Raw genomic sequence first — 1,153,433 nt, 5'->3', positions numbered from 1 at the left:
GAAGGCAGATTCTTAACCACTGGCAACCAGGGAAGTCCCCCCAAAAAGCATTTTTTTAAGACTTTTTAAACACTCCCTTTTCACTTTTTCTACACTTTCCTAGGAAAGAGAAGAAAGAGTAGAAAGTGAACTGAAGAGAAAATTGTGGAAAGCTGTGTATGCTGACCATTAAGACACACCAAAATAAACATTGCTTTGAACAAAGAGATTATTTACAGTCTGCAAAGTAGAATTAGCAACCTGGCCCAAGCTCCAATGTATTAGAAAGAAGCCAGCCAACTGTTTCCTCCTTTGGAAGCACCATGACAATTAAACTGTCAGCTGATATGGCTGGTATTCATCTGAAGGTTGCAATAACAAAATCTTGTCCAATTCACTACAGCCTTCTTTAACCTGCTCTGGGTGCCTCCACTGTCCTAGATCCAGGTAGGTGGGGCAGGTGGATAACTGCAAATCACTAACATCTTTATGATTTGGGATCAGAGCCAGGAGATCAAGGGCAGTGGTTAGATCTAAGAACAAATGTGAAGTTATGCTCAGGAGACAAAGCTGGATGTTAAGAGACCAGGTCAGAAAATAGAATCACAAATTGTGGATGGATCCACCATGGGCTGAATAAATGGAACAGTCAGCATCAGTTGACCCAAAAGTGCCAGGCACACAGCAGGAGCCAAATGCCAAACCTGGAGAATGAAAGGAGTAGACAGAAGAGAGCAGAGACCAGGAAATAGCCAAAGGTGCAAACAAGTAGGAGAACAGGTTAAGATCAGAACTCTGTGATCCCACTGCTAAATCCAAGAGTGAGTGACAGCAAGAACAGAGGCTAAGACCCAGGCTGAGGGCTGGTGCATTTCCACCAGAGCAGGACTGGAACACTCTGAGGGGAGGGACCCTCCCCTGCCTTGGACACTGCCCTTTGCTCAGAGCCTGGAGCAGAGTTCAGCAAACCCACAATAAGAACTACATAAATCCTGGCCATTGACCAAATCAGCAGAAGCCAATGAGTGAGCAAGATGAGAAAGACTGGGAGGTCGACCAGATGGAAGGCACAGCACCTGAAATGGGCCTTTCTCTACCTGCCTTAGAGCACTGATAGACATCTTCGTCTATGGGGTCGCACAGAGTCGGACACGACTGAAGTGACTTAGCAGCAGCAGCAGCAGCCGGGAGTAATGAATACATGAGCAGCTGTTAATACCATTCAGGTTTCTGATCCAATCTCTAAGTTCAAGGGTACTGATGATATTATGAGTGAACATATAAGTCCATTTATCTTTCAACCAATTATTTTGAAGAAGGTAAAGTGGGATTTCTCAGCCTCGCATTATTGACATGTTAGGGTGGATGGTTCATTGATGTGGGAGGTTATCTTGTACACTGTAGAGTATTTGGTAACTCCACTGACTTCTACTAACTAGATGTCACTAGATGGACCCCCCTCTCCCAGTGTGACAACCAAAAATATTTCAACATTGGCCAGTGTTCTCTGGGGACAGTATGGCCCTTGTTGAGGACCAGTAAGGTAAAACAGGGGCCACTGAGGAAGGTGTGTTAAAAAGCCTTGTGGCTCACTTGTCCTCTTGTTCCTTATTGATATTTGAAGAAAAAAAGTAACTAGGCTCTTCCCACTATATCTCCGATTCATGTGTACAGTTGCATCTAATTGTATTACAATTTGAGCTGTTCATGGATAGATCATACTGTGTTTTCTCTGGAAAAATAAATTGAAGTTTAAATTATTCATGAATACAAGAGTAAATGAATAAGTAAACAATGACTGGATAAAGAAATATATAATAGAGGGTCTAGCATATACTATTGGTAAAAATGTGCCATGTAAGAAGTGTTTAAATGAATCCCATCCTGCACAAGTGGCATCTACTATTAGGAAAAATGCTCTAGATTCTTTTTTAAAAAACATTTTGTTAAGGTATAGGTGATTTACAATATTGTGTTAATTTCTGCTGTACATCACAGTGATTCAGTTACATATCTATCTATCTATATACATATATACACATATATATTCTTTTCCATATTCTTTTCCATTATAGTTTATACATTGATAGATTCTTACCATGTTGGGAGAGACTGAACTGTGGGATTCTTTTAATCGCCATTTCATATTGTTGTGTTGAGTTCTAGATAAGTCAATAAATAATATGCTAGCCATTCTGGGTCCTTTGATTAAAATGTGTCATGAATCAAAGTTTATGATTGATCGAGTATAGGCTTTCATGCATTGGAGAAGGAAATGGCAACCCACTCCAGTGTTCTTGCCTGGAGAATCCCAGGGACAAGGGAGCCTGGGGGCTGCCGTCTATGGGGTCACACAGAGTTGGACACAACTGAAGTGACTTAGCAGCAGCATCTTCAGTGGGACACACCTCAGACCTTCCACTTCTGCTTCCTTAGTTCCCTGTGATTACCATAAAGAATTCTGACCAAGTTGGTGGCTTAAAACAACAGAAAGTTATTATCACATGGTTCTGGAGGCCAAAAGTCCAAAACTGGTATCAATTGGCCAAAATCAAAGAGTCAGCAGGACCACACTCCTTCCAGAACTCTAGGGAAAAATCTGTTCCTGGCTCTTCCAGCGTCTGGGGGCTGTCGACATTACTTGTTTTATGGCTGCATTACTCTAAGCTTTGCCTTTGGTTTTACATGACTTTCTGTGTCTGTATGTCTGTGTCTGTGTGTGTCTGTGTGTGTATAAAATTTCTCTCTGCTTCTCTCTTATAGGGGCACTTACAATACCATTAGGTTCCACTTGGATAATCCAGGATAATCTTGCCAACTCAAGATCCTTCATTAAATCACATCTGCCAAGACCACCCCCACCCTTTGTCTCTTACAAGGTAACACTTGCAGGTTCTAGGGATTAGGATCCAAAGTCTTTGAGGGGCTTCTATTTTGCCCACACAGGGCCTAGGGCATCAGTGATTTGGACAAGATTCCAGGTTGCCCCTCCCTGGAGTGACTTCCCTGGGTGGCTCAGATGGTTAAGAATCTGCCTGCAATGCAGGAGACCTGGGTTTGATCCCTGGGTTGGGAAGATCCCCTACAGAAGGGAATAGCAACCTACTCCAGTATTCTCGCCTGGAGAATCCCATGGATGGAGGAACCTGGCAGACTACAGGCCATCCCTGGAGTAGGTGGCAGGGCCAGCAGCAGAGCTGACACCAGGGCAGAGACAAGACAAAGCAGGGCAGAGCAGGGACGTGGGGGAGGCTGGTGCAGACCACATGGCAACAGGCAGGGTGACCTCAGTGAGGCCGTGGGCCAGAGTGGAGCTCAGCACCAGCGTCTGGGCAGGGGTGTGTTAATGGAAAACGTATTGAACACCTGGCCTGGGGAAGGAAGAGACCAAGGCCTAGCTGATTGCACTGCTTAGGTTCAGAGTCTTGGTGGATGGTACTGGGAGCCTCAGGCCTGAGAGCCTGTGTCCAACCTCCCTAAACTGGGCCCAGCTGGTGAGTTCAATAAACAAGACCCAGTCCCTGGTGAGTTCACATCCTACTGGTGGAGGCAGGGACAGCTCCATCTTCACAGGGTTGTCTTCCTCTGTGCCTCTTATAGGGATGCTCGGCCTTGAATTGAGGCCCACCAAGATAATCCTGATGATCTCATCTCTAAATCCTTAACTTGATTACATTTGCAGGGATGCTTTTTCCAAATAAAGTCACACTCACAGTTTCCAGGATGTGGACATGTCTTTTAAGAGCTTCCCTGGTGGCTCAGACAGTAAAGAATCCGCCTGCAATGCAGGAGACCTGGGTTCGATCGCTGGGTCAGGGAGATCCTTTGGAGAAGGGAATGGCTAACCACTCCAGTATTCTTGCCTGGGAAATTCCACGGACAGAGGAGCCTGGTGGGGTACAGTCCATGGAGTCACAAAGAGTTGGACACAACTGAGCGACTAAGCACATAACTACATTCAACTCCACTTTCCCTGTCAAAATTTACCTGTCCTGTGGTTCATTCCTTAAGTGCCAATGGGATGTTAAATATTTTGAGCAAAAATTGTTAATAATTGAACGCATTACCTCTCTATTTTATCAGAGAAATCCTAGAAACTTGATGTCTGTCAAGAGACAAAGGCTCTCTAGGAATTTCAAGCTCTCTGACAAAGACAGGTCTGGGGAGTGGCTCTTGTATCAGCAGTCCTCTTATCAAATCACTGTTTACTGTGGATTTGCCCCAGTATCCCAATCACTGAAAATCTTGGGAAAGTTTGGAAATGCTGATTTCACCATTTCCTCTACTAGCTTGCTAAATAATGTTTGCTTCTTTTTATTCCTAACCCTTCCCTTTCAAACCAGTAAATAGTAATTCTGCATGGTGCTAAGTAATTTACAAGTATCTTCTTTCCTGCTCAGAACATCTCTATGAGATCGGAACTATCGGTATTGCACATGTAGAAGAAGACTCTGCAACTTCGAGGATAAAAGGCAGAGCTGGGACCTGAACCTAGGCTCTCTCTTGCCCCAAACCCATGATGTTAACAATTCTCAACAGGAAGTTCCTACAGACCTTAGAATGGTGTTGCTCTGGAAAATGGACTGTCAGAAGCCTGATGGGAGTGGTCACGGGAGCCATGGTGGAGGGTGCTGGCTCTGTTTCCAGGAAGTCAGGATGAAAGAGAGTGATGGTAGACCCTTGGGGTCTGGAATGTGCATTTATTAGGACCACCATGACTGAGAGACCCCTTATTTTTAGTGGTATGGAACCTCAAATGGGCCAAGTTGAGAGGCACAAATGTGTGTGTGAAAGGATCAAACTGAATCCTTCTGCATGTTTACTTGTGAGTATAGGGGGAGGGAAGAATGAGGAAGAAAATAGATTTGAGAAAACAAACAAGTCTAATTTCTAGTAAGATGGGATGCCTTTAATACCTGTAAAGGTAATAGGTAACGTTGTTGTGCCACCCAGAGCAGGAAGAGACTTTGCCCCAGTGATGGTCTATCAGACTAAGCTGCCTTACCTCTCAGGAAGGAGGAAAATAGCATTTATTTGAGCATGTAGATTTTTAGACCATTTTCCCAACATTATTTTACTTAATCCTAAAAAGCATCCTCTGAGGAAGATGTTAACACCCTCAAGTTACAGATAGGGCCCTCAGGCTCAGAGGGCCTTCATGGTTTGCCTAAGGTCACAGAGGACAAGGTCACTTGTGGACAAGGCAAAGTGAAATGTGGGCAAACAGCTGGGCAAGGCAAAGCCATGACTTGTGCTCCCATGTTCTAACTCCAGATTCAGAGTTCAGTCTTGCATTGTCACTCTAAGATAAACCCTGGCGATGCTCAGCTGCTTGTTCAGATGTGAAGAAGAAGCCGCATGCCTCACAGGAAGGTGTGCGGGGAGCGAGCTCCGCCCGTGGCAAAGGTCATGAGGAAGGAGGCTTGGCATATGCAAAGGCGGAATCGAGCCTCAGGAGTCCCCCTGGAAATTCTCGAGCATCTACCCCCCAAACCAGAGTCTGCCTACTTTCTGCTTTGTGCTTTCACCTACACCTCTGACTTTATGGGGGGCTGTCCCCCACTACCTCTCTCTGAAAAAAGAGTTAGCTTACAGCTCCAGTTAATAATTCCTGGGTGTGACCGTGTTTCAACCTACAAACTCCTTTGGAAAGCCTCTAGCCTGCCTGAATAGGTTTTTCCGGCCACATGTGATTGCTCAGAGCCTCCTAACTGTGAGAGGCACAAGATGTTCTAAACTGTCTAAATACAGATTCCTTTGAGCAGTTAAAAGATTGATTAGAAATTGTATTGGTTTTTCACTTGTTGGGCCAATGTTTGCTGCTAAGTCTCCATATCCCTTACCTGCTGTGTCCCTGGCAGTGTATTGATTAATATAATTGGTGTAAGTAGTAGCTTTAATGTTTGTAACCTTGGACCCTTGAGTTAATTCTTTTCTTGATTGAGCCCATCTCACCTTTGCCCTATAGGAATGCAACTCTATCCAATGCTTTTTGAAGGCTGGCGCCTGACTTTAGAATAATCACCTTTAGAGAAAAATAAGTTTTCTGAAGAAAGGGTCTTAAAATGTTAACAGGCCTCCGGGCCAGAAGATGATGCAAATCACCTAAACTTTTGCATATGATAAGTTTGCAGGAAGAAAGCCTAGCTTACTGCATGACTCTACCCCTTCCCCCATTATCCTCTATGCATAACTTAAGGTATAAAAACTACTTTGAAAAATAAAGTGCGGGCCTTGTTCACCGAAACTTGGTCTCCCCATGTCTTTCTTTCTCTCACCTTCTGGCTGAATTATTCAGCCTCTTTTCTCCACTGAATTTTCTCACTGAGCTATCCTTATTTCAGCCTCTTTTCTCCACTGAATTTCCTCACTGAGCTATCCTTATTTAACCACTCTTTATATCCTTAATTAACGTTTAATTAAGCAGTTGTTTCCTGATCCTCGCCGACGCCGTCCCCGCTTTGAATTCCCTGGATCCACCGGGGCTGGACCCCGGCAAAGGTGGAATTAGGAAACCTGCAAAGACAGAGCTAGTGTCCCTAACCTCACATGTCTCCTTATCGCTCACCCAGACTTTGCCCACCTTTGCCTAGAAAACTCCTTGAACTTGAAGACTCACTTCAAATTGTCCCTTGGAAAGTTTCTAGATCCACTACCCTCTGGCTCCAGGTAGAACAACTATTCTTAGACCCATATAGATATGAGCTGTATGAATAGAGCACTTTGAATATGTCTGCCTCTGCCAGTAAGATGTAAACTCGCCAGGGACTGGGTCCTATTCATTGTGGCCCAGCTGGGCCCAGTTTAGGGAGATGGGGCGCAGGCTCTCAGGTCTGAGGCTCCCAGAAGTTGTTGTTGTGGTTAAGATTCCGTATTACCAATGCAGGGGGCTGAGGTTCCATCCCTGGTCAGGGAACTAGATCCCTCATGCTGCAACTAAGCCTATATGTGGCAACTAAGATCCAGCCCAGACGAATAAACAAATAAACAGAAATTTTAAAAAATAACAAGAGCTTATTATGGGCCAGGCATTGTGTTCAGCACTTTCCATACATCAATTTATTTTTGTCATCAAAGCAACTCCAGGAGGTAAGAGCCACTAGTAACCCCTTCCACAGACAAGAAAGCTACCACCAGTGGTAGAGGCAACCCCAAGCCCTGGGTTTTTGGGGGGTCCTGGACCAGTGTTACTTCCTCTGATCCATTTTGCCTCCTGCTCACACTAGCACACAGGCTATAATTTGACTTGGATGCAGTTCAGACTTCTGAAAGGTTTCTCTGTTGTCCCAAGTCTGGAGGACTTCCATCAAGTGTATGTGTGGAGCTTGCTTATTAGTTTCCAGAGACTTCAAAACACCCACCGTGCTGAGAAGTATTCCACTGCCCAGACATTCACAAACACCCTGCCCACATTTTCAAAAGTCTCTCTACCTAGTCCAATCCACCCTCCTCTCCTTTCTCATTAGAAAAATTGAGAAAATTATAGGGTGTAATTAATATATCCCAAAACCTGCAAAATATAAATTGTTGCAGCATTGATTATTACAACAATGATCATACAAAAAATAGGAAAGAAAATGTTAAAGATTTCAGCAGATTTTTTATCCCAAGTCATTAAAAAAAAAAAAAATCTTAATGGAGGCAGGTAGAGGGAAGAAAGCCAGGGAAGAGATACAATGAGACAGAAAGCAAGATTCTTCATATTCATAAATCCTGAATATCTGAATTGATTTATTTAGAATCAGTGGTAATTTGCATGCCCTCCTATGAAATGCTGAACAACTTAATTGAACCAGCAAGCCACACAAGATGGCCAACAGACAACAAACTGCTTTTGGAAGTGAATAGGACTTCCTGCATCATTTTGGTTCTTTATGGGATTTGGGTAAAGAGAAGAGATGATTGGAAGTGTGAAAAAACTTGCCCATTGTTGTCCACAGAAATAGGATAATGAAAAGAGAACAGGACCAAAGCAGAAAACCTAGTTTCAGTCTTAGCTTTGACACTCATTTTCTATGTGAGCTTAGACAAAGCACTTGCCTTCTCTGGGCTTCAGTTTTTCACGTCTGCAGTTGATTTCTATGGTGCTTTCAAATTCCATAATGATATTTTTAAGTTATATAGAATCACAACCATGTTTTTTTGTTTTGCTCTGCTTTTGCTTTTCTTCTCACAGTTGCATAATCAAGTCAAAGACTGAGATGTGCTTGCTGCTGAACACACACATTTATCCAGAGGGCAAAGCCACACAGACATTTGATTAAAAATTTTCTGACAAAAGCTGCGTCTCGCATCCAAATCCCAAGTTCAATAAAACTGCCTTGAGATGCCGGCCGGGGCAGCCTCTGCTAGGAGGAAGTCCGTGGAGGCCTCTGAATTTCTTTCATTGCAACACTCCCAGAAAGTCAGCCCTGTCATTAGCCTGCAAAGTAAACACCATCCTTTGCAAAAGCCCGGTCAGAGTCACCTAGAGTCAACCTCGCTCTTTTAAAAAGAGAGCTTTCACCATTCATCACTCCACCAGGCCCTGCTTTAAAACATGAAAACAAGCATGGGGCTCCCCTAGGAAATCACCCTGGCCTTTCCTCCAAAATCACGGAGGCTGTGGGTAGAACTCAGAATTACGTTTCACTGGCTGGTCTAGATCACAGTTTGTCTGAGAAGAAAAATCAACAGCGGGGAGAGAGAGGCAGGGTCCTGAGGCTGGGGGTAAGAAAAGAGCCTCTCTGCTGTGATGCCATAGAGCTGTGCGTGGTATTAACACAGTCAGAACATTTTACCCAGAATCTAGAATTTAGACTTATTAATAAGCATTTCTTTGAGGAATTTTTACCATATCATTTTGTTCTTGTTAATTCAGATTCTGCTTCATTACATTAAAGCTGCATCTTGTGTTATGTCTTGAATCCCCACTGAGCTAGAAAATTCTTCAAAGGCAAAGGAAGTTCCAATTCTTTGGTTTCCAAGCCCAGCAAAGAGCCCAGTGGTGAACTGAGCCGAGATAGGCAGACTGCCTGGGCCAGGACGCCAACTGAAGCTCTTCAATCTGCCCCCCAAGCTCTTCTCCCACCAGTTTATCCCCATCCATTTCCATGACTCACAACGCACTACTTCCTCCTCCAGGTCTGAGAAGACTAAGGAGGGCATTGAGGAAAGCGCTATGAGGTTCCTACACAGCCCAGACTAGCCTATACTCCATCTTGGACTTTCTGAATAACGATTAATAATAATGATAGCTAACATTTATTGAGTACTTAATATGTGCAGGCATTGTCAGGTGATTTCTTTTTGCCACACAACTCATGACAACCATATGAAATAGCTACTTTTATCATCATCATTTTACAAATGAAAAAACTGAGGCCCAGGATACACACCTAAGAAACGGTAGACCTGGGATGCAGATCAGGCCTGTCTGACTTGAATCCTGTGTTTTATCATCTCAGATAGATTGCTTCCGAAACTGGTTTGTATATGACTTAAGAGAAGATATTCTGTCTTTTTTTTCCCCTGAACCATCACAGAACCTAGAGGAATTCTGAGCAGTATATAGTAGACTCATGGTACATTCCTGGTAGCTGACGGATGGGAGACCCTTGCCCAGGGTAGTCAAATGCCAGAGACAAGAGTGACAGAAGGATAGACAGGGATCCTGCAGAGAGTCTGGAGAACTGCTTAAAGCCAGGCCAATTTAGGGTATGGTAATGTAGGCACAGAGACCCCTTGTAGGCAGTACTCGGAAATTTCCAGAAAGCTCTGAGAAGGACAATGGCTTTCTCTCCTCTGAGGAAGACTCTCCAAGGATTAATGAGGCATCCAGATCTACAGCTAGGGCATGGGGTGGCTACCGAATCAAACCTAATTCACAGTCCCCATCCATTGGTGGTCAGTAAGGAGCCAGTGTTGATCTTTGCAAGCAACTGCTGATTGGCTATCCCAGCTGATATCCAGTTTAGAAAAAGTTAAGCACTCAACAGTTCCTATGCTTTGGGTGGTGTGCATATTTTTTTTTTTTTTTCCTTTCCCTACACTAAAAATATAAACTTTAGTAGGAGACTTCCCTGGCAGTTCACAGGTTAGGACTCTGCACTTCCATGGCAAGGGGGCCAGGTTCAGACTCTGTTTAGGGAACTAAGATACCACAAGATGTATGTAGTAAAAAAAAAAAAAATATATATATATATATATATATATGTCAAGGAAACATATCATTTAAAGAGGTTAGGATCTCAGATAGGTTCTAAAGGCCTTATTTCACCCATCGTTAATAGTACTGAGTTCAATGGTACATATCGGTTACAAAGAATCATGTTTGTATAAGAAAATACAGTCTCAGTTCTTTATCAGCATTTCAGGATCCCCAGCCCTTGGAGTAAGGATTCAGGACAGGAGCCCGTCATTGCTTATGACTCATTTCCAGTCGAGAGAGGCCAAAGATGATTATGACACACTGAGTGAATGACGGTGTCACAGCTGATTGAACAGACAGATCATAGGAGGCTCGCCTCCGTATGTGGTCACACAGCACATGGTAATATAGGGAAGCCAGATTCACAAGGACTTGCCCCTTAGGTACCATCCTCAGATTGGAAGCATTTACCCTACACAGATTCCACCTTTCTCTAGTCAGCATTGCACACTATGTTGACTCATCATTTTGAAAACTAGCTAATTGGCTGCTAAACTGCTTTAGTACCAGTGCGAATTTTTAAGAAACAAAGTTCTTTACCATATCTCCTCTTAGCTATTTTTCTTTTCTGATGAGTAATTACCAATATCCTCTAGAATCTTCTCATTTGCCTACCTAGAAGAAACTCAAAGTAACAAGACAGAAACCTGCTGGTTCAATCATATATAAGTAGCCCAGGAAACATGTTTATGAAAAAGGAAGAATCACAAAGTTTAACATTAGAAAAGGTGGGAGAGAAAAAGCATTACACATAGGAAGCACAGAATGAGATGATAGAAATAAATCCAAATATGTCAGTAACCACTAAATGTGAATGGACTAAACTGACCTATTAAAACTAGAGAAAGTATTAGATTGAAAAGTATTATAAATCCAAATATATTTTAGAAGAGACTTATTAAACTGTAAGGATCCAAAAGGACAGAAAAAAGCATGAAAGAATATAGAGCTGTCAAATACTCACCAAAAAAAAAAAAAAAAAAAAAGGTAATGTGGTTATTGTATCAGACAAATGAGTTTAAAACAAAAAAGTATTATTAGGGATAAAGTGAGCCACTACATTGTGATAAAAGTGTTAATTCATCAGGTAGGTGTAACAACTCTAAATGCATATGTACTTAAAGTTGACCTAGGAGGAATCATTGGAAATGTTTTTAAAGGATAAGTAGGAGTTCACCAGAAAGACAAGGGGAGAGGGCAGGGAGAAGAACATGCCAGAGAGAGGAAAGGTAAGGCACCAAAATCCAGAGAGGTAAGAAAATGTAGCATTGTATGGAAGTCTAACACACTGGATAATTACACTGATGATATCTTTGTTTCTTTTACACTTTCATGTACCAGGAAGAATTAGACCAAGTTCCTCTTCAGCATAAAACCAAAGCCACTAGAAAAAGAATATTTACTTACACAGGGGTGAGAGGACTGAAAGAGTTATGGTTTCATTTTCTCTGGCAAGTCCTGCACTGCAGATTTGCAAAATCCCAGAGTACTTCTCTCTGGTGATGTCATTTTCACCCTGGACGATGACACACCTTAAACAATCATGTGGCTGATACCCTCTGGCTGTCATGGAAAGGTCCAAACAAAACCAGCAGCATTGCTCAGCCTCAGAGTGCCAGCAGGCCTCCTTGGTTCCTCACTTCCAAAATTACAATCTGACTTGCTACATGTAATAAAAAGAGGGTAAGAAAGGAAAAACAAAAACAAGTGTGGAAGCAATTTCATATTAATGTCATGACCTAATGCATCCATCTGATCTCAGTTGCCAAAGGAAGCAGAAGATCCAGTCTGATCCAGGATAGTTGCACAACGGGGTTCTGAGCTACGATCGTCTTTTATTTATTGTCAGTTTCTTTATATATTGTCAGTCAATCGCGAGGAAAACACCTCAAAGAGCAGCCCAAAAGTTTCACTAAGTAAGGCACACTTGACAAGGAATTGCTTTTTAAAATTTCAGATGATTTAGATAATTTGTGGCCTTTGAATTCAGACCCCATTTTTTGCTGATACTTTAAAGGAAGAAATTATCTAATATGTGGTAGGAATTGGTGCTTATCTGGCTCAGACAGTAAAGAATCTGACTGTAATGCGGGAGACATGGGCTAAGTCCCTGGGTCGGGAAGATCCCCTTGAGAAGAGAATGCCTACGCATTCCAGTATCAGTTCAGTTCTGTCTCTCAGTCGTGTCCAACTCTTTGCGACCCCATGAACCGCAGCACGCCAGGCCTCCCTGTCCATCACCAACTCCCGAAGTTCACTCAAACTCATGTCCATCGAGTTGGTGATGCCACCCAGCCATCTCATCCTCATCCCCTTCTCCTCCTGCCCTCAATCCCTCCCAGCATCAGAGTCTTTTCCAATGAGTCATTTCTTCACATGAGGTGGCCAAAGTACTGGAGTTTCAGCTTTAGCATCAGTCCTTCCAATGAACACCCAGGACTGATCTTTAGAATGGACTGGTTGGATCTCCTTGCAGTCCAAGGGACTCTCAAGATTTTCTCCAACATCACAGTTCAAAAGCATCAATTCTTCAGCGTTCAGCTTTCTTCACAGTCCAACTCTCACATCCATACATGACCACTGGAAAAACCATAGCTTTGACTAGATGGACCTTTGTTGGCAAAGTAATGTCTCTGCTTTTTAATATGTTATCTGCTGCTGCTAAGTCACTTCAGTCATGTCCGACTCTGTGTGACCCCATAGATGGCAGCCCACCAGGCTCCCCCATCCCTGGGATCCTCCAGGCAAGAACACTGGAGTGGGTTGCCATTTCCTTTTCCAGTGCATGAAAGTGAAAAGCGAAAGTGAAGTTGCTCAGTCATGTTCGACTCCTAGCAACCCCATGAACTGCAGCCTTCCAGGCTCCTCCGTCCATGGGATTTTTTTTTTTTTTTAAGGACAAAGAAAACAATTTTAATAAACAGAAATACATACATGCGTAAGATTTTTAAGGAAAACATTTAAAACAAAAATATTGTCAAAGGATTTTCAAAATAAGAATTTGGTATTACAGAAAGAGATAGTTAAATGAAGTTAGCCATTTCTTAAAATGGCATCTATCTATCATCACTGTTCATTTTTCTTAAGCTCTATTTATTCCTTGTACATAGGTTTTTTTTAATATAAATATATTTATTTCAATTGGAGGTTAATTACTCTACAATATTGTATTGGTTTTGCCATACATGAGTGAACTCCGGGAGTTGGTGATGGACAGGGAGGCCTGGCGTGCTGCGATTCATGGGGTGGCAAAGAGTCGGATACGACTGAGAGACTGAACTGAACTGAACATGAATCCGCCACAGGTATACACGTGTTCCCCATCCCGAACCCCCCTCCCTTCTCCCTCCCTGTACCATCCCTCTGGGTCGTCCCAGTGCACCAGCCCCAAGCATACACACCGAGGAAACCAGAATTGAAAGAGACACGTGTACCCCAATGTTCATCACAGCACTGTTTATAATAGCCAGGACATGGAAGCAACCTAGATGTCCATCAGCAGATGAATGGATAAGAAAGCTGTGGTACATAAACACAATGGAGTATTACTCAGCCATTAAAAAGAATACATTTGAATCAGTTCTAATGAGGTGGATGAAACTGGAGCCTATTATACAGAGTGAAGTAAGCCAGAAAGAAAAGCACCAACACAGTATACTAACGCACATATATGGAATTTAGAAAGATGGTAACGACAACCCTGTATGTGAGACAGCAAAAGAGACACAGATGTATAGAACAGTCTTTTGGACATCCATGGGATTTTCCAGGCAGGAGTACTAGAGTGGGATGCCATTGCCTTCTCCGAAGATGCTATCTAGTTGGTCATAACTTTCCTTCCAAGGAGTAAGTGTCTTTTAATTTCATGGCTGCAATCACCATCTGCAGTGATTTTGGAGCCCCAAAAAATGAAGTCTGACACTGTTTCCACTGTTTCCCCATCTGTTTCCCACGAAGTGATGGGACCAGATACCATGATCTTTGTTTTCTGAACGTTGAGCTTTAAGCCAACTTTTTCACTCTCCACTTTCACTTTCATCAAGAGGCTTTTTAGTTCCTCTTCACTTTCTGCCATAAGGGTGGTGTCATCTGCATATCTGAGGTTATTGATATTTCTCCTGGAAATCTTGATTCCAGCTTGTACTTCTACCAGCCCAGCATTTCTCATGATGTACTCTGCATATAAGTTAAATAAGAAGGGTGACAATAACAGCCTTGATGTACTTCTTTTCCTATTTGGAACCAGTCTGTTGTTCCATGTCCAGTTCTAACTATTGCTTCCTGACCTGCATATAGGTTTCTCAAGAGGCAGGTCAGGTGGTCTGGTATTCCCATCTCTTTCAGAATTTTCCACAGTTTATTGTGATCCACACAGTCAAAGGCTTTGGCATAGTCAATAAAGCAGAAATAGATGCTTTTCTGGAACTCTCTTCCTTTTTCCAGGATCCAGTGGATGTTGGCAATTTGATCTCTGGTTCCTCTGCCTTTTCTAAAACCAGCTTGAACATCTGGAAGTTCATGGTTCATGTATTGCTGAAGCCTGGCTTGGAGAATTATGAGCATTACTTTACTAGCATGAGAAGCAAAAAGCAAAGGAGAAAAGATATAAGCATCTGAATGCAGAGTTCCAAAGAATAGCAAGAAAACATAAGAAAGCCTTCTTCAGCGATCAATGCAAAGAAATAGAGGAAAACAACAGAATGGGAAAGACTAGAGATCTCTTCAAGAAAATTAGAGATACCAAGGGGACATTTCATGCATAGATGGGCTCGATAAAGGACAGAAATTGTATGGACCTAAGAGAAGCAGAAGATATTAAGAAGAGGTGACAAGAATACACAGAAGAACTGTACAAAAAAGATCTTCACAACCAAGATAATCACGATGGTGTGATCACTCACCTAGAGCCAGACATCCTGGAATGTGAAGTCAAGTGGGCCTTAGAAAACATCACTATGAACAAAGCTAGTGGAGGTGATGGAATTCCAGCGGAGCTAATTCAAATCCTGAAAGATGATGCTGTGAAAGTCCTGCACTCAATATGCCAGCAAATTTGGAAAACTCAGCAGTGGCCACAGGACTGGAAAAGGTCAGTTTTCATTCCAATCCCAAAGAAAGGCAATGCCAAAGAATGCTCAAACGACCGCACAATTGCACTCATCTCACACGCTAGTAAAGTAATACTCATAATTCTCCAAGCCAGGCTTCAGCAATACGTGAACCGTGAACTTCCTGATGTTCAAGCTGGTTTTAGAAAAGGCAGAGGAACCAGAGATCAAATTGCCAACATCCACTGGATCCTGGAAAAAGGAAGAGAGTTCCAGAAAAGCATCTATTTCTGCTTTATTGACTATGCCAAAGCCTTTGACTGTGTGGATCACAATAAACTGTGGAAAATTCTGAAAGAGATGGGAATACCAGACAACCTCATCTGCCTCTTGAGAAATTTGTATACAGATCAGGAAGCAACAGTTAGAACTGGACATGGAACAACAGACTGGTTCCAAATAGGAAAAGAAGTACGTCAAGGCTGTATATTGTCACCCTGCTTATTTAACTTATACGTAGAGTACATCATGAGAAACGGTGGGCTGAAAGAAGCACAAGCTGGAATCAAGATTGCCGGGAGATATATCAATAACCTCAGATATGCAGATGACACCACCCTTATGGCAGAAAGTGAAGAGGAACTCAAAAGCCTCTTGATGAAAGTGAAAGTGGAGAGTGAAAAAGTTAGCTTAAAGCTCAACATTCAGAAAACAAAGATCATGGCATCCGGTCCTATCACTTCATGGGAAACAGATGGGGAAACAGTGGAAACAGTGGCAGACTTTATTTTTCTGGGCTCCAAAATCACTGCAGATGGTGACTGCAGCCATGAAATTAAAAGACACTTAATCCTTGGAAGGAAAGTTATGACCAACCTAGATAGCATATTCAAAAGCAGAGACATTACTTTGCCAACAAAGGTTCATCTAGTCAGGGCTATGGTTTTTCCTGTGGTCATGTATGGATGTGAGAGTTGGACTGTGAAGAAGGCTGAGCACTGAAGAACTGATGCTTTTGAACTGTGGTGTTGGAGAAGACTCTTGAGAGTCCCTTTGGACTGCAAGGAGATCCAACCAGTCCATTCTGAAGGAGATCAGCCCTGGGATTTCTTTGGAAGGAATGATGCTAAAGCTGAAACTCCAGTACTTTGGCCACCTCATGCGAAGAGTTGACTCATTGGAAAAGACTCTGATGCTGGGAGGGATTGGGAGCAGGAGGAGAAGGGGATGACAGAGGATGGGATGGCTGGATGGTATCACTGACTCGATGGACGTGGGTCTGGGTGAACTCTGGGAGTTGGTGATGGACAGGGAGGCCTGGCGTGCTGCGATTCATGGGGTCGCAAAGAGTCAGACACGAATGAGCGACTGAACTGAACTGAACTGAGATGAGTGCAATTGTGCGGTCGTTTGAGCATTCTTTGGCATTGCCTTTCTTTGGGATTGGAATGAAAACTGACCTTTTCCAGTCCTGTGGCCACTGCTGAGTTTTCCAAATTTGCTGGCATATTGCGTGCAGCATTTCACAGCATCATCTTCCAGGATTTGAAATAGCTCCTCTGGAATTCCATCACCTCCACTAGCTTTGCTCATAGTGATGCTTTCTAAGGCCCACTTGACTTCACATTCCAGGATGTCTGGCTCTAGGTGAGTGATCGCACCACTGTGATTATCTTGGTTGTGAAGATCTTTTTTGTACAGTTCTTCTATGTATTCTTGCCACCTCTTCTTAATATCTTCTGCTTCTCTTAGGTCCATACAATTTCTGTCCTTTATCGAGCCCATCTTTGCATGAAATGTGACAGAATGTGTCGCATCTGACAGAATGTGGTCCACTGGAGAAGAGAATGGCAAACCACTTCAGTATTGTTGCCTTGAGAACCCCATGAACAGTATGAAAAGCAAAATGATAGGATACTGAAAGAGGGACTCCCCAGGTCGGTAGGTGCCCAATATGCTACTGGAGATCAGTGGAGAAATAACTCCAGAAAGAATGAAGGGATGGAGCCAAAGCAAAAACAATACCTAGTTGTGGATGTGACTGGTGATAGGAGCAAGGTCCGATGCTGTAAAGAGCAATATTGCATAGGAACCTGGAATGTTAGGTCAAGGCAAATCGGAAGTGGTCAAACAGGAGTTGGCAAGAGTGAATGTCAACATTCTAGGAATCAGAGAACTAAAATGGACTGGAATGGGTGAATTTAACTCAAATGACCATTATATCTACTACTGTGGGCAGGAATCTCTTAGGAGAAATGGAGTAGCCATCATGGTCAACAAAAGAGTCTGAAATGCAGTACTTGGATGCAATCTCAAAAACGACAGAATGATCTCTGTTCGTTTCCAAGGCAAACCATTCAGTATCACAGTAATCCAAGCCTATGCCCCAACCAGTAATGCTGAAGAAGCTGAAGTTGAACGGTTCTATGAAGATCTACAAGACCTTTTAGAACTAACACCCAAAATAGATGTCCTTTTCATTATAGGGGACTGGAATGCAAAAGTAGGAAGTCAAGAAACACCTGGGGTAACAGGCAAATTTGGCCTTGGAATATGGAATGAAGCAGGGCAAAGACTAATAGAGTTTTGCCAAGAGAACGCACTGGTCATAGCAAACACCCTCTTCCAACAGCACAAGAGAAGACTCTACACATGGACAAAACCAGATGGTCAACACCGAAATCAGATTGATTATATTCTTTGCAGCCAAAGATGGGAGAAGCTCTATACAGTCAGCAAAAACAAGACTGGGAGTTGACTGTGGCTCAGATCATAAACTCCTTATTGCCAAATTCGACTTAAATTGAAGAAAGTAGGGAAAACCACTAGATCATTCAGGTATGACCTAGATCAAATTCCTTATGATTATACAGTAGAGGTGAGAAATAGATTTAAGGGACTAGATCTGATAAACAGAGTACCTGATTAACTATGGATGGAGGTTCGTGACATTGTACAGGAGACAGGGATCAAAACCATCCCCATGGAAAAGAAATGCAAAAAAGCAAAATGGCTATCTGAGGAGGCCTTACAAATAGCTGTGAAAAGAAGAGAAGCGAAAAGCAAAGGAGAAAAGGAAAGATACAAGCATCTGAATGCAGAGTTCCAAAGAATAGCAAGGAGAGATAAGAAAGCCTTCCTCAGATCAATGCAAAGAAATGGAGGAAAACAATAGAATGGGAAAGACTAGAGATCTCTTCAAGAAAATTAGAGATACGAAGGGAACATTTCATGCAAAGATGGGCTCGATAAAGGACAGAAATGGTACCCATTCCAGTTTGGCTACCCGTTAATGGCTACCCATTGATTGGAGAATTCCATGGACAGAGAAGCCAGGCGGGCCACAGTCCATGGTTTCACGAAAGAATCAGACATGACTGAGTGATTAACACTCCCAAATATACATATATACCCATTTTTAACTTTGGTGATGAAAACTGGAAAATCAGAGGAGGAGGCAAGAGGGATGTGAGAAAGGATTATTTCTTTTCCTGGTTTCTTCTAAAATGTCCTTTTCTGCAAGGTAAATCTTGTTTTTCCTTTAATCATAGCAGAAAGCATTCTCCATATCAGAGAAAGTGAAGGGCAGGCCTTGAACTCTGTGCTCTATTTTCTCTCCAGCTATCCAGGTTTGTCCTCTGCTGTTCAAGGAGCTCTGTCCCTCTCTTCTCTTATTGATTCCTCCTTTCTTTGTTCATTCCTCAGTTTCTTTCTTGCCCAACACAGAATGGGAGAACTTTTGCAACCTAGTGCTTTATGTAGAGGCTGCTTTATTTCATTAATTTAGCAAGTGTTTATCAAACACCTGCTATCTGCCAGCACTGTTCTGGGTGCTGGAAATACCGCAATGAACAAAGCAGAAAAAATCCTTTCTGTTACCAAGTTCCCTTAGGGGGCCGCCAGGAAAGGTAGCGCAGAGGAAGTGCTCTCTGAGCTGACATCTGAATCATGAAAAGGAGTGAACTCAGGGGAGCACACTTGGAAGAGGTTTCCAGCTAGAGAGACCAGACCCAGAAAAAACCGTTTTGAGAGGAGCATCAGTTCCATGCATTCCAGGAAAATGAAGGAATTCCATGAGCTATTCCTGGGATTCAGTCACCCACCCATGAAGGGCACTTGTAGCTGCTAGGTCACTGGATTAGAGCCATGTCAAGAGAGAAAGACACACCCCCCGCTCAAAGTGAGAAGTTCAGATTCTAAAGGGTGGCTTCTAATTTCATTGCGAGCTATGGAGTTGGAGGTCGGGGTAGGGGATCCAGTGCTTCCAGAAAAGCAGTGTGATAGCTGTTGGCGATGGCAGAGTAGAAAGACTAGAGCCTGAGGAGCAGAGAGGGGAGACCAGTGCAACAGTCTGGTCTCCCAAGGTGGTGGCAAAGAACAAGAGAAAGATGAGGACTCTCTAAGAAAGGGAGAAGGGGGGCACGGTGTCTTCCAGAGAAAATGTATCAGTTTGGATGAGGAAGAATGGGGGTTAGAAATATGAAACAAGGGAAATTAGCTTAGGACATTCTGCTCACAGAGTTCCAGAGTCAGATTAAAAGCAGTCTCAAGAGAGAGACCTAAACACCTGGGGGACCAACTGCCTGGAGCCAACACACAGATAGGTATACTTACCTGTATACTTATCTGAGTCACACATATAGTCACACGCTTGTGCAGCCATCATAGGTGCCTTTTCATCGTGTGCCAGGTTGAGGGAAAGGAGCACAAATATTGGATTGGCCAAAAATTTTGTTCAGGTTTTTGTATAACTTCTTATGGAAAAACTCAAATGAGCTTTTTAGCCATCTCAATACCTTTTTTTATACAGAAGGCAGGAGGACCAGTTCATTCTTTCAGACTGCATCCTCAGTGCCTTTTAACCTTTGTTCCCCTTCAGTAAAACATGGAAGTTACAAGTGTGGGTGTGTGCTCAGTCGGTAAGTCATGTCCGATTCTTGGGGAACCCATGAACCGTAGCCACCAGACTTCTCTGTCCGTGGGATTTTCCAGGGAAGAACACAGTAGTCGGTTGCCATGTACCTCCCCCAGGGGATCTTCCAGACCCCAGGATGGAATGTATGTGTCTTACATCTCCTGCATTGGCAGGAGTGTTCTTTATCTGCTGAGACACAATGGAAGCCCAAATGTCACACATTACCTCTAAAAGCTATTTGAAACTTCAAAGGAGAAATAGTAACTAAAAACAAACCAAGGTGATTTCAGAATGTTTCTTCAAGCTACATATGTCCCCTCTGCCCAGATTTTGGTCTGCACCTTTCTGATTTAGAGGCTTTCCATCAGGATCTCTGCTGAGTTGTTGAGACTGAAAGAGTGGCCACATCTGCACACCAGCCTCGGGCTGTGTTCATTAACACAAAAGAGAAAAGGAAAAGGCAACAGCTTAGTGGACTGCCAAAGCTCGTCTTTAAAAATACGTAGATGGGTTGAGTCAGGGAAGGAGAAGGACCCTGGGGTAAACAGAGAGCTTACCTGGCTTCAGAGAGCAAAGCTAGGACCAGGAACTAAAATTTTCAGGAAAAAAGTTTCCTGGAAAAAAAAAAAAAGATCTCACTAAAGATGCTAAAGATCAGAACTTTCTGACAGTAGATGAACTGCAGGTGGGCTGGGTTGCAAGCAGGAGCCTGCCCTGGGTCAAGGTCCCTTCCAACACTTTTGTTCTATTATTTGGTTTCTATCTTCACACTATGAGTGCAGCACTGAGTGAAGGTGTTCACAAAGATTTTTGTTTTCTTTCTCTTCAGGAAGTCGATTAAAAAGAAATATCAGCTTCATTAGCCATTAGGGAAATACAAAGCAAAATCCCCATGAGACACCACTTACCACTCACTAGGATGGTTATAATAAAAAAGATAGACCCTAATGAATGTTGATGAGGATTGTGTAGAAACCAGAACCTTCATGTATTACTGGTGGTGATCTGAGAAATAGCAGTGGGCGGTCCTGAACAGAGATCTTGGTTCCCTGCCCAGGACTTGAACCTGCGTAGCCTGTATGGAAAACCAAGAATCCTAGTCGCTAGACTACCAGGGGCTAGAAGCTAGAAGCAAAGTGGCCCTGGTCCTTGCCCCTGTTTGAAAGCAAGAATGTTTCAAGGAGGGAAAAACTGTTAAAACAGGTGTTGTTGTTCAGTTGCTAAGTCGTGTCCGACTCTCTGCAACCCCTTCGACTGCATCTCACCAGGCCTTCCTGTTCCTCACTATCTCCAGGAGTTTGCCCCAAGTTCATGTCCACTGAATCAGTGATGCCATCCAACGATCTCATCCTCTGTTGCTCTATTCTCCTTCTGTCCTCAATCTTTCCCAGCATCAGGGTCTTTTCCAATGAGTAAAAGCAGGTACAAAGTTTCTTATTAGCGATAGAGCACAAGAAATGGGAGCGTATACAGAGAAAACAGTTTATTTAAGACAGAAGCAAGGTAGAAAAACACATCCCGAGAGAAAGGGCATGGGCGTCCTCTCTAATGAGGAGGAACACAGTAAAGAGGCAGTTAAATTATTTATATAGGACAGTTCTTCTGGGTATTTGTTTATCTTTCGCCAATTATCTCACTTCTCTTTTCACACCTGAGTGGTCCTGGAATCCTTCCCAACATGCATGTGCTACTTTTTGCTAAGATGGCTCCCACTGCAGAGGCCTGTGGCAGTATGTCCACACTTACTGTGGGGTGGCACTCCCTACCTTTTTGACTCCCAAGGAGCCTTCCTGCACATGTACAGACTGGGAAGTGTTCTTTGACCTCGGGTGTGGTCATCTCATCTCTTTACTTCAGCTGAGCTCAGCTCCTGCCATTAACTTTGTCCTTGGAGTGTCTGGGGAAAACGGAAGCTTCAGTTTTACTCCACTTGACAAGTATCAGCTGTCCGGCCGAGAGGCCCATCTGTCTCCTACCTCAGTGGGAATGTAAGATGGTATAGCCTCTTTGGAAAACAGTCTGGCAATTCCTCAAAATGTTGAACATAGAGTTGTCATATGACTTAGCAATTTCATTCCTATGTATATACTTAAGAGAAACGAAAACATAAGTCCACACAAAAACTTGTACATGAGTGTTCATAGCAGTATTATTCACAATAACTGAAAACAACTCAAATATACATTGGAAACAATTGAAATGCCCATCAACTGATGAATGGCTAAATAAAGTGTGGTTTATACATATAATGGGATGTTATCCAGCAGCAAAAGGGAATGAAGTCTTGATACATGTTACAATGTCGGTGAACCTTGAAAACACTGTAAGTGAAAGAAGCCAGTCATGAAAGACCACATATTATAGGATGCCAGCTATGTGAAATGTCCAGAATAGGCTCATCTATAGAGACAGAAGACATAAGTAGATTAGTGGTTGTCTAGGTCTGGGAATGAGAAGGAAGGGTGAAGAATAGAGAGAGAGGAGTTGGGTAGGAAACAGGAAGTGACTGCTGATGGCTACACAGTTTCCTTTCGGAATAATGAAAATACTCGAAAGTTGATTGTGATGATGGTTGAGCAACTATGCAAATAAACACACACAAAAACCCTCACAGCTAACACAACATTGTAAATTAACTATTGTTGTTGTTGTTGTTTAGTCACTAAGTCATAACTAACTCTTTGTGACCACACGGACTGCAGCTCACCAGGCTTCCCTGTCCTTCACCATCTCCCAGAATTTGCTCAAACTCATGTCCATTGAGTCAGCTTTGCCATCCAACCATCTCTTCCTCTGTCATCCTTGAACTGCCTTCAATCTTTCCCAGCATCAGGGTCTTTTCCAGTGAATTGGCTATTTGCATCAGGTCCCAAAGTATAGGAGCTTCAGCGTCAGTCCTTCCAATGAATATTCAGGGTTGACTTCCTTTAGGATTGACTGGTATGATCTCTTTGCTGTCCAAGGGACTCTCAAGAGTCTTCTCCAGTGCCACAGTTCGAAAGCATCAGTTCTTCGTGCTCAGCCTTCTTTATGGTCCAACTCTTACATCCGTACATGACTATTGGAAAAACCATAGCTTTGACTATACAGATCTTTGTCAGCAAAGTAATGTCTCTGCATTTTAATACTCTGTCCAGGTTGATCATAGCTTTTCTTCCAAGGAGCAAGCTTTATACTTTAATTTTAAAAATCACATGACATTAAAGAAAGAAATTGATAAATTTTTAAACATTGACAAGTACACAATGATAAAAATGTATAGTATGTGGATTATATTAATATTTCAATAAGACTGCTAAAAAAAAAAAAACCAGAATGCTGTCACCAAGTTCAAAATGCAAATTGATTGATGTATCCCAGACCAGTTTAGATTTCACTGTCAATATATAGGGGGCAGTGGGAGAGATAGAAAGAGAGGATCGAGAGAGAAGGAAAGAAAGAAGGGGAAGAGGGTATAAAAGAAAAAGAAAAAAGAACTGTTCTCACAGCACAATGGGAAGTAGATTTTTAGCATAAATATTATTTGTAATTTGCTAATTAAAGCAGGATCTTTATCATGTAAATATGTACTTCTGAATTCTGACACCAGAGGTGTTTTTAAGATGACTCATTCTGAGTTTTCCCGAGACCCAAACGACAGAGCACTCTGAGCTGCACCTAGTGTTAAGCACGTGCACACACGCACACACACACACACACACACACGTGCGCGTGCACACACACACACACACAAACTTGATGAAAGACCATCCCCAAGAAAAAGAAATCCAAAAAAGCAAAATGGCTGTCTGAGGAGGTCTTACAAATAGCTGTGAAAAGAAGGGAAGCGAAAAGGAAAGGAGAAAAGGAAAGATACACCCATTTGAATGCAGAGTTACAAAGAATAGCAAGGAGAGATAAGAAAGCCTTCCTCAGATCAGTGCAAAGAAATAGAGGAAAACAGCAGAATGGGAAAGACTAGAGATCTCTTCAAGAAAATTAGAGATACCAAGGGAACATTTCATGCAAAGATGGGCTCAGTAAAGAACAAAAATGATAGGGACCTAACAGAAGCAGAAGATATTAAGAGGAGGTGGCAAGAATACACAGAAAAACTGTACAAAATAGATCTTCACCAGATAATCACAATGGTGTGATCACTCACCTAGAGCCAGACATCCTGGAATGTGAAGTCAAGTGGGCCCTAGGAAGCATCACTACGAGCAAAGCTAGTGGAGGTGATGGAATTCCAGTTGAGCTATTTCAAATCCTGAAAGATGATGCTGTGAAAGTCCTGCACTCAATATGCCAGCAAATTTGGAAAACTCAGCAGTGGCCACAGGACTGGAAAAGGTCAGTTTTCATTCCAATCCCAAAGAAAGGCAATGCCAAAGAATGCTCAAATCATCGCACAATTGCACTCATTTCACAGCTAGTAAAATAATGCTCATAATTCTCCAAGCCAGGCTTCAGCAATACGTGAACTGTGAACTTCCTGATGTTCAAGCTGGTTTTAGAAAAGGCAGAGGAACCAGAGATCAAATTGCCAACATCTGCTGGATCATCAAAAAAGCAAGACAGTTCCAGAAAAAAAATCTATTTCTACTTTATTGATTATGCCAAAGCCTTTGACTGTGTGGATCATAATACACTGTAGAAAATTCTGAAATAGATGGAAATACCAGACCACCTGACCTGCCTCTTGAGAAACCTGTATGCAGGTCAGGAAGCAACAGTTAGAACTGGACATGGAACAACAGACTGGTTCTAAATAGGAAAAGAAGTACATCAAGGCTGTATATCGTCACCCTGCTTATTTAACTTATACGTAGAGTACATCATGAGAAACACTGGGCTGGAAGAAGCCCAAGCTGGAATCAAGATTGCCGGGAGAAATATCAATAACCTCAGATATGCAGGTGACACCACCCTTATGGCAGAAAGTGAAGAAGAAATAAAGAGCCTCTTGATGAAAGTGAAAGAGAAGAGTGAAAAAGTTGGCTTAAAGCTCAACATTCAGAAAACAAAGATCATGGCATCCGGTCCCATCACTTCATGGCAAATAGATGGGGAAACAGTGGAAACAGTGGCTGACTTTATATTTTGGGGCTCCAAAATCACTACAGATGGTGATTGCAGCCATGAAATTAAAAGACGCTTACTCCTTGGAAGGAAAGTTATGACCAACCTAGACAGCATATTAAAATGCAGAGACATTACTTTGACAATAAAGGTCCGTCTAGTCAAGGCTATGGTTTTCGCTGTGGTCGTGTATGGATGTGAGAGTTGGACTATAAAGAAAGCTGAGCGCTGAAGAATTGATGCTTTTGAACTGTGGTGTTGGAGAAGACTCGTGAGAGTCCCTTGGACTGCAAGGAGATCCAACCAGTCCATCCTAAAGGAGATCAGTCCTGGGTGTTCACTGGAAGGATTGATGTTGAAGCTGAAACTCCAATACTTTGGCCACCTCATTTGAAAAGCTGACTCATTTGAAAAGAACCTGATGCTGGGAAAGATTGACGGAAGGAGGATAAGGGGACGGCAGAGGATGAGATGGTTGGATGGCATCACCAACTCGATGGACATGGGTTTGGGTGGACTCCGGGAGTTGGTGATGGACAGGGAGGCCTGGCGTGCTGCGGTTCATGGGGTCGTAAAGAGTCGGACACGATTGAGTGACTGAACTGAACTGAATTAAAGCAGGATCTCTATCATGTAAATATATACTTCTGAATTCTGACACCAGAGGTGTTTTTAAGACGATTTATTCTGAGTTTTCCCCTGAGACCCAAACAACAGAGCACTCTGAGCTGCACCCAGTGTTTAGCACATGCGCATGTGCACACACACACACACACACACTAACGAAGAAAGGCCTCTGCCCCCGATTCCCCAAGATCCATCACTTCATGCTGGCTCAGTGCAACCCATGATGCTAAACATTTCTCCTTGAGATAACACCATCCTGAACTCACAGGACCGGTTCTGTACCTCTTTTCCTCTCTGTCTTCTAAATAAAAGGTTTGTGGGTTGTTGCGCTGCCCATATTAGAAATAAAAACTACTTTGGGAAGATTTGAGTGTCAGAAGCTCTTAGATAAGAAAAGACGAATTAAGTTGTCAAACCCTTCTTTTCAGAATATGAATGCAATAGATTCTTGGATAATGAAGTATCATTATCCAGGGGTGCCGAGAATCCCTTTTCTTTCTCCTCTTTGTGTTCTGTCTCATAGTCCTGGAGGTACTTGAGAATTATATGACACTTGTAACAATTGTACAGGTGACTGAAAATATTTCACAGAAGCAAACCATTCATATTACTTTTAAATTGTAAATATGTAGACGTAGCTGCGTGAAACATAACACTGATTCTTTATATTGATAACTAGATAGGTATGGATGGAGGAGCCTGGAAGGCTGCAGTCCATGGGGTCGCTGAGGGTCAGACACGACTGAGCGACTTCACTTTCATACATTGGAGAAGGAAATGGCAACCCACTCCAGTGTTCTTGCCTGGAGAATCCCAGGGACGGGGGAGCCTGGTGGGCTGCCATCTCTGGGGTCGCACAGAGTCAGACATGACTGAAGCGACTTAGCAGCAGCAGCAGCAGATGGATATTAAACACAAAGATTGCAAGCATTTAAATTTATAAATATATTTATTAAGATTTAATAAAATATTCAGTTAAATTTAAAAGTTCAACTATATTTAAATAATTTTATTTAAAATGGTGTATTCATGTATTATTTTCACATTTTGACTTTAATTTTAACAGATAATACAAATAGTTTAAAACAGTCACTTTTTGAAAATATTCTAAGTAATTATAATTTAAAATGTACATTCATTTTAACTTACATTTTGATAACATGTACTCAAATTTTAAACATTTTGAATGAGATTGCACTTTATTTTTAATTTGTTATTACTGTCAGTTGAACACAAATTACATGAAAATCTTTAAGAACATAATAGGGAATTCCCTGGAGGTCTAATGGTTAGGATTCTGAGTTTTCACTGCCTTAGGCCTGGGTTTAATCCCTGGTAAGGGAACTAAGATCTCGCAAGCCATGCAACATGGCCTAAATAAATAAATAAACAAACAAATAAAATATGGCTCTATTTTCTTATTTTTAAAACAAGAACATAGTAATTTTACTGAAATCAAGAAAATGTTGCAAAATAAATGAATGATTTATGGATTACTTATGTCTTTTGTCACTCTTACAAAATGTCACTAGCTCATCCAAACTCCTTTATTAAACTGTTCCATCATAGCTCAGTTGGTAAAGAATCTGCCTGCAATGCAGAAGACCACGGTTCGATTCCTGGGTCCAAAAGATCCCCTGGAGGAGGGATAGGCTACCCAGTCCAGTATTCTTGGGTTCCCCTTGTGGCTCATCTGGTAAAGAATCTGCCTGCAATGTGGGAGACCTGGGTTTGATCCCTGGGTTGGGAAGATCCCCTAGAGAAGGGAAAGGCTACCCACTCCAGTATTCTGGCCGGGAGAATTCCATGGACTGCGTAGAGTCAGACACGACTGAGCAACTTTCACTTTCACTTTACGTGCCAAAGCAGACAAACAACATACATTTTTTAAACACCCACATTTGAAAATTCTTCTAGGTACAATCCCCTGTAATGTACAGCCAGCAAAGCAACCATGACATCCCCTCATTTTCTTGGCTAACTTTAGAAGCATATATTTTCAGAACATGAAATTAAATTACAAAGGTCATAGGACAAATGAATAGTATGCCATGTGTGGTTAATTACACTTAGTTCTAAAGAACAAAGTCATCCTAGCCTCTATATAAATTTGTGTATATAGTTATTTCATTTTGAAATGTCAAAGGGTTACTTGGTTTCAAGAGGAAAATGGATAAGCACAAAGATATTTATGTAATACTGGAAAAAAATATTCCTTAAGAGAATGTAATGTTTAATTCTTTATTGCTTTCTTTTGTCCTGTGGCTGGCTTATAAATATGCAATGCACAATTCTTTGTGCCACTGAAATTAAGAGTTCACAGTATTTTTAGTCTTTTCAGAGAAAAGAACCAAATAATTAAGATACAGAAAAGATGTGATTGTTTCCCAACAGTTACTAAATCTGATGAACCATTATAGTCATAAGATACACAGAATTACATTTAATCTTTTTCCATGAGATAACCTGTACTTTTAACTTCAAACCAGATGCTGTTTTCATCTACCCTTAATACTTCAGACTTCAAAAGGAAAACATTTCTGAAATACTTGAATCAAAGCCACTTGTCTGCCTAGTTTTTATTTCTAGTGTAATTAAAGCAAGGAACTTAATTGTGAGTGAACTCATTCTAATACTCCAATAAGACAAAAATAAGCAAGCCATATTGTTAATAGCAATGATCGAAGTGATACCTCTGGGCGGTCTAGCAAATGCTTACCTGTGACTTAGGGTGTTCACCTAAAAAAAGACACACTGAGGTCAGCTCATTTTTTGGTTTTGAGGGTAATTTTGCTCTGCCATGTTCTGGGAGATCAGAGAGAGTTTTCCTCTCAATATTTTTTTTCCTCTGTTGCCCTAGGACTTATGTTCTAGCTTATTCCGGTTGGTTTAACAAGCATCACTGGACCCTTATTGTCAGACACTGTGCTGAATGTTAGGAATTCAAAGATAAAGACTACAGTCTTTGGGGTCAAAAAGCCCAATCTAGAGGATTCAGATAATGGGAATACTGTGTGATATGTATTCTCTGCTAGAGGCATAAGTATGGTCTAGCCCAACCTACAGATTTTGAGTCCAGAGGAGGGAATCATTTACTTCATCTGGATAACTCCTCTAGGGTCCATTCAAACTATAAAATGTATATGATTCTAGTTGATTTATATGTATATGATTCTAGGTTTCTTATTATTTCAACTGAGGCATTTAACAGACCTTCTCCAATGCTGACATCAAAATTGGTCTTACAGCCTCTTCCAGGCTTCTCTTAATGTTTTCCTTATGTTATTAACCTGCCTAAAACCCCACAGTTACTTTTTATCCAAAGAGGGCTGTTTTGAGAGTGCAGTACCCCTTCAGCCTGATTTGGTGGAGTAAATCTTTGTCATCTTACTCAAGTTACTTTCCACAGACTCAAATTTTAAAGACTTTACTTGTCTTTGATCCTTTTTAAATGAATACAAGTCTGAGACTTAACTCCTGTCTTCTATTTTGGAAAAGAGAGGCCTTAAATTGGTTCTGTCCTGTGATTTGCTGGGCAGCTTCTTGCCAGTGTCTGAGGCTGGTCACAGTCTCAGTTTCTTGGTTTGCATCATGCAAGTGCATAGTGTTTGCTGATTCAGGAATCATTCTGTTCTTTGTAGCCCTTCTGCTGGCCACTTCTAAACAAGTACAACCATCTTCCAGCTTGAGTTGTAAAACTCACGTTTTGTTTTGCTTTCTTGAGGAGGTTTCAAGAAGACCCAAGGTAAAATGAGATGAATTGTAAATCAGTGAATTTCAAATGGGAGTAAGGAGGGATAAGAGCTTTTTCAAACCACACAGCACCCCTTTGCCCATCCCTGTCCACTGCTGCATCTGAGAAGAATGACTGCTGGAGAAAGTGATAATAGCAGATTAGAACCTAGAGGCCAAGTTTCCTTTACATTTCTGTCACCAGCTCCCCAGATGTTCTGTGATCCTGGTTTGCCTTCTGGTCAATAGACTAATCTGTTCATCTCTATATTTTGAATTTAAATAAATAAAAATTTTAAGTGAAATCTCAAAGAATGAAATATATATTGAAAAAGCTATCATAGAAAAAAATATATGTATTTCGACTGTCTACTGTACTTAATCCCCAAAACAAATGGCAGAGTTGGTTGAATTGGGTTCATTCAGTAAGCCTCATTTCCCCCTCAAAGAAGCAGACATTCAGTTGTAGCTGGAGGATGCAGTTTCAAAATGATGCCATTCATTTCCTGGGATGCATTTTGAGGTGTGTTATCCAAACTCCAAGGGCATATATCCCTTTACCCAAGGGATAGTAGAATGCTGACAGGGCCCAGCAGAGCCATGCAGTTACAGACCCACAGGGGGTGAGGGTGTAGCTTGGAGACCCTCATGAGAAGTCTCAGAGAGCCTTTGAATTTGGTACTCTCTACCAGTTACCTGAGTTCATCTCATTCCTGGCCAAAGGCATTTTTCTCCTTAGCTTTCTCTAAAAGTCTCACCTTGCCCTGCCTCCCCCTCCACTTTAGTTCTAAAAATCCTTGTTCTCCCTAGTGTTCTAAGAGGCAATAGCTCTTGTCTGGCCCCTCAAATCCTTGTTCCTCTCTCGGACCTGCCTATCTTTATGGCTTTGTTGCTGTTCAGTCACTAAATCATGTCCAACTCTTTGAGACCCCATGTACTGCAGCACACCAGGCTTCCCTATCCTTCACTATCTCCTGGAGTTGTTCAAACTCTGTCTATTGAGTTTGTGATGCTACCCAAGCATTTTATCCTCTGACACCCTCTTCTCCTGTCCTCAATCTTTCCCAGCATCAGGATCCAATGAGTCGGCGCTTCACATCAAGTGGCTGACTATCTTTATGGCTAGCAAAATTTAATTTATTATCAGGCCATTCACAGAAAAAAAATGTGTCAACCCATGGTCTAAAGCAGCCATGGCTCCTCTGCAGGGATCCAGCAGCACCATCACTCCTGGCCTCTCATCTTTCCCTTGTTCAACATCCCCTCAGGAAGTCATATGAGCTGTATTACTGTTGAACTTGGGAGAAGGAACAGAGCTTAGGTCAGCCCTTATTTCCATAGAGCCAGGCTGTCACAGCAGGATAAATTCTGGTCTATTCTCTGCTATGTAGTACAGGGCCAACAATCACTCTGCTCTAGAACTTTGTCTCAGGATAGACTCCAACTAACCCAAGCTCATAGAGACTGCTATATAGCCAGTATTCAAGCTTATTCCATTTTAGTGATAAATGGAATCAGCTAGCCAATGGTCCCTCACATCAGCAGATTGGGGCATTTGCTCCCTGTAGTCAGGGAGCAAAGTGATTTAAATTCTGTATTTACAGCATCACAACTGAACAGGGAGAAGTAGGGCAATGATCTATCAAAGGATACATTTGCCACAGAGACAAAAGAGCTCATATTCTTGGGCCAAGGCCCATTCTCTCCCAAAGAGTATTTGGGAAGCTGCTACCAACTTTGGTTTCCTAGGCTTTGGTTTTCTATGCTATAGGCTGACCGCACCTCTGCCCACCACCTCTGTTCATCCAGGTTTTCTCCAAACCATCAATTAACTTTACACTTGTTAAATTAACAGTTACTTTCTGGTGCTTGCTAACCTGAGATTACCCCCTAGGTCTCCTTGGCTGAATTTATAGGTGTTTCCAAAGTTTTCAGTTACATACTGATTATCTATCATCTTACTTCAATTGACTTACCACGATCTGTGTGTGTGTGTGTGTGTGTGTGTCTTACTCATTTAACTCCCAGAGGCAACCTCATTTCCTACTTCCACGTTTCCTTGGAAGCCATTACTCCATTTACTGCCAACAAAGGCATTTTTGAGCTCTCTGCAAAGAAAGCTTTCAGTGTAATTGTTTTATTATACTTTAAAACTTAACTACCTGAATTCAAGCACTTAAGCAGTTTTTGCTGATTTCATATTGTAATAACTTATTATAATATGAGCTAATGATGACAAATACCTTGTAAAGCCTCTCAGTATAACTCATCTGGTTTTTAACCACTGTTTGTCTTATGCCATAAACTCAGCACATCTCTAAGATCTCTGATTTGTTTCCAAAGAAGATGGATAAAAATATTTGACTCTTGAGCAAAGAAAAGCTAGCTGGATGCCTTCTACAATCAGAATCAGTCTCAGATCAGAAGCATCTACCCCCACTGTCTCCCTTTTTTTCCTCACCAAACATCTCTCCTGTGTGAGGCATGGTTAGGGACACTGTAGCTATAACAGTGAAAACATGATAGATTATTCTTGACCTAACGGGTCTTGCATTCTAGTTGAGGGAGACAGACTATAAAAAAGAAAAAATAATAAATATGAAAAATAGCAGCACCTGGTAATTGCTACAGAAAACAAAACTGAATAATGTAATAGATGGAGGTCATCACTTTAAGCTGAAACCTCAACAAAAAGTAGGAGCCAATTATAGGAAAATAAGGGTAAAGAACATTGCCAGAGAGGAGACCTGAGACAGGCCTGAAAGGAGAAACAGACTTGGTGAGTGAGGGAAGAGAAAGAAGGCTGGAGGGTGGCTGGTGAGGAGGAGAGTGGGAATCAGAATAAGACTTCCATCTAGAGCACAGAATGGGGAATGTGTCAGGGGCAAATACCATGATAATTTCCTCAGTTAGAGGGACTGTGGAAACTGTAACTGCCTTACCCTGCCTTATGTTTTCACTCTATCTTAAAAATATGTAATAAGCAAAATGTGGGTGTATAACATGGGTTTGTTCAGTCTCCATAGCATTATCTCTGGCCAAATTCATCTGTAAGTCTTTGTAAGATTTATCAGGTGATACCCATGTTCTAAACAAATGAAATGATGTTTGAGAAGAGCAAAAGGGCAAGGATGTTAAAAATTCATCACCATAGCCCTCAAGATCTCAGCAGTCACAGGTGGTTAAAAACCAAGTGCAGAAAAGTAAGGCCCAAGTGAATGACTTGTTATGAATTGTTTCACTAAATTTGATGAAATTATTCCTTTGTTGAGGGATGGAGGTATCAGGATTCTGGGTCCCAGAATGTGTCTTCCAGCTCAGTGGGACCAAGAAAAGGATAAGTCAGGCCTCAAAATGTATGTTGGCCCTGAAGTTTGCAGGTTTGTAAACTCATTGTTCTCAGTTCATTTGTGAGAGAGCTGGCTCTGGGGAACTGATTCACATTAATCAGAGTTATAATAGACTAATTAATAAAGTACAATGCCATTTATTCATTACCTATGAGAGTTATAACTACCAACTGAAATTCATATATTTGGTCAGCACACACTCTTCCTGGTAGAAAAATCTATTTAAGAAATCAAATTAAAATCAGATGGCTAAAAGTTAAATATGGAAACTGAACAAATCGAGTTGGATATTTAGAAAGGCAATATTCATTAAGGAGTGTTTTTTCTTTACAAGGACATACAGTCCTAGCTGGGCAAATGATCTACTGTTCAGCTGGACAGGGAAGGCCAGTGTTGGAGAAACACTGGCAAATTTCTACTCCCAGTCTCTCCTTTTTTCTAGAACTGGGCCACTGATTCCCAGAGGGTGGTCTGAAGGCCACCTACAGAAAGTACTCCTTGGGTAGTTATTAAAAATGCACATTTCAGGTCCTGTCCCACACTTCTGAATCAGAATCTATAGTCTTGGGCTGGGAATACTGATTTCAATTATTTTTCTGTGGAACTGTAAGCACACCAAAGTTTTGAAAACCACTGCTAGCTGCTAGGCTATACAGCCTTAGGTAAGTTAGTTACTTAACTTCTCCAAGACTTAGTTTATTTGTCTGTAAAACAGGGATAATAATAGGTCCTATCTTCCAGAGCTATTGCAAGGATCAAATGAGTCAAGACATGTAAAGCCCTTAGAACAGTGTCTGGCACCTAGTAAGCCCTTGGTACCCACTTCCTGTCATCATTATTACCACGATTATTGTCATCACCTTCATTGTCATTATTTGGCTTGCCACATTCTTGTTTGCTTACCAGATTTTACTTTTTTTTAATTAAGCAAAGCCAAGTTTATTGGTTATTATAGGAAGGGAGACCATACCCTTGACAGAGTCTTAGAAACATCTCCCAGATTGTTTTTCAGTGATGACATTTCAGGATTTCTGCTTCTTAAATGATGGAAAAGATGGTATCTTAAGCCACTTCTAAATCACGCATCAGTTCAGTTCAGTTCAGTTCAGTCGCTCAGTTGTGTCCAGCTCTTTGCGACCCCATGAATTGCAGCACGCTAGGTCTCCCTGTCCATCACCAACTCCTGGAGTTCACTCAGACTCACGTCCATCGACTCAGTGATGCCATCCAGCCATCTCATCCTCTGTCGTCCCCTTCTCCTCCTGCCCCTAATCCCTCCCAGCATCAGAGTCTTTTCCAATGAGTCAACTCTTCGCATGAGGTGGCCACAGTATTGGAGTTTCAGCTTTAGCATCAGTCCTTCCAAAGAACACCCAGGACTGATCTCCTTTAGAATGGACTGGTTGGATCTCCTTGCAGTCCAAGGGACTCTCAAGAGTCTTCTCCAACACCACAGTGCAAAAGCATCAATTCTTCAGCGCTCAGCTTTTTTCACAGTCCAACTCTCACATCCATATATGACTACTGGAAAAACCATAGCCTTGACTAGACGGACCTTTGTTGGCAAAGTAATGTCTCTGCTTTTGAATATGCTATCTAGATTGGTCATAACCCTCCTTCCAAGGAGTAAGTGTCTTTTAATTTCATGGCTACAGTCACCATCTGCAGTGATTTTGGAGCCCCCCAAAATAAAGTCTGACACTGTTTCCACTGTTTCCCTATCTATTTCCCATGAAGTGATGGGACCAGATGCATCAGGGTGGATTTATTTTCCAGAAAGTTTCTAATGGCATCCACAGTATTTGAATTCAAGTTTATTTTGATCTCAGAATTTGGTACATCCTTGCCCCTGCTTTGAAAGTTAGGTTGCATCTTACTTGGGGCTAAAAGTTATCTGTCCACTTGCAACAGCAACATATCAAGTTATATAAAGTCATTTCTTTAAATGTTGTCACTTACCATGAATTACCCTCATCTTTACACCTTCCTTTACAAAATGAACACAATGTAGAAATAAAGTTCTCTCATCTAGAAATTGTTGAGTGAAATCTCTTACAGTATGGAGGTCTTAAAAATCTAAAAACAGAATCTAAGAATAGAACTATCATATGACTGAGAAATTCTACTCCTGGGCATATATCTGGAAAGATGAAAACTCTAATCTAAAAGGATACATGTACCTTAATGTTCATAGCAACATTATTTACAATAGCCCAAACAAAGAAACAACCCAAATGCCCATCAACAGATGATTGATTTAAGAAGATGCAGTATGTGTATGTGTGTACAGACACACACACACACACACACGCACACGCACAAAATGGAATATTACTCAGCCATAAAAAATAATGAACTATTGCCATTTGCAGCAACATGGTTGGACCTAGAGAATATCATTTTAATTGAAGTAAGACAGAGAAAGACAAATATTTATATGATATCACTTTTATGTGGAATCTAAAAAATAATACAAATAAATCTATACAAAATAGACTCACAGACATAGAAGTCTGTTTACCTTTTGGTTACCAAAGGGGAAGGAGTGGGGGAAATAAACTCAGAGTATGGAATTAAGAAGACTGCTATACATAAAATAGGTAAGCAACAAGGGTTTACTGTGTAACACAGGGAACAATATTCAATTTCTTGTAATAACCTATTATGGTTATTACAAGTGGCTTCTCTGGTGGCTCAGTGGTAAAGAACCTGCATGCCAATTCAGGTAGACACAGGAGACAGGTTCAATCCCTGGGTCAGGAAGATATTCTGGAGGAAGAAATAGCAACCCACTCCAGTATTCTTGCCTGGGAAATCCCATGGACAGGGGAGCCTGGTAGGCTACAGTCTATGGGGTCACAAAAGAGTTGGACTTGACTCAGTGACTAGATAACAACAACAGCAAAACTATAATGGAAAAATAATTTGAAAGAAAAAACAATGTACATATACAAAACTGACTCACTTTTCTGTACATGTGAAACCAGCACAATACTGTAAATCAACTATACTTCACTTTAAAAAATTAAAATAGAGTTGTTGAAAAATGAATACATTTTTGCTAAAATGAAAGCTGAGTCTAACCTGGTAAAGAAAAAGGGAAGGTATACCCTGGGTTTAGCCAGGGCTTAATGCCTCTGACTTCCTTTATGTCCAATCTGCTTCCCAGGGCTGGGTCTCTGCCATTCTAATCAGTAAGGATTCGTGTCCTTCCCTCTCACTTTTACTAACCAGTAAACTGTGAGCCTACACTACCCATTGATCTGCAGTGGAGGGAACAGCCTGAGTTACTGATGACAAGCATGGCTCAAACAGCTTGCTGAGAGCCAGCCATGCCTACCAGACTCACAGTGCTCCACTTGGCTCTCCCCCATGTCACTCACGTGCTGGTTTCTGCTAAACATAGCCCAGTTCCCAGGTCACCAGCTGGCAAGGCTCTGAACTATTTTTAGCTGGGTCCAGGGCTCAGGGCACTAAATTGGGATAGGTAGCTGAGATACCGCTCTAGCTTTTAAAAATAATAACTTCTATTTTTCTCTTGTTACAATTTATCATGACTTCATTTTAGACTTTTTGGAAAATATTGCTGAGGAAAAGGTGAGAACATTGAAAACACATAGCAAAAAGAAGAAAATTAAAATTTCCCTGATTTTAGGGCAATACTCTTCATTGAGGTGCTATATCTATACATAGTAAAGCATACTAATCTTAAATGTACATTTTGATTCATTATGTAAGTGTGTACTTCTTTAACCCAAACCCAGATCAACATTACAGATATTCCAGCATCCCAAAAAGTTCTCGCTTGTTCCTCTGCAGTCAATATCCCTATGCCTCACACACCTATAATTCCTATCCTGACTTTTATTACTTTTGATTTATCTATTTTTGATTTTTATATAAACGGAATCATATAGTATACACTTTTTTTTTTGGCCACACAGCACAGCTTATGCAGTCTTAGTTCCCTGACCGGGGATCGAACCTGCACCCTCTGCATTGGAAGCACAGAGTCTTAACTACTGGACCACCAGGGAAGTCCCCATCATCATGATTTTCTTTTATATCTCTCTCTATATAGGAGAAGGGAATGGCAACCCACTCCAGAATTCTTGCCTGGAGAATTCCATGGACAGAGGAGCCTGGCAGGTCCATGGGTTGCAAAGAGTTGGACACAACTGAACGACTAACACACACATACACACACACACACACATAATTTTTACTTATTTATTTATTTTTGGCTGTATTAAGTCTTTGTTGCCGCATGGACTTTTCTCTAGTTGCAGTGAGCAGGGGTCGGGGGGGCGGCAATCGCAGCCTACTCTAGTTGCAATGCGTGGGCTTCTCATTGCGGTGGCTTCTCTTGTTATGGAGCATGGGCTCTAAGGTGCACAGTCTTCAGCAACTTCGGCATGTGGGCTCAGCAGTTGTGGCTACCTGGCTCTAGAGCCCAAGCTCAATAGTTGTGGCACAGGGGCTTAGTTGCTTTGCAGCATGTGATGTCTTCCCAGACCAAGGATCAAACCCGTGTCTCCTGCATTGGCTGGCAGATTCTTTGCCGCTGAGCCACCAGGGAAGCTCTCATCATGGTTTTCATTTGCATTTCCCTAGTGATTAATGACGCTGAGTACTTTTTCAGACACTTATTGGACATTTGAACAATCTCATCTGAAAAATGCTTGTTCAAATCTTTGGCCCATTTTAAAAATTGAGTTGTTTGCCTTTTTTCTTATTGGTTTATAGAATTCAAGCTATTTGTTGGATATCTATCTATCTGTGTCTCTATTGATCTATCTCCTCTTGGTCTGTGACTTGCCCTTTCACAAAACTTATTAATTTTAAGGAAGTCAAATTGATCAGTCTTTTCTTTTATGATTGCTGCTGCTGTTGCTGCTAAGTCACTTCAGTCATATCCGACTCTTAGCGACCCCATGGACTGCAGCCTACCAGGCTCCTCCGTCCATGGGATTTTCCAGGCAAGAGTACTGGAGTGGGTTGCCATTGCCTTCTCCACCTTTTATGATTACCTTTTCTATATCCTGTTTAAGAAATATTTGGGGAGGGGGGTTCAGGATGGGGAACATGTGTATACCCGTGGCAGATTCATGTTGATGTATGGCAAAACCAATACAATATTGTAAAGTAATTAACCTCCAATTAAAATAAATACATTTATATTAAAAAAAATAAAAATAAGAAAAAGCAGAGGAAGGAAATGTAATCAGATAATCTTCTAGACTCAGCAATGAACAATATTTAAAAAGTTATGATGGAAAACCTAAATGTTTTTAAATAAAAATTGAGGCATAATTATATTGATAGGAAAATAGAGAGTTGAATTAAGTCAAAATGATAAAACTTTACAAAAGAAGCTGACAATTAAGGTTTAATCTGATACAACAGTATATTCATATTCTTTTGACCTATGGAGATAATTACCAAATAAAATAGCTAAATATTAAATGTGTTTGCTCTTGAGGTGTAGGACAAGTCTTAAATTGTCAAGAAATAATTTTTTAAAAAATAGTCATTTCAGGGATAGGTCTTTTAACCAGTTTTATCTAATAACACATTTATTTCAAATAAATACTAATTTTAAAAGCAAAAAAAGAGAGAAATATTTGACTGCCCTGCAGCCATGAAAATTTTCTCCCATGTTTTCTTCAGAAGCTTTATTGTTTTACCATTTAAATCTATGGTTCAGCTGAAGTTAATTTTTTGTGTATTGTATGAAGTAGAGGTCAAAGCTCTTTTTTTTTTTTTTATAAGACTATCCAATTCCTACAGAATTGTTTACTGAAAAAACCATTTCCCCCCTGCATATGTGTAAGTCTTTTTCCAGACTCTACTCTCTTTGTCTATTTTTGCACCAATGCCATGTTATGGTAATTCCTGTAATTTTATATCAAATATTTTAATTTGGTAGTGTGTGTGTGTTTTATTTGCTCAGCTGCGTCTGACTATTTGTGAGCCCCCTCTCTAGACTGTAACCCACCAGGCTCCTCTGTCCATGGGATTCTCCAGGCAAGAATACTCAAGAGGTGTGCCATTCCCTTCTCCAGGGCATCTTCTCAACCCAGGTCTCATGCATTGCAGGCAGATTCTTTACCATCTGAGCCACCAGGGAAGCTCTTGGTAGTATAATCCCCAGCTTTGTTCTTTCTCTTCAAGGTTGTCTTATCTGTTTTAGATTCTTTGCATTTCTATATACATTTTAGAGACAGCTTGTCAATTTTAACCACCTCCTCCCACTCCAAAAAAAAAAAAAAAAGTAATTGAGGTTCTGATTGAGTGCCTTGAATCTATAGATTAATTTGGAGAAGACTGATATCTTATTCTCATTTTCCCAATTCATGAACATAATACAAAAAAAAACCCCATAATACATAGATCCATTTATTTAGGTCTTCTTTAATTCTGTCCTACTTTTATTTTAACTTAGAAAAAGATTATGCATAAGGTTTTCCCTCTCTCTCTGTGTGTGTCTGTTTTGTTCTTTTTTGCTTTTCTTCTTACAGCTCTCAGACACCCATCAAAACGTATACACACACAAAGTATAATACATGGTCACTGGAAGGTGACTTCCATGTTTCTTCTCATGCTCTGAGTAGTTTAAACATTATATTTGAGTATCTCATGGCTCAAGCAAAACCCATTCCACACAGGAATAGCTGGAATATTTTTTTAAACTAAAAAACTTTTTATTCATTCAAGCTACAGGAGAAAATTTGGTCTTCAGTTCAGTTCAGTTGCTCAGTCGTGTCCGATTCTTTGCGACCCCATGAATCACGCCAGGCCTCCCTGTCCATCACCAACTCCCAGAGTTCACTCAGACTCACGCCCATCGAGTCAGTGATGCCATCCAGCCATCTCATCCTCTGTCGTCCCCTTCTCCTGTCCCCAATCCCTCCCAGCATCAGAGTCTTTTCCAATGAGTCAACTCTTCGCATGAGGTGGCCAAAGTACTGGAGTTTCAGCTTTAGCATCATTCCTTCCAAAGAAATCCCAGGGCTGATCTCCTTCAGAATGGACTGGTTGGATCTCCTTGCAGTCCAAGGGACGCTCAAGAGTCTTCTCCAATACCACAGTTCAAAAACATCAATTCTTCGGCACTCAGCTTTCTTCACAGTCCAACTCTCACATCCATATATGACCACTGAAAAAACCATAGCCTTGACTAGACGGACCTTTGTTGGCAAAGTAATGTCTCTGCTTTTGAATATGCTATCTAGGTTGGTCATAACCCTCCTTCCAAGGAATAAGCGTCTTTTAATTTCATGGCTGCAGTCACCATCTGCAGTGATTTTGGAGCCCAGAAAAATAAAGTCTGACACTGTTTCCACTGTTTCCCCATCTATTTCCCATGAAGTGATGGGACCGAATGCCATGATCTTTGTTTTCTGAATGTTGAGCTTTAAGCCAACTTTTTCACTCTCCTCTTTCACTTTCATCAAGAGGCTTTTTAGTTCCTCTTCACTTTCTGCCATAAGGGTGGTGTCATCTGCATATCTGAGATTATTGATATTTCTCCCGGCAATCTTGATTCCAGCTTGTGCTTCTTCCAGCCCAGCGTTTCTCATGATGTACTCTGCGTATAAGTTAAATAAGCAGGGTGACAGTATACAGCCTTGATGTACTCCTTTTCCTATTTGTAACCAGTCTGTTGTTCCAAATAGGAAATGTTGTTCCAAATAGAAAATAGTACTGTTTATAAGTATATTTAGTGACTTATAAATGTAGTAAGTCACTATATGGAAAAATGAAGAGGCTTGTTAAAAATGCAAATTAAAATGGCATTAGTGTATCACTATCTACCTATTATACTAGCAAAAATATGTTATAAAAGCCCAGTAACAACTATACTATGGAAAAGTAAGGTATTTATTGGGTACATAATATTTTGCTACTCAAAAATATCATTGTTTAATGAGTTTCCTAGAGTTGGGCATTTACATTGTCACAGGACAAAATTTAATGAAAAGCAACCTGTGAATATGTATAAAAGAGCTGTAAAATTGTTTATCATTTTTACTGATAATGGAAATTAAAAGTTAAAATTTTAAAAAATATTAATAATAGTATTTTATTAATAAAAGCTTGGGCACAGTCCAAATCTTTCAATGAAGAAAAAATTAAATAAAAGAGGAAACAAAGTCTTAAAAAAAAATGATTAACTTATATCGCTGTTCAACAAATGTTTAAGTAACTATTTGGAGGAGATAGAAGATTTAAGAAAATCTTTAAGACTAAATCCCTAGTCTCATCCTTTAAGGAGCTCAAACTCAGAGAGACAGATGTAATAATTTTTAGATATATTAACTCTCAATATTCACGACAACCCTGTGAAGTGGATATTATTATTGTCCTGAAGCACAATGATGAAGTAACTTGTTCAAGGTCATGGCATTCTAGTTTAGGGAAGTATCATCCTTTGTTTAATTAATCTCTAATCATTAGGTCCAGTTGTTAAGTAACAGGGCTGGGATGAGGATGGAGGTTGGGTGGCTCCAGAAACTGAGCTCTGAACTCCTGCATCAAATACCTTGGTATTTTTATACAGAAATAATGGGAGGTAAGTATCAGTAGATACGAAGTGCCATGGAAGCTCGAGGAATAAAACTGTGGACTCGGCAAGGGTGGAGGATGGAGAGTGCGGCCAAAGATGGGGGCAGGAAAATCTATGGAGAGGTCAGCAGAGGCAACACAGACAGTGCAAGACCAGCTCAGGTGTTTAGATTTTTATCCTGGAGATGTTGTGGCCTGAAGGATGTGAGAGCGTAGGTTGGAGGATGGGGAGACCGGCTGGGAAGTTTCTGTAACTATCCCAGTGAAAGGAAAGGCACATCTGAACAGAGGCAAAGGAGGGAAAAGAACCAACTGTTCAGAGTTGTGGACTCCACCAAAACACAGAAGTGTGTTAATGGAATATATAGGCTGGTGGGTAGGGAAAGGGGCCAAAGAGCACAAAATGACATATGTGGTACTGATCCCTTCTGAAAATGTGTAGGGACATGGCCTGAACTCCAAGGGTGCAAACAGAGGGAGAGAATGAGCCCAGACTGAGGGCTCAGCATTGTTCTGAACTAGGTTCTCTCTAAGTGTATACCTCAGTCAGTGCTCCCAGCTCTGCCAGGAAGGTGTCAGCATTACTATTTCACCGTCAAGGGGACTGAGAGCCCCAGGGTTTAGGTGGGCTGCCTGAGTGGTATGGCTTGTCCACGGTGGAGACTGTAAAACCCCCAAATGCCTGCTCTTGCTACCATGGAACCCTCCTCATTCCAGGAGAAAACTTCATGATCCCTGAAGTTTGGATCAGGACAATTGAGGGAGAAATTCAAACTAGGAAAACAAGTGTGTGAAAGACTAGCTTGGAATCATCTTTGATTCATCCCTCTCCTTCATCCCCCTGTACTATCCTGCACCACCAACTTCTGTTAATCTCATCACCAAGGCAACTCTAGATGTTTCCTCCTCTCCACTCCCAGTCCCTGTTCAGCCCAATCCTGCCCAGGCCCATCTATTTGAAAGGCATTGTATACTACTCTCTCTCTGATCAAACATTTGGAGAAGGAACTCTTCAAGACTTTCAAATGACACTGCTTCCTAAATGGTCTTCCTGGTTCCACTCTTATTTTCCCCACATTCTGAGCGATTAGGTTGTGTCTCTGTTCTCAGCCCTCCAGGACCTCCCATCACACTCAATATAATCCAGGGTCCCTGACAAGGCTCACTTGCTTGGGACCCTCTCTGCTTCTGACTCCTCCTCTCAACCTGCCAAGGCTGTTCTTGCTTCATCTGTGCCACGCACGTTGCCACCTCAGGGCCTTTACATGGTACTTCGCTTTGTTAGAAATAATCGACTCTCACCAACCCACCCTGAGATATTTACATGGACCTGCTCTCATTTTATTCAGATTGCTGCTCATTTATCACATTCTCAGAGATCCTCCCTGACCACCATCTCTAAAAAACCATTTTTCTTTATCCCCAGGCTCTTACCCTGCTTTATGTTTCTTTATGGCCCCTGAAAACTGAGAGTGAAGTTGCTCAGTCGTGTCTGACTCTTTTTGACTCCATGGACTGTAGCCTGCCAAACTCCTCCATCCATGGGATTTTCCAGGCAAGAATACTGGAGTGGGTTGCCATTTCCTTCTCCAGGGGATCTTCTTGACCCAGGGATTGAACCCCAGTCTCCCACACTGCAGGCCGACTCTTTACTGTCTGAGCCACCAGGGAATCCTTTTATAGCCCCTAGTCCTACACATGTGTGTGCATGTGTACTCCACATCCCAGGAAACCAACCGCTGTGCTTTGCCCAGGGGGTTCCTGGGCCAAGGCACCTTCAGTGTTAAACCCAGACAGTCCCAGGCAAATCAGGATGGATTGATCACCCTACACTTGCCCTACCAGAATATAAGCTTGACGAGGAAAAACTTTATCTTGTTCTCTGCTGGATTCCCAGCAGGTAACATCATGCCTGGCACTGAGCAGGTTCTCGATGGTCATTGAAGGAGAATATATGAACAGTTTCCTGTTTCAAATAGCTCTAGGTTTAAATTTTCCTGCCCAGCATTCTGATTCCTCCTAGACTGCTCACCTTAATCACTCTACCCTATTTCCTATCACTCCCTGGGGACACTCTCTGCCCCAGGCACTCCAGTCTCTTTATACTTCTGCAAACTCCACCAGAAATGATCCCTTCCCCTGAAGAACCCTCCCTTGGCTCTCCTATCTGAGCCAGCCTCTTTGATATGCTTTGTTTTATTTTTTGCAATCTTTGCCAGTGAAAAATGGAGGATGGATGCCTGGGCCCTTATCAGAACTTCCTAGGGAATTGTTCCAAAATCTACTCCTCTCCTCCCAGTGCCGAGAATTATTAACAGATAGGACTTCCTAAGAGGAGGAATTTGAATTTGAAGTTTATTAGAATTTTAGTCTGTCCCTATGGTCGCAAAGAGTTGGATATGACTGAGCGACTGAACTGAACTGAACTGAATAAGGATATTGAATACTCTGGGAAGTCTTTGTTTTGTTGTACTCTTTTTCATCAATAAGAAATCATTGGTTTGCTGTTGTGTGGTGGTATTTCCAAGTGTTATGAATTACCCTAAGGCATTTGACTTTGGTCTTTTGCTTTTGGTTTGAGTATGGGAGTAAATGGGCTTCCCTGGTGACTCAGGTGGTAAAGAATCTGCCTACAAGGCAGGAGACCCAGGTTTGATCCCTGAGTTGGGAAGATCCCTGGAGGAGGGAATGGCTACCCACTCCAGTATTCTTGCCTGAGAATCTCCATGGACAGAGGAATCTGGAGGGCTACAGCCCATTAGGCAGCAAAGAGTTAGACATGACTGAGTGACTAACACTTTCACTTTCAAGAGGAAGAGGGGAAATCAAACACTGGTATTTTCAAAAAGCTCCTGATATGATTGACAACAAACCTACAGCACCTTGTGTGAAAGGCACTGTTGTAAACCCCACAGCACTTCACAACCCAGCTCCAGCCCCTCGGCTGCACTTGTGTTATGGTCTTACCTGCCCTCTCCCATTCTAAAAGGCTCAGAATCTGAACCACATTCCCAAGACTGATCCTGGGGGCCTGGCGTAACATGTGGACAAATCAGGGTTGCATATGTGGGACTGTTGGTCTCGCTTGGGAGCCCTCTCAAGAGGATGAGTCGGTCATTTCCTACCCTTCTCCAGCCACTGATGTGAATGGACCTCTCTTCCCTCTCTGGAATTCTCTGCACTACTGAAAAACCACTCACCTTCTGCCCACCCGCATCCTGCTGTGAGTGAACTATCCCTGCCATCAAAGCAGATTACAGCCATTGCCAGGGCCCACCCCCTCCTCACCTTCTCTTCTCACAACCCTGTCCCAGAACCCCTCTACCGAACCAGCCCTGACCTCTAAGTTCTTCTGCATGGTTGTTCCAGCCAGGTCTTAGACATCAGACTGAGATGGTGACTGAAGGTAAGCCAAAGTCTTTGAGCTTTCATTCCCATGTCTATATGGGGAAACATACTGACCTCACAGGATTTTTAGGGGGATTAAGTGTGATAATGTCAGTGAAAATTCCTAGCACAGGGTAGGAACCCACCTCCACCCCCCCTCCCCGGAAACGTTTTTTCTGACAAAGGAACAATGCCTGTCACCTGGACATGGGGACAGTGGTTCTCCTAGCCAGTCTGGGTTCTGTCCTAACAGAAACATCACTGCTAGAAGTACCCCAATGTCACTAGAGTTTGGGATTACTCCAGTTTGCTCTCTGGATGGCTTGTTCAAACCTGCACTGGAGTGTGAGAGGCTTCTTTTGAGCAACTAGAGAGTCGTTCTTTGAGCTGGTGGCACTGTTACACCACACATGGGCAAAACAGAAAAGTGCTTGCTGATGGTTGAGCAGGCTGTCCTGGAAGACCAGGGGATGAAAATGAGGATGAGGATGGGGGTGGGGTGCAGGCTTCTAGGGATTCCTGTGCAGGAAAGAGGGAGGTGAAAAGAGCCTGTTCTTGCACAGCATGGTAGCTTTCAAGTAAAAATCAGGGGGAAGGGGAGGGAGTGGGGAGGGAGGCTGGGGCTGAAAGGAGTGTAGATGAAGAATTCTAAGTCTCCATTCAAGTCCTAGTTTTGCTAAATGCAGTGCAGCCTTTTTAGATCTCAACTTCCTCAACCACAAAGTGAGTGAGATTGAAACAATTGTATCTTTTTAAAAAAGTTCCCAGCACATACATGTTCATGCCCTTATTTTTTATCTCCTACCCTTACATTCTCTATCCTTTGGTTTGGAACCAACTTCTCCCTAGTAACAAATCTCCAGAAGCCATGAACTATCTTCAGCATCCCCCCACCGCTTTATGAGATCAGAGGTACCAGAGCCTCCCTCACTCTCCATCTGCCACTCCAGCCTTTGTTTCACATTTGGGGCTCAGGTCTGCTTGTAAATTAGAACTAGAATTGCTTCATGCCTATTGCTTCGGATAGTGGAAAACACTGATAGATGTTTTCTGCCATGCCAAGTTAGAATACTCAATGGCTTTCCCCATAAACTTTGTTATACGTAATTGGTGGTTGGAGTCCATATTACCATGGATACTCTTCTACAGTTACATGAAGGATTAAATTGATTTTGCAGATGGATCTGGGATTTAACCATCACTTGTATCACAGTCTCTGTGGGAAAATATATTCTGTGTTCCAAACAATTGACCTTTTGGAGTTGATCCAGTTCCTAAGTTGGGGACAGCCTGTACCATATTATGTTACATTTTGGATTTCAGTCTTGTGTCCTAGAATCAAAGATTTGTTAGAGCTGGAAGAAGCTTTGGATATCTAATGGAACTAATTTTGTAGGTACTGAAGCCAAGATTCAGAAAGATGGAGAGCTTTGTTTAAGGTTATTCAGCTACTTTGGTCTCCCACCTTCAAGCCAATGCCTTTCCCAGTAGCCAAATCATTTTGTGGTCAGTTTCCCAAACAGCCATTAAACCACTTGAAAGTTGAGAAGATCATGCCTTCTTCAGTGCAGTATCAAACATACCAAATATTTCATAAATACTGAATGAATTCATTATTCACTTTGTTTTGGACGTCTATTTGCTGTAAGATGTCCTCAAATAACAACATGAGGGCATTTGAATTAAGACTGTATTAATAGTAGACTAGATTTGGTTTAAATAAAAATAACTCAAAAATAACTTAAAAAAAAATCCCCAAACAAACAACCCTCAAAAATATTCTATTTAACTAGTGTTTCCTATATAAAAGGGTCTATTTAGTGTTGGATATCACTCCAATAACTATTTTTCACAGCTTACAGGCACATCTGGTTTTAGTTTTAGGAGATACATGCCATTACTTTTAATGTAGTCTTAAGGGAGGGCCACTCATTTTATAACTACATTAAAAAAACTTAATAACTCTTTGTTTTATTTATGAAAGCCAACTGAAACAGAGACTAATATCATTTGGATACACTAAATGAGGTGAGCTACTGTCATTAGAAACAAAACATTTAAACTGTTTTACTTGAAACAGTCTTTCCATTTGGTATACTTTTCCTTACCAGCACACACAATGAGTTATTTCTTGAATATCCTTGAATGAGGAGAATGGGACAGCCTGAAAGAGAAACTATGTTATATATGTAGATATCTTGGCTTTATTGTAACAAACTATGGCATGACCTAAATAGACAGCTGGTCCTGTAATCTAATTGCAAGAAGAAGAAAAAAGAGCCACAGATCAACTCTTCAAATATTAAATAGCTAACCTTTGTGATTGTTGCCCAGCCGACTTTAATTGTCTTATAGTTAACTGTTCTATGCAGCCAGTTAACTCCGTCAATTCATAGGCATTTACTTTGTGATCACAAAGGATATACCAGAGAGTTACTTTAAGAGACAGCACTCAACAGAGAGAGAGAGAGTTAGAAGTCAGGAAGGGGAAGGTTTGAGACCAAGGGTGGGGGAAGAGGCATTTGGTTATACCTGGCTTTATAATTTGGGGGGCTAAAATGACTGAGGACATGCCTTATGACGTAAATGATCACTTTGGTGCTTGATTATTCTCTCATATGGGTATTGAAATGAAACCAAAAGTAAATCCTAAGCAAAATTCTTGGTCCTGCCTGGGTGTACACCAAAGCTTGGCTCTGTACGGATAGAGGTAGCCTCCTACTGATGTGTGTGTCCTGACCTGGTTTCTCAATATCCTTGAAGTAAGCTGACTACAAAAACCTGTGATATTTGATTATAGAATGGCTGCCCTCAAGGTATGTGTAGTAAAATTTAGAACTTACTGCCATTTAAGACTTATTCAAGACTTGATTGAAAGGAATCCTATTCATGGAAGGACAGTTTGATGAATGTTGATTCATTCATTTATAAGCTATCTTGGATTAGTCAAGGCAACAAAAGTCTATATGTCATTATCACAACCTTCAAACTTTGCTACCTAAACCTACTCAGCTTCACACCATATTGGCTATTGACCAATATCAAGAGGCATATAAAATGTCCCTATGAAAGTCTGTGCTGTGTTTACTAAAAGAAATCATGAGGCTACTGCTCAGTGTGTTCTAAAGTGCCTTCTTTGAGGACAATCCACAGGGATATCTCTCTGGTTTCAGTACAGTGATAAGCTGGGTTTCTCTGAGCACTGGTCTACCCCAGGCAATTCTTGTCAGTAAGTACAAATAAGATCATGATTTTATTGAGACCCTAAATCATGATTCCCCAAGTCCTATACAATCAGGAAGTCCAATTTCCCTCCACAGACATTTCTGGAATTACCCAAGGATATTAACATGCATGTTGTCACTCCTAAGCCCAGTGGCATGGTGGTAAAAATGTTGAACAACTAGTTTTCTAGTGGAAAGAAGCTCTGGATTTGTAGCATGTACTGATTTCCTTGGTGTAAATATTCCTCCCACCTTGGCCAATATAATGTCTCTGAAAGTAGAGTTGGAAAGTGATGCATAATAGCGTTTCATTATATAGTATTTCCACCTTTCGGATACATGTTAACAACTTTTAGGCTATACATAATAATAAGATGTAGCAACATAAATAGAATGTGATGAATCTTGAGTAATTATTACCTTTGTGTTATATTTATTGTAAGTCTATATAATTTACTTTTTAAATAATGATTGTTTGACAACTGGCTTGCAAAATTCCCTGAAATTTTAACAACTGGCTCTGACACACCACTATCTAAAGCCCTACTGGGTTGAGAGTCTAGCTAATGGTTTGCCCTTTAGTCTGTTATTAATAGATTAACAATCCTGGTCTCACCAGGAGGAGGACCTTAGCCTCATCCTTTTTCTAAGTCTGGCCACATGTCCAGAAAGAAAGATAGGCAGTTTCCTGCATGCAATCAGGACCACTACCTGCTAGTCCCCTGCTCTAAAATCTGCTGGTCTCCAGGTTCGGGTGCTCTTCAGAGCCCACCAAATATTGTTAGTGCTCCAACCGATGTCTCCTATACCACTGGCAGCTTTCTTGTGTCTCTGCTTCTAAGCTGCTGACTTCCCTAACTGGTGGTCCCATTCTGCCCACGGGTCACTGCTCATACTCAGGCCAAGAAATTCATCAGTGTCAGTATGTGCTAAATGAGGCTTCTGTCTCTTTGGGACTACCTACCCTTGATCCTCACAGTGGCTCCAACTGCCTCTATTGCTGCTGCCGCCGGCAGCACTCTCTTTTCTGGTCTCCAGTCTCCACCTCTTGCCTCTTGCTCTGTCCTCAATGTCTTGCCTACATTTTAAGGTCTAAATTAACTTTGAAAACTGAGATTTACATAAATGTGGCATGAAAAATCACTTAACAAAGTAGGATGAAATGGAAGTGAAGCATGACCAGTTTTATAAAATAGGCATTCATCTATCTCTTCCCTGCTTTAAGAAAGTTCACTTTGTGCAACTTTGACTTTATGAAAGACCTACATGAGTATCTTTTCCTGCTAACTGAAAGAAATCTAAAGAGGACTTTCATTTTTACAAAAATGTGAGAAGCAAAAATAGTGTTTAGCCTTAGTTCTCCAGTGGGCTGTGACGGAGGCAGTGCTCACACCAGGCACCACCAAGCTCTTTCCCTAGGAACTATACTCAGCATCTCAGAATCAGGCTGCCATTACTTTGAATTGTGTCTGTGAGCATCTGTGCTTTATCTGATTTATTTTGTGTGTCTATTAGCAAGATATGTCCTAGGGTAATTGCATAGGAATGCTCTACTTTCAGATAGCAGGGGAAACCCACTATATATGTATATATAGTAAATATATTTATAAAATAATTATATATTATATAAATAAGTATATATATATATATATTCAGAAGGGCTTCCTAGGTGGTGCTAGTAGTAAAGAAAACAAAAAAAAAAAACCATCTGCCAATGCAAGAGCCATAAGAGATGAAGGTTCGATCCCTGGGTTGGGAAGACCTCTTGGAGGAGAGCATGGCAACCCACTCCAGTATTCTTGCCTGGAGAATCCCTATGAATAGAGGAGCCTGGTGGGCTACAGTCCATAGGGTTGCAAAGAGTCGGACATGATTGAAGCAACTGAGCACTCATGTGCATTCAGAAAGAAAACAGAAAATGGTTATCTATGGCTGGTGAAATTATAGGTGATTTTTATATGCTTTCTTTCTTTTCCAAATTTCCTTTGACCTAAACTAACATGAGGCGTAATGTAGTCTTTATTTACCTTATATGATGTAGATATTCATACGATTTTCTTTAAAAAAAATTTCAGTTTACAGTGCGCTGCCCCAAAAGCTGCAGAAGTGTTTAGTAATATATAGTATACACACTAGTCAAACTTCAAAATCTGAAGAAGTCTGATTTTAATTCTCATGTAATATTTTTGGAGGCAGATCCCACAGGAAAGTTGGTTGGGCCACTAGTAATACAGCTCTTTCATTTCCATAATAGTCTTTTCTTACCCAGGATTCTAAGACACTAGAAAATCTGGTGAGGGTAGGGGTGAAGGGCCATCTTCCACCTATAGGCAGTACTCAGAACCACTCTCCAAGCCCTTCTGACTTTCAGAACTCTGCTGAGACTGGACTCTCTCTGCCCTACTCCACTTGTAGTATTTTCTCTAAGGTGCTCACTTTCTCTCTGTATAATTCAGCTTACTTTGGGTGTTCCTTATCCGTTACATGTATCTGCATATACTGGACCTTAACTGAGGACAGTGTTCAAAGTTCTCTTTCATGGGGGTTCATTCAAAAAACTAAGATCATGACATCCTGTCCCATCACTTCATGGCAAATAGATGGGGAAACAATGGAAACAGTGACAGACTTTATTTTCTTGGGCACCAAAATCACTGCAGATAGTGACTGCAGCCATGAAATTAAAAGACATCTGTTCCTTGGAAGAAAAGCTATGACCAACCTAGACTGCACATTAAAAAGCAGAGACATTACTTTGCCAACAAAGGTCCGTACAGTCAAAGCTACGGATTTTCCAGGAGTCATGTGTGGATGTGAGAGTTGGACCATGAAGAAGGCTGAGTGCTGAAGAATTGATGCTTTTGAACTGTGGTGTTGGGGAAGACTCTTGAGAGATCCTTGGACTGCAAGGAGATCCAACCAGTCAATCCTAAAGGAAATCAGGCCTGAATATTCACTGGAAGGATTGATGCTGAAGCTGAAGCTCCAATACTTTGGCCATCTGATGCAGAGTCAACTCATTGGAAAAGACCCTGATACTGGGAAAGATTGAAGGCAGAAGGAGAAGGGGATGACAGAGGATGAGATGGTTGGAGGGCATCACTAATTCAATGGACATGAGTTTGAGCAACCTCTGGGAGATGGTGAAGGACAGGGAAATCTGGTGTCCATGGGGTCACAAAGAGTCAGACATGACTGATCAACTTAACAACAATGGGTCCCATGAAAAGTGGAGGATAAAAAGACACTTATTTAAGTATTCTAAAGGACTGTTACTCTTAGAGGCTTGTGGAGAGATCTGGGAAAGTGGCATCCAAGTCCATAAGCTGGTCTACTCAAGTTCCAGATCCAGTTCAGCCAGAACACTTACTCCGCTTGCTGCTGACTGATTGCAATTTTCCCTGGTCACTAGAAAGCTTGGAACCATACTTGTGACTTATCCCTAGCAAACCAAAAGGACCTTATGCCATGCATTTTGCATACAATACTGCTGGTTTTACCATTATCTCTCCCTCAGCTTTCTTTTCTGCTATTATTCTCTGTACTTATTTTAATTGATCACATTGCACTTATTTATATAAGCTACTTTAAATCCCTTCTTCTGGAATAAAACAGGTATAAATTAATGTTCATTAATAAAAGAGTTTGATGAGGATCCATTCCTTCACCCTTAAAGGCCCCAGGATGAACTGGCAGCAATAAGAATCAATGAAAACTCCTTTCAACAGGATCAGTCTAATAGATTGTCACCTGGTCTATGTTCACCACCAATGTACATGCTAAATCTTGAAATGGAGAAAGAGCTAGACAAAATGGGATTCAGTTCAGTTCAGTTCAGTCGCTCAGTTGTGTCCGACTTTTTGTGACCCCATGAATTGCAGCACGCCAGGCCTCCCTGTCCATCACCAACTCCCGGAGTTCAATCAAACTCATGTGCATTGAGTCAGTGATGCCATCCAGCCATTTCATCCTCTGTCGTCCCCTTCTCTTCCTGCCCCCAAACCCTCCCAGCATCAGAGTCTTTTCCAATGAGTCGACTCTGCATGAGGTGCCTAAAGTATTGGAGTTTCAGCCTTAGCATCAGTCCTTCCAAAGAACACCCAGGACTGATCTCCTTTAGGATGGACTGGTTGGATCTCCTTGCAGTCTAAGGGACTCGAAAGAGTTTTCTCCAACACCACAGTGCAAAAGCATCAATTCTTCAGTGCTCAGCTTTCTTCACAGTCCAACTGTCACATCCATACATGACCACTGGAAAAACCATAGCGTTGACTAGACAGACCTTTGTTGGCAAAGTAATGTCTCTGCTTTTGAATATGCTATCTAGGTTGGTCATAACTTTCCTTCCAAGGAGTAAGCGTCTTTTAATTTCATGGCTGCAGTCACCATCTGCAGTGATTTTGGAGCCCCCCAAAATAAAGTCTGACAGTGTTTCCACTGTTTCCCCATCTATTTCCCATGAAGTGATGGGGCCAGATGCCATGATCTTAGATTTCTGAATGTTGAGCTTTAAGCCAACTTTTTCACTCTCCACTTTCACTTTCATCAAGAGGCTTTTTAGTTCCTCTTCACTTTCTGCCATAAGGGTGGTGTCATCTGCATATCTGAGGTTATTGATATTTCTCCCAGCAATCTTGATTCCAGCTTATGTTTCTTCCAGTCCAGCGTTTCTCATGATGTACTCTGCATATAAGTTAAATAAGCAGGGTGACAATATACAGCCTTGATGTACTCCTTTTCCTATTTGGAACCAGTCTGTTGTTCCATGTCCAGTTCTAACTGTTGCTTCCTGACCTGCATACAGATTTCTCAAGAGGCAGATCAGGTGGTCTGGTATTCCCATCTCTTTCAGAATTTTCCACAGTTTATTGTGATCCACACAGTCAAAGGCTTTGGCATAGTCAATAAAGCAGAAATAGATGTTTTTTCTGGAATTCTCTTGGTTTTTCCATGATCCAGTGGATGTTGGCAATTTGATCTCTGGTTCCTCTGCCTTTTCTAAAACCAGCTTGAACATCTGGAAGTTGACGATTAGGAAATCCTATCTCTATCAGTCACCTGAACCATCATAAAATTCTTGTTTGGACAATGCTTCACTCCCCTGCAGCGCCACCCCCCCCAAAAAAAAAAAAAAACCACCTATGATTTCTGTTCTCAACGTTTATGATACAGCACACGCATTTTTAAGCATCTCAGATCACAGGGGGAGTATATCACAACTGTTGACAGTGCAGACACTGGTGCTAGATGCCTGGGTTTGAATCCCAGATCTGCCACTGAACTGGGGCTAGGTAGTTAACCATTCTGAGTTTCAATAAATCCCATCTACAAAGTAAAGACAATAATAGTACCTACCTCATAGGGCTGGTGTAAGGATTAAATAACACATGTTGTATAACATTTAAAACCGTGCCAGAGCACATACAGGGATCTCAAAAATGTTAGTTATTATTAGTGACATGAGAGTGGGGGAGCACTGCCTTGAGCTTGAAACAGCATCTTAAGTTTCTGGACAAACACCTGAAGAATGATTAAAGACTTTGCCACTGACCACTTCTGAGAACAGGCCAAAAACTCTGGCTTATCTAGATCTTTTGCGTGGCTACTCTTCCCCCTGCTTTTCTAGAGGCAGAATTCTGTGATGGAAAGAAGAGGCGGGCAACCAACCTTTCTGAGCCTCAGTGTTTCTTTGTCCCTCTCTTCTACATTACCAGATGTGGCAGGAGCTGAAAGCACAAAGATAAACTGGGTTTACCGTGTAACTTCTCAGTCGACTTCCCTGGTGGCTCAGATGGTAAAGCGTCTGCCCGCAATGCGGGAGACTTGGGTTCGATCCCTGGATCAGGGAAGGTGCCCTGGAGAAGGAAATGGCAACCCACTCCAGTACTCTTGCCTGGAAAATTCCATGGACAGAAGAGCCTTGTAGAGTACAGTCCATGGGGTCGCAGAGTCGGACACAACTGAGCTACTTCTCTCAGGCGAGTGTAGGAGATAAATGCAAAATCACACGGTAGAATGATTAAGCAATATAGTGAAGGTAAAAAATACCTTTTGTTAAATGCACTGTGGAAAACAGCATCCACAGAATTTAAGACGTAAGGTATGTGAAAAAGATCTAAAGAAAGCAGACAGCGGGAACCATGTGAAATATTTTTATTGCTGACCCTCCCAAGGCCCACTTCAATTTATTTAATCCACGGACACTTGGCAACGAACCTTGTGGAACCGTTGGATTACAAAACCCTTTATTTGCAAAATCAAACTTTTCCAGTAGAATAATCCCTTCTCGTTTTCCAAACGGACAAATCCAGCTTCTGCTGAGGGTAACAGCAGTCCACGTTTCCCGCTTACTGAGGAATTGCTTGTCAAATCAGGGACTGAAACGAAAAAAAGAAAAGCGAGGCGGGAACAGCCACAACCGCGTCTGCGTAGCGCCGGAGCCCAGGCAGCCGGGAGGCGGGAAGGTCAGCACTGCCTACGCGCTCTCTGCGTAATGGGAGCTTCCCCAGCGCAGCAAACCCTGGGAGCCTCTGGGGCGCTTGCGCAGCCGCTGAGATTCAGCGCAGTGTAACTGGCGAGGAAGGGCGACGCACCTGCGCGAAGGGGGCGGTGCGGCGCGGCGGCGGTGGTGGCGGGAGAACCGAGTCCAGTGCGATTGCGCGAGGGAAGGGGGTGGGTGAGGCGGGGCCGCGAGGGGAGTACGCCATGCGCCTGCGCGGGGGGCTGCGTGGCGCGGTGGCGGGGCCGGGCGGTGTGGAGTGAGTGGCGCTGCGGGTGGGGCCGTCGGCGGCGCTGGTGAGCTTTGCGGAGTTGGGCGGTGCCGAGGAGGAGGAGGAGGAGGAGGAGGAGGTGGCGGCGGCGGCGGCGGCGGTTGGGTCTGACGCGGCCCGGTTCGTGGGGGGCTCCGCTTGTTTATTTATTTATTTATTGTGGGTGCCTCCGAGTGTTGCGAGCTCCACTGCTAGGTGGGGAGGGGGTGGGGGGGAGGGGAAGGGGGAGTTGGAGTTGGGGTCGAAACGCCGCGTGACTTGTAGGTGAGGGCACGCCGAGCGGTCGCCGCAGACTCCGCCGCCGAGAAGCCCTTGTTCCCGCTGCCGGGAAGGAGCGTCTGGTGCCGACAAGATGGCGGACGGGGAGCTGAACGTGGACAGTCTTATTACCCGACTGCTGGAGGGTGAGTCGGGGCCCGGTGGGCCGCGGGGAGGGGACGCTCTCCCTTACCCCTCCTGGTCCCTCAGGCGCTGGAGCCCGAGGGAACATCCCCCCCCCCCGCCCCCCGCCTCCCCGCCGCCCGCTTCCCTGCTTTTCCCGCCCCGAGGCGGCCGCCGAGGATGGGGGCGAAGAAGCTGGTGGGCCAGGGGAGCGGCCTCCGGGAGAGAGGCCGGGCGAGAGGGGCTGTCCCCGCGGGCGGGCAGTGCCCCGCGGACCTTCGGGGACCCGCACGGCGGCGCGCGGCCGGGGCGTGGGGTGACCCTTCCCAGAAGGAGGAGGCCGGGATGCGTGCTCCGATGCATTGTATGCCCGCGAATTGTGTGTTTCTCCTCTGTTCTCTTTGTGCCTTGCCCTTGGCTGCCTCCCGATTCTTGTTCTGGGAGTGAAAAAAAAAAATTTTTTTTTTAATCTATCTGGGAAAACTGATCTGTTCAGCAAATTTTACATGATCCTACAGGGCGAGCTATTCAGGGAGAAGATAACACTAGCGAGAGTACCTCCCATGTCTAATTTAGCTTTAAAAAATAGTAAAAACAGGTCTGACCGAGACGAAGAAGCACGCCAGAAATATGTAGACACACGTTTGCTGTGGGAATTAGTTTTCGGATTTGAGAATTTTAACAGGTTTGAGCAGGGTTTAATTTCTGCACAAACTTAGAAAAGGTCGATTGTAAAGCCTCTGTTGTGTTTAAAGGGTCTTTACAAGTCTTCGCAGCTTTTGAAGTTTCTGGGCCCTTCTGTTTTTATTGGATAGGTTTATGTTAGGGTTGAGGATTGAGGGATAAGGAAGAGATGGAGAGGCCAGGATATTACTCAAAGTCCATCGCGGTCTTCTGCCCGCGAATGCCTTTATCCCAACATTTGCGTCATCACTAACTGCTTTGTAAGTGTGTAGAAAAGAAATTAACCCATAAAAAAAAAAGATTTAGAGTCCTCTCTGTCAGAAACCGTGGCAGGATTACATAGACGTTGTTACTTGCTTTCGAATTTCCTGAAGATAATTGTTTTTCACAGTGAAACAGTATGTACTTACTGTGATGGAAAAGCATCATAGAAGATTGTATGGTTGGGGGGCGGAAGGGAGGGCGCTAGTTCCTTTTTTTGGCCGAAGTGTCGGTATCTCATCAGTTTCTGTGTATACCGGTTGTGTAACAAACTACAGTAAATTTGCTGCAGATGTGAGTCTTCCAGCAGTGTGAGACTGAGTGTCTTTTAAGACTGAATAAGAAGCAAAGTTTTACCAGGAACTCTTACTTGCTTTTTCCTTTACTATCAAGTTATTCCTGGGAGGCCCCCTGGTGCCTGCAGTCAGTGTTCACTGTTGAAGACTTTGTGGATTTTAACAGATGTGAACATCTTGCTAGGTGTAAGACATTTGCTTTGGGGGGGGATTTTTTTTTTTTTTTAATTATTTGTTGTTTGTTCTGAGAGGGAAATGTAGCTGTTTAAAAATTTTATTATCTTGTTAACTTTGGGAGAAGTTTATGCTCACCATGAACTTGGCTTGTAAATTTAAATATTTAAAAATCTGATGCTTGTATCCAACTTGTTCATTTTTATTTTCCATATACTTATTTATATACTTTATAGACATAAGACAGGATAAACTTATATATTTTTAGATGTTTGATGTGGGACGTCTTAAGTCAGATGATTTTATGATTAGGATTGTTCGAGGTTACTAGGAAAAAGATACAGTGGGGAAAATAGGCTAAATGATTGTTTGTTTCTGTGAATTTGAATTACATCAGTGTTCGGTTCTGGTTTTGATGATCATTTTCCAGACATTTTCCCCTTTTAAATTAGCAAGAATTTATTGACCTGCTTTGTGCCAGTCACCAGGAATGCAAAGACAAGACACTCTCTTCATTCAGGGAATTCCCAATTTAAACAAGTGATTTTCAAGCTTTTGCAGCCTGCTCTCTGTTAGTAAAGGGTACCATTACTTGTTCCTTAATCCTGGGAAGTATATATAGTTTTGACAGTGCCTCCCTGGGATTCTTAAATTCTCCAGGCTCCTTTCTCCTTTGCAAAATCTAGACCTGTCCAAAGACATCCAAAACAGACTTGGATTTTCTAGTAAGTAGTTATTTTTAGTCTTGAAATAATTTTTTTTAGTTTCCAAATAAAAATCAATTGATTTTCAGTGACATTACATTTTAATTAAATTTAACTCAAATTCAAGTGAGGTTGCTTAGAATAGCTGTAGTTAAATTTTTGGTTTGTCTTTAGTATTAAATGAAGGTACAGAACTTGAACTTAATCAGCAATACTTGATCTCATTTTAAAGTGTTGATTGTAGTTCCATAACATAGTCTCGATTTTTTTTTCTTTTTATTACATCAAATTACCAGTCAGCTCTAACACTTTTAGTATAAATTTTATGAGTTGCTTTGTGTTTTCTTAGGTGGGCAAATCATGTGAATTGCCAAAGCACCATTTACATTTAATTTTTGTTGTTGTTATTATTTAATGCAAAACAGTATACTAATTTATTGTTTGGACAGTGCATATTCCTCCAATATATTTTCTTGATTAAGTTTTACTTACTACAAAGCCAGAGATTCCTAACACTCTCAGCTGTAGTGACCCTGATACTACATTGTTGTGGGTTTATCATCGTGCTTTTGACTGATTGGTTAAATTGAAGCTAGTTTCTGTGAGTATCCTGAGAAATCCACTAAAAGCTTTTTTACTTTGATGAGCAGTTCCAAAAGGACTTAGGATGGCAGTGGGAGTATAGGGAAATCATCTGGGGAGCTTTATTCAGACTGTCAATGTTGAGTTTACTTTGGAGGAGTTGAAATAGGATGAGTAGAATCTGCTTGTTTGGGAATCTGCTTCTGGGTGGTTAAGATTGTGCTAGCTTTGTTCCCAAATACAGACATGATCCAAGTGTTTAAAAACTGGGCTGTATCAGCTGATGATAACTAACGTGTGTCCATTATATATTTGATTATGTATGTGTATCATGTACATTTAAAACTGAGTGTCTGGGATATGCTTTTCTGATTATAAAAATAAGCATTCTTATTCTTACAGGAAAGAATTTATTGGATATGCTTTTCTGATTATAAAAATAAGCATTCTTATTCTTACAGGAAAGAATTTATTATATGAAATAGTGAAGAATTAAAACCAAAGTCCTCCCCATAATTCCATGATCCAGAGATAACTTGTTGAAATTTCGATGCATTTTTCTTTCAGATACTTTACATCTTTAGAATATTGTTTATATAGCTTTATGAGTTAATTTTTAAACGTTTTCTTGCAGCTTTTTTTTTGGTTTTTGTTTTTGTTTTTTTTGCTTTGCTACAAAGCTAAACTTAATATTACAAGATAAATTGTAGACTATTAGTATCATGTTAGTAGACTGTTAGCAAAAACTTAACAGAATATGATTGTGTTTGTATTTTTGGCCTGGTATTTATGAAAATCTTGGGATGTGTGTATTTTTGTTTATAAATCCGTTTTTCACTTAATCACAACCTATCAGATGTCTAAATTTGTGAAACTGCTGTGATTATTTTTAGTTAAGCTGGAAGACTAAGCAAATAGGAAGTTTATGTCTTTTGTGTCCTTTTGAATGTCAAGAAAAGGAATGGATTTGAAAAATGAAGATTAATGAAACCATATTAAAGCCCCTCCTCCCCCCCCCACCCCTTTTTTTAAGCTTTATTGTTTTTTGGCTGCACCACACAGCTTGTGGAATATTAGTTCCCCAGCCAGGAATTGAATCCTGGTCCCCTGCAGTGAAAGCACTATGCCTCCAGTTACTGGATCGCCAGGGAATTCCCAAGTCTCTCCTTTCTCCTTTTTAAATAATAGTTTTATTGAGATACAGTTCGCATACCATGCAATTTCACCTTTTGAATTGTATAATTGAGTGGTTTGTAGTATATTCACAGAGTTGTGCAGCCCATCAGTCACCACCATCAACATTAGAAAGTTCTTCCCATTATTCTCAAACACACCCCTGTTCCCATTAGCTGACAAGTCCCTTTTCCCTTCACTCCTCTCCAGCACTAGGTTATCCCTAATCTACTTCCTGTGGATTTTGCCTGTTCTGGACATTTCATGTGAATGAAATAATGCATTATGTGATCTCTTGTGATTGGCCTGTTTTTAATGTTTTGCAAGTTCATCTATATTGAAGCATGTGTCAGTATTTCGTTCCTTTTATGGCTAAACAATACTTCATTGTATGACTGTACTACATTTTTATTTGTCCGTTTGTCACTTGATGGACATTTGAGTTGTTTCCTGCTTTGGGCTGTTGTGAAAAATACTGCTATGGATGTTTATGTACAAGTGTTTGTGTGGGCATATGTTTTCATTTCCCTTGGGTAATATAACTGGGAGTGGAATTCCTTTGTCAATGGGTAACTCTGTTTAACCTTTGGAGGAACTGCCAAACTGTTTAAAGCTTCTTTTCTGATTCAGTTGTTTAATTATGACCCAGCAGTCTAAAGGTTAGGCAGTTTGAAGGAAGTGCTAGTTGATCTTGGCAACCTCAGCTTCTGCAGAGCAAGTGTTGTGTGTAAACCCAAGGCCAGGTCTCTTGGAAAAAGCAGGTTGAGGAATAGGGGAGATAGGCTGAAGGTTGCTTTCTCTCCTCTTGCTTCTTTTTAGATGAAAAGCTGGAGAAGGCATTAAGATGGTTCATTGTTCAGAGATTGAGTATTTAAATGGTTTTCCTGTTAGTTAGTTCCAGGTGAGGGAAATTTTGACAGTTTGAAGAAGTAGTCCAGAGTGTTGTTATTGTATTTGAATACAGGGCTTTTCTGATAAATGTTCAAATCCAAGATTAGGATTTATTGGGATTTAGAAATCTATTTACATTTGAGTCTAGAGACAGGATTAATTTAAGATTTAGGATTAGTGAGGAAGATAGTAAATTTTATCAAGTAATTTTTTTCCCTCTGATGTCTTATTATCCACATTTATTGTTTTAATAGAATATCTGTTCTAATATCCTATGTTCTCAAGCAACTCTAACAGGTAAAATAATGCAGCTGTTAAGAATGTCAAAATATTTAGAAATAATTAAAATCTCAGTTTCTGAAACAAAGGTTATCCTAGAAGTCTTGGGCTCTAGGGATGCAAGAAGAAATGGTTTGCAAATGTCAGTAGGCTTACTGTGGTGTGGTGGTGGAGGATATGGATTCACAGTTGAATCTTCTAGGATTTAATTTTGAGTCAATACAAATTTATACCCTTGGACAGCAATCACTGCTCTAGTGGCAAGAAGTAGTCATTTCAAGGCTTACTGTTTCTGGGAAAATAGAGGATCAGTGAAGACAGGAAGCGGACAGATGGCGGTTACAACTCTCCTTTCTTTTTGTAAACTCTCCACCTTCCCCCAAGATTGCATATGGTTACCTTTGAAGTCTTGGTTATTAGTAGGTGAAATGCAATTTTTTTTACACCTCATCCTCTGTAATACACTGCACCTCAGATTTTCCTCTGTTAGATAAAATGAAAATGCTTTAATGGAAATTAAGTCCTTATTCCACAATTAGAGAGGTAGGAGGCTAAAAATGCAGAAATTCATTCTGAAGTTAAGTATATGTAAATAACCAGTAGGCACTAGCTTGATAGAAGAATTCAGTTCCTGGTCTAGGTGGGTACTTGCCATACATAGGGAAAATAGATAAAGGACAGGGGCAGTTGTCCTTTAATCTGCCTATCCACCTGTGTATAGCAGAGTGATTTATGAGGACATACATAACCTTCCTAATAATCACTGACCTCAGGGCCCTCCCTTCCCAGATTTTCCTGCTTCTGTGCAAAGACTAGGTTTATTTCATCATGAAAGAGTTTAAGCCTTGGGCTGTTCCTCAGACCATGCCTGAGTTTCCATCTTAGTCAATTACCAAACTATTGATAGAAACATTTTCTTGGTTTGAGTGCTTGCCTTTTCGGAGAAGGCAATGGCACCCCACTCCAGTACTTTTGCCTGGAAAATCCCATGGACGGAGGAGCCTGGTGGGCTGCAGTCCGTGGGGTCGCTAGAGTCGGACACGACTGAGTGACTTCACTTTCACTTTTCACTTTCCTGCATTGGAGAAGGAAATGGCAACCCACTCCAGTGTTCTTGCCTGGAGAATCCCAGGGACGGGAAGCCTGGTGGGCTGCCGTCTATGGGGTCGCACAGAGTCGGACACGACTGAAGCAACGCAGCAGCAGCAGCAGCTAACACCATTTTAACTTTTCCCTTAATCCTGCCACCTATTTTCAACGTTTAAAGAAATCAAGTTACTTTTCCCCATAAAGGAAATTTAAAGTGAAAGTGAAGTGGCTCAGTCGTGTCGACTCTTTGCGGCCCCATTGACTATAAGCTTCCGTCCATGGCTCCTCCGTCCATGGGATTTTCAAGGCAAAAGTACTGGAGTGGGTTGCCGTTTCCTTCTCCAGGGGATCTTACCAAGCCATGGATCGAACCCATGTCTCTCACATTGTAGGCAAACAAATGCTTTTACCATCTGAGCTACCAGGGAAGTCCAAAGAAATTTAAGGACTTCTATTAATATAGCTTTCTCTAATGTTGTACTTAGCAGTTATGGCTCTTTTATTTTAAATGGAAAACTGAGAAGGAAACTTTATAGGAACTTTTAGGTTTTTCTGTGATATTTGTATATTTATCAAATAATTGAGCCAAAGTAGTGAAGGAAAATGACTAGGCTTCTGAGTGGAAGTGAAAGATCTAAGTTACATAATGACAGAAAGGAGTGTATTTTATGAACATCAGACCTTAGTTGCAATTGTTATGTGAATCCTAAATAAAATCAGGTGTACATTTGTTTACTCAAGGTGTACCTAAGTATTGGTACATGCTGATACTTGTTTAAGATACAGGTTCTACTTGTGTTACAATTTCAGCTTATTCCCAGTTTCTTCTGTATTTCTAGGATGATGATAGGTATTTGCTTCATAATGTATCTATTTGTAACAATTAAACCGGTAAAACACTTTGAACATAATAAAAGATCCGAAAATGTTAGTGTTCTTGTTTAGTGTAAACCTGAGCCAAGATAAGGTAAGAGAGGGCTTTTTAATGCTGGTAAGCCCTGGACCCTCTCCACAGTAATTTTTGAGAAGTTTTATTTCTAGTGAGGATCTAACAGACGTGCGTTGTTTGTTGCATACAGCCACATATAGAACTGTGTGTGTGTGTAAAACATTTCTTTCTTATTACTGTTATTTGGCATTTATAATCTGGTTTGACATATTAATGTTGGTGCTGAGGGGAAGAGAGATTTCTAGGCAGAATAAAGTGGTGAAAGGTGATTTAAGGAGATTTGGTGTATGCTTTCTTTTGAATAGGGGCTAGAGAGCAGTGGATTTCAAACTTTGAATCTTGAGACTACTTTATATTCATAAAAAGAACTGGGGACAAGAGTTTTCATGTGAGTTGTTTATCAGTACTGTTAGAAATTAAAACTACGAATTTAAAATTTTGATAACCTGTTCATTTTATGTAAGTAGGGTTTGCTTTCTACAACAAAAATATTAGGGATCAGCACATTTCTTTAATGTCTAGCTTTGTAGAAGACAGTAGAGTTCTCGTACCTTCAGTTTGTTTTGATAACATTGTTTTGGTTGAAGTATCTGAAGAAAATCTGTACTTTTACAGATAAATTGGAAAAGAAAGGAGTATTTTAAAAGCATTTATAGATAATGGTGGATATTCTTTAATAGTATAATAGAAATTGACAAGTGGTAATTTCTTAAAGGTTAGTTGTAATGTAGAATCTGAAATGTTCTCTTACATCAAAATCCATTGATCTATCTTGCATTTTAAATGGATCTTACAAATGATTTTGTAACATGCCTTGGTTCTTTTAAAATCACTGGTTAAGGTGATTTATGCAGGTGTTCAAAGTTGACACATTTTATACAACATTAAAGAATCACATTTGTTAATTTAGAACAAGGTATCAGATGAGTCCTTAAGTATGAAGAAGCTGTCAAATTCATGGTGCTGGATACAGAGTTTCCAAAATTTTAATTTTCACTAGCAACAAATGCTGTCAATTGTTTCATTTGAAATGACAGGCTCACTTTGTTCATTTTCAAGCATATCTGTTAAATATCTTGAGTGAGTAACTATAGTTTGTTAGTTGCGCTTCCAGCAAAAGAGATGTTCTGTGAAAGAAAAATTAGCTGGATCACTTTGGTACTTCAACAGTCACTCTAGAACTTTTCTTGAAGACAGCCATTGTACTTGAATATGCAACAGAAAAGCTTCATGGATACTTTCCATTTCCTCATGCAGAATAGTAGAAAGATGTGTATACTCAGTGGTGGAGATTTAATAAAATTCATCATTTTTACTGCTTAAGGGCATTTTAATTTGAAACTGGATCTTTCTGTTTCACTGTAAGTGCATGGCACTTCAGTGCCACTGACTTGGTTTCTGCTCAGGTGCCTGCGTTTTAATCATCGTTTTCACCATGCATATGTCAATGCAGTGAAAAAGAGGATCACACTCTGAGAACCCACAGGCCTACGGCACTCCCTTCTAATCCTGAAATGTCTAGCCTGCCCCTGTATCTGTTAAGTTTTCTTCTTTACTCTTTTTTCATTATCTGTTTGTTTACTAGTGTACCTGAAATGATACAGCGGTTCACAGACTTCTCTGAGAAATCATGAAAGCCCTGGGCCTTCCCTGAAAAATATGCATGTTTATATACACAGTACTACAGACAGGGGGATTACAGAGTCCTGAAGGCCATCTGTAGACTCAGATCACATTAATAATTACTATCAGGCAAACTTAAGATAAAATTATGGCAGCTGCCTAGTTCTTACATTTAAAACCAAAATTCCACATTCTAGCCAATTGTAAAAATTTTACGTTTTTAAGTTAACTTTGCTGTTTAGTATGTAACCTTGATTGAATCATTTTAGTATTGTAGATATTAAAATATTAAAGGTTAATGAAGATTACTAAGATTTCATGGGGCAAAAATAGTAATGGAATTATTCTCTTGACATTCTTTCTGTTTCAGAGAAGACAGTTATTAGTAAAAAAAACTTGCTGGAAAAAATAGCATATCGTTATTGAAAATAAAATTTAGCATACACACAACACAGACATACATATCATGCACCATTTGTAATTTAAGAGACAAACCTACATTGAAAAGACTTTTAAAAGAATTTGAAATATAATGATTGAGTATAATTTTTTGCAGTCATGAGAAGGGACTTCTTTTAGGGGAGAAGACAACATTTTGCTTAATTGAGGTTCAGAGTTGGTGTTCATCATCAAAGTCAATGGAAGTGTTTGTCTATTGTTAATCTATAATGAGATTTTATGTATTTTATCTTGGAAGCTGTCTTAACACAGACAGATAGGTACTGCCAAAACTAATATCAATCCACAAGCATATGGTTTTAGTTAAGTGATTTTAGTCATCACTTGGAAGGTATTTATAGGATTTTATTAGTCCTGTCTTGATATCTGCCTTTTAGCATGTCATTATATTACAGATTAATCAATTCCAGTAATAGGTTAGGTGGAAGCTCCTCACCTGCACAAATAAATGAATTTTGATATATTTTGCATTAACACTAAGATCTGATGAATGCTGTTAGAACTGTGGTTTGAACTTAGAAAATAGTATTCAGTGAAAAACTATGAGGGAGTAAAAATCTCACTTGTTTTAACTTTTGACAACCCTGAAACTGTATAAAGCAACCTGACATTTGCTTGTGACCCAGGCAACATTAGTTGTTAAAGTGCTTAATATAATATATGTTTCACATACAAGCTTTTTTGTTTTGGGGTTTTTTTTGCATTTTAATTTTAGGTTTTAACTGAGAAATATTATTAGGTTTGTAGTAAAATCTAATTTATAAAACCTACTCTCTGTTTGATAGTAGTGATTGGGGGTTACTCTTCTCATTCAAAAAAATTTCAGTATCAGCCCTAAGCCTTAAAATAAAAAATCAGTAAAACTTCATCACTACTGAACTACTGAACTGCTCTGTGCTAGGGCAAGTCAGGATATTCAGCTTTTGTTTCTCACAAACATTTGTGGACCCGACCATGGTTAGGTTTATGAGAACTAATGAAGTATACCATTGGTATTGCTGGTTCAACGGTGTGATTAGAATCTTTTTCCACTCAGTAACTGCACCATAAACTTTAAATACCTTCAATTTTTACAGGCTTTTTAAAATTATCCAACTAAGTCTTTTTCTGCTCCATGCATAGTTTTACCTGCATCATGGTTGTGGGTTTGTTTGTTTGGCTTCTTTAGAAAAAAATTTTTTTTTAGGCCACACAGTGTGGACTGTGGCATTTAGTTCCCCCACCAGGGTTTGAACCATGTTGCTCCCCACTCCCTGCCGTGGAAGCGTGGAGTATTAACCACTGAACCTCCAGGGAAGTCCCTCTTTGGAAATATTCTTGCCTGTGGTTGTTCCACTCATACTGTTCATGGAGGCTAACTTTTCTGTCATTTCAAATTCAGTATTGGCTCCTCAAATAAGCAACAAATAAGTATTGGCAATATCTGTGAACGCATTCATCAAGAGCCAATGAAACCACTCAAAATTGTTCGTTTTTTTAACTCATTATTGATGTTGCTTTCAACGTTGTCAACTCTTCAAGAGCTGTTTTTACAGAAAGACTTCAATAAATACATATAGTTTTGGGACATATTTCTTTGGCTTTTCCAAACAAACATGATTTAATTAAGTCACCATTAGTAAATGGCTTTCTTCGCTTGCTAATACATGAGTCAGTTGGAAACTTACTTTCATTGCAGCCTCATTTCTATTTTTGTGCAGAAATTCTGCTGTGATGAGATTCTGTTAAAAATTTTTTTTAAAGTTTTGTTACTTCCTGTGAGTTGGGAATGTTGTGACAAGTGCTCAGTTTCCTAATGTTAACATATTTTATTCTTTTAGCTGGAAAGTCATAAATATAATGCCTGATAGTCTAATCCAGTAACAAAATAACCTAAACACTCCATTGTGCCTTAGACATTCACATTCCACTTTTCTTCCTTTAACATGATGAGTATGCACTAGTAATAAAATAAAATGGCACTCAAGACATTGTTGAGTTATAGCTGTATCTCTGCAATTTCTAGAACCTTGGGAAACAATGCAAAGCCATGAGGGTACCCCATGTACTCGCTGCCACAACTACTCAACTCTGCCATTGTAGCGTGAAAGTACCTGTAGGTATCGATAATACATAAATGAATGAGAGTGGTTCTGTTCCAGTAAAATTTCATTTTTGAATGCTAACATTTGAATTTCATGTAACTTTTATGTGTCACAAAGTATTATTTTTTCCCACCTCCCCACCAACTTATTAAAAATATATAAAGGACCAAATTTCACCTTGGACCTTAGTGTTTTTCCCCCTTTCTGTTGTAAACATGATTTTGCAGAAAGTTTGCTTTATCAGGAGTCAGGTACCTTGGTGCTCACACCCATGTTGCATGACTGATTCATTCACATAATGTATGGAGTTATGGCCCTTAATGTCTAGTCCTTGGCAAGGTATTTCTCAAAATTCTTTATAAAATCATATGAATTTCTAGTGTATACCCAATAATCATATTTTGTGTACTTACTATTTTCACTTGAGCAGAGGGTTTTGATCTTGAAGTACCAGTGAGTTCACCAGTCACTCCTAGAGGCATAGGGGAATAGACTCCAAATAAAAAGTGGCAGTCTTACTGGAGTAAAGAGGAGAGGTGGAAGTCTGGGGCAACTAAAGCAGTTGAAACTTAAGTCCTAAAGAGGAGAGAATCACATAGACTCTAACCTCAGAATCTGTAGTCGACTCCCGCTAAAGTCGAGGACTTCCCTGGTGGCTCAGACAGTAAAGCATCTGCCTACAATGCGGAAGACCCAGGTTCAATCCCTGGGTCAGGAAGATCTCCTGGAGAAGGAAATGGCAACCCACTCCAGTATTCTTGCTTGGAAAATCCCATGGGCAGAGGAGCCTGGTAGGCTACAGTCCATGGGGTCACAAAGAATCGGACACGACTGAGCGACTCCACGTTCATGTTCCCCCTAAAGTCATTGACTTCTAAGATGTACACATGCAAGAGAAGATTCTAAGAAACCCAGAAGAATCTGAGCAGAGATTCCAGCGTTGTCCAGTACCTGCGTGGCAAAAGTTGACGTTAAGACTTAATATAAGTAAGAGAGACTATATTGTACCCTGAGTTTTCCATTGAGACCTCCATCATGGCCAAGATTGAAGGCAAAATGAAATAGACCCACCCTCAAGAAAATGTGGGTGCATTATTGCCACACTTTCTGCTGCTAAAGGAAACAACCCTCTGTGGAGAAGATGTCATAAAAAAACTACTACAATTATTCATCCATAATCAAACATTTCTGTGAAATACTACAGGAATGCTAACATGATCAATTGACCAAAAAAAAGAAAAAAGGTATAAATCCACCTTATATAATTCATATATTAGAGATGTCACACAGACTTTAAGATAACTGATTTAATATGCCCAAGGTAAAGAGGAAAGGAAAAATTTCATCAGAGACCTGGAAACTTTATAACCAAAAAAATACGTTAACTAAAGTTAAAAATTTCGTAGTTGTGTTTACATACTTGCAAATTAAAAACAGCAGAATAGAGGAGTAGTAAACTAGGGGAAAATAGTTGAGTGGAAATTCTGCAGTGCTGAGAGAGAAAAAATAAAGGGAGAATACAGAAAGAAGGCAGCAGAAGACAATGGAAAAGTTTAACATGTCACCTTACACCTGTCAGAATGGCTGTTACCTAAAAGAGAACAAATAACAAGTGTCAGCAAGGGTATGGATGAAAGGAAATGCTGGTGCACTGTTGGGGGTGGGGGGTAAATTGATGCAGCCACTACAGAAAACAGAATGGAGGTTCCTCAAAATATTAAAAATAGAACTACTGTAGGATCCAGCAATTCCACTTCTGGGTATATATCTAAAGAAAACAAAAATACTAATTTGGAAAGACAGATGCACCTTTATGTTGCAGCATTATTTACAATAGCCAAAATGTGGAAACAGTCTAAGTGCCCTTTATCCAGTGAATGGATAAAGAAGATATGGTGTGTGTGTTTGTATTGTGGACTATTAGCCATAAAAAAGAATGAAATCTTATCATTAGTGACAACAGGAATGGACCTAGACAGTATTTTGCTAAGTGAAATAAGTCAGACAAACAAAGACAAATACTATATGATTTCACTTGCATGTGGAAGCTAAAAAAACAAAACAGGTGAACAAACGAAACAGAAACACAGTCGTAGATAGAACAAACAGATGGTGCCAGGGAGTGGGGGCTAAGAGAAATAGATGAGGAGGGTTAAGAGGTACAAACCTCTCAGTTGAAAAATAAATGAGTCCAGAGTGTGAAATGTACAGTCTGCGGAATGCAGTCAGTACCTTTGTATGGTGACAGATGGAAACTAAACTTATGGTGATCATTTTGAAATGTATAGAAATATCGAATCACTCACTGTTGCACCAGCAACTAACAGTGTTGTAGGTCAAGTACACTTCAAAAACAAACAAACTTGTGGGAAACAAAGATCAGATTTGTGGTTACCAGAGGTGTGGTTACCAGAGGAGGGGAATTGATTGAAAGTAGTCAGAAGGTACAAACTTTCAGTTATGAGATACATACTGGGTATGTTATATACAACATGATAGTTATAATCAACACTGCTCTATGTTATATATGAAAACTGTTTAGAGAGTGGATCCCAGGGAGTTGCCCGGCAGTCCAGGGCTTAGGACTCTGCACTTTCACTGCAGAAGCCCCGGTTCAGTCCCTAATGGGGAACCTAAGATCCCACAAGCTACATGCACAGCCATAAAAGAGAAAGAGTGGAACCTGGGAGTTCTTATCACAAGAGAAAAAAGCTTTTTTTCTGTTTTATTTTGTTTCTATGTGAGATGATGGCTATTCACTAAACTTAATTGTGGTAATCATTTTGTGTTATTCTCCTTAAACGTATTCAGAGGTGTATGCCAATTATATCTCAATAGAACTGGAAGAAGAAAAATTTTTTAAGGAGGAGAAAAATAATTTTGACCTTTATTCTATAGCATACACAAAATTAAGGTAGATTATTGAATGAGTTAGGCTAAACAATAAAGTATCTAAAAGGTTTAAAAGGAAACATAAGGAAATACTTCGGAGAAGGCAAACATTTCTTGAACATGATGTAAGACATCAAAAAAAAAAAAATTTAAGATGGGTTTAAATACATTAAAGTATACCAGTTTATCAAAGGCAGCATTAAGAGAATGAAATTTTCTTGGGCTCCAAAATCACGGCAGATAGTGACTGCAGCCATGAAATTAAAAGACACTTTGGAAGAAAAGCTATGACCAACCTGGACAGCATATTAAAAAGCAGAGACATTGCCAATGAAGGTCTGCCTAGTTAAAGCTGTTGTTTTTTTCAGTAGTCATGTATGGATGTGAGAGTTGGACCATAAACAAAGCTGAGCGCCAAAGAATTGATGCTTTTAAACTGTGATGTTGAAGAAGACTCTTGAGAGTCCCTTGGACAGCAAGAAGATCCAACCAGTCCATCCTAAAGGAAATAGGTCCTGAATATTCATTGGAAGGACTGATGCTGAAGCTCAATACTTTGGCCAATACTTTGGCCACCTGATGCGAAGAACTGACTCATTGGAAAAGACCCTGATGCTGGGAAAGATTGAAGGCAGGAGAAGAAGGGGACAACAGAGGATGAGATGGTTGGATGGCATCACTGACTTGATGGACATGAGTTTGAGCAAGGTCCAGGAGTTGGTGGTGGACAGGGAAGCCTGGCGTGCTGCAGTCCATGGGGTTACCAAGAGTCCGACAGGACTAAGCAACCGAACTGAAACTGGGAGAAGATACTTACAATGTATCTGACAAAGAATTCGTCTGGAATATGTAAAGAATTCCTACAGATTAGTTTTAAAGAATGAACAAAAGACTTAAAATGAACTTCACACAAAAAAAGGATGTCCCAGTGGCCTATTGAGCATACGAAAAGGGTAATGCAAACCAAAATCTCACTGAATATCACTACACCCAACAAATTGACTAAAACTGTTGACAAAGAGGTAGAGCAGCATTGCTGGTGGGATTGTAAATTGGTTTAACCACTCTAGGAAACGGGTGGTATCTGCTTCTTAATAAAGCTAAGTCTTCCTGTGACCCAGTAGTCCTCCTGTTATATGTATACCAAGAGAAATGTACATGAATATTCAAAGCATTCATAATAGTCTCAAGCAGGAAATGACCCAAACAGAGTATATAAATATATTTTGGTGTATTCGTATGAGAAAATACTTCAAATGGCTGCTAAATACAGCATGAATGAATCTCACGTGACAGTGAACAAGAGTGTGTACTATTTATAAATTTATACTATAAATTTCTATTTAAAATTCAAAAACATTAGACTAATCTATGCTGAAAGAAATAAGAATAGTAACCTTGGGCATTATTATTGAATGGTTAGGGCTTAAGGGAGCCTTGGGCTGCTGGAAGTATTCTGTGTCTTGATCTGGGTGGTGGTTACCTAGGTGTATACATAAACCGTACTTTATATAATAGCTCAATTGATTTTTAAACATTAATAGTACAGTAGATATTTGCTGTAACAGAATTTTCACCTGGCTTGCACTTATTACCTGCTGAAAATTTTTTGGGGGGGAAATTTTTGACTAAAAAAATTTTTATGTGGTGGACTAGAAAGAGTATTGATTTTTGAGTTTGAAGACCTTGTTCTCAATTCCTTTCTGCTGCTTTTTACTCCTGTAGTAATCTTGTGCAGATTATTTTAATCTCTTTCTGTTATTGTAGAATGTAGGTAGTAACTTCCCTTTTTAATTCTCGGGATACCAAAAGGATTAAATGAGATGATCGATGTGAAGTTGCTTTGCACTAAATTAATTATGCAGATATGTAGTATGTTCATAATTTAAAGACACTTGGGTCTAGATTCATAAACCCACATTCTGTAATTCCTCATGAATATTGTGATAGTGATCTAGTTCCTCTGTGTAACCGATTGCCTAGATTTATTCCTTTTTATCAGATAATTGAGAATTTTTAAGTGTTCTTGGAAGCCTTGGAGTCTGCACTGGTGGGAGCATGACTTTTACATTGAAAGACAGTGGGATTGCCCTGAGCAGTTTACCCTGTTCTCCCAATCATTTTGCTGATGTATTCCTAAAATTTGGTCACGTGTCAGAAGCTTAACCCTTGGAAGAACCTTTAGCTTCTCTAAACTTCATCAACTTTTAGAAGTGATTGATTATGAAAGTCGCTATTTTATTTGCCTGTGGAGGGTAGGGGAGCTATTACCAGTTACAATTTTAAGAAAGTACTGATTGCAAGGTATCTCCTAACTTTTAGAGATATTAATTGGGAAAAAGCATGCAGTGAAATACAAGAAGTTTTGGTAAATTTTAGTTTCTGTGGATTAGCATGACTTAAAAGTTGAAGCATTTTTAGCCTGTAAAAATGTTAGTTGAAGTGTACCTAACTGTAACTTAAATTACTTGCATGGGAGGCCAGAATTAAAGTCGGAGCTTACAGAGGAAATAAAGCAAATATGAGATAAAATATTCACCACTGGAATTTAGACACTTTAACACATCAAAGTGACCCACACTAGTCTTAATTTGCTTAATAATCATTGCCATCAAATTAAAACTAAATTTTGATAACCAAGAAGTGCTTTATTACTACAGAGTCACAGCAGAAATTGTGGAAACTTCTTTGAGAGCCCAAAGTATTTTGTTTGTATTGTCCATTGCTGTTATCTCTAAATAATTACTTTTAGGTGTGTGTTTGTCATCTGAAAGCCCCCAGAAACCTTTAATCCTTCAAGGAGAATACTTTTTACCTCCTAAAACTAAAATAGATAGGTATTTGATGCACTGATTGTAAAACCTTTTTTGTAATCATCATTTCCCACATTTACATTTTTTACCAAGATTAATAATTGTTCCTATTGCAGGGCATTGAATCTAAGCTAGTATTTTAGATACTTAGAGGAAGATAAAAAGTTGTGTGTTTCTTCATCTTTAAAAAATTCAAGTGTTTACAGAAAGTAGGTAATTGAGAACTAGTACTTAAAAGGCTAAGTTCCCATAGTAAGAGCAGTTCTGATCATGGTTTGGATTTCAGAAATGGTCTTACTGTCATATTTGCTTAAAATACATTTCAACATTGTCTCTTTGTTATATTACTATATTAATGGATTATATATATATGAATAGGCTTTTTCAGGGTTAGAGGCTTTTTTTTTTTTTTTTTTTTAGCCTCTTTCAACCTGACAAAGGAATCCGCAATTTTTAGTAAGAAATGTATGGATTAAAATGTAAATGGGAAGTCATGGGTGTATATAAAAATGTAGTCTCTGTTTTCTTTAATAAATGCTTTTTCAAAGTAAGATTGGCAGCTCACAGTGTATTTAAAGAGAAAGAGCCAGTAGGGAAGGTAATAATGAGAGGAAATGATTAGAAGTTCAGTTCATTAGGGCAAGGGCTTCCCTTGTGGCTCAGCTGGTAAAGAATCCACCTGTAATGTGGGAGACCTGGGTTTGATCCCTGGGTTGGGAAGTTCCCCTGGAGAAGGGAAAGGCTACCCACTCCAGAATTCTGGCCTGGAGAATTCCATGGATGACTGAGTGACTTTCACTTCATTTTCAATAGGGCAAATAAGGGAATTCTCCATGGACCATTCCTCCCCACTCCATCCCAGAAGTTATTGGGAACCGTATTAATTAATGAGTTTTAGTCACTTGAACTGCAAGGCCTCAAATTGACCACTGGAAAATAAAGAAGACCACATTTCCATGGTAGCAGCCTTATGGCAACCCACTCCAGTACTTTTGTTTGGAAAATCCCATGGACGGAGGAGCCTGGTGGGCTGCAGTCCATGGAGTCCCGAAGAGTCGGACATGACTAAGCGACTTCACTTTCACTTTACACTTTCATGCACTGGAGAAGGAAATGGCAACCCACTCCAGTGTTCTTGCCTGGAGAATCCCAGGGACGGTGGAGCCTGGTGGGCTGCCGTCTATGGGGTCGCACAGAGTCGGACACGACTGAAGCAACTTAGCAGCAGCAGCAGCAGCCTTAAGGAGCATTGGAAACCACCAACAGTGAAGATAGAGATAAGCCAGAGATCATAGAATTACCTACTGTTAGCCATGGAACACAACAGGGTATCTGATAGTTTGCTGCCTGTGTGAATCTTCTGATATTCAGAATATAGTCATGACCCCTTTTTTTAGAATTAATATTTTATGGATAAACTTTAGAAAACTGACCATTTTATTTACTGTTTACCAGTACGAGGATGTCGTCCAGGAAAGATTGTACAGATGACTGAAGCAGAAGTTCGGGGCTTATGTATCAAGTCTCGGGAGATCTTTCTCAGCCAGCCTATTCTTTTGGAATTGGAAGCACCACTGAAAATCTGTGGTATGTAAATGGGTAAAGTTGGAAACAATCTCTTGAATTCACTACACTGAAGATGAGTTAGAGAAAACATCTAAAAAGTTTTGTGAAAAAAAGGTTTGCTAGGTTTTATTGCATACAATTGTAGAATTTGAGACTTTGAGAAAATGACAAGTTAGAGATGAGAAGAAAATGTTTGCTATATAAACAGCAGATTAAAAGATTGCTGGTCACACTATTACAAAGAGTTCTTAGAATAAGAAAAAGACAGTACAATAAAAAAAAATTGAGTGGGAGCAGATTGTAGAGGAGATTCAAATGACCAGTAAACATAAGATTCTCAGACTCACTTGTAATCAGTGAGATGCAACTTAAAAACAAATCTGGGACTCTGATGAAATTGGGGGAAAAAATGTCAAAAATTGTTATCTATTGTTATCAAGGATATGGATTCGAGTACACAGGTATAGAATTTTGGGGGTCAATATGGCCGTATCCATGGTCTTCTAACTTAGTTTTGATTGTTTTATTTTGAAGATTATATAACTATACAGTTTGTATTTGATCTTTCAAATCTTACAGTGGCTTTTGGCCAGAGGCAAAAACTTAAACCTTAAGTTAACATTGTTGCAGTCGGAAAAACTGTTGGCACATAAAAGCATTTTTCTATAGTTTATATACAGTAGGATGTGGCATGTATAATGTACTGACTTTTGGTTTGATAATGCAGTTTTTCTTTTAGTCGGAGAAGGCAATGGCACCCCACTCCAGTACTCTTGCCTGGAAAATCCATGGACAGAGGAGCCTGGTAGGCTGCAGTCCATGGGGTCGCTAAGAGTCGGGAACGACTGAGCGACTTCACTTTCACTTTTCACTTTCATGCATTGGAGAAGGAAATGGCAACCCACTCCAGTGTTCTTGCCTGGAGAATCCCAGGGATGGGGAAGCTTGGTGGGCTGCCGTCTCTGGGGTCGCACAGAGTCGGACACGACTGAAGCGACAGCAGCAGCAGCAGTGTTTATCACATAGCTTTAATGAACTTAACCATCAGCTTTTGAAGAGATAGTTGAAATTGTGTGGAAATGATCAGTCCCTTCTATGAATTAAATGAAGCAAATTAAAAGTCATCTTAAAATTTAAGTGACTCAATAGTCTGAACACGATAGTCTTTACATGCTTTCATACAGAAATAATTTGAAAGTAGTAGAAGTTATTTATACTAAATATTTAGTTTTTGCTGTTTGCTCACTACTAGGCATAAAAAAAGTGAACCTAAGTTAAATTACCAGATAATGAATGTAACTGTGTTAGTATATAACAAATTGCCCCCAAACTTTGTGATTTAACATTAATTTATCATGTCACAGTGTCTGTGGGGTAAAAATTCAGGCAGAGCTTAGCTGGATCCTCTGGTTTTGAGTCTCTCAAAAGACTACAGTCAAGATGCCATCTGAGCCTGTAATCATCTCAAGGCTCAATTGTGAAAGGATATGTTCCTTATGGGCCAGTGGACTGAAGACCTCAGTTCCTAAGGAGCTGTTGGCCCATGGCCTCCTTTAGTTCTTTATTAGGTTTGTTTCTCCATAAGGCAGCTTAATCATCGAGCATGAGAGGCGGCAAGAGAAAGTGCAAGCAAGATGGGAAGCTACAATCTTTTGTAACCCAGTCTCCGAAGTGAAAGCCCATCTCACTTTTGCTGTATCTTCTTCATTAGAAGTAAGTCACTAGTTACAGCCCACATTCAGGAGAGAGGATTACATAAGGGTATAAACAGTGAGAATCATTTCATAGAAGCTGCTTTACCACAGTAACCGTAAACTTTCTGAAACTGGCTTTTTCTATTTTTAGGAGATATTCATGGACAGTATACAGATTTACTGCGATTATTTGAATATGGGGGTTTCCCCCCAGAAGCCAACTATCTTTTCTTAGGAGATTATGTGGACAGAGGAAAGCAGTCTTTGGAAACAATCTGCTTGCTATTGGCTTATAAAATCAAATACCCAGAAAACTTTTTTCTCTTAAGAGGAAACCATGAGTGTGCTAGCATCAATCGCATTTATGGATTCTATGATGAATGTAAGTAAAAATAAAAGCATTTCTTTTTAATTGGAAATTCTCTAATAGTTTTCCATTTCAGAAGAATTCTTTCAAGAGTTTTAAAAAATATGATCAAGCAGAAGCCCAAGAAGAGAGCCTTTCATGGAAGAGGAACCTGAAACTGGGAAGCATGTTATTAGTTAAATAGGTTGTTTAGGACCTCCTCGGTCATGTTGTTTCAGGTTGGCTGCAGCTTACTCAGCTGAAAGGCCCTCTTATAATTAGTTTATGTAGTAAAAATATCCAAGTGGAGCAGAGGTCACTATAGATAGTAAGTAGCCTGTTTCTAGTCTCCATTAAGGTTTTAGTTTTCTTGTGATATGATAAAAACTCTTATTGAGCCTGTGTCACAAAAAAAATTGAGAAGTTCTATGAAATTATTTAAAATTTGAAGTTTATTAGAATTTTAATCTGTACCAATAAGGATGTTGTGTACTCTGGTCCTTATTTTGTTGTACTCTTTTTCATCAGTAGAAGTCACTGGTTTGCTGTTGTGTGGTGGTATTTCTGAGTGTTACAGATGACCCCGTTACATATCACTTTGGTCTTTTTGCTTTTGGTTAGGTTATGGAAGTGAATGGGCTTCCCTAGGTTGGGAAGATCCCCTGGAGAAGGGAATGGCATCCCACTCAAGTATTCTTGCCTGGAGAGTTCCATGGATAGAGGAGCCTAGCGGGCTACAGTCCATGGGGTCGCAAAGAGTTGACGCGACTGAGCAACTAACTTAACGAGAGTGAATGAACATATGTTTGATTAATTAAAAGTTAGAACCAATTAACAATGATTTTCAAATGGAATTTTGTTTTTCAGTGCTGAATTCTCCATTAGAATCTGTTTTTGCTTTTCTCCATCCTTAATTACGGTAGAGCTATTAGAACCCCTCTCTCTTTGTTTCATGTAATCATTTATTTGACAAACTTTTGAGGATGTATTATATATATGCCAGGCACTATTCTAAATACCAGGAATGCAGCAGTGCTCAAGAGAGATGATCTCTGTTCTTACGGAGTTTACATTCTAGTTGGAATGATTTTATATTGCATTTTTATTTCTAAGGTGTAGTGTATGGTTTCAGTTGTTTAAATCAGACCAGTAGACAGGAAGTGGATTGTAGTACACCAAGCTATAACCACTTTTCTGAAGCTATATCAGAAATAGAGGTGTATTATTAAAGGATTAAAATATGGACTTGAATACTCTTAAGGATAGAAAAGAAATCAAATGAAATGTATGTGAGAGCAGCTTGTAAACACTTTCAGTTATGCTTGTTCATTGAGAGAAAGGTTATGGCATAAAAAGCGGAGGAAATGAGTGCTTTGTGTCTATTATTCCTCCCCTTGGTTAGTTGCAACTTACTACCAAATTCAGAAAACTCAGTAACTCCAAAAAGGTAAACATGCATTTAAGACTGTCTTCATTGTAGTTCTTGATGTTAGATTACAGGAAAATTATAGCCTTTGTGTCTCTATTTATCCTTGCTGTGGTGCCAAGTAGAAATTTACTCAAAAGTTAAGCACCTGGAAATTCTCCTTTCTTGGCAGCAAGTTTATACCATGTTACCAATGCATTAGAGTTAAAACGGACAGTCTCCAGAGGCACTCTTTTCACTTCTGCTTACTTATTTGGCTAGGTATTTAACATGTTGAACGGAAAAAATTAATAATCTGTTAGCTTGTTTAGAGTTGCTATATTATAGTGGTCTTTAAAGGCAAAAATGTTTGATTTGTTTCATAAAACACCTGGCAAAATCTTTTTAGTCTTCATAATTTTACTGAAGGTGCTGAATGTTTATTATATGTATTACCAAGTGACATTCATTATAGAAAAAAACAAGTGCTAGGTGAAACATAAAGAAAATTGGAATCATGTATAAGTCTGTGGCTATTAGAATAACTAATGAGAACAGTTTTAGATTTGTTCTGTTTGTTTGTCCTATTTTTAGGCAAACGAAGATTTAATATTAAGTTGTGGAAGACCTTCACTGATTGTTTCAACTGTCTGCCTATAGCTGCCATTGTGGATGAGAAGATCTTCTGTTGTCATGGAGGTAGACTAGTAAATCTGCCTTATGGGCTTTTCTTTTTTTTCTTCCCTTATTTAGAAAGGGCCTATGTTTATTGAGGTGCTGTGGGAAAACAAAGCAGTGCTTGTTGGAAAACTCAAGTGATTAAAACTGTTTTAAACATAGCCCAAAATACCTTTTAATAACAGAAATTTGTGGTGGTTTATACATAATGAAAATGCAGATTTAGTACTTGTCTTTAAAGAGTTTCATATATGAGGAGGATGACCAGAGTTTTGCTTGAAAAAAATGTCTTTGCTTTGCCTCAGTTTTGACAGAAAACTATCAGTGAAAATGCAAGGATCATGACTATTTTCTTGTCTCTATTAAATGCCTTTCATCAGAATTCACATATAATTGAGTTTAATATTCTCCCATGCCAAGAGTTCTAGGCTTTATGTACTATGTCTGCATTAGTCCTAAAAGTAATAATAGAATGATAAATATATGACAGTTTATTTGAAAAACTAATATGTGTCTAGCAGTTGGCTGGATACCATGAAAAAATATAGATAGTGTATGATCTGGCTATCTTGAAGCATTTTAAAACCTGTTGATAAAACATTTTCAAAACAGATAATTGAGTAATGAAAGGAATTTGTCAGAGTACTTGTTGACAATAATTATAATGAAAAATCAGGAAAGGAGAGAATTGTTGGGCAAACATTTATGGAAGCTTGGGTTTTGGAGATGAAAAGGACATGAGAGTCTTTCTAGTTGAAGGACTATGTGAGGGCTGGCCCAACTAAGATGTCAAATACATTTTGGAGAACAATGGGATCAGATTTTGGAGATGTGAGCACTGGGCAAAGGAGTTTGTTGAATGGTTTAATAACCATTTTGTACAGGGAGATAATTTAATGAAAATAGTTTTTCATCAGTGTGCAGGAAGAATTAAGGTAGAAAAATGCTAAAAGATAGATGCATGTGTCTTAGCCTGAGGTAATAAGTTGTTTATTCTTAGAACATAATTTACTATGTTAGTTGAAACATTGTATAGGAAACACTAGACGTTGAGGAAATGTTTACGATTAAGTGGTAAGAAGTGGCCAGACTTCTTAGTAGGAAGGACTAGAATTGAGGTGCCTTCCTATGAAGAGCAAGGAATGGTTGGAAAGAAAGAAAAGTGGTAGGATTTTTTCTTTGAAAAATCTTTTGAAATGAAAAGGACTTTTATTTCTCTGATAGGGAAACATAGGGAAGACCTAATCATAACTTTCTTTTATATCAAGGTGGAATTCTATTTAATAACCCAATGAACATTGAAAGGAATGCTTGAAAGTATCTTTAATTTCACATAGGGAATCTACTTTGATTAAATGCTTTTTATTTGGAGTGAAAATTTTTTAGATATCAGTACTGTGAGTCCTGTTTTCATTCATAGGACTGTCACCAGACCTGCAATCTATGGAGCAGATACGGAGAATTATGAGACCCACTGATGTCCCTGATACAGGTTAAGTATATAGAGAAGTTTAATCTTTTGTGTGTGTGTGGTCACACCATGCAGCATGCAAAATCTTAGTTCACCAACCAGGGATCAAACCTGTGCTCCCTACATTGGGAGCACCTGGGAAGTCCCTTAATCGATTTTTAATGTAAAATGTTGACATATATGAACTTTATTATATTTAATGAAGGTAGGACTGTATTGTGTAATAAATAGAGCTTTGTTTTAGTAGTCAATAAGCTAACTACAGATTACTTGGAATAATACAAAATATTTCACTCTCCACTAATTCCCCATAGTACAGAAGTTTTAGATTTTATTATAACTGTAATATGGTTCTATCAAACTTATTTTTTGCCTAAAATCTTGCTATTTTTTGCTCAGTGTACTAAAGCATACTGAGAGCATAATGATATCACTCAGAATGCTACTCATACTAAACATCAACCATATAAACAGTTGTATAGATCCTCTTTTATCAGTAAGCCACTGACATATTGCAGTACATTGTCTCCTAACAGAGTACCACTGTTTTTGTGTGGATTATTTTTTTTAAAATGCATTTTGCCAGATTTTGACTGTAATTTAGAATATATTTGACTAAACCTAATAGAAGCTAGTACTTAAGTAATAATAGAGTATTTATTTAAAATAAGGTACAATACAAATTTCAGGTGATTACATCTTGAGAGTTCCTGTTGATGGTATAGTTCAGGCATAGATCAGTTTCAAAGATGGCATGTTAAGTTTCTCTTTCCATCATATTTTAATGGGAAGTTTTTGAGATGCCATGAAATGGCCATTTTGAGCTTTCATATTGTCCGTCATATTTAGAAATTTATTTTCTAGAAACAATAGCCTAATGATTATAATACTTATTCATTAGGGCATGGATTATAAACATTAAACCTTGACTGTCGGATTCTTGTCTTGATTCCATTAAGGTTGAAGAATGGCACATTGTTGTTGCTACGATTATTTGATTTTGTGTGCATCCAGGCGGTTGCATTTTCCAGATAGTCCCGAAAGCCAACTACATTCTAGTTATTTTGTCATATAAAAATCATAGAATAGTATCTTAACCTCCTCACTGCTGCTTTTGTGGAAACAGACTGGAAACTATGAGCATTATAGAGCTGTGTGTGTGTGTATTTAAAGAATCAGCTTCTGATTCTTTAGAAACCAGAAAGAGCTTGTAAATTGAGACCATCAAAGTGGATTTGTTATACTGGTGGATTTCTTATGACAGGAGCTTAGGAAATGATGATAGAAATTGAGTGTATATTGCCACCATTTCTACAATATGTTTTAGGTACTTCCCCTACCAAGATAAGCTATGCTACTGCTAAGTCACTTCAGTCGTATCCAACTCTGTGTGATCCCATAGACGGCAGCCCACCAGGCTCCCCTGTCCCTGGGATTCTCCAGGCAAGAACACTGGAGTGGGTTGCCATTTCCTTCTCCAATGCAGGAAAGTGAAAAGTGAAAGTGAAGTCGCTCAGTCGTGTCCGACTTTTAGCGTCCCCATGGACTACAGCCCACCAGGCTTCTCTGTCCATGGGATTTTCCAGGCAAGAGTACTGGAGTGGGGTGCCATTGTCTTCTCCGAGATAAGCTATATTGTGACTCAAAATGAAGAGCTCCTTTTGTTATAAGCTATATTAGTATATGGATTATAAAAAAAAAATCTTTGACCCCAACTCATTCTAAAACAGTCTTCCCTTAGCATTTATTCATTGTACTTGAAGCTTAACCATTTCGTACTTCGGAGAAGGCAGTGGCACCCCACTCCAGTACTCTTGCCTGGAAAATCCCATGGATGGAGGAGCCTGGTAGGCTGTAGTCCATGGGATCGCTGTGAGTCGGACACGACTGAGTGACTTCACTTTCACTTTTCACTTTCCTGCATTGGAGAAGGAAATGGCAACCCACTCCAGTGTTCTTGCCTGGAGAATCCCAGGGACAGGGGAGCCTGATGGGCTTCCGTCTATGGGGTCGCACAGAGTCGGACACGACTGAAGCGACTTAGCAGTAGCAGTAGCAGGTTAATTCTTACCCTTTAAGGAGAGCTGCTATTCTCTCTTCTTTTGTTTTGACAATACCTGTCCAATACTTATTGCTCATTCCTTCTCTGCCTGCGTATTAAATGTTTGATTTCTCAGAGTAGATTTATTGGTCTTCTTAATTTACATTCCCAAGATGGTCTCAGTCCCTCCTAAGATTTATACTACTGTTAGAATGATGGAGATGTTGTTGTCGCTAAGTCACATCCAACTCTTTTCAACCTAATGAACTGCAGCATGCCAGGCTTCCCTGTCCTTCACTATCTCCTGGAGTGTCACTTCAGTTCAGTTGCTCAGTTGTGTCTGACTCTGCAACTCCATGGACTGCAGCACGCCAGGTCTCCCTGTCCATCACCAACTCCTGGAGTTTACTCAGACTCATGTCCATTGACTCAGTGATGCCATCCAACCATTTCATCTTCTGTCATGCCCTTTTCCTCCTGCCTTCCAGTTTTTCCCAGCATCAGGGTCTTTTGAAATTAGTCAGTTCTTTGCATCAGGTGGCCAAAGTATTGGAGTTTCAGCTTCAGCATCAATCCTTCCAATGAATATTCAGGACTGATCTCCTTTAGGATGGACTGGTTGGATCTCCTTGCAGTCCAAGGGACTCTCACAAGTCTTCTCCAACACAATAATTCAGAAGCATCAGTTCTTCGACACTCAGCTTTCTTATAGTCCAACTCTGACATCCATACATGACTACTGGTAAAACCATAGCTTTGACTAGACAGACCTTTGTTGGCAAAATAATGTCTATGCTTTTTAATATGCTGTCTAGGTTGGTCATAGCTTTTCTTCCAAGGAGCAAGCATTTTTTAATTGCATGGCTGCAGTCACCATCTCCAGTGATTTTGGAGCCCTAAAAAAATATAGTCTATCACTGTTCCCATTGTTTCCGCATCTATTTGCCATGAAGTGATGGGACCAGATGCCATGATCTTAGTTTTCTGAATGTTGAGCTTTAAGCCAACTTTTTCACTCTCCTCTTTCACTTTCATCAAGAGGCTCTTTAGTTCTTCACTTTCTGCCATAAAGGTGATATCATCTGCATACCTGAGGTTATTGATATTTCTCCCGGCAATCTTGATTCCGGCTTGTGTTCATCCTCATCCAGCCCAGCGTTTCTCATGCAGTTAAATAATCAAGGTGACAATATACACCCTTGACGTACTCCTATCCCTATCTGGAACCAGTTTTGTTCCTTGTTGAGTTCTAACTGTTGCTTCCTAACCTGCATACAGATTTCTCAAGAGGCAGGTCAGATGGTCTGGTATTACCCTGTCTTTAAGAATTTTCCAGAGTTTGTTGTGGTCCACACGGTCAAAGACTTAGGCATAGTCAATAAAGCAGAACTAAATATTTTTCTGGAACTGTCTTGCTTTTTCAGTGATCCAACGGATGTTGGCAATTTGATCTCTTGTTCCTCTGCCTTTTCTAAATTCAGCTTGAACATCGGCAAGTTCAAGATTCATGTACTATTGAAGCCTGGCTTAGAGAATTTTGAGCATTGCTGTGCTAGTGTGTTAGATGAATGCAATTGTGCGGTAGTTTGAGCATTCTTTGGCATTGACTTTCTTTGGGATTGGAACGAAAACTGACCTTTTCCAGTCCTGTGGCCACTGCTGAGTATTCCAAATTTGCTGGTATATTGAGTGCAGCACTTTGACAGCATTATCTTTTAGGATTTGAAAGTGCTCAACCTAAATTCCATCACCTCCACTAGCTTTGTTCATAGTGATGCTTCCTAAGGCCCACTTGACTTCACATTCCAGGAGTTTGCTCATACTCAGTGTCCATTGAGTCAGTGATGCCATCCAACCATCTCATCCTCTGTCACCAATATTTAAATATTTTCAGCTCTTTTTTTTTTTTAAGCCTGAAAACTATAAAGTTAAGGATTTTATCTGATTTTGTTCCTCCATACTTTATTTAAATCTTCCAGGCTTTTGTGGAAAATATTTTCTTCCCTCAAATTGATCTGTAGATTGGAAATAGTTACAATGAAATCTCAGTTGGATTCACAGAATTAGACAAACTGATTCAGAGGTTTATATATAGACGAACAAAGGATTAAAAGTAACCAAGACAGTCCTGAAGAAAACTAATGAGTGGGGATAGATCTACTAAATGGAAAGATTTATTTAAAAGCTCTGGTGTGTTGATGTCTCAGTGATAAAATAGATTAATGGAATAGATTATAGCACCAGAAGCAGGATTGGTAGCTCTGTAAGGAAAGGATGAAATTATTCAGGAAATGCTGCTGAATCAGTTGGTATCCATACAGAGAAACTATAGACAAAGATGAAGAGCCTTTTCCAATATCATGTTTAGAGCATTCTGTGCATATATTTCTTACCTGTTTAAAGGGCTGGGGAGTACTACCTTAAGCCAGGCAACATTGTATATGCGTGGTTACTTTAACAAAAAATGGCTGAGTTTTATAGGCTGGGATACTAGGGGGCAGTGATTGGCAGAATTTATTAAAAGGTAGGAGGACAGGAGAAGAAATGTGATGTAGATATACTTTATTTTATAAATTCTGTCTTTTCATTGCTGTGTTTTTATCCTTTAAAGGTTTGCTCTGTGATTTGCTGTGGTCTGACCCAGATAAGGATGTGCAAGGGTGGGGAGAAAATGATCGTGGTGTTTCCTTCACTTTTGGAGCTGATGTAGTCAGTAAATTTCTGAATCGTCATGATTTAGACTTGATTTGTCGAGCTCATCAGGTATGAAATACAAAACTTTTGGATGTTTTGGTATTTATTAACTTCATCCAGGTCTATGCCATTTTTTTTTATTTTGAGAAAATCGAGATCTAAGAAAACTAATTATTACAAGGAAAACAGAAAAGGTAAATCCTATATCTTGATTTCACAATTAATAACCTAATGATTATTAACTCTTACCCTCTAAGAGGAAAGATTTCAAAGGAATATATTTTTGTAGTGTATTACAATACCAACAATTTTATCAATGCTTGTCTGCAACCTTCTAGAAATATTTGATCCCATTTTAATATGATAGTTACATATTATAGATAACAATCAAATACATTGTATGGATTTTGATAAGAACAAACCACACTCTAAAAAGACACTTTTAAGATCATTGGGAAGATTTGATTATAGACTGTGTGTTAGATACCAAGGAGTCATTGTTAATTGTTTTAGCTGCGATGAATTGTATTGTTATGTAAGAAAGATGTCCATATTTTTCAGAAATGCATGCTCAAGTATGTAGTGGTAAGATGTTTTGTTTTAAAATACATCAGAAAAAGGAGCGGGGAGATAGATGAAATAAATGTAGGAAAGTCTTGGTAATTAATTGAATCAGGGTGGTAAGTAAATATCCAGTCCTCATGCTCTCTAGAACATAACTGATTCGAAATACACTGAAAAGCATTTTTTTTTAAATCCTTTTTAGCTGCTCTTACATATTTTAAATTTGTAAATATTTAAAGATTCCTTGTTTATTAAGGTAAAATTTATTGTTATTTATATGCTATATGTACTTAGTTTTTTTCTGCAGCTTTGTGCCCCATAAACCTTGACTGCTTCTACCTCTTTATGTGATCCTATGTGATAACACAGATGACAGGCTTCTCATTTTCTGTACATGTTGTATATCACATGCCCTTTTTTTCTGTTAAAATTTTCTAGTTCAATTGAATGAAGTCATATCCCCAAATTCTTTGCTTTTGGCAAAGTTATCTTTTAATCAGTGAGCATTGTGTTTATATAAGATTTCTTGTTGTGTTGTTAGGTCTCTGAGTTGTGTCCAACTCTCTGACCCCGTGGACTCCAGCACACCAGGCTCCTCTGTCCTCTACTGTCTCCCAGAGTTTGCTCAGATTTATGTCCATTGAGTTGGTGATGCTGTCTAACCATCTCATTCTTTGCTTCTCTCTTCTTTTGCCTTCGATCTTCCCAACATAAGTCTTTTCCAGGGAGTCAACTCCTTGCATCAGTGCCCAAAATATTGGATGCTGGCTGAAGCTCCAATAAAGGAGCTTTCAAGGAATATTCAGGGTTGATTCCTTTAGGATTGACTGGTTTGATCTTCCGGGACTCTCGAGAGTCTTCTGTAGTACCACAATTCCAAAGCATCAGGTCTGCAGTGCTCAGCCTTCTCTGGAGAAGGAAATGGCAACCCACTCCAGTATTCTTGCCTGGAGAGTCCCGGGGTGGAGGAGCCTGGTGGGCTGCCATCTATGGGGTCGCACAGAGTCGGACATGACTGAAGCGACTTAGCAGCAGCAGCAGCCGCCTTCTCTGCTTTCTGATATTCTATCTAGGTTTGTCATCACTTTCCTTCCAAGGAGCAAGTGTGTTTTAACTTCATGGCTGCAGTGATTTTGGAGAAAATAAAATCTGTCGCTACTTCCACTTTTTCCCCTCCTATGTCCCGTGCAGTGATGGATGCCATGGTCATTTTCTAGACACCTCCAAATCCTGTTCTGCTTATTTTCAAGCCTGTTATCTCTAAAATTAAGAGTCTTATGATGGGAAACAACACAAAGTTTCCTTTTAAAAAAAAACAACCCTGTTCTTTTGGTAAATATGTGAATAAATAAACATATGAACAAGCAAACTAAGAACTAAAAGGATGTACTGAATGCCAGGCAGTATGCTGAACTGGAGTCGATAAGGTGGCCAAGGTTTTAATAGAAAAGTTTATTACCTAAATTTTACCATGAAGTAATAACAACAGGAACATGTGCCTGATACCTAGGTAGGAATTATATAAAAATGTAGATGGTTGTGGAAGTGCTTTCTCCAAGTATTGTAGGATAATTTTGCTTAATCATAGAATACATAAAAGACTTCAAAATTTATTTTTACCTGTTCTGTAAATAAATAGAAAATGTTTACATGTTGTTGCCTACCTCTCAGAGTTGTAGATCTGAGAAACATAAATTGTTTAATTCACTGAGGAATTGACAACAGATTCTGGAAATCATTTTAAATCATTAAGGAAAAGAGTTACACACATAAAAATCTATCGGCAGCTAATTTGTAGTAGCACCATCTGTAAATTAAGCTCAGCTTAGTAAAGTTTTCAATGTTTGTAATACTAATAGGAAATTAGAAAGTAGAAGAAGAAAAATGTTCATAACATAATCTGTCTTTCATTGTCTGATTATTGTTCATTGAATTAAGGATTTTATATTTGGATCATAATGCCATCGATGGTCTAAGAAGTATTTGGTATCTCAACTCCCTTTAGACACTGTTCTAGGAGAATGGTAGTAGAACACTTGAAAATGGTATTTTTGAACTTCAGTAATCATAAGTTTATTTCATTTAAGCTAAATTCTTGTCTTTATAGAAAAAGCCAATTTTAATATTTTCTCAGGTAAGTTTAAGAATAAAAATCAGGCTTCCCAAACAAAATAGGGGTTTGTATTTTTTCAGGTCTTTGTCACATTTATCTTAATTAATCCTGATGGTTGAAAATTTTAAAAGATACATAAATGTTTTTTCTTTTGACCTTTTCTCTGCCAGGTTGTGGAAGATGGATATGAATTCTTTGCTAAGCGACAACTGGTAACCCTGTTTTCAGCCCCAAATTACTGTGGCGAGTTTGATAATGCTGGTGGAATGATGAGTGTGGATGAAACTTTGATGTGTTCATTTCAGGTATGCTATATGTATACTTCTGTTTATTCTCGTTTGTTCTCTTTTTAAATATAAATTTTTAACAACTGGAAATCTTTTTAATTGAAGTATAGTTGATTTACAATATTTAATTAGTTTCTGGTGTACAGCAAAGTGTTACATACCTATTCTTTTTTATATTCTTTTCCATTGTGATTTGTTGCAGTATATTGAATATAGTTCCTTGTGCTGTACAGTAAGACCTTGTTATTTATTTAATTTATATATAGTGGTTTGTATCCCAAACTCCTAATTTATCCCTTCCCTACTCTTTTTCCCCTTTAGTAGCTATAAGTTAACATCTAGAAATCTAATTTAAAACTATTGTCAGAAGAATTTCCTTTCAGATTTGTGTTCTTTCCTTGAGGAAGTATAGGAAATCAGTTTAATTCAGAAGTAATTATCACTCTTGGACTCCCTGTAGATTTCTATTTTCATTCACAAATATTCTAGTCTTTGAGGTATATATCTTGTAATTAGAGTTTTAGGAATCCTAATTCATGTCATTCATTCTTGATGGCATATGTTTAAATTGGAAATTCCTGTATGAATCCTTAGGTAGTGGCTTAGCTACTAAAAGAATGTGAATTCAGATTGTGTTTTCTTTTGCAAGATGCATGGATGGGACAGGCGTTGAGTAGAAAGAGTTTATGAACTCTGATGAAAATAATGTAGAATATTTACCTAGAAAAACCTTCCAAATAATCTTAAAGTATCCATTTGTGAATATAGAAACATTTACATTTAAAAAAGAGACCAGCTTTAGCATACTACTTAATCATTCTTGTTCCTGGACTAAAATAACTTTATTTTTTGTCCTTGACACAATGTATTTCTCTTAAAAAATGTGAGAGAGGTTTCCATTACTATCAGCTAATAACAATTGAATGCTAAATGTTTGATTTCTCATTCAGAATTTAAATGTAGTAACCAGGTCATATCCTTCAACAAATAGTTTGTTTTTTTGTTTGTGGTTGTGTTTTGTTTTTTTTTTTGCTATAACCAAAGTGTTGCTGGGGATGTGGAGAAGTTGGAACCTTATATATTGATAGTGGGAATGGAAAATGGTTTGTCAGTTCTTGAAAAAGTTAAACATAAAAAGTTTCTATATGACCCAGCATTTCCACTCCTAGGTATATACCTGAAAGAATTGAAAACAGTACTCAAGTAGATGTATATATACATATTAATAGGAACATTATTTATAATAACCAAAGGTAGAAACAACCCAAATGTTCATCAGCTAAAGAATGAATAAACAAAATGTTGAGTATCCATAAAATGGCATATTGTTTGGCAATTAAAAGTAATAAAGTACTCATACATGCTACGTCAAAATCATCATCTCAGTGAAAGAAGCCAGTCACAATAGCACAAATTGTCTGGTTTCATTCATTTAAAATAGCCAGAAAAGACAGTTCAATAGAGGAAAGTAAAGTAGTGATTGCTTATAGAGTTGAAGGGGGTTAGGGCAGTCAATAATGGAAATAAAGAGTGAGTGAGTGCTTTTGGGAACAAGGTTTCTTCCTGGAGTGACAAACATGTTCTAATGTTAGATTATACCAGTGGTTTCATAGTTGTAAATATGTTATAAATTGTTGTCTTTCTACATTTTAAATGGTGAACTTTATGATACATAATATATATAGATTTTTTAAGTGAAAGATCTGTATACACATAATAAATGAAGATTGAAGAATTTGTGACTAATTACCCTCTAAAGAAATAAGAGAATTATGATGAGAACCTGGGTCTTTTGACTCTTAGTGTTTTTTCCTCATCACAGAGATACACTAGTTTGAAAATTTTTATACTTAGATCTAAGGATTGAATAGTTGATGGGTTTTGTGTACTTGAGCTTTTGTCACTAAATTGTCAATGGAATGACCAATAATAGTAATATTCAGATATTCAGACATTTGTACTTTTTACTTATTTTTTGATACTTTTTAAATGTGAGAAATGATTGTAGAACTTTGCTTTTTCCTACAATTTTACAATTGATGTCACTTATTGAGAAGCCTACTATGTAACAGTAATCTCTTTAAACTTATTGTACTTGAAAAAGGTAACGTTGTTATTAAATTATTTACTTTAAGATTTTGAAACCATCTGAAAAGAAAGCTAAGTACCAATATGGTGGACTGAATTCAGGACGTCCTGTCACTCCACCTCGAACAGCTAATCCACCGAAGAAAAGGTGAAGAAAGGAACTCTGTAAAGAAACCATCAGATTTGTTAAGGACATACTTCATAATCTTTAAGTGTGCACTGTAAAACCATCCAGCCATTTGACACCCTTTATGATGTCACACCTTTAACTTAAGGAGACGGGTAAAGGATCTTAAATTTTTTTCTAATAGAAAGATGTGCTACACTGTATTGTAATAAGTATACTCTGTTATAATATTCAACAAAGTTAAATCCAAATTCAGAATTACCCATTAAAGTTACATCTTCACGTATCACAGTTTTTAAAGCTGAAAAGCATCCCAGTTAAACTAGATGTGATAGTTAAACCAGACGAAAGCATGATGATCCATCTGTGTAATGTGGTTTTAGTGTTGCTTGGTTGTTTAATTATTTTGGACTTGTTTTGTTTTTGTTTGTTTGTTTTTGCTGAAATAATGGCAAATTCTTTAAATTTTTTCCCCAAACATTTTAAAAAGTGCAATGTGGGAAGATTTTTGAAGACATTCATCAACTATTAATTTTCCATTGCTTATTTACTTATGTACCTGTTTGATCTTACTAAGAAAATTTATGCCTCATTACAGTAAAAAGGAATTTAGAGATATTTTTTAAAATATGCAAATGTCCAATTGAGTGATTTAATCAGTTTGGGCAACTGTTACAGCTGATAGTGAATATTTTGCTTCATACAGAAATTGCCACTGATTTGAGTTTGTGCACTCTAATTTTAACTTATTGATGCTCTATTGTGCAGTAGCATTTCATTTAACTTTAAGATAAGGCTCATTTAGTATACCCAACTAGTTGGTAATGTGATTATGTGGTACCTTGGCTTTAGGTTTTAATTCGCACGAAACACCTTTTTGGCATGCTTAACTTTCTGGTAACACCCTCACCTGCATTGGTTTTGTTTTTTGGGTTTTTTTTTGTTCTTGTTTTTTGTTTTTAGATCCACAGAACATGAGAATCCTTTTTTGACAAGCCTTGGAAAGCTGACACTATTTTTTCTCCCTCTGTACGAAGGATGTATTTATATGAATGCTGGTCAGTGGGTCATTTGTCAACCATGGATATTGGGTGCTTGACTGTCTAATATTGCCATGTGAATGTTGTATACGATTGTAAGGCTTATGTCACTAAAGATTTTTATTCTGATTTTTCATGATCGAAATTCATATGATATTGTATAGACATGCTTTGTAGTGAACTATAGTAGCAATAATTTCTGTACATGATCAAGGGTTTATTGCAGCCTTTCTTTTCCTGTTCTCTTTTTTTTAAGGGTAGTATTAACAAATGACAGGAGTAGAAGAGTCAACATAAAGAATTTAGGAGAACTTACAGGACACCGATTTATAATTCTTTGGGTGCAACACTTTTGGATGTGATTCTAAAAGCTATTATTGAGCATTGTCAAATTTGTAAGCTTCATAGGGATGGACATCATATTTATAAATGCCCTCCTATAAGTGCTACCATAGATGTGAAATTCTTGACCTTAATATCGTCTTTGAAAATGTAAATTGAGAATTCTAGTAATTTAAATCTTAAGAATTGGCGTATTGTATTACTGCAGGAGATTTGATTTTCAGCGCAGTGCAAAGTTCAATCAAATGCATATGTCTTTTTTTTTTCTAATTCCATTTTGTTTTAAAGCACATTTTAAATGTAGTTTTCTCATTAGTAAAAGTTGTCTAATTGATATGAAGCCTGACTGGTTATTTTAGTCCTTGTTTTTCCTTTACAGTAAAACATGTAAACACATTTTATTCAAATAGATTTTTAATATCTTTCATGATGAATTGGTTCTTTTTAAAAATTGTTCATATACTGCTTATGATATATTAGGTCAAACAGGCTTTTACCTAATGTGATTTTAATATCTTTCCAACTGAAGAGTAAGTTGAACAATTTTTAATAGAATTTTAGCTGTACTCTTAGTAGTCACAGTGTGAAGGGGGTCTAGAAAATAAGCCTTTGGGAGGAAACAGGGCAGTCTTTTATTAATCTTAGTCAAACACATTAATTTGAATCCTCTATAAGTTGTTATAATAATTTAGTCAGGTTAATACTGAATAGTCACTAATTAAGCAAATTAATATTGGTCATTGAATTTGAAGAATGGAAATTTATCACATTTTAAAACTATTCAGTCTTCAAACCACTTTTAACAGCTTCTTTTCATATACTGTGTTCATTACAAATATTATTTGCTTGGTAACACTGTTACTTGAAATAAATAAAACTTTGTTTCTTAGGAGAAGAGTATCTAAAATTCTAGTGTCACTAATTTCTATTGTTCTTCCCTGTCACTAATTTATGTCATTTTTCCTCTCTGAATTTTAATAATTTTCTATATTCAAATTTATCTTTATTCTAAATGTCATGACATAGTCACTGAACACACTAGATAACTGTGATAATGTGATGGATCACATGGATTATGTTGGTCAGTTTCTGTTCTTGAATGGAAAGAATCAACTACAAATATTTGAAGCTTTAGCATTCACTATTTTAATTTTGCCTAGGGACCAGTTTTAATCATGATCAACAAGACTGGTTTGTTCAAAATGTTGGGTCAAAATACCTGCAAGCAGAATTTAAAGTTTAAAAAAAAGTGACTAATTGGAAGTATGAGAGGTTATAGGCCTTTTAAAGAAATTCATCTGAGGGAAAATCGGGAGCATGATGAGATGTCTCTTAAGGTTTCTCTTAAGAATATGTAAATGTATATTATTAACATATTGAGCCCAAGAACTTAAATATATCTCCATTTATAAGTTCAGATACATTCCTTTTTCTCTTTGGCAACTGTAACTTTTGAACCAAAAAAACCCCCAAATTTTTTTCTTTCACATTCTAAAAATGTGTTTAGATAAGAAGGAAAATAGGCAGGCTTACTCTACTCTTGCTACCGTGACTTAATCCACCTCTTCTGTTCCTTGTAAATCCATCTATGAATAAAAACTGTGCCTGAAAAGATACTTAACAGCCTCACTGTACCAGTTGCCTGACCTAGAAATACTGTGTCCCTCTTTGCTAATAGAGTTTAGTGTTTTATAACTTCCTTAAGCAGCTAAAAAGTGGTTAAAAGGAGTGTAATGTGACAGCATACCTTGCAAAGTGAACAGTAGTTAAGACATAAGTTGATTCCATGTAAGTACATACTTTAAAGCTTTATTATTTTTATTCTCTTTATAATGTTTCAACAAAAGTGAAATTTAGATGCAATGTAGAAATTTTGATCTCTTGTTCAAGTTTTACCTATACATTTGAATGCCAGAATTTCTAAATAAATCCATTGATCAGAAAATTTTTTTAAGTCAAAACTTACTTTCTTCAGCTACCACCTCTTCTTACATTGGTTGACTTATTAAATCATAACATTCTTTAATTTCTCATTGTTACTTTCTTTACAGGTGGTCAGTGTCGTATTAAATCTTATTTTTACATTGTTGTTTAGTTGCTTAGTCGTGTTCAGCTCTCTGTGACCCTAAGGACACTAGTGCTCCAGGCTCTTCTGTCCATGGGATTTTCCAGGCAAGAATACTGGAGTGGGGTGCAATTTCCTTCTCCAGGGCATCTCTGCCCACGCGGCCCCCACCCCCACCCCCACCCCCCCACACACACACCGGGGATTGAACCCAGGTCTCCTTCATTGCAGGCGGATTCTTTACTGTCTGAGCCACCAGGGAAACATTTATTTTTTATTCTACTTTATTCTTAAGTAGCCATAAATCTTTGCTTTTTTTCTCTTAGGGATCTTTGCCAACTACTGTTACAAAATCTTACTTGTAACACATTATTTGGGGTATCAGTAGTGTGGAAGGTTATAAGTGTGTTGTGCGGTCTGTGTTGTACATATGTAAAACTGTGCGAATAAACTGCCTGAAGCTCATAGACTCAGCATTTCTTTGATACTATGTGCAAAAAGGTGGGAACCTAAAATCTATCCCTAGAGGCTTTCTTTTAAGCCTGGCCTGAGCTCACCAAGTAAGATACACATTAATTTTTGCAGCTTTCTAAATCTGAGTAATTCAGTGGATGTACAGGCCAAAAAATCTTCCTGAGAGAGCAGTAAGACTACAACTAAACATCTGAAATTATCATATTATTATACTAATTATAATTATTACTAGTTATTAAAATGGTGTGCCTTTAGTATACTAATTTATAGTCTTATATAAACATGGAGTTTTGACAAAGTCACAAAGACATAATATAGAGCAACAATAAAGAAGTAGTCCAGAGAAGTCCTTAATATATGTAACAAGTTTAATTGGAATAACTTGTTATATGTAACAATAATAATCAAATAATAATCTTCTAATATATTTCTTGGGAGGGGGAAGGGCAGAGGAAACAAAACTGGGGTGGTGTTGATACAAGGTAACCTTATATCAGGCTACCCTCCAATATGTAATTCTCAAGCTGATACTGGCACCGTTTGAAAATGCTTTCACTCACCAACAGGTTATTAACAAATTGACACCTATCCTACCATTCTTGTGCAAACATGAGCTCTGTCTCTATAGCTTTCAATATAATAAGGATTCCTGAAAAGGCAGGTGTGAGGGATGGAGTCACCTTAATCGTATTCTGGTAGAACTCAGGAAACTACTCAATACCTCAGAAAAAATTATGTGAGGCCTAGGGCCCCATTCTTAGCACATGTATCTGTTAACGCAGTATATGCCTTAAGTTTTAGAAACAAATCCCCATCTTCCAGGATAATTGCCCTCAGGTTTTGTAGCCCATCTTAGTTGGGGCTTGGTCATGCCACTGAAAATCAAATTATCTGCTGTACAGATCCATTAGTATGATGGGCAGTCCTACAAAAAGTTCTTTTTGGTCCTTAGAAGCCTTTGGGTCTAGATCAGTCTCATTGTATGTGACTAGAATGTAAACGCATATGGACCAGAGATTTTTGTCTCTCATTCTCTGATGTGTTTACAGTTCCTAGTGTAGTGCCTGGCACATAGTACAGATGCAGATGTTGGTTTAATGAATGACAAGTGAGTTTCAAAAATTACTCTTACTGGTTCTGTTTTGACACTTTGATCTTTTGGAGAAATTAGTCAAAAATAGTTCCAGTTTTTATCCTCATCTAACTGCCTTTTCTGTCTTACAAGAATGCTGGAATAGTCTCAGGAGAAAATTGATTTGTGTCTGTATGGCAAAAATAGTTTGTTGTCAGAACTATAATCCTTATTTGGTAAAACGTTGGTAAATAATGAGAAGTCAGTGTTCAGTTGGTTGAAGGAACATTTCTCAGCTAGTTGCTGACAGGCACATTGGGGAGATTGTCTCTTGTTCAGTATCAAACTTTCCAATATCCTTATGGTTACTTTCTTGGCTCCCCTTTGCTGCATTTTATTTAGGTTTTATTTTATTGACCTTAAAATCATCTTTGTTGTGAGCCACTTCAAACATTTTTAGGAAGGTGATGTAGTTTTGTGTGACACTGTGTCTTTCAAAAGTTAACCTAGTAAATGAACACTTAAAACTTAACACTTAAAACCAGGAATCAAAACTTGAAAGTGGACAGGCTGTTGCCTCAAGTTAACAAATAAGGATTATGTCATAAGTAGAAGCTAGAATGAGGAGAAATAAAAATAGATATTTTCATTACTGAACAGAAAAGTGAAGTACAGTGGAGAAAACTGGAGAGAGGTTTTATCTTTTTGATTACTGCTCAATGCTAATACTTCTGAAGAATTTTTAATCTCTACCATATAAAAGAGCAATTAGCCATACTTGGTCATAGAACAAAATTCCAGGAAGCAAATTTTGCCCAGCTTGTATCAGTGGCTGGCCCTTAAGATTAATCTTTGTCACACAAAGTCTGAAAACATGATGTTGGTAAGATGTCGACAAATGGAAACTCTTACATAAAATTAGTACATACAGCTCATTGGCAAATGAATTTAGTTAGCATTGATAATCTTGCTTAGTTGAAAATGTGCATACACCAAAAGCCCAACAGTTTCACTTTAAAGCATTTATAGGAAAACTCCATGTGTCCCCCATGGGGCATACATACATAAACAGAAGTAGTATTCAAAATATTTGACTTTAATACATGTGCACTGATCAGTCAACCAACTAATCAGAGCCTGTGCAAGCTATAAATAACTTAAGTGGCCTTACAGAGACAGCACAACAGATAACCAGGTCTGTGTGTGGGAATACTCAGAGCAGTCATAGCAAAAAATAACCCAAATGACTTGACAGAGGCATTGATTCATTATGGTATATTTATAGAACAATCCTATACAGAATAAAAATGATTCACTGTCATGCATTAGCATGTCTAAGTCTTAAAAGTATGGAGAGTAAGAATGTTTTCAAACAAGATTTATGTTTGGGAATATGGTAAATCTACAAAAAATGGAATGGGGGAGTTTCCTGGCAGTCCAGTGGTTAGGCTTTCAGAGCCCCTGGGAGGAGGAGGCATATGGAGTGGGAAAAACAGAAGTCACCTTTTCTAGGAAGTAAGGGAAGGGAGGAGGAGTATACAGAATCTCAACGGTATTATGTTCTATTCCTTGAGTCTTAGGTTTCATGCTTTTTTGGTGGGTAGTGGTTTCTTGACTGTTTATTTTATGCTTAGCTTGAATATATATTACTAATATTTTTGTACATATCAAATATTTCATTTTTTAAATGTGTATGCAATCCCATTTATGTAAAAGATGCATGGATTTTGATTTAAAATGGGAGACATCCAACTCTACCTTTCACTTAAACACTGTGGAGGCACTGTAAAACCTTAACTGGCCTGATTTCAATTTTGTTGTGTCTCAGGGAAAAGGCCCAAGGAAAGGGAGTGAGATGAGTGAATGGCTGGTTAGTGGAGCAATCAAAACATTTATAGATGGGCTTTTATGGGCTCCCTTTGTGGCACCTCAAAATAATTAGTAACATCAAAGATCACTGATCATGGGTCACCATAACAAATAAAATAATAATGAAAATGTTTGAAATATTGCAAGAACTACCAAAATGTGACAGAGACATAGTGTGAGAAAATGCTGCTGTTAAAGCCGCGCTAACAGACTTGCACAGGTCTGTTAGGGTTTCACAAACCTTCTATCTGTAAAAAAGAAAATATAGTATCTGCAAAGCAGCATGCCTGTAGTAGACATTCAGCATTCAGTAAACATTCTGTACCCAAGGCTGGAAACTAGTAATCATAGTAAACCGTGATATCTTGGGGAAAAGGGAACCACCGGAGAAAGCGGGATGAGGCTTCAAGCAGTGTTTTTTCAAGAGAATCAGTATTTAAGGTTTTCACAGTTTGTTTCTTGGTTCATTCAAGAAAATGTCCAAGATGCTTAAAAAGAAAAATGAATTCCCAGATTGTATCCTCTTACATGTAGGTGGTTTTTGCCATCCTCTAAAAGGGTGAGAGCCCGAGGCAGAAGGAAACTAAATCGTTCTTCAGAGTTGCTGACTGAGGAACTAATTGCCAGGAAGTACCACAAATAGGGGGCTTCCCAGGCTGCTCAGTGGTAAAGAATCTGCCTGCAGGAGATTCGGTTTCGATCCCTGGGTTCGGAAGATCCCCTGGAGTAGCAAATGGCAACCCACTCCAGTATTCTTGCCTGGAGAATACCATGGATAGAAGAGCCTGGTGGGCTATAGTCCATGGGGTCACAAAAAGTTGGACAGGACTGAGCTTGCATACACCACAAATAGGCAAGGCCAAATTCCTTTTTAAGTGTACATGAAATTAGAAGCAGTGGCTGACTTTATTTTTGGGGGCTCCAAAATCACTGCAGATGGTGGCTGCAGCCATGAAATTAAAAGACGCTTACTCCTTGAAAGTTATGACCAACCTAGACAGCATATTTAAAAGCAGAGACATTACTTTGCCAGCAAAGATCTGTCTAGTGAAAGCTACAATTTTTTCAGTAGTCATGTATGGATGTGAGAGTTGGACTATAAGAAAGCTGAGTGTTGAAGAATTGATGCTTCTGAACTGTGGTGTTGGAGAAGACTCTTGAGAGTCCCTTGGACTGCAAGGATATCCAACCAGTCCATCCTAAAGGAGATCAGTCCTGGGTATTCATTGGAAGGACTGATGCTGAAGCTGAAACTCCAGTACTTTGGCCACCTGATTCAGAGTCGACTCACTGGAAAAGACCCTGATGCTGGGAGAGATTGAAGAGGAAGAGCGTGACAGAGGATGAGATGGATGGCATCCCCGACTCAGTGGACATGAACTTGGGCAAATTCTGGGAGACAGGGACAGGGAAGCCTGGCGTGCTGCAGTCCATGGGGTCGCAATGAGTCAAGACATGACTTTGCGACTGAATAACAACAACAGTCGTGGTAGCTGAAAACTCTAGAAGCAATGCAAATATCAAAATGATTTAAACCTGGTCCATCCATTCTGGAGTAGTGTGCAGTCATTCAAAATATTTAGAAGACTGCAGCAACGTAATATATCAAAGGGGTGAGGAAGCAGGTTATAAATTAGACGAGGAAGAGGAAAAGATGTCAGGGACAAAATTAAAAAGCTATGAAGAATCCTTTTACTTGCTCATTGAACAAACATTAAGCACCTTACATCCTAGGCACCAGGCCAAGGGCTAGGATGCCACCAAAATGAAAAGGTTCCTGTAGAAGTTAGAACAATAGATGTAACAGGATAGAAGAACGTTACCCCTTCTCACAGTGAGCCACAGTATTCACACATCTTTCAGTTTAAGTTGCCTTTTCCTCTGTTTCTGTAATTATTTAACGTAGCAGCAATTGATAATTACTGCTGCAAAGTTCTTCTCTGATTCTTCATCCTCCCACTATTGATGTCTCCATTTTTCGCGTACCTGCCAGTGTATAGGTTTGGTGTGGGGCAGAATTCCCGGCCCAGTGGTGCCTCTCCGTGTCGCTGGAGGGGAGATAAAATGGCTCTAATCCAAGCCTGACTTTGAAATGTTCCAAGGGGAAAGGGGTTGTATTAGAAGGCAAGAAGAGGCCTGGTAGGGTCCCGCCTTTTTACCAGGCCCTTTTCGGGAGGGGAAGCAAGTTCAGTTCAATCTCAGTCGTGTCTGACTCTGCGACCCCATGAATTGCAGCACGCCAGCCCTCCCTGTCCATCACCAACTCCCGGAGTTCACTCAAACTCACGTCCATCGAGTCAGTGATGCCATCCAGCCATCTCATTCTCTGTCGTCCCCTCCTCCCCACCCCCCCGCCCCCAATCCCTCCCAGCATCAGTCTTTTCCAATGAGTCAACTCTTCGCATGAGGTGGCCACAGTATTGGAGTTTCAGCTTTAGCATCAGTCCTTCCAAAGAACACCCAGAACTGATCTCCTTTAGGATGGACTGGTTGGATCTCCTTGCTGGCCAAGGGACTCTCAAGAGTCTTCTCCAACACCACACTTCAAAAGCATCAATTCTTCAGCGCTCAGCTTTCTTCACAGTCCAACTCTCACATCCATACATGACTACTGGAAAAACCATAGCCTTGACTAGACGGACCTTTCTTGGCAAAGCAATGTCTCTGCTTTCAATATGCTATTTAGGTTGGTCATAACTTTCCTTCCAAGGAGTAAGCATCTTAATTTCATGGCTGCAATCACCATCTGCAGTGATTTTGGAGCCCCCCCAAATAAAGTGTGACACTGTTTCCACTGTTTCCCCATCTATTTCCCATGAAGTAATGGGACCAGATGCCATGATCTTCGTTTTCTGAATGTTGAGCTTTAAGCCAACTTTTTCACTGTCCACTTCACTTTCATCAAGAGGCTTTTTAGTTCCTCTTCACTTTCTGCCATAAGGGTGGTGTCATCTGCATATCTGAGGTTATTGATATTTCTCCCAGAAATCTTGATTCCAGCTTGTGCTTCTACCAGCCCAGCGTTTCTCATGATATACTCTGCATATAAGTTAAATAAGCAGGGTGACAATATACAGCCTTCACGTACTCCTTTTCCTATTTGGAACCAGTCTGTTATTCCTTGTCCAGTTCTAACTGTTGCTTCCTGACCTGCATACAGGTTTCTCAAGAGGCAGGTCAGGTGGTCTGGTATTCCCATCTCTTTAAGAATTTTCCACAATTTATTGTGATCCACACAGTCAAAGGCTTTGGCATAGTCAATAAAGCAGAAATAGATGTTTTTCTGGAACTCTCTTGCTTTTTCCATGATCCAGCGGATGATGGCAATTTGATCTCTGGTTCCTCTGCCTTTTCTAAAACCAGCTTGAACATCTGGAAGTTGACGGTCAAGCAAGGAAAAGTAACGGTAAAATGTCGGCAGGCGTCGCGCGCAGCCTCGGGCTAGCCCCGCCTCAAGGGGCGGGCTCCGGGCGCTGATTGGCCTGCCTTGGCATCGCTCGGGTTGGCGGGAGGTCTCGGGGCCCGCGGTGCGCGGTGGAGCGAACTGCGAGTAACCGTCTGGAGCGTTCCGTGTCTGTGAAAGGCTGGCCGTCGGTTCGGCCCTCGCTCACCAGCCTCAGGTTTCTGCAGGTACCCTCCTCTCGCTCTCCGGCTTCGGGCCTCACCGGCGACTGTACAGATTTGGTTGTGTCTGGTCCCTCCGTCCCCTCTTGCCTCCAACCCCGCCAGCCTAAATGTGTGAGGCTATGGCGGCGGCGGCGTCTCGACCCCTTCCTCAAACTTCAGCCCTTGAGTTTCCTCAGGTGCCGGTGGGGAGGCGGAGGCGTAGCGCTAGGACTGGGCAGAGCCGGGAGGAGCGGGATGGAGGACGACGGTGCAGTAGAGAGAGGAGGCAGGGCGCTCCCCTCGGCCGTGTTTGTTGGGGTTTGCCGCACTTTGCGCACCAGCTCAGCTGGTTGTGATCACTAGTCGGCGGGGGAGAGGACAAAGGAGACGCGTCCCCAAGGGCTCAACGTGCCCTCTCAGCGCGCGCTCCCCCCTTCGGAAAGGAAGGCCTTTAGGAAAGAGCTCGCGCCTCCCGGCAGCCCGCCCTACTTTATACAGCTGAGCGCGGGATAGCAGTGTTTTTAATTCATTCTGCCTCTTGTGTCCCATTAAACGCATCTTTTTTTTCCAGGAGCATCGGCACCAGAATCCTGAGACCTGAGTTGCTGTATCTCAGGGCTATGCCCTTAGCCCATTTATCAAAATTTACAAATGTCCTTTCCTAACATTTCCAGTACGACTGTAGGCCAGCTAGCTTCAATTAAAAAAAAAAAAAAAAAAAACCCAAAACAACCACCACTTTAGAAGTAATTGAGAGCCTGTCTCTTAACAAACTTTATTCTTTATCGTAAGCACATTAAAATGTACCTATGGTGCCTGTTACCAATAAAATTTTAACATTTAAATTACGTTTATTAGTTGAGGTGAAATTTGGTTATCTGTCATATTGGGACTCTTTCCTTCAAAGACCTCTTCCTGTAAAAACGATACAATAATAGTGCTGCCATAGGTTGAGTTTTTGCCAAACATTCAGCACTGTGCATTATGTATTATAACAATACCTGATAATAGGTAACTTTAAATGAATACTTACTATGTACCAGCTTCTAAAAAAAAATAAGTGCTTTTATTATCTCAATATCACAAGTGAGAAAAGGGAGACTCCCAGAAGTTAAATAACCTAAGATCATATCACTGGTGAGAATCAGGTTTTAATCCAGGTCTTTTGTCCAGTATTTTAACATTTATTCTCAGCCAGTTCTGTCCCTTTGACTTCAGTCATACTTTAAAACCCTGTCTTATATATAGTATGGAGATTCCTTTAAAAATTAGGAATAAACCACCATATGACCCAGCAATCCGTTTCCTAGACATATACCCTGAGGAAACCAAAATTGAAAAAGACACATGTACCCCAGTGTTCATTTACAATAGTTAGAACATGGAAGCAACCTAAATGTCCATTGACAGATGAATGGATAAAGAAGTTGTGGTACATATACATAAGGGAGTATTACTCAGCTATAAAAAGGACTACATTTGAGTCAGTTCTAATGAGGTGGATGAACCTAGAGCTTATTATAAAGAATGAAGTAAGTCAGAAAGAGAAAGATAAATATCATATACTAATGCATATATGGAATCTAGAAAGTGGTACCAAAGAATTTATTTGCAGGGCAGCAATGGAGAAGCAGACATGGAGAACAGACTTACGGACACAGGGAGAGGAGAGGAGAGGGTGAGATGTATAGAGAGAGTAACATGAAAACTTACATTATCATATGTAAAATTGCCAAAGGGAATTTGCTGTATGTCTCAGGAAACTCAAACAGGGCCTCTGATCAACCTAGAGGGGTGAGGGGGATGGGATGGGGAGGGAGATGGGAGAGAGGTTCAAGAGGGAGGGGATATATGTATACCTATGGCTGATTCATGTTGAGGTTTGACAGAAAACAAAATTCTGTAATTATCCTTCAATTAATAAATTTTTTAAAAGAATTATAAAAAAATTAGCCTCTGTCTTAAAAAAAATTCTCATTTGACTATTGCCATTCTCCTAGTATGTCTAAATGAAGAGCAAAAATTGAAGTTACCTAAGGTTGGAATTTGAACAAAAATGTATTGTTGATAGCTTCTCTCCTTAAGCTCCTTCTCCATAACTCTTTTGCCAGTGTTTGCTTATTAATCTCAATGAATCTCTATTGGGGAATTTCCTCCTGTTTCTCTTTTCTCAATTTTTATATGAAGCAGAATAATGTAAAATGTGGTCATTATTTTTTTTTATAGAAAATTTGCATTCTGTCATCATATATCCCAGGTTGTTTTATAAAGCAACACTATTTTACATTGCTTAACATTAAGTAAAAGTGACATCCTGGGAGAAGTGCTACAGTTATTCTGTTTTCTGGCACATCTGTCCCCCACTCCCTAAGCCTAGCCCTCACACCCCAATGGGAGAAGCATGACTAGTTTTTTCCATCTAGATTGTAAGGCTGCTCTTTGGGGGGAAAAAAAAGATACAGATGAGGATCTAGGAAGAAAGAGGAGTGGAGAGGAGGGAAGCAAAGTAGAGGAGAAGGAATTATATATAAAAGTAATTGAATATAACTTACTCTGCCGAGTTCTTCATAAACTAGCCCTGTGCTGTCTAATATGGGTAGCTACTAGGCATATGTGCTTATTAAACAGTTGAAATGTGGCAGGTGCAACTGAAGAATTTTTACTTTACAATTAAATATTGAAGGAATATAAAATATTTTTCCCTTACCTCCTAGGTCATTGTTTTGGCAAGACTACATTTCACTAACTTGCAAATTTTAGCATTCAAAATTGAGATATAAGTATAATACAAACCAGATTTCAAAGACTTAGTATAAAAGAAGAATATAAAATGTCTTCTTAGTTTTTATATTGATTACATGCCAAAATTATATTTTGGATATATTCAGTTACATAAAGTATATTTGTAAAATTAAATTACTTGCTTATTTGTGCTTTTTAAATGTGGCTTTAGAAATACAAAGTTATGTATGTGGCTTACTTTATATTGGACAATTCTGATCTAGACTCACTATATCTAATTTTATTTTCCATTCCTTCCTTCAGCAGGGAAGTTTCTGAGGGTCAGGAAGGAGAATCTGTACCTAACTCACTGAACATCGAGGGAGGCACGACTGCCTGGGTCACTGTTAGTTATGGATTCAGAGATTCTCATTAGGGTCTTAAAGTAGTTTGCTGCTTTTGCTATTCATAACTGCATTTCCTAGTACCCTATAAATACTTGGATCATAAAAGTAATACTAGTAATTATGTGAACTAATTACTATCAAATGTAGTAGTGATTATGCATATCATTATGCAAAACTGATGGATTAACTTTCCATTTTTATTAGACTAAAGCAGTTTACATTCATATACACTGGTAATCAGCCACTCAAATAGCATAGTCATATACTCACAACTTTAGAAATTAAAGTGATCAATTTATGAGAATCCCTCAATGCATGCATTTGTTTGCTGGAATTGTTTTTAACTTTTCAAAAATATCAATAAACACTTGTTGAATCAGTGAGTTTTATAACATATCCAGGAATTAACCAGTTAGAAAATGTTTGTGTGTATGTGAATTGCTTTTTTTTTTTTAATTTTATTTTATTTTTAAACTTTACATAACTGTATTAGTTTTGCCAAAAGTGAATTGCTTTTTAACATAATAATGATATTGATAATAAATTAGTTCTCAAAGCAGTTTGCCTTATTCTATAAAAAATTTGAGATGACAGTAAACATATAAAATTATGTCAGTACAAGCAGAATAAAAATTATCAGGAAAAAAGAATACCACAAATAGATTATAAACTCAGCACAGTTTCTATAATTAACTTTAAAATTTGGTTTTTAGTTCCCTAGTAGTCAAAGCAAGATAGTATGCAGTATCTTATTATTTGGGAATAGAGGCATACCAGACCCAAAGGAAACATAGCTTTTCTTGAAGTGAACAAGAGTGTGATAAATAACTATGTGTTTTATTTTTACAGGAATCGTGGGAAACCAAAATGAGACATAATCAGCTGTGTTGTGAGACACCACCTACTGTCACTGTACATGTAAAATCGGGGTCAAATAGATTGCATCAGCCTAAAAAACCCATTACCCTGAAGCGTCCTATTTTTAAAGATAGTTGGCCAGCATCTGAAAAAAATGCACATAATAGCAACAAGTCTAAACGCCCCAAAGGACCCTGTCTAGTTATACAGCGTCAGGAAATGACTGCTTTCTTTAAATTATTTGGTAGGTTTAAAATATTGTAATAGAGGTAATTATAAAGTACTTAAAAGTGAGAGAATGTAAGTTCTGTTTTATCATTTTCATGATAATCAAAAAGGATGCTGTTATTTTCTGTGTCAGATTTTCCATCTCCAACCAAATTTGTTTTTGTCTTAGTCTGTTGTTGTTCCCTCCCCCCCCCACCCCCACTGCTAGATTTTTGTTTGTTTTTGTTACTTTTAGAGTAGAAATTCTGACTCATCTAGCTTCTAGTCTACTTAATTCAAGTGTCAAATATAAATTCTGGGCAATTCAAGGTCATAGCATGAGTTTTGTTTGACCTAAAGTAAATACACATAAAGTCTCAGGTGAGCTAACTGACTCGTGTCACTGAGCCGGAGGGGTTTCCTAGGACTCAGTGCTAAAACTGAGCAAACTGGCAAGGTTAGTCAACTTAGAGAAGTTTCAGTATAATCTCTGGGGAATATTATTAAAAATTAACTATGCTTTATCATAATGTTCATATAATAAAATTGAATTTTGTTCAGATCTTGAAACAGTGCTGCTTTGCTGATAATCTTAAAAATAACCAAAAAGAAACTCTGTAGTATTTCTACTGGCCCAAGAAAGAGGACTTTTTTTTTTTTTTTTTTTTTAGGTAAGGTAGTAAGGTAGACAGAATAAAGGGTTGGATAGATAGATTCTGGTACTTATCTGTGGGACTGAATCAAGTAGCTATCACAGACTGGTAGATTGAGGTAACAACCTTCCTTCCTTATAGAGGAAAAGAGATGCATAAAAGAAGAGAGAGTTAGGGACAAGAGTATTTGCCCTTCTGAGAGGACAGAAGTCTTTAAAAAATGGGGGATGGGGGTTCCCTCTCTATTAAGAGTAGAGCAAAATTATTACCCACAAACTTTTTTGTTATTCATAACTGAATGTGGGAAATAAGGAAAAATACATGGCTCTACCATTTTAGGTAATTTAAGAAATAGAAATGGAATTAACAAGGCAGAGATTAATTATTCTCAGAAAATCGATACATATTGGAACTTTCCATTTATTTGACTACACTGATAATATTTCTAGGATGTAATAAAAAGTTATACTTAGTTATTTAACTAAAAATGAAGGGGGAAATGGAAAAAAGTGGATTTTTTTCCAAATTATTTTCTGACAGCTACACATATATTTTGGTATTATGTATTTGAGTCTTTATTTGAAGTGAGTGTTTTTTACCTATTTTTTGGATGTTATTCTTTTTAACAGTACTTTTGTCTGTTGATCTTTCTGTCATAACACTGTCTTTCCAAAATTAAATGTTATAAATAACTAATGAATTTTAAATCTTCCTTACATAGACATTTTCATGTGTATTTGGATAATAGATAATTGGACAGACATGAGATAAATATGAGGATAGAAAAAGAACCTCAAACTAAAAATACCCTATACCTAAAAGGAGAAAGTGGTTAAAAAAAAAAAAAAAAGATATTTAGAAAACAGAGTATTCATTGAGTCATTATTTCTTAATGACTGAGTTATTTTTTATCAGATTCCATTTCCACCTGTTAAAGATTTGTTTTGGAAATTAACAAAGAGCCCCTCTAGAGCTACCCAAAACATTCCTAAAAGAGTTACTGGAATATTTAGTAAATCAAACACTTCTAGCATTCCCCCTCTAGTCTGGGCTATATATTAAAGCAAATCAGATAGGAAGAAGCCAAAAAATAAAGTGGTAGTTTTCTGTACAGTGCTTGCAGTGGTAAACACACTAAAGAACCAAAAACTATACTTTGTACAATACCAGTCCAGCCATTTTGTGTGATTTATAAGCATTGTTTATAATCGCATGTAAAAATTAATTCTTCAAAAGGAAACCTGTTTTCAAAAGACAAGTCATAGCCTTCTTTTGTTGTAGATGATGATTTAATTCAGGATTTCTTGTGGATGGACTGCTGCTGTAAAATTGCAGACAAGGTAAATTTGATAACAGTATAATCATTAGCATTTTTATGTTAATGGACTGTCAGGACTTTAATGAACCTTATAATGATTTTCTATCTTATTAATTAAGGTTAAGAAAAGAACTAACTTAACGTTGCTCCTTCAAAATGGAATCCTTATACGTTAGTATACAACATACATTCATTCCATCTATACTCAAGGAATTGTAAAGTATTTTTGATTTAGGTTCATATGATCTTAAACCCATATTTGTTTGATTTAAAACAAGAATCAATATAGACGTAATATGTTTTTTATTTGGTTGGTTGGGTGTTTTTGGTTTGGTTTTGCTTTTGATTCTTTTTTAATTGAGGTTCAGTTGATGTACAGTACAGGTGTACAATATGATTCACAATTTTTTAAAGTTATACTCCATTTATAGTTATAAAATATTTGCTGTATTAGGCTTAATATGTTTTGATCAGAATTGTTACCTTTTATAAGGTAATAACATCTGATAAAAGTGGTTGATTATACATTTTAATATTTTGTAGATAATTTAAATGAAACAAATCCCAATAATCTTGTAGAGTAAAATTAGTTTATCTTATTCTTTGTATAGGAATCAGTGTTTCATAAAAGAACATCATGATGCTGATTTATACAGTAGGGATTCTGATGTCTCTATACTCTTTAGGTTTAGCCAAACAGTTAGAATTTCAGCTTTATAAATGTCATCTTAGACCAGTTAGACATATCAGAAAATGCGGCATGACTTCATATCACATTTAAGATCATGTGCCAACCAACAGAAAAGGGAATTAACAGACTACCTCATGATTAAATACCCATTAACTTAATATTGATGTAAACTCTTTTATTTTAAGCTTAAGATAACAAAAATAAAATTGGAGGTTTTCTTTTAAAATTTGAAATTTTAATTTTATAAAATTTCAAACATGCGGTAGTACATTTAAAATTATAATAGAGACAATAGAACAAAGACCGTCTGTGTACCTAAGCTAAAACAGTGATTAACTCATGGCTATTCTTGTTTCTTCTCATTTCTCTCCCCAAAACTGGATTATTTTGAAGCAAACCCCAGACAGCCTAACATTTTATCCATAAATATTTAAAGATGTACTTCTAAAAAGTGAGATCTTTCTAAACACAATCAGTGTCACTAATACCTTTAAAAATTAACAGTAATGCCTTAATATCAAATATCCAGTTCATGTGGACTTCTAAAGTTTAAATTTTAGTTTTAAGTGCTTTATCAGTAATTAAAGTTGTGGGACAGCAGGGGGCAGTGCCTCTAAAGTAACTAACCAGGAATAGTGTATCTTAACAAACTAGTATCGAGTCCTCTACTGAAAGTAACCTTGAAAAACTTGGAATCACCTTTGTGGTCAAACCTGCGAAGGTAGGATGAATTAGCTATTTTATGAAAGGGAGTCTAATATATTTGTATTGTAACTTGTTTTTAACTTGAACAGGCAGAACCTGGCATGGGTCCTAATAACAGGCTAGACATGTCTTCCTAGTAATACATTTAAAACACTTTTCCCAGTGAAAATAGAGCCATGTGATTCTAATTTTTGGTTAGAAGTTATTTTTTAAATTATTTTGAGTATTTTGAGTATGGATGTCTACAACTAACTCAAAGAGTTGAGGTGGGGAAAATTGCATATATACACACATCAAGCCAGTGTGGCAACAGAGTAACAGTTGATGAATCTTGGTAAAGGATGTATGGTTATTCACTTGATTATTATTTTGGCTTCTTTATATGTTTGAATAATAGAAAAAAAATGAGTTTGGGGTTCAAAAGATATTGGCAAGAATAAAATTTAGGAGTTGATTCCAATTATGACTTAATCATAAGAGATCCAGAACTATTTCTCACTGTTCATATGGATTAAAGAAAGCCAGAAAATAAGGACTCAAATAGGTGTTTCTATAATAAGGATAAATAATGCTTTATTGTTTTAGCATAGAAAGACAGCTAGTTTAAAGCCATTTTACTTATGAAAGCAAAACATTAATTTTAACTTTTAACTTTTTTCTCTATAGTATCTTTTGGCTATGACCTTTGTTTATTTCAAGAGAGCTAAATTTACTGTAAATGAGCATACCAGGATAAATTTCTTTATTGCTCTGTAAGTATGCTTTCTACTAAGTGGTAGTTTTTATGGTAGTTATTTATAAGTCGTGTCTGACTCTTTGTGACCCCATGGTCTATACAGTCCATGGAATTCTCCAGACCAGAATACTGGAGTGAGTAGCCTTTCCCTTCTCCAAGGTATATTCCCAACCCAGGGGTGGAACCCAGGTCTCCTGCATTGTGGGCTGTTTCCTTATCAGCTGAGCCACCAGGGAAGCCCAAGAATACTGGAGTGGGTAACCTTTCCCTTCTCCAGAGGATCTTCCTGACCCAGGAATTGCAGGCAGATTCTTTACCAACTGAGTTATCAGGGAAGCGCAATATATACAATACCTTATTTAAAATAGAGGCTGTTTAAACCCTGGTATATATCTTTGAATAGGCCTTCCTGTTTAAAGGCTGTATGGTTTTTTTTTACTTTAATAGGACATTCTTATGTTCTTTTCATTGATCTTATGCCTAAGATTTATTTTTTAATATTCCACTTGAGTTTGTATTGTACCTTTCACATTGTCATACTTTATATAGTGTTCCATATAAATTATCCCCAAAATTTCCTCTTTTGGACTTAGAGACTTGTCAAAAGCCAGAATGTCCTCTTTGAAATTTAATATTTAGTAAAAATCATTATAACTATTGCCCTTTTAAGTTGAACAGTTTGTGGAAAATACTCTAGACAATCTCAATATCAAAAGCCCAGTACCTGGATACAATGCTACAGTTTGAAATATATGAATATAATTTTAAGTACCTAACTAAGGAGCTACATATAAACATATTGAAGTTAAATATCACAGCAACTATTAGCAATGAAGAATTTAAAGTCTGCTTAATTCAGAATGCAATTCAAGAAATAGGACTAGAAGAAATTGATATTTGCATGTTTTCAGGAGATACATTTCCCCATGCATAGGAAAAAATGAACTCAGTATAAAATTTGATGATGATTGCTAAATTGGAGGAACATAATAGTATTTGCTAATTTAAGTATCATGTGCGAGACACCAGAAAAATGTTTTCTATAAACTCATTTAATTTTCCTATGAGATATATTTTTAAATTATCTCCATTTTACAGATAGGAAAAATAAAACTTAGGAAGATTAAGTGCTTTCCAAGATCACAAAAGTTAGTAAGCAGTGGAACTGGGACACAGATTTAGGTATGATTTGCCAATGGCCACATCCAGCCATTTGACACTAAGCTGTATTGCTGTTAATGTGTCTTTTAGTATATTGATGCAATATCTATTTTGTAGTTTTTTTCTCACCTGAAAATTGAAAACAAGCCAAAATAAACTTTATTTAAATCTTACCACATGCCCAAAATTGGATTTGACCAGCTTTGTAAAATTATTACCAGCAAAGCACTTTGTTAGCTTACATTGTGTAGTAGCATGTCAGGTTTTATTGCATGTTGTATTATAAGCTTCATATTAAAAGTAACATGAATCATAATTTCCATTTTTATATCTAATCGTACTTTTGATATAACCCCACTTAATGTGAAGTAAAGTGATAGTCGCTCAGTTGTGTCCAACTCTTTGCAGTCCCTTGGACTGTAGCCCACCAGGCTTCTCTGTCCATGGAATTTTCCAGGCAAGAATACTGGAGTGGGTTGCCATTCCCTTCTCCAGGGGATCTTCCTGACCCAGGGATCAAACCTGGGTCTCCTGCATTACAGGCAGATTCTTTACAATCTGAGCCACAGGGGAAGCCCACCCAACTCAATAGTTCTCATTAAATATTTTCTCAGCCACGGTTCTATTTCAAGTTATTTTCTATATATTCTTTTAACACACTGAACTTCTACTATTATTTTTCTATATTCTTTTTTAGTTATGTATTTTTTTCATGTTGCCTTTTCTACTTGACTATAAACTCCTTAAAGGCAAGGAATGTGTACCTTACTTTTTTGCATACCTCAATGGCTAATGTAGAATTTCTTAATTCTTTATTTGAATAAACATAATTAACCTTATGCAAAATAAATGGACTCTGCTCCAAGAAAAATCTATTTCAAATTAGAAGACAACTTACATGTGTAAGATACAGACATTTCATTGCATGGAGCCTGAAAAATTGTTAATGTAGAATGAAATCATAATGTGGTCCTATTGAAAAGTGAAAGTGAAGTTGCTCAGTCATGTCCAACTCTTTGTGACCCTGTGGACTGTAGCCCTCCAGATTCCTCTGTAACATAGTGCATTATCAGTTCAGTTCAGTTGCTCAGAAGTGTCCAACTCTGCAACCCCATGGACTTCAGCACGCCAGGCTTCCCTGTCCATCACCAACTCCTGGAGCTTGCTCAAAATCATGTCCGTCGAGTCGGTGATGCCATCCAACCATTTCATCCTCTGTCAACCCCTTCTCCTACCCTCAATCTTTCCTAGCATCAGGGTCTTTTCCAGTGAGTCAATTCTTCGCATCAGGTGACCAAAGTATTGGAGTTCCAGCTTCAACATCAGTCCTTCCAGTGCATATTCAGGACTGATTTCCTTTAGGATTGACTAGTTGGATCTCCTTGCTGTCCAAGGGACTCTCAAGATTCTTCTCCAACACCACAGTTCAAAAGCATCAATTCTTCGGTGCTCAGCTTTTGTTATAGTCCAACTCACATCCATATGTGACTACTGGAAAAACCATAGCTTTGACTAGACGGACCTTTGTCTGTAAAGAAATGTTTCTGCTTTTTAATATGCTATCTAGGTTTGGCATAGCTTTTCTTCCAAGGAGCAAGCATCTTTTAATCTCATGGCTGCAGTCACCATCTGCAGTGATTTTGGCACCCCCCAAAATAAAGTCTGTCACTGTTTCCACTGTTTCCCCATCTATTTGCCATGAAGTGATGGGAATGTGGATGCCATGATTTTAGTTTTTTGAATGTTGAGTTTTAAGCCAGCTTTTTCACTCTCCTCTTTCACTTTCATCAGTTCTTTATGAAACTTTAGTTCTTTGCTTTCTGCCATAAGGGTGGTGTCATCTGCATATGTGAGGTCATTGATATTTCTCTCAGCTTGTTTTCATCCAGCTTGGCATTTCGCAGGATGTACACTGCATATAAGTTAAATAAGCAGGGTGAACAATATAGAGCCTGACATACTCCTTTCCCAATTTGGAACCAGTCCGTTGTCCCATGTTCAGTTCTAACTGTTGCTTCTTGACCTGCATACAGATTTCTCAGGAGGCAGGTAAGGTGGTCTGGTGTTCCCATCTCTTTAAGAATTTTCCACAGTTTGTTGTGATCCACAGTCAAAGGCTTTGGTGTAGATGTTTTTCTGGAACTCTCTTGCTTTTTCTATGATCCAACGGATGTTGGCAATTTGATCTCTGGTTCCTCTCCCTTTTCTAAATCCAGCTTGAACATCTGCAAGTTCAAGATTCACATACTGTTGAAGCCTGGCTTGGAGAATTTTGAGCATTGCTGTGCTAGCGTGTGAGATGAGTGCAATTGTGTGGTAGTTTGAACATTCTTTGGCATTGCCTTTTTTGGGGATTGGAATGAAAACTGACCTTTTCCAGTCCTGTGGCCACTGCTGAGTTTTCCAAATTTGCTGGCATACTGAGTGTGTCACTCAATATGTGCATTATAGATTTTTCATAATCAGCAAGCATGAAAGGGGCCAACCTCGTCCAACTCTATCTCCAGTTTACTAACAATTATTAGGGATACTAAAGTGAGAAATTACTTGATGTAATTTCACAAAGGACACAATTTGATTCGAATAACTGAGTGAGTTTAACAATGAGGTGCTTTATGATATTAATAATACACATATAATATAAACTAATATTAAAATATATAATTATTTTAAGGGAGAATAAAAATATATACTCATATTAATGTAACTAAATATGAATGAGTACTTTTCAGGTGGTGCCAGTGGTAAAGAACCTGCCTGCCAGTGCAGGAGATGCAAGAGATGTGGGTTCGATCCCTGGGTCAAGAAGATCCCCTGGAGGAGGGCATGGCAACCCACTCCAGTATTCTTACCTGGAAAATCCCATGAACAGAGGGGCCTGGTGGGCTACAGTCCATGGAGTCACAAAGAGTTGGACACAACTGAGACACACATACACAAATATGAATATGTGCGTGGTCAAAAAGACTACATAGGCGTGTATACAATTAAAAGTAAGTCTTCTCGTATCTCAAGATCTTGATCTCCCTCCTCAAGGATAATTAACAGTTTCATATGTATCTGTCTAGAAATAATTTTCTATATATGAACCAGTGTGTATGTTACTGGTATTCATACTGTGTATGAATAGAAATGTACTCACACTTCTGTTTGTGCTTTTAAAATTTTTTAACATGAAATATCTACAGAAGAGTGATTGGAGTGTATATGTATGTGTGAATGAAAGAATAAAAGCAAAACAAACATTCATGTACCCCTGACTTAAGAACAGAACATTACCAGAATCTTAGAAGCTCACAGCACAGTTTCCCAGTTAGAGCCTCTTCCTTCCACAAGTAATCATTTTTTTGCTTTCCTTTGTTCTATGTATATACCTCTAAATAATATATTATTTGGTTATTCCTATTTTGGGGCTGTACAATAAAAATTACATGTACGGTCTTCTGTAAATTCCTTCTTTTGCTTTATGATATTATTCTGAGACTAATTTCTATTGATATGTGTAGCTGTAGTTCACTTTCACTACAGAAAAAAATACTCTTGTTTCTTATATATTTGCATTTTTTCCCACCATCTTGTTTTGTACTTTGTAAATATTTCATTTTTTTTCCTGTTTCTTCTTCCCCCTCTACTTTTATCTTCTTTTTAATTGAGATTTAAAAATTTTTACCTTTGACACCTTTTTTCCTCTACTTCTTTGGAAATCTTACATTCTACACCTATTCTTTCAGCAATTACCCTAGTTATTTTTAATTACAAGACCCAACTTATGTTCTCTTATCTTACAATTCCATTAGTTCTACATGATGCTCTCTAAAAAGTCAGACATTATTATTGTTGTTTTATAAATTCAACATTTGTTTAGATTTGCCCACATATTTATATATCTTTCATTACTGTTACTTCTTGCATCTCAAACCTTCCACTTGGGATCATTTGCCTACCTTTCTGTTTGCTTTTAAGACCCCCTTTTATTGGGTGTTTGTCTATCAATTCCAGTATCTTCACACTTCACAGCCTGTTTCTGTTCATTTTGCCTTGTTTCCTTATATGTTTTATAAATCTTTTTATTACAAGTTGCCTTTTTTTCCCTTAAAAAATCATCTATGGAGCTTGCATTGTTACCAGTGAGAAATCTGCTTCATCCTTATCTCTATTCCTGTATAATGTAATGTGTCTTATTTTTTTCTCTGACTGCTTTTAAGATTTTCTCTATATCATTGAAGTGAAGTGAAGTCACTCAGTTGTGTCTGACTCTTTGTGATCCCATGGACTGTAGTCTACCGGGCTTCTCTGTCCATGGGATTTTCCAGGCAAGAGTACTGGAGTGGGTTGCCATTTCCTTCTCCACGGGATCTTCCTGACCCAGGGATCGAACCCAGGTCTCCTGCATTGCAGGCAGACGCTTTACCCTCTGAGCCACCAGGGAAGCCCCTCTATATCACTGGCCCTAAGCAATTAATTATGATATGCTTTGGTGTAATTTTCTATATGTTTTGTGCTTTGGAGTTTATTCAACTTCTTTGTGGGTTTATAGTTCTCATCAAATTTCAAAAATTTGCATTAATTATTTCTTCAGGTGTTTTTTTTGTCCACCCACCACCCTTTGGGGATTCCAATTTCACCTTTATTAAGCTACTTGAAGTTGTCTCACAGCTTACTGATGCTCTGTTCATTATTTTTGTTTCGTTTTCTCAGTGTGTTTCATTTTGGATAGTTTATATTGCTATGTCTTCAGTGCACAAATCTTTCCTTCTGTGACATTTAATCTGCTGTTACCCTCACTGAGTGTAATTTTCTTTGTACACAAAGTTTTCATCTCTAGAAGTATACTTTCAATGTGTCTACTTGTCTTTTTGAACATCTGGAATAATTGTAACTGTTTTAGTGTCTTTGTCTATTACTTCTACCATATATCAGTCAGTTTTGATTGGCTAATGATTCTTCTTCTTATCTGTCCTGTTTTCCTACTTCTGTGCATGCCTAATCCCCTCAGGTATTTGAGTGTAAAGAAAGACCATAAGGAAAGGTTAGAGGGAACACAGTGCCTAACATTCACCCGTGGCTCAAATAGTGCCTGTTTGCACCAGCCAGACTGAAAAAACTTCCAGTTAGTACTGAATAATTCAGTACTGAGTAGAATACTTGGAAACATCTTGCCCTAGTGGGGAGTAATTAGCCCCAAACTGAACATTGCTCCAGATCTATCTAATAAATCATGAAATCAAGACTTGAAAGGATCAGACTGTTTCAATAACTGCATACTAGAACAAAGCTCAAAATTTATAGGAATATAAAAATATCCAGAACTCAACAATGTAAAATTCATTGTATCTCTAATTTTTATATACATTTCTTTAATCATTCATAAGGCTTGAACATCTGTTATTGTGTTTATAAACAAGCTGGGTTTTTTGTATGTGCGTAAACTCTCTTCCTGTCCTTTACCCATTTCTTTTTTGAGTTGTTGGTCTTCTTTTTTAGGTATCTCGCTAATACAGTTGAAGAAGATGAAGAAGAATCCAAATATGAAATTTTTCCATGGGCTTTAGGGAAAAACTGGAGAAAATTATTCCCTGACTTCTTAAAGTTAAGGGACCAACTCTGGGATAGAATTGACTATAGGGCTATTGTAAGCAGGCGATGCTGTGAGGAGGTAAGATTTTTAAATGCTTTATATATATAATCTCTGTCTTCTCTTTATATAATTTTCCCTGTCTTGTTTTTTAATGTGCTTCTAATGCTTCATTTTTTTGTAAATGAAGGGTAAACTGTTAACCTTGATGATTACCATGAGTACAACTTGTATATTAAAATGGTGATATTTTAAATTTATAGCACAATAATTAAAAAGTGTCATTTCTTTTTTTCTGAACAGACTACTTCCATAGAAAGTATTTTTATTTTAGTGTATTTCTCTTCTCTAAAGGATCACCAATATATTAGGAAGAAATAGTGTGCACATTCCAAAGTACCTCAGGGTAATAACATTGGAGCTGAATAATAATTTCTAGTAAATAATTTCCACTAAAGTATCAAAATTTCACATTCACAAGGTTGAAATATAAACAGTGTGGTATTAAAATTTAAATAAATTTAAATAAGCTTAAAAACTATACCTCTGCTCATATAGCATACATAAAGTAAGTTTCCTTGATGACAGATTCTATTAATGTAAAGCAGAAAGACACTAAATTAAAAGATCAGTTATTTTATCTGATGTTCTGGTTTTCAGTAAAGAAAGTTAATGTTTCAAACTAAAAATATTGGAGTAGAAAATTAATGGAAGGCAGTAACTAGTTCATGTAATTAATTAAGTTCATTAATATAAGCCAGAACTAGTTCAGAAAAGTTTGGGCAAATAATGCTGTAATTAAATGAAGTCATACCTAGTCATATCTAGGCCAGAGAAGCCAATTAATGGATTAGTGTCTAACCTGAGAGAAGACTTTAGAAGTGTGTCACAGAACTCTGTCCAGAACTAATCTTGTTAATTATATTTATTAATGAGATGAAGTTATAGAAGTTATACATGGTTTTGGATTAAATTAGAATTGTTGAATATTGGGAGAAATGCAAAGATTCCAAAATAACTTAGAAGACTGTATAGCACATGATTATATTCAGTAGAAAAATATGAAAGGATGAGTATATATGACTACCTCTCTTCCATTAGTGGATCCTCATTAATGAATTTAAAGGACTCATTTCAATTACAGGGCGTTGAAAAATTCCTGTCTTGTTATTTTTTGTCACTGCTTCCCCAGGTCAGGAGTGGGTAATTTGTGTACCTGTTGCCATCCTTGGTATGATGGTGCCCTTATTTGAACATTTTGGTTTTATCAAAGTAAATGCTTCAAGCTCCATGGAACACTCAGCCAAGTGCATGGAGGAGGCACTGGAGGCAAGAGGTCAGGATAGGCAATGCTTCCTCATGGTAGACTGCCCACCACCCCTAAAATAAAATGACTCACATTTTAACTGCAACAGTTTTATTCTGTTGGAGCTGGAATTACCTTGGTTGCTGGCACCAGACTGTTAGAGAATGATGTGGCTTATAAAAGACTACAATGTTTTAGACACCTGAAAAGTCAGTTGTTGTAATGACTTTTTCACTGATTTTTCACTGACTTTTTCACTCATTTCACTGACACTGAAAATGTCAGTGGGATTTACAGAAAAGTTCAGTCTCTCAAGGCTTTTCAGCACTGAGAACTAACAGAGTTCTCCCCTAATTCCAGATTGGCATATCTAACTTCCTACTTCATATTTCATTATCTAGTAGATACCTCAGACTTAACATGCTGAAAATTGAGTTTTTGATTCTCCCACACAGACCTCCACACTTGCTCCTCCTACAATCTTCCACATGTCAATAAACAGTAACTTCATCATTCTAGTTGTTGGCCAAAAACTGTCACCCTAGGTTTTTTTTTTTTTTTTCAGATCTATATCTTAAAGAAATATCCAACATCCCACCATTTCTCACCTTCTCCACCACTAAACCCTACTTTGTCATCTCTTGCCTCAACTATTTCCATGACTTTCCAAATAGACTCCCTCACAGTCTTTCTCTCCTATAGTTTATTCTTCATTGCAGCCAGAGTAAATCTTTTAGGAAATCAAATCATGTCTCCTCTACTCAAAAACCTTCAGAGGTTTCTCATCTCACAGAGTAAAAGTCAACCTCCTTATCTTGCTCCACATGGTCTGCCAGCTCTCCTCCCTTATTTCATTGACTTTATCTCCCAGCTTTTTTCACTTCACTTCAACCACACTGGCCTTCTAGCTATTCCTCAGATTTATCAAGGACCCTCCCACCTTGGCGTCTTTGCACTTGCCATTCCTATTATCTGGAATGCTTTCTCCCAGGTACTAGTTAGAATGCTTCACTTCCTCACTTCATGCAGAACTCTTAAGTGTCACCTCAGAGAAATCATTCCTTACCCCTATATTGCATAGTATCTCCCTCAATGGAATAAAAATTGAAGAGTCCAGAAATTTATGTTCAATTGACTTTTGGCAAGGGTACCAAGAAAACTCAGTGGGGCAAGAGTAATCTTTTTCAACAAATTGTGCTGAAGCAACTGGATGTCCACATGCAAAAGAAAGCACCTGGACCCCTGCTTCATATTATATATAAAAACTAACTCAAATGGATCAAAGACCTATATTTAAGAGCTAAAAACTATAAAATTCTTAAAACATAGGTGTTAAATCTTCATGACTTTGGATTAGGTTTCTTAGATGTAATAACCAGAAGCACAAGCAAGAATAGAAAATACAGATTAAAAAATGAGCATCATCAAAATTTAAAAATTTCGTTCTTCAAAGGGCACCATTAAGAAAGTGAAGAGACAGCCCAGAAACTGGAAGAAAATCTTTGCAAATCATCCGTCTTGTAAGGTACTTGTATCTAAAATATATAAACAGCTCTTAAAACTCAGAAATAAAGAGACAAACCAATTTTCTAAAGGGCAAAGGATCTAAATACACATTTCTTCAAAAAAGATATTCAGATGGGCAAAAAAGCACATGAATAGATGTTCAACAGCCATCAGAAAAATGTAAAATCAAAATCAAGGAGATATTTCTTTACATGCACTGCTGCTAAGTCACTTCAGTCGTGTCCGACGCTGTGCGACCCCAAAGACCCCACCAGGCTCCCCTGTCCCTGGGATTCTCCAGGCAAGAACACTGGAGTGGGTTGCCATTTCCTTCTCCAATGCAAGAAAGTGAAAAGTGAAAGTGAAGTCGCTGAGTCTTGTTCGACTCTTAGCGACCCCATGGACTGCAGCCCACCAGGCTCCTCCATCCATGGGATTTTCCAGGCAAGAGTATTGGAGTGGGGTGCCATTGCCTTCTCCGTTACATGCACTAGGAAGGCTATAATTAAAAAAAAAAAAAGACTGATAATAACAAATATTGACAAGGATGTGGAGAAATTGGAACTTTCACTTCTGGTGGGAATGTAAAATCATTTAGTTGCTTCGGAAAACAGTCTGGCAGGTCCTCAAAAAGCTAAACAGAGACCATATGACCCAGCAATTCCACTCTTAGTTTTATACTCTAAAGAAATGAAAATTATATTCACACAAAAACTTGTACATGGGGCTTTCCTGGTGGTCCAGTGGTTAAGAATCCACCTTACAATGTAAGGGATCCCAGTTTGATCCTTGGTCCAGGAAGATCCCACATGCCATGGAGCAACTAAGCTCGTGTGCCACAACTACTGAGCTTGCACTCTGCAGCCCAGGAGCAGCAACTACTGAAGCCCATGTGCCCTTAGAACCTGTACACTGCAACAAGAGAATCCACCACAATGAGAAGCCCATGCTCCACAACTAGAGAGTAGCTCCTGCTCACGGCAACTAGAGAAAGTATAGCAATGAAGACTCAGCACAGCCAAAAATAAATAGATATTTTTTGAAAACTTCTACATGAATGTTTATAGCAAGCGGCCTTATTCATAATAGTCGATAGTTGTAAAAACAATTGAAATGTCCAGCAGCTAACGGATGATAGACAAATATCAATACAATGATATATTACTTGGCAATTAAAATGAATAAAGTATTGATACATGCTACAAAGTGGATGAATGCTGAAAACCTTATGCAAGTGAAAGAAGCCAGTCCTCAGAGAGCCACGTAGTTCATTTACATCAACTGTGAAGAATACATAAATCCAAAATCATAGAAAGTGTTTGCCTGAGGCTGAAGGGAGGGGGGAATGGAGTGTGACTGCCTTCTCTATGAAGTGATGAAAATGTACTAAAATTGATTGTGGTAATCATTGTACTACCCTGAAGATATCAAAAGCCATTGAATTCTGTACTTTAAACCAGTGAATTGTATGATATCTGAGTTACATCTCAATAAAGCTGGTAAAATAGCAAATAGTACGTCCCTCTATTACTCTCTACTCCTTTTCCTGGTTTTCCTCACAACACTTAGCCATTGTATAACACTCTGTTTTACTTACTTATCTTGCTGATGTCTATTCCCCCTACTAGAATATAAATTCCAATAAGGTCTTTTTTTTTTTCTTGGCTGCATTGTGCAGGTTGCAGGATCTTAGTTCCCTCAACCAGGGATTGAACCTGAGCCCTCGGCAGTGAAAGTGTTGTGTCCTACTCACTGGACTTCCAGGGAAGTCCCCAAGAGGGTCTTTATTCTGTGCTTACTATGTGTACAGTATCTAGAACAGTGCCTGACTGGTAGTAGGTACTCAGTAAATACAACTGACTGACATAATGGAACTTAAAGCTTCCATTTCTTTTTCATACTTTCTTATCCATGAAAACCAACAAGGACTTCTACTGTATAACAAGGAAACTACATTCAGTATCTTGTAATAATCAACAATGGAAGATAATCTGAGAATGTATACAACTGCATCACTTTGCTGTACACCTGAAACATTGTGAATCAACTGCACTTCAATAAAAAAACATTAAAAATAAACAAGACTTTGGAGCAATTCTTTACTGAGTAGCCTTAGCACTGACCCTTATCCAGATATCCAGATATATAATTTTTTTGGGGGGTGGGGGTGGGGATACATGTTAGGAAATTTAGTTAAGTGTTCTATGCATTTGTTATTAAGAGCCCAGTACTGGCACACTGCCAACCCATTTTTTAGTCACGTATCTGAAAATAAATGCAAGTTAAATACTAGCTACAAACTGGCTTACAATAATTATACTATACATTTGCATTGTGCTTTACAAATTTATATTTTCATATAAATTAGCTTCTCATCCTCACAAAAGTACTTTTGAGGATTGTAGCATTCTCATTTTATAACTGATGAAACTGAAGACCACGGAGGTTGAAATTTACTCAAGATCATACGCAGTTAAATGGCAGAACCAGAGCTTGACTTCACATCTGATGGTTTCCCAATGTTCTGTGTTCTCTGACATCTGTCATTTCATTAAGTGATGTTTAAAGTTTGGTAGTAGATAAAAGATCCACAATGAAAGTAATGTTAATACTTTCTGAGCACTGGTCTCAGTACTGCACATGTATTAACTCTCACAATTCTTACAGCTAACTAGGTAATCCAGATAAGGAAACAGGCACAGAGAGACTAAATGACTTCTCCAAGTTCACACAATTAGAAAAGCAGCACACCAGTATTCAAACCTAGGCAGTCTAACTCGAGAGTCATTGCTTTTAACACCTCATATTATACTGCCACTTGAGATCACAGAGAAATAGAATGTATAGAGAGCAAAACAGCCAAATATTAAATTTTAAAAACGCCAAAGCCCACTTCCACCCCCCACCAAGAAATCACTAAAAATAACAGAAGAGTGAGATAAAGTAAAAAAAAAAAACTAGGATAATGTTTCTGATAGGTCAAGTGCTACCAATGCTTCAGAGAAGTCACTTTCATAGAATTGTAGAATTTGATAACTCTAAGTGATCTATTTCCTTATATATAAAAGGCCTGTGGCTGAGAAAGTTAATGAAATTTACCTAAGGTCATAGGAACTAAATAGAATTAAGACCAAAATCTTGCTTTTTTGACTGTGGTACAGTTTTCTTTTTAATTCACTGTTGTTATCACTGTAACATTCTAGTGTGTGTGCAAAATATATGTAGACCTCATATATATTTAAAAGAGTGTGCACTTGCATGCACTTCTCTGGGTTAGCATGTGGAGAGACTATGATGCCTAGTTTATTGCAGAAAGAACAATATCAAATCTTCTATATTGTGCCCTTTGCTTCAGAGTTCCCTTTACTTCATAGTTCCCTCTGCTTTCTTCATTAGACTTTGCTGTAGGGTTCCTACACAAGTTATATTGTTGTAGGCTAGTAATGTCAGTGGCCTCTTAATTTCTTATTTTCATCTATCATTAAGAAATATTTAATGACTGTGTACTGTTGTGGAGAAGGGAACTGGCTACCCACTCCAGTATTCTGGCCTGGAGAATTCCATGGACTGTATAGTCCATAGGGTCACAAAGAGTCGGACACAACTGAGCAACTTTCACTTTCACAGTTGTGGAGAGGGCATTTGAGAGAGAGATGTACAAGAAGCTGTTCCTGTCCGGAAGGGGTTACATGCATAAAAAGATATATCTGAGTACTAACATTTATATGCTGAGTCCTAATATAGGATTAAGAATAAAACAAAATTTGAAACCTGGAGTTTCTAGAAAGGTGGGATTTATGCCAGGCATTGAAGGAAAAGCAATGCTAAGACAAATAAAGGGAAAGGCCATTCCAGATATGGGAAATAGAGAAATACTAAGGAAAAATTATAGATAAATTTGGAAGGAATAAGGACAATTGACATTTTACTTCCTCACCTTGTGTATTTCTTAAACAAATTTTACATTGTCATAGAAATATATATGTTTACAGTTAACATCTTTATTTACTTCTGCCTTTTAAAAGATATATAACTTTAATTACATGTCTTTGGTTGAACATTTTTTTCAAGGATTTAAGAAGTAGATTATAAAATAAATCCAATCCTAAAGTACACTTTAAAAATTAGCATAGCTACATGGAACTCTGCTCAAGTTATATGGCACTGTGGATGGAAGGGGAGTTTGAGGGAGAATGGATACACATATATGGATGGCTAAGTCCCTTTGCTATTCACCTAAAAGTATCACATTGTTAACTGGCTATACCCTAATACAAAATAAAAAGTTTAAAATTAAAAGAAACGATCATAAAGTTAGCATAGCTAGTATTCTTTATTCATTGCCTTGAATGAGACAATAACCGCAAAAACCCTATTTTCTGAGGGATTCGGCTTTAACCGGGACTGGGGGTGGGAGGTGCAGTTAAGGTTTTCATTCTTAACAACAAAAGCTTCTTTCCAAAACAATTTTATATGATCTCCCAAATTGAGGTTCTCCAAGCTGCTCTGTCTTCCCTTAGTCCCTCCTGGGATCCCCAGCGTTGTCTGTGAAACCAAGGGCTCCTCAAACCAGTCTGAAAAATCACTTGACTAGGCAATTAATAAAGCACTGTCTATCTTTTTGAATTATAGTTTTGTCCAGAAACTTAAATGTTTTTTAAAAGCACTGTCTAGCTCTCAAATTCTACAATTCTAATTTACCTTGGGTCATGGATAACTGCAACTAAACATTTTTTTTTTGTTTAGAAGTAACATTCTAACATTCTGTTTTGAAGTTTTAGACACCATGAGGTCAGCAGGTAGGTACATTTCCCTAGTTTGTCTTCTTAAATGGCTATCATTTGCTTTCATTGGCCAGATGTTTACTGTGTGATAAGGATTTTATACATATTTACCCTTCAGGACAATCCTATGAGGCAGATAGTATCCCTGGTTTTAGATATGAAGAAATTGAGGCTCCTAAAGGTTAAGTAACTATCATCATACAACTAGCAAGTGGCAGAGCTAGGATAAGAAACTAAGTCTATCCCAACTCTAAAGGCAGTATCTTACCTAACACACTTTAGAGAACAATGTCTGACATGTAGTGCAGAATCTTCAGTACTTTCTAAATAATTCCTCATCTATTACTTGCAACAACCTGCTAAAATAGACAGTATTATTCTTTCCATACTACAGACAAGAAAACAGGAACAGAGAGGTTAAGCAACTTATCTGTGTTCTCATTTACCATATCTCTTGCTATTATTGCAAACATGCTGATAAACATACGTAGGTGGAAACCTCAAAAATATTCTCAACCCAATATATTCCAAAGTTAAGAATGATGTATTATTTGGGGGGCATTATCTTTCCCAAACCTAGAATATCTGAGCAAAACCTGGAAAGTTGCTTCAGTTCTATTTCCTGTTAGAAATAATTTAAATATTCTACCAATTATTATCTTAAGGATCCAAGCAATGAATCACTTTATAGGTAATACTGCCCTATCTGGAGATGCTTTTTTTTTTTACATTTTTTTAGATCTAGTTTTAGAGATAGCTGTTCTTAAGTTATAATTTTTGTTCTTTAACTAAATTTTAAAATCTTATTAAAAATTCTAAAAGAAAGCTTTTCACTATAGGTTATGGCCATTGCTCCAACCCATTATATATGGCAACGAGAACGCTCTGTGCATCACAGTGGAGCTGTTAGAAACTACAACAGAGATGAAGTTCAACTGCCCCGGGGACCTAGTGCCACACCGGTAGATTGTTCACTATGTGGTAACAAAGGAAGATATGTTAGACTGGGATTGTCTTCATCATCTTCTTCATCCAGTGATACACTAGAGGTGGTGGAGAAACATTCTCAGGAATCACACAACTCATTCTCAGTGGACAAAATAGTTGATACTTCTCAAGCTTATAGCTATTCTCAAGGTATGATTTAGCAATATGGCAGATCTATGTGCCTTAGTAATGAATCGAAGTTATCTATTGACCTGTAGTCCTTGTAGGCAGCAGTACATAATAATTTTATACTATAACAATATGAGTTAAATTAATATTGAAAAATTTCCCCTTTTCAGTTGCTACTTTTTGTTTTGGTATCTGTTTTGTGGTAGTTTACCTAAACTGAAATTTTTAATGTGACTTTTGTTAAAACCTAATTCACCATGGATCCCAAGTATTTTAAGAACCTGAACCATTTTCTTTGAAGTGTTTATTTTATTCAAAGCAAGTTTTAAGAAGAAAATAAATTTACTTCTAATTTCACCATCCAGCTTTATCAGTGAGTAACTTTGGTTTCTTTTACACACTTTTAAAAACTAAAATAAAAGTAACATGTAACATTGTATTAGTTTTAGGTGGGTGACATAATGATTTAATAGATGTTGCAAAATGATTAACACAATTGTAGTTAACATCCATCACCACACATAGTTTGTTTTTGTTTTTTTCTTGTGATTTTTAATTTTAGGATTTTCTTAGCAACTCTCAAATATGGGATCTTGTCAACTATAGTCACTGTGATGTACATTATATCCCCAGAACTTACTTATCTTATTAATCAGTCAGTTCAATCATTCAGTCGTGTCCGACTCTTTGTGACCGCATGGACTGCAGCACACCAGGCCTTCCTGTCAATCACCAACTCCCAGAGCTTACTCAAACTCATATCCATTGAGTGGGTGATGCCATCCAACCATCTGAACCTATGTCGTCCCCTTCTCCTCCTGCCCTCAATCTTTCCCAGCATCAGGGTCTTTTCGAATGAGTCAGTTCTTTGCATCAAGTGGCCAAAATACGGGAGTTGCAGCTTCAACATCAGTCCTTCCAATGAATATTCAAGACTGATCTCCTTTAGAATGGACTGGTTGGATCTCCTTGCAATCCAAGTGACTCTCAAAGAGTCTTCTCCAACACCACAGTTCAAAAGCATCAATTCTTCTGCATTCAGCTTTCTTCATAGCCCAACTCTCGCACCCATAAATGACTACTAGAAAAAACACTGACTAGACGAACCTTTGTTGGAAAAGTAATGTCTCTGCATTTTAATATGCTGTCTAGGTTGGTCATAGCTTTCCTTCCAAGGAGCGTCTTTTAATTTCATGGCTGCAATCACCATCTGCAGTGATTTTGGAGCCCCCAAAAATAAAGTCTGACACTATTTCCATTGTTTCCACTGTTTCCCCATGTATTTGCCATAAGGTGATGGGACCGGATGCCATCATCTTTGTTTTCTGAATGTTGAGCTTTAAGCCAACTTTTTCTTTTTTTTTTTTAAGCCAACTTTTTCACTCTCCTCTTTCACTTTCATCAAGAGGCTCTTTAGTTCTTTGCTTTCTGCCATAAGGGTGGTATCATCTGCATACCTGAGGTTATTGCTATTTCTCCCGGCAATCTTGATTCCAGCTTGTGCTTCTTCCAGCGCAGCATTTCTCATGATGTACTCTGCATATAAGTTAAATAAGCAGGGTGACAATATACAGCCTTGACGTACTCCTTTCCCAATTTGGAACCAGTCTGTTGTTCCATGTCCAGTTCTCACTGTTGCTTCTTGACCTGCATACACGTTTCTCAGGAGGCAGGTCAGGTGGTCTGGTATTCTCATCTCTTTCAGAATTTTCCACAGTTTGTGGTGATCCACACAGCCAAAGGCTTTGGTATAGTCTATAAGGCAGAAATAGATGTTTACCTGGAACTCTCTTGCCTTTTTGATGATCCAGCGGATGATGGCAATTTGATCTCTGGTTCCTCTGCCTTTCCTAAAATCAGCTTGAACAACTGGAAGTTCATGGTTCACATATTGTTGAAGCCTGGGTTGGAGAATTTTGAGCATTACTTTACTAGCATGTGAGATGAGTGCAATTGTGCAGTAGTTTGAGCATTCTTTAGCATTGCCTTTCTTTGGGATTGGAATGAAAACTGACCTTTTCCAGTCCTGTGGTCATGGCTGAGTTTTCCAAATTTGCTGGCATATTGAGTGCAGCACTTTCACAGCATCATCTTTTAGGATTTGAAATAGCTCAACTGGAATTCCATCACCTCCTCTAGCTTTGCTAGTAGTGATGCTTCCTAAGGACCACTTGACTTCACATGCCAAGATGTCTGGGTCTAGGCGAGTGATCACACCATCATGGTTATCTGGGTCATGAAGATCTTTTTTGTATAGTTGTTCTATGTATTCTTGCCACCTATTCTTAAATCTTCTGCTTCTGTTAGGTCCGTACCATTTCTGTCCTTTATTGAGCCCATCTTTGCATGAAATCTTCCCTTGTATCTCTAATTTTCTTGAAAATACCTCTTGTCTTTCCCATTCTATTGTTTTCCTCTATTTCTTTGCATTGGTCACTGAGGAAGGCTTTCTTATCTCTCCTTGCTATTCTTTGGAACTCTACATTCAAATGGGTATATCTTTCCTTTTGTCCTTTGCTCTTTGCTTCTCTTCTTTTCACAGCTATTTGTAAAGCCTCAGACAGCCATTTTGCTTTTTTTGCATTTCTTTTTCTTGGGGATGGTCTTGATCCCTGTCTCCTGTACAATGTCACAAACCTCCATCCATAGTTTATCAGGCACTCTATCAGATCTAGTCCTTTAAATCTATTTCTCACTTCCACTGTATAATCATAAGGGATTTGATTTAGGTCATACCTGAATGGTCTAGTGGTTTTTCCTACTTTCTTCAATTCAAGTTTGAATTTGGCAATAAGGAATTCATGATCTGAGGCACAGTCAGCTCCCAGTCTTGTTTTTACTGACTGTATAGAGTTTCTCCACCTTTGTCTGCAAAGAATATAATCAGTCTGATTTTGGTGTTGACCATCTGGTGATATCCATGTGTAGGGTCTTCTCTTGTGTTGTTGGAAGAGAGTGTTTGCTATGACCACTGCATTCTCTTGGCAAAACTCTATCATGAGCTCATTCCCATGGTGGGGGTGAGTTGTCCCACCATATCAGACTCAAGAGCACTACAGGAAAAGGGGCCAGTCAGCTAGGGGCCAGGAAGACACTGTCATTTATCTTATTACTGGAAGTTTATACTTTACACTATTTTCACCCATTGCCCCTTTCCTCACCACCTCTGGCAACCACCACCTGGTGGGGTATCTATGAGTTTGGCTGTTTTTTTTTGATTCCACATATATCACATGGTATTTGCCTTTCACTATCTCAATTATTATTTCACTTAGCACAATGCCCTCAAGGTCCATCCGTGTTGTCACAAATAGTAGACATCCTTCTTTTAAAGATGTGTGTGTGTAAAATATTCTCATTTTATTTTCTTTATCCATTCATCCATTGATGGACAATTAGGTTGTTTCCATTCCATTTCTTGGAATGGAAATATTATTATTATATTGCAATTATTATTGCAAATAATGCTGCAATGAACATGGAGATGCTGATATCTTTTCAAGATAGTGGTTTTGTTTCCTTCAGATAATACCCAGAGGTGGAATTGCTGGATCATATGGTAGTTCTATTTTTAATTTTTTGAGAAACGTGTATACTATTTTTTGTAGTGACTGCATCCAACAGTGCACAAGGGTTCCTTTTTCTCCACATCCCTATGAAAACTTGTTATTTCTTGTTAACCACCATTCTAACGGGTGTGAGATGTTAGCTCATTGTGGATTTAATTAGCATTTCCCTGCTAATTAGTGATGTTGAACACCTTTTCATATACCTGTTGGCCATTTGTATGTCTTTGAAAAATGTCTGTTCATTTCCTCTTCCCATCTTTTGATTGGATTTTTTTTTCTGTTGAGTTTAATGAGTTCTTTATGTATTTTGGATATTAACCCTTTATCAGATATAAGATTTGCAAATGTTTTCTCCAGTTCTGTAGGTTGCCTTTTCATTTGTTGATCATTTCCTATACCATAGAGAGCTTTTTAGTCTGATGTAATTCCACTCTTTATTTTTGCTTTTGTTGCCTTTGCTTTTGGTATAAAATCCAAAAAGCAATTGCCAAAACCAATTTCAAGGGCCTTACCCTCTGTTTCTTCTAGGGTTTTGTGGTTTCAAGTCTTAAATCCATTTATTTTTGTGCATGGTATAAGATACTGGTCCAGTTTTAAACTCTTTTACATGTGGCTATCCAGTTTTTCCAACTCCATTGACTCCTTTGTCATAAATGAACCATATGTGTGGATTTATTTCTGTGCTCTCCATTCTATTCCATTGACCTATGTGTCTGTTTTTATACCAATATCATACTGTATTAATATTGTTTTGTAATACCAGTCCTCCCTGTCCCTCACCATCTCCTGAAGCTTGCTCAAGTTCATGTCCATTGCGTTGGTGATGCCATCCACATACCATCCACATCTCATCCTTTGACACCCTCTTCTCCTTCTGCCCTCAGTCTTTCCCAGCATCAGGGACTTTTCCAGTGACATTCACATTAGCCATTCACATCAGATAACCAAAATAACTGGAGATTCAGCTTCAGCATCAGTCCTTTCAACAAGTATTCACAGTTGACTTCCCTTAAGATTGACTGGTTTGATCTCCTTGCTAACCAAGGGATTTCAGGAATCTTCTCTAGCACCACAGTTCGAAGGCATCAATTTTTTGGTATTCTGCCTTCTTTATGGTCCAGCTCTCACAACCGTATGTGACCACTGGGAAGACCATAGCATTGACTATACAGATATTTGTTGGCACTCTGTGAACTGGACCATTCAGGTATGACCTAAATCAAATCCCTTACAATTATACAGTGGAAGTGAGAAATAGATTTAAGGGACTATATCTGATAGAGTGCCTGATGAACTATGGACAAAGGTTTGTGACACTGTACAGGAGACAGGGATCAAGACCATCCCCAAGAAAAAGAAATGCAAAAAAGCAAAATGGCGGTCTGAGGACGACTTACAAATAGGTATGAAACGAAGAGAAATGAAAAGCAAAGGAGAAAAGGAAAGATATACCCATTTGAATGCAGAGTTCCAAAGAATACCAAGGAAAGATAAGAAAGCTTTCCTCAGTGACCAGTGCAAAGAAATAGAGGAAAACAACAGAATGGGAAAGACTAGAGATCTCTTGAAGGAAATTAGAGATACAAAGGAAAATTTCATGCAAAGATGGGCTCAATAAAGGACAGAAATGGTATGGACCTAACAGAAGCAGAAGATATTAAGAAGAGGTGGCAAGAATACACATAAGAACTATACAAAAAAGATCTTCATGACCCAGATAACCATGATGGTGTGATCACTCGCCTAGACCCAGACATCTTGGCATGTGAAGTCAAGTGGTCCTTAGGAAGCATCACTACTAGCAAAGCTAGTGGAGGTGATGGAATTCCAGTTGAGCTATTTCAAATCCTAAAAGATGATGCTGTGAAAGTGCTGCACTCAATATGCCAGCAAATTTGGAAAACTCAGCCGTGGCCACAGCTGGAAAACTGACCTGGAAAAGGTCAGTTTTCATTCCAATCCCAAGAAAGGCAATGCCAAAGAATGCTCAAACTACCACACAATTGCACTCATCTCACATGCTAGTAAAGTAATGCTCAAAATTCTCCAACCCAGGCTTCAGCCTGGGTTGAACTGTGTGAACCATGAACTTCCAAATGTTCAAGCTGATTTTAGGAAAGGCAGAGGAACCAGAGATCAAATTGCCAACATCCGCTGGATCATCAAAAAGGCAAGAGAGTTCCAGAAAAACATCTATTTCTGCTTTGTTGACTATGCCAAATCCTTTGTGTGGATCACAATAAACTGTGGAAAATTCTGAAAGATGGGAATACCAGACCACCTGACCTGCCTCTTGAGAAACATGTATGCAGGTCAGGAAGCAACAGTTAGAACTCAACATGGAAAAACAGACTGGTTCCAAATAGGAAAAGGAATACGTCAAGGCTGTATATTGTCACCCTGCTTATTTAACTTCTATGCAGAGTACATCATGAGAAATGCGCTGGATGAAGCACAAGCTGGAATAAAGATTGCCGGGAGAAATAGCAATCACCTTAGATATGCAGATGACACCACCCTTATGGCAGAAAGCGAAGAAGAACTAAAGAGCTTCTTGATGAAAGTGAAAGAGGAGAGTGAAAAAGTTGGCCTAAAGCTCAACATTCAGAAAACAAAGATCATGGCATCCGGTCCCATCACTTCATGGCAAATAGATGGGAAACAGTGGCTGACTTTATTTTGGGGGGCTCCAAAATCACTGCAGATGGTGATTGCAGCCATGAAATTAAAAGACACTTGCTCCTTGGAAGGAAAGTTAAAACCAACCTAGACAGCATATTGAAAAGCAGAAACATTACTTTGTCAACAAAGGTCCATCTAGTCAAGGCTATGGTTTTTCTAGTAGTCATGTATGGATGTGAGAGTTGAAATATAAAGAAAGCTGAGCGCAGAAGAATTGATGCTTTGAACTGTGGTGTTGGAGAAGACTCTTGCGAGTCCCTTAGACTGCGAGGAGATCCAACCAGTCCATCCTAAAGGAGATCAGTCCTGGGTTTTCATTGGAAGGACTGATGTTGAAGCCGAAACTCCAATACTTTGGCCACCTGATGCAAAGAGCTGACTCATTTGAAAAGACCCTGATGCTGGGAAAGATTGAGGGCAGGAGGAGAAGGGGATGACAGAGGATGAGATGGTTGGATGGCATCACAGACTCAATGGACATGAGTTTGGGTAAGCTCCGTGAGTTGGTGATGGACAGGGAGGCCTGGCGTGCTGCGGTTCATGGGGTTGCAAAGAGTCGGACACGACTGAGCAACTGAACTGAACTATGAACTGGAAATACATGGAGTCAACCACATTCTAATTTCCATTTAAATTATATTTATAAAGGTTGTTTTTCTCTGACATTTCCCAATTTGAAACAGAACAATATTCTAGCAGCAGTGATCCTTTTTACTCATAGTACCTTTGTTCCAGATTTTCACCCATCTGAAGATAGGACTGGCAATTTCTTATGGCTCATTATTTCAGAATTTCACCTATTTATTTTTACCACATCCTTATAGCAGTAGCTACAGAAGTTTTACTAAAAGAGAAACTAATCTTTTAAGACTCTTGAAGGTAGGGGGTCATGCCTGTCATTGTTCCCTTCCCTGCTCAGATGGTAAAGAATCTGCCTGCAATTTGCGAGACCTGGTTTTGATCCCTGGTTTGGGAAGATCTCCTGGAGAAGGGTATGGCAGCCCACTCTAGTATTCCTTCCTGGACAGAGGAGCCTGGTGGGCTACAGTCCATGGGGGTCACAAAGTCAGACACGACTGAGCAACTAAAACTTTCATTTTCACTGGCCATAGTAATCACTAAATATTTTGACTGATTGTTTAGTCTTTTCCCTTGTAACATCTTCAAGCATAATTTTTATTCATTCACTCATATTGGAGGGTAAATAGTATCTACCATAGGCTAAATTATAAAATAAGAGTTGCTTTTTAGTATCCCTCTCCTCTCTCCCACTCTTTTTGCTTACACTCTTTCATCCTCATAACAGGTAAGATTTATTAGATGTTTAAAATGTTCCATGCAATATGCTGATTGTTTTACATTCATAACCTCACTTAATACTCACTGCCAAGCCTAAGGTAAATACTAGTATTTCCACTTTGTAGATAAGGAAGCAGAGGCTTAGAGAGGTTAAATACTTTCCCCAAGGTGATAAGAGTGACACTTGAACCCAGGTCTGAATCTACTACAGCCTGAATTCCAATGATGCTATACTGACCTCTTTGATGAAATCCTGCCTTCTGTGGTAAAAATAAGTTGCCACAGAAGTCCTAGCTGACTGCCAAGGACTAAGGAGTTGGTGAAAGCATTAAGAACAAAGTCCCTGATGGAAGGCTGTATGAACTAGAAGAGAATTCCAACCACAATTTGAACAAATATTTAAAGAAAGAGGAACAGAAGCACTTATATTTTATTCAAACTAGCCCCTCAGATATCAAGAGTAGTCACAGTCTGTGTTTTAGACTTTGATATTTCAACGGGAAATCAGAGTGCACCAAGGGAGGAAGAAGCTCTGCCAGTCAGCTTGCTTCAAGGAAAGGAAAAAAAAAAAACAAAACCAAACAGGTCTTTGAGGATTTTAGGTGAAAAGGGGGGCACTTGATTTAGGGCAATTGTAAATGCAATTGTGCTTTCATCTGTTTCTAGATGAATACCCTGACACCCTGGCTTAGGATATATAAGTCCTATATAGGAAGAAACAATTACTTTCTTATTTCTGTTTTGTTCTCAATATTAACTCAAGGCTAATGTAAAACCTATTGTTTCAGGATGACAGAGGGTACAATACAAAGAAAAATTATTTTCTTTCTGGCTTACTTCACTCTGTATAATAGGCTCCAGAGCCTATTAAAAAGAAATGTATTCTTTTTAATGGCTGAGTAATACTCCATTGTGTATATGTACCACAGCTTTCTTATCCATTCATCTGCTGATGGGCATCTAGGTTGCTTCCATGTCCTGGCTATTATAAACAGTGCTGCGATGAACATTGGGGTACACGTATCTCTTTCAATTCTGGTTTCCTCGGTGTGTATGCCCAGCAGTGGGATTGCTGGATCATAAGGCAGTTCTATTTCCAGTTTTTTAAGGAATCTCTACACTGTTCTCCACAGTGGCTGTACTAGTTTGCATTCCCACCAACAGTGTAAGAGGGTTCCCTTTTCTCCACACCCTCTCCAGCATTTATTGCTTGTATACTTTTGACTGGTGTGCAGCCATTCTGACTGGGGTGAAATGGTACCTCATTGTGGTTTTGATTTGCATTTCTCTGATAATGAGTGATGTTGAGCATCTTTTCATGTGTTTGTTAGCCATCTGTATGTCTTCTTTGGAGAAATGTCTATTTAGTTCTTTGGCCCATTTTTTGACTGGGTTGTTTATTTTTCTGGAATTGAGCTGCAGGAGTTGCTTGTATATTTTTGAGATTAGTTGTTTGTCAGTTGCTTCATTTGCTATTATTTTCTCCCATTCCAAAGGCTGTCTTTTCACCTTGCTTATAGTTTCCTTTGTTATGCAGAAGCTTTTAATTTTAATTAGGTCCCATTTGTTTATTTTTGCTTTTATTTCCAATATTCTGGGAGGTGGGTCATAGAGGATCCCACTAACGCAAATATATGGAATTTAGAAAGATGGTAATACACAGAAGAACTGTACAAAAAAGATCTTCACGACCAAGATAATCACGATGATGTGATCACTGATCTAGAGCCAGATATCCTGGAATGTGAAGTCAAGTGGGCCTTAGAAAGCATCACTACAAACAAAGCTAGTGGAGGTGATGGAATTCCAGTTGAGCTATTTCAAATCCTAAAAGATGATGCTGTGAAAGTGCTGCACTCAATATGCCAGCAAATTTGGAAAACTCAGCAGTGGCCACAGGACTGGAAAAGGTCAGTTTTCATTTCAATCCCAAAGAAAGGCAATGCCAAAGAATGCTCAAATGATCGCACAATTGCACTCATCTCACACGCTAGTAAAGTAATGTTCCAAATTCTCCAAGCCAGGCTTCAGCAATACATGAACCGTGAACTTCCTGATGTTCAAGCTGGTTTTAGAAAAGGCAAAGGAACTAGAGATCAAATTGCCAACATCCACTGGATCATGGAAAAAGCAAGAGAGTTCCAGAAAAACATCTATTTCTGCTTTATTGACTATGCCAAAGCCTTTGACTGTGTGGATCACAATAAACTGTGGAAAATTCTGAAATAGATGGGAATACCAGACCACCTGACCTGCCTCTTGAGAAATTTGTATGCAGGTCAGGAAGCAACAGTTAGAACTGGACATGGAACAACAGACTGGTTCCAAATAGGAAAAGGAGTACGTCAAGGCTGTATACTGTCACCCTGCTTATTTAACTTCTCTGCCGAGTACATCATGAGAAACACTGGGCTGGAAGAAGCACACGCTGGAATCAAGATTGCTGGAAGAAATATCAATAACCTCAGATATGCAGATGACACCACCCTTATGGCAGAAAGTGAAAAGGAACTAAAAAGCCTCTTGGTGAAAGTGGAGAGTGAAAAAGTTGGCTTAAAACTCAACATTCAGAAAACAAAGATCATGGCATCCTGTCCCATCACTTCATGGGAAATAGATGGAGAAACAGTGGAAACAGTTTCAGACTTTATTTTTTTGGGTTCCAAAATCACTGCAGATGGTGACTGCAGCCATGAAATTAAAAGACGCTTACTCCTTGGAACGTTATGACCAACCTAGATAGCATATTCAAAAGAAGAGACATTACTTTGCCAATAAAGGTCTGTCTAGTCAAGGCTATGGTTTTTCCTGTGGTCATGTATGGATGTGAGACTTGGACTGTGAAGAAGGCTGAGCACCGAAGAATTGATGCGTTTGAACTGTGGTGTTGGGGAAGACTCTTGAGAGTCCCTTGGACTGCAAGGAGATCCAACCAGTCCATTCTGAAGGAGATCAGCCCTGGGATTTCTTTGGAAGGAATGATACTAAAGCTGAAACTCCATTACTCTGGCCACCTCATGCGAAGAGTTGACTCATTGGAAAAGACTCTGATGCTGGGAGGGATTGTGGGCAGGAGGAGAAGGGGACAACAGAGGATGAGATGGCTGGATGGCATCACCGACTCGATGGACATGAGTCTGAGTGAACTCCGGGAGTTGGTGATGGACAGGGAGGCCTGGCGTGCTGCGATTCATGGGGTCGCAAAGAGTCGGACAAGACTGAGCGACTGAACTGAACTGAACAATAATCCTGTATGCGAGACAGCAAAAGAGACACAGATGTATAGAACAGTCTTTTGGACTCTGTGGGAGAGGGAGAGGGTGGGATGATTTGGGAGAATGGCATTGAAACATGTATAATATCATATAAGAAACTAATCGCCAGTCTAGGTTCAATGCAGGATACAGGATGCTTGGGGCTGGTACACTGGGATGACCCAGAGGGATGGTACGGGGAGGGAGGTGTGAGGGGGGTTCAGGATGGGGAACACGTGTACACCCATGGCGGATTCATGTTGATGTATGGCAAAACCAATACAATATTGTAAAGTAATTAGCCTCCAATTAAAATAAATAAATTTAAATTAAAAAAAAAAACAAAAATTACTGTTCATACATACATTTGACGAATAAACATTTATATTCATTTTCCCTCAGTAGGTTTAACAAGAGAGTGAGCTAATTGGGGCTGGGGAGGTTTAAGGATAACATGATATTATCAGGACAGTGGTCATTCTCTTACTGCCTCAGCAGCTGTTGATGCCAGTAGTGACCTCTATTCAGCAAAATTCTCTTCCTCCAGTTCACATAAGGTTGTTGGAATCACCTAAGGTTTGTGGTTGCAGACAATTCATTCTCCAGGAAAGATAGAAAGAACTGATGCTCTGCTCTGGGCTTTTATGCTAAAACTAGCAATAGATGGTATCCATGCTTCCATCCTTCTTTCAAATACAAGCAACTTCTTGCTTTTCAGGTTAAAATCATGTTTTTCTACCTTAACATTTTTTTTCTCAAAACAACATGTTCAACAAACAAGTTTATGTAAACATTTATAACATTTATTAAGAATAAAATAGTTGATTTTGATAAGGTTGTGGGAGATAGATGAAGCATTCTGTACAAATTTACATGCATCACAATCACCAATCATGTGCTAAGCTACTTTATAAAGGTTTAAACAAATAATTTTTCCTCAAAAATCCTTCTCATTTAACACTTGACTCCACCAAGAAATCCTGAAGTGGCACTATGATATTCATTTTACTGCTGAATAAACAAACTCAGACAAGTCACAGTTGCATAGTAAAACAGCAACAACAAAAACACCAAGATGGAACCCAGTTTTATCTGAAGAGATAGTACATGTTTATACCAACTAAATTACCTATTTTAAGCCTATGGCACCTAGGCTAATCTATCTGAAACATGGGTACATATTATTATGTATTATCTGAGGACCCCCCAGAGTTTAGAGTGAAGCCAAGGGAAAGAAAGCAATACACCAGACCTTACTCCTGGGTCATGTAGACAGGCATGAGACATTCCAACTGCTATATAATCTAAAAGCAAATAATTTTCCCTCAAAAATAAATCATTCTCTGAATTTGCTTATTTACTTTTGTCATTACCACTGTTCTAGTCATCCCATTTTAAAATCCTTAGTGAAGGCATAATCAGGGCTTATAAATTACCAATGCTAATTATATAATCAACATTTATGAGCACAAAAGATTTCAAAATTAATTCTGCAGGGTAAGAGACATAGTGAAGGCTGTTCCAAGGAAGTAATTTATGAGCTGGGTGTTGACTGAATCCTGTTCAGCCCAGAGAAATAAGGGAAAGGGCTTCTGAACAGTGGATGAAAGTTTGAGTATATATAGCTTCTCTCCCTCTACATCCAGTGAACCACCAGCTTATCTGGTTCTTCCTTTACAATAATTTTTTAGATTTTCTCCTCTTCCACCATTCCTAGTTGTATATTACTTCTAATCACCTCATAGTTGTACACTATGTATTACTATGAAATTTCACATTTAATGGTTTTTCCTTCCTTTAAATACTCCGACACTGCTAACAGACTTTTAAAAAATACCTGCTTTTGCATAAACATGGAAACTGAAACTTAACTTTCCTACTGATTCTGCAGTAAGTTCAAAATCAAAGTTTTCCACAGTCCATGAGCTATATACTTACATTTCCCCCAGAACAACCAAGTCAACATTGATGAAATAATACCTGATCCAGTGTAGGCTTCAAAGCCATCAGCAAACTTTTACTGACCATTTACTGGGTAGAAAAGTCAGGACTTCTGGAAGTTACTAGGAAGACAGTTGTGAGTCAGTCACAGATCTTTAGGAGTATTTTATGGTAAATGAGGGGCAGACATGAACCGAGAAAGCTAACTTTAGAAGAAGGCATCTGTCCCACAAACTGAATTATAAAGATGCTTAGTATTCAATGAAGAGATGGATAAAGGGCTTAAACTGGACTTTGATTAAATATACAAATAAATGTTTATTTTCTTCTGTAGTTTTGTTTTCAACTCATTATTAGAATCGACACTGTTAGGTCTTATGCAGTTCAATGCCTACTGAGCAGTGTACCAAACCAATTATTCTACATGAAACATGAGAAAGCACAACTTTTCTCTCTTCTTTAAGTCATCCCCTTCCCCAAAAAGTACAATTAGGGCCTGCATTCAAAACAATAAATGAAGGACAGAATTTCACTAGCAGTTAAATAGAAGGGCAGAAGAATGGGGAGTATTCCATGATGGAATTTAAAAATGTATATTAGAACTTCTATACACCTGGAAATGTTATAAAAACTTTAAAGCCATTATTATTATATGAGTGTTCAGATACCACACAGAAATAGTATGAGAAGACTTCTCTGCTTGTGATTTAATCAGTTCTCTAAATGCAACCAAAGTGATTTTTTTTTCCAAAACACAGATCTAAGCATGTTACCCCTTACTTCACTAAATCCTTCAGTAGCACCCCATTTTTCTTGGGTTAGACCAACTCCATAACAGGTTTACAAGATCCTGCATGGCTTGACACCTACCTTCTTTTCAGTCTCTTTCAGTCAACTGCAATATCACTGACCCTTTTTGTGCTCATTTCCCTTGCTGTAATTAACTCTTACCTACCCTTCAGGTCTTGGCTCAATTGTCACTTGCACAGGTAATTACTTTACCTGAGCAAAATCTCTATTGTATCCTGTACTTTGCTGAAGCATTTATAACAGTTCTGGTTTTATATTTGTGTGATTTTCTTTAATGTCTATCTCTATGATAAGTTATAAAATCTAAAAAGGCAGAGATTTTAGACTAGATTTTTCCACATAATGAAAAGTATGTAAAATGTTTTTTAGGATATGTATATTAAGTAGTTCTAGCCTAAGAGATAAGTAGCATTTATCCTTACAGGCACTACTACTTCAAAACCTATAAAAATCTATATTTAAACAATAACCATAAGCTTATGTTTATCTGTAAAATATGGATAACCTCAAGGATGAGCAGCACATATTAAATACAAAGACATTATAAAGTCCTTAAGACATGTAAGGCACATGGTAAATGTTAAATGACTGGTGCCTATGAATAATAAAATCTAGCCCTAATTAGTTCATATTTATAAAGTGTATCTCTCCAAACTTTATTTTTAGCTGCATAATGCAGCTTATAAGATTTTAGTACCCTGACCAGGGATTGAACCTGGGCCATGGCAGTGAAAGTGCCAAGCTCTAACAACTGGACCGCCGGGGAACTCCCCATTTGACTTATATAACAACAGAATAATTCTGATGTTCTTTCAAACTGTTAAAATAATTCTGTGAAGGGCAAAAGAGATTCAAGAATTGTTACATCTTTTGTTACAATTTTAAAGATAGTGATATCATTATCAGTTTTTTTCCTTATTATTTACTATAGCCTAGACTTGTTATTTTTTAAGATACATACAAGCCATTAAGGTATATATTTAAAATACACAGATACATAAAATTTACCTCAAAATGCATATTTTATTTTGGTAGCCAATGACCATCAATCAAAGAAAGAAAAGAAAACTAATTGCATGAAGAAAGACAAATCTATGGAGTGGTTTACAGGAAGTGAAGAATGAAATGGCTCAACTAAACCAACTTGGAATCATTTACTACAAAATGCCAAACTGCAAGACGAGTGTCAAAATGGGACATTTAAGCAGTTTTGAAATGTTACATGTTTCTCCAGCTTTTATTACTTTTCAAAGTTACATGTAAAAGTTATATAAATCATAGTGATAGCTAAAAATACCAATCTATGAAAGTAGTGATTTGCAATATAAAGTTCTATTTTGATACTTTTCAAGTCTTCAAATCAGTTGTTATCTGAGGTACTCAGCTAAGTTGTGGTTTGCACTTCCTCAACTTGACAAGAAAAGCTAAATTAAGGGGAGAAAAAGGTAAGGTGATTGCAATAATGAGAAGAAAACACCATATAATATAGCCTGAAAAAAATTACTCACCTGTATGACCAATTTGCCAGTGTATAGGTCTAGCAATATAGGGAAATGATCCATAGGGAAAATCAGAATGCGATTCTTCTGTTATAGAACAAAATATGTATTATAAGCTACATAAAATATTTGACAATTTGTTTACAAAACTGTTAAACAACAAATTACTGTCCCTTTCTTGTAAGTTTTTTCTCTCAGTGACAGTTATCTTACAGAAACAACTTGTCGAGGATTACATGATAAACTTTATATATGGTTTTATTACCAAATGAATAAGCTCATATCATAAATCTATAGATGACTGAAAACTTGTTTATGGTCTAAATAATGTATACATACAATAAAGAACTAAATTTAGTTCTTGGAAAAATTCCAGCAGCATACTGGAAGTTGCTTTTTGGAATATTAGCTATTTGCATACCAAGTCCTATTAAATTCTTTCCCTTCAGTGATAATTACTGATCTAAATTTAAAACATTCTTTAGTATATTTAAAGTATTTCATAAGCCAACCCCTTTGTCACAAATATGAATATTATAAGAAGTTCAATTCTTCAAAGGTATCAGAGTTTTACATAAAAGGCAGGAAAAGTCATGATTCTTTCTCTTAGAGATTTTAACTTAATAGAATAAATACATTTCAATTTCCATAGGATAAAATAATAAATCCCTGAGAAATACTTTTATAATGTATTGCTCATACACTCAGGAATATATTCTCCATTTATTATTGCAAACACATGCATAAAATAGAATTGAAGCTTACCATGGTCATCATATTGAAACATCTCACCTTCAATTCTAATTTTTTCTTGAGAGTGTGCTTGTAAGTCTGTGTTGATTTTAGGTTCTACTTTTTGAGCTAAAATTCCATTTTTCTGTCTTGCAAGGCAAACCAACCAATCTCTGACAATAACTTCACTTATCTTTTCACATGAGAGGGCAAGTTCACAGATGCGAATTCCATCTAAAAGTTCAATAACCTGTGTGATGCTTTCAAAAAAGTGAAAAAGTACTTTAAACTTCTACTACAGCAATAACTTTTATTTTAAGTTCACTATACCTCTTATCCCAATTTAAATGCTATACTTAAATCAAGACAGGAGGAAAAAAGTAAAAATGCAAGTTAGGGCACAGAAGAGAATACTAAATAAAAAAATATAGATTACACTTTTAAAAACTTTTCTTCTAAATTGTCAGAAGAAATAGCCATCTTATATCACTGTTTATGTAAAGGATGATTTAACCAGAAATATAACTAAATTTGGGACATATGCTCTTTCATAACAGTTTTATGAGATAAAATATACATCTAACTCAGTTACAAAATGAACATTTTAGCCTAATATTTAAAACAAAAGTGTGTTTAAAATAACATTTAACTATGGCTGATTTATGTTGATATATGGCGAAACCAACACAATATTGTAAAGCAATTATCCTCCAATTAAAAATAAATTAAAAAAATAACATTACAAAAAAAGAACAGTCACATTACTCACTTTGCTAGATATACAGCACATATACCACCCTGTTTAAGATTTGGGAATAAAACAGGCAAAGCAACTTGAGGATTCAACATATCCAAAGCTACCTATAGTGGGGAAAGAGAATCAGACTGAGTTTTGTTTAAATAAAGCATGTATTTTCTTTTCTTATTGTGGTGAAATGATACACTTTGGGAAAGCAGTTAAAATAGCCAGTTAAAGTATTTCACTTTTTAGAATACAGTACTGATGATGATCATTTTACTTCTCTCAAAAAGGCACATTTATTATTATACATTTTGTCATAATTCTTGACTACATAAAAACTGTAATGGCAAGTCTTGTACTTGACAATATTGATAATACAGGAATCTTTAGCTACTTTTATACATACACATAAACACACAGAGTTGCCCCTTGAACAACATGGATTTGAACTGCGCAGGTCCACTTACACAAGGATTTTTAGAACTACACGATCTGCAGTTGGTTAAATCTGAAGATGTAGAACCCTTGGATATAATGGAACCATGGAGAGGGAGTCCTGACTGTAAGTTATACTCAGATTTCTGACTGCAAGCAGGATTGTTGCCTCTAAACTTTGTGTTGTTCAAAGGTCCACTGTATATATAAAATTTCAATGCTTTATTTCAGCCTTTTACAATAGAAATTCACACTATCTCAAATGTGTATTTTTATGTTCAAAAGAAAACTTCTGAATATTAGAGATTCTAAAATGTAAGAATCATGTCCCTTATTTCTTTACTCTTCATTCAATTGCAGAATACAAGGCTATATACTCAAAAGATGTCAAATGAATACAATGAGTAAGTGAAATTTTCAAAAAAATTTCATTGAAAACAAAAATAGCCAAAATAGAAAATAACTGACTTACTGATAACTCCAGAAATCTAATCTAGTTGGCACATCCTTAAATTTACTAAATTAGAAAGTATTCTGTTCACATGTTTTTTTTTTTTTAAATAATGGGTCATCATTCATTAATAATTTATTAACCAAATATTTATTGAGCAACTTCCATGTGCCAAGTATCTTGCTAAGTGGTAAAAATAAAATGGGAGCTTATGTTCTATTTTGTTTCATAGGAACTTATATTCTAATTAAGGGATAGGCATTAAACAAAAATTTAATAAATATGTAATTCAGAGAGTAATGAGTGACATGAACTACAAGATTATAAAGGAGAATATGAAGGATAGAGTGACAGGGCAAGGAAAGGAAGTGCTATTTTATACATAAGCTGGTCATGGAGAGACCTGAAGAAAGTGATTAAGCTCACCCTGTGGAAATTTAGGGGGGAGTGTACTCCAGATGGAGAGAAGAGCAAATACAAATGCTCTGAGGCTGAAGCGTATTTGATGAGTCTGAGAAGGCCACTTTGGAAGGAATGATGCTAAAGCTGAAACTCCAGTACTTTGGCCACCTCATGCGAAGAGTTGACTCATTGGAAAAGACTCTGATGCTAGGAGGGATTGGGGGCAGGAGGAGAAGGGGACGACAGAGGATGAGATGGCTGGATGGCATCACTGACTCGATGGACGTGAGTCTGAGTGAACTCCGGGAGTTGGTGATGGACAGGGAGGCCTGGCGTGCTGCGATTCATGGGGTAGCAAAGAGTTGGACATGACTGAGGGACTGAACTGAACTGAACTGAGAAGGCCACTATCACTGCAGTGGGGACAAAAGTGGGAAAGTGGCAAGAGAAGAGTTCTCAGATGATGGGGATGTGGTGGAAATGGAGGAGGGAAAAATTATGCAGAATTTTACAGACTTTTAGCTTTATTCATGAAGAGAGAAGCCACTGGAGAGTTTCAGACATGATCTTACTTTTTAAACTTTTTTGAGTGTGGTAAACATACCATAAAACTTGTCATTTCCACTGTATAGTTCAGTGGCATTAAGTATATTCTGACTTGGGCAAGGAAAGCCTTGCAATAGCAAATAGCATTGAATGTGATAAGACAGAGTCAATTAGAATTAGGATTGGCTGTGAGATATGAGAAGTAAGGATAAATTCAATGTTTTTAGCTTAAGCTACTGAAAGAATGGAGTAAATTTTCCTCATTTACTATGGAGGAAAATGACTAAGACAATGGGAAGAACAAGCTTGGGGAGAAATATTTGAAAATTCAGATTTAGACATGAGTTTTAAGATGCCTATTAGATATCCAAGTAAAGATCTCAATGACTAATCAAGGGGCCAACACTGTAGACATAAATGGATTTCTTTGATTGTAGTCTTATTATATTATTGACAAGGACCAAAAGTCAGACTACCAAGCAGCCTGCCAATCCAAAGCTCTTATTTATACTCAGCCAACAATATTACCATTCATTAGCTACTCAAATCAGAAATTTAGAGTCATTATTTTCTTTACCTTGAATTCTCTTTTGAGAATCTGTAGGGTTATGATGCTTCTGTTTGGATTAAAATTACCCAGTCCTACAAATCTATCTTAGTATTTCTCAAATTCATCCTACTGCTAATGCATAGAAACCAAACTTGCGGTTACCAAATGAGAAACAGGTGGGAGCGATGAAGTAGGAGTTTGGGATTGCCAGATACAAACTATTATATATAAAATAGATAAACAACAAGGTCCTACTGTATAACACAGGGAACTATATTCAATGTCTGTTGTTCAGTAGCCCAGTTGTGTCCAACTCTGCAACTCCATGGACTGCAGCACACCAGGCTTCCCTGTCTCTCACCATCTCCCAAAGTTTGCCCAAGTTTATTCACTGAATCAGTGATGCCAACCCCCATCTCACCCTCTCTCACACTCTTCTTCTGCCTTCAATCTTTCCCAGCATCAGGGTCTTTTCCAGTGAGACAGCTGTTTTGCATCAGGTGGCCAAAGGATTGGAGCTTCAGCTTCAGCATCAGTCCTTCCAATGAGTATTCAGGGTTGATTTCCTTTAAGATTGACTGGTTTGATCTCCTTGCTGTCCAAGAGATTCTCAATTGTCTTCTCCAGCACCACAGTTCAAAGACATCAATTCTTCGTCACTCAGTCTTCTTTATTGTCCAGCTCTCACATCCATACATGGCTACTGGAAAGACCATAGCCTTGATTATATGGACTTTTGTTGGCAAAGTGATCTCTTTGCTTTTTAATACACCATTTAGGTTTGTCATAGTTTTCTGGCCAAGAAGCAGTCATCTAATTTCATGGCTGCAGTCACCATCCACAGTGATTTTAGTGCTCAAGAAGAGGAAATCTATCACTGTTTCAAACTTTTCCCCTTCTATTTGCCATGGAGTGGTGGCACTGGATGCCATGATCTTATTTTTTTTAATATTGAGTTTTAAGCTGCCTTTTTCACTCTCCTCTTTCACCCTCATCAAAAGAGGCTCTTTAGTTCCTCTTCACTTTCTGCCATTAAAGTGGTATCATCTGCATATCTGAGGTTGTTGATATCTCTCCGGAAATTCTGATTCCAGGTTGTAACTCATTCAGCCTGGCATTTCACATGATGGACTCTGTATATAAGTTAAACAGGGTGACAATAAACAGCCTTGTCATGCTCCTTTCTCAATTTTGAACAAGTCAGTTTTTCCATATAAGATTCTTACTGTTGCTTCTTGACCCGCAGACAGGTAAGATGGTCTGGTATTCCCATCTCTTTAACAGTTTTCCAGTTTGTTGTGATCCACACAGTCAAAGGCTTTAGCATAGTCAATGAAACAGCAGTAGATGTTTTTCTGGAATTCCCTTGCTTTTTCTATGATCCAGCAAATGTTGGCAATTTGATCTCTGGTTCCTCTGCCTTTTCTAAACCCAGCTGTGCCTCTGGAAGTTCTTGCTTCACATAACTTTGCGAGTTACAGTCCATGGGGTCACAAAGAGTTGGATACAACTGAAGTGGCTGAGCATGGCACTCATGCCACAGGCACATTTATTAACAACTCTGGCACCTAATTCAGTATATATCTCTGCCCTAAATCCCACCATGATATTAAAGGAAAATATTCCCCCCACTCTTAGAAATGGCACAAATAATGAAGGAAGATCCTTTTCCATACAAAAGGAGTGTGATCTTTGTTTTTTTTGTACTCAGTATTAGGTAATATCATAGGACCCACTTTAGAAAACTTACCGAATCAAATGTTAAAGATTGTATGTCTTCGGTTGCTCCTGAAATATCCTTATGAATAAAATCTACATTGTCTGGCCACTCTTCTACATGACTTATTTTCCATGAATCACGCCAGTGTCTATAATTCTTCATAGCCAGTTTGTGGTGGTCCTTTCGAATTTCGAAACTTATGACTCGTCCTTGTGATCCAACTTAATTTAAAAAAAAAATATGACAGTACATAGTATAAGTCAGTTTATTAAAAATGTCAAAAATTTATTTTTCAAAGATATTACATGGATGTGAAAAAATAATTCAAGTGGTTCAAGGTTACAAAAGTCTCTATCCTATCCCAAATCCCCAGTCAGTCTCCCTCTTCAGAGGCAACCATATCACCACAGTTATTTACCCTTCCCAAGATAGTCGGTGCCTCTACAAGTCTGCAAGTATCTCTTTTTCTGTTTTTAACACAGGTTCCCATCATACATACTGTCCTTTCCCATCATACATACTTACCTTTCTTCTTATTTACCAATGGCATTTCAGTGATTAACGATCTACTGAATTTTTTAAAAGAGCTATTATGTTCCCTTGTATGGCTATGTTTATTTAACCAGTCACCTGCCAAAGAACATTTAGCTTGTTTCTCGTCTTAGCTATTACAAACAATACCACAGTGACAATTATTTTGCCTAGGTCTTTGTAAACATAAGCCATTTATATATATAGGATAAAGTCCTAAAAATGGAATTGCTGACTCAAAGGATATGTGAATTTTTTTACTTTGAAAATTATTACCAAATTGTTCTCCAAAAAGATACCAATTTACATTTGACCAATAATGTATTAAGAGTGCCTATTTCTCCATACTTCCTCCAACAGAGTTATCAAACTTTGTATCAACCTAAAAATTGCATACAGTTTATCACTGTAGTTTTAACTTGCATGTCTTTTGTTAGGATGAAGTTAGGCCTTTCGGATACTTAAAAATACTTGGGGCTTCCCTTGTGGCTCGGCTGGTAAAGAATCCGCCTGCAATGTGGGAGCCCTGGGTTCAATCCCCGTGTTGGGAAGATCCCTTGGAGAAGGGAAAGGCTACTCACTCCAGTATTCTGGCCTGGAGAATTCCATGGACTGTATAGTCCCGCTGCTAAGTCACTTCAGTCGTGTCCGACTCTGTACGACCCCATGGATGGCAGCCCACCAGGCTCCCCCGTCCCTGGGATTCTCCAGGCAAGAACACTGGAGTGGGTTGCCATTTCCTTCTCCAATGCATGAAAGTGAAAAGTGAAAGTGAAGTCACTCAGTCGTGTCCGACCCTTAGCATGGACTGCAGCCTACCAGGCTCCTCCGTCCATGGGATTTTCCAGGCAAGAGTACTGGAGTGGGGTGCCATTGCCTTCTCCCTGTATAGTCCATAGGGTCACAAACAGTCAAATAAGACTGAGCCACTTTCACTTCACTTTCAAAGATACTTGTATTTTTGTGTGTGTCTGAAAAACTTTCAAACTATCATAGTAATACTGCAGTTTCACAGAAAACTACATTTTAAATACAGCAATTAATTTTCTATTCCTCTCTATATGAGGTGATTTGATTTGGAGGCTGTCCCAGGTCAATCAGTCTATAGTTAAAATGAGTTTAAATTCCAGCATGTGTCTTTAAAATGTAAGTCCAGCTGTAATTCATCATGTTCTCAAGGGATACAAATTAATGTTAATAGCAGCATAAGCTAACCATTTAGAAAATTATGGAGCAAAAATATCCATCCTGAAGGTAAATAGCAATGATTTCTTGATCACTCATAGGTTGGGATTATTCATGCTATGTGACACTCCTCCAACAGTATAGGTATTAGAAATATGGATACTCCTATCTCACAAACTTTTATAAATTCACTTTGTCAAATGCATTTAGGAATCAGTCACAGACTGTGAAGAAATGGCTGCCTTTAACTATGCACAGAAAAGAGTCCAACAAAAGATGTGAGGAGCCCAAAATGAATTTCCTCACCCAGTATAAGCTGAATTATGTTTGTATGTGATGACATTAGGTAAAAAAACAAAAGGTTTAAGTTTAATTCAGTATATGTCTATCTGTAATCTTTATAAAATATACCCACATACACCTACAACTGCTCTAACAATGTTTATTAGCTAAAAAAGAATGCACTAATAAAAACATGAATGATCTTTTTAAAAAAAATTTATCCAAAGAGAGTGCTGTCTATTATTAGGTGAGAAAGGGAACAATGCAGAGGCAGTCAAACAAGCCAAAGCAACCTTGACAATCAGGAATTCAGTGGCCAAAAGGAGCAGTAATCAGCTACAACAACAGTAACCAGAATTCAAGTGGAGGTAACATGAACAGATATGTTTACTATATACCTCTTGATTTTTGACCTTCATGCAGTACTTTAACCAACTGACAATTTTTAGAGACTTTCTCTAAGAAAGGAAAATTCTTCATGATCTAGTTTTAGCTTAATAGTTTAATTAATTTATTCATGAACAATGATAATTCTTTGCCTCTAGTAGTATATGACTCTTCCCCAGCAGCTGACAGCCCTTTTCCCCCTTCTACAGTTTCTGATACTGAGTATTCATTTGGCACTATTATCAACAAAAACATGTACACATGTTTGTGTACATGTGTACATGTACACAAGAATGTTCAGAGAAGCACTGGAGCACTGTTTACAACATTCAACTCAACTGCCCATCAACAGCAGAACGGATAAACTGTGCTTTACTTATAAAATGGCAACTAAAATGAAATAACCACTGCTACATGCAGTGACTGAACCTCACAAACAGAATGTTGAATGAAAGTAACCTGATTCAAAAGCATACAGTACTAAAGGATTCCTTTTATGTAAGATTCAAAACAGGCAAAACTCATCAATGGTGATTAAAGTCAGAGTAGTGGTTACCTTCTACCTTTGGATAGGATAAGGACTGAGAGGGATTTGAGAAGGTTTCAATAGTACAATAATATTCCCTATCTTGATCTGAGTAATAACTACATGAGTGTGAGTGAGTGAGTGAAGTCACTCAGTCGTGTCCGACTCTTTGCAACCCCGTGGACTGTAGCCCACCAGGCTCCTCCGTCCATGGGATTCTCCAGGCAAGAGTACTGGAGTGGGTTGCCATTTCCTTCTCCAGACATGAGTGTGGTCACTACATAAAAATTCACTGAGGTACACACTAATGATCTGTGCACTTTTCTGCAGCTGTGTTATGTTCTAATAAAAATTTCAGTTAAAAAAAAAAAGCATGGAAGGGGCAAATAGAAAGCAAACAGAGAGAGGGTTAGACAGAAAATGACTTGAATAAATGTACAAAATAGAAAAATCATTGCTTACATTTGATTTCAAGGAGAATGCTCTGTATCACAAAGTTATGTGAACATTTTCTGAAACATGTGTATCTAACTTTCTGTTATTATGAACAGATTGAATGTTTTCTTTGTCATCTAAATTCAATTCATTTACCCTAATCTCTTACCTGCTTTGGATAAAAATAAGCTCATTCCACCAGAGCCCGAGCCAGCTTCCAAAACAGTATCACCTGGGTGGATATTCATCATCGATAGTATCATATTTATATCCTATGATTGAAGTACAGCAAGGGTGATTGTGTGGCCAATAAATACATACTAAGCACCTACTCCTTCAAATACCATGTTGGGCTTGGAGAAAAGTGGAGGGGAAAAAAAAGGATTAAACTCTGGCCCTTTCTACCAAGAGTTCATAGTTTACTTGACAAAATGAGAGATTGAGGAATCAATTAGCAAATACAGAAGAATTTAAGTATAATACTGAAATTACAGACAATAAGTAACATTAAGAGCTCTGAGAAAGAGAAATCAGCAGACTACCCTAGCTTAAAGACATAGAAAATGTAAGGAAACAGTCACAAGGTAGGGACAGCTTTCAACAAAAAAGAGGTAGAATAAAACACGGTTTGCTTATCTGAATCCAGGCTAAAGCATTTCAACTTAACATGGTAAGTAACTAGGATGTGTCACTGAGGTAACATAAATGGCATTTTATAAAGATTAATCTGTCAGGGCAATACAGGATGTACTAGAACTGAGAAAAATTAGAGGCAGAAAGACAAGTTAGGAAGTTATTACATAATCTGCATTAAATGATGAATTCTCATTTAGAATTAGGATACCAGGAACAGACAGGACACATTTGCCAAACTTTATAACTAAAGAATTGCTTTGTTAACAGGAATAGCATGGATGATAGTAGTAATAGCTGTTTACTGCAACTTCACCAGGCGCCAGGCTTCTGTTAACTATGCAAACTGCTTTCAAATATTATCTTGTTTAATCAGAATAATAATGAGAAAATGATCACCACTGCCATTATAAGGATGAGAAATCAGAAAGGTTAAGTAATTTGCCCAAAGTCACACAGCCAGGAATTAAGTGGGCAAGTAACACTGATGCCGAACTGTTATAACTCAACAGTTATAACAGTTGACTGTTATACTATTTGTTATAAATGCTATATAGAGAAAAATGTAAATGTTAGCATTTATTTCATCATTCCCCCCAATAGCAAACCTTTTGAAGTTGCTAATAAGCAACATATCAATTAAGTTTTTACTATCTTTTTCTTCTCTGGGAAAAGCTGCAGTGAAAATTCTAAAAAAAAAAATAAGATCCTCTGTTGAATCACAAAAAAACTGTGTATTAAATATGGGTTTGGCTGCATAAGAAACTATTAATATTTAACAGGTACAGTGGTCCAATTGAAAGCCAAAATGTATTTTCTGAAATGATGGACTAAGACTTGAACCAAATGATACATAGACACATAATATTTAAGGTGTACTCCTGAAAAAGTTTCAGTCACAAATTCAAAGTCTTTCAGACACCCATATCCTTTCCCATCTGTCAGGCACATGGGAGCAGAGGTGGGAGGGGGCACAAATAATTTCACACAGGAGTGGGAGGCAGCCCCAGCAATCATTTCAATGAAATGCCCACAAGAAGCAGTTCTGTTTCCCTGGCTCTTTCATATAAGACATAGAAACACTTCATTATATATCACAATGTAATAATAATAGAAATAAATGCACAATAAACATAATGTGCTTAAATCAACCTGAAAACACTGCCCCCACCCCCCCACCCCCACCCCCAGTCTGTGGAAAAATTGTCTTCCATGAATCCGGTCCCCGGTGCCAAAAAGGTTGGGGACCATTGCTCTAGGATATAAGGTCTATGTTGAGAGCAAGGACTATAGTTCACTGCTATACGTCCCTAAAATAGTGCCCTGAATGTATAAAGTTGGTGGTTATTTGCTGAAGAACTAATGAATGATTCTTCATCTAGGACTGGAGGAAGAGTTGTTATAACTACAAATAAACATTCTACTCAAAGACAGTGACTATGATGAATGATTAAAATAATCCACTAGCAATGGATATAAGACTGTAACAAGGAATTGGTAGGTAATTTCCTTTAAAGAATATCCCTTTTATGTTTAGTGTCTAATTTGAGCTGTTTTAATACGAACATTTTTCCCTAATGATAAAAGCATAGTAATAAGTCTTTTGTTGATAAAATATATTTTGGTCACCTGATGTGAAGAGTGGAATCATTGGGAAAAAATCCTAATGCTGGGAAAGACTGAGGGCAGGAGAAGAAGGGGGAAACAGAGAATGAGATGGTTGGATAGCATCACGGAATCAACGGACATGAGTTTGAGCAAACTAAGGGAGACAGTGAAGGGCAGGGAAGCCTGGCATGCTGCAGTCCGTGGAGTTGCAAGGAGTCGGCCACAGCTTAATGACTGAACAACAACCTCTAATAACTTACCTCATTAAGTATGATGCTTAAACTATCACCACAGTGGTACTAAACAATTGTCCCCAAGAGTTTAATATTCTCTTGAAGGCTGAACCTGCAAACTTAAGTATTATGGGGAATAAATGTACATTCTTATTAAATGCCTAGTGAGTCCACATCACTCCATAATAGTAAGTCACTTTACAGATCAGAGAATCGAGGCTCCCAAGTTAAAATCTGGCTGTTTCTTCCTAGAATTAGAAATCAAAAAATATGCAAAAGTTATAGCCATTGGTTAAAAAAAAAAAGTGAGAATAGAAACTTGAAATATTCTGAGAGGTGCTTTAAGTACATTAATCAGGTCTGTAGTACTAAATCCGTTTTGCTCTTAGTAAATCCCATGGCATTACCTTAGGATACGTTATGGCAGGCCCTCTTTGCATCAGTAACACATAATCCTCCAATGCCGGCCTCCTCAGCATGAAGTGCTTACCAGAGGAACTCCTCAGAATCTGGCCGGGGAACTTCCCCACGATCTCGCTGAACGGGACTGTCCCCCAATTACTATTTAAGTGTCCGGCGTTGCTCAACCTAAATAATTTTTTAAATTGTGTTTCTCTTTTCCCAGTCTCAGCTAAAATCAGCTCCCCAACCCGAAAAGGCACCACTCTGGAAGCGGACCAGGAAGAGGAGACGTGAAGGATTTCGTCCTTGGTGGCAGGCTGGACCAAGGCGGGCACTGAGGGACTCCCGGATCCCGGGTGTGCAGGATCCGACTGGCCCTGGTCTCCACTCGAGACCTCGCTCTCTTGAGGGGGTGACTCCTCTCGCGGAGTCGGGAGTCCGAGGCTTTCCAGCGACGACAGACATCTGGTCCCAAGTCCCCGGACGCGGGAAGGGACAGATGGAGGCGAGTCTGCGCCTGGGGCTTTCCTCTGTGCCGCCTCGCGCTCTCCTTCTTCATTTCCCGTGTCTCTAGGTGAGGCCTTAAAACACAGTAACCGGCCTCTCTCGAAGGACTCTCGCCCAAGGCGGCGCAGGAAGAGACAGGTCCTGAATCCTGGAAACCTCTGGAGGAGCCGCAGCGGTAGTAGGACCAGACCCACACACCTCGTTGACAGCATGACGATCCGCGCAGGCGCAGTCGCAGGCGAGTGACGGAAGGCCCGGCGAGGCTCCGCCTCTCGCTGCGCGTAGCAGTGACGCAGCCTCCCCCGGCTGGACAACTATTGAGCGGGAAGAGCTCGGCTACCGCGCCTGGCTCCAAAGGGGAAGAGGTGGCCGCCCGTCCTCGCTGACTAACTGTCCTATGAGTGTGTCCCTTTCCAGCGCGGGGGCGCGTTTTCCTCTTTGGAATGTGTTCAGACTGAACAATTGACCGCTGACACATCTCCACCAGCCTCGTCCGGGGACAAGAGGATTAACAGAGACACAGGCTGTCAAAGCGCTGTCTAAGCTGAAGTCTTGTATCAGAGTTAGCTCGCTAGTCATCAGGAACAGGAACGTCGCTCAGTAAAACTGGCCGCGAGATGTGTTTTTACAGATTGCATTTGTACCTACCACAGATTTTGCTGACTGTCTTTCCTTTCCTCGCTGACCACCTCCTTCTTCCCCTGGTCTTAGAGAGTACCTTTTGACCGGGCTCTGACTACTTGCATGTCCTCCCCAGGCCCTGGGAACAGGCCACCCTAGATTACATTGATTGTATCCACCGTGTGCTCATTTAACAGAATTGTTTTCAATAACTAAAATATAATACTTAAAGTATTTTACTCTCCTCAAAACTAAGCAAAATTTTAGTGTCTTAAAATGGGAAAATGAAAGTGAAATTCACTCAGTCAGGTCTGACTCTTTGTGACCCCCATAGACTTCTCCGTGGAATTCTGCAGGCCAGAATACTGGGGTGGGTAGCCTATCCCTTCTCCAGGGGATCTTCCCCACCCAGGAATGGAACTGGGGTCTTCTGCGTTGCAGGCGGAGTCTTTATCAACTGAGCTATCAGGGAAAGACCTTTGCTAAAACAGAAGTGGCAGAGTAGAGGGGTGTTACAGGCTACATTTCATTCCCCACACCGCCCCCCTCCCCCACCCCCAGCCCGCTAAATTCATGCACTGAAGTCCTAACCTTAAGTACTTCAGAATGGGACTGTATTTGGAGACAGGGTCTTTAAAGAGGTAATTAACTTAGAATGCCATTAGAGTGAGCCCTAATCCAGTATGACTGCTGTCCTCCTAAGAAGAAATGCGGACCCAGATGGAACACCATATGAAGACATAGGCCGAAAATGGCCATCTACAACCAAGCAGAGAAGACTCAGAGGAAACCAGACCTGCCAACACCTTGATGTTGGACTTCTAGCTTCCAGAACTGTGAGAAAATTAATTCAAATGTTTAAGAAAAAAGAGAGAGAGAGATTTGGCTGTGCTTTCTAATTCTCTCTTGCTGAATCTCTTTAAAAATTTTTATTTCCAGGTTTTGGCACCCCCCCCTCCCCCAGTTTTTAAATAAAAATGAATTTAACCCTAAAAACTAAACAAAATTAATAACAGGGGGAAAGTTATCTATGGAGTCCAAAATCTCATTTGACATTAAATATCACTAACTTGTTTGCTTAATATTAATTCAGTCAGTAAAAGTTCATTGAGGGTTTGGCATTACAAGATACCTCAGATATTTATTTCATATAAATTTATAACAATCCTGTGTCAGAAATAAGTATTCCAGTTTTACACATAAGAAAACTGACCCAGGGAGATGAAATGATTTGGGCAATAGCCCATAGCTGACAAGTGGCATGACAGGGTTCCCTATCTAGGTCAGTCTGGTTCAGCAGTCCATGCTCTTTGTACTGTAACACCCCTTCTCAAAGACCAGTCAACAGTACAACTGAATTCAGAGCTAGCATGGGAATATGTTCAGAGAGCTACTAGTTCAATTTAAATTTGAGAAAATAAGTCTTGTTATTACTTTCAAAGACATAAATCATTTTTAATCTGTGCTTTCTAAAACATCAACCATTGTAAACTCCATCATCAAGACTTCTCTCTTTTAATCCTAAACATGAAAAGACAAAACAGCCCTGCTCTTCCGTTCCCAACTGCATGTGTCACTTTTGGTTTCGATTTAAGAAAAGTTCTTTTTATTATCACTGCTAAATATGGGTCTGAGTTGGAACTTTCTGAATCTTAAGCCTTACAATTGTTTTAAAATTTATCATTCCTACTTTATTATCTCTTAAATGTTATTTAAGATATTTGGATGTTATTTCAGAAGGAGTAAGAATTAGAAGGTACGTTGACAAAATATGGGAAGTACATTTAAATGTATAATTTCTGAAATTGTGAACAGTAAATAGCATTCCTTTCTTTCTGTTGTTTGAATAACAAATACAGTGATATTAATATTTTGTCCTACATACATCTAAAAGTACCAATATTGAATATGGCTGCTCAGCCTCCAGCCATTTCATCCCAATTCTAGTCAGTAAGAAGAGAGAAGCGGGAAGAAGGTCATGCTCTCTTTCTTTAAAAACACTTTGCTAAAAACACATATACATTTCATTCACCAGAACTTAATCACATGGCCAGATCTAGCAGCAAGGAAAGCTGAGAAATTTAGTCTTTATTATAACTGAATATCAGCCTAACCAAAAATCTGAAATTATATTAATCCTGAAGAAGAGGGAAATGGATTTGAAGGCAACTAGTCAGAGAAGGCAATGGCACCCCACTCCAATACTCTTGCCTGGAAAATCCTATGGATGGAGGAGCCTGGTAGGCTGCAGTCCATGGGGTCACTAAGAGTCGGGCACGACTGAGCAACTTCACTTTCACTTTTCACTTTCATGCATTGGAGAAGGAAATGGCAACCCACTCCAGTGTTCTTGCCTGGAGAATCCCAGGGACGGGGCACCCTGGTAGGCTGCCGTCTCTGGAGTCGCACAGAGTCGGACACAACTGAAGCGACTTAGCAGCAGCATTTTCTCTCCCAGGTTCATGCTAGTGAAAAAGCTGGCTTAAAACTTAACATTCAGAAAACGAAGATCATGGCATCAAGGCCCATAAAGGAAATCAACCCTGAATATTCTTTGAAATAACTGATGCTGAAGCTAAAGCTCCAACTCTTTGCCGCCTGATGGGAAGAACCAACTCATTGGAAAAGATCCTGATGCTGGGAAAGATTGAGGGCAGGGGAGAAAGGGACAACAGAGGATGAGATGGTTGGATGGCATCACCAACTCAATGGACATGAGTTTGAACAAGCTCTGGGAGATAGTGAACGAGAGGGAAGCCTGGTATGCTGCAGTCCATGGGATTTGCAAAGAGTCAGACAACGACTTTGTGACTGAACAGCAACAGTGAAACAGTGAATGAATTAGGGACCAACTGTTTGATAACTGGTTAGCACTGACTTCCCATGTGAGGTTTGTGATCAATTTAAAGTAGATTAAGAGTCATAATGGAGAAGGCAATGGCACCCCACTCCAGTACTCTTGCCTGGAAAATCCCATGGATGGAGGAGCCTGGTGGGCTGCAGTCTATGGGGTCACTAAGAGTTGGACACGACTGAGCGACTTCACTTTCACTTTTCACTTTCATGCCTTGGAGAAGGAAATGGCAACCCACTCCAGTGTTCTTGCTTGGAGAATCCCAGGGACGGGGGAGCCTGGTGGGCTGCTGTCTATGGGGTCGCACAGAGTCGGACACGACTGAAGCGAGTTAGCAGCAGCAAGAGTCATAATAAGGTGGTTGTGGCTTTCCTCTAGTCATCTTCAGTTGTTTGCGGGTGGAGAGTTAGATTTTACCAATTTTACCAGGTTTGTGTTGTTGTTTTGGCCCCACCTTGCAGCTTGGGGGATCTTCTTAATAGTTCCCTGACCATGGAGGCAATGCCAAAGAATGTTCAAACTACTGAACAATTGCACTCATCTCAGTCAGTCAGTCAATTCAGTCGCTCAGTTGTGTCCGACTCTTTGTGACCCCATGGACCACAGCATGCCAGGCCTCCCTGTCCATCACTATCTCCCGAGTTTACTCAAACTCATGTCCATTGAGTCGGTGATGCCATCCAACATTCTCATCCTCTGTCATCATCCCCTTCTGCTCCCACCTTGAATCTTTCCCAGCATCAGGGTCTTTTCCAACGAGTCAGTTCTTCGCATCAGGTGGCCAAAGTATTGGAGATTCAGCTTCAGCATCAGTCCTTCCAATGAATATTCAGGACTGATTTCCTTTAGGATGGACTGGTTGGATCTCCTTGCAGTCCAAAGGACTCTCAAAAGTCTTCTCCAACACCACAGTTCAAAAGCATCAATTCTTCGGTGCTCAGCTTTCTTTATAGTCCAACTCTCACATCCATGCATGACTACTGGAAAAACCATAGCTTTGACTGGACAGACCTTTGTTGGCAAAGTAATGTCTCTGCTTTTTAATATGCTGTCTAGATTGGTCATAACATTTCTTCCAAGGAGCAAGCGTCTTTTAATTTCGTGCAGTCACCATCTGCAATGATTTTGGAGCCCAAGAAAAGAAAGTCTGTCACTGTTTCCATTATTTCCCCATCTATTTGCCATGAAGTGATGGGACCATATGCCATGATCTTAGTTTTCTGAACGTTGAGTTTTAAGTCAACTTTTTCACTCTCCTCTTTCACTTTCATCAAGAGGCTCTTTAGTTCTTCTTCCCTTTCTGCCATAAGGGTGGTGTCATCTGCCTATCTGAGGTTATTGATGTTTCTCCCAGCAATCTTGATTCCAGCTTGTGCTGCAGCCAGTGTTAGTTCTATAAGGTTGTATGTCTTCATAGAACCATTCAACTTCAGCTTCTTCAGCATTACTGGTCGGGGTATAGACTTGGATTACTGTAATATTGAATGGTTTGCCTTGGAAACAAACAGAGATCATTCTGTCATTTTTGAGATTGCATCCAAGTACTGCATTTTGGAATCTTTTGTTGACTCTGATGGCTACTCCATTTCTTCTAAGGGATTCTTGCCCACAGTAGTAGATATAATGGTCATCTGAGTTAAATTCACCCATTCCGGTCCATTTTAGTTCGCTTATTCCTAAAATGTTGGTGTTCATTCTTGACATCTCCTGTTTGACCACTTCCAATTTACCCTGATTCATGGACCTAACATTCCAGGTTCCTATGCAAGATTGCGCTTTACAGCATTGGACTTCACTTCCGTCACCAGTCACATCCACAGCTAGGTGTTGTTTTTGCTTTGGCTCCGTCTCTTCATTCTTTCTGGAGTTATTTCTCCACTGATCTTCGGTAGCATACTGGGGACCTACCAACCTGGGAAGTTCATCTTTCAGTGTCCTATCTTTTTGCCTTTTCATACTGTTCATGGGGTTCTCAAGGCAAGAATACTGAAGTGGTTTGCCATTCCCTTCTCCAGTGGACCCATTTTGTCAGAACTCTCCACCATGACCCGTCCATCTTGGGTGGTCCTACAGGGCATGGCTCACAGTTTCATTGAGTTAGAAGGCTGAGCACCGAAGAATTGATGCTTTTGAACTATGGTGTTGGAGAAGACTCTTGAGAGTCCCTTGGACTGCAAGGAGATCCAACCAGTCCATTCTGAAGGAGATCAGCCCTGGGATTTCTTTGGAAGGACTGATGCTAAAGCTGAAACTCCAGTACTTTGGCCACCTCATGCGAGGAGTTGACTCATTGGAAAAGACTCTGATGCTGGGAGGGATTGGGGGCAGGAGGAGAAGGGGACGACAGAGGATGAGATGGCTGGATGGCATCACTGACTCGATGGACGTGAGCCTGAGTGAACTCCGGGAGTTGGTGATGGACAGGGAGGCTTGTCGTGCTGCGATTCATGGAGTCACAAAGAGCTGGACACGACTGAGTGACTGAACTGAACTGAAATGAACTGTGGTCCATATGATGAGATTGATTAGTTTTCTGTGATTGTGGTTTTCAGCCTGTCTGCCCTCTGATGGAGAAGGATAAGAGGCATATGGAAGCTTCCTGATGGGAGAGACTGACTGAGGGGAAAACTGGTTCTTGTTCTGATGGGCAGGGCCATGCTGAGTAAATCTTTAATCCAATTTTTTGTTGATGGGCAGGGTTGTGTTCCCTCCCTGTTATTAGACCTGAGGCCAAACTATGGTGGAGGTAATGAAGATAATGGCGACCTCCTTCAGAAGATCCCATGTGCACACTGCTATACTCAGTGCCCCCAACCCTGCAGCAGGCCACCGCTGACCCACACCTCCGCCAGAGACTCCTGGACACCCACGCCTCCGCCAGAGACTCCTGGACACCCACGGGCAAGTCTGAGTCAGTCTCTTGTGGGGTCATTGCTCCTTTCTCCTGGGTCCTGGTGCACACAAGTTTCTGTTTGTGCCCTCCAAGAGTGTTTCCCCAGTCCTGTGTAAGTTCTGATGGCTCTATGGTGGGGTTAATGGCAACCTCCTTCAAGAGGGCTTATGCCATACCCAGGTCTACTGCACCTAGAGCCCCTGCCCCTCAGCAGTCCACTGCTGACCGGTACCTCCTCAGGAGACACTCAAACACAGTTCTGTCTCAATCTCTGTGGGGTCTCTGGGTCCTGGTGTGTACAAGGTATGTTTGAGCCCTCAGAGCACGTCTGGCAGGTATGGGGTTTGATTCTAAATGTGATTTCACCCCTACTACTGTCTTGCACTCATCTCACAAGGTAGCAATGTAATGCTCAAAATTCTCCAAGCTAGGCTTCAACAGTATGTGAACTGAGAACTTCCAGATGTTTAAGCTGAATTTAGTAAAGGCAGAGGAACAAGAGATCAAATTGCCAAGTCCGTTGGATTGTAGAAAAAGCAAGAGAGTTCCAGAAAAACATCTTACTTCTGCTTCATTGACTATGCTAAAGCCTTTGACTCTGTGGATCACAACAAATTGTGGAAAATTCTTAAAGAGATGGGAATACCAGACCACCTTACTTGTCTCTTGAGAAATCTCTATGCAGATCAAGAAGCAACAGTTAGAACCAAACATGGAACAACGGACTGGTTCCAAATTGGGAAAGGAGTACGTCAAGGCTGTATGTTGTCACCTTGCTTATTTAACTTATATGCAGGGTACATCATGCGAAATGCTGAACTGGCTGCAGCGCAAGCTGAAATCAAGATTCCAGAGAGAAATATCAATAACTTCAGATATGCACATAACATCACCCTTATGGCAGAAAAGGAAGATGAACTAAAGAGCCTCTTGATGAAAGTGAAAGAGGAGAGTGAAAAAGTTGACTTAAAACTCAACATTCAGAAAACTAAGATCATGGCATATGGTTCCACCACTTCATGGCAAATAGATGGGGAAATAATGGAAACAGTGACAGACTTTCTTTTCTTGGGCTCCAAAATCACTGCAGATGGTGACTGCAGCCATGAGATTAAAATATGTTTGTGCCTTTGAAGAAAAGCTATGCCAAAACTAGACAGCGTATTAAAAAGCAGAGAGATTTCTTTACAGACAAAGGTCCATCTAGTCAAAGCTATGGTTTTTCCAGTAGTCATGTATGGATGTGAGAGTTAGACTATAAAGAAAGCTGAGTGCTGAAGAATTGATGCTTCTGAACTGTGGGGATGGAGAAGACTCTTGAGAGTCCTTTAGACAGTAAGGAGATCCAACTAGTCCATCCTAAAGGAAATCAGTCCTGAATATTCATTGGAAGGACTGATGCTGAAGCTGAATCTCCAGTACTTTGGCCACCTGATGTGAAGAACTGACTTGTTGGAAAAGACTCTAATGCTGGGAAAAATTGAAGGTGGGAGGAGAAGAGGCCAACAGAGGATGAGATGGTTGGATGGCATCACCGACTTGATGGACATGAGTTTGAGCAAGCTCCGGGAGTTGATGGTGGATAGGGATGCCTAGTGTGCTGCATTCCTTTGGGTCGCAAACAGTTGGACACGACTGAGGGACTGAACTGAACTGAACTGACCATGGAACTAGGGCCCCAACAGTAGAATTGTGGAATCCTAACCACTGGCCTGCCAGGGAACTCCCAGGCTTGTGGTTTTACCAAGACTTTGATGAGGGAAAGAGGCAAGGGAGTTGAGGGTTGTAATGAGAGAATTTAGGATAAATTAAGAGGAAAGTGCGGCCATCAGGGAGGAGGTATGAGGGCTGGTGAAAAGACTATGCTATGCTATGCTATGCTACATCACTTCAGTCGTGTCCGACTCTGTGTGACCACATAGACGGCAGCCCACCAGGCTCCCCTGTCCCTGGGATTCTCTAGGCAAGAAAACTGGAGTGGGTTGCCATTTCCTTCTCCAATGCATGAAAGTGAAAAGTGAAAGTGAAGTCACTCAGTCGTGTCCGACTCTTAGTGACCCCATGGACTGCAGCCTACCAGGCTCCTCCGTCCATGGGATTTTCCAGGCAAGAGTACTGGAGTGGGGTGCCATTGCCTTAGGATGAATGAATTGATGGTCTGGTCGGGTAGAAGGACCAGCTGAATGCTGGGAGTCAGAGGGAGTGAGCTGAAAAGATTGGAGTTGGTAGTATAGACTAGTGTGTGGAAACTGAGATTATGAAAGAGGTGCATTTATTGCATGGCAAGGTCTGGGATATGACAGTGGGAGTGAGTGACTGGTGTGGCATAGAGATCATTGAAAGGGAGGAGGTCAAGGAATTGATATGCTTGGGTATCAGAGGGTCATCTATATAAACCCTACATACTCATTGGGTCTGATTGCCTGTGCTCAAGCTCTTCCTCCATTGCCTAGCTGTACACATCAATTTCTTATCAGAAAGATGTAGATGTTGATAGTTTCTACATTCTAAGGCTGTTGTGAGGACTAAATGAATTAATACACACAGAGCACCTAGAAGACTGCCTGATGTATAATTCATGCAAAACAAGCTTTTATTTTCATTTATGACTAACGAATCTGTAACTCTAGCTCAGACCTGTCTTTATGAAGACTAGCACAAGCTCTTTTATAACCAAAATCCTAGAAATAGCTGTCTATACTTTTTTGCCCTTTCTCACCTCCCATTCCCCACTTTATGAAGACTAGCACAAGCTCTTTTATAACAAAAATCCTAGAAATAGCTGTCTATACTTTTTTGCCCTTTCTTACCTCCCATTCCCCGCTCTATTTTCCGCAATGAGTTATTCCCCTACCTCTGTACTAAAAATGCTTTTGAAAAGCCAACAATGATCTTGATCTTGCTATTGATTCTCAGTCTTCATCTTACAGAATTTGACATGGTTTTGATTATGTCTTGCTTCTGAAATCCTTATAAAATTTTTGGTTTTCAGGGCATCTCATTCTCCAGGGCTTTAATCACTGTTAACCCTTCTTAATCTCCTTCGCTGGCTTCTCTTTCTGTTCCTGACAGATTAGCACATTTTGGAGCTAAGCTTTTTTCTCTATTTATACTTACACTCTAGATGATCTGACCAGTCCTACAGTTTCAAATAGCATCTGAATACTAATGCATGCACAATTTATATCTGTGATTTCCTCATATATCTGACTTTCCACTGAGTAACTCTGTTTGGATGTCTAATGGCCATCTCAGCCTTAACTGTCCAAAACAGAAGTCTTGATTTCCACTCCATCCAGACCCATTTCCCCAGTTCAGCTAATGGTTATTTATTCACCATTCACTTATCCTCTCAGGCCTTAGAGTCATCCTTCACTCTTCCTCATCCTTCATAATCAATCCATTTAGCAAGTCTTGTTGGCTCAACTTCAGGCTATATCTGAATCTGGACCATTTCTCACCACCACAATCCACCATCCTCCTTCTTTCTTGTCTCTTTGCTTTCATTCTTGCCCCTCTACTGTCTCCATGAAACATGCAGGAGGCCTTTTAAAATGTAGATCAGTTTATGTCATTCCAGATAATATAAAATGCAGATTTTACCATGACTCTCTCTACTTATAAAAGATTCAGAGTCTCCTATAGCCCTGAGGGCAGTGGGTTTCTTTTGTGTGTGTGTGTTTTTCCTGCTGATCAATAAACTCTGTGTGGCTGAATAGTACCTGACCTTTCTTGAATCAGAAATTTGGTGAAATGTTATGGAGACATTAAAAACTGAACATTTGGTGCGGTAACATGGGATAAATCTTGACCAAAGAAGACTGAAAAGACTCTCCCTTTACTTTAACACTATTATGATTGAATAAATTGTTAACGTGAGCAGCATTACAGATTTTAAGTGGATAAGGAAAAATGGAAAGTGTTGTCACAATCACGGAATTATAGCTGAACGCTTGTTTCAAACATCTCGTTCAATCATGTTATTTAAATTAAAACAAAAAACACCTTTTCCCTTTTTTTTAAGGCAGGAGTCCTGTTATTCTCCTCCACTCACTCGTCTCCAGAACAAATTAGCACTGAGCCCACCGGGCCACCGTCCATGGGTAGGCGGTCCAACGCTCGCTCGCATCTCGAAGAGATACTCCCTCTGCTCCCTCAACTCCCTCCGCCCCACTTCCTCCCTCCAGGCCCCGCCCCTCCCCGATGCGCCTGCGCAGGGCCGAACACGTGGCTGCCGCGGAGCCAGAGCAGCAATGGCGGCGGGTGGCGGTGGTGTTGCCGACCCCCTGTCCCCCGCGGGGGTCCCCTGCGCTTTCTCCCCGCAGAGCCAGGCCTATTTCGCTTTAGCGTCTACCGACGGTCACCTGCGAGTGTGGGAGACAGCCAACAACCGGCTACACCAGGAGTACGTGCCTTCCGCGCACCTCAGCGGTACCTGCACCTGCCTGGCCTGGGCGCCAGCGAGGCTGCAGGCCAAGGTAAAGTGAGCAGAACGGCGCGGGGCGGGCACTCTCCCAGGCTCGGCCTTATTGCCCCCCGGCCCGGCGGCGCGCGGTCTGGCATCGCGCGTGGCCCTCGGAGGCCCGGAGCGAGGAGGCACCGAGCGCAGTGGCGGCGCAGGGTGGGCCCACGCCGCCACCCCCGTGCGCGGCCTGTCCAGAGGGCAGAGAGAACGGGTGCGGCCAGATCCGACGGGCAGTGGACTTGAGCCCTACCGGCGGGCTCCGTACTGTCTGGGCCTCTCTGTCGCCCGGGCCGCCATATTCGCCGAGGCCCCAGGCCCCCCAGGGGCGGCTTCCTGCTGCCCGGCCGGTTCTGTTGGCTTGCGCTCTTCAGAACTCTGGCTTTTGACAGAGCCCCGCTTTGGGGCAGTACTATTCTCCGACCCTTACCGAGCTCATCGACTTTCTTTGGGCAGTTAAAATGAACAAGTCTGTTTCCTTGCTTCCGGACACCCCCATCCACCCCCCCCCCCCACCCTTGGGTGCCGGCTCACCACGTGTTCTCTCCCGCGTCTAGGATGTGAGACTCTTGAAAGTCCTCACTTTCCCAGCCTGGGTTCCATTCTAAGCCATTTGAACCTTCTTGCTTTTAAAGTTTTAACATCTGAACGCCTCGCCCTTGATACATCCTCTTTTCCCCAAGTCTGAAGTCTGCATTAAGACATGGAGGTAAAGTGAAATTGTAGCTTAACTTAACGAACATGAGTCCAAGTGAAGTTTCTCTTAGACCGGGCTACTGCTGAGTTAGGGAAAGCTTTTCACTCTTAGGGACCCATCTCAGTTAAGATGCCATTCACTTTTGAGTCACTCGACTACGTCTGCACTAACTCAGACGCACGTGGGTACTGCACCTATAAGGTAGCCGGCCCGAATCAGTGCAGTATGATTTGAAAATGTCAGTATTGAGCTGTGTGGGGTTTAGCTAACACTCTGTTTCAACCTTAAAAAGTGTTTAAACACAAATGCACTAAAAAGGGGGAAAAACAACAACAACAACTGTTTAGTACAGATTTTAACTCCCTCTGACTATTCCAGGAAACTTTCCTCTAACTTTTTAGGTTGAAAGTCGGGATATAACTAATTTGTTACACTTTGCATGAGTATGTTTAGATATTTTTCAGATATTAAGCTAGGTTTTTATATTTTCTAGATGAAGTAACTCCGATTGACTATTAAAGAAGCCTTATCAGTGCACAAAACTAGGACTTAACAAAAATCACAGTTGTCATCAAGATTACAGCACTCTGCATATTTCTCCTTTTCAGATTTCTGTGTGTGTGTTTTTTAACAGTCTTGTAAATGATAATAGTTCTAATGGTGATAGGAAATGTGGAGCAATGGTTAGATGCAAGGACCCAAACTAGACTCCTGGCCTGGAATCCAGGCTTGGTGTCTTTGTATTTGTGCCTCTAGTTGCTCATTTGTAAAATAGGAGTAATAGCGCTCACCTCAAGAGTGGTTGTGAAGGTTAGTATTACTTAATGATGCTAACACGTCTAGAGTAGTTCCTGGTGTGTAAGTGCTGCAAGTATTAATTGTTGTTACTGTCTCTTGTTTGCATGGTTAGTCCTGCACGGTAGATTAAAAACTAACTTTTTGCTTTGTTCAGGGAGAAGAACCAGGTTTTGGAAAATCAAGCAACTTGAAAAACAACCAAAAATAGAACCAGGACTAGAACACCGGTGTTTAGAGCTCAGCTCTTCATTATGAGCAACAAATCATTACTATTAGGCTGGCAGACATTTGTCACCCACTTGATTTTCTCTTGCCTTGCAATCATATGTCTGAGGAATAAAACTTTTACCTAGTCATAAACTTACTGTTAAAATCAGTTTGGGATTATTTATAGCACAATGATACGGTAGAAAAATGGGTTTGGTTTCATACCCATGAACCAAACTTGTTTTGTCACATTGAGCAAGTCACTCTACTTTTGGAGGCCTCCTTGAAAAAGAGTCAGGCTGCATTAAAAAAAGTTCTTACAGGCTTCAGTATCCTTTTACTCGTATGCTCTCACTTTAGCCAGCTGACTCTATGAAATGCCCTAAAGTCACATTTTTAAAAACTTGAGAGTCAGAACTAAGAAGGTTTAACTGACTTCACCAAAGCCTTAATAACCAGTGAAGTAGTTGTGGCCATTAGAGTTGAGGGCATTGACTCCTGATCCAGTGCTCTTACTTGAACCTTAGATCTTGAGTCATAGAATTGAGAACTGGGAGCAATGTAGAGACATCCAGTGTTCATCATCTTGGGGTTGTATTCTCTTGGAACATCAATTTCACTTGAAAATTAGGGAGAGAAGCAATTTTCCTGTATTACACTTGCATGTGTACTTTGTAAAATTTTAAAGTCAGGTGATTTTTAAAGATAGTGGTTGCTGCAAATCTTCATTTTCTGCCTTTGCTCCCAGGTCCCTGGGTTATGATCCTTGCCACTTAAGTTCTAACATGTTTTCATAAACTTTTATTGTAGATTTATAGTATTTTATAGGAGTATTCTGTGGTTTAGTAACTGGCAGTTTGCCACCCAAGGACAAAGTTTGTTGACATTACACTTATTAGTGGAGAAAAATGATTTGGTGCTGGGTTTCTTGGGTGACAGGAGTTAAAGCAGTGGTTCATAAATTTTTAGAAAAATTAGACTGCTGCTGCTTGTTTTTGGTCACAAAATGATTATAATTCTTTGCATCTATGTCACAGTGGTCTTTAGGACTTTATTGTATGTATTATGTAGCTAAGCATTTTATTTCAGTGATGGAGCCTGGAGGAAGAGGACCGCAAATGATGATGAGGAACATGCAAGGAGACAGGTTGATGGACTGGGTGAACGCTGTTTTTAGAGTCTCAGGTTTATGTGTTTAAGGCTGAGATGTTAGATGATATGCCAGAGGCACACATTAAGTGGCTGAGCCACCTGCCATTTCATTGCTCCTTTAAGATCCAAACTTTTCAGTTTTTCCTTCCCTAACTGCTGAAAAGTCCTGAAGAAACGGACTGGCTACCACAGTAAATGCATTTATGTTGCTTTGCTGTCACTGCAGTTAAAATGACCCTGCATAGCTTAGTGCTTATTGAATGAAGCACATGGCATTTCAGGCTTTGGACAAGGCAGGCACAGTAGCATTAAGCATGTTTCTGGGAAAGACCTGAGCAACCCCAGTCCTAACCCTTAGAGAAGAAGCACAGTCTACTTATGTTACGATATAATGCTCTGTCCTAAGGTCTCTCCAGTGTTTAGACTTAAAAAGAGTAAGGTTTGCATATTAGATCTTATTGGCAGAAATAAATTAAGATTTATTTTTGATGTACATACTGTATGTAATTACATGTAAAATGCACACATTTTATTCATTGTTACCCATGAAACTTGAGCATTTGCCAGAGTAAGGGACAGCTAAAATAGGCCAAGAAATGGTGGCATAGGAGACCAATTGCAGAATGAAACTTGAAACTTTGCCATTATTTTCAGTGACTAGAGGTCAGTATTTCTCAAAAATAGGTTTCCAACTATTAGTGGATTGTGAAATAGATTTAGTGGATTGTGATAGCATTACAGAAATGGCATAGATAATATAGAGTGTATTTTGCACAGTAAAGTTTAAGTTTTTTGGTGAAATTTGTTTCAGCTGTATACACACATGTTTTTATGAGTGTGGATGTATGTAAACTCTTCTTACTCTGGGATCTCAGCCTAAAAAGTCAGTGCTTAATTGATCAAAATCAGACTTCTCATCACCTGGTGGTGCTTTTTCTCTCTGTCTTCACATCTGTACCATGCCTTGCTTTTATGAATCATGCACATGCAGATTCTCACTCAGCCTTCCGATTGCCTTCTAGATCAAACACGGCTTTCTTGAGACTGTTGTTGGCATTTATTGCTTATCTCAGCCAGCCCTTCACACTGGCAAAGACTCTGTAGTCTAAGTAATAGACCCTATCCTTTTGGTCTTCATTCCTGGTACCTTCTGGAGCTCAGATTTTCTTCTCTCTTTTTCCCCCCCCTGCTTCGTGTGGCTTGTTGGATGTTAGTTCCCTGACCAGGGATTGAACTGGAGCCCAGCAGTGAAAGTGCCCGAGTCCTCACCATGGAACCACCAGGAAATTCCCTGAAACTCAGATTTTCTGATTACAGATAGATGAACTAAATTTTTAGCCTAACTTTTCCATTACTTTATATATTTACACATGTCATTAACATGCACATGACATGAAACAAAGCAGTATGACTAAGACATTAAAGAAGAAATAAAGACATTTCAGATATACTGTGTCTGTAATGCAAAACAGAGTATGACCTGAGTCTTAAGAGAAAGAGGAGGTTTTTGTGGAGAGAACATATTTGAGGTTGACCCTGAAGCATGGATCGAATTTTTTTTTTTTAACCAAATTGAAAATTGAGATGGGTAGAAAAAGTTCTCTCCTTAAGGAGGGACAAGCCAATGGGAAAGTGTATTCGTGACTCTGGTGGCTCAGATGGTAAAGAATCTGCCCGCAGTGCAGCAGATCCAGGTTAGATCCCTGGGTCGAGTAGATCCCCTGGAGAAGGGAATGGCAACCCACTCCAGTATTCTTGCCCAGAGAACTCCATGGACAGAGGAGCCTGACAGACTACAGTCCATGGGCTTGCAAAGAGTCGGACACAACTGAGCAACTAACACACATTCTTGACTAGGGAGTGTAATGTAAGGATGGACTTGGAAATGAGACTAGAAAAGGTGGGCTGGAGGGAAATTGTGGATGTTTTTGAATGCCAAACAGTTGTTTTTTTGATTTACTCTTCTCTGGGGAGTCATTGAAATTTTTGATCACAGAAATAATAGGTTCTAATAGAAAATGCCAACAGAAGTCTGTCATAATCTGTAATCATTAGTCCCACTACACTCTTGATTTCAGAAGTATTTAGTAATGGGGTTAAAATATTCAGTTCAGTTCAGTCGCTCAGTCGTGTCCGACTTTTGCGACCCCATGAATCGCAGCATGCCAGGCCTCCCTGTCCATCACCAACTCCCAGAGTTCACTCAGACTCACGTCCATCGAGTCAGTGATGCTATCCAACCATCTCATCCTCTGTCATCCTCTTCTGCCCCCAATCCCTCCCAGCATCAGAGTCTTTTCCAATGAGTGTGGCCAAAGTATTAGAGTTTCAGCCTCAGCATCAGTCCTTCCAATGAACACCCAGGACTGGTCTCCTTTAGGATGGACTAGTTGGATCTCCTTGCAGTCCAAGGGACTCGAAAGAGTCTTCTCCAGCACCACAGTTCAAATGCATCAATTTTTCAGCGCTCAGCTTCCTTCATAGTCCAACTCTCACATCCATACATGACCACTGGAAAAACCATAGCCTTGACTAGACAGACCTTTGTTGGCAAAGTAATGTCTCTGCTTTTAAATATGCTATCTAGGTTGGTCATAACTTCCAAGGAGTAAGCATCTTTTAATTTCGTGGCTGCAATCACCATCTGCAGTGATTTTGGAACCCCCAAGAATAAAGTCTGACACTGTTTCCACTGTTTCCCCATCTATTTCCCATGAAGTGATGGGACCGGATACTATGATCTTTGTTTTCTGAATGTTGAGCTTTAAGCCAACTTTTTCACTGTCCACTTTCACTTTCATCAAGAGGCTTTTTAGCTCCTCCTCACTTTCTGCCATAAAGGTGGTGTCATCTGCATATCTGAGGTTAATGATATTTCTCCCAGCAATCTTGATTCCAGCGTGTGCTTCTTCCAGCCCAGCGTTTCTCATGATGTACTCTGCATAGAAGTTAAATAAGCAGGGTGACAATATACAGCCTTGACGTACTCCTTTTCCTATTTGGAACCAGTCTGTTGTTCCATGTCCAGTTCTAACTGTTGCTTCCTGACCTGCATACAGATTTCTCAAGAGGCAGGTCAGGTGGTCTGGTATTCCCATCTATTTCAGAATTTTCCAGTTTATTGTGATCCACACAGTCAAAGGTTTTGGCATAGTCAATAATAAAGCAGAAATAGATGTTTTTCTGGAACTCTCTTGCTTTTTCCATGATCCAGCGGATGTTGGCAGTTTGATCTCTGGTTCCTCTGCATTTTCTAAGTCCAGCTTGAACATCAGGAAGTTCACGGTTCACATATTGCTGAAGCCTGGCTTGGAGAATTTTGAGCATTACTTTACTAGCATGTGAGCTGAGTGCAATTGTGCGATAGTTTGAGCATTCTTTGGCATTGCCTTTCTTTGTGATTGAAATGAAAACTGACCTTTTCCAGTCCTGTGGCCACTGCTGAGTTTTCCAAATTTGCTGGCATATTGAGTGCAGCACTTTCACAGCATCATCTTTCAGGATTTGAAATAGCTCAACTGGAATTCCATCACCTCCACTAGCTTTGTTCATAGTGATGCTTCCTAAGGCCCACTTGACTTCACATTCCAGGATGTCTGGCTCTAGGTGAGTGGTCACACCATCGTTAAAATATTAGGTTTCACTAAAACGCACATTGGTTATATAAACTTAACTGGTTGCATGTGTTACTTGTTTGGACATATGCATCCTTTTGAATGAGAAGTTAGTTTTTAAAAAGATCACCCAACTTGGAGAAAACTTATGTGAGTTGTTAGTTGTTTGAGGTTAACTAATTGGATTATTATTTAGGTTCAGACCAATGATCCTCAAAATTGAGCATAATTTCTGTAATATTCCTACCACTAGCCTCTGCTTGCTTCTCCCCAAAATAGAGATTTTGCTGATAGGTGAATGAGGGTTTTGAATATGTTAAATGTTTAATTTATAAAATTTCTTTGTGCTTTAAAAAAAATAATTTATTTATTTTTGGCTGTGCTGGGCCTTTGTTACTGCTCAGGCTTTTCTCTGGTTGTGGTGCGTGGGCTTCTCATTGGGGTGACTTCTCTTGTTGTGGAGCACAGGCTCTAGGGCATGCCGGCTTCAGTAGTTGGGGCTCTGGGGCTCTGGAGCACAGGCTCAGTACTTGCGGCCCACAGGCTTTAGTTGCGCTGTGGCATGTGAGATCTTCCTGGGCCAGGGATTGAACCTGTGTCTTCTGTATTGGTAGGCGGATTCTTTACCACTGAGCCACCAGGGAAGCCCTCTATGTGCTTTTTAATGCAGATGCATATCTACAGAAAAACACACATATTTGGATCAGCCCATGTTTCACACGTTAGAAACCGCAGTGTAGGTAATTTTAATTTGATTTGGGGAAAACCAAGAATAGAAGAAATACTTTCTAGAATCTTTCAGAGAAGAGTTTTCTGATGAGGTAGTATTAGGTTGGTACTCTTTCCCCTGCTTCCCTTGCCTGAAACTGGTGTCTGTGTTCATAACCCTATGCGGAAGCCACATTTGCCCTCTGGGATCATTCAGAGGTGGCTTTAGAAATTCATGTAACTGAAGGTGTAACTTGGGACAGTTCTTGATTAAGTTTAGTGTTCAGTCAAATTAAATGTTACTGATGAGACCATCAGACTTAGACTTTGACTCTTAATTTTAACTTCTCTTTTGGGTTTATTAATGTAATACATTTCTCAAGACTTGTAAAATGTGCATTATTTTTTCCATATTTAAAGATGTCTTATTTTTTGTTAAATCTTTCAATTTTTTGTTGACTTAGTATGTCCAATGAATCAAATTCTTCAAATGTAACATCTCTGTAGGATAACTAAGAGGAAAAAAAGAGGAAAATGCCTTATAAATCTACTCCTTGATAGTCTGTGCACTGGGAACATCAGTTTTCTTGGTGGTTTTTGGGTTGGGCAGATTTTATGTATTGTGAACTGCTTTTTATGTGCTGTAGAGCAAAGATCTTGCAGTATTGAAAAAAAAGTTATCTTTTTTATGGTATTGGTCTGTTTTACATGAAAAGAATGGATTTCTCAGAATTTATGTTAAAACATAGGCTAACAAGCTTTAATTTAAAAAAATTTTAAATATATGGAAGAAAAGTTGCAAAATTATAAATTATTATTCAGCATTATAAACTCTAAAATAGTACTCTGAAGTTGTACTCACTGGTTGTCTTCTTGATGGACAGATAGAAGCTGTTAGTTTCATTTTTTGAAGTAAGTCAAAGAAGGCTTGGACCCTTTGGCACTAATCACGAACACGGCATGGAACTTTCAGATTGACCCTTAATCAGTCACTGGAGCAACTTCTCTGGTGTGTGCTTTGCGCTTCTCTGAGAGTTCAACTATTTTTTGACTCAAATTGAAGTAATTGTATGTTTATAAGTGTAAAAACATTTGAATCCCATTTCCTGAAAATGAAGCCACAAGGCAAGGAAAGATTTTGTGGGTAAAGGGGAAAGTATTGGCTGCTTGTATATGGATCTGTAATCTCTTTGCTTCGGAGTGGAGACTTCACTTGGACTTGTTGGGAATGGTTGGTTTCTGAGAAGTCGAAAACAGGCTGCTTGGAGCCCTTAGAACCCTACCAAGAGCATTCTAAGTTCTCCTATTTCAGAGGTAGGAGACAGGGACAGGTATTAGAAGTTCTTCCTGTGGAGTGATTATACTCTAAGTAGTGAAAAAGAAATCATCTGAGAGCAAATCCCATCTTCACTTTAAAAAAACATTTTTTAGAAGCAGGCACATTTCATTTGTGGGCTCGAGGGCATTTGCATTTATGCATTGATGATGGTTCAGTGTTTGAAATAATAAAATAAAAAATTGTCTTTTTTTTCCCCCCAGGAAGGTCCACAGAGGAAAAAAAGGAAATCAGAAGCTATAGTAACAAGTAACCAGGCTGACTTGTTGGCTCTTGGTACAGCAGTTGGTAGTATTTTATTATACAGTACAGTAAAAGGAGAATTACACAGTAAATTGATAGTAAGTACCTATCTGTATGTGTGTTTTATGTAAAAGAGTGATATTGGGAAACTGATTATGAAAAACAAAGCAGTTCAGGATATGCTATAGGATCTGTGGTATAAGGGCATTTTTCTGCCCCTTCCATATTTAAAATTTTGAACAGTAATATTTGATAATAGCTGTGATAGGTAACCTTGTCACTATTATAGGTCAGAATATGAAGAGTGTGAAGAACTGTTGCGTAGGCTTAAAATAAGAAAGGATAGGAAGAATTCTGGGTATCACAGACAGTAGCTGAAGGAAGGAGCACACCACGTCCAGGGCTCGGGAACAAGGGAAGCTGTGAGATTGTTGCTGAAACTCAGACCTTTGAGAAGCAGATGTTGCTGTCTGTGCAGATGATGTCTGTCGAGGGAGATTGGCCCTATGGACTTGAGGTCCAGACTTCTGGGAGGAGGGACTGGGCACTAGCTGGCTGCTGGTATCTTGGAAAGGAGCTGATGAGACTGGTTCTCCAAGTGTTGAAAAAACTGCATCCTAAGTTCAGCTGCTGCTGAAAGGATTGCTCCTGCTGGGTTGAAGAAACGCTGGGGTGATGCACACTGGGAGACAGGAAGGAAACAAGTCCCTTGGTCTGGAGCCCACTAATGATCCCACTGGCAAAGCAGAAATGGGGTTTGCAGAGCCCCAGCCCAGCATCCAGAGAGATGTGGGCTTGGTGCTGCAAGACAGTAACTTAATTGGCACGATTTGTTTCAGATAGTTACGTATTACAGTATGTTTTTGATGTTCACTTAATTTCTATCTGTATATAGGAATGCTTTCTGTATTTATAAATAAAAGACTGTTTTCTCTTTTAAGTAACATCTATCCATAGGTAATTTGGAATACCTGAAGTTAGGGAAAAAAATTATACCTAAATTTTAAAAATTAATTTATTTTAATTGGAGGCTAATTATTTACAGTATTATAGTGGTTTTTCCATACATTGACATGAATCAGCCATGGGTGTTCATGTGTCCCCCATCCTGGACCGCCCCCCCCCACGTGTACCTAAATTTATCAATGAGAGATCCTCTGTTGATAGTTTTAGTCAGTCAATTTTGTATCCTGATACTTCCCATTATATTACAGCTTGAGTAATTTTTATATTTGTTCAGACCTAGTTGCCTAAAGTCCTATAAATTGGATAGTCCCTTGGTGGTGTTACTGACCATTGAGGTAGTTTCTAATTTTTTGTTATAAAACTTTTTTTTCTTACCTGGGTTCCCACAATTACTAATCTATAACAAAAGAGTCCAAGGTGTGTGTTAGGTGTTTTTATACATAGTATAAATTTTTTCTGAAAGTTTTCCTAATTTGTCCTTGTCTCAGTGGTGGCAGGGTACCTGTTTTTCAGCAATGTTTTTGTCATCATTGATTATTGTATTAAAACAACAATGAGACCAACCAAAAACCCAAGCTTATTTAATAGGTGAAAATTTTTATTTGATTTTTAAATCTGCATTTAAAAATATATCACTTGTTTTTATATTAAATACTGTAAAAATAATATACAAATGAAATAAAAACTTTCAGAAGTATATGTAAAGGGACACTCCCTTCATTCCTCCTTCCTCTGCAAGTTGAGTGTGGGCCTCATGTTTGCTTTTACCCCACTATACCCCGGAGCCCATCTTTTGATTTGGTCAGTTCTGTGATCAGCAGGGACCTACCATTGGGTGCACGGTGATACTGTTTCAGTCAGTTACAGACATGATACTGATGGAGGCTTGAACTCCTTTTTAGGTCATTTTGATACCTCGCAGGATTATATATAAACCTTTGACAAGGAATGAGTTTATTAGAAATAATTGGCATTGAGTCAATGTTTGTTGAATGAGTAAATGAATGAATGAGTGGACAGTTGCTAGATGCTTTCCAAAAAGGTTTGCTGGCCCTCGAGCGACATGCGATAGTGCCGTTTTCACTGTAGCCTCCCCAGGATGGGTATTACAGTGCTGAAAAATTGGTAGATGAACAGACTGAAAATGTTGCTTTGTTTTGCTTTGTATCTCTTGGATTACTTAACTGAAAATTTTAAAAAATTTCTTACTGAGTTCTTTCAGTGGAATTTATCCGTTCATATCCTTTGTTCAGTTTTTTGTGTGTGGTTATAAAGTACGGCTTTGAGTAGATAGCTGTTAGGAAGGAAGGGAAGTAATTGAATTTAACATTTAAAATTATTTTTCTTTTTTGGTGGGAGCAATGTGTATGATAGTAGTAGTGAGTTTACCTTTATGCTTAGCTTAGATACGTATACAGTCGTGATTCATTGTATGTATATTTAATTAATGTGAATTTAGGTGGAAAGAGTGAAAAAACAGTAATTGCTCAGAGTAGGTTTTACCCTAAGATTTAACACCTTACTCTGCTGAACGAGCTTGCTCTGGAATGTGTTAGTTGGGAGACTTCAACTTGTCTTTCTGCAGTTAATGTCTCCATTTTTATGCGGTGCCTCTGAGTAAGCAAGCATTTTGCTATGCTAAGTATATTTAAACTTACATCTGTATGGTATGAGCTGTGACACATGGAAACATTCAATGTTTCCCTGAAGAAACAATGATTTTTAAAATTGAGAGAGTGTTTGGTACTTTTTTTGCAAAGGGATTTTCAAGGATAGTTTTAACTAGAAGTGAATTTTATCTTAAGTGTTGACTTTAAACCCTTTAAGATTTGACTTTACTAGTTCACTCACGTGTCCCAGACTATTGCCACTATACATGAAGTGTTTTATCATGCTTAGTGCTGGCATTCCTATCACAAGCAGCAGGCATTTAAGACTTTGACTTATGATGTATGTTTTTCCAGCAGAGGGGAAGAGAAAGTTAATATTTGATAAAGTTTTAGCAGATTTATCTCATTTTTAATGTTGGAAATGGATACTCATTTTAATTAGGTTAATGGGTAGGCTTTTTTATTAGGTTAAGGCCTAACATTTTAGTTAAGTGTTCAGTAATGAATCTAGGGTGCATATTATACATTATACCGGATGAGCTTTTTTTTTTTCTTTTAAACTTTTAAAAAAAAATCTGCAGAATGGTGGACATGACAACAGAGTCAATTGCATACAGTGGCATCAAGACAATGGCTGTTTGTATAGTTGTTCAGATGATAAACATATTGTGGAATGGAACACACAGACATGCAAAGTAAAGTGGTGAGTAACATTGATACTTCTGGGATAGCTCGGTGCCTATTTGGGAATGCATTAATGTTTTAACAAATCATGGCTGTATTCTTGATATAAGTAAAGTTGGATATTGGATACAATGGGGAATGTAGACACTGGTAAGGTTATAGACTGTTCTCAAGGAATTTTTAATCAAATTGGACATAGAGGATTTTAATACATAAATAACGGTACAGGAGTAAAATAACTGCATAAGAGATGCCATAAGGTAGCATGTAATTCGGACAAGGCAATGGCACCCCACTCCAGTACTCTTGCCTGGAAAATCCCATGGACGGAGGCGCCTGGTAGACTGCAGTCCATGGGGTCGCTAAGAGTTGGACACGACTGAAGCGACTTAGCAGCAGCAGCATGTAATTACTGGTCAGCTGAGTAGGGTGGTGTTGGGAAGGCCTGGTGGAAGAGAAGAATTTCAGCTGGTCATCTTAAGAGAGGTAAGATGGATAGAAGAGGGCAGGAGAATCTTTTTGAGGGTGGGGAAAGGAATGTGGCGTGGGGATATGGCAGGAGCAAAGGCTAGGAGAAAGAAAAGTGAAAGATTTACTTGGAATGGAGTAGTGGAATTTAAGAGGAGGGCCATGCTGGGGAATAATGGCTGATAGAGGATATGAGCCAGAGTATTTGTATAAGAGTGGCCATAAGTTTTTGATAAAAATCTCAGACAATCTTCTAGTTCAAGCACCTAATCCTGTGAGTGACTGTATAGTAGATGCTTAGTGAATGTGGACTGTTAAATGTAGTTGAACTTAGGCAGATGAGGATCCTAAGGAGGATAATGATACTCATAGTCTTACAACTAATAAGTGGCAGGGGAGTTCTAATCCTGCTGTCTTGAATTCTGGCACAGTGTTTTTCTGCTGTACTAAAACTACTTTTTTCAGAGTTTTAGATTGTTTGGTAAGCAGGAGACACTGAAGGTCAATGTCATGGGAGCAGAGTAACCCAAATAATGTTTTAGGAAGACAATTTGTTAGGACAGTGTAAAATGTATGGGAAGGAGCTAGTTCAGACGCAGACAAGCTAGTTCAGAGGCAGAGAAGCTAGACCCAGCAGAAGGGGTGGTGAGAGAGGCTTAGAATTTTACAGAAGGTTTGGGGCTGGTGGTGCAGTGAGTCATCTGCCTAGAGGTTCAGTGCATTCCAATAACCACACTCATGGTTGTAAAGAGACACCTGTGGAGATTCTTGTCCACTAGGTCAGGGTGGGGCCCATGCAGCTATACTTTTAAATGCCGTCTAGATGAGAGTTCACCAAGCCAGTCCTTCTAGGAATGACTGATAATGTTCAAGGCACTGTTCAACATGTTATACACAGTATTGTCTTTGTAACACTGCAAGGTGGTCTCCGTCCCGGTTTTGACCTAAGAGAGAGGTTGAATCAGAGCCTGAACTTTCACCCAGCCACGCGCTCTCATACAGTATTGTGTTTACAGTTTCATTCTTGGCATTCTTATGCTATAGTTAATTGATTTTATTTTCCATTTTAGGAAGATGAAGATTTAGCTCTTAGTCCCTACCTTTTTCCATCCCCATTTTCCCAGTGTTGTAATGTCACACTTTGAATTAACAGTATTCATTGTTCATGTTATACCTACCTAAATACTGTTTTAGATGAAACTTGGACTGTACTGTTTGTATTATCTTTGGGCACAAAATTTTGGGGTGTATTATTGCTTCATTTGCTTAGTTTTGTATATACTTGCCATTAGTTCAGTCTCATTTCTGCAATAGTGTAAATTTCACATATTTTCAGACACATCAGTTGATGAATCAGTAATTTAATTTTTGTAGGCTTTTCTCCAGTTTCATTTATTTCTTGGAGGACTTCTCTGCTTTATTCTAGTGATTATCCTGAGATTTCCTTTCATTATCTTGAAAATTGTCTTGTCAGATTGAACCTCTGTTTCCTAGATCCCATTCTTCTCTTCGTTGGTTTATTTCTTCTTTTTGGTGACACACACAAATTGGTAGCTTCCTGGAAGACAAGCAGAATCTCAGTACATTTACCGTGAATGTCTTCCAGTGTCTTTATTCTGTCCTCACAGTTGATTAATAATTTGAAGATACAGACTTCGAGTTGGAAATAATTTCCCCCAGGATTTTGAAGCATTGGTTCATTTTTTTGGCTTTCATTGTTAATTATTCTTATACACTGAAATATTCTGTGTTTTGTTTATTTTTTTCTTCAGTCAGTGCATTGTGTTGGCCCTTGAGGGACCATTTAGCCTGGGAATTCATGTTTTTCATTCTTCTTGTACTACAGATCTGATAATTTAATTCCCGCTTTCTCCTTTCTCTTATACTACATACTGTTATTCAGATATTGTATCTCCTGGACTAATCCTTTAAGTTTCTTACTGTATTCTCATTTTAACTCTTTTGTCTTTTCCTTCAGTTACCTAGGAAATTGCTTCAATTTCACCTTCTAAGTCTTGTGTTGAATTTTTAAGTTCCTCAAACTAAGTTATTAACTTCTGGGAGCTATTTTATGTTCTTTGAATATTTCTTTTTCGTTCTGTCATGTTTCTTTCATGCCTGTAATATTTTCTAATTCTCTGAAGTAGTGCAGGATTTAAGTTTTTTTTACTTATCATCTCCCTCTTGAGGATGTGTTTTGATTTTTGTTTGATTTTGGTTTCTTTCATGTTAAAGACATTCTTCAAGTGACTGGAGATCCTTGACTGCCTGTTGTTTTTTGAAAATGAAACATTAAAAAGCTGATTGGAAAGCCTGTGTGGTAGTGTGGCTCAGTTGCTGGGCTCATTTGTAGAGTGGTTGGGAGGCCTTCAGAGTTAGTATTGTAGGTCATTCCTCTGGAACCAGTCACATTTCCTATTGCTTTTCCATCTTTAAAGTGCACATTATGCTACTTGTGTCTACAGGTATGATTTAGTGGGTCTAGGTTGGAGCTTCAGAATTCACATAAGTTCCCAGGTACTGCTGATGGAGGGAGGTTAACACGTTAGGTTGCAAAGCTCTTAATGGGGAGGGGGGCGGGCTTTGGTGGTGTTAGCTCTGTGCTGGCGTTTTCAGTGCTCAGTGGTGAAGTAGATTCAGAAAGCTTGTCAGGATGGTGATCATGTCCTTTTTTTCTTTAAAGTCTCTCAATTCAATGACCAGATAGTAAATAAGGAATGTAGGTGAGTGCTAAAGCTGTGGGATTTGGTGAAAAATTGTCAAGAATGTTTGGTACCAACGAGAGTAAAGGAAAAGTTCTTGCTCTTTATTGCAGCATTTCCTTGATTGGTGAGGTTGAGTTTTTCACGTTTATTGACAAGTTGCCTTGCACAGACTTCTCATTGTGGTGGCTTCTTTTGTTGAGGAGCACGGGTTCTAGGGCTCTTGGACTTACTGTTTCGAGGCCTGTATCTTCCCAGACCAGAGGTTGAACCCATGTCCCTGCATTGGAAGGTGTGTTCTTAACCACTGGACCACCAAGGAAGCCCTTGTTTGTCTGTTTTTATTTTGAGGTGTTTTTCTTTTTTTAAATCAAGGAGTTCTTTCTTTCTTTGTCTTTCTAAAAATGTTTATTTGGCTACACAGGTCTTAGTTGCAGTATGTGGGATCTAGTTCCCTGGTCAGGGATTGAACCCAGGCCCCCCACATTGGGAGCATGAAATCTTAGCTACTGGACTACCAGGGAAGTCCCTAGGAGTTCTTTCTTGAATATAAAGAGATTTGTGTATTCTGAGTATTAATTATTTTTTAAAATTTTAAATTTATTTTTTAATTGAAGGATAATTGCTTTACAGAATGGTGTTGGTTTCTGCCAAGCATCAACATAAATCAGTTCTAGGTATACATATGTCCCTTCCCTCTTGAACCTATCTCCCTCCATCCCACCCCTCTAGGTTGTTACAGAGCCCTGGTTGCCTATTTATTTTTTTTATCTTTTTCCCCCCAGGCTTTTGCTTTTAATTTTTATGACTTATTTTGTGGTAAGAAGTTCTGTTTAATTAAATTTGTTTGTTTGTTTTTTCTTTGTGATTCCTTATTTGTAATTGCTTTGGAAGGCCTTTTCTAACCCCAGAATTATAAAAACATTCTCATAAATATTTATTTTTCATCAGTTTCGATTTAATTTCTACAGTTCATTGTGTGTGTATTTTAAGAATCTAATTTTGTTTTTCCTTGTTTTTTGAAAAGCGCTTATTGTTTAATGAATTTCCCAGCATGTCACTTCAAGCTACCAGTACACAAGCTGCACCTATACCCTTAATCTTCTCCTCAGCTCTTCTGCTGAAGAGTTTGGCCTTCACAGAGACAGGCTGCCTTGGGAGCTTTCCCTTCCCCAGAACTCTGTAGTAACCCAGCCGCACCACATCAGTGACAGGAGCAGCTCCAGTCTTGGTCTTGGCAGCATTTACCCATGTCTGTGCGCTAACCAAGGTCCATAATTTATCACGGTTGATAGTTGGGCAGAAACCCTGGTTCCTCTTTAAGTGGTACTGCCTCATACCAGCTTTCCCAAAGTATCCTGGGTGATGTTTTTTGAAGTTGATTCTGTGGTGGTACATGCATTACCTTGGCCTTCTGGGTGTTTCTGGTGTTTGCTGAGGCGACTGTGGCCGTGGCTCACGTGGCTCCTAAGTTTCGGGTCTTCCTTAGTTTGGGTGGCATGTTGGCAGCCTAGACAAAAGAGTAGTGTTGTTTTTCTAAATGAGTTATTTGACAGTTCCAATGTGACTAGCAGAGCAATATGTTTTCCACTTTAGAATTAACCTTTTTTGGTAGGAAAATTGCTGCTGTTATTTCTTATTATATAAGTGAATAGCCAGGCTAAGCTCCTTGTTGCTTGTAAAAGTTTGTTAACATGTGTGACAGCCTGCAGACGCTCTTGCTGCTAATCGTATTTGTGATATTAGAAAGGGATCATCTATACCTAATTTAGTTTACTCTATCAGATGGGGGCATATCTGTGTGCATTTGGGATAGAAATAGCCTTTTTGTACCATAGGTTGAGAGATCATTTGTGCTGCTAAGTACATTCTCAACCTTTCAGAGAATGCAGGAATTTTGGAGGGGATAGTGGCTTTGCAGAGGTCCAGCCAGCATGCCCAGTTTCCTGGGTATTAATAAAATCCACCTCATGGATCACAGGATACACAGCTACCCATTGTACACTCTCATAGCTCTTACTCACCCATTTCCTGGTACCTCTCCAGATTCTCTGTCCTGTTGGGGAGGCAGGACCTTGGAGATCTGTCCAGGGTTGGTTACTTGACTCAAGATTCGGGGGATTGCCATTTGGCCTAGAATCTTAAGTGGCATTTTTAAGGCCTGGTTTGTTTTTTGTTTTTGCTCTGAGTAAAGTTTCCTCCCCATTTACCGAGATGTTTTTATTTCTCTTCAATACAGCAAATGGAAAGGTGATAATAGCAGTGTCAGTTCCCTGTGTATCAGCCCAGATGGAAAGATGTTGCTTTCAGCTGGTCGAACAATCAAACTATGGGTTTTGGAGACCAAAGAAGTCTACAGAGTGAGTGAATCAAATTAGTCGTAAGCATAACAGTGGTCTGGAGCAAGTATGGAGAAAGGCAGAAATCTGAACAAGAGAATATTGTTTTATAAGATTTGTTACTTTGAAACATGAAATAGTAGATTTTTAATAGACAAAACTTAGCCTCCAAATCTGTTAAAATAAATTAGATATGTCTGTTTCACATGCATTGCAAAAATGAATATAAATGGAAGAAATGAGTAGAATTTGAATTAAGTCTCTGTTGATAATTATAATTGTGTAATAATGATAGTAATTTTAAATTTCTAGCTTGCATCCAGTATTTAGTACACTTTTAGTATTTAACTAAGGAAGTTTAGAATTAACACAATACTTAACTGTGGAGATACAGACTTACGATTCAGTGTACTTGGGTTACTGAACTTTTGGTGCTGTGATGATGCCTTAAAATTGTGGTTTCGACTCACTGAGAGTAACATGAAGACCTACAATTCCTTGGCTGTGTCTGAGCACCCAAGCACCCCTTTAAAATGGGTAGAATGAAGTGAGTCTTTAGGGTAAAGATGGAGGGAAAAAAGATTATGGGATAGGGTCATGGGAGTTGGAAGGGACATCTTTAATGTTCAAATATTTTCAGATGAAATTTTTTAAAGTGAGAGGAATATAGCACAAATAATTAGTAGTCTGGAGCTCTGATTTCAGGTATGTATTATCTATATTGTGTTTGGTACATGTGAACTCTTAATTTTTGTTACTGCTTTATATCCATCTTGTCCTAAATGAGATTTAACTTTCTCTAGCACTTCACAGGACATGCGACACCAGTTTCATCACTTACGTTCACTACTATCAGACCTCCTAATGAGAGCCAACCCTTTGATGGAATTACAGGTCTTTATTTCTTATCTGGAGCAGTCCATGACCGGTTACTTAATGTCTGGTATGTAGTCTTTTGTATTTGGGAGGTAACATTACCTTGAAAGGATTGGTCACATTTACATGGTTAATATAAGTGATGAATATGAGATTGGCTTTATTGTATCTAATGTTAGATTTACATTGACTTGTAATGAGAAGTTAAGCCTGCCTAAAAATCAGATCTTTATGAGAAAAATTTAAGAGCGTTACATTATAGAACTTCCTCTGTGCTTGTTTAAAGGTACACTAGGCTGAATATTTTTGTGACTGGGCAGTTTAAAAACCTTGAAAATTTTTTTTTTTTAGGAAAATCTCTGACTTTGTTGAAAGAAATGACTACTGGATTAGTTCAGTAATGCCTGTTTGCTGATGGTTTAATACACACATACATAGGTGATGAACTTATGTTAAATAACAGTTTATCGAACTCAAAGACTTTCTCCATAAGAATATCTTGCCTTTTTACTCTTAGGGATACTAGGCTTCACTTCAGCATTATTCTTGGGGGCCATTTTAAACAGAAATCACCAACCAAAAGCACAGGAGCAAAAAGCGTGGCACTAAACAGGCTGTGAAAAGAGTCCTTAGTGTGAAAGCTGCAGTAAAAAGGCCGCGCATCGCCTTGTTGAACCTCATGGGTGTTGGGCTGCTAATAGTCTTCACTGCTCTGTGTGTACCTGTTAAAGACCATGAAATCACCGCAAATACTGATTTTGGGGTCTGCAAATAAATTTTAACAAGTAGGCATATTCTCAAATAAGGAATCAACAAATAATGAGGTCATTTATCTGTTTATTTCTGGACTCTGTTTTCTCAATATTACTATGATGTTAATTCTCCTTGCATTAATCTATAAATTCTGAGTGAACCCAGTCAAAATACCAGCAATGTGATTTTAAAATTAAGTGGAACTGCAGAGCACTTAGAGTGGCCAAAATGACTTTGAAAGAGAAGTTGGAGGACTCACTTCAAGACTTGCAAAGCCATAGTGATCAAGAAAGTTGGCATTGCCATCAAGATAGACAAATAGTCTATGGAAAAGAAGGTTGTTCGTTGTTTAAGTCTGCCACAAACACATTAGTGCTTTCTCTTTTCCCATGCAACCATGTTACATGGTAGTGACACAAATATTTTGCTTATTTTTGTCTTTAATTACCTTATTTAGCTTTCAAAAGATGAAAATGCCCTTTGGCCCCATTTTTCCCCCTCCCAGTGTCTTGCTGTCTAAACCTTGGTTTTATTATCTAGGCAGGTCCGGTCAGAAAACAAAGAGAAGAATGCAGTGATGTCTTTTACAGTTACAGATGAGCCTGTCTATATTGACTTGACTTTGTCAGAAAACAAAGAGGAGGTAAGTGGCTCTTTTTTTTTTTTTTTTTTTTTTTGCGAATTTGTTTTTGGACTTCACAAATACTCTTTTTAAATTGGGATTTTGACAATGTGATGGTTCAGGAAAGAGAGAGAATGAAGTAAAACAAAAGTCTTAGACTGTTGGAAGTGACCATTGGATTCTGTGTTGAGTGCTCATGAGGGGAAAGGCCAGGGTGTGGTGGCGCTTTCAGTAATCCAGAGATGCATGCTGCCGGTTCCCTGTTGTCAGCCAATGCACTTGGCAGGAACTTAGTGCCTCTGAACCTCCAGGCTGCGTGGTCATTGACTATGGTCTTCATAGTCTAAACTTCTGTTTATGAGCTTGACAACTTCTACTTGAATTGTTCTTTTGATGGCAGTGATAATTTTTAAATTCAAAAGTTGTCCATCCTTACTGTTGTGATTTATCTCTGGTTACTATTTGAAGGGTGGAGAGGGTAGTCGGATTTTCATAAGTAATTATTAGAGTAGACTGAAGTATATTTCCTATTAGAGTAATGTTATGTTTTTGTTTTAGCCTGTCAAGTTAGCTGTTGTTTGCAGAGATGGTCAAGTTCATCTTTTTGAACACATACTAAATGGGTAAGTAAGAAAGTTCTCAAGTCAGAAATTTATTTTCTTTCCGTGACTTGCTACTGTTTGTTTATACTCCCACCTCAGCCTTCTTTGCTTTGTTACTTTTCAGTAATGTCATTCTGAAAGCTTTAATTCTTTGTATAAATACATACATTCCCATGAAAACTTGAGTTTTGGAGTTGTGGCCTATTTCTTCATATTTGTGGTTAAAGAGGGTGGCTTTTTATGCTGTGTATTTAGTAAATTTTGTTAGTTCTAACATAAATTTTAAAAGAAATTGGCTTAGTAGGAAAACTTTGTTGTGAGCTTTGGTGAAGCTTTAATTTCTAACTTTGATCGTGTTACCCTTGTCACACAATGGTGGGTCAGTGAATGCTTGTGTTCTGGTGGACAGAAAGGAATGTTGCTGATGTTATATATAGTAGTCATAGAACAGGAATCAGTAAATTATGGCCTGCAGGCTGCATCCAGTAAAGACCATATGTGGCCCCCACCAAAGCAAAAACATTTACTATCTGGCTCTTTATAGAAAGTTTGCCAGCTCTTGCCATATGCTGTGAACATGGTCTGAGACTCAGTCAGTGTGCATAATGATGTGAAACTTTAAAACGGTTTCAACTTTTTATTGTCAGTTGGCGGCTTCCCTCGTAGCTCAGTCAGTAAGGAATCTGCCTGCAGTGCAGGAGACCCGGGTTCGATTCCTGGTCAAGAAGATCCCCTGCCGAAGGCAATGGCAGCCTACTCTAGTACTCTTGCCTAGGGAATCCCATGGACAGAGAAGTCTGGCAGGCTACACTCCATGGTGTTGCAAGTCGGACACGGCTTAGTGACTACACCACCACCACCACCGCCGCCCTTCCTTTTACAGTAGGAAGTATGAAAGCAGTATACATTTGTTTTAAAACATTCAGGACACACAGACGGTTATAAAACCCAAGTCTCTGGAGCTCCATTGAGTTCCACTCCTTAGAGGTAGCTGTAAACCTTTTGGCGTGTAGCCCTCGAGGCCTTTGTTCACATAGTCATACGTGTACATGGACGTATAACTGAAGGCCCAGAAGAGGGCCACAGTAAGGACTGGGCTTTTCTTCTTGGGCAGTAGCCTACCATTAAAGGATTTTAAACGGATAATTGATGGGGTTTGACCTAAATTTTAAGACATTGCAAAGAGAATAGGCCATAGGAGGGTAAAGGCCAAAGCAGAGGCCAAAAATCCTGGCTGGAGATGGTTGTGGAGTTGGGAAACTAGGAAGAGAGAGTTGGAAAGCTAGTGGGGTGTTTAGAATTGGAATTATTTATGGAGGGTGTGTACTTACCGGTGATAAGATGTCTGTGGTGTGAGTGTGTGTGGCTGAGATACAGGGATGGATAAGGTTGTTGGAGGCAAAAGGCTTAGGACTGAGAGGGAGGGGGGCGGTGTCAGAAGGATCATCCATCTGCACGCTATGTGTGGAAGTCACCAAGAAAGGAATTCTTCAGCAGAATTGTTGGACAGAATGACAGTGAGCCACTCACATCTTAAAGAAGTGCTGAGTGATCCAGAGGCCATTGGATTAGCGTAAGCTGGTGACGACAATTTCAGTGGTTTTAGAGATGGTGGAAGAAGAGACTGCTTGTAGTGAATGTTAGTGAAGAACAAGGTGCACACTTAAGTCATGGCGAAGGGTCCTGGCACAAGGGTGTGGAGAGGGCTGCCGAGGTGAGCAGCCTGGAGCAAGGTGAGGGGAGCTCTGAAGTTGAGGATCTAATTTCATTTTGCCCCTGAAAGTGTGTTGCAGAGGTCATGATGAGTGTTCGGAGATTGGAAGCATTTAGAGATGGGCCTGAGGGGAGTAGGGTGTGGACAGAGCCATTTGGGTCTGAAAGCTCATGGTGGTGAGAGAGCACTTGGAAGCTTGGGGCCTTTTGTGGGGATAGAGCAGGTGTACCTCATGGCAGATTTTGGTGGTGAGGTCTTGAATGTTAGCAGGGTGGGGGCAGATGACAGAAACACTGGTGCTCTGGGGACCCTCACTCCTGGTGGTGGCATGGAGGCCAGTGGAGGATCCCATTTCTTTATTTGACACCAGGTTCAAAGAATTAGTGTGAAATGCTATTTCACATTTTCTTTTTTTATATTTAATTAATTTATTTTTGGGCTGCACTGGGTCCTCATGGCTTTGTGTGGGCTTTCTCTAGTTGTGGTAAATGGGGGCTACTCTTCTCGTGGTGTGTGGGCTTCTCATCGTGGGGGCTAGTCTTGTGGTGGTGTGTGGGCTTCTCATGCGGTGGCTTCTCGTTGCAGAACATGGGCTCTATAGTGTCCCGGCTTCAATAGTTTTGGCTCCTGGCCTCTAGAGCACAGGCTCAGTAGTTGTGGTTCATGGGCTTAGTTGCTCCTTGGCATGTGGGATCTTCCCAGATCAGGGATTGGATCCGTGTCCCCTGTATTGGCAGGCAGATTCTTACCCACTGCGTCACCAGGGAAGTCCTCTTTTCACATTTTCTTATCTAATTGTTTTTCCATTTCTAGGTACTGCAAAAAGCCTTTGACTTCGAACTGTACAATTCAGATAGCAACACCTGGGAAAGGCAAGAAATCAACACCAAAACCTATCCCTATTTTAGCAGCTGGTTTCTGCTCAGACAAAATGTCATTGTTGCTTGTGTATGGCAATTGGTTTCAGCCCACCATTGAGCGAGTGGTACGTACATGCTCCTGAAGTAAAGTAGTATAACATCAATACATCTCTGGTAGATGATGATTGTGAAAGGATACACTGCTCTGCTTATTGGAATACTTAAAAAGATGTCATATATTTCCCTTTAACTGAGGGACCTTTCAGTGGGTGGTTTATTTTAACTTGTGAGAACTTTGGTTTTACAGTTGATCCTTCAACAACACAGATTTGAACTGTGTGGGTCCACTTTTACACAGGGTTTTTCAATAGTAAGTTCTATACTACTATACCATCCAAGGTGGTTGAATCCACAGTTGCAGAACTATGGATACATTATAAGTGATGAATTTTCGATTGCATGGAAGGTCGGCGCCCCTAGGCTCTGCATGTTCAAGGGTCATCGATGTAATTTTACTTAGTATATCCAAAATAATATTTTAATGCCGAGTCAATATAAAACATTATTTGAGATGTTTTACTCTCCTTCCTTTATTTGGTATTATGTCTTTGAAGTCTGGCATGTATTATTCACTTGTAAGCACATCTCACTTTGGACTAGTCACATTTCAAGTGCTCAGTAGCCACAGGTATGGGTGAATGTTGCCCACTTACCCAAAAGATAAATAAGATTTCATGGTAATATCACACATTGAATATTCCAAGTGGAAATGTGATAGGTGGGGCAATGATTTAAATTTTTTGATTACAAAAGTTTCTTGAGGACTTTTGGTGTGTAATTATGAGCATATCCAGTAGATGAGGCTGTGAGAGAATATTTCTTGCTCAGGCAATCTGTTGTTGATTCGATTTAAAACAATTTACTTACTTTTAAAAAACATAATACATGGATATGATACGATAAAAAGGGGAGAGAAGTGTTAAGCTGTGAACATAAGTCTCTTACCATATGTGACTCCTTTAATAATCCCACTCTCCAGATGCAGCCTGACCTGTTTGCTTTGTGTCTTTCAGATATTGATTGATTATGTGGATATAGGAAATTACCTAAAACTTTAAAGCCTTATAGATACATAGGGGTTTTGCTGCATAAACCTCCAATTTATTACTGTATCAGGACATAGAAATTCACCTTCGAGCCAGTGTTTGTCTTTGACTAGCCTGTGGAAGGATAGCAGTAGGAAATTTTAGAGTAGGACAAGTCTTTTTTAGCAGATTACTCTTTACAAGGGCAATGAGCTGATAATATTTTCTTTAAAACCTGTTACATTTAAAATCTCAATGTTTTGAAGGTGCACATGTGAAAACTTAGAGCAGTTCACAACTAAGGAAAGTAGACATTATGTTTGCTATCTTCAGAGTTTATCCGTTTTCCTCAAATGCCCCCAGTCTGAACGATGATCAGTCTGAGTGACCAGGAGTTTTTTCTGGAAACCTTCTATACCTTTTTGTATTTTTATAAATATGCACAAGTAGGCATTTCTTTTTCACTTTATTCTTACTCCCAGTTACCCTGTTTAACAGTTTTTTTTCCCCCTCTTCCACCTTCTGTCCCCCTTGAAAATCCTGTCCCCAGGCTTTGAATCCCAAAGAACCTCATATGTGTTTAATAAGAGATATTTCAAACTGCTGGGCCCCAAAAGTAGAAACAGCTATAACAAAGGTGAGTGCATTGTATATTAGAAGTTAAGAAAAAAGATATTTGAATTGAATCGTTATGTAATACTATGTTTAGACTTTAAATATTATCTTTATTTGTGATCTTGTCTTAACTTTGTGGGATTAGGTTTTAGATATCAATATTGTAAAACTTTATTCATTTCTGTGTTCTTAATTTGTTGATGACTAGAAGTTGAAAACCTTGGATTTAATTCTTCCTCCTCTATCCCCCCATGCAGTATCACTGAATAAAGATCAGATTTGTTGATAAATTGTTTTTATCAGTTTCTGTACTTAAAAAGCAGCATAACTTTGTTGAAAGGATTGTTGTATTTCAGGGTGAAATAAAACTTGAATCCGTGATGGGGCTGGAATTAAATACCATATATAAGAGCATTATTGTGATGCTCTATTTTGAATATAATGTGGCATCTACATGTAGACTCATGTTTGGCAGTCTAATGACCAAGATATGCTATGATGACATCCATATGGTTTCGCTTCTGGCTGAGTTTCAGAGATGACACCTTTCTCTTGGCTGTCTGAGCATTGCTGGCAAAGATCAATTATTGAAGGTAGTAAAAGGGACAGCTTCACTATTAACGTTTTTAAGTCAGTGTGTCATTAGGTAATAGGTAGATTTTTGTTTTTCTTGATTCTTTCTCTTATCTGGTGTTGAAAGCTTTAAAACCATGAATGTTCAGATTGTACTTAAATGCCCATATTCAGTTAAAATGTATCTTTAATTCATATCCTATTGAGTTAGTTGTATTAAACTTTTTAGTAGAAAAACCTTTTAAAATCTGTTAGTTTTCTCACTGGGGATAAATCTTAGAAGGACTAAAGACATAATTTCCTTTGTCACATGCCTCCTATTCCTGTGTAACAGGTGAGGACACCAGTGATGAATTCTGAAGCAAAAGTTCTGGTGCCTGGGATACCTGGTCATCACGCAGCTATCAAGCCTGCTCCTCCACAGACCAAGGAAGTAGAGAGCAAGAGGAAATTGGGGGAAAAGGAGGTAATACAATCCTTCTGACCATTTTTTAGTTTGAAATTTAAGATGACTTGGGAGAATCTAACGAATGTATTGGATGGAGCCAAAGCTGAAGACTTCAGAAAATGGAGAGGACAAAATTCTGTTAACTAAAGAGGGTGCTCTTCTGGCCATATGTTAATTTTTAGCTGTATAAGGTAATTGTGGTTTGAACCAGGACTTGCTGTGATGATTTTCATTGGGTTTCGCATGTTGCTGAGTTCCAATGATGCCTTTTCTCTTGGCTGTCTGAGCATTCCTGGCTGGTTTAGTGCTAGTTAGTCTTTAAAAGTGATCATCGTTATAATCTTTTAAAGCACTTATAAGTTTCATTCTTTTGCAACTTTTAAAATCCTTTTATGGTTTACTCTTCTTGTCAATGAAAAGTCCTCTTTTTTTGTCTTCCATTCACTTGTCACTCTTATCTAAATAATCTAAAATTTTAACTGTTTTATCGTTAGAGAAAGAATGTTATGTTTCTTTACCTGATTTTAAATGTCTAGCTTTAATCATAAAAATTATTCCTCAATAACATGGTATCTGTATGTAAAAATAATGGCCAACTCTCTCTAGCTTGGCCTGGATACAACCTTTTAATTTCATCCTACCTTTTAAAAATTGTTTTTTGTAAAACATATCCCAGACAGGAGGCTTTACCAAAGCATATTTGTTTGTTTTGGTAATAATAGAACATCTGTATTTTGATTCATTTACCAAGGGGCTGGCAGAACATAGTTGTTAGATTTGCTTTCAGAGGGATTGGTTAAGAACAAGTGAGTTTCTGTAGCAAATAAAAAGGAAAATAGGAAGACATCTTATAAATTTGGGGGAGAATCTGTGCTCTTTCGATAATATTTGTTAGCAAGAGATTTGAGGTTGATGGCAAGAGAAAGTTATACTAGGGGGAAGCTTTTATAGAAAACTATAGAAGGGGGAAATTATAGGTTTTTTCGTAGGCTCTAGTAATCAGATGCCAGACCCTTCTCTTTTTTGAATGTTACAGAGGGATTTTTATGAATTAAATTCTCAAATTGTGATTTTTCAGGTTTTTTCTTCCCCCCTAAAATCTGTGACCGTGGACTGTAGATATTACACTTGTGTGCCACATTGGCTTTATGGTGATGAGATTCTATTGGAATGAGAAAGAGCATGTTTGTGTTTTTCAGTGTTGAGGTGTGAATCAGTTAGAGCTTTTTGTCTCCTGAGACATAAACACAGAGTAATTTGACCAAACTGGTTTAGGTCTTGTCTGATGCAACATTAACTGGTCATTTATGTTCTGTAGGTTAGCATTGAAGAACGCCTGGGAGCCCTGGATATAGCTTCAAAAAAAGAAAAGGACGACCTTCCACAGACAAATAGTTTTCCAGTTCTCCTCACACAGGGCTTAGAAAGTAATGATTTTGAAATTCTAAATGTAAGTATTATAGCAGTTTTTAAAGGAATAAGATGGTTAATTTTTCTTAGAAGGCAATTGACAGCACATTTACAGAGTGAATAGTCATGTACTGTCTTGAATTTAATGTTTTGTGAGTTTAGTCAAATGTCTATCTCTTGGTGGCACTATACAGACAGTCACCAACCTACAAAGGGATTGAATTGAGTTATTTTGAACCTGGAATGCATTTTCTCATAGAAATATTGTTGTGACTTGTTACTGGGTTCTTAGGCTTTAGTTCACAAAAGCCTTTATAAACGTTGTGTAGCTGAATTATAATACTCAGCATTCTAGATCACAATTTATATTTTTTTCTGTAGGAAAATGCGTTCCTGAGTTTTTACTCTGGATTCCAGAAACTTATTTCCCCCTGGCCGTGAGAGGGGGCGGTGAGGTGGAACCTTGGCAATGGATAGGAGGTTTGAGGGAAAAATTCAAGAGGGTTGGGGGTATATAAAAGGGAGGCATTTGCTATTTTTGTGTTTGTAAGTTGGTGACTGCTTGTATGTTGCTTAATTCGGTCCTCTTAAATTCCAGAATTTGAAAGTGGTCTGTAGAGAAAATTTAAGTGTAAAAAAAAATGGACTTAAGCACTACCTGATTAGATTAAAGCAGGTTTACATTTGCTAAGCGCATTTGTTATTAGTGACTCTTGGTGCCACTTAGTATAGATGTGACTTGAATAGGCAACCCATGAATAGTGTTTCTCTGCTTTATATTTTGATCTAAATGGGAATGTCTTATGTTTAAGGTGATTTTGTAAAATGAGGGGGGAAACCAGACATATGTGAAAACCTAAAATCACTTTCAAAACAGTTTGTGAGTGTATGTATCTCGGGAGGTCGATTTTAGTCTTAACATGGTGTAGAAACCTCGGTGAGGATTTGGAGAAAAATAAGCTACAGAAAACAATTGACAAGTGTTTTAAAAAATATAACTTATTTGCCATCATAGCTTACTTAATTGTGCTTTGAAAAATTCCTTAGTAGTACAAGTGAATCAGTTATCTTTTTTTTTTTTTTTAAAAGAAACATCTCGTAATAGTACAGTGGGCCACAGTGAACCCATCACTCAGTTTCAAAAATTATCAACACTAACCAACCTGTTCTTATCTGTTTGCCACGCCCCTCCCCAGATTATAGTGAATCAAATTTCAGACCTATTATTTATTTCAACCACAAATATACCCCTGTTCAACTCTGACAATAGCAGTTCCTTTTAAAAACATAACCACAATCTGTTATCACACCTAAAAAAAGGAAATGATGATTCCTTAAAATTATCAAATATCCAGTTAATATTTACCTCTGGCTGATTATCTTGTAAACTTTTATTTTTTCTCTTTCTTTAAAACTATATTCCAACAAAATCCACACTTAGGGAAATATTGGTCCCTTGGATTTAATAAAAAATAAAAGCTGCTTTCTTGAAATGGCACTGTTAAGATAATGAAAAGGCAAGCCATAGGTTGGAAAAAAAAGCGACTTATATATCAGACAAAGAACTTATATCCAGAATTTATAGAACTCTTTTAACTCATTTGTGAGACTCAAATAAAAACCAATTGGTAAAGGTGTGAACAGATATTTCACAGATACTCCAATGGCCAGTGAGTGCATATAAAGGTATTAAACATCATTAATCATCATAAATGCAAATTAAAGCCACAATGAAATGACAGCTACCTGTCCGTTCTAGATTTATTAAAAGTTAAAAAGCAGTACCATCCGTTGGGGAGTATGCAGAGTAACTGAAACTCTCATGTCTTGCTGGTGGGAGGTAAAATAGTACACCTACTTTGGAAAATAGTTTGGCAGTTTCTTAAGGACGCATCTACCACAAGAATGTGCCATTCTGTCCTGAGGTATTTACCACAAGAACCAGTGTTCATACAAAGACTTGTACAGGAATACCAGCCCCAAGCTGGAAAGAACTCTCCACATGTGAAGGGATAAACAAACTATTATCTAGCAGTGCAAGGAATGTGTATTGCTTCATCAACAACATGGATGAATCTCAAACTTACGCTATGAGAAAGAAGCCAGGCAAAAAAGTACATATAGCTTGCTCTCATTTATATAAAAATTCTAGAAAATGCAAACCAAATATTTAGTTCAGTAGTTGCCTGAGGGAGGTGGGTTGAAGGGAAAGCTAGAAGGTAAAGAGTCCAAGGAGTAAATGTCCTGGTAACTTGCCGACTATACTTGTCTGATAGCCATAGGAAATAGTGCATTCTTCATTTAATCCCAACCTTTATTTGCTAAAGTTCAGTTCTTCATTGTGTGGTTTTTAAGATCATTTTTACTGACAGTATTTCCTGTAGTGTCCTTAGTTTCTGAGTATGCTTATTTATATTTTTTTTCCCCCTCACAGAAAGTACTTCAAACTAGGAATTTAAACTTAATAAAGAGAACTGTATTAAGGATGCCCCTGCATGCTGTTATTCCGTTGTTGCAAGAGGTAACTGAGTACACTTTTCATTCTAAGGTCCTAATGCTGTGACTCGAAGATGAAAATCCAGACATGGATTTGCAGTATGTAAGCGAGCAGGGTGCTTAAGAGTGGGTGATAGATGACCACTAGATCTCCTCAGCCAAAAGTTTCCTAACGTAGATTTTTTTAGATATATTTAAAAAATTGAGATATAATTTACATACCTTGAAAGTGTACAGTGTTGTATATTATAGGCTGTACAACTGCCGCACCAGAAAGCAAGCCTGCACCCATCAGTCACGTCCCGTTTGTCCTTACTCCCCAGTTTCTGGCAACCACTAATCTATTTTCTGTCCTTGTGTCTATTTTGGACATTCATTCATAAATCCTAGCCTAGATTTTTATCAGATAATTACTGTTATTTTAGGAGTGTATTCCTAGATGTTAAAATGTCAAACATTTAGGAGTTAGGAAACAAGAATAATGACTTCTTAATATGGCTGTTCTTTTCCTTTGGTTCTCTGGATATGTTTTCGTGTGAATTGATGGGGGATTGGCTGGCTCTGAAGTACTGTGACTAATACTGTTTTTCTTTTCCTCAGCTTACAAAGAGATTACAAGGACATCCTAATAGGTAAGACGTTTGGGCAACCTAAATTGCTTTGATATTATAAATATTTTAAATGTGATTGTTTAATAACAGCAATGTCTTACAGCATGTTACTACATAGTAGGTAGCCCGAAATTCTAATAAAACTCTTTTGAAATATTGATCTCTGCACTTACTTTAAATTGAATGATTCTTATTTTCAAGATTGTATTAGAGTTTTTTTTCCTTTCTTTTAGAAAACAACTCAGGCCATTTAGTGGATTAATTTTTAATGATTTAGGCCTAATCATGATGTGTAAAACTGGCCATTTGTAGAACTTGCTCAGTCTCTGGTAGTTGCTAAAAGACACTATAAGGAAACAATTTTATATAACTAAATCTTATGAGTCATCTTTTGTTAATTTGATGATTAAACATTTAGATAGGATGTTGATGGGCCTCTTCAGGTGGTGCCAGTGGTAAAGAACCTGCCCGCCAGTGCAGGTAGATGTAAGAGATACACGTTTGATCCCTGGGTCAGGAAGATCCCCTGGAAGAGGGCATGGCAACCCACTCCAGTATTCTTGCCTGGAGAATCTCATGGACAGAGGAGCCTGGCGGGCTACAGTCCATAGGGTCGCAAAGAGTCAGACACGACTGAAACAGCTTAGCACACACGCAGGGGATGTTGATTTCTCAAAGATATTAAGCTTGTACTATGGAATCAAGATTGCCGGGAGAAATATCAATAACCTCAGATATGCAGATGACACCATCCTTATGGCAGAAAGTGAAGAGGAACTAAAAAGCCTCTTGATGAAAGTGAAAGTGGACAGTGAAAAAGTTGGCTTAAAGCTCAACATTCAGAAAACAAAGATCATGGCATCCGGTCCCACCACTTCATGGGACATAGGTGGGGAAACAGTGTCAGACTTCATTTTTCTGGGCTCCAAAATCACTACAGATGGTGACTGCAGCCATGAAATTAAAAGACGCTTACTCCTTGGAAGGAAAGTTATGACCAACCTAGATAGCATATTCAAAAACAGAGACATTACTTTGCCAACAAAGGTCTGTCTGGTCAAGGCTATGGTTTTTCCTGTGGTCATGTATGGATGTGAGAGTTGGACTGTGAAGAAGGCTGAGTGCCGAAGAATTGATGCTTTTGAACTGTGGTGTTGGAGAAGACTCTTGAGAGGCCCTTGGACTGCAAGGAGATCCAACCAGTCCATTCTGAAGGAGATCAGCCGTGGGATTTCTTTGGAAGGACTGATGCTAAAGCTGAAACTCCAGTACTTTGGCCACCTCATGAGAAGAGTTGACTCATTGGAAAAGACTCTGATGCTGGGACGGATTGGGGGCAGGAGGAGAAGGGGACGACAGAGAATGAGATGGCTGGATGGCATCACTGACTCGATGGACATGAGTCTGAGTGAACTCCAGGAGTTGGTGATGGACAGGGAGGCCTGGTGTGCTGCAATTCATGGGGTCACAAAGAGTCGGACACAACTGAGCGACTGATCTGATCTGATGGCATCATCAGTTGTCTATAATATATTTTTTCTTTTCTAAGTTGTTTTTCCTGATAGACTCCATTAGACTTTGGAGCTCACAGAGGAAAGTTGAAGAGTTCATTAATTAGGGCCTGACTTACATTTTTGGCCTATGTTTGTCTTCATGCTGGTTTGGAAATCTTTTGCTGTTTGTACCTTATGATGAATAGATGGGCTCAGATACATGAGCATAAAATGCAGTGTCAACTGAGCCCAGTTTACTGCCTTGGTATCAGCTAATTATGAAGTAAAACATTAGTTTTATATCCGGAATTGAATTATTTTTAGAGGAAGGGGTTTTTGTCCTGTTACCTAGTCCATCTTACTCCCCTCTCCCTTCCCCAAGAGATTCCTATATTACACAGACCTCAAATAGACCCAGTGAAAGGATGAAAGGACTGTCATATTCAATAGTGGTTGACAGTGGTACCCTACTCCAGTACTCTTGCCTGGAAAATCCCATGGACGGAGGAGCCTGGTAGGCTGCAGTCCATGGGGTCGCTAAGAGTCGGACATGACTGAGCGACTTCACTTTCACTTTTCCCTTTCATGCATTGGAGAAGGAAATGGCAACCCACTCCAGTGTTCTTGCCTGGAGAATCCCAGGGACGGGGAAGCCTGGTGGGCTGTCATCTCTGGGGTCGCACAGCGTTGGACACGACTGAAGCAACTTAGCAGAGTCATTTTCTAGCTCTTTATAACTCTGTTGTATTTACTTTTGGATTTGTGAATGTTAGTTGATTTGTTGTTTGTTTGTTTGTTTTCAGTGCTATTTTAATGGTTCAGTGGCTAAAATGTGTGTTAACGGTCCATGCATCCTACTTATCCACAGTAAGTCTGTTCATTTGGAGTTGAATAGTTTGAATTTGATAAGGATTATAAAGTGATGGCTTAACAAAAACCATCTACCCTTTAACTGTCAGCCGCTTCTTTTAAAGATTTTGTGTTTTCCCAGGTGCAATGTCATATTATCATTGTTACCTTTTATAAACCGGTCTTTTGTTGACCCAGATTTTAGAAGTAATATATATTCTGTAGAGAAGCTTAAAAAATGCAGAAAGGAGAAAAGTTACATAGGAGCCTTCAGATGTTTTTCTATATACACAACCTGTTTAGCAAAATTATCTTTACATTGTATGTATCTCTCCACCTCCTGCTAAAAAGCTTAGTAACTTTTAAAAGTTTCTATCCCCCGTGTTAACATTTCTGTTGTACATTGCCTCAGGAGGCTAAATGGGTAGTTTGTGATAAAAATTATATAAATATTTAGTACCTGACGTTTCACTGGGGCTACTCTCAGCTCCTTATTACCTATACAGATGTAAGGGAGGGAGTGTAAAATCTTAAAGCAGCACCAGAAAAAAAAAATAGTTGTATATCTCATAATAGAAGTTGTGTTATTACCACATCATTAATTCAGAAATGAATAAACTAGAAATAAAATCATGCAGTTGGCCTTTTCCTCCTTTTATTTGATTATCTAGCATCTTTCAGTAGGTTTTCTTGAAAGATTTTAATGGAGAGTTGAAAATTCTTAATTGCTGTTTAAACTATAGCTCTTCTTTTCTTAACACAGTTTCACTCTATTCTTGCCTGATCACTGTCCCTTGTTCTCAGGCTCCTTTTCCTTCAGGAGTTTGAGATAGGAAAGGCTACTGGATAACCTGTTTTGAGTTTGGCAGTTCGTTCTCTGTATGTCTGTGGTGATCTCTGTCAGTGAGTAAAAATGGGGGAAGAGACAGGAAACAAAATGCATATTGGTTTTCCTAGCTTACGGAAGCCTTGGGAGATGGGGGTGGTGGTTGAGCGGTGATGGGGATGGAGAGATCACCACAAGCATAGTACAGCCTTTACTTTGTGACCTTGTTGAATTGCTTAGAGGTGAAAAGAGCCTTAGGAGGACTTGAAGTGAATGCCTTCTGGATTCAACCCTTAAGTTACAACTACTGGAATGGTAGATGTATAACGTAGGTCAGGGCAGAATAGACTGTGGAAGTACAGTATGGGGTAGACTCTGCAGCCCAAAACAGTCCTCTTTCCTCAGAGAACAGTGCTTTTCTTCCACCTTGCCTTAATTTCTTCCTTATCAGGTATCTTTAAGCACTTTCTGTTAAGTCAAAGATTGCTAGGCATGGGGGCTTTAGTAATGTACACACACTCATTTTCACTGTTTAACATTTGAATGAAATACTCTTATTTACTTTAGTGCCAGATAGGAGGGCAAGTAAAGGCTAGTTAAAGGGCAAAGAGTAGGGTCCCTATTTCTACAGTTCTGGAGGGATGAATAAAATAATTTCCTGCTTTAATTTCTGCAGCATAAGTCAGAGGATTCATTAACAGGAAGTATGTTTGAAATACTCTAAGGTCAGCTTTGTAGTCTGTCACTCTGTCCTGTGGGTCTCTGGAAGCTCTGAAGAGCTTGCTCTAGCTACTGGGACCTAATGATAGAGGTTGATCCTGTGATATCAGAGAGGAAGTTTCAGAGTGAAGTCCTTTTTAAGAAATACGTGGTTGAGGGTACTTTTTATTTAGTGTCTCCTTTATATTAATGTTCTCAAAAATAATATGATCAGCACAAAGAGGCCCCAGCCTGCAGTTTGTCTTGCCTTGCAGTTTCTCCTGACCTTGTATCATTCTTTTTAAAAAATGTATTATTTGTTTTTGCTGTTAGTACAGTTAGGCTTCTGAAAGTTTGAGATTTTACTAGGCTATGTGACAGGCTGCCACTGCTGCTAGATGTGCAAACATTTGCTTGGGGCTGAATCTGCAGGCATATGTGAGCATGATTTATATATTTGTTATCTATGTTTTGTTATGATAGTGTCAAAGTATCTTTTTTATTGTCGTCTTTCTGTAGTTGCCTGACTTGGTACCCCAGCTGGGGACACTGTACCAGTTAATGGAAAGCAGAGTAAAAACTTTTCAGAAGCTCTCCCACCTTCATGGAAAGCTCATCCTTCTAATCACACAAGTGAGTAGATCAGATTGTTTTGTGCCAAACATTTGAATGTGAGAGTAATGGAGAGAGGAATAAGGATTGTTTGCCTGGCTGTTGAAAGTGCCCTATTTCAGTTAAAACAAAAACTGGTAGCTGAAGACCTAATTTTTAACTAGGCAGTGTTATGTACTTGACAGTAAGTAAGCTTTGTTGTACCTGTGTCAACTTTAACTCGTCACCATCAATGTTTCAATTATTAATATAGTTCGAGTGGTTGTGGTGCTGTGAACAAGAGTCGCAGGGTATTGCTACAGCTTTTGGTCACAGAAGGAAATCTTACCTGAGAAGCATTTTCAGAGTAATTACACAGAGTAATTCTTTCTTGGATTTGATGCACTTGCCTTTTGCCTGGTATTTGAACTGCATCATGTTAAGGTCATCCATTACGTGGATGAGGGTGAGGGTGAGTTTACTGTTGGGAAGGTTGTGTGATACTTGAGATAAATTTACATTCCACTTCACAATAGCACTTGATTGTCTTTCAGGTTACAGCGTCAGAGAAAACAAAGGAAACGACTTGTCCTGCTCAGAAGGCAAAGTTGGTGTATGAAGAAGGTAAAGACTTAGGGTATATGCTAAACAATTCATTTTCACATTGGCTCAACTCTGTGACTTGTAAGTAAGATCGTGCTTTGGCACACCTTCCCTGATAAAACGGACAAGCCCTTGGCGAAACCAGCAGAAATGTGATCAAATGAAAGAGAGGGCACAAATAGAGTAACAAAAAAGAGCATCAGGTATGGAAGAGATTTAAATAGAAGAACACCATGAACAGCCATGCAGATACAGAAAACCTGGATGGTATAGGTAATTTCTTGGGAAGCTTCAGTGACCAAAATTGACTTAGAGAAACCTTGAAGTAATAGTTTTGAATTTACTTAATCAAAATCTTTCCTCACAAGGTACCAGACACAGGTTTTATAAATGACTTTTATCAGTCTTTTAAGGAACAAGTCATTTTTTGTCATATATGAACAATTCAGGCATTTTATGAATCAGAACCAGAAAAATGTATTCAAAATAGCATTTTAGGCCATCCTCAAATATCCTAAGTAGCAGATTAATTATAGAAGTAAAATCATGTTTCATTGCCAAGTAGAATGTATTTAAAGATTATAACATGATTTAGCATCAAGAAACCTTATCACTGTAGTTATTACCACATTAACAGATTACCACGAGCACTATATATTAAGCAACCTAGGATTTTAAGTAAGGGAGTTTCCTTAATAAATCTACATCAGACGTAAGGTTTAGAAGCATTCTCATAAAGTCATTAACAAGACAATAGTGTACCTTTTATTACTTCTGGATATCCTGCCTTGTACTTTATGAAAGAAATGAATTCTGGAACATTGGACCTTGCAGTTGTTTTTCTTCTCCACATAGAAAATACAGCAGAATCTGCAGTTGCATTGTTATTAAGATATGCAAATAGGCAAGCTTACTGGATACCAAGATCTAGCAAAAAAGGAATTGGTAGCATTATTATGTCCCAGTAATTGTATGTCCATAATGTCCCATTCAGAAAATGTATTAGGAAAAAAGATCCCTTTCACAGCAGCATCCAAAACTATCTGGAAATACCTCTAAAAAATGAAGCAAAACCTTTATAGAGAAAGCTATAAAACATAACTGAAGAACATAAAAACGTACCTGAATTAATTACACTTTTTGTGATCCCACTTTTCCTCCCCTCTTTTGTTGAGATATAATTGGCATAACATTGTGCTCCTTTTAGAAGTACAACATAATCCTTCTTAGATGGAGGACAGCTAACTACATTTCTAAAAGTAAATTCAGGAGTCTGATTCCGTTTATTAGCTTTCAGTGCTATGCCCTTTGCTTTGATCACAACATTAAAACTAGGTTTCCCTCTTCTTACAGAATCTTCTGAAGAGGAATCTGATGATGAAATAGCAGATAAGGATTCTGATGTGAGTAATTTGTTTCCTGGTATATGCCTTATATCCTTGTACTCTGTAAGAATGAGGCCTTCAATCATGCTTTCTTTTGCTTACTATTTCCACCAGGATAATTGGGATGAAGATGAGGATGAGAAAGCAAGTGAAAAAGATGAGGATGTTGATGAAGAGAATGAAGAGGAAGAAGGGGATGATGAAGACAAAGATGAAGAAAATGGTGAGGACAGAGATGTGGCAAGTGAAAAGGAATTAAATGGAGATTCTGATTTAGATCCTGAGAATGAAAGTGAAGAAGAATGAACAGAAAAGAACAGGCCAAACGAACTGTGTAAACTGGCTCACCTTACCCACTGCTGCCGAGTTCTCCTGGGGAGGGTTGTCTCTGACAGATGCCAAGGACCGCTGCACATTTCCAAATTCCTAATGGTGGTTCCTATGCCACTTTGCTGTCCTGAGCACCCTAGACCTAACTGTGTAAATAAGAGAGTTTCATTCAAATGTTAATAAACTTTACACAGTAAATAGACAAATTTTCTGCAATGTACTGACATGAGTGTCCAATATATGGTATATTTTTATAATATAATATCCTAGTATGATTGGTTATGCCAAGAATTGACATAAATGAAAAGACATTTCCCATGTAAGGGTTCAAGAACTGGACTTTAATGAAGGAGTCAGCTCCTGTCTCAGGTTGGTATCTTTCATCACATCCTGATACGAAGCAGCACTAGTGAAACAATTTTAATTTGGTACATTTTCATAAAACATGAAGGGATAAACTAAAAACTGGAGTAAAAATGATTGTGATTTAAAAAAATAATAAAATCACCAGTTTTCCTAGCTTCTCAACTGTGGTAATCTGATTTGAATCAGATTGAATATTTGGAGTGCTTCCCCAAAACAACCACTTATTTTTCAAGCTGTCATGTGAAATATTTTTTTAAAATACACAGAAATCATGATGATTAAAAAGTAAAGAATTAGCCATATTAAGGATTTTTCTTGACTGCAGTTTGCCTGTAAAGAATCATCAGTGTACGGATTTAGACGTGCTTCATTACCTGCAACTTTTTAAAAGATTCAGTTACAGCTGCTTTTGAAGAGGTTTTCATTTTTATTTAAACTACTAATGGATCAAAGAACAATTGTTTATTTTTTTCTCTTTGGTTTTAGATATTAATGATAACCTTGTTGGAATTTTTTTCCAAAGAAAATATTTTTATAATTCCGTAATTTAATGTGTTCCTTTTCATCACCCACTCTTGGCAGTGTTAGGCTATGTTTACCTTAAAATAAATCGGACTCAAGATTTTTTATGTATGTATAAAGAAGTATTTTGTGTGCTACAAAAGCCTTTTCAAATTATCAGTAATTTTTTTTTTTTTTTAAAGAATGAGCCAGTATTTGCTCAGTGCTCTGTAGGGAACATGCAGATGGAAGCTCAATTCTAAGAAAGGGCTGGGGAGATGGGTTTATTTTTCCCACCTGTGAATATGTAAAACATAACACCATTATCTCTGAGGGACTTCTCACTTCCGTGGCAGATTTCCATGCTCAACTAGTAAGCTGGAGCCATACAAGCATCTTGGGAAAGTTAGAGTCAGCTACTGGTGTAATGTATAGTTATATTTGTCTATAAATGGAGCTGTTTATGGCAATTTAATACCATTCTCTTTGTAAAGTGAATAAATATTCATCTTTACCCAGTGCTTGTCTTGTGGTGTATGTAGGGGGACACAGCCACAGGTTTGGGCTTGTGGTGTGAAGGTTTTTTAAAAAAGGATCTTGTTCCACTAGCATTAATAGGCACATGCTTTCAAGGCTTTTTGGATAATCTAGAATTTGTATCCAAGTGAAGAAACCAAGAACTTTCAGAAGCCAGTGGTGGTTCCTTGACCCAGTCTCACCTGGCTGGGCCGGGCTCCTGCAGAGGCTGCTGTGATGGTCAGAGGTGCTTGTGGTCATGCGTCAGGCCCTGCTCAGTGGTCTGAGTCAGATTTCCTCTCTGCCAGACTACCTGGAGAACTGTGGTGGATGCTCACTATTGCTTGTTTTAGACAAATCCAGAGTTAAGTCCCAAACTTACTAAGACTGTTTCCTAGTTTGAGAGTATTCCGCTCCTAATCCAGTCAAGAGTTTTGAGGATGTGGTGGTGTCTTTTTTTTTTTTTCCGAGATTAATATTTCTTGGCTTTTTTATTTTGAAAAATTAACGCTCTGCCCTTGATCAAATCAAGGATCACATACTGTATTTGGTTGTCATTGCTTTGTTAGTCCAGAATATCCCCCCTTGTGTGTTTGATGATTTTGATATTTAAGTAAGTCCACATAATTTAAGCTGTGTTATAGAATGTCCTACATGCCCTTATAGAAGGTCCTTATGATTAGATTCTTGTTTAAATGTTTTTGGTGAGAAAACTAAATAGGTGAGAATATTTGAGAATAATTTGTAAAAATTAATTCTGGGTATGGATGAGTGTATTCGATGAAAGTAGATGTGAGGCTCTAGGTTTGGGACTTTTGAAGCCCTTATGAGGGTCGGAAATGGGATCTATGTAGTGAGATCATTTTGGGTACATTGATATATATGTATATATTTTATATATATTTACACACATGAAGAAGTGAAGTCGCTTATTCGTGTCCGACTCTTTGCGACCCCATTGACAGTAGTAACCTACCAGGCTCCTCCGTCCATGGGATTTTCCAGGCAAGAGTACTGGAGTGGGCTGCCATTTCCTTCTCCAGGGGATTTTCCCAACCCAGAGATCGAACCTGGGTCTCTTGCATTGTAGACAGACGCTTTACTGTTGGAGCCACCAGGGAAGCCTGGCTGTTATAATTCTTGTGGAAGTGAATTCTCAGCATGTACATTTAATCACAACATACTGATCGCCTACTCTGTCAGGGATTATTTAGTTGCTTGTTTATTGTCATTCAGTTACATGATACAGAGCTGACATTCTATCAGAAAAGTACAGGGACTTCCCTGGTGGTCCAGTGGTTAAGAATCCACCTGCCGATGCAGGGAACACGGGTTCAGTCACTGCTCCTGAAAGATTCCACGTGTCAAGGGGCAACTAGACCCATGGGCCACAACTTCTGCAGCCTACATGCTCTAGAACCGTGCGCTCTGCCGCGGGAGAAGCCACAACGAGAAGCCCATGCACTGCAACTAGAGAGTAGCCCTTGCTTGCTGCAGCTAGAGAAAGCCCACGAGCAGCAACAAAGCGCAGCCAAAAGTAAAATATTTTAAAAAGCAGTAGACAATATACGATGTGTAAGGTATACAGCGGAAGTAATTCTATTCAGTATGTTAGAAGATACTGTGACTGGGGAAAAGTGAAAGTGAAGTTGCTCAGTCGTGTCTGACTCTGTGACCCCATGGATTGTGGAACCCCATGGAGCCACAAGACTCCTCATTCCATGAAATTTTCCAGGTAAGGACCCAGGGGTTGAACCTGGATCTCCTGCATTGCAGGAAGACGCTTTACTGTCTGAGGCACCAGGGAAAGGGGTAAGGACATGAGTTGGTATGGGGGAATACAGTTGCATAATTAAAACACATGATCAGTGTAGGGCATATTGCGAAGATGAGATTTGAACATAGACTAGGAGGAGGTGAGGAAGTTAGCTAAGTGGGTATCAGTGGAAGGGTGTTCAAGGCAGAGGAAATGGCAAGAGCAGAGGCCAGCACATGTCCTGATGTGTTGAAACCATGAGAGGAGACCAGTGTGACTGGAAAAGAACGAGAAAGGGAGAATGTGTAAGTGAGAGGTGATGGGGACTTAGGCTAGGGTTGGTGATGATTGGTTGTTTCGGGGATTAGTTTAGAACTAACAGGATTTTGGTGAGGTGTGAGGAAAAGAAAGGAATCAGGTATGACTTGTTATGAGGAGACCAGGATGAAGCTGTGGGTGGAGTTGATTTGGGAAGGAAGATCAGTAATTGGATTTGGGACATGTTAAGTTACAGATACCTGTTGGGAATGTAAATCCATTCCCAGCTGATTTGGTAGTGGGGAGGGGAGGAGGGGATGAGTGGGTGGAGGGAGAGATTTCATAAGTGTCAGTAAAGCCACAGGACCAGGTGAGCTTCTCCAGGGAGTGAATGCAAAGGAAGAGACCCGAGCATCAGAGTTAGGAGAAACCCCAAGGGACACAAAGAATGAAGGTGAGGTAGGCGAAATTGAGGTTGGCTTGCTCTTCCATTTTCTTTGAATTCATGACATCCCCCAGCTATAGTTTCTTTGAGCAGTAATTGATATTCTTGGTGGGTCCTGCCAGGGTTTTGGGATGTCCTTCCTATGGCTGCTTGTTGATCCTTTGTTTGAAAGCAACTCAGGCGTAAAATACGTTTTCCTCTTAATCTAGTACAGTGTTGTTCAGTGGCCCCTCAGCACCGGCCCTGGTGTCCAGGTTGTACACTGGATCACAAGACAGGCAGAAAGAAAGACCACAGCACTATAAACGGACTAGCAGGCATCATTCAAAAGGGAACAGTGTGGAGGAAAGCATAGGCTGGGTGGTGCCCTCTCTTCTGTACAGGGCAGCTGACTTGGTGTGAGAAAGTGAAATTGTACTTGTCAGCAGTACAATGAATATTCATGTGTATGTGTGGGTCATTTTTAAATATGAAAATAGTTCTGAGAAGAACAGGGTGATTATAAATCGCACTTTATGAGGTGAGGAGTGTCAAACAAAAAATCCCAAAATTGAAAGTCATCACTTAGAAAATTGCCTGGCATGTTCTTTCTAGGTAATAATGGCTCAAAGGGCAAGGAGATACTGTACTTATTGGATGCTGAAGTTTAAAAGGGATTTCCTAATGGAAATAAAGTGAAGGAAAACATCTTGTTACAGTCTTGCCTTTGGCCTTGTATATTTTGTTCTAGTTTAAAAGAGGGGAAGGGTCGTGGTTGCCTGGCAGTGCAGTCTCTGAGGTCAGGGACAACTGTTGGGCAGCCGCCTCAGTGGGCCCTGTGTGGATGTGATGGTCCGAAACCAGGCCACAGCCTCACGGGTTCAGAAACTTCATTTTGTCCTCCATGGAGCTGTTATAATTTCATACAGTCAGAACATTGGCCAGGTTTCCAAGAGAAATTGATATTTAAATGGTGTATTTATTAATAGAAAAACACTACATCTCTCAAGTGGAGCAGTGCTCATATTGGGTGGTGACCTGCACAGAAAAGTCACGCAGTAAAAACCAGTTTTGTAATTGGAAGACTGTCTTTGCACCAGAGCGTAGAATTGGAATGGAAAAATGAACTGGATGGTCTTAATAGCTGAGGGTAGTGGACCGTGTATCGTCTGTACTGAAAGGGTCAGAATTCTTCCCTGTGTGTTGCTCTGGTCCTTCCTGTAATAAACAGGACTGTTACTGTGGGTGGAAGGTTGGTGTTTGGGTCTCCTCAGGCACCTACTGAGGGCTGCCTGTTAGGGTGCATTCTAGCGGTTCAGGGACCATGAGTACCACAAAACCTGGTCACAACTAAGAAACAAGCTCACTATTTTTAGTTCAGTCACTCGGTTGTGTCTGACTCTTTGTCACTTCGTGGACTGCGGCACGCCAGGCTTCCCTGTCCATCACCAACTCCCAGAGCTTTCTCAAACTCACGTTCATTGAGTCGGTGATGCCATCCAACCATCTCATCCTCTGTCGTCCCCTTCTCCTCCTGCCTTCAGTCTTGCCCAGCATCAGTCTTTTCCACTGAGTCAGTTCTTCCCAACCTGTCAAAGTCTGTGCTCCCCCTCACTTTTATTCTTTTGTTATGGTAAAATATACGTACCATTTTAACCATTTTTAAGTGTGTAGTTCTGTATCATTAAGTACATTTACATGCTGGTTCAACTGGCAAAATCTCTTAATTGGTGATTTTTGTGGAAGGATCAAATCCGGGAAATGAAAGAGCAAACTAATACAATCCATCAGTCTGTTGTGGAGACACTGGATGTGGGACCAGAAGCTCCGATGATGAGTCTACACTGCAGCATGGTGACGATAAACCTCTTTTTTTTGGCCTGTGACAGGAGAGTAAGGGCAATGTGGTTTGTTGCAAGGATGCTGTGAGCACATACATGGGAGCACAGCGCCTGGCAGAGGGCTGAGTTTTGGAACAATTAATTGTTGCGCATTTTCCCTTATGGAAGAGGAGGAGGGGCACATGTTCCAAGGGAAACCCCTTTCTATCTCTGGCATTTAAAAAAAATTCAGACAAAGCAAGAACAATTCCTCTTTTCCACAGGTAAGAAAGTGAACTTAAATCTTTTTGATGTATTTTTAAAACACATAAATGCATTTCATACATTAAAATTTTTAAAATACATTGTAAAATACAAATGCGGGTCCAGTGGTTAAGACTCCATGCTTCCCAGTGCAGGGGGCACAGGTGTGATCCCTGGTCGGGAAACTAAAATCCTGTGTGGCATACAGTGGCTTAAATAAGTAAAATGCTAGGAATATTCATTTTAAAAAAGAGGAAAATAGTTAAAGGATATAGATACAATATAACATTACAAATGGTTATCTCTCTTAACGTTTTATTTTCCTTCTTTATGCTTTTTGATATGTTCCAAAGTTTACTCAATGAATGTCATTACTTGTAAAACAACGGATTTTAAAAATACATTAAATGTAATTTAATACATTAAAAAAGTTTAATGTATTTTAATAATACATTTGTATTTAAAAATGTATTAAAATACATTAAAATGTATTAAACATTTTTAATGTATTAAATTTAATGTATTTTTACATTACATTAATGCAGGAGACTTAAGAAATGTATTTTTACATTATATCCAATGCAGGAGTTGTAAGAGATATGGGCTCCATCTCTGGGTCGGAAGATCCCCTGGAGGAGGAAATGGCAACCCACTCTAGTATTCTTGCCTGGAGAATCCCATGGACAGAGCCTGGCAGGCTATAGTCCAAAGGGCCTCACAGAGTTAGACAGGACTGAAGTGACTTAACACAGCACTTTCTCGTTAGAAGGATGTCAATGCAGAAAATAACCACTAGGTGTCAGCCTGGCTTTGTGCAAATTTCTTATCGCAGTCCAGGCATCTTGAGGAAAAGCTTCCCTTCCTGTGTAAACTCCCATGACGTGGGGCTTGTGTTTTCTGAACCCCACCTCTGGTCTTGGCCCAGAAAGGCTCTGAGGTGCTTCCAGCTCTCTTTTCTGGTGTCCTGGTCCCAAAACAGAACCTTGAATATCTATAGCCCAGCAGCATGTATCATGAGAGGGACCAAAAGTGAATTCAATTCAGAGGAGATAGAATGTCTAGGCTGTGGGCCAGTAACCCCAGATACATTGATTTGGCAGCGCCCATGGAGCAGGCAACCGGTCTACCTCCATCCTGGACTACCAAACACCAGTCTGACAATGGGCTCAGCTGACAGGGAAGCAGCAGCAGCTCTTAGTCTCTGAATCCCAGAACATGAGTATAGAAAGTTAGTCGCTCAGTTGTGTCCAACTCTTTGTGACCCCATGGATTCCTCTGTCCATAGGATTCTCAAGCCAAGAGTACTGGAGTGGGTTGCCATTTCCTTCTCCAGGGGATCTTCCCAACCCAGGGGTCAAACCTGGATCTTCTGCATTGTAGGTAGATTCTTTGCCATCTGAGCCATCAGGGAAACCACCTTGAGAGTGAGTTCCAGAGCATGCTGCTGCTGCTAAGTCACTTTAGTCGTGTCTGACTCTGTACGACCCCATAGATGGCAGCCCACCAGGCTCCCCTGTCCCTGGGATTCTCCAGGCAAGAACACTGGAGTGGGTTGCCATTTCCTTCTCCAATGCATGAAAGTGAAAAGTGAAAGTGAAGTCACTCAGTTGTGTCTGACGCTCAGCGACCCCATGGACTGCAGCCCTCCAGGCTCCTCCATCCATGGGATTTTCCAGGCAAAAGTACTGGAGTGGGGTGCCATTGCCTTCTTCGGTTCCAGAGCATAGAAAGCTTGAATTGATATTTCCCTGCATTTCCTTCAAAAATGAAGTAATAAGAATAAGGCAAAATCAGAGAAAAATCACAATACTGTTCATCAACTACATTAATTTCCCCAGTAGACTTTGTCCATGAAAACCAGGACTTTACATTGTCAATGTCAGTGTGGAGGCAAAGTTTTTTTCCCTTAACTTCTTTTCCCACATTATGAAAATTTCAATACACAGAAGTTAAAAGAATAGTATCATTATCTCTATGCACACTGCTTAGGTTGAACTGTTGTAATATTTCACTTCATCTACATTTGTGTGTGTGTTTATTTTGGCTGATCTTTTAGAAAGTGAATTGGAGATGTCATGACACTTTACTCCTAAATACTTAAGTGTAAATTTTCTAAAAATTATGACTTCTAACATTATCACAATACCATATTACACCAAAAGAATCAGTGATTTTTAATATCTTATATCTTTAATATCTTAAATATTTTAATATTTAAGTTCATATTCAGTTTTTCCCAATCATTGCCCAAATATCTTTTATAGTCGGCTTTTCTCAAGCCAGGATAGTCAAAAGCACTCATTGGATTTGGTTGTTAAGTCTTTTCTTTTTTGACCTTGCTGCTTAGCTTGTGGGAATCTTAGTTCCCTGACCAAGGATCGAACCTATACTCTCAACAGTGAAACTGCAGAGTCCTAACACTAGACCTTCAGGGAATCCTCTATTAAATCTTCTTTGGTTACTTGAGACTTTAAGACTGACTCCTCCCCTTTCTCCCTTTAGTTTTTTCTGACATGACACATTGAAGAGACCGGGTTTATTGTCTTGTATTAATAGAATGAGACATGTGCTGGATTTGTTTCACTGTTGTGGGTTTAATACATTTCCCTCTCTCTGTATTTTCTATAATCTGGATATTATATCTCAGTATTACCCAACAGAACTTTCTGTGATGATGAAAATGTCCTTTGCAATGTCCAATATGATAGTCACTAGCCACATGTAGTCACTGAGCACTTAAAATATAGCCGGTGTGGCTGAGTAACTGGATTTTACATTTTATTTAATTTGTATTCATTAATTTATATTTAAATAGCCACACATAGCTGGTAGCTGTGGTATGAAACAGCATGGATCTTAAGGCTTGATTAGATTTAGCTTTAATAGTTTTGAAGACACCAAAGGTGATGCTGTGCATTTTACATTGCAGCTCATCAGGAGGCAAGATAGTAACACACTGTCCCACTATGAGTAGAGTAGTTTTTAAAAACACTTTATCAAGGTATAATTTACAGTCAATAAAAGCATTCTAAGTGTATAGGTAAATAGGTTTCAGCAAATGTTTACTCCTGTATAACCATGACTCGACCCAGATATAGGAAACCTCTATCACCCCAAATGGTTCCCTTGTGCCTATTTCCAGTTGACCCAAATGTGCCCCCTCCTAACAAGTCTGGGGCAACCATTGATATGCCTTCTGACACTATGGAATAGCTAGCTGTCTTTCAAAGAGCTTCATATAAATAAAATCAATAAGTGTGCTCTTTTTCTGTTTTTAAAACTTTTTACTTTGTATTGGAGTGTGGCCGATTCATAATGTGACAGTTTCAGGTGGAGAGGAAAGTGGCCCAGCACTGCTGTTGCTCAGTCGTGTCTGACTCTTTGCGACCCCATGGACTGCAGCATGTCAGGCTTCCCTGTCCATCACCAACTCCCGAAGCTTACTCAAACTGCTGTCCATCGAGTTGGTGATGCCGTCCAGCCATCTCATCCCCTTTTCCTCCTGCCTTCAATCTTTCCCAGCATCAGGGTCTTTTCCAGTGAGTTGGCTTTCACATCAGGTGGCCAAGGTATTGGAGCTTTGGACTCTTATGGACTCAGCCATATACATGTATATATCCATTCTCCCCCAAACTCCCCTCAGGCTGCCACATAACATTGAGCAGATATAGCAGCATTATTTTTTTAATTTATTTATTTTTAATTGGAGGATAATTACTTTACAATATTGTGTTGGTTTCTACTGTACACTAACATCCTAAAGGAGATCAGTCCTGGGTGTTCATTGGAAGGACTGATGTTGAAGCTGAAACTCCAATACTTTGGCCACCTGATGTGAAGAGCTGACTCATTGGAAAACACCCTGATGCTGGGAAAGATTGAAGGCAGGAGGAGAAGGGGACGACAGAGGATGAGATGGTTGGATGGCATCACCGACTCAATGGACATGAGTTTGGGTAAACTCCGGGAGTTGGTAATGGACAGGGAGGCCTGGCGTGCTGCGGTTCGTGGGGTCGCAAAGAGTAGGACACGACTGAGTGACTGAACTGAACTGAACATGAATCAGTCATGGGTACACATATGTCCCCTCCCTCTTGAACTTCCCACCCCATCCCATCCCTCTAGGTTGTTGCAGAGCCCCCCAGGATGAGCTCCCTGCATCATACAACAAATTCCCATTGGTCATCTATTTTACATACAGTAACGTATATGTTTCCACGCTGCTCTCTCAATTCGTCCCACTCTCTCCTCCCCCTGCTGTATCCACAGTCTGTTCTCTTTGTCTTTGTCTCCTTTGCTGAGCTTCCAAGGAAATATACTCAACTGAATGTTTTGAGATTCATTGATGTTGTAGCATGTATCTATGGTTTGTTCTTTTCATTGCCAAATGGTATTTCACTGTATGGATATGCTACAATTTGTTTATCCCTTCTGTTGATGGAGATTTTGTTGTTTCCTATTTAGCACTGAGAGCTAAACTTTCCCTCTCAGTGCTCCTTTAGCTGTATCCGACAAATTTCGATAGGCTGTGTTTTCATTTTTAATCAACACAAAACATTCTCGGATTTCTCTTTTCTCTTAAGAGTTCTCCTTTTTAAAAACTATTGTTGATTTACAATATTATATGTTTCATGTGTGTAGCATAGTGATTCAATATTTTTATAGACTATACTCCATTTGAAGTTATTATAAAATATTGGCTCAATTTGTGAGTTCTCCTTTGACTCGGGGATGATTTAGAAGTGTGATCTTTAACTTCTAAATACTTGGGGACTTTCCAAAGATCTTTTTGTTAATTTCTAAGTTAATTCTGCTGTGGTAAGAGAAATTCCTCTCTGTAAATTATTTTTAAATTCTTATTAAGACTTGTTTTAGGGCCCAGTTATATGATCTATCTTGGTGAATGTTTCTTATTCACTTGAAAAGAATGTGTATCTGCTCTTGTTGGCTGGAGTGTTTTACGCTTGCGTTTGTTGTTTGGTCGCTGAGTCATGTCCGACTCTTTTGTGACCCCACGGACTGTAGCCCACCAGACTCTTCTGTCCATGGATTTCCCAGACAAGAATATCGGCGTGGGTTGCCATTTTCTTCTCCAGGGGATCTTCCCGACCTTGAGATTGAATGTGTATCTTCTGCATTGCATGTGGATTTTTTACCACTGAGCCACCAGGGAAGCCTGGATTGTTCTGTAAATACAAATTCAGTCAAATTGTTTGAGGGGCTTCCCTGGTGGCCCAGTGGCTAAGACTTTACGCCCCCAATATAGGGTGTCTGGGTTTGATCCCTGGCCAGGGAACTAGACCCCACATGCCTCAGTGAAGATCCAGCATGCCATAACTAAGACCCAGTTCAGCCAAATAAATAAATATTTAAATAAGTATATACCCCTTAAAAATTGTTTGATAGTGTTGTTCAGGTTTTCTGCTTTCTGTGTCTACTTTCTTATTGATTATCAAAAGAAGTCTATTGCAGTATTAACTATAAATGTGGATTTGTCTGTTTTTCTTCAATTCTTCCATTTTTCTCTGTATGTATATTAAGCTTTGTTATTTCTTACATACACATTTAAGATTGCTGTATCTTCTTGATGAATTGACCTCTTTGTCATCATGAAATGTCCTTCATACCTGGTAATAGCTCTTATCCTAATGTCTACTTCATCTAATATTAATGTAACAACTTCCGTTTTCTTATGCTTACTGTTTGCACAAAAATCTTTTTCCATCCTTTTACTTTTAACTTGTGTTTTAAATTTTAAAGTGTATCTCTTGTAAGCAGCATGGGCTTCCCTAGTAGCTCAGTTGGTAAAGAATCTGCCTGCAATGCAGGAGACCCCTGTTTGATTCCTGGGTCAGGAAGATCCACTCTGGGATAGGCTACCCACTCCAATATTCTCGGGCTTCCCTGGTGGCTCAGCTGGTAAAGAATCCGCCTGTAATGCGGGAGGCCTGGGTTCGATCCCTAGGTTGGGAAGATCCCCTGGAGAAGGGAAAGGCTACCCACTCTAGTATTCTGGTCCGGAGAACTCCGTGGACTGTATAGTTCATGGGGTCGCAAAGAGTCAAACACAACTGAGCAACTTTCATTTTCATTTTGTCAGCGGCGTATACTTACACCTGGCTTTTACCCAGTCTGACTCTCTTTTCCTTTTTTTGAATGTTTAGACTGTTTACATTTAATGTAGTCATCAGTATGATTGGGATTAAGTGTACCACTTTGCTAATTGTTTGCTATTTGTCTCCTCTGTTCTTTGTTCCTTCTTTCCTCCTCTTTTTGTGACTTTTGGGTGAATATTTTAAAAATTCCACTTTATCTTCACTACTCGCTAATTTGCTCTACTTCTCTGTTTTATTTCTTTAGTGATGGCTCTGGGGTTTGAGATATTCATCACATGGTCCTACTGAATTCCCTAGTGAATGCCCTGAGTTATCATCAACAAGGACTCTCTCCTTCCTGGTTAGTTAAAACTTAAGCGCTGTGTAATTTCTGGGAGCAGTTCAGCTCAGTGTTTCTTGGTAGCTCTTTAGCCTGGAGTTTCATTCTACCTGTGAACATCTTGTATTCAGTAAAGACTCAAGGGCACTCCTGGGAAGGTTTTTTTTTTTTGTTTTTTGTTTTAGCTGTTTTTCTCCCTACTTCTCTCCATCAGAACTCAGTCCTTCAACTTCCAAACTTCCAGGTATCTCAGCTTCTCTGAACCCCCATCTCTGTCTCCTCGACACACTGGCTTGGGGTTCTCTGTCCCTGCTGTGTGGTCTGGAGGGTGCCTCCAGGAAGAAAGTGAGGACTCCTACCAGCCTAACTTCATCTGTTTCCTTTCTTTAGGACTCACTGTGCTACCTGTTGTCCATTGTCTGAACAAGTGTTTCATATGTTTTGTTTGGTTTTCTAATTGTTTATTGTGGGAGGGTAAATCTGGTCTATGTTATTCTCTTATGTCATAAAGAGAAGTCTCATTTAACTTTTGATTATTGATCTTTATTATGTGGCTACATAGTCTTTATTATAATAATTTAAAAATGCATATAAATAATCTATGTTCATAGCAGAAAATCCTTGAAATGCCCATTGAACTAAAAATCATCCATAATCTCCTCTATCCTGAAGTAAGCATAAATAATGTTTTAGCATATATCTTTCCAGACTTTTCTATGTGCATGTGTATCTATAAGTATGAAACTAAGACTATACTATCCACTGCGACGATGGTTTATAACGGCTGCCCGGTCCCCAGGAACACAGAGAAATGGCAACTATTTTTTTCCATATTATGACAACTCATGAGTTTTATAGGAGAGCCGCCTACATTTCAGACACATTTGTAAGACTCTGGATTTGATAAATTTCACATGTAAAAGAAAACTGCGTGTACATGTGTATGTATATAAAATTCTGCAAGTCTGCAAATGTAAAATTTTGAAAGAGAAGGAATTTTATATAACCTCCCCCCCCCAAATAAAAAGAAAAAAAGGAGAGAAAGAACGAAAAATGACAGATTTAGCATCATATTTTTAGGCCTCAAAAGGGCTTGTCATCAAATGCACTGTTTGAGTGGGCAAAGACCGAATTTTTTTTATGGATTGTCAGATTTCAAGAATTTTGTTCAAGTCTGGACTATTTATTAATTTGGACCTTTTAAAGTTAAAAAGAAATAAACCAAATAAGCCAGCCTGCTAAAAAAGAAGAAGGTACAAATGAAAGTTCTGTAGCTCTTTTCAGAAAACACCCTCTACTAGCCAGATCAGAAGTGGCCACTGGTCAGCAGGGAGTGAGCATGGCAAAAGCTTTGAGGTTAGAGTCGTGAAGACCCAGACTCTAGCTGCAACCTTTGGCAATTTCCTCATCCACAAAATGAAGATAAGTGTGACTCAGAGGCTGACTGTGAAGAGGAAATGAAATAAAATTTGTAATGTGTCCAGTGACCAAAACCACTCAGGTGTTCAGTAAAAAACCTCAGAGGTATTGCAAAACCAGCTCCAGATCATAGAGCCAGCAGAGTGTCAAGTACAAAGTCACCTTCTCCAGCCCTCAGTGTATTTATTCCCTTTATCTTCATATATTTTTCCAGCTAAAGTCTCTCTTTTTAAAGACACTTTAGTCGTTATGTTTTTCCAGAACACTGAAAACTCTATCCATGACCCCTTGGTTTCCACAGTCAGATGTGCTCAGCTGTCATGGGTATTTTCTCCGTGTCTCTCTGTCTTTCCCTTCCCTCCCCTCCCCGAGTCGGTCGCTTTTCCTCTGTGTGTCTCTTTGGTGGAGGGGAGGCCCTCTTGATTCTTCATACCTTTGTCCTTCTCCTCCAACCACATACCCTAAGAAAAGTGTGAGTGCTGGGTGTGCTTCTGGGGGATGCACTCTTCTGTGTCACCTAGTCCTTAAAGAGCCATTGCTGGACATCCCTGGGGGTCCAATGGTTAGGGATCCACCTACATGTGGGATCCAGGAAGATCCCACGCACTGGGAGCAACCGAGCTCGTACAACACAAGTACTGAGCCCGCACACCTAGAGTTGGTGCTGGGCAGCAAGAGCCACCATCACGAGGAGAAGCGCGCGCACCGCAACCAGAGAAAGCCTGAGCATAGCGCTGAAGACCCAGTGCAGCCAAAAATCAATAAATACATTTTAAAGAGCCATTGCTTCCATTACTGTGGTCCAATCAGCATTCCAGAGGCACTCTTTCCTCCTCCCCTGACCCCCTCAATTCCCCTCAGGTTCACCCTGCCTCCATCAGCCCCAAGAGCTCCAGGAAGATCAACATGAGAGGAATGCAGGATATTTGCTCCTTGATCTCACTGGAGGAACGTGCCATCACTATCGGAGGCAAGAATGACAAATGTCCATCTATATTTTATGACAAAGCATCAGGACATTCTCTGCATAGATGGTTTTAGGAGGGTTCTAGCTGGGCTTCAGGGACTTCTCAAAGTCTGCAGACTGCCTCTGGGGGTTGAGATTGGCCATGTGACCTTCAGTTCTGGTTTAGTGCCATTCATAGGTGAAAGTATTGGTCTGTCACTGCCTGTCAGGGGGTACCTCAGATGACTCAGAGGCGGGGTGTCTTGGCCCATGATGGCCACCTTCCTAGATGGGGGGTCAGAGGCTTTGACCTTTCTGTGGCCAGTGTGGCAGGACATGCCCACACCTGTAAGGCAGAGATTAAAAGATTGGAGTACCAAGGAGATCTGGGTTATTAGTGCTAATGGGTTCTTCTTGTACTCATGGCAAGCAATAAAACATAAAAACCAAAGATTATGGAACCAGATCGACCTCTGTTGGAATCCAGACTCTTGGGCTTCCCAACTGTGAGGTCCTTGGCAGTGGCTCTCCCCTTAGGTTCCTTGTCTTTCTTGTAGAACTAGAGATGAGCCACTGTAAGTAAAAAAATGCAACTGCTCTGCACATAGTAGGTGATCACTGAATGTTAATATCCTTTCTTTTTCTCTTTCCTAAACTTGGATTATCTTTGACATTGTTCTTATAGCAATCCTTGGACATAAACAGGGAGAATATTTGTATTCCCATTTTAGAAATGAGAAAATGGGATTTGCATAAGATCACAGGAACAGGGCTGGGTCTGGACCCCAGAAATTGATACTACAGTAGAACTGCTATGGAAGAAGACAAGCTGAGCTTTCATCCTGGCCTTACCCCTGCTTGCTGGGTGACCTCCCTGAGCCTCAGTTTCCTCATCTGTAAAGTGAGGATAATAAGAGAGTCTACCTCCGAATGTTATTGTGAGGATAAAGGAACTAATATTTATAAACTGCTTAGACTGGCCAATAATAAACAGTGCGTGCTAAGTCGCTTCGGTCCAATCCGACTCTTTGCCACCGTGTGGACTGTAGCCCACTAGGCTCCTCTGTCCATGGGGATTCTCCAGGCAAGAATACTGGAGTGAGTTACCATTCACTTCTCCAGGTGACCTTCCTGACCTAGGGACTGAACCTGCATTTCTTATGTCTTCTGAATTGGCAGGCGAGTTCTTTACCACTAGTGCCACCTGGGAAGCACATAATAAACTGTAGCTCTGATGATTAAATGAGACTTACAAAGCCCTCTCTCAGGGGCTTATTTTTGGATATTTTCTTGGGGCATTCTGGGAGAGTGTCCTTTTGAGTTCTCTGTGTCCTGAATCTTAATGAGGGATGCTGTTGTGCTGTGCTTAGTTGCTCAGTTGTGTCTGACTCTTTGCGACCCCCTGGACTGTACCCCAGCAGGCTCCTCTGTTCATGGAATTCTCCAGGTAAGAATACTGGAGTGGTTTGCCATGCCCTCCTCCAGGGGATCTTCCCAACCCAGGGATTGAACCCAGGTCTCCCACATTGCAGGGAGATTCTTTACCGTCTGAGCCACCAGGGAAGTCCAAGAATACTGGAGTGGATGGCTTATCGCTTCTCCAGGGGATCTTCCCGACCCAGGAATTGAACTGGGGTCTCCTGCATTGCAGGCAGATTCTTTACCAGCTGAGCTACCAGGAAAGCCCTAATGAAGGGTAAAGGGAGTTAATCAGTATCCATCTACGTCCAGTTACTTCCCCCTGACAGGAGGGTATACTGTGTGGGCCTGTGAGTGCATGTGTGTTATGATGGAAACCAGGGTGGGCTCCCTGGAGCAGGCGTCACTCAGGCAGCAGACCTGAGCTCGCCATCAGTCACCATCTCCCATGTGTATGTATCTTTTTGTGACGGTGGCTCAGGGAGAGTCTGCTCTTAATATTCAACTGGCAATGACAGGCACCAAAATTTGATTTATATCCATGGTAACTGTCATCCAGGGGAACAGTGAGAAAAAGAGTCTTTTTACCCATCCTCGTCAAACAGAGCCAGTGCCCAGAGACCATCGGGCTCTCCTTCTGGCTCTCCTTCTGGCTGGCCCCAGCTTGCCTCTGCAGAGAAGATGTGTGTGTCTCTTCCTCATCTCTCCCTCCCAGGGAGCCCCGGCTTATGGTTCGAGACTGCAGATCAGCAGACCTGAAGGCAACAGAACAAGGACCCAGCCTTCCTGCCTCTGAAAACTTCCCTGAGGCCTGGGTCCTCAGGTGCTGCATGGGAGGCTTGGGGAATCCGTCATACTCCAGATAAGGCTGAATTGCTCAAAAAGCTTGCATTTGTGGTAGCTGATAGTTTTGCCAGCAAAGACTGGTGGTGGTGGAGGGTGCAGGGGAGATGCTTGACGGAACTTTCTGGCGGTGGGAAGGCCTCCTCCCTCTCTCTCCTCACTCCTGAGGCTGCTGGCATGTCTTCTCTGAGGTATTTTTTCATGGGAAGGGGTTTTCATCCTCATCTGCTTCTGAAAACTTCTCTGTAGAGAAGTAAGGACGTTCTGGTACCAGATGGAGGGGGAGAGCCACACCCTGACCGATCTGGACAACTTTGTTGAGATCTGATTTGTCTTGATGGCCCAAAGGGGTAGAATATGGTTTGATTTATAAATCTGTTAGTCAGTTGGGCTTAAGTTGTGGGCTGGTTGCTTTGGAAGCTTTGAGACAGATCAGAGCATTGTTTTGTAACTTACGCTCCTTAAGACTCTGGTCCTGAGAAGTAGTTCATGAACAAACGGGTCCATGGTTGTATACATTTGGAAATTGGTTCATACTCTACTCTGTTTTGTTTTTTGACCTCGCTGCTCGGCTTGAGGCACCTTAGTTCCCCGACCTGGAATCGAACGTTGACTGCCATAGCAGTGAAAGTGCTGATTCTACCACTGGATCCTCAGGAATTTCCCAAGGCGGTTCAGTTGCTAAGTGGTGTCTGACTCTTTTGTCTCCATGGACTGTAGCTAACCAGCCTCCTCTGCCCATGGGATTTTCCAGGCAAGAGTACTGGAGTGGTTTGCCATTTCCTTCTCCAAGGGATCTTTCTGACCCAGGTATCAAACCTGGGTCTCCTGCAATGCAGGTGGGTTCTTTACTGTCTGAGCCACCAGGGAAGCCCATAAAGGGAATCCATATAGGGCTTTCTCATACTCTATCCCTTTATTGGAACATTACAACTCATAGAACATGTGAAAATGCCCTGAGATGTGGTATATTTAAAGAAACTATTGCAGCATTATCTAAGTTCATGTTTCCCAGACATTCTTTACCAGAATTTTTTTTTTTTTTTTTTTGCACTCACATTTGTTCCATAAAACAAACTGGGGAATGGCTGGAATGGAGATTTCCACTGGTCCTAATGCAGCTCTTGCCAATAGCATGATTTCAGAATACAGCTGGAAGGAAACAAGATCTAGCTGAGATGAAGAGGACTGTGTGGCTCATTTCCCCCATATTCCAGAATCACGGAGCCGTAAGTCTTCTTAGTGAGGTTGTTGTTGGAGGTTGGAAAGAATGAAAAATGCCCTTTGAACTGAGAAGGTATCCTGAGGAAAAATGAGGCAGGCAGCTCTGTATAATCAATGGATCAGTTTATTACAGGGTTATTTACCAACAGGGTAGATTTGGGCAGACAACTATCTGGAAGCTGCACAATTTGATAGTTAACCTAAGGTAGAGGGTAGGTGCCTGGAAACTGGACATACATTTCTAATCAAGATTTATGACAGGTAACTAGTCTCGTGGGTGCTGGGAAAATATCACCAAAGTTCCTCATCATTGTTTAGGGACTAACAGAGCGTAGAGTCCACCTGGTTCTAACGATTATTAAACAGTATCTATTAATTACAAACCCCCTGCCAACAGTGAAGTGATTTACTGCTCAGTGCAGTCTTGGGGAGGGTCAGTGGAAGGACAGGAGGAACTGAATGGACCCAAGGCGGTGTCAGTTCAGTTACACTCACAGCTAATGGATTGGGGAATGGGAGGCTGGCTGGGAGAGCCTGGAAGAGGGCTGTCTGCCTTCTCCTCACACAGGCCTAACGTTAGAGACTTCACTGCCTCCTGCGGGATCCATTTGTGAGCTTGTTAGGAAGCTCACCTTCCTGTCCATAAGTAGTGTCCCAGCCCCTGGAGTCATGGAGCTGAGCCCAATCCACTGTGGATTGTTATCCCTTCAGTCTGGAGAAGGGAATGTCTACCCACTCCAGTGTTCTTGCCTGGAGAATTCCATGGACAGAGGAGGCTGGTGGACTACAGTCCATGGGGTCACACAGAGTCGGACACGACTGAGCAACTAACACACACACACACACACACCCCATCAGTGGCTCAGTGGAGCCCTCACGTTCCTCTCTGAGGTCTCTTTTCCTATGTCTTCTGTGTTGCTTATGTAATGTGGTCTAGAGATCCTCACCGTCATGTTTTCATTCCTCTAGATAGGCTGCTGCTGCTGCTAAGTCACTTCAGTCGTGTCCGACTCTATGCGACCCCATTAGATGGCAGCCCACCAGGCTCTGCTGTCCCTGGGATTCTCCAGGCAAGAACACAGGAGTGGGTCTAGATAGGCTGTGCTTGGCTAATATCCTTGCACAGTGTGGTGAGGAGGAGTAGATCTGAACACAGACTGAGCATTTTCTTCAGAGCAGCACCTGCCCCCAGTCTCTGTCCCAGAAAGGTCAAGTCTGGTCTTACCTACTTGCCTCTCTTGTCCGGTGGCAACTCTTATGTGTTGGGGAAGGGTCCTTTGATTAGCCTGTCCATGCCACACAGGTCCACAATAGGGATATGATATGTGTTCATGTGGGTTAATAGGTCTTGCCCCAGTGAGAAGGGTTGGCTGAGGTTTTCTATTTAGTCATTACATTCTCCTCAGCACGAGTGTCTTTGGATAGGAAGTCTCAGTAAGCCAGTTACCTTATCAGTTAGGATTCTGTCCATGTCAAATGATAGAAAACTCTCCTCAAAATGCCTTAAACAATTAAGACCTTTACAAGCACACTAGCCAGCATTTAGCTGTAGCCTGTGTGTGCTAAGTCACTTCAATAGTGTCCAACGTTTTTGCGACCTTATGGACTGTAGTCCGCCAGGCTCCTCTGTCCATGGGATTCTCCAAGCAAGAATACTGGAGTGGGTTGCCATACCCTCCTGCAGGGGATCTTCCCAACCCAGGGATTGAACCTGCATCTCTTAAATCTCCTGCATTGGCAAGTGTGTTCTTTACCACTAGCGCCACGTGGGAAGCCCCAGCAGCAGTCTAAAATGCCTCAAATATGCTCTTTCATTTTGTTTCTTTTCAAGAGTTTTAATTTCTTCTATTTACCTATAATCTCACTCTCTCTCTCTTTTTTTTTTTTTGACATTGGATATGGCAATGACGAGGCTTCCCAGGTGGCACTAGTGGTAAAGAACCCACCCGCCAATGCAGGAGATGCAAGAGATGCAGGTTCCACGCTTGGGTGGGGAAGATCCCCTGGAGGAGGGCATGACAACCCACTCCGTGATTGTGGTATGTTTTGAAGCGGATTGTTTAAGGTTTATTTTGTTTGGAATTGGATCAACTTCTTGAATCTCTAGATTAATGTCTTTCACTAAATTTGAGAAGTTTTCAGCCATTATTTCTTTGAGTATTCTTTCAGCCCCACACTTTCTCTTCTTCAGCCAACAGTACAAATGTTACATCTTTGGTGTAATCCCCCAGGTCCCTAAAACTCTGTTCATTTCCTTTCAGTTTATTTTTTCTCCGTTGTTTATATTGGATAATTTCTGTTACTCCATCTTTAATTTTACTGATTATTTCCTCTGCCAGTCATATTTACATTGTGTTGTTTATTTCAGTTGTATTTTTCAGCTCTAAATTTCTAGATGGCTCTTCTTTATATCTTATATTTCTTGGCTGAGACTTTCTATTTTTTTAATGTGTTTTAAGCATGTTCATAATTGCTCATCAAAGCAATTGATGCTGCTAAAAATCCTTGTTAGACAATCCCAATATCCATATCATCTTGTTCCCTCATTGATTGTCTTTTCTCATTTAAGTTGAGATTTTCCTTGTAGGTATGATGAATAATTTTCAGTTTTATCCTGGACATTGGGTATTGGGTGTTATGTTGGGAGACTCTAGATCCTATTTACCCTTTCTTTGCAAGCAGTTACCCTGTTTAGGTGAAGCCCACAGACCCAAGTAGGGATGGATGTTCAGTTTCCCACTGGATCCCACTCACACCATCCCAGTAAAAGCAGGTCACTGCCTCACACTGCCAAGCCTTGTCTCATTGCCAGTGAATGGAGATGGAAGTTCCATTTTCTACTGGACCCTGCTTGGTGGAGGCTTAAAAAGAAAGAAGCAGTTTAATTCATTTTACAAATTGAGCCTAGGCATTCTCCTCCATGGGGTCCCCAGGGGGCCTTGTCCCAAGTGGTCCATGTGACCTAACCTTTCTGAGTGTCTAGGACAGTGTTAGTTTTTAATAAGGCAGTGCCAACCAAGGGGTAGAATCCCCTCCCCCCATCTGCCACCCAAAATGTGGTGCCCAGAGTGGTCTGCAGCCTGGAGATAACAGTCCCCATGCCTGCTCCTGGGAAAAGCTGTTAACACTGCAGGGAAAGGGAACTCCATCCCCCTAACCATCCCCTTCCCTCCACACTGTCACTCCCACCATGTATTTTGAGTGTCTGCTGTGCACTCTGGCTGGTGCTGTTTCTAGGGAATCTTAAGACCTGAACTGTGCTGTCAAGGAGCTCACAGCCTACTGTGTGTGTGAGTGTGTGTGTGTGTGTGTGTGTGTATTTGCGTGCACGTCCAGGTAAAGGGAAAGTGAAAAGTGAAAGTGTTAGTCACTCAGTTGTGTCCAACTCTTGTGACCCTATGGACTATAGCCCACCAGGCTCCTCTGTCCATGGGATTCTCCAGGCAAGAACACTGAGTGGGTTGCCATGCCTTTCTCCAGGGGAGTCTTCTCAATCCGGGATCGAACCTGGGTCTCCCACATGGCAGGTAGAGGTGGACAATTACAGCTCGGTGTGCTGTGTGGAGCCACAACACGACTAAAGAAGCAGAGGAGGCCCTGGAGAGTCAGGGAGGGATCCCCAAAGAGGGGTGACCAGGGGTGGTCTGTGTATGTAGAGGTGTGGGAAGGGCCTTCCAGGTGGAGGGAACAGCATGACCAGAGGCCAGGAGTAAGGAAGAGAGTGGGCACTTGCACCCTCAGTGAAGTCCCTGCTGAGAGCCCAGCTGTGTATAGAGAAGCCTCTTTGTATATTTAAACCAGGGAATCTGATACTTTACAATGGAACATATAGTCTGGGTACTGCTGGACCGAGGCAGTCTAATTTATTTTACAAATCAACAAGGACTGGGAGGACCTCAGTGACATTTTTATTGAGGGAATAGGGTCAACGTGTAATCGTCTTCCATTGAGAAAATTCATCAGCATAAAATTACAGAGTGTAAATGTCTGAGATCTTGAGCTGCTTTCTGGGTAGACAAGGGCTGTCCTCTGTGGATGTGGTGGGGACGACTTCTCTGGTATTTTCAAGAGCCCTTCTCCTGGTTTGTGATCCTGCATGGTCGGTTAGTCCATTTAATTCATTCATGTCAAGTGTTTATTCAGTGCTTTCTGGGTAGTCTGGGCCTTGTGCCCTGAGCTGAGTGTTTGTAAATAATCACTCATAACCTTTGTTTTCAGGGAACTTGCAGAAGATGGAGGGACACAGACATGGAGTCATCAAGCTCAGCAAAGAGTGCAATGATAGGAACATGGGGACTGGTTGAAGACAGAAGCATCCTCGAGCTGGGTGATCGGAGCAGTGTCAAGAGGGTTTATGCAGGTGCAGGCAGGATATGGAAAAACTGCAGGGTGGTGCAGCAGCTCGCTGGTCACACTGGGAACCTCCATCACTCATGGACGTGAAAGGAGTAGTTATAAGGCCTCCAAGACAAAGAGGCTACGTGGCAGGAGCCAGGACTTTCATGTGAACAGCAGGACTGTGTGGAGGAAGTGGGGGAAGCCAAACCTTGGCCCCTCTTCTCTCGCCTCCATTAGCTAAACCCAAGGGAACCAGAAGGCAAGAGGGCCTGTTGATATAGCCCAGAGAGGTGGGCCTCCATCTGCCGATGGGCACAGAGCAGAGTTGGGGGGAGGGAGCACAGAGCAGAGTTGGGGGGAGGGGAGCACAGAGCAGGGTGGTGGGGGGGGGAAGGAGCACAGAGCAGAGTTGCGGGGAGGGAGCACAGAGCAGGGTTGGGGGGAAGGAGCACAGAGCAGAGTTGGGGGGAGGGAGCACAGAGCAGAGTTGGGGGGAGGGAGCACAGAGCAGGGTTGGGGGGAGGGAGCACAGAGCAGGGTTGGGGGGAGGGAGCACAGAGCAGGGTTGGGGGGAGGGAGCACAGAGCAGGGTTGGGGGGAGGGAGCACAGAGCAGGGTTGGGGGGGAGGGAGCACAGAGCAGGGTGGGGGGAGGGGAGCAGAGATGTGCTGCTCTCAGACTTTTGCAGGGAGCACAGGGGAGGCTTCCCTTTGGAGAGGATGTTTGCGCTCCATGTTAGTCTCCTGGGCATGCCATAACAAAGCACCACACACTGGGTGTTTTGGAACAGCAGTAATGTCCTGTCCCCAGTGCTGGAGGCCAGAAGTCCAAAATCAGCTGTTGGCAGGGCCGGTTGCCACTGAAGGTGCTGGGGAAGGAAGTTTCAGGCTGCTCTCCTGGTTCGTTCGTGGTAGTTGCTTGGTTGTGGCAGCATCACTCTAGTCTTCACATGGCAGTCTCCCTGTGTGTGTCCAAAGTCCCCCTTTTTATAAGGACACAAGTCATGTTGATTCGGGGGTCCACCCCTTAATTTAGCTAATTACATCTCAAATAGGGTTTCATTCTAAGTTCTTGGAGGCCAGTACTAAAACATATGAAAATTTTAGGAGATTCAGATCAACTCATCACAACCTGTATCTTGAAAGATGGGTAGGAATTCACCAGGCAGACAAGTACATGTGTATGTGTGTACGTGTGTATGTGTATATGTGTGTGTCCTGAAAGTTGGGTAGGGATTCAATAAGCAGACAAAAGATGGGTAGGGATTCACCAGGCAGACAAGCATGTGTGTGTGTGTGTGTCCTGAAGCTTGAGTAGGGATTCAATAAGCAGACAAAAGATGGGTAGGGATTCACCAGGCAGACAAGTACATGTGTGTGTGTGTTTGTGTGTGTGCGTGTGTGTATGTGTTTGTGTGTGTCTTGAAAGATGGATAAGGATTCACCAGGCAGACAAACACATGTTTGTATGTGTGTGTGTGTGTGTGTGTGTGTTTGTGGTGGGGCTGGGGGTAGAGCTATGACTTAAGAGGCCTAAGAGCCACGCGTCTGGGGCCTGTGAGCACTCACACTTGAAGGTGGCTTTGGAGGCCCTGTGATCTGATCTCTCCTCCCTCCACACCTTCCCTGCAAGCTCCCACCCGCTTGGATTCCTCCAGACCCTCTGCCCTGGCTAGCAGGTCTCTCTAGAGCATCTGCCTGCATCTGTGGGGATTGATGCTTAAATAACTTGGGGGCTTCTTTAAGAAAGAAGATAAAATTAGATATGAAAGTCAGTGAGGAGCAGAAAGGAGAGAGCCGGGACCAGGTTGGAGGGGCTTGTTGGCCGTGATGTTGAGTGTGGCCTTTATCCCAAGGACACTAGGAGCCATGAGAGGTGTCCAGCTGGGGAGCAACCATCGGATCTGTATTTCAGAACCTCTGACTCTTACTGTGATGTGAGGATGAATTTGGGAGGAAATACAGCCACCCCCTCCCCCCAACCCCTGGTGGAGTGAAGGGGTACAGAGGCTGGCCTCCTCTTGTCTCCTCCCTGTCTGGCACTCTCATTGATGACTTGCTCTCACTAACAAGCTGTGGGACATGGGCAAGGGCTTACCATGCTGGGTCTCAGCTTCCTTATCTGTTTCCCACCTTCATGCCAGTTTCTTCGTGCCTTCCAATCTTTCTTCGTGGATCCAGTGCAAAGCGGAGTTAGTCTCTCCTCACTTCTTGCAGCCATTGGTCCTGGTTTTGAGGATGTGCTTCCTTCCTGGGGCCTCTGCTGGAAGGAGATCAGAAGTTCTGTTCCATTGACCAGCTTGCCTCCCAAGGGGCCATAGTGAAGGTCTCCCCCTGAGGCCCAGCAGGCCTGTGGGCTCAGGGCCAGTGTCTGCCACAGGGGATCTTGTTCCTGGTACTCACTGCCTGGTCCTCCTTGGCCCTCCTGGAGCTTGGTTACTGCCAGCTGCTCTTCCCAGGGCCTCAGGAGAGTCCCCCACTGGCCCAACCTCAGTGATGTCTGTGAGAAGAGGCAAGAAGCCCTGGAAAGGGCCAGGAAGGCTGGGAGTGGGTGCAAGTGACAAGTCTTGTGTATGTCGATTCAATTGCCAGGCCTCCTGGATGTGTGAACAGCCTCCAGCCAACCCTCTCTGCTCTGTATTTCACATGCCTGCTGATTCTTCTGTAAAGAATGTGGGCGGGGGATCTGCCTGGGAAGATTCTTAGCATCTTTGGGTGAGTGGCTCTTTGCACGGCTGTGTAAAATCAGTGAGGCCTCTTGGATGGTGAAGGTGAGAGGGAGTAGCATGAGGGGCAGAAGCAGTTGTCCTTCCAGGTGGGAGATGCCAGCCCGGGATTTCTGTTCACTGGCCTGGGCTCAGTGAGGATGTATACATGGGCTGCTAGGATTCATGTTTCCAAAAGTTGGAGCAGTAGAATCTGATTTGGGAGAAGGCCATAAGTGCTTCCTGCTATGCAAATATTTCAGTGATGGAGGGCCATGATGGGCTAGACAGACAGGGTGTTACATGCACCTGTTTAATTCTTACAGCAACCCTAACAAGTCATACTGTTAATATACCCATTTTCTAGATGAGAGAACTGAGACTGAGAAAGGTTAAGTACTGGCCAGAGGTCATAGAGCTGGAAGATGCAGAATCAGGATGCAAACTCAACTCTGCCTGCTGCCAAGGCCTGGATGTTTATACCACCTGCCCCGCAGCCTCTAAAAGTGTCTTGACAGTTGAAGCAGAATTGGGCCCAGAGGCCAACTGAGGCCAAAGCAGGGGTTATTTGCCTTGGAGTCCCCACCCCAGGGCTGCCGTGCTGGCCCTTGCTTGGGTTACCACGCACTCTCTCAGGCAGCCCCACAGGACAGGCTGGCCACTTGGGAGTGCCCAGCCCCGGGCAAGCCCTGGAGGAAACAAGGCTGTGGGGAAAGGTCTCCTGGCTCCCTCTCCCCCACACAGGGAGCAGCGGTTGCTACGCAGCCTTGTTTGTTCAAGGCCAGCCAGGCGACAGGCAGGAGCGTGCTAGCAGCGGGGCCGGTGGCTGCCCCCAGCACCTGCCCAGACGGGAAGCCCACAGCCCAGAGCTGCAAGGCTGGGCCGGGGCCAGGGCAGGCCAGGGCAGGCCAGGTGTGAGGCTGCCCCGTCTTCACCTCCCTGGACCCACGGCAGCATCATCTGCAGAGACCGTGGGACCTGGATTCCTCTAGTGGCAGGGGTCTGACCTCTGGATGGAGAGGTGACAGGTGATGTGTCCGCCAAGCTGTGGGTGCGGGGATGGGAAGGGAGGGTGAGTCAGGGTGCTTGAAGTCCTTGGTGGGGTGTCAAGGAGCTGATCTGGAGCAAGGACGAGGGTGGGTGAGAGGAGGGATACCCAGCCGTGATGGAGTCTGAGTCACTGCTGGGAGTGCCTTCGCCTCTCTGGGCCTCGCCGCATCAGCTTTGCACGGGGAGGTTGGGTCCCTGCTCTCTGAGTGGAGACCCAGGAAGGAGGAGCTGTCCCGGGCTGTCCCCTCTCCGGCTAAAGCCTCTGCCAGAGCTGGGGATCAACACTGCATGGTTCAGGCGCCCACCCAGCTGAGGCTTCCTGGGCGAGGGACGTGGGTGGATGTGCATGCTATAAAGAATGGTAAGGGTACGGGGAACTCATGTGAAATGGAAGTCTTGGAAAGGTTCTGGGTTTGAATTCTGGCTTTACTTCTTACCTTCTGTGTGGACGTAAGCCCCATCCTCTCTGAGCCTCAGTTTCCTCAACTGTGAAGTAGGGGTTAAATAATACCTCCCTTGGCACTTCTTGTGAGGCATGGAGACCATAAGCCCCTGTGCTAGACATAGGCCACTTCTCTTCATGCTGTTAGTATTGGAGAGATGACCCTGTTCCTTACCTGAACAGACTTCAGCTTCCTGAAACTGAGGCTTTGCCAGCCAGCCCTCCTGGACAAGGGTCTATGCTGGCCCAGGGGCCTCAGGAGGCTGATATGTCCTCAGGAGCACTGGGAGGGCTGGGGAGGACCGTGCTTGGTGGGTGGGTCACTGAGGTTGGTCTCTGAGCATGGGGTGCTGGCTCCAGGTGGGTGGGCAGGGGCAAGTCATCCGGCTGGCCCTGTCTCCACCAAGCCTGCACTGCTGTCCACCACATCCTGGGAGGATGGAGCCTGCAGCTCCCCGACCCCAGGCTTGCTGGATCCCAGGACTGGCTCTGTTTCAGCCCCTGGTGGCTTGCTCTGACAGATTTGAAGGAAGAGCATGTAGTGGGAGCGAGGGACGCAGAAACGTCAGGCTGGGCTCTGGAGAGACTTGCCTCTGAAGGCCTCCCAGTGCCCCTAGGGCCACCGCAGAGGCCCCGGACACTGCTCAACAAGTGTGGATACTTAGAAGTTGATTACTGTATGCTGATAGAGGAATGTATAGAACTCACAGTTTAAAGAATACTGAATGTCTGTGTAGCCACCACCACCAGGTCAGGAAACAGATGTCCAGGCAGGACCCGAGAACTGCCCCCCATGGAGCTCTTCCTTGTCACAGCTGCCTCCCTCCCCACAGGGTCAATCATATCCCCATTTTACCTTGTTTTGCCATAAGGTTTTCTCATCTATGTATGTTTTTCTAAATGCTCAATTTAACTTCGATTGAACTTCCTATACGCAGAATTGCTCTCTATGTGTCTTCTGTGTTTGACTTCTTTCACTAAACATTACTCTGTGCAGTCGTCCTTGGTGTTGAGTAGAGATCCGGTTTGTTCATTTCCATTGTCATGGAATATTCCACGGCGTGAATACACCACAACTTATGTCTCCGTTTTCCTGTGGGGTGTTGAGATGATTTCCGGATTTTGTGTGTATCATCAGAACTGCTGTGAACGTTCTCCTCCTTCTTCCTTAGTTCACGCATGCGAGGTTTGCTCTAGGGTAGACGCCTAGGATGAAATTGCTGGGCATAGGGTTTGCATGTCTTTCTCTAGCGGTTGACCCATTTATGCCTCACCCACCGCACATGCTCTGCATCTCTTCAACACTTAGTACCATCTACAATTTTAATTTTTGGCAACCTTTGCAGATGGGTGGTAGCATCTCATTCTGACGTTAATTTGCATTTCTGTGATGATGAGGAAATGAACACCTGCCCTCGCCTTTCTTCCTCCTCACTTTCCTTCCTTTTTGGTGCTACCATCCACCCTGATCGCTCTCTTAGCTCCTCCACACTCTGCTCAGCTTCCTGACTTCCCTTTTTCTCTCTGTCCTCCTGCCCCTCTCCCAGCTATCCTCTCATCCTGCTTCTTGGAAAACCAATCTCTCATGTGCATTATTTCTCCATCACTGATCCTTGAGCTGCTGGCCTGGGCTCCAGAGGAGCTGTCTAGAGGTCTGAGACATTCACTTTGTCTCTGCTTCTAAACCTCTGCTTCTTGGTCCAACTCACATCCCTTCCTGGGCCTTGGATTTCCCTTCACTTAAACAAAGACAGAAAAAACAACGACCTTCTGAAGAAGCCATTTCGATTTCCCAGGATAACCTGGCCTAGACGCTGGAGAGGCACGTGGAAAACTCTAGCTCTTGGTCAAGAAGAGTTGAGCTTCTCCTGGGGGCACTGGGAGAAGGACAGAGTGGTGCTCTGATGTCAGCTGAGGTTCTTACAGGGAGATGGTTGTCAAGGGCGCTTTCCTGGAATGTGACAGACACTTAGATGCTGGGCATCGTCAGAACCAACTTTGCTGAGACTACAATGGGAAAAGATGTATTATTTCTTCCCAGTCTCTTCTGAGCCTCTGGTACCTGTAAGTGTTCACAGACTACAATTTAAAGCTGGGAGCTCCAGCTACTGGGCAGGGATCTCCGAACAGCCAAACCATATATAGAAAGCATTCTGGGGACAGTAGACCAGAATTTAAGACTCCAGAACTATGGTCAAGCTCTAGGATGATTCGTTCCTGAAAGTGGGACTCTTAGGGTGGGCTGCAGGCTTCCAGGTCCAGCTGCATAATTTCAGGCAGAATTTGATTCAAGTAGCACTGAGTCCCACCAAGGAATTCAGGCCCTGGGGAGGCACTGTCATGGCTCTGACCAGGCTTTGCACTGCTGAGTGACCGTTTTGAGAGGGCTCAGTAGAAGACTGGAAAAGGCACCTTTCTTCCTAGCCCTGCTCAGGGCCTTGCCAGCTAGGGGCTAGAATGATGCCTGCAGGGCTGTGGGTCCTGGTAGGCAGTGGCTCTTGACATTCCTGGGTATGTCATACAGCCTTTCATGACCCCCTCTTTTAAGAGCCAGGAGAGTAGCTGACCTCTAAGATTTCCTTGCAGCTTGAAATTTGGTGGCAGGAGAAGCAAGTAAAGACACATCCTATTTCCACAGCGTGAAACTTCATTGAATTAACTAGGACAGGTTTTGATCTCTAATTTACATTTCCATTAACATTATATACAAGAGTGGGGAAAGGCTCAGAATATTCTGGATTTTATAAATTTATGGATATGTTACATACCTATTGTTCCCAGGACTGCCACTTGTTCATCTGGTACTTTTGTATGGGTTAGAAAAAGATGCCTCTTTAAGACATTTGGAGCTTCCCTGGTGGCTCAGATGGTAAAGAATCTGCCTGCAATGCAGGAGAAGTGGGTTCAATCCCTGGGTCAGGAAGATCCCCTAGAGAAGGGAATGGTGACCCACTCCAGTACTCTTGCCTGGAGAATTCCAAGGACAGAGGAGTCTGGTGGGCTATATTCCACGAGGTTACAAAGAATCAGACATGACTGAGTGACTAACATTCACTTTTCACTTTCACATAAGATGTTTTACTTTTATTCATCAGAGAAAGGCTATAATAAATGTGCAGATCTGTAGTGTCTGCCTTGTGAATGGTGTCTCCCCTTAACTATGATGCTCTTGTGCAGTGTCCAACCTGAACAATCAGACAGGGCAGCCCTGCCTCTCTCCTACCTTCATTATTTTTCAAATACAGCCTAAGTAAAACTTTCTCTCATATGTAGGCTTTCTCATATCTTTGAGACCAATGATTCTTATATCAGAATTCCTGGGGAAGGTGTAGGGAGCTCTTTCATATGTCACAGACCTAGACATACAGGCAGCTGTCCTCTTCCTCTCTTTCACTCATCCCCTCAAAACACACACTGAGCTTTACAAGTTGAAGACCACAATCCTCAGCTGTGTTGGGGCATAAAAATGGTTGAGAAGTACTGCTTTGGGCTCCTGACCATGAGATTCACCCTGTCCCAGGAGGTCACTGAGATGTAGGCGTGTCCTACCCTAGCCTACCCACTGCCTCCTGCTTACCCCACGGAACTCATGCAACAGACGGACATTCTGTTGCTTTAAGCGGTGCTTCCACTTTGCCACCCAGCCTGAGCCAGGCCTCTTTAATTTTTATTTATCTTTTAATTTATCTTTGTCTGTGTTGGGTCTTCATTGCTGGGCATGGGCTTTCTCTAGTTGCAGAGAGCAACTCTTCATTGCAGTGTGCAGGCTTCTCGTTTCGGTGTCTTCTCGATCGCAGAGCATAGGTTCTGGCCTATGGGCTCAGTAGTTGTGGAGCACAGGCTTAGTTGCTCAGCAGCTTGTGGGATCTTCCTGGACCACAGCTTGTGAAATCTTCCTGGACCAGGGATTGAATCCATATGCCCTGCATTGGCAGGCAGATTCTTAATCACTGGACCATCAGGAAAGCCCAGCCAGGGCTCTTAGCTTCTAGCCTCAAAGACTTTCAAAAAGGGCATTTCCCTCTCCTTGAATGTCTGATTGCCTGCAGTAAAACTGTTATTAAACAAACAATAATGTTAATAGCCACTGTGTATTGAGTAGTCGCTAGGGCCCAGACACAGTGTTACGTGCTTGTCCTATTTTATTGAATACTGTCAATAACCGTGTGATAGTGTTATTTCCATTACAGTTATATGCGTGCTCAGCAAAGTTTAGTCACGTGAAGTCACACAGCTAAATGGAATTTAATTCAAGTCTGTCGACTCCTAAGTGTCCTCTCTGGAGTACTGTGTACCACCACCTCCAAGAGCAGAGGACTTCAGTCCTGCTACTTCCGCTTAGTTGCTCTGTGGCCTTGATAGTTACTTAACATTTTTTTTAATGAATTTTTTTTTTTCTATTCCAAAGTGTGTGTGTGCATGCTTAGTCACCAAGTCATGCCTGACTCTTTGTGACCCCATGGACAGAGAAGCCTGGCAGGCTACAGTAACTAAGTGAAGGAAACTAAGATTTCTTACTTCCATGTTGATATGTGCCAAGAACTGGGCTGCATGGTGCTAAATATTATGCCACTTGACTTTCATTATTGTCCTTGTTGTATAGATAAGAAGATTGAGACTTTTAGAAGTTAAGTGACTATGGAGAAGAAAATGGCAACCCAGTCCAGTATTCTTGCCTGGAGAATCCCATGGATTGCCATTTCCTTCTCCATAGTCACTCAACTAAGTCTCAATCTTCTTATCTGTACAATGAGGACAGTGCTTGGCACATATCAACATGGAAGTAAGAAATCTTAGTTTCCTTCGCTTAGTTACTTCTCAGTAAAGATGTGCTTTAATTTTGATTTCTTCATTCATTCATGATACAAGCAGTTATTAAGAGTTATTACTGGGATGTCCCTGGTGGCCCAATGGCTAAGGCTCCAAACTCCCAGTGCAGGGGGTCCAGGTTCGAGCCCTGGTTGGGGAACTAGATCCCACATGCCGCAGCTAAGAGTTCACATACCACACCTAAAGATCCTGTGCATTGCAACTAAGACTGAGAACAGCCAAATAAATACATTCAAAAAAGAGTTATTACTATGTGCCAGGTACTGGGTTGGACATTTGTCTGCACTTCGGTAAATCCCCATGGGCCTACACCTGATACTGTCTGGAGAACAGAAGGGTTATAGGAGTCTTGATCCCACCTGATCCCATGACAGCAGGAGAGCCAGTGGGTGCAGCTCCAGACCTGGCGGAGGGGCGCAGAGAAGGAGCAGTTAAGGTGGGGGTGCCGTCTCATCTGGGCACTGCCTTCCTGCTGGCCCATGTGCCAGTCATAGCTGGAGGCAGTGGTGGGGAGCAGGGTGCCCTGAGATGCCTCTCACAGAAGGTCTGGTGAGTGTGGGTATCCATCTCCTGGTTCTGGGTGGCAGGAGGCTCTTGGAATTCCCAGCTCCAGGAGTGGCTGAATCCTTATCTGGAAATTGAGAGTCACTGAGGAAATCAGCCCTGCCTCAGGCTAACAAAGATGGAGGCATCCGGCTGGGGCAGGGATGGGAAAAGGAACAGAATTTTTTTTTTTTCTGGGGTCAAAATACATCATATTCCAGGGCTTCACTGCTCTCGTGCTCTGTGGCCTAACCTCCTATTTCATGGATGATATCAAAGCCTTCCTGCCCGTTCCCTCTGGACTCCACTCTGCGGCCTCCCTTCACATCCAGGGACCTGACCATGCCTAAGCCAATTCTCCCCTCCACCCCCTGCCCCACCTCCCATCCAGGTAGCTCTGGGATCCTGCTCCATCAGTCCCTTCACATCTACAGCTTTTCCCTTCTCCTGGCTCTTTTTCTTTCTCCTATGCACATGCTCCAGTAGTTCCTATCCTTAAAAGAGACACAGAGAACAAACACCAACTTCACCTACCTTCGCTCCTCCCCAGTGGCCACCCATGCTCTCTCTTCTTTCCCATCCAGCGGCTCTGAAGAGTGAGCCCTACCCATCGTCTCCTTGACCTTCCACACACTTCTCAACAGCAGCTGCCTGTGATCTCCGGGTCCCCCAGACACAGAAGCTGCTATAAGTAACCTGGTTGATGTCCTCAGGGCCACATCAATGGGCTTTTCTCAGTCCTTACCACTCCCGACCTTTTTGCTGTATGGACACTTCTGCTTATTCTCTGCTCTCTGGGTTTTCCTGGTACCCACTCCCTACCTCCCTGAGTGTCCTCGCTCCAGCTCTCCTCTCTCGTTGTCAGGGCTTCCTGGTTCCAGGCCCTTTCCAGAGTCTTAGATGGTAATACTATAGAAATGAATATTGCTTCCACAAGACTCTTTTTTTTCTTCTAATCCACCCCCCTTTTTTTTTTGCCATGCGGTGTAACTGTTAGGATTTTAGTTCCCCAACCAGGGATTGAACCCAGGCCACCTGCAGTGAAAGCACCAAGCCCTAACCACTGGACAGACAGGGAATTCCTGCACAAGACTCTCAGGCAAGCAAAGCTTTTCATTGAAAGAGATAGTTTATGCTCAAGGTAGAAGGTGGGGAAAAGGGGCCAGCTCAAGGGGTGAGTTGCTTTTATAAAAAAAAAAGAGAGGGCTGGTCTCATGAGCACTGGTAATTTCTAGAAATAGTCAAACATCTTTGATCAGCGGTGGGTGGCTATCAGGAATAGGGAGTGTTTCTGTGGGGGAAAGGTTGGCATGAGAATTTTCTGCAAGAAAGCACAGGGACAGATAAGGTTGAAATTGACAGTTGAGCTTCTGGTCTTGTGGCCACTAGATATGCCAGGCATTTGTGCTCTAGCTTGTAGGGCTTGTTTTGCCCAAGGCTGTTCCCGGGTCCTGATTCCAAGATGGTTGTACTCTTGCCTGTCTTGTTCCTACTGACAACATCTGCTCTCATGGCTTCAATCGCTGTCTGATTCTCAGGGGTTTCCTGGCCTGTGTCTCCAGTGCAGATCACCCTCTCTTGAGTCTCAAACCAACTTACTGGATGCCTTTACCTGGGGGCCCTGGAGGAGCCACAAACCAACCTGTCCAAACCAGGACTAGGGGTCTCTCCTAGGCTGGCACCTGCTACTGTGTTCACTATCTCAGCAGCAGAGGTACCCTGTGCTCCGGCTCTCTCATCAGATCCCTAGACTTGGCTAGACTCTCCCAGCCCTCCTATCCTCATCAGTCTTGCTGATGTGGCTCCTGCTTCTTTCTCAGATCTGACCCTGTTTTCCCATTTGAACCACCTCTGCCCAAAATTGCACTCTTCTCTTCTCTCTCCAGGGTTATTTCCACAACCTCCTGCCCTGTCCACTTACATCTGTCTGCCAGCTGCCATGAGGTTCATACATTACAGTATGTATGTAGAATACATACAGTACAGTATGATGCCATGGGGTATTGATTGCTTACTAGGGGCCAGACTCAGTACTTAGTGATTTTGTGTTTTATTGAATGTATTATTGAAGTGGGGTAGGCAATATCTCTATTTTTGCAGTTAAGGAAACTTTGGCTCAGAGAAGTTTGGCAACAGGTCTGTGGTCACACATCTCACAGGTGTTGGAATTTAATCTCATTCACCTTTGGATTTTAGTTCCTCACATACAGCTCAATGAGTGAGCAGATCTCAGACTTTCAGTGATAGGCCGAACTCAGGAGGTCAGAGTCCAGTGGGTCACCTGAGAACATACAGAGTTTTCCCTGGAAGGCTATGGGGTAGGTTACCTCTTGTGGGGGGAGGGAACAGGGTATGTATGGGAGTGGAGGTGTGGGCAGGTGATTATTTTCAGGGGACACCTGGGGTACAGGCAGGGGTCAGACCTAAACTCTGACATTAGAGGCAAATCTTGGTTAAGTCACATATCTTTTCTGTACCTAGTCCAGAGGCTGAGCTAGTGTCTCTGCTTGGGTCCTAAAATTTTGTCAAAAACTTCCTTCCCTAGGAAAGTCTGTCCTGGGTCCCCATTGAGGGGTCTGCACGAAAAAAAAGGTTAGATGATGTCATTTCTCAGCTAGAAATCCTTAGAGCTCCCTTTGCCTGCAGAACAAGCCCAGACTTGACAGAGCTGTGCAGGTACTGGCCCTCGACTACCTGCCTAGACTTCGGCCCTCCCGGCAAACACTAAACTCAAGCCTATTTGGTTCTCTGTGCCTTTGCTCAGAGTTTCCTGAGCCTGGATTGCCTTTCCTACTTCCCTGCCTATCTAGGTCCTACTTCCTTCCCAGCCCAGTGAGGATGCAGCTTTTCCACGGAGGGTCTCTGGGTGCCTAGTCAGATAGCACTGAGGCTCTCCCCATGTGCCCACCCCTACCCGGGACCAGGAAGGACTGGATTCTCCAGGTGTTGCAACAAGCATTCCCTGGGCAGTATAGAATCACCATGAAACTAGCTGGTGACTCATCTGGTTTGAGCCTCTTACACTGTAGACGTGTCTGACTCTTCCTCGTGAGGGGTGCCTGTGTCACCTGGGTCTGTCTTGGAGGAATGGAGGGCTGGCCCTGGTAACTTTAAAGATAGCGTGGGTTTGCACGTTTGTGCATGTGTGTTTACATGCAGGGTGGGGGAGGGAGAGGAAGAGCTAATACTAGACATTAGTGATTACCTACCAGCAATGGTACTAAATTATGTTTGTACATGACTTCACTGAATCTTAACAAAATCCTTTGTTAGAACACTTTTTCAGATGAAGAAATCAAAGCTCAGAGGAATTAAATAACCTGCCCAGGTTCATTCAAGAGGGCCAGGGCAGGGTCCCAGCCTCCCTGTGTCAACTACAAAGCAGAGTTCCAGGAGTCCTGAGTGGGTGTTCAGGGCAGCCTGGGGTGGGGGGTGGGGTGGGAGGGCTGCTTACCCCCAAGTCCCCTCTCCAGTGGGTATTTCAGCAGGGATATATTTTGGGTTCAAACTCTAGGTTTAGTGACTCAGTCATCTTTCCCTTCTCCTTTCTCTCCTCTCCCGGACATGGCACCATCATTCCCATCAAACATATCTGAGCAGGTGAGCTCTCTGACTTACTGGAACCCACGTCCCAGGACTGGGGACCAACCCCATCCCAGTCCCCCTGTGCTGACCCTTCCTCCCTCCTCAGAGCCTTGCCCTCCTGCCTGAGGACTGTTCATTTGAGGACCAGGATCTGCCCAGCTCCCTCTGGAGCAAGGTGGACCCTGTGGGCTGTGCGAGGCACAGGGCGGTGGGGACTTTGTCCTTGGGGCTGAAGACATTCTTTCCTGGGACAATACCTGTTTGTTCCCTTTCTACTTGAAACCTGAGTCCCCTTCCGTCACCTTTCTTCATTCCTGCGATGCTGGTCACCATGGAACCTCTTTAGCCATAGTTTTAGTGGAAGGAGTGGACAACGGTCAGTTACCTTGGGTCACTCCATTTCCTGAGTGGGGACTCTGAGGCTGAGGGTGGAGGAGCCAGCCACCTTGGGTGATCCAGAGCATCAGGGGGTGAGGAGGGGACCCCGGTCCCCAGAACCCCCTCACTCTAGCCCTTTAGGTCAGGGACTGGTTTTCCCTTCAGGGGACAGTCACTCCTTGATGCCCAGAACAGTGATGGGTCCAACGGGGGTTCAGTGGATTGTGCCTCAGAGGTCAGCACTAAGTACTGTCCATGCCAAACCCCAAAGCTTTGTCCTCATTTGGAGTGGAATATCTGATTGTGGTTTTTATAGTTTGGGCATAGATCTTTAAGTTTCCACCAGGCCTTGGGGAGGCGCCACCCGCTGTCCTGACAGAAGACGTGGTTGTCCGTACACAAGTGTAGGCACCTCCCATTGGCAGGTGCTGAGGAGGCCAGTATGTAGACCCTGAGGGCCTGAGGGGTCAAAGGTGTGAACATAGGAGGGGGAGGCCTGAAAGGGACTCTGTCCCATTGGCAGACGCTGAGGAGGCCAGTATGTAGACCCTGAGGGCCTGAGGGGTCAAAGGTGTGAACGTAGGAGAGGGGAGGCCTGAAAGGGACTCTGTCTGCTGGGTTGCCTGGGCAAGCCATGGAGTGTACTCAGCCTTCCCTTCCATACTGTTGGTGTCCCTCAGGGCATGGAGGGACATGGGCCATCCTGGTCTGCCGGGGAGGTAGTAGTGAGAGGGATGGAGGCAGTCTTGCTCAGAAGGTGCCATTGAACCTTACGTGTCTGGGCCCTCAGGCAGCTCTAAATCTTCTTTTTAGCTTCATAGACATGATTACTATGGGGACAGCATATCCACTTTGATAGCCTAAGGTCAGAGTCAGGGCTGGGGTCTTCTTATACAGGGAGTCTGAACTACAGCCTGTGTGCACATCAGAGTCACTCAGGAGTTAAGGGAAGAAAAATAACCAGACAAAGCCCTGTGGCCGTTCTCTGGAAGAGTCTGCTTCTGTGGAGATCTGGGTGCCACCTTGGAATCTGTCGTTCTAATCAGTTTCCAGGAGATTTTGATCTGCAGCTGAGACTGAGAACAAGGGCTATAGCCAAACGCCACGTTTCCACATGTGACTCACACAGAAAGCCTGCACCCTGGTTAGATACAGGTAGCAGGAGTCTGTGGTGTCCTAAGCCTGGACTCCAGCTTGTTTACTTTGATTCAGTCTGTCCCTTGAGGAACGTTCTTTCTGGGTTTTGCTGGAAGTAGCCATCTTGACAAATTCTTGAGTCTCTCTTGCTCAGAGAGGTGAGAGGTGGGGTGTTGGGACCCATGGAATAAAATCTCCCTCCACTTCACTCTGGAGAAGGGCCATGTCTCTCAGCTATTCCAGGCTGCTTGTCACTACTGTGACAGGCAGTTGTCTTCTCCTCTGATTGTGAGGAAAATTCTCCTCAGAGAACTGAGTGGCTGGAGGCTGTAATCAGCAGGACCTCAGAGGCTGGGCTGGAACCTCTCTTTGGCCAGGGGTTGCTAGGACCTGCTCTGCCTGCTGGGGTCTGGGTGGGGACATGGTGGGCCGGCTTCCAGACAGAAGGCAGGAGTTTTCAGTTCCTGGGTTAGGATTTGTTGCTTAGCAAAAAGAGTCTGGCATTGCCTCCTGCCTTGTCCCCAGATGGTATCTCAAGGGACCTACTCTGGGGCAGAAACTGGGGGATATGGAAGGTGTGGCCTTTGTCCTGATTTTATCATTAATCATCTCTGGTCATTCACCTCCCTACCTGTCAGGGTGGAAATGGGTCACTATGATATCAGCAGAGAATTTATAAAACTGAGTGAACTTGCAGAGTCTGCGGTGAGACCTTTATTAATGGGAAAAGAATGAAGTCAGGTTAAGGGCAGGAATGGATGACTGACCCCAGAGGGTTAAGGGAGGCTGGAAAGAGGCTTGGAGGGGTCAAGTGGTCAGCTCAGGACAATGAAATGGCTGGGGAGTGTCTGAGGTTGGCTTGGTCAACAAATTGAGAATGAGGGCCAGGAACTTTGTGCAGAAGACCGGTGCGCCTGAGAGAAAACAAGGGAGTTAGTCTCTGCCGAGTCCCCTGCTGCATCCTTGAGTGATAAGAGGGGTTGCAAAGCTTGACTCAGCATGAGCTTCCAGGGCAGCTACCAGAATAATGAGGAAAGTAGAAACTGGTGGGGAAAGGAAGTGTCAGACTCCCCCTTGATAAGCTCCACCTTCCCCAAGACCCTGAGGTGACCGTGTCAATGCCAAAGCCACCAGCAAAATTGGGTTCATGCGTTTCACTGACACTGTTCATAATGGACTGTCTACAGTCATGCAAACTGTCTACATGGACTGTCTACATAATGGACTGTCTATAGTCATGCAGTCTGGAGAGTCCCTTGGACTGTAAGTAGATCAAACCAGTCAATCCTAAAGGAAATAAGTCCTGAATATTTATTGGAAGGACTGATGCTAAGGCTGAAACTCCAATGCTTTGGCTACCTGATAAGAACTGACCCATTGGAAAAGACCCTGATGCTGGGAAAGATTGAAGGCAGGAGGAGAAGGGGACGACAGAGGATGAGATGGTTGGATGACATCATTGACTTGATAGACCTGAGTTTGAGCAAGCTCCGGGAGTTGGTGATGGACAGGGAAGCTTGGTGTGCTGCAGTTCATGGGGTTGCAAAGAGTCAGACACGACTGAGCGACTGAACTGAACTGAACAGTTATGCAACCTGGGGACCTGGAAACTTTAAAGTGTCCAAGAGAGTCTGAATGTTAAAAGTGCCCTTCAGTCCATGCCACGTGCCAAGTCGCTTCAATCACACCCGACTCTTTGTAACGCTATGGACCATAGCCCACCAGGCTCCTCTGTCCATGGGATTCTCCAAGCAAGAATACTGGACCGGGTTGCTATGCCCTCCTCCAGGGGATCTTTCTGACCCAGGGATCAAACCCATGTCTCTTTACATCTGTTGCATTGGCGGGTGAGTTCTTTACCACTAGCACCACCTGGGAAGCCAGTGGCAGATTTCTTTACTACAAGAATGCTTTAAGGGCTTCTCTGGTGGCTCAGCAGAGAAGGCAATGGCACCCCTACTCCAGTACTCTTGCCTGGAAAATCCCATGGATGGAGGAGCCTGTCCATGGGGTCTCGAAGAGTCGGACATGACTGAGCGACTTCACTTTCACTTTTCACTTTCATGCATTGGAGAAGGAAATGGCAACCCACTCCAGTGTTCTTGCCTGGAGAATCCCAGGGATGGGGAAGCCTGGTGGGCTGCCGTCTATGGGGTTGCACAGAGTTGGACACAACTGAAGCGACTTAGCAGCAGTAGCAGCAGTTGGTGGCTCAGTGGTAAAGAAACAACCTGTCAATGCAGGAGACACAGTTTCAATCCCTGATCTGGGAAGATCCCACATGTCTAGGAGCGACTAAGTCCCTGTGCCACAATTATTGAGCCTGTGCTCTAGTGTCTGCAACTATAAAGTCCAAGTGACACAACTACTGAAGCCCGAATGCCTAGAGCCTGTGCTGAGGCAAAAGAAGCCAAGGAATGAGAAGTCCATGCACCACAACTAGATAATAGTCTCTGCTTGCCGCAACTAGAGAAAACCCCCACAACAACAAAGACCCGGCATAGTCAAACATAAATAAAAATTTTAAAGCTCTTAAAAAAATAAAAAAAAAGAAAGAATGCTTTAGCTCCTGGTGGGCTTCCCACAAAGTGGTTTAAAAAGAGTTTGTGATTTGTACTGATCCTCTCTGCCTCTCTCCATTGTACGTCCCTGGATGTTATAGGTTGGGGTCCTCTGGATGCTTGAGGATTGTGCTCACGGCCCAGAAACTAGCTGCTGCCTCTGGACAACCCCCCAGGTGCCTCCTCCACCCAGGGCATGGGCACCCGTGACGATGTACCCCCAGGTAAGGGGCCCCAAGGAAGGTTGTGGGGGTGGGGATCTTCCTTGGATACTCCCACGGGCTCTGCTTGGGAGATGTGGTCGGGCCGCCAAGCCTTTCCATCCGGGCCAGACTCCGTGGGCTCTCCCTGCTCAGCCTCCTGTGGGGGGCTCCCTATCTGGCTCCAGATTCCAGGGCTTTGCTTCCACTCTCTGAGCTGATGGGCTGACTGAGGGTAGTGTTCTGTAGCGGGAATACGAAGACGGGCCAAGGATGCAGGAGTAGGTCCATGGGAGGGCTGGGTGGCCCCGTTTTCCTCAGCTGACAGGGCAGGAGACAGTGTGGCCAACTGTATCAGCGTTCCAGGCCTGGCGCTGCTGCTGGGAGCCAGCTGTGTGAGCCTGTTTCCCCTGGAGGGTGAGGGAGTCAGAGGTCCTGCCTGGAGCGAACGGGTGCTTGTGAGATGGAGCTGCTTCTCCTGGGAGGGGCCTCTGCAGGGGCCTGGAGCCTCCTTGCTAGGAGTGTGGAGAACCAGGGACGCCTGAGCAGTTCAGGGAACAGGCCACTGTGCTCAGGGCCGAGGACCGGGAGCCCATGAAGGAGGCTGAGAAGGTGCAGTGTGGGGAGGGTTTGGAGCAAAGCTGGGAGAAGTCACGCGGAGCGGGCTGGAAAGGTGGGCTTTGGTGGGGAGCACGGTGCCCTGGCCGGCTGGGGTCGGGGTGGCAAGCCCCCACCTGAGGGCAAGGCTCTGATTTGGGGGATGGGCCACAGAGTGCCCGGGACCATCTGTCCCCTATCCCGGCCTTAGTGGACTCTAAGACACTGCTCTCCCTGCCTTTCTGTCCCCAGCTAAAGTTCCGGCTCCTGTGGCTGTGTACGGTGGCAGTGTTCCCCAGAGCAGTGCTGGGCCCCTTGTACTCCCAGGTGGAAGCAGTGACTCCAGCCTGGAGACTTTTGGAGAAGGTGAGATGGAGGGACAGGCCTGGTGACTCCATCACATCAAATGGCCTTCAAATGTCCCAGCAGCCTCTCTGGGGCCTTGGGACAGAGATGGGCCATTCCACCTGGCAGTCACACAGACAGGGTCAGTGACCACAGAGCAGAGCTTGGACCTCATCCTGGAGGGAGGAGATGGGTGTGTTTAGATGCCTGACTGTGTCTTCAAGCCATGGCAGGTGTTAATTTTACCCTGGTCCCTGCTGGACATGTCCTTTGGTTTTAGGTGGGTCCTTGGGCTTCCCTGGTGGTTCAGTTGGTAAAGTGTCTGCCTGCAATGTGGGAGACCTGGGTTTGATTCCTGGGTTGAGAAGATCCCCTGGAGAAGGAAATGGCAACCCACTCTAGTACTCTTGCCTGGAAAATTTCATGGACAGAGGAGCCTTGTAGGCTATAGTCCATGGGGGTCGCAAAGAGTCGGGCATGACTGAATGACTTCACTTCACCTCACTTTTCAATTCTCTGCCTCAAAGGATGGAGGTGTATGGAGGGCTCCCGCAGGAACAGGGAATAAGTGGGTTCTCCTAGGAATCGCAGGAAGGCCCCATGAGCCCCAGGAAGGCAGAGCTGAGGTCCTGGGGCCTGGGTGGTATTAGCACCCAGGGAAGTGGGGGGAGTGGGCTCCTCTAGCATAGCAGTTCTTGTCTCAGCCTCCCTCCAGCTAGCACCCAGCACCCTCCTGGAGAAGCCATCACAGCTCTTGAGTGGACGTGGGGACCCTGGCAGCCTCAAACTGGATGCTCCCCTGAAGGGCTGGCAGGCCAGGAACAGCCACCCCAGGAACCTTGCGGCCCTGTCTCTGGGTCCCCACCCGCTGGTGCCGCTCCCTTCACTGAAGTCAGAGGCCAACACTGTGGCCCGGGACACCACCCAGATCAAGGACAAGCTCAAGAAAAGGAGACTCTCAGAGGGCTTGGCAACATCTTCCTGTGGTGAGCCCTGGGCCCTGCCCAGACCCCAACCCTAAGGTCAGGGACCCCAGGCCGCCTGGACTGTGAGAGTCAGAAGGTGTGCAACTGGCAGCTGGGGTCAGAGGTGGTCGGGGGCACCCTCTCTACAGCCCCTGCCTCCTCCGTGGAATGCCATCTCCCACGTAGGCCTCTGCAGCGGCTCCCAACCAGACTCCCCATTCCCACCCTCGCCTCCTTCTGGTCTTCACTGCAGAGCAATTCTTTTTGAACACAGATCTGACCACCTTCTTCCTCCCACTCCTGCCAACTATGCTAAAGCCACCCAGTGGCTTTCAAGTGGATACAAGGACTAGAACCCACTGCTTTCTCTCCTAATTCAGTACTGATTTTGTTCCCCTTTCTACCCAACCTGCCTCTGAATTTTAATTATTTAATTAATTTATTCTGAATTTTAAATAGGTGACTTTGACTGACACTTTCTACCAAATTTTACAGGTGTGGGAAAGGAGACTCAGCACAGTCTAGGGGTGGGCTTGGGGCTGGGGGAACATCTGCCCCCTCCTCTCGCCATCCCAGCCTCCCCAGGACATAAGGCCCTGTTGCCAGCAACTGAATTAACTCCACTCCCCACACTCTGGGGACTCACTTACTCCCCATCCCTATCACATACAGCCTCTCTGGATCCCGGTGGAGGACCCAAAGGAGTTCTCCTGAGGACTGCCATCCCCCGGGCCACCTCTCAGAGGCTGCTGAGGGTGTCCAGACCGATGCCTCCCATTCAGAGCATCCCCACCACCCCAGAAGCCAGCGTAGCCAAGAAGAAGGGCCTGGACCCGCCCATAAGCCATCAGGGTCCCCAGGAGCTGAGACCTGGTGCCCAGGAGGTAAGGCTGCTCTGAGTCTTGCCTCCCTGTCCTTCTGTTTTTCTTTCGATCCTTTACCAATCCCTGTTCCTGGGCCCTGAGCATCTCTGAAGGTATCTTCTCTGGTAGTTGCCCTAGAGGTACCGAGCTGGCTCCTCCTAAGCAGATGCTGTGTGATTATCCATCTTACATGTGATGGTTCTCAAGCCTTCTCTGATCTAAATGTTCCAGAATTTCCTATGGTTCTGACCCTCCTCACTTTTGGCAAGGGACTGTGGCAGAGGGGAAAGAATACTGGGTTAAGACTCAGGAGATTTAGGTTCTGGTTTCCACTCTGCCCCTCACTGGCTGTGTGACCTTGGGCAAGTCACTTCCCTCTCTGGGCCTTGGTTTGCACTAAGAAAAGGGAATTGGACCTGATGTTTTTGAGGATCACTTTCAGCTCTGATGTTCTAGGGTTTTCTGAAATGAGAACAGAAAAACAACTAATAATAATGACTAAAGAGGTTGGAGGAGGAATGAGAGGACCACTTTTTGTTTAAATGGTAAGGAAACAATGAGCTCAGAGGTCCCAGGGTTGTGTTATTAGAAAGAGAAGCAGGATACTTACCAGTGCTGTGGATGGAAGGGACCACTCTGCACGAGGCACCTGGGAGGTGAGCATCCAGAGTGGACTGTTTCATGGACCAGGCCCTTCCCCCACCTCTGCTCCCAGGTACAGATTTCCCAACAGTACCTGCACTGCAATGATGAGAAGATGCACAAGTCCCTGGGAGGCATTGTGATCCCACCCATCCCAAAGGCCAAGGTACCCGCTGGGACTTCCCACACACCTGGCTCCCTTCCCAGCCTCTTGCCTCTGGGCCAGGACATCCTCATGGGCCTGAGGCCCCCCACCACACGGTAAGCAGCCCTAAATCAAAACTACCTGTGGTCCTCTCTCCTCTACCCTCCAAGATCTGCTTGGACTCCCTATGACTGAGTCTCCACCCCAGGGCAGAGCTCTGGGGGCCAGATGTGTGGAGGGCAGGGTCCTCCACCATGAGCCTCTGACCTGGGGCAGTCACAGAGCTGGCCCTTGACTCCAGCAGGAGGGGAGCACAGGCTTAATTAGCAATGTCTTGACCTCTGTTTTCTACCAATGTCCTGATACATGTGGTTGCTGCCCTGATGAATAGAATATGAATATTTTTAAAGCGCTATTGGATTCATGATAGCTCCTTGTGATGGTGCATTTTCTTAATGAATGGACGTTAAAAATGCAAGCATTATTGTGTCTATGTATGGGGGTAGTCTACAAAAGTTTTGGACTAAAAAGGGAATCAAAAAACTGGGAATCAGTGACTAGGGAGAGTGAATAGAGAATCAGTGAATAGAGAGAGAGGGAGAGATAGAGACAGGGGGAAGGAGAGAGAGCGCTCTCTGGGGTCTGCTGTACCCATTTCTCTCAAGGGTCCTCTGTCTCCCACATCGCCTCCCCTTCTGTCCCAATACATGTCCACATCTTACTGTACCCTGGTGGAGTGTGGGAGCCCATCTGTGGACCTGCTCCTGGATTTAAGCTCTCTGCTCGATTTTTCCACCGACCTCTTCCTCTACCGGCCTCCACCTCCTCACCATCGACACTGCCTCCTCGTTTCCTGCTCAGACATCCACCTCCTCCTCCCCTCTGAGAGTTCTTGGTGGCTTTCATGACTCTCTGGCCCCCGATAAGTGACCTTTCCACCCATCCCACTGCTCCTGAGCTGTTGATGTCCTGAATTCTTTGCCTTGCTCACCTTCCTGACTTCCAGGCAGTTTCCTGTGTGCCCTCTCTTTCCTTATTTCTTAAGTGTGTTCCAGAACTCTTCGCCTCCATCTCCTTGTTCTCCCCTGGGAGGCTTATCTGTGCAGGTGGCTTCCAAGGTCAATTGGGATGGGAGACTTCTGCATCCCCTGGGCTTCCCTCCTCCTGTTGAGCATTCCCAGGGCCCTCAGGCTGATGCAAATCCCGCGTTGGAGGCAAGGAGGGAAGGAGGGTATACCAGCACTACAGCATCATGGATGGAGCTCTTCATGTTTCCCCTAACTGTCTCTCCCCCATGACCCCCTAATTTCCACTGGGGTGCAGGAGTGCTCTTTGATCTTCCAATTTCAGCATCATTTTCAACTCTTGCCTCCTGTTCCTAACAGATCGCCACATCCCATGCAGGCTTTCTTAAACAACGAGAGACAGTACGGAGGCTACCACCCCTGCTTGCCCCTGCCTTTGCTCTCAGTTTGTACTTGCTGGCTCCCTTTTGACCTCCCCCTGGAGCTCCTACCCCATCTCCTTGTGGCCCTGAGCTCTTCATCCTGATCTTTTGTTTTCATCCACCACCCCCCTCCCCAAATATACCCCTTCCATGCACCTCACTTCTATTGACTTCCTGGTGCCAGCAGCTTAAACAGGAGTCTCCTTGGCCAGACATTCAGGGTGTCCCAGTCCACCACTTCACACTTCCTCCTGTGCTGCTCTCTGGGAGCCTGAGTGGCAACTCCCCCCTCCCTCCCATACCCCTGTGTCCAGCCCTGGACGGCACCTCCCGGCAGCCTCAACACGAGCCTCTTATCCTTGGCCTGCTGGTCAGTTCCTACATTTGTCAAGCCCCAGCTCCACGTCCACCCCCTCTGTCAGGTCTTCCCTGGCCTCCTCGGGATGTGGGGAAGGGCTCTGTTCACACGGCACCCAGCCTGTGTGCGGTCCAGCCACCTCCCACCTACTTATTTGCTCACCTTTTATTTCAACCTCATTTCTATTCTTGAACTTGCAGCACTATAAGGCAGGGGCTATATCTGGGCACTTCTGTGGCTCCCATGGTGTCAAGCTCCCATGTGAACTGCCATGGATTAGTCATGCGTGGATTAGGCAGATAACATCTGAAGTATCTGCCTATTTGCTGTCAGCTTGTGACGTGGATTTCTCTCCACTGACTCCGTGAGGCTAGCTAATGGCTGGGAGGGAGACTCCATTACCATTTCATCCATCCTTCATCTGTCTGTCTGTCCATGTGTCTGTGCACCCATTAAGTCACTGTTAAGAACCACTCTGTGCCAGACACTGTGTCAGGCGCTATGAAAGCAAAGCCAAACAAGACATTCCCTGTGTTCTGGGAGCTCATAAGAGAAATTTACCAGCACACCATTGACTAAAAGTCCCAGTGAGGTAAACACTAAGGTAGAAGGCTGCCTCTCATTCTGAGGAGCGCTGTGGAAAATTATTTCAATCAGGCCAGGAAGACTTCTCAGAGGAGGTGGGGCCAGTTGAGTTTTGAAGGCTGAGGCAGAGTCTGTGAGATGGAGAGAGGGAGAGTTGGGAAGGACAATTGACTGAGGCATTTAGGGCATGGCTAGTTTTCCAGCAGCACCGTATCTGTGTGTGACGGGGGGTGAGGTACGCAGGGCTGAAGGGCCCGTGTGCTAAACTGAGGAGCGTGAGCTTTACCCTGAAGCAGTGAGGTGCCCCTGGAGGCTTTTTGGTGTGGAAGTGATGTCAGATCTGATTTAGGAAGGCCACTTTGGCCACGGCAGTGCGGCATGGGCTGTGCACACTGTCGGGGTTGCCTCAGGGATCCAGGGGAGAAGCTGTGGGCACCTGAATGGGCAGAGGCTGTGGGGCCCTGGTCTGCAGTGGTCAGTGTGCAGAGGGGCTTGGAAAGTGAAGAAGTGGGGGAGGGGGTTGGTGACTGGATGTGGGATGAAACAGGTAGGGAGCTGAGGCCCATGCCAGAGTTACTGGATAAACAGCCAAATAGATGGTGGTGGCTTCAGCAGGACAGGGAATTAGGAGGAGAGGCAGGCTTTGGGGCCTCGGGGTGGCAGCTTGTGAGTGGGTTCAACTTGTGCTGCTGGGGACACTGGTAGAGGCTCAGATGTCTGGCCAGGTGTGTGGAGAAGACTGTTGATGCAGCTGGAGCTTTGCTGTTCCCATCATTTTCGTGTGGCCTGGTGGGACCACCTCAGGTCATGGTAGGGGTTCAGAAGAGGGAGGAGGGGCTGGAACGCTGTGTGGAGAAAAGTGAAGGCTCTCTGGGTGTGGGTGACCTTGGCCTCTGTTCTTTCTGCTAATGGGTCTCTAGAGAAGGGAAGGCAGAGAAGGCAATGGCACCCCACTCCAGTACTCTTGCCTGGGAAATCCCATGGACAGAGGAGCCTGGTAGGCTACAGTCCATGGGGTCACGAAGAGTCGGACACAACTGAGCGACTTCACTTTCACTTTTCACTTTCATGCATTGGAGAAGGCAGTGGAAACCCACTCCAGTGTTCTTGCCTGGAGAATCCCAGGGATGGAGGAGACTGGTGGGCTGCCGTCTATGGGGTCACACAGAGTTGCACACGACTGACATAACTTAGCAGCAGCAGCAGCAGCAGAGAAGGGAAGGAGAGGTTTGCCAAGTTTCCACAGTTCCACAGCTTCAAGGAGGCTGAGCCATGTGCTCTGAGGCCACATCCTCTGCTCAGAGGGGAAGGGAAAACAGCCTCCAGCTCGAGGTCAAAGGGGCGAGGCTGTGGGCCAGGAGCCGGAGATGGCCAGGTCTGAGGGAGGAAGCAGTGCCATGATTACTGGTGCCCTGTGCCCACTCTGTGCCTAGCCAGAACCACCAAAGGAACTTCCCAGCTCACCTCTGCCCCAGCCCTGTTAGCACAGCTGGGCAGTGGTGGGTTCCAATGGCAAAGACCTAGCGCCCAGAGCCTTCTGCTGTCTATGCATTTCCCAGTGAGAAGAGAAAAGTCCATGTTAGATAATGTATATCTGGTCTCCCTGGGAATGTAAGGCCCATCCATGCATCACCACCTGTCTTAGTGATGCTGTATTCCCAGTGTCTACACAGTGCTTTGCACATAGTACATCTTCAATAGGGTATGGTAACCCACTCCGGTATTATTGCCTGGATAATCCCATAGACAGAGGAGCCTGGCAGGCTACAGTCCATGGGGCTGCAAAGAGCTGGACCTGGCTGAAGCAACAACATGCATGCACAAATGAGTAAACAGTACTGTTTACTTTAAAAACTGCAATTAAAACCAGTGCCAGGAATGCCTCATCTTCCCTTCCTGTGCTCAGTTTGAACTGAACGTCTCCTACAAAGCAGTGGTGATTTCCCATCAGCAGCAAAGGGGGTCATTCCCTCTAGACCCTGGAGGAGAGAAGGATTGGGTCTCCCGAGTTGGGAGAGGACTTGAAGTCAGTCTGTCCTGAGGTGGGAGGAGATTCACCCCCATTTCCTGCGCACACAGCAGGGGCAGGGCTTCCTGTTGGACTGAGTGGTTTACTCATGGAGGCTGGCTTCCTGGGGAATCAATGGTCTATGCAGCAAGAAAACAGGGTTCTGAGTTTTGTCTGGACCAAGCCTGCCGGTCAGCCTGCTCTGAAGTCCAAAAGGAGCTGCATCTCCTGCTGCCTTGAACACCTGGCCAAGAGCCTCTTTACAGAGGCACCCACAGCCCCCTCTGTCTCATCCCCCTCTCAGCTGTCACCCCATCCTGGAGCTAGCCTGGGAGCTAGCTCTTGTTTGCTAGCTAGTGCAGCAGGAGCTCTTGCTTGCCATCTCTCATGGTGCTTTTTTCTCCCCCATTCTTTTAAGATTGGTCTGGGAGCGTGGGCCTCGGGAGAAGACACCCAGATCTCTGGGTATGTACTCGTCTTGCACCCTTCCATTTGTTATTTGACTCTCTGGTTCCTGGGTTGGATCATGGGATTGGAATTAGGGCTAGAGGAGATCTGGGTGCTCTTAGACTCATTGCCTTCATTTCATGGAGGGGGAAGCAGAAGTCGCCCTGGTCCCAGGGAGGGTGGCCCCTGCTCTGTGGTACCCTCCACCAGCATAGGTTGCTTCATGATCACCCGGCTGAGAGAGACGGTGCTGTCCCATCTGATAGAGGAAGGGTGCACTGAGGTTCACCAAGATGGACCTTCTTAGTGCACAGAAAGCACGCAGGTCCTTGCGGCTCCAAAGGTGGGGTTTTGTCCCATCCTATGGCTGCCCCTGGGCTTCCCAGGTGGTGCTAGTGGTGTGGTAAAGAACCCGCCTGCCAATGCAGGAGATGCATGGATCTAAGCGAATAGAGGATTCCTTTCCAGACAGAGTGAGAAATTAAACTGCATCCCGTGAATCCCTTGGTCAGCCGATCCCAGGAGGTTTCAGCCTCAGTGGAAGAGAGCCAGCTGGGCTGGCAGTGAGGCAGGTGGTTGAGGCTCAGAGAGGCTCTCCAGCCTATGACCTAATTCGTGGGGAGGATGGAAGGTCGAGTGAGGGGACATGGGCAGAGTACCCTGGGCCACAGGCCTAGGGGGGTTGGCGGCAGCTGCTGTGCTGACTGGCAGGAGCGGGTGGACTGGTGCCCAGCTTCCGGGCAGGTCACCCAGCAATCAGCTCAGCAGCAGGTCAGTTGGTCAGGGGGAGGCTGCTGCCCATGAGGCCCCAGGGTTAGGATGCCCAGCTGGGCCTGAGAGGCAGGCCTGGCATGGAAACCTCTGCTGTGGCCAGTCTTCCGTCTCTGGCCGGGCTGTGGCAGGGTGAGCTGGGGCAGTCCAGTGTGACACACACGGGCACCCAGCGTCCCTTGAGAGCTTCCTGAGAGCGCTGGAAGGGGTTTTGGGCCAGGGGACGCCAGCCTAGAGCTACTCCCTCTCTGCCCCACCAGGTTGTCACTTGAGAACCAGGTCCTTGTGGGGCAAGGGCCAGGCTGCTTGGACAAAGCTTTCCAGGGAGTCTCTTGGAGACATAGGTGAAAGGGGGCTACAAACTGGCAGAGTCCTCAAGAAGCTCTCTGACCTTCCAGCTGTCGGCAGAGGACAACACTGCCCAATGTGGGCACCACGTCTAGCATGTAGTCGGGGCTCACATGGTAGTGTCTGAAGCTAAGGGCTTTCCTGCAGTCCCTGCTCTGGTGAGCTGGCATCTGGGCGCCTATGCTCTCGGCCCTGCCTTACTTCCCGGCAGACAGAGGCTTCGCCCCTCCTCCCCCTTGGTTCTGGAGTCTTCTCCCAGGAGGGATCTTTGGTAGAAGGCAGGGGCTGGACAGAGATCTGGGGGTCCCCAGGAGCCCTGCCAGATCCCCAGACTCTACACCCTTTCCAGCCTCAGGCAGCCCCAGGTGGTGGCCCCTCTTCCCAGAGGAGCCCTGATTTGCAAGTTCTCTCAAGGCCAGTGAACTCCGAACTTTGTGAGCAGGAGAACCTGATTAACGCTGCCTTCATTAAAGGAAAACTAATGGACCTACCCCCACACTGTCCCTAAAACAAGAAACATGCTCTTAAAGTCTGGTAATTGGGAAAACATGGAATGACAAATATATACTATGGATTTGATGTCATTTGGAAATGAATTTGAATTTTATTAATCATAAGAGCATCTGAAGGTCACTGGGTCTCAACTTTCCCATCTGTTAAATGAGAGCATTGGGCTGGCATTAGTCCTCTGGCTCTTTCCTGTGGTGTTACAGTCTCAGATAGGAGCATGGTAGTGTATAATGATCAGTGGGCTCATTTTGTTTTTCCTCTTTCTGAAGCACATGCCTCCCAGTTAAGACAGACTTACATTCTCAGGAAATATCTTAAACCTCTTAGATAACAGGTCTGCCCCTATTTCCTGCCCATGCTCCTCTCCACCCCACCCCACCCCACCCCAGTCTTAGAATAAAGTGTGCAGTAACTGTTGATAGATGGATGCATGGATGGATGCATGAAAGGGGGAGGGTGTTGGTCCTCAGGCAGCCTGTTCTATTCCTCCCAGTGCTGCTCTGTAGACTGAATTTAACCTGTGCCTTCCCTCTTAAGGCAGCAAAGGGGAGAAGCACTGAGGGTGGAGGGCTTAGGCAGTTGCATGTTATACCAATCCCAGGGCTGTAGAGCCTTAATCCCAGCAGCTGCTGCTCTCGGGTGCTGGGTGTCCTCAGTTTTACTCTTGTTCTCCACTCCTCAGAGCCAAAACCTTTGATCCCGCCTGTCAGAGACAGGTCTGCTGCCCCTGAGAAGCCTGCCCTGCCTTTATCTCAGTCTGCTCCGATGCTGACATCCTTCTCCTTCAGCCATGCCAAAGAAGCTCACCCCTTGTTAAAAGAAGAGGACCAGAAGGAGAGTGGAACCAAGGTACCTGGAAAGCGAGGGGAGAGGAAGCTGGGGTCAGAGCACACCACTGGCTGAAGGCACACATGCTTCTGAAATACGCAAGTGTGGGCCGGGCTTGAGGAGAGCAAGGAGGAACCCAAGGCAGCTGCTCCAGTCCTTAAGGCTGGAACCTGTAGATGGGCTGGGGTGAAGGCTATGGCAGAAAAGAGAGGAAAGAAAGGAGGAGAAGGACAGAGGTGAGGGGGCCTAGGTGAAGGGGAGAGTACAGCAGGGACCCAAGGGGTGGGGCTGAGGGAGGAGGCGAGGACAGGAGGAGGTCACACATGGTTCAGAAGGAAGCAGGATGTGGGGAGATGGCAGAAGGGCTTAGGTGAACCAAACCAAGTAATCTGAACCAGCACCCAAGATAGCAACCTAGAGGCAGCTGACTCAGAGGCAGATCAGCCAAAGGCTGTGTTTCACAGGCTGACAAATACCTTGTACTTCTAAGGTGACCTTGATCCAGATGATTCATACAGATCCTAGTCTGGATGAATTTAGTGAAACTTGGGGAGTCATTGGGCTTCCTACATGACTCAGTGGTAAAAGAATCCATCTGCCAAGGCAGGAGTTGCAGGAGACCCTGGTTTGATCCCTGGGTCTGGAAGATCCCTTGAAGAAGGCAATGGCAACCCACTTCAGTATTCTTGCCTGGTGAGTCCCATGGACAGAGGAGCCTGGTGGGCTACACTCCATAGGATCACAAAGAGTCAGACAGGACAGAGCATGCATGCGTTCAGTTCAGTTCAGTCTCTCAGTCGTGTCCGACTCTTTTCGACCCCATGAACTGCAGCACGCCAGGCCTCCCTGTCCATTACCAACTCCTGGAGTTTACCCAAACTCATGTCCATTGACTTCCCTGGTGGCTCAGACAGTAAAGCGTCTGCCTACAATACGGGAGACCTGGGTTTGATCGCTGGGTGGGGAAGATCCTCTGGAGAAGGAAATGGCAACACACTCCAGTATTCATTCTTGCCTGGAAAATTCCATGGGAGGAGCCTGGTAGGCTATAGTCCTTTGGAGTCACAAAGAGTCAGACACGACTGAGCAACTTCACTTCACTTCACATGTCCATTGAGTTGGTGATGCCATCCAACCATCTCATCCTCTGTCGCCCCTTCTCCAACTGCCCTCAATCTTTCCTAGCATCAGGGTCTGTCCAATGAGTCAGCTCTTCACATCAGGTGGCCGAAGTATTGGAGTTTCAGTTTCAACATCAGTCCTTTCAACGAACACCCAGAACTGGCCTCCTTTAAGATGGACTGGTTGGATCTCCTTGCAGTCCAAGGGACTCTCAAGAGTCTTATCCAATACCACAGTTCAAAGGCATCAATTCTACGGCACTCAGCTTTCTTTATGGTCCAATTCTCATATCCATACATGACTACTGGAAAAACCATAGCCTTGACTAGACGGGCTTTTGTTGACAAAGTAATGTCTCTGCTTTTTAATATGCTATCTAGGTTGGTCATAACTTTCCTTCCAAGGAGTAAGCATCTTTTAATTCCATGGCTGCAATCATCATCTGCAGTGATTTTGGAGCCCCCAAAAATAAAGTCAGCCACTGTTTCCCCATCTATTTGCCATGAAATGATGGGGCCGGATGCCATGATCTTAGTTTTCTGAATGTTGAGCTTTAAGCCAACTTTTTCACTCTCCTCTTTCACTTTTATTAAGAGGCTCTTTAGTTCTTCGCTTTCTGCCATAAGGGTGGTGTCATCTGCATATCTGAGGTTATCGATATTTCTCCCAGCAATCTTGATTCCAGCTTGTGCTTCTTCTAGCCCAGCGTTTCTCATGATGTACTCTGCATAGAAATTAAATAGGCAGGGTGACAATATACAGCCTTGATGTACTCCTTTTCCTATTTGGAACCAGTCTGTTGTTCCATGTTCAGTTCTAACTGTTGCTTCCTGACCCGCATACAGGTTTCTCAAGAGGCAGGTCAGGTGGTCTGGTATTTCCATCTCTTTCAAAATTTTCCACAGTTTATTGTGATCCATACAGTCAAAGGCTTTGGCATAGTCAATAAAGCAGAAATAGATGTTTCTCTGGAACTGTCTTGCTTTTTCAATGATCCAACGGATGTTGGCAATTTGATCTCTGGTTCCTCTGCCTTTTCTAAATCCAGCTTGAACATCTGGAAGTTCAAGATTCATGTACTGTTGAAGCCTGGCTTGGAGAATTTTGAGCATTTCTGTGCTAGCATGTGAGATGAATGAAATTGTGTGATAGTTTGAGCATTCTTTGGCATTGCCTTTCTTTGGGATTGGAATGAAAACTGACCTTTTCCAGTCCTGTGGCCACTGCTGAGTTTTCAAATTTGCTGACATATTGAGTGCAGCACTTTCTCAGCATCATCTTTCAGGATTTGAAATAGCTCAACTGGAATTCTATCACCTCCACTAGCTTCCTAAGGCCCATTTGACTTCACATTCCAGGATGTCTGGCTCTAGGTGCGTGATCACACCATCGTGATTATCTGGATGCCTGCGTACATACATGCAGAGTCACTGTTATGGTCTTCCTTCGAAACAGACATATAAGAGTGCAATAAACGTATCTTGAAAGCCTGCTATGTGCATGTGCTGTGGGATCCAGTGATGCTGATAAGGTCCAGCTACCACATCCTCCCTCTCCAGCGGTGGTGACAGACCATGGGGCAAAGGAAATGATCAGGGCCATGAAATGATCTCATCCTCTACCCACATTAGCCACTCACTCCCATGGTCATACCGTAGACCTTGGCACTGCAAATAACATCTTCCCTGCCATCATCTCAACCTCAAGCAGCCCATTTGCTCACTTCCTTCTCCTAATGTTCCAGCTCAATCCATCTGACATCCCAACTCTAGCACTTGTCTTTCTCCTGCATCAACAATAATTTCCTTGAAACTGGATCATTCCCACCAGCGTCTTAGTTCTCTCTCATCTTAAGAAAACCAAACCAAAGCAAAAATTCTGCCTTGTCTCTTTACCAGTCCTCTCCTGAGTGTGGGCCAGTAGGCTTAGTCCCTTCAGCCCCACTGAAATCACCCGCATTGAGGCCCTGGTGGATCCACCTTCCCATGTGCAGCAGTCGCAATGCTCTTTCAGCTTGACCCATTGCCAGCTGCTGTGGCTCATCCTTGAATTCCCCACCAAGGAATGGAAATGAGAGCTGCTTCTTTCTTGCTTCTCGGACTACATCAGTTACATCCTTCCTGGTCCTTCTTTGCTGGCTCCTCCTTGTCTTCTTGACCTCTGTTTGATGGCACTCAGAACTCACACCTCTAGCATCTTGTCTATTTACACGACTGCTGTAACCTGATACCTGACCTATGCCATTAGGTACCACCTCTATGTAGAGGGCTCCCAAACCTCCCTCTCCAGCCCAGACCTTCCCCTGAACTCCAGGAGCTGTTAAATTATATGACTGCATTGATATAGCACTGATACTTAACATCTGCATTTAAGTTTCTGGTTATATTTCCAATTACCTTATCCAAGATTTTAACTGTTGAATTCTCACCCACCCCACCCCAAAACTTCCTTTTCCCAGTGTCCTCTCTGTGAATGGCAGTAAAAGGCAACTCCAGACTTCCAGCTGCTCTGACCCCAAATCAAAGGGCCATCCCTCCTGTCTCTCTCTTATCCCACACCTCATATATCAGCCAAAGCCATGGGCTCTACTTTTGAACTTGTCCAGAATCTGGTCATTCTATCATTTTTCCAGCTATCTTAGTTCAGGTCCTGCCACGTGGAAATTCTTGGTTCTATTTTTGCAACTTCTTGTGAATCTTTAATTTTGTCAAAATAAAAAGTTATAAAGAACAATACTTAGAGAATCCTCCCACCCAGCCAAAAAAAAGAAAAAAAAAAAAAAAAAAAGAGGGAATCAGATCATGTCATTCTTCTGTTCAGAACCTCTAGTGACTTGCTGTGTCCTCCAGAGAAGCCCAAGTCCCCACCACGGACCACCAGGCCCAGTGTGCTGTGGCTCCTGCCCCACGCCCACCACTCCTGACCTGTGTCCTGCCTCGCCTCTGACTCTGGGCGCACCAACCAGTGTCCTCCTCGGGGCTCACAGCCACACCCAGCAGCCCCCAGACTCAGGGTCTGCTCCTCACTTTGTTTCAGTCTCTGCTTCAATTTCACCGCCTTGAGATCTCCCTACCTGAAACAAACCCCATCACCCTGTGTCCCTTACTTTCCTTCCCGTGCATGGTTGCCTGACATCAGAGGCTGGTCTCTTTGCTGCCATCTCACCACTCCACACAGTTCTTTGGGAGCAAGGTGCCGATAGCTGTTCTGAGTTTTTGATCGTTTTCAGAACAGCTATCAGCACCCAGGAGCCACTCATGTTCCTGATGACTGAATGAATGAAGAAGGTATAGAAAGCACAATTGGGTCCTCAAGGTGATGGAGTTTGCTTTGACCTTGTGCCAGATTCAGGTCACCATTGCCAGGTCTGCCCAAGATAAGATGAGGCTGAAGCAGATGAAGGAGACGGAGTTATTCCGCGGGGCAAAGGAGCCAGAGAGGGACAGAGAGCTCACTTCCCAGAGCCTGGGCTCCCGGAGGACCTTGATGAAGGAAGGTACTGGGTGTTTGGGGAAGTCACCTTCAGGCTGGGGACACTTCTTCACCAACACCTGGGCTAAAAACAGAACATTTCCACATTTCCCATCCACACAGTCTCCATCCTGAGACTGGACAGGGAGTCACTTTTGCTCTCTTGTAGTTCACCGATGGGCCCATTTCCAAAGCGGGGCTCTGGGGCCAGGCAGGACCGGCTCTGTCCAGGGACTTTCTCTGCCTCCGCAGGCCTCCTTCCCCTCCGGGGCAGCGGGACCCTGTCTGTGCCCAGTGGGCTGAGCAGCCCCCACAGGAACAACCTCGGCGTCATCCTGAGGAAGCGGGCCAGCCGGGCCTCATTGCCCAGCATCCCCATCAGCAAGAAGACACCCAGCTTTGCCCGCCATGCTTCAGGTGGGGCCCAGACCAACTCGTGGGGGGCACATATCCATCTCTCGGTATGCTGTCTTAGATGCTTAGGGGCATGGCAAGGGTGACCTCTGCTGCTCCGCTTCTGCTTGTTGCCCTTGTTAGAGCAGGGGACAGCCTGGGGTTGCCAGAGAGAGGAACAGTAGTGTGTCTATGGGCCAGCCCTGTTGTAAAGGGAATTGTGGATGGCTGGACAGGTGTGCCCAACCTGTGTAACATGTCCTAGAGGACCCACCAGAGCACCAGGATCATAGATGCTAATAACAGCCTCTGTGGAAATATCTGGAAACACCCGGAAGAGGAGAAAAGGCTTCTGGGAAAATCTTGGGCCTGTTGCCTCATAAAATGTCAGGGCTGGACAGGGCTGGTTACAGACTGGGATGCTAGGACCTGAAGGTTCTTTGGGACACTCAGGAAGGTGCCAAGGGACAAGGGGAGGCCCTGTCCCCATTCTACCAAAGGAGGGTTTATTTTGCCTCCCCTTTTGGCATATTAGGTCTCTATGTGGGATTTCATTTGAAAAGATTTTGCTACAAAAGAACATTTGAAAATAACCAACTTGGTTCAGAGTTTCTTTAAGTATAGGATATTGTAAGACATTGGTGGGAGAATAGAGCATCATTTAGGTGCTAGAAATAATACCAGCTCACCTTTCTACTTCATTCTCTTTCTATTCTTTTGATACGATCGAGTAGAAAGTCTTAATCTGGTGCTAATTTTTAACACCTTACTAAGACTTTCGAGTTTCCTTTCTAAACAAAGAGATCTTCTTCCTGGCTATAAACATCAGAATGTGACTGCCACTTTGTAGAGAAAGTTTATAATATTCTTTTACTCTGACTGTAAATATTTATCACACACTATGACAAATAATCATTTACCATTATGGCAGTGATATAAATTTCCCTTAAATAAACTTATTTAAGGGTTGCCATTTCTTTCTCCAGCAGCAGCAGCAGGGTTTGAAAAGTGAGTTGAAGGAAAATACCCAATAAATAAGGGTACAATTACTTAAGAGATATGACCAAAAAAACCCCAAACCCATGGAAGTGGTAACTGAATGGTTGGTACTTGGGAAACATTGATCTTTCTAATCTAAGCTACTTCCTTTATAGACAACAGACTGAGACCTAGAGACTCAAAGTCACCCAAGGTCACCCAAGATCATGCAAGCTGATGGTGGCCCATAGGGACTTAGACTTTTTCTGATGACTCTTGATCCATTGGCAAAGCTGAGAAGAGAATCCAAGAATGAATGAGGTCTTTGTGTCTTGGCTTTAAGGAGAGTACTACCCCTCAGCTCATTCTTGCTTTGGACCTCCTGGGTACAGCATTGTGAAAGCCACATAAAGATGAACCTCTGCAGAGAACTAGGCGGGAAGTGAGAGATCTGGATTCCAGTCCTGGCTCTGTTAATGAAGGAGCTGAGGGACTGTCGGGAGGTCCCTGGCTTCACCAGAGGATGGAGAATTGGGGAGGAGGAGGAGGAGGAGGAGGAGGAGGAGAAGTTGTAACACAGGCTGCTGGGTGGAGACAAGGTTAGAGCCAGTCATTCCTTGATAGAATTGCTGGCCTCACCTCCAGCCACAGACACGGCAGGATTGGGGACGAACTACCAGATGGGTGGGCTTGGTCACGTGACATTAAGCAGCCTATGACAGGCCAGTGTGTTTATCATAATCAGGTTAGCAATGGTAGGGATAAAAACGGTCAATGAGAGGTTGGAGTTGGTGGTCTCCATGGTTCCCCAGGGAGTGCAGCCCAGGCCCTGGCTTCTAGCCCTCATGAGTCCATTCAGCCTGCAGACCCCCCGCCCCGTCTTCCCTTTCTCAGTAAGGTGGCTTCAGTGTCGTGCTGTGGAGGCCTCAGGTCTTCTGGGTGAAGCCCTCTGCTCCTCTCCTTTTCTTACAGCTCAGTCCTTACCCGCGGTGCTCACTTTGGGATCTCCTGAGTGGGAAGAAGAGGAGGAGGAGATGGATCTTCGAGCTTTCAGGGAGTTGAGGCCTTTCTCGAACCCTGAGCTGGGGCTGGTGGATGCCCTGCAGTGCCTGGAGAGCAGTGACTGGTGAGGAAATGGCCTGTGTGCCCTGTGATGGGGTGGGGTGGGGCTGCATAGGAGCTCCTGCCCCGTGCCTCTCCCCCACTGCAGACCCTGGTCCCGCAGAGTGGTGGGGGAAGTGCGTGTGAGTCCCACGGCCAGTGTCTGTCCCGGGCTGCCAACAGTCCTGTGCGCGGCTCTGTGGTGCCCCAGAGCCAGGCCTAGAAAGTACAATCTGACTCTGCAACGCTTCCATGGGGACCTGAGGAAGGTCAGAGTCCTTCCTTTCTCTAAGTCAAGTTCATCCCGCTCCGGTGTTCCTCCCGCACACAGTCTTGTGTGCTGTGTGCTAAGTCGCTTCAGTCATGTTTGACTCTGTGCGACCCTATGGACTGTAGCCCGCCAAGCTCCTCTGTTCATGGGATTCTCCAGGCAAGAATACTAGAGTGGGTTGCCATGCCCTTCTCCAAGGGACCTTTCCAACCCAGGGAACGAACCCGGATCTCTTATGTCTCCTGAACTGGCAGGCGGGTTCTTTACCACTAGGGCCACCAGTCTTGGTCGTGAGCAAAGTGATGACTTGAGGTCCCATTTACGGAAAGGCCTCCTTCAGTCCTCATGTTAAGAGCCTTCTCTTGCAGGCGCAGGCTCTGTGGGTGGCCTAGGCCTGGGTTGTGGGGGTGGGCCTCCATCCTGGGTTGGGGTGGGTCATGGACCCCATAAAATGGCCTGTATTGGGCTGTTGGCCTTTCAGCCTGGCTGTGACACCAGGACATTGCCGCTGATGCCATCAGATCCCTCCCCGCTGCGGCGGGGCTGGTGGCCTTGTGGGCGCCCTGTGTAGAGTGCCCTCCCCCAGTCACCTGTGACAGGGCCTGGACTTGCTTCTCAGGCAGATGAAGGAGAGGGGCCTGGTGGGCATCCAGCGCCTGGCAGCCTGTCACTCGGAGGTCCTCACCGGCAGGCTACATGATGTGTCCTTGGCCGTGACCGGGGAGGTAAGGGCTCCCGTGTCCTGTGTACCCTGCTTGACCCCCAGCCAGTCCCCCTTCCCTGGTGCTACTGCCATTGCTGGTCACACAGCAGCTGCAGAGGGGCCCGTGGCTCCCAGGGCATCCCTGCTTATTTCTCTGCTCTCAGCCACTGAGGTGGGAGCTAGACACCCATTTCTTAGACTGGAAAATTGAGGCCCAGAGTTTCCTTATTTCTAATCTCTGGATAATGAGATCTGTTACAGCCCTGCATTGTCCTCTGTACTTAGAATACCTGAGGAGGGATGGAGTGTTCTGGGCTAGATCTCCAGCTTGTGGGCAGTTGTAACATTTCCTAAATCCTTTCTCCTGTGAGGCTACGGCTTGGTCTAGGCCGGGCCCAGATGGGCAATAAGATGTATCTTATCACAAGTGGAAGCAATGCCCCCTGTCCTTGAGAGTAGACTGTCCCCACTGGGAGGCCTTGTGAAGATCAAATTAAACATTAATTGTAGAGTGCTTTCAAGACTAAGTGTTGTACAAATTCCAGATGATAATGATAATAGGAGGATTGATAATTATGATGATAATAAAAGTAATGGTGTTTTTTTTTAAAATGAGACTGCTTTGCCCAGAGCTACTGCAGGGTTTCCATTTCCAGTCTGGCGAGGCCTAGGCCTGGGTGAGGGCGGGGCCACAGGAGGGCTGGTGCAGGGTTCCTCCTTCCTATGTGTTGGAGCCCTTGGCAGGGCCCAGCAGTCCTGCAGGTCCCTGCCCATCTCTCTCCAAGGTCACCAACCTCCGCTCCAAGGTGTCCCGCCTGGCCATCGGCACCCTGGGAGACCTCTTCCGGGCCTTGAAGAAGAACATGGACCAGGAGGCCGAGGAGATCACCCGCTGTCTGCTCCAGAAGATGGCAAACACCAGCGGGTTCATCCAAAGGGCGGCCAATCGGTCCCTGGGGGCCATGGTGGAGCACGTGACCCCCGCCCGCTCCCTGGTGGCCCTCACCTCCGTGGGCATCTAGTACGTGGGGACCTGAGGAAGGGCAGTCTGGGGAGGTGAGGCAAAGGGGAGAGGCACTGGGTAGGGGCAGAGCAGGGAGATGGCACAGGTGCCTCAAGCATTTCCCTTGGAGAGAAAGACCCCTGCTCCCCCGTGGGCCTCTCTCCCGCCTCTCCTGGGCCAGGCTGGGGATAATGAGGGCAGCTTGTAGCTGTCCCAGGCCCCAGCTGGGAAGGGATGGGTGCTACTCTCTGCTCAACACTGGGGAGCTCAAAGTGGCCGTGGTACTGTCCCCAGAGATGGGGCGGCAGAGGCAGCCTTCGGCCCGGGTCTCACTCTGCCCAGGGGAGGGATGCTTCTTTCTGATGAAATCTGGGCCGTGAGGAGAGCAAGGCACAAAATCTGCTCTAGCTGGCCCCACTTGGCCTTCTGGCGAGGAGGAGGGGACAGGCTGCTATTGGAGCCCTTCTGCAGCCAGATCTGCTTTCTCTTTACAAAAACCAACACCAACAGCAAAACCAGAAGCATTCCCCCAAGCCCTTTCTCCCACAGGGTGACACAGCTCTCAGCCCCAACAAGACAGTCACTGACCGTTATCCCGGGTGGCCTATTGGGTAGAACCCAGGGTGGGCTGTCACAGCTAGAAGGCCTTTGCCCACAGACTCCTGAACCACATTACCTAAGTTCACAGCCTGGATTGTTACTAAACTTCCCCCAAGCTTCTGTTTCCTCATCTGTAAAAGGAGACCAGGGATAATAATAAAATTGTTGGGAAGAGTACAGGAATTGATTCATGAAAGAGGAGTTAGGGACGCGCCTGTCTCACCTGACATTGATTGAATGCTGATTGTGGCTGTTTTTAACTAGGGAGTAATCAATTGTATTTTTTTTCTGGATTCCTCCCCATGCCTCTGCTTCCTCACCTGCAAGATGATGACAAAAGTAGCTTGTGGAGTTGAGGAGACCCTGGTTCAAAGGTGTCTAGTGCAGAGCCTGGCAGGGAGGGTGTGATCATGGTAAACTGAGACAATTGATTCTTGTCAGGAAGAACCAGGGGAGCCTGGAACAGGGCTGTGCGTTGGAATTCCCTAGGATATTGCTAAAGTGCAGATTCTGACTTGTATGCTAATGCGCTGGTCCCTGGACCACACTGAGTAGGGAAGCCTTCCTTTGTGTTCTACTGGAATGGTCCCCAGTGGGGAGGAAGGGGCCAGTGTCACCTAATGCAATGGACTGTGGACACATTGAATGCACATTGAATGAAGTGAAAAAGACAGAGGTGACATCCCGATGGGTTCCTCCTGTAAGATTTCAGGTTCCCCTAGAAATCACCCATCGATCTCCTATCCCACCTCCTGTCTCAATTCAGCTCAATGAACACGCAGTAAATGCCCACGAAGTGCTGAAGGGTCACCATGCCAGAGGGGAACAGGGGATTCAATTGAGAGGGAGACTTGGTGTCTGATCCCTGGGAACCATGGGGTACCCCTGTATTTACCAGGGGACAAAGGACAGTGCCCTTCCCCCCCCGAAAGTACTAGTTTTGTCTGGGGGCTCAGAAGGCAGAGGTAGGGTATCCTAGGTAGAGAAAAGGTGAGAAGTGAATTTAGGCAAAGGCAGCACATGAGCTCAGGAAGGCACAGGGATGGTGGGCACATGGTGGGCCTGGGGATGTCACGTGGCTTCAGTTCCATTGTCAGGAAGGGACTGCTCTTCCTTGAAGATTCCCCTGAGCCCTGGAGGGACAAAATTGGGAGCCCACTGTGGCATGAAACATGGAGGCACAACTGTAGGTCCATGTGTGTGTCTGGGGGTGCCCCCACTACCCCCACCCAAACCCCATTCCTTGGCTGAGCCCTTGCCCGTGACTGTGTTTCCTTTCAGCCACCGAAACCCCTTAGTCCGGAAGTGCACTGCCGAGCACCTGTCGGTCGTCCTGGAGCAGATAGGCGCCGAGAAGCTCCTCTCAGGCACCAGAGACAGCACAGACATGCTGGTGCACAACCTGGTGAGACTGGCCCAGGACTCCAACCAGGACACCAGGTAATGCAGGGCCCGGGGGACGGCTGACCTGGCCAGCCCAGGGCAGACAAGGCAGTCAGCCACCCCGAGGGTCTTGCTCATGCAGCTCAGCTTCCCCAGGGCCACGGGGAGGGACAGTGATGGACAAAGTTGTGTCCTTTCCTTACAGCTGTCATCCCACCTCTCCACACCACCACAGCCAGAGCCAGGCCCGCTCAGGGAATGGCCACTACCCTCTACCTCCAATCTCTCACCTTTAACTCCCTCTCTAGCCATTGCAACCCTACCATCTGCCTCCCATCCCTCACCTTTCACTCCCCCTCTAGCCATTGCAGTCTTTCTCTAGTTTCTGGCCCAGTACAGCTCCATTCCCTATAAAGCTATCCATTCATTCATTTTTTTCAAGAGATATGCGATGTGCATTCTGTTCATTACTATGAGCACAGATATGAACAGGAAAAATTAAACCCCCATTGTCTTGGATCTTACCTCCTAGTTGCATAATAAACAAGTAAATATTTATGACAATTTTAGACACAAATAAGGGGCAAAAAAAAACATAATGGAGAACTAGGTAGGGACTACTTTAGGTTGAGAGTCAAGGGATATCTCGCTAAAGACTGACATTTGAGTTGAGAACTGATTGGCTAGCAGGGCCCAGCTCTTTGAGGATTTGGGGTGCAAGAGTCCCAGCAAAGTCAGGTGGTACATCCCCTGGGATGGGCTAAGTTGGGTGTTGAATGATGAGAAGGCGAGGCTTCGTGGAGCACAGTGAACGAGGGGAGTGGTGGGCAGTGGTGGGGAGGAGGCAAGGCCAGGCTGGGGAGGGCCTCATGGGTCAGGGGTTGGGGTTTTGGTAGGAGTCTTTAAAAGCTGGAGTTGGGGTCACTTAACATACTTCTCAGTTCGTGACATGTTATGTCTGAAGCCCCCACCACTCCTGGTTCAGCTCCAGAGGACACGTCCACACTGTTCTGTGTTGTGTCCCAGGTGGTGCACTCACATGGGCTGTCCCAGGGTGTACCTGGGAAGGCGGCATTGCACGCATGCACCCTCCCCATGCACTCCCACAGGACTGGGCCTCAGGATTGCAACCCCATAGACTGCAGCCCTCCAGGCTCCTCTGTCCATGGAATTCTCCAGGCAAGAATACTGGAGTGAGTTGCCCTTCCCTTCTCCAGGGACTCTTCCTAACCCAGGGATTGAACCCGGGTCTCCTACATGGCAGACAGATTCTTTACTGTCTGAGCTACCAGGGAGGCCCCTCCTCCTCTGCGCCTGAGGTGCCTACATCCTCACAAGCTTGCAATTTCTCGATTTCACATTTTTACCCATCTAGTGGATAGAAGTGCTAGCTCACTACTGCTTCTTTCCTTCCTCCCTGATTGCTAATGCATTTGGGTGCTTTTTGATATCTTTGCTAGTCTTTTAATTTTTTTGAAAAAAGTCTCTCTGACCACTGGAGGATTGAGAGTTGGGAGAGGAGCCAGGATGCAGGTGGGATGCTGGGTGGATGGCTACCCCAGAATCTGGGCAAGTCATGTTGGAGGCTGCAGGAGGGGGAGGGGGTGGATTGGGGTGTATTATGAAGGCAGAGCTGATCGCAGGTTGGTGGTGAGGATTTCAAAGAGGAATCAGAGATGACACTTAGGTTTTCAGATGAACTGTGGGGTGACTGAAAGGGCCATCTACTGAAGGGAGGAATATTGTCAGGGAAGTATTGAATAGAAGGTTTGATTGGTTTGTTCTTCATCATGGGTGGGGGAAGGGACGTTAAGATCTAATACCTCTCCAGATCTAAACCCCTTGCCGACCTCTCTCTCACACTGGATGGCATTGACTGCGCTTCATTTTCTTTCTTTGAACCCTATGCTTCTGGTTTCCATGGCGCCACACTCCCTGGTTCTCCTCCTTCCTCTGTGTCTTTCTCCCCCATCTCCCTCCTCACCCGAATGCCCATGGCTTCAGGAGTGTCTTCAGTCCTCACCCCCGCCTTGCAGCTTTCTTTGAGCGGCACCGTTACTTCCTGTGGCTCCAGTCACAGTGAAACTCTGACACTGCCCTGTGTCTGCCTCCAGGCGGCTCCTTCTCTGAGCATCCGTCCATCTCTCTGATGCCTCCCCAGGACCCATCATTGGGATGTCCCACTGTCATCCTAAATGAATTCACTGCCTTCTCCTGAAGGCTGCTTCTCTGGCTGTGTTCCCTCTCTTATTAAAAGTCACTATTATTTACTGAGTCATCTAAGATTAAAAATGGGGAAGTTATACTTCATTTTTCCCTCCACATTTTAATATTTTAGAATCCTAGGCATCTCACAGTTGTTGTTGGCCAGGCAGCAATTAAGACTTTGGTTTTACTATCTACACAATTGCAAACTTGATGCTCGTTGCTCATCATATAAACCTTTGAATTACTGTCTGTGTTGTAGGAACTACATTATGAGACTTTGTTTGCTGGCTAGCCTTTTATATTTATTTTAAGAAGCCACTGTGGAGAATTGTTGAGTTTAATCATTGTTTAAAATGTCTTTAGAAATATTACACTGTTTTTGGCATTGAAATGAAGAGTTATTGTTTATGAGAAAAGGCATGGAAACAGAGTGTTGGGGCATAAATTCGATATTAATGCAAACATTCATCATTGAAGGAAAGACCCAGATTCCACAGTTTCTTACAAAGCAACCATTAGGTACTTTACCTGACCTAAGGAAGGAAGGCAGTCCCCACAAGAAGTGTTACCTCTGTTTCTGAGATAGCATGTAGAAGGATGGATGGCTTTCACATGTGGGGCCGTGTCACTGAAGGCAGTGGAAATTGCCCGTGTCTTCTTTTTCTGTTTTTCTTTTGGAAATAAATTAATTGTGCCTTTTTAAAATTAATAAAGTTTTAGATTGAGTGAATATGATAATTCTGGATGCTTCAGGCTCCACCTCCAATCAGCTGCCAAACCATTCAATTTCATCTTCTTTAGCATCTCTTGAATCTGATCATCCTTACTTAACCCCACCCTCCTGCCTATGTCAGGCCTTAACATCTCTTGCCTGGATTATTATAGTGGCCTCCTAATAGGTCTCCCGGACCCAGCCTGGTCCTGGAAGATCCATTCTCCACACTGCTGCCTGAGACATCTAAAAAAAAATTATTTATGTATTTATTTTTGGCTGTGCTGGGTCTTCGTTACTTTGTGTGGACTTTCTAGTTGTGAGGAGCGAGGCTTCCTCTTCGTTGTGATGTGCAGGCTTCTCACTGCAGTGGCTTCTCTTGTTGCGGGGCATGGGCTCTAGGCACATGGGCTTCAGTAGGGCAGCAGCACACAAGCTTAGCAGTTGCAGCTCTCAGGCCCTACAGCGCCGGCCCAGGAGTCGTGGTGCACCGGCTCAGTTGCCCTCGGCCTGTGGGATCTTCCTGGACCAGAGATCGAACCCGTGTCCCTGGCATTGGCAGGTGGTTTCCTTTCCTGGTTTCCTTTCCACCGCGCCACCAGGGAAGTCCTGAGACATTTCGATTTTAGTGCAAATCTGGTCATTCCTCAGCTTCAAGCCCAGTTCCTTCACATCTCCCTAAACTGGGTCTTACCTTCCTTCTTCTCTATCCTGTTCTCTTCCTGGGTCTGGTCTCTGCCTGCTATTCTCCAACCGCACTCTTGCAGATCCAGTAGACCATCTTATGGGGTCCCCCCCTTCCACCACTATTCATCAGGTAGAGCTGACCCCTCCCTTCTAGACTGCCCCACCACACCCTTTCTCAGACTTCTTTTTTTTTTTTCACTTTTTTTTAAAAATTTTATTTTATTTTTAAACTTTACATAATTGTATTAGTTTTGCCAAATATCAAAATGAATCCGCCACAGGTATACATGTGTTCCCCATCCTGAACCCTCCTCCCTCCTCCCTCCCGATTCCATCCCTCTGGGTCGTCCCAGTGCACCAGCCCCAAGCATCCAGTATCGTGCATCGAACCTGGACTGGCAACTCGTTTCATACATGATATTTTACATGTTTCAATGCCATTCTCCCAAATCTTCCCACCCTCTCCTTCTCTTACAGAGTCCATAAGACTGTTCTATACATCAGTGTCTCTTTTGCTGTCTCGTACACAGGGTTATTGTTACCATCTTTCTAAATTCCATATATATGCGTTAGTATACTGTATTGGTGTTTTTCTTTCTGGCTTACTTCACTCTGTATAATAGGCTCCAGTTTCATTCACCTCATTAGAACTGAGTCAAATGTATTCTTTTTAATGGCTGAGTAATACTCCATTGTGTATATGTACCATAGCTTTCTTATCCATTCGTCTGCTGATGGGCATCTAGGTTGCTTCCATGTCCTGGCTATTATAAACAGTGCTGCGATGAACATTGGGGTACACGTGTCTCTTTCCCTTCTGGTTTCCTCAGTGTGTATGGCCAGCAGTGGGATTGCTGGATCATAAGGCAGTTCTATTTCCAGTTTTTTAAGGAATCGCCACACTGTTCTCCATAGTGGCTGTACTAGTTTGCATTCCCACCAACAGTGTAAGAGGGTTCCCTTTTCTCCACACCCTCTCCAGCATTTATTGCTTGTATACTTTTGACTGGTGTGCAGCCATTCTGACTGGTGTGAAATGGTACCTCATAGTGGTTTTGATTTGCATTTCTCTGATAATGAGTGATGTTGAGCATCTTTTCATGTGTTTGTTAGCCATCTGTATGTCTTCTTTGGAGAAATGTGTATTTAGTTCTTTGGCCCATTGTTTGATTGGGTCATTTATTTTTCTGGAGTTGAGCTGTAGGAGTTGCTTGTATATTCTCGAGATTAGTTGTTTGTCAGTTGCTTCATTTGCTATTATCTTCTCCCATTCTGAAGGCTGTCTTTTCACCTTGCTAATAGTTTCCTTTGATGTGCAGAAGCTTTTAAGGTTAATTAGGTCCCATTTGTTTATTTTTGCTTTTATTTCCAATATTCTGGGAGGTGGGTCATAGAGGATCCTGCTGTGATGTATGTCAGAGAGTGTTTTGCCTATGTTCTCCTCTAGGAGTTTTATATTTTCTGGTTCTCAGACTTCTAAATGTCTCATGCTAGAAAAAAAGTTAATACACTTTGGTGTAGCCATCCAACAGAATATTACTTAGCCATTAAAAAGGATGACATGGGGAGATGATTAATGATAAAGTAAAAAAATCTGGGTAAAAGTTGTATATACATTCTGATATCAACTAAAAATATATATGTGTAGAAAATGACTATAATAAAATAATATAAAAATTTAATAGTGGTTTTCTCCTGGTAGTGGGATTATGGTCAGTGTTTATTCTGAGTTGGGATTATTGTCATAATAGAAAAAGTATTAAAAATTCTCTTACTATAATTATAAAAATTATGCAAAGCTGTAAAGCAAATTTATGTTGCATTCCTGTGGCTGTTGTTTCATCCTGATCTTTTTCCAATGGCAGGTTTTACGGCCGGAAGATGGTAAATATCTTGATGTCAAACACAAAGTTTGATGCATTTCTGAAGCAGTCCCTCCCATCCCATGACTTGCAGAAGGTCATGACAGCTATTAAACAGCGGGTGAGTTGGCAGGCGGTGAGGTGTGAGCTGGTCTGGGGTGGGCATCAGGGCTGAGCCTGGCAGCCTGCAACCCTCACTCGGGTCAAGGGGAGGGGTCATGCACTCTAGAGGCTTTCATTTTATCCATGATGCCTGATGGGTAGAATTTCCTTCCTGGTGCTCAAACCTGGTTCTGCCTCTCGCTGCCTGTGTCCCTTGTGCCTGCCTAGGTTTTCTTGCCTTCATCTTCTAAGTGGGGATCTTGACCCCTGGAAGGCTCCCCAGGGCCCTCCCAAGCTCTCCTGGGTGGAAGGGGTTATTCCTCTTGTTTCGGTCTAGACTGGAGCATCTGGCAGTTCCCCAGAGGGCCACCCCTTTCAGCTCATGTTGTGTGTGTGTGTGTGTGTGTGTGTGTGTGTGTGTATTTCTCAAGGGAATAGAAGATGGTGATGAACTTCCATCCGCCAAAGACCGCAAGGTGTCAAGAAGTCTGGTGGTGTATGAGAATGGGCTGCCTGACCAGGACGGGTACAGTAGCTCTTGTCTCCCTAGGGCTCCCCATCCAAGACTGCTGACCATGACATTCTGCTTGGCCTGGGGCCTGCAGTGGCCCTGGGTGGGGAGAGGGGTATGCATTTGGGCTGCAACTGAGCCCTACTTGGTCGGCAGGACTCATGGGTGAGTTTATGGGGAGGGTTTCCCTACCTACATCTCGGGGAGGGCAAATTGTGGGCTAGGGAGCATCTGCTGGTAGAGATGGGTTCCTGAAGTCTCAGCTGTGTAGCTGCTGTTTAAGGGGGATGGGGTCAGGCTCCATGTGAACTCAGGGTTTCTCCATCCACTTAGAGCACCTTTTGCCATCAGAGTGGCCATGCTGGAACTAATTTAGAGGCAGAGGTAGAGTCAAGGCAGGTGAGAAGAAATAGGCCCAGGGGTGAGAGAGTGGGCATCAGAAGGAGTTAGACACCCAACAGGAATCTGAAAGTTACTCCTGCACCTAAAACTAAACTCCTTCTGCGGGAGAACATCTGGACTCTTTAGCTGGACCCCTGGGGAAAGCCCCCTCCACATCTTCTAGATTAACTCCCTGCTCTCAGCCAGACCTCAGCTCCCCGGCCCTCCGAGTTCTCTCTTTCCTGTGCCTCTGCCTATGCTGTGTCATCTGCACCTGGAACGTGCCTATTTATTCTATAAGATGTGACCCCACTGTGACCTTCCCCCAGAAGCTCTCTCTGCCCCTCTGCCCCCATGTCCCCTAGGTGGACAGGTTGCCCCGGCCTTCAGTCCTTCACCTCCCATTGGTCCATGAGCTCCTTGGGCAAAGACCACACCTCTCATCTCATCGCTCACAGTGTCCAGCAGAGCTCTTGGCACACAGTTAGGCAAGGAGCCTGGGGTATAGGGATGACTGTCAGAATGGATGATGTTGTCCTCTGCTGGGTGGGACTCAGGTGTAGGGCAGAGCTCAGAGACCCAGGTGAGCACTGAGGGTGGGGGATAGGAGTTCTGTGTGAAGCAGCTCTCCTGTTGGCTGGAATAGACCAGGGGAATATGATGGGCCTGTGATGTTAAGACAAATGTTAAGACAACAGGGCTTCTTAACATTTCCCTTTTCCCAGAGGATATGAGCAGAGCCTAGACGACCAGGGGTCAGGATGCAGGCTCCTGGCAAGACCTTCCCCAACTCTTAGATTAAAGTGTGTCTGTTGTCCTTCCATGGATTTCCACCCTCACTCCAAGCTCCCTCACCCCATTCCTAACTTACCTTCTGAAAAGAGGAAGGAAAAAAAAAAAAAGCAAGAAGAAAGAGCTCTGCCCACTGATAAGAGGACAGAACCCTAGGCACCCAATTGGCACCCTCCTGAGGAAAAGGCACTTCGAGAGTTTCCAAGGCCTGTGACCCCAAGCAATGGGTGGAGGGGAGGCTCGAGTGGACTAAGCTGCAGGTCAAACTCTGGTTTCAGCCCCATCTGTCTTTGGGGGCTGTGCATGGCACACGATGTATGTTCATTCCCTGGGGCTGCCCAGGTCAGATGCTTGTTCCACGCAGGCTCTGCTCTAATGGCCCACGGCTGGTGGGGCTGCGCTCCTCCATGCGGGGTGGCTTGGAGATGGTGGAACAGCTACGGGAGCTGACGCGGCTGCTGGAGGCCAAGGAGTACCAGTCTCGGATGGAAGGTGTGGGGCAGCTCGTTGAGAATTGCAGGGCCAAGCCAGAGCTCATCACTGCCAACCTGGTCCAGGTGAGTGTCACCCCACACCTGTCCTGTCTTTCCCCCCAGTGGGTGCAACTTCAATCTGGAAAACTCGGGAGAGGGTTGGACATTGTGCCAGACCCTCCAGGGTAAAGGGAGCCTGACAAACACTTGCTTTTCAGTTTCCATGGTGACATAAGATTATCTGGAAGTGGCCAAGAGGACAAGTGCATTGCTTCCTGTTGGGCACCTTGGGACCACTCAGAGACGTGCTGGGCATTTTTCATCCTCCCAGCAGATTTATAGGGAGGGGGGTGGAGATGGAGGTTGCCATGGCTAAGGGCTGCCCCAACCCTGCTATGCACATGAGGTTTGGGGGTAGAACATGTAGTTGATCAGGCAACCGGGCCAGGATGGCTGGATGGGTGGGTTCAGAGAAAGCACAGGTTTCACAGTCTGGAAATGAGGGTAGATGCCTGCTTCTTCCTGGAGTGAGGCTGCTGACACTCAAGGCACATAGCAGAGTAGTTAAGATATAAGCTTGAAGTTTCTTACTAGCTGTGTGATCTGGGCAAATCATTTAACCTCTCTCAGTCTCAGGTTTTGTTTTGTATTTTAATGGTAAACTGAGGATGAGAACCTGTGCTTCATGGGTCATTAAGATTACTCTATGAGCGAGTGCAGAGTACCTAACAAGATGCTCTATGCCATTTGCTCCCAACGAGTACTCAGTATACAGTCCTTCCCCTCTTGTTGCCTCCCCCTTTGAGAGGTGAGCTCTTCATCACTGGGAATGCTCTGACATAGGCTGGATGGTCCCCAGCAGGGAGGAGGAATCCCTGCCGAGGGCAGCTGGTGGGGCTGTAGGACTCCTGCCCAGCCTGGGTTCCCATGGGCTCTTGGTTTCTGTTCCCTCAATAGGTCTTTGATGCTTTCACCCCAAGGCTTCAGGATTCCAACAAGAAGGTGAATCAGTGGGCGCTGGAGTCCCTCGCCAAGATGATCCCCCTCCTGAGAGAAAGCTTACAGCCCATGCTGCTCTCCATCATTATTGCTGTAGCAGACAACCTCAACTCCAAGAACGCAGGAATTTACGCGGCTGCGGCGACGGCGCTGGATGCAATGGTTGAGAGTCTAGGTGAGCCTACTCTGAGCCCCTGCTGGGCTCTGGTAGGTGGCTGGCTCCCTCCCTGGCCCCTCTGTTAAGCTTAGGATGGACATTTCCACCTTCCCTCCTTTGGAATCAGCAGAGCGGTGAAAAGGCATTGATTGGCTCTCAGGTCAAACACTGAACTGGCCGAAAAGTTCATTTGGGATTTTCTGTAACCCCATAAGTTTCATTTGGGGTCTTATGGAAAACCCCAAATTACCTTTATGGCCAACCCAATATTTCCTGAGGCTGCATAGGGCATGGGTGGGCAGCCCAGGGCTTCCCAGGTTCTTTATTGGTAGGCTTTTCCATGTCATGTCAATCTGGTAGAAGTGGAGACAACCTAGTCTTGCCTCCTCATGGTACACATGATGGAAATAACTCGCCCTGGGTCACATAGTGCCAAGCAAGTGAGCCACTGGGGCCCTGATGGAAAAACAGATCAGGATCACTGAGAAGGAGTTAGAAGAGCTGTCAAGTTTTTTTTAGTTGTAGAGATAGTAGTAGGGGATGTGGTCTGTATGGGAACCAGGCAGGATGCTGGTGAGACAGGAGGGCAAGCCTGTTGGAAAGGACAAAGGTGACCACTTTGACTGTCTGATATAGGAGTCAGGTTGGGATCCCTTTGCTTTTTGAGCATGGAATGAATGAGAATCGCCTTTGCAGTGATTTGGGGTGAGGAGTGGAGAGTGACAGTGGAGTGAGGGATTGGGGAAGAATGAAAAGAACAAAAAGGCAGAAGCCAAGGGAGAGACATGAGGAAAGACGGCAGCTCCTCTGTCCCTTATGAGCTTTGCAGGATCACATCTTGGTTCTGGAACATTAGGTGGAAATTTTGGTGCATCTATTTATTTTTTTTTTCAGACATTATACTGTTAATTTTTTTTTTTTTTTTTTTGAGTAAAGCCGATTAACCAGGCTTCCTAGGTAGTGCTAGTGGTAAAGAACCTGCCTGCCAGTGCAGGAGACATGAGACGTGGGTTCGATCCCTGGGTTGGGAAGATCCTCTGAAGGAGGGCATGGCAACCCACTCCAGTATTCTTGCCTGGAATCCATGGACAGAGGAGCCTGTCGGGCTGCAGAGTTGGACATGACTGAAATGACTTAGCACGCACGCATGCATAGCTGATTAGCAAGGTTGTGGTAGTTTCAGGTGAGCAGTGAAGGGATTCAGCCATACATACACGTGTATCCCTTCTCCCTCAAGCCTCCTTCCCATCCATGCTGGCACATAACACTGAGTAGAGTTCCCTGCGGTTATCCATTTTGTCGTTGGATATCCATTTTGAATACAGCAGTGTGTATATGACCTTCTGTTATCCATTCCTTTGCTAGATGATTAGATGGTCATATCTGGTGTATCTAGTACACAGACTGAAGTGCAAGTTCAAAACCTCAGGTATGTGAGAACGTAGAAAATGATAGACTCATGTCCAGACCAGTAGTCTTTCACAAACTAGTCTTGCCTTGATGTGAGGAAATGTTTCATCTGAGAACCACTGTTGGCTCTGTTGCCATATGTTCCAATGAGCACAGAGCCATGTCCTGCCTCTGGAATGCACAGAGCCTCCATCCCCATGGTGTGGCTGGAAACGCCGCCTGGCACACCCACCCCTCCTCCCCATCCCGCACCCTGGCCTGAGCCCAGCTCCCTGGGGCTGGGACACCAGCTGTGTCCTTGGCTGGAGCCTCCAGGAGAAGTTTCAGTTACAAATTAAAGGCCTGGTCAGGCCCTTCTCCGCCTCTCGAGATCATAAATATTGTCAATTTCCTCTCTTCATCTCAGAGGGAATTTATGATTTGCTGAGTTTGTTGCTGTAGAACAAACAAAATAAATCCAGCTCTAAATTACAGCTTGTTCTCTGCACTGCTCTGGGTAAGTGAGATTGCTGTTGCCAATAACCAAGGCTCTTGGTAAATCACCGTGGGCCCTAGATTTATTGGGAAAACCAGCACCAAGCAAAATAGGCTTTAGCTATTTGAAGAGGCTGAGCACCCTTGTCTGGGGAGAGGAGCTTTTAACTCTTCCCTGTCCAGGGATTTTAGTTTCCCCTTTTCTTCCATTTAGCTGGCCTCCCTGAGCACACTGGAGCACCTGAACTTTGAGCTACAGAATCTGATGTCTCACACAGTCACAAGGCTCATGTCTCCTCTACTTGGGGCCCTGCTGTACCTACCTGGGCTGGACACCCAGAAAAGGGAGCCTAGGGATGTTCTGCTTTCATGATCTGACCCACCTTGAGGCAGGTTGCAGCATCCAGGAAGATGTCTACGGTTCTCCTTTCCTCCTGGAACAGGGTCCCCTTGGGGATGGCTAATAATGCTCCCTCTGTCCATCAGCCGGAGGATTTGGTGCAAGGAGAATGGAGGCAGGGGAGGCGGCCCCATCCTCCTCTCTAATCTTTAGGTCGGTGCTAGGCTGGAATGGAATGGAGTTGGCTTCAAAGGGATGGATGGAGCCCACTGACCCCCTGGCACAAGGCTCCTGTGGCTCCCAAAGTGTCAAGCCTAGGGTCTTGGCTCCTGGTCATTTGAGCCATGCCCTTCCAGCCTAACCAGTAATGCTTGGTTTTGGAAGTGTTCTTAACTGTGAAGTAATGAACCTACTTCTCAATCCATGAAGGTCAGAACTGGTAGGATTCAGTTGCTAAGCTTTCCCAAAGAATAGTCCTCTTCTGCCTGGAATGGTCTAGGCCTGCCCTGCAGAGGAAATAATGGATGCAAGAAACAAAACTTCCCAGTGTCCCGGGGGACTGGGTGGTGGATGTAGAGACTGCGGCAGGTGTGACAGGAGAGGAGGGGCATACATCCTCTTTCCCGAATCACCCAGGCTGAGCCCGGCAGCGCTAGTTGACCGTTAGCCCCACAGACCCCTCCTGGTAGTGGCATGGGGTCCTTTGAGCAGAAGGAGCTTTCTCCCAAGCTGGCCTCTTCATGCCCCATGAGCAACTCTGGGCTCCAGGCTGGAGAGAAGCTATGAAATGCTATGAGATAATTGTGTGGAAAGTCACAGCACATTACTGTTTGTTTCCCACTCAATGGGCTCAAGGAGGTCAAAAACACAGACGGGGCAGGCTTTCTTCTGGCATAAAGTCCAGTTGATACAGCCAAACTGGGAGATTGGTCTTTTTAGGTGACCTCTTGTTTTTAGGTGACCTCTTGTTTCTAGAATCGGGTGATATAGTCTGGGCATCAGACACCATATCTCTTCCAGTCCCTCGCTTTTCCCCGGGGTGAGTGGGCCACTGGTGTGCTGGCTGACAGAGCAGGTGGGATTTCTGCCCATGTTCGCTTTGGGGGACAGTGAAAAAGGAGACATGTCAGGAGCCTTGTTCCCTGTCCTCTGCCCTTGGTCACTGCCTGCCTGAGGGCATCTCCGGGCCTGAGCCTGGGGTGTCATCTCTTCTACTCAGCACCAAGACCTTCTGATTTCAGGAGAGGTATTTCGGGGATCAAGGCGGTGCCTGAGCAAAGACTGGCTGGCTCTGTCTTTGGGCTCTGTTACTGGGACAGTTACAGAAGAAACTTCATTAATTAAAACATTAGGCTGCTGACAGCTCACCTGGTCAGACTGAGCGCCAAAGAAACTATTTAGTGCAGCCCCTGGCCATTGCTGCAGGGAGCAGATAAGCTCAGAAATGGGCAGCATCAGATCTACTTTTGCTCTTTTGCTCTGACTTTAAATTCATTACTTTATACAAATCATCTGACCAACATTGTATTGTTAATGAAACATAAACTTCATCCGGGGTGTTCCTCTGATATACCCACTGCTTAAAAATGTCTCTCTTATCTTCAGTTTTTTTGTCTGCATGTATACAAATTTCATAATATTAATAATAATGTAAATACAATTTTGACTTTGCTCCTTTTACTTAACACCACTCAATTTCCCACACTGTTAAGTAGTCTTTCTAGTTTGCCTTATTAAAAATATGAAGTTTACTTTCCACCTCTGTAAAAGTCATACTTATTAATTACTGAGCAAAAGAAAAATGGAAGCATTTAGAAGGAAAATAACTTACAGTCTGGACTCCTTAAAGAAACCATTGCTGACAGTCAGCATTTTTCATGTTAGGTATTTTTTTCTGTGTATATTTGTGTACAGTGTCATGATAATATTACACATTGAAATTTGCATCCTGTTATCTTCCAGACCCAGGGATCGAACCTGGGTCTCCTGCATTCCAGGCAGACGCTTTAACCTCTGAGCCACCAGGGAAGCCCCTTTTAAAAAGCAGAGCATGAGTATTTACACATAATTATGCACTTGAGTCACTTTCAACAGCTCCATCACGTGCTATGTCATAGCTTGTATTTTTCTGTTTTGGTGGCTTATTCCCAGTTTCCCTGCAATGAACAGACCTAGATTTGGTGGCCACAGAGAATTCAGGTGTGTGACATAACTTACAGGTGGTGGTGGTGATTTAGTCACTAAATTGTGTCTGACTCTGCAAATCCATGGACTGTAGCCCCCAAGCTCCTCTGTCCATGGAATTCTCCAGGCAAGAAAGCTGGAGAGGGTTGTCATTTCCTTCTCAGGGGATTTTCTCAACCCAGGGACTGAACCTGCCTCTCCTGTTTGGCAGGCAGATTCTTTACCACTGAGTCACCTGGGGAGTCATAACTTACTGAGTCTTGTGCTTATTGTTGGGAGCCCAGTTTGACTCCAGTGTCTTTGCTGCCACTGTTTATGATATACCATTTTTTTTTTTTTTTTATGCTTTCTTAAAAGCTCTTCTCTGGCTTCCCAGTAGCCTGGGAATGACGTGGCCTGGTAGCCTTGGAATCACGTTGAATGAGACAGGTGTGAGGCCAGCTAGACCTCAGTCCATTGTAGAAAGGGGAGGCTCATTGTAGGCTCAGGGAGGCTGAGATGACTGGCTTGCCAGCCCATGGCTAATTTCTCTATACTGAAGGCTTTGCTTTTCCTTTTGTGTGGGCAGCGCCAAGGCCAGTGTGGCTTCTTATGGTATGTAAAAGGAGCCTATGAAAACTCTGTGTTAGTCTAATTGAGCATGGATTTTTAAGTTTTTGAAAGTTAGATACCAGCCTCTTAATTGAAGAGGATTCAATTAAGGTTGCTGAGGTTCATGAAGGTTGCTGGGCTTTCAGAGTATTTTAGAGTAATCATAGTAATAGTAGCAACAATAACTTATATTTGCATAGTAACGGTCTTCTCAAGGCAGTATCCTAAGCAGCTCTGTGTGGAAAGTACTAATATTATCCCCATTTTATAGATGGGTAAACTGAGGTTTAGAGAGGGTGACTTGTCCAACATCTCACAGTGAAACATGGAAGGGCCAGGGTTCAGACCCAGGCGATCTGGACCCAGTCTCTTAGCCACTGTCCTTTACCGACTCCCAGTAAACCTAGAGTGACACAAACGGTGAGCTGCCACTATGGAAGTAGTCAGAGGCAGAAAGGCAACTACTTGGGGTGTTACCTGGGGTGCATAGGCCAACTTAGTGTGTCTGCTTTAGCATTGCCTTGCTGTCCATAAGCATTTATTGGGCATCTGTTGTGTGTCAGGCACCATGGGAGCATGGGCTGGCACAGATGTCCCTTGGCTGTGCATTTTCAAGTATTCCCCAAGATCTCCACTTCTCTCGGGCTCTGGGAGGTCATATCAGTGGCCAGGGGTGGGGAGGTCTAGCAGCACCCAGAGAATGCTCTGGACTGTGTTGATGGGGGAGAGCAAGGGGAAGAATTCCTTGTTCACAGAGGTGAGCTCATGGCTATCATTAGCCATGGGTGGGGTGACAACCAGAAGCACCTGGAAACAATAATGCAGGTGATGTTGATATAAAAATCTTCTTACACATTTATAGCTTAACCAGGACACCATGAAACCACTTCTTGCTAACTGAAATATTCTAGAACCTGGTATCTCTTTTATCTTTCCGAACAAATTATTTTACTCTGGAACTTTTGCAAGTTGCAGAGATGCACAGGATGTACATGTATATATTTTCCCCTCTGTGTTTCTTACAGATCTCAGCAGGGAAGCGAGGGAAGCATAAGTTAGCTCTTAGCTAGAATGGCTGCCTGAAGGGAAAAACAAAGCTCTGATTGCACATCTCTGGGGATGCTGAGGTTCGGTGCTGAGGCATGAACTCAGAGAAGGTGGAACACGCCTGGAAAAACTTCCTTAGGCAGGTTGCTAATCTCTGTCTCCTGCAGAGAAATCTGGCCTTGAGATGGTCAGCTCCTGAAACAGGACACCCTTGCTGGGTGCACCTCACCTCCCAGAGCCACATCCCTGAAGAATGCATTTTGGCCCTTGCTCGCCTCCCATGGAATTCTGCTGTGTCTGCAGTGATTGCAGATATTGAGAGCTATGTGTGCTGGGCACCTCCTCAGACCTTGAAGGGGCAATCCAGGAGTAAAAGGAGTCCATTCCTGCCTTGTGTATTGTCTGGGTTAGCACCCCTTTCTCAGGTAAAGGGCCACTTGCTTCATCTTGCAGATCTTTGGTGAAGGATACAGGACTTCAAGTGTAGTAGTTTGGGAAACCAGGAGGTGTCAGCTAGAGTGGGGAAGAGGGAGCACCTTCTGAAATCAGTAGCTGTGGGATCTGGCTGGAGTTTACTTTAGAAGTACAATCAAAGAAGGTCAGCGAGTCTCTTTATCCCCAGAACATCCCCCAGCCCATTTGCTGGGGCTTTATCATTAGTGGTCCGTCTTTAATAAACATTCCTTTAAAAGGCAGAAGAGCTCTGGCCCCAGGCTTCACCCATGGGTAAGACTGGACTGCTGAGTATAGGGGTGCAGGAAGGTTATAAACTACAGAGAGATCACTTGTGCCCCTCACCATCCCCAACCTGCACATTCCCTCCTCTGATCCTACCAGAACCAGCCAGGGCTTCTGCTCCAGATAGGGTGACCAACCATCATGGTTTCCCAGGGATGTGGGGCTTTCAGTGCTAAAATGGGGAAGGTCCAGGGCAAATGGAGACATGTTGGTCACCGTAGCTCCAGAACCCCCAGGCTCTTGCTTACATGAGCATGGAGACTCCCACTCTCTGTAAGAGTTCATGATCGAGTGTCCATCTCTTTGTCAAAGGAGTCTCTTGAAGGAAAAGAGGAGCAGGAGGAGGACCAGGTTTCATTTAGTTCTTAGCTCCATGCCTGTTACGTAGTGGATATCAGTAAATGTTCAGTGTGGAAATAATTGACCAGCCGGCTGTGGGTATGTTCTATTGATTAGAGCCCAAGTTCAGGCTTTGAGGAGGTACATGTTTTCTGAATTCTGATCCTAGTTATAATTATGGCTCAGTGCCTCAGTTTCCACTAAAACTATATCTCTATATCCACATCAGTATCCATTCATCCATCTTTCTCTCTATATCATTCATCTATGTTTTCTCTTAATATCATCTGTATCTATCATATGCTTTGTCTATCATCTACCTATTTTCTATATATATCATCTATAATACTGATCTACCTCTCAATTATTTAGCTATGTTGCTTTCTTTCTCATTTACCAATCATGCATCTATCATCAGTCATCTATATCTATCTATCTACCTATTTTTCTCTAAAGCTCACAGCAGTTTTGAAGAAATATAGACAATATGAACCAGATCTTCTGGGAGTAAATGGGGCCAATGTGGGTGCCAGTCTAGCTGTCATAGGCCACTCACTGTTCCTCAAACACTCCGTGTACATTCACTATTTTTCCAGGCACCATTGTAACCTGGAAAAATTAATCCAGCTTCCCAAAGGGGCTCTTCCCTATGAAGGTGCGGCGGGTACCTTGCCCTGAACAACTGGTGCCTCTGCTCAGGCCACGGCATCATGACCGCTGACACTCTCCTTCTCTTCCAGACAACCTTGGCCTTCTACAAGTGTTTGCTGGGCGGGTGCGCTTCCTGAGTGGCCGTGCCATGCTTGATGTCATGGAACGTCTGGCCGGTGAGTCCCAGCCTTCCAGCCCATCTCTCTTCTTCTCTCCTGGCATGTAGTTGAGCCACCCACTTATCTTAGACAAAAAAAGCCATCAAATAACCCTATAGACCATTTAAAAAATGTGATAAGCTGCTTGTTTAAAAAAATGTATTATTTATTTATTTGGCTATGCTAAGTCTTAGCTGCGGCATGAAGGATCTTTGATCTTCCTGTGACAGGCAGGATTTTTTCTTTTTTAGTTGCTGCATGCGGGATCTATAGTTGTGGCATGTGGGATCTAGTTCCCTGACCAGAGATTGAACCTGGGCCCCCTGCCTTGGGAGCATGGAGTCTTAGTTCCTGGACCACGAGGGGAGTTCCAATAATCTGCTCTTAAAAAATAATTCCAGAGGTGCTCAGTGTGTGTTGCCTACCTGAGGGCATCATTCCCGCTCCTCTGCCCACCCTCATCTCTTGCTCCTGGTCTTACCTCTGCACCCTGGTTCAATCCTCCCAGGGCCCCTGGAGTGGCCCCTTACTTCTGGTCCAGGTGCCAGGCCTGCTCTGAACAGATGGCCTGAGTGAGATTGGGCTGGGGGCTACGATGCTGCTTCAGGGCCAGGTTGGGGTGCCCTGAAGTGAGAATGGGGTCATGTAGCACCTTGGGTATCAGACAATGAACCCTTTCCTGTTACTCAAAATCAGCATTCTCTGATTGTATAGGTACTTTATGGGCCCCAGAGGTGAGTGGGTATCCATTTACTGTAAATATTATCCATCTATTTCCAATTGAGCTCAAAAACAAAGAGTTTCTACATAGTTCTTCTATTAACTCTGTGTCAGCCAGGAACAGGGAAGAAAACTTCAATTGTCACAAGGCATGGACTAATAATAGCACAGCTTAACACGGGAGTAAATCTTCTGCTAATTACTTCAGCTGCCTTTTAAGCTCGACTTTAATGGCATTTTCCTCATGATGCTGGGACTGTCAGCTGGGGAGACACCCAGCTCCCCTCAGCCAGGTGAATGTGGACTGAGAGTGGAACTGAGCTTTCTGGGGCCAGGGTGTAGATGTCTCACTGCCAGAGGAGAGAGTCCAGGGGAGAGGCGTCATGGGGGGAGGAGTGGCTGAGGTGTGACAGATTAGGGGGAGGTGAGCCCTTTACCCTTTGGTGGGGTCAGGGAGCCTGGGCTCAGCTGCCTGGGATAGTTTTTACCTCCATGTTCACAGGAGAGATTCAGTGGAGATTTAGGAAACTTTTGAGTTATTTGTTGTTGTTCAGTAGCTCAGTCTGGTCTGACTCTTTGCGACCCCATGGACTGCAGCATGCCAGGCTTCCCTGTCCTTCGCCATTTCCTGGAGTTTGCTCGTGTTCATTGAGTCAGTGATGCCATCCAACCATCTTGTCCTCTGTCACTCCCTTCTCCTTCTGCCTTCAATCTTTCCCAGCATAAGGGTCTTCTCCAAAGAGTCAGTTCTTCACATCAGGGGGCCAAAGTATTGGAGCTTCAGCTTTAGCAGTAGTCCTTCCAATGAATATTCAGGGTTGATTGCCTTTAGGCTTGACTGGTTTGACCTTGCTGTCCAAGGGACTCTCAAGAGCCTTCTCCAGCATGACACTTCAAAAGCATCAATTCTTCAGCACTCAGCCTTCTTTATGGTCCAACTCTCACATCCATATGTGACTACTGGAAAAACCATAGCTTTGACTATATGGACCTCTATTGGCAACGTAATGTCTCTGCTGTTTAATATGCTGTCTAGTATGGAGGGTTAATCGGATGATTCGTTTTCTTTCCCTTCCCTCTGGCTGCCCCTGACTCCTCCCCCTTGCTCCCCCCCACCCAGTCCCTTACCCCTTTCCCTCCCCTTGCCCCTCCCCTCCCTTGTTCCTCCTCCACCACTTGCATTCCTCCCACCTCCCCTTGCTCCGCCCATCTCCCTTTGCTCCTCCTACCCTCCCACCACCCTTGGGCCTGACCAGGTGGCTTCATGGTTAACTGTGCCCTCCCTTCTCAGCCTGTTTCCAACACAGGTAACATAACTCTCACTTCTTGGTTCCCATGTTATGACGTCAATGTGGCTGAGTTGGCTCCTTGGGTGCAGTCCTGCCTTCCCAGGAATGAGGACCTCCTTGACTTTGGAATTTTCCAGAGTCAGTTTTCGCTCCAATCCCTAAGAAAGGCAATGCCAAAGAATGCTCAAACTACCACACAATTGCACTCATCTCACACGTTAGCAAAGTAATGCTCAAAATTCTCCAAGCCAGGCTTCAACAATATGTGAACCGTGAACTTCCTGATGTTCAAGCTGGTTTTAGAAAAGGCAGAGCTCAAATTGCCAACATCCGCTGGATCATGGAAAAAGGAAGAGAGTTCCAGAAAAACATCTATTTCTGCTTTATTGACTATGCCAAAGCCTTTGACTGTGTGGATCACAATAAACTGTGGAAGATTCTTCAAGAGATGGAAATACCAGACCACCTGAACTGCTTCTTGAGAAACCTGTATACAGGTCAGGAAGCAACAGTTAGAACTGGACATGGAACAACAGATTGGTTCCAAATAGAAAAGGAGTACGTCAAGGCTGTATATTGTCACAGTGCTTATTTAACTTCTATGCAGAGTACATCATGAGAAATGCTGGACTGGAAGAAACACAAGCTGGAATCAAGATTGCTGGGAGAAATATCAATAACCTCAGATATGCAGATGACACCACCCTTATGGCAGAAAGCGAAGAACTAAAGAGCCTCTTGATGAAAGTGAAAGAGGAGAGTGAAAAAGTTGGCTTAAAGCTCAACATTCAGAAAACTAAGATCATGGCATCTGGTCCCATCACTTCATAGCAGATGGAGAAACAGTGGAAACAGTGGCAGACTTTATTTTTTGGGGCTCCAAAATCACTGCAGATGGTGATTGCAGCCATGAAATAAAAAGATGCTTCCTCCTTGGAAGAAAAGTTATGACCAACCTAGATAGCATATTAAAAAGCAGAGACATTACTTTGCCAACAAAGGTCCGTATAGTCAAGGCTATGTTTTTTTCAGTAGTCATGTATGGATGTGAGAGTTGGACTATAAAGAAAGCTGAGCACCGAAGTATTGATGCTTTTGAACTGTGGTGTTGGAGAAGACTCTTGAGAGTCCCTTGGACAGCAAGGAGATCCAACCAGTCAATTCTAAAGGAAATCAGTCCTGAATGTTCATTGGAAGGACTGATGTTGAAGCTGAAACTCCAATACTTTGGCCACTTGATGTGAAAAGCTGACTCATTGGAAAAGACTCTGCTGCTGGGAAAGATTGAAGGCAGGAGGAGAAGGGGACGACAGAGGATGAGATGGTTGGATGGCATCACTGACTCAATGGACATGAGTTTGAGTAAACTCCGGGAGTTGGTGATGGACAGGGAGGCCTGGCGTGCTTGCAGTCCATGGGGTCACAAAGAATCAGACACGACTGAGCTCAACTGTGTTACTGGGCATGCCCCAAGAGGCCCGCAGTGTGGGGTGCAGGAACCCTGAGGGTATGGCCAGAAAGTCAAGATACACATTCCATGGGAGATGGCACAGGGAAAGCCTCAGGCTGAGCTGAGGGGGGCCAGGCCATTCTCGCTGGTTCACACTGTCCCAGGCTGGCTCTGAAATCACAGGGGCACATGCTGCAAAGTATCCTGGGGGATTGGATGAAGTTGAGTTGATGAAGGAAGGACAAATTGGGGGTCTCTCTAAAAAATAAAACTCCAGACCAGCCCCTGAAACGTGGTACTCCTAGAGATCTGGGGCAGCGAGGAGTGGGAAGAGGGTGGGCTTGGGAGTCAAGGCAGGCTTGGCTTCTGCCCTCTGCCCTTGTTAGCTGTGGGGTCTTGGGCCATCTCCTTGACCCATGAGTGTTGGTTTCCTCCTCTGTGAAACAGGTGACTGTCCTGCCTCTCAGGTGAGAGTGAAATGGAGTCAGGATAGAAACCTCTGAGCCCCGGGCTCAGGCTCAGGCGGTGCTAGTTTCCCGGGTGTGTCTCAGCTCCGGAAAGCTTCCAGTTTCTTTGCCCATAAGTAAATCAAGTGCTTCTCTCAGCAGTCTTTGCCTTCACCAACACTTATCTTTTGACAGAATGACACGCAGAGTGTGCTGATTGTCAAGCAAGCATTGTTAGCACGAACGCACTTTGGTTGATGCGACCAAAGCTGAGGGCTCTAGCAACCTGTCTGAAGCGGCGTGGGGTACCCCTTGACATGGCCTTGACATTGGGGGCAGCCCTGGCACTTTCTGTGTGATGGAGGGCTTGCTGGCAGGTTTTAGCCTGTCTCTGAGTTTTCCAGGGTTTAGAGAAGGCAGGCGGCCTGGGGTAACCAGATTTGGAGGGTTCATCATTGGAATGAATGACTCTGAATGAGGATCCGTGCAGAGCTTGATGGTTTACAAAGCATGTTTGTGCTTCCTGAGTTACTACTGGGCTTGTCATGAGGTTTGGCATCGAGACACCAGGGAGGCCATGATGGTCTTATCTCCTGCTGGCAGTTTTATTTTCCAGAATGCTTCATTTGAGAGAATCCTGATCTTTCTCCCTAGAACAAGTTTTCTCTGTGTGAGTTCTCCTAGGTGGTAATGCAGATTAAAGCACCTCTAGGGCTACCTTCTCTGTCACGTGCGTACCCGCACAGGCACTTCACCTGCATCTATTATCTAACAATCTCAAGACTTTGGTTCAGAATTCTTTTCCTCACTTTACAGGTTAGGGGATAGGCTCAGACAGGTTGAGTGGCTTTCTCAAGCTCACAAGGCTAGTAAATAACAGAGAGGATTGCAGTCCAGATGTGCCTGCGTCTTCCCTTTGCCCTGGACTTCAGGGACCAATTACTCTGTCACAGGCTCTGAGCACTTTCGCCTTTGCATACCCCCTCCTCCATAAACCAACAAACCCAAAGTTTAAAATTATATTTTATGATTGGTTGATATGAACTCAAGTATAAAGCAGGTTAGACAACTTCATACTTTTTTTTCCTTCTGATTTTAAAAGAATTTAAAATATTTCCATGGGTCCTAAAGCAAGTTGTGAGCCCTAGGTCATGTGTCTAATGACCCAGGCAGTCGGCCCCCAGGGTTGCCTGCCTTTTGGAGGACAGAGTTGGTGTCCCCTTCCAAGAGAAGGCGGTGAGAGAGGGAGAGAGTGCCTGATTCAAGTAACTGTCCCTCTTTTCTGTATGACAGTGATGGTGGCCTCGGTTTACCCCCGAAAGCCTCAGGCTGTGGAGCGCCACGTCCTTCCAGTCCTCTGGTACTTCCTGAACAGCATGATGAGGAACGGCGTCCTGCCCAGGCACAGCGGGAACGTCCGCACGGCCGCCTGCCGGCTGTGCAGGAGCCTCCAGGAGCAGATGGGCTCCCGGCTGCAGGACCTGGCTGCCGGCCAGCCAAAGCAAGTCCTCAAAATGCTCCAGGAGCTCTTAGACACAGAATCCCCTTGAGGAAGCCCCGAGGTCACCGATGGGGGGAAGGCATCTGACAGCCGGACAACTGGCAGCTCAGGCCCCTTTCTTCTGGGTTAAAGGTGGATCTGGGATGGGCGACTGTTATTTTTATCTTATTTTATTTTTTATGACGGAATAATCTCCTGGTCTATTTTCCCTTAGAGTTCCAGATGTATATAATATATTTTGAAGTAGAAATAAAAGAATTGCTTATTTTTCTAAGGTTTTATTATCTTGTATTTTTTTCTTACCTCGGAGAACTTTTCAATAGCTAGGTTTGTGCCAAAGAAAACAGAATGCGATATGGAAACACCCTAAGTGCCCAATTTTGGGTGAATGGATAAAGATGATGCAGCACACGTGCTGCCCACACGTGTAACATATGTGTGCACCTGCACACACACACACACACACACTGTAATACTGAGCCATAAAAAAGATGAAATCCTGCAACAACATGGGTGAAACTTGGAGGTATTACGATAAGTGAAATAAATCAAGTGGAGAAAGACAAATACCTTAAGATTTCACTCATCTGTGGAATATGAAAGAACAAAAGCAAAACAAACAAACAAACAACTAAACAGAAGCAAATAGATACAGAAAATGGAGTACTAGTTACCATAGAAGAAGGATTGTAGCGGGGATGGGCAAAAAGGGGAAAGAGGATTAATTGTAAGGTGATGAAAACCTTTGGTGGTAAATTCATTGTAATGTATAGAGAAGTCAAAATATAGTATTGTACACATAAAGGATGTGTACCTGATGCTGGGAAAGATTGAAGGCAGGAGGAGAAGGGGACAACAGAAGATGAGATGGTTGGATGGCATCACCAACTCGATGGACATGATTTTGAGCAAGCTCTGGGAGTTGGTGATGGATGGGGAAGCCTGGCGTGCTTGCTGTCCATGGGGTTGCAAAGAGTTGAACATGACTGAGCGACTGAACTGACTGACACACAAAGAATTCAAGAAAGAAAACAAAACATGGCAACAGTAAAACCAGTTGCTGATGCTACTGAGACAAAGAGCTAGGGAGAAAACGTGTGGCACAGACCCCCTGTGTGGCAGACCATGTTGCAGCATAGCTCCTGTCTGTGAAAAGCTGGAGAAGCCCTGCTGCACCCAGAGACCCTGAGCTGGTCACTCAAACCCAGAGTCATAAGCCTGATGTGGGGTGAACGCAAGCATCTCTGGGAGCATCTTGCTCCTGCTTTATAATATCTTCAGTGCGGCATCTGCTGGTCCTGTGGGAACCTTCTAAGGATCTAAAGGCAAGGAGAGTCTGATACTGACATTGGCATTACTAAAAGCCTTCTCTGGAAGGTGACTTTCTGGCTAGTTTCTGAAGAGGACTAGATTATGTTTCACACTTGAAACTTTTTTCAAACTCTATTCACTTATTTATTTTTGGCTGTGCTGGGCTTTGTTGCTGCACAGGGTTTTCTCTAGGTGCGGCGAGCAGGGGTACCCTTCAGTCGTGCTGCATGGGCTTCTCATTGCAGTGGCTTCTCCCGTTGTGGAGTACGGGCCCTAGGGCACACGGGCTTCAGTAGTTGTGGCACGTGGGTGCGGTAGTTGTGGCTCTTGGGCTCAGGCTTAGTAGGTGGCACACGGGTTTAGTTGTCATTCAATATGTGGGATCTTCCTAGATCACGGATCAAGTCCATGTCTCCTGCATTGGCAGGTAGATTCTTTACCACTGAGCCACCAGAGGAGCCCTCACCCTTGAAACTTAAAGGACCGGATGAAGAATAAAGCTCCAGATGTGCAGATGTCTTGTGGGAGCTCTGAAACCACACAGGTTAATCCGGCTGGGTCAGATCATGGAGTTGGAGAGGTGTGTTGGGTGTGGGCTGGGCCAGAACACAAATGTGGAGCCACTGATGGAGCGATGAGAGAATGGGAGATGGGGTCCTGGCAGTGAGAGGGGAACAATGTCCCAGGCTGGGGTTCTGGACACAGTGAGCGTGGCTCTGTCTTGCCTAGGGCCGGTGACAGGTTGACGACAGTATGACCAGGAAGAACTAGAGCTCAGTCATGACCTCTAACACATGGTACGGTGAAGGCTGAAGGGGCAACATCCCAGTGCCAACTAAGGAGCCATAGCACCTCTGGGGCAGATCCGAAGGCAAGTCCCTGAGGCCCAGCTTCAGACCAGCAAGTTTTCTAGCAGGCCCACCAGTGGACTCCTCTCCACTGTCACCCACCCCCAGGTTCAGCATCAGGTCCACTTCAGTGTTCTGAGCCCCTCCTGAGAGTATAGCCCAGAGCAGGCTGGGAAGCTTTGAACCAACTCAATTATTTCCAAACCCCTGGATGCCCCCATCTGGGGAAGCCTCTTTTTCATTATGTGGTGTTGCCACTGCATAACTAGGCTCTCCCCTCCCCTTGGCATAAATGCCCTGGGGTGAGGCTAGCCATGGTGCAGTCATCCTGGGACTTGGGCTTTTAATAGGCGGCTTAAGTGTGTGGGTAATTCCAGTCCCAGCCTGAGTGGCTTCTCACCTCCTTGTGACCTTTGCTGGGGCTTCCCCCTGCACCACCTCGCCCTTTGTTGATTCTGACTGCTGCTGCTGCTGCTAAGTCACTTCAGTCGTGTCCGACTCTGTGCCACCCCTGAGATGGCAGCCCACCAGGCTCCCCCGTCCCTGGGATTCTCCAGGCAAGAACACTGGAGTGGGTTGCCATTTCCTTCTCCAATACATGAAAGTGAAAACTGAAAGTGAAGTCACTCAGTCGTGTCCGACTCTTAGCGACACCATGGACTGCAGCCCACCAGGCTCCTCTGTCCATGGGATTTTCTAGGCAAGAGTACTGGAGTGGGGTGCCATTGCCTTCTCCAGTTGATTCTGATTGGCTGAGGTTAAAGACCTGCTAGCTGGTGAACCCACCAAAGATACCCAAGAGGCTGATTTTACACAATTTAATTAATTGAGTTTGCTTGGACTCTAAGTAGGCTTTTTTGGTTTGGTTGGGAGACTGACTTTCTGCTGGTCCAGATCCTAGAGCCTTAGGGACTTCCTTGGCATCCAGTGGTTAAGACTTCACCTTCCCATGCACGGGGTGAGGATTCAATCCCTGGTTGAGGAGCTAAAAATTTTTTTAAGAAAAAAAAAAGTTCCTAGAGCCTGTCAGAATGTTTCAGAATTTTTTATAATTGTAGACACGCATGCTAAGTTGCTTCAGTTGTGTCCGACTCTTTGTGACCCCATGAACTGTAGCCCTAGCCTGCCAGGCTCCTCTGCTCATGGGATTTCCCAGGCAAGAATACTGGAGTAGGTTGCCCTGCCCTCCTCAAGAGGACCTTCCTGACCCAGGGATGGAACCCGAGCCTATTATGTCTCCAGCATTGGCAGGTGGGTTCCTTACCACTAGCGCCACCTGGGAAGCCCGATAGAACTGTAGGAGCTGAGGGATTTTGAAGGCAGAAGTTAAACTCAAAGACATTGCCCTGTCTTCCTGCACTTGGTTCTGCCTTCTGTCTTCAAACCAGAAGCTTTCCATCTCCTGTACTTTGTACCCATCCTCATAGTTGGGTGTTTAACTGAAAACATTTGAAAAACAAAGAATACATCTTTATGTGTGTGTGTTTTTTCCTTCACTATCTTAGGATTTAATCTAGTCTCTGGGCAGCTGGGCTCTGCAGGTGACACTCCTGGCACAAATCAGTGGGGAGGGGCTGGATGCTTCTGGGTGCCTCAGGAAATTATGTGGAACCTAGGAAAATGGTACAGATGATCCTATTTGCAAGAATAGAGAGGCAGATGTAGGGAATGAATGTGTGGACACAGGGTGGGGCAGGGGGGTGGAAATAAGCCAGGAGATTGTGATTGGTGTACGTGCACTGCCATGTGTAAAGCACCCAGCTAGTGGGAACCTGCTGGACAGCACAGGGAGCCCAGCTCTGTGATGACCTGGTAAGATGGGATGGAGCGGGGTGGGAGGAAGATCCAAGAGGGAGGGGCCTATGTACACATGCAGCTGACTCACTTCATTGCACAGCAGAGGCTGGCGAAATATGGTAGAGCAACTATAATCCAATTAAAAAAAAAAAGTTCCCACATCATTATTTTTAAAGCAAAGGAATGTCAGTTTATTAGTAACCTGGGCCTGTCAGGAGTGCCTGGAAGAATGAGGCTTATTGGGAATGAAGACTGTCCTGAAAACATGGTGGGTTTGAGCAGAGCCCATTCCATTCTTTGCTTGGCTGTGTGCAGCCAGGAGCTCTACTTACAAGATGCCCTTGGGGTGGGAATACAGCCTTGAGCTATGGAAGAGCTTTTTTTTTCTCTCTCTCTGTCTTACTTTCTCTTTCTTCAGTGTCAGATTCAAGGAACAAAGCCTTGTCTTCCTTGCTTGGGAGTTTTTGACATTTTCTTACAGGCTCCACTTTTCTTGTTCTCTCTTCCCTGCTTCATTTCTTGTCTCCTGAGTGAAGAAAAGATTCTCCATTCTGATTACACTTCAGAATCATCCAGTGAGATCTGAAAAAATGCTGAGGCTTGGGCCCGCCCCTGGGGGTTTTGATTCAATCCATATGGGGTAGGGCCAAGGCAGCTGCCTTTTCTGTTTTTATAGGCATTTATAGGATAAAGAAGTGAGAGGGGTGGGTGAGAGGGTGGGGGGTGGGTGATGGTCTGAGGCATGGGAAGTGTGGGGAAGGGTGATTGGAGACTGGAGATACAAGACTGTCACTCTGTGCAGGTTCAACTAAGCTACATGCTTCTTGGGCTGCTGCTGCTGCTGCTAAGTCGCTTCAGTCATGTCCAACTCTGTGCCACCCCTGAGATGGCAGCCCACCAGGCTCCCCCGTCCCTGGGATTCTCCAGGCAAGAACACTGGAGTGGGTTGCCATTTCCTTCTCCAATGCATGAAAGTGAAAAGTAAAAGTGAAGTCGCTCGGTCGTGTCCGATTCTTAGCAACCCCATGGACTGCAGCCTACCAGGCTCCTCCGTCCATGGGATTTTCCAGGCAAGAGTACTGGATGTGTAAAAGACACATGTTCAAAAGACGATGGCCTTAGCATGTTCTGAGAGTATAGTTGTTGGCCCTGTGACATCAAGAGGTCATGATATTTACACATGCCCATTTGGAGGATGGGTGGTCCCAACCAGTCTTAACTGGCTTGAGCTGGGCAACAGCTGACTCCAAGTTCCTGAAAAACAACTTGGGCAAACAATAATACATAATGCTTGGAAGACACACAAGTTTTTGTAAAAACAATTGAAGTGAGCTTAGTCCGTGAAGCCAGGTTACAGTTATTATTAAGCAAGTTATAATTTAATGGGTCTAACTGATGACTAGTCTTGGTTTCACAATGTATTGTTTGATACATTTATATATTGCAAAATGATTACCACCATAGCATTAACTAAAACCTCCATCCGGTCACATAATCACTGCTGTTTTTGTGTGTTGAGAACTTTTAATATTAACTCTCTTGGTAACAGTCATCTATATAACACAGAAAAATTAGCAATAATAGCCATATTGTATGTTAGATTCCCAGAATTTATTAGCCTTATAACTAGAAATTTATACAATTTGATCAATATCTCCCCATAGCACAGCCCCCTGCCCCTACCCCCTACCTCCTCAGCCCCTGGTAACCACCATTCTACTGTCTGTTTTTTTAATTTACCTTTTTTGATTCCACATGTAAGTGAAATCATGGAGTATTTATCTTTCTCTATCTGACATTTCACTTTGCATAATGCCCTTAAGTTTCATTCAAGTTGTTACAGATGGCAGGGTTTCCTTCTTTCTCATGACTAAATGGTATTCCGGTGTGTGCGTGTGCGTGTGTGTGTGTGTGTGTGTATCTCACAGTTTCTTTTCCCATTTCTTTTCTGTCTTCTCTTTCTTTTCTCAAGTGATTCTAATGGGTGACCAAATTCTGAAATCACAGTAAAATAAGAGGAGTAGAAAGCAGCAATAGCTTTGGCCCTGTGGGCGTCTGGCCTGTCAGCTATCCCCACCTGGCAGCCCTGGGGTGTTCTGGCTGGGGACAGAGGCTGATGGAGGCCAGGTACTGGAGTCAGAGAGGCTATACTCAAGTTCAGGCACTGTTGCTTCTGGTGTGTGGCCTTGGAGCCACTTGTCAATCTCTCTGATCTTCCCTTATCAATCTTGTGTGTGTGGGATAGGATTTGTGGAAATCAATGAAGACCAACCAAATGAGAAGTGCAAAGACTCTTTATTCAGAGCTTGCTATAGCCAGGGAGTGTTTTGGCAAGATCTCGTGCTTTGGCAGAGGTTCAAGGGCAGGCAGAAGATTGGGAAAAGGGGAAGATTTCAGGCATGCCATCATTATTGGAGGCTGTTGGCCTGGGGAAGGTGTAGACACCATGTGGACCATGGCCTGCTGGCAATAGCAGTATCTCTAATGCTTGTTAAAGTGGGGACCCTTGGGTCATACTCCAGACCAACTGAATCAGAAACTTCAGTCATCCTTACACACTCTGAAGCGCCTGAGCCACAGCTTCAGTGCTCTGAGTGGTTGTTAGGGTCCCAGACTAGTCCACACTTGGGAATGAGCATCCCTAAGCCAGTATTTCTCAAACGCGGTTGATGAAACCTTTGTTTGGGAAGAGGCATGGAGACTGGAGAAGGGAGGGAGACAGGAAGCAAGGTGCTTGTTAAAAATCAGATTTTTATTCTCAGCTATAGACCTGTTCCTGGAGTGAGGGACCTGGGGGTCTGATCTGCCCAGGATCAGACAGGTTGCAGAAGCAGCATCCTGACTGCCTGTTCTCAGCAGGGCTTCAGGAGTCCCCACACAGGCTGGCAGGGCAGCATCACTGTGCGTACAGATTGCGCATCAGGTGGGCATTTCTGAGTCAGGGACCATTCAGGGGGCCCAGTTTGGTCCGATTCGTCACTGGGGCTTACTCAGAGGGCATTATGGTTTCTCTGTATCCTTCCACCTGGTGTTCCAGTGAAGAAGGTTATAACATTTGAAGGTTTTGTTTTGCTCTAATCACAGCTGTATAATTACCTCTCTGTGGGTTGACGGGTATTATTAGCGTCACCTTGGGTTCTCCTTGAGAATTTTTACATCCAGAAAGTGATTCAGCACCTCTGTGGGCTGTTGTCAGAAGCTGTTAACTGAACCAAAGCTTTAACATATCACCAGGTTTTTGTAAACATAGCCAATCCTTTCCCCTTGTGAAGGAGAAAAAAAAAAAAAAAAAAGCCCGGATAAATAATTTTCATGAAGGCAATTTGTTTCTCAGGGGCTGTATTTCCTTTTTGTCTCATCCAGCAGTTTTTTACTGCTCTGGGACACTGACAATAAAGTAGAAGAGGTGTCTCCAGAGTAAGGCTTTGTCTGCTCCTGCCAGAAGTCTTCACCTGGAAGCCCACTCTGGGAGTCATGGCAACGAGCAACAAATATTTTTTGAAAATACTTTTTTTCCCTTAATGCCAGGGAGAGTTTTATGTGGTTGAGGTGCGTAGAGGGATTATTATTTTTTAAAATTTTCTTGGAAATTTTGAGTTTCCATCTAAGTTAGTGTAATAGGAATGGCTAGCGCTATAGCTAGACTTCGGCTGGATATGAAAAATAATTTCCTTTCTGTAAAAGTTGGAGAAAACAGAGAATTTCTTCCAGAGAAGTTTGTGGTTTTCCTAGACTGTTCCCCAGAATAATCTGAACATTGTTGCAATAGGTTTTAGAACCAAGACTGGCCAGGGAATAGGGGACTTTCTTTGCCACAGGCTGACAATGTGTCTTTGGAGGAAAACATCTAACATCTCTCAGCCTCTCTTTTACTCCATTTGTAAAAGGCAGTGAAAAAATACTTTGTTCATCTCCTAGGATTTTTTCCCCCAAAGATCTAATGAAACAATGTAGATAATTGTATTTTGAAAAAGTAGAGTGTTACACACAAAGAAATAATTATGATTAACTCTAGTCTTATCCCAGTAAAACCTGCTATTCTAAAGACATGCCAGTCATTCCTACCAGCTGACTGACAGATCACTTACAACTCAATGTGGCAATAAATGGGAGATTCAGAAGCTTAATTTGCTTTTCCCCTGTTTGGTATGTTTGACATATGTAGTTGCGATTGCCAGCAAAATGTTTTAAAGTCTTTTCACTTTGAAAGACACGGAATTCTTCAAAGAAGGAAGTCAATTCTAGTGGAGTTTGACAGCTGTTTTTATCTTTCTCTAAGGATCAAAGCACAGATCTAGGAGGGGGAAATGGTCTTGAGTTCTTTTCTTAATCGGAATCTTAGCATGCAGAGACGGCAGAACTGAACACCAAAAACAAAGATGACAGAGGTGTTATGATTTCAGTCCCCCCAGATGGCTCCAAAGATGGTTTAGAAAAGGCAGGTTTGCTCATGTCTTACAGATGGCAGGATTCGTTGATTAGCGTTGTTATTACTGCCTGGTAGATGAAGAAATGAACCTGTAAAGCCAGGTCACAGGGCGAGTCAATGGAGGTGTCAGGTCTCCAGCCCTACCAGGAGGAGTGGGAGAGTTTGGCTCCCAGGGCAAGGATCACATTCACCACATCTTCCTTCTTTCTCCTGCTTCCGTTCTGTTCTGCGTCCTTCGCTTCAGGCCCATCTGGTTTGTCTAGGGGCATTACCTCAGTCCTTAGCACTGTTGCGTTCCAGTCAGACTGTTGCCTTGGGTGCCAGACTTCAAGGATGTCTGAAATTACAGCATTTGAAATCCAGACTACCAGGTTGGTCAGCTTCTTCAGTCACCTGATGCAAGGCCCAAAGACTATTGTAAAGTTACCTTCTGAAGTCCATGAGTGTAATCAAGTCAGCAGCATCCAGGGCCTCCATAAAATTGAATTAGAGTCCCGAGTGAATTAACTGTTTGCTCCTTTGCATGTGCAATGCATCTTTAATTACATTTCATAAAACTGTCTGAATGGATTGATGGAACTTTATTTAAACTTCTGGTAGTACAAGGAGGAACCCGTAGTGCAGTATAACATGTTCTGTTAATATAGGCTTGAAACACATTTACTTTATGGCAGTTCAACAGACTTTGATGTGGGGCTACTTAAAAATATATTACCTTTGATAAGTTTGCTTTGGCAGATAAGAGTGGGTGTTGGCAGCCTATATACAGTCAATCAGATGATTAATTGGCAAGCATGTTGACACTTAATAATTCGTGGCACCAGCTCCCCTGGTACATACAAAAATACTGGGTTATTTTAGGAAAAAAAGAATATATTTCTCAAAATCCCTTTCATTCACCTTGTAGGGTTTATGGGGCAAGTCTTGTCAAACGTAAGCTCTTCACAATGAAAGTAAAGTCTCTTTGGTCTGTGTCTGCCCTGAATTTTCTATCAACATGGGTTATTTTAGGTTCTGGCCTGGGTATATGATGCTAGGAAGGAATATAGATCATGCTTATAGTAAAGAACCACACAGACCCAAGCTATGGAAGGAAGTTATATTTCATTCTGAAGATTGTTTTTATATTTGCAAAAAGCTATCACTATTCCACTTAAATATTATATTTACTTTTTTTACTCCATGAATCCTTCTGTCAGAACTAGAAAACTGTGGTTCTCCCTTGGGGCAGCACTCTTTGCTATGTTACTAACGAGTTGGATAAAGGCGGGGCTGAACACCTCCCTCTCTGCAGCTCTGGGGTCCCCATGGGCATGGAGGATGGCCGTCCCATCCTCCAAGAAGAAAAGGAGTTGGCCCCAAGAAGAATCTGGGCATGATATGCACCCCTTAAATGAATCTCCTATGTGGGCTTGCTTTGCCTTTATACTCAATATTCCTTCTTGGTTTCTAACTATGAAGAAAAAGAACAGACTCATAAGTCTTTAATAGGTTGGGTCCATTGGCTTAATTAATCAAAAAAGACAAAACAAAACAAAAAATCTCTGCTCTCCCTTCCCCTAGAGCACAGGAAGTGGGTTGGCCCCAACATGGATGAGGGTCTTAGGCACAGGGGGAAGGTGGGTAAGAGTGACCCATCTGAGAAGCTCTAGAGCTGGGCTTGCCCCACACGGCCACCAACAGTGAGTTTTTTCCCAGGCAGAGCCAAAGACACAGGTTTGAGGAAAGGCCTGGCCACAAGAAAGGTGAAACAATGGATTTTCACGTAAGTGGTTCAATGGGGTGGATTTAATTTATTTTTACAGAGTTTAATTCAGAATGTAATTTGGGCTGAATGCTGTAGTTGGGATGAGTGAGTGGAAAGTGAGTGAAAGTCGCTCAGTTGTACCTGACTCTTGGTGACCCCATGGACTATACGGTCCATGGAATTCTCTAGGCCATTATACTGGAGTGGGTAGCTGTTCCCTTCTCTAGGGGATCTTCCCAAACCAGGGGTTGAACCAGGGTCTCCCACATTGTAGAAGGATTATTTACCAGGATTCTGAGCCACAAGGGAGACCCGTAGTTGGGATAGTTGGGTTGGGATAGCCAAATACATTTTTGGCTCATCTGTCCCTGGGCCAGACTGGCACTGCTTCATCTTAGACCTTTACTGCCTCCCAGCTCTTTGGCCTCAGCAACTCCTCCCCTTTGCCACTCTCTTGGAAGATGACTTGGGATTCTTGAAGCCTTTGGGTCCTTGGGCATTTTGATGGCTATACTAGCTCATTGCCCCTGCTGCCTGGGCCTAGAGGTTTCTGGGTCTCTCATTATATGACATATGAGAATATATGGCAGCAGCCTGGCCCTGTCCTGGCACAGCAGGTGCTCAGTGGAGGTGGTGGGGGAAAACTCATAAGCGGCTTCACTTCTGATGGCAGGAATCCTGGGTGCCCTGGATCCCTCTACTGCTGCCTGCAGGACAGACAGGAGGGGTGGGTGTTGGCTGCTATTTTACCAGCCTAGTTTTCATGGGGGTGGGGCTCTCCTCTTACAGAACCACCTGCCAGGCACCCTCATGAAGGCAGCAGTGGTTCATTCCAGACCCTTCCAGGGCATTCTCTCAGATACTGAGCCTCCTCCATTACATAATATGCTGCCTGGCTCCTAGCTGCCCACTTTTCCCTCATATCACTGCAGCTGGGTACCCTCAGCCCATTTCCCACCCCTCCACACTCAAACTAGCCCCAAACCTCTAAGATAAGGCCTTTTGGGAGAGGGTGGCGGGGCCCGGGCTGGAAATCAGCCTCACTTTCCATTCTTTCGGATCTGGCTCCCCATTCTCATCCTATCACTAGACTTGTCATTGCTGGGTTTATGTCCCCACGTAGCATCCAGTTTCATCAGCTGGGTCCCTGTCTCATCTCCTGGCAGCTGGGGTTCTGTGTTGTTTCTTCAGACCTCCAGGAAGCCGGCCTCGAAACCTCGCACAGGGCAGGACCCCTTCTGACCAGTTCTTACCACTAGGCTGGATGGCTCCGCACTGCTTGCCTCCTGAAAGCTTGCCTATGATAGGGGCCCAACCCTGGGCAGCATTATGCTGCCAGCCCAACCATGCAGGGAGATGGCCTGAACAAGTTTTATCCCTACCTCAAACAAGTTCCCTGAAGCTGGCTGCTCTCACACACTTACCCAGGGCCTGCCTGCTTGGGTGGCTTTAAACTTCCAGGGTTTCCTGCAGCCTAGGCAGTTCCCAGGATCCACCCTCCTGCCTGGGGTGTGACTCTGCCCCACAGTGGCCTGAGTTCTGCTCTGAGGATTAGAGCAGATACACAGCAAACACGATCTCACAGTGGGCGTTCACAGGCATTTCCCCATAGAGGGGCAAGTTGTGGCCCCTCGTAGTAGTCTAATCAACACTTTCTTGGATGCCTTGGAAGAGATGATCCCTGTCACCTCTGAGTATCTGAACAGGTAAAGGAGGGATTCCCTTATTCAGAGCTTCAGCCTGTCCATGGGGGAGGTAGCTGAATTCTCAGGACCCAGTTCAACACGTTCTTGAGTCATGATCCACTTCAACAACACAGGGCTTGAAGACTTTAATTTTTTCCAAACTTAAAAAATCAGCTTTGCAGCAAAGGTGGAGGATTGCCCCTTTGCTGTACCCTGTGGGTGAGAATTCTTGTCTTTTGACAATCCACTGCACTGGCACTGAATCACCCAATTACTGCAAATTCTTTTCTAAATAGAAAGCATGCCACAGCCTCCAGTGGAAAAATTCCAAAAGCTGCCGCAAATATCTAGCTCAATTGGCAGAAGCAGGGTTTTGGCATGAACGATGGCTCTTCACTTCAATTTCAACTCCAGCAGAAAAGTCTGCAGATGACTGGGAATAAAGTTGGCTGAGAAACCCCTGCGGGAGATTGGTTGTGTGTGTGTGTGTGTGCGTGCGCGCATTTGCACCCCTTACTCACACGTCCTTCTGTGCTTCAGTCCTCATGGGGCACAGAGAAAAGCCTGCCTTGTTTGGGAGGCTTGGTTGTACCCACTCAGTCTGAGAAGCATGTGGGTGCGTAGGACAGAGCATCTGAGACACGCTTAGCTGGAAAGGCAACAAGACTGCACCAATGGGCTGGATGCTTTGCTTTCAGGGCTTTGGAGTTGAGCTTGGGAAGCAGAAGAAGGAGGGTAGGTGGAGCTGTGTGTCTTAATCTCACCTCAGGCTTCTTATGTCTGGAGCAATCAGCTTCTCAACAGAGCTCATAATGGATATTTGGATGCCGTGCCACTTTTTAACCTTAAAAAAGCTTTCCGTTTGTACAAGTAAGCACATGCTTTAGGCAAAGGGAATGATGGGATAGTCAAGGGCAATGGAATGTTTAAAAAAAAGTAATGAAAGATAATAGATTCTAGTGCCAGGCACACCTGTGCAATTTTTCCTGCTCTTCCTAGCTGGGTGAGCTCAAACAAGACACTTGGAGGGTGAGTAGGCGTGGGGGTACTTTGGTTTTCTTGCTGCAAAACTAGGAGAATGCTGTCTGCTTCCTTCATTGTTTAGAGAATTAGATGGTTTCATGGACACCTGGCTCATCAAGCATGCTGGAAATACATTTTCCTGCTAAATTAAGGCCAACTCTTGAAGGATTAAAGAGTGTAATTGTGGAGTCCATGTTGATAGTTAATCTTCGACCCTCGAAGCAAACCAGGACCCAGGGCTGCACACAGTAGTTGTTCAGAATTTAGCAGACCCCTCAGGCAGTGCCCCTTCCAGGCCTTTCCTGCATCTCAGCAGGAGTCTGGTTGGCCTACCCTCTCTGGGGCTAACGCTTGGCTGTCACCCTTGCTTTCTGGGGTGACTGACATCAGTGTCATTCAGTTGGTAGCCCGTCAGGTCACTTCCTTCTGCTGGGACTTGTCCTGGGCATGGCCCACGCTGGCCTCTCGCTGCAGCCCGTGGCCCAGCACACAGAGCTCTGGGGATGGTGCACCCCTGCCGCTGCCCTTCAGTTCTAGGCCACAGGGGCTGTTCCATGGCTCTGTGTCCTTGGGGCTCTCCTCGCTGCTGCTGCAGAGAGAAAGCATAGTGCCAGTCAAACCCTCCTCGTTGCTTCTGGCCCCACCTCCTCTCCATTCTGTCTCTAGCCCTCCTGTCTGTGTCTCCCACAGATCTGGTGGGCCCTTGTGCCAGGCCTCTGCCTTTCTGTATCAGCTTTGCCTGTTGGTGCTGTCCTTGTGGGTGTCTCCTCTAGTAGGGCACCATGGGAGCCACGCTCCTGGCATTTTGGAGGACAGGCTGAGTCTTGTTTTTTCCTGGGACAATCAGATCCTGCAGCTCTGGACAAAACAGATCCCTCAAGAACTCGGGCTTTTATTTTGTTTTGTTTTAAAGTGTTAGTTGCTCAGTTGTGTCTGACTCTGTGACCCACAGACTATAACCTGCCAGGCTCCTCTGTCCATGGGATTCTCCAGTTTAGAATACTGGAGTGGGTTTCCATGCCCTCCTCTGGGGGATCTTCCTGACCCAGGAATCAAACCCAGATCTCCCACATCACAGGCACATTCTCTACCATCTGAACCACCACTTCTTATTCCATAAAGGGCTAGGCTTAGCTAGTTGAATTAAAAATAAAAGCAACACCAACGATAACAGCAAAAACCAAAATAAAACAAATGCAAAAACAACCCGGCTTTGTTCTGCTGCCACCCTTTTCCTGAACGGGATAAAATGAAAACTGCTTGGCCCAGACCTGGCCTTTGAATAAGACAGAGCTTCCCAGCTGCTGAGTGCCACAGTGAAGGGGCTCTGAACAAAGAGGGCCACCCAGTGTGCTCTGGCAGCACAGAATGGAAGGTGGTCCCAAGCACGGAGCAAGCCTAGGCCAGATGGGGAGCCAGCTCAGAGAGCCACCCTGGCCATGGGCAGCCAGGCTAGTCCCGTAACAACCACATGGAAGGTGGAGTTGTCTGTTTAGGTTCCTGCCCTGGCCCTTCCACTTACTAGCTGTGTGACCTGGAGAGTGTTGATTAATCGCCTTGATTCTCAGTTTCCTTCTTCGTCAAAAGGAGGTAGTAATGATACCCATCTCACAGGACACTCAAAGGTTTCAATATTGGATGAAGCATGGAAAACTCTCCGTGCACTACCCAGCACACCATAGGCACTCAATGAGTAGTCAGCTGTCACTGGTGCTCTTTTGTAGCATGACCAGAAATTCACACCCGCAAGGGACCTGAAGGACCACTCTGTCATATGGCACCTGAGGCTCCGAGCCTCTCCATCCGCTACTCCAGGGCCAGGACGAGACCCAGCTCTCCATGTGCACAGACCAGAAGCCCTTCTCTCTGCCCACAACAGGACCTTCTTGACTGTATTAGGAGTGTGCTCGGCTCTGCATGCTTAGACTTACGTGGGATATCCAACCAGCAGAGGACGAGTTTGAGTTTGGACCCTGACAAGATCAGGGTGGCAGGAATGGGCGTGAGGGGGGTGGGCACTGGCATTGGCCAACATACATAATTTTCAGGCAGTGAGGAACCCACTCTGATCCTTAGAGCCAGTCTTATCTATGTCAGCCTCTGGCCCCATCATGAGTTCCTGCAGGACCCAGTGGTGTGTGGGTAACAGATCCCACCTTACTGTTTGTTTTCCCTGTGCCCCTTTGGAGGGGGGGAGGCATGACCCTTTGCTGCCCGTGGATGGGAGCGGCTACCAGGAACAGGAGGGGCAGGCCCAGGGGACAGGCTATGGTGCCCAGCATCCGTGGATGCTGACACTGAGGTCTGACAAAGGATTTGGTTCTAGCATTGTGTCTTCTCCACCCCCAGCCAGGTCCTACATCTTCATGAGGTTCAGGCCAGAAGGTCAGTTTTTTTCAGTTGCTGTATGGCTGTGGCTCCACCTGTTCCCAGACCTGATAGGGAAGCGGGCTGCCCAGGTCTCTGGATCCAGCAAACATGGCTGCTGAGAGCCCCTGCCTGGCTAGTCCTATCCTGGCAGAGAGTGAAACACTGCGTTTGCATTTAGGGGAGCAAGTCTGGACACACTGAGACCTGGAGAGAGACAGCTGCCTCCACCAGAGGATTCAATACGTAAATAACTGTTGAGGCTTAGTAACTGAGCTTCCTGGGGAAGCCTCCAAGGACTGTGCCCAATCCCTGGGCCCTGAGATGGGGAAGATATCAACACCATCATGTTTTCTAAAAAAGGGGCTCATGCCTAGCATAGAATGACAGATGGGAGATCAATACCAGATGCAGGCCAGTGCGTCCTGCAAGCCTGCCGTGGCTGCAAGATACCATGGGTGGGGCTGCTTCTGCAAGTCCCCACTTGGGGAAACAGCCTGTTCTGAGCAGTTCCTGGCTTTCTGGCACTGACTTGTTGCATGATCTTGGGGAAATCAGGCTCAGTTCCCTGGCATTGTTTCCCATACACAGGAGGGCAGAAAAAATGCTTGTCTGCTACAGAGCTGCAAATGCCCTGCTCTTAGAGCTGGTTGGCTTTTGCTCCCAGATGCCAACTTTACAAAGGTTGGGCGGGGAGTGTGGGGGGTGTCTGGGGAAGGAGCGTTTTCCCACTACTTCCATCACATGCTCACAGTTGCACAGTCTGGAAGAACTTGGAGGTGTGGTCTGACCAGGAGACAGCAATGGGTGTGAGTCACTCTGTGACCTTCCACGTGACTTTGGGAAGGCTCCTGTTTATGCATCTTCCTCTTCCTCCCTCTTTCAAGCTACAATCACTCCGCACCCCACCCCATCTCTCCGCATATTGAAATTCAGGACCTAAAACAACATTTTAGGCTGCCCTATTCCGAGGAGAAGCCTGAGAGAATGGCAGTATTTTCTCCTTGAACAATTTTATGTTACTTTATTATTGCTCCTGCTGTTTTAAAATGTTAGTGTTTTTAATTAATGCCATTTTATTGTGCCTGTTCTCTCAAGCTCTTCTCCTGAAGGGCACAGTTTTAGAAATCTAATCACTGAATAAGTAGCGAGTGTGAGGAATAATGCATTAACATTTATAGAGGTTCTTAGATGAAAGGTACTGTGTTGTAGGAAGCTCATTTTAGATTTAAGAAAAGAGCAACGTTACATTAAGATTCGTGCAAAAATAATCAATATTTCATTTCTTTCAAGTGGCTGGGGAAGTTTATATAACTATAATCAAGCACAACTTTCCCGAGATAATATCTTTATTTAAAATTGACTGCTGAGTACTTTGTGAAAAATTACCATATACGCCTTGACAGACTGTGAAGTCTGTAACACGTATCACTCTGGCAGAAATTAACTTCTGATTTACACAACTGTGGGCACTGAAAAGATAGCAAGGACTGGTGCGGGCTGAGCTTTGTCTGATCTGATATCAAGACACATTGATAAAAGTTCCTCTTTAACCGACCTCAGATGTACACATTTCTCCCCATGCCACAATTCAAGAAAAGATACATGTCCCTGTATATCCTGTAAAATAACCAGATCACCATATGAGTCCTTTCAATGGAAAATAACCACATCACCATATAAGTCCTTTCAAAGGCCAGGCAGTGGCTATTCTTTGAGTCATGTCCTCTCACAGCCGCCTCCCCAGGCCTGTCTGTGTGGCTGGGCCAAGGACATGCCCAGCAGCGGCCCTTCATGAGAAATGCGCACTCGGAACTCAGCCGGCCCAGGGCAGGCAGGGGGGCCCTTCTGCCTGCGTTCTCGAGCTCAGTGCTCATGGAAAGTCTTGTTCTACCTCTACACACTCTGAAAGGGGAGATGGAGAAGGAGGCAGGATTGGGGGTCCTCAGGGGTAAGAGGAAGTCAAACTTTTATACTCAATACCTCCAGGATCAGCCGTTCTTAAAGTGTGTCCCCTGGCTGCCTCCCAGAACTTTTCGAGGAAAGTGTTGTGTCTAAGCTGTCAAAACTGTGTCCATAACAATATTAAGATGTTATGTGCCTTTCCCACTCATTCTTTCATGAATGCAGAGTGGAGTTTTCCAGACTACAGGATGTGTGACATCACAACAGATTGCCTGCAGATGAAGGTCTGAGAACCCAGCTGTCTTTCTGTGAAGCCCACACACTAAAGAGGTTTGCAAAACTTCAGAGGTTTGCAAAACTAAAGACAGTGTCACTCTGCTCACTCAATGTTTTTTGTTGCGAAAAAAATAGTTACTTTTCGTTATATTATTTATGTTAACATAGAATGGGGCATTTTAAAAATTAATAAACACTCTAGACATCTCTCAACTTTAATTTGTAATGCAGTAAAAAGCGATAGGTGCAATGCACAAAGGCCCCTTGAGGGTCTCAGTTTTAAAGAGTTAAAAGAAAGTCCTGGGACCCAAAGCACCTCCCGCTAAGATGCTGGTCTACTGGTGTAAACCAGAAAGGACAGGAATCAAGCTGCTGGCTCCAGACAGGTAACCAGAACTCAACTTTAGGGGCCAAGTCGCTTCATCTCAATGTCCCCACATGTGAAATGAGGGGCATGTGTGGCTGGACCAACGTGGTTGTTTTAAACTTTATTTGTATTACAGCAGAGCCTCTTGCAATGAAATCTTTCATGGGAACCTGAAACATGTAACAGAGGAAAAATTGTTGCTTCAGGTTGGGGCACTGGGAGACCAGATATCTTGATACCCCCTTTCCATCTTGTTCTTCTCTTGGAGCACAGTTTGAAAACTACTGACCCAGATGATCCTAAGGGCTCCTCAGCTCTGTTCCCTAAACCACAGGACTCTCCTTACCTGCTCTGGCCATGCTGGGATTCACAAGCGCTGCTGGTGGCGCCCGGGACAGGCCGGTGAAGGCAGACGCCCGGCCGGGGGTCAGAGGCTGTCCTTCGGATGAAAGGTTGAGGGTTCAGGGCACACAGAGTTGTCCCTCGCTGTGAATCCGCCCTCATTCGTGGCCCTGAGCTGCCCCTCCAGCTTCCTGTGGGGGTCTCAAGAGGAGCCCCAGCTTCAGGGGGCTGCGATGATGGGGTGAGCGGATGTACTGTTGAGAATGGTAGTTTAGCTTCAAACAGAGAGGAGGTGGCTGGGCAGAAAATGGAACGTGTGTTTCCAGATGCCTTGGCTGCCCAACTGTCTTCAGAATCTTGTGTTTCCTTGGGCCTCTGACTGGGAGATGCTGGGGGAGAGGGGGAGGGGCCAGAGGCCAGGGAACCGGCTTCTGTGCGCTGGGGAGGGGGACTGGAGATCTTGTGCTGAGCGAGTGGGCTTGCTGAGGGAGGGCTGGGCAGCTTGTGCTGGAGGGGAGGGGAAGCTCGTTTCTTCACTGTTGGGGGGCTTAGCACCCTGGGACTCACTGGAGGGCTGAGGGGTGGGCTAGGGGACCCATGTACACAGGGTGCACTTGGCTGGGCAGATCTGTGAGTGGAGGGCAGGCCCGAGTGCCTCTTGTCCACTCTGGGCATCCAGTGTGCCCTTGTGGGAGAGGCCTTCCTGACTAGCACAGGGCTTCGGCCTTGGGTCTGCCTTGGGGCCTCGGGAGAATGTGGTCCCCGCATTGGCCTGGTCAGGCTGGGTTCTGAGATCCTGTTCTGCCCAGATGTGTGGCTGGAATGGAGCCAGTGGATGACCTTCCGGGGAGGCTTGGAGAGGCCTGAGGCCCTGTCTGCCTGTACCTGACTCTGCGCCCTGCTGCCCTGCACCTCTGGGTTTCCGCTAGCTGCTGGTGGGTGGTTGAAGTCCAAGGCGAGCTTTCTGGTATTGCAGCCGCCCTTGCTATTCCCTGGTTCTGTGCTGCGGGCCCTGGTGAGGGTGGCGGTGCTCTTGCTGGGCAGCAAGTCAGTGGGGCTCATGGAGACTCTTAGTCTTGGGGAAGCCCACGTTCTCCGGGCAGAGCCAGTCCCTCCCAGCCCTGGCACGTGGGTCCCTTCAAGGGGGCTCTCTGCCGGCTTGTTGCTCTCTGGGGCTTCCAGAGAAGTGAATGATTGGTCCATCAGAATTTCCAGAGGTGGCGGAGGGAGATCCTCTGGGTTCTCCTCTGTTTCCCAGTTGAGGTCCTCACTCTTGGTTGCTTCAGCTGTGAGCAGAGGGGGAAAGGTAGGAGCTAAGGGCCTCCAGCCTGGGCCCATCCTGAGAGATTCTCCACCCACTGCTGGAGAAATCCGAGGCTTTGGATACAATGGGGCCAGCCCTCTGTAAATGGGGAATCTGGGAGGCATGCTGGGAACCCCCCACTTCTTGGGGCAGGGGCTTGGCCCCGAGTCCCGGGAATCCCCCAGTGTCCTTAGACTCTCGGTGGGACTGAAGGTTTCAATGAGTTTCTTGACTGATGTTCTGGTGGGACAGCTCCTGATGGTCTGGTCCCTGACTGCTGGAGCCTCATGGGCCCTCTCGCCCAGTGGGATGATGCTTGGGAGCCCCTCAGCTTTTCCCTGTCCAGGCTGTTCTCCCTCAGGGTGGGAGCAGCACTTCTGCAGGATGCTCTTGTCCTGACTTGGCAAAATGCTGAAGTCCTTGGTGAGGGATGACTTTAGCTTGCTGATGGCGCTGCTTGGGACCACCCGGCAGCGGTTGTCAGGCCTCAGCATTGCAGCTCTGGGCTGCGTGACTGGCTCTTGGCTCTGCCCCTGCCATCGGGCGCCCAGGCTGTAAAACGCCTCCAGCCTCTGGCTGAGGTCCCTCTGGACCCTCCGCAGCTCCTGGAGGGTGGGATCTTCCATGTGGCTCTTCAGACACCCCTCGGACTGGGACCTCCTCTGCCTTGAGGGGGCCCTCCTGCTGCCGCTGGCTGTGCTGGGTCTTGGGGGCACCGTGGTCCTCTCCTCTTCCTCCATCCAGTCCTGGTGCTCAGAGGGCACAGGAACAAACTTGATCCTTTCACTGATCGCTTCCTTCATCTTCAGAACCATCTCCCGGGCCTGGGGGCTCCTGAGTCTCCGGGGGTGTGGCTGAAATGGACTTTCAGCACTGGCAGGTGAAGACCGTGGCCTTGGATGGGAAGCGTTTTCCCGCCAGGTGCGTGGGCTCGTGCAGCTCCCTTCGTCCTCCTCCTCCTCTGAGCTGCTGTCCTCACCTTCACTGAAGGATGGAGCGTCCATGCACCTGGACCCTTTAGAAAGGTGTGCTTTACCGGAAGTCCCCATCCCAGGGGGACCACACGGAGTGCTTTGGCCTAGCCCCCAAGGCCTGGAGGCAGTATTTTCTGGGCCTGCAATGGAGGACCAGGGGTTCCCTGATCCACCCTGCACTGCTGGATGAACCTTGGCTGTGAGAGGCCTTGAGAGTGGGCAGTCCTGGGGTCCATCTAAACCCATCCGGAATGGACTTTGCTGCCAGGTGTGTCCTGACAGCCTGGCCTCCACTGTGGGTGAAATCGCTGGCCTCCACTCTGCAGCCTCCGGCACTAAGTCCCAGCTGGCTTGCTTGCCCAGCTTGTCTGCTAGCTGCACAGACTCATTGTCCGCACCGATGCCACTGTCCTCAGAGCACAGGGGTAGATCCCATGCTTCAGGGTCACTGTGGCTGCTCGCCAAGCTCTCCAGGTGCCCCAGAGCCCTGAGGAGGTGTTCATCTGCGCCCCTCTTTGTGCTCAGCTTGTTCCCCAGGTGGGCTGCAGCAGCGTTGAGGTAGCTGCCGGAGCCCTCCAGGAGGCTGCTGGTGAGCAAGGCCACTGTGCTGCTGAGCTCCTGCAGCTTGCTGACTGTGTACTGCAGAAGCTGCTGCAGGAGATCTGGCTGCTCCTGGGGCTCTCCTTTCTTCAACGGCCAAGCCAGATCCTTCCGAACCTCCTGGAGGAGCTCCTCTCCATCCTTGGAGATCTCCCCCAAGAGCTGGTTGACCTCATCAAAACACAGCATCAGGAAGCCGACCATGGGCTGCAGCAGCTCGTGGGTCTGGGTGGCCTGATGGGTGATGCTCAGAACTGCTTCATATTTGGAGAGGCAGGCATGCAGATAGGTGTAAGTGCGCTGGTGGGCCTTCACCAGGGGGTCGGGGAAGTCCACCTTGTTTTCAGACTCGTGGGCAGGAAGGATGGTTTGGCAGTAATGGCCCTGTTTGCTCGACCTGTGACATTTTGGTCTCTTTGCCCATTTGGAAGTCTCCTGGGTAATACTTTCTTCACTCTCTTCCCTGGAAAAGGCTGCCCCTTGTGACCCATGGGAGCTCTGTCTCTTGAATGGAATGTCCGTAGCCATGCAGCTTTGTGATTTGTTCAGCTGGGATGGGGAGGTTTTGGTTTCTGGGATCAGTCTCTCCATATCTTTTGCTTTGTCTGCAGTGGGATCCCTGGTGAGCTGACAGAGACTGTCAGCCACGGTCTGGGTCCACCTGGGACTAGGCTGTTCCTCTTCTGCCCGTTGTCCCTGTGACGAGCACCCTCCAGGGTCATAGCAGGTGGAACTTTGAACCAACAAAGGGAGGGAGCCTCTTTCACTGGCCCTCTGATGTCCTGGCAGAATTGCTTTGGGCTTTTTAAAAAACTGGATGCCACTCTTGGCAACACTGTTAACAAGATCACTGTGGGAAGGTGTGCATCCCATGATGTCAGCCTGTAGTCATCTCCCACCTGCAACCCTCACAGTTTTCAGGGAATCATATTCAAAATAGAAACAGAAGGCAGTCTTACTAGTCCATCCAGGCAATCTGCAGGTCAGAATCCTTTGAAGTCCAATGCAATGTCCTAAACTTGCAACCAGCTCTCTTCACTTCCTTGGCTCCATCTTGCAGAGGTAGTAATGTTGCTGTCCTGGTGATGTTCTAAGGTTTGAGCCCTCTGCTGCTAGTAAGCAACAGGGCAATTCTAAAGGACTTCAGTCTCGTGGATTATGGGCCTCTGAGTGTTGCTCGTGTCCTAACAGATGTGCATGGCAAGTGGAACTTTAAGCCTATTAGGTTAATCATGCCCCAGCCAGTCAGCACTCACAGTGTGTTCTAATATAGAACTTCTCAGCATTTACTATCTTGGGAAGCGGATTATTTTTGCACGTGCTTATGCTTTTAATTCTGCTCAGATGCCTGCCATATGAAACCTAGAGAAACGAGCCATAATTGCAAAAGGCTCTGGAAGAGACACATTTGTGGAGAGGAAGCAAAGGGCTCACTGATGACGGATCCTTAAAGAGAAGTGACCTTCACAGTTTAATAAGGGCACAGCAAGCTCCAACCTGTTACTACCCAGAGGACCCCAAAACACACAATAGATGGGCGCTGAAGTGGTGCATTGCTGTTTGTGTGGCTTATAAAATAGACCACGACTTTCTAGTGCTGGTGAACATCTCTAAATAAGATGGGGAATAAAGAAGGTCAGGTGGCTTTCCTTTACACTAGAAAAGGAAGGTAGATTGCTTGGAGGCCTGGAGGGGAAAGCAGAAAAACTCACCACCGGCTCAAGGCCAGTTACTGTGGACTATAGCTGCTCAGGGAGGCAGTGCTCTCACAGGAAAACACTTTTTATTAAACCTTTCTCATAGGAAAAGAGAACAAACAAACTGTGGAAAATTCTTAAAGAGATGGGACTACCAGACCACCTGATCTGCCTCCTGAGAAATCTCTATGCAGGTCAAGAAGCAACAGTTAGAACTGCACATGAAACAAAAGACTAGTTCCAAATTGGGGAAGGAGTACACCAAGGCTGTATATTGTCACCATGCTTATTTAATTTATATGCAGAGTACATCATGAGAAATGCTGGGCTGGAGGAAGCACAAGCTGGAATCAAGATTGCCAGGAGAAATATCAATAACCTTAGATATACAGATGACACCACCCTTATGGCAGAAAGTGAAGAACTAAAGATTCTCTTGATGTGAAAGAGGAGAGTAAAAAAGTTGGCTTAAAACTCAACATTCAGAAACTACGATCATGGCATCCAGTCCCATCACTTCATGGCAAATAGATGGAGAAACAATGCAAACAGTGAGAGACTTCATTTTCTTGGGCTCTAAAATCATGGCAGATGAAATTAAAAGACGCTTGCTCCTTGGAAGGAAAGCTATGACCAACCTAGACAGCATATTAAAAAGCAGAGACATTACTTTGCCGACAAAGGTCCGTCTAGTCAAAGCTATGGTTTTTTCAGTAGTCATGTATGGATGTGGGAGTTGGACTATAAATGTATGGATGTGGGAGTTGGACTATAAAGAAAGCTGACTGCCAAAGAATTGGTGGTTTTGAACTGTGGTGCTGGAGAGGACTCTTGAGAGTCCCTTGGACTGCAAGGAGATCCATCCAGTCAATCCTAAAGGAAATCAGTCCTGACTATTCATTGGAAGAACTCATGCTAAAGCTGAAACCCCAATACTTTGGCCACCAGATGCAAAGAAATGACTCACTGGAAAGGAATCTGATGCTGGGAAAGACTGAAGTTGGGGGTGGGGGGGGGAGGTAGAGAAGGCGATGACAGAGGATGAGATGGTTGGATGGCATCCCTGAGTTGATGGACATGAGTTTGAGTAAGCTCTGGGAATTGGTGATAGACAAGGAAGGCTGGCGTGCTGCAGTCCATGGGGTTGCAAAGAGTCAGACACAACTGAGAGACTGAACTGAGTTGAACTGATAGGAAAAGAAGCTAAAGTGGGGCAGTGGAGAGCAGTTATGAATAGAACTTAAGGGAAAAATGTATTTTCCTTTCAACCTCAGCTTCTCAATCTGAGCCTGGTGCTCTTGCCCATAGCTAAGGTAGCAGCTGCCCATTTAAAAACTTCTTTAAAACTGTCTTTGCGGTCCATAGGGCTTCACTTGTGGCTCAGCTGGTAAAGAATCTGCCTGCAATGCAGGAGACCTGGGTTTGATCCCTGGGTTGGGAAGATCCCCTAGAGAAGGAAAAGCCTACCCATTCCAGTATTCTGGCCTGGAAAATTCCATGGACTGTATAGTCCATGGGGTCACAAAGAGTTGGACACAAAGGTCACAAAGAGCTGGAAAGAGTTGAGTGACTTTCACTTCACTTGCTGTCCATAAAGTGTAGAGCAGACATTTGGAGTAGGAAGACTTGGGTTTAAATATTGACTCTTCTCCTTTAAGATGGGGAAATTTCCACAAGTTATTTAACTTCCCTGGGGCAAAACTCATCTCTGAAATGGAGATAGTGGCACCTACTACTTGGAGCTGTTGTGGGGATTAAGTTAATTAATGCGAGGCAAGTGAAGTGACTTAGCAGCAGCAGCAGCAGCAAGTGCTTGGCACAGTGCCTTGCAAGTGATAGGTACTCAAAAGAAAAGAAAAGAATTCCTTATTCCTCTCCCCCGGCATCTAAGCCACTTATAATAATAAAAGTCATGAGAAAATTCACTAGTTTGCCCAGGACCAAGCCCCAGTCCTTTCGGGAGTTATCTGGAAATAACTGCCTACTGAGGCTTGGAGGCCCAGATCAGGTTTCTGCCGCTCTGCGTCTGTGCAACCCCTAGCTCAGGACTGCTGAGCAGCAACACTGCTGCCCCAGGACTTCTCTGAGACCTCCTTGTGCCATTTTTCTGTTTTTAAGCACACAATTGAAAGTAAGTGAAGTCGCTCAGTCGTGTGTGACTCTTTGCGACCCCATGGACAGTAGCCTACGAGGCTCCACCATCCACGGGATTTTTCAGGCAAGAATACTGGAGTGGGCTGCCATTTCCTTCTCCAGGGGATCTTCCCCACCCAGGGATCAAACCCAGGTCTCCTGCATTGCAGACAGATGCTTTACCATCTGAGCCACCAGGGAAGCACAATAATTCCCACCAACTGCAGGAGAGAGACAGGCTTCAGATTTGGGGATATTCAGCTTATTGACAATGTTTAATTTTCCTAATAGAAAAAAAAGATTGCATGGAGCACCTCCTAAAGTTACTGAGAATGGAGTTACATTCTGCCTTTATTGCTTTCATTTTTTCTTACTGAGCGCTGTACAACCAACAAAAATAACTGTAGGTTTTAGGACTTAGGGATCCCTTTTCTGCCGGGAGCAAGCTGAAGACTGGCTACCAGGCTGTGTGCAGAGCCTGGTGTCTATCACAGCCCTATGCCCCAGAGTGCATAATTAATAAAGTTCTCCGATCTGTTTATTTGAAGCAAAGCTCGTGGGAAACACAAAGCTGACTCAGTGCCTGGGGGCAAACTGTGTTAGGCATCAAAACATTGTTTCATTTGTCAGAGCCTCGGCTGGCCCAGTAAACAAGCATGCCAAGTGGGAAGAGTTCTCTCTCTTGCATTTAACACAGTGCCACGCTCATCTGAAGGGTTCTTTATATAAGTTCTTCTCCTCTTGGGCTTTTGCTTGAATCATCTTTGTGAGAACTTTTGATCTAAGGGGCTAAAATTATTTCCAAACCAATGATCAAAATAAAAGTATTTTCCTGGAGGATCAGCTGTCAAATAGCTTTGTGCCTTATAGACAGGTTTTCTTGACTATTCCAAATAATTTAGGAAGCACTTTCTTCACTGCCTCTCATTTTTCATTAAGACTCACTTTTGTTTTTCTTCCTTTTCAAACTCGTGTTGCTTCAAATTAAAACAAGGGAGAAGAATTGCTTTGAGTGGGAATGTAAAATGACCCAATTTCTTTGGAAAGCGGTTAAGCATACACCCACCTCCTGACCCATCATTTCTATTCCTAAGGATTTACTCAAGAGTGTTGAATGCCAAGGTCCACAAAAGAGACTGGTACAAGAATATTCCTATTAGCTTTATTCATAATAGCCTCAAATTGGAAACTCTCCAACTGTCTGTTAATAGGGAAATACATAAATTTGGCATTGGAATACTTGCCAACAATAAAAGGAACAAACTATTGAATATGTAACAACATAAACTTAAAAATTGGTATGCTGAGTGAAAAGAAACCAGATGGGTCCCACCAGAGGGAAGGCTACAGGGTTAGGGTTAGAAGCAACCCTAACCTAAGCAAAGTAGTGAGAAGCAACTCTGGATTTGTTCTGCAGCCCAAAGAAGTTCTCCAGGTTGCCCTTCCAAATGGTCTCTGTCTCTGATAAGGCCCTTTGGATTGACGGCTTGGCTGGTGGTCGCTGGTTTAAAGTCTGTCTCCGGGTAGAGACTTTCAAATGACCCTTAATGTGAATCCTAGACCCACAGGGAGTCCCAAGCTCTGCCACCTCTACCCTCAGCCCAGATGGCTGGTTCTCTGGCCCTCAGCTGGCTCACCTCCCAGGGCTCTTGCCCGCCAGAGTGGTGGCTGGGGCCAGGAAACCGAATATGGTAAATGGCTTCATGCGTGTGTGTGTGTGAAGTTGCTTCATGTTGCGTCTAAGTCTTTGCTACTCTTTGAACTGGCTCTTCTGTCCATGGGATATTCCAGGTAAGGATACTGGAGTGGGCTGCCATTCCCTCCTCCAGGGAATCTTCCCCACCCAGGGATTGAACTCACATCTCCTGCATTGCAGGTGGAGTTTTTACTCCTGAGCCACCAGGGAAGCCCAAATGGCTTCATATTAACTATCAATTAAAGTCTCTAACTGGTAAAGTAAAATTCTATTTCCAGTGATATTTTAAGGTAAGACATGTTGATTTCAGCAAAAAGCTTGTATTTTACATACCTTTTAATTTTAATTTTTATTTCCTTCTCTTTTTTTGTGCTTATATTTTACACAGGGGCTAATCATTAGGCCATTGTATTATCTGCATTAACTTAAACATATTATAGACATTTTCCATGTTATAGTGTTTTCCCATGGATGGAGGAGCCTGGTAGGCTGCAGTCCATGGGGTCGCTGAGGGTCGGACACGACTGAGCGACTTCACTTTCACTTTTCACTTTCATGCATTGGAGAAGGAAATGGCAACCCACTCCAGTGTTCTTGCCTGGAGAATCCCAGGGACGGGGGAGCCTGGTGGGCTGCCGTCTATGGGGTCGCACAGAGTCGGACACAACTGAAGCGATTTAGCAGCAGCAGCAGTGTTTTACCACGCTTGAGGGAAAGACGGTGATGTGTATAGTGAAGGCAACAACCTCTTACTTTAACAAAAAGGTAAATAGCCAAGAGTCTATATGTATAAAAGAAAGCACAGGCCATGAATTTGCTAATTTTCCTTTCCTGAGGCAGATGTTTCTCCGTGTGAAATCCTTCATAGAAATGCATATAGATGTAACCCCACATACCTACCCCATGGCATAGGTGGATTAAAAAAACTAAGTGACCAAATATATAGGATTTGTGTGAAAAGCTAGTGTCCGAGGCAGAGACAAACATCTTAGTGAAGTGGTGAAGCTGGACTTAAACCTCAGGTCTGGCCGACTCTCAGGCTCTGGGTATTCCCACTGATTCAGGCTGTCTGAACTGACCACTTCCACTTTTCTCTGCTTAACATATGGGTTTTCCTGTAAAATACTTTGTGAAGGGATTTAGTAAAGATGTGTTGGGACTTAGCCACCTGCGCCCAGCTCTGGGCTGTCACAATCCTTGAGTCATTTCACAGATGATTTCCAAGGTCTGTTCTGACTCGAACACCAAGGTCCCTTCTGACTCTAACAACCTTGGTGTTAAGACTGTGGTTCTGTAATAGTTTGGCCTTAACAGAAAACCAAGTATTTTCCTTCAGAGCAATGATGTAGAAGTCTGATTGCCATCCCTTCCTTACAAGTGGTCATTAGGAGATCCCCAATCTCAAACCCTGTAACATAGAAGCCCCCTCAATTGGTCCAGACGTTTTGATCTGATTTCAGCTCACATAGTACAAACATCAATCAGATTATACAATACTTTCATGCTCTTCCAACTTCTTAATGCAGTAGTTAGTTATCATAGTATTTTTTAAATCAGAAGAAGATTTTACTATTTAATGTGAAGACAATTCATGCACATAAATTAAACTAAGAGGTGAACAGTCTTAGTGACTTTGAGATGATGATGATATTTATTGTCATGAGCGTTTCAGGCTCTGTTGCAAACACTTCACATATCTTCATTAATTATACTATATGTGGCTCATGCTTCGGGAGGAGCAGGTTGAGAAACTGAACATACACAAAATAGAGTTTAGATTATCATTAGACAAGACCCCACACCAGGAAGAGAGGAAAGATTAAATTAAACCTAGTGTCTCTGGGAGTTGGTCCCTGAGATGGTTGTAAAGGATACTCTGTACTGAAAAGTCCTTGATTCACTGGGTGAATGGATCCCTTCCTTTCTTGACTTCTGAGCTTTCTTCCACTTCTCAAGCCCAAGAAAAATCCCTAGCTTATTGCCTTTGACTTCTAGATCTCAGTCTCTCCTCCTATAACACAGGGATGGTGCAGGGGAAGGGCTCCTGGCTTTGAAGTCAGAATACAGTACATGGGGGAGGAATTAATCAAGATTCTTCCTAACTGTCAGATCACTGCTCACATGTTATTAGAAGGACCCTTAGGAAAATTGTGTTAACAAGCAGATAAGCTGTGGAACCACATTAATTCCCAGTAGGGAAATAGCAGAATCTAATTTCTTGACTTGAAGAAACTAGTCGTTTACTTGTATATTTACTTTAAAACATGTACTCTCGGCCTTGGAAAGATCTTGGCTCCTAGTTGTATAAACTTCTCAAAATAGACTCTTTACTCTTGTTATTTTTGGTTTTGTGTATTTGGCACATTTGGGGAAAGACATCGGGTGATGATGTGAATTCATGGTGGAATGTGGGTGAGGAGCCAGTCTCACGATTTCTCAGGGTTTGAAAAGCAAGTAGAGAGAGTTTTTGTAACATCGTAGCCTACTCTGTGCATTTTTCCTTATATTTAAATACTGTAATATTTTCTGAGCAATTGCCCTTGGACTGAAGAGCAGACAGCAGATTCAGTTCTCTCTCTTTTTAACGTTTACATCCATAAGAATGGCTTGTCTGTGCTGACTGGGGGCTGAAACGCCAGCCACCGCATATAACCTAATCTGAGAAATTTCATTCCTGTTCACTCACAACTTTTTTGAATGCATTACTTTTATGAATTTAGAATTATTAAGACAAAAACAGCCTCCCTCCAAACAGCCAAGTATTTATAGTAATGTTTAAGGGAGATTAATTATCCAAGGATAATTGGAGAACAAATAAGGCAGGTGATAATTAAAATACTTGATATTTAAAAACTGAATCAGCTGAAACTTTGGATCTTGGGCTTCTAGTCTCCAGAACTGTGGGAAAGTAAATTTGTTACTAAGGCCACCCCATCTATCGTATATTGATATGGCAGCCTGATGAGACTAAAAGAGATATTATTTTTTAAGAACAGTATATTTTTATTTATTATAGAAACTTGTATATGAATGTTCATAGCAGCACTATTCACTATAACACTATAAAGGTGGAAACAATAGAAATGTCCATCAACTGATGAAGGAATAAGCAAAATGTGGTATAGTCATCCAATGGAATATTATTCAGTCATAGAAAGAGTGAAGTGTTGATAACATTGTAACATGTTAAACCTTGAAAACATGCTAAGTGAAAGAAAGTGAAAGTGAAAGTGAAGTCGCTCAGTCGTGTCCGACTCTTTGCGACCCCATAGACTGTAGCCTACCAGGCTCCTCTGTCCATGGGATTTTCCAGGCAATAGTACTGGAGTGGATTGCCATTTCCTTCTCCAGGGGAATCTTCCCGACCCAGGGATCGAACTCAGGTCTCCCTCATTGTAGACAGACGCTTTACTGCCTGAGCCACCAGGGAAGCTAGATACAAAGGTCATATCTGATTCCATTTACAGGAAATATCCAGAACAGGCAAATCCATAGAAAGAGAAAGCAGATTAATGGTTGTCAGGGGCTGGAGTGAGGGGAGAATGGGAGTGACTACTTAAGGGGTAAAAGGTTTCCTTTTGTGGTGATGAAAAGATTCTGGAACCAGAACTTAGTGATGGTTGCATTAACATTGTGAAGGTACTGAATGCCTGAGTAGTACACTTTAAAGAGGTCAAAATGACAAATGTTGTTTTATGTGCATTTTACCACAACAAAAGAGCAGTATAGGCAAATGTAAGCATTTAGAAAATACAGATAAGCTCAAAAGGAAATAAAAATGATTATCTATCTATCTATCTATCCTTTTCAATAAAGGCAGATTCTGCTGTACTTACCATTTGGCACCTAGCTTATCTCTTACTGTATCATGAATTTATACTCATATAATCAGGTATTCTTTATAGCACTTTTAATGGCTACACAATATTCCATTGAGCAGAGAAATGATAGCTTCTTTTGCCTGACTCTTACCATTGATAGGTTATTTCTAACGAAGTACTCTTGAAATGTCCTTGTAGATAAATCCATGCTCACATTTGTGATTATTTTCTCAGAATAAATTCTGAAATGTGGAATTGCTTAGCCAAAGAACATAAATTTTAAAAAATTGACTTTAGTTTTTAGAACAGTTTTAAGTTTGCTTGAAAACTGAGCAGAGAGTTCCTGTATATGCCTCTCCCCCACCACTCAGTTTTCCCTATTGTTAGTCTCTTACATTAGTGTGATGCAGTTGTTATTAATTAAGGAGCCAACATTGACACAGGATTATAACTAAAATCCACACTTTATTCAGATCTCCTTAGTTCTTACCTGATGTCCTTTTTCAGGACTGCATTCAGAGCACCATATCACAGTTATCACAGCTTCTTGGGCTCCTCTTGACTGTAACAGTTTCTCAGACTTGCCTTGTGTTTAGTGATCTTGCCAGTTAAGTCCTGGTCACCTTGTAGGCTGTCCCTCAGTTGAGTTCTGTCTGATGTTTTTCTCATGGTTAGACAGGGGCTGTGGGGTTTTGAGAGGAAAATCACAGAGGTAGTGCGCCTTTTTTATTGCATCATATCAAGGATATGTACTGGCAACAATATTTACGGCTGTTGATGTTGACCTTGATGCTGATGACCATGATGTTGGTGTTGACCTGACCGATGCAGAGCGTGTCAGGTTGCTCAGTTGTAGTTATTCCCTCAAATTCTCTCTACTCTTTGGAAATATTCTGAGCAGTCACTTAGGGAGAAGGGAGTTACACTCCCCATGAATATAAATATTTTTAAGGTTTTTGGTATAAATTGTGAAGTTATTCTTCAGAAACATTTTACCAGTTAACATTCTCAGCAGCAGTGTGACTATGTGTCTACTCTACTGCAAATTTTCCAACACTGGATATTATCCTTTAAAAAAATATCTCCTGAATTTAAAGAGGAAAAATGGCATTTCATTTTCATTTGCATTTATGAGTTTATTAAAAAGTTGGTATATTTTAAAAATTATATATTTTGTTGGCCATATTAACATTTTGACTGATCATATAAGTTGTCACACTGCCAGTAATTTTTTAAAAAGCTTTCTCTTTTCCTTTTAATTTTGTTTATGGTATTTTGGAGGGACACAGACGTTTTCATTTCACATGATCAATTCTATCAGTCTTTCTTTATAATTTCTATCTCTGTTGTCATGTTTAGAAATGCTAACTTTATACTTTGTAAAATACCTGGACAAATTTATATTCAGGGAGTTATTATTATAGTGTTCTTTTTCTTTTATTATTGCTTATTTATTTACTTGTTTATTTATTGTTGCTTATTATTATCCAACCAGTCCATTCTGAAGGAGATCAGCCCTGGGATTTCTTTGGAAGGAATGATGCTAAAGCTGAAACTCCAGTACTTTGGCCACCTCATGTGAAGAGTTGACTCACTGGAAAAGACTCTGATGCTGGGAGGGATTGGGGGCAGGAGGAGAAGGGGACGACAGAGGATGAGATGGCTGGATGGCATCACTGACTCGATGGACGTGAGTCTGAGTGAACTCCGGGAGTTGGTGATGGACAGGGAGGCCTGGCATGCTGCGATTCATGGGGTTGCAAAGAGTCGGACACGACTGAGCGACTAATCTGATCTGATCTGATTATTATTGCTTACTTATTGTTGGTTGCACTGGGTCTGCGTTGCTGTGTGTGGGCTTTCTCCAGCTGCAGCTTCATTGAGGAGCATCTGCTTCCCACTGCGGTGGCTTCTCTTGTTGTGGAGTGAGCTTCAATAGTTGCAGCACGTGGGCTCCAGTAGTAATGGCGTGTGGGCTTTAGTTGCTCCATGACATGTGAAATCTTTCAAGATCAGGGATCAAACTCATGCCCCCTGCATTGGCAGGTGGATTCTTTTCTTTTTAGGAAGCTTTTTTTTTTTTTTTTTAAGTTGAGTTCCCATGAAATGGGAGGATGTAGCTTGACTAAATTGAGCTTTATTTCTGAAACAGCCAACAGTGGACACACTTCAAGACAGAAAATTGTAGCTTATGGCCTCTCATGGAGATTTCTGGGACTGGCTTTAATATTTTGAAGAATTCTCGAAATGGAAGTGAACTGGCTGACGTATGATACTAAGTTATTTGGGAGCTACACAATGGCAGACAGATGGGATGACTTGGAAAATGTGTATGTGAGCACTTAGTGAAAGACGAGCTTTGAAGTTCATGAGGATAAGAAGTGTGATTGTTAAGCGAGGATACTAATTTGATCACCATGCTTCAGTAATTTACATATTTAAATAAGCAGTCAGATGTGAGGAGAGGGGGGCTTGGGGTGCTGGGATGCTGGGGTAACCATAAACAGGTATTTCAACAAACAGCTATTTCCCCAAAATATGTTAAAAACAATCTCATTTAGAAATTTATTCTCAGATCAATTTCAATCATAAAATAAAAGTAATCTAATACTGTTAGTTGTATCTTACAAGATAAAATAGTGAATAGAAATAAACCAGACTATACTGTGGCAGACTGGAATGTGGCATGTCAATGGATGTGCTCTTCTCTTTCCTTACACTCATCAGATTTCCACCATGCATCTCACGGGCCTCATCTGGAGGGTCCTGAGAGAAGAGGTGCTTACATCCCCTCCCTGAACCACAGATTGAGGTTGGAGAGAGAGCAAGCCAGCAAGCCTTGGACAGAAGTGCTTAAAATCAGGTCACCTCATTGTGCCAGAGTAGGAATGGTGTGTGGTGTGAGGCATGTGAGGTGCGAGAGGATGGAGACTTGCTCATTCCCATCTCCCACAAGTCAGAGTGGCAAAGGAGGACACCCACAATATCCCAAAGGCTTCCATGTGGAGCAAACTGAGCTGAGAAAGAGACAGAGCCCAGGGGGTTGGCCCAGGATGAGGTATGAAAACCAGGTGAGGATAGAGCTGTCCTCTTGATGTGCGTGTGTATGAAATCACTTCAGTTGTGTCCGACTCTGTGTGACCCTATGGACTGTAACCTGCCAGGCTCCTCTGTCCATGGGATTCTCCGGGCAAGAATACTGGAGTAGGTTGCCATGCCCTGCTCCAGGGGATCTTCCCGACCCAGGGATTGAACCTGCCTCTCTTATGTCTCCTGTATTGGCAGGTAGGTTCTTTACCACTAGCACCACCTGGGAAGACTTTTAATAGGAGAGGATTAAATGGGAGTCCGCTGGTGTCCCACAAACTATCCAAAGGAGCTCAAGTCATCTGCTGCAGCCAGAGCCAGACAGCATAGACTAAGAGTAAGAAGCAGGCGCTGAGGGAGCTGAGATCAGGGAAGAGAAGGGGGCAGCAAGGATAAAAGAGAGGACATTTTCAACCTAATTTTGACTGAATTATAAACTTGAATTGACTACAGAATGACTGAATTCAAACAAATTTATCTGAGAGTAACTAGATTAAATGTTCTCTGCTTTGAGGCAGAATGGAGACTCAAGGCAGAGATTACACTCAATTATAGGAGAATAGAGAAAATTACGTTTTTGCACACTCGAGTCAGTGACGGTGAAATTTGTACTGGCTCTAATCATTCCAGGCAGCCAGGTGTCAGTAAAGTCTCAAGAATAGATCACAGAATCATTATGGGCTGCGCTTCCAAGTTATTACCGCATCTGTGGCCACAGTGCGGAAGGTCCACACAATGTCTCATCATCAGAAATCATGATGAAATCCTTTCAAATTTCTGTTCAAAATGTTCCCTTTATATTAGAAAGCAGAGTTAATGCTTGTTGGTGGAACAAGTACATTTGTTGAAGTTCTGAAGAGATTCAGTCCAGATTATAACCCTATGATTCTAAAAGCAGGAAGTCTGCAATTGCAGGTTGCTGTGGATATCTTCTTGAGTATATCTTCTAGACCCACTGCCAAGACTCAGTGCTGAGGGGAGATTGGGGGGTTTGGGGGTGGGTGGGACAGGGCCTTAGGGTTCCCGCTTCTGAGGGATATTGGCAGGAACTTGGAGAGAGGGAGAAGAATGAGGCAGGGTATCGATTCTCCCATCTCCCTTTGGGAGGGTCTCCTCTGTTTCCTAGCCCTCTTCCTTGCTATGAAATGAAGGGCCGGGCCATTCCCCCTCCTCTGCCATTGCTGCTGGACCTTCAGTGGCAGGTTAAGTGCCATAGCTGATGGCCTCTGGCCCTTTAAATCTGGTATCCGTAGCGCCACGGGCAATGTCATTATTGTGTATGTGCTGCCTGTAGGGAAGCAGGCTGGCAGTACTCAAAGGAAGACTCCACCCCAGGGAGGCAAATCGAAGCCTGCCACCACCACCCAGGCTTTCTCCAATTGGAATCTGCATATGGGCCCAGGGGAGCCCATTATGAAAACACCGCTTTCCATACACTCCCAACCAACACTCTAAACAATTTGTGCTCTTGTTGAGGAAGCCCCATGAGAAATTGAAAATTTTTTTTCTGGGTGATGTTGAGAAGACCGTGACATGATTTGGGTAAGTTTCATCATGAAATGAATCTTGTGCCCACCTGGGCCTCTCTTGAAATCTCATTTCTGGTTAAGGCATAGGTGAGTGTCCTGGACAAAGCACACTGTTATTTAATTTTCTAATTTAAATTAATTTATTTATTTTTGGCCACACCTCGTGGCTTTGTTGTTCAGTTGCTAGGTCATCTCCAACTCTTTGCGACCTCATGGATGGTAGCCCAACTCTTTGCGACCTCATGGATGGTAGCACGACAGATTCCTCTGTCCGAATTCCCAGAGCAGGGGTTGAGCCCGTGCCCCCTGCAATGGAAGCGTGGAATCCTAATCACTGGGCAACCCCGCATACTATTATTTTAGACAAATTAACAGGGGTTTCAGTGATTGGACATATACTATGAGGCAGTTTAGACATGTTTTACAGAAATGCATCCTCTTTTATAATTGCATCAAAAAGTCAAAATGTCAGTTCAGTGCTAAAAACCTGAAAGGAGTAGTAAAAAAGCTTCAAAATCCACCCTTTATTCCCTTTTATAACTGATAAGCCAATATTAATGTATTATTTTTAATTAAAGTCCATAGTTTACATTAGAGTTAATTCTTTGTGTTGTACAGTCTATGAGTTTTGACAAATGCATAATGTTGTGTCTTCACCATTATAATATCTAAAAAATAATTTCACTGCTCTTAAAAATCCCCATGCCTCATCTATTTGTCCTTTCTTCCCTCCTTCCCCAGCCTCTGGCAACCAATGATCTTTTTACTGTCTCCAGTTTTGCCTTTTACAGTATGTTATATAGTTGAAATCATATATGTCACTTTTTCAGACTAGCTTTTTTCACTTAACAATATACATTTAAGATTCCCCCAAGTCTTTGTGTGGCTTGATAGCTCACTGCATTTTATTGCCGAATAATATTCCATTGTACCACAATTTGTTTATCCATTCACTTATTGAAGGATGTCTTAGTTGTTTCCAATTTTGTATAAATAAAGCTGCTATAAACATCTATGTGCATGTTCTGTATGGATGTATGTTTTCAAATCACTTGAGTGTGCATCTTGGAGTGAGACTGCTGTATCATTTGGTAACACTATACTTAGCTTCGGAAAAAGCTACCAAACTGGGTTTCAAAGTGGTTGTACCATTTTTCAGTCCCATCAGAAAAGAATGAGATTTCCATGTCCTGGCTATTATAAACAGTGCTGCGATGAACATTGGGGTACACGTGTCTCTTTCCCTTCTGGTTTCCTCAGTGTGTATGGCCAGCAGTGGGATTGCTGGATCATAAGGCAGTTCTATTTCCAGTTTTTTAAGGAATCTCCACACTGTTCTCCATAGTGGCTGTACTAGTTTGCATTCCCACCAACAGTGTAAGAGGGTTCCCTTTTCTCCACACCCTCTCCAGCATTTATTACTTGTAGACTTTTGGATCGCAGCCATTCTGACTGGTGTGAAATGGTACCCAGGACATGGAAGCAACCTAGATGTCCATCAGCAGATGAATGGATAAGAAAGCTGTGGTACATATACACAATGGAGTATTACTCAGCCATTAAAAAGAATACATTTGAATCGGTTCTAATGAGGTGGATGAAACTGGAGCCTATTGTACAGAGTGAAGTAAGCCAGAAAGAAAAACACCAATACAGTATACTAATGCATATATATGGAATTTAGAAAGATGGTAACAATAACCCTGTGTACGAGACAGCAAAAGAGACACTGATGTATAGAACAGTCTTTTGGACTCTGTGGGAGAGGGAGAGGGTGGGAAGATTTGGGAGAATGGCATTGAAACATGTGTAATATCATGTATGAAACGAGTTGCCAGTCCAGGTTCGATGCACGATACTGGATGCTTGGGGCTGGTGCACTGGGACGACCCAGAGGGATGGAATGGGGAGGGAGGAGGGAGGAGGGTTCAGGATGGGGAACACATGTATACCTGTGGCGGATTCATTTTGATATTTGGCAAAAGTAATACAATTATGTAAAGTTTAAAAATAAAATAAAATTGAAGAACAACAACAAAAAAAAAGAATGAGATTTCCAGATATTCCAAAGTCTTGCCAGAATTTGGTGGATTTTAGGGGTTCTTTTGGGATCATTGGGATTTGATTTTCACATATACCTCAGGGTAGGTATTTTGAACCCTTTGCTTCCCTGAGTCAAAATTACAGGCTCATTCTAGGGAGTGTTTCTAAAAGCGAAACACTGGGGAAAAGCTACCAAAAGGGTCTGTAGCTTTTTCATTTGGTACAAGAGTGGAATTTCATGTACACACATCAGGAAGAAAGTAACTTGCTTGAGAGGTCAAAATTAGTGACACAGACCCCCTGGGAAGTTGCCCTGAGTTCCCTAGGCTCCACTGTCTGGCTGCATTGAACTCACTTTCTTTGAAAGTCTCTGTCACTTCTGGCAGGCAGAGACCTCTGTGGGGTCTCTGAAGAGTGGGGAAAGCCAGGAGGGAAAAGCATGAAACCCATAGCTTTAATCTCTTCTTACTACTAAGAGAAGAGCAGATAGGACATTAAATACAGTTTTTGTATTTTTTTCTCTTCTTGGTCTGAGTTAACTTACCTCAGTTCAGTTCAGCTCAGTTCAGTTGCTCAGTCGTGTCTGACTCTTTGCAACCCCATGAAGTGCAGCATGCCAGGCCTCCCTGTCCATCACCAACTCCCAGAGTTCACCCAGACTCACATCCATCGAGTCGGTGATGCCATCCAGCCATCTCATCCTCTGTCATCCCTTTCTCCTCTTGCCCCCAATCCCTCCCAGCATCAGATTCTTTTCCAATGAGTCAACTCTTCGCATGAGGTGGCCAAAGTACTGGAGTTTCAGCTTTAAGCATCATTCCTTCCAAAGAAATCCCAGGGCTGATCTCCTTCAGTATGGACTGGTTGTATCTCCTTGCAGTCCAAGGGACTCTCAAGAGTCTTCTCCAACACCACAGTGCAAAAGCATCAATTCTTCAGCGCTCACCTTTCTTCAAAGTCCAACTATCACTTCCATACATGACCTCAAGAGGCCGCTTATTCAGGTCACCAATAATGTCCCTGCAGGGATTAAAAAATTTTTTTTCACAGTGAAAGTATACATTCACATTCAGAATTTTAGTCAATAATTTCTCCACAGACATTGTCTTCCTTCATAATGTCTCTCTGCATCTAACTCTTCCCACCCCTCTATTCCTGTTACCACCAGCTGAGTTCAGACTACCTACCAGACTATAAAGGTGGCCACATACTTGATCTCCTTGGCTGCATAGTCCCTCTCATAGTGACTCAGGTTCAAAATATCGAATCCATTCTTCTCCTTCATAAAGTCTTATTCATCCTTTCTCTGAAGCATCTCTTCATCTTGATTCTCACCTTATCCCCGGACTCCAGTGCCTTACCTCTAACTCTCCCATATATTCTGCATCAAAATCTAGGCTCTTTAACTTGGATCCAAGGTGTTTGCTCCAAAAACTTACAAGACCCATGCATTGCTCCTGTCTTCGGTCCACTGCTGCTCATGTGTATCCCTCTACCTGGCATTTCCCCTTCCTTCTTCCTCTAAAGAACATTTGAATTCTACCTCCTCTATCTAGGGTTGCCATTTCAAGCAAATAAAATATCCAGATATCCAGTTAAATTTGAATTTCAGATAAATAACAAATAATTTTTTTAAAGTATAGTACATACTTACACTGAAAAAATTCCTTGTTTATCTGAATTTCAAATTGAATTGGGCAACCTATTTTTATCTGCTCACTCTACCAATATGGAAACTTCTTGTTACATGATCTAATTATCTTTTTTGTGGGGCTGTTCTGTGTGACCTATGGGATCCTAGTTCCCTGACCAGGGATTGAACCCGGGCCCTTGGCAGTGAAAGCATGACATCTCAACCACTGAATCGCCAGGAAATTCCCTAATCCAGTTATCTCGGATCTCATTTTTTTTTTTTTTTTTAGTTCTACAAACAACTAATTCAGACTTTCATTACAAGCTATCTTGTATTATTGATTGCATATACAGAATTAATACTTGTTGGTCAATTATTAAATACTAGGCATTGTGCTTAGTTCTTTTTATACAATAGCTTATTGAATTCTTAGAAGAAATATGTGATATAGTAGGTATTACTCTGATATCCATTTTACAAATGAGGAAGCTGAGTCTTTGAGAGGTTATTTTATTTGTTCAAGATCCCCAAACTAACTAAACTTCAACTTTCATTTGTCTGTGGAGTGACCAACTTGTTCTGGTATCCCTGGTACTGTTCTGGCTTTAAAACAGAAAGTGCCATATCCCGGGAGCCCTCTTGGTTCCAGGGAAACCCTATATCTAACTTCAAAGCCTAGAATCCTATCCTCCTTCCCCCCCCTTTTTTTTTTGAGAATTTTAATTTTTTGTCTAAGTTAGACTATAATGTCCCTAATTTCGGGATAGTATCTAATGGCATTTATGATACTTAGAATTATTTAGTACATGCTTGTCAAAGGAGAACCAGGAGCTCCCCTCACTTGTCATACCTCTTTTCTTGGGCCTCTTTGGATGGCAGGAGCTGAAGACTGTGTGGACCAGTGTGCTTGGAGATGCTCAGTCTCAGATGCCACTGAGATTTGTGCATGGCCAGTGGCCTTTGCAACAGAGGCACGCAGGTCCATCTTGCTTGCAAAGATGCTAGTCTTTTGTTACTATCAATAGCAGCAGTGCCTCTAAACTGGTGCAAATGCAGCTCCTTATTAGGTGTGTGGTGCCTCACATGACAAGCTGAACTTGGAGAGACTTCCTTATTTGAATTCTGAGTTAGGACATGGGTGAGGCTGGAGAAACAGAAACCAAGGCGCCAAGAGGAGTGAAATGCCATATGGTGGGAGCAAGCACATCAGCACCTTGCCGGATGGACAGCACCCAGGGAAGCCGAGTGGCTGGTGTTTTATTTTTTTTTGCTGAGATAGTGCTTTTGTGCAATAGGCACATATCCAAAAGATTAGTATATTATTACATTATTATGTAATAACCAAGTGGTTAAAATGATGATATGCAGGTCTTCTTGTTATACTGCAAAGTGGTTATGAGGTATGATGGAAAAGGCAGAAATAGTAAGTTTCCATCCCCTAGGGGCATCTGAATACTTGTCTCAACCTCATTTTGAATGCAGGTCATTATTGAGCATGTGTTAAATACAAAAACTAAGCTATGTGTAAAGAAATCATTTATAAAAATCATTTGCTATTTTAAAAAAGTTTGAAATTGAACTGATAAAGGCTAAGACTCTCAAGGTAGCTATTTTTAGGTGCTAAATTTCACTTCAAAATGCTTGAGTTTTAAAATGCACTTTTGTTTCAGGCTTTGTATTAAGAGAGTATACCAGATATGGGGCATAAAGCTTAGGTGCAGTTTCCATTTTGAAGAGTGCTGACAGATTCTTTCATCTTTCCCTCGTTAGAAACTAGGTGTCTTTTCCTCATCCCAACAGGATAGGCTCTCAGTCTGTTAGTGTGACATTCAAAACCATTCCTGGTTTAGCCCCACCCTACCTTTCCAGCTCATCTCCAACCAGTAGGCACCATAGACTCTTCTCCACCTAGACTCTTTATTGTCTTCCAAACAAACGAGAATTTAGTTTTTCTGCCTCCAAGTCTTTCTCTTGTGAAGTATCATTAGATATTTACTCTCTTGCACTAGACTCTCTGGGTTCAAAGGCTGGTTCTGCTACTAACTACACGATCTTGGGAAAGTTATCTAACCACTCTATGCCCTGATTTCTCCAACTAGAAAGTGAAACTAAAATATTTCTCCTTCAGGGGTACAATAATTCATGTCAGTGCCTAGAACAACACACAGCATACACTAAGCACTTGGCAAATGCTAGTTCCTCATTTATATATCTCTTCCTTGTAAAGTAAGTCAGGCAGAGAAAGACAAATATCATATGATAGCACTTATATGTGGAATCTAAAAAAAAAGGCTACAGTACTTTACTGGTGGTCCAGTGGTTAAGATTCTGCGCTTCCACTATAAGGGGCATGGGTTTAATCCCTGGTTGGGGAAGTTCATGCCATGAAGAGTGGTCAAAAAGGAAAAAGAAATTTTAAAAGGGTACAAATGAACTTACCTACAAAATACTGAAATAGAGTCACTGATGTAGAAAACAGACTTATGGTTACCAGGAGGTAAGGTGGGAGGAGGGATAAATCAGGAGATTGGGATTGACATATAACACTGCTATATATAACATAGATAACTAATAAGGACCTACTGCACAGCCCAGGGAATTCTACTCAATACTCTGTAATGATCTATAAGGTAAAAGAATCTTAAAAAGAGTGGATATGTGTATACACATAACTGATTCACTTTGCTGAACACCTGAAACTAATACAACATTGTAAATTAACTGTACTCCAACAAAAATTTTAAAAATATATGTACAGCGTCAAGGATAAATATATATATATAACTTCAAAATATATAAATATAGATTAAAAAATATATATATATGTAGCTTCAAAATAAATAAATACCCTCCTTGAAGCTTTTCCAAATCACCTCATCCTGCAGTGTGCTCTTTCTCTTGGGAAATCCCTAGTTACTGACACTGTTTCTTTGGCAGGTGGTTGATATTCTTTTCACCTGCTCATGTCTTATAGCCACACACACACACTCCAGCCACACACTGGGGTGTTCAACCAGCTATTTGTTGAACAGTCACTTTGCATCAAGCCTTGTGCCCAAGGCATCACAGGGAGGCAAGCCCTCTTTATGTCATTTGACAAAGGAGAAAATTAAGGCTCAGAGGAGTTAAGTGATTTGCTGGGGTTTCAGAGGTAAGGGTTGATGATTCTGGGCTTCCAACCCAGGTTGCTCACTCTCCCTCCTTTACTAGAAAACAAGTCAATCTTACATCACGGCTGCCTTTAAGGTAGGAGGCACTCAGTGTACTTTTCTGGTGGTTTAATGGATCAATATGCAGTTTGGTTGCCTTTATAACTGTCATTCAGGAGTGCGTTACGGTTGTGATTATCTTGATAATGATAAAGATTCTGCATGAAAAATTTTGACGGGCTTTGAAAAGAGAGACTATAACTTATTCCTCTTGGGTTGAGCCCTGTGTGCATCTGAAAAAGCAGTTCACATTCATTTTTACTTGAGCTGTTCCCTGCTGTTGTAAATACAGTTAGATATGGAATGTTAGAACCGACTTTATTATCAGTGCTGTTTCTGTCACAAAGGAGACTTTCCCATGACTCAGTACCAGCTAATTGGCCTGTCAGTGGCTTTCTTTGTTAGGTGAGTCATTGGATCCATTGTTGACAAGGTGCAAGCTGCTTTCTACCCACACTCAGGAAGCTCCAGTGGGTCTGACATTCTCAACCCCTAATAAAGATGTTGTTAAAGCAGCTGATGATTTACAGTGAACAAGGGTGAAACTGTATTGGTTTTGTAAACGTCTGCTGGAAAGTCAACTTCATGTAGCTTTACTGGTGTATGAATGCCTCCCCCCTCAGAGTATGTGCATGCATGTGATACAAAGGCAACTTCTGAGATTTCTAAATTCCTTGCATATAATGATCTAAATTACTGAGAAATCTTAAAGAGCCAGGCCCATTCAATCAACAAATATTTTATTAAATTTTTACTATGTGCCAGATACTGTTGTAGGTACTGAAGCTACAGCAGTAACAGAAATAGACTAAAACTTCTGCCCTCCTCAAGCTTCTTCTTTTAAAACTTTTTATTGGGAAAAAAATTGCAAACTTACATAGAAGGAGAAAGAATAATTTTCCTATTATTTGGCTGTAATAATTATCAATGCATTGTCATTCTCTTTTCATCTATCCCTGCCACCATATACTTTTTTATTTTAAAATGAAGCATTTTAAAGCAAATCCCAGATATTAAATATTTTATCATAAATATACTTTAGTATGAATCTCTATCAGATAAGAATTTTTTAAATAAAAACAAAATCATGTTACTATTATACCTAACAAAATTAGCAAAATTACTTGATATCATTTAATATCTAATTTGAACTAAATTTCCCTTGTCTCCAGAGTTTTTTTATATTTCTTTGTTTGAATCCAGATCCAGACAGGGTGTGATATTTTAGGTTGTGGAGATAGCTCTTATGTCTCTTTTGATTTATACCAATTCCCCTTAACTATTTTTTGGAAGTGGTTATTCAACCTAGAGAAGTTCCCACAATTTGGATTTGGCTGAATGAATCCTTTTGAAGTTTGTGATTTTCCTTTATGCCTCACATTTTCTATAGAATGATAGATATATCTATAAACTTGATTAGAGTCAGTTTCAATGTGTATGTTTGGTGGGGGGGTGGGATGCGTATTGGAACTAACTTCCTAGTTGAAACTGGCCTGATGCTGTTTTTGTGTGCTAGAGATGTTTCTGGAGGTGTCTTGGTGGCCAAAAATTTGAGTGTGTGTGTTAGTTGCTCAGTCATGTCCAACTCTCTGCAACCCCATGGACTGTAGCCTGCCAGGCTCCTCTGTCCATGGAATTCTCCAGGCAAGAATACTGGGGTGGGTTGCTATTCCCTTCTCCAGGGTATCGTCCTAACCCAGGGATTGAACTCACATTTCCTGCATTGTAGGCAGATTCTTTACCATCTGAGCTACCAGGAAATTCCAAAAATTTGGGTGACCAGTATGAATAACTTAGCTCTTGTACAACTGTAGCAGTTTTGATCCTGATGCTATGACAAATTCCTTTTGTTCCTTCTTCTTTTATGCTTGACTCTAAAGAAAATTTAAAAGTGGTTGCGTCACATGATGTTTGTGAGTGGCACCAACTGGAGGGCCCCAGAAGCGGTGTCACACACAGGAACAAGGTGGTTTTGAAAAATTCATTTGATATTGTCTTCTTGGAAAGCAGGCTAACAAAAGAGAGAAAACACTTATAGAATAGCCTGAATCTAAATGAGATCAGTTGAACTAGAATATCTGAGGGTCTTTAGTGTTTATGTATTTTGTGAAAGATATCCAGGTGATTTGAAAGTGCAACCAGGAATGAGACCCACAGATTAATGAAGCTTATGAGATCTTCAGCAGGCAGTCCCCAGTTGAAGTCCTGAGAAAGAAAAAGAGGTAGATCAGGGAAAGGCAAGCCCAAATGAAGCATCAGTAGGAAGTTCCTGGGATCTCTGGTGGCTGTTGATTTGTAAGGATTTCAGTGGTGTTGATGAATTTCTTCATTAATAAATTATGTTATGAACTTTTTTTTAAAATAATGACAAGGGGGGCTTTGCTTTGTAGAATCCAAAAATATGAAAGAAGGAAGGATGATTTTATGAGCCTACAGCAGAGGAGAGTTGCTATTTACTGACATGGGAAGGTTATGGGGAAGGGTTCTATTTTGAACATGTTATATTTGAGATGCCTATTAATGAACAGATGTCTATTAATCTAAAGCATATTCTAGATTAGAAGCTGAGTAGGCAGTTGAATACATGTCTGAAATTCAGGGCTGGAGGCAGACGTTTTGGAATCATGAAAATAGAGACGGTATTTAGAGCCATGGACTGGATAAGATTACCTAGTAAATGAGAAATTGGCTTCGTGGAAACCACATGAACAAGATTCCTACAGGACACTTGTAAGGGTTTCTCTGAGGTGTATCTACAAAGGTGGCTGCTGAGTCATAAAGAATGCTGATAATTTTTCACTAAACATTACCAGATTGTTCTAGAGAATGTATTTAGCAGTTTAAATTCCCATCAACAGTGCTTGAAGATTCCCATTTCCCCATATCTTTGTGAGCACTGGAGAGTATCTTTCTGAATTTTGCCAGGCTGATGGGTAAAGTAGTGACATGTTGGAGTTGACCCATGAGAACTGATGGAGCACACTTCTTCCCAATTACTTTTCAGTGGCTTCACACTGGAAGCTTGAAATCATCACTGGTGAGAGTATTTGTACCTTGGAAATTAGCAAACACTACAAATTAGGACTCTCCTTCAACTCCTATATATACCAGCAAACCAGTGGCTATCGGCAATATCACACCATCTGTCTTTCCATTCTCTCATTACTAGTGAGTTTGAGTGTCTCTTCTATGAATGTTTGCCATTCTAGCTTCTCCCTCTGTGACTTTGCCTATTCCTACCCCCCTTTTTTATTATTATGTTGGGTTCTTTGATATCTTTTTATTGATTTGCAAAAGTTACTTACATATTTTAGATATGAATCCCTTGCTGCTTTTGAATATCTGTTTTCTTCCAATTTGTCAGCTGTTAACTTTTTCCATGGTGTTCTTCTGAAGAAAAACCACGGGGATACAGCCAAATCTCCTAGTCTTTGGTTTGAAGGTTTGTGCTTTTGCAATCTTGTTCTATGAAGTAAATCCCTACCCCACATACATAAAGATTTTCTTCCACATCTCTTCTACTTTCTACCTACTTTTCAAATGTAGATCTTTAATTAATCTGGAGTTCACTCTGAATATGGTAGACATGGGGCATTCAACTCTATTTTTTGTTCATAAATTAAGCTCATTTTCCAAAAACCATCTTCTAAATAATTTGCAACTTTTCTCGTTAATTTGCAGTCCCATATTTACATATATTGAGGTGCCAGGGTCTGCTTCTATTTTGTGTGGCTGTTCTGTTTGTTCCTGTACAAGAAGCATGCTATTTTTATCACTATGTAGTAATGACATACTATCTGCCAGGGTAGGTTTTCTCTCTTTGCTCTTGTTTTTCAAAATTGATTTGATTTATTTAACATTTGATTTTTCTTTATTGAAGTTTTCTTTATTGAACTTTATTGAAGTTTCTTAAAATTTGAGTTCCTATTGGAATATTGGTTGGTATAACATTGAATTTAAAGATTAAATGGACATTATTTATACTGTAAAGTCATCCTATCCCTAGTATGTCTTCATTTATTCAATCTTCTTTTATGTCCTTAAATAGAACTTAAAAATTTTCTCCATAAAGATCTTGTAAGTTGCTAGGTTAATTCTTAATATTATGCTTTAGAGTTTTATTGATATTGTGAATGGTCTCTTATGGTCTATTATATTTCCTGGGTGCTTATTGCTGAAGTAGAAACATCTGATTTTTAGAAACTGATCTTGTATTTGGCAACCTTGTTACCCTGGCCTATAACATCTAATAGTTGATTCTGTTGCTTTTATATGCTGTTCTGATATTCTACTTTTAACTACCTCTGTGTTAAATGTGTGTATGTGTGTGTGTTAGTTGCTCAGTCGTGTCTGACTCTTTTGCAGTCCTATGGATGGCAGCCCACTAGGCTTCTCTGTCCATTGAATTCTCCAGGCAAGAATACTGGAGTGGGTCATTCCCTTCTTCAGGGGATCTTCCTGACCCAGGGATCAAACCCATGTCTCTTACGTCTCCTGCATTGGCAGGTGGGTTCTTTACCACTAGTGCCACCTGAGAACTACCTCTGCTAGTTGGGCTCCAATCTGGCACCCCAATTCTAATAGCTAGATGTCTCTTGTTCACTTGCATTCTGGAAATGAGCCCCTGTCTTCCTCCCCTGTGAATCATATCCAACCCTGAGCCCATGTACAGGAAGTAACATTGTGTTCTTTTGATTTTTTCCCCCCACTCTTTTCTCATGGACTGCAGTCCTGTTAGGCACTGAACAGACCTTCCGGATGCTAATGTTCTGTTTGTCTACCCAAATTTCTCAAAGATCCCTGTTACTCATGCAGCATTCCTGTGTCCTGAATGCCCCCAAAGGACACCTGTGTAGATAATACAACACAGTGAATCAACACAGGCCTTCACGTTACACAGACTTGGGTTTGAATCCTATTTCTGTCCGAGGATACAGTGAGTGAGTTCCACAGCCTCCTGGAGTCTGAGTCTTCATTGGTAAAGTGAAAACAACTAAGATCCAAAAGACAGGAATCAAACTGTGCTCATAATGAGCATAATGAGTCAGTAATGCCCCTGTCTCCGCATTGATGCTGACTACTGATTCTAGTCAACTTCTGGGACTGCAGATTATTTCTATATTGTCCAAGAACCTTGTTGTGCCTTCAAATATAATTGAATCTCAGCAGCTGCAGCTGGACCATTTCCCCATGTGCTTTCCCACCCCTTTGGTGGTTCACATTCCAAATTCTGGCTCCATATCAGTGCCCAGTCCAACTCTTGGTTTGAGAACTGTATAGCCCATGGGGTATTCCAAGAAGCATGACTCCAATGAGTGCTTGCATCCTTGATCATGGGCTAGGGAGTAACTTCAGTTTTTTGAGTAAAGGCAACCAGGTGAGTGGGAGATTTCTTTCTCTAATGGCTTCGTATCCTTGGAATTTGCCAATGTACTAGACAGTGTTTGGGTAAGGCAGAAAAAGCCAGTTGCCTGGCTGGTTCTAACACAGACTTTCATTATAGTGAGGAACAACCCAGCCAGCCACACCCTGTCACCCACAAAGAGTGTTCTCAGAGGGATAATTTAAATCAGCAATAAAAGTGAACTGTATAGGTGGAAAGTATAGCAACTTTTGTTACATAGAGAACTTTATGAGTTTCTGTGGCTCACTGACAATTGGGCTTATTTCAGTTCAGTTCAGTTCAGTCACTCAGTTGTGTCTGACTCTTTGAGACCCCATGGACTGCAGCATGCCAGGCCTCCCTGTCCATCACCAACTCCCGGAGTTTACTCAAACTCATGTCCATTGAGTCGGTGATGCCATCCAACCATCTTATCCTCTGTCTTCCCCTTTTCCTCCTGCCTTCAATCTTTCCCAGCATCAGGGTCTTTTCAAATGAGCCAGTTCTTTGCCTCAGGTGGCCAAAGTATTGGAGTTTCAGCTTCAACATCAGTCCTTCCAATGAATATTCAGTACTGATTTCCTTTAGGATGGACTGGTTGGATCTCCTTGCAGTCCAAGGGACTCTCAAGAGTCTTCTCCAACACCACAGTTCAAAAGCATCCATTCTTCGGCGCTCAGCTTTCTTCATAGTCCAACTCTCACATCCATACATGACCAATGGAAAAACCATAGCCTTGACTAGACGGACCTTTGTTGGCAAAGTAACGTCTCTGCTTTTTAATATGCGGTTTAGGTTGGTCATAGCTTTTCTTCCAAGGAGCAAGTGTCTTTTAATTTCATGGCTGTAGTCACCATCTGCAGTGATTTTGGAGCCCCCCCCCCCCAAATAAAGTCTTATTTATTTACAGTTCCTTAAAGTCAGCCAAGGGCAGATTGCCTTCCTTCTTTCAACCAGTTAAACAGGTGGGTGGGGTCAGACAAGAACTGGGTGTGGTGAGAGCAGAGAGAAGGAGCAAGAAACCTCAAAGGGAGGAGGAAGCATCTGTGTTACTTCTTTCTCCTGAGAGTTTATGAGGTGCTGGACCTGCAGGGACAGAGAGACTGGCAGCTGACCAGGGACTGTGGGATGGTCATGGTGTTTACATATTGCATAAGCTCTTGAATTTTAGTTGACAGTATGCTCAACCTGATTTGACAACGTGATGTGACTGTTGCAAATGAGTACTTTCATATCTTGAGCTATGCTAATAGAAGCACAAGACCGAGAAAGAGGTGGCAGGCAGTCTCTCCTCTCTGCACTCAACAGGACATCCCATTTATTCCTGGGCGTCACAATTAAGAGAGCTCTAGACAAGCTGGGATGCACCATAAAGAGACCCTTAAAATGCTGGTGAGTGGATATTAACAGAGTCATATATGGAGCAGCTTAGGAGCACTGAGCATGCTTGTCCTGGATTCCTTGGAGTTGGGCATGATCTGAAGTCTAAAGGGGAGAAATGGAACCCATTAAGGAGGTGATGCAGGATACAGCATTTTAGCTCTCAAGGTAGGAAAAACTTTTCAACAAGGCTAATCAAAGATAAAATACCCACTTTCAAAGGAGGGGCACTGGTGCTTACTGGAGGTGCTCAACTATGGCTACTTGGTGGGAGGATATTGTAAGGGGGACTTAAGCGTCTTTTCTAATGTCTGGAGCCAATTATTCTAACAGGAAAAGATGTTCTAGAACGGCTGGTGAAGAGCAGGGGTAGCTCTTGCCAGGACTGTGTTTGGTCAACGTGGAAATACAATGTAGCAGTTGGTGTATCAGATCAAAAAGGCCTCAGAGGGAGTTGTTACGGTGTAACACTGCTGGCTTAGGGTTACAGGCTTCAGTCACGGGAAAACATGGACTTATTCAGGGCCTTCATGAAGGGACTGTCAAAGAACACCTTTTCTTTGAATCAGGATGCCAGCATTCATCACCACTTTCTGGTTCTTAGGGGGCATGAAGAAGGGGGCCAGGAGAGAAGGGGGTGAGAAGGGAGCAATGTAGCAGGGGAAATAAACTTCTGGGACAAATACTGGTACATCCTCTTCTGCATCTACACTGCCATGCCTCTGCTGCTGCTGCTAAGTCGCTTCAGTCGTGTCCAACTCTGTGTGACCCCATAGACGGCAGCCCAACAGGCTCTCCCGTCCCTGGAATTCTCCAGGCAAGAACACCGGAGTGGGTTGCCGTTTCCTTCTCCAATGCATGAAAGTGAAAAGTGAAAGTGGGTTGCCATTGCCTTCTCCCTACACTGCCATACTTGGGTGTAATTATTCCACTTGGGTATAGCCTTGACTAAGCTTTTTACAGCGAGACCTGCAAGCAGGTAATTGACTAATGGTCCTATTTTGGGCCATGCACGGAGCGATAAGGAGGAGCCCCCAAAGGGTAAGACGTGATGCCTGCTCCTAAGCAGAGTGTTGGAGCGCTTCTAGTCCAGGGATGCGAGACAGAGAGGCAGGTCAGATTGTTTTAGCTAAAGGCTTTGACGGGGGAGCTTCTGTACAGCAGGCCACGGGCTGCTTCCCCAAGCATGGCCTAGGGCCAGGTGGGGTTCCGCAGAGATCCTGCCTCGTGTTGCGGTGGAAATATCCCAGTGACGTCTCACCCTCTCAAGGTTAACGCACGAAGCCCACCAGACTTTCCTGTCCTAGACCCCAGCCCAGGTCTGCGGAGAGGCTGCGGGGGAGCAGGCAGGAGGCGGCGAGCACGGGCGCGCGCTTCCTTACAGTCCCCGCTCCCCGGCGCGTGCGCGGGGCCGGGACCGGGGCCTGCGCGCCGCCAGGGCGCCTGCACTGCGCGCGCGCACCGACCCCGCGTGGGGCCCGGCTCCGGCGCGCGCGACGCGGAGGTGGCAGGCGGGAGGGGCCGGACGAGGGCGGGGAGAGGCGCGGCGGGAGGCCCCGCGGTCGGCTACCGGAGACAGGCACCCGGGTGGAGAAGCGCGCCTCTTGGCCTTCTCTCCGCGCCCCTGCGTTCTCGTCGGCCGCCCGGAGAGGACCGGAGGAGGCAGGTGGGGCGGGAGCGCGCGGGAGCCCCGGGCCGGGCGGGCGGGGGCGGGGGGGGCCTGAGGTCCGGTTGGCGGTTCGGGGAGGGCGGCGCGGAGGCGCTGGGAGCCCCCCTCCCGGGTCGCCTGCAGTGGGCGCCAGTGTCGCCGGCTCCTGGAGGCCTCCCTGGGGCGGGGGCGGGGTTGGAGCGGCCCACGGGCCGGGACGTGGGTGTCTGGTTTCCGTTTCTCACCGCCTGTTTAACTTCAGGATGAGATACCGCCAGGTGTGTGGGACGGGCCGGACCCTGCTGCGCTGCCCCAACCTTGACCGCCCCGGCGCCCTTGGGAGAGCCTCTCGCGCGCAGTGATGCGCAGCGTGCTGTGCCCAGCCCTTCGTGGTTTTCCTGTGAGGGCCCTCTTCGCATCTCTCCTGCCACCCCTTTGCTTATTAAACTGTTTGAGAACCTTTTGCCGGAGAGAATTCAAAGATAAATGACTAAGATAAATGACTCTGCCTCCAGTCGTTCGCTACCTCCAGATTCCTTAATTCTAAATCATGGGAAGTTGGGGGAAAACACTTGCTCAGAGACTGCTCAACAGAGACGCGGGTTAGACCTGATCCTTGTGAGCTGGATTGATGGGTTTATAACGTCAGCTTTCTTTTGAATTAGATGTCAGGTTGTTCATTAATCTAGAGACTATGTAGGCAATTTGGATTTTAACTCTGAGACATGTTTTGATATGTATCAGAGGAGGATATTCTCATGGGATAATAACTTGCTGTATGTTCCCTGCTTGAGTGTGGTTCACATTGTAGCAATATCAGAGTGTAAATCGATGCCTTTTAAAAATTTCAGTGAAGAAACACCCTCCTTTTTTGAAACATCAGCCAAATACTTTAATCGTACTTCACTTTCACATTGACACTTGTCATTTATGTATCTTCTGCATAACTTAAAGTCGTCTAAATGGCAGAAGATCAGGCAGTGGAGGACATGGAGCAACTGTGTAGAGAAAGCAGAGAATTGGAATTGGCAGAAGTCTGCATTTTTATGATGCAAAGCCATCCTGGTTCCACCCTGTTTTGCTACCATAATTATGCATTTTAAAATACTGTCATTTGTTATGGACAACCTGGGCGGAAAGAGTGAATCTTGAAATGGAATGAATATGTTTATTTCTGTCTTACAGAAGATTTGGCATATGGTATATTATTTATAGGATTTATTTCAGACGTTTCATATTTACCAGAAACAATCCCACCAGCAAGGCTTTTAAAAAATAATATTTATATGATGTCTTTTATGGCTTGTAACAACTCCAGTTTTGAAACATACTAGTGATCTTCATGTAATAGAATCAACTGAACTCTTTAGCCCTGTGTAAATCTGTGAACATCTGGTTACTTTTAGACTTGCCATTCCCTTGTTAATGATGTATAATTAAGTACCACCGTGGGCTTGCTTAGTTTGTTAGCCTCTGTTTTTTTTTTGTCATTTCAGGCATTTTCTCATCTGGAATTTGAGTCCACAGAATTTTCTCTTCTGAGGGAAGTGTTCTTCTGCAGTGTTCAATATGGTGGCCACTAGCCACATGTGACTTTTGAGCCCTTGTTTGGGGTTCAAGCAATGGAGGAACTAAATGTTTAATTTGTATAGACACATGTGGCTAATAGCTACCTGGTTGGGCACTGCAGTTTTAAATTATTCCCTTAGGAAGCCTTCACTGGCCTCCTTGAATCCAGCACTTATTTCAATTATATAGTAATTTCAAATTTCTCGTAGGAATTCTGTTCTTAACTGTAATCTACATGATGACAATCTATTTTCTTTACCTTTGCTATGCCAGGCTAAGACTTAGTAAGAAACGCTTGATAAATATTTGTTGAATGACTAAATGAACTTGTTGAGGGCAGGTATCTTTCATGTTCTCTGTAAGGCCTGTTGTTGTTCAGTTGCTCAGTGGTGTCTGACTGCAATCCCATGGACTGCAGCACCCCATACTTGCTCAATTATTAAATAGATTTCATGTAGATAACAAATAAATAAATGGGTTATTAGAAATATACTTAAAATGCTTATTTTGGTAAGATTATGTGTTTTTGTATCTCGTGAAAATAAACACTCATAACAGAATACTATATGAAAGTGAATGAAAGGGCCTCATGTTTCCAACTCATGTGGATGCAGCTTGGATTTCCTGATAGCTGAGTAACAACTCAAGGATATGAGTTTGAGTAATATGCCCTTGAATTGTATTCCAAATAAATCTGAGGGCATCTCTTGGTCTCAGTGAGGTTCCTTAGTGAGGTCCTGATAGCCGTGAACCACTCTGAAGAAGTTAATGGGCAACTCCACTCACCACCGTTCAGTGTTAGGGCATTGACCAGGAATCTCTGAAAAAAAATCACCAAATATTAGAACCATGTTACAAGTTGCTTTTATTCAGAGCTGATTTGGGGTGATGGAATTCCTATATAAATCATAGTTTAGGGAATTTGATTCTTGTTATTGCATCTGTTACATACGCAGTTAATTAGGGCCACCTTTTTTTTTTTATCTTAGGTTATTCTGCATAACCCATTATCACCAATTAGCCATAGTAGGATTTGAAATGAAAATATGTACTCAATACAGCTCATCACAACTCTAGATTTGACCAAGATTCCCAGATCTTTAGATCCAGAAATCACTTTTAGGAAAGGATTCTAAAACTATACAGAAGTTTGTAGAGATGTATAGTTTTCTTAAGTGGGACAAAAGGTAGAAGGGCTTTTCATGACAGAAAAGAAATGGGACCAGGGGAAAAAAATGCAATGAAGACACAAAATACCTGTTAAGAATGTTCACTACATTGTTCGGGTAATATTGTAGCTTTTTTGGGTTTGAAATACCTAACATGTAAAATAAAGTTGATTACATCTTGTTGAATGAATCATCTTTCCACCTTGAGTCTAGGTTTGAATATTTATTCAATGTGTATATTTAATAAATAGTTATTAAATGTGTTTTTGAATGGGAAACTCCACTTTTTGAAAGGGAAGTTTTGAAAAATGGCTCTCTTTTAACCAACTCAGGAAGAAAACCACTTAATCATTTTATTGAAGAATTAAGAGTGTAAAAAACATGGCTGAGTCCCAAAGTGTGACTGTAGTCAAAGATTAATCTTCCTAAAACAGCTTGAATTAGGACAGTCCCCTTTTAAAAAGTCAGTGATTTCTCACTGCTCATGGAATTAAATGGTTGGTATTTGATCAGGTATATAAAGCATTACTGAGGAGAGTCCTAAAAAACCATGACAGCCTTACCTCTTACTAGATGTGCCCAGTTCCAGCCTGCTGTTCTTTTGATGGGTTCCACCTTTAAATTTCTGCCTACTCATCTTTCAATACACTTCTCAAATGATGCTTTTTTCACTGCATCATTTCGCATTTTCAGGAGCTCATACTGCAAACGTTCCTTGTACTGAGGTTATGGAATATATTTAACTCAGTTTTGTCAACTATAGTTATTAGTACTATTTTATTCACCCTAGGAGAAGGAAATGGCACCCCATTCCATTGTTCTTGCCTGGAAAGTCCCATGGGCGGAGGATCCTGGTGGGCTGCAGTCTATGGGGTCGCTGAGAGTTGGACGCGACTGAGCGACTTCACTTTCACGCGCTGGAGAAGGAAATGGCAACCCACTCCGGTGTTCTTGCCTGGACAATCCCAGGGACGGGGGAGCCTGGTGGGCTGCCGTCTGGGGTCGCACAGAGTCAGACACAACTGAAGCCACTTAGCAGCAGCAGCAGTAGATTGTAAGCTACCTAACAAGCATGGGCCATATGTTACTCATTTTTGTATTCTCTGAAACATCTAGAATAGTGTAGTGCCTTGTACAGATTAATATTATTAAACTTTATTTCTGTTCCTTGGCTTCAAAGGACACTTCATACCTGGTATACACTGTTTTCCCCAAATTTACTGCTAATTTGTAGAGGCCAGCAAGCAGAAATCCTGACTGACTGGGAATACAGGGAAGCTGCAGTATTGAAGGAGAGCTGTCCTTGTGGTAGGCGCTACTTTTTTTAGTATTTGAGGAAGTTCACCATGCCATATGGCAACAGTTTTTCCCATTTATGTGGCCCGGTTAATGTCAAAATGATTCAAAGTATTGAGTGGTGAGACATTTTAGCATCCAAGAAACCTTGAGAGCCTTTAACATAGTAACACTGGATTAAGTTATTTAATATATAATATCCATGACCATGTAAACCTGTCCCTTATGAGAAAAAAGAAATTGCCTTACTCTCTACCAGTTTCTGCTAGTATTTAGAAAACATATGAATCTAATTGGAAAGAAACCACTTATCTCAGAAAGGTGACTGCTTGGAATAGGGTGGTGGTGGTAGGGAAGCGTGATAGGTTAAGGTGATAAACTGCTGGTTAACCGAGTAGAATAGAGTGCACATTGAGTAGTACCTAGCCTAGCATTATCTGCTACACTATCAGTTAACCTTCTTTACTTATTCTGTTCTTTCTACTCAAATAATCTATACTCATTTTTATTTAGCTTTGTAATATAGTTTTCTGCTTATATTTTAAATAGATACAGAGATTCATAATATTTCAGACTTCAAAGATTTGATGCAGAAGAAACTGGAAGGCTTTTAGCCTCTTAGTTGGGGTTTACTAATATTTTCTCTTCATTCTGTGTCATCTCTGATATATGGGTCAGGGTGCAGCTGCTGTCTAATTTGGAGCAAATGTATTCTGAGCAAATAAATTCTGAGCAAATTTATTCTCATGTTTCCTGGGAAAAAAAGAGGTAATATAAGTGATGTGGTTTAAAGGCATGACCTTCCATCTTCCGCTGGATGGACTGAGTAGATCCTCTACCTTGTTAAGAAGTGAAACAATGTCAGTAAGCTTCTAGATTTAGATTTGTATGAGTGATGTGGTCAGTTTTCAATTAAGTTTTCTGGGATGTCAGAAAATAATAATGCTCTAAACTAGATTATTTTCATGTGATGAGCAGATGGCACGAACCATTGGATGACATGATAGAAGCTGTGTCAGATCCTATGAGAAGTTTGAGATGCATGTACCAGGGATACTATCTCCTTGCTTGTTACTGCAAGTAAAGAGGACATCACCCATTTAGATTAGTTCAGCGTTTAAAAAATGTTTTCGCCTATTATTGGGAAATACATAGTCGTTTTTTATTCCTGAGCTTTGTCCAAAAAGATTACGTATGCTGTTGACCCTAAGAGACAGTGTGAAGCAATGTATATTCATTTAACAGTGGTTTGCCAAAAGGAATTTTTTCCCCTCACTCTCTAAAGAGATGTTTGAAGGTTGACAATAGGTTAGATATTTTAAAAAATAAGCTATTTGTGATTGAAGGCAGTTATTCTAAGTTGCATACAAATGTAATAGATGCTTTTTTCCTCTCTCTAATTAAAGGTGGCTTTCTAGAAGATGACCATAGAGGACCTTCCAGATTTTCCATTAGAAGGAAGTTCTTTGATTGGAAAATACCCATTTTTATTTCAAGGTTCTGATACACCAGTTATCTTTTCCATTTCTGCAGCACCAATGCCTTCAGACTGTGGTATGTTAAGTAGCTGTGTTTATTTTCCATGAACTGGTAACTTGACTTCTGTTTTATACCTTTTTGTATTCCTAATTTTTCCTAAAACCATTTATTGTGGTTTTCATAAAATTGCTAAAGTTTTACTTTTTCAAAAATAACAGTTGCTTATTGCTTTTCCTGCCTTTCAAGCTGAACACTTTATGTCTGCTGTCAGCATTTTTACTATGTAAAAATGTTCATTTTAAGCACCACAGTGGATTCAGAGGATTTTATTTTTAAAATGCAGTGGTGCTTAGACACCTAGCATCCTTCTGCTATTGATATATATATTTTGGTTAAATATATTGACTTATTTAAAAAGCCATGTATGAAAAAAAAAAAAGATGTAAAAACACCGTGAGGTAGCCTTCTTTAAGGGCCCTGTTATCTCTGAAATACTGGGATTCTAATTAAGAAGCCAAGTAATCACTGCTGAAATGATCCAAATTTGGATGACCATGTAACAAAAAGTAATGTGTTTTAATACACAAACAAGCCTAATTTGGATTCTGTTCAAGTGTCTCCCATTGTAATGATCAATGTGTTCACAAATATAGTAAAATAAAACCAGATAAGCCGTGTACTTATGCAGAGAGGGTGAGACCTTTCCTGGGAATGTGGCTTGAGATTGATTCATATTTAAATTGGTTCATTAAATATTCTTTGTAAAATATAAATTTAATAGTATTCTGGTTTTTAATCTATTTAGACTTGTTTTCCTGGGACTGTATTTTATCAGATAGGTGATAAAGGAATAAAAGAAAACTGGAAGGTAAACTTGATGGATGTGTTACATTTCTAATTTAGATAGAGTTTTTCAAGTAAAATATTGGGTCACCATTTCAAATTGTCTTTGGAGGTAGAGATAGTGCAGTTTTTAAATATTAGTGAAAATATAATGATTGGATTGTGAATTTGTCTTTTTAGCTATATCCATTCTAATAACTATTCATCTCCAAGTATGCTATTTTTATATGTTCAGATTCTGTAGCAGCTTGCCTTGTAGTCATCAAAGGTGTTACATAAAACCCGTGCCTAGATCTTGGGAGTTATTTGCAGTTTTTACAAAAACTGACTGGATTGATTTTCAGATATAAAAAAATCAGTTATGCAGGAAAAACATTGAAAAGCACTTTGCACCTTGCTTATGGCACTTACCTTGTTCTATCTTGAGTCATAATTGTCTTCTTTCCTTTCCCAGACTACAGCTCTTTGGATGGAGTAGAAATCACATTTTGCTTTTGATTATCTCATTGGGCTAAGGTAGTCATTTGTTGATATTAGTTGCTCAGTCAGTGTTTGTTGAATAAATACATTGAAAGATGAGAATGGGCATTGATCCCTTTGTATAACCAAAATTAAACATTGTCTGAATTCTTAATAGGTCCTTAGAATCTGAATGGACCTACAGTTCAGCTTTCCCTACTCATTTCCTAGTACAGAAATTCTGTTTCAGGATCTCTGATAGGTAACCATTCAGCCACTTGGACATCTTCAGTAGTAGGAAACTAATAGTTTATTTCATTGCTAAAGTTTTAGTTGTGGTAAAAATTGTTTTTGTATATGGACTCAAAGTATGCCTCAAAATTTTGGCCAAATGGTTTGATATGCTTTTGGAACAAACACTTTTTTATATGATAACCTTCAAACGTTTGAAGATAATTTGGATATTTTAAATTAGTCTGTACTTCTTTAGGCTACACATTTCTGATTCCTCTACCAGTCCCTCATCATCAGGATCTCTAGACCCTTTTCACTCCAGCTGTTCTCTTTTTAGTATGCTGCAGTCAGTGTCCTCGTAAACCATGGCATCCAGAATTGTGTTTGTTGAGTAAGTATTTGTTGAGGGCCTGTTATGTGCTAGGTGTTGTCCCAAGTGCTGGGGATAGCACAATGACCAAGAGTGACATTCTAGGAAGAAAAACAGACAATAAATGAACACATGAATAAAAAAATTTGTGGATTTTATAGGTTATAATGAATTCTGTGGCGAAAAGAAATGGACAGAGGATAATGGAGCAGAGTGGTTGTTAGATGGGCTGGTCATCTGAAGAATCAGAAGCACCTGGTTGAGAAAAGAACCTGGAGAGACGTGTTCCAGGCAAAAGAATAGGAAATCAAAGACACGGAGTTGGGGAAAAAACTTTGGTGTATCCAGGGAAATAGTGCTTCTCAGCCACAGCAGCCACCGTGGGTGAGAAGCAAAGTGGTTGAAGGGCAGAATGGCAGGAGACGAAACTGGGGAGGAAGGCAGGGGCCAGACCAGGCAGGATCATTTAGGTTTCAGAAAGGAGTTTGTATTTTTCTCTAAATGTAATGGGAATGTAATTTGTCTGTCTCCTCCTACAAAGGAATCTTGGTGAAATTTTGATTGATTAGAATTGAAATTATTTTAAATAATAATTAAACTTTAAAGTTTAAATAATTTAACTTATGTATGCTGCTAAAATCTGTACATTTTAGCTCAATAGTGAATTTTCTTGGGGAGGCACCATCCTAGAGGAAAGACAATAGATTTTGGAGGCAGACCTGGTTTTCTGCCCCAGATTTGTCACTTGCTAGCTGTCTGACTTTGAGCAAGTATTAGTTAGTCTGAGCTTATCTATAAAATGAGACTAATACCTATCAGGTAAGATGTTTGGTAAAGTGTAACCACTCAGCAAATATTGCTTTTCTAATGAGTCTCTTCTTTAGATGCTTCTGATTTTTTAGAGTCCCTAGCTTCTTTTTCAAGATTAAAGAATCTGATTTTCTTCTGTTCTCTTTTATTTTCTGGCCATAGGATAATCCGTTCTCTGAATCTTAAGGAAGTTTTAAGGAATTTTATTTTTATTTATTTTTTTTTTCTTCTGCTCTCTTTTTATTTTTTATTTTTTTTTCCATGGCAGTTTTATTAAGTTTGTCTTCATTTTTTTTCCCCATTTATAATTCCATTTATTATTATTTTTTTAAACTTTACATAACTGTATTAGTTTTGCCAAATATCAAAATGAATCCACCACAGGTATACATGTGTTCCCCCTCCTGAACCCTCCTCCCTCCTCCCTCCCCATTCCATCCCTCTGGGTCGTCCCAGTGCACCAGAGTATTCCACACCTTTACTAATACATATTCCAGATAACCCAACCTCTTGGCCTCAATGCTTCCTTTCTGCATTATCACATATTACTTCCTTATTGTGTGTACATAGCAGTTCCCCACTGGCTTCTCAGTGGGTAAAAAGTAATGCCTGTTTTCTATGGAAAATTAGGAAACTACAGAGAAGTAACAAGAATATTTTAAATTACACACCATTCTAGTACCACTGTTAATATTCTGGCATGTTTCTTTCTACTATGTATGTTTTAATCATGGATGTGAATCTACTGTTCATGACATATTTATGTTTTGAGAGGTGAAAATACCTGTAAACTTTGGCAGATTTTCTGTGCTTTAGAGGAAGTTCTTGGACAGTTTAGGGTTTGAGATCAGTGCACTTGGATTTTTGTTTCATTTGTGATAAGACGTGGTGTGATGTGTGTAAATCTCATTCTCACAGCACTTCAGAAGTGTTTCGTAATTTTTGGTGATCCTGACTTGCTATTGAGACTTGCTTAAGGTAAAATATTTCTAGCACCTAAAAGTATTTGTGTCATTTGAGTCCTGGTCTTGTTGTTTATTATTTTTAACATATGCTTTTGGAAATTTTAATAAATATAACTTATGCCTTTTTTTTTTATTCTTTAAACAGAGTTTTCTTTCTTTGATCCTAATGATACATCATGCCAGGAAATTCTCTTTGATCCCAAAACTTCTGTATCAGAATTATTTGCCATTTTAAGACAGTGGGTTCCTCAGGTCCAGCAAAACATTGACGTTATTGGAAATGAGGTAAGGAGTTTTTATATAATAAATCTTATGTTATTAGGATTGTTAATTGTAAAATATTTTCCCCCCCATTGGAATGAATAGGTGGTGATAAAGGGGAAGCCTTTTAAAGATGCTGATGCTTGTTCTTTGTATCTCTGGATTTTTCACCAAAAGTGTATTTGCGCTGTATAGTCTTTCTATCGGGGCTTCCCAGGGTGGCTCAGTGGGTAAAGAATCCACCTGCAATGCAGGAGACATGGGTTCAATCCTTGTGTCTGGAAGATCCCCTGGAGGAGGGCATGGCAACCCACTCCAGTATTCTTGCCTGGAGAATCCCATGGACAGAGGAGACTGGCAGGCTACAATCCATAGGGTCGCAAAAGAGTGGGACACGACTGAAGTGACTGAGCACGCACACAGCACAGTCTTTCCATCATTCCCCTGTGCTCCTCACTTCCTTACATCTGGAGTTCTGACATTTGACTCTTGATGGGAGCAGGCATTTTTCATATTTTCATACAAATTAATTTATAAATTAAAAAATACTTTCATGAGGGAATTTGATTACCATCATGTTTATCTATACTTTTGGGTGGCTTGGTAAAGATCTAGACTTAAATATAATTTAAAAACTCTGAATTTTTTGCAAGAGGAGTAAAAGAATAATGCTGGGTTCCTTGACCAGCTTACTGTCATGTGTTAAGGAAGGGGGGCTTAGACTTTTTCAAAAACTGTTACTCCCATTAGAAAGGAAATTTGCTTGTCCTTTGAGAGGTTAAGGAAACTATTTTGAGTGACAAATTACTTGGGAATACTCTTCATGAGTTTCCTTTGGTCTGGTGACAAGTTCAATTTTCATTATTGTTATTGGATGCAGACTTAAAATTCATCCATAAGAGAAGTCAGTTCTGTCTACTCATTTTGTGCGTTCATGCTCAGTCACTAAGTTGTGTCTGACTCTGCGACCGCATGGACTGTAGCCCACCAGATCTTCTCTGCCCATGGGATTCTCCAGACAAGAATACTGGAATGGGTTGGGTTGCCATTTCCTCCTCCAGGATTTGCTGAAAACTAATTCAGTAAGACTGACTATCCTGGTTCCTCAGTATTGGTTTGAAATCAGTAGACTCTTATGTTGTAATCATATCTTCCTTGGTTTCCTCAGATTCTTAAGAGAGGTTGCAATGTGAATGACAGAGATGGATTGACAGATATGACTCTTTTGCATTATACATGCAAATCTGGAGCTCACGGTATTGGTGAGTATGTGGCGAGTCTGTTAATGGCTTGTATGTTTATGTCCACCAGAGTCCCTGCAAGGGCACCTAGGTGATGATGATAATATTCCCTGAATAGGCGAGGATTCAGTTAGGTCCTCCACACACCTTGTTCCTGTTCCCTTATTTTCTTGAGGGAGTCTTTATAGTCTCCTGGTACCTCCCACCTTTTCTGGAACAGGCTTCATGCCTGCCTGCTTGCTAGGTGAGAGTAACTAGTAACACCTAGAATCTTCCTGAGGGTTTACAGCAAGGTTTAACAGTCCATGCTTTTTTCCAGGCATCCCGCTCCCTACAGACCCTGGTCTTTATGTCTGTCTAAGGTCTGTTCCTACATACATATGTGCAGTTTCCAAAATTGGTATTCTCCTGTGCTATACCTGGTGGCTCAGAGGTTAAAGCGTCTGCCTGGAATTCAGGAGGCCCAGGTTTGATCCCTGGGTCGGGAAGATCCCCTGGAGAAGGAAATGGCAACCCACTCCAGTACTCTTGCCTGGAGAATCCCATGGAGGGAGGAGCCTGGTAGGCTATAGTCCATGGGGTCGCAAGGAATCAGACACGACTGAGCAACTTCACTTTCACTTTCACTTTCTTTGTGCTATACCACTGCCTTTTAATAATAAATTGTGAATACCTGTACCTGTTTCAATAGTCTGAGACAGTGCTTCTTAAACTATTGATGATGAAGGACTCTTCTGCTTTTTCTTTCTGCAGTCCATCATGGACTGATACTTTTGTAAAATATAATAAAAATGACCTTGTAATAGAAAAATGAAATTAAAGACATATAAAATACAAGCCCAAGTATTTTTCAAAAGCATAAAATTGCATTTCAATTAATATATTCAGAGGAAATGATTACACAGGGAAAAAGAGAAATGTTATCAAAAGTGCAAATTACAGTTTGGGACTGGCAGTGGTCCACAGAGTGCATTCTGAGCAGCTGGGGTCTGGCACACTGGTTTTAATGCTCTATAGTATTCCATTATATGGCTGTCTCATAATTTATTTAACCAGTGTCTTAGTATTGTACTTTTAGGTTGTTTCACAATTTTATTCATAATAAAAAGTGCTGTGATGAACATCTTTACAGCTATGTGTTTATTAATATTCTTGAGTATGATTATTTTGTTAGAAAGAATAAATTTCTTGTAAAAGTGACAGTTTTTGAGTTGTAAGTGTATATTCAGTGTGCTGTTTGCCTTGGCTTTTTACATGAGGTAGTAGATGGCATGCATTGGAATTTAACATTTGTATTGAAGGAAAGTAATTTAGAAAACCTTTTCTAGGTGATGTTGATACAGCGGTAAAGTTTGCAACTCAGCTTATTGATCTGGGAGCAGATGTTAGTTTGCGGAGTCGATGGACAAACATGAATGCCTTGCATTATGCTGCTTATTTTGATGTTCCTGAGCTTATAAGAGTGATTTTGAAGACATCTAAACCAAAAGGCAAGTACTACAAGATCACCACTGGATGTTATTTATTGAACACATTATTGATGGCAGAAAAATTATAACTCAAAGATATTTTTACTTGTGATCCATCTTGTTCCATATGACTTCCAATCCCATTTTATTTTTCAGAAATAGTTTGAATTTTTTAATTGAAGATTAGTTACTATCTTTTCACAAAAGATTTAGTACAGAGACATATGAAATAAAGTGTTAGCTCATTTTTTTATATCTCTGCACATTCCCCAGTAGAACATGGATTTTATAAAGTGTAGTTGAATCTATGTATAGTTCTTTTGTCTTATTTGGGTAGCTAGAAATTTAGAGCAATAAAACCTTCAGAGCTGAGCACTGAAATCATGAAGAATATTTATTTTAGGTGGTATTCAGTTCTGAAATTCTGTGATTCCATTAAAGGATAGATTTTCATTTTTTTTCTTCTTGTCTTGATGGTGCTTGATGTCCCAGAATTGAACATCAGAATGTCTAAATCGCAGTCCTGGTTCCTTTCAGTGGGCAGTTTTCGTTAGAGAAAAAACAACAAGTGCAATAGTATTACTTTATGTTGAAGGCCGTATGCGGTGTTTCCTCCATTTGTAGACTTGTTTTAGAGATTCAGTAGATAAATTTCCCAGAACTCTGCTTCATATAGTTGTCCAGCTCTTCTTTCCCTTTTTATGTTTTCACTTTTTGAATAATGTTAGGAAGAAAGCCTCTCTTGATGGTACAGTGTCTTTCATAACTCAGGACAGTGTTCTGAGTGTGTCTTGGTTTGTTTACAGTGTGGGTAGGGCATGTAAGGTGGTGAAGCGGTCGTTTGATTCAGGTAGGATTAGCAGAACCAGAGGTATATTAAACCCATGTTATAAAAAACAGTCCAAATGGGATATCCAAATCTGGAGTATATCTTGTATCTATGTATAGCATCCTGATGATTTGTTGAAAGTTCTTAAGATGTTCTTAGAATTGCAAGATTCTCATTCTTACTGTGAAATCCAAATTCATCATAAAGTATTGTGAATGAATACAGCATGTAGCATATGTTTAATTACACTTTAATTTATTCTGGGTTTGAGAAGTCTCCCTTGTTTTACCTTCTTTTTTCTATGAAGAGGCAGATAGTAAATATTTTAGGCTTTGTGGACCACGTGGTCCCTGTTGAAACTACTTGATTCTACAGAGTGGTGTGAAAGTAGCCACAGAGAATATATAAATGAATGCAAGTGGCTGTGTTCCAATAAAACTTTATTTATGAAAACATGATGAGTTGGATTTGGCTATGAACCGCAGTTTGCTAGTCCTGGATCTAAACTCTGCTACATTATCATTGTTGTGGCAAATATGCAAGAGGTTTAGTGAAAGACTGTGTTAAGATAGTTACTTTTACAAATACGAATTATTGCCATTAATTGCTTTTAAGTATACTTTAGTTTGTGATGGTTAGAAAACCCATGATAACATGAGTCCATTTGATAGTGAAATTTTATTATACTAAGGAAAAAATTAGTTAACCAGATTGTAATATGCAGATTTTATTCCATTGTGAGAATGGTCCTTCTAGTGGGTTGGTTTAAGTCTTGTCAATAGCTTATACCCCTATTCCCCCAAATAAATCCAACCCAACCTGCCTCTTTTCACATTTTAATAGATTAACTAAAATTTTTGTTAATATACTTGTGATGTTCAATTACAGATGTGGATGCCACTTGCAGTGACTTTAATTTTGGAACAGCTCTGCATATCGCTGCATATAACTTGTGTGCAGGTACTGTGAAATGCTTACTGGAGCATGGAGCAAATCCTGCATTTAGGGTAAGAGGTCAAATTAAAAGTGAAAAATATTAAAACATCTAACATTATCTCCCAGGAAAGAGTTGAATCTGGATGTTGTTGTGGAACTCTTATATGAGTAAATAATTTATATTTTTTTTGTGCTGCATATAAAGAGTAATAATGATAAACTTTTATCTCAAATAAGTTTAAGGCATAGCAGTGAATTTCAGTCCTTTTATATCGATAAGCTCTACTAGCCTTACTTTCATTCAGCTAAATAAAATTCTCTTTAGAGTTTATCATCTTTGAGTTTAAAAGTATCTTTCATTTAGACTTTTGCCTTATTTATAAAGCCTTTAGCTATTAAATAAAAATGCATATATTAAAGTTTATATTTCTGCATTAAACCATATTTTAAATTCTTTTGGAAAGAAGTTTTATTTCAGACAGTCTTAAAAAGGCCTATTTGGGAATGGAGTAAACCTTTAAAATTGACTTAAAGGAAAAATTTATTTTTTCACAATCAAGTTACATACTTAACAAAGTTAACACACAAGACTGAACTTCATAAACTTCAAATCGTATTTTATTGTCTTCACCAAAGTGGCTATGCGTGTTCTTTTCCGTTGCATTACTAGCAGTGACTTGCTCTGGCAGGGATTCTTCACTGGTCTGTGCACTCTCTTGAAGTGGCAGCAGTGGGCAGTGCTAGCAAAAGCCTCCTCCCCTTCTCTTTTCCTTGCTTTCCTGTTTTGCCTTCCCTCCCCAGTTCTTTGCCACTTTTCTTTCTGTTTAACCCCATTGATTATTTAATCAACCCCTCTGTTCCTCCTTCCCTCCCTCCATCCTTCGTACCCTATTGTTTATTAGGCACTGGGAGAATACATGCGTCTGGGACAATACATATGGCACTGGGACAATAAATGTGTCTCTGTCCTCAAATAGAATATCATCTAGAGGAGGGGACAAACAAGAGAGCAGGCAGATTTACTCTAGTGTGTCAAGTTGAGTGTGTTAGGATGGGAGACGGGCGGGGTGTGGCACAGAGTGTCATGGGGTTGCATGGGAGGGGAGTCTGTCCAAGCCTTAGGAAGCCTGCTTCCTGGCATAGGTAAACTCAAATACTTAAACAGAGTTGAGAATTAACCAGGTACAGGAGGGAGTTGAGAAAGGCCCGTTAGGCAGAGAGAGCGGCGTGCACAAAGGCCAGGAGTTGATCGGAGTGTGAAGGTGATAGGTGCTTGCTTTTGCTAGTGCAACTCTTGGCAAGACCCCATTAATGGAGAGAGTATTTTGAATCTAGTAAGATGCAGTGAGGTATGTCACAGAGGTAAATTACCAATTCAAGCCCAAAGTAATTAATAGATTTTACCCACTTTTGGTAGTTAATACTTAAAGAAAAGATATCTACATGTGGGTCCAGCAGTAGCCCTTGGATCAGACCCTAACTTAGCCCCTACTTTAGAAAAAAGTGAAATTCTATAATCATGAACAAGTCTTCTTATGTTAACATGACATCATTATTATTTTATTAGTATTTAGTATTTTTTAAAGACTGAAGTTTTAGTTGCTAAATTTTATGTAGGAATTAATAGAAGTGTGTGACTTAATCTAGAAAGGTGAGGACTTAAAAATCTGAAGTAAAATATTCATTGTAAAAGTAGCCTACCACTTAACAGAACAGGCTTGTTGATTTTAAAAAAGTTTTTTTCCCTTCTTTCTTTTTCTCAAGAGTACATATTAGCACTATAGATAATTTTCTTTATATTTTGTACTTTGAAATGGGGGATCAAAATAGTTCATCACCATCCCCCAAATTTGATAACATGTCTTCCTACCGTATTTTTACTTAGAACCAAACTGACTTGAATTTTAAAATAAAAAATGTACCACAGCTTTCTTATCCATTCATCTGCTGATGGACATCTAGGTTGCTTCCATGTCCTGGCTATGGATAATAAAGCTGTGGTACATATACACAATGGAGTATTACTCAGCCATTAAAAAGAATACATTTGAATCAGTTCTAATGAGGTGGATGAAACTGGAGCCTATAATACAGAGTGAAGTAAGCCAGAAAGAAAAACACCAATACAGTATACTAACGCATGTATATGGAATTTAGAAAGATGGTAACAATAACCCTGTATATGAGACAGCAAAAGAGACACTGATGTATAGAACAGTCTTTTGGACTCTGTGGGAGAGGGAGAGGGCGGGATGATTTGGGAGAACGGCATTGAAATCGGTATAATATCATGTATGAAACGAGTTGCCAGTCCAGGTTCGATGCACGATACTGGATGCTTAGGGCTGGTGCACTGGGACGACCCAGAGGGATGGTATGGGGAGGGAGGAGGGAGGAGAGTTCAGGATGGGGAACACATGTATACCTGTGGCGGATTCATTTTGATATATGGCAAAACCAATACAATATTGTAAAGTTAAATAAAATAAAATTAAAAAAAAATTAAAAATAATTAAAAAAAAATGTGAAGCCCTTGCAAACTAAGTGTTCTAAAAGCCTCATTCTTTTATCCACATGGGTCATTTGAAGATAATTATCAGAGGGGAAGAAAAGGGAAAAAGGTTCCTGAGCCAAAGAATCTTGGCTCATCTCATTAAGAGAAGATTACAGTCTGGAATCTTTCTGATAAAATCTGAGTTTTTGGTTAGGAAGCCTAGAAGAAAGAGGGTTTGTTCGAGGGAAGGACAGCATGGAGCAGGAGAAGAGCTGAGAGTCCAGCGGTTGCTGCAGTGAGTGTGGGCTGACCGAATGCCGTCTCTGCAGTAATTATGGAGATGAATGACGCTGAGCGATCACTCAGTCATCTCTCCTTGCCTAAGTCTCCTAATTGGCAAACTGGAAATGGTAGTAATATTTTACTTGTTTAGTTGGTCCCTCCTGCTGCAATAAAAACAAATTTGTAACAGGCAAGGATTTTTACCTCCGTCATTCACAAGCTTTTTCTTGATGTGATAACCAAGTGAGAATCTATGGGATAGAGTTTTGCTTCTATAAACACCGTGCAAATGTTAGTGGGCCCTGTGACTGACCATTTTTTTTTTTTTTGCTGCAGGATAAATCCCAGCCCCAATTTTAGAAGTGTTGAAACTATGGATTCTTTTCTCGAAATCTGAGTCGCACCATGAGTGGGCAGGGTGGGTCAAGGTCACGGAGTCTAGGGGGAGGCTCAGGAGACCGGTGGGAGTGTCGGGTCCAGGGTTGGGAAGCCAGGCAGTCCTGTGACTTGTATCTCCAGAGGTGCCTTCTCCAGGCACGCCACCCACTAACAGCCTGAGCTCCTGCTCTTCCCTCAGCCTGGACTGCCATCCCCACCAGCTGACCTGCCCCATGTTCCCTCACCTCCCTAGGCCTCTGCACCAGTGCCGCTCAGCACCAAGGCCTTCTCTGCCCCCGTATCCATGTTCCTCTTCTCTGCCTTGTTCTTCTCTCTGCCACTTTTCACCCTTTGATACACCATACATTTTATTTATGTGATTATAGTCTGCCCCTCACTAGGCTGTGTGCTTTTTGAAAGTGGAGCTGTTGATTTCTTCACTGTGTGTGTCTTTAGCACTTAGAATGGGCAGGTAGTAGGTGTTTAGTGAATATTTTTGAATAAATAAATGATCAATTTAACTTAAGTTTTTTCCCAGAATACTTTTAGGTGGCCATGTAGAGCTCTGAGCCGATATGAATTGAAAAGTTTCTCTTTATCTGTAGAATGACAAAGGGCAGATCCCCGCTGACGTTGTTCCAGACCCAGTTGAGATGCCCTTGGAAATGGCCGATGCTGCGGCCACTGCTAAGGAAATCAAGCAGATGCTGCTGGACGCAGCGCCTCTGTCATATGATCTCTCAAAGCCCTTGCTTCCAAATTACGATCGTGTTACTAGCAAGGCGATGCTGACGTCACTTGGCCTGAAGCTGGGGGATCGTGTTGTTATTGCAGGACAGAAGGTATGATAGTAGCTGCCGTCTCTAAAGCCATGTCCAAGGTCACTACGTGGCGTATGTGCCAAGGGTGCAGTGTGGCTTGGGGTGTTTTTTTGCTTTGTTTTTAAATTCAATGTGTAGGTAGAAAGATACTTAATGGAAAACATGAGATTTAGATGCACGGTTACTATAAAGTATAACTTAAGAATATAAACTATTAGTCAAACTGAATAATGAAGGCATCTGTATTTAAATGGCCTCTGCATTGAAGAGAAAATTGGAGGGGCTGAGTGAATTTACAGGCTTCCAGTCTGCAGGTTTCCTCTTGCAGCTCCCTCTTCCCCGGTAGTTACAAGTTACTCCTGTATGAAAATGCAGCAAACGTGACTCTCACTGTTCCTGCCTTAGTTGTTAAGTGCATATAGATTAAGGATTCTTATGCCTTCTTGGTCCATCAACTCTTTTATCATTATTTGTGTCTGTTTTTATTCCTGGTAATATTTTCCTTCTTCTGAAGTCTGCTTTGAGTAAGTGCTTTTTAAAGACTTCAGTGATAAAGTTACAAGAGTAGAAAATTTAGGATAACAAGTAATACTCAAAAGTTACCCTGATTTATATTTCTTTAGGTTGGAACATTGAGATTTTGTGGAAAAACTGAATTTGCAAGCGGACAGTGGGCTGGCATTGAGTTGGATGAACCAGAAGGAAAAAACAATGGAAGTGTTGGGAAAGTCCAGTACTTTAAATGTGCCCCCAAATATGGTAAGGTAGATACTGCCTAATTTGATGAGAATTAATTTAAAGTAATACAGTTTTACTCTTTGATTAAAAAAAATTTTTTTTATGGTTGAATTTGATCCATAATGCTGAGGCACAGCGTTTAATGACCCATTTCAACTATTTCATAGACTTTTTCTTTTCTTTTTTTACTTTATTTTTTAATTGAAGGATAATGCTTTACAGAATTTTGTTGTTTTCTGTCAAACCTCAACATGAATTAACCATAGGTATACATATAACCCCTCCCTTTTGAGCCTCCCTCCCATCTCCCACCCCATCCCACCCCTTTAGACTGATACAGAGCCCCTGTTCGAGTTTCCTGAGCCATACAGCAAATTCCCGTTGGCTATCTATTTTACATATAGTAATGTAAGTTTTCATGTTACTCTTTTCATATATCTCACCCATTTTCATTATTTTTAAATAAAGCATTCTCCCTGGTTATAAATGAATGAAGAGTCTGCCCTTTTCTTACTGAGCAGTCTTGTGACTGATAGAGTACGTCTTACTAGGAGTGCACCCGGCTCTGTGGACCTTCCTGAATCCTGCTGGTGGTGGTATCATGACTGAAGAAGGGCTTTTATTCTTTATTACCAAAGAACTACAGTACTCTAGAGGCTGAAGAACTTGAAAAATTAGAAAAGCAAGTGAGGCCAACTTTATTACTGTGCTTCTGAGCTGGAATGATTCTTTCTGAGAAATGTTTGCTTAATTTTATTTTCTCTGTTTCTTTCTCTGTCTCTCACACATACACTCTGACACATTGATTTCTAATTGCTTTTGTCACTTACTATGTTGAGAATATTTTCCCAGAACATTAATTTCCCTGTTTGCACAGTATTTCATCTTGCAGCTCGATAGGGAGGCAGAACAGGGTAGTGTTTGAAGAGTACAGGCTTTGGAGCCTGATGGCTGGGGTGTGAATCAGCTGTTCTCTCTACCGGCTATGGGACCTTCTTTCTCTTCTTGTGTCACCTCAGTTTTCTTCTGTAAATTGAGGATAACAAACCTACAGAGTTCATGTGAGAGTTAAATGTATTGATAAATACAGAAAGCGCCTAGAAAAGTGCTTGGTTCCCTGTAAGCACCCGAAAAATGTTAACTACCTGCTACCTGTTGTAAATGTATCAAATGGGGGGTTGTGTTGTTACTGCAGGACAGAAGGTGTGGTAGTAGCTGCCGTCTCTAAAGCCATGTCCAAGGTCACGACATGGCCTCTGTGCCAAGGGTGCAGTGTGGCTTGGAGTGTTTTTGTTTTGGAGCCTGGCCATTTGGGAAACTCACCAGTTCCCTATCATCATACACTTAAGCTGGAGCCTCATTTTTGGCTCTATTAAAATTTTTCTTTATAAAAAATGTCCATGATGTTAGATTTAAAAAACATAAAAAAAGGAAAAAATGTAAAATCGCCTGTGTATGTATTCTGTTTATTTTTTCCCACAAATTATAAGTAGATAGTCTGCGTTTTTAACTGACATCCTATTAGAATTTCTATAAATCTTTAAATATTTTTTGAAAGTATGATTTTTTATGATTCCATTTCCTTTAATTTTTCTAATTTGATAGGTGAAAATTGTTTGAATTTATATTTCTCTTGATTGTGGTGAAGTGGAATGTCTAAAATATTCTGTTGTAGCACATGTATTTTTTGTATTGTCTTGGTAATTCCCAAGAAATAATTACTCATATTGTTTGCCCATTAAAAAATTGGGATATTAGTGTTATTTTAAACTGATAATAGTTTTTAAAATATGAATGCATGTTTAGGATGTTAAGCCTTTGTATTTACTACAGATATTTTGCCTAGTTTGTCATTTTCCTTTGAACTCCATCTGCAGTGTTTTTGGACATGTAATTTTATGCAGTTAAAAAAGACTTTTCCTTTATAATTTCTTAAAATTGCTTTTATGCTAAGGTAGGTCATTCTTCCGAATCCAAGAATTCATTATAGGTTATATATTTTATTCTTTTGAATGTGTTTATTCTTACATACTGTATTAGGCAATTAATTTGGAGTTTATTTGGTTAGTTGGATGAGGTTAAGAATTTAATTTTCCTCTATTAGCTAATTTTGGCAACTGTCCAGCAGACTAGGGGCAAGACCAAAACCATTAGCAGCAGAGAGAGCCGATGTAGATCAGAGCCCTGGGAGAGGCTTAGACTGTAGCAGAGTGCGTGTGGGCTCCCTAACCCCATCATCCTAAGGAGAGGCATGCATGATTAGGACAGAGGTGGATCCCCAAGGACCCTTCCTCCATTCCCCTTTCCATATTTCAACGGCAAGTTGGGGGGCAAGGGTCATGTGTTGGATTATACAGAAATGGGCACAGTCCTTCCTGCCAAGCCAGCTCAGCAGTCTGAGCCCAGTCTTTGCTAAACTACTTGAGATGTGGGGAGCAGGAGAAGTGGAGCACCCCCTGATGAAGCAGAAGCCAAAGGTTTCTCAGCAACAGGTTTTTTTTTTCCTTCTCCCTAAATCTATCCTTTTCCCTTTGACTTGTTGTGCTTCCTTTAATATGAATTAAGTTCTTCTAAATGCTGCAGTCTGTTTCAGGATTGTTTTGTTCCATTGATCTGTTAATTCTAGCACATATTAGATTTTTTTAAATTTTTATTTATTTATTTTAGATTTTTTAATTATAGAAATTTTATCTTCTTTGGAGAAATGTCTATTTAGTTCTTTGGCCCTATGGGGAGGGAGGAGGGAAGGGGATTCAGGATGGGGAACACGTGTATACCTGTGGTGGATTCATGTTGATGTATGGCAAAACCAATACAATATTGTAAAGTAATTAACCTCCAATTAAAATAAATAAATTTATATTTTAAAAAATGCAAAAAAAATGCAAAAAAGAAATTTTATAACAATTTTTTAAAAGATTTTTTTTTAGAGCAGTTTTAGGTTCATAGCAAAATTGAGAGGAGGGTATAGAGATTTCCTGTAAACCTCCTGCCCCACACATGCACAGCTTCCCCTTTCATCAACATCCCTTCACCAGAGGGTACATTCCTTGCAGTTGCTGAATCTACATGAACACATCATAATCACTCAAAGGCCATAGTTTGCCTTAAGATGCGCTCTTCATGCTGTGTATTCTGTGAGTCTGGACAAATATATAATGGCATGTGTCCACCAATGCCATATTATAGAGTATTTTCACTTCCCTCAAGATCCTGTGTGCTCCACCTATTTAGCCACCCTCCCCCAACTACCCCCAGGCCCCTGACAATCAATGATTGTTTTACTGTCTTCACAGTTTTGTCTTTTCTAGAAGGTCATAGAGCTGGAATCATACAGTATGTAGCCTTTTAATATTGGCTTCTTTCACTTAGTAATTTGCATTTATATCTCTTCATTGCTTGATAGCTCATGTCTGTTTAGCACTGAATAATACTCCCATGGTCTGGAGGTATCACAGACTTCCATTATTTCTCCATTCACCTACTAAAGATATCTTGGTTGCTTCTAAGTTTAGGCAATTATGAAAATTTTATAATTATTTTTACTATTTGATAATTTTTATCAAATTTATAAAAAAATTTTTTAATTTTTATTCCTTTTAATAATTACCAAAGTAAACACAAATGCCTAGTTTAATTAGTCAAATTGTGTTGTAAAACAATAATGAAACCCTCCCCTGGCTTGTACTTCCTCACTTCAAGTCCCGTTCTTTAGAGGCAAGAATGTTTTTTCTTCTTTAGCTGTTATCTTCTGATGTTCATTTAATATTTTGACTAATATATTTATAGAAATCTTTCCAATTTTAGACATCTATTGACTTCATGCTATGAAGAGAAAGATTTGATATTCTTACTATTCTGAGTCAGTTTTGTTTTTTTTTTGGTTGACTTCTTTGTTTTGGTGGATCACATCCTTCAGTAGCTTTTTCATAGAGGACTCATGGGAAGTAAATTTTTTGAGAGTTTCCATTCCAGAAATGTTTATTTCTACCCGTACACTTCATATGATAATTTAGTGGGATCAGGAATAGGTTGAAATTCACATTCTTTCAGTATTTGGAAGGTGATACACTATTGTCTAATGCAATTTGGCAAATGTTTTCTGTTAAGGGCCAGGTAGTAAATAATTTTGGAGAAGAAAATGGCAACCCACTCCAGTATTCTTGCCTGGAAAATCCCATGGACGGAGAAGCCTGGTAGGCTACAGTCTGTGGGCTCGCAAAGAGTTATGGGCCATATTTTAGGTGTTAAGCTGGCTTAAAACTCAACATTCAAAAAACTAAGATCATGGCATCCAGTCCCATCACTTCATGGCAAATAGATGGGGAAACAGTGACAGACTTTATTTTCTTGGGCTCCAAAATCACTGCAGATGGTGACTGCAGCCATTAAATTAAAAGATGCTTGCTCCTTGAAAGAAAAGCTGTGATCAACCTAGTTCAGTACAGTTCAGTTCAGTTGCTCAGTTGTGTCCGACTCTTTGCAACCCCATGAATCGCAGCACTCCAGGCCTCCCTGTCCATCACCAACTCCCGGAGTTTACCCAAACTCATGTCCATTGAGTTGGTGATGCCATCCAGCCATTTCGTCCTCTGTCGTCCCCTTCTCCTCCTGCCCCCAATCCTTCCCAGCATCAGGGTCTTTTCCAATGAGTCAACTCTTCGCATCAAGTGGCCAAAGTATTGGAGTTTCAGCTTCAGCATCAGTCCTTTCAATGAACACCCAGAACTGATCTCCTTTAAGATGGACTGGTTGGATCTCCTTGCAGTCCAAGGGACTCTTAAGAGTCTTCTTCAACACCACAGCTCATCAACCTAGACAGCATATTAAAAAGCAGAGACATTAATTACTTTGCCAACAAAGGTCAGTATAGTCAAAGCTATGGTTTTTCCAGTTCTCATGTATGTGAGAGTTGGACTATAAGGAAAACTGAGCACCGCAGATTTGGTGCTTTTGAACTGTGGTGTTGGAGAAGACTCTTTAGAGTCCCTTGGACTGCAAGGAGATCCAACCAGTGCATCCTAAAGGAGATCAGTTCTGGGTGTTCATTGGAAGGACTGATGCTGAAGCTGAAGCTCCAATACTTTGGCCACCAGATGTGAAGAACTGACTCATTTGAAAAGACCCTGATGCTGGGAAAGATTGAAGGCAGGAGAAGGGGAATATAGAGGATGAGATGGTTGGAAGGTATCACTGATTGGATAGACATGAGTTTGAGCAAGCTCCGGGAGTTGGTGATGGACAGGGAGGCCTGGTATGCTGCAGTCCATGGGGGTCACATAGAGTTTGACACGAGTGAACTGAACTGATGGGTCATACAGTCTCTTGTTGCAACTCTTCAGCTCTCCTATTGTAGTGAATAAGCAGGCGTAGACAATATGTAAACAAATGGGTGTGGCTGTGTTCCAGCAGAACATTACAGAAGTAGGCGGCAGGGAGGACCTGGCTCTTGGGCAGTACTTTGCCAGCTCTTATCTTGAGATTCCATGTTGCTGTTTATAAGTTTCAGAGTCTTCTGCTTTTTCCTTTTCCCTATTTTTGGAAACTTCTTTGGAAGCTTTAGTGTTTTTTCTCTTTTTTTTTTAATTTTATTTTTTCTTTAGTGTTTATGTTTTTATTTCTTATTAAAATTGTAGTGGAGTTTTAGGAGAAATTGTGGGTAAACAAAATGGGTTATGTTTATCTAGAAATTCATTACTCTTCTGTTTAAAAATAATTCTTCCTTAGATGTTTATTTTTAGTTAAGCCTTATAATTATATGTGAGGATCTGAGGAGAATCCCATCACTGTTTTGATTAGCATGAGATTCTAAACAGGAAGGTTAGCATGTATATGGCACACACTTTGGACTTTGATTGTATCCAGTCATTGCTTTAAATTTAGTTTTGCTTCTCTCAAATGATTTAGTTAATTAAAAAAAGCAAGGAGGATGAGAACTATATAGTTCATTCATTGAACAGTTGTTCATTGTTCATTGAACAATGTTATTGTGACTTTAGTGACACAAACAAATTTGGAAAATAATTCATAGTCTGCACTGATAAATATGTTTTGGTTTTTGATTTTTTCAGTCCTTCCTATATCCACACATATAACTTCTCACAGATAATCATAATGCAGTCAAACTTACAGTTCAATTTTTGTTTTCTTGAATTTGCTTTTCATATTTTTCTGTATTTCTACGTAATCTTTATTGTTCTAGTTGTTAATGGTGATGTAATAGTTCATAAATATAGTTGATTCATTCCTTCTATTGCCAAATAATTGTTTTCTCTTATAATATTGCACTGTTGGCATATTCAGGTACACAGTCTTTTCCTCCAATTTGGATTATTTTCTTATAATTTCCAAAATTGTGATTGGGTCATAGTAGAAAACTAGAAATTGCTTTTATTCTTGAAATCTATCTTCTCCTTATAATATACATGTGTAACCTTGTTCACTGGAGAAGGCAATGGCACCCCACTCCAGTACTCTTGCCTGGAAAATCCCATGGACGGAGGAGCCTGGTGGGCTGCAGTCCATGGGGTCGCGAAGAGTCTGACACGACTGAGCAACTTCACTTTCACTTTTCACTTTCATCCATCGGAGAAGGAAGTGGCAACCCACTCCAGTGTTCTTGCTTGGAGAATCCCAGGGACGGGGGAGCCTGATGAGCTGCCGTCTATGGGGTCGCACAGAGTCGGACACGACTGACGCGACTTAGCAGCAGCAGCAGCAACCTTGTTCACACCTCTTAAATATGAGTATTTCCTTATAGTTAGTATCATAAAGTAAATTAGGGCAGAATTCTTGTCTTCCAGTAAGATTTTACAAATGTACATCTTACAGTATAAAATAATTTATTTCTTCAAACCCATGACTTGAGAATGTGTGTGTATTTGGCAAGGAAAATAATTTAGAGAAGAGAATAGAAGGTCAAAGAAAAATCTGATAGTCAGGAGACGAAAGAGAAAAAACATTGTGGAGAAGTCAAAAGATCTGGGAAGATCAGAAGGAAGTACTGTAGAATCCAAGGGAGGAAAGAATGTCAAGATTAGCAGAAAAGCAGTATAGTTTTCACTTGTTAACTATAAATAGAGCACTCACTTTTTGTTGTTCTTAAAAACCTATTTTAAAACAAGTTGTTTTAATGTATTACATTTTGGTCATAATGTATCTTTGTTAGTTTAGGTGTAAACACTGAATGGAAATGTATCGTACACATATTATGACTTTATTTTTTCTTCTTAAATGTCTTAGCCAAATAATCTTGGTATTTACAGTTCATATTCACTGTTTCTAATGTCTGCCTGTTTATACATACTGGAATTTTATGCCCAGATAAACTTCTTTTTTAATGGAATTTTATACTCTCAGCTGCAGCAGAGAGGCTGCCCCCTCCCCCATCCCCACATGCCTCTCCTCCCAACACACACTGTATTGTTTCTGATTTTCAGATGTTGAGGGATAAGCCTTTGGGGAAGATTATATTTTGTATTCAAAAGTATTTTATATCCCTACTATGTGTCAGGCACTATAATTAGGTACATTGGGGGAATGCAGAGATGACTAATCTTGAATTTTGCCTTTAAAGTCTGGAAAGGAGATAAAACATGGACATAAAAAGTTATAATATGGGAAAAAATATGTCCTAAGGAGCTATAGAGAAAGTGACATGAAAGAATAGTTTTTATACTGTATAGCAGGGGTCCCCAGCCTCCAGGATCTAACGCCTGCTGATGTGAGGTGGAGCTGATGTAATAAAAACAGAAATAAAGTGCACACTAAATGTAATGCAATTGAATCATCCTGAACCATCCCTCCCACCCCAGTCCGTGGGAAATTGTCTTCCACACAACTGGTCCCTAGTGCCAGAGAGGCTGGGGACCACTGCATATATAGTACATTATTATTTGCTGGTACTTAGAAGCAATTATAATGTGTAAAAGTATAATTATTACTTCTACTCATTCCTCTTTAGTTTCACTTAGTGCCTGATTATGTTATGTGCTTCTTGAATTACTGTGTATGTTGTTAGTCTTGACAACTAGATTGTAACCTCTCTGAGGGCAAGTACTGATTCTTACTTTTTTCTCTCTCTCTCACGACAAGGACACCTAGTAGACACTCAAAAAGAACTTAAAGATGTTTTGCTACTGAATGGTTGTACTTGTCCCTTTATTTGAAATGCTTTCAATTGTTTAATATTAAAATTCTGCCTTCTCTCTTAGGTATTTTTGCACCTCTTTCAAAGATAAGTAAAGCAAAAGATCGAAGGAAGAATATAGCACACACTCCTTCTACAAAAGCTGGACCTCTCATCAGGTCCCAGAAAATTGATGTAGCTCATGTAACATCAAAAGTAAATACTGGTAGGTCAAACCAGAATGTTAGATATCTTGTTTGAATTTTAATCCATGGGATACCTTATATTGCTTCAGACTTTTTGTTTAGCTACCTGTGAAACCTGAATTTATTGCCTGCAATGTACTTGGTTTATGATTTTAATTCCTAACAAGAGTATTTCAGATATGTTCCTTCCCTTTCCCCCAGCGATCTCCATACTTTTATCTAACCTCAAAGCTAGACTTTATACCTCTGATAAATATTTATGCAACACAACCAGCTTTATGTTTCTCACCTATTTAAGAATTTTAGTGACTTTTTAAAGATTTTTTTTTTTTGATGTGGACCATTTTTAAAAAGTCTTTATTGAATTTGTTACAATATTGCTACTGTTTTTATGTTTTGGATTTTTTGGCTGGGAGGTATGAGTGATCTTAGCTCCTTGACCAGGGAAGGCAAAGTCCTAACCACTGGACCACCAGGAAGTCCCTGACTGAGTTTTTTTTTAATCAGAGAAAGTCATGACTTTTGAAACTGGCTGTCAGAGACCTTTTGCTGATGGAGGGTCTTACTGTTTTGCAGTTGAGCTGTGGTTGATCATGTCTCACTGTCTTTTGTATATATTGTTCTGGCTCTTCCCTTCATACTTGTCCCAAGCTGTTTCTCTGCAATGTTTGACTTCTCCCGGAGGTCCGTGTCTTTGTGTACCTCCTTACTCACATCCTGTTTCTCCGTGAGGACCCCGTGATGACCCAGGTCTCTTTGATCTCTTCATTCTTATCCACAATGCCTAGTTGCTATTTGTTAGCTTGGGTTTTGTCCTCTGATTGCCTTATCCATGAAGATCTTTTATTCTGTTGGCAAAATCTTAAACTTTAAATGGACTGTGAGAGTATTTTGTACTTTCATATTCACTGTGGCTTCCCTGGTGACTCAGATGGTATAGTGTCTGCCTGCAATGTGGGAGACCCAGATTCAATCCCTGGGTTGGGAAGATCCCCTGGAGAAGGAAATGGCACCCCACTCTAGTACTCTTGCCTGGAAAACCCCATGGACAGAGGAGCCTGGTAGTCTACAGTCCATGGGTTAGCAAAGAGTCGGACACGACTGAGCGACTGAACTGAACTGAACTGAACCCATCAATAGCTGAAGCAGGAGGACTCTCTACCATGAATAAAGGAGTGTGTCCAGGAATTGGGTTGCCCTTTCTACTCTGTTCCGTTGACTTATTTGAATATCCCTGTGTCAGTCCTGCATTTCATGATTACTATAGGTTTTTTAAAAAAAATCTTGATTTCCATTAGAGGAAAGCCTCCTCTATTTTCTTGAACAGTGTCCTACCTGTTTGGCCTTTTTTATTTTTTTATTATTTTTTTAAATTAATTTATTTTTTAACTTTACAATATTGTATTGGTTTTGCCATACGTTGACATGAATCTGCCATGGGTGTACATGTTTTCCCCATCCTGAACCCTCCTCCCATCTCCCTCCCCATCCCATCCCTCTGGGTCATCCCAGTGCACCAGACCCGAGCACCCTGTATCATGCATTGAACCTGGACTGGCGATTCGTTTCACATGTGATAATTTACATGTTTCAATGCCATTCTCCCATATCATCCTGCCCTCGCTGTCTCCCACAGAGTCTAAAAGACTGTTCTATACATGTGTCTCTTTTGCTGTCTTGCATACAGGGTTATCATTACCATCTTTCTAAATTCCAAATATATGTGTTAGTATACTGTATTGGTGCTTTTCTTTCTGGCTTACTTCACTCTGTATAATAGGCTCCAGTTTCATCCACCTCATTAGAACTGATTCAAATGTATTCTTTTTAATGGCTGAGTAATATTCCATTGTGTATATGTACCACAGCTTTCTTATCCATTTGTCTGCTGATGGACATCTAGGTTGCTTCCATGTCCTGGCTATTATAAACAGTGCTGCGATGAACATTGGGGTACATGTGTCTCTTTCAATTCTGGTTTCCTTGGTGTGTATGCCCAGCAGTGGGATTGCTGGGTCATATGACAATTCTATTTCCAGTTTTTTAAGGAATCGCCACACTGTTCTCCATAGTGGCTGTACTAGTTTGCATTCTCACCAACAGTGTAAGAGGGTTCCCTTTTCTCCACACCCTTTCCAGCATTTATTGCTTGTAGACTTTTGGATAGCAGCCATTCTGACTGACGTGAAATGGTACCTCATTGTGGTTTTGATTTGCATTTCTCTGATAATGAGTGATGTTGAGCATCTTTTCATATGTTTGTTAGCTGTCTGTATGTCTTCTTTGGAGAAATGTCTGTTTAGTTCTTTGGCCCACTTTTTGATTGGGTTGTTTATTTTTCTGGAATTGAGCCGCAGGAGTTGCTTGTATATTTTTGAGATGAGTTGTTTGTCAGTTGCTTCATTTGCTATTATCTTCTCCCATTCTGAAGGCTGTCTTTTCACCTTGCTTATAGTTTCCTTTGTTGTGCAGAAGCTTTTAATTTTAATTAGGTCCCATTTGTTTATATTTGCTTTTATTTCCAATATTCTGGGAGGTGGGTCATAGAGGATTCTGCTGTGATTTATGTCGGAGAGTGTTTTGCCTGTTTTCCTCTAGGAGTTTTATAGTTTCTGGTCTTATGTTTAGATCTTTAATCCATTTTGAGTTTATTTTTGTGTATGGTGTTAGAAAGTGATCTAGTTTCACTCTTTTACAAGTGGTTGACCAGTTTTCCCAGCACCACTTGTTAAAGAGATTGTCTTCTCCATTGTATATTCTTGCCTCCTTTGTCAAAGATAAGGTGTCCATAGGTGCGTGGATTTATCTCTGGGCTTTCTATTTTGTTCCATTGATCTATATTTCTGTCTTTGTGCCAGTACCATACTGTCTTGATGACTGTGGCTTTGTAGTAGAGCCTGAAGTCAAGCAGGTTGATTCCTCCAGTTCCATTCTTCTTTCTCAAGATTGCTTTGGCTGTTTGAGGTTTTTTGTATTTCCATACAAATTGTGAAATTATTTGTTCTAGTTCTCTGAAAAATACCATTGGTAGCTTGAGAGGGATTGCACTGAACCTATAGATTGCTTTGGCTAGTATACTCATCTTCACTATATTGATTCTTCTGATCCATGAACACAATATATTTCTCCATCTATGTGTGTCCTCTTTGATTTCTTTCACCAGTGTTTTTTTAATTCAGATGTCTTTTTATCAGTGTTCATACAATGTTTTTTTTTTTTTTTTTAAGTATCTGTTTATGTCTTTTTTTTTAAATTTTATTTTATTTTTAAACTTTACAATATTGTATTAGTTTTGCCAAATATCGAAATGAATCCACCACAGGTATACATGTGTTCCCCATCCTGAACTCTCCTCCCTCCTCCCTCCCCATACCATCCCTCTGGGTCGTCCCAGTGCACCAGCCCCAAGCATCCAGTATCGTGCATCGAACCTGGACTGGCGACTCGTTTCATACATGATATTATACATGTTTCAATGCCATTCTCCCAAATCTTCCCACCCTCTCCCTCTCCCACAGAGTCCATAAGACTGTTCTATACATCAGTGTCTCTTTTGCTGTCTCGTACACAGGGTTATTGTTACCATCTTTCTAAATCCCATATATATGCATTAGTATACTGTATTGGTGTTTTTCTTTCTGGCTTACTTCAGTGTTTTATAGTTTTCTATATATAGGTCTTTTATTTCTTTAGGTAGATATATTCCTAAGTATTTTATTCTTTTCGTTGCAATGGTGAATGGAATTGTTTCCTTAATTTCTCTTTCTGTTTTCTCATTGTTAGTGTATAGGAATGCAAGGGATTTTTGTGTGTTGATTTTATATCCTGCAACTTTACTATATTCATTGATTAGCTCTAGTAATTTTCTGGTGGAGTCTTTAGGGTTTTCTATGTAGAGAATCATGTCATCTGCAAACAGTGAGAGTTTTACTTCTTATTTTCCAATCTGGATTCCTTTTATTTCTTTTTCTGCTCTGATTGCTGTGGCCAAAACTTCCAAAACTATGTTGAATAGTAGTGGTGAGAGTGGGCATCCTTGTCTTGTTTCTGACTTTAGGGGAAATGCTTTTAGTGTTTCACCATTGAGGATAATGTTTGCTGTGGGTTTGTCATATATAACTTTTATTATGTTGAGGTATGTTCCTTCTATTCCTGCTTTCTGGAGGGTTTTTATCATAAATGGATGTTGGATTTTGTCAAAGGCTTTCTCTGCATCTATTGAGATAATCATATGGTTTTTATTTTTCAATTTGTTAATGTGTATTACATTGATTGATTTGCGGATATTGAAGAATCCTTGCATCCCTGGGATAAAGCCCACTTGGTCATGATGTATGATCTTTTTAATATGTTGTTCGATTCCGTTTGCTATAATTTTGTTAAGGATTTTTGCATCTATGTTCATCAGTAATATTGGCCTATAGTTTTTTTTTTTTTTTTTCCCGTGGTATCTTTGTCAGATTTTGGTCTTAGGGTGACGGTGGCCTCATAGAATGACTTTGGAAGTTTACCTTCCTCTGAAATTTTCTGAAAGAGTTTGAGTAGGATAGGTGTTAGCTCTTCTATAAATTTTTGGTAGAATTCAGCTGTGAAGCTGTCTGGTCCTGGGCTTTTGCTTGTTGGAAGATTTCGGATTACTGGCCTTTTTATAAATCGAACTTCCATATAAACTTTAGAATAAGCTATTCAGTTCAGTTCAGTTGCTCAGTTGTGTCTGACTCTTTGTGACCCCATGGATTGTGGCATACCAGGCCTCCCTGTCCATCACCAATTCCCGGAGTTTACTCAAACTCATGTCCATTGAGTCGGTGTTGCCATCCAGCCATCTCATCCTCTGTCGTCCCCTTCTCCGCCCGCCTTCAATCTTTCCCAGCAACAGGATCTTTTCAGATGAGTCAGTTCTTTGCATCAGGTGGCCAAAGTATTGGAGTTTCAGCTTCAACATTAGTCCTTCCAGTGAACACTCAGGACTGATCTCCTTTAGGATGGACTGGTTGGATCTCCTTGCAGTCCAAGGGACTCTCAAGAGTCTTCTCCAACACCACAGTTCAAAAGCATCAATTCTTCGGCGCTCAGCTTTCTTTATAGTCTGACTCTCACATCCATACATGACTACTGAAAAAACCATAGCCTTGACTAGACGGACCTTTGTTGGAAAAGTAATGTCTCTATTTTTTAATATGCTGTCTAGGTTGATCATACTTTCCTTCCAAGAAGTAAGCGTCTTTTAATTTCATGGCTGCAGTCACCATCTGCTGTGATTTTGGAGCTCCAAAAATAAAGTCAGTCACTGTTTCCCCTGTTTCCCCATCTATTTGCCATGAAGTGATGGGACCGGATGCCATGATCTTAGTTTTCTAAATGTTGAGCTTGAAGCCAACTTTTTCACTCTCCTCTTTCACTTTCATCAAGAGGTTCTTTAGTTCTTCTTTGCTTTCTGCCATAAGGGTGGTGTCATCTGCAAATCTGAGGTTATTGATATTTCTCCCAGCAATTTTAATTCCAGCTTGTGCTTCATCCAGCTCAGCATTTCTCATGATGTACTCTGCATAAAAGTTAAATAAGCAGGGTGACAATATACAGCCTTGATGTACTCCTTTTCCTATTTGGAACCGGTCTGTTGTTTCACATCCAGTTCTAACTGTTGCTTCCTGACCTGCATACAGATTTCTCAAGAGGCAGGTCAGGTTGTCTGGTATTCCCATCTCTTTCAGAATTTTCCACAGTTTGTTGTGATCCACACAGTCAAAAGCTTTGGCATAGTTAATAAAGCAGAAATAGATGTTTTTCTGGAACTCTCTTGCTTAATAAAATAAGCTGTTATGTTTCTTTAAAGAAAAATCTGTTGGGAGAGGGGTGGGGCACTGGGAAAAAGGGAATTAAGAGGCTCAAAATTGTAGTTAAAAAATAAGTCACGGGGATGTAGTGCATAGCATAAGGACAATGATGCTGTTACAATTCTGTAGTGACAGATGGTAACTAGACTTCTTGTGGCAACTGATTCATAATGTCATATATATAAGTGTTGTACACCTGAAGCTAATAAATAATTTATGTAGCTATACTTCAGTTAAAAAAATAAAAAGGAGAAATAAATAAATAAGATGATAAATGTATCCCCAGGGTAAGAGAATATTAGTTTGCAACTATAAACTGGAATTATATCTCAAAAGTGCTTGTCCAAAAATCAAGAGTTATTTTGCTCCTCAACAGAAAATTACCTTCTGGACAAATGAATTAACAAGTTATGTTAATGATATTTTTAGTGTCAAAAAATAAAAAATTATCTGTTGAAATTTTAATTGGTATTGCATTTAAGCCTAAAATCAATTTGAGAAATGACTTTGATATTCAGTCTTTTAATTATAAGCTTGGGATATCACTTTATTTAATTGGATCATTAAAAAAATCTCAGTAAAATTTTATGATTTTCTGTATATTTTGCACTTGTTAGTTCTATTCTTAGGTACTTTGTACTTTTTGATTCTCTGTAAATGGTATCCTTTTAATGTGAGCCCAGAAGTACACAGCAGATATGGAAGGAAAGCTCAAAGAGGAGCCCTCTTAGAGGGCTGAGGAGCAGAAAGAGGAATCTCCTACTAGACAAAGTGGAGGAAATCCCTGTTTTCCTTTTCAGTTGCTTTAAAAAAAATCTCTTTGGTTCTTTCACACCCTAGTCCCTAAGCAATCCCGCATGTTGTAGTAGCAGCAGCGGATGGCCAGGCACCTAAAACCCCCAAGGGAGGGAACCCTTTTTTTTTTGGCAAGAGAAACTGTGGTCCTGAGAATGTGGATGGAGTCCCCATTAGTTTTTCTTCTTTTTTCTCACTGCTTGGCTCTCAAGAGATTGTATGACAGAGCAGAGCAACGAAAGCCTAGGCATTCTATCCAGACTATCAGGAGGAGGGTGCTTCTGGAGACCATGTAAGGAGGGAGCTCAAGAAAGTGCTCTCAGAATGGGGGAGCTTACTGCCAAGCTGTGTGTACATGCATCTGACTACAGGCTTTGGTCTGCACAGACCTCCACTCAGATCTCAGGCTGCCTACTGGGTGGCACAACACACAAGCCAGATCAAAGAGGCTTTGGGAACCAAACTGACATTGGTACCATAGTCACAGAAGGTGGATAGGAATTGCCAGCCCGAACCTAACTGCCTGCTGACTGTCCAGTGCCTGCGAAAACAGAGCAGAACAAAACAATCCACATTCTCCATAGAATTTTAAACAAGACCCAGAGTCCTATAAAATAATGTTTATAATGTACAGGATACAATGAAAAGTTGTTCTAAATATGAAAAACTGGGAAAATCTCGACAGCTCTGAAGGAAAAAGGCAATCAAAGATGCCAACCCTGAGATGAACAATTATCAGGTTTTCAAAGAATATATCGTAACCTTCTAAGAATTAAGGGTGAACCCTCTTGAGACAAATGGAAGATTTCAGCAGAGGCATGAAGATAAAAGGAAGAACCAAATAACGCATGTGCACACACACACACACGAGCACACACAGGAGCACAAGTAGCACTGAGGTAATCTGAGCTTGGTGGATTGTAGCAGTGTCAGTATCCTGGTTGTGATTTTGTGCTATAGTTTTGTAAAATGTCACCTTTGGAGGAAACGGCAAAGCGTGTGAGACATTGCCCAGTATCGTTTTTCACAACTGCATGTGAATCTCCAGTTATCTCTAACAATTCAAATAAAAGGAAAGACTCAAATGGCTATTTTAGGACTGACAAATATAACTGAAAATAAGAAATTTACTCTGTGGGTTGCCTTCACAAAGTCTCTCTTCCCAACCCGTCCATCCAGGGTCTGCAGTTGTAGTTCTGGCCCTCACTCCGGCCTCTGCTTCCTGTCTCTCCTCCTTTTGGTTCCTCCTAGACTTTGCTGTCCGGTTGACATTATCTGCCTGTGAGTGGTCACTCCAGCCCTCCTTTCCACAGTCCATCAGAGGCTTGTTTCTTACTGAAGAGCGCCAGCCCTGTCACCCTCTAAGATTGTAATGCGACCCATCCATCCAGTTTGCTTCTCCTGCATCCCCTCAAAGTCCACTCCATTCCACCCAATCCACTTATTCTTCTCTGACCCCGTCTTTCTTTATTTTCTCTTTGTCTGTCCATAATGCCTACCCTAGTTGTTTCTGACCATACCTCCAGTATTCTCTGCAAGAAATCCGACCTGTCTCTCAAGACGTGTATTGGAATGTGATGTTCTTGATGAGGTGTTAATTTATCTTTATAGCAATGATTATTGTCTCCTCCCTCAATGCTAGGGCTTGTATCAAACATGTCCTTGTATTTTGATTATTCATGTCTTTCTGCCATGCCAAATTGAAAAGGTCTTTCTTTAGGACTGAGACTATGGCTTGCTTTGTTTGTGATGCTCAGAGTGCCAAGCTCAGTTCTCCACCCAAAATTCTTCATGAGCAAGTAGAATTGGAATGGATTCTAGATGGAATTCAAAACTGGATGTCATTCCTTAGGTTTCTTATTTAAATGGTTTCGTTCTGTAGAATTAAAACAGAAGTCTTAATAAAGTAGATTATTATTCATGAGCTTGTTCTTTTTTAAACTGCATTTTTTTTTTTTTTTGGTGGGAGTTGAGTGTAGATGAGAGTCAGGTAGTCATTTTCAGAATACCAGTGACAGAGAGTACAGGGTTTCTTAATATCTGACTTCCACTTCAATGAAAAGCTTCTATAATGATTTGCAAAAAAATTTTTTTACCACAAATCCACTATCTGAATAGGCAGTCTGCCCCAGTGAATTTGCGTGCACACACCAGTGAAGTCATGAGTTGTGTGCAGATCTTAGTAAGTGTGCAGCTGTCGTAGGCATGTTAAGTTTGTTTTACCTGCAAGTACTAAGGAGTGTACTAAGTATCAGATGGTTAGATAGCTGTGTTTTAAATGCTTTATATTATGTAGAATTCCTAAGTGGATTTTAAAATAAGTTTAAAAGATAGTTTAGTGATATTTGGGGAAATTGATTGGGGTTTTCAGATGGGCTAGGAATACATTCTTTCCTTTCCCCTTAATAAAATACTGGCCCCTGATGTCTGTGAATTTATTATCCAGTGTGTTCTCAGAAGTAGAGAAGATTTCAGTGAGGATTGTCTGTACTTTTAAAAGTGAATCCATATTTATGTTTAACATTAAAATTCTTTCCTGCTGAATGTGTTTTGTTTCTGTGTTCTAGGATTAATGACATCAAAAAAAGATAGTGCTTCAGAATCAACACTCTCATTGCCTCCTGGTGAAGAGTTGAAAACTGGAGCAGAGAAAGATGGTAATATAATTTACAACTTCTATTCTTAAAATTTAATGTACTGATGGAACTTTAAAACAATGTAGTGATATAGCTTATATGAGGCTAAATTTTAAAGTTTGTAAGGGAAGACTCAGTACAGTAAAAATTTATACTTGAAAATCCCCTAAACATCTCATAATAAAGTGCACACACACACACATATATATTTTTTGTATAAATTCCTGTGTTGTGATTCTTACATATATGTAGTGAATTACAGGACTAGATGCAGAGAATAAAGTGAAATTCCACAGTGTAGATGGCTTGATAGAATTATTTAAAGTGACCGTTACAGTTTATACTTGAAAGTTGCTGAGAGTAGATGTTAAGCATTGTCAGCACTCACACACACACAAAATGAACTATGTGAGGTGATGGATGTCAATGTGTTATCTTGATCTTGTTAATCATTCCACTATATCTTTTAATCATAATATTGTACACTTTATATACAATTATATTTATCAATTATTACTCAATAAACTTGAAATAGATAAAAAATTAAGTTGTCTTTAGCTGTCAAATCACTGGGTGAATAGAGCATGAATAGAAAATTCAAAAGTATTCCTGCTTGCCTTTAGGTTAACTCAGAACATTTTAAATTAAGCTTTTGTTACCATAAAAATAGATTAGTTGTGTTTTTTTATATAAATAAGTTGTGATTCTACTAACTCATTTCAAGTGAGAGGTGAGAGACAGTGGTGGTTAGAATAGGTAATTGGTCTAAATTGATTACATGACAACACTTTTCTATATAAGATTGTCATACTATGGTGTGGATCCTTTGGATCCTTAAAATTGCTTGGGCTCTAAAATCTTGTGTGTATGAACTACAATGTATTTTGATGAAATCAGGCATTTAACTCAACACTAAGATAATCCACAATGGAAGAAGCTGAATGGAGGATTTACCTGGACAAGCATCTAATTAGTTCACTGCTTGTTTTCCACCCTTTGATGTATTCCTTTCCTCTACCGTTGTTTTAGTTCCCCTGATTGGATCCATCAGCAGCTCGTCCTCTATATCTTCTTTGGAGCACAAACAGAGCCTCTCCAAGAGACTGAATGCACGTGGAGATAACAGGAAGACGATGAGCAAAAGCCCTTCTCTCTCGTCTAGAGCCAGCGCTGGTATCTATGGCTTTTTCAACCAGGCTTTCTTGGTGTTTTTTATCTTGGTTTGTTTGTAAGTAGATTTGCTCTTTTTAAACGTGTAGAAGGAACCCTTTACTTCAGTCAGATTGAGCTACTTGCCCCTTTCCTGTCTTTCTCCCAGCCCTCACCCCTCTCCTCTCTGTCAGCACACCCTGGATCTCTCTGCCTTTCCCCTCACGCTCCTGCCATTTTCCCTTGTCTGGATTTACTTCTCCTCTTCCTTGTGTATCTAAGGACTCCAGCCTCTGTAAGGTTCCTCTTAGAACTTTATGACAGATCCTCAGATACTTGGAAACTGTACGATCTCTTCTTTCTTTATGTATCTCTTTTCTAATCTAAACCTAATATTAATAATTAACATGTCAATATGCATTATTATTTCATATCTATTAAAGGCATTTTGCGTATCTTATTTCACATAATTCTCAAAATGAATGAAATATCATGACCACCTTCACTTTATGAATGAGGAAACTGAGGCTTGGGGGTCAGGTATTGGTGCACGATGGCAGTTTCTAGGTGCACACCTGGGCTGCACCCACAGGTCTGTCTGACGCTTCTCTGCTGTTGTTAAACTCCGCCTCTGTCTCACGTGCCTTCAGCTCCTCCTCGTGCTGTAGGGTCCTTAGGAGCCTCCCGGCTAGCTGGTAGAGAGCTGAAGCTCTGCCTCTTAGTACAAGTCCAGCCTGAGGCTGCTCATGCAATTTTGGTGACCACGCTGTATCATTGGCTCAAATAGAGCCGAAAGCTAAGTTTCTTCATTTTATGGCTCGACGTAGGACTTTACATTTATTTTCATTTAATTTAATGGTAGAATTTTTATCCCTCTGAGTTTTGTTTTTTACATCTTGCATGTAGCTTTTCACACACTTTAGAGTTATCTTCTTATTTAAAAAAGCATACTTTCTCTATTTTTAGTCAAGTCATTGTCTAAAACTGTGTAGGAGAGGTTGACAATGATAACCTGTTTAGCTCACTGTGAAGCCTGCATGATCCCATTCAATCCACATTTCTTCAGTTATGTGTAAACATATAGAAAACACTTTTTATTGTTGGAATCAACACATGAATACTGAATTTATTGCAGTTCACTTATTTGCCTACGGGCTTCCCTGGTAGCTCAACTGGTAAAAAGAATCTGCCTGCTATGTGGGAGACCTGGGTTTGATATCTGGGTTGGGAAGATCCCCTGGAGAAGGGAAAGGCTATCCACGCCATATTCTGGCCAGGAGAATTCCATGTACTGTATGGAATTGGGGTCGCAAAGAGTCAAACACGACTGAGCGACTTTCACTTTCTTTCATTTTATATGCCTACTACATAGAAAGGAAATCAGGTCACTTTAACATAACTTGTTTTTAATAAGTCTCATAGTAATTACTAGAAATCTTTTTCTAATACTTTTAATACTTGTGCTGAATCAGTATTTTATTGTGAAAAATGTTCAGGACAGGATTTTCTTAAAGATATTTTATTGTATGGGGGAAAAAACAAAAAAAATCCTTAATAGTAACATTGATGTAATAAATGTAAAAGTTCTCCGAAAGTGGAAAACCGGGAAATTTTGCTTGAATATCTATTTTCTGAATATATTCCCCTTCCCCTGAAACCAGTTTCTCTTTAATGCTGTGAGGAACAGAGGTGAGACAATGCAGTGATGTAGCTCCTGTTGGTCCTCATTTTAATTACATTTTAAGGCCTTCTTCATTTGGAATTTAGGCTTTGACAGTGACTTGATTTTAAAATTTATGTATGGGTATGGAATTGTCTTTTTTACCTTTTATATAAAGTAGTTCTAGTGTACCTTCTTATTAACATTTTTTTCTTTTTATAAATTTGAGGGGTTTGTAAGTTTAAATAATAGAGATGAAAAGAGTTATCAGTTAGAGTAAGAAAGAGGTCCTTTTAAGAAGGGAGGGAGAGAGAATGGGTCACATGTGAGAGAAAGTCCATATTCCAAACCCAAAAATATTTCCTTAAATTTTTTTTTAGATTGAGTGATTTGCATTTGGGGAGGTGTGGATGGCAGAGAGTGGACATTATTGGAAGTTAAGGACAAAATATTAAAGAGAAAGAGGAGCTGAAAGAAGGGGTTGGGGGATGGGGAGGTAGGGGAGGAAGTCTGTGAACTCGGCCCTGCTGTGTCCCACGTTGAACTCATTGTCTTGATCCATTGTCTGCAGACAAATCCATTGTCTGGGTTTTAAGTCAGGTGTGCCACCTACTCCCTGTGAACACCATGTCTTCATTGATTCCCGAGTTTGTATCTTGTCTATGATTATAATTCTCATGATAAGCACTTTGTAAACTGTGAAGTGCTTGGGAAATGTTAGTTATTTTGTTAGTATATTTGAGTTATATAGTTGATCTAGACCTTCCATCTCCCTGGGTTTGTGTTCTTCAGTTGTTGCCATGTTTTTAGTTTCTCCCTGTTCACAGCCTGACTTGCCCTGTATCCAGTACCCTCACAGAGGGTTCACTAGCCCTGCTCAGATGACAGCCTTCCAGTCTGTTTTTTGGACTGATGGGAGAAGCCTCAGATGTCCACCTGTCCTCTGTTATAATTGAGCAGCTTTCTAGGTAGTGTTGCTCTAGAATGTCTGATGTTCAGTAGTGGGCACTTGAGGGTTTAGGTTTGAATCCAGGTCTGAGGGGAGGTGGTGTGTGCTTTTGTTTCTAATAAGGAAATCAGTTTGGGGGTAATTGGAACCTTATAGCAGTTCCACTTTTAAATTACATTTATGTATGTATCGTTTACACCAAGTCCTGCTGAACTATTATGATTCTCTGTTCTATTTACTAGAATAGAGATTGGTGGACTACAGCCCATGGGCCAAATCCAACCTACCACCTGCTTTTGTAAATAAAGTTTTACTGGAACACATTGTGCTTTTTGTCTCTGTCTGCTTTTGAGCTACAACAGCAAAGTTGAACAGTTGTGACAGAGTAGCATGGCTTGCAAAGCCTGAAGTATTTACTACATAGCCCTTTACAGAAAGGGTGTGCTGACCTCTGTTCTTGTAGAGAGTGTCCCCAGGAAGTCAGGATAAAATTGATGCCTCACCAGGTGTCATGTGTAAGTTCCCAGAGCAATGATCATCTCAGGAAACCCTTCAAATGTCATTTGAGTAGCTTTCCTTCACATCTGAGAAACACAACTATAGATTACTGTGTGTAAGGAAGAAAGCAGCATATATTGAAACCTCCAACTAACTAGACTGGTTAGAATACATGGTAATTTTTTGGCTAATGTGGTATTTGAGTTTCCCTTTGTTTTTTCTCTCCCTTCATGTCCCACCCCTTTCCCCAACCAATCCCCATGCAGGTTTGAATTCCTCAGCAGCATCTGTAGCAAATAGTGGGCGCTGCGAAGGAGACCTCCGAATTGGAGACAGGGTGTTGGTGGCAGGCCAGAGAATTGGTGCCATTAAGTTCTTTGGGACAACAAACTTCGCTCCAGGTAACTCATCTGTACAGTCTTTGCTCAACTTGAATTCTTTAGAATACCAAAGGTTTAAGAATTTACATGTAAATAAAACATAGAGTTCTGGATTAATAGTTCTTATGGATGGTTGCTCTGGCACAGAAAATGCAAAATGTTGATTTGGATGCAGACTTTTCACACAGGTTGATTATTTCTTATGAATTTTTCTTGCCAATTGTGTTTTAAATTGTCTAAAGTTAAAATCAGTTGTTACTCTCCAGTTTCACTCTCACTGATTGCCAAGTGTGCTAAATAACAGAGAAAACATTTTAGGATTAGATTTGTGCTAAGCGCAATCTTTGAAATGAGTGGATAATGAGTTCATTGCATATAGCTTTTAACAGAATGGCTTAGAGAGAAAAGCAAACAAAGAGATTCAAAGGGAGATGAAAAAGGTTTTGCGCACCCTGGGACCTTAAAGATGCATGTTTGTGTATTTATATATTCATTCCAATCTAAACTTAATACTGCGTTTCCTTAAGTGAAGATAATCTTTCTTTTGCATTTTTGGTGATTGTAATTTCAAATAGAAGCCAGTTGAATAAAGCATTTGTATTTTTAAATAGCAATGTGCTGTGTTGACACATGGTGGCATTGCAGGATTTTTTAGGAAAAGGTTACTGAGAGCATTGATTTTTTTAAAAAAAAGTTTGTAGCCTTCTGTGAGGAACTCTGAAAGATCTGAGGTTTTACCCTATTTGCAAGATGGATGACCACAGTTCCATCGATGCTGGCAGAAGATGGTAGACTCCTGGGTCAGAGACAGAGAACCTCAGTGCTCTCATCAATAGTGGTGGCTAGAGTGGCAACATTTTCTTCTGTTGATTTCCTGGGCCCCAGTTCCCAGAGAGTAAGTTAGGGAGGAGGGCCAGGCGACCCCTGTACACCCAGGAGTTTGTGCTGCAGGAGAGGAGCCCCAAGCTTAAGCAATCTGAACCTTTATAGAGACAGTAAGTATACCTGTCCTCTTGTCAGGGGAGGCCGTCTCCATCTCCCAAGGCTGTCTTCTCTACAAACATCTGTAGACACATGGTCAGCACCTCTCTCCATAAGACATGGACAGAGAATGGTCTCCTAGCACATTCTCATTTCATTAGTACAATTTATAATTGCAGTCCAGTTACCAATTGATTGGGGATGGGCTGTATGTTTTATAATTCATGTCCCTCGAAATAGTAGTAGTAACTGAGGTAGTAACTTAGGTAGTAACTGAGATTAGTTAGAATGTTCTTAATATGGTTCTCAAATAAAAGTTTAGAAATCCCAAAGGTAGTTTATTTTTCCACAGTCACCATGTCTTCTCAGTTTCCTTTCTCTGGTTTTATTAAACAAGGCTTGAATGGTTTGATTCATTTGGACATGATTGTTTTTAGGTTGACTTTTAAGTTTTGAACTCCTAGTAAAGAGCATTTAGGGCTTCCCAGGTGGTGCAATGGTAAATAATCCATCTGCCAGTGCAGGAGATGCAAAAGACAGGGGTTAGATCCCTGGGTCAGGAAGATTCCTTGGAGTAGGAAATGGTAACCCACTCCATTATTCTGGCCTGGAAAACTCCATGGGTGGAAGAGCCTGGCGGGCTACAGTTTTCCATGGGTTGCAAAAAGGTGGACACAACTGAGTGACTGAGCACACACAGAACACTTAGAAATTTGAAAAGTAATGATCAGATATTGGACGTGAGTTTGAGCAAACTCTGGGAGATACTGGAGGACAGAGAAGCCTGGTGTGCTGCAGTCCATGAGGTGGCAAAGAATTGGACACGACTTAGCGACTGTACAACAAATAAACAGTATAAAAACTGGAGATTTTTTGTTAAAGTCCTTCTGCCCTGTCAGAAAGTAGTTGGATGTATTTCTTGTAGCCTCAAAATGTAGATCAGTCAGTTCTATAGAACTTTCTACCTCTGAAAGAAAGGTGCTGGTTACGTGGGGCGATGTCCATCCTCACCACTGCCAGACAGTGTGGAAGTCACGCTTGTTAACACTTGCTGTAATGCCTTCCTGCTGTGTGCTGTATACTTTCAAGAGTTATGTAGAGGTATGTAGTGATTGGTATATTAAAATGGGAAAATGTACAAATTATATAGGAAAGCATCAAAGGCAGGAGGATATAAAACTTGGAAAATTGTAACTGTGGCACTCAGAAATAACAACGGCAACCAGCATAACCGGGTTTAATGACATTCAGAAATGCAGTGCCGGGCATTAGCATGGCCAAGCAGTAGGTCTGTATACATCTCGCTGTACCTGTGCAGAGTAGGTTGTTTCAGTATAGAAGACTACCACATGCCTTATACTAGTCTTTCCAGTTCAAACTCCAATATCGGGAATCGACTCAAGTGTCATCATTTTGAATATAAGAGGAAACAAAAGTTAAGAACTTCTGGATTGTCATTTTAGAGGTTATATAATTGACTCTCTGCATTATTAATTTGAAGAAAACAATATTCCATATTTTGTCATTTGTAGCAAATGTCTCGATATCATATCTTTATTTGATACTGATTCCGAGACACCAAATACAATCACTATTGTATTCTCCTTTTAAATAAGAGATGAATGGACTGTTGGGTACGTTTAACTAATCTGGAGGTACCTTCATCCAGAGCCATTACTCTAGGAGTCTGTGTCCATTTATTTAATATTTGCCGCACTAAAAGCAACCTCACTGTTTTAATTTTATGCTCTCTGGAAAAGGAAATCCCATTACTCTCCTCAGAGTGCCCTTTTAAATACTTGAAAGCCTTTTAGAAAATTCTTCCTATTAGCTAACCTAAATCTTTTAGGTTAAAAATGATTTTTTTTTTCCATCTTGGGTGGGGAAAACATGAAAGAAAAAGAGTCATCATGAAGCCTAGCCATTTTCCGTATCATTTTTGTCCCTCTTTAATTATTTAAGAACTGTTTGTGGTATTCTCATGTTGGGAGAGTAAAATGAAAAGACTGCATGTTCATTTTATGACTTATGCATCTCAATATTACGCTACATTGTTCCCATCTCAGACTGTATTACCAAGTTAAGGACAGCTTCTTATTATAGCTTTTAGATATATTTTGGTCAAACACTACTTGCATAATAGCTAATCCTTGCCAAATTTGTGTTTGTGCGTTTTGTCTTCCTTAATGTAAACTGTGCAATAATGCTTGTGAAATGTTTTTCTGGTTCATTTCTGAAACTTTCAAATTTTGTTTTATAATTTTATTGTTTGAAGGCTTAATGATCACAATGATCTTCCATCACTTTGGTCATGTGTGAGAATGTTAAACCATCTAGACTGTGGGTTGGTGTAATAACAGTTTTGGACAAAGTACAGATGCTTTTAAAATCCAGTATTCTTGTTCTAGGATATTGGTACGGGATAGAGCTTGAGAAACCCCATGGCAAGAACGATGGTTCAGTTGGAGGTGTGCAGTATTTTAGTTGTTCCCCAAGATATGGAATATTTGCTCCCCCATCCAGGGTTCAAAGGTGAGAAAAAATGAAATTTACATTATTAACAAGAACTTTTTGTAATGCGCAGTGAGTTAGAGCCACTAATTCTGTATGAAAGATGTGCACTAACTACAGACTATGTCTTCTTTCAAGGGGTTAACCAACCACCTTTAGAGGGTAGGCTCGTGGTAAGCTAAATTTGCTTTGCTGAGGATTTGCAATTTTAAAAACCTCCTTTATTCCTCATTTGCAAACCCTATGAGTATGTGTAGGCTATTAGGAGTGGTGTTTGCTGCTCAGAACAGTGAGAGCAGCAAGCTTAATCTGTCATGCAAACAAAAGTGAAAATGCTCTCTGATTGCTTCAGTCACATCCTAACTACATTAAATTTCCTGCCAGCAGGCACCCCATTCATTCTCCTACAAACCTAATGGAAGCAAAATGGCTTTTTCCTCTGATTTCTTTAGTTTTCAAAAATAGATAGGCAGTACATCTTTGGGGGGAAGTGAAGCTTCAAGTATTTATATATAACATACCTCCTCAGTGTTTCTTCTGAAGATAGTACACTTTTGCTCCAGCTCACTCTGGCTTTTAAAAAATAAGTTGAGCAGAAACAAGTCCTTATGAAATTCCAGGTACACTGTGTGAAATGACTTAACGTGCTGAAAGAAGTTGGCCTGATATCTTTAAATAGGCAGTAACACGTGTGGTACAATCACATTCATGAGACTAGACCTGCCATCCCAACCTGCGAGTCCTGTCTCATCCCCTTCCAACTAGACTGTGTGACTGCCTCCTGGCAAATTTAACAGTTTTCATATCCATTTTCTTTCTCATTTTTAAAAATTGATTAGTTACATATAATTTTTGTATTCCTTTCCTTCTACGATGTACTTGATATAACCCTTTTCTTGTTATTTATGATTTTATAACATTTAACTTGTAATGCTTTGCAGTTATAAGTTAACTGCAAAGAACTTGATGAAGTACCTTCAATGAAATGTTTTGTTTGATTCTAATACGTATTTAGTCAGGTAAACTAGCAAAGAATAACTGCCGATGGTCCCTGACTTACAGTGGTTCAGCTTACAATTTTTAGACGTTATGATGGTGCAAAAGTGGTAAGAATTCAGTAGAAACTGTACTTCAGATTTTGAATTTTGATCTTTCCCTGGGCTAGCCGTAAGTAGTATGATACAGTCTCATGAGGCTGGGCAGGGCAGCAGCTGCAGTTCCCAATCAGCCCTGTGATCATGAAGGTGAACAACCCAGGCACCTACGACCCTTCTGTACCCACACAACCGTTCTGTTTCTCACTTTAAGTACAGTATTCAATAACTTAAATGAGACATTCAACGCTTGATTGTAAAGTAGGCTTAGTGTTAGATGGTTTTGCCAGGGAGTAGACTCATGACAGTGTTCTGAGCACGTTTAAGGTTAACGAGGCTAGGTGATGGTGTCTAGCAGGTTTGATGTATCAAATGCATTTCAACTCAAGATGGGTTCGTCGGGACATAACCCCATAATAAGTTGAGGAGGATCTCTACAAACATTTACTGAGCATTTAATGAGTGGTGGGCTCTGTGCCATGTACTTCATCAATTTCCCCCAGACCTATGAGATATATAAGGTATTACGATTATTCCTATTTTGCAGGTAAAGAAAAGTTTCACGAGATACAGTAACTGCTAAAGTCATGTAGCTGGTGTAGGGGATGAAAAACTTGTCCCATACCATCTTATGTTCACTAACTGGAGGGGACAGAGTCTGTGAATTAAACTGACAACAGATAAACAGAAGAAAAGGCATAGCATTTATTAAATGTTAACTTTACATGCATGGGGGCATCACAGAAAGTGATGAATGCCCGAAGAAATGGTGACATTGGAGAATTTATAGACCATCTTAATGGGGGAAGGGAAGAGGGGAGAAAGGCCGCTTATGGGAGAGCAGGTGATGTTAGGGAAGATCAGTGGGCCTTTAGGAAAGTGGATGGGGATGTGATAGTCTGTGACAGTGTCTGTCTGGGTGTGGTGTTAACTCCCCATCTCCTCTCCTGTGATGCAAGTCAATCTTCCATGCTTGATGAAATTCTGGGGAGGGGATTTATGACAATTGAGTTCTTCTTTGGGAAGATCTGTTTTAGGCAGATAACGGGAGTTCAGAGAAAGCCTCTTTTTGTAATTGTTTATTCTCGAATGTCTTTAGCTCAAAATAATCCCTTGTGCTAGAGCAGCCTGTTTGGGCTAAGGTATTTTGATCTCCCACACTAGTTAATGGTGGAGCAGGACTCAGCCCAGGTTTGTTTCTTTGCTTTTTCCTAAGCCCTTGCTTTTAGACAGTTTGCAGGGGGGCTTTTGGTAGTTATTTTATAAATAAAGAAAAAGAGGCAGTAGCTGATGGCACTTAATGTGCTGGCACTATTTTAAGTGCTTTATATGTATCGTTTAGTCTTCTGTAGCGATCCTGTGTGTCAGGTACCATAACTATCCCTATTTCACAAGCGGGAAAATAAGGCACAGAGAGATTAAGTGAGGTGCACAATTGTGCCCAGGGCCCAAGTGAAGATTTGAGCCCAGAGAGTTTAGTGTAAGAATCTGTGCTCTTAACCATTATCCTATTATAGTTAAAAGAGGCTCAATGACTTTCTTCAGGACCTATATCTTATAAGTGATTGATTTGGGAATAAAATCCATACTGAGTCACCAGTCAGTCTTCTGGGTTCTCATATTACTTTGAACAAATCTTCCTTAACATATTGCTACAGTCTCTTAAAAGTTTGATTTGTCTCCTAGTCATGAGGACTGGGCTTCTCTGTTTCATATTTGACTACCCGAGGAATATAGTTTGGCGTATTGTGCACACAGTAAATATTGATCAGCTTTCATTCGGTGTCTTTTATGCTGTAACAGCTTTCTTCTCTGTTATATTGTGAAGCCACTTTCTCCAAGTTTTAACTTCTTTTTCTTGCTTTGTTTATAGAACACACATTTTTTTGCTTTCTTTTTTTTTTTGGCATCTATTTGGTCTTCTTTAAGGTGATTCATTTAAAAGCAGCCCCCTCGTCTTAGACGAAGCACGGCTCTCTCTAAATGAACTGCTGTCTCCAACCAGCTGTCTTCCTGTCATCTTCTGATTGTCTCATTCATCATCATCAAATACTATTAAGTGTCTTTTAGCACTTTGTGCTGTGCTCGGCATTCTATAAGCAAATAAAACAGACATGATGCCTGATTTTGAGGAGTTTCTAATTTAAACCAGCTTGGGAGCTCTTTAACGATCACACTGATCTTCATGAAGGGACTCCTGAGAACAGTTGTTAATCACATAGTGACCAATCACAACCTCACCTTGCATCACTCTCCTCCCCAGATTGTTGTTGGCCTTTTTTTTTTCTTTTTTAAAAAAACATTTTCATTAAAAAAATGTGCCCCTGTCCCAGAATCTTTGCATAAATTACTTGCTTTGCTTGTATGGCTTTCTACTATCACCCAACTATCATCTAGCTAATTCCTTTTCTTCTATCAACATATATAAAGGCCAGTATTTCTTTAGAGAAATTCTGAGACTCGGTGACTAGATCTAATCTCTCTCTCTCTCTTTTTTTTTTTTGCTCAAGTGGTTTTTATCAGCATAATATTAATTTTCTTATTCTTCATTCATACCATTAGGTACTTCTTATTAATGAACTGATCACTTTTAGAATTAAGTTTTCAACTCTCCATCACAACTAAATTCAAGTATCTCTCTGCTTCATCAAGTCATATTCTTTGCATTCATTAGTCTTTCATTGATTGCTCTATGGTATGTATCATGTAAAGATGATGTACGTGGATTGCAAGATGAAGTTACAATTAATGCAAGAGTTACAGGATTTCTTTATGGTAACAAAGTGTGCTGTAACAAGTGATGGATAGAATGAAGACTTTTCTGGTTTAGGCCAGTAAACAGTTGAAAGAAAATGAGACTGTTATAGGATTGGCTTTTTAAAAATAAAGAATGATTTTAATATAAAAAAAATAGACCTGTAAAGAATATGTCCTTTATGATTGTGCTTAGAGTCAAGTATAACATAAAAGATGTTGGTTTTATAAGCAGAATCACACATATACACAGACTCAGCTGATGTCTTTTTTCAATATAAAAATGTAATGTTTTTATAATTATAACCTAACATTTGTTATATTTAACATAAAATAAATTTTCACCGTTTTTAGTTCCATCTTTGAAAATAAAGCTCCAAACAAAGTTGGACCCCTATTTGAAATGAATTCACTTGAAGCTGACTTTCTCTATACTTGCTATCCTTATATAACAAGGACCTCTTCCATCTGATTAGTGCCTGTCTCTGGTGCTAAATTGAAATTCACTTCTGGCTTATTAATAAATACTCAATAAATGCTTGTCCAGTGAGTAAAACAAGAAATGACCACTGAATACATGTATGTGTATGACTGAGTCCCTTCGCTGTCCACCTGAGACTATCATAGCATTGTCACTATACCCCAATACAAATCAAGAAGTTAAAAAAAAATATAGCCATTGTTGTGAAACCCTCAGTTAAGTGCCAGTCTCAAATATGAAGACCAGCTGCTTCTACTTAGATTTGCATTCCTTCTTTTATTCACAGGGTAACAGATTCCCTGGATACTCTTTCAGAAATTTCTTCAAATAAACAGAATCATTCTTATCCTGGTAAGATTATGATTTTGTGTTCCTAGTAATTGTTTCTTTTCTTTTCCTTTATTGAACTTTTTTTTTATTGTAAAGTGTATGTGTATATAGAAGAATGTATGAAATATATTTGTATAGCTATGTAATCATAAAGTGATATCTATTACCCACCCCATGGTCGAAGATGATTACCTGTATGTCCTGAGTATTGCCCAGTCTCATCTGCCTCCCTTTTTCATATACCCTGTCTCCAGGCTATGTATCTTGCATTGAATGTTAATTATTCCCTTGATTGTTTTTAATGTCTATCCATCATATATAGATGGCAGTAAATAATGTATATTTAGTTTTGATTGTTATTTACTATGTTGTGTAGAGGTGATGGTAGGTTAATTGCTAAGTCATGTCCAATTCTTTGTGACCCCATGGACTATAGCCTGCCAGCCTCCTCTGTTCATGGGATTCTCCAGGCAAGAATCCTGGAGTATGTTGCCATTCCCTTCTCCAGGGGATCTTTCTGACCCAGGGATCGAACCCAGGTCTCCCACATTGCAGGCAGATTCTTTACCATCTGAGCCATCTGGGAAGTCATGCTATGTAATGTTCCATTAAAATATATTGTGCTTGTTTGCTAAGTCGCTTTAGTCGTGTCTGACTCATTGTGACCCTATGGACTATAGCCCGCTAGACTCCTCTGTCCATGGGGCAAGAATACTGGAGTGGGTTGCCATGCCTTCCTCCAGGGGGTTGTCCCAACCCAGGGATCCAACCCACGTCTCTTATGTCTCCTGCATTGGCAGGCAGGTTGTTTACCACTAGCACCATCTGAGAAACCCTAAAATACATTATCCATTCTATATTTGAGTTATATCCTGTTTTTGACTATTCAGAAGCTATGCCATTGTACACATTTGCAAAAGTTCCTCTAGGATTGCCAGGCATGGGATATCCCTATCTTCAGCCTTCCTAGTGTGTCAGACTGTCCACATGGGAATGGATGAGAGTCTCTGTCACTCCTCACCTCAGCAACAGTAGTCCCGTTTGATTTAGAAGTCTTTGCCCATCTGGAGAAGGCAATGGCACCCCACTCCAGTACTCTTGCCTGGAAAATCCCATGTATGGAGGGGCCTGGAAGGCTGCAGCCCATGGGGTCGCTAAAGAGTCAGACATGACTGAGCGACTTCACTTTCACTTTCCGCTTTCATGCATTGGAGAAGGAAATGGCAACCCCCTCCAGTGTTCTTGCCTGGAGAATCCCAGGGAAGGGGGAGCCTGGTGGGCTGCCGTCTATGAGGTCGCACAGAGTAGGATAGGACTGAAGCAACGCAGCAGAAGCAACAGCAGCAGCCCATCTGAAGGATGTAAATGGCATCTCCTTGTGGTTTCAATTTGCGGTTTTCAGATTACAAATGAAGTTGAGCCTGCTTTCATATTTATGGACCACATACATTGCCCTTTTTATGACATACCTGTTCAGGTCTTCTGCTCATTATTTTTTTGAGGGGGGGGTTGGTTTGTTTTTATCTTATTAATTTGTAGGTTTCTTTATATATTTTGGGCACTAATATTTTGTGAGTTTTGTTTGTTGCAAGTATCTTTCTCCTTTTTTTGACTTGTCTTTTGTCCCCTTTCCTTCCCTTTTTTGATATCTTTTGATGAGCAGAAGCTTTTAATTTTTAAGTAGTCAAAATAGCAAACTTATGTTTTTCCTTATTTTGTGACTTGGCTTTTCATTGTCTTAACAGTGTCTGTCATAGAGCAGAAGTTTTTAATTCTAATGAAGTCCAAGTTATCAATTTTTTTCTTTCATGACTTGTGCTTTTGGTTTTGTATTGAAAATGTCTTCACCAAACCCAAAGTTACCCTAATTTTCTCCTATGTTATCTTCTAGAAGTTTTATAGTTTTGTGTCTTACATTTATATCTGTGATTCATTGAGTTAATTTTTGTGAAAGGTGTAAGTCTATGTCTAGATTCTTTTTTTTTTTTGGATGCAAATGTTGGTTGGTCCAGCATATTTGTTGAAGAGACTATCTTTTCTCTGTTGAATTGCCTTTGCTCTTTTGTCAAAGAGCAGTTGACTGTGTTTGTGTGAGTCTCTTTCTGGGCCCTTTATTCTGTTCTGTTGATCTATTTGTCTTTTTCTTTACTAATACCACATTGTCTTGATTACTGTAGCTTTATAGAAATTCTTCAATTGTAGTAATAGACTCTGATCATCTTCCTCAATTTAGTGTTGGTTATTCTGGGCTTTTTGCCTTTCTGTGTAAACATTGCAAATGGTTTGTTGATGGCTACAAAATAATTTGCTAGTATTTTCATTGGGATTGCATTGAATGTATAGATGAAATTGCAAAGAACTGATGGCTTAACAGTATTGAATTTTCCTACCCATTGATATATTTAGATCTTTGATTTCTTTCATCAGTTTTATAGTTTTCCTAATGTAGATTTTTATATGCATTTTATTATATTTATACCAACATGGTTCTTCCATTTTGGTGTTAATGTCAGTGGTATTGCTTTATAGTAATTCTCTTTATCTTGTATCAGCCTTCTTTTGGTTAAGTATTTGTCTAAAAACTTTTTTTCTAGCCATTGCCTTAATCTTTCTATGTCCTCATGTTTTTGGAATATCTTCTAAATAGAATATAACTGGATTTTACTTAAAAAAAAAAAAAGACAATCTTTGTCTCTTAATCTGAGAGTTTTACCTATTTGCATTCATTGTATAACTAATATATTTGGATTTATGTTATTTTTTTCTAATATTTCAACTTTTTTGTACTTAAATGTTTTTCTCTCTTGACTTCATTCTGTTTATATTCCTACCCTCTATTTTTCTCATTTTGTTTTCTACTTGTATAAAAGTTATGCTCTATAAATATGCTTCATAGTAATTACTGTAGGTACTTTGACATACATACTTAACAAAGCCTAAAGTCGATTATTATGTTTACTCTTTTCCAAATAATAGAAAATCCTTATAAATTGAGTTATTCTGTTTCTACTTTATTTTCCTCACAAATTTCACATTATTATAATAGTTTTTATATAATTGATATTTATTTAATTTGCTTATACATATTTACCAATATCTTCAATCATAAATCCTCTGAATTTCCTCTTGAAATCATTTTGTTTTTAACTCATTTGTATTCTTAAAATTTCTTTAAGAAAAGGTCTATTGGTAGCAAATGTTCTCAGTTTTTAACTGTCTTTCCTAATGATAGTTTTACCAGGTAAAAGTAAAAATTGATGGAATTTTTAGTTTGAAAGCTGTTTTCTCCCTGCACATTGACATTGTCATTCTTCTGTTTTCTGTCTTCTGTCAGTGTTTTGAGGAGTCAGATATGAGTCTGTCTAATCTGTACCATTGTAGGTGGTTTCAGTTCAGTTCAGTCACTCAGTCATGTCTGACTCTTTGTGACCCCATGGACTGCAGCATGCCAGGCCTCCCTGTCCATCACCGGCTTCTGGAGCTTACTCAAACTCATGTCCATTGAGTCGGTGATGCCATCCAACCATCTCATCCTCTGTTGTCCTCTTTTCCTCCCGCCTTCAATCTTTCCCAGCATCAGGGTCTTTTCCACTGAGTCAGGTCTTCGCATCAGGTGGCCAAAGTATTGGAGCTTCAGCTTCAGCTTCAGCATCAGTCCTTCCAATGAATATTCAGGATTGATCTCCTTTAGGATGGACTGGTTGTATCTCCTTGCGGTCCAAGGGACTCTCAAGAGTCTTTTCCAGCACCACAGTTCTGAAGCATTAATTCTTCAGCACTCAGTTTTCTTTATAGTCCAACTCTCACATCCATCCATACATGACTACTGGAAAACCATAGCTTTGACTCTACTGACCTTTGTTGGCAAAGTAATGTCTCTTCTTTTCAATATGCTGTCAAAGTTGATCATTGCTTTTCTTCCAAGGAGCAGAATCTTTTAATTTCATGGCTGCAGTCACCATCTGCAGTGACTTTGGAGCCAAAGAAAATAAAGTCTGTCTCTGTTCTGTTGTTTCCCCATCTATTTGCCATGAAGTGATGGTAGATGTTTTATCTTTGCTTTTTGACTGCTTTTTAAGATCCTTTCTGTTTGCTTTATTTTGTACAGTTTTACTCTGATTGTGTCTAGGTGGAGACTTCCCTTTGTTTATTCTGTTTGGCATCTTGGGTGCTCCTGGATCTGGGAATTAGTATCTTTGATTTACTCTGTAAAATTCTTCATATTCTGAAAATATTTCTTTCTTCATGCTCTTTATTATCTCCTTCTGAAACTCTGATGAGTAGGATAGTCTAGTTTTTCACTTTTCCATGCCTAGTTTATATTTCTCAGAACTTTCTCTCTCTTGACTGCATTCTGGATATTTTCAGAGTTACCTTTCCGTTTCTTTCTTCTGCTATGTTTATACTACTGCCTAATTCAGCCACAAAGGCTTTTAATTATAAATTTTTCATTTGTTTTCTTTTTGTAAGTCTGTATGGTTGTTACTTATTGTCACTTATTCTTTTCCTATCTTTACAAGATTTTTTCTTTTATGTTATTAAGCATTTTAAATATTATTACCTTTTATGTTTAATATTTCAATATCTGAAATCTTTGTGAGTCTAATTCTGCCATCTATTTCTGTTGAGCCTAACTTGTGGCACTTTCTTTCCTTGTGAGTTTTGTAATTTATTGTGAAATACTTATTTTACCTGCTTAGAATTTAATATATGGAAATTCTCTGAAGCCTGGGTTGATGCCTCTCAAGAAGATTATACAGGCATATCTTGTTTTATTGTGCTTTGCTTTTTTTGTGCTTCTCAGATATTATTTATATATGTGTGTGTGTGTGTATATATATATATATATATATATATATATATTACAAATAGAAGGTTTGTGGTAACCTGCCTTGAGCAACTCTCTCAGCATCATTTTTCAAACAGCATTGTGCTTACTTGATGTCTCTGGGTTGCATTTTAACCCAGAGACAGGGGTTAAATTTGAAATTTTAAACTTTTTTAACATTAATTGTTTTTAAGTTTCATTTTTGGCTGTGCTGGTCTTTGCTGCTACACAGGCATATCTCTAGTTGTGGCAGACGGCGGTTTCCCATTGTGGTGGCTTCTCCTGTTGTAGAGCTCAGGCTCTAGGGTGCGTGGGCTTCAGAAGTTGCAGCACATAGGCTCCCAGGTTCTAGAGCACAGGCTCAATAGTTGTACATGGGCTTAGTTGCTACATAACATGTGGCAGCTTCCCAGACCAGGTATTAAACCCATGTTTCCTGCATTGGCAGGCTGATTCTTTACTACAGAGCCACCAGGGAAGCCCCAGACTTTTTCGTTATTATGATATTTTTTGTGGTGGATCTGCGATCAGTAATCTTTGACATTGTTTTGAGGCATGGTGAACCTCGTTCATATAAAATGGCAAACCTGATCAATAGATCAACAAAGGTCCATCTAGTCAAAGCTATGGTTTTCCCAGTAGTCATGTATGGATGTGAGAGTTGTACTATAAAAGAAAGCTGAGCGCCAAAGAATTGATGCTTTTGAACTGTGGTGTTGGAGAAGACTCTTGAGAGTCCCTTGGACTGCAAGGAGATCCAACCAGTCAATCCTAAAGGAGATCAGTCCTGAATATTCATTGGAAGGACAGATGCTGAAGCTGGAACACCAATACTTTGGCCACCTGATGTGAAGAACTGACTCATTTGAAAAGACCCTGATGCTGGGAAAGATTGAAGGTGGGAGGAGAAGGGGACGACAGAGGATGAGATGGTTGGATGGCATCACCGACTCAATGGACATGAGTTTGAGTAAACTCTTGAGAGTTGGTGATGGACAGGGAAGTCTGGCGTGCTGCAGTCCATGGGGTCACAAAGAGTCGGATACAACTGAAGCGACTGAACTGAACTGAATCGATACATGTTGTTGTTCTGACTTGCTCCACAACTGGCTGTTACTCCATCTCATTCCCCCTTCTTGGGCCTCCCTGTCCCCTGAAAACCAACAGTATTGAAAGTAGGATAATTAAGAACCCTACAATGGCCTCTGAGTATTCAAGGGAAAGGAAAAGTCTCATGTCTCCCACTTTAAATCAAAGGTTGGAAATGATTACAGTTAGTGGGGAAGGCACATCAAAAGCAGAGATAGGTCAGAAGCTGGCCTTTTGTACCAACGGTTAGCCACTCTGTGACTGCAGAGGAAAAGTTCCTGACGGAAACTAAAAGTGCTACTTCAGAGAGCACACAGATGGTAAGAAACAACCTTATTGCTGATGCAGAGAAAGGTTTAATGGTCTGGAGAGATCAAAGCAGCCACAACATTCCCCGAAGCCGAAACCTAATCCAGAGCAAGGCCCTAACTCGCTTCAATTCTGTGAAGGCTGCAAGAGGTGAGGAAGCTGCAGAAGAAAATATTTGAAGTCAGAAGAGATTTGTTTATAAGGTCTAAGGAAAGAAGCCATTTCCATAAGATCAAAGCACAAAGTGAAGCAGCAAGCGCTGATGTAGAGGCTGAAGCAAGTTCCCCAGAAGATCTGGCTAGCTCATTAATGAAAGTGGCTCCATTGAACAGTGGGTTTTCAGTGTAGACATGGGTACATGTGTGTGCTCAGTCGTGTCCAACTCTTTGCAACCCCATGGACTGTGTAGCCCACCAGGCTGCTCTGTCCATGGGATTTTTCCAGGGAAGAATACTGGAGTGGATTGCCATTTCCTCCTCCAGGGCACCTTTCCGACCCAGGGATCGAACCCATGTCTCCTACATTGGCAGGCGGATTCTTTACACTGAGCCACCTGGGAATCCTTCAATGTAGATGATATAGTCTTGTATTGGAGAAGATGTCATCTAGGACTTTCACAGCTAGAGAGGAGAAGTCAATGTGAGGCTTCAAAGAAGGGGTAGCCTTTAAAAAAAAAGATTGATTTGGCTGCATCAGGTCTTAATTGTGACATGTGGGCTCGTTAGTTGTGGTATGAAAACTCTTATTTGTGGCATGTGGGATCTAGTTCCTGGACCAGGATCAAACCAGGGCCCCCTGCATTGGAAGCTCAAAGTCTTAGCCACTGGGCCATCAGGGAAGTCTAGGCTGACTTTCCTGTTAGTGGCTAATGCAGTGGGTAACTGTTGAAGTCAGTGCTCATTTACCATTCTGAAAATCCTAGGGCCCTTAAGAATTACGTTAAATCTACTCTGCCTGTGCTCTATAAATGGCACGATAAAGCCTGGAGGACAGCACATCTATTTATAACATGGCTTACTGAATATTTTAAGCTCACTGTTGAGGCCTATTGCTCAGAAAAAAAGATTCCTTTCAAAATATTACTGCTCACTGACAAAGCACTTGGTCACCCAGAGCTCTGATGGACATGTACAATAAAATTAAAGTTGTTTTCATGCCTGCTAACACAACATCCATCCTGTGAGTCAAGGAGTCATTTTGAGACTTCCAACTCTTAGTATTTAATAAATTCTTTTCATAAAGCTATGGCTACCAGAGATAGTGATTCTTCTCTTAGATCTGGGCAAAGTTCATTGAAAACCTTCTGGAAAGGATTCACCACTTTAGGTGCCATTAAATATATTCATGATTCATGGGAGGAGGTTCAAATATCAACATTAATGGAAATTTGGCAGAAGTTGATTGCAGCCCTCATGAATGACTTTGAAGGGTTCACAACTTCAGTGGAGGAAGTAACTGGACATGTGGTAGAAATAGCAAGAGAGCTAGAAATGGAGCCTGAAGATGTGACTGAATTGCTGCAGTCTCATAATAAAACTTGAACAGATGAGGTATTGCTTCTTATGGATGAACAGAGAAAATGGCTTGTTGAGGGGGAATCTACTTCTGGTGAAGATGCTGTGAAGATTGTTGAAATGACGATAAAGGATTTCAAACAGTACATAAACTCAGTTGATAAAGCAGCAGCAGGGTTTGAGTGGATTGACTCCAATTTTGAAAGAAGTTCTCCTGTGGGTAAAATGCTATAAACAGGCAGGCTGCACAGAGGAATCGTTTGTGAAACAGTCAATTGATGTGGCAAGCTTCATTGTTGCCTTATTTTAAGGAATTGCTGCAGCCACCCCAATTTTTAGCACCCTTCACCCTGATCAGTCAACAGGCATCAACATCGAGGCAAGACCTTCCACCAGCAAAAGACTGTGACTCACTGAAGGCTCAGATGATGGATAGCAGTATTTAGCGATAAGGTATTTTTAAATTAAGGTACATGCATTTTTTTTTAAGACATAATGCTATCACACACTACAGTGTAGTGTAAACTTTTATATATGCTGGGAAACCAAAAAGTCTGTGACTCACTTTGTTGAGATATTTGCTTTATTGTGGTGGTCTGGAATTGACCCTGCAGTATCTCTGAGGTACGCCTGTATTTACTTCTGCCAGTTGCCTACAAGGCACTGCCAACTTTAGTCTACTTCTCTGCAGTGTTGTTGCCTTTATATTACTCAGATAAAGTGAACTTGCCTTCTGCATGGTAGGGTTGACACAGGCTGCTTTCCTTTGTGTTCATCTGAGTGGTGTTTCATTTTGTTTCTCGTTTAACTTTACACTGAGGGTGAGCTGCTCAAGACCCTCACTTTTGTAAGAACCCCATCTTGGCAGGCCCCAGGTTCTCCAGAAGGCAATCTAGTCCTGGGGTACAGGGTGGTGGATTGTTTGGGGGAAACCTCTCATGGTTTCTCTCTTTGGTTTTTGGCCTTTTTGGAATTGTGCCACTTGTATGAGCTCAACGGTATTTTTCTTTCTTTCTTTTTTTTAAAGATTATTGTTGTTTAACATTATACTTGCTTCATTCAAGAGATTGATTCAGCACATCTGGTGTGCTGTAACTGCCAGAATTGGAAATCCCATTCTTTTTTAAACACATCTTTTAAAAAATTTACCTTTTGTGAAGTCTTCTTTTTTTTTTAAAAAGAACTCTGTCATTTGGGGATGCCAAAACCCAGAAGCTCTGAAATTGATTGTTCACAATATATTTAGTAGTAGTGTTTTTAAAACCATTTTAATCCTATTTTTTAAAAGTGATTTATCAAGGTTATAATATTTGAGAGTAAAAAGATTCAACTCTATCAATGTATAATCTGATTTTGTTTGGTATTCAGGAAAGTTTATAATAAAAACTTCCAAAAGTAATGTCATGATCTTGCCTTATTCATGTAGTGCATGGTTTGACGAGAAAGGTAAAATAGCAGTTGTCAAGAAATCTACACTCATGTTACACTCTACATGCACTTATTTTCTTTTCTGTCTGTTTTCAGAGAACCATTTAGTAAAATAGAAGTCTATAGAAGAAATGATAAAAGATAGCTTTTAACAAGAACTGCGAATTTGTGATTTATTTTTCGTCTTCTGACCTTGACTTTCATATTTAGGTTTTAGGAGAAGTTTCAGTACAACTTCTGCTTCTTCCCAAAAAGAGATTAACAGAAGAAATGCTTTTGCCAAGTGAGTATTAAGAAGATTTAGAAAAACATCTTTGAAGATGAATATGACAGGATTCTGTGAAGGAAGAAAAGTAGAGTTTTATATCTTTTACATTGCATGGTAGAGTTTTAACACCTAGGAGAAAAGGTGTGATGAGTGTGTTAGTGAGAAGAATTCAAGCTCAATTAAAAATGTCACCAATGACTAAAGGTAGTATCCTGAATATATTTTCAAAGAGGCTTAGTACTATTAATAAAAGTTGGAGGAATTTACATTTTGTGTTATCTTTGAATAGGGTGGATTGATTTTACACTGTTTACTTAATTAGAGAATTGACTTACTATTTTGGGGAGTCCATAATAGAAATGTCAGGCCTATTTGCATAAGGTAATCTTACTATTATTTTACAAAATATTCCTGCTTCCTCTTGTAGAATATACTGCTGAAAAGGCGTTTATTGTTGTTTCTTTGTAGATAGAATCTCCTTTTTCTCTTTCTCATTGTATTTATTTCCCCCAGACCCACTTTATTTCGTGGGTAGAATAGATAACTTAACAGATAACTATTAAGTTATCTGAAACTTTCAGAAACTTAAAAAAGCTTTTTTTTGAGGAATATGAGGCTCTTCTAGACTGATTGGGTTAAGGAGTTTTTTATTTTTTTCAATTTTAAATTCTTCCAATTACTCTATGAACTGTGCCCTGGGGGGCAGAGGGGAGCATCTAGCTGAGTTAGGGACATGCACTAGTCATGGGGTCCTCAAAGCCACCTGGAATTACAGCCCATGCATCAGAACTTAACAAACAGAGGAGCATCAGTCAGGTGGTTTGTGTAATCAGCTGGTCTGAAGTTACTGGGAAGCCTCACAGAGATCTGAGATTTGACGTGAGAACCCTGACGGGGACTGAGGCATTATCAGGTACTATTTCGCAGAGTTGGGTGGGTTTGGTTTGGTTTCTACCCCTTCCTCAAAACCTTTACCAATTGTGAGATTTTGAAATTGGTCTCCTCACTTGACTAGCTGAAAGAGTTTAAGAGCAATAACTTTATGCTCCAGTTTGTTGAAGATATTCAAGCGTTCTTAGGCAGAATGGAAGAAATTACTAAGAAGAGACAACCAGGATATAAAGGATTTCAAAGGGGGAAAGGTATCAAAATCAGTGTCGAGATGTTGGTGAGTGAAAGAGCATGATACAGAGAAACCAGGGAAGGAGAGAGAAATCTGAACCGTGGGGATGATACAGCAGGTATGGATACGAACAAGATGATGAGCTGACATGAGAAGAAAACATCAACACTTTTGTTGGTTTTCCTTGAAAATAAAAATAAAGGAAGCTTTACTCATCCTTCTACAGATTGACACTAGTACCTGTTTTTTTTTAAAAAGCATACTCTTATTGAGGAAATATAATCAATTTAAAACGTAAATTTTGCCATATTATTATCTTTCAACATTTTCTCAATTATTAATACTCATTGAGGTTGTGAGCAAGAGCCTGGCTTTGTCTTTGGATAGCTTGGATCTGAACACCAGCGCTCCTCTTTGCCACCTCTTTGACCTTATGCAAATAGCTTAACTTTTAATTCCTCACTGGTTTGGGTGAGGTCGGATGAGATAATGTATGTGTTTGGCACATAGTAAGTGCTCAGGAAGTGGTAGATACTGACACGTGAAATTCAGAGTAATTTCATCAAGTTGCCAAAAGACATCACTTTGGGGAGGATACACAGACACACATACACACACATGTATTATGTATTTCTTTGTTAACTTTATCATTATATTTGTACATTCAACATGCTAAATAATTTTTTTTTCCTTTTGCATTTTAAAACTTGGATTTATCAGATGTGGCATAGGACAGGCTTTTTACCTCAGTTTTCCTACCCAGAAAATTAGAGTGCTCTTCCTTTCTCCAGCATTAATAGGTAGAAGTATGTAGGAATGAGACACGGTGTGTGATAATGTATTTAAAAATACAGAGAGTGAAATAAAATGGAAAACAAGCAGGACCCAGATTCTGCTCACAATCAGGCTCCGTGCAGTTTTGGTAACAGGTTCTTTGTTATCTCTACTGTGTGGCCAGGATAAGGGTTTCTCTTGGTGGAGAGATGGTGTGGATGGTGGGTGGATGGCTTCATGGTGGTGGTTTCTGGATGACTGTTTTGGGAGGTCTCAGGTTATAGAGCAACAAGATCCTGGTCATATTTCTATTTGGGGCAGGTTTCAGGATTAGCTACTTCCAGGGCCTGGAAGAAGCTCCGGGCAGTACCGGCAGAAGGCCTTGTCTGGGCTGCATGTGGGTGCCTGGTGGTTGTGTCATCAGGTCATGTGGGTGGCGGGTGCTTGGAGGCAGTACCTTGTAAGTAATGTTTTATTGTCGAGGAAAGGAGAGGAATCCTGTTCTAGGCAACTAAGATCCTTCCTGATGTTAGTGACAAGGGGGAGTGGCGAACCCTTAAATGTAACTGGAGTTCCTTCATAGAAGGGGTGTGTGTGTGTGTGTGTGTGTGTGTGTGTGTGTTTGTGTGTGTATAGTTCCAAAGCTGTGGATTCACAGTTTTTAAAAATGGTTTTCATGTAAAGAAATATTTGAAAGGTGAACAAAAGGTAATTTTAATTTACCATGGCCAAATACCAGGTTTCATTCTTTTTGCTTCATTAAATAGGTATAAAATGTGTGTGTACATACATAAATCGCTAGTGAAATCTTAAATCCAGATGACAGTAGCATTAAAATAGCCCGAAGAGAAAAACTTTAAGCAACAGTATATCCTAGTGTTGCTGCGTAGAATAGGAGAGATCCAGTTGTGAATGCCGAGTGTGCTGTTTGGTGAGTGACTTGTGGACCTGGCCTGGAGGGGAGCATGGCACACGGCGTCGCGCGGCTTCATGCTGAAGCATCTCCCTCGGTCCCCTGTGCGCAGGCCAAAGCCCACCCTGCACCGCAGCTGGAGCAGCAGCTCGACGGCCGGCGGCCTGGAGGGTAGCGTGAAGCTGCACGAGGGCTCCCAGGTCCTCCTCACCAGCTCCAACGAGATGGCCACCGTGAGGTACGTGGGCCCCACCGACTTCGCCTCAGGGATCTGGCTGGGTCTGGAGCTTCGAAGCCCCAAGGGAAAGAATGATGGGGCAGTGGGAGACAAACGCTACTTCACCTGCAAGCCCAACCACGGGGTCCTCGTGAGGCCCAGCAGAGTGACCTACCGGGGAATAAACGGGTCCAAGCTGGTGGATGAGAATTGTTGAGTTAGGCTTCTACATTGTTAAAATAAATGAGCTTACACACACACACACACACACACACACACACACAAAGTCCATGACTAGTGGTTTACTTCACTTAGCCATTATTTAAAATTTGAAAATACAACTATCTTCATATAGACCATTATAACAATTCAGAGAGACCCCTTTAAAAAGCTTGAAATATGAACTGTAGGAATCATGGGTCTCTTAAAACAATATAAAACTATGATTTTTTTTTAAAAGCTTTTAAAGCTTTAGACCCAAGAAAATTCTTAAACTTGGGGAAAATGTGCCATGAGGTGACTGACTGCTTTTGCGTCTCATTTTTGCACAGAAGAGTGGATTTTCCATATACCATCATTGTGCAGGTTTTCACTAGCTTTGGTTAATGTTAAGACGCTCACATGACCTTGTTTGGAGTTTTTCTTTCTTTCTGTACCATTGAGGACAAGGCGAGAATAGCAGCTGGATGATGTGCGTTTTTCTTGTCTTTGGGTTTCGTTCTTTGCCCTTCTGGGAATGTCCCACCTACAGACACTTTAGAGCTGTGGGGGTAGATGGGCCCCCGGGGCTCTGGAGCTCAACCTCTGCTGCTGCAGGGTTCTGAAGCTGCTCTTCCTCACCTGGGTCATGAGCTAGCTGGTCACCAGACCGTCCAGCTGGAATGCAGGTCTCCTTACCGTGGCCTGGGCTCTTGCTGCTGCCCAGTGCGTCATCTCAGACCTTTCTTCTGTGTTGGTGACTGCCTCATCTGGAGGAGCTCCAAAATCCCGTGATTAGGGTCATGAATTTGTCACAATTGGAACTATTTGCACATATTTAACTTCCTTATTAGACATATCTATAAAACACACACACGCGAAGCACTTTGAAAATAAAACATGATGCACTTTCCTCTTTGTGGAGGATTTGCCATCATTTCCTCTGGGGATGAAAAATATTAAAAAAAAGTATATTTAAGACAGAGCAAATTAAGATATGTTAAGAAGAATGTAGTAGCTATTCATTTAAATGGTTATGGTCTTTGGTGTTGTTTTATTATTCATAAGATTGGTGTTGCCTATGCTGTTGCTGCTGGTTTCATGTTTTCAATTGTTGCAGAATTCAGCCTGTTATAAAGCTGCAGAGCTGTATCATGTCTTTATTTTCCTTTTGAGTACATGTTAACAAACTAAGCTTCATGATAGAGTGATATAATAATGCAAAACATTTGTGTTGTGGATATGTATTGAAGTTTGTCCTATATGTACAAAGATTTATCTTTTATCATAGATATTCAGACTCTAAACTACCACAGAAATATCAGAGCAGTTTGCTTTATAAGATAAAAGCATCCTTCAAAATGGAGCTTGCTTTGTGCTTTAGAAAGAATACGTTGAACTATTTTGCAATATACTGTTTAAAATCTAAATTCTGTTGCTTTGCTGCCTTTTTTAAAAAAGTATGACATTTCAAATATTGCTAGAGCTATTTTCCTGAAATACATTTGCAAAGTAAGGCTGCTTTATAATCAAGGAATATTTTTGATTGAAGAAAGTGACTGTACTATGATTCAAAAGTAAACTTATTTTATTATATAGTTTATTTCTTAAAAACTCTATTTATATCTTACCATGAAATCCATGACTACACTGAACTTGGGTGTCCATAATTCTTCCTCTTAAATGGAAAACCCTATAAGTTAGTAACAGTAATGTCAACACTGAATTTATTTTGAGGTTAGAGAACCAATTGTTCTCATATTTAGATTAGGATTATTAAATCTATGTAATATGTATGTTTACATATACTATACATAAAAATTAGGTGTTTTCATTTGTGTTTTGCTTCTGTCATTCAAAGTTCCCATCTTGAACATTAATAAAAAGGGAAGCTGTTTGGTTTGGAATGGCATGTTGTCATTGACCCTGCCTGCAGTACCTTTTCTCAGGTACTCAGATTACATATGCTTTGTGTTTAATTTTTTTTCTTCTTACAGTAATGACTTGGATTTGTCCTATACCTATTGAGAGTCTTAAAAAGTGCCATGCTTCTACTCAGCAAATAAAGTTATGTTTCCAGCTACTTTCTTATTACTTTGTTTTGATGCACAGAGAGTCATTTAAGAAAATAATAAATTTCTGTGGTTTTCTAAAATTGCTTAATTACCTTTTATACCAGTGGGATTTCATTTATTTAGAGTAGGATAGAAAACGTTGAGTTTACAGATTTAAAATTATATATAAATAAGTGTCTACTTCCTACTGAAAGGCTTTTGTTTCTATATTTTAAGGTAATTTGGTGGCAGTATGTTTAAGTGCTTTAAATGTGTTCAGATAGAGACATTTGCAGAGTCTGAGCCGAGACACTAACCGTGGTGAGTCCCTTGTACCGTCCTCTCCTGAGCTTCTTATCACTCTCATGTGTTATTATTCTACTTAGCATTTACCACCCTTGGTTATGTTCAACTTTGTGCTCATTGAGGGGTGGGTTCTAATTGTTTTGTTCATCACTTCATCCCTAACACTTGGAATAATACTTGGTACCTAGTACATGCTGAGGAAATGCTGTTGAATGAGCCGAGGCAGTGGAGGCCATCGATGGTTTACAGTAGAGGTCGCCAGCTTCAGCCAGGTGGGCTTGAGAAGCCAGGCCACGGACAGGTACATTTTGCTGGGTAAGGGAGGACAAGGGACAAGAAAGGTTTGAATCATGGTAGCCCACCTTTACCCCAAATAGTGACATGCTGGGTGTCAAGGGTAGAAAAGGGAACAGGAAGGACAGTGTGGTCACCTAATTGCCCATCTGTTTTCCCTGGGGCCGGCTCTGAATTTCTGTTGTGCTGATGCTAATTCAGAGGACACAGTAACATGTGTGCTCCAACACAGAGAGGGTGGACTGGATCTCAGCCATGTGTGTACAGCATTGGTTTCTGGAGTCAAGCATTTTTATTTCAGAGTTTTATTTTGGACCTACCTATTTAGACTATGTGATATTATTTAAACCACATTGACCAATGGCTAGAGACCTAATGTGTTAGGAATCATCTTAATTAGGATATAGATCTAGTAATTAACTGTTCACTGGATATTTGTTATCTAAATGATTGACCCAGAGACATATAATACATTTCATTGCATGACAAGCAAGTAGGAGAATTTTTTATTTTTCTTCATGCCCTTTGCTTTACTACACTCATTTATTATACAAACACAGTAGTTAATACAAAGCTCACATTGTCACATATGATTTTAGTAACTATTTAGTAATATCCCTTGGTACATAGGTCCTTATTTACAAACAATGTCATATAAGCTGCTTGAATACACAACAGACATTCTTAATGGAGACTGTGTGGGGTTTGAACAAGTTACGTAAGTTGTGTTAAGATTTTATTACAAGCAGAATATGAGGCCTTTGCATAGGCAAAAATAATTTTTTTATAGCAAAATTTTTGCCAGTGCTCCTTTTAAGGAAGGAGAAAGAAATTTATGTGGAGGAGAGTGGATGGGCACATTACTAACAACAATGTATTTTCATTATGTGTGGTAGAAATGAAACTCTTTTCTGCTCATAGCCTTTTCCCTTGAGGAGAAAGGCATGGGTTGGGGGGTAGGATCCTTGTTTCTTCTCATTCTTTAAAATATAACAGAATTTTCATGATAAAGCAGCAGTAGGTCTTGTCATTTTTTAGTTCAAATTGGAAAGTGTGGTCCTGATGCTGAGGAGGGGCTGGCTGTAAGTTCTGAGCTGTGTTAGTGAAGACACTCTAGGTGTTTAAATTGAGGCTGTTTAGCTAAAACATAACCTGTCTCCAGTGATCACTGCCGTCATTTGACCATCGATCGTGAATATGATTTAATTTCAGCTCTAAAATCCTTCATGCACCCCCAGGTGTCAAGCTTGTTGCTCTTGTAGATGCTCAGGTCTTCACACGCACACCTTGTATGCCTCTGTTCTCAGAGGAGCCGGTCTCAGGACTGGATATTTTGTCAGAGTTGTTTGAACTAGATAAATTAAATAGGGAGTCTCAGGAAGCTACTTGCACTGAACTGAATTTGAAGCATTCCTAAAGTTTAGGAAGTTTAAATATCTACATGTTGTGTTCTCTTTGATCTGTGTTGATCCATAGAAGCTAAGTTCTTTCAGCTCCAGCCTGAGAGAGGCATTACTTGAAGAACCCTTATCTTCATGAAGACCAAATCAGTGATTTTTCATGTAACAAATCAAATAAGACTGACATGGAAATGAATCATGTTAAAATTACGTGCACAGTTTCAAGTCATCCTTTTTATTCTATGTCTAATATGACTTCTGAGATTCAGTTTAAGTCTTAGTCAAATGTTGATGATATTGGCTGTCCCTGACAGTTCTCGTTATGAAGGATAGGTGTTGCTCTGCAATATCTTTGGGAGAATATCCTAATGTGGACTTTTGAATGAATTTTAATAGTCATAAAAATTCCATATTGATGGCAGGGGAAAGTGGATTTTGCATTATACACAACAGAGAAGAGGATGAAAGTGAAAATTTTCAGTTTCCTTTATTGAACCTGCCAGTAAAGATAGATTTCTAATAAGAATTCCAATAGATTATATGTACCTGTTAAAAATGTTGTGATTTTTCTCAAGCGATCTTTTCTCTTTCTTGAAGGGACTAGAGCTTAGGGAATTAAGAAATAGCATGAGGTTTCTTGAGGCCTCACTTCACACTCCCTGGTGTGAGACAGAGGAAAATCCAGTCCATGTCCTGCTTGAGTTTGTTTTCTTTTATGAAACATCACCTGCTGCTTTACTGGTTACATTCATGAAGAAAAATAATTTGTCTTTAATCTTACTTCTCTGAGAACTGTGAAATATCACATAAATATTATTGTGGAATAAAGAAAAAATATTTAAAAATATTTTTCTCAACTGTTAGATACACTAAAATGTAGAAAATTGCCTGCAGTCGTCACAGTCTTCTCTTTTGGTGGGACATTTGAATTGGCTATCTTTTGGGGATTCCTTATTTCTAGATCCACTATAAAGCTATATAATCCAGCACAGGTTTCTAAAAATTGCCCTCCAGTGGCAGTGGGTGTCTCCACAAAGCTGAGAAGAGGGATTCTAACCAATCCGATGGTGGTTGGGAGAGAGGACTCCAGTTACTATGAATTCCTCATCATAAATGGTTCCACGATGTTTGTTGAGGGAGGCCTGACTCCATGGACACACTGGTCTCCAGCATGCGGCTCATCATGGGCTTTGTTACGTTGGGAATGGTCACGGACAGAAAGTACATGAGATCTGTCATTGGACATTAGGCATGGTGAAGGAGAACCTTCGAGTGATAAGTCACATGATTTTACCTTGCTAATAAGGCTGCCACTGTCGCAAACGTAACAAAAGAGAAATAAGTGGTGTCATGGTGAGTGTGAAGGTCATTAAGATATGATTTTCATAGTCCTGTGTCAGCTTTGCTTCTTTCAGGAAACCATCTTGAATTAACCTCATTTTGCTATGTTAATGATTTTATGATTTATTAAAGAGATCTTTGAATAGAACAATAAACAGAACTGATGCTAAACTTCTTTCTGGTCTCCTTTTGAATGAAGATTAAATATAATTTGCATCACTGGGATTGTGCACTGAATTAATTGGCTTTGGCTTTGAATGAATTAAGAGTCTCTCTCTCTGTCTCTCTCTCTCTCACACACACACCCCCCCCCCCCCCCCCCACCAACTGTGGGCCAGATGTTGGGATTTACCTTACACAGGAGTGAAGCCTTACAGAATCAGACTTCAGAGCTGGAAGGGGGCCTTTGAGACCAAACTGCTCATGTTTTTAAATGAGAAAGTGAGAATTTAACTTGCTGGAGTCATGTAAGTAGGTAATTGCTGTCTAATACCTATACTCAACTCCTGCACTTGGTCTGCATACTAGTTCTCAAATAATCGATGAGTGCTAAACCATGCAAAATATTACAACCGTGTGAGGTTTTTATCAGTCTGATAATCATCTGTACTGGCAAATAACCTCTCACAATGTAAGTGCTCTAGGGAGCACTAATATACTAAGACTTAGTGGGTTCATTTAGTAAGACTGCCTTTCAACTAACACTGGCTGAAAAACTCGCCTGCCCAATGAGGCTTTTAGTGATGGCAGGATAACTTATTTTGAGTAATTGCTTTCAGGGAGGCAGTAGGCCTTAGTAGAGGAATGGAGTGGGGTAACTGCTGGAGCACAGGTCAAACAGAGGGATCTGAGGAATGGACAGGGCACAGTACTGCAGATAAATTCAGTATCTGGGGTTCTCTTGAGGCAAGCCTGGTGGTGCCATCTTTACGTGGAAAGGTAACACGCTCATTTACATTTACTGAACGCTGAAGCCGTGTTCCTCCCTCCCCCAACACTATGTCATATTATTTCCTTACACTGAGCTTTTCAAATGTTTTAAAAGTTATTAACTTAGAGCTAAAAATAGCTTTGTGTTTGAGTGGTGCATTAAAAATTAAATACACCTACTCAGGATAACAAATCAAAACAGAATCTTAATAGAAGCCTTAGTATTTGTTCTCAATAATTATCTTTTATTTTAGGGCATCTTGTGGAAGATTATAGGAATTTCTGGTTTTTGTTTTATATGTTCACACAACAGCACAGGGAACCATCTGCTGCAGTGAAATTAGCAAAGTCAAGTTGTGTGTTCTTTGGGGACCCATTTAAAAAGTCATTAGCTAAAGACAGATTGACAATGCACTTCATACATTTTATGAATCTTGCCACGGGAAGTGTGTTATTCAGAGTAGTCTAAATTCATAAGCGTCATGTTTTAGGTCTACAAAGCTCATGTGAATTTTAATTCTACTATTGCTAGAGAAAAATCTGTTAAAAATAGCCTGATCACTTAGAATTTTTAGTGGTACATGTGTGCTCAGTCATGTCTGCTGCTTTTCGGCTGCATGGATTGTAGCCCTGCTGGGCTCCTCTTTCCATGAGATTCTCCAGGCAAGAATACAGGAGTGGGTTGCCATTTCCTCCTCCAGGGGATATTCCCCACTGAGGAATTGAACTCGTGTCTTCTTCAGCTCCGGCACTGTAAGCAGATCCTTTACCACTGAGCCACTGGGGATTTTTGGTGGTGCGCCCTGTGAATCTGGAGGTAAAAGCCCCAAGTGTTACAGAATAAAGTCAATCTGTGGTTATGTAATATCTTACAGCTGTAGAGTTTATCAAAAACTATATGGAGAGGCCAGACACTTTAAAAAGAATTCATCAAGTTGATTAAATGTCTTCCTCTGTTGCTCATTTTTTAACAGTAATGTAGCAGAGAGTCTTCACACTCTTCTTTTGAGCTGAAAGGACTGGGTTCTGGTCGAGTTCTTGCTACTGTCATTAAACAACTGACAGATGAAGCCCACGTGGCACAGAAGGGGAGCTGGGAGGACTGGATGGGACTAGTGGGAGGGCAGGCATATAGAGACACATGCCAACTTTTGAAATTCTCCCCACAATCAACCCAATTCATTAAGGAATTCAAGAGGTGTGAGAGGGAGTGCTTGTGCTTTCACAGTTTGTAATCTCCCTGAGGGCCAGGGAGAAAGGGACGTTATTATCCTCATTTTGTATATGGAGACACTGAGGTACAGACACATCTGAGAACCCATAGACAGCCAGGACGCACATCCTAACTGGACCTGAAGAATCTGATCTTTCAACCACCAAGTAGATCTTACACTTTCTAAAAAAATAAAAGTTTGTTCCTGATATATTGATCTGCTAAAATATTGAAGTACCACCTATTGATAAACTAGTCATTCCTCACAAATTGTCAATTTCCCAATGGAATGATTATGAACTTACGATGAGCTTCTTTATAGATATGGGACATGAATAATTATACTAGCTTATGGCTTAATTAATGTAACTTCTACAGACTTTAATTGTGCCTGTCCATGTTCTAGGTGGAATTTTCCATCATAATTAATAAATATGTGAGTCCATAGCATCAGTATGAATTGCTGGAGCCATATGGCTGGAGTGCTGATACCTGGGCGATTAGCAAGTTAAATAAAACATCTTGAGGTCATCATATCTCGGTGTGGAGTTGTTTATTATCCATGTATACAGGCTTTTAAGATTGGACTACCATTTACATGAAAACTGATACCAATAAAGATGATTAGAGAGAATCAACAAATCAATCTCCGTGGTAGTAAGGCACAACCTGAAAATGTAGTGGATGTGTAGTTTTTAAGAAGAGAAAGGAATAAGATTTTTCCCTTGTTAATGAAAGAGTTGGCTATTTAACCACGTAGCATGCTCCCTGTTTAATTGGTTACTGGTGTCACAAGTATAAAGTAAAATTGTTCTCGTTTTGACAGTTGCTCTGTCACCCTTTTAGGAGGGTATTTTTCAAAGTGTGATTCTTGGACACCTTCAGGTGGTTTATGAGTTAATGGTTATATAATTAGACTATTTGTGCCGGGCATGAGCTAAAACTTTATTGATATAAGTATTTAGAGATGAGTTCATTGATGTTTCATCTTCATGTGTGTCCGATGAAGATACTTTTGGCAGTCAAGAAGATAAAGCAAAGTGATGTCCAAGGTATCTGAGCTTCTAAAGATGTGAAGAACTACTGACTAGGCGAGGCTCTGCCATAGGGGAATCAACACTCACTGGTCTGGTGTTGGCTTAGAACAGAATGGCCTCATGTCCAGGTGAGACTGTTGATGCAAGTGGAGTTGAGAAGGCAGGGGAAGGTGGATAGACACAGTCCTTTTGCTTGGGAATGTTTAGTGCTTAACAAGTGATAAAAAATGCTTTCGTCCCAAAGTGAGGTTCTGGCACAGCTACCACCAGAAATGAAACTGGGAAAGAGAATGGAGGGGAGCAGAAAGAGATGAAAACTTTCTGATAAAGCATCATTACATACTTCTGTGTGTAAGATTTAACAGATTCCCAACTTGTCTGCAATGGAGATAAATTTCACGTGTGAAAACCAAGTTCAGAACTCTCTGTAACATGTCACTACCAACCTCAGCACTCCACGTGTTCCTTAATTCCTTCACTTGTCACCCAGAGAAAAAAACTGTTTTACTCTGTATTTGACAGGTATACAAATTATGCATTGTGTTTCAGTCAATTTCTGTTCCCATATGTGCTAGAATCACACACCATTAAGGAGCCGGAACTGGGGAAAAGCCTAGAAGGAAGGATACTGAATCAGTACCTCTCCTTAGGACCACTGGAGGGCCTGCTGCTCCCGAGATTCATCTCCAGGAGTAGAAACTTCAGCTTGGTAACCTTCATGATTGAAATTGTTAGAAAGTGTGACACTAATAATGCCCATGAATGGATACATTTTTATGCCTCGATGTATCACTGTTGCTTACATTAAAAAATTTTTTTTAAATTATACCGGAGTTTATTTTAGTGCTAAGTTTTAAAATAAGGAGTTAAATTTTTAAATCTCAAATTTTCGACACAGTAGGAAACCTCACACTCCACTGTTCACCCTTAGTAGTAGGATTTTCTTAAGGCTTGAGGTATATTACCAGGATGTTGGACTCTCTGGATCTTACCGTCCTCAAAGCACTTTGAGTACTTGTGTTTCATTCAGGTGAGTATATACACATTTTCTCTCTACTACTCTAACGATTCACCACATTTTTATGATATGATCGTCGATGACTCAGCACACTTGAAAGCACCCAGCATCCACAGTGACCTTCCAGTGAGTTGTCTATGATTCTTTTCCAAGTAAACAATGTCCCCGCGCTGACACTACAGAGAACTTTATTTCGGTTCCCTCTGCTCTCAAGTGGTCCAGGCCCACATTGACCAGGTAAGGGAACACCTATGACTCCGACTAGCAAACACAGGAGCAGCTAGCTCTGCGAGCGTGGAGCAGAGCACGCGGGACAGGGAAAGAAGCAGGAGCAGGTGGGCACCAGCCATCCGTCAGAACCCTACGCAGCCCCGTCCCGGCCTCGCGTTGATCACTCGTCTTTATATGTTCTCCTTTTGCAAGACTGGGATGAACCCGTGTTCCAAACCTTTAGAAGCAATTTGAAAACACAGCTTTTGATGTGGCACTTCAAAACAAGTTGGCACAGAATGAAGAGTGACATTTGGTCAGTGGTTTGCGGAGGAGCCGTAGCCTGTCCCTCCCCGGGCCGGGCTGGGGCTCAGGGCGCAGGCTGGCTCTTGGGCGCGGGGTCCTCGTAGCGGCCCGGGCTGGGGGCGGCCTCCGGGGGGAAGCCCTGCTGCTGGTAGCCGTAGTTGACGGTGCCACACGGGAAGTGGCGCAGCCTGAACAGAGGCACGTCCCGCAGGCTGGCGGTCAGGGCCGACGGCTCGAGGAGCAGCGAGGCGCCCGGGCGGCGGGCGGCGGGCGCGGGGGCCGGGACAGCACGGGCGCCCTCGACGCCCGGGGGCCCCCGCTCGCTCTGCTCCTTCTTGGCCGGTGGAGTGTTCTTTTTGGTGGGTTTCTCTGTAAACCAGGAGCCGTAGGTGGGGTTCCAGAGGCTGGTGGGCTTGTTCCTGGAGCCCTGGACTTGGGGCAGCTCCGAGGGCGGGTTGGACTGCGAGAAGGCCATGTTGACGTGTCCCCCGTCCACGGCCGGCGGCCGGGCGCCGCCTCGGACACAGGCCTCCGCGACCGCGGGCTTCTTGCCGGCCTTGCCGGGCGGAGCCGAGGGCAGAGCGGCGGGGGCGGCCGGCTCGCGGCCCTCCTCTCGCTTGGCCTGGGCCGCTGAGACCAGGAGAGGAGGGATTCCCTCCGGGTCCTGGGGCCTCATGGGCACCTTCTCTTCCTCTTCCACGAGGGGCCCGTATTCTACCGGCAAAGCGGTGTTGATCACATCTGGGTCCTACAGGCGGGAGAGATGGACGGATGGAGACTTTGAACCACAAAGCAAACGTGTGGATGGGAAGATAACCTTAGCCATGATGTCATCCAAACTTACTTCACAGATGAGGAAACCATTCAGGGTTTACTGGGAATATATTAATTTGTAAGCACGGGAGAATAAGAAACACGTGCGAAAACGTCCTCATCTTTGTAGAGCTTGGAGGAGAGGCGCTATTACAGAAGAGCGTGCTGGGACAGGGTGCCCAGAAGCGGCCCCATTGCCTGGGGAAGGGGAGTGGGCTCAGGAAAGAAAGGCTTTGCAGAGACCAGCTTTAGGCAAAACTTACAGACGAATGGATTTAAAAAATTATAAATTAGTTTTTTAAAATGGTTACAACTGTTCCCAGTGAAGTTTGCTCAGTCGTGTGCTGCTCTTTGCAATCCCATGGACTTACCAGGCCCTGTCCATGGAATTTTCCAGGCAAGAGTACTGGAGTGAGTTGCCATTTCCTTCTCCAGGTGAACTTCCCGACCAGGGGATCGAACCCACGTCTCCCACATGGCAGGCAGACGCTTTATCCTCTGAGCCACCAGGGAAGCCCAGTTCCCAATGAAATAGTTAAAAACAAAAATCTATATGTTTGACTTCAAAATGTGTCTGTTGAGAGTGAGAGGAGGGGAGGGGAAGGGAGGAGGGACACACCATGCTGGCTGACAAGGTTAACCTCTGGTTCTAGCATTTCCATCACCTTTGGATGGAGGCTGCACTGGATCATAACGTTTCTGGGTTATATCATCACTTCATTACACATGCTGATATCACAATGCAGTGGTTTTTCAACAAGTTTGGATCTGATGAAACCCAGGAAATACTGACGTGCTATGAGGAAAACCACTTACAAAATCAACTCTGTGCTAGATCATTTTTACAGCGACAGACTGATATAGAAAAGCAGAAGACAGTTGCTAGAGATTTGAGGAAGATTTGTGGAAGATTTGTGGAAGAAAGCTTAAAGTTGGGGAAACTTAATCCTGTACTATTTTGTGCAAATTGGGAAAACCATTACTTCAGGTTAATAGAAAAGCACATAGGTCCAGTATTCATCAGTAAAAAGTTTAAGCATAAAAAATAACTACCTTCTAATTCTCTCTGCTTTAGTCTTTAGTTCCTTCTCTATTAATTATTAATTTCTAGAATGAGTCATTCAAAATATGCTTGTACAGAGCTCCCAGCTTTTAAGAGGGATCTTATGTGCTTTGGAGAAGAAAATTACTCCAAAGTATATGTACTTAAGTGGATGCATCCCATTAATATTACAACATAATAACCTAAAAGCCACTGAACATCAAGTTCTCTAAAACAAACAAAAAAACCCCGAATAACTTGAAGTCTATATAGATAAATGCTTTCTGAGCTCAAAGGACCCAAAAGAATGGAATCATGAGGACAGGAGATGACTCCAGTGTGAAAATGTGTATGTCTATTGTCACAACTAAGAGGAGAGGGAATTTAGAGAGGTAGCGCTTTGTTGTCTGACTTCTAAAAGGTTCTCCAGAATCTGATATCCTGGCAGAATGAGAGGCAAAAAAGAGGGAAAGAAAATTCACGCAGCCTGGAGCTGAGAAGTGTCGGTGTGAAGGTCCCTGAGACCTTGAAGTAGAGGAGCACACCCCTCCACCGAGGACGGTGCAGACACAGACGGAGGAGATTGGGGGCCAGGGCTCTCACTTGATGGCCTCCACTCTTGAGGAGGTAGAAGGCATAGTTATCTGCTGAAATGTACCCCATTTCTATTAACATCAAAACAGGAAAAAGGCAGTCCCTACTGACGGAATTGGGAGTGGAATCTGGACAGGGACCAGCAGGACTTCGGGAAGCTGCGTGGCTTGGACAGACCCTCTCCCAGCTCAACTCCTCTTAAGCGACAGCAACTAGTGTTTGTTTACAAAACAGGCAGACTGAGATACCACTCATTGTACTTATAGATAATTAACATTCGTCTTCAAGAGCATAGCTTATTTCTCCTGGCTGGTGTAACTGTTATTTCACATTTTGGCATTTGCCATCTTCAAGACTTTTCCATATAAATACTAGCTGAAGGAGGTGGGGGGGGGGGATGTGTATACCTGAGTGCAGTATTCAATCCTCTCCAAAATTATGGCAAAGTTGGGCCTGTCTTCAGGCTGATGTTGCCAGCACTGGGTCATTATCCGGTATCTAAAAGAACAAGGACATAAATTAAAATCAAGAAAAATGGGATGAAAAATAAGTCCCCGCCCTCCCCCCAGCGCTTTTCTAATAGGACTGGAATAGCACTGTCTTCTAGGGTGGGGACTCATCTTGTCCCCGTGTTTGCACGTGCTGCCCTCTGCTGATGGGCAGGGTGTGAAGGTGTCACACAGGGCTCATTTGTTCCATTCCTGAATTACCGTCACCTCTGGGGCAGAATATTCTAACTGTATTTCCCATCTGTCTTGTCTGTGGGAAGGAGGTAAGACAGATCGGTTCAGTTCAGTTCAGTTGCTCAGTCGTGTCTGACTCTGCGACTGCGTGGACTGCATGAGGTCCGTGGTGAGACACACAGGACAGCAGAAAACCCAGGGGATAGAGATGCTTCAGGGAGACTCAAGACCTGTGGAGTAAGGCAGCAGGGACGGAGCCCACGACACAGACCCAGGAGGTGCCTGAGGCCAGTGAGCCTGGTGAGTCCACAGCCTCCATCCAGACAATATGTACCTTTTAGGGTGTGGCATTATTGCTGTCAAGGGGCAGGAAGAATAAACCATCTCATTGAAACTACAGACACACTCCTATCTTGGGGCATATTAAATGAGGTCAGCCATCTGTTCCTTCATCTTAAAAATTAAAAAGCATATGTGGCTGCAGATATTTTTTGAAAAGGAAAATTGTGCTTAGTAAATTGTAGAAAATCCTCAGAGTCATACACAGGCCCCGGGCAGTTCTTAGGTGGGTCCATCCGTCCTCCACTGGTGACGAACTCCAGGACTTCCTGGTTGCTTTTGCTAGGGTATGGCATGTATCCAAGAGAGAAGATTTCCCATAGCAGCACTCCGAAGGACCTGCACACAGGATGGGAGGTGTGGGTGTGGGTGTGCACACACACACACATACACAGCCTCAGATACATTCACAGATGCTCATACACAGACACACACACACACGTAAATACCCTGACGCACTTACAGAGACATATGTATATGTACACACAAAGACATAAACATATACACAGTCTCAGACACACACAGACATGCACACATGGAAAATTTTAATTGTTTAATTTCATTTTTCCACAATAAAAGTTTTTAATATGGAGAAATAGAAAAGAATGAGAATGTAGCCCCACGTGAAGATCCATAAAAGGATAACTAGCATGTTATGTTTCTTCTTTCAAGATTCTGGGCTTAGAATTTTTTTACATAATTGCTGTGATTTTCTTTTTTGGGGGAAAATTAAATTATAACATAAACATTTTGCATGCTAATACAAACCCTTTTATAAATAGAATTTGACATAGCTATAAAAAATTCCACTGAGTAGTAGTGCCATAATTTGCTCTATCATTTCCATATTGTTTTCAATTTTTGAAGTATTTTAAAAACATTGTGATGAACATCTTTATACATTTTTAAAAGGACAATTTCCTTAGAATAAATTTCCTGAATTTAGGATTAGGATAATCTAGTAAAATCTAGGATAATTCTAATGGAATGACTAGATCAAAATAATATGAACGCAGAAAAATTATTTCTCTATATTGCCCATGTGACTTTCCAGTGCATTGCTGATCATCAGCCAACACTGTGCATCAGACACTCTTACCAACACTGAGAGTTCTTACTAAAAATGAGAACTTTTGCTGATTTTTAAGGTAAAAAAATGGTAGATTATTTTAAATTATGATTATTGATTGGATAATTAACATGGTTAAATGTGTGTGTTAATTCACTCTGTTTTTTTCCTGTGAATGTTTCGTGTTTAACCACATATAACCACCCTAAACCACATATTATATTTTGATTTATAAACCTACTTTATCAAAGATGTTAATCTTTTATTCAAAGTTCAAACACTTCTATTAGTTGCTTTCTTATTTTCCTTGTTAGCATACCAAAGATTTTCATTTTTAGGTAGTTGAATCTATTTTAAAAAATTCTGTGATTTCTTCCATCTGTTTCAGAGATTGTACAATCCTCTCTTTACCAATGATTAGATGAATGTTTGCTGTTTTCTTCCAGTTGTATTAATGTTTCTTTTTTCTTTCTTCTCACATCCAGTTGGAGTTGAGTTTGGTGTAAAGTGTGAGGTAAGGATCTCATTTTATTCGCTCTTCTAAAACCACTCTTTAACACAACATATCCCTAAAATAATTTTCTCGTCAACTATTGACTTGTGAGTAAGACAGGTCTGTTCCAGGATATCTATTCACTTCATCTGTCTGTCTGCTTCTTGCATTGATACCATTTTCTTTTACTTTATTTTTTGGCTGTGCTGAGTCCTCACTGCTGCACGCAGGCTCTTCTCTAGTTGCGGTGCACGAGCTTCTCAGTGCACTGGCTTCTCTTGTAGAGCCGGGCCCTAGAGTGTGGGCTTCAGTAGCTGTGGCACACAGGCTTAGTTGCCCCTGGGCATGTGTGAACTTCTTGGACCAGGGATCAAACCTGTGTTCTCTCATGGGCAGGCAGATTCTTAACCATTGTGCTGCTAGGGAAGTCTCTTTTACTTTTTGTGTATTTATGTTTTAATATCTGGTAGGACATTTTTCCTTACTTCTCTCTTTTTAAAGAAATGTATCTGATTTCTCACAATCAAATCAAATGTATTTTGATTTCTCAAAATAAAAAATACAAAAAATGTATTTGATTTGTTTTAAATGAACTTGAAAATGATTTCTATTGTGTTTCAAAATCATCTCCTTTGATATTTTGCCTAAAACTTTAAAACATTTAATTTCATAATTAGTTTTTTTAGCCAAAAAAAGGCTGTCTTTGTTTTAGTATTTGGTTGCAGTTTTATGATGTTAATATTACCTCAAAAATTTATGGAACTATAGCTCCTCTGGAACTATAACTCTTCAGTCACTTGGACTGCAAAGAGATCAAACCAGTCAATCCTAAAGGAAATCAACCCTGAAAATTCATTGGAAGGACTGATGCTGAAGCTGAAGCTCCAGTACTTTGGCCACCTGATTCGAAGACCTGACTCATTAGAAAAGACTCTGATACTGGGAAAGATTGAAGTCAAGAGGCGAAGGGGATAACAGAGGATGAGATGGTTGGATGGCATCACCAACTCAATGGACATGAGTTTGAGTAAGCTCCGGGAGATGGTGAAAGACAGGGAAGCCTGGCGTGCTGCAGTCCATGGGGTTGCAAAGAGTCAGACACAACTGAGCGACCGAACAACAAGAGCATCTCTGGGCTTCCCAGGTGGCGCCTGTGGTAAAGAACCTGCCTGCCAATGCAGGAGACTTAAGAGATGTGGGTTTGATCCCTGGGTTGGGAAGATCCCCTGGAGGAGGGGTGGCAACCCACTCTAGTATTCTTGCCTGGAGAATCCCATGGACAGAAGAGCCTGGCAGGCTATGGTCCATAGGGTCCCAAAGAGTCAGACATGCAGGAAGTGATTTACACAAAGTACTTTTATTGATATCATTTAAGTGAACTTTCAAAGATTCTTTTGAGGAGAATTGGGCAAAGATAGTTTCTGTATTTTTCAGGTGAGAAGGCTGAAGCAGAGATTATTATACAGTTAATTCAAGACAGACTGGAATATGTTATTAGATTTCTTGATTCTACTAACTACAAATTGCCTGGTGCATATATTATTCTTTTCTGTTTGGTGGTCTTTCTGCCTCCCCCCAAGGCAGAACAAAATAAGCAAAATCACGGATGAAACTAAATACCAGGGCTTAAAGAATCCCAGCAATATGTTTTCTGCCTATCTGGATAGATAGCTAGGGAGACAAATTGCAGTATTCTTTGACAGAATCACTATATGGATTGCAAATAGATGTTTATTTTCTTAGAGTTCAAGGGAGTGAGAAGTCATGTTGGTTACAGAACACTGATAATTTCAGGTAAGTAATGTTGTGAGATTTAACAGATAACCATACAGGATACTCATTAATATTTGAATTCCAGATAAATAAGAAATACATTTTTAGTATTAGTATATCCCAGTTGGACTTCCCAGGTGGCGCTAGTGGTAAAGAACCCTTTGGCCAGTGCAGGAGACACGAGAGACAAGGGTTTGATCCCTGGGTTGAGACGATCCCCTGGAAGAGGGCATGGCAACCCACTCCAGTATCCTTGCCTGGAGAATCCCATGGACAGAGAAGCCTGTGGAGCTTCAGTTCATAGGGTCGCAGAGAGCTGGATGGGACTGAAGCGATTTAGCACACATTCATATCCCAAATACTGCATGAGACATACTTATACCATACAATTATTCACTGTTCATGTGAAATTTCATTTTAACTGGCCATTTTGTATTTTATCTAGTAATCCTACAGATCAGGTAAATCTATATTTTGTATGCCATTTTTTTTTTAATCACCTATAAGGTAAGCCTGTCTTAAACAGGAGCCACAAGGCCCAAAGCTTTGCACCAAAGCATTCAAAAATCAAATAAGACAAATATTTTTTAAAAAATCCCACATTGTTTCTTCTGATATAAAACTTGCTCCTCTGCTTCATGAGGCCTGGGGTGGGATTGAGAATTTGAGTTTATGACAAGGTCCCAGGTGATGCTGATGCTGTTGCTGTTGATCGGAGGAGCACACTTTGAGACCCACTCACTGGGTTTGGGTAAGTCAAATCTCAGTGGCTTCAAACAACAAAATCTCTTTTGCACATTATCAAAAAATGGATCAGAGGAGGGACTCTGGTCACCGTGGCTCCTCTGTCTTCTGACCTTATCTCAATGCAAGGCTTTCAGAATCTGGAGGATTCTTGTCCATTTTCTTGGTTTCCCACATTGCTGTTGAGAAATTCAATTGTTTGGATTCCCTGTCTTTCATCTCTGATAATTGTTTACTATGATTTTATTTGTATCCTTGGACACTTTTACCACCTTGATCACCATTGGTCTGAAATTTCACAATGATGTGTTCATGGGGTTGCTCTTTTTATTCACAGCGCTTAGCACTTTCTGGATGCTTTCATTCTGAAAATGTATGTCCTTCTGGGAAATCTTCTTGAATTGTTTCTTTGATGTTTTTATGCCCTTCATTTCTGCTCTTCATTCTTTCTGGGACTCCTATTTGTCAGCTAATTGGGTCTAATGGTCTAATTCTTTTAATTGTCTTTCTTTTCCTATCTATCCGATCTATTTATAGTCATTTTATTTTCTAGAGGATTTATTCAACTCTGTCTTCCAACTTTTCTTTTACTTTCACACATCTATTATCATCTTTTTTAAAAAACACTTTATTTTCTTAAGAACAGTTTTAGGTTGTAAAGAAATTATGAAGATAACACAGAAAGTTCCCACAGGCCTCACACGCAGTTCCATTTTTAGCTTCTTACATTAATGTGATACATTTGTTACAATTAATGAGCCAATACTGAGGAATTATTATTAACTAAAGCCCATAGTTTATTCAGGTTTCCTTAGCTTTTGCTGAATTTCCTTTTTCTGTTCTAGGACTCCGTTAGAATATCGCTTTATATTTAGCTGTCATGTTTCCTTAGGCTATTCTTGACTTTGGCAACTTCTCAGACTTTCCTTGTTTTTAATGACCTTGGCAGTTTCAAAGAGTTCTGGTCAGGAATTCTGTAGAATGTCATATTAGGATTTGACTGCTTTTCTTATGATTAGACTGGAGTTAATGGGTTTGGGGAGAAAGACCTCAGAGGTTAACTACCATTTCATCATATGTCAAGGTATGTGCTATCAACATGATCTACCGCTGTTGATGTTGACCTTGACTGCCTAGCAGAGGTAGTGTTTGCCAAGTTTCTTTCTTCCCCCTGCTTTTCCCTCTCTGTGCCTTTTGAAAAAATACTGCTGTGTGCTGCCTACATGGGCTCCAGGGAACTAGGCTCCATCTCCTTGAAGGCTCTCTTATCACATTTTTCTATCCAGGAGTTTTTTCCCTAAGAACATTTAAAATAATTAATTAATTAATTTTTGGCTGCATCGGGCCTTAGTTTCAGCATGCAGGATCTTTCCTTGCAGTGTGCAGACTCAGTCTTTGTGGCAAGCGGGCTTAGTTGCCTCTTGGCATGTGGGAGTTTGGTTCCCCAACCAGGGATCAAACCCGTATCCTCTGCATTGAAGGCAGATTCTTAACCATTGGACTGCCAGGGAAATCCCAAAAACATTGTTTTAAATAATCTTTTGTCCTTAAGATTATGGTTACAATAACATAACTTTCTGAGGATATTGTTTTTAAAAGTTTTCCTAAACTTTCTGCATTCTTTTTCCTCCAAGTTCCTTTGTATATGTTTGCTTCCTTCAGATCAGAATCTTTCCTCAAGTGTTTGTAGATTCTTGGCTCTCTGTTCATATACTAAGATTGGAACCCGACAAGATGGGAAGCTCTGTGTAGATGGGCTTGCTAACTGGAGAGCAACTGACTTGCTTGTTTCACGAGGGGCCTTCGTTTCCTGGCTGCTGTAACAGTGTACCACAGACTTGATGACTAAAGACAACAGAAGTTTATTCTTTCACAGTTACGAAGGCTGGATGTCTGAAGTCAGTATTGAGAGCTGAAAGTTAAGTATATGCGAGACCACACTGTTCCTTGCCTCTTCCAGCTTCTGGAGGCTGCTGGAACGTCTTGACCTGTGGCCACATCTCTTCAACCTCTGCCTCTGTCCTCTGGGTGTGAGGCAAATCTCCCTCTGTCTCCTGTGAGCACACTGGTGATGCAGACTCCTTCTCCTGATGAGGGTTTCTGGGAAGAGATCCTGATACCACTGGAGGGCCATTTTTCAGCCCACTAGCACTCACTACTGCACAATTGCACTCATCTCACATGCTAGTAAAGTAATGCTCAAAATTCTCCAAGCCAGGCTGCAGCAATACGTGAACCGTGAACTTCCAGATGTTCAAGCTGGTTTTAGAAAAGGCAGAGGAACCAGAGATCAAATTGCCAACATCTGCTGGATCATGGAAAAAGCAAGAGAGTTCCAGAAAAACATCTATTTCTGCTTTATTGACTATGCCAAAGCCTTGACTGTGTGGATCACAACAAACTGGAAAATTCTGAAAGAGATGGGAATACCAGACCACCTGACCTGCCTCTTGAGAAACCTATATTCAGATCAGGAAGCAACAGTTAGAACTGGACATGGAACAACAGACTGGTTCCAAATAGGAAAAGGAGTACGTCAAGGCTGTATATTGTCACCCTGCTTATTTAACTTATATGCAGAGTACCTCATGAGAAACGCTGGACTGGAAGAAACACAAGCTGGGATCAAGATTGCTGGGAGAAATATCAATAACCTCAGATATGCAGATGACACCACCCTTATGGCAGAAAGTGAAGAGGAACTAAAAAGCCTCTTGATAAAAGTGAAAGTGGAGAGTGAAAAAGTTGGCTTAAAGCTCAACATTCAGAAAATGAAGATCATGGCATCCGGTCCCATCACTTCATGGGAAATAGTTGGGGAAACAGTGGAAACAGTGTCAGTGTTTATTTTGGGGGGCTCCAAAATCACTGCAGATGGTGATTGCAGCCATGAAATTAAAAGATGCTTATTCCTTGGAAGGAAAGTTATGACCAACCTAGACAGCATATTGAAAAGCAGAGACATTACTTTTCCAACAAAGGTCCGTCTAGTCAAGGCTATGGTTTTTCCTGTGGTCATGTATGGATGTGAGAGTTGGACTGTGAAGAAAGCTGAGGGCCGAAGAATTGATGCTTTTGAAGTGTGGAGTTGGAGAAGACTCTTGAGAGTCCCTTGGACTGCAAGGAGATCCAACCAGTCCATCCTAAAGGAGATCAGCCCTGGGTGTTCTTTGGAAGGAATGATGCTGAAGCTGAAACTCCAGTACTTTGGCCACCTCATGCAAAGAGTTGACTCATTGGAAAAAACTCTCATGCTGGGAGGGATTGGGGACAGGAGGAGAAGGGGACGACAGAGGATGAGATGGCTGGATGGCATCACCGACTCAATGGACATGAGTTTGAGTGAACTTCGGGAGTTGGTGATGGACAGGGGTGCCTGGCGTGCTGCGATTCATGGGGTTGCAAAGAGTCATACACGGCTGAGTGACTGAACTGAACTGAGCACTTGCTATGTCTAAAGTTTTTCTCTTCATGGGTCAGTTCCTTCACTGAGAATCTTCTGATCTCCTCCTGCCTAGCTGCCATGTGCTTGGCACTGAGGGGAGAGAGGAGGCATGCACCTTTAAGTAGGCAGACTTCTTAAACTCTACTATTTCTGCTTATAGTAGAGAATCCACGTTTGCTGATGTCTGATATCCCCAAGGTCAAAAAGAATTCAATTCTTCAGAGAGGGAACCCCTAGCCTTGTGTGATGGTAGAGGAGGGGCAGAGGTGAGGGAATGATCTAGTTACTTTTTAAACAGATCTGTAACTCATTTTCCTCTCTGCTGCACCTCTACTTAGAGGTGCTGGCACCTTCCACTCCTGGGCCTTTCTGGGGCTCCTGACCAGGCTGAGTGAAGCAGGCTACTTCAAGATGGATGTAGGTGTCAACTTTCTAGTCTCCTAAGTAAGGGACCAGGCTTCCCTGGTGGTTCAGATGGTAAAGAATCCATCTGCAATGCAGAAGACCTGGGTTTGATCCCTGGGTTAGGAAGATCTCCTGGAGAAGAGAAGGGTTACCCACTCCAGTATTCTGGCCTGGAAAATTCCATGGACAGAAGAGCCTGGCAGTCTACAGTCCATGGGGTCACAAAGAGTCAGACACGACTGAGCCACTAAGCACACACACAAGTAAGGGACCATTTGTCTGTAAACTTTCCAGTTTCCAAAATTATGTCATTGTTGTCTTTGTCCTTGTGGATTTTTATGCAAAGAAGATTCCTCTGTGTATGAGTGTATTTTGGGAGGGAACACAGGTTGACTGCCATTTAAAATTATGTGTTGCTCTTGTAGGAATTATGTAAAACAGTATGGAGAGTGCTCAAAAAATTAAAAATAGAACTACCTTAAGATCTAGCAATTCCACTTCTGGGTATACTACATCCAAAGGAAATAAAATCAGTATTTTGAAGAGGCATCTGCACTCCCAAGATGACTGCAGCATTATTCACAATAGCCAAGATATGGAAACAAGCTAAATACTGATGGATGGATGAACGGATAAAGAACATGTGGCATGTATTTTACACACACACACACACACACACACACAGGAATATTATTCAGCCTTAAACAAGAAGGAAATTTGCCATTTGCCACAACAGGGATAAACCTGGAGGACAGTATGCTGAGTGAAATAAATCAGGCACAGAAAGACAAATGTCACGTGACCTCACTTATAAGTGGAATCGCAGAAACAGAGAATGGAATGCTGATTGCCAGGGAAGAAGAGGCTAGTCAAGGAGCACAAGGTCTCAGTTTTGTAGGATGAATCATTTCTGGAGATCTAATATGCAGATACTGTTTTCCAAACTGATTTTTAGCTGTAGATCACCATCACTGATATATTTGTGCTGATAATAATTTTTTTTCTCTGTTATTCTGTCAATTGGAGAATTTCATTGATCATTTTTCTAATCTTAACTCAATGTTGCATTCCTAGGATAAATCCAACTTTGTTATTATGCTAAAAAATTTATGTGTGGCTCTGTGTGTGTTTCACCAGCCTGCAGTATCAGCACAGCCTGGGAATTTGTGAGAAATGGAACTTCTCAGTGACCTCAGACTTCTTGAATCCTGAGCTCTCAGGGTGGGGTCCAGCATTCAGTTGTGTCTTACCAAGACTTCCTGGTGATTCTGATGCTCTGTTGATGTGGGCCCTGCTATAGAGGTACGCTGTCTTCTCTCTTATCCTTCCACAAGAGAGTGTGGGCTCGTTTGACTCATGAGCTCTACTTGAAGGCTCATGGTGAGACCTGGATGAGGGCAGCAGAAAGACTCACCATGTGTCTGTTTTAGAAGTAAATATTCCTTCCATGAACGCCTCTGGGGGCATCCACTTGACTGGCAGCATTGCACAGCCTCCCTTTCGGTAGTAGCTCGCTCTGCAGGGAGAAGAGAAAAGCAGACTTGGTTCTGGAGATGGCTCTGACCCAGGTACCTTGAGAGAGTGGCAAAAAACAAGGTCTGTGAACTGAAATTAACGAGGGGCTCTTGTGGTTCGGGGGGACAGCAAGGGACACAGATCATCTAGTTAACAACCTTAGTGTCACTTAATAGGAGACAAAATAGCCTGCTGGAGGTGTGAAAGAAAAGATCTATGCAATGACTAAAATACCCACTAGCAGATGGTTAGATTTCCCTGATGGATTTTGTTCACTGTAACTCACAATGAATAACATTACTCCAACCTTATGAGTATAGTTGCTGATGATCCACGGTAATGCGAGATGCACAATGGGAGGACTAAGAGCGGGGCTGGTGTCCTACTAGTCTGGGTCCTCCTCAGCACTCACACAGAATCTAATTCAACAGAGGCACATGACTCCAAGTCCTCTAGGTGGCTGGCGGGAAGCTGCTTCCTTTAGCACAGCCCCCAGGGAAAACACAGGCCTGGGGTGGAGCTGGCGTCCGAGGGATGAGGTAACTAGTTTTTGTCAGTGACATCATCAATGCAACTCACTCATAAAAAAACTAATGAATCAATTCCTCCCTCTGAAGCTAGCTCCACCCCAGCCCTGTGTCCATGTGCCTGGTATGTTATGGGAGGTGGCTTCCTACCAGCTGCCTAGATTAATTACTTCAAAAAATAACTGACTGAAATATGAATTGAGTGGTTAGCTGACTCATTGGAAAGGACCCTGATACTAGGAAAGTTTGAGGGCAGGAGGAGGAGGGGTCGACAGAGAATGAGATGGTTGGATGGCATCATTGACTCAATGGACATGAGTCTGAGCAAACTCCAGGAGATAGTGAAGGACAGGGAAGCCTGGCATGCTGCAGTCCATAGGGTTGCAAAGAGTCAGACAAATCTGAGTGACTGAACAACAACGTGTGAGGTATTCTGCCACATGCCGAGGACAGAAATAAGTCATAGTCTCTCTCTTCCAAGGATGTGGTTTAGTGGAAGAAACAGACATAATTAACTGCAGTAAGAACACACATATGATGACAAAAGTATGTATTCAAGAGGAAACTCAGTGATCAAAGAAGAATGGGTTTGTTCTACCTGGGGTGGGGGTGGTGGGTGGAAAAGTACAGGAAGAGTTTCTTGGGGGTGCTGATGAAGCTGAATGGCAAAGAAACCCTCACAGGAGGCATTCGTGATGCATGCTGTCGCACGGGGCCTGTGGGAGGCGGGGGCTGTAGGGAAGCTAGGGTGCTGAAGTCTGAGTTGGGACCTGTCAGTGCTGAGGACGGAGGGGAAGGGCCTGACCACGTGACTGGTTTAGTCTTGCTGCAGAATTCAAATCTTAGAGCACAGGCAGTCCTGGGTGCTCCGAGACAGGAGGTGAAAGAACGCTGAGACTCCGGGTGGTGGAAGAGGGTGAAGCAGAGCTTTCCCAGGTATGCGGTGGATATCAGTGGTGGATAACAGTAGGTGAAAACATTGCTAACTCCTGAGTTTCCGTGTGCTGCTGCTCTGCAGTAACAGGATGCCATCAGGAGATTGCTACCAGTTCCTCGGGAGGCTGACAGGGGTCTCCCTTATTGTCCGAAGACTGAAAGGTCTGCCTGACCCCCTCTCCTCACTCTACTGCTGGATTAGGGGAGGTGTGATTAGTGACTGTGTCAGACAGTGGCTCGCTCAGCTCATGGAGCGAGTCACTGTTGTTAATAATTAGACAAAGATGAATCTAGGGATTGGGAAGAGAAGCGTGGGATAGTATACAGTAGAGGTTTGTTTTTTCCAGTTACATTTTTTATTTTATTGATTTCTTTTTAATTAATTACTTAATTGGCTGCACTGGGCCTTAGTTGTGGCACACAGGATTTTTGAATTTCGTTGCGGCTGTGGGATCTAGTTCCCTGACCAGGGACGAAACGCAGGCCCCTTGCATTGGGAGCGCAAGTCTTAACCAGTGGATCACCAAGAAAGTTCCCTGTTTTTTTTTTTTTTTTTTTTTTGATGTAGCCTCAAGAATGTGACAGGGAAAAAGAAATGAAGCTGAGCTAAGTACTGACGGGCTTTGAACTATACTTCCATGTCTCCTGGCATGGGAAATGCAGAGTGAAGCACTGGGCCCAGTCTCCTGTCAGTTCTAAGGTACTCTTGCCTAGGGTAATGGAAGCTAAGTCTGTTTGGAATTCCTGAGTATTGAGGAAAGGGGTTAATTAAGCTAAAGTTTACTTAGAAGCTTTTTCCAAGTGAAGTATCCAGGTTATTCTGTCTCAGAACATGTTAGGACTAAACAGTTGGAACCAGAAAGACAATCTAATTAACAGGTTAGTGTCAATTATTGCAGGCAGAGAGATCCTAGAATTAGTCCTTCAGGCATGAACAATAATTAAGGCTGCCCCTGTGCTGAAAAGGAACTTAATGCCATTTTAGGCAGCAGGTTGACAAGGCACCAGAGTGCTCTAAGGGATGCGGTTGAGACGGTGAGCTCTGATGGGTGATGGCAGTCTTCACTCACCTGTAGATGTCACGGGCCATTCCGAAGTCTCCGATCTTGGCCACTCTTCCAGGGCCTGGGCAGGTCAAGAGGCAGTTCCTGGCAGCAATGTCCCTGGCATGAAAAAAAAAAAGAGAAATGCATTTCGTAATTTTATTCCTAAAAAGATAAAGGTATAAGAATCACAAGGATTTTCACCTCCAATCTAAAGTTCAAATAGTTCCCTTTTCTTCTCTGTATTTCCTTTACTACATTAGACCTCAGTATGAAAGAAATAGCTAAGCAATTCTAGGTCTCAGAACCAACAGGGAAATGGAAAAGGATTAGGGGAGATGATTGAAAATGTTTAATGGGATAATAATAATGAAAATAGCTATAATAGGAACTAGAAAATTGATTGTCCTTTTACTAGGTACTTGAGCACTGTTCTAACTGCTTCATATCTAATTCTCACCGTAGCCCTGTAAGACACAAGGTGCTAGTATTATCCTTATTTTATCAAAAAAAAAAAAACTTAAAAGAAGATAATAGAGGGACATAGAAATGTATTTGGCCTTTGGCTATTGTTCTGTACAGATTGCTGGTTGGTTTCTGCCGGTTGTTTGACGGAATGTTCTGGAACAGCATGGTTCCCATGAGAGTCAAGTAGGTCAAGGCTTTCCCCAAATAGTTCTAGTTTTATATTTTAATACGCCATCATGGTTTTTACATCTGTGATTTTATCTAAAGCCTTTGTTAAGCTGTATGCATCATAGCTATGAGGCCAAAGAATCACTTCTTTCCTGTTATAAAGTTATCTTGTCTTAGTTGTTATGTTCCAGTCGTTAAGGCCTATTCTTCCATAGCATGCATGTAAGGCTGGATCAGAAGCTTTCCAAGACTCATCAGCTTCTACTCACTGACTGCTAACCCATTCTTGAGTTGCACGTGGGGGTTAAGGATGCAGCCAGACGAAGTCTGGAATGTTGTTGTTGTTTAGTCACTAAGTCGTGTCTGACCCTCTGCGGCCCCATGGACTGCAGCATACCAGGCTTCCCTGTCCCTTCACTATCTCCTGAAGTTTGCTCAAACTCATGGAATGGGTTTCTAATAATATTAAAGTCCTGGACAGAAAAAAATAGTACTTCTTGGGGGGAATGGGTGGTGTTTTCATACTTTCAACTTGTTTCATGATCATTGGCTGAGAAAGAAGGATCATGGAAAATAAACAGCTGGATAGTATTTTTTAAAAAAAGATCTGGATGGGGGATGATGGCTTAGGATAGCAGAACAATTGGTCAGGGTGGGAGATGGGTGTTATTAATGCCACTGCCCTAATCCAGAAGGTTTAAGTTGAATTTTGAGGAGCAATGGTGCATAAAATGCCCTAAGAAAACCATAAAAGCATAACGTATATGACATCAAAAAGAAGAAAATATAGTAGGATATATAGCCATTGCTTCTCAAGAGAAATATAGTGAAGTCAACGAACAACAATATTTATGGCTCTGGAAAGGTCTTTCTGTTGATGTGCATGGAATGGTTGCTTAAAAAATTGATCTTGAATTTAATGGCAAGAAAGTAAATGTAATATCATAGAACACACCAAGAATTGGTAGAATGACACATATTTCTTGAAATGGCAATAAACCATGTCCAAAGGAAACAGATCTAATAGAAAAATGGGAGTGTGTGGATCTGCGAGGGAGTACGCTCTGAATTCAGGAGGTGTGTGTGCATGGGAGTCTGTGAATCTTAAGGCAGATGGTGAAGGAGAGAGAATTAAGGTAAACCTATTGGGGGAGGGTGCCATCAACCTCGAGCCAGTTAGAAGATATAAAAAGATGCTTTCCTAAAACCAATTACCCCAGAGACAGCTTTGATTGAGATGGACAATTTCTGCTAATCGTCACCTTTTGCTTATAAAGCAGATCATTGAACATACTGTTGATTCAATCTCTGACAATTTCATTTCTTGAAAAAGATAAAAGAAGCAACAAAATATTACTCTGGGATCTTATTGTGACCTTCAGCAACTATTTACAGATATGGAAGCAATAGGAATCTCGAGTGAATTTTTGCTCCTTGTTATCTTATTTTCAGTAATAACAGGGCACTGGATATAGTCAAAATGTATCATCCCTTAGGAAAGCAGATTTCAAAACGTCAGAGGAAAAGTAGACACAATCCCTCAGTCAGAGAATCTGGACACTTGGTGATTAATGTGGGTGTGGAGATGAAAAGGCAGAGACGACCTCGGGGAGCAGTGAAGGGAGAGATCTGAAGTCACTAAGGTGATAGGGTCACATTGCTCTCAGATGGGCTCAGACTTGGCGGAGGTAGACATGAGATGGAGAGACATTTATTCTTTTTTTTCTTTCTTTTTTTTAAATTTTATTTTATTTTTAAACTTTATAATATTGTATTAGTTTCGCCAAATATCAAAATGAATCCGCCACAGGTATACATGTGTTCCCCATCCTGAACCCTCCTCCCTCCTCCCTCCCCATACCATCCCTCTGGGTCGTCCCAGTGCACCAGCCCCAAGCATCCAGTGAGACATTTACTCTTTCCAGGTACACCAATCTGAGAAACCACAGTGGAAAAGAATATGAAAAAGAATGCATACTTTGCCGTACAGCAGTAACACAACACTGTAATTCTGCTATACTTCAAAGAAGAAGAAGAAAAAAAAGATGGAAAGATGGCTCTAGCCAAGGACTTATTCTAAAAAGAGCACAACCCTGTCACGTCTGAGCAACAATAAAGCCCAGAGCTGAGATTTATGGAAAGTTCTGGACACAATAAAAAGGGCAAGAACAACAGTGGCAGCGCTGTGAAGCAGAGAGCGTGGCTTTGGGTGAGAACAGAAGAACTGGGGCTCGGCTTCTCTCTTGCTTCTGTTATTTCTACCAAGCACGAGGATCTGCAAGCTGGAAAGACTGAGACTCAGGAAGATCTGAGGGCCAAAATGATGAAGCGACAAAGGATGAGCCAGTGTGAGCTTCCGGCCTTGTTTTCAGAGTGATTTCAGTAAACTAGGCCAGTGTATTTCTTGATCTTTAACATCCCCTTTATTAGGGAAGAAAACATAGCTTGTTATCTACCTCCATGTTCTTCTATTTCTAAACTCTTACAGCGTCTCTTTTTCATTCTCTACGTTATTTTTACATACTCTAATGATTAGCAACATGTCTTATACTCTTTGATGGGTTCATGAATGTTTATTAGTTCACCAGGTTATTTACTAAATGAGAAACAAATCATTAAGAAGAGCTTTGCAAAGAGTCTAACAATCTATTTGACTTTTCAAGTTTCAGAATCAAGCTGTCTGTTGAGAAAGCCATGGATAGCCATGTGGAAAGAAATATGTGTCATCTCTCATGTCTATAGCATTACACATGGACTTGATGTACCAGTGCAAACATCCTTTAAACACAAGGGTCATATAGAGTAGAAAAAATGAAGTACAGAGGTAAACAAAATAATTCTCATTCTTCATTTCTGAGCATTTTAGAAAAAAATAATTTATCCAATAAACATTTATTGTGTGCCACTATATGCTGGGGATATGAAGATGAATAAAATAGGGTTTGTTGCCTTTGATTTATCCATAGCCAGAGATCCGAAAATACAAACTCCTTAAACTTCCCTTAAGGAGCCCAATTTTTTAGATGATGTGGCATGCTTGGTCACTCAGATGTGCCTGACTATTTGTGATCCATGGACTGTAGCCCTCCAGGCTCCTCTGTCCGTGAGGATTCTCCAGGCAAGAATACTGGAGCGCGTTGCCATTTTCTTCTCCGGGAGATCTTCCCTACCCAGAAATTGAACCCTGGATGCTTTGACAGGCAGATTCTTTACCACTGAGCCACCTAGGAAGCTCAGTCTTCTAGATATGGAAACATTAACATGACTAGGACTTGACATAGGCGGGGGTCCCTGCAGGAGACCAGGCAGAGCTCATCCGGGTCTCCAGCGCTGATATAGATGTTTTATGATCCCACTTTGCTTCCCTGGTGGCTCAGTTGGTAAAGAATCCACCTGTAACGTGGGAGACCTGGGTTTGATCCCTCGGTCGGGAAGATCCCCTGAAGGAGGATATGACAACCCACTCCAGTATTGTTGCCTGGAGAATCCCCATGGACAGAGGAGCCTGGTGGGCTATAGTCCATGGGGTTGCAGAGTCAGACACGACTGAGTGACTAAGCACAGCACAGCACATGATCCCACTTTACATATGGGCCAAACAAAGCTCTGGGGACACGTAGGGGAGCGTCTGGAAGATGAGGGCAGAGCAAGGTCGCTTAGACTCACCGGTGGATGAAGTGATTCTCCTCTAGATACTGACAGCCGCAGGCGATGTCCCGAGCCACGTGCAGGAGATCCAGCATGACCAGGGAGGAGGGCTGGTTCTGTAGGAAACAGTAGTGACCGGCTGGTAAGGAGCTCTCAGGGGAGAGAAGGTCTGAAACACTAGGCTCCCGTGCTCACCAGGAGGTCAAACGCAGGCTGGTCACCCTGGGGTCTTGGCCCTGGCTGCACATTCGCGATCACTGGTAGATTTATACAAATGCACATGCCTGGGTCTCAGCCCAGAACAATGACTCCACCTCTGTGCGGGCGCAGCGGTTACAAAGTCACAGCTACCAGGTGAGTGGGGCTGGAACTCACACCACAGACGTCCCGCCCCTTCGTGTTTTTTTCTGCCCACTCTTCCACCACTATCTTCATAAACATTTGAATACCCTAAACGTACAAACAGGCCTGTGAGGAAATCAAGGCAGGGTAGTGTTGCTTTAAAATGCACTATTTAAATGCTTAAAAATATTTTAAAAAATTAACTTTCTTCAAGAAGATCTAGATCTGAAGTGGACTGAAAAAGCAAACCTTCCAGAAAATACTGGGCAGCTGAAGAGCCATCTCTGGCTTTCCTGCATGAAGTCCCTTTTGTGCAAAAGTGGCTGCCCGCCCCTCCTCGACCCCTCCCGGGACGCAGCCTGGCTCTCCGTACCCCCGTCTGGTGGGGCGGCCAGAAGTCTTTCCTGAGGGCAGCGCCCTTCTTGGTGTCTTCTCAATTCCTAACCCCCCAAGACCGCAGGCAGCGTCACATGCACTGTGCTGCTCGGGGCTTGTTCTACCACGTCCCCAAGGAAACTTTGAGGCTCCCGAGGCAGGGCCTTTGGCGTCCACTTCCATGGTCTTCAGTGCGATGCTTAGCTTGCTGCCGAGGTTCAGTGAACAAGGGGGTTTGTTGGTTGATCACAGCTGAACTAGGGTTTTCCAGATGCTGCCACAGATCAGGGCCTCCCTGGGACTCTTTGGAGCAATAGTGTGGGTCTGGGGGAGGTGGCGAGGAGTTCGTCTGGGGCCTGCTTCAGTTCCAGGGGAGATGACTCAGGGAGGGGAACATTTGCTGCCCATGGACCATCAGGCAGTCCCTTACCTGTAAGAGGGCAAGTCCCAGGACCTTTGATGCAACGTCCTGTGTGGTCAGTAGGCAAGCAAGGTTACCTCCATATTGACGATGAGAGGGCTAAGGGCTCAGAGAGGCTCAGTGACTCACTTCAGGTCACACAGCTAGTAGGGTGGAGCTGAAGCTGCCCTGAGCTGGGCTTTAAGGGTTTGGATTGGGGGAGGTGGGATTCTAGGAGTTAAAATTGGGTTTCTTAGGACAGCTTGTCTAAGAAGGGCTGGAGTTCCCATGGACTCAGTGCATGGTACCCACTTGAGCACAGATACAGCGCACAGAGTACATTTCAGTGCTCGGTTGAGCTGAGCTGGGCTTCATCCTGCTGGGTCGCTTACTGGCTGTGTGCCCTGGAGCTGACGGCACTCCCTCTATCCAAGCCACCGTGTCCTCGTGTGTGAAAGTGATGTGACACTCTCAGCCTCCCTGGTTGTTCTGAGGACTCATAGCAAGAGGCACAGAGTGAGCGCTTCACAGAGGGCTCTGCATTCATGGAGGGGGTTACTCCGTGGAGGGCGCTGCTGGGGACCTGAGAAGTGGCTCATGTGTTTGGCTTCTCCCAGGACCTTGTTAGGGTCAGAAGTACTGGGCACTTGGAGACAGAGAGTCCCCATTTCCTGGGGACAAGAAAAGCAATATATTTTTGAGAGAAATATTCATCCATCTTGCTATAGCATTAGGACTATCTTTTCTCTTTCCAGGAAAATTCTTTCTGTTCCTGCCAAAAAGGACCATTCCTAGTGCTCCTGGAGTCTCTTTGTGTCTTAGCCCCCATCACTCAGGACGCAAGGACCATTGATGTCTCAAATGTTCCATAAGTCTGCTGCACTGCAGGGGCTAAATCTTCTCAGGCATTAACCCAGGGGCCGCATTTATCGGGGCTCCCTGTCTATGGCTGTTCAGAACAAATTAACTGCGCCGATAATCAGTCTTCACAGAAGCAGATTGTCTGTAACCCAAGGGGTGTGTCTGCATGTCTGTGTGTGTGTGTGTGTGTGTGTGTGGTGTTGGGGGTCTGTGGATGCTGTGATAAAACCGATATTGAAAACGAGCAGTGCAGAGCATAGCCAGTGTGCCATCTGTATCCAGCCTGGGCAGAGAAGGAGTTGGAACCAGGGCTCTTTTTCCTTGATTTGCTACTGAATGTGGCCCTTCCTTTGGCACCGTGGCTGGAAGTTGCTGCTACAAACACATTTGCATGGGGTCATTCTGGAGGGCTATCATCCAACATTTCAAATCACCCATCATGGGCAGTAAGTACCTCAGGAAGGACCAGCTCATCTGAGGTAAGTGGGTGTGTAAAGGAGTAAGGAGGATACCTGGACTGCCACCAAGACCTGGGAGCGTGGCTGGCTAGGAGAGTCACACAAAGAAGATCAGGGCCAAGGGTTAAAGGGAAGATTTGGTGGGGGGATCCTGACCCTTAGAAGCATCTCTCTCCCAAGTAGAGTTGACCTTCCCCTGGCTGTGGGCATCCCTGGGGTGGTACCTGCAGCCAGAGGTTGGAAGCTGGCAGCAGGCTCCCGCTGTAGGCCTCCTTGAGGCGGCACTTGGGCTGGGAGGTGGTGGGAGATGTCAGTGATCTGTCTTCCTCCTGGTGCTTTGTTCTTTGAGACAACATCCAAATCATCATCAAGAGAGATATCTTTGCCTGTGAGAGAGGGAAGTACCCCTCCTTCAAGATTCTTAGTCTTGCCAAGTGATGGGTTCTCAGATTCCCTTTACGAGGAAGTCACAATACTCTCTTGTCCTCAAGCCTCAGGAGTGTCCAATGGGAAACCCAGAGCTGGACCTCCTCCCAGAGAGTGACGTTACATGTCAATCTGCCGGAAGCACTGCTGAGATGCTCAGGGCATGAAGCTGAAGGCTCTGCTCTGGTGGGTAGGGGTGGGGAAGCTGAGGCTGGTGCCCAGACCCTGGCAGAGATGCCTGCGTAGCTGGTGACCTTTGCTCTCAACCATCTGCCCTCACCTTGGCCCTCAGGGCTTCTGCACGGGGACCACAGGGATCAATAGCATAGCAGGCTGGAGTGAGCAAGGAATGAGGAGCCATAAGGCCTGAGTTCTAGTCCCAGCTCTTCTACTTCCTGTGTGACCTCAGCAAGTCACATAACCTCTCTGAACCCCTGTTTTCCTGTCTCCAAAATGAGGTGAGATCTGTACCGTCTACTTCATAGGGTGCTTTTGAGAAACGTGAAAACTCTGGGGAGGAGGAGGATGGTGCTGCAGACGAGGGTTATCATGAGGTAGGGTTAGTCATTCTCCCCTTCCTCAGGCCCCTTTCTCCTGCCAGGGGTGCTGAGGTGCACACGCTCATCCTCTCAAGAAGTTAGATTGGATTCCTCTTGGATGGTCAGCCAGAGGCTTGCAGGAATGGTGTGGAGGCTCTTAAGAGCCCGAGTGAAGGTGGGGATTGGAGCAGGTGTGACCTTCTGAGGTTTCCACCACCACTTTGGGTCCATGTGAGGAGGGTGTTCAGTCCTGGTCTTGCTGTGGCCGCATGGCTGTCGGCCTTTCTCTGCTTTCCTGGGGGTGGGGAGGGTACAAGTCTTTCCTGTGGTCCTCACAGTTCAGCAGCAACTTCAAGATGGCAGGTCCTAACTTAGGGGGTCTGCTCTGCTCCAGTTCCCTGGTCCCAGGACCTCTTGAAGACCCTGGCAGTGATGGGAATGGACAGCCGGCCTCTGGGCTCGCCCAGTGTGCTGTGTTTTATAAACCAGCTCTGACCAAGATGTTCTAGCCTGACCCTCAGAGTTCACATCGCAGATCCTCAGGTTAGAGGGGGTTGGCTGTCCTAAACCAGGTTGTCTAATAATCAACTGGGGGGAAGTGTGCATGGGCCCACCTAGGATTCTTCACCCCCGCGAACTCTAGCCCTTTGACCATAACATGTATGCAGCACCTTCCTAAATATCTCAGCCCTTCATTTTGATTGTAAAACTACAAGGTTAGAAGTCCCCATCTGAGAGATGAGGACACTGGGGTTCACAAGGGGTGGAGCAGAGTGACCTGCCCCAAGTCAGATGGTTGAGTGAGTGACACAGCTGGCGTGAAAGTCCCCCTCTGTGCTTGTCCCTAGTTTGGTTTTCCATAATCAGCGGGTCATAAAAACAGATACTGGCTAGAGGAGACATTGCTCAAGGCTTGGGCAAGCTCCCTTGGACCAGGCTCAGCCGTTGGATACCTTCTGTCCCTTCTCTCCTGCCTGTCCCCCAGATCAGAGCCCAGGGGCTGGCCCTGGCTGCCCACCCTGGCTCCTTCTGCCCCCTGCTGTGTTCCTCGGCACCCCCACTGGGAAAGGTGTTTCTCACTCACCGGACGAGGACGCGTCTCCCGGAGGAAGGACTTGAGGTCTCCTCCTGCCATGAGCTCAAGCAGGATAAATCGGGGCAGGGCTTGCAGACTCACGCCAATACAGCGCACGATGTTCTGGTGGTTGAATTTGCTGCAGGGCGGACGGGAGTAACCGAATTTAACTGAGCTGAGTCTGCAAAAATCTTAACTGGGCAAAGCTGGGTACAGAGTTATGTTTTCAGAACCACATTATGTAAAAGCTTTCAGTAAATACGGGGAGCAGGGGTCCCAGGCTGGGCCTAAGCAGAGGAGAATCCGGTTGCTGAGCAGCTGGAAGAACCAGAGGGCAGGCCTGGTGGGGGTTCAACACGCATGGAGTGTTCTTGCTTGGAGTGGGAGGCTGGGGAGCGGGAGAGAGGGCTGCACATAGGCACTGAGCAAGAAGGCTGGGATGGAGGTGGGCAGGGTGACAAGGGTGTCCAGGAGGCTGGCACCAGGACTGCTGGCCAGAAGTCACAGGATTCTCGGAGGAAGGCCTCAAGTGGAAGCTGGAGGGCCTGCTTCCCCGAGGGCCTGCCTGAGACCTGCCTGCTGACTGCGTGCAGAAGAGAACAAGGAAGAGGGCCACTGGATCCCACCGTGGACTCTTTGCGGGGGCTCTGAGAATTGGGTTTTCTTGTTAACGTGATCCTATGAGGACACGTGAGGCAGTGGGGCCAGGGAGCTCCATGTGGGCATGTTTGGGCAGAGCTGATGGACTGGGTGACCGTGCACCCAAATACAGTGCTGCTTACTTACTGCAAAGGAGGGAGACTGAGTGACTCGGGTCTCCTTCCATCTACTCTTCTACTTTCCAGGTTTTATTCAATGATCACTATTACATGGGCAACCAGGAAATACGTCATTTAAGCAGGAGCTGAGGCTGCCACGCGTCCTCCTACAGACACAGAGCATCACACATGCTGCTCTGGCCTCATTCCCTTGGCCGCTTCCGCCAAGGCCTCCCTAGCCTGTCAGGATGTTTGGGGCTCCCCTGTGCACCAGGAGGCCATGAACCTGGCCAGCTCTCAAGGTCGAACCTCTGCTGTCTGAGCCTTGGACACTGTGGCTCCCAGTGGTGGGCCTCAGATCCACCAGCTGAAGGGTCGGGCCAGCTGGGTGGACCAGGGGTGGGCACCTTCCATCACATGGGGGCCCATTTCCTTTACTTGAGAGTTGGGAGCTGGGATGGGTGAAGGATCTGGTGGAAGAGTTACCTGGAGGAAGATTGTATTTTCCACTGTCAACAACCAGCATGCTCTGTTTCTTAAGAAAAGGGGAAAAGAACCAATGGGTGACACAGAGGTGCTGGTAGAAGGCCAAGTGACATTGACTGGGGCTACAAGATTCTTTTCCCGAGAAAACCAGATGGGGGCTGGTCCACTCTGGTAAGATGTGCTAAGGACTTCGGGGGGCGGGGAGGTCTCCAGTTAGAGAGGAGGGATGCCCTGCAGGACAACCCTGTTTCCCTTGGAGATGTGCCTGTTAGAAATGTCTCGTGTCCCTCACAGGCTTGGGCCATTACCTGATGATCAGGGCTTCCATGAGGAAATCGAGTTCGTCCTGTTCAGAGCACACCTCCGGCAGCGTCTGGGCACAGAAGGGAGGGTGGGAAGGAAGAGGAGGCTGTGAGCCACAGAGGTCAGAGGCTGTCGGCAGAGGGCCGTGCTTACAGAGACCCCAGCCAAGGTCAGGCCCATGAGGAAGCCCCCTCTTACCTTTACAGCCACTTGCAGGGGGCTGGGGTCGTTGGGCATTCCAGACACCTGACCTTCATACACCTCCCCAAATGCGCCGTGGCCCAGACCCCTGTGCAGAGGAGAAGGTGTGATGAGGCAGGGCACACTTAGTGGCCACTCACAGGAGGCAGGGAGTCATGCACACCCTCAGGAGTAATGCCCTCAGTGTGGCTTTGCTCCACAACCCCCAGCCTCTATTGCTCTATGGGCAAGAAAGGATCCAAGCCAGGCTTCATGACGTTGGCTGATATTCCTTCCGTGAACACTTACACTTACTGAGTCTCTAATATTTGCCCGGGTCCTAGAGGTGACTAAGACGTGGATCTGGTAGGAGAGGACAGATGGCTGGCAGACACCTCCTGGGGAGCACTCAGTGAATGACAGACATGTGCAAAGGGTTCTCTGGGAGCTGGGAGCGGGAGGGGAACAATGCTTGGGGAGGGGCATTTGGGTGGTTTTGAGGAGCACCCCATTTCTCCCATTTAGTCCTCCTGTCATTGTTCCAACCCCATAAGTTAGATAATTAAATAATTAGACCCCCAAATGGCCCTGGACATTAAACCTTCTCCCCCCGGGAGGGCTGGGGGTGCTCCGAGGGGTGGCGCTGCTGGCCTCTTGTTGTCGGAGGAATCTGTGGTCCAGGGATGACATCTGGCCGCCTAGAACTCTCCCTTCTCTGCCTCCCCCATCTTCCACTGCCCCAGAAGACAGCACTCACCGGATGAGGGTGATGTTTTTCCGTGGCACCTCCTTCAGGTCACTGATGGAGGAGGTCTTGCCAGCAAAACAATAGTTGGGATTGTAGTCGGTCATGATGGTGGAGGTGCGGAGCTTGCTCAGCTTGTACTCTGGGCTCTGCAGCTCCATCTGCATGGCTTGCAGCTCCTGGTGCTTCCGGCGGTACACTGCAGACAGATGGCGGTCCATACAAGGTGGCCTGGGCCAGGCCACCTCCTCCAGGTAGCCTTCCTGAATCTCTAGCTCCTCCGCTGGGGTCTAAATCTTTTTCCATCACTCTTAGTCATACTAACAAAATGATTATAGATGTGAAATTATATTTTTCATTGAAAGATTAAAGCAAATTAAAGCTTAAAATCATATGAATGAAAAGATTTATTGTATCATGCAAGGGCAGAGGCACATTAGCTTGGGTCCTCTGAGAAGCAGACCCAGGACAGAATTAGAAGTGCAAGGATTTCATTTGGGGAAATGCCTATGAGAGATGATCCAGGGGGAATCCAGGAAGGCTGGGAAGCTACTAGACTGTTTTGACTCCATGTGAAGGAGAGGGTGAGGGAAGGTTGAGCAAAGACCCTAGATGGCCATTCAGTCTAAAAAGGTTCCAGCAAGGCTGTTGGGAAGTTCTGGAGTCAAAGTGGGCCATCAGAGGAGTCCCAGGCCTCCAGGAGGGGGCTTGCCTTAGTTGCCCTGCTCTGCCCAGGTGCTGCATGAGGCAAACATGGCAATAGACTTGAGAGTACAGCTGGGGCTCTTGGTCACCTGTGTTTCCTACAGATGAAGAACCACCAAGCCACATAGCTGGAGACAACTGCAGAGTGGAAGGTCTCTAAACTGGCTCTAAGCTGGTGCCCGAGGACCTGAGTTCTAATTCCACCTTTGATACTTACAAGCTGTGACCCTGACAAGTGACATGTGACCTCTTTGGATCTCAGTCTCTTTCTCTGTAAGCAGGGACAGTAACGCCTGCCCTGTCCCCTAAACCTCCACTCCCCATCCCCTGGGATTGTGATAATGAAATGAATTCACCAAAACAGAATAGTTTCAGAGGGAATTCCCTGGCTGTCCAGTGGATGGGACTCAGTGGTCTCACTGCTGGGCCTGAGTTCAATCTCTGGTCAGGGAACTTAGATCCCACATGCCGAGTAATGCAGTCAAAAGAAATGGTTTTGGAAAGTTCTAAAGAGCTCCCCAATGCAAGTGACCACTATCACTGTTATTACTAGATGTGAGAGCATTCTGTATATAAGGCAAGCTGCATGGGAGGTGATTCACAGGGTGGATTCTGCTTTTAAAGCTCGGCCCCACCTCTTACGGGCCAGGGCAAGTAAGTCAACTTCTGTGCACTCAGTTCCTCCTCTATGAAACATGCCAACTGTGATCACAGGGTTCTTTGAGGGTTTAGTGAACTAAAATGTGTTACTCGCTCAGCGTGTGGTGAGTGTGCAACAAGGTAGCTCTTGTCGTCCTGCTCTTTGCAGGATGGTGTCATGGGAATCACAAAGGTCCACTGAGAACAGGGAATCCCTGTCCACCCCCAGACTCCCCCAGCCCCATGGGGCTGGCCTCAGAGTGCTGCCTGGAGCCTTTCCTTTCCTTTCCTTCTGCCTCCCCTCAAGTCTCTGCCCACCTACCCCAGGCATTTCCAGCAGAAAGAGCCTGGCTGGGCGCTCTATGATGTGCAGATCAGTGCCCCTTGGCTCACAGGCCTAATGGGAAACACTGAGAAACCAGCTCTGCATTCTCTGTGGAAGGGGGAAGGGTGGACTGGAGGTGTGAACCAGACTAGAAGAGTCCGCTGAAGCCCATGTCTGATGAGAGCTAAACTGAGGTCTGAAGGAGGCTGGGGAGTGGGGGCGGTGGTAAGCTTGAGCCATGGCGTTCTCCTCTGAAGAAGACCCCTCCTTGAGCAGCCAGCAGGCTCTACACGGGGCTGAGGTTCAGAATCAGGGCTCCTAGGAGCCAGGAATGTGCTGGAGGCAGAAGGAGAGGGGCTTCTGCTTTGGCTTGGCTTGGGCTGCCTTCATTACCACCGCCCAGAATGACCCTTCAGCCTGAGATGGCACAGCCTGACATGCCATTCTATTCTGCCAGATCTTCCTTCCCTGCCCTGCTCTAGAAGTGCTGGGGCTCTGGGACACTCACCGATCATGATGCCAGAGAAAGCCAGGACGAGGGCGGCTACCAGGGCAGAGGTCACGACGGACAGAATCAGCGAGAGTGGCAGGTGGGGCTCCGGGGTGGGCGACACTGGAAGACAGCCCCCACAGGGCACGGATGACCACATTGATTCTCCTCTGAGCTGCCCCCACATCAGAAAGACCCTTCCCAGCCCCGGACCCACGGACCACCAGCCTTCTCAGAGGATGAGGGCGTGAAGCAGTTTCATCCTGGTTTTACAACTTTCAACAGCTTTTGTGGAGAGGCACTATGTAACAGGGATAAATACCACAATCTTGACACTGATCTGAGACATCAACTGTGCATGACAGAATGAGGCTGGAAAGTGAGCCGATAGGGGCTGTAGAAGCGATTGAGGTGCCTTGTGTGTGCGTGTGAGGTCGCTTTAGTCGTGTCTGACTCTGTGAGACTCTATGAACTGTAGCCCACCAGGCTCCTCCGTCCACGGAATTCTCCAGGCAAGAATTTTGGAGAGGGTTGCCATGCCCTCCTCCAGGGGATCTTTCTGACGCAGGGATCAAACCCACATCTCTTATGTCTCCTGCAATGGCAGGTGGGTTCTTTACCACTAGCACCACCTGGGAAGCCCCTCAGGTGCCTTAGTGAGTGAGTGAAGTCGCTCAGTCGTGCTGACTCTTTGCAATCCCATGGACTGTAGCCTACTAGGCTCCTCCATCCATGGGATTCTCCAGGCAAGAATATTGGATTGGGTTGCCATTTCCTTCTCCAGGGGATCTTCCTGATCCAGGAATCGAACCTGGGTCTCCCACATCGCAGGCAGACGCTTTACCCTCTGAGCCACCAGGGAAGCCCTCAGGTGCCCTAGGTGACTACAAACTCAGTATGACCCAAAGATAGAGTGTGCCTGTCAGTTAGACTCTGGAGGCCGAATTGATGCTGTATCCACGAGAGCATTGGGCCCAGCGCGTGGGAGGGAGAGCTGGGTGCATGATGGTACTGACCACACCAGGCACCGAGCCTGGTCCTGGACATGGCATTTCAAAAGGGACGTGGACAACTGCAACAACAGGATGGGAAAGAGACATAGACTCGTGTCCCATAGACTGGATGGAAATAAACGGGCTATTTAATCTGGAGGAGACTTGAGGAGGAGGAAGGCAGCATGCTCTTCAGAAGCCGTGTTCAAAGGGCCACTACAAGCAGGGAGCCGAGGGGTGGAAGTCGGGAGGAGAATGGGTCTGGCTCCGTAACTCCCCAATGGGAGACCCTGTGTCTTAGGAGTACTGAGGTCCTCGGTGCTGGAGTGTCTGGTGGAGATGAGCTGACCCCTTGGTGGGGATGTGGGGGTCACATCCTGGGCTAGTGGTGGGACCAGGTGACTTATGACTCCTTCCCAAGCCATGACCCACCTTTCGCACACAGGTCTCTTTGCCTGTCGTCTGAGCACCCATGCTGAGGGCAGACAGCAGTGTCAGGAAGTTCACAAAGCTGCATCTGAGGTGTCCCAGAACCATGGAAACTAGCTGTGGCTCAAGCTCTGTGCCCGCCCGCCGCCCGGCCCCTTACCAATGCAGGAGATGCCATCCTCAGCCAGCACGGTCCCGTGGTCGCAGAAGCAGATGATTTTGTGGCTCTCAGGGTCCATGTGGCACTCGTCTACCTCGCAGTGGCTGCAGTTTAGGTAATGCTTAATGTTCACTTCCCCGTGGCCCTCCATCACTGGTGACAAGGACGAAGGGTCAGCCTCAGGTGGAGGCCACCCTGCACCCCACCTCTGGGCTCTGCGCTTCATCTCCAGCTGCCGGTCCCTGTTCCTACATCCCACTGCCACTGGAAGCACCGCCTGTGCAGGCAAGTCCCTGATGCATCTGGTGAGTGAAACTCAGAGGACCTGTAGGCAGGCGGGAGGGTCCACATGAAGGACCCTTAGATTGGCTGCCACAGGCACAGGGCCCATTACTGTTGCATTTACCTAGGGCTGACCTGCCTGGAGTCAGTCTTCTTTTGTGAACGTATCAGATCACGCATCCTGATTTCCAGAAAACTTGGCGAGGCGACCACTAGGAAGACTTGCCTGCAAGGGACCCACGATCACACCTGTGTGTCCTGGACTCATTGAGTAGCCCTGGGGTTTCAGCTGGGAGGGAGGGAGCACTGGCCCAGGGAAGCAGGCTCTGCTACTTGGCAGAGGGTGTACCTTTTAAAGCCGGGGTGTACAGGATGCCCAGTGGATTGATGAAGGAAACCCCGTCCTCCCCGTCCATCTCGGGGTCATTGTTTGAGGCTGCATTGCCACCTGTGGCAAACCAGAGAAGAGTTTAACGCAGAGAGGTGGGTGCCTAAGTCTGGATACACGTGCGCATCAGCGGGGTGAGCAGCAGGGTCGGGGGGGGCCTTGAGGGCGGGGCGGTGGGAGGGAAGGGAGCTCATGGCACACAGGATGCAGTTGGGGCTCGGTTCTGTAGCTGCTGGGTGTGTGGGCCACTGTCTCCTCCAGGGCCACAGTCTCCTCTGCTGCTCTGCTGGGCTCTCCCAGGAAGCAGTCCATGTGATCAAGAGTCAGAAAAGTTCTAGTCTCCCCAGGCTGGGTTGGCCCCTTGGCCCCTCTTCCAGGATTGCCTGAGGGGTGGTGCTCCTATCCCATCCAGTGAGAGTTGGGGCAGGGGGATGGGCCCCTGTGCCTTTAGGCTCCTGTCCCTCCTTTCAGCAGGGCTTGGGTTATCTTTGGGCTCCCCGCCTTGGGCTCCTCCCACCCACCCAGGGCTTGGAAAAGAAGAGCATCTGGTTAACACAAACATCTTACACACAGCCTTAAAGCGAAACACAGACAGTACATCACAGCGCGTGCATGCATCGTGTCCTAATCTGGGGGGCACTGGAGCCATCATCTCCCAGCCTCTCAGCTTCAGAAGGCTCTTCTGCTCTGCTCCGAAGCCCAGAGGAGAGCCAGGGCCAGGGGCCAGCTGCATGCTGAAGGGCTGGGCTGGGATTGCCCATGGCTGCTCTCAGGAGTAGCCCCCATCAGTATGGGGAATGGTGCCCCTTCTGGAAGCTGGTGGGCTGGGGTAGGGAAGGGAGAGTAGGGAGTCCCTGAGGCCAGAAGCTGCAAACCAAGCCCTCGGGGAGCTGGTGTGGCAAGGACTATGGCCAGGCCATCCAAAGGGAGGAGTCTGGCCTCCAGGGTTCTCATGCGTCCTTGGGGGTGGCTCAGAGAGGAGCCTGGGAAGCCAAGGCCCCTTTATCATCAGCTTTGGGGAGATCAAGAGTCACTGGGATCTTGATGCTGTCCTGCCAAAACCTCGAGGCAGGATGCTGGCTCGGGAGCCAGCACCCTACCTCTGGCTTGTTTGGCAGGCCGGGAGGAAGGCGTGCATGGTCACATCACAGTCCACACATGGGGCGGGCCAGGGGCGGGCAGGCGAGGTCTGGGGAGAGGACAGGGGAGGGAGGTGCCTAGGACTAAGAGGGGAGGGAGTGACACCTTGAACACGAATCATCTTTACCTATATATCCTCCGCCTCCTCCACCGGAGGAGCACCCCCCTCCACCCCCTCCGAAACCCCCTCTTGTCTCCCACCCCCACTTCTTCATGGCCTGGGGGCAGGAATGTCCTCCGGTGGCACCTTCCAGTAAAGATTTTCCAGACCAGAGCAAGGAAGTGTTATCACTCCAGCCACCTCCACCACCTGTAGGCAGAGACAGAGAAATACCTAAGTGAGGATTCCGGCTGGTTCCGGCGGCTGCTGGGTCTGGCAATGAACGCAGGGCTCGGTGTCTTCCAGGGGTGCTTGTTCCTATCCAGCGCCCAGGGGGTTTGTCTTCAGTGGGGCCTGGGACCTTCAGAGTCCATGGCTAGAAAACCAGGCGTCTGCCCTTTGCTGGAGGGAGACCTGCTCTGGCCACAGCTGTGCATGTCCAGATGGAAGCGGGCCGTGTACCCCTGCTTCCTGTCAGGCCTCTGGCTCAAAACCCCAAACTGTGCTCATTAAAGGACTGGGGTGGTGGGGGGGGACAGGCGGCATGACGACTAAATCTGTTCCTCTGCCTTCCCTCTGGGCCTGCCAACTCCTGAAGCTCCTGGCCTTCATGTCGTTAACTACTTCTCATCCCAACAAGAACAAGGACCAACTGTCAACACCCCACCAAGGTCACAGCAGTGAAATTCCTAGCAGCAATCCTGGATTAGGCACCAGATGACCCAAAGGGCTATAATTGTTTACTAGGCAAGCGCTTCCCTGGGCTGAGCCTTGGTTTCCTCACCTGTAACTTGGAGATAAAGAGACTCGCCTTATGGGGTGGACGTTAGGATCAAAGGAGAAGGGGAGCGTGTGAGATGTTTTATAAACCACCAAGTGGAGGGATCGTTGGACATCTCATGCAGAAGGCCTCACACCCCGAAGCCCAGGCAGGGTCTTGCCAGCGGTGTCTAAGTTGCTCTAAGGTCAAGAGCAAAGAGGGCTGGAGGCGGAGGCGGTGATGCTCTGGCTACAGGGGCAGCAGCTGGAGCTGTGCTTCCCTATACCTGGGCCTGCTCTGAACTCTTGCAAAGGGTCTGTACAGAGCTAGCTTGATTGCAACTTTATCTTAAGGCCACAGGCAGACCGCAATACATCTCTCCCGAGGCCCTTGAAACTCCAGGATCCCCACTTTGTATCCCCCTCTTGTTTCATATGACATTTCATGAGGCAGTTTACTCCCAGAGACTCCAAAACCCTTTCTGCTCCAGCAGAAGGTCGAGGGCAGGAACCTAGAGAAATAGCAGTGCCTGCGTCTGCTGGGACCTTAAGGGTTAATCTGCCTGGACACGTCTCAGTTCTTCGGGAGAACTCCTGGCCAAGGTTCTTCTGGACCCAGAGGGGGCAGCAGAGGAACGTGTAGGTGGGGGGAAGCTGCAGACAGGGCTGACTCTGGTGCGAGCAAGAGGGAGACAGGTTTCAGGAAATGAGGTCAAGGTCACGAATAAGCTTGGGTCTAGAACAGGGATAACCAGAGCCCTGGGCAAGTCATGGGGACCATCTGCCAGTTCTGGAAGCGGCAGGACTTCAAGAATCTGGCTTCCCTCTGCCAGCCGGAGAGTGGGTGTAGGCCTGTCAAGGCTGTTGTCTATGTCACGTGGTGGAGGGAAGGCCCCCTCAGCTTCATTAGCGGGAAGCGGGCTCTGGTGGCTACGTGTGGCCATGAACTTAATAAATAAATTAGGATGAGATGAGCCTGAAACCAAGTCTGCCCCCAGCACCCTACCCTTGCATCCTGCACATCCCAGCCTTCAAGCAAATGTGTGGAAAAGAAAACAATGGGTGTGAAAGCAAAAACACATCAACAACAACGTTTTAAAAAATGGATTAAGTATGAAACTGTTTGGTCATCCTGAGGGGAAAAAAACCCCTACAACTTTCAATGAGCTTCTTGACACTTCTGTAAAATGAAAATAATATGTCTGGAAAACCCTACAGGACTGTTTTGAAAAGAACATGCATGATAGATGTGGAAATGTTTCGTAATTTATTAGATGCTGACTGACATAAGGGGTGCTGTAAATATCACTGGGGTAATTCCTCGCTGTGGACACAATGATTGTTTCTCCTACCTCTTTCTCTAGCCATCTCTCAGTTGAAGAGAAAGTTTGAGTATTTATTTTAATTAAGCTCAAATCTCTAAATGACTTCAAAAATCCTCCCTTGGTCTGAGTGTGGAGAAAAGAACACTCAAAGATGAATGGTTGACTTCAGAGGAATCAGGGAATTCACATCTCCTTCAGAGCCTGTCCCCATCTCTGTGTGACTGGCTCTCACTAAGGAGGCAGACAGCCCTACCATGGACAGAGATTTTCTTTCCATGTGAGGAGTGTGTGAGCTGGCAGCCCAGGGCCTGGAAGTACAAACAAGCCACAGGGACCTGGGAGGCCGACCCCGCTCAGATTTCTTCCATCTGCTCATATCTAGTTGCATTTGATAAATCCCAGAGAGGGTTGGGTTGGCAGTCAAAACGCTGCCTCCTGCCTCATTTTGTCAATGACCTTCTGCAAGTCCAAACCCCATACCAGCAAGATGGCCTCTGGATCCCCAAGGTATGACTTGTCTTTCCTCTTTTGATCCCAGTACCAATATCCAGAGCTCCCAGCATCTCAAGGGCCCACAACTAAAGTGCCCACAGGTGTGTGATGGTGCCCAGCCAAGGTGAAGCTCACACAGTCCTCGGGGACCATTCTGGGAGAGGCTGGGCTTGCAGAGATTTACCTGCAGCTCCAGAATTGCCGTTCAGCCCTAGGACTGAGGAGTTATTCTCCAGTCTCTCTGGGTGGAACGTGTCTGTCTTGGCCCCATAGGCCCTGCCACCACCGCCGGCTGCAATGATCAGAGGCACCGGCACGCCATCCTTCATCTGCCAGGGGAGAGACATTCAGAGATTGAGAAGCTGAGCAGGGCTCCCACCCTGGCGACCCCTGAGCCATTTAAATGCTTAAACATGTCTGAGTGTCTGCTGGGTAGTGGGTGACATCTCGGTGGTCCGAGGGCTCCCATCTCATGTTACAAGAGCCCATGAGCTCTTCTGTCCCTTTCAACCCCCAGCTCCTGTATCAGTCCGAGTTCGTAAATGAAGCAAAAGCATCACGAGATATAAATGTCTATGAACACTGGGAGGCGAGGATCAGTCTTTGGGGCTGTTTATACCGCCCCTTTCCTGAAGCACTTCTTGAGCCTCAGGGATCTGGAAGCTGGTGCTCAGGGCAGGTCTCTCTTCTCTCCTTCCTCTGCATGCAGGGCTCTCTGCTTTGACCCCACAACTTCAAGATTAAGCCCTCAGCACCGCTGGCCCTGCAGGAGGACTCAACAGGAAATCTTTGTCTATCTTTGATGATATCAGAAAAGTCCACCTGAGGACACAAGAGGGCACAGTGGGACCCTCTGGGGCTCTGAAGCAGGATGATGAAGGCCTGCCTAGTGAAATCCGGCTGGGACATCAGCATGAGAAGGGCCTGCCCTTTCCTGGACAGACAGGGAACCTTATATCCCTATGGGTCTCCACTTCCTCAACTTTAGATGGAGCTAAGAGCACCCAAGGTGCGTGGTTCCTTGGTTTGTCCTGAGGATTCAAAGCCAGGATGCAGAGAAGGCACCTGCCCTGGGAAATGGCACACAGACCTCACCTTAAACACGTAGGTGGCTCCTCCCCCTCCTCCGCCCCCTCCTGCCCACTCGTGCACGCTTTTGTTCACGCGGATTTCTTCTTCTATCACGTTGTTTTCTCCAATGCAGACTTTCTGGATTAATCGGTTTGTCTGGAGAAACAAAAACACCTCAGGTTTGTGCCCAGGGTCCTCCGCCTCCCAGCAGACAGACCTTCTATGCTAAAACATAGGATTTGACCATCTCTCAGATAGCTTATGGTCGAGTTGAGGAGACAAAAAATACACACGGATAACTGTCACTCTGGGAAATATTGGAGAAGGACCACAGGGACCTCTTAGACAGAAAATGCACGGGAAGTTGAGGAGGGAGAGTGAGGCTTTGTTGCTGGACTGCTGAGCATGGAGGACTGCCTAGGGGAGGTGGCATTCAGTTGGGCCTTGCAGGATGTAGAGCTTTTTAAACACTCAGAATGGGAGAAAGTTATGACATTGCAGGGGAGGAGATCAGCAGGAACTCAGAGGGAAGGCGCTAAGTGGGGGGTATTTGGGGGAAACGTGTAAGGAGTTTCTTCAGCTCAGAAAAATCCATCTTAGGACAGAGAGGTGGTCCAGGACGACTTGTTAGGACCCTGTGGATTCTGAAGAGGGGATGACAAAGGCCCCATGAGGTAAGACAGGGCTGGAGGGAGTCCAAATGGGAGTGGGTAGAGGAGACTAAACCAAACAGTCAGATCATGGCCAGAAGCCTCAAATACAGAGAAGGAGCTGGACTTCATTCTCTAAGCAGCGAGAAGCCATTGAGGTTTTTTGAGAAGTTGCAGTTTGAAGCATAATGTAAAGAGAAAAAAAAAAAAAAAAACAAAACAGTGGGTAGCCAAACTTGGATTTTATTCCACCTGATGCAGACCTAGGCATCTGGGAGTCTCTGGGGACATGCTGGAAATGCCTGTGACCCAGAATCCTGGAATCCCTGAACAAAGAGGGTGGGGTTTCAAGAAGAGCTACTATGCTTGTAGGTCACATCAGCTGAGATGAACTCACCGCACATTGGTCTGACCTCAGAGGAAAACGAATTTTCTTTCACTTAATAGAAAAAAGCCCAATAAAACATCAAATTTTCATCAAATGTGGCTGGGTAACCAGCCAGTGGACATGGCAATTCATCTCGAGCCACTCCTTATGCTAAAGCACTCAGGGGTGCCGGGAATGAGTACTAGAGAAATTTCCAGATAAACAGCTGAGATGCAATTTGTTTTATGGCATTTTGGATTTAATGATGGAAATAATTTGATATTTTCTAGAGTGGATTTAGTGTGCTTGGAAGGCTGTGAATTGCTATTGTAGACAGCTGACATTTCTCCTATGTACGTGCAGTGCTGGTCAGGGCTGGGGTGGGGGCAGAGTGGCATGGAGTCTGCTGGAAGGAAACCCTGCCAACTGCCACCAGGGGGAGGCCCTGAGATGCTGGGGGGCATTCCCTGTGGGCAGAGCCAGGGACAGGGGATGGAAATGTGTGCTGCCATCTGGGCAGAGCAGAGCAGAGTTCAGGGTCCAGTCTAGCTTCCTGACGGGAGATTTGCTGGCCCATCTGCTGGATCTGCCTCCTCTGTAAATTGGGGAGCTGTCCAGGGTGCTAAGAAGGTCTGTCCCTCCGCCCTGCTCCTTTTCATCCTGTCCTCCATCCGGCAGCAGTGGGGGCCCCCACCCCTTGGGGAAGCCCTCTTCTTCTGAGCAGAACCTGCAGATGGCTGGAGATTGCCGGAGGAAGCAACTGGGCCGAAGGACAGCCTTTTGGTTTCCTAGAGCCCAGACTCATGGTCATGCCTCACTGCCCTGGGTGAGGTGACCCCTTGATTTGAGTCTCAGTCTGCAGCTTGCTGGGCCCACAGCAGCATTTGGAACAGATCACTTTTCCATGATTTGCTTTCTTTTTCTGACTTCCGCGAGGTCCTGAATACATTTGAAAGACTTGGGAGCTGGGTGAGTGTGGGCTGACCCCTCACAATATTTGCCTTGGGAGTGATGGGAGTGGTGGGGACTGACTTTTAGACCGATGGTTTTGCTGTCCTGGAGATGTTTGGAAATGTCTGGGGGCATTTTTGATTGTAATTTCTGATGGATGATACTGGCCAGGGATGCTGCTCAACAGGGTGTAGAGGCCAGGGATGCTGCTCAACAACCTACAGTGCACAGGATCGGGACTGAGGAATGTGTGTGAGGGATGGGAGGCAGGGTTCCAGAAGCTGGAGCCCATTCCAGGCTCTGGTTGGCCAGGCACACAGGAAGAGCCACTCCATGCAGCACCAGCAGAATTGCCAAAGCCTTAAGTTTAATTCTTAGGGTCCACTTCATTCTTTAGAAGATCCTCTCTACACACCATTTTTCAGCCTAGGGAGGACCACAGATTGAGGTGGTGCTTGTAAAAGGTTTTCTCCCTTACTTAAATGGGCCCCTGAGGGGAGTGGAGGTCTGGAGCTACTGGGAAGACTAATTCCTTTCCCCAAGCCCATGCTATGCCCAACCTGATCAGAAGAGGGGGCTGTCCTCTGTCCCTGGCTTCTCTGAAACTTGCCCTGCACATCCTCAAAGTCTAAGAGCAAGTAGATTGATTAATGGGGCTTCCCTCGTGGCTCAGACAGTGAAGAATCTGCCTGTGATGCAGGAGACCTGGGTTCGATCCCTGGATCAGGAAGGTCCCCTGGAGAAGGGAATGGCAAACCTCTCCAGTATTCTTGCCTGGAGAATTCCATGACAGACCATGGGGCCGCAAAGAGTCAGATGCGACTGAGTGACTAACACTTTCAGATTGATTAATAAAATGATAAAATGCAGCAATTCAGAGGAACAAGTAGATAACAACTGAATTAAAAAAGAAGGACGAAGTCTTGTGAAAAGACGTAACTGATTACGATCCAATCAAGTAAAAGTCCCTTGCAGAAGTGAATGCCATCTTTTTGCTTAGATGAAAGAATTACATTAGCACTCAATAAATTCCTGTGAAAATTACAGCAGCTTGTAATTTAATGACTTAATATATTATATCAGGTTGGAAAGTCTTGATTATAGCTGCTAAATAAAAGGGTCCACGCGTTTCTCAGGCACGAGGCTGCACCTGTGAAGCTTACTCCTGCTGCTTCGTGTGGGGTTGAGGGTGGGACCCCATACTTTACCCCTGGCTCTCAGCCTGAGACCTGATTCTTAGGAGCCCTTAGGTTATTCTGTGGAATTGAACTCCTCACCTTTGTTACCACTTCTGTCTTCCAAATCTGCTCTTGAATAAATTTCTGGAGAAGGAGCCCTGTGTCCTGGGTCCCAGAAGCTGGATCCCTGCCCCGGCCTCACCCGGTGCAGAAGTTCACCATCAGATGAGGGTGTGGCCTGCCCAGTGTGAAAACTCGCCCTGTGGATTGCTAAGTTCCCATGTGGAATAGCCAGCGCTGCTGGGTCTTGCCGCCCCCAGCACAGGCCAGAGGCATGGCTGCAGCTTTGTTAGTCCTCACTGTCTCCCCCTGCTGGTCACCTTAGATCACTACTGGCTTTCTTAAGTGCTGCCCTTGGAGCGCTCAGTGTGGATACCCCAGTGGGATCAGGAACCAGAAGGAAGGGCTGTTTCGGGCTGGAGAGGATGACAGTCTAGCTTGTTGGGTGGTGTGCTATAAGAGGAAAAGGGAGAAAGAGGGTAAAAACTGAAACCCCAGCACATTTGGGGCATCAGAAACAGGAGGCAGAGTCTCTGTGAGCATTATGAGTGACTCTGGACAAGTCCTTTCACCTCCGTGGTCTCCACTTTCTCATCTGTGAAATGGGGTTGGGGGAAGTGGATTACATGACATTCCAGCTCTGATTCTATGCTTAAAAAAACTTAAAAAAATTAATCACACAAATAATATGTGAATGCATTCTTTTTCTAACAATATCAGACATTATGGACAAAGTATCCTCAACTCCAGTCCCCGCTCCAGAAGCAATCACCATTGTCTGTGTCCTTCAGAACTTTTTCTGTGGTTTTATATACATATATTGGCTATGAGTCTGTGATTTCGAGCTGAATAAGACATGTTTGGTCTGGCATTTTCCTGTTTATAATGATACGGCTAAAAAAAACTATGCCCTTGCAAGAAAGCTTAGAAAGGGGGCTTTGACTCACACTTGTGCTGAGAGAAACAACCATTTGCCCATTTCAGCAGAACTCAGGACTTCAGTTTTAAGGACTGCTCATGAAACCCATGCCTCAGCCTCCATCCCCATACGGATGTGCAGCGCCCAAAGCCACACCACCCACTTTCTCAGGCACTGGAAAGGGAGGAGCATTTGCAGGCAGAACAAGGGGTGAGTCCTGCCGTTTTTGAATGAGAGCTCCCTGATGGGGAGTGTCTGGTGTTGGTGTCCCTGAGGGACCTGCCTGGGTCCTGGGGAAGGTGAAGGAGAAACTCCCACTCTGGGTACTTACACTGGGGCAGGCATCTTCCCCTTGCTGCCCGACCAGGATGTATAGCGTGTCGTCCTTCTCCAGGTTGAAGATGCCCAGCACAGACACGCCGTGGGACCGCATCATGGTGTTCTTCCCACCTTTCCCACCAGCCGCCCCATAGCCGGAGATGCTGCAACAGGACAGAGTGCATGGGCTCCTGCCATGGGGTGTGAGGACCAACTCCCTTCCTGCCCACCCCACAGCTCCCAGCAGGCCGAGCACACTGCCCTTGCGCTGGAGGGCTGGCCCCTGCATCAGCCCACGAGGTCAGCAAGGAGGGTCCTCTGTCTACTGTCAGGAGAGGGCTGTCAAGTTCAGAGAGGGACAGGAAATCGCCTAATTCACAGAGCTAGGAGGATAAAGAACTAGTAAGGGGTACAAGAGAAGGAGAGGGAGGAGGAAGAGGGAGACAGAGAAGAGAAGACAGGGAGAGTCTGCATTAAGGTGGGGTGTTGCGGTGATGGTGTCCCAGATACCTGGGGTTTCCTATTATGGATTTCTCTCCCTGTCCAAGATCAAAGGACTCGTGTGGTCCACCTTAGACAAGCAGCTTTCCTGTTCTTCATCTATAAAGTGTTCCTGAACGTTCCTGCTCCTCATCTATAAAATGGGGATGAGAAAAACCTACCTTCTAGCCCGTGTGTGTGGTGAAGGGTAAAGCAATGAGGTCACGTCTCAGAATTGTGGCTGGCACATAAGAAGCACTCACTGAGTATTTGTTATTATTCTTACTGATGGGAGTAGCAGTAATTGACTTGGTACAAAGTTTTAAAGTCTCCCCACAGGCTCTAGACACAAGGAGTCCCACATGGAATGACTGAGGAGAGTGGTGTTTACGAGCACAGACTGTTTATTCCCATCTCGCCAGTAACTCCTTCTGAGCCATGTGTGTGCAGAAAACAAACAACCAGTCATGATGAAAATAAAACCAGAGTGTGGGGATGCAGGGGTATTCCTGCTGCCTCTGAGGCTGTTGAGATGAAGTCAAGCAAGGATGGGGGACAAAGAATGCAATTGGTGAACTGTATGAGAAGAGCAGTGTGCCATGGAGACAGTTCCTGTGCCCACTACACGTACCTCCCCAGAGACTGGCTGCCAGGGAGAGGGGTCTGGGGGCTTCTGAGTCCCTGCATATTCAGATCCAAGGTCTTTTATGAAAAGCTTCGAGGGAGAGCTGCAAGGTGATTTTGTTCACATGCACACGTGGTGGCTTCTCCACCTTTAATTCTAGGAAATGTCTTGTGTTCCCAGCATGGGAGGGGGCTCCTGGGGGCTGTCCTAAGGCAGAACTCAGGCCTGTTCTGCAGAGACAAGCCTGGAGGGCCAGCTGATGGCTGACGTGGCAGTTGAGAAACCAAGATCTCCATAGAGAGTGAAGGAGAGTTGAGCCCATCATTCTGTCTCCAGGGCCAGCTCCCCTGCGAGCTCGTTGCACATTGGTGTAGGGTGTGTGCCTAAAAGGAGATGGGAGACGGGCTCCAGGCCCTCTAGGGGCTTACAAAGAAACTGGGGAGATAGAGTTATGACCAGAGAAATCTCCCTGTGGGAGTGCTGGGACCGGGGAGGCAAAGTGGAAGCACCAAAGGGCTCTGGGCTTCCATGCCCAGAGTGGACCATGTGTGTCCTCTCAGGGTCCCAGATTCTTCCCTTGTCAAGGAAGACCATTTATTCCTCTCCAAATGTACAGGCGCATGGGGAGGGTCAATGTCAGGAGGAGATAATGGGGTGAAAGTCCCGAGAAAGTGGCAGCTCTCTGAGCATATCAGGGCTGTCAGGTGCCCGGGGCCCAGGAGGGGCAGACGACTGTGATGGGCATGGCAGCAGCAGTGCTGGGGGCCCTGGCTGCTTTTGGGGGGTGCGGGGTGTGCATTTGAGGTCTGCTTTGTGATGTAGATGAAGGATGGGTAGGGCTCTCAGGCAAGCAGAAAGAGGTGGAGGGTAGCAGTCAGGCTTGTGTGAGCAGAAATGAAGAGGGAGAAAAGTCAGGGGGCTGGGGTAGGGAAGAGGGGGCTGGGAGGTCTGCAGAGGGAGGTAGGGCCGATTCCTGACCATGTGCTAGGCGTGAATGCATATGGCATCCCCCTCAACCCCCGAATCCAACAGCCAATAGCCATACACAGGAGCTGTTAGCGATCTCATTTGACAGATGAGGAAACCAAGGAACAGAGGGATTCATTGGACCATGCAAACCCTGGTCCAAAGCTCCACACTTCCCCTCCTGGAGGCCATCTGCCCTCCAGCATGCTGCCGCGGGTTATATGGTCTGAGAAGCGACTGGCCCATCCTGACTCACTCAAATTTTCTGCCAAACCCTCGGTCCCAACCCATTAGAAACAGAGAGGTGATGAGGACGCTTAAAAGGCTGAGGAAAAAGGAAGGCTCATTGGTGAAAGGAAAGCAGCAGAATCAGTTAGCTCAGAGAAGGCAGACTTGGGCTGGGGGTTGGGTGTGGTGGGAGTTGCAGAGACCCGGTCGAGTGTGGAGATAGTGACGTGGACGTGTACTGGCCACATCTGTCCAGGGCCCCGGGGCCTCGGCACGTTGCCTCAGAAAGTCATTTTGAAGGTGAGGTTTGCTTGGAAGACTGCTGCCCAAGAGGGAGTCCTTGCCCTGCCCACTCCTGCTATGGTTGAGAGGTGAGCTGTACCCTTCTCTTGCCTCTGCTTCATTTGCATAGTCATTTGCATCAATCTGCATGTATTATGAATCATTCTGAACTCTCTCACATGTTTAAATTTAGCCAAAGCATTATATTTTAGATGTTGTTTGTTCCTGACACTTCCCACCCTTCAAGCCTTCTTTCCTATTTCTCCTACCCCCAACCAAGTCTGAACTCCAGCCCCATCTGGGTATTGACCTAGTTCTCAGCAGAGAAGTAGATGGAAAAAGCCCTGAGTTCTGAGTCATATCTGGGCACTCTGTTGTCTGTGTGACTTGGGACAACTTGGTTAAACTATCGGAGCCTCAGCTTCCCCTAGCCAAGGAAAAAACGAGGAGAAGGACCCCTGCCCTCATGAGGGTAAGTAGTGGATTTGAAAAGACGGCAAACTGCTGCCAAGTGCAAGGACTCTGGGCTGGGGACATCGGGGAGCTTGGCACCCAGGTGTCAGCAGCTGGACTTTGCTTTCCTGTGCGATGGCCTCAGCCCCACACTTCTACCTGGACTAACATCTAGGCATGGGGAAGTGGCAGCTACCTGCTTGGACCACTTGTAGGGGCCATAGTGCCTCTCTGGTCAGTCTGGTGAGGCCCGAAATTCTACCACTGAGCTTCACTTCCTTGGAAGCTTCTAGCTATTACAAGGCCCATCTCTTCCAGGTGGCTGTACCACAGTGAAAAAAGCACAGGCTGGTGCAGACAGTTGTTGCTGTTGTTCAGTCGCCCAGTCGTGTCCATCTCTGTGACTCCATGGACTGCTGCATGCCAGCCTTCCCTGTCCATCACCATCTCCTGGAGTTTTGCTCAAACTCATGTCCATTGAGTCGGTGATGCCATCCTACCATCTCATCCTCTGTCGACCGCTTCTCCTGCCTTCAATTTTTCCCAGGATCAGGGTCTTTTCTAATGAGTCAGCTCTTTGCATCAGGTGGCCAAAGTATTGGAGCTTCAGCTTCAGCATCAGTCCTTCCAGTGAATATTCAGGACTAATTTTCTTTAGGATTGACTGGTTTGATCTCCTTGCAATCCAAGGGACTCTCAAGAGTCTTCTCCAACACCACAGTTCAAAAGCATCAATTCTTCAATGCTCAGCCTTCTTGAGGGAGAAGGAAATAGCAACCCACTTCAGTATTCTTGCCTAGAGAATCCTGTGGACAGAGGAGCCTGGTGGGCTGCAGTCCATAGGGTTGCACAGAGTCAGACATGACTGAAGTGACTTAGCAGCAGCAGCAGCAGCAGCCTTCTTGATGGTCCAACTCTCACAACCATATGTGACCCCTGGGAAGACCATAGCCTCAACTATAAGGACCTTTGTTGGCAGAGTAATGTCTGCTTTTCAACATGCTGTCTAGGTTTGTCATAGCTTTCCTGCCAAGAAACAGTTGTCTTCTGATTTCATGGCTGCAGTCATCATCCACAGTGATTTTAGAGCCCAAGAAGAGGAAATATGTCATTACTTCTACCTTCTCCCCTTCTATTTGCCATGAAGTAATGGGACCGGATGCCATGATCTTACTTTTTTAAATATGTAGTCTTAAGTCAACTCTTTCACTCTCCTCCTTCACCCTCATCAAGAGTCTCTTTAGTTCCTCTTTGCTTTCTGCCATTAGAGTGGTATCATCTGCATATCTGAAGTTGTTGATGTTTTTCCCACCTATCTTGATTCCAGCTTGTAACTCATCCAGCCTGGCATTTCTCATGATGTGCTCAGCATATAGGTTAAACAAACAGGGTGACAGCAGACAGCCCTGTCATACTCCTTTCTCAATCTTGAACCAATCAGTTGTTCCATACAGGGCTCTAACTGTTGCTTCTTGACCTGCATACAAGTTTCTCAGGAGACAGTTAAGATGGTCTGGTATTCCCATTTCTTTAAGAACTTTCCACAGTTTGTTATGATTCACACAGTCAAAAGCTTTAGCATAGTTGATGAAATAGGGGTAGATATTTTTTTTGGAATTCCCTAGCTTTCTCTATGATCCAGTGAATGTTGGCAATTTGATCTCTGGTTCCTCTTCCTTTTCAAAACCCAGCTTGGAGATCTGAAAGTTCTCGGTTTGCATAATGCTGAAGCCTTAGCATGCAAGATTTTAAGCATGACGTTATTAGCATGGGAGATGAAGGCAATTGTCCGATGGTTAGAACATTCTTTAGTACTGCCCTTCTAGGGAATTGGGATGAAGAGTGACCTTTTCCAGTCCTGTGGCCACTCCTGGGTCTTCCAGATTTGCTGACATATTGAATGTAACACCTTGATGGCATCATCCTTTAGGGTTTTGAATAGCTCTACTGGAATCCTATTGCATCCACTAGCTTTATTAACAGCAGTGCTTCCTAAAGTCCACTTGACTTCACTCTCCAGAATTTCTGGCTCTGGGTGACTGACCACAACATCATACTAATCCAGATCATTAAGATCTTTTTTGGACGGTTATTCCATGTTATTTTGTACAGTTATTCTTTCCATCTCTTCTTGATCTCTTTGGCATCTACTAGATCTCTACCATTTCTGTCCTTTATTGTGTCCATCTTTGGATGAAATGTTCCCTTGGTATTTCCAACTTTCCTAAAGAAATCTCTAGTCTTTCCCCTTCTGCTGTTTTCTTCTAGTTTTATGCACTGTTCATTGAAGAAGGACTTCTTGTCTCTCCTTGCTGTTCTTTGGAACTCTGGATCTAGATCCAGCTCTGTCCCTCATGGCCAGGAGCTGGGTGGGACATCCCCCACCCAAGTGCTGAGTGAGACATCCCTTACCCAGGAGCTGGGGGAGACATCCAGCACTAAGGATCTGGGTGAGACGTCCCCCATCCAGGTGCCAGTCTTACACTTGGGCCACCCTGAGAGCCAGAGCCTCCTGGACTTTTGTGTTCAAGGCACCTTGCTTCCCTCTTCTGGTTCTGGCCCTGTTACTCACCAGCTTTGTGACCTTGAGCAGGTTATGTACCCTCTCTGAGTTCCAGTTTCCTCATCTATATGAGGAGGATAATAATACTTACCTTGAAAGGTTGTTGTGAGAGTTCCATGAGATAATGCCCCTTATAAGGGGCCTGGGGCTTCCCTGGTAGCTCAGCGGTAAAGAATCTGCCTGCAATACAGGAGCCACAGCAGAAGTTGGTTCAATCCCTGGGGTTGGGAAGATGCCCTGGAAGAGGGCATGGCAACCCATTCCAGTATTCTTGCCTGGAGAATCCCATGGGCAGAGGAGCCTGGCAAGCTACCATCCATAGGGGCGCAAAGAGTTGGACACGACTGAAGCAACTTAGCATGCACACATGCTAAGGGGCCTAGTTCAGCCCCTGGAGAGTAACTAGTGAGTAACAAATGGTAACTGTTCTAATGTACCCCTGGTGAGCCTGTCCACTCCTCTCTTGGAGTGACTTCCAGGAGGCAGAAGGGGGTGACTGGATGAGGCCCTGGATTCTAGAGAGCAGAGCAGTAGGTGGAGTAGAGTGTGGCCAAGGGGCCAGGGTCAAGGGTGTTCAGTTTCACCCTGGACCTACCTCCACAGGGAGTACAGGCCAGCCCTGGCGCTTCTGAAGACCCCTGAATCATATGAATCACGTTACACAATCTCCTGCCAGAATAATAACCCCAGCCTGACTCTCTGAAGCTTTCTTCCCATCCCTTGTAAACAGCTTATTTTGATGGTTGACAAATGCCAACAAATTAATATACCTGCCACTCAAGTGGGGAAAACGACTCGCCGTGATTCCAATTTACTGGAAATTACAGGATACTGTTCTCAACGAGCTGATGCTGTAATTTTTTTGTTTTTCTTCATCTAAATCCATGTCCCCTGGTCAGAATGAATGTTTATTGGGTTTGCGTTTTGTATTATTGACTGTGAGCTATTGTTACCTGATGTAATTGAGTTGTGAATCTTTTTTAAATAAAGAATTAGCAGCAAATCAAACTGCTGCCTGCCGGAGCCTGAAAGGAGAGCACAGCTGGTGTGCAGCACGGGGTTGCCAGGGACGGTGGAGGGGAGGGAGCGAGGGGACCCCACTTGGAGAAGCAGGGACACCTCATTTCTCTCCTACACCCTATCTGGGCTCTGCCTTTAATACCTAGCTGGACTTCGGGTCCCTCTGTCTTCTGAGGCTTGGTTTCCTCCTCTGGAAAATCAGAACAGTAAGGTCCACCCTGTGTATCCATCCAGCCTCTGGGGTGCTGTGAGTGCGCGGAGATGCTGGGTGTGTTCGGAGACACTGGATGTGCGCAGGGCTTTGGCAGCATGAGGTCTCTGTTCATCTGTATAGTCGGATGACCCAGATGGGTCCTGCGAGCCATCAGGTGACACCCAGGTCAGCAGTAGAGGCTGTCCCTGTTCCATTCCAGTTTTGCACCAATGAACAAGACCCATTGTCCACTTGTGTTCCTTACCGCCTTCCTGACCCAGGAGTACAAGAGCTAGAAGAGACCTCAGTGACCTCTCCCTCTCACCCCTCCTTTGCAGATGAGGCCCTAAAGCAGAGGGAAGGCACACTTCCAAGGTCACACACTGTATCGGAGGTAGAACCCAAGCTTCATTCTGCCAGTGGCTCATGGATCTTCGCTCCACGCACCCCCCAGGCCCACACTCTGACTTGCCCTGCTCTATGCTCCCTAGGGCGATGGCTATGTGCACAATTACCCTGGCAAGGAGTTATGCCTGCAACTCTCCTCTACGCTTGTCTAGAACTGTCCTGGCATTGTGAACTGTTATTGAACTTTTCTGCTCTGCAGTCTTTGTAAAGACCAGAGGCTCAGTCCTCTCTACAAGGACTGTGGCTCCAGACAGACAAATGGACACCACCCCCACCCTTTCCCTGGCTCAGAGCCGAGCACGCAGTAGGTGCTTCATGGCTGCGGGTGGATCTGAATGATGGTGTGATCCAGCTGCACTCGCTGGTCTCTGGAGCCAGGTGAGGAAATGAGTGTCAGGGACAGAGGCCATCAAGAACAGCTGCGGCCAAGTCTGTGGGCGGGCTTGGCTGGCTGCAGCTGCAATCTGGGACCTCCTGCACGCTATGTCTGAGAAACAAGCGAACCGTGTGAAAGCTGCTGTCAGGAGCTGTGGGCCTTGCTTGACAAATGAGACAAATGATTTTATGGACAATCTGTGTGTGCATGCATATACGTGTGTGTGTGTGTGTGTGTGTGTGTGTGTGTGAAGCTGGGGGAGGAGGAGGGCTGGGAAGGATGTGGAACCCTGGAGAAGTAGTAAGGAAGGAAGACAGGCAGGTGGGCTGGGGGAAGGGAGAGAAAGATGAAGACGGGAAAAAGTCAGGAAGAGCCAGAGGCCGGCTAGCCGACACCTCTGGCGTGTGGCTGCCCCAGCACGGGTGTGTCACACATGGAATCCTACTAAATACCTCAGAGCTGGGCACGTGCCTCCATTTCACAGTGAGGCTGAGACTCTTGCCCCAGCACAACCCACAGTCCATGCTCACGCTCTGACCCACCTTGGTCACCCACCCCCACAGGCACTCAGAACCAAACTGGAAAAGTGAAGTTGCTCAGTCGTGTCCGACTATTTGCAACCCCATGGACTGTAGCCTATCATGCTCCTCGGTCCATGGGATTTTCCAGGCAAGAATACTGGAGTGGGTTGCCATTTCCTTCTCCAGGGGATCTTCCCGACCCAGGTATTGAACCCGGGTCTCCTGCATTGTAGGCAGATGCTTTACCGTCTGAGCTACCAGGGAAGGTGCCCCCTCCCTGTTATCCTTGCCTGTCCTTCCCATTCAGGCTCCTTGGGACAGGAGGTGTCACTCACTGTCCTGGCTTCTTCAGCCCCTGATTCACTGTCCTCCTGGTATCGTCTGCTCCCCTATCCCCCATCCACTCAGTCCTCCAGTCACGCTGACTCTGCCTCCCAAACGTATCAACCCCTCTCGCCATGTTTCCCCTGCCCTGGTCTAGCTCCACTTGACTCTTGCCTAGATGACCTCAACAGCCTTCCCTCTGCTCTCCTGCCTCCCTGCTTGTTTCTCTCCTCATCACACCATCACCAGAAGGAGCAAGATGCGTTTGGGAGGTGAGGCTCCACTCTCAGGGCCAGGTCTTGCCTCAGCTCCTGCAGGCCCTGGCTCCCCCAGGAGCTCTTTCCACCAGGAAGGCCCTCCCCTCTTGTTCATAGACAACTCTGTCACCTTCAAGACTGAAACTCAGGCTTCTGTCTCCTCGTGGAAGCTACCCATGAACTCAGGCCCTTCCCCTGGCCTCTGATGCAGGGTGGTGTGTAAACCTCTGGTGTGGCATTTGTACATTACACCGAAATGCTTTGTTCCTACATCCACCATTGGCTGGGGCTCCTTTGGAGGCAGAGACTGCATCTTGTACCCTCTATATACTTAGGTGTCAGGCACAGTGTCCTAATAGGTGCTTAGTATGGTTCTCTGAGATTTGCAAAGCAGGAGGAGAGCAGGTGTGGACCCCTCTCCTGTTTTGACAGAGAAAGTAGAAAATCTAGGGGAAAGGGAAGCTCAGGACAGTACAGCAATGTGTGTGTGTGTGCGCATGCACACACATGTGTGCATTTGTGTGTGTGTGTGAGCTTTCAGTACGATATAAAATAGGTAACTAATAAGAACCTGGGCTTCCCTGGTGGCTTAGATGGTAAGAATCCGCCTGCAGTGCAGGAGACTTGGGTTTGATTCCTGGGTTGGGAAGATCTCCTGGAGGAGGAAATGGCTACCTACTCCAGTATTCTTGCCTGGAGAATTCCATGGATAGAGGATCCTGGTGGGCTGCAGTCCACGGGGTTGTAAATGCTTGGATGCGACTGAGCGACTAACACACATACACAAGAACCTACTATACAGCACAGGGAGCTCTACCCAATACTCTGTAATGACCTATATGGGAAAAGGATCTAAAAAAGAGCAGATAAATGTATAATTGATTCACTGTGCTATACAGTAGAAACTAACCAACATTGTAAATAACTATACTCCAATGCAAATTAATTAAAAACAAAGAGTGGGGGTGCTTTCACCTGTACACATCCCTGAGGAAGCCTCAGACAATGATGCCCCGCCTTGGCAGACAGTAGGTGCTTGGGAAGTAGTAGTTTCTTTTCCTTAACCTCTCTGATCAATAGGTAGAGACCTTGACTGGAGCAATAATAGTGCCAGGTCTCAGGCTGCAGTCAGACAGCACTAGCTGAGTGCCGCACTCTTCCAGGAATAGACGGACTCCCTAAGGAATGCTCCCAACCTTTCTGTTCTCAAGGACCTTTGATCACATCTGTCTTCTGTGTGTCCTGTTTGTTTCACCAGATGAATTGTACTTACTAAATAAGGATTAGTACTAGTTACTATGGAGAAAATATCTTCCAGAAAAAAGGCACCTGACCCCTCAACCTGGATATTCTGACTGGGGGACATTTTGATGTAGTCTATACCACTTTGGGGCCTCCCAGGTGGCTCAGTGGATAAAGAATCTACCTGCCAATGCAGGAGACGCAAGTTCAGTCCCTGGGTTGTGAAGCTCCCCTGGAGGAGGAAATGGCAAACCACTCCAGTATTCTTGCCTGGAAAATTCCATGGACAGAGGAGCCTGGTGGACTATAGTCCATGGGTTGCAAAGAGTCAGACACGACCGAAGCGACTAAGCATGCATGCACGCATGGCACTTTGATGTGCTGTAATGATTTATAGCACGTCATTAAATGGTCTGCTTCTTTGATGCGACTTTATGTGACTAACAGACATTATTGTCCAAGTTTCGAGCCTCATCTAAGGTCAAGGATTAAATGAGGGTCAAGAATATCTGTAACAGCCTTTGTTGGGTTAAAAAACAAGGAATCAACAGCAAAACCCAAACCAAACATTTTGGGGTTTTGATTCTTTCATTTTGATATGGTGTTTCTCAGGTCAGTTCAAAAAAGTCCCCTTTAGCAATGTGAGCATTTCAGTGTCTCACTTCAACAGAAAAACAGCTCCTGTGTGTGCTTCTGATGAGTGTGCAGTAGGCAGTGCTAGGGGCTTCGAGCTAGCTAGTCTCAACATTCCAAAGAGAGAAATGGAAACAGTTCTCCCATTTGGGCTGGGCTTATAGCAACACAGGGTGGTGATATTGTGGCAATTCATGTAGATCAGAAACCTGGCTAGACTTAGATATGGCTGTGATTACTAAAAAATGGGGAAATGAATTAATTATTATTTAATAAGTGTAGTTTGGCAGGCATAATCTTTCAAAAAACCAGAAAAAAGTCCTCAGAAGCACAGAAGTTGGAAACTACTATTATTCTGGAAATGCTGTCTGGCCACTGCCTGACACCATGGTTACTCCAGCAGATTTCTTGCAGATGTTGGGCTGGGCAGCACCTATCGTGCACAGGACACGTGTGACATACTTGTACATGATCTTTGCAACCAGCTGGACAGGTGTCAGCAACTCCCAACCCTCACCTTTAACAGATGGGAAAACAGAGTCTCAAGGGATTCAGTGACCTGCCCAAGTTTGGAAGTGGGTCTGATTCACCCTGTCTCAGGGGAAACACAGCCTTAGAGGACCTCTGTAAGTCTCAGGGGACTTGGAGCCAGTCTAACTTGGGAGTCGCCCTGGGCAAGGATGAGCCAGCAGGTCTTGCTGGAGGTAACTGTTGAGGTCTCTGTCTGCCTTGCCAGTCCTCTGCCGCCTTCCTCATGTTGCTTTTCATATGTGGGGATTTACATCAAGTGCTGGGCTGGCCAGTCTCCCTTCAGGCAGTGGGGCCTCCCCTCCCAGGCTCTCATTTCTGGAGGCTTCCGGGAGGTGGGCGCTGCGTGGGTCCTATGGATCCCCCTGCCCCCATTTACTGTTTCTTGTGTCTCAGACTCCAGATGTGAGTTTTAATGTAGGGAACACAAAGACTTTGAGCCTGAGGGTCCTTGGTTCAAATTCCATCTTTGTCACTGAGGGGGCCTTTTTAGGGGGGTCTTAGGGAGGCTTTCCGGAGAAGGCGATGGCACCCCACTCCAGTACTCTTGCCTGGAAAATCCCATGGATGGAGGAGCCTGGTAGGCTGCAGTCCATGGGGTCGCTAAGAGTCGGATACGACTGAGCGACTTCCCTTTCACTTTTCACTTTTATGCATTGGAGAAGGAAATGGCAACCCACTCCAGTGTTCTTGCCTGGAGAATCCCAGGGACAGGGGAGCCTGGTGGGCTTCCGTCTATGGGGTCGCACAGAGTCGGACACGACTGAAGCGACTTAGCAGCACTAAGCAGCAGCAGTAGGGGGGCTTCCCAGGTGGCACCAGTTGTAAAGAACCCACTTGCCAATGCAGGAGATGTAAGAGATGAGGGTGAGATCTCTGGGTCAGGAAGATCCCTTGGAGGAGGAAATGACAATCCACTCCAGTATTCTTGCCAGGAGAATCTCATGGACAGAGGAGCTGGTGGGCTACAGTTCGACTCTTAAAAACAGTCAGACACGACTGACGTGACTTAGCACATGTGCATGCACACACATACGTGTGGCCTTAAATCTGTTGCTTAACTTCCTGACTCCAGTTTCTTCATATGGAAACAAGGGAATACAGATAAAAACAATAATAATGACATCTACCTCATTGTTACAAGGAAGAGAAATACCTAGTGGGTCCTCAACAGATATGCATCCTCTTCTCTCTAGGACAGTGGGTGACCTCTGGAAAATCAGCCAGGCAGGAAGGGAGGCCTGGCCTGCTCAGTGTGGTAGGAGCAGGGGTAGCCGGAAGTCTTTGGCCATTTACTGGGGATTTGTGGGACCTGGAGCTGCTAATCTCATTGCAGCCAAACCTTGTTATTGCATTCCTGCCCAGAATGTCATTTAAAAAGCACTTAGGGTTTCCCCAGAACACATTTACATGAGGTCCCAGGGGGTGGGACTGCACAGAAAACAGGGCAACCTGAGAAGCTCCTTTCCTTCCCTGGGGGCTGAGGCTGTATGGGGGTGGGGTTGGGGGCTGCAGGAAGGGAAGCAGCTCATTTTCCACTCCCCTCTGGGGAGGGGAGGGGAGGGGCATTTGCATGAACAATGGCATAATTATGCTTCCTGTTTACGCAGCCCAGCCATGTGCTGTGCAAGGAGCCTCCACTGGCTGGGCCTCAGAAGTCTGGGCCTGGAGGCAATTTCTGGACCCCGTGGCTTTGAGGAGGCTCCTGACTCTGAGCTTCAGTTTCCTCCTTTGTAAAAGGAGGATTGCGGCATTGACCTTGCCCCTGTCATCCAGTTGTGAGAAGATGACAGTCTGGGGTGTGACGAACCCAGTGGTTTTTGGGGGTGGCATCAGCATCACCTGAGAACTTGCTAGAAATTCATATTCTCGATGAACGAATGTGTGGATGGATTCCAAGAGTACAGTGAATACCACTTGGGTCTCCCTCCTCAACCTGCATCCAGTAAATGCCAATGTGTTGTCATATTTGCTTCATTAATATAAAAATGTTTAGCATGAAAAAAAAATGAAATGCATATTCTTGGGCCCCACTCCAGACCTATACAATCATACTCTGTGAGGCTTCTCTAGTGGCTCAGATGGTAAAGAATCTGCCTGCTAATGTAGGAGACCTACATGAGGTCAATCCCTGGGTCAAGAAGATCCCCTGGAGAAGGAAATGGGAACCCACTCCAATGTTCTTGCTTGGGAAATCCCATGGACAGAGGAGTCAAACAATCAGATACAATTAAGTGACTAACACCTTCAATTTTTTACTTTGCGAGTAGGGCCAGCAATCTGGGCCTTGTACATGGCTGGGCTGCGCAAATAGGAAGCGTAACTATGCCATCGTTCATGCAAATAACTGGCCTTCCTGTCATTACGATGCCCGTTCAGGGTTAGAAGCCTTGCCATTAGCTTGGCTTAGCTGCCTGTCCGCTGGAGTTGGGCCTCCCTCAGCCTGGCCTTGCTCTAGTGGAATGCTCTAAGGCGGGGGTTGGGCCTGGGATGAGAATTCAAGAATAGTTGCTTTACTAGCAAACAATGAAGGCCCAGGAAAGGAGGCTCAAGGATAAGAAACATCTTTCATGTGTATCATACTTTTGTTTCCCAAACATTTTGACATTCATTGCCTCATTTGAACAGCATGAAGTAATAGTCAAAGAACTGCCCATTCAAATTATAATTATTAATAAAACTAGAGAATGCTCTGAAGCTAGCTCATGCATGCATATCGTCTCCACAAATGGTCTGTGGTGTGGGCGCCTGGCAGACAGAGGACAGAGCTACCTTTCCTGCCATATTCCATTATCCCCAGTCTCCCCGTCTCCAGCCCTCACCTCCAATGTGGGCCAGAGTCTCTGGCCTTGGCCTGCCTGGGCACCCCAGTGGGTCAGGCATGCACCCACAGGCAGGACCCTAGTCCTCCTCAGGAGGGCGGGTCTGCCCTTGACCCTCCCCTCCTCCATACCCACCTGTAGGTGTCGGTGGCTGGCACCTTCCAAGTCTGGATGCCTTTCAGGGGGCCCTCGCTCCCCACCAGCACGCTCAGGTTGGAGTTCCGGTAGGCGTTGTTGCACTGGGCCTGCGTGGGGCCGTGGGGCCCACTGGCCCCACATGTGGTGAACAGCCAGTGAACTGCGCACGAGAGGAAAGGCAATCAGTCGCTCGGCCTGGCCCTCCCTCTCCAGGGTCTCCCTCGCCGCCTCTGAGCCGTTGGCTCCATGGTGCCAAGCCCCTGTTCCAAGACGGCACCAAGGCTGGGGCAAGCAACACTAATCAGTCATTTGAACTGGAAGCTTCTGTGAGGATCTGCTGTGTGCCAGGCCCTGGACCAGAGGTAGAGACACACACATGAAGCAGACTAGGACCCTGGCCCTCACAGACTTACAGGCAACTAAAAGGAGACCCAAAGGGATGCAACAACACAGGCCAGTAAGGGAAAGAGTCACAGAAGGGTCCAGCTAACTCTGCACCGTGAGAGTTCTGAGGAGGGAGAGAAGACTCCTCTCAGGTGAGAGGCATGAGTGGGGGCTGGGTCCTCTCCTGGTTCTCAACAGGTCCAGGACAGTGCTAGGCAAACAAGAGGTGCTCAATGTGTGCTACCGTGACTGGATCTAACCTGACTTCCGCATACAGGATCCTCTCAGCCTGAAGAAGATCGAAAGAGTAAACTGGGCACAGAGTCAGCTCCATGCCATCCTTCCCTTCATTGGTTGTGCTTGGAAACACATTGGAAACAGCTCTGTGCTCTCTATTTAATGTAAAAAGTAGGAAATGGATCACTTGTGCCTCTGACGCATGTCCTCCTTTTCCAAGCCCCTCACCACTGTCTGGAGGTTTGTCCTCACCCAGAGCACCCAATGCTCTTCGGTGGCCTTTAGGGGGTGTCTCCGGAACACTCAGCACACCTCCACCCCTCCACAGCCGCTGGACCATTTCCTTACATTTTATCTTTGAGTCAGGCTGGACCTTGGAGAATTGTCAGATTTCATCCTGGCGGGAATTCTAGTGTGTTTAGATCTATAAAAACTTTCCCCCCAAATATGCTCTTGGTAAAGTTACTTTTACTTAAAATACAAAAATCTCATTATAAGATTGGAGAAATTATTTCCCTTTAAAGAGATGAAGTCGAATCCTACCTACAGAAAATTATGAAAAAATTAATTTGGGTGTATATAGCTTTGTTCGCTCGGAGAAAGCGATGGCACCCCACTCCAGTACTCTTGCCTGGAAAATCCCATGGATGGAGGAGCCTGGTAGGCTGCAGTCCATGGGGTCGCAAAGAGTCAGACACGACTGAGCGACTTCACTTTCACTTTTCACTTTCATGCATTGTAGAAGCACATGGCAACCCACTCCAGTGTTCTTGCCTAGAGAATCCCAGGGACAGGGGAGCCTAGTGGGTTGCCATCTATGGGATCGTACAGAGTCGGACATGACTGAAGTGACTTAACAGCAGCAGTAGCTGCAGCTTTGTTCGCTAAAACATAAAATTCTTTTTGATGACTTTCAACTAATTTGATGCAAAAATGAAAGGTTAATTTGGGTTGCTAATTATCAGCAATCAGATTGAGATTACACGGGGGCAGTTGTGATAATCTAAAAACCAGGCTGGTTGCAGTGGGCTTTTGTGATGCTGCCCCAGCCCGGGGTCAGGAGAGCAAAGTTCTAGTTGAGGTTCCAATGCACACACAGCTACTCAATACTGAGCCCTCAGGACTTTTCTTGGCTTTATTTTCTGCAAAGAAAGATGTTGATTTCTATTTGGTTTCTGAAGGTTGTTTCAAGGGCAAGAAGGTGATGAGTCCATTCATCTTTGGTGTGAATGCTTGAGTGTTAATTTTCTCATCTGTTTGCATTGTAAGAGGGTAATCTGTTAATTCAAAGGACTGACTCTTTACTGGAAGCTTTTCAGCAGAGCTGTCATGGCCAGTTGACTTTTCACCCTCTCCAGTGCTCAAATTACACGTGTGGGCTGTGCCAGGGGGAGATGTGGTAAGGTCATGAACTCTGAAATCAGCAAGAACATTTGGGCTTGGGAGCAGCCTCATCACTTGTTGATTATGGGACCTTGATCATCTTTTTTGTCTGTGAAAGGGGCTAGATTGGTATGAGAATTAAAGGGAAATGAGGGGTATGAAAGGTTATTATAAAATCTAAAACTCTAAAAAGGTAATAAGTTATGTTGCTGACTCCTGCCTACAACCCAAGTCTGATGCTGTTCCTGACAATGGGAAATGTGGCCAGGCTTTCTGTGAATATGGATCCCCCTGCCAACAGCACCTAGGAATTTAAACTCAGTGAACTGGGGATGAGGGTAGGAGCAGGAAGAAAAAGAAAAGCTCAGAAAAGAAGTTTAAAAGTCCATTCCACCCCATGGTCTCTATCTCCTCTAAGTCTATTCTGCAGGTCAGTTTGTGCCTATAGCAAGCAGCCTGGGTTTGGGGGCAGCCTTGTCAATCTGGGGCAGAAGCATGGTGGTTCATTAAGTTATTCGGTCCTGGAAACCAAAGAATTCAGACATAAATATGTTTTTTCCCCCTGGAGAGTGTGCTGAGAAAGACAGCTAAAAGAAGGCATGGACTTGGCACCCTACCTGAGCATCTGTCTTCAGCAGGACCTCTTCTAAAGCCAGCCTCGCTTAACACTGTTCTGAAGGTTCTGAAATGTTCTCAGAGAGTCTGGGTTTCTACTTCCTGGCCAAGTTGGGCATCTGATGAGGTAGGAAGAGGGGCATGGGCTTTGAATCCAGATGGGCCAACTTTTCTCACTGGATTTTACCCCTGAGGAGGTGTGAAAACTGGGGTAAACCCTGTAGCCTGTCTGAGCCTCAGTTTCTTAAGCTGAACAAGTGGAGATACAATACCCAGTACTTAGATGTGCTGTGAGTATTAAATGATGACCATTAGAAGAACATTATGCATTAGAGACGCATAGAGAATATAGTTAAGTGTGTAACTTCCTGTTCAATTTTTGACTGTAGGAAAGCAGAGACACCCAGTCTCAAGATTTACATTCCTCAGTCCATAAAGAAGGGACTCTAAGGCTGTTTCTCAATAAAAGGAACAGTATTTTCCCAACTCACTGGACAGATATTATTAGTCTCAGGTGGTTTATATACGCAAAATTCTGTTTTCATTTGCAGCGACTGCAGATGCAAAGGTCCAGAGTGGGAATTCTTTCTGAAGTGGATTCCGCAGAATGAGGATTCGCCATCCCAGGTCAGACCCATGATTCATCCAGCCGAGGTCTGTTGCGCTCACAGCCTTTGAGGCATGGAGGTCCTCTTTGCTCCCTTCGATGGCTCTGATTCTCATAAATCTGCCCAAGGTTGTTTGGAATTAATTTCTGTGTCCCTTGAGCAGCACTTCTTAGGGGTATGGGGTTTCTGAGTTTATTGCTCATTGAACAAGAGCTGTCCTGCTTCTGCTGTGTATGGGCTTGCCTTGCTGAAGCTTCATCTTGTTGGTTCTCTTTGCTCATCTGCCTGGAATCTCATAGACACCATAGAATGCCACAGCAAGATGGGACGACCCTGGAGATCTCTGAATTTAGTGGTTCCCAAACCACCTAAGGACCTTTAAAAATACCAGTTCCAGGGCCCTGAAGATTCAGATTTGTATGGAGGAAGGACAATATTTGCATTTTGTGAAAACTTTCCCAGAAGAGCCAGACTGCTGTGTGCAGAGTGGATAAATAGTCAAGCTAGGAGTTAAACATGGATCTTCAGAGTTTAAGTTCAAGACTTAAAAAAGTGCTGCAACTACCATAAAATCCTCATGGAAACTTGCTGTGAGTCTGGTTTTATTTTCCTTATAAATCCATGAGCCCAGGGCTCACTTAAACCCAAACAAGTTTGCTCAGGCCCAGAGAGCAGGCAGGCCACCATGAGGGGAGAGGTGAGTCGCTCAGAGTATGTGGTAGGTAGACCCTCAGTTCTAGAAGGTACCACAGTGGCTTAGCCTAGCAGAGTGTGGGTTTTGGAGTCATAGGCCCAAACCAGGGAAAGCAGGTGATCAGTGTCAGGACTCTGGTCCCCTGAGAGGTCATGGGGAGCCAGGGGTTGTTAAAAGACTCCAGTAACTGGAGTGTTTACAAGATCAACCAGCAGACATATGAGAGGGACTGGGTAAAAAGCAACGAGGTAAAATCTTGGTTTTTAAAGAGAAGATCAAGATCATAGTGAGACTGGCAGTGAGGTGGGCTTGATGTGAGCTGCCAATCTGAGAGTCCAAGGGTCCTCGCATTTCCCCAGCTGAGAGTCTACATTAATCCCTGGGGCTCCATGGAGCTGTAGGAGGATTAGATGGCCCCCAAGGAGCAGCCTGGATTGGAAGCATGGGAGGGAAGAAGCCAGGGAGGAAAGAAGCCCAGCTCTTTCCTCTTCTCTTACTTAAAAAAAAAACAACAAAAACCAAACTATTATATTAAAACTCATTTATGAGAGACAGAAAGAGAGAAAAAAGAACTGCTTTATCTTGTTCTCACTTATACCACACACTGGAAACCTAGTTTAATACTCACTCACTCTAAATTGTGTAAAGAACCCACAAACATCAAAATACTGAATGGTTATAGACAGCTGAGTAAAGAAAAATCCATTAAGCACTGGGTTTCATTTTAACTGTATTGTAGCATCCTCCAAGAAGAAACAAATCAATTAGCAATATACAGCACAATGTTAAAAAAATAGGCTAGATAATGATTGTGCTGGTTTTATTACTGTTCCTAAGCCATCTCATCTGCTCAATTGAATGCAAAGAAATAAAGCGTGATACAAAGGAAAATAAGTTCTCAGCTATCACTATTAATCACAATAATAAGGATCTGCCTCACGTCGAAGGCCTATATGGTTGTGCCATGGAAGTGAGCTCAATGGCTCCTGTGGATCTTTTATACTATTTTGATTCTGATCCATGGAATTGAATTTTATCCATATTTGTTGACTGAGCTGAACTTTATGGGAGCTGTGGCATACTGAACCATGATGCCACTGTAGATCCCACTAAACTAAATAATGACCCCAAATCCAAGCAAATACAGTCATTCACCATCTATAAATGTATATGATGCTATTCTTTATTATAAATTGGAGAAAGTAACCCTTTTTGTGAGTACATGATGAAAATTAACCAGCTGTTTGCCTTATCAGGGAAAAATGAAAACAATATATACTGTTGCTATTGTGAGGTTAAAACATTTTAACTCTTTAAACAATGGAGCAGCAACCTCTTCCAGATGCCAGATCAATGTCTGATTATTTCTGTCTTTTTTTGATGTTAGCAGTTGTTGAAGCATAATGCCTAGATATGTTTATTTACTGAGAGTTGCAAAATTATGATATTCAGATTATATCCTTTTTCCATATTTATTAGTTGGAATATATTTTTAAAGAGGTGCTTCTTCTCACCTACTATTTGGTTGCCCAGTGATACAGTTCATATAGGGAAGGCAGATAAATGCTCCGTTCTTTCTCCTTGTTTGGAGCATTCAACGTAATGAATTGGTCATCTACCATGCTCTGAAGTTGACTAGTTGTATATCACTATGACTACATGAATTTAAACATATTTTGAGTTTTAATTAATAATTATTATTTCTTAATAGCTCAAACTGTCACATATTTGGTGAGTGGTAGTGTCCTGAGTTCTTTTTTTGTTGTTGTTGTTGTTATTTAGTAGTTAAGCTGTGTCCTTTGGCCCCTTGCTATCTGGTGTGATGAAATGATCCTTAGCCAGACCTGGGCTCAGCCATTTTTCAAAAACTTTGGTTTCTTTTATTGAAAAAAGAGATTTTAAGTATACAATCTGGGTGCTATAGAGACTTATTGCTAGTGGGTTTGTGATTGTTTCTAGGCTTTTTAGTGGACAGAGCTAGGAAATACACAGGATGTATACACATGTGTGTGTGTGATTGTTTCTAGGCTTTTTAGTGGACAGAGCTAGGAAATACGTAGGCTGTATACACACGTGTGTGTGTGTGTGTGTACACATTTATATGACAAAGTATCCATGAGTTTACATTGACAGTTCCAAATCAAATTCAGGACTAGAGGGTTTTTAATTTAATCTCTTCTATATTACATCTGTATTTATTTTTCCACACTGCAAATCTTGCTTCTCAAGAACAAAGGTGATAATGGAATTAGAATATTCTCTAGTTACGCATACACTTTATGGCACTTTGTCCTCCCTCCTTTGTATTTGAGAGTTGGAAGGGACTACCTTACCAAAAATTTTTTGCTGTAAATATCCATGGGTTTTAAGTTTTGATATATGTTTGCTCAATTTTTGCATAGCGATTCAGAGAGGTTAAAAAAAATATGCTGTTACCACCAAAGGTGCTGTGCATCGTTCCAGGATCCTTAAATTGTTTTTAAATTTAGGAATCACTTGATATCTCTCTGGTCAGGCTCCTCACTTTTATTCCTACTCTTGGAACTGCAGGGGTTTTTTTTTTTAGATTTCATCTCGGGGACATCCCCAGTGACTGTGGTCTATAACTTACTGTTGCATCATATTCTGCCTTTTTTTTTTTTTTTTGATACAGCCCACTGAGTATAATTTAACTTCTTCATGATACTGCCATTTGGACTTGAGTTGATGATGACTGTAGACATAAATATTTTCTATTAACTCACTTTCTTCTCTCTTTATTGTCAGGTTTACTTTCTTAGGGCTTCAGGATGTTCTATGATTAGTCTTATTTGGTATCTAGTGTTGGGTGAGGGTGTGAGAAAGCACAGAGAATCTCTGTGCATTAGACTGAGGGGTAGCTAGATGCACAAAATCTTTATTTCAGGGTTTTGGAATGTATTCACATTTGATACTTGTATTTGGTGGATGGTGGAGCGTACTAGAAGAATCTTCTAACCTCAGGTAAAAGGATGTTGTTGTGATTTTTCACCAACAGAACTGGGAATCTTTGGCCCTCTATTTCAATGTGTTGAATTACAGTACGCTGATGGGTCACTTCCACTCTCCAGTTTGTTTAGTGTCTTTAAAACATGTTAGATCAGTAGATAGGGAATGGGGAAGAACTGTTACTTTTATCTCATAAGATGGTCAACCAGGCAGAAAAGTTTAACAGCTGACTTGTGATTATAGAGAAAAGTGAGGAGGGGACCATCACATTTATTCTTTTTACAGCATTATTTCATTTGATCAATTTTCCATGTTGTTCTAGCTTGTTTCTCACACTGAACTATTTTGTATCTACACACACACACACACACACACACACACACACACACACACGTGCCTTGTTTGTTCATGCATTGCTTCCTGGTCATTTCTCTCTTATTCTGTTTTGATGATGAGACGTTAGGAGTGGGTAACAGTGGTAACAATAACAGCCGCTCTGACTTTCGTACTAGACATGCTCACAGAACCATCTGTTTTCACTTTTACATCCTTGTCTCCTAGGGGCCTCACACTCCCTCTGGATGGGCAGGATGCCTGCAGAAGCTGAAGTCACCCGGAGAGCAAAGACCAGAGGCCCACATCCCTCTCTGCTGGGAGCAGACATCCCTTTATGAAGAAGACCCTTGGAATGAGCCAGCTCCCCATCAACAGGGAAGCAAGTCTGGGCTGTTGAGATAAAAGCTGCTTTCAGGACTGAATTACCCTAAACAGCTCTGACACCCAGCCATCTGAGGCAGTTTTTAATGGCTCCTGTGATGGCTTCTTGTGTTCTCAGCCATCCTCTGTTCCCTGAGGGAAAGTGAGTAACACGGGAGAGAAGAAATGTCACAGGAAAAACACTATCCTGAAAGCAGAACTGTAAAAATTAAGTTAAGGGAGGTCTCGGGGCTACTTTGGTTATTTCCCGAGTTGGCGTCAGGCCAGACCTGTGTTAATAAAGTATTGGATATTGAGATGGGTGCTGTGGACTCACTCATATGGGGGTTACACACAACGGGTTTGATTCTGAGGCTTAAGTGGGCTTAAGTGAGTCTCTAAGGAAATGCTCAAATCCTGCTGTGTAGCAGTATGGACACACCCCTGGCTCCATGGTTGAGGGAGCTGATTGGCTGATAGACCGAGTGAACTAGTTAGTAGGATCCAAGTCAGAAATCTGAGTGAAGGAAAAGAAGTGCTTCTCTTTTTCAGGGAGCTCTTCTGACTTTCAGTTGTGTTGCTGGACAAGCCCAAGTTGTGCTTTATTTTCCTTACTTATGAACCTTAATTCCAGAATTGGATTATTCTGTCAGTCACTTAATAATAAATAAAAATTAAATGAATAAAATATGTTATTACATTATTACGAAGTCCCTGTCAATATTCACTATAAAAACCAAATCAGGCCTTTCAGACCCAACCGCCTGGATCGGTTTAGAAAGCTGTCCTGGAGAAAGTTCTGGAGTCCCCATTATTTCTGGGACTCTGACAAGCTTTGAAAGACTAGAAACCCTCTTTCAATTTGTATTAAGGAGTGGGTCTTCTGGAGGCATTCTTCTATGTCCTCACTCAAGTTACATGTTTCCCCCAAGTAGAGTGTGAGGATTTAATCTACAAATTGATGATCAACTGGGTTGGAGGAACCGATTGAACAAAAGGATCCCACATGCAAAATGCTGTCCCCCTTTTCCCTTAACATGGTTGGTTTTAAGAGGTCAAAAATTAGAATGTGTTTGAAAGTTTTGCAAAAAAAAAAAAAGGAAAAATATGCCTAGAACACATATTTATGTATAAATAAAAAACTGCACAGCTCACAGGTGGAGGAGGAGGATTATAAATGAACTGAAAATGTATAGAAGGCAATCTATGAAGAAGTGAATTGGCCCAATCTTTTCTGCAATGTAGTTTGATAATGTTAATAATAATATCACACACTTTATATTAGTATATTCTTTTATACCTTTCAGAGCAAATGATCTCATTTGCTCACCACAATAGCCAGCTCTGAAAAAGAACCATGGCAGGTAATTATTATCCCTACTTTAGGAATAAAGAAAACACTGGGGCTGAGACTATATGACTCTTCTGAAGTCCCCTAGCTGGAACCACGGTCTCTAGGATTCTTTCTGATTCATTTTCCATCTGGCTATGGACTGGCACTCAGTAGGTACTTTGTGATATTTGAGTGTCTATGGAATGTTGAACAGAGAGGCTTAAGATTGCTGCCAAGATTTTGGCCCATCAGAATCCACAATGAACTCTCAGAGCTTCCTGGTGACTGGTTGCTCTCCCACATACAAAACCACTGCAGGTAGGCTGTTAGGGGGCCCGAATGATCTCTACCTCCTGGTGGCCACAGCCTTGCATAATCTCCTCTCTTTCAGTACAGGCAAGACTTTTGAGCTGCTTCTAACCAAAAGAATATGGCAAAGGTGATGGGATATTATTTCCATGACTATGTGACATAAGATTGTAACTTCCATCTTGCTGGCAGACTCCCTATCTCTCTCTCTGTCTCTCTTTCTCTCTCTCATCAACAGCTTCTCCAGGAACTACTAACAACCACATGAACTTGGGAGTAATTCTTTCCCTAGATGAGCTTTCAGATGAGACCCAGCCCTCGTGAACACCTTACGGAACTTTATGAGAAACTATGAAGCAGAGGACCCAGCTAAGCTGTACCTGGTTTCTTGACCCACAGAAACTGATATAATAAATATGTGTTGTTTTAAGCCACTATGTCTATGGTAATTTGATACAGAGCAATAGATAACTATCTGCATAACCCAAATTCCTCCCCAGAAGCCAGTGCTTTCTCTGGCCTCCTCTTTCCTGTGAGCATCCAGCTTGGAGGACCCTGGCTGGTCTGAGTTCTTCTCTGTGCTCTCTCTTCCCTGAATTAGTGAAGCCTAAGGTGATCCCACTTCTTGGCAATGGAGGGGCAGGCAAAGAGGAGCTGACTTTTGGGACCTAGCATTAGCATTTCAGGCATTCCTGTCATAGTTTCTCTGTTCAGTTCTGTGCCCAAACAAATTAAAAAAAAAGTCTTTCTGTCCAGGATCACTGAAGCTTTGCTGCAAAAAGCAAAGAGCTGGATAGGCTCTGAGGGGACGTGGGGTTGTTTTGCAGGTAGAACCAGGAAGTCTGAAGGAAGGACAGTAATTAAAAGTGGACTTCCCAAGTAACAGGTGCTTAATGCACCTGCACTGATGGAGGGGCCTTTGCGTCCTGCTGGTCTTGGAGCTAAACGATACTAAGGCGAGCTGAGATCGGAGTTCCCGGATCATTTATTGTCTCCCATTTATGTAACCTTTCACTGAAACAAATGGGAAAAAACAACATGTTTTCTCAAGCCAGCCAAGAAGAGAGAGAAAGGCAATGGGTCCTCTCTGTTGCTGAAAGGGCCGTGGCACGGTGTGAAGGCATTTTGTCTGCAGCTTCGCTATAATGCCAACCAGCACATCACGTCAGACTGGAGGTTCCTGAGGCGTTGTTGAGTCTGTCAGAGCTGGATGCTGCTGCACTATTTTTCCAGTGGGGCCCAGGGTTGGAAGGTTATTGGGAAGTTGTGAATCCACTACTGATTCGTTGCTTTCTCAACGTACACTGGATTTCTCTTCAAAAATGATGCTCTGTTCAGCATAATTGGCAATGCTCCAATCTTGGATAGAGACCTTTGCACCACAGGGCAGGATAAAGTCAGAGCTGGGGCTTGGGGGACCAGTCTGATTACTAGCTGTGCTCAGGAAGGGATGCTGGAAAGGGACCTGGAGACTCCCTGTGTTGGGGTAACAGTGGCTTCCTGTCAGGCTTATGTGGGCCCAGCTCTGGGTGGTATATTTTCCATGAGGGGCACTTTGGATTGTCCCCAGCTGCAGGCCCCGAGGCACCCAGCACAGGGTTTGATACAGAGCAGGCACCAGTACAGACTTGTTAAATGAAACTCAGCTTCGTGTGACTTTTTCCCCCCGCCTGGGACTGGGATTCAGGGCTCTGTGAACACATTAACTAGAAAGCAATGATGTCTTCTGTGTTGAACACTCAGTTGCATCTCCGAGTGGAAATGCAAGAGAAGTGGAAAGAGAAGATGGATGTAGCCAATCTGGATGTAGCAGGAGCATCTCCCTAACTGTGGTCAGCAGCTGCATGGTGTTTGGGATTGTTCCTAATGGGCATGGAAGCTGACAACTTTGGGGTGAGCTGACTTAGTGGGAACCCTGGCTCTGCAGTTGACTGGTAGGACAGGCAGCATAACCCTTCTGATTATGTCTCCTGAATTTTAGAATGGGAAAATCATGACGGTTCATGCAGTACACTTTGGGTCAAGCACCTCTCTAAGCCCTTGACACCGATTCACTCATGTGAACCTTTCATCAGACCTGTGCGATGGAAACCCGAAGAACATAAGCTCTGTTTTTTAATGTGAGGAAACAAAGGCACAGGAAGGAGAAGGGAATGGCTTTAAGTAAGTGGCAGAGTTGGGACCCGAATAGTGAAATCTATCCTGGGGGACTGGGTGAGGGGAGAGGCCGTAAGGATCATATAAGTGACCCCAAGCGTACTTAGTAGCTGGAGACACAGGTAAGCAGAGGAAAGGGAGCGTCTGCAAACCCATGAGACTCCGCTGCCCAGGGATGGAGGTCAGCCTCTCTTCCAGGCTTTGGTGTCTCCCTCCACCTTCACCAGCTCCCTGCGGAAGTGCTGCCTCTCCTTCAGCCACCAAGCAGCCCCTGGGCCTTGGTGTCGGCCACCGCCTGGGGATGCTGACTGCTCTGGGAGGGACTTGAGTAGCAGGGATCATGAGTCCTGAGTCACGAGTCAGTTCTATGCCACCTGCCTCCCCGGAGCATGGCCATGCTGGCTCCCGGGGAAGGGAGTCTGTGCCCAAATGAAGCATGACAGCCTAATAGGAAGGGCGCCGAAGCTGCTGCAGTGACTAGGACCCATGGGTCTTGTTAGGGCTCGTGATTCCTGTGTCATCACAGCACGCTGGCTATAAATAGGTGATAATCTAAAATTAGTGAATGAGAGAACTCGCAGCACATGGTTTAACAGCAGGCCAGCTGAGCAGGGAGACGGCCGGTGACCGAAGGGGTTCCAAGGATTATATCTACAGAATCTGCCCAACTCTCAAAGAAGTGCTCCCTCCAACTGAACCAGTGCCGACAGAAGTGCCTTTCATGTGCACCTGTGAAGGCTGGGGTGCACGGAAAGACACCAGTTAGCTGCAATGATCAGCTTTCTTACACGTGCAGGAGTGCATTGTACCTCCTGCACTGTTTTGCATGTTAGTGAAGATGCCTCTATGTTCTGTTTAAACAAAAACTAACATTTTCAGTTCGGGGTGTTTCAGAGAAGAGAGATTCCTCCAGAAGACCCACTCAACAGTGGGATTCCTTTTAAGGTTTCTTTAAGGAAACTTTGCCCTTCTGAATGTTATCTGGCTTAGGAAACTTTATTTTTCACATGAGTTTAAAGAAACATTCTTTAGCCTTTTACACAACTGATATAACTTAGGGCAAGTTACTTCCTCTTTGTGGACATCATGCTCCTCAACTGTCAGTATCCTCATACAAGCAAACGAGACAATGCATTTGAAAGAGTCCTGCATACTTCCAGCACCTGGCGGTGCTCAGGGATCGTGGTTATTATTGCTTTGTGAAGAGGAGACACAGGAGGCAAGGCCTTTGCTGCCTGAGAACTAAACCCTCGGAGCGGGCTGTGTGGCTCTGAGCCCGCCTCCTTCCCATCTCCAGGTCCACGCCCATCTGTAACGAGGATGTCAGGCTGTAGTCTGGGGCTCCTAAACTCTGTTTTAAATCAGGATTTGCTTGTGAGTTTGTTAAAAAGGCAGAGTTTGCCCTCTTATACTCAGACATGATGATTTTACAGGTCTGCTGGGCCCAGGAATCTGCATTTTAACGAGGAGCGCTCGTGGGTCCCCCTCACCCTACCAGGTGAAAGAAACAGATGACGTGAGAACACATGTGGATGAGCCCTGGGCTGGATCTAGGTCCCTGACAGCCGACCTGCTTGCTTCTTTGTTCGTGCACTCCCAGATGGTCACTGGTTATTTTCCATTAACGATGCAATGAGACCAGGAGTCTAATCCGGGGTCCCCCTGGAGTGAGTGGGCTTCTATCCTTCCTTGTTGCCTCCCTTCCAGTTCTCTGGGGGCCTCCTGCCTTCAAAACTGGCACACGGTAAAGAGCCGCAGTTAACACAGGGGTCCCAGCTTCGTCTCTGCCTCCAGCCTGGCAGGAGGCTGTCGGGAGTGCCCACAGGTGATAAGACAACAGGATTTTCTGGAACCGGATTAGATAAGTGTTCTTTACTGGGCCTGCAGGGCTGGGGTGTGGAAGGCTCTGATGGAAACAAAGACCTCCAGTGAGTGAGAAGACAGTTCTGAGTGAGGGAGGCGGGCCCTGTGAAGCCTGCCTTCCAATAATGCTGTCATCCCCAGAAGGGCTTGCTTGGAGCATAATGGCTCTAGCTACAAATTCTATTAACTCTAATAGTTGTTCTGTGGTGAATGGATAATGCGTTTAGCAGAAATAGACCCAATCAATTTATGTGAAACACATAAAACTTTCTCATTGGAATTGGCATCTGTTGTTGAGTCATAGGAGTGTGTGTGTGGACAGTCTGTCCTTCTCACTTCTGGGCACGTTAGCAGTGCCATGGGTTAGTGAGCTCTGGCTTGCTTATACTCTGTCCCTTCAGCCTGCAGAACCACAGAGCTGGGGATGACGAGGGGCCTGGAGACAGTCTACTTTAAACTTGTCTTTTAAATGCAGCAGCTTTTTAGCCTTTGTTTGTGTTTGTGTTGGCCCCGCAAACACCAGCTGTTACTTGGGGCTTTGCTGACAGGCATCAGCCATCAGATGAGGGGACAGAAGGCCAGGGAGAGGTGAGCCCTGCCCCAGGAGCACAGTGGAGGCCAGCAAGTGGAGGCCAGCTGGAGGTTCTGACTCCTGGTCCAGTGCTCTTTCCCACTCCTTTTAAATTGCCATCCCTCCCCCCACCACCTTTGGCAAGAGATGTGTACTCAGAAAACAGTAAACCAACTGTCACCAGCCAACTCAGAGGCAAGACTTTGGCTTGAAGCCAGGATTCTGCGAGTTATGGATACTTGTGGGTTGGGCTGGTTCTCATATAAACTGAGATGATTCCATCCTGCCCTCCTACATAACATGTAAGCTCACAGGAGGAGAGAGAGGTTAGAAAGCTGAGGCAGGGTCCTGAGGCCCAGGGCAGGGGGAGGGTGGGGATCCTGCCTATCCTTACCTGGGCTTTTAGAGAGAGAGAGAAGGTGACAGAGCCTGCCTGCGCCTCTTCACCTCTAATGTTCATTACTTCCGGGTGGGGAGCAGGCAGAGAGAGAGGGAGGAAGAGAAGAGCTCTGCACCCATGATCGCATTATCCCAACCATTTGGATAGTGTAATTTTATGTGCAAAGCTGACAAATGTCATTTCCTAGCCTTAATACTTGCCCCATTTTCTCTCCCAGTTTCTTCATCTGATTAGCTGAAGTGACTCAGCAGCTTCTGAGAAGGTTCCATGAAGCACCTGGACAGGCTCTTTCCTGCCTGGATGCTCGGGTGGCTCAGCTCTGCCCCCTGGGCTGGGGGAGAGGAAACCCCCAGACTCCGAGGGTTAGGCCCTCATCAGAGGGAAAGGATGGCTTGGGGGATGTGAGGAGTGTTTAGAAATTTGGGAGATCTGTGAGTGATGGTTTTTGGAAGACCTGACTGGCCTTTGCGTTTCCAGGAGCTGCTCTAATGCCTGCCAGAAGGAGAGTTGAAATGCCACCAGCCACCTCTGTTTCAGTCGAGCAGAAACTGACAGTGCTGAACTTCGGGGAGAAATCTTATTATCCAGCCTCCTCCGTCCTTTACAGGGATGGCTGGGAGCTGCTTTGTTTACTGATCATACAGGGCCTGTTGTCTGAGATGCTCTCCCACCTCTTTTCCATGTAGAGTGTTGATCTCTGAGAGGGAATTGGATACCCGAAGTAGTTCAGTTGGCTGAAGGATGCAGACTTCAGGGCCACATCCTGGCTCATTTTCCCACCAGCTGTATGCAATGCTTATGTTCCTCCCCATCACCTCCCTTATCCCTGCAGTGCTAACAACAGCAGCGGGCCCTGTGCTGGAGTGAGGGCTAGAGGAGCCAGTGCACGAGAGCCCCCGCAGCCCAGGGGCAAGCATACTCACTGATTGTTCTTTCCTTTTCTTTCCCCCCGGCCTCAGCCCCCACTTTCTCTCCAGAGTCCCTCCCTGGGTAGAAACTCTGAGTTAGGTTAAGCTTGTCATCTACAAATTGGCACTTGCCATCTACCTCTACAAGGATCACATCACCAGCTGCTGCAACTGCTGACCTTTAACAGTCCCTGAAAGGAGTTCAAGGTGGAGATCAAGAATGAGACACTCTGTGCTCTGGAAAAAGTGGCAGGACAGGCCATCAGATAGTTAGGTATTTTCAGAGAAGATTTGATGAGCCCAATTCTTGCATTTCATCACATCTAAAAAAAGGCACTAAAATCTTTCATGGTGGCATCGACTCCTTGTGGCTACCACAAGGCTACCAGTAACCTTCATGAGCCTAGCAGTGACCTTCTACAAAAATGTGTGTCCAATTGCATGTACCCCCTTTCACCAAAATGACATATACACTGACCTTTCCCTCTGCCTCTTCAGAGCAGTTCCTCAGAGCTATCTGAAATGCTGTCTCCCGGGCTACAGTCCTCAAGTTGCTCCAAATAAAAAACATTGTGCATTTTTTTCAATTGACAAGCTTCACGTTGCAGACCGTGACTTGTGGGTTCACTGGCTGCCTTCTCTCCAGGGGCCAGAAGTTCCAGAACCAGTTCCCCTCTTCGCTGTTGGAGCTGCACAGCCCCAGGGGAATGGGAGGTGCCAGGCAAACATTGCCAGGTGATTATCACTGAGTGGCTGTGGTCCTGACCTTGGCCTCTCAAGGAGCCGCCTGTACTTCCCCCTCCAGGTCCCTCCCTCATCACCACTTCTCTCGCTATGGGCACCTTGAGCTCCACAAATCTTCCCGGCATTTGTCCTCTTGTGCTGTCTTCTAGACGGTGAGCTCTCTGAGCTCCTAACCTGGGTCTGGACTGCCCACAGAGGAAGTGTGCAAGAACTGTGTTGGGGGTGGGGGTTAGATGAAAGCCAAGAGGGTGGGCCTGTGCATGAACCCAGGGGGTGGCCTGTTTTCCCTGACCATGAAGCTGGGTCCTGGCTAAGTGCCACTCCAAAGGGCTCAGTGGACCTTATCGTGCAGAAGGTGGGGAAAGGAGGCCCTGCTCCCTCTCCCCTCATTAATCCTCCAGATGAAGACAGACACCCTCACCCTGGCAGGCCCATCAGATGGGGAGATGCCTCCTGCTACAGGAACACAGCTGGGAAGGGGTGTCAGGAGCCCCCCTCAGCTCCTCGCTCACCTGAGCTGCTCCCTGATATGGCAGTGGGCTCCTGGGGAAGCACAGGCTCTGTTCAGTTCTCTAAAACCTCCCTGAGGAGGCTACTAAGGCTGCTTGGGAACGTGTTTGCCTCAGCGTCCTCTTTGTTTTGAGCTGGGGTCACCCTGGAAGGGGTCTAGAGACAGAACACCGACCCACAGCCACTTGTTGACACTCCTGCCCTGAGGCTGGGGTCAGGCAGCCAAGAAAGGTTGTGTTCCAGCCCTGGGCATCTCCACCCTCTCAGGCATCGACTTTCTCCTAATTTTATTTGGAGGTGGTGGGGGGGCACTGCCACTTTCGAGCCACTGCGAGATTTCATTAGTCTGAGTGGCCACTGGACAGGCCCTTACTGATCAGCCTTTTAGGGCCAGTGGGAGTTACATGGCAATAAGCCTGGGAATCAGGCAGGGCGGATGGCTGCCTCCTAAATGCTGGCTGCGAGGAAGCCGCTGCTGACATTGGAAGACCGTACTCAAGCATCAATCGCCTACAGTCAATCAATAAGTGTTTTTGGAGCCCCTGCTATATAATCAGGGCTGGTGGTGACGAGAAGTAGGGCTTGCAGTCATGTTTGCTAGGCATGTCCTGTATTTATCGCAGGGAGGCAGTGGTTAACCAAGGGCTATGGAGGTGAGTTGCTGGGATGGGGGGTGGAGAGGGTGTTGAACGATTAATAGAAAGCTGCCCCCATCATGTTAGATGTTTTTGCAAACCACAGGGCAGAGGGGGAAGTAGAGATCATGGTTTAGGAGACCAGGTTCCCTGTTGCATGAAACAAAAAACAAGATTTTTTGAGGTTCTAGCTCAGGTGAAGGGAGGAAAGGGGGAAGGTGATGGGAAAAGCAGCAAATTCTTTCCTCTGGTTTGGCGGCTGGATTAGATCTGGTGGGAACTGGAAGGGATGAGAGTTAATCCTGGGGCAGCATTTTAGGGGGAGAAAAGGAAAGGGTTTCTTTCTTCAAAGACAAAGCAAAGCTAATAATAGTTGTTTAATAAGTTGAGGGTCAATGAATTTAGTGAAAAGACATAGCCTTTACTTTCTTTTTCTGTACTTTGCACTCAACAAAGATTTCACATTAAAAGTAGAAATTAAAGACTATCATTTATCTCTTGCTATCTTAATACAGAATTACCTTTTACAGGAAAAAGAGTATGGGTGGACTCTGGTTGTACCCCTGCCTCTCCGAGTTACTCATGCTGGATGGAGCCTCACACCTCCATGCACCAGCACCCCGCTGGGTGACCCCCTTGACCTGCTAGTGTCGGGCCGGGTGGCCTTCATCAACTTCTCTGGGGCTGATCTAATAATCTTCTCACAGATCTAATAATCTCTGACCAACCTCATACTGGGTTTAGAGACTCATTCCAAGAGACTTCCATCTGGTGCAGAACAGCTGAGAAGTCACGTCCATGGTTTAGGGCCAGGTGCTCAAGACGCCTTTGTTTGAGGCAGCAAGGGCCCATGAGAGGTCTTCCAGCTCATGGGAGGCTGAACCGAACAGCTTCAAAGGGGAGCTGAGCTTTGGGGAAACTCATTGAACCTGAAGCTTTGGGGGTTTCACCACTGACGAGCTAGTCTGCCTTTGTGCAACAGATATCCTTGACCTTGGGCCCAACCCTCTTTATGAGGAGAAATCAATGGAAGGTTTGCTTTGTTCAGCAAGTGTGGAGTGGTTTCGAAGGACTGAGTTGAGAAAAGGATACCAGCTTGCTTCTCCCTTTTTTGTTGGGGCCTGGGTATTTCCCTGGCATGGAGGACAGTTGCTACTTTGCACAACTTCCAGAAACTTTATTTTCCCAGGGAAACAGCTTCCTCTTGGAGCCCACTAACCAGGGTGTAGGTGATGTTCTTCCTAAAGGTTGACGATTTTATTCTTTAAACGCAGCTCCCCACCCCAATCACAGCATATTTTTTTTTTCCTACTTTTTGCAACAAAAATTTACTTCACTCAGATATGTGAGTTGAACTCTTACCTGTAGGGTCAAAGATGGGGGTTTCTTTCGATGGGTTCACCCAGGGTTTCAGCTCATTGTTCAGGTTTCTCTCAAACAGATTTCTTGACTTGGGTGCTGTGTTCTGTGGTATCTTGTCCTCGCCACTGACTGTATAGTAGAGAAGAGCCCATGGGCTGAGTTAAGGGAGGTTTGGTTTAAGGGACATGGAGGAGTATGCCCCAGGGAAGGTAGGAGAGACCAGGGCTTGGGTTGAGGAGGGACAGTGAGGCTGGGATAGTCTGGGCTGGGGAACAAGTGCCAGGGACGGGGAGCACTCACTGGTGAGGTAGCAGTCCAGGCTGATGGAGATATTGTCAAAGGCCACCGTGGCTCTGGATCCTTGTCCCCACCATGCGACAATCTGTAGCCAGAACCTGTACGTGTGTCAAGAAAATGTGTGAGGGACAACGGGGGTGTGTCGCATCTTAGAATTCAACATCCTGCCCAATTTAATTGTGAAGACCCAGCTCACCTAATCCCAGGGAGGTGGTGAGGGGGAGCTGTCAGCGTCTCCCTACTTTTTCGGCAAAGAACACTTCCCTCTCTGAGGGACTGCTCCACAGGTTAATGAAATGTGGGGCTTGGGGCCTGAGACCAGGACTCCCCGATAGTCTGAGACTCTTTGTGCTTTCTGTGTGGACAGGGTGGATGGAAGGGCTGGACTCCATATCTTCTGGTATTCATGGGCAGAGCTGAAGCCATTATTAAGTTACTGAGATGCTTCTGTGCCCACTGAGAAGGGCCTCTGTCCCCCATGTGTCCTGCGCTTGGTTACCTCAGGTAGCCTGATCTGCCCCTGCCTCCCCTGGATTCCTCATTATCCAGCAACTGAAGGGTTAACTCCTCACACAGACGGAGGTCTCTAGAAACCTGGGTCTTGTTCAGTATCAGAGATGACTGGGGTTGGTCTGTGCAGTGCTTGACTGATTACTAAATATTAAGTGATTTGACTATGATCTTTGGGGGTGTTTGTAAGCAGTATAGAGTAGACTGTAAGTGTTAACAGTAAACCTACGAGATACTGCTTCTTTCCATTTCTTTCACAGCCTTGGAGGGTCAGATCCTGGGACTGTGGCCAGGGGAGGCTTTAGAGTCTGATAAATGGAAAATACCTTTCATTCATTTGTTTCTTGGGCAGTCATGCTCCTGGAAGACTTCAGTCAGTCAGGCCTGACCTCCTGTAAAGTGAATTTCCTCAGAACTTAAAAAACTCTCCCACCTTTCAGAAAGTCAGTACTAGAGGACCTGCAGAAACATGCATGGCCTCTGGTGTGGATGTTAAAATATCAAGAGAGACAACTAGTGCCCATCAATTGGTGACTAGATGAACCACGTACAATGGAATGCTATCCCTGATAAAAAGGATTGGGTGTAGTTCTAGGCGGGGCTTCCTCAGTGGCTCAGTCATAGAGAATCTGCCTGCAATGCAGGAGATGCAGAAGACATGGGTTCAATCACTGAGTAAGGAAGATCCCCTGGAAGAGGGCATGGCAACTCACTCCAGTATTCTTGCCTGGAGAAATCCATGGACAGTGGAGCCTGGTGGGCTACAGTGTATGGAATCTCAGAGTCGGACACAACTGGAGTGACTGAGCACATGCACATAGTTATAGGCTACAAAACAGATGGATCTCAAAAACTTTATACTAGGTTTAAGAAGCCAGACAGTAAAGACCTCATGACCCTATTCATATACATTTTTCCATTTATATGAAACATTTAAAATAGGCAAGTCTATACTCAATATGCCAGCAAATTTGGAACACTCAGCAGTGGCCACAGGACTGGAAAAGGTCAGTTTTCATTCCAATCCCAAAGAAAGGCAATGCCAAAGAATGCTCAAACTACCACACAATTGCACTCATCTCAAACGCTAGTAAAGTAATGCTCAAAATTCTCCAAGCCAGGCTTCAGCAATATGTGAACCGTGAACTTTCTGATGTTCAAGCTGGTTTTAGAAAAGGCAGAAGAACCAGAGATCAAATTGCCAACATCCGCTGAAGGAGATCAGCCCTGGGATTTCTTTGGAAGGAATGATGCTAAAGCTGAAACTCCAGTACTTTGGCCACCTCATGCGAAGAGTTGACCCATTGGAAAAGACTCTGATGCTGGGAGGGATTGGGGGCAGGAGGAGAAGGGGATGACAGAGGATGAGATGGCTGGATGGCATCATTGACTCGATGGATGTGAGTCTCAGTGAACTCCGGGAGTTGGTGATGGATAGGGAGGCCTGGCGTGCTCCCTATCCATTCATGGGGTCGCAAAGAGTCGGACACGACTGAGCGACTGATCTGATCTGATCTGATATGATAGAGATTTAAAGCAGAGTAGTCAGTGAGTGAGTGAATGGCCACGGGGTAGAACCCCCGGCCCTTGTGCCCATGAGCAGATGAACTCTTCTCCACATGCAGAAGGGTTAGACGCTGGGGTCAGAGAAGAATTACTCTCTCTGGTGGGAGAAAGACCTGAAATCAAAGGCAAACTTTTATCTAAATATGTACCGTGTACATATTTGTACACAGTAACTCCATCTGTGCCTTCACCTGTCAGGTGAAATCTGCTCACTCACAGTCCTTCTTATTTGAAAGTCACACTTAGAAGGTCTCAATCTGGTCAGTTCTAAAGAGGAAATAACAGAGTCTGTTGTACTCATGGCCAACCCTACAGTGCCCTCAGGCCACACTGCCTATGATGGGGTCACATATGTGGTCACATAATGTGTATCACATTAGGATACATACGTGAAGAGGGTTGATGGTTGGCTGAGTGTGGAAAGACGCATGCCCAGTGGAGGATCCCCAAGCCTGTTCTGGGACACCTGGGCTGAGTGACTGTGCATGAGGTGTGGGCAGCACATGAACCCACCTGACTTGTCTGGTCAGCTGTTGGCACCTGGCACTTGCCCCTGAGAGGCATCTTTCATTATGACCTTGAAAAGCACCCACTGAAAGGATTTTCATTTCACATAGACCACTCATGTCTATCCACTGGGTCCTACTTTAGATCTCTAAGGGATTTTAAAAGAAATCAGACAGGAAAGCTGCTTTCAAGTTCTCTCCCAGTGGAGAGACCAAGGGTGTAGAATCATTTAGAAGGAGGTGACTACCATACAAGAGGTGCAGGTAAGATGCTCTGAGAGCTCAGAGGAAGGAGGCATTCCACCAGGCTGGGGGGATGCAAGCACATCACAGAGGAGGTAGTCTTCAGGTTGGTTCTGAAGGAAGCAAAGGACTCAAACACGCGGACATGGGGATGGAGAGCAGTGAGGGGAGGGAGTCTCCAGGAGAGGAGCTGGACTGGGAGGTGGGTCAGAGTGGGAGAGGGCCCCCCGAGCTCCAGTGTGAGGGCTGTGGAAGGACGAAAAGATGGTTAGGGTTAGTCCAGGTTCGATGCATGATACTGGATGCTTGGGGCTGGTGCACTGGGACGACCCAGAGGGATGGTATCGGGAGGGAGGAGGGAGGAGGGTTCAGGATGGGGAACACATGTATACCTGTGGCGGATTCATTTTGATATTTGGTAAAACTAATACAATATTGTAAAGTTTAAAAATAAAATAAAAAAAGAAAGAAAGAAAGAAAAGATGGTGAGAGGCCCGTAGGTCTCACGCACCTGCATCGGGTTTCTCCAAGAGTCTTGGCGAGGTCGGAGTTATGGTTTCCCTGGATCTCCCCAGAGGACATGGTGTATAGATGGACTCTGGACTGGAGCCTGTGTAACCCTCAGACACAGCCAGACCCAGGATTCTCAAGTGACAAGCACGTGCTCTAATAGTGCAGTCTTACAGTTCCAGAGGTGAAGGAGACACAGCTCTGAGGGAGCAGGAAAACAGGTACGTAGGTCTACTTGGAAAGGACGACCAGAAAGAATCCTGCTCCCAGGCGGAAGAGCAGGGGGGCCAAGCTGCCTGATGCTCCCGCACATCAGTGGGGAAGGGGTCCTCCATCCACTTTTCCAATTCTCCACTCTGGTTGTCATCTCCTAGTCTGACCTCCAGAGGCAAAGGGGCCAGGTCAGGCACTGGTTTCACTGTTGAGCTGCATCATGGGAGTACCTGCCGGGAGGGCCTGGGGTACCCCAGCAAGTGACATCCGGTACCTGTGGAGCATGGGGGCGAGGGCCAGAATCCCTGTTATCCCTAACTGAGCCCTTGCCCTAAATGCACGTCTCCTCTTGTCCCTCTGCTCTCCCTGCCCCTCTCCTGCCTTCTTTCTTATGACTAAGTGATTGAGAGCTGCAAAGTTCTCAACCAGCCCCTGGGCCTCTTAGCATGGATGGCAGGATGCAAGCTGGTGCTCGAACGGTTTCTAAATAGAAGAGTTTCTAAAGTGCTCCGCAAGGCAACGGCAGTGGCAGCTGCTGTTTAAAAGAGTTTGATTGACACTGGGAATTGCACATATTTTGAGTCAGGAACACTCATAACAATCAGGGAAGACTCAATCAGATGCCGAATCAGATGTAAACATGTGATGCTGCCTCTGTCCAACCAGGAGGCCATGCTGCCAGTTCTTCCCCAATGCTCCAGACTCCAGAAACTGCAGGGAAGGGACAGGTGGGACAAAGGTGGGCCACGCTGGGAAGCAGAGGAGGGCAGGTGTGAAGCGAGACAGTCTAGGAAAGGGGTCTGGGGATGCTGGTGATGGGGCAGGATGGGAAAGAAGACCCAGTCTGGGAGCTTCTTGCTGGTGGGGGCACTGGCCAAGAGATCATGTGGCCATCAGGGCCACCCAGATTCAGGCTTCTCTACTTTGGATGGCATTGGATTGTGTATCTTTCCCAAAGAAGACTCTTGAGAGTCCCTCAGACAGCAAGGAGATCAAACCAGTTAATCCTAAAGGAAATCAACTCTGAATATTCATTGGAAGGACTGCTGCTGAAGCTCCAATACTTTGGCCACCTGATGTGAAGAGCCGACTGACCCTGATGCTGGGAAAAATTGAAGGCAGGAGGAGAAGGGGATGAAAGAGGATGACAGAGGATGAGATAGTTGGATGGTATCACTGACTCAATGGACACTAGTTTGAGCAAACTCCGGGAGATAGTGAAGGACAGGGAAGCCTGGAGTGCTGCAGTCCAGGGGTTCACAAAGAGTTGGACACTACTTAGCGACTGAGCACCAACAAGTGAAGAAGAGTTTGCTCCTGGCTCTGCTCACTCTCCTTGCTGGAGATGGTGGGAGTCCTCAAGGCTCTCAGAGTCTTTCTGGTCTAACTACTCTTCACTGTTGAGCTCCCCCAAAGTACAGACCCTAAATCACTTTGCACAGCCAGCCAAGGTCTTGGGTCTTGGGTTTTGCACATACCAGGCAGCCTGCTCTAGGTCTGAGGTGAACAAGGTCCATGCCACATTACTGCCCAGATGGCAGGGGCCAGATGGTTCTAACACGTGCACAGGTCACTGCTGCCCCAAAGCCTTTGCTCTGTGTGGGGAAAGGAAGCAGAGCCTCATGCCTGGCTGAGCCTTGCTCTCCCTCTCCACAGGCACCCTGGTCAGGGAGAAGGAAGAGCCAGCTCCCTGGTGCTTGTCCAGCTCCTTTACGGAGCTGTGCCATTTCAGAACATGGCAGTTGAGACCCTCTGTCCAGCCCTCCACATTGGGGATCTCATTCCTTGTCCCTCTGTGGTTCACACCTGCTCAGCTCTTTCTCTTTCTCCAAAGAAGACACTTTTGATGGCCTGGGTGATGCTGCCTTTTTCCATTTTTTTCCAGCCAGTGGCATTTGGCTAGAGATCTTGGCTGGAGCCTGGCTTTGCATAAAGAACACATCCCCTGACTCCATCTTACTTAGCTTTACAGAGAGGCCCGTTGAAAACTGACCTGGGGGTTGGGGGTTTCTGGGAGGTGGCCGTTGGGGCAGAGGGCCAGGTTTAGAGGGGCGGCCTGGGTACTGGTTGCCTCCCAGACGCATGGGGCCGATCTCTGCCTGGGCGATGCGCAGGCAACTCACACACAGCTCAGAAAACACACAATCCCGCTCAGGCATCAGACTGTTAATGGACAGTGGATATAATGCCGTATTTGCCACCCTGCCAGCCTGAGGGATGGAGAAACCTAATTAAGTTCCCTTAATGATTCTAAGTAGCTGACAAAAAGGTGTATGTATGAATGTGGACTGAGGGAATAGAGAGGCTTTGCAGGGAGACTAGAAAGAATGGCTGGGCTGGGTAACAGGCGTTTAATGGATGGCACAGCGTCTTGGATTCCTCGGTAGAGCACTTAGTGTGCTTGGAAGGCAGAGCGCTCCACCTCCCTCTCTGCAGCTGGGGCTCATCTGGGCTCTGTCTGCTTAGGATAGGAAGGGGAGATGCTGCTGAGGAAAAATGCTTTCTCTGGTTTCTCACTGTGCACTTGATTTGCTCTGCAAAAGTCTTCTAAAATGGACTGTCACAGAGCTTGGGCCACTGTATGCATTTCTATTAGAATAATGTATGTGATGACAAAGCCCTCTGCACCCATCCTATTATCTGTGTAATTGACTTCAGTTACCGCTGAAAAGGAGGGGCTGATGGCCAGCCTCAGGGGCCTGGAACCAGCCCTGGCCGGGATCAGTGTGGCTAGGGCTGGGCTGTTGTGCCCTGATGCTAGGGATCTTTGGCTCTGGCACAGGAGAGTAGGGGTGGGCTGGACATTCAAGGCCAGAGTTATTACTGGGAGATCCCTCTGCCCCCTGAGGTCCCACTCACGGGGTAATTTACCATCTCCCGACTTGGTCTCCTCTCCGGGCAAAATGAAACCAAGAACAGGGTTGGCAGGGGAGGTGGGGGGGGGGGGGGAGGGAAGTCAGTACAGAGCAATTCCAGGGCTAATAAGGGCCACAGAGCTCTTTCACAGTGAATCTGGCTTCTGCAAGGGAGCCCTTTGGGGTGGAATAGGGGAGAAAATGAATTTTCAGTTCAGCCGCGCAAGCGTGGAGAATCACTCAGACTCAACGTTGTTGGTCCCAGCCTTCCAGGTGCTGGCTGTCTCTGCTCATTTTGGAGGCTGCCACTTACGGATCTGGTTCCCACACTTGCTCTGGCATGCCACCCATCAGAAAGGAACAAGGATATTCTGCCAGACCACATGGTGGGGAGCAGCCCTGCGCTAGCAGGTTCCCAGTTTACTCTTCCACTCCTCATTCTGGGTCCTGTGTATTGAGTTCTCTCTGGGCCCCAGGCTTTCAGGAGGAAAGCTGAAAGGGAGATCTTGCTTCCTGGAGCCCTGGCCCATCGGGGGAGGTACCTGTGCACAAAAATACCTGCCCCAAGAGCTTGAGGGTGTCATGTGCCCCAAGGAAGGAGAGTTAATGCATTTTCCCAGGGGGAGAGGGAGGGAGGGAGAGAGAGAGTGTGTACACTTGAGAGAGAGCCAGCTTCTTAGGCTGGATGTCCTCTTCTGAGTTACTGAGGCTAGATTATCTCTGGGATGCCAGCATAAGAATAGAGTTTATGAAGGAAGGGCAGGGACCTCTGGGAGCATGGTCTGACTTGCCAGGTCACACAGGAAGACGGTAGCTGAGGGAAGATGGGAATTTGGGCCTCTTGCTTTCCAGATCACTTTTTTTGCCATCCCTCGCAGAACCATCGGCATTCATTAATCTCATGTATCCTCTTACATCCTCCATACTGGGCTTCCCGGGTGGCTCAGTGGTCAAGAATCTGCCTCCCAATGCAGGAGATGCGGGTTCAATCCCTGGGTTGGGAAGATCCCTGAAGTAGGAAATGGCAACCCACTCCAGTATTCTTGCCTAGAAAATCCAATATACAGAGAAGCCTGGCAGACTACAGTCCATGGGGTAGCAAAGAGTCAGACGTGACTGAGTAATTGAGTACGCACATAGGTCCTTTATACTACTGGTGAACATACATACAACAACATACATACATACATACATCATACATACAATCAGCCCCTTGGAGCCACTGGGGGCTTGGAGGGCCATCCAGAGCTGGAAACCACCCATACCCTCTTATTTCAGAAACACTGGGATACCTGCTTCACCTTTCTCAGGACACACAGGCATTTCCAGCACAGACCTCATCCTCCACTCCTGCTTCTGTGTGGCCTGTGGCTTGAGGCCTTAGATGATGCTGCTAGAGATGGTGGCAGTCCCCCACCCCCCACCCTCCCCCCGCCATGGAGAGGAGATCCAGGGGAAGGGTGGTTGCTGACTCCCTTCACCCAATACAAATATCTTCATGAGAGTGAATAAGTGGCCTTGGCTCTCTGTTTGGGGAAGTAGAGTTTCAAAAGGTAGAGTGACACAAAGAACAGATTGTATACTTGGTGGGACCCCGGGGAAGTCACTGAAACTTGTCAGGTGCTATCTTGTTTTTTTTTTTTTAATGTACGTAATGTGAGTATTTCCATCAGTTCAGCCACTCAGTCGTGTCCAACTTTTTGCAACCTCATGGACTGCAGCACGCCAGGCCTCCCTGTCCATCACCAACTCCCGAAGTTTGCCCAAACTCATGTCCATTCAGTCGGTGATGCCATCCAACCATCTCATCCTCTGTCATCCCCTTCTCCTCTCGCCTTCAATCTTTCCCAGCATCAGGGTCTTTTCCAATAAGTCAGTTCTTCACATCAAGTGGCCAAAGTATTGGAGCTTCAGCTTCAGCATGAGTCCTTCCAATGAGCATTCAGGACTGATTTCCTTTAGGATGGACTGGTTGGATCTCCTTGCAGTTGAAGGGACTTTCAAATGTCTTCTTCAACACCGCAGTTCGAAAGCATCAATTCTTTCATGCTCAGCTTTCTTTATGGTTCAACTCTTATATCCGTACATGACTACTGGAAAAACCAGAGCTTTGACTATATGGATCTTTGTCGGTAAAGCAATGTCTCTGCATTTTAATATGCTGTCTAGGTTTGTCATAGCTTTTCTTCCAAGGAGCAAGCATCTTTTAATTTCATGGCTAGTCACCATCTGTAGTGATTTTGGAGCCCCCCAAAATAAAGTCTGTCACTGTTTCCAATGTTTCCCCATCTATTTGCCATGAAGTGATGGGACTGGATGCCATGATCTTAGTTTTTTGAATGTTGAATTTTAAGCCATTTTTTTTTCACTGTCCTCTTAACTTTGATCAAGAGGCTCTTTAGTTCCTTTTCACTTTCTTCCATAAGGGCGGTGTCATCTGCATATCTGAAGTTATTGATATTTCTCCCTGCAATCTTGATTCCAGCCTGTGCTTCATCCAATCCGGCATTTCACATGATGTATTCTGCATGTAAGTTAAATAAGCAAGGTGACAATATACAGCCTTGACATACTCTTTCCCAATTTGGAACCAGTCCAATGTTCCATGTCTGGTTCTAACTGCTGCTTCTTGACTTGCATACAGATTTCTCAGGAGGCAGGTAAGGTAGTCTGGTATTCTCATCTCTTTCAGAATTTTCCACAGCTTGCTGTGATCCACACAGTCAAAGGCTTTGGCATAGTCAATGAAGCAGAAGTAGATTTTTTTTTCTGAAATTCTCTTGCTTTTTCTATGATCCAATGGATGTTGGCAATTTATCTCTGGTTCCTCTGCCTTTTCTAAATCCAGCTTAAACATCTGGAAGTTCTCGGTTCACGTACTGTTGAAGCCTAGCTTGGAGAATAGTATTTTCATAGTGGACGCCTTTCTTTAGCATGGGAGAGTCTAGTTCATTGTTCCTTGTTTATATTATTTTCTATTAAAAATCTGTACCTCCTCGAGAAGTATTACAAATTATGTATCTCCTCCTCTGCCTTCAAACAAAGATTGTTTGAGCACCTCCTTTGAGTCAGGCACTGTGTCTGGAGCTGGGAGTATAGTGGTGCATAAGACATGGATCTTGACCTCAGGGAATACGGACAGATCTTTAATTCATGTTATTCACTGGCCATGAGATTTCTAAAGTCCTTACTGGTTCTGCCCCCCACAGAACTAGTGCCTTCACAACCTGAGAAAACATCAAATCTGGGGACTGAGAGGAATCAACAAAGACTTTGAAGAACTGAGTGCCTAGAAAAGAATGGTAGAGCTGGGACAGGAGAATCATTCAGGAGTAGGGTGAGGGTAGAAGTCTTGCTGCTTTGCTTCAAATATCAGCAGTCCAGGTATCTCCTCAATTCCAGACTTTGTGCCTGGGGAGAGAAGGGACTGAGAATACACGGCTGTGTTTTCAGAGGCAGTAAGTTATGAAAAACATATGCCTCTGTTGACTTGTAAACCAAGCTGTGGATATTACCAGGAAAATCTTGAGCAGATCGGAACATCCTGTTCTTCTAAAGTGCTTCACTTACTGCTGTTTTGAGTGATTACTTCTTAAACCAGGCTCACAGGCTGGATCTATCTTACTGCTCTGCACTCTTGGTTGTGGAAACTTAGCAATCAAAAGCAACAACTTTTTTCAAATGTCACAGTAAATCAGTGTTAGAAATAGGATTTAGAGCTTGGAAATGCTAATCTACTTCTTGCTCCCATGATCTGGTATGTTTTCTGAGAAAGAAACAAGGCCAGATCCTCCCACTGTTGCAAGGAAGGTTTGATTTGTATGTATCAATGCCTGGCTGCACACTGCATTCCTAGGATCTCAGCCATGCTCTCCCACTCTTCTGCCTGACCCAAGCCTGTCCTGGCCCATGGTGCCATTTGGTAGGCTGTGGCAGAAGGGGTCTCTCCTCCTCCAGCTCCTCCTCTAAGCTGTACTCTGAGGCTCACAGCAGTTCATATCTGGTCCCTCGAAAGAGCCTCCAACAGTCCCCACGCTCTGGTTTCCCATCCTCCATTTTATCTCTGTGTCCAATGGCTCCCTATACCCCACAGCCTGGAGTCCAAAATACTTGACCTCCTATCCACCCTCTCCAAGGAGATTGCTCAGAATTCTCCGACATAGAATCCTCTTGAGTATTCTTGAACCCGCATAAAACATTCCTGACTCTAAGCCTCTGCTTATCCTGATGGTCATCTCCGGAATACCCTTGTCCCTTTCCCATTTCCCTAAGATCTAAATTGTCCTCAAGGTCCAGCATATATATAATAAGCCCATTTTCTCCATAATGGCTCCCCTGACACATGGAAGTCACTGAGCCACCTGAAGACCAGCCACACTCTGTCGGACCCAGAACAATGCTCTGTGTGTTGCTGTTGGCCTCTCAGTGTGTATGCTCCACGTCCCCCGCAGCATGCAGCTCCTGTGACCCAGCAAGAGGCTGCATCATACACCCCTTTCCATCCTCTGTGCTTAATGGAGGCTTAGTACATAACTGCTGACAGGGTGACAGCCAGTGACACTTCTCCAGTCACTTGATTCCCTCTCTTGTCCATAAGACAGCTGGATCTGACATTTTATGCCAGTGACTTTCCAAATGTGGTTGACCCTCTCAATTTCTTAGGAAACTTAAAAAAAAATATTCTTGGGTCCAGTATGTGATTGCTGAATCAGAATCTCTGTGCATGGGGTCCAAGACTGCATTAAAGCCAGTTTTCTAGGTAAGTATAATGTTCAGCCAATTTTGGAAACCACTGTCCTAAAATGTCCTGCTAAAGTCTTTTCAAAATACGTTTCCTATTTATTTGCTTAATTAGTTAATTAATTAATTTTTAGAAGGAATATTTTACTGAGAGAAATTCTCCCTAAAAGTGAGAAAGTGAGGTTTTGCTACATCATAAAATTTGGGGAATACAGCATTCATACCTTAGAATAGAGGAGAAGGGCATGGCAACCCACTCCAGTATTCTTGCCTGGAGGATCCCATGGACAGAGAAGCTTGGCAGGCTACAGTCCACAGGATCGCAATGAGTTGGGCATGACTGAAACGACCTAGCATGCATGCACATATGTACCTTAGAATAGATCCTGGAATTGATTTCAGCCTTGAATTATGAAGGTTCTTGGAGAAGACTAATCAATGCTCGGAGTAGCTACATAAGGAATCAGTATTCTCGAATGACAGTCTGATTGATGCCAAAGATGGAGGCTCTATTCCTTGGTTTAACTCATAACACAACACATGCACATATTTTTTCATCAAACCTGTTTCCCTTTTTTCTATATACCCCAGCATCTGCTGCATGCAGTTAGTGATGGCTAGGTAACTGAGTTGTAGCCAATGGAAAGTGAGCTGATGTGACGACTCATAAAAATCTTCCTATGCAAGGATCCTCCAGTGCTCTTTCCTCATTGGCTGTCTGAAGGCAAAGGAGTCAAAACTGGAGAAAATGATGGATCCACAGAGAGAAAGAGGCTGGACCTTTGAATGACCAGATGGAAGGCTACTCGCTAACTGGCATATTCATTTTTGCTATGTTTTTTTTTTGTACAGCCCAAGGATTGGAGGTTTATTGTTATTCTGGGTAGTGTTACCCCAACTACCATATCGTGTATCACAAGCCTAGTTACCCAAGTGTGTTCAGTGCACCCAATATGGTTGGGTCAATGACTAACCGCCCCTGGGGGTGGGGTGCAGGATAAAGTTAGCCCTAGGCTGGCTGCAGGCCTCCCTGCAGCTGCAGGCTTCTCCCTGCACATCTGCACTACTGCAGGACAAAGGACAAGCTGGGGGAGGCAGAATGGGCTTTAAGGAGTGGGGTCTAGTGCTCTAAGATGCTAGTTCCTCCTCCCTCTGGGAAGTTAAGGATAGCAAGGGCAAGTGACTTGTGAAAAGCTTGAGCTTGATGGGCTTGTGTGTGCATGCTCAGTCACTCAGTTGTGTCCAACTCTTTGTGACCACATAGACTATAGTCTGCCAGGCTTATCTGTCCATGGAATTCTCCAGGCCAGAATACTGGAGTGGGTTACCATTCCCTTCTCTGGGATCTTCCCAACCTAGGGATCAAACCCACATCTCTTGCATTGCAGGCAGACTCATTACTGTCTGAGCCACCAGGGAAGCATTTGTACGAGACAGCAAAAGAGACACTGATGTACAGAACAGTCTTATGGACTCTGTGGGAGAGGGAGAGGGTGGGAAGATTTGGGAGAATGGCATTGAAACATGTACAATATCATGTATGAAACGAGTTGCCAGTCCAGGTTCGATGCATGATACTGGATGCTTGGGGCTAGTGCACTGGGACGACCCAGAGGGATGGTATGGGGAGGGAGGAGGGAGGAGGGTTCAGGATGGGGAACACATGTATACCTGTGGCGGATTCATTTTGATATTTGGCAAAACTAATACAATTATGTAAAGTTTAAAAATAAAATAAAATTTAGAATTTAAAAGACAAAAAAAAAATAATAATAAAGTTACCCATAAGGCCAAAAAAAAAAGCATACCAGAGTGGTGATTTAAAAAGGCACATGGTGACCAGCACAATTTTTCCAGTAGTCATGTATGGATATGAGAGTTGGACTGTAAAGAAAGCTGAGTGCCGAAGAATTGATGCTTTTGAACTGTGGTGTTGGAGAAGACTCTTGAGAGTCCCTTGGACTGCAAGGAGATCCAACCAGCCCATCCTAACGGAGATCAGTCCTGGGTGTTCATTGGAAGGACTAATGTTGAAGCTGAAACTCCAATACTTTGGCCACCTGATGTGAAGAGCTAACTCATTTGAAAAGACCCTGATGCTGGGAAAGACTGAGGGCAGGAGGAAAAGGGGACGACAGAGGATGAGATGGTTGGATGGTATTACTGACTCGATGGATGTGAGTCTGAGTGAACTCTGGGAGTTGGTGATGGACAGGGAGGCCTGGCGTGCTGTGGTTCATGGGGTCTCAAAGAGTCGGACATGACTGAGCAACTGAACTGAACTGAACTGACCGGCACAATGGCCTGGAAGGAAGTGGGTAGAATCTTCTTTGCTGATGATGCTGGCTGGCTGGAGGTGTGAAAGAAGGAAGGCAGGGAGGGTAGTGCTGGGCAGGGAGAGGTCTTTAGCAGGAGCTGGTGGTAGGGAATTAAGATGATGGATTTCAAGCAGTGGATGAGGTAAAGGAAACTAACTCAAAATGAGTAAGAGGTGTAGCCTAAAAAAAAAAAAACCCAAACCAAAATATTTTGTTAATTATAATGGCTACCATTTACCAAGTTTTCAACTACATGTCAAGCACATTTCTTCACATATGTACATAGGAAGAAGACTAGCCTCGGGATCAAGGGAAAATTATTTCTCCTCTTTAGACCTCAGTTCCTCTTATTAAAAAGAGGATTAATTATAGAATCTATCCCAAGCAACTGTTTTAAGGTTGAAATGGATAATGCATGTTAAGCACTTGTTACAGTGATGGCCAGGCAGTGAGTACTCAACAAATGTTAGTTCTAATCATTGTCTACAATTTCCATGGCTCTATGAGGAAGTTGTGATTCAACTTACAAAAATATGAATCAAATACAACTTTTTCAGGAATGTGCCTAGGCCTGCAAACTAAGGTTTGTTGGAGCTCTCTGGATTTCCACTCACTGTGTACTTCTCTATTCAGGACAGAATAAGCAATGAAAATGTCCCTCTCATGCTGGTCTCATCACAGAAGACACTACACAAAGAGAGAGTATTGTGTATGTAAAATGGGGATTCTGTAGATGAGAAACAAGAACATATTAGGAGAAAAACCTTGCCTCTGTGGAGTTTCTGGGATAAGTACATGAAGCCACAACTCTCAGCCCAACTGATCCCATTTAAAAGATGTGTTTGTGAAGCACACCACTTGTCATTAGGACAAAGGATGCAGAGGGAACAGACATCTAAATATCTCCAGAGGGAACATTTTCTTCTTGTTAGACTGTGTATTTAGTAAGCAGTTAAAAGCCTTTATAATGATAATGGTAGAGAATGAAGCCTACATATGTGTGATAAGTTATGTACGTTCTACTTGGCTGTACGATGCAGTGATTTGTGGGGCACAGTTTGATCCATGGTGTTTCCAAATCCACCTCATAATGAATTGAACTTAGCACCTGCTTCTGTGCTGTAAGCACATCAAAGCTTAGCATGGTGTGGGAGCACTGCACTTAACTTACTAGGATATATCATTATAAAGAGGAAAACTAGGGAAGTCCCTGCAAGAGGCTGGAAATTAGAATAAGGGGAGAGAACTTGTCCTTTTTTTTTTTCTATTTTGAGAAAAGGCAGAATTAATTCTAGTGATAAGAGTGGCAGTTGGATGGCAGGGCGAGGAGGGAAGCTGATGAGGTGGGGAGAGAATACAGAAAGCATTTATATGAGGCAGAGGTAAAGTAACAAGATAACTTTTAAGCCTACATCAAGCCAGTATTTGAATTAGTGCTGTCCTTCAAAATTACCTTGAGAGCACACATCTGTATTCCAGGGATGTTACCACTGCTCAAAACATCTTGGGCACTTACTGTTCTTGGAGATTTCTCTTGTTACTATTTATAGTAGGTTGTAAAGTTAATACCATTTCATAACGATGACAGACTATGGCATTATTTCTATCACTTTCCCTGTTTGTAAATGGACAGGAGAAATATCCTTCCATGGATCAATGCCTCCCTGTCAGCGGCCTTTATATACCTATGGCATATTCTCTGAGTCTTCACGGAAGGACTACTGTGTGGTGGGAACAATCTGAATATAGCTCTCAAGTGCCCATTTCTGGATCTCCCTACTTACAAGGACCAGGGCACACAATTAAGATCAAAGTCTTTTTTACAAAGTGATCCTGACAGGAGAGTGCCCAGAGACAAAGGAAGCACAGGTACCAGGCAAGTCTCTAAAGAAAATACCTTGTCACAAGAGTAACAAATGCTGTTTGGCTTCATCTGATGGGACACAGGCATTGCTTTGATATACAGAACTCTGTGTAGTAGTATTTCTTATAACGTGATTTTATCTGCTCTGTTAGACGCAGGTTGAACAGAGGAAGAATGTTAGATGGATTCCAACAAGTGAAATTCTCACTTAATTCAGCCGGAATTTGAGAATACAGCAATTTCTCTCGATACTTCATTCTGTCAACATGCATCTATTGGGCATACTATGTGTTAGGTATGGTACTAGATGATCAGGAAGCAGCACAGTATAAGTCAGACCTGATTCCTGCCTCGTTGATGTGTATATTCAGAAAATAAAAAACAGATATCACTGAGTGACAAGGTATCATAGGAGTGTTTCAAGAACCATGAGACTATATTGTAGGTATACTGTATAGTCTAGGGATTTTGGGAGGCTTCTTTGAAAAGCTAAGGAAAAGTAGCAGTGAGGAAGATGGAATGTGGAAGAATGTTGCATGTGGAGGGAACGGCAGGTGCAAAAGTCTGCCAGTAAGAACTTACCACGGTGCAATTGAGTTGAAAGAAGCTTAATGAGGTTATCAGGTAGAATAACAGAAGAATAGTATAAAAAGAGGCTGGTGAGATTATGGTTGGGTAGATCACATGTGGGGCTAAATAAAGAGTTTTTTAAAGGAAATTGAAAGGCACTCAAAAAACCACAGAAGCCATGGAAGCATGTTAAAAATGGGAAATGATTAGATTTACATTTCAAAAAGTTTATTCCAGCTTCCTTGTGCAGACTGGATTGGGTGGGGATAAGACATGCAGGCAGGGAGACAAGACTGGATGTCACTCCCAGGTCTAGGCAGGCACTAGTTTGATGTAATACCCGGGGGCTATGAGGAATGTCCAGAGCCTGGGAGCTCTTTAGGGCTAATCTTTAAGCACTAATAAAGTTGCTTTTAAAACTTGGTAATGTGCAGAGGTTGGGCAACCTCGGAGCAGATGGTGGTTTGGGACAGCACAGGGAATGAAGTCTCGCCCTCTAAAGGGCCATGACTGGGGAGCTGTCCAGGAGGCAGGTGCTGAATAACGGAAGCAAGGACTTGCTTAACGATACTTCATGGGATGTGGGCAGATGGTAAGGTGCTAACACCTACCTCAGGGTCAGGAGGAAGGGAGTTAACCTTTGGTTTTTTGTTTTTATCCATTTTCTTTTTCTCTTTCCCTCATTTATTTCCTTCCTCTACCTTCACCATCCTCCCATTTTCATTTTCTACAGCACACTGTCTGAAAGTAAGAAGGATAATGTGCTTTCCCTTATAAAAAGCCTACAGAGCATCGATGATCACAAATTCATAAGAACCCTAACCCCCACCCTAGGGTTTCATTACTGGTTACTATTGCTAAATTGGCCATCTTAGCCTTTTCTGAGGCATTAGATGGGTAGATATTATTATTACTACTAAATCATTGTTATTATTAGTAGTTATTACTAAGCATTTACCGTGCACCAGGCAGTTCACCAAGCACTTTACTTCTCCAAGCCTAAGAGGTAGACTTTATTATCTCTGTATAATTGAATATGGCTTGACTTAGAAGATTGGAGTTTGTGGTTTGTTCCATTCATTCAATAAATTATCTGAGGCCATAAACTAAGGGATGATGATGGAGGGTGTGGGAAATAAAACTTATTGATATGTACTAGACATGGATGCTTTTGACAGTCATTTTTAGTCTTATAATAATCCTGTAAAGTTGCACTGGTATTATGCTCATGTTGCAGTTGTGGGTGCAGTTGCAGGCCCAGAGAGGTTCAACTGGCTGAGGTCACACAGCTAGTAAGTGGCTGAGCCAGTTTTTAAACTTAGGACTCTCTGACTCTAAAGCCTGTGCTCTGCCATCCACAGTTTTTCAGTTTTATGGGGCAGCCACACATACAGTCAAGGTGGATTTTAGCATGTGAAAACTGCTCTGCCTCCTCCTGCAGTTCCATTGCCTCAGGGTCTGGATGCCTTCCTCTATCACCTCTAGTTCCAGGGAGGGGGAGGCCAGCATCCCACATCAGAGCATGTCAGTGGCATGCAGGCTCCTGGTGCACAGGGGCACTCGCATAATTGCACATTTATTAGGTCATGAGGCATCATCCAACCAGGCTGGCCTTTGTCTCAATCCCCAATGGACAGTTTGGTCTCACTATTAATATTGGAAATGTCAGGCTGGTAAACAGCTTTTAACAGGAAGGAGGGAGGCTGAGAACAAAGTCTCCTTCAAACAAAACTTGAGCCGATGGAAGTGAACAGAGTCAACATCTTACTGGCCTTAAATCCCCTGGAGTGGCTATGAAAGAGAGAGGACTAGCTGGATTGAGGAGGAAAAAAACCTTTTGATTCATCTGAATTAATTTAGCATCTCCCAGGAGGGAGGACTCTGGCATAACCTGCCTGTTCTCCATCCCCTGCACACAGCCCCCACAATCCCAAAGGACAAAAGACTAGTCTAGGGTGAGGGCGCCCACACTGCCCCTTCCTCCACTTTAATTAAATCCATTTGTCCTGGGGGCAGCGCTGAGCCCTGGGATGTCCAAGAGCTTTGATCTTTAACCCATTTACATCTGAAGGAGTGGGGAGCTGGTGCTCAGAGGCTGATGGCGTCTTCCTGTGACAGCTCAGCTTGAGTTATGAGCTCTTAGAAATCAGCGGACTGAAGTCTGGGTGAAGAATTTGAGACTCAGCTTTGTATTTACAAACTGCATGCCAACTGGCATCACCCTCCCCTTTACCTGAAGCCCTTTGCCCTCATTTTTCGAAGGATCCACTAGGACGGCAAATTGGGGAGTCGAACGCAGAAGCTGCTCTGGATCTCTGGATCGTATGGTTTGACATTTAGCCTGTTAAAGATGGCTTAAAGATCCCTTCCAGATCCATTTACCGGGTCCATTTATATACATGACTCCCTCCCTGCTCCCTTACTTTTTGGTCTGGAGCAGATCAGCTCCAATCATTGAGGGTTCAGTGTGACACAGCGGAGCACCATGTGAGCAGCTGGGGTGGTCAGGCGCTGCTTGCTCCAGACTGACTGCAGGTGGCAGACTGGTGCCATCCTGGGCAGACAAGTGGCAGCCAAGCAGTTACTGCTCCATTTCAGAGCCACAAGGCATTAACGATCTTGTAATCCAACCCTCTCAGTTTAAGATGAGGAGACTGAGGCCCAGAGGAGTTCAAGGTTACAAAGGTCATTAGTCTTAGAATCTAACTAGGAATCTGGGCCTCTGGTAGAAGCACTCCCTTCTTTACTGAGTAATTCTTATTCACCTGCCTTGTGGACTAGACTTCTAGGAGCACCAGACTGGGGTTGGCTGGAGCACCTGTCCTCACTCCAGTGCTGACCTGCTGGTGCTTCATCTCTTTGGTTCTCAGTGAAGGAGAACCTTGTCAAAGGGCAGGAATGGGGATACATGAGGTATGTCCTACCTATGTCACAGGTTTTCTTGTCGCTAATAAGGAATAACTAAAACATCAAATGGGAAAGTAAGGCAATATCCATTAATTAAGAGAAAATGCCATATACATATAAAGCCTGATGATTATCATATGAGTTGTTCGGTTTTACTTTTTCCTACAGATACCAGAGGGAGCCAATCAGGCCAGGCCAGAGGTGTGAGAGATGAGTGCTCATTAGCATGGAAATCCCTCAGAGTATCAGTGCATCCTGTAGGTCTCCAGAAAGTGTGTGTGTGAACATTTGTGTGTGTGCATGTGTGTGTGAGATCTGGATAGAAGGAGTGGCAGGAGGGCGGACAGGCCCCCTCTTGCATTCTGGCTGACAGAGGAAGAGGGACAGATGGGACGGGTAAAGGCCCACCTGTCGGCCACCTCGAGGAGAGGCAGCACCGTCCACTGCCACAGGCTCAAGCCTTCCAGGGTGGCAACATGCCAGATCATTCGGCTTTGTTCCTTCCCGGTTTTGTTCTCCACCAGCATCAAGGAGACATTTCCCTGCAGGACTCCATGGATGAGCCACGACATTCGGAGCTGCAAGGAAGAGAGGAGTCAGAAGGACAAGGTGTTACTGTTGAAAGGAAACTGTAGGTCGCATTTCTGGAATTCTCAAGGATTTTGCTGGAGACTCAGCCCAGGTCTTCCTGTGAGGAGAGCCGGCCAACCATAGCCTGACTTGGTTCATTGTCTCCAGTTTTCACCAAGGTTCAAGGAGCTGGGAGGGGAAACTGAGGGGCAGTTTCCGAACTTTGTTCAGGTTGATGGCATTATCCTAAATTTCACAGGCTTCTGCCTTCTAAGATCAGTGGGGGTATTAAATGAACTTTCTAAAGAGGATTCAAAGAGTCTTGTCTGTGGTCCCAATTCACTTTGTGACCTTAGGCAAGTGATTTGGTGATTCCATTTCTTTTAGTGATTTAGGTATCAGTGATTTTTATTCCTTTTAAAGACTAATAATCTTATTTGAATGGTACCATGTCATTTGTTAGCTAACTGCAGACCCTCTGACTTGATACCTGTGGCCATTGGTGGGCAAGGGTGAGACAAGAACCTACCTATCAACATTTTAAAATATGATTTCTTTCAGAATGAGGGTGTACACTTTGCCTAAAGCAAGATACAATCATATGTTTTCATTGTATCTTTATTAAAGGTTTCTATGGCATTGTACCCTAAGACATACAAAAGGGAATAATTAATTTATCTCAGAAAGTTTCAGTACAGTCATGCCCAGAGGCAGTATATACTATAAACAAGATCTCTGGTCTTTGTGCTTAAAATAATAGAGGTTGTATGTTTGATAGAAAGTCTATAGCAACATTTAAAACTTAGGACAACCACAGCATATCACTGCCCTAAATATTCCTGTTCAAATCCTTGTAATAGAAATGGCTATTATAGAAAGGAAGACAATATATGTCCTATGGCAACCTGGAGTTTTCATCGGCTATGGTGCCTCCTTTTCTCTGATTCTCATTGTCTGGAGACATGCTTCTTTGTAAATCACTACTCCTTTTCTCTCAGTCTCTAAGTTCACAGTTGCCTCACCATTTGATTAAAGAGGTTACATACCATGAAGCACTTGAAGCAGAAGACCCCCCACTCTGTTGCATACCAATGCTTCACTAACAAGCCACCCCTGGCATTGCAGTGCCCACGTGCTCTTCTATTTCTGAGAGCTGAGCCTGGTGAGCCTGGTCTATATACCCATAACCTCTTCACTTCTATCTTTCCCATCTCCCTGCATCCTGTGTACCAAATACTTGTCTCCACTGCACATCCCTAGCGTAATTTCCCAAATCTGTTACATTTTTTTCACTGGCTCCACTCAGTTTTCTTGAGCAGTCTGGATGCCATGGTTGGAAATTTTAAACCTACTCTTGCTAATGAAACTCCCTCTGCCCTCAGCTCATCATCCTGCAGTGTCCAGCTTGGGATGACGCTTGCCACATACTTTTTGCTTTTTTTGCTCCCTGGCCACAGAATAGTGTTGATTTGGACCGTTGGAGCCTCAGTGTCCTGGATGACTGGTGATACTTATTCATCCGCTGGTGATTTCCACAGCTGATTTCTTAACACATGTGGTATAATGGGTGTTTCAAACTCTTCCTCAAACATTGATTTTGTCACCCTCTGGTCCCCAACACCCAATTTGTTCTTTTGATTCCTACCTTATTGATGAAGATTTACTGTATCAAGTGCATTCTCCTTCAACCTCTTTTTTTCCTCATAGCATAAGTATCTGTTTATCCACCTTCTCTCTTCCTTTCCTGTTTTAGAGGAAGATGTACCCTCTGCTTTCTTCTATGTTAACCCTTTCTCTTTTCACCCTACAACCTCTGTCCTTCCTTTCTTCAGCACCTTCGAAATCTCTCTACTTTCTGGCTCCTCTATCTACAAACAAGATCAGGTTTCACTTCTCCTGGAAAAATATCCTTTATTTGATCCTGCTGGCTGCTCTGGCTTACAATCTATTTCTATATGTCAATTCACATGTTAACATCTTGGAAAACTGGTATGTAACCACTGCTTCAATTTCCTTGTTGCCCATTCTCATAAATCCTTTCAACCTGTCTTTTATCCTCATTAGTCTAAAGTAACATTCACCATGTCCTTTACAACTTACTCATTGTACTCTAGATTCCATAGCCTCCAAACGTGCCTCTCTATCCATTCTTTCTCCCTTCTAAATTCTTTTGTATCTCTCTGTCACATTTTCCTGTTTATCACTGCCATCTGTGACTCTTCAATGGTTTCTCACTCTCTATCAATTAATAGCAAGCCATTCACATTCCTCTATAATCTAGGCAAATAAACTTTCCAGTCATTCAATAGATGTTTATTGAGTACTTTGGCTGAGCCACATGTATCATCCTAGGATGGTCTAAGAGCTCTGGAGTCTGAGAGATCTGGATGCAAAACTTGTTCCTGCCACTTCAGAAAATGTGAAGCTCAGTTCTCTATTCTCTAAGATGGGAATTATTTTAAACTTACAAGGTTCTAGAGACAATTGAATGAGGTAATAAATAGTGGAACAAAAGGTTAAAAAGGAATTCTGGCTGAAGCATGGAGGCAATAGATACTGCATTTCAGTGGAAAGTCTGACAGCACAGTGTGGTACAGGGCTTTCAAGAGAGGTGGATGAAAACAGGGTACACAGTTCTTTATCCCTTGTCCATATATTGGATGTAAAAAAAGTTGGTGGCTGACTACTAGGAGAGAGTTTTGGGAAAGTGCTTTTGGTGTATCATGAGTTCCACCTCACTTTGAGGAAGGCTGTTTCTTCACCCCAACTGATGAGAGAGTGGTTTCAGTGATCCCACATCAAGTACTCGACATTCACCCCCTGCAATTTGGGAGCACAGTGGATTAGTGTCTATCTCTCATCTGGAAAAACCTGAAGTATGAACAAGAGGGTGGTTAGCTTCTCTGATGGCAGAACAGAGGCAGAGTGACAATTTTGGCAAAAGAAAAAAAAAGCATGAGGGCTTGCACATAGGCTACACCAGAGTGAGCTGTGTACAAAGGAGTCCATGTCAGTCATTTCAGATCTTACCTGAGAGGGCTGTTTGGAGGGGAAAATATAACTCAGCAGAAAGCAGCTGCAGGTATACTGAGATGCTCAAGGGCAAGGGAAGGACTAAGTGACCACCTGGACGGGAGAGACACATATGCCCTAGCCAAGGCAACAGATGCCCAGCCATAGTGGAGGGACTGGGGAAAAAGCAGATCTCCAAAGAAACCACAAATATCTCCCCTGTAAGAAATAGTAAATCCTTAAATACTTGTCATGTCTGGAGAATACCAATGAAGATCACCACAACGGGCTGGGCCCAGTAAGAGATTCCCTGTTCCCCTTATCTCTTCTCCTTCCCCACACTTAAGGTCTTGAAGGGTCAGTTAGCAAGAAGAGGAGGAGAGTTAGGTGATGAAGAGAGAGATCAATGACCACCCTCTCCCCAATTTCAGGCTTTTCATCTGCAATAAGGCCAAGCATGGTGGGTGGAGGGGAAAGGACGAAGCTCTGACATCAAAGTGAGAGGGAAGTTTTGATTTCTACATAGGCCTGTGTTTGGGGTTTTGAAGTGACTTTAGGTCTGCATTACCTTAGAGTGACCAGGTAAGTAGTGGGATCTGCTGAAGTTTTTACCCAGGAGTCCACACGTGGGGGCTCAATGAAGCGGGTTCCTAGATCCTCCCCCACTAGCCTACATGCCAGATTCGCACTTGCCATTCATTTTTCTGCTTCTGTGCTTTTGATCCTTTCATTCTTCTACCTGCTCTTCCCTTCTTGCCACATATAAAAAATAAACCTTTTTGTTCATGGAGCCATTTCTTATCTATCTCAGAAATGACCTCCCACTCGTCTGAAATCTTATAACTGAGGCTGGTGGGGGCATCATGGGGTATAGCTCTGCCACCTTGTCTTCCCTCCCTACCCTCAGCCCTCTTGGGCCACTAGTTCCTTCAAAACAGGGACTGCTTTATTGACCTTGGATTCACAGTAGTTGTCAAGTGTACGCACATGACAGGCACGGATCGATGTCAAAAGGAACAAAAATGTACACATACACAGGAAAACCCTCCTCTTTACCAGGTCCTCCTCTCAGGGATGCTAACCAGCTCTGCATCCTGTGATGCTCCTTAGCATTTTCCTGCATTCCAGGGGTCAGATTCCAGGAAAGCGGGGAGGGTCTACCCACTTCACAGCCAATGACTATAGTCAAAACTGCATACCTCTTGGCTGCTCTTAGGAAACTACATTTGAAGTAGATTCTGCTAGTGGTATGAGCATGTTGGTGAGATCTAGTCCTGTCTCATAGACATTGGGTGCCACTGGCCAGTGACTGCTGAGCTTTCTCCATCTTTCTGCACTATTCACTATATTTTATGACAGTAAGCCTGGGCAAGAGAGAACTGGGCTGGCTGCCAAGAGATGGTCCTAAGGATGGCATCCTTAGCTCCTGAGGTGGTGACCCAGGATCCCTCTTGAAAAAGATGACCATTCACTCATTCAGCAAATAATTATTGCATTATCTGCTCTGAACTGATTATGCATATCTTCCCTGCCTTCAGGAAGTTTATTATCTAGTGAGGAAGTCTGAATTTAAATGAATAATGGCAACTGTGCTGAATATGGCAAGGGGGAAAATAATCAGAGCCACTTGACAGTGTAGACATAAGACAGTCAAGGCACTTGACATAAGATAGTCAGGACTTGGGTTAAGATGGCCACTTGATCCAACTGTTCAGTGCTATGGATAAAGAGAAGAATTAAACTTTCATTACAGTATTACCATTTATTTAGACAACATATATCTATAGCCAAACTCAAGCCCAGGGATGCACTGTCTGAGTTTCAGTGAAGTCTAGTTCTAGAAATGGATGCAAAAGGTTTAGAGTAAGATTGCCTACTGGTAGCCAGTGAGCAGCTAGCAAAGCTTGTTTTTCGGCCATTTATGTTTTCATCCATTGACTATTTGGTAAGATGATGTATCCAGGCAGATGCTGTTCTTTCTCAAGATACAGGCAGTGCAGAACATATAGTCTTTCACTTAACCATCTTCACCTGTACTTTCCCCAGTGATTCCAGATTCTGCTTCTAAGAGTCAGTCAGTGCTTTGCCACTCAGGGAGTGATCTTCAGACTGGTATCCATGTTACCTGGGAACTTGTTAGAGATACAGAATCTTTGGCCTGACTCCAACCCTACTGCATTAAAATCTGCAGAGAAGCCTGATACTAGAGAGTAACCTCTAGGGTCTTGTCCTTGTGCTCCTGCGACTTACCCCATTTCCTTTCTAGAAAGTACCAGAAGAATCTTTGTATCAACATTCATTCTCCAGTGGCTTGTCAGACTATCTTTATTTCCTTGCCTGTTGACAATGGGATTACTTGGAGTTTGTGCTCCAAGGCCAACAAAAATTAACTGTATGACTTTAAGCCAACCACTTACCCTTTCTGAATCTCTGTTTTCTTAGAGACAAACTTATGATAATAAACATATACTTCCCTGTTGGCCTTAAAAGGTGGTTATAAAGATTGAATGAATTAAAGAACATGAAAGTAGAGCTCACACTATGGTGAATGAAATGGTTAAACAGGGGTTTTTTTTTCAACCTTTCTGGCAGATTAGAATCACCTGGAAGTTTCTTGCTCCCTCACACCTTGTACTCCACCCCCAGAGGCTCTGACTTAATTAGCCTTTGATAGCTCCTGGGCATTGGCCACTCTTCAGATCTCTCCAGGCAATTCTAAAGTGCAGCCTAGGCTGAGACCACTGGGGAGAGTAAGCTACTTTGTGCAGGAAGCAGCCTGGCCTTCTTGGTGGGGGGTCCATTTTCATCTTGGACTTTGAGTAAGAAGCAATTCGTAAATAGCTAAAAAATGACTTATGATGTGCCCACCATCACTAAGGTAAAGAGTGTTTTTCCTGCAGTGGGGGAGGATGTATTCCTCAGCAGAGGGTCCTCACATGGCTGCTACATTACCCCTGGACAAAGACTCAGAATGACCTTGAGAGTGAGAGATTTGTGGGCTTAGAGTGAATAGGGATAATCTGAGGATGCAAACAGGACCACAACTTTCATCTTGGACCTACAGCGTAAGGTCCTCTCCAATTTCTTAGAAGGACTGGACGACTGATGTCAGTTCTTACAGAATATCTCTTATTAATTACTTGTATCTAAGGACATGACTTGGGAGAAGGCAATGGCACCCCACTCCAGTACTCTTGCCTGGAAAATCCCATGGACGGAGGATCCTGGTAGGCTGCAGTCCATGGGGTTGCTAAGAGTTGGACACGACTGAGCGACTTCACTGTCACTTTTCACTTTCATGCGTTGGAGAAGGAAATGGCAACCCACTCCAGTGTTCTTGCCTGGAGAATCCCAGGGACAGGGGAGCCTGGTGGGCTGCCGTCTATGGGGTCGCGCAGAGTTGGACACGACTGAAGCGACTTAGCAGCAGTAGCAGCAGCAGCAAGGACATGACTTAGTAACTGAGCATGCAACTATACAGAGGGAAGAATGCGATTCCCAGAACAGACTGAAGGCTCAAGAACTTTTCAAACTCTTCCATTTTCTTTATATAGTCCTAGGTTCAAAAACCCTTTTGATACCACTTTATACAGATACTCAAATCAGGTAGACTGGTTTGATCTTGACAGTCAAGTTCAGGTACCCAGAGCAGGCAAAAAGCAGTCTTGGAATTTGATCTTAGTAAGATCAACTTCTCTCTAGGTTGCCTATAGGATAAAGCACTTCATTGACTTTTTATTAAATATTAGAGAGCTGTACTATGGACTTGTATATATTCTGCCTCATTTTACACTCATAACATCCCTTCCTACAGAAATTATCATACCCATTTTTTGGATGTGGAATCTAAAACCATGCACATCATGCATGGTCACTAAGCTCATATACTGCAGACCTGGATTCCATACTACGTGCCATGCTCTTTCCACCGTGTCTATAGCACTATACAAGCGTAACATATTAGGTGATACTTAAATCTTTTGGGTGTGTTATTGTGAAGGTTTTCTAGATGTTTGTTGCTCACAGTGTGGCCTATGAATCATCAGTGCTGGTGTGTCCTGGGAGGTTGTTAGAAATGCAGGTTCTCAGGCCCTACCCTAGACCTGTTGAATCAGAATTTATATTTTAACAAGGTATTATCATAGAAATAATATTGGGGAGAATAATGGAGATAGTGGATTTTAAGCCATTTACAACCTTTTTTTCTGCCTCTGCCAGAAAATTAATAGTTACAAATGTGTGTGTGTCTGTGGGTATCTCAAATGTATTCACACAAATATGAGAAATGCTATACAAATCCTACATAATATTTATGGGATGTAAAACTTGTTGGAACCTGTAACAATAAAGTTTTTACCCTTTCAAGGCCCATTCTAATAGATATAGGCTATAAGTGATAGCTTTTGACTAATAAATTCTTTTACGTGCTGACAGCAAATGAGACAAGTGAAGAGAGACAATGCCAGGAGCACGCCACCAGCAATTACATCTTCTGGCTCCAGCCAGCCCTTTCCAGGCCTTCCCTCCCCTCTCTTGGTGGGCCCTGATAGACTTTCCAATTATGCATCACCAGTGTTTGTCGTTTTATTAATTAAAGTTCTGTATGTAAAGCAGGACCAGCCTTGTGGCTAGGCTTAATGCTATTTTTTTATCTCATGGCCCTTTCCTCCTCCACAGGTAATTACTACAATTTTATGTCTAGAATATGCCCCGTGTTTGCTATGAATATCTCATGGGCAACTTCACAAGATTATCTTGAATCCATAAAAAAAATCAGCATGGAATGGAATGTAGGCTGAAGTTAGACAAAAGAGACCCAATGGTATCCATAATGTCCATTAACATGCAGCACTCTCAAACATAGGGAATGGAATGAGGGGGAGGTGCTATGTTTCTCTGAATTTCTAAAGGGCGGTATATATCCCAGCAGCAGACACAAGACCAAGGACAGATGCTCTAGTGTGTATTTCATTTCAACAGAAGAAGAAAACACTTTTTAACAGACTGTGATGCTCAGAGATGAGCTTGTTTCTAGCGGGTGGGATGGGTACTCCCCCAGTATTCCCCACACTGGGGTCATCCAGTAGTGACTGGATGGCCAGGATTGGGGATATTGTCAAGGACATCCAAGGTTTGAATGGGGGTTAAAGCTTCTTTCTAATCTAAGGTGCCAGGGCTGTAATTCTGGGTATGAATCTGTAATTTTAAGAGTTTTAATGTGGTCTTATTAATTTTAACTGAGACTATTGACACTGCAAAACCCAACATTTTGTACACCATCTTCTAATTCACCTGGAAAAAATAAATACCAACTCTCTAGCTATAAATAGCCTAATGGAAAATCAACCCAACTCAGCACGAGGCAGGCCAGATGTGGATTTCTGATAACAAGCAAATAAAATATGCTGGGAAATACTTGCAATTACAGAGGCTTAAGGAATGCTGGATTCCTGGCCATGTAAGAGACTTAAAAGATTGAGATTGTTTCTGAAAACAGCACCCCATGTCTTTCCTTCTTTCTCAGGCATCACAGTGAAGCCAGAGAACACCCAGCCAGGGTCATCCACATGCCCCCTTAGTAAAAACACAGCAAGCAGTGAAGATTATGTACAAAAATAATAACTGTGGGATTCCTAGCTGGTGAAGTTACAAAGTTATGGCTATATTATTCCTTCTTTGGCCTTTTCTTTTCTAATATTTTTATAATGAACATCTATTACTTTTGATAACTAGAACAGACTCAGTGTAAAAGCATATTTTTTGAAGAATAATATTGATCTAGGAAAGAATAATATTAAGCAAAGAAAGAAGATACGAAATGCTTATATGGTATGATTTATATAAATCCTTTATCTATCCCTCTGCTCAAATCTACATTTATCTGTCTGGACAGAAATGTACAAATATGGTGAAATGGACAGAAATATGTACAAAAAAAGGGGTTATCTTTGGAGGGTAAGGTTGTGGGCAATTTCAATTTTCTTCTTTATATTTTCCTAATATCCTACAGTGAATGTAGAGCACTTTTGTAATCAGAAGAAACAATAAATGCTATACTAAAAACGGCATCAAGGGAGGATTCTGATATCACTGGAAAGTGGGAAAAGAGTGCCATCTTTCCACCACTTTGAGGAGGATCTAGTTCTTGCTTGAACTGTGGGCTTTGCAAGGAAGACTAAGGGGAAGTGGGAGCTTCTGGGGAATGAGGTCGGGTCATGCTGTGGCTCTGGAATCAGAAAGAACATTTCTGTCTTTACTTATGACATAATATTGACTCATAAGCTGGAATTAAGATTGCCGGGAGAAATATTAACAACCCCAGATATGTAGATGATACCACTCTAATGGCAGAAAGTGAAGAGGAACTAAAGAGCCTCTTGATGAAGGTGAAAGAGGAGAATGAAGAAGCTGGCTTGAAACTCAACATTCAAAAAAGTAAGATCATGGCATCTGGTCCAATCATTTCATGGCAAATATAAGGGGAAAAAGTGGAAGCAATGACAGATTTTATTTTCTTGGGCTCCAAAATCATTGCAGATGGTCACTGCAGCCATGAAATTTAAAGACGTTTGCTCCTTGGAAGGAAAACTATGACCAACCTAGACAGTGTATTAAAAAGCAGAGACATCACTTTGCCAACAAAGGTCTGTACAGTCAAAGCTGTGGTTTTTCCAGTAGTTATGTATGGATGTGAGAGTTGGACCATAAAGAAGGCTGGATGCCAAAGAATTGATGCTTTTGAGCTGTGGTGCTGGAAAAGACTCCTGAGAGTCCCTTGGACAGCAAGGAGATCCAACCAGTCAATCTTAAAGGAAATCAACCCTGAATATTTATTGGAAGGACTGATGCTGAAGCTGTGAAGCTCCAATACTTAGGCCACCTGATGCAAAGAGATGACTCATTTGAAAAGACCCTGATGCTGGGAAAGATTGAAGGCAAAAGGGGATAAGGGAGGCAGAGGATGAGATGGTTAGATAGCATCACTGACTTAATGGACATGAATTTGAGCAAACTCTGGGAGATAGTAAAGGACAGGGAAGCCTGGTGTGCTGCAGTCTATGGGGTGACAAAGAGTTGGACACAGCTTAAGGACTGAACAACAACAACAAATCTCAGGGCCTCAGTCTTTATCTGTGAAATGGGGCTAATCATACTCTCCTTATAGAGTTGCTGGGAGACTTAAGTAAGATTATGTAAGCCCAGTACCCAACTTACCAAATACATTTATCAATGTTAGTTCCTTCTTCCTGTATTGGAAAAAGCAGGCAGGGAATAAGTTTAGAAATAAACAGCTCACACAAACAGAATAGGACAGGATGAAGGATGCTGTATTAAGATTTTCAGTCCAGTGTTTTATCTTCCGGGCCCCCTAGAGGATTATCTTTCCAATCTGTGTGAAGAAAACAATGTTTTCTTTTGAATTACACTGTAATGAGGTGATCTTGGGCAGACAGCCTCCTCTGTGCCTCAGTTTCCCTGTGGGTGATAGAGATGATGCTGAGAAATAGCTTTAGAAATCCTTATACTGGGGAACAGGATCGACTCAGTGAAATGAAATTCCTACAATCTTCATAAACAGCCATCAGAAAGAATCAGTTCTAATGAGGTGGATGAAACTGGAGCCTATTATATAGAGTGAAGTAAGCCAGAAAGAAAAACACCAATACAGTATACTAATGCATATATATGGAATTTAGAAAGATGGTAACGATAACCCTGTGTGTGAGACAGTAAAAGAGACACAGATGTATTTAACAGTCTTTTGGACTCTGTGGGAGAGGGCGAGGGCGGGATGATATGGGAGAATGGTATTGAAACATGTATGTTATCACATGTGAAACAAATTGCCAGTCCAGGTTCGATGCATGATACAGGGTGCTCAGGGCTAGTGCACTGGGATGACCCAGAGGGATGGGATTGGGAGGGAGGTGGGAGGGGGGTTCAGGATGGGAAACACGTGTACACCCATGGTGGATTCATGTCAATGTATGGCAAAATCAATACAATATTGTAAAGTAAAAAAATAAATGAATAAATAAAACTGTGATTAAAAAAAGAAAAAAAAAGAAAGAGAATGGACTTCAGGCATCTTCAGGTGTCTGTAGGACCCATAGCCACTCAGGGAGTATATTTATTCCCTGGGGAGAGTGTGCTTTCAACAGGTTGGCCCCTGTGTATCCTGGCCACATGAATGATCGCCACTAGTGGGAGACACGAGGGCGTTTGATTAACAGATAGACTTGGAATGGGACCTAAACCTAAATCTCTGCCAAGTGCCCAGGAGGTTTTTTATTCACACCCGTGAGCCTTGACAGTAATTCTTCTATGCCTCAGTTTCATCATGTAATGGCTGAGGTATTAATTTTGAATGACTCAAAGGTATTAAATTAATTATGTCCGACTGTAATTACAATGACTGTTGATTACTTTAGCCCATTAGCATGTGTTCTGGCAGCATCAACCACATCGCAGGAAGTGGTGGCAGAATGCTAGGTTCCAGCGGCTTCCCAGCTCTAGGGACTAAGGTAAGAATGATTTTGGCCCCACATCTCAGTAGGGCCATATTTGTTGGGTCCTTGAGACTCAATGAGGAGTCACCTTGTTTGTGCTCATCCTGGACCATGGCCATGCTCACGATTGAGAGGCTGCACAATTAATTAATTAATTAGGATGAAGCAGGTACGTTGGGCACATCCCCCCAGTGCTAATGATCAGCATTGTGCAAAATAATGCTCCCAAGCTGCCTGCATTGCTAATTGACTCAGAGGAGAAATAAGAATATAGCCTGTCTGAATTTATGTCAGCAGTGACTTCTTCACACCTATGCAGAGTAAGAAGAGGGATCATAATAATTGCTGCCATTCATAAAAGATTGAAGAGAATACAAAGAGTTTTTGCATTTTAATCTAATTCTCGCAGCAAGTAACACAGGCATTTTTATTCCCAATTAGGGACACTGACTGACTTGAGATCCTATGGCTCATTACATGGCAGTGTTGGGACTCACACTCAGGTGACCTGAGTCAAGTCCAATGATGTTAAGAGTGTTTGCAGGATTGGCCTAGGAGTTGGACAGACCTGTTTTGAATCCTGGTTCTGCCTCTTAATAGCAAAGGTGACTAGTAAGTCACTTAAGCTTTTGAAGTCCCAGGTCCTGCATCAGTAAATGGGGCAACAATTCCTTACAAGTCTCTTTTGGTAATGAGATAAGGCAAGTGACCTGCTTAGCACAGTGCCAGCCACATGGGAGGGGATCACTATTTTAAAAAAATACAGTAGTCCTCTTATCAGCCATTTAACTTGCTGTAGTTTCAGTTTCCCGAGGTCAAGTTCAGTCCAAAACTATTATATGGAAAATTCCAGAAAAAAACAATTCTTAAGTTTTAAATTCTATACCATTCTGAGTAGCAGATCGAAACAATGAAAACTCATGCTGACCCCCTCTGTCTCGCCTGAGACATGAATCATCTTTTTGGCCACTGTATCCATGCTGTACACACCAGCCACCTGCTAGCATAGGAAAAAATATAGGATATACAGGGTTTGGTACTATCCGTGGTTCCAGGCATCTGCTAGTGGTCTTAGAACATATCCCATCCTTTGATGGGGGGTGGGTACTGCACACCTTTAGTTACTTTACGGTTATTAAGGGTCCCTCCCTTAGCCCCAGACTAAAGGAAGGTTTCTTTCTCCTAGGAGTACAAAGATTTAGGGTGTCTGAGGGCTCTAGTTAAGAATTTTGGCTTGCGTTTTGTAACATAGCCAAGTGATTCATAAGTAACTTGGAGACCAGGACCTGTCATATTGGAAGTAAGTGTTCTTAATTTTCTGCTGAATAAACACTCTTAAAAGATCCCAGATTCCTGTGGTCTGTCTCCTGCATGGCTGGCTGGTTACATGGTGGGTTTGAGAGGAATACTTGCTGGCTCGCCGCCTGAGTGAGGACCTCCCGCCAGCCATCTGTGTGTCTGTCCAGCCCAGCCAAGTGCCATGCTACCTTTCTGGCCCTGTCCTGGCAGCTGCCACGCTTCTTGTCCTGAGGGTGAGGACCCTCGCTTAACTCTCCAGATTGAGGGTCATTGGATAGGGCAGGTCCAGCCTTTGATCTTGGAGTCATCACAAAAGTCAGATACTAATAGTAACAGCAGCCGTTACCTGCAATGCAGGAGCTGCAGGAGACATGGGTTCGATCCCTGGGTCAGGGAGATCCCCTGGAGGAGGAAATGGCAACCCATTCCAGTATTCTCACCTGGAGAATCCCACAGACAAAGGAGCCTGGCGGGCTTTAGTCCATGGGGTCGCAAAGAGTCAAACATAGCTTAGCACACATGTATACACACAGCAGTGGAGAAGCAGAAACCACACTTATTAAACATCTACTATGTGGCCAGATACAGGCTGGGCACTTTTCTAACTTGTCTACTTGTTTATCCCAACAGCTCTGCAGAGGACCCTGAGGCTGAGAAAAGTGAGGTGACTTGCCCAAGGTCACCCTGCTAGAAAGTGGCAGGATTCTACCAAGGACTGCGGGACCTCAAGGAGCTGCTCCAACCACCATACCACACTGCCTTCATGATGCTCCTTTTGCCCTGGCCCCAAATGGTCAGCTGGGTTCCTCTAGACACAGGAGATGTCGTGCTTGTTGGGCCATAGGGCAGGAGGCAGGCAGCTGCCTGGGGCCACCATGCTACTCTGACTTGCTTCAGATGTCAGCGTCACCCCATGGGAGCCAGAGGGAAACTGCTTCCTGCCGGGCCCACCACGATGTCCTGGGCAGGGATGGACCACCCAACTGGGTATTGCATAGCTACCATGGAGTTCTGTCTCTGCTTCTTCAAGGCTCCCCAAAGCAAGAAAAGGAGGGGTGCAGAGAACAGAGGGTGTGAAAACAAGCCCTGGTGAGTCTAGCTGCATTTGCTCTTGATTTAGGCAAACACTGAAGCCTGGAACTACCCAAAGATGAGAGGGATTTGCTGCTGAGTTGGTGAGCATTCTGTCACTGCAGTGGATGTCACACTGTTAGATGAGATGGGAGTTGGATATCCAGTCCAACTCAGGTTAGTGGAGGGATCTAAGGAGGGTACTGCCCCAGTCTGCCCCTGAGCTTGGCACTGGGCCCTCACTGTTTACAAAGAGGGTCTCTACGGTCACCAAAGGTGTCTGTGCAGCATCACTTGGCCACACAGGGGCAAAGGCTGTCCTAGGTGGACTCAGCAGGAAACTGCTTTTTCCTCTACCAGTCAACACTCCGCAGAGACTGAGGGGAGGACAGTGAATAGGAAGAGGGCAAGGGGCACTTTGCTTCCCCCAGGCGGGCACATGTTCAATGCAGAAGATGGGATGGATTCGGGACACAACAGCTTTATTCAGGATCAAGCTCACGAGGCCTCTTGAAATAGCCTCTCCTTCCTGATTTGCTAAAATAAGTGAGAGCACGTGAGGCTGGGAACAACACACACACAAGGCACGAATAACACCGGGCTTCTGCGGGTAAGCGGCAATGTTCCCTTGGTTGCCTAGGAATTAGACCCAGTGACTAGTCCCAGCTTGAGGAGAGATGAAGCGGGTAACTAGTCTGTTACAAAATGGTTGGTATGACTTTCCTCCCTGTCTCTGGAGATGAGGACCCCGTGGTGAGGAGGATGGGGTCTCTGGATGAGGTGAGAGCCATGCCAGTCCTCAGGGATGCCTCCAAGGCCCACGTCAGCTCCCCGGAAGCTGAGAAGGTACCATCTGCCCCTGGCAGGGGCAGGGTAATGTGACAGAAAGAGCACAGGGCTCAAGTCATAAGACCTGAGTTTGATCCTGATTTTGTATGTACTGGCTGTGCACATTGGGGACATTACTTTCCTGTCTTGAGGAGATGGGCTGTTCTCTTCCATGGGCCGCCCTGCATGCACCCTGACCCAGATCACGGGCGGAGCAACCCCTGACACATAGGATCTTCTCCAGGAAGTGAGCTACATAGAATATTCTCAGCATCTTTAGCCCCTGCTTGTGAGGGTTTGGTGGGGTTGACACAGGAAGAGCCCCTCAGCTTTTGTATTTTCCCTTGCCCCAAGTCATCCTGTAGTAATTATGATTACTCTTATTTTTCTTTTCTTGACCATTCCAAGGGGGATTTTGCCATTGAATTAATTAACTGTTAAAACCCAGGGGTCTCAAAGTTCCTTTCCTCTTCCTATCTGGAAGTCCTATTTGTTTACCCAAGGGGAGGGAGTGAGGCCAGCCTGACTAAGCCCCATCAACAGAGCCATGACACTCACTGAGATGCGGGTTTACACTGAGATGCTGGAGAACGTCTCACCAGCCAAATCCCCAGGAAAGGATGGGCTCTGTGTCCAGGAATAAGCGCCAGCAGTCTGGAAAGCCTTACAATATCAACCAGAGAGCAATTTGCTGAAAAACTCCCTGGCTTCCTGCCACAAGAGGCTCCTTCCTAGTGGAGCTTTGCACAGAATTTAATGGACAGCAGAGGGCAATTCCAGAGGCCAAACTCCTCTCCCACCTTCTTCTGTCCATATTCATTGGTTTTAATGACTGAATGGAGGTCTCCTTCCCTGTGGACTAGATAGCCCATGTCGACATGGAGGAGTCCCACTGGTCACCTTCTGCCCTGGTCTCAGCAGCTCCCAGTCACTAATCAAAGCTTTTATCACTACAGGGCAGATGCCAGAGACAGAAAGGCCAGGTGTGTTCCAGCCCCAGGGTGTGTGTGTCTGAGTGTTCGCACATGCGTGTATGGAGAGGACAGAGGTGGCTGCAGCTTCAGCAAGGTCAGAAAACCAGTAGCCGGGAACTGGCCTGCCCTAGGGTATCAGCATAAATTAAGTGGGTCATCTCCCACTTCCTGGGTCCCTTTCATTTCTGCAGCTCATAGAAGGAAAACTACTTCTACATTGTGGAGGGGGAAAGAGATTGAGGGAAGCCCACTTCCCCCCTTCTCCCCCCAGGCCTTGTTCCATCCTGAGAACATGGTTTAAAATATTCTAGTCACAGCTCAGGCTATTCAAATAAAATAGAATTTCAAACCACACGGGGCTTGTTGAGACATTCAGTCTGCTAGGATGTGTGAAAGGCAGGGGGAGGGGCGGAGACGGCCCCTGCCACTCTCCCGTCCTTTTTATTACCAGCAGCTGCAATGCTAGACACATCCCAGTGTGTGTCCCCACCCGGGGGACGCGAGCAGTTCTGACACCACATGCCACAGTGCAGAGCCATGGAGGTGGCAGCGTCTGCACCAAGGCCAGGCAGTGGAGAGAGGCCCTGGCGACAGTGGCTGCAGGGATCTGGAGGGAGGAGGCCAGAGCTGGCATGCTTCTGAAATGCCTTGGAAGCTGCTTGGCACAAAGGCACACCCTGGGTATGTCTCCATCATCGGTAGGCCACTGACCTAGATCCACGTGGCTCTCAGAGTGGCTCCCACTTCTGTCTCCACCACCTCTGTCCCCAACCCCATCAGTCAATTCTAATCCCTCCTCAGACTCATCTTTCCAAAAAGACAAGTTACATCATTATCTTTGGCACCCCAGGTAATGGAGGATAGCTCTCAGCTTGGGTTCAGAATAAATTTCGGTTACAACAGGCAAGGACGCCTACGGATAGTCACTCTTAAGTTTCAGTGTGCATCCAAATCACCAATGGTGGGGCTTGAAAATGCAGATTCCTGGGCCCTTGTCAGTGATGTCATTCAGGAAGTCTGGGGTGGGGCCCAAGAATCTACATTTGTCATATTTTCCAAGTGACTGCAACTGGAGAAACACAGACCTACCAGTAGCTTGTAGCCAGATTTTCAAGGAAATGCATTGAAGGCAACACCAGTTTCCCTTTGGGATCCACTGATGACTGTAGTTTCTCAAGAGTATTTTGAGTTATTCGGCAATTACTTCAACTCTCTGGAGGCGTGGACCAGGACTGTCAGGGTTTAGAGAAGATGCTCAGGGGTGGGTGTCTGCTGGGAGCTCAGTGCTTCCAGCCTGTCCCCATGGGCCTGACTCTCACCAGAGACTTCCACCCATGGCTCTATATAGTGTCCACCTTCCTGCACCAGGGCCGCATAGCCAGTGGAGGTCCCTTTAGGGTTGGAGGGAGGTTAACCTCACACAGTCCCACACAGCAATGCAACACCTGTTTCTCTGTCACCGACATTCAGCCAACCTGGGAGAAGGGAATCAACTTCCTGCCTTCTGTATTTAGGATTCGAGAGAAACAGATGGCAGGGCTTACAAACCTGGAAATGCATATTTCTATTTTGGCCATTTATTTTTCTGATGAAAACATTTCTCCAACATTGGGAATTCAAAGACCCAGCAGCCTGAGATGAATGATCTGAAACCCTGAATGTGAAATAACTGTGAGCTGAAAATGGAGTGGTCTCCCTGCCTTCCCTTCACTCCTCATGCTGAGCCAAGCTCTGGAAAAGGGCAGGAAATAGCAGAAACCGCCCAGAGCAAATGTGACTGGGGGAATAATAAAATAGGCCAGTAAAACAAAACACCTGTTTAAGCTATTGATCAACCCAAAGGTTATTAGAGAAATGATGACGTATTAGAAAAATATCATTTTTACCTTGACATTTCTTTTTTTTGAAATCAGGCTCACGTGAAATCTAGTGAAAAATAAATTAGAAGGCGAAGTGATTTTAAGGATTCCCCTTGCCTGTCAGACAGGCCAATCACCTCTCCTCCTTTAGACTTCCTCTTAAGAAACCTCCCTTTCTAGGTGATGCTCTGAGACACCCGAGAAGTATCAATGATGACTGAGTAATTCCACCATTTGCAGCGGAGATCATGGTTTCTCAAATACAATTTAACATAATGAATCTACTTATTTGTGCCCTGACTTCTTCCAGAAAGGATTTAAGGTGGCTCACAGAGATACATAAAACATACACTAGGAGAAGGTGAGGTTCTTGGGGCAGATGTCAAGTAACAATATAAAAGCGAATCAGGAGCGAGGCTGCTGCGAACTTACTGGGTAAAGACAGACTTGATTCTACCATTCTTCTGATTAAAAAACCATCATTGATATATCTTTTCCATTCTCCTTTGCTTTATGTCTGTGAGTTTTTATTTCACAAAAAGACTAGAGAGCTTGGATTTGCCTGTACAGGAAATGGCAACACACTCCAGTATTCTTGCTGAGGAAATACCATGCAGACTGTGGTATTACATGGGTAACTGTGGCGGGTTACAGTCCATGGAGTCACAAGAGTCGGGATTCAGGGACTAGATCACCTCTTTGCTGCACCTCTCCTGGTCAAAGCCCCGTCTGCCGGGCACTGCTACCAGCCTGCTGAGGGGATGTGAATTTGGTGTTTCACAATATCCACAACTTGAAAGGCAACAAATTGCTCCCAGAGCACAAAGTTATTCCTGGAAGAAGCCAGGAAGGAGTTTCTCCTGTGAGTTTCCAGAAAGAGAGGCCTGGCCAAATTTAAATTCAGTCCTGACTTCCTGCAGTGTGCGCTGTACTATCGCAATGCTGGGCCAGTGTGGAGAAGCACAGTCTGGTTGTTGGCTAAAGTTCTCTTCCTCATCCCCCATTCTTCTTTGCATATTTATACAGGGTTTCAGACATTGTTGGTTAATCTTTGTGCTACTTACTTTGTACTAGACCGCATGACAAGCCCTTTACAAATATTAACCTATTTAAGCTTCACCTCCCTGGGGTAGGCACTCTGAGTCTCTACTTCCCAGGTGGGAAAACTGAGGCACTGAGAGATTATTAATGGATAAAACAAATTAGGCCACCAGTCAGCGGTGGAACCTGGATTGGACTCAAGTAGTTGATTCCAGAGTCCATAAGCTTAATCACTGGGCCCTCTGGGGGTCTAAGCTCATCTCCTGGTCCCTAGAGAATATGACCTTGGGCTAAGAATCCTGGCACCAGGCCCTCAGTTCCCACACTGAAGGGGTAACAGCTACGCTAACTGTCTGGGCCAGTGACTCTGGAGGCACTTCACCGACTGCCATTGATGCCTTAGTGATACTTACGTAAGTCAAAGTGTTGATGCTTTGAAACTTTGAAATGTATTGTAAGAGACTGACATCTTAGACTGACATCTAAGGATTCTATAAAAAGTTGCTGTTACCATCGCCTCTTATGTCTTGGAAATATTTTGGAGGTTTGCTGCCATCAAAGTTCTATCGCAAATAGTTCAGTGCAGCTGAGTGTGGTGTTTAAGGTGAAATTCTCTGCCATGCTAAAGACGGGACTTTACCATGTTGGTAGCTACTGTCTGCCTGGAAGATGGTGCAAACGGTCTTCTGGTCCTCCCACGGGAGAAGAAGAAGCCTGACCATCAGTCTATTTTGCTCATCTGTGTGCGTTCACCTGGAAGTGCCCAGAAGTGGGAGGAGCAGGCAGAGAACTAGAAGAACACCAAGACTTGCCTCACACGGAGAGTTCTTCATGGGTGCAGGAAATGTAGCGCTGGTCACTGTGGCATTTTCAGAGGTGGGGGCGTCAGTGATGCTGAGCAATAGGGCGTGGCCTGGGCAGAGAGGAGAAGAGTCAAAACTGCACCATCCTTGTGCCCTGAAGGGCCTTGGGGTGCAAGGTTAACGGGCCCCGCACTATTCTTCTCTAGCCTAGGGACTGAAGACGCTGTTGCTTCTGCTTCCAGTGGGTAAGACAGCCTGCTTATCACTGACTATGAGACTAGGCTTGTGCAGAGGTCTTCGTTCTAAATGGCCTGTGACACCCCAGCACCGTACATCTGGGCTACTGCATGCCCTAATCTCCCATGGCCACCAGCTTTAGCTCATAGCCCGGGAGCAGCCTGAAGCACGCTGGACTTCCCCAGGCCCACCCTTGCCCCCCGTTTCCAGTCATGCCCGTGCTTTGCCCTCCAGTGGTCTCAGAACTTTCACTATCTACTCCCCTCTCCGGAGCCCAGGTCAGCCTGTGCCCCATCGCCTGACCAGGAAGACTCATTTATTCTTTTCTAAGCACTGACCTGCCAGAAAACCTGGCAGAACATGAGCCTCAGTCCCACATGGTGGTGGGAAGGAGCATCTGCAAATGTCCAGGAGTGCCTGCCGATGTTTGGTGCTGTGGAGGTGGGGGACAGAGTGAGCCCAGGGCCCTCACTTTCAGGGGGCTCACAGAGCCCCTGATCGGACTCTAGTCGTTCATTTCTGTGTTTCTCTCTCTCTTAGCAAAATGTTTATAGAGTTACTAACAAGTAACAAATTCAGATGGGTCCAGAGGAAAGTAACTAGACCAGGCCAGAAATCTTGGAAAATACCCTCCCACCCTTGAGGAAAAATCAAATGGCCAAGGTTATGTGTCCAGGGAGGGAAAAGACCTGTGGTAGAAAGGTCATAATGGTTGTCTTCAAATATCTGAAGGGCTGCCTCTGTGGGAGAGGGCACAGTTCAGTTCTGTGGGGCTCCAGGAGATGGAAATCATGATCACTGAGAAGAATTTACAGAGGGGTGGGGCTCATCTCCAGGTAAGGAAATGGATGTGTGACTCTGAGCTGTTAAGCAACCAAAAGGGCTGCTTTTGGAGGCAGGGAGAGACCTGTCACAAGAGGTATTCAACAGGGCTGGACACATTTGCTATGGGTGCTGTCGGGGACTATCAGAGCAGAGACGAAGATCACGTCTCACGTTGGGATTTGAGCTGTTTGTCTTCTCTGCTCCTGCAGACCAGGCACTGGGCATGAGGCAATGCGGCAAGAAGGCTGGAGGAGAAGTGAGAGTTCTTGGCCTCCACATGTGGGGAGGGCCCTGCAGACTCCCCCATGGTCCAGTAACTCAGCCTCCTTCCCAGCCGGGCCCAAAGCCAGCTCACTAGATGCAGTCGGCTCTGGGGACCAAGGACAGAACTGCAGGAGCGCTGAGATCCTCAGTGGTAGATTTGGACCTTGTCCTCTCTCATACTTATCATTACTATTAATTCTTAAAGGAAGCTGTAGGATGCACAAGCTTTGCTTGGAAAGAGAGGAATTTTGGTACAAGGGACTCCAGCTGGAGCAGGTAAACACAGGGGAGGGGGAGAGACCCCCTCCATCCTGCAGAAAGGTGGGGCCCCCAGGCCTGCTAGGCCTGTCCACGGTGCACAGGCCAAGGAGAGGCCCATGACTGGATGGTGTGGCCTCTCTAGGGGCCCAGCTCTGGGAGCTACACTGGCCGCACAGACCACCTCTGACCCATGTCCAGGCCAGCACTTCCAGGTGTGGAGTCAGCCCAGTGTGGGTGGCATCTCTTGGGTGTGTGGAGACCCCATGTCCCCCGGCAGTCAAGCAGGGCCTGTGAGAAGATGAGCTACAATGTGGGAAGGGTGGGAGTTGCCAGTTTCAGCTGGGTATAGTGGTAGGGTTTGGCTGAAGAATTTGGGCCCCAGGGAATGATCTAGATAAGCAAAGTTCCTAGGCACAATCCTGGGGCAAATGGCAGGAGGACCTCCCTGAGTCCCAGTCTCCCACATCATAAAGTCTCCCACCTCTCTGCAGGATGGAGGGGGTCTCTCTCCCCTCCCCTCTGCTCCCCTGTGTTTACTTGCTCCAGCTGGAGTCCCTTGTACAAAATTCCTCTCTTTCCAAGCAAAGATTGTGCAATAAGGAAAAATAAGTTTTCCTTATTTCTCAGTGAGTTCTGTGTCTAATACACAGCAGGTTTCAATAAACTTGTCAAATTATTATTATTGTTATTGTTGTTCTTATTTTTTAGCTAATCTTTTATCAAAGTTCTCATTTTAAGGATCAAAGGATCAAAAGGTAACATCAGTCTTGGCTTGATTTAATCACTCTAATGCCCAAGGGGGTCTGAAGAAATTGTGTGGGCGTACCCCAGGGCAGAGGCGGGGAGGTCCAGTGGCCCAGGGTGGTGCCCCATTTCTGTTGTGTGGCCAGGTAGGCACCAGGGAAGGGAAGAGAGGGTGGTACCTTGGTGGTCTTGGAATCGGGCATCCTTTAGGGTCCGGACTTGCCATTGGGGTGTGTGGGGTGATGGTGAGCTTTGGGTCCAGCCGCAGAAGCCATCCTCGAAGTCGCAGTAAAAACCAGCAGGGAGTTTACCTGCAGGGAGAGCACAGGGGCACGGTCATTGCCGGGACTGCTAAACCCAAAACATCGAGTAAAATTAGCCAGGCATGACCATTCTCTTTAATAACAGCTCCTTAACCAGACCCACAATGTCTAATGCTGCTCATAGTGAAGAGAAGCCTAATCTCTAACTTGTACATGTGCTGGTTTCCTGTTTTATGATCTTCTGAAAATAATAACTTCACAGCATGGGGTATTGTTAACCCAGCTTTATATATGAGAAAGCAGAGGCTCAGCGATGTTAAGCAACTTGACCAAGGTCACAGAGTCAACAAGTAACCCAGCTGGGATTTGAACCCAGCTCTTCTGCCTTATTTGGAGAAGGCAATGGCAACCCACTCCAGTACTCTTGCATGGAAAAATCCCATGGACGGAGGAGCCTGGTAGGCTGCAGTCCATGGGGTCACGAAGAGTCGGACACGACTGAGTGACCTCACTTTCAGCTTTCACTTTCATGCATTGGAGAAGGAAATGGCACCTCACTCCAGTGTTCTTGCCTGGAAACTCCCAGGGACAGCGGAGCCTGGTGGGCTGCTGTCTATGGGGTCACACAGAGTCGGACATGACTGAAGTGACTTAGCAGCAGCAGCTTGTGCTTTATTTATTTATTTATTTTTGGCTGTGTTGGGTCCTTGCTGCTGCACACAGGCTTTCTCTAATTGTGGAGAGCAGGGGTTACTCCTTGTTGCAGTGGTCGGGTTTCTCATTGTGGTGGCTTCTCCTGTTGCCGAGTACAGGCTAGAGGGCATACGGGCTTCAGTAATTGCAGCACACAGGCTCACTTGCCCCACAGCATGTGGGATCTTCCTGGACCAGGAATCAAACCTGTGTCCCTGGCATTGGCCGGTGGATTCTTAACCCCCAGATCACCAGGGAAGTCCCTCTTCTGCTTTTAAATTCTGTGCTCTTCACACAGATCCACCATGAACAGGACCCTAGAAAAGCCAGTGTGTGTGTGTGTGTGTGTGTGTGTGTGTGTGTATATCACTGAAGTACGATTCCAGTGATCGGCACAATGATAAGACTGGTGGTAGCAGTGGTAGTGTTGGTTGGGAGGTGGTTGCTTTGGGTCCCTCAAATCACCTCTGTCTGCAGAGACACACACTGCTCAAAACTATCTGTTTGTTTCCCTTTGTTTCCCAATCCCCTTGCAGTTAAGTGAAGGCCCATGGCTGGTTCTGGCCAACGACATGTGAGTGGAAGTGATGTGCATCTCCTCTGGAGTGAGGCTGTGAAAAACCCTGGTGTAGATTTCAGTCTCTCTCTTCTCCTGCTGAAGTGACCGAGGAGAATTCTCGTTCCTGGGAGCGCTGCTGCAGGAAGATGGCGCTTCTGCCAGCAGGAGAGATCCTGTGGGGTAGAGGCCCCTCCCCCCAACCCTCAGTGGACAGGAAGAACCGTAAATGTTATGTTAAGCCACTGGAATCTGGGGATGGTTTATTACTGCAGCATAACCTAGCCTATCCTGACTAAGCAACCCCAGCCCCTGGGGCCTCTTTATATCATCTGTTGGCTCAGCATAAACGGTCCTGTTAGCACGTCTCTCCTTATCAGCCCGACCTCAGGTCCCATTAAATAGGCCACCGTCAGTTCTAGAGACCATATATTTCCTCACGGCCCACGGAGGACAGGAGCAGAGGGGTAGAGAGAGCTCCCTTGCTTCAGCTCGCTCATAGCATGGCTGGAAGCCTCTCAGCCCTGAGGAGCTAGTGGGTTTTGCAGACTACCCCAATGGTGCCCAACAGCCCCGGCCAGGCCTGTCTCCACACGGCAGCTCTCGAGCTGGGCCCAGCACCTCCAGTGTCCTTTCTTTGTCTCAGCCTTCTTGGCAGCAGCAGGCTGACAACGAGGGCCCTAACACTTCCTGGCTATGACAGCACCTTAGTGAATTATTACTCATTTCCCCCTGATTCTCTGTGCATTTCACACAGAGGCAGAATTATAAATTAAAACAGGCTGTCACTGACTCTGAGCATCTCTTCCCATTTATACCCCCCTGAAGAAACCATCCCCAGCCCCAGCCCCACATGTTCCTCTGATTAAAAATCCAAAAGCAAAGGAGATCTTTCTATTTTATTTTTTATGCCCCCCTCAAGGAATTTCACATTCACTTCTTTAGCAAAAACTAACTGGTAGCTGGAAGCGACCTTCCAGAAAACGTCCTTCATACATGTGCTTAAACCAAGACCACAATGGAAAATTCCAGCAGGCAACGACAAGCTTCAGGTAGAAGGAAGGCACGGGGCTGAGCTGGGTCCTGCACAGCGTATCGCCCCCTCCTCACTCTTCCAGGAAGTGGAGGCAGAGAACTTAGCCTGACTTATCAGTGTTGGTGCCTCATCAGCACCGGACACCTGCGCTCTGGTCCTAACTTCTCTGCTTTCTGCAAGTGACTTCAGACAAGTCACTTCCTTCCTCAGATCCCTCATCTGTAAAGTGGGGTAAGGTAGTGCATATTTCACAGGGCTGTTTTGAGGACAATGTAAGAGAGAGAGTATGGAAACATTCTGTAACCACAGCAGTAGTGGCATTATGAATCATCATTCATATCTAGGCAGGGAAACTCAACATCTGAAACTGCCAACACTGCCCTAGGGGCCAGAGATGAGTCCCTCAGCTCCTCTCTGGAAATGCCTGGGCCTTCCACTGAGACAGGAATGAGGAAAGCCATTGGCATTCTCCACCTTCTGGAAGCCCATTCTTGTCCTAACTTGGCATAGGATCCAGGGTGAGCTGAGGTCAGAAGCCCCTTTCTTTTTGGATGATTGAATAAAGGGAGACGAGATAGGCCAAAATAGGTCAAAGGGCAACTTATGTGACAGCGAAAACCTTGAAGGGTGGGCAGGGGTGCTGAGAGGATTTCTACCGCTGTAAGAACATCAGAGCATGTGCTCAGCAAGGAGCCAGTCCTGAGGAAGATGGTGGGGTGGGTGCCAGCATCAAGCCCTTGGTGGATCAGGCCGGGGCGGGGAAATTGCTGCTAAGACCATTGCTGAGCAGTGTTGGCACCCTGCGTTGGATCTAAGGTGTTATGTTACCTCATCCATCTCAAGCACCTACTCAGTGCCTGGCGTGTTGCAGGGCCTCAATACTTATTTGTTGAATGAAATGGGAGTTGGTCAATCTCAGGGTCAGGAAGGAGGAAATGACAACCCACTCCAGTATTCTTGCCCAGAGAATCCCATGGACAGAGGAGCCTGGCAGGCTATAGTCCATGAGGTTGCAAAGACTGAGGACACGATTGAGTGCTGACACTTTCACTTTCTTCAGTCCCCTAACTCTCTGCCACTTAGAATGTGGTCCAGGAGCCAGCCACACCTGCATCACCAGTGAAACTGTTAGCCGTGCAGAATCTCAGGTCTCCCCTCCCTTCCCCCACCTACTGAATCAGAATTTGCACTTTTAATGCTCTTCACATGACTCCCAGACACCTTAATGTCTGAAAGGCACTGCTGTAAGCCACCCTCTTCTTGGGCTGCAGCCAGGTACTTCGTTGGCTGGATGGCCAAATCAGCTATGTGTGGGTCAGTCAGTCCCACAACATTCGGCAATTATGACACCTGATTCCACTCTAAGAGAGACAAATTGGTCGGGTCACAGAGATGTGACCTCAGCAGCAGCTGCAGGAGCTGCCAAGTATAAACTCCAGGCCAAACGACACTACTTCTTTTCCTTCCTGTGTGACAACTCTGTTAACATTTTTGATAAATATGTGTTATGCATTTCCTTGAAAATATAGAGTCAAGGGAAAAATGCTAGAAGAAATACATCAAAATATTATGGTTATCTCTGAATGTCTGAGAGGGAGGATTATGGGAGTTATTTCCTCCCATGTACTTTTTGATTTTCCAAATATTTTACAACCAACGTGTTTTATTTTAAAATAAAGAAATAAACCTAAAAAAAAAAACCAAACAAACTGTTTCACCCGACGGGAAGAGTATCCCAATACACAGAGGAGATTATTGAGTACGTGGAGGGGGAGTGAGCTGCCTGCAACACTGAGCGAATCCACGACCCACCCAAGGAATGAAGGAGGGCAGCCTGAGGGACACTGCATGCCTTCAAGGCCATTGCTCAGGACACAGAGGGAACCTTGAAGACACCCTTCAATGGGTCACAGCATTCGGGGATGTAGACATGAACTGGCTATGTTTAATTAGAAAGAGGTGTATGGTATATGTGGAGAAGGCAATGGCAACCCACTCCAGTACTCTTGCCTGGAAAATCCCATGGGCAGAGGAGCCTGGTAGGCTGCCGTCCATGGTGTCGCTAAGAGTCGGACACGACTAAGCAACTTCACTTTCACTTTTCACTTTCATGCATTGGAGAAGGAAATGGCAACCCACTCCAGTGTTCTTGCCTGGAGAATCCCAGGGATGGGGGAGCCTGGTGGGCTGCCGTCTATGTGGTTGTACAGAGTCGGACACTGAAGCGACTTAGCAGCAGCAGCAGCAGTATGGTGTATGGTGGTGGGCTTGGAGGATGGGATGCGAATGGACACGTTCCTGATTGGTTGGAGAAGTGCCGCCTCCATTTCAGGTCCCCAACTCGTCTCAGTCAGAAATGCCCCTCAAGCTGGAGCCTGATAATCTGAATGAAGCTTAGTGTGAGTGTGGGGAAAGTGTAGGGAGTTGAGGCTGGGAGTTGCCAGAATACAACCTACTTTTTCCCTCTGAATTTCAACCATGGTTGAACACCCTGGCTTAAGTTTAGTGACCCTCATGGGGACATCCCCAACAATCTTAAATGACTACTGCTCAGAGAATATGTTCCAACAGGTTCCAGACCACCTGGGAAGGACCAGATGAGGTCAAGAGCATTATCTTTAACGCATTGTGGACAACAGCACCTCAGCAAGCATCATGTTCCAATTCATATTACTGATGAGGAAACTGAAGCCTAGAGGGTGGAGACGAGTGATCTGAGTGACCCCTAGAAGAGCTCTGGACCTTCCCTGCCTTTTCCTGGCCTCTTCTTCCTGCATGGATATGTGGTGAGAGCTGTGTTGGAAATTGCCGGAAACTTATGAAACTAGTGAGTCCGGCTTGCAGTGACTGAGCGCATGGGCTTTGAAGTCGGCCTGGATCTGAATCAGTGCTCAGCCACTGGCTAGCAGTCTGACGGACTCCAGGTTCCTCATCTGTAACATGGGCACAATAGCATTATTGCAATAGGACTGCTGTGAGGGTGAAATAAGTTAATGAGTGAAGAGTGTTCAGAGCAGCTCCTAGCATATAGAAAATTCTCAAAGTTAGTTGTTACTATGCCTATTGTTATTATCTTCATGGGGCTGGTTTCCAGAATCAACATTAGCCAGTGTGACTGGGAAAACAGCTTAAATGCTGAGAGAATAGGGGTGCCTATAAAAGAAAAAGGATATTTACCAAGAGTGCAACCAAGATCAGAGTGGCAAAAAGATCAGAATAACCCTCCTTCTAATTGGACTTTCCTTCTATCAACTGACTTCTGTAGCGAAGAGCTCGGTGGGGTGTTCTCCAGGATGGAGCGGTCATTCTGACAGCTGGACAGAGCAACTTTTAAAGTCTGGCTGAAAAGGTTTCTGGGCTCCAGGTGCCCACCCTCCTTACTGGAAAAGGGCTGCCCTCAAGCTTGGAGTTGGCCCTGAAAACCCATTCATGGCAAGCCCCAAAATGGTGAGAAAGTGCCCTAAACCCACAGTAATGAGCTGGATCCCGCAGGTTCAAAGCTCTAATCATAGCTCTGTTCCCAACATGCTGCGTGACCCTAAACAAATCAATTACCTTCTCTGTGCTTTCATTTTCCCGGTTGTAAATCAGGGCATGGACTGCCTGACCTGTGTCCCAGCTGGGAAGTGGGTATCACAAACTTTAAAAAGGCCAAGGCAAAGTCACGCAGTTCAGAGGCACTGCTGGAAATACTACAGAGACACATAACTAGAGAGAGACACACATACAGGCTGGGTCCGGGGCAGCACGGGTGGGCCTGGCTTCCTGTTGGTCGCTGTGTGTAGTGAGAGCTTGGAGAAAAAGCCAGGAGCACACCAGTGTGGAACAAGCCAAGGGCTTACCTGCAGCTCATTACCGGGTTTTATCTAAACCACTGAAAGTTTTGTATAAAAAGGAAGATTTTAAAATGGAAAAATGAATTTCTTTACTGTTTCACTTGAAAGGGAATATATAAAATCTTTTTTCTGTTAAGGGAAAAAATCTGTCCTCCAAATGACCTTAGGGACACTGTGAACTTCTTAGAGCTGTTTGGCAGGCAGGCCCCAGCGTCCTGGAGCCACTGTGTCTGAAGGGGCGCTGACTTGGCTGCCCAGGGCCCCACAGCACCCAGGCTGCTGTGTTCTTTCCCAACCATGATCGCCTTGTTTAACGCCCTGCCTGTGTGTTGGATTTTCAGCTCTCTGAAGACAGAGGCTGTGCTGTTCGTCTGTGCTCCAGGATCAAGTGCACTTTTTAGTTCACTTTACCTGTGTTCTGTAAGTGCTTGTGGTTTTCCTGGAAGAAATGTCTCAAGTGTTCACTTCTCCCCAGGCAGCTGCTGAGAACACCGTCTTCAAGTGGAGTGAGCACTGGGCTGGGAGTCAACTCCGCCCCTAACTCCCAGTGAGACCTCAGCAAGCTGTGTCCTCTGGGGAGCCCAGGCTCCCCAACTCCTGTATTCATTTTAATCAACAAGGAGTCAGTGAGCACGTATGCTGCACCAGGAATCATTTGAGATCTTGGTACGGGGAAGAGTAGCAGACCCACTCTGTCCACATCAGGGGAGAGAGGCATGGAAACCACCTTCAAGAAATGTAATGGATGCACCCCCACTAGGATGGCTAACATAAAAAAGGCAGACAACTGTAAGTGTTGATGAGGATACGGGGAAGCTGGAAACCCTTATACATTGTTGCTGGGAATGTAAGACGGTGTAGCCATTTTGGAAAACAGCTTGGAAGTTCCTCAAAATGTTAAATATGGAGTTATTATATGACCCAGCAAATCTATTCCTACGTAGGAAATCTCATTTCTAAGAGAAATGAAAACATCTGTCTACACAAAAACTTGTATATGAATATTCACAACAGCCCAAAAGTGGAAACAACCCAAACGCTTATCCACTGATGAATGGATAAACAAAATATGGTACAGCAATACAATAAAACAGTTTCTGGAGATAAGAAGGAATCGAGTACTGACATGTTCTAAAACATGGATGGGCCTCAAAAACATTATGCTAAGTGAAAGAAGCTAATCACAAAAGACCACATATTATCCGATTCTGTTTGTATGAAATGCACATCTATAGAAACAGTAAGTAGATTAGTGGTTACTTAGGGCTAGCGGGAGCTGAGGAGGGAAGAGGGGGAGGAAGCTGAAGCGGGAGGGATCGGAGGGAATTGAGAGATTGCCAGGGGTTTCTTTTTGGAGTGATAAAAATGTGCTAAAATTAGATTGTGGTAATGGCTGCATAGTTGTGACTACACTTAAATTGTACACTTTAAACGAGTGAATTGTATGGTATGTAAATTATATCTCTCAAAAGATGTTAAAAAGTAATGAATATTATGGTGTATGGATGCGGGGCGGGGGTGGGGTTGCACGGAGGAAGAAGAATAAACTGTACTGGTTGGCCATGGTCAGAAGATGCTTCTCAGAGGGACTGACTTTTGAAGTGAGTCTTGAAAGAGCAGATGTGACTTAAGATGGGAAAGGGCATTCTGGGAAGGGAAAGGACACAAACAAAGCCAGGAAGGTGTGAGGGTGCTCGGAGGAGGTTTGATATGGCTGGAGCTGGGGTACATGGAAGGCTGTGAGGATAAGGGAGGCATGTGGGTGATGAAAGAAAGGCTTAAAAGGTGAAGGAGGTCTGGGCCTCGAAGGTTTCGCACGTCATGTTCGAGTTGGGCTGTATTCTGCACATTTTCTCTATACGTGAGAATGCTGAGAGCATAACATAAGATCTGGCTTGGTTCTTAATTATACGCTTTTTCTAGACCATGGGTCTTAGCTCCATCTTTTGAAGACTTGTGTAAATTTTGAAAGTTGCCACTGAGAGGACATAAGTGTCACGGGACATAAGGGAGGTTGCTCAAGCTTGCCTACCTCGGGTGGTGGGGGGAAGGAGGGGATGTGAGCACAGGGTGGGGTGGGTGGGGCAGCCCCACTACTCACGGCACAGCTGGCCCTCGTCTTCTCCCTGGGCACAGTCCCGGTGGAAGTCACAGGCCTGCCCCAGCTGAAGGACTGTCCCGTTCCAGCAAGTGAAGGAACTCTGCAAGGCCATCTTGGAGCCCGGAGATGATCCTGGAGCACACACAGAGACACAACCCTGGTCAGCTCAGCTGTCCTGCAGGAAGGCTGTTGAGAGGCATCCCTCCATACCATTCACATCTCATGGCCTGGGACAACCCTGGCTTCAGTCTGGCCCAAACCAGGGTTAAAAACAGGAGGCAGAGAGGAAGTCAGAGCCCTGACCCCAGAGACCCCTGGCTGTGATGTCAGTGGTAGAGTGGCCTGAGCTTTGAGCCATGCTCCCTCAACACTGTGGGGTCCTCCAATCTGTGGCTTTAGTGTGCCAGGTGGACAGCCTACAGGGCCACACAGCTGCCCTCTCCCTCTCATGGCAGGGGCTTGCTGGAGGTGGCCCTGGGCCCTCTTCCACAGGCTAGTCCCGGAAGGGCTCAGTTTGTCAGCTGATGGCAGATGACCTCTTGTCACTGTCAGATCGGCCCCCAGCCTAGCTGCACATTCTCAGTAGCTCTTGGGCATGGGCAACACACAGGCCCTGCTTCCTTTGGGAATCAGATCCAAACTCTACCTGTTCTTAAACGTCCTCTGTGATCTGGGTCCAAATTTCCTTTCCTGTCTCACCTCTCTTGGTCTCTCCCCACGACCCCTGGGCTCCAGATCCTCCTGGCCTTGGTTGGATGCAACCTGGCGCTAGAATATCCATTCCCAGAACATCTTCTCCACCAAGTTGCTTGAGCCTCTGTGTGTTCCCAGCCCTAGCCAGCGCCCAGTTCACAAAAACTATGAACATTGGTGACCTATCAGTGGCTGGCTGAATAATGCCTCCCCATCAACATCCATATCCCAACCCCCCAAACCTGGAAATATGTTATTTTATGTAACTTGTTGTGATCTTTAGATGGCAGGTTATCCTGATTATCCAGGTGGGCCCAATGTAATCACAGGGTTCTTATAAGATGGTGAGAAGATAGTCAAAGTGAGAAATAGACTTGATGATGGCAGCAAGATTTTGGAGTCATGGGAGGAAGAGGCTGAAGGTATTTAGGATAACAAGAAAAATTCTCCTTCACTTTTGCTTGGTGATTTCTAGTTTCCAAAGTATTTTTTTCTTATGCCTTATACATGCTCATGAAATACACTTAGGACCTTATTGCCCTCATTCTCAGTCCTACCAAAGAAAACATGAGCAAAATAAAATGCTTGTAAAGTCTTCCCCAGCCTATGAAACAAATGTAAGCCGTGTCCTGTTTTATTCACACCTTATGATTAGGCCTTGTTTCTCATCATGTGTTTTCATGAACACGCGCATGTTTCATACACCAGTTACTTGTCATTCCCCAAATAGCTTTTACTTTTACAGTTTCTTTTACTTTCCTTCATTTGAAAAATATATGCCTATTGTCTAAAGTTCAAAACCAGGGTAAAAATCAACAAAACAATGCTCAGAATCCCACTACCCAGAGGCCATAATTTTTAACATCCTGGTAGATTTCTCTTTTGTTTTTGGCCTGTGCTTTAAAAGTGTGTAGAGTTGTGTCATATGTGTAAATTGCTTAAATCAATTGAGGTTATATTGCAAGCTTTTTCTAGGGTTTAAAAATTCCCCATAAGAATACTTTTTAATGGCCACAATACTACGTGATATGTACCATAATTTATTTCAACATTATTCAATGATCAGATTGTTAGACTGTTTATAATAACACTTTGAAGAATATCTTTGAGCATGAATTTTTACCCGCCTTTCAGATTATTTTCATAGGATAGATTCCCAGAAGTGGAATTACTGAATCAAAGGGTATAAACATTTTAAAGGCCCTTGATACATATTGCCAAATTGCTTTCTAGAAGTTAATCCAATTTATACTCTCACCAGCTGTGTTCATACATGCATGCCCCTCTTACTACATCCTGGCCAGCTCTGAACATTATCGTGATTTTTAACTAAAAGTATTTCCCTGCTGTTTTATTTGTATTTCTTTGCTAGTGAGGGTGCATATTTTTTTCCACATGTTACTAGCTTTATCTTACTCTGATTTTTAGGGAATTGCCCACTTCCTTTTGCCAATTTACCTTTTAGGTTCTCCATGTTTTCCTACTGAACTGTATGAGATTATTAACAGGGATGTGAAATTATTTATCACATGCTTGGCATTTCCCCCCCCAGTATTTTATATGTATTTTCATTCTGCTTATAATGCATCTTGATATCCAGGAGTTTTAAAATTTGTATGTAGTCCAAACCTACATATTTTCCTTGGTGTTTTCTTCTTCTTTTGTGTCTTAGAGTGTTTGTTCCGTGTGGGTTGGTAAGTAAGGTGTGGTTGGCTTTTGTAGTCTTTGAGTTGCTCTCTGACTGCAAGGTTGCCCTCTCATTAGTGATAAAGAACCCGCCTGCTAATGCAGGAGACATAAAAGATCCCTGGGTCAGGAAGAGCCCCTGGATGAAGGCACAACAACCCACTCCAGTATTCTTGCCTGGAGAACCCTATGGACAGAGGAGCCTGGCAGGCTTCAGTCCATAGGGTTGCACAGAGTTGGACATGACTGAAGTAACTTAGCATGCAACTAGCTGTTTGGATGCCTGTCTTCTTCACCAAACTGTAAGTGACTTGAAGGGAGGGATCAAGTCTTACTTCCATGAATCTACAACAGTGGCTTGTATAGAGATTTCCTCACCCCAATATTTGGGACTTGAACTGTGGTATGTATTAACTATGGATGCGATCATCATGCCTGCTTTATATTGACAGTTGATAATACAAAGGTTCAGAGTGGTCACATGGCCTGCTGAGAGATTGGTGGAAACCCGCATTTTCACATCTTGATCTCTATCTTTTGCACCCTGTCTATGGGGTACCCCCACCAGGTGATGGGTGGTATGGAGGATGTGCTCAGGATGTATGTGTATCAAGGATGGTGATAATGGGTACAAAAGGGCAGGGAGTCAGTACCCTGTCCTTTACTCACAAACCCGGATGGAGGAGGGGTCCAGTCATGGGAGAGGGTGCTGCTTTCATTCTCTGGATGCCCTGGTGTTTTTTCTGGGTGCCCTGGTGTTTATCCCCAGGACCTCTCTGCTGCACAGCCACAGTCCAGAGAAGCCATCTCCTCCAGCCCTGCTTCTACCAACTCTTCCTCATTTCCTTTCCCCAGTTGGATACTTACAGACTCCCTGGCATAGCCTCCTCCATACCACAGGGAACTTTATGCTTGTGAGAGATTCAATTAGATGGACGCCTGGTACTCTGATCTCTACTGCCAGCCCAAACTCAAAACTAATGAGGCACAACAAAAACAACCGCTCTGTCTTTTCAAGTTCTTTTTTTATGGGGCCCATAAATTTCAAGGAGGAAAGTACCCTTGGTGAACAGTTTTAATCAAGGGCCCACGTTTCTGAAACAGCATCCTTTCTGTGGTTGTGAAATGATAATTCTGGCTTGTGGAATAGGGTAAACTGAGGCCCTGGATGGTCACAGCCTGCCCCAATGCAGCAAGGAAGGGACAGGGCCTGGAAAAGAATCCAACACCCTCTTCTTGAGGTCTTCCAGCCACAGGTTCTGGTGATTTATGGAAACCACTGAAACACCAAATGCCCTAATCACAGAAAGATTAGGGAGAGCTAAGATCAAGTCACTCCAGGGAGACTGATGCTGGGGTTTTTTGGTTAGTAAGGGTCTTCTCTATGGAAATTTATTTATTACCTTTGAGGAGGCAGTTCTTTCCAGAATAATAGTATAAGTCACTGGGCTTCCCAGGTGGCCCTAGTGGTGAAACTACCTGCCAATGCAGGAGACACAAGAGGTGCGGGTTTGATCCCTAGGTCAGGAAGATGCCCTTGGAGGAGGGCATGGCAAACCACTCCACTATTCTTGCCTGGAGAATCCCATGGACAGAGGAGCCTGGCAGACTACAGTCCATGGGGTCTCAAAGAGTCAGACATGACTGAAGCAGCTTAGCACACATCCGTACATGGGTGTAGTAAGCCACCATCATTCCTTACCTTTGTACAGCACTGTAATAGCTTAGAATGTGCTTTCCCAATCCTTCTTTGTTTGAACCTCATAAAAAACTGGCAGAACATTTATTCGTATTTCCATTTGATTAATCAGAAGAATGAGGATTCAAGAGATTAAATAATGGAGAAAGAAATGCTATCTAAATAGCAAGGCAGTACAAAATCCAGCCAGTTATTTGCTAGGTGCTTTGCCTGAGGTCTCACAGGGAGTAAACCACAGGGAAGGCCCAGAACTTGGTCAGGTGACCTCAGATGGGGTTCTTCTCCCATCACTTGTGTTAGATCACCTTCTGAACCAGCACGCTGACTGCCCAGGGAATCACTTGGAAAGTTAGAAATACTGTTGATATTCGGGCCCCACATGGCCCAATGAAACCAGTATTTCTGGAGGACAGACTCTTGGTACCAGGGTATGAAAAGCTCCTGGGGGACTTCTCTAGTGGCCCAGTGGTTGAGAATCTGCCTGCCAATGCAGGGAACACAGGTTCAATCCCTGGTCCAGGAAGAGCATGGAGCAACTAAGCCCGTGCACCAAAACTACTGAGCCTGCGTTCTAGAGCCCGTGGCCCGCAACAAGAGAAACCACCGCAAAGGGAAGAGTGTGCACGGCAATGAAGAGTAGCCCCTGCTGCCACAGCTAGAGAAAGCCTGTGTGCAGCAATGGACCCTGCACAGCCAAGAATAAAATAAATAGATAAATAAATAAATACAAGCTTCTGGAATGATCCTCATGAGTGTAGGGTTGAGGGCCACTTCCCTGAAGGGCTGGAGGATTTGGCCCTGAGCGCCTATGTGTCATGGGTGGGTCTTTTACCTCTATGGTTCTCCAATGCCCCCTGGTACAGTGAGGGAGTGGTCTCAGACCTAACCTCCAAGACCCCTTCCATCTTCAACATCCTGATTCTGGGGTTCTGAGCAGAGGTTGTTGGTAACTGTTTAAAGGGTTGCTCGGATATAGTTCGTGCTGTCTTTATTAATGCTGACCACTTAAAGACTTCCTTGGAGCCTGCTGCCAAGTCACTCACCCAGCGAGCTTCCCCTGTTGTCTCCTGCCATCTCAGTCATCTGTCATTTCCATCTTGGAATATCTCTCCTGAAATAGCATGCCACACTTGCCTGCCTGTTTATCTTCTCTCTGGGTGAGGGAGAAACCAGTTCAGACTTGCACCTGAGATGCGTGTGGCCCCGGTTGGGTTACGTGAACCGCTGTTTGACACTGAGTGATTCACTGGGTTTGCTCACTGGGAATGATTCCTTCTCCCTAATTGCTCATTCAAAACAGAAACCCACACCTACGCCCCTCCTTCAATCGTGTCTCAGAGACTTCATGCTACAAAATCTACACAACTCTGCTAACTCAAATTTCTTTTTTAAACGAATGTCAAATTTTAGGGCACTTAATTAATTTTTAATTATGGTGATTTATGTGACATTAAAAAAGGCACAGTTGTATCAGCTTTTGGGCTGTCTCCCACCTACTTGCTCTTGCCTAACCGATGACACTCGTTAAAGGGGGAAAATTTGAGTGCTGCATCGGTGGAGGGGGAGTGCAGATCTTGCTCTTAAATGAAAGAGAAGCAGAAACTATGGTGGGAGGAGGCCAGCTTCTAGAGTGTGGGGAGATCAGGAGTGGGGCTGGAATCTGAGCCAGGCTCCCAGTGGAAACTTACTGTTTCCCAGGACGAGGAGAATCAGGTGTTCAAGGGTAAACAAGCCCAGAGACATGAAAATGGATGGTGACATGATGAGGATGTAGTCAAACAATGCGCACAGGCTAACAGCCGCCACCGCCACGCTGATGTTAATGGAGGTGTTGGAAGGCCTGGGAACTGTGTAAATTAAGCCTGGCAGAGACCAGTCCTGTTGAGGGCTTTGGCCTCATAAATTGTAGTGCAGACAACCTCATTAAAGAACTGGCATCTTCGGTTCCTACTCAAAATGTAAATTGGTGTGGAGAGGGCCTGGCTTCAGAGGCCAAGAGGGTGGGATGAGGAAATGCTGTGCTAGGAGTCAGGAGAGCTGGTTCGAGGACTTGTCTTGCCACTAGTAAGACTCATGGGAGCATGAGCCGGTCACTCTTCTGGGCCTCAGTTTCCTTGTTTGTAGACTGTCCACAGCCAGTCACTCACATTTACCACGGGCTAGTTGTGTTCGCAGACTCTCTGCATCAAAGTCACACTGAGCTTGGTAATCATGCTACTTCTGGGCCTCGCTGCAGACCTACAGGGTCCAAAGATCTCAGAGCGGGGCTCTGGATCCAGCATGTTCCACAAGCCCCGTGGGGGACAATTAGGTACACCAAAATCTGAGACCTCTAGTGCTCAGAAGGTTAACTGATCTTTAGCTCCTTAGCTCCTTGGAAGAATCTCAAGCCTTCCAGCACCACCCCTCTCTCACGGTGACAATTCCTTCCTTGATGCAGGGCTCTCATTTCTGTTTTGACTCCAGCAGACCCGAGGTGCCACTATGTTCAGTTTGTGCTGACGAGACCCCTAAGGGGCAGAGACTAGGTTCCAAGTGCAAGGAGGTTCCACTCTCCTCTTCTACTAGCTGGTGGTGTGAACTCAGACATATCCTCACAGGCTTCTCTCTTCTATAAATCAGGGAGGCTGTCTAATATACAGGATTTTTGTGAGGATCAAATGACGTTGGGTTTCTTAGGAGCTAAAGAGCATCCCAAAGAGTTTGGGAGAATTGGCCATGGAGGTTGGGTAGAAAGTTGTCAATGAAGGGGTTGACCAGGCCAAATTTTGGAGGCAGACAGTACCTCTGGAGATCCCTTATGCCTGATGTGTTAGTTGCTCAGTTGTGTCGGACTCTTTGCAACCCCATGGACTGTAGCCTTCCAGGCTTTTCCATCAATGGGATTTTCCAGGCAAGAATACTGGAGTGGGTTGCTATTTCCTTCTCCAGGGGATCTTCCTGACCCAGGGATTGAAGCCAGGTCTCCTGCACTGCAGGCAGACTCTTTACCATCTAAGCCACCAGGGAAGCCCTCATGTCCCAAGAGAAGATGAAACCCTTTCAGCAAAGCAAAGGTGCAAACAAACCCAATAGTAATTTGTGACATAAATAATAGCTATGAAGAGTAATTGCAAGGAGGAATTTCTAAGATTATCTGTCTCTAGTGTCACCTCCACCACCAGAGTTAGTTTTCTGAGCCCAGCTCCCTTTAGGTCCTAATCCTAAACCTTCACTGGTTTCTATGGCCTTCAGTTCAAACTGAGCCTTTGCACACCCAGCTCAGCCCACTTTCCCAGCCTCACTGTGTGGTTTGCATCTTTAGCTGAAGACCATGACTTGCAGTTTCTTGAACATGCAGCCATGGCTACAGCCTTTGTGTAACCCAATTTGGTGGGCTAGATTCACCTTCTCCATCTGAGCAATTCCTTCTAACTCAGATGTCACTTTCCCTGATTGCTTGTTCTTCTCCCTTGAAGAAAGATGTATGCCTCCCTCTGCGGTTCTCTGGTAATCACTATACACCTTTAATGGTGAACTCATCTTCCCCATTGGTGATTATGTTTGCATTGCTAACTTCTCCCACTAAATTCTAAATTCGTTGAGGCAGGGGGTCTATCTTATTTTATCTCCTGGAGAGTGCCTGGCACATAGTAAGTGCTAATAAATGTATGCAGAAGAAGTGCAAAATAGATCACTAAGTTTAAGTAGAAAAATGGGATGAGGTAGAATTTCCTGGCATTCTGGAAATTACTAGTTCCTTTAGGTTGCACTGTAGCAATTCCATACACACATCTTCACCTCTCAGCCGAAATCCCATGCAAGCTTTGGATTAGTGAACAATGTTCAGAGATTCTACTAAGAGCCTGGGGTTAGGGTAGTGAACAGAAGGTGACATGGGTGACCTGATTTGATGGGTAGGCCATGGGAACCTTCTCTGGGGAGGAGATATTTGAGCTGATGCTGAAGGAGAAGAAAAGTCAGTCAGCCATGTGGAAAGCTGCAGAGGAGCAGGGACTGCATTGCCGGGAGTGGGAAATGATACTAATGATCTAGAAGCAGAGCAAAGGCCAGTGTGGCACAAAAGGATCACAAGGGCCAGGAGGGTCATGAAGAGTGGATGGGAAGGGAGGCAGAGACCCAGTCAGGCAAGATCTTGCAGGCTGTGGGAAGGGGTGTGAATTTTGCTTAAGGAGTATAGACAAGAGACTGAAAATAACTTGATTTCCAAAAAGGTTGTTCTGAGCAATTTAGGGGCTTCCCTAGTGGACCACAGCCTTGTCTGACTCAGTGAAACTATGAGCCATGCCGTGTAGGGCCACCCAAGATGGATGGGTCATGGTGGAGAGTTCTGACAAAATGTGGTCCACTGGAGAAGGAAATGGCAAACCACTTCAGTATTCCTGTCTTGAGAACCCCATGAACCGTATGAAAAGGCAAAAGATAGGACACTGAAAGATGAACTCCCCAGATCAGGAGGTGCCCAATATGCTACTGGAGATCAGTGGAGAAATAGCTCCAGAAAGAATGAAGAGATGGAGCCAAAGCAAAAACAACACCCAGCTGTGGATGTGACTGGTGATGGAAGCAGGGTCTGATGCTGTAAAGAGCAATATTGCATAGGAACCTGGAATGTTAGGTCCATGAATCAAGGCAAATTGGAAGTGATCAAATAGGAGATGGCAAGAGTCAACGTTGACATTTTAGGAATCAGCGAACTAAAATGGACTGGAATGGGTGAATTTAACTCAGATGACCATTATATCTACTACTGTGGGCAAGAATCCCTTAGAAGAAATGAGTAGCCATCATAGTCAACAAGAGTCCGAAATGCAGTACTTGGATGCAGTTTCAAAAATGACAGAATGATCTCTGTTCGTTTCCAAGGCAAACATTCAATATCACAGTAATTCAAGTCTATGCCCCAACCAGTAACGCTGAAGAAACTGAAGCTGAACAGTTCTATGAAAAGCTACAAGACCTTCTAGAATTAACACCCCAAAAAGATGTCCTTTTCATTATAGGAGACTGGAATGCAAAAGTAGGAAGTCAAGAAGCACCTGGAGTAACAGCCAAATTTTGCCTTGGAGTACAGAATGAAGCAGGGCAAAGGCTAATAGAGTTCTGCCAAGAGATTGCACTGGTCATAGCAAACACCCTCTTCCAACAGCATAAGAGAAGACTCTACACATGGACATCACCAGATAGTCAACATCGAAATCAGACTGATTATATTCTTTGCAGCCAAAGACGGAGAAGCTCTTTATAGTCAGCAAAAACAAGACCGGGAGCTGACTGTGGCTCAGATCATGAACTCCTCACTGCCAAATTCAGACTTAAATTGAAGAAAGTAGGGAAAACCACTAGACGATTCAGGTATGACCTAAATCAAACCCCTAACAATTATACAGTAGAAGTGAGAAATAGATTTAGGGGACTAGATTTGATAGACAGAGTGCCTGATAAACTATTGACAGAGGTTCGTGACATTGTACAGGAGACAGGGATCAAGACCATCCCCAAGAAAAAGAAATGCAAAAAAGCAAAATGGCTGTCTGAGGAGGCCTTACAAATAGCTGTGAAAAGAAGAGAAGCAAAAAGCAAAGGAGAAAAGGAAAGACATACCCATTTGAATGCAGAATTCCAAAGAATAGCAAGGAGAGCTAAGAAAGCCTTCCTCAGTAATCAGCACAAAGAAATAGCGGAAAATAATAGAATGGGGAAGACTAGAGATCTCTTCAAGAAAATCAGAGATACCGACGGAATATTTCATGCAAAGATGGGCTCAATAATGGACAGAAATAGTATGGACCTAACAGAAGCAGAAGATATTAAGAAAAGGTGGCAAGAATACACAGAACTATACAAAAAAGATCTTCACGACCCAGAAAATCATGATGGTGTGATCACGCACCTAGAGCCAGACATCCTGGAGTGTGAAGTCAAGTGGGCCTTACAAAGCATCACTATGAACAAAGCTAGTGGAGGGGATGGAATTCCAGTTAAGCTGTTTCAAATCCTAAAATACAATGCTGTGAAAGTGCTGCACTCAATATGTCAGCAAATTTGGAAAACTCAGCAGTGGCCACAGGACTGGAAAAGGTCAGTTTTCATTCCAATCCCAAAGAAAGTCAATGCCAAAGAATGTTCAAACTACCGCACAATTGCATTCATCTTACACACTAGTAAAGTAATGCTCAAAATTCTCCATGCCAGGCTTCAGCAATACGTGAACTGTGAACTTCCAGATGTTCGAGCTGGTTTTAGAAAAGGCAGAGGAACCAGAGATCAAATTGCCAACATCTGCTGGATCATTGAAAAAGCAAGATATTTCAGAAAAACATTTTTTTCTGTTTTGTTGACTATGCCAAAGCTTTTGACTGTGTGGATCACAATAAACTGTAGAAAATTCTTCAAGAGATGGGAATACCAGACCACCTGACCTGTCTCTTGAGAAATCAGTATGCAGGTCAGGAAGCAACAGTTAGAACTGGACATGGAACAATAGACTGGTTCTAAATAGCAAAAGGAGTATGTCAAGGCTGTATATTGTCACCGTGCTTATTTAACTTATATGCAGAGTACATCATGAGAAATGCTGGGCTGGATGAAGCACAAGCTGGAATCAAGATTTCTGGGAGAAATATCAATAACCTCAGATAAGCAGATGACACCACCCTTAGCAGAAAGTGAAGAAGAACTAAAGAGCTTCTTGATGAAATTGAAAGAGGAGAGTGAAAAAGTTGGCTTAAAGCTCAACATTCAGAAAACTAAGATCATGGCATCTGGTCCCATGACTTCATGGCAAATAGATAGAGAAACAGTGGAAACAGTGGCAGACTTTACTTTTTGGGAGCTCCAAAATCACTGCAGATGGTGATTGCAGCCAGGAAATTAAAAGACGCTTACTCCTTGGAAGAAAAGTTATGACCAACCTAGGTAGCATATTGAAAAGCAGAGACATTACTTTGCCCACAGAGATCCATCTAGTCAAGGGTATGGTTTTTCCAGTAGTCATGTATGGATGTGAGAGTTGGACTATAAAGAAAGCTGAGCACCGAAGAATTGATGCTTTTGAACTGTGGTGTTGGAGAAGGCTCTTGATTGTCCCTTGGATTGCAAGGAGATGCACACAATCCATCCTAATGGAGATCAGTCCTGAGTGTTCCTTCATTGGAAGGACTGATGCTGAAGCTGAAACTCCAGTACTTTGGCCACCTGATGCGAAGAGCTGACTCATTGGAAAAGACCTTGATTCTGGGAAAGACTGAAGGCGAGAGGAGAAGGGATGACAGAGGATGAGGTGGTTGGATGGTATCACCAACTCAATGGACATGAGTTTGAGTAAACTCTGGGAGTTGGTGATGGACAGTGAGGCCTGGCATGCTGCAGTCCATGGGTCACAAAGAGTCGGACATGATTGAGTGACCGAACTGAACTGAACTAGTGGTTCAATTGGTAAAGAATCTGCCTGCAATGGAGGAGATCCAGGTTCAACCCCCAGGTTGGGAAGATCAATTTAGGGAGAATGGATTACAGAGGGCAATAGAAGTGGGAAAACGAGTTCATAGATCATTGTATCTGCCTAAGTAAGAGATGAAGGCACCTTGCAGGAGCCTGGTGATGGTGGAGATGGAGAGGAGTGAGTGATGGATTTTGTGTCTGAGATGACACTGACAGAACAGGCTGGTGGCGAGGATGGTGCTCGGGTGAAACCATGGCTGCCAGATGACATGACAGAACCACTGAGAGTTTGTTTCAAAATCCAAGTTCCTCAAAGCCAGTCTTCGTATAAAGTTATGAAGAACCACAAGGATGCCTATGGGCCATCAGTGGGTTGCAGTATGTCTCATTTTTGCAGTTGAGCTCTCCAAAGAAATTAAAAATTTTCTTATCTCTTTGTGGCCTCAATATCCCTTGATTTCGTTGCATAGTCCTCTTCCCAAGGTTTCTCTATGCCACATTTATCTTCATTGCTTTGCTGAAAAGACACAGCAGTAATTTTATTTTTAATGTTATAAATGACCTCTGTGCACATTTACCATTAATCTCCCTGGAGAGTGATGACATTTAACCAATCTGCACCATAGCTCCCTATAAACTATGTCATTTTCTCCTCTTGCTTGTTCAGTAAACAATGAACAATCCCGGTTGCACCTTGGAGAATTAACACTAATCATTAACAAATCACAGCTGCAACTGAGCCCCCTGGAGGGACTATGCAGAGTATGCGGTGGAAAAGGCTGCATGGAATGGAAGGTGAGCCGGGATCACTGAGACTGGAGGAGCAGAGACAGGAGTGCTGATTATGGGGAGTGGCCCTGTGAGGCACCTCCATGGAAGGAAGTCGGGTAGACTTGGCTTCCTGAAGACAGATGGGAGGTCATCTTCCCTCCATTCCATCTATGGAAGCCATGGTGTGAAGGATGACTGCTTGAAGAGACAAGGTAGTCTTGAGTGCTGATGCAGAAATCAATCACAGTGAGATTAACAGCCTCACTGTTTACTGGGTGCTTAGCTTTTTCTAGGGACTATATTACAGGCTTTATATGCAGTGATTTATTTAGACCTTACAGCAACTCTATGATAGTTATTAGCTCCATTTCACTGAGAAGGAAACTGGGACCCACAGTCATGGAGACAGATGTTAAGTCTACCTAACTCTGAATGAAGCCCACGCTCTTAATCAAGATGCTAGACCCACCAGGTGGAAAAGGCCTTGTTAGAAGCCCAGGAATAAACAAGGGGGAGGCTGGTGAACTGCAAATCAGTGGAGTGCCAGACAGAAAATGAGCAGCAGTCTGGAGAGAGAGAGAGAGAGAGACACCCTGGTCTTGGGAATGTGGAAGGATGGAGAGTGAGACTGCTTGGGGCTCTGGACTGGATTCTAGCCCCTCAAATGTTGGTAAAATATTTTTAGGGGTGTGATGCACCAGGTAGGGGCTAAGGCAGGGTCCAGACAAAGGGGAACAAGATTGGACTTGAATATCAGAATTCATAGTTTATCCCCTGGGCTGGGCAAAAATCCCATCTCTATCAGATAGTTACAGAAAAGTACTTGTTAAACCACTGTGCTAGCAAATGATTCAAGTTTTATATTTATTATTACCTGACATTCATATAGGCTCTCACCAAAGTCTCAAGAGGCTCACTTCTCTCCTCTCTTGTCTTTATGAAATGTTACCTTCTCAGTGAGAAGCTAACCTGGTGATCTTATGTAAACTTTCTCCCCTGACGTCACCCTAGACATTCCCTGTCTCCCTTCCTTGCTGTATTGTTTCTCCTACGACTGGGCAATATACGCTCTCCCTATTAGTTTTATTGATAGTCCTTCTCCTCCACTAGCATTACAGGGCTGGAGAGCTTAGTCTGTGTTTTCACTGCTGAATTCCCAGTTCCTTGAACAGTGCTCAGCATAGAGTGGGCTCTCAATATGTCTGTTAAAAGAATAGGTACATATGCTCTTTAAAAAATTTTTTTATTTATTTTAATTGGTGGCTAATTACAATATTGTGCTGGTTTTTTGTCATACATTGACATGAATCAATTGGGGTGGGGAGGGAGGTGGAAGAGGCGTTCAGGATGGGGGGACACATGTACACATATGCTCTTTAATAAGTAATTTTGGGCAATGGTTTCAGAAGCAGGATTTATGTTTTATTCATGATTTAAAACTGGTAGTTCTGAGAAAAGGCATTTCACTGAGAAGAACTTTATGTAGTCCCAACTCCCATGGCTACATGTGTACATAGCTGGGATTTGTCCATATAAAAACCAAATCGTGTAAGAGGCTTACTGCAGTGAATGAGGCCTTCTCTGTCTAAAGACCTTGCTCAGTGCTGCCAACCCAATTCAGGATGATGGCTGCATACTCACGTGTACAACAAAGCACTAACTGGGGAAGCGGGGGTGTTGATGAAGCTGCAACAGGCACGGGCTGCTGGGACCTCACTACACATGGAGGGAGGAAAGAAGTGCTGGCCCATCCACAGTAAGCAGTGAGAGGCTGAGAGCCTATCAGAAAGTATTTCTATTCCAGGCTCAAAGCTAAGAGGGAGGCTGGGACCAGGCCCCAAGCTATGAGTGTTCAGTGGATGGGCTCCTTCTAGTCGGAGTCAAGTTGAAGTAAAGCTTTCCGGGAGGAAATGTGAAGAGCTTCTGGGTTACTCAGTTTGATAGGCAAAGAAAATCTGGAAAGCAGGGAGAGTCTTCTATGAAAAGATCAATGTCAATTGCTTTGGCTAGGAGTCAAGAATCTCTACATTTTTTTGTTTTTAATTCTTTTCTAAGACTCTTACATTGGGGTCTGACCTTCTTAGAACCACGAAATTAGAGAAATCTAGTGAAATAGGAAAGGTGGATGATAGGGAAGAAGGTTAAAAAAAATAATATGAAGACATGATATTCAATGGGTACCTACTATGCACCAGCCGTTGTGTGTGTGTGTGTGTGTGTGTGTGTTATCATTCACTTGATTTTTTGAATGGACATAACTGAAATATATAAGAAGATAAGTGATTTAGAATGGTTACTATAAAAAGTGGAAGATAGCAAGTGTTGATAGGATGTAGAGGAGAAATTGGAAAGCTGTGCACTGTTGGTAGGAATGTAAAATGTGTAGTCGATATGGAAAACAGTATGGTGGTTCCTCAAAAGATTAAACATATAATTACCATGTGATTCAGATATTCACATCTGGGTTTATATCCAAAATAACTGAAAGCAAGGTTTGGAAGATGTACTTATATATACACGTTTATGGCAGTGTTATTCACAATAGCCAAAAGATGAAAGCAGCCCAAATGTTTATCAATAGATGAATGGATAAATCAAATGTGGTATGTACAAGCAATAGAATATTATTCAACCTGAAAAAGGAAGGCAATTCTGACACATGCTACAACATGGATGAAGCCTAAGGACATTACACTAAGTGAAACAAGTCAGTCACAAAAAGACAAATACTGTATGATTCCACTTATATGAGTTACCTAGAGTAGCCAGATTCATAGAAATTCAAATTCCACAAATAGTAGAATACTGGTTTCCAGGGGATGGTGAGAGGGGGAGAATGGGGAATTATTGCTTCAGGGGTATAGAGTTTCAATTTTGCAATATGAAAAAGGATGAAAAGGTTCTGATAATTGGTTGCACAACCTGAATATTTTTAACACTACTGAACTGTACACTTAAAAAGGGTTTCATGTTATATGTTATTTTACGACAATTAAAAAAAAGCAGAAGATGATTATGCTGGCCTTCCCAGGTATGATTATCAGCCTATTGATTATGCCAGCCTTGAAGATAAGCCCTAATTAAGATGGCAGGATGGCAGGGCAAGAAGACATCAGTATGGCCTCATGAGAAAAACCCATTGCAGCGGCTCTCAGAGGAGTTTAGGTTTTTCTTCTTTCCTCTTTTTTAAATCCCCTTCCGTTTGGCTTCCAGTGGAATGTGCTGGTGTGTGAGGCAGTGGATGCAGCAAGAATACACTGGCCTGGCAGGGAGGAGGTCTCAGGTCTGCCTGTTGCTACCATGTACTAGCCGAGTGATGCTGGACAAGGTCTGTGCCCTCGTGGTCTCAGAGTCTGCTAACCTGCAAAGTGATGGGGCTGAACCAGGTGAGCTGTAGGGGGCTCCCTCCCCACTACCGTGGATCCAGGTCTTAGCCAACAACAGGGAATAGCAGAGAAGAGTTCGATATGTGGGAGGAGGGTACAAGTTGTGGGGAGCAGGGGCCCTGGTAATAGTGACTTATGTGAACGACAACTTTGAAAGCCAGTGGGGTGACTCCCAGGTCAGCTGGAGTCCTCTCAACCTGCACTCTTGCTATTAAATGTGAGGCCTGTCATGTGGAGGCTGCTGCAGGCCCAGCAGGTTCCCGGGCACACAGGGCTCCATTTCCACTTTTATGAGTATTTCCTGAACACTCAGGGGGTTTTCTGCCAGGTACTATAAGTTTGAGAGTGAAGTTGCACCTAACAGAGTTTACAATTTTGTTTCAAGAAAATAGGTGAGAAAAGAAATGAGATCTGAAGGAAGAGATCTGTGAGGATACCTATAGGACTGTTCATGCCCACAGGTCTCAGGCAGACCTGCCAAGTCGCAGGGGCACAGACAGAAGTGTCCTCTCTCAGCTCAGGGAGGGTCCAGAGAAACAGCTCTGCTAGGCAACTCCTCAGAGTACAAGGACAACCCATTTTAGATGGACCCGATGGAAAGCCCATTTAAATTGTGTGACTGTCCTCAATCTCCACTGGTTTCTGTAATTTGCCAAGCATGTGGTCTGGAGACAGATGGACCAAATTTGTAGTTTTGGAGACAGATGGACCAAATGTGTGGTTTTGGACACAAATGGACCAAATTTGAATTCTGACTTCACCATGTGGTCTTGTACAAAGTACTCTATTGTCTTGAGCTTCGGCATTCATCTTGCAGGGTTATTTCAAGGTTTAGAAATACTATAAGTAAACGCCAGTGCCTGGTACATAGTAGGTGTTCAATAAATAGTAGATGATGCAGAAAACAGTCTACCCTCTTAAGGCCATCCTGTATGTTGGGACAAGTGAAAGTGAAAGTGGTAGTGGCCCAGTCATGTCCAATTCTTTGTGACCCCATGGACTGTAGCCCGCCAGGTTCCTCTGTCTGTGGAATTCTCCAGGCAAGAATACTGGAGTGGGTTGCCATTTCCTTCTCCAGGGGATTTTCCTGACCCAGGGATTGAACCCAGGTCTCCCTCATTGCAGGCAGATTCTATACTGTCTGAAGCCAGTAAGCACCAGGGAAGCCCCATGTTGGGGCAAATATGTGGACAAATAGTTACCATCATGATTGTCATCATCTGATAAGAGATAAAATATGTGTACTGTGACAGTTTTAAAACTAGTCTGTAAGTTCTTTAAGAATCCTCTTGAGAGGGTTCTTGGGAGGTGGGGATGTCGGTTTTCTCTTCTTGAACCCGGGCAGGTTTGTGACTGCTTGGACTAACTGCGTATGGTAGAGGCCACCACGTGATTTTTGAGGCTAAATTACTTGCTCATGGATACATCTGGCCTTGGAGCTTCCGCATAAGAAGATGGACTCCTCCAAGACTACCAGGCTGGAGAGGTCACGTGTAGGCACTCAGGGGACAGTTCCAGCAGAGCCCAGCCTCCCTGCCATCTTGGCCAACATAGCAGGCATGCAGCAAAGCTGTCCTGGATCCTGCACATCAGTCCATCTGCCAGCTGAATACCATTGCGGACCTCTATCAATGCCGTCCCATGCCATGTTAAGTCGCATCTGACTCTGTGATCTTATGGACTGTAGCCTGCCAGACTCCTCTGTCCATGGGATTCTCCAGGCAGGAATACTGGAGTGGGTTTCCGTGCCCTCTTCAGGGGATCTTTCTTATCCAAGGATTGAGCCCACATTTCCTGTGGCTCCTGAATTGTAGGCAGATTCTTAACCTCTGAGCCACCGGGGAAGCCCCTATCAATGCTATGCGGTACCAAAAATATTACCTAGCTGAGCCCTGCATGAATTCTTGTCCCACAAAACTGTGAGGTATAATAGTTGTTGTGTTAAGTGGCCGTACTCCGGAGTATTTGCTACCAGGAATAACTGAACGTATGAATGACAGACACACGGAGGAGAGGAGTCTGATTATGGGGTAAAGGGAGGCTTTAGAAAGACGTGACACTTGAATTGCCCTCAGAGAATGGGTGGGGATTCATCAAATAAGGAGAAAGGACAAGGGAACCCCAGGAAGAGGATAGCATGCTCAGGGAACAGCAGGTTGTTCTGGGTGACCCCAAGTATAAGCTGGGGGTTTGGGACAAGCTGGAAAAACAAGCCAGAAGCAATTCATGAAAAATCAGAGTTCAGACCTTATATGCATTATCTTGTTCAGACCATATGGCAACTATATGAAGTGTTTGTTATCTACATTTTACTGAAAGCAAACTGCAATCCAAACATTAGTATAGTGCATCTGAAGGTCACAGAGGATTGGCAGAGCCAGAATTTTAATAGGTCTGACCGACTCTGAAGCCCAGAGACCCACTAGGGTGGAAAAGGCCATTTTAGAAGTCTCAGGAATAAACAAGAGGGAGTGCAAGACCAGAGATGACAAGGAATATCTAAAACACTTTCAGAAGGGACAGGATCAGATTAGAGCAGGAGATAGGACTAGGACTATGTTCTAGAGGGTGTGGAGAAAGGCGTGGGGTGGGGTCAGGGGGGTGCAGAGATGGTGGTGACCAGAGGGTCATCACAGGAGTCTGGGAGACCCAGGGAAAGACAGGGCTGTGGGGTGGCGAGGAGGGGGCTGGTGAGAACTCTTTCAGAGGTAGAGTTGTCAGGATAGGATTATGGAAAGATGGAGGAAGAGGAACAAGATGCCACTGAGGCTTAAGCATCTGGGCACCTCAGTTCAGTTCAGTCCAGTCGCTCAGTCGTGTCTGACTCTTTGTGACCCCATGGACTGCAGCATGCCAGGCCTCCCTGTCCATCACTGTCTCCCAGAGTTTGCTCAAACTCAGGTCCATTGAGTCAGTGGTGCCATCCAACTATCTAATTCTCTGTTGCCCACTTCTCCTCTTGCTCTCAATCATTCCCAGTATCAGGGTCTTTTCCACTGAGTCAATTCTTTGCATCAGGTGGCCAAAGTATTGGAGTTTCAGCTTCAGCATCAGTCCTTCCAATGAATATTCAGGACTGATTTCCTTTAGGATGCACTGGTTGGATCTCCTTGTTGTCCAAGGGACTCTCAAGAGTCTTCTCCAACACCACAGTTCAAAAGCATCGATTCTTCAGCGCTCAGCTTTCTTTATAGTCCAACTCTCACATCCATACATGACTACTGGAAAAACCAAAGCTTTGACTAGATGGACCTTTGTTGGCAAAGTGGACCTTTATCTGCAAAGGCTAATGAGAGGAGCAGGTTTTGCTGGCTGGGACAGTGCCGAGGGGCAGTAAGCTGGATGACCCGCACCCCTTCTTCTTGCAGGGCCTCCAAGGCCTCCCAGGGTGGTTGCTGTGGGATCGGGGCCCTGGGCAGGGTTACCTCAGGGAGCTTGGGGAATGCAGGAGGACGGCAAATGTGGCTGAGCAGAGGATGTGCAGGAGGTGAGTGAGCATTCTGGGAAGGCAGGGCTCTAAAGGGGCCAGTACAGGTGTCCTGTGGGTGAACACACACCTTGGCTCTCTCTCCTCTGGGGAGAGAGCCTTGGTGACCCAGCTGGCACTGGTTCCTGCTAACTCGGCTTCCCCATCACAAGCTCCTCCCAGCTGCCCCCCTGCCCCAGCTCCCTGTCACGACAGGCGGTCCAGATGGCTGCACAGGCCCTCCCTACCCCGCAGTCACCACAGTGGTTTATGCGTTGTGGATTCTAAGTGAAGCTAAGACTGGCCAGGAGATGTAGGGGTGCCTTTCCCCTCTCCTCCTCTGCTCCAAGGGTCTATTTCTTCTTCCTCACCACCTGCATGCGTGCCAGCAGTTCATGTAGCCCACCAGCCCTAGCGTGACTCAGTCATGGTATCTGGGGAGAGGTGGGCAGTCACATCATAGCTTTGGCCCTGCTCCCACTGGCGAGAGATGTGGTGGAGAAGACACAAGGGTTTCTCTTTGTGGATCCCAATCTTCTCAGCTGCTGCCACCCTCTCCTGCCTTCAAGCACAGTGAGCAGAGGGAGCGAAGGCTCTGGAGGTAGCGGACCACATTCAAGCCCAACTCAGCCACTTACTCTCTGAGTGACCTTGAGTGGGCCAATCTCTCTGAGCCTCAGCTTCTTCCTGTTCTTAAAAATTAGAAAAAAATGTCCATTTTTTTCTTTTCTTTTCTTTTTTTTCCCAGGGTAATTGATTAAGCAGCATTTAGCACAGCAGTCAGAGAGAGGCTGGCCCTCCCACCTGGGACTCCATCTTCCCAATGAGGAGAATGGGCAAGGAGCTCTGTTCTGAGCTTGGACTGGTGGTCACTGGTCTGCCTTGTCAGCTGAGCACTTTTGGGTAGACAAGAGCCCCTCTTCCCTTGCTTGGCACACACCTGCCTCTTGATGGATGATTTGAGGCCCTGGCTTCAGAGGGGGCTGCTCTGTGCTGGCTTCCTCTCATGGCTCTCAGTTGAAATGCTTGGCACCACCAAGGGGAGAGGGCAGGTGCCAGGTGGGAGGAGGATGCTGGCTCAGATCACAGGTCTGCACAACTCTGTGGTCTGATCCTGGAATGTGGAGCAGCATCTTTGCCTATTGCAGGCTCCAGGCTGAGGACCAACACCATCAGTGTTGATGACTGGGACTCATCCAAGTTGTGGATAGGACCGGTTCTGCTGGCTTGAGATGTCTTATGTCTAAAGTAGATTCAAGCAAAGAGAAGACTCTTCAGGATCATGCCTGAGTACTGACATCTTTAGGCTGAGCAGACTACTTCCTGCAACGGTCATGTCAAACTTCTGAGGCCTCCTGCCAACTGAAGGTAGAAGCGGGGAAGGGATGGGAGTAGTAGGTGTGGTGGGGTGGGATTTGTTCAGGACATTTAAATTCTACCAAGACTCTGGTGGTGGAGACCTCTGTGTGAATCACTTTGAGTCTGATGTATAGCAAAATCAATACAATATTGTAAAGTAATTAGCCTCCAATTAAAATAAATAAATTTATATTTAAAAAAAGGAAATGAAGGTAAAGACCACTAGCCAGAACTTCTATAAAGTGGCACTTTACTGAAAGCAAAGTTACTGTCTTCAGTGAGAATAAAGAAGCTCAAGTCCTTGAAGATAACAGAAGAAAAGTTCTACTGCTTCTGTGTTGTTCAAAATAGGATTTAAAGTGAGCAATTACTTGCAATAAAAGCACATAAATGAATAAATCAGGGTGATCTAAGGTAATATTTTAGTACAAATGTGCCATAAGATTTCTACATGATAACTAAAATTTGGCTGAAGTATGTTTCTGTGTTCCCTAGTGGCCAAAGCAAAAAGGGAAACAGGATCAATTATAAGAGTTCTTAGGAGAATGCTTTTTCTGACATTGAGCTCTAACAGAAGTTGTTTCCCAGTCCTCTTAAGTGCTATAATTAACATCTTCACCTGCATCTGTAAAGCCAATACAACAGCATGTTCATTTAGCCATTTTTATAGTGCTATCTCTGAAGCACCTAAGTCAACTGAGGGTTAGACTAGAAAGCTGGGCTGCATCGAATTAGCAAAGATTTTAAAATAATATTTGTAACTAGCCAGGATGTAGTGAGTTAGGAACATTTTTATACCACTGGTGAGAATATGAACTGATAGAACTTTTCTAGAAATGTTTGGAAATTGGTTATAGGAATCTCAACAATTTTGTTCAGACTCTAAAACCCCATAGTTCCTCTTCTAGGAAACATCCTTGAGGAAATTGAGAGTTATACAGATATTTAGACCCAAAGACATTCACAGTGGATTATAATATCATAAAAGGAAAAACAGAGAAGCAAGAAATCCAATGATAGGGAGTGGTAATAAAAGTTGGAACACCTGTACCACACAAAGAGATGTTTCTAAACACTTTTACTAATATGAGAACATTTTCATGATAAATTAACTAAACAAAAAGACATACTCCATCTGTATCTAAGAATGTTGAAACCGCATGGCAAAACCCATTTATACACGCAAAGAGAAAAACTAGAAGGAATACATCAAATTGCTAGTCAAAGGTGCCTCTGAGCTGGAGGATTTTGAATGGTTTGAGTTTTCTTTTTCCTACCTTTCTGAATTTATGTGATCTATAATACGCATGTATCTTCTGTAATCAGAAAAAAAGGAAGTGAAGTTACCTTAAAAGAAGCATGAGAGAATCAATCCTCCCCTCTTCTGGACCAAGGCTTACATTCTAAGGAGACTGTTCATCCTGCATTTTTATTCGAACACTTTCATCACCATTCTCTTATTAGTTTCTCACAATCACCCCAGGAGGCAGGCAGGGTAGGGATTCCATGCGTTTTTAGAGAGGAAAACATGATACTTAGCAAGGTACCATTTGAGTGGAGTGTCTGCTTTATTTTCAGGAATCCACATCTCATCCACACCTCTGACCTTCACCCAAAAATCCGCTGGTACAGTGAGCCCTGCAGTAGGTAGGGATGGGGAGATGGACTTTACCCACAGCTGGATCATCAAGCTGTTGGCACGTCTCGGCCATGCAGTAGCATGCACGTCTCAGGGCTACTGCATGCCCAAGATGTCCATGGTGCTCCGGCAAGCCTTCTAAATCACCATTTAGACCCACACTTCTGTCAGAGGCACAAACTGCTACTTTGCACTGCAGTGAATCTCACATCTGATTTCCTTTGACAGCTAAATTAACAAATCAACTAAACTCCGATACATTTTATGTCCTGTCTTCTGCCAGATTGAATGTGTTCCAGGCACAACACAGTGCAGAGGAGTTTGGATTTACTGGCTCAGGGGTAAACTGTAAACTGTTCACCACGTCCATTTCACTCACTGAACTAGGAAGCAATTCGTATGTCCATCTGTCAGCCTCTGAACTGGGAGGAGATGAATGAGTCAGAGGCAGCTGACCTGGCGAGGCAGTCCCTAAGAGCTGGTCATTCACTCTGCAACATGCTTTCCTTGCAATCAGTGGGATAATTTCACTTCTAATTTCTGCCCTGATGGTCAGATTTGTCTACACCTGCTCCCCTGACTTCCCTTGGCTGTCTTGAAGAGCAGTGACTCAGAATAATAAAGACCTTCATCTGCACAGCATTCTTCATTTTTTGAAGCTCAATAACATAAATTATTTCACTTGATCTTGTCTATAACCTTATGAGATGTTACTGTCCACCTCCATTTTAGACATGAGGAAGCTAGTTCAAGGTCAGATAGGTTATCAGGGGTAGAGAAGGACTAGAATCATGATCTCCTGATTGCCAATCCAGTATACTTTCTAGAACATCCTAGAACCTTCTAGAATCTTCTAAGAGTGCAATCACTTACTCTATTGGAACAGAGGGGCCCTGGCCATTCCTCTGAAGCTCTGATACCCTCCCTCTGCTGGAACCTGGTTTTCCAGATGGGCTTCTATGTTGGTACAGGACACAGTGACCAGGCAGTATGACATAGTAAGCCAGCCAGCTACTACTCCCTCTTTCTACTTAAAATTTTTTTAAATAGCTTTAAAATACACATAAAATCACCATGTTTAGTGTACAGTTCAGTGGCATTATATACATTCACATTGTTGTCTTACCATCACCACCATCTATCCATCTCCAGAACTCTTTTTGTCTTGCAAAACTGAAATTCTGTATCCATTAAAAACTAACCCCCCATAGCTCTCTCCTTAAGCCTCTGAAAACTACTCCTCTACTTTCTATCTCTATGAATTTGACTAGTTTAAGTACTTCATTTAAATGGAATCTCATTTAAGTGGAATCATGTAAGTGTCCTCACGGATGGACCCTACTTATTTCACATAGCATAATGTCCTCAGGGGCCATCCGTGTGTCAGAATTTCATTCTTCTTTAAGGTATTCAGCCTCATTATTCAAATAATTCACTTTATGCACATACCAAAATTTGTTTATCTACTGATGGACATGGGTTGCTTCTATATTTTTGGCTATGATGAATGATGCTACTATGAATAGTGGTATACAAATACCTATTCAAATCTCGACTCTTCTTTATTTTAAATAGAATAAGCATGTAGCCTACATTTGCTGAATCATCCTCATAATAATTTGCAGGATCTAAGACATCTCCCCTTCTTTTATTTCTGTCAACTTTATTGAGGAATATTTTATGGATAATAAGCAACATTCATTTTGAAGTGTACAAATTGGCAAGGTATGATGACAGTGATATACACCTGTGATGCCATTGCCATAATTAAAATACAGACTCTCTGCATCACCACTGAGCAGTTCCTCGCGCTCCTTCTCAGTTCATCCTTTCCCTCCAGCCCTGGGCCCTGGTTCTGTTCGGCATTTTGTCACTCTAGATTCGGTTGCATTTTAGATAAGTGGAATCAAGTACTACAGAGTCTTTCTCCTTCTTCATTCTTGATGATGCCACTCACTGAGCTCAGAGCCCAGACGCTGGCTGTGGGGGACTGCAATGGGGGAGCTTTTGTTTGGGTTTAGTGTTTCCACATGTGGAAAGACTCATGACAAGCTTACAAGAAGCCGCTGCAATTAGCGAGTGGCCAACACCAATTTCAACGATTGGTGTGGCCAGATCATTCCTTTATTTTTTTTTTTTAACTCTGCAAAAGTCATTATGCAAGTAATTTGGAATCTGTTTTACTCATACTTTAGGACTCCACAATCCTATATCCTTACCTCAAAATATTGAGTCCCCAGAGGGTCTGGGGAGAAGAGAAAGTGACCCTATGGCATAAGGTGTTTTATATATGATAGCTTACTTGATTCTCACAGCAACCCTGCAATGTATGTTTTGCTCTCTCCCTAATCCAGATGAGAAACAATTTTCAAGGATCTAATAACTTGCCAAGGATCACTCAATAGTTTAGCTTTAGAGTCACCTTTTGGGCTCTAAAACCTGGGCTCCTCCCCTTGCCTCCTGCCTCCTCATGGGTGGACAAGTCTTTGATGATGCAGACAGGGGATGCCAATGGATTCTCCGCCACAGACAATGCCAAGATCTTTGTTAATAATTTCTGCCGCAGGCCAGTCTCAAGCTTTCCCTGACCTGCATCATGAGTCAGATCCACATCCTTGCAGGCACTGACTTCAGCAAACCCCAGCCCTCCCAGGGTTGCTGCCTGGAAGTTTAGCACTGAACGTTGTGTTCCTTCAGCCCAGGCTCTGCTGATAACACTCTGGTGAACCCAGGGCAGATTTCCTCCCATCAAAACAGCTACAAAGCCCCCTCCACATGCCATGTGGGACTGCAGAGATAAATGAGACACAGCATGGTCTTCGGCCCTGAGGTTCCCAAGTCAGATAAGACACTTTTTCTGGGGGATGGCAGGCTCAGCAGAAAGTGTACCTACTTGCTTCTGATCTCATCCTGGTTATTAATTAACCTGGAGCTACCTGTCAGAGCAGATATCCATGCTTAGCAATGAGAGGTGGGAGCAGTTCCATTAGCACTTGGAAGAAATACCAAACAGGACCAGTAAAGAGAATCATTTGGTTTGGATGGCAAGGGGTGGGGTGGGGAGGGAGTGACGGGCCTGATGCTCTGAGCTGCTGAGGTCTGCCTGCAGCCAAGGTCTTGGTGCATTTCTTAGAGGGAAGAGAGGTGATTTAGGTCCAGATTCTGGGCCCCTAAGCAAAATAATTTGAGAAAATTATTACATTTTATAATATTAAAATAAATGTTATAATATTAAAATATTATAAAATAATTAATTATAAAAGAACTGGATTATGGTACCATCCACTCCTAAGATGCAGGGGCTACTTGGGCACCAAGGGGGAAGGAAGGGGGAGTAATGGGGTTGTGGGGGGAGACTTTAACTTCAATCACATTTCAGCCTCCAGCCCTGGCTGCCATGGAGCTAACCCTCCACGTCTACAGAATGCCTTCCATGGTCACAGATGAGCTCTGCCCCTGAAACTGCGAATTACTCCAAGAAAGTGGTTTTCAAATTTTAGCATCAAAATCACTCTTCTTAAAATACCCCAAATCTTTCATTCAGTAGGTCTAGGGGAGAGCCCAATAACTTGTATTTCTAACCATATAAATTATGATGGTTCAGGTCCCCTGACCACATCTTGAGAACCTCCGCAGTAAGGGTTTGAGTACAAGGAACAGCTACAGGGCTTCTTTGCTGTGTCACCTTGGTGGCCGTCCCATTAACTTGATATCAGCTGACAAACTAGTCTCTAAGGACTGGGGAAATTTGGGAGTGAGGAAGTCTACTCTCTTCTCTCAGAGACAACACCATTTGTGCCAGGTTGGGCATGGGTGGAAAGCATGAGCTACAAGATCCCGCCCCATCCCAGTGAGCCAGTCTCCTCATTTCTCCCAGGCTGACTTGGCATATCCACCCAGCCAGATGGTCCCCCAGGGTGGCCCATATGGGTCTGCTTAGGAGAATGAATGAAAAGTGTTTGTAAAGAGCTGGCAGCTTTCCAGAGAGGGCATCTCAGCCCAATCACTGACATAACTAATGCTTTTCACTCATATGGTGCACTGTGGATTCTCATGGGCCTCCACTCCCTGGGGCTTTACAACAACTTGGACAATCAGGTTGGTAGGAAACGAGGGGAGAAGGTGGCCATGTATCAGTGGTATCATTCTACGGTTGAAGAGCTGAAGCTCAGGGGTACCAATTCACAAAGCCAGTTGGTAACAGGACCAGAGATCTTCACACCCTGGTCCTTCATCTAACAGCAAGCCCTATTGGTTCATATGGTCAACGTCATGGTTTCTAAAGCACTTTGACCTGTATTATGAAATTTAATCTTTGTAATAATTCTGTAAAGTCATTATAAAATCACTATGAGGTTTGGTTCTTGTTCAGATCCCATGGAAGGAATGAGGCAGTGGGTCCTGAACTGGCCTCTGAATTTGGGCTGCCTGAGTTTGATTCTTGGCTCCACCATGTACTGGCTGTCTAATCTCACCCAGATTCAGTTTCTCATGTGTATAACGGGGATAATAAGAGAAACTTTTGCATTGGGTCGTGGAGAAGGGCAAGTGAATCAGTGTCCATAAAGTCCTCAGCGGTGTCTGACCTAGGGTAAACCTGATGAACAGAGGTTGTATTACCATCACTCCCTCCCTGATGAAATGGGTTGCAGGGCCGTTATCTCCATAGACTTAGAGAAGACAGTGGAGTCTTGCCTTCTGTGGGGCCTGATGGGCCCTAATTACTGGAAACCAGTGGTTTCCATGGCCCACAACACAGTCTTCTCCTTCACTATTGACCCCACTCTGACTCATGTTTTGACAACAGACCTCAGCCTGAGTTCTGGCCTCTGTTTGTGGCCTCATCCAGGGAAAGCAATTTCAAACTGCTTGCTTATGATCGCTGCCTTGTAGGATAAGATTCATGGGGCCACTGGCTTAACAGTCCATTATGAATCACAGTGGGGAAATCAGAGTGCATTATGTGTAGGCAATTGACATGGTGTTTACCAGGGTAAAGGGCAGTGACCAAAGAGAGAGTTTCACTTATACACAAAACAATTCCACATCCACAAAGCAGGGTTCTAGCACACTGGGGCTGTTTATAACCCTCCAGTGCAATAATTGGTGGCAATCTGTTCCCTGGCTGGTGATCTCTCCTTTCATTACTTCTGGCTCCTGAGGAACACCTTGCAGGTAGCATCAAGGATGCATAGAGGTTGGCCAGGTGTCAGCTCATGGAGAGGGATCAGATGATCACAGGGGGAAGGATGGAGGCATGGATTACACATTCAATGCCTGAAGATGTGGTGAAGCCTGTGGGGGTGGGGGTGAGGCTTTAGCCAGACAAGGAGAATCAGTGCCTGCAGGGTCCATGTCACCATGGCTACTGGAGACAGCTGGTCAGAAGAAGTTGGCTAGGCAGTCAGGCCCACTGAGACAGGAAGACCCCATGTTAGGGGTGGAGGTAGGCAGGCCCCTGGGCCCTGGAGGATGACTGAGCATCAGTAAGAACATGTCCATTGGGCAAGGCTGACAGACTGTTGATCTCAGGGCAAAGACTTGGGCAACTGGCTTACTCTTTCCAAGCTTGCATTTCATATCTGTAAAAGAAATAATTCTTGTTCTAAATATCCTACAGGGTTGCTGGGATCAGAATTGTCCCGTAATGCAACTCCAGGGCATTGGAGGTGAAGTCTGTGTGAGCACCTGGTTGAGGTGATGAGGCAGAAGTCATAAAGGAAAGTTCTTTGTGAACTTAAAATATCTGTGCAAATACAAATGACTTCGTTCTTTTATTCAGAGTGCTGGATGAGAGTGGACAAGGGCCAGTGGGCATTTGCTGAGGCCAGAAAGAAGTCAGTAGTCCATTGGTGATCTCTGGTTCTGGTAAGGGGGTGGGGCAGGGAGGTGGATTGTGGGAAGATCACTGCACTGAGATGTGTGTATGGAGTCCGCTCATCCCACAGTGCTGGTTGCCACCAGCTGTGGCCTTGCTGGGTTTCTGTTGGCTACGTGGGGCCTTCATTGTTGTCTTGTGCTTCTGAGTGAGCACCGCCTGAGTACCTGCTCCAGAGCAAACTCAGCCCAGAGAGGTACCAAGAAACCAGCAGAAACCATGCATGAGGCATCTGCTCAGGGCCAGCCACAGCGCCGGTCTCTCTGCCTACACTGGATATCATGTCATCCTACTGACATGTATGAGTAGGTATTATTATCTTTGTTGAGTAGATGAAGAAACCCAAGCCCAGAGAAGTTACGTGACTTGTCCAAAGCCGCAGAGCCAGATGTGAACTATGACTTGTCCACACCTGAGTCTAAATAACTTCTGCTATATCAGTATCTCCCAAATGTTTTCTGCACAAAATATTGGTTCTGGGAGCTACTTCTTGTGTTTCATGAAAAGGTAATTTTGTGGCAAAAAATACAAGAAGGTTACATATTCTATGTTCAAATTGGAGATTTACATTGCACTGTGGCTCAGATGGTAAAGAATCTGCCTGCAATGCAGGAGACCCAGGTCCGATCCCTGGGTTGGGAAGATTCCCTGGAGAAGGAATGGCAACCCTTCCAGTATTCTTGCCTGGAGAGTCCCATGGACAGAGGAGACTGGCGGGCTACAGTCCATGGGGTTGCAAAGTGTCAGACACAACTGAGCAACTAACACACATGTAGCAAATGAAAGGCTCTGAGCAGTGCTATACTAGAGGTACTGAGTTATATCTTGGCTTTTCTTGGAGTTAATATATAGAATTATTACAAATAGATGAAACATATTCTTTTGGGATATTATATATTCTTGTGGGGGTAAAGACCTATGAAAAAAGACCTGTATCAAAGGGGGCAGAGATTTATTACTGTTATCAGTCATGGGATGTAGGTAAGGGGGCAGAGATGCTTTCAAAGGCCATGCAGGGGGCAGCGATACTTGGGGGATCCCGGGGAGCCAGTCTCCAGCTGAGGTGGACCACAAGGTCCTGAAGGAAGTGCTACAGGAGGCCACCTCAGTCTTGCTGCCCTACGTCACCTCCTGAAGTCACATGCCTGTCCAGAGGTGGTCTTGAATATGCTCAAGGGAAGGTACAGAAAATAGCATATTGGGTAGGAAAACTGAGAAGTGGACGGGTCGTGTAAGATCCTGATGCTGACTACTTAATCAGCAATTAGCAAGTCAGGTCCTTCAGCTCCATCTGTAGAAGAGTGACTCCAAGGCACCGAGACTGTGGTGGGCAAGAGGAAGGGGAAGAGAGGTCAGAAGTGGTATCTTGGGGGCAGCGAGGAAAAGGGGGTAGGAAGCGGGCAGAACACAACAGTGCCTGGAGGAAGGGGTCTCTAGGAAGGGAGAAGGGTGAGAAGGGGTCAAGAGATGGGTGGATGGGCAGGGACCACTCATTCACTGTCGGTGTTGGCACAGGGCTCACCGGCTGCTGCCTCTTGTTGCAGGGCATCTGACTATGGGCACCCCTGTCTCAGAGATCACGATGCTGAACTGGAGAGAGAGTACACCTGACTGATCGCTCATCTTGCACATGAGGAATCTGAGGCCCATAGAGGGAAGGGGCCAGTCCTGAGTCCCCTGGCACTAGGAGCTGCCTTGGCCCCCGGGCCAGCATCTTCCAGACTCTGCCTCAGCAACCTCCTTTTCCTCAGTGCACGCCCCCACCAGGCCCAGCTGGGCCATGGCGGCTGAGAAGAGCTGCTGGGCTGGCCAAGGGCTGCTCCAAGGGAAGGTAATGAGCTGGGTCCCTTGTTCTTCCCTATCAATCAACTGTCAAGTTTTTAACCTTTTTTGGGTATTTACATATGCAATTACTCTAATTTCCAGGAAAGAGAGAGAGAGGGAAAACCATGATTGAAGATCAAAATCATCTCTGGAATTTTCCAACAGAGCTTCCATTGTGCTGCCAAGTCTGGGTCTGGCACCATGCTTGGCGAGTCCCCATCTCGAGAGGGCAGAGGGCAGGGCAGTTACAAGGCGCTGTCTGCACTAAAGCTGCCTGTCTGCACACTGGGGAGAGGTGTTTCGTCCATTACACATTTGTGTTCAGCTATAAATGACCTGAAGGCAGAGTGCTATGGTTTCAATATTTTCTGGTGGAGGAGGTCATGGTGAAGTGAGGGGCTCATGGGAAAGTATTTATTGAAAGCTTCCGATTAGGTTGCAGTTGCCAACAATGAACCGTTTTCAACCCACAGACATCACAATTTCATATGGGTCAACCTAATGTAGACAGATGCTGAGGAATTCTTCATAAACACTTCACAAGGAAAACATCTCCACTGCTTTTTGCCTGATTAGGAGAGGAAGACTCAAAGGGAGGGAGAGGAATGGATGAATGCTGAAACTTTGAACGAAGGACAGCCATTTGGTGCCTATTTAGAGAAAAGCCTTGATTCTGAAGGGCTTCCCTGGTAGCTCAGATGGTAAAGAATCCATCTGCAATGCAGGAGACCTGGGTTTGATTCCTGGGTCAGGAAGATTCCCTGGAGAAGGAATGGCAACCCACTATAGTATTCTTGCCCAGAGAATTCCATGGACAGAAGAGCCTGGTGGGTCACAGTCCATGGGTCACACAGAGTTGGACACGACTGAGCGACTAGCACTTGACTCTGAGATGGAGGCGCTTTTTTCACTTTCAGCTCACACGTCCCACACCTTCCTCCCACTGACACTTGCACCTTTTGTGTGACCTTCAGGTGGTCTCATGTGCCAGCCACAAGATCTTTCAGAATTTTATTTCTGAGTGTACAGGGGCCACACAAAGACTAGAAACGTGTCCAAGGCAGGCAGGGAGTTGCAGAGAGGCTGCTTCCTGCACCGGCTCTAAAGGAGTCTGTCTGCCTGACCTGGCCGGTTCTCTGTTCTGTGGGACCCCTTCCTGACCAGAACTGAAGGGTACCCCTCCACAGGCTAGCCTTCCACCTGTGATTTTGGTGGTCTTGTTTGAAAAGCTCACCTTTGATACCACCTGAGTGGCATCTGGGCCACTCAGACGCCTTTCTTTAGAACTTGAGACTGAGGCAGTGGTGGTTGCCTACGAGGGCTCAGCTGAAGGTCCTGGGGTGGGTTGGGGGCTGAGGGCTCAGCTGAAGGTCCTGGGGTGGGTTGGGGGCTGAGGGCTCAGCTGAAGGTCCTGGGGTGGGTTGGGGGCTGAGGGCTCAGCTGAAGGTCTTGGGGTGGGTTGGGGCTAAGGCAGCCATTCTGATCCACGTTCCAGCAGAGGTTAAGAAGCAGCTCTTTAGCAGAGCAAGGAGACAGCAGCATCCCATCAGAGGTGCAGGGGACATCGGGCCAACGCTTCACCTTGCTCTTTATCCTTTCTCCTCCTCATCTCAATTTTAGACATAGAAGAACTTAAACTCAGAGGCTTTAATTATCCCTGCCTCACAGGGGCAAAGGTGAGGTGCTCACACATCTCCTGTGAGGAGTAAGATGAAGAGTCACTATCTTGGTGCCTGGAGAGTTCTGGTTCCAGTCCCAGACCGTGAATACCCTTATAAAGCTCCCACTTTCTTGGTGGTGACATGAGTGTGGGTCCAATACCTGCTCTAGCAGCTGTCTGGTTTTGCCTCTATTGTAATGAGTAAGGCTTAATCCTTTCTATCTATATACAGTTTTCACAGATATCATTTCACTGGATCCTACAACACTCCTGTGAAGAAGGCATGGTGGGTATCATGAGTCTCACATTCTCAGAAGGTTACCTTCTCCTAAACTAAGTCCTCAGTTTGTAAGTCCAGGATTCCCAGCCCATCCTGGCCTGTGCTCCCCTCTACACACAGACACATGCACACACATACTCACACACTGTGTCTATCCTGTGCTCCCCTCTACGCACACACACACATACACACACACCCCTACACACACACACACACACACTGCATCCTTGGCAGTCTCTGCAATGATCACCATTATGCCATGCTCTCACCTCTCCACTGAGGCTCATTGCCCAATGGGCCTTGGCAGTAATTGAATGGCTGCACTCAAAGGGAAAGCCTTTAAGCCACAGGAAGCAGTTCTGCTGATTCAATCTCATCTAATTAAAAGATACTGAACTGTCAGACATATTGCCTCTTGGATTAGGCATAAAATTAAGACCTCGAATTCTCCAAACTTTTTTCTTCTTGCTTCATACTCTACCCATTCCGTGATGTTTGCCCAACATTAGGGGAAGCTTAGCTCCAAAGTCTGGGTTACCCTGAGGCAGAATATACAAAGCCAGGGCTAGGAGGGAACAAGATTCTCTGGGTTCCTCACTAGGCTCCTCAGAGTCCTAGGGCAAGTGGTACACTGGAGCCAATTAGTTACCCTCATCTCTTCTCAAGTCCACATACAGTGACTTCAGGATGGTATTTTTAAAATCAGCCATGACTGAGATGGTTTATACTGCAGAAACTGGCAAATACTAACATGAGGGCCCTTTCTCCCATCCCTCCAGAGAGGCAGTTGTTAAACATGCACTGGCCCACCACTGCCCAGGGGCCCCAGGGGGACCACGGGAGTCTGAGTGGTGAGCGTGGGTGGAGGCTCAAGGGGCAGAACCAGAGACCTCTCAGTCCCTGTGCCACCCAGGCAGCCCTCCTTTTGTCTGTTCCATGGACTGGATTGATAGCCTCTGACCTTTACTGAGCACTCACACTTGCCAGGCTCTGTGCTGAGGCTTTACAAGCATTAACCCACTTTATCTCCTATGACCCTAAGAGTAGGTAACATTATTAACTGCTTTTTTGCAGATTAAACAAATGAGGCCCAGAGAGGTCAAGTAACTCACTGCAGACAGCTAATAAAGGGGGCATCAAGATTTGAATTCACGCAGGTAGACTCTTAATCCTCACTCTTAACCTCTATGCTATTGTTTCTCCACATTAGATTTAATTTGGGGAAAAAACTCCTAGGTTAAAAAAATGCTAGAAAATTAACATTTTCACTAAAGTATTCATTGAGGGGCCTGAGTACTCCCTTCTACCCTCCTGTACTTCGCTGCCTCTGGTTCTATATTTAGAAGAAGCTGCTTGCTCAGAGCTGGCTCAATCAATAAATGATAAGTATACTTCAGAAACCCCACTCCTCCTGTCTGATTTTGGGATGGGAGACTGAGCAGGCCCACTGGGGTGGTGGAGTCACTCAATCATACTGAGAATGACATCTAAATAAATAAAGAAAATCAAGCACACCATCTGGGCTCTGCACACAGCATGGGCTCCCATGCAGCTGCTGGGTGCTGTTTATTCTGGGCTGTCTTGGACAGGGAAGGAGGGACCTGAGTTCAGCTGAGGGTAAAGAATCTTCCAGGTTCCTGGATAGGAGCTGAAACTTACTAATGCCTGAAGTCTTTCTCACAATTTGTAACTCCCGGCCCCTCAACTGCTCCAAGTCTACCTGTCCTCAAAAACTCCCCATCCCACCGTCAGGACTTTCACACACCCCGCCTCTAGTCAATTTCTTAAGCAAGTCCCAGGCTATTTCCCCAAAGAACTGAATGAGAAGATTTAGTCAGGCTGGGGGCTGTCACTTTGTTCTTGCATATTAGCTCTAATTAAAGCCTCAGCATCTCCTGTTCTCTGTATTAATATTGGGATAGTGCGCTACCATGTGGGTTTATGGTGAGGAGTATGAGATAACCCATGTAAAGTGCTTAGCGCAGGGTTTGGAACCTGGCCAGGACTGAATGTGGGTCATCACTGATTAATGGTGACAGTGTGGATACTCGTGCTTTGTCTCCTCCTCACCGTCATTCTCACTGTTCCCTCTCCTGGGTCACCCTCCATGTCTCCCTGTCTGAGTTTACCCCTGGCAAAGCCCAGTTCATACAGTTCTTCTCCGGTGGCTCTTCCAGGGAGAAGTGGTCTCTCTTTCCCTTCACACAGTATGTCACAGCACGGCTTCTAGCATCCAGGAAGATCAGTTGTATTATTTCTGAAGTCTCAGCAGTCTTGACAAACTCTCATGACAGATGCCTTTGCAGTTTAAGGTCATACCACGGCCAGATTCAGATATCACTGTCCTCCTGGTCACAAATGAGTTCGGTGGCAACCTCCCTGGTTGCTCTGTTCCCTGCAATATTCAAGGTACCTTGTGTGACGTGCCAGGCTCTGGTTGGGATTCAACCTGACATGTTCCTTTATGTTGGCAATTACCCTTTGCAGAATCTGCAGGCTGACTTAGCAGGGTTTCCTTGATGGGAGGGCAGAAAGAGCTCTCTATTTGCATGCAGTGATCAAGGGTGCATCCCCTTGATTTCTCAGATGTTTAATGATATGTCATGGGCTTGGTCATACCCTGGGTCTTTAAAACACAATAACTACTAGTTATCAAATCTCCCTATGTACTAATCACTGTGCTAAACTCAGAATATGAGATACCTTATTTACTCCACTGAGGATCTCTCTGAGGTAAGTACCATTATTATCAATATTTTACAAATGGATAATGTGAGACTAAGAGAAGAAAAGGAACTGACCAAGTTCACAATGCCAGTAAATAGCCGGATGGAGACTTGAGCCTGGAATATCAGACTCCAGAACCAAAGTTCTTAACCAGTATGATACTAAGGTTGTCAGGGTATCACTGAAGTTGTGTGTGTATGTGTCATGAACAACTTCTGCAAGTGTAGGAAAAAAATCCAATGGTAGCCTTTGTTCTTTGAATTAAGCAATGTTGTATTCAGAACATATTTTATTTTATTTGGAAATTTAATTCTCTGAATGATGACTGATAGACTAATTCAATTCCTGATTTTTAATAAATGTTCTAGTCTAAGGTGAAAAGTAAAGATGAAGATCTCTTACTCAGATAAATATGTGAGCCTCATGAGGACCGTTAGGGGTTTAGCCGACCATGCAGGGCTCTTCGTCTTGTTTGTCTCCAAATAAGAACCGAAGTCTCCCAGCATTGGGCCCCCAGGAAGCAGTGTGGCTGACAGTAAATTCTTCTAAGGGCTCCGGAGGAACCATTTCAATCTCAAGTTTGCTCAAGCGACGAGAAAGTCGATTGTTCACCAGTCCCACTTGAATGTGCATTTACTCTGCCTGCGGGTGCCGGCCTCTCTGTACATCTCATCTGCATCTCCATAAAATAAATGGTGTGGGTGTGTGGTCTCAGAAAGAGGCAGGTACCGCCGCCCCCTCTCCTGTTTGGAGCCCCCTGCTCCTTGCTCTGTGTCCACAGCTTCCCGCATGGGGGCATTTCACTTGGTTATAACTGGTTGTCATCTATCCTTCTTGACAATGGCACAAGCTCTGTGAGGATCCACGATTCCCTACTACACACATTCCCGGATGATTAATACATATTTGAGGGATTAATAAATAAATGGTGTCAGTAAAGGACTTTTTCAACTAAGGGATGAACAATTAGAAATATTCTAAGTTTATCTAGAAGGATGATCCGGATTTAAAGAAAGCTTTTCAATTTGCCCAATAGTATCGACACTCATACCAGCTGGAACTGGTGTCTTCCCTGGATCATCAATTCAGGGTTTGTACTGCAGACAGATCCCATGCCTTGACGAGGACATTATTTAGGCTGGCCCAGTGCTCTTCTGCATCTGCATCCTAACCTCCGTCCCCTTCAAGCCCCACTGAGGCTGTGTGATGTAGCTTTCAGATTGCACCCCTTCCCCACCCAGGCAGCAGGGTTCCTGGCAGGACTGGTGTCCCAGCCTTCTCATCGAGGAGCTTAGTCAGTTAGCCAAGAAATCCTATTCCCTCTTCAGTGGTGCTTTCCTGCAGTTGGGCCAAGTCATGGTGTTTCATTAGGATAATAAAAAGCGAGAAAGTCAAACTCTCAGAATGTGAAAGTCTCTCACATAATAAAAGCTGACTGGCAATTTATGGCTGTTCCACCTGAGGGTGACTTTGGGATCAATATACTCTCTAGTTGGACTTTCAGACACTCAATTCATATAGGCTCTCTGTATCATTAGTTGGTTGCACCAGCCAGCTCACCTCCCGGAAGGTGGCCAGTGCCACCCAGCTCATCCTCAGACTGCAAATCTCATGAACAAGCCGTCTGGTTGAGTGGTCTCACCACCTTCTGCCCTCCTCTCTCCGTCTCAGAGACAGTTCTACCTAATACAGAGTTTCTGCAACTTGGCCCTTTGGTGGTGCCTATATATTTGCAGAATTTGTCCAAATGTTTCCTCCTTGCTGTGGGGAAGATGTGCATTTCAACTCCCTTTTCATGTCCAGGGAAGTAGGTGTCCACAGTCTGAAAGGCTGATTTATAAGCCACGAGTTGTGACTTTTACAGCTTAGCTCAAGGGTCCCTGGCCTCCTGCCGTCCACAACCCTTCCCAGGCAGAGTCCACACAGCCATGAGAGAGCCTTCTGGGTCAGTCTCCATTTTAGCCTGAGTGGGCTCCGTTTCCCTTCTTTCTGGATAATGAGCTGCTGGGGAGTCTGTGTGCTGCCCTGAGCTGGCCAGTCAACCCTCCCCTCTCACAGGTCTAGGCTCTGGGCAGCCTACTGGCCTCTGCAGAGTAGGAAGTACAAAGGGCACACATTACCCAGAGCTTTTACACCAGGCTCACCCTACACACAGTGGGTACTTTTCTCTAAAACCATGTATCAAACCTGTTTTGTTAGTGACTTAATGTTAAGGTTCTATTCATTGGGCATCCTCCCTGTGTATAGTTCTGTGGTAGGTGTCAGGTGCTACAGAAATACAGAGGTGATTCATGGATTCTTATCCTCAAAGAGTAGCAATCTTAGGGCAGATATGACAGGAGCACAAATAATAAGGAACTGTGGTAAACCGTAGGTACCATAATGGTGGTAAAAATAAAAGCCCACAGGCATTTAGAAGAGGAGATGTTATTTCCAGGTTGATGAGATGAATTAATTATGCTTAATTTATGTGCTTTATGGTTGAGATCCTTGTGCATGAGGTTTGTTTAAAGAGGGGTGGTAGGAAGCCTACTCGTTCTTGCTTCTTCCCAGAATAAAGTGTTTTCTCTGAATCCCTGCTCTCCACTCAGCCTGTCACTGGTGGCTGGAACCAGAGAAGCTGCCAGGGGCTTGGTGAGAAGCAAAGAGAAATGGAGAAGAACAGCCACATCTGAGGGGGGCTCCCGGAGGCCACGCTGTCAGAAGTGGAATGCAAAGTCGCCCACATCCTCCTTGTTGGAGGGACTCTCTCAGGAGCCCTCAGGAAACTGATGAGCCTCCTCCAATCCATACCCTTGATTGGCAAAACAGATCCCCACGCTGTTAGCACGGGTGACAGCTTTCAGACGGGGCATAAACTAATTGTTAAAGACCCCTCAGCATTATTCACGAGGGCGGGAGAATTGGTTTTGGTATCCGGGAAAAACAGCCGTTTGGGTAATTACATTCTGTTTCCCCTAGTCTCCTCTAACGCATTAGCGGGAGATAATATTCCACATTCTAAGTCCAGAACCATCCCACAGAGCTGCTATTAAACAGCTGTCACCTTCCTTCCCATACTGGGCGCATTTCTCTGCAGGAAGAACGACTCCCTGTGTGTGTGCTTGTCAGCAGCCTCAATCCTGGCATGCAGGGATGTACCGCCGGCAGCGTGGGCAATGCATCGTAGTAGGAAGAACACTGCAGTCCTTGTCTAGAGACCAGTTTCTGGTTTTGGCTCACTCGTGACTTGCTGTGTGACCTTGGGTCAGTCACTTAGTTTCTCTGGTGCCTGGCTTGCTGTGAAGTGAGGAGGTGATGCCTGTGAGATCTACAGTTTGGGCTCACTGAGTGGGCCGTTCTTTAGCAGAGCAGGGGCTCTAACTCTTGCTTTAGGCTGGGAACACTCAAAATGGATTGGCCACATGGTCCTTGGATACTGTGGTCTATCCACTGTCAGCAACCCAGAGAGTGAAGGCTGTGGAGGCACTAAGCCCCAGTTCTTGTTTGTTCCTCACTGACCTAAGGCTTAAGAAGAGTGGAAACAAGTTACACTAGGCTCTTCCTTTCCCTCAGTTCATGGTCCATATCAGACCCCTGACCCCACTAAAGTAATGGGAAATTAGGGATAGAAGGATGGAGAAAGGGCACAAAGCCTTGAGGGGTAAGACAGGAGGTGGGAAGTGGCGGGATATGGAGGAGAAACAGAGAAAGGGAGAGTATGGATGGAAGGGGGTGCAGGAATGGAGGGAGGGTGAGAATTAGAAGAGTGTGGGAGAAAGAGGGACAGGCATGGAGAAGGAGGTACTGGAAGGAGGCCAAATACAGGAAAAAGGCAGAGGCTATGGGCTTCCTTGGTGACGCAGACAGTAAAGAATCTGCCTGTGTGCAGCAGACCCAGGTTCAATCCTTGGGTCAGGAAGATCCCCTGGAGAAGGAAATGGCAACCTACTCCAGTATGCTTGCCTGGAGAATCCCACGGACAGCCAGGCACAGTCCATGGCGTCGCAAAGAGTCAGACATGACTAAGTGACTAACACACACACACGGAGGTAAGTGCTGAATGTTTAAGAAATTCACTCCCTCCTTCCCGTCTTATTTCCCTTCCTTCTTTGCTTCTGACAAACACTTATGAGGACCCCACAACCTGACACACAGTATTCTACATCGATAGTCTAGGTGCTAAAGGTGCAAACACGAGCACAACGTGGTCCTTGTGTGCAAGGAGCACACAGTATATTGGGAGCAAGCAGAGTGTTTACCGTGTGACTAGGTGTGGAAAGACTATCATAGGAGGGTGTGTACATGGCAAAAGGAGTGGGCGATTCTGCGGGCAGAGGGAGGGCCAGGGAGGCTTCAGGGAGATGGGTGGGTCTCAAGATGGGAAGAATTTCTGGGCTCTTCTACATGCAGCTTCCCCTCTATAGCTTTGCTGAATTATCTTCACACAAGCCCTGAGTTAGTCACTCTAGTTTCCATATTTCCATGACGCTGTGAAACAATTTTATCTGCATTCACTGCACTGTATTGTAATCACTTCCTTTCATGTCTGTCTTACTCACTGGACTGAGCTCTTTAAAGCTTAGAAACTTGGCTTAATTGCTTTTATATTTATATTGCCCAGGACCTAGCATGGAGCCAGCGAACAGCAGATGTCAAAAGAAACCACCCCCTACACCCCAAGCCCCCTAAAACAGTAACAAAACCACACTGACTGGAAGTATTAGGCATATATAATTTCTCTTCCAATGGTTACCATTTACATGGGTTACCACAACAACTAACTTTCTAGCTAGTATTTCTGTCACATTGCTGACATTTTATGTGGAAAAAGGTTAAGGTGTTTCTCTGAATGCTTTCATTAACATCCACGCATTTTCCCCATCTTTCCCCCACCTCTCACTTCCCTTTCTTTTGCACGTGCCTCTTCCCCTCTCTAGGGATCCTGAGTGGAAGTGGGTGAGCCTGTTTCCCTTTCATCCTGGCTGTCTAGAGCCTTTCCCTATGAGTGTGAGGTTTCAGGGATCTCTTCTCAGGCACAACTTGGGCTGTGTACTAACATAATGAATTGATGGCTCTGGGAATGTCTGTTTCCTGGGAACACAGACCCCACTTTGGCTTCCTCATTCCTGGGGACTTTATCCATTGCTGCTGGGCTATTTTTTGGAAAACAACATATCCAGGGAACTGAAGGCATGACCTTTTCCATGGAGTGGTGCCTTTCTGAGTTCATACCACTCAGCTCTGAAGAGGCTGGTCTCTTGACTCAGAAATCAAGTGTAGGTGGAAGTCATCTGTCCTCAGAAAAGCTTCACTTCCACTGGGACATGTCTGCTAGGTCTGTGAGCTCCCCGAACCACTGTTACCCTGGATCTGAGACACAGGTTTGTTGCCTGTCTAGACTGTAGTTCATGTGGCCTATGTAGAGGTTACTCAGGGTATTTTGCTGAAGGAATTGTGTCTTTTGATCTTTGTACTCAATGATGGACACATTTTAAAAAGAGAAATAAATAACTTCAATTCATCATCCCTACTCTGAAAGCAGGATATTTGGAAAGCTGTACAGTTTGAGTCAACAATTCAGACTCAGTCATCTCTTCAGAAAGGTTATTAAGAAATGTATAGAAGAGACCAGATTGCAACCTGTGAAAAGCATTGGGAGAATATAATACCTTAGCTGGAAACTGGGGTTCTGCTGCTGTGAACTGACACCTCCACCGCTACAAGACTTCCTTCTTCCTCCCATCTTGGGAGTGAGATTACAAAACTCTCTAATGATCTCACTGAAATAAATCTAAGCCCTTAAAAATGTCATCCAACCTCACAGTCCCTCATTATTATGGGCCATAAACATATATTCAAAATGGGAAAAATCTAAATATGACTGGGTTAATGTTCTACATTGAATTGAAGACTTTTCATGATGAGAGATTAATTAAAGGGAGGCTTCTATCCAGACTCCTATATCTAAGAGCTACCCCACCTCCACGGCCAACATTTGGCATTCTCAGACCTAGAACAGAAGTGCTCAGCTTGGGTAATGATCGCATTGTCTCATGGCTCCGGGAAAGGGGAACGAAGTGGTATGAAGAGCTATGGTGATTTCTCTGAGACAAAGGACAGGTGTTGACCTGGGGAAGGTTCCAGACAACGAGGTTAGCTTGCTGTGGGCCTCATGTCACTGCTTAGGAAAGCTGGAAGCCCCTAGCACACCTGCAGTAAGAAATTCTGCCAGTTCTTTCTGAAGGACACACTGTCCTTTAAAAAATAGCCAATGATCATTCCTCAGAAGTGCCCAGGTTTTCACTGTCAAGGAAACTGAAGCCTGCTGAGGGATCCTTGCCAAGCTCTTAGCAAAATGAATGAAGGAGAGCTGGAGCTCAAAGCAGTGGTCAGAAGGCCTCTCAGAGGCTGGGTGAAGCTGCCCTGGTAGAGATCAAAGGTGGAACAGGGAGCCAGTGTGGGTAATAGAGTGACCCTAACATGTCGCTTGTTCTCATTAATTAATTCATCTAGTTATTGTTCATCCATCAAACACATTTTTATTGAGGATTTATTATGCTTCATGTATCAGGCCATCGTGTGAACTGGTAGGATCCATTTTGGTGAGTAGGGGCAAGAAGGAGGAAGAAATATATAGAACTCTAAAAACAAAGAAGGAAGAGAATTTTTTGAAAATTTCCTGTGCCATTTTCTTATACAGGTTGTCTCATTGAGTCTAAGCCCATCCCTGCGGAGTTGGCATTAAAATGATTCTCATTTTATGAAGAGAAGCAGGCAATGCTTAGAGGGGCTGAGTTCGGTGAGTGCTGCGTGTGGCTCCAAAAATCTTCTTCAACATGGGGCATGGTCCTCAGAGAGTGTGCCATCTAGATGGGCAGGGACACATTCTCAGGGAAGAATCAAGAGTTTGTATACACTCTACCTCAAACAGACTAGTTATAAAAGTGAAATCACTTTCTATGAGAAGCTGTGAGCAGTGGATGCCTAAGGCTAGTTAGTGCCAAATGAGCAGTTTAAACGATGATACTGTGGGAAGTTCTCAGCCGCTGGGGGATGATGAGATGAGATGATATGAGAGTTCTGATGGTTGCTGATGAATACCTTGGGCTGGGACCCGTGGAGTGACTATCCCTGGCTTGTTCAGAGGACAGGTTGTTGATCTGGTGGGCTGGAGTGGGATTTAGTCAGAGGTCAGTCAGATGGGAGAAGTCTGGGCACGCAGCTTGGGGCAGAGAAGAGAGAATTCAAGGTCTCTGAGCTTGACTTGACAGGTTATAGGAATCTTGAGAAGGAAACAGATGAAGAAGTGCTTTCAAAAAATGAATCTGACCATCACAGAACCCAGACTGGGTTTGCTTTAGGTTGAGATCTCTTGTCGGGGGAGATTCTGGGGTGGACCACAGAGATGCTCACACTGTACTGTGGGGCTTTGACCCTGACTTGGGGTGACAGTCCACATCCAGAAGGGATGGATGTTGGCTGCACCATCATAGAACTTTGAAATGTTTAGAGGTCTTTGTCTCCCATCAAAATAGTTGTGGGAACTCTTTCCAGGAAGATCATTGAAAAGGGGGAACTGAAAGCTCTCTCTGGAGATTATTTAGCTGGAGGCACAGCTGGACAACTGGAGTCAGGATCTGTGATAATATGATATTATCATGATTGGGCTTCCCAGGTGGCGCCAGTGGTAAAGAACCTGCCTGCCAATGGAGGAGACGTAAGAGACATGGGTTCAATCACTGGGTCAGGAAGGTCCCCTGAAAAGAGCATGGCAACTCACTCCAGTATTCTTGCCTGGAGAATCTCATGGGCAGAGGAGGCTGGCAGAATAGTCCATAGCGTTGCAAGGAGCTGGACATGACAGCGACTTAGCATGCATTCATTATCATGATTAGGAAAATTATGATTCAAATTATGATGATATTTTTGAACACCCTCTGAGGTTTCTTTCTCTTGAGCTTTGCAGACACTTTCCCTCACTTCCATTTAGAGAGCTGCTATTGCTTTCTCCAGGCATTGCCTTTGATGGGGGAGGCCACATACACTTGAAAACACAGATTTTCAACAGTAAGATCAGGACTTTTTCAAGAGCAAATTAGACCTTGGAGTCAAAAAATTGAGTCTTGAATACCTGGAACCAAGAATTGATAAGACTCCCAAAACATAGGCCTTAAACCCCATAAATAAAAATCACAGAGTGAGATAGAACCTACAATGGTGTGGAATAGACCCCATAGACAATAAGAAAAGGAGAACAAATGATGTGGCTCTGCTAGGGCAACAAGGGTTATGCATTTCCTACCTGGGGAAAGGCTTGGCCTGGTGAGGGCATGGGACAGAGACCAGGAAGTTTGAGGATATTTGCAAACAGGAAGACCTGTGTGCCCTGGGTTAGCACTGGGCTGCTTCAGTAGGGTCAGGAGAGAGGGATGGGGCAGCTGGGAGGCTGAGGGCAGAAAGGGCCTGTGAACCCAGAGCAGCACAGGAGGGTGTCAGGAGCCTTAGTATCTCTTTTGAGGAGTCCAGAGGTGGCTAAGTGGGTGTGGACAGAGCTGGAGAGGCTTGTGGATGGAGCTGGAGTGATCCACATGGACTTGCAAGCCAGGACTCACTCCCTCAGTCACACTCAGGAGCCTGGCTCAATGACCAAAGACCAACAGGGAGTGGATGAGTCTCTTAGGGAAGGCCAGAGTATGTGGTTCTTTCATTACCAACTGGCACAGGGCCTTCCCATTGTTACTGGCTCCCCAGAGGAATGGGAAGGGCAGAGGGGAGGAATCTGAACTAGCCAAAAGGTACAGAGAAAATTCCAGTTCAGAGTTGACTCTTAGAGTTGACTTTCGATTAAGCTATTTGCCATCCACAGAAATGGGAGCCAAGTGAAGTTTAATTTGTAAGTTTTGCATATAGACTGTAAAATTTACATCCTGTATGTGATATTTAAAATCCTTTCCAATGGGCTGCTTCTCATAACCTGGTTTGGATTTTCTTCCCTGCCATAACTCTCCTCTTAGGCATGCCCTTTCCCTGGGCTGAGCGTGGGCTGGTCTCTCTGAAGATACAGGCTGAGACAGAAGGTTCCAGTATGCTTATCATCCATTAATACTTTATCAGGATGCTGTGCATTCCATTTGTTTCAATTAAACCTCTTATTGAACATCTGGTCTGTGCCAGGCTCTTGTGCTGGATGGTGAGGATCTGGCATGAGGCTCTGTGGGCAGTGGGAAACAGAAATATATAGATGCTAAAGCCAATTTCTAATCTTTTCAATGCTGAGAAGTAGTAGGAAGAGACTGAAGGAAAACAAAAATGGGATAGGACGTCAAAAGCCATGACTTGGCCACTTGGTAATTTTAGAGCCCTAACTTCTTTGGGTCCCAGTATGCTACCCTGTGAAACTGGGGGTAGTGGGGGGGATTAATTTAGTTCCTTTCCAGATGCTAAATGATATCAAACTTGTGATTTTCAAAAGTGAAGAACTGTAGAGTTCACTGAAGCTGCAGAATGCAAGAGAGTTGATAGAATACAGCCACCACAAGCACCTCTGCTCTTTGATTCCTCAGAGCCACCTCAAAGTCCTATTTTGAGTAGATAGCATGAAGGTGAGTACATCATGGGTCAGCAACCTGTCTAGTCCTGGTGGCGTTCAGGACTCCAGAAGGGGTTTCTAGATGGTGTATACTGGAGGGTCCACTCTTGTAATAATGATAACAATAACAATAATAGTATTAATGATTATTATTATTATGTTGGCATGGAAAATCTGGAATTTAAGCTCATGCTATGGGTGTGTTTGTCTGCCTATACTTACAAAGTAGAAGGTCCACCTAAATGACTAAGGGGACATCTGAAATCATCTGCAATGTTGATACATTTGCCTTGTTGACACTTTCCAGCTGCTGATCTCAATTTTCCACTCGGCTTTGCATTCACAGACACTTTCCACACTGCTCCCTCTTGACTCATTTGTTCATTCACTCATTTAACACTCTGTGAAAACTCAAAGAGCCCCTATTGTGTTGCAGGCTTTGAACCAAGTGCCAGGGATACAGAGATGAGGTGGAAGGCTTGCAACTTAGCAGGAGGGGAAAATAACAGAAGCCCAAGTCAAAAAGACTATGGATGATCCACATGAGTCCTACAAAGCCTTGCTGAGCCCTGTGGACAGAGCTCATACCACATGAATGGAGTTGTCTGCATTGGAACCAAAGGCTGGGGTGGGGTATGGAAGGAGGAGTTCTACACCTGACAAAAGAGCCCATAATAGTGACTGTGACTGTGTGACTCCTTTTCTATTCTTTGTCCCTGAAAAGCAACAACCAACAATTAGAGATTGGGGGACCTCATATGTCATCGGAACCTCTGATGAAGTTGTACCAGATAATACCGAAACATGGAAGAACGAAGAAAGATTTTTTAAAATCTAGAAAAGCCTGAAGAGTTTGGGTTCTTTAATAAGGTCTCCAGCCTTGGTTCTGGAAGGCTGGGTTTCTATTGTGGAGTCCAGTTTCAAGATGGTGGGAAGATGGGAAGCCCAACTGATGCATCTGCACATATCCCAGGTAAGGAGATCCCACCTTCCTTAATCAATGAAGATCAGAATCTTCAACTTTGGTCCAGAAAGAGAACTTCACAGTGGGGGGAGTGGCTAGATCTCAAGACTTGGCTCCCTCCCTTCCTCTTTTCTTCCCTCCTTTCCTCCCTCTTTTTTGAAGATTAGCCATTTCCCTGGAGATTCCTATAAATCACTACTACCATCTTCAATCTGGTCTCAGGAGTGTCATTTAAGCCCTTTAAGACCCTAGACAGTCCCTATACAAAACTCTTGGACTACAACCAAGGTAAGCTGGAATGTTCAATGTGACTCTACTGAAGACTGGGAAAGACAAGGGACAAAACTTCAGGTGTGCCTCATGAGCTTAGACTTTGTGTTTTGCTGACCCCAGAAGAGAGTTCTCCTAAGCCCAGTGACGTTTCCTTCCTGGCTTCTAGTGTCTTCCCATGCAGTGAGTGCAACCTCAGCTCCAGTACCCAAGAGCTCACTCCCATTTCATTTCTTGATGCTCAGAGAAAAATACCAGATCCTTTTATCTACCTAGATCCTTGCCTTTGCCATGTGATCAACACCAGGAAAGACTTCTGTCTTAGGTAAGACCTCACTCAACCAAAGATGGTCATGTTGTCCCTTAGGCACTCTTTAGGAATCCCACATCCGAATGTCCCTCAAAACCTCTCCCTGTTCCTGAGCATGTTCATGCCTTTCTTTCTCTCTCTCTCTCTCTCTCTCTCTCTCTTTCTCTCTCTCTGTGTGTGTGTGTGTGTTTAAGAGAGAGAGAAAGAGAGAGAACATATGCATTGCAGGTGGGTGAGGTCCTGAATGAGAGGGTGACAGGTTCATGAAGGGAAAGGAGGAAACATGGGGGAAGGGAAAAAGAAGGAGAGGAGAAAATCTCTGCTTAGAATAAGGAGGAAAAAACAGGAAGACTCTACGTATGCATGCCCCAGATCCATCCCAGTGTATCCAACCTCCCTGTCTCAGCTTCTGTCCGTGGGTGCAGAGCCAGAGGTCTGTGCCTGGAGTGAAAGCGGAGCAGGCTCACTGATAACTGAAGTGGTCACAATGATTCCATGGCCCGATTTTCTTCTTCTCACAAGGAAAGGAAGAGAGTTGAGAAGATACTGGGTTAATAGACAAACAAAAAGATGAAGACATCCACAGCCTGGGGGAGACAGAAGGAAGAGAGGCTGAGAGTGGGGAGATGTAGGGACAGGCTGTCCACAGATGCCCAAACAACTGAGAAGGGAAATGATCTGTCTGCCTTTACTTATTTCTTATCACAGAGTAAACAAAAGGTAGGACTCTGAATGGAGTAGGAGCTTTGGCATTGCGCATGCCACAGGTAAGGGGTGAGAGAAAGGAATGGGAAAAGGGCCACATCAGGAGAAGGACGGCAGAGAATGGCCCGACAACAGGGCTATAACATTACTGTACATACGTGCCGTGTGCATAACATTGAGAGCACATGACAGCCAGTGAGCAAAAGTCTGTGCTTGCATACTAACAGGAAAGAAAAATATCATTCCTGAGATGGTAAGATAAGCAGAAAAACATCTCTCCTTGTAATTACCATTACAAGGAATACTTTCCATTCTTATCCATATAATGTAATTCTGGGCATTTCTCACCCTAGCTTTATATACTCCTGGGCCCAAGTTCATAGGACAGAGACTTCAGGCTACTCACAGGCTCTCGACCTCTTGGGCCTACGGCACAAGCAGTTTGCTTCATTCCCAGCCCTCCCAGAGACCCAAGTGACCTTCTCCCTTCTGCTGCACCCAGCTGTGACAGCTTGTTCGCCTGCCCTGCTCTGTGCTCATGAGCCATAAACCTACAGACAGGCTGCCTCCTGACCCCAGACTCGGGCTACCTGTCCCTGGAGCAATGGGGAGCTCATCAGAGTCAATGTTCTCACTATATTTACATTTCACAAAAGATTGAAAAGATCAGCTTATAAAAGCAAAAAGAAAGGCGAGGCATTTAACCTCTCTGGGCCTTTTAAGACAACAGACTTATTATGTTCATATGAATTTCCTGGAAGAAGCCTCTAATTAAAGCTTATTGCCTCTCAGCTGCCATTGGCTGGCAATGTGGCTCGTCCTTCCTGTTCGTTAGAATAGAAGGGCATCCCAGCATGGTTGTAGCCTCACAGAGCCCATGCCCACCTTCCGGCCCACTCCCCTAGTGAGGTCTGGAATATCCCAGTTCCGCCATGATGACCCCATTGCCCCCTGAGTGGGAGCTTGGGTCCAGATAGGATATTATACCCGTGTTCTTAAAGGAAATGGTAAGACCCTGCTGTACCAGCTGCATGAATGATTAATGAAGGGTAATTAGTTAATGTTCGTTAAGCATTTTCTAGATACAAAATTCTGGCTAAGAGCTAAATGAAGAAGCAAAAGCCAAAAGACTGCATTCACCCACACGCTGCGGAGAGAATCCCAGAATGATGGAGCTGAGAGAACGAGGGATCCCAGAGACCGTCTGTCCTGTGGTTTGCAAACTCTACACTGCAGGGCTTTCCAGGTAGCTGCAGAGCAACTAGTCTCTCAGTGTTTCTTCCCCAAACAAATCACAACAAGAAAGGCAAACAAAAGTTCCACAAAAATCATGATCACAGTATGACTTGAAGATGTAGAATGCCAAAAATGGCAAAATAACCATGAGGGAAGAGAGAAAAAGCCTTACATCCCAGCCACTTAGGTTCCAGCGTTCTGAGTCTATGCCCCCCAGCAAGCAGAGCAAATGGCTCCTTCAGCCCATACTACCCTGGAAGTTGCCGAGCCCCTGAAGTGAGGAGCCCTGTGCAGGGGTCCCAGAAGAGAGGAAGTAAAATGTCTCCCAGGTCTTCAGATAAGGTTTACAATCCCCTCCCTGTATCCTCCTTCAAACCAAACCAAACCAAACCAACTCTGAGATTAATTCTGTCCTTGAGGAAATTTAAAAGCTTTAGGTCAATGCACAGGGGACTTTGCAGTCTGACCTGGTACCTAAATTTTAGGAACTGAGCCTTTCTGGTAGCTTAGGTAGCTCAGGGCCCCACTGCTGGTTTCTGGTGTCACTGGAGTTCTGCCTGCCACCCTGCCCATCCTCCGTGGCTTGCACTGAGAGGATACCTCCTCTTTGGTACCTGCTTGACCCCAGGCCTGTCTGTACTTCCTCTGACCCATGTCTCTCTGTCCCCCTGAAATGGTGCTTCACCAACATGTCCTCTGCTGTTCTTCCAATGGCAGAGAAGGATGAAGTCACCTTCCAGAATCTGGGGGATCGCTAAGAACAGAAAAGGTATTTTATTAATTGTGCACAGTTTGCACTGGAGCCCAACATATAGCCTGCTAATTTCAATAGAAAATGTCCCCCAACTCCAATCTGGAAAGACATATCATGTTGATTCTGTGGAATCAACTCCCAGGACATCACTACACAAGCATCCAAGTTCGAGAAGCATTGGCCCCACTTCACCTCAAGCCACTTATTGGATCCTGGCCCCTCCCAATTAGCCTATAGCCAAATGACTTTAGCTATTTCCTGTGTGAATGACACTCTGGAGGCAGTGCAGTGAGCCTGATCTCAGACCTGTTGGGCAGAGTTATCCTGTCCCTCCTCTAGCAGATGTCCTTAGACTTCACTGAGCCCCTGAGTTGTACAATTCACTATGGCTGATTTTCCTTGATGACTCATACCAACTGTTTGTGTAATAGCACAGTTAGTTAAGAGTTGCCAAGGCCATTGGCACACCACCATGACACACTCTTTGGACTTAGAGAAGAGTAGAACTAATCCTGTTTGATTTCCCACTAGGTTCTAGGTACTGTTTTACACAGGCATACAGACGAACACATTCAAACCCCACAGGGACCCTGGGGCAGGTACCATCCATCGTCTTTGTTTCACACATGAATGATCTAGGACTGCAGGATATAATGGACACGTGGTGCCCAAACAACTCAGGACCCAAATGCATGTTTTCCTCATCCAAGTCCTATCCTCCTTCCACTATTCAGTATCCGGTGTCCCTTCTTTCTGTTGCATCTTTTTGTTCATTTCACCTGTTATGGCCTCTATCAAAGAATGAAAGAAACAGGAGGCAAGGTTGGAATATATGAATTTTGCTGTCAGCTCTTTCAGGAAGATGAAATGGGGGTGGGAGAGGTAGTGAATTGAAACCAATGTTCAAACTGACACTCCTCTTATTATCTCCGGAATTAATTTATCTGGGTCCACCCTGTTTGCCTCACAGCTCCAGGGCCAGGTTTTACGGAATGGCTACAGAGGAACCTTAGAGATCCAAAAAGGGAACACAGTTTCACCAAGCCCCTCATTCATCACCATCTGGAGCAGTAGTCTCATTAATAACTGGGGCTTAATCCTCCAAATTCAAAGAGACTCCCATTACCCAAAACAATAATTTTTTTAATTACCCAAGCAGAATGGCAATCGCATATTGAATACTAAGAATGATTTAAACTAATAAATACTTTTGGAAGTTCCTTGAACATTTTAATGAATTAAAAATTATGAAATATTTATAAGCAGTAACAACACCATTTAGTACCATTAATAAAATAAATACATTAGTCAGAGAATGGAATTCATTGCTGTTTTACTACTAGACATTGATGTCAATGACTGAATATTGCTCCAAATTACTTGTAAAATAGACCAATTATTTTAGTGTGATTAATCTTTTCAATTATTTCTTTTATGTAGTTGTAATTTGAAAGTAATTTTCTTTTGGGAGTACAATGACCTCAGCACACTGGTTCCTTATTTATTTATATTTTAAAACCTTTTGTGTCTGCCCCCATTTCCAGGTGATTTTTCAATGGTCGAATATTTAAAACAGTTACCCAAGCAATCATTCTTGTTCCTAAGCACTTTGTAGGGGCATTTCTAATTGGCTTTATTAGTGATTATGAGTAAGCCATTCCAGAGTATAAAAGTCTCTGCCAACAGCAGCTATGCATCAGAAGGGAAAGGAGGGGCGGACAAAGTTCTTTCCTGGTTCCACCAGCTGGGGCCTGGCTGTTTTAGACTGCATGCTTAGTTGGCTTGAGGAGGCAGTGTGATAGTTGGGTCAACGTACTTTTAGGGTCTTCCCTGGACTTCAGCCATCCCCATGGGATTAAACGGTACTTTTCCTTTGGGGAAACTGTGGATTCTGTGCACTGAGTCACAAAAAAAAAAAAAAACAAAAAAAAAAAACAAAAAAAAAACAAAAAACTGACTTTATTAAAGATAAAAGCATACAGAAGTAGCTGCCTTGGAAATCAAAATGTAGATCTGGATTATCAGGATCTCTGTTGGAAATGGGGTTTTAGAGGTATATGCTGAAATGTCTATGGATAAGATAATATAATGTCTGGGATTTAGGAAAAACAATCTGGGAAAGGAAGAGTGCAGTGGTGGGTTATAGCCAGCTCACACTCACTGGTAAGAGCTGATTGTTACATTTTCAGAAATCTTGCGAGCTAGCTGGTAAACATTTACTACTGAAAATTAAATTTTATAAACTGACAATTAAATAAAATAAATGATTAAAAAGATAGTATATTAAATGAAAACAAACAGCAACAACATAAATGAAAGGTGGGTAGGACCCTGCCAACATATAACACACCATGGGCTAGTCCTACAGAATTATTCAGTCCTGGTTCCTGAATGGGGACATTCAGCTCAGACGGGGGACATGGGAGAGAGAGGGAGATGGTATTCATTGTGCCAAGGACTGTGCTAGGGGTTCTACATACAATATCAGTTTTAATTTCCCAAAACCCATAATTATATATTACAGATGTTCAAGCTGGTTTTAGGAAAGGCAGAGGAACCAGAGATCAAATTGCCAACATCTGCTGGATCATGGAAAAAGCAAGAGAGTTCCAGAAAAACATCTATTTCTCCTTTAATGACTATGCCAAAGACTTTGACTGTGTGGATCACAATAAACTGTGGAAAATTCTGAAAGAGATGGGAATACCAGATCACCTGACCTGCCTCTTGAGAAACCTGTACGTAGGTCAGGAAGCAACAGTTAGAACTGGACATGGAACAACAGACTGGTTCCAAATAGGAAAAGGAGTACGTCAAGGCTGTATATTGTCACCCTGTTTATTTAACTTATATGCAGAGTACATCATGAGAAACGCTGGGCTGGAAGAAGCACAGGTTGGCATCAAGATTGCCGGGAGAAATATCAATAACCTCAGATATGCAGATGATACCACCCTTATGGCAGAAAGTGAAGAGGAACTAAAAAGCCTCTTGTTGCAAGTGAAAGAGGAGAGTGAAAAAGTTGGCTTAAAGCTCAACATCCAGAAAACGAAGATCATGGCATGTGGTCCCATCACCTCCTGGGAAATAGATGGGGAAACAATGTCAGACTTTATTTTTGGGGGGCTCCAAAATCACTGCAGATGGTGATTGCAGCCACGAAATTAAAAGACGCTTACTCCTTGGAAGGAAAGTTATGACCAATTTAGATAGCATATTCAAAAGCAGAGACATTACTTTGCCAACAAAGGTCCATCTAGTCAAGGCTATGGTTTTTCCAGTGGTCATGTATGGATGTGAGAGTTGGACTGTGAAGAAGGCTGAGCACCGAAGAATTCATGCTTTTGAACTGTGGTGTTGGAGAATGTGGGAGCCAGCGTGAGGAAATCCGCCTGTGGCAAAGGTCATGAGGAAGGAGGCTTGGCATCCGCAAAGGCGGGATCGAGCCTCAGGAGTCCCCCTGGAAATTCTCGAGCATCTACCCCCAAAACCATAGTCTGCCTACTTTACTGCTTTGTGCTCTCACCTACACCTCTGACTTTACGGGGGGCTGTCCCCCACCACCTCTCTCTGATAAAGAGTTAACTTACAGCTCCAGTTAATAAAGTTCCTGGGCGTGACAAGAGTGTTTCAACTTACAAACTCCTTTGGAAGTCCTCTAGCCTGCCTGAACAGGTTCTTCCGGCCACATGTGATTGTTCACAGCCTCCCAACTGTGAGAGGCAAGAGATGTTCTAAACTGTCTAAATACAGATTCCTTTGAGCAGTTAAAAGATTGATTAGAAATTGTATTGGTGAAGGGTTTTTCACTTGTTGGGCCAATGTTTGCTGCTAAGTTTCCATATCCCTTACCTACTGCGTCCCTGGGAGTGTATTGATTAATATAATTGGTGTATAGGAATGTAAGTAGTAGTTTTAATGTTTGTAACCTTGGACCCTTGAGTTAATTCTTTTCTTGTTATAGCCCACCACACCTTTGCCCTATAGTAATGCAACTTTATCTAATGCTTTTGGAGGGTGGCACCTGACTTTAGAATAATCACCTTTAGAGAAAAATAAGTTTTCTGAAGAAAGGGTCATAAAATGTTAACAGGACTCCTGGCCAGAAGATGATGTAAATCACCTAAACTTTTTCTTATGATAAGTTTGCAGGAAGAAAGCCTGGCTTCGATTAGGATCAAGGACTGCTGTCCTTGCATGACTCTACCCCTTCCCCCATTATCCTCTATGCACAACTTAAGGTATAAAAACTACTTTGGAAAATAAAGTGCAGGCCTTGTTCACCGAAGCTTGGTCTCCCCATGTTGTTCTTTCTCTCACCTTCTGGCTGAATTCCCATCTGGAGCATGGAGGCTTGTTAAGCCTATTAATTTTGCCTGGGCTTCTAAGATCTGACCAGGGAGGCCTTAGTGTCTCCTCTCCTTCAGGAGAACGGGAGGACACCTGTGGCCTACATAAGTGGCGAAAATTCCTTATCTTGGAATTTTATTGGCTTTCCACATAAACCAAGTTATTCAGCCTCTTTTCTCCACTGAATTTTCTCACTGAGCTATCCTTATTTAACCACTCTATATATCTTTAATTCTATTGTATCATAATCACCAAAGCCGTCTCCCCTTCGAATCCTCTGACTCCACCGGGGCTGGACCCTGGCAGGAGAAGACTCTTGAGAGTCCCTTGGACTGCAAGGAGATCCAACCAGTCCATTCTGAAGGAGATCAGCCCTGGGTGTTCTTTGGAAGGACTGATGCTAAAGCTGAAACTCCAGAACTTTGGCCACCTCATGCAAAGAGTTGACTCATTGGAAAAGACTCTGATGCTGGGAGGGATTGGGGGCAAGAGGAAAAGGGGACGACAGAGGATGAGATGGCTGGATGGCATCACCAACTCAATGGACATGAGTTTGAGTGAACTCCGGGAGTTGATGATGGACAGGGAGGCCTGGTGTGCTGCGATTCATGGGGTGGCAAAGAGTCGGACATGACTGAGCGACTGAACTGAACTGAGTCCCACTTACTTATGAGGAAAACAAAACTCACAGATTGGGAAAAAAGAAAAAAAAAAAACTTCCTCTGAGATCAAAAGGGTGGTAAATGATGGAGCTGGAATTCCACACTCATTCTGATTCCAAAGCCTGTAATCTCTCTCCTACATTTTAACAAAAAAACCTTTATTCACTACTTACTATGGGAAAAACACTGTTAGTTGCTAATTGAGATGTAAAGAATTTTTTTTTAAAAAAGACACAGTCTTTTAAAAAATAGAACCTAGCATCTATTGAGCAAGACACATAAATAACTCTGGAAAGAAGTAGGCTGTTTTAAAACAGAAATATATAGAAACACAATTCTGGGCTGAGACTTCTGGGAGAAGATAATATTTGAGCAGAAATCTGAAAGATGTGGCGGACTGGGAGAAGCAGATATTGGGAATGGAGGGGGCAGAGCTAAAAAAAAAGCTTAAAGGTGGGAAGGCGCTCAGGGAAATGTGAGTAGATCTCAGTGGCTAAATGAAATTTTAGTCATTCTAATGCCTATCTTTTAAATAGCACAGTCCACAGGTAAATTACAGGCAAGAAGTTTTAGAGATCAGGAATCAAGATGGGGAATGTTTGGTAAACGAGGTTCACCCTCCACCAGGTAGTCACAGTGAGAACTAAGTGAGGACACTAGGCTGTGGCTCAGGTTCCTCTCTGGTTTTCACTTCTGAGCAATAGATCCACCACCGCATGATTGATTCAGTCCCTTGAAGACACCAACCCAGGTGTTGGCCACCTGGTTGCTGGCATCAGGTTGGCGATGCTGCAGCTCCCATCACCCACTTGGCACGTTGTTGTCATTAACATGAAGTGTTTGTGTCAATTTATTTCTGTGAATGGTCGTTTCACCATGAAAAACTGAGTGGCAGAGAGGGAGTAGCTGCATTTTCAAAGACTTGAGGCCAGAGAAGTCAGGGAGCTCAGAGCAACATCCACAAACACACCTCCACAGCAATCCTCTCCTTTGACCCTCACGATTAACATCAATTTGGGGTCAGCCATTGACATATTGTTATTCCTATTTTAAATTTAAAAAAAGTGTGCCAATTCTGGGGGAGACTTGATGTCTCTTTTGATCCACGGTGTTGCATTGTTTGTTGTTGTTTAGTAGCTCCGTCATGTCTGACTCTTTGTGACCCTATGGACTGTACCCTATGGACAGGCTCCTCTGTCCGTGGAATGCTCCAAACAAGCATACTGGAGTGGGTTGCCATTCCTCCTTCAGGGGATCTTCCTGACTCAGGGTTTGAAAGTGAAAGTGTTAGTTGCTCAGCTGTGTCCTACTCTTTGTGACCCCATGGACTGTAGCCCGCCAGGCTCCTCTGTCCATGGAATTCTCCAGGAAAGAATACTGGAGTGGGTTGCCATTCCCTTCTCCAAGGGATCTTCTCAATCCAGGGATCGAACCTGGGTCTCCTGCATTGTAGGCAGATTCTTTACTGTCTGAGCCAGACAGTAAAGAAGACAGAGAAGCCCAGGGGTCAAAAATGTTTCTCAAGCTTGGCAGGTGGATTCTTTACCACTAGTGCCACCTGGGAAGCCTAAAGAGGTGGAAGTGAAAGAAACGAAAGTGTTAGTTGCTCAATCGTGTCTGACTCTTTGCAACCCCATGGACTGTAGCCTGCCAGGCTCCTTGGTTCATGGAATTCTCCAGGAAAGAATAGTGGGGTGGATTGCATTCCCTTTTCCAAGGGACCTTCCCAACCATGGGATTGAACCGGTTCTCCTGCATTGCAGGCAGGTTCTTTACTGTCTGAGCCATCAAGGAAGAGGTGGAAACGTGACTTAAATTCCCTGACTGCTGGTTCAGTGTTCATTCTGTGTTCTTTCTGAGAAAGGTGCATTGTAACTAGTTTGGAGGAAGACATCTCTACAAATGGAGCACCTATTCAATACCTTGGGCAAACTAAATATAAGTCAGGGATGCCTTTTGGGGAGCAGTATTTGTCCCAAGTAGAATAGAGATCTTAAAGCCATAACATCAAAACTCAATCTTAAGACAGAAACAAGTTTATATCAGGGTCACTATGCATTTAGTTTAGTACCGCTCAGTAAATACCTGTCGTATGAATGGGTGAATGCACAGACGATTGGATGAATGAGTTTGCTACACAGAGAGGTTTTTGCTGGCAGTCTGAAGACAGCATTCCACAGTAATTTCCTTTTATTAATACAAGCACAGACTAAGGAAGGTGCTGGGGTGCTGCTTGCTTTTGGAACAGAAAATGCCCAGTTTGGGCCAGGCTGCCAGGAGCCCATGAGGTTATCCTTCATTTTACCCAGCTGGATTTTGGATCTTACTCTAAAGGTTAATTGGTTCCACATGGCTGGCCAAATATTGGAATCTATTTGTGTAGCTTCTCTCATTTCATCTTGTCCCCTCTTGGTCTAAGGAGGACATCCTCCAGTGCCCATCACTGTCTTTGATAAAGTAAGAAGAAAGAGAAGGGAGAGAGGGCCAGGTGATGCCATGCGTGTTTTATTGGAAACAATCATACCAGCTCCATACTTAGCATCTCAAGGCCAGGACCCACAGTGACAAAAGTCTGTCTGGGGAAATGGCCCATATTCAAAGTACAATAGCCTTGGGCTTAGTCTTAATCATTTAAAGAAGGTCTGGTTAATGTAATTCCGTTTTGCTATTACATTTTAAATAAGTACAGTATAATAGGATCAAAAAGCTGGGGTTAATAGGAGAGTTAAAAATCAGACTGCCCAGCAACTCTCAAGCTGTACTTCATGAAAACCCATTTGGAAGGTTTGTCAAAGACTGTGGAACTGGTGGGCTCCTCACCGTCACTTCCTCTAGGGCAGCTGTACTTGTGTAATTTCATATACTGGATTTTTATATAAGACTTTGTTTGAATTAAGAGTTAAGCCTCTAAAAAATGTTTGAAAACTGTGGATCTAGTTTACATGTCCTCATTTTAGGCACAGAGAGGTTAAGATAGCTGTCATCTCCCACTCTTTCAGGACACGTGTTTTAAGGTGTCTGCAGTGGTCTGACTGCATTGTATTCCTCGGATTCCTCCCCCTTCCTGAAGTACAGAAGTCAGTGAAATCACCCTCAGCACCATGGATAGTGTGAACGAGGATTCTGACACCCTCTTTGAATGGATTAGGAGTAATGTGTATGACAATGTCTTGATAGAGTAAGGGACCACGAGTGCTTCTTGGGAAGAGGTCTGTTAGTGAACTGAATGTGGCTCTGATCTGGGAAATCTCAGTTCTGATTCTTGTAGGTTCATGAAAGAGCTATGGTCACAAGCAATAAAATGTGTTTAGGCTTACATCCTTGATTTTCGTGGATGGGGGACCCACTACTTGATAAGGGTGTGGTGGTCCTCTTAAACTGCCTTTGACCGGTCTGGGCAGGGAAAGGGAAATTCTGAATTGGTTTCTTAGAAAAACTGAGAACTTGACGACCATGAGATGGAGGTAGGAAGCACATTGGGCTAATCAGTAATTTAGTGTGTTAAAGTTCAAGGTAAATTTTTGAGTGTTTGTGATTCAGTTTCCACACGGTGAGGGAGGCAGATTAGATGCTTTCTGGGGTCCTTACCAGCAGTGAGCTTCCACACGCAGCACCAGTGTGTGGTAGCTAACAGCATGGGTGCTGGAGCCAGATGGCCTCCATTCCAATATCATCTGTGAGACTCTGGGTACGTGACTTCTGTGCCTAGTGATGATAATAATAATGCATACCTCACAGTGTTGCTGGAAGGATTAATGAGTTAATATATGAATGTGCATAGGACAGGACCAGGCACATAGAAGGTGCTAGGTGGGTGTTTGCAATATGTAATTTTATGAGCACACTGACCATTTTCAAGTCCTTTTCAAGATGCTAGTCCTGCTCTTCTGACATATTTTTCAGCAGGTTCCTCTGAACCTGAGGAGTCCCAATGAGTGTACTGCATAATCCTATGCTTTAATTGTCTGCTGAAGAAAGGTCATTATGAAAGGGTTAAGGGTTCCCTGGGAGCCTGGACATGTAAGGGTTGATATCCCTACCCTTGGTATTGAATACACACACCACTCTTTCAAGATGAGGGAAAAACCTCTTCCAAGTAATTTCCACTCACTGCTACTTTCTTTTGGGAGTAATAGGGTAATAGCCCAAAGCTATAAAAGCAGGAGCAGCATTTATCAATTGATTGATTAGCTGATCAGTCAACAAATATTTACATCGTGTTTCTTATATGTTTAGCATGGTGTTAACTGTACTCTGGAGAAATAAAAGCAATATAAGACAAGGTTCTGAACCTCGTTAGGGCCCCAAAATAATTATAAAATAGCTACTAAATTTAGATGCAGAGAACAAAGTCTTCCAAGAATAATTTCTTTAGCTGTGAGTGATGTTCTGGAGGGTTTGGGCCCCAAGCTGGATCTTAAATGATGAATCAGTGTTCAAAACATAAGGCCTGGGATCAAGTAGGCATTATTGGCATAGTGTAGAGAACACCAGTCTGCTAGAGGAGAGATGTGGGGAAACAGAGGGCATAATGTTGGGCAGGTACAGAAGGGCTGGATTGTAAACGACTGTGGAAATCAGGCAGAGGAACTGTGGCTTCCCAGGCAGGATTGAGAAGTGGTGCAAGTACCAAGGTCAGAGTCAAGGTGGTCCTGATGTTAATCCCAGCTCTACCATCAACCAGCTGGGTGATCTGCAGCCATCACTTTTCTGATGTGAAGTGGTCTTCACTTCTGAGTAAAGTGGTCCAGCCCAACCTTCATATTCCTGATGTGGTAGACAATAAGAAGTTACTGGAACCTCATGAAAATGCCGCAAGCAAAGGGAATTTGGAGGAGATTTTTCTGGCAATGTGTGAAGGATGGATAATGGTATCAGGGAGACTAGCTGGAAGTCTATTTAGTCTAATAGCTAGAAGTCTATTTAGCTATTGCTAAAGTCTCAGAATACATATATGAAGGCCTGAATAAAGCACGTGGCTGAGGAAATGAAGTCAGAAGGATAAACTCGAGAAGCAGTAACAGTAGCATCTAGACAGCAACAGATAGAATGTGAGGCAGCCACAAGCCTAGAGCCCAAGGCTTGATCATCCGGATGTAGGGATAAGAGGAAGAGTCAAAGATAATTCTAAGGTAAATAAAACTCCAGCCTCTACACATTCCATTAAGGCAGCAGGATGTCATGGATAGAAATACTGGCTTGGTGATCAGACTGATTTGGGATTGAGTGTGGCTCTACCTTTCCCTAACTGTACAATGATGGCAACTTTAGAAACATCTGTGAGGTTCAGTTTCTCCGTATGTAAAATGAGGATAATAGTACCTAGTTTTTAGTGTTATTATAAAGCTCACAGGAGATAACTAACACGTGTAAAGGGATCAGCACTCTACCTGTGCACACGCTAAATGCTCCATAGATGTGAGCTTTCATTGCTTACTAACTGATCAGCTAATAACTGTTACATTCTATGATAACAGGTGTTAGGATTCAGAGGGAGTTACGACCTCTGCCTTCATGGCACCCACAGATAGATATCTTCTCTTTTGCGAGCAGAATTGTCCCAACGACCCCATCTCCAGTTCAGTTAAAATGGCATTTCTTTTCTTGTGGGACAAGGAAGGGTTGTAGAAGTCTATAGAAAGCAGACCAGATACCCTACAGGCTGAAAAGCTGAAAGTGAAAGTCATGTCCAATTCTTTGTGATTCCATGGACTATAGCCCACCAGGCTCCTCTGTCCATGGGATTCTCCAGACAAGAATACTGGAGTGGGTATCCATTTCCTTCTCCAGGAGGTCTTCCCAACCCAGGGATTGAACCCAGGTAGAAAGTAGACTAGATATCACACAAACCTATTAACAACCCTGGCTAGCATGTCATCAGCCTGATCAGCCCCTTCAAATGTACCACTTCTCTTAGCTCCTCCCCTTCATGACCTAACTGAAGTAATGATCTCAGAAAACACGGATGTTTGTCTACATCAAACAGGCCTTGGGTATGCCTGCAAAACAACTCCTTCTCTTTAAATATATGAGGGTAGCTTTAGGATACTTCTTATGTTTTCCACTTGTCCACACCACCTGATGTGCACCTGAATTTGTTCCATTATAGGAGAAAGAGTTAGAAGTTTTCAGGAAACACTGGGATCACTCTGTTCTCTGCCTCACAGGTCCACAGTGGTCCTCTCATACCTCTTGGTGGCCACAGGATTCCAAACCTGAGAAGGAGCACAGAGGACACCTGCTTCCCCATGAAAACCATTTGTTCTGGGACTTGGAGCCTCTGAAGGAAGGTAGCTGGGCCATGAGAACCTTCCTGGGTCTCTTGGCAGGTCCACTTTCCTTAAGGAATCAGAGACAGATTTCTTTTCTTCCTCCTTAAGAGAGTGTCCTGCCAGAAGAAACACTTTCTGGACCATTAGAGAAAGTTAGAGAGGTCAACTCTCTTGGTTTTGTAAGGGTAGAGAAGCAGAAAAGAAACATATCTTGTAAACTGTGCAATGGATTGCTGCAAATGCAAGATAAACTACAGAGGGAGAATACTGTAGGTGAAAGGAAGTTGTAGGAGTAAGGAAGGAAAAATGGCACAACTGGTTGAGATCTTTCAAAGGTGCAAAGAATTTTTGCAAGAGTATTTGTGCTGGGCCTAATACTTGGGGTTTTATAGCCTCTTATTCCCTTCTGATGCTGCTGAAATGAGATTAGGCCAATTCTGGGAACTCATACCTTCTTCCTGACACATTCCTGATAACTGGCTCCATTTCAACATATAACCTCTTTTGGACGGTACGTGGACCCTTGACATCGGTGAGGACTGATGATGTCCAGAGACGTTCACAAATCCCTAAGTTCGTGAATGTGGAATCATTTGTACAAGCTCCTGGCTTTCTCCCAAACCATATGTTTCTTGTACAGTGTCTCACATCACAGGCTAGGCACCTTTTCAATTTGAACTGAAGTTCAATCTATCATGTTATGATAGATTTTTCTTTTTCTGACACATAAACCAGTTTTGATTAAAAGAGAAAGAAAGAAAGAAAACCACTTTGTGAAAGTTCTTGCAAGGCCAGCAGTGAATGAAGAGCAACAGCAAGGTAAGGAACTGGGTGGTCAGTAGGGTCCCTACCTAAAGGAGTCCCTTTTGTATTCAGCTTCATATTCAAAACTGGGCCTCAACATGCAACCAATGGCTATGTGTTATGAGCCTTCATGGTTGCTGATGAACATTCTAAATGGAGAAGTTAGGCCTGGGAGTGCCACAGACTCCCTTTCTGTCTATACTTCATTCCTGGGCCTCCAGACTACAGGTTCCATAGCACAGGTTAGTGAACCTCTAGGAAGAGGCGGGCATGGCAGGAGAATAGTGGCTATGAAAGCAACTTGTTTCCTAAAGATTTGTACAATTCAAGTCCATCTTATATACCCTTTACATGTGGAAAAATAATAAAGGATATTTATAATGATGACCCTAGGTCTTCTGAAGAATCAAGGTAAGATCAACTTCATATCTATATCAATGATCAGTCTTCTCCTGCATACCAATCACGCTTGGAGCAATGTCTAATGAAAAATATATATAAAATATCATCTTGAAAATAGGAATAGAAGATCAAAAACTCTGTAGAGGAAAGGGAAAATAAGTTTATCAAATAACTACACAGATATAATTTACAGTGATTGAGTATTGCATTTAGCTCAGAGTTTCCTGGCAACAAAGACAAAAAGAAAAAAAAAATTGACAAATTACTCTTCAGGAGAGAGATGTCTTCTCTTGGTAATAAACCTTGAAATAAATTCACAATGTGGAGTTATGCAAAAGGAATTCAATGACACATGCCTTAATGATTTTTACAAAATAAGCAAGAATTTTCACATATAATCATTTCCCACATTGTCCCTTAATAACAGCTTAAATCAAATCATTAAAAATACTTAATTGTAAATTTTACCTCAGGGGGGAAAAAAGTAAAGTACTAATCATTATCAAGTTAGTGGGATGGAGATACATGTGGAAAAAAAAAAGGCAGACTGTTGATAATTGTTGAAACCGGGTTGAGGGTATATGGGAGCCCGTTGCACTATTCTATTCATTTGTAAACATTTGAAAATTTCCACAAAACAAAACAAAACCATAGCTGAAAGCATTTGGACTCCAGGGACGTTAAGCTAGTGTGTTATCCAACAAAGACTATATTCTATTTGATATAGCTTTAAGTTAAGTAGATATAATATTATAACTCAATCTTTGAAAATTGATCAGCTGGGCTGTGAACCACTTGGCAATATTCAGAATCAGACCCAAAACACTGGAGACACTTCTCTATAAGTGTGCACATTTTCAGCTAATTATGGTGGCAGATTACTGACCTACTTAAGACAACAAGCTACCAAGGAGTGGAGGGGGAAAGCCAGATTCAGATACCTTCACTGCAGTTCTTCAGGGCAAAGAAGTCCACTGCAGATAAGCTTCGGTTTCCATTTGAGATATATTCCAGGGCCACTCGGAACGGGTTCTCTGGGCGCCCAATTCTTCCCTGCAGCACAGTCCAACTGGTTGCATTGGAAAGCAGAGGGGGAAAAACACAGAAAAACAGTGATGAGAAGCAGACCTAACCTATAGAGAGGTCCCATGCCTGCCCTGACTTTAGGGCCCATGTTCTCCATTCTGTATGAATCCTAAGTGGGTGGAACCCTAAGTGGTTCTGAGGATGGTCACTGACAGCAACACACACACACACATTTATTTCCTTCTTGTCCAACTAACTCAGAGACCCAATTCTTAAACCTACTGCGGCCACTGATGTGCCTTTTGTCTTACTTTTTAGGCAACGCCAGACCTTTGGACTATTTCATACAGGAAAAAATATGTACACCTGAGAAAATCTGCCAGCAGAGTGAAGGAATAGTCTTCAAAGCATTTATCAGTGTACTAATAATTATCTCTGGAAAGAATGCTTGGTTTTGGGAATTTTATCTCATCCTCAAATCTCAGAATCCTTGGGTTTGCTATATAGTTACTTAAGGGAAGCTAGCAAGTGCTATTTATTGACTGCAGGAAAATTAAAGTGCATTGAAGCATGTATTTTGGGGTAAAAGCTACCTAAGATTGACGTGGACTCTGCAAAAAGGTGCAAACAGAAGAAGACAGAAGCAGGTCAAATGTGAGCTCTGCATCTGTCTATAATCAAGGACACTGACACAGCCAGAGAATAGAGAATAAGCTAAATGAACATTTTTACACCTCACTCAGGCTATTAACCTCTTGGAATAGCCTCCTGTCACTGATTGCAACATCAAATTTACTTTCCAACATTGATTCAGGTTTTTTAAAATATATAATTATTTTGATAACTTTGTGTGGAGAATGGAAATTACCTGGACTATTTCATATTTTCTTTCCTTTTAAAGAAAAACAATTTTATTGAGGTATAATGCACAATAAATTGCACATCCAAAGTGTACAGTTTGATGAATTTTGACATGTGGATTCACCTTAACTCATCACAATGCTTCATACTGTCTTACCACTAGGTTGGGCTTAGGTATGGTAGTACGAGTGCTAAGGAACTTAGGGAAAGACTAGCTTTTTGTTTAAAAAAATTGTAAATCACCCTCCCAAATTTCAAGTATAAGAATATTAAAAATTCAGAAAAGTTGGTAAAGGAAAGTAAAAGCCACTTGGAAACTCATCTAGAGACTATCATAGTAAACACCTCTGTAAGCGGCGGTATAGCTACAGTTTTACAGAAATAAGGTCATACACACACGTGCTCCCTCAATGGTTTGTCACAAAACAATCAATATACATTACATGATCAGGTCAAAGACTGCATTTTAAAGATTTGTGCCTTGCTCCTGGGTTTTCCTCTTTATGATCAGGCTGAGGCTAGCCCTGCGAGTTTATCTTAGGATGAATTCTTAGAACCTGGGTCAAAGCACATATGCATTTAAAACTCTGAGGATATTGTCAGTCCTCTAACACTGAATTAGAGGGCTCATTTCTCCATTTGTTTGTTGACATGGGATCCCATCAAATCTTTTCCATTCATTAACTTTTGGTGAGGAAGGCATCACTCAAAGCAGTCTATGGTCTTTCAGGGGGGTGTTCCTGGATGGGGATTGTGTGTCTCTGGTTCTTGCCATGTTGCTGGGCATGCAATGAGGTTTGCTGGATGAAGAAGGCAGTGCTGTTCCCTTTCTATGCTCTTTTGCAGTTAATTCTGAGCAATGGAGCCAGTGCCTCTGCCATTTGATAAAAGTGTATTAAGTTTCCCCACAATAGATGCTGTAGAAGGGACTATTGCTGTTGTGAAGTTTGTTCTCTGTTACTGTACCGAACAGGATTTCTATCCAAAATAAAACCAGCGCAATTGAATAAGGAAAAGGAGGCCTTTCCATTTAAATGTGGAACTGTCAAAGAAAAGAAAAATTGAAAGGAAAATGTAAATGAGGGGTTCTTAAGGAAAAAGAGACAAAAAGAGCAGAATTTTTCTTGTTCTTCTGAAAAATAAAGGACTCTATTTTTGAGGGAAGATGGTGGTGAAAAGGCATGACTATTCATATTCTTCCACAATCATAGCTCTCTGCTCTGAGGAATGATGGATTTTAATTCCAGGTACACAGTGGCCCTTGATGATGATTTCCATTTCTGTATTGGCACTAGCCCTCTGGATACATGTGTCAAGAGTTTTAGGAATTAGTTTCTGAGTTACTGATGCAATAACTTTTGTCTGAAATTCTCTGGCCTCCTATAGTTTACTGCTGCAACTTTAATAACTTTCAGAGCAGTTGCCAAACATGATTTTATAACCAGGGAAGTTGGAACTGAAAAAGGGCAAGCTTATACCTAGGGTCAGATTTGTTTAAGAGATAGCAAAAACCCTATGGCGGGGGTGGGGTGGGGAATACCACACACTCTCTTTTCTCTCTGCCTCCATTTTCTTGGCTGACATCCCAATGGTCATGAAACTTGCTCCTTAGGGTCCTATTTTCCTCTTTAGCTGGTGGCAACTCTACTTGTGCTTGCAAGGGGGGAGGTGATGCTCTAACTTAGAGCCTCCTAGACACAAACGTGCAGCTATATCCACGTGCTGGGGATTTGCAGTCATCTCAGCACTGGTGCTTCAATCAATCAACATGACACTGTGGGGAGTCCATCTGGACCTCAGGAAGCCAGAAGCATGGTCTGGATGGCTTGTCACCATCCATTATCTTCCAGTTGTCTCTCTGGAGCTCTTCACTTCCAGTTCTGGCTCTGCCCACGGTTTGCCTGATGGCTTTGAACAAGGCACTTTACTCCAAATGCCTGAAATTTTAAATGTTTTCTAATCAGTTGTATTCTCAACCACAGAAAGTATCTCCAACTTGGTGTAAATTTGCTGAGAAAACAACTGACTACACATTTTTTGCTGAGTGGCCGCATCATAATAAATCAGAGTCCACTGAAGAAGGCAGGAGGGTTGCTTTGTGAATAGCAAGGTCCATTTCTGACCTGGAGGTTGGAAGCTGTATATTCAAAGGCCATCGGGTTGGGAACTGAGTCCCAGATTATGGTCCTAGACTTTCATGGGGTATGATAAGTCCCAGAACCCACTTGGGTTTTAGTTTCTTCATTAGCAAAATGTTAAGAGTTCTCCAAGGTCTCATACTGATCTGATACCAATACTTGTCTAGCAGATCACCCAAGTCCTAGTGACAAAACACTTTACCAAAACCCTGAAAGCTTCAGTGGGCCAATAATATTCTACAGAAGGTGGAAGAATGAGTTGTCAAATAACCCAGACTTATGTCTCCAAAGAGACTCAGTTCCACCCCCTCAGAGAAATGAAGAGACCGGTTCAAGGTCACCCATTTGGTTATCTGAAGAACAAAGATTAAAATCAAATATATTATTGCTCCACAACTGCAAGAACAGGAGACAATGTGACCCATGAATCAGTCTGTATATTCAGTCACATTTCATATTGCTAGAATCACGGAGATAAAGAAGGATGTGTTGACTTAGCATTGCTATAGAGAATCACCAATCTGGGTTTTGAGGATAGACAGGCCAGTCAGAGAAGGCAATGGCACCCCACTCCAGTACTCTTGCCTGGAAAATCCCATGGATGGAGGGGCCTGGTGGGCTGCAGTCCATGGGGTCGCTAGGAGTCGGACACGACTGAGCGACTTCACTTTCACTTTTCACTTTCATGCATTGGAGAAGGAAATGGCAACCCACTCCAGTGTTCTTGCCTGGAGAATCCCAGGGACGGGGGAGCCTGGTGGGCTGCCGTCTATGGGGTCGCACAGAGTCGGACACGACTGAAGCGACTTAGCAGCAGCAGGCCAGTCAGACAGTGAAATACCTTGTCAGAAAATGCACACAAAAAAGCAAAAAAGTCATAAGAAGATATGACGTGGAAACAGAAACTCTAAGATTCCTACTGCCTCATACCAGGTCAGTCTCTCCAAGTTTAAAGGAGACCGGCAGACTGATGTGAGCCAAGCTGCTGCTGAGATTGAAGGGTTGGCAGCATGTCTCAAAAGGAAGAAGGTAGAAAGTTATTTTAAGTCCAGAATGAAGGGGCATTTTTTGACAGCACTTGAGGGCCACGGGTGGCACCTGACAAGATGGAGGAATGTGTATTACTTCCTGCTGTGTAATATTCCAATAGGCATGATGTTGATGTAGAGCTGGCTCACAAAAGTGAGCCATCAAACCTACATGCTGGTCAATGGAACACCTTTTTGAGATGGTTTTAGCTGCTTCAATATCAGGAGGCCTACATTCACTTCTCAGCTCCATGATCTACTAAGCAACCGTAGGCAAATTATATAATTACTCTCACCTCCTATTTCCTTATTTTTAAGGTGGAAGTCATAATGCCTAGCTTTCTAGATTGTTGTGAGGATTTATGAAAAAGATGTACACAAGAAACATCCTTATCAGGGGCTCCATAAATGGGAGCTATTCTTACAGAAGACCAGAGCTTTTTTTCATAGAATGGCACTGGGCCATGAAACTATCTGCATCTCAATTCATTTATAAGATTCAAGAGGGAGAGTAAAGTAGATAAAAGAAGGTAAGGAAGGCATTAGCAATATATGAATAGCAGCCACCTTTTGTTGAAATGAGGAAAAATTTTTAGTTAAAAGAAATTATGTTGGAACAAAAAGAAACTATGTTGAAAAACTCCTACAACCAAATACGTTATGATTGGACCATGATAGCAGATCAATATTCTGCCCAGAACTCTCTAAAGGCCCCATCTCACTTCGGAGTAAAATCCTCTATTTAGCTTTGCATCTTTCTGTAGCATGTGAAAAGATGCCTTATGTCTAGATGTTGGTTAGGATTTGTTGAATTGAATTCCATTTCTCAGGTATTTATTGGTGCATTATTGTACACTAGATAACATATTAAATGCTCTGAGGATCCTTAGAGTTGAGAATGTAGTTTTGTACGTAAGGAGCTTACAGACTGGTGAGGAAGAGTAAAAGTAGGAACTGAACTTTACAGTCCACAGCAGTATAGAGGAGCTGAATGAGCAGCTCAGGCAGTATGTGCTGCTGAATCATAGAGAGCAAAGTGATGTCTTAAATCCGGTGATCAGGAGAGGTGTAACTTGAGGATGGGTTGTGAAGAAGGGGCAGGAATTGGGAAGAGGGTGATGTAGAAAAAGAGGCTGGCATGAGTACATAAGCAGAGCCCATACAGACTGTGTATACAGAAAACAGGTGGTTCTGTCTGGTGGGAGTCAATGTTTTTCACTAATTTCTATAGGAATGAGGTCCTCTGTATCTTGCCACACTCCCCAACTCTCCCCAACCTCAACCTCCTTATAGCCAGGGTGATGGATCATTCATCATTGCGTCTTCCGGGCCTGATACATTTTAGACACTTAACAAGCATTTGTTGAATAAGAGAACAAATGTACCAACAGATTTCTGTTAAATGAGACAAGATTCTGACATTCTTGGCCAAAATTTATATTGCAGTTTGTACTGTTCGCTGAACCCAGGGTAGGCAAGACATGAGCTAAGAGGCTGGAAGGAAACTCAAGGAGCCACAGGAACTGCAGAAACATTTATTTTCTCCTGACTGGCATGGCAGCCACAACACAGCCTCTCCCCTGGTTGACACAGCAGCCATAGCAGCAGCCATAACATAGCCATAACATAGCCATAGCATGACCTCATATAGCATATCCATGATATTGCTCCAGTGTAGCCCTGATGCAGCAGCAGCCAGGGCTTTCATGGTGAAACTTACACAGGTGTACTGCATAGACTAGCCTGTGACCAAGAGGCTATCTTGTGACACACATGCGCAGTGCTGTAAGTGGTCTAACCTGTTACATAATCAGTATTTACAAAACATGGGGCAAGAGTGAGAGGCCGTGGGGCAAGAAAGCCTGACCATGCCATCTTGGCTAATTTGCTCTTTCCCTATAGGAGTGAAGTTGAGTTAATCTCAAAGTTCAAGTCAATTCATTATTGTTAGCTCTCATCCATTCAAGTGGTAATGATACCTCTTCCCTTAGGAAGAACCTAAAGACTGGGAAATTTGGGGGGGTTGAAGGACGTTTGGGATTTTTTCACTGTATAGTTCTTGGCTCCCCCTTTGCCCACATGTTGGCCCCATCTTTAAAGGGGCAGGGCCATGGAAAACCATCAAACTAGCTTTTGTGCAAGGACCTAGAACCCAAAGAAGGAATCAGAGTTATAGTAACTGAGACATGGAGGGGACCTGAGTGCTCAACCAGGAGAGGTCCCACCTCATGCATGAACACACTCTAGAACCCAGGTCAGCTTTGAACCTTGTTAATGAATACTAACAAGGGCAACAATTCTAATGATATTAATAACTGCACTAATAATGTGATCAGCAACAACAGTTAACATTTATTGAGGGCCTACTCTGTGCTCTGCTTTTAGTTGAGTTTCAAACCTAGTGTCATGTGACTCCATAGTCTTTACGAACACCTTCCTAAATTGTCCTTTTAAGCTTCTTGAGGTTAGAAACCATGTCTTCCTGGGCCTTTATTTCAATTTCTGGCTCTGATGAATACAGCTAGGGATTCGAAGCTAAAAGATATGGTCATCCCACATTCTGTAATGGCTACAAGTGCCAAGCCATTCAGGTAGTGACTACCCCCTTGCCAGGATAGCTAAGCTCACGAATTAATTGAGGATGATGGAAACCACACAAATTAGACAACCAGCCACATCCTTTTCACATGGAGCTTAGTCACATGATTACTATTATTACTGAGCATAAGACTGTCAAGGCTCAGGCCACACAGCTGACATTCCTTCACATATCCCCTTGCTAAGACTCTCTTTTGACAAGTGTCGGGATGTGGGTGTGAAGGTGTGAAGGTTCATTAGAAATAAGGGATTGAGCCTATGGCAGCTCATCTAGATCGAATAAAAAAAAAAAGTCAATTGCACTTCTCTCCCTAATCTTATCCTAAAGGAAAGAAGCACACATAACTTTCAAGGTTTTTTAAAAATAGACTTTGTAGTAATTCTACAGCAAATATAAACCATTCAGCACTATTTTTTATTGTTTCCATTAAATCAGCCTGCGTTTAAAGCATTTTTATGGGAGATAGCAGGGAAGAAAATGCCAGATCAATGTAAATTTTACTGTAAAGTCCTTTGTTGCTAGTTAATTTTCTGTAATAATAATTACAGTTGGTATGTGGTGTGGGGTCTTTTACCCAAGTAGCCCTGGCTTTGTTATTCCTTGCCCTTCAAGATTTCCCAGAAGTTAGATGTGTGCGCCCGGGAGACAATTGGAGCTGGATGGAAACTAGGTTTCCAGTTGATTCAGGATGTGGTTCCCACCAGCCTGTGGTGGAAAGAGATGCTCTGAGGCTGAGGGTGGCTTCTGGCTCTTCTGGAGGGAACTGTGGGAGCAGTGAGGTGCTGAGACATGGATGGGCTCAATGGGGCCACAGCGGACTTGGTAGAGACCTTAGCATTGATGGTCGGAAAGCAGTTTTGGTTTCTATCAGAGATGCTGTGTGGGTGACAGGGATCTGGAAGGTGGCCCAGCTGTCCCTAGGTGGGGGCTAAGAAAATGTTCCCAAGCTGCCTTTCCCCTAATTCTTCTGTCATGCTCTTGAGCAAAGAAAAAAGTTGAATGGTTTTTGGCTCTTCTTCCTGGCCTCTCTTTAGCTTCTAATTTTATCTCCTTCCCTCTCTCCCTCCCTCCTTTCCTTCCTTAATTCCTTTCTCATTTACTCCCTCCCTTCCTTTTTTCTTTCCTTCCTTCAGGAGAAGTATACTGATTAAGAGCACAAACCTTGGAGGCAGACTTCCCATTTTATAATCTCAATCCTACCTCTTACTGACTGTGACTTCTGGCCAGCTACCTACCTAATCTCTCTGTGCCCAAATTCCATCATTAAGAAGTAGGGATAGTAAAAGACCCTACAAGATGTGTGTTGAAGACCATGTGGATTAACACATGCACAGGACTTAGCTGACACTCAAGAAGCATCAGCTAATACTGTTACTATTAGGTTAGTGTTTCTTCTCTCTCTTATACCCGCTATGGCAGATGACCTTACGAGGAAGGACTTTACAAGAGGATGGAACAGGAAATTGACTGAGTATGATGGGATTTCAGGGATTAGGGGGGAGCCTCCCACCCCAGAACACCCAAACTTAGGGGATTCTTTCCAGTCTCCCATGCAGCGCTGAAGAGACAAATGCAAAAATGCAAATACCCCAAGGAACACTGTGCCAGGCACTCGATATACATCTCATTTATTTGTATGTATGTGTGTGTGTTCATTTACATTCTGCTTCATTCCAGAAAGGATTTAAGCAGCTATTTTTACTTTATTTCATTTAATTTTCACAATAAATGCATGAGACAGATATGACCATCTCCATTTTATAAGGGAGAAAATTGAGGCTCAGAGAGCTTATAAACTTGCCCATGTAGTAAATGGTAAAAGGTGATATGAACCCAAGACGATTTATCTTCAAAACTGTTGCACTTCCTTCTATATCGCACATGGGTGTAAATTTATGTTAAACGTAAATAACTTGTTTATTAAAAGAATTTTTTAGTGGGTCAGAGGTGGCTAGTATTTGAAGAACAGCAGTGCTCAGAAAAGGCTGTATCCAAGAAATATTTGGCTTCTTCCAGTGCTGTCCCAGGCTTTCTTATTCCTTTTCCCCTCAAGCTCCACATAGTCACAACCATGTGGGAATACATGGGACTGTGGCAGGCAAACATCCACGCGGTTCCCTGGCAGAGAGCTTTTCTTCATTCTATACACCAGGCCATGCACAGAGAGAAGACTGAGAATGGACCTCTGCAGACATCGGCCCTAGATCACTGGATGTGAGGCGGAGACTATTAGACTGATGATAGCCGCATTTGTAAGAAAAAATGTTAGTAGAAGGAATGTTCTTAAATGACCTCCCTGTGACCAATCTGCTTGCTGGATTAGCATAATCTCTACATTTTCTTTTCAAAGGTACACCCTGTGCTCTGAGTGCTCAAGGTCACTGAATGTTCAAGGTTACTCTCTCATGCTCCTAGACCTTCCACTCCTATCACTTGAATTAGTTTAGCTTATTCTCAACTCTGTTTATGCCAATTATACTCACTAAGTGGATGCAACATGAGCAAGAACAATTGGAATTACTTTTTGAAGACACCCCACTCCAGTACTCTTGCTTGGAAAATCCCATGGATGGAGGAGCCTGGTAGGCTGCAGTCCATGGGGTCGCTAAGAGTCGGACACGACTGAGTGACTTCACTTTCACTTTTCACTTTCATGCATTGGAGAAGGAAATGGCAACCCACTCCAGTGTTCTTGCCTGGAGAATCCCAGGGACAGGGGAGCCTGGTGGGCTGCCGTCTATGGGGTCGCACAGAATCGGACACGACTGAAGTGACTTAGCATAGCATAGCATAGCAGAGGTAAGTTATTAAAAATAACTCTTGTTTAATCTTCCCTGGTGGCTTAGACGGTAAAGTATCTGCCTACAATGCGGGAGACCTGGGTTCAATCCCTGGGTCGGGAAGATCTCCTGGAGAAGGAAATGGCAACCCACTCCAGTATTCTTGCCTGGAAAATCCCGTGGACAGAGGAACCTGATTTGGCTATAGTCCATGGAGTCGCAAAGAGTCAGACATGACTGATCGACTTCACTCACTCACTCACTCAGGGCAACAGAAAAGATTAAGAAAAAGACCTTAAAAAATCTTGAAAACTTTCAGAGTGGTTCACAAGGACTTGACAATTATTTCCATTTTAGAAAAACTGAAACTGAAAATCATGGATGTGCTGTCAGGAATGCGATTTATACAGAAAGACACTGTAGAATGTCTGAGAAACAGGCCAACACTGGAAGCAAAAGCCTGGGCCCTACAGCAAGAGCCTGGTGGATTAGCATATGTTTAGAAATTTCTGGTGAAAATGTATAAAGATGTAAGTTGATTCTCAAGCAACTATTGGTCTCAAGCTTATTGTCTAAGAACATTTCTTTTAGCTCTAGTATGTATTAAAAAATGGGCTTCCCAGGTGGCGCTAGTGGTAAAGAACTCACCTGCCAAGGCAGGAGACTTAAGGGACGCAAGTTCAATTCCTGGGTTGGGAAGATCCCTTGGAGAAGGGTATAACAACCTACTCCAGTTTTCTTGCCAGGAGAATCCCACAACAGAGGAGCCACGGACAGAGGAGACTGACAGTCCATGGGGGTCGCACAGAGTCGGACACGACTGAAGTGACTTAGCACGCAAGCACATATTTAAAAATCCATAAAGGATTCACTAGAGCTTTTCTTCTTTTAAAGGAGGGAACACTGAATATTTAGGCAAAAAATCAAACGAGAGAAAACTTCAAATCGGAAGTAGTGAGCTTTAGGATCCTGATACTCCCCTTTCCATTTCTATGAATACTGGATTAGGTCTTAGGTAAGTCACTACCTCCTTCAGCATCCGATGAACTTCCCTCATCAGGGGACTGTGTGGAGGGACCTGGATGGATGCTGAGCAGGGGAAGTGAAAAGAGAGAGTTTGGTTGGTGTCAAATTTCCGGAAATAACTTAAAATTACAGAAGGAAGTACAAGAGGGGATCCCAGTGGGGTTCCCCATTCTATAGATTTACCAGACAGCCTCTTTGGCAGGCTGGGTGGTGGATTTTCTCTGAGTAGAGGCCTAGGTGATCATTCTGTCTTTGGAACTTTTTCTGTAAGGAGATTTGGGCACATCACCCACTAGCAGCCAGTGGGAATCTCGAATCTGTTTTCCTAACTTCCTCTCTGTTCAATAACTTCTTAGCACCATCTGTTCTTTGTAAACACAGTCCTTTCTCTCAAGCCAACTCAATGCAGTTCTTTGGTGTTTTTTTTTTTTTTTTTTTTTTAATACATCCTCCCCAGAGCCAGATGAAGAAATATAAAGACAACACGGAAACCTTAAATGTGGCCATTTTCTGGAGGATTCCTCCTCCAGTCCAGTCTGCCCCAGCTTGAGCCCTGAGTCCTGAGTGGAACTGGGGGTGGGCTTTCATCCTGTGTCCCAGTTTGAGGCCCAGGGTTTCCCAGGCCTGGAAGCTGTCCTCCTCCCCTGGGCTCAAATGACAGCCAGTCTCCCATCCCGCTCCCTAGAGAGCCAGCTTAAATGCCATTTAATGTGTTATCGTATTGATTGGTTCAATATGAACTCAAGCCTCTGTGCCAAGCAAAATGCTGACACCCAAGCCCAGAGGCTCCATTTCAGTCATAAATCTCTGGCCAAGCCAGGCCTCTGTGCTGAAACCTTATACGGTAGTGTAGACCTGGCCATAAAACTGTGGCCCTATAAGCAAATTCTGAAGCTGGGACAGTGGTCAGCTGGAAAAGGATGGAGGGGCCTGGCCAGGTGAAGTCAGGACAGCCCACAGATTTGTCCTTATTAAAGATGAGGCCTCATTTCACACTCTGCTCCTGTGCTGCCCTCTTCAAAGTGGCCATCCAGGGGGCATGGAGGCAATTGCCAGAGGCATTGATTGATCGTGTCCTGGGCCCCTTGGCACAGAGAGGCTAAGTGGCCCTGCTGCACTCCCTGTACTGTACCAAGTATAGTAGATGATGATGCTATTGTGGGGTTGGAAGATGTAAATATGGCATGAATCTTGGAAATCCCCATGTCTAATCCTTTCACAGGGCAGAGAAGGGCTGTGGCCTAAACTACTCACCTCTACTCTGCAGACAGAGGCGGGTTCTATTCTATACCTTGTGTCTGAAACCATTTCTTTAAACTCAAACATGACCATGCTCTCCATCGGCCTCAAGACCCACCTCTGGTTCCCCGAAAATGCCAGGGCTCTTTCCTGTCCTTGTGCATGTGATCAGGGGGTTCCCTGTACCCAGAATTCCTTCTATATGTTTTCTCTATTAGGCTGTTTTTTATTGACTAAGGAATCCAACTCCCAGGTTGCACCAGGTGACTGAAATGGGGAGCAAGGATAAGGATATGCCTGACTCTACCTGGGGCATTTTAAGAAAAGTTTCTTGGAGGAAGTGACATCTGTTATTTTTGGATGATCTATTCTGGTCCTAGAAGAAATGGTCAGAAAGGGGGGTGTTTTGTGTTGAATTGCATACCTCCAAAAAGCTGTGTTGAAGTCCTAGCCCTCAGTGCCTCAGAGTGTGACCTTACTTGGAAGTAGAGTCTTTAGAAAGGCCATCAAGTTAAACTGAGATCATGAGGGTGGGCCCTAACATGACATGACAATGTTGTTATAATTAAGGGAAATTTGGACACCAAGACCGACACAAGAAGACTGCCACGTGAAGACGAAGATAGAGGTTTGGGATGATGAGTTTACAAGCCAAGGGATTCTAAAGACGGCCAGCAAATTACCAGGAATTAGGAAAGAGGTGTGGGGCAGATTCTCCTTCATAGCCCTCAGAAGGTGCCAACCCTGGTAATGACTCCCTGAGCTTAGACTCCCAGAACTGTGAGACAATAAAGGTTTGTTGTTTAAGCCTTCTAGTTTATTATAGTTTGTACTTTCTTGTGACAGCCCTAGCAAACTAATATAGGTGGATAGTTCAAAATGATCTCCACTAGAATGTAAGTTGGTGCAGCCACTATGGAAAATGATATGGAGGTTCCTCAGATAACTAAAAATAGAATTACCATATGATCCAGGAATCCCACTCTTGTGTATATATCCAGACAAAACTCTAATCCAAAAAGATACATGGATCTCTACATTCACAGCAGCACTATTCACCACAGCCAGGACATGAAAGCAATCTAAATGTCCATCAACAGAGGAATGGATAAATTAAAGGTGGCGTGTGTGTATATATATATATATATATATATATACACACACATACACCTACACATATATATATGTATATACACACACACACATATATATAAATACTACTCAGTCATAAAAAAAGAATGAGCCAATGCCATTTGTAGCAACATGGATGCAACTAGAGATTATCATACTAAGTGAAGTAAGCCAGAAAGAGAAAGGCAAATACCATACGACATCACTTAAATGTGAAATCTAAAATATGGCACAGATGAACCTATCTACGGAACAGAAACAGACTCACAGACGTAGAGAACAGACTTGTGATTGCCAAGGGGGAGGCGGAGGGATGGAGTGAGAGGCTGGGGTTAGCAGATGTAAGCTATTGCATATGGAAAGCATAAACAACAAAGTCCTACTGTATAGAACGGGGAACTATATGCAGTATCTTATGATAAGTCATTATGGGAAAGAAAAAAAAATATCATTCCCACTAAGTGGTGAAACAAACTTTAAAATATTTTTGCCAACTGTGGATGATGGATGGCATCATCTTTCCATGTGACAACCCCTGCCATGGACAGGAGCCCACAGACTGAGAAAAACAACCAATTTCTCTCAAAGGAGTCCAGTTTTCCTTGGGGCCAGAAAGAACACCAGACATTTTCCTACACATTTACCTCTGCCTCCCAGATGAACAATATCACCTTCACCTTCGGGGAGGCTCTACTTCACAATGATACTAGGAAGTGCTTGCTAATAACCCAGGAATCATGGGCCTATTAGATTCGCCTGGGTAATGCTCATACTTTTAAGCCATGCTTGAGGAAACTAATGGAATTTGAACTTAAGGATTCTACTGTGTCAGCCATGTGGGAGCTTTCCAGAACGTAGCAGACAGAACCGCTTGAGAGGCTGAGACTGTGCCAACGGTATGTTCACCTGGGAGCCAATTTCTGGGCTGAAATTCCCACCACCAATTTTCACATGACATTAAAGGGTCAGCTTGGAAGAATGACCTGGAACTCTGAAGGGATGCTGAGCCTGCCCTAGAAGTGGAGTACATGGGAAGCAGAGCCAGCAAGCTCTGGGCTCGGGCTGGGGTGGGCAGGAATCCCCAGGCATGGGGCCAGGCTTTCCTCCCCTCTCTCAGTTCATCTTAGACTTTGAATATTTACAATAAGAATGCCCTGAACACTCAGAATCTTTTGACACTGGCCCCGGCCCTATGTACTGGAAGCTGCCATTTTCTGGAAAGGGCGGGTTCCCCTTTTCCCCTTCAATGATCTGTTTAATCAATAAGGGCTTGGGGATCAGTCACCTCTAAGACAGGAATAGCCAATCTTCCTTACCTTCCTCTCAAGAGATGTATCTTAGAAAAGGCTGCCTGGATACCCAGTGTATTCTAAACGTCACCATAGTCACTCGTAAGCCTGCAGTGCAGTTTTGTTAAAACCAAAGCAAGCAGAGACCTCCAAAGAGTCAATAAAAACTAGCTTCTGGGGATGAGGCTATAAGACCCATCTATTTGCTAAGCCTTGTACCGACAGATCACTGAAGCTGGAGCCTATTCAAGTGTTTAGCTTGCTTCTCGTGGAGCTCAGAGGGAGAGCTGAGTCCTTTTCTCCTCCCAGTTTAAGGCATCCTCAAAGGACGGAGGACTGCAGGAGCAGACAGCGACAGAGGCTGGGAAGACAAAGTTCAGCACAGGATCTCCTGGCTCGTGTGAATGCCGTGGATGATTCCAAAGCTCTGCCAACACCTTTCAGGAGGTTCAGAGACATCATTCGAAACAGCCTTGAGCCTTTGGTTCAAGGGGCTGCTGGCCTCTGCACTGAGCAGGTGGCGGCCACTCATCTCTGGATCTTCATGCTCACAGAGCAGGGGCTGGATGGCAGGTTCTGCTCTTGGCGGGTCCTGAAGGATGTGGAAGGGATTGGTGGTCTGTGAGCCTCTCTGGCTTTGGACCCCTGCCAGTGGTGTCATCCGGCAATGATAGTAATGTAACAATTACATTGCTATTAGATTATTATAATTGTTATAATGCATACCACTCCCTGGACCTGACGGAACCCTTCACAGCTATCTCATTTAATCCCTTAGGGGTTGTGAGAGGTAGGAGTTGGTGGCCCATTGTAGAGATGAGGAAACTGAGATTCCAGCAGATGAATTATCTTCGTCTCGATTTAGTAAGCAATGTTTAACCAGTTGAGATTCAAACTCAGGTCTGTCAAACTTCAAGTCCATGGCTGTCTCTCTATGCCTTGGCTTCCCAAAGAAGCAGGGTGCAGCCAGGGCTGCTCTAGGAAATAGGGGAGGCTGGCCTCAGACACTGAGAGATCCCACAACGTCAGAGCTGAGATGGTTGAGATAGTTTCTGGAGGGTCCCTTGTGTGCAGAGCACAGAAATCACTGTATGTATCAGGAGATTTAAAGGTGAGATGGTCTCAGGGTAAAGATGGACCCCCCAGTCCAGAATCCTCAGGTTCACAGGGTGAGTGCCTCTAGGGACAGCCATGGGACCGCTGCCTCAGCACACTGGCTCCCACCTGAAGGGCTCCATGTTTCCACATAGCCTCTCATCTGATTCTTACAGCAACCCACCCCACACCACCCCGCCTGGCCTAAGCTGGGGAACATGCACACGGGTGCTCTTATCCTCTGTCCCACAGCCAGGTAGACTAGAATAAAGGGTTACAAGGCTTGCTTGGAGGAAATACCAGAGCTTGGTCTCATGATTCGCAGGCTGGTGCTCTCTTCTCCATCCCCTGAAGATGGGCCTCAGCATGTGGGGACTGTCTGCCATGATGTCTGCCTGGCATTGGTATGTGTGGAGCCTCACTGATTAAGGTCTCCTGTTTCTAGAGCCGTCCCTTGGCAGGGGCATGAGAGGCATGAGTGTGGGGAGGTGGGGGGAGGTGGGAAAAATCTGAGTTGGGAGCCTCCTCTGTCCCTGACACTTTCACTTGGGAGAAAATGAACATCAGTTCTTTTAGGACAGGATTAATACACAACTCTTCCTATTTTGCAGGTGAGAAAACTGAGGCATGAAAAGCAGAAGGAAATGGAGCCTAGCCTTTAGACAGTAAAAGATCACAAATGCTAGAATCCTAGGGCCAGTATCTGACACCTAATCCTTGTGGCCTCTTACTGAACTGAGTGAAGGTAATTGGGACCCTTTGGTCCTCACCTATGACTTGGCTCTATGTATGCTTGTGGTTTGTGGGAAGCTGCCTGGGGTGGACCAGGGGCTAAGGTCCCATATTGAATTAAATCATATGTCACTGTATCCTTTAGTGTCAAGTACATCATCTAGTTTAAAAAGATCTTATTACCTCTTTCTTCTTTTATAAAAGTCTTTTGAGCATTTACAGATACTCCTCTCAATCTAATACCAAATATTAGTAAAATTTAATATCTTATTTTTAAATGAGTCACATATGTAAGTTGCTATGTTAATAGTACCCTCAGTGAATCATTTTGCCCATGAGGTGACTGCACTCTGTCTGGAGATGCACCTTACCCCATTGCCTTGTTAGGTCACACTCAAGTGACGAAGATTCTTGGTGCTTTGGTCCAGTCCACTAATTGCCTTCTCACAGGTTGTGCCTGCCAGTGTAGGCAATCCCTGTGTAGCCTGTGAAGGGCTCCTGACGGAGGGCCTGGGGTACCTCTTCACCAAGGTCTGGGAGTCTCATTCCCTCTTGGCTGCCTCTATGCAAGGTCAGGTCCTGGAGCATCAGTGTTCGAGGCCCTGAGTCCTGGGCTTTCTCTTTGCTTCCCAACACTCTGGTGAATTCCCCTTTCCCTAGTCTGAACTCTGTCCCCCACCCAGCCCGCTGTCAAACAAAAGCAGATGTTTTTGGCCCACAGTTAAACCTCCTCTCAGCAGTTGGTGACTGGACACCGAGCTGGGCATTTCTCCCGTACACATATTGCTGTTGCCAGATATAGAGCGCTAGTGACCACTCAGAGGCGGCCCGCTTAGCTGCTCCCACCCCAGGCATTCTGTCTTAGCCCCTTCACTATGCCCTGGTCCAGCTGGCTGTTTGGGAAGAGGGCAAGAGCCTGCTGTCACTGCAGCCCTTCTCTCCTCTCTGTGACATGGCTGCCCTTCACAGGCAGTTTCTCCTCCTGTACCCTCATTCTGTCCTTGGTGGTGGGGGTTGCTTTCCAATCCTGCACACCCCCTCAGATAGCATCTACTTGTACTTTTCCCCAAACATCATCGGGTTCCCTAGGGCTCAGTTGAAGGATTGCTCCCCTCTCTGACCCTCCTTCCAAGCATGTTCCCTTAAGCGATTTCCTATGGAAAAATTTCCAATATCATTTGCCTGTTTCCAGAATTGTACAGCCTTTACAACAACCATTGTGGAACATGTACATCCTAATGCATTCATTTCTTGCCTTCTATTCTCGGTTCATTGGTGGCTCAGATGGTAAAGAATCCACCTGCAATCCGGGAGACCCAGGTTCTATCCCTGGATCAGGAAGATCCCCTGGAGAAGGGAATGGCAACCCACTCAAGTATTCTTGCCTGGAGAATTTCATGGACAGAGGAGACTGGTGGGCTACAGTCCATAGGGTCGCAAAGAGTTGGACACGACTGAGCGACTAACACACACATGTTGGAGAATGGTGGGGGAGGGGTATCTGGGGGGCACAGCCACTAAATTCATGACTACCTGTGAGGAGAGATTCCTAAGAACCCTCCCAGGTTGCTGGTGGGACTGCTTGTTAGACATGGTATCTTCAAACTGGACCCAGGGCTAAAGCCTCACATGCAGGATTTCAAAAGGAGGTGACACAGGCTGGGTATTCAGATTGGCCCAATCCTGGGGGCCACGGTGTGGATATAATTGAAGTCTTTTAACAGAGGTGTCTAAGAGAGCAATTAAAAGGGAATTGCAATTATTGAGCCCAGAGGTAACATTTCAGAATTGGCCCATAAATCCTGATTTGACATAAAATTTAAAACTCCCCAATGGTCTCCAATGCCATATTAAAAGGGCTTTAATACTAAGAAGTAGAAATAATGAATGGTGTTCAGGTGTTGTTTCTGGGAATAGGGGCAGCTCTGAGGGCCAGGCTGGCAGAGAACCACAGGTTTGCATTTGGTTGTGTTTTATACCCTTCACTTCACAAGGGAGCAGTGCGGGAAGGAGGGCAGGCTTGGTGGAGGGGCATTGAGTGACAACCCGGCAGAGCCGTTCCCTGCTGCACCGCAGCTCCAGCTCTGCTGAGAGCCAGGGCCCTTGTCTGTTATGCAGCTGCTCTGCGCCAGCCGGGAGCAGCTGCCGCATGAGGGCTGGGGCCGGGAGCTGACCTGGACAAGCAGCAAGGCTCTGAGGAAGAGCACTAGCTTGAGTCCAGGGATCCTGGCTTGAGATCTAGCTTTTGCACTGGCTGGGTGGTCGGCCAAGTCACCCCACCTTTCTGCTCAAGGTTCCTTTATTTCACTGACTTCCTCAAAGAATAGCCGGAAGGCCTACATGGTGGAATGAATAGGAGAGAGCTTTGAAAATATATGTTGTAATTGATTTCTATTGTTTTGATATTTGCTGCTCGCCTCTATGTGATTGTTCCCTGGACGCTAGGATGCGCTGGTTTGGCTGACGCAGACAATGCTGGTCAACCCTCCCTGGGCTTTGCTTCTGCACTCACTGCGGCCCCTTAGAGTGTTGTCTTCTCATGCAGCTGCAGGAGACCGTAGCTCTATGTCAACTTTAATCAATCGGAACCTCTCTCCACTCCCACCCCTCTCTAATCCCCTTCCAGAAAACTGTTTCCAAGCCAGATTTTCCATATTTTATAGGTTGTGACTCAAAGCAGTAGACTGTTTTGAATCTGAGTGCAGGACCATCATATTTCCTGCAGCAACTGATTTGGTCTCCAGAATTTAGAATCTGTAGTACTAGTCCTCCAACCACGCTTGGGTCATCAGTAGACCAGCCCCCACCCCTACTGCCACCCCATCCATGAAATGAGGTAAAGATCATGTAGCTTCTAGAATGTCACAGGTCTGAACAAATGTTGATTCCCTCTCTGTCACCATTTCAGTCATGCATTAAAACCATGGAAGAGTCAGAGTTCAAGGCAAAGCCCTTTTTCAGTTTTCTTAGAGACACCTTTCAGATGGACAGGGCTCACTCACTATGCCTCTTTGAATATAAGTGTTCAATTTGTTACAGACTCATCTACCAGAATATTCAGGGAAACGCTGTCAAGTGGGGTACTTAAATCAAGATACTCTGTCACATCCCCTTATCCTCCTAATCTCACACCCCTTCTGAAGAAGGTGTTTTCTAGGACTTGCTTTACATGAGGCTGTGTTGACTGTTAGAATCGCCACCTTTTCTAAAAGTTCCAAACCACTTCAGCAATTCATTTAGAATTTAACTGATATTAATATTTTCAAATTCAAAAAATTTTCTGATTGACTCCATAGAATCCTAAAAATATAGACCCTTGCATTTAAACCTAAACCTAAGAATAAAATTATCTATGAAAGGAAACCTAGTCAGATTAGCCTAGTTTCATCTTAGATAGACAGCATGTAACTATTTACTCCAATGGGACACTTTATAGTTTATGCTACACTGTACTTGGTCACTCAGTCTTGTCTGACTGACTTTTGTGACCCATGTAGCCCAGAGGAGGACAGGCTCCTCTGTCCTTGGGGATTCTCCAGGCAAGAATACTGGAGTAGGTTGCCATGCCCTCCTACAGGGTATCTTCCCAACCCTGGGATTGAACTCAGGTCTCCCTCATTGCAGGCGGATTCTTTACCATCTGAACCACCAGGGAAGCCCAGTTTTTACTGAGTAGATAAAAAAATCTGACTTTGAAAAACAACTAACATGGCCACCCAATATGTGGAGATCCTGTTACATATATAAATCTGTATCAAGTGTTTTAGCAGTAGGGCAAAGGGAGAATAACACAGGAATCCTACCCTCAAGGAAATTTTCAGTTGAAGGCTAAAGAAGTAGCATGGAACAGGAAATAGATAAGCCCAAGGCACATACAATCAATTTCACCGAATTCAGTAAACACTTATTGAGCATATTACGTACCGGGCATGTGGTAGGTACTGGATAGAGATGAGACATAGCTTCTGCCCTAAAGGGATTTATATTCCAGAATTCACACATCGAGACTGCTTAAGAATATTCAAAGTCAGGGAGAGCCTAGCTCAGCATGGGAGAAGATTAAGAGGTTTGAAGGAAATAGAGGCAGGGAAAGGCACTGCACGTAGGCATCATGACAAGGAAAGGCAGCACGGAGGTCCTTCAGTTTCCATCACCTGACTGCTCCAGCTCAAAGTGCAAATCCCTGAGACCGAGACAACGGTAAAGCATCGAGAGAAAAGCGTAATTCAAGTTGAACAAGAATAGATAATGTTACAGGTCAGGGAATCCGTTTCAAAATAAGACTTTCTTTTTGACAGCGTCCCTTTAATGATGGGTCTCTGGGGATCTTTCCTCGCTCAGCATCTGCCACCCTACACAATAATTAGCCAGCGACGCATTTTCTTTGTTGTTCATTAAAGATTAATGAGAGGCAGAGCTTCAGGCCTGGTTAGATGGAGAAACCCTGAAGGGTTCATTTGAACCTTTCATATCTGTTCATTTTGGAGGTTCTGATGAACAGGTTTTTAATACAACAATGCCTTCTGCCTTCTAACCTACAATATGACTTTTGTGGAAACTCAGACGTTTCTGGCAGGCTGTCTCCCACCATCAGCTTAAAAGCACATGCATGAAAGAAGGCAGAACAGATGTTTGGAGCTCTGCAGTGGGTTGAGCATTTTTCATGCCAGGGTGACGGGTGTTTTCAGCATGGTGTGTCTCCTCACTCTGAGCTTGGTTCCTAAGGTACGGTCAGGCAGAAATGCCAGGTAGCAAGGTGCCAGTGTGCAAACACAGCAAGCTCTGGCCAATTTGGAGGCAAGTCCTCCTTGAGCTACTTCTCCTCCTCCAGACAGCCACATGGAGAGAGACTGAGAGGTGAAAAAGGAAAGTTTATTTAACAAAAGGGATAAAAGAATACTAATAGAAGTTTAAACACTTCTAGTTAAAAGTAGACAGCTGAAAATAATGGAGACAAGAATGATAAAAAGGAGTGCGGAATAATTAATACCTTTCTGAAATTTATAAGGCTCTGGCCCTTTAAGATTAGCACACATGAACAGATTCAGGCTGATTTAAATCTTGCTACTCAGAATGATGCCTGGTTTGGTCCACTTTCTGCTCTTTTGTGGCTTTCATTTCTGAATTTGGCACCGTTTAGCATCTTGTTCAATGCCCTGTACCCAGAGGAGCTCAGAATCCATTAATAGATGATGTTGATGATGCCAATAATCAGAGCTGAGAGCTGTGATTGTATTATAAGCAAAGCATTTGAATAATTGCAGAGCCAACAAGGCACAGAGTGACATTTCTCAGTCCCTATCACTGATGAGCATGACCTTGGGACAAGTTATCCCCTACTCTCCCCAGGGATGCAATTCAGGGAAAGCCAGGGCACCTTCTATGGAAAAGGTCAAGGGAACAAACACGTCATTCCACCAAACTGGCCTGTGTCTTCCCAGATTTCTCTGGGAACCCCGACCTCCTGCAGCCCCTCTCCCATACCTCTTCACTCTCCATTCCTCTGTCCAGAACCCCTTTGCACTGAGACTCCTTAGGATTTGAGGTGGAATGAGAATCTAAGGCTTTGAGCTGAACTGTTCCCAGCCCATTCTCAAGACTGCCTTCAGTAAGCATGAGGTCTCTGCTTGGCTCAGGGGCCTCAGCCTGACAGATGACTAACAACTGTGAAGCCATGTCTACCCAGCACTGATGGATTCTCTATTCATTTTCAGAGTCTGCATGGAGCTGAGAGGACTGCCCAATTTACAGACCTTCTGTATTATGAAATTAAAACAGAATTTTCAGGAAAAGAATCGGCCTGACTATTGATGGGCAGAACTTCCTGCTCCCCCATTCAAGGCACACTTTGATCTTGTCTGTGTGTCTGCTGTCCCCATCAGCAGCACATCTGATACTGTGCGTGGACTCCATGTCCACCTATGCTTTGTGTTCAATTCTGGGCAGGAAGAACTGCCCCTCAAGTCTCCAGCCAACGCTTCTAACTGCCTGGAATTCATAACTTCCTGATCTGAGGCAGTTCTTTATCCTCTTAGCAGACCATATTTTTCACCCAGGCTTGACCATTAATGTCTTTCCCTGATGGCTCAGATGGTAAAGAATCTGCCTTCAGTGCAGAAGACCCAGATTTGATCCCTGGGTCAGGAAGATCCCCTGGAGAAGAAAATGGCAGCCCACTCCAGTATTCTTGCCTGGGAAAGCCCATGGACAGAGAAGCCTGGAGGGCTACAGTGCATGGGGTTGCAAAAGAGTTGAACATGACTTAGCAACTAAACAACAACAAATCTAATCTTTATATGTACTAATGACCCCGAATAAGGTCATTTCATTGCTCCCGGACTAGTTCTTTACGTTAAAAAAGAAAAAAATAGGATGAGTAGATGAGATCATTTTTAGTTCCAGGAATTTCAGGCTGAGAAGACAAGCATTTGGGAGACTGGCAGACCTTTCTGAGATTGCTGCCCCAGCTGACTGCTTCAAGGTCACCAATTTTGAGCATGAGAATACTCATTTAGAAAACTGAATCAAGAAAAAAGCAGGACTTGCTGATATCTTCTCTGGAAGGGAATTGCCCTGGGAGAAGGAAATATACAAACATCCATATCAAGAGGCTGATTTATTCCTGTGGCTTCTATATCTCAACCCATATTCTCTAAAGGAAAAGAAAGCCAGGGACTCATTCAGTCATCGTCTGCATTCTAGAGACAACGGAGATGCCATCTCATGAGTGAACAGTGATGTTAAGTGAAGAAGAGGCACAGACAGGTGGACCTGATAATATGCAACTCAAGGAGGAAAGTCCATTTATTCTTGTGTCATCTAAAATGCCACTTGTCCTTTCTCCCGCCTGTTCTCAATACATACTTCGCTATTAGCCTTTTTTTTTTAATTTTATTTTATTTTTAAACTTTACATAATTGTATTAGTTTTGCCAAATATCAAAATGAATCCGCCACAGGTATACATGTGTTCCCCATCCTGAGCCTTAAGTAAGGTAAGAGGATAGGTCACCTTTCAATTTGCTTATCTGGCCAGAATAAGGGTGTTCTCTCAGATTGTCTTTGACTCTTCCTTTCTCTCTCTGTTCTCTGCAGAGAGCTTGCCCATTCTCAAGGCATCAGTGCTGCTTGCAGGGGGGATGACTTTAGATCCTCAGCTCCAGCTCTGATCTGATGGCTCGTGTGGGCCACCAGCACTGCACTCCTGCTGCTTTGAACCATTTCTCCCTGGCTGTCCTCCACCACATGGCATTCCTTTCAACCAGCCAGTCCTTCCATTCATTATTCTACAGGTCTCCAGAGGGCAGGAAACAAGCCCAGGGCTTCCTCGATTTCCTTTAATCAGAGAAGATACCTTTGGACCTCCAGCCTTGTAATTACCACTATTGGCAGGGCCAATGGCTCTCCATCAAGCTTCATTCTCTTCTTTGGTACTCTGGGACGGCAGCCTAATATTTTTGGTGAGTTTCACTTTTCTTTGCTAAGGTTCTTCTCTGGGTCCTTCATTCCTAGGGGAATCCCCACCTGCCTGCTCTGCTGGTGATCTCTTGGCTTGCTGAACTCTAGAGTCTCATGCCCACTTCTCAACCCCATTGCCCATTTCTGGATTCTCTGGTTGCTCATTCTCTGTGTGCCCTGTTGGCTGCTCATCTATTATCAGCTTGAACACTGACTCCAGTCAAGTTCTTTCAGTCCCATCCTTTTGCCTGAGCCTTTATTCCAGGCACATATATCATTAAATGTATATTCAGTCTTCATGATTGTAGTTCAGAAACCTTCAGAAAATCACAGTATGGGAATAACTCCTTACTGTTGTCACAAGGAAACCCAGGGGTGGAATCAGATGATCTCTACGATCTCTTCCAGCCCTGAAATGCCATGATTGAACAGCACTGAGAGGTAAACTCATTCATGAGAAATGGAAACTGAGACCCAGAGAGATAAAGTCACTTGACTGAGCTGAGATTAGAATTCAGGTCTTTTGAGTCCGAATTCTTGTCAAAACTCTCAAGCTCTGCCTTTGTTGTCTCTCTTTCTCTCTGCAAGTCAGTTCAGTTCAGTTGAGTTGCTCAGTTGTGTCCGATTCTTTGCAACACCGTGGACTGCAGCACGCCAGGCTTCCCTGACGATCACCAACTCCCAGAGCTTGCTCAAACTCGTGTCCATTGAGTCGATGATGCCATCCAACCATCTCATCCTCTGTCGTCCCCTTCTCTTCCTGCCTTCAGTCTTGCCCAGCATCAGGGTCTTCTCCAATGAGTCAGTTCTTTCCATCAGGTGGCTAAAGTATTAGAGCTTCAGCTTCAGCACCAGTCCTTCAAATGAATATTCAGGACTGCTTTCCTTTAGGATGGACTGGTTGGATCTCCTTGCAGTCCAAGGGCCTCTCAAGAGTCTTCTCCAACACCACAGTTCAAAAGCGTCAATTCTTTGGCGCTCAGCTTTCTTTATGGTCCAAGTGTCACATCCATATATGACTCCTGGGAAAACCAAAGCTTTTTTTTTTTTTTTTTTTTTTAGCATAAAGACTAGACAAACCTTTGTTGGCAAAGTAATGTCTCTGCTTTTTAAAATGCTGTCTAGATTTGTCATAGCTTTTCTTCCAAGGAACAAATGTCTTTTCCTTGTTCCTTTTTCATGGCTACAGTCACCATCTGCAGTGATTTTGAAGCCCAAGAAAATAAAGTTTTTCACTATTTTCATTGTTTCCCCAACTATTTGCCATGAAGAGATGGGACCGGATGCCACGATTTTCATTTTCTGAATGCTGAGTTTTAAGCCAGCTTTTCACTCTCATCTTTCACTTTCATAAAGAGGTTCTTTAGTTCTTCTTCACTTTCTACTGTAAGGTGGTGTCATCTGCTTATCTGAGGTTATTGATATTTCTCCCAGCAATCTTGATTCTAGCTTATGCTTCATCCTGCCTGGCATTTCACATGATGTACTTTGCATATAAGCTAACTAAGCTGGTTGACAATTACAGCCTTGACGTACTCCTTTCTCAATTTGGAACCAGTCCGTTGCTCCATGTCTGGTTCTAACTATTGCTTCTTGACCTGCATACAGATTTCTCAGGACACAGCTAAGGTGGTCTGGTATTCCCACCTCTTTCGGAATTTTCCACAGTTTGTTGTGATTCACACGGTCAAAGGCTTTGGTGTTGTCAATAAAGCAGATGTTTTTCTGGAACTCTCTTGCTTTTTCTATGATCCAGTGGATGTTGGCAGTTTGATCTCTGGTTCCTTTGCCTTTTCTAAATCCAGCTTAAACACCTGGAAGTTCACAGTTCACGTACTGTTGAAGCCTGGCTTGGAGAATTTTGAGCATTAGTTTGCTAGTGTGTGAGATGAGTGCAATTGTGCGGTAGTTTGAGCATTCTTTGGCATTGCCTTTCTTTGGGATTGGAATGAAAATTGACTTTTTCCAGTCCTGTGAACACTGCTAAGCTTTCCAAATTTGCTGGCATATTGAGTGCAGCACTTTCACAGCATCATCTTTTAGGATTTGAAGCAGCTTAACTGGAATTACATCACCTCCACTAGCTTTGTTCATAGTGATGCTTCCTAAGGCCCATCTGACTTCACATTCCAGGATGTCTGGCTCAAGGTGAGTGATCACACCATCGTCGTTATTTGGGTCATTAAGATCTTTTTTGTATAGGTCTTCTGTGTATTCTTGCCACCTCTTCTTAGAAATATCTTCTGCTTCTGTTAGGTCCAAAGCATTTCTGTCCTTTATTGTGCCCATCTTTGCATGAAACGTTCCCTTCAGTTCAGTTGCTCAGTCGTGTCGGACTCTTTGTGACCCCATGGACTGCAGTGGAACCAGAGATCAAATGTTCCCTTGTTATCTCTAATTTTCCCGAAGAGATCTCTAGTCTTTTCCATTCTATTGTTTTCCTCTATTTCTTTGCACTGATCACTGAGGAAGGCTTTCTTATCTCTCCTTGCTATTCTTTGGAACTCTGCATTCAGATGGGTATATCTTTCCTTTTCTTCTTTGTCTTTAGCTTCTTCCTGCAAGTGGCCCTAGTACAATCCCCTTGGCCATCTGTTAGATTGTTGTTTACTTGGAAATAAGAAGGAAAATAAAAGACCCTTGCTCCCAGGTCACTCCTTGCATTAGCAGCTTCAAGATGGCAGTGGGAATGTGCAATCCACTTACGAGAACAAAGTGTTTTTAAGGACCAAGCACATTGATTGTCTGTGTGCGAGTGGCACCACTAATTACAAATAAGTCCTGTCTATTTATTAAAGCAACCCCCTTTTGGACATTTCCCGCATGCAAACGATCCTTCCCCACAATTAGGGTAAATTAGTAAGGTTTTACTGAACTAATGAGACAGTGTTTGTGTGGCTTGTCTTTCTGTTTTCCAGGCTGTTTTGAGACAAGAGTCTATAATTGGGATTCTCAAACTGCCACATGCAAGGCAGGCTGCATGAGAAGGGAGGATGTCAAATCCCTCGGTCACGTCGTCAAATCCCTTGGTAACGTCAAGGAATGACACATAGAGGTGTGTCTCCAGGCCAGGGACACGCCCACACCTGCATGTCCACATAGAATATGTGCATACTCACACGTGCACACATATGTACCTCACACACATGTACATAACACATAAAACAAAATCACATGTTTCTATTCACAGTTAAGCTTCCTCTTCCCTCACTAACAAGTGACTATCCAGAATGCTGTGGTGCTGACATGCTGGGTCTGAGATCTTGCCTGATTCATGAGGGATAATACAGTACAAATACAGCAAAATAACAGCAGGAACCTTTTACTGCAAACTTGACTTTTGTTAGCGACTATCTTCCAAAGGAAGTGTTATTATCGCCATTCAATTGACATAGACACTGATGCCCAGTGACCCAAAGAGCATGGTTAGTACGCTGAGCTGGCTTTCCAGCCGTTATCTTTCCACTCTGCCCCTAAAGCACATTCTTTATCCCTAGCCTAGTTCCTTGTGCTGAAGCTCTCTTTGGTCACCTAACCTGGCTTTTGAGCTTTTCTCAAAAGCTCTTTTTATCCTTTTAGCATAAGATGGAGTCTAAACTCATGTAATTGACCTCTGCCAGGCCTCACCCTGATCCCTTGGATCCTTCAGATCACCACCCTCTCCATCTCTACAAGAGACCGCAGGCAAGGAGTGACTGTAGGACGGTGCATTACTGCTTCAGTCCATTGAGTTTGGAATGAGCAGAATCCCCAGTCAGAATCACTGTGTTGAGATCCAAAGGCTGCAGGTCAGGAGAGGCAGGGTGGGAGGAGTACAGAACCTGCTCTTCACAATCTCTGCCAGGTGCCCGAATGCCCATAGGCCAATCCAGTAAGAAGCTGGGGGCGTTGGGGAATGGGATTAGGGAATGCAACTCCAATTCACAGGAGAGCCATCCTTTAGCTATTTCTTCAAGTACTTGATCTGTGATGTGACATAAGACTAAGTCCTCTTTTAGCTTTTAGAATTATGGCACCCAAGGTCCAGGTTTCAGAGGTTTGGTTTTGACTTTTCCAGAAGCAGTTTTCTAAGAGATTTGTGTGTGTTAACAGAAGATGGTTCAATAAAAATTATTAAGGGAAAAAAGATTTTCAGAGGCTATCAAATGCTAGGGATAGTGTCGGGAAGCACAAAGAACTCACTTTAGTGGAGCCAAGAGGAAGAATATCAAGATTTCAGATCCAGGCTCAGGCTCCAGACACTGCTCCTTTTGGTCCTTCCATCTCAATTCCCAGGAATTCCTCTAACTGCAGCAGTCAGAGGAATGAGGGTTCAAATTCTGATTTCACTCACCAATGCCTACCTGACCTGTGCCAATTACTTTACCTATCTAAAAGTTAGTTTATCCATATGTAAAATTGCATTAGACTATAAACTTCATGTTGCACCTCCAATATCTGACTGAACACCTGTCTTGTAGTTTGCATAATAAATTTACATAGTGAAAGTGTTAGTTGCTCAGTCGTATCTGACTCTTTGCAACCCCATGGACTATAACTTGCACGCTCCTTCATCCATGGGATTCTCTAGGCAAGAATCCTGGAGAGGGTTGCCATTCCCTTCTCCAGGGGATCTTCCTGACTCAGCGATGGAACCCGGGCCTCCCACAGTGCAGGCAGATTCTTTACATTGGAGCCATCAGGGAAGGCCTTGCATAGTAGTATGCATCAACAAATATTTGCCCTTAAGGCAAGAATTACTCTTGTCTTATAGATGTTTGGTGCATTTAAAATATTCAGTAAGGTCAGTCAATGTCAGCATTCTTCCTTTGCTTTGTGAATCAACTTTTGAAACATTTTTTCTTCTTTTCCTCAAAATTCCTGAATCTGTTCAAGAGGCAAATTTACAAGTCCTATACATGCTACGAAGAACAAATATTCACAGACTCATAGAATTTCATCCACAGGAACAAGAGTTGAAAAGAGAGGCACTCTGTTCTAATCCCTTAGTTCACCAGATAAAGAGACTGATAGGGAGGGAAAGACCTGATTTGCCCAAGACCACATAGCTGGTGACAGGGTATTTTCATTCCAAGGAAAGCCTCTTTATTTTCTGATTAAACAGTCACTAGCCTATATCCTGTGATCACCAACTAGACAATTTCCAACCCAAACATAAAGCCCAGATAGGACACCAGGAAGAAATTCTTCTCCAATGCTGTCCCATCCCTTGTGCTTTACATGCATAAGCAATGAACTGCTGTGTTCTATTCTTTCAGCTGCTAAGTATGAGGGTCCCATTTATTGGAATCTAGCCAAATACCATGCTTAATATTGAGAGTGCCTTACCCTAGTAGCTGGGCTTTTAATCTGTATGCTTAAGGACATGTTTATTTTATGTATTTATTTGCCACAAATACAGCGGCAATTCTATTTGTGAAAATCAACAGAAGAGACTTAAAAGCTTCACAATTGGGGGTACGGGCTTCCTGGTTTTCTTCTCTTACCTTATAGTCACAAGCCATAATCATAATAAATACAGGTTGAAGGGTGAAAAAGTGTGAAGGTTGGTTAAAATGGGGAGTGAACTTGCTTGGCTGGAGTGGAAAGTGTAAAGTATTAGTAAGATAAAAAGCAAAACACTTTACCTACACTGCAAAGGAGTTTGGGTTTTGTTTGAGAGGCAGTGGAGGAGCTTCTGAAGGTTCAGCATCATCAAGCAAAGTGGTCCACAGGAAAAAAGTCTTGGGATTAGCAGCAGTGAAGATATTTTGGGATAAAGGAACAGGGAAGAGTGGAGACAGATCCATTTTGGGAAACTAAAGCAAGGGTAGCACTGGGGAGAGAAGGCTTGAATTAAGGCGGTGATAGTTTGCTTAGAAGGATGGGGCTGCCCTGGAAAAGTATCCAACACATCACATCATTTAAGAACAATGTTTAAGTTCAGACCTTCCCCAACTTCTGTAATACAGGGACCAAAGACAGTCAGTAGACAGAAGTGCAGATATATTAATAAAACACATTTTTACTGGTATTTTAAAGGTTTAAATATTGCTTACAATTGATCAGAAAAATAGTTGAGTGCCCAGAGGCAAGAATTTCCCCCGATGGAGCTGCTCCCAGGTTCATTACCGTAGTTATTCAGTGGTTATTCTCATTTGAGGAACACATTCCTATCAAGGACTGATTTTTTCCTTCAAGCCACCCACTCCAAGCTTGTGAAACCAGAGCTTCCTATCATAGCTGGTTCAAAGGAGGGAAAAATCCTTTCCTGCTTAACATTCTGCAAAAGGCACAGGCAAATCTCTGAAGTCAATCATCATGAATGAAGCCATTTAAGAGTGAGGCCCACGACTTCCCTGTGCGGATGAATAACCAGGCAGAGTGAGTCGCCATCAGAGGAGACTGCAGACGGCTCTCTTTCTGCTATGTCACCCTTTATGACCTGCCTTACGGTCTCAGCGCCCTTCACGGGAGTGTCTTGCTTTGCAAAAAGAAACAGATAATAACCACAGAGAGGAGAAATGCTAGCCCTGCAGCCTGTTATTTTAAAAAAAAGTCTGCAGAAATGGAATGCTGGCCAGACCTTAACTTTATACTGACACAGTTGCCCCCTTAGCTTTGCAATAACATGCCCAGAACAGCAGCAGAAGCAATCTGGAGGCTGTGTGCCCTCCTCCATCATGGAACTTGCCAGGGAAAACCATAGCCAAGGGGGCTGCTGATGGCTCAGGACCCCTCTTGCCTCTACACTGTTAGTCCATGTTCAGCCCAGTATGGCTCTGGCAGGACAGCGCTGTTGGTTCCTTTCCTCTTGGTATCCAGAGGGGAAACTGGCTTCACGCCATTCCCCAAGTCAATGGGTATCATCTGCTGGTCCTGCAAGCTGCAGCCCTCAATCCAGAGGTCAACCGAGCAATGAAAGGAAAAGCTCTCCAGATTGAGTGCAAGCAGGGGGCCATGTTTTGTGAGTCTGCCTTTGGCTCCAAATGATTGTGCTCCAACGTGCTGATTAACTTGTGCTAAGTGTTGACTTGATGAGTGATGGGGTAGAAAAGTCAGTCTTGCATGCTCATTTTAGCTCTGCCACTGAGTTCCCACCACAACGTATATTCCTTCATTCAACGTTTGTTGAGCACCTGTCGTATGTGTGGAAGTGGCTGGTAGCTGAGATTATTAAGATACCCTAAGGTGCAATCTGGGAGAGGAGGCATTGGGAAGGCTAATTGATGTCTCTGGGCTTGTTTCCTTTAAAAGCAAAGATGTTGGACATTATTTCTAAGGCCCCTTTCTCCTCTAAGAGTCTACTGTGGGAGACTGGGCTCTCTGACCCTACCAGAGATGAGCAACGGGTTAGAGATGTGGGTCCTGATTCCAAGTTTACAGTTTCATGCTCAGCTTGGCTGCTGCCTATGTCTCAGAAAGCCAGAATATCTGAGTCAAGCAGGAGAACCCTAAGTGCTGGACCTTGGTCAGGTATCTTGAGCAACCTCTGCCCAGATCACAGTCACAGTGTGGGTAAAAAGAGCCCTTATATTTGAACTTCCCTGTAAAGCCCCATTCTGTAGATCATAAACTCTACGGAATACCCCCACTGTCAAGTCTGCAGGAAGAGCCTCTGTTTGCTAGAAATTCTAGAAAAGCAACTCATTTTATAGTCAACTTTTTTTTTTTTCTTAACATCTAAGAATAATTAGGATCAACTGTTACATGAACTCTCCATTCTGGAATTTTCCTAGACAACTTCATTCTACACTGAGGCTCCTTGGGCTTTGTCTACAGGAGAGGACAAGGAATGAGAGTCTGAGACTGAAACTGGGTGGTCTCTTAAGAGCCTGGAGGTAAGGCAGGTGTGATTCAGTCCCTCTAGAGCAGGATCAGAGGCAACAGGCTGACTTTAATGACAGTCAAGTCTTTTTCAGAAGAAGCTAATGGTACCCAGCAAAACTCGGTGAGCTCAGATCACTAAAAAGACACAGTTTCCCTTTACTCAGGGACAGACTTAGGAATGACTGCAGGCCCCAAACTGGTGGTATCTACTCACTCAGAAAAACCTCACCCCTTTTCCTATGGGAGGCTTCTCTGGTCCCAGGCCTCTTACAGCCTGGAGCAGCACTTCAGCCTGAGCAGAGCTGAGTGTCTGCCAAGGTGCCAGTCAAAGATGATGTTCCCCTCTCCATCTTCCAGCTGCCCTGACCAAAGAAATGTTTGATGAAGGTAACAGATTGATCAAGACATTTTTAGTTAGTTTTTTCTTCTTTCTGAGACTTGTTGGATATCCTTTATACCACGTTTATCAAATGAAAATAAGAAATGCCAGTGACATCTCCTGCCAGTTGCTGTTTCTCCATGAGAGTCCCCATTTAAGGACGGAAGCATTCAGCATGGCCTGTGGTCATGGCTCCTCAAGGGTCCAGAGTCTCATTCGTCCTATAGATATTGGAAGTCTTTCACCTTAAAAGCTTTTTCAGAAACTGCTTCAGAAGTGGTGCCTGGGTCTGTGACAACCCCAAGCCTCAATCAGAGCAGTATTTGGTGCTTTATTATTTTTCTTCCTTCATCAAATTTCTGTTTAGTCTAAGGGATCTTATCTATAAGTGTCGTCAACAATGCCAGGGGAGATGGGCATGGGTGAGGACTGCTCTGCACATTTTTAGAAAGAGAAATGGAAAGCACATTAGTGTGAAAAGAAGAGTTTTTGTTTGTTGGTGCTGTGTTTTTTGTTTTTTTGTTTGTTTGTTTGTCTTTTGTAGTTTTGTTTCTGTTTTGTTTTCGTCTTAGCACAGGGAAAGAAATCTGGCAGTCAGTCATAGACCATCTTTCTGTTCCCCAGCATTCATGAAACTATGTTCTTTCATGTGTTATTTCACTTAATTCTAGAAGGAGGAGGAGAAGGAGGAAATGGAGGAGAAAGCAGAGCAAGATAGGGAGGAGTAGAAGGAGGAGGGGGAACGGAGAAGGAAACTAAAACTGGTTAAGAAGTGTGACTTACCTATGAACCCTTCAGCTAGAGATGAAACTAGGATTTGTATCAGGAGTGAAACCCTGAAGTCCTTGCTCCGCCACCTTGCATTGGGCTAAGCAACAACCTTTTGTGACTAACCATGTGGAATCAATTAGCATCAGTTGGGAAGATGGTCAAAGTGAATGCCTGGATTATGCTGTATCTCAATCTGTCTTCCTCAGGCTCCCTCAGGTTGAATATGTAAGCTAGTCAGCATCCTGCTATTGGTAACAGAATATGCTTTTAGAAGTACTTCTTCAATTCTCTCTGCTGCTTCTTCATGATCAAGCTGGTGTTTACAGGCAAATACTCTAAGCAATAAAACTGCCATAAACTGCAGCAGACCAAGCTAATAGAAAATGTACATTGAAGATGAAAAAGTCACAGGCAAGAATAATGATACTCCATTTCTCCAACTCAGTAGAGAACAATTAAGAAGGGGTGAGTGCTTCCTCTGGACACTGGGGAGGCTCAGTAGGAGCTTTTGGCTGAATTTATCTCGCATAGGGATTTACACATTCTCACATGTTGTACTAAGAATGACAGAGAACGAAGGGAACAAAAAGAAAGCGGAAACATTCTCTCTGTAAAATATTAAAACATTGCAGATGAACCTAGTGGCCTCTTTGACCAGCAGACTCCCTTCTTAGCCCTCCCATTCTCATCCCTAGAGGTCATTGCTATATTAAGCTCAGATATATCTCTTTAGGTCTTTTTTCATGTGTCTTACAAACATACACACAAATATGTATCTACAGAAATTCCACAAGAAGAATAAATTCATATGTTACTTGGATAATGAAAATTTAATTCGAAAAAAGAAAGAGGAGGAGAGAAATAAAAACTGGAACTTAGGAAAAATAAAGCTTACTTTAGGAATGAAGATACTGATTCAACTTTTAAGGTATTCAATAGATCATTGTATTTGTCAGAAATAGACTCAGGTACAATCATACTGTGAATAACATATCTGATCTGAGTTTCTGAATAATACAGCATTAAAGATCACCCATCTAAAAGGTTTCAAGCTGACTAAAATACAAAAATCAAATAACACAAAAAATAATACTACTATGCTGTCACAGAAATAAACTCAAAGGAAGACCTTTTGCAAATTCCAGACAGCTTAGTACTATACTTCCTAAACATGACTATATAATACCCAGTGATTTAATAAATTTAGGATTAAAGCTGTTTTTACATATTATGATTGCCATTAAGCAAAGGAACTAATCAGCAAAGTCAGAAAGGTTGCTGTGAAGATGCTCTAATCAGCCTGAAACCAAAATGTGAAGGGAGTGAGGACAGCTATGTGCTGATAGATACTCTTGGGCTTTTTAGGCCTAAGCATTCACTTATTTATCCACTCATTTGTAATTTTTTTATTCATTCAGCCAGCACTTGTATTCCAAGCACTGTGCAGACACTAGAGCACAATGGCAGCATGGGAAAGTGGAAGACAGACTTTAGAGACAGAGACAGGGTTTGGGTTCTTGGCTCTGACACTTACTAATGGCAAGATTTCAGGCAAGTCATTTACACCCTTTAGCTTCAGTTTCTTCACCTGTGGAGGGATGATAATAACCAACTCACTGTTGAGGGGATTAGAAATAATATTCACAGAGCACCAAGCATAGTTCCTGACACAGAGTAAACACAGGCAGCATTATTATTTGGATACAGCCCCTATTCCAAAGCAGCTCACCATCTGGTATGAGAGAAAGACAAGAATTACAGAGGGGTTTTCACTTTTGGAATGGTGATATGAGGGGTTCTGAAGACCTGTTCCTCAGTGAAAGAAGCATAACTTGTGAAAATTGTTTTTAAAAACCTAATCATGTAAAGCCTCTGAAAATTATCTTAAGGGCATTCAGCGCATGAAAAAAAAAAACCTTTATTCAAGAAAATAGACTACAACTTGGTTAGAACAGTGAGAATCTGTGACATTTGACCCCTCCATCCCTCTCCCTGCTCAGCATGATGGATATTCTACTCCAGGCATGTTCAGCCAGAACACAGGGCTTGCTCTGCGCCCAGCTCCTGATGCTGGGTTCTGGAACCTCTCAGGAGGGGCAGTGCTGGTACACTGTGTCAGCATTCCAGATGAAGTGCGGTTGGGCTGCAACGCAAGGTGAGGACAAGGAGCTATGCTGCAAAGGGATGGCTTTCTTCTATAACTAGGGGGCAGGTAAGAGTAAGAGTTCTTGGAAACATAATCACTTCCACAAAAGATAAATTTGGAGATGCCAGAGACTAGGGAATTATTGTAAAGAATAAGCCGGAAAGGACAACACTAAGTTAGCTGAAAGTGAAGGAAAATGGATTTAGGTGATGTGGTAAAACGATATCTCATGTAAAGCACGAAGGGACCTAGGAGTTTGGAAAATCAAATGAAATGATAAATATGAGATGATAACATGCATCTCCCAAGAGTCATTACTGTGTATTTAAGGCTATGTATACAAGACAGAAAACAACATGAAAAGCAGAACATTTGGGCTAATGGATTAACCAGGAGATGGGAGTCAAATCTCTTGACTCCTGTAAGCAGCTGACTCTGAATTTTAGCAGAAACCAAATCACAGATAAAACTACCGAAGTGATTTGTTCATACACAATGATCTATTCTAGGCTCATGAGAAGTGACAAACCAGTCTGGCCCAACCTTTCTTCTTGCTCAGGATTCCGTGCCAACTCTCTACTGGTCCCTTGACTCAGCTGATTGACAGGTGTGTGTACCACACCAACTGCAAGTGAGAACAGCAATAGGGACTTTGGCGGTATCCAGGGGTAGGTCTATGCCTCTGGTGATGGCTGCTGGTAGATTTGGGGCTCCCTGAGGCTGCTGCAGTCATTCTTGCTGAAGACTGACTGCTGAAGTGACCTGCGATTTATAAATGAGCACCCCTGAAGTTTCCACCAAGCAAATAGGGATTGAGGGCCTACTAGGGACTGGATGTTTTGGGGAAGCAGATATAAGTTAGACATGTGTTCTGTCTTTAGGAGCTCCCAGGTCGATATGTGAGTGAGTGTACTGCTCCACTTTGTCTCATTCTGTTCTCATTCCCACTCACTGAGTGGAGGAGGTGGCATTTTAGGTGGCCCTTGAAGGATGGAACTTGAGGGTGGACCTTCTAGCATAAAAAGGACTCTAGGTAGACCACCTCAATCCCTATAGCCTAGGTTACAGGTAGGTAGGCCTCTCTCAGACATACTTATTTCCTGGGCTTGTCAGGGGACAAATAACTTTAGATTGTAATGATAACTTGGTCATTTATTTGATGATTAAACATGACCAGTCTCCATTTTCTTTCTACTCATGCCATGGCATTAATTATGGTAACAATGACTATGTTATTATGATTCCACTTTTTCCCCTTGAGAATTTGGTTCTGAGCAATGGATCATCCAATGGTAAATTATATTTAGTCTTTTTTTTTTTTTTAACTGATATGATCCATTGAATAGCAACTGATTTGTAAGTGAGTCATCCAGACATGCCCTTGGGCCTCTGTGTCATTTCTCAGTGAAGTGGAGGTGAGTAAGCACTAGACAGTGAGTTCAGAAACCTCAGCTCCAATCCCAGCTCTCCCACCTACTAGCCATGGGTCATTGATTGTTTCCCCACTCTGGGTTTCCTTGTCTGTATCAGGAGGGAGTCTGTAGTCAGTAAGATCCTACCAGCTGTATCATGTATGATTTCATATGATCAATAAAAATGTCCTTGTTGTCAGACTTGTAGAGAAAATCTGTCTCCCAAGTGACTGCTACTGCTGCTAAGTCACTTCAGTCGTGTCCGACTCTGTGCGACCTCATAGACGGCAGCCCACCAGGCTCCCCCGTCCCTGGGATTCACCAGGCAAGAACACTGGAGTGGGTTGCCATTTCCTTCTCCAATGTAGGAAAGTGAAAAGTGAAAGTGAAGTTGCTCAGTCATGTCCGACTCTTAGCGACCCCATGGACTGCAGCCCACCAGGCTCCTCCATCCATGGGATTTTCCAGGCAAGAGTACTGGAGTGGGGTGCCATCGCCTTCTCCACCCCAGTGACTAGGCAATGTTAAACAACTATAAAGTCTGTTCCGACAATACCAGATGCACAGTAGATACTTCAGGATGCTCCCTGTAAATACTCTTTGATTGACAAAGTGATGATTTCTCAGACTCACTGGTCTACAGCAGTTCTTCTTAAAGTTTAATGTTCATGTAAGTCACAGGAGGATTTTGTTTAAATGTAGATTCTGATTCAGTAGATGTAGGGTAGGGCTGAAGATTCTGTATCTCTAAGGTCCCAGGCAATGCTGATATCGAACACACTTTGAGTGATATGCCACTGTGAGTGGCAAGATTTTAGAGGGTTTTGATGAGAGGATGTGAGACCAGTATTAGAAGGCTTGATACTTAAGAATACCAAATTTCAGCTAGCTTGTTTTCCCTCCAAGTGCTTTCCCCAAGGCCTTGCTCAAAGCAGGTGCTTAGCAAGTGCTTGCTCACTGACTGCTGGATTTTACTCTTTTGTTAAAGTTTAAAAGAAAATATATCTCTTTGCTCTTCATTATCTAGGGCGATTAAACCCAAATGGCTTCTCCTACTTGGTATTAAGGCTTTCCTGCTGGCTCAGTGGTAATGAATCTGCTTGCCAATGCAGGAGATGCAGGTTCGATCCCTGGATCGGGAAGATCTCCTGGAGAAGGAAATGGCAACCCACTCTAGTATTCTTGCTTGGGAAATCCCATGGACAGAGGAGCCTGGTGGGCTACAGTCCATGGGGTCACAAAAGATTCCAAGATGACTCTTCTACTCAACAACACAAACAACAACCTGGTATATTCACACCACATCCTGCTAGCAATTTCTATTAAGACTTTCTGGATCTCTTAGGCCACGTTTAAAGGAACATTTACAAGATGTTTTAAAATTCAGAGCTTCTTTGACTCCAACCAGTTGGAACCATTCAATGGGCATTTGTAAAGGAAAAGTGTGAAGAAGTAGAAGGCACACAGATACACAGTTTTGCCAGCAATTTTATAAAGAACGTTTTCCATATCATATTACCACTTGTGCCTGTACAAGAATTCCTAATGTGTTATTCTTGGTTATATTTCCAAAGAGAGTGCATGCAATTTTTAATTGAATATGTTAAAAAAACTCCTATATCAATCATATACAATAGCTCTCTATATGATACACTCCAAGTAGGTATATTGTCCTTTAAAAAAGAGGATGGTAGGCATAATAGACTAATGAAAATAGGACTAGGGCCACAATGGGATGTGGTGGATGCTTATTCCTTTTCTGAAAGTTGACAAAGCAGGATCAGTACCAAGGCTCACTCTCATCCCGACTTTGTCTCCAAGGAATATCAAATTCATACTGGTTGCTCTCTGATGAATGATTTGCATGGCTAAAACGGAAACATGTTCATCAATTTAAGGCCTGGATTGCCATAATGTGTTTTTTTCTGAATACAGTGTGCATTACTTGGAAGCAACATTAGTTGCATCATAAATATTTCAACTGTCAATGTTTGGGACTTGTTTCTTTGACCTGGTTCTAAATCAGTCAATGAGTAATAACAATAGTTTGGTCTTTAGAGTTTGAAGAGTGCTGACAATCCACATGATTAAAATTCATAAGATAGGCATTTATCAAAATAACACTTCACCCACAAAGAAAAGGCATTGATCAGTCCCCAACACATGTAATATCCATTTACAATGGAGACTTGCCTTCCAATTCTAACGGATATTGCTGGGCTCATGGTTGAGAGATGAGGCAATTGTATTTTTCCCATTAGGTCAATAGGAAATCCATTTGCAAGGGAACAGTCAATTTTGGATCACAGATCATTAGAACTCAAAGGAATAATAGAAATCTTTCGGCCTGAACCTGCCATTTAGTAGATAAGAAAACTAAGGCTAGAAAACTGATCTGATTTGCCAAGGTTGCAGAACTATTTCAAGCACCCAATATAGTTCAAGAAAGCACCTGCCTTGTTTTAAGCAATGCCCTTGGACACTCCCAATTTAGTGTGCCATTTTTATTTCTACCAATAGATTGCTGTGGCTTTGACCCAAAACACAATGGAAATGAACTAAATAGTTAAAGGAAACAACTAAGTGTCTCTACCACTTGCCATTCATTCATTACATAAAAAAATATACTGAACCTACTATGTGCCTGGCACTCAAATGATGAAATCCTGAATAGTCATTGAACTCTCTCATCTGGAATGCCAAAGTTCATTTCTCAACTTAAAGACTTGTAAGAGACTTCAGCACCACCAAAACCACCCTGCTTAATCTACTTCAAGAGTAATCCCTTTATGCGTCTGTCAGAGGTGGCCCTACCAGGCGCTAGAAACAAGAACATAACTGAGAGCAATATAACATCTCAAAGTTTCTGAACCTCCCAGTGCAACGTCAGGTGCTTTCATATCCATGATCTTATCTGGCTCTGGCATTACACAGTGAAGTATTGCCCTCTCCTATATATATATATATATATATATATATATATATATATATGTAAGAATGAAGAAGTTTGTACAAGTTTTATGAATCCAATCCAGGGTCACAGAGGTAATAAAATCTGGAACTAAGATTTGAATACAGGTAAAGTTGCAGCTATGAAATTAAAAGACACTTGCTCCTTGAAAGGAAAGCTATGATAAACCTAGATAGTGAATTAAAAAGCCAGAGACATCACTTTGCCAAAAAAGGTCCATAAAGCTAAAGTTATGGTTTTTTCAGTAGTCATGTGTGGATGTGCAAATTGGTCCATAAAGAAGGTTGAGCACTGAAGAATTGATGCTTTTGAACTGTGATGCTATAGAAGGGTCTTAAGAGTCCCTTGGACTGCAAGGAGATCAAATCAGTCAATCCTAAAGGAAATCAACTATGAATATTCATTGGAAGGACTATTGCTGAAGCTGAAGCTTCAATACTTTGGCCACCTGATGCAAAGAGACAATTCATTGGAAAAGACCCTGATGCTCGGAAAGATTGAAGGCAAAAGGAGAAGAGGGTGGCAGAGACTGAGATGATTAGATAGCATCACTGACTCAATGGACATGAATTTGAGCAAACCCTAGGATATAGTGGAGGACAGGAGAGCCTGGAATGCTATAGTCCATGGAGTTGCAAAGAGTTGGACATGACTTAGCTACTGAACAACAACCACAAAGTTGCCTCCAAAGGCAATACAGGTTTCACCCTTTTGCCAATTTTATTGAGGAACTGTGTCAAGAGCAGTCGCCTGACAGATTTTGCCAACATTAAGCCTTAAAGTAGTGCTGCAGACTGAATGTTTGTATCTACCCTCCACCTTGACTTAATATTTTGAAGACTGAATTCTCAATGTGACAGTATTTGGAGGCAGGGCCTTTGGGAGGTATCACGTCATGAGGGTGGAGCCGTCATATTGGAATTGGTGGTGTTATAAGAGTGATTCCCTGGTGGCTCAGACAGTAAAGAATCTCCCTGCAACGTAGGAGACCCAGGTTCAATCCCTGGGTCAGGAAGATCCCCTGGAGAAGGGAATGGCAACCCACTCCAGTATTCTTGCCTGGAAAATCCCATGGACAGAGGAGCCTGAAGGGCTGCTCTCCATGGGGTTGCAAAGAGTCAGACATGACTGAGCAACTAACACAAGGGGATGAAGAGACTAGAGCTCACTCTTTTCACCATGTGAAGATACAGCAAGAAAGTGGCTGTCTTCAAACCAGGAAGTAGGTTCTCACCAGATGCTGAATCTCCTGGTGCTTTGATCTCAGACTTCTCAATCTCCAGAACGTTGAGAAAAATGTCTGTTGTTTAGGTTCCCTAGTCTGTGGTACTCTTATCATAGTAGCCAGCATGTACTACCACAAGTAACACAAGTAGATCCTACCTAAAAGGTAGATCCATTTAGTCATTAAGACTCTTTCCTCCTCCTTGTTCACCATTTAATTTTCCACCTCTGGTTTGGATATTTCTATTTTTCTGTATAAGACATGGCCTTAATAATGCTAAGATTTGGCCTTGAGTATAACTCTGCTTACAAGAAAAGATAGCTAGAGGCCAAGAAGGCCTAGCAAGTACAGCCAGAGAACTTCTTCAGTAATGCAAGAGAAATGTAAAACCCATTTGTTATAAAACCATCAGTATGACTTGAACTTCTTAGAAGTCAGATAGCCATTTAAAAAATTTTACTGATAAATGTCAATCAATTTTGCCACATTTTCCTGAGACAAGGCTGACAGAAATGAGGCAGGAACCCTTTGCTCCCTTCTAACTTCCATCACACGTGCCTGTTCCCAAGGGGACGGGTTTCAGAATGTCATCATCTTTCAGCTGATATCTCTGCATCAAATTATCACCTCCAAACTCTTCTCCTACATCATTTTCATTAGCCCCTTTAAATTAATCTGATTCAACTGATGCTATTAACTGAGACATAGCAGGTATCAAGAGTTCATCTTCTACTGGGTATCATGAGGTCTTTGAGAAAAGCCCCTTTCAACAGAGGCCAATTTGTTGCTATCATACTGATTTTCACTCATCAGCTGGTAACTCTCTATTAGCCCATCAAGTTCAGCTTTTAATGGCCAAACTGTATCTGTGACCGCAATTCAATTTCCACTCCGCACTTGTGGTTCCTTGATACTTTGAAATTCTTTAAACCTGCTTGATTAGCCACCTGAGGTAAATGGCTTAGTCATTTTAAGTTTTATGAAACATCTGTGCACTTTGATCATAGACCAGAGGAGAAAATGGCTCTGGAATCTTCCTCAAAACATTAGGAAGCACAGACCCAAGAGCTAGGTGGCACAGATTTCAGGGGGAGTGGGAGAGGTAGTCAGGACCAGAGCCATAGGACCTGATGACACTGGAGCCCCATAGGGGAATCGAGTGGCACTGGTGTATCCTAGGCTGACCTTTGGCTGCTGCCTCCAATGGTGGTCAGTTATGAAATGGAATTAACTCAGTTTGAGTTCTGTTCCTGGAGAGTCCTGGGGTGCATGAGCAGACTCACTACAGCCTCACAACTTCTTTTCCTCTTAGCGCCTCTTTCCCTCCTCCTTATTCTTCTCCCTCCCTTCTTCCTTCTCGTTCTTACCTACTATAAGTGCATCTATTTTTGAAACCCCCATGGGGCCCATGGTCCTACAGAAAAACTGTTGGTTTGAACATGTGCGATGTGAGAAAGAAGAGCAGCCCCTGACATGCAGGAGCTGGCCTGGCACTCCACAGCTTGGTCATGTTATTCTATCAGACACGATCACAGAATGCTGAGCTCAGGCAAGGTTACTCTGAGATCATGATAAAAATGAGACAAAGCATGGCCACTTTTAAGCACAGATAAAAAACAGATAACTATGCTGCATACAAAACACCAAACATGTCTCTCTCAACCAAGATGAGTTGCTAGTGCTTCTTTACCAATTACAATTACAGCTTGATCCTCATTCTATTCTTTTCTCCCTGAGAAGATTTATTGAGACACACAAGCATATAATTGCCCCCACTTTTGGACAACATCCAATTTAGAGCAACCCCCTTCTTCCCTAAACCTCTTGCAAATCATCCAACCAAAGCCCAAATCCTATAGTAGGTTCCTTCAGCGCTCTCTTACTGAGACCCACAACGTTTCCCATGGTTGCTGTTCTGTACTGCAGCCAGTAACAAACCCAGTTTGTTTAGTTACAGGTGTGTTACTGATGGCCTTTGCTTGAAGGACATTGACAAATGATAAAAATAACTCACACTTAAGTAACAATTTACATTTTAAAAGTTTTCACAAGCATTATTTTATTCAATCTTCATGACTATGAGGAAGATGGGAAGGTATTATTATACTCATTTTCCGGATTAAGAAATTGAGGCCCCATGTAGTTAAACGGGTTAAGTAAGTTCAAACATCTATTAAGTATTAGAATCAGGGATTGAGACAAATCTGTTTGTTCCATACTCTGTGCTTTTTCCCTGTTCCTGGTCCTAGAAGAAATAAATCCCTCAACTATTTGTAATTTAGTGCTTCATCAAGTGAAGACTGTAGCTGAGAAGGGAATGAGGTTGGTGGTGGGCAGAACATTCTGGGATAAACCTGAAATAGCTTTCAGAATCATTGATTTTAATATAAGATTTTTGAGGAAACAAGTTAAACTTTTTTTTTTTTAAAGAATGAGGTTTAAACATTTTAGAATTAAAACAAAACTCAAGAAAAAGTTAAAAATAAAAAGAGAGCAAAAAATTTTGTTATTTGCTGCAAGTGACTTAAGGCTACTATCCCAGACCTTGTCCCCACCCTCCAGGGGTCTGGATTTAGGGATACTAAAGTAGAGCTGAGAATTTCGTCAAAGGTCCTACAATCCATCTTTGGATGAAAAGGCATGGAGCAAACGCCTCGGACTGACGTTCAAGCGCTCTTGTAGTGCTGAGGGCAAACTTGTCCTCGGGGCCATTAGGCTCAACGGAGTAGGGCTAAGTGTCTCCTGGGGCCCCTGTTGACTCTGGGGGAGGCGAGCTGTGGACTTTCCCTGGGAGTCAGTTCTTCTCTAGGGTTCTAGGGGTCATCCAGCTTTCTGCAGCTTGGTGATCTCCAAACCTGACCTCCCTGGGGGACTCAAGCTAGAATCCAGCCCCTCTCTAGACCAGCTATTACTGCTGAGAGGCATGGGTGGGGGTGGGAGAGGACCCTAAGGGAACTGGCCTTGGCTCCAGGCCATGTCAAAGCCCAATGTTTATTCTTAGACATAGTCATAACAGGTACACAAATCTGCAGGGAATCTGAAATCTGACCATGTTCCCAGGCAAGCTGCTTTTAACACATTTACTCACACATACAAAGTTTGGAAGGCTATCATCTCCTCTCACATCTGGAATTCATAGACCCCAGGGGCTCTAGTACTGAAACAACATGCAGTTACTTAAAATAGAACAAATGAAAATCATTAAGGACTACCTGAGCTGACAAATTGTATTATAATGTTATTTTTAAATATATAACATAAAAGTGGGTATAAATTCCTTATGCTTATAGCTTTTACATGATGACTAAAGCCAAACAAAATAATTCAATAATTATTTGCAACATGTGAGACGTGTATACTCAGTCACTTGTGTCTGGTGCCCCTCTTTGCAACCCCATGGACTATGGTCTCTCAGGCTCCTCTGCCCGTGGAATTTCTTCAGGCAAGAATACTGGAGTGAGTTGCCGGTTCATCCTACAGAGGATCCTCCCAACCCAGGGGTCGAACCCGGGTTGCCTGTATTGCAGGCAGATTCTTTACCATCTGAGCCACTAGGGAAGCCCCTCCTTGGTGTGTACCTACCACCTAAACATCAACCCTGGCTTCAGACTCACAGGAGAGCTGGTTACATGCTTCCATGAAGTCCTTTGGAAGGGGCTGGATGATTTCTCAAGACCTCGATTTGGGTATTATGATTATACCAAGATTAAGGAGGAGCAATGTCTTTTCAAACACTGGGATGAACAGGAACATCCATCATTCCTCTGAAGGCCAGCAAGTCCCTTCTGATGTGTCCATCTGGCCCATTGTGAAAAGAGTAAAAAGTTATGGTCATAGGAAAGAAAACAACTTTCAGTTATGCTGTCTTGTGGAGGCACAAATCATTTCCAAACAAGCTAAATTCGCACTAATTTAGAAGCAGATGTCCAACTCCTTGTCTGCGTCTCACTGGTTTCATCATTCAAATCTTTGCAGGAAGCAGGCTCATAGGTACATCAAAATGTACCTAAGATTACTAACGATGAACCCAAATCATGCCTTCCCCTCCATTCTCCTCTGGCAGGCATCTTACCCTTCCTTTATACTCCTCCTTATAATGCCACTTGACCAGTAAAAAAAGCATCTGTCGAGAAAAATGCACTGAAACAAAAAACTTTACAGTACAGGGAGCTTTGGGGTGTTAATTACACAAATTGCCCATCAACTCCATTGTTACTCTCTTTCCTTTGATAAATTAAAAAAATGTTGAGACTTCTAAGCATGAATGCAGTTGAGCCAAAAGTTTTCCTATAAATATGGATGGAAATCTTGGCTCCTTCAAAATAGCCACAGTCAAGAGCTCTGGACAGTTGGCTCAGAGGCAGTGAGGGCTGTTGGGAAGTGTGGGGCTGGGGGTCAGGAGACTGGGTTTTATACCAGAATTTCTATAACCTGGGTGATCTTGACTACTTCAGCCTGTTTGAGATTCAGATTCTTCTTTGGTAAAAATGGGGCTGTATTACTCATTTTCCAGGCCTAGTCGCTGTAATTATGAATAAAATAATGAAAGCACACCCAGACTCCCAAGCATGTGGAAATGTGTGTGTATGTGTGTGCATGTATTCAGATACATACACACACATACCTAAAAGCCCTGTGTACTATAGTGAAATGGACACTGGGCGCATCACAACACCTGGGTGTTAGTCCTGGCTTCTTTGCTGTGTGAACTTGGACAAGTTTCTTAGGCTTCTGGGCTTCAGTTTCCTCATCTGTAAAAAAGACAACTTTGGACAAATGATTTCCAGTGTCCTTCCTGGGTCAAAGGCCTCTAATTCTAACTCAGACATGAAGGGGGCAAAGTCACAGGTCTACCACTGGCCAAGCTTGTCACCTGATGGTTGCGATGTGACAAGGGTGCAGGGGGCAAAGAGAACTTCCTGGGTGGTGTCCTGCTCCAAAGATGACCGTGGGATGGAGAATGAGGGCCCAGGCCTAGAGTGACACGCCGGCTGCAGGGTGTCCTTGCCCTTTCCTGTGACTTCCTTCTCTTCCTTTTCTCTTCACTCTCTCCCTTCTCATTCCTGTTTCCTCACCCTTAGACCTCAGCCCTGCCAGGAGGCTGGCCAAGGATTTCAGAAGTGGTTGGGAAAGGGCACTGCTAATTCTCCAAGCTGAATCAACCACTGGTTCACAAGCCTTTCACAAGCTATGGGGGTGGACTGAGAGTAATAATAATAAAAAAAACCAGAACCCTTTCACTAGTGATGAAATTAATGGAAGGCACTTCAGGAAGGACGTGGAAGAGGTTGTTAAGTCCTATGAACACAGGAAGTCCTTATGCCTGGGCACTCTGAGAGGCTTGAGCTCACTGATAATCAGGCTAATATTAACTCCTAGCTCAGGTAGAATGTTTCTTCTGAAGGTTCTGCATCTATCTAGCAATAATTTCATTCTCTTTTCCATTGCTCCTTACAAAGCTGTTCTTATTAGCACCAATTTGCATATGGGGAAACTGAGTCACGGAAAGGAGAAAGTCGCGTCATGACTGGCATTGGTTCTCCTATGTTCTCAGAAGTTTATATCAAAATACAACAAACAACAATGTAACTGCTAATGAAATATTTATTTAGGCTGTTCGAATAGTCCCCGAATGAAGAGGGGAGAAGACAGAGGTGTGCCATGGGACAGGGAGTCAGGGACTCCTGGTTCTGCACTCTTTTCTCTCTCTGTCCTTCTCTTCGTTGGCTTGAGGGAGCTGGGGGGCTCTGGACAGGAACATGAGGGAAACTGAGGAGCATGGAAAAACACTGCCAGACGCAAGACACAGGGTAAGCAAGTAGCCAAGTCTGGACAAGTCAGCGGTCATTTTGATATAAATGACCTTCTCAGTAAGGTCAGTTCTCAATGGGCATCTTGACCCCCAGCTTGGATGCTCTTTTGTAAATGAAAAGATAAAGACTGAATAGGTGAAGACTGGATGCCCAGGGGGCAAAAAGTCAGGCTGTAGCATCTGGGGCTGCATTATGACTTACAAGCCTGGGTACTTTTGCTGTCATGGGACCATTCCTCCACAAAACGAATTAAAAATTCTATTTTACTGTTGCATTGATGTACAGATATATTGATATTATATATTAAAACACTTTATTCAAACTAAAGCCTCATTTTCCTTCCTTCTGGTTTTAAAAGAAAGTAAGGACGAAGCTGAAACTCCAATACTTTAGCCACCTCATGAGAAGAGTTGACTCATTGGAAAAGACCCTAATGCTGGGAAGGATTGGGGGCAGGAGGAGAAGGGGACAACAGAGGATGAGATGGCTGGATGGCATCACCGACTCGATGCCCATGGGTTTGGGTAAACTCCGGGAGTTGGTGATGGACAGGGAGGCCTGGTGTGCTGCGATTCATGGGGTCGCAAAGAGTCAGACATGACTGAGTGACTGAACTGACTGAAGTGAACTGAAGGACTTCTCTAGGGGCACAATGGATAGGAATCCACCTACCAATGCAGAGAACAGGTTCAATTCCTGGTCCAGGAAAATTCCATATGCCTGGGAGCAATTAAGCTTGTGTGCCACAACTGCTGAGCTTGTACTCTAGAGCCTGTGTGCTGCAACTAGTGAAGCCCGTGAACCTGGAGCCTGTGCTCTCCAACAAGAGAAGCCATCGTAATGAGAATCCCATGCACTGCAACAAAGAGTAGCTCCTGCTCACTGAAACTAGAGAAAGCCCTCAGTTCAGTTCAGTTCAGTCACTCAGTCACGTCCAACTCTTTGTGACCTCATGAACCACAGCAGGCCAGGCCTCCCTGTCCATCACCAACTCCCGGAGTTTACCCAAACTCATGTCCATTGAATTGGTGATGCCATCTAACCATCTCATCCTCTGTTGTCCCCTTCTCCTCCTGCCTTCACTCTTTCCCAACATCAGGGTCTTTTCTAGTGAGTCAGCTCTTTGCATCAGGTGGCCAAAGTACTGGAGTTTCAGCTTCAACATCAGTCCTCCCAATGAACACCCAGGACTGAGTTCCTTTAGGATGGACTAGTTGGATCTCCTTGCAGTCCAAGGGACTCTCAAGAGTCTTCTCTAACACCACAGTTCAAAAGCATCAATTCTTCTGTGCTCAGCTTTCTTTATACTCCAACTCTCACATACATACATGACCACTGGAAAAACCATAGCCTTGACTAGACGGACCTTTATTGACAAAGTAATGTCTCTGCTTTTTAATATGCTGTCTAGGTTGATCATAACTTTCCTTCCAAGGAGTAAGTGTCTTTTAATTTCATGGGTGCAATCACCATCTGCAGTGATTTTGGAGCCCAGAAAATAAAGTCAGACACTGTTTCCACTGTTTCCCCATCTATTGGCCATGAAGTGATGGGACCGGATGCCATGATCTTAGGAAGCCCTCACAAAGCAAGAAAAACCCAGCACAGCCAAAAGAAAAGAGAAATTAGAATGTTTTCATGAGGCCCTAAGAGTAATGTGGTCCATAGGCACTGCATCAGCTGTGCTTCAGGGATTAATCAGCTGGCATGAGAGCATTCCTTGCCTCCTACAATGACCAGCTACAGTAGTTGACCCCTATGGTCTGCCCAAGCCCATCTGGGCCAGGCTCACTCAAATTCATAGAATCAGCCTCAAAGCATCAGTTTGAGCTTCTAGGAGGTGCAGATGCCTCATTGCTTTTACAGGTGAAGATACTGAAGCTCAAAAATGTCATGGTCGAGTTATCAAAGATGGAGGGGCCAGGTTTTGAACTTAACTTTCTCTCTCCCCAAAGCCCTTGATTTGACTCCTACTTCCCACAGTGTATATCTGAGCTGCTACTGAACACCACTCCCCAGACTAGACATTGTCCTGTCTGGGACCTACACCAGAAACATCTATAACTATCTACACCTTAGCAAATATGGAAATTAGTAATTAAGCAAGAGTAGATAGGTGATAGCAGAAAAGTCTGAAAATAAAGTCTACATAATGCAATGGAAAAGGTCCCACAGAGATACTCAGAGGGAAAAAGACATCATCCCCAGAGGATTAATGTTCCAGTAAACTGTAAGCTGCTTATATTTTCACCCCATTTCCATAACTTTCAAATAACTGTCTCAAACAATAAAAGGCCAGACACAGCACAGGCTAGGCGGCACTGTCTCTGAGACATCCGGGGCTCTCTTGTACAGTTTCCCAGTGGCAGTGTGGAGGCTAGAGAGGACACACTGGATTATCAGTGAATCGGCACATTTTGCCTCTTGTCAAGGGAACTCTGGATCAATCCTCAAAGCATCAAGCCTCTGAGGACCAAGAGGCCTAGATGTGGAATAAATCTCGGCATGACCACTTACAACTGTGATATGAGCAAGTCACTTCACTTCTGTAATCCCCTTGCTAATGAAAAGTTCATTACAACCCCAGCCCTACCAAACACACAGGTTTTTGTGAGGCTTAAAGGAAATAAAGGATATAAATTGGTTTTGTGAGCTACAGAGCACTGTCCAGATGCTTGAAACTTGACCCTACCCTAGAGTCCCCTGTTCTCAGACTTCTTTGTCATTGTTGCCCCCTGGGGTGGTCATAGCTTCCTAAAAGCTGGCCCCATCACCACCAAGATCCCCAAGCTGGGCTGCCGTACAAAGGCAGTAGATTACACTAATTTGTTTTGTTTATTTGACATACTTGGAATTAAGGGTTTTTGAAAGCACTATGCAAATATATGTAAATGACTATATTTCATGCAAATAATGAACAAACAGTGTCCGTGTGTTTGCTTAGAAAAATCTGATGGCCAAAGGCTGTTTGTTTATATCCTCGAAAGAATCAGGAAGAATATTTTACACAACAGTCACTCTTCCAGGTGTTTAAAAACTATGGATGTTAAGGAACCTAGTGTTCAGTATGTGGCTTACCAGCTGGTTATGATCCTTTTTCAGTATTCATCAGGATATCTGACATCAGTTAAGCAGTCTCTCATTCATTAATCATTTAACAATGATGGTGCCAGGGATTTGATGATTAGCAGAGTAAGGTATGCATCCTTCCTCAAGGACTCTCTGGCCATGTGGATGCCAAAGTTGGCTGTTAAAACACAGCTGGGGCATCGGTTTCCTGACACATATTCATGGTTAGTACCTGACTGCATTCTGAATAAAGTCCAAGTAGCTGATCGCAAGGCACTCAAGACTCTTTGCAACCTAGACCAAATTGACTTTCTACCAGAATCTCTCCCCTGACCCTTCTTCACATGATCTCTGCTTTCATATGTTTAGTATGTAATATTTAGTACTCTTCCAAGTATATTTACCCCTCCCCTACTCTGTGTCTCTGATAATGCTTATTTTCTAAATACTAAAGTACATTATTAGTATGTATCATTGCTTCTGGTCTGGGTCTCCTGCTAACAGACAAATAGGAATGTTTTACTAACTTATGCTTCCAAAGCCAAAGAGAGAGCAGGTGAGTCTTCAGTGACCAACTAAATAATCCAACGCCCTTGTTCTACCAATGGGTAAACCAAGGCCAAGAAAACGGAAGGGATAATCAAGAGATAATCAAGGTGATAGAGCTGGAACAAGTACCCAAGTGTGCTCATCCAACTCCAGGACTCCGTAACAACTGCATCATGGTCATGGCTCACAGCCATAAGCACAAAAAATAATCAAGTTGACCTGCTTTCTAGGGGTCACCTAAACAAATCAGGCTATGTTAACCAAACACTTCCCAGGGTGGAAACTAGTGAGGAGACACAAGTTCTGGGACAAGGTCATCCCCTCCAGGTCATTACAATCCAGATGCTCCCTGGATGTGCAGCCAGCCTTTGTATTAACAATAATGGTAATGAGAGTAGGGCACTAAGCAACCTTCTTCTGCTCCTCCAAAGTCTAGACAAAGGCTTTCAACCCTGGCTGCACACTAACATCACCTGGAGAGATCTGAAACCTATCAGTGCTCACCCTCCACTTTGACCAATTAAACGGAATCTCAGCAGTAAGGCCAAGGCATCAATACTTTTCATATACCTGGATGAGCCAGGCTGCAGAGAGGCAAAATGAGGCGGCTGCCTCCTTGTGCCCAGAGATGGGCTCTAGGCCCACTGATTCTGCCACCCACTTGGTTCATTCCCCATGGTGATGGCCCAGCTGCACTGACGTGTCATCCAGCCTCCTGCTCCCACCCATCCTGGGCTAACAGAGTAAGCAGGGCACAGACCTCTCTTAACCCCGACTGTCTGAGGCGAAACCATATTTACTGGTCATTTGCTGTTGGTTTTTTAGAGCAGTCCGTTATGATTTCTTGCAGAAACCACTCTAGCAGGTGCACTAGCATGGGGCAGGCGGCATTCAGATTAAGCCGCCACCACGTCTTGGCAGGATGAGGATGGAGAGGGCACACAGAACAGGTCTGCTGACATGCGGGGCTTTTGTCAGCTCGGGAAATTATTTTGAGCAGCACAGCGAGCAATGGCTTCAGGAGGGGGAAAAATCCTATGTGTTTATTATAATGCAGTCCAAGATGATTGCCCTGAATGAACGAAATAGAATAGAATTGGTCCTGGTTTGCTGAGCACACATAAAAGAAGAGAAAATGGAGGCAGGCCCTGTCCTTCTCTCCACAGTCTGTTTCTATTAGGAAATGACACGATTCAGTGGCACCTCTGGTGAAAAAGAGGGTGGCTGGGGCAGAAGGGCAGGATTTCCCCTTGAACACAGATGGCACTTTAAATCTCAGGTCAATCAGACAGGGTCAACGGTACATCTCACTGGTCCTCCAGCTAAGTTCCTTCCTTTGCTTCCTAATCAGAACCCCCAACACACCTCTGGTCTTTGGGGTGAAGGGCCCTATCACTTTCAACTTCTCCCCATCTCTCAGCTGCTTGAATTTGGGTGGATTTTTCCACACAAGTGTATCGCCTAAGGGAGGGGTGGGGAGGGAGTGATGTTGCCTTTGATGCAATTTCACCAGTTGGTGAAGTGAAAGGGTGAACGAAAAGGGATGAAGAGCCAGAAACCATTTTTTTAAAATGACAATGGAGAGTAACATTTTTAGTTTCTGGTATTATTTTTTTCTTTATAAATTTAAAGCCAGATGCAGCAATTTATGGTTTATTATTCTTTCCCGTGGTGCTTGCTAAAAATTTCAAAGTTATACCATACTGACTTTCTTTCCCTTTGTGTTTCACTGCTAGCGGACACAGTTTGAATCAAATCTCTAACAAAGACAGAAGGCTCAGAGCCTGCTTGTTTGCTGAAACTGCTGGAAACCTTTTTGATTTTTCAAGAAGCCACGGAGGATGCAGGGGCTTCCGCAGTCCACAGACTTAATATACAAAGTAATTTAGGAGAAAGGCTGGCTTGGTTTTGCTGGTAATGTGAGTTCATTTGCAATTCTCTTCCCTTCTCAGCTGGATTGAAAATGAGTATTGAAATTCAGAAGAGGGTATGTGTGTGCCTCTTGGGCGTGTTAAGCCAGAGGGTGTGTGCTCTCTGTCTACACCCTGGGGAAGGGATGGCTGGCCATGCATCATTTTTTTACAGCTGTATTTGCACAGGTGGGAAATAACAGTGTCATCTTGGAACAGCAGACACAATGATATATGTTTTGGGGGGCATCTATAGAGCACAGTGAATCATGCAACATGTGATTCAACCCCACCATAAGTCAATCCATGCTGCCCACCAAAAGCTCCTTAGGTAAGTGGAGAGGCTGCCTTCAGATTACTTTGGAAGATGAAAAATATTCCCATATATATTCAGCCAATAAAGCAGCCATGCAGGTAAATAAAAACAAATTCAGAAATCAGAGTCTCAAGGTTGGAAGAAACTTGAAAGATGTCTAGATCAGCCACCTGTTCAGACACCCATGCCTGTGTCCTCTGAGCATCTCTGTGTATTCTCCTCCAGTTTCTGCTTCGAATCCCTTCCATGACGGGGATCTCATTGCCTCCTCCACGGAGATTAACTCATCTCAACTTCCCAGTGTCCAGATGGTTAAAAAACAAAACGAAACAAACCCCTCTACTTTATGTTGTTAAAATCATAGCATCTCCTGCTTGATCCTAGCTCTCGATCCTAGTTGCACAAAGGGCAAAAATAATCCCTCTTGGCATGACAATCTTCCAACAGTGACAACCATGTTATTTATTTGTTCATTTATTAGTTGAACCATCTATTATGGGCCAGAAAGCAGGGTCCAAGGCTACGAAGTGAAGACCATAGAACCTGCCATCACAATACAGTTGGGCAGTACTCTAAGGTACCACTGGGCACCTTAAGGTACTACTGTAAGGTACCACCGGGTACCTTACCAAATGAATTGAATTTGCTGTGGTTAAGTGAAGGTCTAAACAATTTCCTTGGGGCCTAGGGGAAAGCACAGCTATTTGCCTAGTGGGAGGTTGGTGGGTGGAAGCACAGAAGGCCTCCCAAGGTGGTGGTTTTGGTCTTGGACTCCCAGGGCTATGTTTCCTACCTTCTCTTCAAGCTGCTTGCTAATTTCCCATGAGAGGATTTGCACATCAGGGTCTGCCCAGCCATTGTGTTGGAGTCTCCATTAATGTAGACTCTGACAGTCTCAACTGTTCGGTACTTTTCTGCTCACACTCCAGACACAAGTTGCTTCACTTGTCTTGCAACCTGGAGGCACTGCATCTGGAGCAAGGAAGCCCTTGGGAGAGGACGATGCTCCTGAGGATCCGGCTGTAGGACCCAAGGGCTCTTGAATGGTACTGGTCTCCCCTGTCACTTCCCTCAGAAACTGTCTGTGCAGATGAGGCTCCTGTGTCAAAACCCCCGTCTGTGTCACAGAGGCATGGATTGCCGAAGGAAATCTTAAAGCATCTTTTGCAAGCAGTTTGTCTGCTTGTGACACATTTGGAAGAAAGGGGCCGAGTTAACTGTGAAAGTGCCTTACTTGTGTGCATTTGGAGGAAAGGTCTGTAATTATCACCCTCTGGACTCCCCAGGGACCTGTGAATTGGGAACGCTCCTCTTGAAGGTGGGCTAATGGAAGAACTGACTGTTAGGGCAGATGGTGCCTGGGTGCAAGGCACTGGAGAAATAGGAAAAGTACTAGAGGAAGTGAATGACAAGAAGCAAAACCCTGAGGGCAAAGGGGAAGATGCTGTCACCCTCCCGCTCTCCCCTTGACAACAGGGCTCCTAGAACCCCATGGAAAAAACATCATCACCAAACAGCTATTTTCTCTGGGGCCATGTGGTGAAGGGCAAAACCAGAATGGGGATGCTGGGTTCAGAGACCTATGTTCAAAATCACTCAGTTAATTGCTGTGTGCCCATAAGGATGTCACTTAAACTCACCGAGATTGGGTAATCTCATCTGTAAAACAGCTTTGGTAGAGACTCTAGTTTGGCAGGGTTATTAGAAGCATTGTGGTACCACCTGGGCTAGAGCTCTGAGGGTCCTACAAGTGTTAGCTGTGGTGATCCCAGCCAAGCCCTGCGAGGTTCGTGGAAGTGACTTGAACAAGGTCCTAGTCCTCACAGAGTTTTTAGTGGTACAGGGCAGACAGGGCAATGCAAAAGTAATGTCACTATAAGGGAAGCATGGGAGAAGGGCGGATGATCAAGTTCTGGGAAATCAACACTTGGGATAAAAAGAGAAAATTGAAGGGATACTTCTTTAAGCCTATTTAAAGTGGGTAAAATAAAAAGAAATTGTAAGGGGAAAAATATGTTACAGTTCTCTTAAATCTACTACTTCATGGAGGTGGGAGGAAAAGGTATAATGAAACCTTTATTATTTCTTTTTTAATATCTGTAGGGCTATAGCCTATAAATAATGAGAAGGGGAATCTGTTAACTGGAAGACAGAAAACGTCTAAGGAAATAGGACTGGCAGTGTTTCTTGTGTGACTTCCCTCAGATTCCTGCTTCTTTTGTTAAGATCCAGGTCTCCAGACCCCATCCCATACCTAAAGCATCAGAGCCTGAAATGTGGCCTCCACTGTGCTGTAACAAGCTGCTCAGGTGACTCTTAGGAAGTGTAATATTTAAACATATTTAACCTCTGATTTGGGTGAATAAACACACACAAAGAGCACCTGTTTATCAAATACCCAAATCAGATCCTGTGGGCTTTATAAGCTCATATTAATTTCATGGTTTCAGTATTTTTACTATGGTTATGTAAGATATCTGCTTGCTACAATGAGTATTTTAAATACTCCTTATGGCAAAATAAAATAGTGTATTTTCAATTCTCAAAGTTTATTTCAGAATGTTGTATTTCAAGCAGTCTGACTTTATCTGCTTGAGAATGATTTTAGGTTTTAGAAAAATTATATATACACTGGAATAGGAACAATCTCATGTTTGCTCTACTGCAAATGGATTTCCAACATTCTCCCTGAAGTCTGTCTCTCCCCACCATAGTCCACCTCATACAACACAGACTGACCAATCTTTCCAAAGCACAGTTTTGGTACAGTTACTCCTTTGATGGAAAAACAAAAAAACCAAAAAACCATGAATGGCTCCCCACTGCCTATGGGATAAAACTCCTTAGCCTGGCTTCCAGGTCTTTCACACTATATGGCCCACCTACCAGCTAATCTTTCTCTCACATTTTTCTACACATACACCCAAATGCCAGCCAATCTGGACTACTCACCATCCTCATCTGCCACTTTATGTCTCCAAAACTTTAGCTCACACCAAACTTCCTCATCTCAACTCATCAGAATCTTACCATCCTTCTAGATCTCTAGACATCTAAGTGCTGGTCATCCAGTTGTAAGCACTTCATCCAAACTCTACAGCGCTTTTTTCTGTGCTACGCCCCTGGTCTTAATATACGATACCTGGTATTGGAGAAGGAAATGGCAACCCACTGCAGTGTTTTTGCCTGGAGAATCCCAGGGACGGGGGAGCCTGGTGGGCTGCCGTCTTGGGGGTCGCACAGAGTCAGACACGACTGAAGCAACTTAGTAGCAGCAGCAGGTATTGTACTTACTGCTTATTTGTCTACTAGACTTAAAGTTACTGGAGAGAAGTCCCATAACTGGAGAAGAAAATGGCACCTCACTCCAGTACTATTGCTTGGAAAATCCCATGGATGGAGGAGCCTGGTAGGCTGCAGTCCATGGGGTCACAAAGAGTTGGACATGACTGAGTGACTTCACTCACTCACTCATTCAGTCCCATAACACACTTCACTCTGTATTGCCCATAGAAACAAACATGGCAAAATGACCTCCAGAAGGCATATGTAAGAGTGCTGCCCAATAGAACTTTCTGCCATGAGGTAAATTTTATATACCTGTGTCATCCAACAGGGTAGTCATTGGCCACAATAGTGGCTCTTGACCACTTAAAATGTGGCTACAGTGACCAAGGAGCTACATTTTCAATTTTATTTTATTTCAACTGATCAAAACTTATATTTAAGTAGCAGATGTGGCTAATGAATAGACTATGGGACAGCACAGACAGAGAACATATTTAATGAAGGAGGATGCACTGTACTTAGAAAACTTTTAAACTTGCTACTCTACCCTCAAGGTTCACCTGATCTGGTCCTCCCTACCTCTGCATCCTTGGCTCAGCTCCCACCACTTCCCCGCTTACTCCATCTAGCCATGCCTGGCTAGTTGCCTTTTCTTAAGTAGGCCTTGCTCGCTCTGGTTTCCAGGCTCTTGCTTTTGCCCTGTGCTCTGCTTGGAGTGCCTTCCTCTCTGATCTCATTCAGCTGGGTTGTCATTCAGGTCTCAGCTCAAATGTCACTTCATTAGAGAGAATGTCCCTGATGTGCCATCTAAAATAGACCTCTCTTTCTGTTACCCCACCTCCTTATATTTTCTTTACAACCCTTTCACTATCTAGAATTTATTTTATTACTTCTTTACTGTCTAATTCTTCCGAATAAAAGATGAGCTTCTTGAGTAAGGAAGCACTCAAATACCAGTGTGTAATAAAATCAGTGAGTGAAAACATGATGAGAAGGAAGATATTTGCACCGTTTCAAACTGTCTCCCAACAAGATACTAATTAACTATAAAGGAGAAAAGGCTATTTTTATCACAGAGAAGAAACATATTAGACACCACCTTTACCAAGTGCTAACCTGACGAGTGTAATCCAGGGTTAACAGCCGCAGCGACAAAACATTTGACATCATATACCTCCTTGGTGTGATGCACAGAGGATACATCACTTCTGTATTGTCTCAATAATGAAGAATCTCAGTTTAAGTGTGAGACATGAGACAATCTCAAATTGAGTGACACTGCACAGAATATCTGACCAGTTCTATTCAAAAGCATCAAGGTCATGACTGAAGGATTCTGAGACTGGAGAAAAATAAGAAATGATGTTTAAACATGATACAAGAACCTATATTGTTTCCTGGATCAGAAAAAGGAGTAGAAAAAGTTGAAAAAAATACAATAATATTGGTGGGATTGCTAATAGAAATGTATCAATGTTAATTTCCTGGTTTCAATATTTACACTACCTTTATATAAGATGTTGGCAGAACGGTAAGTTAGGTGAAGGGTATATAGGAACACTGTACTATTTTTACAGCTTTTATGTTGTCTAGAATTATCTCAAAATAAAACTTAAAAAAAAAATACAAGCTTTTGAGAGGAGGGACTTATCTGTCTTGTTTGAGAACAGTCCCTTTTACATAGCAGGTGTTAGCTAATCATTTGTGAATAGAAGGAAGGTGAGAAGGAAGAAAGAAGGATGGAACTGAGGAAAGGAAGAAATGGTGAAGGGAAAGAGGGAGGCGAGGGAGGGAGAAGAGTTGGAGGAAGTGTGGGAAGAAGGGAGTACGTGGCTTTGGGAAGACATCAGGTGTCTCTCGAAGATGTGAACATAACAGCTCTGTTAAGGCCCTCAAGGGAGAGGCTCACCCACGGCATTTGTCATTTATGTGCCCTCGGTACACAGAGGCTTGGGGATATCCCCCAAGCAGGGGCTGTGGCTATTTATCTTTGTGTTCCTGGGACCTAGCGCCTATGCCACATTCTAGGTGTTCATACAAATGTACTAAATTTGATTTAATTAAAGTAGTTAATGACTTGGATTAGATGCAATGGTTGGATTAACACATGTGATGCTTTCCCAAGAGAACTCTCCAGCTTTTGGTGGGCAGGTTAATAACTTTGGCTACTGAATGGAACTGGCACAGTCTGAGGCTTGGGTCCTGAGGGCTTGGGTAAATGAGTCTCTATAGATTATTGAAAATTGGAGCAAAATTAACTCAGTGAAAGAGCGTATCCCGGGGTGGCCTACAGAACTGAATTTATTTTCAAATGCAGGATGTATAAAATCATGTGCTGTGCTGTTTTCCAAATTTAAGGACATAAGAAGGGCTCAAAATCTGAGGTGTCTTTCCAATAGAAGGGATGATATTTCACTGAAGACCACTATTTTAATTCTCTGTATAAATGACTACCAATGTGCCTAGCATCTAGTTATATACTTCCTTAGTTCACAATAAAAACCCTTTGAAATTAAGTTAATATCTCTGCTTCACAGATAAGGAAAATCAAGTTGAGAGAGTAAGATGTGAAAGTAAAAGTTGCTCAGTCGTGTCCGACTCTTTGTGACCCCACATACTATACAATCCATGGAATTCTTTAGGCCAGAATACTGGAGTGGGTAGCCGTTCCCTTCTTCAGGGGATCTTCCCAACCCAGGGATCAAACCGGGGTCTCCTTCATTGCAGGCAGATTCTTTACCAGCTGAGCTTTCAGCGAAGCTTGATCAGTCCTAATTTACACAGCACTAAAGTCTTGAAGTCATAAACTTAGGCCCAGCTCCCTCTCATCCAAAGCTCTTGAAACGGGTCCTAGACATCATCTGCTCTGACTCCACACTGCTCTGCCCCATATTCCATACTGCTAATGATAGGCATTAGCAGGTGAGACAGACTAGACTTTAAGAGAAAGGGGTCCCCCCCTCTGACACCGTCTTTCACAAGATGTCGAAGCAGGAGGCCAGTGGAACACAGTCCAGAAGCCCAGAGAAACTGCCAGCAAACTGGGGACCTTTCTAGCCTCTCATATTGTTAGCAGTGGGATCTCAGACAAAGGCATTTGCTCTGTCCAAGCTTTGGCTGTGCCTTCTGTCAGAAGACAAAGATATGGAAGCCTCTCCTACCCCAGGAAAGCTGCAAGGCGGGAGCCTTGTGCCTGGTCTGCAATTGGAGACTCCCATCATCCTGTATGCCAGGGACAGACACAGAAGTTGTTTAAGTGGCTGAAATGCTGTGCCATGCTAATTACACCAATTTCAGAATATGCTATCTTTTTCTTTCCCTACTGCTTCTGTTTCATAGTCTTTGTCTCTCTCACTCCGAATTTTCAAATAAGAACTGTGCGTTAGCTCCACAATCAGAACGATTGAATTGGCTGCAGAAAGGAACATGCATGATGTCCTCAGCAGGAACCTTGTTTGGAACAAGGTCAAAAGCCTCTTGACTGACCAAGAGAAGTAAGAGAAATGAAAATTCAAAAGCCTCTATTTATAACTATGGAAACTGAAATTCCGAGTTGTGCTCTTGACCTGGCAATTACACCAGGAAACAGTCTGTCCATCCTTGGATGGCTATTGGAAATAAAAACAGACTCAACCAAGCTCTTATTTTAAGTGGGACTCTGTTCTCTATGGTTCTCCTAAGGGCCCTCAGTTCCTAGCATGGTGCTTATGCAAGGAATACAGCAAAAAGTTTGATGCCTAAGAGCTCTAGACTAGCACTGAGCCCCTTTGGCTTACTAACAGCTTGATGTTGAATAAGACACCCCAGATTTTCGACCTTCAGCTTCCTCACCTATACAATGGTAATGTCACTTCATGTCCATTAGGATGGCTATGATCACACAACAATAACAACCAGAAAATAACACATGCTGGTGAAAATACAGAGAATTTGGAATCCTCATGTCTTGGTAGGAATATAAAATAATGTAGCCACTGTGGAAATGGTTTGGCAGTTCCTCAGAAAGTTAAATATGGAATTACCATATTACCCGGCAATTCCACTCCTAAATAAAAACCCAAGAGAACTGAAAGCAGGGACACAGATCTTGTACACCATTGTTCATAGAAACCTTTTCACAATCATCTAGAAGTGGAAGCAACCCAAGTGCCTTTCAACAGATGAATGGGTAAACAAAATGTGGTATGTACATATAGTGAAATATTTTCAACCTTAAATAGGAAGGAAATTCTGACATACACTACAACATACATGAACACTGAAGATATTATACTAAGTGAAATAAATCAGACACAAAAGAACAAATGCTGCCCCCCATTCACATGGGGTACCTAGAATAGTCAAATTTAGAGACAGAAAATAGCATGATAGTTGCCAGGGGCTGGGAAGAGAAGGGGATGGGGAGTTTGTGTTTAATGGGTACAGTGTTTCAGTTTGGGAAGATGAAAAAAGTTCTGGAGATGAATGGTAGTGATGGTTGTGCAACAATGTGAATGCCACTGAACTTCACACTTAAAATGGTTAATTTTTTGTATAGTTTACCATAGGAAAAAAATGGGAATATTACCACTAACTTGCTGGGTTATTTTAAAGATTGAAATAGATATCATATTCAAAATATCTAGAACAATGCCTGTCACATTGTAGTTGTTCCACATACAGGGATTTCCTTCTCCACAACATATTTAATTTACAGGGAGCCTCTCTTGGTGTTCTTAGAAGATTATAACTGAAAAGTGGCCACACAATGGAGATGGCATACAATAACATTTCTGCACAAAGATGATCACACTCAAAGAAGGAAGACATTAATTATAGGTCAGTCTGGAGACTGCTTCCTTCCATTTTATGCCTTAAGAATAATTTATTCCTTAAAGCAAACCGAATGCAGAAAGATGCACCAGAGAGACCATTGCAAATCTCTTTTGAGTTTAAAACAGGAAGGGAGAAATGCCTTTCTAGGTCTCAAAAGTGAAGGAAAGCATCTTTACCTACCTAGTTCAGCAGGCCAACAAACAGCACCAGCTTGATTCAGATGTGGGAACCAGACTCTCATCCACCCTGCAGTATGGTGTTTCTGGGTGGGGAGTCACCACACCTGCCCATTTATGCTCAGGTGACATTCAGAAACAGGATGAAGAAGTACAGTGAAGGCCAGTCCCTGCTGGAGGCAGGAGTGGTGAGGGGTTCTGCAGGAGTGGTGAGTGGCCCAACCTGGACCTCTAAAGGATGATGCCAAAGAGCACTTTCCCAAGGCTCCTTCCAAATCCAACTTTTGTTGCGTCTGTGGCCTCCATGTTGGAGAACAGGTTGCAGCCTGTGGGTTTCATGGAGAACTCTTCCAACAGGCCAGGCCAGGCTGGGACTGTCCCTTTTTTTCTCAGGTGGTGCCTTTGAACACTATGAATCAGGGCACTTAGGCTCAAATCACTTCCTCAAACCTATCACCCTATAGCTAAGCTAAGCTAAGTCGCTTCAGTCGTGTCCGACTCTGTGTGACCCCATAGACGGCAGCCCACCAGGCTCCCCGTCCCTGGGATTCTCCAGGCAAGAACACTGGAGTGGGTTGCCATTTCCTTCTCCAATGCAGGAAAGTGAAAAAGTGAAAGTGAAGTCGCTCAGTCGTGTCTGACTCTTCGCGACCCCATGGACTGTAACCTACCAGGCTCCTCCGTCCATGGGAGTTTCCAGGCAAGAGTGCTGGAGTGGGGTGCCATTGCTTTCTCCTATCACCCTATAGAGGATAGTAAAAGTAAAAATAACAGTGGTTTATCAAGGGCTTACTATGTACTGGTGACTATCCTAGGTGCTTTATATTCATTATTCAATTCAATCCCCATAAGAGCCCTGTGTTGTCGGTATTATTATTCTCATCCTATGAGTGCAGAAATGGGAGTTGAGAGAGGTTAGGTGACTCTTTGAAGGTAAAGATCCTCCTTATTTCCATCCACTTCTCTTCCTGCTCCTTCCTAACTTTTCAGCACCTTGAAGGTACCATTATCATGTTATTAATAGAAAGTTTAGGAAGTTCTCATATGCCATGCTTACAAATATCCTTTGTGCAAGCTCTAGAGGTATGCTAAGCTTGTAGGAAAAAGGCTCAAAGAATAATATATGAACATTTGGAACCTGCTTTTTTAAACCAATAACCATGGTCACCATGTGACCCCCACAGTATTTTTACAATGTGTGTATAAATGTACGTGTATTATATATATGTGTATATATATATATAGATAGATAGATAGATAGATAGATATGTTGGGGGCCGGCGTGAGGCACTCCGCCCATGGCAAAGGTCATGAGGAAGGAGGCTTGACATACGCAAAGGCGGGATCGAGCCTCAGTAGTCCCCCTGGAAATCCTTGAGCATCTACCCCCATAACCAGAGCCTGCCTACTTTACTACTTTGTGCTCTTACCTACACCTCTGACTTTACGGGCGGCTGTCCCCCACCACCTCTTTCGGAGAAGGAGTTAACTTAGAGCTCCAGTTAATAATAATTCCTGGGCGTGATAGGAGTGTTTCAACCCACAAACTCCTCTGAAGGTTCTCTAGCCTGCCTGACAGGCTTGTCCGGCCACATGTGATTGCTCACAGCCTCCCAACTGTGAGAGGCACGAGATGCTTTAAACCTTCTAAAAACAGGTTCCTTAGAAAAGTTAGAAAACCATTAGTATAAGTATAATGGGCTGATTAGAAATTGTATTGGTGAAGGGTTTTTCATTTATTGAGCCAATGTTTGTTGCTAAGACTCCATATCCCCTGCCCTTACACACATTAATGAATATATAGAAGAAATAAGTATTAACCTTTGATATAAATCACATTAGCCCTTAGGCTAAGTAAATTCTTTCCTTAACTAAAACCCACTACACCCTCACCCTATAGGAATGTAACTTTATTTGGGCGGCGTCTGTTTTAAGAATAATCCCCTTGGAGAAATAAGTGTCCTGGTTGACTGACCGCTGTCACAACGAGAGGGTCATAAATTGTCAGCAGGCCCCCTGGCCAGAAGATGATGTAACACCCCTAAGACCTCTGTATACATTTGTATGAAGCACCTGACTTTGATAAAAGTCAGGACTGCTGACTCCGCGTGACTTTTGCATAATATCTCAGGGTATAAAAGTAGACCATGGAAAATAAAGAATTGGGATCAGTTCCTCGAAAGACTGGTCTCCCCATGTCTCTCTCTCACTCTGGCTGAGTCTCCATCTGGGGCGCGGAACCCACCATGCTTACTAATTATGCCTGGGCTTCTAAGATCCGACCGGGGAGGCCTCAGTGTCTCCTCTCCTTGGGGAGAACGGAAGGACGCCTGTGGCCTACGTAAGTGGTGCAAACTTCTTGTCTTGAAGTTTTATTGGTCTCCCACGTAAACCAAGCTACTCAGCCTCTTTTCTCCACTGAATTTTCCTACTGAGCTATCCTTATTCTATTACTCTTTATATCTTTAATTAATATCTAATTGAAGCTATTGTATCCTGACCCTTGCCAACGCCGTCCCCGCTTCGAATACCCTGGATCAGCCGAGGCTGGACCCCGGCATAGATACACATTTAAATATATATGTATATATGTGTATACATGTCTGCATATATATGTGTGCATGTGTGTATATACACACACATATAAACAAATATTTTTCAGATCCAGTTATGCAACTTGGGACATACAGCCTAAAACGATCACCTATAAACTTGATTAGTTTGTTTTAAAATAAATGGAAAGGATCTGCTCAATCATACCCAGATATTTAGCTTCAGACATGCTATGATGTTATGTTATGTAAACCTTTTAAACATTTCTGTCAAAGATTTTGTAATAATTTATCACCTGTCCTTCCCAACACTCTGAGCTAAGGAGATGGCACTAATCATTATGGCTTGAATTTGTTTTAGGCTGTCTTTCTTTTGAGGGACTCAAAAGATACTACATAAGTCTTGCAATACCTTCAAAACAATCCTGAGGCTCAAGATTTCTTATTGACTTATGGAAGGCATTGGAAACTTCCTGCTGTTCCCTGTGGATTGAATGAGGAGACTTCAATGGTGTCTACCGCTAGCAGGCTTGGGCAATAGTGACTTCATTTCACAGACGGTGACTAAGCAACTGAACCATGGCTGAGGTTTTCATTAAGATCTAGGTTTCCTGGTGCTGGAGAAAATTGTCAATAATAATAAAAGTTGCCAACATTATTGAGTGCTTACACTGTGTTTGGGGTTTAAGAGATGGTATGGTTGCTATTCAGCAGTCTACTCCTCTGTTTGGTGTTCCCCTTTCTTGGGCTTCAAAACACCCACTGCATGTGCATATCTACTCAGAAAACCTGGTTCTGCCTCACTGTTGTACTAGTCATGTGGGCCCATGAGCCTCCATTTTAAGGGGCATAAGGATTACTTGAGAAATGTATTAAAATACAGGTTTCTGGGACCCATCTAAAGTTTAAGTAGTCTGAAGTTATATTTTTACTTAATCTTTCTGATGCCTTCTAATATAGGCATCAGGGGAATATACTTTGATAATCATTGATTCAGGACTTGCAAAGACATTCTTATTCTTTACTGAAATTTCCCCCTTCATTCACTTGTCAAACATTCACCAAGAAGTTAACATAATGGAGAATCTCATTTGGATGGTGCTTTTACAGTTGGAAAATAATTTCCACATACACCCTCGTTTGAAGCTCACAGTAGCCATCTAAACTCCATCATGTAGGTATGGCAGCACATGTGGCAGACACCAGTGAGCTCTCTTCTTCTCCTCTGCCAGTTTGATTAATTTGGACTTGATTAATTTATTTTAAAATCAACCGGGAAAGGATTTGCTCAATCATACCCAGATACTTAGCTTCAGACATGGTATGTTGCTATGTTACATGGACCTTTTCAGTATTTCTGTCAAGGATTTTGTAGTAATTTATCCTCTGCATTCATTGGTTGGGCTGGAGATCCCATGAAACCTGGAAACATGGGTCCTCTATCCTACCCGGGGAAAACTTTTTGACAGGTCCAAACAAATTACTTTAGGAAACTGATTGGCAAAGAATGGGCATGTTCTGGCTACTGAGCTATAAAAAGAACTGTATTGGGGAGAATCTCCCTTTTTGAACTAAAAAACAACCTCCTGAGGTGAATGCCTGTCCCTTCTTCTTTTCTGAAACTCATAAATGAATAGCTATCTCGTGACTATAATGCAACAAGCACAAGGATAAAAGCCAAAATGCTAAATATGATGGAGCAGAAAGATAAAAAGACCTCCGACAACATCACTTAAATTGCGGGGGGGAAAAAAAACCATAGCAACTATATACATCTGACCTTGTTTTTAATTACAAAAAAGAAATCTCTAGGGGTTTTTTGGGGGGGCAGGGCAATCTAAATTAGATTTTCTCTGTCACCTTTAGCCAAAATCATCCCTAACTGATCCAGAGATGTTATAATTATTAAAATCCTATTTTATATAGAATAGCCAAAGAGAGGTTAAGTTACTTGTTTAAAATCTCTGAACAAATAAATAATGGGTCCTTGACTTGAAACTCAGATGGACTAACTCCAAATCCTAAACTGTCTACCCTGGAGCCTCTCTGTACAATGAAGGGGTTCCAGTGACTCCCACGCAAGAGAAGTGGAAGGAAGCCAGTAATTGGGGGTCTGAGCTCCCTATCCCACGTCAACTAGAATAATTCTTACTAACCCATTTTCTAAATTAGACTTTCACATAAAAAATAATTTAAAGAAAGTGTTCTGTTGATTAAAAATATAGTTTAAAATAAAATAGCATTATGCCATGCAGTTTTCCTCTGATACACGAGGCATTATAAAGAGTACAATACTTGATGTTTGATTTTAGCACATTGTTACCTAGTTGAGGAGATAAGACATACACACATACCATGTGGAGGAGCAATGCAAGAGTTAAACTAAAGCTGTTTAAAGCAAAGGCTACTTTTGCTACAATATGTCTCTGAAAACAGTGTTATAAAGCAAATAATTATACAATGATTCTTATTTTTCCCATAGGAATTATGTCATAAAAAGGGTTGTGCTCCTAACCAAAGATGTAGAATCCAATTAATTATAAATATAGCCAATAACAAGGCTCAAGAGCAAAATGTAACATCATTTGAAATAATAAAATGATGTTCCAACTCCTATAAAATGGGAATAAATATATTGAACACATTATAGCACATTTGGGCTTACTGTATAATCAAAGTAGTCATATAATATAAACATAAAAATCTACACCATAAATATGACCTAAAACTAACATGTGATCAACAATAAACCAAAAACATGCAATGAGTGATAATTGTATATGCTTCTTTGAGACTTTAGATGGAGTTTTAAAGGATAATTTAAGGGCTCACTTCTCTTATAAGGGTGAAATATCCAAGGAATTTAGTACTTATGCACGCCCTTATTTTGGATTGACTCCTGCAGAAAGCAGATGTATTCCAAAGATTCACTTGAAATACCGTGAAAAATAATGACTGTTGTTTGGAGATCCACAATTGCAGGTTGTGGGATTTTTAATGCTGAAAAAAAGTTTTAAATGTAAAAGTCTGCTATTGCTTTGGTTTATTCAAAGCTCCTCACAAGACTTCCACTTCTGCCTATGTGGATTAACTGCTACAGGGATTGGCCTCCTATCATAAACAAATAGAAAACCAGAAATCCATACAAAGTGATGGGTTTCAGGTATTGAACAGCAGACATCACAAGACTGTGGTACAGGAGAGAAGGAAAAGAAATGAGATGAGCCTTATAATTTCCCCAGGTTATTTACTGGAAGCCGCTTCTAGGTTGCAATTCAGAGCAAGCAAACCTAAACAGAGCGAGCTGACTTGAGACCGAAGTGGGAGTTTGGGGGTGCCAAAGAAGCTATGGTTTTCAGGCAACACACCAAAGAGGAAGCTCAAGAGAAATAGAGAGAAAGGAAGCGAGAGAACACGAACAGAGGAAATCCCTTTGGTTGAGTTTGAATTCATGCATGCATGTAAGAAAACCATTGCAGGACAAGAAAAGAACCAAGAATAAAGAGGCTAAGCAATTTCTGGAGGCAAGACTGTGAATACAGTCTGTGTTCCAACCAGCCAGAGTGGACAGATCTAATAATACCATTCAGTAAAGTACACAGAAAAATCGCACTTTAATAGTAACAGAGTTAAATTAACCTCAGAATGGGAAAGACTGATGGCAGGAGGAGAATGGGGTGACAAAGGATGAGATGGTTGGATGGCAACCATCGACTCGATGGACATGAGTTTGAGCAAACTCAGGGAGACAGTGAAGGACAAGGAAGCCTAGCATGCTGCAGTTTATGGGGTTGCAAAGAGTCAGACACGACTTAGCAACTGAACAACAAGCCTCAGAATAAAGGCTGCTCTGAATCTGACAGAGCAAAAGTTAAAAGAAATCCCTGAAAGGATCAAATTGATCTGCAAGTTACTTAACTGCATGCCAGAATGAAATCCAGCACTCTTTAAGGGACTATAACAAATATTCACATCAACAATGTATAATAATATTCAAATATATGCTGATGTTCTAATGGTAAAAATTTATTTTAAAATATTACTAAATTGATAAGACTTGCTGTCATTATATTTTAATCAGTTAATGTTTATGACTAAAACAATTGCTTCTACAATATGGGAGTCACTAAAAGGGTTCCTCAATTTTGAAATGGCCAAGAACCATGGAACCATTGTGTTGGATGCAAGAACTTAGTCTAAAGAGTTTGAGATCCTTTCTGAAAGGTAGCAAGCAATCACTGATGGTTTATAAAGGGGGTGACACCTGACAGCAATTCTCTCACATCAAATTTTAGATTAGAGGACGTGAGATAGAAAAAAGTCAAATAGTTTGTTCTGAAGCTCAGGGACTAAAACTAAATTGAATAATCATAAATCAATCACCCAGTGGTTAACTTGGCTGGCATACAGTTTTCCGGATCACTGAGTGACCAGACCACATATTGTACATCTGATAATTTGAGTTATGTGATTAGATAAGCCATTTGTTGATAGGTTATTATAGTATCTTTAATAGACATCTGTAATTTTGTGTGATTTATGCTCAGTGCTCTTTCTTTTTAGGAATTGCCACATCTTCACTTGATTTGATTCTGGTGGAGCTGCTAATAATCCAGCCCCTCCCTTTCTAAGTTGATAATACCCATTCCCCTCACATACAATAATTGATTCAGTTTGGGTTCATGGCCCAAGAAGGATCAATAATCTTCCTTTCTTGGGGATATGGATGCCATGTGAAGGAAAGGATGACTTCTTCTCTAGGATTCTGAGCACTGAGAACCATGTGTGACCAGAGCTTCTAGGGAGTCTTAGAGATAAGGGAAAGAAATAAGAGGCAAGTAGAGTTGAGGAATGGAAACAGAGTTCTGCTAACAATATTTAATCTATTGTTTAATTAATCAGCAAACATACATTATTATGTGTTTACTATGTACTTATTATGTGTTTAGCACTGCTCCTGGCCTTGAGTGGGTAACAGTGAACAAGAGCTCTAAACACATTCTAGGGAATTCTTGAGCTACTTGACAGGGTGGAATCTGAAGCTTCAGTTCAGTTCAGTCACTCAGTCGTGTCCGAGTCTTTGTGACCCCATGGACTGCAGCACACCAGGCCTCTCTGTCCATCACCAACTCCTGGAGTTTACTCAAACTCATGGTCATTGAGTCAGTGATGCCATCCAACCATCTCATCCTCTGTCGTCCCCTTCTCCTCCCACCTTCAATCTTTCCCAGCATCAGGGTCTTTTTAAATGAGTTAGTTCTTTGCAGCAGGTGGCCAAAGTATTGGAGCTTCAGCTTCAGCTGAAGCCTAGTTTTAGTATTTTAGACTTTCCAGTTACATGACCCAATTAATCTTTCTTTTTCACTTAAATTAGTTTACCTTTAATTTCTGTTGCTTTAAAGAGTTCAAACACACTCTTAATTCTGATTTTAAAAATGGAGAGGATCATTTAAAAAGAAGAGCCTGACTGAAGACAAGAACTTGGAATCCTCTCACTCAGTCTGGAGTAAAACTAATCAGCTAGATAAGCGCTTCTTCAATAGTGGTTCAGAGATCCCTGGGGGTTCCTGAGTGTCTTTCAGGGGATCCATAGGGTAAAACTATTTTCATAATCATATTTAGATGTTATTTGCCTTTTTAACTCTCATTCTTTCGTGACTATGTAGTCAAGTTTTCCAGAAACTACATGACTTCTATTAAACCAGACTTTAAAGAGATTTGCAAAATAATGTAAAACAATGCCACCCTTCTCAATATATTTGTTTTGGTTTTGGTAAAAATGGTTACTTTTCCTTAAACTATGTTATGTTTACTTGTAATGGATTTATTATTATTTGCAAATGAATTAGTAGATAAAATTTTTTAAATTTCTGAGTTTAATAATAATACGATAAAGTCAACCTACTTAACCCACACAAACATTAATTTTTATGTTACTCTATGATATAAATTTTATATCACTCTCAAGTGATCCTGGGACAAAATGTTTGAGACCTGCTAATTTGGGCCAGTGCTGAACAGTTGGTGGGTTAATATATTCTGTGGTGAAACTGAGGAGCCATGGTGATACAGACAAGAAGAATGCCAACTCACTGGAGGAATAAGTGCAATTTTAGTTCATGAGCATACATTTCTCCCTTTTATCCTTATAGATGAAGAGTACTGGTTCACAGTGGATTGGCACAAAACAAACTGCAATAATTGCTTCACTATTAATGGCACAGACAGATGTGTCTTGGAAGTAACCGGCCCTAGCAAAGACTGAGGAGATAAAGATGGTGCTAAGAAGCTTTCCAAAAGAAGTTATTCTCATTGACACTCTGAATGAAGGAGGAAGTATCCTGTCAACAAGCTAATGAAAGGTTAAAATGTTCAATCTATCCACATCTGTGGAGTTATCCAAATTGGTGATCATTGGCCATTATCTTGTGCTAAAGTGACTTCTCAATATCTAGAACCTTTGATTTGACAGGGACTGAGAAGAGCCTGAACTGAGAAGAGCCAGTGATGACAACAAGAATATCAAGTAAGGAAGTAGCAGGTGGTCTTTACCAGCTGAGCCACAACGGAAGCCCTTTGGATATTACAGCTTTTATTAGCCTAACTATTTCATTTTTTTATATTTTATTTTATTTTTTAACTTTACAATATTGTATTGGTTTTGCCATATATCAACATGAATCCGCCACAGGTATATACGTGCTCCCCATCCTGAACCCTCTTCCCTCCCCGTACCATCCCTCTGGGTCGTCCCAGTGCACCAGCCCCAAGCATCCAGTGTCGTGCATCGAACCTGGACTGGCGACTTGTTTCATATATGATATTATACATGTTTCAATGCCATTCTCCCAAATCATCCCACCCTCTGCCTCTCCCACAGAGTCCAAAGGACATCAGTGTCTCTTTTGCTGTCTCGTATAGAGGGTTATTGTTACCATCTTTCCAAATTCCATATATATATGTTAGTATACTGTATTGGTGTTTTTCTTTCTGACTTACTTCACTCTGTATAATAGGCTCCAGTTTCATCCACCTCATTACAACTGTTTCAAATGTATTCTTTTTAATGGCTGAGTAATACTTCATTGTGTATATGTACCACAGATTTCTTATCCATTCCTCTGCTGATGGACATCTAGGTTGCTTCCATATCCTGGCTATTATAAACAGTGCTGTGATGAACACTGGGGTACACGTTTCTCTTTCCCTTCTGGTTTCCTCAGTGTGTATGCCCAGCAGTGGGATTGCTGGATCATAAGGCAGTTCTGTTTCCAGTTTTTTAAGGAATCTCCACACTGTTCTCCATAGTGGCTGTACTAGTTTGCATTCCCACCAACAGTGTAAGAGGGTTCTGTTTTCTCCACACCCTCTCCAGCATTTATTGCTTGTAGACTTTTGGATCGCAGCCATTCTGACTGGCGTGAAATGATACTTCATAGTGGTTTTTATTTGCATTTCTATGATAATGAGTGATGTTGAGCATCTTTTCATGTGTTTGTTAGCCATCTGTATGTCTTCTTTGGAGAAATGTCTGTTTAGTTCTTTGGCCCATTTTTTGATTGGGTCATTTATTTTTCTGGAATTGAGCTGTAGGAGCTGCTTGTATATTTGAGATTAGTTGTTTGTCAGTTGCTTCATTTGCTATTATTTTCTCCCATTCTGAAGGCTGTCTTTTCACCTTGCTTATAGTTTCCTTTGTTGTGCAGAAGCTTTTAATTTTAATTAGGTCCCATTTGTTTATTTTTGCTTTTATTTCCAATATTATGGGAGGTGAGTCATAGAGGATCCTGCTGTGATTTATGTCGGAGAGTGTTTTGCCTATGTTCTCCTCTAGGAGTTTTATAGTTTCTGGTCTTATATTTAGATCTTTAATCCATTTTGAGTTTATTTTTGTGTATGATGTTAGAAAGTGTTCTAGTTTCATTCTTTTATAAGTGGTTGACCAGTTTTCCCAGCACCACTTGTTAAGGAGATTGTCTTTAATCCATTGTATATTCTTGCTTCCTTTGTCAAAGATAAGGTGTCCATAGGTGTGTGGATTTATCTCTGGGCTTTCTATTTTGTTCCATTGATCTATATTTCTGTCTTTGTGCCAGTACCATACTGTCTTGATGACTGTGGCTTTGTAGTAGAGCCTGAAGTCAGGTAGGTTGATTCCTCCAGATCCATTCTTCTTTCTCAAGATCGCTTTGGCTATTCGAGGTTTTTTGTATTTCCATATAAATTGTGAAATTATTTGTTCTAGCTCTGTGAAGAATACCGTTGGTAGCTTGATAGGGATTGCATTGAATCTATAAATTGCTTTGGGTAGTATACTCATTTTCACTATATTGATTCTTTCAATCCATGAACATGGTATATTTCTCCATCTATTAGTGTCCTCTTTGATTTCTTTCACCAGTGTTTTATAGTTTTCTATATATAGGTCTTTAGTTTCTTTCAGTTCAGTTCAGTCGCTCAGTCGTGTCCGACTCTTTGTGACCCCATGAATCACAGGATGCCAGGCCTCCCTGTCCATCACCAACTCCCAGAGTTCACTCAGACTCACGTCCATCGAGTCAGTGATGCCATCCAGCCATCTCATCCTCTGTCGTCCCCTTCTTCTCCTGCCTTCAATCTTTCCCAGCATCAGAGTCTTTTCCAATGAGTCAACTCTTCACATGAGGTGGCCAAAGTACTGGAGTTTCAGCTTTAGCATCATTCCTTCCAAAATCCCAGGGCTGATCTCCTTCAGAATGGACTGGTTGGATCTCCGTGCAGTCCAAGGGACTCTCAAGAGTCTTCTCCAACACCACAGTTCAAAAGAATCAATTCTTCGGCGCTCAGCCTTCTTCACAGTCGAACTCTCACATCCATACATGACCACTGGAAAAACCATAGCCTTGACTAGACGAACCTTTGTTGGCAAAGTAATGTCTCTGCTTTTCAATATGCTATCTAGGTTGGTCATAACTTTCCTTCCAAGGAGTAAGCATCTTTTAATTTCATGGCTGCAGTCACCATCTGCAGTGATTTTGGAGCCCCCCAAAAAATAAAGTCTGACACTGTTTCCATTGTTTCCCCATCTATTTCCCAGGAAGTGATGGGACCGGATGCCATGATCTTCATTTTCTGAATGTTGAGCTTTAAGCCAACTTTTTCACTCTCCACTTTCACTTTCATCAAGAGGCTTTTGAGTTCCTCTTCACTTTCTGCCATAAGGGTGGTGTCATCTGCATATCTGAGGTGATTGATATTTCTCCCGGTAATCTTGATTCCAGCTTGTGCTTCTTCCAGTCCAGGGTTTCTCATGATGTACGCTATATTCCTAAGTATTTTATTCTTTTTGTTGCAATGGTGAATGGAATTGTTTCCTTAATTTCTCTTTCTATTTTCTCATTATTAATGTATAGGAATGCAAGGGATCTGTGTGTTGATTTTATATCCTGCAACTTTACTATATTCATTGATTAGTTCTAGTAATTTGCTGGTGGAGTCTTTAGGGTTTTCTATGTAGAGGATCATGTCATCTGCAAACAGTGAGAGTTTTACTTCTTCTTTTTCAATTTGGATTCCTTTTATTTCTTTTTCTGCTCTGATTGCTGTGGCCAAAACTTCCAAAACTATGTTGAATAGTAATGGTGAAAGTGGGCACCCTTGTCTTGTTCCTGACTTTAGGGGAAATGCTTTCAATTTTTTACCATTGAGGATAATGTTTGCTGTGGGTTTGTTATATATAGCTTTTATTATGTTGAGGTATGTTCCTTCTAGTCCTGCTTTCTGGAGAGTTTTTTTTTTATCATAAATGGATGTTGAATTTTGTCAAAGGCTTTCTCTGCATCTATTGAGATAATCATATGGTTTTTATTTTTCAATTTGTTAATGTGGTATATTACATTGATTGACTTGCGGATATTGAAGAATCTTACATCTCTGGGATAAAGCCCACCTGGTCATGGTGTATGATGTTTTTAATGTGTTTTTGAATTCTGATTGCTAGAATTTTGTTAAGGATTTTTGCATCTATGTTCATCAGTGATATTGGCCTATAGTGTTTTTTGTGTTTTTTTTTTTTTTGGCATCTTTGTCAGGTTTTGGTATTAGGGTGATGGTGGCCTCATAGAATGAGTTTGGAAGTTTACCTTCCTCTGCAATTTTCTGGAAGAGTTTGAGCAGGATAGGTGTTAGCTCTTCTCTAAATTTTTGGTAGCATTCAGCTGTGAAGCTGTCTGGACCTGGGCTTTTGTTTGCTGGAAGATTTCTGATTACAGTTTCAATTTCCAGGCTTGTGATGGGTCTGTTAAGATTTTCTATTTCTTCCTGGTCGAGTTTTGGAAAGTTGTACTTTTCTAAGAATTTGCCCATTTCTTCCACGTTGTCCATTTTATTGGCATATAATTGCTGATAGTAGTCTCTTATGATCCTTTGTATTTCTGTGTTGTCTGTTGTGATATGTCCATTTTCATTTCTAATTTTATTGATTCAATTTTTCTCCCTTTGTTTCTTGATGAGTCTGGCTAATGGTTTGTCAATTTTATTTATCTTCTCAAAGAACCAGCTTTTGGCTTTGTTGATTTTTGCTATGGTCTCTTTTGTTTCTTTTGCATTTAGCCTAAGTATTTTAATAAGATCTATCTCACTTTAAGTTTTGATTTGTATTTCAAGGCGGTTCTCTTCACAAAGTTAAAATCACTATCTATTCAGCCCCAACATTGTTTCATAGGCATGCTCCAGCTCAACAATCAAATCCATCCCTGTTCTTTCCCAATTTTGATCTTCCTTGCAGCTCTCTTAATGGCATCATCCTCTTTGTTACTGAGGTTCTCAACTTAGGGTGTTCGACTTCTCCTCTCTTGCTAATCCTAACCACCCTCTTTGTTCCAGCCACCCTTATTTCTGTTTTTCAATAAGTTGCTGGTTTCTACCAATTCTACCCAGCCTTTATGGAGACCCCACAGCCCTGAATCATCTACTCCTGATTAGATCAATATGAATCTGCCTGTCAAAGAAAATAAAACCTCTCTGAAGAACAGTATCATCCAGAACTTCTGGCATTTCATAAAATATTACCACGAACGACAGGAAACAGAGCCAAAAGACCCAAAGCCAAGATAAAAAACAAAGAGAAAAACAGACCTTGAAGCCTGGTACTGGAGTAATCAAATACACACTTAAAAATGATTTTCTGAAGAATATATTTAAGAAAATCAATGAAATATAAAGAATTTCATCAGAGAACATGAATCTATGGAATAAGAATCAAGTGGAAATTCTAGAAGTGAAAAATATAATATCTGAAATCAGTAATTCAATAGATGGACTTAAAAGTACATTGGACACAGCAGAAGAGAGAATTAGTAAACTAGAAGAGAGTTCAGTAGAAAATAACTATATTGAATCACAGGGAGGAAAAAAAAGGATGAAAAATGCAAGAGTCAAAGAAACGTATGGGACACAATGCAAGGTGCAAGATATATGAATTTGATGTCCCAGAAAGAGAGGAGAAAGAGGAAAAGACAGAGGCAATATCTGAAGAAAAAGAGATTTTCTTTTAAAAATGAATGAACACATGTTTCTTTATAAGCCCCAAACAGAATAAAGGTAAAACAAATTTATTCATATCATAATAAAGCTATTTAAAATCAAAGACAAGAAGACAATCTTCAAAATAGCACGAGGGGTAAAATTATTACCTCTAAGGAAGCATCAATAAAGCTTCAAAAATTGAAAATTGACTTTTCAACAGAAGCAATGAAGGCCAGAAGAGAACTGAGTGATACACATAAAGCACAGAAAGAAAATAACTGTCAGCCAAGAATTATTTACCCAGTGATTGCTGTCTTCAAAGATAAAGGTAAAATAAAGACATTTTCAGTCAAAATAGTTTAACAGTTATTTCCAAGCAGATCTTCACTAAGAGAAATATTGAGAAGAGCTCTTGAGGCAATACAAAAATGGTCCCAGATAGAAGCTGAATAATGTAAGGGGCTTAAGAGCATTGGAAAGAAAAAAATACATATATTGTTATTTTGACACAGTAATACTGTCTTGAGAGATTTTACATATGTGTAGCAATAAAATATATAACAAAAAAGGACAAAAGAGTAAATGGAATTTAAATAATCTAAGGTCCTTGCCTTGTTTGGGAATGGTAAGCATACTAATTTAAGATATACCCTAGTGATCTCCAGGGTAACAATTAACAGCACAGTAAAATGATAATTGGGCTTCCCAGGTGACTCAATGGTAAAGAATCTGCCTGCCAATGCAGGAGAAATGGGTTCTATTCCTGGTCCAGGAAGATCCCCTGGAGAAGGAAATGGCAACTCACTCCAGTATTGTTGCCTAGAAAAACTCCATGGACAGAGAGCTATAGTCCAAGGGGCTGCATAGTCCAAAGAGTCTAAGTCTAGGCTGCATAGTCCTAAGAGTCTATAGTCCAAAGAGTCTAATATGACTTAGCCACTGAACAACAACAACAATATGATACATAATCAAGTACCTTCCCATAAAGGTCATTCTAGGCCAAGATGGCTTTACCAGTGAATTCTTGCAGATATTTAAATATGTGGTAAAACCAATTTCATATGAAGTCAGCAGCAATAAAAATATTAAGGGAGACTTCCCATTTTGTTTTATAAGGTTAGCATAAGTTTGAAAACAGAAGCTTTGAAGGCTTACATGAAGTAAAAAGTATAGGCCATTCTCTCTCATGAACATAGATGTAAAAGTTCTAAATAAAATATTAGCAAAACAATATGAGTTACATATAAAGTATATAATCCATCACAACAAATTGAGCTTATTCTAAGATATAAGATTAGTTTAATTCTCAAAATTCAATCAGTGTAATTCACTACTTTTTTAATAGAAAAAATAATAAACATTCTATAAATGACTTGATAGAATCAGAAAAAGAATTTGATACAGTTCATCACTCAATCATGATTAAAACCCTTAGCACATTAGATTAAAAAGTCTGGCAGACTGTACTTTAATGGCCACAGCCATATTGCATCTCTCCATGCTGTTCCAGAACTTGCAGGACTCTATGACTATCTTGTTAAATACAATACAGTAGAAATGTTGCTGTGTGACTTTTGAGGCTAGACTATAAAAGGCAGTACAGTTTCCACTCTGACCTCTTGCAGGACACTTGCTATTGGAAACTCTTCACCATGCTATAAGAAAGTTCAAATTAGCCTGTATGGAGAGACTGCATGGAGAAAACCCAAGTAAAGAGGCCCCCAGCCAAGAGCTAGCATCGAACATCAGATGTGAGGGAACACTCTTCCAAATGATTCCACCCCCTCAGCTTCAAGTCTTCCAACTCCAGCACATTGTGAAGCAGAGATAAGCCTTCCTTACTGCTCTCTGTCTAAATTCTTGATTCTCAGAATCTACGAGCATAATAAATGGTCATTTTTTTTGCCAATAAGTTTTGTGATGCAACCATAGGAACTAGAACAGAAGGAATCTTCCTCAATCTGATGTAAGACATTTGTGAAAACTCTACAGCTAATGTGATATCTAATGATGAGATACTAAAATCTTTCCTCTGACTTAAGGAATGAAACAATGATACTCATTATCACTACTTCAAATATATATTTTATTGGCTCCTTTAGCCAATATAATAAAGCAAGGAAAAGAAAAGAAATAACTAGAAAAGAAAGATAAAACTGTCAACTTTGACAGATAACAGGATAGAAAATCCAAAATGATCTATCAACTTTTAGAATCAATATGTAAATTTAGCATGGTCTTTGGATCTGTGGACTTCCCTGGTGGCTCAGACGGTAAAGCGTCTGTCTACCATGCAGGAGACCCGGGTTCCAGCCCTGGGTTGGGAAGATCCCCTGAAGAAGTAAATTGCAATCCACTCCAGTACTATTGCCTGGAAAAATCCCATGGACAGAGGAGCCTGGTAGGCTACAGTCTATGGGGTCACAAAGAGTCGGACACAACTTCACTTTCACTTTCACTTCACTTTGGATCTGTATCCAAAAACCATCAATACAGAATAAAAATTATATTTTAAAAAACTAATCATAAAAGAAAAATAAAAATTTTAAACAACTTTTACAAAAGTATTTAAAGATTACAAAGGAATAAATCTAAAGAAATATTGGCAAGAACACAAGGAAAACTACAAAATATTACTGAGAGAAATTAAGGAAGACCTACATAAATGGAAGGCTTTATCATGCAAATGGATTAGAAGACTCAATATTGTAAGCATATCAATTCTCCTCAAGTTAATCTATAGATTCAATGCAATCTCGATCAAAATCTCAGCAGGTTTTGTTTGTGTGTGTGTGTGTTTGTGTGTTTAAGATGATTCTAAAATGTATATGTAAATATAAAAGGCTAAGCATGGCAAGAACTATGGATGGAGGTTCATGACGTTGTACAGGAGGCAGTGATCAAGACCATCCCAAAGAAAAAGAAAGGCAAAAAGGCAAAACGGTCATCTGAGGAGGCCTTACAAATAGCTGTGAGAAGAAAACAAGTGAAAGGCAAAGGAGAAAAGGAAAGATATAAGCATCTGAATGCAGACTTCCAAAGAATAGCAAGGAGAGATAAGAAAGCCTTCCTCAGTGATCAATGCAAAGAAATAGAGGAAAACAATAGAATGGGAGAGACTAGAGATGGCTTCAAGAAAATTAGAGATACCAAGGGAACATTTCATGCAAACATGGGTACAATAAAGGACAGAAATGGTATGGACCTAAAAGAAGAAGATACTAAGAAGAGGTGGCAAGAATACACAGAAGAATTATACAAAAAAGATCTCTATGACCCAGATAATCATGATGGTGTGATCACTCACCTAGAGCCAGACATCCTGGAATGTGAAGTCAAGTGGGCATTAGGAAGCATCACTACGAACAAAGCTACTGGAGGTGATGGAATTCCAGTTGAGCTATTTCAAATCCTAAAAGATGACGCTGTGAAAGTGCTGCACTCAATATGCCAGCAAATTTGGAAAACTCGGCAGTGGCCACAGGACTGGAAAAGGTCAGTTTTCATTCCAATCCCAAAGAAAAGCAATGCCAAAGAATGCTCAAACTACTGCACAATTGCACTCATTTCACACACTAGCAAAGTGATGCTCAAAATTCTTCAAGCTAGGCTTCAGTAGTACATGAACCGTGAACTTCCAGCTGTTCAAGCTGGATTTAGAAAAGGCAGAGGAACCAGAGATCAGATTGCCAAAATCTGCTGGATCATCAAAAAGCAAGAGAGTTCCAGAAAAATATCTTATGCTTTATTGACTACGTCAAAGCCTTTCACTGTGTGGAGCACAACAAACTGTGGAAAATTCTTCAGGAGATAGGAATACCAGACCACCTGACCTGCCTCCTGAGAAATCTGTACGCAGGTCAAGAAGCAATATTTAGAACTGGACATGTAACAACAGACTGGTTCCAAATTGGGAAAGGATTACATCAAGGCTGTATATTGTCACCCTGATTATTTAACTTATATGCAGAGTATATCATGAGAAATGCTGGACTGGATAAAGCACAAGCTGGAATCAAGATTGCTGGGAGAAATATCAATAACCTCAGATAGGCAGATGACACCACCCTATGGCAGAAAGTGAAGAAGAACTAAAGATCCTCTTGATGAAAGTGAGCGAGGAGAGTTAAAAAGTTGGCTTAAAGCTCAACATTCAGAAAACTAAGATCATGGCATCTGGTCCCATCACTTCATGGCAAATAGACGGGGAAACAATGGAAACAGAGATAGACTGTATTTTTGGGGGCTCCAAAATCAACTGCAGATGGTGACTGCAGCCATGAAATTAAAAGACACTTGCTCCTTGGAAGAAAAGTTATGACCAACCTAGATAGCATATTCAAAAGCAGAGACATTACTTTGCCAGCAAAGGTCCATCTAGTCAAAGCTATGGTTTTTCCAGTAGTCATGTATGGATGTGAGAGTTGGACTATAAAGAAAGCTGAGCACTGAAGAATTGATGCTTTTGAACTGTGGTGTTGGAGAAGACTCTTGAGAGTCCCTTGGACTGCAAGGAGATCCAACCAGTCCATCCTAAAGGAGATCAGTGTTGAATATTCATTGGAAAGACTGAAGTTGAAGCTGAAACTCCAAAATTTTGGCCACCTGATGTGAGGAGCTGACTCATTTGAAAAGATCTTGATGTTGGGAATGATTGAAGGCAGGAGGAGAAGGGGACAACAGCGGATGAGATTGTTGGATGGCGTCACCGACTCAATGGACATGAGTCTGAGTAAACTCCGGGAGTCGGTGATGGACAGGGAGGCCTGGCATGCTGCAGTTCATGAGTCGCAAAGAGTTGGACACAACTGAGGGACTGAACTGAACTGAAGCATGGCAAAGACAATCTTGAAGAAGAACAAAGTTGGAGCACTTAGAATACCATATATAAAGACAGATTTTATAAAGCTACATGAATGAAAATGAAATAGTACTGACACAAAGATGGACACATAGCGACCAACTGAAGAGAGCAGAGTTCAGGAACAAACCTATAATCACCTGATTTATAACAAAGATGCCATTGAAATGCAATGACAAGAAGATAATCTTTTCAACAAATAGTGCTGGATTAATGGACTATGAAAAAGCAAGTTTGCATCCCTACTTCATGCCATACATAAAAATCCACTTAAATAAATTATAATCCTAAAATATGAAAGGCAAAACAATACAGCTTCTAGAAGATAACACAGGAGAATATGTTTATGACATGGGCATAGGTAAAGAAGTCTTAAACAGGACCTAAAAAGCACTAATCATAATTCCAAATTGGTAAGTGGGAGTTCACAAAAACTTAAGACTTCTCATTAGAAGACATTGTTAACTAATTGGAAAGGCAAATCACGAACTGGGAGAAAATATGAGCAATATCCATAAGGCATACGTCTTAAAAAGGACTTCTGTTCAAAATATAGAAGGAACTCCTAATATAAATAAGAAAACAAAATCTACAGTATAAGAACAGCAAAAAGAGGAAAAGATTTGCAGAAGTTCAATAAGCATATGAAAAGCATCAAAGAAATGCAAATTTAAACAACAATGAAATACTACTTCATCCACAGAATGGCTAAGGACAAACAGAACAGAACAAAATAAACAAAAACCAGACCCTACCAAGTTGAGAATATGGAGCAGCTGGAAGTCTCATGTATTGCTGGAAGGAGTGTAAATTGGTATCACAACTTTGGCAAAATGCTTAGCAATATCTTCTAAGGCTAAATGAACACATGCTTTTGACCCTCCTAAGTAAATATCCAAAATGAAACGTATACATATGTGCAATAAAAGCCCTGTACATGTACAATCTATTTCACTGGATAAACTGGTATACATTGATAGAATGGAATATTATTACACAATGAAAATTGAATTAGTACATACAACTAAATGGAAATCACTCACAGACAAAAAACAGTTACTACTATTCATATGCTCATTCATATAAAGTTATATATATTTTAAAAGCAGGAAAACCTAATCTATAGGGAAAGAAGCCTAAATAATGATTATTTTAAGACGTCTGTAATGACTAGAAGAGGCATAGGGAGGCTTCTCACGTGCTGGGAAATGTGTGGTAATTATTCATTTAAAAATATATGAATAATTACATTTTGTAAAAATTCATGCACTGATATATGGTTTTTAATGTATGTATATCGTATTTCATTTAAAACATTCAAAGAATAAAAAGAAGAAAAAACAGAAGTGGTAGCTGGCAATGCTGATGGCAACATTGATGACTTTCTGTTCTTGAGAAGAACTGCGTTTCTTTTCCCAAATGCCCAAGAAGTGGGCACCACACAAGCCTCACGTACAGAATTTCAGTTACCACTGTGTAACTAACTCTGCGACAGCAATACCTGAATATTTTGCCTCTGGGGGAAAAAAAAATTTGTGAATCAGGAATACGCTCTCTTTCACAAGATGGCATTGCAGCATAGAAACTTACTCCTGAATTCATTTCTTATTCTGTTGGATTTGGGGAAGTTTGGTTCAGGCTGGTCTTCTAGAGGAATAAAAGTCAGTCAGGGCGGGAGGAGAAAGATGGGTGTGGGGAGGGGTGATTCATCAGATCAAGTTGAAAGGCAAAGACAGAGGAGCACAAAAGCCTGAACTAATTATCTACTCAAAGTGCTCTGCCAGTCAGGCCCGTCTGCCACTCCTGCCACTTGTCAGGGCCCAGGCTTTGGTGTCACTTTGAAGGGAGACCTTAGGGGACCCTTGAAGTTCCTGCAGAGGAAGCTGCCTGGGCTCCTCTGTCTAATCTGATATCCTCTCCCATCTCCCCCGCTCAGCATCAACCCTGCCTCCAACGGTTCAGCTCGCCTTCTGGAGCAGCAGTGAGCAAGGCGAGGGGAGAGCAGTGAGCCAGGCAGCTGGCGGGTGAGCCACCGGTCCTGGAGGAATCCCTTCCTTGCTGGACAAGAGGCACATTTCAGAGGAGAAGGGGGCCATGGGGAATCCAAAGGCAACAATTAAAGAAGAGAGCTTTCCTTTCTGCATGTCTCCTCGTGCTCCAAGTGATCTCAGCTCACACCATTCCCATTTGACTGATGAGGAAATAGGTTCAGAGAGGTGAAAGGCCCTGCCCAAGGCCACATACTTTGTAGGTGGTAGAATCTGCTTTTCCTTCCAGCATATCCCAGACGCCCTCGCTACTCTGCAGGGCTTCCCTCCTCCAAGCCCCCACACTGGTGCACATTCGGGGCGCCGCAGGTTAGCTGCACGAGATGACATCCCAGAGGGCACCGGAGGGAGGCAGGCGTCACCATCCTCACTCCCTCCCATTAGCGAGCGGCCGAATCCCGGCCGGCTCTGCGGAGATACTGGCAACCCCTGAAGCCAGTCTCCACTTGGCCCTGGCCTCTCAGTAAAGGTTTGAGAATTCTGGCTGAAAATTTAAGACAGCCGAGGGCACAGCTAGCTCCCACTGAGTAAACAGCACTGAGCCCCGATAAAGGCTCATTCATCTCCAGGAGCTTCATGCTTGAAAGACTCTGAGTGCCTGAAGAGAAACTGTGCAAACTGACATCACAATAAACAGAGAAAGGATGTCTATAAAATCCCAGACAGGTGGCAGTGCGACTGGTGACGTCAACTTCCACAACTGCAATGAAAGGGGAGTCTCAGTTGTGCCACATAGGGTAACTTCAGACAGACAGGTTGGGCACAGCGGACCAGAGAGCCCAGGGAGCTGCAAGCCCACCAGCACTTGCTCTGGGAAATGGTCATGAGACTCCCCGGGAATGATCTATTAATTTATGATGCTGACACCAATGGGATTTGTTATTCACTTTCTTGATTAACCTGAGGTTCAGATTCATGTCTTTAGTTGCCAACTCAGTTGCTGCCCTCTTCTCTCAATCCATCCATCCATCCATCCATCTGACATATAATGAGCACACAATAGGTTCTAAGCTTTGAAAACAAAACAAAAAAGATCTGACTTCTGGCCTTGATGATCCCATAATATTGCAGAAGTGACAGACATAAAATAACAACAATCTTTTAAAAATACCAGCAGTTTTTCCCTCCATTTATAAAAAAAAATAATTGTAGGAAAGATACACTGTAGAAAAAAAATGGAAAATATCGGAAGTATCCAGGAGGAAATAAAGACCAGACTTAATCCCACTATAGAGAAATAACTAATGCACTTATTTAGGGATATAGCTCATGGGCCTTCCCAGGGGGCACTAGTGGTAAAGAACCCGCCTGCCAATGCAGGAATTTGATCCCTGGGTCAGCAAAATCCCCTGGAGGAGGGCATGGCAACCCACTCCAGTATTCTTGCCTGGAGAATCGCATGGACAGAGGAGTCTGGAGGGCTACAGTCCATAGTGTTGCAAAGCGTCAGACATGACTGAAGCGACTTAGCACACATGAATGCACATATAGCTCATGACCAAGGCCGTGGTGGAAGAGGCAGAAAGTGAGGAGGAGCACAGAAGAGAGAGGGAGTTGGAGGCCCAGGCAGTCAGGAGGGCTTTTCAGGTAGAGGAGGGGGTGCTTGCCTGAGGCGGAGTACAGCAAGAGGGGGGAAAACATGGCATGGGCTGGGACTCAGGGTATGCGTAGGTACTCAGGGGAAAGAGGTGAGAGGAGAGAAGAGACAGGTCAAGGAAAGTGAAAGCAAAGTGAAGTGGCTCAGGCGTGTCTGACTCTTTGCAACTCCATGGACTGTAGCCTACCACGCTTCTCCGTCCATGGGATTTTCCAGGCAAGACTACTGGAGTGGGTTGCCATTTCCTTCTCCAGGGGATCTTCCTGACGCAGGGATGGAACTGGTGTCTCCTGCATTGTAGGCAGATGCTTTACCATCTGAGCCAGCAGGGAAGTCCCTACAGACAGGTCAGACAGGCTGCAAAAGAGCCCCTCCTTCAGAAAGAACTTGGATCTCATCCTCAGCCTTTTTCACTGTAGTTTTGCATGCAGAAATTAGTTGAGATGCATTGCTAGTAATTCCTTAATAATGATTCCTCAGTACTGACTGACATGCCTTTTTATAGTTGTTTTTCATTAGAGCAGTCACTGTGCACCACACTCTGACTCACTTGCATTCTCATCAGTTTCAAGAGTAGATGGGAAAGGGATAGAGCAGAGCCAGGATGGTGCCCCGACCCATTCCCCTGGAGATGAGCATCAGCATCATAGTTCTGCCCCCTTGATAACTGTCTCCTTTCTCTCCCCTTCCTGCCCTGAGTAAGTTCTGTGAGGGTGGAATCCATATCAATCTTATCATTTGCTTTATCCCCAGCCCCTAGCACATTTTGTTCATTCATTTATTGCTTTAATAAGTATTTATTGAATGTCTACTCTGCACTGGACAACCAACTCACTTCACTCTGTTGAACACGCTTCCCAGATTCATGGAGTTTAAAGTTTAGTCAGGGTGGGAGGGGCAGCTTTTAAGTGAATAAACACACCAATAAATGTTTCATTACAAATGGTGACAAATTCTATCGAGGAACAGCACAGGGGTTCTGCATGGGAGGAATAATTAGACTGGGAGCAATGAAGAAATCAGTGAGGAAATTACACTTCACTTGGTTCCTAAACGGGCTGGAATATACTAGGCACCAAATAATTATATACTGAAGAGAAGTCAAAATCTGCATATGCCAATAGACGTGCGTCCTTCATGAAGTCTGTCTCTATCCAAACCTGGCTGCTGTGGCCGACAGCTGAATGGCTTGCAGAGTGCCTGTGGCCCAGTCAGATATGTGTTTTCAAAAGATGACCGCTACTTCTGTTGGACTTTCGCTTCTTTTTTTTTTTTTGTAATTACTGGTAATAGGCGTAGATGATCCCTAAGAATTCTACTTCTCCCATTCCAGAATCCTTGACTGATCAGTCAACAACTATCTGGCCCTTAGGCAAACTTGGCAGGGGAGTGAGGTTATCTTAGTCTCCTGTCATCCCTCTCCCACCTAATCTTCTTCTCAATCGCTTTTCTTAATTGTCCTTGAGCAACTTCAATGGGCTTATTAATATTCTCTTCTTATCAAAACTGCCTTCATAAAGTGAAATCAAAGAATGATATAAATGCCTAATAAGGCTTAGTGCATTATTACCTCCCCAATTTGCAATGATAAATTCTGAAGCCAAATAATTGAATGTTAATATAATGGAATTCCAGCCACACAGAGGGACCCTAGATGGCTGTTCTGAGCCCTGCACTATACCTTCAGGGACTTGATTGGATCATGGGGAGTTGGGATTCCCATTTACCATTTGATGGGTGGAGGATGCGGTATAGAGTGGGACATCAGGCTAGAAAGGCTGTGGATCTACAGGAAGAGGTGTGCCATCAGACAGAGCTGAGCTGAGCAGTGCTGGCTGGGTTAGGTTTGGGTTAACTGAAGAGGAATAGGGAAATGACGCCTGGCATAGAAGGTCTGAATAGTTTACAGAGATCAGAATGAACCAGGGGGCCTGGAAATTATATGCCCATATCACCTTGCTTGGGCTTCCCTGATGGCTCAGTGGGAAAGAATCAGCCTGCCAATGCAGGAGATGCAGGTTCAATTCCTGAGTCGAGAAGATCCCCTGGAGGAGGAAATGACAACTCATTCCAGTATTCTTGCCTGGGAAATCCCATGGACAAAGGAGCCTCATGGGCTATGGTCCATTGGGTGGCAAAAGGGTTGAACACAACTGAGAGACTAAACAAAAATCAACATGCTTAGTACCACCTTATCCCACAGGCCAGAGGCACACCACACAACACAGAAAGCTGCTCTCTTACTTACCAGCTGTGTGGTCTGGGATACAATATTCACCTTTCTGAGATTCTGTGTTATAAAGTAAACTACAATACTTGCCTCTCTAGTTATGGTGAGGCTTTAAGAGGGAAACTATGAAATTGCCTAGGACAGTGCCTAGTACATAACGTGTATTCAATTGATGATTGGTATTTTCCTTCCCAGCTAAGGTCTTCCGTGGTGGCTCAGCTGCACCTGCAGCTTCAATGTGGGATAAAGAATCCGCCTGCAATGTGGGAGACCTGGGTTCGATCCCTGGGTTGGGAAGATCCCCTGGAGAAGCAACTGGCTACCCACTCCAGTATTTTGGTCTGGAGAATTCCATGGACTATATATTCTATGGGGTCGCAGAGTTGGACACAACTGAGTGACTTTCACTTCACTTCATTTCTCTTCCCAGCGAAGAAAGTCAGTAAGTTCCTACCCTCAGGTTCAGGCTGCTTCATCAGAGACATTATATGAATCTTAATAACATAGAATGGTTTCCAGATTCTGAAGGTCATAGACAAAAGAGGGTAACATCTGGGGTAACATCTTGAAATTTCCAGCTCTTGTGCTCTGGGAGACAGCGATTCAGAGGGTGATAGATGCTACCAGCAGGGATGGCAAACATTGGGAGTGTGGAGAGATGCAAAGGAAAGCAGGGTCCCAGTACAGTGAGGGGCACTGAGAAAGGCGGGGACAGAGTGCTCACCCAGCCAGCACGAGGTCAGTGGTCAGGAAATGTGAGCTGCTTCTGAGTGTGACTTAGAATCTGACAGCTTGGGTCCTCACTTGGAGGTGCCATGTGAGAGCATAGAGGCAAGGCGAGTCAAGATCTTTTGCTAGCAGATAACACATTGATTTAAACAAAAAAGAAAAAAGGCTATTTTCCCAAGTCTGAGCTCAATATTGATAAGCTGTGCAAAGCACTGCCCCACGTGGTGTATGCTTTTCCATCCATCAGAAATGAAGAGACTGCCTCGCTTTCAGCTTCCGAGAGTTCCCCCCAGGCTTCCTGCTTTTGGCTCCCCATCAAATAAATAGAAATATGAATATTAACAAAACCACAAATATGAATATAAACATACATGTGAACATAAATATGTTCATACATATAAAACACGATCATATGAATAAATGTGGTCTACCTTTCCCTTCTGTAACTTCCTTTTAGGGTCGATCAACAAACCATCCTGTTCTGTGGACATGACTGACTATCATGACCTTATCTTGTATAAAGGGCACTGTAGCCTCAAACAGCCCTCACATCCATTGTCTGCCTCAAGTCACACAAGCTCCTTCCAAGAAAGGTGGGAGGGTGCGGTCTGCCGCGTATGCACCTGGAAACAGCCGGGACAGGTGGAGGACTTATTTCCCTGATGGTCGCTGCTTTCTTTCCACTACTCCTTACTGTGTGCTTTTGTAGGAGAGCTTTGAAGTAAAGGACTTCTGTGCTCTCCAGGCTTCTACAGACCTACGAGGAACAAGTTATTTGCATATGCAAATCAACCCACACAACCTACGTAGGGGAAAGTTTCCACCCTGAGCTTTCTAGGCTCCAGGCCTGCCTGAGAGTGCTGTAGGATTTGAGGTCACAAGGATAGGTTTCTGGGAGCACCGCTTGGTCACCAAGACCTAGGAGGGAGCTAATAAGAAGGCCAGGGGATGCTTGAACACATGGATCTGAAACTCACTTTTTATCCATGTGGTGATTTTGGAATTAATTAAATATCCCATTTTACCAAAGCTTCAGGGTGTTTTTGCTCTAGATAGCTTCTTTTCTCTTAACTAAATTGAGGCCCATAAATGAGAAATACAGTACATGAAATCTCTGGATGTCATACCATAAATCTCAGGCGTGCGGCTTTGCAAATCTCCTTTAGGATAAATTGTAGCAATAAAGTATTTGCATTTTTTCCATGTATCACTGGGTGAAGGGAGCTGAGCCTTTCCCAGTCATGGACACTTAGATTGCAGACCACAGGGTAAAACAGGGTGCCATGAGGCAGCTTGACCCCTGGGACTGTGAGCCCCAGGGGTTGCTGGTTCTCTGTCCTTCTGACATCACCAAGAGACATGAGTAATTCTGTTCTGGAAGTGACCTCGGGAGAAGTTAGGAAAATGTAGGAGAGAGCATTCATTTAAGTCAGGGGTGGAAAGCACAAGTTTAGACCAGGAAAAGGAGCATACGATTCTTGGAATCTGGTACAGAATTTCTATACCAGACCTAAAATATACTAGATAAAGCATTAGAATTTGTTAAGTTTTTCTTTTTTCATTCCTTTAACCTGTGACTCACTGTTGTATTCATTCAATTAAATGCTAAAAACAGCTTAAAAAGAATGAACAAACTCCCTATATATCAACACAGAAAAATCCCCCAATGTGGAGTGAAGAAATACAAGTTCTGAAAGATATATAGTGTCATCAGAATAGAATATGCATTGACTTTGGACACATTCATATGTAGAAAAAGTAGCAAGTCACACATGGAATAACACCCAGCAACTTCAGGAGAGTGATGGGGGAGGTAAAAGAGAATGAAGTGATGCTTTAGTTTTTTTATCAATTAAAAAGGAGGAGGAAAGTATATAGGGCAAAATGTTAATATCCATTCTAAGCAGCGGGTACATGGGCGTTTGTTATATTATTTTCTGTATTTCTGTAATATTTCATAATTAAAAGCAAAGTATTATTTTAAAAAAGAATTACAGGCATATTGTTTCCATTTGGAGAGATGCTAAAATGGTATCCTGTTGCTTTAATTTGAATTCCCTGAGGTTGAGCATAGTTTCATGGATTTACTGACCATTCTACTTCTATTTTGTGAACTGCCTATTCATATTCTTATTTTTCTTAAACCAGGAAAAAGACTGAATGTGGTCCTTTGAGTTACTGCATGCAGCAACTGAGTGTATTCTTCTACTGGGAATCGTGCCTGAGGATGGGCATCAGATTTAGGGAAGGAAAATATTAGAGATTATTCTAGAACAGCTGGTGAGGAAATAGCTGCATATGGAGGTTCAGTGACGCATCCAAGCCCACATAACTTGTTAGGGGTAGAGCAGGACTAGAATTTGGATTTCTGACCTGTAGTTCATCACTTTAACTAGTTTACCATTTCATCATTTTCATCTTAGTAAGAAAACAAACTCAACAGTAAGAACTCATTAACTTGCCAATATATTGGGCTTTAAGCAACTCTCCTGTGGACAAACCCAGCTTAAAAAGAAAAGAGCAATGGGGAAGGGGAAAATTGTTTTTCAATCTTTATCATAGGAGTCCTATAAACTACAAGCTCCTATAATAAACTTTGCTTATAATTTGATTTTACTAGAATCAATTTATGTATACTATTTTGTTAACATACATAAATAAAGGCCCATCTTAACTGATTCTGTGTCTGCCAGACCCTAGGTCCCTGTCTTTCTTTAGTTTTCTACAGTCTCTGATTTTGGCAAAGCTACTTCTTTAGGCTTCAATTTCTTCAATGATGTTGGACTCATTCTCTCTAAGTCTTTTCATTTTTAATAATTTTGAGTCTAAAGTTTTCTTTTTTGTATATCTTAAATACAGTTTTTTGGGACTCCTCTCTGCAGCTGTCATTTTTCTCTTTACATGGTTCACAGCTTTCCTGCCCAGGAAAGTGATAAGTAAAAGGAAGGACTATTGATACAGTGGTTACTTTATATTCAGGAAAGAGGGTCAAGGTACTATTTAAGACCCAGCAACAGAATGACTTATGCATTGATTTTCAAAGGCTCTTAAACCTCAGTTCTCACACACATGCAAAAAAAGAGTAATTGCCCCACAGACTATTTGCTTTAGAAGAAAGAATATGGTCAGTTCAGTGGGCCTGTTAGAAACCCTAATTAAGCCAACTGTGCCTTTCCCTCTCTATCTATGACCATAGATCTCAAATGGACAAACCATAAACCTTTAGCGTAACCCCTGGGTGAATTCTAACCAGTCATTACCTTTTTCCCCTGAGACAGTTCTGTTATAAGACCAATATTAGAAATGAAAACTCCATTAGTGTTGGAACCATAAGGCTCTCTCTGGGCTTGGAAAGGTATTGCTTTCCAAGGTGTAGGATACAACTATTCAGTATGAGATATACCACTGGACAGCATGCCATGAGTAGGAGTAAGTTACCCCATAGCTGTAGTTTTTAATTTGCAAGATTTTCTAGTTTCTAAACTCTAATAGTCTGTAGTTCTAAGTATTTTGTATCTGAAGGTGGAGTTGAAGTCCAGGCATAAATCCTACTTGTTTAAGGTCAAGGAGAAGTGAGGGTGAATACTGTCAATGTGTACATCTGAGGAAGGGTTATCAAATCAGGGTGGATTAGTAAGGAAAAACAGAGATTAAGGCTAGAAGAAAGGAATGAAAGCTGGGAACACTTGGGAAAAGTTCACCTAACATTTTAAAACTGTGTTGAGCTCATGGTGTGACATGAGGTCATGCACTAAGGCATAGGATACATCCATGGATCTCGTAGGTGCTTTGGACATAAATGTTACTGGTGCAGTGGAATGATTGCAGTGTTGTACACTTCAGCTGATGAGAGAGCAGGAGAGTGCTGTGCAAGAGAAAAAAAGCAAAACAAAGCAAAAACAGAAAAACTTGGGAGAAGAAAGTTCTTTACTCTTTCATGATGTCACTTACTCAAATCCAAGGCAAGAACTTCCCCAAGAGTGTTTCCTTTTATGCCTGGAGTGGGCAATGGATGGGAAGGGAGGTAGCTGAAGAATGCCACTGGCAGCCTGTCTTGCTTTATAACTATCCTACCCAGTTATTGGGCTTCCCAGGTGGTACAGTGGTAAAGAATCTGCATGTCAATGCAGGAGATGCAGGAGACATGAGTTCCATCCCTGGGTTGGGAAGATACCCTGGAGTAGGAAATGGCAACAAGTCTGGTGGGCTACAGTCCATGGGGTTGCCAGGAGTCAGACACAACTGAGCACTCACGCACCCAGTAATTGTGCTAAGAGGGAATGAGCAACAGGCACCTGGAAACCTGAAGGGCAGAAACTCGGAAGAGATTGAAGTAAAATTTTTGTTCCTGGAAAGAGAACTGGAATGGGAATTGCAAAAGTAGAATCTAGTGGCCAGCAATCCGTGCGATGTGTTCCGCTTCTCCTGAGTCAGTTTCCTTAGCTACAAAATGAGCTGCATTCAATTAAACCACGTTTGCATGCTAGGATCACTTAGAAGCTTTCTCAAAGTGCCATTGTCTAGGCATTACCACCCCAAGCCAACTGAATCAGAATCCCTGGGGCTGGGGCTGGGGCATAAACGTTAGGTTCTCTTTGAAGCTCCCCATCCAACTCTATGTATGTCCAAGTTTGAGAACTACTCTTTCTACTCAAAGGGTATTCATGCACCAGTAGCTTCAATATCACCTGGGAACTTTTTAGAATTACAGAATCTCAGGCCCCAGTCCAGGAACCTACCCACTGGGCACCTGAAGTTTAATAAGATTCTCATATGATTTACATGTACATCCAAGCTTGAGAAGCCCCAAGACAAGTGATGCCTGGTGTGCTGTAGTCCATGGGATCGCAAGGAGTCGGACATGACTGAGCAACTGAACTGAACTGAGCTGAAGACAGATCTCTAAGTAATATTTTACTTTAAATTGTGAAATATTTTTAACACATGGAAACCCTTAAAGAATAATTTAAGTAACACCCATGCACCCAACTCAGCTTTATCAAATCATTAGCTTTTCACCATTTTGATTTAGGTTTTGTCTAATGTAATAATACATATTTTATCTCAAAGCCCCTCTATTTATCCTCCTGAATCCCATTTTTTCCTCTCTTCATAGATGTAGTCACTATCTTGAATTTGGTACTTTTTAATTTCATGAATGTTTTTATATTATTATTACATAGGTGGGTAGTTACATAGGTAGATAAAATGATTTTGTCTATTTAATAGGTTTTCTGCTATTGATCCATCTCTGCATTCCGGGGACAAATCATAATGGGTTATGGTATGTATATTTAGAAATATACTGATGGATTTGGTTGCTTGTATTTTATTTAGGCCTTATTAAGGGGGCTTCCCTGGTAGCTCAGCTGGTAAAGAATCCGCCTACAGTGCAGGAGACACTGGGTTTGATCCCTGGGTTGGGAAGATCCCCTGGAGAAGGGAAAGGCTACCCACGCCAGTTTTCTGGCCTGGAGAATTCCATGGACCAGTCCATGGGGTTGCTAAGAGTCAGACATGACTGGGCAACTTTCACTATGGTATTAAATGAGATTTGTCTGAAGTGTTCCTTTAGTGTTAGTTTTGTTATCAAGAGTATGCTGGTCGTATTAAATGAGTTTGGTAGTATTACCTTTTTTTCTATTCTTTGAAATACTTTGTAAACCATTAGGTTTATTTATCTGTTTCTGGGGAGTTAGGTTTTCCTAAAACCATCTGGATCTTGCATCTTTGGGGGGTGTTCAAGGAGCTGATTATTGATTCACTTTTTTAATAGTGAAATAATATTTGATTAAATAATATTCATTTGTTTATAGCACTTTATTTGGAGTTTCTATTTCTTTCTGAGTCAATGTTGGCAATTTATCTGTTTCCAGAAAATTGTGTTTCACCTGAGTTTTCAAATTTATTAACATAAAATTGTTTATTGAATTCATTTATTTAAAAAAAGTTCTACTTTATCTGTAGCTTTTGTCTGATTTTTCTTTTTCTCTTTTGCTTGATTTGTTCATTTTTTTCCAAAGAACCAGCTTTGTTAACCATTCTTTATTATCTTTTTTCTTATATTTTCTCTGTTTTATTAGGTTTTATATTTGTTTCTTGTTGAGTTGAATATTATAAATTTTTTTGGAAAATGTACATAAGGTTATAAATTTGACCTCAAAATTCACTATAGTTGCATTTCACCAATTTTCCTTGGTACTGTCTTTCATTCCTATATATTTAGTCATTTCCACTGTGGTTGTCTCTTTAATCTATGGGTCATTTTTGACATGTTTATGTTTTCAAACATATTTTGGTATTGCTTTTAACTATCTTTTATTATTATATTTACTTTTAATTTAACTGCACTGTGATCAGAGTACATGATTTCTATGGCATCAGTCCTGGGTGAGAAGTCTGATACTCTGATTGTAGCTAATCCCTTTAAAAATATTCTACTTGGACAATGTATACAAATATTGAACCATTATGTTATATTCCTGAAATAAATATAATGTTACATGTCACTTATGCTTCATTAAAGATATTCTACTAGTTTTAAAAGGTTTTTCTCTTTATTATCCTTGATAATTTGAACATATAGGTGTATATATATTCCTTAATTGCACTACATACTTGGAGTGGACCTTTTATCTAAATAATTCTGCCTTTCTTCATGTCTGTAAAATTCTTATAATATTTTTCCAAGTATTGATGATTCTCCTCTATTTCCTTTACTCTCTTCTGACACCTGTTTGACTATGTAAGACCCTCTCTGTCTTCCATATCTTCAACTGCTTTTCAAAGACTTGAGAAAATCTCTTTGTCTCTCTCTGTTGTATTCTGGGTGAATTTTTGAATGTAATCATAAATTCCACTAATTTTCCATTGGAAGAAGACCACTCCAGAGTTTATCTTATCTACAAAGCTGTTAAATTTTACTTAAAATTTTATTTTTATTCTATTTTTAATGACTTTTATTTCTAATATTTAAAATTGGTTCCTTTTCATATCTCCCTGTTTTCATTTCATGTCAGCCTGTTTTTTTTTCATAACTTTTGGTTCCTAACGTTTTAAACAGAAGTTCCCTTTATGTATCTATTTGAGTATATACTAAATGTACTCATATTAAAACCAGTTCAGACTGGTACATACATTTCTTTTCATCTGAAGAACATTCATATCCTGATCATTGATTTTAGGCTGTCTTCTTGGCATGATTTCACATTTCAGAACTTTGACATGAAGGCTAAGCTCATCTGGAGTGGTTTGTTTGTTTACAAGTCTTCCTCTTCCCAGCCAGGCTCACCCCTCCTTGTGTAGCTGTTTGCATTGCACTTGCAACTCTCTAAAGGCCAGAATCAGATCCAATCACTGACAGTTTGGTTCAATTTCACGTCAGAAGACATTGTCCATAGGACTACAGCTTGCTAAAAACACTAGTCTAGGCTCCCTGTATGCCTGGGGAAGCTTATCCCATTGTCAACCCCGGCTGTAAGCATTGACTGCTGGACTCACATCCTGGTGGTCGCCCTGAGAACTGCTTACCAGTAGTGACCAAATTCCTAGCTGAATGGACTGCTTCTCTACCCAGAACCCTGGACACCTGCAGCAGCTTGATCTAGTCACTCTGTTTTCTACTTCTAATCTGGATTTGAGAGGTGGTATCTGTCTGTCCTTTGGAGCTCAGCTAAGCTGTTCTGTGCTTTTCATTATAAAATATTTAGTGGAGGAGAGTGCAAAACACATGATCTTGCTCAAAGTCTAGACTTGAAGAGAATGGCTCAGGCTTTGTCAGGAGGTTAATGGGAGTCCTGTCTTCTTGGAGGGTTGGAGTCAGTGCATATTATGTTATCTCCTACCCTTTAGAATACAAGTACCAGAAGGACAAGGTCTGTGGTCTTCTATCATGCCATATATTTCCAGGACCCCAGGAGACTGTTTAGCATGAAATAAGTGCCTGACAAATGTTTTAGAAAAAACTATAGATAAATAAGCTTCTCTGGACATTTTTCTGAACCTTTCTGATAATGTTCTTAGACTTAAATTCAAACATCTACCCCCTGGACCATATCTTCAGTGTTGCACATAAAGTTAGCACATTTTTAAGATCAATGATGTCTTGAAGTCAGCCATTAACTGCAAAAGTCAGAGCTGCTTAAGAGAGATATGAGCATGCCCCATTTTATCACAAAGGAGCAACATGGAAAAATATCCCTTGATAAATATCCTACCAGTAAATTAAAAACAATAAGCAAATACCTTCAAATTGCTTCACAGTGTGCTTTGCTCGTCTTTCTCCTTGAATATTATTTATGAGGGATAATTTACTGATATTGTTGTTACCCCAAATTATATACCAAAGAAAATTAAAAGCACTACACAGGAGGAAATAATGAATAGTAGCATTTAATTAAAACCAAAGTGAGTACAATCGATGCCTGTCTAATACAATAATGAGCTTAATTTAATTTTCACTTAATGGAAAAAAAATGAAGCTTAAATCAACTGCCTATGGAATTAAATGACAGCCATTTCAAAAATGCAAGTTTTTCTAAAGTAGAGTTTTAAGAGAAAGATAATGACCCAAAACAATACCAACAAACAGGTCCGTATCCATTTTCCAGAAGAGTTAGAGGGGGTCACTGTTAGCAGCCCTATGCTTTTTGAGCTTCTAGAAGGTAGAATTAATTAAAAAGCAATACTCTTAACTTCCTGAACTCCAGAGTCATCAAAAAAGTAGACAAAAATTGGATTTCTCAGGATTGTCAGTTTGGGATCAGGGTCCAAAAGGACTGACCTATTAATAAACAGAGTGGATGTGGGGGAGATGGACTGGATGCTTCTCTCAGCTCTCTGCTGTATGTAGAACAGCAGCCAAGAATGGGGTGGGGGAGCTGTGTGGGAGGGAACTGCTGAGCCCCCAAACATGGTCTGTGGCTCTGACTGAATCGAAAGCTAAGGGAACAGGATTCTGGTTAAAACAAATAAGGTGAGGAGTGTTCTTCTAAGTCCCAGCCTGGATTTTGAGGAAAGGTGGTTGCCTCTGATTAGAATGATGCTGTTTATGAACTCTAAGGTCAGCTGAAGAAAGGACTGGACATGAGATGGTTTAACCCATGAACATGTGAAATGGAGACAGCATGATACAGCATCCAGAGCACCAGATTTAACAGCTCTGTGACCCTGGGCAGCTCACTTAACCTGTTGGAAGCTGTTTCCCAATCTGTAAAACGGGGATAACGGTAGATGATTCAGGAGATGGGAGACACTTCCTCAAAGCGTTCTATGTACCAGTCACCTTACTATGTATTAAACATTATTTCATTGGATTTTCTGCTCATTTATTGATCTGTCATTTTATGAGACAGAGACAGAATTATAGACAAAGCCGGACCCAGCACTCACATCTCATGTGTCTGACCCCCTCCCCGCAGGCTGTGTGTTATCCTGGGCTTGTTCCTGAATCTCAGCCCACATTCAAAGGCAAGAGGTACTCATGTGGCTGGAGTTATTTTGATCTTCTCTGCTCAGCATCTTTTCTTGGATTGTTATTTTTGTTACTTTTGGACTCTTCCATAATAGTTATGCACACATGCGTGCATACATAGACACACCAACAGCCTTCAACACTGCCTGTCCTACTTAGAGTTCATAGCAGTGGGGATCACCTCACAAGCAGGTCGAGGTAATCCCAGGACAGTTCTCTGCACAAAGCAAGTGCTATCAATATACACCTATGTAAATGATTAAACTTCTTGCATTCTCTTAGCTTTATAGGCTGCTTTTCGGGCAACTGATAAGCTCCTATTATTTACTCCTTGATAATTTGTCACTGTGCACAGGTGCCTATTTCCTATTATATAAGTCTGCTGTTATATTCAGCAGAATGCTGGGGTCACCTCCTAAACTGATATTCAAACACTGGTGACTCCACCAGCTCTCCTAACTAATCACAGCAGCATTGGAGCAGTTCAGGGGGTGTCAAGCAGTTCCCCCAGCATGACTGATTGCATTGGAGCTGTAGGGTTGGTTTAGGCCAGATAATATTGGTAAGGGTCCATATAGCCTTCATGGTCTTATTTCAAAAATTACACTGGGGTTAGTTGAAAAAGCAAAGGATGGGGCAAAAAATGACATCTAATTTTCTTTTCCTCATAATTTACTCATGATCTCCACCTCTCATTTAGTAACTATGGTCTATGGGGATAACATAAGATTTTTCAGATCCAGTAGAGCCCCATAATCATGGTGTATCTTCAAAGGGAGATGAGGGCACTGGGAGTGCGAATATCAGGTAGACTTAGCAGGGAAGTTAGAAGTTAGTTGAGCAACTTTTAGTCACAGCCTGGTCCTCCTCCATCTGGGGAAGCCCATGACTTTGGTTTCATGGAGCAAAAGAGAGGGATATCACTTTATTAGCCCCAGCACAACGGCAGTGATCACTGGGATCACTGGGGTGGTGAATGGACTATAGAAGCTCTGAGAAGAAAGCAAAGGACTAAAAGCTTACCAAAGTAGAATTCATAACCACTCATCTTTAGGACTGGAAAGAAAAAACAAACTCCTCTTAAAAAAGAATTAGAGATGAGCTATTAATTAGAGCAGAACAATGCAAATGAATATGCAAAGGAGATGAAAAGACACCATAATTATTTATTTATATGTTTACATTTCATATTATTCTGTGCATTTCTTAAACCAAGGTCTGTATTGGAGTTTTTCTTATTTATAGCCCCAAGGCTTGGCATGATACCTAGTACTTAATAGATGCTCAATAAATGATTAATTGAGCTTAATATTCCACAAGCATAAGTACCTCCAAAGGTATTATATTAATCTCTGGGGCTTGATATTGCCTCAAATCACAAAGCATGACTAATGTGTTATCTGGGGCATGATAGGTTATGTCACAATGAACTCCAGAAGGATAGGTTAACTGAAGAGGCAGAACCTGGGCCCAGGAAGCTTAATTCAAAATGAGGAGCTGTCTCAGGTGCTGAAGGAAAGGTATAGCTGGTTATGCAGGTATTCTGAAGAGGACACAGACCCACAGAAGGCAGAAACATGTTAAAAAGAAGACAATAGAAGGCAATGCTTAAAAAATGCAGGAAGACTGGAATTCCAGGAGGTAACAGGGACTCAGTCACTGCATTATCCAGACTAGGACTACAAACTCTAGCATGAGGGCAGGCATGGCACTTGTCTAATAGGGGCTAGGGCATGAGTCAAGAATTCACGTACCATGGGGAATAAAGGAGAAGCCATGTAACATCCCTACGGACAAGGGCTGGCGAGGCTGTGTATATGAGTTGATGCTGAATCCCAGAACATTCAGTGCTTCTTAAATTGCCCCTGCCTAAACCAGAATTGGAGCTAGAGGCAAAAGAAGGGCTCAACTTACAATGAGTAGGGTCACAAGACCTTGGTGAGGGGCAAAGGGGAGGCTAAAGCTCAGCATGGCCTGACTAGCAGAGTCAAAGGGTGTGTTCCTGTATCGCTCTGAATCATTGGCTAGCACTCCAGTGCCCTGAAATTGTTCATGTGCCAGGTCAAGTGGGGAAGAAACATGTCATACGTAGTGTGTACTAGGCCAGGGCTCTCAAGTGTGGTCCCTGTGCAACATCAGCCTTGCCTTACCCCAGGCCTCTTGAGTCAGAAATCTGGGGGTAGTAGACAACACTTTCTGTTTTAACAAAGCCTCTAAGAGATTTTGACACAGATCAATGTTCAAAATCACTGTAGTAGACACTATTTAAGTCAGTGTTCTTCCCTTTTCACAAAGACCCCTTTGACAGTCTGATGAAACTCTGGACCTCTTCTTAGAGTAATGTTTCCAAATTCCAAACACATAAAATAAAATACATAGCATTACAAAGGAAACCAATTAAACTGAAATATAGTTATCAATATCTAAAAAGTTATGATATAGTAATCTATACGCTTCTTTATTAACACATTTAATAACAGTATCTCATGGCAGATCTAATAACATCTGTCAATTTGAAGTAGTGATGAGCTTCAGTAGTATTTCATGATGTCTGCCACAGTTGTGATGAGATTTGTATTTGTGACAAAGTCACATATACTACTACAGTAGCAGCAGATTTATCTCCTATATTCACAATTGTAGAAACACTAAATTTCGGTCACAAGTTCTAAAAATAAAGACATAATTTTTCCCTTCCAAGTTCACAGGCATTTCAGTTATATCCACAGTTCTCTAAGGATCCATGGACCCAGGATTGCAACTTCTGCTTATTAAACACTTAATAAATATAATTTTATTCTCTGAACAATATTATCCTTAATATTCCCATTTTGTGTGTGAGGAGATTGAGGCTCAGAGAATTGAAGAAATATAACCAGTGTCTTACACAGCAAGCAAGACACGGAGTGCAGGGTCAGAGTCCCTGTGAAACACAGCTTTCCGTGTTTCTTCCCAATTCCCAGGAGAGGGCCAGGTTCCCGATATGTGCTTAGTAAGTATTCCCTGAATGAATGAATGAACTGCACCAGACTGGCTGAAAGCCAAGCCTACCTACCTCAAAAGTCCATTCTTTCTACTCCCCAACCACACTATGCTACTATTAAGATGGGACATGTTCTTCATATTTACCCAGAAGTCAGGAAAAGGTAAGTTCAGTTCCCTAATCTGCTAGACTCGACTGCTGAGCTCTGATTCTAAAATTCATGTTGAATACACAGATTATGAGCAACATTATACCATCAAAATTGGAAAACAATTCAACAAATTGAGGAGAGGAGCACTCAGCAAGGAACATGAGTCCCTCTGCTTTCTCTTGGAAGCCGCTGAGCTTGTTTATGAAGCCGGGTGTTTCTTTCACTCAACATGTGTCCTTCTTTAACTGGCAAATTAGTTGGAGCCAGCAGGAAAGAAGGAAGATGGGAGGGGACACAGAGGACCCAGAATCTGGGAGAAAAACAAAATGAGGGTAAAGAAACAGAGAAGGCCGCCTTCTCACCTGAACAAACCAAATTTTTGTCAGGCGCTTTTCATAGAAGTCTAGTGCTCTTAACTAACCACACTTAATTTGATTACCTTAAAGGTGAACTGGATGCTGAAAAATTCATTAACATAACAGCAATTAAATCCTTAAGAACAAACATATAGGCTGTAAATGAAGTATCAATCAAAAGATTAATCAAAAGCTAATCATGGAAAATATCACTCTTGGCCTGACTGGAAGAATATGCCATGGTTACCATTCCAAATTATAGTATTGCAAAATCTGTTTTAATACTCAGTCATGTTAATTGGAAACATTATAGTTAATGTGTTTTATAATCCTTTACTTCTGAATCAGAAATTAAATTATCTTTAGGTTGTATCTTCTTTCCCCAACCCATCAGCAACACTGTTATCCTTGTCACAAGAGTGCATTGAGTGCTTTTTTCATAGAAGACATGGGGCTCTCCACGGGGGAGGCATGGAAAAATAAAAAAGATTCTGCCCTTGAGGAAAGAAGAAAAAATAGTCCTTGGTGGTTCAGATCAGAGCTGCTTAAAAAGAGTGGGAGAGGCGTTAGGAGAGGCACAAAGAATTAGGGCCTTAATATGAGATTGGCATTTGCCTGGCCTGCACCCTATTCAGCTCTGGCTTCTCCAGGGCCTGGCTCAGTGTCTGGCACAAAGTAGGCACTTAGTAGAAACTCTTGTCTTTACTTTGGTCCAGTGGTTCTGCTAACAAGAATAAAACTGAGAGTACAGATGGGGGAACTTCCTTCTGTTCATAAAGATCTTTAAAGGTGATTTCTGAGGCTGGATGTAACATCAAGGGTGTGGTCATCTAAGCCATGGAGGTAACTCAAGGCTGTCTTGGTTATACAGATGCTATTGAAGATTAGATGTAGGTAAGTGTTCTGAACTAAAAAACTAACTTTATAGTGGGAATACCAGCATAGAAACCTGGCCAACTTTTAATCCAACCAGATGGTTTGGGAGCATTTAGAAAAGAACACAGGGATCACCGAAGAGCTACCAAGGGTAAACTCAGAATTAGGCATGCAAACCAACCTCATTTTCTCACTGTTAGGCTTGGCACAGGTTGGGGAGTAATGCAGTAGAGAACATGCATCTCATTTCAGCTTTTGATGAAATCTCTCTTGCTGTGCTTTCAAGTAATAAGATAGATGTGGATTAGTTGATAACAGCATTAAGTGGATTTACAGTTACTTGAGTTTCAACAGCAAAGGAGTATGGATTAATATCTCTCTGTCCTCTGCCCTGTCCTGTTGGAGGTTTTTATCCAACACTGGGATGAAGACTGGAAGCATAGCTGATCAGATTTTCAATGACTCTACTGGGTAACTCTCTCCTACAACTCTGGATTTCCAGTTTTCTAAGGGAATCCTCTAGTCCAGGCCCTAATCTCCCCTCACTCTAAGACTCTGTTCCCCAACCCAGTCAAAGACCAAAGAAAGGTGTATTATATCAGAGAATGTTTTCTCAAGTCATCCCATAGCAGAATGAGCTGCCTTTTAGGAGGTCCCTACATCAGTGACAGGTCAATCCAGGTGACCTCTGAAGCTTTCCTGTCTTCCCTTTTGTCTCTCATTATCTGAGGGGACAGTGTGTAATGAAAAGAGTATTTGCTTTTAAAACAGAACTGACTTCTCTTTATATTCTTTTGGTAAATCTCAGTTTCCTCATCTGTACAATGGAAATAATTTCTATTTCCTAAGGTTGTGGAAAGAGTAAGTCACGTGGACTACCTGAAGCACAAAGCACAGAGTAGCTAATGTTTATCCTCGATAAACATTAGCTCCCTCCATATCCCAGCACCCAGGTCTAGGACATGCATGTGGTAAAGAGGTTGAACAAGGCTCCCTGAGAAGTGCCCTGCAGAGCCCTTGGGGCTTGTTTAGTGACAGAGCCCACAGAATCCCTCTTTGCGGGGCCATTGCCAGGGTAAAATGTCCCCAAACACTGAAGTAGCAGGTTCTTCCTACCCTGGAAGGTCTTTGATTCTGGCAGAGCAGAGGGAAGACAATGGAGAGAGTCCAGTAAGATACATTAAGTCTCTCTCTGACTTGGCAGGCAGGCTGCTCAGCATCTAGGGAAACTGTCCCAGTGTCCTCAAATGAAGATAAGAAGCAGAATCCCCAACTTGATGGGTCTGGGAAGGGCCAGTTGAGATAAAGAATGTGAGATTGTCTGGATCAGAGCCTGGAGCCCAGGAAGTGCTGAATAAATGGCAGGGCTTTTGGTAATATTAGTATCAAGAACAACTTAAGCCTTTAGGTTTTCAGACCTGGTACTAGTCCACTTCAGGCTTCCCTTGGGGCTCAGCTGGTAAAAGAATCCACCTGCAATGCAGGAGACCTCAGTTCAATCCCTGGGTTGGGAAGATCTCCCGGAGAAGGGAAAGGCTACCCACTCCAGTATTCTGGCCTGGAGAATTCCATGGACTGTATAGTCCACAGGGTTGCAAAGAGTTGGATACGACTGAGCAACTTTCACTGGCTTGGCTAATGGTGAGGAGGAGTGCAGCTAAGACAACTTGGGCAGAAGCTGTGGGAATATACTGATGAGAGGTGGATTTTGGCAAAAGAGAGGGTGTTTAGAAGGCCCACGAAGCTTGGAGCTCTGAGATCTTTTAAGATATTAAGGTTTTTTAACCAGCAACCTTTCCCACACTCATGAGAGCTGCCACACTAGAGTGAGACATAGAGTCCTAAAGGGGGCTGGTGGGGAGAGGGGGCTGGGCATGGCTCCAACACAGGCTCTGCCCCATCCAGGTGGGTATCTGACAGCCAGACCCTTCTGCAGCTCAAGGAACCTACCCTGCAACAGGAAGGGGCAGGTTGGACTAGCTGCTCCCTCAAGTCCTTCCAGGATCTAAAATCCTGAGATTCCAGGTCTGCCCAGTCTTGTGACATAGATAGCAATAAACCTTTCAGGTACCTCAATAATTCTGTCTCAAGGCTGGAATCCCAGAAGTGACTCACTGCGTAGTAAATTCCATGCTACTGTGAGATGCTCAAAGCCTTTCGAGGCTGTCAGTGCACGTGCACGTGGTATGTGTGTGCATGTGTGTGTATGTGTAGAGGGTCATAGTTCTTTGTGGTTAGACTTCAGTTAGAGCTATTTCCTTTCTTTCACGTATTTATTCATTCTGTAAATGTATTCTGCTCTCCTTTTGTGGCAGACTCCATGCTTTTTGCCATGTTCTGTTTCCAGCACATTCTCTACTCAAAACAAAACAAAACAAAACACATTCTTCTAACATGTTTTCATTAGGCATGTTTAAGAGGACAGGGTGTTTGATGTACATTAAGTACATTCACATTGAGTAGACTTCAGGTGAGTGCTGGGCATCTCCTGCCCACCCCTAGGTTCCCTCTCTGCCCTTCTCTTCCCTGGTTTCTGCTGCAGGGGGCTGAGCTGCATGGAATACATCCCCAGCCCCCTTGAATTCTGTCTTCTGGTTGGGTTTGGCCAATGCAGAGTGTCGCAGGAGATTAGAGGGAGGGAGAGGGAGAGTAGCATTGGGGAATTTACTTCTCTATTTCCTTCACTGTTGCACGCCTGTATATCCCTCAGCAGTGGTCACTGCCCTTCTCAAGGCAGCCTTCTCTCCACAACTCTGTCCCTCTGGATTCTCGTACTGCTAGAAGTGCCCCCTTCTCCTTCAGGACTGGGGTAGCAGTGGCCTGTGGTTACCGGCCCCTGGGCTACTGCTTTATCCCTGGTAGTTTCCTTACTTTGCCTACTCCTTTACAAAGAATCTTCTCTCTTCAACTCACTTCAAATTATCTAATTTGAATATATCATCTCATTTCCACCTTGAATGATAAAAATCATCTACTCCCATCTCATTTTCACAGGGGAGGAAACTCAGGAGGTGACTTGCTCAAGGTCACTCAATTACAGAAAGCCAGGACTCACATGGAAGAAGTCCATGATGAATATACAGAAAGTTGACCCAGATTATCCTACTTCCTTGTGTTTAGTCTTTTTTTTTTTTTTTTTCTCAGTCCCTGGAAAATGCTGTCAGGAGGATTCACAGTGTAATTAATTATGCTGGCACATCCAATGAATGGAGCTATGATTTAGCAAGTCTACTCGAGATGCTGATGAATTGAATAATGAAACACACATTTCGGCCTCAGCTAAGAGAATCCAAACCTAGTTTAAGAAAGGACCACAACTTTACATGCCTTTTAAAAAAAAAAATGGAAGCTTTTTATAACTTCTGCTCTAAGATCCACCTACCTCCTCCCCCTTCCTGACAACTGATGACAATTCTTTGCCAAGAAATCTACTGTAGTTCCACATGTAGAGATCAAATGAAATAAACTCTTCAAAGTATTTTTAAAAGTATAACATACCTCACAAAATGTGAAACATTATAGGTACTCAACCTATAAATGTCTGATTTAAGGACAGCATATGCATATAAACAGCCCTTTTGCACATTTACCTATTACATCAGATCCAAGCTCTTTAGGCAAAATTTTAAGGCCCTCTAAAAACTTACTGCCTTTCCCCTACAATTGCCTCACTTTTTCATTACGGCAGTATGGGGCAGGGGAACTAATACAGATCATCTCAATTCAAATCTTGGTTCAGGGTCATCATGTATAGCTGTGCAGACAGGGTCCTGAACAAGGATGCCACATCTAAGACATTCACATCACAGATGCTGTGGATCTTTATGTGTTTTATGACAATTTTCCAGGAGATGATAGTAGAGTGGCTTGCCCTGTTAAAGTTGTTATATTATGGCAATTTTACAACATAAAGTAAAATGTCTTGAAAAAGGGATGCCTTTTCCTGATATGCTTCACAAAAAGCAACTATATGAGTTTATGAAATTTCTTTACCTTAATCCTTTATCTAATCAGTGGGCATTTCTTAGAATAGAGATGGCAAATATTTGCCATGGGTACCACATCACTGTCAGCCAATGGCAGACCTCAGCAACCCATCAGGGCTCCTTTCCTCACCAAGCCTGGATGCCACCCACTTCATGTCCCAGGCAACTGCTACCAACCAACTGGGGGTTGGCGTGTTGGCTGATGCTGTTTGCCATCGCTACATGAGGGAATAGTTGTAAGGATTTCAAGATGATGAATCTACAGTGCCTGGGATATGATGATGACTGTTGTTGTAGGAGAATATAAAACTTCCACCAGAGCTCTGGGAATGTCGTCCATGGCTTGGATATCATTCTCTGTACAATACCTGGTGCTTGCCTCTCCACCAATCTATGCTCTGCTTCAAACACTGATCGAGTGTGAATGAAGCCTGGTCTGTGTCAGACATTGTGCTTGTGACCCAGAGTGACCTAGATTCCCAGCCCTATGCATATCCTCACCAAGCTCAACTCACTCAGGGTCCTTTTCTCTTCTATAAGCTCCACACAGGCCCGTGCTCTGTTGTTCACTACTAATCAGCACTTGGTGGTGATTTGTAAATCTTTGTGAAACTAATTATAACTCTTTCATGTGTCGAGGCCTTGTATTCTCACCAAGAAGGCAGGTCCCTTAAAGACAGAATCTCTTCCTTCCACTTGGGTTCAATACTCTGCTCTCATGGGAACTCTATAAACCCTATTTTGGGCATGTAAGGTGCCTTGACAAATAAAGCATGATCATTTGTTATAACTAGTCCCCGGTCACCTTTTTCATCTGAGGCTAAGAAAATGAATATACATAGTCATAAAAGGATTATTACTCTCCTGGTCCAGAAAGTAAATTGAGATTTCTTTTCTCTCTTTTTAAGTCCAAAAAACACAGAGCTAATTGAAAGCACCTGAGATCTTTATAATACTATCACTTATAATAAGCAATAATAGTATAAGTCAAAATACAATTTCTTCATGCCATCACTATTAACTTCTATAGGATTAATGTCTCTCTCTCCCCTTCTCATTTGGCCAAATGCATTTTAGTAAGTGCGTATGGGAACTGAGAGGATGATAAGGAGTTATGGGTTTCAGAATTTATTCTCTGCTCTCCTAATATTGCAGCCATATTCCTTCCAGATTAGATGGCATTTTGACTGTGGGTGATGGGATTAATGTCCAAGTATGGTTTGGAAAATGGAAACGGAGGCATGGTGACTGGATTGTGGGGTGTGGAGAAGATAATGTCCATGAAGTGTTGAGCTATTTTGACAAGGAAATACTCATTGATACACTCAGTCACTCAGCTGTGTCCGACTCTTTGTGACCCAATGGACTAGCCTGCCAGGCTCCTCTGTCCATGGGATTTTCCAGGCAAGAATGCTGGAGTGGGATGCCATTTCCTCCTTCAGGGGATCTTCCCAATCCAGGGATCGAACCCACATCTCCTGTGTCTCCTGTATTGGGAGGTAGATTCTTTGCCGCTGAGCCACTCATTGACTACAATATGCAAAAAACAGAAGAGTTCTGAAATGTGACCATTTTCAGGACTCCAAAGCAGTAGAGTTGGGGTATACGTGTGGAGGGACCACAAGATGTAGGAGAAATTACTGAAGCTTTCCAGTTTCTGATTTCTTCCTCTGTGAAATGGGAGTACTGACTTGCCAATCAGTGACACTTCTGTTGTCACAAGAATCAAAGTCAGTCGCAGCTGTGCAGGTTGGGGCTGCGCTGGAGCATTGTGCTGAGGGGAGGAGAAGGGCCTGGCTCCAGTCCAATCCAGCCTGGCTCCACCTGCCAAGCCTCGGCCTTTTGCTCATTTGTCTCCAAAGAGCTGGGGGGCTGCTTCTAGTTTGGAAGAAGGAGCTGTTTGTGCTCACAGCCACCCGGATTAAGTATGTAATGACATAATTATTCAGCCAAGGGCTTCTACTTTTTCCTAATGAGCATCTATCTCTCCCACCAGTGGACAGAGTGTGGAGTTGGATCATTACAACTGAACACAGGCTAAAGTGGTGGAAGGAGAAGACCAAGGACACAGGTTCACAGCACTGCAGCATTTTGAAGCTGGAAGATCACCTACTCCAAACACCCCCATTCTGCAGAAAAGGAGTCCAGGACTCAGTAACTTCTCTCACCCTCAAAGGGGGGAAAAAAAAAAAAGGTTTATTACTTAGGTTCATAAAGCTGGCTGGTGGTGGTTGGAATGAGAACCCTCATGTCCTGACTGGCAGGCCTGCATATTAGAAGGAGTCCTCTAGTTCCAAGATATATGCTTGTCACCGTGGTCTTGAGGCACTTGAGAATCCACCCCTGGGCCCTGCTCTGACCCTCCTTCCTGGAGGTCCTCTTGGTCAGGTTGAGGGCTTGCTAGTTTTATAGACACTTGGAGTTTGAGTGCTTTCCTCACCACACATCTCCCTGAGCCCTCCGTCTGCAATTCCCTCCCACCCCTCTAGTTCCTCTAGCCTGACTCCTCATCCAGCTTATTCACAATTATTGCTCAGGCTATAAACTGCAAACACCAACACCTTCCCCATTTGGCCCGCCTTTCTTCATGGGTAGCCTCAGTGTTTCCCAGTGAACCCTCTTCAGTGGAAGCAGACTTGGGCCCTCAGCCCGTTTCTTCCTGACTGACTGGCGCCCTCAGCTCCCACCCCTGACGGTGGTGCCTCTGTCTTTCAACAAGTTCTTCCTCTCCCTGTCCTAGCCAGCCAAGTAAACTTTCCTTGCACTATCTTCCCTCCCCGTAGTTGGTTTTCCCATTCATCTAACACTTGTTCCCACCTCATCACCCTGTCACTGTCCCTGGGGACATTGCAACATACCACAAATACGTGGAGCTCACAGTCCCTGTAGTGGGATGGTGTCCACAACTTGTCAGCACCTCTCACCTGGGTGCTGCCCTCCCACACAGATGCTCCTCAACCAGGATTTCAGACACCAAACTTCCTTCCGTTTCTTCCATAACCATCTCCTCACCTTCATCAGGAACTTCAGTCCCTACCTGCATGCCTTCCTAGCTCCTTGGATCCTGATTTCCTTGCCATCCAGTCCAGACCTGGTGGATGTCAGCTTTATCCATGGTCTTGGCCATCCTGGGAAGCCTGTCTCTCTGGTCTGTTGCTGATTCTGTCTCCCTGGCTGGGAAATGCTCCATGCACTCTCTTCCTTCAGCTAACAGAGGTTCCCCGCTTGCACAGGGGCTCTAATCTCAGCTGGATCCAAGTTCACACGCACTACAATATCGTCTCCAACTTGGTTTTGTTTCCTGCCTCCCCGAGGAGACATGAACCCGTTAGCTCCCTCTTTTCTGCCTTATCTCCTCTTGGTACCTCCTCCATCTCCTTATCCTGTCCTCTTGTTTCAAAGGGAGAGGGAATCCCCCAAGGCATCTCTCCCAATCATTCCAGATCCTTCCAGAACCTCTCTCCTTTACTTTCAGTCCCCGTGTCCCTTGCTAAATCTTTATTTTCTCCCATCCACTGATCTCTTCAAGTTTCTGCCATCATTCTCCTTCCTTTCCTATCAAATGTCTTATTCTCCATTCATGAGGCATTTAACCTTTTGCAGCCTCATCGCCACATTCACAATTCTTTGAAGAAGCTCTACTAAGGGCTGCATGTTCCCTCCTTCTTGTCAAAAGCAGAGGTTTTGGTCAATGACTGCCGTGCTCTAAAAGAATGTCCTTGGAACTCTCTGATCTTCACTTCCACATCCCTAACTGGCCCACTGCTCCTGGAAGTTCCAACCACGCTGCCCTTAGCCTACTTTCTTTCCCCTCTGCAGTGAGTCCTCAGCACAATGCTATGTCCTCTTCTTCTCTCCCTGGGAAAGCACATGTCCTCCCAGTGATTCCCTTCTCATGGAACATTCCGTTGCATCTCCAGCCTCAAGCTCTCTCTAGACATCTGATAGTCTTTCAAAATTTGTTGTTGTTTTTGTGGTAAAATGTACATAACACAAAATTTAGGATCTTAACCATTTTTAATGTATAGTTCACTGGCATTAAGTACATTTACTATGATCTACAACCATCATTACCATCTGTCTCTAGAATATTTTTTATCTTGCAAAACTGAAAGTCTATACCCGTCAAACTATAACTCCCCATTCCCTCCAACCTCCAGCCTCTGGCAACTATCATTCTACTTTGTGTCTCTATGAACCTGACTTTCCTGGGTTTCTCATATAAGTGGACTTATATAGTATTTGTACTTTTGTGACTGGCTTATTTCACTGAACATAATGTCTTCAGGGTTTGTCTAGGTTGTAGCATTGTCAGAATTTCCTTCCTTTTTAAGGCTGAATAATATTCCGTTGTGGGTATGTGCCACACTGTCATATGACAGATTTTTAATGAGCTTTTCTGTGATAGGCACTGCTGTACACCAGAGCTTGCTGTCCATATGGTGCCCTCATTATTGGGTATGAGTTGCATACTTCCTTATGGGGGTCCCCCAAGGGTACAGGCCATAGCTGATTTATTTGGCAGCTTCAAATCCCCTAACAGAGCCTCTTGCAGAAATAAATGCCCAGAAAAAAATGTGTTGGATGAGTGAATGAATGAACTCAGTAAGCATTTGTGAATAGATCAGTTTTATAATACCAACTTTGAAATCTTTCTCTTGAAGTTTCATCCCCAGAGAGTGTTTGCAGTTGAAATTACCTCCAAACTCAGCATGGACTGCTCAAGTTTTTATTACTGAGAGAATCTTGTTACTCTCTGTCTTGCATTCCCCCAATGTAAACTGTCATTGAACAAGCAGAACAATGGCATGTGCACTCTCTTTATCAAGGGCCTAATATTAAGACAGATTAACTTGAAGGGAACAGCTCCAGCCTGGGTATCTGCCCCATCCCTCATTCTTATTGTGATTAATGAGATGAGGCACATATTTTTTTGCATTTTGCCTGAAAACATATTGAGTTTATGCTTCATCCCACAATGTTAAATATTGTCTTAGAATTACATTATCTCATACACAGATGGATGGGCTTGGTGCTGTGTGTACTGCTGACAGTTTTCCTGAAGTGGAACCAGGATGGGTTAGGGGATCGTTCAGCCATGATTATAGATGGAAAGCAAGCAGAGACCTTCAGTAAAACTAGACTATACTGGTATGCAGTGAATCCAGAACCAAAGGGTTAATGCAGACAGAAAGATGCAACAGACCAAGAACTAAGTCAGGAAGAGGCAGACTCATCTTTACGGTGGGCAATTAATGCTATCTTGAAGAAGTAGAACCCTTTAAGGGGTCATGTCTCTATTTCTATAACTTGAGTGTCTCAACACTAAGGAAGGACTCAATATATATATTTTAAATGAATAAGTTTATATTTTTCAAACTGTTTTGCATTTACTATTTTATTTTATTCTTAAACTAGCCTACGGAATAGATAGGTAATGATTTATTATGTCCAATTTACAGGTGGAACCTGAGACACAGTGTGGCATTATCAGTTACCTGATCACCAGGGAGCAGAGATTAGTAACCTGGCCTACTGAGCTTACATGCAGGGACTACTCTTCCACTTCATTCAGCCATCTTTCAACAAATGTTGGTGGAGCAACTGATGTGTCCCAGGTTCTGGCTTTGATCATGGATGAAAGTTGGGGACATGCAGACGTGCTCTATTTCCTCAGGGACTACAGAGTTTACAGAGGATGCAGATATGAAAATGAATCGTTACTACCAAGTTGCTGAGAGCAAGAACAAAGGCCTGGGCACCACACTGTGGCACATGCAGGTCTTTGCTTGTGAGGCTGGAAAGGCTTTGGAGAAGAGATGACATTTCAATCACAGGAGTCTTCTAGATACACACGGTGCATCAAGAGTCCCAGCCCAGGGGTGTGTGCAAAGGCACAGAAAGGGAAAGCAGCGTGCGTCTTCGGGGAGTTCCAATCAGCATGGCTGGAATATGGGTATAAGGGTGAGGAGTGGCAAAGGAGAAAGACTGAAGGAGCAGCAGGGGCTGGATTCATTTAGCATTTCATGGACAAAATTTATAGAGAGCCTACCACATGCTATGAATTGTATTCAATATAGCTGATCTAGTGGCTATAATGAAAGAGAGAGATCCTTGCCCTGATGATGCTTTCTTTTTAGTAAGAGAATCAGACAACAGGCAAGAAACTGAGTATACTAATTAGTTACAGATTGTGAATAGCACTAAAACAAACTAAACAAGGTGGTAGAATAGAGAAAAACAGGTCATATCAAGCATTCCTGAGGTGGTGCTGTTTCAGCTGAGACCTAGAAGATGAGCACCAGATGAGAGTATAGATCAAGAAAGGGTATTCCATGTTGGGGATGTAGGAAGTGCAAAGGGCCTGTGGTTGGTAGAGACAGATGGACAGTGGCTATGGAGAATGGTATGAGGGGTGGTCAGATATGTGGGCAAAGCCAGGTTATACAGGGCTTTTGGTCAAGATTTTATTCTAAGACCAGTGAAAAGCCATTCAACTATTTCATAGTGAAATGATGTAATTTGAATTATATATATATATATATAATATATACATATACATGTATATGTATATATGTATGTATTTGGCCATACTGCTCAGTGGCACCCGGGATCTTAGTTTCCCAGCCAGGGATCAAACCCATGGCCCCAGGAGTGGAAGTGTGGAGCCTTAACCACTGGACCATCAGGGAAATCCCTGAATCATATTTTTAAGTTTATTTTGACATTTATGTAAAGAATGAATTAGAAGGGTGCAAAAGCGGAAGTGGGAAGATCAGTTCAGTGGCTACTGCTGTCACCTGTTGAGAGATGATGGTGGCGTGGACCAGAGTGGTGGGAGACAGGGATAAGTGGCTAAGTATGTATTTTGTAGATAGAATGAATGGGACTTGCTCTCAGCGTGGGTATGGGTGAGGGGTGAAGGAGGAGACAAGAAAGAATTGCAGGCTTGGGTAATGTTGAGATGGAGTGGAGGAAGCAGCCAAGGTGGACTAACCCGGAGAACTGAAGTGACCTAAAGGTTTGGCAGTAAGATCGGGCTTGATTTCATTAAAGATGGATGCCCTGATGCTGAGCAGAATAACATGGTCAAACTGGCATTTTAGAAGGTTGTTTTGACAACTGGGTAGAGAGGAGGCAAGGAGCCTCGAGACAGAGAGGTGAGTTGAGGGTGACTGTAATCATCAGACAAGAGGTGATGAGGGCTTAAAGTAGGACAGAGACCCCAGGCTGCTTATGGTCTGCTGACAACCCCAGGTGTACAGCTGTTTGGACTATGAAAGAAAATGTGGTTCCCACTGGGCTGTGTATGCTAAATCGCTTCAGTCATGTCTGACTGTGCAACCCTATGGACTATAGTCCACCAGGCTCCTCTGTCCATGGGATTCTCCAGGCAAGAATACTGGAGTGGGTTGCCATGCCTTCCTCCAGTGGGTCTTCCTGATCCAGGGATCAAACCTGTGTCTCATTTTCCTGCATTGGCAGGCGGCTTCTTTACCACCAGTGCCACCTGGGTAGCCCCTCCCTTCGGGGAGTGGTTAGTAATTGAACCACAGTAAGGAAAGTCAGCTGGGTTGAGAATAACTCCAAAACCTCCGGGGCTTCTCGATGATGCATAACTTGGGAGCAGCTGGGATGCTCTGTGGTTCTCAGGGCAGGAAGGATTATGAATTCCCTACTGGATGATACCTGCTGATGGCAGTTTTATAACCATCCAGGGCACCCAGGCCTCACACCATCCTCAACGTAGCTTTCCCAGGGCTACCGGGAAGGGAACAGGTGTTCAGGGATTGGCTCTTACCCCAGAGCTGGGGAGGGGACTGCTCCTGCGTACACACCAGCTCCTTCTCAGTAGACTCTTGGGGCCTCAACAGCTCCAGAACAAAAGTGCTGTCTAGAGGTGACTGAATTGTCTTGGGAGCAGTGAGTTCCCTGTTACGAAGTTCAAGTAGACTGACGGCCCCTTAGCAGGGGCTTCAAATACCAGCTGGAAGTTGTCTTGAATGTCTTAAAGGTCTCCCTCCTGGCAGAGCTTCTAGCTCCCCTCTGGTTCTGATGAGCTTGGGAGATGTGTGTTAGGCCAGGCACTCTTGACATGATTGAAATTCCATTCTGGGTGGAAGAGCTTGAAGGGACATTGGAACTAAGCCCTCTGCAGCCTGTGTTATTAGTGATGGCTGGGGCTTCAGGGAATTGCTTCACGCTGCTAAATGGGTACAGGGCAAGCCCTGGACAGCAGAGGCCACATCACATATCAGAGCATTCAGGTGATGGCAGAAAAATCATCGTTCCAAGAGGCCAGCCCCAGCACTGCTCAGCTCTTTCTGTAACATAGGTAGCCAAGGGTTTCTCTCGCACCCCTAAAGAGAACAAATGAAAGGCTGAGAAGATTTCAAACTCAAAAGGGGGCAGATAAATTGGGAAAAATTAAGGTTTGTTTGGTTTGGCAGCAACAGCCCTACTGGGACTGTTTGCTGGCATCCAGCACAGGGTGAGTAAGATGTGGGAAAAACCCCTGCCCTTGTGTAATGTAAATGGCTGCAGATATTGTAATAAAACTCATGCGGACTTCTACAGCAATCCCCTGAACTAATGAATTCTGGCTTGCTATGATCGGTGGTTAGCACTCCTAGAGCCAGTTCTCCTCTGAGAAGCCTCTCTCCTTGACTGGTGATGTTAGGCTCAGTGCTCTCCCAGGTGACTGTGGCCAGGGGCGGGGGCTGGGGGAGGATGTCTGATGAGACAGAGCAAAGGCTCTTAGTAAGCCTCCACCAGAGACAGTGTTTTGGGGCAACAGGACTCAGTCTCTTTGTTCCATGTAGAGTTCTCAGATCAGTAATCAAGCTTTGTGCACTTCATCCCCTTTTGTCGGCATACATTTTGCTTTTCATATATTATTCTGTTGATGGGCTATAACAAATGCCAACTGAAAGCAGTGAGCACAGAACACGACTTGGAGTAAGGAGGTGATTAGAGAATGAGATACTAATCATCGAGAGAAAACAGGGTCCCAGATGAAGATGAAGTGAGTTCATCAGAGGCTGATGTCATTGGACTTTTTAGAAAACATGGGAGTTATCTTTAGAGATTGAGCAAAATTTGGAGGGGACGGGGAAGACTGAGAGAGTAATTTGAGTGGGACATTGTTGCAATGGGCCAGATTATAGCTAAGGAAGTGGCCTGATTGGCAAGGATATTGGAACCCTGTGCACTGCTGATGGGAACATAAAATGATGCAACCACCATGGCAATAGAATGGTAGCTCCTCAAAGAATTAAAACTAGGAATTACCACATGATCCAACAATTCAACTTCTGTATATACCTAAAAGAACTGAAAGCGGGTCTCAAAGGTATCAGTTCAGTTCAGTTGCTCAGTTGTGTCTGAATCTTTGTGACTCCATGGACTGTAGCACACCAGGCTTCCCTGTCCATCACCAACTCCTGGAGCTTGCTCAAACTCATGTCTATTGAGTCGGTGATGCCATCCAACCGTCTCATCCTCTGTCGTCCCCTTCTCCTCCTGCCTTCAATCTTGCCCAGCAAGATTTTCCAATGAGTCAGTTCTTTGCATCAGGTGGCCAAAGTATTGGAGCTTCAGCTTCAACATCAGTCCTTCTAATGAATATTCAGGACTGATTTCCTTTAGGATTGACTGGTTTGATCTCCCTGCAATCGAAGGTATATGTACACACATGTTCATAGCAGTATTATTCACAGTAGCCAAAATGTAAAAATAACTTAAATGTCCATTGGCAGATTAATGGATTAATAAAATGCAGTATAAAGATGCATGGAAAAAAGATGCAGTGGAATATTATTCAGCCTTAAAAAGGACGGAATTCTGATGCATGCTACATCATGGATAAATCTTGAGGACATTATGCTAAGTGAAATAAGTCAGTCACAAAAAGACAACTAGTGTAGATTCTACTTATATTTGAGGTACGTGGAGTAGTCAGAGTCATAGAGACAGAAAGTAGAATAGTGGTTGCCAGGGACTAGGGGCAGAGGGAATAGGGAGTCATTGTTAAATGGATACAGAGTTTCAATTTGGGGATGAAAAATTCTGCAGATGACTAGTTAGTAACAGTTGCACAACACCGTAAATGTACTTAATACAACTGAACTTAAAAATCCTTAATATACATTTTGCCAGTATTAAATTTTTTAAATAAAAGTTATTTTTAACAAGTAAGAGATATGAAAGCTTCCAGATGCAAATCAGGAGGAACAGGCTCAATTTTCACTAATATTTCTATGACTCAGTGCCCAGTACAATACCTTGAGGGATGAAGGAATGAGTGGAACAAAAACACTTCAAGAGAAGCAAGAACTTCTCAGACTAGGGGTAGGAAATGCAGGCCAAGCTGATAGAGTCATAACGTACGGTGTGGCCACGTGGCAGTGAGAGAGGCCACTGCTTCCACTCAGCTGAGGCTTCTGAAGGGCTGCTGGCCAAAGCCACCTGCTGATTACGATCTGAGTTTTAGTTACCCATGTGGATCTGCTTGTAGGCAGAGAACACATATGTTGGCCAAAGAGAGGAGTCTAACCATTCTTCTATTAAGCAATAAAAAATTCACATATATGACTAATTTATCGGGGTGGGGGTGGGGGGGGCGCGTATGTCTGGTATGCCTGAGTCCTGAGCATGTCTGGCCTGCAAAACTGCAGGGCTGATCTAGACTCAGCGAGTGTGCTAAGAAACTGCCGCCCTACAGGGCCTTGCTGGCTTTTTTAAGAATCGAGAATTGTTTCTACCATCACTCAGCAGATACGCAAGGAGAGCAGAGGGTCTGTTTGCTCCCTAACTAGTCTCTGGCCCCCGTCAACACCTGTGTGTGGACATTCACCGCCTTTCCTTTAGACTTTGCTAAGCAAAGTGGTTGGAGCAGCATCAGCATCACCTGGAGAGCTTGCTCTTAATACAAATGCAGATTTTCTGTTCCATCGCAGACTTACTGAAACAGAATCTGGATTTAACTAGACCTCTTGGTGGTTCATATGCACAAAAACCATCTATTTCCTGTTGCCCATGCTCAGCCAGTCATGGGAGTCACCAGGGGTGCATTATTAAAGAGATTCCCAGGCTCCTTCTCCAGGATATTCTGACTCAGTAGTGGAAATAGGATGTGAACAGTGTGTGCAGGTACCACCATGTGCTAACAGTCAGGAAAGAAGGATACTTAAGTCATGCAATAAAAAGACACTTGTTTCTGGGAAACACACACACACACAGACCAAAGTACCAGTGATCATGTTCAGGAGGCTTCCTTATAATGAAAGCTTCCAGAGGAAAAGAGCATGGAATTTCGTGAATGTTTATAAGCAACTTGTAGCAAATTTGGGGTATTCAATATTTAAATAATAATTTTGATTCTGACTTTTTCCAGCATTACTGATTTCAGCTTCCTCTCTGTTTCATCTTCATCATGTCCCTGGTTTCCCAAAACACTAATGTAAGCTTTTTTCTTTTTTTTTTTTTTAATGTAGCCAAGATAGAAAGGCTTTAAAGAGAACAGGGATTCCTTCAACCATGGAGAAGGCTGTTTTAAGAGTAAATTAGATCAGCAAAAACTTTCTGTACTTACTTTGTACAATCCCTTCAGTCCCACCTACTCTCATGCTGTTCAGTGAATATAAAATCCAAAATGTGGGAGAAAAGAGCCTTTCTACCTTTTAGGCAAATATATTTCTCTGGGTCTTCATGAATCCCTGGAAACACCTTAATTCATGAATGAATTCTTATCCTTATACTGATTCATCAAAGAACAAAGTTGCTGTTCAGTTGCACAGTCGTGTCTGACTCTTTGCAACCCTATGGACTGAAGCACACCAGGCCTCCCTGTCCATCACCAACTCCCAGAGCTTATTCAAACTCATGTCCATTGAGTCGGTGATGCCATCCAACCATCTCATCCTCTGTTGTCCCCTTCTCCTCCTGCCTTCAATCTTTCCCAGCATCAGGGTCTTTCCTAATGAGTTGGCTCTTTTCATCAGGTGGCCAAAATACTGGAACTTCAGCTGCAGCATCAGTCCTTCCAATGAATATTCAGGACTAAGATTCCTTGAAGATTGACTGGTCTGATCACCTTGCAGTCCAAGGGACTCTCAAGAGTCTTCTCCAACACCACAGTTCAAAAGCATCAATTCTTCAGTGCTCAGCCTTCTTTATGGTCCAACTCTCACATCCATACATGACCACTGGAAAAAACATAGCTTTGACCATATGGACCTTTATGGTCAAAGTAATGTCTCTGTTTTTCAATACGCTGTCTAGGTTTGTCATTGCTTTTTTTCCAAGGAGCAAGCATCTTTTAATTTCATGGCTGCAGTTACCATTTGCAGTGATTTTGGAGCCCAAGAAAATAGTCTCTCACTGTTTCCATTGTTTCCCCATCAATTTGCCATGAAGTGATGGGACTGGATGCCATGACCTTCATTTTTTGAATGTTGAGTTTTAAACCAGTTTTTTCACTCTCCTCTTTCACAGTCATCAAGATGCTCTTTAGGTCTTTGCTTTCTGCCATAAGTGTGGTATCATCTGCATATCTGAGGTTATTGATCTCTCTCCTGGCAATCTTGATTCCAGCTTGTGCTTCATCCAGCCCAGCATTTCCCATGATGTACTCTGCATAGAAGTTAAATATGCAGGGTGACAATATACAGGCTTGATGCACTCCTTTCCCAGTTTGAAACCAGTCTGTTGTTCCATGTCTGGTCCTAACTGTTGCTTCTTGACCTGCATACAGATTTCTCAAGAGGTAGGCCAGGTGGTCTGGTATCTCTATCTCTGTAAGATTTTTCTACAGTTTGTTGTGTGATCCACACAGTCAAAGGCTTTGCATGGTCAATGAAGCAGGAGTAGATGTTTTTCTGGAATTCAAGTGCTTTTTCAATGACCCAAAGGATGTTGGCAATTTGATCTCTGGTTCCGCTACATTTTCTAAATCCAGCTTGAACAACTGGAAGTTCTCAGTTCTACTGTTGAAAGCTGGCCTGGAGAATTTTGAGCATTACTTTGCTAGTATGTGATATGAGTGCAATTGTGTGGTAGTTTGGCATTTCCTTTCTTTGGGATTAGAATGAAAACTGACCTTTTCCAGTCCTGTGGCCACTGCTGAGTTTTCCAAATTTGCTGGCATATTAAGTGCAGCACTTTCACAGCATCATCTCTTAGGATTTGAAATAGCTCAACTGGAATTCCATCACGTCTGCTAGCTTTGTTTGTAGTGATGCTTCCTAAGACCCACTTGACTTCACACTCCAAGATGTCTGGCTCTAGGTTATCTGGGTCATTAAGATTTTTTTTGTATAGTTCTTCTGTGAAGAGTGAAGTGAAGTGAAGTGAAGTGAAAGTCACTCAATTGTGTCTGATTCTTTGTGACCCTTGGACTATACAGTCCATGGGATTCTCCAGGCCAGAATACTGAAGAGGGTAGCCTTTCCCTTCTCCAAGGGATCTTTCCCGTCCAGGGATCAAATCCAGGTCTCCCACATTGCAGGCAGATTCTTTACCAGGGAATCTCAAGTAAATGACGATTTACTTGAGTAATCTCAAGTAAATGAGTAAAGACGAGGGAAGCTCAAGAATACTGGAGTGGGTAGCCTATCCCTTCTCCAGTGGATCTTCCCAACCTAGGAATTAAACCAGGGTCTCCTGCATTGCAGGAGACCAACTCAGCTATCAAGGAAGCCCAGTTCTTCTGTAACTCACCCTAAATTATGCAAAAATCAAGGCCATCTAACTGGAATCTATTGCAATATATTTCTAACAGAATGCCTTTTTATAACAACAAAGAAAATATTCTGGATAAGCATTTGTAATGGAGACCTGTTTGGGCTTTAAAAGAGAGCCAGGAGGAAAGACAGAAAGAAAGAAACTAGTGTTAGAGAAAAAGAGAGAAGGAGAGATTAGGAGATTATAAGTGAAGGAGCTTTACTTGCAAGGTACTTGTTAACTGCTTGTATTCACATTTGGGAGTTGTCACCTTGCAATCAGAAGATGAAACAGTGGCTGTAGTCACCACTCCCTGCTCTAGAATTCCTTATGGAGTCATGGATGTAGTGGAAGTTCCTCCATTGGTTCTGGGTCAAGGTGACCAGTCAATCCCTTGACATTTCTGTGGCTTTTCTTGAAGGAAAGAGAAATCCCAAAGGAGGTGGAAAGGTAGCTGGAATGAGGAGACAGAAGGAAGATGCTCTTTATCTTGTCTCACCAAGGCAGTGACAAGAAGCCTGGAGCTCCTTTAATTAATTTCTTCATCTGCTTTGGCAAAGATGATGTGTACCTAATAACTAACATCCTTAAAGCCCCTTAGGAGCCCCTCATGGCAGATGGTTGCTATTTCAAAGCATAAAAATATTAGTTGAGGAAATCAATCAATATTTCTTTAGCATCTGCCATGTGCTTAGCACCATAACAGTCTCAGAGGTATGCAAAGTAAGTATAAAATGAGGTCCATGTCTCCAGTCTTACAAATCTTGTCTTACAAACAGGATTTAGAACTCAGAACAGAGAATTCAGAACTCACCAAGACCAAAGTTCAAATCTCGTTCTGCTGCTTTGGGAAGTTACTTGATTTCCCTTAGCCTTAGTGTCTTCCCTGAAAACTGAGGTTAGTAATATTTACTTCATATACTGTTCAATATGAATTGAAAGTATTCAATATGTACAATATTTGTAAAGTGCTTAACTTACACAAAAACGTTCAATAACTAGTAGCAAAAAAACAGTAAGAACAGTTGCATCAGGGAAACCAGAAACACCTACACAAAATGATTTGTGAACAAAGAGAGCACCGGATGTTGACAGACTAAGTAAATAAACAACTGAATATAGCAACCTGCAGGCATTCTCTGATGGGATGGGACACCACGGTGCATTTAGTTTCGATAGTTGTATGGAATTGAGAAATAAAGAGAACAGAGTGGGTTGATGTCTCCCGGAAGCTTCATGAGGGTGGGGGTTCCATCTTGACTAGCTGTATCTGAGCCTTGCTTGGGGTGCAGTAAGTGGTCTTGGCTCCTCTGCCCCTCCATCCTCCATCTCTTACCAGCCCCAAGTTAACTGACTGCACACCCACTTCCTCACCTATTAGTGCCATTTATATATCTGCTTTTGTGTAGTGTCCATGAAAGTCTTTTGACCATTTCTTAACTGAGTGGTACAAGCCTTTTGTCATAGATAAAAATATAAAAAATGAAAGTGAAAGTCACTTAGCTGTGTCTAACTCTTTGCAACCCCATAAAGTGTAGCCTGTCAGGCTTCTGTCCATGGGATTCTCCAGGCCAGAATACTGGAGTGGGTAGCTGTTCCCTTCTCCAGGGGATCTTCCCGACCCAGGGATCGAAGCCAGGTCTCCCACATTGCAGGTGGACTCTTTACCAGCTGAGCCACCAAGGAAGCCCTGATATAGATAAAATCTTAAATATTATGTTTCTCCTATTCTGATTTTTCATTTTTAAATGGAATCCTTTGAAAATGAAAAGTTTTTAATTTTGATAAATTCCAAACGATCAATATTTTGTTTTATAGTTTATGCCTTTTGTGTGCTAGTCAAGAAATCTTTCTTACCTAAGTTTGCTAAAATTTTATCTATCTTTTCCTCCAGAAATTTCATAGCTCTAGATTTTATATTTAGGTCAATGATTCACTACCAGCTAATTTCCTAAGCATTTTTATACATTCCCATTGGCTTCAAAGTCAAGCCAACATGTTAACAATTCCGAAATTTACTTTTTTTATCCCAGCCCAGATCTTTTTTCTGAGCTCCAGACTACCCTGTTCACCTGCACATCCACTTAGGTGTTTATAAGTTTCTAAAAAGTCCATCTCCAAACTGATTTCTACTTTCTTCTCCACATGTGTGCCTCCTTCTCTTTTGCCTGTTTTAATGAATCTTTCCATCCACCCAACTGGTCAAGGCAAAAATACCTTCCTCTCTTTCTCACCTATATACAATTTAGCACTAATCTTGTCCATTGTACCTGGTACATATACATGTACACACCTGTTCACATCTCTCTATACCTCACTTTCTGACTACAGGACTACCCTCCCTGGCCTCTGGACCACTGAAGAAGTCTGGAGTCTCCAGACACTTCTGTCCTACCTCCAATTCACTCACAGTTCTCTCCTTAAAACTCTATATTAGGGCTTACCTGGTGGTCCAGGGGTTAAGAGTGCAATGCAGGGGACACTGGTATGATGCCTGGTCTGGGAAGATCACACATGGCTTGGAGCAACTAAGCCTGTGTGCCACAACTACTGAGCCCATTAGCCACACTACTGAAGCTCACTTGTGTAGAGTCTGTGCTCCATAATAAGTGAAATCACTGCAATGAGAAGCCTGCACACCACAATGAAGAGTAGCCCCTCTCACCATATATATAAAACTCTCCATTAGCTTTCCTTAGCCCTTAAGTAAAGACTGTGAGCTTTATGGCTGATGGCTCCTCTGCCTTTCTCCCCATCCTTTACCCCAGCAGGGTCTCTCCTTATTTTCATGCCCGGATGCATCAGTTTTCCTTGATTTCTTCAAAAATATCTCACCTTCAGGACCTTCATATGCTTTTTCCCCTCCCAGAAAGAATCTCCTCACTTGTCATACTATAGCTCTTTCTTCAGATTCAGTTCAAAGGCCACTTCCTCTGGAAGGCTCATCTGATCCCCTGGTCGGGGTTACGTCCCGTTTTAAGAGTTCACGGAAGTCTATACTCCTTTGTGGTGGTGGTTCAGTCGCCAAGTCGTGTCCAACTCTTGCAACCCCATGGACTGTAGCCTGCCAGGCTCCTCCATCCATGGGATTTTCCAGTCAACAATATTGGAGTGGGTTGCCATTTCCTTCTCCAATATACTCCTATACCATGTGTCACGATGGTAATTGCATGATTATACATGTAATTAGTAATATAATGTTAGTTTCCTCCTTTAGAATGCAAACTTCATGAGGACAGCAATTGTTTCTGCTGGTTCTCAGTCTTTTTTCCCACCATCCATTTCCCTTCATGCAGTAGAGGAACACTTATTGAGGTAAATATTTAGTAAATAAATGAAAATGAATGAATAAGTGAATGAATGAAGACAAAGAAAAAGGCAACTCTGGACCAGAAGAGGGGTGGAGGTGGGCCATGGGGCAAGACTGCACCAAGATGGGGGTTAGAATGGAATTACGTGCTTATGGGAAACCTGTTTGTTGAATTTTCTTTTGGAACTGGGAATCAATAGATAATTTTCTTTCCCCAATCATGTAAGCAGGCAACTAATTATAGCAAGACTGGTGAGACCTACATTGCTCCCATCAAAATCAACCTGTACAGCTTTAGGAGCATATGGTAAAATAGTTTCAGCACAAAAGATGCAGATGTAACTCTGAATTCTCTGATCACAGCGGCTTCCTGTTTAAAAGCAATTAAGTGCAGGCATCAAAAGGCATTAGAAAAAGGGGAAAGTTCAGTTCAAGGAAGATATTTTCATAAGCCAATTGGAAAAGAGATTTTTTTTCACTTTTCCTCTAGAGCTTTTGGGAACCCTATTCACACAGATGCAAAGAGTCAGTTCAAGACTGACTGAGCAGGGCTGAGGCGGGCAGGGTCCAGTGATTTGAGTCGGGGCTAGGGCAGTGAGGCAACAGGAGTCTGGGGCAGCAGTGCAGAGGGTTGGGGGGGGGGGTCCATCTCAGCGGGGATTTGCATTCAGCAGCAGCATGCATGCAGACTTCCTTATCTCCATCCTGCCTTGGTTTATCCAATAAGAAGTCATGGATCTGTCCCTTCCCTTAATGGTCTGTTACTCAGTTTCACCTGCAAATAAAAGGAAAGGACCAAGTGCACTGCTGGGGACTTGGTAGAAGTGCAGATCTGATTCTTTCCCACTCCATCTCTACGTGCTCCAGAGTAAGACTCTGGGGTTCAAATCCCAGCTGTGATCATTCCTAGTGGGACTGTGGGCAAGCTCAATGTCTTCATCCATAAAATGGGGATAATAATAATGCTACCTCACAGGACTATGGTGAAGGTTACATGGGTAAATGCAGGCAGAGGCTCTTAGAATGATGCCCACCATATATTGGTAATAAGTGCCAGCAAGTGGCAGCAGTGTTTTCTGTACATAATGTTCTATCTCTGGTCAGAGATTCTACTGTTCTCTGCCTCCTGGTACAGAGGCACATACCCTTATCATCTGCTTCAACTCAGAGGTTAGCATGACAATATGTTTTAGTTCCTTTTGGAAATATTTCTCAGTCAATAAATATTTACTGAATGTGTGTTGTGTGTCAGGCACTGTTTTGGACCTGGTAGACACCAAAGATGAAAGCCTGCATGAAGTTGGGGCTCTACTGTGAGAAATGGGCAGAAACACATATAGCTGGTGAGTTTCCATGAGACTGGAGCCACTACTTACAAGGGGCCCTAGGGGCTGAGAGAGAAGGGACACACAGGGACAGAGCTGTACGGGCAGATTTCCCTGAGAAGGTGCCATCCTCACACTCCTCACAGGTGTTCAACTCAGGCTTTGAGACCTTAATGGTGGCATTATACAATTGATATTTTCTCTTGTGTTACCTAACGCATCATCATATCTCTGAACATAGAATTAAAAGACTGAATAGATTCAACATCCTTTCACTGAGGAACTGCGCTAAGGGCCTTCACACGCATTATATCATTTAGCCAATTCTCTACGAGGACGTCCGGATTTCTTCAAAAACCAGGATGCCAGATGGGATAATTTTTTGATGGATGGAGTCCATTACCAGTTTAGGCCACAAGCCCAGGTGATTGAAAAAGCACAAATCAGGCAGTTGTCCTGGTGATGCCACGCTCTCCAATTTTTAAACCTTCTGCTAATAACGGAGATATTACCTGGCCCTCTCAATGATAAAAGAATTAGCTCATCGAATCACCACCTGATCACATGGATGGCAGCTGTTCTTTTTCAGCAGTTTCCATAGCATTGTTTAATTTTTACACTAGAGAGGGCTACTGATGTCTTTTGTTTCTTTGTGTGTGCTTTGCTTGACCGCCAAGGTCTTTGGCAGTCTGGTTTGCACTTAAACTTAGATGTCATATGTGTGCCTGATGGATGATGAGAGAGGGAGAGATGCTTGCCTCTCATCATCTCCTACTCCCAGCTGTGTTTCATTCTGAGATCACCAAGTCAAACTCAGTTTGTCAATCAAGTTCCCAAATCTGAGCTCTTAAAAGAGCTCACCTAGTTCAAGCCTTCCCTAGAGGGATGGAGAGTAAGACAGGGCTGGTGGTGGGTTACAGGGTTCCCCAGTTCCTTTTTGTGAAGTCCAGCCACAGAGAATGAGTCAGAATAGTTGGGAGGCTGTCCTTCTGGCACTAACCCCAAACCCGTTTTAAATAACGCATCTAAATGTTAATGCACACTTAAGACAACAGTGCAGCTCATACTCTTTCCAAATTGATTCATTTTGCAGTGAGCCTGATGCAATTTACTCAGTATAAAAATGTCTCTGGCAATTAGGGGAACAAACAGGCAAAGCTGGCAGACCACAAGGATGACAAACAAAGCAAGATGACATGAAAGCTGGGGCTGGAATTAAATTTCTTTTTGAATCAGACATTTTTGGGAATGTCAATAGTAAACAAAAGCATCCTTTTTAAGAGAAACATGAGGATTCTCCATCGGCAAAAACCAATGCAAATAGTCTGAGACGTGATTTTGATGGACTGCTCCGGAGCCTCCCTGGTTCCTAATGGTGTCAACTTCAGTGTGTCTGGGCTTCAAACAGCAGATGCAGAGAGTGGAAGAGAGAGCCAAGTTTCCCCTACAGTGGCGGGTGGGGTTTTCCAGATCACTGAAGAATAGGTCCCTGACCCCTTCACTGGTCACATTGGAAGAATGTGGCTCTGAAAAATATGCTACAGAAGAAAGTAAAAGTGTTTAGCCTGGGGAGAAAAAAGTTAAAAAGAGACATGAAAACTATCCTCAAATGAAAAGTTGCTATGTAAGGAGAAATTAGGCTTGTTCTGTTCAATTTTAGAGGAGAAAAAGAGGACTGGCAAGATAGTGGTGAAACAGGAGATGGGACTAAGAGATATTGTCTACTCAAATGACCCTAGGTGCATTGTATACATTATCATAGTACTACTTCATAGGGAAATCGTGGTATTAAATGTAATTGTATGCCTTGCTGCTAAGACCATGGCGCGCACTCAGTATATATTAGCCATCATTGTTACAAGCAATAATCCTCAAAGATCCCACAAGGTAGGTATTACTATTCTCATTTTATGGATGAGACACCAGATGTTTGAAGAAATTAAATAATTTTTTTAGAGACATTCAGTAACTTTACAAGGTTACAAATCCAGTGAATGGGCCCTTAATAAGTTGTTCCTAGCAGCTCTAGCTGCCCCACGGTGGGGTGGTCTGCTGGGCTGCGATGAGTGTTCTACTGCTTGGAGCAAGGTGAGGTGAAGTAGAGGAGCTTAGGAAGAGGCTCTTGTGTTGGTTTGGACTAGTAAAGGGGTTGATGTGAATAATTTTAAGGTTCTTTAATGCTTGATAATTGGTTAATGACTGAAATATTTTCCAAGCTCTGCTGAATGGCTAGACCATGCCTTTAACTCATCTTAACATAAATGGCTCAATGGGGATGTGAACTTGGAGAGGCAGCCAGAGAAGAAGACCAAGGACCCAAGGACCATGCACGCATAGGGAAATCCAGAGTTTTTATTCCTATCTGCATTCTGACTTTGTCAACCAACAAATTTCCTGGCTCACATTCCATACACAATGAATCTGCTGTCAGTGGCTCCCCAAACTTGAGAGGCCAGTGAGACAACTTAGACAAGGTAGCAAGGTTAATCAAGAAAGATAACAGCCAAGTGGGGATTTTTAGAAATGGAAGTCATCTAGGTCTATTGCGAGGATGACCCCAAAGAGCATCAAGATACTCCCTAGGGAAAGTGACCAGGGTGGAAAACTCCAGACAGAGAAGTCTCTCTGAGGCCTGCAGGTAGATATCCGGTAGAATAATAAGCAAAATTTCATGCAGTCAGGGAGGAATGGTAGTCCTGGGAGAGAAAAACAAGATAAATGGAGGGAATATTCAAGGAACACTGAAGAGAATGCAACTGGAATTCACCCTGGCTTATGTGAAAAGATAAAAAACTCAACAGGAGCCAGTGTGCTTAAGTGGGGATGTAAAGACTAGTAGTAAACTAAGGAAAGGAGAAACCAGGGGGAAAGTACCAAGTAAAAGTCTCTTGTGGAAGATGAGGAAACATATAGAAAGAATATGTAGGAAATTACTTAGAAAATTGGAGAGGATAAAAGGATCACAGAGCAGGTAATCAGAAAACATCAGAACCACCTATTTCCAAGGCTGATATATGTCAGCCTTTGCTTAGCAGTGTGGGATGGTTAGGGCTACAAAGGAAGATGACTCAGGCTGAGGACAGTCAATATATCTGAGGTGGGTAGAAGGAAGTAAGCTGTTGTATAAGACAGAGGTAGAATTTTGGTCAAGAGCTTTCTAGATGTGTTCCCCACCTCCCCCCCCAAAAAACCCCACCATATTTCAAGTTCTTGAAGAGTTCCTGGCCCAATTCATTTGAGAAATTGTTCCTTTAGTTAGCACTTTCTTTTTCTTTCTTTCTTTGCCATGCAGAGTGTGTGTGGAGGTGGACAAGAGGGCTTGAAACAACTTGCTTTACTCAGCAGGGTAACCGAACAGTTTGATATAAATGAAGTATGGGTCCAAAGGAATGGGGTGATCCAGGCCTAAGAGGGGTGCAGCCCAGTTGGGTTGGTGCCATGCTAAGGAGCTCAGACTTGATCTTGGGTCGGACATGGTTTCATTGAAGGGTTTGAAGTAGAAGATTAACAGCCTGCAATTTTCATCTGCCAGTTCTCTCCTCAAGGTCTTGATGTGCTTCATTTGGGACTTCCTAATACCCAGGAAGAGTCACTGAGTTTATCATCCTCAGAGGCTTCACGCAGCATTCCACAGAATTAATGGAACAACACAGAATAACAATTTGGCTCTGGCCTCTCCCTCACACTCCTTGAGAGAGACTGAAAACCTGAGTCACGGAGCTGAGCCAAAGATGAACAGCACAGCACACGGCTGTCTCTCCTCGGAGGCCCACTGCTCAGCAGTCATGTGAGCAAAGCTGCCCTGTGGGGTGGAGGAAGGCTCCGGACCCTCAGGTAACCTGGTGCCCTGGAGGGAACAGTCTCGAGGACCTTCCAAGCCACTGGGGATGCTAGTTCTCACTCCTGGGCTCGGCCTGCTCTGCTGCAAGCTGTGGCTTTCCTTCCATGGCCTCCCTTTTCTTGCCACCACGAGACTTATAGGGAAAGCTATCAGTAATTTGAAAGTGGTGAGAACTCTCCTCTTGGAGTTCAGTGATGTAAGAATCTCTCAGGAATAGACATTGCACCAAATCCCTGAGCAGATTTTGTAAAGCCTTTTAAATGCCAAATCCCATGGTTGATCAGCTCTTAACTAAGGCTCTGAACCATAAGAGAATGCATTTCTGTTCTAACAGCAAGGAATTTAGTTAGACATGTGAGTGTGGAACTACAAACAAAACAGAAAGGGAAAAGGAAAACTCAGGAGCAGGCCAGGTAATGAAAAACAGGGAGCTTTATTTTGAGACATGGAGCAAACGCAGGCTGACCTGGGACATCATGCAGGTGGTGGTGTTTCTTTACTCGTCAGCACTGGCTACCTAACCTTTTTCCATTACAATGAAAAGAACTGATGATTCCATCACCTATTTCTGCTACTTTACCACAGAAAGAGACCTGAAACCAGCAAGCGGTGAGGGGCAGGATTGGAGGAGAGCTTCACAAATCAGCAATCACAGGAATCTAAGACCACATTCTTTAGTTAGACTTACTATGACCTTCTGCAGGGCCAGACATAATGTTTTCTAGTTCCTGTTCTCAGGACTGCCTGCTCTCCAAAATGTGCTTTTTCTGTGGGCTGAGGCCTTAGAACTTTGCCCTTGATTTTAGATGGGAAGGATTACATATATACCATAGAAAATATGTAACTGGGCATATCAAAGTTTAATCATCACATATATGTAATAATGTATTCTCAATTATTGGTGTTAGGGAAGCTCACTGCACAGTGTTTGGGAGTATCAACTGTAGAGCTGGATGACTTGGGTTTGAATATGAGATGTGTGACTCTGGCCAAGTTACTTAACCACACTGAGCTTCAGCTCCCTCCACGATAAAATAAAAGTGCCTCCATCACGGAGTGGTGGTAAGTACAATGTTAGGTGAGATGACACGTGGATGGTTCTTAGAATAATGCCCGATACCACAGAGGAAGCACGAAGTAACTATTCCTCTCTCTCCTGGTTATGGCCTGTGAGTGCTCCCTGCCCCCATCCCCAAATTCCTATGTTGAAATCTACCCCCCAGAGTGGTAGTATGAGGAGATGGGGCTTTTGGGTAGTGACCGGGTCATGAGGGTGAAGGCCCTGTGAATGGGATTAGTGAGCGCTCTTATCAAGAGGTTCCAGAGAGCTCCCTTGCCCCTTTGGCCATGTGAAGACAGAGAGAAGGCACCAACTATGAACGAGGAAGGGAGACCTCTTCCTGCTGACACCCTGATCTTGGACTTCCAGACTCCAGTGAAAGTGAAAGTTGCTCAATCGTGTCCGACTCTTTGCAATCCCATGGACTATAACAGTTCATGGAATTCTCCGGGCCAGAATACTGGAGTGGGTAAGCCTTTCCCTCCTCCAGGGGATCTTCCCAAGCCAGGGATCGAACCCAGGGCTCCCACATTGCAGGCAGATTCTTTACTAGCTGAGCCACAAGGGAAGCCCCCAGACTTCAGAACTGTACAAAATAAACTTCTGTTATTTATAAACTGCCCGATCAGTGGTATTTTGTTATAGTGGCTCAAACCAGGACTAAAATTTTCCATTTCATCATCATTATTACTATTATACAAATTAAGAGGAGTGCTGGAAGAGAGGTGAGCCCCTACTCAGGCTGCCAGGGTGCCTGCTCATCCCTGCCCCCCACCAGCAGCCTCACTCTTCCTCTGTCCTCTGTGTGTTGGCACTCAGGAAGAAGCCAGCTGTGAAAGGGCACCAGATCCCTGTCGACCAGTGGAGAGACAGGGCTGCAGCTGGACTGCCACAGGGCCACAGAGCCAATGCCACTCTGGGGACCCTACAGGGCTTCTCAGAGGAGGAGACACTAAACTGGCTGTAGAAGAATGAGTAAGGACCTCTGGTGGAGAACAGGGTGGAGGGCAATCCGTGAGGAACAACCTGCCCGAGCTATTCTTCTTGCAAAGAGAAAGGAGAGGAAGGAGGATGACAAGAGAGGTCTGGAATCAGAGCCAACAGCAGCCAAAATCATAAGGCTGGCCCAGAGAAGACAACTGAGCTGGCTCTGATGGGAGAAGGGGAGTGGTCAGGTGCGTACCGACAGGAAGGCATTCCACACAAAGCGGGCATGTGTGCCGAGGCCTGGTGATGTGCTGGGGCCACAGGATCACTTGGCCACCTCACACCACCGCACCCCCCGCCCCAGGTCTCTGTCTCTCGGAGCGCCTGACTTCCATGTGTGTGTCCCATTGGCTTGTGTGGAAGCAGAACCCAACCCCTCCCCACCGAGGCAGTCTCCAAACAGAGAAGTCTCTGGACCCCACCCCCACCCCACCTCTTCTTGTGGCAAACATCCTGTTGCTGCTGCTGCTGCTGCTGCTGCTGCTAAGTCACTTCAGTCGTGTCCGACTCTGTGTGACCCCATAGACGGCAGCCCACCAGGCTCGCCGGCCCTGGGATTCTCCAGGCAAGAACACTGGAGTGGGTTGCCATTTCCTTCTCCAATGCATGAAAGTGGAAAGTAAAAGTGAAGTCACTCAGTCGTGTCTGACTCTTTATCCTGTTACAAGCGCTCAAAAGATTTCGCCCTGGGTCCAGGCACTTCTCACTTTCTCTTTCCCTCTGGTATGATCTAAAGACAGTCCACGTGTGCAACTATTTTCTGCCCCAGCACAGGTGGATTTCAGGGGACAAGCTCTTCACCAGCACCCCTGTGGCACCAGTGCACACACCCGTCACAGCATCAGAACTGTCCCTTGTCGTCCAAAACCAAACCTCACTCTGAGGCCTTGAAGGCAGGAAGAGCCACCCGAGTCCAACCAGTGCCTGGGTAGAGTAAGACTTGTAAACATTCGCTGCCACAATGCATGATGGACTGAATGTGTGAATTCTTTGACACCGCTGGTGTATCACCTAATTCCTCCATCTATTTTTAATACCTCCCTCCCCACTGGAAAATGGTAAGTACTTGGTAAGCACTCCTGAGATGAGAAGTGATTGTTTTTATGCATCTTGATTTCTCTTTGTATACAACATATATTTATCATTATGGGATTTGCCAGGATGCCATTCTGACAAGCTGAGGGGTTTATAGGTATTCACAATTCTCTTATCTACCTAGTGTTCAATCCATCAAATATCCAGGGCAGGGTGGAAAAACGAAAGCAACCAGCTCAAAAGAGCCCCACTACAAGCCTTGGGCTGTCAAATCTCGAAGGTCAAAGCTGGCAGAAGCCGATGGTCTTTTCATTTATTTTTCTTGACGCTCATCAATGAAGGCAATCGTGAGTAAAAGTTGTACCTGCCAGGAAAGGAATTGTCCTTTGTACTTAGTGGCAACCTTCACAGTTGAGGTGCATTCTGACAGCTGCTTCCCGAACCCCAGGGAGAATCACACATCTATCCCTGGGCGTGGGCAGAGGGTGGGGAGAAGCACTTTTTATCTTTTCACTGATTGGAGACTCTTCTTTGATCTTGGCCTGGACTTTTAACTTTTAGAGCTTAGGTTTAGGAAGACTCACATCACAGAACTACCGTAAACTGATCTGGTATCTGTCCACCTAACACAGAATATCTTCTGTGTTCTAGACGCTGTGCCAGGCACTGCAAGGAAAAGATGTGCAAACCAAGGATCTAGCTTCAGGGTGTGTGGCCTACAGCCAGATGACCAAATATCAGGTGAGATTTTCCTGACTGATCGAGAACAAGTCTTAATTTCCTCAGAGCCAGGTGTGATACAAGGGTTCAACTGCAAGGCTTCCTTGGGGGAAATAACATGAGATAAAAAAATGAGGCAGAAGATCTGTGTTCCCCCCTGCGTGTTACCCACGACTATGGGCAAATCACTGAACGTCTTTGAGATTCAGTTTACTTATCTGTAAAATGAGGCTAACAACATATAAGGCACAGATTGTAGTGAAGATAAAATGAGTGGGTGGATGTTCATGTACTTGGTACCCTCAACATGCACAGTGCAGATACTTACTGTGAATACTGACAACATAGTGTCTACCTCCTAAGAACACAAAGGAGTGCCGTGGTCCTGCTGCTAATCTGAAAGTGAGATGAGAGTCAACATATGACATTCTGAAGAGCAAGAGGCATGGTGGATAGTGTGTGGATAGTGGATGGATGGACGCATGAAAGGATGCATGGGATGGAGACCCCCTCTGACTCTAAAAGGTCAGGCTTTCTCCAGTCCACTGTGTATTCTTCTCAGTCTCCGTGGCCTTGAACACCACAGTCCTTTTGGAGAAAGAATAACAGATGTGTCCTGAGAAGACCCACCAGAGGAGACCAGACCCATCCATGACCTGGGATACGTAGTTTTCCCAGCTTGAGGGTGCACAGCAGGCAGGATCAGGCCAGGCTTAGACAGCCTTGTCACTAGCATTTCTCCCCATAAGGGGGAGAAAAATGACTGTCCACGCTGCACAGAAGTCCATCTCACCTCTCCAAGCTTTCTTTTTTTAATTTTTTTCTTAGCATTTAGTAAATAGTTACAGAAAGCCACCCGTTTATGTGATGACGCAAGTCAAGCTGAGATGTTAGCTGTCATTACTAATTCTTGATGCACATCAGAATCCCAGTGGCACTCTTTAAAAATACTTATGCTCATGCCCCTTCCCAAGACTAAAATCAGAATCAATTGGGATGGCCTTTAGCCATATGGATTTTGTAAACTGTGTAGTTATGATTTGTACCCCCAAATCTTGAGACCTACCATTTCAATGGCTTAAAGTCCATATGCTAGAGAAGACTAGCATTTTAGTTGTTGCTTCAATATTACTACTCAAAGGGGTGAGAAATATGATAAATCCAGGCATAGTTAGTGGGACTGGTACTTTGGGGTACCACCTAGGTCATACCGAGGGGTATGAAATTGATAACCTTGGCCCTTCTCACAACCACTCTCCCCAAATGCTGAGCCGTCTGGAGGAAGGCTGGCCCACCTTTATAGGAGCAATTGGTAGGGGATGAGGGGAACACCCACTCCACATTATTTAATTTAACTTCACAACCACCCTATGAGGTGGTTCAGTTACTACCATCACACAGAGAGGAAAGCCGAGGCTCCAGAGACTAGCCTGAGAGCACACTGAGTGTGTGCGCTGGGGGAGGGGGTGCCTCCCTGCGCTCCTAGGACTGGAGCCTCACGACTGCCTTTGCTCGACTTCCCAGCTGCATGACTGTTCCCGTGACACGGTGACAGGGCTGAGTGTGAGTTTTAAGGCTTTTAAAAATTATCTTTAAAGCCTTTGAATGGCTCTCTCTTTTTAGTGTAAATCACCCGGACATTAAAGCCCTTATTGTATATTTATTAGTGTGTTATTCAGACCAAGGGGGAAAAGAGAGAAGCTGACACTACGAATGACTTTGAAAGCGAGAAGAAGCGGGGTCTGAAATTAAATCACTGTGACAGAGCCACTCGAGGGCATCAATTTCAATAAATGATCACCTTTCGTTCACTCCTGGTCCCGTTTGTCATGCGGGCAGGATGCGAGGAGAACTTTGCCCGGGACGCTGAGTACCACAGGCCTCTAATTTCCTCACGCTGGCCAGGCCTGCCACAGTGCCCTGAACCAACTGAAGGTACGCCCAGCAAGGCTGGGCAGAGGCAGTCGGGCATCCTTTCAGAGGCAAATGCCCTGTGTCATCTTTCCACACTGCGCTCCCCCTCTCCTGTCCCTCACTCAGCCTCCTGAGACCATCCAGTCTATTTATAGGGAAATCCAGGTTTCTCTACAAAAGTGGTGAAAGGTCTCTGTGGGTCAGTAGTAGGTAACTGTATTGTGTGCCAGACTAGTGGGCCCATAAAGCAGACTCTGTCACTTCCTGCTCCCCTGTCCTGACTGGCAACCTGAGGCAGGGGCACTTGCATTGCGCGATGGAGGAAGGGGAGGCAGCGGTGAAATCTCCACTTCAGGAGGGAGGAAGCCGAGGCCGGGAAGGCGGTGGTTCCACACTGCAAACTAGTGGCGCAGCTAGGACTGACGGTTCACCCCCTGACGCCCAGCAATCAATATTGCTTTGGGTTAAATTCCTTTGGCAGGTCTCCCATTGGGACTGTTTCTGGTTTTAAAGGTGGGATCTTTAGTCAGAACCAATTGGTTTAAATAAACATGGCAGCCGTGTGGGTACCCAGCACAGACATGAGTTCTTCTTCAACTGAGAGGGGAGTGCAGATTTTAATCTCAGGGCAATGAGGTTGAGAACATCTTGATTGAGATTTTCTGTTTAGCTGGGAAACAGACAAATGGAAGCACTGGAGGATGGGGCTCTGGGGTCCAACATGGGCGTGGGTCCTGGCTTTGCCAGGAGCCTGCACTTTGACCTTTATCACATCTCATCAGGCATTGAGCCCTGACTTCCCACATCAGGAAATCAACGAGACAGATGGAACTCAAATCTCCTCTGAGTGTAGGGTTCCCACAGATAGGTGAAGTTCTGTGCTGTGGATAATCTTATTTCTCTGCTACCCTCTGGAATGAGTCTCATTTGTGTTGTGAAAAGGCCCTGACAGCTTATCTTGGCTCAAGCCCGGGTATCACCAAATCCTTTAGGTTTAAAACATCTTTTCAAGTATTAGTAATTCAAAAGATTGGCAACTTCTATCCCCCCAGGCCCAATTCTTCCCTCCACACACTGTAGTTCTGGTCACACGTAAGAAAGTCCCCAGATACCCAAGGCTGCAGGAGAAAGCTGTGTGCGTGACGAGGAAGGCAGACTTGTGACGGATGTCAGGAAGCAGTCTTGGAGAGTCGCTCTTACAGTCTGAGACACCACCAACCCTTGGGCTTGTGTTCTTGAGTCCAAGAAGCTGCTGATTTTACATTGCCAATTGCTGCTGGACAGACTGCTCTTTCTAAAACAGCTTTCTTTGAAAGGCAGGGGAGCACAGGAGAAGAAGGAGCTGAGATGCCTGTGCTGGCTTTCCTGGACAGTGGTCTTAGCTCAGCCTCTTAAAATTTCTGGGCCCTAATTTAAAAACATCTGCATAAGCATCTGCTGTTGCTGTTGAACTTGTGTCTTCCTCACTGAACTGGATGCTTCTTGAAAGAAAGCCTTTGTCATCTCCGGCTGTGTATTCCCAGCACCGATGACACTCCATCCACGGTGGTTACATGAATTATAAACTGAGAAGGATCTATTAATGTATCAAGTATCTACTACAGTTGGGCACAGTGTATGCAACCCCATAGACTGCGGCACGCCAGTCTCCTCTGTCCTTCACTACCTCCCAGAGTTTGCTCAAACTGACATCCATTGAGTCAGTAACACCATCCAACCACCTCATCCTCTGCTGCTCCCTTCTCTTTTTGCCTTCCATCTTTCCCAGCATAAGGGTCTTTTCCAGTGAGTTTGTTCTTCGCATCAGGTGGCCAAAATACTGGAGCATTTCATAGTACACCATGTTAAATAGGTATTATATTCGTTCAATTCACAGAACTTTGTGGCCTCTAATTTCCAGTTAGGATGTCCTCTGCTAGATTCTGCAGTCAGTGGGGTTGGGCAGTTTGACAGCCCATTTCTCTGCTTCCTTGAGTCTGTGGCCTTTCTGGCTGGGAAGATGAGCAGATGAGCAGGCCAGGCATTCATTGTCAGCTGTCCCCTGGGAGACTCCAGGCAAAGCCTGACTGCCTTGGCAGACTCAGGCGTTCTCGCCCTGTGGATCATTTAGATCTCACACACTCTGCTGCTGCTGCTGCTGCTGCTTTCCAGGCGACTGGGAGGGGAGCATCTGCTGGGATTCCCCAACCGCCGCCCCTGCTTCCTGTGCCTCCTCGCAGGCTGCCGCCCCGCTGGTGTTGCACTGAGTGGTCTCCCAGGGACTTGCTGGCCCCTGACTTGTCGTTCCTCTGAGTCAGGCTCTCCCGAGTCGACAGTGTTATGACAACTTCCTCCCTTGTTACTACAAATGCTGACTGCTGTTTTCCCAGCAGCGGTCCCCAACCACCGTGTTCTGTCCTGAGAGGAAGCCAGCCTTATCCGCAGTCATCGCGGTCATCACCACCACGATTTCACCATGTCCCCCTCACTGCACTGATCACTGGGCTCCTGGGGTCATCTCTGACATTATAGGGAACAAGCTTCCAGCAAGGCAAACTGCCAAGGATCTCAAAATCAAAAGATTCTTGAGAGTGGCACTGACCTCATAATCAGAAAACAGATGAATTGCAATCCTGTGTGATCCCAAATTGTAAGCAGAGTAGAGTAGATCAGGGTATTGAGTAAATGGCCTCCTACATGTGTTTCCTGATCAGAGTGTACAAAACCCTTCACATCCTTAACTTTACTGACCCCACATGACTATGTGAGAAGGGCAGCACCATCATTCCCACTTCATAGATGGTAAATCTGAGGCTTAGGTAGGTATGGAATGTGCCTGAACTCAGAGCTCATTCATGAAATATCCTTTCACAAATCATCAAGGTTGGCTTTCCACATCTCTAGCACCTCTATGGTCCTAACAAATACAAAATACCCAATAAATGACTGTTCATTGAACTGACAATTGAATAGTGACATAGGACTTAAATTCAAGACTTTGATTCACAGAACATTATTATTATTATTTTTGCTGCACTGCTGTGGTTTAATTGAGCTCTTGCAGCAATGGGTAAAAACAATCTAGAGTCAGCCTGATGAGGTTCAGATGCCCTACACCCTGTCTAGTCAGTGACTTTGGGCAAGTTATTTGGCTTCACTGAATTTCCTCATCTGTGAGATAGAAGATAGTAACACAGTACCTGTGTTGTTGAGTATTAAATAAGAAAACACATTTAAAGTGCATAGCAGTGACTGGCATAATTAGTGTTAACAAGTTACTACTCAAGGGTGGGGATGGCCTTATATGTCTGTGAAACCCAGGACTTGGCACAGTGGCTGGAACATACACACGCCTGCCAACACTGACACATATGTGACAGGAAGCAAGTCCTTTACCCCTCCTGGCCTCAGTTTCCAACACTTGTGAACTGACATGGTGGGACCAGGTAAATTCTAGTGTTCCTCCCCACTCTAAAATGCTCCATTTCAGTGGTCTCAATGGGACAGTTTTGCCCCCCAGGAGACATCTGGCAATGTCTGGAGACATTTTTGTTGTCATAACTGGGGAGGTGCTACTGGCATCTAGTGGGTAGAAGCCTTGGAAGGCAGGGGCCACGCTCAGGACAGTGCCCACAAGAAGAACTGTCTGGCCCCAGATGTCAATAGTATCAAGACTGAGCAAACCCAGATCCAGCTGGACGTGAACAGCTAGAGCTCTCTGAATTGCTGGAAAGGGCCTGTGGCCTGCAGCTTGCCAGGGTGCCCAGGGAAGCACCCTCAGGGCTGGCTCAGGCGTCTTTAATTTAAACTGGAATCACTCTTGCTTATCATCAAACTCCAAAATGACTCTGCCAGGACTAGCAGAGAACATTGTGGCACAAGACTCACGGAGCCCGGCCTGAGGCAAAGTCCCTAGGATGCAGGGGCAGCCCTACCAAAGCCAGGGTCAGTGGGCTTGCCCATCACCCCTGCAGCCTTTCCCCTGCCTCAGCTCCCTCCCTCCAGGGGACAGACGACGGGCCAGTGATCAAGGAGTCATGCTGGGAAGAAAATGCTTTGGCCTGCCAAATGGACACAGAAATGGCAGCCTCAGGGAAAGGTCACAGCCTCCTGCATTGTGCAGGACTGGTCTCCATGTTCTCACCACATATGGAGGGAAGGTCACCATTACATCCTCCCTGGATCTTCAAAGAAGCTGCTGCTGCTAAGTCGCTTCAGTCGTGTCTGAATCTGTGTGACTCCATAGACGGCAGCCCACCAGGCTCCGCCGTCCCTGGGATTCTCCAGGCAAGAACACTGGAGCGGGTTGCCATTTCCTTCTCCAATGCGTGAAAGTAAAAAGTGAAAGTGAAGTCGCTCCGTCGTGTCCGACTCTTCGAGACCCCATGGACTGCAGTCTACCAGGCTCCTCCATTCATGGGATTTTCCAGGCAAGAGTACTGGAGTGGGTTGCCATCGCCTTCTCTGTCAAAGAAGCTAGCTTGTCTCTTTTCACAAAGTTCCTTCACCTTCCATCTCCTCTTTCCCAAACTCATCGGTTCTCCCTGAATTCCTGCCGAGAGGCTATGGGTTTCCCAGAAAGAGGAGAAATGACCCAGAAAGACCCCCAAATGAAGAAAGGGGAGAACTGAAGTCTTGTTTAGGTTACTATAAATAGGCTGCCAATCTCCTCTCTGCCTCAGTTTTCCTGTCTGTTAAATGAGCAGAGACATTATTTTGCCAACAAAGGTCTGTCTAGTCAAAGCTATGGTTTTCCCCATAGTCATGTACAGATGTGAGAGTTGGACTATAAAGAGAGCCAAAGAATTGATGCTTTTCAACTGTGGTTTTGGAGAAGACCTGAGAGTCCCTTGGATGGCAAGGAGATCCAAACAGTCCATCCTAAAGGAAATCAGTCCTGAATATTCATTGGAAGGACTGATGCTGAAGCTGAAACTCCAATACTATGGCCACTTGATGCAAAGACCTGACTCATTTGAAAAGACCCTGATGCTGGGAAAGATTGAAGGCAGGAGAAGAGGGTGACAGAAGATGAGATGGTTGGGTGGCATCACCGACTCAATGGACATGAGTTTGAATAAACTCTGGGAGGTGGTGATGGACAGGGAGGCCTGGCATGCTGCAGTCCATGGGGTTGCAAAGAGTCAGACATGACTGAGCAACTGAACTGAACTGAAATGGGACCTCAGATGATAGTTATGAGCACAGGAAGATAAAGAGGGGATGGCTCTTTGTAAGCCCCCACAGTGAGTCACACCAAGGAGCAGTCCTCTTCCTGAGGATGCTGGACAGGGACCAGGCCCTGCTACTTAGGAAGCGCTGAAGTCCTGCGGCATTTGTCCCCTTGCACGCATGCATGTTCTCAGCTGGCATTTCAGGGAGACCCCAAACTCCAGGTCCCCCTGTGACATCAGTGAGTCCCTCTACCCGCTCCCCACTCCTCCAGCACTTTAACAGATTGAAAGCCTGAAGTCCCAGCAGCACCAGGCAGCACTCTCTGGACTCTGCCAGGCTTGGTGGGGCAGGAATGGTGAGCAGAAGGCAAAATAAACAGCTCACGGGGCTGGGAAAACACATACAGGATGGCACTGCAGCCGAGGCCACCACCAGCCCCACTCATGGATGGGAGACTTTGCCATCTGGTATTCTCACAAGAAAGGGAGGCCATGATGGAGGAAGGCGTGCCCATGGCTCACCCCTAACACCTGGCATTCCTGATTTCTTGGGAACACAGCAAGAAACACTTGGTGGCTGGGCCCCTCCCAGTCAGGCCAACGAGACATTTCTGAGGCAAGAAGATGCATGCGAGTTTCGATATGAGCAGAACATCCTTTCTGAAGCCAGGATTTCATTCCTGCTGGGACAGTAGTAGCAGTTCTTTGAAACACGAATAAACACAGATGGGCCAGTAGCAGGGGAGCAGGGTGAAGCCTTTCCAGAAATGAGTAAGAGGCTGGATAGTTTTATTGGAATGGTGGTAGGTAGGCTCTCCCCACTGACCCAGCACAGCATGGAGGTGGAGATGGGTAACATCGCTGTTCAGTTGGAGCCTCTCTGAAAGATACTTTCTTAGAGGGAAGTTAAGCCCTGTAAGCTTAGCTAGAAATGTGAGGTCAACTAGCACACATGCCTCTCTCACTCTTGTTGATTATCAGAGCAGGGACCCCTCAAAGCTGGGGTCTTATGGAACGAGAAGAAAGGCAAGCGCAGAGATTCCCTTGTTCAAGTTTGCTTCCCAGAGTCACTGCTTCTAGAGGCCTGACGGATCACTGAGGAAGCAAGTGAGTATGTCCAGGAAGCTTAAGTTCAATGACAAGGGTACTGGGTATGACATCAATGCTGTGAAGCCCTGCTGTGAAGCCTTTCTTGCTCCTCTCCTCGATCGGCACCGTGCGGCAGCCCTGATCTCTTCCACTGTGGGGTCCCGCACTGCTGTGGGACCGCTCAGGCAGCCACAATGGTTTGCTCTTTCCCTGCCTGCCAAAGTTCCTCTGGTAAAAACCAGTTTCCAGCATATTAAATTACTTTCATTTTGGCCTTTTAACACTCCCCTTGGCTGTTTTCTTCTTGGCTCCATCTGGACTTTGGGAAACGAATATCTTTAATACCCACTCATTAAATGTCCACTCTGCCAGCTGGTCCTCTGGCCTCTGGAAGGACCGCCAGCCTGGGCAGCCAGAGGGCCCCACAGATCAGTGCCCAAGACACCACCCAGGGAATATTAGCAGTAATGGCTCAATCTGGACCCTACCCGTTAAAGGACGATTGTGAGTTTTAAGTAGATGTCGTAGAGTCTGGAAATTTGTAGCCAAAAGCCACATCTCCATTCACATACTGGATTTGGGACACGGGGAAGGACTCACCCATGCTTTCCCGGAGTGGGTGCCAGGAGGATCTCTCTTCCAGCCTCGTTGTGGGGCAGCAGCTGAGCGACGTACCTGCCCGATGGCTGCAGGTGCCGATGCACCGAGACAGCCAGCCGGCAGTGCTCGCTGCTGCTCCTCATCCATGGGCTCAGGATCGTGTGCTTGGAGTTTGCCGAGGTGTTGAGGAGGAGGAAGGCACCTGCCAAGAGACACGGAGAGTGAGTCTGCATTGTGTCCAGATGAGAGGACCAGCATCAGCTCTGTGGTGGGATTAGAGAGACCAACGGCATTAGAGTCAGCGATGCTGGAAGTCTTCCTCCAGCCTCTCACCTTCTTCACACAGCCAATCTCTTCTCTGCTCTCTTAGGCTGTTTCTATAAAAAGTAAAGCCTGAGGCAAAGATAGTGATCTGGGACTTATTATCAGGCAGACTGAGCTTCTCACCTCAGCTTCCCTACTGACTAGTTCTGTATCTTATCTTTGAATCTCAGGTTTCTCATCTGTAACACAGACAGCCTAAGAGAGTCCCTCACTCCATATATGATCCCAGAGTGGAGCCAGGGCATCAGTTCCACCTCATAAACCTCCATGTGTGGTATCTCCAAACCTCACAAACCAGGACACTCTGGGGCATCTCAGGCCACCCAATGGGCCACAGTTTAAATCTGAGCTGACCTGAGTTCTCCATATGACACTCAAGCCAACTTCAGACTAAACTGATATCTGTTGGACAATTCAGAGTTTCTGAGGAATGTATGGGTTGGCTCCAGGCTCTCAAATAGTTATGACCAGTTCAAGATTTTCTTTGTGTGGCTTATTTTGGTCACTTATTTTGTAGCCAAGATCATGGCTACAGCTCTTTTGCTTACTAGCTAAGTGATCTAGAGCAAAGCATTAACTTTTTCTTATTTCACTTTCCTCATGTATAAAAATGGCATGGGAAGTGTTGGCCGAACTCAATAATCTTTTTTTTTTTTTAATAATCTTTTAAGACCCATTTCAGCCCCTTAGTCTATGAATCATGTGAATCTGCACTATTCTCCACAAAGAGAGCCCTACAAATCCATCCTGGTGCCATGTCTGTGGCAGAGTTTCCCTCTGGGGCAAGCCAACCCTAATACCAGCAGCACAGGCCAAGTGACCTACACAAAACCTGTATTTATGGGGATTACTGTTGGCATAAAAGCACAACATTATTTTATTGTTCCTGGTATTCCTTCTGATGCATTAATATCACTTGCCACACTTCTCCATTGAAGTTTTGGACCATTAGATGCTGCTCCTTTTGCAGTGAAAGCCTGTCTCATAAGATCCTTGATTTCTCCTGTGGGAATCAGCTAACGAGTGTTCAGCTTCTTTAAGCACCCCCAGCACATAGAATTAGTCTCCTTCACAGATAACCCAATTTATCGAGTAGGCAAAGGAACCATACTTTTTGTTGATAAAGAATGATATGGAGGAAAGAAGAGGATTTCTACCAGAAGCTAAGTATTTCCAAGGACACATATTGTGTCAGGAATTTGGAGAGTTGCTATATTTTGGAAGTAGATAAATATGACTTCTAGTTACAATCAGGATGAAGTCAGCGCAAGACTGTTTCTGAACTGAATCAGGGACACGGGTCAGTACTGGAAACTGATCCCTCTGTAATTAGTGGGAAGTTTTCAGCATGGTGCACGGGCCTTTGAAAAGTGCTTTCTGACCCTCAGTAAATAATCTGTATTATTATCCTATTTTACCATGGGGAGACATTCTTGTTATGGGCACAGAGGTAAAAAAAAAAAAAAAAATTAGAATCAAAGACTCATAATTAGAAAGCACTTTAATTTGATCCAATGTAATGCCCTTGCTTTTCTAGAGAAGCAGACGGGAGATCGGAAGTGGGAAATAACTTGTATAAAGTCTCAACTTGAAAGTCCAAACCAGATTCCAGGTCTCTAAACTCCTAATCAAGGCTCTTTCCCTTGCATCTTTCTTATTGCCCCACTGTATTCTTTATCCTAAAATGAAATGTAACCAGGGTGCCTTGTGGCCAGGTTGTATAACGCAGGAGCCGAGAGGGATGGGACAGGAGAAAGACAGGCAGATGGGTGCTGGACCAAATCCATTTGTTCATTGGCCTCTTTACTCACTCCTTTCTGCCCTCAGATTTCATTTATTGGATGCCTACTTTGAGCAAACATCCAAGCACTGGCTCTGCCCTGGGGACACAGACATGAGCCAGACACAGTTCTGGACTTCAAGGAACTCTAGGTCCCATAGGGGTGATGAGATGTCTGCACTAACTTTAATCAAAGGTAGAGGTTATAGAGTCATAAGACACATACAGACAAAGTACTTTGGGAGGCTCCACAAAAGATATTAGGTTCAGCTGGGAAGATTCATAAAGAAGATGATCTTTGAGCTAGGTCTTTAAAGGAGAGAAAAACAAAGATATTGGCAGAAATGACTATGCAAGATTTGAGAGGAAGAGGAGTCAAGGCAGAAATGCAGAAAATGTGTAGTGGCATTTGGATGCAGAGTGGGGCACATGAAGAGAAGGCTGGGAAATAAGGAAGGCTAGTGTGTGTGGACCAGACCACAGAGAACATTTCATTTCCAGCTGAAAATGTTCAACTATACTTTGGACAATAGGGAGCCAGAAAAGATTTTTGAGCAGGATAGGCACCTCATCAGAGTGGTGCTTCAGGAAGATTAATCTGGTATGGTGGGGGAGAGGCGGGATCAAAACTGACCCAACCTCCTCCTCCACCATCCGTCCACACCAGGCAAGGACAAGACTAAATGCAAATGTGATGTGTTTAGTATGTTACGTTGTAAGCAAAGGTGCTGTGTTAGGGACAACTCTGGGATCTACTGAGGCTTCCAACCATCTGTTCAGAGCAAGTGAGAGCCCTGGAAGTACCTCTGGGGCACAGTCTTGTGGCAGATACTTTGGGGTGCATTCTGAGCTTAGGATGAAGCCACACATGCCACATATAAGGGAGCAACAGTAGTGTGTCTGGGTCTGAGACCCTATGCTGGTATTTTTCGTTGGGAAAAAGTTGGATTGAAACCAGCTTTTTGAGCTACTGAGAGAAAGAATGCGGGCAAAATAAAAGAGGTGCTTGCCTTTTTTGTCAGTGAGCATACACTGATGATTGGGTATTAAAGATATTCGTTTAACCCCTGGGAAACTCAAGCTCCCAATAGGAGCAAATCGAGCTGAAGTTGCTGGGGCTTGGGGCTCATCCTCTCCACTGTCCCTCCCTCCTGGATGTGAAAACACATGTAAATTCTGTCCTTGTGATTCAGTACCTCAATAATGAGACTCTTTCAAAGCTGACTGGAAGATGGATTACTTTTCCAGTTCTAATATGTGAGATGATGTTTATATGAATTTTATTTTGTGCAACTGGACTATCAATAAGGGACTGAGCTTAAAGTATTTTCACTCTCAATAAAACTCTATAGTTGAGAGCTATCTCTTCATCAGCAGCTTTCCTATACCCCTAAAAAATAAAATAAAAGGAAAAAATACATTTCATAAGCTCCTTGGGATATTGTCAGTATAAATCTTTTAAAAAGTCAGTGAGAATTTATCTCTCCTCTTCTTCTTTCCCATTTCCTGTTTATTTTGCTCAGAATAGCTTGGGGCTATGGGAAGGCTCCTGGGGTCCCTTCTAATTAAGAAGGATGTCCTGGCAGCTCACAGACCTTCTCCCAGAGTGGGCCATAGCGGGTGGAGAAGCAGATCAAAGAGCCCTGCTTACCCGGTGCCACGATTGTGGTTTCCTTATTACGTTATTGTGTTGATGTGTTCAATGATTAAATATGAAATGGTTATTATTTCTACCTCTGGTCACAGGCATAGGGATGTGTCACTCTCATCTAAGCCAGCAGGGCTCAAATTATGAGACAGAAACCAAGGGGCATGAATCTTGAGATCAGACAGACTCTTTTATATTCAGGCTCTATCTCTATTTCATTCTAGGCTTTAGACAAATTATTTAACCTCTTTAAACCTTAGTTTGCTCAGATTTAATATGGCTATAGCCTACCTCCTATGGCTGTCATGCAGATTAAATTGAATTGCATATGTGAAAGTGTACAGTATGTACAGTGTCTGGCCCCTAGTAGATACGTGATGAATGTTGATTTCCTGCTTTGAGGGGTGTCAATCTGGAGCTCCTTTTATCTATCCCTAAACTTGAAATCAGAAGGACCAAATTTCAGCCCTGGCTCTGCTACTACCAAGGTTTCTTTGTTTGTAAAATGAAAAGGTTGGATAGAATCTCTCTGAGGACCCTTAGAGCTGCAAACTGTCAGTAATTCTATCTGCCTGCCTAGAATATTATTAATCTAAAGGAAACATGTCAAGTCTCCAAGGCCCTAAGTCCTAAAGACTTCTTCTCCTAATTTAGCTCTCTGAGGCTTCTAAACCAACAGTTTCTATCAATTGACCAAATATTCTGTGGACTGTGATTCCCGGTTCTGCTTCCTCTCTTCTAATTTACACGAACGCATCTCTGCAAAGGGCTCCTGACTGAGCATCATTTGTTCTGTAGATGATTTTGTTACAAGACTGGTACCACCTCTAAATGTTTCATATTTAACACAATGCTTGCCATATGGCAAGCACTCAATGACTAAAAATCAAAGTAATTTATACATAAAGCAAGGAGTCAAGTAGTTCAGAGTGGCTTGTAATAATAATAATAATAAAAACTATCCTCAATCATGCTCCTCACACCAAGTCCCAAAAATACTTTTAAGGAATTCTAATGTCTTTGGCCAGCTGCTTTCATGATTCTAGATATCTGGATCTAGAGTGTTATTTGTTGGTGCAACAAATTTAGGCTCATTAACATTGATGGTACAGTAAGAAAAATGATCCTATACCCCTTCTATTGGGTCGGTCAAAAAGTTCGTTTGAGTTTTTCCACACGATCTTAATAATTCTTTATTTCTTAAATCCCTTTTTACTTTTTTTTATTACTTTCCTTTTTAACTCTTCATGGCAAATTTATCATTTGTTCCATCAGCTTTACGCAGTATCACCTGACTCTCCTCCCTGGAAGGTGACGCCATTAGCCTTCCTGCTCTTCCACCTCCTAAAGCAGCTGTGTTTTCCTCTATATTGTCAAGGTTGTGTAAGAATGATTAAGTCTTGTGTTTTGCTTACAGGTTGATGCTAAAAGTTGAAAATTAATAACAGAGTTTTTTATATTGAAAACTATATACATATTTTCACTGCAGTGAACAAAGGTTATATTTATAAATGTCTTTATTGGTCCAGTAATGCATCCCATTGCACAGAGAATGTTTCTAATATCAAGATGAAATTAATATTCATTCTCTCTCTCTTGGTCTTAACATTGTCACCTGTCAAAATTGTGGCACATTATAATTTGCCTTATATTTGAACCAGGAGTCTCCTGTGCAGTTTGTTTTTCCAGAAATTTCTGATTGCTTTTCTCTTTTATTTATTTTCTATCTGCCTTTTGCACTATATCACTAATGCTTCTACAAATTCCTTAAAGAATCTCTCCCTTCTTCTCGAAGACCCTGACTTTATGTTTTTAATTTATACCAGTTGTTTTCTGGGCCTCCAGTACAGCTATTATTCTGGAATTTCTTTTCACTGAGTCTCTTCCATTAGTCCCACCATTCTAGGAAATTTCCTCAGGGGAAAACTTCTTTGAGAATCTTTGACTATCTCCAATATTTTTATTTTGTTTTCATACTTGGTTGATAGATTGTTTGGCTATAGTTTCCAGATTAGAAGTTTTGCTTCAGAAATTTAAAGGTCTAGCTTTAGTATTGTTGAGCATCTGTGTGACTGAGGTGAAATCTGAGGCTTGTTTTACTGTAATTTCTTTATAGTCAATCTGTTTTTTTTTTCCTTTGGAAGCCTTCAGGACCTTTCTTTAACACTGATGTACTTGAATTTTGGTACAATGGATCTAGGAATGGATCTCTATAAAAATTCTGCAGTGACATTTGGTGGGCTCTTTCAATCTGAAAATACATTTCTTTCTTTCATTTCTGGTAAATCTGTTTTATTATTTCTCTGATATTTTCATTGCCCAATTCTCAGTCTTAAATCTTTCTGAAGACATTTATCTTTCAAGTTAACTTTTTAGCTACTTTATCTTTGTTTTCTCTGGGGTCAGTTTTTTAATGTTGATATTTCTTTTTCATTCTGCTGGGCTATCACATGTAGGGTGGTCCTGGCTCAGCCCCTCGTATAGAAACAGGAGAAGCTAGGAGCACTTCTAGAAACTTCTTTACCCATAGTTAGTGCTTGCCCTTCATGTCAGCATTGGCTTGATGGACTGTGGGGAGCAGGCCACCCTGCAGCACCTGCTCCCCAACTCCAGCATCGTGGACTCATCTTCATTCTCTGCATGAGCAATGAACACTCCCAAGAGTAGCCCTGGTTTTCTAGGTCCACTTGAATTTTTAGAGAAAAGTCTTTGTTTCTCTCCCTTGTGGTTAGGTATCTTACTAATTTTTCATCTGGTAAAATGGGGTTGAAAGGAAGTGACCATATGAGTTAACACACCCAGAGAAATCACATTCTTCCTCCTGACTCTCATCCTTCCTTCCAGAGAATCACTTATCAGTACCCATTGTGGTGCTTCCCATCAGAGGAAGATCCCCTCCTCTGCTCCAAAGGAAGACCCCCTCCTCTGCTCCTCTGCTCATCTTATTTCCTCTGTCAGCAGCTTCCATCTCCTCTTTGTGTTCTAGAAGTCACTCATAGATCCCCTCCTGTTCTGTTTGCCATTCAAGGTTTATTCCTCCTTTGAATCCTTTATTATCACTTTAGTGGGATTACAGGAGAGAAGAAGACAAAAGTGTGCCCAGTCCACAATCCTGAACCAGAAGTCTCTTAATCATATTCTTTGCGTGAGAACATGAATAAACAAATGTATGAATGGACAGATTTCTATCTCAATAAATCACCTGATTCTGGCACCACTGGTTAATTGTCTATATTGAAATTAAACTATTAAATCATTATTTCAAGCTATTACTTGATCACGATACCATTTGTATTAGGTGGGGCCTAAGGAATAGCAGAAGTTTATTGGCTGGAATGTGGACAGAAGAAGTGCAACACGGTACAAGGTGTAGCATAGGGAATGATGCTGTGCCATCCCCCAGAGTATGTTCCACAGCACACCAGCCCCACAAGGTGTTAATAGGTATTATGGGAAAGCTCTGGGGTCAAGGAAGGTTGAGGATTATTGGGTTAAACAAAAGTAAACAGGCTCTTTCCTTGTGGGACTTCCTAGAAACTTAATATGCCAATAAGAGTTTTGACTCTTCAAGACTGAAACATAAAACAAAGATTTCCAAAACTCCTTTTGGCACAGAATCTTTTGCTATGGTGTATAATGCACCATAGAATATGCTTTGAAAACCCTACTCTATTCTATTTGTGCTCTAGAGACCATGCACAGAAAGCGAGAAAGGAAAAAAATCCATCGTGATAAGAATTAAAGTAGTATAAAAGTGAATAACATATCTCTACCATCTCTTAAACTGTAAAGCCCTGTTTGTATGACTTTCAAACTGTCCTCCCACCAACACCTAAGATTCTTGTGGCAGAATCATGCTTTTAGAAAGGCTCCTCTGTGTTACTACTTTGGTCTCTCTACCTGAGGATACTTAAAAATGCTACGTTCTATATCTGACTTTCAGAATGTCAGAGCTAGAAACAAACATGGTGGTCACATAGCTAGCCCCTTGCTCTAATGGGGAGAAAGCAAAAAAGCTGAGGACTTGCTCAAGGTCATACAGCAAATTAGTGGTGGATCTGGGACTAACAGCAAGATTTTTAGATCCTGTCCAGTGGAACACTCAGTATCTGCCTGCCCATGTCAGAGATCTATGATAGTATTTTTGGTCAAATGTTCTATGGCTTGGTCTCCAGCTGTCCCAGACACCACTTTCTTTCTTTTCACTTTCACAATTCTGAGGATCAGGCCCATCTATCTGACTGTCTCAGATCCAAGGAAATAGACTAAAGCCTGGGCAAGGGGCACAGATGACTTATCCTCTGGAAATCACTCTTAGGGGCTTAGGGTGGTCCTTCAAGTCTGGAAAGTATTTGAGGGTCTCCTCTCTTCATGTGGTCTTATGAAGTACCAAACCACATTGGGAACACTGAAAAAGTTCCTTTATTGTTTATTTTTCAAATTTGAGTTCTGCTACCCTATGTAATCTCAACTCAGATTTTAGGTTTTAGTTCAGAGTTTTGAAATATATAGGAAGGAATAGTTAAGATTGTCCTTATCACCATGCCTTGTTTAAAAATGGGATAATTTAGGAATCCAGACCTAGAGTTCTTGCTATTTAGCCCAACCGTTTCACCTTGCAGGTGAGGACATTGAGGCCAGAGGGTGAAGGGGTATGCCTGGGTTCCACAGCAGGCAGCTGAGCTATGTTAGGCCCCAGCTCCTCCAGTTCCAGACTGGTGCACCTTTACTGTCTCACACTGCTACGATGTCAAATATTCGGTAAAAGCTCTACTACCCTCCACCACCAGGACTTAAATGTACTGCTTTACTGCACCTTTATCAGGAAGCACTCGAAGAGAAATGGAATCGGTTTTTGAGGTCTAATGACAGAAAAACCAAGTGTGTTCATTAAGGGAGGAAAGGGAGGTAGGAGTTGATTTTTCTTAACAGTATTATTAATCTTAACACTATGAGTTCAGCTGTAGCCAAAAGTGGTAGTACACTTGCCTATTTGGTGGATTGCTGTAAACTACCTCTCTGGTCCAGGTTAACTGTGGCAAAAGTTGCCTAGAAATGGTAAAATATATTTATGCTTATGTGTATACATACTTTATAGTGTGTATATGTATGTATACATATATATATACACACACACACACGTGTGTGTGTATCCTGTATATGTGTGTATGTTCAGGTAGGCCCCATTTTAGATCTCTGATCCTGTTATAAAGAACAAATCTTTTGGCAGGGCGAGATACATACATTTTTTGTTTTTGTTTTTTTAACCCATAGGTTTCATTTAAGAAAAAAAAGACCAAAAATCTTTATATACTGCCTCTGTGTTCTGGGGAGTCAGCAAAAAAAGATAATAAAAGGCAAAGCAAATAAATAGAAGGAAACAAGCTGAAGTGCTGAGAAACCTCTTTTCCCTAAGAGCTCATTGTGGTAATCCTCAAAGAAGATAGAACAGCACTTGATCTGATGAGAGGGAGAAAGGAGAAGCCAAATGAAAACTAAACAATTGATTTAATTCAATGAGAAGCAGGAGGCAGGAGAGATAAAAGTATCTGCTGCTATCAGGGTTGTGAAGGGAGGAGTTAGGGGACAAAGTGCCTTTGGTGTAACAAGATCCACTTTAGATGGAGACAGCAGGAAATCAAGTTTTCCCTTTTCCATGTAGGTTCATAGCTCTGGAATCAGATTGTTCAATTTCTGCTTTAAGTCCCAGATGTTAGGGTATAAAAATCTTTCATGTTACTTTTTAAAATTTTGCTAAGAGGTATCAGATTTTATCACTTTATTTGTGTAGTTCATTGAATTTTTTAAAATTAAAAATTTTAAAAAGCAATTTTGGACCCATGTTCTTGTGGGAGTGTCACAGGATCTCAGCCTCTTGTAATAATTTCTGACATTCTGTGTGCTGTGGCTCTCAGACACCCCAGTGTTGAGGAAGGAACACAAACCCTGGGCAAATGCTGACAAGGGAAGGGAGGGAAGGGAAGTGAGGGAAGGCCACCAGGTCACCACATACCACTCTGGGAATGACCCACAGGGCACCAAGAAGCGGTCCCACCCAACTCTTTGTCCTTCAGAAGAGGGAACTGAAGAGGGAACTTACTTGCAGGAAGGTGAAGGAACTGTCTGAAGAGGGTTAGGCAGAGTAAAAGGGCTAGGTTGAGCTCTCAAAGGTTCTAGAATGATCTGGCTTTTTCTAACTGGTCTTCCCACTTCCCACTCACCCTCCCCCCCATACATTCTGCAAACAGCAGCCAGAGCCATCTTCTTAAATAGGATTTAGTTAGTCACACTCCTTCTTTTAAACTCTTCAATAGCTTCCCACTGACAATAGAATAAATCCAAGTTCCTTACTATGATCTACAAGGAAGGTCAGAGGGGAACCAACCTGTGGCAGATATCATAGGTTGGCTCACTTAGCACCCTCACCAACTTCCTTCTTTCTTGCCTTTCTCTTTTACTGAGACTGGAAGTTAAAAAACAATTTAACAGGCCTTCCTTACAGACCACTGACACAGTTCTAGCCTATGAAATGTAAGCAGAATTGTGCTTATAAGGTGGCCAGAGTTAGCTAATAAGAACACAGGACACTCAGTTAAATGTAAATTTCAGAAAAATAATGAATAATTTTTTCAGCACAAACATATTACATGGGGCATACTTATATTAAAAACATTATTTATCTCTTATCTGAAGCTCACATTTAACTGGACAGCCTATATTTTATCTGGCAAGCCCATGTTCTGGAAAATTTGGGGAAAACATTCCCTCTCTGCCTCTTTTTCTTCTTGCCTGGAATGTGGACTTAATGCCTGGAGGTGTGGTAGCTGTCTTGTGACTATGAAATGACAAGCATAAGCACACAAAATGGAAAGGTAACAAGCGTTGTCACTAACGGTGTTTTTGGACATTTGTACCATTGCCTGCCCAAGATCTTTATTTGGCTAAGCCGCTGTGGTGAGGGCTTCTGTTTTTACAGCTGATGCTCTGTGATCAGGGATCTTGTCTGTCCTGGGCCAGCTATCTAGTGCCTAACACAATGACAGGAACAGTACTCCTTCAACAAACATTTCCTAAATGGGCAAAGACGTTACACTTAACAAAAACACGGGTAATTCACTTATTTCCTTGTATCTTATCTAAAATAGTGTCATTCTTATTTATGTTAGGAAGAACATTTCCCCCCCCTTGAACTGACTGGTGGCTATAGAAGGAGTATTATTTGCAACACAAAACAAATAATTTTTTAAATGCCTGGAAGTTTGGACAATTAACGTCAGTGTTTTTCAAATAGTGGTTTGTAACCCTTTAGTGGGCCATGAAATCAACTTAGTGGGTCATGACCAGCATTAAATAAAAAGGATGAGAAGGAAGAAGAAAGGAAGAGGAAAAAAATGAAAGTAAAAAATATCCATATTGTAATTTCCCCATGGGAAATAATGGCTGCTGATCTATATATATATACACACACACAAAGTCACACATGTTTCTGTGTCCTATGTTGTTATATAAAATATATTTCTTACTGTGGGTTATGGTTAAAAATAATTGAAAGGCTCAATATGAGTATTGTTCACATTTCAAATGTTCATACATGGAAAGTATACTGGGCGGGTCTGTTCCCTGAGCTACCTCTCATTAGGTGGGTGATTTGGGCATAAGAAATCTATTTGGACAGAATTTTGTGATTTATAAAACTCACCCACACAAACAACTCTATAACAACTCAGTGAAACAGATGCTTTCCCAGTCGTGGCTGTTCCTGCCATGGCAGCCATTAGCCACATGTGGCTACTGAGTACTTGAAAAGAGGCTGATGAAACTGAGAAACTGAATTTTTCATTTTATTTAATTTTTAAAACTTTAAATTTAATTTAAAAATTAAATTTAGAAGCCAACACTTGATTTAGTCATTAGAAAAAACATGTTTGGAACAACTTGGGTATGTGAATCTAATTTTTCAATCATAAATTTTATGAAATACAGATCCACTATTTAAAATGAAAATTTAGCCTCAAATTGACATGTACTGTAAATATAAAGCATATACTGGATTTCAGTGATTTAGTACAGAAAAAATACACAGTATTTTATGAATAGTTTTATATTGATAACATGTCAAAATGACAATATTGACTATATTGAGTTTATATATTATTAAAATTAAGTTCATCTGTTTCTTTTTACTTTTTGTAATGTGGTTTCTGCAGATTCTAAAGTTACATGTTTGGCTCATATTGTATTTCTACTGGGCAGCACTGCCCTGAGGATCAAGTGTCTTTCCCTAGGCCACTGGAGGAGCCAAGTGCTTCAACCACCGTTATGATCCAGATCATGTGACTCAAAATTCATGGCTCTTTTTGCTAAACTACAAGTCACATTTCTAACAGGCCTCATTGTTACCTCTAAAAACAGTGGGGACAATAGGACAATATTATTGTCCTGAACTGTAGGACAATAATAATATAATGATGATGATGGCTAACATTTAATGTGTGCCTAAGTTATGACCAACCTAGATAGCATATTGAAAAGCAGAGACATTCCTTTGCCAACAAACGTCCGTCTAGTCAAGGCTATGGTTTTTCCATTGGTCATGTATGGATGTAAGAGTTGGACTGTGAAGAAAGCTGAGTGCCAAAGAATTGATGCTTTTGAACTGTGGTGTTGGAGAAGACTCCTGAGAGTCCCTTGGACTGCAAGGAGATCCAACCAGTCCATTCTGAAGGAGATCAGCCCTGGGAATTTTTTGGAAGGAATGATGCTAAAGCTGAAACTCCAGTACTTTGGCCACCTCATGCGAAGAGTTGACTCATTGGAAAAGACTCTGATGCTGGGAGGGATTGGGGACAGCAGGAGAAGGGGACGACAGAGGATGAGATGGCTGGATGGCATCACTGACTTGATGGACATGAGTCTGAGTGAACTCCGGGAGATGGTGATGGACAGGGAGGCCTGGCGTGCTGCGATACATGGGGTCGCAAAGAGTCAGACATGACTGGGCGACTGAACTGAACTGGACTGAACATGTCCTGGGCGCTAGGTTAACATTTTACAAGGTTTACTGCATTTGATTTTACAACAGCTTGGTAAGGTAGGCATGTGATTGTTATATCCACTTTTTAGATGAGGAAACTAAGGTTTGGAGATACCAGTTAATCTGCCTATCAGCTCAAGGTAGCGCAGTCTGAGGGGCCCAGAACCTAGGAGGTCCATACAAATGATTGAATACTAAATCCTTCCCCGAGATGATGGCCATCACAAAAGCATTTGGGCTCTGTGTGGGTAACAAGCAGCTGTATCTCCCAGAATCCTGTTAGATTAATTTCCTTTGGGAATTAATGTTTGCTGATCTTGCTGCTGATTCTAACACCATGCAGTAGAAATCTCTAAGTGCCACAGTCTTTGAATAGATAGATAAGGCTCAAGAAGGTGACTTTGTATCTGAAAAATTTTCAACCAGAAAATTGAAATATGGGCTTCATTACTATGGGTGCTTATTTAAAGATCTATTTGCAATTTAAAATTAAATTTAATAACAGCTTTCAAATATAGGGACAAATCATACTGTCCTCATGAAATTATTTTTATTTTGTTATAAACACTGTGCATACTCGTTAAGTACAATTTAGGAAGAAAAAGTAAGACAAAACAATTTATCTATACCTCTACTACTCGAACTTTTATTGTGTTTGTTTTGTTCTTCCATATGCCTGTGTGCTTAGCAGCTGAGTTGTGTCTGACTCTTTGAGATCCCATGGACTGCAGCCTGCCAGACTCCTCTATCCATGGCGATTCTCTAGGCAAGAATACTGGAGAGGGTTGCCATGCTCTCCTCCAGGGGATCCTCCCAACTCAGGGATCAAATTCAGGTCTCCCACATTGTGGGCAGATTCTTTACAGACTGAGTCACCAGGGAAGCCCCATATGCATAGAATTTTAAAAATTTATAGTTTCACTAAGTATACTTTTTCCCTTGCTCTTTCCTTTAACATTAGGTTATAAGCATTTTCTATATGCTCTTATGTAGGCTTTCCAAACATATATATATATATATATAGATACACACATATATATATACTTGTATAATATTCCAATTCAGTGGACATAACATTTAAACTATTTTTTTAGTTTAGAGAATTAGGTTGTTTCCAATTTTTTGTGATTACATAAAAAGTTGTTCTCTTGCTCCCTTGAATAGTACAGTCTTTTTTGGAGGGTCAGTCCCCCAACATGTATCAAAAACTTTAAACTGTGCATATTCTTTGACCCAACAGTTCCTTTCTAGGAATTTGCTTTGAAAAAACAGTTATCCAAAAATACTTCTTTGCAAAGCTGCTTAGCACTATTTACATGAGCAAATATTCAGAATTGGTAAATGTTGGACATAGGAGATTAGTTAAGTAATTGGTGTATTCATGTGATGAAGTACTTCATGAAAACACTACAAATACTGTCTTAAAACCAGATATATGATATATGTAGGGACTTCCCTGGTGGTCCAGTGGTTAAGACTCTGTGCTCCAAACAAAGGATACCTGGGTCTGATCTCTGGTCAGGGAACTAGATAACCACATGTCACAACTAAGAGTTTGCACGCCACAACTCAAGACCTCAGATCAGATCAGATCAGATCAGTCGCTCAGTCATGTCCGACTCTTTGCCACCCCATGAATCGCAGCACGCCAGGCCTCCCTGTCCATCACCAACTCCCAGAGTTCACTCAGACTCATGTCCATTGAGTCAGTGATGCCGTCCAGCCATCTCATCCTCTGTTGTCCCCTTCTCCTCCTGCCCCCAATCCCTCCTAGCATCAGAGTCTTTTCCAATGACTCAACTCTTCACATGAGGTGGTCAAAGTACTGGAGTTTCAGCTTTAGCATCATTCCTTCCAAAGAAATCCCAGGGCTGATCTCCATTAGAATGGACTGGTTGGATCTCCTTGCAGTCCAAGGGACTCTCAGGAGTCTTCTCCAACACCACAGTTCAAAAGCATCAGTTCTTCAGCGCTCAGCCTTCTTCACAGTCCAACTCTCACATGCATACATGACCACTGGAAAAACCAAGACCTTATATACCACAACTAAAAAGAGATTCTGTACACAACGAAGACCTGGCGCAGCCACATACATAAAGAAATATGTAAGTTAAAAAAAGTGGGTATATGTATATGTGTAACTGATTCACTTTGCCAAATACCTGAAACTAAACAACTTTGTAAATCAACTATACTCCAATAAAAATTTAAAAATAAATAAGGAATAGATGGGGAAACAGTGTCAGACTTTATTTTTTGGGGCTCCAAAATCACTGCAGATGGTGACTGCAGCCATGAAATTAAAAGACGCTTACTCCTTGGAAGGAAAGTTATGACCAACCTAGATAGCATATTCAAAAGCAGAGACATCACTTTGCCAACAAAGGTCCATCTAGTCAAGGCTATTGCCTGGAGAATCCCAGGGACGGGGGAGCCTGGTGGGCTGCCATCTAGGGGTCTCACAGAGTCAGACACGACTGAAGCGACTTAGCAGCACCAGCAGCAGTCAAGGCTATGGTTTTTCCAGTGGTCATGTGTGGATGTGAGAGTTGGACTGTGAAACTCCAGTACTTTGGCCATCTCATGCGAAGAGTTGACTCATTGGAAAAGACTCTGATGCTGGGAGGGATTGGGGGCAGGAGGAAAAGGGGACGACAGAGGATGAGATGGCTGGATGGCATCACTGACTCAATGGACGTGAGTTTGAGTGAACTCTGGGAGATGGTGACGGACGGGGAGGCCTGGCGTGCTGTGCTTCATGGGGTCTCAAAGAGTCAGACACGACTGACCGACTGAAGGATTGTTAAATACTACTACTACTGATAATGATAACTTTCCTTGATTGACTACTAGACATTGTGCTTATCCATATTTAGGATCTAATTTAATTCTCAACAACCCATGTGTTTGGTACTATTATTATCCTCTTCTTTGTACAGATACAAAATAAGTTTAGAGGGTTAGGTGACCTCTCAGGGCCAAAAAACTGGTAAGCAACAGAACCGAGACACAAACTTGTTATCTCCAGGGCTTGCACGATTAATCACCATGATATATTAATAACCAGGATGCTCACCGTCTATTGTTAGATGGAAAAGGCATTTGCAAAATAATGTTGATAGTATGATCTTGGTATTGTAAAATACATATAATAAATATATGTATATGGAAAAAGAAAATACTTGAGGATATTCTCCAAAAGATTAAATGGATAGCTCTGGATGGTGGGATATTTTTATTTATATTTTTTTGAATTTTCCAAAACATCCACTACTTTTTTGGTATTTATTATTGCAATAAAATGTATACAACATCAAATGTACTATTCTAACTATTTTAAGTGTACAAATCAGTGGCATTAAGTACACTCACAATGTTGTTATTAAACTGTCACAACCATACAATTTGAGAACTCTTTCATCACCCAGTTATCCACTTCCTGCCCCTGGTAATCTTTATTCTACTTTCTGTCTATGTGGATTTGACTACTTTAGGTACCTCATATAAGTGCAATGATAGAGTTTTGTCTTTTTATGATGCTTATTTAGCATAATTTCTTCAAGTAATTCTTCAAGAAATTTAGCTAAATTTCTTATTTAGCATAATTTCTTCAATGTTGTACCATGGGTCAGAATTTAATTTCTTTTTAAGGCTAAATAATATTCCATTGTGTATATATATATATATATATACCACATTTTGTTTAGCCATTCATCTGTTGCTGGACATTTGGGTTGTTGTAAATAATGTTGACTATTGTAAATCATGTTGCTATGAACATTGGTGTACAAGCATCTGTTTGAGTCCTTGCTTTCAATTCTTTTGGGGATATGCCTTGGAATGGAATTGCTGGGTCATATGGTAATTCCATATTTGTTGTTGCTGCTGCTGCTGCTGCTAAGTCGTTTCAGTTGTGTCAGACTCTGTGCGACCCCATAGACAGCAGCCCACCAGGCTCCCCCAAGAAACACCAATTTTGAGGAACTGCCAAACTGTTTACATTCCCATTGGCATTGTACAACAATGTCAATTTCTCTACACTCTTAACCAAAATTCTTTTTTTACTTTTTAAAAAATAATAGCCAACTAATGGGTATGAAGTGGTATCCACTGTAGTTTTGATTTGCATTTCCCTAATGGCTAGTAATGTTGAGCATCTTTTTATGTGCTTATTGGTCATTTGTATATCTTCTTTGGAGGAATGTCTATTTAAGTCCTTTGCCCAGCTTGTAATTGGGTTGTTCGTTTTCATCTGTCACTTTTTAAATTAGAAAGTAAACTACAGTGACTTTTACGAAGGATTTAAAAAATGCACATCTAATTTGGTCTTTCCCTACTTCTATACCTTGTGTTGCCTCTGGATTGAGGTTCATGCTATCAAGGTATAGGTCAGCCAGGGTCCATCTGCAGCCTCCTGCTTCACATAGGATGCTGCAGCTGTTCCAAACTTCCTGCAGGCATCAGGTCTCTTTGCCCATGCTCCACCTTTTGTAGAGACTGCCTTCCCTTCTTTTCTTCCTTCTCACTGCCCTTCTTTATCCAGCTACATCCTAATCACCCTTTAAGTGTCAGCTCAGGGTTATTTCTTCAAATAATCCTTCCAAACCCTCCAGGCTAAGTGATGACCTTACTCCTGCTTTTGCCACATGTTGCGGATGCCTCTGCCATTTACCTTTTAGTGATGGAATTATGTGTGTCTGCCTCCTGCACAAGACTCACTCACTCATTGAGAATAAGGGTAGGCCTTTGTCAGTGGCATACACCAATGCCTAGCTCACAGAAGGAGCTCAATATTTACTTAACAGAATTGAACTCTTGGTTTTTATTAACTTATTGCTTGCTAACAAAACAAGCCTTTCTATTTTGTCCATCAGCAATGCATGGAGGTACCTGTTTCATTGCAGTCTTGTCAACAATGGGAATTATAATATTTGTTGTTTCAATTTGCATTTATTTAGTTACTAGTGAGGCTGAATCTTTCCCCCATATGTTCTTTAATTAGTTATTTCTCCTCTTTTGTGAACTGTCTGTTCATTTCTTTTGTTCAGTTATCTATAGGAAGTTTAGTATATGCCTCATTCATTTTGTAAAAAGTCTTTAAAACAAGGCTATTAACCCTTTGTCTATTGTATTTGCTAAAAGAAACTACTCCCATTTAGTCTTTGTCATTTAATTTTGTTTTTAATGTAAACAATTTGAGTCATTTTATGCTATCAAATCTTATATATGAAGTTTATCAATTTGCCTTTTTATATCAATAAACTTGAATGTTCTATAATGGCTTACCTTAGTATTAACTTCAATAATATTTGATAAGAATAATTACTATATTTAAAAGTATATCAATTGCTTTATGGGTATTGAATGGAATGTCTAAGTGTAATTATATCCAAGGAAATCATTAGGTGAAAACAAAGGAAACCTAAATGAAGTCACTGAACTTATATTGTAAATTGAGCTTTAAGACTTCCTTAGCTATTACAGTCAGGGAGGGAGAAAGGCTCTAAATTTCAAGTGAGATCTAAATTGCAAAAAAATAGTCAGACCTGGAGAAGGTTTAGGAAAGGGCGAATCATCAGTCCCCAGAGGCCACTGTCCATGGGTAGCTTTCCTTTGGCCCAAGTCTTGGTCAGCACTGGCTTTTAAATTTGGATTAGTATCAATGCTTAAAAGTGAGGAAACATCAGTCACATTAATACCTGCATATCCAGCCACTCTGAGGGAAAAAAGAAGGTCTAGCAAGAATGGGCCTGGTGTTTTGGTGGCAATAATTTATCAGGGTTGAATTTCTGACCCTCTCAGTGCTCTTGGAACACTCTTACTTCCCCATGATCCCCACCACTCTCTAGTGTCCCATCACTGAGGCATGATGGTGAGTGATCATTATCATCTTACTAAAATTATCTGACTAAAATTAGGGATACAAGAAATGCAGCAGGGACACATTCTCCAAGGTCATAGTCATTGTTTAGGGACCTGAATGGAGGTGGGCCAGGGAGGGGCATAAGAAAGGCAGCCACTGTGATTTCATGGGTTCAATGTCCTTTAAATAAAAGTTGTTATCAAGAAGTCTTAGGTTTCCCTAGTAATTTTAGTGAGATAATGGCCCCAAAATGAGCCAAGAGCTCATTTTGCTCAATTACTTTGTCTACCAGGCTGCCATGGGATTTGAGTTTTAATTTATGACCTCAGATCAGGTTCTGAAATCTGTGTGATAATCTCAATCATAGAGCTATAAGGATTAATTTTAAATTCAGTGCTTCTGTCCTGGAAACAGTCAGTCTGAATATTTGATCTGCCCATTTATACAAGTGGAACTTGCTGCCTGCTTCCCATCTCCACCCACCATTTCTCTCTCGTCCTTGATCCCTTGGTTTGGACCTAATGAATATGATTTATTTTTAGTTCAATTTAGATGCTCTATAACTAAAGCCCAGCTAAAGAAGCAGATGGTTAATGACACTCATTGTGAGAGTCTGAAGATGCAGCCGTATCTTACATCTTGTATCTTAAATCCTAATAGTCACAGGTGATGACGATAAATAAATAAGGGCAGGCTCTCAATTTCTTTGGAAAACAAGAATGCTTTGATTTTCAAAAATGAGAAGAAAAAAGACCAGTTATTTAAGAATAAAGAAAAAAAAAGATAATTGTTAAAAATTTATAAAAATTGTTTAGAAAAAATATTTGGTTATTGAAGAAATAATGGCTTTTCAGGCTGTTAGAGGTGTAAGTTTTTACAGAAGGAAACTGCCTTAAGAATCAGGTTAAAGGATCATGATGTAGGAGAAAGGGATTGGAATCCTGAGAAGCTGCACCCCTATTGAGTGAGGAGATAGTCAAAGCTGGCCCCAAGGGAAACTTGGCATTAGAACTCTGTACCTGCAATGGTCCAGGGCCTTACCTGGGAGAATGCTGTAGCCTGGAGTGGTATTGCCCCAGCACTGGGAGCTCTGATCCCTGGGCCAAATCCTGGCTCTATTATAGAAGGTGTGATCTTAATGAAAACAGCCTCTTGAAGGTATTTGTAAAATAGGAACAGTGAGAGGACCCTCCCATAGTGTTGTGGTGAGACTTCTTAGAGGAAAATTATGTAAAAGCATTTAGCATCCTCTCTGGTCTTCATCAAGGACTCAGGAAGTGTTCACTCTCATTATTACTTGCCATCACAATCATTACTATCACCAACAAGACTGTTCTGAGCACTTAACGTTGTTGTTGACAACTTTCAGAGACAAGGGATACAAGAAATGCAGCAGGGACACATTCTCCAAGGTCATAGTCATTGTTTAGGGACCTGAATGGAGGTGGGCCAGGGAGGGGCATAAGAAAGGCAGCCACTGTGATTTCAGGGGTTCACGCTCCTTTAAATAAAAGTTGTCATCAAGAAGTCTTAGGTTTCCCTAGTAATTTTAGTGGGGCCTGTGAGAACTCTCCAGGTTTCATTTAAACCTGGAAATGACATCCAGCTTAGGGTTTTCTGATTAATATTCTACCTGCCCAGGTTTATACTGATGATATATTCTAGGTTTCTAGAAGGCTGTTACTAGGCCTCCAGGGGCCTGAGCTAGCCTCCATTTGCAGTGTATACACTTAGGTGGTTTAGCCTGTTACAAGTATCTCTCTTCCAGAAAACTTAAATTACAGTCCCATATTTTTATTTCTTCCTTCTTTTAATACTAACTAGTTAATTCAGAAATATCTTTACAAATGTTTCATTTTTATAATCTGACTCCAGTTTACAATATTTCATACAGCAATGTGGTGTATTCCATGGATAAGAACATTTATCATACAAATGTATAATAAAATCATATATACTGTGTTCTCTACATACTTTGCATCTTAGACATTTAGATATTAACTGATTAATTCATGACTGAAAAAAAGCAAACACAACCTTTTTTAATGGAAAAAAGAAAAGAATAAGAGCACTAAGCATAACCCTGAAATCGAGACATATCCTCTAAATTCTGCTTGTAAGTAGCCTAGAGCAGATCATCAAATAGCCCATTTGGAAACACTAAGACATATTGAAAGTGCTTGGTTTTCAGGAACCAAATGATCGTGAGAAATGTGGGTATTTCCTGTCCAGCCAAGGATGCTGAGACTCTCTTAGGGAACGACTTTTGAAGTAATTCCAATCAGATCCTCAGGGCTCAGGGCTCAGAGCTCACTGGTCTCAGATCCCGGGGCACTCAGCAAGAGGGATGTTTCAGCAGGGAACTGGAAACAGGTAGTAGAAATAGGTCAGCAACTTTTATTTTAACCCTTTAACTAACAAATAGCTGCTAGATAAAACTGACCAACGGCCCCCAAATGAAAGCATTTCCCTTCATCTCAAACACTCACTGATAGGCTACAAAATAGACATTCAGTTCAGTTCAGTTCAGTCGCTCAGTTGTGTCCGACTCTTTGCGACCCCAAGAATCGCAGCATGCCAGGCCTCCCTGTCCATCACCAACTCCCAGAGTTCACTCAGACTTACGTCCATAGAGTCAGTGATGCCATCCAGTCATCTCATCCTCTGTTGTCCCCTTCTCCTCCTGCCCCCAATCCCTCCCAGCATCAGAGTCTTTTCCAATGAGTCAGCTCTTCACATGAGGTGGCCAAAGTACTGGAATTTCAGCTTTAGCATCATTCCTTCCAAAGAAATCCCAGGGCTGATCTCCTTCAGAATGGACTGGTTGGATCTCCTTGCAGTCCAAGGGACTCTCAAGAGTCTTCTCCAACACCACGCTTCAAAAGCATCAATTCTTCGGCGCTCAGCCTTCTTCACAGTCCAACTCTCACATCCATACATGACCACTGGAAAAACCATAGCCTTGACTAGACAGACCTTTGTTGGCAAAGGAATGTCTCTGCTTTTCAATATGCTATCTAGGTTAGTCATAACTTTTTTTCCAAGGAGTAAGCCTCTTTTAATCTCATGGCTGCAGTCACCATCTGCAGTGATTTTGGAGCCCCAAAAAATAAAGTCTGACACTATTTCCAGATCTACTATATACTACATTATATTGAGTGGGTTGTATATAGACTCTCCTTGTTATCAGGGAACATATAGGATAGATGAAACAAAAGCAAAACCAAAAAGCACAGGTAGGCCATGGGGGTGCCAAAGAGTTGTAAAATAATTGATGCTGGGATTTTAGGATATGTGTTAAGATAGACATTTGCATATGTGCAGTCTCCTCTGCCCTCTCCTCCAAGCTGACTCAGGGAATCTGGGCTTTCATGCATGTGTTCTTTTGAAGTCCTGGAAAAGGGGTCCTCTGGGCTAAGAGTCCATAGTGCCTCTAAAGAGATGAAAGGCTGTCTCTTTCCTCCTCCCATGTCTGGCTAATGATGTATGCACTGCATTCCTCATTTGAGTCCTTATGTTTCAAAAACCCTTCTGGTTGCTGGGAAAGACCGAGGCCAACCAAATCTGATCTGAAAAGTTTTCCTTCTTTCTGGTTTCTATAAATACTACATGATCAGCTTTAATCAAGGGCCTATCTCTTCTTCATTTTCAAACATGTTGGTCGGTTTATGGCATGTGTTACAATGCTTCAGGTCATTCACAGAATCAGAGAACTTTGGACTCCTAGATTTGAAAAGCTTTTTTGACACACTTTTGCTCATCTCAGGGTTAATCCTTGACTAAATGCTTTCAGTCTGCCTCTCCCAAGAGTCCTTATTACTCTTAAGTTTTGCCTATATAATGAAGGCCAAACTCCTTAGCCTGATTCAACACCATTTTTACACCTCTCTCCTCCCAGTTCTTAGGTTCACTCTGTGACCCAGCCTGCAATCCACAAAGATGGTCCTGTCTACCCTGGGCTATTCTCTTCCATGACACTGAGGCTTTTCACAGACCATCTTCTCTGTCTTTCCTCCTCTTCTGCACCTCAAAATCTCCTTCAAGGCCTATTCAAAGGTTGCCCTTCTGGTAAGCCTTTTCCAACTTCCTCAAGCAAAGTCAGTCTTATTTTCCTCTCCTACATCCATAATTTTGTATATAACATTTTCCAAAACCTAGTACCTTATTATGACTTGTGCCCACGTTTCCAGGTAGCCTATATTCTCCCCAAGGGTATACATCACAATTCATTCATTCAGCATTCAACTATTCAATTTATTCATTCATTCTCCCCAGCATTCTATCCCAGTCCTGGCACATAGCAGATACCCACAAGTGACTCCTGAATTAAACTGACAGGGAATTTAGGTTTAGAAATGTGAAATAATTCACTAATTGCTATAATAGATCAAACTTGAAACGTTTAAGAGGGTAGCCTATAATTTCCTGTTCATAAACACTACCATAATCATATGTATAGGTGGCAAAGCTACTTCTCTGGTCAATACACATCCAGTATCTATACACTTTGAAAGGTTCTGACAAGCGTACCCAGATATGAAAGCAAAGAGAGTTCCTGAAAAGTTGGGTGGATGTTAGCTTAGCTGCCTTCAGGGTATGGATAGCCCCAAATCAAACTTCAACAGCCTTTCCAGAAATCTGTGTATTGAAGGGGGACCATCTGATGGTCTTGAGACCTTTGCTCTGTAAGTGGTTTTGAAGACTAAGAATTATATCCAGGGCTATTTGTTAGGAATTCAGAGAGCCAAGGGACCACACATGTTGGGATCTTGGATAACTGGGTCGAAGTGATGAAGTAAGTAGGAGAAGTAGTTTTTAACTCCTGCCAGAAGAGGCCTTAGCTAAACACTTGTCATCACTGACAAGTAATAGAGATTTCCAGAATTATGATAGGATTTTTAATATGTTCAGCTTTCTAATCTTCGTTGTCTCTCCATATTCTTAATATTTGCCATCAACGCTTAATGAGGTTCTATATCTTCATTTAGGGGGATATACTTCTGTTAATTTATCACCTTCTGTCCCATGAGAAATGTATTTCAGCAAGCCATGGATAAATTATTGTAAAGCATATTTATTTAGTACAATATAATTATTGCAACATTCAGTAAAGGCAAATGATAAATCATGAAAGAAGAGAAATATGAGTGGAACTGCTGTGTATCAGTTTATGATGACCATATATGTGTGTATTTAGAGATGTATGTACATGTGTGTGTGTGTTTGTGTGTGCTCTTCTGAGCTGGCTTTGGATTTGAATAGGATTTCTGTCCAGGCAGAAATGGAGAAGGAAATGGCAACCCACTCCAGCGTTCTTGCCTGGAGAATCCCAGGGACAGGGGAGCCTGGTGGGCTGCCGTCTATGGGGTTGCACAGAGTCAGACACGACTGAAGTGACTTAGCAAGCTCCATGTGACTATCGAGCTTTTGAAATGTGTTTAGTCCAAACTGAATGTGTTATAACTATAAAATACACAGCAGATTTTAAATACATTTTTTTAAATGTAAAATATCTCATTATTTGGAAAGAAGCTTTGAAGTTTCTTAAAATGTTAAACATAAAGTTAACATGTATCTAGCAATTCCATTATGTACCTACCCAAGGTACATAATACCCAAGGTACATAACCCAACATTAGTCTACACAAAATTTGTATGTGAATGTTCACAGGATTTTATTCATATGTAATAGCTAAAGACTAGAAATGACTCAAATGTCCACTAACTGGTGAGTGGATAAACAAATTGTGGCATATCCTTACAATGGAATATTATTCAGCAATAAAAAGGAACAATGTACTGATACATGCTACAACATGACTGGATGTCAAAAACATTATGTTAAATGAAAGACGATAAACCCAGAAGACACATATTTCACAACTACCTTTAAAGCTATAGAGATGGGAACTAGATTGGCAGTTGCCTGGGGCTGGGGATGGGAACTGAGAATGACTTCAGATAGGCTGAATGATTTTGGGGAGATGATGGAACTGTTTTAAAATTAGACTGTGGTAATAATGGTTTCACATGGAGAAGGAAATGGCACCCCACTCCAGTGTTCTTGCCTGGAGAATCCCATGGACGGAGAAGCCTGGTGGGCTGCAGTCCATGGGGTCGCACAGAGTCGGACACGACTGAAGCGACTTAGCAGCAGCAATGGTTGCACAACTCTGCAAAATACTAAAAATCATTGAATCTTACACTTAAAATGAGAAAATACTGTAGTATATAAATTATAGGTGGATTCTTTACCACTAGTGCCACCTGGGAAGCCCATATTATATGATATTTCCATGTAATTTTTAATGTAATAATTTTACATAATTTTAATGTTGAAATTATAGTGTTTTGGATATACTGTGTTAAATTAATTTTATCTGTTCATTTTGACTTTTTTAATATGGCTACTAGAAAATTTCAAGTATCTATGTTGCTTGGACAGCACAACTATAGAAGGTCCCATGATACCGACTAAGCACAGGTTCACAGCTCCTTACAATTTCAGAGAATGTGCTTGCCTTCCTTCTGGCTCGCAACAAGCCCCATATGGGAACAGAGTGCTTGTACCCTTCAACAGACTTTAAAATAAGGGGGAACTGCCTGGATTACTTAACAGCAGCAGCAGCAGCCCGGATTACAGTTGTTTATGTGACTGACTATATAACAGCACCCTGGTGACTGGAAGAGGAGTGTTGGGCTGGGCATAGAAGATGTTGTGACCCTTTGCTGGTTGAGGTACAGGAGCTTAAGGGGAAACCAAGTCCAGTGTCAGCGGAGCATCCGTCATGTTTGAAAATGGATCATGTTCAAAAATCAGCTGGGGGACTGTAAACATGTACAGACGCCTGGGTTTCATTCCTAAATGTTTGGATTTAACTAGTCTTGGTAATGCTATTGGAAAGCTTTTCAAAGTGATTCTAGCATAGGCCAGAGTGAGAGTCACCGATTCCTGGCTTTGCTCAACAAGGATTTAATAATGGATTTAGAATTAAGAGAAAGAGGAGGAGAGGAAAGCAACGGACAAAGAGGAAGCACCGACTCCCACAGGCCACGTGAACCTTGCAATTCTCTGCCCATCTAGGAATATGCTGCCTGCAGCTTATGAGACAGCACCTCCTGTGTTGGACGAGATTTCATTATGAGCTGTGTCTGACTTAGTCCAAGCTCAAACCTGCTGTATTTTAACATCTACTTACATCTCCTATCCTGCCATCTGGACAGGACTAAGGAAGTCTGTCCTCTCCACACATGATGGTCTTTCCACTATTTGAAAACAATTATTAGCACCTCAAGTTTTTCTCGTTTCTATACTATATACTCCCAGTTCTTTGATCAGACATGGCCCCTTCTCCAGGCCTATAACCTTATCTAAGCACAAATTTGTCAATTTCCTCTTTAAAATGTAGAGACTCCAAATGCCCATCTTCCAGATGGTGTCTTCCCAGGGCTGCGTATGGAAGAACAATTTCACTCCTTGATAAGGTCATTACATCCTAGTAATGTGACCACCAGAAAGAGGAAAGCAAAGAAGGGAAAAAAATGAGAGCTAGATTCCGGAAATGTTTCACCTGTACAGTGTTCACATTTGAGTATGGTACTTCACAAGATTTACACTGGAGTGAATGTGGACCCAATTTATGAGAATGGAGGGCTTATGGGCAGAGAAAAGATTGCTCTTTTTCCTAACTTATTTCTTAACTATTAACCTTCTAACAAGTGCTCCAGTGACCAAAGTTGGGGATCACGGGCAAAATGACAGTACTCAGGAAAGGGCTTAACAGATCTGAAAGGGCTAGTCCATCCTGGGTGGGGTACCTTCTATGCAGAGACTTGACTTTGTTTTCAAAGACAAGAGCAAAGGCAAATTATATCCCCTGCCTGGACAAGCCTTTTTAATTCCATGCTGTTAATTGAAGCTGGTCCTTATATGCTTTGCTCACAAAAACATAGCCTCCCAAAGAGCAGTGGCCAGTTTGACTTCTCTGTAATGTCATAGGGCCTAGAACATAGAAGATATCTGCTGTTTAACAATTAATTACCCACATCTCTCTCCAAAAACAATTTATTTCAAATTCAATTTACTTATATTGAATATGCACTCTGTGCTAGATAGGTAGGGTGCCTTTACATATTTTTTTAATTATATAAATGCTTTCAATTGTTTGCAACTGGGTAACCTGGATTGCTGAATGAAAGGGAGACATTGACTATTAGTCAGTAAAGATCACTGGACGCCAGGGGGTTGGAGGGTTGGTGCTGGAGTTGAGAGAAGATTCAGAGAAGCACCAGAAAAACTCAGGAATACCTAGTCTTTGTGCATGACCTTGAGACTACCTGTAGACTAGGACGATTTTCAAAGCCTAATGCGTCTCTGTCCACAGTGCCATTGCTTGCATGGACATAGACCGCCCCCTCACCACAACTAACAGAATGCTACAGACAGACATGGCAGAGTGATGAATGGCATACCAGGGGGAGGCAGGACAATGGATGATTTTGTGACATACAAACCAATAGTCTCTTTCTGACGTAGGGAGTTGCCTCCCTCATTGCTGAGGATAATATAACTTCCTCTCAGGGGATACTCCTTCTGAACCCTGGAAACAGACTATTCCAACCTGGACTTTCAAAGGCCAGTATCATGTAGGTGACAGACATTGTCTCTTACCTATATTATCTTTTTAGCTATCAAAATTGAAACAAAAACAAATCAACAGAGGCATTGTTGTGGTTCAGCCTTTAAGTCATGTCTGACTCTTTGCAACCCAATGGACTGCAGGATTCCAGACTCTTGTTTTTCACTATCTCCCAGTTTGCTCAAATTCATGTTCTTTGAGTCAGTGATACTATCTAACCAATAGAGGTGTAGACACTGTCAAATGGGTGTTCAAAGAGCACCTATTCCATGCCTGGCGTGAAGGATCTCCACCACCACTTCCCACCCTAGTAAAGGGAAAGACCACTGCTTCTTAGCTCTATTGAGACAATGTGGCAAAATGCTCATCTCCTCCAAGATTTCCTGTGCTACCAAGGTCATCTGTGCAGATGCCTCACCCTGAGTTGCTCAGCCCAGTCTTCCATTTATTTCTTTTCTTTCTCCACTTCCCTCCTAAGAGATAAATGATAATAATAAAAAGCACCCGTATTTGCAGAGTCCTGGAATGGAAGAGCTCAGTTTGTCCACTGAGATCCTCACAAGTGAAGAGTTCGAGGCCTCAAGATGCTCTGCTCTGAGTCAGAGACAGGCTGAACTATTCTTATTATCTCTGGTTGTTGCTTTACTTTTTGGTGTGTTTGTGCTGCTATCACTTTGCTTTCCCATGGTTCTTCCAGGATTTGATCCGAGAGGACCCCTGGGCCTCGTGCTTTAATACAGAGAGACCGGGGAAGGGGGTCCTGCCTGCTGAGGGCAAAGTGATTGAAAACTTCTACACCGGTTCACTTTCTCTTAAGGTTCTCACTATGGTATCTGCAAAATCTCCTCTGAGTTCTCACCAGGAAAATAGAGATTAGATGTTATGCCTGTGATGCACATGGTAAGGAAACCTTAGAAAAAGACATAACAGCATCCAATTAATGGAAAAAAACACACACCATAGCGAATTTCCCAGCAACCCTTCTTGGGGACAGGCAGCGCCATGGTGGACCAGATAACGGCACGCACAGACCATGCTGGGATCTGAGTTACTGCACAGTCTTCACCTTCTTTTCACATTAGGCTAGGCCAGTGCTTCTCAAACTGGTCTGCCACGGGAATCACTCGGTGCCTTGAAATAACCCTGGTGTCTGTGTCTCACCCCTAAGATTGTGACTAACTGGTCTGGATGAGACCTGGGCTTTGACAATTATTAAAAATTTCCAGGAAATTCTAATGTGCAGATAAATGTCGGAACAACTAGGATGAATCAATGGAAAGCACTGTTTCTAGAAGGGATCCAGCGGTTGCAGAGTTTGATAATTAGGTCAATTCCAAACTCTGAGTGAGTGAGCCTTGGCAATCTGCTGGGGACTTTAGGGCACCTCAGGTAAAAGGCAACCAGTTTCATTCTCACAGGTACAGGTAGAATCTCTACGAGACTGCTCTGCCTGGACAATGGACATGAGATGTGCACTCAGACGCACTCTGCTTCCTTCCTTGGGAAGAAGAAGACTTTATCTGTCTTCAGGTCCACCATTCATGGACCTTCCAGAGAGGCAGGACAGCTGACCCTCTCCCTGGGACCCAGACTTGCAGGCTATGTATAGCCAAGGGCATTCATCAGAATATCCTTTGGGGATAACAGTGCAGCCTACTGACCTGAGGCTGTTTTCTGAAGGAAGCAGAAAATCATCACCCTCATCATGACAGCTTCCATTTACTGGTCACTTGCTCTATGCCAGGCATGGAGCATGAGAAGATGACTGCAGAGCACAACTCTAGCTGACAAAGTGAACTCTGGGTCTGGGTGCTATTGTGGCTTTGCATGGCAGAACAATTTAATATATTCTCATTTACCCCTACATAAATCCCTCAGAGAGAAGATTATTAAACTCATTGATGAAACGTGAGGCAAAGAAGTTTCAAGTCTAAGAACAAAAAGACCCCAAATGGTGAAATGGAGATTGAAACTCAGGTTGGAGAAGGAAATGGCAAACCACTCCAATGTTCTTGCCTGGAGAATCCCAGCGATGACAGAGCCTGGTGGGCTGCCGTCTATGGGGTTGCACAGAGTCGGACACGACTGAAGCGACTTGGCGGCAGCAGCAGCTTCCTAATGGTGAGCATGAAGGGGACTGAAGTGCAGGAAGATAGATGGATAGATAGATAGAGATATGGATATAGATAAATAGATAGATGTGGATAGACATCCCAGGATAGCAGAACCTGGCAGGCTACAGTCCATGGGGTCACAAAGACTTGGACATGACTGAGTACTGAGTGAGCATGCACACACACATATACACACACGGATATCCCAGGACCCTGCTTGGCAAGCCTAAGAGAAACTTGCAGTTGGTGAGAGGGTAACAAGAGCAAAGGGAGGCAAAGAAAACCAACTGAGTGTTAGAAACCAGGCATCAAGCAAGCGATTATAGAAAAATAATGTTTGCTAGCTACTGAATAAACAACAACAAAGCCTAAACAAATGAGAGGAGCCCTGGGGATCTTCTCAGTCAGATTATTCAGTGGAGAATCTCCAAGGCAGTGGCCCAGCTCTCTTCATCGCCAGCAGCTACCTTTCCACGGGCTTAGCTTATCACATGGAAAAACAGGGCAGCCAGACAAAGGCAGCCGGCCTCTCCTCACCCAGTCCCTCCCCATTGCACAGCAGCAACTTCACAGCATCTTGCAAAATACAGAGGTTGTTATTCTAAACATAAACTCTGTTTTTCTCCTAGAAGGATTTTATTACCTTTTGCATATGAGTTCAGTACTTGGAGAGATTAAATTGGAGCCGTTAGAAAAAAAGAAGAGGAGGAAGAGGAAGGAAGGGAAAGGGGAGGTGAAGAGGAAGAAGAAAAGAGGAAGAGAAAAGAAAGAGAAGAATCTCTAGGCCTGTGTGGGAACCACTGCTGACACTCACAATTTTGTGTATCAGCACCAAATCAGGTTTTACTGAATTGAGGAACTTTTCCAGTATGGGTAGATACATAGGGTCTCCTGGAGCTGCCCTTTATGGCAAGTTGAATCTGGTGGCCCCTGCTTGAGCTACAAGCTTGCAGGAAGGAATGACAGGTCAGGAAAACAGGCAAGACCCAGCCAGAGCCACCCTGCCTGGATCACTTTATGAGCGGTCCAATTTATCCAGGTCTGTTGGTGAGGCACCCACCATGGCTGAATTCTAATCAGTCATTAGGTTTTCAGGGATTTGAGTGTCCATATCATGCTTTGTCAGGACATCCTGGGTTTACACAGAACTCACTAGAGCATCAAGGAAGCACTGCGAGCTTGTCTCATATTTAAGAAACCACTAATAATAGCAGAATTGACATGCTGTCTTCCAATACAAGAAATAAGATGTCCTGGGTGTACCGACTCAAGTCCACATGGAAAGTTGATATTACTGTGGGGCAAGGCATCCTCAAAGCACTCACATGTTGTTGAGACTTTAAACCTTGTAAGCAGCCAAGGCAAGAATGTGGAGAAACAAGCTGTCACACATATTGCGGGTAGGAACGTAAACTGGTTGAAGGGTTTTGGTGGAAAATTTGGCAATAACCTTAAAATTCGGCAAAAACCTTAGCCTCAGCAATTCAAAACTTAGAATTTGTTTAATAGAAATGATATGGAGGTGAGTACAATTTAGTTTCCAGAATATGATTTACTGATAATACCAAGAAAAGAAAGAAACAGCCTAAAAAGGAGAATGGTTAAGTGAAGTAATTCAGGCATACAGTGGGAACTGGAGATAAGGTTGGAGGAGAACAGTTAATGACCTGGAAGATGATCATGACATATTTCTACGTGATAAAAAAAAGTCACAAAACAGAATTGTACTGTGATCTATAAACTATGTAACATAAATATATGAATAGAAAGAAAAAGAGACTGGGCAGACATGCAACAAAATGTTAAATGTGGTCATCTTTAAGTCATAAAGTTACAAGTAATTTTTCTGAATTTTTAGGCTTTGTTTTCTCAAATTTTCACAATGAATATGTTAGCTATTCTCATCAAAATAAATAATAAAAGTTTTATTTTTTAATATGCAAGGAACTCTGGGTGGTGTTTTCTATACAGAAGTCTTAGCGAGGAGGGGCCTTTAAGTAAAGCCAGCTGCTCTGTGACCAAAGGCAACAGAAACTAGGCCATGTCATTTGGCTATCTCATTGCCCTTGGTATTCTCACACATTAAAAACTCACTAGATACTCAGTACAACCTGGCTGACAAATTGATTACCTATGGCTTAGATAATTGATTCCTTATTGATATAGTGGGATCATGTGACCAGGGCCCAGAAAACACTGGCCTTGCTAAGAGCCAACTGGCAGCCCCACTAACATAGTCCATCTTGGTTCATTCGCTTATAAACTCATGGGGACCAAGCTCATGTTCTCCACTCGCCCAGCACCTGTCCTGAACCTGTACAAAATAGGTATTCAGGTGTCTTTCTGGAATCAACAAAGCTTTTATCTGCTCTCTGTTTGGGGCAGGAGTGACATTTCAAAGACTCTGATCCCAAAGGATGTCTACAGACAGAAATTTCATAATCCCATAATATCATCAACTTTTTGCTACACTTGAGTTCTGACAACTTTGCACGCCTTGTCCTCACTGAGAGCCACTGCATAATCTCCCTGAAACCAGTCACTCGCTGTTCCCTAGGCAAGCCTTGCCAGGTTTCTACTTTCCGAGCGAAGTGGAAAAGATGAAGCAATTATCTGGAGGGTTCAGGTAAAATGTCAGCTTTCTTCAGAATCCTCTTTCTAGTCTAAATCTCATTCCATTTCCAAGAAAGCATTTTCCTGATTCATTCTGCTACATTTTCTCAATTCCTAGTTTAGTTTCAGAGAGAAGGCTCAGCCTATTAGTGTTAAATACTAGACTTGGGGACGTGTGCACCTCGTGTCATCTCTTGGAGGAATATTTTACCATGAAAAATGGGCTTTAATAACAGAACGTTGAGAGAGATGACACAGAGATGATTTACCCAAGTATATATTATGACATATTAAATTGCAGACAGTTTGGGTGAGACCAAGTCTTAAATGAAACATCTAATATCTGCACCAGAACACAGCCCAAGAAACTGCAGAAAACAAAAACACGGAAACATCCGTTATGTCCTGGGAGCGGCAAGGCCAAAGCCAAGCTTCCCCCCAGCCTTTCTGCAAAATGGCTCTGCTGTGAGTTTTGCCTAGCTGCGGAGCACTGAACTGAAAAAGTGGTTAATTAATGAAAAACTTAAAATTCAGCAATGAAATTACCTTTCCCAGTGACTGACAAAAGCAGTATAAATAATTCTGTCTCTCCCACAGTTGATTGAACAGAGTGCCTTTCCTCTTTTGTCAATGGCATAGAGACATATTTTTTTTCCACAGCCACATGTTCATAGTGGCGACAAGTGTCAATGCTTAGGTTTAGCCAGGGAAATGAGAGGGGGCAGAGAAAATCAAATGAGAACCAGTTTCAGTCGGTGATTTTGAATGTGTGTGTGCTTTTCAGGGGCAGGTGACTCAAAGCGTAGGGCAGGCCTTTCAAGTCCAGGTTCCCAGTGGTGTCTAGGCACAGCAAACCCGCTGGAATCTGGGTGCCAAGTGGTTCCCCCTTCCGTCCCTTGCTCCACCTGCTCACCGATCCCACAGCCCCCGAAGTGAAGAAAGGGAAAATGCAGCTGAGTGCCTGCTCAGCAGAGATGGTAAAAATGGGAGAAAAGAACTAACTTGAATTTGGGAGAAAACCCTTCTTTCCTTCTGGGTCCTATTTTCTTGTTTGTAAAATTGGTATGTGTTGCCAGTGTGTTCTCAGTGGGACTGGGTGGGAAAAGCAATTGCTTGGCACTGGAGTGGTTGTGGGCAATAGCATTTCATCAACCGGACTCCTGTGTGCAGTCTGCAGGAGGGACTGACAGGGCATGCTCCAAAATTATGATACATCTCTCCACTTCTTGCCCTGGGGAAGAAAATGAGTCTTTCTTTTGAGACTGTAGCCTGGGCCTTCTGTAGAGGCCCTCTTTCCACCCAAGGAAGGAGGCTGGACTGGAGGAAGGAAACAAAAGACCCTGTGGAGGGAGGCTTCCACACACACAGCCACACTGGCAAACCCTCTGGATATGGACTTAATTTGCAACTGCATGTGGCTTAAACTACTTGAATTTCATCCAATGTACGAGGCTCCTCATCCTACCCCAGCGAATTCTGCATGGGTCCTCTCACTCACCCTTACAGCATGGGCTTGGAAATCCAAGAGCCTGGTTTTGTATAACTACAGCAGTGACGGCAACAGTGATCACCACCTACTGACCCCTTACCATTGTTATTTTAGGTCCTTACCCGGAATGAATCACTGAAGAGTGGTCCCATCTCTACCACTCCATAATTGCATTACTTGGTAATCACTGAGCCTTACTGATGGAGAAGGAAATGGAAGCCCATTCCAATATTCTTGCCCAGAGAATCCCATGGACAGAGGAATCTGGTGGGCTACAGTCCATGGGGTTGCAAAGAGTCACATAGGACTAAGTGACTAACACACACACAAGCCTTACTGAGCCTGAGTTCCTTGTCTGTACAGTGAGATGGATACTAAAATGTGCTTCGTAGCAATCAGGGGTAATAGCAGAAGGGAAAACACAGGATGTCACTCATGCTCAGGAAATGTGACTTTCTTTCCCTTTTCTTCCCCTAAATGAGGTTGAGAGAGTGTCTCCTTTTACAGATGAGGACACAAAGGCAGCAAAAAAATTGACAGGGTTCCTTAGCCATTGCTCAAACAATCAGAGGGCACAAAAGCACCCCTGGGGACAGTCTGGAATCCATCCTATGCCTCGGCCCTGTGTTAGGACTTAAGGGAACAACCTCTGCTGCTGCTGCTGCTGCTGCTAAGTCACTTCAGTTGTGTTTGACTCTGTGCGGCCCCATGAACAGCAGCTCACCAGGCTCCCCCGTCCATGGGATTCTCCAGGCAAGAATACTGGAGTGGGTTGCCATTTCCCTCTCCAGGGGAACAATCTCAGAGGCTAAGAAATGATCCCAGCCCTGAAGGAGCCTCCTATCTAGTTGGGAAGTAGTCTACCACTGCTGAAACAATTAATAAATTTCTTTAACAAGAGCCTCTGGGTAAAGAGCATCTCTCTCATCCCCAAGGGAGGCTACTTAAGGTTATTTATCTTCATCAGACTCTCCAGGGCATGCTAAGAGCTGCACAATTAAACTCCTTACATCAAGGAAGCAACTATTAAAACCCAGGATTCTAATGGACTTCTAAAAAGAAAGAGAAGGTAAACACACTAAGATTGATTCTCAAGATATTAGAGACACTAGAACTGAAAGATGATTTAAGGAAAAGAGTTGTTATGTGCATATGTTCAGTTCAGTTTGGTCACTCAGTGTCCAACTCTTTGCAACCCCAGGGACTGCAGCACACCAGGCTTCCCTGTCCATCACCAACTCCTGGAGCTTGCTCAAACTCATGTCCATTGAGTCAGTGATGCCATATGTAGTTGTCTCTATATGTGTGTGTTAGTCGCTCAGTTGTGTCTGACTCTTTGCAAGTCCATGGACTGTAGCCTACCAGGCTTCTCTGTCCATGAAATTCTCTAGGCAAGTATCCTGGAGTGGGTTGCCATGCCCTTCTCCAGGGGATCTTCTGGACCCAGGGATTGAACCCAGGTCTCCTGCATTGAGGGTAGATTCCTTACGGTATGAGATACCCAGGAAGACCCTCTCTGAATGTGAAATCAGCTTATTTTCAGGACTTTTCCTCTAAGGGAGAGAGTTTGCACAGGTAGGACTGAATGTGAAAATTCTGGGAGTGCTATCTTGGAAGGGGGAAGCGTTTGAACAGAAGAAAGTATGTGGGTCTGAGAAAGTGTTCTGGGTTGGAAGGGCCCACAGGGTCACAGCATCCAGTCCAGACCACTGGGTCTTACACAGAGCTAGGAACAGTCTCATAAGGAGAGGGATCCAAGGCTGAGTCATTGGAGGAAGTTCTTCCTCTGAACGTGGTGACTGCAGCTCCAGGGGAAGGATCCTTGGTGTTCTCTCTCAGAGTTCGCATTCTCTCCACAGTAAAGCTGGCTCCTCAGGAGTGATTTTTATGAGGACAGAGTTCCCAGGCCTGGGGCATCCTTATGTAGAGAGCAGATGGCCAACATTTTAGCCAGTGGGGGTTCATCCACAAATAAAAACTTTTATTTACTGGTTTCTGAGGGATGAATATAAGACTGTTCTTTCATCAGCCTTTTAAACAAGAAACAGGAAACCTAAAAAAAATCTTTTCAAATAATTAAAACAAAATAATAAAATCTTCTGTTTCTGTTATGAATAATTGTGGAACAGAAAGGCGGGGATAGGGGTGGTGGGCCAAAGAGGGGAAAGAGACAGTTGGAGAAAAAAATGGAAACAGAGGGCCACAGAAGGAGCCTACAGGCCCAGAGAGCGTGGCGCGGCAGGGCATCACAGGCTTCCTTTCTCCACTCAGGGTGAAAGATGAAAACGAATACTCTGCAGAAGGACCAAGGAGTCCTAGGCTGAGCCACATACTCAGAGGTATCCAGAGACCCACAGTGGCTCAGTCATGCAAAGGGGGTGGTTGGTAAACCAGAACACCTGCAAACACGAAGAAAATCCAGCTAAAGAATGTGTCAGAGTGAGTGATAATAGGTTAAGAACCAATGTGAGGGAAATCACTTTATCCTCACTTTCTCTGGAGACAACCCTGAACTTTTCATCCTGCAAAATGGGTAGAATCACATCCCATTTTAAAGAAAATCAGGTCTGTGTTAGAGTATCATTTCCAAATTTTGCTACTTTTCTTAGACTATCACAGAACTGACTGGGGTTTGCTCAGCCCTAAGTATAGATGGCAATTTCTTTTCTTGGAAGTTCTCCTGTGAGGCAGATTTGATGAGAGGTCTTGAGCCTTTGATGGAAAATTCAAGATTTTATACAGAACCATCCAGAGAGGTGGTTGGCCACCATTCAAATGAAAAATTTTAGACTAAAAAATTTTTAGGATTAAACCCAAACTCCTCAACACCACACACAAGACCCTAAGGCACTGGGCACCCTCTCAGGGGAAGTCCTCACCCCCACTCCCCAGCACACATCTAACAGTGCGGCCATCCTGAAGGTCCCTTCACACCCCTGAGCCTTTGCACAGCTCTGGCACACCCCTCCCCACTTTGTCTTGCCAGACAAACCTACATTCTCCTTGGCACCTAGCCTGGGTACCTATTATATCCTCATAACTACCTCTATTTCTTCTCCATAAGCACCTACCATCAATTTAATGAAATAATAGTTAATGTCTATGAACCCCTTGCAATTGTTGAGTTGTGGCTCAGACAGTAAAGAATCTGCCTGCAATGTGAGAGACCTGGGTTTGATCCCTGGGTCGGGAAGATCCCCTGGAGAAGGAAATGGCAGCCCACTCCAATATTCTTGCCTAGAGAATTCCTTGGACAGAAGAACTATCAGGCTGCAAGTCCGTGAGGTTGCAAAGAGTCGGACACGACTGAGCGACTACACTTTCACTTTTCACTTAAATACAAAGGTCATTCCTGTCTTTATCTTGAGCTCCTACCCCAGTACCTCTCAATACTTGGTACTTGAATGTATGAATAAAGGTGTTTCTCTGCTATTTCCTCTGAGGAATGTCTCTGATCCACCTTGTTTCCCCACCTGTGGGAGGGGCCTCTTCCCTGCCTTCCCAGTGCAGTCTGTCCCCAAACCAAACACACAGCACTGTAGTTGTCTGGGTCTCTGCTGCTGCTGCTAAGTCGCTTCAGTCATGTCCGACTCTGTGCGACCCCACAGACGGCAGCCCACCAGGCTCCACCATCCCTGGGATTCTCCAGGCAAGAACACTGGAGTGGGTTGCCATGTCTGGGTCTCTAGGGGTAAGCATTCTGCAGTGTTCCTTGAAAGAACCAGGCCTCCAAGACAACACTGCCCCCCTCAGGCCCCGACTACCCAGTTCTGTTCTGTTCTTTTTTTTTTTTTTAAGTATTTTTTTTTAAGTATTTATTGAAGTATAGTTGATTTACAATATAATGTTACTTTCAGGTGTATAACATAGTGGTTTAGTATTTTTTTTACAGATTATATTCCACTAATAAAAGTTATTATAAGATAATGGCTACAATTCCCTGTGCTATACAATATATCTTTGTTGCTTATTAATTTTATACATGGTAGTTTGTACCTCTTAATCTCATACCCCTAATTTGCCTCTCTCTCTTTGCCCTCTCCCCTTTGGTAACTACTAGTTGTTCTCTATACCTGTGAGTCTGTTTTAATCATCCTGTCTCTTGACCAGAGGGCAGCAATCTATGGCCTGAAGCCATATCCAGCCCAATATCTGTTTTGTACAGCCCCTAGAAAAGGTAAGAATGCTTTTTATAGTTTGAAATGTTTGAGGGGGCAGGGAGAATATTTTATGACACATAAAAATTATATAAAATTCAAATTTCATCGTCCATAAATCAAGATTTGCTGGGACACTGTCATGCCCCTTTACGCCTTGTCTGTGGACGCTTTCATGCCACACTGACAGAGCTGAATGGTTGCAACAGAGAATGTACAGTCCCCAGAGCCAAAAGTATTCACTTTGTGGCCCTTTATAGAAACAGCCAACTCCTAATCTAGACAGAGGTATAAAGCAAAAGCAGGATGAGGTCTCAGCTCTCATGGCTGGACTTAGAGGAAGGAGACAGGACACTGACAAATAAAAAGTGAGAAATGCTATGGAGAACACTTTACGATGGTAAGGAGGATAAATTTGATGGGTAAGGGTGGGTTTGAGAAAAGACCTCCCTGGTGAGTTGGCATTTGAGCAGAGGGATATATAGGAGGGATATATATACCTGAGGGATATATAGGAGGAAGATCTGGATGTATGGGGGAGAGGATTTCGGACAGTGAGAAACTCGTGTCAAGGCCTCACGGGAGGAGAGTCTTTGGCCAGAACCTTCCATTTGGATACCTTCCCTGCAGCCACCCTTGACGCTGATTCAGAGCCAGCAAGCACCTCTGTTTCTTATCTTGAGGGAGAGGAAGTGTGGTGCAGAGGTCACAGGACCTCAGCTGTGCTCAGGGATTCGCTCTTGCCATTCCATCTCCCTGAGCCGCCTCACCTTTAAAGCCGAGTGGACACCTCCACCCCTGCCCCATGTTGAATAAGATGAACATGAAGTCTCTTTCTAAAAGGAAATGCACATGAGGGGGTTAAGTATCCTTACCATGGACTTCTATTATACCTGCCTGCCTTTTTGGTGTTCCCTGCTTTTGATTGTAAGCCCCCCTGGGTTGGCTACCATTTATCTTGAATTTTCTGGGACAGCTTTGACTTCATGTGTGTGGTCCCACTGGCTCTATAAACTATTGAAATGTCCCAGAAAGTCACATATTTCAGCCTCCAAACTACATCTCCTGACTGCTTCTCACATGAAGTGCCGCCCCTTTGCAGACCCTTGTTAATGAAGATTTGGTGCAAACAGCCTGACCTCTGGGCAGGAATAGGGAAAAGTTCCCTAGAATTGCTTTGAGGTCAGTGCTTCCACCATTGTTTTGGGGGTTGGGGGGCGGTGCTACACTCTTCTCTCAGGTACTGCTCAGGTACTCAGGAGCTTCTTATGGGCCTGTGTTTTCTGCTCTGGGAAATGGGATGATGATACACAGGCTTACATACCCGCTTTCCTAAAAGGATGCCTGAGGGACGACAGTAAGCTGCTGCAGTGCCCTTTGATGGGAGATGCGGAGAGAAAAGGAGAATGCATAAACCAGGTGTTACATTATTAATACCCGTTCTTTGACAACTTCAGAAAATCCAGGCAGGCACAACCAGGGGCATTTCAGCTGCAAACGCAATTCCATTTCCTACTGCAATTCTCCTCTGAGAGCCTCTCAAAATCAAATTCCAGTTCTCATTGTGAGAACTTTGTTTGCTGATGAACTTCGATTCACAAAGTGGCCACTCTAGGTGAAAATTTTTATAGGACTGAATTTAGCCAAATTGATTGTGGTTCGTTATAAGAGTGAGCGGGGGAAAAATTCACGACAGGACACCAGTAATGCCAAAACAACTCTTAAGAAAACTGCCCAAATGATAGCTTTTTGCTTCTTGCAAGGTTCCATCGACACCGCCTTCCTCAGATGCTCATTTCACGGCAAGCGGTGAGTGTTTTAAGTGTTTTGATCAGTGCTCATTCTTACTCCTCTAAGTGGTGGCTGAGGTGTGACACCAAATGATAGCCTCCCCACCCCCCACTGCACCACTCCCCACAGACCGGGTCTCCTAAAGAATCCTGGAGCTTTGTGACATTTTAATTTGCTGGAATGAGACAGAATGTAAGCAGGAAGGCTTGGGTCTGTGCATTTATCTTGCTTGGGGGAAATTAGTGCCAGCCGGAGAGCACACCCATTGTATACACCAATGAAAAAATACAATTCAATTTGTGTTGGCAGCTTTAGGAGAGCAGGGCAACCATTTGTTAAGTGCGGGGTAATTCAGTGCCTGTTTTGCAGAAAAGCGGCGCTGAATCCCCAAGTTGGCAATTTTGCCAGCAGATAAGTGAGTTCCCAGCCTTCTGGAAAGTTTCTGGGCAGAAGATTGCTCTTTTACAGTGCAGTGGCCCTGGAGTGGTGTTTCTGTCAGCCAAGTCTGCCTAGCGCCAGGCTCGCCCAAAACGCAGGCAGAATGGAGTGCAGGGGGCTTCTGTGACTGATGTGCCCCTGAAAGGCACACCCTGAGAGCTACAGAGTGTCGTGGGGGTGTCGAGGGTGTTTTTATTTGAGAACACCTTTTTTCAGCCTCCCTGTTCAAGACTGCCTATATTTTCCTGCCCATCTCAATGCTGAATAAAGAATCAGGAGCTGCAGGCAAGGGCCAGCAGTCCCTTCTTCTGCGAGAAGGTAGATGCACAGGGGTGTGGTTGACTGATTCTCTAAAAGTACATTTCAGAGAAATTAACGAATTTCATTTCACATGAAATGAATGAAATGGAGAAATATGTTGTATTGATAAAAAGGGGGGGTGGCCTATATATTCCCAAATAGTCAAAGTGTATTCAGAAATGGCCCAGTTCACAAGTGTGCTTTGCGCTAAGTTCACCTGGTCTTCAAGATCTCAGAAGCCAGGAGCAGAACTCCAATTCCCCCTGCCCTGCCTCCTCCAGGGCCATGGCTGCAGGTCCCAGTCTGGATAGAGCTCTTCATTACCCGCCCCCCTCAGCTCCCCTGGGACTGCAGGCTACCCCTCAGCCCTCCTGGGACTGCAGGCTAGCTTGGCAGAACCCCCCTCTCAATGCCAGTGCCAATGTGGTGAGGGAGGAGCTGGCGTTCTTAGCAGGTGCTGTCAGGTTTGCCCAGGAGGACCCAGCCCTGGAAATCTCCTGGTTCAGATCTCTTTTTGTGCACCCAGTGCCTTCAGGAGAGCAACCTGCTGATTGCAGATGCCCCTGGCAATCCTTTCTCTAGTCCTCTGGAGAATTTCCAAGATACCTGTCAGCCCTCTCAACACTCCTCAGAGCCCAAGACTTCATCCTCTTGGGTGAAGTGACACTGAAGTTCATCAAATATACTCTGGTGTGTCTGGATTCAAATATTGGGACTGCCCTTTATTTTTTTTGAGTCATTATATCCCTCTGAGCCTCAGTCTCCTCACTTGAAAATACAGATATCCACATGAGATGAGCTTAAAACATATGACTGTTCATAGCAGTCTCTATATGCCCTGTGCTGGCACCCAGCAGTCACTGAATAACTTGCACTTCCTTTCCTGAGGTGTGAACAAAAGCAAGAAGGGACTTGGTGAGCAGTCCGGTGCTGGCAGTGCATCTAACTGCCGGACATAGATAACAACACACGGAAAATAACATATGGGTTCAGGGGCTGGGTTGCTAAGTCCACATGGAGGGACTTTGGGGCTGAGATGGTGAAGAATTAGTAAAAGCAAAGAGAGGTGATGAGGGTCCTGTCTGAGGGGATGCTGCAGCTTGTGATCCCTGCCCATCATGGGACCACCGTTCTAGCATGTGCAGTCCACCCTCAGCTCTGCAAATACAGGAGCGTGTCTCACAACCTCCTTGTTTCCAGACGGCTTTGAACACTGATGCGAGAGCAGTGCATGGGCTTGGTGAGCCTCTGCCCCAGTTCTCATGGGAACTGGCAGGGGACAAGTCTTTCCCAGCAACCTAAACGGACAGCCTAATCCAGTTTTCAAGACACCTCAGGTCTTTCTTCTTGCAGGATAGGATCTTCAATCCTTGAAGTTATGCTGCTTCTGGGATTGGGGAAAAGCTGAGAGAGATGCACTGGGTACCAGGGAGGTAGGCAGGCCCAGGTCAGCAACCCCTGGCTGCATTGGGCTCTTTCGCCTGGTCAAGGAAAAGCAAGAGAGGATCTTGATCTTTAATAGCTCCGGGAGGGTCCATAGGGTATCGTGCCCTGTATTAATACCATCTCTGTTCAGACCCCTGAGTCCTGACCATTAATAAAATCATAAACTGCGGAAGCTGAAAGGGCCTTTGAGGTAGTTTATTCCAGTGCTTTTCTACCCATGCTCTGCAGAGCCCCGTGCTTCAGAAGGGATCTCTGGGTCTGCTGGGGTGTGCAGAGGGTAGAAAGAAGGCACATGTTTCTTCCCACCTTCGACCAGAACCACTTGACTCCATCTCTTTCTTAGTGCTTGGGGGTGTGGCCAATGAAGGGTTCACCTGGTATAAAAGGATTCCACTGCAGCAAAACAAAAACTGCCACGGAATCCCCGAGATAGTTTATTCCATTTCCACACTTCACAGCAAAGGAGCCTGACTTCCCCAAGGCCCCCCAGCTGGTTAGTACAAATCCTGGCTGGTTAGTCAAGCTCTTCCCCTGGCCTGCCCTGCAAGCAATCTGAGTGCTGTCTCTGTGCTCTCCAGACTGGTGATGCCAGGAGGTACAGTTGTGGACAGCAGAATGTGGGAAGTGGAAGGGGGTCTGAGCAACATCGACAGGGAACTGCACAGTCTGGAGGAAGCAGCAGCTATCTGCTGTGAGATACTCTGGGGAGTTCTTGGTTTGCCAGACTCTTTCTATAGCATCTGTAGGTAGCGCTGCTGAATGGGTCTGGGACTCTATGGGACATGGAGAAGCACCAGAGAGCCCAACACCCAGGGTTCTAGCCCTGCCTCTGTAGCCAATTTGCTGTGCGACCTTGGACAAGTACTTTTGTCTTTGAGTCTTCTCATCTACAGATGGATTATTTCTAATATCATTCTAGCTATAGAATTCTAGGCTCTCTCTGATCTTTAATGATGACCTCATCCTTGTACCGATGTCTATATTTAAGATCAACTTGCAGTGAAAAATAAGTCCATTCCTCCGTTCTGTCCTCACAAGCTTTAGGTGTCTTAAAGATGCTCATGGCTTATTTAATCTGACCTTTAAAAAGGTGATATTCTGGTCCACATGGGGGTGACATGAGAGAAAATGCTCAGCCTAGCTCTGATGAGAACCTGTGTGGTTATCTGCACAGAAACTCCAGTGGCCTCCTGCACAGCCTCCTCCATGTCCTCAGTACTCTTTGCTGAAATTTTGCCCTTTTCCTCTGTGCCCTGAAAATGGACTCAGTGTATGTGAGCCACCCCAAGGCTTGTCCAAGAGCACCTGCCACGTGCCAGACTTGAAAAACTGTGCATATAGCCAACTAGTCAAACTATGAACCAGCTGCTCTGAGGCACGGGAGTGCCCCTGTGGAGCTCTTAGGACTGTGGAGACGGTGCACGTGGCAGACTGAAGGCAGTTCCGTGCACTCTGGATACTGGGTCTTTAGAGGAAAGGTGAACAGACCCCTCAGCGAAGACTCCAGTCTTGACCAAGCAACGCACATGGATATATGGCTCCCGAAGAAGGCATAATTCTAGGATTCAACAGCTTCAAGTTCTTCACCCACAAGAGCCCAGCCTCACTGTAGGAAAAATACTGATTCACTCTGCGGCTTCAGGATGGTATTAAATTACTTGTCCATTATTTTGTGATTTATGCTGGGATCAGTCTGAGAGGTCCCTGCATTGCTTTCTCCTCCTCACCCCACCCACCCCCATCTCAACCACTGCCTAAACATCCACAGAATTTATAACACTGGAACTGGCTCTGAGACCCAGCGATGTGGCATTTTTCTTTCTGAAGGGGTTTTTGCGACTGTGTGGGTTTTATGCATATATCCAGATGATTCTTATATTAAGCTGCAGGAAAAAAAAATTCAATTTGTTTTTTATTAAAGTCCAACCGCTGCCCTGCCAGTCAAACCCATTTATCTCACTGAGCATGGATTGCTCATGTCAACCCATGATTACCGTGCACTACCTCGATAACAGCCTGCTGATTATCCCAACATCTGAAAAGCTGCCTTTTGTAAATTACATTGCAACTAATGAAGCCCAGATGTACTTGCTTCCGTGTCCTCTCTCGCCCTCCCTCTCTCTGTCACGCACAGTAGCCAAACCTCAAGGCCAGCACTGGCATCTGAAAGTCATTATAACCTAAGCCTGAGATTTTAGGCCCAGTCACAATGGAGGTCTCCTTTGCTGCGGCCACTTGAAATAGGGTTTACATAACTCCCCTCTGATTCAATACGCCTTCTCCCAAAGTTAGACTGGGAATCAGACTAGAGCTCCATTATTATGGTCAATGCAGAAAATCCAGACACCAGGCAGCGCTTTAATTTAGGATAATAAGGAAGATGAACAACATGTGGTGCCGATCGTGTAGGTGCAAGGGCTGTGATTTTTAAATTACGCTAAACAGCTGTGGAGGGGAAAGTTGCCATCCATATGACAGTTTAGTTCAGCCTGAACAAAGACAGGCCCTGACGTGGTTTGGGGCTATTTATGCCATCCTGCTGCCCAGTGGCAGCAAGTCAAAGCACTCGCCCGCAGGCTCTGCAGTGGTCAGCTCTGTCAGGCTCTGCTGAGTGATGGCATAATGGCCTTTCTGTCTTAGTTTCCTCGTGTCTCAGGCAGAGAGAAACAAGTATCAAGGCCAGGACTCGGGGTGAATTAGTATTGGTGAACATATGGTGTCTCTTTCCCCAAGGTCGAGTTCTTCTCCGCAGCTCTAAGTCCTTACCAAGAACTGCCTGGTGCAGAGCCTGTGTGTAGCAACAGCTCAGAGGAAGGGCCTGCCCTGGTAGAACCCACCCCGAGTCCCAGAGCTAAGGGAACAGTTGTACGGACCCCTTCACTGTGCCCACATCCCACCAGGCTCTGCTCAGCACTCCCTATGGTCAGAGCACTGGAGAAGGAGACAGGCAGAAGGTGATACATGGCTGATGGGCGTCTTGTGGTCTAAAGATTGCAGGTTAAGACTAGAGGTGGGAATCACCTGGACCGAGAGCCAGAACTCCAAGAAATGATGACCATCAGAGATGAGTAAGGTAGTGTGGGTGAAGCAGGGACCCCAGCCCCTGGTTTCCTTAGTCAGGAGGAGTTTCCTTCTCTCTTTTTACTTCCTTTCAAATTAGAATAACTTTTGAGAAGATTGGCATTTGGCTCTAAGTTTTTGCCCAGTGATGGCTTAAATGCCCATCTTGCCTCATCTCCTCATCTCTTAAGCCAAGAGAAAGCAGTCAGGATAAGGGTAGTGTGGGCCTAGGTGAATATATGGGACCTCTGCAGAGTGGACTGCAAGGTAATGGTCATGGTGCAATTCTCTCTCCCCTGTCCCTGAGTGTAGACTCAAGCTGAACATTGACTCAATAAGCATTTATTAGGCTCTGTCTGTTTGCAAGGCCTGATCATTTGTTGTTTGCACTGCTTATACAGGAGAAGATCTGCATGGACAGAACCATATCTGGAGGAGAGAGATGGACAAGAGCCTAAGAGTGTTAGAAGCAATACACCATGCAGGTGAAGCCAAGGGGAATGGCCTTCTAGCTAAGGCAATCTTAAAGGCTCAAGGAGGAGGGAGATTTGACTAAAGCTTAGGAACTCCATCCCAAACCCTGAAAAAAATGGGAATCTCACTCACTTTCCTTCTATGTGTTTTTATTTTTTCTAAATGAAGAATGGATTTTTTCCCTCTGTATTTTAAATAACAAGGCCCAGAGAGGGAATTCAAAGCAGAAAGCTTATAGGCACAGTCTCATAATTAGGACCTAAAATTGAGGCCTTGGGTTTGGGTAAGAGCCATGAACATTTCAGATTGTTCAGAAATCCCATCCTAGACATTCTCACCTGTCTTGTAACTGCCAGTTTTTCCAGGGCTAGAGAGTCTTACAAATTAAAGACACTGCAATGCCATCTCATTTTGTTAGTTCCTATGCTGATGCTCGAAAGAATGTTCACTTGCACAGTAATTCTAGGGAACAGGCTTCTCAAAAGTCTGGCATCAAGATTCCCTTCCAAGAAGTGGTCACATTTGTTTCATAGATACAACTAGAGAAATAGAGTAAAAGAATGGATACAAAGAAGGACAGGTAGGCTGAATCAGAGAGAGGCAGATTTTTTTTCAACATCGTCTTCGCACAGAGAAAAGAATGAAAAGTCAGAATTCAAGGCCAGCACTCTTCTTAATCCAGAGAAATCGTTTTTTTCCACTACACTTTGCTTCCTGCTGTTATTTACATAATGTTATAATAAAATGAAACATTTGCATCATGCTTTACAATTTGTAAAACATTTCTAATCTCACTATCATTTGGTGATTCTTCCACCACCATTAGTCTCTATTTAGAGACAAAGAAATTAAGTCACACAGACATGGGGTGATCTGCTTAGGGCCACACCACTGGCCAATAGGAAACTCCACCTCCTGTCTCTCTAATCCAGGGAAGCTTCTCCCATGAAACCAAACATCCTGGCCCTCTGTAGATCTCCAGTCACAGCAGAGCCCTGAGCAGAGAATAGGTCTTGATTCTAATTCCAGTCTCTCTTGACCTCAGTTTCCTGATTTTTAACACTGAGATAAAAATGCCCCATCTGTTCTCTTTCTTTACCATGGCAAACCTGCTTCCTTCTGCCCTAAAAAACAAAACAAAACAAAACAAACCTTTCTTAGGTGCTATTCTCTGGTTTCTTCTGTGGCCATAAATTGAAGGACAGACTCCATGTGTACCAGCATGTGCCTTGCTTGCTGTCACTTGTCCCTTTTCCTATAGACACAATCACTTGATTAGCCAGATAAGCCCTTTATGGAAAACCTTGGAATGTTAACAGGGTGATAGCTGGCATATGCCTCTAGGGCATTGCACGGCCTCCAGTAGAAATCTCATTATCTGCCTAAATTTGTTTACTAAATAAATGAGACAACCTATTTATTTATCATGTAAATTTAATTAGAGGCCTGATGTATTTACTCTGTGTCTATCAGGGTCTCACCACCTTCTCCAGCTCTGCATTCTGGCCACTCTAGCCACAGCACGCAACGAGGAAAATGAGCTCTGTCTTTCCTGGATCTTGGCTCTGAAGCAGCAGGAAGAAGAAGAGGACTAAAGGCAAAGCCAAGATGTGACGAGTGAGTGGGGGCGGAAGCTCAAAAGACAGAGCTCATTTCCCCCTCCCCCAAACTTCCAAAGTCACAAAGTCACCAAATCTGAATGGGGTTTCTGTTGAGAATGAGTCTCTAGGAAGACTCCTGGAGTCAAATCCAGTAGGATTTAAGGTCATGGAGGTAGTAAATCCATAAGAAACCACATTTACAGTTATTCCATCTATATAGGGAGCTTCTGCTTTCATTATCTGTTAAATGTTGTTCCTCTACTTTTAAAAGCAATAAATGTTCCCTGGGAATTTTTCCAAAGCAAAATATGACAACTAATGGCTGGTTCATCAGGATCTCAATAGGGATTTTTCAAAGATATTAGTCAAATAAATTTGGGCAAACCTGAATTAAACAAAATCTGGTGTAGTACTCATGCACCAGGACTCTCAGAAAGGCACACAGAGTACACAGGTGTCTTTATATTCCTATGATCATAGAAATGATTCTTTTTCTTACAGAGAAATGTGGTCATCAAGGATCTGCAGAAATCCATAAACATAGTATGTCTTTTCATCTGTTTGTCTTCTTCAATTTCTTTCATCCATGTCTTACACTTTTCCAAGTACAAGTCTTTTACCTCCTTGAGTGAGTGAGTGAAAGTTGCTCAGTTGTGTCCAACTCTTTGCGACTCCATGGACTAAACAACGCGTGGAATTCTCCATGCCAGAATACTGGAGTTGGTAGTTGTCCCTTCTGCAGGGGATCTTCCCAACCCTGAGATCGAACCCAGGTCTCCCGCACTGCAGGTGGATTCTTAACCAGCTGAGCCACAAGGGAAGCCCAAGAATACTGGCGTGGGAAGCCTATCCCTTCTCCAGGGGATCTTCCCAACCCAGGAATCGAATTGGAGTCTACTGAATTGCAGGCGGATTCTTTACCAACTGAGCTGTCAGGGAAGCCCTTTATCTCCTTAGGTAAGTTTATTCCTAGGTATTTTATTCTTTTCAATGTGTTTATAAATCAGATTGTTTCCTTAACTTCTCTTTCTGATAATTCATCATCAGTGTATAGACATGCAATAGATTCCATATTAATTTCATATCCTGCAAATTTATTAAATTCTTTGATGACCTTTAGTTGTTTTTTTGGTGACATGTATAGGATTTTCTATGTATAGAAAATTTATGAGGTCATTGATGGCCTTTAGTAGTTTTTTGATGACATCTATGGGATTTTCTATGTTTAGCATCATGTTATCTGCCAACAGTGATAGTGTTAATTCTTCCTTCCAAATATGGACTCTTTTTATTTCTTTATCTTGTCTGATTGCTGTGTCTAGGACACCCAATACTATGTTAAATAAAAGTGGTGGGAGTAGGCATCCTTGTCTTATTTGTGACCTCAAAGAAAATGCTTTCACCTTTTCACCATTGAGGATGTTAGCTCTTGTCTTATCACATATTGTTTTCATTATGTTGAGGTATGTTCCCTTTAAGGCCACTTTGTTGAGAGTTTTTATCATAAACGGATGCTGCATTTTGTCAAACGCTTTTTCAGCATCTATTGTGATGATTATATGATTTTTTTCTTTAACTTGTTACTGAGGTGTACATTGATAGATTCTGAACCATCATTACATCCCTAGGATAAACCCCATTTGATCATGTTGTATGATCATTTTACTGGATTGTGCTTGCTAATATTTTGTGGAAGATTTTTGCATCTATGTTCATCAATGATATTGGCCAGCAATTTTCTTTTCTTGGATATCTTTGTCTGGTTTTGGTAACCGGGTGATGCTGGCCACATAGAATGAGTTTGGAAGTATTCCTTCCTATGTAAGTTTTTGGAATAATTTAAGAAAGATAGGTGTCAACTCTCTTCTAAATGTTTGAAAGAATTCATTTGTGAAACTATCTGGTCCTGGATTTTTGTTTGTTGGGAGTTTTTTTTGTTTTTTTGTTTTTTTTTTAATTTTATTTTATTTTTAAACTTTACATAACTGGTTTGTTTTTAAATTATGGATTAAATTTCATTACTGGTAATTGGCCTGTTCACATTTTCTATTTCTTCCTGGTTTAGTCTTGGAAGATTGAACACTGAATTTGTCAGTTTCTTCTAGGTTTTCCATTATATTGGCATATATTAATAGTTGTTCTTAGTAATCTCTCATGATTCCTTATTCTTCTGTGATGTTGGTTTTAGCTTCTTCATTTTCAATTCTGATTTTACTACTGTAGACCCTCTCTTTTTTTCTTGAAGTATCTGGCTAAAGGTTTGTTAATTCTGTTTAGCTTTTCAAAGAACCAGCTTTGTTTCTTTGATCTTTTCCCGCCCCCCCTCCCTTTTTTTGAGTCTTATTTTCATTTATTTCTGCTCTTATCCTGATGATTTCTTTCCTTTTACTAGCTGTGGGTTTTGTTTGTTCTTCTTTTTCTAGTTCCTTTAGGTTAAGGTTAGGAAGAATTAATATTGTTAAAATGACCATACTACCAAAAACAATATAGAAATGCAATGTAATCCTTAACAAAATACCAATGGTATTTTTCACAGAACTAGAACAAATAATTTTAAAATTATTTAAAGACAACAGACCTTGAACAGCCAAAACAATCTTAAGAAAAAAGAGCAGGGTTGGAGGTATCATGCTCCCTAACTCCAGACTACAAAGCTACAGTCATCAAAATAGTACAGTATGGGTACAAAAATGGACACACAGATCAATGGAACAGAATAGAATGGAACAGAACAGCCAAGAAATAAACCCAGGCTTATATGGGTAATTAATCTACAACAAAGGAGGCAAAAATAGACAATGGAAAAAATAAGTGGTGCTGGGAAAATTGGACAGCTTACATGTAAAAGAATGAAACCAGAACATTTTCCCATACCATATACAACAATAAACTCAAGATGGATTAAAGATCTAAATGTAAAACTGGAAACCATAAAACTCTCAGAAGAGAACATAGGCAGAACACTCTGACATAAATTATAGCAATAATTTTTTTTTTTTGGATCTGTCTTCTAAGGCAAAGGAAACAAAACTAAAAATAAACAAATGGGACCCAATTAAACAAACCCTTTTGTACAGCAAAGGAAACTATCAACAAAACCAAAAGACAACTTACTGAATGGGAGGAAATATTTACAAATGATATGAATGATAAGGAATTAATTGCCAAAATATAGCTCGTATAATTCAATGTCAAAACAGCTCATACAACTTGATTTCAAAAGAAACCAAACAACCCAATTAAAAAAGGGTAAGAAAATCTGAATAGACATTTCCCTGAAGATATACAGGTGGCAAATAGGCTCATGCAAAGATGCTCAACAACATTAATCATCAAAGAAATGCAAACGACAACCACAGAAAGGTATCACCTCACACCTATCAGAATGGCCATCATCAAAAAGACCACAAGTAACAAATGTTGGGGAGGACGTGGAGAAAAGGCAAACACTGTACAATGTTGGTGGGAATGTAAATTTCTGCAGCCACTGTGGCTGTATTATGGAAGTTCCTCATAAAACTAAAAATAGAACTACCATATGATCCATCCAGCAATTCCACTCCTGAGTATAATCTGAGGAAAATAAAAACACCAATTTGAAAAGATACATGTACCCACATGTTCATAGAAGCATTATTTATAATATCCAAGATATGAAAGCAACCTAAGTGTCCATAAATAGATGAATGGATAAAGAAGATGTGGTAGATAGAGACAGATAGAGAAATACTTCTGGTTGTTTGGTCACTAAATTGTGTCCGACTTTTTGCAGCTTCATAGACTGTAGCATCTCAGGCTCCTCTGTCCTCCACTATCTCCTGGAGTTTGCTCAGATTCATGTTCACTGTGTCAGTGATGCTATCTAACCATCTTATCCTCTGCCACACCTTTCACTTTTTGCCTTCAATCTTTCCCATCATTAGGGTCTTTATCAGCACTTTGCATCAGGTGGCCAAGTATTGGAGCTCCAGCTTTAGCGATGGTCCTTCCAGTGAATATCAAGTGTTGATTTTCTTTAGGATTGACTGGTTTGATCTCCTTCCTGTCTAAGGGATTCTCAAGAGTCTTCTCCAGCACCACAATTTGAAAATATTAATTCTTTGGCTCTCACTCCAGTGTTCTTGCCTGGAGAATCCCAGGGATGGGGGAGCCTGGTGGGCTGCCATCTATGGGGTCGCACAGGGTCAGACACGATTGAAGCGACTTAGCAGCAGCAGCAGCAGCAATCTTCTTTATGGTATACCTCTCACATCTGTACGTGACTACTGGAAAAATGATTTGACTATATGGACCTTTGTTGGAAAAGTGATATCTTTGCTTTTTAATATACTGTTTAGCATATACTGGAATACTACTCAGCCATAAAAAAGAATGAAATTTTGCCATTTGCAACAACATGGATGGATCTGGAGGGTATTATCCTTAGTGAAGTAAATCAGATAGAGAAAGACAAATACTGTATGTTATCACTTATACGTGGAATCTAAAAAATAAAACAAACTAATGAATATAACAAAAAACAAACAGATTCACAGACCTAGAGAACAAACTAGTGGATACCAGTGTGGGGAGGGAGTGGGTAAGGTACAAGATATGGGCAGGAGATTAAGAGATACAAACTACTAAGGATAAAATAAATAAGCTACAAGGGTATATTGTATAGCAGAAGAAATATAGCCAATATTTTATATAACTTAAATGGAGTATAATGTATAAAAACTCTGACTCACTATGGTGTACACCTGAAACTAATGTAATATTGTAAATCAACAGTCAGTCAGTCAGTCAGTTCAGTCGCTCAGTCGTGTTCAACTCTGCAAACCCATGAATCGCAGCACGCCAGGCCTCCCTGTCCATCACCAACTCCCAGAGTTCACTCAAACTCATGTCCATCGAGTCGGTGATGCCATCCAGTCATCTCATCCTCTGTCATCCCCTTCTCCTCCTGCCCCCAATCCCTCCCAGCATCAGGGTCTTTTCCAATAAGTCAACTCTTTGCATGAGGTGGCCAAAGTATTGGAGTTTCAGCTTTAGCATCAGTCCTTCCAATGAACACCCAGGACTGATCTCCTTTAGGATGGACTGGTTGGATCTCCTTGCAGTCTAAGGGACTCTCAAGAGTCTTCTCCAACACCACAGTTCAAAAGCATCAATTCTTCAGTGCTCAGCCTTCTTCACAGTCCAACTCTCACATCCATACATGACCACTGGAAAAACCATAGCCTTGACTAGACAGACCTTTGTTGGCAAAGTAATGTCTCTGCTTTTGAATGTGCTATCTAGGTTGGTCATAACTTTCCTTCCAAGGAGTAAGCGTCTTTTAATTTCATGGCTGCAATCACCATCTGCAGAGATTTTGGAGCCCATAAAAACAAAGTCTGACACTGTTTCCACTGTTTCCCCATCTATTTCCCATGAAGTGATGGGACCAGATGCCATGATCTTCGTTTTCTGAATGTTGAGCTTTAAGCCAGCTTTTTCACTCAAATCAACAGTACCCCAATTTAAAAAAAAGAACTTGCAAAACTCATTCTAGAATGGCTGGTTTAGGTCCTGGAGTCTACTCAGGGATTTTAGCTAAATGATCAGAATCACTTTTCTGATTTACATCTTGATATGGTGACATCAGCTTGTATTTAAAGGTTAATGTAAACAATGCTGCATAAAATGCACCTCTTTGGTTATTATTCAGATGATGTTGAGTGTTTTCATCTCTCTTTAAGAACCCATGTAAAACATTTCTCTCTGGTCATAGTTTCAGACTGGCAATTGGTTTGATTTTACTCTAGACACACTGTGAACTTGTAATTAAAAGCATTTCATGCTTCACGCGGGCTGCTAAAAGCCTACAGCCAAATCTGTGGTTTCCTCTATCAGTATATTATAATATATATGGCACGGTTTTTGTACTGGGGATATTCTAAGATACATGGTAACATTTTTATCCACATTCTCTCCTTCATCTTAATTTCTTATTTTTAATGTATTCTATCTAGCTCAATTATTCATATTTTTAAGACCTAAGTTCTTTTTGGAATAAGGCAAGGCATAAATGCATAATTAAAAATTTTTTAAAGCTATTTTAAGTGATGATACAAAGAAAAAAAATCAAGAAAATCAAGTGTAATCCTAACATCTAGATAAAGTTCTGCACTGCTAATATTTTGATGTATTTTCTGTCAATCATTTTTACAAAATTAGAATCATATACTATATACAACTTTGTATCTTGCTTTTTCTACTTATAGAATCATGAGCATTTTCTTATTACTTTAAATAGTCTCTCTATATTTAACATTTCCCTATTTGCAGGCATTTAGCATGTTTTCAGGGGGTTGTTTTGTTTTTTGATGTTATAAATAATACTGTGTTAAGATCTCTCTAGAATATATCTCTGTTCAAGTTTTAAATTATTATTTTAGGATAAATTCCTAAGAGAATTAGTAGTCTAAAGGATACAAAATGTTTTTTACTGATGTAGAGATGATTTAAAATATTATATTAGTTTGACATGTACAACATAGTGATTCAAAATTTTTATAGATTATACACCATTTGAAGTTATTATAAAATATTGGCTACATTCCCTGTGCTGTACAATAAATCCCGATAGCTTATTTATTTTATACATAATGGTTTGAATCTGTTAATCTCCGATCCCTATCTTGCCCCTTCTCCTTTTCCCTCTTCCAGCTGGTAACCATTAGTTTGTCCTCTATAAGAATATAAACATTTTTAATGTTTTTGATAAATATTATACAACTGCTTTCCAAAAATATTGCATCAGTCTGCATTCCTTCTAGCAGCATAGGAAACATGCCTATTTCATCCTGACTTCACTGGAATTATGTTATTATCATTAAAAAGTGTTATTAATTTTATAGTTAAAAATAATTTCTTAATTTGTATTTTTTCATTGTTTAACATCCACTGCCATACAGTGTTAAAAATTTAATTTTCACTTTTGATTACTAGAATCTAAATCATCTTTCATCTCTTTATTAATCTTTTCCATGTGTTTTTCTTTGAATTGTTGCCCATATTTCTTTTCAGGGTATTAACACGTTTCATTTTTATTTACATGAGGCTTTTTACATATATCTAATACATCAACTATTTTCCAATGTGTTTTTGGAAAATATGCTTGTGTTTCCATTTTGTTTCTCATTTTTGACTGCCATTTTTTGTTTCTTATGTAATTATCTCAACAGATCTGTTCAATTTAATTCTTACCTACATTTGAGGACAAGATAACTATCCACACATAGTTTTGTTAAGTTTCGAAAAGTGTTTTTCTCTTTTAAGTTTAACTCAATTTAGCTAAATTTTAGAATTTATTTTGGTATATCTGGGGCTTCTGTTGAAGACTCAAGCCCTGAGCCCATGGCAGTGCATCAGTCCTGTCTAAGATGCTCTCAGCTAGTGGTTTTGCTATCTAACCTGGCAAATAAGAACACTTTTACTGTTCATTTAAGCTGGCCTCTTTGAAGAAAGTAATGCAGGTAACAACTTATACATTGTGGTTAGAAGTGAATCAGGATGATCTCCCCCCAACAAGCCATTGTCACATACAGTATATTAAGCATCCAGGGACAAAACCCAAATTTCCCCATTATACACATATTCCTTTTCTTTCTAGTAAGATACAACAAACAAACAAAAACCAAAAACCAGGGAAATAAAATCCTTGAGACGGTTCCCAGAGTTAGGGGTGATTGTTTTCCAAGAATTTTAGCTAAGAGTTCCAGGTTCAACAGGACAAAATCCAGGATGAAGGAGCATTGGGGTGGGGGTGGGCACAGCCTTACCTGCTTGTGAGGGTGGGGCCTAAATCTGAATCTTTGTATCTGAGTCTTCCTGCTTCTTAGTCCCCTTTTAGCCCGAGAGTTAGCTCTGTTCCTACAGTGGGCCTTTTTCCACTCTGAATTAGGAGTCATCCCAGTGCAACTGGCGGGAAGGCAATATAATTCCCCTGTATGTGGAAGTGGGATGGGATGCTCCCAAGTTTCAGACCCAGCCACAGACACCAAGTCCCTGGTCTCCTGTACAGCAGACCCGTGATCCCTGGCTGCTACTTGATGTGTTATATCTATCTTTCATAACAGGCTGAGGTTGTGGGCTTATTTCTAAGCACAACTCAAAGCTCTTTTAAGTTTAACTAAATTTAGTTATTTTATTTCACAGTGAAATATAAAGTCCCAAGTGATATGGCCCTGAATTTTTCCGAGAGATCACTTCTCCTTCTGCCCCTACCAGAGTCAATCAGGTTTCCTTCTCCCCTGAGATGGATTAGTTGTAGGAACCAAAGGTCTCAGCACTTGAAAACCACTTCTTATTTCAGTTCAACCACAGGCTCCTGTGTCAGTTCTCTGGCCTGGGGCAAAGACTTAGCATTTTGCTTTTGGTTTTCTGGAAAAAGCCTAAGTGACAGCAGCTTCATATTTCTTTATTTAACTTCTTTCATTCCAAATTTCTCAAACAACAACAGGATGGGTGATAGCTATTAAGTTAATTTAAAAAATGAATAAAGGTGAGCGACTGCATTTATGTTGTGTTCAATATTCTCTTATGTACTAAAAAAAAAGAAGAAGAAGAAAATAAGTAGCTTATCTCCCCAAAAGCAAGAATGTATAGAAATATTTCCTAAACAATGAGGGTGTGGGAGAGAGGAAAGAAGTAGGTGGGCAGAGTAAAGAGAAGTCAGCTGTCCCAGGTCCAGTCATACTCTACAATCCTGAACAGAGTTGCTTCTTCTAGTTCAGGAAGCCAGAGAACAAATCCCTTAGAGTCTGGGTCACCAAAGCCTTCTGTCCACACCGAAGACAAACTTACTCTAGAGAGTTTTTTCACACCAAGGATTTTAAGTAGGGTGTTCATGTGTCCCAGCTTTCCCAGGTCTGTCTCAGTTTACACTGCTATTCCTTTCACTCTCTACTGTGGTCTGAATGTGTGCTGAAATTCTAATGCCCTGTGTAATGGAAGAAAAGTTATGACAAACCTAGACAGTGTATTAGAAAGCAGAGACAACACTTTGCCTACAAAGGTCCTTCAAGTCAAAGCTATGGTTTTTCCAGGAGTCATGTATGGATGTGAGATTGAAAGTCACTCAGTTATGAGTGACTTTGCAACCCCATGGACTATATAGTCGATGGAATTCTCCAGGCCAGAATCCTGGAGTGGGTGCCTTTCCCTTCTCCAGGGGATCTTCCCAACCCAGGGATTGAACCCAGGTTTCCTGCATTGCAGGCAGATTCTTTACCAACTGAGCTATCAGGGAAGCCCATGGATGTGAGAGTTGGATCATAAAGAAGGCTGAGCACTGAAGAATTGATGCTTTTGTACTGTGGTGCTGGAGAAGACTCTTGAGAGTCCCTTGGACAGCAAGGAAATCAAACCAGTCAATCCTAAAGGAAATCAACTTTGAATATTCACTGGAAGGACTATTGCTAAAGCTGAAGCTCCACTACATTGGTCACCTGATGCAAAGAACCGACTCATTGGAAAAGACCCTGTTGCTGGGAAAGATTGAGGGCAAGAGGAGAAGGGGGTGTGAGATGGTTGGATGGCATCACTGACTCAATGGATATGAGTTTGAGCAAACTCAGGGAGATAGTGAAGGATGGGGAAGCCTGGTATGCTGCAGGTCATGGGGTCGCAAAGAGTTGGACATGACTCAGCAACTGAACAACAACAAATGGTATTAGGAAGTGACCCTTTGGGAGGTGCTTAAATCATAAGGGTGGAGCCCTCACCTGATCATGCTGGGACCCTGATCTCAGACTGCCAGCCTCTAGAGCTGTGAGAAATAAGTTTCTATTGTTTATAAGCTACCCAGTTTGTGGCATTTTGTTACAGCAGCCAGAATGGACTAAGGCACTCTCACAAAGGTCTCAGTTTGGAGAATAAATTATATAGTTACCCTAATTATTTGTAGAGAAACAGATTAAGTATGAATTAAACTCTCATTCTCTCTAGATTTGGGATTGAGGTAAGACAAGTCACACGCCATTCCAGGAATTAGTGAACACTGTTCCAGGAGTTGGTGAACATTTTCTGTAAAGGATTACATAGTAAATATTTTAGGCCTCATGGGCCAGACAGTTGCTATTACAGCTAACTCAACTTGGTTCTTGCAGGGAAAGTGGTCACAGACAACATGTAAACAAATATGCCTGGCTGTGTTCCAATAAAACTTTATTTATGGACACAAAGACCTCAATTTCATATAATTTTCCTGTTACAAAATATTTTTCTTCTTTTGAAGTATTTTTTTAACATTTGAAATGTAAATGTCATTCTTAAATCCAGGGCCAGATTTGGCCTGCAGGTCATAGCCACCCCCTGTGCTCTTCTCTCACCTATGTGAACATACTCGGGTACTGGTAGACAAGCCCCTTGTTCTGTTCTGGGAAGGGCTCTGTTGGATCAGTTGTCTGTATACATTTATTATCATCATAGTCAACAATTACATTTATAGTCTGGACACACGATGAGGCTTGAGATCTTAAGAGGTGGAAAAATCTTATTATCTCTTCAGTTTTCAAACATGGAGTGGTGATAGGTGAAGTGTATCATAATTTGCTACCAGTAATAAACTACCAAAGCTTGCAAGTGATTAATGCCTACTCATAAATTAGAGCACATTTGACGTTTTCATTATAAGAGTGCTGTTCTCTCTCACTTCATCCTGATCTGCTCTCTTAGGGTACTAAGAGGGGTTCTGCCGACACATGAATGACCAGGACCAACTGTCAGGGATGCTCCACAGCTGCATGACAAGTGAAGGTGGAAAACCTCTGACCTAGTCCAACCTCATTCTTTTTCAGATGGGTAAAGGTCTTCACAGCAGCCCTGCATAAGAAAGGATCCAGGAAAAGATGTCATGGGCCTGAGTCTGCACACAGAGCAACTGAGGGGCAGAGACAAAGCAAAATGCTCAAGGTCACACAGCTGATGAGCAGCAGACCTGGAACTCTAATGTTGGTCTTTAGAGTCCTAAACTTTGTAGGCTTTGCTACAGCACACAGTTTTCAGTATCACAGGGGTCAGAGAAACCTCAAAAACTCAGTCTGCTGTCTTCAGGCTCTGACTGCAACAACAATATTCCAAAGCACTGGGTAATTCTTCCCCTATTGTACCGGGTCTGGGCCTTCTCACCTCTGGTACTAACATGGAAAGTTGCACTATCCCCATTTTATGCATAAGTAAACATTTTCAGTACATGACCTAGATCAAAAGAATCCAATTGATATTCAGAAAACTGGTATAAAGTACTTCTGCAAAGACAGAATTGGTGACCAAAGAGTGGTTATCTCTGTGCCAAGTGGAAGATCCTTGATAGAATGGAAAGTAAACAGTAAACAGCCCTGTAGCAGGCTTGTCAAATCGCCAATCTGGAAGGCCTTTGGGGTCACCATGTCAAACTCTCTATGTCCCAGGGAACAGGACATTATTAAGCACATTAGGGAAGAGTCATCCCTGAAGGCCATCCAGCCAAAGCCGATTTGTCGGCTTATCATCCAAAGGAGTCTTGTTAGCCAACCTGAGCCCACATCTACAGGGTAATAATGACCATGTGCATAATGATGACTAAGAGCACTCTAAGAAGGACATGTACATCCTTAACCATGAAACCATTTAATTCTTCTAAACATAATGTTACTGGTAATTTTATTATATTTTAATTCCTTGGAAATTGGTCACTAATTTGCATTGCATTGAACCATAAAGGCTGAGTGTCAAAGAATTGATGCTTTTGAATTGTGGTGCTGGAGAAGACTCTTCAGAGTCTGTTGGACAGCAAGGAAATCAAATCAGTCAATCCTAAAGGAAATCAACCCTGAATATTCAATGGAAGGACTGATGCTGAAGCTGAGGCTCCAATACTTTGGCCACCTGATGGGAAGAGCCAATTTATTGGAAAAGACCCTGATGCTGGGAAAGATTGAAGGCAGGAGGAGAAGGGGGCGACAGAGGATAAGATGGTTAAATAGCATCACTGACTTAATAGTCATGAGTTTGAGCAAACTTCAGGAGATGGTGAAGGACAGGGAGGCTGGTGTGCTGCAGTCCTTGGGGTTGCAAAGAGTCGGACATGACTTAGTGACTGAATAACAAGCAATTAGTCTACAGTGAAATACCCAAATCATGCATGGCTCCAAAGTTTGTTTTCAGCTGGTTACTTTTAAAGGCTGAATTTTCTACATCCAAGCTCATGTTTTTATTCAGCAGCCCCCATATTAAAACCAAACGGTCCAATGCCACCTAAACAATTTCCTTTATTAGGTCCTTTGAAGTTCCTCATTCTGACACTAAACGTTCCTCTCATTCCTTTTTGTCACTAGAGAGAAGTTCAAAGAGTTAAAGCTCCTCTTAAATGTGGGATATGAGGCTCACCAAAGCATCCAGCCAGCCCCAGCCAGTATGGCAAACAAAGGGAAGCACAGAAAACAAGACAGGGGCACATGCAGGAGGGCTGGACTTTGGCAAGTGGGCCTCTTCCACTGAACCACAACGCCATGAATGATTAATGCTGAAGGCTGGAGAGACAGGGGAGTATAAGACACCAGAGGAGCACAGGCAGAGGATGGACTCGGCCAGAATTTAAAGAGATAGAAATAAACAGAGAGCACAAAAGCAACCCCTGGGAGACTGTGTTTTGGCTTTTTCTTCCTTACGGTCAGATGGAAAAGGGAGGCAGGGAAGGAAAGCAGCAGACAGTAGGATACCTGGGAGAAGAGGAAGAAGGGGGCAGGAGAAGGGAGGAAAACAGGAAGGCTTTTTTAAAAAAAGGAATCAGTGCCCAGAACCTTAGTTATGTATATTACATTGTCTTCCCCAAGCAGCGGCCCATATCCTCTTGTTTTCAGTTATCAGAGCTAAAACAAACCTGTTGGGTTGTCACTAGCATTTTTCAGGGCCTGAACTCATTCTGGGTTTTAGTCTTTCCACTGTCCTTCTCACAGGTCCGTCTTTGGCCTTTTGGCTTAAGATCTCTTTTTGCCTGTCTTTTTAAGATCCCTTTTTACCTCAGGTACAAAGCCAAGGCTACCAACTTTTAAGGATTAGGAAACTGTCACTGGGGAATTGACCCCAAGAAAGCTCAGATGACAAATTCTCAGTTAAGGGCCTAAGGGAAAGGAATGAGAATGGGGAAGGGCCCAGGCCCCCCTGAGTCACCACAGCTGATGGCTCCTTGGGTGTTCAGAGGGATCTCAGAGCACCTTCTGCCCCCTCCAGGGCTCCTCCCATTTCCTTTTCCAGGAAATCTTCCCAACTCAGGGATTGAACCAGAGTTTCCTGCATTGGCAGGTAGATTCTTTACCACTGAGTCACCTGGGAAGCCTCTTCTTTTCCTTATACCCCTCCAAATCCCCAATTTCTGTATTATCACAGGCTCTTTTCCAGTCTTGGCCACATCACCCCATCTCTTTGCTGATCTGGGCACTGGCTGGTGAAACAGCGTGTACCTTGGGGTCTAGTTTCCTGCTTCTTGCAGGTCAGGCCAGTAACACTGAAAGCCTTCTCTGCTTCTTTAATCTGCTCTGTTTAAGCAGACAGCTAGGAGCTGGAAAGGGTCCCTGTTGGCTGAGCTCTCAGGGCTATTCCCTGACATGAAGCTGGCAGAAGAAGGAAGCAGTGCAAGGGTATTTCATCTCTCCCTACACCCAGAGAGAAGGGTCACAGGAGGCCACGGCTTCCTTTTGCTCACTTCCTGGCTAGGTTGAGTGTTGGGTGGAGCAGAAGAAAGGACCCTCATACGCAATCTCCTGGCAATGGGTTGAATAGTGTTCCTCAGGAAGATGTGTCCTAGTCCTAAAGTCCAGCACCTGTGAAGGTGCCCGTATTTGGATATAGGATTTTGCAGATGATTTTAGTTTTGATGGCATCTGAATCCAGTAATGGCCTCCTTACAAGAGACAGAAAAGGGAAATCTGAGACACAGAGACATAGAAAGAAAAACTAGTGATGATGGAGGTAGAGATTAGAGTACTGATGTGGGCTAAACAACACCAGGAGCCACCAGAAGCTGGTAGAGACAAGGAAGGACTCTCCCCTAGAGACTTCAGAAGGCACCTGGCCCTACTGACGCCTTGATTTCAGACTTCTGGCCTACAGACCCATAAGAGAATAATTCCTGTTGGACTGTAGCCTACCAGGCTTCTCCGTCTGTGGGATTCTCTAGGCAAGAATACTGGAGTGGTTTGCCATTTCCTTCTCCAGGGGATCTTCCCGACCCAGGGATCAAACCCGGGTCTCCCGCATTGCAGGCAGATGCTTTAACCTCTGAGCCACCAGGGAAGCCCCTCTTAAGCCACCTAGTGTGTGGTAATTTGCTATGGCAGCCCTTGGAAACTAATATATCTCCCTAAGTAAACTCTACCAAGAGTAGAATAATTTCTCTTGACACAAAAAGGATCAGATAAGATCAGATCAGATCAGTCGTGTCTGACTCTTTGCAACCCCATGAATTGCAGCATGCCAGGCCTCCCTGTTTATCACCAACTCCCGGAGTTCACTGAGACTCACGTCCATTGAGTCAGTGATGCCATCCAGCCATCTCATCCTCTGTCGTCCCTTTTCCTCCTGCCCCCAATCCCTCCCAGCATCAGAGTCTTTTCCAATGAGTCAACTCTTCACATGAGGTGGCCAAAGTACTGGAGTTTCAGCTTTAGCATCATTCCTTCCAAAGAAATCCCAGGGCTTATCTCCTTCAGAATGGACTGGTTGGATCTCCTTGCAGTCTAAGGGACTCTCAAGAGTCTTCTCCAACACCACACTTCAAAAGCATAAATTCTTCAGTGCTCAGCCTTCTTCACAGTCCAACTCTCACATCCATACATGACTACTGGAAAAACCATAGCCTTGACTAGATGGACCTTTGTTGGCAAAGGAATGTCTCTGCTTTTGAATATGCTATCTAGGTTGGTCATAACTTTCCTTCCAAGGAGTAAGCGTCTTTTAATTTCATGGCTGCAGTCACCATCTGTAGTGATTTTGGAGACCAGAAAAATAAAGTCTGACACTGTTTCCACTGTTTCCCCATCTATTTGCCATGAAGTGATGGGACCAGATGCCATGATCTTCGTTTTCTGAATGTTGAGCTTTAAGCCAACTTTTTCACTCTCCACTTTCACTTTCATCAAGAGGCATTTTAGGTCCTCTTCACTCTCTGCCATAAGGGTGGTGTCATCTGCATATCTGAGGTGATTGATATTTCTCCTGGCAATCTTGATTCCAGCTTGTACTTCTTCCAGTCCAGCGTTTCGCATGATGTACTCTGCATAGAAGTTAAATAAACAGGGTGACAGTATACAGCCTTGACGTACTCCTTTCCTATTTGGAACCAGTCTGTTGTTCCATGTCCAGTTCTAACTGTTGCTTCCTGACCTGCATATAAGTTTCTCAAGAGGCAGATCAGGTGGTCTGGTATTCCCATCTCTTTCAGAATTTTCCACAGTTTATTGTGATCCACACAGTCAAAGGCTTTGGCATAGTCAATAAAGCAGAAATAGATGTTTTTCTAGAACTCTCTTGCTTTTTCCATGATCCAGTGGATGTTGGCAATTTGATCTCTGGTTCCTCTGCCTTTTCTAAAACCAGCTTGAACATCTGGAAGTTCACGGTTCACATATTGCTGAAGCCTGGCTTAGAGAATTTTGAGCATGACTTTACTAGCGTGTGAGATGAGTGCAATTGTGCGGTAGTTTGAGCATTCTTTGGCATTGCCTTTCTTTGGGATTGGAATGAAAACTGACCTTTTCCAGTCCTGTGGCCACTGCTGAGTTTTCCAAATTTGCTGGCATATTGAGTGCAGCACTTTCACAGCATCATCTTTCAGGATTTGGAATAGCTCAACTGGAATTCTATCACCTCCACTAGCTTTGTTCATAGTGATGCTTTCTAAGGCCCACTTGACTTCACATTCCAGGATGTCTGGCTCTAGGTCAGTGATCACACCATCGTGATTATCTGGGTCGTGAAGATCTTTTTTGTACAGTTCTTCTGTGTATTCTTGCCACCTCTTCTTAATATCTTCTGCTTCTGTTAGGTCCATACCATTTCTGTCCTTTATCGAGCCCATCTTTGCATGAAATGTTCCTTTGGTATCTCTGATTTTCTTGAAGAGATCTCTAGTCTTTCCCATTCTGTTGTTTTCCTCTATTTCTTTGCATTGATCGCTGAAGAAGGCTTTCTTATCTCTTCTTGCTATTCTTTAGAACTCTGCATTCAGATGTTTATATCTTTCCTTTTCTCCTTTGCTTTTCGCTTCTCGTCTTTTCACAGCTATTTGTAAGGCCTCCCCAGACAGCCATTTTGCTTTTTTGCATTTCTTTTCCATGGGGATGGTCTTGATCCCTGTCTCCTGTACAATGTCACGAACCTCAGTCCATAGTTCATCAGGCACTCTTATCTATCAGATCTAGGCCCTTAAATCTATTTCTCACTTCCACTGTATAATCATAAGGGATTTGATTTAGGTCATACCTGAATGGTCTAGTGGTTTTCCCTATTTTCTTCAATTTAAGTCTGAATTTGGCAATAAGGAGTTTATGGTCTGAGCCACAGTCAGCTCCTGGTCTTGTTTTTGCTGACTGTATAGAGCTTCTCCATCTTTGGCTGCAAAGAATATAATCCATCTAATTTCAGTGTTGACCATCTGGTGATGTCCATGTATAGAGTCTTCTCAGATAGTGGGTTACAAATTGGTTCTCACAAGTTGGGATGAATTAACTCACAGGTTATGCTACCCCTGTGCCTGGTTGGCATATACAGTGGAAGCTTTTACCCAAAGGTAATTTTGGTCTGTGAAGAGTCATTGGGTATTTGGTTAGAGTAAAACCCAATGAGGGCATCATGAGGTCATGAAAATCCCAGAAAAGAAGATGGTTGGAGATGACTTCAAATAACTACAATGGCTAAACTGATTGCCTAGAGATAGGAAGGGTCCCCTCCCTCAATCCCCGTCCCCCCCCCCCACCTCGGCCCCCATAGATTGGCAGAGCTCTCAGTCACATTTTCACATTCCAACTCCCCCTTGTCCTGGAGTGGAGAGATGGAGACAGACTAGAATTTCTTATTCCAGGACACAGTCTCTCCCAAGACTGGGAGAGCAGGCCCTTCCTCACCTAGATCACTGCCTATCACTGCCTTAGCGGCTCATCCTCCTTTAGTTCTCTACGCCTTACCTCCCACTCCAAAGCTGGCTTCCTTGGAAAGCATATACAAATCTAGGCGAGGTTCTTGAGTTTGGCTGAGCAGAAAATCACATTCACTTAGAGGGAACTCTGGGGTTGTGTGCAAAGCAAAGTCCACTTTGGAAGAAAACTAGACAGTCAACCAAGACACTCTTTAATTCACAGAAATGAAAGAAAGATGTTGTGATGCTTGTTGGTATGGGACAAACCTAGTGGTTAAATGCAGAAACCAAAAATGTCAGAGAGTGTAGTTGAATACTCCTCCTTTTATTTCCTCTGATATACTATGTGACCATGGCAAAGCAGTATATTGTCTGGGCAAGCTTCTCTATGGGAGACAGAGTAGTGAGTGAGCAACAGCTGATTGCTTAATTTTCAGGAATTTTGAGAAAATGTTGTTCAGCACAGCCATTACTAAAATTAAAGTATAAAACTTACAATTAAAATCAGTGCTTCTTGCTGGGGGGTGATTTTGTACCCCAGGAGACATTTGGCAATGTTTGGAGAGGTTTTGATTGTCACAACTGAATAATGCTACTAGTCTCTTGTGGGTAGAGGCTAAGGGATGCTGCTGAACATCCTATAACCACAGGCCAGATCCCTAATAAAAAATTACCCAGCCCCAAATGTCAACAATATCAAGGGTGAGAAATCCTGAATTAAATCAATTAAATAAAAAACAGGTAAACAGCACATCAAATTCATCACTTCCTAATTATTTACTAGTATCTCTCTTTTGAGGTGACAGATTCTGCACGTATTGCATCTGCATGGTAGAAATACTTTATCATGGTGTGAACTGTGTATCTCTTCCCATCTCCACATTCAGTAAATCATGTCAGTACCTTCAAACTAGCCATGGTGGGTGGATTTACATCAAGGAAATAGGCAAACATTACCTATAAGGTCTCCCCTCATTTTTGGAGATCCAGTTGTTAAGTATTCTACAGTACACCACTTCAGGTATATATAGGTATAGGGTACCTGAATTGTGGTGGGATCTTCTCCTTCATTTTTCACTTCTCTCAAAAGATCACAGTGAAATGGAGATCTCCATTTTTCTAAATGAAAACTCGGAGGGGGTACAAAGGTAGCTGGAAAAATGAAGTCTCATATAAAAAGGCAAAAGAAAGAAATGGAAGAAATAAGGTGTTTACAAGAAACAATTGTTAATGGAAAGTAAGTCATGCATCTAAATCTATCTTTTTACACTATTAGAACATCTGGGTGAAAAATGAAAAATCAATCTTTCACCCAGATATCTTTTCTGAGTGATACCAGTAGATGAATACTCGAACATTCAGAGTCCATGAAGCATAATATCGAAATACTAGGAAATAATAAGAGGAGTTTCCACTTTTTTTCCTGTTTAGATATGTGAAAGCAGTTTCACTTTTACTAAAGTAGAACTTGACTTCAGGATGACCCACACTAGAAACCAGGGAGGGCACTAGACAAATTTGCCTACGTGGCTCATGTAGAATTTGAGATTACTCTGCGTGGTAACAGACTTAAAGAGCCTCCCTCAATAAGAAAACGTGATGGGGTGATAGGGGAAGACAACAAGAAAAAAACAAAACATTTTAAAGTAAAGGAAAATTTGTATGAATTTTAAAACCAAGTACATGAACGAAATAAGTCTGGTGAATAAAGTGGTGGCTTTGAGAGCAAAGCCTGGGGGAAGTTTCTCTGAAGCTGAGAAAATTCTGAACTGGGCGGAGAGCCAGGAGAGCCCCGGACACTGACAGGTGTGGACTGTGATCGAAGATGAGGTAGCTTGCAGTCCAGGAGCTGGGAGTTGGCCAAACAGTGAGGAAATGGGGCTAGGACTGTGTTTGAGGAGGTGTGGGTAAAGGAGAATGTCCACTCAGATGCTGTGAACCCAGACAATCGACCCTAGTCCTCGTTCTCCAAAAGGTGGAAGTGGGTGGAGAGCGCACCAGTTCCTGCTGGGCATCTCAGATGTTGGGTTACCAATGGTCAAGTCAGCTTCAGCTTGAGGGGCTACATGAAAAATTAGTTTCCTAGAAAAAAGACAGGAGGGACCATTACAAAATATAAAACAGGGCATCTCCACTAGCTAGGGCTATGGGTAGCTCCTATTCTCTTCTTTCTACAGTTTTGTATTTCTAAAATGTTCTATCATAAACAGAGGCTAATTTATAACCAAAAAGAAAAATGTTGGTTCTAAAAGGAGAAGGTGAACACAGTCAGTATATGTAAAAGTGTTTTTTTACATTTGTCTTCCCAGTTTGTAGTATAATCCAAGATGGTCAGCCTGAAACAGCCCTGAACTGTCCTTGTTGCAATTTGGGTTTGTTTTCCCCAATTTCATGATCACTGTCTAACTAATGATACTTTGGCTATTTAGTAAAGACGCAGATTGACTTACATCTATCTGATTTTAATACCTCAAAGGCAGAGCAATTTAGACCAGTGATTCTCACACTTCTTTGCCCAGCTCCTCAATTTCAACTCTAATTCCCACTGTTTTTAACTAGAATGAAAATATATTTGAATATTCACTTTATTTGAGTGAAGTGAAAAAGTGTATGAAAGTATTAGTTGCCAAGTCATGTCCGACTCTTTACAACTTCATGGACTGCAGCCCTCCAGGCTCCTCTGTCCATGGAATTCTCCAGGCAAGAATACTGGAGTGGGTAGTCATTCCCTTTTCCAGGGGATCTTCCCAACCTAGGATTCAAACCTGGGTCTCCTGTGCTGCAGATCAGTAATTTTTACCTGTTATTCTTGAAGTTTGTATTTTAATATACTGTCCTAACTATTTGAGTTCTGAAATGTGATAATGCCTATATTTTTGTTTTAGATTAATAAACGATACATATCTTTATGTATTGTCTACTGATAAATATTTATTATCTATGTTTTAGGTAGAGTTTTATGTTCTGTGGACACAACAGTGAACAAAATAGGCAATGTTTCTGCCTCATATATCTGGTATGTATATTTCCTGTAAAATTCACTAGGATAGGATTATGGATTCCAGAAAGAGTTGGAGGACCAAATCCTTTAATAATGTATCCCATTTCATAGTCATAAAAAAATGAAGTCAAATGCATTGGTGACTTAGCTAGTTAATTGAAGAATTAAGAATAGATCCTCTGTATTTCTAGTTCAGTCCATCTTCTATTATACTTCAAAGATGATAAATACTAATAAAACCTAGACCTCATACCAAGGGTCTCATCTGTTAATAATTATCAGTGACTTCCTTAGCTTGATTTAATGACTGTTCTCAACCTTCATCCTACTGGTTTCTGCAATATTTGGCACTGGAATCATCTCTGGGGTGAACCTGAACTTTAGGTTTGAGTTTCAGCTACGAGTGTACAAATCAACCAATACAGAGTTGGCACTTGCAACAAATGTTAGCTCTCCTCTCTTACTTCCAATAACACACTATTATTTTATTCTCACCTCTGATGTCACCAGTTGAACCTGTTTCTACCTCACCCTTTTGTTAGATTCTTCTTTCCTCAAGCCCCGCTAGAAGCTCTGTTCTGAGACCTTTGCACTTCTCCCTATATTCCCACTGATGAGTTTAATCACCCTCTCTTTGACAATGACTCTTAGATCCACAGCTTGAGTCTCAGTCTTCTGTATTCCCTGTGTCCTGTATTTTGTATAGCCTGTAGGAATCCTGAATATTTTGCTGTCAGCTTCATTCAACATGTGCCAAGGACTTCCCTTGTGGTCCAGTGGTTAAGAATCTGTCTTCCAATGCAGGGGATGCAGGTTTGATCCATGGTTGGGGAACTAAAATCCACATGCTGCAGGGTATCTAAGCCCATCCACAACTAGAGAGAAGCCCACACACCACAATGAAAGATCTGCATGCTGCTACGAAGACCTGATGAAGCCAAAAACAAAAAAACAAACATATTTAAATGTCCCAAACAATTTATTATCTTTCTCCAAACCATCTTTTCTTTTCTAGGCAACATCTTTTTGTGTTTTAGGCAAAGGAAGAAATATATCTGAAGACTGAAAGAAGAGAGGAATGTGTATCTCTAAAGAAATGACAGAAATTCAGGATGACTGGAAGATGGAGATGGGGAAGCAGAGCCTGGAAGGGATGATCAGGACCAGATTCTGAAATCCTGGAGCCACGTTAAGGATTTATGAGTTGCTCATGAAACCTAGTGGGGACCTCTTAACAGCAAGAAGCTAGCTACTGACAAAAGAATCTTTGAGAAAACAGACTCCAGAAGAGTATTGGCATGGCAGCAAGGACTCTGGCCACCTGAGAATTTCCCTGGGCACACTAGGGCAGATCTGACTCCTAATAAGGAGCATCAAGAGCATGTATGGAGCTTCCCAGGGATATTTTTGGAGTGCATACTGACTACTGCATCCTGAATGAGGTCAGACCTCATAAAGTGGTCCATGAGGTCTTTCATTATTACTCTTTTTGATGAGAGCCAAAGGATCCTGGAAAATCCCATGGACGGAGGGATTTCTGCTGGGCAAATCCCTGCTGGGCTGCGGTCCATGGGGTATCGAAGAGTTGGACACAACTGAGCGACTTCACTTTCACTTCTCACTTTCATGCACTGGAGAAGGAAATGGCAACCCACTCCGGTATTCTTGCCTGAAGAATCCCAGGGACAGGGGAGCCTGGTGGGCTGCCGTCTACGGGGTCGCACAGAGTCGGACACGACTGAAGTGACTTAGCAGCAAAGGAGCCTTGCTGGTAAAGAATTTCTCCCAAGTGAGAACATTCCAGTCTGTGTCATTGGGTTTAGTTTGTATATCTGTGGATCAGTCAGTACCTATATGTCTTAGCACCTCCAGACTTCAAAGTAGACATGAAGATGCTACCCACTCCAACACTGGGAGTAAGATAAAGTCAGTGAAATTCTTGAAGGCCACAGAAAAGTACCTGGTAAATACGAGACTATTAATAAAAAGTTAAATGAAGAAAATCTGAAGAAAAGAGACAGTCTTTTGGAAATCCAATCCCGACTGGCAGTGATAGAGGTAGTGGACAGCAAGCCTGGCCAACCTCACAAATCAGACTCTACTTAAGTAGCTACTGTCAACAGGGTGGTGAGGGAGAGGAGATTTAGTGCTCATTCCCAGACCATCATATCTGTTGTGCTTCAGAGCATGTGAAAGATGATAAATCATATAGGAATATGAATTGATGCTGCTAATTTGGTGCTGAGTCCTTCCATTTGCCATGGAATAATCAGAAATACCTCAACAAAGCCAGGTGCCCTTTTTCTTAAAATTACATAACCAATCAAATAATAAATTTATTAATTCCTAACATAAGAGTGACTCATACAGAGTTTTACATTAGGGAAAAAAAATCTGACAGCCAAGAGGTCTCACTGGTTCTAATGATCTAATGAGTAATTCTGTCCATTAAGGGAAGATGTGGCTTCCTGATTAACGTGGAACCTTAGCAGTGTTTTTAATAAAAGTTTTAATACATACTGCTGTTCAGCTGGTGTCATGTTTAATTAAAACCTTGAAAGCTCCTAGAGAGCTCTCTCTCCTCTTCACCAGATAAGGAGATGCAGAATGCCTGTAGCGGGTAAGAAGAGGACAGGGCAGGTAGGGGACGCAGGGCTGAGGAGGGTGGAGAGGAGAATGGCCAAGCAGTGTTCACATGAGGGCTCTGCTGGTGCCAAGGCCAGTTTCTGCCAAAGGAGGCTGGGCCAAATTTTATCAGCTCTCCTATCTCCTCATTGTAATGGAGGAAAAAAAAAAAAACAACAGAGGACAGAGAGTACTCTTAAAAAACACACACTCGTGTGGTTTTTGTTTTGTTTTCTTTGCACTTGGACTAGTGTAATAGGACTCAGTACAGAAACCTAGGGGTGACACTAGGCAGTGCATGACCCTAAAACAAATTGCTCTCATCCTAATACCTTTTATTAGGGACACCGTGAACGCGCATGGCTTCATCGCGTCATAAGAAAGGAAGGGAGGGACTTCCCTGGCAGTCCAGTGGTTAGGACGTTGCAGTTCCACTGCAGGAGGCATGGTTGTGATACCTGGTCAGTGAACTAAGATCCCACATGCACAGTGTGGCCAAAAGAAATGAATGTTAAAAAATTGTTGTAAGTTTACAAAAGGAAGAGAGCTGCAAGAGATCTAGAAAGCAAAAGGCAGCTAGCTCTTGATTTAAAATTATATGATACTAAGTGAAAATAGTGCAGAATAAAAATGATACATATGTATATATAGGCATAGTGTGCATATACATGTACTGATTCCAGTTATGGAATATATAATATACATGCACACTTACATACATTCAAAAAAAGCTGGAAGGAAATGCTCCCTATTGTTAATAGTGATTAAAAGCCTTTGGTTGATAGGAGTATCAATAAATTTTATTTTCTTATTTTATGCATTTAAATATTCAATGAATAGTCTACAATGAGTATGAATTGAAAATACTATAAACATATCATTTATATTATTCAAATAAGCATTGTTTCAAATTATAAGGCAACTTAAGCCATACCTCTGTTCTCAAAATATAGGAACAAAATACAGGAACACCTAAAACTACATGTAAAAGGACACATAGAAAATCACAGGCCAAAAAAAATCTCTACTTTAAAATAACAATGTCCAGGCACTTAAGTTGCACGGTGTGGAACACTGTAAAAAGATATAGCTGTGTCATCAACAGATAAGATACCCTCAGAGGTAACTTAAGAAACAGTGGCTGGCTTTAAAATGACTAAAAAGAAAACCTGACAATAAAATTCACTTAAATATCTGACTCTGCAAAAAAAAATATTACACTCTGTCCTAGAGGAGTACTATGTAATTGAAAAGCCTATGGTGTAACAAGAACATCCTTAGTATAAGGGACAATCCCAAAAGTGATAAAATAAAAATGTGAGCTCTTAAGTACTTTTTAATGTTTCAAAGGCAATGAGGGACTGACTGCTAGGAATAGGATGGTGGCTCTTTCACTTGATAATATGTTTTTAAGCTGAAAAATCCCTTAGCAAGAGATGAGAAGTTGTCATTAAGGAAGCTGGAGGCTCAACCATCAGGTACCAAGGGGGCTTTTAGATTAAGCTGTTGAATCAGTCTGCTTTTGGGATATAAGAATGTGACCAGCACTTTGTTGGCAGGAAAATGCAAGCTCCCAGGGATCTGCTGGGACCATAAAGGTAGTATTTGAACTTGTGCTTTCTGTTCAAGATGGGAAATTGAGCATAGTCTATACCTCATTTTTGCACACCAAACATAGGAAAAGATAGAACAATCTTTGAATAATCAGACTTAACTAACATGTATCTCACACTGAAATCCAAGAAAGAGACTTCTCACTAGACAAATAGTGATTCCTTAAACCTTGAAAGAGGTAAATAAAAAAGAGAAAATCCTTAACGGGCAATAGGGCCAATGCTTTCACCTACAATGAAGCCAAGACCACCCTCAGGCGTCTGGAAGTTGGGTCATGGTGCTCACTGGTATTACAGAACTAAACTGTTCTGCATCCCTGCCATCATCCAAAGGTTGGGGTTGGGGTGGTGTTGAGCTGTTCATCAATGTCAAGGTTAGGAAATCTTCAGTCATTCGAGACCAGAACCGAGAGCTGCCTTGCACCAGTGAGGATGGGCTTGGAACCACACCACCCATCCAGGAAGGGGTTAAACCAGTAACCAGCACAGGACTGACCTGGAGCCATTTCCCTTCAAGCCTGGAGCTGAGACCCTGCAAGACTGTTTTCCTGGGGTATCACCTTAAAGTACTCAAGAGGTGAAATCTCTGGTGGAAGATGAGTTCACAAACCAAAAATCCTTCAGCCTGTGTGGGAGAATAACACCTTGAAAGGGAGACAACAAACAGAAGAACTTATCTGAAGTGAATAGAGATACTAGAATACCCTGATGAGCTTTTGACTATCTTTAAGAAACTCAAAGAGATAAAGGAGGCAATAGCATTCGTGGAAAAGAATGTAAGATACGGAATAACAAGAGGGGGTTCCAAGAAAGAAAACCCTTAGAAATTTTGGAAATGAAGGTTGCAAGAAAAGAAATTAAATCATTGTTTATGTGGAAAATGAAACGTTGAGGCTAAAGACGTAGCTCCTGGCATCAGAAGAAAAGCAAAGAAGAAGACAGAGATGAAGGAAGTAGACTCTCATATAGGCAGGGAAACCAGGAGAGATGTCCTGCTGAGACCATGGAGCTGCCTGGGCACAAGGCATTGCTTGTATGCTATGTTGGCGGCATGATGTGGTAGCCCTGAGAGCTCAGTGAATTTTGTGGGAGGTAGATGGTAGGAAAAGATGATTCAAAGGGAGGGGCTAGAGGCACTTTAACAGCTGGGCTAGTGAACAAACAATAAAATAGAAATTAGAGCACAGAGGCATGGTGCTGGGTTAGTGTGAGGTAGGAAGGAACTCAGGTCATATATTTGGAAATAGGCAGCTTAGCTTGGAGAACTAAGAAAGGGCTAAATGTCTCCACTGAAGCTTCCTGGCAAATTCCTTAACAGGCAAGCCCAGGGGACATCCATCTAGGTGGAAATGGAGAGGGCTGCTTGGGTCACTGACTGTATTTGGTTAAAGGTTTCAAAATTGGATTTGTAACTTATTTATAATTCCTCAGAAATCACTCAGTTCTGGAGCTCAAATTTGCTGTAAAATAGTCAAAAATAACCAAAATTGCATTTGCACATAGCTCTGCCTGTATGCAGAGAAATTTATTCTGTTTGATGCTTCTTCTACAAGTAGTTTCAAACTAGCCAATTCAGAGCTTGGCAAATGGCCTTTGTGAATAGTACAGAAATATCAGAGAAGACCAGAGAGGGGGAGCCTAGGGTTGAAACAAGCCCCCAGACTGGTTCTAAGTACTTTACAAATATTAATTTCATACTTAATCAAGATCTTGGGTACCAGTCATAGTTCCATCCTGATTCAATGACTCAATCCTGGTGTCTCAGCTTCCCCATGGGTCCCACTAGATAATCGTAACTCCTCCAACTACTTAATGAGGGTATTTGGAATATCTATTGCAAGGATATAGGACTTCCCCAGTAACTCAGCTGGTAAAGAATCCACCTGCAATGCAGGAGACCCAAGTTCAATTCCTGGGTCAGGACAATCCCCTGAGAAGGGATAGGCTACCCACTTCAGTATTCTTAGGCATACATGGTAGCTCAGACAGTACAGAATCCACCTGTAATGCAGTAAACCTGGGTTTGATCCCTGGGTTGGGAAGATCCCCTGAAGAAGGAAATGAATGGCTACCCACCCCAGTATTCTGGCCTGGAGAATTCCATGGACTATACAGTCCATGAGGTCACAAAGAGTCGGACACAATTGAGAGATTTTCACTTTCACTTTGCAAGGATATAAATGAAAAGACTTTATTAATTGTGATGTAAAATCAGGGTAGTGACTTGGGGGGACATTCCCAGGGAAAGGAGGAATTATAACCCAAGGCCTAGATTATAGACTCCATTCTTCTCAGTGGGAGCATCAAGAGTAACTGTAGATTTGCGTGATAGCTGTACAGGAGGGCAGGACAGAAAAATGGTGCTCCCTCAGCTTCTTTGAGTGTCCTGTAGAGTTAAGAGAGCCATGAGAAGAGATTACCAGAAGTAAAAAAAAAAAAAAAAAAAAAAACAAAGGGGGCAGGAAAGTCATACGAATAAGCCTGAAGAACACGTCCAGGGGAGTAGTGTTGGGTTCAGGTGACTCAGAATACAGTTTGGGCAGATTCCAACAAAAAGGGTCCAGAACCTTGCCGTTGCATTTGTGGCCTGGATGGCCTTCAGCAGACCCAGATGCAAAGCTTACCAGATCACCAGAGCTGAGGGGCAGATAGATGTTCTGATGGGAACAGCCTTAAGGTGACACAGAAGGAAGCTGGACAGGGCTGGCCAGAGGCCCTGATGTTGCCTCCTACGACACTTGAAGGTGTGAGGGGGCAGGAACTCAGCCCGGCTCAGCATTCTCTGGGGTGTGAGCCTCTCATAGTAGGATGCTTATTTACTGGGATGTTAAAGGCCTGCTACCTAGTTTATGTTACCAATTGCCTGTGGTGCCACTGAAATGATAGCGATCTGAAACAACCTCGATATGAATCATATACTTTTGCCTTTTTCCTGATAGTGTGCCAACAAGATGCAGCTATCATTTTCCTGAAGAAAAGGGCTTGATTTTCCCCTGATTCTTGTTAGGGAGGGCTGGGATGGAAACTTCCACATTCCATTTGCCTGGGAGCAGCCAGACCTGGGTTCCCTCCTAGCTCAGGATCCAACACAGACAGGTCTGGAGAAAAAGACTCTTCTCACAGAATCACTGAGAGCCAGGCCTGGGGAGTACAGCAGTCACCAAGTCCAATGGCCTTTCTTGGAACTCTATTTTTGAATGAACGGCTCTAAAGGGGCCTGGAGTCACCTTCCTGGACTCTTGATGTATAAAAGTACTTTATTTTTTGGTTTAAGTAAGGTTAAGCAATGTGCCCAGGACCGCATGACAAGGGATAGCAGTACTGAATCCAGAACTCAGGGTGCCTGACTCTCAGTTGGGGAGTCCCTGTTTTGCTTCATAATGTCACTGCCTCTCACCTGCCTCCCAGCGGAGGAAAAAGAGCAGCACGAAGAGGCCAGAACCTCTGTGAAAACACAGAATGACAGTAAGGAAGGTCCAAGAACTCCTTCTGTGTCATGTTCGGAGATGAGGTGGTTCCCTCACACTGTCCCCAACACACCAGGTACCACATTCTCTCTGAAAACTTCCTGGAGCATTTGCTTACCTAATAGGACTGTGAAGGATAAAACCCACCATTCAGTTTATCAGTCTGACCTTATAATTCTCCTCTTCCTGGAAGAGTTCCTTTTTTAGCTACTCTTTCCTGGCTAGATATTACTCATCTTTAGGTCTCTGTTGTCATTTCATTTCCTGATTCACCAATTTAAATGATATTTCCCTGTTATAATTCCTAATTAACCCTTTATTTTCCTTCCTATGCAATTAGCAATTACATAAAAACTATTCAAATTATTTCTTCAATATCCATCTCTCCCATCAACAGTAAGTGCCATGAGGCCAGGACTGTGTCCATCATTGCAAGGTCAAGCACAGAGGTTGGAAAACTACAGCTTGTGGGCCAAATCTGGCTTGCCGCCTGTTTTTGTATGAACCAAGAGCTCAGAATACTTTTTACACTTTTAAATAGTTGGGGAAAATATCAAAAGAAGTGTATTTTGTGATGTGAAAATTATATGAACTTCAAATTTCAACGTGCATAAATAAAGCTTTATTGGAACACAGCTATTTTCCTTCATTTATGTATCAACTCTGGCTGCTTTCAAGTTACAATGGCAGAGCTATAACATGAGAGTAGTTACAACAGTGAAGAAAAGCAGAGAAAGGCCATGCTAAAGTTCAGACATGTGTCAGGGATTAAACTCAGACCTTTCAAACTCCTGCAGTGTTTCCACTTATTGGATTTCTCCAAACTGACAACGAGGACTGCAAAAACCATGGCCCAGAATCTAACGGGGCCCGCAGCAGGTTTTCTAGATATCCATGATAGGTAAATATCCCTGAGGACCTGGGATAAAAGGTGCTTTGTTAAAAGCCACTTTAAATACCTCCCTGAGAAAAGATACTTACAGGGATAAAAGCATTTCTGCTGAAAAGGGGTCTGCTGTGTTCTGTTTATGCGGAAGTTGAGGTTTCTTTCCATTCTGTTACAAAATGCAACAACCCCAGGAGTTTTATGTTCTGATGCCACATTGCTCTGCTTTCAGATCTTGCTTTTGTTCCTGCTCACATTTCCGACATGGGAACAAAGCCACAGGCTTGTGCAAACAAATGTCCATGGATTAGAGTGCCCTGCTCAAGCCAGTTATATTAAGATGGCAATACTGGTATTAATTTCAGTCTCTTGAAAGTCAATGAATCCTCCCTTCAATCATTGCTGTTGGAATATTCAGGCATATTTCATCCCAACTAATAAGTATAGGTGATGTTTAAAGACAATGAAAATTGTTGGAAGAAGCTAGGCGGAAGAGAATAATCTACAGCCCAGAGGAAACCATGTTTGAATTGATAGCTTCAGTCTCATAAACTCTCTGGATTGGAAGAGGTCTTAAAAGATTGTCTAGCTGTAAAAGACAAAATATTTATGTCTTCCTAAAATTCATGTTTTGCAGCCCTAAACCCCAAAGTGATGGTAAAGGTAGGGCCTTTGGGAGATAATTAGTTTAGATGAGGTCATGAGAGTGAGGGCCCCATGATGGGATTAGTGTCCTTATGGAAGGAAAGTTATGACCAACCTAGATAACATATTGAAAAGCAGAGATATTACTTTGCCAACAAAGGTCCATCTAGTCAAGGCTATGGTTTTTCCAGTGGTTATGCATGGATGTGAAAGTTGGACTGTGAAGAAAGCTGAGCACCGAAGAATTGATGCTTTTGAACTGTAGTGTTGGAGAAGACTCTTGAGAGTCCCTTGGACTGCAAGGAGATCCAACCAGTCCATCCTAAAGGAGATCAGTCCTGGGTGTTCATTGGAAGGACTGATGATGAAGCTGAAGCTCCAATACTTTGGCCACCTCATGTGAAGAGTTGACTCATTGGAAAAGACTGATGCTGGGAGGGATTGGGGGCAGGAGGAGAAGGGGACAACAGAGGATGAGATGGCTGGATGGCATCACTGACTCGATGGACGTGAGTCTGAGTGAACTCCAGGAGTTGGTGATGGACAGGGAGGCCTGGCATGCTGTGATTCATGGGGTCGCAAAGAGTAGGACACGACTGAGCAGCTGAACTGACTGAACTGAACTGAAGAAGAGGAAGTGAGACCAGAGTTTTCTCTTCAACATGTGATGCATCCGAGAGAGAAACTCTGCAAGACTATGCACCTGCAGGTCGGAAAGAGAGCTCTCACTCAGAGCTGGATCTGCCAGTACCTTGATCTTGGCTTCTCAGCCTCCAGACTGAGAGAAATAAATGTTTATTTTTAAAGCCTCCCAGTCTCAAGATGTTGTTATAGCAGCCCACAATGACTAAAAAGCCAGCCCATCCATGGTCTGAATATTTTTTTTTCTTTTTTAACTTTACAATATTATATTGGTTTTGCCATATATCAACATGAATCCGCCATAGGTATACACGTGTTCCCCATCCTGAACCCTCCTCCCTCGTCCCTCCCCATACCATCCCTCTGGGTCGTCCCAGTGCACCAGCCCCAAGCATCCAGTATTGTGCATCGAACATCCATGATCTGAATATTGAGCATCCTCTCCACCACTTCTGCTTGAATATGTATGTGATGCTACCTCCCACCCCTCTGCCAGAATCAAAATGGCAGATCATCAGTGGAAATTTGTTCCCTCTAAGTCTGACCTCATGTTCTTGGTTCCATCCCTTGGATTACATTTCCCTTCCATGAAACAGCCCCACAACCATGCCCTGTGTCCCTACCTCTCACCCCCATTGCCACATACTCATAACTGTACCAGCTTTCTCTTTTCTAGGCCCAAACAAGCTAATATTTCCTGATCATTCTTTATATGACATGGTTCCAAAATTTGTTTTTCCACTGACGCTTTCAACTTTAGAAAATAAGCAGCCAATATGGTAGATGCTTACTTCATTTCCCTTCCCTGGCTCCTTCCCAGGAGTGAGGAAATGAGCTGCAAGTAAGTCAAAGGCTTACTGGATAAGTTACAATGTGGATCATGAAGAGTTGCTTTCAATTTAGACCCAAAAGGTTGTCTAGTTAAAATGGCATAAAGACTGGATTTTCCTGGTGTCAATCATGGAGAAAAGGGACAAGACCATTGGAAGGAAATGGGAATCCAAATGGGCCATTACAGGTTTGGGGCCCCTGTGCCAAACTTCAAAGAATTTAAGTGTATTTGAGAGTTCTTTTAAATATAAGGAAAAGAAACAACAGCCCTTGTCATGTAGAGGTAGCTAGAAACTGGGCATTCCTGTGGGCAGTTAGGAGAATGAGTTTACCTCTTGATGCAGATAATCTGGTTCAATGGTTGGCCTAATCTGACTTGTTGCTTATTTTTGTAAATAACAGAGTCACACCTATGATTTACCTATTAACTATGGTTGCTTTTGTGCTACAATAGCTGAGCCTAGTAGTTGTGACAGAGACTAAGGCTCACTGAGCCTAAAATATTTATTAGTCCTTACAGAAAAAGGGCTTTCCTGGTGACTCAGATGGTAAAGAATCTATGTGCAATGCAGGAGACCTGGGTTCGTTCCCTGGGTCGGGATGATCTCCTGGAGAAAGGAATGGTGATCCATTCCAGTATTCTTGCCTGGAAAATCCCATGGACAGAGAGCCTAGTGGGCTATAGTCCATGGGATCACAAAGAGTTGGACATGACTGAGCGACTAGTAAAAAAAAAATACAGAAAAAGTCTGCCACCAGTGATACAGTCCAGTATTTCCAGTTTGAATGCCTTACCATATTAGTCTTGAGTGACTAATGTGGTGAGGCAACAAATCTGGGGGGTAATTCTTCACACCAGGTGCCCCTCTTGAAAATTCATGGTGTTACTAATTGAGTAAAGGCTTCAAGAAGCCCTGCAGCACACATGTAGGTTTAACTTTGTTTAACTCAGCACTCCTCAGACTCACTTGACCCTATCAACATTCCATTCAGCATAGGAGCACACTGGCAAAATACCAATCTTGTTGTTTATTACTGTTCTTTGAATTGATTTTCTATTTTTTTCCCCAAGCCCAGGGATGCACCTTGCTTAGATTTTCCAGTCTAGTGACAGTTATGTTGATGAGATCTGAGGGGAGGGCTGAGGTGTTTCCTTTAGGCCCGAGTGGTACAGTGAGTAGTGCCTCTCAGCCCGAGGAAGTGGCAACACTAGAAATTGGGGAGAACCCCCAGTGGCCTGCAGGAGTCCCCCTCCAATGTCATCATATTTTCCTTCTTTATTGGATTATTTCTATAAGCAAAGAACATAATTTTTTCATCTCAAAAAACAAACCAACCCTCTCTCGAATGCCATCCCTATGCCACTACACCCATGCCTCTGCTGACATTTGCATCAGAATTCCTCTAAAGCATTGTCTATACTCATCCCCTCCAATCCCCTCTTCCTACTCTTTCTTGAATCCACTCTAGTGAGACTTTCTCCTCTACCATTCCCCTAACATGGCTCTTGTCAAGATCACCATGACTTCTGTGAGGCTAAACCCAAGGTCAAGGCTCAGTCACTGTACTCGTAATATTTGCAGTATTCCATACAGATAATGCAGAGAAGGCAATGGCACCCCACTCCAGTACTCTTGCCTGGAAAATCCCATGGACGGAAGAGCCTGGTAGGCTGCAGTCTATGGGGTCGTCAGAGTCGGACACGACTCAGTGACTTCACTTTCATTTTTCACTTTCATGCATTGGAGAAGGAAATGGTAAACCCACTCCAGTGTTCTTGCCTGGAGAATCCCAGGGATGGGGGAGCCTGGTGGGCTGCCATCTCAGGGGTCACACAGAGTTGGACACAACTGAAGCCACTTAGCAGCAGCAGCATACAGATAATGACTCTTCTCCCCAAACACTTCCTTCTCTAGGCTTCCGGGATCCTGCTCTCCTGTGGCTCTTCTTCTACCTCACTGGCCCCCCTTCTCAGCCATTCCCTGGGTCACTATAATCTCCCTGACCTCCAGATGCTGGAATTCCCCAAGGCCCCCACTAGAATGCCTCCCTCCATCTACATGGTCTCTACATGAGCTCATCCTGTCTCATGGCTTTTGATACCAATGACGCCCACATTTCTATCTCTATCCTCAGTTTGGAATGTCCGTTACCCCGAAATTTGCTTGGCTCACTTCATGTTTTTGCTAAAATACTACAGTATCCATACAGTGCTCTCTGACCACTCTATAAATATATGTATAAATAACACCCTCACCCCTCACTCCTGCCTGCCAGTGCTCCCTTAGCATAATTTTTTTTTTCTCCTCAGAACTTATTACTATCAGAAATATTTAGTTATTGGAACATAAGCTTTATGAATGCAGGTACTCTTTTGTTCTCCAAAAGAGTTAATACAAAGGCTTAGATCCCTGGAAGACACATAGTAGGCACATAGTAATGTTGTAGGATGAATTAATAGAGGTGTGAGTTGTCTATGTTGGGATTCTATGAGTCAACATGATTTCATAGCTGGGGGAGCTAAATTTAGGTCTTTTTTTCCTCAAATCACATAGCTTATAAGTGGCAAAGCTGATATATGAATCCTGGTCATGTGATTGATGGGGGGTAGACACAAGTTCCATTTCTGCTCTCATGGAGTTTTTCAATGGTCTTTCAGTTTTTCAGAGCTGTTCGGTCTGACTTTGAACAGACAATGGCAACTCACCCCTTGACCTCTAAGCCAGGTTCTTTCCATTGGCTTCTTGTTACCACCATCAAAATGACCCTTTGAGACTAAGGTCTTTATTCTTAAACAGCCATTACTCCTTCTCAAGGTATAAATCTTACAGGATTCTGAGGCATGAAATGAATTTTTACCTCACATTTAAGAGAATTTTTTCATCTCTCTAAACTATGACTGTTATTAAGTGTTGCGTCTCATCTTATGTGGTTTGTGAGGAGTCCTTGTGTCTCCTGGCTTGTCTCTCATATTTGTACTTCTAGTTTTTAATGATCATTGGTTATGAAGGTGCATGGTTTTAAGCTTGTTACCTTCACCAGAGTCTAGTCCAAAGTACTGTGATTTTGCCCTTTCCTTCTGAGAAGATTCTGCTATACGGTGGCAAGTGGGAAATGGCAGGGGCTCTGTGAGATCTTTAGCCCAAACTGGTGGCCCACACAAGAAAAATGTTAAGAATTATTGTTTCAAGGTCTTCCTTCACTCATCTTTCCTTTCAAAGTGAATAACATCTTATAATCCAGAATCTTAGATCTGGATGGAATCTCAAATGTCACACTGTCCCAACATTTAGTAACAATCTAGTGACCCCTGAAACATCTGTGACATGAAGGGCACCTCCTTTTGAGCCCCTGTATCAACAAAATATTTTTACTCTCATACAACCTTCCTTAGATATTAAATAGGCCTGTGAGCATAGAAAAATACATCCGATCCATTCGTGTTGAACCTAGATACCAATATAAGTTTTTTGGCTATTAAAATAAATACAGGTTAATCAATCTTTCTATATACCCCCAGGCAGCAAGAGAGTTAAAAGTACTGCCATTACCATGGCGTGGATGGAGAAACCAAGGCATACGGATGGCAGATGACTCACTGTAGGCTTAGTGGACAAATGATTCAGGATTCAAGACTGCTTGTCCTTTGCTCTGACTTGGATTCCCTAATGTAGTACATCCTCCAGAGAAAGCTATTATAATAACAACTCCAAGAACATTAGAATTCCTATTACTGAGAAAGATGTACTTTCATTTAAAGGTTTTCATTCTCCTTAGATGAGTTCTACTTTCTGCTTTCCCTTCATTCAAATTCCATGTTTATTATTTCCACTCCAGTGATGGCCTGCTAAAGCTAAAATTCCACTCACATGAGCCAGCAAACGCAACTCCAGGCAGCAGCAGACAGGGGCACTTGGTCTGTTGGAGACAATGGTTTCTCTCCAGTTTGGTCAGCAAGCCGGATTTAAACTGACAAGATCATAGCTCTACAAAAACAAGATTTATTAATTGTCCTGAGGAAGGAAAAGGTCACTGGGCAAATGGTACCATGTATCTCATTTTTCAACTGGAGTCTGGGCATCAGTGTCAAATCATTTCTCTGTAACTAGATTCTGCCTCTCAACAATAATTAAAAAAATGACCCGATAAAATCATGCTGTAGGTCTGCTTGTGTATTTCGTTACTTGAATACATTTCACTTATACCGAAATCAGTCTGGAGTTGCTGACACTGGAGTTTCTTTAGGACCCCACTGAAAAATGTGTTTGAGGGACCATTTATTTCTTCTCCCAGACCCCTGCTGTAGTCCATTTCTCAGGCTTCAGCTCCTAAGGAAGGATAGAAGCTTCCTTCACGTGATCTGGGTCACTAATAATGGCAGGGCATGGGAGGGGGCAGGCTGGGAAACTCTACCCATCAGACCAATTGCAATTCACCTGACAGACTCCAGGGATGGCTGGGCTGCAGGGGAATGGCAGCAAGAACACCACCATCACAGGTACAGACCTTGAGGGGCTGGAAGGTGTTCAACATTGCACAGGGAAAGGAAGTCGCAGAGGGTATTTATTTCTCTAGCTCTCCTGGGCTCCGTTGTGGGAAAATACCCACGATGCCTTGCTTCCCTGGGCTGTGGAAGCACATTTTCAGATTCAACAAACATTTACCGAGTATATACTATGTGCCCATCCAAAAAAGTAAACATTCTCATAAATAGGACTTCATTTAATCCTCATTACATCCCTGTGAATGAGACGGAGTTGTAATGTCCTGGTCTGGGGGGTTTTGCCTGCTTGTTTGCTATTAAGTGATTTGATTAAATGGCTATGTCAGCCACCTTAAATCTTACTGGGAGGAAGGTTGGATAAATAAATGAACAAACGGCAGACAGACACATAAGTTCTCCTCTACAAAACGAATCCTTACCAGAGCAGACCCAGGCAGGATGACTTGCCCAAGATCACATGACCTGGAAGTGGCAGAGTTGGGACCTGACACCAGGGCAGACACTGGGACCCACACTTCCTCTCTTCCCAGCCCGCTGCCTTACATGTTAATGATCTGTTTAACACCTTGGTACTCAAGAGGTACACTTGTAATCCCATCTCAGTAGTGTTCTAGCAATGTCTCAATTTTAAATGTGAAGAAAGTGAAAAAGTAATCCTTTTCAAATACAACTTGCACCTATTCCCTTCTCTTTTAACTTCAAGTTTGCTGTTTTGCTTTGACCCCACTGCACAGCCTGTGGGACCTCAGTTTCCTGCGAGGGACTGAACCCCAGCCATGACAGTGAAACCATGGAATCCTAACCACTAGGCCACCAGAAACCTTTCCCAAGTTTGTTTTTCATTTTTACCTGGGTAATCAATAAAGTCCCTGATAAGTTTCCTCTCACTCTGCTTTCCTGGTCTCACTCATTCCTGGCAGTCATGCCCACGTCTCAGGGTTTCATGCTTAAGACAAATGTAGGAATTCTGCTTCCAACCTGGATAACACCTCTCCTGTCCCCAGCGTTATCATGAGATCAACCCATGGTGAGTCAGCTGAGGAGAGTTCTCTCTGGAGGTCATTCTCTTTCCAGCCACTTCTCTTCTCGCCTCCTCCTTCTTTTCTCTCAGCCTCAAGCTCTGCAGACTGGCCTGCTGTGGCGGAATCCAGGGTGGTTATTTCTCCAGGTATTTTAGCTCACCAAAGGGATGGAGTGGGAGTGGTAGGGCCACATGGTGCTTACTGAGGGGTTGGGCTATTAATGTGAAAGTGAAGTGAAGTCACTCAGTCGTGTCCGACTCTGCGACCCCATGGACTATAGCCCACCAGGCTCCTCCATCCATAGAATTTTCCAGGCAAGAGTTAATGTTAAGGAGGAGGTGAATGTGGAAACAGGCAGTTTTGCTGTCTCCCCTCCTATCTTCTGAAAAAGACTTTCAATCCTCCTACACCTTGACCTTCACTGTCCCTCCTTGTAGGTCTACACAGCCCACATTTAGTAAGAATCCTGTGAGGTCAGTTTATCCAGATCCTTACCCTTGACCCCTTGATTTTTGATCAAATTACTCATGACTGCTCCCCATCCAGGTTATAGCTGGTCGCCCCAGCCTGCCTTCAGCAAGAATCCTGTTAAAACCTAATAGGATTTAACCTACTTTCCTAGCAATTTTCCACTCACCAGCTACTCTTTGGCAATAAGTGCCCACCTTTCCTTGTCGTATTCAGGATTGAGCCCAGTTCTGCACTAAGGTTTCTTTTATCCTACTGCAATTCTTCCTGAGTAAAATCTGTTTTTACTGCTGTCACCAGGGTCCAGCTCTGGTTCTCCTTGATGTGTCTACAAATACCCATCTCCCTCAGAATAATGCCAGACCAGTTTGGGAAGAAAGAATTCAGAGCAAACATAAATCTTCGAAGGCATGGCCTCCTTTCACTCTGGTGTGCTCACATAAGGGGTGGTTGGAGTGAGTATACATGTTAAGGTACATGAATGGAGAGCAAGTTCATGAATTCTAGTTCTATTCACATTTCAATACCCAAATTAAATGTCTAGTCATAAGTGTTCTGCCACAATTGTGGTCATCATCAGTAGCTTTCTGTAAATGAACCTAAAAAACTTTATTAACCCAAATTATTTTTTGAATGCTTGCGCCAAAAGGAAGCCTGGAGCTATATTTAGTGTTCAACCGCAATCATAAATTTATCCCAGATGCCTGGCATTTCTCATTCTCCTCTCCTTTTAATTAGTTTTGGCTTCCTTTCCATTTTTAATTGTCAAGGTTTATTTGAAATTTAACATAATAAATCGCCTCAATCCCTTTCTCATTTCTACTCAGGAAGTCAAATTAGCTAATATTTTCAGATGTTGACATTTCTTTCAGAGGATAACCCCTTCCTGTAAAAAAATCATCTTTGGAGACAGAAGGTAAATGGAAACACAATCCACAGGCTCGCACACTGCTCTTCCTTGCTGTGGATACCAGTAGACATCTGGGCTCCAGTTGGACATGTATCACATAGGAACACATGCATCTTACACATCTGTATCTCCTCCACCAAAGAAATAAACCCTCTTCTCTATGGAACAGAGGCTTTGAACACCAGGGAGTAGGCCTGATTTCAGTGTTTTTCCATAACAAATAAATAGCATTTTATACCATTAAGTGAACTTGCACTGTCCAGCAGAATGGCTTTGAATACTGCCAAATGTGATTATCAAGACTGATTTACTTCTACCCTGTGGTAACCGAGCTACTTAGCTTTGTGCAGATTTAGCTGGACTTGCTTCTTCTTTGGCTAAGCAGAGACAGGGCCACTTTGAGCAAGTCAAGGGTAAGAGGAGCTCCACAGCATAGGGCCTAATAGGCAACAGAGCAGAGCCAGTGTGCTTCCTGGCTCCATCATCTTGCTTCCAACTACAGCAGATCTGGTCCAGGCAGCTCAGACTATAAGAGACTCACCAGGGATGCCAAGGAGCTTAAAAAGTGAGGAGGAGCCAGGGGCAGGGTTACTTTCGCTCCACCATTCCTGTCATTCCTGCCCTAAACCAGTGCCCTCCTTTTCTTGCATCCCTGGGTCCTTGGACACCTGATGGCCAGCTCCATTTGCCTTCTAATCCTCCCCTTGACAGCACCCCCCCCTGCAGCTAGTTCCAGGGGTGCTGGCACCCATGGGACTTGGTTTGTCACTCCAGCTCTGCCACTTGTAGCTCTGTATCACTGGACCCCTTGAACTTCAATTTGCTCAACAGTGAGAATAATCCCCACCTCATGATTAAATGTTAATGTATTTCACAATGAAAACAGAATATCAAAAGGATATCAGCACCTCCAGGTTTGTTGTGGTGCTACTCACAAAAGCCAAGATGTGTAAACTCAAGTGTTTGTCAGTGGATGAATGGGTGAAGATGTGGTATGTATGCATGCATGTACATATGTCTGTATATACATACATACAGTGGAATATTATTCAGCCATGAGAAAGAAGGAAATCTTGCCATATTGTGACAACATAGATGGACCTTGAGGGCATTATGCTAAGTGAAGTAAGTCCACTTGAGAAAGACAAATACTGTATGATAACATTTATATGTGGAAACTCAACTAGGCAAACTCAGAGGAACTGGGAGTAGAACGGTGGTTGCCAGAGGCTGGGGGACGGGGGAAATGGGGAAATTTTGCTCAAAGGGCACAAACTCATACTTATTAGATTAAGAAGTTTGGAAATCTAATGTACAGTGGTGATTGATTTTAGCTAATAACGCTGTATCATATACTTGAATGTTTCTAAGAGATTAGATCTCAGATGCTTTTACCACAAAAAAGAAATGATCACACTGTGACAGGATGGAGGTGGTGACTAAAGCTATTGTGGTAATCATTTTGCAATATATAAGTATATAAAATCAATCTATTGTACACTTTAAACATACACAATGTTTTGTGTTAATTATATCTCAATAAAGCTGGAAAAATTTTTTTAAAATTTAACCTATTTCAAGTGACTGACAAAATGTTGGGGCACTAGTAAAGGGTCAGTTACGGTTAGTTTCCCTCCCTCTCTATCCTCCAGCCCTCACTCCCTGCAGACTCACCTAGCCTGTCTCTCTTCTTCAAGGTTCCCCCTCTAGACTGATAATACTATCAGTCTACCCACTACAAATGATTCAAAGACTGACAAATATTCTCTTTTTGACCAAACTTTAGTCAGGACTTCTGAGTTCAATGAGGCCTCAACCTCTAAGAGCCCAATTTAGCAAGAATTCTGTCAAGATGGTTTATCCAGAATCGTTCATTCTCAATATCTGATCACCCTAGCCTGTCTTCAGCAAGACTCCTATTATGCCCCTTTAGTCAGAATTCCTCATGTTTTCTCCTGATAGTTCCTCTCTCTAATTTTCCATACCCACCCCTCCAATCCTTGGCTATAAATTCCGACTTCTCCTTACATTCAGGACTGAGCCCAATCTCTCTCTTGTACTGTAGACTCTCTATCACAATAGTCTTGAATGAGGTCTGCTCTATCATTCTTTAGAAGTGTCATGAATAATTCTTTTCTTTAACAAGACCTCATGTATCTGTGCTCTTACTTGTGACTTTGAGAAAGTCGGTTTCCTGTTCTTGTTTTGCCTAGTTGGTTAAATGATATTCACTTTTATAAATGTCAGCTTCCTTGTGCAATTTTCATTGGACAACCCCCACCCTCTACTGCCACATCCTGTCTAGTACAGGACTCTGGAACCAGACAACCTGGAGTCAAATTCCAGTTCTACCTTTCTTTAATTTTTGACCTTGGGAAAGTTATTTAACCTGTCTGTACAGTTATTTAACCTGTCAGTTCCCCCATCAATAAATGAGGTTAATAATACTACCCACCACATGGACTGTTGTTGCATTAATTCTATTAAGTGCTTGGATATAGTATTTGGCTCATAGTAAGTGCTCAATAAATTTTACCACTGTTATTATTTCTTCTCATGTTTTATAATGATCACTGTTATTAATACTATCTGCCCTGCCCCTATCCTCAATCCTTGACAAGGAAGCTCCTTAATAGCATATGTGGGTCTCCCTTATTTTTGCATTTTCCCTCCAGTTTCACATCACCATGGCTCACAATATGTCACTAAGTCCCTGGGCTGATAACAACTGGTTGGATAAAGGATTCATAGCAAGTGTTGATAGGTGCCAAAAATGATCTCTCTGGCAGTTTATTTGTATTTTTTTCAACACTTTCACTGAGATATCGTCGATATATAAAAACTGTATATTCTTAAGGTATACAAATTGATGTTTTGATATACATTGTGAAAACATCACCACAATCAAGCTAATTAACACACCCATCACCTCTATAAATTTACCACTGTGTATGTGTGTGTGTGTGTGTGGTGAGGAGATTAAGATCTATCCTCTTCACAAATTTCAAGTCTACAGTGCTGTGCTGTGCTGTGCTGTGCTTAGTTGCTCAGCCGCGTCTGACTCTTGCGACCCCACAGACTGTAGCATGCCAGGCTCCTCTGTTCATGGGATTCTGCAGGCAAGTACTGGAGTGGGTTGCCGTTTCCTCCTCCAGTCCAACTCCTTAGAACCCCATAGACTGTGGCCCTCCAGGCTGCTCTGTTCATGGAATTTTCTAGTCAAGAATACTGGACTGGGTTGCCATTCCCTTCTCCAAGTATACAATACAGTACTGTTAAATACTATCACCATGCTATACACTATATCTCTAGAACTTATTCATCTTACATAATTGAAACTTTGTGTCATTTGGCCATTTCCATCTTCTCCTGGTCCCTGGTAAACACCATTCTACTCTCTGTTTCTATGAGTTGGACTATTTAAGATTCCCCTTACAAGTGAGATCATACAGTATTTATCTTTCTGTGTCTGGCTTATTTCACTTAGTATAATGCCTTCCAGTTCTATCCATGGTGTTGCAAATGTCAGGATTCCTCTTTTTTAAAGTTGAAAATATTCCACTGTGTGTGTGATATACATTTTTCCTTTATTTCTGTATCACATTTTCTTTGTCAGTTCATCTGCCAAAGTATAGGCTGCTTTTCTGTCTTGGCTACTGTAAATGATGCTACAGAGAACATGGGAGTGCAAATGCGTCATGATTCTAGCTCAGCTCCTTTGGATACATATTCAGATGTGGGACTGTTGGCTCATATTGGTCTTGGCAACAATCTTTTGGATGCGACACCAAAATCACAGGAAACAAAAGCAAACACAAATGAGATGACATGAAACTAAAATGCTGCTGCATAGCAAAGAAAACAAGCAATAAAATGAAAAGGTAACCTATGGAATGGGAAAACATATCTGCAAACTATGTATCCGATGAGGGGTTAAAATCTAAAATACAGAAGTTTACCTGCAGTTTAACAGGAGCCTTCAGACAGTGCTTGCATGACTAGGAACACTTTTTGCATGTCACCTCAGATGTCAAATTATCTAATATTGAGGAGGACGAGGCAGACACTTTTGAGCCTAACCTCCAAATCGAATTTACTGTATGACCGGATCATCCATGTGAATGCCAGGGCTTGGGCCTCACCTAAATGACTTTTACTTAAAGACAGTTTTCAGTCAGGGATGGAGGGGTCTGAAGAAGCTGTGAGACAACTGTATCAGGTCATCCCTCCTGTCTGCATTGAACAATCCAAACATGTGTCTTCTCTTTCTACAAACATTTCTGAGGAAGGAGATGTCCACCCATGATGTCAGGAACCATTATGTGGTGAGAGCTTTGGGCTTGGGTAATCAGAGGACACTGAAATCAAATCTAACATCTGATTGGCTATGGACCATGGGCAATGGATGTGCCTGTTTCCTCTTCGTATTTAATAAGGTGGTCTGATGATTGATGTCAAAGGATATAGCCCCATGCCTGGCACTGGGTGCGCACTCAGTACTGACAAAGACTCTCTTTGACCAAACTTTGGTCAGGCTCCCCTGAGTCCACTTCTCCACTCAGCCTCCACCTTGAACCCCATCCTGTCTGCAGCCTGCCAAGCTCAGCTTTAGCAAGAATCATGCTAAGTCAGCAAGAATTCCTCTACTTTTGATGTCTCCTCTTAGAACTTTATTCACTGAACCCCTCCCCACACCTTGCTCCTTGACTGTAAGTCTCCCCTTATCCTTCCCGTATTTGGAGTTGAGCCCGATCTTTCTTCCCTATTGCGATAATCTTGAACAAAATTCTTCCTCACCATTTTTCACGAGTGTTAGAATCATTCCTCTTTAAAAGTACATGCCAATGATTACTGCCATTATCTTTCCTCCCTTCCAGGGATCAAGAGGTTGTGGAATTTTTCTATCTAGTTCCTAGTTAAAAAGGCAGCACTTCCACAATCATGTGGAAACTCTACCTTCCTGGCATCACTTTTGGATTGGGGAGACCTACCCTGATATGGTAACTACAGGTAGGTGCCTTGGGGTCAAAGAGAGGGGCAGGTACAGAGCCTGCGTTAGCACATTCCTCAATCCCTTTCCTTGGGGTCAGTATGGTAAACTTCCTGGGAGGGGCTGGGCCAGTTCTTTAGAAAAGCTCCTAGTCTCTGACCCACGTTCAACCAAGTTTATTGTAATCAAATCGGCCTTTTTTCAAGGAAAGCCTTCATCTTAGAAAACCAATGTTTCTGATCAAAGGTCAACCTCAAAATCCAATCCAGAAGCAATTATAGTAGTGTTTTAAAAACCACAGTTGAGGTTCAAAATTCAACCTTTTTTTTTTTTTTTTCCTAAAACAAGTTGCCTCCACCCTTTGACAAACAGGGTTGAGTCTCAGGGGACTATAATACAATTCTATTTTAAAATCTAAAGCTCTGTGCTCCTTTCAAGCAGTCATCAGTTTGCCACACCGCTTTGTTGAAAAAACTCAAGGTGAGTGGGCATGAGCTCTGTCCTCTTCTTTCAGCTCCATTTCAGTGTTGGTCTGTCCCTGAACCCACTTGCCCTCATTTTGGGGAAAGAAGGTCCTTTCTCTCCAGAGATAACCCCCTCCCTGTGTGCTATCAACCAGTCCACTCTCTCTCTTCCTCCAGGATTTGAAGGTACTGGCCCTGCCCCTAGTGCTCCTCTCCCCATCACCTGCCATCTCCTGGTGCAGAGTTGCCCAAATTTTGAACAGGTGGTTACTACCAGTGATGTGCAAGCTGATTAAGAATAAACATTTCAAAATAGTTCTGCATTTAATTTGAATTTGTATTAAGAAAAAATTATATAACTGGCACATCAAACACATAGTTTTGCAGATGTTACTGCTTTAAGTGAAGCTAAATATATGTAAGTTTTTTAAAAAGCAGATTGACTTATAATAATACCAAGTAAATGACAGTGGGAGTGATGTGAGGCTTTGGAAACAATGGACTGAAGTTTGCAGGTCTGCACAGTAGAGAGCCCTGGGCTGGCAGCCAGGAGTCCCCGCTCTGCCATTCATCCTCCATGTGGCTTCAAACACATACCTTAACCTCTCTGGGCCTCCACTGGGATTGTCTGTGATTTCTTGGGGCTGGCTCCTTTCCTGATTTTCAAATGTACTCGGGTTTTCCCAGTATGATTACAAACAGTCTCCCCAAACTGTTCCTAGGGTGTGCTGAACCCTCAAGTTCTAGCTCTCTGGGATCTCTTCCTCCTGTTTTACTGTGTGAATTCTGAGTATTGCACTCTTCATCCTTTTCCTTTCTTAAAAGCCCCACAATCTGCCTGTCAGCCTGACAACCCCACTGAAAGAGCCTTTCAATGTTACTGTGACTTCAAAAGTAGGACTGCTAGTATGCAGCTTCTCGAACAATACAACTCAAACAGACTTTGTGGACAGGCTTAGGAACCCTTCCTAATGCACAGTCACTCTATCCCAAGAGAATGATTTCTGAGCTGCCAGCATCTCATTTACAAGATGTTCAGAACCTATCTCCCTTCATTTGTGCTTCACGACCCCTCCTGGATTGTCAAGCAGCATGCAGCAAGGGTCCCTGGGCTTCTGCCCTCACTTGGCAGTGCTGTTGCCTTCTGATGGAGTGAAGGATGTTGGAGGAATGCCAGGAAGCAGTTCCTGGGGCACTGGCTTATGTGACGGGCTGACTCGGGTGCTTGCACCCACAGTGAGGGCTTCCGAGCGACATCAAGCAAGGGTGGCTGCCCAACTGCGGCAGCCCCAAGAGAAGCCTGCGGTGAGTGAGGATAAGCAGATGGGCTTCTGGGTTCAACGGGGCCAAGTGATTGCCTTTCTTCCTGTCTCAATCTCCTAAAGTGCTAACCAGCAATGATTAGTATTAAGAGTAGGAAAGTCTTTGTGTGAGTTTTCTAGGGCTGCTATAAAGAAGTACCACAAGCTTAAAAATACAAAAATATTGTCTAACAATTTTGGAGGCTAGAAGTCCAAAATCAAGATGATGACAAAGTTGATTTCCTCCAAAGCTGTGAGGTAAGGATCCCTTCCAGGCCTTTCTGCCTGGTGTTGAGACTGTCTTCACACTTACATGGTGTTCTCCCTCTATGTATGAAAACTGAAAGTTGCTCAGTCATGTTCGACTGTTTGTGACCCCATGGACTGTAGCCCACCAGGCTTCTCTGTCCATGGAATTCTCCAGGCAAGAATACTGAAATAGATAGCCATTCCCTTTTCCAGGGGATCTCCTATGTGTGTTTGTGTCCAAATTTCTATGTCTATAGAAATGAGTTTGTCCGAATTTGTGTCTGTGTGTGCTTGTGTCCAGATTTCTCCCTTTTATAAGGACATCAGGCAATTGGATGAGGGTCCCAACCTCCTCCAGAATAACCTCATCTTAACTAATTACAATTGCAGTAACCCTACTTCTAAATCAGACCACATTCTGAGGTACCGTGGAGTTAGGACTTCTATATACGAGTATTTGGAGGGGCACACTTCACTCCATTACAGACTTGAAGAACTGAACAAGCAGTCAGGGCAGCTAGATTCTAGAACCAACTTTTCTAAGCAGCTCTGTGGTACAGGGTATGCTGAGTAGGTTCTCTAGGCCTCAGGCTTTTCCTCATCCCCTAAGTCTAAAGATTTAAGACCAGACTGTCTCAAAGGCCCCTCAAACTCTAACAGCGAATAGCTTCATCATCTAATTGAAACGGATCCAAATGTTAACAAAGCACTTAAAACTTCTCACATGGAAGATACAGTATAAACACTAAGAAATAATAACCCTGGAGCCTCCATAGAAAAAGTGCAGACAAGTTCAAAGTGGTTTTCAAACATTATTTCATTAATCCTTACAAATCCCCTGTGAAGTAGCATTATTAAAGAGCAAACTGACAATTGTGCTATAATCTGGTCAAGTAAAAGAACAATATCTCAGACAAGATAATAGCAGACTCATCTGCCGCAAGAGAGGGCTGAATATTCAAAGGCCATGCAAGTTGGAAACAAATAGGAGATTTCATCTCAGGTGGCTTCAAAATAGGGGTTGGAAATGAGGCTTTGGCTGCCATCCTGGGGGACTTTCCAAAGGAGGGAGGGGAGATTTACGAGCAGAGTTTCCAGAACACATGCATCATTCATGGCCTCTAATTTTTCATGCATAAATGTTTGAGCTGATATTTAAGATCTAGGAAATCTTCCGGGAGGGAATTACAATGTTTTCCTGAGGAGTGAAAAAACACTGTCCTAGATGATTTTTTTTTTTTTTTTTTTTTTGCTTCCTAGAAGGTGGAAAAAAGATGCTATTTTTTTTACACAGGGCTAAAAAGGTAGGTGAGGTTGAGACTTGGAAATGTGGCCATTTCACAGATGCCCTCCCCCTCCCAGCTACTGGCCATCATCCTGATTCTGACCAGCTTTCAGAGATAACTGACCACACCCTCTACCCCAGGACACTGATCCCACAGTCCATCTAGAAGGCAAGATGAAGCAGGCAACTGAATGAAGGAAGTCAACCTTTGGGCATGGGACAAATGGTTACATCCAGGTTTGGACTTGCACAAAGACCCTCTGCTATGCTAGATGATGGAGGGGCTGGGGAGACACAGCTTGATCAGCCCAACCTTAAATCATCCCTTCACTGGCCAGCCTTCTGGCCTGATATTCCAACACTAGAGATTTTTTTTTGGTTGCAAGAATTTCTATCTTCAAGTGACTCCCTTTAAAATCCAAAATACCTGTATCCAATTTCCTGTATTTCTTCAAATAAGGCAGCCCCGTCACACCTCCCCTGCACATGCTGTTCTCTTGGTATGGAATGCCCTTCATGGCCCTTTCCACCTGGCTAACCATTATTCTTTATTCAAGACTAAACTCAAGCCCACCCCTTCCAGAAAGTCTTCCCTGATTTCCCAGGCTAGGTGAGGGTCACTTCCCTGCACCCTGTAGCACTTGTAATTGTTAGTTTTCCATTCTTCCTTGAGAGCATAGCCAATGGTCTCCCTCCTGACATCCCTGATGGGAGACCCAGTTCCTAGAACCTAGGAAATGCTGAATAATATTTATTGTGAATGAGCCTTTTTTTTTTCACCTGTCAAATTTGATGATTTTTAAAAAGACAGAACTCAGCTCTGCTGAGAATGAGCTGAAGTACTCATCTTCTACTTTGTGGTGGAAATTGACACAAGGCCCTTGGAAAGCCATTTGGCAAGACATATCACAAACAAGAGTGACTTCATAGCATTTGACCCTGACACTCCTCTTCTGAGAACCTCTCTTCAGAAAATAATATAAACTATGAAAAAATGACCACCATGAAGACATTCAGGGCAGCATTACTTAAAGTAGAAAATATCTGGAATGAACTTGCATGCTTGCTAAGTTGCTTCAGTTGTATCTGACTCTTTGCAACTCTATGGACTATAGCCTGATAGCCTCTTCTGTCCATGGGATTCTCAAGGCAAGACTACTCAAGTGGGTTGCCATGCCCTCCTCCAGGGGATCTTCCCAACCCAGGGATGAAACCTGTGTCTCTTATGTCTCCTGCACTGACAGGTGGGTTCTTTACCACTAGCACCACATGGAAACTTAAATGTCCAATTATCAGAGAAGAGGCTAAACTGCAATCTGATGCAATGTTTTCCATCCACTGAAAATCATGGAATAAGCTAATCAAAAAATAGGCAGAAGACTTAAATAGACATTTGTCCAAGAAGACATACAGATGGTCAACAGTCACATGAAAAGATGCTCAACATTGTTAATTATTAGAGAAATGAAAATCAAAACTATAGTAAGGTACTACCTCACAAAGGTCAGAATGACCATCATTAAAAAATCTAAAAATAACAACTGCTGGTGAGGGTGTGGAGAAAAGTGAACCCTCCGACACTGGTGGTCAGAATGTAAGTTTGTGCAGCCACTATGGAAAACAGTATGGAGGTTCCTCAGGAACCTAAAAATAGAATCACCATATGACTCAACAATCTCACTCCTGGGCTTAAATCTTGACAAAACTCTAATCCAAAAAGATACATGCACCCGTATGTTCACAGCAGCACTTTGACAATAGTTAAGACCTGGAAGCAACCTAAATGTCCATTGACAGATGAATGGATAAAGAAGATGTGGTGCATGTATACAATGGACTACTATTCAGCCATCAAAAAGAAAGAAAGAATGCCATTTGCAGCAACAAGGATGCAGCTAGAGATTAAGGGCGCCTTACTTTCCTTCCAGGTTCATCTGATTTGTGGTCTTTTATAAAGGCAAAATCAATCCTGCAGAGGTCTTGCACAAAAATATTTCTGGGTAACAAAGAGAGGTTTAATGTCTGTAGATGAGTAAGAGCAATTCTAAGGAGAGTGAGGACATGAGAGAGGGGAAATATAGACATGAAGGGTAGGGAAGGAAGGCCCATCTTCCACTCTGGTGTTCACATCTGCAAGAAAGGTGAACGGATCTTGATTTGGAGGAACTATTCCCATGGACTAGCCTGAGGAGGAACATCAAAGACAAGGTCACTCAACACCTAAGATTTACTGCTTCTGCGTTCTGCCCCAGGCACTATAAATAAGTACATTCATTTAGCTGATATCTAGGGAGAGGTACTCACTATGGGCAGAGTCTGGGGCTAGATGAGCTAGGGTGCCTCATCTCCAGAAGTCTACCAGCCACTGGGGAAGTAAGATTAAGACTCGGGGGAAAGGTAAGCGCTAGTCCCGTGCTGTGTGGGATTCACCACGCATGAGAAGTGCAGACGCTAGCAGCGCCAGGTCAGTGACACCTGGGGTATGAGTGGGAAACAGGATGGGCATCTGGACAGTCTGCAGGCACCATGCTGGGCAATTCCACTTTTTCATATTGTGTTAGGGTTAGCAAGAGAGTTCCAGAAAAACATCTATTTCTGCTTTATTGACTATGCCAAAGCCTTTGACTGTGTGGATCACAATAAACTGTGGAAAATTCTGAAAGAGATGGGAATACCAGATCACCTGACCTGCCTCTTGAGAAATCTGTATGCAGGTCAGGAAGCAACAGTTAGAACTGGACATGGAACAACAGACTGGTTCCAAATAGGAAAAGGAGTTCATCAAGGCTGTATATTGTCACCCTGTTTATTTAACTTATATGCAGAGTACGTCATGAGAAACGCTGGACTGGAAGAAACACAAGCTGGAATCAAGATTGCCGGGAGAAATATCAATAACCTCAGATATGCAGATGACACCACCCTTATGACAGAAAGTGAAGAGGAACTCAAAAGCCTCTTGATGAAAGTGAAAGTGGAGAGTGAAAAAGTTGGCTTAAAGCTCAACATTCAGAAAACGAAGATCATGGCATCCGGTCCCATCACTTTATGGGAAATAGATGGGAAAACAGTGGAAACAATGTCAGACTTTATTTTTTTGGGCTCCAAAATTACTGCAGATGGTGGTGACTGCAGCCATGAAATTAAAAGACGCTTACTCCTTGGAAGGAAAGTTATGACCAACCTAGACAGCATATTCAAAAGCAGAGATATTACTTTGCCAACAAAAGTCCATCTAGTCAAGGCTATGGTTTTTCCAGTGGTCATGTATGGATGTGAGAGTTGGACTGTGAAGAAGGCTGAGTGCTGAAGAATTGATGCTTTTGAACTGTGGTGTTGGAGAAGACTCTTGAGAGTCCCTTGGACTGCAAGGAGATCCAACAAGTCCATTCTGAAGGAGATCAGCCCTGGGATTTCTTTGGAAGGAATGATGCTAAAACTGAAACTCCAGTAGTTTGGCCACCTCATGCGAAGAGTTGACTCATTGGAAAAGACTCTGATGCTGGGAGGGATAGGGGGCAGGAGGAGAAGGGGAGGACAGAGGATGAGATGGCTGGATGGCATCACTGACTCGATGGATGTGAGTCTGAGTGAACTCCGGGAGTTGGTGATGGACAGGGAGGCCTGGGGTGCTGCGATTCATGGGGTCGCAAAGAGTTGGACACGACTGAGCGACTGAACTGAACTGAACTGATATTGTGTTATCCTCACCAACATCTTATTTTTATTTTCTTGATTTTACAAATGAGAAAGCTAATTATTAAAGATTACATAGTTAGAAAGGGACTAGAGTTCAACTTCAAAATTAACTGTTTGGCTTTCAAATCCATAGGTGGAGGGAAGGAAGAATACCCCTGCATGCATGTGTGTGTGTGTATGTACATATATATTCAAAAAAAAAAAAAAAAAAAACCTTCCAAAGGTTTTAAATCAAACAATATTTTACCATTTAAAAAGATCTTCTCCTCCAGGTGTTTAATTCGATCCTCTCAATAGCCCAGAAAAGTAGCAATTATAATTACCTCAGTTCAAACAGATAAGAAAACTGATAACCAGAGAGTATGAGGAATAAGTAAATTTGGTTAAGTGGCAAAGTAAACATGTAAACCCACTTTTTCTTACTATTAAGCTCATACTTACTACACTCACTCATTCAGCCACCAAGACTTCTCTGACTGCTGCTGGTAGGCCAGGCAGGGCCCGGCCCTGGAGACACAGAGAGTTATCTGACTTTCCCTCCCTCTCCCAGACCCCAACTCTCCACACCCCTCCCTGTAAGAAGTAGACCCCTGCACTTTGTGCTCCAGTGGGGAAGTTAGACCATGTGCTGGGTTGGGGCATGTACTGGGGTGTTTTATGGTCTACCTGGAGAGCTAGGATAAGGCTGGGAAGCACTTCAAAGACTCCTCAATCTGCATCTTAAACATGGGTTTGCCAAGAGAGGCAAGATAGACAAAGGTATTTCCATCAGAGGAAACCTGTACAAAGGCAAAGAAGTGAGAAGCAGCACAGGCTCTGAACAATGGGTAATGATACGTGTAAGGAGCTGAACATTTGCATCCCCTCAATTCGTATATTGAAGCCCTAACCCCCCAGTGTGGTGGTATTAGGAAACAAGGCTTTTAGGAGGCAATTAGGTTTCAATAAGGTCATGAATGTGGGGCTCTCATGACAAGATTAGTGTCTGTACAAGAAATGGGAGCTCCCTCTTTCTCTACCATGAGAAGACATAGTAAGAAGAAAACCACTGTAAGCCAGGAAGAGGGTCCTCACCAAAAACATGACCATGCTGGCACCCTGATAACGGACTTCGCAGACTCCAAAATAGTGAGAAATAAATGTTTAGCCTCCCTGTCTAAGGCATTTTGTTATAGTAGCTCGAGAAGACCGTGACAGTATGCTGTTTTCACTGTATTTTTCTGTTTTGACAATTGCCTTCTAGTAAGACAGGCCTCTATCTCTGCAGAGATGATGATGGAGGTCCAAGGAGTAGGAGAGACTTGCAGTGCAAAGAAACCTCTGCTTATTCCTTCCCCAGGGCCTCCTCCAAACCACCTGCAACCTACCCACTGCAGTTATTAGACCTGCTTCTTAGGAGCCTGGCTGCCGTTTCCAAAAGAGAAAGATACCCATGTCAGGCAATCGTGCTCATCATCCCCTAATGATGCTTAATGCCAGCGCCAAGGTGGCTCTGAGGCCCGGCTGACGCAAGGAGGCTCGACTGTGGACAACGCACTCCGGAAGGCTAACAGCAGGCTTTTCCAGACCACCACAGCCCTGTATCATAAAAGATTTCTCTCTAGCCCAATTATAACAGAAAATTCTCTTCTGTTCTCCGGCCCCAGCTGCCCTCTACACAGAACCCGGAGAGAATAACACATCATTTCAAGCATTCTAAAGCAGGGCTTTTTGCAAGGAAGAACACTTGCCTGCTCTTCACTCCCCCTCTCCCCAAACACTGCTCACTGTTGATGCTGCAAATTTCTGCCTTAGATGGCAGGTAGCCCATTTCCGTTCCCTAATTTAGCAAATGAAGATGATTATTGTATTTAGGTTGTGTGAACTGCAGTGGGCCAGGGAACTGTGAAGCATTTGATTCATCCAACTTAAGTCGCGTTTCTCGCAAACGTGTCTCTGGCTGGTTTACTGCTAAGACCCCAGCAGGAGAGAGGAAGGAGAAGGCATGAGTCACGTCTTGTTTGTTACAACATGAAAATGTCCCAGGACCTTTTGAAGCGGGAAAGAGGGTGGAATGATGAATACTTCAAGTTCTATGAATCAAATATGAATTGAACTGTAATCAGGGCTTAAAGTAGATGGCTGCATAATAAGTGCTAAACAATTCATCTTTCTGTCAGGTGGCAGAAAGTAATTTATTCATTACCGTTTAAGCAAGAAGAGAGCTTATGTGTTTAAAGACAGAAAAGTTTAGCGTGCTCCATTTTTGATGGCACTGCATAGGGCCCAAGTTGAAAGAAAGTGCTGAAAAAGGGAAAAGGAGTGAAGTAATCTTTAGAGTATCAAACTTTGATTTGGCTTGGGAAATATCATTAATTCTCTTTCAGCATTCAGTGGAGAAATCAACAGGGCTTAGTTTAAGAATTCTTCAGCTGAAGAATTAGTAAATTCAGTGAAGCTTCATCTTACTTTATGCATCTCAGACAGTCCCAAAACATCCATGTGTAAAGTTAAAAAGTATGTGTTAAGCTATATTCTTTTCCCTTTGACTTCCATTATGATTTCAGAGATATGTTTCCTTGAGACCCCAAAATACAATAAAAGCATCATTTAGTCCTCTTATGATTCACTGCAAGCATTCTACCTTTGTCAACATGCAATCTATGAGCATTAAGTCGTCCTACAAAACTGTAAGAAAAACATATGCTTTTCTATATAATCTTAGTACATTCAGGATGAATCACATGTATTCCCCATTAAAGCATGTTATATAGCTAATTTTCACATCATTGCAATTTTTCATGACTCCATGGGACTTAAGTGAATAAGCAGCCATAGTTACCAGGAGAATGCTTCAGGATTTCAGCCAAACTTATGAGCTAGAGGAACCATATGGCAGAATTTTCTTGGCCAGAATTCAGTTGCACCACTTCACAAGTATTGTACTATATTTATTTGCTATTGCATAGCAAATACTTACTATGTTGTTATAAAGACACTGGCGTACAGTCTGAATTAAGACAGTATGGTACTGGCACAAATACAGAAATATAGATCAATGGAACCAGAGATAAATCCACGCACCTATGAACACCTTATCTTTGACAAAGGAGGCAAGAATATACAATGGAGAAAAGACAATCTCTTTAACAAGTGGTGCTGGGAAAACTGGTCAACCACTTGTAAAACTAGAACACTATCTAACACCATACACAAAAATAAACTCAAAATGGATTAAAGATCTAAATGTAAAACCAGAAACTATAAAACTCCTAGAGGAGAACATAGGCAAAACACTCTCCGACATAAATCACAGCAGGATCCTCTATGACCCACCTCCCAGAATATTGGAAATAAAAGCAAAAATAACCAAATGGGACCTAATTAAAATTAAAAGCTTCTGCACAACAAAGGAAACTATAAGCAAAGACAGCCTTCAGGATGGGAGAAAATAATAGCAAATGAAGCAACTGACAAAGAATTAATCTCAAAAATATACAAGCAACTCCTGCAGCTCAATTCCTTCCAGAAAAATAAATAACCCAACCAAAAAATGGGCCAAAGAACTCAACAGACATTTCTCCAAAGCAGACATACAGATGGCTAACAAACACATGAAAAGATGCTTAACATCACTCATTATCAGAGAAATGCAAATCAAAACTACAATGAGGTACCATTTCACACCAGTCAGAATGGCTGCAATCCAAAAGTCTAGAAGCAATAAATGCTGGAGAGGGTGTGGAGAAAAGGGAACCCTCTTACACTGTTGGTGGGAATGCAAACTAGTACTGCCACTATGGAGAACAGTGTGGAGATTCCTTAAAAAAGTGGAAACAGAACTGCCATACAACCCAGCAATCCCACTGCTGGGCATACACACGGAGGAAACCAGAATTGAAATAGACACGTGTACCCCAGTGTTCATCACAGCACTGTTTATAATAGCCAGGACATGGAAGCAACCTAGATGCCCATCAGCAGACGAATGGATAAGAAAGCTGTGGTACATATACACAAGTAATACTAAGGACTATTACTTAGCCATTAAAAAGAATACATTTGAATCAGTTCTAATGAGGTGGATGAAACTGGAGCCTATTATACAGAGTGAAGTAAGCCAGAAAGAAAAACACCAATACAGTATACTAATGCATATATATGGAATTTAGAAAGATGGTAACGATAACCCTGTATGTGAGACAGGAAAAGAGACACAGATGTATAGAACAGTCTTCTGGACTCTGTGGGAGAGGGCGAGGGTTGGATGATTTGGGACGGTGGCATTGAAACATGTATAATATCATATGTGAAATGAATCACCAGTCCAGGTTCGATGCATGATACAGGATGCTTAGGGCTGGTGCACTGGGATGACCCAGAGGGATAGTATGGGGAGGGAGGTAAGAGGGGGGTTCAGGATGGGGAACACAGATATACCTGTGGTGGATACATGTTGATGTATGGCAAAACCAATACAATATTGTAAAGTAATTAGCCTCCAATTAAAATAAATTTATATTAAAAAAAAACTTAGTAGAATTCTGTTTAAAGTGCTTGAGTCAGAAAAATATGTCTGGCTACCTTAGTGACTAAAACCAAACCTTTGGCAGAGACAAGAATGCAAAACCTGTTTGTTGATTAGTTCCTTTATAATCCCAAACAATTCAATACAAATAATTTTTAAATTAAGGAAGCTTTGAAGAAGCTATCCATATATCAAAAAAAAATTGTAAGAAAAAAAAAGGCCATAATAAAAGACCTACATAATACAGCTTAAGTATGTTCAAGACTCAATGATTTGCCTCTCCACAGAAGCTGGAGCACATCACCAGAGAATGACCCCATACACAGGGATGTCATTCTCTCTAATGAAGATTCAAGGAACCAGATTAAAAATTGGGATGACACCTGCCATGAGAGCATTCAGAAGGCAAAGTTACATGCTTTCTATTATAAGCTGCAAGTTGTTATGTAAACTGGGCACACAGAGCTCTGCCCAGTTATATGTGTGCTAGAGCAATGGGATCAGATCTAGACCTGGGCACCCTGGGAGAATTTCCCTCTCACCCATGTTTCTGAGTGCTTAAGAAGCCCTGCATTCAAAGTCAATCCACAGGACTATTGCCTATAAACTATGGTTAAAATATCTGTCATTATATTAAACAAAGTAACCATATGCAAATGCTAGAAAGTTCAAGAGTCTAAGGAAAGAATGGAACAAGTGGAAATTGCTTTCTAACCAATTATCATAGAAAATTGGTATCTATGATAATGAACAGATATACAATGGTCTACAACAGGAGTTTTCTTTGTTTGAATCTTTCTTTAAATGGAGTATTGAATTGCCTTATATAGTAGTCAGAGTTTTCTTTTAGGATTTTTAAAGTTAAGGTATTGCATACAGGAGAATCTTAAATTGTTCTTGTAATTCTTTCTGTTACATCAAGCAGAGATTACAAGAAACCACAGTCCAAGGCATTGTTGTCCAGTTAATAACTACTATCTCTCAACAGCAACATTTAACATTTTGAGTTGCCAGGCCCTGTGCAGCCCTTTACCTACATGATTTCTGTTAATCCTGATAGCCACCCTCTGAAGTGAGTGCTGTGATTATTCCCATTTTATAGATGGAGTATTAGAGCAATAAGTCACACTGCAGCAGGTTATGGGACAGGAACTGAATGCAGGTCAGCCTGACCCCACACCCATAGTTTTAACCATTAAGCTAACTGAAAACAAGCTGACCCTGAAGAGGTCATTTCACATTTCTAGATCTATAAAATGATGGGCCCGAGAGGCAGTACTGTACCCAACAAATGCAGCTCCCATTCTATGCTCCACCAGTACCTATAGAAGTTCTTTAATAATAAATAGTAAAACATTATTTTTTAGTTAGTTTATGTCAGTTGACTTCCTCAGGCACCACAGCTACAATTCAGAGTCTAGACAGGAACCTGACTGAATGTTAATAGCCACATGTTCCTTAAACTGCCGGCAACGCCACGGAGGAGGGTGAGGTGGAAGGTGCTTGGTGGGAGAACAGTAGCTGTGGACGCACAAGGAAGGCACCCTAAGTGGATCATAGATATTCCTCCTTCTATCAAAGCCAGTGGGGAGAAAATGAAAGCCTCTCTTCTCAAAGAGGGAGGAAAATAAAACAGTAGCTAAAAGGGGATGTTAGGGATCTTCTAGTAATAGAGCTATCACAGATAGAGTTTTATTTAATTTTTTTGAGAGTGATATTAAGCCTAAGTACAGGGTCTCTAATTCCAAGCACTGGGGAGTTATATAGTAGCTCGGGGACTCTGACACTCAAACTACCATAAATGAGAAGAAAATGCTTTCATTGAAAGCAGAGAAGGAAAAGAGAGGTGGAATTAAGGTTGTCATTATTGAGTACCTGAGTGTACTAGGTATTTACAATTTCAATAAAATTTTTAAAATGTTATTCTTAAGGGTATCACAGTAAGTGTTACAGTATGCAATGTTCCTAGATTAATGCTTTGCTATCTTAGTAAACACATTCAGTTCAGTTCAGTAGCTCAGTCATGTCCAGCTGTTTGCGACCCCATTAATCGCAGCACGCCAGGCCTCCCTGTCCATTACCATCTCCCGGAGTTCACTCAAACTCACATCCATCGAGTCGGTGATGCCATCCAGCCATCTCATCCTATGTCATCCTCTTTTCCTCCTGACCTCAATCCCTCCCAGCATCAAAGTCTTTTCTAATGAATCAACTCTTCGCATGAGGTGGCCAAAGTACTGGAGTTTCAGCTTTAGCATCATTCCTTCCAAAGAACACCCAGGGCTGATCTCCTTTAGAATGGACTGGTTGGATCTCCTTGCAGTCCAAGGGACTCTCAAGAGTCTTCTCCAACACCACACTTCAAAAGCATCAATTCTTCGGCACTCAGCCTTCTTCACAGTCCAACTCTCGCATCCATACATGACCACTGGAAAAACCATAGCCTTAACTAAACGGACCTTTGCAGGCAATGTGATGTCTCTGCTTTTCAATATGCTATCTAGGTTGGTCATAACTTTTCTTCCAAGGAGTAAGCGTCTTTTAATTTCATGGCTGCAGTCACCATCTGCAGTGATTTTGGAGCCCAAAAAGATAAAGTCTGTCACTGTTTCCACTGTTTCCCCATCTATTTCCCATGAAGTGATAGAGGAGGAAATATATACTATAGTTATCGTAGGTGATCTTTTGAAATTTGGTTACCTATGTCTTCAGGAAATTTGAGCATTCACCCCACACGACTCATAGCCTGGTTACACACTGATAATCTATTTTTTTCTTGTGGGCTAACTTTACAAGCTCTAGAATCACACTGGCCAAAGTGTGATTTGTGTAGTGCATGGCACTTTAGGTTCTTTGTGAAAGATGAGGATATAAAAATGAACACTTTCAAGCTAGCCAAATAAAGTCAACTCAGTGGGTCTATAGATAAAATGATCAAAGTGAAAACTGTACTAAATATTTGCAAACTACATAAAAATTAAAGAATATCAAGCTCTTACAGCTATATAGACAGCTTTAAGATTTATAAAGCATTGATGCAATCTTTACATCACAAATGTTTATTAAGATTCATTTAAGAAAATTTTTCATTAATAGCTGTCAATAAACAAGTGATGATTTTGGCCCCTGGGCCATATCTCATGATGAGGGTGATAAAGACTAAGTCTAAAACTCTAAAACAAATCAAAGTAAACCTAGCCTTTATCATCGTTCCAGGCAGGAGTCTAAGCTGTTCATACATTCAAGTGAATTGAGATCAGTTAGGGAAATCTTGGTAACAAGGATTAGCCTCTACTTTTGGCTCTGCTAATATATGTGAATCTCTGAGAATAAAAATGGGCTTTAATTCCAGATCCCATGCAGGGAATGGTTGTGCATTTCTACGGTAGCTGGCAGGACAATAGACAAACGACTAGAAGAGGAATCAGAAATCCCAGCTCTGCCAATGTGACACCTTGGCAAATTAACTTCTCTGAATTTTTTTTTTTAATGACTAAAACTGAGAAAATAGTATCTGCTCTGCACATTTCAAAGGATCATTTGTACATCAAATGAAAATGGATGTCTGAAGATCTTCTGAAAGTTGTAAAACAAGCACTGAACCCCACAGTAAAGCTGCTTAAAGAATAAAGCTCAGATCTTGCAACATAGCCTCCAATGCCCTACACCATCTAATCCCATCCCACGTACTCTGCCTCAGTTTCCTCTCCCCTGATGAACATACCCTCAAAAATCGCTATTTTCTCCCAGTGGCAACTTTGCAAAGTATTTAATTCTGTTTCCCATGCATACATCATCTGATCAGCCTAATGGTTTGAGGCAGATAAAATAGGGATTGTCTCTAATAAACAGATAAGGTGGAAGTAAGTGAACTGCAGAGGTCTCACACCACTAAGTGGTGGAGTCATGAGGTGAGTCTGTCTCTTTGAGTTGCCTGCTGTAGAGAATTTCTTCAAGTCTCTTCCTGAAGTAGGTAGTAAGTTCCTAAAGGTTGAACTCCTCCTTCTCCACCTCTGTGCTTTCTAGTGCAGAACTTTGCATGAAGTATGAAGTCAACAAAAAAATTAAAATGAGAAATGCTGAACTGAACCTGTGACAGCTGAGAGCACAGGTTGTCTCCAGGATGTGGAGCTGGTGGGAACGGAGGAGTTATGCACTGAATTGTGTCACTCACCCCAAATTCATATGTTGAAATCCCACTCACCCCCACCCCAGTGACTATATATGGAGATACAGCTTTAAAGAGGTAATTAAGGTTAAATTCAAGTAATTTAGGAGATAAATAAGGTTAACATTAGAAAGCAATTAAGGTCAAATTTAGGTGATTAAGGAAGTAATTAATGTTAAATAATAAAGTTTCAAATAAGGTTGAATAGGGTTAAGATAGAGAAGATTAAGAAAGCTTAAATAAATAAGGTTAAAAAGGGTAATGAAGGGTTGGGCCTCAATCCAATAGAGTTGGTGGTCTTTTTAAGAGGAAGGAATCTCTCTCTTGTGTGAGGACACAATGAAAAGATGACCATTGAGAAGCCTGGGAGAGGGCTCTCAGCAGAAACCAGCCATGCTGGCACTCTAACCTTGTACTTGCAACCTGCAGAACTAGGAGAAAATGAATTTCCATGGTTTAAGGCTCCCCAGTCAATGATGCATTGTTATGGCATCCTTAGCAGAAAACAGCAGGAGTACATACTGCACCTTGGGCTGGAGGTGAACTGAGTCTACGATGACCTACTTCATGAGTTTAATGGGCTTCATTTCTTACTTCTTTCTCTGGTAGAATCTGTTTCATCATAGTCATGACAATGATCATGTCAAAAATTATCTTTTCAAACATGAAGAGGCTCCATTTTTGAATATGTGATCAGAATGTGTGGGGTAGCTTTATCATGTCAAAAACTACCAGGGGGTCAAAAAATTATTCTCAAAGGAAGCCTAAAAATACATTGAACTGAACAAAAATGAAGGACAAAATAACATAAATAACAAAAATAAACATATCAAAATTTGTTGGACACAGATAAAGCCAATATATTTGAAAGGGAATTATATATCATCAAATGCTTGGATTAGAAAAGAATAAAATTCTCAAATCAATAATCGTCAATCCTAAGTCAAGAAACCAAAAAAATAAAGAAAAATAAAACCCAAATAAACCCCAAAACAAGCACAATAAAGGGCATAATAAATCTAAGAGCAGAAATCAATAAAATTGGAAACAGAAAACAAATAGAATAATCAATAAAACAAAGAGCTAGTTCTTTGAAAAGATCAATAAAACTGACAGACTTCCAGTAGAAAAATAAAGGAAAAAAGGCGAGATGCAGATCATCAATAAGAGGACCAAATCAAAAGATCCTACAGATTCCAGACATCAAAAGAATAATAAGATTATATTACAAACAATTCCACATATATCAGTTTAACAATGAAGATAAAATGGACCAATATCAAAACCACAAACTATCATCAGTTCAGTTCAGTCGTTCACTCGTGTCCGATTCTTTGCGACCCCATGAGTCGCAGCATGCCAGGCCTCCCTGTCCATCACCAACTCCCCGAGTTCACTCAGACTCATGTCCATCAAGTCAGTGATGCCATCCAGCCATCTCATCCTCTGTCGTCCCCTTCTCCTCCTGCCCCCTATCCCTCCCAGCATCAGAGTCTTTTCCAATGAGTCAACTCTTTGCATGAGGTGATCAAACTACTGGAGTTTCAGCTTTAGCATCATTCCTTCCAAAGAAAACCCAGGGCTGATCTCTTTCAGAATGGACTGGTTGGATCTCCTTGCAGTCTAAGAGACTCTCAAGAGTCTTCTCCAACACCACAGTTCAAAAGCATCAATTCTTTGGCTCTCAGCCTTCTTCACAGTCCAACTCTCACATCCATACATGACCACAGGAAAAACCATAGCCTTGACTAGATGGACCTTTGTTGGCAAAGGAATGTCTCTGGCTTTTGAATATGCTATCTAGGTTGGTCATAACTTTCCTTCCAAGGAGTAAGTGTCTTTTAATTTCATGGCTGCAGTCACCATCTGTAGTGATTTTGGAGCCCAAAAAAATAAAGTCTGACACTGTTTTCACTGTTTCCCCATCTATTTGCCATGAAGTGATGGGACCAGATGCCATGATCTTCGTTTTCTGAATGTTTAAGCCAACTTTTTCACTCTCCACTTCCATCAAGAGGCTTTTGAGTTCCTCTTCACTTTCTGCCATAAGGGTGGTGTCATCTGCATATCTGAGGTGATTGATATTTCTCCCGGCAATCTTGATTCCAGCTTGTGCTTCTTCCAGTCCAGCGTTTCTCATGATGTACTCTGCATATAAGTTAAATAAGCAGGGTGACAATATACAGCCTTGACGAACTCCTTTTCCTATTTGGAACCAGTCTGTTGTTCCATGTCCAGTTCTAACTGTTGCTTCCTGAACTGCATACAGATTTCTCAAGAGGCAGGTCAGGTGGTCTGGTATTCCCATCTCTTTCAGAATTTTCCACAGTTTACTGTGATCCACACAGTCAAAGGCTTTGGCATAGTCAATAAAGCAGAAGTAGATGTTTTTCTGGAACTCTCTTGCTTTTTCCATGATCCAGCGGATGTTGGCAATTTGATTTCTGGTTCCTCTGCCTTTTCTAAATCCAGCTTGAACATCAGGAAGTTCACGGTTCACATATTGCTGAAGCCTGGCTTGGAGAATTTTGAGCATTACTTTACTAGCATGTTAGATGAGTGCAATTGTGTGGCAGTTTGAGCATTCTTTGGCATTGCCTTTCTTTGGGATTGGAATGAAAACTGACCTTTTCCAGTCCTGTGGCCACTGCTGAGTTTTCCAAATTTGCTGGCATATTCAGTGCAGCACTTTCACAGAATCATCGTTCAGGATTTGAAATAGCTCCACTAGAATTCCATCACCTCCACTAGCTTTGTTCATAGTGATGCTTTCTAAGGCCCACTTGACTTTGCATTCCAGGATGTCTGGTTCTAGGTGAGTGATCACATCATTGTGATTATCTCGGTCATGAAGATCTTTTCTGTACAGTTCTTCTGTGTATTCTTGCCACCTCTTCTTAATATCTTCTGCTTCTGTTAGGTCCATACCATTTCTGTCCTTTATCGAGCCCATCTTTGCATGAAATGTTCCCTTGGTATCTCTAATTTTCTTGAAGAGATCTCTAGTCTTTCCCATTCTATTGTTTTCCTCTATAATTTACCCAATATGAAACAATTTGAACAGCTGTATAACTATTCAGATAATTGAATTTACCATCTAAAAACTTCCCTCAAAGAAATCTTCAGGCCCAGATGGTTTCATTGGAGAATTCTACAAAACATTTAAAGCATTACTACCAGTTCTACACAATCTCTTCTAGAAAATAGAAGAGGTTCACTTCCCAATTCATTTTATAAAGCCAAAACTACCTTGATACAAAAACTGACAGAGACAATACAAAAAAAAGAAAACTAAGGACCAAAGTCCCTCCTGCATATATGCATATATATGCATATATGTGCAAAATGTGCAAAAATATATATGCATATTTGCATATATATGCATATATGTGCAAAAATCCTTAACAAAAATATCAGCAAAAAAATAATCAATATATAAAAATAACTATGCACCAGGACCAAGTGGGAATTATTCCAGAGATACAAGGCTGATTCAACACTGAAAAAGCAATCAATTTAACTCATATTGGCAGGTTACAAAAGAAAAATCACATAATCATATCAGTTGATGTAGAAAAAGCAGTAGATAAATTGAACATCCATTCATGACAAAAACTCTCAGGAAACTAAGAACAGAGGGGAACTCCTTTAACTTGATAAAAGAAGTCTACAAAAAACCCATAGTTAATTCCATATTTAATGGTTAAAGAAAGAATGCTGAATGCTTTACAAGTCAAGAACAGGCAAGATGTCCACTTTAACAATCGCTAACTAATATAGTACTGAAAGCTACAGCAAGGACAATAAAGCAAAAAAAAAGGAGGGGGTGGGTAGAATAAAAGTAATACATATCAATGAGGAAGAAATACGATTGTTCTTATTTTTATACTAATGGAACTTTTATTAAAAAGTATAGTTGATTTGGGCCTCCCTGGTGGCTCAGCAGTAAAGAATCCACCTGCTAATGCAGGAGATACAAGAGATGTGGGTTTGATTCCTGAATCAGGAAGATCCCCTAGAGAAGGAAATGGCAACTCACTCCAGCATTCTTGCCTGGGAAATTCCATGGACAGAGAAGCCTGGTGGGCTACAGTCCATGGGGTCACAAAGAGTCAGACACAACTTAGCAACTAAACAACAAAAACAATAGTTGATTTACAATATTTTATTAGTTTCAGCTGTATAGGATAGTGATTCAGTATTTTTGCAGATTATACCTCATTGTAAGTTATTATAACAACTATGCTATGTTATTATATAGCTATATATACATAATATACTTATTGTAACACTTTTCTATGTTATGCAGTATATCTAGTTATTTATTTTATACATAGTAGTTTGTAACTATTAATTCCACACCTCTAATTTGTCTTTCTCCTCTTACCTATCCCCTTTGGTAACCACTAGTTTGCTTTCTATAAATGTGAGTCTGTTTATATTTTGCAAATACATTCAGTTGTATTATATTTTAGATTTCACATATCATTGATTTCATGAAGTACTTGTCTTTCTTTGACTTATTTCAAATTTCAATAAGCATAATATTCTCTAGGTCCATCCATGTTGCTGTAAATGGCAGGATTTCATTCTTTTTTATGGCTGAGTAATATTACATAGTCACATCCCACATCATCTTTATCAATTCATGTGTTGATGGGCATTAGGATTGCTTTCATATCTTGGCTACTGTAAATAGTGTTACTATGAACATTGGGGTACGTGCATCTTTTTTAATTAGTTCAGTTCAGTTCAGTCGCTCAGTCATGTCCAACTCTTTGCGACCCCATGAACCGCAGCACGCCAGGCCTCCCTGTCCATCACCAACTCCCAGAGTTCACTCAAACTCATGTCCATTGAGTTGGTGATGCCATCCAGCCATCTCATCCTCTGTTGTCCCCTTCTCCTCCTGCCCTCAATCTTTCCCAGCATCAGGGTCTTTTCAAATGAGTCAGTTCTTTGCATCAGGTGGCCAAAGTATTGGAGCGTCAGCTTCAACATCAGTCCTTCCAATGAACATCCAGGACTGATCTCCTTCAGAATGGACTGGTTGGATCTCCTTGCAGTCCAAGGGACTCCCAAGAGTCTTCTCCAACACCACAGTTCAAAAGTATCAATTCTTTGGCGCTCAGCTTTCTCCATAGTCCAACTCTCACATCCATACATGACCACTGGAAAAACCATAGCCTTGACTAGATGGACATTTTTAATTAATGTTTTCATTTTTTCCTGATATATACTGAAGAGTGGAATTGCTGGTAGTTCTTAGCAACTAAACAACAATAACAAATGTGGGTTCTTGGTTCCCCACCAAGGGGTCAAATCCACATCCCATGCACTGGGCCACCAGGGAAGTCCATATGTAGTATTCTTGAAATTATAAAATTATAGAAATGAAGAAGAGAATAGTGGTTGCCAGAGTAAAGGAAAAAACGGGGATGGAAGGGAAGTGCTGTGGCTATAAAAGGACAATTATAAAACATCTTTGTAATGTTGAAACTGTTCTGTGTCTTAACTATGAATCTCATCATCCTGATTGTGATATTGCACTTCAGTGATCCAAGGTATTACCATTGGTGGAAACTGGGTAAAGGGCAAATGCAATCTTCTACATTATTTCTTACAACTGCATGTGAATCTATAATTACCTAAAAATTAAAAGTTTAATTAAAAATATATAGTTGCTATTAAAATTCAATATGCATGTCATTGAAGTGAGTGGAGAGAACTTATATTCAAATCAGAGCTTTACGGAGGTCTGTGAAATTCATTCCTCTTTATTGACTCCATTTTCCCTAAAGGGGTACACCTCAACCTTAATACTTAGAGAACTCTCCTGATCATAGTTAGCATCCCAGCAATGATGGAAAATGAAGGCAGGAAACTGGGGCATCAGTTTCTTTGCTTACAGCATGACCATGGACAACCTCTGTAATCACGTAACATGTAATGTTGTAACCATGTAACCATGTACATGATTACAATGTAATCATGTAACAATCTCATGGCAATGCAGAGATAATAATGTCTACCATGCTAGGTTTTTGTGAAGCTTAAATGAGGTAAGGCCTCTAAAGGATCCAGAACATGACAGTACCTCAATACATAGCAACTTTTGCCAACATCAAGAGTCAGTGATTAGTATTCACCTTCAAAATGCATCTCCTCCCCAGAAGAATGCTGTGGATATATCTATGTGTTTGTATGTGTCTATATCTATTTCTATCTAATTTCTAAGAGGCAAGAATGCCTACAGCCAGGATAGCCTAGAGTATCGGGGAACTTGTTTGCAGCAACAGCAGTATACCAAAGATGACAGAATGGAGGAAGGAGATGGAAGCGGGTTTGGGTTGGAGCAGTCTTGAGGCCAGGGTCTCACCGTGTTCTCTGCTTCTCTCTTCTGCCTGCCTCTGAGTCCTTCCTCAGATCTGTGTGTGACTCACCCATTGAGCAGTCTTTTTTTCTGCCCTAAACATATTTTGCTTTCATGTGATCTTCCTAGTAGACTATAGAAAGTCAGCCTTGTTGGGCTCAGAAGGTATGACTATAATCCTGGCACCATCTTCCATTATCCAGGTGACACTGGCCAAGTCTCTCCAAGCCTTGTTTTATCCACATACAAAATGCAGATAATGAGCCTAGTGCACAGGGTGGGTACAGGAGTTAAAATAGCTCAGATGAGGTACATACATAGTATCCAGCATACAGTACATGTAGAACATATGCTCATTCCTGCTTCCCTTAGACACAGAAATGGATTCTTATAGAAAATGTTGGACACTAAAGTAGAATTGGAAAGTAGGTGAAATTACAGTCTTGCCTACAAAAGTATTCTAATTCGGACTTCATAATAGAAGACTTATGCCAATGAAAATCTAGCTTTCATATAGAATTTCAGAACAGATTACAAGGCTCACTCTATTTAGCCACTCTCCCCAAAAGGATTCAGACTCCAAGGGGAGGACAGGGCCACTCACACTTCTGGGTCATTTGAGGATAGCTTTGGCAAGAGATCAGAAGCAAAATCACCTCAATAAGCTGTTTCAAAAGGGTTCCCTCTCCCAGAAGCTCTGCCATGTCTTTGTAAGGCAAGGAACACCCTTGCCAGCACGACTCTCGCTATTCATGGCTCCTGCCAGTACCACCTGTAGAAAGGAACCCTCTGGACTTTAAAGGGAATGTATCTCAGAGCCTCATGAATTTCTTTCTTTCATATATCTCCCTGCCTCATTCCACTAAGGATTTGAGGAAGCTTACAAGACTTCATACTTTAAAATAGAAAGCTATAAATATTTAATAAATCAAGAGCAGAGAAAATATATTTAGAATAGAAAACCAACACCAGGGCAAAGTTATACTGTAAGTACATGTGCCCGCACCCGAGCATGCTCAATTGTGTCCACTCTTTGCGACCCCATAGACTTCCACACTTAACAAAAGTTGAGCTGAGAATGTGACTTGGAGCTTCTTGGCAGAGAGAAAAATATGGTACAGAAATTCAGTGGACATAAGGAAAACACTCATCAGTTTCCCAAGGATGCAAAGCTCTTTCTCATATTAAATCTAAACGAGCCATTTCTTGAGTAGGTCTTTCTGTAGGGGACACAGAGTGCTGTAGCTAATGACATCCACAACAATATCTCCACAAAAGTTCTGGGCTCTGCAGAGCTTCACCCACAGGTCCTCCAAGAGTAACACTGTGACAGAGCTTCTAGGAAGTAAGATCCAACATGCTGCACTTGATGTTCAATTTAGGAATAAAATATTCTACTCATCTAAAGTATTCAAAAATGTACTGGCAGGGGCGGGGTAGATATGGATCTGGGAAAGGGAGGGCAGTCCTTCACTCAGAGAATTAGACAGGAGGAGGCCCAGTGCCTTTGTTCCCCCTTAGATCTCCAGGATTCTGTTCAAGCGCCTGGTGATTTTTTTTTTTTTTTCTGCCATGCTGCACAGTATGTGGGTTCTTAATTCTCCAACCAGGGATCAAAACTGTGTCCCCTTCATTGTGAGGTGGATTCTTAACCACTGGACCACTAAGGAAGTCCCACGCATGGTGATTCTTACACTCATTCCTCCAACAACTATTAAACCAGGTAAGTGTTGAACAATGAGGAATTAGCTTTGAAAGGACAGCCATGTCCTTTTGGGGTTTATCATGAGTGAGGGAAGAAAGATACTGAACAAGTAACTACTGGTATAATCACTATTACCAATGGAGAAGCACCAGGTGTTAAGGGAGAGAATGACTGGGGGTGTTAATTTTGTCAAATGATTAGGGAAGGCTCCCTGAGCAACAGAAATTTAAGCTGAGAGCTGAAGGATGAGGACAGGGTAGCTGGGTAAAATCTTGCAAACGGAGAGAAGAGCATGTATAGAGTTCCTAGACGAGAGATGTTAAAATCTTCCAAAAACTGGAGATGTTAGAATATCCCAGAAGCCCAAAACAGTGTGGCAAGAGGGAGAGGAAGACTGGCTGGTAATCAGGCCGCTGAAAGGAAGTGGGACAGTTTACTAAGGGTCTGGGAAGTCTTGCCAAGGATTTTTATTTTATCCTAGAAGAAACAGGCAACAATTGGCAAGTTTTAAGCAAGGGGATTATAATATTGGTTCAAATTCTGAGGATCACTAATTGCGGTGTGAAAGAAAGGATGGGAGAACAACAAAGGTGAATACAAGGAGACCACAGACTTCCTAAGATTAGGTTATTTGAGGGTGGAGGAAGCAAGAATCTTGAGTGAACAACAGGTCAGCACCAGGAAAGAAAAGATGACCACACTGGATTCTGAAAATTAATCCAGGAGTTTACAAGTTGAGCACTGCAAGTACGGTACACGGTGAATCAGTCTGCTGAATGCAATAGCCCCCAATAGCCCCTGGGAAAGGCGGGGGCCCTGAGACAGACACTAATAACAATGCAGAGTCATTCACGCTTTTATTGTTTGATTATAATGAGTCCACTCATCATGGTAATAATAATAATGATGTATTTGAACTGCATAATTGCTTAATGGCCATTCCTTACCACCATCCACCACCACCCCCTACCATTAGGATGAAACTAAAATAATCTAGAGTATTTATCACTCTAAAAATGATTGAAAACATTGGTTTTCTATGTTAGTAGCATCTAAGAAATAAATTATCTACAGAATCCAGTTATTTCTGTGGCTTTAAAGGGGAGCAGTAACAAAATGCATAGGAGTAATTGTTTTCAGGATGTTACTGTTCAGACGCTAAGTTGTATCTGACTCTGCGACCCTGTGGAATGCAGCATACCAGGCTGCAGGTTTTCAGGAAAACCCCTTTCAAATGAAAAAAATCTTTCTTCATGGAATTCAAATAGTCTTTGGTCCTCAGTTTTGCCATCCCTATGTGGTAGTGTGGGTCAGACAATATTTGTAGTTCTCGAACCTAGCTGTAGTTCTCAAACCTAGCTTTACATCAGAATGAGCTGGGAGCTTATTAAAAACTCAGCTGTTTGGGCCCCATACAAGCCTCTGGCTGGGGAGCCTGGTGAGAGAGTCAATTCCTAGGCAGGTTGTTAAGAAGCCTGCGGTCCCCAAGGAGGAGAAAAGGGTCTGGTTCTCTCAAGGAAAAGATAGGGGCCTGGAATTCTCAAGGAGGAGAAAAGGACAAATGTCTTTTATTTTTTCTCTATGTTCCTTAGTCTTAATCACAAAAAAAACATTTTTTTTTTTCTTTAAGCCCGGAACTGATAATTACACAGCAAACAACTCAGTCTCAACTCTGTTCTAAGGATTATAGAACAACACTGTATCCTGCTTGAGGACAGTTTTTCCTTCCTGAAAACCTTCCAGCTAATCCTGTTATCTTAAACTGTAAATTATGGAGAGGGTGGAAAAGGAAATGGCAACCCACTCCAGTGTTCTTGCCTGGAGAATCCCAGGGATGGGGGAGCCTGGTGGGCTGCCATCTCTGGGGTCGCACAGAGTCGGACACGACTGAAGTGACTTAGCAGTAGCAGTCTAGTAAGATCTTTACAACCTTGAGACAGTCTTTTGATTTATTGTAATAACTAATTTAAGAAATATATAACCCCCTTGCTTAGACTAGTGAGAGGGACACTCCCCGTCCCCCTTCTGATGTCTGTGTCAGAAGCTTTCTCTGTCCCTTTCCTTACTTGAATAAAACTCTGCTACACAAAAGCTCTTGAGTGATCAAGCCTGGTCCCGAAGCTACAATCTTCTTCTTTGGAGATCACGAATCTGACATCATTCACCGGAAGCTATCACTGGTATCTGTATTCTTAGATGCTCCTCAGATTATCTCTGAGGATGACTTGGAGCTGTGAACAACTGGCTTGGCTGATCTCTAGGGTTTCTCCTGTATTCAAAAGGACCCTGTTATTAAGTGTGGTCCATCTGTGAGTTTGTTAGACATAAAAGTCTCAGGCCCCAGCCCAGACCTACTGAAACAAGACTTTTTTAACAAGTATCCCAGAGACTGAATGCATATTAAATTTTGAGACCTCTGGTCTAGGACTCCAGACTAGAGTGGTCTAGATTTGCTATAGATTTGCTATAACGTGGTCCTCATTTGCTATAGTTCAGAAAACTTGGCAGCTAGGTAAGAAAGCAACTTTCTAAGAGTTGTACGGCAACTAGGCAGCTAAGCCTAGAATACAGTTCAGTTGTCCTTTATCAGCAAGGACACAATGCCTCTCTCGCAGCCATAAATAAGTTCAGAGAAAAGAAGCCGAATCAGCAAAGGTAAATCAAGTCCAGGATTGTGCTGGCTCATGCATATATAGGGAGACAAACAAAGCAGCACTAAAATCTGGTGCGCATTTCTTTAAAATATATAAATAGTAGATAATCGGAGGTTGACTCCAAATCTGGGTCTGCATAAATTTCTTCTCAGGGGTACCGTATATCCTTTCCCCTTTCAGCTTCCTTTTTCACTAGACCCTTCTCATCCTGGGCTATGTTCTGCAGTTTCCCTGACTCAGACCTGGATCTCACCTGTTCATCTACTCTTAAAAAATAAAGCAGTAGCAGCAACCATAAAAACCTGCGTAATTCTCACCATCAATAGAATATGAAAATACCCCAAATCTTTTTCCATTCCTACCTCTCTACTTCATTCTAATCCAATTTGTCTATTGTCTTCAGAAATTTATTTACTAATATTCACTTAGTCATTCACTCAATTAACATTTATTGAGGACCTACTTAGCATGATACCCCAAGTATTTTACTAGGTAAGATTAAGTTAAACCCATCGCTACCCTCTGGGGGTTTATAATTTAGGAGGAATTTAAACTTCTGGAATAGTAATAGCTAACAGAAAGTGAAAAGTAAAGATTTCTACAAGAGCTGCTGCTGCTGCTGCTGCTGCTAAGTCGCTTCAGTCGTGTCTGACTCTGTGCGACCCCATAGACGGCAGCCCACCAGGCTCCCCCGTCCCTGGGGTTCTCCAGGCAAGAACACTGGAGTGGGTTGCCATTTCCTTCTCCAACGCATGAAGGTGAAAAGTGAAAGAAAAGTGAAAGTGAAGTCGCTCAGTCGTGTCCGACTCAGCGGCCCCATGGACTGCAGCCTACCAGGCTCCTCCGTCCATGGGATTTTCCAGGCAAGAGTACTGGAGTGGGGTGCCATTGTCTTCTCCTTCTAAAGAGCAAAAGAGATAAAATGGTGAAAAAGCCAAGGAAGAGAATCCTTTTGTCTAGAGAAGAATAATAAAAAAATTTTAAGAGTTACAGTGGGTTTGAAACACATATTCAAGAGTGAAAATAATAATAATATGGGTACATATTTAATGTTCCGGGCTGGCACTAGAAAGAAAGACATCACCAGCAAAGAGAACAGCATGTGGCAAAGGCTTACCACATACATAGGGTTAGTGGATAACTGAATCTAGCAAAGTCAACTTCAGTGTAAAGTAATGGGAAAATATGCTGGAACAATGACACTAAAGGCTTTCTCAATAGACGAGTGACACAACCAAGTCAGATTCTGGAGTAAAATCCTGATAAAAGAGTATTAGACATTGAAAGTCCAGAGGAAGGGCATCATCAGAGTCTTGGTACAGGCAATGAAGGCATGAGCTAAGAGCAGGTAGAGAAGAAGGGGCAGGAACAAAAGGTGCAATGATGATGGCATCTGAAAAAAGCTGAATGTTAGTTGCTCAGTCATGTCCAACACTTTGGGACCCTGTGGACTGTAGCCCATCAGGTTCCCCTTTTCCATGGAATTCTCCAGGCAAGAATACTGGAGTGAGATCTTCCCAGGGGATCTTCTCAACCCACAGATCAAACCCAGGTCTCCTGCATTATAGATTGATTCTTCACCATCTGAGCCACGAAGGAAGCCCTGATGGCATCTAACTAGATTGCAATTTATTGGGATTTTCAAGGAAGAGAAAGAAGTAAAAATAATGTTAAAAGTTCAGATCTGGATGTCTGGGAGGAGAATGGTACTAATCAGGGAACCAAGACAGATATTTTGAAGGAAAGGTGATAAATTCATATTGGGCATCTTTAGTCTAAGATCCTAGTGGGAATCCAGGAGGAAATATTCAACAGGCAATTGGAAATATGGAACTGGAGACTGGAAGAGACTGAATGAAGTGATTTGGGGATCATTTATCTTAGAGATGGGAGTTGAGGCCACGGGATTGAACGAGATGGGAGAAAGAGAAAAAAGAGGAAGGTACCAAGGGTGTTTAGTTGGATATTCTAAAATTAATATGATAGCAAAGCTAAAGATCCCTTCCTACCCTCCCTCTACCCTTCACAGCAGCTTTCCTTGTCCATCTCCACTAAAGTTCCTCATTCAGAAACATCCCTTAAGGTTTAAACTTCACAGAGGGCTTAAAGATGTCACTGGAGCATTAGTCTTGGGTCTGCTCTAATTCCCTTGAGCCTTGAGTAGATAATTCTACTTCTCTGATCTTGACTTTGCATCTAAAATATAGAGGAATAAACCAGAAGATCCACAGTCTATGAATCTTTCCACTGTGACATGAAGGAGTTTATGAAGACCAGATGTTTCACTCTCTATGATATCGCTCAAATATACCACATTTTCTCCTTTCCAATGCCAAGTCACTGATCATTTGACACTTCTATTACTAAATTTACTTGGCCTGCCCACTGCTTCAGCTAAGATCATTTCAGGTTTCCAATGACTTATTTCTTCCCATATCAAACTATAAAATTTGGTTTGTAGTATATAGTAGGTCTGTTAATAATGATCCATCATTAGTTGGGTCCTCCCTGTTTCCTCCCATTTTCTAACATGATTAGCGGCTCAATATCAAGTAGCACAATTTTAAAATTTATGCTATACATTCTGAAGGAAAGTTACATGGCTCAAAATAGCCTGGAGTTAAAACTTCCCTCCAGGTCCTCCCCACCATTCTATGCAAAACAAAGAACGCTCTCACCCGAAAAAAAAAAAAAAAAAAGGACATTAGTTTGATTATGCCCAGCTCCCAGCCGGTCCAGCCTCTGGCAGATCTCCAAAATTCCTTGCCCCAGCCGTTTAAGAGATAACTACTCCAAACAACCTTGCAGAAGAACAGGCCCCCTTAAGACAGTAGCTTTCCACAACATGCCTATATATACTTACTCTTTTCTAGGGTAAGCGAAGCAGCTCACTAATCTGACTGCTGCCTCTTCTCGCCTCATTAAAGGTGATCTGTTCCTGTAAAGTGCCGGTCTCCTTCTTATTCTGAACCTTGCCTTCTCTAACTCCCTTACTCTACACATTCATGCAGAACTATTTCAAGAAATAAACATCCACATAAAGTTATCCTTTCAAGTGATCTTAAATTCATATGATATTTAGTTTTTCCTTTATTAACAGAAACTCCAGCATTTTTATCTTACTCATTTGATTTGTTATTGAATCTTAGGGTTGTTCAGGAGCAATATAGACTTCTTCTGGGAGAATCTATCTTCTCGGTGTCACCCACAACTCTGGCTTCCTCTGTCTTATAACTCAGACTCTCTTCTCTGAGCTGACTCAGAAAAATCAGGGGAGGAGAGGCAGTGAGGTTCGACCGCGATAGAAATCCTGCAGTCCCCTGTTATGGTTTTTATTCCTTGCTTAAAGTTGCTCTCTGCTTTCCCTGCAGTTTCATCGACTCAGAGATTATAGCCACGTTGGGTGTGTCTTTGTACTAGCAGAATAAATGCCAGTAACTATTTGTTTCAAATTAAAGGGTTTTGTTGTTGTTGTTTTGTTTTGCTTTGTTTTTGACTCTCCAGGGATAGCAGAATCTTTTCCATTCATGCAGGAATCCAGTTGTTAGCTATTATGTTTACTGATAATTTAAAGAAGTTTATATCCTTTAGCAACCAGGTATGCTCACAGTTTGTCTCTGACATGAATGGAAGACATTAAATATACAAAACTCAACTTCCATTAAAAACAGTTTTCTAAGAGTACTTCTTCAAAAAGGTAATTTTAAAAACAATGCTTGAATAGATAAGTTCTTAAATAGAGAGATGAAGTGGTTTCAGAAAACCAGGATTAATTTTGAGGGCCTTCACTTACTCGGTTCATTTCCTCAGGAATACTCTGATTATTCAACATGTCTAGGTTTCACTGGCTTTGGATACAAGGAACCCATGACAAGTCCCAGGTCTCAGGTCTCCATAGGGTCATACAGATTCCCACAGCCTTGAGGGCCTTTAAGACCTCATGAAGTCATAATGCCTGGAAAGACCTAGGACCAGTCCCTGGGAGCAGTGAAATAAGGAAGGCTCTGCTTTTCCTCTTTTCCTTGATTTTGTAATATTTTTGCTACCACCAGGTGGTAGTAGGTAAGTGCATCCATGGCAAAGGTGGAGTTATCAAATGCTCTCTTTCAGGAAATTACCAAAACAAACTCTATTTAATAAGAGTCTGAAAATCTTAATTAAATGGGATCAGTATTACACACAGAATAAAAACAAACACACAAATGCAAATGAGGTATCTTTCCTTGTGGGGAAAGTCAGAAAACGTGTGTGTGCATATGTGTTTCATTATCTTGAAATAAACTACAAATTAACTTGGCTTCTATTACATTAGACCCAATGGTCAGTTTGCTGAATGTCTTGCATTTCCACCCACATTTTCTTTACTCTGAGGAAGGAGAAGCCGCATAGGCAAGTTTCAGATTCCAAATACTTTCAGGGTATCAGTTTTATGGAAAGAATAACCTGTTCTATTGGAGTCATCACAAATCTTCTAATTTTAGAGCCATAAGAGGCTTTAGAGATCTTCAGACACCCATACTTGACAAATGAGAGAACTGATTCCAGAGAAGTTGCATGATTCATCCAAAATCATCCAGCATGTTGACTCCAACCAGAGCTCAGCAACTATGATTCCAATCAGGCTTTTGTCCCTACCTCCCACTAAGATGCTCCTGTCAAGGTCACTGGTCACCTCCCTGTTATTAAACCCAGTGGTCAGTCCTCAGCCTCAGATGCTCCTCCTGGACCATCAGGAGCATTACCATGACTGATCATTCCCATTCCCACACTTTATTCATGTGACTTCCAGGACACAGGACCTTCTTTGGTTTCTTCCTACCTCACTGTCCTCTCTTCAATCTCTTTTGCCAGTTGCTCCTTATCTCCCCAGCTTGTTGGAGTTCACCAAAACTCAGCCTTTGGGTCCTCTTGTTGGAGTTCTTTCCTCGCTACATATATTCTTGGCTAATACCATCTCCCTACTAAAGACCCTGAGTTGTATCTTCAGCCCAAACCACTTCCCTGAATTCCAGGTCCATTTTATCTCTCTGCCTTCTTAAGATCACCACTTGAATATCTAACAGATGTTTCAAATTTTTAATGTACTGATACCATGAATTCACTTTTGTCATAAAAAATTTATTCTCTTCTAACACATTGTATGCTTTACTAACTTATTTTTTCTGTTTCTTTCTACAAGAATATAAGTACCAGGAAGCAGGAACTCATGGCAGTTCTGTTCACTGCTAGCTCTCCAGTTTATAGAACAGTTCCTCAGTATACATATTGAATAAACAGTTGTAGTATGAATGGATGGACAGAGTGAATGAATAAGTGAAGGAGTGAATGAATGAATGGCTCCAAGTCTAGTCTGCTATTATAGCATATGGTTCCTCTTCTACTTTCATATTCTTTTGGGCTTGGAAAAATCAGTTTCTAATACCACTGCTCCTAATACTGTAATTAATGTTGGAAGATTCAAAAAAAGCAGTAAACTTCTTCCATAACTTCTTTATTTGGGAAGATAAAGTTTGTTCTCTAAGAACTATGTATTTCTTCATAAGTGTATCCTTGCAATTCAGATGGCCTGCTGCCAGGTGGAACACTGGGCCTGCAGTCAGGAGCTCTACCTCTCTAATCTGTCTCCTCTGCCTACACTATCTTAGACCAGGCCATAGTCTCCTCTTGGGTCACTTGCAGAAGCTGCTCTGTTTGTCTTCCTCTTCTTCAGGCTTTCTTCTTTAATTTTCTCCTTGCCCCACCTCCAACCAGAATGATCTATTTCAGTGGTCTTCAATCTTTTATTTTTTAATGGCAACTCTTTTGTTTTTACTCATAGAAAGGCTTCAAAAACAAAGAGTTGTTATTTGAAGCTCTAACTTTCACCTTAGGACCACCTCTGAAAATGTCTCTAGGTCTTAAAGAGCTGTAAAAGGCAGTTCATATTCCCCGAATTGATATGGGACTCAAAACTCAGCCTGGACACGCTGCCTCATTCAAATAACCAAGGCCTTTCTATCACTTCAAAAAGTGTTTCCTCTACTTTGATCATCCACGCGTCACCTTCATGATTTTTTGCCACAACTGTGTGTCTCTTATTATTAACATTTTTCTTAAAACCAACTCATATTTACAAAATTAATTTAGTTTCGGGAATTTGTATCACTATTACCACCACTATCAACTAAAAGTCAATGTCATTTGCTATGAATAGAAGGTACTTTAAAAGTAAATATACAATATTCAAATGACAAAGCTCATCAGGTAAGCGCACATGACACTGTGGAAACCTTGCCCTAGAAAATAAAGCTCCAGTTCCTTCCCATGGCCTCTTCAACACCCTCCAGGAAGATACAACTTCCTATGGTTCTTCCCATGTTGTTTCATGCCTTCTTGACTTTGTTCATGCAGTTCCCTTTGCCTAGAAAGCCTATTGCCTTAATATTTGCGTGTGTGCTCAGTTGCTAAGTCATGGCTGGCTTTTTGCAACCCTATGGACTGTAGCCCACCAGGCTCCTCTGTCCATGGGATTTTCCAGGCAAGAGTACTGGAGTGGTTTTAGTTTAAACATTTTTTATTAAAGTATCACACACCCATATAACAGAAAGCAGTTTTCCCTTCCTTCTAATTCCCACTTTTCAGAATAAACACTTTCAATTATTTTTTTAAATTGTAGCAAAATATACACCACATAAAATTTGCCATTTTAACTATTTTTAAGTGTAGAGTTCAGTGGCACATTGTTGTGTAACCATCACTATGATCTATCTCCCGAACTGTTTTCTTTTTATCACAAACTGAAACTCCATACCCATTAAACAGTAACTCCCCATTTCCCCATCCTCCTAGTTCCTACCAGGAACCACTCTACTTTCTGTCTCTATGAATTTATTAATCTAAGTACCTTATAGAACTGGAATCATGCAGTATTTGTCTTTTTTGAGGCTGAGTTATTGCACTTAGCATAATGACCTTGAGGTTCATCAATGTTGTAACATGCTACAGCTGCAATTCACCGCAGACATTCCTCCAAGCCAGGCTTCAGCAATACGTGAACCATGGACTTCCAGATGTTCAAGCTGGATTTACAAAAGGCAGAGGAACCAGAGAGCAAATTGCCAACATCCGCTGGATCATCGAAAAAGCAAGAAAGTTCTAGAAAAACATCTATTTCTGCTTTATTGACTATGCCAAAGCCTTTGACTGTGTGGATCCCAATAAACTGTGGAAAATTCTGAAAGAGATGGGAATACCAGACCGCCTGACCTGCCTCTTGAGAAATCTGTATGCAGGTCAGGAAGCAACAGTTAGAACTGGACATGGAACAATAGACTGATTCCAAATAGGAAAAGGAGTACGTCAAGGCTGTATATTGTTACCCTGCTTATTTAACTTATATGCAGGGTACATCATGAAAAACACTGGGCTGGAAGAAGCACAAGCTGGAATCAAGATTTCTGCGAGAAATATCAATAACCTCAGATATGCAGATGACACCAACCTTATGGCAGAAAGTGAAGAAGAACTAAAGAGCCTCTTGATGAAAGTAAAAAGAAAGCTGAGTGTAGAAGAATTGATGCTTTTGAACTGTGGTGTTGGAGAAGACTCTTGATTGTCTCTTGGACTGCAAGGACATCCAACCAGTCCATCCTAAAGGAGATCGGTCCTGGGTGTTTATTGGAAGGACTGATGTTGAAGCTGAAGCTCCAATACTTTGGCCACCTGATGTGAAGAGCTGACTCATTGGAAAAGACCCTGATGCGGGAAAGATTGAGAGCAGGAGGAGAAGGGGATGACAGAGGATGAGATGGTTGGATGGCATCACCGACTCAATGGACATGAGTTTGGGTAGACTCCAGGAGTTGGTGATGGACAGGGAGGCCTGGTGTGCTGTGGTTCATGGGGTGACAAAGAGTCTGATACGACTGAGCGACTGAACTGAACTGAACTGAACTGAACTGAAATAAGCCTTTCACCTGTATTCTGAGAATTCTCTTTGCTTGTCTTGTGGAACGGATCTTTTGTTTCTGTTTCATGGTTCCCATGTTTTCCTATTCCATGTTTTATTCTCTTATTTGCATAGATCTTACCATATCTTTTTAAGATATGGATCCTACCATATCTTTTTAAGATCTTACCATATCTTTTTAAGAAAGGGTACCTAAAAGATAAAAATTTTAAGACTTTGCATTTATGAAAGTATCTTTAACTTCGTATTTAATGGTATTTTGATTGGGTACATCATGAGGAATGCTGGACTGGATGAAGCACAAGCTGGAATCAAGATTGCCAGGAAAAATATCAATAACCTCAGATACGCAGATGACACCACCCTATGGCAGAGAGTGAAGAAGAACTAAAGAGCCTCTTGATGAAAGTGAAAAAGGAGAGTGAAAAAGTTGGCTTAAAGCTCAACATTCAGAAAACGAAGATAATGGCATCTGGTTCCATCACTTCATGGGAAATAGATGGGGAAACAATGGAAACAGTGACAAACTTTATTTTTGGGGGCTCCAAAATCACTGCTGATGGTGACTGCAGCCATGAAATTAAAAAATGTGTACTCCTTGGAAGGAAAGTTATGACCAACCTAGATAGCATATTAAAAAGCAGAGACATTACTTTGCCAATAAAGATCCGTCTAATTAAGGCTATGATTTTTCCAGTGGTCATGAATGGATGTGAGAGTTGGACTGTGAAGAAAGCTGAGCACAGAAGAATTTATGCTTTTGAACTGTGGTGTTGGAGAAGACTCTTGAGAGTCCCTTGGACTGCAAGGAGATCCAACCAGTCCATCCTAAAGGAGATCGGTCCTGGGTGTTTATTGGAAGGACTGATGTTGAAGCTGAAGCTCCAATACTTTGGCCACCTGATGTGAAGAGCTGACTCATTGGAAAAGACCCTGATGCTGTGAAGGATTGAGGGAGGAGGAGAAGGGGGAGGACAGAGGATGAGATGGTTGGATGGCATCACCAACTCAATGGACATGAATCTGGGTAAACTCTGGGAGTTGGTGATGGACAGGGAGGCCTGGAGTATTGTGGTTCATGGGGTTGCAGAGTCAGACACGACTGAGTGACTGAACTGAACTGAACTGACTGGGTATGAAAATTTAGGTTGAAAATTATTTTCCCCTGGGATTTTGGTTGCATTTATCAATTGACTTCTTGATATTGTGAAGTCCAATTGCAGGTGTTAAGGTAGATACTATTCTGATTTCTTATTATTTTTATACGATCTATATTTTTTCTTCTGAAAGATGTACAATCTTTCCTTATTCTCTAGCTTTTAAAAATTTCACAATTATGTGCTATTATGTATACCTTTTATATCTTGGAGCTAATTGTCACAGTTATCATTTGTGTGTGTGTGTAAGTTTTATTCCTGTTCTCCACGTTGATTCTGAGAATCCTCTCCCCCTCTTTGTTTCGCTTCTTGGTTTTGCCTTTGGTCTCTATTTTTTCTTTAGAACGCTATCACCAAAAGTCTGCTGGTCTTTGGCTGTCCTTTCTAACTTAAGATTGAGAGAAATTTAAAGCCAATTGGAATCTCTGTGTGCATGGATGGGGGCCACTGCCTTGTGAACTTCACAGGATTGTGTAAACAATCCCCCTGTCACCTTCTGCTTTCTTGCCTGGCTAAGAAGCTATAAGCTCGACTCCCACTCTTCTTAAATCTTATCATTCTAGGATACAGAATAAGCTAGGGAATCTCACCGTTCAGGATACAGACTCTCCCTTAATCCTCTAGTAGGTGGTATGGTTGTAAACCCATGACATCACCTCTGCCTGTCTCCTGGACTCTCCTTAGATTCTGTTTTGGGTCCCTCTGTTCTTTCCCTCAGATCACCCATATCCACTCTTCAGCCTTTACATATGGCTCCCCCATGGCCTGTTTTCCTCCTCTGCCAGCCTTCAGTTCAGACAGAATATCCCCTGATATCTTTCAGTAAACCCCCAATTTTTATCTTTCACATAAAAATAGAGCCTATGTGTAGACCCCTAAATCTAGGCAGGGGATGAAGATTCTTTGGAGTCAAACTCAAAATGCTTGGAACCACAAGGAAGGGAAGAAAGAAAGGAAAATACCCAATTCATTTCTTTCAGAGTTTCAGATCCCCGACTCTAAGATATCAAACAACAAGAGATTGAAGATGATCATCATGAAATATTTAGACTGAAGCAAGTCTTCAAGTGACTATGCACATAGTAGATGCTCTATGGAAACGTATTAAGGTGAGTTTAACACATGGGTAGGGTGGTAGGTATACAGTAGCTTCTTACCAAAACTAAGATTTGGGGTCTTCAGATGTCTTGGTGCTTCATCAACAATTGGCTTCCTTGTTCGATGATGCACTGCCTCTCGTTTAACAGAGACTTTAATTTCTAACCTAATCTTATTTGTCATGATTCTCTGAGACATGCCAAATAAAGCTTTCAGGTCTCTGTGTATTTTGGTATCTGGATATGTCTGACTCACTTAAGGGCTTTCATCCAGTGACAGTAACCATACCCAGTGAGGTCTCCATGCTAACAGGGCTTAAATGTTTTCTACCCCTCAGGCTCTTTGGGTGATGATTCAAGCAAAGAGAAAATGGGAAATGAAAGTTTGTACCCCCTCCTTTTCTGACTCCAGTGCACTGCAATAGGGCTACTTTTAATGTGCTTAGCAACAATTAGCTCTTGAAGCTGCAACAGCTGCACAATGCTGATGCTCTCCAGATGCAGCCAACGAATTAAATCATGCGATAATTCAATTGGAAAATTGGGTGTAATTATGGAGAATGCAGAGTCTGCTAGTGACTTGGAGCTCTCGAAACAACAGTGGTGTGGGCTGTTCAGAGAGTGTGTGGCCTGCACAGAAATTGATATGGGTGTTTGTAGGAATCTAGGTCCTCTCTCTGACAATGACAGCATTACTCAGTGCTGTGCTCAGTTAAGAGTAAGCTGAGTGCCACCAAAGTAAATCTTTTTAACTTCAAAACTTCTCACAGACCACCCTTCATGACATAATCATGTCTATACTTTGAGTATCTGCTGGTTGAAAACACATAAAGCAAGTAAAGGCTAGAGTCCCCAAGGACTAGCAGTTCATATATTAACCCCAAAAGGCAGCTAAGTCAGAGAATTGTACAATAGGATACCATAAACATTCTATTTTAACTAGAAAACATGTACAGAGTTTCATATACTGATCTTGATGTAGGGCCAAGGGCAAAATCTTGGGTCCTCCATGTCATCTTTCTTACAATCACCACATCATAACTCATTGCCTATAATTTCCCATTTGGGTTTATATGAAGAAGAACAAGAACCTAAAAGGATTTGCAGAGAATTTTGAATGAAGACTTCTTAAAGATACTCATGCTCTTCCTTCAAACTTTTATAGTCATCTTACTCCTCATGCAAAGGCTCTGTGCACTGCCTTGCTGTTATGCCCTATGCAATCTGAGAGGGTGTCATTCAGAACGTTCCTCAGAACTGCACTGTGACAACCCACGGAGCCTTTCTCAGTGGCCTTGCATCATTTGGCAGCAACTTCTTTTTTAGTGGCTTGCCTTTATTGACTCTTTCCAAAGCATTCAACTCAATTTTCATAGAAACAATAGCTCTCTTCTTGCATTGTAATTAAATTTTGTAATTACCATAAATATCTTTGAAAACAAATACAACAGGGGACTCTTGGGAAGCTAATATCTTAACTGATGGCCACAAAGGAATGCAGGTATGCTAGAGAGTAGCCTGTTGACCTCGAGTATTCAGGACACTGCATCAATCAGGATGTTTTACAGAGGGAGCTGTTATTATAGTGGGTTGGTAAAAGTGGAAGTTAATTAAGAGAGTTTCTACTGTCCTGTGAATTAAGGGATGCTCTTAAATGAATTTATATTTTGTTCTATTCTATTCTTTCTACATATTTTTGAAGAATACCATCTAGAGGGGTGAGACATTTTACCTCTTTAGTCTACAAATGGATTTTGGGATTCCTTATCATAGCTCCTCAGCAGAAGGGTCCTCAAGTTGGGACCACCTTCCCTGGATGAGAGTTTCCTGCCCATAGTAAAGAATGACTGAGGCTGGTTAATGAAGTGGTAAGAAATTCTCTGTGTCTAACAGTGATTTAAAGTCATGGGGAGAAGGACAAAAGTATTCTACCATGAGACACCCTTTACCATAATGAAAGTTTCCTGAACAGTTTGAATATCACAAGAAATATGGATCTCTAAAGAGGAAGAAAGTCATCAATTTATCCATTTAAGACTTTCTCCAATTCCTGTTCTTTTGGCTCAGCCTTTGAGTACACCATGTCTTTTAATCAGATCAGACCAGGAAATAGTAACTTCTTATACCTGAGAAACACTGTTAAAGAAAAGTGCCCTAGAATCAGACAGTCTTCTGCTCAAATCATGACTCTACCACTTGCTTACCCAAGTTAACTTAATTTGAACATCCGTCTCCTATCCGTAAAAGGTCATGGCAATAAGTACTCCACTGAGAGAATGTGAGGATTAAATGCTTCAATGTATGCCAAGGGACCAGAAATGAGCAGATGCTAAGTAACTATTAGGCAAGAGCAAAAGGTAACCAAAATTTTATTGGAAAGTAAAGGAACTGGGAAAGACGTAAGGTGTAATAAACCAAAGATTCAAAATAAAGAGAGAAAGAACATGAGAAGGAGTAGTAAAAATAGTATACAAAGTTTTACAGTTATAGAGCATATTTATGCACACTGTATCACTGGCATCTCCCCTGATGGCTCAGCAGTAAAAGAATTCACCTGTCAATGCAAGGGATGCGAGTTCAAACCCTAGGTTGGGAAGATATCCTGGAGAAGGAAATGGCAAACCACTCCAGTTTTCTTGCCTGGGAAACCCCATGGACAAAGGAGCCTGTCCCATGGCTACAGTCCGTGGGACTGCAAAAGTCAGACATGACTTAGTGACTAAACCACCACCACCATCAGTGGCATATCCCAACAACCCTGTGAGACAGGACAGGCATTAGTACTCATTTTACAGATGAGGCAGCTACAGTCCCAAAGAGTAAGAGTTGACTAAGTTGGAAAAGAGTTGGAACTAGACCCAATGTCTCCTTTATTCCCAGCCTAATACTTTGCTCATGAGTCCGCATAGTCTTCAAATTTCTGTCTTTACCACACCACCTTGGGGATTTTGTGATGAATCCCATACTCCAGATGGCCTACTTCTGGTTTAAGGAGAACACATATGAGCAGAATCAGGACTCTAGGAAACTGCTTTGGGTTTTCCAAATCTAGCATAGCTTCAAAGAATTATTTCAAGAGACACAAAGATGAAGAGAACCTATGAAGAAGAAAAGCTTTGGCCATGAGGTTGTTTGCAGGGGAACACTGAATATGAAAATTGAAACTGGAGATCACTTGATATTGAGAGCCAGATAAAAGTGATGTTATAAGACCCAAGTTGTTTTATTAGTGGTTAGAAAATTACAGGAAGTGATATGTTTTGAGGATGAAAAATTTAAAGGTCTAATATAACTCTCCAGGCATATTAAAAGATGTTATTTCCATATTCTTCTTGGATAATCAATCATGCCATAGCAAATTATGAGTTCTTATTTTTAGCCCTATTAGCTACACAATGATAATGAAAATTGATTACAGTCACATTCTACTCCTTAAGACATTGTCAGTAAATGAACTGAAATGCCCCAGAATCAATCCATTTCAAAAAATGTATCAGAGATTGAAGAAAAGTCCTCATCAATTACTCTGATGTCTGTTAATAAAGAAAAGATGATAAACTGGCTGTTTCTGTCATTGGTAACTTACTGTAGGCCAAACAAGTTCTTTTGTTCTACCAACTAGAGACATCTTCAAGAAGCTAAATGGATCAGAGCTGCTGAAGATCAGATATTGATTTCCAGAAAAAAAAATTCAGAGAAATATCCAAAAACACTCTTTGGAATATGCAAAAACCAAAGAGAACTAGTCATGTTTTTCTCTGATTTATCAACCTTCAAAATCTAAGAAAGTTCTATGTGTCTGGACTGGAGAAAAGTGATCTCAAGATACTCCTGCTGGTGGAAAAGTGGCAAGTTTGAAATATTGTAGAAATGTTGGTAGAGACTGAATATGGTGGGATTGATAAACTAGAAATTCAGAGAAAAGTGGGAAGTGTGTATTTTGTGGATCTAATCAAATGGTTCTGAGATCCATGATTTTGGAAAGATATCAATTCCAATGGAATAGTAAATTATAATATACCAGTTCTCTATCGTGTTTCTCCAAGCCAATCTTCTGGGTGTTTGGAAAGATACTGAAAAGAGTATCTTAGGAGATGTATGTGCGTGTATGCTAAGTCTTTTCAGTTGTGTCCAACTCTTTATGACCCTATGGACTGGAGCCCACCAGACTCCTCTGTTGATGGTATTCTCCAGGCAAAAATACCGGAGTAGGTTGCCATGCCCTCCTCCAGGGGATCTTCCTGACCCAGTGATTGAACCCGTGTCTCTTCCATCTCCTGCACTGGCAGGTGGGTTCTTTACCACTAGCATCACCTGGGAAGCCTGTAAGAGATGGACACTAACACTGAAATCTTAATAACAACAGATTCCATGAGGAACTCATCAAGTTCTCCTTCTGATTATTCTGAGCTATGTCCAGGGAGGCCTAGAAGGGCTCAGTAATGAACACATTGGGCTGAAAGATAACCCTTTACTTTCTAGTCTTATGATCTCTGGACTCTACCATCTTCACCTTGTTTTGTAACTTGTGTCTAACTTGATCTCAGTTAGTTCCAGAGGTCAAGTTTCTTAGCAACAGGGCTAAGGTGGGAGGAGGGGTATGTAAAACTCTGGACTGTAAAGATAACACAGGCAAACAAGGGGCCAAGAGACAGCTGTGATAGATTAGAAAGAACACTTGACTTGGAGTCCAAAGTTTTGGCCTTTATACCAGTTGCATCTTTCTACAGAAGTATAATTCTGGATATTTTACCTCCATGAACCTCAATGACCTCATCTATAAAATGGGGATAGCACATAAGGTTTTGTGAAGACTAAAGATGTCTTTAAAACTGATGTGAACATTGTAAATCACATAGCAGATCTGAATTAAAATAGCAGAGTACCAATAGCAGAGGCCAGGGGAGTTGGAAGTATGGACATGGATCAGCCAGAATTACCGTCTTTCCAACAAATGCCTGCGTTAACAGACACAAAAAAGCTCTGCTGTCAAGATAAAACAACAACAACGATAAGTAGATATATTTGAAAGTCATTTCTGAAAGAGACCTTGAAGAAAGGATGGAGGATGTTGGGGGTGGAGAGAAACTCCTCCCAGCAAGACGATGAAAGATGACAAGTTAGGTCACAGTGGTTGAGGAGGAGACAGTGATTTGTTGTCTATCTCTCCAGCCATGATGGGACTGTAACTAATGAGGTTATTCTGGTTACAAAGGAAGCATTCAGCCCCCTAATGGAAAACTCTTTGGTGACTGGTGTTAGGGAAAGAGAAAACAAACCAGCAGCTTATTAGTTCCACAGCAAGTTAATTAATTTTTGCCAGTCACTTCAGGTCACTTGCCGGCCAGAGCATCTGTCTCACTCAACTGAACAGCTGGAGGGATGGCGGGCGTGTCTCCAAGGCATTCATTTGTCCTGGTTCTGGGAGTAGGAGGTGTGGCCAAACACAAGGCTGAAAAAACAAGAGCTTCTGGGGTTCTTCCTGCTCCCAGCCCCTGCCACTGCCCACTGCTCCATGGCTCCACGATCCACTCAAGGCAAGTCAAGACTGCAGTAATTCCATGAGAAACAAAAGAAACAAAAATTCCTGCCTCAATACATCATTTAAATGCGGAACAGAGTGCTAGCAGAAGTTCTAGTCCAGATTACAGGCCCTCCTCTCCCACCAAAGAGCTTTAGAGCCATGATAAGGTTGCTTAACTTCTCCAGGCCTCCCTTAGCTCACCTGAACTGCCCACCTGCATGCAGAGATGTTCATTTTGGCATCTCTTCTAGTGTTAGGAAATTTGAGTTAATAAACACATCCTTTCTCAAAGAAATGTCAAGCCTTTGGAAGATACTGCTGAATACCCTTTCAGAAAGACATCAGCAGCTTGGTAGAGCCCCTCTTCGGAGATGGGCAAATGAGGGTGAAGAAAGTGCTCGAATAAAATAACCACATACTTGTACAGAAGTTGACCTGGCCTCAAAAAATACTAACAATTTTTTATTTAAAGATGTGATATGCAAATACAAAGAATGCTATTTTGTTGAGCATGCATATTCATGCTAGTATATTTACTTTCTAGGGTGGATTAAGTGATACAAATTTTCTTAATTATATGCTTTGCATAATATATAATACACATATATAATATTTACTGTACACTCACCCCAGAATAGACCAAGATAAAGAAGCTCATAAACTATACTGAAGCAGGGCCCATAAGTTTAGTCCCCTCCTTGGGCCAGAAGCTACTGTTCAGCTTCTGTGGCTTTTAAATCTTTTATATTTTAAGATTATAAAGTTTTCACTAAAAAAAAAAAAAAAATCAAACTGGGGAGGGGCTAATTATCTCAAGTTCTCACATTCATTTTATCAGGCTCTGAAGTTAAAGCCAGAGTTTTTGCTTTGTTTTAAAAGTTTTTTGGGTCATTGTTTATTTGACAAATAATGGTACCTTTTTATAAATAAAGCCCACGTTTTAATGTCTATCTAGGTGCTCAGGAACTGCGGAGTCCCCCTCCTGCCATCTCCCAGCATGCACATTCACCGTTAAGCCTACTGCAAGTAGTTAATAGGAATGCTTGGGATCCTCTAAACCCACTGTTGAAAAAGACCCTGGTGCTGGTAAAGATTGAAGGCAGAAGGAGAAGAGGGTGAAAGAGGATAAGATGGTTGGATGACATCACCAACATGAACTTGGCAAACTCCAGGAGACAGTGAGGGACAGGGAAGCCTGGCATGCTGCAGTCCGTGGGGTTGCAAGAGTCGACACAACTTGGTGACTGAATAACAACAACAAACCCATTCAAACAAAAGAATTAGTGGCTGATAGGCAGATTTGCAATTTCATCAGGAACAATTCTACTTAAAGAAAGAAGCATTGCATTTACAGACAGCACTTCATGTCCTGTGGCAAATTAGCTGGTAAGGGTCCCAGGTAGGCAAGTGTATAAGATTAACATCACTGCAACTGAGAGTAGGCTCCTGTGCCTTGGGCAACTGGGCTGAAGAGATGGGATCGAGTCTCCTCTATGAGTTGCCACTGATGTCTACTGTGACTTAGCACTTCATAGTACCTAGACTACTCAAAAGCTTTCCAGACACTTTATATGAGCAGGAAGATGAGACATTCAAGTTCTGTTCTACATCAGGAGACTGAAAATTAGAGGAAATAAAGCAAATTACCTAGTCTCTCAGGTCTGAGACCACACTCAATATATTAAAAAAGCAAGCAAACAAACCGCACAAATCTTCCAGACAAACAGATCCCAAATAAAAGCCAACCCATCTTCACTTTTATAATATTTGTCATCAGGGACCAGGAACTTCTAACAATTCACTCTAACTCAATATTTACCTGGAAAGTGAGTATAGATGTTAGTTTTAAAAAATTGAATCCATGTATTTACGTATGTATGCATGAATGGGTGTATCTATTTTTATTTGGGAGTCTTGGTGTTCATAACAAATTTAATATAAGTAATTTAACCAGCCTCTTAGGAATATGCTTTTCCCCTTTGTTCTCTTCCTCTCTGCACTCTTTATATTCTTTCCCATCTTCTCACTTGGTCTCATCTCTCCTATCTTCTGCCCTATTCTTTGCCCTAATATGATCCTTTCTTATATATCCTCATTTTCTGTATTATTAGCTAGAATATATCTTTTGAAAAGTTCAACACACCCTTCCCAGGACATCATAAAATAAACAACCCTTTAATATTAATATATTGGAAGGAAGCCTTGACCTTAGTAAGCAAGTCCCTGGTGTAAGGTGGAAAATGGAGGTGAGATGGGTCCCTCTGAGGCCAAGGCCCAGACAGGGCTCTGCACTCATAGACCCTCAGATATGCTGGCTGACTGGTTATGTGATTAAACTCTGGTCCAGGAGATGCTGTGCTGGCTGAATGAGGAAAGCACATGAACTAACTGTGAACACAGACCAAAGAACACTTTAAAGCTTGAGTCATCTGTGTCCAGCGTGTTCAGAGGAGTAGGGAACAAATAGTCCAAGAAGAGTGCCCAAGGTGGGTCTGAGCTGTTCCCCTGAAGGTCACTCTCATCTGGAAGCCACATATGAGGCTGGGGCCACCCCAGATGCCAGCTACCAAGCTGTCAACCCTCACACAAGTGCTTAATGCTGTCCCCTCTTTCCAATAGATGGTGTGTGATGAGGCAGGAAACAAGGAAAGATATAAAGGAGGAAGTGAGGGCAAAAGGGGGTAAAGAAAATCAGGAGAAAACTGGGAAGAAGAAAAAGAGGAGAAATAGAGATAAGGCCAAGGGAGAAGGGAGAAAAAAGACAAAGAGGGCTGGTAAGAAGTATGGATAGCGACAGCTGCAGAAAGTCAGGAAGGCTGGAACTTTCCTTCTAGTCAAGAGTGTGCACAGCTGCACCAAAGTGCGCTGCTCTTCTCTTTGGGATCTTCATTTCTATTGTTTTCTGCATTTCTTGTCTCCTCCTAAATATGATTACACAGTGTCCCCTCCGCCCCAACCTGGAAGTACGGCTTTGACCATAAAGGCACAGACGAATTAGACTGCACATTGCCCTGACTAAAACCATGGTGCTCACCCTACTCATTCATTTGGTTGACTTCTCCCATGAACCCCTCATGGTAGGCATCTTCCTATGTGGTCAAATGCACTCACTGCGCCTTGATCCTCTTTATCTCCTGGTGACACAGTTATGGAAAGAAAGGGAAGACATCAATATGTATTTGGTATTAATTACTGGGCTAGGGATTTTATATTTTAAAATACATATTTTATATATTATATAGATATAGATATATAATCTATATATCTATATAGATATATATTATATAGATATATAGATTATATAGATAATATATATATTATAGAGAGATATAGATATATAATCTATATAGATATAGATCTATATATATTATTATCTATATGTATCTATATATAGATATATATCTATATATCTATCTATAGATAGAATATATATAGAAATAATATATATATTATTTCTATATATTATTATACATAGATATATATTATATATAATCTCTATATAGATATACAGATATAGATTAGATATCTATATCTTTATATAGATATATAGATATAGATTATATATCTATATCTATATAATATATATTATATTTTAAAATATATATTATATATAATGTAGATTTAGATCTTTATTATATATATAATATATAGTTTGACTCTGAAATCTCATCATAGTCCTACAAGTAGGTATTATTATTATTAGTCCTATTTTACAGATGATAAATTAATTTTATCAACTAATAAATAAATTAACAAACTAATGTTTCCATTTCTATGATTGAGGTAAGAATAGTTTATGGCAATGTTGTAAGAACACGTGAATATGAAATCCCTCTGAACTCTAACAACAGAAAGAACAATGCTTGTTTAGGACTTACAGGTGTTAGTCTAAGGCCTTGCCATGTAATAACCATTTAATCCTCACAATAACCTTGTAAGGCAGACTCTTTATTTGCATTGTGCATATAAAAAATAAAGTGACCTTCCCAAGGTCATACAGCTAATAAATATGGAGCCAAGACATGAAGTCAAGTAGTTTGACTCCATGGTCCCTGTAACCACTCTATGTTTACACACTTACTGAAATAGCTGTTCTACATCATTTAGAATCTGCATAACAGAAAACGGGCCTCTGGTTTAATGGGGGCCAATGTAAGGAAAGCCCTTATCTGTTAAATGCTCATTCGTGCAGCAGGTTTCACACTAAGTCTCTTATAGCTGCCTTTTCAATGCACATGCCATAAAAATGTCAACTAGGGCCATCTTTCCCATCCTTTGAGGTTTAGGGAAGATGAGCTTAAACTTTCAATTCCACACCTTGTGGAAGTTTAAAATTTTCAAATTCTCATTAAGATTTCCAAAATTCCCAGGTGCCCATGACCATTTCTGGTTTCAAATTGGATTGTCCATTTGTGCCAATGTCATGCCTGCTTTATAACAAGTTGTTGCCAAGGTGAAACTTGATCCCTTCCTTGAAAACTATCAAAAAGGTCATGTATACACTAACTTCCCACTAGATATCTATTTTAAACATGGTAAGGTATATAATTCGATGCTATATAACACAGAGCTCATCTTGGTGCTCTGTGATGACCCAGAGGGGTGGGATGGGAGAAGGGGGAGGGAGGCTCAAGAGGGAGGAGATATATGTATACTTGTAGCTGATTCACATTGTTGGATGGCAGAAACCAAAACAACATTCTAAAGCAATTATCCTCCAATTAAAAAAAAAAAGCCACTTATACAGGGCAATGTGTGTATTTACTATAAAACAATAGTTTTGCTGGCAGGGACAGCAATAATTTCAGAGAAAGCATTACGTCAGAGGAACATGAATAAGCTCGAAATGAACATTAGGAACGCCAGCCCCCACAGTCCTTCAAGCACTCCTTCAGTAGAGACCAGCAAAGGTGGTTTCACCGATCCTCTCCCCTCTCTCTTCTTTCAAGAAACGTCTTCTCATTATTTTCATCAGAACACACGGACATCCATGACTTTGTATAAATTGCTTGAGGGGTCTGCTGCTTACCGGTCAAGCAATTTATATGAAGATGTTTCTTTTTCCAAATAAAGACAGTTTCTTCCCCAAAGGAAACTCTGTGCCAACTTTTACAATACACTTAAATCCTTGCCACAAGTGTGTGACATCACTTTCATCAAAGTGTAAGCTCCTTGGAGAAAGTAACGTACCTTTACATGCCTTATAGTATTTCCCACTAGGACTAGAATAGTGTCTAGTAGATACTAAGTGCTTAAGAACTGTTTGATGATTGACAAGAAAGCAGAGATTCACATGTTCAAAGAAATGTGGACTCACAAAAAGTGTGACTGTTAGTTTGACTAATATGCACTCCACATTCTCTGAACAACACTGACTTTCCATAAACCTGTGTTCAACTATCACTATATTTCCTTAAAGGGCAATTCATAAATCAGAACAGACTAAACTGTGTGCCTAACTTCTCCCCTTGAAACTCATAATATTCATCTTCCTAAGAAACCATAAAACATGATTCTAAAATGACCTAGTGGTTATGTCTTAGGGACACCGAAAAAAGTTTAAGTAGAAATGTCTTGATTATGCTGACACAAAATTCTTTCATGAAGCCATGCTCTTATTAATCACTTCAGGTGAGGCAAAGTAAACATAATCAGTCAAAGCTTTAAGAGAAGAAATTGAAAGAAAATTCTTGGTCCAAAAATGATTGCTCTCCCTCTCTTTCTCCTTCTCATCATCTTCCTTCTTTGCCTCCCCCATTCTCTCAGCAACTTTTACCCAGAGAAGAGCACAGACAGTGATGATGGCTGTACGGGAGCAATTTCCCTTCACAGAGTAAAACCTCATGAGGTCCATTTCAGGAGGACTGGATTATATTTTGGGTGACTCATAAGATGTGTCATGTGTCTAAGACATATTGAATATCTTCTCACAACAGGGTTCAATGAATCAGGCCATCTCTTCTGATATTTTTCATCCTCGTCTGTTTAATGTTTAAGGGAAAGCATAGGACAAAATCTAACACTGGATTTCACATCATGGGCTGTGAAAGTTTAGGCTTGGTTCCACATGTAACAATGCAGAGAAATTACAGCAAATAGACCTAGTCTATACATAACCTTACATGTTTCAGGTCAGGATATAATGTTTCTCTCTTTTGTTTGCCTATGTGTCAAATAGAGAAACAATGAAATGTTTGGCTCTATGCTGAAAACACCCTGAGAGGGATTTTTGAAAATGTTTTTTTGTTATGTTGAAACAAAAAAATAAGAGGGGGAAAAAAGAGAGAAGGTTAATCTCTGGGAACTCCTTTGTTTTCTTAGTTCCTCATTTATTTCCTCTTGATTAGTATAGTTTTTCCAATTCTTCCCCAGGTAAAACCTCCTGAGATGTTCCTCTTATAACACCACCCCACTGTCAAATACTGAGACCTGGGAGAGATAGCTCAGTGTCAGCCTATTAAAATCTCACTTCTATAAGAAAGGTAGTAATGATGGAAAGGCATTCTCACCACAGTTCTGAGACACAATTTGCATAAGTCCACAGAAACTTTCCATGGGATGACAGAAAATCAAATTCATGATCCACTCTTTCCATTTCTGAGCTCCATTTTTCAGATAATGGCATTACAAAATATCTAGTTGCTGAAACCATATGATCAAGTTAATATTGATTCTCTTTCCTTCAGTTATTAAGACAGACCTCAGATTCACAGCCTTTTTCCAACTCCCAATGGAACTGCCCCAGTTTGGATCTTCATTTGTACTTGAGTAAGTAGCCTCTTACCTGGCCTTGTTTTGGCCACTCTTTCCTTATATTCTTCTTCCATCACTATCAGACTGATCTTGGTAAAACAAGTTCTGGCCAAGTTGCCTCCTCTGTTTATAAGCCCATCAATGTTCTCCTATTGTCTACCTTATGAAGTCTGGATTCCTTAATATGACTTTCAGGATCCTTCTTTACAAGTTGGTTCTAAACGTGTCTTTCCATCCTTGTGTCCTGCCGAACCCCACCCTTAACCATCAGCAGCAGCATAATGCTTCCAATTGTTGAACCTCTATTCTGTGCTCTGCTCTATACAGACAACCCCTCACTTTATCCTCCCCACAACACTTAGGGCTGAAATGATTACTGTTAGAATTACACAGATCAGTTATGGAGGTTGGGTAACTTGTCTCTATCCTCAGCCTGAATTTCCCTTTCCTTCCCCATCTTGCTGCTGCTACTGTTGCTAAGTCGCTTCAGTCGTATCCAACTCTGTGTGACCCCACAAGACGGCAGCCCACCAGGCTCCCCCGTCCCTGGGATTCTCCAGGCAAGAACACTGGAGTGGGTTGCCATCTCGTTCTCCAATGCATGAAAGTGAAAAGTGAAAGGGAAGTTGCTCAGTTGTGTCCGATTCTTCACGACCCCATGGAATGCAGCCTATCAGGCTCCTCCGTCCATGGGATTTTCCAGGCAAGAGTACTGGAGTGGGGTGCCATTGCCTTCTCCTTCCCCATCTTATGTAATATTTTTTAAGACTCTGGTCAAATAGTACCTCCTTTTAGAAGTGGGCCTCAACAGCCTTTTGGCTCTCCCCAATTTCCCTTCTCCTCCATCTAACGTTACTCTTAGACTTCTCTATTGTTCCATAGAATGTTCTTTAAATTTGATTACTGCAGTGATTATTATCAGTTTAATGTGTCTGTCACCTACTGTAAACCATGAACTATCCTTTCTGTCTTTTGCATTTATGACATTCTTTATCCTTTATATCTACCATGGTCCTGGCAAACAGTAGGTACTGAGGGTAGATTTTAGGGTTAAATGCTGGGCTTCAAGATATTAGGGGGTTCCCAGGTATTTAGGGGTTGAGAGGAAGCCTATGAAGGATAAGGGCATGGTGACAAGGATAGGTAGGGCTCTGGGCTAAGATTTATGTTTAACTCATCATTCAGAATTAGAAGGGCTTCCCTGGTGGCTCAGATGGTAAAGCATCTGCCTGCAATGTGGGAGACCTGGGTTCAGTCCCTGGGTTGGGAAGATCCCCTGGAGAAGGGAACGGCAACCCACTCCAGTACTCTTGCCTGGAAAATCCCATGGACGGAGGAGCCTGGTAGGCTACAGTCCAAGGGGGTCACAAAGAGTAGGGCCGACTGAGTGACTTCACTTTCACTTTTCAGAATTAGAACTAAATTTCATTACAGGACCACACTGTATGATATTGCTTGCATACACAAGGCTTCTTCTGGGATCCAGACCAAGGCTATACCTGGGACTGGAAACCAGGTAGACTTGCTAGCTTTCAAAGGATTCTTTCATGAAAGCACAGAGATAAGATATAATATAAATTTCACTCACGTAAGAGCTGCCTCCTCTTCTTCCTGAGAAGTAATGAAATAATTAAATAGAACTGACCCCTAACCCGGACCTCCCCGCCCCACGTCTCCCCACTATGATACATCACCGTTTCTCATTCCCTTCTGCTGTCCTGCTACCACTCTGAAGTTCACGCAACAGTGCTCATCTCTAGGCCATTTTCAATTAATTTCCTGAGTAAAATTTCACGAGACACTATCAAACCTTTTGCTAAAATCAAGATATATTACATCTACTCTATCCCCTTAGTCTACTAATCAAAAAAGCAATCAACTTTGTCTGGCATGATTTGTTCTTTTAAAACCCATAATGCTTATTGCTCATAATTCCATTATCTTAGATAGTATTTTTTTCCTCTTAATATTTGTTCCACTATTTTAACAGGGATTGAATTACTAGATGGTCATTTCTAGGATTGCTACCTTGCTATTTTGAAAGTTTGCTACCTAATTTGATACAATCAGCATAAGGGAATTTCCTTATTCTGTTATATCACAAAAGAATAAGAAAGGGCCTTGCAGAAGTCATTTGGTCAATGCCTTTTTCTTCAAAAGGCTCTCATCACCTTCCTTAACCATTCCAGAACACTATACATTTTTTAGCATTTCCCAAATAGGAGAATTTGAGATCTCTATTGATACCTGAATCAGTGATTCATAACTTTATGCTTAGGAAGCACTTCCAAATTTCTCATCCAATTTCCTTCTAAAAGAGGAAGTTATGGTGAAGAAGGCATAGATCTGATACTGAGTTCAAATCCTGACTGTGCCATTTACTAGCTGTGTGACTTTAAGTAACTTTCTTTTTTTTAATGAGACAAAAATAAGAATTTTAAAATAAAAACATTTTAAAATATTATATTTCTTTAATTACAAAAGAAATATATGAGAAATTCTAATTGACACAGAAGTGTATTATCCCTTTGGCTCTCCAATCAAGATCTTACTCTCTAAAAGTAACCAGTGATAATGGTTTTATATGCATGTTTCCAGTCTTCCCAGGTGGTGCTACAGTAAAGAACCTGCCTGCCAATGCAGGCAACATAAGAGATGTGGGTTCGATCCCTGGGTTGGGAAGATCCCCTGGAGGATAGCACGGTGACTCACTCCAGTATTCTTGCCTGGAGAATTCCAGGGACAGAGGAGCCTAGAGGGCTACAGTCTATGGGGTCACAGAGAGTTGGACATGACTGAAGAGACTTAGCAAGCATACACACACACATACATGCTTCTAGGATATTTTCTATAAAAAATAAATACATATAAATCAAAATGAGGCCCTAATATTCACAATGCTTTACAATCTACATTTTTCATTTAACTATATATCAAATATATTTCCATGACAGTACATACACCTATCCAAATTTTTTTCACAATAAGTATCTATTAGGTTTGTAATTAAATTTATTATGGTTAAATCATAGTTAATTTGGCCAGTCCTTACTAACAGACATTTAAAGTAGCTTCCAAATTTTTCTCTATTCCAACTACTAATGATAATAAACTACAATACTGTCTAAACAATTAATGAGAATTGAGGGAATGACTGAGAACTGTGAAACCATGAGGGTTGCCCACTGAAGGCAATCTGCTTCTTCCTCTTCCTCTCCCCACAAGCTCCCCTAATAGCAGAACTCTATGGAACAGGGATACTGGAGGTGGAGCATCCTTGGTCACCACGAATGATGGGATGGTACAAAGGAACACCTTTTAATCACCTAATGTGAAGCTCACTCTGAAATTTTCTGAATTCTCCTGGGTACTGCCAGGTAGAACCTGGTTCATGCTATTGCTTATACCCTGAGTGTCCTAGGGCAAGTTCTTTACCATCTCTGGAGTTCAACTTGCTTATTTATAAAATAGTGGTAACTTTTCTAATCATAACTATCACTGCCGTATATTATTCACTATATGCCAAATATTGTACCAAAAGAGAGCTTCAGTGCATAACTTGTTTAATTTTCACTAAATCCCTTTGAAGTGGATGATATGACTCTCATTTTTAACTGGATTTTCAGGCTTATTATTAAATTGCAAGAGTTATACATACCTTTTATGTAATATATAATTTGCAAATATTTTCAACCAGTCTGTGGCTTATTTCATTTTTCTTAATGGTGTCTTTTAAACACAAAAGTTTTAAATTTTGATGAGGTACAATGTATCAGTTTTTTTTTTAAATTGATTGTGATGTTAGTGTCACAGGGAAAATCTATTTTCTCAATTTAGAGTAAAAGATTTTATTCTTTCTTTTTCTCTAGAAACTGTAGAGTTTTAGTTCTCATACTTAGGTCTATATTTGTTTTGAGTTAATTTTTGTATATGGTGTGAGGCTGGGGTCTAAGTTTTTTGTTTTTTTAGTATGGATATCCAATTATCCCAGCACTGTTTGTTAAAAAGACTACATTTCCTTCATTGAATTGCCTAGGAACATTTGTCAAAAACCAACTGATCATAAACATTAGGACTCTCAAATCTGTTCTGTTGATATATATGCCTCTCGCCCCAATATCACACTGTCTTTACAAAAAGTTTTGCAAGAAGATAATGTAAATCCTCCACTTTTTTCTTCTTTAAAAAAAATTGTTTTATATATTCTAGGTCCTTTGCATCTTCATATAGATTTTTAGTAAAGGAAGGAAGGAAAGGAAAGGGGGGAAGAAAGCCTGCTGGGGTTTTTGAAGAGATCAGGATTGCACTGAATTCACAAAGCAATTTATAGAGTAACACCATCTTACACTATTGAGTTTTCCAATGCATGAAAATATAATGTCTCTCTTTTTATTTATATTATCTTTTTATTTATATTATCCCTTAATTTCTTTCAGCAATGCTCTGTAATTTTCAGTGTGCAAGGCTTATATTTTTGTTAAATCTATTTCTAAGAATTTTGTGTTTTTCTGACACTTTTATCATTTGAATTGATTCCTTAATTCCCTTTGGGGAATTGTTTTTGGTTAGAACATAGAAATATAATTAACTTTTGTATATCAGTTTATATCTTGTGATCTTCCCAAATTCATTTTTTTTGTTCTTTTAGTTTTTGCTTTCTCATGTGAATTCTCTTGGGTTTTTCTAAATAAAGGATCATGTTACCTGGTAATACTAAAATTTCTTTTTTCCCTTTTCAATCTGTTTGTCTTTAATTTCTCCCTTCTCTCCATCCCTTTCTTCCTTCCCTCCTTCTTTCATCTTTCTTTCATGTCCTTATTAAACTGGTAAGGTTCAATGCTGAACAGAAATGATGAAAGCAGACATTCTTGCCTTTTCTACAATTTTGGGAGAAAGCTTTGAGTCTTTCATCAGGTATGTTGTTAGGTGTGGGTTTTTTCATAGATGCTGTTTATCAAATTTAGAATATTTCCTACTACTACCATTCTGGAGAGAGATATTATCATAAATGGATGTTGGATTTTCTGAAATTCCTTTTCTGTTTCTATTTAGATAGTCATGTCCTTTATCCTGTTAATATATTACATTGATTTCTTTGTGAACGTTAAGCCTTGTATTCTTGGATAATTTCCAGTTGGTCACAGTGTCATCCTTTTCATATGTTGCTAAATTTTGCTTGCTTATTTTGTGAAGGCTTTTTCTATCTATGTCTATGAGGGATAGTGGAGTTTCGTTTTTGCTTTATCCTTGTGATGCCTTTTTCTAGGTTTAGTATCAGAGAAAAGTCCTAACCTAGATGTCTTCACTGGTAAATTCTATCAAATATTTAACGAGCAGATATTGTTAATTTTTCATATACTCTTTCAGAAAATAGAGGAATGAACATTTCAACTCACACTATGATACCACTCCCTTTTTCCTGATTGTTGTTGTTGTTCAGTCACTCAGTCATGTCCTACTCTTTGCAATCCCATGTACGGTACTGCCAGGCTCCCCCATCCATGGGATTTTCCAGGCAAAAATACTGGAGTGGGTTGCCATTTCCTTCTCCAGGGGATCTTCCTGACTCAGGGACTGAACCTGGGTCTCTTGCATTGCAGGCAGACTCTTTACTGTGTGAGCCACCAGGGAAGCCCTGTTTTCCAGCTTAAAAGTTACTTTTGAGGGAGAGAATTTGCAAGTGACTCAGAGAGTAAAGAAGTTGCCTGCAACGCAGGAGACCCAGGTTCAGTCCCTGGATTGGGAAGATCTCCTGGAGGAGGAAATGGCAACCCACTCCAGTATTCTTGCCTGGGAAATCTCAATAGACAGAGGAGCCTGGGGTTATAGTCCATGGGGTCACAAAGAGTCAGACAAGATTGAGCAACTAACTCTTTCTTTCATTTGGTCATACCTGGAAATCCTGCCTCACATTCTTTCTTTGAATTTTATTTTATTAATCTGAAAGATGGATATTCATCTTTCTAAAACTATTTTATGGAACTATTTTGAGAATCATATAAAGCATAGTATTATAAGGCTACCTACCCTAGTATTCTTGCCTGGAGAATTCCATGGAAAGAGGAGCCTGGCAGGCTACAGTCCATGAGTCACAAAGAGTCAGACATAACTGAGTGACTAACACTTTCACTCTTTTCATGATAAGTGCTTGGCATAAAGTAAGTTCTTGGTGAACACTGATAGAGCTATTGTATGCAGTTGGGTGGACTGTGCCCCGTACAGATGTGTTAAGCGAAGGGGCGAGTGAGGCTGAGCGTCAGTTCATGTTCTGCTTGCCAAGCTACAAGTTCTAGCACTGGCTGCACCCAGCCAGAAGAAGCATCTTTTCCTAATTCCTTCACCCAGAGGAGGTAATGCTTTCAAACTCACACAGAGGTGCCATACAGTCTAGTCGGTCTCAGGGTCATCATATTCCCTCTCGTCAACCTTAGTCCTTCATGATGCAGGCTAAGTCCTTTTTCTCGAGCTGGCTCAACATGTTCACAGGAAAGCTCCTTATCAATCTCATGCCTCTTGGTTGTTTCTCCCCTATTTTCCCTTTATTTTCCCTTTTCCTTTTTCAGGGTAAGTGGTTTGAATGACTTTACTCATGCATTTATGGAAACATGAATTTTTAAAAAGTTGTGGGCTGCTACTGCTGCTGATAGAGGTGTTGGGGAAAGTACTGCTAATTACATTTCCTGCAGAAACTCAATCTCTAAATCCTCCTGAAAGACAGGTGTCGTTAGGAATCCTTCTTCCACTCCATCTAAGCACCTGGTTGCCTTTTGAAGAACGCTGACTTTCCATCTTGACTTTGACCTCAGGGGTAAAGAAGCCAATTGACTCAGCTTACTTTTTTCTTACATGAGGTTTTAATTATAATCATTTCCTCATGGAGCACAAGGAATTTGCTAAACTTTCTTGTTTCTCTAGCAAGCAATATTTCTTAAATTTATGTTTGTACATGTGTCACAGGAAAGACAATAAGTCTGAATTAATCTTTATTGGCAGGGGAAGCCCACTTCCGCTCTGTGTGCTGGCTCGTCATGCCTATTCTGCGTCCAGAGTTATAGATGGGAAGGACACATTTGCTTTTAAGGAGAAAATAGAGGTTGAGGAGGGAAGAGGGCCACTAAAACAAAGATAGAAGACAGAGGGAAAAGCAAAGACAGAAAAAATAAGGGAATGAAGCACTTGTGTGAGGGCTCGACAACTGCCCTGGAGGGCTGCCGATCCCATAGAACTGAAACTCTTACCTTCTCTAAATTCTTCATTTTGAAAGCACTAATTATTTTGGTTACACTATTTTTTAATATGCTCAATGTTTTTGATATAATTTACAGTTAAGGAATAAATAGGGAAGAATCAGTGTTAAAAGCTTGCATGAAGGAGGAATAGCAACAAATGCACTGATTCCTCCCACACTCGGCAGCTCCCTGAATATACACCACTGTTGGAATGGATACTTTTGGGGTATAAACACAGTGTCTTAGTCAATGAAGAAAAATAATTCTTAGGCGAAGCAGAGTATATGATCTGAGGAATGATACTTGAACAATATTTTCTATTTGTGTAGCACAAGCAATCGGAGAAGGTGATGGCACCCCACTCCAGTACTCTTGCCTGGAAAATCCCATGGATGGAGGAGACTGGTGGGCTGCAGTCCATGGGGTCGCTAGGAGTCAGACACAACTGAGAGACTTCACTTTCACTTTTCACTTTCATGCATTGGAGAAGGAAATGGCAACCCACTCCAGTGTTCTTGCCTGGAGAATCCCAGGGACGGGGGAGCCTGGTGGGCTGCCGTCTATGGGGTCGCACAGAGTCAGACACGACTGAAGCGACTTAGCAGCAGCAGCAGCAGCACAAGCAATATTGAAGGTGAAGATATTAAACAGGAGCACTCTATGCCATTGCTACAAAAGTGAATTTAATTTCTATCTACTTCAGAATAAACAGGCCACTCTCATTTGAGACATTCTCATTGTGGACCATTCCTGTTTTATTTATGAGGAATAAATAAATAATTCCTTATTGCCAGCATAATATCTCTTATTACCTTGTCCAGTGCTTCCTGGTGAAGCCATACCAACGTATCAGAGAGAAGACAGTTGCTGAAGAGAATACAAGTTCAGGTCAGGGTACCACAGCAAAGACACAGGGAGCTTCCACACCATGTATGCAGCCAGTTTCATTAAAAGTAAGCCTAGTAAATCGAGTAAATCCAGCATACTTCCAAATAATAACAGCTTCCATAAAAATTAACTAACAGCTGATATCCAATAATGTGTTTTTATTAAGTATGACTAGCAAATAGTACTAAGAATTATAAAGCAAGAAGTGGAAAGAGTCAAAATTGATTATAATGCTTTAGGTAAGAAAAACTAGACTACCATGATAGCACCAGGCAAAAGGTCCGTATGTATTTTTCAACAGGAGAACTGGACCCTGGATCTGAACCTCCATGCAATTTCTAGAAACTGATGTATTTCCACATGTAAATGTGCTCAATCCTTCTCAGCGAATTCTTTTGTCATGTCCTCAAAGTCCTAAATACGTTATGCATGGATACCTGGGCCAAGTAAGCCTCCTGTCTTTTAGGGTCAATATTGCTTATTTTTAAAAAAATATTTATTTGTGCATTTGGCCGCACAGGCTCTTAGCTGTGGCACACGGGGTTTTTGATCTTCCTTGTGGTATGCAGGATCTTTCGTTGTGGCATGCTAACTCTTAGTTGTGACAAGTGGGATCTAGTTCCGTGACAAGGGATTAAACCAGGGCCTCTGCGTTCAGAGCGCAGAGTCTTAATCACTGGACCACTAGGGAAGTCCCAGAGGGTCAGGATTCTTAAATCAAGAAAGAGCAGCAGCCCCTGCTTCAGACTGCTATGGCTGGGAAGTCCACTATCAGACTGGGCCTTGTGTTACTCTGCTATGCCATTTCCCTGTTTACAGAGTGGTCTCTTGTGCATTATTTCCACTGATTTTTATAACAAGTCAGGAAAAAAAAAAAACACAGAAGTAAAATGACCCCCAGATCTCTCTTCAACTTATATCAGACCAGTCTTTCTCCATCTTAAATGAGTAAAGATTATCTTTCCACTCTAAGGAGAATTACACTGTAGTTATCTCCACTCAAGAGAATTTTATTTTATTCCTCTTTGCAAGGTCCTGGCTTTCCCTCAACTCTCTTCAAACATAAATTCCGAGCGGTTCATAGCTTTTCTTAAACAGAACCCATATTTCTTTAAGATGTGTCTTATTTGAACCATTTGATATATAGAAATCAGTGAGGCTAAAAAATCCAGATAACAGTAATAAAAGGTATTAATAAGAGGAAGTAGGAAATCAGAAAGACAACCTCACATACTCTTGGAGCCTATCTAGTCCCTACCCACTCAATTTACCAATTGAAAACCTGAGGCCTGGGTTCACATGGGCACCACTCCCGAGTCTCAGCACAGCGCTCCCTATATTTCTAAAAGGGCAATTCGAGTCACAATAACCTGACTCCACACTGACTGCCTTGCTATGTCGCCCAGATGGCAAGCTTCATGCTGTGGTGCCTTAGGCAGCACTCCTTGACCTGGTCATCTGCAGAGAAGACATGGGTGAGAGTAGGCTTCCCAGGATCCATCTGAAAACACTGGCCTTCCCAGATGCCAGGGGATCTTCCTGACCCAGGGGTCGAACCCAGGTCTCTGGCTTTTTCTGCATTACAGGCAGATTCTTTACCATCTGAGCCACCAGGGAAGCCCCATAGGTACCACAGTGGATATAATTTGGTTGTGTTATTGAACAGAAGGAGTCCCCCAGCATCACTGGTGTGAGGATGATGCCCCAAATTTCTGAATACTGCCAGACATCTAATGAGAGTCTTATGTAGGAGAAGCCTGGGAAACACTGTGTTTCACGAGTTTGATATAATGGAAAGAACATAAAATTTGGTATTCAAAAACTAGAATTCAAGATTTGACTCACATTCTGGCTTTGTAGACTCTGTAGATGAGTAACTTATTCATCTCTCTAAGCTTCCATCTGTGGGTCAAGAAATATTTAGTGAATATCTATTTTATACTGGGCATTGGGCCAGGCTCCTGGAACATCACAATGCAAGACCCAGTCTCCTCTGAGTAAACGTGGGATGTCATAATGAATGAGAAAGACCCAGCTTCCTCTTTTCAAAGCCTACTGGTTAGCCTTAGTTTACCAACCTGTACATTAGGTACACTAACACTACCTGTCTTGCTGTTTTATGAGAATCAAAGGTGATCATGAATAGAAAAGCACTTCACAGACTGTAGCTCTTTCCAGTTTCCCTTGCTGGGCCTGACTGGCAGCCGCTCACCACAGGCCCTGTACGTGCACTTTCACTGCATCACCCAGCCACCTTTGACAAGACTTCATAGATACTGTCCTGGGCAGCAGCACAGCTTCCTTCCACAGGTGACGTTGCCTCACCCAAGCTCCCCCATTTTGAGCAATGATCCTCCCCAGACCCCTCTGTTGGGTGCTTTCTGTCCTCCTTACCCACAGGAGCCAGACCCTCAGATGCAGCTGCATACTTCTAGCTTTAGCTCCTGCTGCTGCTCTTTCTGTTCTATTTCTGGTCCTGTTTGCCTGTTCCCTGTGCAGGAGGAAATCTATAGACTGAGCTCCTAGGATTAAGTCAAAGGATACCTACAGTAACTATAAGGAAGTGTGTCTCTGAGGCCCAGTCAGTCCTCTGAGCCCTGCCTTTCTAGAAAAGTGCCTTAAGAACATCAGTTTTCCTCCAGACTTGCTCAGGACCAGCAATATTAGTGTCTTATGGCTACTCTTACAAATTATCAGAAACTTAATGGTTTAAAGATCTCCTCAGGTGGTGCTAGTGGTAAAGAACCAGCTTGCCAATGCAGGAGACATTAAGAGATGAGGGTTCGATCCCTGGGTAGGAAAGATCCCTTAGAGAAGGAAATGGCAACCCACTCCAGTATTCTTGCCTGGAGAATCCCCATGGACAGAGGAGCCTGGTGGGCTACAGTCTACGGATCACAAAAAGTCGGACATGACTGAAGTGACTTAGCAAGCATGCAATGGCTTAAAACAACATAGATTCATTATTGAACAGTTCAGGAGGTCAGAAGTCTAAAATGAGTTGGGGACTGTATTCCTTCTGGATGAAAGTTGAGGAAGAATCCTTTTTCTTGCCTTTTCTGGCTTCTGGAAGTGGCCTGCATCCCTTCTCTCACAGCCTCTCCAACACCATCAGCTGCTATGCTGTCACTTTACATGGAACTGTGTCCACCCCCGTGATTTTGGATGTTCCCTTGACTTAGATTTTAATATACAGTGCATTGCATTGAACTGTAGATTACAGTAGGGAATTACCAATTATTAATTTAGTGAAGAAATACACAATTTAAAGAATAAATGGAATTTTTAAATTGATACAAATAGCATGTAATTAAATGATCTTCAAATCTGTTTCTCTCTGACCTCTGATTCATCTCAAGTCATCATCACATTTTCTCTGACTCTGGCTCTCCTGTCTCCCTCTTTCACTCACTAGGATCCTTGTGATTCCATTAGATGCATCTGGAAAATTCAGGATAATCTCACCTGTGAAGTCCCTTTTGCCATGTCAGTTCAGTTCAGTTCAGTCACTCAGTTGTGTCTAACTCTTTGTGACCCCATGAACTGCAGCATGCCAGGCCTCCCTGTCCATCGCCAACTCCCACAGTTTACTCAAACTCATGTCCATTGAGTCGGCGATGCCATCTAACCATCTCATCCTCTGTCATCCCCTTCTCCTCCTGCCCTCAATCTTTCCCAGCATCAGGGTCTTTTCAAATGAGTCAGGTCTTTACATCAGGTGGCCAAAGTACTGGAGTTTCAGCTTCAGCATCAGTCCTTCCAATGAATATTTAGAACTGATTTCCTTTAGGATAGACTGGTTGGATCTCCTTGTAGTCCAAGGGAGTCTCAAGAGTCTTCTCCAACACCACAGTTCAAAAGCGTAAATTCTTCGGCACTCAGCTTTCTTTATAGTGCAACTCTCACATCCATACATGACTACTGGAAAAACCATAGCTTTGACTAGACAGACCTTTGCTGACAAAGTAATGTCTCTGTTTTTTAATATCCTGTCTAGGTTGGTCATAACTTTTCTTCCAAGGAGCAAGCGTCTTTTAATTTCATGGCTGCAGTCACCATCTGTAGTGATTTTGGAGCTCCAAAAAATAAAGTCTGTCACTCTTTCCACTGTTTCCCCATCTATTTGTCATAAAGTGAGGGGACCAGATGCCATGATCTTGGTTTTCTGAATGTTGAGTTTTGCCATGTAAGGCAACATATTCACAAATTCTGGGGGTTAGGACTTTTTTTGGTGGCCTCCATTTTATCTGCCACACCAACCCATAGGCTTCTTAGCCTCTCAAGGAGCTCTTCTTTCATCCATCCAGGGTGCCATACAGGTTTCCAGAGGCAGTGCCCCATCTTGATGCTGTGGTCTGAAGAGTGACTTGAGCCATGAAACTGTCCAGATTCCAGAAGTCATGGCTAAATTTTGGGGAATGGGTATATCTGTTGAGGCTGATGAGGATTTCTGTGGCTAACAACTTCTGTGTCAGATACATGGCTATCCTTTGTGTTGGATATACCTACACACAGTCGTGTATCAGAGTGGGAATGAGCCTTAGTGATAATCTAGTTTAAAACACTGACCTTACAAATGAGGAACCTACAGCCCAGAGAGGTAAAGTGACATCCCTTATGGCAGAGTTGCAGTGAGAGTCCAGGTCCCTTTTCCCTCCAATTCTTGTCCTCCTTTCTTACTCCACATGCTCCATGGGCAGGATTGTTAGATTCAGCTAAGGAAGGGCATAATCATCACCAGACAACCACAATCCATCCCTTCCCAATGAAGGCTTCCCATAGACGGCAGAAGAAACACCCTGGAAGAGGCCTATACTGATGGGGAGGCAATAAATACCTCACTAGATACCCTGAGAGCATGCCAACTCATTAAGGCAAGGTCTTCGCTGGAGCTCAAGTTCCGGCTGCCAGGCTGGCACCAGCATCTCATTAGGATGAAATAATCACAAGTCACAGCTTGTTGAAAGGTCAAGACCGAAGGCCCAGTGACCTCACTTCTCGGGAGACGAGGGTTACATTTTTGTAGGCAGAATCGGAACCAGTGTGGCCTCTCATGGTGAGTTCCAGGGGAAGGGAAGGGATAAGAGGCCACAAACAGCACCACTGACTTTAGTATGATAAGAAGTGTGTTCAGATGTAACACATGAGAATTCCCTGGTAGTCCCATGGGCAGGAGTCTGCCAGCCAATGTAGAGGACATGGGTTCAATCCCTGGTCCAGGAAGATTCCACATGCTGTAGGGCAACCAAGCCTGTATGCCACAACTACTGAATTGTGTACTCTAGAGCCATGCATCACAACAAGAGAAATCTGCATACTGCAACTAAAGAGTATCCTCCATTCACTGCAATAAGAGAAAGCCCACACACAGCAATGAAGGTCCAGCTCAGATAAAAACAAATAAATTAATTAATTAAAAGTAATTAATTATTTAATAATCTAATTAATTATTAATTATTTAAAAGTAAAGTTTAAAATCCCATTTAAAAAAAAAAGTGGGTGTATCAATTTACATTGCAACAGGGTTCCCTTTTCTCCATTGATGGCAGTAGGCAACACAACATCGTAAAGCAATTATTCTTCAATTAAAAAAACAAAAAACGCACAACCACCCGCAATCCTTCTGATACATCTGAAGGGGCAAAGATTGAATTGAAATAGGAATGTGAATTGAATTGAAATGTGTTGATGTCATTCATACTTATGTGCTGCACTTAATCCCTGGGTGAATTCCTGAACCTTATGTACAAGTGATTACCTTTTGTAACCCTCCAAGCATAAATCAAGCACAAATAGGGTCCAGCAGGGGTGCTCTGGATTTGTGAGCTGAAGCCAACTGTGGGTGCCCTGTACCATACCAGCAAGGCAGGTTTGCCCATTTGTTTGTCTCACTCCAGCCAGAATCACAGGCTTTTTTGGTGGTGGTTGTGGCAGAAAATAGCTAACATGTTCCCTCCCCCAGGAAAGTCTAAAATAATTCAATAAGACATACCTTCAAATGAGAATTTTTATCCCCTTATATTAAAAAATAATGATGCTTTATCTTATTATAAAAGTAATACATAATAATGGACTCAAATTTGAAAATACTGAGTACACAGAAGAAAATAAAAATCACTGAAAATTGAGTCATCTAGAAATAACTTCTGCTACTATGTTAGTATATCTCCTTATAGACTTTTTTCTTACGTACAAATACATTTTTCTTTTACAAAACAATTTACGTAACATACATTGGTTAATCTTTTGAAACAAATCTAATAATAGGCCTTGAATACTTTCCCATGTTATTGTTTTTACATGGCATACATATAATGGCTGCATAATATTTAAGTATACTGCCTGCAATGCAGGAGACAAAGGTTTGATCCCTGGATTGGGAAGATCCCTTAGAGAAGGAACTAGCAACCCATTCCAGTATTCTTGCCTGGGAAATCCCATGGACAGAGGAGTCTGGAAAGCTACAGTCTATGTGGTTGCAAGAGTCAGACATGACTTAGCAATTAAAAAACAATAATATTTTATTTAACTAAATCCTTATTGTGTGAACATTTAAATGAATTCTAGTTTTTCACTACCAAGATACCTTTTTAGATAAGCCGGTAGAAAATATTTGGTTGCAACCCTGTTCCTCAGGTCTGTCAGGTAATCTTAGAGAAAAATATCTTTTGACTCTTGAGGGTGAGTTAGTATGTTAATAGTACTTAGACAGGAAGTGATTTCTTCCTCTTCAAACCATATTGATTCTGAAAAAAGAGACTAAATGGTCTTTGAAACTCAGCGAGACCACAAGAGCTAAACCTATCTGTAAGGCCTTCTTGATGGAGAGTACCCAGCCAGCATAGCTCAGGAGATGGGAGGTGAACAGACAGGGAGAAATCTGCCCAGGCAACTTCCTAAAGGACTGGAAAGGGGCAGATTCATCAATGACTCTGGGGCTGGGCGACATGTCTTAGCAAATCCTGAAGTTCAGTTCCATTTATAGAGGACAGATGTCCTGCAGAGGCTCCGAAGTATGTGCATGATTACATTTATTTTAAACAAGTAAGAAGCAAAATAAGCTTTACCAGTAATATTATATAGCTAGAAAAAATATATATGCATATAATTGATGAATACACACATAGCAAGAGTGCTCAGAAATATTTTATTAATGGGGAATATAATAAAATAAAGTTTAGAAACCACTGCCTTAAAACAGAAACTCCATAGTAGACAGAGGGAACAGAATAGGTAGGGAGATTCTGGGAACCACTTGACATAGACAGTCCCAGTTTGGACCACCCCATTTGACACACATGAAAAGAAACATTGTTCTGTTCTGGAATGTGTGTGTGTGATTCCAATTACATTCTTCTTCTATTCCAGTTTGCCTATCTCTCTTGACTACTCTCCCAGCTTCAACAAACTGCTAAAACCAGAGGTCTTTGCTAAAGACTGCCTATAGAGACGAAGTGAGGGGAGCAATTACTGATCACCAGAAGCTAGGAAAGAGGCATGGGAGGGATTCTCCTGCAGAGCCTCCAGAAGGTGCCAACCACGCCATCACTTTGATTTCAGACTGCTGGCTTCCAGAACTGGGAAACATTAATTTCTGTTGTTTTAAGTCACCCAGTTTGTGTTTACTTGTTGCAGCAGCTACAAGAAACTAATGCAAAAGGGTAAAACAGGAGTGAACCTAAAGACTAAATGACCCTGCTCTACCACTGTGGTCCCCTATCACCTGTGGTAGCTTCGCTAGGCCTTTCAGAGCTCCAGAACAGTATTTCTCAACCTTTTTGAAAACTATTATGCTACCTAGATAAACAGAAAAATCTCAGGAGCAGAGTTTCATTCAGGCCGCCACACAAAACAAAATAAAGCAAAAACCTGAGAATCAGTGCCCTGGAGGAAAATTCAGTTGATACAGGAAGAATGTTGGCCCCTCCCAGCTGAATCTACTCCTGGTTTTACTGTGTATGCATCTGCGTGAAGGGTTGGGGAGGCGTTTGGGAGGGGGGCTGCTAATCTGCTTCCCATTTTAAAGCTAGGGTTTAGCTAGAGATCAAAATCTTATCTTGCTGAAGAAGAAAAATATGTTCCCTTGACTGCATTCCAAAATACCAGAAGGAGTAGACATTGAACATGCCCCTGGCACTTCTTAAAAAGTCATAGAACGCCTCAACCTGATGATTCCTCAAGATTTTATTAATTTATAATATTATGTTCCATCAAGATCATCACTTTTTATTATCTTGCTGCTCTGCATTGTATCTCCCTTATTATTCTCAGCTACAGGGGCCATAAATTAAAATCATTCAGAATTTATACTCCTACAGTTCATTATCTATGATTGGTATTATCTCACTGCCTTCTCTGGCCCCTCTATATCCCCTGACAAGAAATATTGCAATAGAGTCTAAATACCATCCAACCAATAAATGTTGAGTTAAAAAAAAAGGAGGGGGGGAGTGGAAAACCCTCTATTGAAGGGTACTCCATCACTCCTTCTTATCTCCATCAACAGCAATTCTTTCTGTCAAATGACAGAGAAATAAGCTTCTAAACAGTTGAGAGTTAGGTCCTTGCTTTGCTCCTGTCTGGACTGGACATGTCATTTTCTCTTCCTTTACCTTCTTCTACTCTTTCCCTGAAGGTCAAGGGACTGATGCTTCATGAGAAGCAACCCTACTTTAGGGAACAAACAGGTAGCAATGTAATCAATTGATTTCAAAAACAACAGGTGGTCCATTACTGGAAATTTTGAACACCTCTCAGTGACCTTCCAGAGGCCAGAGGCAGCCCTACAAAAGCTGGGAGGCTGGTCTTTTGTTTCTAAGACTGATCAAGACAGAGTATAGATACCTCCACTAGACCCCAGGAAAAATAAACACAAATATCTGACAACGATGAGATTCCCCCAAATTACATTTGGATGTGTGTGTTCACTAAAAAACTTGATAAAGTAAACTGGTGTATCCACAGAAGCTTTTGTCATGGTTGTTTCATCAATATCTTCAGAGATGTGAGATCCTACCACACTAGGAAGAGCAATGATTTTTCAGAGAGATGGAAATTGGCAACACTTGCTAAAAAGTGGATAGTCAAATCCTGACTGATCCTGAAAGAAAGCTGAATGCCAAAGAATTGATGCTTTTGAACTGTGGTGTTGGAAAAGACTCTTGAGAGTCCCTTGGACTGCAAGGAGATCCTACCAGTCAATCCTAAAGGAAATCAATCCTGAATATTCATTGGAAGGACTGATGCTGAAGCTGAAGCTCCAATACATTGGCTACCTAATGTGAAGAACCCACTTATTGGAAAAGACCCTGATGTTGGGAACACTGAAGGCAGAAGAAGGAGATAGCAGAGGATGAGATGGTTGGATGGCATCACCGACTCAATGGACTTGAGTTTAGCAAGCTCCAGGAGTTGGTGATGACAGGGAGCCTGGCATGCTGCAGTCCCTGGGATTGCAAAGAGTCAGACACGATGGAGCAACTGAACTGGACTGAACTGACTGATTCAAATAATGGGAAAGTTCACATTTAGTGCATGTCCTGGCCTTGGGATCTAGCTTTTTAGAAACATAAAGCCTTCAATATATATCCACTTTCAGGACCACTGCGAAGTCAGTATTTCTTCCTCCCCTCCTCTCCTTCCTTTTTTTCCCCCCTCTCATGATACTCAGCATAACATGTAGATGCTAAAGATCATAAGACAGAGTATGCTGCTGCTACTGCTAAGTCGCTTCAGTCGTGTCCCACTCTGTGCGACCCCATAGATGGCAGCCCACCAGGCTCCCCCATCCCTGGGATTCTCCAGGCAAGAAAACTGGAGTGGGTTGCCATTTCCTTCTCCAATGCAGGAAAATGAAAAGTAAAAGTGAAGTCACTCAGTCGTGCCCAACCCTCACCGACTCCATGGACTTCAGCCTTCCAGGCTCCTCCGCCCATGGGATTTTCCAGGCAAGAGTACTGGAGTGGGGTGCCATTGCCTTCTCCCAAGACACAGCATAGGGGAGGAGAAACAGGTCAGAGTGTGGCAAAACACAATCTATTGGCACTGCTTTAAAATTGTTTAAAAATGTAAAAAGCATTGATTTTCAGTTATAAAGTCTGACACCACCATCAGTTCAGTTCAGTTTAATCGCTCAGTGGTGTCCAACTCTTTTCGACCCCATAAATTGCAGCACGCCAGGACTCCCTGTCCATCACCAACTCCCGGAGTTCACCCAGACTCACGTCCATTGAGTCAGTGATGCCATCCAGCCATCTCATCCTCTGTCGTCCCCATCTCCTCCTGCCCACAATCCCTCCCAGCATCAGAGTCTTTTCCAATGAGTCAACTCTTCGCATAAGGTGGCCAAAGTATTGGAGTTTCAGCTTTAGCATCATTCCTTCCAAAGAACACCCAGGACTGATCTCCTTCAGAATGGACTGGTTGGATCTCCTTGCAGTCCAAGGGACTCTCAAGAGTCTTCTCCAACACCACAGTTCAAAAGCATCAATTCTTCAGTGCTCAGCCTTCTTCACAGTCCAACTCTCACATCCATACATGACTACTGGAAAAACCATAGCCTTGACCAGACGGACCTTTGTTGGCAAAGTAATGTCTCTGCTTTTCAATATGCTATCTAGGTTGGTCATAACTTTCCTTCCAAGGAGTAAGCATCTTTTAATTTCATGGCTGCAGTCACCATCTGCAGTGATTTTGGAGCCCCAAAAAATAAAGTCAGCCACTGTTTCCACTGTTTCCCCATCTATTTCCCATGAAGTGATGGGACTGGATGCCATGATCTTCGTTTTCTGAATGTTGAGCTCTAAGCCAGCTTTTTCACTCTCCACTTTCACTTTCATCAAGAGGCTTTTTAGTTCCTCTTCACTTTCTGCCATGAGGGTGGTGTCATCTGCATATCTGAGGTTATTCATATTTCTCCCGGAAATCTTGATTCCAGTTTGTGTTTCTTCCAGTCCAGCGTTTGTTATGATGTACTCTGCATATAAGTTAAATAAGCAGGGTAACAATATACAGCCTTGACGTACACCTTTTCCTATTTGGAACCAGTCTGTTGTTCCATGTCCAGTTCTAACTGTTGCTTCCTGACCTGCATACAAATTTCTCAAGAGGCAGGCCAGGTGGTCTGGTAGCATATCTGGATAATTACCACTTGTTCTTCTCTCCTCATCTCAGTGAACTTTGATCATAATTCAACAGTTATCAAATAAAAAACCTATGATCAAAAATGCATGTATACACAGGACTACTTCAACAGGTTAGGAATTGGGATCCAGAGACATCACTAGCAGTGGCTGAATGTGAGTAAGCCTGAAAAAGGGTCCACCCCAATAGTACAAGAAACCTAAGAATCACCTGATAAACTTATACAATCATAAAATAAAACAGAGCCCCATGGAAATCAAAGTTGCAATGACATACTGTATTTCATCTGCTAGATGACCAAAAATGACAAAGTCTGGCAAAACCCTATACTGGTAACGATGTAGAATCCTGGATGCACTAATACATCATTAAAGGGAGTATAAGTTGGTGCCACCACTTTGGAAAATACATTGGATTATGTATTGAAAGGGAAGGTGAACCATATGACCCAGAAATTCTACCCCAAGTTCTATGCTCTAGGGAAACCCTTGGACATGCACACACTCCAAGAGGCATGTGGTGGTGCTGTTGCTAATAGCATAAACTCAGAAACAACCCAAATATCTAACAACAGTGGAAGAGACAAACTGGTATTTTCATGTAATGGATCCAATACAAAATGAACCACAGCTATATGTATTAAAACGGGCAAATCACAAAACACTATTCCATTTATACAACAGGTTGCAAATCTAATCAATATGTTGTTTGAGGCTATATATATAAGGGGTAAGGCCATAGAGAAAAGCAAATGCATGATTAAACACAAAGTATGGGGTAATGGTTACCTTCGGGGAAAAGGAGAGATCTTTGATCTAGGTGGGAGAAGAAAAGGTTGTGAAGGAATTGACAACATTCAAATTCTTACACTTGGTGATGAGAATACAAGTACTGATTATGTCGTAATCTTTAATCCACACATATATATTATGTCTACTTTTTTGTACATGCTTGATTTTACAATAAAGTTTGAAAATCTATAGATTCCTAGGCTCTACTTCACATCTACTGAATCAGAATCTTAGGTTATAGCATTTAGACAGTATTTTTATAAGTTCTCCAGAAGATTTGGATGCACTATTGGGTAAGAGCCACTCACTTACACACACACACACCCCACATTACACATCAGTATCCAGGTGAAAGCAGCTTTAAATAGAAATCAAAGTCAAGAAATTTCAAGAGTGTCATAAAAATAGAAAAGGCCATCCTGGGAGAGTGTGTATAAAAGAAAGAGGCCTCACAGTTCAGGGCTCCAGGCTGAGGGGGGAGCCTGGGCGCATTAGTTACTAGTTTTTAGTCCTCATGAGCTTCCTTGAGCCCTCTTCCTGTGCGCTTCCCAGGAGCATCTGTCTGAGATAATCACCCCTAAGAACCGGGCCCACAGCAGCTCTCACCACAGCTTTTGCTATAAAGACAGAGGCATGATAAGGTGGAGAGTATTCCTGTTTATGACTCATCAAGGCAGACATCTAGACCTGTAGACCCACATGTATAAGCTGATTGTCAGCAAGCTGCTTCCCCTCTCTGAGCCCTGGTTTTCTCATCTGCCCTGTTGCCTTCGCAAAATTGGAACCCAATGAGACAATGCAGTTGGAAGGGCTTTGCAATTGGAAGTACTACTCTGCCATGCCCAGTAAATCCAGTACTATGTCAGTTATTAGTTCTTCCTAAAAGCTAGGAATACAGGCTGTCAATGCTGGGTCAGTAGAATTTTCTGGGTCCAAGGAATTGGGAGCTCTAAGATTTGCCTTAGAGAGACCTGGGGAAGGATTAAGTCTTAGTGCCTCTGTATCTCTTTCTAAAAACTCAGCAAATATTTATCAAGCATCCACTACTTATCCTGAGCCTATCTTTTCCAGTACTGATAATTCAGAAGAGGATGTTCATAAACAGCTCAGAACTATTGGAAGCACCTTACAGAACTAATATGCAGTCTGAATAGTCATTAATGGCTTTGAAACTAACATTTAACTCAGTTATACAACACACTCCAAATTAAGATTGCCAGATTCAGCAAATAAAAATGCAGAACACAATTACATTTGAATTTTTTAGGATAATTGGAATAATTTTTCAGTATAAGTATGTCCCAACTACTTACATGAGACACACTTATACTAAAAAAAAATCATTTGTTGTTTAAAGCTCAAATTTAACTGGATGTCCTATGTTTTAGAGATGACACCATTCTAAATAAACAAACAGGTTAACATTTTTTCAACATCTTACATTGGGAAATCTGCATGAAAGAGAGCTATGAAATCCTATTTCTAAACCCTTCAATCCAAAGGGTTGGATTGATCTTGAAACTGAACTTGTAGCGTCCTCTCCCTTGTATACTCCAAGGCATGGAAAGGCACAGATATTAAAAACAGGTTTCAAAGGAAACAGGACAGAACAGGGATGGAGAAGTCACAAAATTTCAAACAGAAATAGACATCCCATCCTCATCCTGGACCACTCAGGACACTTTGTAGTGTCCTCTACCCTTACCTCTGGGCATTTCCTTGGAATGCTCCGCCTCAGGCCCATCCAACAGGTCCATCTGAGAGGCCTCCTCAGAAGAAACATGGCGCCAGGACCAGCTCTGGTTCCCGAGGTTGTGCAGTGGAGGGGAATACTCCAGCTCACAGGGGAAGTCAAAGCTGCACTCCAGACCTGCAAGGAGCAGTCCATGGTCAGTGGCGCAAACTGTCTCCCAGATGTGACCTTCCAGCCCCACTCCACTCCAGGAAGTTGGCCTCCATCTCATCCAGGTGTGAGGAGCTATAAATTTCACAGGCAGCTTAGCTCCATATGGATGAGAAGGAGACTAAGAGATAAAAATAGTGTGCTTTGTATAACTTGGATTATGAGAGATGTCTTCAGGGAAGGCAAGTAGAAAAAAAGAGCTAAGAGGTTGAACCATGAAAAGATTTGCATCCTGTCAAGTTACTTGGCGACATGAAGAAGGCTTGAGGTCAACAGGTCAGAGCTGGGCTTTGCAACCAGAAAGGTGTGAATCTAAGTCAGGCAAGAAAATTAACCTCTCTGGCTTCAACCATCCTCTCTTGAACATTAGGGATGATAATTTCTACCTCTGGAGATTGCTGTAAGAACCAGAAGGATAACACAATATCTACACACACAACTGGTGCACAACTGATGCTCAGCAAAAATTCTTATCAGGCTCCTAAATAAGAAGAGAAGGCCAAAGGGAACTTAGGCTTCTCACAGCCCTGTTTGCCAACCATATCATCTATTCTTCAACCACCCTCCAGGGAGGAGCACAAAGGCTAGGATAGCTAATCTGAGTTCTATTCTCTCTTGGAGAGGGAGTAGGGAAGGTCACTGATTAGGGAGAGAGAGAAGAGGCAAGAAGAGGCCATGCTCTGGGACTTTGTATCATCTTTTCTGGGCTTCTTGGCAAGAATCATCACTGTGTCTAATCCTTTCACATCTGCTGCCCTACTTTTAAGATATACTCACCTTCTATTTCCCTTGCGTTGCTCATTATTTTCTACCCAATGTGGCTGAAGTGTTTGTACTTCTAGAAGGCTCTCAATGCTTGCTCATGGATCAATAGAATATGTGTCAAAAAGCAAATTAGTCATCTACTCTTTACTTCATCATCTCCATCTCCTTTTTGCCCTGGAGATGTGAAGAAAGGGACAATTTGATATAAAGACCATTGAATGGGACTTTGGAGAATTTTGTTGGTATCCAGGCTTCTCACATTTGATTGGTATCTTCTTCTCACATGTAGAACTTGGTGCCCTCATTCATAAATAAGAGGTTTAGACTCAATGATTCTAGAAACAATTACCCAGAGAAACCTAGGTTCCAGCTCCAACTTTGCCATTGATTTGCTGGTTACCTTGAATAAGCCACTTTACTTTTCTGGGCCTTAAGTTCCTCAAATACAGAATAAGACCCACACTAGATGTCTTCTAAAGTTCCTTCTTGATTTGACTTTTTTAAGATTCCAAAGTCCCTACTCTTAGAAGCGTTATAACTAATTTATTAAATCAATCTGTTTGGTGGTGCTAATGGGTAGTTTTAGTCACTAAGTTGTGTCTGACTCTTGAGACCGCATGGACTGTAGCCTGCCAGGCTCCTCTGTCCATGGCTTTCGCAGGCAAGAATACTGGAGTGGGTTTCCACTTCCTTCTCCAGTGGATCTTGCTGACCCAGAGATTGAATCTGCATCTTTACCACTGAGCCACCAGGCAAGCCACTAATGGGTACTAACTCCCAATTATCACTGTGCATTTTAGTAGCTTCTTCTGGAGCTACTGTTACCTTGATCTCCAAGACAAGTTCTCTGTTGGGAATTCCAGAAGGCAGAGGAGGAGTAGTGCCAAATCTAGTGCAGCTAGCCAGTCACCGGAATGTCCTTTAGTAACACCATAGAAGCTGGCCCTGCCCTGGAGTAGGAGTAAAATAATTCCCACTGACACTGGCCAAACTAAGTTTAGGGGGGAAGAAAAAAATCCTTCAATTACCCTTCTATTAAGTATCTTTCTACTTCTCAACCAGCAGAGATTTATGTACCAGCTGCTCTCCAGAGCTGCCATCCTCCTGGTCCTAAGGTTAATACCACTCGCCCTTTCACGATTCAGACAATTCACCTTTATAATGTCAAGCTGAAACAGGCAGAGCTAGGCTTGTTTGAGTTGACATGCCACTTGCTGCCTACATATTTTATCAGCCTTGAAGACTTTCTACATGCTTCTGGGGGCTGAGCTACTGCTATGAGCTAGTATCCATGAATTGTAGGCTGCCTTAATTTTCAAGACTTGCTTGCTAGGTCCCCAGTTTCAATAACAGAATGCAAAGAGAAGGGAAAAAAACCAACATTTTGTACTTTGTAGCACAAAATTATCCTTATAATGAAATGTATCTTATAATGAAAAGTATAGCCATTAAGCCTGGCTCCTCTGTGGATGATCAAAAAGACCCAACCACATTAGCGGAAGATCAAGTCAGAAGGTAGCCACCTCCACCCAACATCGACAACTATTGGTGCCTTTCCCAGAGCTTCAACTTCTGAAGCCCATCTTCCATCTTGACTTTTCTTCTCCAATTAAAGTCATCCTGCTTCCACGTGGGACAGAAGGGCGGCATGCCAGCTCAGACACTGCCTAGCAAACGTGCTCTGTGCGCATGTTACACAAACAGACAACAGAACGTGCCATCCCAGCCTCAAGTATCATCAATCCTTGGATCTTTGAACTCTGGAGAGACTGATGATCAGTTGTGTATGGATCAGATTCTGCCTAGTAAAACAGGCCAGGCAGATACGCCTATTATCAAATAGGTTCGTTTTGAATTCATACTCTGAGGCAGCTTCTCTTCAGCTGTCAAAGATGTACTTTGTGCTTTAAATAGAAATGGAGCCAACATTATTGCTTATTTGGGGTGAAATTAGATTGGGCTTTTCTACATTCTGATTTAATTTCTTATAAAATTTCAACACAGGTTTCTTCTGACCTAGCTTTAGTGCCTTTTGAGCAATAATATCTGAGACTTGTCTTTTATAAAAATGGCAGATTAAGTCTCATTTTCCTAAGCCTTTTCTGAGTTTCTAGATCTAGGGTGTTTCTTGGATCTCTCTCTTCAGCCCTCCTTGACTCTGTCCCCAGGAGATGGGTGCTATAGAGTCTCTCTTACAAATAGGACTCAGAGGAACTAAGGGCTTCAGTGAAGTGCTCAGCCTTAAGCAACCTAAAATGGCTGAACAGGCCCATGCCCAAGGGGAGGTGTAGAAACAAACATTCACCAACCCCAGTTGTCGGCCAGGGACTGTGCCAAAGAGATTTCTTATATCACTATATTTAATCTGCTGAACAAATTGAGAAGTGAATTGTGTTTTCTCTTTAAAGCTGAGGAAACTGAGACTCAGAAACTTTACTCTACTTGTACAAAGATGAAAGGACTGCCCTGAGGCAGAGCCAGAATGTGACCCAGGCCGACTAACGCTGAAGAGCTCACACCTCCACAGCTTCAGAATTTTAATCCAGGGCCAACAGATCAAATTAAATAATATATGAGAAAGCTATGAAGTGCTATGTTTTGGTTATTATTAGATACTATGTCTGTAACTTTGTCATATCCATAAAGGCTTCTATACTACCCTAAGGGGACAGATCTATATTTCATCTGTGTCAGGTCCAAAACTGTACTTTTCACATATCCGTTTAGAACCAGGAGAATCTACCCACTGAGAAAGAGCAATGAGAAAAAGACTTTCCAGAACCTGCTAATCACATAGTTGAAATCACTGCAACCAACAGAAAGTCACTTCCATCATGGAAGAAAGATAAAGTAATGGAATCTTCTGGAAATAACTGGCCTGCTGAGAGGAGTGTCAAGTGCTATCAAGGGAAAGGTCTTGGTAGAGCAGTGAGGGTGACTCCAGGCTCAGCCCTGCACACAGCAGCTGAAGGGCCTCAGAATGTCCATTCCTTTCTCTGCACCTGGCTTTCTGCAATTTGAAAATGATGGAGCATAGTCCCTCTCTGATGCTCTCCATTTCTGAATTCAGTGATTCTTATAGAGCTCACCGTGAGCCAACACAACCAAACTTACAGACTATTGGTCCCCTCACTCTGTCTGCCTCTAAATGAGGGCCTGCTGTTATCCCTAATGGGTTCCCCAGGAAAGGAGGTGGAATGTGCATCACACTCCATAGGGACTCAGTTTGCCTCAAGATTCTCAAAGAATTAAGAAGGAGAGTTCAGGCAGATTTTACAGATGACTGCCAGGGTGAGTGTGTGTGTGTGTGTATTCACACATTTTTATCAGTCTGTACCCATATTCTTAAATCTTCCAGGATATGAGTTATATTTCTAAAACTGAATTAACAGCTTCAAGAAATTGTTCTAGTATAAAACACAGCCATTCAGAAGAACTGTTCAGTAACCCATTAGAAAAACCCTATGGTAGCCCTTCCCAGAGAGATGCCCAGTTCCCTTGGCTGTGGTGAGTTGGCAGTGACCAAGCACTTTGAGACTGAATCTGGACTCGGGGAATGTGTGTGCTTACCACAGCAATCATGCTCAAGGCCTGAGCCTAGGAAGCCAGCCGAGGCTGCTCTGGCAAAGGTGGGAATCTTCCCAGCCTGAGCCACAGGAAGGAGACTGCATGGAAGTTTCAGGCACTGTCCAAGCATAACAGGGATAGCAGATGTAGTTTGGACTCTAGAGTCTTCTCTTGGGTGGACTTAGAAAATCCCACAGTCTTCCTTTATATCCAAACTGACCTCAAGCTTCCCCAAATCCCTTAGATCAAGATCCTTTGTACCTCCTTCACCCCAACCCTATAAATGCAGAGACCCCCCACTAGTTTCTTAAGTCTCCTTTAGACAACCCAAATTAAGGGACCAACAGCCTCCTTTAGACTTTAAGACATGTCTTCTGAGGCTGGCTGGTTTCTGGAGGCCACAGGTGGAAGGTGCCAGCCTGGGCAGGTTCATAGGAGCCCATTGGTTGATGTTGCCCAGCCTCAACTCAGCACAAGGAGTGAAAGCAAAACCACAGAGTGAAAAGCAGAGTCATAGAAAAAAGAGAGAAACAATATGTTTATCAACCCCGTGATACTTCACCCTTCTTCATTCTGTCTCTTATTACAAGTGTCCCAGGAGTCAAGCTTGGACTTATGTTCTCAACTCTGGCAGCAAGGAGTGTATGTTTATAGAAGAGCCCCAAGTGAGGGATCTCCCTGGGGGAGATGGAGAATTGTTCCAGTGGAGGAATTATGAAATTCCTCCATTTCATAATGGATAGCATGTATTGAGAGTTTAACATGGTCAGACACAATGCCAGGAACCCTATATCATTATCTTACTGCATTCCTATGAACTAAATGGGATTCGTATCTCAATTTGATAGAGGAAGACACTGGAGCTTAGAGAAATGAAGTCACATCTGAAGTCACTTACTCACATAGGAAGTGACTGACTTGGTTTCCACTGACCTGCTTCCTCCATGGGACCCCAAGGCCTTGACATCAGTAGCTCACTAACAGGGAATTATGAATTGAAAAGGCAGCAGAAAGACTTCCCTTTGTTCAGAGCCACAGACACCAGTAACAGTCAAGACCTGCAGTGAGGCAAGACAGGAACTGGAACAGGCAGGGTCAAGATGGAGGCCAGACAGGAAGCAAAGCACCTGAGCTGTCCTTAAAGAGTGTCCTGCTCCCCCCTTCACAAAGCCAGCCCTGGGATACCCTAGGCGAGGACTGAGTCAGTGTGTCCATCCCCAAGAGCCAAGTTTTACTCCCAGTGGGCATGACTCAGAAAGCCAAACCTACAGCGGCATTAAAGTCTGGGAATCCATGTTCATGTCTGTTTTTCCTGCTATCCTCTGTGGTATCCTTTGTGTTTCTTGGGTAGGCTAAGGGTCTCCATTAAGGGAACTGAGAGTGGGATGGGCAAGGTTTTTGAGCTATCTGGGGCCCACAAGAGAGTTTATTCAACTGTATACTCAGCCCTGGGATCTGCATCTGAAAACAGAATTAACAGGTTTGCTACTAGTTTAACATATGGCAACATAATTGTGATTTTTGCCTCGGGGTTATTTTCCTCTCTCTAGTTTTCTTGATCCAGTGCTTAGCTGCCAGGACGCTGATAGCCTGACATGGGGCCTGCAATCTCTCATTTGCTGAATGGTGGTCTCTATGGTCCCACCCAGCTCTGCAGTCTTTTCCTATGCATACTTGCCCATAGGTCTTATTAAGCAACTTAACACCATCAGGATTGTTTCTCAGGGATAGAGCACAAGTCCTGAGATTTGACTCCAGTCCTGCTACTTGTCAGCTGTGCAGTGTGGGACACTCTCTCCCTCTCTCTGAGTCCCAGCCATCTCAGTGATAAGACTAACTTCCCAGGACTGGTAGGAGGACTCAATGAGAATGATGCATGTCTTTGGAATGGAGAAATTCCCTAAGGCACATTAGCTGGTTCAGAATTTACTCATGCCCTTTTGACACAGCTTTCTGTTCACCACGAGAAACAGTATTTACATGGGGCAGTCAACCAATAGCACATGACCATTTCCTCAGTATTTTGTTGTACCACAGGAAGGTTGGTGTTTCTGCCTTAAGGTGATATTCGCAGTCAGCTGTTAGAACTTGAAGCAACATTTGAGGTTGTTTTTCCCATTGGACAGGTGAAAACACCAAGACCCAGGCCAGTGAAGATTTACCCAGGGTCATATGGCTGGTCAGGGAGTCCTTCACATACAGAGTAGAGGGCATCTCTCCTGGCTGTGGAGGCCTTTCCGAATGGCATCCTCTCCAGGCAGCACCAGGCCTGAGCTAGGTTGAAAATCAGTTACTGAATCACCAGCTCTCACCTCCTCAGGCTTGGCTTATTGGCACATTTAAGCTAAGGCTGTAATGATTCATGGGTGGCCTTACAAATGCCAATGTATTCCTGACAAGCCTGATTTGTGTATTCAATAAAGAACCATATGAAGCACCATACACATGTGGCAATTTTCTTGTAGGTGACCTTTAGAGGTCATAAAATAGAGCTTCATATTTGAAACTTCAGTTCATTAGATAAAGCTCCAGGAACCAGCAGTCCTGAAATACTGTCAGGCCTTAAGAATTGTATCCAGCTCAAGAGAACTCCCTTGGTTGCCACCAATCCTGAGGCACAAGGTGGGGTCTCCTTTTCTCAAGAGATTTCCCAGAACTTTCCAAATGTTGACCTCAAGATCATGAAAGACCCTGAGGACCATCTTAGAAGAAGACACTGAATCCAGAGACATAGAGGAGCTTGCCAAAGGATGCACAGTGGGTGAGTTTAGAATTGTTGTAAATTCCAGTTCCTAACCTGGTAACTTTTACTATTATCGCTCAAAGCTGTGAGTAACAAACAAGTAAAATGATACCTTAAAACAATTTTTAAAATTCTAAAAAACCTGTACTGTGTTTTTCTGGAATAAGCTGGCCTAAGCGTACATAGCTAGGCTTCAAATATTTCACAATGATTTGATGGCTAAAATAATCTCCAATAAGGCTTCCTGGCTTCTCACATCCTAAAAGTCCTCTTCTGCCAACAAGCTGCTTTTTGGTGGTTGCTGGAAGCTCCTGCTGGACAGCAAGTCTCTGCACAGGCCAGAAGCTATGTGAAAACAAAAGGAAGACAAAAGGGTGGTCTGGGAGTGAAGTGGGAAGATCCTCTTTTGCCCTGTTTAATATCAAAGCCTCAGAGGGGCACCAGGGAGTCTGGGGAGTAAACAGAGACATAAGCTCCAAACTGGGGTCTGACTGCTCAAGGTGAAAGCTTGGCTCTGTCACTTACTAGCTGTGCTATCTCAGGGCAAATTATTTAATTTCTGTGTGGCTCGATTTTGTTTTCACTTTAAAGTGGGGATTAAAACAGGGGCCACCTCAGGGAATTATGAGGAGGATTAAATGTAATACACACATCAAGCACCTGGGATGGGGACTCACACACACAGTCTGATTCTTACTAAATGATGGCAAGCCTTGTTCTTGCTCTCCAGTTGGCTCCAGGCTCAGTCACCACAGAGCAGAAATAAAGGGGCACATGTTCAGCAATGAAGGCAGAACTATGTGAAACCTTGTTGAAGCTCCGCCTCACTTTGACAGGCGAATCAAGCTTTCCTTTGGAAGTGAAGTCACGCTAGACCCTGAGTAAGAAGAGCTGGGTTCAAGCCCTGGCTCGAGATATTACTTCAAGAAAGTCCCTCAACCTCTCTAGGCCTCAGTTTCCTCATCTGAAAAATGAAGTAGTGGAATAAAATGATCCTCAGATCTCATCCATCTCCATCATCCTAAGACCAATTTCACCTTTGGGCATGGCTGAAACAAGCTTTCTAATCTGGCTCTAGCCAGCTGGTCAGCAGAATCCCAAGAGTCCTGACTTCCAGCTCAGGCTCCTTTCTCCTTTCTCCTCTGGGTTTTCTTCTTAAGGAGCACTTAGCCCACCAGTCATCTTCTATATTAATCCACCAGCTACTGTCAACATTCTGGTCACACTCTTTATGAGATCTACCCCCTGCTTGCCCTCCCCCATCACTGTTCTGGAGGGACCCCAGACCTGAAATCATTCACTTCCTCCCCACCAGCATCCTCCCTACAATGTATCTGGGAACCAACCACCAAATTTAAGACATCTGCTCGGCCCACTTATAATCAAGATGCAGCAAAAAAGGGCCAAGTCTCCTTCAATCAATCAATTATATAAACACAGCCTCGGAAGAGTCTCAGAGGAGGGTGTGTGCGTGTGCATGCATGCCCACAAGGGTGGAAGATCAGCACAGAAAGCTCAATTCTCATTTCCCTTATCTGTGGCCGTAACAATATTACAGATTGAAGAAATGGGACTTGGCTCTTCATTCCAGAACAGAAAATTAGAAATAATTTAAATTCTGACGTTAATAGCCTCTTCATTTTACAGATAGGAAAACTAAGGCTCAGGAAGGTGAAATAACTTGGCCAAAGTGGCATAGCCCAGGTTCTGGAGAAGCAGAAAGCTAAGACTAAAGTCCAAATTGGATGTCTAGGCCAGTTTTCTGCCTGCAATTTTCAGGAAGCGTTTATGCAAAATATGGTATCTCTAACGGAATGAGGCCAGATCTAGAGAGAATGGTGAAAACATGCTCTTTGTACACTGCTCAGCATGGCGTCCACCCAAATGGGATCATTCCTGAAACTAGATGGTTGGAGGAGATCTCTGAGTAGTGTGGCAGCCCCAACAACTGGAGAAGGCTGAGGGTCCTGGGAAGTCTTGACCTCATACAAGGTGGCCCTCCCCACTCACTCATCTGTCTCTGCTGGTGAGGACCTCCTGAGTGTTGGAGGTGAACATGAGGTTCCTCCCTGGTGCCAATCTCAAAACACAGGCTTCCCTAACACAGACTCTGTGACCTTCAGAAACTCTCCAGCAGGAGAGAGAGACTTACTCACACCTGACTTTCACCATAAGCAGACCTGGGGAAGCCATGGCAACACAGAATAAGAGAGACCTGCCTGAAAGGATCACAGGCTCATGGAAGAGGCAACTTTTGGGCTGCAGTTTGAAGGGTAAAAGGATTTTGACAGATGATAAAGATTTAGCTAGGAAGGTTAAGAATAGAGGAAGGAATGAGGTTGTTCCAGGGAGGGTGAGGAACTAGTTTGCTTATTTTCATGCAGTCATGTGGATTTTGAAGCTGGACTGCTCAGCATTAAATCCCAGCTCAGAGAGTATCATGGTTCAGGATAAAGTGCTCTCAGGTTCCAGAGGACAAAACTAGGGACTTAAAGAGTTTTAAGGAAAAATATTCTAGCAAATAATCATGCCACCAAAATGAAGGCTATTGGCCTCTCACTGGAGCAGCTCTCATTCCTCTTCAGAGAGCACTAGGGAAGCACCTATGCTCCAGCACATGGAACTCTGTCTTCACAGCTAATCCTGACAGTGATGCTCTCAATTAGGAATCATGACCATTCTCACTCTTCAGATGACAAAGAGAATCAAAGAGAGTGGTTGTCACTGACGGTGAAATAATAACACTCTTAAGAATCAGAGCTGAGAATGAAATTCACATCTCGATCCCAACTGAGCTTCTTCCCCATCATTTAAACAGAGGCTGGAAGATGTCTTGCTTCCATGTCACAGAGATTTTAATAGGCAACTAGGAGGTGAATGAAAGATCTATGGTTTCCAAACCCAATCCTACAGTCCCCACATCCCAGAATCTTGTTTTTAAGCTCTCCAGGGGACTTCCCTAGTGGTTCAGTGGCTCAGACTCCACACTCCCAATTCAGGGAGCCTGGGTTCAATCCCTGGGCAGGGAACTAGTTCCCACATACCACAACTAAGAGTTTGCATGCTGCAGTTAAAAGACCCTTCATGATGCAATGAAGATCGGAGATCCCACTTGCTGCGACTAAGAGCTGGCACAGCCAAATACATAATCAAACAAATATTTTAAAAATTATTTTAAAAAGAAGCTCTCCAGGTGATGGTGAGGCAACTAGACTGAGCTTGTATGTGAGCTTACCCACATCAGGATGGTACTGACTCTACACTGATGTAACCTTTAGGGCAGCAAGAACCGCCGGGCTGATAGAGACCCACAGAATTAAAGTGATAATATGAGTAAAGCAATATTTGGGAGTAACATGTGAGGAAATGCTTTGTAGCTCAAATACTGAGAAAATATGAACCACCACCCAGGGGGCAGGAGCAGGGGACAGTTGTAGGGTCTGCCAAGCAGGTGGCCTGGGTCTGAATCTCAGCTGTGTTACTAGCCCTGGGCAGATCAATGACCTCTCTGCGCCTAATTTACCCACTGTAAGATGAGGCTATTTGATGAGACTGCTGTGGGCCCCGAAAGCTCACCATTTCTGTGAATTTCTCACAGACCAAATTATTCTAGTCATCTATTCAAATGAGCTGGTTAAAGTCTTGTTAATCTGAGGTCTGTTCTGTCATGAAGTTCTGCCCCTGAGGTAGCTCTTCACATAACATTTCACTTTAAGAGGATTTCCTCTCATTTTTCTCACTGTTGATCAGTCATTTTCCTGCATATGTTTTGGACACATGTCTTTCTAGACTGGTTAGAAATGCTCTGTATACAATATCTCAGATGTCCCAAAGCTGTCAAAACAAAAATTCCTCAGCTCACTCATGTCTGCTGAATGTGCTTTTTTAGATTGAGATTTTTTTTTTAAAAGCCTGCCCTAAGTAGTTAAAGTCACAGCTTTTCTTTCTAAATGAAAATATGTCCAGCCTAGGAACTGTTCTCCCCTTACACACATGTCTTTCCTGATTAATACGACATTAGGAGTAACAGGGCTTAAGGGAACATCCATACCTTTTACTAAAATAGAGATCCCCAGGAGCAGAAAAGGCTGGGAACTGAGGGACTTGAGTATACTCCTGGCTAGCCCCTGGACCATTCAGCACATGCTGAGGTTTCATCCATTGTGTGTTTAAGAAAACACTGGGGATGCAGAGGAAACAGGATGTGGATTATTGACCTCTAAGAGCTTCCAGTTTAGGAATCAGGATGATTCAGGGTCATACATAACTAAGATATGAAGAAAGTGTGACACAGACGTGCAAAGTGCTACAGAAAGACATTATATAACCTTTCTTGCTGAGAAGATGGGAACAGTGAGGTCTACAACCTTGCAGGTTGTCCTAATTTGGGGTTAATTTGGTCACTAGCTGTGGGGTGTGAATGCTCACTACATGGTTTCCAAAAAGACACTCTAATAGGCAGACAGTATCTTTGCTAAAGCTGAAAGTCTTATTTCCCAAGTAAACCTTCCTGTAGGTTTGACAGTTCATCAGATCCAGGGGTACAGATACAAAACAATCATACCACAAGTGTTTAAGCAGCACCATTCAGACGGATATTCAGAACCACCTTAGACCTGTGACCTATGATAAAAGTGAACTAGGCTAACTGATGAACCTATCTGCAGGGCAGCAGTGGAGACGCACACACAGAGAACAGGCTTGTGGACACAGTGGGGAAGGAGAGGGTGGGGCCAGTCGAGAGAGCAGCACTGAAGCATACACATTACCATACGTAAAGCAGATAGCCAGTGGGAATTTGCTGTGGGACACAGAGAGCTCAACCTGGTGCTCTGTGACAACCTAGAGGGGCGGTATGGGCTGGAGGTGAGAGGGAGGTTCAGGAGTGAGGGGACATATGTATACCTATGACTGATTCATGCAGGAGCCAACACAGTATTGCAAGGCAATTATCCTTCAATTAAAAATAAATTAATTAAAAAGTAAATAAATAAATTTTAAAAGTAGGCTAGAATCTCTATGAGGGGCAGGAGCAAAGAGCTTGGCAAACTGTAGACACCGACTGTATGAATGAATGTACAATAGATAGATAGATGAAAAGTGATATTTAAATCTCTACCTTGGGTTGGATAAATTAGACCCATCCGTGACTGCTTTAACAGGTGACCTAGTTTACAGTTGGACCATAAAAAGGGTGAAATACAAACTAGGAAAGTAATTTGGTTCATTAGAAACATCAGGAAAGCCCCAGGTTTTGTGGAGCAGGTATCACGTGATGGGATTTTTGGAGAATTTGGGATGCTCAGGAAAAAATCATTCCCTGTACAAGTCAGAATCTTCTCAGATTTCAAGAGGGGGATGATGCAACCCTAGTATTATCAAAAGTTTTCATTAACTTTCTCCATAAAAAAAATTACAGGGAGAAAGAGACATCAGGGTAGCCTGGGTACTCAGAAAAAGGCCTGAGGTAGAAGCAGGGACTGAGCTGGGCTTTGCAAGCTAGAGCAGTAGGATCTAGGGAGACAGGTTCAAGGAAAGGAAAACAAATTAACCAGGGACAAAATGGAATGAGAAAGAAGGAAACACGGGGGAAGGAGGGGGGTGTAAAAGAGAAAGCGTATTTACCGGAATGACAGTCCTTGTTCTCTAGGCAGCTTTGACGCTGCTGGTGACTCCCGCATGTAAAATTCTCATCCCTTCGGTTTCCGTGGCTGCTCCGCCTTCTGGTTCTCCTCCTATCCTTTCAGTTTCTCCACCTCTGACTGTCTGTCATGCTCCTCTTGAATCACAGCCTCCATCACAGTCTGTGCTAACCACTCTCTATCACACCTGTCTCCTCAAAGCCCAGACAGATGTACAATTCTCTACTGACCATCTTTACCTGGGTGTCCTGAAAGCACTTCAAATGTAACTGGTTCAATACAGGTCTCACCATTGTCTCCTCTCTCTCTAGATGTCATAATCCCCATCTCTCCTTGTCAAGTATTTCTCCTCCTCCATCCTCTGACTGTGGGATCTTCATCTACTCAATTACCCAAGCTGGACTCTCCTACAAGGGCAACCTAGTCATTCTCACCTTACAGCTGGAATCTCTCCCAGGTTCCCCTCCTGCCCTTCCTTTTTCAGCCAATGCTTCACACATAGGATCATATCTAAACATTTAGTATACCGAGAAGTAACTGTTTCTGCAGGCTCCTCTCTCCCAGACCATCTTTACCCTGAGTCACTGGGCTTGACCTGCTTCTCATCGCCCCTCTGCACATTCATTCCCTCTGCCTGCAAAGCCCTTCCCAGAGATCTCAGTGGCACCCAGGGTCCAGGGTCCAGCTCAGCAGTTCCTGTCTCCTGAACATCTACCTTCCGAAGTCCTTCATAGAACTGGCTCTCCCTCCCTGTGTTCCAGGGAGCTTTGGACATGCCTCTGTTGCTGCACCTGTCTTATAGCAGGCAGGTCTGCCTCATCCTCCAGACTTCTTGTGCTATTGGTATTTAGCATGGCTATGCCTAGAGCAGAACCAGGCATACAGTTAGTGCTCAAAGAGTGTTTATATCCAGTATCCCATTCTCTGTGTGCCACAGACACACTAAGGGGGAAATGATGCAGGCAGATAGGTAGGGGTGCAGAAACAGCTCTCAGGAAGATGATGCTCAAGATCAGAGAAAGCTTTGGGGAGCCACCTTCCCAGGCGTGAGAGCTGAGACTATGTTCACAGGAGCATGAATGCATGACCAGGAGACCACACAACACTGAGTGATGCTCTCCACATTGCTTATCTGTCAGTCTGTCCGTGTTCCTCACCCATCTCACTCTTTCCCTTTTGTTAATTTCTTTCCCACTCTGTCTGTGACCCTCATTTTAAATGGATCTCTTTTGATTTGCCTTTCAGTTGGTCAATTATTCTTTTATTATCATTTTTTATTACCTTTTAATCTGACTTGATTCCTTTCCGTTTCAGTCTGCCATTAACATAGAGGTAATTCGTTGGTATTTATTGAGTGGATCTCTGTGTCTTTATTTTAAAGGCAAGGGATATGATCGAGTAGAGCATTTTACACAAATCTCTCCTCAAAACATCTAAGCCAACTACTTTCCACTTGATTTCCACAGACTGAGCTCATTGGTTCCCAGCAGGTCACTGGTCCTCATGGTGACAAATGTTGCCTGCTCTTGGTCTTGTACGATGGCTGGTACTGCTTTTCCCTACAGGACTCAGTCTTTCTGCTGACTACATCCAGAGCCTTGTGCTTATCACGTAATAGAGAAAAATTCAGAGACACGGACAAGGAATGAACTTGACTTCCTGGCTCAGTGGACTGGGAAGAGAACAGGAAAAGGCCTGGCCTATCAGGGCAGAGGAATTGGTAAGAAAGCATTCAGCTGTAACAAGGGTCCACTAGGGCTCCCTTGTGGAGCTGCTTTTCACTGAAAACACCAGGCTCTTGAGGGCAGTATGTCAGATCATGGCCAGCCACATCACATATGTAATTTCAGAAATGTGATCAAATTGACTTCCTGCCAGAGCTATGAAGTGTATCCCATGGCAGGCTGGAGGGCTTTTTGTTTACCATTTTTTATTCTGTGGTAGGTTGATTTTTTTTTTTTTTTTTTTTTTTGAGAGAGAGAGAGAGATTTAAATTACTCAGTCTTTTCAGAGAAACTGATACATTAACAAGACTGGTGATGGTGGTAGCAGCAGCAAGGGAAGTAATAAAAAAGTCTAATCTTTCTTTGTTTCCAAAAACACCAGTCCCTAAATTGGATGGGTTCCAATGGGCTTGGAAGTAGACAAAGTTTTGATAGAACTTTTATTTAAAGTCCAACAATGACTTTGTTGTGCTCTGATGTTGAGATGTTGGCAGGAACCTTTCTTTTCCAGGATTCAGTGTTCTGGACATTGGAGGACTGGAGGGATGAAGCACTACATTATTTTACCAGGACGGTTATAACAAAATACTACAAAATGGCTGGTTTCAAATAGTAGAGAAGTATTCTCTCACAGTTTTGGAGGCCAGAAGTCTGAAATCAAGGCATCAACAGGGCCATGCTCTGAAGGCTCTAGGAGAGAATCTGTCCAATGACTTCTCCTAGTCCTGGCAGTTGCTGGCAATCCTTGGCATTCCTCGGCTTGCAAATGCATCATTCTAATCTCTGCCTCCATTATTACATGATGTTCAGCCTGTGTGTCTGTGTCTGTATCTTTGCTTTCTCTTCTTACAAGGACATCAGTTATATTGGATGAGGACCCACTCTAATCCAGTGTGGACTCAACTGCATCTACGAAGACCCTATCTTAAACTAAGGTCATACTCACAGACAGTGGGGGTAAAGACTTCAGTACACCTTGTTGGTATACTGAACCAGAGTCGATAGTAGGGGAGGCAAGACTGCCCATGCTCCTGGGTTGGGGGCAGTCACATTCACATCTAGGAAGAGGTGAATTACCCTAGCTTCCTTGGAATAGTCTCAATTTGGGGATATCAAGTCTTGGTCCTACAGCTGCCCAGATCTTGGATATCAGATTGGTCATTCAGTCCCAACTGATTGGTCAGGCTGTCCAGGAAATGAGAGCCCTTTCTATAGAATGGGGACTTTACCTTTGAATTAACTTTTTGATGTGGTAGAACGAGCACCCAACTTGCAGTCAGAAAATCTGACTTCAGTCTTTTCTAATGCTCACCAGCTCAGTAACTTGGTAACATGGTTGATAAATATCTTGAGCCCTCAGTTTACATTTCTACAAAGTGGGATATAAAATAATTTTCACCCACCACAATTTTTTAACACACTTAAGTGAGAAAGGGGGCTGTGGAAAAGTTTGGCGAAGTATCAAGCTTCTTTTCCCAATAAATGAAAATTCTTTTTCTCATCCTCATTTGGGCAGAAACTTTGGTTACTTTGCTTTAAAACATGATCTGATTCTTCCTAAACCCAGAATGGCAAACATGAGTTAAAGCTGGGGGGGAATATTATCTGCTTTTGTGGTTCTAGAATTCAAGGTGATCAAAACCCTGTAATCTCTTATTACCTGGAGCTTCCAAATGAAACAGATTTTTATCTGGGTAGGGAGCTGGAGCCCAGTCCTTTAACCAAGCCTATAAATAAGTCCTAAGGCATCAGAGCTGGATGATAAAAAGGAAAAAAAAAAAAAAAATTGTTTCTTTATACACCCCTCCCCCCCACTTCTTCAAAGCCTTGAGGGAAGAATGTGCAGCTCTGTTTGTTGATGATGAAATTAGCAGGCTCCCATCATTCAGGACAAGATGAGAAAGAGCTGGAATCTGATACCAAATGCCATTGAAAAGAATATATTTTACACAACATAAAAGGCCCCAACGTAAATTAGAAGAAATATGGGGAGACTTCAAAAAGGTAGGTTAAACTTTTTCCTCAAGCAGATAATTACAGGCTGGGGTGAGTAAATCTTATTAGCCTCTATCCACCTCGTCTCTTCTCATAAAACACCAGTGGAGAAGAAAGCCATACTCAATTCAGTCCTGGACAGCTTGCCTGAGAGGGCCGGCCGCCGCTGTCTGTCATGATACCCGTGGTTGTGCTGCTGAAGCCTACCCCTGCCGCCCCCTCCGACCTCCCCACCAGCCGTTCCCTCCCACCTTCACCCCAGAATGCAGGTGAGGACAGCCAGCCAGCACCAAGCGCCATCACTCAGGGCCCACACTGACTTGCTGAGTCTTAGTTACTTCTTACTGTCTGAAGAACTATCCCTTCGGGCAGCAATTTTCCAGTCAAATCTCTCTGCCCAAGTTTGAGGTCTTAAAATTAATGAAGTTGTTAACATTTCTTAAAATGTCTTTCACAGCAGTTGAAAGTTGTGAATTTATAACCAGTGAGCCTGCTGGCCCCTTTGGTTCATAGACACAGGCTGAGCCCCACAAACATCCTTAAGGCGACAGGAGTCTCAGCCTTCGGTTTTCTCTGCTGTGTGTCTCGGGACTAGTTTTCAACCTCCGTGCCCCAGAGGTGCCCTTTGTGCAATGGGTTGAACTGCCTACAGAACTGTTTCTCTGGCCAGTGAACTCAAAGAGGAAGAGTAAGTCTCGCTCATGTTTGTTTTTGTATCACCTCTAACATGTGGCACGGGACCAGGCTCACACAGATGGTGGTGGAGACAGCTAAGTCCTATGGTCTCAGCTGAATTAAATACAGGAAGAAGACGAAAAGGCTCTGAAATTACCACTGCACTCAATCAAGGAGCCACCAACCAAGAATCATCTCTTCTCACCCTGTGAATCAATAGCAATGAGGGAGCTGACTTTGGTGCCTCATTGAGCATTTGGGCAACGTCCGACCGATGGTTCTGGTTCTCTCCTCTGCCAAGAAGGGAAATCCTGAGGATTCCAGGCTACAAGGAACATCTGAAAGGAATCTTGGGAATCACCCTTATCTGTTCCTTTCCCCCCTGGAGCATGCCACCTCACCCTCATTCTATATACGAGAAAGGGGAGGCCCAGGAAGAGGAAGTAGTATATTAGAGTCAAACAGTGGAGCGCTAGCAGTTTAAATAAGCTCCAGTGGTTTTCTTCTTTTAACCTGAAATCTCTTTTTGGATGTTTCAGAGAGAATAAATGCAATGCTCTCTGTGTCATGCAAGAGGCAGACCTGACTTTTTTGGACATTACATTTTATAAAAGTTGTGGAAATACTGAGTGACTTTGAGAGCAAATACAAAAACATTAGCCAAAGACTACTTCTATCACAAATCTGGGTTTACAAAGCAATAACAGTACAAAGGACCAGATTTCAATTATTTATTAACACCTTTTCTTATCCTAAGATGACACTCAGTGTCTGGCCTAAATAAAATCAAGAAGTAATTTTTATCTGGAATGTCTGGAAAACTAATGACCTTCCCCTCCTACCAGGGGTGGCTTAGGAGTAGCAGGAAACATCCTAGAAGAGTACCATTCTAAACTGCCCTCGGGGTTTTGATGCATTTATTTTTTAAGTTTGAATTGAAAGTTACAGTTAATCTGAACCCAGACTTACTGCTTTACAAATGGGAAGCACATGGAAGATCTCTGTTAGGTGCACTTTAAAAAGCTCAAGCCCAGGGGCAGAAACCGAGTGGCAAGAATAGGCAAATATGCCCAGAAGGGAATCTAGAACTCAGAGTTGTACTAGGTTCATAAATATTTAATTGAATCGGCCTGATGAGTGAATTCCATCCCAGAAGACCTCTGCATTCATTTATCATGGACAAGCCTCTATGAGTTTCTTCTTTGTGATAGGTTAAAGTGAGAAGCAAACAGAGCTTTGTGCCTGCCCTCACAGGGTTCACCCTAGAGGAGTTCAAGAGAAGAAAAAAATGTTCAAGTAGAAATACATTAGTTCTCCTCCAAACCTTCCCTTTCCTCTGCAGAGGCCCAGCTTCTGTGAACTATCAGGATAAGGACAGAGGATGAGGAATGCTACACCATGTAATTCTGGCCTCTGCCTAACAGTGTGAGTAGGTAGCTCCCTAGGAGAAAAAGTGAAGGGAAGAATTCTGCTTCTGTAGTTAGAAAATCCACTTTGTATGATCTTGTTATGCTCAGTTTCTGCATCTGTAAAAATGAAATGGGACCTGGCCTCCTTACTTCCAAAGTTGTTGCAGAATCAAATGAACTGAAATAATATCTAGGAACATGTCTGGGTACTTTTAAGGAGGTACCTAAATGTCAGGGAATCACCTGAGGGGCCCCTGGTCTTCTGAGGGTCACAGGTCTTCTGGGGCCCCTCAAGTGATTCCCTGACATTTCAGCTCAGTTCAGTTGTGTCAAAGGGTCGGACACGACTGAGCGACTGAACTGAACTGAACTGAAATGTCAGGGAATCACTTGAGGGGCCCCAGAAGACCTGTGACCCTCATAATAATCCTCTCTCAAGAGATCACTATAGAGACACTCATGGATTAGAACCATGTATCTAGAAAGCCACAGTCAAAATGCAAACAAGCATTACATCTCATGGTGGGTAAGGGGCAGTCAGGAATACCACATACGCATAAAGGTAGCTGGGATAAGATGTGGCAGCCACAAAGCCTTTGGCTTCCTTCAGGATACAGAAGACGGATGTCAGTGTGGAGAGGCCAGGCCTGAGGGCAATGGTCTTATGGAGGTGGCTGTCAATGGAAGACTAAGGGCACCTTCTTGACAAGCCATACATCACTAATTGCAACTCACAGCTTCTTTAATTATGAGATGGTGACTATACATTACAAATAACTATCAAAATATACTTACCATATCGGCTGCGATGAGACAGGAAAGGGAAGGAATCTTTCATTATCCAGGTCAGATTCCATGCAAAAGAATCAGGAGGAAGAGAAGGCAGGTTTGTTGGTGACTCCAAGGAGCTCTGACCTGAACATAAAAAAGACAAAGAGAATACTGATCTTTGTGCTTGGGATGTGTCTTTTAGCTGTCACTCATATGGCTTATAAAAGAAAATTCAGAGGAGGCTTTCATGACATCAATTGGAAAATGAGGGAGAAAAAGACTGAGCCACTGGTAGATTGAACTGACCTCAGGACCTCAATCCACATTTTCTACCAAGGGCAGTAAGATCTAAGAAGTCTGAATCTTGTGACTAGGCCATGCCAAAGATGTCTGGTAGAAGAACTAGAAGCCAGGATACTTAATGATTTGGTCTAGTAGTTCTATCCAAAGTCTGTTCTGCCTATGAGAATTTGAGCAACTTTACAGAGAATTTTAATTCATCGCATTCAAATAATGCCTCCACTCTACTTTGTGTTCAGATTTGTAACTTCATCTAATGTTGTTTGCTTGGGTTATTGCCTTATCAATAAGAATGTTGAAACTGTACTCAGAAGTTATGAGTTTTGACAATTATGCTATTTTCAGGGGGAAAATGCTAGGTGATGAGTTTTCCTATAGCTGAGAGTCCAGGGGAGCCACAAAGGATTAATGTTTCTGATTTGCATGAGAGAAAGAAGGATTGAGAGAAAAAGAGTAAAAGTACCATTATTCCTTTGCTTAAAAGTACCTCAAGTGGGTTTCATGTGGTGAAAAGTAATTATAATATATCTACAAATCAAACAAACATAGGCTGTATGCTCTTATGCAGTTCTTCCCAGAAATCCCCAACCCAATTGCTATTTGCTAATGTCTTAAGGCAGGTAAAGCTTTTTCTGTTAAAGAAGGACCAGTTTGACCAGTCTGAGCCTATCTGTTTAGGCTGAGTGTGGGCAGGAGGCAAAGAAGGGAACTAGAATTTCTTCTGCAGCTTCCATGGATGAGGCACCGTGCTGGGCTCTCAACTCACATAATTTCACAATGACTCCCTGAGATAAGCATTACCGTCTCAGTTTTACACATGCAGCAACTGAGGCTTAGAGGGCAAATGATGGAGTCAGGAACTGCAGCCAGATTTGCCTGACCTCAAGAGGCCATGCTCTACCATGAGTGGGCTGGCTTGCTATTCAAACAGAAAGTGTTAAACCACCTGGAGTGATTTCACAAAGAGGAAGTAGAGGAAGAAAAGAAAAAAGAAAAGGAAGCAACAGTAGCAGAAGCATTTCTCAGCCTGTTTGCTTTGCAGATTCTTCCACATCACTGCACTCCTCCAGGCCCTATTATGCCTTCAATCCCCTTATAGTATCAGTCCCTCTGCATATGTTTAGGAAATCATTGCTCTGAGTGGTCCCAGCAGCCTTTTGTTTCCAGGCTGCTCCACTGTTTTATCTACAGGCACTGCCTTTTTGTGAAGCCCACTTGTCCCTGTAAATAGAACATAATGGGCATTCTATACTCTCCTTCCAAAGAAACATTCTTCTTTCTGCCTTCCAAAGACTGGAGTTGGAAGTGCTGGCCTGAGTACCTCAGTTCAGTTCAGTTCAGTCGCTCAGTTGTGTCTGACTCTTTTCGACCTCATGAATCGCAGCCCGCCAGGCCTCCCTGTCCATCACCAACTTCCGGAGTTCACTCAGACTCACGTCCATTGAGTCAGTGATGCCATCCAGCCATCTCATCCTCTGTCGTCCCCCTCTCCTCCTGCACCCAATCCCTCCCAGCATCAGAGTCTTTTCCAATGAGTCAACTCTTCGCATAAGGTGGCCAAAGTACTGGAGTTTCAGCTTCAGCATCATTCCTTCCAAAGAACACCCAGGGCTGATCTCCTTCAGAATGGACTGGTTGGATCTCCTTGCAGTCCAAGGGACTCTCAAGAGTCTTCTCCAACACCACAGTTCAAAAGCATCAATTCTTCGGCACTCAGCCTTCTTCACAGTCCAACTCTCACATCCATACATGACCACAGGAAAAACCATAGCCTTGACTAGACGGACCTTTGTTGGCAAAGGAATGTCTCTGCTTTTGAATATGCTATCTAGGTTGGTAATAACTTTCCTTCCAAGGAGTAAGTGTCTTTTAATTTCATGGCTGCAGTCACCATCTGCAGTGATTTTGGAGCCCCCAAAAATAAAGTCTGACACTGTTTCCACTGTTTCCCCATCTATTTCCCATGAAGTGATGGGACCAGATGCCATGATCTTCGTTTTCTGAATGTTGAGCTTTAAGCCAACTTTTTCACTCTCCTCTTTCACTTTCATCAAGAGGCTTTTTAGTTCCTCTTCACTTTCTGCCATAAGGGTGGTGTCATCTGCATATCTGAGGTGATTGATATTTCTCCCGGCAATCCTGAGTGCCTAGAAAAGATTTTTTGAATTTTCTCTCACAGGTGATCTAAACAGAAATGAGTTGAATTGGTTGGTACCTAGATACATCTTTTGTAGCATTTCTCCAAAATGGCTCAGAGGAATGCACTGAAAGGAGTCAGATGTTATACTAGTAAGTTTGAGAGAGCAGCCACCTCATTTCACCCTCATATCAACTCTGTTTTACAGATGGGCAATGGGGCTGAGAGAATTGACGTCCAAGATCACACAGGTCTACTTAAGAGCAGGCTTGAGGTTATTAGACTTTTAAAGAATTAATAATGCTAAATGAGCACACTTGGACTAGGCATTGTGGTAAGTGCTTTAGATGTGTGATTACACTCGATTCTTACAACAACCTTGTGAATAAATACTATTATTGGGTCTTACTTTGAGAACAGAGAAACAAAGGCTGAGAGAGATTAGATGCCCTGACTGTGGCCACATGTCCAGCAGGCAGGAGACCACAGAGTCAACAGATCAGGTTGGCCTGATGCTATAGCCCTTGCTCCTTATACCACCCTTCAGGGACTGCCACAAACTACTCCATGGTGATCAGTTCTCTATAGGGCCCTTCAGTGTCCCCACTAGTCAATGGTTAATACCAGAGATAAGAGTCTGCTCCAGACTGGGTCAACAGTGTGAGGGTTATGAGAAGGCTTTGACAATCAACTCCTTGCGAAGAACCCCATGTGAATAAAAATTGGCATCTCTATGTCTGAGTCATCAGCAGAGCTCAAATTTTAAGTAATTCTGAAGCAACAGGAAGATCAAGTCTAGGTGATATCTCCCAGTTTCAGAATGACGTCATTTTTCTTAGCCATACAGTTTGGGAATGGTATTAACTTCTTCCTGGATGTGAAGCACCAAGCGAATGGGGCTAGACATCAGGAGGCACCTATGAATCTTTGTGTGGCCATGGATGGCAGATTAAGTTAATATGGATAAGGGTCAGGTTATATACTCAGGGATAGAAAATATCTGAAATAATTCAAAAGGAGGGCTCTGAGGGTTGAGTCATGGCCTAGCAAGGAGCCATGGACCTCACTGTGGGTCATTCCTAATGACGTAAACTTAAACCATTTTACATCCAAAAGTGAAAGTGTGAGTCGCTCAGTCATGCCCTACTCTTTGTGACCCCGTAGATTGTAGTCCACCAGGCTCCTCTGTCCGTGGAATTCTCCAGACAAGAATACTGGAATGGGTAGCCATTCCCTTCTCCAGGGGATCTTCTCGACCCAGGGATCAAGCCTGGGTCTCCCACATTGCGGGCAGATTCTTGACCATCTGAGCCACCAAAAATGCCAATAAATAGTTGAGCACCTTCAAAGTTGAATACTGGAGAGAAAGCACGCATTTTTACCCCACCCTTATAGGAATTCTCAGAATTTCTGCTAGTAGGCTGGGTTCACACATGGTCCCCAGAGGGGAGTGCATAATGATTTGCTACATGAGACTGGGGGAGCTAACGGAGGTCAACCAAAAGGATGGGTCTCTTCACCTGAAAGTGTAAAGACTAAGAAAAAGCACAGTCTACAAGAATTAAGTTGTTTGTCAAAATCAGAAGCACTGACACAGAAGTGGGTTCTAGTTAATGTTAATAGAATATGCATAAATGTAGATTAGAAAGAACTGCATTTAAGTGCAGGGAAGAGGCTCTCTGCTCCCTTTACACTTTATTTCCACCCCCTACCTACCTTCAGCCCTGGTGGGAATGGGGGTTTCCGGCATAGAGAAAAGCTATGCGTCAGAAGTAATCCATTTAAGCAAGAAAAAAGCTTGGGTTTTTGGTGCTTTCCTCTGGAAATGTGAGGATCCAGAGTGAATCTCACTAGCACAGACTTATGGGGTGAAGGTATGAACTGAGACCCTCTGGTTCAAACAGAGTGTATCTTGGACCCTGAGGGAGGAGAGGGGTGGAAAGGAAAGGAGAGGAGAAAGTAGGAGCAAGGGCTTCCAGGTGTCCAAGTGATAGCCAAAACCACCTGAGGAGAAAAGTAATGTACTCTGGACTGAGGACATTTTTGATTGGCTACAGATAAGATTGTTTTAGGTTTTGGAGGGGATTAAGGGGATCTGGGGTGATATCCTGAGTCCTTTCCAGGTACCACAGGGTATCTAGGCACAGTGAAAACCCTAACGTCTTGACACTACTTTTTTCCTACCATGTGTCACCCCTCTTGCACCCTCAACTTAGATTTCAGGATTCATCACTATAATAATTCCACTACAATAATTCCCTTGCAAACAAGTGCAACTCCTGTCCTTTCATCCTTCACGGTTGTCCTGAGCATCTGAATGTGATGGTAGGAAAGGAGGGGAGGAGCATACCAGATGCTTAAAAGTTTCACTTTAAAATTATGACCACAAACCTCAAGAGGACCCTCAGGACTTCCCAGGAATTCTTCTGAATTCCCTGATGGGCTCATTTCACCCTCTCTCTTCTAGTCTCACTACTTCTAAGGTTTTCTTACCCCTCAAGCCTGCAATCCCTGACCCCCATTCCTCCACTTTCTCAGCTAGTGAACTTGTTTTTTATTTTATTGAAAAAAGAGAAGCAAATCTACCAACTCAGAGGTATCAGTAACTTTATATACTACCTTCTCTCCTGCTAAAACAGGTTGACCACACTCTAAGCAGTGGCAGCCTCTCCACCTAGTTGCTAATCTCATCACGTCCCAAGAAATCCACTGGTCAGTAGTTTGCCCTTTCTTCTGTATCAACAGTTTCCTTTCCTCTTCCAAGTCAATCTCATCTGCAGCAAGTATATACATCTTAAAAAAAAAAAAAGAAAAAACTTCCCTGACCTGCACACTCTTCTTCAGCCATCCTCCCATTTCCTGCTCTCCTTCACAGCTAAGTATCTTAAAAAGATCTGTCTATGCGTCTGTCTCCACTTTTCCTCTTTCATTTCCTCTTAAGTTAAATTAAATCAGGATCATCTCCACTTCGCTGGGACAAGGTCACCAAAGACCCCACGTTACAATGAATGAGTCTTGGTTCTTTTCTTACTGGACCACTCAGCAGCACTGGATCACGCTGATCTTCCCTGCTTCTTAGATTCTTCACATCTCAGTGACATGCAGTCCTTGGCTGCCATCGTCCTTGTCTCCTACTTCAGTGGCAGGTCTTCTCTACTCCTCTTTGCCAGATCTTCCCCATTTTCCAGGCTGTACAAAAGGAACATTCTCCATTTCCTAGCAGTAACTGCCCAGGAGATTTCACGGCTGAATATTCAATTTCATCACAGTAGTTTTAACCAGCTGACAATAAACTCTGACCATGAATTTCAAGTGAGCCCAGGACACCAGACCCTTAAACTTCACTAAAATCTCTTGACCCATGAACAAGGGATTTGCTTTAACCAAGCATGTTCAGACTTACGAATTCATTCTCTCCTATCTAAAGTGCTGATTTTCAATTCTGAATTAGCATGACCACCATGTAACTCTTCCTAGGGCTCTAAAAACTCTGAATTTTATTCCTTAGAGAACTGCTCAGTGAATTTCTTGCCTGACATGTAAATAAGCTCAGCTGTTTTTCTTTTTTAAAAACTTGATGGGGGAGGGAATTTCTGTTTTATTATTTTACAGGTGTTGAAAGTTGGGTAACTTGGGACATGTCTCTTCCCCATCTAAACTCACTCCCCAAAATGATCTCATCCAGTTTCATAGCTTTAAATATCATCTATATATTAACACCACTAAATTTATATCTCAAGGCCCAAGCGCTCCCCTGAACAGCAGAACATATATCCAACTGCCAGTCTGAAATCTTCATTTTATTCCTGGGTAAGTATCACAAACTTAATACATGTAAAAATAAACACGTGATGTCTCTCCATCTAAACCCCAGGTGTTCTCTATTTCAGAAAGCGATGGCAATACTCTCCTGGCTCCTTGGGCCAAAACCAAGGAGGGATCCTTGACATTTTTTCCCCATGGCCCACACCAATTCATCAACCAATCTCAATGGCTCTACCTACATTATGTCCCTCTCTTCTCTCCCCACATCACCTCTTACTCTGACAACTGCTATGAGGTCCCAGCTGGTCCCCTGCTTCGCCTATTGCTCACCTTCAATATGTTCTCCACACAGCAGTTGGATTGGCACTTCAGCCCTGAAACAGCATTAACATTTCTTGCCATGACCTAGTCTTTAAGGTCCCACATGATCCGGCTCCTGGTGTCTTTCTGACCTCATTTCCAACCATTTTTCCCTTGCTCGTGGAGCTCCAGCCTTACAGGCCTCCTTGCTATTCCTAAACTTGACAAGCAGGCTCCCATCTCAGGGCTCTTGCACTGGCAGGTCTCAGCCTAAAAATTCCTCTTCCCTACAGGCACGAGATCATCCCATCTTTCCATCCAGGTCTCTGCCCAAATGTCACCTCCTCAGAGAGATCTTCCTAGGCATTCTATAGTCTCTCAGTCATGTCTGACTCTGCAACCCTATGGACTGTAGCCTGCCAGGCTTCTCTCTCCATGGAATTCTCCAGGCAAGAATACCAGAGTGGGTAGCCATTTCCTTCTCCAGGGGATCTTCCTGACCTAGGGATCAAACCCAGGTCTCCCACATTGCAGGCAGATACTTTTTTTTTAATGTATTTTTAATTTTAATAGGATTATCAGACTGCCTTCCCCAAAAGGCTGTCACAATTTCCAATTCCACTAACAATACATGAGTCCCCTTTCCCCTGTATTCCACCAATAATAGATATTAGGAACTTTATGGTTTTTGCAAGGATGTTTGGTATAAAGGAATATCTATTACTTGATTTTTCATATCCCTGACTATGAGTGAATTTGTACATCTTTTTGTGTGGCCTTCCATTTACTAGGGGAGGGGAATAGTGGTATTAATTTGCCGTTCTATAAATTGACTAATATTTTTGCCTATTTTTTGAGTTGTTTTCTCATTGTCAGTTTGAAAGATATCTTTATTGCAATAAAGATATATATTATAGCTATCATAAAAGTTATATATTACATATTGTAGCTATTAAGTTATATTTTTATTACATCTTTTTCCAAAGCTAGTGTTTGATTATCAACTTTAAATTTTCTTGCTGTGCATTTTTATTCTTAAATTGTATTTAGAATATTTTTAAAGTTACAGAAAAAGTTGCAAAGATAACTCAGAGGCTTCCCATATACCCTTTACTCATATATACATGTATTTGTGCAGGCAGATTCTTTACCATTTGAGCCATGAGGGAAGCCCACACACTCCATTAACAACTCTATATCACATTGATCTGCATCTCTTATTTCTTATATTTATATTTGTCTGTTTGTTGTGTCTCTCCTGCATTAGTCACTGCTATGTCCCCATGCCTGGCACATAATAGGCACTCAGTAAATATTTGTCAAATAATGAAACCAGAGTTTTGGAGAAAATTATTAGCTCTGATACTTATTAGCTGTTTAACTCAGGCCAAGCACATACTCAGTGTCCTGAAAAAATGATAAAAACAAGAATAATGGATGCAAATTCTCAGGATTTTGTACAGGCCAGATGAAATAATGCACACATGATGTATCAGTCACACCACTATTGAAATTTTATGTTTTTATTTCTGTTTCAGAATCCAAAATGAATGAGAGTCTTGGTTCCTCTTCTATCTGAAGATCTAGGATACAATGTCCAAAAATCAAAAGTGCTCCAAAGAGCTGTTTCTCTGTTATTCACTAGTTAATTATTAACTCTGCCAACTGTCTACAATCTCTACTACCCCAATTTCAGCCAATTGGCAATGTCTCTATATTCAGTGTTTATTATTATACGTCTTACTGTGTGTCTATTTATCTCTAAGCCAATGTACATAATACAATGAATATATCATACTTGCATTGGCATAAATAATAAAGAGCTATGTGTGTGTGATGGTTATTTACATGAATGCCCTGGGTTCACTATCAAGCATGTTTTACAAACTTCCATCAATAAAATGTAAAAATGCTTCTCTTCTAAATGCTCTCTGGAACTGCTCCTGCCTTGCCTTGCGCACGTTTTGCTTATTTATTTTCCTTCCAACAATAAAACAATCAGTGACTGCCTGCTAGTTTTTCCCCCTTATTTGAAAACACACTTAATAATGCATTCTTTAACAATGATTTTGTGTCACACGAAACAAAGCTTAATGTGGCCAAATAAATAGCCGTTCAGATGTCAAACAGTGGTGAGCAGGCACAGCAGGGCTGGGCACAGAGGAGGGCTCCCGCCTGGGATTGGCAGCCCAGGGAAATGGTTTCAGTATTCACAGGATTGAGCCCACACCTGTGCAGCCAAAGAAACCTCAGTGAATTTACATGACTACCAGAGTCAGCAGTGATGTTGGAGCAGTGACAGGCAGTTCATTTAGTCTGAAAAACAGATGTGATTTTCAGACGCAAGAGGGAGAATTAGCAGATATGCCCTTTGTCCTAAACACACAGACCTCCCTACACCTTCTCCAGGCCTGGAAAATGAGGGGGCTGAACTTTCGGTTCAGTCAGCTCCTCTCCGGTTCAGGGACTCACCTCTTCTGCAGTTTGCTTTCACATTTCCTTCCAGTTGGCTCATTCAGAGAGCAGCTGTTAGTGTCAGGGCAGAACTCTGAATAGAACTAAAAGCTCCCCATTTCACCTTACCTTTCACTAAACTCCACTCCCCCTCTGCCAGGAAGGTTTGTGCTCTTTCTTGGTAGCTCAAGTCCTGAAGCAAAATTATTATTTCTCACAAAGTTCTCTTGTACCATTGAAAGTCATAGTTTCAACACATGTTCCTTGCCTCTCTTCCCAGTACCCAAAAGGACCTGTGTATAACTACCGAGTTCATTCAGTGGTGAACCCCATCTGTCAGTCAAATAAAAGCAGGCATTCCTTCCCAAGGCATGGCATTAAGGAATATTGATGGAACACAAGGGAAATTGTCAGCATGGTCCCAGCTCTTGGGGATTGGTTACCTGCAAGGTATACTAGACCCACACATAAAAGGGAGTTACAAAGAGGTTCCGGCAGAAATGGCTGAAATGTGTAAATATGAAGCCAACACACTTTAGCCACTACTTGCTTTTTCATTCTTATTTCCCACACAGAATCCTTTCACATTCTATCTCTGTCACACTTAAGCCTCCAAACCTTTGCCCAAGTTGATCTCTACCTAGAATGTCCTTCTTGACCTGCTGCTTTCCTAAATCCTACCCTTTCTTAAAGGGGCAAACAAAATCCCTCCTTCTCCAAGGTTTCCCATCTTTCCTGAGCTGCAGTCTCATCAGAGCAGCTGATCTGGGATTCAGAGTGGCCCAAAGCAAAACTTGAGTGTGCCTTCTTAACCACCATGGCTTACTGTCACTTCAGAATGTGCCATTAGACCATTTACCAAACACGTTGTTCAAACTACCTTGGTTGTTCATGACAATGAAGTAAACTAGTTTATTAATTTAATTCACAACTTTCAAGTGCACAGATTTAGAAGAAATTAGCAAAAGCTTTTCATAAGGGCTGCTATTCTGTCTCATATGGGACATATTGACATGCTTTCCAAGGTCAAGGCCAAGGCCAGATCAGGGGCATAGACCCCAGGGATACCACGTCTGTGCAGGCCACCAGTAACTCATAATTCAAGGCAAAGCCAGATAATGAAAGTAATAAGACATTCAATACTGCCCTTTAGAATTTGTGTCCCAAGTTGCTGCATTTTGACCTATGTAGAGATGACCTCAGCATTCCAAGGAAGAGCTCCTGACTGGCTTGTGAGCCCTGCTGTATCTACGGCTCTGGAATCCCTGCTCTAGGTGTGCTTGGTTACTGGCCCTACTTACCTAGTCCAGCTGGACTCTCTGGCTTTCAGTAGTGGAGGAAGGCTTATCGGCATTTATACTAATCCAAGAGTGCAATGGAGAGGATATCACTCTCCGAGTAGCCTGATGCTTCTCTCTCTCTCTGTGTCACACACACACACACACACCATGTCTGAGTGCTTCCATTAGCAGAGCAACAGGACTTTATGTTCTGGGTCCATTTCTGTGGCTTGCTTGTGCTCTATGACGCTTACTCCACTGTTATTTCAATCCTATCTTCTTGCCTCAAAATCTACTGACTAGAATAATAATCAAAAGGAAGACTTTGAACTACCACTAGGCCTTTTATCTTGTGATCTCAGAAAGCTTTACCAGGCACTAAATAATTAATGTACTGCAAGTGACACAAAGCCCAAGCAGCGGAGGGAACCAGTCCCTCAATGAAGGACCTTTTTCTTTCCAAGTGAGGGCATGCTGTGGGAACAACCCACCGGCAGGCCCAGTAGTCTCTGGGTAAGTTGGACAAGAAGCTACAGACTATCCAGAAACAAGTCTTCTCTTGACCTGATATTTCTAGTTAGAAAGTGACAGTTACCAGGGTGACCCCTGGGGACGTCATGGCCCACTTCTACCAGAAGACGTGGCCTCCAGCATAGAAGAGTAGATGCTAACTATTTACACAATCACTGTGATATATGACTTACTGATGTCTTTCAGCGGAGAAGGCAATGGCACCCCACTCCAGTACTTTTGCCTGGAAAATCCCATGGACAGAGGAGCCTGGTAGGCTGTAGTCCATGGGGTCGCTAGAGTCGGACACGACTGAGCGACTTCACTTTCACTTTTCGCTTTCATGCATTGGAGAAGGAAATGGCAACCCACTCCAGTGTTCTTGCTTGGAGAATCCCAGGGACGGGGAAGCCTGGTGGGCTGCCGTCTATGGGGTCGCACAGAGTGGGACACGACTGACGCGACTTAGCCGCAGCAGCAGCAGATGCCTTTCAGAGTCATTCACTCTCATAATCCTCACGACGGTCCTATGGATTAACCCCTTTTACAGATGAGAAGACTGAAATTCCAAAAGCACAACTGCCCTACCCAAGGTCACTCAGGGAGAATTAGGATAGGACATTCAACTGAAGACCCTGATAAACGGACCAACCGGAAATGCCACTCTTCAGTACAACCTCTTGGAGATGATGTTGACTTCCCTGGAAAATAGTGACATTGTGTTTAATAAAGCAGAAAGATTCATCAGATTGCAGGTGCCTGAAGCATTCTTCTGAGGATGATTGAAGCCCTTCAGGTCAGCCAGGAAGGTGACCTAGAAACACACAACTTCAGTCAGGGTAGCTGGCTCTCCAGGGCCTCAAGCTCAGCTAGCACTGTTTCCATGACAACCACCAGGTCTGATGCTTGGCCTCGAATTGGGGCCTTGGCTGGTCCAGAGAAACGATGTGTGGGATGGAGAGATGGAGACGGACAGAACACTTTCTACTAACTTACAGGCCTTTCAACCCATCTTTATCTACTTGTCACCCCACTCATTCCAGCAAAAAAGAGTCTATCCTCCAGGAAACCACACTTTAAGCACTATTTTGCTCAGCACAAAGACCTCTCACCCATGGCTGGACACATTTCTGGAAACCAGAAGCAGAATGCTCTAACAGGTTGGTATGTTAGACAGAGACCTGGGTTCCTGGGAACAGTGATGTTACTGTGAGACTTCGGGTTAGCTACTTAACCTTTTTTGAAGTTTTTTTTCCTCTGCATTTAAAACTGAACTCATCATGCTTTCCCTTCCAACTTTAGGAATGCTCTGAGAATTACTGCAAGAGTACATACAAAGCCCTCAGGCTCTTTTGAAGAAAGATACACTAGCAATCATGTGCAGTTACAGAGGGGCATTGTCATGATGATATATTTTAAAAACATTCTTCACTTGTATTACTAAAATAAACTCAGTTCACCTTAAACTAGATCGGCCAATAACCTAATTTGCTTCTCTGGTTCTGGTGCTGCATTTCCCTTACCCGCATTCCTCCTGCACTGTGAACAGCCGTGGTCAGTGTCACCCTTGACTCCTATGCAGAGACCCATGGTGAGAGCTGGGAAGGACTGCAAAGACCATTTATCTATGTCTTCCCATCACATGTATGAGGCAACTGAAACCCAGGGCCAGTGCTTTCCCCAAAGTCATCTCATTAGTGAAAACTCAAGACTGAGCTTCCGACCCTTCATTCTGTGCCTCACCGAACCATGAAAGAAAGTAATAAAGAAAGGAGGAGGGAAAAGAAATACAGAAACATATATTTTTGTCCGTTAAGCCTTTCAACTACTGCTCTGTGTAATACTCGAGGATGAAAAAGAAAGTAAGGGAAAAACCAATACTTCATGAGCGCCTATTATGCACAGAGGCCCCATATTAGGTATTTTTTAATTAATTTATTTATTTTAATTGGAAGCTAATTACTTTACAATATTGTGGTGGTTTTTGCCATACATCAACACGAATCAGCCACGGGTGCACGTGTGTCTCCTCATCCTGAACTCCCCTCCCACCTCCATCCCCACCCCATCCCTCTGGGTTATCCCAGAGCACTGGCTTTGAGTATCCTGTTTCATGCATCGAACTTGCACTGGTCATCTATTTTACATATGGTAATATACACGGGAGTTGGTGATGGACAGGGAGGCCTGGCGTGCTGCGATTCATGGAGTCACAAAGAGTTGGACACGACTGAGCGACTGAACTGAACTGAATTGAATATACATATTTCAGTGCTATTCTCTCATATCATCCCACCCTCACCTTCTCCCACAGAGTCCAAAAGTCTTTTCTTTACATCTGTATCTCTTTTGCTGCCTTGCATTATAGGATCGTCATTACCATCTTTCTAAATTCCATATATATGCATTAATATACTGTATTGGTGTTTCTCTTTCTGACTTACTTCACTCTGTATAACAGGCTCCAGTTTCATCCACCTCATTAGAACTGATTCAAACGTGCTCTTTTTTATAGCTGAGTAATATTCCATTGTGTATATGCACCACAACTTTTTTATCCATTGGTCTGCCAATGGACATCTAGGTTGCTTCCATGTCCTGGCTATTGTAAACAGTGCTGCAATGAACATTGGGATACACGTGTCTCTTTCAGTTCTGGTTTCCTTGGTGTGTATACCCAGCAGTGGGATAGCTGGGTCATACGGCAGTTCTATTTTCAGTTTTTTAAGGACTCTCTTACACTGTTCTCCATATTGGGTATTTTATAACCACTGTTCAATGTAAATCTCACAATTTTCTCAATGGGGGATTATTATCCCCATTTCTAATGAGAGACCTGAGGCTCAAAGAGAGATTAAGTAAATGGCCCAAGGTCTTGGAGCCAAATGGAATGCAGCTAAGATTAATTTCATTTGATGAATATTTATTGAGTATCTCCTATGTGCCAAGCCCTACCCTTGACAGTTAGGATGTATTAGTGAGCAGAATTAAACACCCCCCTTTTAAATCTCACAGGTTAAGGAGCTTGTAAACTGAGTGTGGTAGGGCAGCAGCAGACAGCAGTCCAACAACCTCACAAATCCTTATAACATCTCAGTGTTGGTGTGTGTTTTAAAGGAGAGATAAATGGCCCTAACAGAATGTACAAAAGTGAGACTTGACTCATTCTTAAGCCCAGGGGAGGACTCCCTGAGAAACTGATGCTTGAGCCGAGGCTCTAAAGCAGAGAAGTAGAGTTAACTAGTGAAAGAGAGTGAGATGGGGTGGGGAGCCAGAGAGGGTCCCCTAACCTCTTCACTGTCTCTCCTATAAGATCATCTAGGAAGGTCACCTAGAAACATACACCTGTAGTCAGGTATATGTTATGTCAGCCCTCTCCAAGGCCTCAAGCTCAGCCAGCACTCTTTCTATGGACACCAACACCAGGCCTGATGCCTGCCCCTTGAGACAGGGCCTTGCCTGACCCAGGAGGAGGATGCTTAGTGTAAAATCTGTCAGAGGCCTGGCGGTCTTATGGAGGATGTGCTGAGAAGAAAACACAGTGGATTAGACCCTCAGAACTCAAACACACCATCATACACCAAAGGGAAGGACTGGGACCTGGTATCTGGATTCCAGGCTCCCTCTCTACAGGAAGGTTGGCTAACAGGTCAAGCACTAGATAAAAGACAGGGGGATGACTAATGGCACAGGGTAGTCCTGCCAATGGGATGAAGTCATTCTAAGTGTCGATTCTAGGGGACCTCCCTGGGTGGCCTGAAGGAAGTCCTGTCCTCAGATGGGAGAATGCTGCAGGTGTCTGTGATTTGATCAGTCTTTCTGCTGCACGTAATTCAAGGTCCTTGTTTTCCAGGATAATCAACATCATCTCTAGGAGATTCTGAGTGGGACTGTAGATTCGCTGGTTGGTCTATTTCTTGGTGACAAGTAAGGAGCAGGTCCTTTCTTGGTGACAAATAAGGAGCAAATGCTCTGGACTGAAACAGACTTGGCCCCATCAAGACCCCTACCCTCTCTGGCCACCCACCCCATCTCACTCTCTTTAACTAGTTAACTCTCCTCATTCACTTTAGGGCCACAACTGAAACATCAATTTCCCAGGCCATCTTCCCTTGATCTTAAGGGTGAAAGCAAATTAAGATGTATTAGTTACAGGTCTGAAAACTGAAAAGTAAAGGGATGAAACTGCTTCTAGAACCAGTCTTGAAGCCATTGACCTCCTAATGATAAGCTCATATTTACTTTCCCCTCACCACAACTTGGGCAATACCATCAAATCTTTTCTTTCGCACTACCATGTTTTATTTTGCTTTAAATATTAAATGAAGAGAGATGAAACAGGGGGACTGGGCTGGTGCAGCAGGAAGAGAGTGAAGAAGAGGGAGGAAGGTAAAGCAAAAGACAGTGAAGAGACAAGCAATAAGGAATGGGCAGAAACAAAAAAGAGAAGAAAGTGGAGAGAGACAGAGAAGTCACCTGATATTTTCACTATTTGGAAGTTACCGAGAGAAAGTTATTCAAAGTACCTTTGTAAAAAGGCCATAAAACACCTTGGGGAAAACATGAAAGTCAGGCTGCCACCATACAGATGAGCACCCTGGAATTAGCTGCCAGAGCAATGTCTGAAAAGAGGAAATTCAATGGCCCACATTGCTGCCTCCTCCCCCTGCCTCCTAGCTTCCACCGCCTCCAAATCGCCTGGCTCTGAAGACAGAGGCAGTAATTTGGAGCCAGCAAGTGTGAAGGAATGTTGGAGCTGTTATTTGCCTTCATGCAGCACATCTTGAGTGCTTTTAGAAAGATAATTTAAAATACTCTTCCAGTTTCACTATAGAAAATCTGAAAAAAAATCAGGAAGGTCTAAAGAAGAAAATAAATATGACCCATACCTCCATATCTAGAAAGCCAGTGTTAACTTTTTATGGTATATTGTTTTGTGATTTGGTTTTCACAGGTTTATCAAGGTAGCATTTGGCTTAAGTTCTATTGAGGAGAAGGAGAGTTCCTCCCTCCCTGTGAGATATTTGCCTGCAGGACTGAGAGAAGTCATCTCTGGAAGCCCTGTGGACCAACACCAGCCATCTCACACCCTGGAACACAGATGCTAAAACCACAAAAACCTGAGATGCTCTCTGCCCAGGGCATAGGCCTGCAGTCAAGGGCAACACAGGCCAGTCTTTAGTGGGAACGTGGGACCCTGGCCTGGTAGACTCGACAGTAGCTGGCATGTGAATGTCGATAAGTCAGGAGATGCTGTGTACCCTCAGCTCACTGGGCAGACAGGCAAAGAACTTCTGTTCCAGTAGATGCTTCAAAGAAGTCACAAGAAACAAAGATTGTAGAAAATGTATTTCAGGGCTTGAACATCAATGATAGATGCAGTACGTTAATTTTATAACTTAGAAAAGATCTTTTAAAAGTGAAATTCCATCCTATTCTCAAAGGGACAATCAATGAACTAAAGATACAGTCTTATCTCTCTGTGGCCAGTGATATACCCAACAAACATATCGTAGCTCTTAAAGCCTCTTTGTACAGGGCTTCCCAGGTGGCTCAGTGCTAAAGAATCCACCTGCCAATGCCGGAGACACAGGTTCGATCTTCAGGTCAGGAAGATTCCCTGGAGTAGAAAATGGCAACACTCTCCAGTATTCTAGCCTGGAAAATCCCATGGTCAGAGGAGACAGGTGGGCTACAGTCCATGTGGGTCACAAAAGAGTTTGGACACAACTTAGCAACTAAACAACAACAACAACAACAACCCTTCATGTGTGTTCAAGCCCTTGATCCCTACAATGATCTTGTTAAGATAATTTTAAAAATCCCAACTTAGGAAGAAAATGAAAATCAAAGAAGTTAAGTCAATGCTTCCTAACATTTTTCTATATCATGACACAGACAAAATTATATTTATAATCTGGGGTAACCAGAAGGCAACTGACTTGGGTAGGGGTTAAGCTTCAGCATAGCTGGTCCATGTCAGCCTCCCAGAGTGCCTAGGGCCTCAGCAGTTTGGTATCTCTGCATGCTGGTGAGCTTCTGTAGCACATACATGACATGGCACACTGCTGGGGAAGAAAAGCTGTGGGCCAACAGGTATGGCCTCAGTCACAATTGTGAGAAGTGACAGACAGCAGCATCACCCTACATCTCATCCTTGGGACATCCTGAAACAAAATCAGAGATGTTAGCCACAGAGGAATCCAGGGTTTACTCCACGGGCTGCTGCTGCTGCTGCTGCTGCTGCGTCGCTTCAGTTGTGTCCAACTCTGTGCGACCCCATAGACGGCAGTTCACCAGGCTCTGCCATCCCTGGGATTCTCCAGGCAAGAGGGTGCCATTTCCTTCTCCAATGCATGAAAGTGAAAAAGTGAAAGTGAAGTCACTCAATCATGTCCGACTCTTCATGACCCCATGGACTGCAGCCTACTAGGCTCCTCTGTCTGTGGGATTTTCCAGGCAAGAGTACTGGAGTGGGGTGCCATTGCCTTCTCCGACTCCATGGGCAGAGTCAGGAAAAGAGCAAGTGTGCCCAACACTGCATCATCACCTCCATGAAGCAGGTGATTCGGGTGAATAAGGGCCTTAAAGTTGGATCTGACAGGACTGTAGAAAGTTCGCATTAAGTGTTTCTAAGTGCTGAGATGCTTCACCAAAGAAAAGGGGCAAAATTTAGCTCCTTTCTGTACCCTGGGAAATTCAGAAAATAATTTCACAGGATGGTTATTGAATGGCCCAGAAGTAATGATTACGAATGACTGAGTTAACTGCTGTACGTGGCCTCATCTGTCATCATACCAGAGTCTTATCAGAAGTCTCGTCAGGATTAGTGGCTCATCACGACTGATGACATTTGCCGACCAAGCTGGCTTGGCTCCCTCCCTTGCCCCTTCAATCAAAGTGGCAGGAGGAGTTTTCTAAAGTTGGAGCATAAACTCTGAGAAATTGCCTTCAGCAATGACTCCAGGAGTGGCTTCTAAGATAATGGACTCTTTTTCTGTAAGTGAAACTCTGTCTCCCCAAGACTTCCTGGGCCTTGCTGTCAATGGAGATGCTGGGCAGCACCAGGACCCGCTGGTACCAGCACCATGTGTGTGAGACTCTAAGCCCTGTGAACAAAATCCTGCTGAACCAAAGGTTACCTTCAATAAGAGTAGTTTACACTCAGGCAGCGTCTACACAACGTTAAACTTCTGGACGGGAAATGAAAATACTTCCTCAGTTTCCTGTCTCCAAATGTAAACCAAAGGTTTCCATTCTCATCAGGATAGCGTGCCTTATATTGATCCAACCTGAGAGAGCAGCTGGGATTGAGTATTAAAAATATTTGGACCAGATGAATGAAACACAAGCTAAATAGGTAATCTTACTTATATCACTTATAACTGTGTAAAAAGAGGATGCCTGACTTCTAGCAAGGCATTGTCCATGACCTGGAAGGGTATTATAGGCAGGTGAAGTCAATTCCCTACTAATTGCTCACACAGCAATAGGATTCGCAGTGGGAGGGGAGGAGGCATCACTTTTCCCTGGGCTTTTACACATCACTTTGCACACAGGGTAAATAAACTCCTGTATTTTGGTGCTGGAGGCATCCAGAGACTTCTAGAATCCCAACATTTGTCAACTAGCAGCATATCATTTCCTCCATAAAATGTACTGCCACAATAAATAGGAAACAACAAATCACCCACGTCTAAATGAGTTGTAACCACACTTAGCCTAAGAGTATGAGGTTTTCAAATTCTTACCTCAACAAAATGATTTGTTACATATAGTGGAATTTGGAGACACTTGCAAATAGTAGAAACTGTGACTGTAAAATCTGCCACTACTAAGAAGTTGCTGTAGTCAGAATATAAAAGTTATAGGGAAAAAAAAACATAACCAAAAGCTGCTTTTCTAGGTACCTTGGGGTTCACTGGGGGGTATGTTGGGGTTCCAGACCCTGAAACAAGCAAGGGGAGGCAAGAATTGTTAGCACACAGAAGTTCTCTCTGTGGCATTCTCATTTCCAGATTTATAGATCTCTGCAGTTTTTTGTCTAAGACAAGAAGCAATTATATCCACAATAGGGCTAACTCACTCGTGAGGTGAAAACAGTCAGAATGGCTGCAATCCAAAAGTCTACAAGCAATAAATGCTGGAGAGGATGTGGAGAAAAGGGAACCCTCTTACACTGTTGGTGGGAATGCAAACTACTACAGCCACTATGGAGAACAGTGTGGAGATTCCTTAAAAAACTGCAAATAGAACTGCTTTATGATCCAGCAATCCCACTGCTGGGCATACACACTGAGGAAACCACAATTGAAAGAGACACGTGTACCCCAATGTTCATCGCAGCACTGTTTATAGTAGCCAAGTCATGGAAGCAACCTAGATGTCCATCAGCAGATGCATGGATAAGAAAGCTGTGGTACATATACACAATGGAGTATTACTCAGCCATTAAAAAGAATACATTTGAATCAGTTTTAATGAGGTGAATGAAACTGGAGCCTATTATACAGAGTGAACTAAGCCAGAAAGAAAAACACCAATACAGTATACTAATGCATATATATGGAATTTAGAAAGATGGTAACAATAACCCTGTATACGAGGCAGCAAAAAAGACACTGATGTATAGAACAGTCTTTTGGACTCTGTGGGAGAAGGAGAGGGTGGGATGATTTGGGAGAATGGCATTGAAATATATATAATATCATATATGAAACGAGTCGCCAGTCCAGGTTTGATGCACAATACTGGATGCTTGGGGCTGGAGCACTGGGATGACCCAGAGGGATGGTATGGGGAGGGAGGAGGGAGGAGGGTTCAGGATGGGGAACACATGTATACCTGTGGCAGATTCATTTTGATATATGGCAAAACCAATACAATATTGTAAAGTTAAATAAAATTAAATTAAAAAAAAAAAAGAAAGAAAGAAAAGACTGAAGGAAGGCATGCTTGTGGGTTGCTAATTGTTAGAGAAACCCCTGAAACAAAGACATTGAGCTCCTGACCTTTCAGGGTGGATATAAGTGGAATGAATATAAGACCAACAGGCAGAAGCTCTAGAATGTGAAGCAGCCTGCCAGCGAAAGCAAGAAAAAAGCTAGGAAGCAAGTAGAAGAAAATCTACTCACAGAGCAAATAGGAGAGCATGACAGCAAAGAGAGAGACATGCAACTGACTAGTGAGGCCCTCACCCTGCTAGTGCAAGGGGGAACTGAAGAAGAATAACCCAGCCAGGCTTCCCAGAAGTCACGTAGAAACTAACAAGCAAGATCAGGAAGGACAAAAACCTGATGTCACCTTAGGAGAATGAAATGGCATCCAGAGCCTCTCCCAGCTTTGAAATTGTCATTGTTTATAGAGATATGTGATAGGAGGTGCAGGTTTATAAAAGGGGCTATATGCTAGATTAGGAAGAGGAGGCTAGATGGGGAATCCCAGATGGTACTGTATCATCTTGGAGTTTAGAGCACGGGCTTAGACATCAGACTGACCAGAAATTAACTCACAGCCTCAACACTAAACTACCCCCAGGGTGACCTCAGGCAACTTATTCAACTTTCCTAAGCTTTGCTTTCCTCACTTGTGATGTGGGAACAATGATAGAGCCAGACTTATATGCTTGCCTTGAAGATTCCACGAGAAAGTGCTTATGGACCACTTAGCACAATGCCTTGCCTAGAGTAAGCACACAGTAAATGCTGCTTCTAGCACCATAAACAATAATGTATTATTATTAGAGTAAATAAAGGAAATGCTGGACAAGATTTGAGCCCATCCATTAAGTCTGAGTTATAAAATTTCAGGGACTGTCCGTATGGTGCCTCAGAGGGAGAACATGAGTTTTGTGGGCAGCAGGCAAAGACATGGAATCCATACACAGCCACTTGGATAGGGCAGGTTTTCAGAACTGTATAGACAGTGATGGGAGGGTTGAAGGGATGGTCTCTGGAAAACGTGGCGATGAGAGCTTGGGCCTGCAGATTCTGGCAGGTTATTGACCAATGTCAGAGAGGCCAAGATTCGATGGCCTTAATGTAGAGTTCTGATGCTTACAGAGAGTGGAGAGGATCAAATACATCGTCAGTCTAAGAGCCAATAAAGCATAAATTAGGTTGCCAAGGTGAGAACTCAGGCATGGAAAAACAAGTTAGTTACCCAATTACGAAGGAGACTTGGAGAATAAGCAGTGTGACAGGGCACAGAACCAACCCTTGACCCAGGTGTCAGCCTCTTTCTGACCCTGTTCCCTGGATTCGTTGACTGCAACTGAGTCATCTGTGCTCTTTACATTCATTCCCCTCACCCACATACAGGCCCAGACAAACAGTTGTGTTGCAGACAGTCTCCATCACCATCTGGAAGCTCTGAGCAATCACAGAGATATCAAATTGTGCTAGAGAATAGGAAACTGGCTAATCTTTTCAGATTTTTTTTTTTTATTTGAGAAAAAAGAATAGAGTTCAGAGACCATAGACTTAAAAGTTTAACAATGCTCTTCTGGCACAATTCTAAAATGGGTAATTAAACAGATGGCTTGGAAAACTTTAGAAACATATACTGATCATAGGGAAATACAACTAGTTCAGTAGGGATAAACCATGGTCAAACTAAGGATAACATTCTTACTATCCAAAGAACAACACATCTCCTCCTCACAAGAATAAAAGAGAAGTATAAAACTAAGACCCCTGTAAAATAAATAGATTCTGAGCTCTTTCCCTTCCTTACTCTGTCCTTCCCTGTGTCTGTTGTGCCCATCTGTCTCTCCCTCCCTCCCCTTCCTACAGTCACACATAGTAATACACATGGCTAATAAATATTTGACGAAAGTTCCACTCCAACAGTAATGAAAGGAAAGCAAATTAAAACACTGAAATGCTGCCTTTTACTTACTGAAGTAGAAAATATTTAAAGATACCAATAATTTAAATAGTTTGAGTTAAACTATATTTAAAATAAATTTTAAAATAATTATGCTCAACACTGGGCAAGGAGACAGAAAATTTTATACTTTCCTGATAGGAGTATATGTAAAGAAAGCTGAGCACTGAAGAATTGATGCTTTTGAACTGTGGTGTTGGAGAAGACTCTTGAGAGTCCCTTGGACTGCAAAGAGATCAAACCAGTCAATCCTAAAGGAAATCAGTCCTGAATATTCATTGGAAGGACTGACGCTGAAGCTGAAACTCCAATACTCTGGCTACCTGATGCGAAGAACTGACTCACAGGAAAAGACCCTGATGCTGGGAAAGATTGAAGGCAGGAAGAGAAGGGGACGACAGAGGGTGAGATGGTTGGATGGCATCACCGACTTGATGGACATGAGTTTGAGCAAGTTCTGGGAGTTGGTAAAGGACAGGGAAGCCTGGTGTGCTGCAGTCCATAGGGTCACAAAGAGTCGGGCACAACTGAGAGACTGAACTGAACTGATAGGAGTATAAATTATAAATTTAATGTTATTTGTAATAATAATTTAATGATGGCTATCACTGAGTATTTACTATATATAAAGCGCTATGTGTGTGTTAATCGCTCAGTCATGTCTGACTCTTTGCAACCCCACGGACTGTGACCCACCAGGCTCCTCTGTTCATGAAATTCTCCAGGCAAGAATACTGGACTGGGTTGTCATTCCCTTCTCCAAAGTCCTATACACATGCATTGCTATTTATTACAACAGCCCTATGAAATAGACACTGATATCCTCATTTTGCATATCAAGAAATGAAAAGGATAAGAGTTTCCAAATGCCCCAGAGATTCTGATTTCACATGTCATCCTAAAGAAAGAAAGGCTACAGATGGGTGCAGAGAGGATGAGAGGAGAGATTAAAAAGTCCCACAGGTGATCCTGTTTGGGCATAACTATCTCTCTGATGAGAATAACAATACTGCATCACACTGTACATAAGCAATTTTGGCAATATTTAGAATCTTAACAGTGTTCCTAAAATGTTCCTCTCTGAATTTGATTCTATTTTACAAAACATTCTCAGGTTATAAAAAGGTTTGTGAAGAGTTATACTCTACAATAATTTTATAGTAGTAAATGCTATCTCCATGGGAAACAAGTTAAATATATAACAATAGGTAGAATGATTAAGTAGCAATAGGAATAATAATAACTTTTATTGTATGCTCATTATGTGCCAGGTACCTGTTTAAGATTTACTTGAATTGTCTCATGTATTCCCTAAAGAAACTTTAAAAAATAGAGGTACTAATTATCCTCATTTTGCATATAAGGAAACTGAGCCAGAGAAAAGTAACTCCTCAGGATCAGAACTAACCATGGCAGCATCAGACTAGAACCCCTGCAATTTTACTCCAGAGTTTTCACTATTAACTGTCAAATTCTATATATTTATTTCCATGATAAAATATTATGAACTCATTAGAGATAATGTTTTCAGAGAGTTTTCATAGCAAGAGGAAATATTTACATTATATGCTTGAAAAATTGCCTATATAGTATGATCTTAGCTGTATAAAAAATATACAAAGAAAACGCCTGGAAGGAAATATGCCAATTAACAGTAATTGTCTTTGAATGGTTTGGTTATGAGTCATTTATTTTCTTCTTTATACTTTTATGAATTTTTCTAATTTGCTAAAATAAGCTTGTGCTTTTCATATTTTTAATTTTTTTTAAATCTAGGGTGAAGAAAAAGGAAGTCATATTCATGCCAAATAATTCTTATTTCCATTTGGACAATGTATTTTAGAATTTGACAAAGTAACATATTTAGTGTATTAAGAAAGGGAACAAGTATAACATAAGATATCTTGAATTATTCATTAATGGAACAATACTTCTTATATTAAGTAAATAAAAGAGGATCAAGATTAAAACTTACACACTCTTGAATTTCTACTCCCTTTACTCCAATATCTAACAGAGTGCCTTATATAGTGTTAACTTTTGGCGAATATTTGCCGAATGAGTGACATTGTCTTGTTTAATATTTTTTTAAAAAATCAGTGACAAGACATGGAAGAAATGCTTATGACATTTGTAGTGACAACTGACACAACAGAAAGCAGAGTCAAGATCTGAAATTATCTAAGCCAAATACAAGATGAAATGTAATACTCGTTTGAAGTTTTCCGTATATCAATTCGCTTATGTATCAAAAGTCTTAAAATGATTTAGCCATTGATTTGCTTCTAACTTTAGAAACATCCCAAGAAAATAAAGAAGAATATGCACAAAGACTTAGCCTGAGAGATGTCCCTTGTAATACCTGGAAACATCTAAAGATTAGAAACATATATAATAGTGATGATCTGTTGCATATACTACGGGCCTCCTTAAAATAGAACATTATTCAATAAAAGGATATTGTAGAAATTTAAATTGTTGATTTAGAAATATTTTCATAATATGTTAAGTAGGAAAGGCAAGTTATTATATAACAAACAGTGTAATTCTAATTTAGTTATAGATAGCTATAATAATGTGATAGATACAATAATATTATTAATATTATTACTAGTAATATATAATAAATATATAATAATATTAATATATAATAAGTGATAGATAGCTAGAGATAAATGCATAGAATACACATCAGAAGGCTATACATTAAAATGTTAGGAGGAAACTTCATCGCATGGTATAACTATGGGTAATTTATATACTGTATTTTTTTCATCTTGCTCTATTGAATGTGAGTTACTTTAAAAAAAAAAAAAAAACTAAAAATATCCTCATACAACTATAGAATGTGTTTTGGGGTACTGTAGTTGGTGCTGATTTTACAATATTTCATGTAAAAAAAAAAAAGCCGGGATGTATGATTGCCCTAAGCTCTTACATAGCTAGCAAGGCAGCACAGTAGCTAAAAAGACGTTAATTCCAATCTTAAGTGACACCAGTAGAAGACAAACCTCCAAACTCTAGGCAGCAGTGACTCCCTTGGGCTCTGTAGTGAGCAAAGCACATTGATAATAACTGTATTCAGTTCTTGCTTTGTTTTAGGGAAAAAACCAACGAACCAGGGAGTCCAAAGCAAAACAAGCAGGTGGCAGGAACATCTGCTGTGAGCAAGGTTTGTGCAGGAAAGAGGAGTCTATTGAGAGGTGTTACCTCTGCCACCCTTTCCAGCTTGGTATCTGTTTTGTTTCACATAATCCTCCTTGAGTATCTACCACTATGAACCATCCTGGGCTGATTCCCAAGAATAACATACTATGTCTGCGAGGAGGTCAGGCAATGGTTGGAACTGAACTTTAGACCCTGGAATCTAGAGCCAGGAGGAACAGAGTAATCCTGATGAGAGTATCTGAGCCAAGCTGAGAAGGAAAAAGATAGGAACAAGAGGGGACAAGAGTAAAAATACAAGCCTGGTGGGGCTAATGAGAGTCCAGAGACCCAAAGCCTGGGGTGAGAAGAGTTGAGAAACAGAAAGACTGCCAGCAACAAGAAGATGGAAAGATGGCTTGGGCAGTCTCAGATCAGGGAGGAGCTCATGTTCTATTATAGGATTTGAGTGCTATAGACATAAAACTAAGTTTAAAACCCAAGTGACCCTAGCCCTCGTGGAGGTTGGCACTTGTGTCAATAGTAAAAGAGCAACCAAATGGACTTTGTTGAAAAGTAAATGACACATTACAAATTTACATGTTCTTTTTGCAGAAGAATCATGCTCAAATTCTATGTATCATTACTTTTTATCATAAAATAGGCTTTCATGTTTATGTCCTGACAGCATAATTTAGCATATGAGCCCACAGGGCAAATTCTTTAACTTGCATATAATACACAGTCATGTATTATTTTGTTGTCACTCCAGAATTACAGGGTGGTGATAATGCAGCTCATGAAGCAGTCCCTGCTCATATTTAGAGGCGGCTTCCCAGGTTTTCAAGACTAAGAAAATTTTGAGACATGTTTTGGACATACATATCTTAGAACTTTCAACATGGGGAAAGGGTGTCAAATGAAAAATTGAAATGGTCAGACAAGGACTACTGGAGATAGACTCATTTAACCCCTATTGGAACTGATTCATTAAAGAGTAAACTGACATAAGGACATCATTTGCCCTATCCAATATTTTGAAGCTCTATGAAAAGCTTCATTCGAAACTAAATGTTTATAAGTTAGAACATGGGAGAATAGTTGTTATTGATTACTTAAATATCAACATAGCAAAAAATAATTTCTGTGACATGTGACTTGAAGGGTGCACAGAATAGGGTGGAAAGAACATGGTTGGATATTTTGCAAAGCCTGATAAACCTGGATTTACATCTTTATCCTACCACTCATTAGGTATGTGAGAGAGTCAGATTAACGAATTTATTTGAGTCTCAATTTTGTCATCTGTTAAAAAAACAGAATGGGGATGAAAATTTCACCTTCTGTAATTACTAAAAGATTTCATGAGATGTGTATTGTGAATAGCAAGCATATATTAATGACTGCCTTAATGTCATTAAATCTCCTTCTCACCCTCTATTAGAATCAGAATTGTAGGAGGCCAGCATGGGTTTTGACTGCAGCCACTGATTCACAATGTAATAGCGCGAAGGACTCGATCATCATACGTGCCTGGCGCTCAGGATATAACTAGGAATGTAGATAAAATGTCAAAAACATCTTTCAGTGCATGTAATGAAGTTTTAAAAAATGCATTTGTAATGTCTCTTTTATCATTTTTATTGCATTCAATTCAGCAAACATTTATTGAATGCCTACACCATCCATATTCATTCTCTAGTTTAGTGAACTTCAAAGAGCTATTGCATTTCTCTGTGAGGTCAGAGACTGGTGTTTCACATCTCCCATTCTGACATTGAGAACTTTTCTAGCCCCAACTCTGCGGGGCCAGTTTATTTGACCATTAAGCTCTACTTTGGGTTCTATCAGCTTCATGAATTAACAAAAAATAATGCTTCCCACATAGTAGATCAAACACTTATTCAATTTAAAAAAAAGGGTTGAAAGGAAAGGATGGAAGAAGGGAAGACATTCTGAAAGAGAGAGGGAGAGGGAAACTTGGTCAGTCACACACACAGGGGAGTCAGAAAGAGAGATAAAGGGCAGTCAGATAGATGGACAGTTGGTTAGACACAAAGAGGGACGGTCAACAGACTTACAAAGACTCTTATTTATCCTCTTGTTCTCTTATCTTTTGGCCATGACAGTTCTTAACTATTCCATGGGCTACTGAAACAAACATTTTAAAAATGAGAGAAAGCAGAGGGTCAATATTAAATGTCAAATAAAACAGACAAATCACACTACCATAAGAATGCTTGATTTTTTAAAAATTCCTATAATCTGAATACTGAAGCCAATCAATATTCTCAAAAAATCTAAAAAGAGGTCAAATTCATTCTAAACTTTTTGGTTGAGTTGCTTGGTTAATAAATCTAACCAGCACACGATTCCCCCAGTGACATTCATCTAGTCATTGGGAAACTCGCAGGGACCAAGCTCTACTCCCTTACTAAAATTAGAGAGTCATTCTGATGATTCGTCCAAGGAAAAAGCCTCTTTGGCCTCCATTCCCTTACAAACTCCCTGGGGCAAGTTGAAGTAGTCACATATATAGATTGAATTGGGCTCAAGCTGCATGGGTCCTACATAGCTATGAGGGACTTTAGATGGTAAGGCCTAGCAATTATATGACTGGGGTCCAAAGGCAGTTTGGAGGAGGAGCCGTGGTAGGGATGAGAGTCACTCAGCCAAAGTGCTGGCACTCAAGGTCTCAGTCACTCATGAAGAACAAGTTAAATATTTTCACAACAAAACTGAAATCTGCCTCCCCTATCAGTGAGCACACTGGTCTCCTGCACACCAACAAATTCACAGCCACAAGGCTCCCCTGGGGCTTGGAGACAGTCAGTCTCTGTCACTTGACATGGCCTGAGTTTCCATTTGGCCTCTCCTCAGGCAGGGCCTGAATGACTATGGATGAACTGGGGAAGGTGCTTCTTTTGCCCGGGTCCCTATTGCTAGAGGAGACTTCAAGGCCAAGTTCATTATGTAAGGTGCCATCTTTAACCCTAAGGTGGGTACTGGTGACAAGTACTCATCAGGCAAGCACTCTAAATTGCTCTGCCCATAGCAGGCATAGGCTACTAGTTCTAACACTTTCTCTGATCACTCTTGTGATCAATGGCCTCTGTTTACAGGTTGCCCAACTTGGACTGATACGTGGGCTGGAGTTGAGAGAAGAGATGGGCAGTCCTGCCTATGTTACAGGTTGTGGGAAAATCACTCCCTGGCTGTGAGTCTCAGTTTCTGCATTCATAAGACAAAGAGGCTTGACTAATTGTTTGCCAAAGTCCCTCCTGGCTCTTATTTTACCTATAGCCTTTATATACACATTTTAGATCCTCTACCCAGCTAAGGATCCAGCCCTGGATGTCAGCCCCTTAGTCTGGTGCTCTAACCAACTGAAACCAATGACTGCAGCTCAGGGACAGAGATGCCCAGGCAGGAGACCTCTGGCATGTCGAAAGTGACCTACTCACCCATTCTAGCCAGGTGAGCAAAGATGCCTTAGGTTTCAATCTCAATTAAGTTGCCAACCCCAAACCTCTTATCCCCTCCATTTCCTTTGCTCTAAGATAGATAAAGCATCCCAGAGTGAGAGTCAGCCGTACATACAGCTGCAGCCAGGACAAAGCCCAACTGAGGAACAGGGTTCTTTGTGTGCCAGCCATCCTCAGTTGTGGACTTATAACACCAAACACTTCTTGCACTTTGGCAACATCTCTGCCAATATTGCAATAATGGTCAAGTTCCAGGCAGTAGAAGGAGAGAAAATCCAACATCCCAGGGATATAATCCAATCTCAGCAGCCTTAAACAGACCAAGAAAAACAAGTCACATTCCTGCTGGGCTCTCAGTATTGAGATTTTCTGACATTGAGTTTCATGATCTGCCTATGCATGGTTGGGGGGTTAGATAAACAAATAAATCCATTTTTCCATATTGATATCCCATAAGCTATCTGAGATTTCTAAAGCCTCTGCAATCTTTTTTTGTTTTCTCCAAAGCTTGCCCAGAAGTTCTCTTTACTTAGAAGAGTTTCTCCTGTTTCATTTAGAGGTGTGATATTTGACTTGGAGACCTGGTTTTCAAAGCAACTCCTTTCAGGCAGGCTAAGCTTTTGTTCATCAGAGAAGCCTAGCCCATGACAGTCAGTTACATACACAAGACAGAGTGGGAATCACCTCAGTGGTACGAAATTAAAGAATAAATGAAGGAGGCAATAGACTTCAAAAGAAAAGTCAACACTTCAACACAGGAAGGAGATGAGAACAAGGAGCCTCAGAAGGGCCCAGATCACTTTCACTTTGTCATTAGAGAGCCCCTGAGGACTGATTCCTGTTTGAGCTGGAGCCTGGCGTTTTGACAAAGTCCCCGAACATGACCCCTAAATTGATTTTAAATCCTTTCTCAGAAGAAACTGAAATGATAAAACACACAGCACCCTTTAGAGACCATCTGCCAGAAACCATTCAACAGACGGGGGCTTAAAACTCTGCCAGCCTGCAGCCTGCCAGTCTTTGTTTAAACTTTAAGAGAATTTGCAGGTGTTAAACAGGCCCCCCAGGATTGTAAGCCTCTTCACAGCACAGGTTCCAAAGAGGACTCTGAAAATTACTAGACTACTGGATCAAGACAGATCTGCAAGGCTCCAACCATGCCCATTCATGATTCACATGGAGGTCTTGAGACATAAAATCTTCCTCTCAAATCAAAAGTGCTAAGATTATATTTTCTTTAATTGAAAATTCACAAAGAAGGCTCTCGGATAACACTGGGTTTCTATACTACAACATGCAAAACTTAGACATACAATCCAAAATGCCTGAAGACTGTAACTTTTCCTATTTCCATACTGGTTTCCTGCATGACCCTGGGACTAGCACATGCCTGAGAGAGTATCTAAGTCTAAAGCCATCATATGCAGGAGGGAACTAAAGCCCACAGAGAAGATGCTACATGCCCAAAACTTCGCAGGGTGCTGGTACAAGAAACAAGACCTCATTACAATACAATGTCTTTCCTAATTATCTCTGCTACTCTGGACCCATGGTCGGTGGAGGGAAAGACACTATGGTAAGGCATGGGATTGACCGAGAGAGGGAAGAGTGATATTTCAGTTCCCTGTTGCTATGGATCAAACCACTACAATACAAAGGGCTTAAAACAATGACAACATTTATTTTGCTCACAAATCTTCAATTTGAGCAAGGCTTGGCAGCTGCAGCTCATTCCTGCTCCATTTAGGGTCAGTAGGGGCATGAGAAGGCTGCGGCGGGGTGTGGGGGTGGGGGGCTGGAATTACCTGAAGTCTTACTCAGTCACATGTCTGGGGGTTGATATTGACTCTTAGCTGGGGCTGGAATATCTGTAAGTGGACTTTCCATGTAGATTCCTGACTTCATCACAGCCTGGTGTCTGAGTGCCAAGGGTGGTAGTAGGGAAGGACCCCTGGCTCTAAAGGGATAGAGCCAGGTGGAAGCTAGTAAGTTTTCTGATATAGCCTCAGAAGTCACTCACTGTCCCTTCTGCTGCTTTCTGTTAGATGTGAGTCACTCAGACAAGTCCACTTTTAAGAAGGGAATTAGACCCACCTTTTGATAAAAGGAGTTGGCAAACATTTTTCAAAGCCACCACATATGCCAAAGACTTTTTTTAACCACATGAGGTAGAAAATAGGGGTGGTTTACACTATTTTAGAGCTTCCCTTGTGGCTCAGCTGGTAAAGAATCCGCCTGCAATGTGGGAGACCTGGGTTCGATCCCTGGCTTGGGAAGATCCCCTGCAGAAGGGAAAGGCTATCCACTTCAGTATTCTGGCCTGGAGAATTCCATGGACTAAGTAGTCCATGGGGTCACAAAGAGTTGGACACAAATGAGAGACTTTCATTTGACTTGACACTATTTTAAACAATCCTACAGGAAAATTTTTTGGGGCTCCAAAATCACTGTAGATGGTGACTGCAGCCATGAAATTAAAAGACGCTTACTTCTTGGAAGGAAGGTTATGACCAACCTAGATAGTATATTCAAAAGCAGAGACATTCCTTTGCCAACAAAGGTCCATCTAGTCAAGGCTATGGTTTTTCCATTGGTCATGTATGGATGTGAGAGTTGGACTGTGAAGAAAGCTGAGCGCTGAAGAATTTATGCTTTTGAACTGTGGTGTTGGAGAAGACTCTTGAGAGTCCCTTGGACTGCAAGGAGATCCAACCAGTCCATTCTGAAGGAGATCAGTCCTGGGTGTTCTTTGGAAGGAATGATGCTAAAGCTGAAACTCCAGTACTTTGGCCACCTCATGCAAAGAGTTGACTCATTGGAAAAGACTCTGATGCTGGGAGGGATTGGGGGCAGGAGGAGAAGGAGACGACAGAGGATGAGATGGCTGGATGGCATCACCAACTTGATGGACGTGAGTTTGAGTGAACTCCGGGAGTTGGTGATAGACAGGGAGGCCTGGCGTGCTGCAGTTCATGGGGTTGCAAAGAGTCAGACACAACTGAGTGATTGAACTGAACTGAACAGGAAAATTTGCTTTACTCTATGACTACTATATTTAAGGCACTATACTGAACACTCTATATGCAATATCTCATTTCAATTTCAATTCTAACAACAAAAGAAGCTACACTCACATTTTACAGATGAGAAAACTAAGACTTAGAGATTAATTTGCTGAAGCTCACTCAACTAGCAAGTGGCACAGAAAGGCTATATTCTGGTTCTAAATCTCTTTTCACAAGTTACATTTCTTCAGCAGTGGATAAGAACTGTATCTTGGTGATATGTGATGGTTAATTTTACGAGTCAACTTAACTGGGCCAAAGGATGCCCAGACATCTGGTTATACATTATTTCTGGGTAGTCTGTAAAAGTGTTTCCAGAAGAGATTAACACTTGAATTGGTGGGCTAGATAAATCAGATGGCCCTCCCCAATGTGGGTGGGCACCATCCAATCCATTGAGAGTTTGAATGGAACAAAGAGGCAGAGAAAAGTTGAATTTTCTCTGCCTGACTGGTTAAGCTGACCATCAGTCTTCTCCTGCCCTTGGACTGGAATTTATACCATCAGCATCATTCCTGGTTCTCAGGCCTGCAGACTTGGACTAGAATTCACACCACCAGCTTTCCTGAGTCTCCAGCTCAGGCAGACGATGGGACATCACAGCCTCCATATTCTTATGACCCAATTCCTTATCATAAATCTCATTTTATATATATATATACATACATATATATCTCGTATTGGTTCTGTTTCTCTAGAGAACCCTAATACATGGTGCAACATGCTAAAATACACTGAGCCCTAGAGAACTGCGATGTGATTGAACTTTTCATCATATGCAATAAAATTACAAAAACTCTCTTAGATGCTGGCAAAGTCCACTTCCTTACAGATCAGAAGAAAGCTGGGACTACCAGCTTATACTGAGTACCCCTGGTGAAACTCTGTCTACCTCGTGTGTTAATGGAGGGATTAGTAGCTCTTTGTTTGGCTGAATCTTTTTCATCCTTCAGGCTCAGTTTAGACGTCACCTCCTTACAAAGTCCTCCCGTGATCATCCTATCGGAGGAGGTTCCCATATACTAGTATGATCCATCACTGCCCATTATTTGCTTTCTTCACACTGCTCATCCCAATCTATAATCACATATTTGTTTATTCTCTTGCTCACTGTCTGACTCCCCTTCCAGAGTACAAACTCCATTAAGGGATAGTATCTATCTTATGCATCCATACCAAGTGGTAGAATAGAATCTAGCAGAGAGTAGGTGCTAAATAAATATTTATTAGAAATGAAAGAAAGAAGGAATCCTAGACTGTGAAAATCTTGAGATCAATTATTGACCTCTAGGAATTTAGGACATTAGTCCACATCCTCAGGCCCCACTATGAAACAATCGAGTTTAAGAAAAGTGATCTTAATGAAGTACTTCTTGCTATGAGTCAGATACTCTGCCAGCACTTTGTGAATATTATCTCATTTAGTCCTACAACAGCCCTATGGCATAGATATTAGAACCATTTCCATTTTCCAGGTGACAAAACTGAGGTCCAAAGAAGATACATAACTTGCCCTCATTTAACATTGCTAAAGAGAATCAAAGATAAGATTCTCACTGAGGTCTGTTTGACTCCATAGCCTGATCCTTTACCTAGTGGGCAATACTGCTAAGAATGTTGCTGTTGTTCAGTTGCTAAGTCATGTCTGACTCTTTGCAACCCCATGACTGCAGCACACAGGCTCCCCCATCCTTCTCTATCTTGTGGAGTTTGCTCAGATTCATTTCCGTTGAGTTGGTGATGTTACCTAACCATCTCCTCCTTTGCCACCCCCTTCTTTTGCCTTCAATCTTTCCCAGCATCAGGGTCTTTTTCAATAAGTTGGCTCTTTATATCAGGTGACCAAAGTATGGGAGCTTCAGCTTCCGCATCAGTCCTTCCAATGAATATTCAGGGTTGATATTGAATATTGAATATTCAGGTTGACCACTAAGTATGGGTTTATTTAAAGATGTGATTTTTAAAAAGCAGTTGGAAGTCCGTTTTGAACAATTAAATTTTTTGTGAAAAATAATAAGAATTGTGTACAAAACTCTCTGGAAATGCATTCCTGACACAAAGGTAGAATTTGGACTGAGTCTCTGCATGCTGGTGATAGGTACCCAAATTATAGGAGAACTATTTATCTTCAAGCCTGGATCTTTAGAAGACAAATAGAGAGTGATATGACAAGATTTGGCTTTGTTGGGATCCTTTAAATAAGAGGACATCTTGATCCAAATTACACTAAACTCTCAGTTTTCTACCGAATTGATAAGGTTTTATGCAGAAATCAGCTCCCATGCCTACTCCCAATATCTCCCCTAGTTGGGTCTACTGAGACATACTGAGGTAACTTAGAGACCCATTAGTGAAAGAAGCCTGAAGTGTTCCGGGCTTTCCCAGAATTATAGTATTTTAGGCCAATTTAGGAGGTAAAATTCCTATAATTTGTATCAGCTGCCAGTTTTGAGATGTATATTGCCCTTTATGCTGTTTTTAATTCTAATTCTCTTATGTTTTCTACTCAGTTCATTATATTTGAACCATATTCCCAATGTCGTCTCACTTGGGAGAGAAAAATAGAATCTGGCTTGCATTTGCCAGCCCTTCTATTCATCCTGCAGAAACATGATGGAATAAACCATATACATGTGTTATGCTATAAGAACTACAGCCCTTGAGATGAATCTCATGTAGTCTTGTATTTCTCACAAAATTTCAGGGCTGGAAGATATTTAGGAGGCCACAAAGTACATGTCTCCTCTCAAAGCCCTTAGCAATGATGGCTGACACTTCTGTCTCTCCTTCATCAGTTCCATGTGTGTGAGTGTGTGTCGGGGGTGGGGGGGTGGTCACTAATCCATGAGTGGCCAATACTGACTGATGGAACGGTCCTCCTCATTCAGAATTACAATTTGACTTCTCTCAAATTGCCCTTTGGGAAACTGGAGAGAAAATAGTTCTTCTTTCTAATCAGTGCTCTATTCATTATAATATGTTCTGACTAGTCTGAAATTTTTAAAACTTATCTTTGGAAGCAGATGCTTTTAAGAAAGATTGCTTCCATAATAAAACCCAAGAACAAATCTCAGGAAGAATTACCTACAAGTAATAGATATTTTTAAAAAATTGTTGAACTAATGAATGAATGAATAAATGAGTTTCTTCACACCCCAAAAATGTGGAAATTTTCATTATATTCTCTAGAGATGCTACTGGGTCACTCCAGGTACATCCAGTCTGAAGTGAGAGAAGGAGAATATCTCTGTCCCCATCTCCAACCCCAGTCTGGGAGAACAGAAGAAGCATCATTTTCAATTTCCCATCTCCTCAATATCCAGCACAGGGCCCAGCACAGAATGAATGTTCAACAAATACTCCAAAGAATTTCTAAAAAAGGAAAGAGCCCCAAGAGCCTCAGGGACCATTCAACCCAACTACTTCCCTTCTGGAAATACAAAACAGAAACAAATATTCAGCAATACTCATTGCTGAATAAGTACCTAAGTCTAGGTACTGAACATGACCTTGGAGTTCTTGGAAGGCTCCCTATTTGAATGTCCCCTCTTCCAAACATCTTTCCATCTGCTATTGTCACCTAAATTTCCTTGAATAGAAAAGTAGCCAGTTCCAGAACACACTGTCAAGCTTTCCCTTCAAAAGTGTCAAGACCCAAAGAAAAGATGAATTAATCTTAACTCACACTAAGGTGTAAAGAACTGTTGGCAGGCATTTTCCAGAAAGCTATTCAGTACATGAAATCAACTACAAACAAAAGAATGAGTCAGATCAGATCAGATCAGATCAGTCGCTCAGTCGTGTCCGACTCTTTGCGACCCCATGAATCGCAGCACGCTAGGCCTCCCTGTCCATCACCAACTCCCGGAGAATGAGTCAAGTGAGTCCTAAATCTTGCCTCTCTGGGCTAGGTCATAATGAGTGAATTGGGATTTCCTCTTTTCTCTGAGGAAAAAACAGTAGCTTGAAAGAATGCTTGAGTGAACTTTCCTTCTTAAAAGATGCAAGACCCACAGTCCTATACTCATTAGGTGACCAGCTCTCCAATGGCTTGCAAGGTCATCTATTATCCTGTTAATTACACATCACAGAATGCTCCATGATATCTGAGTCAGGACACATGAGACACTGGTAGCATGAGTCCTTGGTCTACTCTGGAGTGGCACTTCCCACTCAAGACTTTAAGAATCAGCTGCCCACATATAGCAGGTGCTCCAAGCATATGGTCTAAGGCAATGCTTCTCAAATATTAATATGTGTATGAATCACCTGGGTATCATTTTAGAAATTCAGGTTTTGTGGTTTTTTTGAGATAGAACATATTCTTTAATGAGATGTAGGTTCTCAGTTATTGATTCATAATATCTCAATTCATTCTGTTAAAGATATTTCCACATTGGAAATATCTTTGAATGCTTTAAAATAAGAAATTTTAAATTTTTAAGAAATTAAGAATTTGAAGATATTTTGTACTTATATTTCTCATTTATGGTAAATGTTTCAAATGTTAAGAACCTGAATAATGTTGTTAGCAAAAAAATTGTCTTTCTACAAAAATTAGAACTAAAACACTGAATAGAAAATCTCAGGGTCTGGTTAACATGGCTCTTAAAAGCACAAAAGAGGCAAGGAAGTATATAGGAGTTTCATGTCATATAGGTAATGTCATTCCTACTTCTGGGATGAGGAAACAGAGACTCAAAAAGAAAAGGTAATTACATAAAGCTACCACTGTCTGCTGCTGCTGCTAAGTTGCTTTAGTCATGTCCGACTCTGTGTGACCCCATAGACGGTAGCCCATCAGGCTCCTCTGTCCCTGGGATTCTCCAGACAAGAGTACTGGAGTGGGTTGCCACTGCCTTCTCCAATGCATGAAAGTGAAAGTGAAGTCGCTTAGTCGTGTCCGACTCTTAGCGACCCCATGGACTGCAGCCTACCAGGCTCCTCCATCCATGGGATTTTCCAGGCAAGAGTACTGGAGTGGGGTGCCATTGCCTTCTCCGGACCACTGTCTAACCCAGGTCTATCTGTCATCAAGACCTTCCTAGTCCTCCATACCCTGCTGCTTCTGCCCTCACTAAGGACACTAACTTGGTAGAATGGTCCTGGAAGGTAGAAAGAAGGAAAAATAGTCTTGTCATCTGACCATCTGAGTGATCTTAAAGAGTCTTTCAGCCTGATTGAGCCCCAGGCTACTTAATTTCCATTGTAGCTATCACACTGAGGATCACACACAGTGGAATTTACAAAAGCATTTATACTTTACAAATGTCTAGGTCTAAGGAAGAGGATGTTTTTATTTTATTCTCAAAGATGGGTAAATAGTTCACATCTTTGTCCATTGACAACGTAGAGTTAGATTTTCTATCATAATTCATATCACAGATTTTCTATCATAATTCATATCACAGATTTTCTATCATAATTCATATTATATATATGGGCAGAGAGTTCCTAAATCGAGGTTACTGTGTTTCTCAAGAAAATTCAATTACATGCAGTTAATAAACACTCTTCAAAAACAAACAAAATTACACCAACACCATAGGATGGTCCTCAAAGGTAGGAAGAAGGAAAAACAGTTTTGTTATTTTATACCAACCTTGCTCTCCAAGAATTCAAGGGACCCACCTAAGACTGAGCAAGGGAATTCAGAGCTGGAACAGGGACTGGGGCTCATCTGGCTAGATGGCCAACCTTCAGCAGCAGCTAGCTGAGCATCTGCCAGGGTCTGCAATGAAGCCAAAGGAGATACCCTGTGTTTCACATGTCCAGCTGCCATGGGCATTTGAGGTTAGAGGGAGTGGAACTGTGTGCGTTCCAACCTTTATGCTCATACCAAATCCAGGATAAGTGCCTGTCTCCTAACTAGGCCCATCAGTCTCATTTCTCCTTTTGTCAACATCCTGCTAAGAGTCTGCCAACTCAGACAAGGCTTTTGAAGCTAACATGGTTCTGCCCACAAAGGGAAGAGAAACAGGTCGAGAACTTCAGAATGTGCAATAAAATGGAAACCCGTCCCATGTTCCCAGCACTGAGGCATTAAAATAAAATCATTTGACAATTATTTGCTTGGATCGAGAAAGTGAAGTCATTTTCAGAGCAGCCACTAATCTTAAAAAAAAATAATAAATGTGATTTGATCTGAGCAAGGAACCAGAGCACTGGAAGATTTTGCTGCCGGAGGCTCCACACTTTCATGAGGTTATCGACAAAGATTGGAGGGTGAGTTATGGTAGGGGACGGGGTGGGGGATCGCGACCACCGTGAGCATTTCCAGAAGTGGTAGAAGTCGACTAAGTTAAGATCAATGATTTCCTTGATTACCTTGCTTCCCCCTCTCACAAGCTTGGTCTCCGTCTCAATTTCTATTCCTATCGGCCAGAAAAATAAAGATTGTTTACAGAGCTGAAATAACACCTGCTTGGTTTATCTTATTTTAGAAACAATAAAAGCTAGGGAGTTGGAGGGATTAAGGAGGAAAAAAAATCAATTGTGTTCTTTCATGTTGGAAACATTAAAAAATAAGTCACCCTGCTCTCTGCTCTAAGGCCCAATTTGGCTCTCCATTACCCAGAGCAATTTCCAATCTCAGACTGCAAATTCCCAAGGTTTAAACTGGACTGCACTATAACGGGGTGCCCTTGAAAGACTCAAAGAAACTTTTTTGGGTCAGTTTTTTATAATCCCAGGCCATGAATGTGATCTTAAACATGCCAAAAGAAAACATTTACTTTTGGCACTAATACCTAAACACAATCAGCAACCTGAATATGGCTGAATTGCTTTACATGTTTTCAAAGTGTTTTACATTCTTGGTATTTTATGGCATCTTTGTAAAGAAGGCAAGGGAGATTTTTACCCACCATTATACAGGCATGTGTGTTGAAACCAAAAAGAAAAGAAGGATGAACTGACTGACCCCAAATCTCAAGGATAAGTGGTTAAGCTGGATTAGAATCCAGGTGGGAATACCAGACCACCTGACCTGCCTCTTAAGAAATCTGTATGCAGGTCAGGAAGCAAGAGTTAGAACCGGACATAGAACAACAGACTGGTCCCAAATAGGAAAAGGAATACGTCAAGGCTGTATATTGTCACCCTGCTTATTTAACTTATACACAGAGCACATCATGAGAAACACTGGGCTGGATGAAGCACAAGCTGGAATCAAGATCGCCAGGAGAAATATCAATAACCTCAGATATGCAGATGACACCACTCTTATGGCAGAAAGTGAAGAAGAACTAAAGAGCCTCTTGATGAAAGTGAAAGAGGAGAGTGAAAAAGTTGGCTTCAAGCTCAACATTCAGAAAACTAAGATCATGGCATATGGTCCCATCACTTAATGACAAATAGATGGGGAAACAGTGGAAATAGTGCTGACTTTATTTTTTGGGCTCCAAAATCACTGCAGATGGTGACTGAAGGCATGAAGTTAAAAGATGCTTACTCCTTGGGAGAAAAGTTATGACCAGCCTCAGTTCAGTCGCTCAGTCATGTCCGACTTTTTGCGACCCCATGAATTGCAGTAGGCCAAGCCTCCTTGACCATCACCAACTCCTGGAGTTCACTCAAACTCATGTCCATCGAGTCGGTGATGCCATCCAGCCATCTCATCCTCTGTCATCTCCTTCTCCTCCTGCCCCCAATCCCTCCCAGCATCAGAGTCTTTTCCAATGAGTCAACTCTTCACATGAGGTGGCCAAAGTACTGGAGTTTCAGCTTTAGCATCATTCCTTCCAAAGAACACCCAGGACTGATCTCCTTTATAATGGACTGGTTGAATCTCCTTGCTGTCCAAGGGACTCTCAAGAGTCTTCTCCAACACTACAGTTCAAAAGCATCAATTCTTCAGCGCTCAGCTTTTTTCACAGTCCAACTCTCACATCCATACATGACCACTGGAAAAACCATAGCCTTGACTAGACGGACCTTTGTTGGCAAAGTAATGTCTCTGCTTTTGAATATGCTATCTAGGTTGGTCATAACTTTCCTTCCAAGGAGTACACGTCTTTTAATTTCATGGCTGCAATCACCATCTGCAGTGATTTTGGAGCCCATAAAAACAAAGTCTGACACTGTTTCCACTGTTTCCCCATCTATTTTCCATGAAGTGATGGGACCAGATGCCATGATCGTCGTTTTCTGAATGTTGAGCTTTAAGCCAACTTTTTCACTCTCCTCTTTCACTTTCATCAAGAGGCTTTTTAGTTCCTCTTCACTTTCTGACATAACCTAGACAACCTAGACAGCATATTAAAAAGCAGAGACATTACTTTGTCAAGAAAGGTCCGTCTAGTCAAGGCTATGGTTTTCCCAGTGGTCATGTATGGATGTGAGAGTTGGACTACAAAGAAAGCTGAGCACCGAAGAATTGATGCTTTTAAACTGTGGTGTTGTAGAAGACTCTTAAGAGTCCTTTGGACTGCAAGGAGATCCAACCAGTCCATCCTAAAGGAAATCAGTCCTGAGTGTTCACTGGAAGGACTGATGTTGAAGCTGAAACTCCAATACTTTGGTCACCTGATGGGAATAGCTGACACATTTGAAAAGACCCTGATGCTGGGAAAGATTGAAGGAGGGAGGAGAAGGGGACGACAGAGGATGAGGTGGTTGGATGGCATCACGGACTCAATGGACATGAGTTTGGGTAAACTCCAGGAGTTGGTGATGGACCGGGAGGCCTGGCATGCTGCAGTCCATGGGGTCTCAAAGAGTCAGACACGGCTGAGCGACTGAACTGAACTGAATGTAGTTTTCTTTTTGCTCTGCTATGCTCCTTTGCAGGAGGCTGCCAGCCCTAACATGGGAGTGGGGTTATCAGATAAGACAGCCAGGCTGTCCAGGGTGATCCTGAGCAGGCGTGGCAGAACGCAGGATATAACATCCTTTCTTCCCCAGACACATCTCCCTGTAGAAGGAGATCTGGAGAAGAACAGGGCAGTTTTAAGAGTGACCCAGCACTCTTTCTCTCTCTCTCTCTCTCTCTCTCTCTCACACACACACACACACCACCCACCTTTATGACTAGGTGTGACACTAGCCACTCCCTGACTCAGTTTCTTCATCTTTGATGAGGGAATACCAGATATTCTAAAGTGATGTTCCAGAACTATATGACAATGAAGATCTATTTTCAGGCTAAACATTTGCCAACCTATGCATGTTAGTTGTACCTGAGTAGCCACTGATATTATTTATCAACAAGAAAAATGATTCTGAGTGAGTTTATATTTTTCTAATAGCACAGCTTCTAAATTCATTTGAAGATAAGTAGTATAAAACATGCAGGACAAAATAGCCCCTCAGCCTAAGGAGCTGACAGGAGCCAGCATGGATGTGAGATGGGCTCCTTCCCAGAGCTGGTATGGAGTGTGTATGAGTGGGTGATTTTGAGCTCAGTTTCCTATGAAGGAATGGTTATGAAGTTTCTTCTCCATTAGCTTCTCTAACAACACTAACTTTAGGAGGGGGAGACTAGAGGATCAGTGGGGAGGAGCAGTGAGGGACTCCAGCAGTTTTCCACAATGAAGTGATTTCATTCCGAAGCTAGTGGCCAACAGCACTGTCTGTGGGCTGTTGATGGCTTAGTCCCAGCTCCCTTCAAGGGACCAGCCTGCTTCAACATCAATGCTGCAGTCAGGGGTCCTGACTCTCCACAAGGGAGAGGCACTGTATGAGGGCCCAGGCTACATTGGCCAAGAGGCCCCAGTGTCAAATATCCAAATATCCTCGGGTGTGTTCTGAGACAAAGCCATTGGTTGATGCTTTGAGAAGGAACCCTGATGTTTGGAGTATGTATTCTCCAGGGACCAATTTTACAATGGTATCTATGTCTGCAGACTGTCTCAGGGGACCAAGATTCAAAGCCCACATGGTGGAAAATGCTAACCTGACATCTTCATTCTCCTCAAATGGATCCTGCCTATAGAAGAGGGCTGAGTTTCAGAAGGGGCAAGTAGGAGACAAGAGCTGGCCATGCCTGGGTGCCTTGACTATGCCTGGCAACAAACCGAGCACACTTCATCCCTTCTCATATAAGTCTCTCATTAACTTTGTGAGGCACAAATTAACACCCATCTCCCCATTTTGTGTATGGGGAAACTGAGGCTCTGAAAGCATAACTAACTTGCACAAGGTCATATAGCTGATTGACAGAAGAACACAGTCATGGCTGGAAGCCTGTGCTTTTCCTAATAGGTGTAAGAAAATTGCAATGAAGGGGGTTTGGGGCCCTCACAGGATCTATGCCACATTGTCAACCTATGGATTAATCTTCAGATGTGCCAATTCCTACCTTTCCACGAGTGCTAAAATGACTCAAAAAGAATAATATGCACACGTTTTTAAAAATATATGCTAGGAGGCTTCTGTTAGCCCAGATTCACCCCTGCAGTGCTGACAGAGTGTGGAGTCAGAACAAAAAGAAACCTGAATGCCACATGCAGGGCAGATAGGTTGCTGAACATGAGACACCCAGCCCACATCCCCCAGCCTCCTAGCCCACCTCTGTGCTCTGCGAACATGCCTCTAGGCCTCTGTACATGCTGTTCCCTCGGCCACCAGAACTCTTTCCCCACTTTACCTGGCTAACTTCTGGTCTTGTTCAGGACTCAGCTCAGAGGCGGGTCCTGGGCGAAGCCTTCCCTGACATCCCTGGCAAATGCTCTCAAGGTCTTTAAGACTTTTCTTTGATGGTCCTTTTCAGATTTTCTACTTCATTGTTCCTAAGTGCTTATGTAATATTTGCCTTCCCAGCCAGGCCGTGAACTCAAAAGGGGGCCGAGACCCATCTGTTTATTCCCACCACATAGTAGACCCTTGAAAACATGTGTTGATGGTTTTAGAACTGCCTCAGGACTCTGAACAAAGCCCTGAATGAAGTATACTTCTGAACAAAGTATGGAAGTATAAGCCATCATTCACTTATTCATTCATTTATTCTTCAAATAAGCACCAGATACTGTACTGGGATTTAGAGGCATAACCACAAATAAAAACAGCAAGATCCCGCCGCCCAGGAAACTGACATTCTAAGTGAGAGAGCAGATCAGGAGCAAAGAGCATAGATGTATAATGTCAGGGAAAGGTAAAAGCTATGACAAAGTAGATCCGAATGGAGGTTAAAGAGTGACACAGTGGCCAGGGAAGACCTCCAAGAAGATGGCAGTTGATCAGAATCTTATATGCATAAAGGTCAAAAACAGCAGGTGACATTGAGAAAAAAAAAAGAGAGAGTTCTGCACTGGAGGATGCTACGGTTGCAAAAACTTTAAGGCAGGAGCCTGTGATGAGATCCAGGAAAGGCCATGAGGCCACTGTGGCTGAAGTGAAGACTGGGAGGGGAGAGAATTAGGAGGTGAATTCAGAGAGGTGGCCTGGAGCACAACGACATAGCCGCAGCAGCTGGTGCCAGACACTATTCCGGGAACCCTATGAGAACCCATCATCCCCATTTTACAGATGACAAGGCAGAGGTATAGAAAGGTCAACTGGTTGTTCAGCGATATAAGTGGCAGAGCTGAGATCTGAACCCAGGTGATCTGATTCCAGAGGACAGGGTCTTATTATAGCATCCTGTTATGCCCTGTACATAGGTTGCCAGATAAAATACAGGATGCCTAGTCACATATGAGTTTCAGATAAACAACAGGCACTTTTTAGTTTAAGAGTATCTCAGATATTTTGTGGGCATCCTGTGTTTGTTTTTGTTGCTACTGGATTTTTGTTTCTGTGCGTGTGTGTGGATTATTTTTTTTTAAGGTCTGTCAACACTACTTGGATTTTTTCCTAAATGTTCCAAAATCCTTTAGAGCAGAAGTCAGCAAATTTTTTCTGCACAGGATCAGAGTAAACATTTTGGGCTTTGAAAGCCACATACACCTTCTGTCTCACATTTTTCACTTGCTTTTTTCTTTTTTTGGTTGCTGTTGTTTGTTTTTAACAACCCTTTAAAAATAAAAAAAAAAAAAACATTCTCAGCACATAGGGCATGCCCTCTGCAGTTTCTGATCCTTGATCTAGAAGCATCTAAGTACCAGACAGACATAAGCTTACTTAGGCCTTGGTTCTCTGCGCTCGAGAATCAACTCACACCTTCCTAAGAGATAGTGTTTACCACCTACCCACAGTACTCTTATTGGGGGAGCACGGAAGGGTTGCTAATTTTTGGTTCAACATTGGCTGGAGGAATGGCTGCCTGATGGCCTCAGGGCTGGGACTCAGTTTGGCATTACTGTGCAACCATGGCTCCTGTTAATGAGGCACTGGACAAGCCTTTTCTGAGGATCAGATTGTCTTGATCCTCAAGATCAAGGTTGGTGTCTGGGTTGGTGATATGACCCCAGGGCTTCCATGCCAAGGGTCATGGATCTGTACCTTGTGGACCAAGTCTCCTTGGGCTCTTCTCTGCTCCCCATCCGTGTGTGTGTGTGTGTGTGTGTGTGTGTGCAAATGGGACCATGGGCTTACCTCAACTTCTCTCCCCATGCTCTGCTTCTGTCTTGTTCATCCCCATGGGTGACCTCCTCCAGGCCTCTACTGTTTCTTTCTTTCTTCTTCTCCTTATTAAAAAGGTTTCAGTTCAAAATACATTTCCTACTCCATCAGACCTTCAAGTTTCCCATTTCCTGGACATTTCAGATTTGCCTGAAGAGTCTCAAAGCTAAAGTCTTATTTTCCTCTTGTTCTCACTATGTCCTACCAAGTCCCTTTGTGTGTGTGGAAACCACTGCCTCTTTATATGCTTAGTGTACACTGTCCTACAATTTAACTTCTCTGAGAATTAAAAGCTGTCTTTCTCTCTCTTTGCAATCCACACTTCACTTTGCACATAATGAAGGCACTAGATTATTTTCCAAGTGGAATTCTTTCATGTCCCATCCCCTTTCTCTGTGTTTCTAACCTGTCTCCTCACTGCTTGCCAGCCTCATCTCTTTTCTGAAGTTAACCAATTTAAATGCAAGTCTGCAGGATCCTCACACAAGATCTTTTTCTTCATTATTGTACCTTCCTGTTCCGTGAAAACATTCATCATCCCTCATCTAACTTAGGTTTTCCATCTGCCTTTCCATTTATCCAATTTAGTGGGTGATTTAGCTCACTCTATGGGACCTGGTGTACAAGAAATGGTAAGTAATAATGAAATAGCCAAGCAATACTATTGACTGAGCCCTCCACCAGGGACTTAGGAAGTTCTAGAGAAATAAAAGATCCATGGATATGCATGTGTGTGTGTGTGTGAGCATGTGTGTGCATGTATGTATGTGTGCATGCAAGTGTGTATGGAGAGGGATGTCATTTTGATTTAATCTTCTAGGGACAGGATATAGCACAGGAGGTCTTCCCCTGGACATCCTCTCTGGGGAACTTCAGTGTCTGGCTATGACCAATCTGACTGTTTTAAATCAGAAACACTCTATGCCATTTGGACAGGATTTAAAAATAATAAGAAAGATGTCCCTAATTTCTGTCTCTCTTTTGGTCCTTTGGGTTACCTCATCCTATGGAATATGGAGCTGGAGAAACCCATTAGTGATAGGTGCCATGCTGAACAGATCTGAATAACTATTTAACAATACTGCCCATGAAAACATTAATAAGTCACTGCTTCCAAAGTCAAAAGCTATTGTCACATTAATTCATTTGTGCACAGAAGATGTCCACAGCTCCTAAGAGTGCAAATAATAGCTTTGCCACCGTGAAAGCAAAACATAATTACTCAACAATAAACACACTGTACACTAGTACCAGCTGTTATCAACAGCATGTTTGAAGCCAAAACAAAGGAAGTATTATAGGATTTTTTTTTAACTGCTGCCTATCACTCTCATGGAGGGAAAGCCACAGGAAGTGTGACTAAGCTAGAAGTATTTCACTCAGCTACCATTCTACTCTTGCTTTCAGACCAGGCAAGATGTCTGGCCTCATTCTGTCTAGCCAGAAAGTGGGAAGATGAATTCTAAAGTAGAGTTACTTAGATCTTTAGGACAGCTCTAGTCAGCAGTCATGTATGAATTTTTTTTTCTTGTTGATATTAGAGGACTAGCTTTGATTACTGCTTTACTCTGGCTGTGAATTTTGTATTGGCCTTCCAGATAAATAGAGGTCCATATAGCAATGACTGATCACCATTTATGGGAGAAGGCAATGGCAGCCAACTCCAGTATTCTTGCCTGGAAAATCCCATGGGTGGAGGAGCCTGGTAGGCTGCAGTCCATGGGGTCGCGAAGAGTCGGACACGACTGAGCGACTTCACTTTCACTTTTCACTTTCATGCATTGGAGGAGGAAATGGCAACCCACTCCAGTGCTCTTGCCTGGAGAATCTCAGGGACGGGGGAGCCTGGTGGGCAGCCGTCTATGGGGTCGCACAGAGTCGGACACGACTGAAGCGACTTAGCAGGATCACCATTTATACTAAGAATCTTGTCTGATATGTGTAACTGTGGGAAAGAAAGGGACGGTAAATATAGTTCATTTTGTGAATATCTATATACATATTTGGTTTTTTCCATAGAGTCACAGAAATCCCAGCACAATTTAAGACACACGTGAGGCAGGCCAAGTCTTCTCCCCTTTCACCACTGCCCCGCCCCCAGCCCTGAGCAGGGTGCCCGCCAGCACACAGACACGTTTAGCCTGTCTCTGGGGCCTGAGTGACCAACTGGCGTGAGACTCTTGGTTCCCATACTTACTATCTGAGTGACCTCAGGCAAGCTAATCAACCCTCCAAGTCTTGGTTTCTTCTTTTGAACATGGGGGATAATAATAGTATTTGCATCCTTATTGGGTAAGGATGAAGTAAGAAAATGCATGTCATACTTGTGGCTGCCACACCTGGCACATAGTAAGGGCTTACAAATATCAGACAATATTATTATTTTTGGCCAAGCTCCCCCACTGCAGAATCCCAGGGGATATCCCAACACTAGACCTCAAAAACTAAATAGACCTATCAGATTCCATAAAGCCCTCTCCTGTGATCTTTGCTAACTAATCTTAACTATGGTCCGGTCCAGGTGAGTGCCATGGATTTCAGAAGTTGCCCTTGTTTGACGGGCATTTGCCTTTTCTGCAACAGACATTATAGACACAAATGTGGGATCCCTGCTAATTTTTGTCTAGTGTGGAAGAAGTGTTTGGGACCCTGAAATGCAAGGCGCTTGCAGACAACTCACTAATCTGTAGACAGCAAGATCAGTGAGCTGTCTTCAACATGCCTCCGCATGCCCTTGTCTCCATCCTGGAACTCTGAAGGTGCCTCTGTTTTCATGCCTACACCCCCCCCCCAGAGCCTGATGGTCCCCCCCTCCTTCCCTTGTGGTCTAAGGGAAGAAACAACTGATTGTGGTTGCAGGTTTCCCAGAAAGTTCTGATGAATTATCTCTGCCCCTCTGATCTGCCTCCCAGGGACACAGAGCCCACCAAAGAGAGAACATCCCTTTCTTAGGAACTACTGTTACATTGTAGAATCTGGCAACTGCAGGGCAACACGACTTAGGGGCCTCTGCCATTAACAGAGAAGGAGCTTAAGGGGCAGACACAGGGCTTCATTACTGAAGAACCCAGACACCAGGCCCTGTTTATAACTGTGGGAAGTAGCATAGTAGAGAGGAAGAGTAAGCAGAAGTCTAAGGCAGACAGATGTGGGTGGAACTCCTAGTTTTTCCAGGCACTTGATGAAGTGGTTTAGAAATCCTTGGAGCCTCAGCCTTCCTGTCTAAATGGAGGCGATGAGAAGGATGAGGACTCCCTACCAGAAAGGCAGGCACTCCTGAGGAGTAGTTCTCTCGTTCTCAGCTGACCTGGAGAGCAGCCTTACTTGGGAGAGTGCAGTTAACACACGTCTTGGAGAAGTAAATCCTTTAAAGGCACAAGGAAGAGCCAGCATTGGCAAACAAGACAGAAATAGATTAGAAATGATTTCTAGTAGAATTTAAGCAAAAACTACAGAGCTGCCTTCCCCTGCTGCTGTCTGCTGGGGACTCACTGGGGACTCCCTTGGTGCCCCCAGTAGAGAAACCACTGAGCTTGTCCTCTGGTTCCACACATCAGGTAGAGGGGAATGTTTGTGAAACAGCTCGCCCTCTGTGGATGAGAGTCACTCTTTCAACAAAACAGACTTCTTGGATGGGGTGAGCAGTCTCTTCCCTTGGGTTCCAGTAATGATTTCAGAAGTTTAGAAGGACTTTAAATAGGAGGCAATGAGAATACAATGTATATTTAGTATCTAATTTAGATGGTTCATTTAAAAATCAGAAAGCATTCACCTCTACTCAAAAATGGCCCATTCTAGGTTAAATTCTTAATTATTCTGGAAAATGCAAATGAGACACTATAAATATAGAGTCAGGGAATAATCACTGTCTGCACAGTGTAAATTCAAGTCAATTGCTAAAGGGGGAAAGAAAATCATTTGCCTTTGACATTAAATCCAGCTGTTATTTTAAAGTTGGTTTTCCCTGGCCGAGGATTTTACATTTGCTATGACCAAACCAGCTCCAAAACCTTCTAAGTTTAGACAATACTTAATCTGGACGTCTAATAGTTCATTCTTTTCTAACATCATTGAACACTTCCATTAAACCAAAGTTATTATTATCAACATTATGAGGCCTGACAGAAGCAAGCCCATTGTTCAAACGAATTGACCTCCACTACAATTGACCTTAACATTGCTCAACTGCTTGACAGTCAATTATCTCATGATCTCCCTTCAAATGGGCCTCATCGCTGAAATAACTAATCCATTACAGAGGGAAGGTTATTTTAATAGCTGAGCAGAGGGTTGCTTTTTGCAGTCGCCCCTCGAGTAAATGTGGAGCAACTTGTAGCCCTCGATCTACCTGACAAGAGAAAGCACCATGCCAAATCCATGTTGCAGGAGAGAGAGTAAAGGACTGGTTAGGACTCAGTTATGACTGAGATGACGTCAGCGAATAAAATATACCAGCTCTTGCAGATGTACCCTATTGTGTCTCTAAACTGTGAAGCGGAAGAGGATATGGGGCTATAGGGAGGCTTAAGCAACTAGCTGAAGGCATCCAGCCACACAAGGAGACTGGGGTGGGGGAGCTCTAAGGCCCTTCCTATGTCCAGGAATCTATGGCAGTGCCTCAACAATGTCTTCTGGAGTCAGCTGACTTGGGTATAGGTTTCTACCACCACTATCAGGATGTATGACACTGAGCAAGTTGTATACCCTTGCTAAGCCTCAGTTTCTTCACCTGTATAACAGGGGTAATGATATCCATCATATAGGGGTGCTCTTAGGATTGGATGGCATATAAAGTATCAGTCTAGGATCAGACCCATAGTAGGCACCAAACTAGTATTATTACATTGATTATAAATGCTATTATCTCTTTCTAGTCATTTTGAAAGTCAGCTTTTCCCCCAGAGGTGTGACCCTTGAGCATTTCTATGTCTGTATGGCAATCTTGGCATTGATAGCTTCAAGGATGGGTATTTTCCCAGACCATGAATGAGACCTAATGAAATAGGAGAGTTAATAAAAACCAGTGCCTCATAAATGAGTGCTTCATTAAGTGTTTCCCCATCAAAGCAAGCTCAGCCCCCACATTTATTGGATGTTGGAGACCCAGCTGCCTCTGGAGGCGCTCACAGCACCTCTGCTTCAGGAAACCAGTTGGCCTCGCCTGACAGATCACAGGCTGTAGCAGAAGGGTCAAGTGTTCTTGCTTGGAGAATTCTATGGACAGAGGAGCCTGGTGGGTTATATGCATGGGGTTGCAAAGAGTTTGACATGACTGAGCAACTAACAGTAGTATCAGTCTTAGAGCTGGAACTTAATAAATTATTGTTAAATAAAATCCTTTATATACCTAACCTGCAAGATCTCAACTTAACCCTCCTTTTGAATAAGAAGCATGCAAGTGTCCTTGACAGAACTGGAACACCTGTCCAGGGGAAGAGGAAGAGATCTTTACTTCCAGCTTCTGGGTGTAGGTCCTAACTATCCCAGAGCCCAGTTCCCAGAAGGCTTGTCTGGAAGCCAATGTACACCCTCAGACTCCTGGCTCTTGGATGAGGGCAATCCAACCCAAAAAGGGCAGAAGAGACTTCCCTAAATTCAAGGGTTTTTCCAGTAATAATGACATCATTTTAGTCTACTTTTGACAATGGTCTACATGCATTAACAATGACAACCATGGCTAACATATAATAGGGTCTACTTTGTGTCAAACACTGTGATCAGAAATCTTCATAAAATTTTCATTTTTCGTTTGATTCTCAGAATAATCTATGAGGTATTCACAGGTGTTACTCTAACTGTAGAGATAAGGAAGTAAAATCTAGTTTAAAGGTTAAGGAACTTGATCAAGGTCACCCAACTTAATGTTGCTCTGCTTCCCAATACCTTGGTGATTCTTACTTCAACTTTTTAAAGGCAGAGCAGGGATAGATATCAGGAGACAGTGGCTCAGTAGGATAAATGACATGGCCAAGGCCACATAGCTAGTTTAGGAGACCAACCATTCCAGTGTGCCTAGGACTACTGTCATTTTAAAATGAAGCACCCTGTGTTCTGGGCCACCCATCAGTCCCAGGCAAACCAGCACAGCTGGTCATCCTATGAGAGGGGAGAACCCAGGATCTCTGAGTACTAGCACAGTGCTCTCCATCACAAACTGCACTTTCTCTCTTAATAATGAAAGATGAAGTCATTAGGATGCATGTATTCATTTTTTCTGGGCCCTCAGTGAAACAGGCATTTCAGAATCTGTTTATAACATCAATCACTTTAGCTCTCAAGAAGAGACAGACCCCAGCTGGAACTGTTCTTTCTCGTATACTCTAGTGATGAAATGCCCAGTCTCTCCCCTGCCTCCTCCCCCCTGCTCAGCACACCTGGACTCCTGCCACTCAAGTGTATAATGCTCCTAGAGCCATCTGGCCCAGCATTTCGTGTCCTGTCAACACGGATGTCAAGCAGGCAAGATGAAAGGACGTAACTCCAAGGAACACCGCTCATCTTCTAGCCCCAGTCTGGGGGAAGTTCTAACGATTACTCATTAGATAGCTACAAAGAGAGAAAAATGACTGGCTACCGTCTGGCTGTCAGTTGGTGCCTGGAGCAGCCTTTGCTATTTCTTGTTTAAGCAAGTCTTCTGGGGACAGTACCAAGACTTTCAAATTAAGGTGGATTATAGACTGGATATCTTAAGGGCTACCCAGGGAATTTCATGGTTTAGAGAACTGATGATAGTTGTGGCAATGTTTGTGGTTCTGCCAGCAGCCAGCACATCTTCTCTGTGAAAGTGGCAGAAGGAACAATGGACACATTTAGCAAAGGGAGCCAAAGCCCTATAGAGCCTAATTTTTACAACTATCTGAGCCAGCCTGTAGATTCCAAGTAAATGTGAGTCCTATAAATGGTAATTGAACAACTGCAGGAAAGTCTGATGGCTTTTTGAGAAATAAACCTATTCACGTCCTTCTTAGGACATCTACTCAGAATACTTTTCTAGTATAAAGCAAGTATAAACTGCATAGAGAGAAAGTCAGCTTTTATTACATAAATATCAACTAATTGGTATACATCAGAAGGTGTCAAAAGTAAAAACAGAAACAAGAAACCAAAGGAAAAGATACAACAGAAGGTTGATTATATTGACATATAAAGTTCTTGATCATCAATTAAAAATTATAAACCTGAGAATAATAAAATGGGCAAAAGTAAAATAGTGATTTGAAAATAGATACTTAGCATAAGTAAATAAGTAACATAAAAAAATAAGGAGGGGAAAGTTTAATATGGAGATGCAAACCTAAAAATTGAAATTTGCTTCTGAAATACACACACACACACACACAGTGTGAGGGACTATGGAAACAGTCACTTTATCCTTGGGTGGTGGTACTAAGTATGAGAGCAACTTTTATGTTTAGCAACTTGATAACAGGCATTATGGTCCTTTAAAAATCCATTCCCTGTAGCCCAGTAAACCATTTGCATAAATTCTAAACTCATAATTAGAAATGAGTAAAATGATATCATAAATGATTATCAATTAAAGCATTAATTATCATAATGAAAAATTTAAAGAGCCTAAATAGTTTAAAATATAAAATACATCTACAGAGTAGAATTTTACAATCATTAAGAATCATGCTTTCAAAGGAAATTTAGTGGTGTGAGAAAAGCTCACAATGTAATACTGAATATAAAAGCTGTATATATACTGTAGTCAATATGACTCTAAATTATGTGTGTGCATATTTGTATATATGGGGCATCCCTGGTGGCTCAGTGGTAAAGAATCCACTTGCCAATGCAGGAGCCATGGGTTCAATACCTGGGTCCAGACGATCCCCTGGAGAAGGAAATGGCAACCCATTCCAGTATTCTTGCCTAGAAAATCCCATGGACAGAGGAGACTCATGGGCTATAGTCCACGGGGTTGCAAAAGAGTTGGGCATGACTCAGTGACTAAACAACAACAGTTATCAAATACGGAATGACCTTGCATTACTGCACAGTCAGAAAACACTCTTTCATATAAAAAAAGGCAAAGAAGAGTATGGAAAGGGGCTGGGGTCTCTTGATTTTCACTCTCACACTAGCCCTTCCTCTTTTTTTAACCATCTACAGACACTGTGTCTGTTTTTAGGCTCTCTCTCACATCCATTCATGTTTCTTTTCCTATAAGGAGAGAGCAAGGAAAGCTTGTGGCTAGAACCATGACTACTTTCTTTAGCCACTGAGGGGCCAAAAGTCAGAACCAGACCTCCTATTGGAAGGAGGAAAATAGCACCCAACCATAAACTCCTTGAGGGCAGAGACTGGGCCTCAGCAGCTAGGCCTGTGCTGGCCAGGCCACTGAAGTGACCTCAGTGTAGGTACATTTCAGCACATGCTGTCTCTCACTGCTAAGTACTGAAGGCTACTGAATATGTGGGATGCATCTCTTCCCTCAAAGGAGCTCCCTCTTCAGAGGAGAGATTAAACAGGTTTACAGTGAACTATAACACACAAAAAGAGGTGCCATGAAATGAACATGCAAGTATAAACTCGCAAGGACAAAGAGAATGAGAAAGCAGACAGCAGCAGCAACAACTTGGAAACTGGGCAGCAAATGGGCAACTAGACTAATACTTAACTGACTAACCAGATCTGAGACAGTAGTATCCTCAGCTGACATTATGGGGGCCTACAAGCAGCCCCATTTTCCCAGTAGAACTCCTCAAAAGAATGAGAAATTAACTCTACTGCCTCTGCAGGTATGGGACAGAAGGGAAGCTAAGCCAAGAAGCTTGGTCAAAGTCCAGAGGCTCTGTATCAACCCAGATGGGTGGGATGGGGAGGGAGGTTCAAAAGACAGGGGATATATGTATCCTTATACATATCCCTGGAGAAGGCAATGGCACCCCACTTCAGTACTCTTGCCTGGAAAATCCCATGGACGGAGGAGCCTGGTAGGTTGCAGTCCATGGGGTCATGAAGAGTCGGACACGAGTGGGCGACTTCACTTTCACTTTTCACTTTCATGCATTGGAGGAGGAAATGGCAACCCACTCCAGTATTCTTGCCTGGAGAATCCCAGGGACGGGGGATCCTGGTGGGCTGCCATCTATGGGGTCCCACAGAGTCGGGCACAACTGAAGTGACTTAGCAGCAGCATACATATCCCTATGGGTGATTCACGTTGAGGTTTGACAGAAAACAATAAAATTCTGTAAAGCAATTATCCTTCAATTTAAAAATAAATTAATTAAAATAAAAAAAGAAGCAGTGGAATCCACAGCATGATTGAGAGGTGCATTTGCTCTCTGGACTGGGAGAGGTGGAGACCCACTGGGTCCAGGGGATACAAGGCACAACTAGAGGTAGAGAGCAGAGTACTGGACATGCAGGAAAGAGTGGGTGTTTACATGTTAAATGCTGAGACCTCCAACCTTCTTCCTCACTGGGTTTCCCAAATGTAGTTACCAGGCCAGTACCTGTAAGCAGGAGACTGGCAGGGCTTTACCGGGGGAAAGGGGGAAAGAGGAAAGACCTAAAAACACTGACACTGAGTTTCTCCAACAAAATAGCCCAGCCACACTCTTCAGTGAAGCCCACAGGTGACAAGCCTCAATGGCAAGCTCAGAGCCTCCAGACAGTACTTGAATGCTCTGTTCTTAACAAGAGCAGAAATTAGAGTTCACAGACATGTGAGAAAAACCTCTAATGTGAAAGATGGAAATCAAACAAACACGCAGGACAAAAACAACCTAACAGGAATTATTCAAAGAAAACATTTTATATTCAGAATATATTTAATGTCCTACAAGATACAAAAGAAGATACACTGCATTTATGCAAACAAGAAATGGATAATTTAGAAAAAGAGCACTAAGAGAGCAAAAAAAAAAAAAAGAATTATTGAAATTAAAAATATTATGGTAAAAATGGGAAAAGTCAACAGAGGGTTACAAGATAAAGAGACAGAACATAGAAGAGAAAAGTGGAGAAAAGTAATGACAAATACATGTTGGATGCCCAACATGCAAATAATAAGCATTCCTGAAAGGAAAAACACAGAAAGTAAGAGAGAGAAAGAAATCAACCACAAAATAATTCAAGGAAATGTCTCTTAGTTCAGACTTGACTTTCCAGACTAAAGCATGTCCGTACAGCAATATTAAAATAAACTCGAAAGGCACCGTGTCATGCAATTTTAAAACACAGATGGCAAAGACACAATCAAATAATTTGCAGAGAGAGAAAACTAAAACAAATCCCATTCCAAAGACTGTGAATTTGAATGGCTTTGAACTTCTAGATAGAAATGCTGGAAGATAGAAAACAATGGTGTGATGCCTTCAAAAATCTGAAGATAAATGGCTTTCAACCTAGAATTCTATACTAGGAGAAACTACCAATCAGACCTGAAGATAAATTAATGGCTCTGTCAGATATACAAGGTCTCAAGTGTTGAACCTTCTGGTACTGTTTCTCAGGACGCTACACGGGGATGCGTTCCACCCGATTCAGCAGCACACTGGCAGAGAAGGGTGGAACACGGGGCAGGCAAAGGGAATTCCTGGGATGAGGCAGAAGGGAGGTCCCAGGAAGCCAGAGGGTAAGACCCCCAGGTGAGAGCAGGGGAGAGGGTTCCAGAAGAGATTTCTTAAAGAAGATGTGATTGGCAGGTGAATGAACACATCTGATGTGTGGAGAAGACATTTAGACAACTGGCAGAGTTTGGGGTTGAAGCAGTGATAAATTCAGAGGAAACTAAGGGAATATAAAACGGTATAATGTAATCTAAATGTAAATATAAAATAAAACAAAAGCCCTAGGGAAAACAAAAGATTGTGCACGAAAGGAAAAGAAAAGGTTTAGCCATGAATCTAATTTTCATTGCCATATACAATAAACACTGAATATTGACTTGAACAAAATTAAAATGTAACATGATAGGGAGAGTGAAGGGAAAGAAAGGCTTGGTTTGCCTAGTAAACAAATGATCAGGGCAGAGGACTGATGTTTTCACTAACAAGTCTTATACACTATTTGCTATTTTAAACTACAGGCAGGCACAAATTTTAATAAAATAATAAAATGTAAGGAAAGAGTGAATCTCAATTCTCCAAGTGCCCTTTCCTCTCCCAGATCATAATAGTGTTTTCCTATGTTTTTGTGTTCAAAGCAGAGGACTGGCTTAACAAGCAACATGAGGGCTTTGGGCTAGACATGGGGAAAAGGGACTCACGTAACAATGTACTGGAGTTCCAACCTATATCTTTGCTGTTTTATGTTTATCTTACTTGTTAAAGTAAATAAAAATATCAACCAACATTGATGCATGAACTCCGCACATTTGTTAATTACAACCATATGTTGACTACAATTTTTTTTAAATGGGTGAAAATCAACAGAAGCATTCTGTGAGAATCAAGTTTAATTTACAAAGAAAAACTATTGATTATTATCTGTAAATTGTGCACTACATATCTTTTTTATCAGTAAAATATATATTAAATGAGTCTGTGCATCTATCTGTATGTGTGCATATGTCTATACATACAAGTTTTTCTTTACAGAGTGTCAACAAACATTTATTGGCACACCACTGGACCTACAGCTATTGCTCAGGAATGAGTTAGAAATAAGGAAGTCTGACTAGAGAAATTTAGCCAAATGATCCCTCAGGAGCCTGTATTCTTACAGTGACTTTTACCCTCCCCTCTGTTCTCTATGGCTTGGGGAAAGGAAGTCTCTGCCTTTTGCGAGGGTCAGCTCTGACTTCACAGATTAGTAAATACCCTGGTGCTCATGTGCTCAGATGCTCAGTCATGTCCAACTCTTTGTGATGCTGTGGACTGTAGCCAACCAGGCTCCTCTGTTCATGGAATTCTCCAGGCAAGAATACTGAAGAGGGCTGCAATTTCCTCCTCCAGGGGATCTTTCCAACCCAGGGACTGAACCTGTGTCTCTTATATCTCTTGCATTGGCAGGCAGATTCTTTACCACTAGCACCACCTATAGATATCCCCAAAGGGCATTGTCATTGATGCCCACAGAAGGCAAAACTTACTACATAAGGATGGGTTTCTTTGGAATAAAATTAAGAATTATTGATAACTTAGAGATATTATTTTTCAAAGATGATAGAAATGACAGTTGAACTATTTATTGCATTAAGCACTACATGCATTTTGGGCTGAATTTTGTTTCATGAATTTCCTCATAAAATTATATTATTTTAAAAAAGCATCATAAAAAAAGAACTTAAAGGAGAAAGAAATTAATTTATAATCCTGAAAGGAACAGGAGAAGGAATAGATTCTGTGAAGATACTTTTAATGTGAAGACTTCTTTAAAGAGAAGGTCTTGGAATTAGAATGGCATCAGAATTTTAAAAATATTGGGAAAAAATACAATTTTTTGTATTATTGCAGGAGAATATTCAACTGAAAGCTAATCCTGTTGAGGAAAATGTCTAAAAGATATATGGTGCCTGACAGTGCTCAGAGCCTTTGGAAGCAGAGCACAGTGGTGGCAGGAGCAACACAACTCTAGTTGATGCCACCTCCTGAAATGGCGCAGGTACGGTTTGTGTTATACGATTTTCAGTGCTATTTACAAACAGGATATTTAACTGCTGCTAAGTCACTTCAGTTGTGTCCAACTCTGTGCGACCCCATAGATGGCAGCCCACCAGGCTCCCCCGTCCCTGGGATTCTCCAGGCAAGAACACTGGAGTGGGTTGCCATTTCCTTCTCCAATGCATGCAAGTGAAAAGTAAAAGTGAAGTCGCTCAGTCATGTCTGACTCTTCACGTCCCCATGGACTGAAGCCTACCAGGCTCCTCTGTCCATGGGATTTTCCAGGTTAAGAGTACTGGAGTGGGTGGCCATTGCCTTTTCCGGATATTTAACTAGTGTTCATTAAATTGGTACAAGTGACTGTCAGCTCATTCTCTCAGTGCTACTTGGAAACACCCTGACTGACACATTACTTACTGAAAGGAATGCTCAGCTCTGAGCCAACTTAATCTCAGTCCTTCCCTAACATCTGCAGACACATGCTCCAGAGAGATAAGAATCAACTGTTAAGTTGAGAATCTGAGTTCTCATGCTCTCTGGCTCCACTCCTCCATACTTATCCATTTCATAACCACTCTGTGAACCCAGGGCTTTGGCTTTGTATTTTCCATTCTGTATTACCATTTACTGAGTGCTCTTACATAGATTCCCTATTTTGAGCCTCTCAATAATCCTATGACAAGAGCGGAGCTGGCAGAATGCCCATTTTCCTGGGGATTCCCAAAGGTTAATGCCTTGACCGAGGTCTCAGGGCAGAATCCAACCTAGGACTCACTCAGTTGTTTTGGCTTCTAGCCCAGTCCTTTTTCCATAAAATGCTGACATTTGGACTCTGAGGTGAACCTAAGACATAAAAATAGAATGCCACAAGTCTGATAAATTTCTTCCAATAAAATACAAAAGGTACTGTTCCTTGAGCCAGAAGAGAAATATAAAAATTGGAGACAACAATTAAATGACTTTGGTTGTGTGTATATGGCTTCTCTCTGAAAATGGATGGTATTAATTACACTGTCAAGAAAAATCATTACATGAAACAAGTTTCACCAAAGAGTTGCCAAAAAGATGATTTCAAAATACTGACTTTGGGATGGGTTAATTTAAATTTACATAGTTAATCATTCTATGATTGAAATAGGGATTTCTTTCCAGATGTAATCAACCTGGATATTCATGTCAAGCAGACAAATAGGTTCTAAGAAAAGATGGAGACAAAAAAAGAAAGCCAGACTGAAAATTCAGAAAAAGGCAAAAGAAAAGATTTTTCTTTTAATCACTGGAAGTGTCAACAAGCACCAGGCAACCTTTGACTGACTAAAAGATAAACCAAATCACAGCATGATTCTTGGTGGAAAGATATAAAGGGGAGTCATAAATTAGACGGGAATTTGGACAAAAGGGCCTTTAAAATCCCTTCTAACACTCAGGTCTTGATTAACTCTGAGTAAAACCATTCTCTAACTTGGGCGTCAGGGTCATGTTTCACTGAAATTATTTCTGTTACCCAAACATTTCACCTAAAGGAAAGTGACACCGTCTTATTATTTTGCTAACCAAAGAAACGGAACATAGCTACCAGCAGGAGAGAAGGAAGCCTCTCCCAAGTAGCTGAATACTGGAAAAATGAGATGGAGGACCAAGATGTCATATCCCAAACCTCTTATTCATAATTGGAAACCAGTTCCACCATGTAGGATATGAGTAGTCTCCCCTGCAAAAAAGTCAAAGCAGAGGTGAAAAATCAAAAGAGAAAAAAAAGGGGGGCTCCATATACCTTTAACAGATGATAACACAGTGGTTAATAGCTTGGGCTCAACTAGATAAAATTCTCTGTGTCACCACCTATTAACTGGGTGACTTTGAGGCATTTATTTAATCTGTAAAATGGGGATAATAATAGTACTGACTCAGTTAAATTAATTTAATTAGAGCTGCTTAGCCTCCTGGCTAAAATACAGTAACAATCCAATGAACATGAGAATGAGCATTTGCTGTAACTGAAAGTTTTGGTGAGAAAGTGTTGCCTTGAAGGAGAACCATAACATTTATGGCAAGAAAAGTCTTGGTATCATGGGGTGCTTCACAAATTCTTGATCATTTGAAAAAGTCACATGACTTTTCAAAGAATAGAAAACACCCAGGTCCACTAGAGTAACAGCTGTAAGGCAGTGGAGAAAGACATTTTCTAATTTGCACTTTTGAAGCAGTGAACCATGTGATTGATGGTGTAACAAACCCTTCTCTGAATTAGACATATGTTGATCCTCTTCCTGCCAGGCATGGTGCTAGGCACACACAAAGCGTAATTATACTCAGTGCCTCTTTGAAGAAGCATGTATGCAGATAGATAGATCGATACACAATAGCTTTACTGCTGAAAAAACAAAAACACAATGGAATTCAGGAAAAGAGAGTTTATTGCCAGTAAGACTTTGTGACAAGTAAGCTGGCCCTTTAAGCAAGAAGGGTGTTCATCAAAACTGATAAGTCACAAGCAGCCATGATTCTTAACCACCTCCACAATCCTTCCAATCCCAACCTAGAGTCAGTGTTGAGAGAGAAGTGGCTAATAGAGGTTAAAGATGGCCTTTGGCAGGGCAGCTACCCCTTTCTCCTGCCTACGCTGACCTGAACGGATCTGGCAGGGAGCCAGCGTGTCCCTCTGATCCTTCTCAAGCATAGAGTGAAATGCTGGTTGCTGAATGACTAGTTGCCTTATTTCAAGTCTGAGTCAGTTCTGCTTCTCATCAGCATCCAGATACCAAGTTGTGGCTGAAATCAAAACAGGTCCTGGTTTGTGTCAAGCCCTGGAAACCAACGTTATTTTCATGATCCATACAAGGTACCAGCTGTGCCAAGGTGGACAGGATTATCGGTGACCTGAGTAGAAGTGCCTCAACAAGTGGAACCCAGAAACTAGGTTCTGGCCCCCAGTGTACTGGTATGTGGCTCTGTCACTGGGAGGGAGTCATGGAGCTGAGACTTTAGTTCCTCATCTAGTGTCAGGAATGATTCTCCTCAAGCCACAGCAAGGCCAAGACAAGGGTACACTGGGCAGGGGTCTGACTCCCCAGCGATGTGCCTGGGGCACCAGCAAAGGTGGGGCTCACACATGAAGCTCCAATTTGCTATTTGAAAGCAAAGATCAAATTATTTATTAATGGGAGAACCAGAACTTCATTCGATTTTTTATACCTGTTTTCAGCTTACTGTTATTTTTAGTTCTATGGCAAGAGTTAGGAAATAAGCACAGTGTAACACTCTTAGAGACCAAGGTCTCTTAAAATCATCATCCAGCCGAGAAGAGGGCATCCATGAGGTTAGCTGCAGAGGGTTTATGGGGAGTGAAAAGAGGAGAAAGGGATGTCAAGGAAGTCTGTGTCCACTCAAACCTTCCCGCTGTGTCCTCTCATGCCACCATCTATCCCTTTGCCTACCTCTGGGTTCTTCAGTCTTTCTGCCACCTAGCGACTCCAGAGTCAGAGATCCATGCTACAAATTTTGGCTGGCTTGCTTCTTTTCCATTCCCCATGTAGACATTTTCTCAATACAATATATCTCAGAGGGACAGTTATAAGAATAGCTCATAAGAAGAGGGAGCTGGAGCCTATTATACAGAGTGAAGTAAGCCAGAAAGAAAAACACCAATACAGTATACTAACGCATATATATGGAATTTAGAAAGATGGTAACAATAACCCTGTGTACGAGACAGCAAAAGAGACACTGATGTATAGAACAGTCTTATGGACTCTGTGGGAGAGGGAGAGGGTGGGAAGATTTGGGAGAATGGCATTGAAACATGTAAATATCATGTATGAAATGAGTTGCCAGTCCAGGTTCGATGCACGATACTGGATGCTTGGGGCTGGTGCACTGGGACGACCCAGAGGGATGGAATGGGGAGGGAGGAGGGAGGAGGGTTCAGGATGGGGAACACATGTATACCTGTGGCGGATTCATTTTGATATTTGGCAAATCTAATACAGTTATGTAAAGTTTAAAAATAAAATAAAATAAAAAAAAAAAAAAAAAAAAAAAAAAAAAAAAGAAGAGGGAGCTGACTGGCCATTTTCTTTTACTTGTCTACAGATCACCCGGGGCTCCTGTGAAAATGCAGATTCTAATTCAGCATGCCTAGGTTGCAGGCTGCAATTCTGCAGGCTACCAAGTTCCTGGATGGTGTTCATTTCTCCAGTCCTTTGGCCACACTTTGAGTACGGAGGTGCTAGAGACCCTTCCAGTTCTGACTGCCCTAAGCTTGTGAGCTCACCCAAAACCATCCCTTCCAGAAGTTCTCAGAACAAGAGAATCTCAGGGGTCATTCTCACAGGCCCCTTGATTTCTGTGCCATCCATGCACCAGCCCTGTCTTCCACCTCGTGAAAACAGGGAACTCAGATGCAGAAATGCTCCAGCAGTTGGATGATACCTCAGCCTAGGCACAGAGGTGTTGCAGAGGAAGCTTACAAACATGCCAGAATGACTACAGCAGGTCTTCAATAGTTCCAGTTATCTTCCCCAGGGGAGTCCTCGGGAAAGGATAAAAAGTCCAGAAGAAACCCCCTAAATCATTTGCATTCATGGTATAGGAAATATAAAGGCATTAGGATGCATCCCACAGTCCTTGGTGTCAGGTGGCAGAGCTAATCACCTCATGGTGAATCAGATCAGCTTGGCGGCAGAAATTTAGCCTCTCTTAAGCATCATTGAACTGTGGTGTTGAAGAAGACTCTTGAGAGTCCCTTGGACTGCAAGGAGATCCAACCAGTCCATTCTGAAGGAGATCAGCCCTGGGATTTCTTTGGAAGGAATGATGCTGAAGCTGAAACTCTAGTACTTTGGCCACCTCATGCGAAGAGTTGACTCATTGGAAAAGACTCTGATGCTGGGAGGGATTGGGGGCAGGAGGAGAAGGGGACGACAGAGGATGAGATGGCTGGATGGCATCACTGACTCGATGGACGTGAGTCTGAGTGAACTCCGGGGGTTGGTGATGGACAGGGAGGCCTGGTGTGCTGCGATTCATGGGGTCGCAAAGAGTCAGACATGACTGAGCAACTGAACTAAACTGAACTGAACTGAAGCATCATTGTGGACTCACATATGAGGATAAAAGACTGAAAACACTCTCAAACAAATAAAGAATGCCTTTTGTGGTTGGACCAGGATCGCAGGAAGGGCCACTGTCACTGAAAAAACTTCAGCACGAATGCTAGACTTGGAGAAGATGTCCTGCCACCAGGGTGAGAACAGGCCAGAAGGACAGCACATGTGCATTTCTGGATGGCTTTGAAGATGCAAGGCTGTATCTGTGCCTGTGTGCCTGCATGTGTGTGTGTGCACATGCATTTACATTTGTGTGTGTGTGTCTGTTGGGAGGGCAGCAGGAGCAAGGCTGGGAGGAAGAGGTAAACACACTGATCCTTTTTCTATAAACGGCTGCCATCTCCTTAACATCCTCCTCTTTATTTCCCTGGAAAAGATGACACTAAAACTCTGTCCTTCAGAAATCTATCAAACATGAACAGGAAATAGAGTGTACTCTCGTGAGGTGAGAGGAGAGTTATTATTATGACATTGACCACCCCCCGCCCCCCAACTCCCTGCCTGTCCTGTCACAGGTCTTCCTATCTGAAAGGACACGGAATAAAGGAAAGCCTTGTGGTGGTGGGACTGGGCTCTCAGGAAGGGCCAAGTGGAGATGATTTGCCAGCATCCTGAGGCAGGCTAGCTTTCCTTCTGGCACCCACTGAGCTTCTCTGGCTATGACTCATAGACATGGATAAAAGCACACTTTCAAAGACATTGAGGAAGCTCTAGAAAAGTGGTCTCAGTGGGGATTAAATCAGGTCTCCCAATCCCTAATTCAAGTCAAGGATTTCCCCACACTTGCTGCAGACGCCTGAGTTGAATCCACACAATTCTGTCTGCAGATGCTTCAGTGGGCATTCATAGTGGCCACCGAAACATTAAATTGTGCAAAAGAAGTTCTCCAAGAAGCCAGTTCTTCTTTTAGCAGATAATACATCATGTGCTAAATCACTCAGGCAAGTGCCACCCAGTTGTTAGAATAAAGATGGTTTCATTGCTAAATATTGTGCTTTAAAAACCAATCAAGTGTAGAAAGTAACTTTAATTAGACTGAAGAATCAGATAAACAGAGTGTAAAAAGCTTAGTGTTTGAACAGCATGTATCTCACCGTGCCTTTATTCTCTAAAGACACAGAGTCAAAACAGAGATTAGACCTCTGCTACCCACTCTGAGACAACTAAGAAGTAAATGGGACAAGTATATTACTTCACTCACACCCAGAAACACTTTTATTCATGGGGCTTTTGGACAAAACTCCTTGATCTTGGGAATGCTGGGAAACAAATAACCAGCATCAATTATGGATAAAGCATCCCAGCCCTGAAGACAATGGATATGGACTCCTGATCCCCACATACACACTCAAAAACACAGAAGATTATCAATCGACTTGCAGTCAATACTGTCTAAACACTGCATCTATCTTGGAAAAATACATTCGAGACACGTGACGGCCCTCTTTGACTCAGGCATCTCAACAACTTTCAGGATCTTATCCTGTGCCCTCCTGTCTTCCACTGAGTTGAGACTGCCAAGTAACAGAATGCCCACCTTCCTACTCTGTCTTTCACAAAGCTCATTTCCGGAAGCCATGAAAGTGATGGATTCATTTCAATGAGTGCAATGTCAAGCTCTCCAGACCCTTACCTACAGGAACAGCTTTGAACTGCACTGCTTGGGCCTCCCACTCACTTGGATATTTTTAGAACTGAACATAGAACAAAAATGAACTTTTCAAACAGGGAAGGAATGCAAAGTGCTTAGGGCTGGTTTTCAAAGGGCAAAGCTTACTTTAAATGACTATTGATTGGACCTAACTGCAACATGACAAGCTCACATGGGGTCAGGAGCTTGCAGAGGAAGCCAGGTGTGGAAAGCTAATCTCTAGATACCTAGGGGAGGTCTGAGCTCCACTCTTGGCTGAAATGAATGGTTCAGTTAGCACAACACAAGGATTCTAGGGGGAACAGATGCCACAAGCAAGAGTCCATGTTACTTGAAATGTGATGTTGGTGAGAAGTTCTCCAGATACATCCAACATCCTTTCTGTTGACAAAGCTTTAAACTTATCACCACACAGAGGCTTAAGTTCTAATTTTTAAAGATCTGTTTCTTGCCTACTCAGCAAAATGTTTTTGATGACTTTCTAGACACTTAGTGTAGTTTGAAGAGGAGGCCAGGTAGGAACTGACTAAAAATACACCAAGGTAGCCAAGCATCATCTTCAGAAAAGAAAGAACTACCCCACACTCTGCTCTCCCCCTTTACATACTCTTTTAACAAAAGTAATTTCTGTGTATCTGCTATGTGTCTGGCAGCTGCCAGGGATGAAGGAGACAGAGGTGATTCTGATACTACTCCAGGGAGTTCAAGGTGTAACGAAGGAGAAACATACACACAAACACTTAAAGCATATCCACCCCCTTCTGGGATTGGACACAAGTGTAGCAGCTTGATCTGGAAAACACGGACCTCGTTTTCCATCCTACCCTCTGCCTTGGCAGGGCCAGCCCCTCAAAGAAATATATCCCATCATGTGAGCATTTGTGCAAATCCTGTGTTCTAGAGATACCTGGAAACCACTCTCTGGGCCTCTTCCACGCTTACCACTAGCCCTAGCACACCAGTTTCCCATGGGCCTTCCAGGTCAGAAGCCAGGATCCCCACCTCCAGGAAGGAGAGAGAATGTGCCCAAGATCACACAATTGACAGGCTCGGCACATTTTTCAGAAACAGATCATCTGCAAAGTGACATAAAATCATTACAATATACAAAGCAAACAAATAAATTTTCTCATCTATATAAAAATGACAGTTCATACTTATTATGATGGGTTCAGTTCAGTCCAGTCACTCAGTCATGTTCGACTTTGCAACCCCATGAACCACAGCACGCCAGGCCTCCCTGTCCATAACCAAGTCCCAGAGTCCATCCAAACCCATGTCAACTGAGTCGGTGATGCCATCTAACCATCTCATCCTTTGTCATCCCCTTCTCCTCCTGCCTTCAATCTTTCCCAGCATCAGGGTCTTTTCAAATGAGTCAGCTCTTCACATCAGGTGGCCAAAATATTGGAGTTTCAGCTTCAAAATCAGTCCTTCCAATGAACACTCAGGACTGATTTCCTTTAGGATGGACTGGTTGGATCTTCTTGCTGTCCAAGGGACTCTCAAGAGTCTTCTCCAACACCACAGTTCAAAAGCATCAATTCTTCGGCACTCAGCTTTCTTTATAGTCCAACTCTCACATCCATACATGACTACTGGAAAAACCATAGCTTTGACTGGACAGACCTTTGTTGGCAAAGTAATGTCTCTGCTTTTTAATATGCTATCTAGGCTGGTCATAACCTTCCTTCCAAGGAGTAAGTGTCTTTTAATTTCATGGCTGCAATCACCATCTGCAGTGATTTTGGAGCCCCCAAAAATAAAGTCTGACACTGTTTCCACTGTTTCCCCATCTATTTGCCATGAAGTGATGGGACCAGATGCCATGATCTTCATTTTCTGAATGTTGAGCTTTAAGTCAACTTTTTCACTCTCCTCTTTCACTTTCATCAAGAGGCTCTGTAGTTCTTCTTCACTTTCTGCCATAAGGGTGGTGTCATCTGCATATCTGAGGTGATTGATATTTCTCCCGGCAATCTTGATTCTGGCTTGTGCTTCCTCCAGCCCAGCGTTTCTCATGATGTACTCTGCATATAAGTTAAATAATCAGGGTGACAATATACAGCCTTGACATACTCCTTTTCCTATTTGGAACAACCAGTCTGTTGTTCCATGTCCAGTTCTAACTCTTGTTTCCTGACTTGCATACATTATGATAGGCAATGAGTTGCATTTTTTCCCTCTCATCTCCCATTATGTGACCAAAATGCTGAAAACCATAGAATATTAGACTTAGTCAGGTTTCTCATGGGCCCTTTCCTCTGTACCTTATCTCACTCTACAAAATAGACTGTGGCAGGACTTTTGGATCTGTGAATTGTCCACAGGGAGAATTTCTCCTTGACGAGAAGCTGAGGGACCCATGTTCAGGTTCACCGGCTGATCTGGGTACAGGCTTCAAAAGCCCTGGAATAGGGTTATTGTTGAAAGAAACACATATGAAGTGGAGCAGGGTGACAGTTCGAGATAATAACTGATGGGCTTTTTATTCTATATATTTCTGCTTACCTATTAACACCCCCCTTTCCCATTTACTGCATCAGGAAAGGAGTAGAAAAACCAAGAAAAGCAGCTGAAATCCAAGAGCCAAAGCTTTAGCTTTGCAAGAGCCTAGGCTTTACAATAGCCTAAATCTGAAAGGCTGGAGGCTTATACAAGGGATTCAGAAGCTGGCTCACAAATTACACTCTCACGCCCTGAAATCAGATTTGGACTCTCTGGAATTGTGCTAGAGATGAATTAGAGAGAGAGAAAGAGGCCAGTGGATCAGACATGAGTTTCTTCATGGGACTCGGTCCAACTTTCTGCCCAGTGTTCACAAGCTGGTCCGTCTACAGGTTGGCCTCAGAATCCTAGCAACCCTTGCACACTCAGGGGCCAGAGGAGTAAAGCATATTCCTCCCTCCACTGCACTGCCTTTCACCTCTGTGCCTGCCCATCATGTATTCCCTCCCCATCCCAGCAGAATCTCCGTTGGCCTCAGGACAGCTCTGCACCTGTCACCCTTCCCAGACTTCAACAGTCTTCCAGGAAAGGAGACCAATTACAGGGACTACTTTTAGGAAGCTGAGTGAAAGTCAGGATTTGATTTCCCATCAGCCATCAAGCCGTAACAATTCCAGCAGTTTGGGTTTGAACTGAACCAGTGACCTGCACTGAACTGAAAGGCTCCAAACACCATTATTGCTCCCCAGGGCAGCCTTCCCTGTGCCTTTGCCTCTCACCTCATCCATCTGAGAGCACAGATAAATGAGCCTTCTTGACTTGTTTATGCCAGCTCTCCCCTCCTTCCCCTGTTCTTACTCGCAGACCCCTTTGCAGAGTGCCCTCTGACCGCATTCTAGATGGATGTGCTGTTGTGTAAGCCATTCTCCTCAACATTAACATTACTCAAAACAGCTTTAACATCATCACTCCTGCTGCCTTTGATGGTAGAGGCATTGAGCTTGACTTCCTGTCTGAGTCAAAGAAATCCGAGCCAATGCAAGACATATGTCATTACTCAAGGACATTGATTTAAAGATAGCTGCTACATTATAGGCTCCCCATTTTTCCTGCTTTTTTTCCTTGGGGATGTGCTTTTCTCTTTTCAGCATCATAATCAATAGTTCATCTCTCCTTTGTAATGGATCATATCAGGCACCACTATGCTAAACTGTCACCTGACATTTAATGTGGATGCTATTCTCTCAGATGGAACACAATTTTCTCCGTCTTCAATGCCTGGAATATTGAAAGGACCTAAGCAACAATGTCCAATTAGGTGTCAAGTCACAGCATTGCTATAGGACTAAGAAAAGAGAACACAGCCTCAGCTGCTCCCAGCTCACCTGGACCAATGAAAAGCAAACTCAATAAGTGTCAACCTGTCTCATAACAAAAGCCGATTTATTACTGAGAAAGCAGACACACACAAAAATTAGATCAAAGGCCCTCTACTCTTCATTCATGATGTTCTACCCCTGCTGAGTAACTGTGGATTTTTTTAATGACAAAAAAATTTTAAATACCCTAAGTTCAACAACAAGAAAATTTCAAGAGAAATCTCAGCTGAGCTTTGCTGCCCCAGGAGATGAGCTGGTTTAGCTGTTTTATCAAAGAGCTTTGAAATATAAAATGCTCCTGAGGGGTTAGAAAGGAATGAAGAAAAACACTATCCTTCAGGGAGACTGAGCTCTGTAACATCCTTGTCCTAGCAAGGCTCCTTGGGGATAGACGTCCCTCACATGTTCGCCCCCAGAGACAGAATCATAAAGGAGCAGAGAGGCTGAGTGCCACCTGAGTTCTCCAGGATTCCACTATCTGGTGATCCTGTGTAAATGTCTCTTCCCTTGGGCTTCAGTTGTCCCATCTGACACACAGGAGCTGGATCCAAGAATATCCAAGAGATGATTTAGATTTCCAATTTTATGACCCTTACATGGAAGAGAGAATAGGAATACCATAATATTAGATGTAAGAAAGAGGAAGAAATTAGGAAGTTGGGAGACAGAAAATAAAAAGCCAAAAGAGTAGTATAACAGGAAACAGAAGGGTAGACAAAGTGGGCAGGTGAGGATAAAATAAAGGTGAGGTCAAAACAACTTTAATTATTTAGTTCTAGTAAACACTAATGATAGTGATGGTTTCTATTCATTCAACATCTACCAAGGTATAAATACATTTTCTCTAATATTCACAGCTTTCTGAGGTTGTATTAATATATCCATCTTACAGATGAGGAATCTGAGGTTCAGAGTGGTTTAAAGTTCACACTGCTAATAATTAATTAATCAGACCATGATTGAACCCAGGAACCCAAGCCAGCCTTTCCCCTATGTTATACTACCTCCTAAACCATTCTCTCCATTGTTTAGCAAGAGATCCAGTGCTCTCTTCTGCTTTAGTTCATAAAGTGTAGTTCAAGTAGAGGATTCATGAAGAATCCAAGAAGGCAGCATCTGTAACCAAGAGCAATTCTGAATGTGCCTCTGACAGAGAAAGGGAGGATCAAGGTGAGCGTTCTGATGATTGACAAGAAGTACTACCTCGTGGGATGAATCCTACTATAGGGAGATAGTATAGCAAAGAAAGGGACAAGCACTTGTTTAGAAATCAGGAAAACAAGGTCTGGATTCTTGCTACAAGTTTCTTGAAGGGCTGTGCATGAGCCCTACCTGCCCTACGTACCCCAAGCACTACAGAATATCTGGGTGCATGTGCTATTAGGTACAAGGGGCTGGATACAAGCAAAGGGAGTAGGTGAGGGGAGTGGGGAGATCAGAGCTCTTTTAGCAGAGTACAGGGAGGTCCTACAAACTGCAGACGTCTATTCATTGCTTCAGGAGAGTCAGGCTCAACTTTAAAAAAAAAAAAGAAAACTACTTTTCAGTGAAGACAAACTGGTATGTGAGTGGGATTGCTAGTCTTTTTCATTTTGTGCAAGACTCAAGCCTGGCTCCTGTTAAATGGAACGCTCCTGAGTACATTTGAAAGATGATTAGGTTTACAAAAGTTCCATTTGTCTACAACCTTTCACACAGCCTTGCATTAATAAAGAAGAGTTACACGGGTATGAGTCCATGTGATATGGAAACACGTGTAAAACACGAAGCAAGGCAAGTGAATTTGTGCAGGCCATGAGGCTAGGACCTAGAAAGAAAGCAGATGAGACTGAAAACAAATCCTGTAGCAGGAAAAAGAATTTACTGTGAACCACACCCATGAACCTCCACTGGCCCCTACTCTGATTTCCCCTTCAGCTTTTCCTTATGGGTTCTGACTACTTCCATTGCCTTGAGATCAGGAAGCACAGGAAAGATTCAGAGGAATTTTATCTACCTGGGGAACATTTTAGAGTTGATAGATTTCTTTTTTACCCTATCTGCAAGGTTGGGACTAAATATTCTTCTTATTCACTGTTCCTGGATAAAGTGGCTTTTAAACGTTATTCACCATTGTCATTTCCACTTGCGCCTTCGCTCACACACACAATGAAAATAAAATGAGACTGAGAATGATTGATGCTCCTCTTTTTAATGATGAATGCCACCAATTTTTGTGTCCTTTGGGAAGTTTTTCCATATTCCTTTTTTTTACCTGACTTAGTTTTTCCTCTTCTTCCATCCAATATTTTCTTTCCCTTGAATTATCTGGAACTTCCATAGAGCCCTAAAAGGACAGGTACTGCTTCCCTGGCCCTCACCATAACCCATGAGCCAACACAAGTGGCAGTTCAAATATTATGAAAATAGAAGCACCTCATTCCATTTAATTAAACATCAGTACAACCATCAGAGATTCTTTTTTGAGCACAATTCAAAGGCAAGCAAGTTGCACTTGAACAAATCACTTTGCATACAGAGGCATTCATAATGACTGATGTTAAACCAAAATAAATGTATGTTAGGAGAGATGGTGCTAAAGGGTTTGCTGAATAATGTAGAGATCACCATGTGGTTATTCAGTCAATAAATATTTATAAAGCACTGATTGTGTACCAGGCACTAGGCTAGGAAATTAGAATTCAAGGGAAAATAATACACAGTCCCCAGACTGGAGGTTAGGTGGTGGGAGCCCAAACTCCAGGCAAAAAGTAAATGCAAATGAAAAGTTTCCCTCTATTTCTTGAGTTTGCAGAAACAGATGTCCCTAGGATAGCTCTGAAAGCCTTTGAAAGGGGACTGAAACTGACTCAACAGAAAAAGTTTCCTGAAGTCCAGTTTCCTGCATATTCTATGCCAGTTCAATCTAACCCAAACAAACACCATTTTTAGATAGAGCACATTGGCATAACAGAGAGCCATTTGGTAACAGTTTTTCATCTAGAAAATATATATTATATACTTGTATGTACTAGACACAGTGCTAGGCGCTGGGTGAAAGATACAAACATGAATTAATCAGGGCTTCATTCCTTAAGCCACTTACGGATTGATCAAGAAGTAACAGATGGCAATCCAAGGCTCCATGTTTGTTACTTTGCATTCAAATTTATTCACTTGTGCCCAAACAACTATTTCACTCATACTGTATACATCACGTAAGGTACTCAGACATGGAGAAGGATAGTTCAGGGAAGGCTTTACAAAAGAGTTCATATTAGGGTTGAGGTTTGAAGGATGAGTAAGAATTGCCTGGAAGAGAATGGGAAAAGGACATTTCAAGAGTGAGGAAGCAACAAGTGTAAAGAAATGGAGGTTTGAAAGAGTAGGGTGAATTCCATAAGGGGGAACATCTCAGTAGTTCTCTGAAGAAGAGAGGGACTTCCCAGATGGCGCTAGTGGTAAAGAACCAACCTGCCAATGCAGGAGATGTAAAAGACGTGGGTTCAATCCCTGGGTCAGGAAGATCCCCTGGAGAAGGAAATGGCAACCCACTCCAGTATTCTTGCCTGGAGAATCCCATGGACAGAAGAGCCTGGTGGGTCACAAAGAGTTGGACAGTCCATAAGGTCGCAAAGAGTTGGACAGGACCAAAGCGACTTAGCATGCATGCATGCTGAAGAACAGGCAGGAAATGATGCTAATAAGGTGTCTGGGACTTCGTAACCAACTCGGCTCTACACCAAAGAATGGGATCAAAGTCACCAAAGATCTTTGGTACTCTCCTGCAAACATTAATTCCACTAAAGTGAGACAAGGGTCCATGCCTTTATTGAAAGAATTGGTATGTGAAAATACTGGTTAGCCAAGGCATGTAAGCATAGTTGTAGAAATGGAAACTCATCATCAGTTGCTGCAGACATTAAGGACTTCTATGAAGGTAAGAGAGTTTCTTGAAAGCAAACAGTGATTACAGTTAATAAGACGTGCTGCAGAGCCTCTGTCTGGTCTTTAGGCTGTGACCTATCTTTATGGACAGCTAGTTCAGTTGTTTAGCTCATCCAACCATCTGGTGGTGAAATAGCTGTTTAGTTTAAGGAGCCTAGTGCGATAACTTGCTGAGTGCCTCAGTGATGTGACTCATGACCTGGTCACATAGCCACAGCATCTGTCAAGACAGGTTTTGAGACAAGAACAGCTAGTGGGTTGTGAGAGGCAGATAGTGAGGGGTTGTTCCAGTGAACAAGTGAATATAACACACTTCATCAGGGAAGGAAGGGAGAGGTCTAGCTGCTGAAACCAGAGAGGTCTAGACAGATTCCCAACAGCCTGCCTTGGGACCTGAGAACATCAAAAACTTTCTTTTCATTTTTGATGCTGTGTGATGCACAGGCTGGTGAGACCTGAGGTTGTACAGGGACTCAGGGACTTATAAGAAAGGCAAAGGGAGAGAACTAGACCAGAGATCAGTTTTGGAGTAAGAGATAGGAGATAGCACACAGGCAACCTAGTGAGACTCAAATCACTGGGCAGGACTTCAACGAGACTGGTTTATTATCAAAGACAATAAAACTGAAAAGGGCATTCAGAACTACAGAGCTAGGGGACAGTGATCCCAGATTCTGGGGTCAAGGGGCTTTGGCTTCAGGAGGCAAGGGCTAAGGAGCAGGAGCCATGGGACCCACCAGAGTTGTAACTCACACAAGGCTAAAAAGAACGGCTTTTTCTTATTCAGACATAGCTTTAGATGTTTGTGTTTCCAGTTCCCTAATCAGTGCCACTTTCTGTGCTGTTATTTTTTCCTGGAGGTAAAAGAATGAATAGATTGTTGTTTCTTCTTCCCACTTTCAACTTTGGCCAAGTTTGCAAAGGCATAAGTCTAAAAACATGCTCCATACGTAGTACACTATATATGTGTGAGCCTGCACACACATGTGCACCCATGCCTGTCTAGACCTGGGTCTAGGTCACTGCAATATCTCAGGGCAATGTGAGCATAAAAATTGCTACCGTTTATCAAGCACTTACTATGAGCACTGTGAGGAACTCCTGAATCTCTATTCCCTATAGTGCCAGAGGACAGGATTTCATCTATTCCTTTACAAGGCTAATGCTGAACCTCTCCAGTGCTCCCCAGAACTGAGCTTATTATAGAAAATAATATAATATATGAATATAATATCACCACAGTTCAGTTCAGTTCAGTCGCTCAGTCGTGTCCGACTCTGTGCGACCCCATAGACAGCAGCCCACCAGGCTCCTCCGTCCATGGGATTTTCCAGGCAAGAGTACTGGAGTGGGGTGCCATTGCCTTCTCCGAATATCAGCACACCTCCCTGTAAAAGGCAAGGTCTAGGAAAATAATGTCTACACTTAGACAACTAGCCAGACCATTCTACCTGAAATGGCTAAGTCAACCACCAACTGATTTGACTGATTTTGTCCAGTGGACTGACTGGTTGCCTGATTGGCGTGGTGGAATAACACAGTTACTTCAGAATCATGTTGCCACAGCTTTGCAATGTGTCTCTGCTGATGAAATGAAGTGAAAAGCGATGAAATTACTACAAATACTTCCCATTTCAAAGATGCCAGCCTAGATTGTCAAAGCTGAAGAACTTTTGCCAAAAACCAACATGTACGGCACAGAATGACAAAGGGACGTCACGGGTAGATCCCTAGGCTGGAGTGTATACAGCACTGCTTCTCTTCCAGGGTTTGCTTTTAGCCACCTAAATCTCAACTGGCTACTCATTAGAATCATCTACAGAGCTTTTAAAACCATCCATGGAGGGAGGTCCCAAAGACACTGATTAAACTGATCAGGAGTGGAACCTGGACAAGACTACATATTTTTAAGGCTTCCCAGGTGATGACGTCACCAACTCAATGGACATGAGTTCGAGTATACTTCGGGATTTGGTAATGGACAGGGAGGTCTGGCATGCTGCAGTCCATGGGGTCGCAAAGAATCGGACACGACTGAGTGGCTGAACTGAGACTGAGACTGAGGTGATGATAATAAATAGCCATGATTGAGAACCCTGGATTTTAGTGATACGTCCCCTCTGGGCCTCAGTTTCCTATTTCTTTAATGAGGATATTAGATCAGGTGATATCTGGGGCCCTCTACAATTCTAAGATTCCTTGTTAATTTTGATCCCATCCCATCTGGCAGGCAGCTCTGAAAAGCCCACGTTCTCTCTGCATAATTCAATTCCCAAATGCTACCAAGATGGTTGACCTACCATAGAGGGCTGGCATGTGGGTTAATGAGATCATATTTGCAAAGCGTTTGGGGCTCTAGGGAAGGAATCTCTAATATATGCAGCTAAAGAATGATTACAGCAACATTAATGTAATTTTTTTTTAAGGGAGAGTAAATCACAGTTCACTACCCCGCATCTGCCATAATTAGACTATCTTGCCTGGATGGAGAGAGGCAGAGTGGAAAGTAGATTAGAGAAGGTCTGCTCTTGTTAAGACTAGATGCCAGGTCAAGACTTCATGAGACGTGTCTATGCAATCACAACTGATATGGACTGGACTTTAATCCATGCAAAGTCCTCTGGTCCTCAAGCACATCCCTAGTAGACTTCTTTCTGACCTACATCTTTGTGGAACTACTTCCATGTAATAAGGACAAAAGATTAATCTTGTGAGTCTTGTCCAGGAATAAATAATCATCACTGGGACTCTATATCTAAGATGTTATTATCTGCTGTTTCTGACACATTAAAATTAGAAGAGATGAAGTAATCTTCTTAAAAAACTGATTCATTTGACCTGCTCATGCATAGACTACAGGAACAGAAACAGACTGAAAAGACTCTAGAGACCAAGAGACGTGAATTTATGTTTGGCTCTACCTCTTACAAACTCCATGATTTCTGGCAAGTCTCTTACTTTCTTCTACCTTAATTTCTTCTCTTAGATAACACATGAAAACACCTAGACAAATGCCTGCTGCTGCTGCTGCTGCCAAGTCACTTCAGTCGTGTCCGACTCTGTGTGACCCCATAGACGGCAGCCCACCAGGCTCCCCCGTCCCTGGGATTCTCCAGGCAAGAACACTGGAGTGGGTTGCCATTTCCTTCTCCAAAGCAGGAAAGTGAAAAGTGAAAGTGAAGTCGCTCAGTCGTGTCCGACTCCTAGCGACCCCATGGACTGCAGCCTACCAGGCTCCTCTGTCCATGGGATTTTCCAGGCAAGAGTACTGGAGTGGGGTGCCATCGCCTTCTCTGAGACAAATGCCTAGTGTAGCTCAATAAATACTTAGTTTCCAATCTCTGCGTCATACATGGGGAACCACTGGTGGATACTATCAGACTTGCAATCAGGGATTTCCAAGTAACAGTCTCTCTGCCCAGATGGCACTGAAGGCCTCTGGTAAGTCAGATCTTTTGCTTTTCACAGCTCATGTACAATCTCGAAGTCATCTATGCATTAACATACATTCAACTAGTTTCTATATTTTATCTAATATAGACCCAGAGACAGACTTTACCATTAACAATCAATTAATAATTGAAATTTTAGGGAACTTGAAACACACCATTTTAGAGTTCTTTCCAAACAATTGGGATGCAGCAAGTGATCTGAAAATTTGTCTTACTGCTTTATTTATGAATCTGTAATTCTGATCATAACATGAACTGATGAAATAAAAATTAACTTGGAATCTTGAAGAAGGCTGGATTCATGCATAGGTTTAATCACTTCAATAAAAACGCCAATAGATTTTCTTTGGAACTTGGAAAAATTATTCTAAAAATCCCTCTGTTACAACAAATAATTTAAAAGGGTTTTAAGCTTGTTTGAAAAAGAAAATTGAAAAGTGTGATGCTGACAACAAAAATAGACCAGTGGAACTGAATGGAGACCCCAGGAACAGACTCAGGTCTATGTAAGAATTGAACACATGATAAACAGAGTCTCTCAGTTTATTTGGGAGGGCAGGATTAGTTAATAAATAATGCTGGAGCCATTTGTTAACTATTTGGGAAAAAGTTCATTTGGCATCTCAATCCAAATCATTTCACCATAATAAACAGCAAATAGAATGAAATATGTTTAGAAAATGAATCTATAGCAAAAAAAATGGAACTACAAAGTAATATTTCATGGATCTCTAGAAAAGAAAGGATTTTCTAAGATTAAAAGCAATTTAAAAGATTAAAAGAAAAAGGAAAAAACTTTGACAACATGAAATTTTAAAACTGCATAAAAATTATGTAAAAGGCTTTCAAACTGGGAAATTTTACAGCAAACAATAGTTACTCCTGATATCCTTCAAATAATTTAGAAAAACACAGACTAGCAGGTTTAAAGTCTGTGGACATTAACAAAAAGCACACACACATACAAATAACTAACAAACATGAAAAATTGTTTAAACTCACAAGTAAGTTAAGAATTGCAATTTAAAGTAAGATTGCATTTTTCTTTACCTATTAAATTAAAAATGTTTTTAAAGTAATATTCAGTTCTGGCAAGTGTTCAGTGAGATAAGCATTCTTACATACGCTAGTGGGAGTATAAATTGTTCTGGTAGAGCATTTTTTAAAACTCTTTGAAGGTAAATATAGATAGTCTTACAATGTTCCTACTTTTTGACCCAGTAATTTAACTTATTGAAATCCATCCCAAGAAATGATCTGATGTACACATAAAAGCTTTTTGCATAAGAATATTCATTGCTGCAATCTTTATGGAAAACACAAATCAGAACAATGAGGAAGCAAACTAGCTGCCTAAAATAAGAAATGACAAAGTAAATTATGGACATCCACAAGGTATGCTATTATATAACCTCTAAAAAAAGATGTTTATGAAGAGTTTATGCAATATTAAGTGAAAATATAATCTTTAAAAGGTTACATGTAATATATTTTCACTTCTATGTTTAAAATTCACGAAGTAAAGACTGACAGGAAACATTAAGCTGTTAAAATGATTATATTTAGTTGGTAGAATTATGGACTATTATTTTATTCTGTATTTTCCATCATTCAAAAACAATACATATTATTTTTACAAAGAGTTTTATAAACATAGATGCACATTCCAATTATTACTTTGCAACACTTAAAAAATGGGATGGGTCTTCAAATTCAGTTGATCTTTCTTTCTACCATTCTCTTGCGTCTTAATCTCTCTCTATTAAGCCCACACACATGGCCCTGAAGGAGGAATAAAAGGATTGCTTGTTGCAGGCCTGATTTTTCTTTTATCCCAGCTGCCAAATGGGAAAACTGCCTCTAAACAGGAGGTCTAAGGCATTGTACAGGAAGAAAAATAGATAAACGCTTGACAAAGGCTCTCTCTGCTGGGGAAGAGCTCCTGGAATGACCAGAGGTTTTGTGATAAAGCATTCAGTCGCCAAGGCTGTCTTCCAAATAAACCAGAAGCACATTTACTATATAGCCTGGTAGGTGATGATCAGCAAAACTTACCAAAAAATACAGCATGGATTTCCTCCAAGTGTTAGCAGCCAATTTCACTCTAGGAGGTAAAATTACTGGAACTGATAAGCCAATATTAAGGGACCAAAAAAGCTTCTTAAATATTCCAAAGACCAATTTGAGCCATCAGACTTACATCTGAACAAACAGAAAGATGGCAATCTGGAAATTATAATAAGAATGAATTGATTTTATACCTCTTCTTCAGTTTCATTATGAGCTATGACAGCAGAATGGATTCATTTTATGTCATTTTCTCCTAAGCCTCAGAATACTTTCTTTCAGATCCTGAGGTATGAGCAGAAAGCACAGATGGCCCTGTCTGCTCCAACCCAGCAGAGATTGCAAACAACTTTGGAGTTGTTTAAACTTGTTCCTTTCCTCCAAGCAACCTGGCTACTGGGCAGCTGTTCATTTCAAGTCTCAAAAAGATGCAGGGGGAGATGAAACTACCCTAAAGGAAAGTTGGGGCTGATGGGGGTGGGTTGTGAAATGTGCATGACGACTGTCATGGGGTGGGGGCAGTTGAGCTACCTTTTAATAAGTTATTTTTGTTAATATCAAAGAATAAGTAAAAATAAAATCCTACTTGTTTGGTTTCAGAAGATAGGCACAGGGTCATGGTATTTACAACTTTCAGTTCAATGACAGCAATAATATAGGAACACTAGGAGCATCCTTTGTCCTAATGAGGCGACTCTGAGTGGACTCGTGTATGGCTTCTGAATGGTGGGTGGCTGGTCACCAGAAAGATCAAGCCATAATTAAAAGTTTAGAATTTACAGCTTCACCATCTCCCTCATTCCTCCAGAGAGAAGAGAGGGGCTGGAAATGAGAGTTATTGACTGTGCCTATGTGAGGAAGCCTCTACATAATTCCAATAGCAGTGGGCCTGGGGGACCTGTGGGTTGGTGAGCACACGGAGGTGTGAGGAGCGTGGCATGCTCACGGTGAGTACACAAGCGCCCAACTCTTCACACACACCTTGCCCTACACATCTCTTCCATGGGGATGTTCATCTATATCCTTTATCATACCCTTATAACAAACTGGCAAATGTTAGCTAATGTTTCCCTGAGTTCTGCGAGTCACTTTAGCAAACTCATTGAACCCAAACGGGGAGTCACTGAAACCTATTTATAGCTGGTGGAACAGAAAATCAGGTGATAACCTGGGCTTGCAACTGGTGGTCTTAACTATGTGTGGGGGCACTGAACAGGCAGGCTTGTGGGACTGAGCCCTTAATGTGTCAGATCTGATGCTGTCTTTCTGTAGATAGTATCAGAATCAGGTTAAATTATGTTGTGGCGGAAATCTTCCACATATATTCTGAGAAACGAAGTGTTCTCTGTGAAGGTAAAAGAGACATATAGGATAACGAAAGGCACAGTAGGTAAGAACTGTGTTTTTCCTTAAATAGAAAGGGAAAAAGCTGAGTTTTCCTTTTTAAATATATAAGTATATACATAGGTATACATATCTTTATACACACATTGGATCATCGAAAAAGCAAAAGAGTTCCAGAAAAACATCTATTTCTGCTTTATTGACTATGCCAAAGCCTTTGACTGTGTGGATCACAATAAACTGTGGAAAATTCTTCAAGAGATGGGAATACCAGACCACCTGACCTGCCTCTTGAGAAACCTATATGCAGGTCAGGAAGCAACAGTTAGAACTGGACATGGAACAACAGACTGGTTCCAAATAGGAAAAGGAGTACGTCAAGGCTGTATATTGTCACCCTGCTTATTTAACTTCTATGCAGAGTACATCATGAGAAATGCTGGACTGGAAGAAGCACAAGCTGGAATCAAGATTGCCGGGAGAAATATCAATCACCTCAGATATGCAGATGACACCACCCTTATGGCAGAAAGTGAAGAGGAAGTAAAAAGCCTCTTGATGAAAGTGAAAGAGGAGAGTGAAAAAGTTGGCTTAAAGCTCAACATTCAGAAAATGAAGATCATGGCATCTGGTCCCATCTCTTCATGGGAAATAGATGGGGAAACAGTGGAAACAGTGGCAGACTTTCATGTTTTTGGGCTCCAAAATCACTGCAGATGGTGACTGCAGCCATGAAATTAAAAGATGCTTACTCCTTGGAAGGAAAGTTATGACCAACCTAGATAGCATATTCAATAGCAGAGACATTCCTTTGCCAACAAAGGTCCATCTAGTCAAGGCTATGGTTTTTCCAGTGGTCATGTATGGATGTGAGAGTTGGACTGTGAAGAAAGCTGAGCCCCGAAGAATTGATGCTTTTGAACTGTGGTGTTGGAGAAGACTCCTGAGAGTCCCTTGGACTGCAAGGAGATCCAACCAGTCCATCTAAAGGAGATCAGCCCTGGGTGTTCTTTGGAAGGAATGATGCTAAAGCTGAAACTCCAGTACTTTGGCCACCTCATGCGAAGAGTTGACTCATTGGAAAAGACTCTGATGCTGGGAGGGATTAGGGGCAGGAGGAAAAGGGGACGACAGAGGATGAGATGGCTGGATGGCATCACTGACTCGATGGATGTGAGTTTGAGTGAATTCCGGGAGGTGGTGATGGACAGGGAGGCCTGGTGTGCTGCGATTCATGGGGTCTCAAAGAGTCAGACACGACTGAGCAACTGAACTGACTGAGTGATACACACACAAACACACACACACACAGTACATAGCAAAATACCAAGAATTGGAAAAATCGCATTGGAGAAGGAAATGACAACCCACTCCAGTATTGTTGCCTAGAGAATCCCAGGGACGGCGGAGCCTGGTGGGCTGCCATCTATGGGGTCGCACAGAGTCAGACACGACTGAAGCAACTTAGCAGCAGCAGCAGCAGCAATGGAAGTGTATACAGAGGTTTATAATACTACTCTAGCCACTTTTCTTTAGATTTTAATCATTTTTTAAAGATTTATAAAATAAATTAAATTTACAAACTATTTGTTCTGTAACCCTCTTAATTGGGGGTACGCACTATATTCTAAAGCTTCCCTGTGGCTCAGTGGTAAAGAATCTGCCTGTGAGCAGGAGCTGTGGGTTCGATCCCTGGGTCGGGAAGATCCCATGGAGAAAGAAATGGCAACCCATTCCAGTATTCTTGCCTGGTAAATCCCATGAGCAGAGGAGCCTGGCGGGCTACAGTCTATGGGGTCACAGAGTCAGACACAGCTTAGCAACTAAACAAGAATAACAACAACTGTATTCTATAACAACAACTGTATTCTAGCAAATCCAGACAACTCTGTTTATTGAGCACATTCTTGCTACCCCACATCCGTACCTTTGCTCATGCTATCCCCCTCTTCCTGCTATGATTTACCAATCTTTCATAGATTTTTTTTTCAAATACTCCTTGGTTTCTTTCATTTGAATCTCCCTTAAGACCCAGTTGATTATAATAGCCTCTTGGCTTGAAGGTCCCAGAGCACCCCATCCTCAGCCCCTATCCAATCACTTATTACTCCTTATTGTCACTGCTTGTTTAATTGTCTCTTTGCCTTTCTGGACTGTAGCTTTCCTGAATGCAGGGACCTTGTCTGTCTCATTTATCAATATACCCAAAATGCTGACACAGAGCCTGGCATAGAAGTACCACCAAATATTTGTTAAATGAATGAACTACTTATGCACTGGTTAGCAATTTGTCTACTCTTAGAATTTTAAATCTCCTTAAGATGCTTCTTATGTCCAAACCATGCACAAGGTAGGTATTCAATAAATATTTGTTGAATTGAGTATTTAAAAAGGGAGGGAAATGTGAGGAATTTTTCACTTTCACCAAAGGACTAGACTTGTATGTTCATGCAGCTACTGATCCAAGAGCTTGAGCCAAGTAAGGCTTAGCCCTGGCCATCCAAAGGACACAAGAGGAAGGCATAAGTGAGTGGGTGGATCCATGTGTAAGTGAGAGTGGGTGGTGAACTTTAGATCTCCCTGGTCAGTAAGCAAGTTGGTGGGTGGGAGGGGTGAGACTGCTTGATAAAGACCAAGGGGAGCACTGCATTGGAACTGTCCCCAAGCACTCATTTGGGAAGGTGAGATGAGCATACTGCCAGTATCCTTTACTACATTAGCTAATCAGGAAACGAGCTCAGAAATCTAAATCCAGAAGGGGAATAACTGCCACCATTTTGGTAATTATAAGGCCGCCAAGTCTTCCTCTTTTATGTGCATGAAAGCATTTGGAGTGTTTTATCATGAAATCAGTACTTTCACCAGATTGTATCCACTTTGATATAGCCCAGTGCTCTCATCCATAGGTTCATCCACAGGGACAAAATTATCCACATTTGTCCCCTGAAAGGAAATCTAAGAAACAAAGAATTATTTTTATTGCAGCTGGAAAATTATGGTTTCAAATGTTTTTGGAATGAGAATCATCAGTCAGAAATTAGAAACAATACACTATATAGGTTTTGTGTTGGATAGAAAATATATAGAATTTGGTCTTCCCATCACAAACTACAAATTCCCTGCTCCTGGTATCTGGGTTTTTTCAGCAAAGGTAGTTTCATGTGTATTTAAGGGATAGTGAAGCTCTCAAGAAGTAGAGGATGGAAATTTCCCTGGAGGATTAGTGGTTAAGACTTCACACTTTCAATGCAGGGGGCATGGGTTCCATCCCTAGACAGGGAACTAAGGTCCCAGATGCCACACGGTGCAGTCAAAAAAAGAAAAGAAGTAGAGCAGGATCCTTGGCCACGTTCTATAAACTGCCACCACATCTAGAACCTGCCATGTTTCCATGAATACCCAAAGGTAGGATGATAATAACCCAAACGATTCTACTCATCCTTCAAATCCCGCTTAGGTAGCAAAGATTTTATCCTGCCCCTGAGGTAAATGTGCACAGAAAGTCTGCTCCTAAAAGGGGATGAATACTGATCTTGCTACAGAATTTTCCTTAAAAAGGAGGGTGGGGGGAGGAGGAGAACACTGGAGAGTGCAATGACTAGAACACTGCATTCCGTCACGGGGCCTGGCTCCAGTCATGCCTCTGTGCTCACAAGCATTTCTTGTGACACTGAGCATTTCTGAGTGTCTGCTTTACCTACTTGAAAATGGGAATATCAAGATTTGCTCACCTATGTCACAAAGCTATTGTAAGGAATCAGTGAGATGCCACGCCAAAGAAGTTGAAGTTGAACAGCTCTATGAAGACCTACAAGACCTTCTAGAACTAACACCAAAAAAAGATGTCCTTTTCATCATAGGGGATTGGAATGCAAAAGTAAGAAGTCAAGAAACACCTAGAGTAACAGGCAAGTTTGCCTTGGAGTACAAAATGAAGCAAGGCAAAAGCTAACACAGTTTTGCCAAGACAACACACTGGTCATAGCAAACACCCTCTTCCAACAACACAAGAGACGACTCTACACATGGACATCACCAGATGGTCAATATCATAATCAGATTGATTATATTCTTTGCAGCTGAAGATGAAGAAGCTCTATACAGTCAGCAAAAACAAGACCCAGAACTAACTGTGGCTCAGATCATGAACTCCTTATTGCAAAAATTCAGATTTAAATTGAAGAAAGTAGGAAAAACCACTAGACCATTCAGGAATGACTTAAATATAATCTCTTATGATTATACAGTGGAAGTAGCAAATAGATTCAAGGGATTAGATCTGATAGACAGAGTGCCTGAAGAAATATGGACTGAGGTTCGTGATATTGTACAGGAGGCGGTGATCAAGACTATCCCCAAGAAAAAGAAAGGCAAAAAGGCAAAATGGTTATCTGAGCAGGCCTTACAAATGGCTGAGAAAAGAAGTGAAAGACAAAGGAAAAAAGGAAAGATATATCCATCTGAATGCCAGTTCCAAAGAATAACAAGGAGAGATAAGAAAGCCTTCCCAAGTGAACAATGCAAAGAAATGGAGGAAAACAAGAGAATGGGAAAGACTAAAGGTCTCTTCATGAAAATTAGAGATACGAAGGGAACATTTCATGCAAAGATGGACACAATAAAGGACAGAAATGGTATGGACATAACAAAAGCAGAAGAGATTAAGAAGAGGTGACAAGAATACACAGAAGAACTATAAAAAAAAAAGATCTTAATGACCCAGATAACCACGATCGTGTGATCACTCACCTAGAGCCAAACATCTTGGAGTGAGAAGTCAAGTTGGCCTCAGGAAGCACCACTATGAACAAAGCTAGTGAAGGTGATGGAATTCCAGCTGAGCTATTTCAAGTCCTAAAAGATGATGCTGTTAAAGTGCTACACTCAATGTGTCAGCAAATTTGGAAAACTCACCAGTGGCCACAGGACTGGAAAAGGTCAGTTTTCATTCCAATCCCAAAGAAGGGCAATGCCAAAGAATGTTCAAATTTTGTACTGCAAAATTACATTCATTTCACATGCTAGCAAAGTAATGATCAATATTCTCCACTTCAGGCTTCAACAGTACATGAACCGCGAACGTACAGATGTTCAAGCTGGATTTAGAAAAGGCAGAGGAACCAGAGATCAAATTGCCAACATCTGTTGGATCATAGAAAAAGCAAGAGAATTCCAGAAAAAATATCTACTTCTGCTTCATTAACTATGCCACAGACTTTGACTGTGTGGATCACAACAAACTATGGAAAATTCTTAAGGAGATGGGAATACCAGACCACCTTACCTGCCTCCTAAGAAATCTGTATGCAGGTCAAGAAGCAACAGTTAGACCAGACATGGTACAGCAGACTGGTTCCAAATCATGAAAGGAGTATATCAAGGCTGTTTACTGTCACCCTGCTTATTTTAACTTCTATGCAGAATACATCATGTGAAATGCCAGACTGGATGAAGCACAAACTGGAATGAAAGTTGCCAGGAGAAATATCAATAACCTCAGATATGCAGATGACATCACCCTCATGGCAGAAAATGGGAAGGAACTAAAGAACCTCTTGATGAAAGTGAAAGAGGAGAGCAAAATAGCTGGCTTAAAAGCTCAACATTCAAAAAACAAAGATCCTGGCATCCAGTCCCATCACTTCATGACAAATAGATGCGGAAAAAATGGAAACAGTGAGAGACTTTATTTTCTTGGGCTCCAAAGTCACTGCAGATGGTGACTGCAGCCACAAAATGAAAGAAAGTTATGACAAACCTAGACAGCATATTAAAAAGCAGAGATATTATTTTGCTGACAAAGGTCTGTATAGTTAAAGCTATGGTTTTTCCATTAGTCATGTATAGATGTGAGAGTTGGCTGAATGCTGAAGAATTGATGCTTTTGAACTGCGGTGTTGGAGAAGTCTCTTGAGAGTCCTTTGGACTACAAGAAGATCAAAGCAGTCAATTCTAAAGGAAATCAGTCCTGAATATTCATTGGAAGGACTGATGCTGAAGCTGAAGCTCCAATACATTGGCCACCTGATGTGAAAAGCCGACTCATTAGAAAAGACCCTGATGCTGGGAAAGATTGAAGGCAGGAGGAGAAGGGGATGACAGAGGAGGAGATGGTTGAACAGCATCACTTACTCAATGGATTATGAGTTTGAGCAAGCTCCAGGAGATGGTAAAGGACAGGGAAGCCTGGCGTGATGCAGTCCACAGGGTCACAAAGAGTCGGATACGACTGAGCAACTGAACAGCAAGTGGGATGTGAGGATGTGAAAATACCTGAAATCTAAAACCTTGGCTGCACCAGCTAGCTTTTTGTTTTTTTTGGCTGTGCTGGGTCTTCACTGCTACATGCAGGCTTTCTCTAATTGTGGTGCTCAGGCTTCTCGTTGTGGTGGCTTCTCTTCTTGCAGAGCATGGGTTCTAAGGCCCACAGTTCAGTAGTTGCAGTCCTTGGGGGCTCTGGAGCACAGGTTCAGTAATTGTGGCACACAGGCTTAGCTGCCCTGAAGCATGTGGAATCTTCCCTGGTTCAGAGATCAAACCTGTGTTCCCTTCATTAACAGGTGGGTTCTTTACCACTGGACCACCAGGGAAGTCCCAGCTAGTTATTTTTAACATGGCATTTATTACCAGATAGATAGCAATAGAATCAATAAAACTTCCAGAGATCTTTCCATGTTTGTATTTTTTTTTAACTTCCTTTTTATTTTGACCAAAGAAGAAACATTTTCAGGAACCTCTGCTGCTGCTGCTGTTGCTAAGTCGCTTCAGTCGTGTCTGACTCTGTGCGACCCCATAGACGGAAGCCCACCAGGCTCCCCCATCCCTGGGATTCTCTAGGCAAGAACACTGGAGTGGGCCGCCATTTCCTTCTCCAATGCATGAAAGGGAAAAGTGAAAGTGAAGTCGCTCAGTCATGTCCGACTCTTAGAGACCCCATGGACTGCAGCCTATCAGGCTCCGCCTTCCATGGGATTTTCCAGGCAAGAGTACTGGAGTGGGGTGCCATTGCTCTAGTCTAACTTAAAAAACAAACAAACAAAAACCCTCCTGAATGATCCACTGAGATCCAGCCAGGGAAGCAAGAAGGATGCTGAATTGGTTCTGAATGGGGCTGTGGGGAAGAAATGGGTTGGAGAGAATGACCCAGCATCACTTTAAGAACCTTAGAATTTTGCATTTTTTTTAAAGTTAGAGAATAATTGGCCCCAAATAAAAATGGATAAAAAAAAAATCACAGTAAAAGATTTCAAAATGAGAGACATACTATTGTACTATCATTAACAAATCGAATTTGACTGAACAAAGAGTGTGAAAGTGGATCTCCAAAAGGCATGACATCAACAGTCATATATTCATATATTCAGTCAGTGCATCTGTGTTCAGAATTTCCTCTGTACCAGGCACTATGCATCTTTTAGGATGCAGAGCAGGGCAAAAGGCCCTGCCTCCAAATAGGGGGGCAAATATGCAGAGTAACAACTGTAATTCACTGTGGTATATTAGAAACTTCAAGAATGATGGCCCACAAAAGAGACATTTGTAGTGCTTACAACTTAGTGGTGGGGAGAAAAACGGGAGAGGGAGGAAATCACTTGGAGGAGGTGATGCCTGAATTGAGTCTAAAAAGGGAGAAAGGTAGGGTAGGAAATTCATGGCCAAGAGACAGCAGGATCGATCTCTCAGAGAGGAAAGACCTAAGGTAGGTGCAGCCACCACCATGCTGGCCAGAGGAAAGGCTACGGGTCAGACCTCAGTACCAATAAATCCTTGAATGTACCTTCATCACTCCAGCAATTCTGAAGCCGTTCTTTCATTTAACTTATTTGTTATTTATACCCTGCCTTGTTTTAAAAGCAATCTAACATGGTTATATAAAAGTGAGCTGGAAATAAAAGTTTAGGTCTACACAGAGAATAAATTGCTATGGAACAGGATCCCTTTTAGGAGCAGCTGTTCAGTGGGGACAGGTTGCTCACAACCCCTTAAAACAACTGTCTGCCCACGCCAAAAAAAAAAAAAAAAAACCCATTGAGATTAAGTGCCCTGAAGCTTCTAGCTGGCTATGGCTATGAGGTATTCAAATTTCCCCCACACTGGATTTAATAGCCAATTTTTCTCTTGGAGACCCAAGAAAAGTCCTTTGGCGCAAATCTATCTCACTAAGGAATGCAGGCAGAAAGGAAGAACTGACTTCCTTTCCAAGGCTTGGGGCCTCCAAGTCCTAAGCAAAACAATTTGGGGAGCTAACTCACAGCTTACTCACGTCACAACTCTGAGAGATGAGAACAGAACAGAGGTCCAGCTGAGGGTATCCATGCTGTTGATTCCTATGTGCACTCTCTTTCTCTCTCATCTAGATTCCAGTGGGTCCTACTTAGAGCGAAGATCAGCCCTAAGAACATACACAGACTACTCCTTCCCCAGAGAGGAACAGATGTTGAAGCAGTCAACCCAGGCTCCTAGGAACTCACAGATAGCAAGACAGGTACAACATTTAACTTAGGAAAGATCATGGAGTGGAAGGAGACTCCCCCCCACACACACCTACTTAATGGAGGGAAAGAAAAACTATATGTAATAACCAGTGGGTGGTGTGAGAAATGTCTACTACCAAGAGAAAGAGAAGAAAACAGGAAACACAGGAAACAATAACCCATTTGCTTTCCCAATTTGCAGTTCCCCTTCATTGCACCTAATTTGAAAAATGCATAGAATTTTTTAAGCTCAATGACTAGTCATCTATCGCTCGGTTCCAGAGACTGTTTTGTTTAAAAAAAAGAGAGAGAGAGAACGCGATCATTCTAGTTGCTACCTGTACTGAGCAACACTTCGGTTTTCTCATTTACTTTTAATGATTGTGAATTCAGCTCCAAGACATATAAGTTTTTCCTGCATTGTGCACTGTGTATGCCGTTGTGGTGCTACCCTCAGCCTTCAAGGATCAGAGAAATGACACAGCTACTTCAATAGAAACTGGTCTCTATTGTCTGTTTTTGCTTCCTTTTCTCTCCCTTTAATGTTTTCATTTTTGCTTTCTTTCCTTCTGCTCAATCCCTGGCTTCTTTCTTTTTCCAGGAGGAACGAAATGTATCTCTCTATTTGCCAGGAGTACACAGACCATTAAAGTTAAAAGAGGCTCTAGAAATCTTCCAGGAACCCATCATTTCATATTGAGGAAATTGAGGCTGAGAAATCACAGCCTGAGTCACAGTCGTTGACTGAAGAGTCAGCTCTAGGCTAGGATCCCAGGTCGCTTAACTCCTGTGTTAAGATTCTTTCTCCCACTGCACTGCTATGCAGTTTCAGGGCAAGTCAGTTTGGGACATGATATGATTAACAATTTCTTAACCCCTAGGTCTAGAAGGGCATAAATCATAATGATGACAATAATAATAATAAAGTCCAAATCAAAACCTACCTCTAGTTCTATAAGGTAAACTGTACTATCAAAATAGTTCTGTTTCAAATGTTGACTTGGTTTAAACAACAAAACAAAACGAAATCTCCCAAACCTAATTAAGTACAAATATGTTTGCTCAGTCACAAAAGAAACCCATTCATGTCTCCCAAAATAGTCATGCACTTAAGTTCAGTCAAGTATGGAGACTGAATGAGAGGAGAAACTTAACAGTTGACTGCAGTACCATGGTCTAGCCTATCACTAAAGGGAAAGGGGATGGGCCCTCTATAACCAATTCTGCATTCAGGGGCTGGTTATCAAGTTGGCATATTATTCAGGATCTTTGTTTTTCCCACTACTCTCTGCCAACATGATTTTCAGATCTTTATTCTATTTCCTTGAACCTACACTATAAAGGGGGAAAGAAACAAAACACTGAAACTACTCTGGTTATCAGTTGGGTTTATAACAACAATGACAAAAGAGGAGAAGGTTGAAAATCAAAATTAAAGTTCAACACATATTCTAGACAATTATAGCCAACTCCTCTATACTAATCCCTAAACCTGCATTTTGGCTTACATCCAGTTTCTCTGTTTCCCTTTGAATGTGCAAATAACCTAAATGGGGTGTTTAAAAATAAGTGAATTTTTAAAAATAGTTAAGATGTATTCAAAGAAATTCTTCCTTAATTATCTGAATGGCTTGAACTGTAACACAAGTAAGGAATTGCTTTTATTAAATGCAAAATCTTTTTTTAAAGCAACCTCAATGAGCTGCTCTCAATGAGCTGTGTCGTTGCCAGCAAAACAAAGTGGTAATTTGGGCAAATGTCCACGTAATTCAGATCAAAGAAATATGCCATTGTCACAACTCCATTAACCTGAGATTCTGAACAACTTAGCTCATTAGGCAGCAGACTTGGGGCAGGGAGTGGGCCAGAGACGATCCAGCTCGCTCAAGCTAGTGCTGAAAAGCAGCGTATGGACAAGCAAACCCTTGTTTGTTGAATTCAGTTGGTTGTTTAACAATCATTAAATGACTAGCAACTTCATTAACTTTTAAAAATAGCAACTGGTTGTTTGCAAGAGTCTACCACCCTTACTATCGTGTTTAAGGCATCCTTCATAGTCAAGTGTGGGAAATTGAATAGAGAGTTTTAACTGTTTAGAGATAAAAATAACACTGGGCCGTCAGGGTGCTGGTCTTCATCTTCTTAACCATTAATTCATATGGTTGTATATTTGTTCAGATCCATCATATGGAAATTGTCTTTTTATCCTACTAAGAAAGATAGGACTTCACTTTTCACTTTCATGCATTGGAGAAGGCAACCGCAACCCACTCCAGTATTCTTGCCTGGAGAATCCCAGGGACAGGGGAGCCTGTTGGGCTGCCGTCTATGGGGTCACACAGAGTCGGACACGACTGAAGTGACTTAGCAGCAGCGGCAAGAAAGATAAACTGGCTGCACCAGCATTGACTCATGGAGGAAAAAAACATTGTTTCAGTTTGTCTATAGTGAAATGTAGATTTAAGACAGTTATGCAGATAGATAAAGAGATCCCAAGTTTGGAGTTTGGGCAGGCGTGAGGGAAGGGGGCCCAAACCATTGCGTGGATCTGTGCCTCAGTAAATTACACAGCTCTCCATTTCCCTGTTCATCTCCATGGGCTCAGCCTCAGTGTCCCTTGAAGGCAGCATTTTCAGGGAACAAACAACTTAGACTGAGGAAATTAACCTTCCCCAAGCAACAGCGGTAAATAGATAAGTAAGCTGGGAGACATAATATATGTACGCTGAGTATTAGAAGCTGAGTAAGAAACACCAAGTCAATTGTTTTTGAAGACAATTAGACAATACTCAGAGGCAAACCAGGAAAACGAAATCTCTTTTATTTTCTCATTACTGTATTGCAAATGTAAAAGACTGCCTATGTGTGAAGCTAGCAGTTAGAATATTTTCAGAACAATAATCTCATCCTCCAAGAGCTAACTACTGTATTTACAGATGAATTTTTTAAATGAACATTAAGAGTGCATGCCTGCTGTCCTGGCCCCACAGACAGGTGAGTGAGGGTCACAAGCAGCCAGTGCTGTGGCCCCTTCATGCCATTTCATTCCACCTGGAACTAATGGGATTTTAGGAACTAGACAGGGTCTGGTGGGTGTAGGGTGTGTATTGGTCCTTGAAGCCCTACATTTGCCAGCATTCTTTAGGTCACAAACTTTCATACCCTCACCTCATATGCAGCTTGTGACCATGACTATGAGGTGAGGCAAGTAAAGCCTGGAAGACAGTCTGTATTTGACAGATAAGCCAGCAGAAGTTCAGCGAGGTCCTCAAGCTGATAATATTAATAACTTCCTTACCTGGAGGTAGGGCTCATGGCTCCCACCGGACCTCTGGTGCTTTCCATTTTCTGGAGGAAGGCCAGCATTGGGTTTAGGGTGCTCACCAGGAGTGGGGGTGCCACTTTAGTCCTACTTTTGATCTTTCAGAATATGCCCACCCTCTCTGATCCTGAGATCCATTACCTATAAAATAAGTCAACAATTGTGCCAAAATGACTAATTTTCACGACAACTTTCCCACCACAGAAGGAACATCCAGGCTTGGACAGGGAGCCAGGATGCTTCAGTTGGGTCCAACTCTTTGCAACCCTATGGACTGTAGCCTGCCAGGTTCCTCTGTCCATGGGATTCTCCAGGCAAGAATACTGGAGTGGGTTGCCATGAAGCAAAATGAGGGAATCACAGAGGAAGGTCTCAAGTTAGATGGTGGTAAAAATAACAAGCAGGGGTCTTGAAGGAAAAGATCTTAGGTCCATATTAGATAGTTTTCAGGGAAAACATAAGACACACACACTCCCCTTCATTAAAGAGATCTCAGACAATTCAATCACCTAAAGCACTTTCAGACTTTAAACTTCACTCGGGAGCAATCCTCAGCAAGGATTACAATCTGTGCAGACTGAAGATGACAATTAAAACATTAATTTTCTTAAAAAACCACAAATAGCACTTTGGGTCTTTATGGTGAGTTGTCAGGTGCGACAAAGGGCTCATCTTTCTAATCTCTCCCTTGACAACCTAGAAATATCTGTCACTCTCCTCATGTGGTTACAACAGTGATACAATAAGAAACAAGGGAGGAGATGAATCTCTCCCCAGACTCTCCTCTAGGGAAGCCAAAGGAGGTTGAATGAAAAAGAATGGAAGATAACTGGAGCAGTGTGAGTCTAGTGCTATCGATTCTGCATCTGTCTCAAAACATTACTCACTGGAATGGCAGCAGCCCTCAGGAAGGGAACGGAGGCTTCCTTCCGCCTGGGAGGGCTCTGCACTCAAGAGCCTAAGGCGTCATGCTGGGAGCAGGAACAGTGTGCAGGGGGGATTCTCAGGGGCTCCATCCTTGGCCTGCTGCCAGGTTCCAGTAATTTGCTGTGTCAATAGTTTTTAATTAGCACGTGGGAGTTTTTTTGAAGGTGCAAAGTGCTGGGTGGGTGGTTCAAACAAATATCAGTTTAGTACAGCCAGTAAGCAAGTGAAAGTGGAAGTAGAAACAGTTGATTAGGTGATCATTACGGGTAATAGATGGCAGTAATAAAAATCTGGAGTTGAAAGGGAACTAAAGGTTCCTAGCACAGTTTTCCCCAAAGTATAGGACTAATACCACTGTTAGGATCTTAGGATTTTAGACGGGCCAGAAAATGCTGTAGGTGACAGAAGGACAAGTTATTAAATATCATTAAATTACATCGTGAGAAAACTACTCCTGCTTCAGTTCTCTTTATCCCTTCTGAGTACCTCGGAACAAAGTCTCAATTAGGTGCTATTACATCTCTAACACTTACCAAGCTTTTTTTTTTTTTTTTAAGGGGGTTTTATTTATTTATTTGGCTACATGGGGAGGGATTAGGGGCAGGAGGAGAAGGGGACGACAGAGGATGAGATGGCCGGATGGCATCACTGACTCAATGGACATGAGTCTGAGTGAACTCTGGGAGTTGGTGATGGACAGGGAGGCCTGGCGTGCTGCGATTCATGGGGTCGCAAAGAGTCGGACACGACTGAGTGACTGAACTGAACTGAACTGGGTCTTAGTTGCAGCAAGCAGGGTCTTTGACCTTCATTGCATCATGCAGGGTGTTTTTTAGTTGCATCATGTGGGATCTTTTTGTTGTGACATGCAAACTCCTAGCTAGTTCCTTGACCAGGGATCAAATGTGGGCCCCCTGCATTGGGTGTGCAGAGTCCTAGCTACTGGACCACCAGGGAAGCCCTACCATGCTCCCTTTTTAACAAAAAGTGAGCAAGATTCAGGTGTAGAAACTTTGATTTGGCCAAAGCATCTAGGCAGAAATCAATCTCACTGCTTGGTTTTCATTTTATCTATTCTTTCAAATATTTCCCATATACTTTACTACAAAGATATAAAGTTTCTTCTTTAAACATAAGTTTATTAAAGTAAAATGTTAGTCCATTAAAAAAAATATTAAGCACATGTTACACAGACAGGACATGGATGATGTGGCACTAATGTGACTGGAGCTTGGAGAACAAGGATGTTGGGCCCAGAGCAGGAATGACTTGCCCACAATGGCATATGCGGTTGATGTCATCCAATCCTGCTGCTCAGCCTCTATGAAGGAGAGACAAGATGAAAGTCACCTTCGTCCAAAAAGCGTGTGGAGCTCAGAGAAGCCACGTGACTTTTCTAAAGCTCTGGGTCCCAGGAGTCTCAGCAGGAGTCAGTCTTTCCTTTTTAGGCATACAACCAACAGTCAGCGGGTGCACTGGGCACATCACATGGTGGTGACAGAATTAGTCACTTTGCCTCGGTTTCTTTTCCTTTTCCATCATTCTCTTAGATCACTGAGAGATAAGAAGGGAGCTCAAGCCAGGACACCTCTCCGATGGAAAAGCAGACACACCATTATCTTACACTCCCTGATCCATTCTCCAAACCCCCTGCTGTCCTGAATGTGCCACCGTAGGAAGTAGTGGCTGCAAAGAATGGTGTAAGTACAGCATCGTGAGACTCTGGAGAGCTAATCACCACCGCCTTTCTACATGGCAGCCCAGTGTGGCCAGAATACAAAGTGGAAAGCAAAAGTCCAGCCTCACGCTGCCTGCCATGCATCACATCCATACACAATTGCATCTTGATGGATGCAGCAAACACAACTTTATATATCTGCCACGGCCCCAGTGACCTTTCAGATCCCTGAGTTAAAGGATCCATTATTCATCTTTATGTACAGCTTTCTATGACAGGTCTGCATGATAAAGCCCAGAGATACTTTGATGAAGTAAATAATTTAGCCCCATTCATAATCACCTGCCATTCTCAAATCCTAAAGCCTTTCCAGGGGTTACTTTACCAAACCAATGAGTCCCTTATTGATGATGCCAGGGAAGCATAAACTTTATGCAGAAGCTTAAGTGCATCCAAGAGCATATGAGTTTTAGAGAAGAATATGGATGAGAGACATGTTCTTATACAAGGATTTGCAAACATAAGCCTAGCACACACATCCATTTCTTAAATAATAGATACTGTTTTCTGGGCACCTACTATGTGCCATGCGTGTTGTACTTGGAACTTCTGCACATTATTTTGTTTAATCTTCCAAATAGCCTTGCAAAGTGACTGTTGGTATCTCCATTATACAGAGAGTCAGAAGTCAGTTAAGTATCTTATAAATGTCACCTCCCTGGCAAGTAGCAAGGCAGCAAGATTTTTAAAATTTTCCCTGGAACAAGAAAGGATATGAAAGAATGAATGGGTGCACGGCAGAATGTTGGTCTGACTCCATCCATACTAATAGGTTTCATGGGGCTTTCAGTGTGTCTTCTGCTGCCCTGTCCTGAATTCAAATGATTACTTCCCAGAGATATACAAAAGGCCAGACAATTCCTGAGAGCAACCAGGATTGGCCAGCTGGTTTGTGAAGAAAGCAACAAGGTAACTGCCGGATAGTCCAGCCTGATGGGAAAGGACCAGTCTATCTGCAACCAGTTTCTACTACTTGGACTTGTATCTTCCTGTGGCTTTGGAATCCTCCCAAGTCATTGATTGGAAGAGCTTGACAAGCCCATGGATTTCCTGTTCCAATTTACTCATTACAACTGAGTCTAATGAATATAAATGGACAAAACTTGAAAGGTAATACAGACGAAGAGCAATGATGTCAAGATGGTGGTGTTTTGAGTACAGTTTCTCCTTTTACGATTTAAAAAAGATTCATCATTAAAAAAATAATGGGCACGCAGTCATATAGTTCGATGGTGTCAAGGAGAGAAAGGCTGAGAAAAGACCACTGGGTTTTGTAGTTGGGGATAAATTGTGTTGAAGGGCTTCAGAGAATAATAGGAAAAGTTAGAAAACAGGTTCTCTCCTCCTCCAGTTTTTACACTGACCAGCCTGGCAACCTATGCAAGTCACTTGATAACACTGTTAACTTTCTGAGCTTCAGATCCTACACTGATAAAATGGCAGTCACGACGCCTATCCTACTGCTCAGGCCTTATATTAAGGGTCTGTTATGGACTGAATTTTACTCCCCCAGAAGGTATAGGTTGAAGCCCTAATAGGAATTAATGGAACAGGGCCTGTAGGGTGAGTACCATACAGATAATAAAGATGAGGTCAAACTGGTCCTGACTTGAAGATGTTTGCTGTCTTGCCAGGGAAACAAGACTTATTTGTGACAAAAGCAAAGTGTGACACTCTCTTAAGAGGTAATAAACTTCATGAGATTTTTAGATTGGAAGGTATTATTTCTAGATGAAGATGCAACCAGGAAAGACTTCCAAGGGGAAGTGATGGAGGACGGACAAGCATCCCAGTAAATGCGGCTGATTCTGGGCACAGCACGTTCACGCCTTCCTCCAGCCAGCACGTGCTGAGCACCGACTACATTTCCACACTGCCAGATGTCAAAGGAGATACAAAGATGTCTCTTCTGGGGGCCCCCACCCTCTGATGGTGTGCTCCTTCTTATATTTAGGTGAAGGTACCATTATCCTTTTCAGTCTGGCCAGCAAGCTTCAAAAAAGAGCACAGCAGAGATGTCACAAGCTAGAATCTCTGGCACTAAAGACAGAGGTGTAAGAGGAATTAGGGAGTAAATGGAGGAGGAGGAAAGCAGGCTAAGGAAATAAACCTATCGAGAACTCAAGGTTGAATACACATTCTTGTTACATCACAAATGGGAGGAAAAGTCTCCCTCAAGACAGTGTATTGAATTCATTACTTAGATTTAAAAAAAAAAAAAAGCATAAAAATCAACCTCCTAGAACTTGCAGAGCTATGGTTTTATATCTCCTCAAAAACTGGGAGGCCCTGTTTAATGCTCCATTATAGTTTGACAACCTGTTACCTAGACCAATGCTGAACTCTACAGCATACCCTTGTAAGCCACACCTGCCCTGCCAGCCCTGAGCCCCCATCTAAACTACCTGAGCATGTTCTCTCTGCAGAATCCTTTAATCCATAATTGTGTGGCAAATAGCTGTTACCCTGCCAGTCTCATAAACAGCTTCCTGGGAAACCTCCTTCTATAACTCATACCAAGAACTAATAGAACTTTAGTGAACTGAAATTCTATTAAGTCTGTGGCTGTCATGGCTGAAAGAAACTTAAGGAGAGAAAGAAAGGATAAGTTAATGCTTCTGTAACATCTTTCAAGCCTCTCTTCACAAGTCTGAGCTGAATCTCCCCTCCCGGTGGTGCGAGGGAGGAAAAGACATGCAGCTGACCTCCTCAGGAGAGGGAGCAAGGTTCTGGGTTATGGAAAAAGAAAATGAAACAACATGGAACACTTCAGTATCTGTCCAGCATGGCCCTGAACACCCTAGACAGGTGAACTGAGCAGTAAAAGAGGCGGGTGTGCTACTGTTACCTCATTTTACAGAAGAGGCACTGGGGCTTAGGAAGGCTAAGTAATTTACTCATGTCACAGTGTTCCTAATGTAAGTGCTGGAGCTGTGGTTCAGTAGTGCTCTTCCCGGGCCCTTGGGAAGATAGACCACACCCGTTCTCCAACCCTGCACCTCACCTTTGCTCAGGGGCTAAGAGTCAGACATACCTTAGCCCCAATCCTGGGTCTGCCTTATTAACTGTATAAACTTGAGCAAGTTATTTAACATCTCTGAACCTCAGTTTCCTCCTCTGTGAAACGGGACTAATACCTATGTCATAGGACTGGTGTGAGAATTACACGCAATTAAGTGCACATAATAGAGCCTGGCAACTAGTAAGCTGTCAGTGCAGGGAAATATTAGTGGCAGTGGTTAGTGGTGGTGGTTACATCCCAGAACCACAGAATTTCAAGTCTTAGAGACCCTCTGATCCAACCTGGAATGAATGAAAACATAATACACAAGCAGATCCAGCTGTACTATAACATACTTTCTGGCATGTTTCAGGCTATAAGCAGAGAACCATAAAAATCTAGAGTACTTTGTAAACTGTGTCTAGAACCAAAGATATTTTTGGCACAGCAGTTCTCTGTCACAATAATTAGGTGACTTTGGATAAGTAACTTAGGCTTCTTATAGCCTTTATTTTCTTCTCTATCAAATGTGGATGATAATAGCCAATCTGCAGTGCCATGAGGATGTCAAACTTTGTACATTATTTAACATAGTACCTACGTTTCTTTATTAAGTCACCACTAAACCCCACTTAAGTGTGTACTTTAAAAAAAGAAGTGCATAGCAAACACTTTCTGACCTTCAAAACATGTTCAAAAGTTTCTCTCCCTCCCAAGGCTAGGGCCTTTGGTATCAGTCACATGAATGTGGTCACTCCATCCAATATCTCACACTGGTAGTCAACGTTGCATCCTGCCCCCAAAGTCTTGCTTATCCTACAGTCTTTTGTGTCATTTCGGAAAAGGCAATGGCACCCCACTCCAGTACTCTTGACTGGAGAATCCCATGGATGGAGGAGCCTGGTAGGCTGCAGTCCATGGGGTCGCTAAGAGTCGAACACGACTGAGCGACTTCACTTTGACTTTTCACTTTCATGCATTGGAGAAGGAAATGGCAACCCACTCCAGTGTTCTTGCCTGGAGAATCCCAGGGATGGGGTCGCACAGAGTCGGACACGACTGAAGTGACTTAGCATAGCATAGCATTTGTGTCATTTTAATTTGTTTTTATTTACATCACTTGCCAACACTTAAAAGCAGAGTCTTCATTTATGGCTCCAGATGCCCATAGGGCAAGAGTCTACCTAAGCCTGATCTCTTTAATTGAAGTCAGCTTGTCCTATTTTATCTGGCTGAGCTGTTTTCACTCTTTCATTGCATAATCACCCACACCTATAGGCATTTAAATTTGTGACCCCATTGGATTCAATTAAAATTTTCTATGTTACTACAGATCTTCCTAATTTACTTAAAAAGGAGGAGGTAGGGGCTGTTCATTCAAGTCTTTGAGTGACCCCAGTACTCTTGGTCCACCATCCATCTAATGTAAACAGATCTCTTTGTGGGGACCACGGAGGCGAGGGAGGCACCTGGATGCTGCACTGGCCCCTTCCTGGGCTGGTCGTGCTCTGAGAGAGGAAAGGTTTGCTCTTGGAAGCTTTCTGCTGTTAGACTGTGAAGAGGTCTTTCTTATGGGATTCAGAGAGGAGGCCGTGCTGACTTGCATAGAATCAACAGCTTTAATGAATAATATTAAGGCGGCAGTGTTATCATTAATTCATGAAACAAGGATGTAATTAAAGACTGAAGGAACAGGCTGTGGGAGTGGGTTAGTCCTGTGCCTCCCTCCCACCTCCTACCCATCCCCCACCGCCCAACTTTTGTTTCCTGACACAATCCTGAAAGACTATCTGATGACTGAGCCTCTGAGGCGCCCCCACACATTCTTTCTCCTGGGATTATGCTTAAACAGCCTGAGGAGTCCACAAAAGTTTAGTTGTCAGCCTGATCTTAAAGCATAATCAAAAATTTGAAAGAAGGCAAACAGCTTTAACCACACTGTACAGAAGAATAGAGAGATCACAGATTGGGAAGTACAGAAAGTGAATTAGCACTGCATAGTGTGTGTATCTGGACAGACCCTACCTCTTTAGGGATGGAAGCAGCAGTGAAAACTGTTACTTATTTCTTCAACAAACACATACTGTGAGTTTGTTGTGATTACTGTAGACTCTTTGAAAATATAAATAATTCTCAACACATAGCCCAGGCCTACTAGTGAAGGAAACATGACAAATCCATGTGAAATGTTAAGTAACAGATTCCTTCATTTGTAAACAGGCAAAGTAGGGCCATTTGCAGGCAGACACGTTCCCCTGTGTTGGCTGGGTGGCTCTGAGCAATCCTATTCCTTTCTCTAAACCTGCTTCCTCTTCTCTGGAGAAGATAAAAATTAATCCCTGCCTCTTAGCATTGTTACATCATGATAGCAACATTATCAGGAAGTACTTTATAAATAACAGTGTCCTAATCCAATTTTTCCAGTAGTCATGTATGGATGTGAGAGCTGGACTGTAAAGAAAGCTGAGCACTGAAAAATTGATGCTTTTGAACTATGGTGTTGGAGAAGACTCTTGAGAGTCCCTTGGACTACAAGGAGATCCAATCAGTCCACCCTAAAAGAAATCAGTACCAAATATTCATTGGAAGGACTGATGCTGAAGCTGAAACTCCAATACTTTGGCCACCCGATGCCAAGAACTGACTCATTGGAAAAGACCCTGATGCTGGGAAAGACTGAGGGCGGGAGGAGAAGGGGACGATAGAGGATGAGATGGTTGGGTGGCATCACTGACTCAATGGACATGAGTTTGAGTAAACTCAGGGAGTTGGTGATGGACAGGGAAGGCTGGCATGCTGCAGTCCATGCAGCTGCACAGAGCTGGACATGACTGAGTGACTGAACTGAACTGAATCCAATATAGCTTATTCTTATTATTAGTGATACCAACTATGGACCAAAACAACCTGCTTAACACATGAGCATGTAAGATTAAGCAAGAAAGTGTATTCTAAAAGTGATTACTAATCACATCCTACTAAAAAAGATGTCACAAGAAAACAAGCAGAAGGAAAGACACCAAAATGAAGAGCCCTGAGTTCCAAAGAGGGAGGCTGGCCAGTGTCAGAAGAAAAACCAGGGCTGCAGGGTTGGTCCCTGGGATTCGGGGCTGGTGCTCTACCAGCCAACTCTGAGACCTTGAGCAACTGGCTGAGTCCCTCTGTGCCTCTGATTTCTCATCTGTAAAATTAGGTTATTTGGATTTAATTATCTGCACAGCTCCTCCCAGCTTGACAGGCTGTGATCTATGGTCTATGAGGGGCTAGGCCTTGAAAGCTGAATCAGACTTTAGTAGAGGAGTGGGAGCTCATGAATAAAGACTCAGGGACAGAGACAGGAATATACAAGAGAAAGAGAGTTAAAAAAAAAAAAAAAAAGCTGATATTTATTGACTGCCTACTCTGTTGCTGTTGTTCAGTCGCTAAGTTGGGTCCAACTCTTTGCAGTCCCAAGGACTGCAGCATGCCAGGCTTTCCTGTCCTTCACTATTTCCTGGAGTTTGCTCAAACTCATGTCCATTGAATCGGTGATGTCATCCAACCATCTCATCCTCTGTTGCCCCGTTTTCCCCCTCCCTCAGTCTTTCCCAGCATCAGGGTCTTTTCCAATGAGTTGGCTCTTTGAATCAGGTGGCCAAAGTATTGGAACTTCAGCTTCAGCACCAGTCCTTCCAATGAAAATTTAGGCCTGATTTCCTTTAGGATTGACTGGTTTGATCTAGCAGTCCAAGGGATTCTCAAGCATCATCTGTACATTTATGCTAAGTTGCTTTAGTCATGTCCAACTGTGTGCAACCCTATGGACTGTAGCCTAACAGGCTGCTCTGTTCATGGGATTTTCCAAGCAAGAATACTGGAGTGGGTTGCCATGCCCTCCTTCAAGGGATCTTCCTGGCCCAGGATCGAACCTACATCTCTTATGTCTCCTACATTGGCAGGTGGGTTCTTTACCACTAGCACAACGTGGGAAGTCCCCACGAATCTTCTCCAGTGCCACAATTCAAAAACATCCATTCTTTGGTGCTCAGCCTTCTTTATGATCTAATTCTCATATCCATACATGACTACTGGAAAAACTATAGCCTTGACTGTACAGAACTTTGTCAGCAAAGTAATGTTTCTGTTTTTTAATTTGCTGTCTAGATTAGTCATAGCTTTTCTTCCAAGAAACAAGTGTCTTAATTTTATGGCTGCAGTCACCATCTACAGTGATTCAGGAGTCAAAGAAAGTAAAGTCTGTCACTGTTTCCATTTTTTCCCATTCTATTTGCCATGAAGTGATGGGACTGGATGCCATGACCTTAGTTTTTTGAATGTTGAGTTTTAAGCCAGTTTTTTTAACTCCCCTCTTTCACCCTCATCAAGAGGCTCTTTAGTTCCTCCTCACTTTTTACCATTAGGGTGGTATCATCTGCATATCTGAGGTTTCTGATATTTCTCCTGGAAATCTTGATTCTAGCTTGTGATTCACCCAGCCCAGCATTTTGTATAATGTACTCTGCATGTAAGTTAAATAAGCAGGATGACAACATACAGCCTTGACATACCCCCTTCCCAATTTTGAATCAGTCTGCTGTTCCATGGCTGGTTCTAACCTGTTGCTTCTGGTCTTGCATAGAGGTTTCTCAGGAGGCAGGTAAGGTGGTCTGGTATTTCCACCTCTTTAAGAATTTTCCACAGTTTATTATGATCAACGCAGTCAAAGGCTTTAGTGTAGTCAATGAAGCAGAAGCAGATGTTTTTCTGGAATTCTTTTGCTTTTTCTATGATCCAATGGATGTTGGCAATTTGATCTCTGGTTCCTCTGTCTTTTCTGAACCCATCTTGCACATTTGGAAGTTCTTGGCTCATGAACTGCTTACGCTTACCTTGAAGGATTTTGAGCATTACATTGCTTGCATGTGAAATGAACACATTCTTTGGCATTGCCTTTCTTTGGGATTGGAAGGAAAATGGAATTTTTTCAGTCCTATGGCCACTGCTGAGTTTTCCAAATTTGCTGGCATATTGAGTGCAACACTTGAACAGCATCATCTTTTAGGATTTGAAGTAGCTCAGCTGGAATTCCATCACCTCCACTAGCTTTGTTCGGAGTGATGCTTCCTAAGGCCCACTTGACTTCACTCCAGGATGTCTGACTCTAGGTGAGTGACCACACCATTGTGGTTATCTGGGTCATTAAGACCTTTTTTGTACAGTTCTGTGTATTCTTGCCACCGCTTCTTAATCTCTTGTCCTTCTATTAGGTCGTTGCTGTTTCTGTCCTTTATTATGCCCATCTTTATATGAAAAGTTCCCTTGGTATCTCCAGTTTTCTTGAAGAGGTCTCTCGTCTTTACCATTCTTTGTTTGCATCATTTTAAGTGCTTTCTGTGTATTAACTCATTGAATCCTCATAAGAACCTTATAAAGTGGAAAAATTATCCTCTCTCTTTTACAGGGAGCAAGATGGAGCCACAGGGAGGTAAACAGTAATTTTCCCAAGGTCACACAGCCTGGCAGAGTAAGGCCTACGATTTGAGGCAGGATAAGACACTATTTGAATGCAGAATTTCAAAAGAACAGCAAGGATAAATAAGAAAGTTTTCCTCAGCAATCAATGCAAAGATATAGAGGAAAACAATAGAATAGGAAAGACTAGAGATTGCTTCAAGAAAATTGGAGATACCAAGGGAAAATTTCATGAAAAGATGAGCACAATAAAGGACAGAAATGGTATGGACCTAACAGAAGCAGAAGATATTAAGAAGAGGTGGCAAGAATACACAGAACTATACAAAAAAGATCTTCATGACCCAGATAATCACAATGGTGTGATCATGCACCTAGAGCCAGATATCTTGGAATGTGAAGTCAAGTGGGCCTTAGGAAGCATCACTCCGAACAAAGCTAGTGGAGGTGATGGAATTCCAGTGGAGCTATTTCAAATCCTAAAAGATGATGCTGTTCAAGTGTTGCACTCAATATGCCAGCAAATTTGGAAAACTCAGCAGTGGCCACAGGACTGGAAAAAATCAGTTTTCATTCCAATCCCAAAGAAGGGCAATGCCAAAGAATGTTCAAACTACTGCACAATTGCACTCATCTCACACGCTAGCAAAGTAATGCTCAAAATTCTCCAAGCCAGGCTTCAACAGTATGTGAATCACGAACTTACAGATATTCAAGCTGGATTTAGAAAAGGCAGAGGAACCAGAGATCAAATTGCCAACATCCATGGGATCATAGAAAAAGCAAGAGAATTACAGAAAAACATCTATTTCTGGTTTATTGATTAAGCCAAAGCCTTTGACTGTGTAGATCACAACAAACTGTGGAAAATACTTCAAGAGATGGCAATACCATACCTCCTGACCTGCCTCCTGAGAAATCTGTATGCAGGTCAAGAAGCAACAGTCAGAACTGGACATGCAACAACAGACTGTTTCCAAATTGGGAAAGGAGTACATCAAGGCTGTATACTGTCTCCTTGCTTATTTATCTTATATGCAGAACACATCATGCAAAATGCCAGGCTGGATGAAACACAAGCTGAAATCAAGATTGCCAGGAGAAATATCAATAACCTCAGATACGCAGATGACACCACCCTTATCGCAGAAAGCGAAGAGGAACTGAAGAGCCTCTTGATGAAAGTGAACGAGAAGAGTGAAAAAGTTGTCTTAAAACTCAACATTCAGAAAACTAAGATCATGGCATCTGGTCCCATCACTTCAAGGCAAATAGATGGGGAAACAAAAATGAAAACAGTGAGAGACTTTATTTTCTTGTGCTCCCAAATCACTGCAGATGGTGACTGCAGCCATGAAATTAAAAGACACTTTCTCCTTGGAAGAAAAGCTATGACCAACCTAGACAGCATATTAAAAAGCAGAGACATTACTTTGCAGACAAAGGTCCATCTAGTCAGAGCTATGGTTTTTCCAGTAGTCATGTATGGATGTGAGAGTTGGACTATAAAAAAAGCTGTCAAAGAACTGATGCTTTTGAACTGTGGTGTTGGAGAAGACTCTTGTGAGTCCCTTGGACTGCAATCCAAGGGATTCTATCTTAAAGGAAATCATTCCTGAATATTCATTGGAAGGACTGATGCTGAAGCTGAAGCTCCACACTTTGGCCACCTGATGTGAAGAACTGACTCATTGGAAAAGACCCTGATGCTGGGAAAGATTGAAGGCAGGAGGAGAAGGGGATAACAAAGGATGAGGTGGTGGTTGGATGGCATCATCGACTCGATGGACATGAATTTTAGCAAGCTCTAGGAGTTGGTGATGGACAGGGAAGCCTGGTGTGCTGCAGTCCATGGGGTCGCAAAGAGTCGGACACGACTGAACGACTGAACTGAACTGAACTAATGACCCCAGAGCCTACACACTCAGCAACAAGCCACTAGAATAAATCATAGGTCACACAGCATGAATCTGGTGAGGGGATGAGCTGTAAGATGAATACTCAATGTGACTGCAAGATGGTATCTTTTCTAGGGATCTTTTCTGCTCCTCTTAGTAACAAGGCCAGATCATGTATTCTGCCAGTACTCTGTCCAGCCAACCACTCTGTCCCTGCAGAGTGAACTATGAGGCCAGAAAAAGTAAAGCCTTTTAAGTGGAGAGTCAGAAGAAAAAGAGCGTTTTGAAGTCATCTGCCCAAACTCAGTTCCCCTACTGTGGAAGCCTAGCTTGAAGACTTTGAGCATCATCTCGCTAGCATGTGAAATGAGCATAATTGTACTGTAGTTTTAACAGTCTTTAACATTACCTTTCTTTGGGATTGGAATGAAAACTGACCTTATTTTACTGACTTGAACACAGAGGCCCAGGGAACTTAAATGTCTTTCTCAGGATTTCACTCGTTCATTCATACTAAGCATCTAATAAGTGTCTTGTACAAGGTCATGAAGGTGTAGGGCTGAGCTAAACACAGATTAAACAAGAAGCAAGGCTCCTAATGGGGAAATGGAGGGGATGTTGGGAACTTGGAGCTAAGGAACTTAACTCAAGCCAGGGGATGCCTTCTACAGGGAGTTAAATTTAAGCTGAGCTCTTAAGAGTGAGTTATTTAATTATAGATAGAAAGCAAGAAATGAAGCTAGAAAGGAGGTGCCCATGGACAGTTCTCCTCAGGCTTTGTGTTAGAAAGATAAGGACTTGTTTCTTCCCAACATCTAGTATTTCTCTGCAGAGAACGAAAGTGCATACAGGCACCGCGTGGCACACCAAACTCCACTGTGCAAGAAGCAGGGAGTAAGATTTATTATTCCTCTTATTATCTCCTATTACTGTTTGCTTCCATTTGTCCAGGGCTTTGAATTTGTAAAACAGATAGGAGTTCGGATGTGACCTGGATTATACAAACACCTGCATGGATGTCACCACTCTTTTGTCTCTTCAAGAAAAATTACTGCAAGTGTGTGTATTTGAACCCACTTGGCCATTATACCATTTGAGCTTTCCCCTTTTCCATGGCCTATTTTTAGATTCCTTCTCCTGTTTTCTGAGCCCTATTAGAATAAGGTTTTCATTTTAATCACGCACTCTGGGCAGGCCAAATTTAGGCATAATGAAAACAAAAAGTGTTATGCAAAATGAGGCGTTAGAGAAAGCCCAGCCTGGTACGTGCGCTGCATCCCCAATGTGTGCTGGCCAGAACAGTGCACAGGCTTTCCAGCCTGGGACCTGCTGTTCTCCCCCAAAGCAAGGCAGCCCATTAACGCTCTGCTCCAAGAATATTCTGTTGCATAAGAAATGCAGCTCTAAGCCACTCTGTTCCTAACCCCTTCAGCAGCTCCAGAGCAGATAAAGGGTTTAATAATGCCTGGCCCAGCATAGGGCAGCCCTCATCTTAGGGACCCCGTGCCAAAGCTTCTAACGAAAGAAATAAGTCTATTCTTGTCCCAGACTGCAGATTTATCCCTAAGGTATTGGTTCTATATCCTAGCTGCACATGACAGTCACCTGGAGTGCTTCTAAAAATATTGTTTCCCCAGGAAGACACCCCAGACTAAGTGAATCAGAATCTCTAAAGGTGGAACATTGGCAGAATTGTTTTCATTTCTGTTTTCTTTAATATCTCCCTCCTCCACTCCACCCCTGTGATTCTAAAGTCCAGCTTTGGTGAAAAACCTTTATCCCAAAGGAACTGAGAAAGGGAAGGGACATCTTGTCACTCAAAATGTTCCCACCCTCTCTAGCCCCTATCAGCATCACCCAGAACCTGTTAAAAATGCAGAATCTCAGCTTCCAGCTGACTTACTGCATCAGAATCTGCATTTTAACAGATTTCCCAGGACTCTAAGAGATGCATACTCACATTACAAATCCAGAAACATTGCCTTCTTCCCTTGTTGTTGTTGTTTTCATTCAAGGTTATGTGTAAAACCACTAGGACTTATATTTAAGAGCCCAGATTCAGCAACCAAATGCTGTTGGGCTCAAAACCATTCTGCTGTTTACTTGACTTTGGATATGTTATACGCCCTCTTTTGGTTTCAGTCTCCTCGTCTGTAAATGAATTACAGCATTTATTTCAGAGAATTACTGAGTGAAGAAAATTAGTTAACACTTTAAAACAGTGCCTGGTTCATTTTAAGTGTTCTCTTGGAGAAGGCAATGGCATCCCAATCCAGTACTCTTGCCTGGAAAATCCCATGGGTGGAGGAGCCTGGTGGGTTGCAGTCCATGGGGTTGCTAAGAGTTGGACACAACTGAGTGTCTTCACTTTCATGCATTGGAGAAGGAAATGGCAACCCATTCCAGTGTTCTTGCCTGGAGAATCCCAGGGACAGAGGAGCCTAGTGGGCTGCCATCTATGGGGTCGCACAGAGTCGGACACAACTGAAGTGACTTAGCAGCAGCAGCAGCAGCAGAGCAACATCAATTATTACCATGACAAGGATGACTGGGTGAAGTCCTAGACTCCCACCCGCCCTGATGTTCTCACATCCCCCTATTGTATACAGAAAAATTCACTGCCATGCCACATTGGTGTTACCACTTGATTGGAAGCACTTATGTCAAGGTGTTAGGAAAGGGTTAAACAAGTAAATGCAGCATGAGGATGTATGTACCTTTGTTCTTTTTTAATAATTATTATCATTTTTATTATAGTATAGCTGATTTACAACACTATACCTTTGTTCTCTTTTGCTAAAAGAACGTTCACTCTGAGAGGTACACTCTCCACAGTCAGCCGGACACAGAAAGATGTTACCAGAAGTGACGGCTTGCTCTACATCATCCACGTCCCTGGTCCATGATGTTAACTCAGTGGGCCACAACACAATGTGTCTTTCTTGGGGTTGGTGAAGAACAAAAAATTTCTTACTACAGAAAAGGAACAGAAAATTCCAATGCCCACATTCACTTGGCATGAAGATAGAAAACATCTGCCCCTAAGATTGAGATGCCTTGCGTAACAGGCTGTTCACAAGTTCTGTAACACTCCTCTTTTCAAGAGATGGAGTTTAATTCCTCTCTCCTTGAAAGTGAGCAGGAATTAGCAACTCACTTCTTTTCCTTTTTCTTTTTTAGCAACTCATTTTGAATGAATAGAATGTGGTGGAAGTGATAGCATATGACTCTACCACGTCATGAGCTCAGTCAATTAGCCCCACTCAGAGGTATGCATACGGAGTGATTGAAGCCAAAAATGAGCCATCCCGTGGAAGCAGATCCCCCAGCCCCAGTCAAACTTATGGATAACTGTAGCCTTGACCAACAACCTCAGAAGAGACCCTGAGCCTGAACCATCCAGCTAAGCCATTTCTGGACAACTGACCCACAAAAAAACTGTGATACAATAAACATATCATATGCGGCACCAGGTAGAGACCATCTTATGTTTTTCTACCCAGTGGTGCCAGATCATGAGAGTAATGGAAGGTACTCACCCTGGCCCCACCTTCTGCCCTCTCCCACCCTATTTGGTTTTCATTTTCTCTGTTACTGCACCCTTCTCCCTAAGAATCTACCTCCTGGGAAGACTGGGAGGACTAGCAGTAATCTGGATAAATTTATCTTGCATAGGAGATAAAAGTAAAGAAACTCTGAACTTAGGACCCTGGGGCTTCTCACTAAGAAATTCTGATCCGTGAATTTCCTCAGTCCTCTTTCCCTGAAAGGGCCAAGACTAGCCCCTACAAATGAGAATGAAAAGGAAGTAATCATCACCCCCAGTCTTGGCTGCCCAATCCTGATCAAGTACATCTGGAGGAGTCCTGGGGAGTTAAGTTACTCCAGACCCTCAGGTCTTGACATCATCCCAGCACTAATGGGAAGACCTCTGGAATGCATCTTACAAACTGAACTGTCCTGACCTCCCTCTGTTGTTACCATTCCTCAGACCTTGGGGAGCAGAGGGAAACTCAGTCTCCTGTTGTCAGCCAGATTAAGTTCTAGCAAAGGAAAATCAATCTTGTCTGAACTGCCCCGGCCCCAAAGGTGAGCACAGGCAGGGAATGTGAGGGCTAATGGGTCACTCCAAAGTGACTATCCTCCATGTTCTCCTGACATTCCTCATGGTCTATTAGTAAGCAAAAGAATCTCAGAAAGCTTCTCAGTCCCTATTTGCTAAGCTTATAAACCTTAAATTGCATCTTCTTTACACTGTCCTTTTCTCTAATGAGCCCAAAGGCTCTTATGCACATTTTCATAGTAATCCAGTAAAGTCACCTCCCAGACCCTGAATGCCTCCTGATACAGTCAAGGGAGGAATCAAAGCACAGGAAGGTGAGTGGTTGCAAGGCTCCCCACTGCCCAAGAAGTAGATTCGGAATTCCATCTGAATTCTGAGTTCTGAATTCTGAAATCCACCAGAATTTTGAACCACTACCCAGAATCTGTTGGCAGTATACAGGACCTGCCAAGGGTACTACAGTGCCATAGCAATTAGGCAAAGGGAAGACAAAGGCAGAACCAGCTCTCAGCTAGGGGAGGGCAGAGGAAATGAGAAACCGACATAGCTGAGTCTGAACTCTATTTGCTAGGGGTACCATCCTGGCCTAATGAGTAGTCAAAAGTCATGTGTTGTTGGCTCAAGAACTGGCTCATTTCTTCTTGACTGGTGTCCAGCCTGTTCTCTAGGACTAGGGCAATTTGCAAAAACTGGCCTGGAGGAAGTCCCTTTACCTCTCTGATCCTCAGCAATGTTCCTCACTCATAAAATGACAAAGAAATTCCTCCCAGCTCTAAAGTTCTAAGAGTTGACAAATATGAAAATTTGAGAGATATATCGAGGGATATAGGATTATCAGAACAGGTAGCAGAAGACCTTGATTCTAGTCTTGGCCCATTAGCTGTTGTCTGATGTTGAGTGAATCATCTGACTTGGTTTCCTTACCTATATAGTGAGATGGTTAGCTATATTCTCCCTGAGGTTCCTCCCAGTTTGGCATCTATCTCCAAATTCAATGACTGTATGTGGAAGGAGCTACAGTAGAGAAAGTTTTCTCCAGACATTGACTCTTCTTTGTTTCATCTCTTCATCTGTCCATCCATTAATTCATCACATATGTACTGAGTGACTATCATATGGCCACATTCTCTATTAGTCACTGGTAACAACAATGAGAAAGATGGGCATGGTTCAGTCCATGTGCTAATTACATTTGAAAAGGAGAAGCACAGAACTAAATATCACAATGAGCATGTGAAGAGCCAGAGGAATAAGGGACCTTGGTACTTCAAGGAATGTGAAGCAATAGGATTGTACAATGAAGTGCAAGGCAGGGAATGGTGGCAGTTGAAGCTAAAGAGCTGGCAGGAGCCAGATCTGAAGAACCATATACTCCAGCTTAAAGATCATTTTTGTGTAAAGGAATTCTAGTAGAGATCACTGGGTGATTTTAATCATGATTATAATGGAAATAGGTTTTTATCTTGAAAAGATAATTTTATGTTTAAATTTTTTAAGATCACTATTGTGTACCAGGATTGACTAGATGAAAATGAGGCCAATGAATGGTTCAGGCAGGAGATGATTTGAACTTGGACTAGGAAGGAGATGAAGAAACATGGAAGCATCCGACAAATAGTTACAAGCTAGAAATCAAAACAACAAAAAGAGCAGTTAGATGTGGAGGTGGTAGAGCTTAAAAGACAGTGATTAAAAGGAAGATGTTCGGGAGGCTGAGAAATCATTTCTAAGGATTCCTGGTGATCCATAGCTTGCTTTTGTGACTCAGTGAATGCTAAATCAAACAAAATAGGTTTTCCTCACACAGCTGCCCTCCCTGAGTCCCTTTCAGGTGACAGATACCACCTGTGACTGGCCCACCCTGTGCTGCCTTATCACATCCTCCCCAGAAGCTCTGTCATGGGCCTATAATTTTGTAGGAAGGATAAACACACCACAGTCTATAGTTCTATAGGAAGGACAAACACACCACAGTTCTACCATCTACATGAAGCCTGCTTCTCCATCTAGGGCAGTAGAAATTCAACTATAAACCTCCAAACTCTTGAAGGAAAAGGAAGACAGAGTGGTTGGGATTTTATAAGATCTTTTTTGGGTGTGAAAAAAATCAACCAAAAACAGAAAAATCTCTAGTTTGTGACATTTGGGGCTTGATTTATCATGGGCTTCAATATATCACCATAACAAATTCTACAATAATAATCATCAAAACATTTTGAGTTACTACAGACCGTCTCTCCAGCTGATAAAAAAAGGCAATCTTAGGTCTTTACCAGGCTTGCTCTCTCTTTCTCTCTCTCTCTTTCTCTGTCTCTTTATGTGTCAGGGTTTAACATTCATATACTCAGTCAGTCTTATACAAGCCTCATGCAATATTAAAATGTTTTCGCAACCCTTTCTGTGCTTGAAGCAGCAGCAAATGTTCCTGGTGTGCAAGGAATGAGGAGAATAATGTTCTCACACTCTTGGGAGAAAACTCAACACCAGAGCAATGCCTGCCTTGCCCTCCATGATTAATCAGTGCAATAAGTCAGATCTTGTTCTCCCCGGCTACCTGCCACCTCCTGGGGACCCCAAGTGTTGACTGAACACTGAGGAGAGGGCATTGACTGGTTACTTTGCTGTAAGAGACAGAGAACTGGACTGCCACTCAGAATGCTTTTAACTAAGTTCACAGCTTCAAGTCTACAGGCACATGCTATGCTGATATTAATCAGATGTCAAAATTTAAACCATCTAAGGGGTCATGTTAATGGTGTGACATTTCAGAAAGGTTTGCCTTCAGCTGCTATTTTCTTACAGAGATTGATTTCCAAATAAATGAACTCAAATCCAAGTGCTGAAGACTAACAGAGAAATTGGTCTCAATCCAGTATCTTTCAACCAATGAGCATGAGATATGTGATGGGGGAAATACTGCTAGAAGGAAAACAGGGACTTAGAGATGTCAGGTAACAGTCTCAGAACAGCATACAGTTCAGAAGCAGCTTTTATTTTATAGTTTTTGTCCAGCACAGGAAAATTAAAATGTCAGAGCTGAAAACGTAGGCTTCTAAGATTATTTTATATGTAAGGAGTCAAGATCCAGAGAGGCTAAGGAATTTGTTCAAAATCCCTAATTTGTGATTCACTGTCTAAAGCAAAACGCACTGACCTTCTAAGAAGGAGCAAGCCAAACATTTCCAATAGAAAACCCACTTTCTCCACCGAGTTCGCTGCAATGATGTGATGTTCTCTAATGTATAGGTCTTCTCTGCCTATGAACTGCTATCAAATGATGAGTGCTTTGCAGAATTTATATACTAGAGATGCTTTTAGTTATTATTTCCAGTCTAATTTGTTTAGTGAGCTCTCTTGGCTGAGGGCAGGGTCAGGGACTTAATTGCCAGCCTCAAATTTCATCTGAGATGACTCAATGTCCCTTCTAAGAAGCTAGCTCCACAGCCTGAGAAACCTTCCCACCACTGGCTTTGCAAAGAGCCCTGGGATAAAGGGTGTATGTGGCTAAACTAACCTGCTCTACCCTTAGTGCCTATTGGAGCTGAGATTGTAAATTCTGGTGTTCCTCACAAGACCAGAGAGCTAGGTAAGAAGCAGACCAGATGTCTGCTTATAAGATCAGAGAGCAAGAACATCCCTTACCCTCAGTCTTACTGCATAGAGCCTGAGATCATTACCAAGCAAAGCTGTACATGCCTGAGGCTCGTCACAGTTGTTCTGGGTACAGTTTATTTAAAATCAGATTACAGGTCTACACTTCTATGAAGAAGGTGAGTCCACTACTAAGACCATTTTCACCTACAGAAGGAAATATATTATTCATTAGATTAATTCTCAGTGAATAGTGGATCCATCCTACTACTCCTGAGTTCTCATGTTAGGAAAATCCCTGGCTACCAATGCAAAGCTTATCTAGATTATCTGAAGTCTGTTGCTGCAAGCTATGAGTGTATATACCTACTCCTCAGCCTGGTATGGCCCTGATCTGTGAGGCTCTTTCCTGTTCCTTGATTTGATCTCGCTTCTCTGTAGCTACAAGTCTCAGAAAATACTCTGGGCTGATGGGAGCATAGAAGCTGTCAGCCTCTGGGTGAAGATTTGAGATTTCCATTAAAATTTGCTGTCTCTCCCAAGGCTCTGCTTTCCAATCTGGGCATCCTTCATCACTTCCTTGGCAAACTGAAGTGGCATGGAGCCACTGGCTGCTGAGAAGTTTAACACTGACTTGGCTCCGATTTGCTGCGACAGAGTGTTTGTGTAGCCTATCACCCCCTCTATTCAATGTGTAGTGGATGTTTTAGTGGGGCTCTTGGCTGTAAATACCTTCAGGAAACCTTTTTTTCAGTCATTTCTTTAAACTCAGTGAACAAATACACACTTTGTCCTTCACAAAGACACTGACAGCAAAAACTTCTCTCTCCTTTCAACTGAATTAATAACTTAAGGGGGTGGGGGGAAATTCACAGTTTTCAAACAGTAGGGTTGCTGCTAATGCAGTCTAAGAGAAAAATCACTAGCCAATTCCCAGGATGTGGCATAAGCTAATATGCCCCACTGACAGCCATTACTTTCCAACCCTAGAATCAGGTCTGGGGCTTTCAACAGGAGTCCTACTGGACTTCTTCAGACAAGGTCTTCTCCAGTCCCAGGCCCAGGGACTGAGACCCTGGCTATTCAAGGTGATCCAGTAACTGACAGCATCAATATCACCTGGAAGCTTGTTATAAATGCAGAGTCCCAGGCCTCAACACTGACTTCCTGAATCAGAATCTGCATTTTAATAAGATCCCATATTAAACTTTGAGAAGCATGTTTTAGATCTCCTTTCCTCTGTGCCCTTAAGGATGAAAACTCCACTATAAGTTTAACCCTAGTTCCTAATCAGCTCCTCTTCTGTTTTGACCATGTGCACTGTGTCCCAACACTGTTGACCTAAGTCAGTTTACATTTTTGACTTCTCATCGCACACTCACTCTAACTTACAGCTTTTGCAGCACAAGTCTACCAAACACAATGCCTTCCCAAGATTCAAGACCTAATGGTTAACCTTGGTTTTGGATAAAAATCATTTAACCTGTCTACGTTGTGGCTTCCCCAGATGCTAAATGGCCCTATATATATATGTGTCACTTTCTATGGGACACACATGCCAGGAGGACAAATGGGGTCATTCATATTTAATAGCATTCATTATTACACGGCAAGTGCAAGATAGTTTGTGTGAGCATCTGTCTGGGTTTATGGCCACTATCTCCCGAAAAAGCTAACCATTTTTATTGCATGCCTAATTCTGAGACTGCTGGAAAAGTTGTGGTTTTCAACTGGGTAATGGCTTCTCAACTGGGTAATGTTTTATCATTCAGATATCTCAATGTACTTAACAGGCTATTTAAAGAACCTCTAGCAACAGGAAAGGAACCTTGAGTAAAGGTGAATCTTCACTATTATACTGAGAGGTGAGGTCCTTTGTCTGCCTTGTCATCTTTGTGGAAATAGACAAGCAAGGGACTGTTATGTAAGACACCTTGCTCAACATCATGAAAAGACTGGGTTGGAATTTTGGATGCTTAGAAGTCAGTTCCATAGGACTCTGTACAAATGACAGCAAGGGAGAGGGCAAAGCAAGATTATGGGGCACTTTCTGGCAGGAGGTTTCACAAGGATGAGCATGTCCAAGAAGCGGAGACAGAGCTCAATGCATCGGAACTAGGGATGGAGGTGAAGAGGAAGGGGTGGATCTCTCAGAGGGGTACACAACAGAATAACAACCAAGAAACCCAAAATCGGTCGTCTGTGGAGGGTTGGAGTGTATAACATGCACATGAGAGAGAGGCATGTGTATTCTAGGACCTACACAAATGCCCTAGCCCAGTTAAAAGCACTTTGTAAACTGCAAAAGGCCATGCAAATATTTGATATATTATTAAAAGTGTTCTAATATACACATCAGGAATGTGAGATTCCAAAATGCTAGTAAAATTAGATAATGTGTCCAGTAAGGTCACACATCTGGTAAGGTCAAAACCACTGACTTCACAGCTAATGCTGTCTGGGGACAATGTGAGAAGAATGCTTCTTACCAACTGAGAGTTCTAATGACGTGGTATGTCTATGGTCTATACGGTACCCACCCAGTTAGTAAAACAGTGAAAAATTCAGCTGAGTGAGCCAGGTTTTGAGGACTTGACACAATGCCAAATAGTCAGTCTCATCAATTTTCTCAACTCGTTTGATAGGTTGTCTTGATAAATGGGTTGACAGAGCTGAAGGCAAAAAATTCTAGAGTAAGGATCAACTCTAAACAATTAAGGCAACACTAACATGTAGAAACTAGACAGAGTGGGAAGGGACAGTAGATATTTGCCAAAGTTAATGGCGAAGTTGGCTTAGATATCAGCTATAATGCCAACATAATAAACATTCTATAAGGTTAAAGATTAAGAGGAAGAACTGAGATTGCAACAGGAAATATTCTGTCCAGATATGTCAACAAATAAAAAGGGTGTGAGTATGGGGAGGGGAGATTACAGAAAAAGGAGGGAAAGAAAAAGAGGGGTATGATTCTACACTCCAGAATTTGCAATTGATCCCAAATCACTTTATTGTACCTAATTGAGAAGTCTTTCCACATTACTCACACCAAAACCAAAAGATCAGAGTTCCTCAATCCACCTTGAGCACTAACTATACCATCAACTACAGCAAAAAAAAGCACACATCTTTTTGTGTGCCCTACCTTTCAGAAGAGCAGAAAAAGCATTGTAACTTATTCAACTCTCTTAGTTAAGAAAAATTTCCCCTTAAGACAAGCTCCCCCAAATCATAATCTAAGCCAAATAAGAAGGCAGCCATCACTCCGGCTGGGTAGTGAGGGGGTAAATCAAGTGTTGACAAGGAAACAAGCAATTGTGACCATGTCTTTTTATATAGGGAAAAGGTCTAAGTACCCTACTGGCAGTCAGCAAATAATAAATAACATGAGCTGAAGGCAAATCTTGAACTCTATTTTATTCTAAATTGATTCAGAAGCTGAGAAAGTAGGAGACATTAGAAATATTTAGGAGAAAAATTCAGTGGCTCTACTATGGAATATATATTGACAGTCAAAACATACTGATATAAGGAAGAAATGGCCTTTCCATCTGAGAATTCTGCAACCACTAGCATTTCGATCCTCAAATAGTATTACAATGCGTTTATTCCAAGCCACATTCCTAGAAGATAAATTTATGAGTTTTCTTGTACAAAACTGGAAATGAAGGTTCACAGCCTTTTCCTCCTCCCTTGTGATCACAGTATGCACCACACCAGTGCTGCTTCACCTAGGTATATTTCTACCGAATCCACATGCAGCAGCCTCCCCTCCCCAACTTTGGCTGTGTGTAGGCATAATAAAGCCTAACTCTCTTGCTCTGAGTTGGGAAAACACCAAGCCATAACTTAAGTTCAAGGATTCCCCTGTAAAATCAGCCTGCAGTACCATCTGAGGGAATTTTGCCTGAGATCACACCTTTCTTCCCTTTCCTATCCCGCTTTCCCTACTCCTTTAGAAGTCTCCTCTGGGAGCACTTCTTAAACAAGTAACTTGCATGCTAATTTTCACCTCGCGATGCTTCAGGGGAACCAACATAAGACAATCAAGTTTTATCAAAGTTTTCTCTAACATTCAGGATAGTTATATCATGAAAACACACAACACCCCAAATTTCAGTAGTTTAAAACAAGGATTATTTCTTGTTCATGCCACCTGTCCCCTGAGAGTTAAGAAGCTGTCTCTGCTCATCTTAATCACTCAAAGACACTGGTTTGCGGAAGAATCATCTTGAACATTGCCAGTTACCACAACATAAGGAAAAGAGAAACTGGGAGACTGAGAAAGCAGTGAGTGTTTACTCAGAATTAACACACATTGCTGCTGCTAACAACTCATTGTCCTGAACTAGTTTCATGGCCCCACCTGACCAAAAGCATCCAGGGATGAACTTTACTGATGACTATGATAGGAAATCAGAGCTTAGAACCCTGATATCTGTTGCCTGTTTATGAAATATGCTTTGGTGTCCATGAGTAGCAATTTATCACCATAATCTGCTTCCAGATACTTTCTACACAAGTCTTTGTGGTAGGTTTAGAGAAATCCAGAGATGAAAAATGTTGCTATTATTCCAGCTTTCCCTGGTAATATAGTGATAATATAGTAATATAGTGATCTTTGACAATCCATGGTGAGTGTCTTGCAAAAGTGAAAAGTGCAAGGGTTAGTTTCTCAGTTGTGTCCAACATCACACGGACTGTAGCTTTCCAGGCTCCTCCATGGAATGCTTCAGGCAAGAATACTGGAGTGGGTAGCCATGCCCTCCTCCATGGGATCTTCCTGACCCAATGATCAAAGCCAGGTCTCCTGCATTGCAGGCAGATTCTTTATTTCTCCATATTCAAAATGAACTACTTTGTGTGGTCTTTTACTTGGTCAGGATAGAATAACTAGTATGGAGCTATATGGTTAATGAAAACATCTACAAAACCAGAAAAATACATATGAAATCACTATTACAGAAATTGGATAGCAAGCAGCAAAAGACTGTGATCCCTGGGAAAAGCACAGCAGATGAGATAAGCCTGCAATGGACTCAGTTTTCTACCTAAAGGCACTTGTCACAGGGAAATTCAAACATGATCCTGCTGAGCCCATGAGACAGATATTGAGGTTCAGGGGTAATGAAGTCACTGGAAATTATGGTATATGGTACCAGAAAAGAGGGAGCTATACCAAGAAGGTGATCCACAAATCTGCAGAGAAGTCTCCTTTAGTCTTTGGCTGACCACTACACTGCACATGGGCAGGAAAGACTTCACAGGGCCAGGAAAATAACATCTACCAGAGAAACAAAAAGTACAAGAGGATAACTATTCCCTTGTATCTTAGAGATTGTATTTCAGTCTAATGAAAGTTGCACAGGACTGAGAGACATTAGAGCCTCACCAAACACATTGGAAAATCCTGAGTTAATTCAGTATAGACCTCAGAAAGTTCATGCCTTAACAGTGGGCCTAAGCTTGCCTTAGGTTAAAGGTCCTTACTAAGAAAGTTTAAAAATAAGCCTCAAAAAGATTGAACTGATTGACTACCTACCAGAACAAAATAAAACTATCAAGGAAGACAACAATCCAGGCAGTCAATGATGTAGCAACAATAATGCCCAGCATTAAAAAAAAAAAAAAAAAAAAAGTAGATAGGCAAAAAAAAGCAAGAAAATGTGATACATCTTCAGGAGACAAGTCAGTCAGTAGAAACACACTGGAAATAATACAGAAGAATAAGTTAGTAGTCAATGACTTAAAATAGATATTATAAATTTGTTCAAAGATTAAAAGGAAAAGATAAATTTAATGAGAAAACAAAGAAGAAATCACAATAGAGGAATGCCTCTTTATTTAACTTATATGCAGAGTACATCATGAGAAACGCTGGACTGGAAGAAACACAAGCTGGAATCAAGATTGCCGGGAGAAATATCAATAACCTCAGATATGCAGATAACACCACCCTTATGGCAGAAAGTGAAGAGGAACTAAAAGCCTCTTGATGAAAGTGAAAGTGGAGAGTGAAAAAGTTGGCTTAAAGCTCAACATTCAGAAAACGAAGATCATGGCATCTGGTCCCATCACTTCATGGGAAATAGATGGGGAAACTGTGGAAACAGTGTCAGACTTTATTTTTCTGGCCCCAAAATCACTACAGATGGTGACTGCAGCCATGAAATTAAAAGACACTTACTCCTTGGAAGGAAGGTTATGACCAACCTAGATAGCATATTCAAAAGCAGAGACATTACTTTGCCAACAAAGGTTCATCTAATCAAGGCTATGGTTTTTCCAGTGGTCATGTATGGATGTGAGAGTTGGACTGTGAAGAAGGCTGAGCGCTGAAGAATTGATGCTTTTGAACTGTGGTGTTGGAGAAGACTCTTGAGAGTCCCTTGGACTGCAAGGAGATCCAACCAGTCCATTCTGAAGGAGATCAGCCCTGGGATTTCTTTGGAAGGAATGATGCTGAAGCAGAAACTCCAGTACTTTGGCCACCTCATGCGAAGAGTTGACTCATTGGAAAAGACTCTGATGCTGGGAGGGATTGGGGTCAGGAGGAGAAGGGGACGACAGAGGATGAGATGGCTAGATGGCATCACTGACTCGATGGACGTGAGTCTGAGTGAACTCCGGGAGTTGGTGATGGACAGGGAGGCCTGGCGTGCTGCAATTCATGGGGTTGCAAAGAGTCGGACACGACTGAGTGACTGATCTGATCTGATCTGATCTGAAGTGAAAAGAAGAACCAAATGGCAATTCTAGAATAGAGATATACAATATCCAAAATGAAAATTTCACTGGATGGGCTTAACAACAGACGACACTTTGCAAAAGAAAAGATCAGTGAATTTGAAACGAAGCAATAGGAACTAACCGAACTAAAAAGTAGAGAGAAAAAGATGACAAGAAAAAAATGAACACAGTCTCAGTGATCTATGGGAAAATATTAAGTATTGTAACATATATGCAACAGGCCTAACAGAAAGAAAGGCTGGATCAGACAAAAAATATTTGAAGGAATAATAAAAAATTTTTACAAGTTTTATGGAAAATATTGACTTATAGATCTAAGAAGTTCAATGAATCCAAAGCAAAATAAACACAGAGACAGCTACACCAGGACACATCATAGTCAAGTTGCTAAAAATTAATGATAGATAAAGGATTTGTATACAAATGTGCATAGGAACTTTATAATAACTCTAAATAACTGAGTTAACTGTAAATAACTCAAATGTCTGTCAACAGGAAAATGTATAAACAATTTTTGATACAGTTATATAATGGAATATTACTAATCAAAAAAAACTGATATATATAACTTATGGATTTCACAGATATTATGCTAAATGAAAGAAGCCAGACGCAAAAAAACACATATTGTATCATTTCACTTATATGAAGTTTTGCAACAGGCAAAATGAGTCTATGTGAAAGAAATATGACTGGTTGCCTATGAAGGAGGGGTTACAGGTAAGGGGAAAGAAGGGTCTTTCTGTGATGATGGTAATGTACATCTTGAGAAGGATAAGGGTTCTACAGATATATGCAATCATCAAAATGAATTTGTACATGAAAGAAATGTGCATCTCATGGAATATATATTATTTTTCAATAAAAATATTAAAGTAAAAATAAAATCATAATCTGCATATAAGTGGTCAATAATATACTTTTATTTTTTTAAGTATCTGGTACCATTTTTACCACCCAAAATGACTTCCATATGTGCCTATGGATGCCTGAAATTCCAAGTAATTTACTTTGAGGCCCTGCTGCTGCTGCTGCTAAGTCGCTTTAGTCATGTCTGACTCTGTGCGACCCCATAGAAGGCAGCCCACGAGGCTCCCCTGTCCCTGGGATTCTCCAGGCAAGAACACTGGAGTGGGTTGCCATTTCCTTCTCCAATGCATGAAAGTGAAAAGGGAAAGTGAAGTCGCTCAGTCGTGTCCGACTCTTAGCGACCCCATGGACCACAGCCTACCAGGCCCTCCGTCCATGGGATTTTCCAGGCAAGAGTACTAGAGTGGGGTGCCATTGCCTTCTCTGCTTTGAGGCCCTATGCCTCTTCAAAAATCAAATGGCCTTCAAATGAAAGTCATATTGAAAACCATTTGCACCTATAGTATAAGAACATGTTTTTGTGGGGATGGCTGAAACAAATACCATGGGGGTTATAAGAGACAGTTTTTCTCTGTGTTCTAATTTCTCCTCAATAAACATATTATATATATATATATATATATATATATATAAAGAAAGATGAATGAAGTTTTTTTAACTAAACGAAGATCCGGGCTGACTGGGTAGGGTGGGTGGCCCAGCAAGATGGAAAACTGGCAGAGGAAAAAGTAGCTCAGAATTCCAGAAGAAAAATGTCATCATCTTCAAGAATTCAAGTAACTGCCTTCCAATTCAGACCAGCAAAACATTAGGATAATTGAGGCAATTTCCTACACAGAGAAACATGACAAGCTATCTTTATGGAAATTTCAAAGTCGGAATGAATACATTAAGTAGATCATAACATGAGCTTTTTGTTCATGGCAAAATGAATGTCTCGCCATTCCCAGAACTTGCCACGTTCTCTCCTGCTTCCCTGCTTTGCTCATATCCCTCTCAAAGGGATGGGCTTTTGCTCCTCTGGAATAACCTTTTCCTTATCTGCCAATGGAAAATCCTTTTATCCTTTAAGTGTCCCAAGGGTCATTCCCCAAAAGTCCTTCACTGAATGCTCCCTTCTCTGAACTTCCAAGGTTTCCAGGGTCTGTCTTATGAAATCTAGCATGGCTTGGTATTGTGACTCTCTACAACAACAATAATGATTCCAATAATAACTACCATGTATTGGGAGTTTATTATATGCTACTCACTGTGCTTTACATATATTAGGTCATGCAATTTCTACAGCCACTCTTCAAGAGAGACAGCATTAACTTGATTTACACAAGAGGAAACAAAGACTTAGAAAAACCAAATAATTTGCTCAAGGACAAAGTCAGTCTACTAAGCAGATTTAGGATTACAACCAGGGCTGTCTGACTCCATAGCTTTTGTTCTTAATCACTATATTACCTCCTTGGCATCCATGTCTCATTTAATCCTAAAACAACAAAAACAAAATCTATCTCTATTTCTATATCATTTACCAAGTGACAGAGTGTTATGCTTTCCTTGAATGGAGGAATCATGGTTAGGACATCTTTGTATTGCTTCTTGCATCTGACATGGTTTCTGGCAAATAGGTAGATTTCAACGTGCTTGAAGGGATGGATAGGCAGACAAGCCCATTGCAAGACTCTAGCTCTTTCCCTAATTTCAAAAACTGTATTCCTAGAGTGTCAAACAACCAAAATGAATGAATATATCAATAAATAAACGGATCCCCCAAAATTTTATTTCCTACTTCAAACACAGTCTCAAGATTGGGTATGAATCACATGATTTTGCTTGGTCTTCTGGCCAGTTCTAAGATTTGCAAATCTAGTTCCTGTTCCTCTGCACTTCAGAAATATTTCTTTCCCAATTTATTTTCTATTGAAAGAATATTACAAAGAAAAACTATGGCAATAGTGTAGTTTGTATGAGATCTTCAGTTCAGGAAAGAAAGGACTCAAGGCGTTCACACATACTGTGTCACTAAATTAATGCCATGCAAGTTATCTAGTAATAAATGAACACTTGTGCGACACTGCAATAGGCAAAGTACTTCTGCTGCACCATTTTATCTGATCTTCACACTTTGGAGTAGGCAAGGAAATTTGTATTAACCCAACTTCAGAGGTGAAGGAACTGAGATTCAGAGAAATAAAGTGATTAGCTACTAAATAAAGTCAATAATCCAGCCATTCCCTTCTCCAGGGGATCTTCCCAACCCTGGGATCAAATCCAGGTCTCTTGCATTGGAGGTGGATTCTTCACCATCTGAGCAACCAGGGAAGCTCTCTTTTGGTTAAAATTAATGTCATCTTTCACGCTCACCACTCACCATATTGTCTCTAGCTCATTACTGCACTCAACTGTTAATCTAAATGTATAATGGGACCATTTTGTTAGGCCTGTTTTGGGGGTCAGCATTAACCCCCTTCCTTTAACAAAACAGTAAGCCATGTTTTGTTGGATTGTTCTTGAATGTGGCTTCCATCAATTATAACAATATTAAGGTTACACCTGCAAAAGTCTTAGAAAGCCAGGCTCTATCTCAGTAGCACCTTATCATTTTCTTGAAGTAAAGCCTAGAGGAATTAAGTGATTTTTTTTCCTCAAGACAACAATTCACATCTAGCATACTATATGCATTCTGTATACAAGCTAATCTCATCTGAACTCCCTCCAATGTAGCAACTTAATCTATTGCATTCATGACAGGTTCTCCTTCACTTGCACCTCTACCATCTAAATCCAGTTCTATCCATTAGTGTGTTAGGTAAGCATAATAATTACTGCTCTTATAGACGCATCTCTCTGGGTGATGACTTCCACCCGATTTTGCTCAGTATTCTTGAGAGCCCTCTATTGGCTTTCTGGGGAATAGCAGGCAGCCTGTGTTGGGGACTGTGCTTGAGGCGTCTCAGACAGCGTTACTGAGCAACCAGCCCAGTCAGTACAGCCCAACCAGCGCTGCTCATTTCAGAACCATCTGAAACACAAAACATGGTGAAGAAATCTGTGTTTGCCAATTGAAACACACAGACTTGGCAGTGAAATAGACTTCCATTTTCTCAACTTCCAAAAATATCCATCAAAACTAATTTCTCCAAAAATAAAACTCTGCTCTGAATCAAGGGCTTGTCGAGCCTTTCTTCAGCCAATAACTGTTCTTCACCCTCATCAAACCTCCTCCTCACTCTTACCCAACCACGGTGTACAGTACGATGGCATGCAGGTTGTAAACGTCATGTAACTCCTAAAACCACTTCCCCCCACCTCCTCCCTCCATCCTTCTTTTTCCTCTTCCTTTCTTCTTACTCCTCTTCCTTTCTTCTCTCTTCTTTCCCTCTCTCCCTCTCTCCACTCCTCTTCTTCTTTCCACCCCTCCATCTCTTTCTCTCTCTTTATTCTAACAAATTTGAATCAGAAGCTAGAAAGATGACTATTAATTGAAACCAGCCTCTTGAAGTTTACAGTCTAAAAGGAAAAAGATGACAGTTATATTTATGACAAAGAATATATTAAGAATCCTAGGACAGGTTCTGGGGCTTCCCAGGTGGCACAGTGGTAAAGAATCTACCCTCCAATGCAGGAGACACAAGGGACAAGGGTTTGATTCCTGGGTTGAGAAGATCCCCTGGTGTTGGAAATGGCAACCCACTCCAGTACTCTTGCCTGGAAAATTCCATGGACAGAGGAGCTTGATGGGCCGCAGTCCACAGGGTCTCAAAGAGTCGGACACGACTGAACAACTGAGAATGCGCACAGCAAAGGTTCTATCTAGACAGACTCTTGTGGTTGCAATGAGTTACCTCAGGTAACAAGGGATTTATCAGAAGGAACGGAAGGAAATTTGAGCACAGGAACTCAAAAGAGCCCTAAAATCACATCTCAGAAAAAGCAGAAACTGGAGGGTGAATTTGAACTGGGCAGGGCCGGGGTGGGGAGAGGGGGATGGTTAGGAGCTCACCACCAGGGTGCACAGGTACATCCTTTGTGTCCGGTTTTTGGGTTTTTTCTCACTTAATGATACATTTTCTCACCCACTACACAATTACCATTCAACTCTCCAAGGATAGACACTCATGCTTCTGGGTTAGGGGCAGCTGCAGGTAAGGGGCAATAAGGGCTCTAGACATTTCCAACAGCAGTAGGGCAGGATCTGACTACCACCATCCTCCAGGCCTCCAGAGCATGGACCAGTCACTGGGGAGAGAAGAAGCTGAGGCAGTATCGAGCAAGCAGGGCTCATTTTCATGACAGCAGCCCTGCCAAGTGCCATATTTGACTGGTAGGCTCAACAACAACCGTGTGCCCTGAGCAGCTGGCGCTGTGGAAACATCCCTTTTCACATCTAGTTCCAAGCAAACTCCTCCCTTGCAAGTGGGGAAATAAGTTATAACTGGGGAACTTTGGGCTCAAAATCCATAGATATTTGGGTAGTGGGATGAGGAGGGGAATGGAAACTTTTAGCAAATGTTCTAACATTAAAGGTGGAAAAAATGATAAAAGGGAAGTCCTCTGACTTCTCACCTCTTGGGAGGCTAGGTTCACATCTGTCCTCTGCATGGTGTGAAATACCAAATGGCCAGTGAAGGGTGAACAGGTAAGGATGACTGAGCTTTAAAGAAAGCAGGACTTGAGACTTGAAATACCGACATTGGCTGGAGAGAAGAGGAATGTGACTGAGGGTGGAGGGCAATGGACTTCTCCTTGAGAAGGATTTTAGTACCCCACCACCAGACAGAGTTGGTTTCAACTATGAACTGGAATTACTGGTAATGAAATTGCACCCTACTCTGCACCCACTTCCATTCAACAGGTACACACATACACATACAATTTCCTCCAAGAGTTGTGTGTATGTGTGTACAACTTCCTAACTCCTGAAGGTGGCTATGCAAGTACTATAAGAAAGGAGAGAGACAGATAGAAAGAAAGAAGAGGGGAAATAAGGAAAGAAAAAAGGAAGGAAGAAAGGAAGGAAAAAACTGCAAATGGGATTGCGTGGATGGCTGCTGGTGGATGTGGTTATCACACACTCTTACAGCAAAGCATGGGTAGAGCGAAGTTTAAGGTCTGCCTTTAGATTTAGTTATTGAGGGAAATTCACATTGTAGAGACCTAGCCAACAGCTTTGTAAAAACTAAAGTGCTCATTGATTTACCTAGAGAAGAACAAAACTTCTCACAATTTGTCAATATAATGGACACAAGCAATAGTCACTAACCAAAACCAGAAGTCAACAGAAACCCTGGGACTATGGAATGTGTTGTCTAGAGATATAACACACACTGGTGACCAAACAGCATTCTCTCATCCCACACACAGTTACCATGAACCACCAGCTGTGTGCCAAGCACATCATTAGGCCCCAAACACCCAGTTCCTGCTCTCATGAAACTTACTATCTAGTGGGGATTCAGACACCAACCAATTAATCTCACAAAGAAAGGTAAAACTCAACTATGACAAGCACTTTTGAAAATTTAAAAAAAAAAAAAAATCCACAAGTGCTATGAGAACACAGAATGGAAAGTCTAATATATAGGACCTGGTAAAGGTCAAGGAAACATTCTAGAGAAACTAACCCCTGAACTGCTATCTGATGGAGAAGGCAATGGCACCCCACTCCAGTACTCTTGCCTGGAAAATCCCATGGATGGAGGAGCCTGGTGAGCTGCAGTCCATGGGGTCGCTAGGAGTCGGACACGACTGAGCAACTTCACTATGACTTTTCACTTTCATGCGTTGGAGAAGGAAATGGCAACCCACTCCAGTGTTCTTGCCTGGAGAATCCCAGGGACGGGGGAGCCTGATGGGCTGCCATCTATTGGGTCACACAGAGTCAGACACGACTGAAGTGACTTAGCAGCAGCAGCAGCAGCAGCTATCTGAAGGATAAGAAGGATTTATCGGGGTTTGCATGGACCTGAGGGATCAGTAGTTCTTCCTCTAGATGGAGAAGAAAGACCATATTAAGTAGTGGGAACAGCATATGCAAAGGCCCTGTAGAAAAAAGAAGCACAATGAACTTAGCCTCAAAGTATAACAAAGAATACACTCATCTTCACACTGATTTCTGCCTCCATGTCTGTGTCTCTGTCTATCTGCCTCTCTGTCTCTCTCTCTTTCACACACACACACACACACACACACACACACACACTCACACACATGCTGCCCCTCCCAAGGAAAGGCCTCTCAAAGGCTATAGATATCAACCCCTTCAGAACATTGGCACTGGAGGTTCCCAGGGCTGTTGTCTAAGGCCCAAAAGCATTTTCATAACCAGTTCAGTCACAGCTAGGCTGGTGTGTGTGTGTGGTGGTGTGTGTGTGGCAGTGGGGAAGGATGGGTGGGGGTGTGCGGGGGGGTGGGGGGTGGATTATGAATGCATGTCTACTCACTTCCTCTCTCCAGACTCTCCCTTGATCTGCTGCTGCTGCTGCTAAGTTGCTTCAGTCGTGTCCGACTCTGTGCGACCCCATAGATGGCAGCCCACCAGTATCCCCCATTCCCGGGATGAACACTGGAGTGTTCATCCAGGCAAGAACACTGGAGTGGGTTGCCATTTCCTTCTCCAATGCATGAGAGTGAAAAGTGAAAGTGAAGTCTCTCAGTCGTGTCCAACTCTTAGCGACCCCATGGACTGCAGCCTACCAGGCTCCTCCGTTCATGGGATTTTCCAGGCCAGAGTACTGGAGTGGGGTCCCATTTCCTTCTCCAGAGGATCTTCCCAACCCAGGGATCAAACTGGGGTATCCCACTTTGCAGGCAGACACTTTACCGTCTGAGTTTATATTGTAAAGGGGACATAATCCTTTGGCAAAAAGAAATAGGCATTTACTTTAAGTATTAGTGAGTTTTACTGGCACATATGTTGGTGTCCAAAGGTTGACATTATTCCATATTTAGACTTTCTCAGTTTCCACAGTCTGTTCTGTCTGCCCTGATGAATGGCTTCCTTTTCCACTCATGGTCTTCTGAGTGGCCCAACGGCCACCTCCTCTCCCTGGCATTAAAGGACATTCAACACTGCAAGAAAGGGAGGCCGTGTTCCTCTGAAGACTGCCCAAAGCTGGGCAGCCTCCTTACTGGTGGAAGTACCACTGCTGCTGCCACTGTGGTGGTTGTAGTGACGCAGTAGTGTCCCTTGCGTGACGGCCACAGGCGCCACTTAGCGAGGGTGCGCTACCGTATGCCGGCCACTGTGCGACGCCCTTCTGTGTGTATCATCTACTCACCACAAGAATTCCAAGGGATTGATTCTATTATTTCCATTTTACAGATGAGGAAATGAAGCTTGGAAAACCTCATTTGCTCTAGGATTTATATGCAGGTCAACCTACCTCTAGAACTACTCTTGCTGAGCTATAGAATCTATAAACACACATGAAGGGACTAGGAGTAGAAACAGCTCTGACATCCTTGCCATTTCCCCTGCACGGGACATAGGAAGAGAAGCCAAGTGGCCCCACTGGCTAAGCCACAGGGGAGAATCTCACTCAGGTTGGATGTGGTTCAGGAATTGCCCAGAAAAGTTCTGGTTCCAGGGGTTCCCTCCCATTCTCTGGGGCAGGGGGTGCCTCAGAACCCCCTTATGAATAGTTATCCCTCTTCTGGAGGTGAACAGAGCTGCTCACCACAGCAGGCAATGTACTACAGCTGGAAGTAGGGGGAATATGTTGACCAGGACCTCTGGATGTCTACTCCTTTCCCCGCTGGAGCTGAAACTTTGCCAGCAGCCCAAGGAGCTGAAAGAATGTTCCAGGAGCCCTGAGGTGCTAGGAAACCAACAGGGAATTTTAATTAAAAGCAACTTGCTGATCAGGTACATACTTAATGTTATAATTACCCAGTGATGACAGCCCCATGAAGTACAAGCGAGCAGGAAGTACTGACCAAGCAATTTTAAAAGGTTGGTCTAATGCTCTTCATTTTTCACTAAAGCCTAAATTGAGTTTGTGCTTTCAGGGAATAATGAAAAAGACAGAAAGGTGAATGACAATCCAGTTCCAAACATCCCAGACTGAAAAAAAATGAGTGAACTTTCCTCTGAAGCCAAATAATGACATTCATTCATTCATTTATCAGACTTTATACAATAACTGTTTTGTGCCAGGCACTGGGCCCCATGGTGGAAATATGGACTGTGGGAGGTGGGGGTATGAGGAGAAGGAAGAGAAGAAGGGGGAAGAAAAGGAGTGGAGAAGAAGAAACACTCTTGCCTTCAGATGAGCACATTATCTAGTGGGGGAGACAGACTCCTGGCTCTAAAACTGTAGGCTCAGCTCAGGAGCCAACTGGATCTAAATCCCTCCATAAGTGGCAAGAATTTCCAAGTCTCCAAGAAGTGTCCTCTTGGCCACTGGAAAGACTGGGTATGCAGCTGCCAGGGTCCCTAGGGACTCAGAGACAGCGTGGACTCATACTCAGAGCATGAGTGTGCCTTATTTCCCCAGGGAGGGGTCAGGAGGAAGCTTTTCTTCCCAGTCAAGTCAGCAATACAGTGGGACTTCAATTCTGAAGTCAGCGCAAAAGGTATAAATTGCATAGAGAAAAAACTATACTTGAAAAATCCCTTAAATTGTCTATAAAGTGCAGCATACATGCTCTGCTTCATATTTACCACCTGGTTCAGAAAGGCTTTTTCACAAGATGGTTTAAGAACCACTGAGGTACATATACAAGGAAGAAGGAAAGGATCATCTCTATGCAGATGATGGACTTTCAAACCATATGGTCTTCACGATAATTATTAAATCGCTAGTGGTGAAAGGGGGATGAGCAGAGAATTTTCAAGTGTTTCTGCTAGCCTGCAGGGTTTTCTGCACAGTGTTTTAGTACCCAGCCTCTAAAATCTCAGTAAGTGTTAAGGGATTTGTTTGTTGTCCAGAGGGTTCCCCAGGATGGAGAGAAGGTTAAGATCTTAGGTCTGTGGGGACAAAAAGGCTCAGGCAGGTCTGGGCTTTGCGCTGCCTGCAGATGGGATCCTACAACAGGTTCAGGAGAACAAGATGGGGCAGCCTCTCCAAAGGGAGGCCGGTCCTGGGAGTGGTGGGCCGCAGCTGAACTCATAGGAAGGACACATGTCAGGGCCACAGAGATTTGGCTACCAGACAGCCAAGAAGTGGCCAAGTGGCAGAGACCTAGGCTGGGCAATATCAACTCAGGCAGCAGTTGGGTGGACTGATCTGTCACAATATCCTCCTAGGGTTTGTATTCTGAGTACAACCAGGATATGCCTACTCTCCCCAGGGTCTCACCTCCTCTGGCAGACTCCCCAGACCCCCATCAGTCCTGCTCCTTGCCCACCCTAGGAGGGCACTCAGGCTGGTCACCCATATCCCAGGACCAGCTTGCTTTCTTCCACCTGCATAAGTATCATCCCTTCTTCAAGGTCCCACCCAAACTCCCCCTCCCCCTCCACAGCCCACCTGGGAATGGCTCCCGGTCTGCCCATCCTTCCATAGCCCTTACCACTGGCTGTGCTCATCTGATGCCAGCTGTGTGGTGGCAAAGAGCACAGATCAGAGCCCAGCCTCCTGGCTTCCCATGTTACCCATGACACATTCATGAATCAAGAGCATGGACCTGGAGGTGGCTTGGGCCAGTCATGTCTCAGTTTCCCATCTGCACATGGGGGCAAGAAGAGTGCCTATCTCCACAAGGCTATGAAAGAATTACAGGAGGCAAAGGGTGTAAAACACCTTGTAAGTGCCTGGCACAAGATGAAGTTCTCCATAAACATTTTTCTTTTTTTCAAAACCGAAGTATAGTTGATAGCTCTGACATGAGGTATTATTTTGTTGCATTTTAACCTCACAACAGAAACTACCTAAATGTTCATCAATGGTATAACGAATGAATGAATGAATAGCCATGCATTCACACAACAGATGAGCACATAGCAATGAGAAGGAATAATCTATGACTACAGGCAATAATCTGGATGGATCTTACAAATATGACATTAGGGAAGCCAGAAACAAAGAGTACATAAGATACAAAAAGAGGACAGTGATTCTCTAGGACAGAGATACACCCAGAAGGGAAATAATGGGAACAGGGAATTTCAGGGTGCTGCCATGTCCTGCTTTTGGGTGTAACAGAGGTATATTCATTTGGTAAAATTCTTTATGCTGTTAATGTCTGTGACTTTTTCTATGACTAATTTGTTGCAATAAAAGAATTTAAAAACAAGTGTGAAGCAGTCAACTATCAAGGATGCCCAAGAGCCTGGGAAAGAGAGAGAGAAAAGATATTCTCAGTGGTGACTGCAGAAAATGGCCATAATTCCCTTCCTGAGGTCTCCCGGCAGGGCCCTTGCCCACAACCCCAAGGATGGCTTCATCTGGGGCCAGGATTGTCTAGGGGCTTCCCCTCTCTGGGCGTGGCAGCACAATCTGGTCTCAGACTGCTCCTCCAAGCATATTTTCCAGTACTTCCCAATGTGGACTGTAAACTCCTGTCAAGGCTGTTTCCTCAGGACACGGACAGAGTCCTTGCCAATCCCTGACCCTACACTTTCTCCCAATTCCTCCTCCTCTGCCCCGCCAAGCTTTATACCCACCTTCTCCAGGAAGCTTTGTCTTACTGCCCCAGCACTTCCTTAACTACCTAGTCTCTGGAATCCTGCCACAGCCAACCCAGGCCATTAGCGATTTAATGTGAAGAGATTCTTCACTAGGAGTTGTGTGTGTACTTTCATCTGTCTTCTCACCCAGGTTCTCAATCCTTTGAAAGGAGACATCTTTTTCTGCATCCTTTCTGTCATGCCTAGCACAGTGCCAAACACACAATTAGAGGTGAATATATTCTCATTTGTTGGCCCAGTAGTTACATTGTGTCTTTTCCTGAATTAGAGTGGTAATTCTAATTAAGACAATTGACTGCCTTATTGGATTGTAAGGAAATGTTTTAAAATTACAATAGTACTTATTGACCAGAAAAAGCCCTTCCCTGCTCAAACCCCATTAATGGCTCCCCATTGACCTGAACATAAACTGCAAAGTCTTTCCCAAGGTTTACAAGGGCCTTTCCACCTGGCTGCTCCATTCATGTCCTTCTCCACTTGCTCTTCCTTTGCTCTACCACACTGGACTGACTTCAGTTTTTCAAAAAGACCGCATTCTCACTTGTGCCAGGACCTTCCTCTGGAACAGTATTCTTAACCCCACACTTCCCTCTCCTTTGACCAAATTTAATTCTCTCTCAGGTTTCACTGAGCTCATTTTCTCAGGAAGACCTTCCCTAAATGCCTGGACCAGTGGTTCTCAGTCTTTGGCAAGGGTCAGAATCTCCTGGAAGGGCTTGCTAAAACACAAGCCCTTAGTCTTTCTGATTCCTTAGGTTCAGGATGGAAATCTACGTGTTTAACCAGTTCCCAGGTGATTCTTGCCCAGATACCACACTTGAGAACCACCGGTCAAGACGAAGTGCCCCACCCCCTTGTTACAGTCTCCAAGGACATCTCTTCTTGCCCCTTCTATGTCTGCACTTGCTAGTATTTGTTCAGTGTTTAGCCTCCTCAACAACTATCACTGCCATGAGGACAAGGGAGTGCCTGAATGAAGGAAAATAGAACTCACGTACTTCTGTGGCACTCTAACAAAGCACTTTCACCTGTTGCCTCGTTTGACCTTTAAGACAGTTCTGGAGAAGGGCAGATCAGGAGGAGATTGCTCCTGTTCCTCAGATGGACCAGCTGAGGTTCAGGATGCTCAGGGCACATGAAGTTAACAGGCAGAGAGGAAATAAGAGGGAGAATATGAACTAAAACCTGCTTTGTCTTGTGTTTCAGACCTGGAGAACTTTTTCACTTTGTTACTCTGGTCTGGCCATATCTGCCTGTGGGGGAAGATAGAGAACAGAGAAAAAACTATTATTGATTTTTCTCTTCCATTCCCCTAGGTGCTTCTACAGCAGAAAGAACACCAGCCCATTATGTAGTGTTTATCCCATGACCTGCGGCACAAAGCTTGATTCCATGGAGGGGCATATGCTAAGATAGCTAAGATAGTAATGCATTAATAATTCATAAACCTTCTCACCTTTCCTTGAGCATCACAGCCTTCCACCCAGGTGACAATAAGACAGGCAGATGGGGTGTGTCAGTGGCGAGGCTGTGAACCTTCTCTGCAGTGAGATCTATGTGGCCTCCTAACCTCTGGCTGTAAGTCAGGCTGTAAATCTGGCTGTAATCAGGCTGGCAGCCTCACTGACCATCACCTAGGTTCACCAAGACTGGCCACCCAAGGTGGGTCAAGGAGTGTGACAGTGCCTGTTGATTCATTCTGAAATGTGGAGAAGGTCTCTCACACCAGGGGACAGATGTCTCAAATCCAAGCTGTAGGAGTCAGGACTGGAGCAGCAGACTCCCAGCAGAGATTTCCAACAGTTCTGGAACCTTCCTCCATAAATACTCTCCCTGTCCTAAGTCACTCAGTTACAGTTCCTAATGGTACACAATCTAATGGGTATATTTGACAGCTGGAACTGAGAACAAGAGAAAACGCATAAACTTGTGGCTGCTATTATTAAGTGGGAATGTTAAGCAACTTTTACTGATATAGACTATAAGCACTGTCAATATGGCTGAGGACTTCCAAACTTACACCTCCAATCCTAATGCTGCCACAGTCTGTCTGATCCCTCCACTTATATATTTCATAGAAATCCAACATATTCAGACTGAATTTTTTGTTTCTCCTCACAAACCAGTCTTCCCCATCTTTGTAAATGACACCTTGGTTCTTTCCTATTATTTAAACCAGAAATTCAGGCTTCACCCTTAATTCTTTACCTGCTCTCACCGGATGCCCAGTCTATCACAGGTCCTTTTGGTTCTGACTCCAAACAATATCTCAGAGCTACCCATTCACTCTTCGCACATGGACCACGCCAGCCCAGCTGCCATCATGTCTCACCTATGCTGGTCCAGCAGCCTCTCAGTTGGCTTCCTGGCTACACCTCTACCCTCCTCCCCATTCATCCTCCATGCAGCCATCTATGCAGTTGTCTTAACATGTGTCTCAGATTGTGCATCCTCCCACTTTAAAGCTTTTCAACGGCTTTTCATCTATACTGTGTGGAATAAACTCATTTAAATAACTCATTCCTACAGCCTGAAGATCAGGCAATATCAGACCCTGCCAGGCTCCCCAGCCTCTTCTGTGTTCCTTTTGCTTGGGGGTCATATTTCAAACTTGTTTGGCTTCTCCCCACCTCTCAGCCTTTGTATTTACTGTTCCCTCGACCAGAAAGTTCTCCTCTTATCCCAAGCCCCCACTCAACCTGAACAGGATGGGTCTTTCTCAGCCTTCATATATCAGTTTTCACATCCTCAGAGCCTTCACTACATGCAAAATCTATATTAACACTCCCTGGCTTCTCTTTTATTTCACAAATTAATATAATTTACTTAGTCTTTCCCTTCAATCTTTCCCAGCATCCAGGTCTTTTCCAATGAGAAAGATTGAAGGCAAAAGGAAAAGAGGGTGGCAGAGGATTAGATGGTTAAACAGCATCACCAACTCAATGAACATGAAACAGAAAACTTCAAGAGAAGTGGAGGACAGAGAAGCCTGGTGTGCTACAGTCCATGAGATCGCAAACAGTCAGACATGACTTAGTGAATGAACAACAAATTACAACAACTTAGTCATCTACTGTTTGGCATTTAGGTTGTTTACAACTTCAGATTAATAACCCTGAGTTAAATATCCTTGCAATTAAATCTTTGCATATCCCATGATTATTTTCTTAGAATAAAGCCCTATATTCATACACATTTATTTTAGTTGACACCCACTGATTACCACTTTCTCTGTACCAGGCAATATTCGAAATGTTTTACTAATATGAGCTCCTTCACGAGTGGTGTGTGCACACTTTTTTTATAGTTAAATACACAAGCTTAGAACCCCATGAACAGTATAAAAAGGCAAAAAGAAATAACACTGAAAGATGAACTCCCCAGATCCATAGGTGTCCAATAGGCTACTGGAGAAGAGTGGAGAAATAACACCAGAAAGAATGAAGAGACAGAGCCAAAATGAAAACAACACCCAGTTGTGGATGTGACTAGTGATAGAAATAAAGTCCAATGCTATAAAGAACAATATTGCACAGGAACTTGGAATGTTAGGTCCATGAATCAAGGTAAATTGGAAGTGGTCAAACAGGAGATGGCAAGAGTGAACATCGACATTTTAGGAATCAGCGAATTAAAATGGACTGGAATGGGCAAATTTAACTCAGATGACCATTATGTCTACGACGGTGGGCAAGAATCCCTTAAAAGAAATGGAGTAGCCCTCACAGTCAACAAGAGTCCAAAATGGAGTAATTGGATGCCATCTCAAAAACGACAGAATGATCTGTTTGTTTCCAAGGCAAACCATTCAGTATCACAGTAATCCAAGTCTATGCTCAACCAGTAATGCCAAAGAAGCTGAAGCTGAATGGTTCTATGATGACCTACAAGACCTTCTAAAACTAACACCAAAAAAAGACATCCTTTGCAGTATAGGGGACTGGAATGTAAAAGTAGGAAGCCAAGAGATACCTGGAGTAACAGACAAGTTTGACCTTGGAGTACAAAATGAAGCTGGGCAAAGGCTAACAGAGTTTTGCCAAGATATTACACTGATTATAGCAAACACCCTATTTCAACAATACAAGAGATGACTCTACACATGGACATCACCAGATGGTCAATACCGAAATCAGACTGATTGGATTCTTTGTAGCCAACGATGGAGAAGCTCTATACAGTCAGCAAAAACAAGATCAGGAGCTGACTATGGCTCAGATCATGAACTTACAAAATTCAGACTTAAATTGAAGAAAGTAGGGAAAACCAGTAGACCATTCAGGTATGACCTAAATCAAGTCCCTTATGATTATAAGGTAGAAGTGACAAATAGATTTAATAGGTTTAATGCCAAAGAATATTCAAACTACCACACAATTGCACTCATCTCACACACTAGCAAAGTAATGCTCAAAATTCTACAAGCAATTCTTAACCAGTATGCAAACTGAGAACTTATAGATGTTCAAGCTGAATTTAGAAAAGGCAGAGACCAAATTGCCAAGATCCATTGGATCACAGAAAAAGCAAGAGTTCCAGAAAAACACCTACTTCTGGCTTTATTGACTATGCCAAAGCCTTTGACTGTGTGGATCACAACCAACGGTGGAAAATTCTTCAAGAGATGGGAATACCAGACTACCTTACCTGCCTCCTGAGAAACCAGTATTCAGGTCAAGAAGCAACAGTTAGAACTGGACATGGAACAACAGACTGGTTCCAAATTGGGAAAGGAGTACGTCAAGGCTGTATATTGTCACCCGTCTTATTTAACTTATATGCAAAGTACATCATGCGAAATGTCAGGCTAGATGAAGCACAAGCTGGAATCAAGATTTCTGGGAGAAATATCAATAACCTCAGATACACAGATGACACTACCCTTATGCCAGAAAGTGAAGAGGAACTACAGAGCCTCTTAATGAAAGTGAAAGAGGAGAGTGAAAAAGTTGGCTTAAAACTCAACATTCGAAAAACAAAGCTCATGGCATCCAGTAGATGGGGAAACAATGAAAACAGTGAGACTTCATTTTCTTGGGCTCCAAAATCACTGCAGATGGTGACTGCAGCCATGAATTGAAAAGACGCTTGCTCCTTGGAAGAAAAGTTATGACCAACCTAGACAGCATATTAAAGAGCAGAGATTACTTTGTCAACAAAGTTCTGTCTAGTCAAAGCTATGGTTTTTCCAGTAGTCATATATGGCTGTGAGAGTTGGGCCATAAAGAAGGCTGAAGGCTGAAGAACTGATGATTTGTGGTGTTGGAGAAGACTCTTGAGAGTCCCTTGTACTGCAAGGAGGTCAAACCGTCAATCCTAAAGGAAATTAGTCCTGAATATTCACTGGAAGGACTGATGCTGAAGCTGAAGCTCCAATACATTGGCCACCTGATGCAAAGAGCTGACTCATTGGAAAAGACCCTGATGCTGGGAAAGATTGAAAGCAGAAGGAGAAGGGGAATATAGAGGATGAGATGGTTGGATGGCATCACCAACTTGATGGACATGAGTTTGAGCAAGTTCTGGGAGTTGGTGATGGACAGGGAAGGCTGGCGTGCTGCAGTCCATGGGGTCTCAAAGTGTTAGACATGACTGAGCAACTGAACTGAACTGACACTAGTTTATATATGTATATATATGTGTATGTATATATGTACTGACATATATATGTATAGTGACATATATATGTATAGTGAACTGACATTCATTTATATATATATACACATATCATATACATATATATGTGCATATATATACATATATATATATATATATATATATATATATCTCCTGGAGAAGGGCATGGCAACCCACTTCAGTATTCTTGCTGGGAGAATCCCCATGGATGGAAGTGCCTGGCAGGCTATAGTCCATAGGGTTGCAAAGAGATGGGCATGACTGAGTGACTAAGCATATACATATATATAATTGTACTGTTCTAAGAACACTTAGCATGAGTTCTACTCTCTTAACAAAATTTAACAGCCCTGCACAATACATAGGAGAAGGCAATGGCACCCCACTCCAGTACTCTTGCCTGGAAAATCCCATGGATGGAGGAGCCTGGTAGGCTGCAGTCCATGGGGTCACTGAGAGTTGGACACGACTGAGCGACTTCACTTTCACTTTTCACTTTCATGCATTGGAGGAGGAAATGGCAACCCACTCCAGTGTTCTTGCCTGGGGAATCCCAAGGACGGGGGAGCCTGGTAGGCTGCCATCTATGGGGTCGCACAGAGTCAGACACAACTGAAGCGACTTAGCAGCAGCAGCAGCACAATACATGACTGCTAGCTACTGGTACGGTGCTGTCCAGCAGCTCTCCAGAATTTATTTATCGTCTGTAACTGAAAATTTATACCCATTGAACAACAACTTCCCATTTCCCTTTCCCTCTAGCCCCTGGCATATTCATTTTTATAGTTCTTTTTCTTTTCCATGCCCTTTATCATATTTTGTAATTATATATTTTATTTGTGACCTTTTTTTGGTCTGTCTTCTTCATTGTACTGGAGGTCTTTGAGAGGACAGAAACAACCTACCTTATTTTCCCTGTAAACAATGCAGCCCACTGTAATTCTGGTGCATGCCATGGCCTGGCATACAAGGGGGCTCAATAAGTATTTATGTAATGAACCAGTAAAGGAGCAGGCACAGTGGCCCTTAACATACACTATGAAATTTAATTTTCACAGTCATCCTATTACTATCATCATTTCGTCTTCACACTTGAACACAGCAAGGCCCACAGGTAAAGAGACTTATGCCTAGGTCAGTCTGACTCTTGGGCTCATGTTGCACAAGCTGCACCTAGATGCCCAAGTAACCCATCTGTTTATGCAGTGCCATCCTCATTTCTTGAGAACAGTGGAAGATTTACCCTCTTCTTCCTGCTGTGAAGAGACTGCTGCCTCACACTGCTGGGAAAAAGGAAATGTAAAGATAAGAATCTTGATTAATTAGGCTCATATATAACCTTTAATTAATTGGTCAATATTCAAGGATCACATCCTTGAACTTTAGAAAAAATTAACAGAAGAGCTCCTAAAAATTAATTAGTAAAAATCAACACACTGACAGAAGTCTCCCTGCTTCCCTTAAATAAGTGGTTGCAGGAGTTTACAAGTTCTGGTTCTTGCTCTAAGTGGACTGGAGAGAATAGAGGCCCCACCTATTTTGCATGTCCATGGCTCTACATGTCCTAGGCCAATCCTCATCAGAACTGTTTAGTCTTTCCAACTCTTCAATTATTTAGCTGTTTATTTCCCTGTAATTTTCTATGTGTGTAGAATCATCAAATTTTAAAATCAAAAGTACCCTTAAGATAATGTTTTGTTTCTTTAATGTGTGACCCCATTAATACAGATGACATTAATTTAAATTCATGATTACATAGACATCAAGTGAGAGGTATTGTGACTCCTTCCAGTTAAAATATGCATATTCTCTTTACTGATATGCCGTCTCATCCCAAGAAAGATGTGAGGAGACTGCCTGATTAATATATTGAACTTCTCTGATGGAGGAAGAGCGAAAACGGATGACATGGAGCTGTAGGTCAGGACTCTTTCCTCTAGCATCAGGAAAATCTGAGGTTGAATTTTGACTCTACCACCTTCCAGCAATGCGGCCTTGGGTAAATGATTTAACCCAGCCCCAGATCTCTCATCTGTAAAGTAGGAACTTATAATAGAGCTGGAGAAGACTCTTGAGAGTCCCTTGGACTGCAAGGAGATCAAACCAGTCAATCCTAAAGGAAATCAGTCCTGAATATTCATTGGAAGGACTGATGCTGAAGCTGAAACTCCAATACTTTGGCCCCCTGATGCGAATAACTGACTTATTGGAAAAGACCCTTGTGCTGGTAAATATTGAAGGCTAGAGGAGAGGGGAATGACAGAGGATGAGGTGGTTGGATGGCATCACCAACTCGACAGACATGAGTCTGAGCAAGTTCTGGGAGTTGGTGGTGGACAGGGAAGCCTGGCATGCTGCAGTCCCTGGGGTCACAGAGTCAGACACGACTGAGTGATTAAACTGAACTGATCATAGGATTGTTGTGAGGAGTAAAATAAATACTGCATGTAAAGTGCTCAGTACAGCATCTAGATCATAGTAAGTGTTCAGTAAATTACTACAGCTACTGCTAGTCATGTAAGTTGTCATACTGAAAGCACCTACTGTGTGCCAGGCATTTTACATACAGGTCCTCACTTACTTCTCCCCTATCTATTGAGGTGGATTTTATGTGTGAAGAAGCAGTCTGAGGGTGAGTTAGTAATTTGCTGAAGGTCACCAGCTAGTAGGTACAGGAACAGATATTGAACCCAGATGGATGTTAATCCACCATCAGGCTGCTTTCACCAAATCATACCTCCCATTTAAGTGGGTAAAGAAGGACTGGTGATGTTGTCTGTCTCCCTTTGACATGCACAAAAGGCTGAAGGTGTGTGTAGGTGTTACACAGAGGGGACAGAGGTTTCAATTTGCAGAGAGGCATCATAGGTAGAAGGACCTGTGTCCCTCCTGAGGGCACACAGCTGAGAACTCAGTATAAGAAAGAATGTCTAACAAGTGAAGTTCATGAGTTAGAAGGAATGCTTAATTGGAAATAAGGTGACCTCACGTCTTTTCTGCCTCTAGGATTCTATAGTAAGTTAGACTGCATTTCTTAGTTTTACCTTTCAGCCAGGTAATCGTAACTGTTCTTATGTAACTGCACGTGCTGGGCAGAGAACTGTGTGGATGGTATCCAGCAATATCAGGACCCTGACCTGAGGTAGGAAACATCTAGAAGCTGTGAATGTGCATCTCTGTGGGATTAGAACTGGGTTCAAGATTATTTACTTGTTTATAAATTACTGAGAATATGGATGTGGAATACATGCTCACATACTGCAGATGACAAGTTTTTTGGGTATTAAATCAGCAAATTGATGAGAAGAAATCACAGGATCCTCTGAGACTATGCGATTAGGTGGGGAAAGCAGGAGGAGGAGTTTTCTCCCAACTTCAAGAATTCAGAGTTCTCAGTTAAAACCCATGCTATTCATCTTGGAGTCTTTCCATGATTGGGCCCCAAAGGCTTCTATGTAATGTGTTTCTATAGCCAAAAACATAGGAAAGAAAAAAAGGAAAAGGGAAAATAAAAACCAAACAGAAGATCTCATTCTGACTGTACCAAATCATGGTACAAATACCACTGGGCTGTAGCTGAGTGTGATCTGCTCCCTGACACTTTAGAAAGCAAAAAATTCACAGGTGGGAAACCAGAAACAAGCGGTTTTAACAGTAAAAGGAACACTGGAGTTGCTCTAAATTATTGGGATTCTTCAGTTCATGTGCAAGAGCACTAGGGGAGGTATAAGTGATGTCTACAAAATTATAAATTAAAATATAAGAACACTGAAGAAACTAAAGGCAGAGGTATATTTTGGAAAGTAAGTGGAAGCATTCTCTAATTAAGTGAACAAAACCCCATGAAACCTATTACTCCCACGAGGCAGAACTGGCTGAAAGAATAAATGGTTCAGTTCAACAAATACCATTGAGAATTAGAATTAAGAGTGCTAACATTTTTTTAAATTAAACTTTCTATCTCGAGGTAAATGTAGATTCACATGTAGTTTTAAGAAATAATAAGTGATCCTGTTGGGTACCTTTTACCCTGTTGCCCTCATGGTAATATCTTATACAACTAACAACAGTGCAACCAGGATACTGACAATGATACAATCCAGCAGTCTTAGTCAGATTCTGCCAATTTTACTTGTTCTCATGTGTGCATACATGTACATGTATGTGTGGTTGCTGCTGCTAAGTCGCTTCAGTCGTGTCTGACTCTGTACGACCCCAGAGACGGCAGCCTACCAGGCTCCCCCGTCCCTGGGATTCTCCAGGCAAGAACACTGGAGTGGGTTGCCATTTCCTTCTCCAATGCATGAAAGTGAAAAGTGAAAGTGAAGTCGCTCAGTTGTGTCCGACTCTTAGCCACCCCATGGACTGCAGCCTACCAGGCTCCTCCATCCATGGGATTTTCCAGGCAAGAGTACTGGAGTGGGGTGCCATTACCTTCTCCATGTGTGGTTAGTTCTATGCAATTTTATCACATCCTGTATCCACCACCACCAGTCAAGGTACAGAACATTTCCATCACCACAAGGATGTCTCGTGTTGCCCTTTTACAACAACACCCACCTCTCTTTCATTCCCATCCCCAACAACCAGCAATCGCTAATTGGTTCTTCAACTCTATAATTTTTTCATTTTAATAATGTTACATAAGTGGAATCGTAGGAGCTCTAACATTTTATGGATAACAGCATATAATTAAAGATGAGGAACATCCCTTGAGGTAATAATTCAAAACCAAAGTTGAACTATCCTTTTCACAAAGTATCTCTCATGTGTTAACAGGGGGTTACATAGAAACAATGGGTCTTATGGAGTTGAACTTTCTGACATTCACTTTGTTTTATTTAGCAACTTGAGTGGATGGGGCAGGATGCAGAGCATCCATGTCTCACTAGAGGGGCCATGTACTGGAGACAGGATCCCCCCTATAGACGATAACAGGAGTGACAAGCAGATGCAGGGTCTGGAGGGTCCAGTGTAGACAAGAGGTTGTTCAGCAAGTGGTCAAGTCTGGGTAGGATCCAGGCTGGGACTGCAAGAAAGACCGTGGAGATGAAATTGGCCTCTGTTCACTCAAGAGCCAGACTTATGCATTAGAGATGTGTGTAAAGAAGGTTGAAAGAAGCTGAAGTTGTTGAAAACAAACCACTTCAAGAACTTTAAAAACATGACTTCACTGTATGTATTAAATAAACAACAGATTGTTCCAAATAAATGGAAGAGAGGCAGGGAGCAAAAAGACCAGGGAGGAGGCCACAGTAGTAAGAAGAGAACGTGAATTAAGATAATGGCAGAGAAGCTGGCAAGAAGAGAGTAATCACTTGTGAAAAAATAAACAGAAGGTTCAAGAGTGACTCGAAATGTAGGGGAAAGGGAGGGGAAAGTCATAGATGACTTACCCCAAATTTCAAGCCCAAGTGAACAAGAAGATGGAAGTGACCAAAGTTTCAGCCTGAGTGAACAGGAAATCCATAAGTGGGAAAAGACTAAGGGGAGGACAAGATGGTTTGGTCAGGTTAAGACTGAGTTAGTAGGAGGACTTCTTTTAGGAGAAATGACCATAGGAAGTTGAAAGATGTGATATGAAGTTTGGAAGAGATAAAAGAGATTGCTTTCCACAATCATGTTCCCAGTTCAGACACCATGATCAAGTGGGAATTCATTCCAGTGATGCAATGTGGGCTCACCATCCACAAATTAATCAGTATGATACACCACATTAACAAAATGAAGGATAAAATCATATGGTCATCTCAATAGATGCAGAAAAAGCATTTGACAAAATTCAACATTCTTTTATGATAAAAACTCTCAACAAGTGGGTATAGAGGGAAGATACTTCTATAGAATAAAGACCCATATGTGACAAGCCCAAAGCAAACATCATACTCACCAGTTAAAAGCGAAAACTTTTCCTTTGAGATCAGGAATAAAACAAGGATACTCACCCTCACTTTTACTCAACATAGTATTGGAAGTCCTAACCAGAGCAATTAGGCAAGAAAAAGAAATAAAAGGCATCCAAATCAGAAAGGAAGAAGTAAAACTGTAACTCGTTGAAGTCAGGGGAGATTTCTAAGGGAAAGTATGTTAAGAAAGCCATAAGGTTCTTTTGAAAAGGATGAGAAAAGGAAGACAGCAGAGAATATAAATATGGACTAAAAGATAGGGAAAAGGGTTAACAAATGACTCAAAACAACATGGACTCATGAAAAGGAAGGTGAGAATTTCAAGTAGAGGTTAAGCGATATTCCAAATTGTTGAAAAGGCAAAAAGAGAGAAAGAATGACAAGGATAAGCCTTTGAAATCTTCTCCTTTGGGAGCTGTGATCTGAGGCTTATCCAAAGGAAGAAATTTTTAATGATGGAACTTCTGGTAATGTGATAGGGATTTTTTGTTGTTGTTGCTAAGAAAAGGTAATTTTATTGGAGGGCTTTCCTGGTTGCTCAGTGGTAAAAAAAATCCACCTGCCAATGCAGGAGACCTGGGTTCAATCCCTGCATTGGGAAGATCTCCTGGAGAAGGAAATGGCAACCCACTTCAGTATTCTTCCTGGGAAATCCCACGGACAGAGGAACCTGGTGGGCTACAGTCCATGGGCTTGGAAAAGAGTCAGACAGGACTTAGTGACTAAATAACAACAAACAATTTTATTGGTGTCTCTCAAATCCCACCATATGGCAACTACCAGCTCTCTCTTATTAGAAACGCCTTTGCTCATCCATGAGGATGGATAATGTCCAGAAGTTCTACCAGCTGGCTACGGAAAAATCAAGGCAGAGGAGAAAAAAAATCAAGAAAACAAGATAACAACAGTTATTATTGAGATTTCTTGGTAGTAATAATTTATTAGCAAAATCTACACTTAATTTTAACATCTATTATGCACTAGAGAGTCTACTAAGGCATATACACTGTTGGCAGCCATGAAAATGCACTGCTCAGATCTCCTGTTACAGGAGTACAGCTGACCAAAAGCCTCAGTAGCCATTCCTCTGGTTCCATAGCAAGGTCATGCTTCAGCCAGACAATGACTGAGAAAAGCAGTGGTATGATAATATTACTATCAGCCCTATCCTTTGAGGGGTGAGAGCCTACCAACAAGTAGCTTTGGCCCAAGGGCTCCCTTCTGGCCTGGCCAAATCTTTATTGGAATGCTTTCCTTCCGCTTGCTTGCCTTTGTAGATGTCAGACCTGCATCAAGATCTGAAAACCAACCACTTTTTCTGGCTTCCTTTACTTTTTCTTTCAAGGCATTTCCCCCAATAAATCTGTTACACATGTAATCTTGTCTTGGCATCTGCTTCTCAGAAGACTTGGACAGAAACAATGCTTTATTCCTTTTTGCAATTATGATAACCCAAGATATACATACTATTGTTCCCATTTTCCAGATAAGAAAACTGAGGCACAGAGTACTTAAGTGCTTGCTGAAGATCATTTAGCTAGTTCATCCGCAGAGCTGAGATTCAAACAAAACCATGTGTACCTGACAAGAGTCAGTGCTCATCTCCCTAGCTACCCACACTTGCCAGTCTTTCCATCATCTGTCACACTGCAGCTACATGGGCCATATTTCATGTCTTGAACACACCTGGTTAATCTGCCTTGGGCTTTGGCCCACACTGTTTCTTCTATCTGAAATGTTCCTCTTCTCTAGAAGGCAGGCTCCTTCTCCTCTTTTGGGTTTTGGCAAAGGAGTACTCCCTGACCTCCTGAAGTAAGCAGTGATCTTTTTTGTCTTTCTCTACCTCTGCCCCTGGTTTATTTCCTCCGCAACACTTACTTCAATATAAGATTATTCCCATTGCTTTTCTGCATAGTGTTTTTCTCTGTTTTTGCCCCTAGAATGCAAGTCTCATGATGCCAAGTATCATGTCTTTCTCTTTCTAGTGCATTGATAAATCCTAACTCAGAGCTTGGCACACAGTCTATGAATACATATGTGTGCTGAATAAAGCAATGTATTTGCATGGCACTTTACCACATATATTCTCTCATTTTAAAAAGCAAAGAGAACACAAAGAGAAGAAGTTAAATTCATTGAACTGGGAGAAAAAAATCATGCTTCACATTTCTCTAATGGTCCCAGGTGCCAAGGTGTCTCTAATAATGGGAAAATCTGTAGCTTGAGAGGGCAAGTCCACCTTGGGAGAAATTACAGTGTTTTTCCTGGAAGGAATGTGTATAAAGCCAGTAGTTCATGCAAGTCACACTGTGCCAACAAACACCTCCTATCCTCAACCCTGAAGGACACTGGAGGTCAAGCAGGGCTGATATCCATCAAAAGTGTTGGAGATGTCAGCCGAGTCCTCTGGCTTGATGCTACTACATTCAACGGGTTTGCCCCTGACAGTCCAGGACAGAACTCTGCTGCTGACAATTAAATTGGCAGAGTCAGTGGCTAATTCAATGACATCTACTCAATATGACTGTGACCTCTTTGCCACTTTACAGTGACCTTTTCAGGGCATGTGCACTCTGTGGGACTGCTCCTTAGCCCCAACTCTTACTGAGCAGCTGGTGAGAGCTATTTCAAGGCAGTGGGGTTAGAGTTAGGGTTGCCAGAGGTAGAAGGAGGAAACACACTCTGCCTTTCCTAGCTGGGAGGGAGACCCTTTCTGTTAGATCTACGACAATAATTCCTGAGACTTAAGAGGAAATGCAGCTGCTTCCCTGGAGCAAGCTTCTTCCTCACTGAACTCAAACACCTAGATCAGCTCCTACATCATCCTGGAAGCCACTGGGTCCAGCATCAAATTCTGATCTATTCCACCCAACATCAAATAATACCAGCATCATTTGACCTCTATTGGAAAACTGTCATCTTACACCTTACAGAGAACTTCACTTGTCTATCATTGTATGATAGTAATCATCACCATCCTCATCATTGCCTTCATCATGGTCATCCTCATCATCCAATAATCCCATGCATTTCAAACATATCCTTAAAGTGTCTTCAGGCACACGGTCTCATTTAACTCTGACAACAATTCTCCTTTCATAAAATAAATGCACTATTTAGGACTTTTGTTACAATGGCTAGAGTGCTAGTTCTTACTAGCTTCACCCAAAAAAGGGAAGATGTTGCTAGGACTCAGGCTATCTCAGAGAGCCACGAACAGGCAAAGAGCTGGGCACACTGGTGCCAGAGCATACTGATACCTGGGCCTGCGAAACTCCCACAACCCTTCTCACCTTCTCTCGTCTCCACCTTTCTGCCAATCTGCTTTATTTGTTTTTCATCTGTGAACTGACTTCTTCTGCTCCTCAGCGACTCCTCAGTTTGATATGTAACAATTCACATATCCAGATACTCATAGATTCACATTCTTTTTTTCTCTCCTGACACAACTCACTCCTACTCCCAAATGCCAGGATAAGAAACTGTTGGCCCATCTTTGCTCAGATATCCATCCCTAGATCACATGACCATGGCCATGGGAGCATGAGGGTAGGGATTGTGGTGAAGGAAAACCTAGGCTGGCAAAAAGTCTGTCTAGTACAAAGAAACTGAGAGTTGAAGAGACAAATTTACTTAACTAGATAATGTGTGTGAAATTACCTATTATTCTATTATATATGCCACTGCTCCAAAATACAAATTAAAATTGTTATTGATAGTTATCATTGCCCAAAGTCATATTGCCAGTAAGAGAGAACTCAGAACTTGAAACCAGGTCTCTGGATGATCAAAGTGTCTCTACCCAGGGCCCAAAGTTCTCTGGGGGCAGGGACTAATCTATTCAGCATCGTATCCTTGGCATCTAGCCTGGTGCTTGGCAGTAAACTAGCTCTTTACTTTTTGAAAAATAAACAATGTTTCCACTATTGTTGGAAACACAGCAACATCAAAGTTCTTCTCAGGGCACAGAAAGACAAGGATGTGGGGAAAAAATGCAGCCTGACTCTTAGCAGCCTGGAGGCTGTAGGGGTGTTCTCCCACTCCTGCTCTTCAGAAAGTGGAAAGAGGTCACCCAGATCTTCAGGAGATGGGGTCTTCCTCCTCCACGTCATCTCCCATCTCTATCTCAGCTCCAGGAACTGAACTCACTCCAACTCTCTGGTAACTGGAGTGAAAGGAAGGGCAGCAAAACCTGTTCATGTCTACAGAGCGGCTTTTGACAGTATGATGAGCAACACACTGGGGGGTGTGGAGTAAGGGGAGCTGGCAGCATCTCCACCTTTCAGAGAGATGCCAGCTCAGTGTGTGGCATGCACAAGGCTTTCACAGCCCACTAGGAGTTGGAAGGTTTAGCGGACCTTGTCTAAGGACCAAAACTACATGGGAGTGGAAGAATTTTTAATTTCTATGGTAATAAGGAGCTTAAACTCCAGTTCTATTTACAGGCTAAACTTATGAGCTACATCCCTACGCCCCAGGCTGATCACTATGATATGCAGATTTACCAGGGACTAGGGAGAATCTACATGCAGAGGAATTAGAGTTTGCAGATGAAAAGAACTACTTGATTAAAGGAGTCGACAAAGATGGAAACAAAGAAGGGACTGAAGAAAAAAGTCCTTAAAGACCTATCGAAAATATGCCACGTGGAGTACAAGTCACCTGTCTGAAAATCCGAAACTCTTGCAACAGCTATGTGGGCAAAACAAGTGTACCAGGCATCCTGGTGTGGTTCCTGGGAGCTCTCTGCTTCTGCTCTCCCTGATCCGTGGTTCATAGGCAGCAGTGTGTAATGGAAACCCAGGGTGTCTGTCACAACTGTGCATTCCTAGGCATTTTTGCCACTTGCAAACAAGCCAGTTTCTACCTTTTGGCAAAAATATATACACTGGCTCAATATTTGAAAGGCAAAATTCATTATCTGGCTGGCACTAGATGACAGTTTCCAGGGCGGTAGAAAGATTAATATATTTACATAAAGAAAGCCTGCAGCCCACTCTACATTCTGCAGGACACTCCACTGAACAACAGCAGAATGATAGGTTGAAGGGGAACCTTCTAGAAAATAGTCCCTGTTTCACTGAGGCCTAGAACTCAAATGAGCACATCAAAGAAGGCAAAATAAAGTTATTTTCTTGTGTCCCTACATCCCTTCAAAGAAGTTTAGTCCTTAAGAAAAAAAAAAAAGAGATTGTAAGGAAATGTTCTCCAGACTGAAGGTAGCTGGAGTAGAAGTACTATAACCAAAACAGTCATTTGCTTGGTATGTAACTTCTGTATTAAGTATAGTCAAAATGATATTTCTGCAAGGTGATCTGATCAAATTACAAGGTTCACTTGTCCTAAAGAGATATTCAACCATTTTGTTGTTCTGCTCATGCTATTCAGCTGATTGATGAATTGCAACAATGCTGTTTTGTCCAGGACAACTTGAGGGCTTACAACTGTCTTATGACTTAGGATGTTTTGTAATTCCCTTTGAAGGTGAAGGAGTGTTAAGATGCTCAATTGTGTCCCACTCTTGCGATCCTATGGACTGAAGCCTGCCAGACTCCTCTGTCCATGGAGTTCTCCATGCAAGAATACTGGAGTAGGGTAGTCATTCCCTCCTCAAGGGGATTTTCCCAACCCAGGGATCAAACCTGGGTCTCCTGTATTGCAGGCAGATTCTTTACTGGCTGAGCCACCAGGGAAGCCCTAACTGAAACACAAAGAGACTGAGACTTGGCCCAGAATCACAAAGTAAAACCATCACCACACCAAAGGGAAGTGGAGACACAAGGACTCCAAGTGAAAGCATCTGAGCTCCAGCCACTGTTGTTACCTCGCAAGCTCTTTTACAACACTGGCTCTTCAGTTCCCTTGTTTACAAATGAAGCTTCCACACTTGGCCTTCCTGCCTCCAGGGTTGTCCTGAGGACACAGTGTCCTTGTGCTGCTTGAGTGCGGAGACAACTGGAGCATCCATATTAGAGTGTAGAGTATATTACAGTCACAGTGGGTGAGGATGGAGGAATAGGCAGCTACCCAGACAGCAGTGCCTTTAGTTCCCATTGAGGGGTGAGGACACAGAAGCCGTAGGCCCTGAGGTGAAGAGCAAACAGGTGAAGCAGAAGCAGGTATGACAGGCCTGGGAGGCCCAGAGCCTGGAGAGTACTCCTCGTGCTTCAGCTGGAACAGACTGAGGACTACTCATTAAGGAGGGAGCAGCGAGCAGAAAGGTTATAGAGTTAGAGCAGGAGGGTGGGAGTATGTATTCCAGAAGCCAGGAAAAGGAAGGAAAACAGATGGGTTGATTGTCTCCTTTAGCTTCAAAAGGAGCCCCAAGAAGTAAGGTGGCCAAAAAAGGAAAGGGATGAGGAGCCCCTGCCCTTCATTCATCTATTAATTCATTAAATAATTTGGAGCACCTACTAAGTACCAGTCACTATTCTAAGCACTTATGAGACACCCATAAACATTAACAGAAGAAGATTCTGCCTTTGTCAAGGCAATATTCTATGCAGAAGAGATAACTAATAAATAATAACATAATAACTTAGTTAATGAGATTGCATGTTAAATGATGATAAGCATTACTGAGGAAAAGATAAAGCAAGGAAGGGTAAAAAAGTGTTGCAAGATGTGGGTGAGGTCAAATTTAAATAGGGTGATAAGGAGAGACTTCATTAAGAAAGTGGCTTTGAGCAAATATATAAAGTTATTGAGGCAATGGACCATGTGGGTATCTGAGAGAAGAGAATATCAAGCAGGAGAGATACTCTAAGCCTCACATTCTAGCCCAGCTTGTCAAAGTCTCCTGCTATGGCAATGCACCTCATTCATAAATGGCCACAACAGGATCTCCTATCCCACATGCTCTCTTTATAATACAACTTTGACACTCCTTCCATCACCTTGAATCTGGACAGGTTTGAGACTATGGCAGAAATGACAATAACTTCTGAGGCAAAGCCATAAAAGGTAGTAAAACATCTGCCTGGTTCTCCAGGGACACTCAGTCCTGAAACTCAGCCACCACACTGTGAGGAAGCCCACATAGGCACCTGGAGGGACCACAAGTAGGTATTCTAACTGGCAGCCCCAGCTGAGATCCCAGTTGACAGCCATCTTCAACCAGTAGGCAAGGTGAGTAAAGAAATCACTCAGAAGATTCCATCTCCAGCCATCAGTCTCTCCCAGCCTTTGAGTCTTCTCAGGGGAAGCTGAGCTAAAGTCTCCATATCATGGAAGAAAAACAAGACATCCTTGAAGTGCCCTTTCTAATTCCTGAATCATAGAATCCATAGGCATGATAAAGTAGCTGTTTCATGCCTCTAAGTTTGAGTGGTTTTTATGCAGCAAGAGACAACTGGAGCATCCATATTAGAGTGTAGAGTATATTACCCCAGCTAATAATAAAATATTAATTTGCTTGTCCTCTGTGCCTATACCTTTCTTAGGTACCCCACAAGGGAGGAAAAGTGGTTAAGCTAACAGGTAAGATTAATGTGTTTCTTTGTCCCTTTACCTCCTAACTGCATACTAATCCCAAGATTACCCCTAAGAGAGATTAGCAATGACAACAAAAACAAATAGGCCAGAAACAAACCTTATTAAAAAGTTCAAAAGAAGTATCACAAATCAGTAGAGAAGATTATTTAAAAATTGATACTGGAAGAACTGGTTAACTACTAAGTGGAAAATCAATTTAGATCCTACACTTAAAGAAATTCAATATGATCAAAAAGCTTAATGTTAAAAATAAAATAATAAAGAAGAAAATCTGGATAAAGCAATACGTTATTTCTTGAGGGGAAAAACTTTCTAAATTTAAAAGCAAAAAAATTACAAAGGCAAATACTGTTAGAGTGAATTGTATGCCAAAAATTATAATATTAAAAGACAATGAATAAGGAATAATGTCTGTAACAAAGATTATAAGCAAAGAACAAATACCAAAAAACAAACAAATGAAACAAAAACACTAAGATCCCAATTGATTAATGGGCAAAGAATGCAAACAGAAGAATTCTAAATGAGAAAATCCAAATGGTAAATACCCAACTTGATGGGTTATCAAAGAATTTCAAATTAAAATAATAATGAGGTAAAAATGATCTTCATCTGCAATAATAGCAAAATGGCAGTAATGGTGTACTGTGAGCTGAGTATTCTCATACATTGCTGGTGGAAGTGTACATTTAAAAAACCTTTGGTGAAGTAAACTGGCAATATGTATACCAGCAAATAAAACAAGAGTAACTTGAAAACAATTCAGGGTAAATATCCACCATTAGAGAAATAGTTAAGCAAATTGTGATATATCTATTTCATAAAATATTATGCATTTATTAAAATCATGTTTATAAAAATATTTTAAAGATGTGGAAAATGTAATCAAATTTAAATAAATAAAAATGTGCAAATATATGTATACATCTGCAAAGAAACAAACCTAAGATGTGCCTCAAACTTATAGTTCTGATTAGCTCTAGGGATTATTAATGAATTTTATTTATCTATTTCTTAAGTTTCTGTTTCGGTAGAATATTACAGGAAAAAAAAAAATCAGGGCAAGACTGATTAAGATTTGTTTCCCAATTCCCCTGAAAGAGGAGTTAAGTGCTATAGGTCTGTGATGAAGAGCAACCCTCATTGCTCACAAGAATTACAAGGCCATGCCAAATCATAGGGCAGTTCAAATAACCACTGTTGGAGTAAAGGGGATCAACTATAATGACTCCAGGACGGTCTTGCACCTCAGCCTTCAGTTTTTTGGTTAGTGTATTTCATGTTCTTTTTCCAGTCCACTGTGGGAACAGAGAGGTGTGACTAGTCAACACACGTGAACCTTGGTATGGACCTCATTAGGCTTCCCTGGTTGCTCAGTGAGTAAAGAGCTCATTGGTTTCAGGGAAGTTTGTAGAAGCCAAGTGGTGAGGAATAGGAGACCTGACTCCGGATGAGAGATACCAGCGAAACCAAGCCTACAGCCAAACACCACTGCAGGCCTCCTCTGGTCTAGCAGAAATTTGTATCTAGACTAATACAGGCTCCCCTGGTGTTAACTCCAAATAGAATGAAGACCATAATATATCTATGCAGCTCTCCTGCACTGACCCCTTAAATTCTACTGGACAGAATGTCCTGGACAGGCTTCATGGGATCAGCCACTACATTCCCTTATGGGGATCCTCCCACTGTTGCCTAGTCAGTCCTCCAAAGACAGAAGTCCAAGACTGGTTTTTTGCTAAGCACATGGCAGTGAGAAGTTTAGGTCCATTAGAAACAGGCAACAAGAAAAGGGAAAAGTAAAATCAGAGTAGGTCTAGCATCTAAGAGCAATAAAACCTCTGATTTTGGAATTAACTCTTAACCAATGGTTCCAATTACATTCCTGGACATAAAAAGGCTGTGAGACATGTAGAAATTGAAGATGTGCTTAAAAAGAGGTTTGAGATTACTCTATAGTAAATGCTATTGATATTGCATGGGTCATGAAATCATGGACTCCTAAAAATCATGGACCCCTAAACAAGCAATTCTCCTCGTTTTGCAGAGGAGAAAAACTGAAGCCCAAAGAGGGAAAGCAACTTGTCCAAGGTCACACAACTTGTTCACAGCACAAAAAGTGAAAGTAAAAAAGTGAAAGTCACTCAGTTGAGTCTGACTCTTTGTGACCTCACGGACTGTAGCCCACCAAGTTCTTTTGTCTGTGGAATTCTCCAGGCAAGAATACTTGAGTGGGTAGCCATTCCCTTCTCCAGGGCATCTTCCAGACCCATGGATCAAACCTGCGTTTCCTGCATTGCAGGCAGATTCTTTACCATCTGAGCCACTAGGGAAGCCCTGGTTCAGACCTAGACCAACCTTGACAGAAGTTTGGAATTCGTTTTAAAGAAAGCAATCACAATGTGAGAATCATGATAGTACCTGCCTCAATAGATTGGAGAAAATCCATGCATATCTGGTAGAGAGGCCTGCCTTCTAACACTGTCTCCTTGGGTGTTATCATGCAGCCTGTTGCCCTCCAAGCCCCAGGTTTTATATCATTACATACAGGGCTGATAACAATCTTATGACCCTCAGACTCAAGCTTCAGGAAACCTGACACTCTCCAGCTGCCTCTCTTGGATATAAAATTCTAGATACTTTCATACAAGAGCCTCTAAAATATTTAAATAATGACAGGAGGTTGACTGAACTGGTCTCTCCAGAACATCCCTAATTCAGAAGAGCTGAAGACCTTGAAAGTCCAAAGAATTTAAGAACAGAACCAGTCAGGGGAAAAAGCTGACTGATAAAAAGCTGTATGACACTAAGGACATCCTGTGATCTGTCTAGGCCTGTTTTCTCATCTGGTGAGGAGACAATACAGGTGGACAAACTATATAATCAGTAAGGTCTCTTATAACTATGTAGTTTAAAAATTTTCTTCCTCATCATCTTTGCTATAGGTTTGTTCAAAATCAGCACTTCTCCTCACTTTCAAGTTGGCTAGCGCATTTAAATGTCAAAAGTAGGTTGTCCCATGGACTGTAGCCCACCAGGCTCCTCTGTCCATGGGGATTTTCCAGGCAAGAGTGTTGGAGTATGTTGCCATTTCCTTCTCCAGGGGTCTTCCCAACACAGGGATTGAACCTGAGTCTCACGCACTGTAGGCAGATTCTTTGCCAACTGAGTACCAGGGAATCCCCTACATATTTTCAATAGAAAATAAAACATATGGCACAGATGATCCATGTATAAATGGTCAACAAGGCAACACACTGAAATTCTACTATTTAATACCAGCAAATATCTACTCTTCAAGACTTTGTATATGATTGAAGATAATAAAGAAATAAAATTATTCTAAATTTTTTTTAAAAGTAAGTCATTTAAGAGATACACAATATCTCTCCTTGGAAGAGCTTCAGAGGATTTCCAAAGTTACTTTGGAAGTGACTTAGACTATGTGGGCTCCTCAACTTGCTGTGTCCCCTTCCATACACCCTCCAGGAATCTGGAGCATGGCTGGGGTCCACTCTCGGTTGCAGCCCTTGCCATTGACTCTGATGTTCTATCAATACAACAGGCCAGCATATGCCAAGGGAGCAACAAAGGCTGAAGTGCAACCAGAGCTCTGATGGTTAACGCATCCAGGCTCTTAGAAAGGAAAACCTAGTGGTGATGATGGGGAGACAGAAATAATAACTGTGTTCACGTGGTGGTTCCAGCTCAGATAGGAAGTAGAGGGGCAACTAAAATCAGTGCAGCAAACCAAAAAGCTAGAAATCTGCCCAGAGGCAGAAACCAGATGATGCCTAGAGCCACTCTAGGAAGAGATTTGAGCATCAGGAGTCAAAGCAGCATCTTAATGAAAGCCAGACAGGAAGAAGCAGATGCCTCCCAGGGGCCACATCTTAAGCAGAGCAGCAGCCAACTGAACTAGAGTTGCTCTTCTCAGGTGCCTGTGACATAGAAACATTGCCAGAATAATTCAGAATCCCCACTGTTTCCTCACCACCCAGATCACAGTTGCTTGGGAAGCACTTCCACTCTGCATTGGGCCTCAAAAGCCTGACTCTTTAAATGTTCCCAACAAAGTGATGGCCTCTGGCCAATAAAGCAGCTATCTGCTCATGTGTCATGGAAACCTGGTTTGTTCTAGAAGCTCTTTTTCTGCATGGCCCAAATTTAGCAGTAGAGAAACACAGGATCCAAAAAGGGCCATTCCAATCCTCAATGACCTCCTCAACTGTGAATAGAAATTGCTCTGTTCTCAAAGCACCCACTAACCACTGACCAAATTTATGAGGCAAAGAAATGTATGTACAAATCCTCCTATCCCACTGCCCCAAGATTTGGGCATTCCAAAACACTTGGTGTGATTGCTTTTGTGGTTTTAAAAAATTAGAAGATTATTTCTTCATCTGGAAACCTCATATGGTTTCTTTCACTGGTCCCCACCCCTACCACCCAGAACCGAGCATCACTTGACATCTGTCAACTGAAGTCCAGAACAACAAAAAGAAAAAGTGCTCTGTTGGTATGACAAAGGCTGACATATTTGAAAGAAAACTTGGCAATGACAAGCTGAACCCAAAGGGACTAAGTGAAATACCAGACACATCAGATCAGACATTTCCCTCCCTCTTGAGAGGAACTCAAAAACTGATGAGAAAACTCAGATGTGTACAGTAAGGGACACTGCTGGAATGCTTACATAAAGCAGTTACCACATGATGGTCAGGAACTCATGGCCCACACACATCTGGAGAAAACTGTTTATACTGCTCAAGCAGCTTCAGAGAGTGTCTCCAAATTACCAATGTCATTTTTTAACATGCCAGGAAGAGAGAAGGAAAACAGGCATGACATGGGTTCTTACATGAGGAAGCTGAGACACATATGTGGAAATCATTCCAGAAAGCTTGACAAGAAGCCAAGGGCAGAAGCCAAGAGTGGATTATGGACTTGCTTAGGGGTATTCTAATACCCCTCGGGGGCAACTTCATAAGTGATATTGGAGGTTAGTTTTCCCAGATACAAACACCATGGACTTAACTACCAAGAGCTGCCTTGACTCCTAGTTCTGTCCTTCCCCTTCCATCAGATGAACCTCCTTAGAAGTCCTCACTTATAATCAGTTGTTATCACTCTTGCTGCACATCAGGATTTCCTGAGGAGCTTTTGAAAACACACAACAGTTTCTCAAAAAGTTAAACATGGAATTATTATATGATCCAGCAATTTCACTTCTGGCTCTACATCCCCAAAAACTGAAAATAAGGGCTCAAACAGATACTTGTACACCAATGTGCACAGAAGCCAAATGGTGGAAACAACCCAAATGTCTATCAACAGAGTAGTGGACAAAATGGGGTATATACATATGATGTAATGCTATTCAGCCTTGAAAGTACTGAAATTACAGCATATGCTTTTGCTAAGACATAATCTAGACACAAAATGACAAATGTTACATGATTCCACAGATATTAAACATCTAGATAAAGGGAATCCATTGAAACATAAAATAGGACAGATGTTACCAGGGATGAAGGCAGGGAAGAATGAGGAGCTATTGTTAAATGAGCACAGAATTTGTTTGAGGTAATGAACAACTTCTAGAAATGGATAGTGGTATTGGTTACACAATGTTACAAATGCATTAAATGTCAATGTACACTTAAAATTGATTAAAATGTTAAATTTTATGTTATTTACATTTTACCACAATAAGAAATATATATATATATATATATTTAATTGTATCTGTGCTCCAATCTCACCTAATATCAACTGAATTATGATTTCTTAGGTGTGGTTCATGTGTTTTTGGAGAAGGCACTGGCACCCCACTCCAGTACTCTCGCCTGGAAAATCCCATGGACGGAGGAACCTGGTAGGCTGCAGTCCATGGGGTCGCTAGGAGTGGGACACAACTGAGTGATTTCACTTTCACTTTTCACTTTCATGCATTGGAGAAGGAAATGGCAACCCACTCCAGTGTTCTTACCTGGAGAATCCCAGGGACAGGGGAGCCTGTTGGGCTGCCGTCTCTGGGGTCACACAGAGTCAGACACAACTGAAGCGACTTAGCAGCAGCAGCATGTGTTTTTAAACATCTGACCACCCATTCAGCCTTGTGTTCACCCAGTCTAGCCTTTTCCCCTAGATAAACAAATGAGCACTAACTGAATGCCTTGCATATGTTGAACAGTATGTTAAGAGCTAAAAATGAGCACTCCAAGGATGGAAAGATAACAACCTGAGGAGGCTCCCATGGCTAAAAAGTGGATGTAGTAATTTTTGAAAGTCCACAAACTCTTACACACTCTTTTCTTAGAGTGTGAGCTGGACCTAAGGACTGGCCTTCACCTAATAGAATAAAGTGCTGCTGCCTCCATCTTGCTCTTTCCCTTTTGAGTCCCTCATGCTGGGGGAAGCTAGCTGCCATTATTGAGGTGCAGAGCCAGAGCTTGCCTTGCCCTAGTCCTAATTCTCATTTTGGTCTTTGTTCTGGGAAGGACGCTCCAGCAGACCTATGGAGAGGCCCTCATGATGAGGAACTGAAGGCCCCACTAACAGCCACACCAGGGATCCATCTTGCAAACAGGTCTTGCAGCCCTGCTCCAGCTTTGAGGTGACTTCAGCCCTGACTGACGGCTGACTACAACCTCAGGGGAGTCTGAGCCACTGCTCTCATTTCTGGACACCTGACTCTTAAAGACTCTGTGAGTTGATAAATGTTTGCTGCTTTAAGCTGCTGCTAAATGTTGATATAATTTGATAAACATCAAAACCTGTATCAAACAAGCCCTGGAGCTGAACTAAATTCTCAGGATGGAGAGTGACCTGAAGGGTCATCAAATCTAACCACCCAGCCCTTTCCTTCCCAAGTGCCTGTTTCATTCTTGAGTTTAGCTTTTCTTCCCATCCCTCATCTGTCTTCCTGACTTCAAGGTCATTCAGCAAATATTACTGAGTGTCCCTTTACCAGATATGAAGGTTAAAGGGTGGAAGCCAACAAAGATACCACCCCTATGTACAATGCCTTGATCCTAGATTTTCTCTGCTTTTATAGCCTCCCAGTACCCGTAACAAAAAGCAGTCTCTAAACTCCATCTTATAGAAGGAGCAAACCTAATCTAGCGCATTTATCAATACATCATAAGTGAGTAAACTAAGGTCCAATGAAGTAATTTGCTCAAAGATCAGTGCCTCCTTTGACCCATGTGGGGTCATACTTACATGTTGGAAATAAATATGTAATTTTTTGCTTCTTTTAAAGCTGAAGTTAGAGGCTGATATGGACTAAAATACACTCCCACCTCAGACTTTCATGCTTGCTCTTCCTTCTACCTAAAGATCTTTCCTCCAGGCATGCTCACGGCTCCATCTCTCACATTGTTCCCATTCCTACTCTAACATCACTGGTCACAGAGCCTAGCCTGCCCATCCTATAAATGAGCACTAACATCACTATCCACCCTCTTCCCAGGTTTCACTTTCTCCCAAACTTTAACTGCCCCTTGATATGCTATGTATTTCTTGGACTATTGCCTGCTCTCCCCTCTAGAATATAAACACCATGAGAGCAGGAACTTTTCCCTTTTTTGTTCACCACTGTATTCCTAGTGCCTAGAATGGTGTCTCATGTACAGTATAATTCCTCATTTGTTCATTCATTCATTAAGCTATTCAGTTGATTTCTGAGGCCCTAGTCCACCATTAATTTAATTGGTCAAAAATCTCACAGAATGTAGAGGCAAATTATGGGCACTTCAGCACTTTCTACACAGAAGCTACTCCTGTGGTTGCCCCTGGCTCAGTGGTAGGAGGATGTGCCCAACTGCCCAGGAGGCTGCCATTCCCTGAGGCATGACCAGATGGGGCTCCCAGTGAAGCAGAGGCAAGGAAGCCCCTCTTCTTCCTACCCAACACTAGGACATTGGTCTCCTTCCAAGGCCCAGAGGAGAAACATGACCACTGGATCAGAGGGCAGGGGTTGGGGGGCAACCTGCTTACTGCAGTCTGTATGGGCAATTATCCCATCCACCTCAACTTGGGAGACAAATTGAGGAGAGTATTGTTTGGTGAGAAAGGTTTTCCTGCTATTGTACAGAATAAAAAGCCATCTCTTTCATTTTGTTGGATTGCAGGATAAATCAAGTACACAGATTTTGGTTACCAGGAAACCACCTGTTTACCATTTGTAAAGGGACTTGATTGCCTCTGAGAAATATTAGCGTGGAGCTTCAGTTTTCTACCCACTGAGGAGTATAGAAGGTGCAGAAACTAAAGAGGAAAAACAGAGAAGAAAGTTGTGAATCTTTAGGGAAATTAGATCTTGTGGAGGTTGAATGATAATAATGGAAACTATAACAAGCCAAGCCTTGTGTTACATGTGTGTTCACTGCATCTATTGTCCTAACATGTCCCTGTGATTGTCCATAGTTTACAGATTGAGAAATTGAGGTTTGGTTGTTACATGACTTAACTAAGCTCCAAAAGCTGGTAAGCCATTAATCTCACTCCAGTACTCTTGCCTGGAAAATCCCATGGATGGAGGAGCCTGGTAGGCTGCAGTCCATGGGGTCACTAAGAGTCAGACACGACTGAGAGGCTTCACTTTCACTTTTCACTTTCATGCACTGGAGAAGGACATGGCAACCCACTCCAGTGTTCTTGCCTGGAGAATCCTGGGGACGGGGGCGCCTGGTGGGCAGCCGTCTATGGGGTTGCACAGAGTCGGACACGACTGAAGCAACTTAGCAGCAGCAGCAGCAGCAGCATTAACCTCAGATTTAATCCCAAGCCTCAGTTTTGTTCTCTGGCAAGTCTGCTGCACTGTCCTGCTGGGGCATTTTCTAACACAACTTTGCCCAGTTCACTATCCTGCTGGGGCATTTTCTAACACAACTTTGCCCAGCTCACTGTCCTGCTGGGGGGTTTTCTAACACATCTATGCCCAGCTCAGATCTAGATGTTACCAGCAGACCCAGGTCTTAACAGGGGTCTTGGAATTTCCAGTCCACTCTGGAGAATGAAGCAGTTGCTAATAACTACAATGAATGAACTCTTTGGCCATAGGATTAGGGAGTAAAGAGAATTTCAAAGTAGGGGAGCTAAGCCAACACAGGGCACCAAGCCCAGTAGAGAGCTGGGCTGAGAGACTGGGAACCATTACAGCTGGCAGGGGTATGGGGCGCCAGGTCACTGGTCGATGAGAAAAGTGGCATCAGGAGACAACATCAGCCAGGAATCCAGAGTCAAGAAGACAAGGTTGGTAGATGGAGCAGGAAGAGAGGCTAGAGCAAGGAGCTCCACAAGAACAGAGCAGGCTGGCTTGGGCAGAGCCTAGGCAGAGGGGCTAAGCAGAGAATAGGAAAGAAACAGGACTGATGCTAAGTAGTGGTCACCCTAGTGGGCCCCAGTGCCCCCAAGGAAGGTAATTCTACTCAACATCCTTTGCCAACAACGACTATGAGGTCCTCTGCATTTGATGATTAGGGCACTCAGCTTTCCTGTGTATGGTCCTGAAGGGCTACTATTCACAGGTAGCTCAGGCCGGCATGGTAGCACTAGAACACACAGACCTGACCCAGTGGACAAGAAGCCCCCTCCAATCAATTCTCCTGGATCCTGAGAACAACTGGCCTGGCAAACTTCCAACCTCTAGATAAAGCAGTTTGAGGAAATACTTTTACTTTCAATCAGTGCTCCTCAAAGTGCCAGTCCATGATGGAATAAGAAGTATATACCAAGCAAGCAGAAACACACTGCATCCTCCTTTAAGAAGGTCTTGCAATGAAAAAAAAAAAAAAAAATATATATATATATATATATATATATATATATATATATATCAGCTGAACTAACCTGCAAACTCAGTGATGATGGTGATTTATACTCTGCTGCAAGATCCTTACCTCATCAATGACTGGTAATGGTGTGTGACTGGACAGCCTGTTTTAAACTCTTCTGCTCCAGCTCCTTGGTCTAACGCCTTCCCTCCCCTCCCCTCCCAAACCAGGTCCCAGGAGACTGACAACATAGAAAGTTAGGGTTTCGAGGACAATGGTGTATTCATTCGGTTCAAAAGATGGGGTGGCTCTAATGTACCAGCTTATTCTGTCCTTTTGCTAACAAAAGCAACAGAGTTATCATTCCTTGGAAACAAACACAGGCCCACTTATGAATCAGAGGAGGAAGGAAGAGTGCCAGACCAAAGTCTTAGGGAGAAATTTCTCTTCCCTTTGGTAAGAAGCAGCCAGTACATTTCCTGTAAATCTGGTAACTAACAAGACTGAAACTTCATGTCTGAATTTGTCAGGGAAGAAAGCCCACCTGAATAACCTCAAAGGGACAGTTTATTACTTCACAGTCATCTGATGCTAATCAACTCTCTATCACCTGTGATGATTTTCTCTGACCATCAACATTCCATGGCAGATTCAAAGTGGATCCAAGAAACCCCATCCTATAGATTTCTTCAGCATCTGTTAAAGACTGGGTCTTGTCATAAGAGATTGGGGAAGTGCTGTCTTTTCTACAGACCCACCCTTGAAGAGATATCTGCCTCATTAATGACAAGGCCACTTTGTCATCTCTCAGAGCCAACTCCCCCCTGGCTGCCTTGGGGAAGAATCTGCTCCTCTCCATTCTGCTCCACACCTTTGCCGCTCATCAGTTTCTATCTCAACTGGATTGTGATCACTTGGAATTAGTTGTGAAGTAGGAAAAACCAACTAGGAAGGCTGATATGGCCCAGGGCAGGAGGGTGTGCTGATATGATATATAAAGGAAGCAGCAGCGTGGGTTTTGGGTTTTTTGCGTGTGATTTTTTTTTTTTTAAGTTGAGGCATGCAAACTCTTAGTTGCAGCATGTGGAATCTAGTTCCCTGACCAGGGACCAAACCTGGAGTCCCTACTTTGGGAGTGCAGAGTCTGAGCCACTGGACAATCAGAGAAGTTCCAGCAGCTTGGGTTTTGTCAGAGTCCTTCACTGACTTGCAGAGAAATCTCAAGCAGTAGTTCTTAAATACTGGGGGTCATCAATCTTACTGAAATCTGATGAAAACTATAGACCTCTCAACAAATCAAAAAAGGCACCCATAAGTGTCATACACACACACATACACACAAAATGATTCTCCAATCTGCTTGTGAAACACAGCTTAAAAGTCACTGACTTAGGGGCTCTCTCCACCATAAGACCTACCTATGCTCCTCCTTTCCTCTATTATAGGTCCTTGGGGATCTATTGATACATGGATTTGGATTTTCAGCACTGAAACAATAACTTAGCCGGGTATATTATAAGAGCACATGCTTGACAGGGAGGAGATCTGCATTTTAATTCTTCCTGAATCTAATTGCTTAGATGTAGGAAAGCTGTGGGGCTTCCCTGGTGGCTCAGTGTGAAAAAAATAAAATAAATAAATAAATAAAAATCTTCTTGCAATGCAGGAGACACAGGAAATGCATGTTTGATCCCTGTATCAGGAAGATTCCCTGGAGGAGGAAATGGCAACCCACTGCAGTATTCTTGACTGGGAAATCCCATAGATAGAGGAGCCTATGGACTACAGTCTGTGGGGTCACAGAGTCTGACACGACTGAGCACACACACACACAAAGGAAAGCTGTATTTCCTCTAGTCCCACAATTTTAAAAATGAAGGTAATGAACACCTTCTTCAAGGTGTCCTAAATGTTCCATGGAGCAACCAGGGGCTATAATAAGAGGCAAGATGGAGGTGAGGTGAGCAGGTTTTGTTGGCATTCTTACCCCTTCCCTTCAAGTAGAGCAGCTCTTCTGGTCTTAAGAAATTTGAAAGTCTCTTGATTGGAGGTGCTCTAAGGTCCCTTTCAGGGCTACCTTTCTAGGATGCTCAGTCTGGCCAGGACAGAGAGCTGAGCCAAGAATGGATGATTTAAAAGGGGGCTCACTGGGATCTATATACAATATCTTTTGCCTCTACCCCCAAGAGAATGTGGGTCTGTCTTCAACCTTGCAGCTTCAGAGGCCACTGACTCAAGTCAGATGCACCTGGCATGAGGTGCAAGTAGTCTGGAAGAGAGCAAGGAAGAATGACCTCACTGGATTAAAGAAAGTTGCAGGCTACTTAGTCTTCTCTTGCAGTCCCTCCAGTTACAGGGAGCTGAACCTTGCAAGTTTCAGGGGCACCGCATTAACAGCAGCCTGCTCCCAACCCATTCAGTGTCAAGCTGTGTTACTGGTATTGTTCTGCTAACTTGCTAAATAGCTATAATTAAAACAAGGCTATTATCATTAATTATGATCTTCTGTCTTTGGATTGGCAGGTCGGTGCTTTTATCAAGTTTCGAAGAGCAGCATTTCTGTATGTTATAGGAAGCAAGGAAGATACATGGGGCTGAACCGTTCTGACCCTGGAGCAAAGGCCACGGTGCCATTGTTGGGCACAGCAAACTTTTGTGTCCATGGGACAGGGTCCTCTGCCAGCTTATCCAGACACAACAGGCTGCTGGCTGTCTCCCTGACTCCTCCATGTGCTGTTACAAGTTGGACTAAATTGTAGTTTTTACAAGAGTAACACAATGGAATTGGGAGAATGGATGAGATTCCACAGGCAAGGGATAGGGTAAAACTTCTGCTTAACGTCTTAATGCTGAGCTGAAATGTCATTTCTTCCACAAAACTTTTCCTATTTCTTCACCCTCCCTCTTCTCCTTTACCATCTCCAGGTCAAAATGTATCACTCTCATCATTATCTTCATTGCATGTCCTCCCCCCCTTTCCCTGATCTCAAACCTCAAATTCTCTACAATTTCTATGCCATCAAATTGGAGGGAGAAACTAGAGGCTCCTCAGTCCCATGATTTCTGGGATGGGGTATGCCCTTTTGTGTTACCTGATCTGGAGCCTGGTGAAGACCCCGCACCACCACACTACAGCTCCCACTCAGTGTCTCCATGTGTATGCAGAGACACTTTCTGAGGCTGTCTAAATACATAAACATTTCCAGGAAATGCAAAGGACAATGAAGGATTATCAATATGAGAGCCTCGGTGTCCCTCACAGCAAATCTTAGCTTGAAGGAGAACACCTTCTGAAACTGTCACATTTGAAAGTCTTAAAATCAAGAGAATAAAGGCAGACATAAGGAAACTAAGTGACAGGTTGCAAATAGGTCATTTTTTAAAAAGAAATAAAAAATAATGTATAAAGAAAACAATGTCTTGATATAAACTATTACACTGGGTTAAATAAAAATATCTTTTATTCTGAAAATTATATAATTTTTTTAATTTATTAGAAAAATTAAATTAAACCACGTAGGTTTCACCTCATTTGTGGAATAGACATGAGGCATCCAAGGGGCTATTTATGTTTTCCCAATAAAAAGTTGTCTGATACAGAATACTCAATTACATCTGAATTTCAGATAAACAAAGAATACATTTTTAGCATATCTGTATCCCAAATTTTTCCTTGGACTACAAAATGTACTCCAAGTTTGTCCTTAAGAGTACAAAAGAAAGCAGGGCAAAGGCTAACAGAGTTTTGCCAAGAGAACACATTGGTCACAGCAAACAGCCTTTTCCAACAACGCAACAGACAACTCTACACAGGGACATTACCAGACGGTCAATACTAAAATCAAATATTCTTTGCAGCCAAAGATGGAGAAGCTCTATACAGTCAGCAAAAACAGGCTAAGAGCTGACTGTGGCTCAGATCATGAATTCCTTATTACAAAATTAAGACTTAAGAAAGTAGGGAAAACCACTAGACCATTCAATTATAACTGAAATCAAATCCCTTACCATTATACAGTGGAAGTGACAAATAGATTCAAGGGATTAGATCTGATAGAGTGCTTGAAGACATTGTATAGGAAGCACTGATCAAGACCATCCCCAAGAAAAAGAAATGCAAAAAGGCAAAATGGCTGTCTGAGGAGGCCTTACAAATTGCTGAGAAAAGAAGAGAAGTGAAAGGCAAAGGAGAAAAGGAAAGATATACCCATTTGAATGCAGAGTTCCAAAGAAAAGCAAGGAGAGATAATAAAGCCTTCCTTGGTGATCAATCGGAGAAGGCAATGGCAACCCACTCCAGTACTCTTGCCTGGAAAATCCCAAGGACAGAGGAACCTGGTAGGCTGTGGTCCATGGGGTAGCTAGGAGTTGGACACGACTCAGTTACTTCACTTTCACTTTTTGCTTTCATGCACTGGAGAAGGAAATGCCAACCCACGACAGTATTCTTGCCTGGAGACTCCCAGGGATGGGGGAATCTGGTGGGCTGCTGTCTCTGGGGTCACACAGAGTCAGACAGGACTGAAACAACTTAGTAGCACCAGCAGCAGTGATCAATACAAAGAAATAGAGGAAAACAACAGAATGGGAAAGACTAGAGATGTCTTCAAGAAAATTAGAGATATGAAGGGAACACTTCATGCAAACATGGGCACAATAAAAGACAGAAATGGTATGGACCTAGCAGAAGCAGAAGATATTACAAAGAGGTGGCAAGAATACACAGAAAAACTATACAAAAAAGATCTTCATGACCCAGATAACCACGATCATATGATCACTCACCTAGAGCCAGACATCCTGGAGTGCGAAGTCAAGGTAGGCCTTAGGAAGCACCACTATGAACAAAGCTAGTGGAGGTGATGGAATTCCAGCTGAGCTATTTCAAGTCCTAAAAGATGATGCTGTGAAAGTGCTGCACTCAATGTGTCAGCAAATTTGGAAAACTCAGCAGTGGCCACAGGACCGGAAAATGTCAGTGTTCATTCCAATCCCAAGGAAAGGCAATGCCAAAGAATGCTCAAACTGCTGCCCAATTGCACTCATCTCACACGCTAGTAAGGTAATGCTCAAAATTCTCCAAGTCAGGCTTCAACAGTAGATGAACTGTGAACTTCCAGATGTTCAAGCTGGATTTAGAAAAGACAGAGGAACCAGAAATCAAATTGCCAACATTCGTTGGATTGAAAAAGCAAGAGAGTTCCATACAGACATCTACTTCTGCTTTATTGACTAAGTCAAAGCCCTTGACTGTGTGGATCACAATAAACTGAAAAATTCTCAAAGAGATGGGTATACCAGACCATCTTACCTGCCTTTTGAGAAATCTGTATGCAGGTCAAGAAGCAACAGTTACAACTGGACATGGAACAACTGACTGGTTCCAAATTGGGAAAGGAGTACGTCAAGGCTGTGTATTGTCACTCTGCTTATTTGACTTCTCTGCAGAGTCCATCATGCGAAATGCCAGGCTGGATGAAACACAAGCTGGAATCAAGATTTCCAGGAGAATTATCAGTAACCTCAGATACACAGATGACACCACCCTTATGGCAGAAAGCAAAGAAGAACTAAAGAGCCTCTTGATGAAAGAAGAGAGTGAAAATGCTGGCTTAAAACTAAGCATTCAGAAAACTAAGATCATAGCATCCGGTCCCATCATGTTGTGGCAAACAGATGGGGAAACAATGGAAACAGTGACAGATGTTATTTTAGGGGGGCTCCAAATTCACTGCAGATGGTGACTGTAGCCCTGAAATTAAAAGACGCTTGCTCCTGGGAAGGAAAGTTATGATTGACCTAGACAGCATATTAAAAGCATAGACATTACTTTGCTGACAAAGATCCATCTAGTCAAAGCTATGGTTTTTCCAGTAGTCATGTATGGATGTGAGAGTTGGACTGTAAAGAAAGTTGAGTCCTGAAGAATTGATGCTTTTGAACTGTGGTGTTGGAGAAGATTCTTGAGAGTCCCTTGGACTGCAAGGAGATCCAACCAGTCCATCCTAAAGGAAATCAGTCCTGAATATTCATTGGAAGGACTGATACTGAAGCTGAAACTCCCATGCTTTGGCCATGTGACGTGAAGTACTGACTCACCAAAAAAGACCCTGATGCTGAGCAAAACTGAAGGCAGGAGGAGAAGGGGACGACAGAGGATGAAATGGTTGGATGGCATCACGGACTCAATGGACATTAAATTTAAGCAAGCTCCGGGAGTTGGTGATGGACAGAAACATCTAGAGCACTGCAATCCATGGGGTCACAAAGGGTCAGACATGACTGAGTGACTGAACTGAACTATCCCAAATATCTTATGGTACACGTTTATCTTAAATTCAAATGTGACTGGGCATCCTGTATTTTTTTATTTGCTGAATCTGGTAGTTCTAGCTAATATCCAAACATTGTAAAAAGTTTTGAAGAATCCCTAATTTCCCCATTAGGAAGGTCAACAGGATGGGGTTTCCCTATCCTAGCTGCACCCTCCCCCATCCGTATACACAGTGCAAAGCTTGAAGCTAACTCTAGCCACTGAAGTCTCTTTGCCATTCCCCAATCCTTTCTGGCCTTTTCCTCATTTGAGGGCTTTGCTTTAAGTGTCCCCCTCCTTAGATGCTCTTAACCTCATCTTTGTGTGGTGAAATCTGCAAAGGCCCATCTGAGGCCAACTTCTCTAGAAAACCTTCCTTGCTTTTCCCACACTGTCCGTCCTCTGGTCTCTGCCCAGTGATATTCATTAGTGCATAATGAGGAATTCCTGACAGGGGTGTTGAATCTCTTTCATCCCCACAGTGTTACCTCCAACAGTGCCAGAATTCTACCAAGCACACAGTGGCACTCAGTAGAAGATGTTGAACTGAAATACTTTTCTCTCCCAAGAGATGAATACAGAGAAGCTCCAACTCAACGGAGTTAACATCTAGGCTCAGATCTACTTACTCATCAAAGATTAAGATAGAATTTTCTCTTAAGCCAATTAAGTACATTTGAACCTGTTGCCTAAGAACAATTCAACACATGTTTGCAGCACCCTAGCCCTATATCTACCCACTCCAGTGTTCTTGCCTGGAGAATCCCGGGACAGGGGAGCCTGGTGGGCTTCCGTCTATGGGGTCGCACAGAGTCGGACACGACTGAAGCGACTTAGCAACAGCAGCAGCAGTCCTATATCTCTCTAGTTACCTGCACTTTCGTCTTTGTTTAGCCCTTCCATCAGATATTGGATTTTAAAAAAGATAAAACTCAAAACTCAGGCTATTTACAGCCATGTCTGTTTCCTCCCAGGAGGGAAAAAGAGTGCCCTTAGCTCACAGTACATTGTCTGGCCTGAGGGCAAATACATCTCAACCATGGCCATGAAGAGAAAACCATGTACCATCAAGAGAAATTCAAATCAGAGAGACCTACATTTAACTTATGATAGTTTACCCTGAACAAGTTATATAACCTTTTTTGCTCTAGTTCCATCATTTATGACATAAGAATAATTAGACCTCACTCATAGGGTTGCACGAAGAATAGCTGATACAACCCAGTAAAGCACTTAGCTCAATGCATGGCAGTGTAGACACTTAATAGATGTCAGTTTTCAAATTCTTCTTATAAGACTTTCTGTGGTTTACACAGTAAAGGCAAGAAAGACTGAACAAGCAGCATTCCCACTTGAAATCAGGAACATCTTAACCCACCCTAGCATTTGCCATGTCTTTTAATGCCTCTCTGAGTGATTAGTTGTTGTCATTTGTCTAGTCAGTCTCAAAATTTTATTAAGCATACAGTACATCTGACACAGATACATTTTAGATAACAAATTGCCACAAAAAAATGTAGTGGATTAAAACAACCACCATTTTATTACATCTCACGAATTCAATGATTCAGAAATTTGGGCAGGACTTGGCTTAGGTGACTCTTCCAATCCCTATGACACCAACTAGAGTCACCTGGTGGTTTTTCAGCTGGTGGATGTGTTAGTCTGGAGGGTTCTACGGTGGCTTCTCTCATACATCTGGCATTTTGGCAAGGGTGTCTGGAAGACTAGGCTTGGCAGAGACAGATTACCAAAGTGCCTTACTGAATTTCTGAGGGTGCTCAGATTTGTTACATGATCACTGGTTTCTCTCACAGTGAACATCTCAGGAGAAAACTACATGGCTGTTTCTGATCTATTCTCAGAAGATCACACAGGGTCACTTCTGCAAAACTAACTATTGGTGAAAACAGTCACAAATCTGCCTAGATTCAAAGAGACATAACATAGGCTCCTCATCTCTCAATGAAAGTATCAAAGATTTGGGGCCCAATTCTTAAACTGCCACTCTGAGAATCTTATAAAAATGCAGATTCTGGTTTAGCAGAGGTGGGGTGGGGCCTAGGATTCCACACTTTAACAATTTCCCAAGTTAGGAGATACTGCTCTTCATATATTATACTCGAGTAGAAAGAGTTTGACAACCCATTATGTTGCATCTTCCATTATACCCAAATCCTTCCTGTTATTACTGTTTCTATTGTCTCATTCTTTGGTGCTATCCTGTGCTCAGTTGTGTCTGACTCTTTGTGACCCCATGAACTGTAGCACATCAGGCTCCTCTGTCCATGGAATTTTCCAGACAAGAATACTGGAATGGGTTGCCATTTCCTATTCCAGGAATCTTTCTGACCCAGGGATTGAACCTGTGTCTCTTGTGTCTCCTGCATTGGCAGTCAGATTCTTTACTATGCTCTGGTAGCTTCCTTTAATTTAGAACTCATCCAACCAATCTTTTCTCAGACTTACTGGAAGGGCAACTATGTTCAAAGACCTTTACCTTAAAAGAAACAAACATCCTTGTGTTTAGATTTCACAGGGAGCTTTGAGGATGTCAGGTCAGGTAATCATAAAGAATTTGGGGTATGTTTTCTCCAGCATTTGATTATAGACACATCCAAAAAGATGACTATGATGAGAGGACTCATTGGTGGTTTACCACCTCTTGGAGGCTTAGACAATATCTGTGACTCAGCTAGTTGCTGGCCAAGATGTATTGATGCCTTGGGTTCTGGTCACACAAGTCAATGTCCCAATTATCATGGTTATTCCTGGGTGGGAAGGGTTGGGCCTGGAGACATTAGGCACACAGTTCAATCAATTTTGTTTCTATAAAAAAGTGAACTTTAGCTAATCATCAATGTTAACACAACTATATTAACGTTTTCTTACTTAAGGAATGATAAATTCAAAGCAGGATTCAAAGATATACAAACCTTTAGATACAATATGGTAATTGCTGGACTAATTCTCAACTGTTACAAATTAACATCTTGTAACATCTATTTTGAAGTGGACTTTGCCCTTTGTTCAACCAAATTAAGCACAGGTTTTTATCCTGTGTTAGAACTTCCAGGAGCAGTGCTGCTCTGGTTCCTGAATCTGGAATAATTCAGAACTCAGAAGCACAGGGCTCTGGCTGTCTTGAAACAGGTTGCAATTTACCCAAAAGGAATCATGAATCTCTGTTCGTTTCTAAGGCAAACCATTCAATATCACAGTAATCCAAGTCTATGCCCCAACCAGTAACACTGAAGAAGCTGAGGTTGAAAGGTTCTATGAAGACCTACAAGACCTTTTAGAACTAACACCCAAAAAAGATGTCCTTTATATTATAGGGGACTGGAATGAAAAAGCAGGAAGTGAAGAAACACCTGGAGTAACAGGCAAATTTGGCTTTGGAATACGGAATGAAGCAGGGCAAAGACTAATAGGGTTTTGCCAAGAAAATGCACTGGTCATAACAAACACCCTCTTCCAACAACACAAGAGAATACTCTATACATGGACATCACCAGATGGTCAACACCAAAATCAGATTGATTATATTCTTTGCAGCCAAAGATGGAGAAGCTCTATACAGTCAGCAAAAACAAGACCAGGCGCTGACTGTGGCTCAGATCATGAACTCCTTATTGCCAAATTCAGACTTAAATTGAAGAAAATAGGGAAAACCACTATACCATTCAGGAATGACCTAAATCAAATCCCTTATGATTATACAGTGGAAGTGAGAAATAGATTTAAGGGCCTAGATCTGATAGATAGAGTGCCTGATGAGCTATGGATGGAGGTTCGTGACATTGTACAGGAGACAGGGATCAAGACCATCCCCATGGAAAAGAAATGCAAAAAAGCAAAATGGCTGTCTGGGGAGGCCTTACAAATAGCTGTGAAAAGAAGAGAAGCAAAAAGCACAGTAGAAAAGGAAAGATATAAGCATCTGAATGCAGAGTTCCAAAGAACAGCAAGGAGAGATAAGAAAGCCTCCTCAGAAATCAATGCAAAGAAATAGAGGAAAACAACAGAATGGGAAAGACTAGAGATCTCTTCAAGAAAATCAGAGATACCAAGGGAACATTTCACGCAAAGATGGGCTCGATAAAGGACAGAAATGGTATGGACCTAACAGAAGCAGAAGATATTAAGAAGAGATGGCAAGAATACACAGAAGAACTGTACAAAAAAGATCTTCACAACCGAGATAATCATGATGGTGTGATCACTCACCTACAGCCAGACATCCTGGAATGTGAAGTCAAGTGGGCCTTAGAAAGCATCACTCCAGGGGAGGAGCCAAGATGGCGGAGGAGTAGGAAGGGGAGAACACTTTCTCCCCCACAAATTCATCAAAAGAACATTTAAACGTCGAGTAAATTCCATAAAACAACTTCTGAATGCCGGCAGAGGACATCAGGCACCCAGAAAAGCAGCCCAACTCTTCGAAAGGAGGTAGGAAAAAATATAAAAGACAAAAAAAAGAGACAAAAGAGGGAGGGACGGAGTTCCGTCCCGGGAAGGGAGTCTTAAAAAGAGAGAAGTTTCCAAACACCAGGAAACCCTCTCACTGCCGAATCTGTGCCGAGCTTTGGAAGCACAGAGGGCAACATAAAAGGGAGGGGAAAAAAAATAAACAATTAAAAATCGCGGATTGTGAGCCCTATGGTAACTCCCCCAGCGGAGAAGCAGCGCAGACGCCTGCACACGGCATTAGCAAGCGGGGGCTGGGCAGGGAAGTGCGGCGCGGGCTGTGTCCCTAGAGTAAGAATCGGGCCGAATGTCCTGAGCGCTATCTGAGCGAAATAATTTGGGCTAGCAAACCAGACTGTGGGATATCTACCACGCGAAAAGCCAGCCCTAACCTAAGACACCGCCAGGCCCACGCACAGAACAAAGGACTGAACAGAGATAGCCGGCTGCAGACCTTCCCCCTCCGGTGACAGGCAGCCAGAGCCGGAAGGGGGCAATCGCAGCCCCAGAGAGACACTATCTATAAAACTGTAAGCAGGCTTCTTTGCTAACTAAAACTTCTTGGGGGTCTGGACGGTCAACATCTGCCTGAGAAGGTGCGCCGGTTTTACACCCAGATAACCGAGTGGCGGGGAGGCGATAAGTCGCAGCATTGGCGCCCGCCAAACACCTCATCACCTGAGCTGCTCGGATCTGGGAAGAACACAAAACGCAGGCCCAACCGAGTCTGCGCCTCTGAGGACTACCCGAATGCCTGAACCTGAGCGGCTTGGACCTGGGAGCTCAGCCCAGGGCCGGCCTCTGATTGTTCCCGGCGGAACAACCTAGAGCCCAAGCAGTGTGGGCAGGGAGGTTACACGCGCCGTGAGCGGGGGCAGACCCAGTGTGGCTGAGGCACTGCGAGCGCACGCCAGTGTTATCTGTTTGCAGCATCCCTCCCTCCCTCCCCACAGCGCGGCTGAACAAGTGAGCCTAAATTAAAAAAAAAAAAAAAAAAATAGTGTCCTCAACCATCCCCTTTGTGTCAGGGCGGGAACCAGACACTGAAGAGACCAGCAAACAGAAGAAGCTATAACAGAGGGAAACGCCTTGGAAGCTACAGGCCATAGATTAAAACCCTGTGGTTACTACGGATTACATAGGAAGGGGCCTATAGATCTTGAGAAATATAAGTCGGACTAAGGAACTGCCAAAAATGAACTGAACCCACAATACTCACACCAAAACCAGAGAAAGACCTAGATATATTTTTACTATTTTTACGATCAATCTTTCTTTCCTTTTTTTTAAAAATTTTTTTAAGTCCTCTATTGTCCTTTAATTTTCACTTTTGTAACTATTACTTGGCAAAAAAAAAAAAAAAAAAAAAAAGACCCTATTTTTTTTTCTTTCTTCTTCAGCAAACTTCATATATATATTTTATAATTTTTTGACCGTGGTTTTTTTTTTTTTTTCTTTTTCTTCTTTTCTTTAACATTGTATTTTTGAAATTCCAAATTCTACTCTAGATTTTTAATTTTAGCCTTTTGATATATGTTATCAATTTTGTACCTATAGTTTTTTTCATAATTTCTGTGACTTTTTTTTCCCTCTGTTTCTTTCTTTTCTTCTTTTATATAACATCGTATATCTGCAATTCCAAACTCTACTCAAGATTTTTAATTTATGCTTTTTGGTATTTGATATCAATTTTGTACCTGTATTTTCTTTATAATTTTTGCGACATTGTTTTTGTTGGTTTGTTTATTTTCTCTCTTTATTTTTCTTCTTCTTCTTTTTTTTTTTTTTTAACGTTGTATTTTTGAAATTCCAAACTCTACTCTAGATTTTTAATTTTTGCTTTTTGGTATTAGTTATCAATTTTGTACCTGTAGTTTCTTTATTACTTTCACGACCTTGTTTGTTTTTCTTTATTCGTTTTTTCTCTCTTTCTTTTCCTTCTTCTTTTCATTAACATCGCATTTTTGAAATTCCAAACTCTACTCTAGATTTCTAATTTTTGTTTTTATGTATTTGTTACCAATTTTGTACCTTTAAGAACCCAATCTTCAGGACCCATTTTTCACTAGTGTACGAGATTACTGGCTGGACTGCTCTCTCTCCCTTTGGACTCTCCATTTTCTCCACCAGGTCACCTGTATCTCCTCCCTAACCCCTCTCTACTCTACCCAACTCTGTGAATTTCTGTGTGTTCCAGACGGTGGAGAACACTTAAGGAACTGATTACTGGCTGGATCTGTCTCCCTCCTTTTCATTTCCCCCTTTTATCCTTCTGGCCACCTCTGTCTCCTGCCTCCTTCTTCTCTTCCCTGTATAACTCCGTGAACATCTCTGAGCGGTCCAGTTGTGGAGTGCACACAAGGAAGTGACTACTGGCTAGCCCACTCTCTCCACTATTGATTCCACCTCATCTCATTTGGGTCACCTCTAACTCCCTCCTCCCTCTTCTCTTCTCCATGTAACGCTGTGAACCTCTCTGAGTGACCCTCACAGTAGAGAAACTTTTCATCTTTAACGTAGATGTTTTATCAGTGGTGCTGTACAGAAGGAGAAGTTTTGAAACTACTGTAAAATTAAGACCGATAACTGGAAGTAGGAGGCTTAAGTCCAAACCCTGACTCCAGGGAACTCCTGACTCCAAGGAACATTAATTGACAGGAGCTCATCAAACGCCTCCATACCGACACTGAAACCAAGCACCACACAAGGGCCAACAAGTTCCAGGCAAAGACATAACAAGCAAATTCTCCAGCAACAAAGGAACACAGCCCTGAGCTTCAAGATACAGGCTGCCCAAAGTCACCCCAAAACCATAGACATCTCATAACTCATTACTGGACATTTCATTACACTTCAGAGAGAAGAAATACAGCTCCATCCACCAGAACATCGACACAAGCTTCCCTAACCAGGAAACCTTGACAAGCCACCTGTACAAACCCACACACAGCGAGGAAACGCCACAATAAAGAGAACTCCACAAACTGCCAGAATACAGAAAGGACACCCCAAACTCAGCAATTTAAACAAGATGAAGAGACAGAGGAATAGCCAGCAGATAAAGGAACAGGATAAATGCCCACCAAACCAAACAAAAGAGGAAGAGATAGGGAATCTACCTGATAAAGAATTCCGAATAATGATAGTGAAATTGATCCAAAATCTTGAAATTAAAATGGAATCACAGATAAATAGCCTGGAGGCAAGGATTGAGAAGATGCAAGAAAGGTTTAACAAGGACTTAGAAGAAATAAAAAAGAGTCAATATATAATGAATAATGCAATAAGTGAAATTAAAAACACTCTGGAGGCAACAAATAGTAGAATAACAGAGGCAGAAGATAGGATTAGTGAATTAGAAGATAGAATGGTAGAAATAAATGAATCAGAGAGGATAAAAGAAAAACGAATTAAAAGAAATGAGGACAATCTCAGAGACCTCCAGGACAATATTAAACGCTACAACATTCGAATCATAGGGATCCCAGAAGAAGAAGACAAAAAGAAAGACCATGAGAAAATACTTGAGGAGATAATAGTTGAAAACTTCCCTAAAATGGGGAAGGAAATAATCACCCAAGTCCAAGAAACCCAGAGAGTCCCAAACAGGATAAACCCAAGGCGAAACACCCCAAGACACATAGTAATCAAATTAACAAAGATCAAACACAAAGAACAAATATTAAAAGCAGCAAGGGAAAAACAACAAATAACACACAAGGGAATTCCCATAAGGATAACAGCTGATCTTTCAATAGAAACTCTTCAAGCCAGGAGGGAATGGCAAGACATACTTAAAATGATGAAAGAAAATAACCTACAGCCCAGATTATTGTACCCAGCAAGGATCTCATTCAAGTGTGAAGGAGAAATCAAAAGCTTTTCAGACAAGCAAAAGCTGAGAGAATTCTGCACCACCAAACCAGCTCTCCAACAAATACTAAAGGATATTCTCTAGACAGGAAACACAAAAATGGTGTATAAATTCGAACCCAAAACAATAAAGTAAATGGCAACGGGGTCATACTTATCAGTAATTACCTTAAACGTAAATGGGTTGAATGCCCCAACCAAAAGACAAAGACTGGCTGAATGGATACAAAAACAAGACCCCTGCATATGTTGTCTACAAGAGACCCACCTCAAAACAGGGGACACATACAGACTGAAAGTGAAGGGCTGGAAAAAGATTTTCCATGCGAATAGGGACCAAAAGAAAGCAGGAGTAGCAATACTCATATCAGATAAAATAGACTTTAAAACAAAGACTGTGAAAAGAGACAAAGATGGTCACTACATAATGATCAAAGGATCAATCCAAGAAGAAGATATAACAATTATAAATATATATGCACCCAACACGGGAGCACCGCAGTATGTAAGACAAATGCTAACAAGTATGAAAGAAGAAATTAACAATAACACAATAATAGTGGGAGACTTTAATACCCCACTCACACCTATGGATAGATCAACTAAACAGAAAATTAACAAGGAAACACAAACTTTAAACGATACAATAGACCAGTTAGACCTAATTGATATCTATAGGACATTTCATCCCAAAACAATGAATTTCACCTTCTTCTCAAGCGCACATGGAACCTTCTCCAGGATAGATCACATCCTGGGCCATAAAGCTAGCCTTGGTAAATTCAAAAAAATAGAAATCATTCCAAGCATCTTTTCTGACCACAATGCAGTAAGATTAGATCTCAATTACAGGAGAAAAACTATTAAAAAATCCAACATATGGAGGCTGAACAACACGCTGCTGAATAACCAACAAATCACAGAAGAAATCAAAAAAGAAATCAAAATTTGCATAGAAACGAATGAAAATGAAAACACAACAACCCAAAACCTGTGGGACACGGTAAAAGCAGTCCTAAGGGGAAAGTTCATAGCAATACAGGCACACCTCAAGAAACAAGAAAAAAGTCAAATAAATAACCTAACTCTACACCTAAAGCAACTAGAAAAGGAAGAAATGAAGAACCCCAGGGTTAGCAGAAGGAAAGAAATCTTAAAAATTAGAGCAGAAATAAATGCAAAAGAAACAAAAGAGACCATAGCAAAAATCAACAAAACCAAAAGCTGGTTCTTTGAAAGGATAAATAAAATTGACAAACCATTAGCCAGACTCATCAAGAAACAAAGGGAGAAAAATCAAATCAATAAAATTAGAAATGAAAATGGAGAGATCACAACAGACAACACAGAAATACAAAGGATCATAAGAGACTACTATCAACAATTATATGCCAATAAAATGGACAACGAGGAAGAAATGGACAAATTCTTAGAAAAGTACAACTTTCCAAAACTCGATCAGGAAGAAATAGAAAATCTTAACAGACCCATCACAAGCATGGAAATTGAAACTGTAATCAAAAATCTTCCAGCAAACAAAAGCCCAGGTCCAGACGGCTTCACAGCTGAATTCTACCAAAAATTTAGAGAAGAGCTAACACCTATCCTGCTCAAACTCTTCCAGAAAATTGCAGAGGATGGTAAACTTCCAAACTCATTCTATGAGGCCACCATCACCCTAATACCAAAACCTGACAAAGATCCCACAAAAAAAGAAAACTACAGGCCAATATCACTGATGAACATAGATGCAAAAATCCTTAACAAAATTCTAGCAATCAGAATCCAACAACACATTAAAAAGATCATACACCATGACCAAGTGGGCTTTATCCCAGGGATGCAAGGATTCTTCAATATCCGCAAATCAATCAATGTAATACACCACATTAACAAATTGAAAAATAAAAACCATATGATTATCTCAATAGATGCAGAGAAAGCCTTTGACAAAATTCAACATCCATTTATGATAAAAACTCTCCAGAAAGCAGGAATAGAAGGAACATACCTCAACATAATCAAAGCTATATATGACAAACCCACAGCAAACATTATCCTCAATGGTGAAAAACTGAAAGCATTTCCTCTAAAGTCAGGAACAAGACAAGGGTGCCTACTTTCACCATTACTATTCAACATAGTTTTGGAAGTTTTGGCCACAGCAATCAGAACAGAAAAAGAAATAAAAGGAATCCAAATTGGAAAAGAAGAAGTAAAGCTCTCACTGTTTGCAGATGACATGATCCTCTACATAGAAAACCCTAAAGACTCCACCAGAAAATTACTAGAACTAATCAATGACTATAGTAAAGTTGCAGGATATAAAATCAACACACAGAAATCCCTTGCATTCCTATACACTAATAATGAGAAAACAGAAAGAGAAATTAAGGAAACAATTCCATTCACCATTGCAACGGAAAGAATAAAATACTTAGGAATATATCTACCTAAAGAATCTAGAGACCTATATATAGAAAACTATAAAACACTGGTGAAAGAAATCAAAGAGGACACTAACAGATGGAGAAATATACCATGTTCATGGATTGGAAGAATCAATGTAGTGAAAATGAGTATACTACCCAAAGCAATCTATAGATTCAATGCAATCCCTATCAAGCTACCAACAGCATTCTTCACAGAGCTAGAACAAATAATTTCACAATTTGTATGGAAAAACAAAAAACCTCGAATAGCCAAAGCGATCTTGAGAAAGAAGAATGGAACTGGAGGAATCAACCTACCTGACTTCAGGCTCTACTACAAAGCCACAGTCATCAAGACAGTATGGTACTGGCACAAAGACAGAAATATAGATCAATGGAACAAAATAGAAAGCCCAGAGATAAATCCACACACATATGGACACCTTATCTTCGACAAAGGAGGCAAGAATATACAGTGGATTAAAGACAATCTCTTTAACAAGTGGTGCTGGGAACTCTGGTCAACCACTTGTAAAAGAATGAAACTAGAACACTTTCTAACACCATACACAAAAATAAACTCAAAATGGATTAAAGATCTAAACGTAAGACCAGAAACTATAAAACTCCTAGAGGAGAACATAGGCAAAACACTCTCTGACATACATCACAGCAGGATCCTCTATGACCCACCTCCCAGAATATTGGAAATAAAAGCAAAAATAAACAAATGGGACCTAATTAACCTTAAAAGCTTCTGCACATCAAAGGAAACTATTAGCAAGGTGAAAAGACAGCCTTCAGAATGGGAGAAGATAATAGCAAATGAAGCAACTGACAAACAACTAATCTCGAGAATATACAAGCAACTCCTACAGCTCAACTCCAGAAAAATAAATGACCCAATCAAAAAATGGGCCAAAGAACTAAATAGACATTTCTCCAAAGAAGACATCCAGATGGCTAACAAACACATGAAAAGATGCTCAACATCACTCATTATCAGAGAAATGCAAATCAAAACCACTATGAGGTACCATTTCACACCAGTCAGAATGGCTGCGATCCAAAAGTCTACAAGCAATAAATGCTGGAGAGGGTGTGGAGAAAAGGGAACCCTCTTACACTGTTGGTGGGAATGCAAACTAGTACAGCCACTATGGAGAACAGTGTGGAGATTCCTTAAAAAACTGGAAATAGAACTGCCTTATGATCCAGCAATCCCACTGCTGGGCATACACACTGAGGAAATCAGAATTGAAAGAGACACGTGTACCCCAATGTTCATCGCAGCACTGTTTTTAATAGCCAAGACATGGAAGCAACCTAGATGTCCATCAGCAGATGAATGGATAAGAAAGCTATGGTACATATACACAATGGAGTATTATTCAGCCATTAAAAAGAATACATTTGAATCAGTTCTAATGAGGTGGATGAAACTGGAGCCTATTATACAGAGTGAAGAAAGCCAGAAAGAAAAACACCAATACAGTATACTAACGCATATATATGGAATTTAGAAAGATGGTAACAATAACCCTGTGTACGAGAAAGCAAAAGACACACTGATGTATAGAACAGTCTTATGGACTCTGTGGGAGAGGGAGAGGGTGGGAAGATTGGGGAGAATGGCATTGAAACATGTAAAATATCATGTATGAAATGAGTTGCCAGTCCAGGTTCGATGCACGATACTGGATGCTTGGGGCTGGTGCACTGGGACGACCCAGAGGGATGGAATGGGGAGGGAGGAGGGAGGAGGGTTCAGGATGGGGAACACATGTATACCTGTGGCGGATTAATTTTGATATTTGGCAAATCTAATACAGTTATGTAAAGTTTAAAAATAAAATAAAATTAAAAAAAAAAATTAAAAAAAAAAAAAAAAAGAAAGCATCACTCCAAACAAAGCTAGTGGAGGTGATGGAATTCCAGTGGAGCTATTTCAAATCCTGAAAGACGATGCTGTGAAAGTGCTGCATTCAATATGCCAGCAAATTTGGAAAACTCAGCAGTGGCCACAGGACTGGAAATGGTCAATGTTCATTCCTATCCCAAAGAAAGGCAATACCAAAGAATGCTCAAACTACTGGACAATTGCACTCATCTCACACACTAGTAAAGTAATGCTCAAAATTCTCCAAGCCAGGCTTCAGCAATATGTGAACCGTGAACTTCCAGATGTTCAAGCTGGTTTTAGAAAAGGCAGAGGAACCAGAGATCAAATTGCCAATATCCACTGGATCATGGAAAAAGCAAGAGAGTTCCAGAAAAACATCTATTTCTGCTTTATTGACTATACCAAAGCCTTTGGCTGTGTGGATCACAATAAACTGTGGAAAATTCTGAAAGAGATGGGAATACCAGACCACCTGACCTGCCTCTTGAGAAACCTGTATGCAGGTCAGGAAGCAACAGTTAGAACTGGACATGGAACAACAGACTGGTTCCAAATAGGAAAAGGAGTATGTCAAGGCTGTATATTGTCACCCTGCTTATTTAACTTCTATGCAGAGTACATCATGACAAACGCTGGGCTGGAAGAAACACAAGCTGGAATCAAGATTGCCGGGAGAAATATCAATAACCTCAGATATGCAGATGACACCACCCTTATGGCAGAAAGTGAAGAGGAACTAAAAAGCCTCTTGATGAAAGTGAAGTGGAGAGTGAAAAAATTGGCTTAAAGCTCAACATTCAGAAAACGAAGATCATGGCATCCGGTCCCATCACTTCATGGCCAATATATGGGGAAACAGTGGAAACAGTGTCAGACTTTATTTTGGGGGGCTCCAAAATCACTGCAGATGGTGACTGCAGCCATGAAATTAGAAGACACTTACTCCTTGGAAGGAGAGTTATGACCAACCTAGACAGCATATTCAAAAGCAGAGACATTCCTCTGCCAACAAAGGTCCATCTAGTCAAGGCTATGGTTTTTCCATTGGTCATGTATGGATGTGAGAGTTGGACTGTGAAGAAGGCTGAGCGCCAAAGAATTGATGCTTTTGAACTGTGGTGTTGGAGAAGACTCTTGAGAGTCCCTTGGACTGCATGGAGATCCAACCAGTCCATTCTGAAGGAGATCAGCCCTGGGATTTCTTGGAAGCAATGATGCTAAAGCTGAAACTCCAGTACTTTGGCCACCTCATGTGAAGAGTTGACTCATTGGAAAAGACTGATGCTGGGAGGGATTGGGGGCAGGAGGAGAAGGGGACGACAGAGGGTGAGATGGCTGGATGGCATCACTGACTTAATGGACATGAGTCTGAGTGAACTCAAGGAGTTGGTGATGGACAGGGAGGCCTGGCATGTTGCTATTCATGGGGTCGCAAAGAGTTGGACAGGACTGAGTGACTGAACTGAACTGATAGTAGCGCTGGAGCACTAATTTCACAGAAGTCAAATTCAAAACTTCCTATTAATTTCCCAAAAGGATTTCCTCTTATTATACCCACAGTCTTTACATCTTTTATACTTTCATTTGAAAAGCACTTGGAAAAAATACCAAGTTACATGTCAATTTCTAAAACGGTTTAATTACCATTAGAAAAATCTTAATGCTAACCTTGTATTCTAGCATTTCCTACTGATTTTTGGGAAACTCACTGTTGGTATAAAAGAGGGATTTGCATGTAGTCTGTTTGTCGGTACACATTTTGTCAAGTGAAGTCCTAAGAGAATCTCAGTGTATAAAACTAATGAAAATCAGTAGCTATAACAGAATCAAAAGAGGGGGCATTTCCATTTCTGGACACAGTTTGAAAACCACTTGGTAAAAGTTAATTTATTTATTATTTTTTAATATAAATTTATTTGACTGGAGGCTAATTACTTTACAATATTGTATTGGTTTTGCAATACATTGACACGAATCCACCACAGGTGTACACGTATTCCCCATCCTGAACGCCCCCCTCCCACCTCCCTCCCCATACCATCCCTCTGGGTCATCCCAGTGCACCAGCCCCAAGCATCCTGTATCCTGCATCGAACACAGACTGGTGATTCATTTCATATAAGTTAATATACATGTTTCAATGCCATTTTCCCAAATCATCCCACCCTCTTCCTCTCCCACAGAGTCCAGAAGACTGTTTTATACATCTGTGTCTCTTTTGCTGTCTCACATACAGGGTTATCATTACCATCTTTCTATATTCTGTATATGTGGGTTAATATACTGTATTGGTGTTTTTCTTTTTTGCTTACTTCACTCTGTATAATAGGCTCCAGTTTCATCCACCTCATTAGAACTGATTCAAATGTATTCTTTTTAATGGCTGAGTAATACTCCATTGTGTATATGTACCACTGCTTTCTTATCCATTCGTCTGCTGATGGACATCTAGGTTGCTTCCAGGTCCTGGCTATTAAAAACAGTGCTGCAATGAACATTAGGGTACACGTGTCTCTTTCAATTCTGGTTTCCTTGGTGTGTATGCCCAGCAGTGGGATTGCTGGGTCATATGCCAGTTATATTTCCAGTTTTTTAAGGAATCTCCACACTGTTCTCCATAGTGGCTGTACTAGTTTGCATTCCCACCAACAGTGTAAGAGGGTTCCCTTTTCTCCACACCCTCTCCAGCATTTATTGCTTGTAGACTTTTGGATCACAGCCATTCTGACTGGCGTGAAATGGTACCTCATTGTGGTTTTCATTTGCATTTCTCTGATAGTGATGTTGAGCATCTTTTCATGCGTTTGTTAGCCATGTGTATGTCTTCTTTGGAGAAATGTCTGTTTCATTCTTTGGCCCACTTTTTGATTGGGTCGTTTATTTTTCTGGAATTGACCTGCAGGATTTGCTTGTATATTTTTGAGATTAATTCTTTGTCAGTTGCTTCATTTGCTATTATTTTCTCCCATTCTGAAGGCTGTCTTTTCACCTTGCTTATAGTTTCCTTTGTTGTGCAGATACTTTTAATTTTAATTAGGTCCCATTTATTTTTGCTTTTATTTTCAATATTCTGGGAGGTGGGTCATAGAGGATCCTGCTTTGGTTTATGTCAAAGAGTGCTTTGCCTATGTTTTTCTCTAGGAGTTTTATAGTTTCTGGTCTTACGTTTAGATCTTTAATCCATTTTGAGTTTATTTTTGTGTGTGGTGTTAGAAAGTGATTCACTCTTTTACGAGTGGTTGACCAGATTTCCCAGCACCACTTGTTAAAGAGATTGTCCTCTCTCCATTGTATATTTTTGCCTCCTTTGTCAAAGATAAGGTGTCCATAAGTGCATGGATTTATCTCTGGGCTTTCTATTTTGTTCCATTGATCTATATTTATGTCTTTGTGCCAGTATCATACTGTCTTGATGACTGTGGCTTTGTAGTAGACCCTGGAGTCAGGCAGGTTGATTCCTCCAGTGCTATTCTTCTTTCTCAAGATTGCTTTGGCTATTCGAGGTTTTTTGTATTTCCATACAAATTGTGAAATTATTTGTTCTAGCTCTGTGAAAAATACCATTGGTAGCTTGATAGGGAATGCATTGAATCTATAGATTGCTTTGAGTAGTGTACTCATTTTCACTATATTGATTCTTCCAATCCATGAACATGGTATATTTTTCCATCTATTAGTGTCCTCTGATTTCTTTCACCAGTGTTTTTTATAGTTTTCTATATATAGATCTTTTGTTTCTTTAGGTAGATATATTCCTAAGTATTTTATTCTTTTAGTTGCAATGGTGAATGGAGTTGTTTCCTTAATTTCTCTATTTTCTCATTATTAGTGTATAGGAATGCAAGGGATCTCTGTGTATTGATTTTATATCCTGCCACTTTACTATATTCATTGATTAGCTCTAGTCATTTTCTGGTGGAGTCTTTAGGGTTTTCTATGTACAGGATTATGTCATCTGCAAACAGTGAGAGTTTTACTTCTTTTCCATTTTGGATTCCTTTTATTTCTTTTTCTGCTCTGACTGCTGTGGCCAAACCTTCCAAAACTATGTTGAATAGTAATGGTGAGCGTGGGCACCCTTGTCTTGTTCCTGACTTTGGGGGAAATGCTTTCAATTTTTCACCATTGAGGATGTTTGCTGTGGGTTTGGCATATATAGCTTTTAGTATGTTGAGGTAGGTTTCTTTTATTCCTGCTTTCTGGAGGTTTTTTTTTTTTTTAATCATAAATGGATGTTGAATTTTGTCAAAGGCTTTCTCTGCATCTATTGAGATAATTGTATGGCTTTTATTTTTCAATTTGTTAATGTGGTGTATTACATTGATTGATTTGCGGATATTGAAGAATCCTTGCATCCCTGGGGTAAAGCCCACTTGGTCATGATATATGATCTTTTTAATGTGTTGTTGGATTCTGATTGCTAGTACTTTGTTAAGGATTTTTGCATCTATGTTCAAAAGTTAATTTAAATCAAAAAGTGAGTTTGAATAAACAATAATCTGGCAGCCTCTTTTTAAAAAGTTCTGTCTTTTTACTTTGTTAACACAAAAAAGCACATTTGAATAGAATGAAAGATTGCAGAGCTGTACAATGGTTTCTCTGTGGAAGGGAGAGTGAAGAGAAAGGAGGAAATCAAGGTCTATCAATAAAGAGAAAGAATGAAAGAGAGGGAAGGAGGGAACACATTAGGTAGACGGTCAGGCAAGGTAAAGACTCTCCGATGAAGATGGACTCGAGTGCTCCTAGGCACAGATGACCAAGGAGTCATTTCATCTCTTTATGACCCAGCTTCTTAAGGGAAAAGAACAACAACCAGCTAATCAGCTCTTACTGGATTCTATTGTGCAAATAAGCAGATAAAAGAAGACAACAGGGTGCTTTACAAATATTATAGAGCAATGTTTCCAAAAACATATACATCCTGAGGTTTTTAGTCCTATAAACAAGTATTTCTAGGCCATTACACTTTGAGGTAGGACACAAAGCACATACCTACAGTAGGAGAGAAGCAAGCTCCATCCTCTGTCTTAACAAGACATTCACTCTTGTGACAGACCCGATACCCCATACCATTCTGTATTGTGATTGAACTGTGTTGTGTAAGTGTGCCTTTTCCCAGGACCAGTCAGACTGTATGTCACTAGAATCAAGGGACCATGTCATCTTTGGTAACCTCTGTTAATTCCTAGCCTAAGCACTGTTTTAGGATGAAAAAGTGGGAGTTTCCAAGCCAAAAAAGCCTGGGTCTGAATCCCTGAATACCTTTGGTGAAAATCTGGATTTCTGTGCATTGGATTGTCTACAAGTGAGTTTGAAATTCTACCTTTCATTCTCTCAGAAGTAGCTACAGAAGTCATACTCCTTCTCTTGCAACCTAGAAACTTCAAAACAAACATTTTCCAGGATTCAGTTCAGTTCAGTCACTCAGTCGTGTCCGACTCTTTGCGACCCTATGAACGGCAGCACGCCAGGCCTCCCTGTCCATCACCAACTCCCAGAATTCACTCAGACTCATGTCCATTGAGTCAGTGATACCATCCAACCATCTCATCCTCTGTCGTCCCCTTCTCCTCCTGCCCCCAATCCCTCCCAGTATCAGGGTCTTTTCCAATGAGTCAGCTCTTCGCATCAGGTGGCCAAAGTATTGGAGTTTCAGCTTTAGCATCATTCCTTCCAATGAAGTCCCAGGGCTGATCTCCTTCAGAATGGACTTGTTGGACCTACTTGCAGTCCAAGGGACTCTCAAGAGTCTTCTCCAACACCACAGTTCAAAAGCATCAATTCTTCGGCCCTCAGCTTTCTTTATAGTCCAACTCTCACATCCATACGTGACCACGGAGGATCATGTATGCCTTGACTAGAAGGACCTTTGTTGGCAGAGGAATGTCTCTGCTTTTTAATATGATATCTAGGTTGGTCATAGCTTTCCTTCCAAGGAGTACACATCTTTTAATTTCATGGGTGCAATCACCATCTGCAGTGATTTTGGAGCCCCAAAAAATAAAGTCTGCCACTGTTTCCACTGTTTCCCCATCTATTTCCCATGAACTGATGGGACCAGATGCCATAATCTTCGTTTTCTGAATGTTGAGCTTTAAGCCAACTTTTTCACTTTCTTCTTTCACTTTCATCAAGAGGCTTTTTAGTTCCTCTTCACTTTCTGCCATAAGGGTGGTGTCATCTGCATATCTGAGGTTATTTTATTGATATTGATATTTATTGATATTTCTCCCAGCAATCTTGATTCCAGCTTGTGCTTTTAGTTCCTCTTCACTTTCTGCCATAAGGGTGGTGTCATCTGCATATCTGAGGTTATTTTATTGATATTGATATTTATTGATATTTCTTCCGGCAATCTTGATTCCAGCTTGTGCTTCTTCCAGCCCAGCATTTGTCATAATGTACTCTGCATATAAGTTAACAGTATATAAGTTAACTGCATATAAGTGACAGTATACAGCCTTGACGCACTCCTTTTCCTATTTGGAACCAGTCTGTTGTTCCATGTCCAGTTCTAACTGTTGCTTCCTGACCTGCATACAGGTTTCTCAAGAGGCAGGTCAGGTGGTCTGGTATTCCCATCTCTTTCAGAATTTTCCACAGTTTATTGTGATCCACACAGCCAAAGGCTTTGGTATAGTCAATAAAGCAGAAATAGATGTTTTTCTGGAACTCTCTTGCTTTTTCCATGATCCAGTGGATATTGGCAATTTGATCTCTGGTTCCTCTGCCTTTTCTAAATCCAGCTTGAACATCTGGAAGTTCACAGTTCACGTATTGTTGAAGCCTGGCTTGGAGAATTTTGAGCATTACTTTACTAGTGTGTGAGATGAGTGCAATTGTGCGGTAGTTGGAGCATTCTTTGGCATTGCCTTTCTTTGGGATTGGAATGAACATTGACCTTTTCCAGTCCTGTGGCCACTGCTGAGTTTTCCAAATTTGCTGGCATATTGAATGCAGCACTTTCACAGCATCGTCTTTCAGGATTTGAAATAGCTCCACTGGAATTCCATCACCTCCACTAGCTTTGTTCATAGTGATGCTTTCTAAGGCCCAGTTGACTTCACATTCCAGGATGTCTGGCTCTAGGTCAGTGATCACACCATTGTGATTATCTAGGTAGTGTAGATCTTTTTTGTACAGTTCTTCTGTGTATTCTTGCCATCTCTTCTTAATATCTTCTGCTTCTGTTAGGTCCATACCATTTCTGTCCTTTATCGAGCCCATCTTTGCATGAAATGATCCCTTGGTATCTCTAATTTTCTTGAAGAGATCTCTAGTCTTTCCCATTCTGCTGTTTTCCTCTATTTCTTTGCATTGATCCCTGAGGAAGGCTTTCTTATCTCTTCTTGCTATTCTTTGGAACTCTGCATTCAGATGCTTATATCTTTCCTTTTCTCCTCTGCTTTTCACTTCTCTTTTTTTCACAGCTATATGTAAGGCCTCCCCAGACAGCCATTTTGCTTTTTTGCATTTCTTTTCCATGGGGATGGTCTTGATCCCTGTCTCCTGTACAATGTCACGAACCTCCATCTATAGTTCATCAGGCACTCTGTCTATCAGATCTAGTCCCTTAAATCTATTTCTCACTTCCACTGTATAATCATAAAGGATTTGATTTAGGTCATTCCTGAATGGTCTAGTGCTTTTCCCTACTTTCTTCTATTTCAGTCTGAATTTGGCAATAAGGAGTTCATGATCTGAGCCACAGTCAGCGCCTGGTCTTGTTTTTGCTGACTGTATAGAGCTTCTCCATCTTTGGCTGCAAAGAATATAATCAATCTGATTTCGGTGTTGAGCATCTGGTGATGTCCATTTGTAGAGTCTTCTCTTGTGTTGTTGGAAGAGGGTGTTTGCTATGACCAGTGTAGGGTAAGATTTCCTTTTCAGGCAGAAACTTATTTAAGAGGGGAAGTTGTATTCAGCTTTGTTCTCCATTCGTTCTAAGAAGAACCACCATCAATGCCTATATTTGAATAACATTAAACAGTTTACAAAGTGTCTTCACATTTATTGTTTCCTCACACTCTCCCAGAATCTCAGTGGGGTAGGCAGAGCTGGTATCATAAATCCTGTTATATAAATGTAACAAATGTAAAGTCACTGAATTAGTAAACTATGAATCAGTTTTGAAAACAAAAGTCTCCCGGTAGCTAAATGTTCCCTTGCCTCAATTCTATAGTATCAGAGTTCTGCCTCAGGCCACACAGGCCAGAAGCAGACTCAAGTCTTAGAAAGAGACCCTCAATTTTATCTCAGTGTCACATCTCCTCAAAACATAATAAAAGGGAATGGAAACTTCAATCAAACAGACCAAAGTTTGCAACCTAGATCTGCCATTCCTGGCTGTATGACTGCGTTAAGTTCCTTTCTTTGGAACTAGATTTCTCATCTGTAAGATGGTGATACTTCCTTTAGAAGGTGTTTTTGAGGGCTAAATAAGTGAACATAAATGTAAGCATGGGGCTTGGTGCTCTATAAATATCTATCAAATTAGGGAAAAGAAGAAGAGGGGCTTTCCTGCCCTAAGTGTCTTCCTTTTCAAGCTTGTCACATCATGGTATTTAAAAGTCATTCTTTGGGAGGTAAAGAGGAAATAATGATCAATCATGCACACTTTCGTGACATCCTGAAGCCTTTCAGCAGATTTGAATGTAAGAGAAACCAGCACCCCAGGGTAACAGGAGACCTGGAAAGGGTGCTGGGTGACAGTTACTATTTTTATAATAATGTGAGTAGTACAGCACAGCTTTAGTGAGCATAATGTTGCCATTAACACTTATCAATATTAGGAAGTTTCAGATCAAGTATTTCATACATGCCTCCTACACACTTGTCAAATCATCATGGTCAAAAACCACAGAAACTAGAAATGGCCTTAGAGATCACTCTGCCATTTCTAATCTTAAAATGACAAGTCTGAGGCCCATAAAGAAGGATATTTTATGATTCTGGGGAAAACTATAAGAAATCACTGGATTCTGCTGCTGCCTGGGAACAAGTGTGAACACTTACATCCAACTGTTTAGGAGACACTGATTCACCATCAACTCACACAGACCAGGAACTGCCATCAGAAAGCTGAGAGCTGAAGGGTAAGTTAGGGAAGTCACTGCCAGGTCACAGGTGGGGCCACAGATGCAGTAAGACCTAAGGGCACAGTGGTGGGGAGAACCAGGCACAGCCCTCCTGACCTCCAGCCTCTCTCCACACAAAGCCAAAGCCAAGGGCAAGATTCCACAAAAGCCCATTCTCTGAATGCACATCCACTGTTTACCTTCTTAGGTAAATGGTGGCTTGACTGAGTTCAATCAATCTCCTCCTGACCCAGTCAGGTGACTTTACACACACAGCCATGGTCCCAAGCATACCCCCTGAGGTGGACTCTATTATTGTCCTGCAAATATTTAGTCTCCCCTTCCCATCCACTATGGGAGGATATACTTGCCTGCCCCATCAGTGTTGGCCTTGGCCTAGTATTTCCTTTATCAATTGGAATGTATGGAGAAGTGGCGAGGTACCAGATCCAAGCAGAAGCTCTGAGAGGTCTCTTCCATTTGTTTCCTCTGCCATGAGAATATGGAGGCTCAGATAAGAGGTGCCCCTTCATCATGAATCCCAGAATGAGAATATGCGTGAAGTAGATCTGAATCTACTGACAGCCTGGAGCAGAGAGTAGCCACCCATGGCACCAAGAGGCAGCATAATTGAGAAATACAGCAATCTTGTAAAGCAACAAGACTCTGAGGTTATTTATGCAGCATAACTCAGAGAAAGATTTCTGCTACACTCTTCATCTGTTAATTGTGATTTCTGAATGGAGAGATATGCCCTACTTCCCTCTCCGGTGATGGCTTCTAGTAATGCACTATGTACTAGACCCTATATCAAGTGCTTTACAATTCTTAGTTCATTCGATCCTCACGATGAACTAAAATTGAGATATTATTGTCACCATTTTACAGATGATAAATTTGAGGTTTGGAAAACTTGAGAGCTGAGAGCTGAGGGGACTGGTCACTGGTGGCCTATCTGGCACTTGGAACAAATACCATCCCTGCCACCAGCACCATTCCAGACTGCTTCTATGGGCACTGATAGAATTCAAACACACATAAGCCTAAATACTCAGAACCTCTCCTCTGCTCCCACACACGTTATTTCCCAACAGAGTATAATCTTTTTATTTTAAATAGGCTCTTTGGTGAGAGAAAAAATGACTTGTGCATCTTCAGAATAATCTAAGCAACCCCTCAGGTCCATTTTAAAAACTGAGTTGAATTTCAAGCCTTCCCAAGGTTGACACGGTCAATTCCATCATGCCCCAGAGCCAAGGAGACCCAGCTTTTATAAAGTCCTCCAGCCCATTCCCCATTAAGGCACTGCAGTGCCTTGTGATGGCTGTAACGCTTCTCCTTGATTTATAGCTCCATCTATTCTGGGCCACTCCTGATGGGCCTTCTCATTCCCTGCTGTCTGACAGCTTTAAGGATTCCTCTCAGGCCATAACTTCTGAATGTTTCCACCCCTCCCCTTCCCTGGCTCTGGAATTTCAGCTGCCTTCCATTCAGGAAAAGATTGCTCCATTTATTCTCAGCTTCATGGTCTTTTTACATTTATCTACTGCTCAGCCACCATCCTGATCAGGTATATAAAGATAAGCCTGTCTACTTCTGACAAGTGACCCTTCTCCTTTTTCTCACTGCTCTGAGTTTCTCTTTGGCAGACTCAATATCATTTTATATATTTGCAGGCTTCCAACTTATTCTTCTTTTCCTCTTATCAAATGATATAATAGATGCAGAAAGGCCTGGGAACCTATAAGGAGGTGTATAAACATTAGTCCTTTGCTATTGTTGTTGTTGTTTTTATAACTAACAACTTCCCAAATTCAATTCACCATGGTGAAATGTTAACTCTCACTGCGGTAAAGTTTTCCAGATTCATTCTCAGCTTCAAACAAACCAAACCCCACATTTGAGGCTGTTTAGATCTGAATTCTCTGGTATACAGTGCTGCCTATAATAAGCAGGCTGTGGCCCAGGCTTCCAGCTTGCTTAGTTACCTAGAATTTTGTTTTCATGATACCTGTAGTCATAAAAATGCAGCTTATTAAATTTCCAGAACAGTAGCTCAAGAAGTTGCTTACATGGGAAAGATCATGGAGCTAATAGAACTGGGTTCAAATTCTGCTCTGCCATTTATAAATGAAATGACCTTGGCCAAAGGAACTTTTCTGAGTCACCATTTCCTCATCCGCAGTCTCTCCTGGACTTGGTATGAGGACTAAATTCAGTAATCCTATAAAAATCCCTAGCAGAATGCCTGGCACATGACAACCCTCCAATAAAAGTACAATGTTATTAGTATTAATAAAGGAATGGAAGACTAGAAGTCATTGCAAGTAGTTTAAATGCTCAGAAGCTTTCAGGTTAGAAGGGATATCAAGGACTAGAACTCTTTTCTTATGAGAGAAGATCAAGAAACCCAGAGAGAATTTAACTGCCTTGATTGTCTTGATCTGCAAGCTCTGAGAACAGGGGCCACCCGGTCTCCATCCCTTCCCTGTGCCTGGCTCACAGGAGGCACTCGGTGAGTATGGCACTGTGGACGGTCTTGTCAGACTCAAGACAGCAGCACAGCATGGCGGCTGATGGTGGGTGTTGAGGGCCCGAGAGCCCGAGCAAGAGACTAGTTCTACCACTTCAGCAAGTGACTTAACCTCTCTAAGCCTCTGTAAAATGGGAAAAGCATCCATGCTTCCCTCATAGGGCTGCTTAGGAGGGTGATATAAGAAATGGAAACAAAACCTAACTCAAAACACAACACAACAAAAAAAATAACCAACAAAATGTTAGCGCTTAAACTCTCAATACCTTATCTAAGATCACCTAATTAAGTAGTGAGAGACCAGTGAGAACCTAAGTTGCATGACTTCTAGTCAGGATATTTTCTTCTAAAATTTTAAAAAATCAGGGTGCTCTAATGTTATCTAATGTTTCATTCTTATTCCTAAGTGTTATTTTTAATGCAGTATGTTCTTTGACTTTCAACTTTTTTAAATTCTCAAGTATTTTGCTTTTCCCAATATTTCAAACACACACAGACATACACACACCGAAACACACACACCATTTACACATGCTCCTCTTAAAATGTACTTTTGAGAAAATATTTTCTATAGAAAGATACAGTATTTGCTTAATAATCAATGGAACCTATAAAAACTAACATTTCTATCAGTGGTTAAACCTCAACATGTCAAATCATATGCCCAGACTCCTTTCTGAAAACTTAATATCAAGGGGCCATCATTATCCATAATGCATTTTTGAATCAGGTCTTAAAACTTAATGTGGCTTTTATGCCTAGAGATAAGGCGGGATTTGGGGTTGGCAAGTTACAGTGGCACACATGAGGACAGTTGGTTGATCCTAATTCTCTAGGATGATTTAAAACCTCAATTAGCCCTGAAAGTAATTATTCAGGATAGCCTCCTCCTTGCCATCTTGTTCTGTGAATTAGTGACAACCTGGGGAGGGAGACCACACTGGAGTGAATCAGGGTTCCATTAGGAGATCTTTTTTTCATTCTGAAAGACACAATGTGAACAAGGGTTAAAAGACAAAGCTTTGCTCTAAAAGAGAATGGGCTAGGAGTTTAAAGTTATATGACTGAAAGTCTTGGCAGAGAGACAAAAACTGAAAATGAAGCTGTAGCTCCAAGAAAGTCTGTGCTGTGGCTGTTAACCTTGCTAAACTGTGGTTCACCTCCTTTACCATTCCTTTGGAAACCGACTGGGTGACTGATTAAATAATGTGGAAAAGAAATCATGGACTCTGTAAATGAGTATTGCATGATTGGCCATAGTTTCTCCTTCTAGAAAATATCTGCAGCTTAACAATATTTCCAGAGGCTTAATTCAGTAGGTCCTTCACCATCTCAATTCAATAGTTAATCGTGAGTCTCAATCTGGTTAATTACTGGTTTATCAGTCAAGTTACTGACTCTCCTAGGACCTTCTTTGGGGCTTCCCTGGTGGCTCAAATGGTAGAATCTGCTTCCAATGCAGGAGTTCTGTTCAGTTGAGTCACTCAGTCATGTCTGACTCTTTGCAACCCCATGAACTGCAGCACGCCAGGCCTCCCTGTCCATCACCAACTCCTGGAGTCCACCCAAACCCGTGTCCATTGAGTTGGTAATGCCATCCAACCATCTCATCCTCTGTTGGCCCCTTCTCCTCCTGCCCTCAATCTTTCCCAGCATCAGGGTCTTTTCAGCTCTTCGCATCAGGTGGCCCAAGTATTGGAGTTTCAGCTTCAACATCAGTCCTTCCAATGAACACCCAGGACTGATCTCCTTTAGAATGGACTGGTTTGATCTTGCAGTCCAAGGGACTCTCAAGAGTCTTCTCCAACACCACAGTTCAAAAGCATCAATTCTTCGGTGCTCAGCTTTCTTTACAGTCCAGCTCTCACATCCATACATGACTACTGGAAAAACCATAGCCTTGACTAGACGGACCTTTGTTGGCAAAGTAATGTCTCTGCTTTTGAATATGCTGTCTAGATTGGTCATAACTTTCCTCCCAAGGAGTACACATCTTTTAATTTCATGGGTGCAATCACCATCTGCAGTGATTTTTGAGCCTAAAAAATAAAGTCTGCCACTGTTTCCACTGTTTCCCCATCTATTTCCCATGAAATGATGGGACTGGATGCCATGATCTTAGTTTTCTGAATGTTGAGCTTTAAGCCAACTTTTTCACTCTCCTCTTTCACCTTAATCAAGAGGCTCTTTAGTTCTTCTTCACTTTCTGCCATAAGGATGGTGTCATCTGCATATCTGAGGTCATTGATATTTCTCCTGGCAATCTTGATTTCAGCTTGTGCTTCTTCCAGCCCAGTGTTTCTCATGATGTACTCTGCATATAAGTTAAATAATCAGGGTGACAGTATACAGCCTTGACGTACTCCTTTTCCTATTTGGAACCAGTCTGTTGTTCCATGTCCAGTTCTAACTGTTGCTTCCTGACCTGCATACAGGTTTCTCAAAGGCAGGTCAGGTGGTCTGGTATTCCCATCTCTTTCAGAATTTTCCACAGTTTATTGTGATCCACACAGTCAAATGTAGGAAATGCAGGTTCAATCCTTGGGTCAGGAAGATCCCCTGGAGAAGGGAATGGCAACCCACTCCAATATTCTTGCTTGTAGACTATCATGGACAGAGGAGTCTGGTAGGCTGCAGTCCTTTGGGTTGCAAAGAGTTGGACATGACTGAGCGACTAACACACAGGACTTTCTTTATGATCAATGGGTATCTGAGAGGAGGACAGGAGTGAGCCAGTGGCTTTCCAGGATTGCTAATGGCAGGAGTAAAAAGAGGGGCTAGCTGTAGGTTATGGACCTGTGGCCTTTCCTGGCCTTCTATGCATTTCACAGGCATTGTGTTTGGTGCCAGAAGATTCTGGCATATGTCTCTTCATTCTGAAGACAGGCACATATACGATACTAAATGTCCCATGGGGGGTGTGGGGCATAAACTGTTCCCTGCAATGGGATTATGGGAATGGCAGAGGGGATGCAAGCAGACACTGCCATAGAAATGACCAGGCAAGGCATGCACTCACAGCTCTGAAGTAGTAAATCTCTCTTGAAGAAGGCAGGGAGGGGGCTAGAGTGACTACATGTCTTGGAAGAGCTGAAATTTATGTAGAGACTTGAGGTATGAAGAGCATTTCCCCAGTTGGAGCAGAATGGAATGGCACCTAAAAGAGGAAATAGTTTAACAAAAGCACAGAGCTGTGATGGTGAATTGAATGTCAACATGAATCGACATGTGTTGTCCCCAAATTCATATGCTGAAGGCTGAAACTCCATATAAAAAGATAGGGAAGGAAAGTAAGGGAAAAGAATAACAAGACCTCAATTCTATGCTGCTGATTCCCAACAACAGACCCACAGAGACACACTCTCTCCTGTACCCTCCCTTGGCCCCAGACACACCCAGAGTTGTCCATCTCCTACTGACACCAGAAGTAGAACAGGTCGATTTTATTCAGTGAGCCCATTTTGATTCCTTCTTCCAGGTTTAGGTTTAAAAGCACAGAGAAAGGCCACATTTCTAACCAAAGACGGAAGAGAAAAGGGTTTCTTTGAAACTGATCAAATGCAATTAAGGCAGAATATCCAATTCATACACCTTTGATTAACCTTTATCTGGAGAGAAATGATTGGTGATTAAGAATTAGATGAGGTGAATAATTATATCAGGAATCTGCCTTCGAAGAAATCTCTTTTAGCGCTAGAGAAAAAGCTGATAAAAAACAATCATGGCTGTTAATAGTGTCTTTTAAGGAGAATAATTAACCTGTAATAACAATTTTGGCCTCAACTTAAGCCCTATAAAATAATCCTTTTTCATTAACTTCAAGTTCAATTAGCATCAATAATGAGCATTCATTTAGAAGTAACCACAGCATCAAGCTCCCTGATGACTGAGCCTGTGACTGCTCAGATACCAGCTGTAAAACCCTCAGCCTTTGCTGCCACACAGCTCTAAAGTGGAAAACTTGGAGTGGACACATTCAGGACAAGGAAGAATTTGGTCCTCTGAAATATAGACGTTTCATATGATGCCAAAGTTTGTAGAGACAAAGAAGAGGAAGATGACAAGGATGAGGAAGAAAGGGAAGAGGACCAGCCACCACCATCTCCAGGGATCTGCTCATCTTAATATTTGCTTATCCAAGAGCCTATGTAACAACATGACAGTTAATTTTATCCCATCTTCAACCGAGTTGAACTGGTAATTCAGACACTATATGGCATTGTCCTAAATGAAAGGAAAGCCCCCTACAAGATATGACCCAGGGGGAAACAAAAGCTTTATATGAAAACTTCTGCCCTTTCTGTAACTCCAAAAATTAAAAATGATGATTTGACTACCCATCAGGCATTTTTCCCCTTCCTTCTTGCTAACAGGGTCTCAACTCTGATCAGGTTTGGAACATCTATGTACTTCAAGAGCACTATTTTAGACCTGAGACATGACTGCTGAACAGTTTAAGGCAATGGTTATTAAGTAAGGCCCCTACACTAATACACTAACAGGGGCTTCCCAGGTGGCGCTAGTGCTAAAGAATCCACCTGCCAATGTAGGAGCCATAAGAGACACAGGTTCAATCACTGGGTCAGGAAGATCCTGTGGAGGAGGGCATGGCAACCCACTCCAGTATTCTTGCCTAGAGAATCCCAGGGACAATGGAGTCTGGCGGACTATGGTCCATAGGGTTGCAAAGAGTCGGACACAACTGAAGCAACTTAGCCTGCATGCATGCATGCATGATCCACTAACAGAGTACTTGTTAGTAATTCAAGTTCACAGGCCCACCCCAGACATACTGACCCAGGAGCTCTGCGGACACAGGCCAGCAGTGTCTGTTTTAACAAGCCCTCCCAGTGATTCTGACACAAGGTCAAGTTTGAGACCATGTGAATTGTGTTATTTCCTCTAGATTTCTTTTTGATTTAGGCAGTCCTTGGAAAAGTTTTGCTTTTTCTTGTGAAGGAACAAAAGACAAACACTTGCCCTTTTTCATCTGCATGTGAAGGTGCCTAGAGCTTCTGCAACCACACACCCTGAGGAAGGCAGAGTGGAAAGACAGAAAGGATCTGGGTCCTTTAGATTCTCAAGTACTTCTGAATTAACCAACCCTAGAGACACACCAGCTCTTGAATTCTCATTATATAAGACTGTTCAGCTACTTTTAGTTGGGTCTTTGTTATTTGCAGACAAAAGTATTTTAGTTGATCTCAATGAGAACAAGTATAATCACAATACAAATAACATCTAGGATGCGCTTATCATGTGCCAAGTCTGCCTCATGTGCATCATCTCAATTCATCTTCACAGCTGGCTTTGCCTCCTCCTTGATTATTAGCAACACTTCTCTGGAAGGCTGTAGTCAACATGCACTGACTAATATAGGAGTCCTTTGAGGAGCCCTGGCCCAGTCCAATTTCCCTGTCTTGCCCAGATAACAGGTCCTCTGCACCTCCATCTACCCAAGGATAGGTCAATTCATCCATTGATTCATGTATTAGATTTCAGAGGAAAGGGAAAGAGGAAAGGGAGTAAAGTATCTGCATGAAATGCCACTCAAGGGATGTCAGTGGAAATGGGCTTCCTAATAAACAGTCCTGAACACGTGATGACTGTGGACCAAAAAGTGACAATGTAGTGGAACCAGGGTAGGTGGCCAGGGCCACACATCAACCTGCCCTTGCCTTCTATCCCCAGGAACTTGTTAGCTTCTAAGACGAACTGCTATCTGCTCTGCTCTCTTCGCCACTCCTTTCTCCTTGGGCCACGGTTCTTAAATATTCAGTATTTCAGTTCAGTTGAGTCACTCAGCCGTGTCCAACTTTTTGCAACCCCATGGACTGTAGCAGGCCAGGCTTCCCTGTCCATCACCAATTTCGGGAGTTTGCTCATGTCCATCGAGTCCGTGATGCCATCCAACCATTTCATCCTCTGTCATCCCCTTCTTCTCTTGCCTTCAATCTTTCCCAGCATCAGGGTCTTTTTCAATGAGTCAGTTCTTCACATCAGGTGGCCAAAGTATTGGAGTTTCAGCTTCAGCATCAGTCCTTCCAAAGAACACCCAGGACTGATATCCTTTAGAATGGACTGGTTGGATCTCCTTGCAGTTCAAGGGACTCTCAAGAGTCTTCTCCAGCACCACAGTTCAAAAGCATCAATTCTTCGGCACTCAGCTTTCTTTATAGTCCAATTCTCATATCCATACATGATTACTAGAAAAACCATAGCTTTGACCAGATGGGCCTTTGTCGGCAATGTCTCTGCTTTTTAATATGCTGTCTAGGTTGTTCATAGTTTTTCTTCCAAGGAGCAAGAGTCTTTTCATTTCATGGCTGCAGTCACCATCTGAAGTGACTTTGGAGCCCAAGAAAATAAACTTCCTCACTCTTTTAAGTGTTTCCTTATCTATTTGCCATGAAGCAATGGGACTGGATGCCATGATCTTAGTTTTCTGAATGCTGAGTTTTAAGCCAACTTTTTCACTCTTCTCTTTCACTTTCATCAAGAGGCTCTTTAGTTCTTCCTCGCTTTCTGCCATAAGGGTGGTGTCACCTGGGTATCTGAGGTTATTGATATTTATCCTGGCAATCTTGATTCCAGCTTATATTTCATCCAGCCCAGCATTTCGCATGATGTACTCTGCATATAAGTTAAATAGTCAGTTCAGTTCAGTTCAATCACTCAGTCGTGTCCAACTCTTTGCGACTCCATGAATTGCAGCACACCAGACCTCCCTGTCCATCACCAACTCCCGGAGTTCACTCAAACTCACGTCCATCGAGTCAGTGATGCCATCCAGCCATCTCATCCTCTGTCGTCTCCTTCTCCTCCTGCCCCCAATCCCTCCCAGCATCAGAGTCTTTTCCAATGAGTCAACTCTTCGCATGAGGTGGCCAAAGTACTGGAGTTTCAGCTTTAGCATCATTCCTTCCAAAGAACACCCAGGGCTGATCTCCTTCAGAATGGACTGGTTGGATCTCTTTGCAGTCCAAGGGACTCTCAAGAGTCTTCTCCAACACCACAGTTCAAAGGCATCAATTCTTTGGCGCTCAGCTTTCTTCACAGTCCAACTCTCACAACCATACATGACCACTGGAAAAACCATAGCCTTGACTAGACAGACCTTTGTTGGCAAAGTAATGTCTCTGCTTTTGAATATGCTATCTAGGTTGGTCATAACTTTTCTTCCAAGGAGTAAGCATCTTTTAATTTCATGGCTGCAGTCACCATCTTCAGTGATTTTGGAGCCCAAAAAAATAAAGTCTGACACTGTTTCCACTGTTTCCCCATCTATTTCCCATGAAGTGATGGGACCAGATGCCCTGATCTTTGTTTTCTGAATGTTGAGTTTTAAGCCAACTTTTTCACTTTCCTCTTTTACCTTAATCAAGAGGCTTTTTAGTTCCTCTTCACTTTCTGCCATAAGGGTGGTGTCATCTGCATATCTGAGGTTATTGATATTTCTCCTGGCAATCTTGATTCCAGCTTGTGCTTCTTCCAGCCCAGTGTTTCTCATGATGTACTCTGCACAGAAGTTAAATAAGCAGGGTGACAATATACAGCCTTGACGTACTCCTTTCCCAATCTGGAACCAGTCTGTTGTTCCATATCCAGTTCTAACTGTTGCTTCCTGACCTGCATACAGATTTCTCAGGAGGTCTGATATTACCACCTCTTTAAAAAATGTCCACAGTTTGTTCTGATCCACACAGTCAAAGGCTTTGGCATAGTCAATAAAGTAGTACTCTGGTACTCTCTTGCTTTTTCAATGATCCAACAAATGTTGGTAATTTGATCTCTGGTTCCTCTGCCTTTCCTAAATCCATCTTGAACATCTGGAAGCTCATGGTACATGTACTGTTGAAGCATGGCTTGAAGAAGTTTGAGCATTGAATATAGGAAGTTTGAAGCCTGGATACAGGAATTTTCAGAAGAGGATGGTACTGTGCATGATGGCTGCTTGGCTTGACAGACAGACCCCTGAGTTGCAAAAGTACAGACGACACAAGATGGCAGAGTAGAAGGATGTGTGCTCATCTTCTCCTGCGAGAACTCAAAAATTACAACACACTGCTGAACAACCATTGACAGGACAATGTTGGATTCCACCCAAAAAAGATACCCCATGTCCAAGGGCAAAAGAGAAGCCCCAGCAAGATGGTAGGACTGGCAAAATCATGTTTAGAATCAAACCCCATGCCTGCCACAGATGCTTGGAGGGTACAAACAAAACCTTGTGCACATCAGGAGACCCCACAGAGACTGAACCAGACCTGCTTTTGAGTGTTTGAGTGACTCCTGTGGAGGTATGGGTCAGCAGTGGCCTGCCACAGAAGCAGGGGCTCTGAGTGCAGCAGACGTGGGTATGGTATAAGCCCTCTTGGAGGAGGTCACCATTAACCCCACCATAGAGCTGCCAGAACTTACACAGGACTGGGGAAATGGACTCTTGGAGGGCACAAACAAAACCTTGTAAGCACCAGGACCCAGGAGAAAAGAGCAGTGATCCCACAAGAGACTGACCCAGATTTGCCTATGAGTGTCCAGGAGTCTCCAGCAAAGGCGTGGGTCGGCAGTGGCCTGCTGCAGGGTCGGGGGCACTAAATGCGGCGATGCATGCATGGGACCTTTTGAAGAAAGTCACCATTATCTTCATTACCTCTACCATAGTTTGGTCTCAGATCAAACAATCAAGTTCCCTCAGGTCATGGGAGGGAACACAGCCCCACCCATCAACAGAAAATTGGACTGAAGATGTACTGAACATGGCCCTGCCCATAAGAACAAGATCCAGTTTCCCCCACAGTCAGTCTCTCCCATCAGGAAGCTTCCATAAGCCTCTTATCCTTATCCCTCAGAGGGCAGACAGAATGAAAACCACAATCACAGAAAATAATCAAACTGATCATATGGATTACAGCCTTGTCTAACTCAGTGAAACCATGAGCCATGCTGTGTAGGGCCACCCAAGATGGACAGGTCATGGTGGAGAGTTCTGACAAAACGTGGTTCACTGGAGAAGGGAACAGCAAACCACTTCAGTATTCTTTCCTTGAGAACCCCATGAACAGTATGAAAAGGCAAAATGATAGGACACTGAAAGATGAACTCCCCAGGTTGGTAGATGCCCAATATGCTACTGGAGAAGAATGGAGAAATAACTCCAGAAAGAAGTAAGTGACAGAGCCAAAGCAAAAAAAACAACCAGTTGTGAATGTGACTGGTGATAGAAGTAAAGTCTGATGCTGTAAAGAACAATATTGCATAGGAACCTGGAATGTTAGGTCCATGAATCAAGGCAAATTGGAATGGTCAAACAGGAGATGGCAAGAGTGAACATCGACATTTTAGGAATCAGTGAACTAAAATGGACTAGAATGGAAGAATTTAACTCAGATGACCATTATATCTACTACCGTGGGCAAGAATCCCTTAGAAGAAATGGAGTAGCCATCATAGTCAACAAAAGAGTCCGAAATGCAGTACTTAGATGCCATCTCAAAAATGACAGAATGATCTCTGTTTGTTTCCAAGGCAAACCATTCAATATCACAGTAATCCAAGTCTATGCCCCAACCAGTAATGCGAAGAAGCTGAAGTTGAACAGTTCTATGAAGACCTATAAGACATTCTAGAACTAACACCAAAAAAAGATGTCCTTTTCATTATAGGGAACTGGAATGCAAAAGTAGAAAGTCAAGAGATACCTGGAGTAACAGGCAAGTTTGGCCTTGGAGTACAAAATGAAGCAGGGCAAAGGCTAACAAAGTTTTGCTGAGAGAACGCACTGGTCATAGTAAACACCCTCTTCTAACAACACAAGAGAAGACTACACATGGACATCACCAGATCATCAATACCATAAACAAATTGATATATTCTTTGCAGCCAAAGATGGAGAAGCTGTATACAGTCAGCAAAAACAAGACCCGGAGCTGACTGTGGCTCAGATCATGAATTCCTTATTGCCAAATTCAGACTGAAATAGAAGAAAGTAGGGAAAACCACTAGACCATTCATTCAGGTATGACTTAAATCAAATCCTTTACGATTATACAGTGGAAGTGACAAATAGATTCAAGGGATTAGATCTGATAGATAGAGTGCCTTAAGAAATATGGACTGAGGTTCGTGATATTTTACAGGAGGCGGTGATCAAGACTATCCCCAAGAAAAAGAAATGCAAAAAGGCAAAATGGTTTTCAGAGGAGGCCTTACAAATAGCTGAAAAGAGAAGAGAAGCAAAAGACAAAGTAGAAAAGGAAGATATACCCATTTGAATGCAGAGTTCCAAAGAATAGCAAGGAGAGATAAGAAAGCCTTCCTCAGTGACCAATACAAAGAAATAGAGGAAAACAACAGAATGGGAAAGACTACAAAGCTCTTTAAGAAAATTAGAGATACTAAGGGAACATTTCATGCAAAGATGGCCACAATAAAGGACAGAAATGGCATGGACCTAACAGAAACATAAGATATTAAGAAAAGGTGGCGAGAATACACAGAAGAACTGTACAAAAAAGGTCTTAATGACCCAGATAACCACAATGGTGTGATCACTCACCTAGATCTAGACATCCTGGAACGCGAAGTCAAATGGGCCTTAGAAAGCATCACTAGAAACAAAGCTAGTGAAGGTGATGTAATTCCAGTAGAGCTATTTGAAGTCCTAAAAGATGATGCTGTGAAAGTGCTACACTCAACATGGCAGCAAATTTGGAAAACTCAGTAGTGGCCACAGGACTGGAAAAGGTCAGTTTTCATTCCAATCCCAAAAAAATACAATAACTAAACACATTTTATTTTAATTTTAAGGAAATTTCAATTTAGTCACTTAAAAGTAATTTTTCTAGTACCCACTATGGTACCTTGTATATGGTAGGTACTTCTATCAATGTCTGTCCACAGTCAACATGAAAATCAGAAGCTATAATACAGCCAAACTATAGTAGCCACATGCCCTTGACCAGGCTCCACAGAAGGTTGATGAAAAATACACAGGATACCCTGAGAAATGAAGAACTTGGCGCTGTATTTCCTTACTGCTCTGCTTCATCCTTCAGCCTGTTCATCACAAGATGGAGAACTGTAAGGAGAGAAGAGGGCATCCCATTATGATAGGTGGAGAAGAAACAAAAGAGAAAGCAGGAAGGTAAGAGGGATAAGCAAATCAAGCAAACTAGCTGAGCAGTATGTGGATCTGAGCACTACTGGATTCTCATTCTACCCTACAGGCCTCTGTAAAATTATAATCAAGTGTCCTTTAAAAAATAATTTTTCTGTGTAATAGGGATAGAAAGGAAGCACAAGCTTGGACAAGAACGAAACATTCAGGTTTAGAAACCTAATCCCAGTTCAATTCAGTCTCTCAGTAGTGTCCGATTTTTTGTAACCCCATGGACTGCAGCATGCTAGGCTTCCCTGTCCATCACCAAATTCCCTGAACTTCCTCAAACTCATGTCCATTGAGTCTGTGATGCCGTCCAACCATCTCATCCTCTGTCGTCCCCTTCTCCTCCTGCCTTCAATCCTTCCCAGCATCAGGGTCTTTTCCAATGAGTCAGTTCTTCGCATCAGGTGGCCAAAGTACTGGAGTTTCAGCCTCAGCATCAGTCCTTCTAATGAATATTCAGGACTGATTTCCTTTAGGATGGACTGATTTGATCCCCTTGCAGTCCAAGGGACTCTCAAGAGTCTTCTCCAACACCACAGTTCAAAGCATCAATTTTTTAGTGCTCAGCCTTCTTTATGGTCCAACTCTCACATCCATACATGACTACTGGAAAAACCATAGCTTTGACTACATGGACCTTCACTGGCAAAGTAATGTCTCAGCTTTTTAATATACTATCTAAGTTGGTCATAACTTTTCTTCCAAGGAGCAAGCATCTTTTCATTTCATGGCTGCAGTCACCATCCGCAGTGATTCTGGAACCCAAAAAAATAACGTCTGTCACTGTTTCCATTGTTTCCCCATCTATTTGCCATGAAGTGATGGGACCAGTTGCCATGATCTTCATTTTTTGAATATTGAGTTTTAAGCCAGCTGTTTTACTCTCCTCTTTCACTTTCATCAAGAGGCTCTTTAATTCTTCTTCACTTTCTGCCATAAGGGTGGTGTCATCTGTGTATCTGAGGTTATTGATATTTCTCCTTGATTCCGGCTTGTACTTCATGCAGCCCAGCTTTTGCATGATGTACTCTGAATACAAGTTAAATAAGCAGGGTGGCAATATACAGACTTGACATACTTCTTTCCTGATTTGGAACCAGTCTGTTGTTCATGTCCAGTTCTAACTGTTGCTTCTTGACCTGCATGCAGATTTCTCAGCAGGCAGATAAGATGGCCTGATATTCCCATCTCTTTAACAATTTTCCACAGTTTGTTGTGATCCACACAGTCAAAGGCTTTGGCGTAGTCAATAAAGCAGAAGTAGATGTTTTTCTGGAATTCTCTTGGTTTTTCTATGATCCAAAGTATGCTGGCAATTTGATCTCTGGTTCCTCTGCTTTTTCTAATCCCAGTTACAGGATCCAAATCCCAGTTCAGTCACTTACTAGTTGCATGATTTAGGCAAATTATATAACCTCGCAGAGCCTCATTTGTGAAACTGAGGTTAAAATATCCATCTTTTGCAGTTCTGAAGATTAAATAAGAGAATGACTATAAAATGTCAGCATATAATAAATGTTCAATAAATGTTAGCAACATGTGTCTTATTTCCCCAACTTCTTCCTCCTCAATACCTTTTCTAAAGTCAAGTCTGATACTCTCTGTTTCAGGTAATGTTTGAGAACATTTAAGCAAATTATTGAAAATTTTTTTTCTTTGAAGGGGAGGATGATGAGGATAAAGTAAATTCAACTTCTGAGTTCTATACCTGCTATTCGTGCAGTCAGTTCAAATCACAGATGAAATCTGGATGCCAGGAATGGAGTCCCAACTTCAAGTCCATCCACTAGGTCTGAAAAATCTACTTCATCTGATTAAATGATCTGCCAAGCAGCTCTGTCTCTGCTGAGAATCACTGCTTTCCTTATGAAAAGCTGCAAATCAAACAACAGAGCTGTCCAGGGAACTGAAAATTTAGCTCTTTAAACATTTCCTCCTATAAATAAATATAAATGGTTGCTTTCCTCTAGAGAAAATTTGTATCCCTCTGATCTCTGAAGGATTGGAGAAGGTGCCAAGAGGATCGCACATTTTCTGGTGAACATTCCCAATCATCTTAATCTCTTCACTGACTATCTTCTGATCTGACAGAAATAGAGGTTACTGTGTCCCTCAGTTTATAAAGTATTAGGGGAAGGGTGAGTGGATCAGAGAGAAAAACAGAATACAAAAATCATCAGGGAGATGGAGGAGTAGAGAGAATTACTTTTAATACAGTTGCATAATCCATAATTCAGCAAGCTTTTCATTTCTCTTATCTTCTAAAAAAACATGAAATTAAGTTCTAAGCAAAGTGCATAATTTATAAGTCTCTGTGCTGATTATTCCCAAATCCCCATGCCTAGTCCTGACTTCTTACATGAGTTCTAGTCTCATATTTCAATTTCCTACAGAATGTTGCTGTCCTGAGTGAGCTCTCATCTCAGCTCCCCATGTGTCAAAAGAACTCAACTCTTCGTCCCAAATTTCTTTTCTTTCCCAATTCTTCTTTCCTATCAAATGAACCATTGTTATTCTAGTATTACTGGCAAAAAGCTCTAAAAAACATTGGACTCCCCCCTCTTGCCTCTGACACCTAAGTCTGTTAAGTTTTTCTGGACTCATCCTTTTCTCCACCATCCCACTTTCAAAATATTTCCCCACTCTCCACTCCAGAATACTGACTCCAGTCTTTGCAATACTAATACAGACTGTAAATTCTTAACAATTTCATTTTCCTAAAATGATATTCATATCAGACCTATTGATGGCAGCCTATTTCTTGCTATGAGGAAGTTAAACACTCTTGCTTGCTCTCCCAGGGCTCTCCTATCATGACCTGATCCCATCTTGTTCTTTCCAACACATCTCTTCTCCAAACAGAAAGGTTCCAGCAGAGCATGACATTCATATTAGGTAATCTAGGAGAGCTGGCTGAGTTAACCAAACTGAACTGAGCAGCCCTCACTCCAAGCTCCATATTCTATTCTTCCCACCTAGAATGGTCCCCTTCTTTCATCCTGAGTCTCCAGAACCCACTCATCTCCAGAAGCCATCAAGCCTCAGTTCCATCAAGTCTCAACTCACTAACTCCCTACTCACTGTTCTTTGCCCCAAGACCCTTAGCTTTTACAATACATTCAAGCATTGAATCTCCAACTTTTGACTACAAGCCCCATATTTTTGGTTTTTCTTATTAGACTATAAGTTATTTAAAGTCAGGGATCACATTTTATAATTACTGTTTTTACCCTATAGAACTTTACGAAGTTCTAAACACACAAGTTTCTATTAATAATTGTTGAATGGAGAACAAAGTCAAGGAAAGAGTCAATAAGCTATTAAGAAGTATATACCATGTTAATGGATTGGAAGAATTAATATTGATAAAATGACCATACTACCCAAGGCAATACACCTATCAAAATATCAATGGCATTTTTCACACAGCTAAAAAAAAATAATTTTAAAAAAATGTATGGAAAAACAAAAGAACTCTAATTACTAAAATGATCTTGAGAAAGATCAGAGTTGGAAGTATCATGCTCCCCAACTACAAGGCTACAGTAATCAAAACTATGGTACTGGCACAAAATAGACACATCAATCAACAGAACAGAATAGAGAACCTAGAAACAAATCCACACATTTAACAGTCAACTAATCTAAGACAAAGGAGGCAAAAATATACAATAAATGATGTGTCATCTGTAAAAGTTTTGAGTCACTATGTTGTACCCCTTAAATTAGTAAAATATTGTAAATCAACTATACCTCAATTTAGAAAAATTAAATGTGAGTGAATAAACTGGTAAGACACACACTGTGTTCATTGGGGTATGGGTAATTAAAGATGGAAAGGATCTGTTTAAGTAGTCCTCTTAATATACCATATTAAATGTACCATACCTCCTGTCCTTCACACTGAGATAGATGAATCAAATAGTCCCTTATTTCTCAATTTTTCCCCTAACATAAACCCTATCCAAATAAGGAAGAAGTTCAGCTTTTAATACATGAAGGCAGGTAAATAATAAGTAGTGATCAGTCTAGTTATCTGTTTGTCTATGTATCTAGCTTCTTATCTATCACCTCTGTCCACACAGCTGGTCCCTGATAGAACAGAAAGCCAGAACAGAGTATCTTGGATATATTCTGCATATTCAGAAAAATACCCAAAAAACTTGGGTTTTCCTTTGGGGTAGAAATGAAAATAAATTTATTTAATCTTATAGTTTTTAGGCATATTAGTTAGCAGTAAACAACACTTATAATCTGCTAGTTACCAAATACATAAGAATCAGAGAAGGTTATCCTTTCCTACCACTGCTCTGTGAAATTCTAATTAAGCCTGCAACTGTTTATAGAAATAGGATTTTCCCAGTATCACTTCAAAACCAGTCCTGGAAATAGGTTAGAATCACATAATTTTAACAGGAAAGGGATAGTAGAAATTAGAATTCATTTATTTCACATGACTGAAACTAAGACTGAGAAAGTTTAGGTGATTTGCCTAGGTTCAAATAGGACAAGTCAACACATCCTAAGATGAAAACCTAATCCCATGACTCCTGGTCCAAATCTCTTCCCTCCTTCTACTGCTTCAACTTACAAAGGTTTTCAAACTTCATAGTTAATTACAGAAATAAGAACTTTTTCTACTATGAAAGTAAAAGATCTTATAATGATTATCTTAAAGAGTTTAAAAACAATCTTCATGACTTAATTAAAATTATTTGACATTAAACATAAATAAATAAAAGACTTGCTGGATCCATATGCAACTCTTAGGAAATGCACAATGTGATGGCTCTGGTTTTCTGACGATTTTAGTTCTTTGAGCAAACAGACTGCTTTAGTCTACAACATTTCAAGATTTCTTTTGGGTCCTTTGCTTAATTGTATTTTATACAGGATAAATTCTAATTTTGAATATAGCTAAATTTCAGCAAAGATGATATAGAAAGAAAGACACAAAAATGTTACGGGATGCTTTTATTAAGAAAACAACAATAATACTAAAATAGAAGATAACAAATAATATTTTCAACCCTTTAACCATGTGGCAGGTGCTACACTAAACTTTTTTTAATTATCTCATTTACTTCCCATCAGTCAGTCAGTTCAGTCACTCAGTCATGTCCAACTCTCTGCGACCCCATGAATCACAGCACGCCAAGCCTCCCTGTCCATCACCACCTCCCAGAGTTCACTCAAACTCATGTCCATTAAGTCGGTGATGCCATCCAGCCATCTCATCCTCTGTCGTCCCCTTCTCCTCCTGCCCCTAATCTCTCCCAGCATCAGAGTCTTTTCCAAGGAGTCAACTCTTCACATGAGGTGGCCAAAGTACTGGAGTTTCAGCTTTAGCATCATTCCTTCCAAAGAACACCCATAGCTGATCTCCTTTAGAATGGACTGGTTGGATCTCCTTGCAGTCCAAGGGACTCTCAAGAGTCTTCTCCAACACCACAGTTCAAAATCATCAATTCTTTGGCGCTCAGCTTTCTTCACAGTCCAACACTCACATCCATACATGACCACTGGAAAAACCATAGCCTTGACTAGACGGTCCTTTGTTGGCAAAGTAATGTCTCTGCTGTTCAATACGCTATCTAGGTTGGTCATAACTTTTCTTCCAAGAGGTAAGCGTCTTTTAATTTCATGGCTGCAGTCACCATCTGCAGTGATTTTGGAGCCCAAAAAAATAAAGTCTGACACTGTTTCCACTGTTTCCCCATCTATTTCCCATGAAGTGGGGGTACCTCCCATAAGAACCCTATAAAGCAAATGTTATTATAATCTCTATTATTTCATAATCTCTATTCTATAGATAAGACTTCCAAGAGCAGAAAAGTAAGTTGTTGTCTCATTATTTTATGAACTTTTAAATAATAAGTTCTGGAACTGAGTACCAGATGCAGAATTAAGTTCAGATTCCATTTTCTTAACACACTGAAATACTGTGTCATTTCAGAAGTGAATGGGTTAACTAACATTCTTTAAAAATAGAAAAAAAAAGAAAACACCTTTCAGAGCCTACACTCTGAAAGAGATACTGCTGCTTCTGATGATAATTGAGTATGAGGTAGACTACAGAATGACACTCCAGGCTGAAGGATTATACTTCTATCAGGAATTACACAGCTGGAGCAAGATAATTCTCCCTGCTTCTGTTTTAACAATAAAATGTCTTTAGTAAAATGGGGATAAGTGATTCAAGTAAAAATGCATATATATAATATTTTTCATTTAATCAAAGAACAGGGCATGTGGATTGTGGATCTTTCCCTGGAATGCTAACCAAACCACACCACACAGACATAAAAAACCCAAACACAATTTCAGGTCACAAAATACTTTCTTGATGTTATCAAGCGTTCTCATTACCTACCAGGAATCACTTACCACTTCATTCTCTTCTGATTTTTCAGAATGCTTTTTCAAAACATTTTCTGTTTTCTGAAATGTAAACATCATGGCTTATATACTGCTTCCTTAAAAATTTTTTATGATTCTCATAGGCCAGAATCTCCATGTAAATTAGATGTAAATCTAAACTATGTTTCTAAATATTTAAGGACATAAAAAATCCCTATCCATCCTGCTGTCACTTTAAGCTATTTGACATTTATTGTTCTGAAGAGAAGAAAGGTCAGATGTATCAAATCTGCATTTGTACTTCTTGACATTTCTCTTCAACTACAGTTTTCCAAACTGTGGTATTAAGACTAATACTATGAAAGAAGGAAAAAAAGGAAGGAAGAAAGAAGGAACGGGGGAGGGAGGGAGGGGTGGGGTAGGGAGAGCTGAAGGAGGGGATTAGAAGGGAAGGAAAGAAAGAGGGAAGGGGGAAGGGGAAAAAGCTTTCCTTGTAGCACATTTCCAGCCTTCGCTGCCCACTGTGACACATGTGTTTTCAGTGCTTTCCTCCTCAGCTGCATTTGTCAAGCAGATGTGTGGGTACAGAGAGGCTGGAGCATGAAGACAAAGGCCGGATCTGTGGAATGGAAGGGGACGCATGGTTTCATGATCTATTCAGCATGACCTTTGCTCATACTTCATGGAACGGACTGAGACCATCTGGCCCCACTTCTGGGCTCTCTATCCTTCATCTCTGCATAGCCCTCTGCACATCTGTCTTTCTCTCCAGTCACCCCGGCCTGCGGTTCTGCTCATTCCTACCTCTAAGCTGCAGTAACACAAGGATTCCTAGTTAATTGTTTCAACGTGCTCTACAATGGTCAGATCACAGCAGAAGTTGTCTTCCTTTGAAGGAGATCCCTTAAAAGGATAAGATGTCAGGAGTAAATAAGCAAACACAGTGAGCACTCCAAAACCCAGAGTTTATGAAGAAGGCTGACAAGGGAAGCTAGGATGTATGGTTCCTTCATAGCACTCACTCATCATCATTTCTTATTTTATGCATTTGTTACTCTGCATACTTAAAATGCTTCCCTCTAGTCTACAAACCCCATGAGGCCAGAGCCCTGCTCTGTTTTATTCATTGCTGTCTGTGCAGTACCTAGCACAGTGTTTGATATTCTGAACCTGCAAGAAACATAAGGTGAGAAAAAGGAAAAGAAAGAAAAGAAGGAGGAGACAAAGGAAATTATCCAGCGTATGTAGGATAACTGACTGATGTAAAGGGCCCTCATACTGGGGAAAGAATGACAGTCATCAAGTAGAATGACAGACAAGAGTTAAACTGGCTAGGACTTAAATACCAGATCCTTCTCTCCTTAGCTATGTGATCTTTGCCAGTAACTTAAATCTCTCTGAGTCTTAGTTATCTGAAAATAAGAATAATAATATAATCAACCTTGTAGTAGTGAGGACTAAATATTGTAATCTGTGAAAATTGTTCAATGGTAGCTGTTATCATTAGTATTAAGTTACATAGGAGTAGAATTTAGCCATTATTAAATATTTTTTCAACATATATGTCCAGCAAAAATAGGGCAGCCTTATAAAACAGTGATTCCCCATCTTCCAGAAATATTTTAAAAGATGAGATTGTAGGAACACTATCAAAGAACAGACTGCAGGAGCAGACAAAGCCTGAGTGGAGTGGCATCTGAGGCCTGTATAAGAGGCTGAAATGCCTAGGTTGAGTGGTCTTGCTATAAAATTATTCCTTCTTTCTGGTACCTGAAATCTCCTTTCTCTTTACCTTTTCCCCTTCTGATTTTCAACATAAAGAAGGTTCATCCATCTTTAATACACTTTTTCTTCATTCTGCAGCATCACTGACATCTCAGTCTCTCTCTCTTCCCTTTTTCCTTTCACAGATGATAGACTTCTTGAACTAAGTAAGCACATTTTGCTCTGATTTCTTTAACACTACCCTTAAACTTCCTTGTGCATATGCCTGCTCTCCAGAAAGCTCTTGGCCAAACCCAATGACCTTTCCAGTCCATCTGTGGAAATCTTCCTCCTTCAGTTTCCATCACACCGCTGGATCCAGTAGCCTCTTCTCCTTCTTGTAAGAAAGTTCTCTGGGATGACATCACTGACTCCATTCCACCTCTTAATTATGAACTTTCTTAAATCTTAGGTGTGACCTTCCTTCCATATAAATAGCTCCCATATCCATATCTTCTGCCTCGACCTCTCACCTGTTCCTGCTTCTACTCTATATCTTCATGTGCATACAAGATAACCTGATCCTCAGATGGATGCCCACTACAACTATTATCATGCCAGTCACTCTCTCCTAGACCAGATCCTCATTCCAACTGACTGCTTTATCAGCAACACTACCAGTCTACAGGGTCCCAGGCCCAAAACCTTGGACCTTTGACTTCTTCCTTTTTGTTCCCTTATATCTGGGCATCTTTGAGTCCCCCACTCCTGAGCCAGGGTACAGCCTCTCAGGGCTCAAATCCAACTACCAGCTCTCCCTGTGGTCCAGGCCTGAAATGCATGACCAAACTACATTTCCTAAAGAATCTGCAGTCAACAGGCAATCAACATGCATCACCCCTACTCACGAATTCAACACTTTCTGACTCTTCAACATCAAATGTAAATCCTGACTCAATAAGACAGCCCCACCGCTAATTCAGAGTATCTGACTCAGCACCCATCCTCTCAACTCCCAATATTCCTTAGACTTTTCTGTTCTGGCTAGTCCTACTTTCACACACACACACACAGAATCAGTCTGTCTCTCTTTCTCTCTATAATCAGTTGTTTTTCCTCTGGGCATTAGTTTGTGTTAAGGTCCCATCTTCCCAACTTGAAAGTCCTTTGTCATTCTCTTTTCCAAGTCTAATTATGTACCCACTCTGCTGAGTGCTTAGTTGCTAAGTCATGTCCGACTATTTGAGACCCCATGGACTGTAACCTGCCAGGCTCCTCTGTGTGTGGGATTATACTGGCAAGAATACTGGAGTGAGTTGCCATTTCCTCCTCCAGGGGCTCTACCCAACTCAGGGATTGAACCCACGTCTCCTGCAGCTTCTGCATTAGCAAGCAGATTATCACTGAGCACTGTATTCACCGGGAAGCCCTGAGAAGCCCTGTATTCACTCTAAGACCTCTCAAATCACCTCCTTCTGGACTATTTTGTAACTCACTTCTATTGTAGCCCCAAAAGAAAACCATCATTCTCAGCAGATATCCTTTGCCTTGACTTCCTGCCAAAAGGTAATAAGCTTATTCTTTCTAAAATTTCAGAGATATAATTTCCTGTCTCAGAGGAACTTCACCACTCCCATCATACACTGAACAACCGGAGCTCATCTGACTTTAAAGGAATGGTTTTTGAGATCTGGAGGTTCAGAATGAACCTGCTCCCAATCACCCCAACAGGAACTGACCTCTCCAAGCCTCCACTACAACCATTTGCATCATTTGTTCACCATTCGAGTGCTGCCTTTCACTAGAGTTATTTATTAGTATGCCTTGTCTGCCTTTTCCCCTCAACTCATTGTGAACTCCCCTGGAGAAAGAGATTGTATTTCATTCAACTCGGTAAGTGCTCAATAAAAACCAAACCAATAGATAGCATTTCCTCAGGCAAAAGTCCAAATTTACAGATATCCAAAAAAGAATCCCTCTGTCTGATTTCTCTTTGGTGAGTTCTCTCATAAACACCTATATGGTATCTCTAGAGACAAGCCATTATGACTCTGATCTCCAAATTCATCACACAGACTCCCAGCCATGATGGAGTACTAAACAAGCACTGGACTAGCCTTTCTGTCATAAAAAGCAATAAAATTAGACAAAATATATGAAAAAACTATTTTTATTGGATACTCAGTAGCAAAGAATTATAATCTTTGAAAGAAGAAAAATAAAATGTGGGAGGTCTTAGTTAGCACTGCCCTGATTTTCTGCCTGGAGGAATTTACTACACTCTGAAATAGGAAATGAACTGAAGTGTTAGTCATTCAGTCATGTCTGACTCTTTGCAACCTCATGGACTATACCCCACCAGGCTCCTCTGTCCATGGAATTTTCCAGGCAACAGTACTAGAATAGGTAGCCATTCCCTTCTCCAGGGGATCTTCCCGACACAGGGATCGAACTTGGGTCTCCTGCATTGCAAGCAGATTCTTCATCATCTGAGTCACCAAGGAGGCCCTTGATATAGGAAGGAAGAATCCAAGTAGAGCATGGTGGTCTCACAGGCCTGAGGTAATAGCAGAGTTTGGGAAAGCTGATGCAGCTTAAATTATCAGGGAGCAGACCAGAGAAGAGACATCTAGAGAAAGACATAAAACTGCACAGGAGTCCCCTTGAGTCTCTGGCTGAGTATTAAGTTGTATTCATAGGATGAGATTACACAAAGCTGGGTAAACAATCAGATCAGATCAGATCAGTCGCTCAGTCATGTCCAACTCTTTGCGACCCCATAGCTAAAGGGAAAAGAACATATGAGGGAACTGCAATCTGAACAACTTCTGCAGCTCACACTGAATTAGAAAATGCTTTGTAGTTGTTGTTGTTCAGCTGTATAGTCCTGTCCAACTCTTTGTGACCCCATGAACTGCAGTATGCCAGGCTTCCCTCTCCTTCACTATCTCCCAGAGTTTGCTTAAACTCGTGTCCTTTGAGTCTACAGTGCTCTCCAACCAGCTCATCTTCTCACCCCCTTCTCCTCCTGCCCCCAGTTCAGGGTCTTTACCAATGAGCCAGCTCTTCGCATCATGTGGTCAAAGTACTGGAGCTTCAGCTTCAGCATCAGTCCTTGCAATGAATATTCAGGACTAGATTTCCTTTAAAATTGACTGGTTTGATCTCCATGCTGTCCAAGGGACTCTCAAGAGTTTTAACCAGCACCACAGTTCAAAAGCATCAATTCTTTTGGCACTCAGCCTTCTTTGTGGTCCAACTATCACATACATACATGACTGCTGGAAAAACCACAGCTTCACCTTTGTCAGCAAAGTAATGTCCATGCTTTTAAATATGTTATCTAGGTTTCTCATAGCTTTTTTTCCAAGGAACAACTGTCTTTTCATTTCGTGGTTGCAGTCACCGTCTGCAGTGATTTTGGAGTTCAAGAAAATAAAATCTCTCCCTTTCCACTTTTTCCCCATCTATTTGCCATGAAGTGATGGGACCAGATGCCATCATCTTTGTTTTTTGAATGTTGAGTTTTAAGCCAGCTTTTTCACTCTCCTCTTTCACTTTCATCAAGAGGCTCTTTAGTTTCTCTTTGCTTTCTGCCATTAGGGTAGTGTCATCTGCATTTCTGAGGTCTTTGATATTTCTCCCAGCAATCTTGATTCCAGCTTGTGCTTCATCCAGCCCAGCATTTCACATGATGTACTCTGCATATAATTTAAACAATCAGGGTGACAATATACAGCCTTGATATATCCCTTTCCAAATTTTGAACCAGTTCACTGTTCCATGTCTGGTTCTAACTGTGGCTTTTTGACCTGCATACAGGTTTCTTAGGACATAGGTAAAGGGTTTGGAGAAGGAAATGGCAACCCACTCCAGTGTTCTTGACTGGAGAATCCCAGGGACGGGGGAGCCTGCTGGGCTGCCGTCTCTGGGGTTGCACAGAGTCGGACATGACTGAAGCTACTTAGCAGTAGCAAAGGGGTCTGGTATTCCCATCTCTTGAAGAATTTTCCAGTTTGCTGTGATCCACGCAGTCAAAGGCTTTAGTGTAGTCAATGAGGCAGAAGTAGATGTTTTTCTGGAATTGCTTTGCTTTTTCTATGATCCAGCGGACATTGGCAATTTGATCTCTGGTTCCTCTGCCTTTTCTAAATCCAGCTTATACATCTGGTACATCTGTAAGTTCCCGGTTCACAGAGTTTAAAGCCTAGCTTGAAGGATTTTTAGCATTACCTTGCTAGCATGTGAAATGAGTGCAATAGTGCAGTAGTTTGAACATTCTTTTGCATTGCCTTTCTTTGAGATTGGACTGAAAACTGACCTTTTCCAATCCAGTGGCCACTGCCAAGTTTTTCAAATGTGCTGGCATATTCAATGCAGCACTTTAACAGCATTATCTTTTAGGATTTGAAAGCTCAGCTAGAATTCCATCACCTCCACTAGCTTTGTCCATAGTTATGCTTCCTAAGGACCACTTGACTTCACACTCCAGGATGTCTGGCTCTAAGTGAGTAATCATACCATTGTGATTATCCGGGTCATTAAGATCTTTTTTGTATTGTTCTGTGTATTTTTGCCACCTCTTCTTGGCGTCTTCAGCTTCTGTTAGGTCCATACCATTTCTATTCTTTATTGTGCCCATTTTTGCATGAAATGTTCCCTTTGTAACTCTAATTTTTTGAAGAGATCTCTACTCTTTTCCATTCTATTTCCTCTGTTTCTTTGCATTGTTCACTTAAGAAGGTTTTGTCATCTCTCCTTGCTATTCTTTGGAACTTTGCATTCAGATGGGTATGTGTGTCAAGTCACTTCAGTTGTGTCAGACCCTTTGTGACCCCATGGACTGTAGCCTGCCAGGCTCTTCTGTCCATGGGATTCTCCAGGCAAGAATACTGGAGTGGGTTGCCATTTCCTACTCAGATGGATGTATCCTTCCTTTAACCAGAGAGAAGAACCTCACTGTACACTTCAGGCTTTCAATGGAGACCCTAGAAAGATCAAACCTTAAGATGAGAACTAACTTAACAGAAGAATAAAGGCTCCTCTAAACTCCTTTAGCAAAACTTGACAATAATCCTTTAAAGTATCAAATTGAGGGGCAAGAAAAATTAATTGCCTGGCAAACAAAAGTTAACAGTCTTTAAATGAAGACAACAAAATCTATATAGTCAACAATGTAATATTTATGATATGTACCATCCAGTAAAAAATTATTAGGTATACCAAACAGAAAGAAAATGTGACATTTAACTAAGAGAAAAACTGATCAATAGAAACAGACACAGAAACGACAAAATAATTTAAGTAGCAGAAAGAAACTTTAAAAAATTATGAGAGTCAATGTTTATTGAGTGCTTATTATGTGCAAGGTACTATTGTTTTAACATTAGGTATTATCTCATTTATTTTCAAAATAGTCCTCTAAGAGAGATAATCTCTTTGTATCATTTTGAGGAAACTAAAGCCCCGTAAGGTTCGTGAACAACTTGCCTATGATCAGTCCAGCTTTCAGATATAAAAGCCAAGATCTGAACCCAGGAAATCTGATTCTAATGGCTATCCTCTTTTCTATAGTACCAGACTGCCTCAGAAAGAAATTTAAAGCAGCTATTATAAATACATTCAAGGACTTTTTAAAAACATAATGAGGAAAGAAATACAAATGGAAGTAGATATTCTAGAGCTAAAAAATACAATATTTAAACTAAAAATATATTAGATGGGCTGGTTTATCATCGAATTAGACACTGTACAAGAAAAGGGAACAAACTCTAAGACAAGCAAAAAAACTATGCAGACAGAAGTAGGGAGAGAAACAGGGCTGGGAAAAAAGCGAACAGACCCTTAATGAAATGTGAGAATACATTAATTGTAATAACAATTATAATTAAATTCTCAGGAAGAGGGAACAGAAAAAACTACTTGAAAATTTTCCAAATATGATGAAAAATATAAACCTGCAGAACTGAGAGTCTCTCAGCAAATCCCAAGCAAGAAAAACACAAAGAAACCACAAGACACATTATAATCAAACTGTGGAAATTCCATGATAAACAAAAAATCTTACAGCAACCATGGGATGATGGGAAGGGAAACAAAAGGGAAAATAGAGATAAAAATTTATCTGACTTCTGATCAGAAACAAGACAAACCATGTAACAACAGGACAATACTAAAGTGCTGTCAACCTAAAGTTATATCCAGTGAAAATCTTCAGAAATAAAAGCAAAATAAAGATACTCAGCAAACAGAATCTGAGCAAATTTTAATACTGAAGAATGGCACAACATTAAATATTAATGGATGAAAGAAAACTATTGTAGATGGAAAGTGACTCAAAAAAGAACAAGGAACTTCTCCTGCAGCCAAGACAGAGTAAGTCCACTAAATCTTATTACCCTGAGGCTGACAACCAAAAAAGTTGGACAAAATACAAAAACAACTATCAAGGGACTCTGAAAAGTAAATAAAACCAGGAATATTGAGAAAGAAAGGAAAAGGAAAAACTTGGAAAAGCAACTCCTAAGGATTCTTGGAGAAATCATTTCTTTCTGGCCAAAAGGCCAGGTAAAGGGCATTGTGATCCAGAGAACATGTATCTTTGACATTCTTTTTTTTCTCTCTCAATTCATAAGTCCTCAGGAGAGTTAGCTTGGCTGGTGATGTCAACAGTCAAACTCTAATAGAAATCCTATAACAATTGTTATCATTCAGACCAGAAGATTGGGGGCCGGGGGGGCGGGGGGTGCTGGGGCTCGAGAAGGGACCCCTTCAGGCCTAAGAGTGTGGAAGGAATCCCTGTTTTGTTTACCTTTATTCGCTCTCTGTTTTGCCTGAAGGCAACCTTAGTTAAAGGAGTTGGGCTGCAGTAGTACAAGTGGGTAAAACTGTGAGTTTAAAGAAAATCTAAAAGAAGAAAGAGATGGAGAAGGAAATATGCAAATTCTGTAAAGAAACTGGCCACAGGTTCCAGCTCACCTGTGAGCAACACACGTGTGGACAGACTTAAAGCAAAGGCCTTAAGGACAAAACTAAGTTTTAAACCATAGTCAAGTCTCAGACCAAAGAACATTTAGTCAAATTTTCCTGAAAACAACCTAAAATTACTCAATATATAAAGAACAACAACAAAACAAAGGACAAAGTCTTAAGGAGAAAGATGATCAACAGATGCCAATAAGAAGATGATAAGATGCTAAAACTATCAAAGACTTTAAAAAAGCTATTATAACTATGTTCCATGAGTTAAACATACATATCTGAAAAATAGATGGAAAGGTAGTTGTCAATAAGTAAATAGAAAACTTTTAATGGAAAATTTAAACTAAAAAATATATCTAAAATAAAAAATTATCATAAAATGGAGATAACAGAGTAAAGATTCATTAAACTTGAAGACAGAGCATAGAAACTGTCCAACCTGCAGAACAAAAAGAAAAAAAAAATGAACTGAGCAGAGCCTCAGGAGCATGTGAGACAGTATCAAAAGGTCAAATAGTTGTTCAATTAGAGTACCAGAGAGGAGGAGAAAGATAATGGTGCAAGGGAAAAAATAAGGAAATAATGGCTGAAAATTCATCAAATATCATGAAAGACATAAACTTATAGATCAAGAATCTCAACAAATTACAAAGAGGACAGAATCAAATAAAATTTCATGCATAGATTCATCATAATTAAACTTCTGAAAACCAAAGAAAAATCTTAAAAATAGCTACATATAAGGGACAACAATTTAATGACAGAATTCTCACCACAAACTGTGAAGGAGAGAAGAACATCATTCTTGAAGAGCAAAAAAAAAACACAAACAAAAAAACCGTCCACCCAGAATTCTGTGCCCAGTAAAAATACTCTTTATAAGTGAGGATGGAATAAGGACACTCAGATAAGGGGGAAACTAAGAGAATCCGTCACCAGAAGACCTGCTCTAAAAGAAATGCAAAAGGGAGCTTTTTAGGTTGATAGAAAATGATAAAATAGGGAAAATTGGAATTTTAATGAAGATGGAAAAACAAGAGAAATGCTACATATCTGAGTAAATATGAAAGACTAGTTTTCTCCTCTTATTTAAAATATGAATAACTGCTGAAAAAAAAATTAAAACTGCTGTCTAGCAAGATTCTAAGTTATGTAGATAAAACATATATGATAACTGTAACACTAAGGGGGAAGATAAAAGGACATACATAGTTGTAGAAAGTGAAAGTCACTCAGTCATATCTGACTCTTTATGACAGTCCATGAAATTCTCCAGGCCAGAATACTGGAGTGGGTAGTCTTTCCACTAACCTCTAGGGGATCTTCAGGGGGCCTCCAGGGGATCTTCCCCACCCATGGATCGAACCCAGGTTACCCACATTTGCAGGCAGATTCTTTACCAGTTGAGCCACAAGGGAAGCCCAAGAATACTGGAGTGGGTAGCCTATTCCTTCTCCAGCTGATCTTCTCCACCCAGGAATCAAACTGGGGTCTCCTGCATTCAGGCTGATTCTTTACCAACTGAGCTATCAGGGAAGCCTTACACATAGTTGTAAGCCATCTATATTTTACTTGAAGTATTACAATGTCAACTCTAAATAAACTGTGAAAGCCCAAACATAAATAAAATCCCAAGAGCAAACACTAAAATAATAATATAAAAAGATGTAATGAAAACAAAAATTAAAACAAAAAATATTCAAATAACTCAAAAGGTACCAGGAAAGGGATAACAGAAGAACAAAAAACAGAAAGAGGAAATAATAATAACAAATGGTAGACCAAATCCAACCATATCAAACATAACATTAAATATACATGTCTAACACATTAAATAAATGATAGACATTGTGAGACTGAATTTTAAAAAGACACATAAAATCCAACAATATGTCTTCTACAAGAAATTCACTTTAAATAAATACATAGATTAAAAGTAAAAGAACAAATATCGCTCATTATTAGAGACATGCAAATCAAAACTACAATGAGATATCACCTCACACCAGTCAGAATGGCCCTCATCAAAAAGTCTACAAACAATAAATGCTGGAAACGGTGTGGAGAAAAGGGAACACTCTTGCACTGTTAGTGGGAATGTAAATTGATACAGCCACTATGGAAGATGCTATGGAGATTCCTTAAAAAACTAGGAATAAAACCACCATGCTGCTGCTGCGTTGCTTTAGTCGTGTCCAACTCTGTGCGACCCCATAAACGGCAGCCCACCAGGCTTCCCGTCCCTGGGATTCACCAGGCAAGAACACTGGAGTGGGTTGCCATTTCCTTCTCCAATGCATGAAAGTGAAAAGTGAAAGTGAAGTCACTCAGTCGTGTCCGACTCTAGCGACCCCATGGACTGCAGCCCACCAGCCTCCTCCATCCATGGGATTTTCTAGGCAAAAGTACTGGAGTGGGGTGCCATTGCCTTCTCCGTAAAACCAACATATGACCCAGCAATTCCACTCCTAGGCATATACCCTGAGGAAACCAAAATTTTAGACACATGTATCCCATTGTTCATTGCAGCACTATTTACAATAAGCTAGAACACAGAAGCAACCTAGATGTCCATCGACAGATGAAAGGATAAAGAACTTGTACTATATATACACAATGGAATATTCAGTTCAGTTCAGTCACTCAGTCGTGTCCAACTCTTTGCGACCCCATGAATCGCAGCACACCAGGCCTCCCTGTCCTTCACCAACTCCCGGAGTTCACCCAGACTCACGTCCATCGAGTTAGTGATGCCATCCAGCCATCTCATCCTCTGTCATCCCCTTCTCTTCCTGTCCCCAATCCCTCCCAGCATCAGAGTCTTTTCCAATGAGTCAACTCTTTGCATGAGGTGGCCAAACTACTGGTGTTTCAGCTTTAGCATCATTCCTTCCAAAGAAATCCCAAGGCTGATCTCCTTCAGAATGGACTGGTTAGATCTCTTTGAAGTCCAAGGGACTCTCAAGAGTCTTCTCCAACACCACAGTTCAAAGGCATCAATTCTTTGGCGCTCAGCCTTCTTCACAGTCCAACTCTCACATCCATACATGACCACAGGAAAAACCATGGCCTTGACTAGACGAACTTTTGTTGGCAAAGTAATGTCTCTGCTTTTTAATATGCTATCTAGGTTGGTCATAACTTTCCTTCCAAGGAGTAAGTGTCTTTTAATTTCATGGCTGCAGCACCATCTGCAGTGATTTTGGAGCTCAGAAAAATAAAGTCTGACACTGTTTCCACTGTTTCCCCATCTATTTCCCATGAAGTGATGGGACCAGATGCCATTTTAACATTACATGATTATATTTGAAACAGAGGGCAAAAAAATCTTTAATCAATGATCTTAAGAAACTAGAAACAATTAGAGCAAATTAAACCCAAGGCAAACAAAATGAAAGAAAGACAATAAAATGAGAACAGAAATCAGTGAAATTTAAATAAGGAAAATAACAGAAGAAATCAATATCACAAAGGTCATTTCTTTAAAATTCAATGAAGTTGGTAAATTGGTATTCCCTACCCAGAATGATGAAAAAGAAAAGAGAAAGATGATGCAAATTACCAGCATCAAGAGTAAAAGGGCATCACCACTGAGCCTACAAACATAAAAATAAATAAATAAGGGAATATTATGAACAACCTAACTTGTATTAATTCAACAAATTAGATGAGCCAATTTCTTTAAGGATACAAATGACTAAAGTTCACTAAAAAATAAACAGATTATCTGAATAATCCTCTAATTAGTATTAAATAAATATATTTAGTATTTAAAAACCCTCCAGCAAAGACTACACCAGGCCAAGATGGCATCAGTACCGAATTCTAGCAAAAATAATTCCAGAAAGAAAAACCTACAATTCTCTTCCAGGAAAAACAAAAGAAGAGGGAGCACTTCCCAACTCATTTTATGATCCCAGGATTACCTAGACCCTAAAGCTTGTCAAAGATAGTAAAAGAAAACTATACCAATAACTTTCATGAACATGAAGAAATTCTCACCAGGTATTAGGAAGCAGATCCAACAATATGCAAGAAGTATGATAAGTCATACCCATGTGGGATTTATCCAAGGAACTTAAAACAAATTCAACATTTGGAAGTTAAATACTGTAGTTCACATTTATCAAAGAAGAAGAAAAACCACATGATCATCTCAATAGATGCTCAGTCTGAGGGAAGCCAGACACCAGGACACAAGGATGTTCCAATAATCCTGTGGAGAGGACCACCTGGTGAAGAACTGAGACCCCCACCAATAGCCAGCATCAGCCAGTCATGTGAGTAAAGCACCTTGTAAGTAAATCCTGCAACCGCAGTCAAGCTTTAGGATGCCTACAGTTTTGGCTGATAGCTCATGAGAGACTCCATGCAAAAATCACCAAGTCAACTGTTCCCAAATTCCTAACTCATAGGAACTATAAAAGATACTTATTTATCATTATTTTGAACCACTAACTTTGGGGGTGATTTCCTATGCAATGTTAGATAACCAATACCTAGAAATACAAATCAAAACCACAATGAGGTGCCACCACACACTGGCAATGCCAAATATTTTGAGGGATGTGGATGGAGCAAGTAGAACTCTCATACATTACTGACAGGAGCAAAATACAGTACATATACCTTGGGAAAATGTTTTTTCAATTTCTAATAATGTTAAACATGCATTCACCACACAATCCAACAATTCTATAATGGATTTAAGATAATTTATAACATATGTCCACAAAGTGAATTATACACACAATGTTCGTAACAGCTTTAGTCATGAGTGATCCAAACTGGAAACAATCTAAATGTCCATGAACAGATGAATGGATACACAAATTGTTGACCCTTAAACAATGCAGAAGTTAGGGATACCTACCCTCCTGGCAGTTGAAAACTTGCATATGATTTATATTTGGCCCTTCCAATACAGGGTTTAATTCCTCCATACCAGCTGTTCCACATCAGTGGATTCAGCCAACTGTGGACTGTGTAGTACCTGTTGTTGAACAAATCCACGCATAAGTGGACCCCCTCTAAGTTCAAACTCAAGTTGTTCAAGAATCAACTGTATGTTCATACAATGAGATGAATAAAAAGAAACAAACTACTATTATAATACACAATAACTACACAAAAAAAATCTTAAAAGCATTAGAATTCTAAGTGAAAGAAGTCAGATACAAAAGAATATACTGTATGTTTTCATCCACAGAACAGACAAAACAAATCTATTGCAATAGAAATCAAATCAGATATTGCCTAGAGCAGGAAGTACTGGGTTCATTGCAAAAGGTCAAGGAAGACCCTCGGGGGTTGATAGGAATGTTCTGTATACTAATTAGGAAGGTGGTTACACAGGTGTACACATTTATCAAATAAAACACTTAAAATAGGTGCATTTTATTGTATGTGAATTCCACTTCAATAAAATTGAAAATAACCATTATATAATGTTGGTCGTAAGTTCAGATACCAGGTCAAAAATAATCCTTCCAGGCCAAAAATATTCAAGTGTTCCTTCTCACTTCCTTCCCTCCCCCACCCCTATTCTCTGTCACTCTCGGTTTCCTTTACTATATCTATGCATCTCCATATCCAGAAAATAATCCCTGTCTTCTGTTTTCCTCGGTTACCTCTTCTTACACATTCCTCTCTGTTTTCCCACTTATATCTCTGTCATTCTCATTTTTATCTTTCTTTATATAAATAAAGTTGTGCTTCTGCCCACTTTTTTTCTGTCCCCTCTAAACACTTTCTCTCTTTTTTAACTCACTTGAATGTAAGACCAAAGAATTTTGAAATTTTGATTTATTACTTGAATATTTGTTAAATTTAAGACTGAGTACAAGAAATATTTGTGTTTTATTTAAATTATTTTATTTAAAATGAAATTATTAAGAGTTATTATGCATAATTTATTACATAGTCCTTGCTTGCTACTTTTCCCTCTTTGAGTTAATGACCTCACTTGTAACAGGGCTCCCTTTCCCTGCTTTAGGAAGCTTTTGAAGCATCCATTCTGGCCACCAATGGAAGAAATGCAATCAAGAACTGGGGAAAAAAACTAATACTTGTTGAATACCAACTGTGTGTCAGGACTTTCTATATGCCTTATCCTATTCTCACAGTAACTCAGGAGATGGGTATTATTTTTCTCACTTTACAAATAAGAAAAACCAAAATTCAAAGAAGAAAATAAGTAGCCTTGGGCCAATAAATGGTATAGGAGGGCTTCAATCCCAGATCTTTTACTTATTCTACTATGGTTTATCCAAAGTCATGTATGGACATGAGAGCTGGACCATAAAGAAGGCTGAGCACCGAAGAATTGATACTTTTGAACTGTGGTCCTGGCAAAGACTCTTGAGAGTCTCTTGGACTGCAAGGAGATCAAACAAGTCAATCCTAAAGGAGATCAACTCTGAATATTCTTTGGGAGGACTGATGCTAAGCTGAAGCTCGAATACTTTGGCCACCTGATGCAAAGAGCCAACTCATTGGAAAAGACCTTGGTGCTTGGAAAGATAGAGGGCATGAGAAGGGGATGACAGAGGATGAGATGGTTGGATGACATCATCAACTCAATGGACATGAGTTTGAGCAAATTCTGGGAAATAGGGAAGGACAGGGAAGCCTGGTGTGCTGCAGTCCATGGTGTTGCAAAGAGTTGGACACGACAGAGCAACTGAACAACAACAACCCATTATTTAGAATAGGACCTTTTACTTTTGACTTTACAGAAGTCCAATTCCTCGATAAGAAAATGTATAAATGAATGGTGTTATATTCATATAAAGGAATACAACACAGCAAATTAAGAAAAAGAAAGACTGAATGTTGGCGCACAAAATGACCAATGAATCCTACATAAATCATGCTGAGTAAGAAAAGTCAGACACAAAATAATATATACTATATGATTCCATTTACATGAAATTCAAAAATAGGCAAAACTAATTGATGATACTGGAGAAGGCAATGGCAACCCATGATATGGATGATAAGGATGGTTATCTTGGTTAGGGGTTGAATACAGACTGCAAAAGGACAGGAGGGAACTTTCTGGGGATGCTAGAAATGTTTTGTATCTTCATCTGGGTGATGATTATATGGATGCTATACATGCGAATTATCATCAAGCTGTACACAAGATCAATAGACTCAATCCACCTTATTTGTCATCCCTCAATTAAAAAACAAATCATTTTTTGATGCTAAAACACAGGTCCTATGTCCCACTAGCAGAGATCCATTTCCAGAAAAGTCTGAAATTGAGCAAACTGATTTCAATGAAACAACCTCACTTTAGGAACCTTGGGGAGGGGCTTTACAAACACTTTTCAATGCTTCTGAGCTGTTAACTGAACTTTACGGCCTGCATCAAAGTCTGGGATGTTGCATAGTTGCTCTGAATGCCAAAGGTTGGGGGAACTATGTATGGATGAAGTAGAATCTTAGCACCTGTCATGATTCTTATATATTCATTTTTCTACTTCCTTACATATTTATTTCTGAATAATCCAGAGTAGAGCCTTCCACATAGGTTATCTCATACAATGTAACAGCAACTCTGTGAGGTAGTCAAGACAAGATCTGTGTTATCTCCTTTAGGAAAACAAAACTCAGAGGCTCAAGGTGTTTAAGGGATTGCACAAGATTTCAAATACAATGAAGGCTAATATCATAAGAGAATCTAGGCCTCCTAGCTCCTAATCCAGTGTTCTGTTCACCAAATATATATATATATATATATATATATATATATATATATTTTAATTATGTGGGCTGAGAATGTAAAAAAGATCTACAAAGAAGTTCCACCCATGCCCAAGTTCACAAATCCATATTGTGATGAAAACTAAATAAAATATAAGTGAGAGAAAAAACCATAACCAATGGTTTAAATTTTCCTTCTGATTTCCTTTGGTTATCTGCCTGATTTCCTTTAAGCTTGCCTAGATTTGCTTTGTTTTACTTTCATACTTTTTTTCATACCTACCCTTTAGCCTTTTCCTTACTCAAGGGAATTCAGACTGCCTACTTCTTCATGCACCTGCTGTCACTTAGCCAGAAAGGGATGATTCAGGGAACAAAGTCTCTTAATTAACCATGTGGTTAGGTGTATCTGCCCCAAAGGAGCTCTCTTTCTGACATGTTCTTAGGCTTCCCACTTTCTGGAATGTCTATGTTGTATCACCAAATGGATTTGATAAAATTTCCCTGGGAAAGGACCTAAGCTAAGAACAGTTCTGCTGGAAAATTAATCATAATATTTACTGAAGAAAAAAAAAGCTATTCTGAGAAATCTGGCTCACCCAAAAATATATGGGGTACCTCCCACCCCCTTACTATCTCACCACCAGGCCTACACTTGCTTCAAACTGCTCCAATCTCACACCTTGACTGTGTGAAAGAACCCAGGTAATCACTAGGTTAAGAAACACTGGCCATGCCCTAGATTGGAGGACAAAGCAAAGGTTCTAAGAAAGAAGGCATTCACAGGGCTCCTTACTAGCTATTTGCTATTCTCTCTACATGACCCCTGGACCTATAACCATCCTCACCAATACTTATGTTCATCTACTCTCAAGCAGAGATGATAACCATGTGCATCTTTTGGAGGCAGTGGCTCATCTATGGCTCACAAAAAAACACCATCTATAAAATGCAGTGTGGATGCTTAGCAACTTATTTTAGGTTAAGGTGATTTCCTAAGAAATTAGGAATGTGGTGCACTGGAGAAGGGAATGGCAAACCACTTCAGTACTCTTGCCTTGAGAACCCCAAGAACAGTATGAAAAAGCAAAATGATAGGATACTGAGAGGAACGCCCCAGGTCGGTAGGTGCCCAATATGCTACAGGAGATCAGTGGAGAAAACTCCAGAAAGAATGAAGGGATGGAGCCAAAGCAAAAACAATACCCAGTTGTGGATGTGACCGGTGATAGAGGCAAGGTCACATGCTGTAAAGAGCAATATTGCACAGGAACCTGGAATGTTAGGTCCATGAATCAAGGCAAATTGAAAGTGGTCAAATAGGAGATGGCAAGAGTGGACATTCTAGGAATCAGCAAACTAAAATGAACTGGAATGGGTGAATTTAACTCAGATGAACATTATATCTAAGAAATGGAGTAGCCATCATGGTCAACAAAGGAGTCCAAAATGCAGTACTTGGATGTAATCTCAAAAATGACAGAATGATCTCTGTTCGTTTCCAAGGCAAACCATTCAATATCATGGTAATCCAAGTCTATGCCTCAACCAGTAATGCTGAAGATGCTGAAGTTGAACGGTTCTATGAAGACCTACAATACCTTTTAGAACCTACACCCAAAAAAGATGTCCTTTTCATTATAGGGGACTGGAATGCAAAAGTAGGAAGTCAAGAAACACCTGGAGTAACAGGCAAATTTGGCCTTGGAATATGGAATGAAGCAGGGCAAAGGCTAATAGAGTTTTGCCAAGAGAACGCACTGATCATAGCAAACACCCTCTTCCAACAACATAAGAGAAGACTCTACACATGGATGTCACCAGATGGTCAACACTGAAATCAGATGGATTATATTCTTTGCAGCCAAAAATGGAGAAGCTCTATACAGTCAGCAAAAACAAGACCAGGAGCTGACTGTGGCTCAGATCATGAACTCCTTATTGCCAAATTCAGACTTAAATCGAAGAAAGTAGGGAAAATCACTAGACCATTCAGGAATGACCTAAATCAAATTCCTTATGATTATACAGTGGAAGTGAGAAATAGATTTAAGGGCCTAGATCTGATAGATAAGAGTGCCTGATGAACTATGGACTGAGCTTCATGACACTGTACAGGAGACAGGGATCAAGACCATCCCCATGGAAAAGAAATGCAAAAAAGCAAAATGGCTGTCTGGGGAGGCCTTGCAAATAGCTGTGAAAAGAAGAGAAGTGAAAAGCAAAGGAGAAAAGGAAAGATATAAGCATCTGGATGCAGAGTTCCAAAGAATAGCAAGGAGAGATAAGAAAGCATTCCTCAGCGATCAAGGCAAAGAAATTGAGGAAAACAACAGAATGGGAAAGACTAGAGATCTCTTCAAGAAAATTAGAGATACCAAGGGAACATTTCATGCAAAGATGGGCTCGATAAAGGACAGAAATGGTATGGACCTAACAAAAGCAGAAGATATTACAAAGAGGTTGCAAGAATACACAGAAGAACTGTACAAAAAAGATCTTCACAACCGAGATAATCATGATGGTGTGATCACTCACCTAGAACCAGACATCCTGGAATGTGAAGTCAAGTGGGCCTTAGGAAGCATCACTCCAAACAAAGCTAGTGGAGGTGATGGAATTCCAGTGGAGCTATTTCAAATCCTGAAAGATGATGCTGTGAAAGTGCTGCACTGAATATGCCAGCAAATTTGGAAAACTCAGTAGTGGCCACAGGACTGGAAAAGTCAGTTTTCATTCCAATCCCAAAGAAAGGCAATGCCAAAGAATGCTCCAACTACCGCACAATTGCACTCATCTCACAGGCTAGTAAAGTAATCTTCAAAATTCTCCAAGCCAGCCTTCAGCAATATGTGAACCGTGAACTTCCTGATGTTCAAGCTGGTTTTAGAAAAGGCAGAGGAACCAGAGATCAAATTGCCAACATCTGCTGGATCATGGAAAAAGCAAGAGAGTTCCAGAAAAACATCTATTTCTGATTTATTGACTATGCCAAAGCCTTTGACTGTGTGGATCACAATAAACTGCAGAAAATTCTGAAAGAGATGGGAATACCAGACCACCTGACCTGCCTCTTAAGAAACCTATATGCAGGTCAGGAAGCAACAGTTAGAACTGCACAAAAGGGAACACAGGCTGCTTCCAAACAGGAAAAGGAGTATGTCAAGGCTGTATATTGTCACCCTGCTTATTTAACTTCTATGCAGAGTACAAAATGAGAAACGCTGGGCTGGAAGAAGCACAAGCTGGAATCAAGTTTGCCAGCAGAAATATCAATAACCTCAGATATGCAGATGACACCACCCTTATAGCAGAAAGTGAAGAGGAACTAAAAAGCCTCTTGATGAAAGTGAAAGAGGAGAGTGAAAAAGTTCACTTAAAGCTCAACATTCAGAAAACGAAGATCATGGCATCTGGTCCTATCACTTCATGGCAAATAGATGGGGAAACAGTGGAAACAGTGTCAGACTTTATTTTGGGGGGCTCCAAAATCACTGCAGATGGTGACTGCAGCCATGAAATTAAAAGATGCTTACTCCTTGGAAGGAAAGTTATGACCAACCTAGATAGCATATTGAAAAGCAGAGACATTCCTTTGCCAACAAAGGTCCGTCTAGTCAAGGCTATGGTTTTTCCAGTAGTTATATATGGTTGTGAGAGTTGGACTGTGAAGAATGCTGAATGCCAAAGAATTGATGGTTTTGAACTGTGGTGTTGGAGAAGACTCTTGAGAGTCCCTTGGACTGCAAGGAGATCCAACCAGTCCATTATAAAGGAGATCAGCCCTGGGTGTTCTTTGGAAGGAATGATGCTAAAGCTGAAACTCCAGTACTTTGGCCACCTCTTACGAAGAGCTGACTCATTGGAAAAGACTCTGATGCTGGGAGAGATTGGGGGCAGGAGGAAAAGGGGATGACAGAGGATGAGATGGCTGGATGGCATCACCGACTCGATGGACATGAGTTTGGGTAAACTTCGGGAGTTGGTGATGGACAGGGAGGCCTGGCGTGCTGCAATTCATGGGTTCACAAAGAGTCGGACACAACCGAGCGACTGAACTGAACTGAACTGAATTTTCTAAGACAGCCTCCCATTCAAGTCCCTGGACTATGTGTCTCCATGGAATTTCAAAGATTTAAGTGCTTTTCATGGGCTCATGTCCATTAACCACTTAGGACTTTGCATCTCTCCATGGCATCCGGTCCCATGACTTCATGGCAAATAGATAGGGAAACAGTGGAAACAGTTGCTGACTTTATTTTTCTGGGCTCCAAAATCATTGCAGATGCTGACTGCAGCCATGAAATGAAAAGACGCTTGCTCCTTGGAAGGAAAGTTATGACCGACCTAGACAGCATATTAAAAAGCAGACATTACTTTGCCAACGAAGGTCCTTCTAGTCAAGGCTATGGTTTTTCCAGTAGTCATGTATGGATGTAAGAGTTGGATTATAAAGAAAGCTGAGTGCAGAAGAATTGATGCTTTTGAACTGTGGTGTTGGAGAAGACATTTGAGAGTCCCTTGGACTGCAAGGAGATCTAACCAGTCCATCCTAAAGGAGATCAGTCCTGAGTGTTCACTGGAGGGACTGATGTTGAAGCTGAAACTTTGGCCACCTGATGGGAAGAGCTGACTCATTTGAAAAGACCCTGATGCTGGGAAAGACTGAAGGCAGGAGGAGAAGGGGATGACAGAGGATGAGATGGCTGGATGGCATCACTGACTCAATAGGCATGGGTTTGGGTTGACTCCGGGAGTTGGTGATGGACAGGGAGGCATGGCACGCTGAGGTTCATGGGGTTGCAAAGAGTCGGACATGACTGAGCAGCTGAACTGAACTGAACTGCATCTGACAATGGGGGACTTCCCTGGTGGCTCAGATGGTAAAGAATCCATCTGCAATGTGGGAGACCTGGGCTTGATCCCTGGGTTGGAAAATCCCCTGGAGGTAGGCATAGAAACCCACTCCAGTATTCTTGCCTGGAGAATCTCCATGGACAGAGGTGCCTGCGGGCTACAGCCCATGGCGTCAAAAAGAGTCAGACATGACTGAGTGACTAACCACAGTACACATCTGACAATGAATGATGAGGCTAGAAATGTACAGGAAGGGCACAGCTCCAGCTAATTACAATAAAGGAGTTGCCAGAGGTCAGTGGTCCAGCATGTCTATGGACATGGTAAGGCCTGGACTGCACAGATCATTCTGAGGGAAGATCCACCATCTGAAAACTACTGCTCTATAATGCCTCTATCTTTTTCTTTCTCAGCATTCATTTCCTTACTTTTCACAAAGTTAAGACTTTGTTTATTTCTAGACAAAAAAAAAAAAAAAAATTGGATTGTAAATATGCCACTTGATTCTCTGGACTGAATCCAAGGTCAAAAGGCCTATAAGAAGATAATGTGAAGTGAAGTTGCTCAGTCGTGTCCAACTCTTTGTGACCCCATAGACTGTAGTGTACCAGGCTCCTCTGTCCATGGGATTTTCCAGGCAATAGTACTGGAGTGGATTGCCATTTCCTTCTCCAGGGGATCTTCCCAACCCAGGGCTGGAACCCGGGTCTCCCGCTTTGTAGACAGACGCTTTACTGTCTGAGCCACCAGGGAAGTCAAAGTAAATGCCACACCTCAACACCTCTTTTCATCTACATTTCTGGCAAAGACAGGTCTTCCGTGATGGAATAATAGAAACTGTCATCCTGGTCACTCCCCATTTCCTCTGGATCTCACCTCTCATCTCTTAGGAGTTAGAAGTTAGTTGTATGGGGAACACACAGCATCACAATTGCTGCCAGGGCTGCCACGTATTGCCACACACGAGGACTGCACAAGTCCAGATGGCACCATTCAAATAGGCTAAAATGTATACGGAACCCTTGTAATTGCAGAGTGCACAACCTGCACAACCAGATGCTAGAGTGGTTCTGCTTCTAGGAAAAAATATAATTGTTCATATTGATGGAACAGTTTATGATGTTTCAGGTTTTGGATTAAGATTTGCATGTGCTGTGCTTTGTCGCTCAGTCATGTCCGACTCTTCGAGACCCCATGGACTGCAGCCCACTTGTCCATGGGGATTCTTCAGGCAAGAATACTGGAGTGGGTTGCCATGCCCTCCTCCAGGGGATCTTCCCAATCCAGGGATTGAAAACAGGTTTCCCACACTGAAGGCAGATTCTTTACCCACTGAGCCATCAGGAAAGCCCTAAGATTTACATGCATCACCTAATTTAATATTCGGGACATGATCTTGAGATAGGAACTATTTACTATAACCATTCTCAAATGATCAAACCAGGCCTTAAAGATTTTAAGAAATCTTTTTTTTCCAAGTCATGGCTATTGCCCACCAAATATTTATTATATGACCTTCTGAAAAATATAACGTAAAGCTTTTTGTCTATTTACATGTCTTGGTTATTTATAGTATGCACCTTGAGATGATTCCCTTAGCGGAAAGAGCTCTGATTTGAAGGCAGGATATGTGGTCCCAGTCAATATCCTAACATATCCTTCAGCAAGTCATAACCTTTCAACATATGAATGAAAGTTTTCAGGTCTAAAACTTTCTACCTAAATGACCTTGAAACAATGTTATCAAACTTCTGGATTCCAAGTACTCTACTTACAAAATAAAGCAAATATTTGCCCTTCCTACTGTATGATTGGTAAAAATGACAAATGTTAAAATGATTTATAAATTATAAAGTCCTATACAACTGTAATAGGACATTAATAATGATTATTTTAAAAAGCAAAATATCTTTTCCAAATCAGGCTGGGCAAATTTCTATGAAGTTTTGTCAGGCAGTAATCCTGAGAGTGGCAATAAGCTGCAACTTTTGCTCACTCAACTCTCCTTCTTTTCTCCTACCCACAGGCCAGTCCCTCTTTACCTTCTGCAGATAAACTGCCTTATAAAAGCTTTCATTTTTATTAATGATACTACTCTCCTCCCACATTCCACATAAAACCCCTCATGAACCTTCTTTCTCTTTTGTAAATTTGTGAAAGGATCAATAGGATTTAGAAGAAGAGCATTTTTCAAATAGCTGTATATATTCTCAGCATTTCAAAGGGTTTTCAGTAGCCAGTAAGAGTTCACCAAATCTAGAACTGATCTCATCTTCTCAAGATCCAAGTACCTTTTGTCTTGCCCAATGACTTGATGCCACACATATGAATAAATATATCTTTAATGTATAGTTCTGGGTGAGTGTGACTCCCCCTAGTGAATATACAAAAACCTCAGAGAACACTCTGTTTAATCTAGGGATAAAGAATAAACTCATTAATTTCAAAATAGTATTTTCAAGATACCAACAATGTTCTTGTAAGCACTTCCCACAAACTTCAAAGATACATATGCAATTATTTTCTCTTCCCCCTGGTAACATCAAGACCCAGAGGCTCTCCAGAACTGCATCCCAAAAAACCCAACTCCTGATGCTGTTCTCCATCCCAGCTCTCCTGTCTTCTACAGCTTCTCAACATTTGAAAATATAGAACTGATTAATTATGAATGCTGTGGCTTGTCTGACCCACATCTCACCTTACTCTTTTGCTCCTTTGGAATTCCATTCCATAGTCAGAGGAATATCAATTTCAGAAAATAAGGTTTCCCTGATATCTAACCTGAAGTTTCCTTCTGCAAGTCTCATCCTATTACTTCTGTGGGCCACACTAAATAACTCTTCCCCTTCACTGCCACTCTTCCTCTTCAGAGATTTATAGATTGTTACCATGGCTTCCCCTTCATCACCACTTAGCCCAGCCATATATATTTAATTTTTTTCATCTTTTGTCATAAATCAGTCCATTCAACTCTTAAATCAGCTCTCTGCTCTTCTCTGGACTAACTCCAACTCTCCCAATTCACCTCCAATAACTGATATCCCTTCTGGGAGCTCCAATTTACTCTCTATCTTCCTTCCCTCTCTTTGCCCTTTCCAGAAATGAAATAGGAAGGGACTAACAGATATGTGAGGTCAAGGGTCAGGAATATTGCATTGTATATACCTACTCTAAATTCCTTAGGCCTCTCCATAGTACATATAAAATCCCAAGTCATATATCCCCTTTCCTGGAATGAGAAGGCAGGTATTAACAGTGAAACAAGCCCTCTTATCCCACAGATCATTATCCTCTAGGCTTCTGCCTGGAGGATAGCAGAAGCAAGATGTCAAGACATTTACACAACAGGTTACAAAGTAGAGCTATGGGCAATGTGGTAGCCTCCAGGCAGACATCATTTTTGAGGTTTGGACTGTCCCAAGATAGTGTACACCATCTGTATAGCCCCAGTAACTCTCTGTACCTCTTTTCAATGAATGGGTGTTCTGGAGAACTACTTCAGACTTTTCATATGTTGATCCCATTTATGAATTCACAATAACCCTCAAAGAAACACCATTAATATGGCATGCATTATAAAGTCTCTCAGACATCCTTTTGTTCTCTCAGATAGCCCAAACTGCAAGTGATATGAAGGTATTTCTTTGTTCTAACTAGGTGCTTTTCCATTTTTTACCACATTCCTAGTCATGGTCTTCTCAGGTTTGGTACCCTACCTTTAGTCTGAGACAAATGGGCTAACCCAGGCCCCTCAAAACAAGGGTTGGCAGAAGACCCATCCTCTCCAGTTTCTTCCCCACAGACAGCCCCACCAGCAAGACCATTCCCCTCTAGATTAGACCATCAGTTACTCAGGCAGAAACAGGGAGAAATTTACTGAGCTGTGCCTATTTTTCTTCACTTAATTGAAGATCCTATGTCACAGAACAGTTAAATGCCTTTTCTGTAAGTCAGAGTCTATATAAAAAGAATAAATCCATTTCCTCAAACATGATAAATAGCAAAATTAGTCCAATTGTGACTAACTGTTCCAAGTGTGAGAACCTAAACTTCAATTTTGATACAAGAAAATTTGATAAAAAGAAAATGAATGAAACCACAATAATATATATTGCCCCAAACATAAAACATGATACAGAAGGGTGTGCCCAGTCCCTTCACAGGAAGTCTGCAGTAGAGACTGTATCTAAATGAGGCCGGGGAAGCAGTGATAAGGCGAGAACCTAGTCCTGCATGGCCAGCTGCCTAACTGCAGACAGCATATGTCTCAGAGCAGGAGAGTCCAACCTGTTCCAAGTGTGATCACCACAAGGCCTGAAGTGGTTTTCAATAAGCTGTCTGTCTCCCTGGAGGTCATGGGGAGCTCATCCAGTTACACTTAGTGTCTTATTTGATCCCATCAATAATCATTTGATCCCAATACTGCTGAAAAACGCTTGGCTAAAATTTCTAGCCTTTTAATGGCAGAATCCTGGCTCTTTCTAAAACTAGCATTGCTAGATGTGTCAAATGATGCATAAGGGCTTCGTCCTGCTGCCAAATGGACTGTGTTGCTGAGGGAGGATTTGGGATGTTCACTGTGCTTCCCCACAGCCAGTAGCAGAGCAGCTCCCAGAGAACACTAATCTCTACATGAAACTCCCTCACTCAGCAGCTCCAACACCTCATCTAATGTTTGACTGGAGTATATTCTTCAAAAGCATTAAGTGTGTGACTCTCCAGAGGCACCAGTGATAACTTCAAGCAACCTGCTTGTTTATAGTAGGTAAGTTCAGAGCTGTAGAAAGGACCCCTTTGCCTATATCATCAGCATCTAGACTGCTAGGGCCTGCCTATATAACAAGAAATGATAGGAAAGTTTCAGAGATGCTCAGAGACATGAAATTGGGAGAAAATCTGCATTCCCAGAGAAGTAATTTTTATATCCATTACTCAAACATTAGGCACTAAAAGAGAATGTTGCATGTATAAACCATGGAAGCCAAGACAACATTAAAGCACAGCTGTTCTTTACAAAAGTATCTGTAGCGAACAACAGTATTGGTCTCTATCTCAGTTCACAGAAAGCACTATCAAATTCATCAGATCCTGTCTCTTGCCACAGGCTAGTATAAATTCCAACACTGAACTTAAAGGGGTCACTTTAGGTGCCAATACCACTAGCGCTAATGCTGAAATATGCATCCAGACTCTGTTTTCCATGGGGATCACATACCGGTATATTTTCTCTGCAATGACTGAGAAACCTCAGCTTCAGAATATCCCTTAATGAAACTACTGGGTATATGTGGGAGTGTGTGTGTGTGTGTGTGTGTGTGTGTGTGTGTTGGGACAAACATGGGAGATACTTGTAGCTCTATATTAGGCTTTTCTCCAATGCTTTCCATCCAGTTAATACAGAGACATTAGTAACCAGTGGAGCATGAGAATTTCATTTATTTTTGACAACGAGAATGATAGAAAAGATGCCGGGTTTTACTCAATGAAATTAGTGTAGGCATTTAAAAGGCATGCTTTCTCTTCTGTGCTTTCTCATTCATTTACATTTTATATTTTATTCACAAGACTTTCCCCAATGGTCTTACAAAAGAAACATCCATTCAAAACCACCTGGTTTTCCCAGTTAAAGGATATTATGGGAAGACTTAGAAGTAAGTGCCTAAATACACAACCCCAACTCAGTGAATATGGGAAGAAAATGAGAGTAAATGAAATATAAACCTCATTTCAGGAGTCGCCAGCAGCGAGATCTGCAGAGAAATGGGCCTTCCAGAAACAGGCATTCAGATCTGCTAACACAGATACTCAAGCTAAGAACTGCAGTGAAGGAACTGGGGGCAGGGAGAGAAAGAGAAATCAACTACTGTCTCTTGGTGGTTTCAGAGTGACTCCCCCAAAGGAAAACAATCTTGGCTACTTTGCTCTCTCTCTCCACATCTCCCTCCATTCCCCTGTCACCTGTCCCTTAGTTCCTCTGGGGCTCTCCCAATACATCCGAGAGGAAGAACAAGAGTCTGTGAGTGGACAGGAACTGGGATTAGGTGGAGAGCAGAATGAATTAATGAAGAAGAGGCCATTCCTAGGTAAGTCAACATTTGAAGATAGCTGGGTGGGATTCAATAATAAGGAGTTCTATATTCCCTGAGAAAGTATATCACATTCCCCAAATTTGTGGAGGCTAGGAAGAGTAACAAAGGGAAAGGAAGAAAGGTAACAGTTGAGATCTAGAACTAAGCTCTTAGAATGCAAAAGTAATAGAGGGATTTCAACTGTCCTAGGAGCCCCAAATAAAGGACATCCAATCCTGGCTTCAACCCTGTGCCTGTCAGTAGAAAGAGTCATTCTACCAAGAACAGGAAACTTTTCCCCCCTGACATGGTTGCTGAGAAGGAAGGGAGAGTCCCTTGGGGAGTTACTGCGTTCAAGGAGTAAATATAGTCTAACTGGGGAAGGAGGTTTGAGGAAGGAAAAAGAGCTAAGAACCATGGGCTGAGGTTTTGGAAATCGGGGTTAGTTGACAGTGGCTGTAAATTGATATGTGTTAAAACAACAACAACAACAACAAAACAAATCCCGAACCACTCAGGCGGGAGCTGCTCACCGGTCCCAAAGATCTGGAAGAGAAGGCGGGGCTGGGAGGCGCGGATCGCGGCGGACAGTCTTCCCTCTCTGCCCACTTCAGACACCTTCTTCTCCGGCATCAAGCGGATCCTCAGCCGCCCTTCGCCGTGTCGAATCCACCAGCTGAATAGATCAGTAAGGTTGAACTGAAGCAGCCCCGCAGTCGCCTCCTCTGGAGGCCCGACGCAGCCCTCTAGGATCGCCTCCTCTCCAAGCTCCAGCACCAGCTGCTTGGCGCGCCGAAGCTTGCGAATTGAGCCTCCCTTCAGCACCCTGGACAGCGCCCGTGCCTGAGCCGGGGTGGGAGAGCTGGCGCCTGCTGTCCACGAGACCCCGGGTGGTGGCCCCACCAGCCTAAGCAGTGGGGCGCAGTCGAGAGCCAGAGAGCCGCGCGCCTCCAGCCGGCCAGCCCTCGGCTCCGAGGGGGACGGCGGCGGCAGCAGCAGGTCCCGGGCGTAGACGCGAAAAAGCGAGGGCACCACAAAGTCCACCGCCAGGCTCTTCCTCTGCAGACGCGAATAGCTAAGCGGCTCCCGGGGCTGCAGGGCCGGCCCTATGGCCGGAGAGCCCATGCGCTGGCCGGTCTCGATCCCAGTCCCGAAGCCTGAGGCTGCCGGTGAAAGCAGCAGCAATACCAGCAGCCACAGAAGCCCTATGGCTCCCATCCCGCCAAAGGATGACTGTTTATGCTAGAGCTTCGACTCCCCGGGATCCAGCCTCACCCTCCGCTCCCCCTCAGATGAGAAGGGGTTCCTAACAGTCGTTGGTCCTGACAGGCTCCTTCCACCAGATATCGGGGGACTGTCCGAGCACTAGATTTCCTTTCCTCCAACTGCAAGGAGGAGAGCAGGAATCTCAATAAAACGGGACTGGAAGCTCAGGGGCGTGTCAAGAGACCCTGAAGCGCGAAGGGCTCAGCAGCTGGGACCCTATGCCTCTCGCGCGCCGCGCAGAATGCCGCGCCCCCGTCCGTTGATCGCCGCCCTTTGGAATGAAAGAGACTACTATGGTTGACGGGAGATGGCAATTAGGTACCGTCCTCTCCTGCCCCTCGCGGCCTGAGCTGTGGTCTGTCCACTCTTGAGCGGCCTCCAACCCTTTGCAACTTTTGTGCCGGGAACGGTGGCTCCGAGCTGGTATTTGGTGTCCCGGCCGCCTCCTGAGCTGCTTTCGGCTCTTCTGAGCTCCTCTTCCGCCTCTAGCAGGGAAACGAGGGCACCAGCTGTTTTCTCGCGCACCCTCCCGCGACCCTCCGCAGCGGGAGGTCTTTGAACTGCACTACTAGCTGAACTTCTGGACCTGAATCGAGCCGTCGCGTTGCGGAGCAGAGGCTCAGGCCGCCGCCGCTCAAGTTTACATCGTCCTTGCTATCCTCCCGCGTCTGGTCTCAGAGTTCTCAGGCACCAAAGCGGCCCCGGCGGCAGAAACGGAGTGAAAATATTCAGGGACCAAAAGCCCGAAATATTGCTGCCCCCTCCTCACTCATCGGCAGCTCCTGCGGCTTCAGAGGCTGGGCAGAAGGTGGCCGGAAGTCGCGTCTGTGCCCCGCGACCCTGTGGGCCGCGGCAGCCAGGGTGCCAGCTGCTACTGCCGCTGCAGCCCCGGGAGCGGCTCTATCGCATCTGCCTGTTGGCCCGCCACTTGCAGCTGGCGGAGCCGCGAGCGCGCGCCGAGAAGGGGCCGGGCCGAGGCGGGGGCGGGGTTCGAACGCCAACTCCTCACCGCCGCTGGGCCCACGCAGCCCCGCCCCGCCCCGCTCCGCTCGCCCGCCAGCCAATGGTGCGGCGAGGTCGACTTCTTATGCAAATCTGCAGATGGGGGGCCCCCCCGCTTTCATTGAGAAAAGCACAGAGCCCGCCCTAGCCTCCCTCCACCCCTCTTCCCTCTCTCGCTCCACCTCTGCCAGATTCCCTGCCCTGTGTCGCTTCTCGGTGAACAGGAGCGTGTATTAGATAAATAGTAGGACTGGAAGAGGCCTTTGTAATCAAGTATTCTAATTTAGCATTTAAGGGAAGTAAACGAATCCGACCTGTTCTGGAATAAAACTGGAGGCCAGGGGAGGGGCAGAAAGGAGGGGCAGAGTGACACTGCCAACTCTGGGCTTGAATTAGGGCCCTTAGACAGTCTTCTCTGACCCTTCCATTATTTGAACGCATTCCTGGGGAACCTGGTGATCCCACCATCCACACAGGATAAAATGGTGCGGAGGTCGGAGGGAGCATTTGGGGGGTTAAGAGGGAGGGTGGAAGTGGCTCGCGTTCTTGCAGAGTTGCGATTCAGCTACAACAAATATTTCAGACCGCAGTCACGCCGTGTTTTCTCAGAATGGTGTTTAAATATGTGTTACTTCCTTTACTCTCTGCAAGGTAAATATTTTAAACTCTAGTTTTAGAGGAAACTGAGTCGCAGAGATCTTAACTGATTTTCCTAGGATCTCATAGTCCTACGTGCCTCCCAAGCTCTTACTCATGCCTCTTAACCACTGCTCTTAATCATACCCCTCTATGAGTAACAGGCTAAGAAGTCTAGAAGTGACTTAGCTAGAAAGAATGATCTGGCATTCCTGTTCACAGTCCTGGGAGTGACAGTTCAAAAGTGCAGGCCATTTCTATAGCCCTGTGAAGTCAGGGCTATATCTCCAGTCTCTCTTCATCTCTCTTGAGCAGCTATCACAGAACCTGGATAATGGCTGTGTTTATAACAAGTGGTTCACTGGAATCGCAGACAAAACTACAATCTTTGGTGCACACAGTGGAGCTGACTCTCCCTCACTGAGTGACAAAGAATGACCTGATTCATAGAAGAAATGATGCTCCTACCTTGGTGGAGCAAGGGAAGGAGGGAGAAAAGGGAAGAGGAAGGGAAGAGTATGAAGGTTAATAGTTTCCTAGTATGTGAGCAAATATGTTTTGATTTTCATCATATTTCACTGGCATGCACACTAGTGAGAGAATAATTTTCTATGTGACATATTAAAAAGACTAAAACACAGGTCCTTTCATTCCCCACTGCAGCCCTTCCTTATTTCTCTGTTTAATTTTTGTCCAAAGTCAAACTGACTCCAGGCATTTGTTAATAATTATGAATCTGCTACAATCAACAGCCACTAGGGGGCTGCAGAGACTTTCAACTTAAGATATCCGCCAGGGTTGAACATTTTCCCAGGTAATCACCAGGATCACTGCCTTTTTTGCACCTTGTGAACACAAGGGTCTCAATTCTCATGCTTTTATAAATTTTCTCCAATATCCCCAAAAGAAGGACAAGTGCTTCTCTCTATAGATTAAATCACAATGAATCCAAAAATTTTTCCCTTTTTGTTAAATAATTTAGAAAAAGAGGCAGAAATGAATATTGATAGTCTATCAGTCACATATGAGGCATATATGTATATGCATATACATATGCATCTGTGTGTGTGTGTGTGTGTGTGTGTGTGTGTATCACATCACACAGTGGCCTTTTGAGAAAAGGTATGTATTATTATTTCCATTACAGAGACAAAACAACTAAGGCTCAGAGAGGCAAAATAATTTGCCCAAGGTCAAACAGTAAATAAATGAGTTGGAATTCAAACCAGTGATTTTTTTTTCCCCTAAAAATTAACACATCTCACTGAGATAAATTTGGCCTCTTGCTCATGCTTACAGCTATAATTTTGCCACTTCTCCCCTATGTCATTAGCTTCCCCAGTGGCACAGTGGTAAAGAATCCATCTGCCAATGCAGGAGATGCAGGAGTCATAGGTTCAGTCCCTGGGTCAGGAAGATCCCTGGAGGAGGAAATGGCAAACCATTCCAGTATTCTTACCTGGGAAATCCTATGGACAAAGGAGCCTGGTGGGCTACAGTCCATGGGCAGCATAGAGTTGGACACAACTGAGCAAGCACATCTATTCTACCTTATATCATTTCCATCTAGAGCACAGCAGATGGAAAAGAGAAATTAAGAACAAGTGGGGGAAAACAGAGACAGAAAGATTTAAAATGTGGCAGCAATGATAACTAACATGGTCTGATGCACATATTATGGACCAGCATATTTCAAAATAGGGGGCTTCCCTTGTGGCTCAGACGGTAAAGCGTCTGCCTACAATGCGGGAGACCCAGCTTCGAGCTCTGGGTTGGGAAGTTCCCCTGGAGAAGGAAATGGCAACCCACTCCAGTATTCTTGCCTGGAAAATCCCATGGATGGAGGAGCCCAGTAGGCTACAGTCCATGGGGTCGCAAAGAGTTGGACACAAATAATTTTCATGTATTATCTCATTTAAGAGTCACACTAACACTATGAGAAGAAGTAATAATATCTCTATTTTACAGTTCACAAATGGAAGCTCAGAGAGGGTAAATTCCCAACAACAGACTACAAAAGGTAACAAAATTTGTTACAGAATTTGAACCTGGATATCTGACTAAGAAGTCCATGGTATCAAATCCTGGATGACCTCACAGGACAGAAAATGGAGTATGGTGGAATAGACTGAGATGGACAGAGGTGAACAAGGATAAAACTGAAAACTCAACTCAAAAAGAGAGATATAGGGTGTGGAGTTACAGTGAGAGCAGACAGGAGAAAATGGAAGCCATGAAGACACATTTGATAAGATGGGCTGCTCTGGGTCACCTTGCTGACAACTTGGGCATTTAAGGTGAGGAGGAAGGTAAGTGAGATCATGAAGGAAGAAAGGAAAGGGCCAAGATGGACACTGAAAGCACCAAGACCCTCCTCTGGAAATTCCCAGTTTCTGGTAATGGTAAAGTGAATAACACTGATAAGCAGGGGTTTGAGTTCTCTGTAAGAAAAGCAGTAATAAAAACAGCATTTCAAATCCAGGCAGTGTGACATACCACCTCAAAACTGGAAAATCTGATTGAGACCTACAGAGTTAAGTCAGGCATTCAGTTGGTCAAAAAGAAGGGGGGGGGAAGGAGAAGAGAGGGGGAGGGAAAAGAGCAGGAGGAGCAAGAGAAGGAAAAGAAGGTAGGAGAAAAATCATAAGTTGAGCTAAAGCTAGTCATTAGAAGAGGCTTACTGCTAAGACATTTGGAAACTCACAGCCAGAGTATCTTATCTTGGGACAAGAGTAGGGAGTGTGATCTAGGAAAAACATTCAAATGAATGTGGATTTGTATTCAGGAAACCAGATTTTAATCACCATCTTGCTTCTTGAGGCTCTATGAATCTTGGGGAATTCCTTGATTTCTCTTGGCTCACACATCAAACTAGAAGAACCAGGTATAGCTTTAAGACACTGGCCGCTCTGAATTCTGTGTGAGATTCTCCAAGTGGCCAAAAGGTCTCATCCAAGACTGAAGACCAGAGCTGAGGTGGATCAGACGGTAAAGAATTTGCCTGTAATGCAGGAGACCTGGGTTTGATCCTTGGGTTGGGAAGATCCCCTGGAGAAGATAATGGCAATCCACTTCAGTATTCTTACCTGGAGAATCACATGGACAGAGAGCTTGGCAGGCTACAGTCCACGGGGTCACAAAGAGTCAGAAGGAGAAAATGAACTTCCAAGGGAACCAGGGAAAGAGTTTGAACCTAATGCTGAAAAGGGGAAAAATAAAGATTTATTTCCAAAAATGTATCTCTACTAGTAAACATACTTCAGTTCTGAAACTATATCTGCAATTACTGACCAGTCATACATAAGATATCTTCTAATACTAGAATTATTAATTCAACCATTATTTATTAAGCACCTACTATTTGCTTGGCTTTACATGGGGTGCCAAGGAGAGATACTGTGATGAATAAAACAGACAAGGTTCCTATTAGCATGAGGTCTTGATAAAAATTAAATGAAAAAATCAAGAATGGAAAATTGAATTCATGCCTATGCTATAACTAAGCAAAAATTATAAATACAAAACAAAAAAAAGTGGAGGAAAACATAAATAGATTTATTTATAAATAGACTTATTGGGCATGGCAAATTATGGGTGATTTTTTTTCTTTTTACAACTAGCTTTTAACAGTTTTGTAAAATAAATAATAATAGAATTTGATTCCCATAAAGAAAATATATCAGTCAGGATAGCTAGGTTATGCTGTTATAACAATAACAACAAAATCTCCCTAACAATGACATATAATCTCATAATCCATATCTATTTCAGGTCAGCAGAGAGCTCTGATTGTCATAATCATTTAGGGATCCAGGCTATGGAGGAGCTATTATTGTGAACTTGGAGGGTTTTGAATGAAAAAGTTCCAACCCGGAAATGTCACATCCTTTTTACTCATGACTCTGGCTGGAAACAACCATATGGACCTCTTCTATCATGAGAAAGTCCACAAAGTGGAGAGTGAGAAATATCCAGCAAACAGCCTCAGCGATGTCCAAGGAAAACCTGTTGAACTATTGCCTGAGATGACTCAGACCAGGTAGGGTCTAGAAGACTGGTGTTACCCAGAGAAAATATGATCTTAACTTGCTCGAGATCCACAGCCAACGGGACGGCCCAGCCACATGAGGCCGCATGGCCTCTCACTGTGTCCATATGTCATTGTGGAACAACAGAAAAGCTTGGTCTGCTCTCATCCCTCACAAGGCATGATATAAGAGGCTGCACAGACACAATAAAAGCCCTTCTCAAACACCAAAGAGTGACAGCTCTCTCCCAGAAACTATAAACAATCTCACATTTACTGAAAAGAGAAGAAACAACAGAGATCAAAGCAAACAGTTCACCAGTATGTATTTCACAGCAATCCCCGTGTTTGCTGAAGCAGCACATTAGGGAGGAAGGCCGTGAGCTATTACCACAACTAGCGTGTGTTGGTCTTACCTGCTGCTGGCCTAATATTTTCTTGTCTTTTTAAATATCTTTTTTGGCCAGGGAAGATGAAAGTAAAACTTTCTGGGTAATTTGATTATCAATGCAGTCCTTTTAAAAGACCTTTCAGAGGCTCCAAATCAACACAGTATCCATTCCATTTAGTTTTTTCTGACTTTCAGCCAACACAGGTTAGTGTCCTGGCCTGTGACTTTTAGTGACATCAAGAAACCGCCTTTGGTATCTTAGAGCCTAATCACATCTCTGTGACAGATCAGATCAATCATAGGCAGATCAATCTCTGAGCAATAGATTACATCTAACTGACCTGCTCCAGTTGTCCTAATGATCAAAAATAACAGGCAATTCCCACTTGCCGGTCCTATCTGATTCATTATTTCACATCTGCATTGTCTTGCTTGGTCTTCTCTCCCTGACTTTCTTCCTTATTCAGACCCAGGGGTGACTAAACACATTTGACTGAGCCCTACCCAGATGGAGAGACAAATTTTGGTTCTACTTAGGAGTAAGGGGGCAACAAAGGATGAGATGGTTGGATGGCATCACCGGCTCAATGGACCTAAGTTTGAGCAAACTCCAGGAGATAGTGAAGGACAGGGAAGCCTGTTGTACTACAGTCCACAGGTGGCAAAGTGTCTGACACGACTTAGCGACTGAACAACAACAAGAGGAATCTTAATGGCTTAGCTCAGATGGCTTATCATCAATTGCCTTTCATGCTAATCACTTTGAATCCTATTCAAATAACTGCTTTTTTTGTCTTGTCCAATGACCAAGCCACACCTTATTCCTAATTCCTTAAAGGGCTAAGCTTAGCCTATTGTTATAGGACTCTCCCCCTAATCAATACCCTTCCTCTGAAATCCTCTCTCCGCTGACTGGCTTCTCTGAGCCAGTCTCTTGCCAGCCCAACTATGTGTATACCAGTTCTCAGTCTTCTCTCCTATGGATGTGAACTAGAGAGGCTATCTTCCTCTATTTCCCCCTTCTTATGATTGGGCACACAACCAAGAATTCAGTTCAGTGGCTCAGTCGTGTCCGACTCTTTGCGAACCCATGAATCGCAGCACACCAGGCCTCCCTGTCCATCACCAACTCCCGGAGTTCACTCAAACTCACGTCCATCGAGTCGGTGATGCCATCCAGCCATCTCATCCTCTGTCATCCCCTTCTCCTCCTGCCCCCAATCCCTGCCAGCATCAGAGTCTTTTCCAATGAGTCAACTCTTTGCATGAGGTGGCCAAACTACTGGAGTTTCAGCTTTAGCATCATTCCTTCCAAAGAACACCCAGGACTGATCTCCTTTAGAATAGACTGGTTGAATCTCCTTGCAGTCCAAGGGACTCTCAAGAGTCTTCTCCAACACCACAGTTCAAAGGCATCAATTCTTCGGCACTCAGCTTTCTTCACAGTCCAACTCTCACATCCATACATGACCACTGGAAAAACCATAGCCTTGACTAGATGGACCTTTGTTGGCAAAGGAATGTCTCTGCTTTTCAATATGCTATCTAGGTTGGTCATAACTTCCCTTCCAAGGAGTAAGCGTCTTTTAATTTCATGGCTGCAGTCACCATCTGCAGTGATTTTGGAGCCCCCAAAAAATAAAGTCTGACACTGTTTCCACTGTTTCCCCATCTATTTGCCATGAAGTGATGGGACCAGATGCCATGATCTTCGTTTTCTGAATGTTGAGCTTTAAGCGAACTTTTTCACTCTCCTCTTTCACTTTCATCAAGAGGCTTTTTAGTTCCTCTTCACTTTCTGCCATAAGGGTGGTGTCATCTGCATATCTGAGGTTATTGATATTTCTGCTGGCAAACTTGATTCCAGCTTGTGCTTCTTCCAGCCCAGCGTTTCTCATTTTGTATTCTGCATAGAAGTTAAATAAGCAGGGTGACAATATACAGCCTTGACGCACTCCTTTTCCTATTTGGAACCAGTCTGTTGTTCCATGTCCAGTTTTAACTGTTGCTTCCTGACCTGCGTATAGGTTTCTTAAGAGGCAGGTCAGGTGATCTGGTATTCCCATCTCTTTCAGAATTTTCCACAGTTTATTTTGATCCACACAGTCAAAGGCTTTGGCATAGTCAATAAAGCAGAAATAGATGTTTTTCTGGAACTCTCTTGCTTTTTCCATGATCCAGCGGATGTTGGCAATTTGATCTCTGGTTCCTCTGCCTTTTGTGAAACCAGCTTGAACATCTGGAAGTTCACGGTTCATGTATTGCTGAAGCCTGGCTTGGAGAATTTTGAGCATTACTTTGACTTAATTTTGAGCGTTAATTTTGAGCAAAGTAATTAACAAAATTAATTTTGAGCATTGCAACCAAGAGTAAGCATTGCTTATCACTATAGGACACAGGTCATGACCACGGTTGATTAGATAAGAAGTGAACACCTGACTCCAGAGAGGCCCATCCTCAGGCTGGGCAGAGCCAATCAGCTTCCCTCTCCAACTAGGAAGCAGACTATGTGGAACTGACATGTGAGTCATTAATAGTGGGGCATCAGAATGCCCCCTAAAAACTGATGGTTTCCATTAGGCCTTAAATGAACATCTCACTTAGAAAATTTGGGATGTACTCTGCTCCTGGCTAATCAAACTAAGACGAGCTGGGACACTGCCCTTTCTCTCCCACTAGTGCTTCCTGGCACTAACTCCTTACAGAAATCCTACCTAGACACTGCTCTCTAAGCATAGGTGTACCTGACCCCAACACTACTCACCTTGCTATCCATAACTGACCTAGGTCTGCCCTCTTCCTGCTTCCTCTATTTTCCTAAAGCCTGCTGACGCTGGGCAAGTTTCACCAGCAGCCCACCTGAGTTATGGTCACAGGTAAAGACAAGACGCCCTGCAGATGAACAGGCATACCTACAAACTGTCTACTGTTCTCATGTACCAAATCAGGGCCACTTTGAAAAGTGGTCTTTGAACACCCAGGAGACCCATAGGCAACTCCTGTGGTTAGAGTCAAAGGTGCTGAGAAGCAGCAGCACTACTGAACTGCTTTTAAATTGGTCTTTAAGCAAACGAGTAAAGCAGCTCAGCCCATTAAGGAACCCTCACTCAGAAGCTGTCCCACTGACATGCTTCCCAGGGCCTTCGGGGACTCCACTAACGAACCTCCAGCAGCTACGCCAGTTACTTCCCTGCAAGTCACACCACATCAAGGCGAGTTTGCAGGGTCATGAATGCATGCCTGGCCCATTGAGGGAGCCCATCTGGTAAGTTTAGCTTCTATTTTCAGCAGCATGACATAATGAAGGAAGCTTCTTTGAGGGAAGCAAAGCATTTTTCCAACTTGTCTCTCCACTTCTTTACAGCAGTGAGTTTCAAAGCCTGATGAATGTAAGAGGTCTCCCTTCCTTCAGGGAATGATGAGCTGTTCTGTAGACTTTCATCATGACATGGGACTCTGGGGTACTTAGTAACAAACTGAGTTATCGAGGTTATTAAATGTTGGCATTCATAAACTAAAAATGGCTCATTATTAGAGTTTGCAGGGGAGTTTAATTCAGTATCCACTAAAAAGTGAGTACACTTTGCAAAGCCTGGCCCCATTTCCCAACTCCAGCTAACTATGAGTGCAATGCCTTAGAGGAAATTGTACTCCAATAATCTTCAGGAAGTCAGCTTTCGTATCACCAGGTACTCAGTGCCACTGTGAATTGCACTGAATGCAAATAATACTCCAGGCGAGTCTACTAGCATCAGGATTACCACACTGCTGTGAGCTGGTAAGGTTTTCAAGAGCTGCTACTTTTCAAAATATGAATTGTTGCTCATTTAGCTTCATTGATATTGTTATTGTTCTTTAGTCACTAAGTCCTGTCTGTCTCTTTTGCAACCCCACATACTGTAGCCCACCAGGCTCCTCTGTCCATGGGATTTCCCAAGCAAAAATACTGGAGCCATTTCCTTCTCCAGTGGGTCTTCCCAACCCAGGGATCAAACCCATGACTCCTGCCTTGTATGCATATTCTTTACCACTGAACCACCTGGAAAGCTCTTCATTAATATTAGAATATTATCAATTATTCAGTTAACCCTACAGTATGTAGTGATATATGGTTGCATTAACAGTATTTGGGGCCTATAATTTTTCCAATAATTAAAATTTAACATTAATCCACATCCCCTGGCTAATTTGCTTTTATAAGGACACAGTACATTATGTGCTGCTGGTGAATTTGTGCCACTGGAATAACTTGAACTTCTGTCAAAGAAAGTGTGATAAAATCACTGAGTTGTTTTAAAATTACAAGGTACTGTTTAGGCATATACAGACTTTATATTCTCACTTTCTTCTTTTATAATGTGAATAATATGTAAGAAGTATTTCTCACTAGCAACAAATTTATCACAATTTGTTCTTCTCCAATTCTTTTTTATCCTCTCCAACTTCTATCCATCACCAAAAGAGGGGTTGGGTGGGCCATGGAGTCTTTTGCCTCATACAAGTGGACTATGATCAAAAACACTTAAGGACTATGGAAGTTGGAAGGCCCACGGATGGGAGTCAAGGCCCCCACCACTTCACCAAAGCACCACCAGCTTGCCTAGAATCTGAGCACACACTCAGTTTCTATGTTTGCAGAAAGAATCCTGCTGCCAAAAAATGTTTGAAATCTCTGCACTACACATTTCTATTATTTAAAACAATGCTAGAAAAATCCAGAAAGAAAACACTACCTTCTTAGTCATGGGAGTTGTTTTATTTTAAGAAAAGGAACATGTAAATGAATAGTCAAAGCAATGAAAAAAACAAAGGCAGAACTAGATAAAGAAGGTTTCACTCAGCTCAATTTAACCTAGTAAAGGACTCAGCTGGGTGTTGGGAGAGAATGGAGTGACATCCACGACACCAAGATGAATGAGATAAGATCCTAGATAGTTTTGGTTCAAGAGAACAATGAGAGAAGTTCAAAACTGACTATGATACAGAAAAGAGAGATGCAAAGTGCCTGGGGAGAGGGATGAGGGGGAAGGATGAGGGAGGAAGCTTCTCCCCCAACCCTGGCATGACTTAGTCAATCATTCCGCAGAAATTTACCACTGAGAAGGCACTTGGCAAGGCCAAGGAAAGGATACCCACAGCCAGGGATGCCCCTGTTCACCTCAACACCAAGGAAAGTGCTTTAAGAAAAGGCTTCTCAAACTTGATTGTGCATACAAATTACCTGGTTGGTGGGAGAAGTCTTGTTAAAAAGCAGATTCTGATACAGTAGGTCCAGGATTGGCCTCAGATCCTGCATTTCTAACAAGCTCCTAAGTGATTCTAATGCTGCTAGTCAGATACTCTGAGCTGCGGGATCTAAAAAACCATGCCACAGTCAGATGCTAATGACACATTATAAGGCATTACGTTCTGTGACAAATACTGCTCCTTGCCTACCCAACATCTTCTCCTTTTATTTTACATTGAAAGTCCCAGTTTTGTTTGGTAGGGTCATATGCTCAGCTAACTGTTTAGTTCCCTGGTATTCACTGTAGTGGGGAGTTTGAAGGGATGACACAATTTGGACAAAAAAAGTACAAACAGAACATTCTGGAGAAGGTATCCATTCCTGTTTAAAATCGCAAAACCTCTGATAGAGAAGGTCTTCATTTCTGTCTTGGCTTTCCATCTCCTTTTTCCTGCCTGAAACACGGACCTAATGCCTGAAGGGGCAGCAGCTCTCTTGCCACAATGACATTGAAAACCACAGTCATGATGATGGAACTCGAAGAAGCAGCCTGGATCCTTCATGCCTTGTGGACTGTGCCTTTCTGCCATTTCTTGGTGTCTAGGTTTGGGTTTCCCCAGAAGCAGCCCTGAGACAAGAACTGAATTGTTGTTTATTTAGGAAGTAATCCCAGGAAACACCAGTAGGGTGATGGGAAGCGACACAGGGAAGAGAAGGAAGCCAAAAACGGTATGTCATCTATTCAGTGGGGAACTGAATCTTAGTCCAACTGGGGAAGTCCAGGACACCGTGCAGAGCACACCAGAAAGATCCCGCCAAGAGGGTAGGGAGTTAGAGTATGCACCCAGGCAGTCCCATCCTCTTGGGGGCAGGGGGAGAATTAAGCCCTTTAGGGCATTAATTCTCCAGCACACTGGCCTGCCCTACATACAGGCCAAACATACTCCCACAGCCTGAAAAAGCTGTCAGATCAAGATTGGGGTATTTTCAGTAGCAGTAAGAAGCGTACAGACTGACATGAGTGTGGTACCAGTGGGATCTGCTACACCTGGTAAACTCAATCCAGACTCTATTACCCAAACACAATTCAAGCTGA

At 42.6% G+C, this 1,153,433-nt stretch overlaps 8 protein-coding genes, 2 long non-coding RNA genes, 5 other non-coding genes and 1 pseudogene across 21 annotated transcripts; 11 read left to right on the top strand and 5 right to left on the bottom strand.

The window, feature by feature from the left end:
* Positions 1–54,739: 54,739 nt before the first annotated feature.
* On the top strand, positions 54,740–90,980 carry PPP1CB (protein phosphatase 1 catalytic subunit beta). 3 transcript variants are annotated; one of them, XM_025261320.3, is made up of 9 exons: positions 54,740–54,875; positions 55,115–55,254; positions 73,640–73,771; positions 75,596–75,826; positions 77,790–77,894; positions 79,294–79,365; positions 83,997–84,148; positions 86,927–87,061; positions 89,179–90,980. In XM_025261320.3, the coding sequence occupies exons 2-9, from the start codon at positions 55,203–55,205 to the stop codon at positions 89,281–89,283; spliced, it is 984 nt and encodes a 327-aa protein (XP_025117105.1). In that variant the 5' UTR covers positions 54,740–54,875; positions 55,115–55,202; the 3' UTR covers positions 89,284–90,980. The 3 variants fall into 3 exon arrangements, with proteins under 3 accessions (XP_025117105.1, XP_025117106.1, XP_045018225.1); XM_025261321.3 differs by having other exon boundaries at positions 54,816–54,970; XM_045162290.1 differs by lacking the exon at positions 54,740–54,875 and having other exon boundaries at positions 55,065–55,254.
* An 8,400-nt stretch (positions 90,981–99,380) lies between these two features.
* SPDYA (speedy/RINGO cell cycle regulator family member A) lies at positions 99,381–138,193 on the top strand. Its single transcript, XM_045162289.1, has 7 exons — positions 99,381–99,750; positions 103,704–103,956; positions 105,854–105,912; positions 107,953–108,038; positions 114,668–114,839; positions 123,194–123,491; positions 138,061–138,193. Exons 2-7 carry the CDS (start codon positions 103,722–103,724, stop codon positions 138,147–138,149), a joined length of 939 nt encoding a protein of 312 aa, XP_045018224.1. The 5' UTR covers positions 99,381–99,750; positions 103,704–103,721; the 3' UTR covers positions 138,150–138,193.
* On the bottom strand, positions 138,029–151,410 carry TRMT61B (tRNA methyltransferase 61B). 2 transcript variants are annotated; one of them, XM_044926114.2, is made up of 7 exons: positions 150,330–151,410; positions 147,618–147,720; positions 144,133–144,323; positions 140,026–140,117; positions 139,290–139,516; positions 138,534–138,611; positions 138,029–138,449 (listed from the first exon to the last, which is right to left on the bottom strand). In XM_044926114.2, the coding sequence occupies exons 1-7, from the start codon at positions 151,041–151,043 to the stop codon at positions 138,406–138,408; spliced, it is 1,449 nt and encodes a 482-aa protein (XP_044782049.2). In that variant the 5' UTR covers positions 151,044–151,410; the 3' UTR covers positions 138,029–138,405. The 2 variants fall into 2 exon arrangements, with proteins under 2 accessions (XP_044782049.2, XP_044782050.2); XM_044926115.2 differs by having other exon boundaries at positions 139,317–139,516.
* A 9,988-nt stretch (positions 151,411–161,398) lies between these two features.
* On the top strand, positions 161,399–200,007 carry WDR43 (WD repeat domain 43). The gene is made up of 18 exons (XM_006061055.4): positions 161,399–161,677; positions 170,377–170,514; positions 173,574–173,695; positions 179,086–179,206; positions 179,989–180,128; positions 181,355–181,457; positions 181,995–182,059; positions 184,566–184,737; positions 186,248–186,334; positions 187,220–187,351; positions 188,652–188,783; positions 191,178–191,264; positions 191,840–191,871; positions 194,147–194,210; positions 196,237–196,350; positions 196,863–196,932; positions 198,265–198,314; positions 198,411–200,007. Exons 1-18 carry the CDS (start codon positions 161,453–161,455, stop codon positions 198,600–198,602), a joined length of 2,046 nt encoding a protein of 681 aa, XP_006061117.3. The 5' UTR covers positions 161,399–161,452; the 3' UTR covers positions 198,603–200,007.
* On the top strand, positions 161,684–165,934 carry LOC112578102. The gene is made up of 2 exons (XR_003102349.3): positions 161,684–162,370; positions 163,311–165,934. It is a non-coding gene; the product is annotated as an uncharacterized LOC112578102 (long non-coding RNA).
* LOC102395313 lies at positions 177,909–178,347 on the bottom strand (annotated as a pseudogene).
* LOC112578264 lies at positions 179,617–179,701 on the top strand. Its single transcript, XR_003102562.1, has one exon. It is a non-coding gene; the product is annotated as a small nucleolar RNA SNORD53/SNORD92 (small nucleolar RNA).
* LOC112578262 lies at positions 186,803–186,880 on the top strand. Its single transcript, XR_003102560.1, has one exon. It is a non-coding gene; the product is annotated as a small nucleolar RNA SNORD53/SNORD92 (small nucleolar RNA).
* On the top strand, positions 187,548–187,623 carry LOC112578263. The gene has a single exon (XR_003102561.1). It is a non-coding gene; the product is annotated as a small nucleolar RNA SNORD53/SNORD92 (small nucleolar RNA).
* A 10,425-nt stretch (positions 200,008–210,432) lies between the features above and the next one.
* On the top strand, positions 210,433–210,504 carry TRNAY-GUA. Its single transcript has one exon. It is a non-coding gene; the product is annotated as a tRNA-Tyr (tRNA).
* A 27,981-nt stretch (positions 210,505–238,485) lies between these two features.
* On the top strand, positions 238,486–282,821 carry TOGARAM2 (TOG array regulator of axonemal microtubules 2). The gene is given in 19 exon segments (XM_006061066.4): positions 238,486–238,609; positions 239,435–239,548; positions 240,232–240,513; positions 241,165–241,376; positions 242,071–242,258; positions 246,959–247,005; positions 249,299–249,465; positions 253,912–254,062; positions 254,290–254,454; positions 256,381–256,534; positions 257,400–257,505; positions 258,269–258,504; positions 260,368–260,526; positions 265,942–266,059; positions 266,472–266,566; positions 268,089–268,281; positions 269,155–269,371; positions 277,217–277,303; positions 282,484–282,821. Coding segments are annotated over 19 exon segments (3,057 nt in total). The 5' UTR covers positions 238,486–238,581.
* Positions 273,533–273,605, bottom strand: TRNAS-GGA. Its single transcript has one exon. It is a non-coding gene; the product is annotated as a tRNA-Ser (tRNA).
* A 13,107-nt stretch (positions 282,822–295,928) lies between the features above and the next one.
* PCARE (photoreceptor cilium actin regulator) lies at positions 295,929–304,538 on the bottom strand. Its single transcript, XM_006061065.4, has 2 exons — positions 300,793–304,538; positions 295,929–296,120 (listed from the first exon to the last, which is right to left on the bottom strand). Exons 1-2 carry the CDS (start codon positions 304,536–304,538, stop codon positions 295,943–295,945), a joined length of 3,924 nt encoding a protein of 1,307 aa, XP_006061127.2. The 3' UTR covers positions 295,929–295,942.
* A 26,512-nt stretch (positions 304,539–331,050) lies between these two features.
* Positions 331,051–396,700, top strand: CLIP4 (CAP-Gly domain containing linker protein family member 4). 4 transcript variants are annotated; one of them, XM_006061053.4, is made up of 16 exons: positions 331,051–331,288; positions 338,365–338,512; positions 342,264–342,403; positions 343,548–343,641; positions 344,949–345,110; positions 346,807–346,925; positions 350,614–350,850; positions 351,453–351,588; positions 359,781–359,921; positions 369,101–369,190; positions 370,199–370,342; positions 373,692–373,826; positions 377,195–377,318; positions 381,913–381,977; positions 391,335–391,407; positions 394,315–396,700. In XM_006061053.4, exons 2-16 carry the CDS (start codon positions 338,380–338,382, stop codon positions 394,634–394,636), a joined length of 2,115 nt encoding a protein of 704 aa, XP_006061115.3. In that variant the 5' UTR covers positions 331,051–331,288; positions 338,365–338,379; the 3' UTR covers positions 394,637–396,700. The 4 variants fall into 4 exon arrangements, with proteins under 4 accessions (XP_006061115.3, XP_006061116.3, XP_025117099.3 ...); XM_006061054.4 differs by lacking the exon at positions 331,051–331,288 and adding an exon at positions 331,298–331,444; XM_025261314.3 differs by lacking the exon at positions 331,051–331,288 and adding an exon at positions 332,726–332,938.
* A 7,681-nt stretch (positions 396,701–404,381) lies between these two features.
* On the bottom strand, positions 404,382–1,142,007 carry ALK (ALK receptor tyrosine kinase). Its single transcript, XM_006061052.4, has 29 exons — positions 1,140,322–1,142,007; positions 907,067–907,186; positions 887,554–887,718; positions 727,400–727,601; positions 589,189–589,316; positions 527,437–527,568; positions 519,131–519,262; positions 516,630–516,730; positions 497,062–497,231; positions 477,855–477,949; positions 477,555–477,683; positions 459,176–459,338; positions 445,133–445,283; positions 440,701–440,832; positions 439,790–439,934; positions 437,057–437,239; positions 435,751–435,849; positions 435,120–435,272; positions 433,557–433,661; positions 431,392–431,578; positions 430,653–430,743; positions 430,460–430,524; positions 428,917–429,046; positions 424,450–424,547; positions 420,175–420,267; positions 417,541–417,642; positions 408,402–408,536; positions 407,583–407,673; positions 404,382–405,474 (listed from the first exon to the last, which is right to left on the bottom strand). Exons 1-29 carry the CDS (start codon positions 1,141,004–1,141,006, stop codon positions 404,791–404,793), a joined length of 4,866 nt encoding a protein of 1,621 aa, XP_006061114.3. The 5' UTR covers positions 1,141,007–1,142,007; the 3' UTR covers positions 404,382–404,790.
* LOC123328574 lies at positions 418,814–423,405 on the top strand. Its single transcript, XR_006543491.2, has 2 exons — positions 418,814–419,104; positions 422,709–423,405. It is a non-coding gene; the product is annotated as an uncharacterized LOC123328574 (long non-coding RNA).
* Positions 1,142,008–1,153,433: the final 11,426 nt, after the last annotated feature.

The sequence above is a fragment of the Bubalus bubalis genome, chromosome 12, assembly GCF_019923935.1.
Source record: "Bubalus bubalis isolate 160015118507 breed Murrah chromosome 12, NDDB_SH_1, whole genome shotgun sequence".
In the NCBI taxonomy this organism is placed as follows: Eukaryota; Metazoa; Chordata; class Mammalia; order Artiodactyla; family Bovidae; genus Bubalus; species Bubalus bubalis.
This window is presented reverse-complemented; position numbering and strand designations above follow the sequence as displayed.

Bases quoted from the DNA above. Each gene is read 5' to 3' on its own strand.
- PPP1CB (XM_025261320.3), top strand. From the start codon at position 55,203: ATGGCGGACGGGGAGCTGAACGTGGACAGTCTTATTACCCGACTGCTG. The intron at 73,772-75,595 runs GTATGTAAATGG...TTCTATTTTTAG, and splicing joins AGCACCACTGAAAATCTGTG to GAGATATTCATGGACAGTAT. The intron at 84,149-86,926 runs GTATGAAATACA...TTTCTCTGCCAG, and splicing joins TGATTTGTCGAGCTCATCAG to GTTGTGGAAGATGGATATGA.
- SPDYA (XM_045162289.1), top strand. From the start codon at position 103,722: ATGAGACATAATCAGCTGTGTTGTGAGACACCACCTACTGTCACTGTA. The intron at 114,840-123,193 runs GTAAGATTTTTA...TTTTCACTATAG, and splicing joins GCAGGCGATGCTGTGAGGAG to GTTATGGCCATTGCTCCAAC. The intron at 123,492-138,060 runs GTATGATTTAGC...TTATTTTGGTAG, and splicing joins AGCTTATAGCTATTCTCAAG to CCAATGACCATCAATCAAAG.
- TRMT61B (XM_044926114.2), bottom strand. From the start codon at position 151,043: ATGCTGTCAACGAGGTGTGTGGGTCTGGTCCTACTACCGCTGCGGCTC. The intron at 147,721-150,329 runs GTAATGCCATGG...CTTCAATCATAG, and splicing joins CTGCCATAACGTATCCTAAG to GATATAAATATGATACTATC. The intron at 144,324-147,617 runs GTAAGAGATTAG...TTTTAAATTAAG, and splicing joins CTTATTTTTATCCAAAGCAG to TTGGATCACAAGGACGAGTC.
- WDR43 (XM_006061055.4), top strand. From the start codon at position 161,453: ATGGCGGCGGGTGGCGGTGGTGTTGCCGACCCCCTGTCCCCCGCGGGG. The intron at 186,335-187,219 runs GTGAGTGCATTG...CCTGTGTAACAG, and splicing joins TAGAAACAGCTATAACAAAG to GTGAGGACACCAGTGATGAA. The intron at 187,352-188,651 runs GTAATACAATCC...TATGTTCTGTAG, and splicing joins GGAAATTGGGGGAAAAGGAG to GTTAGCATTGAAGAACGCCT.
- PCARE (XM_006061065.4), bottom strand. From the start codon at position 304,538: ATGGGATGCACACCTTCCCACAGTGATCTTGTTAACAGTGTTGCCAAG. The intron at 296,121-300,792 runs GTAAGGAGAGTC...TTCTCTCTGCAG, and splicing joins TCCCAGCATGGCCAGAGCAG to CAGCAGCGAGGAGAGCCCCA.
- CLIP4 (XM_006061053.4), top strand. From the start codon at position 338,380: ATGACCATAGAGGACCTTCCAGATTTTCCATTAGAAGGAAGTTCTTTG. The intron at 359,922-369,100 runs GTAGGTCAAACC...TCTGTGTTCTAG, and splicing joins AACATCAAAAGTAAATACTG to GATTAATGACATCAAAAAAA. The intron at 381,978-391,334 runs GTAAGATTATGA...TTTCATATTTAG, and splicing joins ACAGAATCATTCTTATCCTG to GTTTTAGGAGAAGTTTCAGT.
- ALK (XM_006061052.4), bottom strand. From the start codon at position 1,141,006: ATGGGAGCCATAGGGCTTCTGTGGCTGCTGGTATTGCTGCTGCTTTCA. The intron at 477,684-477,854 runs GTGAGTGCTCCC...TCTACTATACAG, and splicing joins CCTGGACTGCTACCTCACCA to TCAGTGGCGAGGACAAGATA. The intron at 431,579-433,556 runs GTGAGTGTCCCA...ATCTGTCTGCAG, and splicing joins TTTCTCTGGCATCATGATCG to TGTACCGCCGGAAGCACCAG.